General features: G+C 40.1%; 1 protein-coding gene and 1 pseudogene across 1 annotated transcript; both read right to left on the reverse strand.

Annotated features, from left to right (window-relative positions):
* Positions 1-19,235: 19,235 nt before the first annotated feature.
* Positions 19,236-702,064, reverse strand: syt7a (synaptotagmin VIIa). The gene is made up of 13 exons (XM_060838472.1): positions 702,011-702,064; positions 371,282-371,385; positions 220,658-220,737; positions 210,550-210,681; positions 209,851-210,054; positions 197,168-197,530; positions 174,354-174,476; positions 139,878-140,013; positions 47,727-47,991; positions 39,127-39,296; positions 25,785-25,899; positions 22,587-22,786; positions 19,236-19,340 (listed from the first exon to the last, which is right to left on the reverse strand). The coding sequence occupies exons 1-13, from the start codon at positions 702,030-702,032 to the stop codon at positions 19,236-19,238; spliced, it is 2,019 nt and encodes a 672-aa protein (XP_060694455.1). The 5' UTR covers positions 702,033-702,064.
* On the reverse strand, positions 307,559-313,213 carry LOC132824327 (elongation factor Ts, mitochondrial-like; annotated as a pseudogene).
* Positions 702,065-1,153,433: the final 451,369 nt, after the last annotated feature.

Genomic DNA, 1,153,433 nt, shown 5'->3' on the forward strand with positions numbered 1-1,153,433 from the left:
TTCCAATTTCTAAGAATGGTGCCTGTTTGTTCTGACAGCATCACTTATAGGATTCGACCTGTAAATAATTTTTAATTTCTATTGTCTTTCTCTTTCCCAAATTTCTAGTGGTCTAATAAAGATGTTAATGTTTTCTCATAGAGGCAGAGGCTGTTTTCTCACTGCTGCATTCTAATTCGGGACTGCCCTCACAGACCATCACCTCACAATGCAGCTCATGCAAAATGCAGTTTCCTAATTCTCATTCCACTCTCTTGTTGCAATGTATGCCTTAGAGGTCAGAAATGTTTTACCATCCTCTGGAGTATTTTTCCTTGTTGAGGATAGCTATGACAGTGTCTTCTGTAAGGTTGTTGTGGTCATGGTTATGTTCGCCGAGCTGGGAAGTTGATTTGCAGACGTTTTGCCCCCTGTCTAGGTGACATCTTCAATGCTTTGGAGCCTCCTGTGAAACACTGTTGTACTGTGTTTTCTGAAATTTATTTGGTTCTGTTCCTGCTGCTTCCCATTGCCAGTTCCGGTTGTTTGTTGTAGTGGCCGGTATTTTGGGTCTAGGTCAAAGTGCTTGTTGATGGAGTCTGTGGCTGAGTGCCATGCTTCTCAAAATTCTCTGGCTGTCCTATGTTTGGCTTGTCTTCTGATAGTTGTACTGTTCCAGTCAAATTTGTGGTCCTTGTCTTCTGTGTGTATGGCTACTACATATAGCTGTTCGTGGTATTTAGTAGCTAATTGGTGTTCATGGATGTGGATTGCTAATTGTCTGCCTGTTTGTCCTATATAGTCTTTTGTGCAGTATTATTTTATAATATTATTACGATGGATGTTCTTATGATACTCCAGCATTAATCCCTTTCTGCCCTGCTTGGTCTAATGAGGTAGCAGAGTCTCATAGTTAACAAGAATTTGTTTATTGTTTGTTAGCAAATAGTTATAGGTTATATTGATACAATAGACATTGTTAGCGACTTTGAGGCCAGCTGGATGTTAGCTCTCCTTTGAGACTCCAGACTGTTCTGTCCATGAGTCTAGTGACACCATCATACTGGATGGTACTTATGACACACTCTGTCATTAACCCTTTGAGACTCCAATCCAGCAGATTTGCAGATGACATGAATTTGGGTCAGATGTTTCTCAGGGGCCTTCACGTTGTCTTGCCTCACTGCGGTTACATATTGTAAATCAAGCCTCACTATTTCCAAGTCATCCAAAAGTTTACATTACTTACATCAAAGTATGCAAAGGCCCCAATTTACCTATCAGACAGACCCAGACTAACAGAAGCACAGACAAGGTTTCTGTATTGACTATTATTTATTCTAAATATAGAGGAACCTTGATTATTTGGCATTCAGTTATCTAAATTTTGAATTTTCCGAACAAGATCGCAAAGTCCCAATGCCTGGCTAAACTGTGTTATCCGGCATCCAATACTCCAGCATTCGATTAATCGAACAAAATACTCCCAACCCGTGGCTTTAGGATAATCGGGGTACCTCTGTAAATAGATTGTAACCACAGGTAAACAGTTATGAACTGTCAACATGTAACTCTATTAGTTAAATTCTCATCCCCTTATAGCATTCTCTCTACACATGCACTCAGCTATAAGATATTCTTTTAAAAAACAGCAGTGTAATTGGAGAAGTGAAGAAAAAGTGGAAAGAAGTGCAGTGGCTCCAGTCCCCTTGGGTTCACAAAGATGACCATTTTGTTTGCCAGGACAACTTGTCCTTCAGTCTTTTCCAGATAGTTCTCATCTCTTGGCAAAAAGCAGTTAATGTGCCAATTGCCTGTGCTAAGTCTCTTAGATACAGGTTAAATTAGGTACAACAAATTATAGAATTAGTGAGGGAAAATACATTTTCTTCAGGCTTTACAGTTGGCTCAGACATGATGTCCTAAAGGGTTGTCTCTGTGCTGTACTGTTCTATGTTCTTTAGGTATTCTATAACAAAGGCATGTAACAAAGTCAATCCATTAATCATAAATGGTGGTGGGAGGGTCTTCATGTAATTTGGGATAGTCAGATTGATAGATGATGCTAAGATAGACAGATTTTTAATCAGTAAGGTGGAAAAGGCAAGAAAATGGAGATGAGGATCTATGATCTAATTGAATGGTAGAGCAGGTCCAGTGGGCTGAATGGCCTAGTTCTGCTCATACATCTTATGGTCTAATTCAATCACTTTTTGTTCTAGCGATTTGTCATTTATATAAATGATTTGGATGTGAATATAGGAGGTATTTTTGGTAAGTTTTCAGATGACCCCAAAATTGGTGGTGTAGTGGACAGTGAAGAAGGTTACTTAAGAGTACAACAAGACCTTAATCAATTGGGCCAATGGGCCAAGGAGTGGCAGATGGAGTTTAATTTAGATAAATGTGAGGTGTTGCATTTTAGTAAGACAAATCAGGGTAGGACTTGTACACTTAATGGGAAGGCCGTGGGGAATGTAGCCTAACAAAGAGACCTAAAGGCGCAAGTGCAAGTGGAGTTGCAGGTAGACAGATAGTGAAGAAGGTATTTGGCACACTTGCTATCATTGGTCAGTACATTGAGTATGGGAGTTAGGAGGTCATGCTGCAGTTGTACAGGTCATTAGTGAAGCCACTTTTTGGAATACTGCATTCAATTCTGGTCTCCCTAATATAGGACAGATATAGTTAAACTTGAAAGGGTTCAGAAAAGATTTCTAAGGATGTTGCCAGGATTGGAGGATTTAACCAATAGGGAGAGGTTGAATAGGCTAGAGCTTTTTTCCCTGAAGCATCAGAGGCTGAGACGTTTATAAAATCACAAAGGACATGGATAGGATGAATAGCCAAGGTCTTTTTCCCAGGGTAGGGGAATCCAAAATTAGAGACCATAGGTTTAAGATGAGAGGGGAAAGATTTAAAAAGGATCTGAGGACCTTTCACACAGAAGGTAGTTTGTGTATGAAACGAGCTGCCAGAGAAAGTGATGGAGGTGGGTACAATTACAACATGTGAAAGGCATCTGCTTGTGTATATAAATAAGAAGGGTTTAGAGGGAATTGGGAAAAATGCTGGCAAATGGGACTAGACCGGTTCAGGATACATGGTCAGCATGAAGGGTCTGTTTCTGTGCTGTATAACCCTTTGACTCTACAGCACCATGTACCTATGTATGTACATTAAGTCTCAGCAAAGTTAAAGCATGTGGAATAAAGGTAGCGGTAATAGCATTGGGAAAAAAAAGAGTTGACTGTGTATCAGAAACATAGTAATGGTGAACGTTTGTCCCTGAGACCAGAGGAAGTTATGAGTACAGTTCTCTTGGGGTTAAGTGGTTTTCTACATCAGTATTCCTGGCCTGGATCTTGCTGTTCAGGACAGAATTTCAATATCTTCAGATCACACGAACATTGAAGTTCAGATTGTCGCTAAGATTGCACGTTTGCTAATTTAGATTTTGTTGCTCTTCTCTAAGGAAGGTTATACTTACATTAGCAGCAATTCAAAGAAGATTCATTACGTTGATTTCTGGGGAAACCATGTTTTCATAAGACTAAAGGTTGAGCAGGCTGTACGCATTGAGCAGGCTGTACACTCTGGAGTTTAAATGAATGAGAGGTAATAACATTTTGAGGGGTCTTGCAGAGGAGGTGCTGAGAGGTTCCTTTACAGAAATAGAGAAATAGCATGAGAAACTAAAATTATTAAGTAGTTGAGTGTATTTTAGCACAATCTATATATTGACAATGATTTGAACTTTACTAACTTACTTTTCCTTCAATATTAAACTGACCTTTGACAAATTAAAATAATTTTAAATTGATGTAACTAATAATGAATATGTTGTAATTTTAATCCTGACTTATGTCATTTTGCTCAACAAAGAGCCAATTTGAAGATTTCCCAGCATAAAGGATCCTGACATGTTATATTTTATGAATTACATTAGTCACAACATTGCATTTATCAGTACAAATGCAGATGATGCATGTAATTAGATGGCAAGGCTTGACCTGGTAATAAGCTTTAAATGATCTGAGAGTGGATCCTCTTCCAAGGGTAAGAACCATTTTATTTTAGAGGGAAAAAACAATTATTCAGATTAGTCCAAACCAATGCAGCAAACTGGTAACCAGCAACTCAACACTGTCTTTGAATTATAATCTTGTTAACTAGATCATCACTGGAAAGAGTATTTATTGCCCATCCCTGGTTGCCCTTGAGATGGTTCTACTGAGCTGCTTTCCTGATTGATGTGGTCGATGTGCTGTAGGTAGACCCAAAATACCGTCAAGGGTATTCAAGGATTTTGACCCAGTGACACTGAAGGAGCAGTGCTGTATTTCCAAGTCCGGCTGGTGGGTACTATACTCCCTCAAATGAAGCCTTGATATCAAGTACAATCACTGTCACTTTACCTCTGGAATTCAGCTCTTATGTCCATGTTTGAATCAAGGTGGTAATGAGGTCAGGAACTTAGTGGCCCTGGCAGAACCCAAACTAAGCACCAGTGAGCAGGTGCTGCTTCATAACACTGGTGATGACACCTTCTATCACTTTACTGATGATCGAAAGGACACTGATGAGGCAGTAATTGGCTGGTTTGGATTTGTCCTCCTTTTGTATAAGATCTACTGGGCAATTTTCCACATTGTTGCATGGATGCCAGTGTTGAAGCTATACTGGAACAGCGTGGCTAGGCATACAGCAAATTCTGAAGCAACAGTCTTTAGTACTACTGCTAAAATATTGTCAGTGACCTTTGCCTTTGCATTATCCAGGCCACCAACTGTTACTTGATATCACATGAAGTGCATTGGATCTGTAGAAGACAAATGTGTGACACATTATTACTACAGGAGGCCAAGGTGGATCATCCAGTTGGCACTTATGGCTGAAAAGTATTATTACTTCCTTATCTCTAGTGCTGGGTTCCCCATCATTGAAGATGGGGATATTTAAGGAGCCTTCTCCTTTGGTGAATTGTTTAATTTTCCACCATTAGCAACAGGCTATGGCAGGATTGCAGAGCATAGATCTGATTTGTTGGTTGTGGAATCTCTTAGCCTTGCCTATCAGTTCGTCTATCTGCTGTTTGGCACACAAGTAGTCCTGTTTCGTAGCTTCACAAGATTTACATCTCCTATTTTTAGTATGTCTTGGACTCTGACTTGTTCTCCAGCACTCTTCATTGAACCAGGGTTGATCCCCTGGCTGGATGGTAATGGTAGAATAGGGGATATTCCACAGCCGTGTGGTTTCAGATCATTTGGAGCAGTTGATGGCCCAATGCAGTCTTGAGTTACTGGATTTGTTCGAAGTCTATTCGGTTTAACACAGCAGTGGTCCATAGTGGTGTTGCCAAGCCATCCTTAGTGATGGTTATTGAAGTCCCCTGTTAAATTACTTCTACACTCTTGCTACCCTCAGTACTTCCTCCAATTGTATTCAATGTGAGGGAGTACTCATTCATTACCTGGTGTTTGGGGGTGAGGTGATATGCTGGAATCAACAGGAAGTTTTTTAAAATCCATAAAGTTGATACTGAGAGATCTTTTGAGGTCCAGATTCAAATGTTTAGGATTCACTAGTTCCCTTCCAACTTTATGCCTCTGTGTTGCCATCTCTGTTGGATCTAGCCTGCCAGCAGGGATGGTAATTGTGTTGCTTGGGACATCGTGAGGTATGATTCTATAAGTGTGACAATATCAGGCTGTTGCTTGATTAGTTTGTGAGATAGCTGTCCCAATCTTGGCAGGAGCTGTCAGATGTTAGTAAGGAGGACTTCAGTGTCAACAGGATGACATTTGCCATTGCTATTTCTGGTGTCTTAGTCATGGCCAGATTCTCTACCCAGTTTCATTTTTTTTAATGTTTCCATGGTTGATCCAACAGAATGGCATGCTAGGCCTTTTCAGAGGGCAGCTAACAGTTCTGCAGGTCACACATAGGCAAAACCACCTAATTATGGTAATTTTCCTTCCCTAAAAGATATTGTTTTAGCAGATGTGTTTTTACAAAAATTGGCAATGGTTTCATAATCAGCATTATATTTAATTCCAGATTTTGAAAAACATAATAATGAACATGAAACCATTCCTCTGGTGATAAAATATTCAGACTCAGCATGCAACTTGTTCATCCTGAATCTTTCATATCGTACCAATTACCCAAGAATAATATTGACTTTTGTTTGATCATGTTTACTCATTGAAGCAATCATTTTTGTGTGTCACCAAAAGTGAAATTTCAGGTCAGCATTCAAAAGATCAGGGAAGCAGACCTTGTGCACTACCTAATTAAGAAAAAATTAATTTTCCAAAACAAAGATTTTAACAACCGGAATCTCTCAGGTTTTAGTTTGAAGATCCTCAAAACATTATATTTTTGCAATTGCCTGCAGGGCTTGAAGGATTCCAGTGTTTCTTGGAGTTTAGATTTAACCAGCATGTCCTTTCCTAGTTTAATCTGTATCTTTGAAAATTAGCCCTATCTCCTGTACATCTTCCATGTGCAAACACAGTTTCAGGCATCTATTTTTCTGCTTCAAACTTGTGCTCAGTGCAATCAGGTTTTTATCCAAATAGGACGCAGCATTATTTCTCAGATTTCTCAATAGCTAAAAATACCAAGTATACCTTGCATCTCACTTGAAGAATCTTGTGAGAGTCAAGTTTACTTGTATGACAAGATCAGATTGAAAAGCACTGAGGAGAAAAACTAGATCACTAGAATAAAATATAATGTTAATCTTTGTCGTGTCAAATAAGTGGGCTGATTGTTTAAGCTTTTCTTACTTTGATGAATAAGTGATTGAACATTGTTGTAGGAAGTTGAACGACTTAGGAATATTCTCCAAAACAATCAATTTAAAGTGATTCACAGGAGCATGGTTAAATAGTCAGCACTAATCTAAAAGAATGAACTATTAGGAAGTGTGACCAAAAACCTTAGTAAAGTTGTAATGAATGCATATGAATGTGAAATGTTAAGTCTGCTTATTTCACCAGAATTGCTACCAGTCTTGTTGAGTGATTAGTACTTTCCCTTTTTATTATTGATCAAATATTTGGATTTAATTTGTATCTTAAAGGAGGAAAAACAGAATGCTGGTGTATGGGTACCTGAAACCTTAGCCTCCAATAGTGGGGCAGTCGCATGATGTTCACGAATTATAGTTATGGATATTTAGTACCAGAAATGTTTATACAGATGTCAGGAAGCAATGAGGTCATAGGTAGAATCAAACACAATTTGAAAAATTTTAATTGGAGCCACTGATTTACTAGAAACAAATATTGGCTCAATAGCATCAATTAGCAAGTAGGATTTGTAATGAGTTAGGACATAAGTATTTTGAACAGGTTAGTCCATGAAAGGCCAAGTTGGATATGGGTCAGAACTGGATTGTATTTGTCAACCCAGAAGTGTCAAAGATCCAGTATTTCAGCTGAAACTGGTTTGAAGAGGGGCAGAATAAAATGATGTATGAAAGTAAAATCAGTCTTAGTGCTGGATGGAATGTTAGGTCAGAACCTCAACTTTAGATGAAGTGGATCTCTGAAGTTCTGAATAACCTAGTGTGGCATGAAATAAGGTAAGAAAATGGAGTTATTGATAAAGGGATCGTGTTTATGGTGGAGGCCAGAGATAATAGCTAGGGTCTTCCAGTATTTTACTGAAGTTGCAAAGATTTTTGCATCTAATTGTGGAAGAAGAGGAGCCACTAGTCATTTCAGTTATGCTTAAGGTCTTAACATGGATATAGAAAGAAAACACGTTCTTGAAAATATTTGGTTAATTCAATGGTACTGCCCTGACTTGGGTTCATTCTTGCTTAACTGAATATAAACAGTAGATGATAGCAAATAGAGGAGTATAGTTTAATCAGTTGTGTCAATGTTGCACAAGAAGTTTTCGGAAAAGGAAGACAAATTCACCACAATCCAATTTTGACAATTAAGTTTACTTTTTCTGGGACTTTCTCAATTATGGACATAGTGGCTGAGATAGGACGACTGGAGAAGTGTAAATGTAGCCCTTTGTAGAGGCAGGGCACACCTTGGGATTGTGAAAAGGCATTTTATGCATAATAAATGCAGAAACTCATTGTGACTGCCACACTCGAGAAGGAATTGCCCAAACATGTAGATATTTCTAAGTGCTTGTTCACACACACATTCGAGGATTGATGCTGCATGACTGATTTCTCACTCTATCAGTTCCACAATTAAATATTTACCAAATAATCATTTTGTTAGATAAATCCAATTGTATTTGCTTTGAAATGTTCTTTTACCTGTAGGAAATGAACACTTGAGATTGATTTAAATAATTTCAATATATTGGATTTTTTTGCATCAAAGAGACTGTTTGATCAATAGTGACATAATCAATGACTGATAACTTAGGAGGCATCCTGACAAAAAATAAATTTATGCCCATACTGGATAACAGGTGAATTGGCATGGAGAGGAAAGGGTAGTGGTTAAGAATATGAGCTGGCATTTGGGGCTACAAAGGGCCATGAGAATGAGGGAGGTATAGATTGACATGAAATAGTGAGTAGATGAGCATAGGATTACATACGAATCATGAGATACATGGAGAGTGAAGTGAGTGCAAAGGTTTCATACTTAAAGCTATCTTTTCAAGTCCTTTTTACTTTTAGCCACAGGATAAACACAGTCTATGTTTTGAGTGGACTGCCCAGCAATTTCTAAAATGTTAACCAAAACAAAAATCCAATTTTTACTAACTAAATGGTGTTATTTTCCAGTTAATCATGTTTCATGATGTACATCAATCAATAAGGTATCTATGTTTTTAATGTAATTTTCATTAAAGATACAATTTGCAGTACTTCCACTTTTGGATTTTGCAGTAGTTTTGATCTGAGAGATGGGCTTCATGTAAAGAAACATTCCATAGAGCAAGAAGTGCTTTCCTACTGTTTATTAATCATAACTAGGACTTTTTCCACAAAAAAGAGTAAAATTTCAAAATATATTATCTCAAAGAAATACTCTACCATATACATAATATAGATGAAGTCATCTCATACAAAATAATTTACCTTCATGAAATACATTAGCTACCAAACACAATAAAAATTACAATCTTTATCTATCAGCTTTTTTGAGGTACCATCTGCACGTTTAATCTGAAATGGGTCAGATTATTGGGGGAAAAGATAAAGAACGGTACAAGGAGACTGGATGACAACTGAAGTTCAAAGACATCATCTACAAAGACTGGCTGGAGACAGACACTATTTCCACAGCAACAGGTAGATGTGCTTCTGTATTCAAATATTGCTCGAACTATGAACAAATATTATTTCATTTATATTCTACTGCAGAATTTTTGAAAAAAACATTGAGTGTTTGGAGCAATCAGAAGTCAACTAACAGAATAAAGCTCTGTTATTATCTAGATAAAGCACATCTGGCTTCAGCCAGTCTGAACTGGTTTTCTATCGATATACCACCACCACTTGGCAGCTAAACCTATGCATCATGAATATCCTATACAAAGTTGGCAAAATGTTACATTGCAATTTTGTGACAAAGAAGCCATAGCAGTCTCTAATTCATCTTACCCAAGAGCGTCAAATCGCCCGGTCCTTTTTTTTAAGGACCAAAAAATGCAATAAATTCAGGACTGCATTACCTTGCATTAAGATTAAACAGTCTGTACAGAGTTGTAAAAACCTAACCATATATTCATTTATATGAAAACTTCAATTACAGCCAAACTAGCATTCAATGTAAACATAAAATAAATCTGGTTTCTGCTGTCCTGACCCTGATCACAAGGGATAGGATATTTGCCAAGATTTTTCATCCACCAAGACTAAGGCTTATGTTTAAAGCTGTGATCCCATTTTTGTTGGCTTTCATCATCTAATTTCAAAACTACCACAAATTACATTGCACATATATTTCTGCATCCTCCCCATACATACAAATAAACCATGCTCCTCTCTTCAGGGAATTTTGAGTACCTATTGTGTTGTAGTCAGCAAACATATCTTTTCTGTTTTTTTTAAAACTTCCCCTCAATTATTTGAAATATCTTTGCAAGCATTTCCATGAATACAGCCAGAATTTATGTACTACAGATCTTATTTGCTCCCTGGTTTAATGTCATGGTCATGCTCATGATTGAAAACTATAAAGGGATCTCAGGGCAGAATCTTCAATCCTTGCAGCTGGTGAGAAAGGGAAATTATTGGTTGGTCCTGGAGAGATACTCAACCTCTTGCTACCTTTCTAATCAACTTCTGGGTAAGAAGATCCACTGGGGACTTTCTCAACCTGCCACTAATTAAGCCCTTAGGTAATTAATTCATGGCCATGTAAGGATCTCAACTCACCACTTCCCTCATTGCCAGCCTTCCCAGCAATTGAGAAAAGTGTGGCTAGTTGCCTACTTGGGAAACCTGAGAGCCATCAGAGGCATGGATAATGTACGGGGGGGGGGAAACCAAACGTTAACCCCAACCCTTGCCTTGCCTTTCCACTCTATGACGTAAGATAAGGAACACATGTCCTTGCTACTGAATTCCCTCAAAAGTAGGCCTAACCAGTCTCTATTACAGAGAGGCCTCTGCTCTTTGGATTAAATGGAAGTATGTGAAGACTCAGGATGCCAGTTTTGAGTATTATTGTAGGCCAAGAAATCTGCCTATGAGCTGTCAGAGCATAATGAACTGATTAATGCAGCTTTGGCTCTAAAGCTGATGTAACTTGACCCATTCCTAACATACCCTGCCACACTTTGACATTCAAAACTTCTGGCCCCAGTCTTCAAAAGATATTAATTTCAGGAATTTGTAGAGAAATAGTACTCTGTAGCTGGTTGCTATGATGCCCAAAATATTGTGCTTGTGTGATCTCTACCATTTTGTTTTTGCAATCCTATTTTAAAAAAGATGGTTTCCCTCTATGTACAATCATTTAGTGTATTTTAAATTTCTATTTTTTGCCAGCTACTCTTCTTCGTAATATGAGCTTTAACTAGTTTTCCCAGGTCCTAAATTTCAACCTGACTATTAGAGTCAGAGAGAGGTGCAGAACCAGTCACTCAATGAAGTGTGCATATCTGCCTCACACATATATTTCTTGGAGAAGAATTGTTTTTGGAGACTTACTTTACTTTTCTATTTGCTTTCTAACTATAGGCTAGAAGGTTCCACTACTTGAAGTTCAGCCAATTTAAATCAAGCAGCCATGTCTATTCAGTTGAAGCAATAGCGTGAAATGTATTTTTGAAGGAATTTAATTAAAGTCTGGCATTTAATTTTTTTTTAAAGTTTGAGATTAATTCCCCTATTACAGGCTGGGTCTGTAGTATACTTTGGGAGTTTATCCCAAATTTCATGTGTAACTATGACTCTGAAGCCATTATGCTGAATGTTTGGTTTGACCTTTCCCCGTTTGGGGCAAGGATCAGAGCACACTGGGTTTTTGGCATCATTATTGACATTTCCCCAAAGTTGGAACAAAATGGAGCAGCAGTTCAAGTGAGCCAATCTTAGCAGCATCAACTGAGTTAGAATGGTTAAACAGTGTTCCAGTGGGCCTGAACAAAACTCTGTACATTTAGCCTAATCTTTGAACATTTTAGACAACCTAAACAAACCGTTCAATTGTTTTGATATCATTCCTAGATAAAACCACAAAAAGGCCCACTAATCTGCAAAATTACAATATCTGGCTTGTACAGTCTATGTTGACTAAACCATGGATCTGTCCTTACACAGCAGAATAAAATGTCACCTATGAAACTAGGGATAATAGCACAAGTAGCAATGGCACACCAACAGAATACCCTTGTAAGGTAAAATCACACTGTGCACCTCTTAAAATAGTGGCCAAGAAAATTTCTCACACAAGGTAATGCATTTATACAGTAAAAAATCACATAGCACCATTTCATGGTGTTGAAGCCTTCAATTATATTTCAACATTTAAATGATTTATTATGCATATATTTTGCACACACTATGAAGTAATTTGGCAGACAAACATATGGAGTATCACACCTGAGAACTGATAAACTGGCCTTCCACTTCTGTGATATAATTTGGATTACCTCTCTCCATCTGTGGGTGCCCTGCTTTTCTCCGGGCTACCCCTCTTGTTTGAGAACAGAGTTACATAATCTTTTTAAAAAGTGTCTCTTTTTGACTATAGCATCGTTTTAGACAGATTCCCTAACCAACGTGGCTCCGAGCACTTACCACTTTGAAGTAATTCTTTACCTCCCTTTCCAATTTATCACTTTATGGACATCAGAAGGATTGTAGACAGTTGGAAGGAAGACTAATTTGTTCTAGGCTACAATGTTGATCTCTCAACCAACTGACATAAGTAGCTTCAATCTATAACCTACCCAATACCCATAAGCAGTGCAACTAACTGCTATTATGTGTAACCCTGAGCTAAAATTATTTACTCAGGCATTATAGAAATATTTTCTGCAAAGTGAATTGGTGAACTGTAATGTCCCAGTAATTGAATACATGGCTCAATATATTACTGAGCTGCAAACTGAGACATTTCTGGGTATAATCCATCTTTTGTGCCATGGGGTAGCATGGTGGCTCAGTGGTTAGCACTGCTGCCTCACAGCCCCAGGGACCGCCTTGGGCAACTGCTTATGTGGAGTTTGCACATTCTCCCCGTGTCTGTGTGGGTTCCTCCGGATGCTCCGGTTTCCTCCCACAGTCCAAAGATGTGCAGGTTAAGTGAATTGGCCATACTAAATTGCCCATAGTGTTAGGTGCATTAGTTAGGAGAATTGGTCTGGGTGGGTTGCTCTTCACAGGGTTGGTGTGGACTTGTTAGGCCGAAGGGCCTGTTTCCACACTGTAGGTAGTCTAATCTAATCAAATCATATCAGCTGTGGCTCAGTGGTAACATTGTCATGGAGGGAGTATTGCACTGTTGAAGCCACTGTCATTCAGACAGGCTGTTAAACTGAGGCTCCTCCTGCCCTCTCAAGTGGAGGTAAAAGATCCAACAGCAGTAGTCAAAGAGTCAGGAAACTTCTCCTGATGTCCTGGTCAACATTGATATCAGAAATAAAGAAAGTCATCACTTGTTTTGATGTTGTTTCTAGGAATATTTTATATACTATTTGGCTGTTGCTTTCTAATTTTACAACAGCAACTGTTTTGCGATGTCCTGATATCATGAAAGATGCTATATAGATGTATTCCTGGGCTACAGGGGCGTTATTATTCAGAACTGCACAGAATTAACTGCATTAATACAGGCCATTTGGCGCAAGTGGTCTATGTTGGTGTTTGTATTCCACAATAGCCTCTACCCTACTTTAACAACTTCTAACAGCATAGCATTCTATTCCTTTTTTGCCTTTCATCTATACTTCACTTTCAATTAATTGTTCTGTGGACTTTCTTTTGCACTTGAAAATTATTTTCAAATTTACATAATTTCCCTTTCAATAGCCCACCATTTTTTTTAACCTTCAGAAAGTAACCATTCAATGTCTTGATTAAAAAGACAAAAGTTTCAAATGCCAGCAGCTATATCAGGGCACGATCATCCTTACAAGCTGCAAACTGTGCTGATTTTTGCATGAGGACAGTTTAAGTAATGTGGATGTATCAACGGTAATTATTGATAAATTAAATCACACATACATCTAATTATGTCAAGCCCATTTTGAAACACTAAGAGGACTGGGAGCAAGTTAAAGTGATGAGGGGAAATATTTAGTTGACATTGGGAAGTAAAAAGCAGCTTAGTAGCAATATTTAACTTTTCCCCATTTAGGCGATCATTGTCATCTGTCTTAAAGTATTCTATACCAAATAAATCCTGTCCAATCCTGTTGACTCATTATGATTACTTTATTAGTCAAGACTGCTGTATGTTACCGAAATGTTTTTGTTAACTCATTCGGAAGATGTTGGATTCACTGCCTAGACCAGCATTTTTACCAATCCCTAATTGCCCTTAATAAAGGTAATGGCATGCTCTCTTGAACTGTTGCAGTCCATTTGGCAGATATATATATATATATATATAGCATAACATTGAAACTAATGTATTGATTGAAACAGATGGTTTGTTTTTCTATTCCTACAGCTGTAGTTTTATATTACATATTTGTACATATATTAAACTTACACTGACTAAATTTAATACCAACATCAAGAAACATTCAAATTTTAATTCTGCTGCCACTTCGTACTTGTTGGAGGAATGATTTGAGGGCCAATCTCTTAAACCACAGATTTATATTCAATTGGGATTTTGTAGAATGGTGGTGTAGCAACAGTACTGAACCAGCTGACACCAAACTCAGCCTATCTAAAGAATCCTGACACCAACGATCAAAATGCTCCATTGTCAAGGCACACTGACATTAGTCCACTGAACAACTGAGGAAATCTTTCATTCACAAAGTTGGAAAAGATAAAGTTTAAAAATATAACTGACCATCCTCAAAATTTTTGATCAAATGAAGTTGTCACGGAGCTTCAGCCAAAGAAAGTCACTTGATTCCTGGTAAGTCATTAGGAAGATTTCAGAGGACAATGCAAATTTATATCATCCTTCCCTTACATTAATCTTGATTCATGACATGATACAAAAAAAATGAACAACTAAATGAAAAAATGTTTTAGAATGACCAGGCTTGATTAAGATTGATGTACCTAGAATATATTGATTTTCCTGAAAAGGCATGGGATTTCCATGGGGTAAACATTTTGAGAGTGGGGGGAGAGCCAACAATATCCACTATTAAAAAGATACTAAAAACAAAGTCTCAAATCAACAGAATAGAAAAATATATATTCCCCAACACAGCAGCAGTTTTCTGGAATGGAGCTAATTACATTCCATGACAACCTGCATTGATTAGCACCTTTACAATGAGAGTTGGATGAATTTTTGACTAGGAATAGGATTTGATGGTTAAGTAGTCACCATAGATGATCAAATGCAGTATAGAAAGACAGTGGTTCTAGTCACATTGTGATCATGGGAATGTTGCCTTTGAAAATTGATCAGGGTCAGAATATTGTTACAGTTTTCTCTGTAGACATTTTGTCCACTTTGAGCAAGTTGTTTTTTTAAATATGTTGGAACGAGCCGATGCTGAGTCTGTTCTAAGAAATGGATCAATTGGTTGGACTTCTGCACATGTGCATAATTTTATGTTCTTCACCTTTGCACAAGCTCTTGAGCTCATCCTTTTCAATCTTACTACAATTTAAAATAGTATTTTTGTCTGATTTACAAAATAGATCTGGTACTATGATTAAAGACAATTACATTTTGATTGTTTTCGAAGTACATTTAACAATAATGTGACAACTTAAAAAGTTGCAGATATATCGATGAATGATTAAGTGACTCAAATCTACCCAAATCATCATTCCTGATTTTCGATATAGCCTGTCAATCTCCAAAATATGAAGTTATCAGGAGATATGAAATGTTCGGTCAAGGTTAATCTTGGATTTGATGCCAAAATAGCCTGAAGAGTAACTATTAACAATTATTGTTACAGTATAACTTCACTACATGGATTATTGTTGACAGGGCATTACAGACCTATAGTCATTGTTGGCACATTACAAAAGCAGCATTGGAGATGAGGCCAATAAAAACTATTCCAGATTTAGATAGGGAATGAGATAGGAAAGGTTTTAAAAAATTCCAAATCCCTGACAGAAGATAATTGAAGAGGAATCATATTGGCTTAATTGAGGGAAATCTCTTTTAATTCATTCACAGGACAAGATATCACCAGATAGGCCAGCATTTATTGCTGTGGGTCTGAAGTCATATATAGGCCAGACTAGGTAAGGATGGCAGTTTTGCTCCCTAAAGGACATTAGCAAACCAGTTGGCTTTTCTGACAGTCGACAATGGTTTCATGTCATCATTAAACTCTTAATTCTAGATTTTAATTGAATTCAAATTCCACTATCTGCTCTGGCAGGATTCAAACCTGGGTCTCCAGAAGTAGTTTAGTGAAAGGATGGATCATAAATATAAATCTGTGAAAAAAGCATTTGAAACAGATAGGACAGGGATTTCCACACAAAGAATAATAAATGTTTGGATCAATCTAGTGGGTAAATCGTAGGGATACATACTTTAAGAAGGTTATGAAACAAAATAGATCTTAAAAATCTCAATGCTTTGTATACTTCAATAAGGTTTTGCTTTATCTTTGCTAGGATACAGTGGACTAAAATTTTTGTGCGGTTCACCTTTATCCCTGTACGTTGAATTACTCTGGTTGTTGGCAAACTGAATGACTCAAACATTGGACAAGATAGAGAGATCTATAACTATAACACCAAATAGATGAGTTTTTCTATTTCTGTATGAACTTTCTATGTTCTTTCTTACAGCTTCCCAGAATATTAGTTAATATTCATTGATCAACATATACTTTTGTTTCCCTTCCCAGAATGCTGCTGGGTTAGCCTGGATCAAATGTGGCTAGAAGTGAAGACCAGTGATACAATTAGAATCTATCCAGCAGATGTGTTAGCTTCAAGCTACTTGGTCCATTTCCCTCTGTCTGAAACAGAGCATGAGAACACAAAAAGCTTTATTACACTGAATTACCAGTTCCCAACTGAGGCAGTTGGTTAGTTTATGCTGTGAAAATCAGGGCACATGGTCAGCTTTCTGCATTTTAGTAAAGTCTATTTATAAACATAAAATCTAATACACATCTAGAAATGGCATACTAAAAAAATGTAAGATTGCTAATTGGAATTTTGATAGTTTTAATCTGTATTGAAGACCCTTATAAAGAATTGGAGATACTTTTTGATACTTTAATAGATTGAGGTGGCCAACGTCATGTTTAAAGCTCCCCCCGCCCCCCCAAGCAACTTATATTGTGAACCTAGCAAGAATGTTTTCTGCATGTCTACTCCTTATCTAGAAAATCACATAGTAAGAGTTGATACCAATACATCTCATGAATCTTCTGACCATTAAATCGAATAGACAGATAGTTTAATTTATATGCTTGCATTGTCTCCATATTCAATAGATGAGATCCCATCTCAGAAATGTGCAAATAGGAAATAAGCATAAGGAAAATGAGTAATGCAGAGAGTTAAATGTTGGTTCTTCTTCATGGTCCTGGGTTGAAATAGAGATAGATTGGAAGTCTCCCTAATCTGCTTGCTTAAGTGTCCAGTGTGAAGTGAGTTTAGGCAATTTCTATCTTATTGGCATGGGATGACAGCACAAACTCTGTATAATATGGGGCATCAAAATGGCAATCTCATAGAAAGTCCAGAAAAAGGAGCATGCCAATGTAATTCCACAAATTATGGATAATTATTTTGCCACAGTTTAGGGTGTTCTTCTAAGGTTGTTGTCCACACAGTGAGTATTTACTTGCAGTCTAACAATACTGTAGCCAACTAGTACCTTCATGACACAAGACGGTTGATTTCCAAAATGAAAAGATTTCCATTCCTCAGCACTAAAACACTTACATTAAGGAAAACAAATTCACACAAAGTGGAAAATGGAGATAATCTTTACCTCAGACTCCAGGCTGATTGAAAAAGGTAGTGTGTAAGCAGGTCTGCAGTAGTACCTAAGGGACTCTAACTTGTCCTCTGTCTGACATCATCCTATAATAGCATGGCTTATATTGAGAACACAATGCCTGAGAAACTGTAGGTGTGACCCCATGTCTTATCACCTTATTTAATTCTCCAGTCTTGACTTTTATTGTGCTGTTCTGTTGTCTAGGGTAAATTGTCACTCTAGATAAATTGCAGTTAACCACTAACTGTCACAATACAAGATGTAATGCTAGATTTCAGAATCTCATACAAGTTTCACATTCCCTTAGTTGTAAAATCAGAGTTCAATCTGAATTTATCAATAAAACCTGTGGATCCTGAAAATCTGAAACAAAACAGAGAGCTCTAGAGAAACTCAGCAGATCTGGCAGCACTTGTAGAGAGAGTTAACACTGACGAAAGGTCACTGGACTCAAAACATTCACTGTTTTTATGCTACATATGCTACCAGACCTGCTCTCTCTCTCTCTCTCGAGCAATTTGTTTTCTTTTTAAATCACCACAATTAATCTGACTGTGAGAAGTTCATTTAGCAACAGATATGAAATGAAACAAGGAAATTCCTTTATCAAGGACTCTGGATGTCTATTCAATGCCATTAAAACCTCCTCTCCAATTAAACTGTGTCAAATATGCCAACTTCAGATATATGGTTTACCACACAATATTATTTTACATGTACCTGACCATAATGCAAAACTACACAGGACTTGCATGGAATTAATCTACAGTGTTACTGTACAGGACTTCTAGAAATTTGACAGTATTTTACATTTGCTGTCAATTTTCTTTTGAAATTCCAGGCCAATACTGTATGTAACACTATAGGATTTTCTACATGGAAATCCTTTGGGATTTTTGCTTGTTGCGGTATAGTTCTGTAAGCCCTGGATAAAGAAGAGCTAAGTTAAAATACTGACTAAACCAGACACTGTCCACTTAAAAACCACCTCTAAAAATCCAAAATCCATTAACATCTTATTTGTCATAACCAAACTGTGCATTTTAAAAAGTGCAGAGAAAATCACCCACACATTAAGGGCATGGCTGAGTACTTACATTGTGTGCACAAAAACACACTTTCTATAATTACAGACACACAAACACAGACAGATTTTAAGTTCCTGCTTTTTCATTTTTCCCTCCCACTCATCATGTTGACTCGGATAAGTAAAATGGGTAACTTTACAACTGCTAGCATCTACACCTGCGCCAGAATACTACAAATGTTAGCTCATTCCAAAAAAAGATACAAGTTTTTTATCGATGCAGCAACTTCCTTTACCACTGGAAGAACGGTTCACTTTTTTTTGTCACATGAAATAAAAACTAAAATCTAAGCCACGTGACAACTGGCCACAGACTCCTCAGACACAGAGAATGAATTGTGCCACTACCAAATTATGTGGGAATTTAAGAGGGGAGGGAAGGAATGTTGAAGCACTGGGTGGAAATGACCTCTTGGCTAAAAAAATGTTGCTGGCAGCTCAATGCTATTCAGTCCATGGCATATGGATTGGCTGCTGGGCTCCCAGAGTGTTGACTGAGTGATCCATGATTTCAGTCCTCGTGCTTCATTGTGCATACTTAAAATGTCAAGGTTAATTGGATGTTTTCCCCTCTCTTTTGGTTTGGTGAAAAATCATGCCTTGAGCTGGTGCCACTGAGCCACAGCATGTCGTGGCCGCCCAATCATATCTTTCCAATGCTTGACTTCTCCAGGCCCACTCTTCCAAGACAAGTATATCTAAGAAGAGAAAATAATATGCATCAAGTTGACACTGTTAAACGGCAAGTACTTTGTTTATGTTTTTAATTTGATCCCCATTTTCTGACAATGTAGATAAATATTTGCACAAACTACATTCCTTCTAAGTAAGGAAAGAGTTGGGCAAACACAATTGACGTTTTTTTGATTAGAGGAAGTGCCAGTGGTATTTAGTGTCTGTTACAGATTCTGTTAAGCTGCCCTCTACTACAGAAATACTAGGCAAATGGTCAATTTCCATGACAAATACATTCAAAGGCAGCTATTCACACTCAATGTGTTCACTTTGTGGAGGGAAAGCATTACTGAATTCTAAACTTTTACAATATATGTTGTACTCAGGAATTAATAACAAAGTTGTTAATGTGAGAAATATGACAAATGTGATCATTGAGAATTTAATCGATAAATATTCACTGTTAGTCCATTGGGTGGATTGGTAGTCAGTGTTGGACCAAATTTCGGGTCGGACCTTATGCAGTTATATTTGAAAATATAAAAAGGTTCCAAAGAGGAGTCTTTGAACTTAAAATGTTAATTCTGTTTCTCTTTCCAGGAATGTTACAAGACCTGCCGAGTGGCTCCAGCATTTTCAGTTGTAATTTGAGATTTCCAACATCTGCAGTAATTTGAGTGTTTAATTCACTGTTACTTATCCATTTTAATCTTTCGGCTTGCTCACCTTCACTGCTTCTGTTTTCTTACTAATGCTTGATAGTTTCTGCCAAAACTCAGTTTCACAGCCACATCTCCATCCTCCATGACTCTCTCTGGCTCCGTCATACACAAAGTGGATAGCAACTGAAATTCTACCCATTCATGTTTTGAATCCATCCAGGATTACAAATTCCTCTGAGATGTATAACACTCCTCAGCTAGTTTTTCCTGCTGCATTCTGAAATCCTAATTCAGTGCGATGTGTCACCCTAAACAGTCTGGATCCATCACTCTATCAGCACCACCACACATTACCTCAAAGCCATCCTCAGTTCCATGCCATTCTTTGTCTCAATGGAAGCTTTAACAAGAAACCTTTTCTCTTCCTTTCAGCTCTAAACTATCTTCACTCTTCTGAATTCTTTATCCTCTCATAATCACTATACCCCTGACCTTCCTCTCTTACGTGCTCAGCCAGGGACTTAGTTTTATCCTTTTACACTCCCACCTCAATAGAGTTTGGCCACAATTCGATGCTGAACTCTTCTTCCATCACTTTTGCCACTGTGTCCATTTCTCTGGATAGAACACCAATGCCAATATTTCATTCCTGGGCCTACGGCAGTGTTCCAACAAAGTTCAATACAAGCTGGAGGAATAATATTTCATTTTCCACTGAGGCACCTTAAAGCCTTCAGGACTTAACGTTGAGTTCAACATCTTCAGAGTAGGTACACTGTTCGATTTGATTGCTCATGCAATCCCCTTTCTATCATCCATGTTCCTTATTGGCTTTCCTCCTTCTCAAAGCTATTTACAGCTGTTTTAAATCTCATTCACCCCTTTACCATCATTAACACAGCCACTGTTCTTTGCTCTCAACACTTTCATCATCTGTTCCAAAGAAGAGTCATGTCAACCTCAAAATATTAAGTCTATTTCTCGCTCCACAGATGTTCCCACACCTGCCAGGTTTCTCCAGCAGTTTCTGTTCTTATTTTATTACATTAAAATTTGCCTTTGCTAAATCATTATGTTAACAATATTTCCATACAGCAAATCCCTCTTTCTCAATAAACCAAAAGTTGACCATTAGAAAATGTTATTTTAAAAATCAAACAAAAGTATTGATAAAGATTGTTCTCAACTGCCGTGTGATAAAATGTAACTTTTAATTCTACATACAGATTTATAATCTCTCCATAACTTCTTGTCAATCTTTGAATTCCATCATCTCCTAGCTGCCTGCTCTCTCTCTCTCAATTAAAGGCTTTTAATATTGTTGTGAATACTTGCAGCCCAGCTTCATATTTGTTTCAGAGGTGCTACTCTTAGCTCTGAATCATAAGATTGTGGGTTCTTCTCAATTTGGACATAGCCAACAAGTACATTACTGAGGTGTGTGGCCTCTCAAATGGCAGCAATATATCATCTGGTACTATTAAATGAAAAGTAAAGCATCGCTCCCAGTTCCTTGGCCATTGATTACCCTCAACCAATATTATTGAAATGGATCTTCGAGATATTATACTGTGTATGGAATCCAATATAACTTGACATATGGTATCAAAGAGGCGAGCACATCAGTTTTAGGGATAAGTTGAAATCTATCGATAGTGGTGGTTACGAGGCTGATAAACAACACTGATGAATTTGAAGGTGACAAATACATCAATAAGAGTTTCAATGGCAGGTAAAATAAGGCAGACAAAGGTAGAATGATACATTATTGCATAGGTTCAGAAGCCCAAATAGGATGATAAGTTTGTAGATAGACTGGTTTAGCTAAAGACAGTAGCAGGGGATGAAATCAGATTTCTTGTTGTTGAACTGGAGTTAATGGTGGCTCATCGAAGACCTGGCCAGTACAGAGACAGTGGAGAGGAAGAGCTGAATGTCTTAAATGCACATATGGAAGATTATGACATGATTAGAAGAAATGAATAAAGGGGCAGCAAATAAATAAATGACAGATCCCTCGAAGACTCAAGAGTCAACAGGGGATAGATACAAAAGCTTACAGTAAACTTCTTTGGCTCTGATTGCACTGGTAAGCGGTACAACTAACCATGGGACAAAGTCAGGGGAACCACTATTTTGAAGGACAGATGGTCAACAAGATTAGAAAGGCATGGGGAAACTGCATTATCACCAGTGAACTGAGACTTTGTCTTTTAGCAAGGAAGAAAATCTCACTAGAGAGATTTAAATAGTGTGTCATCAAAAATGTTTTAATAATGACAAGACATGGAATGATGAAAATGACTTTAACCCTAGAAACTAACCAGTTTCCATGTTTGTTTGGAGTCTTGAGTATTACTGTTTTTCAATGTCTAGAATGTTGCTATTTATAACAAAAAAAGCATACAAATTAAATGGATTATTAAACTGGAGTCAAACTAGTTGTGTTGAAATTACCTAGACTAGCTCAGGGACATCAGTGACCATCTCACTATAAGGCTAAGAAACAGCTCATTGGATAACCTTACCACTTACGTGAAGTTGAGCCTGTGAAATGAATCTGGAAACACTATTACAAAATTACATCAGTTAATATCTTGTACAAACCTTTCCAATAACATCATTCCTGCTCAGTTTGTCTTTATCCATCACAGTAATGATAATAGTCGTCTCTCGCAATATCTCAGTCGGTACATCAAACACAAAAGACTCATTGAAGATGGGGTTTAAACACCTCTTCATCACAACTGTCTTTTTCTTCTCTACCTTCTTATCCTTGTACATGAGCCAGACCTTGACATATGGATCTGCAAGGAAAGCAAACCATACAGGTCACAAAATAATTGGTCCAAAATATTTATCATGGTAATGGTCAATAATATAGCATCTCTATTTAGTGTTACTGTTGCTATATCAAGATGGCAACATTAATGTGAACATTTCAGCACTATAATTACAAACAAACTCATCTCTAAACTCTGAAATGTAGGTCTCCACTAGATCCTGGACTGCCTCACCCATTGACTGCAATCAGTAAGAATAGGCAACAACTGTTCCACCATAATCCTCAACACAGGTACCCCGCTAACTTGCATACTCAGTCCCCCATTATACTCACAACTGTGTGGCCACAGGTTTGCTGATAACACCACTGTTGTAAGTTAGATCTCAAACACCGATGAGATAGAATATAGGACAGAGTCCATCAACATCAGCAAAACAAAGGAGCTGGTCATCAACTTCAGGAAGTGGAGGACACCCCTGTCTGGTGCTGAGATAGACAGTATCAAGTTCCTGGGTGTGATGATCACCAACAATCTGTCCTGACCACGTCAACACAATGATCAAGAAAACAAAACAACTTCTCTACTTCCTCAGGAGGCTAAGGAAATTCAGCATGTTCACAGGGACTCTTACCAGTTTTTAACAGGTCCAACATAGAAAGCATCCGAATGCATCACAGCATGGTACAGCAACTGCTCTTCCCAATACTATAAGAAACTACAAAGAGTCGCGAACTCTGTCCATCTCATAAACCAGCCTTCCATCCTCAAGAAAGCAACTGATATAATCAAAGACCCCTCCCTCCCCAGTTATACTGACTTCCATCCTCTTCATCAGTCAGAAGATATAAAATATTGAATACAATTTCAAGAACTGCATCTTCCTCTCTTATCAGACTTTTGAACTGGCCTCTCAAATGTTAATTCTAAGCCCTTGTTCTGTAGCTGTAACACTATTCTGCACTCTGTTCAGTTACCTGCTGCACTTTGTGTGATACAATCTGCCTGTATAACATGCGAAGCAATACCTTTCACTATATCCCAGTATAACAACAATAAACCAATCAAAACTAACTTGGATAAGTTTTTGTTTGGCAAAGGCATTAAAGGATTCAAAGTGGTGCGTGGATGAAGTTCAGATGTAGGTCTGCCACATTCTAAGTGAATTAACAGGGTGAGGGCCTCAATGGCCTAATCCTGTTCCTCTGTTGAAGCAGGAGTATTTTCCCATCTCCACTGTATCTGGGCTAGCGTTACCTCCCATTTACTTTCACTTCTTGTGCTTTAGCCTTATGGCTGCCCTAATCCTGAAAACAGTACATTCTATCCTATCGTAATGACAGTGCAACAAAAACTTTGCTGCAGTTGGATGTAAACTATTTTTCTAGACAATGAGAAAATATTTACTTTCCTCAGCTTTATGCATAAGAGAGATTTGCATGAAATGTCTCTTTATTTTTGATAAACTGCTTGTTGCATTATTATGCATTGAACTAGATTCGACAAACATAAATCAGGTGAGCTCGCCCCTGTTTCCCTAGTGCTAATGTAAAATATGCCAATCCACTGTCATTTCACTAGTCTCTGATAATGCAGAAACAAAGTGAATGCTGAAATTGGAAACCTTTCAGAAAAAAGACTATCATTAATTATGCTTGTTTTAAAAAAATCAGTTGACCTTGGAATATCGTGTGCAATTCTGGTCCCCCAGTTGGAGGAAGGGTGTTGTGAAACTTGAAAGGGTTCAGAAAAGATTTACAAGAATGTTGCTAGGGTTGGAGTGTTTGAGCTGCAGGGAGAGGCTGAATAGGCTGGGGCTGTTTTCCCTGGAATGTCGGAGGCTAAGGGGTGACCTTATACAGTTTCATAAAATATTGACGAGCAAGATAAGGTAAATAGTCATTTTTTTTTCCCTGGGTTGTGGGAGTCCAGAGATACAATCACAGCATTCAAAAGACATCTGGATGGGTACATGAACAGGAAGGGTTTAGAGGGATATGGGCCAAGTGCTGGCAAATGGGACTAGATTAGGTTAGGATATCTGGTCAGCATGGATGATTAGATTAGATTACTTACAGTGTGGAAACAGGCCCTTCGGCCCAACAAGTCCACACCGACCCGCTGAAGCGCCCATACCCCTACATTTACCCCTTACCTAACACTACGGGCAATTTAGCATGGCCAATTCACCCTAACCTCCACATCTTTGGACTGTGGGAGGAAACCGGAGCACCCGGAGGAAACCCACGCAGACACGGGGAGAATGTACAAACTCCACACAGTCAGTCGCCTGAGGCGGGAATTGAACCCAGGTCTCTGGCGCTGTGAGGCAGCAGTGCTAACCACTGTGCCACCGTGATGAGTTGGACCAAAGGGTCTTTTTCTATGCTGTACATCTCTATGATTCTAAGTTTGCAATGTTTCACTACCCATTCCACACTTTTGTGATTTCCACAGGAAAATCATTGGAAGTGACTTTCAAGGAATGAGGAGGGGGCACAACAGCAGATGAAATAGTGTATAAATGTGATAATTGCTGCATATAGCAGCAGAAATCATTGTTCAGCTTTTATTGGGTTACGTAACAATTAAGGGGAGGGAGAGAGACAGAGGAAGGCTAGAACAGACTCCTGCATGATGGCCTCACCTATCTACCAGTGGACATTCAGATCTGGATGGTGACATGGATCTGGAGATCTTTCCAACACTAGCTGGCTGGAAATCCTGGCAGCTGGGCTTTAATTAACTCGCTCCACTTAATGCTTTGAAGAGCAGCTAACTGCACACTTCCCATTCAGTCTCTCTTGCCACTGGAAACTGAAAAATTCAGTCTATTGAACACAGACCATGAACCTTACTGGCAAGGACATCCTCTGAGCCTATACTGGTGATGAAGGATTGAAATTGAGCTTATTTTATGTCATCATAATACAGCATTCAACAATTGGTCACAAGGGAACAGTATTTCTACTTCCTATTCAAGTTAATACATAACACACAACATAAATATTTTTGCACCCACCTGATGTACCTCCTATATCCATGGCTTTCAGATTCCTTGCCTTTATAATGTTCACAGTGATTGTGTTGGCAGTTGGGTTGTAGCATAATGACAAGAGAAGGTCTCCTCGACTCCCCTGAAATAACAAAGAGCCAAGTTACCTCTATTTGAAAACACTTCTGAATTGAAGATAATTAAGCATTTACCCAGGCATCCGGGAACCATTATAACTCAGTAAAAGCAATGCAATCGTCTTTCAGTCTGTCTTCAGCATCCTGAATCATGAATTTTGCTTCCAGTTGTATGTAACAAGGGGGAAAACAGTTACATTCTAAATTTCATGGAGATTTTATTTTCAAGCTGCTTATTACTGTGGACACTACATGTACAAAATTACAAAATAGTGATGTCCAAGCTGACAAATTGAAACAACTTTATTGTAATTACAGCAATAAGCTCACCGACTCAATTACTGCAAGAGATCTGCAACATGCACAAGCCAGCAAATAAAGAACATGAATGACAGCACCTCTAATTATTTAAAAAAAACTCCTTCAGAACTATCAGTCTAGAATTTGAGCTGGAGTTCTATTACATTGCTCAAAAACAATCTCACACCCAGAATACAGTGTTATCAGCAATATCAAACACTGTATAGAAGGGAACTTAATATTTTTGTTACCAGAGAGATAACTAGAAGCAAAGTCTGCTATAGATGCCTTGAGTTATTAAGAGTTTCATAGTAACCACTTGTGTAGTTAACTGAAGGAAGAGACAAAAGAGACTCAATTGCTGAAAAGTAGTGATACTACAAATGTTAGCAGGTCATATAGTTTAACCAATATTCATAGAATTGGACATGAAAACCATTTATTTAAAAAAGTAAATCTGGAATTTAAAGGTAATTTCTGCTTAATTATGTTTACACTCCAAGAACTGTTGTAAGTCAGAATGAGAGATTGTGTCAGCAAAGGGAATTATGTAAGTATAAGTAAGTTTTTTTGTTGATATTATTTCTGTCACGAGTAGCTCACCTCTTATCTCCCCAGTACATAATTACTCACAAGGCAAATACAAAAATGATGGAATTTCCTCCATTTAACTGGATGGGTGCAGTTCAAATAACACTCAGGAAGCCAGATACTAGCCAGGACACAGCAGCCTGCTTCACTGGAACTCCATTCAGTACTTCAATATTCATTCTCTTAACCTCCGATATGCAATGGCAGCACTGTGTACCTTTCACAAGATGCTTTGCAATAACACATCAAGGGTTTTTCAACATCACTTCCCAAATTTGCCACCTCTATCACCAAGAAGTACAAGAGGAGCAGATGCACAGAATCCCTACAGCATGGAAGCAGGCCATTCAGCCCATGAAGGACTTCCCTCCCCATCCTTGTAACCCTGCACTTCCCATGGCTAATCCATTTAGCCTGCATATCCCTGGATACTATGAGCAATGCAGCGTGGCCAATCCACCTAATCTGCATACCTCTGCATTATGGGAGGAAATCCATGCAGATACAGGGAGAATGTGTAAATTTCACACAGACAGTCACCTGAGGCTGGAATTGAACTTGGTCCCCTGGTGGTGAGGCAGCAGTGCTAACCATGGAACCAAGTGCTGAATGGGAACCACATTACCTGTAAGTTCCCCAAAAGGCCACACACCATTCTAACTTTGAACTATATCACTGCTCCTTGGTCAAAATCTTTGTCCTTCTTTCCTTACAGCACTATGGGCACACCTACCTGACAGACTGCAGCAGCAGAAAAAAACAGCTCACCAGCATCTGCTCTAGGGCAATTAGAGATGTAAAATAAATGCTGGTCTAGTCAGTGACACCCATACCTCACAAGCTAACAAAAATGAATAAGTATTGGTTAAGACTCGGACTACTCTAACCTCTTTATGGTCATGTGATTGGGGTGGCTTATTTTAAGGTTTTATCTAAAGGACATCACATCTTTCTTGAGCTACCAAATTCTGGCCCAATATGGTCACTTAGACTCTAAAGCCATAAGAATGTTACTAGTTGAATGCTGAAGTCAAATCTGTAAGATGCAACTGGATTATTTTTAGGCACCAATTAGAATAGCAGTTTTTTTCTCTTAGAAATTCTTTTCATGTCGATTCAATTTTCTGATAACCATCACAAACCTTATTGTTAACCTCACTTCAGGTGATAATATAAACTGAGGGAGAGCATAATATGGAGATTAGTACCAGTTAATAGTTAATGGGAAGGATGGGAAAATAACTTTTTGACTTCAACGGTGACATTATGCACGTAACGTCAAGAGCCATCAGTGCTTCACTCGGTTAAATATTCAAAGACTGATCAACAATAATCAGTCCTATTATAAATCCTAATTAGGAGCAAAATGAAACATTACAGAGATACTTGTACACCTAAAGGTCTGGATTTTTACAGACTCATGCATCATGAACTTGGGTATGAGCCCAGACCAATAAAAACATTATTCCAACAGCGGTTCTCTTCTGAAAACTGAAGTGAATTATTGACTTTGCTTGATTGACTTTCTCAAGAAGTTATAATCTGCTGTTCTTTCTGTGATTTCTTTTATCAATATCTCAATGTTTGTTTGGAAAAGGTTAAAAGATATGATATATCTATTATTGATAGTTTAATGGCCTGTCTGATTAACACTTAAGGTTGTAAGAACGGCCCTTTCTATTTTAAAGATGATTTGTGAATGGGTGTTTTATTCTCTCTCAGCAGTTCCACACTTGCCACTGTTATTAAATGCCCCGTTGTTTCGATACATAGACAAGAATGGATGAAGAGGCATGGAATGGGCATGAACTGGATGTGACTTACCATGGGCAGTATGAAAGGCATTGAGGAGTAACATAACAGCATGAGCTGGCAGAGAGAGTATAAGGGGACATGGGTAAGGGATTAAAGGGGTATGAAGGATAAAGGACTAGAATCTTCAGAGAGTACAGAGATGAGTCCTAGAAAACTGAGGCTGGCATTCAAATTAGATCCCGTCTGCACTTACCCATTCCTGTAGCTACTGACACTCCACAGTTGGTGGACATAACTTCATAATGTACCTGCAGCTCAGGATACATTGTGGTTAATGTGATACTTTTTAAACAAGGTCCGCCAACTCAGAACATTTCCTTCCTTGAGCTACCAAATTCTGGCCCACTGAGAGCACTTGGAATCTAAAGCCATAAGAATGTTACTAGTTGAATACTAAAGTCAAATCTGTAAAATGCAACTGGATTATTTTTAGGCACCAATTAGAATAGCAGTTTTTTTTTCTTAGAAAATTGAATCGACATGAATAGAATTTCTAATAACCATCACAAACCATATTGTTAACCTCACTTCACATAATAATAGCAACTGTGGGAGAGCATAATATGGAGATTAGTACCAATTAATAGTTACTGGGAAGGATAGGAAAATAATCTTTTGACTTCAAGGGTGACATTATACAGGTGACTTCAAAAGCCTCAATAATACAACCAAGTAAAAGTGTTTCAACAGAAGACTGGAGTGGCATATAAATATGTGTGTGTGTCAACCAGACTGCCACAAACACCAGCTATCCTTTCTAAAGTCATGAGATATGATGATCTCAAATGAGGGGCAGAAGAGATTGATGCCTTGTACCATCTATACAGCAACTGTGTCTAAAAATATTCTCACTTTTCTATTCATTTTGCACCTCCAAAGTTTGAACTGTAATTTTCAACATTTGATCTCTGAGTTAAATTCATAGCAGGCAGTGAGTGTCTCATCAGCAAGCAGTGTGGAAGAAATATCTGAAGAGAATGTCAGCTAAAAACAACATTTATCAGTCCACCGAGGATTACTTCATAGCCATTTACCATATACTTTTCCCTTCCAAACTGAAAAGTTTGACAGAAAGTAATGAAACATATGGCAGGGTGAAGACTGTATCATTTGCTTTCAACTTAACATTCTTACCTGTCATAGTCAAGATTATGTTGGTAATTAAGCTGTGCAAACCTTGAGAATTATGTGTAGAAAAATCATTGTTCAATGAGTCAGTCAGCACTAAACTCCCCTGGGACAGTTCATAACTCAAGGTGAATGAAATTGTTTTGATATTAATTTTTTTAAAAAATTGTGTTCATTCATTAAACTGAATCAACTTTAACATGTTCTTGATTAATTAGGGTATGAAATGCAATCCTTGGGTATGTGATGCAGGCAGGTTCAAATGAAGCATTCAAAAGACTATTGGATGATGATTTGGATAGAAATATGGTGCAAGGGTACAGAGAAAAAGCAGGAGATTGACACTAGGTAATGATGCTCATTTGAATAGCCAATGCAGACACGATTAGCTAGACGGCCACTTTCTGCACCATAACATGCATATTTCTGTGACATCTTTAACCCTCCATGGGATTTGTCTTGCTGCAAGCCAAGTACTTCAATAAAAAATAACATTAGTATGAATACAATGCATCTATACAAACTTTGCAAACATAAGATGATAGATCAAGCTCATTTTGTGTAGAATCTGACCGCACAGGAGGCAGCCATTTGGCCTGTGACAATTGTGTTAGCTCTTTCAGAGAGATCTTCATTTCAGTCCCAAATCCAAACTTTTACCCTGTAACTCTGAAAATTAGTCCCATTCAAGTACCACCCTTAGAGCTAGTGCATTTTAGATCTTAACAACAGAGGTGAAGAAATTCCTTTAACTTCTTTGCCAATAATATTAAATATATAATCCTCTTGATGAATGAATGGCTTCGCCCTAGTTGATCTAACAAAACTTTTTACAGCTTTAATTTTTTATAATAAGTTTCTCCTTTAACCTTTCCTGGAAGAAAAGTGATCTTAGCTTCTCCAAGTAATCAAATGCACCAAGTCTTAAGACCAGAGTGAAAACCTTCATAGGGCTTTGATATCCATTCTAATTTATAGTTTCCAGAAGTAAGCACAATAGTCTCATTGAGGTTCAGTGATTAACAAAGGTTTATCATGAGCTTCTTTTATCTATACTCAGAGAAATTTTCCCTGTGTGTAAGTATTCTTAAACAGCTGATAAACTTATCAAGCCAATATGAAAGATTTGTATATTTGCACCCTGGTCAAAAAAGTACAATTAAGACCACCTCGGCATGTTTTACAACTAAAGTATTACACTTCAGATTTATTTGCACTACATTGGCATGTGGCTGTTTATTTTAACAGTCACCTTGAAATCTGTTACTAACCCGCATTGTCAAATTTTATATTGCACAATAACTTTGAAATTATGCTTTCCATATCCAAGAGCAGTAGCTAAACCTTCTGGTTGCTAGGTCATAAGAATTGTCTGAAAATGTAAACTTAAACTGGTAATTCCCTTGCTCCTTGGAATCCTCTGAGAATGTACTTACCCCAATAGTTACCTAGGAAACATTAGACAGATTAAAACTGAGTCTGCCTGAGTAGGTACACAAATAACCCATCAACCACCTTCCTGAACATCCAACTGACTCGCAATCTTCTGACCACGCACACACACTCACTCCAATCTGCTAACCCAAATGGATTCCCATCCCCACCTACCAGATAACCCTGCCAACATCACTAACTCCATCACCCATACCAACTTCACCCATTTACTAACATTCAAAATCTGGACTTAAGTATTTTGAATCAATCTGTTCAGACATGGTATGACATACCTCCTGGGCAGACGGGACTTGAACCTGGCCTTCTGACCCAGAGGTGGGGAAAACGCGAACTTTTGAACTTACCATGCAGCAGCTAATGCACAAGAATGGGTTATGACTCCTGCACTGATGGTCTTTCCCAATGAATTCCTGCAATGAGTACTTTCTGCAATACGCTGAATGGCTTCTGAGATTAAGGATACTGTATCATCCATCAGGGACTGTTTTTTTAATATAACTAGGTTTTCAGACTGATCAGCATTGGGAAAAAGGGATCAACACTGACAGGATGATTTGGGACCAGGTTATTTATATGTGACAAGTAAAGCCATGTCCCCATTATTGATCCCATGTTATCTCATTCCAGTCACTTCTCTCCAGTAAGACAATCATCCACTCACCACCACTTTCTGTCTCCTTTCCTTTAGCTAATTTAGCATTTATGTTATCCCTTTTTTTTGTTTATATTTTCTGAATAGGCCTACTATGCGGTAATTTATGAAATCCTTTTAGAAGCTCATATATATTTCGAATGCATTACTTTCAGCTGGCCCTCTGAATTTGTCTTGTTTGTAGTTTATCCAACAATGATGTTAAACTGAATGATAAAATATAGTTGTGTTTTATCCCTCTTTGCTTGTCCAAACGAGATTGTAATATTTGTAATTCTCTAGTCCCATGACACCACTATAATATTCAAGGATGACTTCAAAACTGTTGTGAGAGTTTCTCCCCTCCTCCCTCTTTCTACAATCTTCACCCTACTTTCCATCAGCAACATAGGAAGCATTCCATCTGGACTGGGTGACTTGTTAACTCTGAGGGATGACCACCTATTTAACACCATCTCTATTTCTTTCCCTTCTCTCTACTCTGGCACTAACTTCATTCTGTTTTTATGAAAACAGATCCAAAATCTCAGTCAAGACCTCTGCATCATAAAAATATTTCCTTTGTGTTGCTTTATCAGCCCACTCTTCCTCTAACTATTCTTTTCCTTTTAAATGTTTGTAAGAAAATCCTGGGTTCCCTTGTGTTGCCCTCTAATCTTTTCTTACACATAATTTTTGCCCTTTTTGCAATCCCCCTGCCCCCTCCCCCATAGTCACTTACAGTCTGCATATATTTTGTAGGTGTCTGGTACGTGATATTTATTATACATCTCTTTCTGCTAATTTACTTTAAAAGCTATTTCCAATAGGAAAAACAGATTTGGTCCCTATGTTCTACACACAACATCCTGTTATCAAATTACAACACCAGAAATAATGAATGCTGCCATTAACACCCTTCCCTTTCTTTATCCCTTCCTATCCCTCCTGAATGCGTTGCAGTCAAAAATGCTTAGTGATCATTTCTTCATTATAGCCACTGTATCATAATCCCATATAGCAACTTATATCTTTAGCTTGATAATCTTACTTGTAACATTTGTATGACACCCAGGTATACTTCAGCGTCACCACTCTGAATTCTTCAATGTTGCTAAATTATCTGATTGCTTATTCAACATTCAATATTGGATTAGCAAAAATTTCCCACAAATCAATATTGGGAAAACTTGAGGCCATTATTACTGATCCAGACTAAGTTCTTTCGCTACTGAAGCCATCCCCATTCCCGGCAATGGGTAGAGATTAAACCGGTCTGTTCACATTTGATCCTCAGATGAGTTTCTGATCTCATGTCTGTGCTGTCACCAAGACTACTTATTTCTATGTGCAAAAGAGTGTTCAACATTTTACCTCTCTCAGCTTGTCTACTGCTGAAAACCTCATTTGTGTATTTGTTATCCTTATATCCAACTGTTCCAATATGCTCCTGGCCAGTCTGTACATTCTAACGTCCCTGAATGTAAGGTCATTCAAAACCTTGGAGGCCTAAATCTTAATTCACAGCCAATGCAACTCTCCTCCCAGCCCTGTGCTCAGTGCCCTACATTGGTGCCAGCTCAAGCAATATCTTTATCTTAGAATTCTTATTCTTGTTTTCAAATTGCTCTTTAGACTTAACCTTACTTCATGGACTTCAGTTGAAACATGTTGGCATCTGTGTCCTGGTGAATTGCATAATTAAGCTTGTAGATTTGAGGTGCAAGACAGTGAAGAGATGAATGATAAAGTGTGACAGAAAGTAGTTGTAAATGTATGCAGAAGAGTGCAGGCTAAATTAGAATTAGAGTAAGAAATGGTAAAAAGTCAAAGCTTTATGTTCTTTTGGATGTAAGTTTCTCGCTGAGCTGGAAGTTTTGTTTACAGATGCTTCGTCATCATACTAGGTAACATCATCAGTGAGCACTCCAGTAAAGTGTTAGTGACCCACTTTCTATTTATGCGTTTAGGATTCCTTGGGTTGGTGATGTCATTTCTGGTGATGATGTCATTTCACATTAGTTTTCTCAGAGGGCGGTAAATGGGGTCAAAGTCGAGAAAGTGGTGCTGGAAAAACACAGCAGACCAGGCATCATCCGAAGAGCAGGAGAATCGACGTTTGGGTAAAAGCCCTTCATCAGGAATCAAGTCAATGTGTTTGTTGACAGAGTTCCAGTTGCAATGCCATGCCTCTAGGAATTCTCATGCATGTCTCTGTTTGGCTTGTCCTAGGATGGATGTGTTGTCCCAGTCAAAATGGTATCCTTCTTCTTCTGTCTGAAAACAAACCTTCCAGCTCAGCGAGCAAACTTACAACCAGAACCTCTACTTGAGCTACAAATCTTCTCAAAACTCGATTTACGTTCTTTATTTCAATGTATGCAGCAATTGTAAAAAGGAGGGATTGATGGGTTGTTGGCACAAACATGAACAAATATGGCTTGTTATCTATTATGACCATGTGATTGCAGAATAATTAAGACTGGTAACTCAATATTCAAAGGAATTCAATATTTCATGAGAATAGGTAAAAAGGAAAAAAAGTGGTAAGGTAGCTTTGTTAATAAAGAAGTTAATTAGTGTGGTGCTGAGTAGTGACACAGGTGCAATAGATCATGATGTAGAATCGGTTTGGGTAGAAATAAGGAATAGCAAAGAAAATAAATCATGAATAGGGGTTCTTTCTGAGTCCCCGAAAAGTTCCCTCACTGTAGGACAATAGGAAAAGAATGCATGTGTGTATGAAAGGCATACACACAGCTGTCATAGGGATTTTATCTGCATATTGAATGGACAAATCAGATCGGCATGCAAGTTGAATTTGTAGAATGCATCAAGGATTACTTCTTAGAACAGTATGTCGCAGAACCGACCCAGGAACAGGCTAATATAGAACAGTACAGGCCCTTCGGTCTTAGATGTTGTGCTTTCTTTTCATCCTACTCTAAGATCTGACTATCCTACATATCATTCATTGTGCTAACTTCCATATGCCTATCCAAGAGTTGCTTAGATTTCCTTAATGTATCTAACTCTACCACCACTGCTGGCAGTGCATTCCATGCACCCACCACTCTGAGTAAAGAATCAACAACTCCCCTAAATCTTCCTCCAATTACCTGAAAGTTATGCCCCCTTGTGATAGACATTTCCACCATGGGAAAAAGTCTCTGGCTATCCACTCTATCTAAGCCTCTCATCATCTTGTACACCTCTGTCAAGTCACCTCTCATCCTCCTTCGCTCCACTGAGAAAAGCCCTAGCTCCCTCAACCTTTCTTCATAAGCCATGCCCGCCAGTCCAGGCAGCATCCTGGTCAATCTCTTCTGCTGCTCTCTGAATGCATCTACAGCCTTCCTATAATGAGGTGACCAGAACTGAATACAACATTCTAAGTGTGGTCTATCCAGAAGTCTATAGAGCGGCAGCATAACCTTTGAATGAGAGAGACTCAGGTCTAAAACCAATTTAAGTAAGGGCAATTACACACTTATGAAGAAAGAATGGTCTAAAATAAGGTGGGAAAATAAACTAAGGGGAAAATCAAAGATGAGCAGTCGCAGACATTTCAGCAGAAATTTCATAATACTCAGCAAAAGTTCATTCCAATCAAAAAGAAGGACTCATTATGAAGGATGACCTGCTCTGGGGTTAATAAAGGCTGTCAAGGAGAATATTCAATCAAAAACAAAGGCAGTCTCAATTATTTATCTATATTGATGACTTGATGTCAGAGTGTAACACGTATAAGTTTTCTTACAACAGAAAATAAATGGGAGGGCATATTGTAATGAGGACATAAGTAATTTTCAAGAGCGTTAGATAGGTTGAATGAGTATGCGCAACTTGATAGATTATTGAACCCCTACAGTGCGGAAACAGCCCATTCAGCCCATCAAGTCTATACCATCCCCCCAAAGAGGATCCTAACCAGAACCACCCCTCCCTGTACTTCCCATGGCTAATCCATCCAAAACCATCCTAACCCTTTAACTCTGGATTTCCCGTGGCTAATCCATTTAGCCTAAATGCCCCTGGACACTAAGCGCAATTTAGTGTGGCCAATCCAGGTAACCACCCTGCCCACTTGTGACATAAATTTCAAAGAATTATTATATCTAAACTCTTAGGTCTCTCTGATCTACAACACTACTCAAGGCCCAACTATTGTATAAGTCCTGCCTTTTTTTGTTTTATCAAAATGCAATACCTCATATTTATCCAAATTAAACTGCATCTGCCACTCCTCAAGAAGGAGGATGACAGGTGACTTAAAGAGATGTACAAGATGTTAAGAGGCATAGATAGAGTGAATAGCCAGAGACTTTTTCCCATGGCGAAAATGTCTATCACGAGGGGACATAATTTTTAAGTAATTGGAGACATTGTCTGCATTTTGCTCTGATTTCAAGTCATTAATACAGATAATAAATAATTGAGATTGCCTTTGTTTTTGATTGGATATTCTCCCTGCACATCTTTGGACTCTGGGATGAAACCGGAGCATCAGGAGGAAACTGACGCAGACATGGGGAGAATGTGCAAACTCCACACAGAAAGTCACCAGAGGCTGGAATCAAAACTTGCATCCCTGGTGCTGTGAGGCAACAGTACTAACCACTGAGTGGCCGTGCTACCCACAATGATGTCCCAAATCCTACTGCTCAATGGTCTGAGCAATGAAGGCAAGCGTGTTAAATGCATACTTAACCACCCTGCCTACCTGTGACGTAAATTTCAAAGAATTATATATCTAAACCCCTATGTCTCTCTCTGATCTAAAACTCTACTCAGGGCCCTATCATTGTATAAGTCCTGCCCTTTTTTTGTTTCATCAAATTGCAATATCTCATATGTATCCAAATTAAAATCCACCTACCACTCCTCAGCCCATTGACCCAATTGATCAAGATCTTTTTGTAATCTTAGATAGCCTTCTTCACTGTCCACAATACTGCAATTTTGGTGTCATCTGCAAACTTACTAACCATGCCATCTATTTTCCCATCCAAATCATTTATATAAAATGATAAACAAAAGTGGACTCAGTACTGATCCCTGTGAAACATCACAGGTCACAGGCCTCCAGTCCAAAAAACAACCCTCTACCACCACCACCATCTGTCTTCTACTGTAAAGTCAATTTTGTACCAATTGGGAAACTCACCCTGAATCCTGCACATTTTCTGTACTCTTCTATTCCCAGCCTATTCATGTATCTATGTAAGTGCTTCTTAAACACTGCTGTTACCACTTTCCCCGGCAGAGAGCTATGGCCACATAACACCCTTTGTGCTAAAAGCATTCTGCACACACATTTTTTAAACTTTTTCGCTCTCATTTTAAACCTATGCCCCCTATCCATGCCCCTCACAATTTTATATACTTCTGTCTGGCCACCCGTCAGCCTTCGATGATCTAACAAAAACAATCCAAGTTTGCCCAACCTTTTCTTATAACCATCACACTCCAATTCAGGCAAAATTATGGTAAACATCTTTTGCACGTTCTCCAAAGCCTCCACATCCTTCTTATAGTGTGGCAAGCAAAACTGAACAAAGTACTCCAAATGTGGGTCTAACTAAAGTTCTATAGAACTGCAACATTACTTGACAACTTTTATATTCAATGTTCTGATCGATGTAGCCCATGCTGTGTGTCTTCTCTACCACTTCTACATGTGTTGCCACTTTCTGGAAACTATGGACTTGCATCCCAAGATCCTTGTGTACATCAATGCTCCCAAGGGTCCTGCCATATATTTTTCGATTGCATTTGACGTCCGAAGATGTATCAACTCACTCTTGTCATGTTTAAATTTTACCTGTCTTTTCTCCATCCAAATTTCCTCACTACCCTCAACTCGACCAATTTTCTGAATCAGTGCAAGTGTGCAAAAAGAGGTAGATAGAGTTTTGAAACATCAGGGAATTGTGGTAGATGAGGAAGTGACACAAAAGAGGATTTGAGTCATGATTTTGTTGAATAACTGGATAGGAGTGAGGAGTTGAATGGCCTACTCCTGCTTCAGTTTCTTATGTGTTGCTATTTCTATAATCTTCCATCCTCACAATATCCTTTGACCTGTGCTAGCCTCTGGTGTATCCCCCAAACATAATTGCTCCGCCATTGCTGGGCTTGCCAGAGGTGCCTAGACTCCAAGTGCTTGAATATACTTCCTATACCTCTCTTTAAGATACATTTTAAAGCCTACCACATGACCACACATTTGGTCATCAGTCTAATCTGTTATAGACTATATTTGTTTTCAAGTTGGGTGCAAGTAATGGATTGCTGTGAATTTTCTTATGCAAGTTTGTACAAAATGTAGGTAGTTTACACATGGTTGATTTAGTAGTACTTTTGACTTGGAAACACAAGGTTCTTGGTTTAAGGCCCACTCCAGGCATGTTGTTGTTTTATTGGAACTTGCTGTGTAAACGTTTCCTACGTTGTGCATCATAAAGCATTTCATTGGCTATAAAATATTTTAGGGTATCTGATGGCCATGAAATGCATCTATGAATGCAAGACTGATCTTTTTGATACCATTTGTTATCTAAAGGCAATAAAATTAATTTGATCATTACCAAAAGTTTAGTTACCCTGTAATTTAGTTTGAGCGATGCACAAAAATCATACATTATTTCAGATTCTCTAACCACTAGCAGCTATTTTGCAATCAAATTACAATCCCTTGGTATGAAAATACCACATATTTTGTGTTTCTGTTATTCTCATTACTTGTGTGCAACTAAGAGGAGATTTTCTTGTGAAACACATCTACCTTTTCTCAATCTCTGGCCATATGTCACGAATGACTATTCCACAACAATATACGTGGGCAGACAAAACAAAAAAGTTTGTTTCTCTCTCAGCCTGTAGATTCCTCGAGCCCTGCAAACCTTCAGTAACTCTAAATCCTGCACTTTTGATGCCTTATGCATCTTAAATTTTAAACATTGTACTATTAGTGACTGTCTGCCCATGCTCTATGCTCTGGAATTCCTTCCTAAACCTTTCTGCCTCTCTCCTGAAGATAGCCTTAAAACCCACCTCTTTGGGTCAGCTTTCCTAATGTAACAGTAAGTAACTTTGTGTCTCAGTATTAACATAAGATATTATTACAATGGATATCAAAGAAACTGAGCCTAAAGAACACAAACTTTAATTATTGAAAATAAGTTATTTGGCGGAATGTATTTCATCGATAAACACTAAATATTTTGAAATATTTAAAGTTTACTGAGACTGCAGTTACACTGTGCTAAAAGCTGCAAAATAAGGTGAAGGAAAATTGAATATTACTTACACTTCCATCACTGCATGGCTTTAGTTCTTTCCAGAATGTTTGTGTCTGTGTCAGGTCCACCTTGTTTAGAGGTAATGACACCTCTCCAATAGGATCATTTCGACTGAAACGATCATAATCCAGGACTTGAAGATACAGCACTCGCTGAACCACCTTCTCATAAGGGAAACCTGAAAGCAGAAAAAGAAAGCAAACAGTTTCATCGAGTGCCAGTCTAATAAAGTTTCTCTGAACTGCTTCCAATGCATTTGCACCCTTCCTTAAACAAGTTGATTGATGCTGCGTACATATGATGCGGTTTCAACAATGCCCAGGAGGATTGAAGCAGAGACTCTCAATTATATTCACAATAAAGAATAACTATCTTTCAACTTTCACAATTATTTGCTGTAACTACAGACTAGCCTTCTGCATTCATGTATTACAATATCCAAATTCCTCCAGGTTTAGAGCACTGCAATTTCTCACCATTTAGATAATGTGCTTCTTTTTTTTCCTCTTGCCAAAATGGACAATTCACATTTTCCCATATAATAATCCCTGATTTATCATAGTGTCTTCAGCTCAAACTAGTCTGTTCAACAGCTTTGAAGTGAAACAGTTTTAATGAAATGAATAACTAAATTACTTGAGTATATTGCTTACATTCAAAGAATGTTCAAAGAAGTTGCTCAAGTTGCAAATAGTTCCTACAGATGGATGTTTTATCTGGATTGCACTGGCACCCTGGAGATTCCATAGTTTGCAATTGCAATATCTCTCTGCCCTGCTAACTTTATTGTGTCTTAATTAAATTATTATATAGTTACTTAATTAGTAAATAAACCCCCTTCTCAATACCACTTACAGAGCTAACTTAAATAGAATCTAATAAACTTCACCACATAGGAATAAGATAAGTATTGAACTTACTCGTTTTTTAGTTTCCTTTTGCTAGAGTCACCTAAATAATTCAAAGCAATGCAATTATAGTTGTTTAAAACAATGACGCTCTTCTTAATTTTAGCACTTTCTACAGTCCCTGATGGTGGGTTTTCACCAATCAATTAATTGACAATTTCCTTGTCACAGTTTAATTTATTTAACTTGGTTATCTATCCTCCTGTATATTTCCCACAGTTCTGCCTCTCTCCCTGCTCTCCCAAATAGCTTATGATATTCCTCAGATTTCAATGTTCACTGTTTATTTCAAATTGTTTTTCTCAAGGTCCTCTGGTCTCGGTATTGCTTGATCTGATGATTCACTGGCTTTGTTGGAACTAACTGCAAATAGCTCCAAAGGCTTTAGTTGCTTCCAGAATGTCTGTGTCAGGTCCACCTTGTTTCCAGGTAATGGCATCTCTCCAACAGAATCATCTTGAATGAAACTATCATAATTCAGGATTCGAAAGTTCAGCACTCACTGAACCACCTTCTCACCCAACTCATCTTTGTGTGTACCCATGTGGCTTTTCCCAAGTTTAACATTTTTTTCCTCCAAATAATATGGAGTATTCATATTGAATACACATTCTGTGTTGCTGGTCAAAATCTCTTAAGGTTTGAGAAATAGGGTGACATCTTTATTTCAAACGATCTATTCAATCTGAGAATAATGTCTCCAAAGTGGAAAAAGAAGTCAGGTGACTTGGGTTGGCATCTTTGCCAAATTTTAAAATGTGAAACTAATTTGAAGCTCAGAAAAGGCTATGCTGGTCCTGGTCATGACACATGTGACAATTTTTTTTAAAGTTTCAAATCAATCTGCCAGCTATTTAAATATATACAATATGTTCAAATGGTTTTCATCCAAGTCCCATGTGAGGGGCTACCTAAAGTATAACATTAATTCGTTCAATTTTCCAATCTTTATTCAGAGAAGCACAACAACACAAAAAAACTTGATGTCAGAATGTTGAGCATAAGCCTATATATGTTTTACTTATTTCTGTGAAAATCCTTTGAATGAAGATAATATACCACCAAAGTAATGAGGTTATTCATTTCATTAAAGCAGTTTCACTTCAGTGCTAATAGTTGAATAGTTCAACAATGAGAAGTAGGCAGAAATGAAATAATTTATTTCATTCATTTTAGGTATGCTTGATTGAATGACCATGTACTCGAGTTAATAAGATCATTTTATAACTTCCTTCAGTGCTTTGATTCTTCCACCATTAAAATTAAAAGCACAGGAACCACAATCTAAGATTGTCATTGCATTGCACCTCTCCTGTTCGTGATTGAAGAGTTTTATTTGAGTGGGCTGTTTGAACATTTCTAAAATGTGGAAATTTGTTTTCAAAGAAGGCCAATCTGTCACATCTCACATGGAAGCATTATACAAGTTTTAAGTTCATTTCATCATCAAAGGAAATATCAGAACTCAAAACATGCTGCTATTCAAAATGTAGTAATGAACTGAGTATTTCACTCCACCATTATGTGATAAAGCTCTTTGATATTGCGCTATGAGATCAGCTTGCATTGCAATGACAAAGTATTATAACAATTACTGCAGTGAAACATGAAATAATTTCGAGCCAAGTTAAATGGAAGGTATTGTTGTGAAAGACTTGGCAAATGTTTGGTTTGGCAAGGATAAATAGAACAAACATTTGAGGTGATGAACCACTAGTGCAATTGATCTTACTGCATTTTAAATTAATAAATGAATAAAAGTACAATTTACCTAGTTTTCAACATGGCTGTGGAAAACAGCAGGCATGTGTTTGAATCAGAGATCTGCTTCTGATGCAAAACTGATTAAAGTTCTGACTTTCGTAGACCTCAGCCCTTAATTGAAATGTAGATGGGTTCTCAGAGCTAGTGGAAGTAGGAATGGACGTGAGTCAGAAGAAACAAATGATACCTTATTTCTGATACCTTGTGGTAGCCATTATTGAGACTGCTCGTTTTCCTGATGGAGAAATCTACTGATTGTGCCTTTCATAGCACTAGAGCGAAGTCACAGGACAGAATGAGGCCTGGCACTTGGATCAAAGTAGACCTTTGCTTCATAAAGGCCCAACATGAATTTAATGCTGGAGGGTATGAGGGAAAGAGGAAGGCCCTCTGAGGAGAATGGCAGCAAAAGGTCATCTTGTCATGTAGCAGGGGCGCCTCTCTGTTCAAAGTTATCATACTCTGCCTCATCTTCATCTTTCTCCCTCACCTCCGGCTCTTTGCCCCTAATGTGCCATCTCCTTCCAGGGCCTGACCATCCTTAACATCCACAATTTTCTGGAAGGCAACATCACAAAGAATGCAGCAAACCATGATAATGTCCAAGATCTATGCATGAGGGAATTGGAGGACACTTGACTATTCCAGTAACACACCTTCAGAAGCCCAATGGCATGTTCAGTTATGGTCCTATTTAGTAAGTAGTGTTAGCTGCATAATCACTGAACCTCTGTTTGGACTCCCATTGACAGATCAGATGCCATTTCTTAAAGGCATTTTCTTTGCCCTTCAGATCCACATTGCACATTGGGGTGAACAGACTAACTAGAAGCAATGGTAAGCTATTCAGCTCTTTGAGCCTGCTTTGCTATTCAATAAACTTGTGCCTGATCTGACTGTGGCCTCAACTCCATTTTCCTGCCTACCCTAATCTACCTCGACTCCCATAAGTCAAGAAATTAACTCTGCCTTAAATACATTAAATGACCGACCCTTAACTGCTCTCTAAAGAAAAAATGTATAGGTTTTCATTTTTGCACAATATGGGCCATCTGCCAAATTTTTACCTACTCACTTAACCTATCTAATTTCCTTTGCGAACTCCTGATGTCTTCTTCAAAGCTTACTTTCCTACTTTGTATTAGCACCAAATTTAGCAATCATACACTGGAGAGGGTTTCTCCACGATTCCCACTGACTTGGTGCCACACATGCTCAAATGGTATTTTGATATCAAGGGCATTTACTCTGGTTTCACGCCTAGAATCCATCTTTTTAGTTGATGTTTGAACCAAGCTGTAATGAAGCCTGAAGCTGATTGGTCATGAAACCAAACTAAACATCATTGGGCATGTTTCTAATGAGTAACTGCTACTGGTTAGCATATTCTGCAATTCATTTTACTGCAATGCAGATTATGTATTGAAAAGAAGTGCATCCCATTAATTTCTTGCTGGAAAATTCTACACAGTGTGCCATGCATATATCAGCCCCTAAATCACTTATCTACACGATCTTTTCACTGTTGTGATGCATGTTGTTTAGGTCAAAAACAGATTCTGTCCTGGTTCTGTCACGGTTCTTGACACAGTTCTGTCCCCCTTAGTCCAAGAACTCCCCACCTACGTTCGGGACACCACCCACGCCCTCCACCTCCTCCAGGATTTTCGCTTCCCCGGTCCCCAACGCCTTATCTTCATGATGGACATCCAGTCCCTGTACACCTCCATCCCCCATCACGAAGAACTCAAAGCCCTCCGCTTCTTCCTTTCCCGCCGTATCAACCAGTACCCTTCCACCGAAACCCTCCTTCGACTGACTGAACTGGTCCTCATCCTGAATAACTTCTCTTTCCAATCCTCCCACTTCCTCCATACTAAAGGAGTTGCCATGGGCACCCGCATGGGCCCCAGCTATGCCTGTCTCTTCGTAGGATATGTGGAACAGTCCATCTTCCGCAAATACACTGGCACCACCCCCCACCTTTTCCTCCGCTACATCGATGACTGTATCGGCGCTGCCTCGTGCTCCCACGAGGAGGTTGAACACTTCATCCACTTTACCAACACCTTCCACCCCGACCTCAAATTCACCTGGACCGTCTCAGACTCCTCCCTTCCCTTCCTAGACCTTTCCATTTCTATCTCGGGCGACCGACTCAACACAGACATCTACTATAAACTGACTGACACCCACAGCTACCTAGACTACACCTCCTCCCACCCTGCCCTCTGTAAAAATGCCATCCCATATTCCCAATTCCTTCGTCTCTGCCGCATCTGCTCCCAGGAGGACCAGTTCCAATACCGTACAGCCCAGATGGCCTCCTTCTTCAAGGACCACAGACTCCCCCCCCAGACGTGATCGACAATGCCCTCCACTGCATCTCCTCCACTTCCCGCTCCTCCGCCCTTGAGCCCCGGCCCTCCAATCGCCACCAGGACAGAACCCCACTGGTTCTCACCTACCACCCCACCAACCTCCGTACACAGCGTATCATCCGCCGTCATTTCCGCCACCTCCAAACGGACCCCACCACCAGGGATATATTTTCCTCCCCTTCCCTATCAGCATTCCGAAAAGACCACTCCCTCCGTGACTCCCTCGTCAGGTCCACACCCACCACCAACCCAACCTCCACTCCCGGCACCTTCCCCTGCAACCGCAAGAAATGCAAAACTTGCGCCCACACCTCCTCCCTTACTTCTCTCCAAGGCCCCAAGGGATCCTTCCATATCTGCCACAAATTCACCTGCACCTCCACACACATCATCTATTGCATCCGCTGCACCTGATGTGGCCTCCTCCATATTGGGGAGACGGGCTGCCTACTTGGGGAACGCTTCTGGGAACACCTCTGGGACACCTGGACCAACCAACCCAACCACCCCGTGGCTCAAGACTTTAACTCCCCCTCCCACTCCACCAAGGACATGCAGGTCCTTGGACTCCTCCATCGCCAGAACATAACAACATGACGGTTGGAGGAAGAGCACCTCATCTTCCGCCTGGGAACCCTCCAACCACAAGGGATGAACTCAGATTTCTCCAGTTTCCTCATTTCCCCTCCCCCCACCTTGTCTCAGTTGATTCCCTCGAACTCAGCACCGCCCTCCTAACCTGCAATCTTCTTCCTGACCTCTCTGCCCCCACCCCACTCCGGCCTATCACCCTCACCTTGACCTCCTTCCACCTATCACATCTCCATCGCCCCTCCCCAAGTCCCTCCTCCCTACCTTTTAGCTTAGCCTGCTGGACACACTTTCCTCATTCCTGATGAAGGGCTTATGCCCGAAACGTCGAATTTCCTGTTCCTTGGATGCTACCTGACCTGCTCCGCTTTTCCAGCAACACATTTTCAGCTCTGATCTCCAGCATCTGCAGACCTCACTTTTTCCCCATCAAAAACAGATTGCAAATCCCATTAAATATACAGAAAAATAAAAATGTCTGCGTCATCCTGGAGTTTGTTTCTGCACATAAATGACTGAAGTCACCTTAAAATGGTTCAGTTGTAATCACTTAAGGGGCAAATCATATGGTACAGTAGAAATTGTGTGCAATCCATTAGTTTTAGATAATATTGAACCAAATAGAAATAGGGACATCAAATGCATAGCTGTACAGACAGGAAAGATCTGTTCCTAATCAGTTCCACCCTGAGTTCCCAGTTGGAGAGTACAGATGACTACAGATGAGATGGCAGGATTAAACTCAGAAGACATATTTCTCACTGATGACTGGATAACATTCACCATGTAAGAAATGTCACTTGGATAAGTGATTGGCACACGTATAGTTGCATCTTTACAACAGATATCATTGACAGGAAAGTAGGTAAAACCAATAATGATCACAGTGTGGGGACAAGGGGGAGGGTATAGGCAACAACCAATTGGATAAGTATTTTGTAATTTATTAGTAGCCAATGTTACCTCTAGCTAAGTGATCAATTTAGCTAAGTAGAAATATTTCACTCTAAAAAGGCTTAACACTTTTGCTTCAAATGACTAAGACAGAGTGTTAGAAGTACAATGTTGCACTGCATTATACCTGGGCTGAAATCTACCTGATAATTGAGGCCAATCAGTGCAATATTCATGGTTTGCCATTGGGTGTCAGTAACACATTATATATACAAATCATGCTGAAGTTAACTGGAGATAAAATAACAAGCTCTGCATCCATCAGCGCCTACTGAAATCCAGTACTAGGATCCTCAAAGTTGGATACTAGAACCAAAATGGAAATTAATTTGACAGCCCATGATGTAACACTACTGCTGACCATCCAATTTCTTCAATATTCACCACCACAAAAAAAAATGCTTTCCTGTGAGGTCCAGAGTTCCATGATGTTAAAATAAGCAGCTCCAACAAGGTTCAGTTTCCTGTATATTGCTGAACAGAGAGAGATGCTGTCTTTTTTTAAAAACCTGGATAAATGCAAGAATGTCAAAGTTAAGGTGATCAAAAAATAAATTGTGTGACAGGAGCAAAGAGTGCCAATTGGTTGGAAAATCAATTCTGATTGACCAAGGCGTTGTCATGGAGAAAGCAATAGGATATTGAAGGTTTATTTATAAGGCAGATGACAATCAGAGGGTTTGATTAAGTCTGTAGTTCAAATCATTCATTTAGCCTGGAAATTGGGAAGCTTGCGTTTGTCCTGATAAGTGCAAGTTAAAAAAAAAGCAACATCTTTCTTTTCAGCAATATTTAACTTTTCTAGTGTCAAGCAACAGTATCCTGTATATATTATAAACAAATATGGTTTTCCCCTTTTCCAATTACAATTTTTACATCACAAACAAAATTAAGCCCATATTTTAACTTTGAACAACAGGGCAAGTTTGGACAGCCAAATCAAGCTGAACAGAGTGGCATTAGGCCTGAGCGATCTTAACTCCGGGAGGTTATCTGTTATAGCCTGAACAATGTGTTTTGATGATCATTTGAGACTCCCTGCGCCCCCCCCCCCCCCCCACCATGAGAAACAAAATAGCCATTATAAGAACAAACTCTTTCTTATTAACTCAAATTCACAAACCCAACCAAAAATCTCACCAAATTGTTTCTTTTTTTTTGACAAAGATCAAAGAACTACTGGCGCAGTGGTAGAGTCCCTATTCCTGGATCAGGAGGCCTGAGTTCAAGTCCCATTCGTACCAGAAGAGTGTTGATTAGAAAATAAAAGGAAAAATAGGACTATCTCATCAACAAGCTTTAACTCCTGTTATGATGCTCATCCCCAATACCATATTTCACAACTTAAAAATCATATGGGTAAACAACTTCTGACCAACCTCTCAGAATTCTTATTGTTTCCCCACAGTTGACCTTCACTATAGCAACCTTTATGCTTTTTTCCAGCAAAAACAAGTCTAGGTCCTCTAATCTCTTTAATCCGGCCAGTTTAATGATTAATAGGCTTCCTGTGCCCACACCCTCATTTTATTTTCTAAATCCACATTTCTAGCATCTTGCTTTCATTATCATGTAACAACCTGGACAACTAGCAGCGTCATTACTGTAACCACTGCATGAATTAAACTTCACATTGCCTGTTAATTCTGTGTTGTGCAATTTCCCTGAGAGGTTCAAACAACATTTGCATAACATTACCCTCTTGCAATTCTTAAACTCAACAACTCTTCCTGCATATTCATTATGTCCTGCACAAATGATTTGAAACATTTTATGATATTATAACCTTCCAGATGTCAAATAGATGTTGCATAAATTGTCTGAGGCGGTGACTTGTAAACAACTTACAGGGAAATGTTAGTGAATGGATTAAAGCAAGGCACGTTATTTAGGATGAATTGATCCCACAGTTTCCCAAGTCACAACATTATTACTCAGCCAAGAAACAATGGAACAATTGACAATAAACTGACAAAATTATCAACCTCCAGCAAAATTATTCAACCTCACCTTCAAATAGGAATGTCTCATTCCAATGTGGGTTTAAATTCTTTCTTTTCACCTTTGTTTCGAGTTTGTGTTTCTTGTCAGGTAGCAGATAAATTTTAACAAATGGGTCACTGGTGCCACTAAAGTCCTTTGCTGGCAGCTCTAACGCCTTCATTATTTTTACAGTGAAGGTAGACTCCTGGAAATTGTAGCCAACACTGAATTGAATTCGACCCAGGTTTTCACGTGAGCTTCCCTCATGATCATCCTCAGAGCCTGGTGATAGCTGGAAGAAAGAAAATACAAAATTTTGTGAAAATGGCAAGGTTTTGAAATTCTGTTCCACTTGTAGATGCTCATAAGATTCTGAATATGCTTCTGTAGGTTCCTGAACAAATCATATGACTCAATGATATGGCTTGCAAAAATTTTGGAATTTCTTTCCAGGCCTCTTGACTTCTAAGATGGTCCTAACCATGTCCGAATCTGTCATGTGGCTCAGTGTCAGAATTTGTTTGAGAACACTTCTGTGTAGCTACATGGGAAATCTTGGTCTTGTAATGGTATTATATAAATGTAAGTTGCTGTTCAATAAAAGGTATTTTTTTGAATATGTACCTCTTGACTTTGATTTCTAGTTTTTTTTCATTTCTGGAATTGCAATCTATTGGTTTTCAACAATGTATTCTTTATGAGATAGAAACACAAAGAATTACAGCAATAAAATCAGTCAAGTGAGTTAACACAGTTTCAATACAATTCACAATTAGCCTACCATACAAGGCTGATTTGTGTTGATTTATTGTCTTATTCTTAGTGGCATAGATTCCTGATACAAGAAAACATGACACTGCTGCAATATGGATAGTTGAGACAGAATCAAATCGCAGGGGCAGACTGGATAAAGCTTTTCATTCAACCATGCTTTAAAGTTGACACTGGAGCCAGAGGTGGGAAGTACTCCTTCCTTAGTATGAGCATCTTTACATTTGTGAGTACAACTGTTCATAAAAAAAACACGAGAAATATTTTGTCTTCTCTTTAGAGGTGAATAGAAGAAAAGGGGCCAGTTAGCTCAGTTGTCTGGACGGCTGGTGAGTGATGCCAATAGTGTGGGCTCAATTCCTGCACTGGCTAAAGTTACCATGAAGAATGCTTCTTCTCAACTTCTCATCATGAGGCCATGATGATCCTCAGGCTAAACTGTCACCAGTTGACTCTCTCTAATGAGAAAGCAGCTTTATGATCTGATAAGACTATGGTGACTTTACCTTTATTAGAACAGATCATGTGCAGAAATAATGGGCTAACCTTCATGAGAAGTGGCAATCTCCTGTATTTTGCCACTTCAACTCTTGCTAATGAAAGAAGGCAGCTTCACATTCAGGGCTACCTCCAAGACATCCTTACAGCCACTTTGACAGCAGCTTTAAGTACATAAAGATGTTGTTTTAATGTGCCAGCAGCAGGATACAGATGTGTAGGAGTTTAGGTGCCATGTTGCCATTCGCAAGGTGTGTACAGTGCCAGATGAATATGAGCATTATTCATTCTCAGTTTGGTTACCATGACTCAGAATGAAAGAGATTTGCATTGATGTATGTAATCAAATGGTAAGACTAGCTTTGATCACTTTTGACTAGCTAATCATGGACATTTTAATTTCATACAAATTTTATTATTATCCCACAGAGAGGTGGTACATTCGTACTTGAACTCATCCTGCACCATATTGTGCTATCCCTTCTAGCTATATTTGGAGTTCACTTCGCATCAAAGAATTTTAGAAGGAGTGGGGAAAATTAACTCTGACCAAGATACAAAGTGCCTGATGGTGAAAGGAGACCAAGATATGCATGCTTTTACAGAGTAAATTAGATAAGCAGATACCTTCAGAGGATTAGGAAGTTACAGTGGTATCTGGAATATTTACTCAATAACAGCTAAATCAATGCAACTGCAATACAGGAGAGATGAGGCTGTTAACTTCAGTTTAAATAACAAGTCCGTAGAGGTCAAAGGCATTGATTGGATAGTCTGTTAAACATGCATAAAAGGACATTTACTAGTATGAGATAGAACGGAATCAGAGAGAAATATATCTGTAATGGTTCTTGGTGTAGTGCAGTGATAGTGTGCATACCTTAGGACCAAGAGGCCTGGGTTCAAATCCTATCCTGCTCTAGAGGTATGTAATAATACATCTTCAACAAGTTGATGCAAAATACCTGTGTGTAATATTTCTCTCAGTGAATTTATCTATTCCAAATGTGATTTATATATATTTTAATATTATTTATTTAAGAGTTCGGATGCTGATCTTTGACCAGGAAAGGGATTTAATTATCAATGTCAAGTATTTTTGGTGGAGAGTGATTTCTTTAAAACGTATAAGGAAGATAGTTCTTGGAGATTAATGGAATGTATTAACATTGGGAGAGTTTTACAAGGCAACAAAATAAACAGTTGTGCATCAGGCTTTGGGGTTTTCTTATTTTCTTTGGCTTAATGGAAATATTCATAGCTTGAAGAAACATTTTGGTTTGAGTTTGCAGAAGTCATGATTGAAGGTGAATGTGTAAAACAGTTTCTCCTGACGAAAGGAGATAGTTTAGGACCATCAAAAAATAGGTTACTTTCAGTAAAGGAGACATAGAAACTAGGAGCAAGAGTGGGTCATTTTGTTCTTGGAGCCATCTCTGCCATTCAACTAAATCATGGCTGATCCTCTAATTCAACACCATATTTGCACTTTCTTTCCATACTCCTTAATGTACTTCACATCTAAAATTTATTAATAACTTTCTTGAATATACTCAGTAACCCGATCTCCACAGCCTTCTCACATAGTGAATTCCATAGATTGATCACCTACTGACTGAAGAAACCTTACCTTATTAGGCCTGTATGGTCTACTCTGTATTCTGAAATTATGATACCCTAGTTCAAAATTTCCCAACCAAGGAAATTATTCTCCTTGTGTCTGGTCAAATCTGCTCTCATTCTTCTGAAATTTAATGAAAACAAGTCAAGTCAAACCAATCTCTCGTTATATGTTATCCTCCCATCCCCAATCTCAGTCTAGTGAACTCCTGCTGCACTGTCTCCATGAAAACCGTATCCGTTGTTAAAAAGGGAAACCAAAATGGCACACAGTACTCCAAATGTGGTCTCACCAAGGCCCTGTTTAACTACAGTAAGACATTTTCTTCTGAACTCAAATCCTCTTCCAGTGAAGACCAATATACCTTTTGCTTTTTTAATTGCTTGCGACACCTGCCTATTCACTTCACCAACTGGTGTACAAGGACACAGAGATCCCTTTCTGCCAAATTTCCTAATTTATCATATTTAATTAATACTCTGCCTTTTGTTTGACATTCTGAAGTGTATACCTTCACATTTATCCATGTTATACTGCATCTGCCATGTATTTGCTTAGACACTCAACTTGCTTCGACTGCCCTTGGATCTTCCTCGCAACTTCCTAGGTTTATGTTGTTTAATTTAGTTTAATTAAATTTGAAACTTCCAGGTTACCTAAAGTTAAAAATATCAAACTCAGATGTATGGAGTCTCAAGGCTATCAGTTTCTCAGGACCAGGAATTGAAATATTCATTAAGTTAGACCTATCTATGTGATATGGAAGGGAATACTCTCTGGTGCAAGTTCTATAAAGTGGTGCTGTTGAATTGAAAGACAATGGCATTAAAACCAAACAAAAACACTGAAATCAGATTGCAATCGGGATCTGAGTTGTTCAATAAAAGTATCAGCTGGAGTCATAACAACTGCAGATGCTCTTGATGGGATTTGAAATCACTGGACTTAAAAGGGAACGTTGTTGTTCTTTTTAAAGTAATGGGTGCATAGTGGTTCTCATAAACGAGCTCCACTGTGATGAAGTCTGTTGCATGTAGTTTTCAGAATTGGAAGATTTAACATGGATTATTTTAATCTTTCATAGAAGTTCAACTGAGCGATTTAGCAAATTAATTGAAGATGGAAGTAAAAGCAGGATCCTGTAACGATGAGCTGCTTCATGTAATTATCCAACATTTATAATTGGAAGGAAGGAAACCTGAACTTGGGATGTCACAGATGGAATTAGCCAAAAAACAGTTAGAAATGAAGAAAAAAAAATTGTATATAGAAAAATAAATTTAAAAAAGACTTGAATTAGAAAAGAAAGACAAAGAGAAGGAGCTGGAATTAAAAGAACATGAAACGCAAAGACATAGAGAAATTAGAGAATGAGTTAGCCAGGGCCATCTTAGCACAAAGAAAGTTGGAAGAGATAATAGTTCTACAGAACCACCAGAAGGATACAAAAGTGACAAAAGAGAAAGGCTGCATCCAAAAAGTGAAATGAAGTTAAAATTTTCATTTGTAAGAGGAATGGACATAACAAAGACAATTGCTGATAGCTGAATGTAATACCAATTTCAGTTGTAGAAACAGCTGAGGAATTTTCTGAATATGGAGCATCGGGAAAGCAAGTTGAAAATTAGTGAACCAGATGTTTTCTTTTCCTGACAATGGATTCATGGTGATCATTAGACTCTCAATTCCAGATTCTATTACATTCAAATTTTACCATCTGCCATGACAGGATATGAGTCTATGACCCCAGAACATAACTTAAGTTTCAGGATTAGCAGTCCAATGATAATGAAGCCATCAGCTTAGCTCAATATAGATAATTGCATTTTACTGTATTGCATACTCTTTTTACATAAATGGTTCTGTAGTTTATAGCCAAGACTATGGTGTGTAAGTGAGATTATTCGAGCAACAACATCTATAACATAGAAAGAGGATATGTGTCACTATGGGGGAATTTACCAGTCCCTTGGAAGCACATTTAGAGGCAAGGTAGCAAGCAAAATCTAAGAGTAAAAACAGTGTGCAGGATCCCCAACGTATTCTTGCCTGCTTTTCCTGGAAGCATTCTAAGGAAGGCTCACTTGACCTGAAATTTTAATTTGATTTCTTTCCACAGATGCTGCCAGGTCTGCTGAGCTTTTCCAACAATTTCTGTTTGCATTTCCTGGAAGCAACTTCTGTACAGTAGTGGCAACCTGCCATCTGTTGCACTGGGAAGTTTGTTCGGTAGAGAATCTCAGGAGGTACCTCAAAAACTGAAATAGTAGACCACCTAGAATCACAGAATCCCTATGGTGTGGAAGCAGCCCATCAAGTGATCTATATGGACTTCAGTAAAGCATTCGACAAGTTCCTCATGGTGGACTGCTTAACGCAGAATGCAGGGAGAACTAGCCATTTGGATACAGAAGTAGCTCAAAGGTAGAAGACAGAGGGTGGTGGTGGAAAGTTGCTTTTCAGATTAGAGGCCTGTGACCAGTGATGTGTCACATGGATTGGTGCTGATTTTCGTCATTTATGTAAATGATTTGGTGTGAACATAGGTCCACTTCGTAAGTTTACAGATGACACCAAAATTGGAGGCATAATGGACAGCGAAGAAAGTTACCTCAGAGTGCAATGGGATCTTGATCAAATGGGCCACTGGGCCGAGAGTGACAGTTGGAGTTTAATTTAGATAAATGTGAGGCTCTGCATTTTGGAAAGGCAAATCAGGGCAGGACTTATACACTTAATGCTAAGGTTCTGGGAGTGTTGCTGGACAAAGAGACCTTAGAGTGCAGGTTCATTGCTCCTTGAAAGTGGAGTTGAGGTAGATAGGATAGTGAAGGCAGCGTTTGGTGTGCTTGTCTTTGTTGGTCAGCCATGATGTTGAGGAACCAGTGTTGGACTGGGGTGGACAAAGTTAAAACTCACACAACACCAGGCTATAGTCCATTAGATTTATTTGGAAGCACCAGCTTTCGGAGTGCTGCTCCTTCATCAGGTAGCTGTGGACAGGACCATAAGACACAAAATTTATAGTACAACAGTTACATGATATTGTAATCTTTTGCTATAAATTTTGTGTCGCCATTCTGAAAGCTAGTGCTTCCAAATAAAACTATTGGACTATAACCTGATGTTGTGAGATTTTTAACTTTATTCATCACTGCATTGTGTAACAGAGTTGAGAGGTCATGTTGCAACTATACAGGACAGTGGTTAAGCCGCTTTTGCAATACTCTGTGCAATTCTAGTCTCCCTCCTATAGGATGAATGTTGTGAAGGGTTGGAGGATTTGAGCTATAGGTAGAGATTGAATAAGCTGGGCTGTTTTCCCTGAGGGGTGACCTTATAGAGGTTTACAAAATTATGAGGGGCATGGATAGGATAAATAGACAAAGTCTTTTCCCTGGGTTGGGGAGTCCAGAACTAGAGGTCATGGGTTTAGGGTTAGAGAGGCAAGATGCAAAAGTACAGGTTTTTTATGCAGAGGGTGGTGTGTGTATGGAATGAGCTGCAGAGGAAGTGGTGGAGACTGGTACAATAACAACATTTAAAAGATATCTGGATGAGTATATGAATAGGAAGGATTTAGAGAGATATGGGTTGGGTGCTGGCATTTGGGATTGCTGATTGGCGTGGATGAGTTGAACTGAAGGGTCTGTTTCCATGCTGTACATCTCTATGACTCAAGGAGTATACACCAACACTTTCAAACAGAATCCCACCCAAACTCACCCCCTACCCTACATCTGTAACCCTCATTCTGCATAGCTAATCCATCTAGCCTGCACAGTCCTGGACATAATGGTCAATTTAGTACGGCCAATCCACCTGACCTGCACATCTTTGGATAGTGGGGAAAAATCAGAACACCTGGAGGTGACCCACACAGACACAGGGAGAATGTGCAAACTCCACACATACAATTGCCCGAGGGTGGAGTCAATCCAGGGTTCTGGCGCTGAGAGGCAGTCGTGCTATCCACTGAGCCACCATATAGCCCTAATTTGTTTGCTGCTGGGAGGTGACCAGTGGCTGGCTGAGTCACTGATGCCTTGAGGTGGAAATTTCCAGTGAATTTCTTGCATTAAGCTTTAACGACTTATAAATCCATTCACCTGTGTACCCATTGCTTGCAATTGAGTACATTGTTTATGTATCAATCCCACTTCAAGGAAAATGGCCTGGGGATGGGATAGTGGTAGCACATTGGCCAAAGAAACAAATTTCTGCACCTGCCCATAATTGCACTGTCCTCCACTGGAGGACTCCTGCTGCAAGGATGCAACAGCAGACAGATAGTTTGTATTGGACTTACAAGTAGTAGTAACATAACGACGTAAATTAGAAAATACTAGTTTAATTGGCAATGTCACACAATATTTGTACCCAATAATACTCTGATGTTTACAATCATAAGATCACGCACTGACAAGTCTTTTTTAAGGCATACCTTGTCAGAAAACACTAGAAAGGTTCTCTCCTCTCCTCTAGGCATGCAGTGATCACTATGTCTGAAAATACGGATACTACTGAGTAACATAAATATTCAAAAATGTCTTCCTTTGCCATTGTACAAAGATGACAAGATGGAAATGACAAGAACATTGTGATGGATGGTTTTATTTTTTCCATCACTGCAATACTCATTACTACTTTCTCTATGATTATAATATTTAAAGGCAATCTTTACAACAAACAGCAAAAAAAACCGCATGAGCTGATCCAATTCTCAATTTAGCAATCTCAGTATACAGACTATAAATAGAATAAATCTCTATAACAAAGGAAGAGACTGAGGCATGTGTTGCTAACACTCTAGGAGTTTTGACAGCTGAGTTATGAGAAACTGTTAAATTATTTCTGAAAAACAGGCAATTTATTTTGTAATCAAAAGGATGAAGTTCTGAAATGATAAGGGGAAAAGAAATGTTTGCATTTACATTGCACCTTAGCACTATTCTCAAAGATTTGTTTATTTTAAATACAAATGATTTATTTTGGAAAGCAGTGAGTAAGGCGTTTGACAAGGTTCCCCTTGGGAGACTGGTTAGCAAGGTTAGATCTCATGGAATACAGGGAGAACTAGCCATTTGGATACAGAACTGGCTCAAAGATAGAAGACAGAAGTTGGTGGTGGAGGTTGTTTTTCAGACTGGAGGCCTGTGACCAGCAGAGTGCCCCAAAGATTGGTGCTGGGTCCACTACTTTTCATTATTTATATAAATTATTTAGATGTGAGCATAAGAGGTATAGTGAGTAAGTTTGCAGATGACACCAAAATTGGAGATGTAGTGGACAGCGAAGAAGGTTACTTCAGTGTAAATGGGATCTTGATCAGATGGGCCACTGGGCTGAGAAGTGGCAGATGGAGTATAATTTTGATAAATGTGAGGTGCTGCAATTTGGGAAAGCAAATCTTAGCAGGACTTATACATTTAATGGAAAAGTTCTAGGGAGTGTTATAGAACAAAGAGACCTTGGAGTGCAGGTTCATAGCTCATTGAAAGTGAAGTTGCAGGTAGATAGGATAGCGAAGAAGGTATTTGGTACGCTTTCCTTTATTGGTCAGAGTATTGAGTACAGGAGTTGGGAATCATGTACAGGACATTGATTCGGCCACTGTTTGAATATTGCATGCAATTCTGGTCTCCCTCCTATCCGAAAAATGTTGAAAGGGTTCAGAAAAGATTTACAGGGAATTTGCCAGGACTGGAGGCTTTGAGCTATGGGAGAGGTTGAACAGGCTGTTTTCCCTAGAGTGTCGGAGGCTGAGGGATGACACAGTCTTTTTCCTGGGGTGGGGGAGACCAGAACTAGAGGGCATAGGTTTAGGATTAGAGGGGAAAGATATAAAAGAGACCTAAGGGGCACTTTGTATCATGCAGAGGGTGGTGTGTGTGAATGGAATGAGCTGCCAGAGGAAGTGGTGGAGGCTAGTACAATTACAACATTTAAGAGGCATCTGGATGGGTATATGAATAGGAAGGATATGGGCCAGGTGCTGGCAGGTGGGACTAGATTGGGTTGGGATATCTGGTCAGCTTGGATGAGTTGGACCGATGGGTCTGTTTCCATGCTGTACATATCTACGACTTTATGACTCCTCACTGAAAGATGCCATCAAAAACAACACTAAAACTGCTACTATGTGAAGACACATAGATGTTTAAAATGTAACTATAACTAGCCCACTTCAATAACAAACATGTATTAAATAACTGCATGATAATGTGCAGCATGCATATATCAAATACATAGATTAAAGATTGACTATATATAATGCAAAAAGAATTGTAATCATGTTATGCAATATTGTTTTAAACTATTTTACACATTCAAACTAAATTCCTTTGTGCATGACAGAAATGATGGGGTTAAGTCCACACAGCAAAACCAGAGTTTTTGTTTATGTAACGCCATCCTTGGCTCAGAATGCCGAGAACGATTGGTGGAAGGAATGATATAATTTTACATTACGCTTTTTACCATAAGAATTATCTTATACCGATAATTCCACCTTCATTATGCCTGCTTCTAAAACAAATAGCAAAGTAGAAAATTAACTTTTATTTTAATGTCCAACTTCCATCATCATCTCCAAAAGAATGAAACTCCTGATTGGGATATATTTCCACATGATAGGTCAACCACTTCATTATTTCATTCAAATGGTAACTCTTCATTAGTGAGCCTAGCATGTAAATGTCTGTTGCAATATGACTGAAGACGACTTTTAAATATTAGTTACATTGAGACACGTAGTCATAGAGATGTACAGCACAGAAACAGACCCTTTCTTATTTCTCAGTTCCACCCAAATAATGTCCCTGGATGTATTCCCAGGAATATCCCTCCTAAGTGCTGTCTCTTATCAAAAGCTCCCCCTCCCCTGTTGTCCCCCTTTTCTATCCTTTCTGTTGCATTTGTAGCCTGGAACATTAAGCTGCCACTCCTGTTCATCCCTGAGCCATGTTTCTGTAATTGCTATGATATCCCAGTCCCATGTTCCTAACCATGCCCTAAGTTCATCTGTTAGGCCTCTTGCATTGAAGGAAATACAGTTTAATTTATCTGTCCTACCTTGTTCTCTGCTTTGTCCCTGCCTGCCCTAATTGTTTGAGTCGATCTTTTTCCAACTGTACCACTCTCAGATTGATCTCTTGCTTCACCATCTCCCGGGGTCCCATCCAATCCCCCAACACTGCCCACCCCCCACCCCCCCACCACCGACCCCTACCTTACTAGTTAAATTCCTTCCAAGCAGCTCTAGCAAATCTCCCTGCCAGTGTATTAGTTTTCTTCCAATTCAGGTTCAATCCCTCCTCGTACAGGTCACTTCCAGCCCAGAAGTGATTCCAATGATCCAAAAATGTGAATCCTTCTCCCCTGCACCAGCTCCTCAGCCACACATTTATCTGCTCTATCCTCCTATTCCTACCCTCACTAGCTTATAGCACCGGAAGTAATCCAGATACTACCATCCTTGAGGACCTCTTTTTTAATTCCTGCCTAACTTCCTATATTGTCCCTTCAGAATCTCATCCTTTTCCCTTCCTACATCATTGGTTCCAATGTGTACAATCATCTCCTTCTGGTCCCTCTCCCCTTTGAGAACATTCTGCACCCTCTCCGAGATATCCTTGACCCTGGCACCAGGGAGGCAACATACCATTCTGATTTTTCGCTGCTGGCTGCAGAAACATCTGTCTGTGCCTTGGACTGTAGAGTCCCCTGTCACAATTGATCACTTGGAACCCAATGTACCCCTCATTATATTACAACCAGTCTCGATACCAGATACTTAGCTGTTCATGCTCCATTCCCTTGAGAGTCTATCACACCCTACATTTCCAAAACCGCACACTTGTTTCAAATGGGGATAGCCACACTCGACTCCTGCACAAACTGTCTACACCTCCTAGATTTTCTGGAATTAACTCATCTACCTGATTACATCTGTAGCTTTTCTCCCTTCCTATATCTACAATCCATCACACCACCTAGCTCTTATAAGTTCCTCATTGTCTCTAACTACCACTCCAACCAATCCATGCAATCTGATATGATTTGCAACCAAAAACACTTCCTGCATACATAATCGTCAGTAATGTGGAAACGTTCCCTAAACTCCCACATGAAACAAGAAGAGCATATCGCTCGATTAAAGGCCATCTTTGCTCCTTCACAATCTACAGACCCAGAAAATAGAACTGTCTTTTCCCATTAAAAAAAGTGCTGTAGGCTAACTTTGTACTTAGAGTCATAGAGGTGTACAGCGTGGAAACAGACCCTTCGGTCCAACCGGTCCATGCCGACCAGATATCCCAACCCAATCTAGTCCCACCTGCCAGTGCCTGGCCCATATCCCTCCAAACCTTTCCTATTCATATACCCAACATAAAATATATAATCAAGAAAGAACCTAGTCTACTCACTACTGTAGACTTACAGCAAGGTTACACGTTCAAGACCTGTTCCTGTGCTGCGAGTTCTCCCACACTGGCTCCTCCAAGGTCAGCTATGAATTTCACTGTTTGTTCATTTTTCCCAGGCACACTCTGATGTCCAGATATACACAAACTCAAAGGCAGTAATAATGCAGATTCACTGCTGTGTCAGTTAGCAGTGTAGGTTTCTTTCTCTCTCTCCCCCTCACTGACCATGTGGTCACTGCTTTTTGTTGGTCTTCCACCTTTTAAAAGTGCCGATGTTTCCATTTCGTTTTGCCAAAGTTCCAAAACAATGTAACTGCATATAAAACAGTAATTGTTGCTCCTGGAATTTGAGGAAATCACCTTCTACACCTAAAATATCTCAAAAAAAGGAGCAGCTCTTCCAGCCATAATTATTTCCCATCCTCCATCTATATCTCTAAGCTCTTTCTTCCTTTCACCCTGCATCAACCTCTTACCATAATATTTTTGTTTAGATGTTTTTCCTTTGCCTCTCTTATGATTTTTTATACATTTTAATGTTCTTTAAGAGGATTGTGTTACTTGATCTATTTACCATTTTTTTCTGTCATTGGGGTTTGCCCCTCCTTCTTGACTTCAATGTGGACATTTTGGCTCAGATGTAGGGACATTACTACTGCAGGATCCCCAAAACATTATTTTTAATCCACCTATTCACACTGTTATGACACATCTTCATGGCATTTGGGAGTTATGGTCTTCTACCTTTTGACTAAGGAACAGAGATACTATCACTGCATAAGATCACTTATGATGGCTCTCAAGAAAAACCCTAATTAATTCCCTCCACCTGTGACAATTAAATACATTTGACACTGCTATCCCCATCTCTAGACCAGGAGGCCAGAGTTCAAGTCCCACCAGGTCCAGACATAGAGTCATAGAGATGTACAGCATGGAAACAGGTCCTTTGGTCCAACCTGTCCATGCCAACCAGATATCCCAACCCAATCTAGTCCCAATTGCCAGCACCCGGTCCATATCCCTCCAAACCCTTCCTATTTATATACCCATCTTAAATGTTGCAATTGCACCAGCCTCCACCACATCCTCTGGCAGCTCATTCCATACACGTACCACCCTCTGCATGGAAAAAGTTGCCCCTTAGGTCTCTTTTTTTATTTTTCCCCTCTCACCCTAAAACTATGCCCTCTAGTTCTGGACTTCCCCACCGCAGGGAAAAGACTTTGTCTATTTATCCTATCCATGCCCCTCATAATGTTGTAAACCTCTATAAGGTTACCCCTCAGCCTCTGACACGCCAGCCTGTTCAGCCTCTCCCTATAGCTCAAATCCTCCAACCCCGGAAACATCCTTATAAATCTTTTCTGAACCCTTTCAAGTTTCACAACATCTTTCCGATCAGAAGGAGACCAGAATTGCATGCAATACTCCAACAGTGGCCTAACCAATGTCCTGTACAGCTGCAACATGACCTCCCAACTCCTGTACTCAATATTCTGACCAATAAAGGAAAGCATATTAAACGCCTTCTTCTCTATCCTATCTACCTGCGACTCTACTTTCAAGGAGCTATGAACCTGCACTCCAAGATCTCTTTGTTCAGCAACACTCCCTAGGACCTTACCATTAAGTGTATAAGTCCTGCTAAGATTTGCTTTCCCAAAATGCAGCACCTCGTATTTATCTGAATTAAACTCCATCGGCCACTTCTCAGTCCATTGGCCCATCTGGTCCAGATCCCGTTGTAATCTGAGGTAGTCCACTACACCTCCAATTTTGGTGTCATCTGCAAACTTACTAAGTGTACCCCTTATGCTTGCATCCAAATCATTTATGCAAATGACAAAAAGTAGAGGACCTCCTCCAGTCTGAAAAAACAACCCTCTACCACCACCCTGTCTTCTACCTTTGAGCCAGTTCTGTATCCAAATAGCTAGTTCTCCCTGTATTCCATGACATCTTACCTTGCTAATCAGTCTCCCATGGGGAACCTCATCGAATGCCTTACTGAAATCCATATAAATCACATCATCTTTGTTACTTCTTCAAAAAACTCAACCAAGTTTGTGAGACATGATTTTCCACGCACAAAGCCATGATGACTATCCCTAATCAGTCCTTGCCTTTCCAAATATGTGTACATCCTGTCCCTCAGGATTTCCTCCAACAACTTGCCCACCATTGAGGTCAGGCTCACCGGTCTATAGTTCCCTGGCTTGTCTTTACCGTCCTTCTTAAACAGTGGCATGTTGATTAGAAAACATCAACAACTAACACTGAAGAGTATTTTCTATTTAACCTGTTCAGGAATGCTAATACATACGTCCAGAGCAGGTGGGACTTCAACCCAGGCTGCCTGGCTCAGAAACAGGGACATTACCACTGCACCACAAGAACCTTTCAATACAGAAGCCCATTAGAATAGAATCCCTACATAGAACATAGAACAGTACAGCACAGTTCAGGCCCTTCAGCCCATGATGTTGTGCCAAGCGTTTATCTAATCTAAGATCAACCTAACCTACACACCAATCAACTTACTGCCAGTGTTGGAGTGGTGTGTACAAAGTTAAAAATCACACAAAAAGCACACTTATAACCTGGTGTTGTGTGATTTTTAACAATTTACTGCCTTCCATGTGCTTGTCCAGCGGTGGCTTACATGTCCCTAATGTCTTTGATTCTACTACCACTGCTGGCAGTGCATTACACGCACCCACCACTGTCTGCATAAAGAACCTGCCTTTGACATCTCCCCTATACCTTCCTCCAATCACCTTAAAATTATGACCCCTCAAGACAGTCATTTTTGCCCTGGGGAAACGTCTCTGGCTATCTACTCTACCTATGCCTCTCATTGTCTTGAAAACCTCTATCAAGTCACCTCTCTTCCTTCTTCTCTCCAGTGTGAAAAGCCCGAGCTCAGTCAACCTCTCTTCATAAGACAAGCCCTCCAATCCAGGCAGCATCCTGGGTAAATCTCGTCTGCACCCTCTCTAAAGCATCACATCCTTCTTATAATGAGGCGACCAGAACGGGACACAATATTCCAAGTGTGGTCTAAGCAGGATTTTCTAGAGCTGCAGCAAAACTTCACAGCTCTTAAACTCAATCCTCCTGTTCAAGAAAGCCAAAACACCACACTCCTTCTGAACAACCCTTTCAACTTGGGTGGCAACTTGGAGGGATCAATGGATATGGACCCCAAAAGCTTACTGTTCCTCCACACTGCCAAGAATCCTGTCTTTAACCCTGTATTCCGCATTCAAATTCAATCTTCCAAAATGATTCACTTCACATTTATCCAGGTTGAACTCCATCTGCCATTTCTCAGTCTAGCTCTGCATCCTGTCAATGTCTTGTGGTTAGCCAGCAACAGCCCTTGACACTATCTACAACACCAACCTTTGTGGCATCAGCAAACCTACTAACCCAGCCTTCCATTTCTTCATCCAAATCATTTATAAAAACTACAAAGAGCAGAGGCTCAAGAACCAATCCCTGCAAGACACCACTGGTCACCGACCTACAGGTGGAATACTTTCCATCCACTACCACTCACCATCTTCTTTGGCCAGTCAATTCTGTATCCAGACAGTCAAATTTCTCTGTAACCCATACCTCCTAACTTTCTGAATGAGCCTACCATGGGGAACCTTATCTAATGCCTAACTGAAATCCATATATATATCACATCCATTGTAAACTCATCTTGTCATGTCCTCAAAGAACTCAATAAGGCTTGTGAGGTTTGACCTGCTTCTCACAAAGCCATGCTGACTATCTTTAATCAAACTATGTTTTCCCAAATGGTCATAGATCATAAATAGTCATATCTCTCAGAATCCTTTCCAGTACCTTGCTTACCACAGACATAAGATTGACTGGTCTGTAATTCCTAGAGATTTTCTTATTCCCTTTCTTGAACAGAGGAACAACATTTACCTCCCTCCAACAAGCCAGTACTGCTCCTGTGGAGAGTGAGGATGCAAAGATCATCCCCAGAAGCGATGGTCCACAGTGTTCTCGCTATCAACAAGGTCCCTCTCTTTATGAATACTGAAGCAAATAACTCATTTAAGGCCTCTACTACCTCTTCAGACTCCAGGCACAAGTTCCCTCCACTACCGCTGATCAGCCCTACCCTCTCTCTGATCATTCTCTTATTCCTCATGTACATGTAGAATATCTTTGGGTTTTCCCTAATTCTTCCCTCCAAGGCTTTATTGTGCCCCCTCTTAGCTCTCCTCAGTCCATTTTTGAACAATGAATCAACCCTGAGTTTTTGTTTAATCCTGATTCGTTATTGGTTAAGAAAATATGTTGATTTTGGACTAAGGCCAGTCTTTTTTTAACTAAGATAAGGGAGGAGAATATTTGATAAAAGGAGTAATTAAACAATAGTTACCCAGCTACTGAATATATATTCAAAAAAACTCTGAATAAGCCTTAGACAACAGGTTATAAAAACCCTACAATTCTAATAGAAATGGAAAATGTTATCAAATTACTTTCACTCCTAGCACACAAATATTCTTTATTGAAATCTCCAAGATGTGCTTTCTACTTAAGTATTGGGCAAAAGCTAGAATAATTTTAGTCAAGATTTTATGTAAACCTGTGCAGACAACAAATGAACTGAGTGGAGAGTAAATCTGAAATCAATTTTTGGTACTAAGTAAGGGGACATTTAACAACATTAACCTCCAGAATAAGAACTCACATATCATGAGATCCAGTGGGTAAATATTGCATTACAATGCACGAAAATTATTAGATATAGATGTAGGTAATTCAGTCCCTTGAGACGACACACCATTTAATACCATCATTCCTGATCTGAATATGACGTTAATTCCACTTTCCCAGCAGTCCCTCTCTTCTCTCAAAACTCTTAACTCCTTTGACAATCAAAAATCTGTATTATTCAGTTTTGAATGCATTCAATGACCCAGCCTCAAATGCTCTCAGGGGAAGAGTATTTCAAAGTATAATAACACTAAGTTCTTCCTCATCTGTGTCTTAAATTGAAAACTTCTTATTTTCAAAACCGTTCCCGTAGATTCAGACTCCCATATAGGGGGAAATATTCTTCCAGCATCCAGTCAAGTCTCTCATATTCATATATATTTCAATCAGATCATCTCTGAATCTTCTAAATTCAAATGGGTATAGGACTAATCAGCTCAACCTTTCTTCATAAGGCAACCCCTTCATCCCATGAACCACCAACTGAACATTTTCTGAACAGTTTTCCATATAATTATATCCCTCCTTATGGAGACTAGAATTGTACACAAACTCCAAATGCTGTCTCACTTTGCTTCTGTACAGCTCTGGCAACATTTTGAGCCCTTAAAGTATCATTCTCCTTGCAAATAAATCCCAATCACTTGCAATTACTGCATACTAACATATGGGCTAAATATGTGATTCATGCACCAGGATACCCAGATCATTTCTACCTCAGAGCTTTGCAGTCTCTCTACATTTAAGCTAATGTCCCACACTACACTGCATCTGCCAATTTTTTGACATCTGATTAAACTTACCTATAATCCATCTGCAAACTCTTTGTATCCCCTTTTGAACTTATTTTCCTACTCAATTTTGTGTCATCAGCAAATTTAGCAAGTGAATGTCACAAATACGGACAGTTAGTAGTTGAAACCCATCAGCACTGATACCTGTGGCACTTAAACCTGCAACACTCCATTAGTTACAACTTATCAACCCCAAAGTAACCCAGTTATCTTGACTCTCTCCTTCCTGTTAGCAGACTAATCCAGCATACATGCTAATATGTGGGTTCATTTGTATATGCTGTTTGGAAATCTAAATGTGCTACATTTACTGGGTTCCCAGTTTCAATCCAGCTTGTTACTTTCTCAAACACTAACAAAGTAGTCAAACCAGGTTATCGTTTTCACAAAACTATGCTGACTCCATTGACTGAACCATAGAATCCAAGTGGCCCATGCTTTGAGTTCAGACATTTTGGTAGCAAAAATAGAATAGGTCTCATGTCTATGGAGAAGACAAAAAAAATCAGTAATCTTAACAGAAAATCTTGATTAATAAATCTAGATGAAGATAGGATTGAGATGTTCACTCCACGGATAATGAATGACCCACACAACTTACAATCTGGACTCACACTACATTGATAGCCATTTCAGGGAGATAGTGAAGGGCTTCTAGCAACTGCTATGAGAAAGTGGGGAGGAGATATTAGAATTCACATATCTAAAAATAATCAACAGGAGAAGGAATGGTTTTAGAGGATAGGCAGGCAGCTAATTTAATTCTTATGTTCAATAGGGGAGATAAGTTTTAACCCAGATAAGTATAAATCAGTTATCTTAAAGTCAGTTAGAGAAAAGATATCAGAATCCTTACAAAATCAAATCTGGCAACAAAACAGTTACAAAAGTAAGCACCTATTTTCAAAAGATCAACTTTATTGAATTATTTGAAGAGAAAACGGAGAGAGTAGAAATGCATTGGATCTTATATGTTTTCATTGATAAGGTACTACACATTGGGACTTGTGAAAAATGTCAAATTATATGGTGTTAAGATGGAACCAGCAGCAGAATGGATTGAAAGGAATATAGCTACAGCAATTAGAAGGCATTTCTTTCTTCAATGAAGGTGAGTAATGATGTCCAAGAAAAATCTTGGTTGGGATCCCTGTCACTTAACTACGTTCATAGATGATTTTAACTCAGATATTCAAGGTATCATGTCATAAAATACATATCATGCCAAACTGCGGCTAGATAATAATGTGCAAAAGTACACCAAAATAGAGTTCTGCACAGGTCTGCACTGTGATCAGATGTGGTAAATTAAGTCCATATAGCAAAGTATGAGATGGATCATTTCGCTAAGAAAAGTGAGATGTCCTTCATTTGGAAATACAAGAAACTAAATGAGGTAGAGCTAACAAGGCGTGTAAAACCATACGGACCAGTTGAACTAAACGGCCTATTTCTGTGCTCTACATTTTGGGAATGATATATAAATCACTAAAGTAGCAACAAGGTAATGTAACATGTATAAAGAACCTTTGTTAAATCACATCTGGGAGTGCTATATACCACTGTTCTTCATTCTGAATATCAAATAATAGAAAATTTGCAGAAAATGTTAACAATGAGATTGTCAGAAGTTAATGAATGCAACTTTAGAAATATTGAGCAAGTTCATACCTTTTAATCTTATTTTCAGAGAAAAGGTAACAGTAACCTGATGAGGGTCTTTAAAATTGTGAAATGTCCAGGAGATTGAAGAAATTGTGCAGACATTGTATCCACTTATGGAGTAGTCCAGAACAAGGAAGGATACAACTCAGATAGTTACTGACAGGTGAAGTGAAGAAGTTTAAGAAACCTTTCATTACATAGAGAGATGATGGGAAATGGAACTCAATGCCGCATCAACTGTTGGAAGTAGATAACAATGATAGATTTTTAAAAGCAAGCTTGGTACATACACAATAGAGAAGTGAATAAAGGCACATGAGAGGAATTGGGAAAAATTTAAGAGTCAAAGGAGGCTTATGCAGAATCTAAACACGATCATAGATCCATTGAGCTGAACAGTCTGTCTCCATACAGAAGACACTAGTTCCAATGTCTTGTCTGGATTCTGTGGTTTCTGAAGGTTAACCCAGCTGGAGCAATCTTGGTTACCATAGTCTCAGCAGCTGGAAAATCACATTTATTCTGCAATTTATGACAGTTAACATATGGTGTGACTGCACCTCTACGGGCTCACAGTCTGTGGTATAATTTGGACAGGATTTCTTATATAACTTTGTGGAAAATAGATATACGATGGTTTAATCTCCAGTGCAGTAGTACATTAGATATGAAGCTTTTAAGTTAGTAATGAAGATGGAAAACAGGGCTGACATGGACTGGTAGTATGAAAAAGCATTAGCATGATCTTGGAAAACACATAATACTTTGTGTAAATGAGGTTCAATGCCTAACAACATGTTATCACCTTGCTGCAAACTGCCACACACTATAAGCAATGTCCAGTCTATACAATCTGGAAAGGTCCCAATGGTTGGAAAACTACTCAAGGAAGGACACAGACCGAAAGCTGAAAACTATTAGAGAAAACGTGAAAATCTGCTATTAAGGAAGTAGTAAATGATCTTTTAGAAAACAGTAATAAAATGGAACAGAATCAGGATGGATATTTGAAGGAAAATCACAATAGGTAAATTTATTTGAGTTCTTTGAGGATGTAACATGTATGGTGCAGATGTAACATATTTGGATTTCCTGAAGGCACTGAGTAAGGTGTCACATTAAAGGTTACAACACAAAAATAAATCAAAAAAGATAAGAAGAAATATGGAATTATGAGGGACAGAACAGAGAGAAAGTAAGTAAAACAATGCTTAAAATCTCCAAAAATTAAAACCAATAGGAATGAGACTCCAGACTGGTAAAAATGCTGAGGCTGAACGCTTGTAATCATTCTTGTTTCATTATTAAAAGATGTTGCATGACATAAGGATACCTTCTATGGTGTGGCTAATTCATATGTACAGCACAAACACAGTGACTTTACACTATTCAATACATGTCATTTATTTCCAACCTAATGGCACAGCAACACAACTCAAAGAAATATTTAGATATTTGTGTTTAACTGCATATTTCCCCTTCATCTAAAGCTGTTGTAGCATTATTCGTGTAATGATAACAAGTGCTGTTCGCCTGTTAATGAGAAAACACGTGCCAGTATTTCTTAAATTAACAGCCCACGGATAAAGAGAAATTTAAGTTCTCTTAATACAGCATTCACTTTGCTCATAATCCCTGTGCTTATATACTTTAGCTTCAAATGTATACCTCTCACTACGACTATCTATATTCATCAATAGAATAGATTCTTAAAACATGAAGAGATTTCATATTGATTCGACATTCCAAAAGCCATCCTGATATGATGGGGGGATTATTTAATTGGGGAATATAATTTGGGAAAAGTATGCATTTAAGATTAATATTCTGCTGTCTGCATAATCTTAGAAACAAACTTATTACATCCTTTCTTATTTTAGTTTGATTTATAACCATGGTCTGGAGTCCTGGCTCATTATTTTAAAAGCAGTAGGATACTGAAGTGGGATTTCAAGCATAAGAGCCACTACATGAAAATGATTTACAAATGGAGCTCTATTAAATGTGGAACACACTGCAATATTATTGCAGCTGTGACACAGTTTCTTCCAGATTGTAAAAATGACGTGTGACCTGAATGTTGCCCAAAGCAATTCTTGTTTGATTTAATACATAAGCCTGAAATGACACACAAAATAGACAGAACTCTGCCTACAATGGGCCCATAGGTCAGAACAGTTCTCAAAGAAAACTTGAGGGCAAAAATCTTAATCTTTCACATTCTCAGTACTGGAAATAAGTATTAGAACAATCAGGCAAATGTTGCCCATATGCATCACTGACGTGTGAGGTTGCGTGTCAGGATAGCTAAACTGGGAGTTGAGCCCCTGGTTGACTGTAACATGGAATCCTAACAAACTGTCTACTCAAACTATTCCAGATTCAGAATTAATTATGACCTCCTTCTCCGAAAACAGAAGAAAAAGAAAAGAATTCGACATCAGTCCTCTGTGTCAAAGTTTGAACAGCCAAGTTGCACATCAAAATTATGACATTGAATAACAAACTTTCCCCTTTTATGTGGCAGCTAGTTACAGCCTCTGATTTGTGCTCATTGTTAACCATCCCAATTGTAACCGTGGCAACATTTCTATCACATGGGCTCTACCTCTTTGCTTCAAACTGTAACAATGTATAGTTCTGAAGTGGTTGAGGCATGCCAATTATTTTTCTTTAGCAATATTTCAAGCACTTGGCAGTTCTCAGGGCTATCAGCAAAATCGAAATCTAATACAAAATTTTACAGTTATTACAGCTGAGTATCGTACTCTTCTAATTCTTTCATGAGGAACAAATTCACTAAGCTATTCTTATTCAGTCTGTTTAATTGTTTGATATTTTCGGTCAGTCAGACTGACAGAAAGTGACAATTCATTACTTGGCAATTCCAATGTCATATTTTACTGGTTGAGTAATTGTTAGCCCCGGCAACTTAATAAGTACAATTCTTGATCATAAGTGGCATGAACGTTTTGTCAGTAGCTGTATACAACCAGTAACACAAAATTGTTTTAAAAGCCTTACAAAGGCACTGAAAGAAGTTTTAAGCATGGGATTTCAGTGCAGGAATATTAGAATTCTTGACAAAGATGGATCCTTTGTATTCTGTTTTTCTTAAAAAAATATTATTTTTTCTAATCAACCCATTCAGATATGTTAGTACACACCTCTAGAACAGGTTGTACTGAACTACCAATCCAACCACCAGTGATTTTTCTTTTTATGTAAAGACACGTTATTACCTGCATGTGGTTGAAGTTTAATTGTTAATGAGCTAAAACTAATCTAGAAAGCCTTGTTTTTTTTAAAAAAAGTAGAATTTTACAGATTTTTCATATGTTGATGCAGCTGATAATCAATATCACACATACATTTGCAAAAACAAAGCTCTGATCTCATGGTGCATGCTGGTTAATTAATGTTACAAGCTTCAGATCACTTGGCCACTGTTTGTTTCTATCTGCTCTGTTTAATTTAATCAATGAGAATTCAGAGTTAGTGTAAAAGCAGAACACAGGAACAGAGAAAGAAATTCAAAAATCTACGTCACTGCCATAAAGGAGAGTGGGGAGTAACAGGGATCATCAGCTTGTTTTGTTGTGTTGTGTTGTTTATATTTCATTGTTGAAATTCATTTGATGGTAGTTTCCATTTTGCCTAAATTTTACTGAAATCTTTGGTCCCATCTTTACTTAATTTTTAACTCTTTTAGCACCTATCTTTCGGAGGCCAGTTTCTTAGAACTTTGTAGGACAGGGTTGAGATTTGAGATTCTTAAGGTTTTACAGATCATTACCAGGTGTTTAATGGCCAGAATTTCAATAACTTGGAGGTCAGTGGATATGAGCTACATCAGGGAACCATTATATAGCCATGAATCCAGGAAGTACTGCCAGTTACTCAAGCTCAGGCTGGAGTCATGCACTTGAGGTTGACACTGTATGATATAAGAATTGACCTAGATGTCTTCAACAATGACTGTAGATCCCATGAAATCTTTTGGCTTCAGGTCAAGTATGAGCAAGGAGACTTCTTGCTAATTATTATTTAACCACCACATAATCTCAGCTGATGAATCGGTTTTCCTTCATGTTGAACAGTATCCAAGACTTGTTGGAGGTTGCACTGAAGATGCAAGGAGACAGAATGTACTCTGAGAGGGAATTTCGATGTCCATCACCAAGAGTGGCTTGGCAGCACTACTACTGACAAAGCTAGCCATATCCTGAAGGAAATAGCTGCTAACCCAGACATCCAGAACGTGCCAAGTAAACCAAACATGAGGGAGAACTGCAGTCAATCTTGCCCCTGTTAATGTCCCTATAGCGGATGTACCCATCCATGAAACCATAAGTAGGAGTGGTCACTGCACAATATTTGTGGAGATGAAGTCCTGCTTTTATGCTGAGGCTACCCGTAATATTGTATGATGCTACCACCATCTGAAATGGGATTGATTTGAACTGATCTAGCAACTCAAGGCTGGGAATCCATGAGGCACTATGGGCCATTAGTAGCTGCATAATTGTATTCACCCACAATCTGTAATCTCAGTCTGGCATGTCCTTCACTCTAACATTACCATTTAGCTAGAGGACCAACCGTGATTCAATGGAGAATGAAGGAGGACATGCTGGTAGCAGCTTTAGGTATTCTTAAAAATGATGTATCAGTCAGGTGAGGCCAAAACACTGGATGACTTGCATTACAAGCCCGATATCAAGCATGCAAGAGAGCCAAGTGATGCCATAACTAATAGATCAAATCAAAGTTCTTCAGTCCTACTGTGTGTAAAACAATTCACTAAAGAGGGCAGCTCTACAAATATCATCAGCAATCATGACACAGCCCAACACTTCTGTGCAGAAAAGAAGACACATGCATTTGCAAGCCTTTCAGCCACAAGTGCTGAATGGCCGCTTAATCATGGCCTCCTCAAGGGTGCCAGCATCACTGATAGTGGCCACCAGCCAACTTAATTCATTCACATGATATCAAGAAATATTTGCTGGGTCTGGATACTGCAAATGATATAGACCATGATACCATTTGGATAAATAATACTGTAAACCTGCGCTCGAGAAATAGTTACACACTGAGCTAAGGTGTTCCAGTGCAGTTACAACACTGGCACCCACTCAAAAATGTGGAAAATTGCTCAGATCTGTCCTATCCACAAAAAGCAGGCCAAATTCAATCCATCGGTCCATTCCCAATCATCAGTAAAAGTGATAATGCTATCAAGTGGCATTTAATAACAACCTGCTCAGTTAGTTTGGGTTCTCCAAAGCCCACTCAAATCCTAATCTTACTACTGCCTTGGTTCAACATGGAAGAAGTTGTTGAGTTCCAGCAAGGAAGTGAAGCAGGGCATTTGATTGGAGCTGCATCACAGATCCCTAGAAAGATTGGAATCAATGGGATTCAGAGGGAAAGCTCCCTGATGCTTGGAGTTACACATTACATAAAGGAAAATGACTGTAATTATTGATGGCCTGCTTCTCAGACCATTGCTACAAGAGTTCTCAGGGTAATGTCCTAGGCCCAACCATCTTCAGTTGCTTCTTTAATGACCTTCCCTCCATTATAATGTCAGAGATGGGAATGTTTTTTGTGCAATCATTCCTGCATTGTGCTGTTCATAATCCTCAAATTCTGAAGCAATCTACATTCAAGTGAAGCAAGACCTGGGCATCATGCATGCTTGGGCTGCTAAGTGACTTTTACTGGAATAGTTAAAGCAATCAACATAGAATTTCATCATCTGAACATGTTATTTGAGTCACCTGGTTCTTTGCTTGGAGTGGCAAGTATTAACATAGAGATTTGCATGTATGTTGGATCCACACACTTGAAGACTTCAGACTGAGATTAGATCTCAAAAGGTTGAACTATAAACTGCTTTTGAAATATGTACTGATGCACTTTAGCTACAGAGACCTGAAGTAACATAAATTCATGACATTATGTCACAAACCATTACTTTCAAAGTCTAATTTTCGTTCCTTCACACACACACGTGCGGGTATCTATTTGCTAAAGATTACACATAACACATGGAAAAAAGTGCAGAGGGCAAACGTACAAGTTCCTCGGCACTCCAGATATCTGAAAGATAATCACTGACTTTTTGTTAACAGGGATATAGTGGTTTGAACAATCCTGCATCAACTGTATTTTTAAAGTGATACATAATACATAGATTAAACATTTTTTTTTAGAATACAAAAGGAGTAAGGGAAGACAAAAGAGAGTCAATGAACATGATCCACTTGGATTTCCAGAAGGCCTCTGACAGAATTCCGCACAGGAGACTGCTAAATAAGAAGAGCCCATGGTATTTGCAACAAGGTGAAACATGAATAGAGGACTGAGCTGATTGGTAGAAGGCAGAAAGTAGGGGATAAAGAGGTCTTTTTCAGGACGGCAGCCAGTGACTGAGTCTAGCAGGGCTCAGTGTTGGGCCCACAACTATTCACATTATATATGAATGATCTGGACAAAGGAAGTCAGTGTCATACAGAATGGAAACAGACCCTTTGGTCCAACTCGTCCGTGCTGACCAAGTTTCCCAAACTAAACTAGTTCCACTTGCCTGCATTTGGCCCATATCCTCCTAAGCTCTTCCTATTCTTATACCTATCCAAATATGTTTTAAATACCATCCACCACTTCCTCTGGCAGATTATTCCATATACAAATCACCCTCTGTGAAAGTTGCCCCTCTGCAATGACATTGTTGCTAAGTTTGCAGATGACACAAAAATAGGTGGAGGGAGAAATAGTGTTGAGGAAGCAGGGAGTCTGCAGAAAGACTTGAACAGGCTAAGAGAGTGGGCAAAGAATTGGCAGATGGAATACAAAGTGGAGAAAGTATGAGGTTATTCACTTTAGTAGAAAGAACAGAGGTGTGGATTATTCTCTAAATGGGGTAAGGCTTTGGAAATCTGAAGCACAAAGGGACTTAAGAGTCCTAGTTCAGGATTCTCTTAAGGTTGATGTGAAGTTTAGTTTGCAGCTAGGAAGGCAAGTGCAATGTTAGCACTCATTTCAAGAGGGCTAGAATAGAGCAGCAGAGATTTATTACTGAACCTGCGTAAGCCTCTGGTCAGAATGCATTTGGGATATTGTGAGTAATTTTAAAAAAAAATTAATATGCTGGCATTCAAGGGAGCCCAGAGGAGGTTTACAAGAATGATCCCAGGAATGATGGGTTTGTCATACGAAGAGCAGTTGAGGACTCTTGGTATGTACTTTATGGAATTTAGAAGGATGAGGAAGACCTGACTGACACGGAATACTGAGAGAGAATGTGTTGCTGAAAAAGCACTGCAGGTCAGGCAGCATCCGAGGAGCAAGAGAATCGACGTTTCAGGCCGGAACCCTTCATCAGGATTCCTGACAAAGGCTCTGGCTCGAAATGTCGATTCTCCTGCTCCTCGGATGCTGCCTGACCTGCTGTGCTTTTCCAGCAACACACTCTCGACTCTGATCTCTAACATTTGCAGACCTCACATTCTCCTAGAATACCGAGAGACCTATTCAGAATGAATGACAAGGTATTTTCACTAGTAGTAGAGACAGGAGCCCACAGCTTCAAAGTGAAGGGACAAAGCTTGACAACTGAAGCGAGAAGGAATTTCCTCAGCTAAAAGATGGCAAATCTATGGAACTCATCGCCACAGAAAGCTGTGGAGACAAAGCCACCAAGTTTGTTTAAGATGGAGATAGATAGACGTTCATGGTTAGTAAAAGGATCAAAGATTATGGGGAGAAGACAGGAAAATGGGGTTGTGAAGCCTATCAGCCAGGATTGAACAGCATCACACACCTGATGAGCCAAATGACCTAATTCTGCTCCGATATCTGATAGTCTTATGGTCAGATTGTTCAGACACACTTCTATGGTATTGCACCAGGTTGTACAGGACAAAAGATTCTCACCACCCACTTCTGAAAGTGAAGACATTTCACTCATAAATCCTGGGAACAGTGGCCTACAGTCTATGACAAGACAGAAAATTGATCATTTTATTGGCTGAAATTGGAAAGGGAGGATTTGAAGGTAGGAAGGTCAAACCAAACATCAGGTCACGACTTGAGACAGACGCTAGTTCATCGGGAATTGGAACAATAAGTGGAGAACATGTGTCTGAGTGAGGGATGGGTAAGGCCAGTGGCAGTGAGTATGACTTAAAATCTGGGTTTGATTATTCTAGCGTTCACATTTATTTTCATCTTTTTTAAGAAAGTGATATCACAGAGAAGCTGTGGTATGATTGGCTGGTAAGGGGCCTACATAAGGGACTAACTTTAAATAGTAGTGGATTCAGGACAAAGTACAATATTCTTGTAATATCCAGTAATAGTATTTTGAACAATAAATTAAGGCGAATTAACTATATTGGAAGTGGAAGTACTTATGATATGCTGTGCTTGCTGATGTGGGAGCTGGTGGATCTCATTACGAACCACAGTGACCATATCTTCAGTAAGTACCTACAGTTCAAGGAACTTTGACTACAACTTGATAAGTTGGAATCCAATTAGCATTTAGAATCCACTGCAGAACATCTAGGAGGGGGAGAGTGACCTTAACATCAGTGTTCCAGGCAGGCACACCTTTAGCTTAAATATTTCAAATTTGGCCAGTGGTCAGGGACAGGAGGGTGCGCCAACAAGCAAAGTAGGTAGAGGAATTCTGAATGTAGGTTTGGAGGAGCATGATTGAATGGCAGAGCAGATTTGAAAGGTTTAATTCTGCTCCTATGTCTTGTAGTTTTTTTGTCAAGTAACTTTTATATGACTGCCAATGAATGGCCACCTCAAATAAGAGAGGGTTAGTTAAGGGCAGCCAGTGCAGATGTATCAAAGGAAAAATCATGCCTGTTTACATTGCTTGAATTCTTTGATGAGGTAACTGAGAAGGTTGATTAAGATAGTGTTGTAGAGATCAGGCATATGGACTTTCAGAACGTATTTGATAAAGTCATACATATTGGACTTATTAAAATGACAGAATTAATGAGAAAGTGGTACATGGATATAAAATTCAGTCAAACATAGAAAGAAAAGGCGATGGCATCGATGAATAAAAACTGAAAGAAATGCAGATGCTGTAAAACAGCATCCATAGAGAGAAATCACAGTTAATGTTTCAGGTCCGGTGAACTTTCCTCAGAACTGATGGTAGTTGGGCAAATGCTGGTTCATATACAGAAGGTAGGGTGAGGGCATGGGGTAAGGAGTAAATAATAGGAAGAGATAGAGCCCAAAGAGAGAGAAGAGCAGTTGGACAGACAATGGGGTGGATAACGATCTGGCTAGGAGGTGCTGAGCTTTTCCATCAATTTCTATTTTTGTCTGGCATTGATGAACATTTTCCATATCAGGGAAATGGTTTGTAGTAATATTCCCTGAGGGTTTATTACTCTTGCTGAGGTGTAGCAGCAGAATTATAAAGTTTGCAGTTGACACAAAATAGATAGATAGCAATAATGAGATAGGCTTCAGGGTAATGGACATAATCATGATAACGGTAGAAGCATGCATGATTGAATTTAATGCATGAAAATGTGAAATTATGCATTTCAGGGAATTAAAATGGAAAGACTGTAAATGGCATGATTTTATGGAGTGTCAATACTACTGTATTCATTGGCATGAATTCTTCAAGTTAGGATGGTGAATTAATAAGGTGTTAGAAAAAAACAAAGTAACTTGATGTTATAAATAGAGAAAGAGAATATTTTAAAATTGAAAAGATTGTGTTTGGACTGCAGGTGACTATTTCAGTCTCAGTTTGATCATTGTGGATTATTCTGGGATTCTGGGAAAGAAATAAAGCCCTTTGAAAGAGCGCGCAAGAAGTTAACTAAGATGTTACCAGAAATAATACATTTTAGTTTTGAGGTGGTGGGTGGAAAAGTTACAACTATTCACTTTAGAATGGATAAGCTTAAGAAGTAACCTAATACAGGTTTTCAGGACAGCAAGAGGTTTTTATAAAGCACAAACATGGGAGGGAAAGACTTTTTCTCTTACGCTCATGGTTTATTATCTAGTTGTCATTGATTCCATACCATTGGCAAAAAGCTGAGAGGAAATGGTGAAGAATCTTTTTCGTTATCATCAAGATCCTAAATTTTCCACCTCAAAAGGTAGTGAAACCTGATCCAAAAGCAATTTTAAAAAGGACTTGGACAGATACAGGAGGCTGAAGTAGTTACATTGTTACATACAAAATCCAGGAAAATGAAACTAAGCATTCCCCATTACATTTTATTTTTTCATTCCCAGCAATATCCTGAAGGAATGTATACTGTAGTGTCTCTGTGCCTTCCATATAGCATACAACCCAAAACTGTATACAATACACTAAGAACAATTTTCTAATAGCGTAGATTTATCAATTACATCTTGCCTTACATATTTTGCACCTCAAGCAATAAACTCAACATCCCAGCCATCTTTTCCATGGTCTTCCCCAGTTGAAATACTGCTTTCTATATTGTGTGAGCTTGACCTTCAACAGTTTCTGCTTTTCACACCAGTTAACCTTCTCCCGTTCATTTAAAGTGTAATTAGCACTTATACTTTCAAACCAAGGATGGATCAAATGACCACCTTCTCCATTCTAATATTTCTAGGTTTCTATGTATCACCTCACATTTATTGAAACCTTTTTGCAATTCCACAATGGTATCATTGCTGAAAAGCCTCCTCAGACTCTTAAAATTACTTATCATGCCTTGTATTTAAAATGATCAGCAAATGTCAACACTGCTTCTTCTGGTGTATATCAAAATCTTTGACACACAGGAAAAGAATTTACCCCAGGACTAAACACTCAATACCAACTTGTCTGAGAAAGTGCTCAGTTTCTATTCTTAGTTTAATCCTTTCCAAACAGCTTCTAATGCAATCTGTGTTTTCCCTCTAATTACATATTCATTAACTTTCTTTGGAAATTGCCAAAAGTTCCCCATGTACAAGACATTCATTGCATTTTCTATATCTACCTCACCTTTTCCATAGGTCCATAAGGCGTAGAGTAGAAGCATGCCATTTGGCCCATCAGTACGACCTAACATTCAGTGATATCACAGCTAATCTGAAAGCCACACACACAGACCAAGTCCTGAACTACAAAAGCAACCACCCCAACACACACAAAAGAAGTTGCATCAAGACACTATTCAAAAGGGCCACAACACACGGCAGCACACCAGAACTGCAAAAAGTGGAAGAAGAACACCTATACAATCTATTCGCCAAAAACGGATACCGACGCAATTTCATCAACAGATGCCTAAGGAAAAGACAATGGAACGAGAACATGCCACAACCCAAAGGACTAGCCACACTACCATACATCAGGAGCATTTCCGAACTGACAGCCAGACTACTGCGACCACTAGGACTCATAACAGCACACAAACCAACAGCCACTCTCAGACAACAACTCACCAGAACGAAGGACCCGATACCCAGCAGGAGCAAAACAAATGTAGTGTACAAAATCCCACGCAAGGACTGGACAAAACACTACATAGGACAAACTGTAAGACAGCTAACGATCCGCATCCATGAACACCAACTAGCCACGAAATGACACGACTAGCTTTCCTTAGTAACCACACACGCAGATGACAAGCAACATGAATTTGACTGGGACAACACTCAATTATAGGGCAAGTCAAACAGAGAACAGCCAGGGAATTCCTAGAGCCGTGGCACTCATCCACAGATTCTATCAACAAACACATCGATCTGGATCCAATATACTGGCCACTGCAGCGGACAGCTGGAACTGACAACCGGAAGCGGCAGAGACAAACCACTATAAATGCCGGAGGAAACATCACAGAAGTGCTTCACAGGAGGCTCCCAAGTATTGACGATGTCACCTAGACAGGGGACGAAACGTTTGCAACACAAATTCCCTGCTCGGCGAACAGACCCACAACAACGGGAGGCATGGTGGCACAGTGGTTAGCACTGCTGCCTCACAGCGCCAGAGACCTGGGTTCAATTCCCGCCTCAGGAGACTCTGTGTGGAGTTTGCATATTCTCCCCGTGTCTGCGTGGGTTTCCTTCGGGTGCTCCGGTTTCCTCCCACAGTCCAAAAATATGCAGGTTAGGTGAATTGGCCATGCTAAATTGCCCATAGTGTTAGATGAAGGGGTAAATGTAGGGGAATGGGTCTGGGTGGGTTACGCTTCGGCGGGTCGGAGTGGACTTGTTGGGCCGAAGGGCCTGTTTCCACACTGTAAGTGATCTAATCTAATCTAAAACAAGCACCCGAACTATAAATCTTCTCCCAAACTTTGAGCTAATCTGATTATCCACAACATCAGTTTATTGCTGTTTCCCCAAAACTCTTGGTACCTGACTGATTAAAAATCTGTAACTCAGCATTATGCCCGAAACATCGATTCTCCTGTTCATTGGATGCTGCCTGACCTGCTGTGCTTTTCCAGCAGCACATTTTCTGCTCTGATCTCCAGCATCTGCAGTCCTCACTTTCTCCTCCATATAACTTTATGACTCAGGCTCTATTGCCCCTCAACAGCACACTGCGGTAATAAATTTCACAAGTTCACTATTTTCTGAGAAAAGAAATTCCTACTTACCTGGGTCCTAACTTGGTAACCCTTTTCTCTGAGATAATGCACTTTGGTCTTAGGCTGTCCCACAAGGACAAACAATCTTCAACATCTACCCTGTCAATTCCCTAATAACCTTGTATTTTTAAAAAACGGTTACCTCCCATTCCTCTAAACTCCAAGCAGTACAAGTACAATCTACTCAGTGTCCCTTCACAAGAAATCCCCCTCTACCCTGGATCAATCTTGTGAACCTTCTCTCGACTGTCTCAGATATGGTGGCTAACACTGTTCACTACATAATTGATAGAGTTTGATTATTGCCTTGCATAGTTTTAGCAAGATCTCGCTATTTTAATACTCCATTTTCTTTGAAATAAAAGGCAACATTCCATTACCTGCTGAATTTGCATGCTAGCTTTCTGTGATCTATGCACCAGGATTCCCAAATCCCTCTATATTGCCACTTTTTGTAGCTTTTCTCCATTTAAATAATATTCAGCTCAAAGTTTGTGAGAAGATTTGTAGCTTGGGTGCTCGTTGTTGTGGTTCTGTTCGCCGAGCTGGGCGAACAGAATCACAACAATATTCAGCTCTTCTATTTTTCCTGAAAAAGTGCACAACCTTACAATTTCCCACATTATATTCCATCTGATAAGTTTTCACCCATTAACTTAACCTGTCTTCATCTTTCGCACTTTGTGTCATCTTCATTACTTGCCTTCTCAACTATTTGAGTCAACTGCAAACTTAGCTATCGTACATTCACTTCTCTCATCAAACTTATATAAGTATATACCTATCTGTAAAATATATAGTAAATATGTGTGGTCTCAGCACTTATCTTTGCAGCATTCCACTAGTTACAGGCTCCCTTATGACAACTCTCCATTTTCTATTAATTAGCAATTCATCTACCCAAAACATATTACTTCAGCATTATGGAAACTTGATTAACTTACCTAAAGATGGAAGTTTGTCAAATATCTTATGGAAGTCTAAATGTATTACACATACTGTATGTCCTTATCTATCCTACATGTTACCTCTTCAAAGAAGTCAAGCTGACTCTAGTTGATCATATTATGCATTTCTAAGTTCCTACATTCATTTTGGTCTCTTTATTACTGTTATACATCTAAAGAAGCTCTTGCCATCCATCTTGACATTACTTGTAATTTGATCCTCAAAGATTATTTTCTTCCTCTGTATTTCTTTTTGGTCATCTTTTGTTGGTTTTTAAACCTTGCCCAGTCCTCTGGCTTACTATTAATCTTTGCCATCTTGAATGCTTTCTCTTTCGATTTGATGCTATCTTGTTAACTATGTTGCTTTATCTAAACGTTCAGTAATCACCTGTTGAATAAAAAATCCATATCGCCTATCAGAGATATTACTCAGGTGATTTGTAATGCTGCAAGTTGGTTCTGCATACTTTTTTTAAAAAAATGTTCTCGGTGCTTGGGCACCACTAGCAAGGCTGGTGTTTATTGTCCCTCCCTGGTTATTGTTTGAGTTCCTGGAGGCAAACTTTCTTATACAATCATTGCAGTCCAGGTTCAGTGGGGACAAAATGTATCCTCCTCAAGCTAGATTTGAATCAGATATTAACAGACCAAACTGCAAATGAATAATTGCCTGCCTAAAAAATATTCCTATGTGGGAAAAGCACGGCCTCGAAACTGTAAAAAAGAATGATGGTGGTAGATGTCAGATTGATTTAAAGGGAGAACCACACTCAATATAGCAAACTAACAGAGCAAGTACCACAAGGAGAAAGAGAAGGAATGAGAAGTATGATGAGAGACTGGAAGCTCACATAAAAAAAACTAATCCAAAAGTCTTCTACAGGCGTTATCAATAATAAAAGGATACTAAGAGGAGAAATGCATCTAATTAGATATGAAAAGGAAAATATGCTCGGCAGCAGAGGGCTAAATTACCTTTGTCATCACCAAAGGAAATGATGTGAAATCCATGAACTAAAAGGGACAGAGTAGCATGGATTTAAAGTTAGCTGAGTGACAGGAAACAGACAATAGTGATTGATAGTTTATTGGTCTGGAGGTAAGTATATAAGGTACCTATCAGCACTTCATTACTAGAACCACTGCTTTTTGTGACATACATTAGTAACCTTGGGTATACAGGGCACAATTTCAAAATTTGCAGTTGACACACATCTTGGAAATGTCATGAACCATAAGGAAGACAGAGAACATAAACAGGCTGGAGGACTAGGAATGGCTGGATATGGACTGATGAAATTTCAAACGAGATGTGAAGTGATAAATTTTGCTAGGACAAGCAATATAAACTACAGCATATGAGTATAAAAAGGGTGCAGCAACAGGGAGTACCAGCGCATTGTAAAAGGTATGGTTCTGAAGGGGTTAATGTTGCAGACTTTGTTAAACTCCATCCAAATAGATGTCATAGAGTCATGATTAAGTTAAAGAGGTGTCTAGCTCAAGATCCCAATGGAAACAGATGGATCATCACTGAATTGATATTGGCTAATTAAATAATAACAACTAAGGCTGCATCAGCAACATCCACTCCAACAACACTCAAGATGCTCGACACCATTCAGGACAAAGCAGGCCATTTCACTAGCACCAGATCTACAAACATCCACTCCTTCCATCACAGATGCTCATAAGTATACACTGCTGCTATCCTACAAGATGCACTGCAGAAATTCACCAGGTCTTTTTCCTTGGCACCTTCCATACCTATGACCTCTTCCATCCAGAAGATCAAGGGCAACACATATATGGGAACACTACTCCCCACAAGTTCCCTCTAAGCCATTCATCATCCTGATTTGGAAATATATTGTGTTCCTTGAGTATCATTGGGTCCAAATCCTAGAATTGTCTCCCCAGCAACATTGTGTATCTGTCTACAGCACATGGACTGTAGCAGTTCAAGAAGGTAGCTCATCATCATCTTCTCAAGAGCAACTAGTGGTAGGAAATAGAACTGGCCCAGCCAGCCATGCTGATACTTCATGAATGAAAAAAAAGGGTAACTTGTATCTATTGCTCTTAAGCAATCAATTGCATTTTACTAAAACAAGTGCTTCTTCTCGCCAAAACACCCCATGGATTCATCCTCTACCACCGTTAACCAAATGTACCCTCAGAATCCATATAGAAAGGAGGATCAGTGGCATCACTCAATCCCAACCATTAGCTGGTAATGGTGGTTCCAAAGCACACGCAACATAGTGTTCAGTGCTTAACATTATTGCTTAAATAATCATCACATAACAATAGGAGAAAAAATGCTTGGACACAGATAAAAATCAGAAAATATGTGATCTTCCTTCTTTAAATATTTTACCACTTTAAGAATACTAAGACAGTCAGTCAACAGCTGCGAGAGTTTGAACAAACAAGCAATCAGCAGAACTCCTGGAAGGAACAGCACTTCAGGCTAAAATCTTCACTTCAGACCTTGCAAATAGCACAGGCGATGTAGCATGGGTGAGTAAAAGCTTACAAAACCAGTAACTCTCAGCAGTTACAGAGTTCTTACCGAGAATACGCATCCATGTATGGCAGTCCTGATTCGACATTCAGCTGGAAAGTGTTTGAGCTCAGTGAGTAGTGTCAAAAGTCCTTACTAAGCATGGGGTAAACCCTTAAATTAATGGTGCAAAGGACCAGACTAAGAAAGACGGAAGTTAAGGAATGAATACTGTCACTCTGCAACAAGCTTTGTCACCATTGTGAGTACACACAATAAGACATGTTTGCAGTAGTGAAGTCAAGGGCCACTGACTTAATTTCTACTGAGGCTGCAATATTACAAACATCATTGGAAAGTCTGATGCATTGAAAAAGCAATTTCAATGAAAATGACCAAGGCCAGACAGAGGATTTCTAAGATTGAGACAAGAATGGAATTAATAGTTATTTCCTGATTTTGGTGGAAATACTTAAAGTCATGACCATTAAGCTTTAATGGAAAATCTGAAATGGGACATATACCTTGTGCTTTTCCCTGCAGAAGATGGGTAAGTGACCATTGTGCCTGCAAAATTTCAGGAAATTTCATCTTGGCTGCTGAAGGCAGGAAACTGATCTCTGCTAATTAATGGACAACATCAACTCTGGAACTTTTAAACCAGAGTTCATAAGATACAAAATCATTATTTGAATTACTGTTGAGTTCTTGTCAGATCTATTACAATACGTAGAAGATGTGACTTTGGAGAAAGATATTCAAATTGTGCTAGAAGCAGAAATCAGGATGATTCCCCAGATTTGTTTGAAAGTAGCAAGATAATCTTGTCACAGAGGAGAAACAGAAACCATGCATGTTATAAGGTACAAAGACTCCAAAGACACAAATTAGAAAGCCAAAACAAAGTTTGGCCAAGCAAAGGTACTAAAAATAAGTGCCAATGCTGTAGAACAAAATATCCTCACAAACAGTGCCAAGCCATGACAGAAAAAGCTGCTCCATCTGTAAAACTAGAGACGATTTTCAAAAGCTGTGGAAAAGTAGGACACACTTTCACAGCAGGAAGAAGTTAAATGTCTCTTCAAACAAAAATGCTAACATGACAGAGCCATCAGTATTAAAAAGTACACTCAAGGCATTCTTCAGGGAAATTGGCGATTCAGTTTACTGGAACTTGACAAAACCTATTTATATCAATGAACATCTCTTTAATTTTAAACTTGATACAGGCATGGTCCTATCAGTTCAAATGCTATGGCTGAAAACAAACAGAAGTTACAGCTTATAGAAATGAAGCTACCTGTTCCAGGTAGAGTAATTCTCAAAATCAAAAGTATGCTACAACTTAAAAGACAACATAAATGATGTCAGATAGTAGAGACTGCATACATATAAACTGAAAATCAGAAAGCCTCACTTGAGTGGAAAGTTATGTTTCACCTAATTATATTCACATTGTTGAAGAGCTTGAATACAGGAGGTAGAAATTCCTTTGTGATGGAATGCATTAAATTGTTTGCAGGATTAGGAAACTTGATATTGAATACAGCATCACATTAGGGAGGGACTTTGGACTGTTGTGTCTCTAAAAACTCAGAAGATTCCATATCCCGTAATGAATCAAGTCCGGAAGCAACTTGAGGAAATTACTTGAATGGATGCCATTTCCCAGGCGACAAAACCAAATGAATAACATCCAGGCATGGTTACTGTATCCAAACATAAGAACCAGGAGCAGGAGTAGGCCATCTGGCCCTTTGAACCTGCTCTGCCATTCAATAAAGATTATGGCTGATTTTTTCGGTGACTCAGCTCCACTTACCCACCCTCTCACCACAACCCTTTATTCCTTTACTGTTCAAAGATTCTCTATCTTAGCTTTAAAAACATTTATTAAGGAGGGCTCAACTACTTCACTGGGCAGGGAATTCCGTAGATTCACCTCTGGATGAAGAAGTTCCTCCTCAATTCAGTTCTAAATCTGCTCCCCTGAATTTTGTGGCAGTGCCGTCTTGTCCTAGTTTCACCTGCCAGTGAAAACATCTTTTCTACTTCTACCTTTTCTATTCCCTTCATAATTTTACATGTTTCTAAAAGATCCCCCCTTGTTCTTCTAAATTCCAATGAATATAATCCCAGCCTACTCAATCGCTCCTCATAAGCCAACCCCCTCAACTCCGGAATCAACCTAGTGAACCTCCTCTGCACCCCTTCTGCACCCCCTCCAGTGCCAGTACATCGTTTCTCAAGTAGGGAGATCAAACCTGCATGCAATAATCCATGTGTTACCTGGAACCCAATGGTTCAAATCAGAATATGTGGTGACCTAACAGAACTCAACAAAGTGGAAGCGAGGGAAATCCAACCTATATCTACTATTGGCTAGATTTTAGTAAAATTGTCTAAAACAATAGTTTTCATTCACCATGATGTAAACAGTGGGTTCTGGCAGGAATCATTAGATGAGCATTAGGACTGCCTACAGCCTTTATTAGTCCATCTTGGAGATTTTGCTTTAGTAGGCTTCCATTCAGCCAGGGAATTTTCAATGGGCTATGTCTGATAAATTTTTGGAAGATATCATTTGCCACTTGAATTCCACTGAACTGTTTAATTGTTTACAGGGTGACAGGTATTTTTTAAGGGATCTATTCTCAGCTTGGGAAACATTATCAACAGCAGTAAAGCCAGATCCAACAGAATGTAGAAACAATTAAGGACCTTTTTAAAAAATTGGTTCTTGGAACAAATGCCAGACCAGCAAAGGTAGCATTGTTGCCCATGCTTAAAACTCTCCTTATCATGAATGAAATGGCCATGCAAGTCAGAGTGCAGTTACAAATAATATACATTGCTGTGCACTTGGAGTCACAAGTAGGCCAGAACACATTTCTTTCCTGTAAGAACTTTAGTGAATCAACTGGGTTTTTGCAATGATTAATAGTAGTTTCACTGTCACTTTCTCTGAGACTAGTTTTCAATTGCAGATTTGCTGGTTGGGGTACAATTCCACCAGCTGTCATGGTGATATTTGTACCCTTGCGTCCAGATCATTAGCCTGGGGCTCAAGATTACCAGTCCTGTGACATTACATTTCTAGAATTAGAATTCGATTTTAATGACATGTTTACTTCAGTGCAGGGATACTGGAGCACCATCATGTGACCATCTCCTCTATTTTCAAATCAGTGTTTTGACTGCAAAGTTGTCCATTCATGGTAAACCAGTTGGGGAGATATTTGTCTCACTTGGTGACAACCACTGATTGCTTAAGCAATACAACCACTTGAGTTCATTGATGAATCTTTAACTGAAGTTAACTAAACAGCAAAACAGTGTGACGAACAAATTGTTACAGCAGATCTGATTTTGATGTCACTTATGAGTCAACACAAGTTCAAGAGCAATATTTAACTTTGGAAGATGAATCCCAATGATATATAAACAGCAATCCTCCAGTAATACAACTGAGGAATTAAAAATACCTAGTTCACCATAATGACATGCACAAAGCGTGACAGATGTTCAACCTAATCAACAAGTTGAAGTGTTTTAATACTTCAACACAGATGTTTCAGAAGACTGAGAATGAAGATTTGCTTTTTTTAAAATGAAGATGAGTCACGCATGACTATGAGGAGACCAGGTCTCCACCCTCAGATTAGAACAAGATTAAAAAGAAATTACCTGGCTCCAAAATTCAGGGTACTTCAAAATAATTTTTTTTCCCATGGAGCATCATTTTTCATGATAGTTCGTCATGAGATTTAAAGGTCCCACAGATGATGTGATAGGGGAAAAACCTGAATTATCAAGAAAAAGTTTCTTTGTGAAAGAGTTGCATGGAATTAAATAAGAGATGGATAGATTCTTGATTAGTAAGGGAATTATGGGTTATGTGATGGTGGCAGGTGAATGGAGTTTAAAAGCAATATCAGCCATGATCGAATGGTGGCGCAAATGCAATGGCTGAATAACCAGGTTCTGCTCCTATAGCTTTTGGTCTTATGATCTAAATGTCCTTTCCTATGGTAAGGACCAACTATCCTCTTTAAAAGGAACAACATCCTCCTAAAAGAGACAAGGGATAAAAGATCTTCCAGAGGAAGATGGGCCAATTAAGATCAAGAACCATCAAGTCAAATTCCACCAAACCTCCAAGACCAAACTTAATATATTCTGCAAGAATTTGTAAAATCTCAATGGTTTAGCTCGAGTTCATTTAACCAATAGGGCAATGTTATTCCAGATTGCTAATTGTTTTCGACAGAAATGTTTATAAGATTACAGATGATCACAATACAACACCCTATTGCCCTTCAGGCTTCATCCTCAAGCAGCCGCTTAACTCTTTAAAATTTGCTAGTAGAATCATTCCACATCCTTAGAGGTCAGTGAAAATTAAGTCTCTTCCTCTCCATGGATGCTTTACCAATTATTTAAAATCTATAACCTCTCATTGTTGTTCTATTGGACAAAAATAATAATTCTTTTCCATCCACTCTTTCAAAAATGATCACCTTGGAAATCTTCATGAGGCCATCTCTTTGTATCCCCTATTCCAAGAAATCATCCTAATTTTTCTAACTTTTCCTTATAATTGATAGATACTACATCCTGGTAGATCCTTGGTAGATCCTGGTAAACATTCTCTGTGTTATTTCTACAACCTGCACATATCGTGTGTGATACCCAGACCTCATGCAATACTTCAGCAGAGATCTAATCAGGCATTTAAGGGATTTATAAAGACTTGTCTAACATTTTCTCTATTTTTTATTGGTATCCGATAACTGAACTACCTATCAATTTTCCATTCCAAATTTAACCATTCATGTAAATAGTCACTGGAGTCTATTTTTCAAAAACTTGCTATTTATAGAATACTGTCTTTTCATATTCCTTCCAAAGTGCATTATTTTTTAATATGCAGATGTGAGTTTGACCTGCGGTGCTTTACTCATTCCAGCACCTTTCATCAAATTATGCTAATTTAATTGAAATAAACCCATTTATCATTGTATTAGTGGCACCTCTCTATTGGAAGTTTTGAATCACAGAATATTGGAACTAATCATTCTCTGGTCACTGTCTCTTTGGATGTTACAACATTCATACTTCGCACACTTTCAGTTACTATTAAATAAGAGAATATTATTGTCTCCCATGGTTTCCCTTGAGAGTTATGAAGTTATGATACATTTATTAACTCTGAATCACTTACAATACCATACTCTTTAGAACACAGAATATTACAGCACAGTACAGGCCCTTCAGCCCTTGATGTTGCGCTGACCTGCGAAATTAATTGGATGCCCATCTAACCTACACCGTTCCATTATTATCCATATGTATGTCCAATGCCCATTTTGATGCCCTTAATATTGGCAAGTCTACTACTCTTCCAGGCAGGCCGTTCCACATACCTACTAATCTCTGAGTGAAGAAACTATTCCTGATATCTGTCCTAAATCTATCACCCCTCAATTTAAAGCTACGTCCCCTCATGTTAGCCTTCACCATCTGAGGAAAAAGGCTCTCACTATCCACCTATTTAACCCTCTGATTATCCTATACGTCTCAAATAAGTCACCTCTCAACCTTCTCTTCTCCAATGAACACAGCCTCAGTTCCCTCAACTTTTCCTCATAAGACTTTCCTTCCATACCAGGCAACATCTTAGTGAGTTTCCTCTGAACCCTTTCCAAAGCTTCCACATCCTTCCTACAATGCAGTGACCAGAACTTTACAAAATACTTCAGGTGCGGCCTTATCGGTACAGCTGAAACATGACCTTGTGGCTCTAAAACTCAATTCCCCTACCAATAAACACCAACACACCAAATGCCTTCTTTACAACCCTATCAACCTGGGTGGCAACTTTCAGGGATTTATGCACCTGGACACCCAGATTCTCTATTCATCTACACTGCCAAGAAGGTTACCATTAGCCCAGTAGTCTGCATTCCTGTTCCTTCCAAAGTGAACTACCTTACACTTTTCCGCATTAAACTCCATTTATCACTTCTCATCTCAGCTCTTTATCTTATCTATGTCCCTCTGTAACCTACAACATCCTGCTGCACTATCCACAACTTTGCCTACCTTAGTGTCATCCACAAACTTACTAACCCATCCTTCTATGCCCACATCCAGATCATTTATAAAAATGACAAACAGCAGTGGCTCCAAAGCAGATCCTTGCTGCACACCACTGGTAACTGAGCTCCAGGATGAACATTTCCCATCAACGACCACTCTCTGTCTTCTTTCAGCTAGCTAATTTCTGATCCAAACCACTAAATTACACTTAATCCCATATCTATGTATTTTTTCCAATAGCCTACTATGTGGAATCTTATCAAATGCCTTACTGAAGTCCATATACACCACATCAACCGCTTTACCTTCATCCACCTGTTTTGTCACCTTCTCAAAGAACTAAATAAGGTCTTATCACACATGAACTACCATTCACAAAACCATGTTGACTATCCCTAATCAAATTATTCCTTTCCAGATGATTATAAATCCTATCTCTTATAACCTTTTCCAACACCTTACCCACAACCGAAGTAAAAGCTCACTGGCCTATAATTACCAGGGTTGTCCCGACTCCCCTCCTTAAACAAGGGAATAACATTTGCTATCCTCCAGTCTTCTGGCACTATTTCTGTCAACAATAATGACATAAAGGTCAAAGTCAAAGGCTCTTCAATCTCCTCCCAGGCTTTTCAGAGAATCTGAGGATAAATCCCATCCGACCCAGTGGTCTTATCTATTTTCAGATCTTCCAAAACTGCTAAAATCTCCTAATTGTCAACCACAAACCCATCTAATCTAGTAGCCTGTATCTCCATATTCTCACTAACATTGTCCTTTTCCAATGTGAATACTGACGAAAAGTATTCATTAAGCACTTCTCCAATATCCTAAGATTCCTAGGCATTCTTTTATTCCTGATATGCCTATAGAAGACCTTACGGTTTTCCTTGATCCTATCCACCAACAACTTCTCATGTCTCCTCCTGCCTCTTCTTAGCTCTCTTTTTAGATCTTTTCTGGGTAATTTATAACTCTCATGCCCCCTAACTGAGCCTTCACACCTCATCCTCACATAAACCTTCTTCTTTCTCTTGATAAGAGCTTCAACTTCTTTACTAAACCATATCTCCCTCTATCAACAACTACTCCTTGCCTGATAAATACACAGGAACCTTGATTACCAAATATTAATTATCCGAAAATCGGATTATCCAAAGGGGATCTCAAGGTCCCGATAGAAACATTACGTCAAAGAGCTGTCAACCTTGACTGCATCTTTTGCTTACAGGTACACCAACTTGGCTCATTGAAATGCTGCCGAGACCAATCCTGGACAGTACAGGCACGGTCTCCAAATGACTGACTGCCCGCCCTCTCTCTCTGCCCCCATACTTTCCCTGGAGTTCTACACATCCCTCTTCCCCAGACAATCTCTCCAACATTGTCCTGTACAGGGCAGAGATGGAACCTGCGAAAAAGGTGTGTGTGTGTGTGTGTGTGTGTGTGTGTGTGTGTGTGTGTGTGTCCTGGGAGTGTGGGAGAGGATGGGGTTGGGGGCAGACTGGGGTGGAGAGGGGGTGGGTGTGAGCAGACAGGGTCAGGGTGGAAGCGGACGAGGTTGAGGTGGTGGGGTGGCATGGGTACAGGGTTGGGGGCGGGCAGGGAGACATTATGGGAGCAGACAGTGTCAGGGGCGGGCGGAGGGGTGGGAGTGGATGGAGTTGGGGGGCAGTGTGGGAGGAAATGGGGTTGGGGGCAGGCGTGCGGGGTCTTGCACACAGTGTGCTTTTTTCTAGTCTCCTAAATGGGGAGCAGACTTCACAGAAAACTTCAAGCCCCAGAGGAAATCAATTAACTGAATAATCAATTATCTGAACATAATAGTGCCCGCCCATCTCGTTTGGATAATCGAGGTTCCTCTGTATGTAATAGTAGCTGTTCCTTGAATAAGCTCCACATTTCAAGTGTATCCATCCCCTGCAGTTTCCTTCCCCATTCTATGCATTCTAAATCTTGCCTAATCGCACCATAATTGCCTTTCCCCCAATTATACCTCTCTCCTACGGTATATACCTATCCCACCCATTGCTATTGTAAACATTACCAAATTGTGGTCACTTAATTGTCGTGCTCACCTACCTTCAAATCTAACATCTGGCTGATTTCATTCCCCAGTACCAAATCCAATATGGCATCTCCCCTTGTTGGCCTGTCGACATACTGTGCCAGAAGATGCTCCTGCATAAATTGAACAAAAACTGACCCATCTAAACTTCTTGAACTGTAGTATCCCCAGTCAATATTGTGGAAGTTACACTCCCCTATAACAACTACCCTATCACTCTTGCTCCTATCGTGAATCATAGAACAATACAGTGCAGAACAGGCCCTTCAGCCCTCGATGTTGCGCTGACCTGTGAACTATTCTCAGCTCGTCCCCCTGCACTATCCCAAAATCATCCATGTGCTTATCTAAAGATTGTTTAAATCTCCCTAATGTGGCTGAGTTGACTACATTAGCAGGTAGGGCATTCCATAGCCTCACTACTCTCTGCATAAAGAACCAGCCTCTGACATCTGTCTTAAATCAATTTGTAGTCATGCCCTCTCGTACAAGCTGACGTCATTATCTTAGGAAAAAGACTTTCACTGTCCACCCTATCTAATCCTCTGATCATCTTGTATAACCATCTCTGCTATCCTTTTCTCTACATCCCTAGAACAATTCGGAGGCCTATAGAAAACTCCCAACAGGGTGACCTCTCCTTTCCTGTTTCTAACCTCAGCCCAAATTACCTCAGTAGATGAGTCCTCAAATGCCATCTCGGCTGCTGTAATACTACCTCGATTAACAATGTCACCGTTCCCCCTCCCCCCAACCTTTACCATCTTCTCTGTCTTACTGAAACATCAAAGTCCTGGAATCTACAACAACCATGCCTGTCCCTCCTCTAGCCATGACTCTGAAATGGCTACAACATTGAAATCCCTTGTACTAACGTATGCTGCAAGTTCAGCCATCTTTCTTCTCCTCTATAGGACTATTTGCCTTATAGTATACTCCAAAATACAAAAAGTAAAAACCAAACTAGGGTGTCAGGATGCTTGAATCCCAAATGAAAGATAAATCTACTACATCCATCATTCATATCCTTTTCAATATTAACAGGTTGGATTTAGAATTATTTTATCTATATTCAGAGCAGCAAAACCACTCTGCTTACTCCTACATTTGCTTCACAAGGTTTCATTGTAAAATGTTCCCTGAAGCACTCAATTTTGCAGAACAGATAGGAGAAAAGCTGATTTTGAATGAATCATCAATACTGAGGATGACTTCAACAAAATTATAGAAAGATGTTAATAATTTTGAAAAATTGACAAATTTCATTCAACATAAATTTGGGGTAACATACCTTGGTGGGACAATGTGGATGGGGGTCACTTAATTTTTGGAAGTCGTGAATCCAGACAAGGTAGAGAAACACACAATCACCTGAAGCGGCAGCGCTCCGAAAGCTTGTGGTTCCAAGTAAACTTGTTGGACTATAACCTGGTATTGTGTGATTTTTAACTTTGTAGAGAAACAAAGGAATCTACAATACTACACCGAATTACCAGATGTTCCACAACAGATTAGCAAAAACAAATCAAGTACAAACTACTAGGAGAAAGTGAGGACTGCAGGTGCTGGAGACCAGAGTTGAAAAATGTGGTACTGGAAAAACACAGCAGGCCAGGCAGCATCCGAGGAGCAGGAGAATCAAGTACAAGCCACTGACTACATCACTATCTAAAGTATCCCGAATGGAGTTGAACACTGTGCAGTAATCAGCAAACATCCTGACTTCTATCCTAACAATGAAGTGAAAGTCATTGATGAAGAAACTGGTGATGTCTGAACTTAGGACTACCCTGAACTTCCGCAGAAATGTCGAGGAATTGGTAAGTAGGGAAGTTACACTAAAATTGTACCAAACTCTGTTAGATCACACTATCCAAGGATTGTTTAAATCTCTCTAATGTGGCTGAGTTAACTACATTGGCAGGCAGGGCATTCCACACCCTTACCACCCTGAGTAAAGAGCCTGCCTCTGACATTTGTCTTAAATTTGTAGTTCTGTCCCCTCGTACAAGCTGATGCCATCATCCTAGGAAAAAGACTTTCAGTGTCTACCCTATCTAATCTTCTGTTCAGCTTGTATGTCTCTATCAAATCCCCTCTTAGCCTTCTTCTTTCCAATGAGAACAGACTCAAATCTCTCAGCCGTTCCTCATAAGAGCTTCTCTCCACACCAGGCAACATTCTGGTAAATCTCCTCTGCCCCTTTTCAAATGCTTCCATATCCTTCCTGTAATGGGGCATCCAGAACGACACAGTATTCCAAGTGCAGCCACACTAGCAGTTTGTATAGTTGCAGCATGACATTACGGCTATGGAACTCAATCCCTCAACCAATAAAACCTAACACTCCATATGCCTTCTTAACAGCACTATTAACCTGTGTAGCAACTTTCAGGGATCTATGTACATGGACTGTTAGATCCCTCTGCACATCCACACTACCAAGAATCTCTCCATTGACCCAGTATTCTGCCTTCCTGCTGTTCTTCCCAAAGTGAATCACCTCACATTTAGCTGCATTGAATTCCATTTGCCACCTCTCAGCCCAATTCTGCAGTTTATCCAAGTCCCCCGCCACCTGCAACATTTTTCCACACTAACAACTTTAGTGTCATCTGCAAACTTATTAACTCATCCACTTATGCCTGCGTCTAAGTCATTTATAAAAATGACAAACAGCAGTGCTCCCAAAACAGATCCCTGTGGCACACCACTAGTAACCGGATTCCAGGCTGAATATTTTCCAAAAACCACCACTCGCTGCCTTCTTTCAGAAAGCCAGTTTCTAATCCAAAGGGCTGAACCACCCTCAATCCCCTGCCTCTGCATTTTCTCCAACAGCCTACCATGTGGAACCTTATCAAAGGCTTTACTGAAGTCCATGTACACCACGTCAACTGCCCTACACTCATCTACATGTTTGGTCACCTTCTCAAAAAACTCAATGAGGTTTGTGAGACATGACCTGCCCTTGACGAAACCACGTGGACTATCTGAAATCAAATTGTTGCTTGCTAGATGATAATAAATCTTATCTCTTATAATCCTTTCCAAAATTTTTTCTACAACAGAATTATGGTTCACTGGTCTATAGATTATCTCGATAATATCTACTGCCCTTCTTGAACAAGGGCACAACATTTGCAATCCTCCAGTCTTCTGGTACTAAACCTGTAGACAATGACGACTCAAAGACCAAAGCCAAAGGCACCATCGTGTCCTCACTAGCTCCCCAGAGAATCCTCAGATAAATCTTATCGGGCCCAGGCACTTCCTCCCTGCCTGACAGGGACATACATATCAAGGACAGGCAGTATCTTTTCGTTAAACCAGCTCCACATTTCGATTGTCCCCATCCCCTGCATTTTGCTAACCTATTCCATGCATCCTAAGTCTTGCTTAATCGCATTATAATTGCTCTTGCCCCATTGATAACTCTTGTCCTGTGGCATGTACCTATCCCTTTCCATTGCTAAACTAAACACAACTAAATTATGGTCACTCTCTCCAAATTGCTCACCTACCACTAAATCAAATACTTGGCCTGGTTCATTCCCAAGCACCAGATCCAGTGTGGCCTCCAGTCTTGCCGGCACTTCGACATACTGTGTCAGGAAACGCTCCTGCACACATTGGACAAAAATGCCGTACTAGAATTAGAGCATTTCCAGTCAATGTTGGGGAAGTTAAAATCCCCCATAATGACCACGCTGTTCCTTTCACTCCTACCCAGAATCATTTTGCCAATCCTCTTCTCCACCTCCCTCAAACTCTGCAGAGGCTTCTAAAAAAACTCCCAACAGTGTGACCTCTCCTCTGCTGTTTCTAACCTCAGCCCACACTACCACAGTAGACTCCTTGTCAAAAGTTTTTTAAACCACCGTTATATTGTCCTTGACTAACCTCCCTCTCTTTTACCGCCTTGCCTGTTCTTAATGAAAGATCTAAACCCTGGAACCTACTACATCCATTCCTGACCCTATTCAAGATTGATAAATTCTTGATCTTGCAAGGAATTAGGGCTAAGGGGAGAGTGTGGGTAAGTGGAGTTGAAATGCCCATCAGCCATGATGAAATGGTGGATTGGGCTCGATGGGCCGAATGGCTTTACTTCCACTCCTATGTCTTATGGTCTTGAGAGTAGTGCAAGCAGTTCTGGTCTCGATGTTAAAAAAAATGATACATAAGTACTGGAGAAGGTGTAGAGAAATTTACCAAGGATCATACCAGAAATGTCTAGAATACATATCAGGAATGATGAACAGGCTGGCATCTTTCCTCCAGGTTGAGGCCTGGCCTAATAAAGATCTTTAAAATTATTAAAGATTTTTGATAGAGTGGTTAAAGAAGGCATTACAAGAGGCATCTGCATTGGAAAGTAACCAAACAGTCCAAAAGGGAATTCTTTATGCAAACAATGCAAAAAATGTGGAACTCACTACCATAGGAGTGGTTGAAGTGAATAGTACAGGTGCATTTAAGGCAAGCTGGGAGTTTTTCTTGCAAACATTTTGTCCTCTTTCTAGGTGACATCTTCAGTGCTTGGGAGCCTCCTGGGAAGCGCTTCTGTGCTGATTCCTCCGGCATTTATACTAGTTTGAATCTGCCGCTTCCGGTTGTCAGTAGCTGTCCGCTGCAGTGGCCGGTATATAGGGTCTAGGTCGATGTGTCTGTTGATCGAATTCGTGGATGAGTGCCATGCTTCTAGGAATGCCCTGGCTGTTCTCTGTTTGGCTTGGCCTATAATAGTGGTGTTGTCCCAATCAAATTCATGTTGTTTGTCATCTGAGTGTATGGCTACTAGGGATAGCTGGTCGTGTCGTTTCGTGGCTGATTGGTTATCATGGATGCGGGTTGTTAGCTGTCTTCCTGTTTGTCCTATGTAGTGTTTTGTGCAGTCCTTGCATGGGAAGTATAAATGCCGGTGGAATCAGCACAGAAGCGCTTCACAGGAGGCTCCCAAGCACTGAAGATGTCACCTAGAAAGGGGACAAAACGTTTGCAAGAAAAACTCCCAGCTCAATGAACAGAACCACAACAACGAGTACCCGAGCTACAAATCTTTGAGCATTTAAGGCAAAGCTATCTGGCATATGTGGAAGCGAGGACAGAAGGTGAATTTCAATGAGGAGGTATGAAAAGAACCCACTGGCTGGATTAAATAGCCTGGTTTTGCACTGTACATTGAGGCTTTCTGTTCCAATTTCAAATTTCACTATTTCTAACCTCAAAATTATGAGAATTAATGAGAGAACCTTGAGGCATAGCTTCATTGATCTTATTGAGTTACCAATTTTGCTCTTAAAATAATGGAAATGTACTCAGGGATTAGACAGTTAAAAAAAAGAAATTGTTCATGGTATGTGCATGCATTATTAAAGCCAGCATTTATTTCCCATCCCTAATTGCCCTTGAAGTGATGGTGGTGAGTCATGTTTTCAAATTACTCCAATTTTCATGCTGTAGGTACATTCACAGTGTTATGAGGAAGTAGTTCCAGCTATTGACACATTGACATTGAAGAATTAGCAAAATATATGCTATGACAGTTTATGACTTAGTGAGGAACTTACAGTTCGCGGCACTCCCAGCTGATGGAGAGTAGGAATTTGGAAGGTGCTGTCAAAGAAGGCTTGGTGAGTTGCCAAGGTGTATCTTGGAGATGTTGCACTCTGCTTCCAATGTGTGTCATTGGTGCAGAAAGTAAATGCTTAGTATGGTTGATGGGCTGCTGATCAATTAGTCATTGCCTGGCACTTAGTGAGAATTAATGTAACTTGTATCTTATCAGTCCCATCACCAATGTTATCCAGGTCCTGTTGTGAGGGCCCAATAATAACTCCAGTAACTAAGCAATCTTGAATGAAGTTGAACATTGTGCAGTCATCAAAAAACATCCTGACTTCTAACCTTATGGTGAACTGAAAGTCATTGATGCAGCAATTGAAGATGTTTGGACCTGGGACACTATCCTGAGGAACTCCTGCAAATATGCTGTGAAGCTGAAATAATCGATCTCCAAAGCACAAACATCTTCCAACCAATTGGACGGTCATCCCCCAATTCTGAATGATTTCAATTTTGCATGATTCATTGAGGTCACACTGTATCTTGATGAAAAGGACAGTCTCTCTCACCTGGAACTCAGCTGTTTTGTTTTACTTTGGATCATGGTTGCATGAAGGTCTATAGCTGAGTGCCTTTGGTAGAATCCTTGAAAAACTTAAATAACTAGAATTAATGATGCGCAAAAATGGACTGCACTCAATTAGTAGCAGGGATGGGAGAATTGGATTGAAACATGAAGCTGTCTACTATGTTAACTTAATATTCCTTAGATCAAGTCATGCCTATTGTAGAATCCATGTTATTTGTTCAAATATAATCACATATAATTTCCTGCTTGTTGTTCAGTATTAAAGAAATGCTAACTTGCAATTTCATGTTAAGTTTGTTAGATTAGTTTTATTTGTCCTTTATTAGAATTATTAAAGGCAATGATTTAGATAGGATTTTGTTTACAACTAGAACACAGTTGTTATTTTCAAGACCTCCAGTTGATGACAAGAGAATATTGTAGAAATATCACAAACAGAGAAGTTTTGCTGCCTGTTCTCTGCCAGGACATATACTCCAACCCCAGTGTTAGGTAAAATGGTGTTATGGGAAATAATCATGTTAAGAATTTTATTCCTGTTTTGGTTTGGATGGAATATCTGTAAGACATGGAACCTTTTCCACTATAAGGATTTAACAAAGAGCATCAGATGTCTGATAGAGCACAAAGGATGAAGTCATAACCCTTGGTTAAAAAGGTAATATCATTCTCAATTGTTTGTAAACTACTGCTCTAAAATGACATATATTGTATTTTGTTTCACTTATGTTTAAATAAAAATCATAATTATTCTAAATATTAGATTCAAACTATTGAACAGGCACTCAAACAGGTGATAATTCAATTATACTCTCCAACTGATCAACAATTGTGCAAGCAAAACTTAAAAGCAGCAGCATGACTGAAACATGAATAGACATCAGTCCTGTTCTCAAACGGCAATACAATGCTTCTCATTTCATCCAATGACCACTCACCAGAGGACACAAGATGCTACAAGGCCTCCTGCCACTGAGGTAGGTGAAACACCAGATTAGCGTTAAATGGACATGACACTACATGAAGTACTGTGGAAGAATAATCAAGCATTTGTACAGACATGATCAGAGATTTGGGTGTCTCAAGTTTTATTTTCCTAATCTGTTTCAACTTCTTCGTGCAGAGTCTGAATGTGTATAATATTTTATGAAGGTAATAGAGGACATTACATTTTATAATTCCGTTCCATAGATAGCAGAGAAGATTAAATCATTTAATATATTTAAGGCTGAGTTGGATTGATTTTTAATCCACAGGAAAGGGTGATGTGAGGTTCAGTAGGCAGGCAGGGTGTCAGAAGGTCTGGAGGAGCTGGGAAAATGGATCTAAGCCAACAATCAAATAAACCATGATTGTACTGAATGGCCTGCTCCCATTTCTTTCTTCCATCTTAATGCAACATAAAAATATGAGAAAACATGATCATAACGGTGTAGTCAGACATACTGGAAAAAACAGACCAATTTAGCTTGACGGTAATAGATAATATCTTTGTACACACGGCAACATGCGCTGAAGGATTTGTATCTCACTCAGGAGTACTTCAGCATAGTAAGGTTTAAAATTATTATGGAGATGCAGTGCAATCACATGGTGAAAAGAATGTCATCAATCTTACACCTGAATTTGGTTATCAGCAAGGTCAAGGAATGAAAAAAATAAAAAACTTTGGAGAAGACCCTTTACCCACTTCACCTGAAATTTCCAGAATCAAACCTCATGGTGGCACAGTGGTTAGCACTGCTGCCTCACAGCGCCGGAGACCTGGGTTCAATTCCTGACTCAGGCGACTGACTGTGTGGAGTTTGCACGTTCTCCCCGTGTCTGCGTGGGTTTCCTCCGGGTGCTCCGGTTTCCTCCCACAGTCCAAAGATGTGCAGGTTAGGTGAATTGGCCATGCTAACTTGCCCGTAGTGTTAGGTAAGGGGTAAATGTAGGGGTATGGGTGGGTTGCGCTTCGGCGGGTCGGTGTGGACTTGTTGGGCCGAAGGGCCTGTTTCCACACTGTAAGTAATCTAATTAAAAAAAACCTCTTGCGCAGTATGTACTTGTGCTTTCAAATAAAGCTATTGTCCTCAGCAAAACCACATTAGCAGAGGACATGGTAATGTAATGTTAATATCACTGGACTAGTAAAACAGAAACACCGGTTTTCAGGACATAGGTTCCAACCCTAGCAAGGCAGATGATGTGATTTGAAGTCTATAAAATCCAGAATAAAGACCTACCTTAATTGTAACCATTGTCATTTTAAAAAATCTGGTTCACTAATGTCCTTTTGAGAAGGAGATCGGTCGTCCTTATCAGGTTTGGCCTATATGACACCATACCTACAGTAATGCCCTGTGGACAATTAGGGATGAGCATATCACACAAACAATGAATAATGTCCTTTCAATTCAATATCTTTTTTTTAAAGCATCTTGTCAATTGTAGGAAAGGAACAGGATCTTTTTGCATTGGCATATCCAAGTGCTTTGAAAGTTTGTAAGAAATGTTAACATGTATTCCTGAAAATCCCTTTGAGAATCACAAGCCCTTGCAGAGTCACAGTCCGAGTCTGAAGAACATGCTTAATAAAAACAAACATAAATAAACCAATATTTAAACTTCCAAATGAAACTATTGCTAAGATAAAAACTTACTCAATGAAGAGTCAGCAATTTTGTAAAAAATTAAGTTGAATGGCAGGTTATCTGCACTGATAAAAGTAACTGGAGTACTCACATTGAGAGTAATAAAGAGATAACAATAGACAATAAGTTTGAGGCCAACTGAGATGCAAGAATATTGACCAACAGATGGTTACACAAGTCTTTAATTAATGTATCTATACTTAAATCATCCTCCAGATGATATATGCTTCAACAACTCACATTGCTCTGTCCTCTGTGTAAATTAAATTCTAAATTCAGAAGAAAAATAGATATCAGTGTGTATAAATTAAATAGAATAATGCATTTATAAAGCTAATTATATTAGGCATTAGAAACCAACTGCATTGCAGTAATGATATTTTATTCCCGTTCAATAATGAGCATTTTATATCAGATTATGTAACTCATTGAACTAATGTGCTGCATAATTCACACAGCTCTGGGCAAGGGCAAAATGCTTCTGATCAGTCAACCTTGACCAATCCAATATAACTGGAGCTACTGAGAACTATTCGAGTAGTGTCAATTTACAAGCACTCACACAGAATATCAATGGTTGCTCCTGATACAGCAGTTTCTCTCCAATAGCTCCTTTCCCAATAGGGTGATTTCTAGCATACAATCTTTGTTTTACGAGGCATCGACACAACAGTCTCAGTATCAATGTAATTAGATTGCAATTAGAATTATGTAATTAACACCATGGGCGGCATAGTGGCACAGTGGTTAGCACCGCTGCCTCACAGCACCAGAGACCCGGGTTCAGTTCCCACCTCTGGTGACTTTCTGTGTGGAGTTTGCACATTCTCCCCGTGTCTGCGCATGTTTCCTCCGGGTGCTCCGGTTTCCTCCCACAATCCAAAAATGTGCAGGTTAGGTGAATTGGCCATGCTAAATTGCCCGTAGTGTTAGGTGAAGGGGTAAATGTAGGGGAATGGGTCTGGGTGGGTTGCGCTTCAGCGGGTCGGTGTGGACTTGCCGAATGGCCTGTTTCCACACCGTGAGTAATCTAATCTAATCTAAACATTTGATGTGAGAATATATGGCGTTAGTGAACCTGAATTTCAGACCTGTCCTTTGCTTTACCTGCTCCATTTATTTCATTTAGCTGCATAATTCAATGTACATTTACAGCCTGAGAAAGAATCAGCAGTTACTTCAGCAGGCAGAATTTTCAATTGAAGTTAATCAGATTAGAATTGGACAATGGTGAACAATTTAACAATTCTTCCATTTTCTAGTCATAACAAATTTTAGAACTTAGGAGGGGGGAAAATTAATACCTTACTTTTCTACCAGTTACATGCCCATCCTGTTCCAAATATAAAAGAACTGTTGAGAATATACAGGAGAAGCCAATTAGACCAACCAGATATTTTGTAAATGAACCTGTTCATGTACTTTATTGCACACTATTGGAGCAGATGGGACTTAGAGTCATAGCGTCATAGAGATGTACAGCATGGAAACAGACCCTTCGGTCCAACCTGCCCATGCCGATCAGATATCCCAACCCAATCTAGTCCCACCTGCCAGCACCTGGCCCATATCCCTCCAAACCCTTCCTATTCATATACCCATCCAAATGTCTCTTAAATGTTGCAATTGTACCAGCCTCCACCACATCCTCGGGTAGCTCATTCCATACACGTACCACCCACTGCATGAAAAAGTTGCCCCTTAGGCCTCTCTTATATCTTTCCCCTCTCACCCGAAACTTATGCCCTCCAGTTCTAGACTCCCTGACACCAGGGAAAAGACTTTGCCTATTTATCCTATCCATGCCCCTCATAATTTTGTAAACCTCAATAAGGTCACCCCTCAGCCTCCGACGCTCCAGTGAAAACAGCCACAGCCTGCTCAGCCTCTCGCTGTAGCTCATATCCTCCAATCCTGGCAACATCCTTGTAAATCTTTTCTGAACCCTTTCAAGTTTCACAACACCTTTCTGATAGGATGGAGACCATAATTGCACGTAATACTCCAACAGTGGCCTAACCAATGTCCTGTACAGTTGCAACATGACCTCCCAACTCCTGTACTCAATATTCTGACCAATAAAGGAAAGCATACCAAATGCCTTCTTCACTATTCTACCTACCTGCGACTCCACTTTCAAGGAGCTATGAACTTGCACTCCAAGGTCTCTTTGGTCAGCAACATTCCCTAGGACCTTACCATTAAGTGTATAAGTCCTGCTGAGAGTTGCTTTCCCAAATGTAGACCTCACATTTATTGGAATTAAACTCCATCTGCCACTTCTCAGCCCATTGGCCCATCTGGCCCTGATCCTGTTGTAATCTGAGGTAACCCTCTTCGCTGTCCACTACACCTACAATTTTGGTGTCATCTGCAAACTTACTAACTGTACTTCTTGTGCTCACATCCAAATCATTTATGTAAATGACAAAAAGTAGAGGACCCAGCACAGATCCTTGTGACACTTCACTGGTCACACGCGCCTCCAGTCTGAAATACAAACCTCCACCACCACCCCCTGTCTTCTACCTTTGAGTCAATTCTGTATCCAAATGGCTAGTTCTCCCTGTATTCCATGAGATCTAACCTTGCTAATCAGTCTCTCATGGGGAACCTTGTCGAATGCCTTACTGAAGACCATATAGATCACATCTAATGCTCTGTCCTCATCAATCTTCTTTGTTACTTCTTCAAAAAACTCAATCAAGTTTGTGAGACATGATTTCCCATGCAAAAAGCCATGTTGACTATCCCTAATCAGTCCTTGCCTTTCCAAATACATGTACATCCTGTCGCTCAGGATTCCCTCCAACAACTTGTCCACCACCGAGGTCAGGCTTACTGGTCTATAGTTCCCTGGCTTGTCTTTACTGCCCTTCTTAAACAGTGGCACCACGTTAGCCAAACTCCAGTCTTCCGGCACCTCACCTGTGACTATCGTTGATACAAATATCTCAGCAAGAGGCCCAGCAATCACTTCTCTAGCTTCCCACAGAGTTCTCGGGTACACCTGATCAGGTCCTGGGGATTTATCCATCTTTAACTTCCTCCTCTGTAAACTGGACATTATGCAAGATGTCATAAGCTATTTCCCTACAGTCTACATCTTCCATATCCTTTTCCACAGTAAATACTGATGCAAAATATTCATTTTGTATCTCCCCCATTTTCTGTGGCTCCACACAAAGGCCGCCTTGCTGATCTTTGAGGGGCCCTATTCTCTCCCTAGTTACCCTTTTGTCCTTAATATATTTGTAAAAATCCTTTGGATTCTCCTTAATTCTGTTTGCCAAAGCTATCTCATGTCCCCGTTTTGCCCTCCTTATTTCCCTCTTATGTATACTCCTACTTTCTTTATACTCTTCTAAGTATTCACTCGATCTATCCTGTCTATACTTGACATATGCGTCCTTCTTTTTCTTAACCAAACCCTCAACTTCTTTAGTCATCCAGCATTCCCTATACCTACCAACCTTTCCTTTCACCCTGACAGGAATATACTTTCTCTGGATTCTTGTTATCTCATATCTGAAGGTTTCCCATTTTCCAGCCATCCCTTTACCTGCGAACATCTGCCCCAATCAGCTTTCAAAAGTTCTTGCCTAATACCGTCAAAATTGCCCTTTCTCCAATTTAGAACTTCAACTTTTAGATCTGGTCTATCCTTTTCCATCACTATTTTAAAACAAATAGAATTATGGTCGCTGGCCCCAAAGTGCTCCCCACTGACACCTCACTCACCTACCCTCCCGTATTTCCCAAGAGTAGGTTAAGTTTTGCACCTTCTCTATTAGGTACATCCACATACTGAATCAGAAAATTGTCTTGTACACACTTAACAAATTCCTCTCCATCTAAACTTTTAACACTATGGCAGTTCCAGTCGATGTTTGGAAAGTAAAAGTCCCCTACCATAACTACCCTCTTACTCTTACAGATAGCTGAGATCTTCTTACAAGTTTGTTTCTCGATTTCCCTCTGACTATTGGGGGGGTCTATAATACAATCCCAATAAGGTGATCATCCCTTTCTTATTTCTCAGTTCCACTCAAATAACTTCCCTGGATGTATTTCTGGGAATATTCACCCCCAGCACTGCTGTAATGCTATCCCTTATCAAAAATGCCACTCCCCCTCCTGTCTTGTCTCCATTTCTATCCTTCCTGTAGCATGTGTGTCCTCGAATATTAAGCTGTCAGTCCTGCCCATCCTTGAGCCATGTTTCCATAATTGCTAAGGTATCCCAGTCCCATGTTCCTAATCATGCCCTGAGTTCATCTGCCTTCCCTGTTAGGCCCCTTACATTGAAATAAATGCAGTTTAATTTATTAGTCCTACCTTGTCCCTGCCTGCCCTGACTGGTTGACTCACTTCTGTTCCCAGCTGTACCTATCTCAGATTGATCTCTATCCACACTACCTCCGTGGGTCCACCCCCCCCCCCCCACCACCCCACAAATTTCCCTGCCAATATATTAGTCCCCTTCCAATTTAGGTGCAATCGTCCTTCCTGTACAGGTTACTTCTACTCCAAAAGAGATTCCAATGATCCAAAAATGTGAATCCTCTCCCATACACCAGCTCCTCAGCCATGCATTCATCTGCTCTATCCTCTTATTCCTGCCCTCACTAGTTGTACCACTGGGAGTAATCCAGATATTACTACCCTTGAGGACTTTCTTTTTAAATTTCTGCCTAACTCTCTATAATCTCCCTTCAGAATTCCAACCTTTTCCCTTCCTATGTCGCTGTTTCCAATATGGATAATGACTTCTTGTTGGCCCCTCTCCCCCATGAGAACATTCTGCACCCTCTCTGAGACATCCTTTATCCCGGCACCAAGAAAACAACATATCATTCTGCTTTTTCTACATCTGTCTGTACCTTGGACTAGAGAATCTTTAACACAATTGATCTCTTGGAAGCCGCCGTACCCCTCATTGCATTACAGCCAGTCTCAATACCAGAAACCTGGCTGTTCATGCTACGTTCCCCTGAGAATCTATCATCCCCTACATTTTCCAAAACAGCATACCTGTTTGAAATGGGTGTATCCACAAAAGACTTCTGCACTAGCTGCCTACCTCTCTTACCCTTCTAACCTGGGTCTCTGGCTCAAAGATAGCGTCATTACAATGGTGACACAAGAGCCCACTCATGTCAGCATTTATGCTCCACAGTTGTTATCTTAAACCACAAGACTACCTTAAAACAACCCAAGTTTTCTTTGTCAGTTTCATGCAAATATTCTGGTTTACACAAGAAAGATAGCCACATGAACAGCACTTGCTGTTTATTATACATTCGTATGATAGGTAAAATTCGTATGATAAGCTTCTTCATCCATTGCTCAAATATTTGAAATAACTTACGCTTGAGGTAGAGAGGGTACTTATCAGAACTAAGAATGATCGCCTTTAGGGTCTTGTTAAAAAGAAATCTTTTTTATTCATCAATGTATCCATACAAATAAATTATTTGTAAAAACTATGTCCTTTTATTTTTCTTGTACTTTTAACTGCAGACTGAAATGATTAAAGTAAATGGGTGCAGGACTGCTGCATAGTTTGCAAGCAACTTGACATGCATATTAAGCAACATTACATAGTTGCTTTGTCAGGCAGTAACTGAAGTTAAGTTTGCAGATGAACTGGAGCCAAAGGGTTATGTACAAATGAAGCTTTGGTTGGCACCAAGTAGTGGATTGGTATGTGGATTAGGGACCAGTTACTAACGACAAGGTCTGTTGCATGCTAACAGTCCCAATTGGTTTTCAGGTAGCAGAACAGCTTGGGATTGTGAACAAGATACAAAGAAGCCTTAAGACCATGGCCAGCTTAGACATTCTTTCTCTGTTCTTTTCAGCAAGCCATTTTAACCCTGAGGAAATTGAATTTATCTTTCCTTTAGCAGTTGCTGCAAACTGTGGCTTTTAATTAATAAGTCAATCTTCAATTAATAACTTATAAGTGCATGAGCCACCCTGTTCTCCTTGCAAACAAGTGGAAGCATCTATAGAAGGATGACTGAGAAGCAGCAGTCTGATCAGCACAGCTATAAAAATCATCTCAACTAATCCTGTGAACAGGAGAAAGTGAGGACTGCAGATGCTGGAGATCAGAGCTGAAAATGTGTTGCTGGAAAAGTGCAGCAGGTCAGGCAGCATCCTGTGAACAACCAACACTGAAGTTCTTTCCCACTGTTGTGTCTGATCATACACCTGTTTGTGTTTGTGCATGCGTGCGTGTGTGTGTATGCAAGTAAAGGGGAGTCAACAAGGGGATTAAAATTTTAATTTGTCGAGTTAGATGCCAATGGCTGATAATTTTTTATTTGTCAGTACAAATAAATATTTATTAAATAATTAGTTTTATTAAGTACAGAAACCTTGTTCATGCTTTCTATCAACATGTGTCTAGAAGACACATAAACTGAAGAAATTTGCAATTAAAAACATTTACATAAATTGCAGTGCTTGATTTCCAGTGTGTTACCTCAATGAGTTGTACCACTAAAAATTTTATTCATTGGTTGACCAAATCCTATTTTTCCAAATATAGTTTACAGTGTTCTATTTCAGAAAATTATACTGTAAAGGATAGAACTTGAGTCTAATATTCCTTAAGCTTTTGTTTGGAGATATACATTTACAAACATGCACTTTCTAATCCAAAAGCCAATTTCAGTCCATTCCTAACTATTTCTTTTAACTTACTGGCCCAGAACTAGGGACAATACTACTCTTGCTATTTTTACTCAATCTGTTCAGTCATGCAATGACTCTTCTCTCGGGCATCTGTGACTTGAAAACACATTTGAGGTGTGTAGATAGGAACACTATCACTGCACACTGGAGCAAATTTGAATCCTTGTTAATGTCCAACACCTGAATAGAATTGAATTCTCAATTACTATACAATTAAAGTACAATAGCCTCATAGGAATTTTATATTACACAATAAGCAGCTGAAAGAGATCAGACAATGGGAATTAATCAAGAGAATTATTTTTTGCCAAGTACTACATTTCTCCTGTATATAATCTATATCACTGAATAGAACATGCCTTTGCATCTGCAGAATTCAATATTGAAAAACCATCTTATGATTACTTATCAATCATGCTTATTTCACATCTCCAGAATACAAAGTTAATTGTTATTGTTTAATTATACGTCAGAGTGTAAATCAACTGGTAATGATTTAGTTATCATTGATCTATCGCAGAAAAATAATGCCTGTTTTTATGCCAAAGAATGAGAAGTAAATCCTGATCTCAGCTCCTTATAACCTAACATGAAACAAAGGACAATAACCAAGTATTGGTATCATAAATCTGTATTCTGTAATCTCTGGATTATTACCCAAACCATATGAGGAGGTGGCCTAGTGGCATTTGTGCTGGACAATTAATCCAGAGACCCAGATAATGTCTGGGGACCTGGGTTCAAATCCTGCTACGGCAGATGGTGGAATTTGAATTCAATAAATAAATATCTGGAATTAAGAATCTAATGATGACCATGAATCCATTGCTGATTGCTGGGAAATTCCATCTGGTTCTCCAATGCTCTTATGGAAGGAAACTACCAAATTTCGACAATCTGGCCAACATGTAACTCCAAACGCACAGCCATGTGATTGATTTTTAACTGCCATCTGGGCAATTACGCATGGGCAATAAATGCTTCCTAGCCAGCAACACCCTCATCCCGTGCATGAATAAAGAATAAAAGAATTGGCAAAGGGCAAATAACTTTAGAGTAATGAGTTTGCAGATGAAAGACTAGTGTAGTAGAAGTAGATTCCAGTGCATGGAGTCCTGACACCACTACTAAGGAACATGGAAGCTGTATCATTCAGATAATTAAGACCTTAACGATGCTGGATACATTGTTTTACTGAGACACATGACTAGGGAAGTAGAGAGGTTACATAAAGATGCTGTGACAGGAAGGGACGAAGAGTACAAATCTAAGAGCAAACCAACTGATACGACTAGAGATTATAACAATAACAAAAGGTCAAAACTAAAGGCTCAGAATCTGAAATCACACGACATTCAAAACACAATATTTCTATATAAACTATGATTGGATAGCCATTGCAGAAACATGGCTTCAGGATGACATATATTTGGACATGAATATTGAAAATTGCAAGACATTTAAGAAGGAGAGGAATCTAGGAGAAGTTAGGGAAGGGGTGGCTATGTTAATTATGTTATTCGCACTATAGAGACGCATGACACAAGTACAAGAAACCAGGGGTTTGAGTAGAGATGAGAAAAAATAAAAGAAGGAAGCCACTTCTGGGAGTGGTTATACTGGCTGTTGAATGAAAAATTTACATAAGCCTGGATAGAATATAAAGGAAAAATGAATGGGATTTTGTAAGAAAGATACAGCAACAATTATTAGGCATTTCAATATACTGATAGACTGGAAACATCAGATGGACAAAGGTAGGCCTACATGGGAACTTCACAGAAGAGTTATGAGATCACTTCTTAGAATAGCAGGTTCTGGAGCTAATTAAACAGTAGGCTATACTAAGTCTAGTTTATTGCAAAGAGATAGGATTAATAAATAACCTCACAGCAAAGGCATCTGAGACCATAGCATGATTAAATTCCACATTGAGGGATGGAAGAATTGGTCCAAGGCTAGTGTGTTAAACTTAAATAAGTACAATTGAGCGAATGGAAGCAGAGCTGGTTAAAGAGAAATGGCAAATTGGATTAAAAGACAGCAACAGACATGTAAGTTGATATTTCAGAATGCACATTGATACATTTGAACAAGAAAGAAAAAAATCCAAGATGAAGTTACATCATTGCAGTTAACTAAAAAATGTTAAAGATGGTCAGAAAATTATACAGAATATAAATAAAACAAAGAATCTCAGAAAATTCAAGGAGTGCGAAAAAAATATGAGAGACAACCAGTTGGAAATATAAATAAAAACATGTTAAGAGTTTCTAGAGATACTTAAAAAGATTGTTAGTCCTTTATAAAGGACTCTTCAGAATTAATGATAGAAAATAGGAAGATTGTAAAGAAACTAAACAGTTATTCTGCATCGGTTTTCATTATAGAAGGTAAAAGTAATATTCCGGAAATAGCTATAAATCAAGAAATGGAGGGGTGGAGAAGCTTGTATTACCAGGGAAGTGGTACGAAGCAAATTTTTGAAACTGTGCACAAGTCCCTGGGTCATGACGTCTTAGAAGAAATGGCCGGGGAGATAGCCAGTGCAGTCGTTCTAATTTTCCATAATTCCCTAGATTCGGGGAAAGTTCTACTACATTGGAAAATAGCTAATGTAACTCCTTTATTCAAAAAGGGAATGAAAGAGAAAGTTGGTCAGTTAACTTGAAATCTTATCTTAAAAACTTTTATTAAATAAGTTATAGCTGGACTCTTAGAAATGTACAAGGTAATCAGGAAGAGTCAATATATACTATGAAAGGAATATCACCAATTCAATTAATTCATTGAAGTAGTTTGAGGAACTAACATGTGCTGTGGGCATAGGGGAACTGGCGGATGTACTCATTTTCAGAAGGCATTTGATAAGATGACCCATCAAAGGGTTTTTTCAAAAAATAAAGTTCATGGTACATAAGCTGACATATTGATGGGGATAGAAGATTGGCTAGTCAGTAGAAAATTGAGAGCAGGCATAATCCTGACTGGAAGGATTGAATAACTAGAGTGCCACAGGAATCAGTGCTGTGGCCTCAACCTTTTACAATTTGTATAAATGACGCGGACGAAGGGACAAAAGATATGGTCAGTAAATCTGCTAATCACAAAATTAAGTAGGAAAATCAATTGTGGAAAGACATAAGGAGGTTACAAAGGGGCTTAAATAAATTAAGTGAGTGGATAAAGGTCTGGCAAATGGAGAGATCATGGGAGAATTGTGGGATCATTCTTCCTGTCAAAATAAACAAAGAAGCATTTATCCAAATGGCAAAAATTGCAGGCTTCAAGATGTGGATGAAGCAAATCAATTGCATCAGGTTAGTATTTAGGTTCAGAAAATAGCTAAGGAAATTAATAACATATTATTGTTTATTGCAAAGCGATTATCGTTATTAACACAGGGAATTGGTGAGACCACATTTGGAGTTTTATGTATAGTATTTGTCTTCTTATTAATAAATGATGTAAAAACATTGGAAGCTGTTCACAGAAGAGTTACTAGACTAATACCTAGATTGGATAACTTGTTTTATGAGGAATAATTTGGCAGACTGGGCATATATCCACTACAGTTTAACAAAAGAAGACGCAACTTGACCGAACCAAATAAGATCTTGAGTGATCTTGACAGGCTGCATGCAGAGAAGATGTTTCATCTTATGGAAGAATCAAGAACTAGTGATTCCGGTTTAAAATAAGGGATCACCCATTAAAACATGTGTAAGGCATTTTTCTCTCCTCTTAGAGGATCATCATCTCTCTTCAAAAGTTGATAGAAGGAAGCCCTTGATTGTGCTTTAAGGCAAAGATAGTTACATTTAATGAGCGATGCTGAAAGGTTATCAAAGTAAACAGGAATGTGGGTATTCAAACAATCATAACCTTATTCAATTGCAGATAAGATGCTTTTGAAGTGGAATTACTAGGGCCAACTTTAACCTTGTCCAAATGACAGAAAACAAGCAGTTATAACTTCTAAGGAGAAATACACATCCCACTCCTCTCCCAACTTGAGGGCCCAAAAGTAAAAATGGTAAAAACTTAAGTAAATACTACCAATACAACTTTTGATCTTTCATCTGAGTTGAACTAGAATAGAAGTAGAGGCATTACAATTGGTTTTGTTGGCCAGAACTCCCATTTCCGCTGGACATAAATGTGGATATGTATCCATGAATTATCAGTTTGCCGTCAAGCACAATTAATACCACTCAGATAAGGTGCCTCAAGTCACCATGTCTTTGTAGACATTCTGAAAATGGATTGTGTTGTTTTAAATGAAAACGTATTCTTGTAATTTTATTGATAATATTAAATCAATCCTCATTAACCATATTGAGGTAAGGGAGTGGGGGATGGGGGAGGGAACCAAGGGTATATCATAAGACCATAACATAGAGAAGCAGAATTAGGCCTTTTGGCCCCAATCTCTTGCCTTCTCCCTGTCACCCTTAAATACCTTACTAATCAAGAATCCATCTCAGTTGTAAATATATGCAATGAATTGGCTTTTACAGCCTTCTGCAGCAGTGATTCCATCAGATTCACCACCTTCTGGCTAAAGAAATTCCTCCTCATCTCAGTTTTGAAGTGTTGTCCCTTTCCTTGAAGCCAATGCCCTTGGATATTAGAATATCCTATCAGTAGAAACATCCTCTCTACACAACTCTATCCAGGCCTCTCAGTATTCTGTATGTCTCAATCAGATCCTCTATCCTTTTAAACTCCATTGAGTACAGACCCAGACTGCTCTTCATATTACGAGCCCTTCATTGCTGGAATCATTCACGTGAACCTCCTCTGGACCACATCCAATGCCAGGTAGCCTTCCTTAGACATGGAATCTAAAACTGCTCACAATATTCCAAATATAGTCCAATCAGAGCCTTACAAAGCATCAGCAGTGCATCCCTGCTCTTGTATTCTAGCCCTCTTGCAATGAATGCTAACATTGTACTTGACTTTCTAATGACCAACAGAACCTACATGCTAACCTGAAGAAAACCCTGAAGTAGGACTCCAAGGTCTCTTTCTGCTTCAGATTTCTAAAGCCTTATCACATTTAGAAAATAGTCTATACTTCAATTCTTCCTACCAAAGTGCAAAACCTCACACTTGCACATATTGTATTCAATCTTCTACTTCTTAGCCCACTCTTGTAGCCTGTCCAAATCCTACAGCAGTCTCCCTGCTTCCTCAACACTACCCATACATCCATCTATCTTTGTGTCACCTGAAAATGTAGCAACAATACCGTCAATTCCTTTGTCAAGAGCGTTAATGTATGAAGTGAATAGTTGCGGTCCCAAAATGGATCCCTGTAGCACTGTACTAGTTACCAGTTGCCATACTGAAAAATACCTCTTTATTCCCTTTCTCTGCCTTCTGCCAGTCAGTCAATCCTCTAACCATGCCAGTACCTTGTCCCTAGCACCATGGGTTCTTATCTTCTTAACAGACTCAGAGTCATAGAGATGTACAGCACAGAAACAGATCCTTCGGTCCAACTCATCCATGCCGGCCAGATATCCTAAGTTAAGCTAGTCCCATTTGCCAACATTTGGCCCATATCCATCAAAACCTTCCTGTTCACATACCAATCCAGCTGCCTTTTAAATGTTGTTATTGTACCATTGGTGGCACCTTGCCTTCTGCAAATCCAAATTATTCACGTCCATTGGCTCTCTTTTGTCTAACTTGCTCATTATCTCCTCAAAGAATTCAATCAGATTTGTCAGGCATGACTGCACCTTGGTGAAGCCATGCTGTTTTTTGTCATGCACTTTCAAGTACTCCAAATCTCAACCTTAGTACAGGTCTCTAAAATCTTTCCAATGCTTGAGGTGAGGCTAAATAGCCTGTAGTTTTCTTTCTTCTGGCATTCTTCTTTCATAAACAGGATATTTGGCATTTTCCAGTCTCCTGGGACACAGCCGGAATCCAGTAACATCACCACCTAAGCCTCTATAATCTCCTCAACTATCTCCTTCAAAAGGCTGAAGTGTAGTCCACCTGGTCTATCTGCCTTCACATCTTTCAGCCTCCAACACACCTTCTTCTTAGTGATGGCCATGATACTCACCTCTGTCTATGGACTCTCAAAGTTCTGATCTGCTACTGATGGACTGATTTAAAGTACTATTCAATTTGATAATAAGTCAGGAAACCCAACTGGAAAGACACATCCTTGAGTGTTGATGTTCAGAATAGCGGCATACATAGACAGACAGTTCTGCTTTTTTTTAAACTTGGGTCAGCTTTATCTTGTTTTAAACACAACCTGTTCAGAAATGTTATTACACACCACTGAAGCAGGTGGGTCTTGAAGCCAGCACTCCTGACTCAGAGGAGAGACACCACCATGGTGCCATAAGAGTCCATGGGTCTGATTCTCTTTTTTTAACATTTTACCTACTTTTTGAAACAATCTGTTACTGATGTTATTATGCACTTCTGGAACAGTTCGGACTTCAACCTAGGCCTTCCAGTCTAGCAGTAGGGATGCTACCACTGCCCCATGAGAAGGCACCTGGGTCTGATTCATTTCTTTTTCTTATAGAGAAACTAAAGGGTCAAGTAGTACTCTGTGTTTACTCTTTTTTTCCTCTCATCATGTTTTCTTTCCTAATATATATTGTGAGACAGAAGAAAAAGACACAATTGTGAATTAACTTTACTACATATATTTTTTCACCACCAGGAAAACATGCATGTGGTCAATTGCGCAATAAGTTACAAGAGAAAATAAAGCACTCTGTCGGTGCCCACCCTTCTCTAAAGGCACCAAAAGTACTGGTAGATACTGCATGCTCCATCTCCAATGATACCTGGGCTTGAGCTTAACCTTGAAAAGGGGCAGGCTGCCAGCAGAGATGCTGGGTCTGACTCATAAAGGACTCAGGTGATGGATCCGGCTCGGCAGGTCATTACCTGTAACCAAGGGAATGCATACTCAACAAACCCCACAGGGAAATTAATAAAATTAAAAAGGAGGTCCTCAAGGGTAGTAATATCTGGATTACTCCCAGTGCTATGAGCTAGTGAGAGCAGGAGTAGGAGGATAGAGCAGATGAATGCATGACTGGGGAGCTGGCGTATGGGAGAAGGATTCACATTTTTCGATCATTGGAATATCTTTTGGGGTAGAAGTGACCTATAAAGAGAGATGGATTGCACCTAAATTGGAAGGGGACTAATATACTGGCAGGGAAATTTGCTAGAACTGCTTGGGAGGATTTAAACTAGTAAGGTTGGGGGGGAGACCCAGGGAGATAGTGAGGAAAGAGATCCAAACGAGACGGGTACAGTTGAGAACAGAAGTGAGTCAAACAGTCAGGGCAGGCAGGGACAAGGTAGGACTAATAAAGTAAACTGCATTTATTTCAATGCAAGAGCCCTAACAGGGAAGGTAGATGAACTCAGGGCATGTTAGGAACATGGGACTGGGATATCATAGCAATTACGGAAACGTGGCTCAGGGATGGATAGGACTGACAGCTTAATGTTGCAGGATACAAATGCTACAGGAAGGATAGAAAGGGAGGCAAGACAGAAGGGGGAGTGGCATTTTTGATAAGGGATAGCATTACAGCTGTGCTGAGGGAGGACATTCCTGGAAATACATCCAGAGAAGTTATTTGGGTGGAACTGAGAAATAAGAAAGGGATGATCACTTTATTAGGATTGTATTATAGATCCCCCAGTAGTCAGAGGGAAATTGAGAAACAAACTTGTAAGGAGATCTCAGCTATCTGTAAGAGTAATAGGGTAGTTACGGTAGGGTATTTTAACTTTCCAAACATCGACTGGGACTGCCATAGTGTGAAAGGTTGAGATAGAGAGGAATTTCTTAAGTGTGAACAAGACAATTTTCCGATTCAGTATGTAGATGTACCTACTAGAAAAGGTGCAAAACTTGACCTACTCTTGGGAAATAAGGCAGGGCAGGTGACTGAGGTGTCAGTGGGGGAGCACTTTGGGGCCAGCGACCATAATTCTATTCGTTTTAAAATAGTGATGAAAAAGGTTGACCAGATCTAGAAGTTGAAGTTCTAAATTGGAGAAAGGCCAATTTTGACAGTATTAGGCAAGAACTTTTGAAAGCTGATTGGAGGCAGATGTTCGCAGGTAAAGGGATGGCTGGAAAATGGGAAGCCTTCAGAAATGAGATAAAAAGAATCCAGAGAAAGTCCATTTCTGTCAGGGTGAAAGGGAAGGCTGGTAGGTGTAGGAAATGCTGGATGACGAAAGAAATTGAGGGTTTGGTTAAGAAAAAGGAGGAAGCATATGTAAGGTATAGACAGGATAGATCGAGTGAATACTTAGAAGAGTATCAAGAAAGTAGGAGTATACTTAAGAGGGAAATCAGGAGGGCAAAACGGGGACATGAGATAGCTTTGGCAAATAGAATTAAGGAGAATGCAAAGGTTTTTTACAAATATATTAAGGACAAAAGGGTAACTAGGGGGAGAATAGGGCCCCTCAAAGATCAGCAAGGCGGCCTTTGTGTGGAGCCACAGAAAATGGGGGAGATACGAAATGAATATTTTGCATCAGTATTTACTGTGGTAAAGGATATGGAAGATATAGACTGTAGGGAAATAGATGGTGACATCTTGCAAAATATCCAGAGTACAGAGGAGGAAGTGCTAGATATCCTAAAATGGTTAAAGGTGGATAAATCCCCAGGACCTGATCAGGTGTACCCAAGAACTCTGTGGGAAGCTAGAGAAGTGATTGCTGGGCCTCTTGCTGAGATATTTGTATCATCGATAGTCACAGGTGAGGTGCCAGAAGACTGGAGGCTGGTTAATGTGGTGCCATTGTTTAAGAAGGGCGGTAAAGACAAGCCAGTGAACTATAGACCGGTAAGCCTGACTTCGGTGGTGGACAAGTTGTTGGAGGGAATCCTGAAGGACAGGATGTACATGTATTTGGAAAGACAAGGACTGATTCAGGATAGTCAACATGGCTTTGTGCATGGGAAATCATATCTCACAAACTTGATTGAGTTTTTTGAAGTAACAACAAAGAAGATTGATGAGGGCAGAGCATTAGATGTGATCTATATGAACTTCAGTGAGGCATTCGACAAGGTTCCCCATGAGAGACTGATTAGCAAGGTTAGATCTCACAGAATACAGGGAGAACTAGCCATTTGGATACAGAATTGACTCAAAGGTAGAATACAGAGGGTGGTGGTGGTGGGTTGTTTTTCAGAATGGAGGCCTGTGACCAGTGGAGTGCCACAAGAATCGGTGCTGGGCTCTCTACTTTTTTGTCATTTACATAAATGATTTGGATGCGAGCTTAAGAGGTGCAGTTAATAAGTTTACAGATGACACCAAAATTGGAGGTGCAGACGACAGCGAAGAGGGTTTCCACAGATTACAACAGGATCTGGACCAGATGGGCCAATGGGCTGAGAAGTGGCAGATGGAGTTTAATTCAGATAAATGCAAGGTGCTGCATTTTGGGAAAGCAAATCTTAGCAGGACTTAATGATAAGGTCCTAGGGAGTGTTGCTGAACAAAGAGACCTTGGAGTGCAGGTTCATAGCTCCTTGAAAGTGGAGTCACAGGTAGATAGGATAGAGAAGAAGTCATTTGGTATGCTTTCCTTTATTGGTCAGAATATGGAGTACAGAAGTTGGGAGGTCATGTTGCAGCTGTACAGGACATTAGTTAGGCCACTATTGGAATATTGCGTGCAATTCTGGTCTCCTTCTGATCGGAAAGTTGTTGTGAAACTTGAAAGGGTTCAGAAAAGATTTACAAGGATGTTGCCGGAGTTTGAGGATCAGAGCTACAGAGAGGGGCTTAACAGGCTGGGGTCGTTTTCCCTGGAGCATCGGAGGCTGAGGGGGGGGGGGGGAGGGGGTGACCTTATAGAGGTTTACAAAATTATGAGGAGCATGGATAGGATAAATAGACAAAGTCTTTTCCCTGGGTTGGGGAGTCCAGAACTAGAGGGCATAGGTATAGGGTGAAAGGGGAATGATATAAAAGAGACCTAAAAGGCAACTTTTTCATGCAGAGGGTGGTACGTGTATGGAATGAGCTGCCACAGGATGTGGTGGAGGCTGATACAATTGCAACATTTAAGAGGCATTTGGATGGGTATATGAATAGGAAGTGTTTGGAGGGATATGGGCCGGGTGCTGGCAGGTGGGACTAGTTTGGGTTGGGATATCTTGTCGGCATGGACGGGTTGGACCGAAGGGTCTGTTTCCATGTGCACATCTCTATGACCTAAAGTGATTCCCTGTGGGCCTTAAAGTAGTTATCACAAGTTCCTCTGCTATTTCTTTATTCCCAATTATTACTTCTCTAGCCTCACTTTCCAGTGGTCCATGTCCACTCTTGCCTCTCTCCTCTTTTTATATAATCTGAAAAAAAACTCTAGCAATCTTATATTAGTAGCTAGTTTACCCTAATATTTAATTTTCTTCCTTTTATTCCCTTTCTTTGTCCTCTGCTGACTTTTAAAGGCTTCCCAATCCTCTGGTTTCCCACTAAACTTTATCATATAGTATGCTAGAGAAAAAGATTTAAAGGTATTTGCAATTTTGGAGAAGATGTATAGCTCAGGTTATGGATCAGGTTGTAAACTTGCTCACTGAGCTGGTAGATTTGTTGTCAGATGTTTCATCACCATGCTCAGTAACATCATCAGTGAGCTTCTGATGAAGCGCTGGTGTTCAGTCCCACTTGCTATTAACCTGTCTTGGTCTGTTGCGGTGGGTGATACCACTTCCTGTTCTGTTTCTGAGAGATTGTTAAATTTGGTCCAAATCAATACGTTTGTTAATGGAGCTCTGGTTTGAATGCCAGGCCTCCAGGAATTCCCGTGTGTGTCTTTGTTTAGCCTGTCCCAGGATGGATGCATTGACCCAGTAGAACTGGTGTCCCTCTTTGTCTGTGTGAATGGATAACAGTGATAGTTGGTCATGTCTTTTGGTGGCTAGTTGTTGCTCATATATCCTGGTGGCTAGTTTCCTGCTCATCTGCCCAACGTAAAGTTGTTGGAGTCATAGAGTCAAAATAATGTACAGCATGGAAACAGACTCTCTTAAACAGTGGCACCACATTAGCCAACCTCTAGTCTACCAGCACCTCACCTGTGACTATTGATGATACAAATATCTCAGCAAGAGGCCCAGCAATCACTTCCCTAGCTTCCCACAGAGTTCTCAGGTACACCTGATCAGGTCCTGGGTATTTATCCACCTTTAACCATTTCAAGACATCCAGCACTTCCTCCTCACTAATCTGGACATTTTGAAAGATGTCACCATCTATTTCCCTGCAGTCTATTACATCCATATCCTTTTCCACAATAAATACTGATGCAAAATATTCATTTAGTATCTCCCCCAATTTCAGCGGCTTCAAACAAAGGCCGCCTTACTGGTCTTTGAGAGGCCCTATTCTCTCCCTAGTTACTCTTTTGTCCTTAATGTATTTGTAAAAATTCTTTGGATTGTCCTTAATTCTATTTGCCAAAGCTATCTCATGTCCCCGTTTTGCCCTCCTGATTTCCCTCTTAAGTATACTCCTACTTCCTTTAAAGTCTTCCAAGAATTCACTCGATCTATTCTGTCGATACCTGACATATGCTTACTTCTTTTTTTTAACCAAACCCTCAATTTCATTAGTCATCTCGCATTCCCTGTACATACCAGCCTTTCCTTTCACACTGACAGGAATATACTTTCTCTGGATTCTCATTATCTCATTTCTGAAAGCTTCCAATTTTCCAGCCGTCCCTTTACCTGTGAACATTTGCCCCCAATCAGCTTTCGAAAGTTCTTGCCTAATACCGTCAAAAGTAGCCTTTCTCCAATTTAGAACTTCAACTTTTCGATCTGGTCTATCCTTTACCATCATTATTTTAAATCCAATAGAATTATGGTCGCTGGCCCCGAAGTGCTCCCCCATTGACACCTCACTCACCTGTCCTGCGTTATTTCCCAAGAGTAGGTCAAGTTTTGCACCTTCTTTAGTAGGTACATCCACATACTGAATCAGAAAATTGTCTTGTACACACTTAATGAATGTCTCTCCATCTAAACCCTGAACACTATGGCAGTCCCAGTCTATGTTTGGAAAGTTAAAATCCCCTACCATAACTATCCTGTTATTCTTACAGATAGCTGAGATCTCCTTACAAGTTTATTTCTCAATTTCCCTCTGACTATTAGGGGGGTCTATAATCCAAACCCAATAAGGTGATCATCCCTTTCTTATTTCTCAGTTCCAAAATAACTTCCCTGGATGTATTTCCGGGAATATTCTCCCTCAGCACAGCTGTAATGTTATCCCTTATCAAAAATTGCACTCACCCTTCTGTCTTGCCTCCCTTTCTATCCTTCCTGTAGCATTTGTATCCTTGAACCTTAAACTGAAAAATATGGTGCTGGAAAAACACAGCAGGCCAGGCAGCATCCGATGAGCAGGAGAATCGACGTTTCAGGCATAAGCCCTTCTTCAGAAATTCCTGAAGAAGGGCTTATGCCCGAAACGTCGATTCTTCTGCTCCTCGGATGCTGCCTGGCCTGCTGTGTTTTTCCAGCACCACATTTTTCAACTCTGGTCTCCAGCATCTGCTGTCCTCACTTTCACCGACTGGAACATTAAACCGCCGGTCCTGCCCATCCCTGAGCCATGTTTCTGTAATTGCTATGATATCCCAGTCCCATGTTCGTAACCATGCCCCGAGTTCATCTGCCTTCCCTGTTAGGCCTCTTGCATTGAAATAAATGCAGTTTAATTTATTAGTCCTATCTTGTCCCTACCAGCCCTGACTGTTTGACTCGCGTCTGTTCTCAACTGTACCAGTCTCAGATTGATCTCTTTCCTCACTATCTCCCTGGGTCCCACCTCCCCACCTTACTAGTTTAAATCCTCCTGAGCAAATTTCCCTGCCAGTATATTAGTCCTCTTCCAGTTTAGATGCAATCCGTTCTTCTTGTACAGGTCACTTCTACCCCAAAAGAGATTCCAATGATCCAAAAATGTGAATCCTCTCCCATACACCAGCTCCTCAGCCATGCATTCATCTGCTCTATTCTCCTATTCCTACCCTCACTAGCTCGCAGTACTGGGAGTAATCAAGATATTACTGCTCTCGAGGACCTCCTTTTTAAATTTAAATTTCTGCCTAACTCTCTATAATCTCCCTTCAGAATCTCAACCTTTTCCCTTCCTATGTCGTTGGTTCTAATGTGGACAACGACCTCTTGCTGGCCTCTCTCCCCCGTGAGAACATTCTGCACCTCTCTGAGACATCCTTGATCCAGGCACCAGGGAAGCAATAGACCATTCTTCTTTTTCGCTGCTGGCCACAGAAACATCTGTCCGTACCTCGGACTAGAGAATCACCTAACACAATTGATCTCTTGAAAGCCGATGTACCCCTCGTTGCACTAGAGTCAGTATCAATACCAGAAATTTGGCTGTTCCATAAGACCATAAGACATGGGAGTGGAAGTAAGGCCATTCGGCCCATCGAGTCCACTTCGCCATTCAATCACGGCTGATGGGCATTTCAACTCCACTTACCCACATTCTCACCATAGCCCTTAATTCCTCAAGACATCAAGAATCTATCAATCTCTGCCTTGAAGACATTTAGCGTCCCGGCCTCCACTGCACTCTGTGGCAATGAATTCCACAACGTTCATTCTATGTTTCCCTGAGAATCCATCTCTCCCTACTTTTTCCAAAAACAGCATACCTGTTTGAAATGGGTATATCCATAAAAGACTCCTGCACTCTTACCTTTTCTGGAGTTAACCATCTATGTGACTGTATCTGAGACTTCCCCCCTTCCTATAACTACCATCCATCACATACTGTTGCTGTTGCAAATTCCTCATTGCTTCTAAAACGCTCTTTAAACTCCCACATCTGACAAGAAGTACATATCACTCTATTAATAGCCATTTTTGCTCCTTCACAATCTACAGATAGAAAATAACACCGTCTTATTCCTCTCAAACACTGTCCCAGGTTAAATTAATAGTTTTCGTTTATATTTTAAGTTTAATCAAGAGACATATCTCCAAAAAGATATAATCAAGAAAGAACCCACTCTACTCACTACTGCCGATTCTCTGGAGGCCATACTTAAAAACAACAATTAACTTATCTGATTCTGTGCTGTGAACTTCGCCGACCAGTTCCTCCAAAATCAGTTGTGAATTTCACTGTTTGTTAATTTTGGTATTTTGTGTATGATGTTCATTGTGCTGGTTGTTGGTATTGGGTCCTTTAAATTCATCAGGAGCTATTTAAGTGTGGTTTTCAATGCAGAGAGTGAGAAGACAGCTGATTATGGTTGCGGTTTAAGCACCCAATTGTGTCCTCTATTAGCAGTATGACCCTTATCATACCTAGGTTTTTCATTGTAATTGGTTACATCGCTGCTTAAGAGTCAATAACTCTTAGAGCCTAGTAGGTACCTTCTTGGTCTCACACGGTTGTTCAAAGGGTAATGGCAAGTAAACTGATGGAGAATGATGGCATTGTGGCTGTTGTCAGTATTATGTGGACATCGAGCTATATAATGCCAACATTCAGGAATGTAAACCTTTGCAATTGTGATTCATCCCTTAACTTATATACAATGTCTGCAAAGTAACGCAGGTGCTGTCCACGGTGTCACGTACTATCAGAAATGTGCAATTCTGAGAAGGCTTGTTCGACCTATTTCTCCACAGAAAGAAAGAATGCAATGTTCCTCTTTCCATATAAAGTGTCAGTGATCTCTCATGCATAGTCCTGCCTGGTCAACAACAACATCTTGAAGATGGTGCTAGCTTCAGCTGAGGAAGAGTACAACATGGAGAAATTAATGGCCATGGTTCAATTCATATTTACTGGCAATATCAACCCCAGGCTGTATGTCTGCCTGTAACATGTGTCAGATTTCAGTAAATATCTCCTTGGTAATATTGAATCATTGTATGGTGATGTTATAATAGAAGAATTGCTCCCTGAAGATCATGAGTAGCTATTTATTCCTGGTGAGAGGCCCATTTCTCCTCCATTGTCTTCAAGCAGTTTGTTCTCCTGGGTTAGCTCCACTCATTCTCCCTGTCTACAACACCCATTACTGAGATCAAGTGGTGTGAGCGGTACCCTTGAGGTCAGAACTAAGACTCTCCTACATAAAACCATCCCCTCTGGACTTCATTAACTTTAAGTAACAGAACAAACTTTAAAAACTTTAGCAACAGCCAGTAGAAATCAATGAACAACTAACCTGAAAGTGGTTGATGATCCCTTTAAATAGCATTGGTGTGGAGTCCTTCCTGCTGCTGAATGCATGTTCAGCTGTGCGAGGTTAAGAGAGGGCATTAGCTCGAATATGGAGGATGAAATTGGCACTGCTAGAATCAAATCAATTTTACACACTGATTGGCATCATGATCGCCCAAGTCTGCATACTTCTGATACTTCCCGATGTATATATTGATCTCACCAAACTGGCATCAAATGCAGCTTGCACAAAGTGTGCATATGCAGAAAAGGCACCATTTCAAACCTAGGTCACTGTGCAACAAAGCTTTGTGGCAATAGATTACAAAGAACAATCATAAATAGGCATGAAAACATTGGTTGGATTACAATTTAAGGACCTGATATAGTTCATAGAATCAGAGAATCCCTAAAGTGTGGGACAGGCCCTTCCTCCAACAAGTCCACACCAACCCTCCGAAGAGCATTCCCCTACCTCATTATCCTATATTTGACCAATGCACCTAACCTACACATCCCTGAATACTATGGGTAATTTAGCATGGCCAATTCGCCTAACCTGCACACTTTTGGATTGTGGGAGGAAACCAGAGCACCCAGAGGAAACCCAGAGGCACAGGGAGAATTTGCAAACTTCACACAGATGTCGCCCAAGGCTAGAATCAAACTTAGGTCTCTGGCGCTACGAGGCAGCAGTGCTAACCACTAAGCCACCATTCCACCCCTTGAGTTTTGAGCATCCGGTTACAGAACGACTTTTAGAATCAAAGTAAACATGCTACATAAATTTACCAGGATGCTGTTAAGAATAAAAAAACTGCAGTAACAAGTAGAAAAATCTGAAAAGGGGAATAATATATACTACAACTCAGATCGATAAGTAGAAAAACCTATTTGTTTTTATTAGAGAGCCTTTTACCCCAATCCTTGAGATACGCATTCAAGTCTCTAATGTTTTTTAACTAAGTGCCATTTAGTATATAGCTTTGGTCATAATCCAGAGATTGCTATCTTTGTGGTTCTGCTTTTTAATTAAGCCACCAACTGTTCATACTCTCTCAACAGAACCTTTTTTTCAGTCCTCCCTATTCTGTTGGTTCCTAAATGGACCATTGCAACTGGACCTTTCCCCTCCCTCCAATGATGTGGAAGTGACTTTAACTCTGGTAATGGACAGATAAAGCCTTCAGGAATCAGTTTTCCAACTGCAGAGGACAATATCTACATCCTAAATGTGTTACTCACAGGCAGCACATTATTTTAATTTACTCCCCAACTTCAATATCTAATGCAGTGCTGTGGTCAGTTTATTCATTCTCCCAAGTCCCTGTTCTCAACCACGCAGGTTCTAACACCCTCATGTCTGGACAAGTACAAGTCTTGAGGATCCTCCAATGGTGTCTTTTGGATTCAGCACATTCCTCATTCATATTCACATCTGCTTATCCCTGGCCATTTTTGAACACTTTAATCTAAGGAGTATGAGTGGCTTATGGAATAAATATCTTGGTAAGTTTCTCCCAGCCTAATGCATCATAATGCCTGAAACACAAGACTCCAGATCCTCAACTTAGACTTCGGACACTCATGTGGTACCTATCAACTCCACATACTACAGCTGTGACACATCTGGTTTGCATTTTATTAATTAATTAGACAGCAATCATATAGAGTCATAGAGATGTACAGCATGGAAACAGACCCTTCGGTCCAACCCGTCCATGCTGACCAGATATCCCAACCCAATCGTGTCCCACCTGCCATCACCTAGCCCATATCTTACTAAACCCTTCCTATTCATATACCCATCCAAATGTCTCTTAAATGTTGCAATTGTACCAGCCTCCACCACTTCCTCTGGCAGCTCATTCCATATCTGTACCACCTTCTGTGTGAAAATGTTGCCCCTTGGATCTCTTTAATATCTTTCCCCTCTCACCCTAAACCTATGCCCTCCAGTTCTGGAATCACCCACCCCAGGGAAAAGACTTTGTCTATTTACCCTATCCATGCCCCTCATAATTTTGTAAATATTTATAATATCACGCCTCAACTTCTGATGCTCCAGGGAAAACAGCCCCAACCAGCTCAGCCTCTCCAAACAGCTCAAATCCTCTGACCCCGGCAAAATTCTTGTAAATCTTTCCTGAACCCTTTCAATTTTCACAATATCTTTCTGATAGGAAGGAGACCAGAATTGCATGCAATATTCCAATAGTGGCCTAATCAATGTCCTCTACAGCTGCAACATGACCTCCCAACTCCTGTACTCTATACTCTGACCAATAAAAGAAAGAATACCAAACGCCTTCTTCACTATCCGATCTATGTGCAACTCCACTTTCAAGGAGCTATGAACCTGCAATCCAAGGTCTCTTTGTTCAGCAACACTCCCTGGGACCTTACCATTAAGTGTATAAGTCCTGCTAAGATTTGCTTTCCCAAAATACAGCACCTCACGTTTATCTGAATTAAACTCCATCTGCCACTTCTCAGCCCATTGGTCCATCTGGCCCAGATCCTGTTGTAATCTGAGGTAACCTTCTTCGCTGTCCACTACACCTCTAATTTTGGTGCCATCTGCAAACCTACTAACTGTACCTCTTATGCTCGCATCCAAATCATTTATGCAAATGACAAAACATAGAGGACCCAGCATTGATCCTTGTGGTACTGGTAACAGGCCTCCAGACTGAAAAACAATCCTCCATCACCACCCTCTGTCTTCTACCTTTGAGCCAGTTCTGTATACAAATGGCTAGTTCTCCCTGTATTCCATGAGATCTAACCTTGCTAATCAGTCTCCCATGGGGAACCTTGTTGAATGCCTTACTGAAGTCCATATAGATCACATCTACCTCTCTGCCCTCATCAATCCTCTTTGTTACTTCTTCAAAAAACTCAATCAAGTTTGTGAGACATGATATTCCACACACAAAGCCATGTTGACTATCCCAATCAGTCCTTTCCTTTCCAAATACATGTACATCCTGTCCCTCAGGATTCCCTCCAACAACTTGCCCACCACCTACATCAGGCTCACTGGTCTATAGTTCCCTGGCTTGTTCTTACCACCCTTAAGCAGTGGCACTACGTTTGCCAACCTCCAGTCTTCCGGCACCTCACCTGTGACTATCGATGATACAAATATCTCAGCAAGAGGCCCAGCAATCACTTCTCGAGCTTCCCACAGAGCTCTCGGGTACACCTGATCAGGTCCTGGGGACTTATCCACCTTTAACCATTTAAAGACATCACCATGTCCTCTGTAAACTGGACATTTTGCAAGATGTCACCATCTATTTCCCTACAGTCTATATCTTCCATATCCTTTTCCATAGTAAATACTAATGCAAAATACTCATGTAGTATCTCTCCCATTTTCTGTGGCTCCGCACAAAGGCCTCCTTGCTGATCTTTGAGGGGCCCTATTCTCTCCTTCGTTACCCTTTTGTCCTTAATGTATTTGTAAAAACCCTTTGGATTCACGTTAATTCTATTTGCTAAAGCTATCTCATGTCACCTTTTTGCCCTCCTGATTTCCCTCTTATATACACTCCTACTTCCTTTATACTTTTCAAAGGAAAGTATCTATCCTGTCCATACCTGATATATGCTTCCTTTTTTTTTAGTATACTCCTACTTTCTTACTACTCTTTTAAGTATTCACTCAATCTATCCTGTCTATACCTGATATATGCTTCCTTCTTTTTCTTAACCAAACCCTCAATTTCTTTCGTCATCCAGCATTCCCTATACCTACCAGCCTTCCTTTTCACCCTGACAGGAATGTACTTTCTCTGGATTCTTCTTATATAATTTCTGACAGCTTCCTATTTTCCAGTCGTCCCTTTACCTGCGAACATCTGCCTCCAATCAGCTTTCAAAAGTTCTTGCCTAATACCGTCAAAATTGACTTTTCTTCAATTTAGAACTTCAACTTCTAGATCTGGTCTATCCTTTCTCATCACTATTTTAAAATGAATACAATTATGGTCACTGGCCCCAAAGTGCTCCCCCACTGACACCTCAGTCACCTGTCCTGCCTTATTTCCCAAGAGTAGGTCAAGTTTTGCACCTTCTCTAGTAGGTATATCCACATACTGAATCAGAAAATTGTCTTGTACACACTTAATAAATGTCTCTCCATCTAAACCTTGAACACAATGGCAGTCCCAGTCTATGTTTGGAAAGTAAAACTACCCTACCATAACCACCCTAATATTCTTACAGATAGCTGAGATCTCCTTACAAGTTTGTTTCTCAATTTCCCTGTGACTATTAGGGAGGTCTATAATACAATCCAATAAGGTGACCATCCCTTTCTTGTTTCTTAGTTCCACCCAAATAACTTCCCTGGATGTATTCCCGGGAATATCCTCCCTCAGCACAGCTGTAATGCCATCCCTTATCAAAAATATTAGTCCCCTTCCAATTTAGGTGCAATCCGTCCCTTCTTGTACAGGTCACTTCTACCCTAAAAGTGATTCAAATGATCTAAAAATGTGAATCCTTCTCCCATACACCAGCTCCTCAGCCATGCATTCATCAACCCCGTTATCCTGCCTTTTCCCCATCCCCATACCATCCAAATCTGTATTAAATATACTCAATAATTTGACTTCCACAGCCTCTATGGCAATAAGTTCCACAGGTTCACCATCGTCAGGCTGAAGAAGGTCCTCCTTGTCTTAGTTCTAAAGGCTCATCCCTTCACCCTAAAGCTGAGCACTCTGGTCTTAGTCTCTCCTATTAGTGGAAATATCTTCTCCATGTTCACTCTATCCAGGCCTCTCAGTATTCAGTAAGTTTCAATGAGATTCCCTCTCATCCTTCTAAACTCCATTGACTGCAGATTCAACTACTACTCATATGACAAGCCCTTTTTGAGAACTCAGAACTCCTCCCCTCCATTTCCTGTTACAGCTGCTTTTGCACTGTTACAGAGTCATAGAGTCATAGAGTCATAGAGATGTGCAGCATGGAAACAGACCCTTCGGTTCAACCCGTCCATGCCAACCAGACTCCCTAGGACCTTACCATTAAGTGTAAAAGTCCTGCTAAGATTTGCTTTCCCAAAATACAGTACCTCACATTTATCTGAATTAAACTCCACCTGCCACTTCTTAGCCCACTGGCCACTTCCCTATCAGCGTTCCGAAAAGACCACTCCCTCCGTGACTCCCTCGTCAGGTCCACACCCCCCACCAACCCAATCTCCACTCCCGGCACCTTCCCCTGCAACCACAAGAAATGCAAAACTTGCGCCCACACCTCCTCCCTTACTTCTCTCCAAGGCTCCAAAGGATCCTTCCATATCCGTCACAAATTCACCTGCACCTCAACACACATCATCTATTGAATCTGCTGCACCCGATGTGGCCTCCTCTATATTGGGGAGACAGGCCGCCTACTTGCGGAACGTTTCAGAGAACACCTCTGGGACACCCAGACCAACCAACCCAACTACCCCGTGGCTCAACACTTTAACTCCCCCTCTCACTCCACCGAGGACATGCAGGTCCTTGGACTCCTCCATCACCAGACCATAACAACACGACGGTTGGAGGAAGAGCGCCTCATCTTCCGCCTGGGAACTCTCCAACCACAAGGGATGAACACAGATTTCTCCAGTTTCCTCATTTTTCCTCCCCCCACCTTGTCTCAGTCAAATCCCTCGAACTCAGCACCGCCTTCCTAACCTGCAACCTTCTTCCTAACCTCTCCGTCCCAACCCTACTCCAGCCTATCACCCTCACCTTGACCTCCTTCCACCTATCGCATCCCCATCGCCCCTCCCCCAAGTCCCTCCTCCCTACCTTTCATCTTAGCCTGCTGGACACACTTTCCTCATTCCTGAAGAAGGGCTTATGCCCGAAACGTCGAATCTCCTGTTCCTTGGGTGCTGCCTGACCTGCAGCGCTTTTCCAGCAACACATTTTCAGCATTGGCCCAACTGGTCAAGATCCTGTTGTAATCTGAGGTAACCCGCTTCGCTGTCCACTACACCTCCAATTTTGGTGTTGTCTGCAAACTTACTAACTGTACCTCTTATGCTCGCATCCAAATCATTTATGTAAATGACAAAAAGTAGAGGACCCAGCACCGATCCTTGTGACACTCCACTGGTCATAGGCCTCCAGTCTGAAATACAACTCTCCACCACCACCCTCTGTCTTCTTCCTTTGAGCCAGTTCTGTATCCAAATGGCTAGCTCTCCCTGTATTCCATGAGATCTAACCTTGCTAATCAGTCTCCCATGGGGAACCTTGTCAAACGCCTTACTGAAGTCCGTATAGCTCACATCTACCGCTCTGCCCTCATCAATCCTCTTTGTTACTTCTTCAAAAAACTCAAGCCAGTTTGTGAGACATGATTTCCCACGCACAAAGCCATGTTGACTATCCCTAATCAGTCCTTGCCTTTCCAAATACATGTGCATCTTGTCCCTCAGGATTCCCACTAACAACTTGCCCACCACCGACGTCAGGCTCACTGGTCAAGAGTTCCCTGGCTTGTCCTTATCACCCTCATAAACAGTGGCACCACGTTAGCCAACCTCCAGTCTTCCGGCATCTCACCTGTGACTATCAATGATACAAATATCTCAGCAAAAGGCCAGCAATCACTTCTCCAGCTTCCCACCGAGTTCTCGGGTACACCTGATGAGGTCCTGGGGATTTATCCATCTTTACCCGTTTGAAGACATCCAGCACTTCCTCCTCTGTAGTATGGACATTTTGCAAGATGTCACCATCTATTTCCCTACAGTCCATATCTTCTATATCCTTTTCCACAGTAAATACTGATGCAAAATACTCATTTAGTATCTCTCCATTTTCTGTGGCTTCACACAAAGGCCTCCTTGCTGATCTTTGAGGGGCCCTATTGACTCCCCAGTAACCTTTGTCCTTAAAGTATTCGTAAAAACTCTTTGGATTCTCCTTAATTCTATTTGCAAAGCTGTGTCTTGTCCCCGTTTTGCCCTCCTGATTTTCCTCTTAAGTATACTCCTACTGTCTTTATAGTCTTCTAAGGATTCACTCGATCTATCCTGTCTATACGTTACATATGCTTCTTTTTTTTTTCTTAACCAAACTCTCAATTTCTTTAGTCATTCAGCATTCGCTATACCTACAAGCCTTCCCTTTCACCCTGATAGGAATATATTTTTTCTGGATTCTCATTATCTCATTTCTGAAAGCTTCCCATTTTCCAGCCATCTCTTTGCCAGGAAACATCCACCCCCAATCAGCCTTTGAAAGTTCTTGCCTAATACTGTCAAAATTGTCCTTTCTCCAATTTAGAACTTCAACTTTTAGATCTGGCCTATCCTTTTCCATCACTATTTTAAATCTAATAGAATTATGATCGCTGGCCCCAAAGTGCTCCCCCACTGACACCTCAGTCAACTGCCCTGCCTTATTTCCCAAGAGTAGGTCAAGATTTGCACCTACTCTAATATGTACATTCACATACTGAATCAGAAAATTGTCTTGTACATACTTAACAAATTCCACTCCATTTAAACCCTTAACACTTTGGCAGTCCCAGTCTATGTTTGGAAAGTTACAATCCCCTACCATAACCACCCTGTTATTCTTACAGATAGCTGAGATCTCCTTACAAGTTTGCTTCTCAATTTCCCTCTGACTATTAGGGGGTCTATAATACAATCCCAACAAGGTGATCCTCCCTTTCTTATTTCTCAGTTCCACCCAAATAACCTCCCTGGATGTATTTCCGGGAATATCCTCCCTCAGCACAGCTGTAATGCTATCCCTTATCAAAAATGCCACTCCCCTTGCCTCCCTTTCTATCCTTCCTGTAGCATTTGTATCCTGGAACATTAAGCTGCCAGTCCTGCCCATCTCTGAGCCATGTTTCTGTAATTGCTATGATACCACAGACCCACGTTCCTAACCATGCCCCGAGTTCATCTGCCTTTCACCATGAAAACAAAAAGCTGTTTTCAATTTCCCACATTAAAAGTGGATGAAGCCCCGTTATTCACTGATGAATAAAATAAAACTGGTGGAATAGAATATGTAGAGGTTATACTGAATCTCTCTCGGACACTATTCAACCTCAACTGGATTATAGTGCACATAGTTCTTCTATAATGCCATGGTTGTGTTCTTGTGAATCCCCGCATTATAGAAAAATCACGCTTTAGAAATAGCGCGTAAAATATTGGCAATGTAATTGCATTACAGCCAGCACACATTTGTTCAAGTTCTCCCTTTAGAAACAGTGTCCAACATTCATCAATTATCTGACAGCGAATACGTGTTAACAAAATACGCATTATAGTGGAACGATTCAGGGCACTGCACATTAAGAAGAATATGAATGCATTAGAGAGAGTACAGAGGAGGAGAATCATTCCAGTAAACAAACTTCAGTTATGAAGATCGATTGGAGAGGTTGAGACATTTTTGCTTGGAAAGGAGAAAGATGAGGGGAACCTTTATATAAATTTTCAAAGTCATGAGGAGTCTGCACGGAATGGATGGGAAGAAATTATTCCCACTTGTAAAACGATTGAGAACCAGCATGTACAGATTTTAATTATTTTGCAAAGCAGCAAATGCGAGGTGAGGGGAGAAAAAAAATCTTCACAAAGTGAGTGGTTCAGTTTGGAATGCACTGCCTGGAAGAGACATTCAATTGAAGCATTTTAGGTAACTAGAAACAACTGCCTCTAATGTGCAGTGTTGTGGGGAAAAAGAAGGAATTTGTTAATAAAACAAAATGCTCTAAAAACATGTACAGACAGTGGGTTGAATGATCTCCTTCTGAATCATAACAAAAGAAGTGAAAGAGGCAGAGAGGTTTAAGAAGTAAACTTGCAGCTTAGTTAACTAAGGGTGGTCAACACGTCAAAATTAGAGATGCAAAGATACTTGGAGAATTGTGGCACTAGAACCTTTACAAGTATGAGATGGGCCAAGCCACAGATGGACTTGAAATGGATGAGAATTTTTAAAATCAAAATCATTGTTTCACTGAGAACCAACAGGTCAGTGAGCACTGGATTGATGGATAATCTCATCTTGGAGCCATTAAGGAATGAACAGGAAGATTTAGATGGCCTGAGATTGGCACTGAGTAGATTATAGGTGATGGCCAGGGGTCCATTGGAATTCTTGATGAAGGGCTCTGACCCAAAATGTCGATTCCCCTGCGCCTTGCATACTACCTGACCTGCTGTGTTTTTCCAGCAACACATCTTGACTCTGATCTCCAGCATCTGCAGACCTAATTTTTTCGTAGTCCATTGGAATAGTCATGGCAAAAAAAAACATAGTTGAGAGTTTCAGCAGCAAAACAGTTGAAGTTTGGTATAATTAGGTGAGGTTATGACAGAGGAAATGAGTATTGGAGGGGATAGAGTGATGTTGTGGGTAAGTAGATGGAAGCACATCTTGGACCAAACATGATATCAAGGTTCTGACAGTTCAGATCAGCTTCAGAAAGGATGGATGTTGGAAGCTAGGGAATGAAGTTTATTACGTGCAGTAGGCATCCGTTTGGCTTCTCTAATATTTAATTCGAGGAAACATTTGCTTATCTAGTGGTAGAAGTCAGACAACTAAACTGATAATTGCATGACAGTGAAAAAGTTGAAAAAAGTGGTAGCAAGATAGAGTTTGGCTTTGTTCCCAGATGTGAAAACTGCTGCTATGTTTTCAGATGATGTCACTGTGAGGTGGCATGCAAGTAAGAAATAAGTCAAACCAAGGATAGACTTTCAGAAACACTATGGTTAACACTATGGGATCAAGAGAAGACATTTTAGGTAATTGGCTGTGGAAATTTTCTAATCAACCAGTTCAGAGATATCGGTATAACACCTCTGGAGCAGGTTGGGCTCGAAACCAGGTATCGTGGCTCAGAGGTAGGGACACCAACATTGCACTGCAAGAGCTGTGATTGGAAAAGTAAGAAAGCAATCAGATGCATGCAATCCCACTCATTTGAACAATGATGGAGAGGCATTTGAGGAAGTAGGTGTAGTGAACCATATCATAGACTGCAGACAGATTGAGAAGGAGAGGAAGGGATACCACACCTTTCGATGAATAAAATGCTGCATGTAACTTTGCTTGAGCAATGGTGCTACAATAGCTGGATAGAAATGTGATTCTAGGGGATCAAACTCAGCAACTCAGAAAATAATGGGCATGCATTTTGGAGGTGACAACACACTCAAGGAATTAGAAGGCTGAAGATGGAGTAGTAGATTAAAAAGGTGGTTTGGGTTAGGGTTTCTTTAAGGAGAGAGGTGACAAATATGAAGGAAATGGGGAATGTATCTGGAGAGAGAGAGAGAGAATTGTTAACAATTTTAATTAACATGGGAGCTGAGGGAGAAATTCAGAAAGTCACAATGTGATACAGTCAAAGGATCAGGAGGTGAGTTGCATGAACAGAGGAGCTCAGAGAAACCATGAGGAGAGATAGGAGAGAAACCAGAAAATAGGACATATTGAGGATTAGGCAAGGGGGTGTATTTTATAGGAATTTAGAAATACATAATATGATCAAGCAGGGTAAGCATGACTTTATAACAGGGAAATCTATTAGAATTTTTGAGTTTGGGTTGCAGTATCAAGCAGTATAGTTAAGAGGAAGTAATGGATGTAATATATTTGGATTTTAAAAATGTATTTGATAAGGTACCACAAGTGTGGCTAATTAATAAGAGCCCATGGTGTTGAAGGTAATGTAATAGCATTGACAGATGATTGGCTAACAAATAGTTTGGGTTAGTTGGGCTATGGTTGGCATTTTCAGGATGGCAACCTGTAACTACTGGAGTGTCACAGGGGTCAGTGCTGTGGCCATAAATATTTGCAAACTATATTAATGACTTGGATGAGAATAGTGAATGGATTACTGCCAAGTTTGCAATTGTCAAAAAGTTTGCAAGTGGTGAAAATGACACAAAGAATGTACAGAGGAATAAAGAAAGGGTAAATGAGTGGGCGAAAAACTTGATAGATGGAATATAATGGGTGAGAATGTGAAATTGTGCCCTTTGGCAGGAAGATTAGAGGTGCTGAATATTATTGAATTGGAGAAAGACTGCAAAAAGCCGCAGAACACAGGGATTTTGGAATTCTTGTTCATAGATCACAGAAAGCAAGATCCAAATTTAATGGGTAATAGGGGAGGCAAATGGAATATTGGCCTTCATTTCAAAGGGAATGGAGTATAAATGTAGGGAGGTTTTACTGAAGCCATAGAAGGCACTTGTCAGACGATAAGCTGGAATACTGTGACAGCTTTGGTCTGTTTCATTAAGAAAAGATATACTGGCATTGGAAGCAGTCCAGGTAAGGTTCTCAAGGCTGATATTGGATATGGAGGGAATGTCGTACGGGGGAGCATTGAATAAGTTAGGTCTGTGTTCATTCGAACAGTATCGAAACATATAGGATTCTTAGGGGGCTCAACAGGGTAGATGTGGAAAGGTTGTTTCCCCTTCTGGGAGAGTCTAAGATCATACACTCAGAACAAGCGTTTGCACATTTAAGAGGAGGAAACTTCTCTCAGAGGGTAATGAATCTATAGAATTCTTTACCATAAAGGCTGTTAAGATTGGATTATTAAGGATATTCAAGGTTGTGACATATTTTAATCAGTAAGAGAATCAAAGGCTATGGGGAAATGGCAAGAAAGTGGAGTTGAGGATTATCAGATCAATAGTGATCCCATTCAATGGCGGAGCACACTTGATGGGTTGAAAAGCTAACTTCAACTCCTACATCTTGTGTTTTTATTTTGTATCGGTAAACTTATGGAGGGAAATGACTGACACAGCTGAGTTGATCTCAATCTTAGTATTAAAGATATATAAGATTTTTAAAATGTTGAATGAATAAAAAGATATCAGTATAAATTGCTGGCACACAGTCCCAGCATAATTATAGAACAACAATAGACCCATTTTATATTAATGAAGCCATGACATAAAATTTGAAAAGTTAAACAATGAGGGCCTGATTAACCATCCTTTGAGGTGATGGTCTGCAGGAGTTAAAGTTTTTCATATAATTCCATAGGTCAGAGAAGATTGAAACTCAATGATAAGCAAAAAGGGAAAGTTTTAAACTGTCCATATAGCTTTCAGATCAAAGAAGAGGTTTAATTTAAATGATAACAACTTTGCACTTCTATCTTTGGCAAATAGGGTTAAAGAGAATTCAAACGGATTCTACAAACACATTAAGGACAAAAGGGTAACTAGGGAAAGAATAGGGCTGCTGAAAGATCAGCAAGGTCACCTATGTGTGGAACTGCAGGAAATGGTGGAGATACAAAACAAGCATTTTGCATCAGAGTTTACTTTGGAAAAGGATATGAATGATGTGGCGCTGGAAAAAACATAGCAGGTCAGGCAGCACCTGAGGAGTAAGAGAATCGATGTTTTGAGCATAAACCTTTATCAGGACTCCTGATAGCTGAAACGTTAACTCTCTTGCTCCTTCAATGCTGCCTGACCTGTTGGGCTTTTTCTAGTTCCACACTTTATTGACTGACTTCTCCAACATCTGCAGTCGTCACTATCTTCAAGGATGTAGAAGATAGAGTACGTGGGAAATAAATAGCGACATCTTGAAAAATGTCCATATTACAGAGGTGGTTGTGCTGGACATCTTAAAGTATAAAGGTGTCTAAATCCCTGGGACCTGATCAGGTGTACCTTAGAATTCTGTGGGAAGCTAGGGAAGAGCTTGCTGGGTTCCTTGTTTAGGTACTTGTGTCACCAATGGCCACAGGCAAGGTGCTGGAAGACTGAAGGTTGGCTAATGTTGTGCCAATATTTCAGAAAGTGGTAAGGAGAAGCCAGGAACTATAGACCGGTCAGCCAGATATTGGTGGTGGGCAAGTTGTTGGAGGGAATCCTCAGAGACAGGATTTACATGTATTGGGAAGGGCAAGGACTAATTAGGAATAGTCAACATTGTGTGTGGGAAATCGTGTCTCAAGAACTTGATTGAGATTTTTGAAGAAGTTGTGAAGAGGAATGATGAGGGCAGAGTGGTGGACATGATCCGAATGGACTTCAATAAAGTGTTCAACAAGATTCCTCATGGTAGACTGCTTAGGAAAGTCACATGGAATACAAGGAGAAATAGTTATTTGGATACAGAACCTGCATCAAAGGTAGAAGACAGAGGATGGTGGCATAAGATTGCTTTTCATACTGGAGGCCTGTGACCAGCAATGTGCCACAAGGATCCATTTGCTTTCTTTCAATTTATCTCAATGATTTGGATGTGAACATAGGAGGTATGGTTAGTAAGTTTGCAGATGACCCCAAAATTGGAGGTGTAGTGGATAGTGAAGTAGGTTACTTCAGAGTACAATCGGATCTTGATCAAATGGGCCAATGGGCCAAGGAGTGGCAGATGGGGCTTAATTAAGATAAATGTGAGGTGCTGCATTTTGGAAAGGCAAATCAGGGCAGGACCTTTAGACTTCTTGGTAAGGTCTGGGGTGTGTTGTTGAACAAAGAGACCTTGGAGTGCAGATTCTTGAAAGTAGAATCACAGGTAGATAGGATAGTGAGAAAGGTGTTTGGTATGCTTGCTTTTATTGGTCAGTGCACTGAAATATAGGAGTTGGTAGGTCGTGTTGCAGCTGTGCAGGACATTTGTTGGGCCACTCGTGCAATTTCTGTCTCCCTGCTATAGGAAGAATGTTGTGGAACTTGGAAGTTTTCTGAAATGATTTACAAGGACATTGCCAGGGTTGGAGGATTTAAGCAATAGAGAGAACTTGAATAGACTGGGGCTATTTTCCCTGGAGTGTCAGAGGCTGAGGGACAAACTTATAGAGGTTTATAAAATCACAAGAGGCATGGATAGGGTAAATAGACAAGGAAAAATGCTGGGTAATGGGACTAGATTAAGTTAGAACATCTGGTTGGCATGGGCAAGTTGGACCGAAGGGTCTGTTTCTGAGCTGTATAACTCTATGACTCTACCTGGAGACAGGCTGCGTGTGTCATTACTGTCATATAAGGAACTGCGGGGGTTAGGGAGTTTCCTTAGTTGTTGTATATCTCTGCTGTATTGATAGTCTATGTCTGGAACATGTTGGAGAAAGCACAGAGAATATGCCAGCAGCCAAGATAGAAGTAAGGGCTATCAGGAACCAAGGCTGAATGAGATTATAAGTCTATGCGATAAACAGAAGATAAGTGGACACACTTGGTTAAGAAACTGGTATGCACCACTATGTTTAAATATTTCTTATAATATCAGATGCAGAACTGAGAAACTTAAGAGAATGGATGACCTACTGTTGACCGTTTGGTATAGCTAGAACATCCATGTTTATTGTAATAGGATATTAAATCATTTACATAGGTGTTAGATTAAAATAAACTGGGAGCCTATGGTCAGTTTATGAAATAAGTCTTCCTCACAAGGAAGCAAAATGTCTGGAAAGGGTGCAATCATCTCTAGTCAAGATATAAATTATTGTACAGCTTACTTAAATCAATGAGTTGTTTTGAAGATTAGTAGATCACTTCTTACATTTTTGTTTGATACATCCCAGGTATTCCACTTTGAAATGGAAATGGCTATTAGTGATTCGAAGGTTGTTTTATCTAATTTATCTGGGTGTTTCTCGTAGAAGACAATTGTAGATTTGTTCTTGTGTAAGTTGCAGGATAGGTTGAAATCAGATAGAGGGAGACAAGCTGTAAGATTACCCAGCTCAGGGCTACAGGAAGAAATTCACTTGTAATTCTGATGGTCAAAACCAGCAGTTAGCTTGAAGAATGCAGTGAAGCCTGAGTCTGAATCGAGAAGTTGATAAATGAATTTGGAAAATTACTTAGCCAGAAACGAATGGCAGGATTCCATGAAATATCACACCTCAGAAAATAGCTGAAACAATGAGGATAAATCAAACTGAATTTCAGAGATCTGTGGCATACCTTTGGATTAGGACACAAAAAAGGAAATGGACTTTCAGGTCTTAAGGAGCTCCAAGGCCCAAGCCAGGGTGGGGGCAATAGAAAATTTACAGCGTGGCATGTTATAAATTATAATGTCAATTTACTCGTACTTGCTTTTGTGTTTGATTAAAAGGTAATCAATTCTTTCAGTTCATATCTCAATGATTTTCTTTTTAAAAGAGAAGGCTTCCTACCAGGATTGCAACAATGACAAATGTGTGAGATTGTTCATAAACCTGATTTCATATTTGTCTCTGAGATGGGCTTTAAACCCATATCAGTGCCTTCAATAAGATGACTGTGTCCTTGCTTTAGTTTAAATGCTGCCAAAACCTTCTTGGCATTGTTTTATCTCTCGGTTTTACGATTCCAATGAACTCTTGGCAGGCTGACAATGTCTTACCCTATGTAAACTTGAGGGCATCCAATGTTTTGCTGATAGGATGTTCCGCACACATTAAAAACTGCTCACTGGTCCATTTTGATATTTCATCCGGGCCTTCAAATTCCGCTACAGAATTTCCTCCAGCCTCATATTTCCCCAATAACTCTTGCCTCTTAAGCATCTCTGATTTTAATTGCTAATTCATTGATGACTATGCCTTCAATTGTCAAAGCCCAAAGTTTTGAAAGTCCTTCCATTAACTTTACTTCCACTGTAAGCTCCTTAAAACTTGCATCGAATACCAAGCTTTAGTGCATCTATCCTTATTTAGGGATCAGTGTCAAAGTTTGTTCTGTCATGCTCTTGGGACGTGCTTTGGGAGATTTTATTACACTTAAGTGACTTTTCTTTTTCATTTATTCCTTCACAGGATGTGGGCATCACTGGTGAGGCCAAAATTTACTGCCTATCGCTAGTTGCCCTTGAGAAGTTAGATGTGAGCCATCTTCTGCAGTCTATATGGAGTAGGTACACCCATAGAACTGTTATAAACACAGTTCCAGGCTTTTGACCCATACATAAACCAAATAAAAACACTGTTATCATGTTCTAATCTCTCTGTGATTTGCCAAGGTATTGACTGGTAAAGACATACTGCAAATTGCATGGACATACAACTTGCCTTCAGGTGTAGTCAGAAGCTCTGAACCTGAGAAAATATCTGGTCACAATGTCCAAATTATAATAGTGCATGATGTATCTCCATCCCTAAATCAGGCTGTGAAGGCAATACTGAGTTGATAGCAGACATCTTTAAATATTGTCTGTAATAATCCATTGTTTCAATGATTGACTACCAAATAACAATGTCAAGGCAAAGAAGAGCAAATCAAGACAAGTTTCTGATGTCAGACATTCCTTTTATTTAATGTTATTTGCTAATTCAATATCTTAAGCACTATGCTTTGAATTGCCATGGTATGCTCACTGTTAAATCAAGATACTGATTGATTCAAATTTCCAAAACAATGTTGCATTTCATGGATTAGACTGTTGTTTGTTCCTAAGTAGTACTGACATAACACAGCGTGTAAGGTTTTGAAGAAACATGAAAAATGATATATCACAATAAATGCGATTAATATTGATTTAGCACTGATTTGAACAAATCCGATGTTCTCGGTTTCTCAGCCACTGGCTTTCCTTTATCCATAATCCCACTTACCACTCTCATGTATTATAGAATCAGAAGTAAATCTGGCAGCAGATTAAATGCCCAAAGAAAAGTTGCGTTTTCACTACCTCTAGGACAACATAAACTGGCCCAATTATATATTCACTCTCAGCCTGCAGTGACCGAACTTTGCATTTGGTATCAGGTGTACTCAAATAATATAAAAATACATTAAATATGTAACTCAAAGTATTGCATCAGGAATGTTAGCACTCCCCATTGTTCTGGATTTCAACTAAACTTGCACGGTGCAGTTAGATGGCTTCTTGCTTTGATTCTGGCAACAAACACCAAGAGAAATTTGGATGTGCTCTTAATCTAGTCCTGCTTTACTGCCAATATTTTTCAACTAATACAATCACTGAGCAACTGCAGCTTAATTCAACATTACTTAGTATACTGAAAGCAAAATATTATGCATTGATTTTAAAATTTATAGTGATGCCAATTCTTTTAAGAATCAAATAGACAATCTCATTACCTCAAGCATGCCAGGATTCAACTGAGTATGGAGGTCCTTTTAATCTGTTGTGGTTCTGCTCACCGAGCTGGAAGTTTTTGCTGCAAACGTTTCGTTCCCTGGCTAGTGAACATCATCAGTGCTGTTGGAGCCTCGTGTGAAGCGCTGCTTTGATGTTTCTTCCGGTATTTATATTGGTTTGTTCTTGCCGCTTCCGGGTGTCAGTTTCAGCTGCAGTGATTTGTATGTGGGGTCCAGGTCGATGTGTCTGTTGATGGATGTTCTTGCCGTTTCCGGGTGTCAGTTTCAGCTGTAGTGGTTTGTATATGGTGTCCAGGTCAATGTGTCTGTTGATGGAGTTTGGGGATGAATGCCATGCTTCTAGGAATTCTCTGGCTGTTCTCTGTCTGGCTTGTCCTATGATAGTGGTGTTTTCCCAGTCAAATTCATGTTGCTGGTTGTCTGAGTGTATGGCTACTAGAGATAGCTGGTCGTGTCCTTTTAATCTGCAAGCACTATTTTGAACTCTGATTTATTTGCACTCAACAAGGCAAATTTCATGGCATTTGCTTTTGTACTTCTTTGGACCTACAAGTACAGTCTTTCCTATTTTAGGCCATAAATGACCTGTAGTCATTCCTGACATGGAACACTCTAACAGAGCCTTCACCTGACAAAAGTAGTAGACAGTTCTAGAGAGTTGGGAGGCTTATTGGCATGCAACTGATTTCTGAACCATCAGCTTTATATCTATTGGCAAAAGCCTAGAAACTCCTATTTTGTAGAATAAAATTGGCAAAGTTACATGGGAGTTATCCTATCAATTACTGCACAAACCCTTGAAAACTTCCAAATTCATGGGGATTTCCTACATCTGGGTATCGGCAATTCAATAAAAAAAAAGAGGATAGGAGGTGAGCAGTATCTCTATATCGTATTTCCATGCTACCTTTGGGCATATCCCTACTTCCAGCTATTGCCTGAAAACCTTTGAAAAACCTTGAAAACATGAAATAATTAGAAACTCAGTTAAGAGTCTAGTTTCGTTTTTTGGATTTGTACTCATGGAATGGGTATTCCTTGAGGGAGACAGGTTTGCCTGATCCACTCCGTAAAGTTACATAGCATGGCTGTCTACTGTCTCCAAGGGTCTAAATGTGTGCAATGAATCATGTTGAACAAGCAGACACAAATTGAACTATTCCCTATTTAAGTAATATTAATTTGCTCAAGGTGAATCAGAATACGCTAAATTAAGATGTCTGAGGTATACAAAGTATGACCAATGTGATGTCCACAGACAATTAAGCTCCTCCAACATTTTAATATATTATTGATAAATTGTGCTAACTCATGCAATCTCATTTAACATAACAAGAACTAAGAGCTGGCGTAGGCAATTCAGACACTCAAGACTGCTCCAATTAAAAGTTCTATGAGCTGACCAAAGTCTTGGTTCATTTGACCATGTCAATTTTGCATGGGTCTTCATCAATGCTGAAAGATGGAATTTAAGGGAATAATCTTTTCATCAGGTTGTTACATGGTATTGTTATGTCTGATTACTCACCATCAGCATCTCACTTGTGAGGGAATTCACAAGGTCTGAGACGGAAGAGCGAGGTTCTGTTTTCCTATCAGACTCATCCTGGGGGACCTGCCCTTGCACAGGGGTTGTATTTACTGGCTTATTTCCAGTGGGTAACCTGCAAATAGAAATAACAGTCAACAATCTGACCACAAGACCAATATTGCCAGGGTGATAACTGTGAGATGTTCCATTAGCAAGAAGACTGGATCCCTTTTCTTTCCCTAGCCTGACTAGGATTTGACAGCTGCAAAAGATCATAATTTCCCCAGTGAACCTGCTTCAAAAGCACTCCACATATTCTCAAAGTAGTTTGCAAGTTTCAAAAACAAAAAAAAATTAAATGTTAAGCAATTAATCATGACAATTTAACCCATTTAATAAACCATATCATTAATTATATAGATACTTGGGAAATATTCCAGAAAATGATGGAATATGAAAATAGGTTGATGTAAGATACTTTTATTTTTACACTTGTGCATATTGATACTTATCATCTATAATGGAACTAATGGTGAATTTGTGATCCAAATCTTGGGCAGCAGTGGCTTATAATAATATTCCTGTAATCAATATTAGGTCACGTAAGCCACAAACTCACCACTTTATGGAAACCTCATCATAAATGTTGGTTATCTTTATCCAAAGTTTCAGAAATTTCCTTCCACTAGTGAACTGCAACTAATATGACCATTGTGTGATTGGATAATGAACTGGATACAAAGAACTATAACATTTATAATTTGAGGAAAAACAAGTAGGATTCAATCACTTGATACAATAATGTAAAGGTCTGAAAGTTGAAAGAAGTTGAAACAGATACAGAAACAGACTTAGCAAATGGGTAATGTAAAGGAGTAGATATACAAAATAAGCACATTTGTAATATAGTAATGTAGTTGTCACAAGGATTCATTAATCCTCCCTATGTGTTGAGTGATTAATGGAAACTTGATTTAATTTGTGTTGTAACTTCTTTGTTTTGTTGACTTAAGGAAAATCACAATGTATCTTACAGTGAGCAATTGTTTGTTGCTTAGAAGCTCCTTGACAGTGGAAACTAGAAGCCTAGTTTACACATGGCTGATAAGTCTTTAGATCTCAAACTTCCATGCACTTGTGACATTTAGCACTGCAATGTATTATGTGACAGTAACACAGCCTGCATTATAGGTAACTATTAAGGATGAGTGCCAACTTTCACAAAGAAACTTGAACGCCTCTTGTTTGCACAATTTTGCATTTTTAAAATTGCTCAATATATTAATGATCACTGGTAATTTCATGGTGAAATAATCCTGAGCTCTTGACATACCATTATACAAATGCAAAAACTACTAAACTTCATAAATACCCAAATCGAACATTGCATTTATCAATGGTCCCTGTTGAATTCTAGATGTGTATTCAAACCAACAAATTGAAGCAACTCAGCACCTGAAGGCAAAGCTGCAGAAAATCTGCTACACTGATGTGTCACTAATAATTAACTAAAATATCAACCAAATATTCAGCAAAACTAAAAATGCTTGCCACATTTGTCATCTTACAAGTGGTTGTCTCAGTTGATTAGTCATAAATGATTGCTGCCTTACAGAGGTGCTGCTTATTACAGTAATGAGACATAGATGGACAAAGTCCAGCAAGCATGCTTGATATAAGCTTTGTTTTGGACTGAACCAGGAGACTAAGCAGAATTAAGTTATGATAGCCTCAAATGTGCTAGTGCAGCATTAAGCTTGACTTCAGTTTATTTTTAATAGTTCATTTTGCATTGCAAAAATGTCCAACCTATGATAATTGGTTCATACTTAGAATTTAAAAACTATTATATTAAAACTGGTTGCATTAAGCCATTGAGCTGTAAAGTATGGAAACAGACTTTTTGGTCCAACTCATCCGTTCTGACCAGATATTTAAAATTAGTTTAGCCCCATTTGCCAGCATCTAAACCCTTCCTATTCATATACCCATGCAGATGTCTTTTAAAAGTTGTATTGTACCATTCTTCATCCCTTCCTTTGGCAGCTCATTTCATACATGTGCCACCCTCTGTGTGAAAAGTTGCCCTTTAGGTCCTTTTTAAATTTCTCCCATCTCCCTTAAACCTTTGCCCTCTAGTTTTGGACACCCCTACCCTGGGGAAAACACCTTAGCTATTCACCCTATCCATGCTCCTCAGGATTTTATAAACTTTTATAAGATCATCCCTCGGCCTCCAATGCTCCAGGGAAAATATCCCCAGCCTATATTGTTCAAATCCTTCAACCTTGGAAACATCCTTTAACTTATAATAGAAAATTATGACTGATGGAAACTTTGTGTCATATTAGTACATCTGTACATCTACATACCTTGAAATACTGTAGCACTGGCTTTCACCTAATAAATGCATGAAAATATGGCCTTTTTGGATTGGATGCATGATTTATATCCCAATGTATTTTGGTTCTATTGAAGTCAATTGAGCATCCAACATGAACTTGCCTTCATTCTCCCAATGTGTTACATGACATTGGGGATCGCATTTTATTCATTGTGTATTCGAGTATAAGCACGTAAGAGTTATGCTTTATAAAAAGAGCAACATATTTTGCAACAAGAGTTAGAAAACACACACATACTGTAAGGCTAAGACTAAGATTTCTAACATTGATTCCATTGACAAATGCAATGTGTTGTATAGTAATAATATATAGACACAAGAAAAACCTACAGAATTTACCCTCAGTGAATGCAACACCAGTTGTCCTCAGCAGTGCTGCAACTAGCCTCTATGTTCTAGGCACTGAAAATAGAAAGGTCCCTTGCAATTTTCATTGTTGATCTCCACTAGGACATGTTCCACAAAATAAATTCAACTATAGTATCATTTCCTTTTACCAGCCATTGATTGAATTACCTCGGCCTCCATTTTAACTCCCTTGTGGAAATGCAACAAAATGAGTAGCCAACCAGTTTGGGAGTAACAGAAAGCAGGCTTGATGGATTTTAGCGATTCAGTCTATTTAGCATGCTGTTTGGAGTAAGTTTAAAAGGGAATAAATTTTAAACGAGATATGAGAGACAAGTCTTTTTACACAGAGGGTGATAAATGCCTGGAATGCACTGCCAGAGAAAGTGGTGGAAGTAGATAGAAAAATAATGATTAAGAGTCATATTAACAGATGTGTGAATAAGCAGGAAAGACAGGAATATGCATCACCTATAAGCAAAAGGGTTTAGTTTAGAAAGGCATCATGTGTCAATGCAGTCTTGATGGTCTGAAGGTCTTGTTCCTGTGCAGTAAAGTTGTTCGTTCTTGTCAACTTTCCTACCAAACAGCAGGAAGTCACTAGAAGCATCTATGTGTCTATAAAATCAAACAGTAGGCCACCACTACAAGTGACCCAGGAGAGCCCTTGCCATAAGAGAAGCTCCATGAAGGGAAACAAAGAATTTGGCAACTTAGTGTTGTATGTTGAAGACTAAAAAGTTTATTAATCAAACTGATTTTATATGTTTTTTCATCAATTTAAATGTAACACTTTCCTGTTTCAAGCATCCAATGCTTAAATACCTTTCTGGAAAGGGAGAACAGAATAAACTTGGTGCCCAACAAGGTTCCTTTATCCGAAGTCAGAGTTTAACCATTGTTGCATCAGACAAGTATTTTCTACACCAGCCATCCTGTGGATTCAGAGTGACATGGACAGTAACGTACAAACTGGTGGTTGTAGCCTTTCATCAATATCTTTTACGTCATCTGCAAAACATCCCTTGAGCATTCTTTTATTCCTAACAGCTTAAAGTAGACTTGTTAAAATTACTAGAAGACCATGAGCTATGTCATTCTCATCACAATGACAATACAGGCAAAGAGTTCAATGACTTAATACAAGTGATATCAGAGCTTTGTATACTTCTGTTAATATTGGTTGGTTTAAAAAAAAGATTCCCAGAAATTGTTATCCTGGTCAAATGGTTTTCTATAGTCTTCAGTAAGAAGGCAACTGATGAGGTTATTTTACACTGCATTGCTAAACTTTACAAAGTTTGTGTAATACTCCTGTTTATCTATCATAAATAGTTATAAAACAATGGATTCAAGAACACCACCCCCCCCTTAAAATGTTGGAGTCTGCACAACCAACTAAACTGACATGAAAAAATGCAGCATGGGCTTTTTTTTTGTTAACTCATGGTACATGGGCGTCGCTGAGTCTTGTTAGCTCCCACATTACATCTTATTCCACATATGGTAACTAATTAACAATTCAAATGACAGGATAAAGATATATATAGAATAAAATGATCCCCTCTTTAAAATTTGATTGTGTAGGATGATGAGTCCCAAGTTCCACAGTCTCATTTACCAGATCTTTACCTATGGATGTCTATTTCTTTGCCAGATGGAGATAGTGGCTGCCTGAAATTCTCCTGATCTTAGTCACGTTCCTCTCATTGTCTCCATTCCTCCAGCTTGAGTTGTTGTAGTCCTTACTCATGCAAAAACTTATTATCTTAACTAAACTCATTCCATCGGCTGAAATGGTCTTTTTCATTATGAACCACGTTGTTTCACGTTCTGACCATATTAGGCTGTTTGCCTGTTTCTGTTCTATTCACTTTCAAATTACGAAAGTTTTATGTCATCTTTCTCACCTGTGTAAAACGTATCCTACTTCACTACTATTCATGGTTCCTCATTTAAGTCGATAGCAGATAGTTTCTTGGTGTCTACCATCTCCATAAGTAGAAACCACACACCTAACATGTTGCATTGTCTTACATAGCCCAGATTTGATTTACTCAATTTTAGAAGTAAGCCATGTGAATTGATGTGAATTAAACAGTCTACCTTTTACTTATGCCCAATTATGCATCCCATCAATATTGTAAAAACAGAACGAGAAAGTGCTTGGAGAGATGACTACAGACATACGATAGTAAGTTGTTTCACTATTGGACAGTATGTGAATATACAGAGCAACATGAGGATACTGCAAGCAATGGAGATCCAGAGGCACCTGCAGAAGCTGGTTTTTAGTGCAAAGATTAGGAAGGTGGTGAGTCAGTGCCCCCATTTTAAAGTCTCTTCTCCCCCACTCGCCTTCAATTGCAGCATGCTCTTCTTTCAATTTGGATAATCTCTGATTGATAGCCTTCAAGAGCTTGGAATCCCACTTTATTTGGAAAGGGAACCTGTCATTTGGTCACTAATTGGCAGCCCAAGGTAAATGAGTGAAAGTATAAGCTTCTTACCCACATTAGACCCTGGTGATGGCCTTCAGAAAGCTGCACAGAAAATTTATCCCTTTATTGCATACAGCCTACAGTGATAGTATTTCTTGCCATGGATACAATTGTAGGAATGTGCTATGATTTCATGAACTAAGTATAGGATTACACTTTGAGGAGTATACTAGTAACTTGAAAATATCTATTTGAAAACATACTTAATTGCCCAACTGATTCAGAAATATGAATACAAGTACTCATATAACAGAATCATAAATTACAAGTATATAGTCTTGAGAAAGCAATTATAGAGAAAAGAAATTGCAGCATTTTTTCCACGAAATATTCTGAGTACTTTATTCATATTTGGACAGAAGGATCTGGTATTCACTAGCAACACCGGTTTTTATTGGCCAGCCATGAATGCATTTGAACCACCTTGTTGAGATATTGCAGTCCATGTGTTGACAGCATTCACACAGGGCTGTCAGGACAGAATTCCAGGATTTTGACCCACTAACAGTGAAGAACCAATATTATATTTCCTAATCAAGTAAACATGGAATTTTGAGGAGAACATTTCAGGTGGTGACGTTTCAATAAGGTTGCAAAAGTTGTGGGTTTCTGAAATGTTGTAGAAAGCTTAACAACTTGGTCAAGCACACCTGGCTTTGGAACACACATGGAGAAAGTAGATATAAGAAGAATGAACAAGGCAGTGGACAAGGTGTCAAGCAAGCAAATTGCTTTGTCTAAGATGAAATTCTTGAGTGTTGTTGCAGCCACATTCATCTAAGCAAGTGGGCACCATTTCATCACATTCCTGACTTATACATTATAGCTGGTGGATGAAGGATCAGTTGGCTCAGTTGACTGGACGGTTTGCAATGCAAGGTGACACCAAAAACACAGGTTCAACTCATGGTTACCATGGAAGTCCTGCCTTCTCAACCTTATCCCTCATCTGAGATGTGGAAGACCTCAGGTTAAATTTACCACTAGTCATCCCTCTCTGACAAGACAGCAATCCAATGGTCCTCCGAGATGGTAGAAACTTCATCTTTTACTGAGTTGCACAGGTTTCAAGGAGTCACGATGCAAGAAAATTGAGTGCAGTTAACAGAATTGAGGAAAAATCTGGAGTTTGGTGATTGAGAGGAAGGAGAATTTTGTTTTCTTTTGCTTGTCTATCCTTCTCACTCTACAGGAATAGGTTCTTACTCTATTGGTGAGTAAGCTGAAAAGATCTATTCTATTCTTAAGTTTAACATAATTTACATGTTGGTGGTAAAGTGAATAAAACACATAGAAAAGCAGCAGGTTGCTTTCTTCTGGATGGCATTAAGGTTCTGTGTGTTGCTGGAGCTGCATTTATCCAGGCAAGCAGGGATTATTTCATCACACTCATGACCAGTACCTTGTGAATGGTAAGCTGTCTTTGGGGAGTTAGGAGGTGAGTTAGTCGCTGCAGGATTCCTAACCACTGATCTATCCTTGTAGCCATAGTACCTAAATAGCTGGTCTAAACAATTTTTGATCAATGGTAACAGAATATTGACAATGCAGTATTCAGCGATGGTAATGTAACTGAATGTCAAGGGGCAGTGTTTAAATTCTCTCTTCTTGGAGATGTTCATTGCCTGGGACTTATTTTGTGTTTATGCTACTTGCCACTTGTCAGCCCAAACCTGAAGATTGTGCTGGTGTTGTTGCATTGGAGTGGACTGCTTTGGTATTTGATGAACAAATGGTACTGAACATTGATGATTGCACAGTGAACGTTCCCACTTCTGTTGTTTTGATGGACGGAAGGTCATTAAAAAAGTAGCTGAAGATGGTTGTGCCTATCCTGAGTAACTCTTGTAGAGATGTCCTGAAGCTGAGATGACTGAACATCAACAACTACAACCACCTTCCTTTGTGCCAGTTATAACTCCAACCAGTAGAGAAATTGACCCCATCATTCTCATTGTCTCCATATTTGCTAGGGTGCCTTAATGCCTGATTATTGCTGTTAGGGATATTAATGGAGCCTCTTCCTCTAGTAAGTTGCTTAATTATCCATCACCATTTACAACTGGATGTGGAGGGACTGCAGAGCTTATATCTGATCTGTTGGTTGTGGACTTGCTTAGCTCTGTCTATCACATGCAGCTTTCTCTGTCTGGCATGCAAGTAGTGCTGTTTTGTAGCTTCACCATGTTTGAGACGTCATATTTAGTTGGCCTGGTGCTGCCTCTGGTTTTCATTCCACATTCTTGAATGAATCATGAGTTGTTTGATCCTCTGGCTTGTGGGCAATGGTATAATAGAGGATATACTGAAAGTTGCAGATTTTGGTTTGAGCACAGTTCTGCTGATGACCCACAGCAAAGTGGACCATTTGGCCCCTCAAGTCTATTCCACCATTGAGTTAGATCATGGCTTTCTTTATTCATTCCTAATATGTGGGCATTTATTGTCTGTTTCTAGTTGCTGTTAAGAAGGTACAGGTGAGCTGCTTTCTTGAATTGCTTCAATTTATTTGGTGCAAGTAGATCCACAATATCAATCCTCCAATCCACAAATGGACGGAGTACCAGGATTTTGATCCAATGCCAATATATTTCCAAATCATGATGGCAGTTATTTTGCATGGGAACGAGTAAGTCGTGGCCTTTCCTTGCATCATATATTGGTAAGTTACTTGGCAGAAGCATAAGATATAGGAGCATCATTAGGTCATTTGGCCCATCGAATCTGCATCACCATTCAATCATGGTTGATATATTTCACAACTCCCATTCTCCTGTATTCTCTCTGTAACCTTGAATCCCATTAGTAATCAAGAACATATCTATCTGTGTCTTAAAGACACTCAATGATTTGGCCTCCACAGTCTTCTGTGGCAATGAGTTCCACAGATTCACCACTATCTGACTGAAGAAATTCCTTCTCATCTCAGTTCTAAAGAGTCATCCCTTCACTGTGAAGCTGTTCCCTCTGGTCCTAGATTATCCTACTAAGAGAAACATTTCCTCCACATCCACTGTCTCCAGGCATTTCAGTATTCTGTAATAGTCAATAAGATCCTGATCTCCTGTATCCTTCTAAACTTCACCTCGTACAGACCCAGGTTTCTCAACTGTTCCTCATGAAAGCTGTTCATTCCCGGGATCATTCTTGTGAACCTTCTGTGGATCCCTTTCGAGGCTAGCACATCCTTCCTTAGATGTAGGACTCAAAACTGTTCTTAATATTCCAACTATGGTTGACGAGAGTCTTACACAGGGTGAGCAATACATCCCTGCTCTTATATTCTCATCTTGTCAAACTGAATACGGACATTGCATTGGCCTTCTTACTTGCCAACTGTATAGAATATCTAATCTTTAACCTGCTCTTGTAACCAGGATATTTTTGTGACTTTTGTAGAATGGTGGTAAGCATTATCATTACCATCATGCTGCTGGTGGAGAATTCATTGAAGGCAATGATTCAGAGATGCCGGTGTTGGACTGGGGTGTACAAAGTTAAAAATCACACAACACCAGGTTATAGTCCAACAGGTTTAATTGGAGGCACACTAGCTTTTGGAGCGATGCTCCTTCATCAGGTGGTAGTGGAGGGCTCAATCCTAACACACAGAATTTACAGCAAAAATTTACAGTGATATAACTGAAATTATACATTGAAAAATTGATTGTCTGTTAAGCCTTTCATCTGTTAGAATACAGTGATAGTTTTACTTCTTTCATGCGTAAATCACAAAACCTTTTTTTAAAAAAGTTACATTCTCGGGTTAGCTGTTAACAATGGTGATAGCTAGACAATATGTTGAAGGTGTTGGCCCCCTGTGTTCTCTGTCTATGCCATGAGGTTTAGATTGACTCTCATCTAAAAAGTGAGATAACAGAGTTTTACATAAATTCTTGCAGTTTTTGAGCACAGATTTCTACATGAATGCATGCAGTTTTTGAGCAAAGTACAATGTAACCCTGCAAGTAGAAATTCACCCCACAAAATATATGCATGCATGTGGATCTTTGTGTGTGTGTGTGTGTGTGTGTGTCTGTCTGTCTGGGTTGGGAGTGTGAGTGCGTGTGTGTATGTGTGTGTGTGTGTAGTGAGTGCAGAGTGTCTTAAGTCTGTGAGGGGATGCATGTCTGAGTGTGGGAGTGTGTGTGGCTGTAAGGGTGTGTGTGGGTGCCCGTGTGCGTGTCTGTGTGTATGTATGTCCGTGTGTATGTGTGTATAGGACTGCCTGTGTGTGTGTGTGTGTGTGTGTAGGAGTATCTGTGTGCGTGCATAGTGCAATGGTGGTCACCCGTAATGTGACATGAACCGAAGGTCCTGGTTGAAGCCCTCCCTATGGGTAGCGAACTTAGCTATCAGCCTCTGCTTGGCCACTTTTCTCTGCTGCCTGTCCCAAAGTCCACCTTGCTGACAAAGACACACATGCACACATATATTTTGTGGGGTGAATTTGTACTTGCAGGGTTACATTGTACTTTGTTCAAGAACTGCATGAATTTATGTAAAACTCCGTTATCTCACTTTTTAGATTAGAATCAATCTAAACATCATGGCATAGACAGAGTACACAGGGGGCCAACACCTTCAACATATTGTCTCGCTATCACCATTATTAACAGCTAACCCAAGAATGCAACTTTTTTTAAAAAAGGTTTTGTGATTTACACATGAAAGAAGTGAAACTATCACTGTATTCTAACAGATGAAAAGCTTAACAATCAATTTTTCAATGTATAATTTCAATTACATCACACTGCAAATTTTTGCTACAAATTCTGTGTTAGGATTGAGCCCTCCACTATTACCTGATGAAGGAGCATCGCTCCGAAAGCTAGTGTGCTTCCAATTAAACCTGTTGGACTATAACCTGGTGTTGTGTGGTTTTTAACTTTGATGGCAATAACACTGAATATCAAGATAGTCTTTTGACTTTCTTGTTGGAGATAGTCATTGCCTGACATTTATGATGCATGTATGTAGCTGCCAAATTAACAGTCCAAGTCTGAATGTTGCCCAGATTATGCTGCATGTTGGCTTGGACTACTTCATGATTTTTGGAGATGCAAATAAAACTGAAAACTTTGCAAATATTTAACTTTATATCCCATACTGAATAGATGGTCATTGATGCAATATCTTGGGACAGATTTAATCACTCTCAAAAAATCATAACAGACTTATTTTGTTATGCATTGTTCTAGCCAGTAAAGCATCTAACACCACCATTGCCTACTACAATCCTCATTGATTACAATTCCACTTGGACTCCTCAATGCCACCCCCTTCAAATCTTGTCATGCTTATCTCTGGAACAAAGTTACTTCTGTACCTGTTTGGGCGAAAGCGTAATGATTTGTGTAGTTTAGTGGTCCTGATGGGCTCAAAACTAAACACTGATGAGCAAGTGACTACTGATTACTTGCAGCTCATTAGCATTATCAACAATATAATCTATCACCTTGCTGTTGATTGAAACTAGACTGATAGGCTGTTATTAGTTGGCTTGGTATTGCCCACCTTGTGAGAATGGGACATATGTCAGATCTTTTCTGAACTGTCAAGAAGATGTCACAGCTAAAGTAAGTTGAATCACAATTAATGTCGGAGCATAAGTATTCAGCACTACAACCACAACATTCTCAAGGCCTATGGTCTTCACTGTATCTATTATACTCAGCTTTTCTTGATATCATGTGCAATGAATTGAATTAGCTGAAGGGAGGCCTCTTAGATTGGTGGCAGAGTTTAGCTCAGTGGAAAACCTAGATGGATTACCCAGATGGCACTTATACCTGAGCATGGTTGTAATAACTCACTCACAGTTTGTCTATTTAATTATTTTCTTTTCGCCTACTCTGTGAAGAACCTTCAAGAAAGAGTTGAATACAGCTCTTAAGGATAATGGAATCAAGGGTTATGGGAATAAGGCAGGAACAGGATACTGGTTGTGGATGATCAGACATGATCATAATGAATGGTGGCGCTGGCTCAAAGGGCAGAATGGCCTACTCCTGCGCCTACTGTCTATTGATAGGTAGCTTCATAAACATGTGGCTGATTCTCTTGGGTTCCAGCCACTTTCCTGACTTTCGGTCAATAAACTCACTCGGTTTTCATACATGGTTTGCTTTTATTTAAAAGAAAACTTGAGCCAATCAGTAAAGTGCATTTGTATAAATGAGACATATATTAAAAAATGTTATATAAAAGTGTGTGCAAATGCCAGATACTGAACATACAGAACATACTATGCCTACAGTATTAGCCATTGCAAGTCGAATGATCTGTCTGATGATAATATATGCATAGCACACACTTTATTCAATATTATCCAAGGACAGGTCTTTATTTTTTGGACAATGAGGTTCAATTGTTCTCAATTTTAAAAAAAGCACAGACCAATCGGACTGTAACTATTGTTTTGGTCAGTTTCAAGTTACACCTCAGAAACAGCAATATTAAGATTTTATTCATGTCTAAAGAAGCCTGATATGTTAGCCACCATATGTAGAGTCAGATATTACATCAAGAATATCTGGCATTAATTGACACTGAACTATGTTTCAACTTAGAAGCCATAGCATGATTGGCATTCATACTGTGAAAATATTAATTCAGGCAACAGGGAGTATTCACTTGAAATTTGATTTCAACAACATATTTTGACTGTTTTCCATTTGCATTCCAGTCTCCAGGAAAATAATTAGAACAAGATCAACTAACTGACAGACTTTCAATTGGACACAGACTTACTGGACTCTAAGTCACATATTAGAATGAATTTAGACTAGGTATGAAATAGAGATTTTTAAAAAAATATATTAAAAGTAAAAAGCAGACATCAACTAGTGAACCATAAACATTATGCATCTTTAGTGTCAGCATGAATCTGCAAACAATCCTACACTAATATAAGTTAATAAAAATAATTAAATTTAATAAAAACATTCTGTGGAGGCCTGAAAATCAGGATAGATTTAGAGATAGAGAGGTGACAGGTGCTGTTAGGGAATGGGGTAAAAAGAATATCTAAGGTAAGATTAATTGTTCCTTGACAAGGTGAAAGAGAAGTTAACAACATTAACCTGTGATTTATCATGACAATCTGTTTCTTGTGTTTGTGTGAAGGAAGATGTTAATTTGGATAATGAGATGCTTATGTGGCAAAAAAAACTATGTAAAGATACTGCCTTTTCTGTATTCCTCAGTGTTAACTAGCCCTACAGTACACACTCCCTGGATTTGACTTGAGTAGAGGTTTATGATTGTTTATTCAAGATTTCTGTGGTCATTTAATAGAAGTAACAATAACACTAATATTGTTTGTTATTAAAGATATTGTAACTATTTTCCTTGTGACCTTGTATTCTTGTTGTGTGAAGTAGCAAAACAGTTACACTCAACTTAATAAACCCTAGCTTTGATTTCACTTAAAGGAGTTTGATGTGGGTTTATTTCGAAGAATGAAACACAGATTTTTTTAATAAAGAGCTTGGGGAACATGCCTTGACTTACTTAAATAAGGGACAGGATTAAAAAAAGGAAGAAAACATTAAATCGCATAATACCTATTTTGGGTCAAGTGAGGAAAAGCAATAACAATTTAAATTCAGTCTCCATTACCCTTTTGTCCATGACACCTAGTGTGTGTCAGCTTAGATATTTCAGCCAAAGTAATTGCAAGAATGTTTCAGTCAGGCTGACTATCGTATAACTGAGAGGGAAAAATAAGTAGTATTCCCAGCCTTGATCACCATCGTGATTTGTGCTGTGCAATATATATGTGTGGTTCGAGACAAGATGAAACAAAATTGCAAACAGGTGATGGTAGTCAATATCGACGCTAAAATGTAAAAAGCTGGTGTTAATTCATTAATTTACTGTATACATATAAAGAGGGGCTCTGTGGCAGTGGTAGTGCCCCTAAGCCTGGAATGAGAGTCCTGGATTCAAGTCTTACCTGCTCCAGAGGTATGTAATAACATCTCTGAACAAATTGGATAAAATCCTACCCGGTTAACAGGATGTTGTTGTTCAATTTCCTGTTGAGAATTTGCCCTCTTTGTCAATGGCTGCTTTCAATGTTGTTAATTCCTTGTTACAGAGTTACATGCACAGCCAATTGGCCTGCATGGTATCTGCTGGCACTCCACATGGGCACTAGAGATACTGCAGTACCCCAGGAGTCATCAGCCCCAGGAATGACCTTTGCTTTAATTTTGAAAGTCTTCTTTTGTAGTTTACTTTTTGTTACAGTGCTCCTTTCAAAGAGCAGTCAATTAGTTAATTTAATTATTTACACAAAAGAATTAAAAAAAGAGAACATTGCCACTGAAGAGTATTGAAAATAAAAACTGTGACAATAATTTTTCTGTCAATGGGAAGACTTATTGTTCTTGTTCCTAACTCACTTGCAAGTTAGGATCCAATTAATAGATCTTTGTTACTAATAGAAACGAGAAAAGAAATTGTTAGAAAAGCTCAGCAGGTCTGGGGAAGGGTCACTGGACCCAAAATGTGAACTCTGATTTCTCTCCATAAATGTTACCAGACCTGCACAACCTTTCCAACAGCTTCTGTCTTTATTTCTGATTTCCAGCAACCACAATTCTGTTTTTAATTAAGAATAAATTTGGATTTGACTGTGATAGCCTTCTGTTTATTAAGCTTTGATGACAGCTTTGTTTCACACATGAAATATCACCACATTGGTGGAGCGAAGAGACCAAAACACAATCAGAGCTTGCAGTCCAAAAAGACACAGAACCCACTGTAGAATATTACTTTTAGGAATGCTATGCATCAAGTGACATGAACACAGTTGATGTCAAAGGATTTCTCCAAAGGGCCAAAGAAAGCATTTTCAAAAACAAAAAAAACCATGTTTTTGAGTGGAAATAAAACTTAACACTTTAAAAGGTGGAATGTACACTTAAAATCCATTGAGATTTTGAACTTAAATAGCAACATTAAACATGATGACATTGCCATCTTTCAAAGATGTATTGTAAGAACCAGCTTGCAGGCCTTTGTCTACACCACACAGCTCTACCACAAGACTATTATTCTCAAAAGAAATGCAAACCATCAGTCAGAACAGAGTGAGGGTTTTATTGAGTGGTCTGAAAAAAATTTTACTTGTTCTGAAATTATTTTAAAGAAAAAAATGCATTTTTTCAAATTACACCTAATATTTAGACAATATTTCTTGACGTGAGCAAATCAGATTTGTGAACCTTCAATGAAGCTATTCTCCTTCCACCTGTTACTTACTATTACCTTATTTTGGGCAGAAGGGTGTCAGCACCAGTATCTATTACTTCTGGGCCATTTGTATTAAGAGTCTGAGCCTTTAGTACAGACATTCATGAGCAATCAAGGGTTTGGAAAACCATATTATTCAGCAACACTGGACCTTACTGCACAGATTCTGACACATATACTAAGACACAAACATACATACACTTTGTTATGTCGTAAAGAAAGACAATCACTAACCAACAAGCAGAGACACAGAAAGGTTAATCATTACTAGAATTTCTAGGTGTCTGATGATTCATAACATGAATGCAGTACACAGTGAGAGAGAAAGAGCAAGATAGAGAGACAGGAGGCAAGACAGTCAAGGTCAGGCTAAACAGGAAGTGAAGGGAGATGGTGTTAGGGCAAAACAACCAGCAACTACCAACGCCAGTGCTGTAAAGGGGGTTTGATGTTAGTTAGCATAGCTTTTTAAGGCAGTGAACAATCTGGGTCTGAGTGTGCAGTCTGTAAGCAAAGCAAAGTGATTCCTTAAACAGGTGGATAAAAGATACAGAGAGAGAAAAAGGATAAGATAGACTGAGGAAAAACAAAGTTGCAGAACTTCAAACATTGATGAGCTACAGACAGTTGCAGCCATACTGCAGCAGCAAGATACTGGAAGCCAATTAACAAACGACTGTTAACCACATATAACATGGACAGCTGGAAGGAGAAGCTACAAATAAACAGACAGAGTTGAGAGAAATGTTTCAACTGGAGGATCTGAACATCAGTAAGACACACAGTTCACAGAAAGCTTGAGGATAAGCAAATACTATGATCCTGGATCCAGGACATCTGCAGGAAACACAGCTTTGAACACAGGATGTAAGACCAATTCATAATTTAAAGACTGAATTAAGCTGATCAAAGGGGTCAACATCTAATAGTTTCAATCACCCTATAAATAAAAAAAAATCCAATAATGAACAAATGCTTGAAACAAACATAAATAGCTGCGGTTTTAAATTAACACCAGACCCTGTAGGGAGCAAATAAGCAGGGTTATCAGAGTTAACTTCCATGACATAAAATGCAGGCTTATATCATTCATATCTCTTTAAAATGTCAATGTTAATTAAAATGTAGCTTTACAGCAAAATAATATTTTTTTCAGGTTAATTTTTTGGATGCACTTAATCTTCACTTACAATCATCACTCTGATATTTTAGCAGACGAGAGTAATTTAGGGTAGAAATACCTTGTATAACAGAACAACATACATATGTAGAATTAGGCAGCAAAACACTTTCCTGATATTTATAATGGTTTAGTTGTAAGTCTGTAGTTTAGCACAAATACCTGTTTTCACACAGAGTCATAAAAATGTATAGCACAGAAACAGACCCTTCGGTTCAACTTGTGCATGCTGACCAGATATCCCAACCTAATCTAGCCCCCTTTGTCAGCACTTGACTCATATCCATCTAAACCTGATTCATATACCCTTTCAAATACCTTTAAATGCTGTAATTGTACCAGCCTCCACAATTTTCTCTGGCAGCTCATTCCATACACACACCACCCCTGTGTGAAAAAAATCCCCCTAGGTCCCTTTTAAGTTTTTCTCCCCTCATCCTAAACCTATTCCCTCTAGTTCTGGACTCCACGACCCCAGGGAAAAGACCTTGTCTACTTATTCCTATCTATGCCCCTCATGATTTTATAAACCTCTATAAGGTCACTCCTCAGCCTCCTTATAGCTCAAATCCTCAAACCTTGGCAACATCCTTGTAAATCTTTTCTGAACCCTTTCAAGTTTCACAACATCTTTCCGATAAAAGGAGACCAGAATTGTATGCAATATCCCAACAGTGGCCTAACCAATATCCTGTACAGATGCAACATGACCTCTCAACTCCTGTACTCAATACTCTGACCAATAAAGGAAAGCACACCAAATGTCTTCTTCACTATCCTATCTACCTGTGACTTCACTTTCAAGAAACTATAAACCTTTACTCCAATGTCTCTTTGTTCAGCAACACTCCCTAGAACTTACTATTAATTGCAGAAGTCCTGCGAAGATTTGCTTTTCAAAAATGTAGCACCTTGCATTTATCTAAATTCTCTAACTGTATCTGCCACATCTCAGCTCATTGGCCCATCTGATCAAGATCCCGTTGAAATCTGAGGTAACCTTCTTCGCTATCCACTACATCTCTAACTTTGGTGTAATCTGCAAACTTACTAACTATACCTACTATGTTCACAGCCAAATTATTTATATAAACGAAAAGTAGTGGACCCAGCACCGATCCTTGTGACACACCACTGGTCACAGGCTTCCAATCTGAAAAACAACCTTCCACCACCACTCTCTGTCTTCTACCTTTGCACCAGTTCTGTATCCAAATGGCTAGTTCTCCCTGTATTCCATGTGATCTAACCTTGTTAACCAGTCTCCCATGAGAAACCTTGTCAAATACTTTACTGAAGTCCATATAGATCACGTCTACCGCTCTGCCCTCATCAATCCTCTTTGTTACTGCTTCAAAAACCTCAATAAAATTCGTGAGTCATGATTTCCTACACACAAAGCCATGCCGTCTATCCCTAATCAGTCCTTGCCTTTCCAAATATATGTAAATCCTGCTCCTCAGGATTCCCACCAACAATTTGCCCACCATCGATGTCAGACTCACCAGTCTAAAGTAGCCTGGCTTTTCCTTATCATCTTTCTCAAATAGTGGCACCACATTAGCCAACCTCCAATCTTCTGTGACTATCAAGGATATACATATTTCAGCAAGGGGCCCCAGCAATCACTTCTCTAGCTTGCCACAGAGTTCAAGGGTACATCTGATCAGCTCCTGGGGATTTATCCTCCTTTACCCTTTTCAAGACATCTAGCACTTCCTCCTCTATAATATGGACATTTTTCAAGATGTCATCATCTATTTTCCTACATTCTATACCTTCCATGACCTTTTCCACAGTAAATACTGATGCAAAATACTTGTTTAGTATCTCCACCATTTTCTGCGGCTCCACACAAAGGCTGCCTTGCTGATCTTTGAGGGGCCCTATTGTCTCCCTAGTTACCCTTTTATCCTTAATGTATTTGTAAAAACCTTTTGATTTCTCCTTAATGCTATTTGCTAAAGTTATCTCATGTCCCCTTTTTGCCCTCCTGATTTCCCTCTTAAGTATACTCTTACTGCCTTTATACTTTAAGGATTAATTCAATCTCTCCTGGCTATACCTGACATATGCTCCTTCTTTTTCTTAATCAAAACCTCAATTTCTTTAGTCATCCAGCATTCCGTACCCCTAGCAGCCTTTCCTTTCACCCGAACAGGAATATACGGTCTCTGGACTCTCATTATTTCATTTTTGAAGTGTTCCCATTTTCCAGCCGTCCCTTTACCTGTGAACATCTGCCCCCAATCAACTTTTTAAGTTCTTGCCTAATACCATGAAAATTAGCCTTCCTTCAATTTAGAACTTAACTTTTAAATGTGGTCTATCCTTTTCCATCACTATTTTAAAACAAATAGAATTACGGTTGCTGGCCCCAACGTGCTCCCCCACTGACACCTCAGTCACCTGCCCTGCCTTATTTCCCAAGAGTAGGTCAAGTCTTGCACCTTCTCTAGTAGGTACATCCACATACTGAATCAGAAAATTTTCTTTACACACGTCACAAATTCCTCTCTATCTAAACCCTTCACTCTATGTTTGGAAAGTTACAATCCCCTACCACAACCACCCTATTATTCTTACAGATAACTGAAATCTTTCCCTTCTGGACTCTTGTTCAGAAGCTTACTCCAACACTGTAAGAACCCTTTTTTTTGTAACTTGGCTCAATAATCACATCAACAAACCATCCAATAACAACTATTGCCCACTTGGAGCCATTTGAGAAAAGCCAAAAACAGAAAATCAGAAAACCAAAGGGAGTGGGTTGGGTGGTAGATTAAAATGGTACTTGAGGGGGAGAGAATTCATCCCCATCCCCTGCAATGCCCACACATTCTGAAAAGCTGCACGGGAACTGGTGGATACTGTATGTTCTCACTCCAACGACACTACATAGAACCTTTTAAACACCCCACAACCAAATTATCCAATTGACCTCTTAATCAAAGAACAAATTACAAGCACTGCCCAATAGGACAGTGCAGCAATAACAAAAATATTGCAGGAAGGTCAGGGAAACAGGGAGGGAAATTGAAATGGACTTGGTGTGGCTAATAGGGCACACCAGCCCCTAGGATGCCCACCTGTTTTAAAAGCTTGAAGTGTGCTGGTGGACACTGAGTACTCCCTCTCCTAGGGCAACAGGGATTGGACATAGCCACAGAAGAGAGACAGACAGGTGGCAGAGCAACAATGACAAAAAATAATGGAAGGGATGGAGGGATCTATTTTGGGCACCCTCTGTGGTGCCCGACTATCTCTAAAGGCAGTGAGAGGACTGGTAGATAGTGCATTGTCATCCACAAATGAACATAGCCATGGAAGTGGGGCAGTCAATTGATAATGGAATAGTGTAGGCTAGATGTGCTTCAGTTTATTTTCACAGGTTGGTGCAACATTGAGGGCCAAAGGGTCTGTACGGAGCTGTAATATTTGATCTCCTATGTTCTAAAACGGAGTTGGAATCTGAGATAATTCACTCCAGTCTCTGAGGTGGCCACATTGAATCTGATATGTGACTTAGATAGATTCATTCCCAGTTTCGCACGATACCAATTAAAGAATGAAGAAATTTCAAGCATGCCCACTAACAAATAAATAGGGGAGGGGAAAAGGGAGGGCCTAAACAAAGATGGTGTTGTTGTGGGGGGGGGGGGGGGGGGGGGGATAATATACTCTAGCCCCCGCAAGGCCTGCCTAGAGCCCAGCTCTTTTTGGTAAGAGAAAAACACCTCTGAACACTTTGTTTTCAAACAAATCGCCTGTATTTTTCAATTGATTAGCTTACATGCAAAGTCCATTAAGGGAAATACAAATGACCAAAGGAATGAGAGGGGTAGGGAGAGAGGGGGTAGGGGCTAAATCAAAGTGGAATCAGAAAGTGAGATTAAGCACTTGACCCTCTGTGGTGGCCAATTATCTCTAAAGGCAGCAAGAGAACTGGTGGGCAGTGCATGCTCCGTCTCCATGGTCACCCACATATGAATGTAGCCTTGGACTAAGGCAGTCAATTGGCAGTGATGATCCCCTTCACGGCCCACTGACTAAACCTGTTAATCAACTTAGCCAGGTTCAGGAGCAGACCCACGAGGAGGCCCACCGACTTGTCCGGATGCCTCCACACTGGATGCCCAAATATCAGGAGGATGGGGCTGAAGCATAACCAAAAGCACAACAAAGATTTTTCAAATATCTAACAACTGGGTGCAATCACCCACAACCAACATGAACTCAGTTTAAGCATCACCACTCTCAATCTTCTCTGGAACTATTCTGGATTTCTAACGATGACATATCTTAATCTACCATCCATGCTCCAAAATCATTTCTGTCATCTCTATCATACTATTAAACTCAAAGTACAAAGAAACATAGTACTTCGTAATTGTTAATGGATGTCTGTAGCATCAGTCTTGAAGCACTAATTCATATAATACAAAATGAATACAGATAGATGCTACTGTGTCACATATTGCAAGACTAGGAACTGGTACTGTGATACAAACAGAATAACAATATAAACTCAGATCATGCTAATAGACCAAACAAAAAGATGGACTATGTTACTAACAAACCTGGTGAAAAGGAGGCAGAAGTATTAAAAGACAATGCAAGAACATAATAGAAGTTGTGAACGGGTTCATACTCTATTCTGCTTTCTGGAAGTTGTAAATGCAAACATATGTGGCATTTTGTGAAAGTCCTTTTGAAGGAAAGAGACTGTCACCACAAACAGGATTAAACATCTGAAGTGCATTTAAATCCTATTGATCTTCATTAAGGTGAAGTATTACAGGGAAGCAATATCCATCTATAATTAAGAATCCTTGATAATGTGGTCCACAAAGCTCAGCCAATTCAAACTGATCTGTGCTTAACTTTAATTCTTGCTGTTTTGTTTTGAATTTTACCAGCTTTATGTTTGGAAAGGGCTGTTATACTTAGGACAATTTGCCAATGGATGAGTAACATTTTAGGATACATGTAGATTAACAGAAATATTGATTTATATATTACTAAAGGTACACATATCCCTGTATATAGAGAAGAGTGGAACATGTAGACATATTAGAAAGAGGTGGTTTGATTACCCTTTCCTCAGTTTTGGAAATTATCATGTTCAATATGTATTATAGATTAAGGATATTTTTGGCAGTCATTTTTGCTCACATCTGTTCATTCGGTTTGCAACTGCAAAATAACTAAGATCTTGCATTTATGCAGTGCTTTTATCCACAAACCATTCGAAACATTCCTCAACCATGTGCCTTTGAAGTGTATCCTTTGATGTCATATTGACATTATCCATTTTATGTTAACTAGAAGCTAAATTTCATTGGGGAGTTGTGGAACTATGTCAAATGAGAGAAGAGACCCCAATCCTTCCCTGGATGGTTCTGTTATACTGAAATTTCTATTAACATCTAGGTGTGTCTGAATTGAAATAAATGGAAAGCTGGGAAGCACAGATTAAAAGAATTAGTTGACTCTCCTGGTTGCTCCAGATACACTAACCTATATATTCAGACAACGGCATAACTGACCAATGAATAGTATCATCTGTTTTAAAAGTCTGTAGATTGAACTAGGGAGGCAAATGGAATTAAGAAGTCTTACTATTTTGAGATCCTTAGAAACAGAAACAAATATTTATTTTAAAATAATAAGGAATCAGAAGTGGGAGGGAGGGTATAGAATGACACTTTGTACTTATAGGCAACAAGACAGAGATTTCAACAGATCTTTAATTTTAAGAAACAACGTTTGAACTGGAAATTTAGTCTATGGGAAAAGAATGACCATTCATCAGTTACAATGAAATTTTTAAAAGCTTTTGAAGAGAGATATGCTTGAATCAAGATTCTGATCCAGTGCAGAATGCTCTCTAAAGCAGAGAGAGTTAAGTGCAACTCTTCAGAAAAAAATCAAAAGAATCATCACTGAGACATGTACAGCTTGAAGTAAGAATTATTAAATGGGAAGTATAAATTAAATTTCAAACCATGTACAGGAAGAAAACTAATTACAAGATGCTGGTCAAAGGTGATTTTTAATGTGCCATTATTTTTTGTTAATTGAATTTGGGCATCTGATACATGGTGAAGTTATCAGAAATTATATTAAAAAGGTCAACGCTGGCCATTGGTGAATAATTTTCCTGCAGCTTCCAATAGTATTGTAAAAGCCCCAACCATTGGTTCGTCGTCTGTCATGTGAATGTATTGATGGTCAATACTGAGTGCAGGGAGAAATTGAGTGGTCGATATAATTCTATGATAAGAAGGGTCTCAAAGCACAGCAAGCATTCCCTTTGAGGAAATATGGTAGTCACTCATCTAGTGTGGCTCCTTCACCAAGTTACTGCACATGCTGAAGCTGGATAAATGATAGAGATGTGGTCCTTGTAATTGGTCTGCTGTATGTCTCACTGTATGGAGTATTCTTAGTTATTATTAGCAGGGTATGGAACTGATCACCCTGTTCAGATTCAAGAATCTCTTTCACACTTTCTGTTTCTAATGAAGGTCATTTCCACCAACAGCCCTGTGCCCTGCCACTGGTGGGATGTTGCTCATTATGACTGCATTCCTAAGAAGGTGAAGGTGCACACAGAAGGACAAGAGCCGACAGCAAGAGCCAAAGGATGTTGCCAGGGTTGGAGGATTTAAGTTACAGGGAGAGGCTGAATAGGCTGGGGCTGTTTTACCTGGAGTATTGGAGGCTGAGGGGTGACCTTATAGAGGTTTATTAAATCATGAGGGGCATGGATAGGGTAAATAGAGAAGGTCTTTTCCCTAGGGTGGGGGGGGGAGTCCAGAACTAGAGGGCATAGGTTTAGGGTGAGAGGAGAAAAATTTAGAAGGGACCTAAGAGGCAACATTTTCATGCAAAGGGTGGTGCGTGTTTGGAATGAGCTGCTACAGCAAGTGGTGGAGGCTGGTACAATTACAACATTTAAAAGGCATCAGGATGGGTACATGAATAGTAAAGGTTTAAAGGGATATTGGCCAAGTGTTGGCAAAAGTAATAGATTAGGTTAGGACACCTGGTTGGCATGGGCAGTTGGACCAAAGGGTCTGTCTCCATGCTATGCATCACTATGACTCCGAGTCCAGGAGCAGCAACAAACTGCCATTGAGGATGAGACGTATCCAGGTCTGGATTAGCTTGTAGATGCAGGCCCCTTCCTGATGCTGGGGTCTGCAGGAGGCCCAGAATGTTTCTTTCTGACTTCACTTTATAGCAAATGAGACTTAATGCTGGCACAGACTCTAAATGTCTCAGAGTAATGTAATGGAATAATGCTGGATGCTAAAGCAGGATTAGAGTTGTGTAGGAATACGAGGCCAGCTTCTCCTGGTGACTGCAAAAGTGACATCTGCTTTGAACTTCTATACGGTTGGCATCTTCCAGGGAGTAATGGATAGCCTACATGGGAGTGGGATATCTCACTTGTGCACCCTAATAAAGACAGCGACTGATACCATCTCAGCAAAGTCTCACCAGTTCATTTCATTCCCCATGATGAGGTCAATGCTGAACCCCTGTTAGCAGGATCCAGGGCCATAGCTGGTTTCCTCCAGATGCAAGGTGACACAGCACTGAGAAGGCCATGTCACAAAAAGGTTCCATTTGATTAATGTTCAGTAAGCTGTAATCACCATTGCCACTTCCTGGAGGAGCTCCTCCTGCCCTCCCCCCCCCCACCCTCCTCCAATTCTGGCTGCTGCCATGTTTCCTAAATCCTGGAGCACTCACATTTACCTAGTTTGTTTGAAGGTCCAGGCACCTTACAATGCTGGATATTAGGGGGACAAGGACAATGCGCTGCATCCATGCTTCATTTTATATTGTAATATTGTATAATCCCCTAAGTGATGTGGAGCGCAGTTATAATGTTATCCATGTTTCGACAAGGGCCAGTGTGAGGAGAGTATAGAGATGCTGAAGGTTTGGTTCTGTTGCCTGGACCAGTCTGGAGAGGCTCCTCACATACAATGCTCTGCACAACTGGAGAAGGCAATGAGGTAATGTGCTGGATGTTGAGGCCCTGAGGGAATGGTAACAGTCTTCCAAAAAGGAAGATGAGGACATTGGGGTTGAAAAAGCTGCCTTGGCTCATGTCAGAACTCAGCTGCGTTGGACACTACCAGCCAGCCAGAATCACATTTTACAACCGCTTCCAATCGATGAGAGCTGGGTGCATCAAGGACGGTAAACAATTTATTGGTCATCATGTCAGAGTTTAATTTTACTTGGGTGAGCAAGCCTCAGCCTCTATTCGTTTTGCTTGTGTTCCCTTTTGCACTCTGTAAATAAAACCTTACATTTGAATTTGTCTGATTGCTTGCCTCTATGTAATATTCCCCTGTGGAAGAATGACAAGATGTGGGTCTACAGTAGGCATTTGGTGTAGGGTAGCACTGACCTAGACAGTGTTCAGATAGAATGTAGCTGAGTAGTCTACTCAGATTTAAGGATCATGTCCCTATGTGCTTCATTTTAAATCAGAGAAAACAGTTTCTTTGAATATTCTTACTAAGAAAAACAAAAAATATAAAGGAAAACTGATGCCCAACCTCCAGCTTGTAACATGCTGGGCAGAATTTTATGGTTCCGCATCTCATAACAATTAAGCTTGATGAGAAATTATGTTGCTGTACAACATTAGCTATCGCCTCAGGGTCTCCTTTCTTCAGGATTTTCATTCAATCATTTATATATAAGAGGCAGCAGCCAGTGCTATCAACAAACACTAGTGCAAACAGATGATGAACTGCTACGTGCACCAACAAAGAAATGCAGCTACGTCTGTTGAAACAAAAAAAAACGCAGCATGCAAGTACATACATTGCTAGAATTAATCAGATTCAATCCTAACTTTGAATGTCATTTTCAGGACGTAATTTAATACATTTACTTGTAAGTTTTAGCAGTCAGTCTGTTTTATGGCATTTAACGTGAAATAAATTAAGGCAATTTAAATTAAGGCTTTATGGCACTTTCAATAGAAACAAATTGTCATATGTATTATGATGGAAACAATCAAATTATTTTCAAATGCAGATCACACAATTTTCATGAAAACTGTAAATCAAAGGCTTTGACGTATGCTTACCCTTTTTAATTTTTTTTAAATATAACTGCAACATCCCAAAGAGGGATAAAGAGAATGCAAGGAGACTTTAAGGTGATTTAGACAAGTTGAGTGAGTGGGTAAACACATGGCAAATGCAGTATAATGTGGCGAAATGCGAAGTTATGCCGAGTGGCATGAAAAACAGAAAGAAAGAGTGTTATTTAAATGGTGATATACTGGGAAGTGTAAAGCAGTTAAAGTGATCTGGGTGTCCTTGTACACTAGTCAATGAAAAGGCAGGTGCAGCACAGAGTCAGAAAGTCAAGTGCAAAGTTGCCTTCAATGCAAAAGAATGGCAGTTCAAAGGTAGGAATGACTTATGCAATTATACAGTGCCTTGGAACCTGATGTATAATTTTGGTTTCCCTACCTTAGAAAGGACATACGTGCCATACAGAATGCACTGATTGCACGGATGGTTCACTATGGTGCTACTGGGATGGCAAGACTGTTTTATGAGGAGAGATTGGATGACAGGGCACTATTCACCAGAGTTTAGAAAGATGAGAGTAAATCTAAATGAAACATTCAACATTTCAAGAGGGCTAGCCAGACTATATGCAGGGGGATGTTTTCTCTGGTTAGAGGAGTCTAGACCCAGGGGTCACAGTCTCACAATTTGGAGTAGGCCATTTTGGACTGAAATGAGGCAACATCGCTTCCCTCAAAGCATTGTGAATTGTCTACCACTGAAGGCTATGGAGGCCAAGTCACTGAATATATTCAAGGAAGATGTTGATAATTTTTTAGATTTTAAAAGCATCAAAGGATATGGGGAGAAAGTAGGTATGTATCATTGAGATAAAGGATCAGCCTCAATAATAACTGTATGGTGGAGTAGGCTCAATGGGCTGAATGGACTCCTTTTCTCTGAGATTCTATAGCAATACAGTAAATTTTCCAGATTACAAGTAACGAAAGATTCATAGAATTGAGGCAAAAGATTATTTGATTAGGCAGCTTTGAGGAGTCTAGGAGAAGGAGTGGGGTGGGGGAATCAATGTTGTATATGGGCTTGGGAGTATTAAGCAAAACATTGATCGGGTCTGGGAATAATTAGTGAGGATTTTGGGTATGGGTGTAGTGTCTCGAGAAAATGGAAGCACTGAATGTACTTCATTGAGGATCCATGGGGAGATTTTGGGCCTGTAAGCGTTTAAAGTGATAGCTCAGAGGTTTGGGAGCTCGAGAAGGTACAGAGTGGGATTGTGCAAGTGGATTGTAAAGCATGAGGGAATGGGGGACTACAGGTGTGGGTACATGGAGATACATGCAACATCCTTCATAGAAATAAAAATCATGGGATATGGATGTGGGAGCTAAATGCACAATTGGGAATTAAAGAGAACAGTATCTGGGACAACTTAGGCCATTGATTATGAGATGTGGAAGGATTTATGGATTATGATGAAAACCTTTTGAGAGGTTGGGTGGAATGCTAGCTTCATGAATCCAATCATATTTTGGGGAGGAGGTTGAGCGAAAAAGAAGGAAATGCAGGCTATCAGACTTCATCAATTGCCTTGCCTCCTCCAAAGATTTTACAAAAATGCTATCCCATCATTAAATTGAGAAACCTATTTCAAGTACTTAAACCACTTTGTGCACTTATGTGTAACTGTTGATTGTATGCCAGCAGTGAAATTCAAATTCATTGTACATTTAAAATTATTAAAAAGGGCTCCCCACCTCAGTGTTCAGAATGTCCTTTATGAATGCTCAAGTTAAGAAGGAGCATACTTATTTTTATAAAAGTTTAACTCAATTTTAGACAGCAAACAGCAAGGGCATGGGAACTTAAGGCAAAGCGACATGATAGATATCAGGAAGCAGGAAGGAACATTCATAATGCTTGTCTGCTTGGGAGCCTAGAGATGGGAAACACAGACAAACATAAGCATGCATCATGACTTTTATGACTAATACAGATGACATACTAGAGAACTACCCATTTGATCGTTCACTCATATTCGTTCACATACATACGCACACACACGCACACAGATTAATGGCTTGAAGCATAACAGATTGCAGTATGTCTGTGTTGTACTTAAGTGTCTAATAGAAAACTGAGATCTTCCATTAAGATGTTGCTCATTGTAACAGCCAAGATTGGAATTGGGCATTGGGATCATGCAAAGTCCCGATGCAGCTGACTCCACAAGTATTGTGAGGAAGTTGAAACTTCTGACAGGTAATTACCCTTCATTTCCAACCCCTTGTAAAGGTCCCAAATCTGAGTTAGAATTAAAAACTTAAGCTGGATCGATTGGATTTGCCTGAACAGTAAGCCAGAAAGAAATGTTTAGAAGAATTAAACCCACTCCAAATCTGAGACAGCTGCGGAACTAAGAACCCCGACCTGCACTTCCTATCTCGCCACCAGCATAATGACAACCTAGATTCGGTGACACCACATTCCAACCCCTGACCTTGCCAGCACCAGACTCCTCCCCTGGAATCAACATACCCTCAACCAAAACTCCTGTACCATCCAGATCTGACACCCATGTGCTTGACATCCACTGACATATCCTCTCCACATATCCGATACCAACCCTCCTCATATCTGCCCTCTGATGATCCAATGTGACCTAATAGACCCTAATTCCTTCCAGGAAAGATGTGTTGATCTTCCCCTCAACCTTCATACACTTATCTGTGGCACCTACATTATACTGCTCAAAGTGCAGGACCAGGTAAGTGGGACTGGGTCAGTGAGCCACATTCCTTCCAATTTATATATAGAAAGGCTCTATTAAACGTCATTTTACCATGTTGTTTGTAGTTTGCTTAATTTCATGTCAATTACAGCATTCATAGAATAATAGAAGGTTGAAACTGAGTAATCCATTCAGTTTATCAAGCCTGCATGCCATTCAATATGATCATGGCTGATCCTCTATTTTAATGACAATCTCCTGCTCTTTCCTCATACCCCTTGACTACTTTAGCCTTTAAAAATCTACTTATTTCTTTCTTAAATATATTCAGTGACTTGGCCTCCACAGCCTTATGGGGTGCCGAATTTCACAGTTTACTACCCTATGAGCTGGGCCATAGTGTATCCTGAGAATATGGTCCTCCCTGGCCAAGAATAACAATTCCTTGTATCCAGACTATCCAGCCCTGCCAAACTCTGGAGTGATTCAGTGACATCACAGCATCATAGAGTACAGAAGAGGCCCTTCAGCCAATTGAGGATATACCACCAACTATATATATGGGAGGCAATGGCCTAGTGGTACTATTGCTGAACTGTTAATCCAGACACACAGTTAATGTTCTGGGGATCTGGGGTCAAATCCTGCCATTTTTATTGAATTCAATAAAAAATCTGGAATGAAGAGTCTAAAGATGACCATCAATCCATTGTCAATTGTCTGCAAAACCCAATTGGCTCACTAATGTCCTATAGGGAAGGAGACTGCCATTCTTAACTGGTCTGGCCTACATGTGACTCCAGACTCTCAGCAATGTGGTTGACTCTTAACTGCTTTCTTGGCAAGTAGGGAAGGGTAATTAAAGCCGACCTAGCTATTGATGTCCTTATCTGTGAATGAATATTTTTAAAAATCCAGTAAATCTACACTAGTCCCACCAGTCCATAAGCTTTGAATATTATGACATTTCAAGTACTTATCAAGTACATTTTAAAGGTTGCGAAGTTACCTACCTCAACTCTAGACAATGCATTTCAGACCCCTGTCACCCACTGGGTGAAAAAAAAATCAAGTCCCCTCTAAAGCGGTGCCTTTCACATTAAAATTGTTATGTTGTCATTAACCCTTCAACTAAGGGGAACAGTTGCTTTCCATCCACCCTGCCATTGCCTCCCATAATTATGCAGCTCTGTCAGGAACCTCATTCCGCACCCCCACTGAATCTCCTCTTCAGTCTAAACACATCCTTCCTACAGTGCAGCAATCAGAACTGCACATAGTAATCCAGATTTGGCCTAACCAAAGTCTTGTAAACTTTCCTGCTCTCATAATCTTTACCTCATCTGATAAAGGCAAGTGTCCTTCTTAACTACCCCATTAATCCACCCTGCTGCCTTCAGGGATCTGTGGACAAGTACCCCAAAGTTCTGGCTGGCCATCTATTAAGATCACAAGGAGAAAACAAGCAAGAATTGAGAAAGCCAAAGGGTTGAACTGATGGCAGTGACAGTTTTCAGACGTGGAGTCATTTGGAACACGCAAAACATCAAGCAACCTCAAAACATGCAGGCAATACACTTCACAGCATTCATTTGGGTAGATAATGCAACATCTGATACAGATGGGGCTATGAACATAAGAGTGATGCAGACAGAAATTAGAAACAAGTAATTATCAAAAGGGACACTATAAACTGAACAATGCACTACAAAGAGCTTGACAAAGTGAGCAACGTTTACTGTTCAGCATTGGCTTTGTCTTTTATTCCATGAAAGCCACCAACAACTTAGGATGACACTCTAGATAGAAACACAGTTAAAGAGTAAAAGTGAATGTATACAATTCCTAATTACATAAGAAGAACAAATGTTTTGGATAATTTCTGCTTAAAAATAAATGGCTAACATGTTTAGCTTGATCATCAAGCTAAACACTTTTTGGAGTGAACTAACTCAATTGTTACTGAGTCTAGCATAAGAGAACTGCTGTTCTTATGGAGTTTTGACTGAGAAGTTACTAAGAGTAAAATGTGAGAATGCCAGATTAATGTGTGGGGGTAATGCTTTTTAAGACCATAAGAAATAGGGATAGGAGTAGGCCATTCATACCCCTCGAGCTGTCATCCAATAGAGTCATTGCTGAATAATATTGGGTCTTGACTCAGTGCAGCTAATGGGTTCATCAGCATTAAGGAGCTGAATTTGATATAATCCTTCATGGGACTAAGTAAAGAAATGGTCTGAGTCAATGAAGATATCAAACATTCAATATGTGGTGTTAACTATGCCAAGAATCAATTATAGGAAGGGAAGGATTGACCAGAATTATTGGATGGAGAAAAGGGGAGATGCTGAGAATTGTTGAGACAAAAGCATGCCTCACAAACTTGATTGAGTTTTTTGAAGAAGTAACAAAGAGGGCAGAGCAGTAGACAAGATCTATATGGACTTCAGTAAGGTGTTCAACAAGGTTCCCCATGGGAGGTTGGTTAGCAAGGTTAGATCTCATGGAATACAGGGAAAATTTGCCATTTGGATACAGAACTGGTTCAAAGGTAGAAGACAAAGAGTGGTGGTAGAAGGTTGTTTTTCGGATTGGAAGCCTGTGACCAGTGCTGTGTCACAAGGATTCGTGCTGGGTCCACTACTTTTCATCATTATACAAATGATTTGGATGTGAACATAAGATGTGCAGTAAGTAAGTTAGCAGATGACTCCCAAATTGGAGGTGTAGTGGACAGAAAAGAAGGTTACCTCAGATTACAACAGGATCTTGTTCAGATGGGCCAATGGGCTGAGAAGTGGCAGATGGAGTTTAATTTAGATAAATGCGAGGTGCTGCATTTTGAGAAAGCAAATCTTAGCAGGACTTATACACTTAATGGTAAGGTTCTAGGGATTGTTGCTGAACAAAGAGACCTTGGAGTGCAGGTTCATAGCTCCTTGAAAGTAGAGTCGCAGATAGATAGGATAGTGAAGAAGGCGTTTGGTATGCTTTCCTTTATTGGTCAGAGTATTGAGTACAGGAATTGGAGGTCACGTTGTGGCTGTAGCAGACATTGGTTAGGCCTCTTGTGGAATATTTAAAGTCTGGTTGAAGATTTGTAGCTCGGGTGTCCGTTGTTGTGGTTCTGTTCGCCGAGCTGGAAGTTTTTGCTGCAAACGTTTCGTTCCCTGGCTAGGGAACATCATCAGTGCTATTGGAGCCTCCTGTGAAGCGCTGCTTTGATGTTTCTTCCGGTATTTACAGTGGTTTGTTCTTGCCGCTTCCGGGTGTCAGTTTCAGCTGTAGTAGTTTGTATGTGGGGTCCAGGTCAATGTGTCTGTTGATGGATGTTCTTGCCGTTTCCGGGTGTCAGTTTCAGCTGTAGTGGTTTGTATATGGTGTCCAGGTCTATGTGTCTGTTAATGGAGTTTGTGGATGAATGCCATGCCTCTAGGAATTCCCTGGCTGTTCTCTGTCTGGCTTGTCCTATGATGGTAGTGTTTTCCCAGTCAAATTCATGTTCCTGGTTGTCTGAGTGTATGGCTACTAGGGATAGCTGGTCGTGTCGTTTTGTGGCTAGCTGATGTTCATGGATGCGGATTGTTAGCTGTCTTCCTGTTTGTCCTATATAGTGTTTTGTGCAGTCCTTGCATGGTATTTTGTAAACTACGTTAGTTTGGCTCGTGCTGGCTATTGGGTCCTTTGTTCTAGTGAGTTGTTGTCTGAGTGTGGAAGTTGGCTTGTGTGCTGTTATGAGTCCTAAGGGTCGCAGTAGTCTGGCTGTCAGTTCTGAGACGCTCCTGACGTATGGTAGTGTGGCTAGTCCTTTTGGTTGTGGCATGTCCTCGTTCCGTGGTCTACCTCTTAGGCATCTGGTGATAAAGTTGCGTGGGTATCCGTTTTTGGCGAATACCTTGTATAGGTGTTCCTCTTCCTCTTTTCGCAGTTCTGGTGTACTGCAGTGTGTTGTGGCTCTTTTGAATAGTGTCCTGATGCAGCTTCGTTTGTGTGTGTTGGGGTGGTTGCTTTCATAGTTTAGGACTTGGTCTGTGTGTGTTGGTTTCCTGTGTACCCTTGTGGTGAATTCTCCGTTGGATGTTCTCTCTACTAACACGTCTAGGAATGGGAGTTGGCTATCCTTTTCCTCTTCTCTCGTGAATCGTATTCCTGTGAGTGTGGCGTTGATGATTTGGTGTGTTTTTTCTATTTCTGTGTTTTTGATGATTACAAAGGTGTCGTTGACGTATCTGATCCAGAGTTTGGGTTGGATTTGTGGTAGGGCTGTATGTTCTAACCTTTGCATAACTGCCTCTGCTATGAGTCCCGAGATTGGTGATCCCATGGGTGTTCTGTTGATTTGTTCGTATATCTGATTGTTGAATGTAAAGTGTGTGGTGAGGCACAGGTCTAGTAGTTTAAGTATGCCGTCCTTGTTGATAGGTTCCGCCTCCTGTGTTCTGTTATATATGTTCAGTAGGTTGGCTATTGTTTCTCTGGCTAGGGTTTTGTCAATTGATGTGAACAGTGCCGTCACGTCGAATGATACCATGGTTTCTTCTTTGTCTACGTGTGTATTCCTGATGATGTCCAAGAATTCCTGTGTTGATTGTATGGAGTGTTTGGATCCGCTGACTAGGTGTTTCAGTTTTTGTTGTAGTTCTTTGGCCAGTTTGTATGCTGGTGTCCCTGGTAGTGATACTATGGGTCGGAGTGGGATGTCTGGTTTGTGTACTTTGGGTAGTCCGTAGAATCTGGGGGTGTTGTTGCTTTCAGGTTTCATTCTTTGCTGGTCCGCTTTGGTTATCTGTCCGTTTTTTTGTAGATTCCTTAGTGTGTTGATTATTCTATTGGTGAGTTGTGGTGTGGGGTCGGAATCCTTCATTTGGTAGGTGTTGGTGTCTGCGAGTAGTTGTTGTGCTTTATTGATGTAGTCTGATTTATCTAAGATGACTGTCATTCTGCCTTTATCTGCCGGTAGTATGATTATGTTCTTGTCATTTTTCAGTGCTTTCAGTGCTTCCCTCTCCTTGGTGTTGAGGTTATGTGTATGTCATTTTCTTATCATCATAGGTACGACCGTTTGTCTCACTGTTTGTTGTGTCTCTTCTGTCAGTCCATTGTTCCTGAGTGTGCATTCTAGTGCTGCTAGGAAGTCTGCTGTGTTGGCATCCCTGTAGTTGTATTTGAGTCAGTATAGTTCTTTCCGTGTCTGTGAGCTGTCTGTGGGAGAGGTTTTTAACCCAGGTGTGTGTTGTAGTGTCCTCCTGTTTGTGGGTTAGTTTGTCCATTTTTTCTTTTAGTGCCGTTTTTTTGCGAAGTGTTGTCCTGTTCTGTCCTATAGTGATAGCCTGTTCTATGGTCCGGGTCCATTCCTGATTAGTGGTTTTTAAAATTAACGACTTTTGGCGCGCAATGTCCTGCTTGTATTTGTGCAGTCGGTTGTGAGCGTCTGTGATCATTACCTGGACCATCCTGAATCCGTTCTTCTTGGCTGTTTCCCTGGCTTGTGGATTATTTACTGGAGGTCTGTACTTGACACATTGTGGCAGGATTTGATTTTTTCTGCATTTCTGGAACGAAACGTTTGCAGCAAAAACTTCCAGCTCGGCGAACAGAACCACATCTTGTGGAATATTGCGTGCACTTCTGGTCTCCTTCCTATTGGAAGGAAGTTGTGAAACTTGAAAGGGTTCAGAAAAGATTTACAGGGATGTTGCCAGAGTTTGGAGGATTTGAGCTATAGGAAGTGGCGGAATAGGCTGAGGCTGTGTTCCTTGTAGTATTGGAGGCTGAGAGGAGTCCTTATAGAGATTTATAAATTAGGATGAGCATGGGTAGGATAAATAGACAAGGTATTTTCTTTGGGGTGGGAGAGTTCAGAACTAGAGGACATGGGTTTAGGGTGAAAGGGAAAAGATATAAAAGAGATCTAAGGGGCAATCTTTTCACACAGAGGGCGGCATGTGTATGGAATGAGCTGATGGAAGCGAGTGCAATTGCAACATTTAAAAGGCACCTGGATGGGTATATGAATAGGAAAGATTTTGAGGGATATGGGCTGGGTGCTGGCAAGTGGGACTAGTTTGGTTTGGGATATCTGGTCGGCATGGATGAGTTGAACCGAAGGAGCTGTTTCCATGCCGTATATCTCTATGGCATTATAACTCATATTGAAGATGACTGGATTCAACAGATGTTAGGAGCTAAAGGGTGTAATAACAAGATCTATTTAGGAGGGTTGTCATGATTCAGTGATAGTGTCCCAACATCTGAGCCAGAAGGGCTGAATTCAAAACGCCCTGCTCCAGAGGTATGTCATCACAAGTCTGAACAGATTAACGGAAAATATCCACAAAAATCTGTTCACAGGATTCTAGCACTAAAGTATGGGAGAGAAAGGGATCAACAGAAAAAATATTGGAAAACAAAAACTACAGGAGGAATTTGCAACTTTAGTAAAGTAAAAACGAACTTCAAGCAGCTCCTGTGACATTCAATGTTTGTGCATTTTACACTTCACAGAGTTGGTGAAAGGGAATTTAAGCACATAAGATGACTACATTAGAACTTTGGACACATTGTTTGTCCAACAATCCTGACACATGTTCTCTTTTTATATAATAAATGGAAGGGGGTGCACCTTTCATGGCTTAATGTTAAACTCAATCACTGTTATCATCTTCCACCTCATGACTTTTCAGTCCAACTAATACTAGTTTGCTATAACTATGAGCAGAAATAACTCTACTGGTTTTGTATATTGCATTCTTCACAAAGAAAAATGCATCACAGAGGATATACACACAGAACTGATGCTACGTATTAAAGACACTAGAATAATACATATGTATTGCTTACACAATTGCTTAGTCTTTCACTCAGTATTTAACTATAGCCAAAAAAACTCTCTTTCTTGTTGTTCATCATCTCCTCCTTATTTACACAGCGTGTTTGCTTTTCTATTCTTTTTGTCAGATGCATACCTTTTGTCTGACTGCATGCCTTGGTTTTGTTGGCTGTTGCTGGTCTGTAGATCAGGAATATTTGCAAAGTCATCTTGTTCTGTCAAACCCATAACCAGGGAAAGGACCACCATCCGGCCTTCACTGAAGAAACCCATTCAGAGGAAAAGGGCAGGGAGAGAGAGGTAGGTAAGACAGAAAGATTCCAATATACAACAGTAGAGGTAAAACTCTGGTCTGGACTCAACTGCACCAAATGGGACTAGTTTAGAATTAAGGTTTCAATGTAGATGGAAATTATAAGGAGCAAAATTTGGAGGTAAGTGTGCATGCCATGGAAAGTGTAAGTTAAAGAACATGTCCATTTTAGGTCCACTGGATAAGGAACATTCATGATTATAATTGTGCAAGTTCAGACGCATGACTTAACAAACAAAATTAGCAATCAATTTTAAAACTTTTTCATCGTTATTTCAAATCGATTTGATTTGAAACGAGAATGAATTTGCAAATGAAAAATTGTTCAGATTCTATTCCAGAATATTCTGGTCTCAGCTGGGATGGTGGTAAGGACACTACAATATGCCTCAGTACCTTGACCTAAGGAGGTTCCGCTTCTGAATGTTATCCAACTACTCCTGCTGGAAAGTATGAATGTGTCAATTTCAGGCGAGGACAAGATTGGACTCAGCTGTGATGCTCCATGCTGTTGAGTAGTCTGTGTCAAGTATCTTTTCTTTAAGTTGCAAAAAATAAATTGTACGTTAGACAGATTTTAACTGAAGATAAACAGATAATACTTAAACATGTAAAATGAACAAAATAGGTGTAGAACAGAATTGTCTCCGATTCCAGCTCCCGCAAATCTTGTTCTGTGACTTCTGTTTGAAGTAATTTGATTACATAAAGTACAGCACACCTATTATGATGGAACTTTCGAGCTCTTTCAAGTTAATCTTTTCTTTCCCTGAAGATGCTGACTCGACAACCGGTCCCGCAGGTGTTTCCCACCTCTATCATCCAAGTAGCTATTAGTTATCCAAGATGGCAATTGCTGAAAGTGTGGGATGCACCACAGTTATGTCTAATCCTGTCCTTGCCTATACACATTCCAGCGTGGTAGGATTCTTAAACATGAACCAGAGTTAAGTTTTCCTCTTATAGCCAAGAGTGCTGAGGCAAATCGGAGATGAATAGCTGAGATCAGCCTAGAATTTAAATGTGGGGCAGTCCTGGTTTGGATGACTCAGATCCAAATTTGTTGTGTTCCTTATAATTGAGACATCAGGATAGCTTATTTTCAATTAATTTCTTTTGAACCTCCTGGGAATTTCTTTTTGTTTTGGAAAAAATACCAGATGGAAAGCAGGTAACGATTATCACAGAAAAAAAATATTCTGGGTGAAATCAGGGACCAAATGTAATGTTATAAAAGATTTAATAAATGCATTGCACATTCATTTATAGTTCACCGGTTATGAAGATCTATTAGTGCACTTGAGAAGACAGGAGAAAATTGCTACAGATCACACCAGACCATCTCCAGGTGCAGCTGAAAGAGACACAGAACTAATTCTTACAAAACTCTGAAAATACAAGTTTTTGAAAAGTCGTATGAGTCAGAATTACAGTAAATTTTCCATTGAAAAGGAATTGTTGGTGCAGGCACGGTGGACTGAATGGCTTCCTTCTGTGCCATTAATACTTCTGTGATTCTGAGTTAAAGCCATTAGAATAAACTTCAAATCTGAGATTTTGTCAAGGAAATTGGCTTAAAACAAAAAGTGAAGAACATTTGTTAAATTTGTTAAATTCAAGTTGGCTCAGAATCACAATGGAGACTTCCAAAATTAGACAGTATCAATTCATCAGGTCAAAGCACCAGTGGCATCTAACTCTGTGCCTTCAATGTCTACTAAATTAATTGATATTTTAGCTTTCATGCATTCTTATTTTCTGGTAGATCAGTGAAGCCAGCAAATCACATTCCAAGAGACTAATATGTTGCACTGTTAACATGCCATAATCTGCTCCGGTATCAATTTTGAAATCACTTCCTTTCTGCTGTAATGTAAACAGGTGGCCCTCTGATGTAAGAAATCCTACTTTACAGTCAGAAATTATAACACTGAAGGTATCATGTTGCTTAACCTACAACAGTAGTGTAGTCCATATATTGTCTTTACCCAATACACTGTAGGTATTTACATGAAACTCACACTGGCAAAGGAAAAGATTTGGGATAGTATTGAAAAATGTATTTAAGAACAACTTTCCATCAAATGTCTCAAAGCAATTTACTTCTAATTAATTTTTAACTAATTTAATTGTAATTAATTACAACCAATTTTGAAGTGTGGTCACTTTCATGATGTAGGAAATTTGAAAGCCAGTTTACATATAGAAACCTCCCCACAAACAACAATGTGACCATAACCAGATAATTTCCTTTGATGTTGATTTAGGGATATCTACTGGCCAGGACACCAGGAGTTAGCTTCCCTGGTCCTCTTCAGATTTGAGATTATTAAATAGTAATTGAGTTATTGCCCTGTAAAGGAGAATTTGTTACAAATATTGATTTCCTAAACATATCATAGAACATCAACAAATCAGAAATAGATCAAACACAAATAGCTTCAATAAAGCTGAGTAGTGTGTTCAGGCACCATCGACATAGTGGAACCTTGACTTAGTTGACAGGCCTTATTGTCAATTTATTCTTCCTCTTTGGCAAAGCATTACATTTACATCAAGAATTGGGATGAGGAAATGATTATAGATCTATGTTAATATTGTATCATTATACCCAAATGAGTAGTTCTTAATTAAGTTAGCAAGCATATTGTAATTCATTCATTCCTTGTTCCATGGTGGAACATTTACCTCAAATGAGAACCAAAACTGTTTCTCCCAGATGCTAGATTAGCGGCCCATGTTGGCATGAACTTAGAGGTCATTCTCTAACCAGTAGCCTACTGGGATGTGATCAGTAACTGGTCAGTTCTCACATGACACAAACTGCAGCAAAACAATGAGCAATTTAAATAATTTCAGTTTCTGACTCATTGTTATTTTCTATTTTTGAATGGGTCAGTGAAAATGCCGGACTAAACAGCACTTAAAAACAGATCGAGTAACTGGAAATGAAATAGTAACCTACAAATTTTTCTTGACATCACTTAGATAGGATTTGTTTTGAGTGTGTGACTGTATCCTTCAAACATATTTTCTTTCCTCTCTCAAGGCTCCTTGTGCTACACACCATCAGAAGTTGGTTTGAAAGAAAGTCTCAAGTCTCAATCTGTTTTAACAAGTGATTAAGTTTCTTAGAGTATTTTTCAGACATTATCTTGGCTCTTCTACTGAGGTTATGGAGGGCAATTGGAAAACCCAAGAGGAAATTAGGTATGCACTATGTACTGTCTCTAACTTTTGAGAGAAGCTGCTAAAAGTTGGGATATTAGAATACTGTACAGAATTGAAATGAAGTACATTTATCTTGTTAATTTTTAATCTAAACAAAGTTCTTCCTCATCCACAATTAATGACAATAGGCTATACAATAATAACCTATTGAGATGAGGATAACTCCGATGTAAAGTTGAATACTGTGAGCATACATTTCAGAATTAGTTGTATTTTTCTGAACTGAGTTCAAATGAATTTTCTTAATCAGTATATTTCAGACTCAATGAGAAAAGGAACATTGCTGGATCTGGTTCTTGGGAAATAAATGAATTAAATAGCTAAGTGTCAGTAGGAAAGATTTTGGGAACAGTAATCACAGGAACATATGACTTAGATTATCTGAGCAAAAAGACAAGGAGTAATCTGGAGTAAAAATACTTAGGGGTCTAAGTTCAATGGGTTGAGAACAGCCTTGTCCCAAATATTTGGAATCAAAGATTGTGAGGCAAACAATATAACTTAATGGGCAGAAAATAGCTTGGCTACATTCCCAAAGGAGGGAAAAGGCAAGACACTCAAAGCCAAATCGCTGATATGATAAAAAAAAGTCAACGAAGCACATAGAAGACAGACGTCAGATTGATAGTACAAATGAGAAATGAGAGATAGAATGTTCAAAGTAATACAAGAAATGGGAGAAACAAGGAGGGGGTCTGACTGGCAGCTAATATTGGAAGGAAATTCAAAGCATCCTACAGGCAAAAGGGTTGTAACAAAGGGGAATGTGGCCAATTAAAGACTGAAAGGACAATCTATGTATGGAAATAGAGGGCATGACTGAGTTTCCTAACTAAATTCTTTACCTCTGTTTTACTAATTCAATTAAGAACTGAGATAATTCATGGGCCACAGATTGTTAAAGGAGGGGCCATCAGAAAGGCTGGCTGTATTTCAAGTTGACAACATTTAGTAGGACCTGATCAGGTACATTCTAGGATACTGAGACAAGATAAGGTCAGTTATCGTGGATGTACTGACAACAGTCTTCCAAGCCTTGGAATGATGCCCTAGTTTGAAAATTGCAAGGCCAAGCAATTTAACGTCTGTGGTGAGAAAACATTTAGAAACAACCATCTGGGTCAAGATTTGCAGTCACTTGGACAAGGCAGGATTAATTAAGAAAAGCCAGCACAGATATGTTAAAACCAATTCATCTTTAGCCAACTTGGTTTTTTTTTTAGATGAAACAACGAGTTCTGTGGGTATAATACAATTGATGTGGCGTAGATAGACTTCCAAAGGCATTTGACTAAGAGTCCCATAACAGCAAACACTCAGTCTTTAATGTAAAAGGGCCACTGGTGTCAGGGATATGAAACTGGTTGAGTGGCAGGAAATGGAGAATAGAGGTAACCAGTGTAGATTTGGTCAGGAAGAAGCTATACACCAGTAGCCAGTACTGGGGCAACTGTATATTACTGAACTAGACATGGTGTATGAGAAACAATTTCAAAATGTGCAGAAGAGAACTTTTAGAAGTATTGCGATCAGTGAAGAAGATAGTGATAGACTTCACAAAGCCATAACAAGGCTGATGGAATAGGTAGACACATGGCTAATGCATTTTAATGCTCAGAAATGTGATGGCACATTTTCATAAGACTAATGTGAGACATTATAACGAATAATATAAAGTGGGCATAGGAACAGAGACACCTGTAGGCATATATGCCAAAATGCAAGTGAAAGTGGCAGGCCATATTTAGGTTCCTTGGCTTTATAAATAGGGTGATAGATTGCAAAGAAAAGCTATAATGAACCTTATTGCTTAACCTTGCAATGCAGTATTGTATTCAAATCTGGACTTCATGGTTCAGGAAGGCTTTAAAGAGACAGCCATGATATTCGAGCTCAGAAACAAACTCAGTTCTAGATGACATTTTAGCCAGATAGGACGGAAACAAGCAACAAGAAAATTATGCTGAAAGATAGGAAATATCCAGAACCAAGGGGACAAGGAAGAAAAATATGGCTAGGTAACAAAGAACTTGATAGAATAACAGATTTAGCAGCAGCAAGCATATGACAAGACAAATAGTTAAAAAGATGTGCACATAACCATTTAAATTCAGACATGGTGACAGTTGAGAAAGTAAAAGGCATAAAGAAAATTTGATAGTAATGATTGTCTTGATGTCTTTTGTATCCACAGGACATCCCCAAATTGCTAAATAATCAACCAACTGATTTTAAATTCTCATCATTGTTGAGATATCTAATTGCCATGTTGAGCACTTCAAAGTACCAATAAGCAAAATGAATGGCGGATTAATTAATGCTCGATTCTAATGGTGCGAGAAAAAACATTGAGCAAACTACTCTGTGCCCCTTCAAGAAATAAAATAATTTATATCCGTTTGAAAAGGCAGACGTATCATTTCTCTGGTAACTGAATACAACTGCAGCAAATCCTGATAAGCCATAGGTAGAACTTGATAAAAATTAAGTTGGATGTTCTTATTTTAAAATCTTGGAAGGTTGGCAATATTATTAAATTGTGTGTTAGAGAGGTAATGGTTCCTTTGCACATTAATATTACAAATATAAACAGATTTTGGACATATGGCCCTTCAAGTATTCGCTGCCATTCTGTAAGTTCAAAGTTGATCATCAACATCAGCTGCACTTTCCTGTCTGTACCTGACATCTCTCAAATTTCCTCAGTATTCAAAAGCTATTGAGCTTGGTCTTGAATATAGTCAATAACTGATCATCTCCAAAAGACCTAGCGCATCAACTGAATTTCTCTTCATCACAGTCTTAAATGGCTGACCCCTTGTCTCCTGAAACTTCAGCGAAACCCACTGAGGTTATTCTATCCTTCCTTAACTAAGGGGGACAACTTAGTGTGCAATATTCCAAGCATGAGCTCGTCAATTGCAGCAAATTTTTTTACATTTTATACTGCTTTATAAGACATTCACTTCAACTTTACATTATGAAATCCCTATTCAAAAAAATCACAAGCTTGCCATAGGAGGGATAGAGAAAACAGGAACTATAAGTTATTTATCTTGAACTCAGTATTGGGGATAACAAAAGTACATTATTATTCAGAATATGTCAACAACACACTTTTCCAAATCACATAATGATTTTCTGGAAGGAAACAGTGCTTGAGAAAATTATTAGATTTTTTGTGGGTGTAATGTGCAAGGTAAATAATGGGGATGAGTGGATGTTGTATATTAGGATTTTCAAAAGACAATTAATGCCTCAAAAGGGGCTAACAACTGACTGCCCTCTTCTCTTATTCTCTCCAATTTTTTCCTTCTAACTAAAATATATTCAGGCCACTGTCCTTAAAAACATTTTCACCATAATCACTATTTGCTGTTTTCTGAAAGTCCAACACATTGCATCATTCTAACTTATTGATGTTTATTAAAATACTTATTTTGTTTTACTCCTTTCTGGTGTTTTCTTCAGCAAACACAGTGAATATGGTGAAAATGTTTTTAAAGGAAATTGCCAGAACATAGTTTAGTAAAATTAAGTAAAATTGAGGAGAATTAATGACAGGGCAATTTATGGATAGACATTTTTTTCATTTATTGAAAAATGTGTTGCTGGAAAAGCGCAGCAGGTCAGGCAGCATCCAAGGAGCAGGAGAATCGACGTTTCAGGCATAAGCCTTATACCCGAAATGTCGATTCTCCTGTTCCTTGGATGCTGCCTGACCTGCTGCACTTTTCCAGCAACACATTTTTCAGCTCTGATCTCCAGCATCTGCAGTCCTCATTTTTTCCTAGTTTCTTTTCACTTATACAGACATGCTTTAATGGGGTGTGAGCATTGCTGACAAGGCTAATATTTATGACATAACTAAAAGCCCTTGAGAAAATGATTATGAGCTGCTTTATTTCTTGTACTCCTACAGCCAGAGAGAGATGTATGTGGGTAGGTGGTGAGCAGAGTTGGTGGTTTGGGACATTGACAGCACTTTTACATAGGGAGTCTTGGATTTTGACCCAACAACTGTACAGAAATAGCAACATGATCCAACATAAGGGCATTGTGTAGCTTTGCAGGGAAGTTGCAAGTATAATGTCATGCATCTACAATCTTTCCCTTCTACATAGGAGTAGTCAAAGATTTTGAATGTATTAGCGAGGTACAGGTGGTGGTTTTAATGAGTTGTTGAGGTGCCAACAAATTGGACTGGTTTGTCCTGGAATACTGTTGCAGTTGTAGACATTCAGATAACCAATGGACATTTCATCACATTCTTAATCTACCTGATGTGGATATGCTTTGGGGAGTTAGGAAGTGAGTTAGTGACCACAAAATTCCTAGCCTCTGACCTGTTCTTGCAGTCACAGTATTTACATGGCTAGCCCTGTTCAATTTTTGGTCAATGGTGTAAAAAACATATTCCATCACTACTAATTTTGGAACTTGATTTTAAAATAAAGGCAGATGAAGTCTGGTCAGTTCTGTGACGGTTTACTTTTAAAACAGATAAGGAAGCCATTGGGGACAGTGATCTAACAGCATCAGGGTGGCACGGTGGCTGAGTGGTCAGCACTACTGCCTCACAGTGCCAGGGACCAGGTTTGATTCCAGCCTTGGATGACTGTCTGTGTGGAGTTTGCATGTTCTTTCTGTTTCTGCAAGGGTTTCTGCATGGTACTCCAGTTTCCTCCCAGAGTCCAAAGATGTGCAGGTTAGAGGATTGTCCATGATATAATTACCCCATAATGTCCAGAATTGTGCAAGCTAGATGGATTAGCCATTGTAAATATGGGGTTATGGGGATAGGTAGGGGTGCTGGGTGTGGATGAGATGCTTTTTGGAGGGTCAATGTAGTTACATTGGATCAAATGGCATCTTTCCATCATATTCACTGGAGAGATTCTACGATTAGTTCGAAGAAAGCATGTGACTGCAGTCACATACCTGGGAGAACCCTTGTAGTGTTAATGGATAAAATGTTTATACAATTGAGTTTATGACCAGCATTATAAAAAGTTCAAAAAGTCATTAGGCATTAGCTTTAGTTCTAAAACATTCGACTTGGCTGGGGAACAGACAGTTCAAAGACTTAGGTCAGAAGAACCTGAAGCTTAGTTCATAAAGTAGAACTGTTTCTTCTAGCAACGGGTTCAAATTGTTTCATGGAAGTCAGTCACTTCAGCAGAAGTCATTTCCAGTCTGTGAAGCTTGACTAATTAGGATATTGAGGATTGAAATCTGCAAGGTATTTGAACACCAAGTTTAGTTCTTTAGAAGTGGGTAAGGTTCATGCCAATAGACTCTGATAAGCATTCAGTGTCAAGATTAGAGTGGTGCTGGAAAAGCACAGCAGATCAGGCAGCATCTGAGGAGCAGGAAAAATCGATGTTTCGGTCAAAAGCCCTTCATCAAGGCATTTGCCCGAAATGTCGATTTTTCCTGCTCCTCGGATGCTGCCTGACCTGCTGTGCTTTTCCAGCACCACTCTAATCTCCAGCATCTGCAATACCCACTTCGGCCTCTGCAAGGCATTGTTTTAAAAAGTCTTAAAAGTATCAGGAAAATAAATGGGGAAGCAGTTTGGTAAAGATTTTAAAAAACTAAGATAACTACGATATTTCTCTGAAACTGGGTACATGTAAAAGAATAAGGAGTTAGGTTGAAACTTTGTTTTATGTTTGTGCTAAGATCTTGCAAATTGTCAGCTGTGTTTTTTTGTGTAATAATCATACATTCTGTTGTTAAAGAACATCCGCAGCCTCATGTGAATATATTTCAGTGTCTAACCAGCATGTAATCAATTGTGAAAATTAAATCTAATCTATCAAGCCAGGCTTCATTCTGGGATTTGCCTATTTAACTTTGTGCCACGCGTCAACCTAAGCCTGGACTTGAACCGGTTCAATATCTGTTCGGCAACATTCGCAAGTCTGCACTGTCCAGTAGTCAGAATACATTCACATTTCCACTCATACAATGGAGAGAAAATCACTGACAAAGCTGTTGATAATGGCTAGACCTAGAAACTGTTGAACTAATGTCCTGCAACTATGACGATTGGACCCCAACAACTACAACCATTTTCCTTTGTATTAGGTATGACATTGATCTGTGAAGTACATTCCCCGTTTCCCCAGTTGGGGTTGACTGAAGGCTTACATTCGTCAAGCCTGGGATCTCAGGAGAGGCTGAGGTAGATCATCGATCATTCCCATTTTCTGTCAACCCCATAGATCGTCCATCTAGTTTCATTCATTTACACATTTTTCTAGTGGTTTTACACCAGGCAGAAGAAACTTAAGAATAAGCCACATTGCTGTGAATCTGACAGCACATGCATGTCAGACCAGATAAGGAATGCAGATTTCTTTCTTTCCCAAAAGGACATCTCCGAACCAGATCAGATTTTTACAACAATTAATAATGTTTTCCATGGTCATCATCGCTAAGTTTAATTACAGAATTTATTACTTGGTGGGGTTTGAACACATGCCACCAGAATATTATCTGGACTTCTGGATTGCCACTGCCTCCCCAAATATGTTTTTTCTTGAACCATTCACCTATTTTCTCACCCTTCATATTTTCTACTGAAAGATTCAAATTTTTCTTGAATGAGTCTGCAGCTATTGCCTCCGTATTTTATATTTCACGTTGATAGAATTCTAAGATTATACTCTGTTTATAAATGGAGTAATTAAGGGAATTCTTATTTAAGTAATATGAAGTAAGGCGATGCACAACTCCTGGCATCATGCCGATTGCTTTTATTTTATATATTTTATCAAGAAAAAAGTACGAAATGTATACAGAGGATTTAACTAAATATTTGGAAATAGTTTCATCCCAGGGAAGCTCATTGATACTCTAATCAGCTGAATGTCTGTGGGAGTTTGTGGATGCGGTTTTAGTAACACAATAGAATAAACAGGAGAACAGAGCATTTGGATATTTGAGCATAAATGACCTGGGGTTACAACTTATGATGGCTCAATCATTATATTTTCAGTTTTTTTTCACAATAGGCTCAGAAAACAACCAGTTCTGACTATTGATACCTCCTTCACATGCCTTGCCATCCTTTAAACCTGTCAGCTTAGTCAAGGTTTCATAAATAGAATGCAACATATCATCCTGGATATGTAACTGGATTAAATGAAACAGATTTGTTTGCCAGATTTATTTACAGCACAGGAGAAAAACATATTCCGAACAGGCTCATTGAACCATGACGAAGTTCAAGCAGAGTCTCATTATGGGTTCAAACCGTAGTCAAAACATAACCCCAAATGGTCTCTTCTCTGAAAGGAATTAATCTTAAATCATATATGGTTGATTTAGTCTGACAATCTGTTCCATTGAATACTTATACTTTAAACTGTAGAATCCAGCAGCCAACAAAACAAAAATGATCTGTTCTTTGGCATTATTTCAGTGACAACGTGATCAAAATCAAAAATGATCTCCTTTTCAAATACTTGCCATCTCAAAAATGTATTTACATTATTTATTATAGCAGACCTCCCACCTGACACAACATATTCAAAAATACAGGTTTTGGATTTAGACTCACCATTTGTTTGTCTGCATGTAATATCGGCCTTGGCTACTTTCTTTCTAGGTGACATTTGTGTTTAAGCTTTCTAGCTTAAACACAAATACTAGGTTTCACTCAATTGATTATTTATTCATCAGTGTTATATAGGGAAATGCTGACACACTTGCCATTGCTTTTCAATCACCCTCATTAAATTGATGAACTGCAGGTTTAAGGCAATCTGGAGAGAGTCATGTTTTGTTTCAGGCAGAAGCTTCCAATGTTGTTTTTTGAAGTTCCTTTCATGACATCATGACTTGAAAATTTGTTAGGACGTTCCTGATACCAGGACAGACAATTCCTAGTAAGAAATCCATTTTAAGCAACATCTAGAGTTCAGCTTGTTCCAAAGTATGTAACATTTTAAAAATGCACAACTGAAATGAGCCAATAAGGAGTTGGAGCAGGCCTTTATAAACCTTTAGGATTGGGGTTCTGTAATACAGTACACCTATTTTGATGTCGATAAATTCTGAATGGTAGTCTAATGAAATTGCTCCATACAGGTTTTCTTCCCATGCTCGACTTTTAAATTATGAGTTCCTTGGAAACTCAGCAAGAAAGAACATTTCCTATACTGGGTAAGGCTTTGACATAGAAACTTTTAATAGAGAATAAGGAATGTAATTTTTGTTCCAGCACAGTGGCTATTGGCTTGAGTTCCCACTACCTCCATTCAGAGAACTGAGGCTGAGTACACAGAAACTGCTGGGCACAGAGAGGGGAATGTAGGAAAAGCCAATTTCAGTGATCTGGGACTTGCAACTGTTTAAGAAAAAACTAAATTAAAAATTCCATCCTTTCCCTCTCACCGCAAACACATTCATGTTCAAGCTGTGCCGACCTGTACAATGCCCCCCACCTACCCCAATGACCCCATAAATAGGTTTCATAGTTGCTGACTTATTCAAATAGCGGTTTTTTTTCCAAGGGCCAGGAATTTGCCAAGTAATGGGAAAACTCAAGCAACATAAAAAGTGCATTCATGTATTAAATGCACAAGTCATCTAGCAACAGAAAAGTGAAAGATTAACCAATCTTTCAAATGGGACAGCACATCAAATAAATTGATCTAAATGGTTGACTGCTCTTTCCTCTTTTGGATGCTGTCATCACTGTTATGATGTGGAGGTGCGGTGGACAAATTACTTCCAAATAAACCTGCTGAACTATAACCTGGTGTTATGTAATCACTGTTATGTACTTCTAGCACTTTCAGTTTAAATCACATTGACTTACGTTCATATTGGAAATACAATGTCCATTTTTAAGGATATGGCTTCCTATGAGATTGCTTCACATTTAGGAGAGGTAGTCAGGAAGATTCTGTATTGTTCCACTCAAGATGCTTTTAAAAGTAAATACATAAATGAGGTTTGAATGTCTTAGTGAGTTTATGAACAACTATGGGTGATATACTTACAAAGGGGCTTATCATAACCACAACTTCTGAAAGATATTCCATAACAGGGTTATCTAAATCGTAGCATGTCATTTGTTTGAATGTGTTCCAGGTATGAAATGGTAAAGAATTGCACTTCTCAAAGAAAGTGAGAAAAAAGCTAAAGTAATCAGGAGTAGGGGTAAATATCAATAAGGTAAAAACAATGACTGCAGATGCTGGAAACCAGATTCTGGATTAGTGGTGCTGGAAGAGCACAGCAGTTCAGGCAGCAAATATCAATAAATCTAACTAACAAACTCAATGTAATGTTACGTCAGTGTGTATGTCATTGATGTAGAAAGGTTTTTTAAAAAAATCATCAATCTTCAACATTCATTATCTTGCTAATAAAAATGGTATAGATTTGGAACATTAAAAATGATGGATGCACAAAGAGAACATTAGCAACAACAGGGTTGCTGCAGAATTTATTACTATTACACTTGCTTTACTGCAATTGTATTCCACAGTGCATTGCAGCTTGAACATCTTTTTTTTCTGTCAGAAAGAAATTCTAAGAAGAATGGAGGATGGGAGGTCAGCCAGAAGAACATCGGAGTAAAAAGTCCAACAATGGCATCAATGAGGCTTTAAGCTCAATTCATTTGTAGCAAAAGACAAAACTAATCACCGTACATATGGAACTTGCTAACCTTTGTAATGAAAAGAATATAGAGCCAGAGGTTCAGCTTGTGATCTAATAGGCTACCCATAGTTTAAAAACTTTGGGTTCAGTGATAGACAGAGGCCAGCAGTAAGTAAAAAAGGATGGCAGGTGGGACCATGGGAAGAAAATATGACATTGGCTGCAGGAGTTTTGTTTGTTCAGCTTTAAGAGGAAACAGCATAAAATAATCATTTGTATGAACATGGATCATGTTGATCCCTTAGGGCTTCTCAAAATGAAGTTATTGCTCAATTATTTTTTGTCCTTCTTTCCCCCGAAATACACAGTGCAAATGAAGTTTTCTCAGAATGGAAGTTTCTCACTAGGGATGTTCCACAGGGATTGGTTCTAGATCTTCTTTTGTTACCATTTATATTAATGATTGGGTGAGAATATAGAAGGCATGATTAGTAGGTTTACAGATGACACCAAAATTGGTAGCATGGTACACAGCAAAGAAAATTTTCTAGCATTACAAAGGGATCTTGATGAACAGGTCAATGGTCTGAAAAGTGGCAGATAGAGTTCAATCTGGATAAATATGAGGTATTGTAGTTTGGTACAACAAACAAGGGTAGGGCTTATACACTTAATGGTAGGGTGTTGGGTACTGTTGTAAAACAGAGGGACCTAGGGATTCAGGTACATAATTCTTTGAAGTTTGTGTCACACAGAGATAGAGTGGTGAAAAAAGGATTTAGCATGCTTGCTTTCGTTGCTCACTGCTTTGACTATAGGAGTTGGGGTGTCCTGTTGAGGTTGTACAGGACATTGATGAAGACTCTTCTGGAATACTATGCCCAGTTCTGGTCACCCAGTTTTAGGAAGGACATTATTAAGTTGGAGAGAGTTCAGAAGAGATTTACCAGGATGTTGCCAGGTAAAGGTTGGATAGGCTGGGACTTTTTTCATCGGAGTACAGGAGGTTGAGAGGCGATCTTAGAGAAGTTTATAAAATAATGAGAGGTATGGACAGAGTTAATGGTGATTGCCTTTTCTGTAGGATTGGGGATTTCAACACTAGGGGGCACATTTTTAAGGTGAGTGGAGAGATTTCAAAAAGACATAAGGCACAAATGTTTCACACAGAGGGTGGTTCGTGTGTGGAATGAACTTCCAGAGGAGGTGGTGAATATGGGTACAATTAGAACATTTAAAAGACATTTGGAGAAGTACTTGAATAAAAAAGGTTTGGAGAAATATAGGTTCGGAGCAGGCAGGTGGGACTAGTTTAGTTTGGGATTTTGGTCAGCATAAACTGATTGAAGCGAAGGGTCTGTTTCCATACTGTATGACTCTATTATGAACTTGGGAACAGAGAGATTCAGGCTGTTAAGATACATGTAGATTGGATACAACATCATTTCACAAGGCAGTGGAGGTCCATAACTTAGGACAGTTTAGTTCAGAGAACGATCATTAAATAAGCATGCAACACTTTGCACTCAGGGGTCTGAATGATAGTAGCTAATAGTATCAGGTTTAGCTGTGATCCCCTTCACATTTGACCAGCCTGCCAAGAGATGGCCTTTTGGACTTACATCCCTGTTGTTGGTGTTGGGTCTTTAAGAGCATTACAAACATCAACTGACTCAGCAGAAAGCATCATCTTACAACTTTATTTCCTCAAGTTGAAAAATTTGAAAACCATCGGAATAGGCATAATTTTCCTGGTGACTAAATGAGCAGTGTGGTACTCGGGAATCATTACTAAACCCAAACTCAATGTGTCTATCAGAATAAGCGGTGACCTAACACAATGTAGAAAAGAGCACAGAAGGGAATTTTACCCGAAGCCATAGTTGATGTGAGGTTAGCCAAATTGGTGAAAAGTAGAATATTTACCAATATCAATGCTAACAATAAAATTCTGACAAATGCCACTGGATAAGCAATCAAGACTGCTTGTTACATTTATTACATTGTTTGAGAGATTTTCCTTCAATATCTTCTGATATACTTTGCCTAACATATTACAAAATTCAGAAGGTGTCAGAAAGTGAGTAGAGTGGATTGTTTTTGGTTATATGTTTTATTGAGCTCTGTCTCTTGATTAAAATTTAAAAATATAAAACATAGGTATTAAGTTCTTTCCTATCCGAAGAAACTTGAAAGGGTTCAAAAAAGATTTAAAAGGATGCTACCAGGGTTGGAGGATTTTAGCTAAAGGGAAATGTTGAATAGGCGAGGACTATTTTCACTGCAGCATCAGAGTCTGAGGGGTGACCTTATAGAGGTCAATAAAATCATGAAGGGCATGGACAGGATAAATTGACAAAGTCTTTTCCCTGGGGTCAGGATACAGAACTAGAGGGCATAGGTTTACGGTGAGAAGGGAATGATATAAAAGAGACCTAAGGGGAAACCTTCTCACACAGAGGGTGGTACGTGTATGGAATGAGCTGCCAGAGGAAGCGGTGGAGGCTAGTGAGATTGCAATATTTAAAAGGCATCAGGATGGGCATATGAATGGGAAGGGTTTGGAGGGATATGGGCCAGGTGCTGGCAGGTGGGGCTAGATTGGGTTGGGATATCTGGTCGGCATGGACAAGTTGAACCGAAGGATCTGTTTGGGTGCTGTACACCTCTATGACTGTAAGCTAGCCTGAAGAAGTGTTTTTTAGAGCAGTAAGACTGTGCTATTTTCTGTAGATTGTTAAGGTGCAAAGATGGCCTTTAGTAGGGAAGTGTGCTCTTTCTGTCAGATGTGGGAGATGAGGCAGAATTTCCACGTTACTGATGATTATGTCTGCAGTAAGTGTGTTTGGTTGTGAATCCTATCAGATTGCATGGATTGGTTAGAGTGGCAATTAGAGACAATAAGGAATTTACAGGAGCTTGGGGATGTGAATAACTGGCAGTTAGATGAGGAGTGGAAAACCACAGCTATAGTCAGGTAGATGAGTAACCGCCAGGAAAGGTGGGAGAGGGAGGCAGGTTATGCAAGAATCTCCTGTGGCTATCTGGTACCAAGGTTGGCTCTAATGTAAATAGTGGCATGTCAGGTTCTTAGTGATCGATTGTGATAGGGGACTCTCTAATCAGAGGCACAGACAGATGTTTCTGCCAGAGACAGTGAGAAATCACACCAGGTATGTTTCCTTCCTTGTGCTAGGATCAAGGGTAAATCGGACAGAGTGAAGCATATTCTCAAAGGTGAGTGGGATCTGCAGGAGATCATTGTACACATTGGAACCAACAACAGAGGAAGGAGAAAGGATGAGATTCTGAAGGGAGAATATAGGAAATTAGGCAGGAATTTAAGGAGGAGACCCTTGAGGGTTGTAACATCTGGATTACTCTTAGTGCTATCAGCTAGTAATGGTAGGAATAGGAGGGTAGAGTAGATGAATGTGTGGCTGAGGAACTGGTGCAGGGGAGAAAGGTTCACATTTTTGAATCATTGGAATCTCTTCTTGGGTAGAAGTGGCCTGTATAAGAAGGATGGATTGCACCTGAATTGGAAGGGAACTAATATACTGGCAGAGAGGTTTGCTAGAGCTGCTTGGGAGATTTAAACTAGTATGGTGGGGTGTGGGATCCAGGGTGATAGTAAGGAAAGAGATCAATCTTAGACTGGTACAGTTGGGAAAAGGAGCAAGTCAAACACTCAGGGCAGAGAACAAGGTAGGACTGATAAATTAAACTGCATTTATTTCAATGCAAGAGGTCTAACAGGGAAGAGAGAAGAATTCAGGGCATGGTTAGGAACATGGGACTAGGAAATCATAGCAATTACAAAAACGTGGCTCAGGGATGGACAAGACTGGCAGCTTAATGTTCCTGGATCGAAATGCTGCAGGAAGGATAGAAGGGAAGGCAAGAAGAGGAGGGGATGAGGGACAGCATTACAGCTGTACTTATGCAAGATATTTCTGGGAATACATCCAGAGAAGTTATTTGGGTGGAACTGAAAAATAAGAAAGGGATGATCACCTTCTTGGGATTGCACTATAGACCACCAATAGTCAGCGGGAAATTGAGAAACAAATTTGTAAGGAGATCTCGGCTATCTGTAAGAATAGTAAGGTAGTTATGGTAGGGGATTTTAACTTTCCAAACAGACTGGGACTGCCACAGTGTTAAAGGTTTAGATGGAGAGGAATTTCTTAAGTGTGCACAAGAAAATTTTCTGATGTATCTACTAGAGAAGATGCAAAACTTGACCCACTCTTGGGAAATAAGGCAGGCGAGGTGACTGAAGTATCAGTGGGGGTGCATTTTGGGGCCAGTGACGATAATTCTATTAGTTTCAAAATAGTGATGGAAAAGGGTTGACTCGATCTAAAAGTTAAAGTTCTAAATTGGAGGAAGGCCAAACTTGACAGTATTATGTAAGAACTTCCAAAAGCTGATTGGGTGTGGATGTTCGCAGGTAAAGGAACAGTTGGAAAATGGGAAGCCTTCAAAAATAAAATAATGAGAATCCAGAGACAGTATGCTCCTGTTAGGGTGAAGGGCATGGATGGTAAGTGTAGGGAATGCTGGACAACTACAGAAATGAAGGTTTTGGTTCAGAAAAAGAAGGAAGCATACGTCAGGTATAGAATCAGAGATAGAGTGAGTCCTTAGAAGAGTATAAAAGTAGTAGGAGTAGACTTAAGAGAGAAATCAGGAGAGCAAAAAGGGGACATGAGATAGCTTTGGTAAATAGGGTTAAGGAGAATCCAAACAGATTTTATAAATACATTAAGGGGGAAAGGATAACTAGGAAGAGAATAGGAGCCATCAAAGATCAGCAAGGCAGCCTCTGTATGGAACTACAGGAGATGGGGGAGATATTAAATGAGTATTTTACATCAGTGCTTTCAGTGGAAAATGACATGGAAGATTCAGAACGTGGGGAAATGGATGCTGACATTTTGAAAAATGTCCAGAGGTGGTGGTGCTGGATATCTTAAAATGCATAAAGGTTGATAAATCCCCAAAACCTGATCAGATGTATCCTAGAACTCTGTGGGAAATGAAGGAAGTGGGTTCCTTGCTGAGATATTTGGATCATTGATAGTCACAAGTGAGGTGCTGGAAGAGTGAAGGTTGGTTAACGTGGTGCCACTATTTAAGGAAGGTGGTAAGGAAAAGCCAGGGAACTATAGACCAGTGAGCATGACATCAGTGGTGGGCAAGTTGTTGGAGGGAATCCTGAGGGACAGGATTACATGTATTTGGATAAGCAAGGGATAGTTAGCATGGCTTTATGTATGGGAAATCAAGTCTCACAAACTTGATTGAGTTTCTGGATTGAGTAATGAAGAGGATTGACGAAGGCAGGGCTGTGGATGTGATCTATTTGGACTTGACCAAGACATCAACAAGGCTCCTCATGGTAGATTGGTTTGCAAGTTTAGATCACATGGAATACAGGGAGAACTAGCCATTTGGATACAGAACTGACTCAAAGGTAGAAGACAGAGGGTGGTGGTGGAGGGTTGCTTTTCAGACTGGATGCCTGTGACCTTGGGGTTTGCCACAAGGATCGGTGCTGGGTCCACTACTTTTTGTCATTTATATAAATGATTCGGGTATGAACGTTGGAGGTATATTTATTAAGTTTGCAGATGACACCAAAGTTGGAGGTGTAGTGGACAGCGAAGATGGATACCTCAAAGTACAACGGGATCTTGATCAAATGGGCCAATGGACTGAGGAGTGACAGATGAAGTTTAATTTAGGTAAGTGCAAGGTGCTGCATTTTGGAAACGCAAATCAGGGCAGGACTTATACACTTAATGGTCATGTCCTGGGGAGCATTGCTGAATAAAGAGACCTTGTGGTGCAGTTTTATAGTTTCTTGAAAGTGGAGTCATAGGTAGATAGGATAGTGAAGGCAGCATTTAGTATTCTTTCCTTTATTTGTTAGAGCATTGAATATAGGAGTTGGGAGGTCATGTTGCGGCTGTACAAGACATTGTTTAGGGCACTTTTGGAGTAGTGTGTGCAGTTTTGGTCTGCCTCCTATCGGAAGGTTGTTGTGAAACTCAAAACGTTTCAGAAAAGGTTTACAAGGATGTTGCTAGGGTTGGAGGGTTTGAGTTACAGGGAGAGGATGAATAGGTTGGAGCTGTTTTCCTTGGAGTGTCAGAGGCTGAGGACGAAGCTTATTGAGGTTTATAAGATCATGTAGAGCATGGATAAGGTCTTTTACCTGGGTTGGGAGAGTCCAAAACTAGACAGCATAGGTTTAGGGTGAGAGTGGAAAGGTTTGAAAGGGACCTAAGGGGCAATGTTTTCATGCCAAGGGTGGTGCGTGTATGGAATGAACTGCCAGAGGAAGTGGTGCAGGCTGGTATAAATACAGCATTTAAAAGGCATCTGGATAGGTCCATGAATAGGATGGGTTTAGAGGGATATAGGCCAAGTGCTGGCAAATGGGACTATATTAATTTAGGATATCTGGTTGGCATGGACGAGTTGGACTGATGGTCTATTTCTATGCTGTACATCTCTTTGACTCTCTTTCACATGAATGATATATTGATATATGAGCAGCATGATCAGAGATCTCTAAAGGCTATAGGGTTTACTCTCTTTGTTTTTAGGGAATCTATTTTCATCTTGGGATATATTGTTGACAGAGATGAGATAAGCCAGATCAACAGAAAATGAAGGCTGTTAAGTTCACGACTTGCAAAATATTTCTTGGCATAGCTAAGCAATTGATAAACGTTTTCTCACAATTAGCAAAGAAGAATGAACCCTGAAGCAACTAATGAAGATGATGTGAGAATGGTCCACAGGATGCTTTACAAAGGAACAAGAACATGTTGACATCCATTGATGTCCTGGGCCACTACAATTGATCATTTCTAACTATTATAGTTGTTTCATTTTTGGGTAAAGAAGCAGTGCAGTTTCAGGAATAACAGATGCATGGAGGAAGCTACCATAATAAGCTTCTACTGCACTGTCGTACAAGGAGAGTCACTACGCCGTTCTGGAGAAAGGGAGATATCTTGGTCACGTGGGCTTGCAAGAGATTTCCAGACTATACCCTTTGTGTCAAATTCTTATATAAACAGATCACAAAATGTTGGTCTCCATCTTAGACGAGGAAGTGTTCACGAGTATGCCATCAAAGATACAAAGATTCCAAATCTGCCTTAAGGTTTGCCTATGAGACCAAATAGGTGCAGGGGAAGCTGCAAAGAACAGCAGATGCACTCTCCAGAGTGATGAGGAATTTTTGTTAGTGAAACTAAATCACACTGAGTGGCCAGCAACTCAGAATAAGCTCAATCAACTCTGACAGGAACTAAACAGAATATGAGAATATGTTATCATTCATCAAGGTTGTATCAAAACGTGACCAGGTCAAATGCCTTATTGGTGACTACAAAGACAAGTGTTGATCATCAACAGCATCTCCTGTTGTTTGATAAAAGGGCTAGTAATTCCAGCTTCACTGTGGAATGATATATAAGATAGATAAGATGCATGAGGCAAACTCAGGAATTACCAAGTACCTTGACTCATGTAGTAGTGTGGTGGTCATAAATCTCAAAGGCAACTGAGTACCTCATAGCTAAAAAGAAATTTGTGCTATTTGCAACCAGACACTGGACAGAGAAAGACACTGAACCCCACTGTTTTTCCCACCAGACCATGCAAATAAATAGAAATTGACTCATTAAGGTTGGATGGATGGTCTTACTTTGATGCTTCTGGCTATACTTTATGGTGTCACCACCAAAAAAACAGTTGTCAGGGTCTTGCACAAAATGCTTGTTGCATATGACCTCCCTGGCGTATCAGACAATGGATTGCAGTTTGCAGCCACTTCCAAATTTGAACATGTAAACATTTTCTTACAGTAATCAGGACTGAAGGGGGAAGCTCAGAAACTGGGTTGAAATGGTCAAATACTTTTAGAAAAATAATTCTGCTTTTATGCAGTGTTGTTAAGTTACTGGACTATCCTACTCCAGCATGGCTTACTGCCTTCAGAATTACTGGTGTGGAGAAAACTGAAGATTGAACTCCCTTTCCTATCAAAGAGGTTGATTCCAATGTTAAGTCTGCAGAAGTAAAGAATTGCTTGTAAAATTGAACTTTGAATTTAATTTGAAAGTTATATTTATTTAAATGATCATTGCAAATCAACTTTGCCAGAAATGAGCATCTAGTGTCAATCATAAGACAGAGTTAATTTGCCACCTAACAAACAATGGATATTCAGTGTAGGGAAAAAAAACATAGTAAGCTGCAGATCCAGTCTAAGTTATATTGCAATGGAACAATGCCAGAGCAAATAGTCACTTCTAATTGGATAATCAGATAAAGCAGCAGTCACTTTCCAGAAAGAGAGACTAGATAAGACAATCGTTAACTAAATGAATTTTATTTGTTGGAAAAGAATCTTGCCTCTTTTGTATTAATAAGTGTAAGAAACTGTGCTGAGATATGTAATTAAAATAGTTCATTTGGAGTGTACAAAGCCAGGATAATTGTTGAATTCATCAAAACTGCATCATAATGGTAAGTAGATGCTAGAAGCAAAATTAGCCTTCACCAGCTCATCAAATGAAGACATGACAGTTCAAGGGCATTCCAATGTAGAAACTCATACATACCTGCCTCCATGAATAATTGTCTGTTACAGAGTTAATGCTAATGCTGCATCAAATATGTGCTTTCTTTCAACTTCTGAAAATGTAAAGAGCATTCAAAGTAATTTTCATTCTTTAGATATTTGATGGGCTTACATGCTTGTGCCCATTATCCAATTAGACCATTCCACCATGGTGCACATGATAGCAAATGGAGGAATAGTGCAGAAGAATCATGTGTGATCCACGCTTACTTTTTAAGATGCTGTGTACACAATGATAGTTTTCTGTTTTTGTTGCATTCGCATGCATACAAACTTTAATTAGGGTGCATTTGACAAAACACTAGTTGATGCATGCATTTGAATACACTGGACAGCTTTCTTCAGCTAAACAAAAGATGACCTGATTTTTTTTAAAAAAGGATGAAGAATAATTTCTGTGCTTCAAATGTCAAATGTGTATGTTTCAGAAGACAACTAACCACCAAAGTTGGGAAATTCCATCAACACATGATCCACGACTGTGTATATATTTTTAAGGGGCAATATAATATTAGAAATTAACATAAACAATTTGCAATCGATTTGGTCTGATTTATCATCTTCTCTCGAAACATCGGTTTAATAAGCGCTCTCAGCATGTGAACATTGCAATTAAGGCCAGCATTGATTTTCCATACCTAACTGTTCTTGAACAGTGGTGGTGAGCCTAATTCCTGCTTCTGCTAAAATTATGGCACTGCTCAGCAAGAGCTTTCTGACAATACAGCGTTCTGTGAATTTTGTCTCTCTGAAACTAATTGTTTCAATATTGATAAGTTCTGGACCTGTATGCTGTGTTCTGGATCTGAAGTGAGAAAATTTCCCATCATTGGTAGGGCTAAATTATGACTGCAGCGAGATTCTCGGCCATAGATTTGGTGTTTTGTCCATAAGACCCTGTAATTCAGAACATAAATCCGAATCAATTTACAGTTTATCTTGCGAACTCCCAGTGTTCAGACACGCTGCTGTGGGTAAAGTTAGCAAAACATGATTGGAGAAATGAAAGAGATTCTCACGCCTTTTCAGTCCAAATAAAAGTACAAGCAGATTTATAATGGGGGAATATGAAAGGCTTTTTTGAAGTGGAAAGGAAAAAGAAAAGACTTACAGGAAAGACTTCATATCTAACCCTCGATTACGGAGCTGTCCCATCACGTAGTCCCAGCTCCCAGGATTGGAGCGGCTGCGGCCTCCGGCGGTACGATTGCGTGAGCCTGCCGTACCAGTTGGCCTGTGCTGGGCTCTGTAGGGAGACCTGCTGCCGGAGGTTGTCTGCTGTTGGAACTGAAGCTGCCCAAGGCTCTGGCTGGTGGTAGGCTGACTGTGGGCAGGTCTATGGTGTTGCAGCGGCTGCTGGAGGCTCTGCTGCCTCTGCAGCGTCCGAGGTCGTGGGCATTTCGGCTGTTGATCGCTTGGTGGTGTAGATATGTGTTCTAATGTGGAGGCTGCTGATAAGGTCGGCTCATCCAAGCTAACAAAACAGCATGACAGAAGAAAGGAGCAGAAAGAAAGAGTAAAGGGAGGAAACAAAAAGCAAAGCACAGTTAGCGAAGTCACCTGCAGTGAAGTTCAGTAATGCGTCTCGAGTTTGTAGGATACCTGGTTTTACAATGTCCTTATAGATTCTTAACACATCATTTCAGGTAGACGACTCTCATTTCCTGTAAAATGCCTTAACACATTACAATATCATCAACTCCAATTTAAATTATTCTTGTTTTTGCCCTCCTCATCATGATCAGTCTGGGTCTTGCACTAGTTGTTGGAAGACAACAGGTCAGTGAGGCTCAACTCAATGCGCTTAAGGGGTTTGCTGAAAATAAAACAGCTTGAGCTATGCAAAAAAACATCCTTCCCCCCAGCACTGGCAGGTAGTTGTAAGCAAAACCAGCAACAGGACCAAAATTATTGATAGCATTTTGGGGTGTTAAACATGATATAGCCCACGGGTGACAAACATTATTTCCAGAAATGACTTGTTAAGAGATGCTTCAAAGAAATGACAATTGAAAGCATTATTCTGCAAGAACCTTACTTTAGTGGCATATTTACACCTTGATTACATTTCCTTATTAATTTATTTACACTAAACACTCCAGGAGCACTTATTTGTATGGTAATTGTGTTTTTTTTCAATGCTAGATGTCAAGAAAAAGCCTATAAAATTGCGGCAAGATTAATCAGTGGTTATCTCCTTAGTGTAGCTACATAAAGAAAACAATATCAAACAGTTTATAAATTAGAGAGAGAAAAGGAGAGAAAGTTAAAGTTGCTGTAGTTATTTTGCAGAGGGAATTTGATCTTTGGTCCTCTATTGATTGAACAACATTTGCTTATAAAGTAGTTTACGAGCAAACTTTTATATTTCAATGGACTTCTAATACCTGTGGAAGATACAAAATTAGTCAACACTTATTCTAGATACCTAACAATATGATCAATTGAAGCAGTTGTTACAAAAGCACCTTACATACTCATGAGAGAGATTTCCTGCAGGGAAATCTGTCTTGTGTTAGCTGCTGTCACTGAACCAGCACTGGGTACACTTGCTCCCCAGCCAAGTTGTCAACATAAATTACCCAGAAGACACATCTATACTACAATCCACTGTTACAAGCAGATTGCAAGCTATCCCAAAATATCAACTTTGTCTTAACACTGCAATTACTTTTGGTGCCCAGGGTGAAAGGGAGAATGATCTATTTTTGAAACTTTCATGTGCGTAAGATAGGCATGAGAATTTTGTTTGTTATTTTTAAATAACAGCTTGAAATTTTATCAGTGCAGGAAATAATTGGGCAGAATTTCTTTTTTTTTTCGCATTGAAGTCATGAATGTTAGCAAGGGAGATAGAACACTTTCCATTCCAAGCAACCTGTGTTAGATCCATGTACTTCCAGTTTTGGTATAGCTTTCTTCTACATATCATAAAACTCCCTCAGTAAAGCTCAATCAAAGTGTATCTCTATTGCACTTTCTTCATTTCCCACATGAACAATTCTGTTACCTTTCAGAGTAGGAAGGCCAATTAATACTAAATTGGAGTGGTTTTGTACTGTAGGTTAACATCCACTAGCAATTGAATTATGAATTCTGAAACTACATATCATAGCAGTCAGAGCAAACTTCATTCCATACGCTTGAGTAGGACCAGATTAGATATGAAACATCATTTTCTAACAAGTTGCACTACCTACCCTGTTTTTGATCCAGTTTAGTGCTGGTTAGAGGCTTGTCATTGCAGGCTGGGACCAAAAGTGTGCTTCCCATACATGAAGTGTGAATATGTTAAACTTGAAGAATTAAATATCAAAATAAAATGATCAATCTTTATATCACCACTCTAAGTTCATTGAGAAGCAATCTGCAATTGGGTCTACTAAACTTATGCCCAATGTAGATCACAGATAATGAAATAATTTCCGTTCAGTATTATGATTGTTCTAAATGTCTTTTTTAACTTGCCAAAGTATCTATTCAAATATAAATTTAGATTTTGAGCCACGTCAATGAACACCGTGGGTACATGAATAAGGTGAAGCACATTTTCTTTTCTTCCTTTTCCATCCCCTTTCTCCCCACACATCTCTAAATACAATTAGAAGACATTCAATATCTTGGCATTGCCATACACCGCACATTTAATGTTACTTTTCAAAAAGATCAGCAGTAAGCAGAGTCTATGAAGCTGCAGCGTGCGAGAGTCTATGAAGCTGCAGCGTGCAAGAGTCTACATGCTTAATAAGAGGTGAGAGCTAGGTAGGCATATGACAGCAGAGTCCTCAAGGTGAGGTTCACTTTAGTCCACATACAGCATTTAGATTAGGAGTATTGTGAAGTCATATTTCAGTTACATCTGTTACTTGACACTTATTTTCCGAGGAGACAACTGTCGATTTGCAAATTGAAATAGTACCAGCCTAGAGATCATGGGCCATGAAGTTTAAAGTGAATTAAATTGCTCCCCACAGCACCAAATCTCACTCAAAGCATGTACACATTTCAAAAGTTAGATGTGAAACTGTGAGATTCTCACCAGGCCACTGTACACTTGCTGTCAGTTGCCAGTACTGCTTAAAATAGCACATATATGAGGCAGCTTGACAAAGAACAAAGCACAAAGCAGCACCAACACTGATGATGGGGATAAACATGGCACTAATTGGCAATTATGCACTTATTTTTGATTGTTAGCATGTAGCACATTTATATCAAACAGAGAACACACACATATGCTGTATTTCAGGGCTTCTGCAAAGGCACAGCAATAAATGTCTGAAATGGGTATTACAGGAATAGAAGAGTTTAGAATGTTAAGGCTCATTTTCAGGATCACAAATTCACACGCTCATTCATCCATTAGAAATTGGATTGAATTACCAGTATAATTTATCATGCTATAGTGCTGTTCATCATAGTTCAGCACTAATTGCAATTGTATTCCAAATACGCAAAATAATAATTGAAATGTTAATGTTGTTCAGAGATTAATTTTCTTCATTACGTAAAATAAATATAAGAACTATTCAAGAGGATGCACATTTGATTCCATGAATTTGCAGATTTGTGAATGGCCCTAAATTAATATTCTAACTCAGCCCTAAGACCCAGGACATTATAAATCAAAAGTTAGTACTCTTAAAATTCTAATGGTTTCATTTGATACACTCTCTAGCACTATTACTTCCTAAGAGGGGTCCTTACCGAAAGGAAGGCATGAGAACAACGTTCAGCACATGTGCTCTGATGTCAAAACAATTAGCAAAGATCATGGTTTTGTTTCAAATGAATCAACCATAATATGAACCTATCCCACATATTAGCACATCTCTCAAATTTTATTTTTAGTCTACTTGTGCAATTACTGTTTTTTTTTGCTGTGACGCACAACTTTAATTCTCACAATGCCAATAATCCACACAACATCACAAGGTACTTCACAGAAGAGAAACAAACACTGAGTAGCAAAAGAATAACGGAATGCACAGTTGAAGAGGTAGACTTTGAAAGGAAGGAAGAGAAATAACAGATTGAGGTGATCACGGAGGAAATTTAAGAGAATACGCCATAAGGTTGAAGTCTGTGGCACCGCAATACAGCAGAATGCCACAGTAACTCAAGTTGGGGCCTGCTGAACACTGGTTAGGATATAGGGCTGGAGGAGGTTGATGAAATAGGGTGTGCAATATTGTCAAGGAATTATTAAATAAAAAGAAGGATTTCAAATTCAATGGATTACGAGCTTATAAACACAGGAACATATATGAAGAGCACTTTATGATACAACATGATAGCTGAGAAGTTTGAGAGAGTTTAGAAGGTTTATGTAGGATGGAATCTGCCAGAGAAGTTAAGATGACAAAAGTTAACAAACATCCTTTGTAGTAGGGATACATCCAGAATGGAGGTGACCAAAATTATGGAATTTGAAGCAAGCAGAATTAAGGATAGATAGGATGTCAACTTTAAACACAGCTCATGGATGAGTAGGAACTCAGCCTGAGATTGCAGACATCAATCTTTAATGGATTTACAGACAAGGCTAGTGTTTTTGGAGGAACCAAGGCAGGATGATTTCATTCTTGAAAAGTATTGGTAAAATAACATTTAGTTTTGTCAATTACATTACTTCACACATCACAGAATAGATTGTAGCACAGGTGGTCATCATACGACCCATCATATATTTGGTTGCTTTCTGAAGGGGCAAGCAGAAGAGCAGGGCATGAGTACAGGCAGATAATCTGACAGCAGAGGAATGACAAAGGAAAGTTTAAATCCAAATGTGATACTGATGTGTGTCCTACACTAATGGGTAGTATTGTTGAAGCACATTAGGGAAGTGAGGAATTAAGAACAAGAATGACATTTTGTGTTATCACTGAGAAGACCATAAGGGTGGGTACTTAGTACATGTGTTTGTGTGTGCATATGTTTGTGAGAGAGGGTGAACACCCATGTGTGTTTGAGTAGTGCAGTGTGATTGTGGAGGAGGGATGAGAGAAAGAGTGTGTGCCCATGAGGCAGTGTGTTTACTGGTGAACAGTAATAGATTGAAAGTGTATTTGTGTTGGGTATCCCATGTGAAAGACAGTATAAGACAGATTTTCACATCCCAAGAGAGTTTCAAATGGGTGTGGGAACTGACAAAGCTCAGATCACAGGTACATACATTTGAATTTCCCCCTCAATAACAGCCCCATGCAAACTTCCTTTATTTTGGGGTCAGGTTCAGATTTTACCCCATATGTATGGCCCATAATGAGAGGTTGCTATTGAAAGGCCTGGGGAAATTTGTATTTCATACACCATTTTCATCATGTCATAATGTTTTGGAAATATTTAGAAAACAACCAGGTAAGGCAGCTTGAGAACCTAAAGAGGCAAGAACATTCTGCCAGGCAAGTTGGTTCATATGTGATTATTGGATACTGTCCTGCAAGTTGGATGCATTTTCATTATAGTGAAGGATTGTACAATGCTGTCTTGAAAATGTATGTTGACCATCACGTTAACCAGCACTGTCAACTTGTTAAGATACATTGAAATACTTTCCTTTTGGAACAGTACTATTTTGCATTCAAAACTGGAGTTCAAAGTTGCCATGAAATTATCTAAACAGCTGCAGTGCTTTAACTTGGACAAAAATGGCCTCTGCTTAAACTTAAGGAAAACCAGCCATCTGCTCCTGGCCTCTTTCGAATGATAGACCATTTAGTGGAGCTTAGGAAGAACAGCCATTTGTTCCTTCACTTTCAAAAGATTTCATTGTCTGGAGCTGTGAAGGATTGTTTTGGCAAATGAGCCTATTGTGAATGCTCGGTTTAGTTTCACAAGCTTAAGCGCACTTACTTCAGCAGATTGTTTACACAGATGTTTGGGACTGAGCATTGTTTGATCATCAGTTTTCAGAGGTAATAATAGAGGTAATAACTGTTTTGATATAGTGTTTGAATAAATCTTTTCACAACATAATAACTAATTAAGGTGATTTAATATTATTTTAATTAAATTGCTTTCGAAACAATGATGAATTACAGTGTGTTTGATTGACAACTCTCCCAGATTGTTAGAAGGTTTATGTCCATTCAAAGGGCACTTATGGCACAATGTAGTGTCCCTAGTTCTGGTTCCATCCCATCTACTGCGCTGCTGTACCAACCGATCAGGCGGCTAAGGGAGGTATCATAACAAGTCTGAACAAGTTAGGAGGTAGCTAACCAGGAAGATTGGGGAATGACTGTACAATAGAAGTAGGTCATAGGGTACATAGGGAGGCAACTGAATGACAGAGGGAAGGTCAATCTGTGTCAAAGGCAGCTCAGGCATGATCAAGTGTGATTAAGACCAGGTAAAAATCAATTGAGAATAAAGCAGTGTCGAGGTTGGAAGAGTTTAAAGTAATCAAAGGCATTTCAAGTGTGATGGGGCGGGGGGTGGGAGGTATTAAAGTTGGCAGATCAAGGATGATAATGAATACTTTGAATATGATGGGAGGTTGCTCTAGGATGGCAAACATTTGATCAAGGGTAATTTGTAGTTCAAGCTTGATAGAAGGGTGTAAAGTGACAGAGGGAAGGTCAAAGATGGTTGAGTGAGGATGCAGCTTGTATTATGATTTGTAGCTCCAGGGACCCAAGAGTGGCAGGAGGAGCTGGTGGCACCTCAAGTTCAAAATCCTCCTCACAAACAATTAGAATGATACAGGCAGCAGTTGCACATCTGGTTGCCATTTCAATATGGCACTCAGATTTTTGACCACCATAACTTCATGGTGAGGTTAGTGTCTGTGCTATCATGCCACACAACTGGTCAAGCCCTTGAAGACCACAGAGCTAAGTGGCTGCCCACCATACGAGTGTCCATACCTAGCCCTCTCCAGTCTGAATGCAAGTCTTGATCACGTGATGTAGCACCTTGTCACTGTAACAAGATCTTGCCAAATCTTGTCTGCATGTGTCATATAGAGAATGTCTGTGTTTCTGTGTGTTGTGTGTCTGTTTGTGCATGAGAGAGAGAATCCACACAGTGTGTGCATATGAGAGTGTCTTCAACAGTAATGAAGACTGGGTGAATGGCATCTGAGAGCAAGGCGAGGCTTGAATAGTCAAAGGTAACCAATGGCAGATCCATGATGACATTTCACACATTTAGGGTGATAGTGGACAGGCAGCTTGATGGTGATGAGAGGCAGTTTTAGGTTGATTGTGGGTCAACAGTGCCAAAAAGCAGGATATGGAGCCAAGGTCAAAAATGACTAAGTGAAGGTATAGCTTATATTATGACTTGTAGCTCCAGGGAGCCAAGAGTGGTAGATGAAACAATTCAAAATCCTCCTCTCAAACAGGGAGAATGATACAGGGAGTGGGTGTCTTTCCAGGTGCCACATAAACATGGCACCCAGATCTTTGACTACCATATATAATGATGAGATCAATGTCTCCATGTTCATTTCTCCGCTCAATTGGTCAAGTCTCTCAGCAACACAGCAAGTTGGTTGGAAACCATGTGGTGCAAGTACCAAGTCCTCCCCCATCTGAATGCAAGTCCCACTCATATTAAGTGCCTTCCTCGGTGCATCGTCCACTGTAACGAGATTTTGCCAGATGTTTACATGTGACAGAAAGAAAGAAAGCACATGATTGAGAGAGAGACAGAGAGAGAATATGTGAGTGTGAGAGACAGAGAGAGACATGGAAAATGTGAGATGAGGGGTGATGTCAGTAAAGTCTCCAAATACCAAGAGGCCAGGACATAGTGGACTCTTCTACTAGTTGGAGAGATTAGGACATAGTGAAGACCATTTAAAACTGAAATGAGGAGACATTTCTTCAGCCAGAGAGTAGTGAATGTGTGGAACATATTGCTGCAGGAGGCTGTGGAGACCAAGGCATTGAGCGTATTTAAGGCAGAGGTAGATAGGCTCATAATTAGTAAGGGGGTTACTGGGAGATGGCAGGACAATGGGTTTGAGAAACATATCAGACATAATCGAATGGCAGAGCAAACCTGATAGATCAAATGGACTAATTCTGCTACCTTATGGTCTTTTGTGTGTGTGTGTGTGTGTGTGTGTGTGTGTGTGTGTGTGTGTGTGTGTGTGTGTGAGAGAGAGAGAGAGAGAGCGCACATATGAAGGAAAAGGGAGAGTGTGAACATGAGACAGAGAGAGTGGGTGCACAAGAACAGAGAGATGTGCGAGAGAGAGCTGCACAGGAAAGTTTGTGCAAGAGAGTGTTCCAGAAAGAGAGCATCTCATAGAATAAGTGAGTGGGAGAATAAATGTGAGAGTGAGTGTATGTGAGAGAGAAAGTGTGTATATATGTGAGAAAGGGTGCATTTGCTTTCCACAAACATTTCAAGACGTCAAATGTAAAAGACAGACAATTGGTGGCTTCACAAAGAAAATCTGCCTGTGTCACATTAGTACAAGCAACATTGCTAGTGGAGCAAGTTCTCCGATCAAGGCAAATTTTAAGGAGACACTTTATAAATAAAACAAAACCAAATGATAAACAAAATTAGCAAACATAATAGTAACACCAAACCAAGTGCCAGTTAGAGTTGGCTGACTGGTTTACATGGTAGATGCTCTAGGGGTATATATTTTTCGCTTAATACTTTTGAGAAATTCAGTTTTCAAACAAATGGTTGGAGATGTTGCTGGAAATTTTGATTATGTCCTTTGTCTTTACAAATTTTATTGTCAAAGACAGCAGATGCCTACTTATATTTTTTAATTTTTTTTCTGTCCTCCCGGAGGGTTGTCTTCTCATGCCATGTTTAAGCACTTTACTCCTCCTATGCCACGAATAAGCTTGGATCCTGGATTTGTAATGTATAAGGTGGCTTCTAGGTATCTGCTAACAATGCTTTTCCAATTATCTGTAAGCAAGGAGTTATTGGCTGTTTCAGGTGATTTGCCTTCTAATTCTCTTTCTCCTATTTAAATCAGGGTAGCACCCTTATACTGTCCCCAGACTAGGCGCACAACATAGTAAAACTAACTACTCAGTGATATTGTAAATGCAAATAAGGTACATATTCATACAGAACCATATGCAACATGGTTTGTTGCCATAGGTTAATCATATTAATTTGGCTGTGCAGCAATGTGAACAAAACATGCTTGCGTTAACTTTATTTGGTCAAAATAATACATTTCATACTTCGTCACTTGCCATGCCACTGACATCTGAGAATTCATCTCTTTATTAATCCGTATTTAAACTTGAGACCTATTCCTACAAATACTTCTTCGTTTCACAGGTATATATTTATATTATATATCCTTTTAAAATGTACATGGTTAGGCTTTGATTGTCATTGGAATCACAGTGTCTTTTTTCAAATCTGAAGCAAGACTTAATGAATCTTGATTCCAATGGAAATGGGGAATGTGAACAATGTTGCACAATTTAAAAAAAAGCAATGGTAATGTGTTGCATGACATGGAAATTTAGTTGAAAGGCTAAATTCAACACAACTCAAGCAACTCAGTTCATCCTGATGGACTGCTTTGTCTCAATAGAACTTAAGACCATCATTTGTTTTACAAAAGTTTCATGATTGTGTGTACAAAATGTAATTTTTTGAATAAAGATCACTATTTGTTCTGAAGAGTCACTATCTATTTTTGTACAATTTTGCTGGAATGTGATTTTGTTTATCTGCAACTAAATGACTTTGAGCCAAAGTCCAATGATTTTGGTAACTATGTCCTGACTCAAATAATTGTCTGTAGGAAAATCAAATTGTGCGAAGTTGTCTTGATAACTTTTACCCAATATTCTAACACTGGTAATCAATCACATTGATTTTATAGAAAAAAATAATTTCCCAATTAATTATAGGTGAAAAGTGACGGTGTAAAATTACCAGTATTACTGATACTGTATAAATTGCTGCTAATTCATCCCAAATATGTTTCTCAGAGAATATAATAAATATAAGAATAGGAGACCACTTGACTTCATCAAGCCCATGTTTTACACAGATCGTGTAAAATGCAATCTGTACTGGACTCAACATTACTAGTGCAATTATTTTTGAAAAGTTCTGCATTTTCAGGGAATATTTACAGCATTCAAAATAAAAAAGTTAATAACAAAACTCTCAATTATGGATTAATCCCGATATCAGTAGTAGCTGAGGAAAATTGCCTTCCCAAATGCCAACCCACCTTTCCTAGATTCAGCCAATTATAAACCATAACACCACTGAATTTCAATGGATTGTTATCTTAAAGGGTTTGTCATTTCAAACCAATTAGTTAATTTATTTATCTATATTAGTTTGTATACATTCTTGCTGATTGTTTTAATTGTGATTCTGTCTGGACGCAGATCTGGATCTTAATATGAAATACTTAATTTGTACAAGATGGGGCAAACAACTAATTTATATTTCTCATTGAATGGCTTGGTTTCAGTATCTTTGATGAAAAGGAGATATATATGACTATGAAAAAGTTGACATTTGTCTCATTCATTTATGAGAAGTAACGTCAATTAAATAGCAGAATCTCCTGTACAAATACAAAGCCCTTCGTACAACAAATCAAATATGTAGCTTACGCATTTGTAAACTACGCACCAGTACCAAAGGAAACCCCTTTGGGATTTTCACTGAAGATTAATACCATGATAAAATTTACAAAATATTCATAATTAAGTGAAGAATGAGTGACAGAAATGTTAACTGAGACACAGAACATGAGAGGCCAAACACTGATCCTTACCTGATCTTACTTTCATGTTTATGATGTAATTGAGAATCAAATCACCTTAAACTTATCAAAAAATTAACTTAGATGTAAATTGTGAAAAATTAAATGCTGCTTATGCATGATGTCATAAACAATTGATTATATTCTGAAAAGTAATTATTTGGCAAGTGTAGGGGCAATATGGAGTCTTTCTTATGTTAATCCCCTTGGAATACAACTAAAGAGGGTAGAAAGTTGTGTTTAATTCTGTGAAGTTTTTCAACTTTGGCCGAACATATCCAAGAACTTTTCATCATGTTATGATATTACAGAATGTATTCCAATCAATTCACACAGTGGGAAGCACTGTAGGTTCACTTTATGTTTTGTTGGTTCATACACAATAGTGTGCCATGCACCTATTTAATGTGGTAAGAGAGGAGATTTTTGGACAGAAACGTGTGCACTGAAAATAGTAAGTTATGATTTCCAACTCCATTGGTAAGATATGGCTGGCATTACCTTCCCAAATACCTATTATGGGCAGGTAGAGATCACACCAGCATTGGGGAAAGGCCCTTAAACCATGGTTCAATGTATTGTCTATGAATTTCATTTCAAGACTATGCTTTTTAAGTCTTCGCTCACATTAGTAAAGTAACTAACAAAAAGTAAACTAATGCTATGGTTTTAAAAATAAATAGTTAACAGAGTTAACAGGCAGAGTATAATGTCTTTTGAGCTAACCTTGAAGGGGTTTCATTGGCACCAAGATTTGGATAGGCTAAAAGATTTTAAAAATCACAGAAATTTAAGCTTGTACACCATTCTTCCCAGACTTCCCCTGAAATCCATGAAAGCAATGATGCACAACAACCTTTCTTTGGAAAAGGTTTGTCAGAGATTACATGACAACCATTTCTAATGAAAGATCAGAAAGTATGGATACACATATATTCTTCAATCACCAGAAAAGCCAGAAATATGACAGATAGGACACCCCTTGCAATTTCACCAAATTCTACTCTTACATGAACTCTTTTAAAGACAGGCATAAACAGTATTAATCACTAATACAGTCAATTCAACCACAGAAATCAGCTATCATTGAGAAATAATAATAAGCACATTGTTGAGAATATGTTCTCTTAAGAAATTCACAAAGATTAGGCCGGTGCATAAACAAATGTATTTTCCTCTAGTTGTGTAACCTACTACTTTTTTAATGGAGAAAAACATTTGAACCCACAATTGCTTCATTATCACATTGTCCAATTTGGTTCCGCACCTCATACAGGTGTAAGGTTTTCTGCAAATTAAAGGTACAAGTACCATTTAATTTTCATTTGTCCCTAATTGAATACTGTTGAGTTTTTGCCCGAAAATGGACTTTGCTGCTTCAAGGCCTTCCATGACCTGACTTGGTATGGTTGAGTTCTCCATTATGTTTCTAATAACGATCATCTTACAAAACCAAAGGTATCCTATGAATAATTTAAAATAAATATCAAAATAGGCTTCCTATTTTAAAAAAATAAATCAACAGCGCTTTTCAAAGCCATTGTTTCACTGATGATAGAAGAAAATACTTCTGTGAATAGATAATGAAAGATAACTGAAAAATGCCAAGTCCCAGCAGTTAAATGTTATGGTTCATGCATCACAATCTTGTCAGCAGATTGGACAAATTTTTTGGTTTGCATATTTCTTTGGGCAAAGCGCATTTATCTCCCACACTGCAACTGGACTTAGTTACAAGGAGTGAGCAAATCCTGACATCTGGAATGAAGACCCAGTATACACAACTACCACAGCAAGCTAAATAAAAAGCCTGCAAAACACTTCCATGGTCTTGTGTGAATGATATGGTCAATTAATTGTGATGGTGAGTGAATGCAGAAAGCACACTGATAATAAATGTTCTTAAAATCCTTGTAAAAATGTGATGGACAAATGGTATGATCCAGAGCTGCAGAGGAGTCATCAAGTGAAGACAGATTATATATTTCCTATAAAAATCATTTTAAAATCAAAAGACTGATTTGTCCAGCCAGCACAGTATGTAACTACCCATTTAAACTCACTTAGCTTGGTTGAGCTTGCCCGATGCTAGGAGAGTCTGGACTGTGTGCCAGCGCCCACCTTTCCCAACCTTGCCATTGGCAGCTTCACCCCGATTACTGTTGGAAGATCCACTGCTCTTCATGCTGTTGCTGCGGGTTTGCTTCTCGGCCGTGCGTGTTTCTTTCTCAGCTACTGAAGCTTTGTTACCGGACATGAGAGTGCCACTAATACGGACAGGAAGCAGAGTGGACAGAGAATGAGTCAGCCCTATTGGAAGACTGGAGGAAAGTAGTTCTGCTGCTAAAGCGCGTTAGTGTACACCTACAGAACCCTTTCCTCCAAAGCTCAAAAAAAATGCAACAGCAAAAAGGGATAAAGCAGTCAGAAAAAACTCTGTCAACATCCATAATACAGATCAGCCAACCATTTTCATATGCAGCCTCTTTGTAAAATTAGATCTGCTACACAATATTATGGAGGGAATGCCTGTACAGGCCTCAACAAGCAACTCTCTGCTATTCCACACAAGGATCAAATAAGGAAGGATTTTCAGTTGTGGAAATCAAGCAAGGTACAGAAAGGTTGCTCCTCTCCATGGGATTAAGCCACTTATGGGGTTATAGAGGTATTGGGAGTGGGTGTGAGTGGATGATTGGGTAGGAAGCAGAGGAGGGAAGCATTAAATATTATAGACAACCAAACCAGCAAAAGAAACTCACTTGAGTGAAAGTCGTGGGTCACCATAAGGTGCATAAGGCGAAATGTTTAGAATGAACTCCTTTGGAGGGTAGGAACTCCATTTCTTTTGTACTGTGCTGTCATTGTTATTCCAAAAGTCTTTGTCAAGATCACTAGAGCAGCAGAGAAAGAAGAAAAGAGGGAAAACACAAAAAGAAGCTGAAATATGAAAAAAAAATGACTGTTAAATGTTGGATTCTGCTTTTCTTATCACTGCAGGTGAATAGCAGGTCAGGCGCTGATAAAATTCAATTTCAGAGGAAGCACCATTAAAGAACTGAGTTCAATGGTGATTGATAATCTAACAGTTCTAATGTGCACATCTTTGGGAAGCTTAAAAGCATAAATTTTCACTAAGACTTGGCTTAAAGAAAAAGCAAGGAACTTAAGAACATTAACAATCTAAGTGAGAGACATAGTGGAAGGAAGGAAAAAAGCTGGAATATGTTAGTGAGGAACAAGTTAAGTTAAATTCAATAATGGCTTTCTTTAATGACTCTTTTACAACACTCAGAGCATTTGAATTGACATTAATACTGACTTAAGACATGATGGGTCTGCAATAAATTTGAATACATTATGGGCACATAACTCTTAATCACACTACATGATGGGCTCTGCTTTCTTCAAACATAGCTAAAGTATGGAGGAAGCATTTGCCCCAATGTATAATGACACTCAGCTAGTTTAGCATATTTTGAGACCCTGATGCAACTGTGCTTATAAACACCACTTCTGCTGATCTTTCGTTCACTGAACCTGATTCACATTTTAAATGCAACATGTAATTAATAAGTCAAGCAGTAATACGATGCATAGATAATCTTACATCTCACTAAATATCTATATACCTTGAACAGTCTAATTAATTGCAACCATTATCATACATGATGTAAAGCATGTCGATATATAAAGTAATCCATGAGCTAGAAGAGAGAGAGAGAGAGAGAGATCAAACAAGTGTAGTTAGACAGCAGGTGGGGCTTTACCAACCCTCTAATAAGTACAATAAGCTGTAACAGACATTATTTTAAGTCAGGAAAAGTTAGTTAGAGGAATTGTGCCATTTTGAGAAGCAACAGAATAATATTCTAAATAAATAATTCCCAAACATTATATGTGAATTGTATCTTGCAACAGAATAAATGTTTTTCTAAATAAACCAATTGAGCTAAATCTTTTCCAGAACTACAGAAATACTTATTTACGGCGTTCCCAAAATGTCTGAAATTTGTTTCTCCAAAGGATTGTATCATGTGACTGTCCTCCTACTTTGAAGATGTACATTTAGGAACACTGAAGCTGACAGAGCTATTGGAATTCCAACAGTGGTTGGATAAAGAGGAATTGCTTTGGACAAAATAATTTTCACTGTAGTTTACTGACAACCAGCTAACAGTAACAGAATACAATGACAAGAGACAGGATTTTCCTTTTGGATTGAGACTACAATCTTGATGTCAAATGTAGGTCCAAACCCTGCAACATGTTAGGAATAGTCACCCAAAACTTTCTTGGTCAATTGATAAGCAGATAGCACACTGGCACCCAATTAAGGATACCATGTGAACTTCCATCACTGGAGGGCATTCAGCACTGAAACATCTGCTGTCTAACAAAGCCGGTAAGAGATAATGGTTGCCCTGTCAATTTTAAAAATTATTTAAATTAAAAATGGCCCAGCTGCCAGGCCACCATTGTGGAGAGTGTACTGCACCAAAGGAGTGATTGTGACTACAGCTATGGCTATACTTATTTGAAAGCTTGCTGCAGGGACAGGTGGGACTTAAGAAATTTGGACTGCTGGTCCATTTACAACCTGAGGGTCACACACTATCACTGGCTGTATTTCAGCCACCCTGCCAAGCAACTGTAAAATTCCAGTCAGCAAAGATATTTCCATTTTGTTAGCTTTTCACTACTTGCAGGCATTGTGCCTGGACCCAGTCAAAATGTAAAATGGCCTGGGTTGATAAGATTGGGAAATCAATACGCTGTTCCTCCACAGCAAGTTTTTTCTTCTGGTCTAACCAAAGTCCCATCCCACTATGAGCTTCAAAAATCCAGCCCAACAGCTAACTAGCAACAGAAAATATAGACACCACCCTACCAGAGTAGGTAAAGTATTTAACTTTTCATTTTTTTTGCAGTAATGTCAGTGTCAGAATGAGATTTCTTTTGAAATTTTACCCACTTTTGACATTAAGTATTACAAGACCATTTATAAAAGGCATAAAGAAAAGAAAATTTCCAAATGTACTGGCACATCAAGTACTTCCAAATCAAGGGTCAAACATGCTAGAACGTCGAATTTCCTGTTCCTTGGATGCTGCCTGATCTGCTGTGCTTTGACCAGCAAAATCGAACTCAGCACCACCCTCCTAACCTGCAATCTTCTTCCTGACCTCTCCGCCCCCACCCCACTCCAGCCTATCACCCTCACCTTGACCTCCTTCCACCTATCACATCTCCATCGCCCCTCCTCCAAGTCCCTCCTCCCTACCTTTTATCTTAGCCTGCCTGGCACACTCTCCTCATTCCTGATGAAGGGCTCTGGCCCGAAACGTCAAATTTCCTGTTCCTTGGATGCTGCCTGACCTGCTGTGCTTTGACCAGCAACACATTTTCAGCTCTGATCTCCAGCATCTGCAGACCTTACTTTTTACTCAAACATGCTAGTGCAATATACTGTCCATGACACTGTCTACTGAGAACATCACACTGAAGTATGGCAGAGTGAAGCTTAGTCTACCATGTGACTTCAAGTACTACTATACAGGCAAGTATAATTTACATGCAGTGTAAAGGTCCATTAGTCATATCCTATGAAACAACCTGTGGTCAGGCATAAAATTGTGCTAAAATCAATGTGAATATCAGTGTATGACTTGACATGGTGTCGAAGGATTTTGAATTCGTGGGTATTAGAAAGAATTCTAAAGATGGAATGATTTCTCCCAAACCAAACCATTTTCAATATTGTTGCATAGAGAGAAGAGCAAGGAATATTTAACTAGTAAGGCAGAGCATATCGAGGATGGTTTAAGAACAAATACCTTCATAATTAAAGAAATGTATTTAGACAATGTAAATCAAAGGATGACTGCAAGACGTACCTGAGATCAGATAGAATCACGGAATCCATACAGTTCAGATAGAGACCATTTGAACCATCTGGTATGAAAAGCAACCCAGCCCTGTCCCTATCCTTATCTCCATAACCCTGGATTAACTCATTTAGCCTGCACCTCCCTGGACACAATGGACAATTTAGCATGATTAATCCACCTAACCTGCACATCCTTGGGAAACTGGAATACCCAGAGGAACCCATGCAGACACAGGGAGGACATGCAAACTCCACACACAGACAATCATTCAAGGCTGGAATCAAATCCAAGTCCCTGGCATTATGTGGCAACAATACTAACCACTGAGTCACCATGGAGAGAGAACAGTGAAGGGAACAAAATAAAAGAACATATTGGTCTCAATAGACCATTTAGCTTCATGATCCTGAACCACCTTTCAAAGAAATTTTGGTTCCAGATCCTTTAATAGATAATTTGGATTTTTAATTTGTAGCTTGAGGGCTTTGCTCTGTGTGTATGAGGGAGTTTAATGATTAACCTGACAAATTTAAAGAGTCTTTTTTTAATATAAAAACAGAATATGTATGCAGGAGAGAGAGAGAGAAAAAAAGGAGAGTTGCTGGAGTATTTACTGGAATTCATTTTCATTGAGAGTTTTTATGACCAGATAAAGTAAACGTCAAAAAACATCAGTTTGTTTTTGGTTACGGAGAATCAAAAGAGTTTGGAAATACATTACCTTAGTGTGAATGTTTTAGTTGAAACATGTTAGGTTAGAACCTTGAAGGGATTATTTAAAGTCTAAGATCAATTCTAGGAATATTCAAGAACACAGCCAAACTCTTAAGGCAGAGAATTGAAAGAAACAGATTAGCCAAACCCATAGGTGTGATTTGCAAGGGAGCTCTCTCCAGTATGATTTGGAGATGCTGGTGTTGGACTGGGGTGTACAAAGTTAAAAATCACACAACACTAGGTTATAGTCCAACAGTCTTGATTGGAAACACTAGCTTTCAGAGCGCTGCTCCTTCATCAGGTGATGAAGGAGCAGCACTCTGAAAGCTAGTGCTTCCAATTAAACCTGTTGGATTATAACCTGGTGTTGGGTGATTTTTAACTCTCCAGCATGAGTACTATAAACAAAGGTGTTGTGATAGATTGGGTTGTATTCACTACTTGTTTTGAAATCTTTCAAATTATGTTGCATGTTAATTGGTTTGGTTGAGTCTATTTTATCTTCATTCTTGTGTAATAAATTACTATTGTATTGTTAAAAAACAAATCTGTAGGATTGTGTGCCTACGTTTCAATGTATGACCACATTGTTAAACAAAAAATAATAGATATGATGTATTAAGCAAAATTTCAGTCTTGTGTAAGGACCATGTCTACTTTCTTGCTTATTTTTAAATTATGGGCTGAAACAAGAACAGTTTAAAAACTAGGGACTGCTGCATGGCTTGTAAGTAAGTAAGTTGTTACTCATTGTTCATGTTGTTTGCTCAGCTGTGGACTGGAGTCAAATGCCTGCATGCAAATGGGACTTTGGTTAGCAACAAGTAGTGGATTAGTCTGGTGACTAGTGAACAGGTTTTAATAATAAAGACCTTCTCTTACTAACAATAGTGTGATTGGTTCTTAGGTAGTTGAACAGCTTGAGGATGTTAGAAAGATATAGAGTATCTGCAAGCTGTAAGTGCACCATCCATGCCTGCCAGGGGTTGAGGCTGCTATGGCAGTTGCCCTGTTCTAGGACACCTCCAGGGATCTGAAAGCTGATTCCACATAGCCTCTAAGAGCAGGCCTTAGCATGTGCTTAATTAGTTGGGTTTGCAATCTGCTGATACAGAATAAGTAGCCCTTGCCCTTCTGCATTCCACCACATGGAGCAGAATGGAACTAGAGAATCAGCACTCAGGCAGCAGCATAAAATTCTGCACTTGCCTGTCCATGAGGAGGAGAAAGTGAGGACTGCAGGTGCTGGGGCTCAGAGTCAAGAGTGTGGTGTGGAAAAGCACAGCAAGTCAGGCAGCATCCGAGGAGCAGGAGAATCAACATTTCGGGCATAAGCCCTTCATGGTTTGCCTCTTAGAAACTGTTATGCAGCACTACCCTCTACTTGAAAAATTTGGCCCTCAGGTCCTTTTTAAGTCTTTCCACTCTCACCTTAATCCTACACCCTCTAGTTTTGGACTTCCCCACAACTGGGGAAAGACCTTGAAAATTTACCCTATCTATGCCCCTCATGATTTTATAAACTTCTGTAAGGTCACCCCTCAGCCTCTGACCCCATTCTCACGAAAATTTCATTTCATACTTTATACAAGTGAAGCAATAGTCAATACAGGTAAGTCAGTTAAGAGAGACATCTCTTTATTCTTCCTGAAAACAGCAGACTCAAGTTTCTTTAGAAAAAGGATTAAGCTAGCCACTGCCTCACTGACTACAGTTTCTTTGAAAGCTCATACACCCCAGAATTAAAGCTACAATATAAATTCTCTTCAGTGTAATGTTTTGTTCATTGCTCAAGCAATGGAGAAACTATATTTCAGATAAAAATTAACACTAAAAACTCTCACACTCACTATCTCCTAATGCAACCCCTTCCGTGAAAAATACTTCAGCCATCTGTCTCGAAATGAAGACACTTTTTTTTCAGTCCCAATTGGTATCATCTCATGTTTTCATACTTGTTTTACTGCTAATATACCTTTACAAGACTTTATGCCTATATACTTTTTTATTATTAGATGCCAGTCTCTTCTTATAATCCTCTTTGGCTGTCTCAATTGCTTATTCACTCCACTCCACCTTCTTTACTCAACATGGAGCAGATGAAATAGTGGATGTAGTGAAATTTAACATACAAATGCAAGCTGATATACTAAGTGGCATCCAGAAGAGTGTAAATGGTGTGGAGTGAGGTGGTGGGGAGAATGACCCATGGGCTTGGACACTTGCAGACAGTTGGATTCTTTAAAAAAAATCTCTTATTGACCCTTTGACATCTATCAAAAATATTTCTGCAATCTGTGACAGAGGTGCTGCACATCCATCTTTGATAAACTTTGTGGGACCAGCAGCAGACAGTGGATGATATTTATGGTCCATAATCCAAAATCTTAGGATACAGCACAATAATTTACTCTACCATCATATTCATCTGATAGATTATTAAAATAAGTGGATGAGGATGTATAAAGGCTGCTTTACTGAAGAATATTGTAACATAAATGATTCCACCTGAGAGTGTTTGATAAGAGAATATGCAAGGATATTTACTCTGCATCTAAACTGTACTGACAAGTGTACCTTTTCATTAAAGAAAAGCCTTTATTGTATTGGTCCTATGAGGGCTGATTGTTGTCATTGGGTGCAAACAAAAAATTCCATTCTGGCATTGGCATTCAACTTTCTTTTAAATATTTATAAGAGGTTTCTTGAAATACTAAATAAATCACAAAAAGGCACTGACATTCAGTAAAGAAGAGCTTTTTGGATTCAAATTAATTCTAAAAATAATTCTACTTTGTGATCTCTTGAAATAATTCTGTCAACCCAATGTAAATTTTCAGAATTTACATTGTGGGAGCCTATTTATTGATTTCTGTGGTATAACCTTTTTAAAAATTGGATTTAAACTCCTTTGCAATCTTTGGAGGAGGGCATTTGACAAGCTTCTGCAACTCTGTTGACTTCAGATGCAGATGAAAGCATCAGTGCCTGACAGATTTAAATCAGACAGGAAATTCCAGATGCAGGAACAAACTATTGCAGATGCTGGAAACTGCACTGAAAACAACAAATGCTGGAGATTACAGGAGGTCAGGCTGTATTGCAAAAATGTTGTCCCTCCACACTTCACTTCAACTCTGATGAAAAATCTAGACCTGAAAGCTTGCTCTCTCTCCATGAATGCTGCCTGACCAGCTGTGATCTCCAGCATTTGTTGTTTTCAGGAAATTCCAGATCATGCCTTTGGTATTGTGATCCTTTTTAATTTAACTAACACATTTCTCTGCTGTCTTCAAAGAATTCAGTCACTCCGAAAACTTTGAGTTGCTGCTACATACCCATGTATAAATTATTGGCATTGTAGACTTTCAGAGCTTTTGGCATAAATCTGTCAGCCTCAATGCAGTTTCCTAATGTCCATGAACACATAGCACAGAACTGCCTCTAATTGGCACCAAATTGGCCATCTGTGAGGGGCCACAGAATGCCTAGTGGAGGACATGGAAAATGTCACAGTAATAAAGAAATGTGTGTCCTTCTGAGACTGGGCCTGAAGCACATTGTTGTGAAATTATGTGTGCTATGCTTGACTAATGTACCAGAGAGGAAGTGTGCTTGTTAAAAAAAAAATCCAGATTGATGAGTATAAAAAAATTAACAGAAAGATACAAAATTGAGAAGTGTGACTATAAAGGAATCAAGGAAAAGGTAAACTTAATTGAATAGTGTAATTTACAGATTAGAGCAATTTTGAGTTACTATTATGAATTTATGAATTACTATTAATACATTAACCTTTTTAAGAAAACATAGCAGAGTTGATAACAATATCCAGAACAAAAATCAGGCAAGTAACAGTGTGAAATCAGAGCACCTTGAGTGACCTTGATAAATTTTCACAAACTTTGTGACAACATTATAACTTGGAATTGCACAGAACAATGCAAGTACTTGGAGTCAGCATCAAGACTGTAACTCAGTTGAGGATTATGAGCATAATTATCAGAACAATTCAAATGATCATCATCTGAACCCTAAGAATGAATTACAAAAACATCAATGTCAATTAATAATAATGAGATTAGGTGACTGGAGACTGAAAATCTCATAGAATCCCTAGTGTGGAAACAGGCCATTCAACCCCACCAGTACACACTGACTCTCTGAAGTGCATCCCACCCAGACTGACCACCCTACACAATCCCTGTAACCCTTCATTGCCCATGGCTAATCCACCTAACCTCCATATCCCTGGACACGACAAGCAATTTAGCATGGCTAATCCACCTACGCTGCACATCTTTGGACTATGGGAGGAAACAGGAACACTCGGAGGAAACCCATACAGACATGGGGAGAATGTGCAAACTCCCCACAGACAGTCGCCGAGGTTGGAATTGAACCCAGGTTCTGGCACTAAGAAGCAGAAATGCTAACCACGGAGCCACCGTGCCACCCTATTTTGATCTATTTTGATATTATTGTGAATTGTTATCATTCAAATTGTAAACCAGATGGGAGAATGTTTTCAATATGTGCCTTATATGATTTTTATTTATTAGTTCAAAAATAGAACAAAAATGAATGCACTACAAAATTCACATCTTTTCATTTGGGTCATTGTGCTATGTTGTAATCTATGATTCTCTAATGATGTTCTGATCTGCAAATTTGTATCTTATGATATACAGGTAATGGAATGGAACAGACAATGGGATGGATAAGATTTAAAAAAAACCTTTACCTGATCTTTCTTCTATTTTAATGCTGAAATTGTAAAGGTAGAACTTTTTAGGTCAACACGTGTGACTGTCTTCATTTTGCAATGAATAGTACTACACTTTAGTTAAGCTTAATGGAAGTTCAGAGGGAAATATCATGTGCAATAATGATTGAGCCCTGAGCAAATGAAGAACATACAAGTACCATGTAATTGTAACTCTGAAATTCGCTAACGTAAGCAACAGTCTTTTATCATTACTGGACCATTTTAATTACTTGTGTTAAAGACCACTGAAAGGAGAGCAAAATATGTGGGTCACAGGCTCCAGTGCAGTTAGAGCTGCAGTGCTCACTCAGTGCGGGACTCCCTGTATACAGCGTTCAATAGCCTTTCCAAGTTAAATATGAAGTTACATTATGTACAAAGTTTGCAACCTTGACCAAAATAGATCATATTGGTTCAATCCATCAGCATATCCTGTACCAGTAGTGATCACTATATAAAACCTATATAGTGTACTGGACTGATAAATCTAAGACAACAAAATATCAATGATAGTTGAACCACTGTGGATTGCCTGGAAGAAAAAAGCAAAAGTGAAATTCATGGTTAACAAGTTAAACTTACAATTTACAATCCATTAGACTGAATTCAGAGTTAATTTTTTTACAAAGACTTAAATATCAACAGCAAGATAGAAAGGAAAAGTATTAGTTTTGGTTTATTTTCTGGGTTCAGTCAAAACATATTTTGAGGTAACATCTGTGACAAGAACACTCTGAAACAGCAGTTTTTCAACAGAGTAATTTTTATCACAGCCTACAGGGAACACCTTTCAGGTTTTAATGCTTAAAAAGAAAAAAATTGCAAAACAAGGTCTGTTAGTATAATCTAACAGCCACAGTGAACAGCATTGCTGCTAAAACAGCAATATTGAAATTCCACCCAGACATCAATCTTGTGAATAGTTCAGAGAATTCCTGTTGGCCCTTCTGTTCATCTACACTGTCTTGAATGCTATAAGGAGAACAATCCATAATGTCTTATTGTCATATTTCTCCCTCTCTTCTATTTTGTACAGTTGCCTTTTTTTGTTGCAGAAGCTGCAGAAGAAATAATAATTAATATTGAAAGGGGTAGGAGGGTAGTACATCTCATACTTCTGGATCTTGTTCTCTACCTCCCAAAAAAATCATAGATAATTCATCAAGAACAGATTCAGACTATGAACTTTCTGAATGGCTGCGAAGATTGTACTCCAGATCTTCCTATATATCTGCAGTCACATACACGCTAAATGAGGAATGAAAAGTGTTGTAAAGATAATTTGGCATTGCAACAAAGTTCATACAATTAAAAAAGTCCACAAGAAGATACATAAAGAAACTTTAAGAATTATTTATACTAGAGTTGGATGTACTGTTTTTCGCTTCATCATAGTGAAGTCAATGTAACAACTTCTCTTAGAGGAAAGAACAGCAGCTGCTCATCTTAAACATTCAACCCCTCCCCTGATTTTTTTTTGCCCTCAGCACCTACTTGATGGCTTTCTTCTCATTTCGGCCACGGTTGGAGTCTGGTGTGTTGACTGCTTCCAATGAGCTCTTGTGTCTTTTACCCTTTAAAAACAGAACGGAGAAAGAAAGGAATAATTTAACAACATAGAAATGTATTACACTTACAGTACAATTATGACAAAATAGATGTTATGCATTTCACTTGGGAAAGAATTTTTTAAATGGGCTGGAGTTTGCAGTCAGCAATGAAGTAACAGTACTTGCCACTGATCTGAAAGAAAACTTCCCACAAAACTTTTGCCATCTTTATGGCACATTCTTCCCCTTCCCAATGTCAATTTGTTTTCACATCAATCCAGAGGATTTCCAGTGCAGCAACAGTGATGTTATTAAACAGGGAAAACAGTGAGTCACTTCCAAATTTTCTCACAGGCAGAAAACTAGGAAATAAGAACCCCGATCCCATTCACTTCTAATTTTACCAATATCCAAGTGATATCAAATCCAAAGTGATTTTTTTCCACAAGGTGAGGATGTTTAGCGTACAGAAAGATTCAGCATAGAGATAATGGGGTTAAACACTACAGGCTTTCCATTAATCCTGGCAAAAAAAAAGTGCCATTGTGTTGACAAAAAGTTAGTTACTCATTTCCTTTAATAATCAAATCTGCCCGTTGATTACGGCTCTGAGGGCCCAGGAATCAAAATCAGGAGTCTGTGAACGATACGGTTTTGCTCATATGGTATTTATGGTGGTGCATGAGAGTAGATGCTGCTTCTTGCTTACTTTAGCGTTTATGCAGCAACACTAGGAAGATCAGCCCTTTGTGGCTGTGTGATTGACTATCTACTATGTACTGGCAAATATCAATTTTGGAAATACTCTAAACCTGAAATAAGTACTTTAAGACTATTTAAAAGTTTGTCTTTCCTTACTGGAATGTAATATTGTGACAAAAGAGATTGAAATTTATTAAAATAAATATCCAAAAACTCTGTTTAATTCTTCCACAAAAACCTTGCAATAACAGGATAAAAGGAGATAGAGCCTGAGAAAGAATGGTTGTGGATTGTGAATTTTTAGAAAATAGATCCCTGTAAATTGACCTCAAACTTTGCACAGAAACAATTAGATTTAAACAACAGAAGCATTTGTGCCATTCAGGAAACCATACAAAAATTATGTAATTTTACAAAAGTGAATTTTAATCATAACCATTGTAATTAGCTAAATGAAAATGCTTTAAAAATAACTCTAATTCAAAAGAGAAATAAACAGGAAATGTGAAGAATTCATTTTCACTTCTAGAAAATCATAGCATTGATAGTTACACTCTAGGACACCAATTGCAACTCTTAGTGTTGTGCCCCAAAGGGCTGGTAAGATTCATCATTCTTTTTTGTTAGGAGTTACTGGTGACACCTTGTTCTCATTTCTTTTTCCTATCAGATTGTTTCAAATTATCTTAATTGCATAAAATTCATTCTTAAATTTCACACATTGGTGCAATTGAAGTGTGAATGAATTATCTTTTTATTGCCATCTCTCTGTGTTGTCCCCACGCTGTAAAATCCCTTCCAACATTATCTACCTAGGTTTGGACAGCTTCTTGATCCTGTGCTCAGGTAGTTTTTGTCCCACTAGTAGCCACAGTCTTCTCAATGACACTACTGTTCAGAAGAGCTGCTAGCTTCACTCTTGCAAGTAACTCTTGGAAGGCAGGATTATAACCTCAGGTTCTTGATTGTAGGAAAGTCCCACTGCTCGCCTGTCTGGCACTCAGTATTGCTGGGCCTTCTCACAGAAGGTAATGCGAATCAACATGGAGGGGTGGGGAGATGGCAGAGGCAGATGGATTATATTTTGGAATCGGGTAAACTTCAGACAGTAGGATCGTTGCCTGCGCCAGAATTGACATTGTGCTTGGATGCTTTGACACTCATCCTCATTTACCTAGAGCCATGCTATCCTGAGTAGGCTTTACAACCATGAGTAAAAGCTCTAAATACATCTTTGTTAAAAACCAGCAACATAACAGGCAAAACTGCAGAAGTTAACATGCTGACAGCTCTCAAGAGGGTCATCATCATGGCTCCCAAGGAACCATTTCTGAGGTATTGGAAATTCCAAGTTCCAGTGTAAGTCCACCTTCCTCCCAAGTCCAACAGTATTGTGATCCTCAATAGCAGCCAATATCTTAGTACTTGCTGCTACTGAGAGCAAAGATCTAGACCATTAATCAAATCTATATGCCACCACCACCTTCTCAAGGACGTTAGGATTAGGCCATACATGCTGGCATAGAAATGGATACCTACATTCCATGAATGAATTAAAAAAAAACTTGACTTCAAACACTATACATTTCCCCTTGTTTGATGGAGACAATGACAATATAGAAAATAAACAAATGTATTTATGAAGAGACTTATGACAACTCTTGAGATGGCTTCAGAGTACTGAATAACTTTGAAGTGCAGCAGTTTGAGTAAATAAATAGCATTTTATCAACAGAATGTAGTTCACGGACCAGAACAGGTGTGCAATATTCTGCAATGGAGCTATCTGTCAAATGCCATAAAACATCCAGCAGAGAGATCAGATACGTATTTTTTTAAAAGGAGCTGAAATCATGTATTAAGCACTTTCTCGTGGATTCATATTATCGCAAAGTGCATCACAGCCATATGTTTGAAGGAGGCAGCAGACGGCATGGTGAGAGAATAAAAGGGTAGCAGCAATAAAATTGGCCTAGCAATGAGGCTCAGTGCGAGAAGGTGACCGTAAACGGCTCTCTCACTCCAATGCTGTGCCTGGAAACTCCTTGGCGCCTCTCGGTCAGCAGCATAGTGAGTTGCTCCTATCTGATTGAGTAGAGTTCAGCCCCAGGCCAATTCCATCTCCCATTTTCCAGGATAGATCATGAAAGTTACCCAATGCTAGGAAGAGCCACTGGATAAGATCAGGGTATTGGCAGCAGAGAAGGGAGCCTCCAGGAAATGTTGAAAAACATTTACTGCCTTAATGACCACCTTGAAGAAATTTTTGCAAACCTTCAGTGATATGTTTATATCACTGCAATTTAAATTATCTGCTATATCCCTTCTGATGCTCGTAAATGCAATATTTAAAAAATAAGATGAGAGTGTATTGGTGTTGTGCAAATGCCTCCCCTACATCTGTTATAAAAATAATCTGCCTCAAAATGAAGCAAGAGAAATGCACCAGCTTCAATGCATACAGCTTATGGTTCTGCCTCTCAGTATGTCAGCACCACCCAGACACATGCAGAATGCAGCTGCTGTAATGATTGCCATGACTGGAGAGGTAAACATATACCTGAAGCAACTCCATGATATGAAAGGTACTAATTCTCAATTAAATTTGTATGGCTTTAACTCAATAAAAGTTTGAGTGTTTTGTTTAGACATGTGGAGATGATATTGCAAATTCTGGTGAATCATATGAAGAGCACATACAGATGGACGATGCTTAATCACATTTATTAATCCAGGGCACCTACATACACACCTAGGAAATTGCCTGTACACTCAGGTAATTACTGAATTACTGCAACAGTAATAGTGTGTTCACGTGGCACAGTGGTAGTGTCTACAGCTCTGGGCCCTAAGGCCTGGGTTCATCTCCCATATATGCCAGGGATGTGCAAGAACATGTTTGAACAGGTTGATTACAAAATATCTAGTCATACCAGTAATAACTACACCAAACACATGAGAAAAGCAACCAGTTTGGAGCAGTTATACATGTATATATCATCAGTACTTTTGACAGTTCCTACTGTGCTAGTAAATTACTGTTCATAGTAGAAATACTAAAAACACTTACAGTATCACTAATTTAAATAGCGCTCTGTACTGGTTTACAAAAACTGAACTCAGCCAGGAATGGTATAGCTTTTATCTTTTGGGATGCAGTCACAGTTGTAACAGAGGAACGCAACAGCTAATATTCTACTCATTGTTCCTTAATTGGTTGATCAACGTAGTTCATTTTGGAACTCGTTGAAATCCTCCTTCACCAAGGCTGTTGAGGCCAACACATGCATACTAATGTAAAAGCAAGGAATATTAATTGTGGATGTAAGTTTGCTCGCTGAGCTGGAAGTTTCATTTCCAGACATTTTGTCACCCTACTAGGTAACATCTTCAGTGGGCCTCCAGACGAAGCACTGCTGATAATTCCTGCTTTGTATTTATATGTTTGGGTTTCTTTGGGTTGGTGATATCATTTCCTGTTCTTTTTCTCAGGGGGTGGTAGATGGGATCTAACGCGATGTGTTTGTTGATAGAGTTTTGGTTGGAATGTCATGCTTCTAGGAATTCTCGTGCATGTCTCTGTTTGGTTTGTCCTAGGAGGGATGCATTTTGTCTCAGTCTAAGTGATATCCTTCCTTATCTGTATGTAAGGTTGACATCATGGGACCTACGAACTCTCCAATACACTAAAATAGCAGCTAATGAACTTGAAAGACCCTATACAGACAACAAGCAAAACTAATTTCATTTACAAAATATTGTGCAAGAACTATAACAAACACTACATTGGACAAACAGGCAGAAAACTACCAGGATACATGAACATCAACTATCCACAAAACAACATGACTCTCTCTCACTAGTATTAACAAACACATTGAGTTAGACCCTATCCATCACGCCTGAGAAAAAGAACAGGAAATGACATCACCACAGGAAATGACATCACCAACCCAAAGAAACCCAAACATATAAATAGAAAGCAGGAATTATCAGCAGTGCTTCACCTGGAGGCCGACTGAAGATATTACCTAGTTGGGTGACGAAACATTTGGAAATAAACCTTCCACCTCAGTGACCAAACCTACATCCAGAACCTCAGCTACAAATCTTCTCAAAACTTGCTAAGTGTTAACTGTGAATAACATGCATTTTTAACTTTCATATGCTGTTTGTATTGCATTACTACTTAATATTATACCATTAACCTTAGGATGTTTTTCTACCTTGTCAATATAGCTTCATCTTGGCAATGTTGTTTGAAGAGTAAAGTTCCCCACAATGCTTCTGTTATGTTTCGCAATGGAGGTTTATCCATCTAGGCAGGTGTCTTTTCTAAAGGTAGGAGAGAAGCATTTAACTTCTTTGCAAATGTATGCATTTGGCTTTTGCTGCTTGGAAAATGTGTATGTCGGAGTATGTCAGCAGACTATGATGATACATCTCTGGAAATTGACCTCCAGCCCTACATTGCCAGTTCCATGAACTGTTAAGAAAATCTGATGAATGGTTAATTAATAATTGCAATAACAGCTGTTTCTTCAGAATTTTGATTTCAAAGTTCCATAGACAGAGTTTTCCATTAACCTGTGGAGGTCATAGAGATGTACAGCATGGAAACAGACCCTTCAGTCCAACCCGTCTATGCTGACCAGATATCCCAACCCAATCTATTCCCACCTGCCAGCACCCAGCCCATATCCCTCCAAACCCTTCTTATTCATATACCCATCCAAATATCTCTTAAATGTTGCAATTGTACCAGCCTCCACCACATCCTCTGGCAGCTCATTCCATACACGTACCACCCTCTGCATGAAAAAGGTGCCCCTTAGGTCTCTTTTATGTCTTTCCCCTCTCACCCTAAACCTATGCCCTCTAGTTCTGGACTCCCCGACCCCAGGGAAAAGACTTTGTCTATTTATCCTATCCATGCCCCTCATAATTTTGTAAACATCTATAAAGCTCACCCCTCAGCCTCCAATGCTCCAGGGAAAACAGCCCCAGCTTGTTCAGACTCTCCCTGTAGCACAGATCCTCCAACCCTGGCAACATCCTTGTCAATCTTTTCTGAAACCTTTCAAGTTTCACAACGTCTTTCCAATAGGAAGGAGACCAGAATTGCACACAATATTCCAAGCATGGCCTAACCAATGTCCTGTACAGCTGCAACGTGACCTCCCAACTCCCATACTCAATACTCTGACTGGTGAAGGAAAGCATGCCAAACACCTTCTTCACTATGCTATCTACCTGCAACTCCACTTTCAAGGGACTATGAACCTGCACTCCAAGGTCTCTTTGTTCAGCAACACTCTCTAGGACCTTACCATTAAGTGTATAAGTCCTGCTAAGATTTGCTTTCCCAAAAAGCAGCACCTTACATTTATCTGAATTAAACTCCATCTGCCACCTCTTAGTCCATTGGCCCATCTGGTCCAGATCCTGTTGTAATCTGAGGCAACTCTCTTTGCTGTCAACCACACCACCAATTTTGGTGTTGTCTGCAAACTTACTAACTGTACCTCTTATGCTCGCATCCAAATCATTTATGTAAATGACAAAATGTAGATGACCCAGCACCAATCCTTGTGGCACTCCACTAGTCACAGGCCTCCAGTCTGAAAAACAACCCTCCATCACCACCCTCTGTCTTCTACCTTTGAGCCATTCTACCAACTGGCTAGTTCTCCCTAAATTCCATGAGATCTAAAATTCACTGGAAAGTCAACTCTTGCCCCATCAAGCATTTGTTTGTTTGGGGATTCAAGTCACTATCTAAGGCTTTTAAAATTTAGTCAGAACTGTCTGTATGTTCTTTGAAAATTTGTTGATTTTAACGTGATTCAAGAAAGGATCTACTGAATACAATAATGTATTAATTTAGTCAGAATTGCTTTTGAGTTGTTTTCTACAAGATGTTTAATCGAGTATTCTATTTGACCTATTTCTGCCATTAGATATTTTTGAAAGTATTATTTCTCCTCCTCATTCATTCTTAATCATTTAAAATTATTTTAAATCTGTAGCACTTCAATGTTGCTTGTAACCTGTTGCCTTTGAGACAGCATTGATCTAATGTAACAATATATTTAAATTCCGTTGTCTTAAAGATGCTTCAAACTTTCACATTCAGTTTTAATACAGCAATAGTCAGTTCTTCTATAATGCAACAGTTGAATTCTTGTGCAACCTCACATTATAGAAAAATTGTGCTTTAGAAACAACGTCCCCAATTCATCAATTGCATTACAGTGAATTCGTGTTGACAAAATGGGTATTTTGCAGAACGACCTGTACCCATGATATTTTTGCAATAAAGATTTAAATTCTGCCAATGAGAAATGAGAGTTATTCTTCCGATAATGATTTAAATTCATTTAATGAGCAAATTTACATTGAGTTATTTCTCTTAACTTTTAAATTCAGTTAAGTAGAGATAGTATATCTTTGTATTGCTTGCTAAAGGTTTTCCACTCACTGGAGAATTCTCCCATCTTCTATAGAGTCAAGGTTTACCATGTCTTCCCAAGTTACATGGATGCTTTCCTTCCTTGAAGGTTTAAACACATAGCAGATCCCTTTGCACATTGTGTTTTTAAATAAGCCTCGATAAATTCAGCCTAAAGAAAACCTTTCACACTGAAATCATACTTTAAATTCTGAGTGTCTCAATTTTAAAATCTTAACTTTTGTTTCTTCTGTTAGAGTCTAAGTGCCATTTGTGTGTTCATAGCTAGTTAATAATATTTGAACCTGCTAACTACGTAACTACCAGGAGCCAATGATACGTCACATCTCTCCCCACTGGGACCTTGCACAGGACAAATCTTTTTGATATTGAAACACAATCTTTCAAGAACTATCACTTTATACAAAACTTTCAGCCATCAGCTCATTACATTACGTTCCAATATTAGACCTTATTTTAATTAAAAGTACAGGACAGTGTATCTTGCAAAATTAAAAGTTATTTAAAAAAGTAATTTTACATGAATAGTTTCATTTTGCAATGGAGCTATTCAACGTCTGTGCATCTTTCTGTTTGGAAATGCTTACTTAGTTCGTGAGGCAGCAGATGTAAAACGATTCACAGTTTTGAAAACTCTGCAGAATACAGTACGTAAATCTGCAACATTTAACGAGATGTAACCGTTCTTGTTAGAACTGGCATGGGGTAGAGGTGGATATATCTGTGAAGAAAGTGGAGTTGTGTGACTGGAATGGAGAGTGTATGTGAAAGAGGTGGATAAAGTGATGTGAGAGAGTTGGGAAAATGCTGGGTGAGCAGGGGAGAGGATTGGCTGGTAGGTGAAGCAGAGCAGTGAGAGGCAGATACATATGATTTGTCAGGTGGGCAGGTGATATGGACAGGGAGGAGGAGCAGAGAAGACAGAGAATGAGGATAGGGGAGGAAGAATTAAATGTAGAGTTGGTGTGGAACAAATACAGGGTCAAACACCATGGGTCAGAGGAACAAGTAGGTGACTTAGTTAGAAGTGGGAAGAAACAGAGGAAGAGTTAGAGAGAGCTGAATATTAACACGGAAGTTGGGAAGCAGTTTCACATCACATGTAGTTACACATCATGCAATTTTCTTTTCTTTTATTCATTTGTAGGAAGTGGGCATCATTGACTACGTCAGCATTTACTGTCCTTGAGAAAGTATCAGAAGCTGCCTTGAACTGCTGCAGATACGCCAACAGTAGTGTGAAGGAAGGAGTTCCTGGATTTTGATTCAGTGACAAGAAAAGGAACAGCGATGTATTTCCATATTAGGATGGTGTGATATTTAGAGGCAGCTCCCTCGTCTTTCTGGGTGGTGGAGGTCATAGGTTTGGAAGGTGTTATTGAAGAGGTTCCTGCAGTGCATCTTATAGGTAGCACACATTCTTTTCACTGCTGATGCACATTGAAAACAATGATTGTTGAAGGTGATAGATGGGATTCAAATCTTGTGAGCTGATTTGTCCTGGATAATGTCTAGTATTTTTGGAGCGACACCCATTCAGGCAAATGAGATATCAGTGAACATCCCAGCCACTGGCTCACGGTAAATGTTATTAAGAGTGCAGCTGAAGGAAATTGGGTTGAGGACACTACCCTGAAAAACCCTACTGTGATATCCTGGGTCTGAGTTGGCTGACCTCTGACAATCGCAATTATCCTCTTTTATGCGAGATATAACATCAAACACGGACAGCTTTTCTCTGATTCGTGATGGCATTCAGTTGAATGATGTTTTAACTCCAAGGACAGCCATTCTCATCTCACCTCAGGCTTAGCTCTTTTGTCTAAGTTTATAATGAGGTCCAGAACCAGTGGCCTTGTTGGAATTCAAACTGATTGTTAGTGAATACGTCATAGATTTGTAAGTGCTTCTTCATAGCACTTTGCCAAAGGCCGAGAGTTGATTGATAGGACAATAATTGGCCATTTTGGGTTTTTCCTTTTTCTTGTGGACAGGCATACCTGGTCACTTTTCCACATTATCAGATGGATGCCAGAGTTGTAACTATATGAGAATAGTTTAGCCAGGATTGCAAAGAGTTCTCCAGCAATAATGTTCAGTACTAATGCTGGAATAATTTCAATGGTGAGCCTTAATGAATCGAATTGGTTAAGGCTTGTACCTCCTACCCTCTGATGACCTCTTCTCCTCCCTCACCCTCTGATGACCCCTTCTCCCCAACCTCTTCAACCAGGATTCTCGCCCACCTTCTGACGACCCCTTCTCCCGCCTCTAACACACCCCATCCACCTGGACACCCCGTGCTGGCCTCTTACCTGCCCTCGATCTCTTCATAGCCAACTGCTGCCGCGACATTAACCACCTCAATCTCTCTACCCCTCTCACCCACTCCAACTTCTCACCCATGGAACATGCAGCCCTCCACTCCCTCCGGTCAAACCCCAACAACACTATCAAACCGGCAGACAAGGGAGACGTGGTAGTACTTTGGCGCACCGACCTTTACACCGCTGAGGCTAAATGCCAGCTCACGGACACCTCCTCTGACTGCCCCCTTGACCATGACCCCACCTCCCACCACCAAACCATCATCTCCCAGACCATCCATAACCTCATCACCTCAGGGGAGCTCCCATCCACCGCCTCCAACTTCATAGTCCCACAATCCCGCACCGCCCGTTTCTACCTCCTGCCCAAAATCCACAAACCTGACTGCCCCAGCTGATCCATTGTCTCAGCCTGCTCCTGCCCCACCGAACTCATCTCTGCATACCTCGATACGGTCCTGTCCCCCTTAGTCCAAGAACTCCCCACCTACGTTCGGGACACCACCCACGCCCTCCACCTCCTCCATGATTTTTGCTTCCCCGGTCCCCAACGCCTTATCTTCACCATGGACATCCAGTCCCTGTACACCTCCATCCCTCATCACGAAGGACTCAAAGCCCTCCACTTTTTCCTTTCCCGCTGTACCAACCAGTACCCTTCCAGTGACACCCTCCTTCGACTGACTGAACTGGTCCTCACCCTGAACAACTTCTCTTTCCAATCCTCACACTTCCTCCAAACCAAAGGAGTAGCCATGGGCACCCGCATGGGCCCCAGCTATGCCTGCCTCTTCGTAGGATATGTGGAACAGCCCATCTTCCGCAGCTACACTTGCACCACCCCCCACCTTTTCCTCCGTTACATCGATGACTGTATCGGCGATGCCTCGTGCTCCCACAAGGAAGTTGAACAGTTCATCCACTTTACCAACACCTTCCACCCCGGCCTCAAATTTACCTGGACCATCTCAAATTCCTCACTCCCCTTCCTAGACCTCTCCATTTCTATCTCGGAGGACTGAATCAACACGGACATTTACTATAAACCGACTGACTTCCACAGCTACCTAGACTACACCTCCTCCCACCCTGTCCCCTGTAAAAACGCCATCCCATATTCCCAATTCCTTTGTCGCCACCGCATCTGCTCCCAGGAGGACCAGTTCCAATACTGTACAACCCAGATGGCCTCCTTCTTCAAAGACCACAAGGTCCCCTCAGATGTGATCAACGATGCTCTCCACCACATCTCTTCCACTTCTCGCTCCTCCGCCCTTGAGCCCCGTCCCTCCAATCACCACCAGGACAGAACCCCACTGGTCCTCACCTACCACCCCACCAACCTCCATATACATCGTATCATCCGTCGTCATTTCCGCCACCTCCAAATGGACCCCACCACCAGGGATATCTTTCCCTCCCCTCCCACATCAGTGTTCCCAAAAGACCATTCCCTCCGGGACTCCCTCATCAGGTCCACACCCCCCCATCAATGCAACCTCCACTCCCGGCACCTTCCCCTGCAACCGCAAGAAGTGCAAAACTTGCGCCCATACCTCCCCCCTTACTTCCCTCCAAGGCCCCAAGGGATCCTTCCATATCTGCCACAAATTCACCTGCACCTCCACATACATCATTTACTGCATCCGCTGCAGCCGGTGTGGCCTCCTCTATATTGGGGAGACAGGCCGCCTACTTGCGGAACATTTCAGAGAACACCTCTAGGACACCCGGACCAACCAACCCAACCACCCCGTGGCTCAACACTTCAACTCCCCCTCCCACTCCACCAAGGACATGCAGGTCCTTGAACTCCTCCATCGCCAGACCATAGCAACACAACGGTTGGATGAAGAGCGCCTCATCTTCCACCTAGGAACCCTCCAACCACAGGGATGAACTCCGATTTCTCCAGTTTCCTCATTGCCCCTCCCCCCACCTTGTCTCAGTCCCAGCCCTCAAACTCAGCACCACCTTCCTAACCTGCAATCTTCTTCATGACCTCTCCGCCCCCACCCACACTCTGGCCAATCACCCTCACCTTAACCTCCATCCACCTATTGCATTTCCAACACCCCTCCCCAAATCCCTCCTCCCTACCTTTTATCTTAGCCTGCTTGGCACACTTTCCTCATTCCTGAAGAAGGGCTCATGCCCGAAACGTCGATTCTCCTGCTCCTTGGATGCTGCCTGACCTGCTGTGCTTTTCCAGCAACACATTTTCAGACCTCAGGAAGAGGTTGAGATGGATCATCCACTCAGTACTTCTGACTGAAGATAGAAGTAAATACTTGAGCTTGTCCTTTGCACTGAAGTGCTGGTCTCCCCCAGTCATTGGAGATACAGATATTTGTTGAGCATCCTCCTCCAGAGATGTTTGATTGTCCGCTATTTGTAATGAGATGAGGCAGGATTGCAGAGCTTAGATCTGTCCTTTGACCGTGAGATCACTTGGCCACATCAATTGCTTCCTGCATCTACCATTTTGCATGTAGATAGTCCAGTTTGTAGCTTCATCACATTGGCGCCTCATTTTTACATATACCTGGAACTGTAACTAGCATGCCCTGCTGCACTCTTCATTGAACCAGGCCGACCTCTCTTGGCTCGCTGCTCATAGCAGAGTTTGGTGTATGCCAGGCTATGAGGTTTAGATCTTGGTTGAATACAGTACTGTTACTACTGCTGCCCGGCTTTGCATTGCTAAGTCTGTTCAAAGCCAGTTTCATTTAGCATGGTAGTGTGACGCAACACTATGGAGGGTATCCTCAATGTTATGCCAGGACTTTGTCTCCACGATATGTGTGCAGTGATCAGTGGCAACATCCATGGAAAGAAAGCAGAGGGGTGTCTTGGGTTCCATCCATTATGATGGTGTCACAGACTTATGGGCAGATAGCTAAAGAATCTCGGAGGAGTAAGAACTACCATCCAATCCTTCTTCACTATTGTTTATGTAACAATATCTATCATAGCAATTTAAACTGTAATAAACTATGCCTTGTTCAACACAAGAGTCTTTTTGTTGAACCTGCACATGGACTTCCTTTGCCATACCAGATCAAACAGGCTCTGGAGCTTCCTACACTTAAAGAGGACCATATGAGGCAAAGCTACCCTATGGTGCAGAGCAGACTTAATTTAACTGCACACACAATGACTAACTTGCCTTTTAATCCTGTTATTTTATTATTTCTCAGCTACAATGCTAAAATTCCTTACCTAGCACCATTGCAGGTGCACCATCAATATAAGGATGGCAATGGGAGGCAGTCTATGTGCCAAACCATCTCATGGATGTTAGGGACAGCTCATAAATGTGACCTTGCCAGTGACACTCAGACTTAGAATTTTTTTGTGTTTTGAAAAAAAGATGCCCAATTCACATTATCCAGAGTCTTGCAATTTTTCATTCATATAACCTATGAATATTTCTCACCCCAAATTTCAGCTGTAAGCTGAGGTGTTTAGAAATAACAGAGCAAGTGGCTGCACTGATTTAGTTTATAATTACCGCCAAGTACATCTGTGAGCTCCATGCAAACACTTGGAGGCCAACGTCCAAATTCCAGCTCAGGTTTTAGCCTCCAATCCATGGGACAAGCTCTGGTAACTTCAATCTAACCCAGGACTCAGATTCTTCTATTATGCACTGTACATAAATCAATTTATTTTGCACACAACTACAGTCTCCATCTGTATTCAAACAGAATTACCTATGCAAACTAACTGTCCCAAAACTATTTTATAATGCTTACACAAATACACTCAAAAAGGTCTCAGGTTTATTCTGAACTAACAGTTCAACAAATATATTGCTATTTTTATGCATATCAAGCACAAAACCCAATGTGGCTGACAAAGCAATTTTCCATCACTTCCCAGCTAAGTGCTTAATAAAACCATTTTGAAAGAGATTTGGATTCAAATTCCACTCTCCAAGATGGGTATATTTAGCAAGCTCCAGCTAGGCAGCCATGAGGATATAACTATACTGAATTATTAAATTTGCTTTCATCCTGTCTTGTTCCTAAATGCTTCCACATTTATTTCTGCTGAGCAGTTTTTGGTGAAAAGAAATAGCTTTCAGGTTAATGTCTGCAATAATGAAGCAGAAATATCTCATTCATTGTACTTGATTCATACACAAATGTTATAATATCCCATGTGTCAAAATATTATGTTGTAAAAGTCAATCTTGAAGCAAAACCACAATCAACCCTCCCTAACTTATGATTCTTATAATTTTGGAAATCAACCGATAACAACAGAATTATGAAAAATACAGGTAAAAAACAACAAAAGTGATAAAGGAGTTTCCATTATTTTTAAGAGAACAATCTAATCCTCCTTGAATAAAGTAACAGACAGAACATACTCATCACTAATCCTCTTAGCCAGGTCACTGAGCATACTCTTCCGCAGCATCATCAACTTGTGTCTGTATTAATTCAGAACCTTAAATTTTAACACTGTCCCAAGATTTTTCATTCAAGCATTACCAAAAACTGGATAGCAAATCAAAGAAGATACTAGGAATGCCACTTGGCCAAGGCATGTGTTTTCAGGAAGTTTAAAAAGGTGAGGACCTTTAGAAATGGAAGAATTGAAAGAGATAATTTCAGAGAATGGCATTTGATTAGGGAGCTGAAGTTTGACAGTGTGAATAAAATCAAATGTATATCCGTCAAAATCTGAGAAAACTTGTCATGCTGAAAACATTACAATTTTAATGATTTCTAGTTTACTGGTGAGAGGTCAGAGACTAGGTGCTTAGGTTTACAATGTTAAGGTTCCAATAAGACGCTAGTTCACAAAATTAAATTTCCTGCAGTACAGGGGATAATATACTGGTGTGGATTAAAATTGGTTAACAGATAGGAAGTAAAGAGTAGGAATAAATAGATAACTTTCACATTGACCGACTGTGACTAGCAGGATACTGCAAGGATCAGTTTGTGGTCCATGGCTGTTCATAACATACATCACTTGGAAGTGGGGGCAAAATGTTATATTTCTAAAGTTGGAGATATAACAAAGCAAATGTAGAGACTTTCACTATTTTTCTTTTATTTTTCGAATTACTTTTGGTGCAACTGAGAGTTGAGGTGAGGGTGAGTTGGACTCGAAACAGCTGCGTGTTTTGAAAATGAAAAGAATCAAGTGCAGATGTTTGCTGTTGGTGACTGACCTGGAAGATAATGCTTTCTGGATTAGTGGTGCTGGAAGAGCACAGCAGTTCAGGCAGCATCCAAGGAGCAGCGAAATCGATGTTTTGGGCAAAAGCCCTTCATCAGGAATAAAGGCAGAGAGCCTGAAGTGTGGAGAGATAAGCTAGAGGAAGGTGGGGGTGGGGAGAAAGTAGCATAGAGTACAATAGGTGGGTGGGGGAGGGGATAAAGGTGATAGGTCAGGGAGGAGAGGGTGGAGTGGATTGGTGGAAAAGGAGATAGGCAGGTAGGACAAGTCCAGACAAGTCATGGGGACAGTGCTGAGCTGGAAGTTTGGAACTAGGGTGAGGTGGGGGAAGGGGAAATGAGGAAACTGTTGAAGTTCACACTGATGCCCTGGGGTTGAAGTGTTCCGAGGTGGAAGATGAGGCATTCTTCCTCCAGGCGCCGGGTGGTGAGGGAGTGGCAGTGAAGGAGGCCCAGGACCTCCATGTACTCGGCAGATTGGGAGGGGGAGTTGAAATGTTAGGCCATGGGATGGTGTGGTTGATTGGTGCGGGTGTCCTGGAGATGTTCCCTAAAGCGCTCTGCTTGGAGGCATCCAGTCTCCCCAATGTAGAGGAGACCGCATTGGGAGCAACGGATACAATAAATGATATTAGTGGATGGGCAGGTAAAACTTTGATGGATGTGGAAGGCTCCTTTAGTGCCTTGGATAGAGGTGAGGGAGGAGAAGATAATGCAATTGGCCAATTAAGGGAGCACTGATGCTGACCAGCCAAACATACAGAATATTGACTAAAATCAGGACTTTTATTTATTCATTCACGGAGAGTTATGGGAGTGTCGCTGACTAGGCCAATATTTATTCCCTATCCTTAATTACTCAAAGGGCAGTTAAAGGTCAACTACATTGCCGTGGGTCTGGAGTTACATGTAGGTCAAACCAAAAAAAGACGGCAGTTTCCTTCCCTTCTGGATATTATCGAACCATGTGGTGTTTTTCTGACAATCCACAATTGATTCATGGTCACCATTAGACTCTTAATTCCAGAAATTTCTTATGGAGTTCAATTCTACCACCTCCATGGTGGGACTCAAACCTGGGTCCCCTGAACATTATCTGGATCTCTGGATTAACAGTCAGCAATAATACCATAAGACCTTTGCTTCCCCTCGTGAAAAAAGAGGGAGTAAACTGATTCTAACTAATTTCAGCAGGTGTAGAGAGTTTATTTTAAAAATCAACTTCAGGACTGGCTCTTGTTTTGTAATTCTCTCCAGTTTTCTGTCCAGTTAAATGTTTTAAAATGTCCTGAAGAAGAATCCCAGTTTGTAAGTAAGTAAATAAACCTACAGTGTACTGAAATTGTTCACATTCACTGGTGACTTTGAAACTAGATATACAATTATATGCCAGTGAATAATCCATTACCCATAGTTTGCTTGAAGGCTTATCATCCATTATTTGAGACTGTTTAATTTAAAATTACAATTCTTTAATTTTCTTTTAAATTTATTCCTTAGCTGTGTCTGTCATTCTGTATTTAAGTGGGGTTTTGATCGAAGATGATTAGTTTTAAATCATACATATTAATTAGATTACTTTATTTAGCTTTGTCCTGAAGTTACATTATTAATAATGAACTGCTATTTTTTTGTTTAAGTTATAAACTTGGTGTCCAAGCTTCATAGAGTCTGGTGAGTAACAATTGAGCAAAGCTTGAGGGTCATTGAATATTTTAATTTCACTATGTTGTGAATCTAGTGATAGTAAGAGCTCCGTCTCCATTATACCAGCTGCGTATTGTAAGCAACTGTCACCTGGATTTGGACAAGCACATATCAGATGGAAAAATTGCAGAAAAATGTGAGGTTATTCACTTTGGTAAGAATAGATATGCAGAATATTTTGTTAAACAGTGAAATACAGGAAAGTGCAGTTATGCAAAGCATCTTGGGCGTTCTTGTCAATAAGTCACTGAAACATGCAAGTGCAGCAAGCTATTTGAAAGGTGAAGAGAAGGTTAGTCTTTATCCCAAGAGGATTTGAGTACAGGAATAGTGAAGTGTTGCCTCCTTTGTTAAGGAGTTTTTGTTTTAACTGCACCTGGCGTACTCTGTGGTCCCTTTAACTCAAAAAAGATATTATTGCCATTGAGGAAATGCAATGTAGGTTAACCCGACTTATTCCTGGGATGGTGGGACTGCCCTACAAAGAGAGATTAGGCGAAATGGTCCTGCATTTTCCAAAGTATCAAAGAATGAGAGGGATTCTCATTGAAGCCTACAAAATACTTAAAGGGATAGACAAGGTAGATGCTGGTAAGATGTTTCCTCTGACTAGAGACTCCGGAACCAGGAGGTATAAGGGGGAATCCCATTTGGACAAAGCTGAGGAGAAATCATTTCACAGAGGATGGTTAACATTATGAATTCTCTACTCTACAAGGCTGTGAAAGGTCTGTCTTTGAGGGTATTTAAAGTAAAGAATTTTTTTTGATGATCAATGGCACAAAAGGTTATGCAGTAAACCACTTTGAAGTGTTTGATCAGCAATGATTACATTAAATTTTGGTGTATTAATGGCCTAAAGGCCTACTCCTGTTGTCTACATGATTAGCAAAAAGATACAGGAAAATAGTTTTCGCCTGGAGGGTGAAAGAGTTCTGAAATATTGAAGACATTGATAACAATCTTTCATTCCAAAGTGAATGCAAAGCAGTGCCAGTGCCAGAGGACTGAAAAGCTGCTAATTCTACATCACTCTTCAAGAACAGTGGGATAAATAAACGAGCAAACTGTAAACAAGTCAGTCTAACATTGGTGATAATAAAGTTATTAGAAGCCATCATCTGGAACTAAATAAATTTAGAAATATGAAACACAAAGAACCGGCATCAAATCGTTGAAGGCAGGTCATATCTGACGATCTTGATTGAATTCTTTGAGTTGCACCCACAAGGCTAATTAAGATGGTTTATTTGATATTGTATGGAAGAGTTTTATAAGGCATTCAGTAAGATGCTATGTTGGAGTCACATTAAGATGGAAACCACACCATCAAAAAGAATGTGGTAGTATGGATATAAAAATAGCATAGTAACAAAGTGAAGACTGGTCACAGGTGGATGTTTTTAGACTGGGATGTGGTTTGTAGTGGTGTATTCCCAATGCTCAGTTTGGACTCATGACTCTTTATAACTTCTATTAACAAGCAATCTCGTCCCATGTCCAAGTAAATTTGGCTCTCCAAAATTTGCAGATGATACGAGGCTGAGTAAAATAACAGATGGTGAGGATAGTTACTGGAATCAGGATGACATTAACAGGATGCTGAGATGAATAGAAGCATGACATGTGAATTTCAACACAGAGAAGTTTGAAATGATGTGCTTTGGGAGGATTAAAATGTAAATATCACAACTTTGAAAAATCGAAATAAGCAGTGAGTGCAGGGTATTCACATACACAAACCTTAAAAGTGACAGGGCAAATTGATGAGGTGGCTGACAAAAGGATTGCCACTCTAAACTTGACACAGCAGAAAATAAACTGCCGGTGCCACTTTCATTTCACAAGAGAAGTTATCACGGAGCTGCACCATCTGCTGCAGGCTGACCTGTAGATAATGCCTGGAACATATATAGTGATTGTAACAAGGTCAGCCAAGTAGATGTCACAGACAACAATCTGATTGGACCAGATTAACAGACCCAATAAGGGAGTCCTGGCTGACAGATAAAAAACTGGAGTGTCAGATGTCCTGACATTCTGGGAAATGACTCAGATGAGGCTGTAACAATGACTTTCCACGTGTAAATAAAGGGTGACTTGGTGATAGCCTCTGTGGAGTTATTTCAATGAGCAACTCTTCCCTTAGAAGTGAAGTTCATCACAGTATGAAGCTTTTACACTGGCAATGTATAACAAGGAAGCATTTGGAAAGGTTAGCTAATTTGCAGCACACACATTTATCAAGCAAACAACAAAAGCACTGTTTGCGCAGCTAACATTTCAAATACGTTGTTTTGGAAAGGAGACAACAATTCGAAACATTTTTGCCAAATGGCAACATTGTTGAGAGTCCATAGCACTAAATATCATGTATGGCCAATATAGCTCTTCCTGTCAACTGAGTTTTCTGACCCAAATGGCCCTTCTTAGTGTTATTCAACCATAGAACATCATTACACAAGTGACTTATCTATAAACCAGTCATATCTTTTATGATTGCTTTGTAATTTATAATCACCATGAAAAGGCTGCACAGCGGCAGCACAATTCTAAACTTCTGACGTAAACTATCCCAAACCTTCAGAGATTTGTTAGTGGCAGTTCTGATTCTTGGCAAAGATTCACAACTTGTTTAGTGTAATAAAAGCTAGTTGCTTGACTAAAAAGTAAAGTTGGGCTGATTTGCATATTTCTTTCCAGAATTTACTGTCTCACTGTTTTCAATTTTCCCCTTATAAACAATATATGAAATATATTTAATCTTTGTTTTTCACTGGGCATATAGAAACTTGAAAAGAAAACTCTGGTTTACAATGCATGACGATAAAATGAAAGGACAAGTAAATTCATGTCATTGGACATAATAAAATAATGGGAGTAGTTTAGACAATACGCGCCTTGACTTTGTTATGAGTTTGTATGGAATTAAAGTACACCAAGTCTTAAAAACAGTGGTGGGGCTTGTTGATAGGTATCTTAACAATAGTTGCCATGCAAGGAGGAGTATAAAGCAGGAAAGGAGACAGCACAAAATAAGCGTTACAGGGGACCTAGTTTTTATAGTCTGGGCAAACAAAATTTCAAGCAAGAGCATCGAGAACAAATATTTTTGAGATGGGTATGTTGAGGAAAAAAGTAGGAGAAGGCTACTTGAATCTACTCTTGGGTAATGACAAAATGTTAATTTATAATCTTGCATTAAAAGGGCATGTACGGAACAGTGACCATAATATTTATAATTTTGAATTGACTCTAAAAATAAAGGTTAGTCTGAAACTAGTGTTTTGAATTTAAACAAAGCGAACTACATACATATATATGACCATACATATATACATACATACATACATACATATATATGACCATACGATTTAGGAGAAAGTCAGCCAGTCGGTGCCTCTGAATTGTTTCGGTATTCAATAAAGGCTTGGCTCATCTGGTTGAGGCCTCATCTCCATATTTCTAACTATGGCTGATATTTTTATCAACCTAGCTACGCCTTAAAAATATTCAAAGCTGCCACCTCCAATGGTGTCTGGAAAGAGTTTGATAAAATCATGGAAACTCTAAGAGAAAATATCCTTGACATCTCCATTTAAATGGGAGATCCCTTATTTATAAACATGTCACGAAGTTCTAGTAACTCCTGCAAGGGGGAGCACCCCTTAACACTGATGATTTCCATTGGTTCTATTATGGTCCCAACAAATTGCAAGTTAATAACATTCTTTGTTGCTTTACATCTTAAACTCATCAAGATAATTCATAAGAATACCAATTCAGGTTGAAACCCAGCATTTATACTGCATTAAAGAAACTGCAGAAAATGGGGAAAGGCGTGGGACTCAATACCATTCTTCACCCATTCCTTCATGCTCCTGTGGGTCAGTAACAATTAAAAAAGAGGTTAGCAGGGTTAAGAGTGAGAAGGGAGTCAGAGGTTGTGCAGAATTCACTTGGAACTGTCACTCTACTGAAGTGTGAGTTTCTCCACTAGATCTCTTGCACCCACTTTGGTAATGATGATGGAATGGAGGACAACAAGTGATGTCAATGTGTTTTCCTACTATCCTTCCTGCAAAGAAAATTAATGTTGTGGCAAACAGTCAGGAGAAAAGCTTTAGACTACAGGCTGATACAGGTAGGTTGGTCAGATGGGCAGAACAATATCAAATGTAATTTAATCTAGAATAATCGTAAGGTGACATATCTTAGGAGGGTCAAACAGACACAGAAATATACAATAAATGCTATGAACCAAGGAAACCAGAAAGTGGAGAGAATACAGTGTGCATATCCACAGACCAAATCAATAATTTTATAAGACTAATTTTTATTTCTCTTCCACAAGAAAGTAATTTTTAACCAGAAAAAAAGAGGAATATATGTCACATCACATACGAAATATGATTAAATGACTGATCTTAAGGTGCATGAGGCATTGCTTGCAGTGATGTAGACAGCACAGCATATGGATGCTAAGAACAGCACTCGTGATGAGTTATTGATGTTTGTGTGTGCAACAAAAAGACTGCCGCAAGGTCATAGCTAGGTAGAAATCTGTGAAGTGAACACTTCTAGCATAATTGATGCGGCAAAATCGTATTGCATTTACCAAAATGAAGAAAATCTCCACTGGGTTTCTTCTAAAAAAAACTGAAAGTATTAAGTAAGCACAATGCAAATTAACAAGTAAACTGAAAGCATTCAGAGTATGTGCATGGCATTTTTTTTCACGTAAACACTATTCAGTATTAAACAATAAAAATCACTTCTTAAAAATTTAAACTAGATTACACATAAGCAATTCTCAACTGAAGGTTGCCTTTGCCTGTTTCATTGATTTAGCTGTAATCATCATTATGACTTGTGTACACTTCTCTGTTAAAAAATTGTGTTATGGAATGCGAGCATGCTGCCAAAGATAGTATACATTTCCAATCGATCATTTCTATTATGAAGGTGTTGTTAAACAGCTTTCTTGAATTTCTACAGTCCATTTGATGTTGGTATACACACACTAGGGAGCAATTCAATATTCTGACTTAATTAACAATGAAGAAATGATGATATATTTATATTTCAGTTCAGTGAGAAACATGGAACAAAGCTTGCAGGTGGTGTTGTTCCTTCTACCTTTGCCATTCAAATTAGGATTTGTGTGCTTTGATGATCCTGCATTCTGCAGGGAGTACACACTGCAGTTATGGTATGCCAATGGAGGAGAGAATGAATGTTTAAAGTGACTAAGAAGGTTTCAAGTACACTTCTTTGTTTTGCATGGAACAGGCTTTTTGACTGTTGTTGGAATTTCACTCATCCACCAGAGTGGACATATTATATCACACCCATGACTTGTCCCCTGTAGATGGTAAAAACATTTTGGAGAATCAGATGGTGAATTACACACCACAGAATACCCAGCTTGGTATTACCCAAATTGCTCTTGCAATGACATAATTTATTGTATATGATTCTGAAAGGGCTAGTATGATTAAGTGCACAAAGAACCACCCACTGTGATGCCATGACGACTTGGGCAGAGTAAGAGAGGAGCTGGTAGGAGACAAACCTGAGTTTATAGTGTACTCTGAACAGTCGATATAGTACAGGTCACATCGACATCATCTGTAATAGCAGCAGAAATGCAACAAGCATTCTATTGCTTACCTTACAGGACTCTATTTAGACCAAAAGGATGGCTACCCCCATCCATACCATACCACTTCATACCTGAAGGAAATCACACACAACAGTTTATGTTGATGATTCAGATACATTGATGTTCAATGGCGAACCATTGGCCAAGATTGGTGGTGGGGGATTCTGTCTTGGTAACATCAAGATTCTCCTTTGTTGGAAATGGTGAGTGCCTGCATTGTGTGCTGTAAATATTATTTGCCACTATCAGCATGAATGTTGTCTAGGTTTTGCTCCATCTGTACATTAACTTTTTCATTATTGGAAGAGTTGTAAATGGAACTGAATTTTGTGCAATCATTAGTGAGCTTGCAGATATTAGGATGCTGACATTAAGGTGGCTGTTCATGAAACAGCTGAAGACGGCGGATCTAGGAAACTATCATGAAGAACACTTCCTGTAATGGTGTCACTGACCCTGATCAAGTCTAGCTAATTGCGGACATTGTTGGATGCCCAGTATCTGCTAAATCAGAGACATAATGTGGTTATTCACCTCTGGCTTTCATCGCCTACAGCGGGGAGATTAGGCTGGATTTACAAATTTGTATAAAATGTATTAGACAATCTGCCAGAAATCTGAACAGAAGGGCAAATTTATGAGCTCTGTGGCCTTGGAAAGAGGCTATAATAAAATAAACTGTGCACAAGAGACAGGGCTTCTATGATTTTGATTCTCTAAAAGTACCTTCCCAGAAACACAGCTTGTGTGGTGAAATGATTAGGTAATTCAGTTTATGATAATACACATGGATGAATTAAATAATAAAGTGTCTCTTTGCTTTTCTCCTATCTTGCACTTGCTGTTTATTAAAAGACCTGTGGAAGTATTTATTATTCATTTTGTTCTAATAATTTTCAGTGAGGTATTTATCAGAATATTCATAAGACAAAATGTCGAATTGAGTTTCAGAATCAAGGTGAATATTGTCAATCAATTCAATTTAATTATTTGAAAAAACTTACAATTAGTGATTAGCCTCCGAAAGACAATCATATCTTAGTGGGTTTTGAGAAGATTTGCAGCTCAGGTTGAGGTTCTGGATGTAAGTTTGCTTGTTGAGCTCAAAGGTTTTTTTTCGGATGTTTCGTCACCATACAAGGTAACATCATCAATGAGCCTCCGGTGAAGCACTGGTGGTATGGCCCGGTTTTTGTGGTTAGGTTTCCTTGGGGTTGGTGATGTCATTTCCTGTGGTGACATCTTTTCTGTTTTTTTCTCAGGGGGTGATAAATGGGATCCAAGTCATTGTGTTTGTTGATAGAGTTCTGGTTGGAATGCCATGCTTCTAGGAATTTTCATGCATGGCTCTGTTTGACTTATCTTAGGATGGATGTGTTGCCCCAGTCGAAATGGTGTCCTTCCTCATCTGTTTGTAAAGATACTAGTGAGAGTGGCTCATGTCTTCTTGTGGCTAGTTGATGTTCATGTATCCTGGTGGCTAGTTTTCTGCCTGTTTGTCCAATGTAGTGTTTGTTACAGTTCTTGCAAGGTATTTTGTAAATAATATTAGTTCTGCTTATTGGCTGTATAGGGTCTTTCAAGTTCATTAGCTGCTGTTTTAGTATGTTGGTGGGTTTGTGGGCTACCATGATGCCAAGAAGTCTGAGTAGTCTGGCACTCATTTCCGAGTTGTCATTGTTGTCGGGGAGAGTGGCTAGGGTTTCTGGATCCGTTTTGTCTGTTTGCTTTGGGTTTGTTGCTGAGAAGTCAGTGGATTGTGTTCATCGGATACCCGTTCTTTTTGAATACACTGTATAGGTGATTTTCCTATGCTCTTCGTTGTTCCATTTCTCAGTCGATTTCTCAGCAACAAACCCAAACAAACAGACAAAATGCATCCAGAAACCCTAACTACTCTGCCCTACATCAAATACATCTCGGAAATGACTGCCACAAATCAGACCTCTTGGTATCATGGTAGCCTACAAACCCACCAACACACTAAAACAGCAGCTAATGAACTTGAAAGATCCTATGCAGCCAACAAGCAAAACTAATGCCACTTACAAAATACCTTGCAAGAACTATAACAAACACCACATTGGACAAACAGGCAGAAAACAAGCCATCAGGATACATGTACATCAACTAGCCACAAAAAGACATGACCCCTCTCTCTAGTATCTTTACATACAAATGAAGAAGAACTCTACTTCAACTGGGACAACACATCCATCCTAAGACAAGCCAAATAGAGACACTCATGAGAATTCCTCGAAACATGGTATTCCAACCAGAATTCTATCAATAAACACATTGTCTTGAATCCCATTTATCACCCTCTGAGAAAAAGAACATGAAATGACATCACCAACCCAAAGAAACCTAAACACTTAAATAAAAAGTGGGCCATACCACCAATGCTTTACCAGAGGCTCACTGATGATGTTACCTTGTATGGTGACAAAACGTCTGAAAACAAATCTTCCAGCTCAGCGAGCAAATTTACATCCAGGACAATAATATTTGATGTTGCGTTATATTTGATATCATATTACATTGCAAATGCTCAACTATTTTTTGTCTACTTTACATTCTGAATACTTTACATTCAATTGAATTGGATTAATTATACGGGGGAAAGGATTTTCTAAATGTTGTCTGTACCAAAATTGTAAACAAGTTCTTTTGTAATTAATTGAGAATATGTAATGTTCCTGCACATATAACCAGAGATTAAAGGTGCATGATGGAAGGATTACAGAAGTTATTCTGCTGTAGTATACAGAAGAATTAGTCTATGATAGCAGATTATATTAATGAGAGAAATTATTACTCAGGGACACAAAGCATTGTGTTTGAACTATTCTTTCTTCTTCTACTATCAATGCCTTGCTAATTAGCAATTCACATGCAACAAAATACATTGTTTCAGCTTTCTGTTTTCTTTACTCTGAAATAATTTCTCTTCTAAAACTCCTTGTTAGAGGACAGATTTCTGTAGTACCTAGCCAAAAGAAGTTTTCATTCATGTTTGAAAGTGTATAGACAGCATTAGCAGGCTGTTCAATTTCAGAGGGCAGAATGCATCAGGGAAGAAAACATCACATAAAGATTTACTAACATGAAATATTTCTAGTACAATGATATTTAAAATGTAATTTACCCAAAATCCACCAAACCTGTACAAGAGACTGCAAGTTTTATGCAAAATTCAGATCCAGCACAAATCAACTGGATGCAATCTTTTATCTTTTGCAGTGGATTAAAAAACACCTGTATGAAAAACAGCACCCCTCTCCCCCCAACCTTCTACTGCCAATTAAGCAGATCATACCCTGAGAATGAATTAATTTCCATGGCAAGACTCCGTTCTCTTTGCACCGGAACTGATACCCATCCTTTCAACTACTTAAGCTTCATATTTTGGGATTTGCTCCCATGGTGTTTGCAGCATCTTCTACTCTTGTACTTCAAGTTGGTAGTCTCTTTATTGGAAAAAATTACTGAATGTCTAGCTCCTGTTCTATGTTATTCTTTCATTCCTTTCAACTCATCTTCTCTTTCTCTTCTTCTTCTCCTGAACAACTCTTTGCTTTCTCTCCTTCCCTTCTTTTCACCCCCAAAAAATAATTGGAGTTTCAATACGACTGACTGAAGACTCAAGGGGGACTCTTTTTCAGCGGCAACGTTGGTTCCTTAATGGCCTTTTCCCACTGCAACTAGTAATTCCCCAAAAGTGAAGAGATACTTTGCCAGCTAGGAAGCTGCCCAGTGAAACCTGTTGGGCTTGGGGAGTTTCTCCTCCTTTGCCAGAGACCTGTCATATTGTCCCCATGATTTCAAGAAACCGGTGTTGGACTGGGGTGTACAAAGTTTAAAATCACACAACACCAGGTTACAGTCCAACAGGTTTATTTGGAGGCACTAGCTTTCAAAGTGCTGCTTCTTCATCAATATTTGAATATTGTCCCCAGTAATCCCTAACTCCACTTACCTGTCACTCCAGGACACATCCATTATGCTTAGTTCATAGACTGCTGCAGTCCCAACATCAATCACCATTGCTGTTGATGTTGCTAGAATTAAAGAGTCGCTTGCCTTCTCTTGGACAAATAGCTCTTAGATGTGAAACATCCCAACTTAGAAGTTTGTGAGCCTCAACTGCAGGCAATTAATTACCTTAGGATGAATATTTAGTTTGTAATATTTTCAGGGGTGGTGGAGGTATGGTTGTGTTTTGCACTCTCTCTTTCACCCTGCCCTACATATCTCCTCACTGCTTTAGCTTCAACTGCTATACCCTGCCCAACTGTCCCCCAAATAATCCCCTCCACCATCTTAAATCATTTATCTTTCTATTCTCTAACACTCTAGACCTGGACTCAAATCTTTATTTCCCATATTCAACGTCAGAGTGTTGAGTGTGACTTGAATTATATCTACATGCTTTTGACAAACTAATTCAACCTTGCAAGTTTGCTTCATCTATTACTAACATCTGATTCCAACAAAATGTATAGATGTCCAGGAGATCAACAGCTAATAACTGCAATTTATTGCTATGGTAAGACCAGCCTTGATCTTATTGAAGAGTGGAGCAGGCTCAAGGGACAAAATGGCCATATTCCTGTTTCTAATTCATATTTTTGTACATTTGTATAACTAAGATCCTAATAAAACCTAAGTGATTGTAATACAAAGGAGATTATGGCCTCAGCTTCTTTACTAAGATTTAGGCTGCCACATTGTTATTCCTATCATGTGGCATCCTGTTCCCAGGACTGACAGGAGATATGTTTAAGTTAACATTTTCACACTGAACAAATTTGTATGTATTATTTATAGTGACAGCTGACATAGATTGCTTACTACAAGACAGTAATACCATTTTTTAAAACAAATTGCTAGTGTTTTCATCTTATGATTTATGCTCTAAGTTCTTACTTGACTGGTTTGGAAAAAATATGCAGGAAAATTGTAGTAAATAGATTAACCTCTACTGAGGCACAAGGTCTAAGTGTCCCAGAACATTTTCTAACACACTTGGATCTCTAAACGAGGAAGATTTTCACTTGATAGGGAGCACATTTCTCAACTCCAGCTTTCAAATTGACTCCTTCAGTTTAACCTTTGCTGTCTCTTCTTACTTAAGTAGTTCGTATTCAAGATAAACTTGAACATTACACTTTACTTCCACATGCACATGCCAATTTGAAGGAACTAAAGTTGACTGATAATGTCAAAAATACTAATAAAGTACCAAAACACCTCTCAATTAAAATATATCTATTGTCAGTTTCAAGGCACATGAAAGCAAGGTGTCAATCTTGTGGGGCATGGCTTGTCATAGTCTAACATTGTGCATGAACCTTACTTCAATTGTAGCATTCTCATATCAGAGTCAAAGGTCACAGGTTCAAGCTCCATTCCATGAACTTGACCATGATATCTAAACAGACAGTGCATCCCTTTGTACTTCACACAATCAAAGCTGTTATCTCTTAGATTAAAATTAAACTGTGATCTGTTCTGCCATGCCATGAGGTGGAAGAAAAACCTCCTGATGATTTGATAAGTGGAGAGATTTTACTAGATGCTGGCCAATTGCACAAAGCCAATTTTATGTTGATTTATTTCATTGCTGCTTGAGAAATTGCAGAATGTTGGCTACGTTATAATGATTGTACTTCAAAAGCATTTCATTAACTTGGTTTGAACCCAAAAGAATTATTTTTGCAAGTTCAGATATGACTAATATTTGGTCACTCTAATTACCCAAAAGCGGTACAGAACATGTAGAGTTGGCAGAGAAATTGCTGAAGGTGGTGCTGCATGTGGCTAGGTTAATGTTGAGAACACAAGACTTTTCAAGATGAGCTTTCTTGATTATTGAAACTTTATGGACTTAATTCAACTCTAACAAACAAAGTCATAGTGTCATAGAGATGTACAGCATGGAAACAGTCCCTTTGGTCCAACCTGTCCACGCTGACCAGATATCCCAACCCAATCGAGTCCAACCTGCCAGCACCCGACCCATATCCCTTCAAACCCTTCCTATTCATATACCCATCCAAATGCCTCTTAAATGTAGCAATTGTCCCAGCCTCCACCACTTCCTCTGGCAGCTCATTCCATACATGTACCAATAATACATTTCAGTGCATGTCTTTAATACAAAAATCTGAATACTTTAGGGACTTTATTGGAAATCTAACCCTAGAAATATAAAATGGTTTATGGCATAGCTGAAGGTCAATTAGCCAGTTATGCCTCTTTTCTTCTAAGAGTGAGTCATCTAGTCCCGCACCTCTACCTTTTTCCTTGTAGCCCTGCAACTTATTTCCTCTTCAGAATCAGGTTAACCAGCTTTGAAATATAATTTACATCATCTGCACTACATGCTCAAGCACTGCACTCCAGACCGTTAGTCACTTGATGCGGCAAAAGGTTTCCTTCAGATTGATTTTAGTTCTTTATTTATTCATCTCAAGTTGGCCTCTTCTGGCTCTCAAAACTTCCACCAATGGGAAACATTTCTTTTTATCTATTCCATATGCTTCATGATTCAGAACATCATAATAAAATTGTCTCTTAATTGTTTCTTCTGTACAGCTTTGCAACTCTGTGTAATTGAAGTCCTTCATTCCTTGAATCATTCATATGAGCATACACTTGAATTATGAACAGATGTAGGCCACTCAGCCTACTCTGTCATTTGATAATACCGTGGTTGATCTAATGGTTCCCTTAGCTCCAATTTTCCTGCCCATCCTGATACACTTTGACTCATTTATTGGCCAGGAATAAATCTATCTCCACCTAAAGTGTATTCAATGATCCTGCCTTCACTGTTCTCAGGGGAAGATAGTTCCACAGAGCTATGACACTTAGAGAATATATTTTATCATTTCCATTATAAATGGGAGACCTCTTATTTTTAAATTGTTCCCTAGCATTAGTCTCTACTTTAATCGCCTCAGGATCTGCATGTTCCAAAAGTATCACTTCTCATTCTGCTAAAATCCAGAGATCCAAGCTATCCAACTTTTCTTCATGTGATAACTCCCTTATCCCAGGAATCCATCAAATGAACATTCTCTGCATTGCTTTGAATGCAATTATGTATTTTTATAATAGTGAAGACTAATATTGTACACAGTTTCTCAGATATGGCCCCATTAATGACCTATACAACTGCAACAAAATAACACTACTTTTAGATTCCATTTTCCTTGTGAAAAACAATATTTAATTTCCTTCCTCATTATTTATTGTACCTGCATATTGGTTGAGGTTCATCTATCAGGACACCCAGATCACTCTATATCTTAGTTGTGCAATTTATCTCCAATTAATAAGATATTTTTATATGATTCTGGCCAAAGAAGACAAGCACTCACTTTCCATACTATATTCCATCTGCCAAATATTTCCCCCACTTACAATCTTTCTTGAAACCTTTGTAGACTGATGTTCTCTTCACAACCTACTTTCCCACCAATCTCTTGTCATTAACAAATTTAGCAAACTTTACCCTGTTCATTTAAATAAATTATACATAGTTGAAACCCCCTTGACTGATCCTACTTGTTACATCTTGCCAACCTGCAAAATGACTCTTTTATGCTAATTCAACATTACCTGCTAGCTAAACAATTCTCTATGCTAAACATTGCCACCTATAACATGAGTTTTTGTTTTAGAAAGTAACTTAGAATCCCCAGAGTGGAAACAGGTCCTTCAGCCCGACAAGTCCACATCGACCCTCCGAAGAGTAATCCATCCAGATCCATTCCCCTACCCTATTATTTTATATTTACCCCTGACTAATGACCTAACCTCCACATCCCTGAACACTATAGGCAATTTAGCATGGCCAATTCACCTAACCTGCACATCTTTAGATTGTGGGAGGAAACCAGAGCACCCGGAGGAAACCCACGGAGACATGGTGACAAGATGCAAACTCTACAGAGACAGTCGCTGAAAATGTGTTGCTGGAAAAGCGCAGCAGGTCAGGCAGCAACCAAGGAACAGGAGATTCGACGTTTCGGGCATAAGCCCTTCTTCAGGAATTCCTGAAGAAGGGCTTATGCCCGAAACGTCGAATCTCCTGTTCCTTGGATGCTGTCTGACCTGCTGCGCTTTTCCAGCAACACATTTTCAGCTCTGATCTCCAGCATCTGCAGTGCTCACTTTCTCCACAGAGGCAGTCGCCCAAGGTTGGAATCGAACCGGGGTCCCTGGCGCTGTGATGTAGCAGTGCTAACCAACACATAACCTTTGATGTGTTGTCTTCTTTATTGAACAAATGCCTTCTAGAAATCCAAGTTTACAGGTTCTCCTATATTGTTTGCTATTTCCTCAAAAAACTTGAATAAATTCGTCAAACGTTTTCCATTTCCTAAGACCATATTTACCCTGCCTGATTCCATTTATTTTTAGAATTAAAGTTCCCTACCATAAACTCTCTACTAATTGAGTCCAGTATTTTCCCTAAGACAGATATTAGGCTAACTCGCCTATAGCATCCTGCTGTCTCTTTCCTTTCTTGAATACAGGAATTAACTTCACTATTTATCAATGTGATGGAACCTTTCAAAAATCTTAAATATTGTGTAATAAGACCAATGCATCTATGTATTTGGAAAGGCAAGGACTGATTCGGGATAGTCAACATGGCTTTGTGCGTGGGAAATCATGTCTCACAAACCTGATTGAGTTTTTTGAAGAAGTAACAAAGAAGATTGATGAGGGCAGAGCAGTAGATGTGATCTAAATGGACTTCAGTAAGGTGTTCGACAAGGATCCCCTTGGGAGACTGATTAGCAAGGTTAGATCTCATGGAATACAGGGAGAACTAGCCATTTGGATACAGAACTGGCTCAAAGGTAGAAGACAGAGGGTGGTGGTGGAGGGTTGTTTTTCAGACTGGAGGCCACAAGGATCCCTGCTGGGCCATCTACTTGTTGTCATTTACACGGCACGGTGGCACAGTGGTTAGCACTGCTGCCTCACAGCGCCTGTAGACCCGGGTTCAATTCCCGACTCAGGCGACTGACTGTGTGGAGTTTGCACGTTCTCCCCGTGTCTGCGTGGGTTTCCTCCGGGTGCTCCGGTTTCCTCCCACAGTCACAAAGATGTGCGGGTCAGGTGAATTGGTCAAGCTAAATTGCCCGTAGTGTTAGGTAAGGGGTAAATGTAGGAGTATGGGTGGGTTGCGCTTCGGCGGGTCGGTGTGGGCTTGTTGGGCCAAAGGGCCTGTTTCCACACTGTAAGTCTAATCTAATCTAAATGATTTGGATGCAAGCATAAGAGGTACAGTTAGTAAGTTTGCAGATGACACCAAAATTGGAGGTGTAGTGGACAGTGAACAGGGTTGCCTCAGATTACAACAGGATCTGGACCAGATAGGCCAATGGGCTGAGAAGTGGCAGATAGAGTTTAATTCCGATAAATGTAAGGTGCTGCATTTCGGGAAAGCAAATCTTAGCAGGACTTATACACTTAATGGTAAGGTCCTAGGGACTGTTGCTGAACAAAGAGATCTTGGAGTGCAGGTTCATAGCTCCTTGAAAGTGGAATCGCAGGTAGATAGGATAGTGAAGGCAGCGTTTGGTATGCTTTCTTTTATTGATCAGAGTATTCAGTATAGGAGTTGGGAGGTCATGTTGTGGCTGTACAGGACATTGGTCAGGACACTGTAGGAATATTGCGTGCAATTCTGGTCTCCTTCCTATCGGAAAGATGTTGTGAGACTTGAAAGGTTTCAGAAAAGATTTATAAGGATGTTGCCAGGGTTGGAGGATCTGAGCTACAGGGAGAGGCTGAACAGGCTGGGGCTGTTTTCCCTGGAGTAGTGGAGGCTGAGGGGTGACCTTATAGAGGTTTACAAAATTATGAGGGGCATGGATAGGATAAATAGGCAAAATCTTTTCCCTGGGATCAGGGAGTCCAGAACTAGAGGGCATGGTTTTAGGGTGAGAGGGGAAAGATATAAGAGAGACCTAAAGGGCAACTTTTTCACGCAGAGGGTGATACGTGTCTGGAATGAGCTGCCAGAGGATGTGGTGGAGGCTGGTACAATTGCAACATTTAAGAAACATATGGATGGGTATGTGAATAGGAAGGGTTTGGAGGGATATGGACCAGGTGCTGGCAGGTGGGACTAGATTGGGTTGTGATGTCTGGTCGGCATGGACGGGTTGGACCGAAGGGTCTGTTTCCATGCTCTACATCTCTATGACTCTATCTCAGCAGCCATCTCATTTAATAAACTAGAATGAGAATCTGATGATATATCAGCTTTTAATTGTAATAATTTTCTTAGTGCCCTTTCCCTCCTGATTTAAATTGTCCCAAGTCCCTGCTTCCCTTTCACCTCACTTGTCTCTGAGATAATTTTCATATTCCCTATAATAAAAACAGATATAAAATATATGCACAATTCATTCATTTCCTTCTGATTTCTTCTGACTCACACTATAGGACCAATGCTCACTTTACTTCCCTTTTTCAAATATCTGAGGAAATTCTTACGACTCATTTTATATTGCTACATTTCTTTCATATTTTCATTTCTCACTTCTCATTGCTATTAGCCATGCTTTTCTGATTTTATATCTTGCCAGTCTTCTGACTGGTTACTACATTTTTCCTTTTATTTTGATATAACCTTTAACTTCTTGAATTAACCACAGATACTGTGTCCTTCCCATAGAGACTTTCTTTCTCCCTAGAATATACTTCTGTTGAGTGTTAAAACAATCTCCATAAATGTCTGCCACTGCATTTCTGTTGACTTCTTAACATAATCTCCAAATTTGCTTTAGCCTGCTCTGTTGTTTTATCATAATTGCCCTTATTTAAATTTAAACACCAGTCTTAGACGCACACTTCTCTCTCGCAAACTGAATGTGAAATTCAATCACAGTATGATCACTGCTGCCTAGTCGTGTCTTTACTATGAACTAATTAATTAATCTTGCCTTTGTGCACTTTATCACATCTAGGATAGTCTGCTCTCTGTTTGGAACTAGAACATTCTGTTCTCAGAAGTTGTCCTGTAAACAGTCTGAGAATTAACTTCCAGGCTATGTTTGCTGACTTGATTCTGCAAACCTATATGTTAACTAAAATCACCTCTGATTACAACAATTTTTTTCTCAAATTCCATTCTTTCTCCTGCATAACCTGTTCTACAATGTGGTTACTATAGGGTGGTCTATGATGGACTTCCTAACTCTACTTTTTCTTATTTCTATCCAAAACGATTCCACCTCTTGACCTTTAGAACTAACATGACCTTTGTCATGTTAGTGCAACACTTAATTAACAGAACAACTGATCCAACTTTTCTTTGGTTCATGTCTTCTGAAATACCATAGATTCTTGAATACTCAGATCCCAGTCTTTTCTTATCTTGCAGTTATGTCTCCATAGTGGTTCATTCATATTTACTTCTCTTTGAAATGCTAATTAATCTATTCTGTTACGAGTGCTATGCACACCGATATAGAGCCTTTAAGTTCTATCCTTTTCCTAGTTTTGCAACCTCTAGCTTTTTATTTGTGACCCTCTCTTATGTTTGAACATTTTGTCCCTTCTTATCATCCTCTGATTACATCATTTCTCTTATTATGACTTTGCTATGTCTTATTCCACTTATTGGTCAAGTTTGAGGAACTTGCTTGAAAAGTAGGAAGTTGGATGAAAGTGGGGATTGCAGGGTGCATGAATGAATTGAACATGACACCATGATACAGGAAGTCATTCAAGCAGATCTCTTGGCTTGTCACTTCTCTTTGTTATATTCCATTACCTCTCACTTGATCTCTAGCCTCCACTAACTAGCTTCAACCCCTTTATACTCTCCTGATCATATGACTGACCAGAATGCTGGTCATGGTGTGCAGGTGCCGGTGTTGGACTGAGGTGGACAAAGCTAAAAATTACATAACGCCAAGTTATAGTCCAACAAGTTTATTTGGAAGTACAAGCTTTCGGAACACTGCTCCTTCGTTCGATAACTTGTGGGGCAGAATCAAAGGATACAGAAAGGCTTCCAAATAAACCCTGTTGGAATATAACCTGGTGTTTAACAGAATGCTGGTACCAGCATCATTCAGATAAACACTGTGCAATGGTACAGCTCTTATTCTCTCCAGGAATAGCATCAATATTCCACAAATTGAAACATTTTTAATTTAGCATCTAGCTGTTAACATTCACACAGCAGAAACACTTTCATAGCCCTACCAACCTCATCGATACCAATGTGGATCATGATCATTGAATTCTGGCCTCTCCACACAAATTCCTCTTCAGCCTTATGCAGATATCCCAAAACCTGGCATAGATTAGGCAACACAGCCTTTTGGTCTCTCATTTTGTCTGCAAAGAATGGTGTCTACCCCTAGCCTTACGATCTCCTATTACCACTATATTCCTATTCACTTCAACACCTTGAATGGCTTTCGGTATATGGTTGACTAGCTCATGCACCATGCAGCATTTGATTTTGTTCCTACAGGTTGCAAACTTATGCTGAATAATTCAGGCTCTTCATTTTTTGATTCCTAGCTGACCTTACTCGCAACCACATTTTCTTGTCCATGACCACAGACAATAGCAGATGACCCTATTCCAGAAGCCATGGCCACATCCTGGAACAAAGTATCTGGATAACTTTCCCCTCCTTGATATGTTGCAATGTTTGTAATTTGGTCTCCCGCACAGTTGAGCTATAGAATCATTTGCTGTGATTCATACTGGTATTAATCAACTCTCATCTTTCAGATGCAATACATCCCATGTTTTGCCATCTTTGTCATACGTTAATTAATCTATTTTTCTTAGAATTAATAAATCCTAACACTTAATGAGATTCACTATTGGTAGTAATAAATAACATGAACTTTGAAAGATAACTGTAAAATACTTACCCACCAATGACTTGTGTTTTCTGTTATCCCATTGTTTTTTCAGAAAGCTGGCCACTCCCACCTTCTCCAGATTATTTTATATGTTGCCATCCTGCTCTTCTTTTGTCTTCAAGTCTGCATCTCTCTGTGCTGCTTTAGATGCTGTTAACTTGCTATATCTCCTGCTTTTTCATGGTCTGCAGGTCCACTTTTCCCTGCATGGATTTAAGTGCCACTGTCCCACACCCTCTCATTTTTTTTTAAATGGACATTTCTCTCTCCACATGGTCTAGACACAAATTATCATCATGCCTTCTCATCTTTCCTAAAGTGAGGTATCCAGAATTGGATACAATATTCTTGTTGGGGTTGAAATAGTGCTTAGATTTTAAACATTTTATTTATAAAGCCAAGGATCTTGCAAAATATATTAATCAATTTCTCAATCTGTCCCCATTCCCACAACAAAATGAATACACATATATATTTTGACCCCTGCTGTATATTTATTTAAGTTTTTTTTACGATTTTCTCAAGGACCACTTCTTGATTTTGAAAGATTTGGTATACAGGAACTCCTTTTAATATTCTCATTAACTTCATTAGGTGTTCAGTCAGATAACAATATTACTTTCTATATTTGTTGACATAAAATATGTGGTCTCACTGAAGAAGAATATGGTGGATTCACCAATACCCTCAATCACCATCTATCCATTAAACAGAAAGCTACATTGCAGAAGGAATACATTAATCTCATAGACATTGCAGTATTTAAAATTGGCACAATAGGAATAAATTAGAATAAGTTGCTTTCAAAATAACTGACAAACAAGCCCTCATCCCAAATACATCCTTCACAGATTGTTGAGCTCACAGTCAACGTGTTTCCATCATCTATGTACAAACCTGGAAAACTTAATGAGGCAGCTACTACCTGTTTTTAAATTGACTCTCAGATTTAAATTTAACAATTGATCTGACAGCAATTGTAGCTGTGGAAGTGAACTCTAATTTTTTTCAACCCTCTGTGCTAGCAGTGATTCCTACTTTCACTCCTGAAAAGTCTGGTTCTAAGTTTCAGACTGTGCTCTGCAGTTTAAGGCTGTCCTAAATTAATTTATCATTAACCTCAAATTCCTTCTTCACAACATGATTATAGTTCCAGCATAGTCACTTTAGATATATAAAGGGCAGAGAGGCAAAAGTGGACATTGGGCCATTGGAAAATGACACTGGAGAGATAATAGTGGGAAACAAAGAGATGGCTGAGGAACTGAATAATTACTTCACATCAAAAATTCAAGAGAGTGAGGGAGCAAAGTATGGTGGTCATCACCAAGGAGAAGGTCCTAGAAAAACTGAATGGCCTGAAAGTGGATAAATTGCTTGGACCCGATGGATTACTAGCCAGAGTTCTAAGGGATATAGGTGAAGAGATAGTGGAGGCATTATCGGTAATCTTTCAGTAATCACTGAAATCAGGGAGGGTCCCAGAGGACTGGAAAATCGCTAATGTAACAACTCTGTTTAAAATGGGAGTAAGGCAGAAGCCACAAAATTACCATTTAGCCTAACCTCTGTCATGCGTAAGATCCTGGAATCCATGGTGAAAGATGAGATTTCTGAATAGTGTATGGTAAAGTCGGGCAGAGTCAGCATGGTTTCATCAAGGGGAGGTTATACCTGACAAATCTGCTAGAATTCTTCGAGGAAGTAATGAGCAAGTTAGACCAAGGGGAGACAATGGATGTTATCTACCTGGACTTCAAGAAGGCCTTTGACAGGTGCCACACAGGAAGCTAATGAGTAAGATAAGGGCCCATTGTGTTGGAGGCAAGGTGCTAGCATTGACAGAAGCTTGGTTGTCTGGCAGAAAGCAGAGCATGGAGAGAAAGGGAACCTTCTCAGGATGGCAGCTGGTGACAAGTGGTTTTCTGCATGGCTCAGTGTTGAGACCACAATTTTTCATTTTATACATTAACAATTGAGTTGAAGGAACTGAGGGCATTCTGGCTAAGTTAGGAGATGATACAAAGGATAGGTAGCGGGACAGGTAGCATTGAGGAGGCAGGGGGGCTGCAGAAGGATTTGGACAGGTTAGGAGAGAGGGCAAAGTGGCGGCAGATGGAGTACTACATGGAAAAGTGTGTCATGCACTTTGGTAGAAAGAATAGAGGCATGGACTATTTTCTAAATTGGGAGAAAATTCAGAAGTCTGAAGTGCAAAATGACTTGGGAGTTCTAGTTCAGGATTCTTTCAACTTGCAGGGTGAGTCAGTAGTTAGGAAGGTAAATGCAATGGTGGCATTTATTTGGAAAGGACTTGAGTATAAAAGCAGGGATATACATCTGAGGCTCTTTAGGGCTCTGTTCAGGCCACATTTGGAGTATCGTGTGCAATTTTGGGGCCCAGGGTCAGTGTGTTCAGAAGTGATTCACAAGAATTTTCCCAAGAATGAAAAACATAACAAATAAGGAACATTTGAGGATTCTGCATTTATACTCGATGGAATTTACAAGGATGAGGGGCTATCTAATTGAAACATAAGAATAGTGAATTGTCTGGACAGGGTGGATGTTGGGAAGATGTTTCCACTGGTAGGAGAGACCAGGAGCAAAGGGCACAGCGTTAGAGTAAAGGGAAGACCTTTTAGAATGGAAACAAAGAGAAACTTTTCAGTCAGAGAGTGGTGAATCTATGGAATTTGTTGCCACAGAAGGCTGTAGAGGCCAGGTCATTGAGTATATTTGAGAAGGAGATAGATAGGTTCTTGATTGTAAAGGGGATCAAGGGTTATGGGGAGAAAACAGGAGAAAGGGGTTGAGAAGCTTGTCAGCCATGATTTATCAGACTTGATGGGCTATATAGTCTAATTTCTGCTCCTATGTCTTATGGTCTTATAATATATTTTAATGACTGTAAAGTACTCTGGGAAGTTCTGAGGTCATAAAAGACATTGCAAAACTGAAAAGTTATTCATTACTTTTTGGGATTTGGAATAAGCAAAATAGTTTCATGTGTGTCTTTCACAATTGTTGCATTTCAAATAATTCATAATAGGTAAATTCATTACCTCAGTGATTTTAAGATCTCCCAGTTAATTTATAATTACTTTGTTGACAGGGTATAATCTGTTCTGTCTGCCTCTCACCAGTATCTCTCTCCTCCCTACTTTGCAGCTTGGTTGGCTCATGATCACTCTCCTCTTCTCCTTAACCTCCCTTACTGCTGCTGCCTCTAATCCACAGGCTGAGTACTACCACTCACCCTTCTGTGACTCTATTCTCTTCCAAGTGTAGGCAATTTCTTTCTGTGGAAGAGAAACAGTTTGTGATTTAAGGAGCTGCTCTTGCAGATTGTAATACTTCTACAATATACAGTGGTGACTTTCTGGATACACCTTCAATTGAGTTTGCCCAGTCATTTTGAGGGGATTCAAGAGCAAATTCATCTTCCACATCTGTATGATCTAATCACTGATATGCCCCTCAACTCTTGCACCTGATTTTAGAATTGTACCCTTGAACAAGGAAAGGCATTCCTTGTTCTCTTTCCTTAAATGCATCACTTTATACTTCTTATTAAATTTTATCTGTCACCTGCCTGCCCTTTGTTCCCTGCAATTAACATCCTCTTGAAGTTTATCACAGTTCAATGCAGAGTGTGCTACACACCTAAGTTTTGTGTCAGTCTGAGCATTTTGATGTTGTGCCATTGACGTCCACGTATAGATCATGAATATTTATCAAGGATGCAAGTGTTCATAAATATAACGTCTGAGGAACACCCTCTCACTGACCCAAATAAAAGCCTTCACTGAGTTTTTTGATGAAGTAACAAAGAAGATTGATGAGGGCAGAGCAGTAGATGTGATCTATATGGACTTCAGTAAGGCATTTGACAAGGTTCCCCATGGGAGACTGATTAGCAAGGTTAGATCTCATGGAATACAGGGAGAACTAGCCATTTGGATACAGAACTGGCTCAAAGGTAGAAGACAGAGGCGGTGGTGGAGGGTTGTTTTTCAGACTGGAGGCCTGTGATCAGTGGAGTGCCATAAGGATTGGATTGGTGCTTGGCCCTCTACTTTTTGTCATTTACATAAATGATTTGGATGCGGGCATAAGAGGTACAGTTAGTAAGTTTGCAGATGACACCAAAATTGGAGGTGTAGTGGACAGCGAACAGGGTTACCTCAGATTACAACTGGATCTGGCCAATGTGCTGAGAAGTGGCAGATGGAGTTTAATTCAGATAAACGTGAGGTGCTGCACTTTGGGAAAGCAAATCTTAGCAGGACTTATACACTTAATGGTAAGGTCCTAGGAACCGTTGCTGAACAAAGAGATCTTGAAGTGCAGGTTCATAGCTCCTTGAAAGTGGAGTCGCAGGTAGATAGGATAGTGAAGGCGGCGTTTGGTATGCTTTCCTTTATTGGTCAGAGTTTGAGTACAGGAGTTAGGAGGTCATGTTGCGGCTGTCAAGGACATTGGTTAGGCCAATGTTGGAATATTGCATGCAATTCTGGTCTCCTTCCTATCGGAAAGATGTTGTGGAATTTGAAAGGGTTCAGAAAAGATTTACAAGGATGTTGCCAGGGTTGGAGGATCTGAGCTACAGGGAGAGGCTGAACAGGCTGGGGCTGTTTTCCCTGGAGCGTCGGAGGCTAAGGGGTGACCTTATAGCGGTTTACAAAATTATGAGGGGCATGGATAGGATAAATAGGCAAAATCTTTTCCCTGGGGTCGGGGAATCCAGAACTGGAGGGTATAGGTTTAGGGTGAGAGGGGAAAGATATAAAAGAGACCTAAGGGGCAACGTTTTCATGCAGAGGGTGGTACGTGTATGGAATGAGCTGCCAGAGGATGTGATGGAGGCTGATACAATTGCAACATTTAAAACGCATTTGGATAGGTACTTGAATAGGAAGGGTTTGGAGGGATATGGGCCGGGTGCTGGCAGGTGGGACTAGATTGGATTGGGATATCTGGTCGGCATGGATGGGTTGGACCAAAGAGTCTGTTTCCATGCTGTACATTTTTATGACTCTACTCTCTGCCCTGTCTGTACTGGAGTGCTGCCTTGTGTATTAGAGTGTGACAGGAGTTTGGTGAAACACCGAGACTCTAAGGGTAAGTTTTAAAGAATAATTTAATGGCTAATTTCAACCTAAAGTCTAGTCGTCAGAAGGATTCCAATCAGTGGGGCATTGGTATTGGTATTGGAACAAGAGGGAACTATACCATCGGCACAGGCTCCATCTGAAACAATCTGGGATCATGATCCTAGAAATTGTGGAGGCATTGGTGGTGAGCTTTCAGGAATCATTGGAGTCAGGGAGGGTCACAGCAGACAGGAAAATGGCTAAAACGTATCACCCTGTTTAAGAAAGAAGGGAGGGAGGTAGAAAATGTGAAATTATAGGGCAATTAGCCTGACATAAGTCATTGGTAAGATTTTAGAGTCCATTATTAAGGATAAAATTGCAAAGTACTTGGAAATGCAGGGTAAAATAGGGTGGAGACGAGCTTCATCTGTGGGAGGTCATGCCTGATAAATCTTTTAGGATTCTTTGTGGAGGTAATGAGCAAGTTAGACAAAGGAGAGCACTGGATATGATCTATCTGGATTTCCATAAGACCTTTGACAAGGTGCCTCACAGGAGACCATTAAATAAGCTAAGTACCTTTGGTTTTATGGCCTGGATAGAAGCTTGACTGACTGGCAGAGAGTCTTTTCAGAATGGCAGCCAATGACTAGACAATGTTGGCACCACAATTTTCACTTTCTACATTAACAATCTGGATAAAGCAACTGAGGGCATTGTTGCTAAGTTTGTAGATGACAAAGATAGGTGGAGGAAAAAGTAGTATTGAGGATGTAGGAAAGCTGCAGAAAGACGTATATAGGCTAGGAGAGTTGGGAAAGAAGTGGCAGATGGAATACAAGATGAGAAAGTATGAGGTTATGTACTTTATTGGGAAGACAAGTCGTCTAGACTATTTTCTAAATGGGGAAAGGCTCCAGTAATCTGAAACACAAAGGGAGTCCTAGACCAGGACTCTCTTAAGTTTACGTTGGTGGTGAGGAAGACAAATGCAGTATTAGCATTCATTTCAAGATAGCTGAAGTACAAGAGCAGGGGTGTACTGCTGAGACTGTATGAAGTTCTGGTCAGACCACATTTGCAATATTGTGAGCAGTTTTAGGCACTGTGTCTAAGGGAGGATGTGTTGACATTGGAGGGGAACCAGAGAAGGTTTACAAGAATGATCCTGGGGATGAAGGGCTTGTCATATGAAGAGCAGTTAAGGACTCTGGGTGTATACTGGATAGAGTTTAGATGGATAAGGAGAGGATTTAATTGAAACTTTCAGAATACTGAAAGGCTGACATAGAGTGAACATGGAAAAGACTTTTCCACCAGTAGGAGAGACTAACACCTGAAGGCATATTCTCAGAGTGGAGGGATAATCCTTTAGAACTGAGATGAGGAACTACAAACAGCTTCAGACAAGATGGTGGTGGATAAGGGTTTCTGAGCCCAGGATTAGTGTATTTTTGTCTTGTTTTTTTTTCTCTTTTATTTTACTTACCTCTTAGTGAAGAGCTCAGTCATGATGATGGAATTGGCAGTGAATGAACCCAGCGCAGACTTCAGTGAGTCTTGCACAGACTTGAATAGGCTCAGCTGCACAGATTTATGGCAGCAGATATAAGTCTGGGTTCCTGGCAGCTTCTGTGTCCAACATCGATTCGTGGCTGCTGCTGTGGAGGCAAGCTTTGGTTTACTGTGACTTCTGCTTCAAAAGCAGATTCAAGGAGGCAGCGGCAGAGGGAAGTTTGGTCCTAGTATGAGACCTGACAGCATCAGCAACGTCTGCACTGGCGAGGCGGGCCTGATGCGGCCTCGTAGCAGTGATACAGTCAACTTTGGGCCAATGTGGTATCCAGCGTCATCTGCATTGGCAAAGTCCAGTAAGGATGTTGGTGGAGATGAAATGGTGCCAAAGAGTGGTGATTTCTGTTCCAGCAGCGATAGCTAAGGCAAATAGAACTCATGCCTGGCCACCAGGCCCTTGATGAAGCACTTAACAAGATGGACTGTGAAGTCGGACACTTACTTTACTACTACTTTTTTCTGCCTTTATATTCTATGTTTTGGTTTATTTTTCTGTATTTTAAGATGATACCAGAGAGTGGTTACACTATACAACTGTATTTTGCAAGAAGATGCATGTGACAATAAATCAAAACAAATTAATTTCTTCAACCAGGTGATACTGAATCTTTGGAACTCTGCTGTAGAAGGCTGTGAAGGCCAAATCATTGATTGTCTTTAAGCCAGAGATAGATAGGTTCTTGATTAGTAAGGGGATCAAGGGTCACAGGGAGAGGCAGGAAAATGGTGTTGAGAAACATATCAGCCATGATTGAATGGCAGAGCAAACTTAATGGGCTGCTGGTCTAATTCTATACCTATATTTATGGTGTCTTCCTTGTCACTTGGGAAATCTTGTAAATACTGTTACTGTTCATTTATTCGGAGCACTTTAGTTTTGATAACAAGTATTTTTTAATATTACATTTTACCAAATATGATATTAAATTATGTATGTTTCATAACATGCATCAACACTAATTCTGAATAGCAATACATTATACATTCAAAAAGTGCTTCATGTACAGATGCAAATAGACAGCAGTTGAGAGGACAATTTTGGATAAGCAGGTTTCAACTTAAAGCAGCTTCAGAAGAGATCAGGCTGAGTTAATATAATTGTAATAAAATTGTAGGAGCAAATTACTGCCGATACTGGAATCTGTACTGAAAACAACAAATGCTGGAGATCATAGTAAGTTAGATAGCATCCATGGAGAGAGAGCAAGCTAATGTTTCGAATCTGAAGCTTTAATGAAGAATTATCTAGACTTGAAACATTAGCTTGATCTCTCTGTGGTCTGACTGGCTGTGATTGCCAGCATTTGTTGTTTTCAATAATTGAAATTAAACCTTAAAACTGAGCATTAATGAAAGGTCACATCAGAACATTAAACTGCCTTTAACTCATCAATCTGCTGTGCACTTCAAACATTTTCCATCTTATTAATTTTGAGGGTCTTGAGGGTAAAAATGATTGGTGATCACAGTGAATATATGGTTAACACATTCTGCTACTCTAACAGAACTAGCAGTCCATTTAAAACAAGTAATTCAATGCTTCTGTTAAATTTGTTATTCTCTGCTACAGTGAAATATGCAAATTCTACAAACATTCATCCACTATTATCAACATTAATTCCTAGTCAACGCTGCTGTTTTAACCCCGTGAAAATACTTTTACTGTAGTGGAAACAAGAATTATTACACTTTGGAGGCAATGTACAAAAAGTTTCAATCACAGTATTGCTCTTCATACAAGTCTTTCACATTGGCTGATATTCACACTATTGATTATTTATGTTCCTCTCCAGATTTTTCACCATGAACTTTCAACAGAGGTTGTGAGCTTGCTTCCTGTTTACATTTTTTAAATGACATCAACCAACAAAAAACAGACAAATAAAAGTTTGGAAAATTACTGAACTTGAGCTGGCAAATCACACCAAATCAGACTCCAAAAATTGCCTGCTCTTCCATGAGCTTTCACCTGCCTCCCCCAAATTGATAAATCTTTGTTTTGCCAGAATTTTATGTATCATAGAACCCAGATTCATATGTGAAGTTAAGTTACAAATCAGTCATGGTTGAATTGAACTGGAATTCTAGACACTGCAAATTCCATGGGAATTGTTGTCCAGGAAATTGCAGACTTTAATGAACAATTCCTTTGCATCTGAAACTTTCAAAGAAACCTCAACTTTAGGGAATTTGGAGTGCTTTGTCTCCATTAAGTTGAGTTACCTAGGAAAAGTTAGAGTATTAAAAACCAAGTATATCCTTGGCTAACTAACAAACTACATTTCCCCAGTCCAACTCACTTCAGACACCTGCATTGACACCCCCTCTGTCTCTTACCACCTCCAGTCCTTGATAGTACCTCTCCCTGATCAGATTTGCTCCTGCTCCCACCCTCTCCTCCCACTCCAACCACTCCTGGCCTACAGCCCCACCAACTCAAATTGTCCTCTCACGGGCTCTCAACCTCCCTCCCTAATACAGATCATCTGCTTTGCCCAGCAATTCTGACACACCATAAGCAGACCTGATACTCCCTCTGAACCACTGGCACCAACATGAGCATCCCACCCCACTCCACTTCCTCCTCTCCATTCTCACCCCCTCCACTCATGGGTGATGTAATGCCCTGCCTACATATCCAACTCTACTGTCAGACATTCCACCAACCCCAGGCAATCCATCCCTCATCTGACACCCTACCTACCCAACTCCTCGCTTAATTGCATTCACAGCAGCTGTCAAAGTATCTGGCTGTGTTCCTGGACATTTAAAACTCAGAGTACAAGCACAATGCTACAAAGGTGCCATGGTTTAATTCCCCTCAGCTATCCTGCACTATGGGGTACTATGGTGGTTTCAGCCATGTTCCACATTTCTGAATGAGCTGGAACACCAATCTGTTGTGATGTCCTTCAGTTACAGTTCTTCCACACATGCACCCCAAAAAAAATTGAACACCCAAAACCAATAATTTTTGCTGTATTTTCTTCGAGTTGTCAAATCATCATTTACAGGAGTTTTGCAATAAAAATGAAACTAGGTCAATTCCGATTTCTTGCATGCAAACATCATGTTCCCAATTACTGTATGAAATTTTAGCTCATTATAATTCTCCATATTTACTGTCTTCCTCAGAAACCAGCCACCAGTTTCACAGCAGCACTTCAAATAAATCTGCGCTTCACTGAACAAAAAACATATGCTAAAATATTTCTGGAGCTTATTCTGTGAATTAATTTTGCAAATGAGCTTCCTGTTGTTGGATTGTTAGCTATTTTAAAAATAGTTCTGGCAGGGTATAGCATCTGCATGACATAACACTTGTTTCTCAGCTCAGGAATTTCACTCATTTTGATTTGAGATTGTTAGAAAAATTTTCATTTCAAGGTTACTTCTGCTTACTGCCCGTGTCGCCACCTGTGCATCAACAAGGGCATTATTCATAGAGGCAGCACAGAATGCCAAGGAACCCAAGGTGCTGATCAGAGTGGCAGAATCATCTGACTAGGAAGACAGTGAGGACTGATCAGAGAGTCAGCAGGCTCTGCTCAGAACTAGCAGCTTATATTTTAAAAAATGCAGGAGGCATTGATCATACATTCTACCAAGGCTGCCCAAGGCATGCTGGATGATTGACCAGAGGGTTAAAAGACACTATGCAATACAGCATTGTTCAGACATTTTAGAAATTGTGTTCAAGATGACTAGAGAAATTTACTTACAAAAAGTGAGGCTACAGGAATATGGTCTGGTTTGAAAAGATACTAATCTAGGACTCAAGCTAAATTCTAAAAGTAGTTGATAAATTTCCAGAATCTTCCATGCACAAAAGACTTTTGAAATGGTGCTTTCCTTCCCTTAACTCAATATTACTCTCACTAAATGTTAAAAAGACATGTGTTTTGCTGAACATTCTAGCCTTTATGCATGTCATGAAAATAGCAGGATATTTATGCAATTGTTGCAAAGATTAGAAATTAACAATAGCATCTGACTGGAAGTGAATCTTTCATTTTGATTTCTTTGAAAATCCAAATGAATGATGCCATTGACCAAGCAGTCTAGTTGCCCCCACAATTATGCTGGACACAGGCAGTCCAGACACTAAAATTCATAAATAATGGTCAATTGCCATCTGGTTTTAATGTCATACCGTAATGTTGAGTAGACTCGATAACATTTGGCCTGTTGGACTCTCTACTTTTTAAAGTTCGTTTAATTATGGGGTCGCTCATTTACAGCACAGATGATGCAAAATTATTTGAGAGTTGAGCATCTTTGGAACTCTTTACTTGAAAAATTTGGTGAAAGCAGCATCTTTGAATACTTTTTACAATGGAAATAGATCCTTGATAAGCAAGGAGGTGAAAGGTTTTCGGGGTAGGTAGTTATGTGAATTCGACATTACAATCAGATCATTGGTCCTACTAAATGTGGAGCTTGAGGGGCTGAATTGCCTACTCCTGTTTCTTGTTATGTTTGTGTATAGCTAAGTATAAGGTAGGTTCTTGAGTGTATGGGCACATGTCACTGCACTAAATTGCCCATTACCTTATCCTGGCAGATCTACTGTGGATTTAACGTTCTTGAAGGCATTACATTTCAAAATTCTGTTCTTGTCTTTAAATCCTCTTCATATCTTGGCCATTCCCCTATCTATTAACCTGCTCTTAACCCTAGCTTGAAATTCCTCAGCAGCTAACCCATTATTCTAACTTTGAATTCTTGTTCGTCTTTCCCATCCCCGAATAATATCAGTAAAAAACAGCCAATTTATTTTCCAACTGATGTGAGCAAGCAGGGTATCGTAAGTCATATCTCTTTAATATAACCAAATAAGTGTATTAAAAACAGAAATTGCTGGAAAACTCAGCAGATCTGGCAGCATCTGTGGACAGAAACAGAGTTAATGTTTCAGGTTTAACACTGAATGGAGACTGGATCCAAAATATTAACTCTGTTTTCTCTCCACAAATGTTACCAGAGCTGCTGAATTTTTACAGCAATTTCTCTTTTTATTTTTGATTTCCAGCATCCGTAGTTCTTTGGTCTCTTTTTTTCAAAATAATATGTAGTTTGCTGACTGATCAACATTAGATGCAGTGATTCCAATGGAAGCTGAGATTTGGACGCAAGTTTTCTACATTCTTAGTAGCACTTTTAACTGTGCAGCATACTCTCAGCTGAACACCAACTAATATTTTGTGTTCGACTATCCAGATTAGGACTTGAAATCACGTCTTTAAATTCAAAATGAGTAATATAACTGAAACACAGCTGAAAAAAATGCAATATAAATGCAACTTTTTAAATGTGAATTAGCTGTTCTGTACGAGTGCATCAACTACAATAATATAAAACAAATAAACTGTGGATGGTTGAGATCTGAAACAAAAACAGAAATTGTTGGACAAACTCATCAGATCTGGCCTCTGTGGGGAGAAAGCAGAGCTAACGATTTGAGTCTGGTGACTCTTCATCAGAACAACAATTAGTCTCAGCTTCTCAAGCTGGACCGGGACCAACCTGTGTTTATTCTTCCTATGGCCAGGATACCACATCATAGGCAATGAATACTGGATTCTAAGCTGAAAGTCGAAGTAAATTGCTGTCCTCCTGCATGGAGAGTTTTCAACCTGCAAGGCAGTAGGTGGAAGTGCAGGCATTCCATTCTCCTCTACAGTTAGGATACCAAATCCAAATTGGGGGTGTTCAACACAGTGATCACCCATTCAGTATTCACTTGTGCCTGAGCTCCTAGTCGCTGGTAATTTCAATTTTCTTCCCCACTCACATTGCCCTGTCTGTTCTCACCCTCATCATGTTGCAATGAATCTCAACTGAAGTTCATTTGATTTGACATTTCACATTCTGCAGACTCAACACAGAAGTTGATCAACTGCATATCAGAATGACTGACTGACTGCTCCCATTTTTCAGCAGCAGGTGATGGTTCTGCTGCTGCCATTTACAGCCTTTGCAAATCCATATTTTGTATCTTTACTTGCCCAATTAGCCCCCAATTATTGGCTGCGTCAGGGTCCTTTCTGTTATTTAACCATTCATGCCCTCAACAGACCTCTCCTATTGATATATTACCCACTTCACATTTTATTAACAACCATTTTGTTTTCTCCCAGTATGTCTTTAGTTATAAACATTTCAATCTAACTTGTTGCAATTCTGATGAAACACTTAATAGATCAGGTTGCTTTTTCATTTCCCTCTCTCAGGCCTGTTCAGTATTTCCAATGTTTTCTAATTTCATTTGAGGCTTCACAGCCTTTGCAGTTAACTCTTAGTTTTTCTTCAGTTTCCATATGATTACATGTTACAGAGTCACACAGCACAGAAACAGAACCTTCAGTCCAACCTGTCCATGCTGAACATAATCCCAAACTAAGCTTGTTCCATCTCCCTGCTCTTGGCCCACATCCCTCCAAACATTTCCTTTTCATGTATTTATTCTATGAAACTACTTGGACATTTTCCAATACTAAAAGCACAATGTAAATGTGCACCGTTTTATTTTATCTATGGCACAGTATGTCACATTTTGTTTTTGCACTGATTTAAAAGCTTAAAGTTAATTGATCACTATCCCTGATTTAAGCAAACAAGTTAAATAAAATTTATTTCATGGCTCGGATTAATGTAATTTTCAGAGCGTTACTCATTTTAAAGGAATGGCTAAACTCAAAGACTTGTACTCTGCCAGTGCCATTACACATCTCTCAAAATAAGTTTCTACATTTCAAAGAAGTTAACTTAAGGTGCAGTCATGTTTATACAGTTAAATATGGTTTTGTAGCATACAACAGTGGCAATCAGATGAGTGAATATTCTTGAAATTTGTTTCTGATAAATTCAGTATCTCACTCGGTGAGCGCTTTTGCTATGACAGCGTCAAAGAGCTACACAACATCGGGGGAGGGGCATAGAGTTTGAACCCCATACATAGAGTCATACAGATGTACAGCACGGAAACAGACCCTTTGGTCCAACTCATCCATGCTGACTAGATATCCTAGATAGATCTAGTCTCATTTTCCAGCATTTGGTCCACATCCTTCTAAACCCTTCTTATTCAAACACCCATCCAGATGCCTTTTAAATGTTGTAATTATACGAGGCTCCACCACTTCCTTTAGCAGATTATTCCACACATGCACCACCATCTATGTGAAAGAGTTGCTCCTTAGGTGCCTTTTAAATCTCTCACCTCTCACCTCAAAACTATGCCCTCTAGTTTTTGACTCGATCACCCCAGGGAAAAGATTCAAACTATCTACCCTATCCATGCCCCTCATGATTTTATGAACCTCTATAAGGTTGTCAGCCTTTGATGCTCCAGGGAAAACAGCCCCAGCCTCTCCCTATTGCTTAAATCCTCCAACCATGGCAACATCCTTCTAAGTCTTTTCTGAACTCTTTCAAGTTGCACAACATCCTTCCTTTAGCAGGGTGACCAGAACTGCACATAGTGTTCCAAAACTGGCCGAACCAATGTCCTATACTGCTGTAACATGACCTCCCAACTCCGATACTCAATGCACTATCCAATAAAGGCAAGCATACCAAATTCCTTCATCAATATCAAATCTACGTGTGACTCCACTTTCAAGGAACTATGAACCTGTATTCCAAGGGTCTCTTTGTTCAGCAACACTTCTCCAGGACCTTGCTATTAAGTGTGTAGGTCCTAGCATGTGGTACTGGAAAAGCACAACCAGTCAGACAGCATCTGAGGAGCAGGAGAATCAACGTTTTGAGTATAAGCTTGTCATCTGCAAGGGCTTAGCCACAAAGCCTGTTGCCCTTCCTGATGAAGGGCTTGTGTGTGAAATGTCAATTTTCCTGCTCCTCTGATGTTGCCTGACCAGCTGTGCTTTTCCAGCACCAGACTCTTCGACTCTGATCTTCAGCATCTGCAGTCCTCACTTTTTCCTAGTGTATAAGCCCTGCTCTGAATTGCCTTTCCAAAATGCAGCGCCATATATTTATCACGGTTATAGAAATTAAACAGATCAAGGACTTTGGCTGATTTGTGCCTTTCCTCAAACTCACAAAGTCATTTTTACCCCCGTGACTATTGCATTAGCTGTGATCAGCTCTGTCAGTACAGACTTGTGATCCATTTGGTCTGATTAGTTGAATGGTATAATAGGCATTAGTCCAATACACAGAGCTATTGGTGGAGACTAAATCTGAGATTTTATCTCAGTAAATGGTATCTTCCTACTTAGTGCTATTCTACACCATGGTAGAATTTTATGGATCTCATCAGCAGGTTTGCACATTCCGAGGTGGAGAAGTTTTAAAATTCCCAGGTATTTTTCCCATTATCCTCCTATCTGCCTCCACCCAATTAAGGCCTTCAATCTTAAGGCTGGCAGGAGGGGTTCAGGGTGGAAGGAACTTGGGAGGTCACCTGGTTCAGCACATGGGTGGGAAAACAGGGTGCCTCTTTCTCAATCATTCTATTTCCAAAGCAGGGAATGCCCAAAATAACTGACCTTGCATTATGCCCAACCTCCTTGGAATCTCTCTTTTCCTCAGTCCCTCCCTCAAGGTCCCACCATTTCAGGCCTCTCCACCCTCCCTGCTCTGAGACCCACACTTGGCTCGTCCTGACTCCAAGAATTAGAGTCTGCAGATTGTTTGTAGTCCTTGCTCTGGCCACTATTCCACTGGTGATCCTGAGATAGAGTTGCTGGTTAATCAGACTGACAGGCAGCTGAGGTGGTTCTGTTGTTTGATTGTGGAGGGAACATTCTCATTAACATTCCACTGAGCGTTAAGTGGATGTCAGGCTGCTGCAGTTGACTGTCCAGAAAAATTCTGCTCCAAGTTTAGGACTGAAAAATGCAATTTCCTTTGGAATTAATAGCACTTTAACAGCTATATATTTTATATATATATATATATATATATATAGAGTCACTTGTGGAGTTGCTTTCTTCTGGAAGTGACTGTGCATATCTGTGGATTGGAGAGACGATGCAAAGGGAGCAGGAGGTCAATAGACCCAGTCAGGCTGGTAACTATCATTGGAGCAGTAATTCATTAAAAACACTCCAACTCAATAATACAAATCATTTTTTCAATGAGCCACAAAAATTGATGTTATTGTCTTAATTTTCCTGGGCAACACAACAGCTTTCAGATGTCCTCAACTCTATGGGTTTTGCAGGGGAATTTTAAAAGAGAAACTAATCAGCAAGTGTGTACAGTCCTGACCATTATTCATTGACCCTGACCAACATGCATTTGGAGGTTGAATGAAGTCATAACTGGAACTGGTGAAAATGCAAGACAATAGTCAAATAATAATAGTTTATCGGGCACTTAGGATCCAAATGTGTACATCTCTTGGATGAGGTATTCCAAGGTGAACAGCATTCATGGAACGATAGCTTTGTACTAACACTGATACATAAAAATTGCAAAATTTGGGCTAAAAATTGAATTTCAACTGGTTGCTAGCACTATTTCAGAATTAACAACTTACTTAGATCTCAAACTAATGTCCTAATTATTTGTACACGCTGATACACAAAGATAAACAAAGCCTTAGTTCTAAAATTTTCATCATTGCAACCTCCTCCAACATCAGATTTCCTATTCTGTCAGTTTCTGCCTCTTCAGCATTTCCAATTTTAGTTTCTCCACCATTGTTGGCCATATCTTCAGCTACTAAGACCAGAGACCATATAAATTATAGAAATACATAAAATGCAACGTGTGTTGACAGCTCCTCACAAATCAACAGCTGACTACATGGCACTACCATGAGCCACCCCAGTATCCTGTACACTCATTTGTAAAGTGTTAACTCCTTTCCTCACTCTCATGATCAGTATGAAACCTCCATGACGTATTTAATGGATCTGCAAATTAATAATGAATTTGAATTTAGGCATGCTTTTTTAAAACGGACCATGATATGAATAATACTTGCATGATTAAACTACATTCAATATGCAACTCATGTAATTTGAAGACTGCACTGTTTGTTGGGGATTTGTGAATTATTTCTTGAGCTTTTTGATTTTTGTTCCCATGGCATGATTTTTAAGTTCCTTTCCATATTTATAAGACATTCCTGGCACCACAGTCGAGTCCAACTTTACCCCTAACACAATGTGCACATGCAAACTTATTCCAGCAGGGGTCACTGAATATCAGTCATATTTAGAAAAAAATGCTCAGTTGAGGTTTGCTGGTGATGTATATGAAGGGTGACAAATTTGTTTCAAAAATAAAAAGTTAGATAGTTACGTGCTGCTTTGAGGGTTACAAGATCTGGGCATGAAAGAAAAATCAGTAAGATAAATTGCCGCAACACACAAGCCAGTGTGAATGGAGAAAATCTGAAATAAAATGCTCAGTAGGTCTGGCAGCATTTTTGGAAGAAGAAACAGAGTTAATATTTCAGGTCAGTGACCTCTTCCAGTGCTTAGAGGTCAACTATCATTGGTCATTCCCTTCTTTATTAAACGTTTTGCCTTGTACAGCAAAGCCACCAATGGAACCCAAACTAGTCTTTAAATAGTATTTTAAAAAAGTTTGATAATGAATTCTTTGGAAGAGTTTTACCTAGATTTTTACCCCCCTGTTCTCTTCAGAAGAGATTGACTTTCTGCTGTTATACAGAGGTTTAAGTAGCCTAATGAGTGTCTCTATTATTCAAGTAATTCATTTTACAAAACTTACAATTTTCTTTTACTTAGGTCTACTGCAGTCCTAAAATCATAATTACCAGTAATCTATTAACTATTTGGAATCAGACTTGGAGTTCAAGTAACTGAAACAAACTCTAAAGTAACAAGATGTGCAGGACCTGAGAATTTTAGCTTACATGGTGTTTTGTCGCCAGCAGCTAATCCCTTGGATGTCAATTTGACCCCTAATTCTGTAACCGTATGGTGCCAAAAACGCAAGTAAAGCACCAGTATTTTTTTTAAATCCAGAACACATCCTGCTTTGACAAACATGAACCACAGTGTGTTTAATGTTTTATAAAACTAACAAATGATACTGAACGTTCTTGTGAGCACTGTTATTTCCCATTGCTTTTTACTTCAAGGGTGAAGCATTAAGCATTACAACACTTAGCTAAAATTCTTATTTTCTTTTAAACCAGAAAAACTATCATCTCTCATATATGCATCACAATTGCGATTAAAAGTCTTTTTTTTAAAGAAAACATCCTTCCTCTTTTGTTGGTGCCCGGCTGCTGCTTTAGACTGCATGTGTAAGTCAGTTCTAAATTGCAATGAATTGTCATAAAATCTGCCTTAAAAAAGTTGCCAATATCATTCGTTTCCAAAAGGTTTTAAACTCTTTCTGGGTAATGCCAACATGACCAGCATTCGTTGTCTATCGCTGTCAGGGTGAATCACTGCAGTCTTTACAGTTAGTAGTGTTCTCATAACGTGTTGTGGAGGAGGATAAACAACATTGATACCACTATGAAGGATTGATGAAATGTGTCTAAGCAAGACTGGTGTGCAACTTGAAATGGATTTGCAAGTGGCTCTGTTTCTATGACATCCCTGTTCTTATCCTTCTCAATTCTTTATTGTATTGATTAGCATAGATAATCACAGCATCTGGTGCAGATTCAGACAGCTGTAGCGGGATGCAAGTGAAGTTTTTTAAAGCGGCTGTCACAGGAGGCAGATAAAAATATTTATTGCACTGAAAGCCTTTGGAGACCTACAAAGGAATCCCAAAATTACTAGGTTGTTGAGGGTGATTTTGACTAAGAATTGCCAGAGAAATATGATAGGCAAGGGTGTTCCAAATGCAGGTGTAACTCAACATTCAAATGAGTAACCTTAGGAAACTAGTTTTCATAGCTACTGAAAGTAAAATGGCTGTACATGAGATTCCTAAGGAAGGTCTCTCATTGCACTATCTCTTGGAAAAGTCCAGGTAGGTCATTGAGTCGTACATCATGCAAACACACCCTTCGGTCCAATTATTCCACACCAACCATGTTCCCAAGCTAAACTAGTCCCATTTGCTTGTATTTGCCCATATCTCTCTAAATCTTTGCTATTCATGTACGTATCCAAATGTCCCTTAAATCTTGTAACTGTACCTGCACCTATCAGTTCCTCTAGCAGTTCATTCCACGTATAAACCACTCTCTGTGTAGAAACGTTGCCCCTCATGTCCTTTTTACACTTTGTCTTTTCACCTTAAAAATATGCCCCCTGGTCTTGAGCTTCTCCACCCTAGGGAAAAGTTCTTTGCTGTTCAACTTGTCTCTGCCCCTCATGACTTTGTAACCCTCAAAAAGATCACCTCAATATCTTTTGCTCCAGTGAAAAAGTCCTAGCTGATCAGCCTATTTTTATAAATCAAACTCTCCATTCCTGGCAACATTCCGGTAAATCTTTTCTGAATCCTCTCCAATTTAATGACATCCTTCCCATAGCAGGGTGACTCGAACTGAACAAAGTACTCCAGAACAGACCTTACCAACATGTCATCCCAACTCCTATATTCAAACGTCTGAGCACCAAACACAAGCATGCTAAACAACTTCTTAACCACTGTGTCTAACTGTGACATAACATTCAAAGAACTATGTACCTGAATCTCTAGGTCTCTCTGTTCTGCAACATTACCCAGGGACCTACCATTAATTGTATAAGTCCTGCCGTTGTGTTTTCTTAACGAAAATGTAATACCTACCATTTGGAAAAGGATCCCATCACACTTTAGGTTGTAGCTGGCCACTGCTGTTACTCCATTTGAGTATTATACTTTCAGGGTAGCTGTATGTGTCTTTGTTGTGACTGGCATTGCTCTGCACCCTCTTGTTTTGATTCCAGACTTGAAAAGACAATTATCTGCTGTCCTGTAAGGGCTTGCCAAATTCATGGATAATACATTGGCAGTTGTGGTGGATTTTGTTATGTTAGTTTTCAAATCAACCTTTGTCATTCCAAAAAAATTTCCTATTTTAATGCATTTATACCCTGTATTTTAAAACTTCTACAAATAAAACACCAGTTTGAGTAACTTTATCATCTCTTACTCTTTCAGGTCTGCTGCATGATGGGCTGTCACTCTTCAATTAGGTTCCTCAACAAAACATTTACAACATAGAAAAAAAATGATCTTGAATTAATATCTATACTTTTCATAGGGCATCAGCATTATGAATTAGTCTTATTGTATTCAACAAGAATTGAGATCAAAAATCTGTTTTACTTTCATGCAGAAAGGTAAGAATGGTTAATAATGTTGCTAACTCTTCTACTCTTGACCAATCATTTTAGTTTTGAAAAGATAGGGTGGATTTTCTTCAACTTGACTGACAGTAGCATTTAACAGCAAACATCCAAGCACTGAATAAGAAACTTACAGCTATCAGTGAACAAACTGCTCTGTCTATAAGCTCACTGCAATTACCTGTGAAGAACACTTAAGGACACTACTCAGCAACTGCTCTATGTCTACAAAGGCTGGACAAAATAAAAAAAAAGGAAATTCCTAAAAACATTTGATTTTGAGAACATGTCAGTGCATTTTTCTATTAAAAGAGCTGTGGAATTTCTAACAAGAAGGAAATAAAGTATGTGAGTCTCTTCTTTTGTCAAATCAACATTCAGTCTGTTTTATAATCACGAAATAACAAATTACAAAACTGAAAACTAACAAAGAGCTTGAAAAAATTCAAAATTCACATGGTTTATAATCAACAGATTGCCAAAGTTGATGTACCCTTCCCAAAATCTGCTATTTTGTTTTTGATATAAGCATGTGGAGGGATTCTATGTTCAGAGTGTGTCAGCTTGCATAATCACTTTGGTAAGCCATCCAATACAATATCATTTTTTAATTACATGACACATTCTCTCTGTAATCTCATACAGTAAACTCTTGAAGTTCCTGCTATCAGGGATACCAGTCTTCAACCAATTCAATTCACCAACCTCAGGTCAACAAATGATTAAGTACATTGATGGTAATAACCACAGAGTCATAGAGATGTACAGCACAGAAACAAACCTTTTGGTCCAACTCATCCATGCCAACCAGATATCCCAACCCAATCTAATCCTACCTGCCAGCACCCAGCCAACATCCCACTAAACCCTTCCTGTTCGTACACCCATCCAGATGCCTTTTAAATAGTACAATTGTATAAGCCTCCACCACTTTCCCTGGCAGCCCATTCCACATACATACCACCCTCTGTGTGAAAATGTTGCCCCTTAGGTCTCTTTTACATCTTTCCCTTCTCAACCTAAACCTGTGCTCTCTAGTTCTGGACTCCTCCACCCCAGGGAAAAGACCTTGTCTATTTACCCTATCCATTCCCCTCATGATTTTATATACCCCCAATAAGGTCACCCCTCAGCCTCCGATGTTCCAGTGAAAATAGCTCCAGCCTGTTCAACCTCTCCCTGTAGCTCAACTCCTCCAACCTTGGCAACATCCTTGTAAATCTTTTCTGAACCCTTTCATGTTTCACAACATCCTTCTCATAGGAAGGAGACCAGAATTGCATGCAATATTCCAACAGTGGTCTAACCAATGTCCTGTAGAGCCACAGCATAACCTTCCAACTCTTGTACTCAATACTCTGACCAATAAAGGAAAGCATACTAAACGCCTTCTTCACTATCCTATCTACCTACGAATATACTTTCAAGGAGCTATGAACCTGTACTCCATGGTCTCTTTGTTCAGCAACACTCCCAAGGACCTTACCATTAAGTGTGTAAGTCCTGCCAAGATTGCTTTCCCAAAATGCAGCACCTCGCATTTATCTAAATTAAACTCCATCTGCCACTCCTCAGCCCATTGGCCCATCTGATCAAGATCCCATTGTAATCTGAGATAAACTTCTTCGCTACTCACTACACCTCTAATTTTGATGTCATCTGTAAACTTACTAATTATATCTCTTTTGCTCACATCCAAATCATTTATATAAATGACGAAAAGCAATGGATCCAGCACCGATTCTTGTGGCACTCCACTGGTTACAGGCCTCCAGTCTGAAAAACAACCCTCCACCACCACCCACTGTCTTCTACCTTTCAGCCAGTTCTGTATCCAAATGGCTAGATTTCCCTGTATTCCATGAGATCTAACCTTGCTAATCAGTGTCCCATGGGGAACACTGTCGAACACCTTACTGAAGTCCATATAGATCACGTCTGCTGCTCCACCCTCATCAATCTTCTTTGTTACTTCTTCAAAAAACTCAATCAAGTTTGTGAGACATGATTTTCCCACCCATAAAGCCATGTTGACTATCCCGAATCAGTCCTTGCCTTTCCAAATACATGTACATCCTGTCCCTCACGATTCCCTACAACAACTTGCCCATCACCGACATCAGGCTCACTAATCTATAGTTTCCTGACTTGTCCATACCACTTTCTTAAACAGTGGTACCACGTTAGCCAACCTCCAGTCTTCCGGCACCTCACCTGTGACTATCAATGATACAAATATCTCAACAAGGGGCCCAGCAATACTTCCCTAGCTTTTCACAGTGTTCTAGGGTACACCTGATCAGGTCCTGGGGATTTATCGACTTTTATGTGTTTCAAGACATCCAGCACTTCCTCCTCTGTAATATGGACATTTTGCAAGATGTCACCATCTATTTCCCTACATTCTATACTTTCCATGTCTTTTTCCACAGTAAACACTAATGCAAAATACTCATTTAGTAACTCCCCATCTCTTGTGACTCTACATGAAGGGCACCTTGCTGATTTTTGAGGGGTCCTATTCTCTCCCTAGTTACCCTTTTGTCCTTAATCTATTTGTAAAAACTGTTTGGATTCTCCTTAACTCTATTTGCCAAAGCTATCTCATGTCTCCTTTTTGCCCTCCTGATTTCCCTCTTAAGTATACTATCTCCAAGAAAAAACAGAATCTAGCCATCTTCCTTTGAATTTCAGTAGTGTTATCATGGCTGAATCCCCAACTATGAACATCTTGCAGTTACCATTGATCAGGATGTGAACTGGACCAGCCTTTTTAAATACTGTGACTACAAAAGTAGATCAGAGGCTCAGCATTCTATGGTGAGTAACTCGCCACTTGACTTCTCAAAGCCTGTCACCATCTACAAAGCAAAAGTTAGATGGAATAGTCTCTACTTGCTTGGATGGGTTCAGTTCAAACAACAGTCAAGAAGATTGACATCATTTAGGACAAAACAGCCCACTTGTTTGGCACTCCATTTACCACCTTCAACATTCTCTCCTTTCACCATTGATGCATAGTGGCAGCAGCATGTATCATTTACAAGAAGTACTGCAGCAACTGACCCAAGCGCCTCTGAAAGCACCTTCCAGAAAGGGCAACAAATTCCAGAGAATGTCACCACTGCTCTCCCAATCACACATCATCCTGACTTGAAATTACGTCACTGTTTCTCACTGTTGCTGGGTTAAAATTCTGGAACTCTAATCCTAACAGCACTGTGAGTGTCCCCACACATAAGAACTGCAGCAGGTCAGGAAGAAACTCATCATATTTCTCAATTAGGGATTTGCAATGAATACCAGTGGTTGAGCTAATATAAACCAAACCCCATGAATTAAGTTTTTAAAAACTAGACAGAAAAGTCTCTGAATCCTGACAATATTCTGTTTGTACTGATTTTATTACCTAGTCATAGTTGCTAATGAAAAGGTAATTTTGTGCTTTAACAATTGTCAAGCCTTTAGCCAAACTATTTCAATACTGCTGCAAAGTGATGGAATGGATCATGTTAAGACAGTTCTCAATAACCTCCTCACCAATGATCAATTTGTGTTCCACTCATTGCTTGATGTCTATTAGAAAGATGTGCTATCCAATACATTATTTAATATTATTATTGGTTGGATTTGAACATTTTTGTAAAGTAGACTTTTCAAAACAAACGATGTTGTGTATGTGCAGGTGGCTGGAAGAACACAGCAAACCAGGCAGCATTAGGAGGTGGAGAGTCGATGTTTCAGGTGTAACCCTTCTTTACGAATGGGGTGGATGTTGCTGATAAATGGGAGCTGCAGACACAGGGGGGTGATGGGGCAAGGTGGTGAAGTGGGGTTGGTGAAGACATGTAGAGAGTATGATTTGGTTGGTCGATGGGAGGAATGAGTCCGGTAGGTGGCTGGGAGGTGTGGAAGGGAGGGGGAGGGGCTGGGAAATAAGTCAGGGAAGGGAAGGGAGGTTATTTGAAATTGGAGAATTCAATGTTGATGCTGCATATAAATTACAGAATTATTGGATTTCTGATGGAAACAGAGTCTACAATGCTTTCAGAGAATTCACATGTCCGAATTTAAGAGTGCAAATTGTAATAGTCTTGAACACAGACTGTCAAAAAGACTTGACTCTGTATAAAACCACAAAGGGAACAGCCTTTGTCCTCCATCTCTGTTTGAAAACTGGAAGACTTCATCACTGCAAGGGAAGGGAAAGTTTGAAATTACACCATGGTCTCAGGAAAGAGAATTGAACCAGCCAAGACTGATTCAAGAAAAAGCTCTGTCAATAGCTGATGCGTAAAGTGACTTCAAGTACAGGCTATTATTTGAACATTCTGTCAACAATAATTCCTTTTCCCTAAATGTAACTGTGATTTGTCCAAAGTTCTTCTAAGTTTGCACAAAGCAAAGGTTTTATGTGTTTTTCCAGGCTTGGTGAATGAAGAAGAGGAGTGTTGGTTTATTTTTAAAGGAAGGTATATGTCCATGTTCAACTTTTGTTAATCATTTTTGCCTGAGTCAGTTTTGTTTTAAAATAGACAAGTTCTTAATTTGTTAACTTAAGGAATATAGCTGACTTTTTTTTATACTTAGATTTACAGTAGAACATATAATTTGCAATATTACTTCACTTTTAAATTTAAACTTTGTGATGATTGATTCCTTTCAGTGTCCCACCCTTCCAATGAACTCTTCCTATTTCAACATCTCAATGACTTCAGCAAACAAATAAAAAAAATGAAATGTGCATCACCACATACGAGTTCATTGAGGCACATAATAGAAAACCACAGTACAGAACAACCTCCATTATCCAAATGAAACTGGTGGGGAGTATTTTGTTCGGATAATTGATTGTTCAGATAAACAAAGGAAGCCATACTGGGATCTTGAGATCTTGTTTGGATAAATGATGTCTGGATAAACAAGGTTGTTCTGTATTGTGAATAATATGGTATAGATAGTACCAACTGTTAAGCTATGAATTACAAGGATATTTTTGATTAGATTTGATTAGATTGTTTACAGTGTGGAAACAGGCCCTTCGGCCCAACAAGTCCACACTGACCCTCCGAAGAGCAACCCACCCTGACCCATTCCCCTACATTTACCCCTTCATCTAACACTATTGCAGTTTGATACATCTTGTACAATGTCATTGAACATTCAGGAGTGTACACTGATTTACAGCTATTTCCATTTCCCGAAAGCAAATATATGTAGCACAAATTTGATTAGGGAGGTCCCACATGTACTTGAAGCTTTGGTACGAGGCCAATAGTCGACCTAGGCAGTAAAGTGACTGAAATAGCAAGTTTTTTTTTCTCCTGAAAGTATTGCATTATTTTCACTATCTAATCTACAGGTAAAGGGTATCAGAGTCATAGAGATGTATAGCATGGAAACAGACCCTTCGGTCCAACCCGTCCATGCCGACCAGATATACCAACCCAATCTAGTCCCACCTACCAGCACCCGGCCCACATCCCTCCAAACCCTTCCTATTCATATACCCATTCAATTGCCTCTTAAATGTTGCAATTGTACCAGTCTCTACCACTTCTTCTTCATTCCATACACGTACCACCCTCTGTGTGAAAAAGGTGCCCCTTAGGTCTCCTTTATATTTTTCCCGTCTCACCCTAAACCTATTCCCTCTAGTTCTGGACTCCCCGACCCCAGGGAAAAGACTTTGTCTATTTATCCTATTCATGCCCCTCATAATTTTGTAAACCTTTATAAGGTCACCCCTCAGCCAGGGAAATCAGCCCCAAAAGAGACCAGAATTGCACGCAATATTCCAACAGTGGCCTTAACCAATGTCCTGTACAGCCGCAACATGACCTCCCAACTCCTGTACTCAATACTCTGACCAATAAAGGAAAGCATACCAAATGTCTTCTTCACTATCCTATTTACCTGTGACTCCACTTTCAAGGAGCTACGAACCTGCAATCCAAGGTCTCTTTGTTCAGCAACACTCCCTAGGACCTTACCATCAAGTGTATAAGTCCTGCTACGATTTGCTTTCCCAAAGTGCAGCACCTCGCATTTATCTAATTAAACTCCATCTGCCACTTCTCAGCCCATTGGCCCATCTAGTCAAGAGTTGAAAATGTGTTGCTGGTTAAAGCACAGCAGGTTAGGCAGCATCCAAGGAATAGGAAATTCAAGATCCTGTTATAATCTGAGGTAACCTTCTTCGCTGTCCACTACACCTCCAATTTGGTGTCAGCTGCAAACTTACTAACTGTATCTCTTATGCTCGCATCCAAAGCATTCATATAAATAACAGAAAGTAGAGGACCTAGCATCGATCCTTGTGGCACTCCACTGGTCACAGGCCTCCAGTCTGAAAAATAACCCTCCACCATCACCCTCTGTCTTCTATCTTTAAGCCAGTTCTGTATCCAAATGGCTAGTTCTCCCTGTATTCTGTGAGCTCTAACCTTGCTAACTAGTCTCTCATGGGGAACCTTGTCGAACTCTTTACTGAAGTCCATATAAATCACATCTACCGCTCTGCCCTCATCAATCCTCTTTGTTACTTCTTCAAAAAACTCAATCAGGTTTGTGAGACATGATTTCCCACGCACAAAGCCATGTTGTCTATCCCTACTAAGTCCTTGCATTTCCAAATACATGTACATCCTGTCCCTCAGGATTCCCTCCAACAACATGCCCACCACCGACGTCAGGCTCACACTGTTCTATAGTTCCCTGGCTTGTCCTTACCACCCTTATTAAACAGGGCTACATGGATTTTATTATCTACATGGTTTCTCAGTCATTATGCAGATGCCAGCATGACACTAGCCAACCCAAGGTAAAAAGTTCACTTTACTAAGGTTTTTGGAAAAGTCTTCACTAAATCATAGCAATGAATGGATAGAGTGCAAGTGAGGAAGGGGAGATAACATCAAAATTTATAGATCTCCTCACAAATTATCAATAATATCACTCTTCCACTTCTCCACTAACTCTTGCCAGCCACATGGTTTTTCTGACATCCAGTACTGGACAAGAAGCTATTTCTTCCAACTAAAAGATTTGTATTTGACCCCTGCCACAAATGTAGTTCCTGTCCCACCAGGTGTTGCTTAACCAGGAGTGAATTGAGGCAGGGGTAAGGGTGAATACAGATGGTGATTGGGGGGAGGTATCCAGGTGGGGATGCTCTTTGGATGGGTGTTACAGATCCGACGGGTCCAAATGATCTTTATCTGCACTATAGGGATTCCATGAATCTATGATAAGCATGAATGAAGGGCTTCAGCAGTTAGATGAGGCACTCCAGTGTCATAAAATATTACAAAGCTCTTCATCTCTTAGCACGGATACTGCATGTGGATAGAAGCTAAATTTGGCTGCAAGATGCTGTTTCTTTTCCATTTAATTAGTTCCAAATTTTTATTTAACCTGCTGCAAAACAGGTTCAACTATTTAGGGATAAATATTATGCAGTTGGCAACAAACAAGATAATTATTTTCACATCACATCATTGAAACCTATTCTTTCACACTTGGTAAATAATTCAGAAGTGTAATTGTGTGTCTATAAGAACGGAAAAAAGATTTCATACAGAATTATAACACATGGGTATGAACACTCCAGCAGAAGGATCAGCAAAACACTGAATAATCTATCCAATATTGTCTGTTCTACTTTTTAATTGATACCTATTTTTAATTTGAAAAGCCATTAGGGATCATTTCCTGAGTCAAAAACAGAGAAAAGGATGAATAATTAGGGGAAAAAAAGCCTTATTTGTCTCAGATGGACAAGTGTTCCGCTTTTATACTTTATTTAATTTGTTCACGTGGGCTTAGCTGGTTAGACCAGCATTAATTGCCAGTTCTTGCCTCGAGGGGAGTTTAAAGTCAGCCACAACTGAGAGAAAATAATAGCGTCTCTTTCACTCCCCTTTCCATGCCATTATTTTACTGTTTAAATCCAGTTTAAATGTGTCACTGTCTGTCGCATTCTGGTGGCATGACCTCTGTAAAATGAGGCACCTGATTTGCATTTTAGGAGATACAATCTATGTCTAACAAGTGCTACAATTACATTAATCTAAATCAAGGGCAGGTTGTACCTCCCTAATCCAGCAATGTCTATGGTCCAGAAAGAATTCCTACATGAGTTGGACAGAATTTCCTACAGCAATGTTTGTCCACAGGTACTGCTAGGCTGCCCTCGGGTATGATCTTGGTCAAGTAGCTCAAGTGACAAAGTGGGAATATTTGCAAGACAGCAACTGTTCTATCATAATGCAAAAAAATTATGGTGGAAAATGGCACTAGTTAATCAGAGTAAGAATAATCAACTGGTGGAAAGCTGACTTCAATGGGGCAAGGGAGGGGGCTGGGCAGGATAGACTGGTACTGAAAGCTGATGGGAAAAATAATAGTTTAAAAATGAAGAGAGGATGGTTTGGACATATCATGAACTACTCACTCATAGGGTAAAGTGAGACAAGCAAACCAAGAGCTTCCTGAATAACAAAGGAGTTAGAAATTAAGTTGAAGAAGAACACGTGTGCTTCTGAAGGTGTCAGGTAGTAAACACAATTGAGGATTCAACAAATACATAAGGTTAAGAAGAGAAGTGAAGAAGCAAATTACAAAGCAAAGAGGAATCATGACAAAATGACTGGCAGCCAAAATAATGGGAAATCCCATTTTATTTTTAAGCACATTAGTCATGTAAAGTGGTAGGGGAAAGGAGGAATAGGAATGATTAAGGACCAAAAAGGGATTCACACATAGAAGCAAAAGGCATTGCTGAGGTGTTAGATCAGAGTGGTGCTGGAAAAGCACAGCAGGTCAGGCAGCATCCGAGGGGCAGAAAAATCGATGTTTCGGGCAAAAGCCCTTCATCAGGAATAGAGGCAGGGAGCCTCCAGGGTAGAGAAATGAATTTATCTTTCCACCCTGGAGGCTCCCTGCCTCCATTCCTGAAGGGCTTATGCCCGAATGTCGATTTTTCTGCTCCTCGGATGCTGCCTGACCTGCTGTGCTTTTTCAACACCTCTCTGATCTAAACTCTGGTTTCCAGCATCTGCAGTCCTCACTTTTTGCCCATTGCTGAGGTGTTAGAAGAATACTTTTCATCCATCATTACCTATGAGGCAGATGCTGCCCAGCCATAATAACAGAGGAGGAACCTCAGTCTAAAAAGGTTTAAAATTGATGATGAGGAGATATTTACTAAGCTATCAGAGCTTACATTTGATCAAGCACTGGCACCAGATGAGATACATCGAAGAATTTCAAGAAATGTGCAAAAATTATAGAGGCATTGGTAATAATCCTTCAATCTTTCCTGGATTTCTGGGTGCTCTTGGAGGACTGAAGAATTGCAAACATTGTGATCTTTTCAGAGTCTTCTTTGCTCAAGTCTGAATATCCTTCCTTCCCTCTGATCCATTAGTGTCAAAACACTGTTAGCTTAGCAATGCTGTTTAGAATTCGCTCCAACAACCCTTTAGACATCTTTGAAAGCTTGCTTAATATCTATTTCCATTCAGTAATTTGCCCTGTCTTCATAAAATCATAGAATCCCTACGGTGTGGAAACAGGCCATTCGGCCCAATAAGACCACACCGATCCTCTGGAGAGTATCCCACCCAGACCCTTTCCCCTACCACTTTACATTACCTCTGATTAACACACCTAACCCACACATCTCTGAACACTATGGGCAATTTAGCATGGGCAATTCACCTAACCTACACATCTTTGGATTGTGGAAGGAAACCGGAGCCCCCGGAGGAAACCTATGCAGAAACGGGGAGAACGTGCAAACTCCACACAGACAGTTGCCAGAGGCTGAAATTAAACCTGGGCACTTGGCGCTGTGCCACTGAGCCACCATGCCGCTCTGTTTCATTTGTTTAGGTTTAGCATTTACAACCGTTGCAAATATTCACAATCTGGATTATTCGTATGGAATTACTTTTACACAGAATACCCGAATAGCATTAAAAAGAAATCTAAACAATTATATTTGCACATCTTTTCTGTAACTCGAAAAACTGAGGACTGCAGATGCTGGAGATCAGAGTCGAGAGTGTGGTGCTGGAAAAGCACAGCAGGTCAGGCAACATCCGAGAAGCAGGAGAACAAGCCTCATTCCTGATGAAGGGCTTATGCCCGAAACATTGATTCTCCTGCTGCTTGGATGCTGCCTTACCTGCTGTGCTACTCTGTAACTCTGCTGAGCATTTTCATTTATCATCTTGTGAAGTGTCTGGGCACATATGGCATATAAAAATCAGCAGGTATTTATAACTTATTATATGCTCTTCAGCAAAGTGTAGCCAGACACATTTTAGTATTCTTAGGTTTCAACAAGAAACTTGGGGCCAAATTAGCATTGATACATTAGCTTTCATAAGTATTGTGATGACATTTTTCCAGATTTATGTACTGCCTACAGTTACATGTGAATACATAATTAAGACAGCCTCAAACATTATGTAAGATGTAACTGTGATCTATTGTGCCTGATTTTGCAATTTGGATGCAAACTGTGCTACAAATAGAACTTTGCTTCTAGCTATAATTAACTGTGCAATGAAGATTAATGCCACTCCCTTTTTATACTTGGCTCTCTTTGGAAGAAGGTGCACAGCAGCAATGCTGTAGGTTGGCAGAGAAACATGGCTGAATCAAATCCTACTTATGATAAACGAAGGGAGCAGCACTACTTCAACTAATTTTGCATGAAATGAAACAAATTTAGGGCCATTTTTGAACTTTTTAAGTGCATCAAAAGAAAATAATCATCTTTTCCTCTGTCGCCTCAATCTTGCTGCACTGAAGGTACTTATCCTAGGTCTCTTATGTCTTCAGCAGTACTGGCAATTCATGGAACAATACCCAGCTGACAATTTGGCAATTCTTGTGGCACAGTGGTAGTGCCCCTACTTGGAAGCCAGGCAGGCCTAGATTCAAGTCCCACCTAGTCCAGAGGTATTTTCTAATCCAACCTGTTCAGAAATGTTATTACATACCTCTGGAACAGGTGGGATTGAACCTGGGTTTCCTGGCTCAAATAGCACGTCTGTTATAAATAACAGTTTGATTGGAAAATTTATCCAGCTGTTAATTCTTCAATTGTGATCGAGTTTCTATTCCACCAGCAGAGGGCATGATATCCATACACTATTCCATCAAATATAATATGTAATCACAGTGGGAAACTGGAAAGCTTAAGTGGGAATCTTTGCTTAATTGGGAAACTTTGGGCACTTCCGGTCAATTATTGTCCCTTCATCTGTTGTCAACTAATTCAGCATTTACAGATTATCATATTGAAACATCATTGAATGAACCATTGAGAACATTTATCATTGGTAACAAATGATTCATTCTGAAAACATTTATATTTTACCTTGATCAGATAATCCATATAATTGCTGTAATCAGCTATTTAAACTGTATTTATCATAACCTTTCATAATCATATAGATATATAGGAGAATCTCTCTCAGCCTTCTCCCTTCTAGCATAATTTAATTTCCATTTTATAGATAAAGGAATTATTTCATTGATATCTTGTTCAGGCTGTACAATAAAACTGCCAGCAATTGATACAATAATTTGCTGACTGAATTTTAAACAATTAATAAAATCTATTGGCTGAATCTTATGTTTTTTTTTGGCTAAGTGTTAGCTACATTGAGTGCCTTTTTTTAAAAACAAAAGAGTGATTCTTACTGCGAGACCTCGTAGTTTTTATTGCATTATCTTACCACTACCTACCCTGTCCTGGATGGTGTGGCATGCTCTCACGTCACTGGACTGGAAGGACCCTTCAGACTGCTCCAACTCAAAGCAGACCTTCAGCAACTCTATCATCTGTTTCACCAGTGTCCTGGTCACAGCACGTGAACCAAACTGGTGAAAGTATTGTAACAGCTGAGTAACAACAGATTACATTCAAAAGGGAGAGCCCACTGCGGTCCAAACCCCTTTCTATTCCTAGGCCCACCTCAACCATTCACTTTTCATTGAATCCATTAGAGTCCATCATTGCACTGACATTATGTATGATGCAGCAATGTTCGCTAATTGCACAGAATTCTTGGAAGTTCCACAATTGTTGGGTTATTTGGTCAGCAGTCACCTACTTTTAAGTAGTTGCTGCTCCCGTCAGTGTCATGGATAAGGCCTGGTGCAATTTGCCTTCGAACAACATTTGCCTCATGGACACATTCACTCAGCACACACACTGCTGATGTATTGAGGAGTGTTTGCAAATGAAATGAAGCTGAGATTTGGAAACAACATTTCATGTATTGCCTTGCCACTTCAATATCCTAATGTCCAGGAATCATGAAGCCCGTGCTTATGCTCAAAGTGACACTACCTTGTTCATCCTTGACGTTGGCCCAGCAACTTTTCTATTGCATTATCTATCTACAAAATGGCAAGTGATGGCAGGGAACACATCTCATAGCAGGTACCATTAGCACCGGCCAAACCTAGTCATCAGGAAGCCTCTTCAAGTCTCCATGTCCCCATCTACCTTGTGCTACCCAAGGATTATTTCTGCCCATTCTGTCCAATGTGGAAACACCACATTGAACATTGCCACCAACTGTCATCTCTTCCTCCCTGAACCTGACATTACACCTTAATGATGCTCATCCTGGTCTTCTGTGGAGATCACTACCAATAGTCACCCTTCCCATATCATACCTCCAACATTGTTTTGCATACTCTCCATACATCTAGAGTTTCCCCTCTGCACCATCCTTGTTTCCACCTCCACAAATATCTCTGTTTGGCCCCCAGCCTTAACTCACCCAACCCTTTTTGGCAGTGACACCCTCTTGCCCCCACTGGAACCTTTTGCACCTTCCTAAACAATCAACAAATGCACTCCTAGGATTGTATTCACCACAACCTTCTGACCAGACCCCCGTGAATGCTATCTTTACAGCTCCCTGACTGAAAACTCATGATTTCCCTGGCTAGCTGTTCAGTCCATTGCAGTTGTACATATCCTGAGCACAAAACATCCCTGTTGGTTTCTTTCAAAATCAGTTGCTGGTGCATCCTACAATACAGTTCTGTGATTCCTCAGCGAATACAGTCTGCAAGTGGATCAGAGAGGTACGATGATGCCAGGTATCAACGTTGTGGTCAAGGGGCATGTGCAGCTAAATCTAAGAGATTGTGCCTGGATATGCTGTTCAGTGTTGAACAACATGGGATGCTCCTTGCAGCCAGGGATAGCTGAGGAAGCCATGTCCCTGCTTTGCTTTCCATGTTGAGATTTCTTGATGTGTACCTTGTTTGGCACATTTGGTAAAATAGGAAGTAGAACATTAATGAGGTGAACTGAATCATTAACAAGCTTATAATTTTCCTTAATTGGCAATTTGCCACTACCTAATGAAAACCTTGCCTTGTCACTTGGTAAATGCATAAATGGTGATGCAAAATGCTCCTGACAGAGAGATAGACCTTGCCTGACTTCTTGTCCCATTCTGCTATAGATCTTGCCACAACTGTCATTGCTCAGACCTCTGCAAAGTTCTATCCTATGACTGGCTTAATTGGCTATATGCTGGTTCCCAATCAAGGACCAAGGTTTTTCCAACACAAATTCCGTCAACATCCAGCAGATAAAAAAATTACAGCAGTGAATTTCACAGATTTCAAAACAAAATACAAATAAAGTGAGAAGTGACAACAAATTTAGCCCATTCTCACCACATTCTACAGAGGGTTTAATGAGAGTACCCTGAGCAGATGCACCACTGCCTGGTTTGGAAATTGCACCATCTCAGATCGTAAGATCCTACAATGAATAGTGAGGACAGCTGAGAAGATCACTGGGGGCTCTCTTCCATCCATTACAGACATTTACACTACACACTGCATCTAAAAGGCTAAGTGCATTGTGGAAGACCCCACACATCCCTGACTCAAACTCTTCTCTGTCCTGCCATGTGGCAGAAGATACCAGAACATTGGATCTCTCACGGCCAGACTGTGCAACAGTTTCTTCCCCCAAACCATCAGGCCCCTTAACACTGTATGATCACATTCTACTCCATCTACAGTTCTTTGTATGACTTTTCAAATTGTTGCTAAAACAATAGTTTATTAATGATCATTCATTATTACACTGTAATTTGTCTACCACTGTGCCTTTTGTCTTTTTTTGTCAGGAATTATTGCGCTGAATTGCATGTTTTGGGCTTTTTCTTATGGAAGTTGTGCTGCCCTGTGTACGACTGTACTCTCGTGTAATTTGTGTTGTCGATGTAGCATCTCGGTCTTGGAGGAACACTGTCCAGTTTTTAGTATATCAGTTGTAAATGGTAGAAATGGCAAGTAAAGCTACTCTTGACTCTTGGAATTCAGATGACTGTGCTATAGAGGCTATCATCCAAATTACTCCTATGATTACAATATATGTTCAGTATTGCTGGTAAGAAAACATGCCTCATATCAACTATTCTAACAATGGAGGTGTAATGCAATCCTATTGCTGCTCCATTATGAAGCAACTCTATGTAAATAATCTTTACCTGCCAAAATAAATATCATGTAGCTATGCAGTACATTAACTTTTTGCTGAAGGAACTACTTACAAAATCTTATGAGGCAAACAATAAAGTTACCTAGTGAGTAGTCCACATTCTGATAAAACAGCAAAAACCCTGTAAAATTGCTTAACAATTCATTGTTGAACTGCTTAGAAAAGAAGGACTTTACACAATTACAAGATAAGTAATATGATTCACTATAAAGCATATCAATGTTAATGGTACATTATTTTGGACACATTAATTCATCAAGAAAATTTGGCAGGTGTATTTAAAAGGAAATCTTCAACATTGTCCCGAGGCCTAATGAAAGATACAAGACCAGCATCTTCACTTTTACATAAAGGGAAATGTGTAAGTCTGCACATTCTAAATGCTTATTTGAAAACAGCAAAATAGCCCCACTATAAAGAAATGATTGAATTTAACCTTTCACTATTCCATTAAAAAAAAATGGATGTTGAATCTTCCTGTTGCTGACAAAAAGTACAATGTAAAGCTTCTTTGTCAGTTGGATTGGATTTGTAATATGGGCTGAGATGACTATATAGTTCCAAGACTAAAGATGGTCAGTGCTTTTGCCCTTTGGATGAAGTGTGAAAGCAAAGTTCTATCAATTTATGTGGCTGAGGTGAACATTAAAAAAAATCCTAACTAATATTCAAAGAGTAGCATGATATCCTGGTACCCTCACTAAAATTGCTCCCTTATTAAATATGTTAGCTGGTTATTCATTTCATCCCAAGTTGTGCAAATTAAAAATTAAACTATTTCATGGAATGTAGGGGTCATTGGTAAGATCTACATCTATTGCCATCCTAATTGCCTTTGAGAAGGTAATGGGATGCTACCTTAAAAAAAAATTATTAAATTGTCAAAGGACAATTACAAGCCCATCATTTTGCTCTGGATTTGGAGTCACATACAGGCCAGAGTAGGTAAGGACAGGAAAGTGGTCACTATTAATAATAATTAATTCCAGACTTAATTCAATTAATCATACTTGAATTTCTCAGCTGACGTGATGGGATTTGAATTCATATTTCCAGATTATTACTATAAATCTCAGAATTATGCAGTACGTTACCATAATACTACCGTAAACCTTAAATTTTGCAGTTACAACACAGTTGCTACCTTTGCTGACAAATCACTGACCAAACAATAATTTACCAGTGACTATTAGCAATATTAGATTTGATTTGCTGTAAAGGTCTCCCTTGGAGAAGTCTAGAGCTGCACATCACTTTACTTTATGTCATCTTTATTGGAAGAATTGACGTTGGTAGTTTTAGCTAAAACAAATGAAAATCCTACCTTGTAAAAATCTTATGACTGCATCAATCCTGGGATTGCGATCCTGTGCTCTCCTTCTAAAGGGCTCTTCCTCTGCTTTATTAAAAATGCTTTAAAAAGTCACATGCTTTTTAGTGGTCAAAACTCGAGAACCATAGTACAAAACGAGCACAGGCGTGTGTTCAACAAGGATGTTATTTTGAAAGGTGCAAAAGCAAAATTGCTAAAAGAAAAGATTAAATTAAGAAGGAAGAGTATGATCTGCCTATTCTAGGTAACACATCAGAATAGAACTCACACCTCATTAGTGCAGCTGAGATCATCTTTTCACTTGCTTTGTATATTAATAGGTTAATTAAATGAAAGTAGAACAAAAGGAAGGTACAATATCCAATTTTAGAAACAGAAGCTTCCAGTTCCAGAAACCTTCAAGGCCCCAGGTTCAAGGGATATTTACGGTAAGTTAAGAAAATTTATGTGGGGCCAGAGAATGTCCACAATAATTGTCCTCAGTGGTCCTGGGACAGTGAGGAGGAAATCAGAAAAAATAAACCTTTTTCCTCCTGTGCTCCATATGGTTCACATCATACCATAGCTGTCAGGGCAGGCAGCTAACTAGCTTCCTATCCACAGCCAGCAAATCATGGATTCACTTGGAAAGTATGCTTGGGGCTTTGGACAATGAGGATAGAGGAAGTGAAACTAAATGTTGCATCTTTTATGCTTGAACAGAAAGATGTCCAAGGGAAAGAAGGGGATGATAGGGGTGACTGAGGAATGTACAATGGTTTGGTAGAAGGAGTAGTCCCCATGAAAAGGAAGGGCTGGAAGAAATGTCTTGGTGATCCCCTAATGTTGGAATTGGTGGAATGGCAGAGAATATTCTATTATATACAGAGGCTGGTGGGATGGTGCAAATTCAACAAGGGAACTCAATAAGCGTTTTGGGAGGGAGGGAAACCAGTGAGAGCAGACATGTAGGAAATGAACTAGACACAGCAGAGGGCCTCACCAACTAATGTCAGAAGCACTGATCTGGAAGGTTGAAAAACAGATATGATGGAGATTGGACATTGAGATGGTAAAATAAAGTCCACATAGGGGGCAGAACACAAAGTAGTACAGTTGAGGTAACTGTGGGAGTCCAAGATTTGTGATGAATGTTAGTAAAGGACCTACCTCCAGAAGTGGGGACGGAAGGTAACAAGGAAGGCAAGAGTCAGAGATGGACCAGATGAAGGTCAAGAAAAGGCGGAAATTGGAAACAAAGTCAATAAATTTTCCAGTTCAAGGCAAGAGCCAGCGGCAGCAATGATACAGCCATCAATGAAGTGGAAGACAACATCGAGACAGGTCTGAGTAAGACTGGAATAAAGAGGGAATCATGACTGCGATCCATGTGCTTGACAATAGGGGCGCCTTTTATTTGGAGGATTTTGAGTGGAATTGAAGGAGAGGTCCTTCATAGTAAGAACAAGCTCATCCAAGCAGAGATGGGTGGTGGTGGAAGGAGATTGTTTGGATCTTCTCTCCCAGAAGCAGAGACCATTGAAGATAGAACTATAGAAGGATTGGACATCCATAGTGAAGAGTAAGCAGTTAGGGCAAGGAAACTGGTCAAGAATCACAGATATAGATAGGAAGGGATGAAACAAGTTAAGGAAAAAAAAGGAATCAAAGCAGGAAAGAAATCAGTTTAGAAGAACAGGCTTTAACAATTGGTTGACTGGAACAGTCTTGTCCATGAATCTTTGCAAGGAGGTACTTGTTCAGGATTTGGGAAATGTGATTGGAGGCAGTGGGAACACCATCTCCAGAGGACATACAGTTGGTGATGGTCCTGTCAGAAAGACCAAATGCATCAGTGGGCCAAGGGGAATGTAAGAGGAAGTGTCAGAGCTAAATTCTATTTTATTTTGTTCTTATTGCAGATTTTCAATACTTTGCTTTTGTATTCATCATCAAAAACTGCCTACTCCAAAACCAAATTTAAAATTCAAAACCGGAAAGGTAGCAACCTATGCTGCCAATGGTACTTTGCAGCCAGGTCCTGGTAAGTTAAATGCATTCTGATGCATAATTGAAGCAACAGTGGAATAGCTCTGCTATAAATTCAGTCATGAAATACTTTATGCATTTATCTACACAGCAGCTGCAACTGGAAGTTGACTAACCATTTGACATCATTTAATTCTTTTAACAACTCAACTCATTTTGTTTAAATTATATACCACAAAATCTGAAGGTCCAGGTTCAATTCCCACCTGCTCTGGAAGTGTGCCATAACATGTCTGAACAAATTGATTGTGAAGTATTATATACTGCAATAAGTCACCAAGTATAACACTTCAGACAAGAATACTTTAGCAAGGTACTGCCTTTTGGATCAAATGTAGACAAAATGTATTCATAATGGTTAGTTACATTTAAAAAACTCAACAATATAGAATCTGGTTAACGTAATCCAAATAAGTTGTCAGACCATCAAACTTGTGTTGGCGCTTTTTTTAATCTCACTATACTTAATCTAGTCTCACTCTCAAATTCATTTTACAAGCAAACATTTAATTCTCTTGTTAAAAAAAAGTGCTGTAATAAAGTTTTGTGACTATCTTAATACTGTATCATTAGCGTATCTTCAATCAATGAAAATTATCAATTAATATTTATTATTGCCTTTCATAATCGTGAAGTCCTCTTGGAGATCACCCCTAAACCTTCTTAGTTACAGCATTATCCATCTAATATTAATTTTGCAAGATGCTCACTATTGATAAGTTATCTTGTCCAGATCAATCAAGCAGCCATCACTTGACACACTAGCTTGCCTAATAAGCAAATCACATTTTGACCTAGTTAAGGCTATGAGGTAGCAATGTCTAAAATCCTGTCATGGGAATTAGAATGTAGCCCATACAGACCATTGTTTTCAAGGTGGGTTCCATCTCCAAAATAGACGTCCAAGACCCAGAAAGTACATATTTTAAAACAATACAAATAAAAATCAGATGTGTAGGAACTACTGTTGGTGGAATTACAAGATGAACACATGAACTGTGATATACTTTTAAGACATTAATCCCTTAAATTATGTACAGCAATACCTCAAAAGTTGAAATGTTATTAGAAACAGCCAATTTTTAGAATTTGGAATCATTAAAAAAAGCAGACATTAGTTATAAGTGTGATAAAGTGCAGTTAGATACACAAAGAATAAAAGCAGAGAAGTGGAGAGAAAAAAATGTATTCTTCACCTCAATCTGCTATTAATTTTAATATATTAAGTGAAGCTATAACTAATATCTATGTAGCATTATGTTAACACTTTTTTTCCAGTGTCACCATGTGAACTGCAAATGTAATGAAATATCCAGTTAAGAATCTGACAGTCCTTCAAATGACAATAATTGTGTCAATAAATCATGTAAGAAAAGGATTCTTCTTAAAAAACTCATTATTCTTCAATGTTTAATCCAATTGAACAAATATGTTTTTGATAAGAAAAATCTTCCATGTGAATATGACACAATCAGTTCCATCAATTTCAAAATAACCTATGCTAAGTCTGCAATAAAAGGAAAAACATGAGAACTGTTGAACAACAGGAAAGGCAAAAGGGAGCCTAGCTCAAAAAAAAAGAAATAATGAAATTTTACCCAAACTGCTTTAAATATAAGGCACCTATTTTTGAGAAACAAAAGTTGCTGGGAAATCTTAGTAGGTCTGGCAGCATCTGAGAAGATAAATCAAAGTTAACATTTTGAAACATTTGATTTCTCCGCACAGATGCTGCCAGACTTGCTGAGCTTTTCCTGCAACTTTTGCTTTTGTTTTTGATTTACAGCTTTTGGTTTCTATTTTTAAGTAAAGGGACTTTTGTGTGCCTCATTTAACTCAATTTTGAGAGTACTGCTGCTATAATAGTGAAGTTTATATGATATTGTTGTATGATTTAGGACAATATTTTGAGTTGTCAGAGGATTGTGGTTTGGGACTGTATCTTTAAATTTAGCGTAACTGAGAGGGATCATTGCATTTGGATTGTAAAATGTTGGTGATAACTAGTATGAATTAAAGGCAATTATCAAGTTCAGTCCCCAAACAGGACAGAACTGATATTTATATTTGATGAAAATCACAGTAATTGCTATTAGTGCTATAAAAGACTAAGTGTCATGAAACCCATAAAGATGCTACCAATATCAAGATTGTAAATCGTTCTGCTGAAACCTGCCTCTTTGTTTCTAAATTGAAAGGTTATTATAGTCAAAGATAGCCCACTAATAATTCTACTTGGATTGCTGAGCCAAAAGATAATGCATGGATCGTCATGTGATCTTACATTTCCCAAAAAAAAGTGGGATCATAGAAGAGAAATCACAGTGAATTCCAAAAACCATGAAATAGATTACTTACAGTGTGGAAACAGGCCCTTCGGCCCAACAAGTCCACACCGACCCGCCGAAGCACAACCCACCCATACCCCTACATTTACCTCTTACCTAACACTACGGGCAATTTAGCATGGCCAATTCACCTGACCTGCACATCTTTGGACTGTGGGAGGAAACTGGAGCACCCGGAGGAAACCCACGCAGACACGGGGAGAACGTGCAAACTCCACACAGTCAGCCGCCTGAGTCGGGAATTGAACCCGGGTCTCAGGTGCTGTGAGACAGCAGTGCTAACCACTGTGCCACCGTGCCGCCCACTAACTATCTGAATTAAACTCCATCTGCCACCCCTCAGCCCATTGTCCCATCTGGTCAAGATCCTGTTGTAATCTGAGCTCAATATTTGATTTGATTCCAGAAGGCAAATGAAATGACCCTTAAATTGCAAAGTAATATGGAATTCTTGGAATTAGGAAGTAAAAGCAAGACTAGATTTTGTTTTACTTATTCAACAAATATGTGCATCAATGGTTAGATAAGCATTTATTGAACATCGTCAATTGCTTAAGAGGTTGATAGTGAGCTGTTTTAGTAAATTGCTGTGTCCTTGAGGGTTTCAGCCACAGTGAAGGAACAATGATATAGTTTAAGTCAGGAGGGTAGGTGGCTTGGAGGGGAACTTGTAGGTGTGGTGTTGTGATGTATCTATTGCCCTTGTCCATCTAGATGCAATTGGTTGCAGGTTAGGAAAGTGCTATCTACAAAGCTTTGATGAGTTACTGCAGTTCATCTTGTAGGTAGTCCATACAGCTGCCATTGTGCAATGGTAGTAAAGTGATTGAATGTAGAATGTAGTGGATGTGGTGCCAATCAGGCAGGCAGCTTTGTCTAGATTATATTGGGTTTCTTATTGAATCTGTGTGCGTGCATCACTCTTCTGACTTGCGCCTTGTAGATTTTAGACAGGCATTAGGGATAGTGAAAATGAGGTACTTAACGCAAGATTCCTAAGATCAGCCCTGCTTTTGCAGCCACAGTATTTATATGATTCATCCAGTTCAGAATATATTCACGAAGATCATGATAATGGGGTACCCAGTGATGGTATTGCCATCAAATGGGGAAATGGTTAAATTCTTTGTTGATGAAGGTCATTGCCTGGTAGTTGCGTGGTATGAATGCTACTTTCCACTTCTCAGGACAAACCTGAATATTGCCTGTCTTGTTGAATATGGACACAACTATGAGTTGTAAATAGGGCAGAAGATTATGCAGTAGTCAGCAAACATCCCAACCTTTGATTTTATGATGGAAGGAAGACCATTAATAAAGCAGCAAATGACTTTGATGAACTCCTGCACTGCGACTGAGATGATTACTGTCCAACAATCATAACCCACGATAATTGAGGTTAGGTTTGACTCCAACCAGTCGAGCATTTTCATGCCTGTTTTAAATTAACTTTATTTCTAGAGTTGGGGCTTTAAAATCATAGCATATAGGTGTTGGTTACTATTCTGAAGGGCTTTGAAAATTAATTTAACATGTGAGAGAGAGATCAGCATCCACCAAGAGTATTAATAGAAAATTGATCTTACTGCGGTGGTTGATAACAGGTAGAGTTAACATTGTGGGCCATTAGCTTGTTTTGATTCAGGATAATCAAGCTCTGATTCTAGCTTAAAAACATGGTGGCTCAGTGGTTAACACTGCTGCCTCACAGCACCAGGGTCACAGATTCAATTCAGCCTCAGGTGACTGTCTGTGTGGAATTTGTACATTTTCCCCGTGTCTGTTTGGGTTTCCTCTGGGTGCTCTAGTTTCCTCCTACAGTCCAATGCTGAATTGCCCATAGTGTTAGTCAGAGGGAAATGGGTCTGGGTGGGTTACTCTTCAGAGGGTCGGTGTGGACATGTTGGGCCGAAGGGCCTGTTTCCACACTGTAGGGACTCTAATCAAAATCCAGTAATTAAAAGTTTTTAGGGCATTTCAGAAGATACTTTACTGGTGTCAAAAGTAAATATAGTTTATCTCCTAGAAAGGAGAACAGAACTATTCAGGGAAAGCACGGCTACCTCAGTAGAAGAAACCTTTCACTTTGTCAAACTCATAAATAAAGGCAATTCCGTGAGACATCTGTATGCTATTAGAAGCTGAGGAAGTCTAAGTTGTTTGCGTAAGATTTTTGTGGAAGGTATTTGCATAAGATGACTTCACAATTCACAGGAACAGAACTGGAAATAATCAATTCAGTTAAATTTAAAGATTTGATATAGAGGCGTAACTTCTCCAGTTTCTCTGAAATTAATAGCATTGAGAAACAGGATGAAACTTTGTTTTGCTGGGTGTTTTTTTTTTCTCTGTGTTCTATATCTTGATAGTTTGGTTTGTTTTCACCTTTTGTTTAGTTGTCAAAGAAAATCTGCAGCCTTGCGTGACTGTTTCAGTGAATCACCACCATGTTAACTAAACGCTTTTTAAAATGAAATCTCTGAAGTCAGACTTGATTCTGCAATGTTACTTTTCTAATTGTATCATCAGCTGGGATCATAACTGTGTGTTCAAATGCATGTGTGTGTGTAGTTATAAGAAGTGGGATTCCGTTTATAAAATTTTCAACCATGCAGTCTGAACTCAGCAGTGGAAAATAGAGTGAAGAGATGACAAGATCCATCAACTATAAGTCACATTTACTTCTATTTGCAAAACTATTTTTAAGATAATATATTTAATGACTACAGTGCACTAGCATGCATTTGAAAATATCAATGTTCTCTAATATATTAGTATACATATTTTGTTACAAATGCATGTCAAGCTCAAACAGCAAAACAAGGCTCTTAAGTTTTGGAGCCAAATCAGAAATAGATGCCTTGAATTTGACTGCTACTTTTGTTTAGCTCATGAAAGGCAATTATTATCTTCACTCAGTACCTGGTGGGTATTGACTTGGGCATAAATGCCCACTAAACAAGTTACAAAAGCTGACGGATTGCTTTAGTGTGGATTCCAAAATGTATTAAATGTCTTTGAATCATTTTTGTAGCTTGACTGATTTTTGTGCAATCCTTGCTATGACATGAAAACAGTAGTTACATTGAACATACAGTGACATGTAAATTGTATTTTAAGCTGTGGTTATTACCCGATCTTTTAAAAATGATGACATCATGAGGACTCGATCCTTCTGAGTTACCTGCAGTGCAAAGTCTGAATGCTCAATTTGTCATCTTATTTTCAGACTCAACTGTTTTTTCTGTTGCCTTGTATATGTGACATCAATGAGTATACATCACAATTACTAATGCACTATGTACGTATGTCATTGAACATAGAATTGGACTCAGCTATGACCCACTGCTCAGTTGAATAATCTGTTCATGGCTCATGCCTGGACTTGTTCATTAAGTACTGTGAATCATCAGCACCTACGTAATCATATACACGGAGTCAGGGCATTCAGGAAAATAGGGAACAACATTAGGAAGTAATTCATTTAAAATATTATCAGTGTGGAAGCAGGCCATTTGGCCCAGAGTCCACACCGACCCTCTGAAGAGCATTCCACCCAGACCCAAACTACCCTATTCCCATAACCAGGCAATTCTCATGGCTAAGCCACCTAGTCTGCACACCATAGGCAATGTAGCATGGCCAATCCACCTAATCTGCACATCTTTGGACTGTGGGAAGAAACATGGAGGAAACACATGCAGACACAGGGAGAACATACAAGCTACATACAGACAGTTGCCTGAGATTGGAATCAAAGCTGGGTCCCTCGTGCTGAGAGGCAGAAATGCTTACCAGTGAGCTACCATGCTGCCTATTTATTAATCAATAAATAGCTGATAAAATGTCACATGAAAGATTTTACAAGTTGATTTTCTGTTTCTCTTTGACAATTATTTTAAGCAAACTTGTACACTTCATAAACAAAACTTCTGAAATCATTAATATATTTTCTTGCATAACACCTCTATTATTAAAATTTGCAAGTGTATCATAATAAGGCCTAACTTGGAGATGAGATGTTCCAATACGTGTTGAGATATTTCAATAAAAACTTAATGCTGCTTCTCAGGTTTTGCACATCACACATTTTTTTGGCTCATTTCCATTTATTCAATACATAAAACAGAATTTTCTCAGTTTCAATCACTTTCCCATGGGATTGTTCATTCTGAGGCAGTAAACATGTTGTTTAATTATAAGTTATTTAGGATCATAGGAAAACCTAAGGGAAACTGCTTTACAGTTGACCAAATATGTCAAATTCAATTTTTATTGAGCCAAACTCAGATTTATAGAGGCTCTTTGAAGAATAAATTTCATGATAGTCCAGTATTCTGGAAAAGAAATGTAGGTTAACAAATTAAACTCTTATACAATATAGTCTTCATTTAGATTAATGTATTGGACATTCAGCCACATTGGGGAAGGAAAATAGGTTTACACTTGAATCATAGAATAGTTACACCACAGAGCAGGCCATTTGGCCAATTAAGCCTGCTCAAGCTCCAGGAGCAATTCAGCCCTTTCCATTACCATGCCCATTCCATTACCATGCTATTTCCTAAAACCCTCCATTCTAACTCTCATCACATTCCTCATCCAGGGAGAACTGCCTTTGGTTGCTCTACTTTTCTCACTGTGGCACCATTACACCAAATTATACCAACATAATTTCCGAATTAAAGACAGACCATTGTTCAATTTTAGATTTGTCAGTCCATATTCTATTCTAACCTACTAGGTTTTCAACCTATTAAAACTGTCCCTCCTCCAATTAAGTATTTTCACTATGAGTTGCTCCCTTGTCCTTCTTTAGATCTAATCTAAACCTATGATATGATAATCACAGTTCCCTAAGTATTTTCCTATGGACACACTTGATCAACCTCACTTCCAAAACCAGGTCAAGCAACATATCTTTCCTCAATGAGTTGGAAATCTACTGTCAAACAAAATTCTCTGGAACACATTTCAAAATTCTTCTCACTTTCTGATATTTAACACTGTTGCTATTCTTACGATATTAGCACAACAAACACTATTATCACTCCTCTGTAATTCTTGCAGTTACCTTGCCAATTTAGTCCTCCGTATCTTTCTCACTATATGTGGCCTATCAAAATACATCCTAATGCCTTTATCTTTTCCTAACTCTCACCAATGGATTCTTCCATGACTATTCCAGAATGTCCTCAACCACTTCAATCTTAATATTCTTCTTAAACAATGTTGCCATTCCTCCATCTTCCTTTTTTCCTTCCCTATTTTTCCTTAAACCTTGCATCCAAATATATTCAGTATGCAAACCTACCTCTTTTTGAGCCAGGTTTGAGTTACTGCTAATGCTATAATATTTACACATGGTATTTTGCAACTACAGGTCATCAACCCTGTTATTGTACACTGGTTATTAATATTTATTATATATTACTTACATTAATGTAAACTTGAATTAGATACTTTTGTATCTTTCAGTCTGGTCACACCTTCTGCCTTAGCATACCATACTCTAATGCTTTCTGACTCTTCTAATACTGTGCACAGTATTAGAAGAGTTAGAAAGCATTAGAGTATGGTATGCTAAGGCAGAAGGTGTGACCAGACTGAAAGATACAAAAGTATCTAATTCAAGTTTACATTAATGTAAGTAATATATAATAAATATTAATAACCAGTGTACAATAACAGGGTTGATGACCTGTAGTTGCAAAATACCATGTGTAAATGTTATAGCATTAACAGTAACTCAAACCTTTGATCAATTTCTGGACCAAGCAACAATGGCCAAGCTAGTTTTTGATGTGTGGTGCAGTATCCTTCACCATCATGCTATTAACTTGCAGTCTAACTGTCTAGACCATAGATTTCTATCATCTTGAAATACAGACTGGTTGCAGTCACTTTTTTTCAAAAGGTCCTTCAGCAAAGCCTCCAATAATCATATTGTAAGACTCTTGCTGCTGGACAAACTTGAGTGTCATTTTTACCAAACCTGAGGCTATATCAACATATGCCATGAGAAATTGTACAATCCAGTAAATTAACTGATCATTTGACCTTGTTGAATATCACTATGTTGAACACATCCCTCTATTTTATGCTAATTTATAGGTTTATATTATGTAAAGATAGAAGTTGCACAACCTTAGCTTGATTCCTTCAGGTGAGGCTGCATTCATGATTGCATAATTTGCTCTGATTGAAAGATTTTTGTGACTCCTTACTCCACTGCCTATACTTTCTAAATATCCACACAGAAGGTCACAAGTTCATGCCACAGCTCCTTTGATTTTAGCTGGGCTATCACATCATTTAAGTAAAGGGAATTTGAACTTCAGAAGTTGAGAATTAGTCAGGAAAGTCAAGTTAATAGCAAGGAGGTGAAGGGAGAAGGTAGTGATGTATGCAAATATGTTAAAACATTTCCACATTTTGATGAGAAAGATGTTAAAGCCTTCTTTATGTCATTTGAAAAAATGGCTTGGCAGATGGAGTGGGCAGACAACTTGTGGGTAATGTTAGTTCAGACTAAGCTGGTAGGCAGAGCTAGTGAGATATTTGTCAGATGAGGGGTCCAGAGATTAAGCAGATGTCAAAACAGGCTATTTTGAGTGCTTATGAATTGATTACAGAACCTTATAGACAGCAGTTCAGAAGCATAAAGGATGAACCAGGTCAGACTTATGTTGAGTTTGAAAGGATTAAACATAGTAATTTTGATAGATAGGTATGAGCCTGAAAAATAGATAAGACATATGAGGCTCTAAAAAAGATTATTCTGCTGGAGTAGTTTTAAAAACTCATTTCCAGAGATGATAAGAAATCATGTCGATGAACAGAAAGTTCAAGAAGTGAGAAGAGCAGCAGAGATAGCAGATGAATATGTGTTGGTGCATAAGGCAAAGATTAGCTTCTGGCAAGAATTACATCCTGTGAGGGATAGAAATTGGGAGAAGAGGAGATCCTTCACTACAAAACAAAGAGTAGCTCACACTGGGAATAGTTTACCACAGGTGAAGAAAGAAGCCCAAGAGGGTGAAAGGGTGGTGAAAGGCCTCAGGTGTTTTCACTAATGGAATGGGACACAAAATTACAGTGCCGATGGTTTAAAAAGGGCAATGGGAAAAGGTGTTTTCACTGCCAGAAGGTGGGAGACGTAAGCTGGTCGTTGAAGAAAGGCACTGTGAGAAAAGATGTGGTAAAAATGAGGCTAAGCCAGTGGGATTAGTGAAAGTAGTAAAGGAAATCCCCCAAAAAGTCGAGGCGCTGCAGGAGAGTGCACAAGGTAGGCAGAGGCTGAATATTGAGTTAGTGCCTGATCTCTATAACGACTTCACCTCTGGGGGTAAAGTTTACTCAGGAAGAATGGGGGTTCATCATTCAAGATTTGGACAGGCTTAGACAGATCCAGTCAGGGACTTGGATGGATTTGAACAGATTTGGGTTACGAAAGGTCTCGGCAGATTTAAACACTTGGAGATTAGTGTCCGAGATCTTTAAACAAAACTTAGGTGTGCCAATTTGTTTAATTTCAGTTATTTGTGGTTGGTTAAATTAAAAGTGAGGGAAATGGCTCTTAAGGTTGCTAAAGAGGTTCTGGGGTTTGAAGATGCTTCATAAATTTGCCAAGAAAATTTAGAAAGATAGAGGAGGGATATACTTTGAGAATTAGCAAATAGGTTAGAATTGGGTTTAACCAGGGACAAAAAGGAAAGCTGAAATGGTTTTGGAGTTAGTCAAACACTTAGATGTATCAGAAAAACAGACAAGTGCAGGAGAGTTAGAACAATTTAAATTTCAGTTGGGGCAAATGGAATTAGAAAATAAAGAAAGGGAAATAAGAGCCATGTTAGAGAAAAACAAGGTTATGCATCATGTGGTGGAAAATGGGATTAGAATAGTTAGGAGCTTGTTTTGATTGGTGCAGACTTGATGTGTCCAAGAGCCTTTTTCTGTACTGTGGACCTCTAGAACTTGAATACCCTGAGGAAGGGTTTTAAGGTATTGCAAACCTTAGATAAAATCTTCAGATTTGGGCGTCACTTGGAAAGTGATGCATGGAACAATGGAGCCGGAACAATTGACATTGGGATGATCTGTGGATCAAGAAACATTTAGAATGCAACATTGGCAAGCAGGAAGAGTGGGAATTGCAGGAGTTTAATGGCTGGAGCAAGGGAGTGGAAGTTTATCATACAAGTGGGATCTGGAAGCATGTTTCTGTGACCCACCAAAAATGAGCTGCATGATTGACTGCAGCTTGGACAATACAGCTTGGAGAGACAATAGTCCACTCTACATTGAGGTTTAAACTCTCACATCTTTCATATCAGGAGGTGGTGTCCACTGCTATGTTGCTGGTCATTAGATTCCTTCATTGTTGGCCTGCAGTTCTTTGTCAAGATAAATTAATGAATTTATTATCCAACCTGTAAAATATAAACTTGTATGAACAAAAATTTACTTAATGTATTCCAAAATTACAGTTTTCAGATTATTGTACACTTAAGAAATCCTTTAGTGTAAAAACCTGAGATAGATTCTGTGGGATTTTTTGTTTCAGCAAAAATACTTTGAAATACACTGTGAACTGAATTCTCAAGATAATATTTAAATAAATATCTAAAATAAAATACTACTCTATTGTGAACTCCTCTTAGAGTCAGGCAAGCCTGTAACTACATATGACCATAACAATACTTGTGACTGTAATGAAAATCAAGATTTTGTTTTGAAAAATCAAGCATGCTTTCTTCTTATTTTGGGGAAAATTGAGTCAACAAATCACTTTGCTGTGATCCATGTTTGACAGTGAAAGATGGTTCAAGTAGAAAGGTACAACCCTTGGTTAGTAATGGTGCATTACAAAGTATTGGATGAAAGCTCATTATTGTGGGAGAAAGCTTTATTATATATTTAACCATCTCATACCAAACCCATAAGCATTTGATAATAGTACATGGAATTAACATCCCTTAGAAATCTGAGAAATGTGTTGGGAAGGAATAGAAAATGGCATGAAAGGAGTCAAAGTCCAATCGCAGACTTGAAATTTCACTGCGAAAACTTCTTTTGTCCTGGTTTGGTATCAACAGATACTGAATGATAGACTCTGCTTACCAGATGGATCTGTGAACAAACCATTGAGACTACAGAATGTAACATAAAACCTTTAGTGAAATTGTAACCATATGTCCAGCATTTGAAAAGTTTGGTCTTTACAGTTGCATTCATTAATTTCATCATGTTAGAATTTTAAATATTTGCTAGTAATTTCAGTTGGAGCACTGATTTAATTCTGGATTTGTGGTCTTGTATACAAGAGTCTAGATTGCAGTGGTGCTGGAAAAGCACAGCAGTTCAGGCACATCTGATGCTGCCTGAACTGCTGTGCTTTTCCAGCACCACTCTAATCTAGACTCTGTTTTCCAGCATCTGCAGTCATTGTTTTTACCCGGTCTTGTACGCAACAACAGCAAGTAACAATCTGTCATATCTTTCCAAAATATATCTTCTAAGCATGACTTTTGTCAGAATATAATATATATATATATATATATATATCTCAGGAATTGCTTGACATCAAAAAGGCTTTTTTTGTAGACTAACTATTATGTTACGTTGATACTTGTTTCTGTCTGGGTAAGATAGAAAACTCACAGTTAATGGATTCAAAAAATTCATAGCAGTCCTTTGTTTTGAAACAAAATGATTTTGTGCAAGCAATAACACTTAACAAATCTGGTTTAGTATGATTACAGTAAACATGCTCCATGATCCATTTTTTTTCTTCATCATTGTCTGATTGGCAGAAATATATCCCTTTGCATTGCAGTTCTTGACTGCTTTTAGCATTGTGTATGGATGTGATATAAATTTCAAGGTTATGATACAACTTTTAAGGTTCTCCCCCATGAAAGAGCTATGAGTGAATTGACTTTATAGTTTCGCATTTGGAACGTGTGTAAATGCTCATTAGCAAACTGAGTACTTTTAGTTCAATTTAAGACAAAGGAAAGAAATACTTGGAATGATTGCAGTAAATCCTGTCTCATGTATCAATATGTTGAATTAGGCAGCAGAAGACTTACAAAGATTTACAAAAGATTTTAATGTAAAGTTTAGTACACCATAAGTATCAGTTTCCACCTCTTGCGTCTGGACCATTTCCTTGTTCAGATGTCCACCATGACTGGGGAAGAACTCAACTCTTTTCCTCCTCAATCATCCTGTTCAGAGCAGGTAGGATACGTACCTAAATCTTCTGGTGAAGAGGTAGGGACATATTACTCTGTCATAAGAGGCCCTACAAAGAACTCAACTTCTTTTTACCTCCCACAGAATTGCTACAAACACTGCCCTCGAAACAGTATAACAATAATAGAACAGAAAAAGGAAGAACTGTTGTAAAAGGACGAGGACTCACCAAATAGGTTGGAAACCGTCATTTTTACATCAACATGTCCAGCAATGATGTTACACAACTTTGGTGCAGGTAGGATTCTCTTGGCTCAGGGACAGTAGGGACACTACCACCGTAGCACAAGACACCCTAGCTTTATTTTAGTTTAATAGCTAATCACCAAATCACTGGAATAACTAATTAGCAAAGAACAAGCATTGCCCATTTGGGACAGTTCAACAATAACAAACATTAAAAAGTTAGGGAAAACAAGGGAAATTATGTCATAACTCAGCCCTTTTTCATTTTAATTCAAATAATCAACTAAACAACCAATTAAGAGAACTCATTTCTTCCTTTTTAAAAAGAAAATTGTCATCTATTCAGATATGCTGCTACACACCTCTGTACAGTTTATACCACCACCAAATCATTCATGTTTCTTGTTAAAAGAACAGTGTGCACTGCCCTTGATGGGCTCTGCTTTCAACAGAAGTGGGGGATAGATAGGGAAAGAGGGACGAGATTAAATTGGAGTTGTAAGGGTGAAATAAGGCATTCTTCCACATTCCCCTCACCAACACCCTCCCCCACCAAACCATCCAGTACCTATTTTTCTCTAAAAAGGCATCAAGACAGTTGGTGGACACCACATGCTCCCTCTTTAAAGAATCAGGCTTGAACAGAGTCCGGAAGAAAAGCAGACAGACAGGAGAACTCATCTCTTTTTTATCCCCAAACCTGTTCGGAGAGCTGTTATTACACATTCCTGGAGGAACTTAAACTTGGGTCCCCTTGCTCAGAGGTAGGGACACTAACACATCACCACAAGAGCCCATTGAAGGAATGATTAACAAGCAATATTCCAACATGTCCGTTTTCCTTCTCCCAAATAATTTTCTCAAGATGTTACCACACATCTCTGGATAGCTCGTGGCTCTGAGGTAGTGCCAAAACCACTGTGCCATAAGATCCTGGGGAATCTCTTTTCTTTTATTTTACTATATGCAGAAACGTTTTCACACAAAACTGAATGTCCAACCTGTTTAGAGATACTATTTCATACCTCTCGAGCAGGTGAGACTTGAAACTGGACCACCTGGTTCACAGGAAGTGACAATACCACTGCAGCACAAGAACCCGCCAGAACCTATCTCTTTATTCTGAATCAGTAAAGAGATTTTCACAGTGAAAAATAGAAGTATAATCTTTTGGATGCACTGAAGCATTTCAGCTATACTTTCTTTGCTAAATCAGTTACCCCGATACAACTGCACAAAGTCTTGCACTGACACCCCAGTTGAATGGAGGAACTGCCATACAGTTGTGCCAGAATCCAACAGAAAGGGCTGTGCCAAAATCTTGATCTCTGTGTCATCATAAGATGGGTCCTCCATCAAGCTCACAGACAGTGGCATTCTCACAATGTGCTGTCATAAACTGCGATCCTGTTCAGAGACGTCTATATTTAAATTCTATTCCATGGCTTTATAAAGCAATAGCGCACCCATATTTTCCACATGTCACCTTTGCGAGTATTGGGTTGTCCTCCAGCAACATTCCATGAACATAAGTGGCAATATAGCAATCAGAGGTCACAGCCATCCAGGAAGCTCCTTTTATAGTCATGCTCTTACAAAGGTAACCAATAGCCAAGCCAAGCTGGTGAGAAAGAGGGCAGCTGTCTAAACTGGTTTGTGATTGTGTATTTCTTCAGCTGTCAGGGAACTCTTGTTGCAATTGATGCTTTTTACACAATTGGACTGGCAGTGTACTATAATGACAATGGCTACTTGATGCATCAGCTGCTGGAACTCGGCATTCCTGGCAATCAAATCAATTTCACAATCCATCTCCACCAGTACAGCTGACCTTCCACCTTGCAGCAATCCAATGAGGATATTGCGATGCTGCAATCTTGTTCCTGACCTCTCCGCCCCCACCCCCTCTCCGGCCTATCACCCTCACCTTAACCTCCTTCCACCTATCGCATTCCCAACGCCCCTCCACCAAGTTCCCCCCTCTCTACCTTTTATCTTAGCCTGCTTGGCACACCCTCCTCATTCCTGAAGAAGGGCTTATGCCCAAAACGTCGACCTTGTAGTTTAAGTGCTTTACTCCATCCTTCCTTATGGGCCTGTTTGCACTGCCAGGCTTCAGTCAGTTGCTAAACTTCCCTTAGGCCTTCTTACGTCTCCCTTCTGTAGGAAGGATGTTGTGAAACTTGAAAGGGTTCAGGAAAGATTTACAAGAATGTTGTCAGTGCTGGAGGGTTTGAGTTACAGGGAGAGGCTGAATAGGCTGGGGCTGTTTTCCCTGGTGTGTTGGAGGTTGATGGGTAACCTTAGAGGTTTATAAAATAGACGAATAGACAAGGTCTTTTCCCTTGTGTGGGGGAGTCCAGAACTAGATGGCATATGTTTAGGGTGAGGGGGAGATATGTAAAAGGGACCTGGGGGCAACTTTTTCATGCAGAGGATGGTGCGTGTATGGAATGAACTCCCAGAGGAAGTAGTGGAGGCTGGTATGATTGCAGCATTTAAAAGGCATCTAAATGGGTACATGAATGGGAAGGGTTTAGAGGGATATGGGCCAAGTGCTGGCAAATGGGACTACATTAGGTCAGAATATCTGGTCAGCATGGACAAGTTGGACCGAAGGGTCTGTTTCCATGCTGCACATCTCTATGACTCAATGACTCTATGACAATTTGTGACAAATACCCTGTCTTTTTCTCAGCATTGCAGAAGGAGCCCTTTGTCACCTGCTGTTAATCTAATTGAGGACTGTGCAGAAAAGATTATGGCTATAATTATATGATTATTCTGTGGAGCAGAGAAGGCAGTCATGATGCTAGGCATTCTGAGATGGTCAGTGCTATGGACAAACTTTACTGTGCCAGCAAATGAAAATCGACGTATCAGACATAAGCTCTTCTTCAGGAATGAGGAAGGTGTGCCAAGCAGGCAAGATAAAAGGTAGGGAGAAGGACTTGGGGGAGAGGGGTTGGAAAAGCGATAGGTGGAAGGAGGTTAAGGTGAGGGTGATAGGCCGGATAATGCGATGCTGCAATCTTCTTCCTGACCTCTCTGCCCCCACCCCCTCTCCAGCCTATCACCCTCACCTTAACCTCCTTCCACCTATCGCATTCCCAACGCCTCTCCACCAAGTTCCCCCCTCTCTACCTTTTATCTTAGCCTGCTTGGCACACCCTACTCATTCCTGAAGAAGGGCTTATGCCCGAAATGTTGATTCTCCTGCTCCTTGGATGCTGCCTGACCTGCTGCGCTTTTCCAGCAACACATTTTTCAGCTCTAATCTCCAGCATCTGCAGTCCTCACTTTCTCCCAGTGAGTGAAAAGCCAACAAACAGAGCTCATCTCTTGATATTTTCTAATCAACCTATTCAGAGATGTTATGACACACCTCTGGAACAGGTGGGATTTAAACCCGGGACTCAGAGGTAGCGGTAGCGGTACTGCCATTGTGCCACAATAACCCTGCCTGTAGTTTTGTAGATACCATTAGACAAGATTTTCAACTCCAGAATTAGTTACTAAATTCAAATCAGAATACATCTCTTCCTTTTTTTTCAATATCCGGAAGTGCTATCTCACACATCTAAATGTCTTTTCCCACCATCAAATCACCTACTGTAATTATCACTTATTGTAATTTTCACCTATTAGCCACCACCATTAAATCACCCATTGTTTCCAATTGTTCAACATACGTGCAGAGCACGTTAAGAGCAAATAACTCATCTTTTTTATTCTTAGTCAACCTGTTCAGAGTTGTTATTACACAGCCTGGAGCAGGTGGGACTGGAATACCACTGCAGCACAAGAGCCCGAGAATACTTTTTTTTAAACCACAAGTGCTGTCAAAAGTGTCTCTTCCCCTTTTGCTGGGACACTAGCACTGCACTACATGCGGGCCCAGCAATAATGCTTATTTTTTTCTATATTTTGTCACAAATGACCTGAGGGGCTTTTTTTATATATATAGTGAAACAGAAAAATGAAGACACTCTTGCAAATAGACTTCATGTATACATGTTATTCTCCACCATCAGGAAAACATCAATGTAACCAATTGTATATTTAAAAGCAAAGGCCATTAAGATCAAAAAAGTGAAGATGGGGGGAGTAGGGAGAGAAGAACAGGACCAAATCAAAATAGGTTTGGGGGGGGCGCAATAATGCACTGTGTCCACCATGATGCCCAACTCTCTATAAAAGCAATGAGAGCATTGATGGACACTGCATGCTCCCTCTCCAATGACACCCAGGCTCAAACAAAACTCATTTTTTAAAAAATAAATTGACCTATTTTTCTGATCAACCTGTTCAGCGATGTGATTACACACTTCTGGAGCAGATGGAACTTGAACCCGGACCTCCGGAACCCGTCTCTTAAATGCAAAGTCCATGAGCATCACCTGCTCTTAATCAAATCTGGAGGTGATTGCCCTACGCTTTAAAGAAAATGTATTTCTGACTGACAATCTGATCCATTCCTACTTTCACAATGAATTTGTGTTTGATTATGAGAGATTGGTTTTGAAGTGTATTCACTATAATAATGTAGAAGAAAAGGCCAGCCAATTTGAACACAACAAGGTGCCACCACCAGTGCTGAGATAAATGATCGGGCTGTTGGTTAAAGTTGATTATAAGTGGAGACCAAAGAAATATAAACAACCTAATGTTGGATACATCAATGAAGTGGATCCTCCCCTCCTAGCCCAATCTCCCACAGTTTAATATTAAGAAGAATTCAGCTCTGGTCCAGGCTGAATTATCTGATTTTAGCCACACGAATTGTGGGGGTGATCTTATCGACTTCAGAGTGTGCAAACCACTGAGAAGTTTGGGAAATATTATTCATTTCAAATCATCCTGTTGAAATTAATACAAAGTTCATTACAATATTTAGTATCATTTTTGATTCCTCAGATATTAAACATCTCCAGCTCACAGATAGCAAAACTTAGACAACCTTCAGGATCAGGCTGATGAATGATAAGTAACATTCACACCACACAAGAACCAAGCATCCTTGATCCTGGCACCAGGAAACAACACACTATTCTGCTTTTTCTATGCTGGCCACAGAAAAGTTTGTCTGTACCTCTGACTACAGAATCCCCTAACACAATTGATCTCTTGGAAGCTGACGTACCCCTCGTTGCATACAGCCAGTCTCAACATTAATGTTTTTTTTAAGAGTTTAGCAGGAGGTGGAGGGTTGGGGATAATGAAGTTGATTTTATTTTCAATTCTTGATTTGTGCTTATAGCTTCATGACTGCAGTTTCTCTTTGGTACTGTACCTGTGATTTATCTTATTATGAGCATCAGCAGGCAAATTGCCTGTTAAAGGATTATGTCTTTACCTAAGTTTCACCCACGTTGCTTTCCAAATAAATGTGGTGGACACCAATCAATGCTAATGGACTTTAAAAAACCATCTGGATATCAATGATTTCAACTCTGGAGGCTCTCCAGGACCAACAAGCTCTTTTCTGAAGGGTGTTGCATAGGACACAGATAAAAGAATGCAATATTATCCGGAAAGGGAGAGAAGCCTGATAATTACATCACAGCTTATGTCACAAAAAAATGTCAGTTTAATTAACCTCCAAACATTCTATTAGAGATGATCCTTGAAGGCAAACTAGAGTCAACTGCAAATTGTACACAAGTTTTCTTATTAATGCTAGGATATTAATTGTTACTACAGCTTCAAAATGTATCTAATTAACTCATCCCAATGAGCTCAAAAGACAAAACAATGCATCATTGGAACGCACTTCTGTGTCACAATGTGAGACCATCATATGTGATTCTGAGAAAATAATTACATTCCCTTTTAGTAACTCATATTGAAAGAAAACAGCTGTCACAGTACTGTGATTGTATGTTTAAGAACTTGTTTTCCAAAATTGCTTTGAACATAGCTTTGCTGTAAAATCAAATCAATGGGGCAGAAGGTATCGTTAACTCAAGGCATTGTGTGCTTAGATAATAAAAAAAGGAAACAAATTAATATTCAAACAATGTAATGCAATTATAAAGTTGAAACCTCCCTCACTCTTGAAGAACATAATTCTCCTGTTCCTTTCTGTTACAAAGTATAGGCATTCCTCCTTCTCTACAATTGGGTTGAAATCATTATTTATTTATTCCTTCCAAGATATGAATTTCCAATCTCATTCTCTCCCTCAGCTTCCTTTCTTCCTATAATATAAAATACTTTTAAAATCCAAGCACAGCAGCACTTCAAAAATGCTTGATTCATCTCTTCCCCAACTTGTGATGTTCTGTATGATAGACCCTAGCAGTTCAACCAATTTTCTAAATGAATAAATTAGGCAAGCAAATCTCAATTTCTCAAAACGTCTGCTGTTCTACGACAACAGGAACATTATAATGTGTAATGCACAACATCTAATACTTTGCGAGGTTTTTCAATTGTTAAAGGCTTTGAACAGACTTTTGGTGCTGTGTGCAATAGCTTGTTTTTAAGTCTACATGGTAAACATTTAAAAAATGTATGTTATTTTTAATCTCATGATAAACCCAAATTCTTGCCCCTTCCCTGTTTTGCCACATATAGATGGTGAATTTGACAGGATAGGTCAATTCAGAAAAATGTAGTCGGTGCTCCACTCCTTGGAGCAATTCAGTGATTCTTCCCGAAATGATGTGTGGAAAATATTATAGAAGAACAACGTCAAGTTTGGCTGTAGTATAATTAACAATTAAATCAGCTGATGATGATTCTTGTCTCATGTTAGCACCTGAAGAATGGCCAGTTAGTGGAGGACGGCCAGCTATCCAAGATCAATATTATCGTACCGATAACAACAGTGTTTATCAATAGACTCCTTTGTCCACCTTCCATTGCACAGCCCCATTGTATACAGTGCTCTTGTACATACCACAAGTAGTTACCAAATTGCCATCTGTTTTCTCATTTTACTTCCAATCTCAAAAATTCACTAATCCTCAGCTATTTCAAGTCAATTTTAAATTGCATTGTAATTGGCTGAGTGTTAACACTTCTTCAGTACATCCAGAGAGAAAAAAATCTACAAAAGGAATTGAGCAATGTTGATGATCATGGACTGCCCTGGAAATCATTAGTTGGGGATTATGGTATTATATCTCTATGAAATGTGCTGTCAGTAATAGAGTCATAGAAATGTACAGCATGGAAACAGACCTTTCAGTCCATGCTGACCAGGTAACCTTAACTAATCTAGTTCCATTTGCCAGCACTTGGCCCATATCCCTCTAAACCCTTTGTATTCAGATATCCACCCAGATGTTTTTTAAATGTTGTATTTGTACAGCCTCCACCATTTCCTCTGGCAGCTTATTCCATACACCACCCTCTGCGTGAAAATGTTGCCCCTTATGTCTCTTTTAAAATTATCCCCCTCACTCTAAGTCCATGCTCTCTAGTTCTATACTCCCCCACCCCAGGGAAAAGACTTTGCCTACTTAGCCTATCCATGCCCATTATGATTTTATAAACCTCAGCCTTCGACTGCGGTTTTATCAAAAATTTGGGAAGAAAATATTGTGATTCCATGCAATTATCGTACAGCCCTTTTTTCATCTTTTTCATGAAAGATCAAGATTTGGTTATTAATATGAATGAATATCAATATAAACTCAATATATAAGTGTATGAATAGACTTGAAATAAAAGACGTTTTGACCGACGAAATGAAAGAATTCAGCAAATAGTGTCGATGCTACCATTCCCATGTACATCTCAAAATGCTTGACAAATGCTAAGAACACATCAGAAAATGTGTCAGGAACTAAAATTATCTTTGGGAGGGCAAGGCAAGAGGGGCATGCCCAAACCCACCTTTGCAACAACACCTTTAGTGTCTTTTAGTTTCCATCACTACCATGTCCCACCCATCTCTCCAGCAACATACTCTGTTGATGTAATACTGGATATAGTTGCTGCCCTACCAATGTCAGGTACTACTGTCCTCCTATTCCATTGAATTCTTGTCATATGGCTACATGAAGTTAATGAATCGACTGCAAGGTATGACCCCAAACACCAAATGAAACCTGGAATTCACGTAATAAAAAGAATGTTAGTTATTTATCTTGAAGCAGCGGCCTTGATTGTGGGCCTTTGAGCAGGGTAGTTTTCAGTTTCTTTTGAGTTACCAGGTTCTTTGGGATTCTATCACTTTTTCTGTGTTTTCTAAGTTACAAAGAGGGAACTGAAAGCAGATGTGGGAGTGTCTCCTGACTGGTTACACTTCACATTATAATCAATTAGATATTTTTGGAACCAATGTTATTCTATGCACATGGAAACATGATTCAGGTCTACTGACCATCAACTATAATCACTGGATTGTTGCTACACCCTTCAACCTTTCCAACTGGATGTTGTGAGTATTTCTTACTGGGTCTTATCAGTTCAGCTTTGACAGAGATGTATGGTGCAATATCCCTCAGAGAAACTCAGTGCATCATGAAAAATAGGTGAAAAGGAGACATGCTGCTTTTTTTTTTAATGACACTAGCTGCTCTACAGCAAGTTTAAAGGCCTGGTTTGAAAGATAAATGAATTATGGGCGTGGTGACTGAATTGCTAGAGTGAGTGAGTTTGGTTAGTGGCCGGTCAGTGAGTAGTTGATGAGAAAGATGAGATGCCTATTTGGGAAAGTGGGAAATGGTGCTGGGTGGTAAGTGAGTGGAGGATAGGCAGGATGGAGTGGATGAGTAGTATGTGGTCTGGGGGGGAAGGTAGGGGTCAGCTTAGAGGTGGATAGGTAATAATCAGATTATTTCTGGGGCAAGAATGAGTGTGCTAATAGTATTGCATTCCAGCAGTAAGGTTTAGTTTTAATCTGTCTAATATTTCCTGAGTAACTACTCAGTCAAGTTCAATAAAAATGTCAAAAACCCTAACTCAGAGTTAGAGATACTCTATGCAGGGCAGGGTAAAATGTCTAATTGGAGGTTGAAATTTCTAAGATAATTCTCAGGACTCTTCAACTGTCACTCATTTCTTGATTTCATTTTTTTGCTTGAATTTTAACAGCATGGAGCCTTCCAACCACTCTTGACCTCTTGACTCCTCACTGAGTACCTTACACAGAATCTGTGTAGTTCAGCTACCTTTCCAGGAGAACAGATAACTGCAGCATTCCCAAAATAAAGCCTGCCTTTGAGCTTACCTGACTCCCCTACTCACATCCTTAATTACTAGCTGTTATATTTGAATATCTCTTCAATGACCCCCAAACTGTCCTGATGATTATACTGAAAGTCTTGCAATTTACCCCTCTGCTATCAGTGGGTAGAAATGAATGTTGCAATCTAACTTACCATTGACTACACACAGTCAAGACTACAAACTTCAGACTGCTGGCTTTCCCCATATAATTAGATTCAACGAGAGGATTTCATTAAGGTGTGTCTGTGACTTTTTTTTAAATTTACCCACCCACAGGATCTGGGAATCATTGGCTGGGGCCAGCATTTATTGCCCACCCCTAGTTACCCTTCAGAAGGTGACGGTGAACTGCTTTCTTAAAATATTGCAGTCATTTTGCTGTAGCACACTCACAATGCCATTGAGAGGGGTGGGACTATGATTTTGAAGCATGTGACACTGAAGGAATGGAGATACATTTCCAAAGTTAGGATGGTGAGTGACTTGGACAAGAATTTGCAGTAGGCAGTGTTCCCATGTATCTGCTATCCTTGTCCTTTTGTAGTGATTGTGGGTTTGGGAGGGACTATGTAAGGAACCTTGATGAATTCCTGTACTGCATTGTATAGACTGTATACCCAGCTACAACTGAGCATCAGTGGTGGGGGGAGGGGTTGAGTGAATGTTTGTTAATGTGGTGCCAATCAAGTAGGACACTTTGTTCTGTGTTGCTGGAGCAGCACTAATCCAGGCAAGTGGGGAATATTCCATCACACTCCTGACTTCCGACTTGTAGACGGTGGATGGGCTTTGAGTAGTCAGAAGGTCAGTTACTCCCCACAGTATTCCTAGCCTCTGAGCTGCTTTCATAACCACTATATTTGTATGGCTAGTCCAGCTCAGTTTCTTTTCAATCGCAATGCCCGGTGTACTAAGATAGGGAGATTCAATGATGGTGATCTCATTGGATTTTAAGGAGTGACGGATGGTCATTTCAAAGAGATTGTCATTGTGTGGCACAAGTGCTACTTGCCACTTACCTGCCCAAACCTGGATATTGTCCAGGTCATGCTGCATTTGCATATGGACTGCTTCAGCATCTAAGGAGTTGCAAATGATGCTGGACATTGTACAGTCTTTAGTGAACATTCCCAATTTGACCTTATAGTGGAGTGAGGGTCATTGGTGAAGAAGCTGAAGTTGGTTGGGCCTCAGACACTACCTTGAGGAATTGCTGCAGAGATGTCCTGGAGCTGAGATGACTGGTTTCCAACAATATAGAAACCACACTTGGTCAAATGCAGTTTTGTCACACTCATCTTTTCTCCAGAATTCAGTGCTTTAGTCCATGTTTGAACCAGGGCTATAATGAATGTCACTGAGCAGGTTATTGCTAAACCAGTTGCTTGACAGCACTATTGATGACACTTGCTGTTCTTTACTGATGATTGAGAGTAGACTGATGGGTCAATAACTGATTTATCCTGCTTTATGTACAGACATAACTGGACAATTATCCACATTGTTGGGTAGATACCACCATTGCGGCTGTACTGGAAGAGCTTGGCTAGAGGCACAGCAAGTTCTGGAGCACAAGTCAAAGGATCCCTACAGTGTGAATACAGGCCATTCAGCCCAACAAATCCACACCGACCCTGTGAAGAGTAACCCACCCAGAACCATTCCCCTAATGCCTAATGCACCTAGCCTACATATCCCTGAACGCTATGGACAATTTAGCCTGGCCAATTCATCTAACCTTCAATAGTCTTCAGGACTATTGCTTCAGGACCATCACTGTTATGGCCCAAAACCTTTGCAGTATCTGGTGCCTCCAACCTTTCTTGATACACAACTAAATGTGGCAGGACTGCAGAGTTTTGATCTGATCCAGTGGTTGTAGAGTTGCTTAGCTCTGTATATCATTTGCTGCTAATGTTATTCGCTGAGCAAATAGTCTTGTTTGGTAGTTTCACCAGACTGACAGGTCCTGCTCCCAGTATGTATTCCTGCACTTTTCATTAAACCAGGATGATCCCCTGGCTTGAAGGTGGTTTACCGGGCCATGAGAATACGGATCATATTGGAGTATAACATAATTATGTTCCACAAAGCGTAATGGATGCTCAGCTTTGAGGTATCAAATCTGCTCATTTGATGGTCACTTTTACCAATATTGTATATTCAGATGAAATTGCATCAAGTAGTTTTTGAGGATGAGATCAAACATATTTTTCCCTCTTGGTGATTACCTGTCCACCTCCCGCAGATCCAGAGAAGTGACTATGTACTTTCGGACTTGACTAGTTGTGTCAGTAGTGGTATTGCTTAGCTACTTTTGGTGATGGATAGTAAAGACCCCACATAGGGTACATTTTGTACCCTTGTCATCCACAGTGTTTCCTCCAAACTCTACAAAATGGAGGAGTATCGATTCATCAGCTGGAGGATGACTGTATGTGGCAACAGCAGGTCATTTCCTTGCCCATACTTGACCAGATGCCATGAAATCATATGAGCTCTGAAGTCAATCTTGAGAACTTCTAGGCAGCACCCTCCCGACTATATACCTGCTGGAAGGACAGGGCACACTCATGGATATCTAGGATATTGTGTAAGGTGTGATTCTGTGAGTACGACAACGTCTGACTGTTGTTTGAACTGGCAGTCTCCCAAATTTGGCACAAATTCCCATAATTTTGTAAGGAGGAGTTTACAGGGTAGTCTGGGCAATGCTTGCCATTTTTGTTTCTGGTGCCTTGGTTGATGCCAGGTGGACCATACTGTTTCATTCCTTCTTTTCTTTCTAGTGGTTTATACAACTGACTGATTTGCTAGGCCAGTTAACAGTCAACCCATTATGTGGGTCAGACCAGGAAAAGATAGCAGTTACATTCCTGAAAGGCCAGCAGTAAATCAGACTGCTTTTTCTCAAAGACAATTAACAATATCATTGGACTTTAACTCAAGATTTTGTTTTCACAGTTCAATTTCCACCAAATTTGAATCCAGATCTGTAGTATTTTAGACCAGGGTCTCTAGATCACTAGTCCAGTACAATACCATGAGGCCATTGTCTCCCCTTTATCATAATAGTGACATTAGGCTCAAAGTGTGGCATCAAAACTGTGCCAGGCCCATTTCACTAAATTTTACACAGGAGCCTGTCTGCAGGTTCAGCGATTGGTTATCTATTCTCCACAGTTCGCAGCAGAGCTCGGTGGAAGCTGCCACTTTAGTGTAAGCAAAGCAGAGTGCTTGACATATGGTGAATGCTCTACATTTGGCATAGCAATTTGTCAACTTTCAGGAAGGCGAAGTACATCAGTGGTGCAAAGAAGCCTGAGGTAGTGTTGCTATAGTTACATTACGCAATCAGGTCTATTATAAAATAATGCATGCAATTTTCTCATGCATGCCAACTTTCATTACCATGCATATGTTTTCAGTTAACCATGTGAAAATAGGTGAGAAATACAGGATTAGATGTGAACGTATGCTGCAATTGGCACATAAACTTGTGTTATGAGAAAATGGTTATTTTTATGATCTGGTGGTGATTGAGAGATTGAGCTTTCCATATTCCTGCAGTGGAGTGAAGTGTCTGTGTACAGCAAGTTCATACAGAGTCCACCACACCAAAGGTGGCGCTATGCTGGTTTTTACATTAAAATGGTGCTTCCTATTGAATAATCGCAATATTATTCCTGCACGTGAATGTGAATGCAAATGCTGCTGCACTGAATCCAATTGAACTGTTCCGCTGGACACTTCATGAAGATCTATGGTCAGACATTTGCAGAGCTACAAAAGATCAGGCTCCTTGTTGCTTTTTTGTATATCCAGCAGGAGATTTGACTATTTTCAATATTGACTGAGGGTCATGACACTACTACAAGAATGAGGTAGAGTTGTACATTCCAGTAAAGCAGTAATGTATTCTAATTTTTAAAATGAGAAACAAACTATAATTCAAACTACTTTTTTGTATTCCTTTTGAGAACATTTTGTTGGACTCCTGGACAGATTAACTACTCAATACTTAAGTCGCAAGTCTTTGATGTCGCAAGGAATTAAGGGCTATGGAGAGACTGTGGGTAAGTGGCATTGATCAGCAGCCATTGAATGGCAGAGTGGACTCAATGGGCTGCATGGCCTTACTTCCATTCCTATGTCTTATGCTCTTATGGAGTAATTGCCCCAGGAGAGTTCAGTAGCTCTTAGTTCTGATTTCTTGCCTGCACTACTTGATCTCAAGCAGAGCAAACTTCTATACTTATCTTTAACACACCTGATCTATGGAAGGAAACATCATCTCAATGTTCCTGTTTCTAATTGCGCTTCCACTGCAATAAGCCTGCGAGGGCGTCAAGTGATAACAGAATAAAATTTGGTATTAAGCTTCTTAGGTTTGAGAATCCAGTTGACGCCTTCTGCTTGCAGCTCACAAATGGAAGAACACCACAAATAAGGTCCCAAATAGCCTTTGAGATATTATTTTCAACAAAGCAGATGGAAAATTATCCTAACAATATCCTTTTGTGAATGATATGCACTTGCGTAATGACTTGCACCTCTCTACCATTTTCTGTTCTACAGTTCAGTGAAAAATTTACACTGCATTAAATTATAACTAAAAATAACCTATTTGTGTAATAAGTAATTTGTTGTTCCTCACTATTAAAATCTGCTTATTTTCAGGAACATTACCATTCACATTGTTATTTGCACTTTTTTTTGCTTACATCATTTGGCTGATGCAATTTAATATAGATAAGGGTGAGGTGCAACTTATTGTCTAAATGGGGAGAAACTTCAAAATCCTTCAGTGCAGAAGGATCTGGTTTAAAGGAATGGAATTTGAAAACAGTGAAGTGTTGTTGTAACTGCATAAGGCATTGGTGAGATCACATTTGGAGTATTGCATATGATTTTGAGCCTGTTACTTGAAGAAGGATGTAAGTGAATTGGAGGCAGTTCAAAGAAGGTGCACTAGACTAATTCCATTGATGAAACATGGAGAGATTGAGCAGATTGGGGCAGTACTCACCAGAGATCAAAAGAATGTGTGGAGATTGAATTGAGATATATGAGATGCTGAAGGGGATTAACAAAGTATATGTAGAATGCATATTTCTCCTTAAGGGATAAAGGGATTTGTGACAAGGCACAAATATGGATTAGGTCACAGATTAACCATGATTTCATTGAATGGTGGAGCATGGTCAAGGGGCTGAATGGTCTTTTGTTCCTATGCTCCTTATGAGGCAATTTTGAACAAGAAGGCTATAGTTTTAGGCTAAGGGATGGCAGACTTAAAACATAATTGTGGAGGAATTATTTTTCTGAAAAGGATCATGAACCTAGAGAATTCATTATCCTCGAGTACAGTGGATGCCAGGACACTGAATGAATTTAAATAGGAGAAATATTTTTTGCCTGTAGTGGATTAAAAAGGTCATGAGGAATGGGTAGGAAAGTGAAGTTGATGCCAAAATGAGATTAGATATGATCATTTAAAATGGTGGAACAGACACGAGGAGCTGAATTGCTTACTTCTACTCTTCATTCTTATATTGTTCATAGTTTTAATTTAAATTTAAAATGTTAAACAATTCTGTTATGCTATATTTTCTACTTTAGTGACATTTTAGGAAATGATGACAAAAAAATGTCACCTCATGATGGGCAGAGGGTGTAATTAGGATGCTACCAAACTTTTAGCTTTGGTCCTGTGTCTAACAGTGATCTGAGACCAATATCAATGAATTCAAAATTTAACACTAAGTGATATATGAAGCACTTTATCTCATTTTTAAAGTATTTCTGAAAGAACATTTGTGTTCAATAATTTTCTGTGACATGTCCTTAGAGATGTGGAAGAAACACAGAGGCTAACTTGCGACACAAGATATCACAAATAGCAACAAAATAATTAGCCAGTTGACCTATTTATTTGTGATCCTGTTTGAAGGGGAAAAGTAAGTATGTCTGAGAGGATAACAGAAGAATAACCTGCTCTTCCTTGCATCAAGCAATCCTTAATGTCCACTTGAATCATTGTAGTAGGTAGACGTAGCCTTCATTTAATATTTCATTCAAGAACAGCACCTCTGATACAATGTGGCATTGCCTAAGTATTGAATAAGCCACTAAAATTATGGATGTGGATGTAGGTTTGCAGGCTGAGCTGGAAGGTTCATTTTCAGACATTTTGTCACCATACTACGTAATATCTTCAGTGAGCCTCCTAGCGAAGCTAAAATTATGTAAGATCGGTTGATTTTGCCAGATAGAGTTCAAATCATTAGGATCCATTTTCATTCTAGGAATAGAATATGAGATGCTGTTGTGCAATATCTCATTATTTAAAAAAACTTTGTTTATATCACAAATGTGATAATATATGCAGTTTTGGTCTCCATACTATAAAAATATGTATTGAAACACTGAAAAAAAGAGCAGAAGAATTATAGCCATGTAATTGAGAAAGTGCAACTAAATAGACTGGGGCACTTTTCCTTTGGAAAATGGAATCTAAGAGGAAACCTCAAAGATAAAATAACATGATGAATAAGTTTGATAGAGTAAAGATGAGCAATAACTTCTAAAAGTCTCAAAATTTAAGTCATTAACTGAAAGGACAATGTAACAGGATGTAACATTTTAAAACATTTCCTGCAAAAAATTACTAAAAGTAACAACTAAATATTATTTTATTGCATAGACAAAACGTACAGTCTAGATGCTAAAAGTTTTATACTTGCAATGAAATTAGAGTTCTTTTGGTTAACTGACAAACTTCTAATTGGATTTCTGTTTTGCTGGAGACAGCCATTGTACTGGATTTTATATAGCGGTATGGATAATTGCAAGCAATGCATCAACTTCCAATGACTTTCTCAGTCTCTTTGACAAATAAATCCATGAAAGTCTTTTACTTGCTGTTGGAAATGAAGACAGAGGAGGGAAGGGACAGGAATTTTAAAAGATGGATTGTATTCGGGACAATAAACCATAACTCATCTTTTCATTACAGGATAACAGTCCCTATCTTATAAGGGTTCTATAAATGTTACTTATTGTATGAAGATTTCTCGCTCTCTCATATAATCAACTGGCAAAGATTTTAATCCAAGTGTCCTAATGATTGTGAAGGGTTATTATATCAGTAGAACTGACCAGACTGTTTATTCACGATGTATAACTGGAAAAAAAGCTTTTATTTATTGCCTGTAAAATTGAAAAATCTGACTACTTAATGTTATCACCAACTGATGAAGATTGGCAGCGATCATATCATTAACAAAGATTACTACTTGCTCAGAATGCCAGTTACTTCTATTGAGTGTTTCTGAATAATTCTGGGAATAAGAGAAAATATATAGATTGGATATATTATGACAGGACCACATAAAATTGCTTCAATAGTCAGTATGGGCTATGTCTCAACTCAAGTACAAGAAGCAAAGAGATCAAATCAAATGCAAATTGACATTTACATTCAGTTGAATCATTTCTGCTTTTATTATTTATGTTCAATATTTAAGCATCACTGATAATGTTGGATGTTCGAATGTTGGACGTGCCTACTATACGTGGAATGGCTATGGACTTTCTTGAACAGAGTAACAATGGCTTGGAATTCACTGCAATAGTGATGATGGCAACAATGATGATGGCATAAGTTGTACTCTTGGTTATTCAAGCAACAAATTTACACCACAATTTGCTGGAGAACTTATTTGAATATGATGTGATGAGGAAGAAGCAATGCAGCCAATGTTCAACAAATCTGAAGAACTGCTTCTTTTATCTTTAATAATTTAAGAAAATAAACTCCATGAAAATTATTTTTTTTCTTCAAACTACTTCAGATACCAAATGCATATACATTTAAAAAATAATCAATAATATAAGACCCTTACAATTTGCATGATTTATGACGTGAAGGCAATATTTACTGGGTGCTATTTACTAAAATGACAACATGCCAATGCCATAAATTCCAATAGGTTAATGGTGCATAAAGATGCTACAATTCCAGATGAGCTCACTAAGTTTAAATTATGATCAAATTAGGGAGAAGTAATTTAATTGTTTTAAAGATAGCAAATACATATGGTGTGTCGCTAAGAAATCTGTCAAGAGTTATTGCATGTTACTTAACTGCATTAAACCTCTCTCTCTTTCACAAGGGATTCTAATTGTTTGTTTTCAAAGATCTAGCCCTCCAAGCCGTCCTAACTCGACTGTTTCAATGACTGCCCACCTCTCTTCTCCCAAGACCACTTTGCTCAGGATTTGAGAGACTGTTCACATGACCTAATTATGAGCACAATTTCTTCTTGACATGACATGGCACTCATCCACAGACTCTATCAACAAGCACATAGACCTGAACTCAATATACCAGCCACTACAACAAACAACTGGAACTAGCAACAGGAAGAAACAGGAATGGAATCAAATAAATTCCAGAAGAGACAGTACAGCAGTGCTTCACAGGAGGCTTCAAAGCACTGAAGATGTCACCTCGACCGGGGTTGAAACGTCTGCAAATCAACTTTCCAGCTTGGCGAACATACCTACAACCATGACAATTTCCTCTTCTCACAAAATGGCTTGATCAGCACCTCTGAATTTCCATGGCTCCAATCATCTCAGCTTCACCAAAGAAACATGACTTGTGGACTTCCTTGGCCCACTTCCAGCTGCGTTGAATGTTCAATGGCACTAAGCATTTTTTCAGGCCTAATAATTTCGACAGCATGACACCATCCTTCTCAAACTTCCTCTAACAGACATAAGACTGACCCTTGAACTGCTGTTTACTGACTGATGAACTAATCTGTGTCTAATCAAAACATTTCATGATGTAGACGTGCCAGTATTGGACTGGGATGGACAAGGTCAGAAGTCAGACGACACCAGGTTAAGTTCAATTGGTTTATTTGAAATCACAAGCTTTTGGAGCATTGCCCTCTTGGCAACTCCTACTTTGCTAATGTGGTCCCACCTAGCAAGAATATTGGAACATTCTGAACCCTGTATTCAGCTAGTACTTCTCCACAGCATACAGCTTTGACAACTAATACAGCCACAAACAATAAACGGATTTTATCACAAATTTTAAGCAGAAAATGAATAACTGACAGACAGTAAAGGAAGGGCAAACAGTCATCTGCTTATGACTGTTGCCAGTTCAACTAAGGATAAAATCTCCATTTCAGTTAAACTTTATGCATTGCAAATGCTTCATTAAAACTCTGAAGGAATGAAATATGCCAAACTGGACAAATATTAAACATGAATGCTGCTGACTTCAGTTTTTGGTGTAACTGTATTATTTCCCCAAGGTTAAGTTTTCTTCAGTTTCTTCAGATCCATAATTTAATTTAACTGTTGCCCAAGTTATTACTCATTGACTGTAAATACAAGTTGTCAATAATAAACTCTATAATAGATACCTAAATTCGTTAAGAGTTTAATGGAACATCAGAATTGTCTCATACTATTTTGAATTTGATTCTTGAGAATGACATGGGGGATTCTCTTCAGATTGATCTTATGTATGTTAATGTGGAGAATATGACATCAGAAGCAACAAACATGCACAAACACAAATGATGCTACTAGCTAGATATTCGAAGACAGAAACTTTCAGTCAAAGGGCAATAGCCTGAACACTGGCATAAAGCAGGAAATTTACAGATACCATTTACTTTATTGACAAATGGAGCTTTGATTATTTGCTCACTACTTTTATTGGCCAACACCTCTTTTAGTAAAAAGTGAGGTCTGGAGATCAGAGCTGAAAATGTGTTGCTGGTTAAAGCACAGCAGGTCAGGCAGCATCCAAGGAACAGGAAATTCGACGTTTCGGGCCAGAGCCCTTCATCAGGAATCTGATGAACACCTCTTTTAAGCAGTCCTGAAGTCCCTGAAATGCTGGTGTAGCATTATTCATATCACAAGTCACTCATACTTTAATTTCATTAGCGCAATAATGACTTATGTACAGAGGAACCATTTCTTTAAGTTGTTAGCCAGGTGCTAATTTGGTTAGTGTGCAAGACATAATTATGATCCTGATTTAAGATTTGTATTTTCACCAAAAAAACTATTTAGCTCTTCCTCAACATCCCTTATTTATGTACGAAGTTTTAATGAAACATGTCCATTATCTTCTAATGTGTGAATTCTGTCTAAATATTTTCATTATTTTAGAATATTATGAATTGCTACAGCTGTTAAACCATGAGAGAGAGGAGGCTTAAAAGCATATGATTGGATATAGATCGACAAGACCTCCTCAGTGAGATGGAGGCCCTTTATAGAAAACGCAAATAAAAATCATTTTTAGTCGTGGAACAACAAACAGGCAGGGAATGTCATAAGGGAGAATTGTATAATTGTAATCATACAGTCTCGATAGTGTGGAAACAGACCATTTGGCTCATCGAGTCCGCACCGACCCTCTGAAGAGCATCCGACCTAGATTCACACCCCCGAACCTATTCCTGTAACCTTGCATTTCCCATGGCTATCCCACCTAGCCTGCACATCCCTGATGCCATGGGCAGTTTAGTTGATATCAGAACAGACAAGGTATAAGCAATCTGACAGGGAGAAGTGATCAAGCATGGAGCAAAATTAGATGGGCATATACAGAGTGAGATTCAGCCAGCAGTGGATTGCTAATTGGTGTACAACAGTGTTCAGTTGTGAATACTAGAGGTCATCAGTCTGATAGCAACTTCGATCAGTTCCCAGGTAGTTGAACAGTTCATGTGGTGTGAACAATATAGAGGAAGAAGGTTTCCAGACTGGAAGAAGTAGGAATTCCCTGTTGTAAAAGTAACCAGAGGTTATTTTTTCCCGTCATTTTCTACAAGCCATTGTCTCTGACCAGTGACTGGGAGACTAAGCAATTCAGTGCAAAGTTCCTGTCTTTTAGGCAAAGGACTGAAAGAACCTGGAAGGGAGGAGATAAAAGAACAAAAGATCTTGGGAAATGCAAACTGAGATTCCCTATATGTACCTTTATTTTTGACCCACAACATCCAGCTTTTTAAAGGGGCTTGGAATTTTAACTAGTAGTGTTATAAGTTGATAGCTCATAGTTATTTACCTATGGTTAGGATGTGCTTATTTGTAATAAATAGTAGTCCTTGATCAGTACAGAAACCTGGTCAGTGATTTTCTTTTAAACTTGAGGCTGTCAGAGAGGTATAATGAGGACTTTGAATACTTTGATTAAATCTTTAACATTTGTGATGACCTCAGGATTAATAGGACTCAAGTATCAGCCCAATTTCCCAAGTGAATTGCAACAGCTGGCTGCTCCTTACATGAAAGAGCAATGCTTTAAAAATGTTATGCTATTTTTGTGAAATTGCACATTTTGACAAATCCTTTCAGGAAAAAGGACATTAAGCTTCATTTTTTATAAATTAGCTTTTTGATATGTCTGTTTCGGGAAAGAGTTTGAAAGTGGCTAATGCGAATCATGGAACAATTTATTCTTGCGAGGACCCTGTAAGCTTGCCAGTAATTTCTTACCTATGGTTAAAATGAATGAGACTGACGGAAAAGATTGACAATTCTAATTATCTCTCTCTGATTCTTCAAATGCGTCAAGAGAAATCAAGCTGTATTTTAAAACAGATCACTATTTACACAAACTTTTGTTAACATGGTCACTGATGGCCCAGTCTTTCTGTGGTTTGTTCCTTTTGCAAAGTTTAAAATTATTCAGCCTGTAAATGGGACTCCTCAGTTTGAATTGAGCCATAGCATGCATCTCCAAGTTAGCTAATTTATGTTTTCAACTCAAAATAAATACCATATAACATTTCATCGGTGTGACTCATTTTATGTTAAGAACACTATTTTTGACAAGTTTTGTAGATGTTCAGATATTCAGCACTTTATTATAGTGACAGCCAAATTTTCAACCATCCACATTTAGTTAGGGAAGTATACTATCTAAAAGGTTTCACAACTGTGAATCTTTATCAAACTGATTTCAATTATATAAATCACTGCAATTGAGTCATAGAGATGTACAGCATGGAAACAGACCCTTCGGTCCAACCCGTCCATGCAGACCAGATTCCCCAACCCAATCTAGTCCCACCTGCCAGCACCGGCCCATATCCCTCCAAACCCTTCCTATTCATATACCTATGCAAATTAATTTTAATTGTTGCAATTGTATCAGCCTCCACCACTTCCTCTGGCAGCTTATTCTATACACTTACCGCCCTCTGCTTGAAAGCATTGCCCCTTAGGTCTCTTTTATATCTTTTTCCTCTTACCCTAAACCTATGCCCTCGAGTTCTGAACTACCCCACCCCAGGGAAAAGACATTGTCGATTTACTCTATCCATGCCCCTCATGATTTTATAATCCCCTATAAGGTCACCCCTCAGCATCCGACGCAGCAGGGAAATCAGCCCCAGCCTGTTCAGCCTCTCCCTATAGCTCAAATCCTCCAACCCTGGCAACATCCTTGTAAATCTTTTCTGAGCCCTTTCAAGTTTCACAACATCTTTCTGAAACGAAGGAGAACAGAACTGCATGCAATGTTCCAACAGTGGCCTAACTAGTGTCCTGTACAGCCGCAACATGACCTCTCAACTCCTGTGCTCAATACTCTGACCAATAAAGGAAAGCATACCAAACACCTTCTTCACTATCCTATCTACCTGCGACTCCATTTCAAGGAGCTACGAACCTGCACTCCAAGGTCTCTTTGTTCAGCAACACTCCCAAGACCTTAAGTATATAAGTCCTGCTAAGATTTGCTTTCCAAAAATGCAGCACCTCATATTTATCTAAGTTAAACTCCATCTGCCACTTCTCAGCCCATTGGCCCATCTGATCAAGATCCTGTTGTAATCCGAGGTAAACCCTCTTCGCTGTCCACTGCATCTCCAATTTTGGTGTCATCTGCAAACTTACTAACTATACCTCTTATGCTTGCATCCAAATCATTTATGTAAATGACAAAAAGCAGAGGACCCAGCACTGATCCTTGTGGCACTCCAGTGATCACAGGCCTCCAGACTGAAGTACAATTCTCCACTACTACCACCCTCTGTCTTCTAGCTTTGAACCAGTTCTGTATCCAAATAGCTAGTTCTCCCTGTATTCCGTGAGATCTAACCTTGCTAATCAATCTCCCATGGGGAACCTTGTTGAATGCCTTACTGAAATCCATATAGATCACATCTACCACTCTGCCCTCTTCAATCCTCTTTGTGACTTCCTCAAAAAACACAATCAACTTTGTGAAACATGATTTCCCACACACAAAGCCATGTTGATTATCCCTAATCAGTCATTGCCTTTCCAAATACATGTACATCCTGTTCCTCAGGATTCCCTCCAACAACTTATCCTCCATTGACGTCAGGCTCACTGGTCTATAGTTCCCTGGTTTGTCCTTACCACCCTTCTTAAACAGTGGCACCCCATTAGCCAACCTCCAGTCTTCCGACACCTCACCGGTGACTATCGATGATACAAATATTTCAGTAAGAGGCCCAGCAATCACTTCTCTAACCTCCCACAGAGTTCAAGGGTACACCTGATCAGGTCCTCGGGATTTATCCACCTTAGTGCATTTCAAGACATCCAGCACTTCCTCCTCTGTAATGTGGACATTTTTGAAGATGTCACCACCTATTTTCCTACATTCGAAGTCTTCCATGTCCTCTTAATGTGGAAATATTCATTTAGTATCTCCCCCATTTTCTTTGGCTCCACACAAAGGTTGCCTTGCTGATCTTTGAGGAGCTCTACTCTCTCCCTAGTTACCCTTTTGTCCTTAATGTATTTGTGAAAACCCTTTGGATTCTTTTTAGTTCTATTTGCCAAAGCTATCTCACGTCCCCTTTTTGCCCTCCTGATTTCTCTCTTAAGTATACTCCTACTGCCTTTATACTCTAAGGATGCACTCGATCTATCCTATGTATACCTTACATATGCTTCCTTCTTTTTCTTAACCATACTCTCAATTTCTTTAGTCATCCAGCATTCCCTATACCTACCAGCCTTCCCTTTCACGCTAACAGGAATATACTTTCTCTGACTCCTGTTTTCACATTTCTGAAGGCTCTAATTTTCCAGGTGTTCATTTACCTGCAAACATCTGCGCCCAATCAGCTTTTGAAAGTTCTTGCCTAGTACCATTAAAATTGGCCTTTCTCCAAGTTAGAACTTCAACTCTTAGATCTGGCCTATCCTCTTCCATCACTATTTTAAAAGTAATATGATTATGGTCGCTGGCCCCAAAGTGTTCGCCCACTGACACATCAGTCACCTGCACTGCCTTATTTCTCTAGAGTAGGTCAAGTTTTGCACCTTCTCGAGTAGGTACATCCACATACTGAATCAGAATTTTGTTTTGTACACATTTAACAAATTCCTCTCCATCTAAACCCTTAACACTATGGCAATCGCAGTCGATGTTTGGAAAGTTAAAATCCCCTACCATAACCACCCTATTATTCTTACAGATAACTGAGATCTCTTTAGAAATTTGTTTCACAATTTCCCTCTGACTATTAGGGGGTCTATAAAACAATCCCAACAAGGTGTTCATCCCTTTCTTACTTCTCAGTTCCACCAAAATAACTTCCCTGGATGTATTTCTGGTAACATCCTCCCTCAGCACGGTTGTAATGCTATCCCTTAGCAAAAATGCCACTCCCCCTCCTTGCTTGCCTCCCCTTCTATCCTTCCTGTAGCATTTGTATCCTGGAAAATAGAGCTGTCAGTCCTGTCCATCCATGAGCCATGTTTCTGTAATTGCTGTGGTAAACCAGTCCCATGTTCCTAACCATGCCCTGAGTTCATCTGCCTTCTCTGTTGGGCCCCTTGCATTGAAATAAATGCAGTTTAAGTTATTAGTCCTACCTTGTTCTCTGCTTTGTTTCTGGTTGCTCTGACCGTTTGTATCTCTTCTTTTCTCAACTGTACCAGTCTCAGATTGATCTCTTTCTTCACTGTCTCTCTGGCTCCCAAACCTCCCCCCGCCACCCTCAGCTCCCCCCCCCCCCACCTTGTTATCATAATTTCTTTGATTAATTTTGTTTTAATTGCAAGATACTATTATGTCTTCCCCAACACCCCCCTTTCTTACAGCCTCCATTTCCTTGCACCCCCCAAACATCTCAGAGCCTTCCTCTCCTCACCAAACCCTTGCTCAATTCCCCTTTACTTACCCCACCTTCATCAAAACCCATTCTCCTATCAGTGCCACCTTCTCTTTATCCACCACACTGCCCTCCTCTTCACACCCACCCTCTCGTTACCCAAGCAAAACATCATCACGACTTGCCATATCTTTTCTATCATTGGGCCAAGATCTTGGAAACCCTTCCTAATAGCCATTATCTACTTGGTCACTGTTCATGAATATCTGACCACTGTGATCTGAGAGTTGCTAGAGCAACACAGCACAGAATGATTAAGAAGACCTGCATTAGCCCTGCCACCTGTAGCTCATCATGTTCAACAAATGTACAGGTGGGGAGTTCCAATACACCTGCAGCCTTGTGGCATTCTAGAAGGTAGAAACTGTAGATTTGGAAGATGGTGCCAAAGGATCCTTGGCTAGTTGCTGGCTTTCATTATATAATTTTAAGTGCAATTCCACTCTTAAATACAATTTTACTTCCCCCAGTATTACATAATTTACACTGTTAACTATTTGTTTATCCTCTCCTCCTAACCTGCACTCCTGCCAAAGAATTGCTGTTTTTTAACCCCCTGCAGTTGGCCAGAGTAGACATAGAGATCTGACAAAGTCAGCACAGAAGTATCAAAGAATGATCAGGATGATTGGTAGAATGTCAGTTGAAGTGGAAGGAGTGAGGGAAGATTTTGGGAAAAAATTGAAAATGTGCAATAAGATTTACTTGCTGTGGCTCTGCCAGTGCAGCTGCAGAAATCTATTACTCTTGTACTTTTCAATGAATTGGCTTGTAAGCTCACAAATATTTCGAGACTAAAAAATAAAAGATCTCCAGTTGACTGCAGGGTGTAAACTGCATTCAGAATTACTTTGCTAGGACCAATTGCTATCTGATATCAGGTTGTTAACAATTTTATTGTCTTCTACAATTCTTCTAAACTCTTGCATATATCTGAAAATGAGAAGCATATAATTTGCATTTGTTTTGTCAGTCAATCTTAATGATCTCAAGGTCCATCTGACCCAGCTGGTAGTGCTGATTCTACATTGCTAGTGATTATTAATGATCGCCTCTGAATACTTTTCAGCGCTAATGAACGCTTTCACAAAGCAGTTTTTTTTGGTACATTCAAGTGCTTGATCCTGAACGAGGATGTTAATTCATGTTGTGTGATGTGGAATTGAAAGAAAATTATGATATTTGATGTCCATTCATGCTTACCGTGAAGAACACATTTTATTTTCTCTGTTAGTCCACAGTCCCAAACCAAAGGAAAATACCGGTTTTAATCAAGGCAACTGTGTAAAGAGGGGGCTGCAGTTTTAGAAATTACACTTACAAGAGCAGTGCAAGCAGAAACAAATGCCATGGAGTGATGAATTCTGAAATAAGGGACAACTGCTTGATAATAATGTTTTGAGTGTCTCCAGATCGGAAGACCATGGCTTGTGTGGGGCCAATGTAACAGAGAACCACCCAGCCTATGAAGGGAACACATTGAAAAAGTCTCGCATCTCTCACAATCTCTCCTATGTGGAGGTATCAGAATGTCTCCAGTAATAACCAGCTAGCTTTCACTTATCTTTTTCTGCAAATGCTCTTAAAAAAGGAAAATCATTTTCAAAGACTCGAAAAGGAGCAGATTCTCAACCAATGAGTGAGTACATTGATTATCGATGTACAAACAACCTTCTGTTAACATTAAGGAATTAAAAGGAAAAGAGGGAAGACAGCTCATCAGCTCCTACGATTCAGAGTGGTTCTGTCGAATAGTTTCTTTGATATTTCTTTTCTCACCTTTTATATGGATGCCCTGCGTGTCCATTTGAATCTAAGAAGGGGTAGAGTTTAAGTTATGGAAAGTTAATGATTTGTGTTTCATTTATGCCGTTGGTTAAAATAAGCTATTTGTGAAAGTTTAGAAACCTGGTGTGTGCTCTATTTTAATTTGAGTTCATCCGTCTGTTAAATTGGAGACTTTAGACAGTTTGAATCTTTTCACATTTGTGACAGCCCTGAGAATATTGGGGTTTAGTTTCCAACTCACTGTACTGAATTGTGACATTACTGCAGTTTTGAGCAGTTTAGAACATGATCAAGTGCCCAACTCATTTTTGGTAGGAGAGCTACATGGAAACATGCATGAAGTTCAGAGTAGAAATCCAATCCAAATAAGTACTTCACACTTCCATCCATCAAACTTCTTCACATTCAATCTCATTGCAGAAGCTGACTGATGAACCACAATATATTTAATCCACTAATTCAGAATTCTATAACAGGTTTAGTTATTAAATGTACTCTCTTGGCATTTTTCCTAATGTTTTGATCAGCACAGTGAGTATTGTCAACTCAGCATTAATCTTGTAACCCTGTCAGACAAATTAACATTTTTTTCCCTGAAGGATATGTAAAGGTGGTACTCAAGTAATGAGTATCTATCACACTGGTTGTGAGCCAGTTACAGCCTCATGCTGCCTCTTTTTGGGAATGCATATCATATTAAGTGCCAATTATGAACTTCACTCGGCAGCAATAGATCTCTCCCAGGATTCAGAATCCTGGGTGTAGAAGATACACCTGACAAGAAATGCTGGAGAGCTATTTCTTCAATAATGGCGAGGCAATGATTGATACCAATCTTGTACCAGAGGCCTAGGGTCACCAGGGATCCATGAACACATGAATGAAAACAGGTAAGGAAGGCACAGGTAAAGGTTGGAGCTGATACAAATGATTGGAGTGGGGGTGGGGATGGAGATGATACAAGGAATGGGGGTGAGCATATCTCTTACCCAGTCCCTGACCCCTTCTTGATGTGAGGTACCCAGCTAAGTGCCAGACAATAAGTGACCACTCACTCAACAGATGTCCACACCAAACTCACTAGGATTTGATTTTCAGGCTCCTCGTAGAGTAAGTCTCCCGTTTATTTGTTGGATAAATGGCAACAGGGATGGAATAAGGTGCTTAAGTTAGCTATAATTGCAAGTTTAAGGACCTCAAGGTGCAGCAGGATGAGAAAGCCAACCATAGGTCTATCTACCAGACTTCTTCTGGGCAGTGATGGTAAGGTGCCAGGGTCTCCACCTGTCACCTCCTGCCCAAATAAATATCCCACAACCAAATCCTTCTGAAAACAGGGCATTAAATTGCACCTCATGTCACAATAATTGCTTCCAGCTTTTGATTAGATGCAAACGTCATTTTCCTACTCCACAATTTTTGCCTTAGGTCTATACTAATTACTCTCTCACTCCATCCTCTTTCGAACTAAACTTGATGATCAATCCACAAAATTGTATTTTGTGCTCTGAGGTCAAGTCTAGGGCAACTCATTTTCAAACACTTGGCACTGCACCTAATATGCAATACATTTAAATTGAAAAAAAAACAAAGCTGATTTTCTATTTCAATATCCATTACTGACACAATTCTTCAGAGAATTAAAAGCTGTCTGTGGTTCTAACCTCCACAGGCAAATTATGCTACAGTAGATAATGCATATGGATTTTTCTCTCAGAGCAGTTCCAGATGCAATCAGATGGAAAGTACTTGGTCCATGGAAACGGACAAAACATTCAGTTTGACCATGAAACTCAATGTACCCATTATGGGAGATCAAGTGACTATTTTTCACTCATCTGCAAGCTACATGTGCCACTGTTCAGGCCTACTACTTGGTCAGATGAATACAGTAAAGTGTGCTTTAGCACATTCCGGAGTGGTGCTGGAAGAGCACAGCAGTTCAGGCAGTATCCAAGGAGCAGCTAAATCGACGTTTCTGGCAAAAACCCTTCATCAGGAGTAAAGACAGAGAGCCTGAAGTGTGGAGAGAAAAGCTAGAGGAGGGTGGGGGTGGGGAGAAAGTAGCATAGAGTACAATAGGTGAGTGGGGGAGGGGATGAAGGTGATAGGTCAGGGAGGAGAGGGTGGAGTGGATAGGTGGAAAAGGAGTTAGGCAGGTAGGACAAGTCCGGACAAGTCATGGGACAGTGCTGAGCTGGAAGTTTGGAACTCGGGTGAGGTGGGGGAAGGGGAAATGAGGAAACTGTTGAAGTCCACATTGATGCCTGGGGTTGAAGTATTCCGAGGCGGAAGATGAAGCGTTCTTCCTCCAGGCGTCTAGTGGCGAGGGAGTGGCAGTGAAGGAGGCCCAGGATCTCCATGTCCTCGGCAGAGTGGGAGGGGGCGTTGAAATGTTGGGCCACAGGGCGGTGTGGTTAATTGGTGCGGGTGTCCCGGAGATGTTCACTAAAGCGCTCTACTAGGAGGCGCCGAGTCTCCCCAATGTAGAGGAGACTGCATCGGGAGCAACGGATACAATAAATGATATTAGTGGATGTGCAGATAAAACTTTGATGGATGTGGAAGGCTCCTTCAGGGCCTTGGATGGAGGTGAGGGATGAGGTTTTACAGTTCCTGCCGTGGCAGGGGAAGGTGTCTGGATGGGATGGTGGGTTGTAGGGGGGCGTGGACCTGACCAAGTAGTCACAGGGGGAACGGTCTTTGCGGAAGGCAGAAAGGGGTGGGGAGGGAAATATATCCCTGGTGGTGGGGTCTTTTTGGAGGTGGCGGAAATGTCGGCGGATGATTTGGTTTATGCGAAAGTTGGTAGGGTGGAAGGTGAGCACCAGGGGCGTTCTGTCCTTGTTACGGTTGGAGGGGTGGGGTCTGAGGGCGGAGGTGCGGGATGTGGACGAGATGCATTGGAGGGCATCTTTAACCACGTGGGAAGGGAAATTGCAGTCTCTAAACGAGGAGGCCATCTGGTGTGTTCTGTGGTGGAACTGGTCCTCCTGGGGGGCAGATATGGTGGAGGCGGAAGAATTGGGAATATGGGATGGCATTTTTGCAAGAGGTAGGGTGGGAAGACGGGTAATCCAGGTAGTGTGGGAATCGGTGGGTTTGTAAAAAATGTCAGTGTCAAGTCGGTCGTCATTAATGGAGATGGAGAGGTCCAGGAAGGGGAGGGAGGTGTCAGAGATGGTCCAGGTAAATTTAAGGTCAGGGTGGAATGTGCTGGTGAAGTTGATGAATTGCTTAACCTCCTCAAGGAAGCAAGAAGTGGCACCAATGCAGTCATCAATGTAGCGGAGGAAGAGCTGGGGAGTGGTGTCGGTGTAATTACAGAAGATTAACTGTTCTACGTAGCCAACAAAGAGACAGGCATATGTGTGCCCATGGCTACCCCTTTGGTCTGGAGGAAGTGGAAGGATTCGAAGGAGAAATTGTTAAGGGTGAGGACCAGTTCGGCCAAACGAATGAGAGTGTCGGTGGAAGGGTACTGTTGGGGATGTCTGGAGAGGAAAAAAGAGAGGGCTTGGTGGCCCTGGTCATGGCGGATGGAGGTGTAGAGGGATTGGATATCCATGGTGAAGATGAGGCGTTGGGGGCCGGGGATGTTCTCTGAAGCGCTCTGTGAGTGTCAGCAACATTATCAGGAGTGATGACTATCCTGCTATTTTGAGGGCATAGCTGTTTTTCAAGCCTTCTAACCAACTTGCTATTCAAAGCTTCAATAAATTTAACTGTTCTGGAAATCTGATGTGCACACATACCCACACAATACTTTGCGCTGCGCTTACAAATGAATACAAGCTATAAGAGCCAAGTATCTAAGCTTGCTGTGAATACTAAGTGAGGTGGAACAGTAGGTAGTGTAGACAGGAGCAGAGAGTCGTGAAAGAATATTACAAATAACCTGAGTGGTGCAAATGGTATTCAATTTGGAAACATTTGAGGTCACCCACTTTGGGCCTAAGAATGATAGATGGGAGGGTTTTCTAAATGGTAAGAAGTTTGAAGCTGTGAAGTAGCAGTGGGATTTAGAGTTTCAACTGCTAGATGACAGATACAAAAAAACAAATTAAAAAGGCTTGTAGTATGTTGACCTTTACTTCATGAGAACTGGAATAAAAAGGAATCATATTATAGCTGTAAAGAACTGCAGTTAGACTAAATACTGTGTTCATTTTTTGATGTTGCATCTCATGGAGTATTTTTATTGGCCTTGGAGGGGAGTTCATGGCTGATAATTCAGACTTAAACCAGAGTTAAATGGGATAAGTTATGAAGAAAAATTGAATAAATTAAGATTATAGTCTCTTAAAAATAGTATATTAAGGAGTAATTCAAGTAAAATGCTTAAGGTGATTAAAGATGGAAATTATTATATTATAAATTGGTCGTTCCAAGTAATGTTAGAAAGCAGCTTTTCACACAGTCACAAAAATCTGTCCCAAAAAAGATTTTGAGGCTAGGCCAGTTAAAAATATTGAAATGGAGATTGATTTTTTTTGAGGCAAGGAGGTTAAGCAAATTAAAAACCATAACCTGAAGAAGTAAGACAGCTAATTGAATGCCAGCTAGAACCTGAGAGGATCAATAATGTCAAGATGAATTGAGGGAATAGTGGCAAAAATAAACTGGCACAGTTGGAGTCAGTGCTCAAAAATACCCTTGGTTAGAGGATAAGATTGTCCTAGTAATTCCACAAAATCTGAAGGGTAATTCAATCACGCAGGTGGGCAATGGGAGCAAGAGTGGCCCATATTCGCAATAGTCAGGATCTTTGAGGAGCTGTTCCTCCAATAACAGGCGGTTTCTCTGCCATGCTTGATTTGTCACAGTGAATATCATGAGCACAGATGCTGGGCCAGAGGAATTGGGGACCTGAGACCGCTGGCATAAAATGGGGCTGGCGACACTGAAGGACGTGGAGGGTACGGAGACTGGAAGTGCCCGATAGGAAAGAAGTGGTGCAATAAGCAGAGAGGTTAGACAGTTGGGGGGGGGGATACAGCAATGTGGAAATGTGGTTGCAAAAGGAGTAAGAGGGGCTCCTGGGTTGGGGCAGGGGAGTGATAATGGACAAGAGGTTATGGGCGGTGTTATAAAGAGGGGCTACAAACACAGTGAAGGCCTGAAAAGGAGGAAAGAACAATTTTAAATCTCAGCTAACCTGGAACCAAGAACACTTGCAGTTACCAAGATAATGATTTCCTTGCAAATGACTGTGAAATCTCCAGTTTAAAACAGCAGAAGTTCAGGAGCTGCTATATGGGGGGGTGAAATGTAATGGATGCTATTGCAACGAACATGCCATTATTTGGATAAGTTAGTACTGAACAGTTTTACTTCATAGAGATTCACATTTCTGTATTATCACACCTCAAACCTTCCACCACACTGTGAATTACCCATGAAAAGGGGACTCTACTAGAGACAGATATGTAACCATTTAATTGTGCTCTCATCAGTCTGCAAAACAGGTATTTAAAACAATGGCTTTTGTGTACACAAATGTGTGTGCAGTACTTTTTTTCCTGAAAAATCTTTTGTTGCAAACTTACGCTTTTGTCTTTTGCCAATTTAAATACTGTGGTATTTAAGAATATTAATGCTTCTCTTATGTGTTGTGTCATTACATTTAATGAGCAGTGATAATTATTGAGGATATTGATGAAATCTTCAAATTCCGTGACAGCCCATATATCCCATACATCAAAACAAATACAGAACAATATACGTAGAATAATCCCAGCGCCTGAACAACTTGAGCCATTGGCTAGAGATATCCAGACAGGACCTTCTTGACGCAGGGAGCAGAAAGCCCCATTTTCTAACCATTAGACAGTAAACATTCAGAAACTAACTTACACAGATTATCACTCATTGCTGACTAATCTGACTTTTCTAATATGCAAGCTCCCATTCTCCCACCCACTAGATAGAAACTAGATGCCGAGAATTTGCAATTGGAAGTCAGAAAGACTGGTGACCTCAGCTTGCTGCTTGCTCCTTTAGATCTCCATTTTGGACAATTGGCAACAGCATCTCAGGGCACACTCAATGGGCCATAATAGCATGAGCACCATGTCTGCGGACATTAATATCTGACATCTACCAGCCTCACCGCATTATCGTGGGACTCCTCCAATACATTTATAGTTCATGCTGTAATTTAATGTTGCACTATGAAGTACACAGGCATCTTTCACTGCAGTGCTGCTGCCAAGACATATTTTGCACAAGGATCAGGCACCCAGCTCATGGTATGGATCAGGGTGCATTTCAGGACTGCCTGCCTGCCTGCTCTCAGTCACTTTGTGTTCAATGAGCACAGCATCTCTGCCTTGCCTCATCTTGCCCTTTTGTTCATTTCCCCCTCAACCACACCTTAAAAACTCACAATACTTTTATGTTACCTTGCCATTTAGTGCAGATACAATGCTAGGCAGCTTGTCATGGTTTATAGCAGACAGTCAGAGGTGGACATGTGCTATGTCAAACTCACATCTACAGTATGTGCCAGTAGCCTATTTGGCAAACACATAGACTTTCTATTAAAGCATATGCAATGTATCAAAGTCAAAGGAGACGAGTCCTCAGTCAAGTCAAGGGTTGCTGCCATCAACCACGTGTCCTGGTACAGTGTCTGCGATCAATGCTGAGGTTTGGGTATGGTCAGTTGTCCATTTACAATTTCATGGTCAGAGTGTTTGTCTCACTACAATACTGGAGTGGTTAATGGTTAAATTCTGTAGGTCCTGTGCAAGTGATCAATTGTGCAAATTGTGATGTGTTGCCTTCTATGTTTTCTCAACTCCAAACTGAATAATGAATGGAAAACAGATGCAACCATACCTACAAGTGGGCAGAGGTTTCTGTCTTAAACTATGGGCTTCATTTCTGATGGACAGGAAGCCTTCAAGGGTCAATAACATCAATCTTGCACTTGCAATGTATTGGTTGAAACCATTTGCAATCATATCATCATGCATGTAAAATGCATGCAGTTTACAGCAGTGTGAGGTGCAAATGCTTGTCACTAGTAATCTCAACTAATAGTCATTGCAGATCGAAAATAGGTTTTTCGAAAGTAGAGGTTGCTACATGTGACCTTAAAAGTGGCACCTGTGGCCACAAAGCACAAAGCTAATACAATACCTCATGGGCTGCAAAGAGGCATGACACTGACTTACTATCATCTTGAACTGTAAATATAAAGTAACATACTCTGGTATACAATGATGCCTTTCTTGGGTGACGTGTGGCTGAGAGGACAAGATCTCAGTGCTCATGCAGCATTTACAATTTCCTATCTCTCTGTGACATGATTGTTGAAACATTCATTGGAATAAGGTGCAATGTCAAACGACCATGTGTACCGCCGAACTCCAAGGCCACCCCACTCCATCCTCCACCCCCACTACCTTACCAGTGTGTTCCTTGACCCAATTATAGGAGTCTGGTAAATTTTCATCTGATATCACTGACTGCTCATAGCAATACTGTTGTTGCAATGCAATGAAGTTGTAGAGAAATGAAGGAGTAATAGATATGCCAGCAAGTGTAGGACCAGCAACAAGGTCCAGCTAATGCCAAACAGCCTCCAGATGAAGAAATCACAGTTAATGAATCTCTCAGAAGGTACAAAGGCCCAGAATCTATCTACCTCAATGTGATTCCCTCTTCGACGAGTGAGGTGGTTTTAGCACAGTCCATAGATGTCGCAGAACTATACAAATGCTACAGCAGGTCATGAAGGAGTGGGTGGTCATCAAGGTGATACCTGTATTAAACCTTTCTGTAACCTTTCTTCCAAGGAGTCATTGAGGACATTGTGCAGAATCTCAGAACCTTTAGCCCACAAATGAATCAAGGCTGTTACTGATGTAACTTATGCTCAATCACACCACATCAATTCATTTCCCTGTGGATGAGACAGCAGGGTATGCATGCCAATATAGTTGGAAGTACTCTCCAGGTGGAGTGTACACAAATTGTGCTGATGATCACATAATGTTGTAATGCAGCAGAGTTCATCAACAGGAAATGGTCCCATTCCATTAACATGCAAGTCATCTGTGATCATCAGCAACACATCTTTGAAGTCTGCATTAGGTACACTTGGAGCTGCCATAATGTCATGTCATTGAGAATGCATGTGTTCCTGCTGCGCTTGAAGGGCCAGATGCCTTGTTAGGATAATCACTGGTGGACAACCATTACCCTCTGCAACTATGACTTTTTGACCCCATTAGGCAACCTCTGACTGAGGCCAAGCACAGTTAAAATTCTGCATATTATTTGAGTAGGGCTGTCATGGAGCTGAAAACAGACTTGAAGAAGATGCAGTTGTACTTAGTTCAGTTGGGGGTGGGGATCAGAGCCTTATAGCACACATCAAACAGAACGTGCCACATAGTCCCAGCTAGTGACCCCAAATGGAGCAGACAAAAAGGGGGCATGAAAGAAGCTTACTAACTTGAAGAGCAGCAGCCATCTTCCAAGGAAGAAATTGGGTGGCACGGTGGCACAGTGGTTAGCACTGCTGCCTCACAGCACCAGAGACCCGGGGTCAATTTCCGCCTCAGGCGACTGACTGTGTGGAGTTTTCACAGTCTCCCCGTGTCTGCGTGGGTTTCCTCCGGGTGCTCCGGTTTCCTCCCACAGTCCAAAGACGTGCAGGTTAGGTGAATTGGCCATGCTAAATTGCCCGTAGTGTTAGGGACAGGGGTAAATGTAGGGGAATGGGTCTTGGTGGGTTGCGCTTCGGCGGATTGGTGTGGACTTGTTGGGCCAAAGGGCCTGTTTCCACACTAAGTAATCTTAAAAAAAATGAAGACACTGATCAATGCCAGCATTGCAGCATTGGGTAATACAAGTCAAACAATACTTAAATAACATCCAGTTTCAGTAGATGAGAACTGCATGCAGTGATTATTTATTTACCATAAAATTGTTGTTGCTCAAAATGCAAGCAGTGTACTTCTGTTCTGAGACACCAATGCAGTTTCTGTCCTGTTTGCTTCTACTGTTGTTGAATAGAAGTGACTGGTTTGCTGAGATGGCCACACATTGAATAATAATAAGATGCTGGGGATTGGGAATGGGCATTGGGAAAAAGTAACAGTGACTTGAGAGGGGTGTAGCATTGAAAGTTGCTAAGAACAGGTGAGCTATGTGGCCTGGTGATACAACGGCAATAGGGGAGGAATGTTCAATTGTACACACAAGGAACTGTAGTCATGCCCTCTATAAGTCCTGAAGAGTGCTGGGTTGTAACTGCTGTCCTTGTAGGTGAATGGTGAAGGGCAATGCTAGACTTTCAATGTGTGACCCCATGCACAGTTAGGCTTTAAAGGTGAGGTTGGCATCAGAGATCCTAGCAGTGAAGAGTGCTTCAGTGGGAGAATTGGTCTAGCATTAGAAAGACGGGCATCATAGAGGCTTGGCACCTAGTTAATGAGATGAGTTTTCAAAGGGGGGGGTGGGGGGAAATCATGTCAGAAAGCTTGCTAGGCTTCATGGAGGGAACTTTGCCATTTTCAGATAGGACCCGGGCCCAATGCTATTACATGACTATATCAGATAGCCAGAGACTATTTCTCAAGGCAGAAATGGCTAACACGAGGGGCCATAGTTTTAAGCTGGTTGGAGGAAAGTATAAAGGGGATGTCAGAGGCGGGTTCTTTATACAGAGAGTTGTGAGAGCATGGAATGCGTTGCCAGCAGCAGTTGTGGAAGCAAGGTCACTAAGGACTTTTAAGAGACTACTGGACATGCATATGGTCACAAAAATTTGAGGTTACGTACATGAGGATCAATGGTCGGCATAACATCGTGGGATGAAGGGCCTGTTCTGTGTTGTACTGTTCTATGTTCTATGTTCTATATCACTTAATAAAGGAGGCTGAGAGAATGAAAATGGAGGCCCTCTAGAAATCAAATATTTTGACAATTGGTATGAGGAATATAGGCCTGGCTTTCTGGTGGCCAGATAAACTTTATTCCAGCCCACATAGGAGTTGCACATGGGGACCTTATGAAATCTTCATTATATCAGAATTAGAATTGCCTGGATACTTGAAGATTAGGCTGGGCAATTCCAAAAAGCCCAGAAGGTTCTGAAAATCTCTAGTTACATCTGGTAATTTGGAAGGTTCCAGTAGAGGTAAATAAAAAATACTCAGGAAAGGTTTGACTATTAAGTACATAGTCTAATTTCTGAGTAACTATTCAACTGATGCCTGTAATTACTTCACACGCTCCCAATCTCACCTCCACCATAGCACTTGCATATCCTCTCCTTCACACTCTCCCCAAAAGAATAAAACAAACTTACACGTTGACCCAACATCACCTTGGTACCAGACTCTCTCCTTCACTCCATATCTAGGAGAAAGTGAGGACTGCAGAAGCCTCCTGAAGAAGGGCTTATGCCCGAAACATCGATCCTCCTGCTCCTTGGATGCTGCCTGACCTGCTGCACTTTTCCAGCAACACAGTTTTCAGCTCTTCACTCCATATCTAACCAGTTCATCCCCAATTCAGACCCAATGAGGCAGAAAATGGCACTGATCACCCATTCTGCACCCAAGGACATGCTCCCCCTTTCTCTGCTCTGTATCCAAAAGCCCAGACCCCCCACTACTTCCATCCCCTGCTCTGAACTCAAAAAAGCTCCCCTACCCAACCCTACTGGACATCTTCCCCCTCTCACAGTGGGAATGCTCACACTGTTCACTTGACCCCTGTTCCCAGCCCCTGCACCCCTGGATATGGCCACCATTCCCCTACTCCTGACGCTGTGGTAGTGACAGTTTTGAATCCAATGGAATGACCGCCTCACCCTGCTTTGAATCGGGGGACTAATTCACCCCCTTTACTCAGTCCACACTCAGCCCTCTTTGCCCTCCACTGGATATGTTCCTTCCTTCTTCTCAGCACTCAACTTCCTTTAGCCCATCACTGAACATGATCCCCACTTCATTCAGCTCTACATCTGTTTCCCATCTCGTGTCAGCAAACCAACACCCATCTCTTCCTGTCTCCCACCAGATCTGATTTCTCCTACTCAATCTGATCTATTCTAAATGCTGCATCATTTACCTAACCCTTGTCATCTTGCAGCCTACTCTTCTGGAGCCTTATGTCATTCACACTTAGTATCCCACTCACCTGATACCCTACCGCCTTACCCATGTGGTACCATATCCTCTACCCAGGTGGCATCCCAACCTTACACTTAACAGGCATACTTATCATTTGATAACAGCCATCAACTAGCTGTCTGGACCTTTGAATCTCAGAGTAGTCAGATGGCTGCTCTGAAAAAGTAGCATGCTTAGTCCTCCCTCAACAAAAGAACTGTCAGAATCGAAGTATGGTTCTATATTTCTGCAGGAACTCTGATCAGAATTTCCTCTCAAAATACAGGGGTCCATCCTTTCACAAAAAAAGGGGCAGAGATGCAATCTGTACAAGAGGGCCATTCCTTGGAAAATCCTGCCAATATGTGAAAAGGTGAAGAAGTTCGCCATACACAGCATTGCTTAAAACTGGACCTTAAATGACCCTTATGATTTGAGGATTGTTTGATTATTGAGCGAGTCTGTTGAGTTAATGTTTGAGAAACTGAAGATATGGTTGAAAATTCAAGGTGTCTCTATGTTAAACTAGTATTCAATTAATTTTTAAATACCAATTTTTAACTAAAGCACAATTAATTAATGTTGAAATTCAGTATTTTTGGTGGAGCATAACACTTTACATATTTAGAAATGCACCATTTAGATTTCTCACAAGAAACAGCACCAAACTAAAATAATTATTTTGCTTCCAAAGTAACTTTCTCTTCAACGTCAGAGATTTGTTGTCATCCTTATAACACTTATAATACTAACTGGCTGTCAAAGATGGGAATTCACTGACAGCCCAAGATTGTCATGATCAGAGAGAGAAAACTTAAAAGCAGTTGATAAGTGTCCTATCCATTTCCATGGTACAGAGTGACCTGTTTCTCAATAGTATGTTCTTGCTGGAAACAGATACTATTGTGGTTCTAGCAGAACTGAAATCCTTAGTGTTATTCTTATCTCGTTTGGACATAATACAAAGCAGTATGACTAAATGCAACAGCAAATAAATGGCTGAAGACAGATATTGCAATACTGTCAAGGTGTTATCCTGACAGTCAATTGCAGGGTATTTTTCCTTGTTTGTGATATTACTTTGAATTGCAGCTGCATCTTTCTGAAATGCATTGTATCTTTAAGATATTGTGTGCACTGAACAATTACCTAAAATGTGTGTTTTTTAAATTTTTATCGCTGAAACAGACTACCGACAACTTCCAGCTTTACTGTCATTTCCAAGTTGCAATTTAACTTTTGCCACAATTTTTAAATGGACATGTTAACTACATCTTCATTTAATTGGCTTCCCAGTCTGGTGCACTTGCCTCCTAGATCTTAACCCTTTGATTTGTATTCATTCATGAATATTTACTATGTCCCAGTAAATACACCTGACCAAGTATTATTGTACTTGTTGCTATCACGCATGTAACAAAACAAAAGGGAATTGGAAAGCTGTATTGAATGGCTCAGCTGTGATAAATGGAATGCTAAGAGACATGTAAGAAGTACAAACTAATTGGGTCAAATGGCTTGTTTCTGGGCTTTTATAATCCACTTCAACATAAAGCCTAAGACTACCCTTAATCATCACAGGAATCCTGAACGAATCCGCACCCACTTTAGGAAGGTATTACTAACTTTAAGATTTCCTTTGCTGCCCAGCTGACAGTAATTAAGATGGCACAGATAGAAAATTGTACCTGGAATCTTCTGATGTGCATAACTCAAGGATCTTTTAACTGAACTTTCCACTGGTCTAGGTTATTTTGTATCACACAGGCTGTCTGCAAGTCTCTATTTAAAATTAAATCTTTGTAACTAAACTCTTTCTCATCTCAGCTTTGGAAATCAGATATTTGCCGTCTAGCTGACCTCCCTCAGGCCCAGCAGTAGAATTTTAAACAAGCGAAAGCAATGCGAAGTGGTTAGACTCCTGTTTGAACATGTCTCCCCAAGACCCTTGTGGAAATATAGACCTATATGTGCCTTTGAATGTAAACAGAACTGTGCATTGTGTCAGAACTAGCATGACAGCAATCGATTGCACATAACAAATCCACTCATTTATTTAAGGAATTTATTTCAAACAGAAACAGTACTGTTGGGCAGTGACACTGTTTGCTCTAGGTTACATGACAGAAATTTTCCTTTAATTTTATTGTCCCACTGGAAAATGTGAATTTGCTAGAGAGCTTGCACGAGCTGTGAGAACAAAACACCATAAAAGTAAGGTAAATCAATAAGGGAACTGTACTCTGTTTGGTAAAGATCCTCAAAATCCTGCACTGAAACAGAATCACATGCTCTTAACATGTTTGCTCATCTGCTGCAATGACAGATAATGATAAGATGGGTAAATACTTTAAACCCTTAGATTGCCATTCCTTCCAGGAAATTGCATTTAGATATCAACTTAGATCAAGACACTGGAAAACTCTTGTAGCTACGAAAATGGTATTACAGCTTTTTAGTATCAAATAAGTAACTAGAAGAAAGTTATTTTTGGAAATGGTTTCTTCACTCAGTCACCACTGTTGTAATCGGTTGCTTTGGCATGTGACACACATCCTTGAAGTGAAGTTTAGTACTGTTATAAAACAGCAGTATAAAAAGACAGTAAAACTGATGAAACTGCCTGTACAGCTTCCAAATAGAAAGGTGAACTGGAAACAATGGGGAGATACAGTGTTAACAGAACAAGATTGGCAAGTTTGCAGTTTAGAACAACTAGAATGGGTTAGGAAGTGGGTGGGGAAGCCAAACTTCCAATGGTGACGATGATTGAATCAAGGGACAGAAACCGACTCCACACAAATTAAAAGATAAGGGCTGGATTACACTAACAGTAGTATACCATGGAATAATAGAGAAGTGAAGGAATAAATTTTGATCAAATGTGTGAAAGAAATGAAGAACATAGAATAACAATTGTGGGGGTCTATAATCAGCTCTGAACAAACTGGGGGGGCATGAACAGGTAGCAAAGGGAGTGCAGGAAACAGAATATTTACGTGTGCAGAACTCTTGCTATTACCCTGTCTCTAATAAAACCAACAAGAGAAGATTTGGAGATGCCAGTGTTGGACTGGGGTGTACAAAGTTAAAAATCACACCAGGTTATAGTCCAACAGGTTTAATTGGAAGCTCCAAAAGCTAGTGTGCTTCCAATTAAACCTGTTGGTCTATAACCTGGTGTTGTGTGATTTTTAACAAGAGAAGAACAATTACTGGATTTAGTAAAGGAAAATGAACCAGAACAAATAAGAGTAATGTGCTTGGGTGAACATCAGGAAATGACTATTTTTATAAATTACAAGAACACAGGAAAAACAAAGGTCAGTATAATAAATCATAGAAGAAAATATTTTAATGGTGATGAGAATAGAACTAAAGAAAATAAACAGAAGTTTTACTGTCAAAGTAGTTAAACAACAGTAAAAGATAGAACAAACAAATCTTCATACAGAAAATATTAAACTAGCCAATAAAGACACTATGGAATAATAAAAGAAAAAAACAAAATTGAAACAAACTGAAAATGCATATACTAAGGACAAGAAGAAAACAGACTATGAGGGGATGATGAAAGGGAAGATACAAATACATAAATTACAAAATAAAAGTCAAAAAAGGGGCAAGGCTAATAAGGGGTGGACCTGGGTCCAGATCTTCCAGTTTCCAGATGGTTGAAGATCAGATATACCTTGAGAAATGCAAGTCAGGACTTGTTCTGGTGCAGTGATTATGCAGGACATTCTGATGGGCCAAAACTAGGAAAGGGTAGAGGATTAAAACTTACTGTCACTCTTGTGTAACTATATTGCTGAAACCTCAATTACTCAGTCATTATCTACTCCTTCTCCAATACCCCTTTGTCTGGACATCTGAGCCACACTCTGCTCGACTCACCTTCAAACCCTTGCCCCTTACCTAAGTGACATCATACTCTTATCTACTTAGCCCGCTACTGCCTTATACCCACCTGACATTTACTCCCTCACCATTCCACTCACCCAGCCCCTTATCCACCAATTTACCTTAACTCCATATATTCTCAAGAGGCTATGTCACCTTTAAACTTTGCTTACCTACTCCAATACAGCAGTTACTTCCCTCAAAAAGTTGGGCTTTCACTATGATACACCCCAATGCTGCCTGCATTGTTTGTTGCACAGTCTTTTGAGATAGTTTCCATTGAAAGTTGACCTTAAATATCCTGGTCAAATATATAAGTAACTTTTTATTTGGTCTGGATCAGAAATAAGAATAGTGATCCAGTTTGTAAAGTTTGAGCCAGTATAAACTCACAGGGAATGAGCATATTTCACATTTAACAGGGAGATTACCAAGGTGGGCTTAAAATTGGATGAACATGTCAAAACAGATACTGTGCATAGCTATTTAAGAAACAAAGGCAGAAGATAACCGATAAATTAATCAATAAGTTAGAACAAACCTGATAATGTGTGTCCACTTTCATTAAAAGATTGTAGAGATAGCTACTTAGACAGATGAAAGATGGCCTTCTTTCCACAATGGGCATCCCCACCTCAAACTCTGATCTCTACCCTCTGTTTCAAGGTCACCCAGGTACCTCACCTCTCTGTTCTTTTCTGATCCTGAATTCCAGTACTTAGATTATGGTGAATATTTTGTTATCCTGATCCTGGTCACTGCTGGTGTTAGAGGGCTGCTGAAGCAGAGCTTGTGCCTGAGATTGGGTGAGGATGTAACTTGCCCAGCCAAATAAAGCTCTTTGGTTGTGGGTCTGTTGTGATCTCTATGGACTCTGGATAGCAGGACAGGAAATGCCACGAGCTGAAAACTCTTTTGCATGTTCGATCTCCTCACATTTTACCTTAAGTTTTCTTCGAATTATAAACAGGCTGTGAACATATTGCATTCAGTTCACTTAGAACTGAGGCCCAAGCACTGACCTTGAGTTAAATACTGCCAACCTGAAAATGACCCATCCAACAATCTGTATTAATATATATCACATTGAGTCATGTGAACCCCAATCTTGGAGAATACAGCTTATGTGGCATTAACCTCCCCTTGTGTAAACAGCTGACATCCTGCAAGGGAATATTAGTACTTTGCCGATTATGCTCCACACATATTGACATTACTGATGTTACAGGACTGGTTGTGACCTTTTCTAGCAAGTTTGCTATGGATAATTAGAATGTTAGATGGCAGGATATACTACAATCTTTGTTTTAGATTAGATTAGACTTACAGTGTGGAAACAGGCCCTTTGGCCCAACAAGCCCACACCGACCCGCCGAAGCGCAACCCACCCATACTCCTACATTTACCCCTTACCTAACACTACGGGCAATTTAGCTTGACCAATTCACCTGACCCGCACATCTTTGTGACTGTGGGAGGAAACCGGAGCACCCGGAGGAAACCCACGCAGACACGGGGAGAACGTGCAAACTCCACACAGTCAGTCGCCTGAGTCGGGAATTGAACCCGGGTCTACAGGCGCTGTGAGGCAGCAGTGCTAACCACTGTGCCACCGTGCCGCCCGTGATGTGCTCGTTTTGTATGTTATTTTTTATGATGACAGTAACCCATAGGCCACCACTGGTGATGTAGCTCATCTACATAAATCTACCTTGTTTTTGTTTACTTATTAATGAGTTGTGTCAGATGGAACTTTGCCTTTATGGTAAATAGACCAAAATAGATGCCCATACTTCTTACTTAGCCATTTTTTATTCTAACTTACATAACTATGGTTGACCCTGATGATACTTCCATCACACCAACTTAGCAAATAGAAAAGGCTGACAGAGTACAAAAATGACAAATGAAAAGAAATTGTTATACTGAACTGCAATGAGACACAGGTTTGTCATAACTTAAGCTGCAGATGTATCCAACAATATGTAACTTACATTTCAGGAAGATAAGCTTCTGTGCAAAGAAAGCAGTTTACACTGGGGATGACTTTAATAATTTCTGAAGGAGAGTGAGACTGCTGAAAGTGCAAGATTTATTTGCTCGAAGTATACAAAAGGTGTCTATATTTTCCCAAAACTACATAATTAATTTGACATTTTTGGAACTTGAGTGGGGATATTTCTTAGCTTTTGAGGTTTACTCTTTGCTTTTGAACCAATAATTCTTTTACTCTGTAATTGTTGGAGATATTTAAATATTAAAGATTAGATTTCAGAACAGCTATGCTTGTTGAAACTAGGATAACTCAATGTTGATTTTATTTTGTTGTAGTGATGTCATTCATGTCGTACACATTAAAACCAATTAGTTTAAGAGTCAAACATTTCATTACTCATGATGCTATACATACGCTTCTTTAGAGAGAAGAAAATTGTTGGTGGCATCATTATTACAACAGGATATTCTTTTTCTGTAATTTTCACTGAATGGAATTTTGTCTTTCCCCATCTTCTCACCCAAGGCTCACACAGGCTGACCTGCCTGGTTTTTGCCTGCCTTAAATTCCACCTTCCAGCCTCAAAATGAGGCTAGACAGAAAGCAGCCAAATATTTGATGGCTAAGAGTGTCACTCGGGATTAGGGTGGAGCGGCCAGACTAGGTCTAACCCACCCCAAGTAAAACCATGGCCAGATCAGAGGCAGGCATAGAGGTGAAAGGAAAGTTACCCACAGAAGCTGTCTGGAGAGAGTTTAGAACTAAACATCTCAGACTTAAACGGCCAAGACCGCATGCTGAAAATGAAGTGACAGGATATTTCTTCAATCAGATGGTTGAGGATCCTTAGAATTTTCTACCTTCAAGAGAGCTGTGAATACACACAACTGAGCATGCCAAGCAGAGATCAAAAGATTCTTAGATAATAGGGAATCTAGCCTCATGTGGATTGTAGTGCTAAAGTTTATAAGGGTTCATATCTGGGATTATGTAAATAGCATCTCCCATTTTCCGATGCAAGGGAACATATGACAGTCAGTTGAAGGAAGAATGATCATGACCTAATTATGTAGAACTGTACATAGTTCTGCAAAATATAATGATAGCTGTTATTTCAACTTATAAATGATACAGCAAACATTCCAAAGCTAGACTAATCAACATACCACATGGTGGTAACAGTGATAGACCCCAAAACTCAGGAAATCCAGCTTTAAGGGAGATGAACAGCCTGAACACATTCTGAAGAATAGGTGTCAAAGAAGAATCATTGAACTCGTTTCTCTCCAAAGATGTTGCCAAACCTACTGGCTTTCACCAGCATTTTCTGTTTTCCTTTCAGATTGCTATCATCTACAGAATTTCACTTTTATGAATCTGGACACTTAACTCTTTGGGAAAGAAAATGTTATTGTAAGGCAGCATAATAATGAGAACTGTGATGAAAGCTGTATAACTTATATACATTATCATTTTGGAATTTGGATTTCATAATGGCAAATGGGTGCTGTGTAGTTTTTTTAAACCATTTTCTTTTAAAAAGAATATGTCAGAGCAGTCATCTAGTCTGCATGGGAGAACAGGTAACTGCAAACTTCCGTCATCGATGATGAGGTGTTTAATCTGGTAGGTTTATGACAAGTAGAATAACAGAAGCGTCTCAGATTTGTTTTTGGTTCAGAAGAATCTAGGGTGGGTTTTACTTTAAAAACATTCAGCTCAAAGTTTTAGATCAATTCAGATTACACCTGTGCTGAGTTTAGTATCAAGTTTATTTTTCCTCCAAGGAGAAGGATTCAGAACAGTTTAGGGAATATGTTATCTGTGTAGAAATGTTCAGTTTGTGGAACTTGCCAAGTAGGAGACTTTGGTGAGCAATCTGCAGATTATTAGAACTGAGAATGTTTAGAATCTGAAATTTGTAAAAAGGTTCATGTCAGCAGGTTTGGCAAGGACTCACTGAATTGAATCTAAAGTGAAAACAACTGTCATAAGTCAGTTAAGTAGAACCCTAAAGAGTTGAGATAAGGTGCAACTTCTCTGGATTAGAGTCTCTGTAATGGATGGTGTCAGGAAATGTGTTGAAACTTTATTCTTCTGTGCATATTAGATCTTGCCAATTGTCTTTCATATTTATATACAGAGGAACTTTGATCATTTGAAGGACACGGCGGGGAATATTTCGCTCGGTTAATCGAATGCCAGATAATCAAATGCTGGGTAACAGTTAGCCAACACTGGGACCTTGTGATCTTGTTCAGACAATCTGAAATTTGGTTAATTGAGTGCTGGATAATCAAAGTTCCTCTGTAGTTTTGTTTAAATTCTTTTTGTGTAACAAATTTCTGCTCTGTTGTTAAAGAAAACCTGTACCCTCATGCAAATGTATCTTGGTGATGAATCAATCACATCAACTAATCAAACAAAAATTAAAACAAAACTCTTCAACTCAGGTTTTATTTTGAGATCATACATGTCCAGTAGTACAATTAGTTAGCATCATAACAGATCTTAGATAAATGTGAAATAGTCTTGAAAGCCTTCAAAATCGACCTGACGAGAAACAAGACTCTGGAAAGGGTCAATTTCAATAAAAGCACCAGAAACTAGGCGAACTATCAGATGTTTTTATTACTAACCTTAACAGGTTGGTCCAAGATAATGACTGTAGAGGTACAAAAAGTAGAATTAATACAAGATTACATTGTAGTTGATATTGTCAATTAACTCCTATCAGTCATGCTGCAGTCTAAGGAAGACTTCATCTTAGAAAAAGCAGTACAGCTGGTGAGAGAAACAGAAGTCCATAAACAGAACAGGACAATGCTAAGAGATGACAAAACCCTTAGCTCGGGAAACTGTCAGTGACCCTACACAATTCCAACAGCACAAGTGTGTAAAAGAAGAATAAGAAAAGATGCACTTGGGAGGGAAAGTGCAAGATGCCAATAATCTGACAGCATTGTGGTGTCAAAAAGCCTCTCAGATGCAAACAATGTCTTGAAAAGATCATTTAACTACAGAAAAATGATGGTCATTTCAGAAAGATGCGGTGAGGTAAAAATTATATTTTCACAGATTCCAGATAAAGTGTATTCACATATGACAGTACTAATGATGTGGAAGAATTTTTGTAAGATGAACAAAAATCAGATTTTACAGACATCTGACTAACGAACACTCACACTTCAGAACGCTATATCATATATGGCTGTAATTTTAATAACCTGACATACAAACATTTCCTGTGCTTACAAACAGCAATTTTAAATTGTTCTACATTGTGTTCCAACTTGGAAGACTCAGTTTCATGATCTAACAGGAATTTACATAAAAGTCAAGTGAAGGTTACAGGCAACACTAAAATATAGAGAAAGTAGATATTGGAGACATTAAATGTTACACTAAAAAAAAGGAAATTTCTAAGTAGAAGAATTTGTATAAACCTTAAATTGCTAGATATTAATCAAACATGAGTTCAGGAGAGAATTCAGCAAAGATTGTACTAATTTATTTATGGGGTCTGGAAGATTCAAGACCACTTGTGAAGACATGCTAAAGCCATGTGTCTGTTCACATCTAGAAAGGTACCACACACCCAATAATGAAAGAGGTCCAACCAGCTGGATGAATGTCATTTCTCCTGTCACTGAACCTACAAAGTGCTGCTCTGGAATTGTTAAAATTCCCAAACCTAACAGAATGTTTGACATCTGTACAGACCTGAATCAACTTAAGAAGACTGCAGTAAGTGAAATTGATGTATTGTCCTCAATGAATGAAAGCTTGGTGGAGCACCATGCTCACAAAATTGAAAGCCAATTGTAGCTTTTGGCAGGTTCCTTTGCCTGAGGTCAAATTACTTGCAATCTTCATTACAGCGTTTGGGAGATTTTATTTTAATTGTTTGCTTTTTGGTATAGCATCGGTGTGCTGAAAAGCTTCCAAAGAACCATGTCTAACATTCCACGGGACATTAAAGGGCCATGTGTCCAGTAAAGAGGAGCCTTGTTAGCAAATACTTGGTCTTCCAAATCTGACAAGAACATGATCAGGCAGAGTTGAGAAGCCTCATGACCTACTGTCCCTGATATGTCAGAGATTTGGTTGGTAAGGTCAGAAAGAAATGGAGATGGGATAGCTTGAATGAAAAAAAATAAGTGGAAGAATATTTGGGAAGGGGTGATGTAGTTTTGGATTTGTAAGAGTTAATATCTGTGACTGTGTAAATAGCACTTATCACAATGACGTTATCAGAGAACATATCTGAGACACTTGAAGGGAGAACATCATGGCTTCAGAACAGTAAAGAACTAGGGATGTAAAGTTATATATAATTCCTTATTATACAATAAAACATTGGTTGTCTGACTGTAGAGTTATATATAATTCCTTATTATACAATAAAGCATTTCAAAGCTTTACTACCCAATACACTCAGGGAAAGCAACTAAAAACTCCAGATGCTGAAAATCTGAAACAAAACAGAAGTTGCTGGAAAAGCTCAGCAGGTCTAGTAGCATCTGTGGCGAGAAAGCAGAGTTAATGTTTCAACTCCACTGATCCTTTGGAACTGAAGAAGAGTCACTGGACTCAAAACGTTAACTCTGCTTTCCCTCCACGGATGTTGTCAGGTCTACTGAGTTTCTCCACCAATTTTTCTTTTCGAGAAGGGAAGGCAATTGGAATTTGTGCAAAAGTGCATTCCTGATCTTCATGGTAAGAAACTACAAGACTCTTTGTGCTCCGATTGCTAATGTTTGAAATGACAATAGTGCTGTCAATATATTTTGATCAGAATGTTCTGATTTTAAATGCTAAAATGATTTTATTTATAAATATAGAGAATTTTGAAGACAGATTCTATACAGGCACCAGTACCGGAGATGTGAGGGTATGAAAGATACACTGCCGGGATGAAAGTAAGCATGCTGAAATTAAGATAAGCATTGATCAAAAAATAGTTTAAATTTAATGCCAAGAATGCCTGCGAATTTATTTGAAAACCTAAAATCATCCGGCATATAGGTCTTATTGTTAATTTGCAATGTATCAATCAGCTACTATCGTCCTTTGCTCATTAAAAGATGGGTTGAGTCAGAGGATACTAGTTTGCAACAGAACTTGATCTTACCACTACCATCTGCCTTCCCCTCAGTGAAGGGATACAGGCACAGTGGGTCTGTCCGTTCAACCTAGGTGCCAGTGGAAAATCCGGCATCAGGAGCCTGAATGGTTCATTTATATTTCACGTTGCAAACCCATTTGTGAAAGACGATTAAAGAGTGTTGGGCAAGGGCCATGAAGGTAGGAAACTGATTTTGAAAGACCCACTGAGTTCAGTCAGCTTCAAAGTAATTCAGCATGCCTTGTTCTCTAATCTTAATGTAATTGTCAGATTGTAGCACAGCAATGGCAAAGTAGTAATGGAATTCATTTATCTTGCATTCCTGCTGTTAACCATGTGCAGCCTGGAGCAGCTGGGGAATTGACATGTGTTGGCCTCAGGAATACACAAAAAACATTGGTAGAGGACAAGACATGACATGAAAGCCAGAGAAGGAACAAACTGAACTACAAACAGTTTTGCATATCGAGATAATCCACCAAAGATTACTTTCCCAGTTTTGTTAGGCTCTCTGAATATTTACAGCCAACAGTGCCCCTGGACAAGTATTTACACGTCTTAAATACCAACTTCACTATCCATCCTTTCCACAAGGATCACAACTTTATCTGTAAAATTTAATTGTCAAAATGTTCTTAGCAAAATAATTTCAACAATGTCTAAAATTTCTGAAACTTGATCAATACACCATAAATACTGCTACCGGTAAAGTTAAATATCAACAAATATGATTTTCCCTAATTAATTCTTCACCAGGTGTAGCACATTCATTAGCCAAAAGCTGCAGTATTGTCCATACCAAGGGACACACTCAAGTCCTACAAGACTGTTTGCACTGTCAGCCTGCTAACTGGATGATCCCATGGAAAAGAGAATATTTATAGAATGATAAATCACATGCTAACTGTAAGAATAATTTAATGCTAATGATAGCATAAACATTATGGACACTTGGCCATGCTACAATGAATACTATGAAAGAGATGTCATCAGATTGCTAATGAGTCTTTCTGTGGATTCCCTTCATGGAACAATGACTGCAAAACAAACTCCAATATTTGTCTATTGTGTAAGAGAAAAGAAGGCTTTTAATTAAAAAAAACTCTAGCTTTTACTGAACGGTAGGTGAAGAAAATAACAAGGGAAAATTTCCATTCAGTCTCCAAGCACAAACTGTTTTCCTGTCATTTTAATTCTCTGCTTACTCGCATTATGATCCCTCCATACCTTGCTTCTTCACTGTTCCAATGAAGTGCAACAGAATATTTTGATTAAGCATCTTACAGTATTACAGACTCAATACTAATTTCATATCATAGTACCACATCCACTTTCATGAGCAATTGTTGTTAATGATTCTGCGATTGCCATTTACACCTTTTCTTTCCCCATAGGATGTGGACATCGCTGTTCAGGCCAGCACTTGTTTCTCATCCCTAATTGTGCTCGAGGTGGTGATGATTTGTATTCTTGAACCCCTGTATTCTGTGTGATTTAGGCACATCACCAGTATTGTTATGAAGGAAGTTTCAGAATTTTGACACATTAACAATGAAAGAATGCCAACATTGTTCCAAGTCAGGAAGTTTGGAAAAAAAAACTTAGAAGTGGTGATGTTTGAATGTATGTGATAGCTTTGTCCTTGGTGACCTAACTTTTGTTGACTTGTCTCATTAACATCATGTTTGGCCTTGCACCATCATTTCAAGGATGTGGGCTTCACTGACTGGGCTAGCATTTATTGTCCATTCCTATTTACCCTTGAAACGGTGATGGTGTGCTATTTCATGAATCTTTGCAGTTCATTTGGTGTAGGTAGTCTCACAATACAGTTAGAGAGGGAGTTCCAGGATTTTGCCCCACTGAGCATGAAGTCACGAAGATGTATGACTTTGAGGGAAACTTGCGAGGGGTGATGTACCTGCAACCCTTGCCCATCTAAATAGAGCTGGCTATAGGTTTGGAAAGAGATAAGGAGCCATAGAGACATTCAGCATGGAAATTGGCTCTTCAGCTCAACCCTTCTATGCCAACTAGACTTCCTAAATAGAACTAGTCCCATTTTTCTGCTTTTGGCCCATCTATCTCTAAATCTTTCCTATCCATGTACATGCAAATGTATTTTACATGTTATAATTGTACTGCCTCTGCCATTTCATCTGGCAGCTGTACCTCAAAATGGCACCGGACTATGGCAACAAAACACTTCTCATTATATCTTCAACAGATATGTGACAATAAATAAATTATTCATTCAAGGTGCCAACCGTTCTTGTCCCAGGTAGCACTATGAATTAACAGAATAAGGACTGTGGTTGGGACATTCCCTTAGCGAATCTCCAGTTTGAAACCTATGCTATCAAATGCTAAATCTCACAAATATTGCAAAAGATGGGAAAAAGTCAAGGTCAGGTTTCTCCAATAGATGGAATGAAAAGAGGTAGAAATAAGTGGAGACCTATTATCAATACTTATTATCCACTCTCAGAACTTGCTACACTGGAATGTGCCATGCTACTAATGAATGATTATTGGTAATGCTAGTAGAGGTTAGTTTCTGTCATTTATTCAATCATGGGTCTGGAAAAATACAAATGATATTTTCAGAATTTTGACTTAAACACGTCTTTATTGTGTAATAACAACTCATGATAATGTGTTCTGCAAATGCTAACTTCTGAATTTCCAAGAAAATTGCCAATTGCCAAGTTTCTTCTCTTCCTTTCAGAAATAATGCTACTTCCTTGTTGGGACTGGTTCCATTATTGATCATTGTTGCCTACTGTTTGTTTCAGGTATCATTATTCATACATTTCCTGGAACACCGAGGAGACATTACAACTAAGCTTATAATTGCCCTCACTAGATAGCTGCACACACATGCCACACCCACGTAGACCCATATGCACTATTCTAAGCAGCAATCAGAAGATGGAACACTGATTGAATTGAATCTTCCGAAGTATTAAGCAACTGTGACCCTTATACCACTGTCGGGATTGGGATCAGCATAGATTGGTTGTTGAACTGGAGACCTCCTGCTGTACAAGGTCAACCAAACTCATTAAGGCCATGGAAGTGCTCATAATTCAACTCTCAAGAAGTGAATGGCTGAGTGAAGAGAAATTAATATTTTCCCAACTACATTGCACATTTCAATAAGGATCTTAAATTGCCTTGCTTAAAGGTTTTCCATGAACAAAAATAAACAATTGCCCACATTAGGTAATGTTAATAGGAGATACAAAGCATGTATATCCATCTACCTCAATTCCGTAGCTAGACTATATAACTTGCTGTAATTATATCTTATCATTCTTACAGTATTCACAGCATTCATGCTGTAAATTGATCAGACTCACTTTGTAACGTGACTGATTGAAAGATTTGAAAATGGACTCTGTCTATAAGTGAGGTTAAATTGTCCAGGTCCAGGTCAACTATTCCTTTAATGATATTAGCTCTGGTAGAAAATAAGATGGCAAGTAAGATAGTTATTATAGAAATGTGTCACTTTTACTGAACTTTTGTTACTCAATAATTAGTTGTCAGCTAGGTTGCTTTCTGTTACACTGTTACTCAATTACTCTTAAGTACAAAAGCCGTTACCACCATCTCAATGTAAATAATATCAATATCCTTGCCGACAGCAGGCATACTTGGAATGTCACTGTGGCTAAATGCTGATCTTGGCATTGTTAATAAATTTTGTAAAGCTTGCGGTGTCCTCTTGTGGTGCAGTTTGATACTGCAATGTTAAAATGTTACATTTTTCACTGACCTAATAAAGTTTTAACTCTCGAAGTTGTAACCTTCAAAGCAGTGAACTGTCACTTCCGGCTTCAATTAATTTATGGAGGCAAATCTATCATTTTTCTCACAAAAATATGAATTGGAATTAGAACTAAAGAACACTGAAAAATGACAAGGTCAATCAAACCCTGTTCTGGCAATCAACAATATCATGGCTGCCTGTTTCTTAACACCATTTACCTGCCTTTGCTCCATTTTCTTTGATACACTCAAATAACAAACAATCTATTTTGAACATTTCAACTGAGCCAGAATCTTCAGGTTATTTTTCAAAACTTTAGAAGTTAATGAATCAGAATAAAATGGTTCTTGATTACACTCCTAGAGACTTATTTTTAACAACCTTTCATTCCAGATTTTTGAACAAAGAAAATAGTTTCATTGTACTTAGCTGGGCATTGTACAGATGTTGCATAACTTCTACTTCCTTGTCTTCAACTTCTCTAGATATAAAAGGCAACGTTTTGATCTCATGGCATTTTAGACATTCATGTACCTGGACACCAATGTAATTCAAACTCCTATTTCTCATCATTTAGAAAGAATGTTGGACTATCTTTTTTTTTAAGATTTGTAGTGATGACCTCTACTTGTCACAGTTTCTCTCATTCACTTATCACCACTCCTTTGTGATCTTAAGCATCCACCTACACAGTGTCTTTGTGCCAAGAAAATTTGGATGATGGAATTCTTCATCTCACCTTAATAATATTAATTAATATTAGAACAGTTGAGGCCCCAAGTCAAATCCTTGTGGATCCACACTTGTCACATCCTGCCGAGTGAATTACCTACTCACTATCCTTACTCTCAGTCTCCAACCACTGAGCTTATTTATTTAACAGGTCAATAATTTGCTTTCTTTTCCATGGATTAAACTTTAGCTAATCTTCTCTTAAGTAGGGTTTAATCAGCAGCCTTTTCGAAGTCCATATAAATGCCATCCATAGATTGTGAAATACTTTGGAAGCTTCTTCAAAAATATAATCAGATTCCTGAGTTTTGCAGCCCAAAACTGAATATTATAATCAAGTTACAGTTTTTGCAAGGTTTGTGAAGGTTTGTAGCTCAGGTTGAGGTTTAGGGTGTAAGTTTGCTCGCTGAGCTGTAGGTTTGATATCCAGACGTTTCATTACCTGGCTAGGTAACATCATCAGTGGCGACCTCCAAGTGAAGTGAGGCTGTTGTCTCCTGTTTTCTATTTATATCTTTCTCCTGGATGGGGTTCCTGGGGTTTGTGGTGATGTCATTTCCTGTTAGTTTTCTGAGGGGTTGATAGATTGCATCTAGATCTATGTGCTTGTTTATGGCATTGTGGTTGGAATGCCAGACCTCTAGGAATTCTCTGTCCTATCTTCGCTTAGCCTGTCCCAGGATAGTTGTGTTGTCCCAGTCGAAATGGTGTTTTTTTTCATCCGTGTGTAGGGCTATGAGGGAGAGGGGATCGTGTCTTTTTGTAGCTAGCTGGTGTTTGTGTATCCTGGTGGCTAACTTTATTCCTGTTTGTCCTACGTAGTGTTTGTGGCAGTCCTTGCATGGAATTTTATAGATGGAGTTGGTTTTGTCCATGGGTTGTACTGGGTCTTTTAAGTTTGTTAGTTTTTGTTTGAGAGTGTTGGTGGGTTTGTGTGCTACTAGGATTCCGAGGGGTCTCAGTAGTCTGGCTGTCATTTCTGAAACTTCATTGATATATGGTAAGGTGGTTAGGGTTTCTGGCTGTGTTTGGTCTGCTTGTCGTGGTTTGTTCTTGAGAAATCTGCGTACTGTGTTTTTTGAGTATCCGTTCTTCTTGAATACGTCATATAGTGGTTCTCCTCTGTTTTTCGAAGTGCTGCAGTGTGTTGTGGCTCATTGGAATAGTGTTCTGATACAGCTTTGCTTGTGTGTGTTGGGCTGGTTGCTGGTGTAGTTGAGTATTTGGTCAGTGTTTGTCGGTTTTCTGTATACACAGGTTTGTAATTCTCCCTTGTCCTTTCTTTCTACTGTGACGTCCAAAAATGCGAGTTTGTTGTCACTTTCTTCCTCCTTGGTGAACTTTATGCCTGTGAGGGTATTGTTGATAATGTTAAATGTCTCTTCTATCTTGTTTCGTTTTGTGATGACAAAGGTGTCATCTACGTAGCGAACCCAGACTTTTGGTTTGATGATTTGTAGGGCTGTTTGTTCTAGCCTTTGCATTACCGCTTCTGCTATGAATCCTGATAGCGGAGATCCCATGGATGTGCCGTTGGTTTGCTTGTAGACTATGTTGTTGAAAGTGAAGTGGGTGGTGAGGTACAGGTCCACTAGCTTCATGATGTTTTCATTGGTAATGTGATTGATGGTGGTTGGTGTGTGTGTGATGGTCTCTTCTAAAAGTGTGGCGAGTGTTTCCTTTGCTAGGTCGATGTTGATGGAGGTGAACAGTGCTGTTATGTCGAATGAGATCATTGCTTCGTCTTCCTCTATTTTGGTGTTTTTGATGATTTTTAGGAATTCTTGGGCGGAGTGGATGGAGTGCTGTGACTCTTCTACTAGGTACTTTAGTCTTGCATGTAGTTCTTTGGCCAGTCTGTAAGTTGGTGTTCCAGGTAGTGAGACTATAGGTTGGAGGGGGGGCTCCTGGTTTATGGATTTTTGGTAGTCATAGAATCGTGGGGTGTTGGTCCCATCGGGTTTCATTTTCTGGAATTTCGTCTTGTTTAATTGTCCGATATTGTGTAATTTTCTTAGGAGATATGTAATTTTTGTTTCCTAATTGTGAGGTCGGGTCTAGTGCCACCTTTCGGTAGGTGTTGGTGTCTGCGAGTAGTGCATTGGCTTTCTCTATGTAGTTCCTTCTGTTCAGGATGGAGATAATATAACGATGTTTTTGTCTTTTTGAGGATTTCTAGAGCTTTCCTTTCTTGTGTGTTCAGTTTGTTTCCTTCCCTTTTTCGGCTCAGAGTATGTGCAACTGTTTGTCTGATAGTTTGTTGTGTTCTTCCATGAGAAAGACAAGAACAAACCACGACAAGCAGACAAAACACAGCCAGAAACCCTAATCACCTTACCATATATCAAAGAAGTTTCAGAAAATGTCTGAGACCCCTCGGAATCCTAGTAGCACATAAACCCACCAACACTCTCAAAGAAAAACTAACAAATTTAAAAGACCCAGTACATCCCATGGACAAAACCAACATCATCTATAAAATTCCATGCAAGGACTGCCACAAACACTACGTAGGACAAACAGGAAGAAAGTTAGCCATCAGGATACATGAACACCAGCTAGCCACAAAATGTCACGACCCCCTCTCCCTCATAGCCCTACACACGGATGAAAAAAAACATTTCGACTGGGACAACACATCTATCCTGGGACAGACTAACCAAAGACATGCCAGAGAATTTCTAGAGGCCTGGCACTCCAACCACAACACCATAAACAAACACATAGATCTAGATGCCATCTATCAACCCCTCAGAAAACTAACAGGAAATGACATCACCACAAACCCCAGGAACCCCATCCAGGAGAAAGATATAAATAGAAAGCAGGAGACAACAGCTTCGCTTCACTTGGAGGTCGCCACTGATGATGTTACCTAGCCAGGTAATGAAACATCTGGATATCAAACCTATAGCTCAGCAAGCAAACCTACACCCCCAAGTTACAGTTTGACAAGGTCATGTAAAACTGCAGTATCACTTCTTCAGTTTTGTCGAGCAGTCTCATAGAAATAAAACCCAATATTTCTTTAGTTGATGCGCTGATAGTTTCCAATGCAGATCATCTAATCGGGCAGGAGGTGCATTCAGCATCGAATTAGTGGAATGAGCATGGCCAACAGGCAGGAACTGACTCCTCTGCACATTCCTCAAAGGCAGATGGGACCTGACACTTAGCTTGCCACTGTGTTACAAAAAGGAGGTAGAAGACCTGCAAGGCAGCTGCTTCACGGCACAAACAAGTGGGTAAACGCCCAGCAAAACATGACTTGGTAGCTGTCACATTACACCTGAGGGATGTACACCAGGTTATTCAGGTTGGCTGCTGTACTGTTTCCAAATTGTATTCTGACCCTTCCCAGCCTATTAAGCTGAAGTGACAGTTATTTAGAGGCTAGTCCCTTCCTTCCTTTAAAGTTACAGCAGCATATGCGCACTAATCCGAACACTTTGACAATTGAAAATCAAGTATCTGGTTTCTCAGTGATCACATCTTTGGTCTCTCAGATATCATGTATCCATTTTATTTCCATAAAGAGGCAATGATTCAGACTTAATTCAGCTTTATGAATTAAAATCAACACCATTCCATTATTTTCCCTACTTGAAAATATATTCGAAGGAATTAAAAGCTGCTACCTGCCGTAGATGAGCATTATCAGCAGCTGTGAGAGTCAAGGGAGAACAGTGATTGTGTGTTGGAGAGTAATGAACTGAAAAGTAATATCAGTTTGAATCTTGGAACAGTAAAGTACAGGAGGACATTTGGTTCTTTAGGTCAGTATTGGCTTTTGTGAGCAGCATTCCTGCTAGTTCCACTCTACAACTCCCACCGCCTGTCTCAGTACTTATTTTTCTCTAAGTATTATCTAACTGCCTCTTGAAAGCAAGAGATAAATCTATTTCCACCACTTTGACCGTATTCCAACCACTCATGTTGCCTCTAGGTGTTTTGCCAGTTACCACAAGTCAGTCTTCTAGCTATTAACATGTCAACTTTTGGAAATAATTTCTCCTAATTTACTTAACCCTTGGTGATTTACAACACCTCTTTTTATTTTCTGCATTAGGGTACCATGAAACTACCAACCCAAATCCATGAAATTATTCTTTAATTTTTCCAAAGCCTTTATACCTGTCCTAAACCTGGTACCCAGAATTGGATATAGCACCCCATCTGCTGCAACACTGTTGTTTCCAGATGTAGCATAAGCATCCTACTTTTGTGCTCTATGTCTCTACTTATAAAGGACAAGGTACTTCATTCTAAATGAACTATTTTGTTAACGCCTCCTACTAAATTCAAATATGTGGTTATATACACCTCAAGGCCTCTCTTTTATTGCATACCCTTTAAAACTATTTATCAAGAGATCTCTCTTTCTTCATTCTCTCAACCAAAAAGCATCACTTCACTTTTCATTGAATTTCAGGCTGTTTTCTTTCAAGCTATACACTATTAATTACACTTCCAATTTTCATGTCATCTGCAAATTTTGAAATTGTACCTTGCACTCAAAACCCAAATTATAATATCTTTCAAAATTACTTTCGCGTTCTGAACCTCGAGGAACTCCACTGTATGTCTTTATTCCATATGAAAAATAACCATTCATCACAATTTGATTTTCGATATTTAAACAAATTTTGTATGCATGATTCCACTTTGCCTTTTATCCCAAGGAAATCACTTTTATTAAAAAGGTTGATATTTGATGCATCGTTAATTGAGTTTAAATGTCAGTACACAATATGAACTACATCACTTTCAATAACCCTCTGTTAACTCATCAGAAACCCGAATCAAGTAAAACAGGACTTCCCTCAACAAATGTGTACTAGCTCTCCGTATAATTCAGCTCATGCTCACTTTTAGACAATTACTGACTGGGGACAAGGATAGGCATTTCCTTTGTCTGTCTAACAGGCTCCATCTCCACCGCTCTCCAATCCCATCTTCAGTATGTCTATCAACCTTTCTCTAGCTACAATCAGTCCTGAAGAAGGGCCCCTGGACCTGAAACATTAACCATACTTGCTCTAGACATACATTGAATTGATTTCAAATTTTTTCAACCTTAGACAAATGATATTTTAACTACACCACTATTATGAAATACTTTGGGGACAGTAAGCTTGGATTAAGAACAATTAACAATAATTCAACTTATTAAAAACCATCTTGGCAAACAAAAACCTAATCACTTTGATCTAAGATTGATGCGTTCACACTGAGCACCTGAGCTGTATGTAATCTGAGAGTTGTGACAGTCTAACCCATGAAAGGAAGAACAGTCACTTGACCCAAAATGTTAATACTGATTTCTCTCCACAGATGCTGCCAGAGCTGCTTTGCTTTTTCAGCAATTTATATTTTTGTATAAGAAAGAAAAAACTTGCTTTGCTATTGTTACTTTCATATTTTTTGGACATTCAAAACTGTTTCATCGCCACTGAAGTTTCAAATGGTAACCATTATTGTCATGTGAAAAAAATACAGCAGCCAATTTCTACTTTGTACTCATAAGTTTTATTTCATTTATGGATTCTGTCTAGACCTGAGACTTTGGATTCCTTTCCCAAATGCCGAACTTAATCTGATTGTATTGAAATAGATGCAAATTTATGGGGACTATTCACGTATAAATTAGATCTGGCTTTTAGAGTGTCATTCCACAGATCCAAATTCCCCACAAAGAAAAAAAATGTGGTTACTCTAGCAATCACAGTAAAAGGTCAAAAGATGCTATAATGGCACTGAAATCTAACCTACGGGCAGAATTTGTTTCTGCATTCTCTATTACAGAACAGATTGTTCACTTACGTGAGGATAAATGGATTACTGAAACAAAATTGTGGCAATGATCCTTCTTGCAACCTCCGTGATGGAGATGGAATGGATGATGCGGTACAGATAAACATGAGCTTACACAGCTGAGTGACAAAACATTATGATTTATCGCTGCCTGAACAGTATGGGCCTCCCTCACGGGCTTGTTTTTTTTTGTTCATCTCTGATCAAAATGATCATATGCGTAACAACAAGTTTCTCACATGGCTTTGTCAATTTATCTTTAGTTGATGGTTGGATGTGCAAACTGTGCCATGTATCTCTCTAAGTATAAATTTTAATAAGTGAATAAAGATTGGTTTCCATTATTCAGTCCTTCCCCTAACTTAGTATCCAAGTGTTGAAACTCCATTCTCTAATTTTCACTCTTCTCCTGAAGACAGGCAGACTCATTAGAGTTTCCACATCTATTTGATGGCAATCATTTTTACCTCATGTGATCTGATTGAAACCTTCTTATCCAATTTGGCCTTGAAATGAATTTTTTAATCACATATATAGCAAACTTTGTTCTACCTGGCACCTTATGAATCAGCACTCTCAATAAACTGGAAAAAAATATATACCTGAAATATCAGAAATTTACTGTATTATCATGTTCTCCATGATGTCAGAGTACTGTAGTTAGTTGAGAGTGCAAGTCAAAAGACTCTCTGCTGGTAAGTTTTATTTAAGATAATGTATTATTATTTAAATGATTTACACTGTAAATAAAGTATAACAGGAACCACGGCATGAGGTTGCTGTTACTTAAGGTGTGTGTTTTCATATCGATTAATGTGAACCTCAATTATCTGGAATATTTGAGCAACCTGGTCCCATAGGTGCAGTTAATAAAATGTTTGCTGTATATGCCACTTTCCAAGACCACCAATTCCAAAACAAGCATGAAATACTGCCTAATTCTGTTCTTGTCACAGCTGAACGAGTGCCGAAAGATCATCCAAAACAAAAAGCACAATACTGTAGATATTGGAAATCGAAAATAAACAAAGTGTTGGAGAAACCTATCTGTAGAGAGAGAAAGAGTCAACATTTTGAATTCAGTCTGAACCCCCTCCCCTCTATTGTGAAGAAACATCAACTATTTCTCTCACAAAAGATCCTACTGAATTCTTGTCTTTGCTTTTGCTATTTCTGGACTGCACTGCTCTCATGAACACTTTGTTGGCCTCTTATATCCTATCTTCCAAATGTTTGAGATCATCCAGAAAGTTAACGTTTTCAGTATGGTGACTCTTCCTGTTCTGAGGAAGAGCCAACCAACCCGAAACCCTAACTCTGATTTCTTTTCACAGATGCTGCCAGACCTGCTGAGTTTTACCAATAACTACTGTCTTTGTATGTTGTAATGTATCCTAACATGCACAAAGTAAAATCGTTCACTCTTGTACTAGTGACCATTATCAGCTCTTGGCAAATAAATAGCTTGATTTTAAAATTAACACTCGTCTTTTCCCAAATAACTCACCTCTCCCTATCTCTGTAATTGCCTCCAATCCCATAACCCTCTGGAATATTTGATTTATTTTAATTCAGGCCCCTTAAACAACCAGGATTTGAGTCACTACATTATTTGAGGCCTTCAGCTGCCTGATCATGAAGCTCAGGACTTCCATCCTTAAATCTCTCCACCTCTTAACTTCACTTTCCTAAAGCCCATTTATGTTGTCATCCAGACTAATAGTGTTGCAATTCCATTAGAGTTAGATAAAGTTTAAAATGATGTTTGAATTTCCAAAGACTGAGATAATTAATAAGATAGCCAACAAACACCTATTAAACAATATACAAAAAGGTTCCAAATCTTACGTCTTTCCTGTAACAAACAAATGAAAATAAACATTGCCCACAAATTTTTCTAGGCATCTTCAACTCCAGGGTATAAAAAAAAGCTTCTGAAGTTTTAACACTTTAAAACTGACTAAAAATTCTCCATCATGATTATACTTATACTGTCCCTTATGTGGATCGCTCACTTTCCTGGAACCAGTCCAGAGCACCTCTATGCTCCCAACAGCTCCCTTACTTATCCTTTTCACAGTCATATAACTTCAATTTTCAGGGTGAGGGTTGAACTGCAGAATCCTCCATCAAACCTAAACAAAAAAAGATTTCCATGCTCATTTAAAGCCTCAATGTGTCTGCCTTCTCTTTCTCTGTCTTGGTGCTTGTGTCATACTTTTATAATGGTCCTGTGAAACACCAATGGGACGTTTTATTGTAAGTCTAGTCACTAAATGCAATATGGCCCTAATATAACTTCATAGGGACTTCCTTGACTAGAGATTACTCCTTATGTTTCTTTGGAAAGGATCTGTAAAAGGCATTAAATTATTCAATTCAAAATCTTTAAAGTTGCAGTCAATCTCAGAAATCAGCAACAGGCAAACTCAAGGAGAAGTAACTTTAATATTGCTGAGATAAAGAGACATGCTTTTGAAGTTTCTTTTTTACTTGCAATTATCAAGACAAGCACAAGAATATCAATTTCAATGGGAGCAACAATTTATACCACATAAGAAAAGGGTATTGATTTTCTGGCAAGTAAACTCTGATCGATCAAAGTTAAAAATCACACTATAGTCCAACATATTTATTAGGAAGCACTAGCTTTCAGAGTGCTGCTCCTTCATCAGGTAGCTCACCTAACTTGATGAAGGAGCAGTGCTCTGAAAGCTAGTGCTTCCTAATAAACCTGTTCGACTGTAACCTGGTGTTGTGTGACTTTTAAGTTTGTCCACCCCAGACGAACACTGGCTCTTTCACATCTGATTGATCAAGAAAATGTCATGTTAAATAACCTAAAGGAAGAGTTAACCACCAAAAGCAAAAACAAAAGGCAGGAATTGATTCTCTTTAGTCAAGACTTTGCCATTGGAAATGCACTTGCAAACATTATTCTCGTGCCTCTGTTTAAACTTGCAAACAAAAATGCAATGCCTGAGCATATCCTTTTCATTGCAAAGGACAAGATGAATATGTGCAGCTTCTAGCAAACATAAACAATCCAGATTAAACCTGATTTATAATCATAAATCGATTGTTAGTGCAATTCTTAGGACATTCAATATTGTTCAGTAAGTGTTGACCATTTGTGGAATCTCAACTAATGTTGGATACAATACTCCATGTTTTGTCAGAAGCAACTAATTAACAATGGTCAGTGCTCTGCTTTTTGCAAACAACTAAAGTAGTTGCACCCCTCTTCCACCCCCCCCCCCACCCCATTCTCAGCAATATCCAATACTACCTAGTAACCTGAAGAAACTTTGGGTTATTTATCTCATCAGTAAAGGAATGCAACATCTGCATTACTGCTATGGATAACTCAGTACAGGTCAGGAAGCCTACCCAAAAACTTGCTGCAAAGTGTTGGCTTAGCATCATATTGACTAGTTATGCTAGCTTCAAAGAGGCAATGTCAAAAAATGTGGTACTGGAAAAGCACAACTGGTCAGGCAGTATCTTAGGAGGAGGAAATTCAAGGTTCTGAGCATAAACTCGCATTCCTGATGAAGAGCTTATGCTCGAAACATCGACTGCCCTGCTTCTCGGATGCTGCCTGACTGGCTGTGCTTTTCCAGCACCACACTTCTCAACTCTGATCTCCAGTATTGGCACTCCCCTTTCTCCTCAAAGAGGCAATCGTTCATTGTGCTCCTTCTGTTCCTAAACATAGATAAACATGTCTGTATTGATTCAGATGTAAAAATTATATGACTTATAGTGCTGATGATACAATAATTTATTTTATATCAAGCACTAGAGAGCACATAATTTAACTGCAATGTTAGTTAACGTTCTTGTGGAAAAATCAGTGCTAAGTTCAAGCACCATTTATTTTCTGTCTGTTAAACAATTTATGATGCTGATCGATTGTTGGGGGTGGGGGCGCAAGGACAAAAATACTTTACAAAATGTAAAAAAAAATCCTGTCTTCACAAATGATACATCTATCAAATATAATTGAGCTTCATTCTATTTTTCCCATGTCTAGCAAATCTGTCTTTAGTATTCTCAACATGTTCCTTGTTCTGCTTTCCCATCATTCTGCTTTCCTCGTTCATCATTTTCATCCATCTGCTCTTCCTCCTCTCCTCACTTCTGTCTTGAGCTGCTATAAACGCACAATGTTCAGTGTTTCAAACAATTTAAATGCTGCATTTCTTAGCACATCCAATGCACGCAGTGGGAGCATTACATTTAAACCAAAAAAATGACTACTCAAACAGGAGGATTTTTCAGTACTCATCAATATAAAATGCAATCTACAGAAGATACTCTGGTTTAAAAAAAGATCAAATATCCTCGATGATAAGAGCAAATTAATACATACAAGAGCATGACAAATAAAAAGTTGCTATCTTTTGATGACAATATTTAAGATGACAATGACTTGAACTATTTTAGCACTCAACGTTCCAGTACGATATTTAGGGAATGAAAGGAGGGACATTAGGAGAGGGGGAGACAAAAACTAAACTGCAGACAGAAGAACCAAATAATTTATTAAAATATTATTTCTGCCTGACGTGTTACAAAATAATTCAAATACACCAACTAACAAACATCCAATCTTTCACTTTTTATTGGTCTGATACACTTAACTACAGTTATACAATAAGTGTAGTAACATTTATGGTGTCACACCAACCTGATTATGAAGATTTATATGCACTTTCTTTCTAACCTTTCACATTAATATCATTAGCTAATTAATGCACAACAAACCAACAACTGGTAAATGTCCACCAATTATCCTAAGAGGATCTGCCATTAACAATAATGCTGTTACTATGGATTAGATTTACAGTTACCAAACAAATGATAGTAATCATACCAAACATTAGCCATTGCTTTGGGTGCAGTTTCCCAAAAGACTAGATTCCTGAAACTGTAGGGTTAATTGATTGTCTCTCTGAAGTTTGCAGAAGATATTGCTACAGAAGCAGGCTAGAATGTAGTCTATAATGTTAATTGCCCAGGAAGAAACTGAAGTATTGTAGACTGTTATAGTCTGAAGCAAATGCATAAATAATATTATTCAATAATTACACTGTTAAATAATAGTCAAACTCTTACATCTCTTCCCTTAATATAGACTGCCTAATTTACATTGACACTTCGCATTTCACGCAGGATCATCCCCTTCCTTTCTGACTGAGCTTCAGACTTGAATTAACACCCAAGCCTTGCTCATGATAAACCAAGTCTGTTTCTCTGCCCCTTATTCACTGGCATTAAACCTTGTAAATGGGGAGCCTAATGTCAGGCCTACAACAGAGAATTCTGGTTATCCTGCTTCTGACTCATCGGGACAAGTCAGGAAAAGAATTAATATAATTTTTGGATCGCAATGGTGTCTCATTTAATGAACACTGTCTTTAACAATGCAGATGTCCTTCAGTATTACAATATCAGCATTGCTAATTTGTTAACACTGTAGGGTAGCAAAAAAGTGCTATGAACTGAATGACACTGACAATGCGCATTGATAGAAAGTATGTTGTGGCCATCTGGCCCACAAAGCCTGATCTGCCATTCAATGTGATTATATTGATCCTGTATCTCAACTGCAAACTCCACTGCCTTCCTATTCCACTTGACAACTGTAGTCATGAGATATTTATTGATTTGTTTCTTAAATATATTCAGTGACTTGGCCTCCACAACCTTCTGTGGTAGTGTTCCACAGGTTCACCATGCTTTGAGGGAAAAGATTTCTCCTCATCTCAGTCCAAAGCAGCCTTCCAAATATCCTGAGTTTGCGAAGTAAATGGAGTAGTGTTCTGTTGCAAAGGAATATCTACATTAATGAAGGCAAGGCGGATTATACAAACATAATTACTTTGATTGAAGTTATCCTCATTTGGACTTATTGATTAAGTTGGCCCACTTGCATCCTATCCACATCATGCATAACTTAATGAATCCTATGATCAGAATTTTAAACCATTTGTACACAGCTTTAGTCATTGAATCCACTGAAGTTTCAAATGATAATCATGGATGAATTAGGGAGACATAAATGTTAGTAGCAACCAGAAAATGAGGAAAGTAATTTTCATGATCCATACTTGGTTTATTCTTTGTTTGAAATCTGAAAGTATGGAGAAAAGAAATAGGTGTCTCTCTCCAGCTGTACATTGCAAGGTGACAGAGGAGATATTTGTCAGTGCATGACATGCTTTTGCAGTCAAATAAGCTGTTGTTACAACACAACAAGTTAAACTCACCAATTTGCGCTGACACCATTTGCAGATCCCACACATGGCAACCATTGCAGCAAGACAAATTACCACAGCTGCCGACACTAGGGCCACATCCAGGGTGAACGAATCTGTCAGAAAACAAGGAAGATGAACACATTAGTACAAAAGTCGAGAAACTAACAACAACAAAACAATTAAGCACAAGGAATCAATACATAATACATCATCGTTAAGTTAATGCAAGATTTCCTTTAAGTTAACCTCTTGGCTGGAGGACACAATCAATTAAACAATATATCACACATCGTCATGTTCTGCACATTTTGTGCTTAGGTTTATTACTAATAAACTAGTTTATTACTAGTTTATTACTAATCTAAAAATTTAATTTTTAGATTAAAACTTAAATTATCATTTGCTGTCATCTAAATTTACAATCACATCTGACAATATTTAGCGAGTTTTGAGAATATTTCTAAACATACATAGTATTAACAATGATAAGGACATTTGCACTTGATCTTTCATATTGAATCATTATAGGGCAAAGCTGTAACTTGTCAAGTACATACTCAGAATATCATCAGTTGGATTGAGACTTATTTTCAGGTTATAAACAAAACTCAGAAAGCTTGTTGGGAATCAGAAATTAACATTAGAAGTGCAGATTAAGATGCATCTGTATCCTATTTGATGTCAAGCCGAGCTTCCAAACACAAAACCAACGCAACTTACTTCAGTAAAAGAAAAATGCCACAGATTCTAGAACTTTGAAACAAACTCAGATTGCCAGAGAAACTCAGAAGGTCTGGCAGCATCTATGGAGACAGAAAGAGATTAAACATTTTAAGCCCAGTATGACACTTCTTCATAACTTTTCTGAAGAAGTGTCATATTGGATTCAAAACATTAACTTTGCTTGTCTCTCTTCAGCATTCTCTGTCTGTTTTGGCTTACTTCAATCACAACATTTTCACTCATCCTTCAGCTCGTGTAATGTTGAAATTCTTTATATGCCTTTGTCAACTTCAGACTCAACACTTCCAATATTTATTTGACCACCTTTACATTCCCTAAGCTTTGTCAATTTTAATTGATTAAAAATGACGTTAGCAGTATTGCAGCCAATGATAAGACCAGCTCACTAATTTATTCCTGTTCTCATAGCCCAGAACTGGCTTTTAACCATCCTGTGCTTAAATTCAAATCCCTCATTTTGGCATCAAAATTTCTTTGATGTCCTGCATTATCATAACCATGTGACTTCCTTTTGCCTCACACCATCAATTGTCTTTCTAGATCTCTGATTTGGACATATATATTGCATGCTCCTAATTATCACTGGCCAATTTCGTTAATTTCCCAATTAACGTGATCGAGAGAGTGCAACATGGCAAGGATTGCAGCTGTTCAAAAGAGACAATCAGTAAATCATTGACCTTGTCCATGATTTTGTTCACATCTTAGAATGAATTCAAACACATGTCCACTCACTGTGGAGAATTCCTGAAAGAATTTCAGGCAGGATGGTATACAACCTGTCAATCCTGAACCATAGGATCAGCCCTCAAAGCCAAGTCAACTTCACCTAATTTGTATTTAGGTTTGTCAACTGGTGTTTTTTGCTGTTTGGGTTATTGAGGACTGGATGTTTGACAGGGAAATTCCTAGCAAAATTTCTCATTAAAAATAAACCCAAAATCAGAATGCTAACATCTGTTAGTATTAGGAGTTTGAGATATACATAATTTCACCAAAAAACAATGGATTATTAGCCCTTATTTCAAGGGGGATCGAGTATAAGGGTAGAGAAGCATTACGGCAACTCTACAAGGTATTAATAAGCCTGCATTTGAAGTACTGTCAGCTCTTTTGGTACTCTTATTTAAGGAAAGATATTTTGTTTTATTGAAGATGGTTCAGAAAAAGCTCATTAGGGTGAACCTGGTATGGAGGAATGGTCTTTTGAGAAAAAGCTAAACAATTTAGGATTCTACTCAATGGAATTGAGAAAAATCAGAGGTAATCTGCTTGAAACTTACGGTCTCAGAACAAACGGGTGTCAATTTAAGACTGACGTGAGGAGAAATTTCTTCTCTCAGACAATTATCTTTGGAGTATCTTACCACAGAGATCTATAGGGGCAGAGTCATTGCATATATTTAAGGCTGAGACAGATAGATTTTTGATCAGAAGGGGGCACAAGGATTACGTGGAGTTAGCAGGAAAGGGGACATGAGGAATGTTGGATCAGCTATGATCCTATTGAATCTAGATAAGCAGGGAGCTGGAAGAACACAGCAAGCCAGGTAGTACCAGGTGGTGGAGAAGTCCATGTGTAAGGTGGCAGAACAGTTTCGGGGGTCAAATAGCTGATTACTATTCCTATTTCTTATGGTCATATAGTTTGTTGTGAATATCTAGTTCTTATTTCTTATATTTTAGAAAATAATACTTGAATTCCTAAAACCCAAAGTTCGCATAAATGTAAACATCTGACTGAGAAACTGGCACATGCTCCCTGAAGTAAATGCAAATCAAAAAAGCAGGTTAATTATAGTTACAAGATAATGTATATTTATCTCAACGTCAGAGAAAAAAAAGTGTAAAACTTAGAAAATGAGTGACCTTTCTTTGAGATTTTTAATATGGAACTTGGTGGGCTATACTTAATTCAATAAATTATTTATGCAGTTCGCAGGTAAATGACATTAAACATTAGAAATTCCAGGAACAACTTGTGAAACTCCATTACAGATATAAATTATTGCATGAATCAGAGAACCAAATAATTGTGTTTAAAGTAAAAAGGTAATTAGTTTACTGCTCTGTCTGGAACATACCAAGTATGTTATATTGCAATGGAGATTAACAGCAGGGTTAATAACAATCCTCTGTTTAAATTATCTGGGAGATTTTCCAACCCTGGGTGGCACGGTGGCTGCCTCACAGCGCCAGAGACCCGGGTTCAATTCCCGCCTCAGGCGACTGTGTGAAGTTTGCACATTCGCCCCGTGTCTGTGTGGGTTTCCTCCGGGTGCTCCGGTTTCCTCCCACAGTCCAAAAACATGCAGTTAGGTGAGTTGGCCATGCTAAATTGCCCGTAGTGTTAGGTGAAGGGGTAAATGTAGGGGAATGGGTCTGGATGGGTTGCGCTTTGGCGGGTCGGTGTGGACTTGTTGGGCTGAAGGGCCTGTTTCCACACTGTAAGTAATCTAATCCAATCTAAAACAAGGCAGTTGCAGCCTACAGCTCCGAGTTAAAAATCAAACAACACCAGCTTATAGTCCAACGGATTTAATTGGAAGCACACTAGCTTTCGGAGCAACGCTCCTTCATCAGGTGATTGTGGAGGGCTCGATCGTAACACAGAATTTATAGCAAAAGTTTACAGTATGATGTAACTGAAATTATACATTGATTGTCTGTTAAGCCTTTCATCTGTTAGAATACAGTGATAGTTTCACTTCTTTCATGTGTAAATCACAAAACCATTTTTTTAAAAGTTGCATTCTCGGGTTAGCTGTTAACAATGGTGGTAGCTAGACAATATGTTGAAGGTGTTGGCCCCCTGTGTTCTCTGTCTATGACCTGATGTTTAGATTGATTCTAATCTAAAAAGTGAGATAACGGAGCTTTACATAAATTCATGCAGTTTTTGAGCTCAGAGTTCGACATGAATGTATGCAGTTTTTGAGCAAAGTGCAATGTAGTTCTTCAAGTACAAATTCACCCCACAAAGTATATGTGTGCATGTGAGTCTTTGTCTGTCTGTGTGTGTCTGTCTGTCTGGGGTGGGGGTTGTGAGTGTGTCATATACACACGGACACAGGTACACACAGACGCGCACACAGACACCCACACACACCCTTATAGACACACACACTCCCACATGCACCCCCTCACAGACTTAACTCACTACACACACACACACACACACACACACACAAAGACCCACATGCACACATGTATTTTGTGTTGTGAATTTGTACTTGCAGAGTTACATTGCACTTTGCTCAAAAACTGCATACATTCATGTAGAACTCTGAGCTCAAAAACTGCATGAATTTATGTTAACAGCTAACCCGAGAATGCAACTTTAAAATATAAAAAAGGGTTTTGTGATTACACATGAAAGAAGAGAAACTATCACTGTATTCTAACAGATGAAAGGCTTAACAGACAATCAATTTTTCAATGGATAATTTCAGTTACATTACACTGCAAATTTTTGCTATAAATTCTGTTATGATCGAGCCCTCCACAATCACCTGATGAAGGAGCGTCGCTCCGAAAGCTAGTGTGCTTCCAATTAAACCTGTTGGACTATAACCTGGTGTTGTGTGATTTTTAACTTTGTACACCCCAGTCCAACACCGGCATCTCCAAATCATGACTACAGCTCCGAGAACAGTCATAGAGTCAAAGAGATGTACAGCATGGAAACAGACCCTTCCATCCAACTCATCCATGCTACCCAGATATCCTAAATTAATCTAATCCCATTTGCCAGCACTTGGCCCATATCCCTCGAAACTCTTCCTATTCATATATCCATCCAGATCCCTTTTAAATGCTGTAATTGTACCAACCTACACCATTTCCTCTGGCAGCTCATTCCATACATGCAATACCTTTTGTGTGAAAAAACTGCCCTTTGGGTCCCTTTTAAATCTTTCCGCTCTCATCCTAAACTTATGCAATCCAGTTCTGGACTCCCCCAACCCAGGGAAAAAAACCTTGTCCATTTACTCTATCCATGCCACTCATGATTTCATAAACCTTTATAAGGTCACCCCTCAGCCTCTGATGGTCCAGGGAAAACAGTCCCAAGCCCATTCAGTCTCTCTCTCTAGCTCACACCTTCCAACCCTGGAAACATTCTTGTAAATCTTTTCTGAACCTTTCAAATTTCACAACATCCTTCCTATAGAAGGGAGACCGGAATTGCACACAATATTTCAAATGTGGCCTAACCAATGTCCTGCACAGTGCAACATGACCTCCCAACTCCTATACGCAATGCTCTGACAAATAAAGGAAAGCATACTAAATGTCTTCTTCACCATCCTATCTGCCTGAAATTCCACTTTTAAGAAATATGACTATGTAAACTAATTATTTTTTTACCTGAAACATAACTATTTGGTTCAGTGATTCATGCACTAATTTATATCTGTGATGGAGTTTCACAATTTGTTCCCAGAATTTCTAATGTTTAATGTCATTCAGCTCGGAACTGCAGGACTAATTTATTGAAATACAAGGAGAACTAGCCATTTGGATACAGAACTGGCTCGAGGGTAAAAGAAGGTAGGTGGTGGAGGGTTGCTTTTCAGACAGGAGGCCTGTAACCAGTGGTGTGCCATAAGGATCAGTGCTGGGTCCACTGCTTTTCATCATTTATATAAATGATTTAAATGTGAACATAGTAGGTATACTTACTGAGTTTACAGATGACACCAAAATTAGAGGTGTAGTGGACAGTGAAGAAGGTTACCCGAGAGTACAACAGATGGGCCAATGGGCTGAGGAGTGGCAGATTGAGTTTAATCTAGATAAATCCGAGGTGCTGCATTTTGGAAAAACAAATCTTAGCAGGACTTATACACTTAATGGTAAGGTCCTGGGCAATGTTGCTGAACAAAGAGACTTTGGAGTGCAGGTTAATAGTTCCTTGAAAATGGAGTCATACATAGATAGAATAGTGAAGGTGGCATTTGATATGCTTTCCTTTATTGGTCAGAGCACTGAGTAGAGGAGTTGGGAGGTCATGTTGCGGCTGTATAGGATATTGGCTAGGCCATTTTGGAACATTGCGTGCAATTCTGGTATCCTTCTATCAGAAGGATGTTGTGAAACTTGAAAGGGTTCAGAAAAGGTTTTGATTAGATTCCATAAAGTGTGAAAATAGGCAATTTGGCCCAACAAGTCCACACCGACCCTCCGAAGAATAACCCACCAAGACTCATTTCCCTCTGACTAATGCACCTATCATGATGGGCAATTTAGCGTGGCCAATTCACCTGACCTGCACATCTTTGGATGGTGGGAGGAAACAGGAGCACCTTGAGGAAACCCACGTAGACATGGGGAGGATGTACAAACTCCACACAGACAGTCATCCGAAGCTGGAATCCAGCCTGGGTCCCTGGTGCTGAGGCAACAGTGCTAATCACTGAGCCACCGTGCCACCCCATCAGCCTCTTATGCCCTATGCTATTGCTCCACAGCGATGGGCAAAGGATATTGCCAGGGTTGGAGGATTTGAGCTACAGGGAGAGGCTGAATAGGCTGGGGCTAATTCCCCATTTTCCCTGGAACGTCGGAGACTGAGGGGTGACCTTATAGAGATTTATAAAATCATTAGGGGCAGGGATAGGATAAATAGACAATGTATTTTCCCTGGGCTGGGGGAGTCCAGGATTCAAGTGCATAGGTTTAGGGCGAGAAGGGCAAGATATAAAGCAGAGGGTGGTACATGTTTGGAATGAGCTGCTAGAGGAAGTGGTGGAGGCCAGGTACAATGACAACATTTAAAATGCATTTAGATGGGTATATGACGAGGAAGGGTTTGGAAGGACATGAGGCCAAGTGCTGGCAAATGGAACGAGATTAGGTTAGGATATCTGGTCGGCATGGACAAGTTGGACCAAAGGGTCTGTTTCTATGCTGTACATCTCTATGAGTCTAAGTAAGTATTGCCCACCAAATTCCATATTAAAGATATCAAAGAAAAGTCTCTCATTGTCTCAGTAGGGGAGAAAAAAAATGATTGTTTGGTAGGACTGCAGATTAGGAGGAGAAAACACTAATTTGTTTGCTCACCATGAATACTGTATGTAGGAGTTTAATCTCAGTTTGGAGACTTGAGGTTTGTGGAGAAACTGCAAAAATAAAATATAGCTCCCAGAGAGGAGAAAGTAGGACAGAAAAAGTTGATGGAACTTGCAGATAAAACTGCACTTTTTTTTCTGAAGGTATATATCTCTGAGAGTTGGAGGAGAAAACTGAAATACTAACTAGATTAATTCAAATTTATTTGAATGTGGCAGTTGTAACAGAGAACTAGAAGATTACCAAATAATAACATAATTCTATGCTATACAATTTAATTACTTAGTGTCAGGCAAACTGGACAGAAGTAATGCAACAAGATGCAACACAAAATACTTTCTGTAATTAATATTTGAGCAAAATTATTTAGCGCGAAATTGTAGTCATGAAGAATCAAGGTTTTGTAGTCCTTTGGAAGTACAAGGACTCGATGGAGCCATTATGATTTTCAAAGTTTTGTTTTAAAAAATAGAGTGCGATACCATTAATGAAGTAATAGCAGAGTTGGTTAATTAAATTTGAATGTTTTCTTATTGACATGTTGCAACTTGAACAGATGCAATTGGCATTTCTTTCTCTCTCTCTTTACTTCTTTCTGGGCAAAGGCTAGAGCTCAACAAGTAGCTACCAAATTGCTGCTAATACTGGTACTCACCTGGTTCTTAGCTGACCATGAAAATCACCATTGTACACCAGCCTTTGGTTGTCATTGCATAACACTATCCCTCAAAGAATTAATTAGATACAGGACTTGCCAAATAAATCGAACTACGCTCATAAACATAAGTTGTCACTTGTCATGGACCATGCCAGACCCCCTCAAAATATTTACTTTTTCTTATTTTAAAGGCAGATGTGAAATGGATAGATCAGGAGTGATGCAGCTGGTCAAAACACTCAGCCTTAAGAAAAACTGAATTTATTTAAACACTACAGCTGAAACATGAAAGAAAAGAGAAAGAATTTTAAAATAACGTATCTATTGGAAAACTTAACTGACCTGATAAAGCAACTTAACTAAGGAATTATTCCAACAGTAACTTCCTAGAAACAAACCCCTTGGCAAAAGTTAAATTGAAACACAGATTCTTACAGGTAGGAGGGAACAACATCCAAAATGATTTCAGAAAGAAAAGTCAGTCAAAATTCATTTGCTGAAGCTTGCAACCTTCCTGGACTCCAGCATCTTGTGATTGTCACACTAAACCAAACTAGAAAAAAAAACCTGAATTGGGATAACTGGCCACTCCCATGCCTTTGTTAAACAAGCCCCTTCCTCGACCATTCAGCATCTCTGCCTTTCCAACCTCTCTTAAAACAAAACCTTGTTCAAGTGACAGTATCATCACACACATTGTGACAATGGATGCTGGAGCATCAATACACTAAATTCAGACACATCAGTATTTTGAGATTGGTTAGGTTCTCCTATGCTGGACTGTCTTGCAACAATGGCTTGCTAAAAGATTGTTTCAATAAGCATACAAAGTGTACAGTCCAGAAGCATGCCATTCAATTGAGTCAATTCTTGCCAGTTTCTTCATATCTTTGCTCTAGTATCCTTAAACGTGTATCCTTGGCCTCTGTTCTCACATACTTCCAGGCTGTCATTTAATGACAGCATCTGAAAGCACAACATTAACTTTTTGCACTTATATTGATAATATCTGACATCATATAACTTCATTTTACTCATTTTCAATCTACTCATCTTTCTTCTCACAATAGCGGTAGCAGTGTCTGTCAAAGTCTTACAGGACCTTCCATCTCACATTATGACTGAAAATGCTATCGTGGTTTATTGTGCAAGCCGTGAGAATCAAGAAATGCTTACATAAGTTGCTGAATGTATCAGTTTCATTGATGAAGAACATCCAACCAGCATTAAGACATCACAAATCCAAAAGTGCAAGAACAGCAACTCCAATATCTGAGCCTTAGAGCGGCCTAATTGAAGGAGGGAAATTGAAGTGCACTCCATGTTAAATCTGGAATATCTTCACACATCTAACTTAACGTTTAATCAGTGGAATCAATAAAGTCAGCTGTACTAAACGCCAGTGCCCAAAACAGTGGAATTAGGCAGTGTCTTCATCGGGACTAGTTCATAAAAAATAATACTGAAATGTGTGACCTCCAAGAACAAAAACTAGTGAAAAATACAAGGTTGCAAACCAAGAATGCAGCATTCCAATAGCGCTGGGGTGATGCCTAAAAAGACAAATGTGGAAGGTAAACAAAACACTGACCATCATGGCATGCATAGCTTCTTTGAAACCATGGGGGGCATCTATGGACACAGGTCTAAATTGGCAAAATCCTCCTTCACTCAATGGATGGTATTTTGCTTCTTCAGGATGACAATGCCAACCATCAGTAATGGAAATGGCATTTTCAACAACACTAATACTGTGGGTCTATACTGGCTGTTGATACTCTCCATGAGATCCCTAATGCCCACTAAAAGATTCAACGTGTGAGTTACTATCAGTTGGAGAGCTGCAACATGCAATCAAGTGGCTGAAAAGCAACAAAACCTGTAGCACTGATGGTATTCCAATTTGGGTTTTCAAAGTTTGGGTCAATTTGCACAAGTCTCCATGCACTTATCCTATAGATTTAGGAAGAAAAAGAATTTTTGAAAATATTATGATGCTTCCTTGAAGCCCATAATCAGGAAACATTCTCCCAAACCACCTACATCCTGTGGCTGAGGAAGTCCTCCCAGCAACAAAGTGTGGTTCTAGACATTCTATAAGCATGGTTAACAATATTTCTGCCAGACAAGTGCAAAAAAAAATGCCAAGAGCAGTAGGGCAAACTCTTAAATGCATTCCTTGACCTGACCAAAATACTTGAAACAGATCTGAAGAAGGGTCACTGGACCAGAAACATGAACATAGATGCTGGCAGACCTGATGCATTTTTCTGTTCTTGATTTTGATTTCAGCATGCAAAGTTCTATTATATTTTTCCTTTTTTTTACTTGAATCAGTAAATTGTAGATCTGATGGATTGTGCTTCAAAGATTCAGATGCCCAAGAAACGTCGCAACCCTGCAACTGCTTTGAGATAATATACATACCCATGCAAATTCAGAAACAAAATCCAGGCCAAAGTCAAGAAAGCTGTGTTGTACTCCCATATTATTTACAATCTACCTGACAGTAGCCGTTGACAACATCTGTTCTAAACTGCCTTTCGGGTGTCAGAATTAAATACAACCAGGATTTAAATTCATTCATCTTTGCTGCCTCTGTGCCAAAACTAAACTGACCATCATAGATATTTGTGATCCACAGTTTACAGATGGCTGTACTGCTGATGTCCATTATGCATCAGATTTCTAAGGAACCCTGATCTCTTCAACTCTGAATATAAGAAACTTGACCTGTTCTTGAAGGTTACTCAAACAACATTTATATCAACCGATATCTGGTCAGCCAAATATTCCACCTCACATATGTTAAAAGAACCTGTATTATGTTGAGCACTTCCCATACCACTCTTGAAAGACCATTATTAATGACATTCAACCCAGATTAGCTCCACCAGTGTAACCGATTGCATGTGAGAGATACCTCAAGAGTGCTTGAAACATTCTGTCAGCAACAACTCTGCTGTATTCTCTAGATTCAATGGACGGACCCACAAAGTAATAAAAGTGTCCTCCTTGAAGGCATAATTTATAAACCTCTCCAAAATGAGTTTTGATGGACTGGACACAGTGTCCAGATCACCAGGAGGCATCTGTCTGTCCAACTGCAACTCTTAAATAGCCAACATGCCAGAGGAAATATGAAGGAAACACATTGAAGACAATGAAGATTTCATCTAGGTGTTGTTACAATGACAGTGATGACTAGGATGCATTTGCTACCAAATTTTCAAAATGGCAACAACTTATTCATTAAGCTACATCACACTTTGAGTCACAAAGTCTTAATGAATAGTATCAGTGAAAGAACGTAAAAGAAGCCAATGCTACACTGACCGGAATTATGAAGTGGGACATCCTGCCCCTGCCCAATGTATCTGTAGGTTGAGACTGAGTCTGTTCAATCATTTCAAGACTTATAGCAGAAATATAACCCTGAGTAGGCATCACCCTTGAATTGAGAGATGGCCAATAGTAACTTATGTAATTGGAATAGCAGCAATGTATATCAAAATCCTAATGGACTTGCCATCCTCTTCTACCCTTTCCCACCCAATCCCCATGACTAACAATGCTGTAGTGGAAATGATGAGGGAATTGAGAAACAATTATACACACAGTACTGGATTAATTCGTGTAACTACAGGAAGTAATAATTATAATGTCAGAACAGCTGTGAATTCGAGCTAAGTCATGCTGGTTTCATTCAATCTTCATCATACTGAAAGGCATTTCTTTCTTTTGGGTGATGAAAGTATTGTGAGCAACAAGGATTAATTAGTGATATGTCTGTCTCACATTCAACAAAGAACTTTCAAGGACAGTGTTCCAAGAGCACATCCATAACTTTTCAATTAGCAATTTTAAAACTGCCATGAGCTACAACTTGCTTTAACATCCCGCTGAATCCTGTATGTTTAGATTAGATTAGATTAGATTAGACTTACAGTGTGGAAACAGGCCCTTCGGCCCAACAAGTCCACACCGACCCGCCGAAGTGCAACCCACCCATACCCCTACATTTATCCCTTACCTAACACTACGGGTAATTTAGCATGGCCAATTCACCTGACCCGCACATCTTTGGACTGTGGGAGGAAACCGGAGCACCCGGAGGAAACCCACGCAGACACGGGGAGAACGTGCAAACTCCACACAGTCTGTCGCCTGAATCGGGAATTGAACCCGGGTCTCAGGCGCTGTGAGGCAGCAGTGCTAACCACTGTGCCACCGTGCCGCCCACAAGTTTTATTTTTTTAAAAAGACAAATTACTATTAGGATGCTTTGTTGAAGGTAATACTGAGCCTTTTAGTCTATGATTGTATTTCTTCGATTTGCTTCATTGTTTTCCTGAGAGTGCGAGTCATGTTAATGAATGACTGCAACAATCTTTTTCTATTTCACCCAACTGGCCTCTTTCCTATATGAACTTGCACAATGAATTAACACGTGTTGAATACACATTGTTTCCAACTACAAGGCAAACTGTAGCTACCAATAAGAAGGGCAAACAATTTTACACATCATGATATTCTGCAAATGACTTGTCCTTGACCCCACAGTACAAAATTCATTCCAGGATGGTGATTTGAATGACTAGAATCAAAGTGCTCACCATTGCATCGGTCAGGTTTATGGACTAGAAGTTATTTTTCTTGTTCATCAATTTTGAATTTATGTTCATCTAAGTTGTTAACATGAAGTATCAAAATGAAGCATAGAGACAGAGTAAAAATATTGATTCACATTAGGACACCAGTTCATGATATTTGTCTGGGTGGGCGCAGGTCTTTTATTGTGATCTGTTAACTGAACAACTTCTTCAATCTTTAATCTTCCTCCTTGTCACTGAACCACTAAAATCCTGGTCTTATTGAGCCCTGCTAGCCATTACATCCTACATATAACCAAGTACATTGTGAACTTCAATCAGCTTATTAGTGCATGAACACTTCACAGTCAATTTTGGATTGGCTAGGGAGCCTGAATTAGTTGACATCACTTTCTACAATCATGGTGACATCACTTCCTACAGTAACCTCATGCATTCTTTAATGTACCAATCATTTTATAAGGTTGCCTCTTTAGTTACATCTAAGCTCTCCTAACTTACCAATTGCATAGTTGGCACCAGTAAGTCAACTAATGCATCAGCCTAGAGCCTATAGTTTCATCTTTTAGTGATAAACTATCATCCCAAATGTCTCAATTGATACATTTGAATGTTTTCTAAAATGTATTAATATCCTTTAACTTTAAAGGTCATGTGTGACTCCATAAGAATTGTTGATACCTCAAATAAATTGAAGCTCAAAGTAACTATCCAAACGAATACACGTGGGCCAATTACATATTTAAGTGCAAAACTGAACCATTTTAAAACCATTTTAATGTAGCTATAGGACTTAACTAAATAAACTGTTTAAAACCAACCACAGTTAAACAAAATATAATTCAATTCTCACTTGGTTGATCAAGTCAAAATTATTAATTATTGAATAATATTGCAATCATACAAGTGAGTTGGAGTTCTGTTATGCAAAGATTTGAAATAACACTGAGACTAGGAAAGTACATGCCTGGATTCTGTTGAACTAACCTGTAACCTCTGCTGCTTATCAGTGTCTATCAGCAGAGGATAATTACGTGTTTGTGAATCAATATTGAAAACTAATTATTACTCTAACCAAAGAGTAATTTGGAGGAAACTTTAGAGAGATGGCTGAACCAAAATCCTAAGATGGTGGCATGATTATCTGCACCTATTTTCTGAATGCAAATCGTATGACCAGCCAAAGAAAGAAACATTTGTGTAGATCTGTGATCATTCTTTACTGATGATGAATCAAGGTGTGACCTTGGCTTTTTCATGATCATAGAAAATCAGGATGAGAAACAAAGATTTCACTTTAAAAATTTGAGACTTTGAAACTAATGATTTCAGCATTGGAGGAGGTTTGGACAAATTTACGCAGAAATCTTTTGTGCTGGCATTTAAGTTATTAGATTGTTGTCACAGTACTAAATTTAGTTTAATTGTTTTAAAAACTGCATCGGCAATTTGAATATTTGTTTTCTACAATCCCTCTACAAGGATTTCAGTGAGTCCCTCTCTCACTGCACCCCCCAGGTCATCTCCTCTGCACAGAAGCTCTTCAGCCACGTCCTCAAACAGACTTGCTACCACAGCCACATCTCCTTCCTCAGCACCTGCCTACGGAACCGACTGATCCCACACGGACTCCGAACTACATTCCAACCAACAAAATTTGGACCCAACCAGGACAACCTGTACCTACAACAAATCCGAAGCCTCCAGCAACAGACCTCCCTCCGGATCCTCCGCTTCACCCTTGCAGCCATGCGTCGCCACTTACACTCCCTGCAATCAGCCCTACCCCAGCTCAGGACAACACTCTCACAGACCTGCAAAGGACCCCTGCTGTTAAAAGATTCCTGATGAAGGGCTTATGCTCGAAACGTCGAATTCCCTATTCCTGAGATGTTGCCTGGCCTGCTGTGCTTTGACCAGCAACACATTTTCAGCTGTGATCTCCAGCATCTGCAGACCTCATTTTTTACTTTCTAAAAGGATAGAAGTCTCAGTAAAGGGTCCAGGAGTAAGTGATGAGGAATACAAGAAGTTTTTAGAGTAGGATAGTGACAAGGTAAAAAATTGTAACAAACTACCAAATGACACTGGCAGGGCCGATAGTAAGCTTGCACTATAAGATGATGGATGTAGATTTCAATTTGTGGATGAACAAAATCATTACATTTTCCATTTTGTTGATTTGGCAATGAGATTTAGCCATCCAAAAATATTGAGAATGAGAAAAGATTGAGGAATGAAATTGCAGTTTTAAAACAAATGCTAGAAACAAATCTCCAAGTTGACATGAGAGGGGTGGTGGGGTGGAATAACAACAATCAGTTATGAGATTGCGTTATGATGAAAGGAAGGAGTTATAAGAAACTTGTAAAAATACTGACAAAAAGGCTGCTTGGCACTCTAATGTATACTTATAAAGTGGGAGGACGTATGCTGGCATTTGCACTATAAGGTGTTGTTTTATATTTTTCGTTTTGCTTGTTTTTCTGTTATTGCACATAGTAATTTATTTTTAAAAGAGAAAAGAAACCTATTTATCAAGTCAGGTCTGGCAGAACTTCCAAAGATCAAATGGAACCAGGGAACTGATGACAGTTATATCTATTAAGGCATTTTTGGGCAAGAATGGAGTGTATGCATATGGAAAAGAAATTAGTGAGAATTGGAATAAAACTGTTGACCAAAAAGTATATGGCTGGGCTCTGTAATACCAAGCAAATGCCATTGGAACAATAAACATCTGAATGCATGAGAAGCGCATGCACGTTATATCACACTTTAATATTGATACTGTGTACGGATTCTCTCTACAGTATTCCCCTGGAGAATTTTTGCAGGAGGAATATAATGAGTGCAGCTGATGACTAGATTAATTTTTTAAAAAACAGATTTTCCTAAGTGACTGTTAAAGACTCAGTATCTTAACAACAGTTTAGGTTGTTCCAGTGTTGAACTGTTCCAGGGGAGAAAGTAGTTAGCAAAGGAAGCACTTGAGGTTGCACAGTTGGAACAATTGGTTGTGAAATCTTTGAACTTGGTCATATTTGGGATTAATTCACTGCTTATAAAACTTTAATTTCCATTCAAAATTTATATACAGGTGTGTTGCATGATAATATGATCACCTTTGGTTTTGGACATTGTGTGAGCCTTATCAACTGGGAAACATCAGTATAGAGTTTTGATCTGGCTTCTTGAATAATTTCTTTCAGAAGTATGTGACCTGGAAATTCTTTCTAAACTTTACTTGTGTTACTTACCAATTTAATAACATTGTTAGAGATACTTTGTCAAAGACTAAACATCAATTTGGCTAGATATTAATTCTCTCTAGTTCATTTTTTCTACCTTTATGATTTTGATTTGGGTCCAATTTTACAGGTAATATTTCTAAGCGATTGACCCATTAGTGCAAGTCTGGACATCAAGTATCAGAATCCTGTTTCATCATAGAGATCACATAGCCGAACACAGTCCCATCACCCGTTATCTCCACAAATATTAGATTAGATTACTTACAATGTGGAAACAGACCCTTCGGCGCAACAAGTCCACACCAACCCGCCGAAGCGCAACCCACCCAGGCACATTCCCCCACATTTACCCCTGCCCCTAACACTACGGGCAATTTAGCATGGCCAATTCACCTAACCTGCACATTTTTGGACTGTGGGAGGAAACCGGAGCACCCGGAGGAAACCCACGCAGACTCGGAGCGAATGTGCAAACTTCACACAGTCAGTCGCCTGAGGCAGGAATTGAACCTGAGTCTCTGGCGCTGTGAGGCAGCAGTGCTAACCACTGTGCCACCGTGCTGCCCAAATATGGAATTTCTAGTTGATAGTGAACATGTGTGATGGCCAGGGTTCATTCTTCTAAGCTATTTAAATATATTAATTGTAGTGGAAATAATTTGCTAGAATTTGAACACAAAACTCAAACAATTATCATGTTTCTGTGACTGATTCTACATTAGTACTAAATTGATAAAAAGATAGAGAACTTTACTCGAGCACCTTATGTTTGAGAAAGTCTTCAATACTGAACATATAATAATCATTGTTATAAATGCAATTCTGCTACAGTGAAATTATATGGACTGAAATGAATTAAGTGAACAATTTGTTTTTGAGAGAAGAATCTTCGCAAATATCAGGAAAATTCTCAATTCTTCAAACAAAATATTTAATCTCCAGCTGATCCAGCAGAAGTCCTGAAGAATGATGACTTCAAGAATAATCCCTCCTGCAGCTGTAAGTCTTGACTCAATGATAACAATCATAAATGATATTGGGTTCAAGCTCAATTCAAGAGATTGAGTACAAAATCCAGGCTAATTCTCCAAAGAAGGAGCGAAGCGGTGCAGGACGCTTGGAGATATCACCCTTTAGATAAGAAGTTAAACTTTCTGCCCTTTCCATAGCATGTAAAAGATTCTGCAGCAACTTTTGAAAAAATGTTGGCAAGGTTGCCCAGTGACCTGGACAACTTTTATGCCTCAGCCAATAACACACTGAATTAATCATCTGACTGTAATCTCCTGCCTGTTTTGTGGAAATTTGATGCAAGCAAATTGGTTGGCTCATTTGCTACAAGGGACTAAACTGTAAACGTACTTAGTCTGCATTGGATCAACTGAGGCCATGAAAGATAAGATATAAATGCAAGTGTCTTTTCTTTTACAGTTACAGTTCAATATTTATATACTAAGGCATTTAAGATATAAGCTTCTAATTCTAAACTAAATGTGCTTCCAGATCAACTATTGAATCAAGAATATATCTCTTTAGATCAAACTTAGAGAAGCTTTTTTTTTTACAAATTACTAGTATCAGAATGAAACATTAATATATTACATTAGTTTTACATAATCTGATTGTAGAGAAGCATTGAAAAGATTTATGGGCAGTGAGAGAAATAAAATATTAGGAAGGTTACAGTTTAATGTATGGTAAGTTGATCTCCTCTTCTGCTAAAATAATCCTTTGGCCAAAGTGGAAGAATGCAAAATGAGTCAGAATGATTCTTAATTAACCTGAACCCTTCTTAAAGAATAACCCTCTCTCTCAGCAACACAGTTATCATTTAGAACTTATAATATCAGTAAAATTCAAAACAGGATTGACTATTTGACAAATGATGAACTCTGATCATATGAGAACTAAAGTGATACTGCAACCATTATGATTTCCAACAGTTCCATTTATACTTATGTTCCACATATTACAACTGCAAACCCACATTCTATAAGTACATAGCCCGATATATTGAATATCCTGTGCACCACTGTTAATTCTTCAGTGTTCTTAATTCACAGATGGGGGAAAAAGGTCAAAGTTTACACTTATAATTGTTATCCAATGATTTTGTTAGCCAATAGCCTTGGTGGGAGGTGCAGGAGTATTGACATGTGTGAATACCAAGTGGTGATGCTATCAGTCAGGGAATTTGGAGACTCTCTCCCTCCAAACCTTTGCTGATGTGCACCATCCCACTTCATGTGGACAGAACAGCGAACTGATCATGTCTTGGAAGATTTCATAAATCAATGAGAGTTCAGAAAGGGGATGAGTCACTGCCCCTAGGAGAGGAGAAACTATATGAAACTTCTCAAATATTCTTCAAAATCAAGTTTGCAACATTGTGAATTCAATGTTTGACAATTATATTAAGAAAAATATAAAAAGACCACACACACACACACACACACACACACACACACACACACACACACACACACACACACACACACACAGGAAAAGAATGTAGGGAATGCCAACAGAAGCAAACACCAGAAGCTCCTTACAAACATGTGAGAAAATGAGGGATGTAAGTGCTTGTTACAAGATTAGGTACTGACAAACTCAATGAGATTGACCAGTGCTTGTTGACAGGTTTTTAAGTTTCACTGTAGCATCAATGCTGCAATTATTGAACATTTAAACTATTTAGATTGTAGCTTGCAAAGCAAGGTGAGTGTATAATTAAGGATCTGAGAAAACTCATGTGAAAATACAATTTATCATAATAATGTATTTCTATCAGTGCATTTACAGTTCCACAATTGCTATGATATTTCTATTGGAAGAATGGGTAAGGCAGTTACAACAGTGACACCAATGTCAACTTCTGACAGGATTTGGAGATGCCGGTGTTGAACTTCTGACAGATATTTCTTCTCACAAGTTTTTGATGTTGTGAAGTTCACAGAACTGTCAATATTCGCAAAGCCCTCCAACATGGAAAAGTTCAAAAATATCCACTTTTAAACTTTACCAAATGAGAGGATCTTCTACGTATTGATGAGTTTATAGCAAATATCCAAGATTGATGACATGTTAATAAATATCCAGAAACTCAAAAAGCCTTATAAGCAACAGAGAAACTTAATCTTGTAAGTTTCAAGTTACTTATGGATAAGGATAAGATTGGTCTACAGGTGAGAGTGCAAAATTAGGGGAAGGCTAACTATAACAATATTACACAGGAACTGAGAAATGTAGACTGGGGATTGGCTGTTTGACGTCTGGCATGTGGGAAACTTCTAAAGGACAGTTGTTTAGAGTTTATAACCAGCATAATCCTGTGAAAATCAAGGACAGGTATAGCAGGATTTAGAAACTTTGGATGACAAGAGAAACTGAGAGCATAGTCAAAAAGAAAAATGAAGCTTACAAAAGGTATAGGAAACTCAAGACAGACAGAACCCTCAAAAAATAAGGATAACAGGAAATAACTCAAAAAAAAAGAATTAGGAGGGCTAAAATGGGCAAACAAGAATCAGGACAATTCCAAAACATTTTATACCTTTATAAGGGGCAAACAGGTAGCCAGGAAAAGGGTGGGTCTACTAGGAACAAAGAAGGGAAATTATGCATGGAGCCAGAGGAAGACGGTAAGGTTCATAACAAATACATTGTGTCAGCATTCACAAAGGAAAAGGACATGGTGGATGGTGAGACTTGGGAGTGGTACATTGACATTCTGAAGCATGTCAATTTAAAAAAAAGTAGGGATGTTGGTGTTTTAAAAATTATTAAGGTACACAAGTCCTCAGGACCTTGTGAGATCTATCCCAAAATGCTGAGGAAGGCAGGTGAAAAAATTGCCACAGCCTTGTATGAGATCTTCTTCAGTCACATTAGAGGTCCTAGAGGACTGGAGAATAGCCAACATTGTTCCTTTGTTCAAGAATGGCAACAGGAATAATCTGGAAAATTAGGGGTTGATGAGCCATACAAAATTTGGATAACTTGGATACCCATATCAAGTTCCTACTTCTTGCCTGAAATCTCTGCTTTCAACCCTAGTTTCAACCAGACTCATCTCTGCACATGGGGCTTCTCAGCTCAACCCGTATCTGGATCCGTGACTTCCTAACCCATAGACCACAATCAATAAGAATAGGTAACAACATCTCCTCCACCATAATCCTCAACATGGGTGCCCCGCGTACTCAACACCCTACTATATTCTTATACACTCATGACTGTGAGGCCAAATTCAGCCCCAACTCCACTACTGTTGTATGATGGATCTCAAACAATGACAAGACAGAATACAGGAAAGAGGTTGGATGATTAACAGCTTGATGTAAAGACAACAATTTCTCCATCAATATCAGCAAAACGAGGAAGCTAGTCACTGACTTCTGGAAGTGGAGTGGAGGGCATGCCTCTGTATCAGTGGTGCTGAGGTGGAGACTGTCAAAAGCATCAACATCCTGGGAATGATGATCACAATATGTCCTGGTCCACCGATGTTGACACGATAGTCAAGAAAGCAACACAATATCTTTACTTCCTCAGGCTGCTAAGTAAATTTGACATGTCCACAAAGAGTCTTACCAAATTTTTTATAGATGCACCATAGAAGGCATCCTATCCAATGCATCACAGCTTGGTATGGAAACTGCCCTGCCCAAAATTGCAAGAAACTACAGAGTTGTGAACACAGTCCAGTCCATCAGGTAAACCAGCCTCCCAGCCATTGACTCCATCCATACTTCCCACTGGCTCAGGAAAGCAACCAACGTAATCAAAAACCCCTCCTGCCCCCATTATACTCTCTTCCACCCTTTTCCATCAGGCAGAAGACACAAAAGGTTGAACAAATGTATAAACTGGTTCAAGAATTACTTCTTCCCAGCTGTTATCAGACTTGAATGGACCTCTTGAATGTTAATTCTGATCTCTGCACCATCTCTGCTGCTATAATACTGTATTCTGTATACTGTTCTGCTACCCTAATGCACTTTGTATGGTATGATCTGACTGTTATAGTACATAAAACAACACTTTTCACTGGATCATTAGTACACGTGACAACAATAAATCCAACACAAACTCAGTGGTCAGGAAATTAAGGGAGAAGATTCTTAGGGATAGAAGTTACTCATGTTTGGACTTACCAGCAGAAGAAAGCATGGCATTCTGTGAGGAAGGCCATGTCTCACAAACTTGCGTGAGTATTTTGAGAAAGTGACAAAACTGATTGACGAGGGTAGGGTAGTATCATTGTTTATATGGACTTTAGCCAGGCCTTTGACAAGGTCCCTCATGGCAGGTTGATATAAAAGGTGAAGTCACGTGGAATCCATGGACAGCTGGTAAGAACTGGCTTAGTCATAGAAGACAGAGTAGTATCAGTGGAAAGATGCTTTTCTGACTGAGATCGGGGAGCAGTGATGTTTTGCAGGGATGAGTGCTGGGACCCCTGTTGTTTTTATGTATATGATTTGAAGGAGAACATAGCTGACCTAATTTGTAAGGTTGCAAATGACACAAAGATTAGGGGAGCTGTGGATAGTGAGGAGGATTGCCAGATATAGATAGACTGGAAACGTGGGCGGAGAAATGACAGATAGAGTTCAATCCGGACAAGTGCATTTTGGAAGATCTAATGCAGGATCAAAGTGTACAACAAATGGCATAACCCTCAGTAGCACCACATACAGAGGGATCAGGGTGTATAGGCCCATAGTTCTCTGAAAGTGGCGGTAGAAGTGGATAAGGTGGTCAAGAAGGCACTTAACGAGCGTGCTTTCGTCGGTCAGCACAGAGTATAAAAATTGACAAGTCTTGTTGCAGCTGTTTTGAACTTTAGTTAGGTCACATTTGGAATATTGTGTACAGTTGAGATTGCCACAGTATAAGGAGGTTTTAGAGGGGGTATAGAGTCATAGAAATGTACACCACAGAAACAGACCCTTCGGTCCAAATCATCCATGCCAACCAGATATCCAAATCCAATCTAGTCCCCATTTGCCAGCACCTGGCCCATATCCATCCAAACCCTTCCTGTTCATACACACATCCTTTTAAATGTTGCAATTGTACTAGCCGCCACCACTTCTTCTGGCAGCTCATTCCACACATACCATCCTTTGTGTGAAGAAGTTGTCCCTTAGGTCTCTTTTATATCCTTCCCCTCTCACCCTAAACCTATGCCCTATAGTTCTGGACTCCCCCACCCCAGGGAAAAGACTTTGTCTATTTATCCTATCCACGCCCCTCATAATTTTGTAAACCTCTATAACGGCACCCCTCAGCCTCCAAAGCTCCAGGGAAGACAGCCCTAGCCTATTCAACCTCTCCCTATAGCTCAAATTCTCCAACCCTGACAACATCCTTGTAAATCTTTTCTGAACCCTTTCAAGTTTCATAACATCTTTCCGATAGGAAGGAGACCAGAATTACAAAAAATATTCCGACAGCAGCCTAACCAATGTCCTGTACAACTGCAACATGACCTCCCGACTCCTGATACTCAATACTTTGACCAATAAAAGAAAGCATACCAAATGCCGCCTTCACTTTCCTATCTACCTGCAACTCCACTTTCAAGGAGCTATGAACCTGCACTCCAAGGTCTCTTTGTTCAGCAAAGAGGACCTTACCATTAAGTGTGTAAGTCCTGCTCAGATTTGCTTTCCCAAAATGCAGCACTTCACATTTATCTGCCACTTCTCAGCCCATTGGCCTATCTGTTCAAGATCCCGTTGTTATCTGAGGTCAACCTTCTTCGCTGTCTGGGATATTGTCTGGTTTGGAGGATATTGGCTATGAGGAGAGATTGGCCAAACTGGATTTGTTTCCAATTGAACATTGAAGAATGGGGGCTGACTTGACTGAAGTTTACAAAAATATGAAAGGCCTGAATAGAATGGAAGAATTTCCAAGACAGAAATGTCAACTACTAGGGGATGTAGGTTTAAGTTAAAAAGGTGTATTTTTAAAGGAATTATGAGTAGCAAGTTTTTGTTTTACACAGAGGATGGTAGGTGACTGCCATTTGTTAAAAGAGGAGATGGTGGAAAGGGATACAATTGCAACATTTAAGAGGCATCTTGACAGATATATGAATAGGCAGGGAATAGAGGGATATGGTTAAAATGAGGCAAAATGTTTTTAGTTTAGAAAGGCATCATGTGTCAGTGCAGTCTTGGTGGGTCATTCTTTGATTCCTTAAAATTTTAGATAAGCAGGTGTCAAAGAACTTTAAGGCAGAAATATACTAAAAACTGATCTTTAATCCCACAGGGGTATCTCAGACTAAGAACAGGATGGTAAAAAGGGTCAACAGTCTGGGCAAAATTCCACTCAAGAATGTACAGGAATGAGGTTAAAAAGTGAGTTCCATTTTTGACAAGTGCATGTTAGTAGCCTGATGTCCTAATATGTAGGTTGTTTGTTATTAAAGTCATAGCTTTGAGTAATCTATTAAGTATCCTTGCACTACAGGTAAAGAAAGGAAAAAGACTCTCACTTTGAGTGTGGCCAGCCAGTTACTGTCAAAAAGAATTTCAATCAAGTTGTAAAGCCCAAAACTTGAAATGGACAATTCAACTACGACTAGGAGCCAGGGACGGTCTCTTCTCTGAAAGCAGGGTGAGCCAACCATAATTGATCTGTTTTGTGTTGTCACCCATCACTGGCATAACATGCTGGAGTCAAGTTCCACTACTCCTGGTGTCGTCACAAAGTTATACATTTATAAAAGTACAAACTTCCCCAATTTACCTAGTTAACAGAAAGCATGGACTAATTTCCTATACTAATAATTACTATTTACTGATTGTGACATTTCACTGCATAGAGTACCTGATTACTCTCATAGTTCCTCTAAACTCACATGTAGTGTTAATACTTCAAGTATTTTTGCCTGTTTAGTACTGTCAAGCAATGTTACCTCCAGTTTACCATCAAATACAATCAGCCTAGATTTTCCACAAGATTGTCAAAGACAACTTTGCCACCTGCAGAAAATCAGTTGTCCTTTCTTGTGCCGTATTTTAAATGTAGCACAGAACTTGGCATATTTCTTCAACTGTACTGATTATTAATACCAGTTAGCTCAGTTTCAAAATCAATCCTGGACAATCCGCTAAAGCTTATCATGCCACACTGGGGTAGGGCACTGGAAATTAAGCCCTGCTGTTCCATAGTCATTACAAATGTTAATAAATTACAAACATTTGCAAACCTTCCAAATGTACTTGTTCTATTTAAAGACCAGGTGAACAGAAAGCACAGACAATACTTTTGTACTTAACAAGAATTAATATTTATTACGAATAAATAGGTTCTAACTACAGATACACAATAATGAACTGTCGACACATTGTTGCTAGTTAAAATTCTAACTTCCTCATTAAGCCCACACACACAGAGACACAAAAAATGTGGGTGGTATGAGTGAAGGGAAAACTAAGAAGGTGTTTCCATGGCCTCTGTTCATAGCGTTTGTTGGGATAATCCTTTTGGCTTGTCAGGACATGCTGCTCCTCATTGTTTCTTCTACAGGTACTTTCACTTGTTTGCAGGATGAACAGAGTGACTGGTTCACAAGTTATGATATATTTCATTTATTGGCTAATAGCAACAGCTTTGACCAACTGTTCAGTGAAAATAAACTGTGGCTTTCTTCAGGCTCTGGGTTTTGTTTAAGCTGTAGAGACAAAGACAACACATTGCTTCTCGAGACCCAAAGGTTTTTGGCTATCATGTTCATAACCACAAGCCATTTAGCTACCTGGCAGGCAAACCAATCAGCTACTTTTTAGCTGATTCATCTGCAATTAAACCTCCCCCTCTTCCAACCCTACCCCTCATCCAAGTCTGAACAAACAACAGTGTAAACAGCATAACGGAACACAGAAAACAGGAACAGGACTAGGTTACTCAGTCCTTCAAGTATGTTTCACCATTCAATAATCATGGCTGACCATTCTTCTCAGTACTCTATTTCTGCTTTTCTCCCATCCCATTTAATCCTTTTAACCTGAAAACTATATGTAACTCCTCCTTAAATGTTTTGGCCTCAATTGCTTTCTATGGGAAAGAATTCCATAGGTTCACTGGTCTCTGGGCAAAGAAATTTCTCATCTTAGTCCTAAATGGTTTATTCCATATACTTAGATTGTGACCCTTGGTTCTGAACTAACCAGTAAGTTGGGAACAATTTTCCTACATTTACCCTGCTTAGACCTGTACAAATTTTATAGGTTTCTATAGGATTCCTCACCCCATCTTTATTAATTGAATACAATCCTTAGCAATTCAGTGTCTCTTCATATGTTTGCCATGCCCTGCCAGGATTCAGTTTGGTAAACGTTTATTGCACTCCCTCCACAGCCAGGACATGCTGCCTCAGAGAAGGATGCCAAAATAAGCATTGTGGCTTACTTTGAAAAAGTGCAGCACTCCTTGGTTTTACAAGCAGTCCTTTTCCCATTTCAGTCCACAATCAAAAATACAGGAAAATAAAATGATACAATCTTTACAGTGCACTTATTTTGATAAAAAATGTTTACGTGTACAGAACTTGAATATTCACAACAAAAAAAACATGCATACATTGTGTCTGTTTGAACTCGACAAAATAGGTGACAGCTATTTACTGATTAATTTCTCCGAGTAATGCACTGACAAATCAGAGTCAACCCAAATCCAAAATGTAAAGAAAACATCATTTGATACACTTCCCATGGCAATTCGTCTACCAATCACAGTCCGCTTGTCAGTCAAAACTCTCATGAGGTATAAATATTGGGTTTCTCCTTAAATTGGCATTCTTGAAAATTGTCCTTTTGAAGACCTATGACCAAATTTGTTTTTTTTTCAGCAACACTCAAAAAAAATTGAAAAATCTGAAGAAATGTTCCATACACACACTTTCTGCACCTCAACCTTTGAGATCTGTTGCTGCTTTGCATCATTTATTAAAGATATCGGTTTTACCTCTGCATGTGCAAGCTCTTTCCATCACCTTTAGGTGGTATTTTTACAAGTCTGAGCCTTCAAAAAGTTGAAATAGCATAAAATCAGCACCTGGCAATTGAACTGCAAGTACAAAATATTTGTGTGACACATTAAAAAAAATTGAAGACTTCCTTAAGAACTGTGTAGTTAGAAAGATTCTCAGCAGGAACTTTCTGTAGCTCATTCTTTCTAATTTTATTCTAGATCATCAATTTTATCCCTAATATCAAAAAATAAATATGATTGCAATAGTGAATAATTTGGGTTTGACCTTGAGTAGAGAATTAGTTTATATTCTGTTGCAAATGTTTTATTTCTTGATGGAGAAACCATATGGCCAGGCCAAATGCAAGGTTTATGATTTTATTGCTATCCTATGGCTCAGGCTAATGCAAACTTAGGCTAACTTATGAGGATGTTTTGAGGATAAGGGCTGATACCCAAAGATTATAGCTATGTTTTAAACTGGCAACAATATACATAACAGGCTTAAATATAATGTATATTTTGTGCATATTATATAGCTTTGAAATAAGATTCTATACTGAGCTTTGTGATGTTGCAGTTTGATCTTTTCAGATATATCAGTTAGGACATTTGCCATGATAGATAATCACCAGGATATGAGATCACATACTCCAGTCAAATGCATAAATGGCCGTACTAGTGCTACCTTATATTGTAAGAGATCACTATGATTGGTAAACTAAGAGGGGCAGGCTGTTCTAGAAGGGATAAACTGAGGAAGTGACTGGAATGTTAAAAAATGAATCAGAAGAGAGTCAGAAGTGAAATCATTAAGATGACCATTACTTTTAAAAGAACCAAACACAAATTGGACATAGAGCTCCTAGTCACTCCAAGATTGGTTGTGAAATTTTCATATTGTCTGTGCACAAATAAACCAATTATAGTTCAACATGCCTCTGATCATGCACAGGAGCTAATGGCAGGCAAGTGTTAATAAGAACTGTGCTTTAATAGTTTTGTGCACAAGAAAGGAAAACCAAAAACAGAAGCAGAACTTTAATCAACAGAACAGAACAAGAGACATTTGCCCAGTCAACCAGTGCCAGGATCTGGCATCACAATGTGGATAGGCTGAAATCCAGTGCTTTTATTAAGTATCAATTCTTTTGTACTTGTTATGTTTATCTGTAAAACATCTGTTTAAAAAGGCTGTAAAACTTGCTGAAATGTATTTGTACCTGGCACAGGATTTCGAATGAGATTTCAGAATGGTCTCTCCGAAGTTCAGTCTACAATTGAAATTGACTTCAGTCTTTTGTTTAGGGTTAAGATGCATGTCAAAACCTTGCAGACAACTTATTTGAATGTTGTTAGCTGTCATCTGAGAATTTATGATGCATGGATGAAGTTTTCAAAGTTACATTCAGTCAATTGTAGTGGCTAAATCTCCTTCATTTTCAAAAGACAACCTTGGGTACAGCTGCTTTCTATTACCTTAGCTTAATTATGTTTTTTTCATGACTCCTGACACGAATACCAGATGCTCATTCATGGGGACTGTGGGGGGCAGTGGTGACAGCTGAACTCAATTCTGTCCTCACCTAGCATCAGTCTCAACACAGAAACACAAATATATTTGAGTATTAGGGTCACTGAATAAAATCAAAAATTGATCAGGATCACCGATCAATTGTACACCTTTTTATCACGAAGGACAATGAATGTCCAGTTCTAAGCAGCATAGATTAAACTTGTAAAGACTGAGAAATCAAACCTGTGATTCCTTGATCACAAATAATGTTCAACATCTCCTCAGTTATGAGTTTGATGATTTTAATACTCAAACTCACGTTAAAAAGTAGCTGTATTCACAAAAGTCTGAACAAGCCAAATTGCTTATGAGGGACAATATTGCTAATGGTTTAACTAATTCCCGACAACTATGCTCAAAAGGTGAAAATTAAATTTTAATCCCCATGTGGATCCTGGTCTATAAATAATGCTGGTACGTAACAGAAGGGCTGGCATACATAATCAATTCCAACTACAGCATCAAACCCGTCCAGAACCTATTTCTAAATTAAGAAATAGCATTTCATCATTCTCTTCGAGCTAAGAAAAGGTGCCACTTCTGCTCTGTCATTTCCACTGACAACTGTTCCTTCATCAAAATTTTACAAAAGCTGATTATGTTCAACAATCTTCTTGTGTTATTTATGAGCCTGAGTTGCAAATCGAAGAAACTAAAGAAAACATGGCCTCCTGAGGTGGGACAAAGAAATTTAAAAATCTAAAGTAGCTTTATGATAAAGGATAAATTTGGGAATGGTTGCAAAATATTTTAGAATTTGAATCTATTTTTTCATTGTCTATACTATTAAATTAGTCAGGAGACTGGATGAATACACCATTCAGTATTATACATTGAACCAAGATTTGATATTTTGTTTGTACTGAGTTTGCTGACCTCAATCTCAGTGGCATTTTGGAGCACTTCCAAGTGTCGCCAATGGTCTGATTTAGTGAAAGAAAACTGACTAGTGTAGCAACTCAGAAAACACTTGTGAGATAGTGGGAAAAATGAATGCACACAATTTGGTTGAGGACATCAAACTAACACTGCTGTCTGTGCCGACATGTAAGGAAAAGCAAATTGCATTAGGTATTAGAGTGTTGTTAGTAGCAATGGAACCAGCCACCAGCATATGTCAGAATACTTAAGAAAATAATGGGGATGCAAAATTGAGAAGGAAATGCATCCGAAGAAGGTTATGCATGGAATATTATCTACATATTACCGACAGTCATATTCAAAGTAGGAAACAGAAGTCAGTCTTTGATTTGGACATAAAATTAACAATTAACTATCATTACCAGAAGTCCAACTCACTATGATTTAGTTAATAAAACTCAACCACAACATATAATTATGATGTTTCAGTCATATTTAATTTGTCAGCAAAAAAATCATGCCACAGATTGTCTAAATTCTTCTGTTGAAATAATTCCATTGGAACATTGTAACAACATTCACAAGCATACTTTTTGTCATTTACATAAATGATTTGGATGTGAGCATAAGAGGCACAGTTAGTAAGTTTGCCGATGACACCAAAATTGGAGGTGTAGTGGACAAAAAAGAGGGTTACCTCTGATTACAAGGGAACTTGACCAGATGGGCCAATGGGTTGAGAAGTGGCAGATGGAATTTAATTCAGATAAATGCGAGGTGCTGCATTTTGGGAAAGCAAATCTTAGCAGGACTTATACACTTAATGATAAGGTCCTAGGGAGTGTAGCTAAACAATGAGATCTTGGAGTGCAGGTTCATAGCTCCTTGGAATTGGAGTTGCAGGTAGATAGGATAGTGAAGGCAGCGTTTGGTATGCTTTCTTCTATTGGTCAGAGTATTGAGTATCAGGAGTTGGGAGGTCATGTTGCAGTCGTACAGGACATTGGTTAGGCTGCTGTAGGCATATTTTTTGTAATTCTGGTCTCCTTCCTATTGGAATGATGTTATGAAACTTGAAAGGGTTCAGAAAAGATTTACAAGGATGTTGCCAAAGTTGGAGGATTTGAGCTATAGGGAGCGGTTGAATAAGCTAGGGCTGTTTTCCCTGGAGCTTCGGAGGCTGAGGGGTGACCTTATAGAGGTTTACAAAATTATGAGGGGCATGGATAGGGTAAATAGGCAAAATCTTTTACTTCCGGTCAGGGAGTCCAGAACTCCGTGGGCGGCACGGTGGCACAGTGGTTAGCACTGCTGCCTCACAGCGCCTGAGACCTGGGTTCAATTCCCGACTCAGGCGACTGAGTGTGTGGAGTTTGCATGTTCTCCCTGTGTCTGCGTGGGTTTCCTCCGGGTGCTCCGGTTTCCTCCCACAGTCCAAAGATGTGCGGGTCAGGTGAATTGGCCATGCTAAATTGCCCGTAGTGTTAGGTAAGGGGTAAATGTGGGGGTATGGGTGGGTTGCGCTTCGGCGGGTCGGTGTGGACTTGTTGGGCCGAAGGGCCTGTTTCCACACTGTAAGTAATCTAATCTAATCTAGAGGGCATAGATTTAGAGTGAGAGGGGAAAGATACAAAAGAGACCTAAGGGGCAATTATTTCACACAGAGAGTGGCACGTATATGGAATGAGCTACCAGAGGATGTGGTGGAGGCTGGTACAATTGCAACATTTAAGAGGCATTTGGATGGGTATATGAATAGGAAGGGTTTGGAGGGATATGGGCCGGGTGCTGGCAGGTGGAACTAGATTGGATTGGGATATCTGGTCTGTATGTTCAGGTTGGAATGAAGGGTCTATTCCATGCTGTACATCTCTATGATTCTATGCAATTAGCAATTTTGTGAAACCAAAGTAAAATTTCAATAACACTTTTTTTTGGATTACAAGTGTTGCTTGTACACTTTAGGAAGTACACAAAAATGACAGTTGCAGAGAAACTCACTGAGGAACCAAATCCAATAATGCAGGTGCCAAGAAGACTTAAAATCATTTGGGAAGTAATATGAAAACAATATTGTTGCCTAAATTAATTCATGCTTTGGTGAAAGTCTGTAGATTCGAAGATGAAGTGAAGACAAAGTGTGTTGTGTGGATCTGAGGTCCTGAGTTTTAATAAGTAAAATGGATAACAATGTTAGGAGACTCCAATTCAATGTGAATCCCAGCAGTATTTCAGTACCTCTACACTCAATTCATCACTGTTTCTGAATTGACTGACTGCACACCTGACATTCAGTGCCAATTGAGCTGAAAATTGCTCCAATTTAATATTTGAAAGATCAAAAGTAATGGTCTTCAGTCCCTGCTAAATAAAAACTCAATTCCCTAACCGCTGACTCTATCAATCTCCTAGGCAACTAAAAAACAATCAGGTCGTTCACAAGCTTGATGCCATATTTGACCCAGAGCTGACGTGTGACCACAGGTCCACACCATCTCTTAAAACATTTGTTTTCACCTCTTTCACATTGCCCAAATGCATCCCCGCCATAGTTTTTCTGCTGCTGAAATATTTTTGTTAGTTTTAGACTTGACTATTCTAACATATCCAGGTATCTCAACCACATTCCACCCCTTGTAAGACGTGTGTCACCTGAAACAATTGCTCATGTCCCAACTCTAACCAATACCATTCATCCTCAACCAAGATTCAGTGCCTACACAGATTCTCAGTTATGCAATACCTTGTGTTTACAATTCTTATCCTTACTACAAATCTTTTCATGGCCTTGCACCTCATTTCTGGAAGATTCTTGAGCCCATATTACTCTGAGCTATCTGGGCTACCTTAATTCAGGTTTCTCCAATCCCCAATTTTAATCACATTACATTAGCGGCAATGTCTTCAGATGCTCAGGTCCTCACAGCTCTAGAATTCCCTCTTTAAAACTTGCTACCTTTCTTTTTAAGGCATTTTTTAAAAAACCCTCTTTGACCGAGCTTTTGGGCATCTTCCCCAATACTTATTACATGACTTAGTTCCAGATTTAAATTTCTAATGCCCGTGAACATTTTGTTAAATTGAAAGTGCTAGATTAATAAAGTGTTGTTGATTCTTGAATTCAACATGAAGCATGCAAGTTTTGAGAAATGCATGTAGAATTTAGTGTGTGGAGTAAGAGGTGATGAAGGGCAATAGCGGTACAAATCAGTCAGAAAGAGACAAGCAATGTTGAATGGGAAAAAAACTAATACAGTAATTAATTACAACAGTGATAAGGTAATATATTTCGATATTCTTTGAATTAATGATCCATGACATTAATATTCAAAAGCAGACAAAAATAATCAGCAGGGTTTGCTATAACACAGGAAGTATAATTTTGAAGCTTTTCAGGGTAAAGATTCACTCTTGACCATATGCCTGACTTCTAGGAATCCTTGAATACCCATTTAAATCATTTCCCCAGATGTTTTCTGCCAAAGATATAGTGAGACATTGTGAGAAGTTGGTATGGAAATAATCGTTTGCTGTTTCAGAATTTCTTTGGAATCTTAGATTCCAGTTCCCCTGGTGCTGTATCTTCAGCAGCACACAGTTGAGTCATGCGGATCACAGGATCTAGCATCAGACTTAAGCAGAAGCAACTGGGAGAGAATTAAGCTTAGCTTTCTTGCATTAGAGTGGTTGGGAGAGGGTGGATAAATCATGTTTTTGTTTTGCTCTTGATTGTCAACCAGGTGGCATTGGAACAGCTGAGCCGCAGAGATCATGAGATGAGAACAAAATTGAGCTTAAGCTATGATGCCTCTGGTGATTGAATAGCTTGGCTGCAATCTGTCACAACTTGCATCAAAAATGGTCACTTGGGTGAACAAAGAAATTAAAAAAGAAAATTGGAGAAGGAACAATCCTCCATGGAATCAAGAAAACCACAGAGCAAACAAATTCTACATACGGAGAGTAAATATTATATTTTCGCATGCATGAAAGGGTTTTTGTGTTTCATCAAATTGTGAATCCGTATTAAATAATTTTTGCTTTTCTCAACATATACCCATTTTTTAATTACTATCATACTGTGCTTATTGCCTTAATTCCTTCACATATTACAATGTACCTTGAGTTTTATTTTGCAGATAAACAAAATAATAGATCACAGAGGGTGTAGAGTGCAGCGAATCAAAACACCGTAATTTCAATGCTGAAACTCAAGTTTAACTCCAACATAGTTGTAAGAGAAATCGTGTATATTTTGTTCACCAAGTATCTAATGTGAATGAATGGACTTCAATCTCATCCCAGACCAGGTAGTCATACACTCATAATAAAAATGAAAATACCTACAATTGGTAATTAATTGGAAGCATCATTCAGAGCCCAGGAAATCAAAAAAATATATTATGGATACTGCTTACATGTTGGAGCACATAAGATTTGTTGGTGATCGCTCGAAGAATATTCTTGCACCCTTTACACAGACTGGGCATAAATTGATAAATATGACACAGCTTCTACTTCTGAACAAACAAGTTGATGTCTCTGCTGGCTTCTGATGATCCTTCATTCTACAGGATGGAGAATGGACATCCGGATCTGTAAAGGAGCTAACTAAAATAGGGGATTTCCTTTTGATAAAAGTTTGTTTTCAGGATTTGAATAACGAATGCAAACCTTGAACAACTGAGAAGTTGCCTTGATGGTTCTCCTACAGTGTTCCTGACTTGGCTCAGTACTACCTTCCTCCTTTCAGAACCTGATGGTTGAAGATTCAAATCCTTCTCCAGCGATTTGAATATAATCTAGGTTGACAAATCCATGCATGGAAATGTTACATCTTTGAAGAAATCATCTTTTCATTTAAAAATTAAATTGAGGGTATTTTTGTAATATTTAGATAGTTGAAAAATAATCCCTTATAGTCTTTAAATGAAGAGTGGGATCATTGAAAGCAACACCTCTTCCACAGCAATTTGGTAGAGCATGCAAGTTCATCCTTCCCCTCCACTCTTTCCTGATAGCCTTCTGCAATCTCTCCTTCAAGCAAATTTCCATTTTCAAGTTACTATTAAATGTGTCTGTGTTGCTCTTTCAGGCTATGATTTCATGATCACAACTGTACAAATAAATCTTTTCTCGTGTTGCTTCTTTTTGTTCTGCCATTCACTTTAAAGCGCTGCCTTTTGGTGACTCACCCTTGTGCCAACCAAAGTCATTTCTCCATAACTGACAAAAAAAAACTGTGGATTCTGGAAATCTGAATCAAAAATACAACATACTGGAAATACTCAGCAAGTTTGACTGCATTTGTGGAGAGAGAACTAATTAACATTTTAGGTCTGTGTCCATTCCGATGATAGATCACAGTCTTGAAATATTGGGTTGACATTTTATTTTTGGAGAAAGTGAGGACTGCAGATGCTGGAGATCAGAGCTGAAAATGTGTTGGTGGAAAAGCGCAGCAGGTCAGGTAGCATCCAAGGAGCAGGAGAATCGATGTTTCGGGCATGAGCCCTTCTTCAGGAATGAGGAAGCTGTGCCAAGCAGGCTAAGATAAAAGGTAGGGAGGAGGGACTTGGGGGAGGGGCATTGAAAATGTGATAGGTGCAAGGAGGTAAAGGTGAAGGTGATAGGCCAGAGTGGGAGTGGGGGTGGGGGCGGAGAGGTCAGGAAAAATATTGCAGGTTAGGAAGATGGTGCTGAGTTCGAGGGTTGGGACTGAGACAAAGGTGGGGGGGAGGGGAAATGAGGAAACTAGAGAAATCTGTGTTCATCCCTTGTGGTTGGAGGATACCTAGGCAGAAGATGAGGTGCTCTTCCTCCAGCCGTCGCGTTGCTATGGTCTGGCGATGGAGGAGTCCAAGGACCTGCATGCCCTTGGTGGAGTGGGAGGGGGAGTTGAAATTTTGAGCCATCTTCTGCAGCTACACTGGCACCACCCCCCACCTTTTCCTCCGCTACATCGATGACTGTAGCGGTGCTGCCTCGTGCTCCCACGAGGAGGTTGAACAGTTCATCCACTTTACCAACACCTTCCACCCCGACCTCAAATTTACCTGGACCGTCTCAGACTCCTCCCTACCCTTCCTAGACCTCTCCATTTCTATCTCAGAGGACCGAATCAACACGGACATTTACTATAAACCGACCGACTCCCATAGCTTCCTAGACTACACCTCCTCCCACCCTGCCCCCTGTAAAAACGCCATCCCATATTCCCAATTCCTTCGTCTCCGCCGCATCTGCTCCCAGGAGGACCAGTTCCAATACCGTACAACCCAGATGGCTTCCTTCTTCAAAGATCGCAATTTCTCCCCGCAGACGTGATCGACGATGCTCTCCACCGCATCTCCTCCACTTCCCGCTCCTCCGCCCTTGAGCCCCGCCCCTCCAATCGCCACCAGGACAGAACCCCACTGGTCCTCAACTACCATCCTACCAACCTCCATATACATTGTATCATCCGTTGTCATTTCTGCCACCTCCAAATGGACCCCACCACCAGAGATATATTTCCCTCCCCTCCCTTATCAGCGTTCCGAAAAGACCACTCCCTTCATGACTCCCTCGTCAGGTCCACACCCCCCACCAACCCAACCTCCACTCCCGGCACCTTCCCCTGCAACCACAAGAGATGCAAAACTTGCGCCCACACGTCCCCCCTTACTTCCCTCCAAGGCCCCAAGGGATCCTTCCATATCCGCCACAAATTCACCTGCACCTCCACACACATCATTTACTACATCCCCTGCACCTGATGTGGCCTCCTCTATATTGGGGAGACAGGCCGCCTAATTGCAGAACGTTTCAGAGAACACCTCTGGGACACCCGGACCAACCAACCCAACCACCCCGTAGCTCAACACTTCAACTCCCCCTCCCACTCCACCAAGGACATGCAGGTCCTTGGACTCCTCCATTGCCAGACCATAGCAACACGACGACTGGAGGAAGAGCTTCCACCTAGGAACCCTCCAACCACAAGGGATGAACTCATATTTCTCCAGTTTCCTCCTATCCCCATCCCCCACCTTGTCTCAGTCCCAACCTTCGAACTCAGCACCACCTTCCTAACCTGAAATCTTCTTCCTGACCTCTCCGCCCCCACCCCCACTCCGGCCTATCACCCTCACCTTTACCACCTTCCACCTATCGCATTTCCAATGCCCCTCCCCCAAGTCCCTCCTCCCTACCTTTTATCTTAGCCTGCTTGGCGCACCTTCCTCATTCCTGAAGGGCTCATGCCCGAAATGTCGATTCTCCTGCTCCTTGGATGCTGCCTGACCTGCTGCGCTTTTCCAGCAACATTTTCAGCATTTTATTTTTGGATCCAGGACATTGCTGGTTCTTGATTTCACACTGTGTTAGGATAAATGCAATTTTTAAAAAGATGTTTCATTGGTTTCCAGAGGGCATATTTGCCATAGGACCTAGCTAGCCCTATTGTCAGGAGGTAGGAGCTGCCAAAGTTGGGGAAAGAATGAGAGGCCATCTTAAGATGGGGGCGCCCCTTGATTTTCATAAAACATGAAGAAAATCAGAGGTCACAGAGCTGCTAGAACATTGGGAGTAAACTAGAGATTACTACTTTAAGGTTTTATTTTTTAATCTTCTTTTGAAGTTCTTACATTCATTTTGTACTGTTTTAATATTTTTCCTAAAGTGTATAATAATTTCTGGCTTCTCAATCTCACCTTTAACAATATGATTGAAACATTTAGAAATGTTCATAATTCTTGCATCAGGAAAGCAATAAATCATCTTAAATTTACACTCTCTGCCACAGAATCTCCTATCTATGCCCTGACAAGAGAGTGCCATAAAACAATAATTCTATTAAATTTTGTCAAAAGATATCTAACATAAGAATCAGTCCAAGTATCCAATAACTGACTGCTCCTTCTATTTTTCTCAGAGAGACTATCCCCTTCAACAGTTCCACAAACTGAAAATCAGTTTGATAGAGGAATAGTCACTGGAGACATTTGAACTATCTTCTTACCTTTCCCAACACTCACCCATCAATCTGACTGATCCTGCTGTGTAATAACTTTTTTAAATCTATTAACCATCTCATTCTGTAAATCATCTATACCCTTAACAATATTAACCTAAAAAGGAGGACATTTCAAAAAACACCTGATATATAAAACAACTTACCTTTCATTACCTATAGAAAAATGTTAAAATGGACAAAATTAAAAAAATACATATCAAACATATAAAACTTGAATAAAGTCAACCACTTAGCTGATTAACTGAATAAAATGCTGTGTTGAAGATCAGGAGATGGGAGAGATACTAAATGAATGCTTTGCATCAGTTTTTACTGTGGAGAGAGAAATAGAGTCTAGAAAAATAAATGTGGATGTTTTAAAAACAGTTCACATTACAGAAGAGGAAGTGTGGGAGTTCTTAGGGAATGTAAAATGGATAAATCTCTATAACCTGATCTAATGTATCCCAGAACAAGGGAGGAAATTGTGAGATCCCTTGCAGAAATATTTGCATCATCTATAACTGCAGGTGAGGTGCCTGATGACTAGAGGGTGGTTAATGCTGTACCTTTGTTTAAGAAAGTTTGTAAGAAGAAATTGGGTAACTATAGGTCTGTGTCCGACTTTAATTGGGTGTAAATTGTTGGAGGTGATTATAAAAGATAGGATTTATGGACACTTACTGTGGCAAAAATTGATTACAGATAGTCAGCATGGTTTTGTGCGAGGAAAATCGTATCTCACAAACAAAATTCATTTCTGCTTGAGAAAATTATCAAAAAGATTAATGATGGTCCAGCAGTAGGGGTTGTTTATTTAGATTTTGGTAAAGCCTTCAACAAGGTTCTGCATGGTTGACTAATTAGTAAAGTTAGCTCATTTGGGATTCTGAATAAGCTTGGCAATTGCATATGTAATGGCTTAATGGCAAGAGGCAGAGATGATGGTGGAGGGTTGTTTTTCAGATTGGAGGCCTGTCTCCAGTAGTATTTCACAGGGAACAGTTCTGGGTCCTCTTTTGTTTGTCATTATGTAAATGATTTGGATGAGAATATAGAAGGCATGATTTGTGGATGACACCAAAACTCATGTCATAGTAGACAGTGAAGAAGGTTTTCTAAGATTACAAAGGGATCTTGATGAAATGGGTCAATGGACTGAAAAATGGCAGATGGAGTTCAATCTGGATAAATGCAAACTATTGCATTTTGATGTAACAGATAAGGATAGGGTTTATACAATTAACGGTGGGGCCTTGGGTAAGAACAGAGGGACTCAGTGTGCATGTACGTAATTCTTTGAAGTTTGCATCACAAACTGACAAGGTAGTTAAAAAGATATTTGAACATCTGCTTTCATTGCTCAGTCCTTTGAGTATAGGAGTTGGGACATTGTATTGAGGTTGTACAAGACATTGATGTGGCCTCTTCTGGAATACTGTGTCCAGTTCTGGTCACTCAGTTGAAAGGAAGATATTATCAAGCTAGAGAGGATTCAGAAGAGATTTACCAGGTTGTTGCCAGGTATGGAAGAAAGGCTGGATAGGCTGGGATCTTTTTCCACTGGAGTGTAGATGGTGGAGAGGTGACCTGACATAAGTTTATAAAATGAGAGGTATAGACTCTTTAAGTTAACTCAGTTGTCCACCCTTAACTTGCAAGCCAGACTCCTTCAAACTGACACAGAAGCCTAGAAATACAGACTATTAACTTCGACACCCGATTGCCTCCATGCCCATCTCTGATCTCAACTTCTCAGTCAACAAGTATTCAGCCCATTAACTATGTTTCTTTTCTCCACTCCCCCCGCCAAAAGGTGTTTCTGCACCTACTGAATATTTCCAGTACTTTCAGTTTTTTCCTAAAAATTCTCCTTATTTATGCGCATCAAAAATAACAATGACTTTAACTACCACAGCCTAACCTTAAATGCTCTGCAGTAAGCAGTTTCATCTTCTGCAATCTCTCCAGGTCACTGGTACTTCTTAATAAATCATTTCTGCACCATCTGCAGCCTTGAAATCCTTGACAAAGGACTGAACACAATATTCCATTTAAGGTCAAACCAGCATAACTTCCTTCATTCAGTATTCACTGTTTCTATTGATACAATCAAGGATCCCATACACTTACAGTATTTTCAACCTGTCCTGTCACCGCAAATATTTGTGTAAATAAACTCACAAGTTCTTCTGTTCCTACAACTTTTTAAAGTTGTATAATTTACTTAATAATTCCTTTCCTTGTTTTTCTCAAAGTTTGTTACCTTCACTATACAAAATGTGATCAGCCATATATATGCTCACATCACTAATTTGTCCATGTTATCCACAACCTTCTTAGTCTTCAGTTCAAAAGATCCCATGACAGGATTCAAAGAAAGATAATTGCTTCATGGTTTTATGACACTGATTAGCTTTTCTCTCCCAAAGACCAAGCCAGATAACCAAAAAGTTACTTTTACTGTATATTCAGATTTTCATGATGACTTTCTCTGAATAAACTTAGGAAATGCCTTAATTAGACCACTTTCCTCCTACATCACTGACTTTAAAAGTGTGCAAGACACTCAAATGCATGACAATTGTGTGCCAGATCTTAGATTGTCAATGAGTAATGAATGTTACAAAAAGATCAAATTCCAATAAAGTAGATGCCCAGTTAAGCATGCATTTCTATAACAAGTACATTTCTCACAACTATCCCCCCACTTATTTGTTGTTCCTAGAATATGTTAAATTCAACACTTTTTTTTTGATTTAACATCAATGTACCTCATTTTTAAAAATATGCAATTACTCCAAGGTACCTATGCTACATCTTAATATCTGCATAACTCATGTCTGCCACATCAATATTCAATGGCCACCCTGGCCATCAAAACAGCATTTGTGGATTAACTTCACAAAATAGAAACAGTCCAATTTTTCATTTGGAAGTGAAATTTGCATGTTCTTTGTGAAATGCAACCAATCTACAGTGCCGATTTACTTCTGACCAAAATGTTCAAAAGTTACTCCAACATGGTTATCAGGCTCCTCAGCACTACCTTACAAATAAAAATTATTTAAAAACTCATACGTCAAGTGTGTTGGGCGGTGGCAAGAATGCCACCTCACTAGCAACATAACTCATCGATTGCCTGCCAATCAGATCAGTAAGAGCTGACAGACCGAGGGAGGGGAAACATATTGTCCTACAACAGATCTAAATAGTGGCAACCTGGATGGTCAGAAACTGCCAGCCAATTAGATCCTAAAGTTGCCACCCTTGACAGATCAGGTTTCGAGAAGTTTTCTTTTCCTTCTTCTCACTGGTTGTGGGTGGCAGGGAGGAAGGCCTTTGGAGCAAGAGTAGGGGTTTAGCTTTCAGAACCCACTCCTTTATCTTTTATTTGTGCCTATGATTATCCCCAGCCCTTCGTATCACCATGTATTTCCAGTTGTAAAGCTATCCACCTTTGTCATATGAAGAGGCAGGGAATCAGGAAGATGGTATCTGGAGGCCCTTAAGTGGCCACTGATTGACCATTTAAGGGCATTCATTGCTGTTGAATCAAGATGGTTCCCTTGTGGGCCTTCTAACCCAGCATGTAATTCCTCAGATGGTGAGAAGGGGCTAAGTTTCTTTCCAGGCCCAACTCACCTCATTATTACACCTTTCGCCACCTCCATAAAGGTGAATATTACTCTCAAATTCCAATTCACATTTAACCTTGTAATCATAATGTGTCCTCTATTATTCTGGCTCTAAATATAAACCTGTGACCATTTAGAAGGATGAGAGCAGTAGATAAATGGGAAACGGACATCACCAAATTCCACTTCAAGCCAGTTACCATTTGACCTGGAAATGTTTGCCACTTCTTCAGCGCTTTTGGGTCAAAATTCTTTAACTCCCTCCCTGACCAAATTGAGAGTGTCTACACAAATAGTGATTCAAGAAGGCAGCTCACCACCAATCTTCACAAGGTCAACAAGAGATTGACAATAAATGCTTGCCCAGCCACCGATATACACTTTCCATGGATAAATTCAAATTTCTTCCTATTTTAATGGCTCACTGTCCTTGACAGTGAAATATGAGCACACACCATCATTACCCCTTTGAATCTGACTGCTACTTCCTGATTTAAAAAACATGTTGCTTTAAAAGCGCAGCAGGTCAGGCAGCATCCAAGGAGCAAGAGCATTGATGTTTCGGGCAGAAGCCTTTCTTCAGGAAGGGCTTATGCCCGAAACATCAATTCTCCTGCTCCTTGGATGCTGCCTGACCTGCTGCGCTTTTCCAGCAACACATTTTTCAGCTCAGATCACCAGCATCTGCAGTCCTCACTTTCTCCTACTTCCAGATTTAGCCAAGGAAAGACAGTGTTGATATCCTGAAAATGTGATCTGTCATTTACTTCTCCTGGGCAATTACAGTTGGGCAAAAAATGCTGGCAGCAACACCCACATCCTGTGCACGCATGAAATCAAAACACAGTTTGATCTCATTCATACCGCAGTAAAGTGTAAATTACACACAAGGTTATCTATTTTTAAAATTTTGAGGGAAAAAATAATCAGTTGGATAGTCTGTTAATATTGTGTTTAATTTGCTAGCAAATGTTACATTGACTGAAATTTGGTGCGTTTTAATTTCTCATCTTCTTTGTGGACTCTCTTTTAAGCTTCCCATTATTCACTACTACTGTCTAAAAAAAGTGGGTTGTGATTTATGTCCAGACATTTCCTGGCATCAGCATTGAGAATGTACCTTGGTGTTGAACAAGGGCAGCACATGAAATTTTTATATCCACAGAAACAAATCTCCCTCAGTCATCAACACTCTAACAGAAATTAGAACTTACTGTGCAGAGAACTACAGACATAAAACGGCATCCAATAGACATTATGTAAGCACTGAATTCTTAAACATTATATAATCAATACTTATACATTCTGTTATCAATTTAATTGATTTAATACTGATTGATACATTTTCCATACAATCAAAATCTGGACAAGCACTGTGGGGGTAAGTCAAATGGAACTTAATTGTTTGCAGATGGTTTTAAAATTACTTCCCCAGTGCCTGAATTACATGGTTGTACTTACAATTGATAAACTAATCAAGGGGCTCAGATGACATGTTATGAACAATAGATAACCACGAGTGAATTACAGGCTGGAACCCAATCTCGAGGTTTGGATGGTTTATATTTAGCACACATTTAAAGGATGTAGTTTCTTTCTAGAATTTAAATAAGTGATTCAGCTGGCTTGTCTTAAATGTAAGAAAAATAGTGAGATGTCTCATAATGCAAAGGTACTGTTCCTATAGATAGTTTTGTGAAAAAGTTTACATGGTTAATAGAGAACGATAGTGCAGCAAGTAATATAACATGGTAGCTGCAATCTTCATCCTCAGTAGCCTACTGGTGCTCCTAAAGCAAAGGTTTTATGATTGTTTCATCAAATGAACTATACATTAACATAACTCCAGCTCCAGTATTGAATATTCATTAATTTAGAACAATTGAGATTTGCCAAAGTAGATTACATCGTAATGCACAAAATTTGTGATTTGAACTTTACAAATGAGAATGGATTTTCATGGAGGAATATGCAGGAATTTTCAATAAAATCTGACAGTAAATGAAGTGTTGATCATTTGAAGCGGAGAAATTTAGCAATGCATGCACACATACAGATGATAAACAACTATTACATTGAATACAGTTAATGACAACAGTAAGAAAATTATGTTAACAGGAATCAGGGTAACATTTACAGCCATATGCTCAGCACCCTGACAATGACCAGACGGTCTACAACCAAATTGTAATATATCAGTTCAAGATTGCTCCCAATGAGAAGATACTATGCCACTCCTCCACTCCAACAGTATGTGGCAATGTATTGGTAGAAATGAAAACACAAGCACTCATCAACTTAAGAACAAATTTTGATAACATTGCAGCCAACCTCTACTAATTCCCTTTTCTGTTGTGCAGTAATTACTAAATAATTAATAGATGCCATACTCACCATATCATGCCAAGATAATGATCCTTAAACAATCAAAAGTAAACATTAACTTATGTGGTTTACAGTTTTCTATATGTTAGTCCATATATGTGAATCTACTACTTGAGTCAAATGTCTTGAAGTTTATTAACACTACTAACATATAAATGGCTACAATATCTCAGACTTAGACACAGTGAGTTATGCTTACTGATGTTGCAACACATTAAATACAAATCACTAAATTTCTGAACATTGACTTTATGACAAAAGGTGACTGAAGGCAAAGTAGGTACCTTCATATGTACGTCACATTATGTAGTTGTCTTGAAAGATCTGTCTATTCTGGAACCTACTGTATTATACAACATTCTTTTCTCTCTAAAGAATGAAACCCTTTTTCTGATGGAGGTAGACACAGATGCATAAAGATGTATTGTCTCTATACATTCAGGTAAAGCCTTGGTAGACACATGATACAATCAGATCTGATCCTTATACGGTTATCGTAACTTGATGGCATGCAGCACTCTATTTATCTGCCTTCATGGATGGATGTGTACCATTTGCTGTGGTTGTGTAGTTTTATTTTTGTCTGACATGATATCCTCAGTATCTGATCGGCCATCCAGTGTGATCGGTGCTGGAATATATGCAGCTTAGGTGTATCACCTACACTTCACCAATGTTCATTACAATTTCACATGACCTAGGTTGGACATAAGTATCTATTTACGAGCCTATTTCTTCATACGAAAATCTCAAACCTGTATGCTTCCTCCTGGTTCAAGTTGGAAAAACCGTCTGTAAGATTATTAATCTTGCTTTTGTACCATTTTCTCCTTTCTTTTGAACAAGACTTTATGCACATGTGGTTGAGTGTTGAGAGGGTGTAGGGTGGAACAATTGTCTGGACATATATATATATATATAAAAACATGGGAACAGTGAGGATAAACAATTGCCTAGAGACTAGCATGTAGATTGAACATTGCGTTCCAAAAATCTTGGCAAGTCACTTTAAGTTAAACAATCATGGATTCTATAACATGAACAGTTCTGTTTTTCTTGAAAGAGAGAGTTGAGTATTCAAGCTTCGAAACATGTTTGTAGCCTCTGGTTTTGGCTATAGCACTTTAAATTTTATTACAGTTGCAACTTCAGCTCTGAATATTGTGATCAAAGTTGTGTAAAATTGGTGTGTAAAACTGAGGCAGATCTAGAGATCAAAGTGTTTGAGTTCAGTCATTTTAAGGCATATAGCTGATTTAAGAGAAAACAAAGCTTCTGCTGAGTATGGTATGTGTCTAAATTGAGCAGTTAAGTGAAATACAATTGTTGCTGCTGTGCTTCGTCGATGCTTTGCTTATAGACTTTTTTTACTTTTAAGCTGTCTGCTGGACAATCTCATGCTTTTGCGTATCACACAATAATCATTTCAGCGATTGCTGAAAAATAATTTCTTGCCTGCAGTGAATGCCAATTAATGTTGTGACAGTTTATTTCCTCAGGTCATATTTGCTAATACTGATTGACAGCTGTAATCGACAGGTTTGTAGAACACCTAGTGAGAGCACAGATGGTGATCAATTGTTGCATCCAGTAGCAAATGCTAAAAGCTTTAATGCTGTAATCAGATACTTTGCTCCTGTTTGTGCTATCTATACCATCAGGGACAACTGATATTTAACAGATTAATGTTAAAGACTGGAGAACATCATTAATTAAAAATCAGATTCTAACATATCTTTATAATTTCAATCTTATTTCCCAGAATGTCAAGGATTAATGACATGGTGTAATCTCACGGATTATTGAAGGTGGTGAGAACAGAAGGCTGAGACCCACCTTTGAAATTTTCACAGGTAATGTGGGAGTGCTAAGTGATGTGATTTTGCACCTGTTATTCACCACATGCTGAGTTCTCCATTAAAGTGTTGGCTGTATGGAATTGCCTCACAGTAGCTAGTTTCAAATGATCATTGGCTACCTAAAAGGCAGGCCTGTGCCAAAGTGAAACAGAAAGAGAAAAAGTAGTTTCCAAAAGAATTACTAGTACCTGAAGTTTAAAAATGTGCAAAACTTAAAAACGATCAGTTTTAATTTTAGGAAATGGGCAACCAGATGACAGATGAAGTATATTGTGGGGTTGTGAGAAATTTTGAGCTATAGTTGCAGAAATTTTTTTTAAATTGTTACGTATGTGCCTTTAAGCAGGCTTTGCTCTGTCCTGTTTCTCCTGAAGAAGAGTGTTGTCAATCTGATCTGAGGTATCTGCTCTATGGAAAAAGCATTGTACATGGCTTTTTTTAAAATTAGGGAATGCTGGATAACTAAAGAAATTGATGGTTTGGTTAAGAAAAAGAAGGAAGCAGGTATAGACAGGGTAGATCAAGTAAATTCTTAGAATATAAAGGCAGGGGGAGCATACTTAAGACAGAAATCAGGAGGGTAAAAAGGGAGCATGAGATAACTTCGGCAATTAGAGTTAAGGAGAATCCAAAAGGTTTTTACAAATACATTAAGGACAAAAGGATAACTAGGGAGAAAATAGGGCCCCTCAAAGATCAGCAAGGCATCCTTTGTGTGGAGTCGCAGGAGATGGGGGAGATACTAAACAAGTATTTTGCATTAGTCTTTACTGTGGAAAAGGACATGAAAGATATAGAATGTATGGAAATAGATGGTTACACCTTGAAAAATGTCCATATTACAGAGGAGGAAGTGCCGGATGTCTTGAAAGGCATAAAAGTGGATACATTCCCAGAACCCTGATCAGGTGTACCCTAGAACTCTGTGGAAAGCTAGGGAAGTGATTGATGGAGAAAGTGAGGACTGCAGATGCTGGAGATCAGAGCTGAAAATGTGTTGCTGGGAAAGCGCAGCAAGTCAGGCAGCATCCAAGGAGCAGGAGAGTTGACGTTTTGGGCATGAGCCCTTCTTCAGGAAACTGATTGGTGGGCCTCTTACTGAGATATTTGTATCATTGATAGTCACGGTGAGGTGCCGGAAGACTGGAGGTTGGCTAACGTGGTGCCACTGATTAAGAAAGGTGGTAAGGACAATCCAGGGAACTATAGACCAGTGAGTCTGATGTCAGTGGTGGGCAAGTTGTTGGAGGGAATCCTGAGGGACAGGATGTAGGTGCAGTGGACAGCGAAGAAGGTTATTCAGATTACAACGGGATCTTGATCAGATGGGCCAATGGGCTGAGAAGTGGCAGATGGAATTTAATTTAGATAAATGTGAGGTGCTGCATTTTGGGAAAGCCAATCTTAGCAGGACCTATACACTTAATGCTAAGGTCCTCGAGAGTGTTGCTGAACAAAGAGACTTTGGAGTGCAGATTCATAGCTCCTTGAAAGTGGAGTCGCGGGTAGATAGGATAGTGACAAAGGTGTTTGCTATGCTTTTCCTTATTGGTCAGAGTATTGATAACAGAAGTTGGGAGGTCATGTTGCGGCTGTACAGGACATTGGTTAGGCCACTGTTGGAATATTGCATGCAATTCTGGTCTCCTTACTATCAGAAAGATGTTGTGAAACTTGAAAGGATTCAGAAAACATTTACATGGATGTTGCCAGGATTGGAGGATTTGAGCTATAGGGAGAGGTTGAATAGTCTGGGGCTGTTTTCCCTGGAGCGTCGGAGGCTGAGGGGTGACCTTATAGAGATTTACAAAATCATGAGGGGCATGGATAGGGCAAATAGACAAAGTCTTTTCCCTGGAGTCGGGGGAGTCCCAAACTAAAGGGCATAGGTTTTGGGTGAGAGGGAAAAGGTATAAAAGGGACCTAAGGGGGCTACTTCTTCACACAAAGGATGGTACATTTATGGAATGAGCTGCCAGAGGAAATGCTGGAGGTTAGTACAATTGCAACATTTAAAAGACATCTAGATGGGTATATAAATAGGAAGTGCTTGAAGGGATATGGGCTGGGTGCTGGCAGGTGGCACTAGACTGGGTTGGGATATCTGGTCGGTATGGATGAGTTGGACCGAAAGGTTTGTTTCCATGCTGTACATCTCTATGACTCTAGACAAAAGAAGCACGTGTGAGTGAGAGTCATGCCCACATAGTTTTTTGCTTTCACTTGTTGAAGTAGGAGTTTTTGGAGTTGAATGTGGTGGATAGAGCTCTTTTTGTGCTGCTAGATTCATTTTCTTGGTTTTTCCTTTTTCCTGGACTGGAGGAGATTGCAAGTGAGAGAATTCTGTCTTGCTGAATTTGCGTTTGCCAAGGGTGTGTTTATGGGATGTTGTTACACTGAAACAGTTACGAGTAGTTGTTAAATAACATATTACTTTTATTAAGTACTTTAAAGAGCTAAAGTTATGCCAGGTTTTTGGTTTGTATTTCAACTGTATTGTAAGAATAAAGTGTATTTTGCTTAAAGTCCAGCAGTTTGACCAATCGAATCACATCTGGAACACAGCACCTTACACTTGCCTTTAAATAAGATAAAAGTTTGGGTCTATGCTATGCCTTTGATATATTTTGAGGGGGCTTTGTCTCGTTTATTATACTTGCCAACTTTTATGTTCAGAGGTGCTTCAGTGCATTCATTCAAGGTATATTTTGTAGCATTCTTATTGTGTACACAGCTGACATTGTCTAACTCAGCAAAGACCATGAATCAAAACTGGAACTTTCCTTTCATTGTTCCAAGTTAATAATAACTAAAAAAGGATAAAAGAACACACATAATGTTAAAGCACTTGTGAATGCATGAAATGTCTCAGAATTTGTAAAGGAGGTAGGACAACAGATTTGCTACTTTTTCGTCAGTATCAGGTATTATAAGAATTTAGTTATGTTATCAACATGTACTTAGAAGGGAAAGACCTTCTTGTAAGGAGGTATAGGTATGCACACTTGACGTCCAAAAGCATTTGCCAAGTTCTACATAATCTGTTCCTACTTCAGTATAAACTCTGGGAACTTGAGATAAAATAGTAATGGATAAAAGATAGCTCAAGGACAGCTGAAAGAATTATTTGTTTAAGTTGAAACTGAGGGGAGAGTGTGTTGATTGGAAAGATATCAGGATCATAGCTGGGAGTGCACATTTTTAAAATTAAATTTAACTTTAGAATTCAGAAGTTCAATCCTAACTGGTAACATTCTCTCCTACTATCCATTTAAGGAGGTATAATTTAAATTTTAAAATTAACTCAAGTTATTTGAATTAAACATGCTGGTAGACCAAACAATGTATACAGTTTGAAAGTACTGCATGTAAGAATCAGGGATAATGCAAGTACTTGAATTATACCAAAATACTTAATATTGAAGATGAAAGCTATGTGTAAGACTTAATTGCTTCAACGTTAATTGAATGAACAGTGGTGCCGAGTTGGAAGGTTGGATCTGGGAGACGGTGGGGGAGGAGAGATGAGGAAACTGGTGAAATCCATATTGATCCCATGTGGTTGCAGGGTCCCAAGGTGGAAAATGAGGTGTCTTTCCTCCATCGGGTGGTTAGGTGGAAAAGGCCCAGGACTTGCATGACCTTGGTGGAGTGGGAGGGAGAGTTGAAGTATTTGGCCACAGGTTGGTGCGAATGTTCTCTGAAACATTCTGAAGGTGGCGTTCTATCTCCCTAATGTAGAGGAAACTACATTGGGAGGAATGGACACAGTAGATGATGTGTGTGGAAGTACAGGTAAATCTATACCTGTGGAAGGGTTCTTTGGGGCTTTGGACAGAGGTGACGGGGTAGGTGTGGGAGCAGGTTTTACACTTCTTGAGGTGGCAAGGGAAGTTGCTGGCAGTGGTGGGTGTGTTGGTGGGGGTATGGACCTAACAAGGGCGTTGTGGAGGGAATGGTCTTTCCGGAACACAGATAAGGTTGGGAGGGAAATATATCCCTGGTGGTGGGGTCTGTTTGTAGGTGGCAGAAATGGTGGAGGATGATGCGGTGTATCTGGAGATTGGTGGGGTGGAAGGTGAGGACTGGGGTGTGGGGGAAGGGTGGGGGAAGGCGGGAAGGAAGTTTCTGTCCTCTTTGCAACTGGAGAATTGGAATTCAAGGGTGGAGGTGTGGGAAGTAGAGGAGATGCGCTGGAGGGCATTGTCGACCACATGGGAAGGGAAAGGTGTACAGGACTTGGTGTCAAGTCACTTTCTGTGATGCTTTTGTACATCACCTTCAGGCCATTTTTTGACACAAAGAAACCTATGTACACGTTACTGAGACATTTTGACACTGTAGTCGGAGGGCATTGTCAGGTTTTTCAGGATGACAAGGATCAAATAGCCATCCTTATTTGCATATGTCTTTGACTAACAAATGATTCATTAATTCAATCACATCTGCTGCACTTTTGGAGACATAAGTTAATTCAAATTGCAATTTAATTTTAGGCTGAAAGAATTTCTCCCAACTGCAATTCTGAGTTCAAGATTATAATATTGATATAAGTCAGAAAATACTGGAAAGACTCCACAGACTCGGTTGTATTTAGTGAGAAAAGCAGACAATGCTTCAGGTCAGTGGTGTGAACCACTCTTTATATTTCTTACTTGCATTTTCACATATTACTTCCAAAGAGTTCAGAAAGGATTTGGCCAATAGTGCTTAACCAAAGCTGTTGCATCCTACATCAGGGAAATTCCCATCTGAACTTGCTGCAAACAGCAATCTGTAATTCCACTCTATTTAATGAATGGAGAACATTTGGATTTTCAGGACTTCTACAAGATGTCACACTTGAAACAAGATACAACAGGCAGAGTCTGGGGCTAATACATGAACAAAAATTGGTTAAACGTCAATTATTATAGTAACATCAAGTCTACAACCACATGAGTGAACATTAACAAGGTTTATTAAATAGAACTACATACAAGGGGTGGTAAATGAGGACATTTCCAGGAGCCCTACAGACTCAAGCTTTAGATACATGTGGTCTGATATCACAATGACATAGGTCCTTCTACAACTGCTCAGTTATTCTTAAAATTATAATTAATTCTTTACTCTACATCTCTCCCACCATTCTCCCAAGTTTCTTTTATCACATACTTTCACTCAGTTATTAACGTTTAATTCTTTACTCTCATTTCCTCCCTTGAATCGCTTTCACCTCAGGCATTAATCTCCAAACGTATTCTCAACTCTCTTGTGGGATGTGCAGGATGTATGTGCTTCCTTATCATTGTCTTGGAATGAGAATATGTTGAAACAGAATGGCAACTTCTCACTCCAGTTGGTTCTAAGCTGTGCAACCAGTGAAGACCAATGAAGGAAAGAGTGATCGAGTTCATGACATTGCTAAAGCTGGCTGGTCAGGTTTCTTTCAGGTAGTTTAACTGCTCCAAGTCTTGTTTAATTTTGAACTATTTGACCTCCTTTTGATGCTTGACTTTAAGCTTCTCCAAGGCTCACACCTTGAGACGCTCGATAGTTTGGACTTTAAAAAGCTGTTAATTGAAAAGATTTAGTTTGCTGATGAAATTCAGTTGCTGTTTATACAGGTTAATAATTTCTATACATTGAATATTGTCGTGATCCAATTTGAACTTAAGCATATCTTTTATCCTTTTTTGCATCTTATTAGTTGTTTGCAGCTGTTGGAATAACGCATGTTGGGATCTTTTCAAGGTTTGAAGTTTTTCTCTGAAGTTTGTGAAGTTCACATTGAAGTTTCTTGTATATGATTGTAAAGTTTCCCATCATGTACATTTGGTAAATGAAGGTGGTGCAACATCCCTTTGCCTAAAGCTTGAATGAATATTAATCTGTGACAAAACCATATGACCTCTTAGGGTTCAAGATTCCCTTTTCAACTCCATAATCCAAGATTTCTCCAATGTTATGGTCACTTTGTTAGATATAGATGTTTTTAAAACTTTTCTTATGATTTATGATTCGGTGATGCCAGAGTTGGACTGGGGCGTACGAAGTTAAAAATCACACAATATCAGGTTATAGTCCTACAGGTTTAATGGGAGCACGAGCTTTCAGAGCACTGCTCCTTCATCAGGTGGCTGTCAACCATCTGATGAAGGAGTAGCACTCCAAAAGCTAGTGCTTCCAATTAAACCTGTTGGACTATAACCTGGTGTTGTGTGATTTTTAACTATGACTTATGAAAGTCTTTGTCAGCACCTGATCCTTTAAATATCTGGTTGCAAATATTCTTTAACATGAGGCTGAACACAATGCTTATTACATAAAAGAAAATAAAAGCTACATACAATATAATAGCAAAATAAGGTTTCTTAGGAATACCACTTACAAATACGAAATCAACTCCACACCCCCACCCCAAAAAAGTCACTCCCATCTCAACTTTAATGTATTTTTCTGATTCTTGTCAGTTCTCTATCATATAATGCTGACTTCTTTCCAGTTCAGCTAGCCTGAATCTCTTTTTAGTTCTGAAAACTTAAAAACATTCTCCAGCTAATACATACACTTAGACATTGGAATGTGCCAGTCTGCAGCACTTGATTGAGGATTTCTCTTTTTACTGGAAGATCAACACATTTAGGTAGACCAAAGAGCGTTTATCGCAAGGTTGATGAGCCTGCATCAGCAGTTGGGGATTCCCCTTGCTGTGTATGCATGAGGATGATGTGTAGAGCATAAAGTCCAGCATCACAGAGCTGCTTGGAATGAACCTCAACAGAAATCACCATATCTCGTTCCCGATCTTCTTAGCAAAGGCGCATTCTACTATGAGGTGTACAATAGTCTCCCCAGCATAGTGACATTAAAATTAATGGGTCAAGTTGGCAAGATCCAAGTTGTGTCGGAAGGACCCGAAGGAAATGGCCTTTGTCAATGTCACCCAAACTGTGTCAATATGCTTGCCTGAAAGCACTGATGATAAGGCATTCTGCAAAATGACTGACAACCATGCTCTGGGAACCAACTGATCGTGTTTTTTCTCTCCATTTCCTGCAGGGCCTCAAGTATGTGACATTCTGACCGACCATTGCTCCCTGGGACATTCTGTAACAATATTGCCAGTCCCACTATTTGCACCACCAGAAAAGGTAGAATCTCAGCATATAGTGAAACTTGATGTTTGTATTCTGAATGACTAAATGCTTATTAATGCAGCCATTAGGATTAGGTTAAGGTTGGGTACAGTTGCATTTTCACCCTTTATCTAGGGGTTTGACCATTGTGGAAATAATCAATTTTGACTTTTGGAGAAATTGCAAGATAACTTGAATGATCACCATGGTGCCAGAATGAGGAGTTGGCCAGACCTGTGTCATATACAATAATATTAAGTGCCTCAGACCTGATGACCAGGTTTGTATCTGCCAATGGAAAAGAAACATGGCTCCCACATGCCTAGCTTTTATTTTACCATTGTTAATTTAATACATATCCTGGCCCCACTGAATCATATTTCATGTAACTATTGGTTGTGTTCTCAAGATTATTTCTGTTTTTAGTGAAGGTTAACCATGAAGGTTAAACCAGTGAAAAGCCACCCCTCCTCACCTTCCCCTTAGGTAGAAGTGACAAATTTTGAAAGGAACTGTCCCTCATCTCTGCAACAAATGTAGAAAAGAAAGTCTTCTGATTGGAAGACCAGCAAGGAGTGAATAATGTGTGACAGCAAATCAGACTACATCAATACATTATCTCCAATCCTTTATGCTCTAATTCTTTTCAACCTAACCTCCTGTATGGCACATTATCAAAAGCCTTCTCAAAAATCTAAACCCACTCGTTCCCCCTTACCTACGCTAGCAATATCCTCAAAAAACAGATTTTCAAACATGATTTCCCTTTCTTAAATCCATGTGGACTCTGGCTAATAAGTAATTAATGAGGTAATGGGGTTATCATATGCATTCTAATGGATTCTAGATTTCTCCTTCTATTGACAACAGGGTAGTAGGTCTGTAGTTCCTAATCTTTCTTTCCTTGCTTTCTTAAATAGTGTGGTTAGATGTGTAACCTTCCAATCTGCAGATATCAGAATCTATATGGAGTCTTGCAAGATTATCACTAATGCATCCACTATCTCCATATAGTCCCCTGTTTCAACAAATCTGGATCATTGGGTTGGGGGGATTTATTGACTTTTAGCTCCCTTAATTTGTACATGCACATTTTCTTCTTACTAATACTAATTTATTTCAGTTCCTCATTCCAATTTAATTCCTTGAGTCTCTATACCAGTATTTCTGGAAGATTTTTTAAATCCTCCTCTATGGAAAAAAATATGGTAATTATTTAGCTTATCTGCCATTTCCCAATGTTCTATTATAAATTCAGCTGTCTCTGCCTGTAATGGATCCATATATGTCTTGCAAGTCTTTTCATATCTATTTATTTTTTATGGAAGTAGTGAGAAAAAGTCAGCACTATTTGGCAAATTCACTGAAAATAGACTGTGGCCTATTGAAAGAATTTATCAATCTGACATTACAATAGCATTCTCCAGAATTCATCTTGAATAAGTAATGACATGCACTGAGGGGAGGATTTAGGCTGTGTCAATGTAATGACAAAATTGATAACTCACATAACATTCATTGCAGAATGAATAAAGAAACATAACACAATATTGCTTTACTTCCTGTTCAAGACTTGGCAAATAATCTGCTCTAAGATTTCACCTTACACTTCTTTGCAGGTCACATTTAAATCTGACAAAATAATCAAAATACTAATTTTAGATATATTTAAAAGTCAGTTCATCATGCTTATTGAGCAAACAAATTAAACTGTTATGGATCAGACTAGTTGCCAACATTTGGCCCACATCCTTCCTACTCATGCACTCATCAAGATGCCTTTTAAATGTTGTAATTGTACCTGTTCCACCAATTCCTCTGGCAGCTCATTGCATACATGCTCCAGCTTCAGCATGAAAAAGTTTTCCCTTAGGTCCCTTTTAAATCTTTCTCCTCTCATCTTAAACATTTGCTCTATAGTTTTCCACTCCCCTACCCTGGGAAAAAGACCTTGGCTATTCATCCTATCCATGCCCCTCATGATTTTATAAACCTCTGTAAGGTCATCCCTCAGCCTCCGATGCTCCATGGAAAAAAGTCCCAGCCTATTCAACCTCTCCCTACACCTCAAAACCTCCAATTATAGCCTTGTAAATCTTTTCTCAACACTTCCATGCTGAGCTACATCTTTCCTATAGCAGGGAGAGCAAGTTTGAACACAACATGACTTCCTAACTCCAGTACGCAATGCACTGACCAATGATGGCAAGTGTGCCAAACACTGTCTTCACCACCCTGTCTGCCTGTGACTCCACTTTCAAGAAACTGTGTACCTGAACCCCTGGGTCCCTTTGTTCAAAAACACTCCCCAGTGTCCTTAATTTACAAGTTCTGACATGATTTGCTGGACCAAACTATATTTATCTAAATTAGCCTTCATCTGCCACACCCCTGGCCTCTTGGTTAATCTAAACAAGATCCTGTTATACTCTGAGATAACCTTTTTCACTGTGGGTGTCATCTGAAAACTCACTAACTATACCTCCTTTATTCACATTCAAATCATTCACATAAATGACAAAAAGCAGTGGTCCCGGCATTGATCCTTGTGGCACACTGTTGGTCACATGCCTACAGTCCAAAAAACATCACTCTGTCTCCTACCTACAAGCCAATTTTGTATCCAATTGGCCAGCTCCCTTTGGATTTCATGGGATTGAACATTAACCAGTCTACCATGCAGAACCTTGCTGAACGTCTTGCTGAAGTCCATACAGATGTCTATCATTTTGCCTTCATAAATATTCCTTGAAAAATCTTCAAAGATACTCAGTCACGTTAGTGAGACACCATTTCCCACAGACAAAGGCATGTTGGCTATCTGTAATCAGTCCTTGCCCTTCCAAATACACGTAAATCCTGTTCCTTAGAAGCCCCCGAGGGAAACACTAACATCAGGCACAACTAGTCTATAGTACCTGGGCTTTTCCTTATCACCTTTCTTAAATAACGGGACCACATTATCCAACCTCCAGTCTTTCGGCACCTCGTGGCTATCAACAATACAAATATCTCAGCAAGAGACCCAGCAATCACTTCCCTAGCTTCTGACAAAGTTCTGGGATACACTTGATCAGGTCCAAGTGATTTATCCACCTTTATGTGTTTTAAGACATTTAGCACCTCCTTTCCTGTACTATGGACACTTTTCAAGATATCACAGGAACCATAATTGCACATATTATTGTAAGCGTGGATTAACCAAACATCGTTACCTCTCTTACTTTTCAATATAATCCCTTTACAAATAAACTGTAGTGCTTGGCTTGTTTATTTTTTGATGGATTCATTGACATTGATAGCTCATTTTGGTAATTTGTTTATCGGTATTGCAAGATTCATTTACGCCTCTACTTCATTTAAATTCCTATTTCTCAAATACTGTGACCTCAATACAAAACGTGACACATCACACTAAACAGGGTTGAAATTAATGTGCCAATTGAATGTCCGTTCTAGAATTTAATTAATATTTCTTGAAACTTCTTGCAGCTCTCCCCATTGTTGATTATCTCTTTCAATTGAGTGTGTCATCTGTAAAGTTAGAAATTGTTTTTGATTCTGCAGTCTAAATGATCAAAGTAAATTTTGAGAAAATGTGGTCCCAGTACTGATGTTTGGGGAATCCTAAAGACTAGAAGAAAGGGAGAACTGCAGATGATGGAGATCAGACTTGAGTGTGTGAAGCTGGAAAAACACAGCACGTCAGCCAGCATCCGAAGAGCAGGAGAATTGGCATTTTGGGCATAAGCCCTTCATTGAGGGATCTTCGATGTTTCAGGCATAATGAAGAGCTTATGCCCTAAACTTCGGTTCTCCTGCTCCTCAGATGCAGCCTGACTTGATGTGCCTTTCCAGAATCCTAAAGACACTTCCCACTACTCTGAATCCTTTGCCCCTATTTTATGATCTTTCTCTTGCAGACAGATCGTTGTTCAATCTCCTACTTGTCCTCTGCTTGGTCTGAGACTCTTCATTAGCCTATATGTGGCACTTCAGTGAAAGCCTTTTGAACCTGACTTTTCTATCATGCCATAAATTGACAAATGTTTCAAAATTTTGGGATAATTTATCTCACTTCAAGCAATAAAACTAAATACTCAGTTCTCAATGTTAAAATATGGTAAAAGTAAGTGGGTTTCATTCAAATTAAGCCCACAATATTTCATGCTGATCTATTTCAGCATTCAAAATGCTTGACATGTTCAGTGATATAGTGGTTATATTGCTGAACTACTAATGAAGAGAATGGGCAGTTCAAATCTTGCCACATTTGAAGATGTAAAATAGCAACACAGATGCCTATGAAGCTGTCAGATTGTTTTATTCAAACAAACTGGCTTATTAATGTTGTTTTGGAAAGGAAGCATACTGTCATTACCCAGTTTTGACAATATGTGACTCTAGTCCCACATGAACATGATCTTAAATAACCACGTGAAATGGTACTATCAGCCACTCTGTTGTATTAACCTCAAGGAACATAGCAATGGGTTGTTAGTATTAGCCTCACTAAAGACATCAGCAAATGCACAAAATTAAAAAAAGAATTGTCAGAATATAGGTAAATTAAATTTCAAACATATCTTTGTATGAAAGCATTCATTTCTAGCTAACAATAATACTGGCACAGCCTGCACTCCTCCACTGCTGACAGACAAAACAGTTCCCTAGGAATAGGCCATATGAATATAAATCCAAATTACAGTTGCCTAGCAGCATAGAATAGAACCATTCATTGACAACTGGCAGTAAGCCCAGAATAACTACAAGGAAATAGCAATGACTGCCTTACAACTATTGCACTTATTGAATAAAAAACAGTTGTTTCCTAGGTTATTTGCTCCTCTTTGACTGTTTCCAGGTTTCCATAACATTAGGCACCACACTTTGAAGCAGAGAGAAGATACAGACAAATAGATTGGTAAATGACAGTGTACATACTACCAAGCTGTATGTTAGATGCTCTATATCCTGCTACTCTTTTATCATTTGGTTCTAATTGAGGGGTAAAATATGCAATATACAAGCTATGTATATTCTTCTGGAACTGTTCCAGACATCTTTAATAGTGCCATGTTTATCACGAGTGAAGTCCCACGTCGGTGTCCTAAGAGATACACTTGACGAGACATCTTGCAAGGAGAACAGGTGGCAAATTACTGGTGCCCAGATGGATTCTGGAAAACTCTGGCCATTGAATCTGCTCAGACCTCAGTCTTGAGTGAAGGGCAAGGCAAGGCTGAATTATATAAGTCAATGTCAGAAGTCACTTTCTTTTGTGGTGACAGGATGAACAAAACTTGATGTTAAAAGTTGAATTTTAATTTTGCTAACTGTTCCATTTCAGCATGTTTCTTCAACCATTTCAGGGACTTCATCTTCACCACCATCTCCAGAAATTTATTTCAAGTGTTGATCTCTTTTTGCATTCCTGCTTTAAGATTCAATGTTTCCTTTGATTATGAGTATCATTACCCTAAGTTTTACCCTTTTGTGCGACATATTTTGCTTAATTCAATCTGTTATAGTTTTACTCATATTGCAACTTATGCTGAAAGTTGAACTGTCTCTTTCACCTCCATAGTTTCTCCTAATTCTATTTGTGTATATTGTGTCATTGATGCATGTATACTTTACGCACTGATGCAGAAGTCACTTTTGCTATTTATAAGCAAGAATTCCTATGAATGAAGGGGGCTCAAAAATCTGGCTCACTCAGCCTTTCATTATTTTAAGGTAGATAAAACGAGCATCAGAATCTTGCAGGAAATAAGCAAGTGCAGTGCCTCAGTACACTGTGCAGTACATAAAAGATCAAGGCTATCAGAATAACACTCAAATTTATGCCCAATGAAGAACGACTTCCCCCAGAGATTAAAACTAACTTACTTCAAAGGATTTAAGGATCTAATGGTTTTGGAAGTAGCACTTGAGGAGAATTTTGTTAATAGGGTGACTGTAAAGATCAAGCAAAAGAATTGAGAAGTGCCTCCTCCTTTAAGATAGCTTAGGTGGAGATAACAGTAAAAACCATGAATTTGCACACACAATCGTAATTATAATTTTATCTGATTCTTTCATTTTCTGCTAAAGTGTGCACTGACACAAGAACAGTTCAACATATCAATTGGGAAGAGTGATAAACAATGAATCTTTAGTTGGAAAACAAAATAGAAAGAAGGCAAAAGACAGAAAAGGCAGTACATTCACATAGACAAAAGATACTGACATTTTGAAAATTTTAGAACATAGAACAGTACAGGACAGTTCATGCCCCTTAACCCACGATGTTGTGCTGAGCATTTATCTTAATTTAAGATCAACCTAACTGACACATCTCTCAATTTACTGCTATCCATGTGCTTGTCCAGCAGTCACTTAAACGTCCCAAATGTCTCTGACTCAATTACCACCACTGGCAGTGCATTCCACGCATCCACAACTCTGTGTAAGAACCTACGTTTGACATTTCCCCTATTCCTTCCTCCAATCATCTTAAAATTATGACCCCTCATGACAGCCATTTCTACAATGGGAAAAGTCTCTGGCTATTTACTCTCCAGACCTCTCATTATCTTGTATTCCTCTATCAAGTCACCTCTCTTCCTTCTTCTCTCCAGTGTGAAAAGCCCGAGCTCACTCAACCTCTCTCCATAAGATAAGCCCTCCAATCCAGGCAGTATCCTGATAAATCTCCTCTGCACTGTCTCTAAAGCATCTACATCCTTCCTACAGTGAGGTGACCAGAACTGAACACAATATTCCAAGTGTGGTCTAACCAGGGTTTTGTAGAGCTGCAGCAAAACCTTGCGGCTCTTAAACTCAATTCCCCAGTTAATGAAAGCCAAAACACCATACGCCTTCTTCACAACCCTATTAACTTGGGCGGTAACTTTGAGGGATCCCGCTGTTCCTCCACACTGCCAAGAATCTTGTCTTTAACCCTGTATTCAGCATTAAAATTTGAACTTTCAAAATGAATCACTTCATCTTTATCCAGATTGAACTCCATTTGCCACTTCTCAGCCCAACTCTTCATCTTGTCAATGTCTTGCTGTAGCCTGCATCAGCCATCAACACTACCTACAAACCCACCAACCTTTGTACCATTGGCAAATTTACTAACCCACCCTTCCACTTCTTCATCCAAGTCATTTATAAATACTACAAACAGCAGAGGCCCAAGAACAGATCCCTGCGGGACATCACTGGTCACCAATCTCCAGGCAGAATACTTTCCATCTACTACCACTCGCTGTCTTCTTTCACTTAGGCAATTCTTTTCTCTAGACAGCTAAATTTCCCTGTATCCCATATTTCCTAACCTTCTGAATGAGCCTACTGTGAGGAACCTTACCAAATGCCTGACTGAAATCCATATACACCACATTCACTGCTCAACCTTCAACCTGTCGCGTTACATCCTCAAAGAACTCAGTAAGGCTTGTGAGGCATGACCTGCCCTTCACAAAGCCATACTGACTATTTTCAATCAAACTATGTTTTTCCAAGTTGTCATAAATCCTATCTCAAAGAATGCTTTCCAGTACCTTGCTTACTACAGACGTAAGACTGACTGGTCTGTAATTCCCAGGGACTTCCCTATTCGCTTTCTTGAACAGAGGAACAACATTCACCTCCCTCCAATCATCTGGCACTAATCCTATGGAGAGTAGGATGCAAAGATCCTCACCAGAGGTGCAGCAATCTCATTCCTCGCCTCCTGTCGTAACCTTCGATATATATGGTCCGGCCGTGGCGACCTATCTATCTTGATGCATCCGAGAATATCCAACACATCCACTTTGTAATACCAATCTGTTCAAGCCTATTAGCCTGGTCCAAGGTGTTCTCACTATCAACAAATTCCCTCTCTCTAGCGAATACTGAAACAAAAAACTCATTTACTGTCTCCCCTACCTCCTCAGAATCCAGGCATAAGTTCCTTCCACTATCCTTGATCGGTTCTACCCTCTCTCTGATCAGTTTCTTATTCCTCATGTAAGTGCAGAATGCCTTTGGGTTTTCCTTAATCCTTCCCACCAAGGCTTTTTTGTGCCTCCTTCTAACTCTCCTCAGTCCATCTTTGAGTTCTTTCCTAGCTACGCTGTCAACATTTAAAGCTGTGCTAGATCCTTGCTCCCTCAATCTTAAGTAAGCTTCCTTCTTTCTTTTGACGAGAAGCTTCTCTTCTCTTGTCATCCAAGGTTCCTTTACCTTACCATTCCTTGCTTGTCTCAGTGGGACAAAGTTATCCAACACTAGCAACAAGTGCTCCTTAAACAGCCTCCACATTTCTGTTGTGAATCTCCTGTGGATTAATTGTTCCCAATTTATAGTCCACAGCTCCTGTCTAATAGCAGTATAATTTCCCCTCCCTAAATTAAATACTGTCCCATACCGCCTGTTCCTATCCCTCTCTATGGCTATGGTAAAGGTGAGGCAGTTGTGGTTAATGTCACCGAAATGCTGTCCTACCGAGAGATCTGACATCTTGTCTGGCTCATCGCCGAGCACCAAATCCAATATGGCCTCTCCCCCAGTCGGCCCATCTACATATTGAGTCAGGAATTCTTCCTGGACATGCCTAACATAATCAGCTCCACCCAGACCATCTGTACTAAGGAGGTTCCAATCAAATTGGGGAAGTTGAAATCACCCATAACACCAATTCTATTACATCTGCACTTTTTCAAGATCTGCTGTCCAATCTGTTCTTCCATCTCTCTGCTGCTATTGGGGGGGGGGGGGGGGGGGGGGAGAGGGGTTAACAGAATACATCCAATGAAGTGACTTCTCCTTTCCTGTTACTGACTTCCACCCAAACTGACTCAGTAGACAAACCCTCCTCAGCAACCTCCTTTTCTGCAGCTGTGATGCACTGTCTAATTAATGATGCTACTCCTCCTCCTGTTTTACCCCCTTCCTGTTCTCTTTAAAAGATCTAAACCCTGGAACATCCAACAACTATTCCTGACACTGCAAAATCCATGGCTTCATTATAGCCACAACATTATAGTTCCAAGTGCTGATCCAAGTTCATCGCTTTTATTCCTGACACTTCTTGCATTGAAACAGACACACTTTAACCTATCCCTTTGCCCTCTCAACTATGCATTCTTCCTAACAGACTCTTTGCATTCTATTTGTGCCCATTCAACAACTACCTTGTCCTCTGATCTGTAGCTCTGTTCCCCATTCTCCTGCCAAATATTTTAAACCCTCCTGAAGTGCTATAGCAAATCTCCCACCTCCAATTGAAGAGAAACCTGTCCTTCATGTACAGATCCCGTCTTCCCCAGAAAATACGCCAATGATCTACATATTTGAAGCCCTCCCTCCTGCACCAGCCCTGTGTTTAGCTGCACTCGATCCCTGTTCCTCACCTCACTAGCACTTGGCACCAATAGTAATCCTGAGATAACTACATGACTTGTCCTACTTTTTAATCTTCCAACCTAACTCCTTGAAATCACTTTTGAGATCTTCATCCCTTTCCTAGCTATGTCATTTGAATTGAGTACTTCATTACTGAAATAAATTATCAAGATATTTGTAGTGTTTGGATTATTTATAAAGGTATATCTTCAATGTATTGACATTTGTTAGACTTCTTTTTAAATCCATCAGATTTCATCTTCACTCTGGTTTAAGGTTTAAGGCCATGCATCATTAATATCAGCTAGGCTTGGCTTTAATTTATTTAGATAATTGGAGTAATTAGAAGGGTTGGATTTATCAAGCATAATGGAAGCTTAGTCAGTAAAACTTGCACTAGAACAGTTGTTTAAAGCACCTTTGCACGTTTTTCTACAGGCAATGGTACAACTGCAAATCATTGTTGCTTGCATTTAAGCCAACATCTGAATAATTTGGTTTTTTTGAACTCCAAGCAGAAAAATCATAGTACAAACAAGAAACATTTTAGGTTTTGAAATTGGCATGAATGTTTATAAAGCTGGTTTGCTTTCTTTATAATACTTATTAAGTTTAATGTCAGATGTGCATAAGTAAGCATGTACTATTCTTGATAAATACAACTTATGATATAACTTAACACTACCATGTGGTGAGACTCGTTTCCAGTTACTTGCATCACCTAACTTTGCACATTGAAACTTTTTTAAAAAAATACCCAAAACCTTAGCTGTATCTGTTTTTTTATTAAAGTTAATTAGCTGTTAACAATCTTTCTGGAGTACATACTTTTAAAATGTGATTTCTCTATACAACAATGAGTGATAACATACCTTAAAATTAAAAAAACAAATTACAAATGGTAATTCAGTCCTATTACACACTGGAAAGACTACTTTTTTTCATATAAGCAATGATATTTTGTGGAGCCAACTACATAGAGCACAATTTTTTTCTGAAAAAAGGTTTCAAAAAGTGTCACTAGAATGGATAAAACTCAATTACTTATGAGGCTCTGCATCCACATGCACACACACACACAGTAATGGACGTTTTGCTTCACAACAGTAGGAAAATTTCTAAACTGTTGATTTCAAATGGGGACAAGCTATATTCTTGAACAACAAGGAGCACTATTAAACATGCAACATTTTTTTCTCCCTCATACCTAACTAGCTCATCCCAATTCTACTTATCACCATCTGATTCAAACTTAAGTCTTTGCAATTCTTTTTCTGATAAAGCATAAGGCAATAATTTAATTGTGATGATTTTGCTAAGATGAATGTTATATTCTTAGGTTTTTCTCTCTAGGTAATTTTCTTCTGTTCAGCATCTTTCATTATTCTTGCCAACAACCTCTCATTTCCTGCTTTCAAAATCATATCTTTTCCTACCCAATATCTAAGCAATTTATCACAAGCCCAAGGGTCAAACAGTAAAACTTAATCATTATATTTTGGTTTACTGTTATATCATATGTACTAACATTATCTTCATTAATCATTGACCTATCTACCTCTTTTGAGCTTCACGTACACTGCTCAATTAAAATAAGGCAGGCCATTCGTGGAAAATTTAACTAGGTATATTAAAATGAAAGCTGATCAAATATATATTCATACAAATTTCTTGCATTTGAATTGAATATTTCAATCCTTTTTCCATGGTATCCAATGCAAAAATAATTCTCTCCTTATATAACTGTGGATTATAGGAAGCCAAATCATTTCATTTTTGAAAAGGAACCTGAAAAGGATACTTGCATATATCATGCCAAAAAGATTACATTTTTCATTTTTCCATACCATGTAACACTGTCGCCAAAACTTACCCATCTTTGGCTTTAAAATTGTACAGGGTATGTTGTCCTTTTCTAGTACATAGATATTGGTTAATCTCCAGGATGCATTCATCCTGATCAGTGCTCTGAATGGCAGCAAAAGATAATTCCTATGGAAATGTACATATTATCGTATTTGACACCAAGTCATTTCCTGATTACTCTGTACAGTAAACTCATCACTCAACAAGTTGCTCTTCAAATATCATGTAAATAATGATGTGTGCTCATGCTACAGACTTGCAGTGTTCCTTGTTCCATGATGTTTTCTGCACTTGGGAAAATGGATAAATAGAACAACTTCATGTGCTGAATGACAAGACTGTGGCAGATGTCATAACATACTAAATACTTGGATAAAAACCTTGTAAACTTTGGCTTGTCTTACACATGATTTCTGATGTTAAGGTATGTACATAAATGCTTTGACTACTTTATGCACCAGATAACAGGGTGTCAGAAATGATTTTCAAGGATGTGTGGGAGTTTTGATAGCCGTTCGCTTTAGGCATGTTTGTCGTAAGGTAGATAACAAATGTCTAATTTATCAAAGGGCAAAAACTCTAGCAGAGAAAGGTTTATGAACAGTTTTAAAGAGTTTAATCGATTAGCTTCTAGCCATGCCCACAAGCGAGTGTGAATTGTATATTTAAAAAAACACAGGTGCATTCTACATGGCAGATGTACCATAAAGATTTGCTACAACTTTGTATAGGACATTGACATCTAGGTAAGTCAGCATATCTTCAAATTTTCCAATACTTGGTCTTAACAACATTGGGGGAGATTTGAGGGGAAACTGGCATTCTTTCCAGTCCCATTGACAAGATTATGAGATTGTAGCTATGAATAAATGTGAAGTTAGTTCAACAATTTGTTAGATCAGTGAATATCTACTCAAATGTATGGCTAATGTGTCAATGTTAACCTGGCATCTATTGTAAACTTCTACACTAGCTCACTGCAACAGATTGTCAATTATACTGGGCATGGAAAAAGAGCATTTGCATTTAAAAATAAGTAATGACAATAATGTTGAGTTACTCTGACATCAATAGTGAAGCCACCCGATAACATGATGCAAGAGATCAAAGATGTTGATGCAGCAAGGGCAAATAGTTGCACTTGCATTCAAAGTAACAATGTTGAGAGTGTAGTGCTAGAAAAGCACAGTAGGTCAGGCAGCATCCAAGGAGCAGGAGAATTGATGTTTCAGGCATAAGCCCTTCATCAGAAATGAGGCTTGTGGGCCAGGGGCTGAGAGATAAATGGGAGGGGGTGGGGTTGGGGGGAAGGTAGCTGAGAAAGCGATAGGTAGATGAAGGTGAGGGAGAAGGTGATAGTCAGAGGGGAGTGTGGAGTGTGGATAGATGGGAAAGGTGATGGACGGGTCAAGAGGGTGGTGCGAGTTGGAGGCTTGGGACTAGGATAATGTGGGGGGAGGGGAAGTGAGGAAACTGGTGAAATACATATTGATCCTGTGTGGTCGCAGGGTCCCAAGGTGGAATATGAGGTGTTCTTCCTCCAGACATCGGGTAGTAAGGGTTTGGCGATGGAGGAGGCCCAAGACCTGCATGTCCTTGGCAGAGGGAAAGGGGCAGTTGAAGTGTTCAGCCACAGAGTGGTGGGGTTGGTTGGTGCAAGTGTCCCAGAGATGTAATATTGCCAAGTGATGACAGTGCACAAATGAGAAAGGGCACTACTACCTTTGCTGGTGAGCCATTTCTGTCAGGACCTTTGTATGGTAGACAGAAAATTATGACAGAGTCTGACCATAAGCCAGTTCAAAATATTTTTCATTGCAACGTCTGACTACTCAAAATCATTTGCTAAAACGGAGTCTTCATTTGGAGAGACAGCATTTAGAAGTGAATTGTAAGCAAAGGAAGCAGACATATATAACCAAAATGCTGTCAAGAGCTGCACTCTCTTTGAAGGATGATTATGTTGTTAGGACAGAGTCTAAAATCTTATAGATTAAATAAGCATCAGCACATTGTGTTTATAAAGTCACCAAGCCAGCAGAAGCATTGAGTCTGATAAATGTATGACTCACTGAGTTTGCCCACTGAAAATCAAGACCACACTATTCCCAGAGTCATCAAAAAAGTGAAAGATTTTATGAAAGTACACAAAAGAAACATGGGTATTATGGGTGGAGAAGACTGAGAAGGCAGTTCAACAGTCTCTGTTCATTGTGTTCACTTCATAGATCATATTGGCTTGTCAGGACTTGCTGCTCTTCTACCTTTCTCTTCCAGGTATTTTCACTTGCTAGCAGGAGGCACAGAATGATTGGTTCACATTTATAAAATCTCTGGCAAATTGATTAAAAAGTACAGCTTATAGCAACCGATAAGTTTGTTCAGGGTTCAGGTGTTTTTGTTCTACAGAGGAAAAAATGGTACCTTCCCTTCCTTTGAATAGGGATAACCCCGGGAATTACAGGCCAGTTAGTTTTACTTCAGTGGTAGGCAAAATAATGGAAAGGGTACTGAGGGATAGGATTTATGAGTATCTGGAAAGACACTGCTTGGTTAGGGACAGCCAGCACGGATTTGTGAGGGGTAGGTCTTGCCTTACAAGTCTTATTGAATTCGTTGAGGAGGTGACCAAGCATGTGGATGAGGGTAGAGCAATGGATGTAGTGTACATGGATTTTAGTAGAGCATTTGATAAGGTTCCCATGATAGGCTTATGCGGAAAGTCAGGAGGCATGGGATAGTGGAAAGTTTCGCCAGTTGATAGAGAACTGGCTAACCGGTCGAAGTCAGAGTGTGGTGGTAGATGATAAATATTCAGCCTGGAGCCCAGTTACAAGTGGAGTTCCGCAGGGATCAGTTCTGGGTCCTCTGCTGTTTGTAATTTCTATTTATGACTTGGAAGAGGGAGTCGAAGGGTGGGTCAGTAAATTTACAGACGATACGAAGATTGGAGGAGTTGTGAATAGTGAGGAGGGCTGTTGTCGGCTGCAAAGGGACCTAAATATGCAGAACTGGGCTGAGGAGTGGCAGATGGAGTTCAACCCTGTCAAGTGTGAGGTTGTCCATTTTGATAGGACAAATAAGAATGTGGAATACAGGGTTAATGGTAGAGTTCTTAGTAAGGTGGAGGAGCAGAGGGATCTTAGGGTCTATGTTCATAGATCTTTGAAAGTTGCCACTCAGGTGGATAGAGCTTGTAAGAAGGCCTATGGTGTATTAGCGTTCATTAGCAGAGGGATTGAATTCAAGAGTCGTGAGGTGATGTTGCAGCTGTATAGGACCTTGGTAAGGCCACATTTTGAGTACTGTGTGCAGTTCTGGTCGCCTTATTTTAGGAACGATGAGGAAGCTTTGGAGAGGGTGCAGAGATTTACCAGGATGTTGCCTGGAATGGAGAATAGGTCATACGAGGATAGGTTGAGAGTGCTAGGCCTTTTCTCATTGGAACAGTGAAGGATGAGGGGTGACTTGATAGAGGTTTACAAGATGATCAGGGGAACAGATAGACAGTCAGAGCCTTTTTCCCTCGGTACAACAGAGTGTTACAAGGGGGCATAAATTTAAGATGAAGGGTGGAAGGTATAGGGGGGATGTCAGGGGTAGGTTCTTTACCCAGAGAGTGGTGGGAGCATGGAATGCGCTGCCTGTGGGAGTGGCAGAGTCAGAATCATTGGTGACCTTTAAGCGGCAATTGGATAGATACATGGATAGGTGCTTAAGCTAGGACAAATGTTCAGCACAACATCATGGGCCAAAGGGCCTGTTCTGTGCTGTATTGTTCTATGTTCTATGTTCTTCCAGAGGTCTGATGGCTTCTGAACAATCATTCACATCCACCATCTGTTTGGCTACCCGGGAGATAAATCACAGTTGTTGGCAGGCAAAGGCCTTAGTCACTGACAGCTAGTCACCATTCAGCTTTTTGTTGCTGGACGAATCTACCTTTCTACATAATCCCTGGCTGCAGTGTTTCATCCCCTTTACTTGAGCAAGCAATAGCACTTATAATGGATCATCAGGTATTTTGTTTATAATAAAGTAAGTGCAATAATCTCTTCATTAGTCCTTAGTTTTTCAAATAGTCCTTGTCCATTTCAGTCCACAATCAAAAATACAGAACAAATATAAGGATACTGTCTTTACATAAAGGTCTTGCTCAGATCAAAGAAAATCTCTCTCTTCAACTGCTCAAGATGTTGAAATGAAATGCTGTCATGAAACCATCATTCTGTTTTACTCTTAGAGGTAAAATACTGGCCTGGTGGCTTCTTGTACAAAGTGAATAAGATCATTATACCTGCCCAAAAAAGGGAAAACAGACATTGAAGCTTGTCCACATAAACCATCAAGAAACTGAATCGAGTCTGAGGAAGATCAAGAAGTGCTCTACAGATCAAATATGACCATCACCTGTAGGTTATGTGGATTGTGTACATTAGAGGATTAGCCATGGAATATGTGAGGTTACAAAGATAGGGTAGGGGGATGGGTCTGAGTGGGATACTCTTCGGAGAGTCAGTATGGACTTGATGGACTCAATGGCCAATTTCTACACTGTAGGGATTCTATGATGGTGCTTGCAATGAACATCAAACTAAACAGTTTAAAATGTCTTGTATAACTCATAATACCCAAGACCATAGAGAAAACTTGGAGTAGACAGCTTCACTGTTTGTGGAATTGATTATCTTGTCACAACTGATTTTGATTGAAACATGTGGGAGTTCAATGATTTGACATGAATGATGACCAAAGGGATTTCAAAATACCTGAATGCACAGTCCAGTCATCATGGCATTTGTGGTATTGTAATGAGCAAGACAGACCCTTAAGTGACTACTGAAGGATACAGATTACATCTATTGTTTCCACAGAGAAATGGAAAGAGTTTGGTGCAAATTCTCAGGAGGATTATGAATGGATTCACTAGATCCAACATAACACACAAGGCATTCTGACAGTGAAGGACCACACCTACTTACAGTATGGAGGAGCATTCCAGTCCAGCAAATAATGATTACTCTTCCAAAAAGCTACTGAAATCATAAGTACCAGGAGTAAGTAATGTGATTAAAAAGTTGAACATCCAAAAGCCAAATTTCACCTTGATAAAACTGATAGAATGTTATCTGAGAGTTGGAGAGGAATCCAACATTCAATGTACTCAAGAAAGAAAAGTCAATTTGGCAACTTTGGACTTGCATGGAGAAGTTGTCACCTCAAATATACAGGGTGAAGGTGATCGACCGGATCTATTATTGCAATATTAAAATATGCTCAATTTAAAAGCTGTTCCTTCAGAGCAATCACCTACTGAGGGGTATCTGATCTGCCAACTAAATGAGGCACTGATTAACCATCAAGCATATCGGATTGGACACAGTAACACCATTCTCCAAACAATCAATATCAACATCATTTAAGAAAATAGCAACTACCAAATAAACAATTAATAATAACCTGCACATGTACATGATGTACAATTTACATGTACATGGATGCAAACAAAAATTTTCAAACAAGCTATTTGAATAAACTGCAAATACACATTTGCATGCTTTTTTTCTATGGAAATGAAGATTTTTGGATAAATGTGCTGGTTTCCATATACTTGTGATCTCTGCAAGCAATGTATTCAAATAAATGCTTTGGCCATTGTATTTCCATTTGAAATACTGAGTACTATTTGGATGAACTGATTTTGCTGGAATGGAGAGCTGCATTAGCTTACGAGCCCCAAAATATACCCGAGTGGAGAATGGAAAGCCAAATCTGAGAGAAGTGAGGAGTTAAAAAAAAGTCTGTGCTTTGATTTTTGTAATAAACATTCAATTTCTATAAAGGAAACAATTATTGAAAAGTTACAGCGGGTAGAAACATATAAGTGACTCATTCATCCATCCACTATGTTTCAGTTCATATTACTCTTGTCTCAGAGTCAGAAGATTGTGGGTTCAAGTCCCACTCCAGGATCTGAGAACAACATTTATGCTGACATTCTGGTGTAGTACCAACAGAGCACTGCATTGTTGGAAGGGGAGTCCTTCAGATGCAGACAAAACACCCCATCAGGATATTTTGAAAAGTAGAAGAGATGCCCCACCGTCCTGATCAATATCTATTTCTCAGTCAATATCACATAAAATAGATTACCCATGCACTATATTGTTGTTTGTGGATGCTTCCTGTTCATGAGTTGGAGGCTGAGTTTCTGACACTAAATAGTATCATTTCAAAGAGTACTTAACTGTCCATAAAGCACTTTTTGGATCTCTGGCAGCCATAGAAATGCTACATAAATGCAAGTCTTTTTTTTCCACATGACTACATATTTCTTCCATAATTTAATAATGGTAATAACCTTAGCAAGTTAAAATATCCAGGAACTTTCATACTCATTTCAAATGATGTCACTGCTCAGGCAAATTAGTATATTTTTGATACTGTACTGCTGGAAAAAGTTCTAAAGGAAAATAAAATCCAAAAGGATTTTTCACTTTCAGGATTTTGCTTCATTAATTGGTGTTTAGCTTTATTAATTCTTTCATACACTGTTTATAAAATAAAACTTAAACAGGAAGAGTTGAGCCAGAAGCTACATGGTTTACTTCTGAATCCTGCTGGTAAATAGGGATTATAGATAGAAAAGTGCACCAATCCATTCAGTCGTTAAGAAAACCGTATCCGTTTATTACAACAATACAAAATATCATTAATGTAATGAAATATCCACACATTTCACATCATATAACTATGTACAATACTAAGCATGAGGAGCGATTAGGGCAGATTATCAAAGGTTTGGTCAAAGAAGTTGGGAGTTCAGAAGTGTCTTAAAGGAGGAATGCAAGCAGCTTGAGCAGTGTATAGAGGGAAGTCCAGAATTTAGGGTCTGAACTATCAACATTGCCACCAATGGTGGAATAATTATAAACATCAATGCACAAAAGGCCAGAATTAGAAAAGTGCAAATATCTAGGAGCTGAAAATGATTAGAGAAAGGGAAAGGCAAGATTTGAAAATAAGGATGAACATTTTAAAATGCTATTTGACTGGGATCCTAAATAGATGAGCCAGCATGAGGACAGTAAGGAAATGGAACTTGCAGTGAGTTAAGATGTGAACAGCAGAGATTTTGATGACTTCACGTCAGTGGAGGGTAGAAAGTGGGACTCCAGCCAAGAGTGAATGCTGCAGAATCAATACGTGGGGAAGGGGGCATCCATTGAACTTGCCTCCAACCACACTGACAGGCAGTATATTCCATACCCCAACTTCTCACTGTATGAAAGTGCTTGCTCTAACATCACTCTTACTTCTTTTGCACATTACTTTAAATCTATGCCATCTTGTTCTTCTTCCTTTTACAAGTGGGAACAGCTCCTCTATTTCTACTCGATCTAGCCCATTCATCATTTTGAAACGCACTCTCAGATGAAAGTTGGACCAGTTGAGCCCAAAAGAAAGACATAGGTCAGATGAGATCAAGTGATGGTTGGAATTGGAAATATGAGAACTTAGCAAAGCCATGAATATGAGAAGTTTATCTCAGGATCAATTGTGGTACCAACGTTGTGAACACACAATCAATTTCAGGCTGTGTCAGGGCGATGGATGGAGGCTATCTAGGGAACTGAGATCGGAAAATGTACTGAAACTAATACTTCCCAGTATTTCATACACAATCAAGCTTCTACTCATCCAGTACAGCTGAAGCAATAAGATAGCAATAATGGAGGAGTCAAGACAGATGGTGATGAGGTAGAGGTGGATGTTGTCAGTAGACATGGACAAACTAATGTTATGATGTCACCAAGGATGGCCTATAGATGAGGAATTAGTCATAGAGTCATAGATATGTATAGCATGGAAACAGACCCTTTGGTCCAACCCATCCATGCCAACCAGATATCCCAACTCAATCAAGTCCCACCTGCCAGCACACAGCCCATATCCCTCCAAACCCTTCCTATTCATATACCCATCCAAATGCCTCTTAAATGTTGCAATTGTACCAGCCTCCATCATTTCCTCTGGCAGCTCATTCCATACATGTACCACCCTCTGCATGAAAACGTTGCCCCTTAGGTCTCTTTTATATTTTCCCCTCTCACCCTAAACCTATGCCCTTTAGTTCTGGACTCACCAAACCCAGGGAAAAGGCTTTGTCTATTTATCCTATCCATGCCCCTCATAATTTTGTAAACCACTGTAATGTCACCCCTCAGCCACCGATGCTTCAGGGAAAATAGCCCCAGCCTGTTCAGCCTCTCCCTATAGCTCAAATCCTCCAAACTTGGCAACATCATTGTAAATATTTTTTGAACGCTTTCAAGTTTCACAACATCTTTCCAATTGGAAGGAGACCAGAATTGCACGCAATATTCCAACAGTGGCCTAACCAATGTTCTGTTTAGCCGCAACATGACCTTCCAACTCCTGTACTCAATACTCTGATCAATAAAGGAAAGCATACCAAATGCCTTCTTCACTATCCTATGTGTCTGCAACTCCACTTTCAAGGAGCTACGAACCTGCACTCCAAGGTCTCTTTGTTCAGCAACATTCCCTAGGGCCTTACCATTAGGTGAATCAGTCCTGCTAAGATTTGCTTTCTCAAAATGCAGCACCTGCATTTATCTGAATTAAACTCCATCACGTCTCGGCCCATTGGCCCATCTGATCAAGATCCTGTTGGTAATCTGAGGTAACCCTCTTCGCTGTCCACTACACCTCCAATCTTGGTGTCATCTGCAAACTTACTAACTGTACCTCTTATGCTTGCATCCAAATCATTTATGTAAATGACAAAAAGTAGAGGACCCAGCACCAGTCCTTGTGGCACTCCACTGGTCACAGGCCTACAGTCTGAAGAACAACCCTCCACCATCTGTCTTCTACCTTTGAGCCAGTTCTGTATCCAAATGGCTAGTTCTCCCTGTATTCTATGAGATCTAACCTTGCTAACCAGTCTCCTATGGGAACCTTGTAGAATGCCTTACTGCAGTCTATATAGATTACATCTACTGCTCTGCCCTCATCAATCCTCTTTGTTATTTCTTCAAAAACTCAATCAAGTTTGTGAGATATGATTTCCCACACACAAGGCCATGTTGACTATCCCGAATCAGTCCTTGCCTTTCCAAATACATGTACATCCTGTCCCTCAGGATTCCCTCCAAAAACTTGCCCACCACCGACGTCAGGCTCACTGGTCCATAGTTCCCTAGCTTGTCCTTACTACCCTTCTTAAAGAGTGGCAACACGTTAGCCAACCTCCAGTCTTCCAGCACCTTACCTGTGATGATTGTTGATACAAATATCTCAGCAAGAGGCCCAGCAAATATCTCAGCAAGAGGCCCTAGCTTCCCACAGAGATCTGGGGTAGACCTGATCAGGTCCTGGGGATTTATCCAGCTTTATGCATTTCAAGATATCCAGCACTTCCTCCTTTGTAATATGGACATTTTGTAATTAAAGGTCAAGTATTGATCTTGGGAGAAATATGATATTTTATAACAACATGTAGAATGCACAATTAGGAGTGGAAACCCAAGCTATTAGCTGTTGTGCATGAAATGCTACTTTTACTAAGCCACTATACCTAGAATACAAATCTGGTATATTTATGTTGTCTGATTCATTGTCTTACATTGAAGAATCTGTGGCAAAATGTACCTTCCAAAGAAACCATCAGAGTTCAGTATGTTGGTTCTTCATACCATGTCACATCTATGTATACTTCAGCACAAGCAGCAGGAGGGATAATTTTAAAGCAGTTCAAATGCTAAGTTAATTGATTTTCTAGGTTTGCTCCATCACTGTTCAGAGTGAAGGCTCACTGTTCTGGCTCAAAGCTGAAACCTGACTATTGGTGTGTGTGTGAAACTGTATGTTTCTATGAGTTGGCAAATTTGGTAGAAAATTGGGGTGAGAAAAAATGTAATCACACAGGTCACATGCATTTAAAGTGCATGTTGGTTAAAATTACTTGAATTCTACTTGGTGTAATGAATGTGCAAATCAGTACAACTTCAAATTAACCAATTATTCTGCTTATCATGAGCATATGATCAACTCATTGATCATATTCTCTATACCTTTGCTAATCGTTACATAATTGGAATTAAATTACTGTTTACATGGATATTCAATTAGCTGACCTACAATTAGATTTCTTTTTAATGTTGATGTACAGCCAACTGCAGGTGGTATGTGAAAGACAGGAATAAAGTGTCTTCATAATATAATTTCCCACAACTCCCAGAATTGTCTGAAGATGAACAGCTAGATTGTGCTCCATAACAGCACAAAATACAAAAAGGAAACATAGCCAGATTTCCGATCCCTAATCTGGCACCGAAGATTTTTCCTTATACCACGTGTGTGAAATCCCACTATTTTGTTAGTTGTAAGTTTTGACTGTTAGTCTTCTGCTAATGGATTTTTTTATCAGCTTATTAAAGCTTGTTTCTGCTACGCTATTAAGTGTCATGTTGCTTCCTTTGATGGGGTCTTGCATTAATGTAAAAAGGCTTGCAGAGCTGCTGTGTAGCAGATATGATTTTTTTATTAATTTGATAAAAGGAGAAATGTTGTGGTTATCAATGAAACTAAGTTGATGAACTGGAACTGTATTACAAAAAGGTTATAAATTAGATTTGAGACAGCCTGACAGACATCATACTCATAATGGTGTGTTACTGGAATTATTTTACACCTGCAAAATCAGTGATTTATAAATGGTACAAAGCAGAACTTATGCGATTTTTCACATTAGAGTTATGAAGCTACTAATGTCCTCAAATCTATTTGATATATATTCATTACTTTATAAGAGAGAAAAAAATCTCAATGTCCAAATACTAGAAATATGTCTCAAGACTTATAGCCTGAGCCCAGCATCAGTGAACAGCACTGCATGAGCAACAGCACCAGGGGCATTCTGAAAGGTTGGGAGCATATTTTTTCCATAATGCTCCTTCTAAGGTTGTAGCGCAAGACTCTAAATGTCCTTTTATAAGCATCACCTTAGGAATCTAAGAGAATGTATCCAGCTGCCTGTGAGTTAATTGCATTGCACAGGCGAATTTATCACACTTATACCACATTAGAAAAGAAAGCTTATTTATTTGCCAGAGAAAGGTGTCTTTTTCTTAATAAAAAAACTAAATCATTGTGGATGGGAAGAATGGATTATTGTACAACTTCCTGGTGATAGCTGCTAAATTAAACATGACTCAATCTCAGAGATACAGCATTATATCCATAGAGGTTACCCAGTTTTGGGAGTTCAGTGATGGTTGTTAGAATGAAGAGTTGTCTTATGAAACAAACTGGCATAAGGAAGATGCATAGGAAGAAGTGGAACAATAGCTGTTGCCAACTACAAGACAATGTTAATAGCATTGAACCACAATTTCACATTTATAGCTAATGTATTCCTAGTTCCCTTGTGCACTGGGAGTAATATTGTCTGGGATTGGCACTTGGGTTTAATCCAATTAACTACATATTTTTATAACTTACATTTAAATATCTATGCCTAGTTCCATATGTTCCTTTGACTTTTGCACATTCCCATTTCCACAATTTCTTGTTAACAGATTTATTTTTATGAAAAAAAGAAAATAGTGTGTTTAAATAATGAAAGCAAGTTTATTCCAAACATGCAGAAAAATCTATTTAAGAATCCATAGAATCCTGACAGTGTGGAAGCAGGCTATTTGATCCATTGAGATCAGAGTGGTGCTGGAAAAGTGGTTGCTACCTTCTCCCCATCCCCACTCCCCCATTTATTTCTCCACCCTGGAGGCTTCCTGCCTCTATTCCTGATGAAGGGCTTTTGCCCAAAATGTTGATTTTCTTGTTCCTCGGATGCTGCTTGACCTGCTGTGCTTTTCCACCACCACTCTGATCTAAACTCTGCTTTCCAGCATCTGCAGTCCTCACTTTTGCCTATTTGATGCATTGAGTCCACACTGACGCTCCAAAGAGCATCCCAACCACACCCATCTCCCTACCCCATCCGGTAACCCTGCACTTTACTATGGCTAATCCAGAAAGATTGCACATTCTTGGACACTGTGGACAATTTGGCGTGGAATAATCCACCTAATCTGCACATTTTTGGACTGTCAGAGGAAACCAGAGCAATCAGGATCCACGCAGACTCAGGGAGAATGTGCAAACTCCACGCAGCAAGTCACCCTAGGGTGGAATTGAACCTGGGTTGCTGGCATTGAGAGGCAGCAGTGCTAACCAGCCAAACCCACTGAGCCATCATGCCACCAAATGTCATCTTGTGAAACTGGAAAGCTGAAGGGCATCCAAAAATACATTTATTTATAAAACAGCAAAACACACAATCGGAAATACAGTATTGTGGTTCGTTAAGTTGGAAAGTTGAAACCAAATGGATGGAAGAGCAGTCTGCATACATAAATATTTGTTTGGGATTTTCTATGCAGGTATTTCATGAGGCAAGAGTGTGTAAGGTAGCAGATAATGTACAAGAACTTAACAACGCCTTATTTGCATCCCTTATTTTGCTACTAACTTCTTTCTACTCTTACACAAGATTCAACTGATGGCTTAAGTAGTGTCCACTGGAGCTGTAACCTATTGCATGCGAGAGTGATTGATTTTGCTTCTTGTGATCATTTCTCAACTCTGCCACTGAGGAGAGACATCAAGCAGAATTCAGGTATTTCTCTAATAGAGGAATTGACAGGTCATAACAAGAGAGAGCTACTCTTGATCAATCACACTTGTCTCTTGGCACTGGATTTCAAAACAAAGTAGGCATTGCTCTGGGTTAACTCTCTGCAGCATCTGACTTGGAGACTGATGAGAATTCTGGGTAATTGCAAAATTCAAAAAAAAGATGACCTTTCTGGGGAGAACTAGAACTTAAGTGCTGGCCAATAGGGAAGCAGGAAATCAGCTCTAGTAGTTTGACGGCTGTCAAGTACAAGTACAAGACCCCTCCATTTTTTTCTAACATTGACCCCAAAACCTACAGGACAAGCCTGTCAATATAAACCTTCCTGTATCTTTTTAAGGAAATGCTTTGGATTTGTGAAGTATTTTGAACTATATGTATCAGTGTTTAAGAGGGTAAAAACAATGACAGCAGATGCTGGAAACCAGATTCTGGATTAGTGGTGCTGGAAGAGCACAGCTGTTCAGGCAGCGCATCCAAGGAGCAGTAAGATCGATGTTTCGGGCAAAAACCCTTAATCAGGAATACAGCTTGTTTTCATTTTACATTACATTTTCACTGGTTCTACATTTTTAAAAAAACTGAAATGTTTAAGGAATCATGTGAATATTGTAATTTTCTGTTTACCCAACATAAAAAAAACATGCAGAATAGGAGGAGTAGGTAATTTGGCTTCTCTTTCAAGGAAGAGAATTGCACAGAATCAGAATTTCCAGAGTAAAAACTACACTTGGTCTCCATCTTAACTGAGCCCGCTCTTATTTTTAAACAATGTTACCTTCTTCTAGTTTCTCCCACAATACAAAATATCCTTTCAGGATCCTGATGTGACCTGATATTCCAATAATACCTCTTACTCTTCCAAATGCCAGCAGATACAGGCCCAACCTTTCATTCAATAACAATTCCATTCCAGGAATTAGTTTGGTTAACCTGCTCTGAACTGTTCTTTTAAATATCCAATTATGTCCTTCCTCAAATGAAAATAATAAAATTATACATAGCACTCCCGAGGTAGACTCAAAGTTCCAGATTGCTGTAGCAAAACATCCTTACTGTTAATATTGCATCCCCTTGCAATAAACCGTAGCATGCCTTTTGCCTGCCTCATCACTTGTTATACCTGCATGTTAATTTATGGCGGTTGCTGGATTGCTTCTCTCTCCAGTGAAGTTATATGCTACTTTTCTATTCTTCCAGCTGAAGTGGAAAATTTCCCATTTTCCACATCATACTCCAGCTGCTGGGTTTTTGCTCACTTACCTAGCCTCCTATATCCCTTTGCAGACTCCTTATATCATCCCCACAACTTAGCCTCCCAGTTATCTTTGTCATCAATAAATTTAATAACTGTACAATTGGTTCCTTTATCCAAAGTAATTGATATGGATTGTGAGCAGTTGAGGCCCCGATACCAATCCCTATGGTGCATCACTTGTCCACCTGAAATGACTCTTTTCTGTCTATTCTATGCTTCTTATCAGCTAACCAATATTCTATCTATTCTAAAACATTACATCAATGCCATGATTTCCTATTTTGTGTATTAATCTTTGACATAGTATCTCTTCAAATGCCTTCTGGAAAACATAGAATAAGGTTGAGCTGAAAATGTGTTGCTGGAAAAGCGCAGCAGGTCAGGCAGCATCCAAGGAACAGGAGATTCGACGTTTCGGGCATAAGCCCTTCTTCAGGAATGAGGAAAGTGTGTCCAACAGGCTAAGATAAAAGGTAGGGAGGAGGGACTTGGGGGAGGGGTGTTGGAGATGCGATAGGTAGAAGGAGGTCAAGGTGAGGGTGATAGGCCGGAGTGGGGTGGGGGGGGGGGGGGGCGGAGAGGTCAGGAAGAAGATTGCAGGTTAGGAAGGCGGTGCTGAGTTCGAGGGATTTGACTGAGACAAGGTGGGGGGAGGGGAAATGAGGAAACTGGAGAAGTCTGAGTTCATCCCTTGTGGTTGGAGGGTTCATTCAACGTTTCGGGCATAAGCCCTTCTTCAGGAATGAGGAAAGTGTGTCCAGCAGGTTGCCCTTATTCTCACATTGCTTGTTATTTTCTGAAAGAAATTTAATAAGTTTGTTAAACTTATCCCTATCACACATTCATGTTAACTCTGTCTCACCGCATTGATATGTTCGCAGCTATAATCTTCTTAACAATGCATTCCAAAAATTCCCTTGTGATAGAGGTTAAGCAAACTGGCGTGCCATTTCCTGCTTTGTGTCACTCTTTTCTTTGAGTAGAAAAGTTGCATTTTCCATTTTTCAATCTTAATGGACCTTTCTAGAACCAGAGGACTTTGGAAAAATAAAAGAAATGTTTTTACTATGTAAGCAGCCACTTCCTTTAAGACCTTAGAATGAAGCCCATTAGCACCTTGAAACCAGTCAGTTTTTAATTTTTCCTATTTTCTCAGTCTCCTTTCGCTTCTGAAAGTAATTGGTTTAATTTTTTCCCTCCGTTTCACCTTAAGAATACAATTTTTCTGGGATGTTATTTGTGCCTTTCACCGTAACAGACAAAATCTGTTCCATTTGTCCACACATTTTTTGTTCTCCATTATTAATTCTCCAGATTCTCTCTAGAAAATGGGTTGAGTGTGTGGCGCTGGAAAAGGACAGCAGGTCACGTTGCATCCAATGAGCAAGAAAATCGACGTTTCGGGCAAAAGCCCTTCAGGGGCTTTCTCTGTGGAAAACCAACATTCATATTAGTTACATGTTTAAAGATATCTGCAGAAACCTCAACCATCAGTTTGATTTTTCTAGCTTAGTCATACCCTAATTTCTCCCTCATTGTATAATATTTGCCCATCTTTGCTGTTTCTAATGTTCCTTCCAATCCTACAAGGGTAATTACTTCAAATGTTACTACTACTCACCTTGATTATGGGCAATGGAGATTAAACTCCCTATTAAGGGTTGTCAATTTTGCAAAGCATACCTTCAGATGACCCGGGTAACTTGAATTTTCAATATATCAGCCAGAAATGAAGTTCACAACAGTGTCTCAGAAGGGTGATCTTACAGCAAGCAGGAAGTGGAAGAACAGCTGGACTACATGTCCAAACCTATGTTCAAAGTATTAGGTTTTCAGAAGAAACTGAAAATGCTGGAAATACTCAGCATATCTGGCAGCATCCATGGACAGAACACCAAAATTAGCATTTCAAGTACTTTTATTTGAACTGATAGGTGTAAAAACCTGCATCTGTATTAGCTTATTTCAGTTCAAAATATGCTTAAGCCTGGATCAAAAGGCTATTAGTTAATACCTAAGATTCATGATCTAGCACTCCAGCGTAGTACTGTGGTAGTATTGCATGTGTTGCAAACAAAATATGAACTCATGACACCTGGGTGTCAATGCCTTACTTTAACTCAATGCTAACCTTTGGCACTACTCCTAGAGAATAAAATGACAATAATGGTTACTAATTCAATTCAGGACCCTTGCTAAAGTGTATGTATGTGAATTCCTGCTTAGTGGCACATATTTTTATTTTTGAGATGCTCCCAAATGCTTGATTATTTCATCAATTTGCAATGTTAATACTCATTGTATGATTAACAGCCATTGGGATGGTGCAAAAAGCACCAAGTTGGATTCTCTCTTGATGGAGATGGTCATTGTCTGACTCTCCATGTTGGGATACACTCTTTTGGTTACAGATTGTTCTATCACACATAAATGGATGTTTGTGTTGGCTGACGCAGTGAATAACAATGTTAGAGGGCACTGCAACTAGATCCAATCCTGTCCTCAAAGGGTAAACATGGACAATTTAGAATAGAAGCCCTTGGAAAATTTGTGGGCGGCACGGTGGCACAGTGGTTAGCACTGCTGCCTCACAGCGCCAGAGACCCGGGTTCAATTCCTGCCTCAAGTGACTGACTGTGTGGAGTTTGCACGTTTTCCCCGTGTCTGCATGGGTTTCCTCCGGGTGCTCCGGTTTCCTCCCACAGTCCAAAGATGCTCGTAGTGTTAGGTAAGGGGTAAATGTAAGGGTATGGGTGGGTTGCGCTTCGGCGGGTCATTGTGGACTTGTTGGGCCAAAGGACCTATTTCTACACTAAGTAATCTAATCTAAAATAAGAACTGTAATGACTCTCAATGATTACTTTTCTTCTTTTATCCTGGAATATTCTGTCCAATTGTACAGCCTATTGGTGTCAACCACTTCAACAGAGCCAGGGATTGAAAGTGAATTCTGCTTTATATGGTCTAGCACAACATGAGCCACTAAAAAATGATTTCTAATAAAGCTAAAAGACAGTATTATATGCCTGTTGTTTTTTATTTTAAAAGAAAAATAAACTGCTTTGCTCTACAAATATAGTTCTGAGGAAGATATCATTGTTAAGAATTAAAATTCTCTATTATTAAATAATTAATTGAAAGTTATACAAGTATACATACATTTTCTTTGTAGGGGACTCAGAAGCATTACTTACTCCACAATAGTCAACAATTTTGGACATTGTTGATGCTGAATTTAAGATACATAATGCAGATATAGAGAACATTAGTTGCCAAAGATAAGCAGCAAGATATGAGGACTGAGAGCACTAACAAAACACCAATGAAAAGTTGCAAAAGGAATACTCATCTAATTTAACTGATGTTCTTTTTTCTCCTTTTGAAAATCATCTTCACAAATATTTTCATCTGTTCATTAGTCACCTGCTCATGCTGAAATCCCAATGCCATTCAAACTCCTACAAGCATGAGCAAGGAAGAGAACAGACTGCAAACAGTTTTTAGACTGTATCAAACATGTCCTGTGATTAGCAGACTGAAGGTACATTTTCACTAGATGGCTTTGGAAAAGAACATTTCTTTTCTTCTTGCACTATGGGAAAAATAAAACTAAGGGAAGTAAATAGATTTGGTCTTTCAAATAAGTAACTAACACACCTCATTGATTTATTTCTTGGCTCCTGCCTGGTGAAGCAAAACAAACTTTCCTCCAAATGATCTGACAGGTTTGCAATACCACTAAGGAGGACAATTTGGTTCAAGGGTAATTTGGAAATAATTTGTTCAAATTTACAAGAGGAACTAATAATTACTGGCAAACAATACTAAAAATGTTATCAGAGTAAGGGTGGCTAGAATTTCATGATAACCAACATGGCAGGAATGAAATTTAATTGAATTAAATAACACTCACGTAGAGTCAGTGCCCCTCTGACAAAGATCTGTCATGACTATTTTCATGGACATTTATGTTGAGGTTTATCATTTTTAGACTACTGTTATCAGCTCACCAAAAAAAATCACCTTTCTTGCTTCTTTAAAATCACAAATGAAGGCACCATTTCACGCTTGACTGTGCAGGTACTTTGTATTGCCTATTAGGTTCAAAGAGATGTACAGCACAGAAGCAGACTTCTTTGTCCAACCCGTCAATGACCTTATATCCTAAATTCATCTAGTTCCACCTGCCAGCACCTGGCTCATATACCACCTAACCCCTCCTACTCATATACCCATCCAGATGCCTTTAAAATGTTGTAATTATATCATTCTCCACCACTTCCTCTGGCAGCTCATTCCAGACAGTCACCATCCTTTGCATGATAAACTTACCCCTTAGGTTCCCTTTTCCCCTCTCACCCCTAACCTATGCCCTTTAGTTCTGGACTCACACACCCCAGGAAAAAAGACAAAATCTTCTCTGTGAATATGCTATCAGGATGGAGATACAGAAAAAGGATGATTAGACAATTTTATTTCATCGTAATGTGTTGGTTCACCCCATTCCCTCTCCCACACAAAAGGTAAAATCACAAACATTAACAGTAAAAATATGTATACACAATATTGCACTCATTTTTTTCTGCCATGAATGCACTGGTGTGCCTTTATTTGGAAATTTGAAAACGCAGATGATGACTAGCAGAAAATCATTTCTATGTATGGTGAATAAATCAGTTTCCATACATGATGTTTGCAGTTTTTTTTCTAGTAACAATGTCTTCATATCTTTTGTCATCTTTAACCAGTGTGTCAACATTGTCATATTTCTTTGTCTCAGATTTGGAAAGTTTCAGTAAGCTTTGAATTATAATGAGTGTTCAGACCATCACTATTTTTATTTTTCTCAGTTTTGGTTCAAATGGAGAGTCACAGTTGAGAATTTAACTTTGTACAGTAGCTTGTTTTAAAAGAAAGAGGTCACAAAAGACAAATGTGTGCTTTTGGGAACTTGTTGCGGAATGTAATGTAATGTACATTAATTGCTGCTCTAATGACACTATGGATGTTTTTGCACTGAAATGTTACTATGCTCAGGGGCTGGCAGCAGATTGGATGTTGAATTATTGATCAAGGGAGGTCTCATGCTAGCCAGGTAATCACAGAGAATGTATTTAAAAAAAACAAAGAGCAAACTGGCTCTGACCAGGTTTTAGACAAGAGACCGTTTTTGTTTTGAAACTTCTAGGCTGCTGCTATTTTCAGTTTTTGCACTCTTTAGTTATTCTCCAATCAGCAACTTGTTGAAAGTTCTGAGAAAAGAATCCCAGTCAATAAGAAATAAGAAAAAGTCACCAGAAATGGAAGTGGTTTGCATAGACAGTGATTCTGGAATTCAAGCAAGATATATGGTCCAACATGCTTGTAATATAACCCATCATCCAAGAGTTTCATGAAGATCTGGTGTTCATCGTTGAAACATTCTCTTTTTATTTTTTCCCTTCATTGTGTCTAACTGTCAGTACAAATGTGATCAAAGAAAATTGGGCTTAGATTGTAGATATTAATTAGATTGCCTCACAGTTTATCTATGTTCTGCTAAAGTTACATATTTAATAATAAATTGTGAACTTTTCTTTAAGTTATTAACTTGATATCAAAGATCTGTTATTTGTAAAGTCTGGTTAGGATTAATTAAACAATTTTGAATGTCATTAAATGTTTTATTTTCATTATGTTGCAAATCCAGTGGGAGTGAGGCTGATTTGGTTTGGCTGGCTATCTCTTTTTGCAACACTATCTTAGATAGCTTAGCCATTGAAAAATCACAGTCAGTGTCATGGCACCAACTGAGAATTAAGTCATTTGATCCTCCTGGCTGTTGCCTGTAAGATTTCAGGTGTGGACGATTAATTCTATATTTGCTTTCAGACAAAATAAATTAAAGAAATTTAACTTAAATACTTATCCCTCAATGAATACCACAAGAATAGATTATTTGTTCAATATTGCATTGCTGTATGTGGGATTTTTGAAAAGCATAAATCAGTGATTCTTATATTACAATGAACTTCAAAAGTACTTAATTTGCTAGATGTCTTGAGGTCATGATTGATGCAAGTCAATGTCATATTTCTGTCTTTGGAAAATGATCTTCAATCTACCATACCGTGTACATTGATTTATTCTCACTGGCTGCCTCATGTCATTACCAGGGACCTGCTACTCTAGAGTAAGAATAGGAAGATTATCAGAAAAACAAAATATTGCAGATGCTGGAAATCTGAAATGAAAACAAAATCAGGTCTAACAGCAAGTGTGAAAAAAGATGAAGGGTTAACTACTTTGCATTGAAGAATGTCATCGCCTCTTGAAGATTAAAGCTATATGCAAAGACAAGAGCTTTTTCCAGATTTTGAACAGTTATCACATCGAAGCTGATTGTCATTAATACCTTATTTTGCAAAAAAAAATCATGATGGCTGAATCAATGACAGGCAAGAAATGTACGTCTGAACTGAAACTTAAAAGTTGGAAATAAACCTGAAAGAGAAGGGTTGATTTACCAATTTTGTTGAAAGAGTGAGATTCTTTGCAGCAATGACAAGAACATGTGATAAAACAACAGCTGTACCTGAACTGCTTTGAAAAGATGCACCCATCTTTAGTTTTGATTTTTCTAATCGACCTACAACTCTTTGTTTTCAAAGAGACCTTAATTTTTTTTGGTTCAAGATCATATGAAGCACATTTTTTGATAAAACAAGTAGAGATTAATTACAAGCTAAAAAGTCCGAATGACAACATCTGCTTAACACTTGAAATATGTCATCAGTTTGATAGATGATTGGTTAGATTACTCTTTTTAGCAGGGACAAATACGTTGACTCCACTGAGGCTAATAGCACATTGCACAAGCATCATTCAAATCATGAGAAACATATTACAGAATCCAGGAACAAATCATGTTGCACTGAAAAACGTTTAATTAAGAATACTTAAAATAAATAATGTGCTTTAAATCTCAACATCACCAAAACAGATTTTGAGACAGCTATTGAAGGTTTCTTATCAGGCATCAAAAAAAAGACTATCTAGGCCGTCACCTCAGTATAATTATTACTGAGAGTTCTATCTTTTGACAAGTTTTTAAATCAAGGCCTCATCTGTCCATTCAAGCAGATATAAAAAAATGCCACTGCACCTTTTGAAGAATAGGAAAACTTTCCTAATATCCGGACCAATATTTATTCTAATCATTGTCTGATTGTTATTTGAGAGGTCTTGTTGTGAGCATATTGCTATTATTTTTCCAGTATTACAATAGTGACTACATTTGATAGATACTTCATGGGAATTGTTCTTGGTATAGAACGTAAGTTTTGCTAAACAAGAAACTAAGCTTGTTTGTCTTATATTCATCAGGAAATTTGCAAGGAAAAAGTGAGGACTGCAGATGCTGGAGATCTGAGTCCAAAAGTGTGGCACTGGAAAAGCACAGCAGGTCAGGCAGCATCTGAGAAGCAGGAGAGTTGACGTTTTGAGCATAAACTCTTCAAAAGGTATGTGGGGAGGATAAGAAGGCTTAGACATTAATAGGAGGGGGCTGGGCGTGAGGGGAAAGATAGTTGGAATGCAATAGATAGATGAAGGTAGGGAGTGATGGTGATAGGTTGGAGTGGAGGGTGGACTGGATAGGTGGGAAGGAAGATGGACAGGTAGGACAGTTCAAGAGGGTGGTGCCGAGTTGGAGGGTTGGATCTGGGAAAAGGTAGGGGGTGGAGGGTAAATGGGAAACTGGTGAAATCGACATTGATTCCATGTGGTTGGAGGGCCCCAAGGTGGAAGATGAGGTGTTCTTCCTTCAGTTGTTGGGTGGCTCGGATTTGGCAATAGAGGAGGCCACGACTTGCACGTCCTTGGCGGAGCAGGAGGGGGAGTTGAAGTGTTCAGGCATAGAAGTTTGCAAGAATATCAATTTAATGGAAAGGCTAATATTTTACTGCTTAAGGATTGAATGCTAACTCTTTAATAAGTGCACTCTAATTGGTAGAGGCTGTGTCATGGAGAATACATACATTAATGATGACTGACAGTTAACAAATAGAAATTGTTTCAATTTAAATTTAGACCTATTCATACTAATAATCATTCTTGTAAATTGTCCTGATGAGTGCGAGACGAAAAGGATTCAAATTATGTGTTGTTATCAGGAAATACTCGAGGGCAGGACTATTTTATTTCTCCTTTAATTATGTGACGATCTCAGCTATCTGTAAGAATAATAGTGTGGTTATGGTAGGGGATTTTAACTTTCCAAACATAGACTGGGACTGCCATAGTGTTAAAGATTTAGATGGAGAGGAATTTGTTAAGTGCATACAAGACAATTTTCTAATTCAATATGTAGATGTACCTACTAGAGAAGGTGCAAAACTTGATCTACTCTTGGGAAATAAGGCAGGGCAGGTGACTGGGGTGTCAGTGGGGGAGCACTTTGGGGTCAGCAACCATAATTCCATTAGATTTAAAATAGTGATGGAAAAGGATGGACCAAATCTAAAAGTTCAAGTTCCAAATTGGAGAAAGGCCAATTTTGACAGTATAAGGTAAGAACTTTCGAAAGCTGACTGGGGGAAGATGTTCATAGGTAAAGGGCTGGCTAGAAAATGGGAAGCCTTCAGAAATGAGCTAATGAGAATCCAGACAAAGTATTTTCCTGTCAGAATGAAAGGGAAGGCTGGTAGGTATAGGGAATGCTGGATGACTAAAGAAATTGAGGGTTTGGTTCAGAAAAAGAAGGAAGCATATGTCAGGTATAGACAGGATAGATCAAGTGAATCCTTAGAAGAGTATAAAGGAAGTAGGAGTATACTTAAGAGGGAAATCAGGAGGGCAAAATGGGGACATGAGATAGCTTTGGCAAATAGAATTAAGGAGAATCCAAAGAGTTTTTACAAATACATTAAGGACAAAAGGCTAAATGGGGAGAGAATAGGGCCTCTTTAAGATTAGCAAGGAGGCCTTTGTGTGGAGCTGCGGAAAATTGGGAGATACTAAATGAGTATTTTGCATCAGTATTCACTGTGGAAAAGGATATGAAAGATGTAGACTGTAGGGAAATAGATGGTGACATCTTGCAAAATGTCCATATTACAGTGGATGATCTGCTGGATGTCTTGAAATACATAAAAGTGGATACATCCCCAGGACCTGATCAGGTGTACCCTAGAACTCTGTGGGAAGCCAGAGAAGTGATTGCTGGGCCTCTTGCTGAGATATTTGGATCATCGATAGTCACGGGTGAGGTGCTGGAAGAAGGGTGGTAAGGACAAGCCAGGGAATTATAGACAAGTGAGCCTGATGTTGGTGGAGGGCAAGTTGTTGGACGGAATCCTGAGGGACAGGATGTACATGTATTTGGAAAGCAAGGACCGATTAGGGATTGTCAACATGGTTTTGTGCATGGGAAATCATGTCTTACAAACCTGATTGAGTTTTTTGAAGAAGTAACAAAGAGGATTGATGAGGACAGAGTGGTAGATGTGATCAAAATGGACTTCAGTAAGGAATTAGACAAGGTTCCCCATGGGAGACTGATTAGCAAGGTTAGATCTCACGGAATACAGGGACATCTAGCCATTTGGATACACAATTGGCTCAAAGGTAGAAGACAGAGGGTGGTGGTGGAGGGTGTTTTTTCAGATTGGAGGCCTGTGACCAATGGAGTGCCACAAGGATCGGTGCTGGGTCCTCTACATTTTGTCATTCACATAGATGATTTGGATGCAAGCATAAGAGGTACAGTTAGTAAGTTTGCAGATGACACCAAAATTGGAGATGTAGTAGACAGCGAAGAGGGTTACCTCAGATTACAACAGGATCTTGACCAGATGGGCAATGGGCTGAGAAGTGGCAGATGGAGTTTAATTCAGATAAATGCGAGGTGCTGCATTTTGGAAAAGCAAATCTTAGCAGGACTTATACCCTTAATGGTAAGGTCCTAGGGAGTGTTGCTGAACAAAGAGACCTTCAAGTGCAGGTTCATAGTTCCTTGAAAGTAGAATCGCAGGTAGATAGGATAGTGAAGGCGGCATTTGATATGCTTTCTTTTATTGGACAGAATACTGAGTACAGGAGTTGGGAGGTCATGTTGCGGTTGTACAGGACATTGGTTCAGCCACTGTTGGAATATTACGTGCAATTCTGGTGTCCTTCCTATCGGAAAGATGTTGTGAAATTTGAAAGGGTTAAAAAAAAATTGGCAAGGATGTTGCCAAGGTTGGAGGATTTGAGCTATTGGGAGAGGCTGAATGGGCTGGGGCTGCTTTCCCTGGAGAGTTAGAGGCTGAGGGGTCACCTTATGTAGGTTTACAAAATTATGAGGGGCATGGATAGGGTAAATAGGCAAAGTCTTTTCCTTGGAGTCAGGGAGTCCAGAACTATAGGGCATAGGTTTAGGGTGAGAGGGGAAAGATATAAAAGAGACCTACGGGGCAACTTTTTCACGCAGAGGGTGGTACATGTATGGAATGAGATTCCAGAGAACGTGGTGGAGGCTGGTACCATTGCAACATTTAAAAGGCATTTGGATGGGTATATGAATTGGAAGGGTTTGGAGGGATATGGGCCGGGTGCTGGCAGGTTGGATTGGATTGGGTTGTGATAATCTGGTTGGCATGGACGGATTGGACCAAAGGGTCTGTTTCCACACTGTATATAATAGAGTCATAGAGATTACAATGTATTTTGTTAGCACTGTTAACCGCAAACAAACTTTCAGACATGTTATCCTAACAAATTACATTTTTATCCTATGGTGCCTTACAGTATAACTATATTACATATTATAGGATCTGATCCATTAGTGAATTCAGAAGGTCCTGCCTAAGTTATAGAATGAGTCAGGTAGAGTTAAACTGTCGAACCTTGAGTGGTTTATTAAATTGACGCCTCTCAAATTAGCTTATACTCCAGACTCCAACCTGATAGCTCTTCTGCCACTTTCACAAAGGTTACCATTTTCACCTTGTCCTTCACCTGTCTCAGTGTACTCATTGCTCAAATCATCATCCGTGCTTTTGTAATTTGGAAGCTCAACTATCTTGATGCCACCCACCATTCATTGAAGTCCACTTGCAGTCCATTGAATACTTTGTTTGACCATTTCCTATCCTATACATCAAAAAAACACTCATCCATCACTCCCCTGTGCTCACTGTAACAATACCTCAAATTTAACATTTTCATCTTCTAGTTTAAATCCCTTCACCCCTTCCTCATTCAACTTTATAATTCTCTAAGAAGCCAATTCCTTTAAGTCTGGTCTGTTGCACTCCCATGTTTCTACTCAATTATTTGTAAATATGACCTCAGCCATCTAGGTTCTAAAATATCCTCTTTAAATGTCTCTTTTTTTTCTATCATTTTTATACTCTCAAATGTTGACCATCCCTTCAAAGATAGCCTTTTTGGGTTTGGTTTGACACCTCACAAATACCTCCCAATCTTTTTTCACGTTAAAAACACTACAGACCAAATTGTTGCTGTGACTGTTAACATTTTTATAAATTGAATTCCTGCAACTAAGAAATGAATACACTTCCACATTGGAAGACACACTGAGGGTGACAACAGAATAGTTTAATAGCAATGCCATTCAGCAAGATGGCAAAGTCCTGAAGCACATGACATACAAGATCAAGCCTTCAGCAAGTGGTCAACCCTAGCTCATTGTGAAGGGGAAGAGAGCATCAGATATGGCTAAAAAATGAGACACCAACCTGGTGAAGCTACAACACGGAATTACATGTTAGCAGGAGACATAGCATGCTATAGACAGAGCTGAGCAATCCGACAACCAATGTGCCAAAACTCTGCCATCTATCAGATCCAATCATCAATTCTGTCAGACAATCAGACAATTCAGGATGCTTGTTTTTGCTGCACGTGGCAATAGTTCTTAAAGGGTTAATGTTGGAGACCACATTAAATTCCACCCAAAGTGACAACGGTATAGATTTGGTGGGATAATTCGGAGAATAGACCTGAAAACTGATGGTGACAAATATGCCATCTATGTCTCTCAATAGTCTCAGCAATATTGTCTAATAGCTCATGAGACTTGTACATAATTACTATCTTGTGATAAACCACGTGATATTAAGGCAAGAGTTTTATCTTGTTAAGATGCTCTAGTGGTTGCTCCTCTATGACTCTAGACCAAACAGGTTCAGGAAAGACTGGTGGCAACATGCATTATGCATAAATATCACATAGCGATCAGTCATGGGGATTGCTCCTTAATACTATAAGGTGCATTCATGAAAAACCCATTGGACCCAGGAGAAGAAATTTCCAAAAAGAATAAGTGAGTTTACAGCTTTACGGACTCTACTGCTTTAAGAACTACTCATGCAGATAGCCAGCAGCTGCAAGAGGTTTAACAAATGAGCAATCAGCAGGAGCTTGTGGAAAGACCAACAAGGGAGGAATAGTACCCTATGTTAACTTCTTATTTCAGAATTAGTAAGTTCAGAAGAAACAGTGTGAAATTGAAAGAGCATAAACGTCAGTCATGCATCCAGTTACAGATTCCATCAGGTAACTTGAGAGTATTTCAGTGAGACTTTGCCTCCCAATTAGTATGGCAATGCATATATCATCCAAAAAAAAATACTGAAGAATCTAAACACATTTATTGCAACTAATTGTTATGCACGTTGGGTGGCACAGTGGTCAGCACTCCTGTCTCACAGCACCAAGGACTGGGTTCTATTCCGGCCTCGGGTGACTCTCTGTGCTGAGTTTGCACATTCTCCCCTTCTCTGTGTCGGTTTCCTCCAGGTGCTCTGGTTTCCCCTCACAATCCAAAGATGTGCAGGTTAGGTGAGTTGGTCATGCTAAATTTCCCATAGTGTTCAGGGATGTGTAGGTTAGGTGCATTAGTCAGGGGTAAATATTAGAGTAATAGGGTAGGGGAATGGGTTTGGGTGGGATACTCTTCAGAGAGTTGGTGTGGACTTGTTGGGCCAAAGGACCTGTTTCCACACTGTAGGAATTCTATGATTTTATTACAAACATTTCATTCCGCCAAAATGCACACGTCTGGGTAACGACTAAGCTATCAGCTTAAAGCAGGTTTCCAATAGAGAGTCATGACTAAAATTTCATGATTCAAGTGACTCCTGGGTAGGTTAGAGACTGTGATTTTTACATCCTCAGGTCACATGCTATCAATACAGAAATGATGAGAGGAGCAGATGTAGAGGCTGTGAGGCATAACACAAGCGAGGATCCATGGGAGTATTTTCAGTTAGACATTTGAGAAAATTAGTATTTTGCCTTCAACCTTGTTCAAAACATTGAAGCTGAACAAAACAGGAGTAAAATTTTCTTCAACAAGGCACACCCTAAAATGTTCTTGGATTTGGCAAACAAAGTACATTTTCAAGGAGAATTATTATACTTTTAACAGAGACTGGAAAATTCTGCAATTCTGAATTATTCAAATTCAGAAGTAATTTGAGGAAATGACTGGAATGGGCACCATTTCCCTCATGACAAAACCAACTAAATGATGTTTGGGCATGACTACTGTAAACAGGCCAAAAAAACAAAATACATGTTAACCTAACAAAGTTTAACAGAGGTGATTCAGTCCTTGTCTAAAATCTATGAGAGTTTAACCAAGTCGTCAAGGTTTTCACTGAAATTGATCCCAGCAGTGGGTTCCTGCAGTTGGCATTAGATGAGTTATTAAGATTGTTTACTGCCTTAATCACTCCATTTGGATGATTTTGCTTCCTCGGGCTGCCATTTGGGATTGTCTCAGTCTGTTGAAAATCTCTATGGCTACGTCCAACATTTTATGAGATTTAGAAGGTGCCATATGCCACATGGTTAACATTGGAGGACCAGAGAGTCCATACAGTTTCAAAAGACCAATAAACTGATGGGCTTACTCTTGATGAAAAGCATGAATTTTTCAAGGAACCTATTCACTTCTTGGCATACATTATCACAAAGACTGGATGCCAGAACCACTGAAAAAGAAGGCTATTAAGTACTTTCTGAAATTAGTTCGCAGCCTGCAAAAAATTTCTAGACATTGTAAACCAATGGCAAAATTCTTGCCTCATTTGACAGTTACTAATCAGGCAATTTCTCAGGAAAATGAGGATGGCACTGGGCTTCACATTAGGAGGCTTAGTGGGTGGTAATGGCCTACTGGTATTTTGTTATGCTGTTCATCCAGAGACACAGGTAATGTTCTGGGGACCCAGGTTCAGATCCCAACATGGCAGATAATGGAATTCAAATTCAATTTTAAAAATCTGGCACTAAGAGTTCTAATGACGACCATGACCATTGTCTTTCGGGTTTATCAATGTCCTTTAGGGAACAAAAATTCCATCCTTATCTGGTCTACATGAAAGTCTAGGCCCACAACAATGTGGTTAATTGTGGGAAATTAAGAATGTGCAATAAGCAATAATACCCACATCCTGTGAAATAAACAAAAGACTTTCCAAAAGGTCATCGACATATTGAAGTTCATTGATGTCGTCTCCCACTAATATTCATCCAGACTAACCACCACAGTTGCAAATACTTCAGTCAGAGGAACAATGTTTTTTACACAGCAAGCAGACAGGTGCTTGAAACTGGTGGTATTACACCTCCAGAGCATTCTCAGACAGAGCAATACTTAAACTGTGCAAGAAACTCTCTGAATCATCTTATCATGCATAAGATTTTCAGACTAAATTCTTGACATAATGTGCTCACAGAAGTATCATAAACTACTGGTTTCCTATGGCACAAGTAATAGTTGGCAAGGATGCTTCCACAGACACAGATTCTGACTTCAACTTACAGGGTTCAGCTATGAGATAAAATATGACAGAAACAGAATGACTGAGAATTTATTGCCATTCTTGCAAAGTTTGACTAAACCAATAAGTTGGTCATAATGACCAATTTTGAGCATCAACAGCATGTCACAACAGTAGATGGAGTTGGTGTTTGATGAAAGGCTGGTGGTTCCTGTTTCATTGCAACAAGATACCTCAGGAAATTTGAAGGACATTTTGGGATTATCAAATGCAAAGGCAGGGCTCAGTCATCTCTGAGAGGTCAAGTACCTCAAAGAGATTGAGATTCTAATAGCTGACCCTAAAAGTTAAAACAATTCACAGACCTGAGCAGTGAGAACTGCTGATTTCCACTACCTGTCCGTGGAAATGAGTACTAACAGGCCAGTTATATTTGACCAATGAACTTATCTTATTACTGTCAACTACTTGTTTCATTGTGCTGAGGTGAAAATGGTACATTTGCCAGGAAGTACTCACTAGATGTGGGATGCCTGACATGGTTGTGTCAGACAATGGACCACAGTTTGTTAATGAGTCTTTCAGTCAGTTCTGGATTTGAATATGCAACAATTTGTCTCAGTTACCCACAATCCAATGGATAAACTCAGTCAGATTCAGAAAGTCAAATCTTTTTTGAATAAAAATGCTGATTTTTATATCACCTACATGTTCATCAACTCCAGTGAGGCTTATCAGACTCACTGATGCTCTGAAGACAACTCATCTCCTAAAAAGAGGTTGACTCCACAGTTTAGTGGGCAGGACTATTAGAAGATTTGTACAAAGGAGCAGTCTTATCAGGAGCAGCTGGGTACCTTCTATAATAAACATCATGGTGCATGATTGTTGTCATGCTTGGACCAAGGGCAATATGCATTGAAAAGGACTTTAACAGAAATGATATGGTTGTTTAAGAGGCAGTGGGCCAGCAGTAATCATATATATCTGTACAGTGAAGAGAACTGAATGGAGGAACTGTGGGAACTCTGTCTCATTGCAGAACAATCATATAGCAATGATTTATTAGGATCAGAATCAAGGTCAACAACACTGAAACTAAAGACCCATCAATCTTCCAAGCAGAAAACATATTTTAGAAATATAGTGAAAACCTCCTGACTGCCTGAATTTGTGAAGTCAGAGTCATGGGAGAACTGGGGCAATGGTAAATGAAGTACAAATGGTAACTTTAGGAGAAAATGTTTGAGCAAGAGGTTGTATCAAGTAATATTTCCAAATGCGCTAATATTGGAGGTTGTATTAAACTCCATTCAATCTGATAATATGCAGTCTTGGGTGGAGAAATTGGGAGAATATTTCTGAATCTTGAAGACAGATGTGTCACCTACATATCCCAATTGTTACGATGCAGAGATTGAACACCTCTGCTAATTAAAACTAAAACACCCAGAAAAGCTCGCCTTACCTCGTAATCTGTTGAATGTGAGTGAAAGAAAACCCTTCATTTCCACTATTTAAAGAAAAAATAACAACTTTTTTTCCCCCCAAATCTAACAGTGATCACTAAATACAAGTTATTAACAAACAAAGTCCGCTTTTCTTAACCAATCACTTTCTGACACCAACTCTCTTAAAATGCTGCTCCAATAACACAATTTCTAAACATTAAATAAACGTAATCTCTCAAAGTCCATGCAGTCACTTTTGCTGTCTTCCAAATCTGCTGATTCCTTCCACCCTTCCCTGCTGTCTTCTCTCTGGGCCATCTTCTATGTATTTTTTATGGCGAGTTGCTTTATATAAAATTCCTTGGTACCTTTAATGGATGGTGTTTTCTGAGAGATTTCTTTAAGAGCTCTTTCAGACGACGTGCTCTCAGGTTCAATGGGCAGTTAGCTCTGACTAATGTTTAAAATACTGCTCCTTTTATGTCCCAAAGACTCATGACTTCTCATTGGTCTGATGCTGTCAATATGATCAAATGCAAACTCAATGGGCTTAACTTAAATTCATTGGTTAAATTCAAATCTGGTTGCCTTAACATCAAAACACAACCCTAAGTCGATTGTTACAAACTATCAATTCTCAGCATTCTCTGCACTGTCAGCTAGTCACAGACACGTGATGTCACAATCTCTCTGCTTAGAAAAACTCCCTCTCTCAAAGTGACCATACACACTTTTGTCTTCATAACACAATCATCCTACTTCCAATGACTTTTTCACTAATGTATCTTGTCGCTATAATGAAATAAAGTATGTCTTGAGAAGACAAAAACTTCTTTTGGTAAAACACATGAATGATTGCTCCACTGGCACCATAAACCAAACAGACCCTTAGTCCCAGACAAGGAAAGAGATATTGTGGTAGAATCCTTCAGCCCACAAATAGGATAATTCCAATTCTGAATGATGATGGCCTGCAAAAGACTGATGTATTTGTTGTCTTCTTTACCCAGTAATGTAAATAAATGACTGATGTTAGTGTCTTCCTTAAAAAGAATTGCTGAAGCAGGCTGTCACTCCATGTGACATTAAAAAAAACACTCAAATACACTTGATGAAGCAAAAGCTATCCCACTCTGCTAAGAACATTCAAGTCCTTCATCTCTTCTACCACCAAATCCTAGCCACCCGACACCTGGAGGAAGAATGCCTCATTTTCCCCCAGCGACCATCTGATCACACAGCATCAACTTCAGTTTTGCCAATTTCCTCATCTCCCCTCCCAACACCTTCTCCCTCCAATTTGGCACCACCCTCTTGAACTTTTCCCACCTGTCAGTCTTCTTTGCCACCTATCTGCTGCACCCCCCACTCCGACCTATCACCTTCACCATCTACATGCATCCATCCATTGCCTTCCTAGCTACCTTTCCTCCCCAGCCCCACTCCCATCCTATTTTATCTCTCAGTTCCCTTTGCACCGCCACTCCTACTCCACCAACATTCCTGAGGAAGGGTTGATGCCTGAACGTGTGCTTTTTCAGCGCCACACTTTTTGACTCTAATACAGGAAAACAGTGAGCAAGCTGATGATTTGGGAGGCTCTGTCCAGACTGCTTTTGAATCTAAGTATAGGAACAGCATGAATGCAGATGCCTTCTTGTGCATCTCAGTGTCTTTTATTTGCAGATAGAACATATTGCTACAGGACCAAAACAGATTCACGTTGAACTGATAGTCAACGAAGAAGGTCAAAATTGCGAATCACTACCAAATCAATCTTGTTCAGAAAAGTCAAACAGCATTGATTTAATGTTTCAATTATAAACTTGACATAGCTGATAAAGCAGCATTCTATTAGCACTTTGTTTAATGCGCAAGTTCTTCAATGGGGCGGGGGTGGGTAATCCACACTCTGACTAAGATGGAGATTTGTACCAACAGAGAAACTAACATCTATTAAGCCTAAATTACACTGATAATAATTACTCCTGTTTTGAACTGGTTCATTAATGAAGAAGTGTCACTGCATACTAGCTGGAAAAAATGAACAGAACTGTTGGTTTAGGTGTACAAATTTTTCCTGCACGTTTTGGCATCCTAAAGATTAAAAAGACTACAGACTATCACATTTCACAGTGTGTAAAAGAGCAAGTTGGGCTCTGGAAATTTCTACATTGCTTCAGACTAGTATAAAATCACTAAAGCATCACTAAAGGATTTAACTCCTTTGCACTTTCTGGAACACAGTTACTGTGAAGTGAAAAATTGAGCAATGAGCATGTTTCTGGGTCATTAGTTTGCAAAATTTTGAACAGAAATATAAGTTACAGGTTAAGTTGTTGTGCTGTGTGCTTTTGAAAATTAATTTGGTTTGCATGATTGAACAATGCTTTGAACCAAAGAATGGAACATTCAATATGCAGCTTTTGGAATGCACTGTACTATACAGCAATTTAGTGGGATTTTCAAAGTTACCATTTCATTAAGTTTATTGATAAAACAACAACACACTTTTCGAGTAGGTTATTTTTAATGTGTTTCTTGAACAGTTGAGAAATAAATTAGAGCTCATAATTATGATGATAATGTTTGCATAATTGCACCGAAAAACAATTTTTTAAAAGACACATTTCAATATATGAACTGGCGTTGGCCTAAAGCCTGTCAAGCATGTTCTGTTTTTAATTGAATGACAACTTACAGTACATTTCTTCACATGCATAAAAAAAAATCAGCCATTAAATATTAAATCAACAGTTCAAAGTACAGCTTTCTGGTGGCATGGAAAATAGGTAAAAAGTAGGACAAAGAGTTCTAGTTTTTTTTGTATTATCATTCATAGAAATACTTCCTGACTGGCCTAGTTCTAATTGTAAGATAATGCCCATGTATTCTGGAAAGATATTGGAAGACATAACATGTGAGGAAGTGAGGACTGCAGAAGCTGGAGATCAGAGCTGAAAAATGTGTTTGCTGGAAAAGCGCAGCAGGTCAGGCAGCAAACAAGGAGCAGGAGAATCGATGTTTTGGGCATAAGGTCTTCTTCAGGAATGAGGAGGATATGCCAAGCAGGCTAAGATAAAAGGTAAGGAGGGGGGACTTGGGGGAGGGGCGTTGACAATGCGATAGGTGGAAGGAGGTTAAGGTGAGGGTGACAGGCCGGAGAGAGGGTGGGGGCAGAGAGGTCGGGAAGAAGATTGCAGGTCAAGAAGGCGGTGCTGAGTCCGAAGGTTGGGACTGAGATAAGATGGGGGGAGGGGAAATGAGGAAGCTGGAGAAATCTGTATTCATCCCTTGTGTTTGGAGGGTTCCTAGGCAGAAGATGAGGCGCTCTTCCTCTAGGCATCGTATTGCCATGGTCTGGCGATGGAGGAGGCCAAGGACCTGCATGTCCTTGGCGGAGTGGGAGGGGGAGTTAAAGTGTTCAGCCACGGGGCAGTTTTTTTTTAGATTACTTACAGTGTGGAAACAGGCCCTTCGGCCCAACAAGTCCACACCGACCCGCCGAAGCGACAACCCACCCATACCCCTACATATACCCCTTACCTGACACTACGGACAATTTAGCATGGCCAATTCACCTGACCCGCACATCTTTGGACTGTGGGAGGAAACCGGAGCACCCGGAGGAAACCCACGCAGACACAGGGAGAACGTGCAAACTCCACACAGTCAGTCACCTGAGGCGGGAATTGAACCCAGGTCCCTGGCGCTGTGAGGCAGCAGTGCTAACCACTGTGCCACCGTGCCGCCCTTAAATTGGGTTGGTTGGTGCCGGTGTCCGAGAGGTGTTCTCTGAAATGTTCCGCAAGTAGGCAGCCTGTCTCCCTAATGTAGAGGAGGCCACTTCGGGTGCAGCGGATGCAGTAAATGATGTGTGTGGAGGTGCAGGTGAATTTGTGATGGATATGGAAGGATCCCTTGGGGCTTTGGAGGGAAGTGAGAGGGGAGGTGTGGAGGGGAGGTGTGGGTGCAAGTTTTGCAGGGGAAGGTGCAGGGAGTGGAGGTTGCGTTGGTGGGGGGGGGGGGGGGGGGGTATGGACCTGACGAGGGAGTTGGGAGGGAGTGGTGTTTCCGAAACGTTGATAGGGGAGGGAAATATATTCTTGGTGGTGGGGTCTGTTTGGAGGTGGCGGAAATGATGAAGGATGATCCGATGTATCTGGAGGTTGGTGGGGTGGTAGGTGAGGACCAGTGGGGAATTCCATGCAGACACGGGGAATGTGCAAACTCCACACAGAGAGTCACCTGAGGCGGGAATTGAACCCGGGTCTCTGGTGCTGTAAGGCAGCAGTGCTAACCACCGTGCCACCCAAATTGTTGGATTCCAAGCGATAGGATTTACATGCATTTGGAGAGGCAAGGACTGATTAGGGGTAGTCAGCATTATTTTGTGCAAGAGAATTTGTGTCCCACAAACTTGATTGAGTTTTTGAGAAAATTACCAAAATGATTGAAGGAGAAAGAATTCTGTACATTACTAAATTTCAAATAAACAAAGTCTCTGACAAAGTTACACATGGCAGACTAATTAGTAAAGTTAAATCACATGGGATTCAGGGTGAGCTTACCAATTAGATACAAAATTGGCTTGATGTAGGAGTCAGAAAGTGATAATGGAGGGTTGTTTTTTAGACTGAAGGCCAGTGAGCAGCGGTGTTCCACAGGAATCGGCATTGGGTCCACTTTTCTTAGACATTTATCCAAATTATTTGGATAAAATATAGGAGGCATGGTTAGTAAGTTTGTGGATGACACCAAAATTGGTGGTCTACTGGACAGTGAAGAAGGTTATCTAAGATTCTAAAGAAATCTTGATCAATTGTGTTAATGGGCTGAGGAGTGGCAGCCGTAGTTTAGTTCAGATAAATGCAAGATATTGCATTTTGATAAAAGAAGCAAAGGGCAGGACATATACAGTTAATGGTGGGGTCCTGGATAGCATCGTAAAACAAAGAGACTGAGATGTTCAGGTACAGAATCATTTGGGATAAACACAAGGTATATAGCATGTTTGCCTTCATTGCTCAGACCTTTGAGGAAAGGTGTTGGAACGTCATGTTGAGGTTGTTTGTGAGACCTCTTCTGGAATACTGTGTGCAGTCCTGGTCACCCCGCTGTAGGAAGATTATTATTAAATTAAAAAGAGTTCAGAAAAGATTTATCAGGATGTTTCCGGGAATTGAGGATTTGAGATATAAAAACAGGCTGGAGCATAGGAGCATCAGGGGTGACCTTATAGAGGTTTATAAAATCACAAGGGGTACAAATAAGGTGAATAGCAAGGGTCTTTTTCCCTAGGGTGGAGGAGTTCAAAACTAGGGGACATATTTTAAAGGTAAGAGGGGAAAGACTGAAAAAGGACAGCAGGGGCAACTTTTAAACAGAGAGTGGTTCATGTGTGGAATTAACTGCCAGAGGAGGTGATGGATGCAGGTACAGTTATCAAATTTAAAAGACATCTGGATAAGTACATGAATAGAAAATATCTGGAGAGATATGGGCCATACACAGGCAAGTGGGACTACTTTAGTTTGTGAACATTGTCAGTGCAGACTGGTTGGATAAAGGGTCTGTTTCCATGCCCAATGATTCTTTTTATGTGGAATTTAAGCTCCAGTCAATTACTTCAGAAACCTTTGTTTGCTGACTTGGCTTCTGTGGAAGTGGTATGGTAGAAGTATGAAAGCCTTTGATAGATGCTATATAATTTTAAAACCCCTTTGTACGTAGTGATAATAAACTCTTCCTCTCCCACCTTTTCCTTCTCAATCAGCCTTTTGTGGGCAGAATTGGAAGATTGAAACAATGCTTTCTGTGAATGATCTCAAAAAGATTTTGTGATAGAATTTGTATGTTCAAATTTTGTTTTTTGACACAGGCATAAACTGAAAATGATGAACTCAATATCCCAGGAAATTAAAACTTCTGTGAAGACTGAAACTGAGACTATATAAAATGACACAGAGCAACCCAAGCTTAGTAATGGCAACTGGTTATTTGGTAGTGCAGAACTTGAGTATGGTGGAAATAAGCTATCTAAACAAACTTTTTGCCTTGGAACCATCAAGATAAATCAAAAGACTATGAATGTAAAGGTCATCAATACTTTCAAACATTATGAGCAGAATGTGCTGATTGACACTGATTGGTGGTAGCATTATCATGGAGAGTGCACCAGTTAGACGATGACTGACAGTTAACTATCTACTTTTACTTAAATTTCATTCAGACAGCTCGACTCTGTTTCATCAAGGTATTGTTGGACAAGGCACTGTCCTAAAAAATAATGAAAGAATGATGGTGACCTACTTTTATCATTTATAACAAGTTCAGTGTGTTCTACTGCAAAGTACAGCCCCCCTCGTGCACCAATACAGACAGCTTCCACCATGCATAAGTGCACCATACTGTAAGCCAGAGGTATAATCTTAAATTAGTTGACAGTTTAATTCTTAGTACATTCAGGATTATTTAGTAGATATTAATCAGTCATGGAAATTCATCTAATGTTGGATATTCTTTAGAGTTTTGCAAGCTGTTTGGGCATAGTTAATATTGTGCCTGTCGCATGCAATCTATTTGATACAATCCATCAGTCTTTGGATTGTGCAGCTTATGTATCAGCTTCATACTGACATAATTACTCACTTTTTGGAGCATCATGTTAGCTTGACAGCAGTTCCTGTTAGTGGCAAACACCGCTTGTACTTTTACTTCATAGCAACAGTATGAAACAACTGTCTATAGCTGTGCCTGAAATCTTTAAGATATCTTGCCCATCAAGGGTAATCACAGGTAGACTTCGAACCTTCTAGGTCCCATAGGGGCACCCTTAGGCCCATTTATCAGTTTGCATAATAAGCAGCAAGAAATGATCTGATCAAGATTGCCTTCAAGTCACAGGATAGCTTTGATCTGTCTAATTTTAGCATGGTACTTGCATGGTGACCAGATGACATGTGCCTGTTTGACCAGTCTTACAGTTTGTAGAATTGTAGAACGGTAAAGCTATATTGCCCAGTGAAGATGGGTTTGTGGTAGACAGTAGCAGATATTCTTCAGATTTTTCAAATGGCATATTAAGGAAGGTTTGACTGCTCCATTATGAAGATGAGTTTGAGTGCAGGATAGATCCAATTAAGAGATGTAAATTCTTACATGCAGCTGTAGATTCAAATGTAGTAAATGGGGGTGGGAAACTAGTTGCCATCACTGGAACTTTTTTTTTAAAAAAAGGACGCTCACAAAGTCATGAGAAAACTGGACCTAAAGGAGAATTCCATGGCAAAACCATTTGTTTGAGCACACGAGGAGTCATTAAACATGAACTCAACTGCATAGTTGTTAAATTCATAAGTTCAGTATATGTATCCAAAGCATAAACTCAGAGAAAGATTAAGCTTGCACTGAAAAAGAGACACAGAGTTAAACTCCACTTTTTAATAACTGTTTCATTTTCATTGATACTTTAATTGAGACAGAGATATTGTGGGTTAATCGAGTGAATGAGATGCCATCTTTTTGTTAACCTCCCAAACAAATGTGAAAGAAATGAAACAGCCTTTTAAATATGCAAAACTTTGCTGCTGGTTTACTCAAATTAAGTCAATTACTTCAGATATCAGAAAATTGACAAATCTAATGCAAATATACTGGTCAATAAAAGTAAACTTCTGAAATTTGTCCACGGAAGTATAACCACTCAAGGACAATTCCAAGAAATTAAAGAGAGGAAATCTAATGGAGAAGGATTGGATTTCTCTGGTGATTCTATTAAACACCATATTAAGAAAGAGATCAAGGAAGGAAAGCTCACCTCTTAGTATAAAACAGCACTTAAATCATAGAGCAGGATGGTTTTAATGGTGTGACTAGTGAGTTTTAGAAGCACTGGAGGGCTTTGACGTTCAAGGACAACAAGAAGATATGATGATTAAAAATGGAAAGATAGTTACATCCATTGGGCCGGTCGACGATATATAATTTGAGATGATTTGTTGATGCTAATTCAGAACAGATAAAGTAGTATGAAAACAAAAGGAGATAGCTACAGTATTGGCAAAGTTAAAGTTCAAAAGGCTGAGTTGATTTTTCAGAAAATAAGTGGAAATGGGCTCAAAAGAGCCAGGTCAGAGTGATGATGGGAAGCTGTCTATGTATCTGTATGAACAGGAGTTTGTGCAGGGTGGGACTTGGGTACTCAAAAATATGAATATTGAAGAAATTAAGCCTGCAAATACCACAATGCATTATCTTTGTTCGGGATAGTAAGCTCAGAAATTTCTTATTTCTGAGAACCTTCAGCCCAATATTTTTCCCAAGCTTCTTTCCCATTCTAATATTTACATAATAGAAATCAACAAAATCTCTAACAAAAATTGTTAACAGATTTGAAGTAACTGCCTTTATCATTAGGTGTTGAAAGTTGAAATTGTAAAGAACAAACCCTGCAATACATCACACAGCTAGTAATCTGTCCCCAGAGTGCTAGAGAGACTTTGCTATCATCTAGGAATATGACAAAGCAGAAAAATAACAGCTAATAGCCTTTCAAAAGAAAATATAATCATAATTAACTTAATTAAATTCAAAAACCACAATAATAACACTGCTTACTTGTGCTAATCTGTACACATAAAATTCCAGTTAGTTTGCATTGCAATCCTACCATATATCCATATCTGCAAACAGACTACTATCCTAATCCGGAGTAGAGGAGCACATGTACAAAACACAGACTCACAAAATCTGAATAAAATACATGACAATTTACTATAAATTGAAGTTGATCGCACCACACTCAGTGGCAAGTTTCTAGGATCAACAAAAATCAAAATTATGCTGGAAGCAGTTTTACAATTGTACTTGCTCCTGTACTCAAATCCTCTTGCAAATATACTATTTTCCTTCCTAAGTGCTTACTGTACCTGCATGCTTGCTTTCAATGGACAGCAGGTTAGGCAGCATCTCAGGAATAGAGAATTCGACGTTTCGAGCATAAGCCCTTCATCAGGAAGTATGCTCGAAACGTCGAATTCTCTATTCCTGAGATGCTGCCTAACCTGCTGTGCTTTGACCAGCAACACATTTGCAGCTGTGATCTCCAGCATCTGCAGACCTCATTTTTTACTGCTTGCTTTCAATGACTGGTATACAAGGATACTGTGGTCCCTTTGTAGATCAATATTTTCCATTTTCCCAATTTCAATATACATTGCCATTCTGTTTTCTTACTGAAGTAGATGACTTCACATTTATACAGTTTGTATTTCAAGTATCATGTATTTGCCCACTCTTCACTTGCCTAAATCGCTTGAAGTTTGCTTACACCTTTCTCACCACTTTCAATCTTGTCATCAGAAAACTTGGAAATAATATGTTTGATTCTCTCATCAAAATTGTTAGTGGATATTGTACCCAAATACTGATCCATGTTATACCCCATTATTCGAGTAAAAAATGAGGTCTGCAGATGCTGGAGATCACAGCTGCAAATGTGTTGCTGGTCAAAGCACAGCAGGTTAGGCAGCATCTCAGGAATAGAGAATTCGACGTTTCGAGCATAAGCCCTTGATGAAGGGCTTATGCTCGAAACGTCGAATTCTCTATTCCTGAGATGCTGCCTAACCTGCTGTGCTTTGACCAGCAACACATTTGCAGATACCCCATTATTCATCACCTTTATCATTCTTTAAAAGTTTTAAACTTCTATACCTTGATTCACTATTGTACATAAAAGGTCTAATTCCTGTTAGTAATGTTTTGCCATAATAATCCTAAGCATCAAAAGGAAATGCAAATTAATACATGGAAATGAGGGTCTGAAAGATAGTCTGAAAGATATTTATATGCTACGTGCAAATATGCACACTGACAACAATTTGGTGAGTATATTTAACTGTACAAATTATCAGCTGGCATGGTGTAGGGATATATAAAGAATAGTCTCGCACCTTCAAAACCAGAAATGAGAAGGGAAATGGAGAAAATACACCAGAAGTAGCACTTATAGACTTTGAAGTTCAGACTGGCTTCCTGCTTTCTTTCTCTCAGCCAGTAATAGTTTTGTTTTAAATTCTGAATATTGAAGTACTCAATCACTCAACAAAGTATTTCGGACCAAACATTATTAAATGAGAAGACACTACATTAAAAGCAACTGCACTTGTTGTACGCCAATGAGCTATAGCATATAATCTAAAAAAAAAGTTGTCAGCTCCTTCCTAAAATATTGCAATATCTAAAAATATTATATAAGCACATGATGAATCCAATGTAGAACTGATCTTATGACACCAAAATAAAACAATGGTACTCAAATTGATCTTCCAAGTACATCCAAATCCTATCATAGAACACCAATTTGTTTCAACTGGTAAAATGTGTTTGACACTTACACATACGTATAATATGCATACAGGGAAAAATAAATGGAGAAGAACATTTAGAGTCATGGAGATGTACAGCACGATAACAGACCTCTCAGTCCAACTCATCATGCCGACCAGATATCTTAAATTAATTTAGTCCCATTTGCCAGCATTTGGCCCTTATTCCTCGAAACCCTTCCTATTCATACACCCATCCAGATGCCTTTGAAATGTTGTAATTGTACCAGCCTCCACCACTTCCTCTGGCAGCTCATTCCATATATGCACCACTCTCTGTGTGAAAACGTTGCCCCCTTAGGTCCCTTTTAAATCTTTCCCCTCTCACCCTAACCCTATGACCTCCAGTTCTGGACTTACCCCACCCCAGGGAAAAGCACCTTGTCTATTTACTCTATCTATGCTCATGATTTTATAAACGTCTATAAGGTCACCCCTCAGTCTCTGACACTCCAGGGAAGACAGTGCCAGCCTATTCAGCCTCTTCCTATAGACTAAACCCTCCAACCCTGGCAACGTCCTTGTAAATCTTTTCTGACCCCTTTCAAGTTTCACAACATCCTTCATTTGTTTGTGTATATTTGTTTGTATATATAACATTGTATGTAACATTTATTTGTTTAATTATGTTCCTATAAAATAAGCCTTTAATCAGCAGTGATGGGGTAGAGGCGGCAATGGTCACAGGGTATTATCACTGGACTATTCATGCAGAGACCCGGAAACGTGCTGAGGACCAGGGTTTGAATCCTGCCATGGCTGATGGTGGAATCTGAATTTAATTTTAAAAATCTGGAATTAAGAGTCTAATGATGACCATGAGTCCACTGCTGATTGCTGGAAGAAACCTTCTGGTTCACTAATGTCCTCTAAGGAAAGAAACTGTCATCTTCACCTGGTCTGGCCTAGGCCCAGACCCACGTCAATGTAGTTACCTCTTAACTGCGCTGTGAGCAATTAGGGATGGGCAATAAATGCTGACCTAGCCAGTAATGCCCACATCCTGTGAACAAATAAAAAGCAGGCTCTGCTACATGTCAACCTGAAAGTTAGCAAAAGTTGAACAAAGGTTTCAAAAAATCTGAGACACCCCTCCATATAAAAAGCAGCTTTGAAATAGATTTGTATCTTGTGAATACAATTACATTAAAAATTAAAGAGTAAGGACTTTGTCAAATATATCCACATTACTCTCTGAAGGCAACCAAGAAAGATATATTTATGGGGAAGCTAAATATACATAATATAAGGATGTACAGATGTGGTTAATCGCAGAAAGGTGGGTGAAGGCTAATGTAGAGTGGTACTACAAGTATTAATTGGGCTGAATGATCTGACTTTCCATTGCAAATATTATTAGAGCAGGCTTAGGTCAGCAGTAATGGCAGCAACATTGTTGCCATGCAGTCAGCATTAGTTATCATTATGATTCTGAAATGGACAGTGATAGCTGCTTTTGTTCCACCAAAACTAACACTAACTTCCAGATTCCATACATGTACAGTTAAATGCAAAATTCAGAAGTTGCTTAGGAGAAACAACAAGGTACTCAACAGCAAAGAACAATTTGAAGTAGGTGGGAGTTATTGGCATTTTTGATAAAGGTGTAAGTGGTGGTATGCCCTTAGCACTTTTTACAACAATTCCCCGAACACAGCAAATGTAGTGTGTCCTGGAAGGGTCACAGATATCTTAAAATGTGAAGATAATTTAGCTCTATTTTATAGTGTCTAATTCTTTCAGTTTGGAGTTTTTGCATCAGAGTTATTTTGACTTGCATCTCTTGGTACAGTTCAATATCTTGATGACTGGTCATCAACCTGAAATGTTAACTCTTGTTCCATTCACAGTTGCTGTCTGTCCTATTGGCCCTTATGGTGTCTCGGAACATGGCACATACTGTTGACATCATTAATCCCGGTTGTGTTTTTATGAATATTATAAAGATAATGACATTCTAGAGAATGGAAATGAAGAGAGAAAAAGCGTGTTTATTTGTGTGGTCATTGCCACAACTATGTAATTATAGGGGATATTTCATACAGGCAGCTAATCTGTGTGTAAGAATGGACACAGAATGCTGCAAAGTGCCTGTCAATATCACATGACTGCCCTTGCTGGTTCACTTCAGCTAAAAAGACAGACTGATGTTTGATCTCAGAATCAAAGAAAGGAGTTGACTCTTAGACAACATGATGGATCCATATGATGGTAGGAGAATTCAAAGCTCCTGAGAAAACTACAGATTGAAGTGACACTGCAGAGAATTACAACATAACTGACTTTACTTTTTGAAGTAATAATTCAAAGTTAACAAAGCAAGCGGGTTTGCTTTGGCTTTAATAAAGACAGGCTAAGTGATACCATTTTGTTAAAGCATCCTAGGAAGAATGCAGACATCTTGAGAGGGGGAAGGAGAAAAGGACAGAGTGAGAGTGAGCACAAGCTCAGGGAAGGGGTTCCATAAATCAACTGCTGTTCTGTTTAAAACAATCTTCAAATGTGGTTAATCTAGAACTAGCTGGCAACAAAAAAACCTTCCCCCGCCAACCCTAAGCCTGATCTGCTCTTTGTGTCCGTCAGTACAAGTAAATTCCAATGATTCAACTATAGAAACCATTGCAGATATTGAATTCTGACTTCACCAAGTAACAGGAACAACGATAAAAACTGTGCTTATTTTTATCTTTATCCACATTTACTTTGTATCTAAATTAGCTCATAACTATTTATGTTTTACACAGCAACTTGAAATAATATCGAAACAAAATAACCTTTGATCCTAAGAATAAAATTTGCTACTCATTATTTCTAAGTTAGAACACAAAAAAAACTAAAAGGGGATCTAAACAAGCTATACAAATTCACAGTTCACAGACTATTCCACAGATAGGCCATGACAACATAGATGGAACAGAGAGCAAGACCATGCATGTACACAAACTCAATGCAGTCAGGAGCAAACTTTGAAATGGACTCCCTTTTATACAGAAAACACTCATCATCGTGATTCAATTTATGCAGTACAAAATTCATGTTTTGAATATGAACAATTATTTCTGGTATACAACCACTGCTTTTCCAGTGTAGTCATTGTTCATTTCAGGTATTACGATGCACTGGATTAGAGTGCCTTAAATCAAGCTTTATTCCTCCTCGAGTTATACACTATGCTAAAGCTGCTTTTTAAAAAAAAACTGTGCTGCAACCTAATTTATCTGACTTTTAGACAAAGGTTGACAAAAAGCATCAATGTGATTTCTGTACCAATCAAGAATCATAGTTGTTACACGTCCTTGGACTATAGCTACAAACAGAGTAATGAACCCTTGCCACAATCTCTAATCCTCTTACATGCACACATGTGCACACATACACACACATTGAGAAAATAGATTATTGGTAGAGGTAGCAAGACTGGAAAGTTGGTTCAGTAGTTTTTACTTCTGAATTCCAATGTTGAGATTATCCTTCCTTGGCTGTCCAGACCCCTTGTTGTTCAAATGTCTTTCTCGAATGCTTCTACAAGTTTGTAAGTTGAATAGAGCAATGGATTCATTTGGAAAATGGCTCAGATTTATCAATTCAAAAGTCACAGCTTACAGCAACAGCTGCAGAAAAAGTAATTAGTTTTCTTCACGTGTAAATTGAGTTTTTGACTTCAGTTTCTAGGTTTTAAGGAGGTCTGTACACATCTTTTGCCTCTTTTTCCCTTCATCACTGGAACTGATTTCCAGCTCCAAGCTGGTCAGCCATCCGAGAACAAATCACACAAATGTCAACAAACAAAAGCCCTCTGTTATCGATAACTGTCAGTAGTTCCACCGAGCAGTCAACTTATTGGTGCCAACAGGAGTTTTTTTTTAAATACGTATTTAATTTACTGTTATATGTATTTAAGAAAATACTGCAAAATGTGTATATGTCACCATAATTAATCTAACACAATTTTAATTGTTTCTTTTTATTAAAAAAATCTATAATGTATATGAAGTTAAGACAAATTTCATTTTTTGTTCCAACTAGGGCTTTTTGATTGCATACGTGGTGATGGGACACCACAACTGTTCCTGAGGCCACAACACCACCCTTTGCCAAATCCAGTTCATTGCCACCATAGTCATGAGCCTGTCCTTGTCCCAACTACTGAGGACCGGAGGCCATTCTCAACTTCTGAGGCCTGATGGACCATCCATGTTCACTCTAAAATAACAAGAGATCATTCACTGCGCCACTTTTGCTGATGCTGCCAAAGCAACAGAGGAAAAACAGACCCCAATCCATCGTAGCTGTGGCAGACGCTCAAACAGCAGTTGCCACAGTCACCAGGAATGGACCAGATCCGCCATTCAATAGCTCCACTCTCCACCACCAGAGTCGCAGAAGGAACAGAAATCTGAATTTGATTCAAAAGTCAAATGAAGAAAAGAAAAATATAAAAGGATGTGGTTTGCACGCAAAGGGAGCAAAAAGGCTGGGAGCCAGAACACCACCTTATCCTGTCACCTCTGCCATATTTAACGCTACATTTATATATATCCTCGTCTTCAGATCGCCTGCAATGTGAACTTCAATTACCGCTTGTTTGAACTGTTGTTTAGAAAACTGGCCATTCACATCAGGTTACTTGGTTTCAAAACTACAACTACTTTGTCAGAAACATTTTTTTGACACCAGCTTTTAAAAACCAATATAGAAACAAAGGTCTTTACACTATATATTGACAATATTGTCACAGACCAAAAGCTGTAGAATGTAATTGTGATTGAATATGTGGTGGTAACTAACTTGACAACTATAGAAAGTACTTTTATATTTGAAAATATGCTACTATGTGAAAAATCTCCATATTATTGCCAATCACCAAATCAAATTTGAACCAAATCTATTGTAGCCAAAATCTATTGTTGCCAAAATCTGCTGCGGACAAAATCCAATTCCAAAAGCTTGTAATTTTCAAAAAAAAATACAGATGTGCTCAATGTCAAACATTAAACTATTGCAAGGTGATAGTAAAATGTCTGCTTCCAAGGTTTAGATTTGCAAAGGACACCTTTAGACACTACAGGCAATGAAAGAGTGATGGGTTTCTGATAAAATTAAGGCAACTACTGAAGTATCCCACTTCGTTTAAACAAACCCTGAAACTTGTGGATGGAGATACTGAATGTATCAATTACACAATTTCCTAAAAATATACATAAACAGATGTCATTAAAAAAAGCCTTTTTAAATTTTATAAATAGCTTAGACACCTTCTTGTAAGCAAGCAATGAAAGATTTGACACAACATCTGTTAGAATTGTGTGTCTAGATTCGTGGTAAAGATTTATAGAAAGCATATTAATGCCATAAGTTAACCAGCTTGATGCCAGCACATTAAAAATTTACAGTTGTATTATAAATATTTTAATGGGAGCAATGTCATTCAGGAAAAAAATTAATGAAAGATTTTAAAGTTAGGCCGTGCCATCATATCATCTTGGAGAGAAAATGATAAGGGGTCGACATTAAAATTAACACCAAGACTTAGACCAGATTGGCAGAGGCAAGGAGTACTTTTTTCACAGCTTTTAGAGGAAGAATGAATTGGTAAAGCACAGAACAATATGATGAGCCATTGAATTGACTTTAGATTGCCCTTGTAAGGCTCATTAGACATGATGAGCTGACATTTTGAAACTGCATTCAGAGACAAGTAAACAACACTGTTGCTTTGATTTGCTGAAAGTTTGGGTGAGATTTTAACTCGCTCAAAACCTGTACACTTATGCATATGTAAAATTGGGCTCACTTTGAGCATATTCATCCCTGCTAATTATGATTGCAGAGCAGGTAATGTAGATTAATAAAACACTTCATATAATCTGGTTAAGGACAGTGAATAGGAGGGCTCTGGCTCATCATTTCTTCAAGATGTGTCATTATATAGCAAATAGGAATAAATGTAGGAAATTGATTAAAACATCCTTTTTTGCCAAATATCTGTGGTACACATTTGCTTCAATGAGGCTTAGTGGTGAGGGATAAAACAACACAAAAAAAACAAAGACAGTAAAAAGTTGCATCAGTATATTATCGGGAAATGTGGGTCCACAGAAGACAGAGGAGAAAGTGGGGACTGCAGATGCTGGAGATCAGAGCTGTAAATGTGTTGCTGGAAAAGCGCAGCAGGTCAGGCAGTATCCAAGGAGCAGGAGAATCAACATTTCGGGCATGAGCCCTTCTTCAGGAATGAGGAAGGTGTGCCAAGCAGGCTAAGGTAAAAGGTAGGGAGGAGGGACTTGGGGGAGAGGCTTTGGAAATGCGATAGGTGGAAGGAGGTTAAGGTGAGGGTGATAGGCCGGAGTGGGGGTGGGGGCAGAGAGGTCAGGAAGAAGATTGCAGGTTAGGAAGGTGGTGCTGAGTTCGAGGGTTGGGACTGAGACAAGGTGGAGGGAGGGGAAATGAGGAAACTGGAGAAATCTGAGTTCATGCCTTGTGGTTGGAGGGTTCCTAGGCGGAAGATGAGGCGCTCTTCCTCCAGCCGTTGTGTTGCTATGGTCTGGCGATGGAGGAGTCCAAGGACCTGCACATCCTTGGTGGAGTGGGAGGGGGAGTTGAAGTCTTGGGCCACGGGTTGAATGGGTTGGTTGGTCCGGGTGTCCCAGATCTGCAGATGCTGGAAATCTGAAACAAAAACTTGCTGGAAAATCTCAGCAGGTCTGACAGCATCCGTGGAGAGAAATCTGAGTTAATGGTTTGGGTCCAGCGACTTCCCTTCAAAACTGATGGTAGCTAGGAAAAGGATGGAGTTTTTATGCCAAAGAATGAGGGGGTGTAAATAATAGAGAATTCCTGACCTGATTTTTTATTCATTTTCATACTGGGGATGAGTACGATGATTTGTTAAAAAAAAGTAAACTAAAGGGGGCAATGAAGTGGATTTAAAACAACAAAGAAAATTCGAGAAAACAATAGACATAGCATCAACATATAATCATGGATTCTACTGCAGAGCATTTGAAAGGCACATGAGGTAATTGCAGGTTGAATTGTTAAATTACAAATGTCATTGTTGTTCAAGATGAAAAGGAAGTTGAATCCACGAACCACAGACCAGTCAATCTAACATCAGTTACGATAAGGTTAGTGGAATCTATCAGAGGCAGAATGATGAACCACTTAACAATCATGGGCTGATCAAAGAAAAGCAACATGAGTTTGTGAAGGATAAGTCATGACAAATTCACTCAAACCAGAGAATACCACTTTAGTTAAATAAAACCATATAAAACAATAGTTGGGCATACTTTAAAAAATCCTATTAGAAAACTTTATATTCACTGTTTACAGTTAGTCCTCGCTCACATCTAATTTTCTGCCTCTTGTCAATTCTAATTTCACCTTCCAACAATACAATTGGTTCTGATGGGCTTCTGTTACACTTTTCTAAATGATTTTAATTCTTCTGCCTTGCTTTCCAAATGATGAGAATGGTTAATGGTGATGTACTGATATGTTCAAATAATAAGGAATGCTGACCATCAACTTAAACAGCTGATGTGCACAAGCCAAGCAGATTACAAATAGAAGTCTAGGAATAAATAGAGCAGCATGTCACAAGAGTGGAATACACTCTCCTCCTGGCAATACAATGAGTGTCTTTGTATTATATAGCAACATGAGTAATCACGATCAAGTAAATATTGAGGCATTGGCCTACTAGATATTGGTTATGTAGCTTCAGTAGTTGATACAACACTATGGTTTGCAAATGCCATGATGTACTCATCTAAAATCTCCATAATTGACCAAGCTGATATTCATCGAGTACAAGTTTGTTGCCATTTAGATCTGCTATAGAAACAAGTTTGGAAGGGGCCAAGAATGGGATGGTACCCACCACCCATGCCGGAAAGAAGCGGTTGCTTGTCCAGGTCCCTGCATCACTGTTTATATGGGCCCAGTATATACATTTGGTTAGTTGTTAAATACCTTGTCTTAAACTCACCATCTCCTCAAGTGCAAATTGCAGCAATCATCCAGTCCGAACACAATCACTACCGAATGCTTGGTCTTTGGTCAGGCGCCAAGTAACTGACTATGAGGTACCCACCTACAAGGTCAGAGGCAAACCCAATAGAATTTGCTGGACATGTGGGAGAGCTCAGAGATTCCCATTTAATCCCAGGTTACTCAGATAATTGATATTAAGTGGCTCATTCATGAGCCTAATTGATATTCCACTGCCAGCGGGCACAGTATCCACATTGGACCTGTCCTAGTCCCAAATTAATTGGGACAGTTTTCCCACATCAGAATTCCAGTGCTGGCACTTCTGCGCAATTCCCTTGGCTCACGCACCATCATGGCTGTCCTGGTGGGATGAATTAAATTTCATTGTCTGTTTCTCTCTCCACAGAACATGTGTACCATCAGCAAATTCTGTTTTTACCCAATTCATTCACAATATTATGGGCGGCACAGTGGCACAGTGGTTAGCACTGCTACCTCACAGCGCCAGAGACCCGGGTTCAATTCCCGACTCAGGCGACTGACTGTGTGGAGTTTGCACGTTCTCCCCGTGTCTGCGTGGGTTTCCTCCGGGTGCTCCGGTTTCCTCCCACAGTCCAAAGATGTGCGGGTCAGGTGAATTGGCCATGCTAAATTGCCCGTAGTGTTAGCTAAGGGGTAAATGTAGGGGTATGGGTGGGTTGCGCTTCGGCGGGTCGGTGTGGACTTGTTGGGCCGAAGGGCCTGTTTCCACACTGTAAATAATCTAATCTAAAAAATTAAATTAGGTTCTTAATCTAACTGACATTTGCAGAATTATCAGATTTAAAAGCGAACACACTGCAACATCCCAACAAGTAAAACTGCACAGATTATTTAATACTTTGAAAATGTGTTTGTTTTTGATGGTCATTGGAATCATCATGGCAGTGAAAAAGTGCTTGCTGGTTGCAGATTTAACAGAATTGAAAAGTAACTGAATATGTTTCACTTACTGTTAAACAAGTCCCTGTTCTCTCTACCTATCCTCTTGTCCATGTGGGAATCAAATCCTGGTGACAGCTAAAGGGAAGGGTTTCAAATTTGCACACCCATTACTCAAAATATTCATATATCCAGAATTTGCTGATGAAAAAAGATGTGAGAATGATTCATCCTGACATTCGCAAGTAAACTGATTACCATCTTGTGGGGAGGAGGAGGTATGCAGTAAATTCTGAATTGTGACAGGTTACCAAGGGTTTGTATGACTTCACTATAAGAGAACAAAGAACTGCAGATGTTTGACATCTGAAACAAACAAAATTAAACATTGCTGGAGAAACTCAGCTATCAGCATGTCTGACAGCATCTGTTAAGAGAGAAGCAGAGTTAACATTTCAAGTTCAGTGACCCTTTCTCAGAACTGAAAGCAGCTAGGAAAAAAGATGTTATTATGGTGATGATGTGGGGTGGGGGCAGATTGGTGCAGACAGTGCCCAGAGAGAGAGAGAAAGAGATAGAAAAGGACAGGCAGATAAAAGGGATTGTTTATAGTAGGCTAGGGATAGAAAGGTTAGATCGGTGTTCATGGGTTGGCTCTCAATTGTGAAAATCTCTAGTCCTCCTGGAAGGTGTATCTGGAGCCTTGGATGGGAGGAAGTAAACAGGCAAGTGATAGCACGGGAAGGTGTTGTGGGAGAATGGGGAGGCGTTGGGAGTGGAGGATGACTGAACCAGGCTGTCCCATAAGGAATGGTTCCTGTGGAATTCTGGTTAGTTGAACGGGGGTGCGATGGGTGTAAGTGCAAGTATCTAGTGCGTCCCACTAAAGGTAGCAGGAATGACAACTTACTATGTTTTGGATAGGGGTACTGGTGGGATAGAAAGTGCAGAGCAGTTTCATTGTTATGGGAGGGAAGGTGTGAGGGCAGAAGAGTAGGAAATGAGTTCAACATGACTAAGGGCTCTGTCAACCACAATGGTGAATGATCCTCAGTTGAAGAGGAAGATGGAAATTTGAGGCCCCCTTGCTGAAGGTGACATCATCAGAAAAAACACAGAGGAGAAACTAGAAGAATGGAATGGAATTTTTACAGGAAGCAGGTTGTGAGGATGTATAATCAAGGTAACTGTGGAAGTCACTGGATTTGTAGTGGATACTGGTGACCAGCATATTCTCTGAAATTGAAACAGATGTCGAGAAAGAAGAAAGGCTGGGGGTGTGGTCAGAGATGGACTAGATTCGACCGTGGTGGTACTACACGGTAAGCTTTCAAGAAGCAGCATCTTGACTGTTAACCTTTTCATGAAGTTTTAGTTTTTGCACATTAATTATGAGCACAACATGGAAAATTAAGTCCAGCAATTAACAGTGTAAGAAATGTTTAAGTGACACGATTGATTTTAATAACTGCTAATCAGCTTCTCAGAAAATAAACAATGACAAGTACATATTTCAATCTTTCAGGTTGAGCACTCCTAGCAATTTTAATAATATCAATTTTATACTTTTACTTATTCCTTTCTCATTGCAATCCACTTTTGCATCCACTCTTAGCTGAAATTTCTGTGTTTGACTTAACAATGAATTAATTCACTATTGCTAGTTTGACTTCAATCCTATTTATGTTTATTTCTCAATTCTCTAATCTTATTAACTAAGGGGATATAATTACTTGCATTGCTCACCAAGGTCACAGATTTTTCTTCTCCTCGCCACTCAAGTTTGCACCCACAACATTTTAAAAACCTAAATATAGACAAATAAATCTGATCAACAGGACACACTCCAATGAAATTAGAAACAGGATTGCTCAAGCAAGCAACATTTCATTTTATTTTAATATTAGCAGTGCTTGTATTTTAGAAATCTGCATCTTTTCTTTGCAAGTTTTCTTCTAATTATGGAAAATGGTGTTTCATCCCCCTATATGGGTTGCTGTTTAAAAAGACAAAGGACTCTTCTCCCAAATTAAATAAAGTAAACACACAAGTACAATTCTAACTGTAAATGCTCTTGATGTCGTGCAGTTTTCCAAAAACATAGCTTCTACAAATTAGGTCAAAAATAAACTTTTAAAGATAAATTTCCCTTGATATCAGACACCAAATGGTATGAAGCAGTCAGTCAGAAAACCCTCATCTTAGATTGGAAGATTTTTAAAATAGTCCAGGTTTTGTCGTCAATAATGAAATGATGATGGACATCAAAAGTGAGTTACCCTGAAAACAATGGAGTTCTCTATAACACGGGTTTCTAATATTGCAGTATTATGGGGTCTCTGGTGCCATATCAGGGAAATGGCTAGTATTCAGCAATAATGATGTGAATAAAGCAAAGTGAGCACGAAAATATTCTCATAAACAACGAATTAGAAAGTAAAAATCTGAGTGGCCAAGCACTATTTAAAGTAAACATTAACAACTTTATTTCTTAAAGTATAACAGAGAATAATTAACTAATAACTGTTCACAAGTCTTTACTCTATCCTAGCTTTTACCTTCCCTTCTATATTACTGGACCGATAAAATTCCCAATTAAGATTTACAAAACAAAACTTCATATCTCAAAACCAGGCATCTTCCAGTTCTTCCATTTGGATCTTCCTGTGTCTTCTTCTTCTCAGGCATTTCTGCTTCACAGGTTACTGATCGAAAAAGGTACCTTCTAAGAGAGCTCTTTTTCAGGCAGTCTGTTTACATACTGGAGCTGAGCAGTTCTCCTTTACAATTTCAGCTTTACCTTTGTCCTTGGTTAAACCCAAATCTAATTTACTTGCTAATTCTAAAAGTATGGCCTCTATCTTTCCTTCTAAACTTTCTTGGTAAATTTGAGAATCATTCGAGAATCCCAGAACCTCTTCAGCAATTTTAAGAGCCGTTTCTCTCACTTTTAATTTAATCAACCATAAGTCACCAAAATTAAACAGATTGTCTCACCTATGTTTTATTTAAAGATCTAGGACACTAACCTGCAAGTGTTTAAATCTGCTGGGATTTTTCGTACCCACAAATCTATCTAAACCAGTTCATATCATGGACCCGAGCCCCCAAATTAACACAGATTATCCTTCATATTTAGATTAGATTCTCTACAGTGTGGAAGCAGGCTATTTGGCCCAACAAGTCCACACTAACCCTCCAAAGAGTAACCCACCCAGAGTTATTCCCCTACCCCATATATACCCCTGACTAATGCACCAAACACTATGGGCAATTTAGCATGGCCAATTCACCTAACCTTTGGCTTGTGGGAGGAAACCCACACAGACACAGGGAGAATGTGCATACTCCATACAGTCACCCGAAGCAGGAATTGAACCCAGGTCCCTGGTGCTGTGAGGCAGCAGTGCTAACCACTGAGCCACCATGCCATTACATGTTTCCAGGAAGCAAAATAAATTATTGAAAGACACGCATGGGGTTAGGAAAGAAAATAAAATTTGTTAATTTGTTTTAAAAAGTGAAAAAGGAATTGTAATGCAGTTCTTAAAGTCCATTAAGTTAAGAAAAAATTTTCAGGTGCACAGAGATATTCAGTAATGATTATGCATCCTTCATCAGTATCAAACAGTGCCCCAGATGTGGTCTCACCAATGTCCTGTACAATCATAACAACACTCGCCTGTATTTATATTCCGTTCCTTTAGCAATAAATGCCAACATTCCATTTGCCTTCCTTATTACCTGCTGTATCACATACAGGTCATTCTGCTATAATGCAACAGTTATGTTCCTCTGCAACCTCGCACTATGGAAAATCACGCTATGGAAAACTGCTGAATAAAATCGCCCTGTAGAAGATCACTTTACCCATTCAGCAGAAAGCTTGCATTATCCAAACAACGTCCACAATTTGCGCTGACAAAACATGCATTATAGCAGAATGATCTGCAATAGCTTTCTGTGATTCATACGCAAGAATAACCAGATCCCTCTGCACCAAAGCATTTTGCAGTTTCTCTCCATGTTTGGCAAAAGTTGCCTTTTCATTCTTCTGACCAATATTGATAACTTCACACTTTCCCACATTAAACACCATGTGCTAACCTTTGGACCGATCACTTGACCTATCCACTTGTATATTTCTTCATTGCAACATACATTCTCCAACTACTTTTGTCTTGTCTGAAAATGTGGCTGGAGTACATTCTATGCCTGCATCCAATTTATTAGTATAGATTGTAAATAGTCATGGCCCAAAGACTAAATATTAGCTACAGATTGCCAAACCAGAAAAAGATCAATTTCTCCCAATTTTCTGCTTTCTTTTGATGAACCAATGCTCAATACTACCGTTAATCCTATGTGATCCCACGTCATGAATGAATCTTTTGTGCAGGACCTTATGAAATAGCTTCTGGAAGTCCGAATATGCCACATCTACAGGACTCCCATTATCCACTTGCTACATCTTTAAAGAATTCTAGCAAAGTTGTCAAACATCATTTACCCTTCATAAAACAGAACTTTCATCAATTACATTCTGACTTTCCAAGTGTCCCATACTACTTCCTTAATAATGAATTCCAATGATTTCCCAATAACAGACATTAAAATAACAGGTCTACCGTTTCCTACTTTCTACCTCCAGCCCTTTTTGAATAAATGTGTTAACATTAGCATTTTGACAATCCACTGGATCTTTTCCAGAATCCAGGGAACTTTGGAATATTATAAATAACTCATCCACTATCTTTATCGCACTTCCTTTACACATTAAATGTATGCCACTATCCATCAACTGTCTTATCTTTGAGTCTTTCCGTCCCAAGGATTTTGTCTGCCTTTAATTCCAATTGTTTACACAGCACTTTTTCCTTTGCGATGGTAAATGTTAAATTCTTCTTTTCCTATAATCTCCACATTAGCTGTTACTATGTAAATGGTGTTAGTGTTCTCCCTCATGAAAATGGAGGCAAAATAGTGAGTTATTAGCTGTGCTATTTCCATGTTCCACACTATCAACTCCCCTGTCTGATCTTCGAAGGGACTTGTGTTCATTTTAGCTACTCTCTTCCTATTTAGATAATATAAACTTTCTTTTTCACAATTTTAAAAATTCTGTGTTAGTTTTCTTTCATAATTAACTTTTGCGCTTTTTGTTATTTATTAGTAATGACTGTTGGTTTTCAGAAGTTTCCCAAATCTCCAGTCTGCCACTAGCCTTTGCAATGCACTTTTGTTTTTGCTCTGGTGTTATCTTGACTTCCATATGTAGCCATGTATGCTTTTACCCCCTCTTAAAATCTTTCATCCTCTCTGGAATATATTTTAGTTAAGAGGAACTGAATATCTCCTTAAATGTCTGCCATTATCCATCAACTGTCTTATCTTTGAGTCTTTCCGTCCCCCCCACCCATCCAACCCACCTACCACTCCCGGCACCTTCCCTTGCCACTGCAAGAAGTGCAAAACCTGCACCCATACCTCCCCTCTTATCTCCGACCAAAGGATACTTCCACGTCTGACAGAGATTTACCTGTACTTCCATACATGTCATCAATTGTGTCTATTGCTCCCGATGTCGTCTCCTTTACATTGGGGCGACAGAACGCTAACTTGCAGAAAGTTTCAGAGAACGTCTCTGGGACACACGCACTAAACAACCCCACCACCTTGAGGCCAAACACTTAAATTGCCCTTCCCACTCCATCAAGGACATACAAGCTCTGGGCCTCTCCACTGCCAAACCCTAACCACCCAATGCTTGGAGGGAAGACGCCTCATCTTCTGCCTTGGGACCCTCCAACCATACGGGATCAACATGAATTTCATCAGCTTCCTCATTTCCCCTACCCCCAACTTATCCCAGTTCCAACCTTCCAACTCAGCACCGCTCTCTTGAATTTCCTACCTGTCCATCTTCCATGTTCCCCTCTGTTCATTGGATGCTGCTTGACTGGCTGTGCTCTTCCAGCAACACACCCTTTGACTCTGATCTCCAGCATTTGCAGTCCTCACTTTCTCTTAGTCTTTCTGCCCAGCCCACTGTCATCAAGTCTGTTGAGCCTAATTGATGATTTATATACATTCTTTCAGCAGGGAGTACTGATAGAATCATAACACAAACCTTTTGCTCTTGAGCTGCTGCACTGAGATCAATTATACAGTTACCATTACAACTGTTCAGGTCAGTAAATTCAAGTGGGTATTTTGAAGCTGGGACGTTCCAGAGTAAGTAACATACCACTGAAGGATTCAATAACTGAACCACAGGGAGAAATGCAAAACCTATTTTACAATTGTTTTAACTATAAAGTGAATGTTCATCCATTCAGATATATTTGATACCATAACGATGACCAAGACTCACAGGGCACTGTATCATTAACACCATGTGAGAAAGATTAGAGTTGCATCATAACTAACAACTAATTATACAATAGAAATGTACTTTTCAAGCTTAATACACAGGCTGTTTAAGTCAATTTAAAAGTTCCTCTGACTCAATGTTAAACTTCAATCATCTTAATTATCTGCTTCTATAATCACTATAATCACTGCATAAAATCTCATTGAAATTGTGAATGGGTGATGATTCATCCAGAAATCCTCAAAAGAAAGAGAAGATTTTTTTCTATTGCCACAGCATTCCTGTACGTCTGGAAACTGAGATTCTTACATAATCAACCGTTAGCAATGACAAGTAGGGTAAGTCCTTCTGAAATTGAGAAAATTACATTACAATCGTAAAATTACTGAATTAGTCATAGTGCAATCGCGTTATTCTGGAAGCAGCACATATTCTTGTCTGTTACTTTTAAAGTCTCCGTGTGCTTTGCGTCTGACTCCAATCAGACAGTTCACCCGACTCATGCTAGACTATGCCTCTTTTTAGTCAGCGCAGCCAGAATAACTTCTATTCTTTTCACCCCATTGGAGCAGCATTTGCTCCCTATTTTGTTCTGTTAAGGGTCTGAACCTGCACGTACATGGAATTTGTTGAACCTCCAATAAGTACCAACCTTGAATACTACTGAACAGAGAGAGAACGCTGCACAATCTTTGGGACCAATAGGCCATCTATTCCTGAATCATACTCAAGCCAGTGTTTTTTTTAAACAACATAACTGTGGAAGTAGAGACGGTTTTAAACCAAATTGAAGGATAAAAGGATCAAATTGTAAAGACATGTATACCAAAGACTAAAACCAAGGTCAGAGAGGAAAATATTAACATGGAAAACAAGGGTTGAGACTGGCAAGAAGAGGCAGAGAGGAAAAACTTAGCAATACATTAATCAACATTAGATATTACAGCACTAACAAAAAGACAAAACTAAAGGCACCGTACATGAATTTTCATCACATTCTAACAAAGTAAATTAATTAATAGGGCAAACTGAAGTAAATAACAATGACCTGAAAGCCATTAACCATATATCATTTAAAGAAGACGCCTGGGTCCTGGAATATTGAGAGGCATATGAGATTCCTGAGAGATATATAAAATACAAGGAAAATAGGAAGTAAGGTAATGGTGGAGGGGTAACACTGTTAATCAAAGATGGCATTTGTGAAATAGTGAGAGATGACCTTGATTCAAGAGATCAGGATGCAGAATCAGTTTGGATGAAGATAAGGAATAGTACAGGAAAGAGGTCACCAATGAAAAAGTAGTCTAACAGGCTTCATAATTAACCACAATATAGGACAACATATGCAAGCATAAATATTGGATGCTTGCAATAAAAGTACAGCAATAATCATAGGTGCATTTAAAAGCATATAAGTTAGAAAAATCAGATTGGTAACAGTAAGCCTGGAAGGGAGATTCAAAGCACCCTGAGGTAGCAAGAGCATGATTAGATTTCACATCCAATTTGAAAAGAAAAAAATCAGTTCAATACACTAGGTATAAAACCAAAATAATGGCAACTATGTGGACATGAAAGCTGAACTAGCTGAAGTGTTCTAACGTAGTAGGTGACACAGTAGCAGATACCGAATGGGATATTTCACAATAATTATATTTCTTCTATAAATATAAAGTTTAAAGCAAGGATTCATCTTCTGTATTAACTGAAAATAGTTAGGAGAAGCATCAAACTTAAGGAAAAGGCATTTGTCTGTGCAAAGATGGATGGCAAGTTAGATGGTTGTTCAGAATTGAAGTATGGCAGAGAGTAACTAAAAGGTTAATCAAGAGGAAGAAATCTTGAGCATGAACGGAAGCCACAAGGATTTAAAGACCAAGAAACCAAATAAAGCAAGTGTTGGTCCACTTGAGTATGAGATTGCAGAGGAACACAGTTAATAGTTAAAGTGCAATCAAAGGTTATTGCACAGTCAGTGGGTTGGAGGTAATATATTAGCATGGACAGAAAATTGGCTGGCTGCCAGAAAACAGAGGGCCTGCTTATATAATTCTTTATCTGATTGGCAGGATGTGATTAATGGAGTGCCGCAATTTGCAATGCTGGGGTCTCAAGATTTTACAATTTATCAATGAGTTGGATGACGGCAGTGATGGCATGTAGCTAAATTCACAGATGACACCAAGATAGGCAGGAAAGTATCTTCTGGGAAAAAAAAACCATAAAGGAGGTCCATACAGATATGGTTAGGTTGAGTGACTGTGCAAAAATCTGTCAAAGAGAGTATACTGGGATAAAATATGAGGGTTGTTCGCTTGGTCAGGAATAATAAAACAAAGGGAGATTATTATATAAACAGAAACTAAAGCAGAACTGAGGTGCAAAGGACCAATGTGTCATGTTGCATGAGTCACAAAACATTAGTATGTAGGTGCAGCACATAATCCAGAAAGCAAAGGGATACTATCCCATTCATTAGAAGAGAGAGTGAATATGAAAGATTATTATTATTTAGTTAATCAGGGAACTGGTGAGTCCATACGTCAAAAACTGTAAACTTTTGGTCTATGTACAAAGGAAGAATGTAGACACTTTAGAGGCAGTTCAAATGTTGAATAGATTGATACCAGGCATGAACAGATTTCTTAGATTGGTCAGGCTGGGCTTGTTCCCACTTGCATTTACAAGTGAGACATGATTTGATTGAAGTATATAAAACCCTGATTGGTCTCAACAAGGTGGAAAGGATGTTTGTTCTTGTGGGTGAGTCCAGAGCTCGGGGTCAACCTTTCAGTACAGAAAATAAGGAGGATTTTCTTGAGGATTGTGCTGCTTTGCAACTCTGTCTCAGAAGGCAGTAACGGTGGGGTCATTGAACATATTTCAGACCGAAGTCGATAGAGTCTTTGTAGACAAGTGAATTGAGGGTTATCGGGGTTGATGTGAATGTGGAATTCTAAACCCACACACATCAAATCTGAATTGTAGAGCCAACTGTGGGGCCAAATGGTCTACTTCTGCTCCTATTTTGTATATTTGTATTTTTCATCTTTCACTCTTCAGGACAAATTCAAGAAGGCCAAACTTCAAATGATTACATCAATTTATATTATAAGAGAAAAGGATGTTGATTGGTTGACATGTCAACTCACATTGACTGAGCTGTTTCTATAGAAAAGGCAACATAGCTACAAATTGTACATTCAGAATCATTGAGTAAATGCTGCCTAGCTAATTCAATTACATGCAAAAGCATATATTTTGTTTTCAGATTTCCAAGTGCAAGTTCATTCAGCACTCTGCATAATACAAACATGTACCAATAGCTACACTAATAATAAATTCAAAATAATCAGTCACATTTTCACAATCATTTACTCTCATTAGAAATTACATACAACATTAGGGACACTGTTCCAAATAAAGCAATATATTCAAGCTACGAGCTTTTTTTCCTGAATTACCCAGACACTGGGAAAGCCTATAATCCTTCATTGCTTTCTCTATGCAATACACTGGCCATTGTAGGGAGAACATAGAACAGTACGTTTGGTCCTCGATGTTGTGCCAACCTTTTATCCTACTCTAAGGTCAAACTAACCTACATACCTTGATTTTACTATCCACGTGCCTAGCTAAGTGTCACTTAAATGTCCCTAATGTATTGGACTCGACTACCACTGCTGGCAATGCATTCCATGCACCCACCACTCTCTGTGTAAAGAACCTACATCTACCATCTCCCCAAAACCTTCTGCCAATCATCTTAAAATTATGCCCCCTCATGATAGCCATTTGTGTCCTAGGAAAAAAAAGTCTCTGGCTATCCACACTATCTATGCCTCTCATCATTTTATACACTTCTATCAAGACACTTCTCATCCTTCTTCATTTCAATGAGAAAAGCCCTTGCTCCCTCAACCTTTCCTCAAAAGATCTGCCCTCAAGTCCAGCCAACATCCTGGTAAATCTCTTCTGCACACTCTCTGGAGCTTCCACATCCTTCTTATAATGAGATGACCAGAACTGAACACAATATTCCAAGTGTGGTCTAACCAGGGCTTCACAGAACTGCAGCATAGCCTCACGGCTCTTAAACTCAACCTTCCTGCTAATGAAAGCCAACACACCGTACACCTTCTTAACTTGGGTGGAAACTTTGCTGGATCAATGGATGTGGACTCTAAGATCCCTGTGTTCCTCCACACTGCCAAGAATTATATCTTTAACTCTATAATCTGCATTCAAATTTGAACTTCCAAAATGAATCACTTCACACTTTTCCTGTTTGAACTCCACCTGCCACTTCTTTGCCCTGCTGTACATTTTCACTGCAACCTTCAACAGCCCTCCACACTATCCACAATTCCACCAAACTTTGCGTCATTGGCAAACTTACTAACCCACCTTTCCATTTCCTCATCTAATTCATTTCTAAAAACCACAAAGAGCAGAGGTCCCAGAGCAGACTCCTAAGGAATACCACTGGTCACCAAGCTCCAGGCTGAATACTTTCCACCTACTACAAACCAGTCCTCTGTGGGCCAACCAATTCAGTATTCAAACAGACAGATTTCACTGTATCTCATGTCTCCTTAGTTTTTAAATGAGCCTACCATGGGGAACTAACATCTTGCTAAAATCCACGTACAACACAACCACTGCTCTACCTTCATCAATGTGTTTTGTCACATCCTCAAAAAAATTCAATAAGGCTTGAGGCATGACTTGCCCTCACAAAGCCATGCTGACTATCTCTAATCAAGCTATCCTTTTCCACATAATTGTAAATTTTGTCTCTCAGAATCCTCTTCAATAATTTGTCACCACCAACTGACTGGTCTGTAATTTTCAGGGTTATTGTTACTTGCTTTCTTGAACAAGGGAATAGCATTCACAATCCTGCAATCATCTGGCATTGCTACCATAGACAGTGATGATGCAAAGATCATCACCAAAAGTGCAGCAATCTCTTCCCTCATGTCCCATATTAACCTTGAGTACATCCCGTCTGGCCCAGCGGACTTATCTATCCTCATGTTTTTCAAAAGTTCCAGTACATCCTCCTTCTTAATGTCAACCTGTAAGCATATTTGCCTGTCTCATGCTGTCCTCACAAATGACAAGGTGCCTCTCATTACTGAATATTGAAGCAAAGTATTCATTAAGGATCTCCCCTACTTCCTCCGACTTCAGGCCTTCTTCATGCCCTCTTCTAGCTCTTCTAAGTCCATTCTTAAGTTCCTTCCTGGCTACCTTGTAACCCTCTAGAACCCTATCTGATCCTTGCTTCTTCAACCTCAAGAAAGTTTCCTTCTTCGTCTTGACTAGATGTTCCACATCTCTTGTCATCCAAAGTTCCTTCATCCTACCATCCAATACTTGCCACAGTGGAACAAACCTATTCTGCACTCACAGCAAGTGCTCCCTAAACAAGGTGATGATGTAATGGTATTATCACTGGATATGTAACCCAGACACCTAGGTAATGTTCTAGGGAATGTGTTTCAAATCCTTCAATGATAGATGGTGGACTTTTTTTTCATAAAAATATGCAATTAAGAGTCTATTGATGACTGTGTAGCCATTGTTAGTTGTTCAAAAAACCTATCTAGTTTACTAATGTCCTTTATGGAAAGAAATCTGCCATCCTTACCTGGTCTGGCTTGCATATGACTCCAGACCCACAACAATGAGTTCAACATTCGCACCTTTGACTGCGTAGTCATAGAGTTATACAGGATGGAAGCTGACCCTTCGGTCTAGCTAATCCATGCCGAATATAATCCCAAACTAAATCAGTCCCACCTGCCTGCCCTGGCCCAAGTCCCTCCAAACCTTCCCTTTCCATGTACATGTGACTTCTCAACAATTTTCAAGTTGTAATCTGTGGCACTCTCACCACTGAGAGGAATTACTCCTCCCTCACTCAGCAATAAAATCCCTGTCCAGAAACAACCTTTGCTTCTCTTTTCGCTTCTTTCACTCCTCTGCGTCATGCAGTGAGACACAACCATCTTTGAGTTAACAGTGTTTCCTTCCTGTTGACTGAGGAATTTTTGCAGTTGCTATCCACATTGTCCTCTTATAGTCCTCAGTCAAAAGTGCACTCATTCCCTTTTCTCACAATTGCTAGAAAACCTACTTTACAAACATGCAAATTTTGGACAGAAGTATGTCACTCTGACCTTCAAGCCTTATGGTTAATCTTTTTGTGTTTTCATATCCACATTCCCATCCACTCATGATAATCTCTGATTTCCTTGCCCAGCGGGAATCTCTCCATATCTGCCTGAAAATTTTTTCCAAGACCCTGTCTCAATTGCCTTCTCAGGCAGAGCTGTAATGTTGCAGAACCCACCAAAAATGTTTCTCCTTGGATCCATCCCAAAAGGGTGATTCCCGAAACATTTAAATGGTGATCCCTAGCTTTAAACTCATGCAGAAGAGGAAGCATTCTTTCCACATTCACCTTGTCAATTCAATTTGAAACAGACATGCTTTCAAGCAAACCATACTCCTTGTGCAACTTCTTCATACAACACTTACAAAAAGTATATTATATCATGGAATGTGGCAAAAGGATAGTCCACCCCAGTGTCTACCTCTTCTTCGCCTTTATTTTCTCTTCCATTTTTTCATTCCCAACCCCTCAAATCTCTATCACACCCCAGTGTGAAGTATCATCTTTGACAGTCCTTAAGCAAATCAACATTGTCACCCAAGCCTTTTTGTCTGCACACACCCCTTTCTTAATACAAAACGTTGCATTAGTTAAAAACCTACTTTTTCAACAATTTCCAAACAAGCTGTAAGTCTTCAGGCCATTAGCATGTTTGAGTCTGTTATCAACACACAAAATGCCTCAATAATAAAATGTCTTGAGCTATTATTTTGATGAAAAATATTTTTTTCGCATTTCTTTCAAATTCTGGTCGCCCTGTTATAGGAAGGAAATGATTAAGCTGGAGAGGGTTCAGAAAAGATTAAGCTGGAGAGGGTTCAGAAAAGATTTACCTGGATGTTGCTGCAAATGGAGGGTTTGACTTATAAAAATAGGCTGGGTAGGATGGGACAGTTTTCATTGAAGTGTAGGAAGTTGACATGTGATCTTATAGAGGTATGCAAAATCCTGAGGGCATAGGTAAGATAAGTGGCTAAGGTCTTTTCCCTAAGGTGGAAGAGTTCAAAACGAAGGGGTGAGAAAGACTTAAAAAGGACATGAGGGACAACTTTTTTTTAAAACCAAACGTGGTGTGTGTGCGTGAAATGAATTGCCAGAAGTAGTGGTGGATGCAGATACAGTTATAATGTTTAAAAGACATTTGGATAAGTACATGAATAGGAAAGATTTGGAGGGATATGGGCCAAACACAGGCAAATAGGATTAGTTTAGTTTGGGAATATGGTCAGCAAGGACAAGTTGGACTGATGGGTCTGATTCCGTGCTTTATGACTCTAATTCTATTAGCCAAAACCTGATGTAAATCTGTCAAATGTACAGTAGCTCAGGTCAAAGCTGCAAATAATACCAAAAGTCCTAGTTTGTTAATGAGGTTGGTTTGTATAGTCAGTTGATAAAGGCATTACAAGCGTAATTCAATAATAAAAGAGGAAATGTTATTATTTTTCACTGCAGGCCAATGTCATAAACTGCATCATGCTCAGAAAATAACCTGCAGAAATTTACTAAGTTTCTAATGAAAGATAAAATGCATCTCACATGTCAAAACAGGTGTTCAATAATGTCAAGCAAACATATCAAGTACTAAATGAACAGTTATTGCTGGGGAATAAAATAAATTGGTTTCTTTATTTATCTGTCTGGCTTCTAATTGAAGAAATCTACTATGTGTTCAGACAAATCAATCCCTCGTGTGTAAAGGTTATTGAATCAAATGCTCTTTGTACTTTCCAACTAAAACATATTGAAATTTTTCTTTCTCTTCATATTGCTCAATCAGCTTAAAGCAACTTATAAAATGTGCTTTAGTTTCTCATTTTTCTTTTTGTACTCTCAGTTTCAGCAGTTTCACACATACCTGAAATTTAGTATGGAGCTAATAGAGTTAAATTAGCACATAACTTTACACATTCAATAAAAAAAGTATTGAAAGTTGCAGTCAGTGAATTGAAAATGATGCTCAAGGGAAGATAAATATTCTACACAAACAAATAGGAACTTTCATTTGTAGGATTTTCGTCAACCCAGTTGTGCGCAGTTTTAGTCGCCACACTATAGGAAGGATGTGGAGGCTTTGGAGAGGGTGCACAAGAGGTTTACCAGGATGTTGTGTGGATTGGAGTGTATTAGCTTTAAGTAGAGGTTGGACTAATTTGGAAATGTTTTCACTGGAACTTCAGAGGCTGAGGGTCAACCTGATCGAAGTAGATAAAATTATGACAGGCATGAATATGATGGATAGTCAGGGTCTTTTCTCCAGGGTGGAAATACTAAGGGGCATAGGTTTAGGTGAGAGGAGAAATTTTAAAGGACATATGTGAAGCGAGTTTTTAAACACAGAGGGTGGTAGGTGCCTGGAACACATTGCAGTGGAGATGGTAGAAGCAGATATGATGGCAGTGTTTCAGAGCCATTTAGGCAGACACATGAATATGCTGGAAATAGAGGAATATGGACCACGTGCAGGCAGATGGGATTAGATTAAAATGGCATCATGGTCAGCACAGACATGGCGGACTGAAGGACTTATTCCTGTGTTGTATTTTCTATATTTAAACATTAAAAGGAACTGATTAACATTTATGTACAGTTCTACAGATGCAAACTTCCTTTTGGTATGACAATAAAGTGTCAATATATTACGTCTGTCTTTAGTCAGTACCATTCTTTGATCTCGGATTCAGGTGATGATAAGGTTCACAATCCACACCTAAGACAATAGAGCATAATCTAGGTTAACACTCAGGTAGACCATGAAAGGAATGAAGCCATGAGGAACTGCATTCTTTTGGGAAGGATGTCTTTCAGATGAGATGAAGTCAAACCTTTACTTGTTCTCGCAGATGGGCACAAAATATCCTAAGATACTGTTACAAGATACAAAAGGGAGTTTTTGGTTGTCATGCCAAACATTTATAACTCAATCAATTTAATATAAAAATGATCTAATCAATGTTATGTGGAAGGGCCTTACTGTTAACAAACTGGTTGCCTCAGTGTCCAAAAATTACAAAAGCGACTATGCATGAAAAATACTTTGTTGACATGGAAGAAATCCTTTGCAAATTTCATGGAAAGAGCCATATTCACGTAAACTACTATTCCAAAGAGGAAAGCCTTCCAAAACTGTGATGCAGATTTATTAACATAATATAAAATAAAACACACATCTACAAAATATGCATTGATTTTAGAGCTTGGATTTTTATCTAGTGGAATGTGGGTTTTGGTATTTGCAAAGATGTGTGTTTACTGATTATTTTGTCAACATGGCTTTTTAAAAACCGGTAGAAGATAGGAAATCCATGGCATTATAATGAAGATTTGTTTACTTGCATACAAACTAGGAACAAAACTCAATTATTTCCCTTTTTTGTGGTTTAGTATTATACTCTGCAATATTACAAAATGAAGCAATAGGGCAATGCTCATTTCCATCTTAAAAAACAAATATCGTCCTCTGGCTCTGAAACATAGTTTAAGAGATACTAATCATACCTACAAATGTTATTGATTATGTAGATTATAGTAAAGCTGCCACTGATGAATCAATAAACAGCATTCTATGCTGTGCAGCAACAAAAAAAAACTATGAATACATTACTCAATCTGTCCTGACTCTGAAGTAGGCAGACAGAAGAATGATGGTCTCAAACAGCTTGAGTTCAACACCACGGATAGTGCCAGAAGGGATGTCAAATATGGTCAAATAGTCTTTTTGATTACCCGGACACTTTGGAGTCAAAAAAAAAGTTGTGACACATCAGATTCTGTCAATGCATCTGGGGTGTTTCAGTTATCTTGTGTTAAGGAATGCTAGAGACATTTAAATCAGTCAGATAGCATAGAATGGGATCATTGAAACTGGAATCAAATTTTTTGAAGCCTAAATATACTTATGCAACAACCATAAAACAGGGCAATAACAGAGGCATCCACATTCACTTGGGCATTAAGGCTTGCTGAAACTAGTTTATCTTTAGAATTACTACACAGAGAAATTTGAAGCTGAAATTTGAAGTGGGAATGAATTTAGGTCAGGGTAATCAGAATCAATTTTGATATTTCCCGTGGGATGATTCTTTCAGTTTGCCTGCCCCATTGTTGTCATATACATGGAGTTCTAGTTTTAAAAGGTGCAAGCATTATTTTGAAGTGAAATAGTCATTCTTGTTAAACTGGAATCTGCTAATCTCACAGTTCTTACTAGATTAAAAAAAATTGAAATCACTTGGAGATTACTTTGATTCTACTACACCAAAATCTGATAAATCGTATCTTGTACTGAAATACTAAAAGAATTGTGAACATATAAGAATTACAAAATTTAAAGGATGGTGGCATTCCTTTTCCTGCAAGCTATTCTGTTTTCTGTTACTGCATAATAAGAAATCTACAGGAAATACATTTTGGAAAACATTTGGCAATATGGGTGCACTGCAGTGGAATTTAAAAGACTGGCTTTTCACTACTGGGTGTTATATTTGAACAGAACCCGGAGTGTCTCATATTCTGGTCCTAGGTGAAATAAATTTGGGCAGACTTATTCTCAGCTAGTGACAAATCTGTTCCGAACCTAGAACAGAAGGCCACAGGATAGAGGGGATGCAAGCTGTTGTGGACAGAAATGTTGCACATCTCCAGTGGAGGTGTTTTATGGTAAGATTGACCATTTCACTTCAGCAGACCTTTGCTATATCTAACCTGAGGTGTTTGATATCCTTCTCTGGTGCTCAAAATGGAACTGATCCTTTTCCAAGTACTAATATTTTTGAATGTGATCAGAATATAGTTTATCAAAAGGCAAGTAAAAATAAGTAGCACCAACAAATCATCCTCATTACAACAAAATGTTCATCTGCTTTGCAACTCCACTTCACACATACTCATTTCAAATACAAAGATAACGTCAGGGCAACAAACCTGCACATTGTTATTTCATTGCCAATATTTTGTCAAAGATTATGAACTTTAACTTTCTTCTAAGCTGTGATGAAAAGTGTATGATATATGTATTTTGAGGTTTGGTTCTCACAGTAGTGATGCATGGTGTTGGTCTTCATTTTTGTGAAGGGTTTTCTTTAAAAAAACAAAGTCACAGAATCCTTCCAGAACATGACAATGCAGTATTGAGCAGAAAGCAAATGGCTGTACACTCCTGGGGTGCGATGGAATAATGGTTATTCTGTGCCAGTTTATCAAAATACATAAAATAGAATGTCAATAGCTTGTTTTCAGTAAAGAATGATCAAAAATCGATCTTAGTTCAGAAAACCAATAGATTGAAAATATTTAAGTTAGTTCAGAGGACTGGGGTCCTTAGGAGTCAAAAGCAAGAAGAGATTATTTCCTACAAAGACGTTTTTCAGTGCAGTTCAGGGACTATGTTACTGCAGCAGGTATTTAGCTTGTGTAAGTTACAGACCAGAAAAGTATGTTTAGCAATTTGCAATTTATTTGAAACCGAGAAGATATAAGCACTCAATTTATAGGCATTTATGCAAGCAGACTCCACAGTTCACAGGGAAGAAACTGGGGAGAAACAGTGAAGTAAAACTTAAAAATTTAACATGGATGCAAATTCTTTTTGGACTTACACTTCTATGGAACTGGTAAACAGGAAAAAAATTGCTAATATGTTTTGAGTTCTATCAAACAATGCCCTATACTCATAACTTCATTTTTATTTCTTATACATTATAAATGTCTGTTTTTGAGGAAACCCCACATATTTGTGTGACTATGTTTCAGTGACTGACGCCCGTGTTAACTGAAATAAAGATTCATGAAGCCTGGTTTCACTCTGGGATATGACAGTGATACCATTAGATGGGATTGTGAGAAAATGAAATATCATTGCAGTTATATTGAAAGAGTTATGTTTAATATGGAATGAACATTTCCTTAAATATAACCTCTTTTGCTTAAACTTGACTGTTTCCTTATGCTATATCTGGAGACCACTTAACTTCAGCGATAACAATTCATGTGGATTATTATAAGTAACAGAACAAATGGCCTACTTAGTTCCCAGCAAATTATGCAACATTGCAACCTGACTAACCACTGACTTAAATACCTAAAGTAGAACTTGTATCAGGTGGGTCACATCACACGAAAATTACCTTGACATGCTATTTTGCTAATAAACGTAAGGCAATACCAACCATCAGTTGGTATCAACTGCTCAGTCTGAGTACTAAAACAAGGGACTTTATTTTGTTGACAGTAGACAAATAGAATTAACAAACACCACTTCTGGAATATTAAATACCTAGCTCAAACTTAGTGTATTTGCCATGAATAGCATTTTAATTTTTCAATTAAATGTGCATTCATTTTAATATTATGAAATTGAGAGCAAAAAAAACCCAAAATCTCATTTTCCCAAATGACATCTTCCAAGTCGCAAGGAAAATGGAGAAGAACAGTCATTGCAGATTGGTGATGGTGCCCTATGAAGCAAAACTAAATCACAGCAGCGAGGTAAGCATACCTAATATTTTTAAATGTCAAATGGCATGGTACCTCCAAAGAGCATGCCGCGGGAGTAGTGGGACTCAAGGTTGTCTTTAAGAAATATACCAAATAGAAACAAGATTTCCCATTAACATTTTTTTTTAAAAAATCAACATCGCTGAACAAAAGATGGTCATGTGCTCACTGTAGGTAAAAACAAGATGTGCAGATGCTGGAAACCAGATTCTGGATTAGAGTGGTGCTGGAAAGCACAGCAGTTCAAACAGTATCCGAGGAGCAAGTAAATTGACATTTCGGTCAAAAGCCCTTCATCAGGAATTAACAAACACCACTTCTGGCACATTAAATACCTAGCATGTGCACACTGTATCCATACATGCTGGCATTACAAAGTCAAGCGTCCCTTCAAGATGTTTTCACAATGCAGAGAGAATATTAGTTAAGAAAACTTGATAAATGGCTGAAGTTGAAAACAAAAAATGTAGATATTTTAAAATAAATGGACAAAATTGGGTTTTCACAGCTCTGAGTTTCAAACCAAACCACAGAGGACACATTACGAAGATTCCTAGCTTCATTTGTGTTATGCCTCACTGGAATAGTGCACGAGAAATCAAATTTTTCTACTCCCAGAGTTATCACAAAAGTGAAAGATTTTAAAATTGTGCGTAATTCCTAAATTTACCTGACCAGGTTGACATGGAGTAGGATTCTGTACTAAAGAATGACTATTACAAATAAATAAATTCTAGCCACAGGTAAACAATTATGATCCATTGTCACATAGCTCTTTACCAGTTGAAACTTGAACCCACTTATATGGTGTCCTTTATACAGATGTAGACAGACGCAGATTGGAAAAAGCACATGAATATTTTGGGCAGAGGGGAAAAAACTTGAAAATGTTATGAAGATGTGGTTGTACTGTACCTTTAGAAGAGTTAAAAGTCAGCAGAACTACTGAACAACAGCAAGTGTTCTGAACAACATATAATGTAACATGTGGTCCAGCAGCTAAGGTAGCTGGATGCCTGGAGATGACAACACAAATTTGAAATAGGCCAATCAATTTAAATTATACTCTGAAAAATACCAAATTTCAATTAAGTTTCAATCAGTATATTGACAATCTTAAAAGCCAATGACACAATCCGATGCTTTGGGATATAAGACTGGGGAAAGTTGAACAGTTCAGAGGAGAACTACCAAGCCACCAGCATCTGCAGACTGCTTGGAGAATAGCTCTCTTAAAAATACCTTTATTGATCAGTAACCTGTGAAACAGAAATTCCTAAGGAGAAGAAAAGGAGACCGAGGAAGATGTAAAGAGAAGATTCAACATCTGGCTGGTTTTGAAAATTTGAATTTTTGGTAAATCTTAATTGGGAGTTTGATTGGAATAGTATTACAGAAGGGAAAATAAAAGATAGGTTAGAGGAAGGAGTTGTAAATAGTTGTTAGTTAATTACCTGTTATACTTTAAGAAATAAGGTTGTCAATTTTTACTTTAAACAGTTCTTGGCCTCTCGAATTTTCACAGATTACTGCACAGGATAAATTTTTCCTGTGTTGCTGGTTTAAAGTAAGCGGGAGGGTTTAGCCATGTCGTAACAAAACCAGTTGAGTGGTCCCTATTCACAGGATTTGCTGATAGGAGTCTTGTGCTGATCTGAATACTGCTTCTTGATCTTCCCTCTCTGGATACTGTAACTTGCAGAAGGTGACTGATTCACACTTAGAAAAGAGTTTTGACTTAAGTAAAAGTCACAGCTTACAGGAAACATTGAAGGACAAATAAAGGGTTTTGCTTCATGTCTAAAACGTGTTTTCGTTCAACAGAGAACCTGTCAGGTTCATTCACCAGGCTGTTCACTTGCCTGGAAACCAATTAGATAGTTGTTAGCAGGCAGAAGGCCTTTGTCACTGGTCAACAGACTAATCATCCACTTGTTGCCAGCTGAATCTCCATTTGTACGCATCCACTGACTCCAAGTCTTCTGTAAACATTGCAGTCTGTTGTGTGAACCAGCAACCATGTAAACTGCATTTATATTGAGTGTCAGGTTACTTGCTTTTAAGAACAAAAGTCCTGGAATGTTTCAACAACCCTGGTTTTCAAAACAATTCTTTTCCCATTTCATTTATCAAAATTTGACGTCTTTGCTTGTTTTTCTTCATATATCTTTCATGCAACTGTAATGTATTTCCAGCTTCAGAATTTTGCTCCAAACACCAGTCCCAAAATGATTCTGCAACTGGCATTTTTCATTTGCATGTTATGCTTGGTTTCAAGATGTTCTCTAATTCATCACACTGTTGTTAAATTTTAGACTAGCAGACAGTCCATAACACAAAGTGCACCTGGAGCTTAGCCCAACTGGCTACTATTATTTCTAAGTTACATCAATGCTGGCATACATGCCAACAGTATTGATTTCAGTGATAAGTTTTTGTTTCATTCATGTCTCTCTGATGTGCCCAGTACCACGTGCATTCACTGTTCACTTGACTTGCGTCACATTACATTAAGCTTGAAGACATTAAGCATTAAGCTTACAAGACAACAAGTCTAAAGTTTTAAAGTGAAACAAACCAGACTAATGTCAGCCCTTTCATAATTCTTTAAGCTCCATTCCAAGTTTTCAAACTCTTTTTGACAAATTCTCAATCTTGTCATGAATAATGCTCACAGACTGTGTAATGGAAAATTAACAAAATTAACATTTACTGTGAATTCTGAAAAAGAATACTTTGCTAAAATTTTAAGTAGACAGCCTGATTTTGCTGAATTTTGATGGATTTTGCAAGCAGACAGCTTGGCCTTGCAAGTCTTGCAAACAGTCAGATTCAGCAAGAGTTAGGGAAAACATAAAGGCAATAGGCAATTATGGCGACAGCAAAGGAATGAGAAAAACAACTCTATGTGTGGAAAGAAGCTCAAAATTTCCCAGCTCTTATCCTTGAGCATGTGAAAAGGATAAGCGAAATGTAGTATGAAGAGAATATATGAAAGTTGTTCAGGGTCCTTACATGCGGCATTTTACCAAGTGTATTTGGCCCCGGCAGAGGTTACAATAAAGCTTTTCTTTGCTCTTGCTAGCATTTTGAGTCGAGTCAATTTAATTTCCATGATAACTGTCAGCAATATTATTGAACAACAGTTATTAGAACATGCTTTGGAATGATAAATGGTCCTATGCAGACAACGCTAGATTGAAGAAAAACTATAAAGATGGCTCTCTTGTTTTCGCTCTCAGTTGCAAAATAACAAACAGAAGCATAAGTTTGTAATTTCACTACAGATTGTGACGATGTTGCTCCTTTAACAAGGTTATGTTGTCCTCGTTTATTTTATCACGGGGTCACAAGGTCAGAGGTACCGAGATGTCTGGGTTTATCTACTTGAGAATATTTTAAAGCATTTCTTTTAAAACACTTGTACAATGAAAGGGGTGTGGCCAGTTCTTCCAGTTCAGGGTTTGGTTTGAGCAAGCAGTCAGGTTTTTGAGGCTGCTGGTCAAAGAAACAGGTCCATGTTGATCATCTCTCTCTCACACACATCTCTCCTGTAAGAACCTGAGTTTGATTTTACCTTTTTTGCCAAGGGATTGTTTATGGGATTTTGCAAGTATTTGGAACAGCATCATTAAGTTGGGATAGAGTCTATTGATTTTTCAAATAGTTACATTTTTCTAAATTCAGTTTTATTTCGCTCGTGTACAAATAAATTCTGTTAAATTTAAAATGGAGTGGTTGGGCCAGCTTCATCACTCCTGGAATATTCACTTTACACCTGCTTAAAACAACTAGAATAGTTAGGGTCCTGGCTACCTTCTTGAAATATTTTGAGGGGGTCTAGCCTGGCCCATAACCAGATATCAAAGGAAATTTTCTCCATTGTCATGACAAGACTTGACTAATTGTCACTTTGATTTAGAAACTAGGAAAGATCTTCTACCATTGAAGTGTTCTGTCACCATCTATTTAAATCTTTTTGAGTACAAAGCCTGATATAATTTGCGCTGTTCTTCTGATGGCAAAATCTGCACCATGAGGAATTGCTATGGCAACCAAACTTGCCAAAATAAGAACTTGCAGAATGTTGCAGCAGCAGCAATAGAAAAGTGGGAAATCATCAAGAAGAAAAATAAAGACGATAAACACATGTTGCAGTGAAATGAAACCAAGTTTCTTTATACTTTAACATGTTTTTATTAACATTTTCTTAAGTGACGATTTTTTTTCCTTTTAAATATGTATCAATACACAGTTGAGAAACACCTTATTGTTGTTAAAATATAGGTTTTGTATTGGTCTGTCCTCGCAGAATATTATAAACACCTTATTAATAATTCTAGATTGCATAAATACATTTAATAAATATCAAAATCAATAACGTTGCAGGTACAAGCAATATTATTTATAGCAGGCAAGTTTGTTTTTAATTGGCAAGTCAGATTGTCAAATTTTACATCTACGGCCTATTGAAAATTGCAGTCAGGTTTTCCTGGCAGATAAATCCAGTTTATTATTCATTCACAGGATAAGGGAATCACCACCTAGGCCAACACTTATTGCCCATCCTAATTCCCCAGAAGACAGTCAAGAGTCAACCACATTGCTGTGGGTCTTGAGCCACATGTAGGCCAAACTAGATTTCCTTTCCTAAAGGGCATTATTGAACCAGATGGGATTTTCTGACAATCGACCATGGTTTTGCCATCATGATTGAAGTAAAGAATACAAATTTATTTAGCACATTGTAAATGTAAATGTTCTGGAGAATTAAAATGAAAAAGAACACTTCAGTGATTTTGTTTGCTGTATTTAAAGAACAGTTTTATTTTTGCACCAATTTTGTACAAAGCAAAATGAGCCTAATGCATTTTCTTTTCCCAGTGTTATTTCTAGGTTGTGTCAAATGTTCATTTACATGGATCAAATTTCAGTTTCAACACATACAACCCACTCACTGATTTTGATCTGTGTCAAGTTCTACCTCTAAAAAGATTGTACACTCTCAATTTACTTCACATCTCCAATTTCACCACAAGTTTTGCACAGATTGGCCACTCTCCCAATCATGGGCATCAAACACTGTACTAAAAGTAATTTGACAATTTAACAAGTTTAGTCCCATCTGGAAACAAAATTCCTGGCTAGAAATTTACTATTTAATTATGCCAAAGTATTGGGCTTGGCATCCACCGTGGCTGGGAAATATGCAGATTTGTATTCCCTCGTAAGGCAGATAATTAACCATATGAAAAAATGTTTCTGAATATTTCTGATAAAACCTGTACTGGATTTGTACTTAACCTGCTGTTAGTGTCACCATGAAATAGGGAAGCAGTGTTGAACTTGGCCAAGTTCAAAGCTGTATGCAGTTCAGTTTAAAATGTAGTATGATGTGATACTGGAAGATTAGACTGTTCCCAATGGTACAGATGGTACATTTCAGAGAGTTGCTTTATGAAACATACGGCTGACTAAGGCCCTTGAGTCACTTGAGAACAATACAACTCCTGGAACAGACTGTTTACCAGTCTGATCACCAAAGTACAAGACCAGGGTGGTGGTGGTGGTGGTGGTGGTGGTGGTGGGGGGGGGGGGGGGGGGGGGGGGGGGTGGTGGTGGTGGTGCACAGGGCAGGGAGGTGGTCACCTGCCCCACCAGCCTGGACTAGAAGGCCTTTCACACCTGTATGTGGGTCATGCTTTCCACAATGGACTTTGGGGAGAAAACCTGGAATTGGATCTAACTGCTCTATACTAACATGAGCATGTGTGCGCAAAGTATAGGTGTGCAAAGCATAGGTGTACAAAGTTTCCCAATCAGATCTGGAGTCAGTCAGGGCTACTTTCTTCCTGCTGCCTTGTTTCTGTACTGGACAGAGTCTTTTGCTGAGTCCATCAGGAAGGATATAAGCCTGAGAGGGGTGACTATTCCAGGCAGTGGTAGCCTGCAGGTCAAAGCCTCTCTGTGGATGGATGATGTCACTGTTTTCTGCTTGGATCCACTGTCACAGTGCACAAACTCACAAGCATCTGTGACAAGTTTGAACTGGCCTCAGGAGCCAAGGTAAAGCAAAGCAAGAGTGAGGCAATGTTCTTTGGGCACTGCGCAAGCAATCCTTTATCATCTTCACGGTCAGAACAGATTATCTGAAGGTACTGGGTTTATGGTTTGGAGAGACCAGTGCATGTGCCAAAACCTGGGAGGAGCATTTTGCTAAGGTGAGGCAGACATTTGGCAGATCAGAGCACCAACCCTTTTCCATTGCAGGTAGAAATTGAGTCATGTGAAGTATTGTCAGTTTTGCTGTATGTAGTGCAGATCTGACCTATTCCCCAAGCCTGTGCCACTTCATTTGAAGGTCAAAGATGGACTGTGTCTGCCAGGACACCATCTGCAAAGTTCTGAATAAGGAAGGGAAGGATGTAACCAAATGCTGTCCTCATCCAGATGGCCACCTTTATGTCTGGCTGCATCAAGCTGTGCATAGCCCCACGGTACATAAACACCAAGTGTCACTGAGGTTCTCTCTGTCTCAGTGTTATGAAGGATGGGTCAGGTCTCTATACTGCAGAACATTCCAAGTAGTTGGACTGTTCCATGCTATCTGTCCCTTGCAGAAAAAATTGCAAAGAAAAACACCTTCGACCACAAGTCCAAGAGTCAATGGTCAATACGTAATTTCTTCAAGATGCTGCAAGAAAGGGAATGTGGACCCTGGTGGATGGTTCCCTGAGCAGACTGTTAAACTCATTTGGCAGAATGCCCCAACACCAGAACTTTCCAACAAGCACCAAGATGCAGAATTCTGTGGTCCTCTGGGACACACTGAGACAGACATCAACTGCTCCTGGAGGACCATTAAGTCAGTGAGAGAATCTTTGGTCTGTCTGAAACCTATTACTGTTCCAGCGTAAAGAGTTGACCTTGACTGAGTGTTGCAGGCTGGCACATTCCATGGTACAGGGCTATATGCTGAGTGACACACTAGAGCTTGTAGTTGGCACCAGGAGCAAGGTGAGAAAGACCATTTTCTGCCAAAGTACAACAAGGGACAATCAGTTCTCAGACCCTCATGTTGCCTCAGAATGAATATTAATGGTTTGCGACAAGAGTAGAAAATGCCTTTGTGTTTGCAACTGCACAGAACTCTGAAAAAATTCAAAATTCCAATGTTTTGTTCATCTTTATTCCCTGCAAATACTGTACAGAACTGATTTAGAACCTTTGCATATAGTTATAGATGACATTTCATAAAAAAATATTTTTCAAACTAAACAGGTGAAACAACATCCAGCACACATACATGCTCTTTATGTATTGAAAACCTATTAACAATTGCCTTTGGATTTATTTTAAGTTGATTTCTGTGGCTATGGTTATTACTCATGGTTTTGATCTCAGCCAATAGCAATACTGGATAAGAAAGAAACTTGGTTTGATAGATCATAATTCTATTTTTAGAGTTTTTTTTACTGTGGTGGCCAGCTACTGAACATATTCACATAAAGATGCCAATATTCTTTTACAAATGAAGACAAGCTTATTGCACAAAATAAAAAAATCGATGGACAAAGCCAATAAAGACAATTTAGAAAAACCTTAACATAAATAGCAGAGAGAAAAATGCAACCCTTTCCCAGCAATATCCTTTATAGGCTCTCAACGTCAGTTAATTATGACTCCTTTTCTTAACTGATATTGCAAAAATTTCCTTTCAGTAACTTTCCATATGTTCTCCAGATATGACTTTCTCCCTTATGTTCTCTCTGTCAGATACACAGACACTAGATATTTCACTGACTTTTCTAAATGAGCTTAAAGAAAGACCCTGTCCACTTAAACTGCTAAAACAGCTTCAAGACTTCTTCCTAGCTCTGAAAGCCACAATACTAACAAAACTGCCCTCAAAACATTCGAGTCACCTTCACAGAACTAAAATTAAAACCCTTTTACCTCTATTCCCAAATGACGATAATAGTTCAAATCTGCATTATAATAGACACAACTTCAAAGTTGAAAAGAGGGACACTTGCATAACAGTAGGATTGAGAGATAATGCACAAAACTACAAATGAGTTGGCTGAAGCTTGCCTATATCTGAAACTAATCAACCTTCAGATCATGGGTTTTTAAAAATTCATTCATAGAATGAGTGTCACTGACAAGACAGCATGTTTTATCCATTCCTAGTTGTCCTTGAACTGAGTATTTGTTCGTCTATTTCAGAGGGCTGAGATAATAGTCAACCACATTGCTGTGCATCTGGAGTTACATGTAAGCCAGACCAGGTGAGAAGGGCAGATCCCCAAAGGATACGAGTGAAACAGATGTGTTTTATGATGATTGATAATGGCAACCACTACTGAGATTATTCCGGATATTTTAAAATTGGAATTTAAATCCCACCAGCCATTAGGAAACATGTCCCACAACACTAGCATGACCCTTTGGATTGCTAGTCAAGTAACATGACCACTATCTATCTCCTTAGGATAATCAACCAATAAAGTGAGGTTAGTGTGAAAAAGGTACATGTGAAAAAGTAATAAGGCGGCAGTTTATATGTAAAATATAAATATCAGAAACACGGTAAATATTCCAAAAACTCAAAGACAATAGACATGCTAGAGGATGGTACTGATAGGAAAATGAAGCCAAATCTGCCTAAAATCAAATTCCAAGATATATTTGCCTTTTTCTCTTATTTTACTCATGAATAATTTTATTTGCATTTACAATATATCTGACATAATTGTACTTCCCACACTAGTACATATGATTTTGTCTGTCAGGAAAACTTGGCTGCTAGGACTGAGTCAATCTTCAATGGCAAACAGAAGCAAAGTCCATTTGACTGTATGAAATGCAATAGAATGAGATCATGAAAATGATGCTCTTCCTACTCTGCATAATTCAGTGCAACATTTCTTTCATTACAATTTATTAGAGGTATTCAGAGAAGAGACAAACTGGTGCTTGTTTTAATAATTAAAAAATTGAATTGTGGCAACTAAAGAGTTAAACATGGTGCTTGCAGAACTAAAGATACTGAACAAGTTGCTCGTCCTTGCCTTTCAGCACACCTATATTTAATCAATGAGTTAGTTTTGCAGTTGTGGTTCAAATAAAGCTTGCTTGGAACAGAGGATAAAGTACAGGAGCAGCAAAGAACACAAGATGATCTTTTAAATTGCTTTGTTAATGCACCATGTTCCCAAATCTCGGGTCTCATTCCACTATGGCAGCCATAAATTAAACTTGCCACACCTGTAGAGAGCAGTTGCCCTGATTGTTCTTCAGTCAAGGTGTCAGAAATACTTACTTGTAGTATTGTTACCTATGACTCAAATCATGGATTCAGAACTCCTTCTAGTCCAAAGGAAATGTTGCAGATTGATAATTTTGTGCCGTACCAAGACAGTGCTGCACTGCCAGATGATGACTCTCTTCCAGTCAGGCAGATACATGAGATCCTGTGGCAACATTCAAAAATGAGCAGACTTCCCCTGTTCAACCAATATTTATCTCTCAATCAATATCAAGAAAAGACTTTGTCAGATTTTTCATCCCATTGCAAACTGCTGCTACGTTTTCCTACATTTAAATATTGACCACAGCTCAAATAAACTCAAACAAAAGGATAATCTAAAGTCAAAACTAATGATTAGTTGTTGAATGTTACCATTTAATTACCATAAATCTGCACCAACAGGTCATAAAGGCAATGTATTTCCATTATAAATTGAAAAAATGATCATGACTTGATAATTGTTTTTTGAGCTGCAGCATTTTTGTCCAAGAATACTTGAAATGAACATATCAAATTGTTCTCCAATTGTTTGGTATAACATCAAATGTTATAAATCAAAAACTCACATTTAATATTATACCAACCAATTGGAGAAGATAGCATAATCCTTCTGGGAGACTTTAATGTGAAACTTGGCTTTGACTCCATGATCTGGAATGGAACTCCATTGGGAAAAACAAGTTGCAGAAATAAGTCAATGCAGAGCTATAAGGGGACTGTCAACAATAGTCGGTTTGTTGCTAAAACTTCTCTTTGATTTTTTTTCACCTGTGCAAATCTTTGAATAAAACTAGGAGAGAAGAAAATAAGCATATCACTGCATTCAGGGAGCTGGTTTTGCCAAATGCCACAGACACAAGAACCACCATCAGCCTTTCTTTTCTAATAGGAGTCTATCCCTGCCCTCTCCTTTAGTTTCTCAGGATGTTCGTTTTGCTTCCTATGGATGACATTGCAATCTGTCAAACTGGAAAGAATATTTTCACCATTTCCTTAATCATGGATCCATAGTGGCAACTTTTACTCTCCAGGCTATCCCTGACCATCCTATATTAGAATCTATAGGTGAACTCCCATTGATGGGAGAGCTTCAGCAAACAATCAAAAGGGCAAAAAACAACAAAGCTTGCAGTTAAATGTCTCATAATCCAGGTGAGCTCTGCAATGGTTGTGGATTTGACTCCATGCATATCCCTCTGGATTGGCAGGAAATGTAGCTACTTCTCCCAGCATGCCCCCATAACATTGCTTCCAAAATCACATATGCAACAGTTGTAACTATCATCAAGAAGAAAGGAATCATATGGTTGAAAATTCTGATGCTATTTCCCTCTTGTTCAGAATAGGGAAAGTCTTGACATGCATTCTTCTAAATTATCCTCTTCCTTGGCTGAGGAAATCCTCCCAGAGCTAATGGCTTTGGTCCACTTGCCAGAGAAACCTCCGATGTGCTCTTCACTGCCAAACAAATTTAAGTGTCAAGAACACCATCAGGAATTCATCATTAAACTCACAGTCACAAACAAAAGCATTGCACTCAGTAAATCACAAGAACTCAGTGTTTGTGTGTGACTAAAAACTGCCTACTGTGAGGAACTAGTCAATCTTGGGTGTGGCAATAGCTACAAACTGGTAATGACGTATTTACCAATCTGTATGATGCTCTGAGTCACAATGTCTTACTAATGAGGCAGAGTGCAGGAGTAGAAAAGTAAGGAGGCAAACCCTAAATGCCAGAAGTTGCCACCTACCAGGATATCCAGCCCAAAGACCTGCAAGGCAAGAATTGGCTGGTCCTGTCACATGAAGATCCATTACAGAAACTCATTTCTCAATGGACATCAATCTCAAATCAGAAGATAGTGGACAGATAGCCCTGCAGTTATGATTACAATTAATTCAGTTTGCAACAGGATGTACATGTATTTGGAAAGGTAAGGTCTGATTAGGGATAGTCAACATGGCTTTGTGCATGGTAAATCATGTCTTACAAACTTGATTGAGTTTTGCAAGGAAGTAACAAAGTGGATTGATGAGAGCAGAGCAGTAGAGGTGATCCATATGGACTGCAGTAAGGCATTTGACAAGGTTCCCCATAGGAGACTGATTAGCAAGGTTAGATCTCACGGAATACAGGGAGAACTAGCCATTTGGATTCAGAACTGGCTCAAAGGTAGAGGACAGAGGATAGTGGTGGAGAGTTGTTTTTCAGACTGGAGGCCTGTGACCAGTGGAGTGCCACAAGAATCAGTGCTCGGTCCTCTACATTTCGTCATTTACATAAATGATTTGGATGTGAATATAAGAGGTACACAGTTAGTAAGTTTGCAGATGACACCAAAATTGGAGGTGTAGTCAACAGCGAAGAGGGTTACCTCAGATTACAACAAGATCTTGACCAGATGGGCCAATGGACTGAGAAGTGGTAGATGGAGTTTAATTCAGATAAATGTGAGGTGCTGCATTTTGGGAAAGCAAATCTGAGCAAGACTTATACGCTTAATGGTGAGGTCCTCGGGAGTGTTGCTGAACAAAGAGGCCTTGGAGTGCAGGTTCATAGCTCCTTGAAAGTGGAGTCGTAAGTAGATAGGACAGTGAAGGCGGCGTTTGGTATGCTTTCTTTTATTGGTCAGAGTTGGGAGGTCATGTTGCGGCTGTACAGCACATTGGTTCAGCCACTGTTGGAATATTGCATGCAATTCTGGTCTCCTTCCTATTGGAAAGATGTTGTGAAACTTGAAAGGGTTCAGTAAAGATTGACAAGAATGTTGCCAGGGTTGGAGGATTTGAGCTATGGAGAGAGGCTGAACAGGCTGGGGCTGTTTTCCCTAGAGCGTCGGAGGCTAAGGGGTGACCTTATAGAGGTTTACAAAATTATGAGGGGCATGGATAGGGTAAATAGGCAAAGTCTTTTTCTTGGGGTCGGAGAGTCCAGAACTAGAGGGCATAGTTTTAGGGTGAGAGGGGAAAGATATAAAAGAGACCTAAGGGGCAACCTTTTCACACAAAGGGTGACACGTGTATGGAATGAGCTGCCAGAGGATGTGGTGGAGGCTGGTACAATTGCAACATTTAAGAGGCATTTGGATAGATATATGAATAGGAAGGATTTGGAGGGATATGGGCCGGGTGCTGGCAGGTGGAACTATATTGGGTTGGGATATCTGGTTGGCATGGGCAGGTTTGACCGATGGGTCTGTTTCCATGCTGTACATCTCTATGACTCTAACACATTGACAATGGAGCAATGTTCTTCACTGAAAGAAAGGCATGTATCCACTGTTCTCCAACTGTCCATAATGCAACCAGTCTTGCCCACTCCTGCTTCATCCCTCATCAACTAGCTCTCTTTCCAGAATGTTTTAGGATGAGAATGTCTGTAACTAATTATTTAAGCAATTATGTATGTCCAAGTTGTTGTTGTGTAAGGGGTTCAGAACTCTACAACAAACTTGCCATGTCATGGAAAAGCACAACAAATGTACGGTTGGACTACACTAGTATAGGCTACACTACATTCTATCTAAGAGAATACCTTGACAGTATATGGACATGAACACACAAAAAAGATAGATTTGTACTTACCTAGTGTAACTTTAAGTCAGAGCCCTGTATATCTATGCTTACATTGTATATTAGTGTTTAGTATTAATTAACATTAACCATGTCACTTTGAAGTCTCTGACCTTCCTCTTCTCCTCAACCAGGCTGCCTTGAACCCATACTCAGTATGTCATCAAGCCATACAATAAAAAATGTCACCAAAGCACAAGAAAATAATTGTCAGCATTTCACTTCCCTTAAATTTATAGACTTATGATTTGAAATCAGTTTTACTCCATCAGCAATGTTAAATCTACTAAAAGGCCTCTCCAGAGAGCAGTGCAATCCAATTCCCCTCTCCAGGGTATACGTGAGTGAGTCTGGATGGTGAGTGTCAGCAATTTGAACAGACAGGACATCAAAACCAAGCCTTGTGACCACACAAGCATATTTAGCAGTATGGATCGATCTTTAATTTGGAAACTTAGCTACTTTTCTTTATCCTGGGACACCAAGACAAACTGTCATTCCTGATGAGATTGGAACAGCAGTTGAAAATTCATGCTACTCTGTTTCGTTCAATTCACATAAAGCATCAAAGTAGGCATTATGTGTATCAAAAATGTGCAGAATTCTGCTACAATTTCATTTTCCTCCTCTTATTCAGAGTTCAACTGACAGTTCATTCAAACATTCCGAGTGTTTGAATAAATAACGCCTGTGACAGGCCTCCTCTTTTTAATCTTCAAACTATCTAGTTATTTGTATTAAATCTAGTCACCTAGGATCAAACAATCCCTCAAACTACAACCAAAAAAACTTCTTTTCATGGCCTAAATTACTGGATGCATGACTATGGTACACATCAGGGCCTTGTGGTGATGCTTGAACCTACAAGGAATATGCTGAACAACCGAAACCCTCTGATGACCAATTCCTCCATTCCTTGGGACCCTGTGTGCATGGCTCCAGTTCTAGCTCAGAATGGAAAACTTAGGATAAATCTGTACTAACAAGGAAAACTGCCACTAGATGTTGGAGGGATTAAAACCTAATATAGTGCTGGGGTAACTTCATAACAGACTCGCTGATCAGACCTGAGACCATCTGACTAACCTCCTTTACATTTATTAGAATTCCATTCCGTACATAATAAGTTTAATCCCTGGTCTTGAGTTTTTATTTTACTACCAGAATAGCAGTAGGGATGTTATAATTAGCTGAAGTGTTTATCATTGTGGAAAGAATGAAAAACCATCATCATTCACCATTCTGATCAATAGCTAGTGACCATATTGGAACAGGATTTCGTTGCATTATACTCTCTTGCAAATAACTTCCTTACATAAATGTTCAAAACTCAGATTCAAGTAATAACTACTCAGGTAAAGACAATATAATGTGGTTCTAGGAGCCAGTACCATCATGGATTAGCAATGAAAAAATATAGCTTTTCTCAATTGATTAATGAACATCTACATGAAGTGTTAACTCTGTTGTTACCTCCCACAGAAACTTCCTGAGTACATCCAGCAGTTTCTGTTTTTATTTTAGGTTTCCAGCTTCTAGTGTTTGCTTTTGACAAAGCCTGAAATGTTTGCTTCAGGGAGTGCTCAGCTTCAGAAAAGGTGTATATTACAAAAACGTCAAAAGTGCCTTATCCTGATTTAAAGGTGCTGTGGTGGTTTAGCACACTTGGGATAAAATCTCATTCCCTGCTGCCTGTGAAGATTCTATATAAAAATAATTTGAACAGCTTTATTATAGTTCCTTATTAACATGAACTCATGATTCAAAATCAGCAATTCACTGCTAAAGGATAAATTGAGTACTCTCTCACTCTCAGCACGACCCATCATTGAAAGCAGCATGGGTCAAAACAGGGCAAGAACACTGCAGCACAGATATGGTTACCTGGGTCTTCCTTCACATATGCTTCCCCATGGGAGCACAACATATCCTTTAATTGCCAATTCACTCAGAAATGTGACATTGATAACTGATAATGAAAAAAATTAGTCTTCTATAGGCAGTGAAAAGGGGTAACTCTTTGGCTGCCTTCGTTTGAAGAAATGTATATTAAAATCAACCTGTTCAGACACGGTGCAATACACCTCAACAGCAGATGGGACTTGAACCCACACCTTTTGGCCCAAAAATGGGGACATTAGCACAGCACCATAAGACCCTTGTTAGGAAGCTTAAGTTAGAAAAATGACAAGCATTGTGTATTATTCAATTGCGGTACAAAGCATTCTCAATGACCAATAGTGTCACCAAATCAACTATCAAGTGAACAGCTTTTAGCCTCTTCAGAATGCATTTCTAATAAACAAAATTCTAGCAAATTCACCTCATCGTCAGAGTTCTGTAAATGAAGTAGTGGCACTATATATTTCACATTTGGAATTCAGTTTTGTAGGTGCACCATAAATTAGTCTTTTGAAAATTTTTTTATCGTTAAGTAAATTGTCTCAACTGTGTAACTTGTCTGGTTGAAGTCAGGAAAAGACTAGTGTAAATGATCCACACTGGTACTGCATCCACTTGCCTAGTACCTGGTCGTATATTATAATTGGTGGTGTTTCTACTGGATACCGATTATTTGGAGCTCAGTTTGATTAGCTGGCAGCTGATTTGTTATGCAAAGTGGCACCAAGATCATGAGTTCAATTCCCACACTAGTTGAGATCATCATGAAGGTCCTGTCTTCTCAGCCTCCCTTCTTCCTGGAGGTGCGATGATCCTCAGGTCAAACTCACCACCTGTCATCTCTCCCTCTAAATGAGGAAGCATTTTGAAAAAAAAACTCTCTGGTTCCTTTGGTTTGTCTGCCCTTAAGAGCTTGCATTTTTAATCTTTGTGAATTTATAACTGAATAACTAATTTTAGAGACTGTGTGCAACCTACATGCTCATTTGCAAACATCAGCATCATACAAAGGACAAGATAAGCAACAAATAAATCTGCATTTGTTGCAGCTGAAGTAGGAGTAGTGGTTACAACACTGGAAAAATCTATTGCTCATCACTTTGGAGTGTCTCGAGTGTTAACCTAGATTATGAGCTCAATTCCCTTGAGTTATGTTTCAAATGCAAGCTTCTGATGCAGGCAAGTGACCAGTAATAAACCTACTAAATCCACAATCAGACAACAGAGAGCAAAGCGATTCAGCAGCAGTGAAGGAAAGGGGAACCAACATTATTTTGATTGCTAACTTGTTTCTGTCACTAATCACAAAGAGTATTACAAAAATTAATATTTCTAATTATTAGATTATGCATAATTTATTAAACTTATACATAGACTTGTTGCATGTGTAACATGAAGTGCTGCATACATATTGGAGATTTGTGCCCTTCTTTTAGAAACAGATGGCTCACTGTCCAATCGTGAGATGAAACACACTGCCTGAAGATGATTCAATAATTTTCCAAACAAAATTGGATAAATGCACAAGAAGTAAAAACTTGCAAGGCTATTTGGAAAAACAGTTGTGTTCTTTAAACAGCTGTCAGTGGTAACAGTGGTAAGGCCAATCCTTCTTTGCTCTATTATTCTGTTCCAAAAAGTCAAAATATATGGCTTTGCCTCCTAGCTCTCCCAGAAATTTTAATGCTGTAGGTAAAGGGCCTAACCAACTTGAAGCAAGTTATTTCTATGTGTGGGGGAACAGAAATGAAAAGGAGGACTGATATAGGTAATAGGGATGTCAGTTATATTTTGACACTTGTAAAACTGTGCCATATAATATTCTTCTTCAGTTAATCATTATGGTTGTTAGACGAGCCAAATGTAAATACATCAAGCTCACACACTATGAACAATTTAAGCCATTAATGATCCACTCAATGTAAATCAACCTCACAGTAATAAATAAGATAGCTTAAGAACTGCTGGCAATGCAATGCCTTCAACCAGTAAAAGAACCTTTTTTTAAAACATTTAGTCTGCCACCTTTCACTAATCATCACAAGAGACACCAATTTAGGAATCTCCAAGCTTAAGTTGGCTACCATAGAAATGTGAAACACTAGCAAAACTACAGTTCATGATAATTTTCTTAAGATTGATGTTCAGTCTATATTTATTGTTTATATTTACGTTCCTATTGTAATTTATTTTAAAGTTGCACTCAGGATTTACCTTACCTGATGCACATTCACAACGTCTTCCTTTCGCTGTATTTTGCTGCGGCGTAGAGTAGAACATTTTTATTTTAAAATATAGCCCAGCTTTTCAGATTTGGGAAAGTACAGGAATTCTTGATTATTGTTTTGGCAAATAATTGCAGATGTGAATAAGACTGAACATCCTAGCTGCCAATTAGGTCCAGGATTCTAGTCTGAACACCTGTATAATTGTTTCTCTCTTGACATCATCGAGTAGTAGAATGTTCTTTAATTATTTATAAAGATGGCTTTTGAATGCAATACTTAAACGCTACATATTTTCATGCAACTTCTATATTTATACTGGACTTAATCCACAAATATTATTTACACTGTGTTAACCATATGTATATTTGCAACAGTGTGCTCAGGGATGAAAATGAAACTTTTTCCAACCTGAATCTCCACAATTCCCATTTGTTGTTAAGTATTTATGAAAATAGATGATGATTGTGAGCTGCTTCTAGGCTTTTGTATCAATAGTTTCCGTTCTTAGATTATTTTCATGGGTTAACAACAAAAGCTCATACTTTCAAGACCATTTTTCCTCTTACTAATTTAATCAAATTAGATTTGAAATCATAGAGGTTAATGCAATAACAGATATTTTACCGAAATATTTTTACATTTTACCTAAATAGGCAAAACACTAGAAAGTCATAATCTAAGAACTAAATCAATTAGAATCCTTTTTTTAAAATGTCTAAAGGAACCATCTTACAAAGACTTTAGAAATGTGAATAGCCAAGTTTAAAAAGTAATAGTATTATAAATGCAAGAAATTAAAGATTTATATTTTAAACAATCTCTGTGTATGTATTATTAATATGCACCTTAAGCCAATCATACCACATAATTAAGTTTGAGTCATCTTTCTCTCTCTCTCACTTAAAGCCGACAATTGCCCAACCTAGCATCAATACTGGGACAAGCTTGTGACATCATTCAGATACAGTTATTTACTAAATTATAGAGTCATAGAGTCATGGAGATGTACAGCATGGAAACAGACCCTTTGGTCCAACCCATCCATACCACCCAGATATCCCAACCCAATCTAGTCCTACTTGCCAGCACCCAGCCCATATTCCTCCAAACCCTTCCTGTTCATATACCCACTCAAATGCCTCTTAAATGTCGCAATTGTACTAGCCTCCATCACATCCTCTGGCAGCTCATTCCATCCCCGTATGACACTCTGTGAAAACGTTACCTCGTAGGTCTCTTTTATATCTTTCCTCTCTCACCCTAAACCTATGCACTCTAGTTCTGGACTCCCCTACCCCAGGGAAAGCTCTTTGCCTATTTACCCTATCCATGCCCCTCACAATTTTCTAAACATCGATAAGGTCACCCCTCAGCCTCCGACACTCCAGGGAAAACAGCCCCAGCCTGTTCAGCCTCTCCCTATAGCTCAAATCCTCCAACCTTGACAACATTTTTGTCAATCTTTCACAACATCTTTCCAATAGGAAGGAGACCAGAATTGCACGTAATATTCCAACAATGGCCGAACCAATGTGCTGTACAACCGCAATATGACTTCCCAACTCCTGTACTCAATACCCTGACCAATAAAGGAAAGCATACTAAATACCTTCTTCACTATCCTATCGACCTGTGATTCCACTTTCAAGGAGCTATGAACCTGTACTCCAAGGTCTCTTTGTTCAGCAACACTGCCTAGGTGTATAAGTCCTGCTAAGATTTGCTTTCCCAAAATGCAGCACCTCGCATTTACCTGAATTAAACTCCATCTGCCATTTCTCAGCCCATTGGCCCATCTGGTCAAGATCCTGTTGTAATCTGAGGTAACCCTCTTCACTTTCCACTACACCTGCAATTTTGGTGTTATCTGCAAACTTACTAATTATACTTCTCCTGCTTATATCCAAATCATTTATGTAAATGACAAAATGAAGAGGACTCAGCACCAATCCTTGTGGTACTCCATTGGTCACAGGCCTCCAGTCTGAAAAACAACCCTCCACCACCACCCTCTTTCTTCCACCTTTGAGCCAGTTCTGTATCCAAATGGCTAGTTCTCCCTGTATTCCATGAGATCTAACCTTGCTAACCAGTCTCCCATGGGGAACCTTGTCAAACGCCTTACTGAAGTTCAAATAGATCACATCTACCACTGTGCCCTCATCAATCCTGTTCGTTACTTCTTCAAAAACTCAATCAAGTTTGTGAGATGTGATTTCCCATGCACAAAGCCATGTTGACTATCCCTAATCAGTCCTTGCCTTTCCAAATACATATACATCCTGTCCCTCAGGATTGCCTCCAACAACTTGCCCACCACTGAGGTCAGGCTCATTGGTCTATAGTTCCCTTACTTGTCCTTACCACCTTTCTTAAACAGTGGCACCACATTTGCCAACCTCCAGTCTTCCCGCACCTCACCTGTGACTATCGATGATACAAATATCTCGGCAAGATGCCCAGCAATCACTTCTGTAGCTTCCCACAGAGTTCTCAGGTACACCTGATCAGGTCCTGGGGATTTATCCACCTTTACTCATTTCAAGACAGCCAGCACTTCCTCCTCTGTAATCTGGACATTTTGCAAGATGTCACTATCTATTTCCTTCAGTCTATATCTTCCATATCCTTTCCACAGTAAATACTGATACAAAATACTCATTACCCCCATTTTCTGCGGCTCCACACAAAGGCCGTCTTGCTGATCTTGGAGGGGCCCTATTCTTCCCCTAGTTACCCTTTTGCCCTTAATGTATTTGTAAAAACCCTTTGGATTCTCCTTAATTCTATTTGCCAAAGCTATCTCATGTCCCCTTTTTGCCTTCCTGATTTCTCTCTTAAGTATACTCCTTCTTCCTTTTTAAATTATAACAAGCTTTAAGGGACAGCTTTCTAAGCAAAAATACAGCAATGAAATTAGGCCAGAAAGGAAGATTTTGTTTCCACATACACTCTTCGTCGTTCTACATATATTCTATAATTTTTCACAGTTACTGTGATATGCATTTAGAGGATATCTGTAAAAAGCAGTTTGGGGTGGGTGGAAGATGAAATATGACAGTAAGTTAGCTAGCAACATAAAAGAAAATTGCAAGAATCTTTAGCTGCCTGAAAGGTAAGAGAGAAGCAAGAATGGACATTGAATTGCGGGAAAATGCGGCTGGAGTAGTAGCAATGAGGAACAATGAAATGGTGGAGGAACTGAATATGTACTTTACATCAGTTTTCACAGTAGAAGACACCAGAAGCCTACCAGAACTTCAATAGAATCGGGGGCAGAGGTAAATGCAGTGGCTATCACTAAGAAGAAAGTGCAGGAGAACTCAAAAGTCTGAAGGCAGATCAACAATCCACTCCAGATGAATTATATCCCAGACTTCTGAAGGAAATAGTTGAGATTGTGGAGGCATTGGTAGTGATCTTGCAAGGCAGGGAATGTCCAAGATGACTGGAAAATAGCTAATGTAACACCACTGCTTAAGAAGCAAAGGAGGTAGAAGACAGGAAACTATAAGTCAGTTAGTCTGACCTCAGTCATGGGTAAGATTTTAGCGTCCAATATTAAGGATGAGATTGTGGAGTACTTGGAACTACAAAGTACAGGCATGGATACAAGATTGGCTGACTAGCAGATTAAAGAGACTAGGAATAAAGAGATCATTCTTAGGATGGCAGCCAGTGACTAGTAGAGTTTCCCAGAGGTTAGTGTTGGGATCACAACTATTTGCATTATATATTAACAATCTGGATGAAGGAATTGAGTGCATTGTTGCTAAAGTTTTCAGATGGCACAGATGGCTCAGGACAGGTAATGTTGAAGAAGCAGGGAGACTGCAAAAGGATTTGATTATGCTAGATAAACAGGCAAAGAAATGATGAACAGAATACAATATAGAAAAGTGAAGTTTTTGACTTTGCTTGGAAGAATAGAGGTGTAGACCTTTCAAACGGGGGAAGGCTTTAAAAATCTGAAGCACAAATGAATTTGGGAGTCGCAGTTCAAGATTCTCTTAAGCCAGAAGGTCACCCATTCAGGTCCATCTCTGGACACTTGAGTGCATTATCCTGGCTGACATTTCACCGTATTACCAAGAATGTACTTTACTATCGGAGGAACCATATTTTGGATGAGGTATCAAATTAAAGTCCTGTCTGCTCTAACAGATGTATGTACTGGATTTTATTAGGAAGAATAGGCAATTTCTCCCTGATGATCTCAACAATATTTAATTATCAACTAACAGTACTAAAAACAGACTGTTTGGTCATGATCACACCCATGATTTTGGAACTTAATACAGTGCAAATCAGCTGCAGTGTAATTCCTACATTGCAAAGATGACAACTTGCAATTACCTTGCTTATAATTTTATCTAAAATATCTGGTGCCTCAACACTTACTTAATACTTTGTAGATCTCCTTTGGTTCATGATTTCCTATTGATGGTTAAAATCAGCCCAAGGAAATTTATGTGCAGAAGTAGTGACTGAACCCTCTCCCTTCCCCAAACTGTCAATTTTATCTTCCTACTATTTAGATACACTGTTTTCTTATGTAGCTTGCAGTATCTTCTACTCCATGGTGGCACAGTGGCTAGCACCGCTGTCTCACATTGCCAGGGACCCAAGTTCAATTCCCACCCTGGGTGACTGGCTGTGTCGGTTTCCTCCAGGTGCTCTGTTTTCCTTCCACAATCCAAAGATATGATGTCAGGTAAATTGGCCATGCTAAATTGTCCACTGCATTAGTCAGAGGGAAGTGGGTGGGTTACTCTTTGGAGGGTCGGGTGTGGACTTGTTGGGCTGAAGAGCCTGTTTCCATACAGTAGGCAATCTAATCCACCATTGGTCATGATCCATATTATAGATATTGGTTTTTAAATTAGACTTCTCCATTAGGAACACAAATAGTTTGACAACAACAAATATTTTTTATTTCACAAATTAATGCTTAAGAAAATAAACCATCACAGCTAGAACAACCAAGGTATTTTTGCTAGAACAGTGTTCATGATGTTATATGCATAGAAAGATAAACTGTTTTAGTTAATCTACTTTACCATCAAGGCTATTAAATTGAGGTCCACTGCAAGGCCCGAGTTTATAATTTAGGTTAACATTGCTTTATACCTAAATTATAGTGCTTCCACTAGCATACAAACTAATTTGTGCTGAAGGGAACATTAAAATAAGTAATAAAATAATAATATATCTAAAGGACATGAAGTTTGTTTGGCCCTTGAGAGCATCCTTTCTTCCAACACTACCTCTAAAAACAGATTAATTGAATAGTCATAACAGTGCTTTCTGAAATTTTGCTGTATGAAAGCTGCTGACATCTTTGCCTTGAATAATAATTTATCGAATGTGAATCTCTTAAAGGTACTCAAGGCTGATAATAGAATGCTACATTCAAGGACTGTTGGAAAACAGAAATTGATGAGTGTTACAGAGCAGCAATTCAATCTTTCATTTTCAACTATTTTTCATGGTACTAACCATCACTACTCTTTAACCAATTAATCCTCCATGGAATCCTTCATTCAGTGCACAATCTGAGCTATAAATATAATCACTGGAGCTTAGGCTAATTTTGATTGTATATTTTGAAGCTTGCACAAATTGTGATTTGATGAATTTCATAATTTTGTGAGCAACAGGGATAAACATACAAATGTTTGATCGAGGGAGCCTTGTTCTGCTGTACCAGCTGTAGTAACTGATTTGCTTTTGCAAATTATTTTCTACCTCAGTAAATATGCTATTAAAAGAAAGAGCACAGAAAAAAAAATAAATTGAAAACCACATGACTGCACAGTTATCAACCTTTCAAGAATACAGAGTGAGTGTTATCAGATACCATAATGGAACCTAAGGCTTTATTTCTTTCTATTCAAAGTCTAATCAGAACTTTTATTGGGATGTGTACAAACAGGCTGACAGCCTGAAGGTAAAACTAGACTTGCATGTCAGAATCTATTTGGAACAATGTCCATGTCTGATACTCACAGGAATGAACTTTTCCTTAGTTACTGTTGAATTAAAAAGGCTTACATTTATAGAACCTCAATCACATCTTCCAGAAATCTCTCAGGCACTTAAGTAAATTACTTTGCAATACAATGACTGTTGTTTTGTCAGTCGCAAACTCCATCCTGCCAAGTGTAACTTTGATTATTGACCTCCTGTTGGAACAAATTTGTGGTCTCCATTAAGAAAGTGATACAGACTTATATTACATTTCAATTGAAATAGGGAACTTTTGCTCATCTCATTTTGATTTGCTATATGTTAAATATCAGGATTTATTCTGAAACTTCCTTCAAGGTGACATGTCAACTTATTTTGTAACATCAAAATGATCCTCAAGATAATTTCATTAATTTAATTCTATGGTATTGGTAATTTTTTTTTCCTGGATGATACATTATTTTTTCTGTAACCTTCTAGACTGAGTATTGCCAAGCATCACAATAAATGCTTTGACATATTTTACCAAATTGTCAATTACGTGATAGATATCAGAACCAGGTAGACCTGCAGTGCCGTCAGACATTTCAGATGACTTTTTGAGCTGGTTTCTGTACTGCTACGTTAGATGGTTTCATCTGGTTACATTCCAAAGGAATTCCATAAAACCAATAGTTTTCAAGCTTTTGCTCCACCAACATGTACAGTATTTTTCAATCCGGCAAGCAGAGTGTAATTGAAGGGAGGATATTTTTAATTGACCTATTCTGACATTTTCTGACATACATCTATGCTGGGTGGGACTTGAACCTCGATATTCTGGCCCAGAAGTATGAACACTGTCCATGACACAAAATGTTCTCACACTAAGGGAAGGTAGTGTGCACTATTTCTTCAACAATAAGAATGCGTACATGAAGGTATAGATTTCTTTGTGTAATTTGAAATCACAAATATTGTGATGGGTTCCCAAACATGTCAAGATCCAACTGACTGAACAAAAATTAGGAAACTATGCACAGCAATGAAATAGTCATGCTCTCTGGAATTAAAAAAAACTGTTCCTTGGGGAAACATGCGGTCTACAGGTTTTTGTTTTGCTTTTTGTACAGATATGTTTCATACTTGCCACTTTAGTTGTTTTCATAGATCAGATAGAACAAACAACCAATGAGGATTCATGATTCTGCTAATCTTATTTTATAACAATCCTCAAGGAAATCTAAAGTTAATTTGGCCTTTAGGAGTCTCGAGATGATTTTCCTCTAATTTTTCATGAGACTTTAATGTAGGAATTATAGGCATGTTTTCTCATGATACAGGAATTTTGGTAGAACTTGAGACGCACAGCAGCAATCTGGATACTGTTATTCATTTAATTTTGGAATTTGCAGCTGAGTTAGAACAGATATTCATTAATACAATAATTACAGTATTGATAAAAGACAATACGTTGAAGCTTTTCGCCTTGCACAAGTGAGGACAGTTCAAATAAATAATATTTTTAAGGGAAAACCAACATTTATTAATGGATAACAGGAGACTGCTGATTGGTCAGCAAGTAGACCCTGACTGATACAGACATTGCAACAGAGAATGACCAGTTAATAATGACTGACAGTTAACTGTCAGGCTTTAAATTTTAAAGCAAGCAGCATGATTGATCAAGGTATTGCCCTGAGAAACCAACCAGCAAATGGTAATCACCTATTTTATGGAGTTCAAATAGGTGCAGTGTGAACATGTTCTTCCTACCTACAAAGCACAGGGCCCTAATATTTATATAACTTCAAGTATGTGCAAGTGCGCAACACAGAGTCCAACTAGTAATCAGTGGGATTATTTGCACACTGAAAATTATCCAGCAAATGTTGTCCAATTGCGAAATCACACCTAATGTTGGACACTGTACTGAGAATTTTGCAAGGGCTGGATGGAAACTGTTTGCATCCTGATGGTTGGAAACAGATGAAGGGGTACACTATATGACACAATCTGGCAGTCTTTGGGACATATGGCCTATATTCCTGACTTCACATACCATGGAGAATGCACCAGTTAATGTAACACCTCTATCAAAGTCCATTTCCAACCCAGGGTCATACAGAATATCTGTTGTTTTACCCTTTAAGTGGTATTTCTGAGAATTGTTCTCATTACTGCAAGATGTAAAACTACCCCAGAATGTGCTTTCTTCAGCAATAATCAATCTAAACAACCAAACAACTATTTGAACACAAAGAATTAGGAGAAATTAGTGATTTAGTGACAATGCCACTAGACTAATAATCCAGTGATCCAGACTTTTAGATTAGATTAGATTACTTACAGTGTGGAAACAGGCCCTTCGGCCCAACAAGCCCACACCGACCCGCTGAAGCACAACCCACCTATACCCCTACATTTACCCCTTACCTAACACTACGGGCAATTTAACATGGCCAATTCACCTGACCCACACATCTTTGGACTGTGGGAGGAAACCGGAGCGCCCGGAGGAAACCCACGCAGACACGGGGAGAACGTGCAAACTCCACACAGTCAGTCGCCTGAGTCGGGAATTGAACCCGGGTCTCAGGCGCTGTGAGGCAGCAGTGCTAACCACTGTGCCACCGTGTGGGAATATGAGCTCAAGTGCCATCACTGTAGCTGGTTGAACTTAAATACAATAAAGGCTGCCTCAGTAATTGTGACCATAAATTTTCAACTGTTAAAGAAATACATCTTGTTCATTAATATCTTTAGAGAAGGAAACTGCCATTCTTATTTGGATCTAGTCTGCATGTAATTCCCAGTCCTTAGCAACAAAGTTGACTCTTAACTGTACTCCAAAATGGCTTTCTCACTTCATTTACAATTAGGAATAAGCAACAAATAACAAATGATAAAAGAAGAGTCGCATTTCAGCCTCTCAGTGATTGTCACCTGAACCCTACTTTCCCAATTGCAAACCATTATACTTTGATGCCCTTCACGATCAAAAACTTCATTCAGTGTGGAATATATTCAACAACCCCGCTCCTCTTTATGAAGTAGAGAATTTCACTTTTGGTATAAAAAAAATCTCATCTTGGCCTTAAATCGGTGATCTAGGCTTCTACTTTTAAACTTAGGTGGAGTCCACAACTCGGGGACTAAGGGAGACACCACCTCTTATTATCCATTCTGTACACTACAATAAAGTCACCTCTCATTCTGAGAACATAAGATATAGCAGCAGAAATAGGATATTCAGCCCAAGAATGCTCCACCATTCAATTAGACCCTGCTAATCTGACCATCCACAAATTACTTCTCCTGTCTGTCCTCACCTTCTGAGATGCACTAATTGATTTAAAACCTGCCTATTTCAGTCTTCAATATGCTTAATGAACCAATTTCTGTAGCCCTCTTCAGTAAAGAATTCTACAGATTCACTACCCTCAGAAGAAATGCGTCTTCATCTCTGTCTTAAATGGCCCTTTTACGGAGGTTATGCGACAAGGAAAAATAACATCTCAGCATCTAAACTATCAAACCCACTCAAAATCTTATCAATATCTTTAAACTGTTTCAGACATGTGCAGACACATCTTTTGGGCGAGTGGGACATGAGCTTTTATTGCATTTTGCAAGAGGTTTACATGTTTCAATAAAGTGGCCACTCTTTCTTCTAAACTTCTATGAGGACAGGCCCAACCTGTTCAACCTTTCCTCTTAACAATATCCATGCATGCCCAGAATCAACCTAGCAAGCCTCACTAGATTGCTTTCAATGCTAATACTTCTTTCCTTAAATAAGAGGAACACAACAGTTGACAGTATTCTAAGTGTGGTTGGACTAGTTTCTTAAATACTTTAAGCAAGATTGCCCTATTCTTATATACCAATCTATTTAAATCAAAGGCACACAGTCAATTTGACTTACCTATAACCCACTGAACTTGGATGCTAGCTTTGTGTGATTTAGGCATAAGAACCCTCAAATCCCTGTGTTGCAATTTTCTGCAATCTCTCTTCATTTAAACATTTTGTTCCATTATTCTTCTGCCAAAGTGCATTATCTCAAATGTTCCCACATCATATTCTATTGGCCAAGTTTTTGCCCACTCACAACCTGTCTATATCCCTCTATAGACTCTCTGTGGCATCCTTACCAATTGCCTTCCCACCTATTTTTGTGTCATCCACAAACTTAGTTGTGGTGAATTCACTTTCCTTATTCAAGTTATTAATATATACTGTACAAAACTATGACCCCCGTACTGATCCCCATGCATTCCACGAGTAACAGGTTGCCATCCTGAAAATGAATGCCTTATCTCAACTCTCTGTCATCTATTAGTTAACCAATCCTCTATCTATACTAATACACTACTCAACTCTTATTAAGTACAAAGTTAAAAATCACACAACACCAGGTTATAGTCCAACAGGTTTAATTGGAAGCACTCTAGCTTTTGGAGCGACGCTCCTTCATCAGGTGATTGTGCAGGGCTCGATCGTAACACAGGATTTATAGCAAAAATTTGAAGTGTGATGTAACTGAAATTATATATTGAAAAATTGATTGCCTGTTCAGCCTTTCATCTGTTAGAATACAATGATAGTTTCACTTCTTTCATGTGTAAATCACAAAACCTTTTTTTTAAAATTGCATTCTCGGGTTAGCTGTTAACAATGGTGATAGCTAGACAATATGTTGAAGGTGTTGGCCCTGTGTTCTCTGTCTATGCCATGATGTTTAGATTGATTCTATTCTAAAACGTGAGATAACGGAGTTTTACATAAATTCATGCAGTTTTTGAGCTCAGAGTTCTACATGAATGCATGCAGTTTTTGAGCAAAGTACAATATTACTCTGCAAGTACAAATTCATCCCACAAAATATATGTGTGCATGTGGGTCTTTGTGTGTGTGTGTGTGTGTGTGTGTGTGTGTGTCAGGGGTGGGGGTTGTGAATGTGAGAAAGTGTGTGTGTGTTAGTGAGTGCAGAGTGTCTTAAGTCTGTGAGGGAGTGCATGTTTGAGTGTGGGAGTGTGTGTGGCTGTAAGGGTGTGTGTGGGTGTCTGTGTGTATGTGAGAGTGTGTGTGTGTAGGAATATCTGTGTGTGCAATGGTGATCACCTGTAATGTGACATGAACCCAAGGAGACAGACACTTGCTGCAACTGACAGGGTACCCTTCGTTGTTCAGTACTTCCTAGGAGCTGAAAAATTACGCCATGTACTTCATGACCTGCAACACCTTATCAATGAGGATGAGCACCTCACCAAGACCTTCCCCACACCTCCACTATTTGCCTTTAAACAATCGCCAAACCTTAAACAGATCATTGTTCATAGCAAACTGCCCGCCTCTCAGGACAACTCCATACAACTCTGTCACGGTGGATGCTGCAAAACATGTCAGATTGTGGACATAGATACCACTATTACGTGTGGGAACACCTCCCACCTTGTACATGCAGGTACTTATGTGACTCAGCCAACGTTGTCTATCTTATACATTGCAGGCAAGGACGCCTGGAGGCATGGTACATTGGGAAAACCGAGCAGAGGCTACGACAACGGATGAATGGGCACCGCACAACAATCAACAGACAGGAGGGTTCCCTCGCAGTTGGGGAACACTTCAGTGGTCCAGGACATTCAGCCTCGGACCTTCGGGTGACCATCCTCCAAGGTGGACTTCGGGACAGGCAGCAGAGGAAAGTGGCCAAGCAGAGGCTGATAGCTAAGTTCAGTACCCATAGGGAGGGCCTCAACCGGGACCTTGGGTTCATGTCACATTACAGGTGATCACCATTGCACTACACCACACACACATATTCCTACACACACATGGACACAGGCACACACAAACACTCACACACATACTCCCACACTCACACATGCACCCCTTCACAGACTTAAGACACTCTGCACTCACTAAACACATACACACACTCATACTCACAACCCCCACCCCAGACAGACAGACAGACACACACACACACACACACACACACACACGGACACACGCAGACAAAGACCCACATGCACACACATATTTTGTGGGATGAATTTGTACTTGCAGAGTACATTTCAGTATAATTTCAGTTACATCACACTGTGAATTTGTGCTATAAATTCTGTGTTACGATCGAGCCCTCCACTATCACCTGATGAAGGAACGTCGCTCTGAAAGCTAGTGTGCTTCCAATTAAACCTGTTGGACTATAACCTGGTGTTGTGTGATTTTTTTTACTTTGTACACCCCAGTCCAACACCAGCATCTTCAAATCATGCTTATTAAGTACAGCAGCATGTTCTCAAACACCTTTGAGAAATCCAAATACATCTACCTGTGTTCCTTTTTATCAATTCTGTTTGTTAAATAGAAATATAGAAAACAGGAGCAGTGATAGGCTCTTCAAGCCTATTCTGCTATTCAATATACTCTGCTCCTGCTTTCTCATTAATCCATTTAGCCTTAGGGTTTATACCCAACTCCTCCTTGAAAACATTCAATGTTTTGGCCTCAACCACATTCTGTGTCAGAGAATTCCACAGGCTCACCACTCTCAGGAAGAAGTCATTTCTCCACAGCTTGGTCCTAATTGGCCCATATCTTTAGACTGTGACTCCTGGTTTTGGACTCCTCGTTCATCGGGAACACCTTCCTGTGTTTATCTTGTTCAAATGTTATAGACTTCTACGAGATCCCCCCTCATTCTTCTAAACTGTAGAGTATAAAGTCCTAACTGATCCAATCTCCCTTCATATATCAGTCATGCCATCCCAGTCAGTTAAAACTTTTCTGTACTTCCTAAATAGTCAGAACATCTTTCTTTAGGTCAGAAGGCCAAAACTGCACAGAATACTCATGATATGGTTTCATTTCAGCCCCGTACAATTGCAGCCAGATATCCCTGCTCCTGTATTTGGACCCTCTTGCTATGAAAGCCAACACACCATTTGTCTTCTTCATTGCCTGCAGCACTTGTATGCTTACCTCAAAAGAATTCTAATAAACTTGTCAGGTTGATTTCCCTTTCATGAAGCCATGTTTGATCCTGTTTGATCAGACTATCTATTTCTAAATGCTCTGCCATTACATTCTTTAAAATAGACTCGAACATTTTCCCAATTACTCATGCTAAATTAACTGGCCTAAAGTTTATAGTTTATCATCTCCCTCCCTTTTTGAATAAAGGTACTGCATTGGCAATTTCCCCAAATTTAAGGGCTCTTGAAAAATTTCTTTACAGCATTGACCATCTTTGTAGCTAATTCCATTAGTATCCGAGGATGCACCCCGTCAGTTTGAGTGAACTCGTGGTCTTTAGCCCCATTAGTTTTCTCAGCCCTTCTTCTCTAGTGATAGTTACTGCATTTATTTCCTCTGCCCTTTTACCCCTTCATGTTTTTGTAATTTTTGGAATGCTAGTGTTTTCTACTGTAAAGACCATTTCAAAGTATTTATTCGGCTATTTCCCAGTTCCTCATTATTTCCCTGCCTCATTCTCTCAGAAGCCTGTATTCAACTTGGCCTCTCTATTCTTTAAGAAACTCTTACTGTCCAATTTTAAATAATTAGCCCATTGCTATTTTACCTTCGTTGTTTATTCACCTGTCTTAATTTTTGGTCATCTTTTGTTAGTTTTTAAAACCTTCCCAATTCTCTGGCTTACTACTAATGTTTGTCACATTGTATGTACATTTTTCACTTTCATTTTGATACTATCCTTAATTTCTCTGGTACTATGAGGCAGCAGTGCTAACCACTGAGCCACCGTGCCATCCCCTGTTGTAATTTATGCATTATTTTCTTCAAATTTCTGCCACTGTTCCTCAACCAAAATTTTTCACTGAACTCCTTTCACAGTCTACTCTAGACAACTTTGACCTCATTCCTTTGTAATTACCTTTATTTAAGTTGAGCAGAGTTGTTTCTGATCCAGCTCCTCATTCTCAAACCAAATGCTAAATTAAATTATGTTATAGTCACTGTTTTCGAAGGGATCTTTTATTCTGTCAACATTTATTAAACCTGTCTCATTTCACATTACCAGATTCAAAATAATCTGATCCCTGGTTGGATTCATACATTTTATTCTTGGAAACTGTCGTGATAGCCACAAGGAAGAATTCTATCTCTGCCAATTTGATTTTGCCAATCATTTGAAGTCACCATTGATTAATGCACTGCCTTTATTAAATACCTTCATTATCTCTTCTCTGTCTCTACAATATAGCGACTCTTTGGGCCTGGGGACTACTCGCACTGCCCTCTGGTTCCCCTTATTATTTCTTATTTCCAGCTATATGTCTTCTATATCTTCTGATCAACTATTCCCTCTCATATTTCCCAAGCTACCTCACCACCCTTTTCTTCCTGCTTGTCCTTTTGAAAATGCATCTGACTATTTAGTTCCCAGTTTTGCTTGCTTGCAGACATGCCTTTATAATGGCAAAAAGATTAGGTTAGATTAGATTACTTAGAGTGTGGAAACAGGCCCTTCGGCCCAACAAGTCCACACCGACCCTCCGAAGAGCAACCCACCCAGATCCATTCCCCTACATTTACCCCTTCAGTTACTACGGGCAATTTAGCATGGCCAATTCACCTAACCTGCACATTTTTGGACTGTGGGAGGAAACCAGAGCACCCAGAGGAAACCCATGCAGCCACGGGTAGAACATGACTCTATTCATGCTATTACAATCATTCATTTCATTCCAAATATGTGCACATTTCAGAGGCGTTAATTTTACTTTCCCTAAATAAAATAACTTTACCCCTTGACCTATTTACTGCATTTTCTTACTTTGAAAGATTCTTTCCCTTCCAGTTCCACTTTGAGTATCATTAACAAACTAGTTGCTATGGAATACTAACATATTCTTTTGCTTTGCAAACTTATGTATCTCTTCTCCAGAACACTTCCATTCTCCTATTTAGTTTAAAGCTATCTCTATGGCTCCAGTTATTTAAGTTGCCAGGATATTGGTTCCATCACTGTTCAAGTAGAGCCTGTGCCACCAAAATGGCTCCTTTCCATCCAAGTGTTGTGCCAGTGCCTTGCATGCCAATATCTGAATGATATATTCAACTCCTTGACTTTATTTAGCCTTTGCCTTTGGCTCCCTTATTAATTCAGAGATTATTATCTTGGAGCTTATGCTTTCTAATTTAGCTCCTAAGTGTTCAATGTTTTCAGCAGCACTACTTTCTAGCTCCATCAATGAACTAAGTACCAACCTAGATAATGAGAATGGATGACTCCCCTCCCATTCCAGGTTCTTCTTCAGTCCTGTTACTGGGCAGGCAACACAGGCTTCATAACTGTCAGACAATTGCAGGGAATGAAACTCTTCAAATGCTAGTCCTAGAGTCCCCTGCCTTACCTATCGTCAAAGCCTCCTGTCCCTAATCACAGACCACATGTTAATTACCTAATTTGAGACATATAAGAACCTCCTCCAAAGTGACCAGCCACCATTCCTCCTCCCTGATGTGGCACAATGTCGCAGTTCAGATTCCAGCTCAACTTCGATCCAAAGTTCCTCAAACTGCAAATGTACACTACAGGTGAGCTTGCTCTTGTTGTCCAGCAGCCCTCACATGGTGCAGCAGCAAAACATCATGATCGTATGTTAATGAATTTATCCATTAATCTCTCTTGTATCTGCTCTTTATATTTTATTCTAATTTCTTTTTACAACAGCATTCATTTTATACATATGTTAGGTCATAGAGTCATATAGATGTACAGCATGGAAACAGACCCTCCAGTCCAACCCATCCATGCCAACCAGATATCCCAACCCAATCTAGTTCCACCTGCCAGCACCCGGTCCATATCCCTCCAAACCCTTCCGATTCATATACCCATCCAAATGCCTCTTAAATGTTGCAATTTTACTAGCCTCCACCACTTCCTCTGGCAGCTCATTCCATACATATACCACCCTCTGTGTGGAAAAAGTTGCCCCTTAGGTCTCTTTTATATCTTTCCCCTCTCACCCTAAACCTATGCCCTCTAGTTCTGGACTCCCCCACCCCAGGGAAAAGACTTTGCCTATTTATCCTATCCCATGCCCCTCATAATTTTGTAAACCCCTATAAGGTGACCCCTCAGCCTTTCACGCTCATAAACACAATCTAAACTAACTTTCTTTTTTCTTTAAATAGCAGAAACATTCAGCAGCTTTCCCTGCACATGTATCATATTGTGGCTCATGAGTCAGCTTCTGGTCTCACAACAGGTTGGCCTCCTCATCTTCATCATTTCTCCTTGCCTTCTCACTTCTTGCTATTGGAAAGTTACTTCTTGCAGTAGACTTTACTTGAAACATCTCTTTCTTCTGCTGTTCCGAATTCCCACCTCGAACAAAATTCCCAGACATACTTAGACCCTTTGATCCAACCTGTCCAGGCTGACCAAACATCCCAATCTGACCTTGTCCCATTTACCAGCATTTGGCCCATACCCCTCTAGACCCTTCCCAATTATAAATCCATCCAGATGCCTTTCAAATGTTGTAATTGAATTAACCTCCACCACTTCCTTTGGCAGCTCGCTCTAAACATGCACCATGCTGTGCATGAGAAGGTTACCCCTTTCAACTTAAACCTATGTTCTGTAATTTTAAATTCCCCCACTCTAGGCAAAAGATCTTAGCTATTCATGCCTATACATTCCCCTCATGATTTTATAAACCTGTATATCATGCTAAATTTCAACGTGTTTGCAGCCCAACTTGTTCAATCTTTCTTCATAAGATAGCCCATTCATGTCACTACTAAAAACACAATTATACCTTCAGTAGGGTTACTGTTTACGGTACTCCAAATGCTGTCACCTAAGACAGTGCACAACTGTAACAACACTTGCTCTAACGTTATACTCAATTCCTCTTGCAGAAACACTTCTCATTTCATCTTATCAATGTCCAATGCTAATCAACCTAGGTCTCAGCAGTGAATTTCAGCAGCTAATTAACTTCATTGTTTTCCATTCATATTCTATGTATGATAGAGCAATGTTATTGTATCATGCCAAATAATCTGTAAAACATGGATTTTCCAGTTTTTATAAATATGATTTTAAACAGATTACCATCCCCTGAATAGCAGAGCAATTGCAAAATATGGCCACTCTCACTGTACAGTACAAGCTAGCTACCAACTTCCCAAAGCACATTATTCTATATACTTATGACACCATGTTCAAAACTGACAGGTTCAGTTGTTACAATTTCAGCTAAAGTGTTTTCCCACCAACATAGTGCCCATATATCTTACAAAGCAGAATCACAACATAAATTCATTCTAGAAACTTAAATACCATAGTAAAAATGGTAATGCCCATGTAATTCCTCTGTGTTCACATTTTCAGATTAAGTGAATTCCTTTGAGATAACTTTTAATGACCTTTTCTCAGATTACATTTTCTTTATTTCACTTATAATTTCATTTGCACAAATAATTATTAATACAATGGCACATTGATTACTGGATAATTTATCATAAAGTAAAACTTGTACTTCTAAAACAGCTTTCATAGTCGCAAATCTCACAAAGCATTTTACATTCAATTAAGTGTTTTTGCACTTTTTTACAAATGTCGGAACAAAGCAGGCAATTCATACACAGCAGGCTCTGAAAATCACAAAATGTTAATGATCATAAAACAGGTTTAAAAACATAGGAATAGGAATATGCCAGGCCAGTCCATTGGCCTTACTCCATTATTTAAAACAATCATGACTGAATACATCAATGAATTTTATCCACACAATCACCATAATCGTTTACTGCATTGGTATTCAGAAATGTATCAATTTGTACCTAAACCAGAGGTCGTGAGTTGTGGGCGGCACAGCGGCATGTACTGCTGCCTCACAGTGCCAGAGACCCGGGTTCAATTCCTGCCTCAGGTGACTGACTGTGTGGAGTTTGCACATTCTCCCCATGTCTGCATGGGTTTCCTCCGGGTGCTCCGATTTCCTCCCACAGTCAAAAAATGTGCAGGTTAGGTGAACTGGCCATGCTAAATTTCCTGTAGTGTTAGGTATAGGTGAATGGGTCTGGGTGAGTTGCTGGTCGTTGTGGACTTGTTGGGCCGAAGAGCCTGTTTCCACACTGTGAGTAATCTAATCTAAACATACTCAAAGATTGAGCTTTTATAGCCCTTCATGGTTAGAATTCCAAAGATTCATAACCCTCCTAAAAAATTTCTCATCTTATTCCTAAGTGGCATATCCTTTATTTATAAATTGTGCCCCATGGTTCTAGACTCCCAAGTTCGTTTGCAAAATTGCATTTGCATGGTGTTAATTGAAAGGTACAGATTTGCCAGGTAATGAGGGTTAACTCATTGCTCCTCCTTTGTTTAATATAGTTTAATCTTTTACATCCAACAGAAAAATTGGATCTCAGTCAGTGTAGCTGCCTCAGTACTACACTGGTATGGCAACCTTGATTTATTTATTCAAATCAAGAAAGTGGGGCTTCAACATAACCTTTTGACTCAGAAGCAAGGATGATGCTATACTTAGAAAACTTAACATTAAGCCTGCACAACCTCTTCAGTATTAAAGAATGATTTGGATACATACTAAGATTGTAAGATTGGTGACAATAATTGTTAGTTCTGCGTGGGTCAGCTCAACATGACCCTTTAAATGGTTGGTCAGATTGACATTTCCTTTCCAAATGGCATAAATGTCAAACTCAACTTGATAATTCAACACGACAGATTAATGTTCATTGAAGGTAAGAACTTAATGATAAAATTCAGTGTTTTCTACCTTTCATGTTGTATTAAAATATAGGCCTTTGGATAATTTTACATTGTTTGAGTTTGTCAAAAACTGAAGAGTTTGAAATAAGATTTGCACTTAAAAAATGTAATATTTGGTCTATTTTTCACTCCCCTCAAACTCCAAGCACCAAACCTCCTGATCACAGAAATGATGGCGATTCTCTCTGACCTTTGCCTGTAGATTGGCTCATTTTATCATTAGGATATATGTGTTCCCTCTGCATGACATCGTTGCATCCAATTTCTCTTTTATAATTACTTTCAGCATTCATATCCAGAGGGCAGTAACTCATGATTAATCACAGTTCCCTAGACAAAAGCAATACTCTGTCATCTTTTTCATTCTTTATAATGAATGTTGGCATTTATTTTATTTTATAACATCACAGCCAAACTTCATCACTCCTCATGCAATATCCAAAATAGAGACTGCCCAATAACCATTGTGAAATTGTGATCAAGAATTAATTAGAGTCTTACCTGATTTTCTTTCTACTCCATACCTCAGTGACTGTAGCACCTCCGCTACCATGGTTAATCAGCTGAAACTACAGTTGTACTTAGGACAAAAGTGTACAACTGTGTACTAATTCCATATCTTACCACCAAGTGTATTTACCAAACTTTGCATTATTGAAATTTACAAGGACAATGTAAATTACATATTAATTGGAGATGAAAAGCTCACTGTTGTGAAACCATACATTATATCCAAAATCCTTTTGTGAACTCATTGGGGGAAAACCCCAATTGATTTTTGTTTAAATTGAGGCCATGTCTTGAAATCATAGACAAAGATGGCTAAAAAATTGCATTATTCTACTGTCTGTATTTCAAAGCTTAGAATGTCTCAACAAAATAATTGCCCTGAACAAATATGAATTGAGGCCATCTTCCATCCCATTAGCCATTACCTGGCTACTCAGTTGGGTGCTAACAAATTTTTATATGTACTCCCTTAAACTAAAGGACTCTGGCTATGAAAGGAATATGCAAGAAAGTAATCTCATCATTTTGCTATGACCATATTTATGTCACTGAGCACTTGGAGAAAGGTCATACAAGAAGAAATTACTGAAAAATAATCATACAATGCAAAATAAGCAACACTTGGTAGAACCGTGTAGCATGGTAGAAGAAACCTTTCAAGTAGTTGGTATTTATCAGACAGAAAAAAGTACAGCTTTGTTTTTAACTTATCCCTATTCGGTCAACTTGGAGATTGGTTTACGATGCTAACATACTTGCCAAGGCAGTGATCTCCAGTTTTGAAGAATGTAACAGTCATCTATAATGCTCCAATGTTTAATTTAAAATTAAATAGACCATGATGTGTTGAGCAATTTGATCTCAATTCAACATAATGTTCAAAATGGCAAAACTGGCTTCAGCATCATCCATTGAAGTGGATATGGGGTGGGAAGTGTAAGAGGTGGTGATGGTGATGGGTGGGGGAGGGGAGGTTATGGTGGTGGTGGGTGATTTAAAAAAAAACACACAGGTTCAGTACCTGATCTGATTGTTAACATGAATGATTACTCAACATCAGAGAGCAGCAGAAAAAAAGAAATCAGGACTATTTGTGAAGAGGATATACTGTTGATGTGCCCTGAAGAACAGACAATATACCAGAAGGTATCTAGTACTCAGGTAACTCTGCACCAGGGATCATCAGCACCTTCAGGAGACAGGAAATAACTGAAGTGGGGCAGGGGTGAGAGAGATATATAGATACAAGATTTAATGATGATACTGGGTTCCACTTTCCGACAACATAAGCTTCGCACTGTAAGCGCACAAGTACTGAAGAGGAAGATGACACAACTAATGTTAATTCATCCATCCAGAGAAATTCCACAATCTCCTAAGTGGAACATCTAATTGAATAAGAGCCTTTTGGATTTTCATTTCCACTCACATAGAAATCGATTGGAAGTGTTGATTATTTAATGTTTAAAGAACTCTGGATTTCAATCTTGAACCTATACTTAGATGTCTACTTAAAATGTTTCACCCCCTTTTTAGATCACTTTGCTGATATGATGCCCAACAAAAGAAGTTAAACATATCAGTTGATCTACTGGCACAGAATAAAGTGGTTACATTTATACAGCATTAAATAATGTTTCAGAAATGCCTCAAAGCAATTTACATACAACTCTTTAGATTGGTGTGCATCGGCTGTTGGTATATTTGCAACAAGAGCACAACAAACCTAACAAGTAGCAATATTAATTTTGGTACTGCTGTTTGAAAAGTAGAATATTATTTGTCTTGATATAGTGTTTGAGTTTGTCTGATCATAAATCCTCTGTACAGCACATGATTGTTTTAGCGTGTATCTGGAGACAATGAGTCAAGTGACCGACCTGATTTTCAGAGAATATTTAGAAGGCTGCACATGCTGCTGCTAGCAATGATGTTTATATATAAAGCTCTGAAAAGTTTGAAGATTTTAAAAATTATGTAAATACACTGTTTGAACTTTTAATACTGGCAGCAATGCACTACTAGGAAATCTCTAACAAGAACGTACACAAGCTGGCTGTTTCTATAATGCTAAATCCACCACGCAAACCACTGGACCCATTTTTTTCCTGACTCAGTGTTCAGGGACAATCAATTTGAACAGTGTGAATGACAAGTAGTTCAATGTCATCAAATTTCCAAAATGTACTTCAACCAATAAGAATGATGTTTTACCCTGTCCAATTAATGAAACGTACTCAGTGATTAAGAGACACGCTTCAATAATAGCAAAGGAGTTCATGTTCAATGCTGTATAATGGAACCAACTATTGTTTTAAATCCCTTTACTGGATGTGGGCATTGCAGGCTAAGCCAACATTTGTTTTCCATCCCTAGTTACTCTGTAGATGATGGCAGTAAACTGTTGAACTACTGCTGTCTAAATGCCATAAGAATAGCCACAGTACTGTTAGGGAGGGTGTTCCAAGATTTTGGCCCAGCACAATGAAGTTACAGCACTATCACTCCAACTCAAGGTGGTTCGAAGGAGATCTTGCAGGTGGTTGAAATACAACTACTGCCCTTGTCTTTTGAGATAGTGGAGGTCATAGGTTTGGGAGGTGCTGTCGAAGCAGCCTTAGTGTGTTGGTGCAGTGCATCTCTTACATAATGCACACTGCTGACACTGTGCAGGGTGAATGTTGAACATGTTAGATGTGATGTCAATCGAGCAGGCTGCTGTGACCTAGATGATGGTGTCTAGCTTCATGGGAGTTTTTGAAGTGCACTCATCCAGTCATGTGAAGAATATTTCATCACAGACTTTACATGCCTTGTAGCTGATGAACAGTCTTTGAGGAGTGGAGTGCCAAATATTTCTGATCTATTCTTACATCCACAGTTTTTATACGGCTGGTCCAGTTCAGTTTCTGCTAAATGGAAACCCCCAAGAGGTTGACATTAAGGAATTCAGCAATGGTAACAAAAAGAGATGGGTGGTTCCTCTCTTGTTGGTGATAGTCATTGCCTAGCACTTGCATGGCACAAAAGTTACTTTTAATTGTCAGCCCAAACCTTGTCCAGATCTTGCTGCATTTTAGCATGGACTGTTTCAGCATTTGAAGAGTCACAAATTGTGCTAAACGTTGTGCAATCACCCATGAAAATCCCCACTTATCATCTTATGTCTAATGCCTCCTCTGGTATGTCCTCCTGCACTCATCATCAAACTAGGGAATCAGCCCTGGTTCAATGAAAAATGGGAGAGTAGGTCATATTCCGGGGCATAATTTGCAGATTATGCTTGAATACAATCATGTGGCTACTGATGGCCCACATATCCTCAAGGATGTCCAGTCTGGAGTTGCTAAGCTGTTATAAGAGTATTAAATGGATTCTCTAGCCTCAAATAACGCTGATCTTGCTAACATTGATCTCTCTTTTACACCCTGCACAATGTTACTTGCATGTTTCCATCTAAATCTTTTGTTCTATATATGATTGTTTGTTATAATCTGCCTATACTGCTTGTAAACAAAGATTTTCCCAGTACTTTGGTATACGTGACAAAAAAATAAATCAATCAGTTCAAAACCTACCCCATTCAGCATGGTGGTAGTGCCATACAACAGGTTGGAAGATATTTTCAATATGAAGGACTAACCTTGCTTTAACAAGGATTGCAGTGGTCATGTTCACTATCATGGCCTTTGCATCAGCTGGAAATAAGGATGAGGTCAAGCAGTACTTTTCTTCATTTGCTCATACACTTAATTATTTCAAAACAACTCTTCCCACACATATTAAGACAGTCAGTCATTAAATACAAATTGATATTTCATTTGGTTCTTTGTGTCTACAGTCGTCAAACTTATTCTTGCAGCGCCTGCAAGAATCTTTCAATCTAGCCAGCCTGAAGGTGTGGAGAAGTTAAAGCAAAAGCAATTTCAACTAATTAGTTTATTTTAATTCATCATCTATAATTCTGCAGTGTAATTATAGCATGATCAGAATAACTAAGGGAATTTTCCATCAGTCTTAGCAGAATTTCATCTCAGATGCATTAAGCTTGTTATCAATTGAGCTACAGTGCTTAACTTGTTACCAATTTGAACATAGCTAAATGGCTGAATACAGATTGTATTTTATGGATTAGTATGGATTAAAAGATACAAAACACTTTCACAAGCTGGATTTATTTGCTATGAGAGGCTTCAATAGGTGCTGTTTCCTGCTCTCACTGAACTGAAAAGTTCCAATTTCCAAAATACCCTCACCTTCACATGGTGTATCGCTGACACTTCCGAGAATATGCTATCATGAAAAATATCACCATAGGATCCTTGAACTATATTTCCCAGCATCCCACCTCCTGTAGGAACTACATTCCTTTTTCAATCACCTTCACTTATGCACAAATAATACAAGTCTCCAAACAATTTTTCCAATATACCTTCCTTTCGTTCCTCAACCAAGGATTCACACATCCCTCTGCTCAATCATTGACTGGGTCCTCTACCACATTCATTCTAAATCACACATTTCTATTTTCATCACTTCTGGATTTAGACAGAATTCCCCTCAGGCCTGCCTTTCGATCACAGCAGCCTCGATATTAATGAATCACCCCCTGCCATTTCTGGCATTTCAGTATAAAGTCACCAACATACCCATTCCCACTTTGGCATTCTACAGGAACTGTTCTCTCCACAATTACTGGGTTCACTACTCAGTCCCTTCCCTTTTTTTGACAGCATCATTCCTCGCAAGGTCAGGAGATGCAACACCTCCCTTTTACCCACTTGTTTCTCACCATCCAAGGAGACCATCAGGTAAACTAGCAATATTCTTATACTTCTTCCAGTACTATATACTAATAACACAAACTCCTGTATACTGAGAATATCAGAAACAGATTGGGGGACCACCTCGTGCAACGCCTCTGTAAAGGATGCAAGCATGTTGCTGACTTTCCATTTGCCGGTCATTTTAATTTTCCACTTGGTCCCAACTCTGGCCTCTCTGTTCTTGGTCTGCTGCAGTGTTCCACTGAAGCTCAAAAGGAAGCTAAAGGAACGGCATCTCATGTTAAAATTTTGCACTTTAAAGCCTTCTGGATTCAAAGTTGATTTCAACAATTTTAGATCAGAACCTCCAACCATATTTTGTTTCACTTTCATTGGGTTTTTTTTTCATGGTCTGGATTTTCTTGGCTAGGTTTTTATTGGCAACTATTCAGGATTCTGCCGTATCTTCTGTAAACATTGTTTATTTTACATGGTTGGGCCTTGAACCATAAAACTCTGTCATTTAATCTGCCCAGTCTTGTACCCTAACCAGACCTTCAATATTGTTCTTCTCTCAACCCCCACCAATTTCACTTGTGCAAAACCATTTGGTTTTTTTTTATTTTTCAAAAATCTTATTCCAATTTCAATGCAGTGTTTAAGAAAGCAAGAGTTTGTCTTAGATATCTAGACCAGCAAAAACCACACTCTGGACTGATTTCTAATTGCTTCCCACATCTGGCAACACAGACAGAGGCAACAGTTGCACTGATTAAAACCAATTGATTCAGCATTGACTGTGGATTACATCTGGCCCTTTTTAATTTGGAGGGCTCAAATATTCACTCAAATATTTGTCTTTTTAAATGGTGTGCTCACAAGGATGTTGGGACAAGATTTACAAGTCAAATTCTTTAGCTGACTGTATCTTACAAACCAGTATCAAACAAGTCACCATGGATCAGTACAATACACCTTTTGTTCATAGAATGTTGTTTTAAACAAAGTGAAAATCCCAAGGGGAGAAGTGTGTTTTTGTTCTGAGCAGAGAACTGAATCTATGCTAAAAGTGTTTTGAAACACACTTCATTATACTTTGATAGAAAGTTAGGTAAAAACAATGACTGCAGATGCTGGAAACCAGATTCTGGATTAGTGGTGCTGGAAGAGCACAGCAGTTCAGGCAGCATCCGAGGAGCAGTAAAATCGACGTTTTGAGCAAAAGCCCTTCATCAGGAATAAAGGCAGAGAGCCTGAAGCGTGGAGAGATAAGCTAGAGGAAGGTGGGGGTGGAGAGAAAGTACAATAGATGAGTGGGGGAGAGGATGAAGGTGATAGGTCAAAGAGGAGGGTGGAGTGGATAGATGGAAAAGAAGATAGGCAGGTAGGGCAAGTCATGGGGACAGTGCTGAGCTGGAAGTTTGGAACTAGGGTGAGGTGGGGGAAGGGGAAATAAGGAAACTGTTGAAGTCCACATTGATGCCCTGGGGTTGAAGTGTTCCGAGGCGGAAGATGAGGCGTTCTTCTTCCAGGCGTCTGGTAATGAGGGAGCGGCGGTGAAGGAGGCCCAGGACCTCCATGTCCATGGCAGAGTGGGAGGGGGAGTTGAAACGTTGGGCCACAGGGTGGTGTGGTTGATTGGTGCGGGTGTCCCAGAGATGTTCCCTAAAGCACTCTGCTAGGAGGCGTCCAGTCTCCCCAATGTAGAGGAGACCTCATCGGGAGCAACGGATACAATAAATTATATTAGTGGATGTGCAGGTAAAACTTTGATGGATGTGGAAGGCTCCTTTAGGGCCTTGGATGGAAGTCGGGGCGCAGGTTTTACAATTCCTGCGTGGCAGGGGAAGGTGCCAGAATGGGAGGGTGGGTTGTAGAGGCTGTGGACCTGACCAGGTAGTCACAGAGGGAATGGAAAGGGTGGGAAGGGAAATATATCCCTGGTGGTGGGGTCGTTTTGGAGGTGGCAGAAATGTCAGCAGATGATTTGGTTTATGCGAAGGTTGGTAGGGTGGAAAGTGAGCACCACGTGCGTTCTGAGCTTGTGATGGTTGGAGGGGTGGGGTCTGAGGGCAGAGGTGCGGAATGAGGACGAGATGCGTTGGAAGGCATCTTTAACCACGTGGGAAGGGAAATTGCGGTCTCTAAAGGAGGAGGCCATCTGGTGTGTTCTGTGGTGGAATGGTCCTCCTGAGAGCAGATACGGTGGAGATGGAGGAGATGGGAATACGGGATGGCATTTTTGCAGGAGGTAGGGTGGGAAGACGGGTAATGCAGGTAGCTGTGGGAGTCAGTGGGTTTGTAAAAAATGTCAGTGTCAAGTCGGTCATCATTAATGGAGATGGAGAGATCCAGGAAGGGGAGGGAGGTGTCAGAGGTGGTCCAGGTAAATTTAAGGTCAGGTTGGAATGTGTTGGTGAAGTTGATGAATTGCTAAACCTCCTCGTGGGAGCACGAAGTGACTCCAATGCAGTCATCAATGTAGTGGAAGAGGTGGGGAGTGGTGCCGGTGTAATGATGGAAGATCAACTGTTCTACATAGCCAACAAAGAGACAGGCATAGCTGGGGTCCATACGTGTGCCCATGGTGACCCCTTTGGTCTGGAGGAAGTGGGAGCATTCGAAGGAGAAATTGTTCAGGGTGAGGACCAGTTTGGCCAAACGAATGAGTGTCTTGGTGGAAGGGTACTGTTGAGGATGTCGGGAGAGGAAAAAAGCAGAGGGCTTGGAGGCCCTGGTCATGACGGATGGAGGTACAGAGGGATTGGATATCCATGGTGAAGATGTGGCGTTGGGGGCCGGGCAAACAGAAGTCTTGGAGGAAGTGGAGGGCATGGGTGGTGTCTTGAATTTATGTGGGGAGTTCCTGGACTAGGGGGGATAGGACAGTGTCGAGGTAGGTAGAAATGAGTTCAGTGGGGCAGGAGCATGCTGAGACAATGGGTCAGCCAGGGTGGTCAGGCTTGTGGATCTTGGGAAGGAAGCAGAACCGGGCAGTGCGGGGTTCCTGGACTATGAGATTGGAAGCTTTGGGTGGGAGATCTCCTGAGGTGATGAAGTTCTGCATGGTCTGGGAAATGATGGTTTGGTGATGGAAGGTCGGGTCATGGTCGAGGGGGCGGTAGAAAGAGGTGTCCTCGAGTTGGCATTTGGCTTCAGCGGTGTAGAAGTCAGTCGCCAGACTACCACTGTGTCCCATTTATGTGCTGGCTTGATGGTGAGGTTGGGATTGGAAGGCTGCGCGTTGTGAGGGTGAGAGGTTGGAGTGGGGGAGGGAGGTAGACAGGTTGAGGCGGTTAATGTCCCGGCGGCAGTTGGAAATGAAGAGGTCGAGGGCAGGTAATAGGCCAGCGCGGGGTATCCAGGTGGATGCAGTGTGTTGGAGGTGGGTGAAGGGGTCCTCGGAAGGTGGGTGGAAGTCCTGATTGTGAAAGTAAGCTCGGAGGCGGAGGCAGAGGAAGAAGTGTTCAACGTCACGGCGTGTATTAAATTCATTGATGCGTGGATGGAGGGGGTTGAAGGTGAGGACTGATCGTTCGTTCTCAGTGAGAGGGAGGTCTGGAGGGATGGTGAAAACTTGGCAGGGCTGGGAGCTGGGGCGGAGCCAGTAACTGGAATGGGTGTGATGGTGGGGGGAATGGGGGTGGAGTCATGAGCAGGGGTAGTCTTCCCCTCAGGGCTCTGGGGGCTGGGAATGGTGACAGTGGGATCTGTGGGGGGCGTGTCAGCAGAATGCAGGTGAGTGGTGTTGGTGGGGGTGGAAGTAGTGGCAGACACGGCAGTAGCGGTGGCGGAAGTCACTGAGCGTGTGACATCAGCGATGATTTGAGGGGCAGAAGTGATGTCACATGTGATGCATGAGGAATTGTGAGGGGTGGAAGTGGCTGTGGGAGTGGCCATGATGGGGGCGGAAGTGACATCATCAATCAGCATGGGGGTGGCAGCTGCATGGCTAATGGCACGAGCAGTTCCAGAGGCTGGGGGTATCTTCTGGAATGTTTGCGCAGTGGTTATGGAGGTGGGTAGATAAAAGTTTGTTGTACTTACGGGTTTTGATGTTTGAGATGGAGTTGAAATGTTGAGAGAATGAATTCCCCTGAGAATGTAGTACAGAGTGGGTCCTTTGCAATTCTGAGACAGTGTGGCCCTCAGCTGAGGCAGGGCTGAGTGTAGAGAGGTTAGGTGCCGGCGCATTGCTGCAAGCGTGGAGCGGAGGATCTTGAAGGAGAACCTTTGCTGGTGTTTTTGAATGTGTAGTCTGTACTGTTTATCCTGTTTGGGTCTGAACTCTGCTGGTTTAAAGGTGGTCTGGAATCCATGTGGGATGAGTTGGTTCATAGGCAGGCACTGGGGAAGCAAATGTGGCTGTGGTAGCGAGTTTGTTTCAGGACATGGTTGAAGAGCATCAGGGCAGACTATCTCTGACACCTCCCTCCTCTTCCTGGACCTCTACATCTCCATTAATGATGACCGACTTGACACGGACTTTTTTTTTTACAAATCCACCGACTTCCACAGCTACCTGGATTACACCTCTTCACATCCTACCTCCTGCAAAATGTCATCCTGTATTCCCAGTTCCTCCGCCTCCGCCGTATCTGCTCTCAGGAGGACCAGTTCCACCATAGAACACACCAGAAGGCTTCCTTCTTTAGAGACCACAATTTCTCTTCCCACATGGTTAAAGATGCCCTCCAACGCATCTCATCCAGATCCTGTACCTCCGCCCTCAGACCCCACCCCTCCAAACGTAACAAGGACACAACGCCCCTGATGCTCACCTTCCACTCTATCAACCTTTGCATAAACGAAATTATCCACCGACATTTCCGCCACCTCCAAAAAGACCCCACCACCAGGGATATATTTCCCTCCTCACCCCTTTCCACCTTCCGCAAAGACCGTTCCCTCCGTGACTACCTGGTCAGGTCCACACCCCCCCCCACAACCCACCCTCCCATCCTGGCACCTTCCCCTGCTACCGCAGGAATTGCAAAACCTGCGCCCACACCTCCTCCCTCACTGCCATCCAAGGCCCTAAAGGAGCCTTCCACATCCAGTTTTCCCCGCACATCCACCAATATCATTTACTGTATCCGTTGCTCCCGATGAGGTCTCCTCTGCATTGGGGAGACTGGACGCCTCCTAGCAGAGCGCTTTAGGGAACATCTCTGGGACACCTGCACCAATCAACCACACCGCCCTGTGGCCCAACATTTCAACTCCCCCTCCCACTCTGCCATGGACATGAAGGTCCCGGGCCTCCTTCACCGCCGCTCACTCACCACCAGACGCCTGGAGGAAGAATGCCTCATCTTCCGCCTCAGAACACTTCAACCCCAGGACATAAATGTAGACTTCAACAGTTTCCTCATTTCCCCTTCCCCCACCTCACCCTAGTTCCAAACCTCCAGCTCAGCACTGTCCCCATGACCTGCCCTTCCTGCCTACCTTCTTTTCCACATATCCACTCCACCCTCTTCCTTGACCTATCACCTTCATCCCGTCCCCACTCACCTATTGTACTCTATGCTACTTTCTCCCCACCCCCACCTTCCTCTAGTTTATCTCTCCACGCTTCAGGCTCTCTGCCTTTATTCCTGATGAAGGGCTTTTGCCCAAAACATCAATTTTACTGCTCTTCGGATGCTGCCTGAACTGCTGTGCTCTTGCAGCACCACTACTCCAGAATTTGATAGAAAGTTGTCTTTTCAAGCTTCATTCCCTGGAGGCTATGTGGGTAAATAAGGAGCAGCCACCTGGATTTAAGAGCTGCACCATTAAGACAAATATTTGTGTTAGGTCTCACGGATCATCACTGTATCAAAGCATGCGACCTGAGGTGATAAAGATTTCAGACACCATCTTATCCAGTGATCACTTAATGCATGACATACTCCTAGAAACATGCCTTTCTGTGTATAATGACCACACCCATCATAATTTTAATTTATTTTTGATTGTGCTCTGAAATGGGAAGAGCACCTATTTACAACACTGTACAAAGGAAATATTTGAAGTACTTTTAAAAATCAAGTTACTGGCACACATTGTGGGTCACGTTTACACTTGCTTTTCAAGCAATGTGGGAATGGGTTAAGATGTAAAAAGAAATTGCATAGATTTTGGAGTGTGTACACAAGGTGAGATTCAACTGGCAACAAATACTGATTTCTGTAATTGTAGCCAGTTGTGGATGCCAAAAGTTTTCAGCGTGATGACAACTCTAATTGATTTTTGGATATTTGAACAGTACGCAGATGTGAACGATACAGGGTGAAGTCCTCGAACCTCCCCTCTCTCCAATGAAAAAAAAAATTATTTTTCCTCCCATTACTTGCTGTAAATTGTTGTTTTTAACAACTAAGATGAGACTGCATTGTGTGTGAATCAGTTCCTCTGTAACTTGCTCTAAAGCAGTGAAAGAACCTGAAGGAATAGATCAGACACCTGAAGGATTTGGAAAGCAATTGGAGTACCCCAACCAATCTTGAGAACCAGTACTACTATTTCCCCAGTTATTTTCCCTCCATATATATACTAGAAATATATCTCATTTGAGTTTGGAAATTGTGCATAAGAAAACAAAGTATGTGTTACATAGATGGATATGAGCAAATTTTGAGAAGATTTGTAGGTTTTGAGAAGGTTGAGGTTTTGAATGTAGGTTTGCTCGCTGAACTGGAAGGTTCATTTCCAGATGTTTCATTACCCTATTAGGTGACATTTTCAGTGGGCCTCTGGCAAAGCAATGCTGAAAATTCCTGCATTGCTGAAAATTCTATTTATGTGTTTGAGTGTCTTTGGGCTAGTGATGTAATTTCCTGTGGTGAAGTTACCACCCCCTGAGAAAAGGAACAGGAAGTAAGTGGGGTCTAACTTGATGTGTTTGTTGATAGAGTTCCGGTTGGAATGCCAGGCTTCTAGGAGTTCTTGTGCGTGTCTTTGTTTGGCTTGTCCAAACAACACCCATTGAATTAGAGATGTTTGAAGGTGAACATCACAACTTCCTCTTCCCAAATATCTGTTATGCAGCAGTAATGTTGCTAAATTTAAACTAGATTGGTGCTCTAAATTGTTTTAAGTAAAGAAAATGCTTGACTGAGACTATTAAATACAGCCTTTTATTAGGAGTTGATTGTGTAGACTGAAAGAGCAGCGGGAAGTCCAGTTTAGCATCATTGAGTTTTATCAGTGTAAATAATGAATGAGCTGCTCGGAGAGTATTAGCAAAGCCACAATCACCTTTAATCCATTTCACCCTACATTCTTTCAGATTTGATTGTTGTATTAAATCTCTTTATCAAATACTTCCCAAGTTCTCCTGCCATAGCAGCAAGAGAAACATTTCTGTGTTAACAATGGTCAACATTTGACACATCCGATGCCAAAAATGTATTTTTATAACCTATGCAAGTGGTGTAAGCGCAGCAAATGAAAGGACGAAGGTATCCCCACCTAACTGACTGTGATCAGTTTTTGCCAAGTCTAACCCCAATTTTTTTTGCCCTTTCAAATCATTTTGACTTCAATTCAGAAAGTTGCCTGCTTGCAGTATGTTTTTTCTAGAGCCAGGCAATACTGAGGTATCAGCTGTTGTTAGATTAGGGTTGTAGTACCTGAAGTGGATTTTGCCTACATCAAAGTATTTTACCTGATGTGGCAATGCTTATGTTAATACCATAAACTAGGATGAGAATCATGATGGCCTTACGAAGCATCTCACGCCATTGATTTATTTCCATGCCTAAGTTACAACAAAAGAGTTTTGCTAAAAGAAAGCTATTCATTTACAAGATATGGGTGTCAGTAACTAGGCCAGCATTTATTGTCCATCTCAAATGGCTAAGAGATTAAGAGTTAAGAGTCAACCACATTTCTGTGGGTCTAGAGTCACAAGAACCAGACAGGCAAGGACAGCAGATTTCTTTATTTTACAAGGACATTAGTGAACCAGATGGGATTTTGTGAAAAAATCAGCATGGTCAACATTACGCCCGGCTTCTGCCCAAATTTTTATTGAGTTCAAGGTTTTTTACCTGCCCTAGTGGGATTTGAACTCATGTCTCCAGAACATTAACCTATAATCACATGACATTACCACTACCCTGCTATCTAGCCATGTATATTGCATCTTTTATACCCAAGGAGGTACTGTAAGTTTACAAAATCTATTTAAAGATATCATACAGAAGTTAATACATTGGGTGGAATCTTCCGGGCCCCACTGAAGCTTTTAGAAAGAAAAACAATGCAACGTATTTGAGCAAGATGCAAATACCTCAGCTTCCTTGCAGTAGGGAAAAATGTTTGGTATTAACTTCTCAAACTTTCAGGTGGTTCAACTTTCCCAATCTACACCATCAAGAAACCTTTGTATTAAAAGATCATGAATACTCATTAAAATCCCAATCCACTGGAATCATGCTCATGGCTACAATTTCCTTATCTGCAAATAGAACATGTGCTGTAAAACCTAACTCTATATGTTCAATGTGTACTGGACAGGGTGAAATGCATCTTCACACATCTAATGAATACAGTGTACATCATCTTCTCAAACAAGCTGATTCATCGTATTGACAGGAATACTCTTTAGAGTGAGGGGCTACATGCTCAACAACTTCTCTCAAACTGTGGATTCGCTGTAGATCAGGGTTCCAATTCTGAAGTCATTGCAGTGCTAGGGGCAAAAACTGATGGGGCCCACTAGTCTGCTGCAACAATGCAGCCACACGGGCTCACCAAGAATGCTGTCCAGGGCATATATGTTACACATAAGAAAGGTAATCAACTAAATAAATGTGGAGAATGCAACTTAATAGGGGAATAAACAGCAGAGATAAACAAGAGTGTACATAAACATAAAGCTTGGAAAAGCACATAGGAAGCAGGATTGTAGGAGGCAGTGATAGCATCCAGGGGACTGGAGAGAGCAGAATGGATCACATGATAGTCAAAATTAGAGGAATAACAGGGACAAAACGTGGAAACTTCATTTTTAGACTGGGGGAAACAGAATGGCAGAACTTGAAGTGCTAAAGAAAGTGAATTGAGAGCGGGGGGTCACAAGGGTCTGGCCAATCTTTGGAATTGCCATGGATGGTAGATTCATGGGGAAGTGAAGATCCATTTTGGATAGGGTGAAACAGCCCAAATTTACAGAGGTGATTGAAGGAAAATAGAGGGGAAGAGGACCTAAGAAGGCCATCTGAAGTAGTGGGAATAAAATATACTTGAAAAGGAAGGTAACAAATACTAAAAAAAAGGGAATTAACCCCAAGTTGTGTCCATTCCCTACCCTTCCAAATTAGAAACATGAAACTGAACAGTGGAAGACAGAGGGACCCCAAATCTATTAGCATGTGCTTAAGCAGGACGAATATGCCCAAAGTAGGTAAATAATTGTTCAACTCAAAAAGTCTATTGGATGAGCAATCCTGAGGCTTTGGCAGTGAAGGTGGACAATTTCTGTAAATTCAATGCCACTGATGTCTCAAAAATTTAAAAGTGCTCCACGTCAGACATGTTCTGTCAAACAAGAACATTTCATAAGAAAGGTAGCTGACATTCACCAGGGCGTTGCCAGTGTTACTACAAAATCATCTGTAAACTACAATGCACAAGCAATTGCATTTTAAAAGTAATGAAATGGCAGCAAATTGCATGCACTATAGATCACATGGAGATATGAACCACATTGATGGAAAACAGCGTGGACATAAAAATCACAGAGATCTACTATCTATCAAGACTAAGAAAGGGTGGAAACCTATTATGTGTCATGGAGGATGGATGCCTTCATTTACAAGTGATACAGGGCAAGTATTTCACTGTACACAGAACCAACTTGAGAAGGGCCCACAAGGGATAATCACCATGTCAATGTTTTGACTGAAAAGCATTGAGGAGGAGGAGAAGAGAACATCATATTATGGTCTGAAAGGAGATGGAATATTTGATTCCTTAAAATAAGGCACAAATGTTATTGTCATGGTGGACAGTAAAGATTTTATCAATGCTTATGATAGGATAATAACTAGCAGTTCCTGGTGTAAATTGAATGAAGAAACAGCAATGTGACTAGGAAATAAACTAAATGAAAAACACAATAACAGACTGAGATTGAACACTACGGGTATGATCTGGTATCCACGCAGTTTAACAGTCAATAAGATGTGGATTAGATCAGGAATTTGGTAATTTTCTCTTTGCAACATTTGCGTCTTTGTTAGAGGGTTTGTCTTTTCAGAGCACTGAACTGCAAGTGACATGCTGGCCAACATCCAAGTTACTGGACCAAGAAATATAATGTAAGGAAATATTGTGCTCCACATACATGTAGATTACCTTGATCTTTCAATAAGGTTAAGAATATCCAGAAGCAATGCCATGATGTTGGGATTCCAACATGCTTACGCAATTGTGATTGAGCAAATGTGTCACAAATAAATGGAATGACTACCATGTGAAAACACATGGCATTGAACAATAGGCTTCAAACATGTTTAGCTACTGGACAATGGTAATGGCATTGTTAAGGTGATCAGTATAATAAAGAGGAATTTGTAGATGATCAAGGCATTAACATACACTCCCAGCAAAGTGATTTTAAAATAATTGGAAAATCATGTAATATGAGAGTAGAGGAACTACTTAGGCCAACACTGGCAGCTGAAAAATACTATTTGTTGGCCTGTCAGAAGTGACAGGTACTCTGGCAGATCACAAAGATCATTCATCACCTTGTAGCACTGCATGAAGGTTGGAGGGATGTATGAACCTTCAGAGGGATTTAAAAAAGCTGCTGCTATTAAATGTTCTTGTGATTCTGATCAGTGGCCATTCTAATTTCAGAAAACTGAGCTTAGGCTTGAAGTCATTGTTTATTCTCTTTCTCCTAGCAACAGTCTCCAGCTATTTCATACTGTAATGGAGTCTGTTTGTAGGATACAGAATGGAAACAGGAGAACCCGGTATTAGTTAAAATTAGACAGGAGATGAACTAGGTTTACAGATAGTTAGACAGGACAGCTCAATTTGCAGGACAATGAAATAATGGAATCTGGTAATGACAAATACATGTAAGAAAGTTTCAATGACTAAACTACAGCAGGAATAAATACTTTGCAGAAACAGAAGTGAGTAGCTTTGGTGATGGAGAGGATGTCAGGAGCTCAATCAAACACAGTACTAAAGTTTAAGTAAATTGTTGGTTTCAGTATGAGGCAGTAACTGGGGAGGAAAAAAAATGACCTAGTGCATTAAGTTTGAAGTATACGTTGAAGAGAAAATATGCCAACTGTGAAGATACAATTTATCCCAGGACAAGTTGTTGGACAAACAAAGATTGAATTCATTGAACAATAGGTTTCAATGGATGATACAGCTATGCCTTATTAAGTTGCATTTTGAAGTTGACCACATGTTGATGTTGCTAAGGTGAAGAATGTAGATTACAGAAAGGTACCAAGGTTTTTTGTTGAACATTTTAGGCAACTCTATGTTATCAGGCATTGTGAAAATACCATTACATTTTGTACAAGGCGGCCGAATGCAAAACGTAATCTACTGAATCCAAAAAAGACATGATACTGGATGCAGTCAAATTGTAATTAGGTATAACATTCACAGATATTAGAAGTTGTAAGTAATTTGCTTCCCAAAACAAAAGATGCAAAATCCTGAGTGTTCAGATAACTTTACAAATGGTAAAGAAAAATAACAATCTGCATTTCTGTTAGAAATGCTTCAGGCTGAATGACTAACAATGCTACAGCCATAAGGGGACACAATGCTGTTACATGAAGTACAAGAAGAAAGTTAAAAAGCACACAACACCAGGTTAGCATTAGCTTTTGGAGCACTGCTCCTTCATCAGGTGGTTATGAAGGAGCAGCGCTCCAAAAGCTAGTGCTACCAATTAAACTTGTTGGACTATAACCTGGTGTTATATGCTTTTCAACTTTGCACACCCAGTCCAACACCGGCATCTCCAAATCATGACTACAAGAAGAAAGTAAAATATAATAGGGAAAGATCAGTGTAAACACATACACTTTAGACAAACACAAGGTCAAACAAATGGCAACAGCAGCACGACAATGATAACTGAATGATTTATAATAAGTACATGTCAGGGGAGTGAATATAGAGTCAATTGAGCCCTTGATCATAAGCATACTGGTTAACAGAACTTGCTTGGAGGGGATAACAGCTATTTGGAATGCAAAGTATCACTATAAAGGCATTATTCCTCTGCAAATAGAATTTGACTGTAAATAAGTTGAAATCACAGAATGCTCGATTTGGTTTGAAATTAATCATACCAAGGTGAAGAGCTTGATGACATGGAAGTGGGCTGGAATCTCATCTGTGGATGGTAGCTAGGTGATCATTGTAGCCTTTGTGCTGAACGTGAAAAAGCATAGCAAACATTTTCACATGTAGCGATCACCTTAAGCAATTGCAGTTGAAAGATTCAAAGTAATTAATCTTAGCAGAAAATTGCTGGCATCTCCAGCTCAGATAATACTGCTGCTTCACAGCCAGGGACCCGGGTTCGATTCCAGCCTCGGGCGACTGTGTGGAGTTTGCACATCCTCCCTATGTCTGCATGGGTTTCCTCCAGGTGCTCTCATTTCCTCCCACAATCCAAGGATGTGTGGGTTTGTTGAACTGGCCATGCTAAATTGCCCATGGTGTTCAGGGATGTGTAGGTTAGGTTAATTAGCCAGGGGTAAATATAGGATAATAGGGGAGTGTAATAGGTCTGGTTGGGTTACTCTTCGGAGGGTTAGTGTGGACCTGTTGGGCTGAAAGGCATGTTTCCATCCTGTAGGGATTCTATGATGGCACTTCATTTTAGAATTTGCACTGTCGCTACTTTCTCACCAATGTTAGCTCATAAAATGAAATGACTTCTGAGTGTGTGCAATGTAGATGTATGCTTCATCACAGGAACCAAGTCTGAGCTGGCCTGATAAGTAGTACTGCTTATGCAAAGCTTCAAGTTAGAATTGAATGTATAATAGAATTCAGAAATCTGATTTATTCTGAATTAACTAGATCAGTTAAGCTTCTGGGAACCTGTTTTCACTGGCAGAAAAGTCATAATAAATTGTTAATTGGTATGAATTGCCATCTTCCACATGAATATTTTGTCTCTTTTCATGTTAAGAGTAATTATCCTGATGAACATGAGGAGAGTATTACGTAATATGACAGGCTCTTAAGACTTTACAAAACCAGCAGAGAGAGCTTGTTTTTTTTTACTTGAATATCTTCCATTGCATTACTCATCATGGTAAGGATTCATGCAAAAGTGCTACATCACAGTACTACTTGTAAATACTGGCAGGTGATCCTGGTGTGAAAGGCATTACAGGTGGGCTGAATACACCTTTCCTTGTTGAACTTCTGTGCATACCTCTCATCAAAGTATGTGGAATAGCTCGAAATCAATAGAGGTGAGAACAGCTGCTTATGCTGACCACCATCAGCCAATAACATATATTGATGAATTAACCATTGTCGTGGTTCTGTTCGCCGAGTTTGCAACAAAAACTCCCAGCTCAGCGAACAGAACCACAACAATGAGCACCCGAGCTACAAATCTTCTCACAAACTATGAATTAACCATAATTGGCATGCTGACTCTGAGTTGTTGAACTGCCAACTGAGTAGTCAGGCATCCACAAGTCAAACTAGGCTGACTTTTCGAAACTGAACTCCTGAACAATTAATTGGAGAAAGATGTACTCCACAGCATTGCCAAAAACTACAGTTGCCATATGCAGAACTAAGTTACTATGCTTATCCTCCTGTATCAGTCAGAGATAAAATCATACGGCACAGAAACAAACCCTTCAGTCCAACTTGCCCATGTTGACCAGGTTTCCCAAACTAAACTCTCCCATTTGCTTTCATATGGCCCATAACCCGCTAAACCTCTCTAGGATAGTGAAGGCGGCGTTTGGTATGCTTTCCTTTATTGGTCAGAGTATTGAGTACAGGAGTTAGGAGGTCATCTTGCGGCTGTACAGGACATTGGTTCGGCCACTGTTGGAATATTGCATGCAATTCTGGTCTCCTTCCTATTGGAAAGATGTTGTGAAACTTGACAGGGTTCAGAAAAGATTTGTAAGGATGTTGCCAGGGTTGGAGGATCTGAGCTACAGGGAGAGGCTGAGCAGGCTGGGGCTGTTTTCCCTGGATCGTCGGAGGCTGAGGGGTGACCTTATGGAGGTTTACAAAATTATGAGGGGCATGGATAGGATAAATAGGCAAAGTCTTTTCCCTGGGGTCGGGAGTCCAGAACTAGAGAGCATAGGTTTAGGGTGAGAGGGGAAAGATACAAAAGAGACCTAAGGGGCAATGTTTTCACGCAGAGAATGGTACGTGTATGGAATGAGCTGCCAGAGGATGTGGTGGAAGCTGGTACAATTGCAACATTTAAGAAGCATTTGGATGGGCATATGAATAGGAAGGGTTTAGAGGATATGGGCCGGGTGCTGGCAGGTGGGACTAGATTGGTTTGGGATATCTGGTCGGCATGCTGTACACCTATATGACTCTATGACGCTATTCATGTACCTGCCCAAATGTGTTTTAATTGTTGTAACTATACCTGCATCTATCACTTCCTAGTACTTCCAACTAAACCTGTTGGACTATAACCTGGTGTTATGCAATTTTTAAACTTTATCCATCCCAGTCCAACACCAGCACCTCCACATCAAAACTTCCTATATCAAACAATGATGATCAGAATACACAAAGGAGATAAAGGGCTTGGTGACATGATGCGATGATAACAACCTTTCTCTCTCAATATCAAAACAAAATAACTAATCGCTGACTTCATAAATGAGGAGAACCAATCCCCCGTAACATCACTGGAGTGGAAGTTCGGAGGGTTGAGAGTCCAGTTCCTGAGAATGATGATAACCACCAACCTGTCTTGGACTTCCCACATAGATGCAATGGTCAAGAAGGCACATCGCTCTTTTTCCTCAGGCAGCTTAGGAGATTCAGCATGTCTATCAGGACCCTCACCAACTTTTACAGATGTACCTGGTACGGCAACTGCCCTGCCCCGTAAGATTATGTGCACAGCCCAAACCATCACAGAAGCAAATCTTTCATCCATAGGTTTCATTTATTTTTCTCATAGCCAGGAAAGGCTGCCAACATCATTAAAGAACCTTCCCACCCTGGCAATGCTCTCTTACAACCACTTCCATCAAACAGAAGATACAGAAGTTTGAACACTCACCAACAGTTCAAGTACAGCTTCTTCCTTGCCGTTATTAGACTGATGAGTGGGTACTTTCTGTGCTGTGTAACATGTATGCCTCTCTCTGTCCAAGTTTTTTTCACTCTGTGATCTGTATTTTCTTGCTTAATATGATCCCCCTGTACTGCTCGCAAAGTTTTTCTCTGGTATATGTGACAATAAATCAAAATCAGTTCATTCCACATACGAAATGCGTGTGAAAAAGTTGTCCCTCAGGTCCTTTTTAAATCTTTCTTCTCCTCACTTCAAAAAGATACTCTCTAGTTTTGAACTCCCCCACCCTAAGTAAAAGATATTTTGCTTTTCACCTTATTTATGTCCCTCATGCATTCATAAGCCTCTACAAGGTCACCCCTCAACCTCCAATGCTCCGGTGGAAAAAGTCCCAACCTATCGAGCCTCTCTTTATAACTCAAACACTCCAGTCGTAGAAACATCCCAGTAAATCTTTCCTGCATGCTCTCCAATTGAATAATGTCCTTCCTATAACAGGGCGACCAGAACCACACACAGTACCCCAAACAAGGTCTCACCAAAGTCCTGTACAATCTCAATGTATCATCCTAACTCCTATACTCAATGGTTTGAGCAATGAAGACAAGCGTGCCAAATGCCTTCATACCACTCTGTCTAGCTGTGACACAGCTTTCAAAGAACTATGTACCTGAACCCCAGGTCTCTGTTTGACAACACTCACTTGGGTGCGAACATTAACTATATAAGTTCTGCCCTTGTTCATCTTACCAAAATGGAACACCTCTTATTTATCCAAATTAAACTCCATCTGCCACTCCTCAGCCCATTGGCCCAATTAATCAAGATCCCTTTGTAAGCTTAGATAACCCTCTTCACTGTCCATTATACAACCAATTACAGTGTAATCCACAAACTTACTAACTATGCTTCCTAAATTTTCATCGAAATTGTTTATATGAATGACAAACAACAGCAGACCCAACACTGACCCTTGTAGAACACCGTTGGTCACAGGCCTCCAGTCCAGCTGAATCTATTTGCAAAGTATCTACTTTTCTTACATAAAATTATATTATACTAGTGATGATAGTGATGCTGTGCAATAAGCCTTAACTGAAAAATAGCCATAAAGATTTGATCATTGGCTTTTTCCAAATAATTTTATCTAAATGATTTGGATGTGAGCATAAGAGTTATAGTTAGTAAGTTTGCAGATAACACCAAAATTGGAGGTGCAGTGGACAGCGAAGAGGGTTACCTCAGAGTACAACAGGATCTGGACCAGATGGACCAATGGGCTGAGTAGTGGCAGATGGAGTTTAATTCAGATAAATGCGAGGTGCTGCATTTCGGGAAAGCAAATCTTAGCAGGACGTATACGCTTAATGGTAAGGTCCTAGGGAGTGTTGCTGAACAAAGAGACCTTCCAGTGCAGGTACATAGCTCCTTGAAAGTGGAGTCACAAGTAGATAGGATAGTGAAAGCGGCGTTTGGTATGCTTTCCTTTATTGGTCAGAATATTGAGTACAGGAGTTGGGAGGTCATGTTGCGGCTATACAGGAATTGGTTTGGCCACTGTCGGAATATTGCGTGAAATTCTGGTCTCCTTACTATCAGAAAGATGTTGTGAAACTTGAAAGGGTTCAGAAAAGATTTACAAGGATGTTGCCAGGGTTGGAGGATCTGAGCTACAGGGTGACGCTGAACAGGCTGGGGCTGTTTTCCCTGGAGCGTCGAAGGCTGAGGCGTGACCTTATAGAGGTTGACAAAATTATGAGGGGCATGGATAGAATAAATAGGCAAAGTCTTTTCCCTGGATCGGGAAGTCCAGAAATAGAGGGCATAAGTTTAGGGCGAGAGGGGAAAGATATAAAAGAAATCTAAGGGACAATGGTTTCACGCAAAGGGTGGTACGTATATGGAAAGAGCTGCCAGAGGATGTGGTGGAGGCTGGTACAATTGCAACATTTAAGAGGCATTTGGATGGGTATATGAATAGGAAGGGTTTGGAGGGATACGGGCCGGGTGATGGCAGGTGGGACTAGATTGGGTTGGGATATCTGGTAGGCATGGACGAGTTGGACCGAAGGGTCAGTTTCCATGCTGTACATCTCTATGACTCTTCCCGTGGAAAGAATCTGGAATTCACTCAGGCATGGCCAATTGAAATCAGAAACTCAGCAATGATAGAATTTCAGATGCATGCCTATGACTTTATATAGCACGATCATGGAACATCATTGTGATTATTCTGCTCAAGAATAGACAAAGACTTAAATTTAGCTTGGACACAAAGTGCAACTCACATTCCCTGCATACATTGCCTTATGTTCTTAATTCACATAGTACTGCACATAAGAATTTTGCAGTGATGACCCTTGTTTGCCCAGCAGGATTTGATAACCAATCACAAGATGATTGATCTGTTAGTATGTGTAATACTCGAGTTGATCATTCAATATCGGCCAGGACATATGGGAATATCCTTCAAATAGTTCCATGGGATATTTTGTATTCATCTGAATTATTGGAAAAGGCAGGCAGAATATGTAATGGCTCATTTCATCTGAAAAGTGAGTTCAATACTTCACAGACACAGATTAGTCAGGCTAGGTTATATTTTTCAGTCTTGGAGTGAGGTTTGAAATAACTTTCAGAAATAGTGTTGCTGCTAACTATGGTAAAACAATTATTGACTTGAATTGCTGCCACATCAGCAATTCAGACCCCAGAATGGAATTTGGCTTGATAAATTATTTTATTCTAATTTAACATAGGGATCTTTCATGAATACATAAACACACAAGAGTGTAGATTTTGTTTTAATAATAAAACAGTTTATTGTATAAGAAATAAAAATCTAAAGTAAACCAAATCAAGCTAAATAGCTTTAAAAGTTTCAAAGATTTCAAAACATTTAGAAAAACAAAATCCCATCCACTCCCCAACACCATCACTTTACAATAGACAATAGACAATAGGTGCAGGAGTCAGCCATTCTGTTCTTTGAGCCTGCACCACCATTCAATATGATCATGGCTGATCATCCTTAATCAGTATCCTGTTCCTGCCTTATCTCCATCACCCTTGATTCCACTATCCTTGAGAACTCTATCCAACTCTTTCTTAAATGAATCCAAAGACTGGGCCTCCACTGCCCTCTGGGGAAGAGCATTCCACACAGCCACCACTCTCTGGGTGAAGAGGTTTCTCCTCATCTCTGTCCTAAATGGTCTCCCTGTATTTTTAAGCTGTGTCCTCTGGTTCGGCACTCACCCATCAGCGGAAACATGTTTCCTGCCTCCAAAGTATCCAATCCTTTAATAATCTTATATGTTTCAATCAGATCCCCTCTCAGTCTTCTAAACTCAAGAGTATACAAGTCCAGTCGCTCCAGTCTTTCACCGTAAGGTAGTCCCGCCATTCCAGGAATTGACCTCGTGAACCTACGCTGCACTCCCTCAATAGCCAGAATATGTCTTTCCTAAAATTTGGAGACCAGAACTGCACACAATATTCCAGGTGTGGTCTCACCAGGGCCCTGTACAGCTGCAGAAGAACCTTTTTGTTTCTATACTCAATCCCTTTTGTTAAGAAGGCCAGCATGCTATTAGCCTTCTTCACTACCTGCTGTACCTGCATGCTTACCTTCATTGGCTGGTGTATAAGAACACCCAGATCTCTTTGTACTGCCCCTTTACCTAAATTGATTCCATTTAGGTAGTAATCTGCCTTCCTGTTCTTGCCACAGAAGTGGATTTAAACTGCATCTGCCATGCATCTGACCACTCACCTAACCTGTCCAGGTCACCCTTTAATCTCCTAACATCCTCCTCACATTTCACCCTGCCACCCAGCTTAGTATCATCAGCAAATTTGCTAATGTTATTACTAATACCACCTTCTATATCATTACAAATGATCAAAATCCAGATACATTTTCTTTCTCTACCAAATGACTAGGTTTGACCTGACTGCCTCTTCTCAGATTCTGAACTGCAAACTGTCAAGCCATTTTCCTTGTTCGGAGTTTTCTGAATGGAGGTTTTCACAAACTCCAGTCCTTGCGCTGAAGTAACTTTTTTTTCCTCTAGGAGAGATGATACTTGCTTCTGACTCATATTGGATCTCCTTTGCAATTGGACCCAAAAGCTTTTTCTTTTCCTGGAATGAAAAGAAACTTATTCATCGAAGACTGTGCTACAGCTAATGCTTCAGTATTTCTTCATAATACCCCATAATATAAACAACAATTGCCTTTAAATTTCCATTAATCCTCCAGCCCCTTGCAGTCATCTACTCCCTGACACATACAGATTTAAAACCATGGTCCCAAAAAGACAAACTTATCAATTCCTTTCACAAAAAAAGCAACATCAATTTAGATTAACATTTCAACCTTAGAAGTTTATAATATACAATATACTTTATTTCCATTTCTCATATATGCAGTAAAACTTTCAGTGTTCTCAGATATGATCATCCCTTGGCTAAAATGATTCTATTAAAAATGCATACATTATGCATTGGTAGCTCTTTGTTAATCATTATTAAATGATGTTGTAAATGTTACATTATTAATTCAGGTTTGTGGAAGTCTAGGCTGAAGGTGGAGAGATAAAACAGTTACTTCTAAGAGAGGGAAATATTTTGGGACTGTTCAGAAAAAAGTTTCTTTAGAAGCAGAGCTTTGGTTTAAAGTTCCAGACCAGAAACATGTGATTAAAATCCTGACCGGATTATGTGGAGCTCAGAAAGTTGAATCTCAATTATATGATGAAACAAGGAAAAGGCTATCAGATTCTCATGACCTAGAATTAAAAAAAACAGCTAAGGGTTAACTCTGTGTGGCAGAGGAGGGATTCTCATTGCTGTTGGAGTATTGTATTCAGATGTTGTTGGGAACGATAGTATTGTGCTTTGATGTGTTTTGAAATCTTTAAATCTGTATTATATGGAAATAGTTTGGTTTATTTGACTTTTTATTTCATTTCTTTTTCAATATTGTTACAATCAGATGTGAATGTCTTCTGTCTTCTCTAGTTTCTTGCTTGATGGCAAGAGTTTTTTTGGGGGAAAACTTACATAACCTCCAAATTGGCAAATTTAACTGTTTGAGATATAATCATAGAGGGACAGCAGACTTTGATTTATAACAAATAAAAAGGATTATTTTTATTGTATTTAACTTGCTGTAAGTAAAATAATCTTTGAAAATGCTCTGACATTCCCATACCGACACAAAAATGGATTACAATGTGGGGGAATAGATTAAGCAACTTAGAATCCAGTGATGTTAAAGGTCTAGTGTAAAAAGTGAGGTCTGCAGATGCTGGAGATCAGAGCTGAAAATGTGTTGCTGGTTAAAGCACAGCAGGTCAGGCAGCATCCAAGGAACAGGAAATTCGACATTTCGGGCCAGAGCCTGATGAAGGGCTCTGGCCCGAAACGTCAAATTTCCTGTTCCTTGGATGCTGCCTGACCTGCTGTGCTTTAACCAGTAACACATTTTCAGCTCATGTTAAAGGGCTAGTCAGATCTTGAACGTTTATGACTTTTTGGCAGTCCAAATAAACCTGATGATCCTGCGATCCTGCTACCTTCAGTATCAAGGTGTTCTAAAAACATAGCTTGACAATTTATCCATGTTTTTGGAGCTATCAGGTGCTTAGGCAAGATCTTTTTAAAATCCATTTATGCAGCGCTTGGATAGGTAAAATTACCAGATGGGCTTTAAACTTACAAGGTGTCTGGAGACAAAGTAAGAGAACAAACGTATTCAGGGTCTAATGAAACAAAGTATTGTGGAAGCAGTTAATCCAAAGTAAAAAAAAGTGCTGGAGAAATTTAGTAGGTCTAGTAGCACATGTGGAGAGAGAAATGTTTCAGATCAAATATGACTTCTTCAGAATTGAAAGGTTTTTGTTTCTCAGTTCCAATGAGTCATACTCCATTTGAAATGTTAACAGTACTTCTCTCCACAGATGCTGCCAGACATAATGAGTTTCTCCAGCACTTTGTTTTTAGTCGTACTCAGGATCTTGCTCCTTCAGCATATCAGTTACTGGTGTTATTCTGCAGAGAAAATCATTACTTAAACTCATTAAGTGCAAGTGGCTTATCACATGACCTTATGTCTCTCCATAAACAAGGTATGATACTGACTAGCCTATTCCAGTTGCCTTGTTTACATGATAATACTATGTATGTGGACATTCCATTCATAACAAAGTCCCATTGTCAAAGTGCTAGTGGCTAGTAGGTTGTCTCCACTCATTTGAGTACCCACAACATTGTCCTGATCCTCTGCTTTGTTTGGCAGAGGATTTCATTCATACTCCTGGAACGGAATTGCTCTTGTATCTCATTTGGCAGATTGTCTTAAGTTCAATGGCTTTGCAATGTAGAAGGTTCAGTGGAGCAATGCTGTAGCCACATTTGACTGTAATATCAAATCACTGGAATGTGGTCTTAGCCTTTTTTAAAAATTCAATTTGGATTCCCAGCCAGTAAACTTATAAAGCACAGCTTTCGATGATATGTTCTGCATCAAGTGTCGAAGGACACAGTTAAATGGCTACTGCTCAGAATACACAATATTCAAGCATTACGTTTTTAGTCCCCAGATACTCATTTTACAGGAAGTACATGAATCCATTAAGACCCCAATTTGGTGCAAAGAAAGTAACCTATTTAGACGTCTTGTCATCATTGACTAACTACAAGTATCATTCTAACAAAATCAATTTAAAACTTTAAATAGGGAAAGAACAAAATTATTCAAAATGAGTTAGTTTTCTCTTTTTATAGATATAACACAATCTTAAGACATGATTTTGTTTACATATAATGCCTCCCGAAGGAAAATTGAGAAGGAAATAATCGGTCTACATTTATGATGTCATGTTTGGATGTTTTAAATTCATGAAAAGTAGATCAGTTTTGGCAATAAAGTAGTATTGGAATTAGGTCATTTTTATTGATGAAATTTAATTACATAAATCAACAAAAATCAGGCAATTCTCAAAAAGGGGAAGAGATGGTACTGCTTGACTCAAATAACTGGTTCTAACAAACATATTTTAACCCAAGCAAATCAATTACTTTACAATCACTAAGACAACCCACATCTTGTTGTATCTTCTGCAAGGCAGTCAAGCTGGTGTCCCAAGACAAAGATATATTTTGCCAGAGAACAGTCAAAATTGGATAACCTGGCTGGAAAAGGATGCCATCGTTCAGTAGATGGTTCTATCACAATGCAGGAAGGTAGAGGTCTTGTTTCCAAAGCTATGAGTACTCATGATTGTTTTCATCCCAGACTAAAACCAATGAAAGTGGAAGAAAAACAAATCCCAATAAGCATGCAAGGGTTCTTTGCATGATACCACCATTACATGTGGAAACACCTCCCACCATGTATATGGCAGACCTCATGTGACTCGGCCAACATTGTCTATCTTATACGCTGCAGGCAAGGATGCTCAGAGGCACAGTACATTGATGAGACCAAGCAGAGGCTACAGCAATGGATGATAGGACACCATACAACAACCAACACACAGGGGTGTTCCCTCCCAGTCGCAAAACACTTCAGCGGTCCAGGAAATTTGACCTCAGACCTTTGGGTGACCATCCTCCAAGGCGGACTTTGGGGCAGGCAACAACATAGAGTGGCTGAGTAGAGGCTGATAGCCAAGTTCGGTACCCATTGGGATGGCTTCAACCGGGACCTTGGGTTCATGTTACAATACAGGTGACCCCACTACACACACACACACACACACACACACACACACACACACACACACACTTACAGACCCATACACTCACTGCAGACCCTCTCTCAAATGTTCGCACATACACTCCCATGCATACACGCAACCTCTCACATACTTATACCTCTTTAGACTCTCACACATACACATACCCACACTGTCTCACAGACACGCAAACCACCCCTCATCCCTCCCCTCCCCATCCCGCACGCACAAACCTAATTGCACACGCACACATATAAGTCTGTGGGATGAATTTGTACTTCCAAAATTGCACTCTACTTTGCTCAAAAACTGCCTGAATCCATGTAAGATTCTGTAAATCCCTTTTTTAGATTAGAATCAGTCTGAACGTTGGGGCACAGACAGCCTCACACAGGGCACCTCACATCTTCTATGCATTATCTGGGCCAACACAGCACCTATTATTAAAGTTCACTTGAGAATGTAACTTTAAGGAAGTTCTGAGATTTACATATGAAAGAACTGAAACCAACATGCCAATTCCAAAAGACGAGAGACTTAAACAATCCAGGTCTTTTTCAGTATATAATTTCAGTAACATCACACTGTAAACTTTTGCTATAAATTCTGTCTCCTTTGATTTTATACTCCACAACTACCTGAAGGAGCAGCGCTTCGAAAGCTAGTGCTTCCAATTAAACCTGTTGGACTATAAACCTGGTGTTGTGTGATCTTTAACTTTGCACGAGCTTGATATGCAAAATCAAGTGTAACCTAAATAACAAGGGTTAACTGCATCTATAGTACAACGAGAAAATAGAAGTTGAGTGAGTCAGTGAAATACTGGTAAACATTTTATGTAGCTTTTAAATTTACTACCTAAAAACTTTCCTAGAATTCACAACCACATTTCTGCATATGTGCATTCAATTAACTCAAACGTGTTGTAAACACCGGCTTAACATCAGCAGTGTCATGGAAAAAGAAACTATCCAAGGTGGTAAAAGGAATGGTGTGCTCCCCGGGACACACACTAAGACAAATATCGACTGCACCCGGAGGGCCATCAACTCGGTGAAAGACGCTCTTTGGTCTGCTCAAAACTTGTTGATCATTTAGAAAAAAGAATTGACCTCAACAAAGTGTTGCAGGCTGGCACATTCCAAGGTCCAGGACTATGCACTGAGGGAAGCACTAAAGCTTTTTTTGGGGCAGTGGCTGCCAAGGTACAATGGGAAAAGACCCTGTTCAAGGTCTTCTTGCAGAAGTTAAATGGGGGTCCATTCAGTTATTGGACCATCCTGGTACTTGAAATTCATCTAAATGGAGTTGTACAAGATGGAGTTGTCTTTGGTTTGTTTGTTGGACAGAGTCAAACTCCAATGTTTGTTTGCTTGCTTCCTTGATATGTTCCCATACAGAATCAAACTGCATTTGTGACTAAGTTTTTTTATGAATATAGTATATTTTTAAAATAGTTTATTAGATTTACAATATTGCCACTGTATTTGTTTTCGGGAAACAAGTCACAATAGTCACAAAAACAAAAATTGAGACACATGGAATTTATAGGAGGGTTAAGTTCAATTGTTAAGGTGTCTAGATGATGCAATTTCTTCCAATGCAGAAAAGGTATTTAATACCTGTTAGTCCCACTTTCCAATGATGTTTGTATTAAGCCTTGAAAATTGTCCCTGGGATTGAAATACAGGGTTGGTGGAAAAGCTGTTGTATGTTTAGATTAGATTAGATTACCTACAGTGTGGAAACAGGCCCTTTGGCCCAACCAGTCCACACCGACCCTCCGAAGAGTAACCCACCCAGACCCATTTCCCTCTGACTAATGCATCTTACACTATGGGCAATTTAGCCCATGTGCAAATATCCACACAGACAGTCACCCGAGGCTGGAATCGAACCGTCGCTGGTGCTGTGAGGCAGCAGTACTAACCACTGAGCCATCGTGCCACCCTCTTTAAGAGCAAACCACCCAGACCCATTCACGTACCCCTTCACCTAGCATGGCCAATTCACCTAAACTGCACATTTTTGGACTGTGGGAGGAAACCGGAGCACCCGGAGGAAACCCACGCAGACACGGGGAGAATGTGCAAACTCCACACAGACAGTTGCCTGAGGTTGGAATTGAACCTGGGTCTCTGGCGCTGCAAGGCAGCAGTGCTAACCACTGTGCCAAAGTGCCATGTTAGAGCAGTGGTTTCTGTGAACTTTGGCGGATTCTTTTCTGGGGGCTGATGTTGGGTTACTTGACTGTTGAAATCAAACAACCCTTAACAATCGCATAGATGCATCTTGTTTTAGGAAGAAAATTCAGAGATAAAATGGCAGGATTTACTATGTACTCCCTTTAGCAAGCAAAATTGACAGCCTGTTCAAACAATTTCTCCTTGTAGCTTATGAAACCAATTTATATTTAAATTTGTTGGGAATTGTGTAACATCTATTTATAATTTGGATTCTACAATCAATACATGTAGACAACAGAGTATAACACATGGCAAGTACTCAGCTTGCAAATCATAAGCATCAAATCAGCTATTGTTTCCAAATATTGACTCTTCCAGTGGGATTTTGTTAACTGAGCACTTTCCATTTGTAGCAGTGAGGATTTTAAGATTCAGTTCAAGAATGATATATATAGATTGATCATAGATATTGAGTGGATCCATCCAAAATAAAATACATCTCAAATAATTCACATCAAAATAAAATTTGGTGGAAAATAGTGCAACATTGTGTAGTAAAGAAAAAGAGAATTAATGTAGCATGAAGGATGATGAGCACATTGTGAACACTTTGACCAAGATAAGACCATCTATGATTAGGAAGAATTTAGTGAGTATCTAGTCATTTTTGAACTGTTTTTAAAGCAAGGAATGTGTATCTTTATAAAGGGAGATTATTTTCAAATTGAGCTTGGTCATAAAATATTCCTTTTGCTATATTTTAATTTGAAAGACGTTCAGAGACATGTTGAAGGTTTTTCCTTATGGTTACTTAGACTGTATCAATGCTGTCTCGCTACAAGCTGCTTATATCTTTTTCAGTTGAATAAATTTCAACCTTTTAATCTAACTTAATGCATTATTTATCCCCATATGGGTTTTTCTTGGAGGTGGGGCAGGGGGTGGAAGATGGGGTAAATTGACCACAACAAGCATTGAACATTTCATTAATTGAAAATAAACTGTGATTTTCAATCGAAATACATTAATATTCCAATCACTTTTCGCTCAGTCAGTGTTGCATAATAAAATCTCCATTATTGTAACCGCATTGGGCAAGGTGTCATAAATATCCTTATTCAAACATTTCCAGGAGGATTCTGAGCATGCAACTAGATTAATGAATAAACAGCTTAATCAGACAATCATAAATAACATTGTGTTGCATTAATGTAACCTGGTTGAAATTGTTAGGAGAAAGTGAGGACTGCAGCTGCTGGAGGGCAGAGTCGAGAGTGTGGCACTGGAAAAGCACAGCAAGTCAGGCAGCATCCAAGGATAGCTTGAAACGTTGACTTTCCTGCTCTTTGGATGCTCTCTGACCTGCTGTGCTTTTCCAGTGCCACACATTTAAATCTGGTTGAAATTATTCAAGAGAATTTTTTGCCTGTCAGTATCATCTCCAAAATTTCTTCAGACAAAACTAATGTAAGAGTTAGCACAACTGCTATGCATTTAAGCTATGTTGGACTGACTCGAGTAATAGGTTCAAGTGCATTTCACATTTCTTGGGATTTATGCTTGATAGTTTAGAAATATGTGAACAGAAGATAGCCATTTAGTCCCTCTAACCCTTTCCACCATTCAACAAGATCATGATCAACTTGTAAACTAAAATCACATTCCAACCTCAAATCCCTTAATAGACTTTTGTTAGCCGAAGGTATGAATTGGTTTTAATCTAGTATCAATTGTCAGTTCTGGAATAAATCTTAAAATCTCTACCATATTTTGTACAAAGTGATGTGCTAATTTCACGGTCACAAGTTCTGTCTCTAAGGTTTGATTATGTCTAAGTACAAAACACTATGATCATCAAAAAGCGTTCTTCCCAATCGACAGTCTCTGTTCAGATTAACAGTTACAGATGCAATAAAATCACTCCTTAACATTCTAACTCAAAGGAATTTGAGTTAGCCCAGGATTATTTTGGTAAATCTGCACTGCGCTTCCTCAAGTGCCAACATATCCTTCCCAAGGCATGTGGCAAGAAATTCTTACAATATTCTTGGTGTGGATGCTCTCGGACCTGCTGTGCAGTTATAGAGTCGGAGACATGTACAGCATGGAAACAAACCTTTCGGTCCAACTCATCCATGACGACCAGATATCCCAACCCAATCTAGTCCCACCTGCCAGCAACCAGCCCATATCCCTCCAAACCCTTCCTATTCATATACCCACCCAAATACCTTTTAAATGTTGCAATTGTATCAGCCTTCACCACTTCCTCTGGCAGCTCATTCCATACATGTACCACCCTCTGCATGAAAAAGTTGCCCCTTAGGTCTCTTTTATATCTTTCCCCTCTCACCCTAAACCTATGCCCTCTTGTTCTGGACTCCCTGACCCCAGGGAAAAGACTTTGTCTATTTATCCTATCCATGCCCCTCAATTTTGTAAACCTCTATAAGGTCACCTCTCAGCCTCCGACGCTCCAAGGAAAACAGCCCCAGACTGTTCAGCCTCTCCCTAGAGCTCAAATCCTCCAACCCTGGCAACATCCTTGTAAATCTTTTCTCAACCCTTTCAAATTTCACAACATCTTTCCGATAGGAAGGAGACCAGAATTGCTTGCAATATTCCATCAGTGGCCTAACCAATGTCCTGTACAAAGCCTGACTGGTTTATTTCTGACTTTTATGTCTGTCCTGCTTGAATTGTGTGTTTTAGAGTTAGTTGAGGAAAGCCTGATAAGAACAAGCTGACCAGCTCATGTCTCACATTTCTGAAGCACCTTTGTGATGAATACAGCATCAGATTTATTGCTCTTCTGGAAGACAGTGACTGAAATAATTTTTCTGTGTTCCATCTTCTAAGCAACTAATGTGTGCCAAGACCCTGGAGATAACATTGTATGACATGTAACTTGACAATTACAACATTGCCAAAGCCAGAACAATCTATACCTATCCTTTCAACCTTCCAAAAATAATCAAACTTGGTCAGAGAGTATTTCAATTGAATCTCTGTGGTGATATTTTCCTCCCTTTACTTAGGTGTTTTGAGTTATTCCACATTATAAATTGTTGGAGTTAAACAATTCTGTATCTGCATTGAATGGGTTACAGTAACTTGTGTGTTTAGGAAAGAAACCTGTTTTATGGATTTTTTAAAATTCTAACTGTAATAATAAGTGAAGCATAAAGTTGTTTATGTTGGACTTGGGTAAAATATGTTTAAATCTAATGTGATCCATGGAACAATTGGACTAGAGAATAGCATTGCATTCCTCACAGTTTGGTCATAACAAACACCCAGTGAATGCTCTCCTATAATCAGATATTAAAATCAATTTCCCAAAATTTTGATTAGTTACACAATAAAATTACTAAGAAATTAATGATTATCTACATTGCTTGTAGTACTGCCAACATTGTATCATTGGCAAATGATATTTTTTATTGAATATTTAAGTCCACTGCACAGACATTATGGAATCAAAGTTCCATCTATAATATGTACAACCAATACCCCTACAACTCAGAGTGTCAAGAAGACCCTCATTCCTTGAATACAAGAATAGCTCTTGAAATTTTTTTTTTGTGTGTATTTGTTGACTTACTTGCATGCTGCCTTTGCATGTGTATTTTTACATACAAATAAACATACACATAAAAGATGTAAATAATTCAACAAATACACCAAAAGTATTGAACTCAAAACACTATGCATGCTGTCTTTTTCTAAACAAGTGTTGACTCTTCAATGGACCTTTAAGGAATCTTGGAATCCAGTTTAAAATGTTTTCTGTAATAATATACTAATTTGGTTATCTCAATTTGTAAACAATTCTTTGTAAATGCTATTTCTGTTTTAAACAGTCCGCTAATTAAATCACAAATGGCATCAGTTTTCAAGATAAAATATAACATTAGCAATGTGAAGTTTTTCAAAACTACAATAAAAATGTAATATCTTCCTACAGAATTTAATTATTAAAATCATTTAATGTGATATTCGTAGTGAAAAGTGATGCACAATAATAACCAGTCTTTCATGTTCTCTCACAATCAATCACTTAAAGGCATTCTTTGAATATTTATGAAATTAAAGTGAAAACAAGATGCCATGTATTAAGTATCACAGCATCTTCAGATGAACGAATACTGTGATTCATCAGTTCTGCTTTCAGTCAGAGAATCTGTACACCACACCACAATAATTAACCACCATCATCCTTAATGAGGATAAAACAGGTGTATTACTAACGAAAGTAACTAGATACTTAATCTGAGTCACATAATTTCATCCTGAACCCCATGACCACATTATCATCTTTCCACAGTTCAAGCTAAATTCTACAGTGCACAAAGTTCTGATCAATTGATTAATGTGCAGTCACCAGCGTATATTAGGTCTTCAACTTATAACAATGATACTGGAACAAAGCAATTTAGTGCCACAATGCCTGAGTCCTGGTACTTAGGTATTTTTACATTTTGTATTTTTTCTGTTCTAACATTTATCCAATTATCCCCTAAAAAGTCACTATGACATCTGCTCCGAACATTCTCTCAGGGAGAACATTTCAGAGCGCAATAACTCTTTAAAAAACATGAGTTTCCTCCTGAAGTTTCTGGTTATTTTATCAATCAACTTTTAACTGGGCCCTTCAGTTAGTGGTACACTATCAATGGAAACATTGTATTCTATTTACTCCATCAACATTCCTATTTTTTTTTATAGATATTTTTATTGGGAATTTAACATTTTGACAAATTTACAAAAATAAGCAGAATTTTCAAGCACAAACATTAATATAAAAATAGATCTTAAATATATAATCATCAAAATTCAACTAATCCACAATCATCCAGAGTGTATAGTTGAGTCGCTTACATCCTTCAAATAAGAGAAAATGTTCTCTAATACACTCATAACAGTATGATAAAAAGGAAGCTATTTCCAAACAATAAGAACAAAAAAAAATTAAACATGTTTGAATGGAGATCTTCCCCCTTGTTCTCAGGGGGCCTTACTACCTTTCCAACGTTCCACCATACCCTCTCCCAAACAGTGTCCCACCCTCGACCCGGGCGCTCCTTAATAGGATTTAGATATAATACCGAGCTAGAGTTAACAGTGAGTGCCGCACCCCCACCCCTCCCCACCCATACCTGAGTATATCTAATAGCATCAATGCCACGTACAAACACACATAACTATAAAATTACAACTCCAACAGATTACAGTTAAGTATAATAACATAGCAAGGAAGACAACCCCGCTCCCAGAGGCAAAAGTAAAGTAGAATAAAGTATCCATTTCTCCCCACGGAGTGTGGGAGAGGCAAGCCAACATAAATTGTCTCTTACGATTTATTTAACCGAGTCTAAAAGTTTCTTGGCCTCTTCCGATGATCTAAAATTATACTCGGATCCTTCGTGGGTAAAGCATAACGTCGCTGGGTAGCGTAAGGTGTATTGAATATCTAAGTCCCTTAAACATTTCTTCACCTCATCAAATGCCTTCCTTCTTCGTGCCAAAGCCGGGGAGAAGTCCTGAAATAACATAATCTTGGATCCTTCATGAATCATAGCTTTAGGATCCTTTCCAAGCTTTCTGGAGGCATCCAGGAGTATCTGCCTCTCCCTATAACTCTGCAGCCGGAACAGGACCGGGCGTGGGCGCTGGTTTGGGCCAGATCCGCGTACTGCGACCCGGTAGGCCCACTCCACCCTTACCCAGTCAGTTTCAGCCCCCAGGTTTAAAAGCTGGGGCAGCCATCGCTCCAGAAATGCTGCTAACTGTCCTTTCCCTTCTTGTTCTTGAAGGCCCAGCAACCGAATATTCTTTCTCCGATTTCTGTTGTCAATATCATCGATGTAAATTTCAAAGGCCCTGACTCTCTGCTCCAGAGCTCGCACCTGTTCTGCAGCTGTTTGAGCTGCAGCCTCGGAGGTCGTGGCCTTTAGTTCCGCCCCCTCCACTCGGCCCTGTAATTCTCCAATAGTTTGATTCTGTTTCTGCAGCTTTTCTTCGAATGCATTCCATCGCTGTCGGGATTCTGCGATGAAATTGACGAGTGTCGATTCCAATCTAGCAATCATCTCTATAAGGTCTGTTTTTACATCAGCTGCAGCCGGAGGAGAGGAGGGTGGGGGAGGGGTCTTTGTTTTCTGAGAGCTGCGGGGTCCCTTCGATTTACTCATTATCCACTCAGTATTAGACTATTTAAATATAATATTCAGCAGCTAATTAAGATTAAAGAAATTTTTTGGGTGGTTTGGCAAGTGTGGTGGGGGCAGGAAACCCACTTTTCCCAGGTTTTGGGAAGGGCTCTGTAGACTCAGACTTGCTGAGTCGCCGCCATCTTGGATCTCCCAACATTCCTATTTTTGAACACCTCTGTCAGGTCTCCTCCAACTTTCTCTGCTCAAATGCAAAGAAGCCATATCCAAATTCCTTGGAAATCCCTCATCCTTGATAGCTTCTTGTAAATAGTCTATGCACCCTGTCCAAGATCTTATATCCCTCCTAACATGCAGTTCCCTATATTCAATTTAAGGCCTAACCAGTGATTTGAAAAGATTTTATTACTTCCTTACATTCCAATCTATGCTTCTAATAAAACAAAGGTACTCCAAGACTTGCATCCACACAGAGCCTTATTGTGGTAATCATCTTTAATTCACCCACGTGACAGGTTGGGCCAGCATTTAGTACTCATTTCCAGATCCCCATTAGAAGATATCAGTGAGCTGTTTTCTTGGACCACTGCAAACCACTTACAGTCCAACCCTGATTATCTCACGGGCAGTGAGTATTTTGTTCGGATAACGGATTGCTCAGATAATGGATAGTGTTTTACAGAACCCTGAGATCTTGTTTGGATAACCTGAATTTTGGATTACTGATGTTCAGATAATTGAGGTTGTACTGTAGTGTATGCATCCATAATTTCCTCTAGGGGGATTCCAGAATTTTGACTGAGTGACACTGAAGAAATAGTGATCTTTTTCCATGTTAAAGATGGTGGATGGTTTGGAGAGAAATTTGCAAGTGATGCTGGTCCCAAGTATCTGCTGTGCTTATCCTTCTAGATGGTAAAGATTATGGATTTGAAAGGTGCTAAGGAGCCTTGATGAATTGCTGTATGTGTCTTGTAGATGATATGTACTACTGCAATGGAACATTGCTAATGGAGGGAGTGAATGTTTGTGGATGAGGTGCCAAGCAAATATCTTAAATGATGTTAAGTTTTTTTTTGAGTGTTCTTGAAACTGCACTCATTCAGGAAACTATGGAGTATTCCATCACACTCCTGAATGTGTCCTCTGTAGTGGGCAAGCATTTGGGAGTTAGGAAGTAACTTACTTGCTACACAATTCCTAGCCTCTGATTTACTCTTGTAGCCTCGTATTAATACAGCTGGTTGTCATATGGTTGATACTGGGGGAAATTTGCTAACAGCAATGTGAATGAATGTTGAGGGTTGACAGTTAGATTCCCTCTTGCTGAAATTATAAAGAAATAAGAGGTAACTTTATAAAAGCATGCAAGTTTCTTTGGGAACTTTGCAGGATAAATGCAGAAAAATTATTGCCCTTGTTGGAGAGGCTAGGACCAGAGGGCATAATCTCACAATAAGGGATTGTACATTTAAGACAGAGGAGAGGAGGATTTTTTCCTGAGGTTAATAAATCTGTGAAATTCTTTACCACAGTGGGTTAAGAATGTTCAAGGTTGAGATATACAGATTTTTAATCAATAAGAGAATCAAGGATTATAGGGAAGAACAGAAAAGTGGATTAAGGAACATCAATTCAGCTATGATCTCAGTGAATGATGAAGTAGACTCAAAGAGCTGACTAAGGTAAAAACAATGACTGCAGATGCCGGAAACAAGATTCTGGATTAGTGGTGCTGGAAGAGCACAGCAGTTCAGGCAGCATCCAAGGAGCAGCAAAATTGACATTTCGGGCAAAAGCCCTTCATCAGGGATCCTGATGAAGGGCTTTTGCCTGAAACATCGATTTCGCTGCTCCTTGGATGCTGCCTGAGCTGCTGTGCTCTTCCAGTACCACTAATCCAAAATCAAAGAGCTGACTGGCCTACATCAGCTCCTATGGCTCACTGTCATTGTTTCACACGTTGTTACTTGTCAGTCAAATCTGGATATTGCCTAGGTCTGGTTACATTTGAACATGAATTGCTTCAGCACCTGACAAGTATCGAATGGTGTTGAATATTATACAATCATTGGTGAACATCTCACTTATTGAGGGAAGATCATTGTTGAAGCAGCTGGAGATGGTCAGGCCGAGAACACTACCCTGAGGAACACATACAGAGATGACTGACCTCCAGTAATCGCAACAATCTATGTGCCAGGTATGACTCCAAACAGTGAAGAGTGTTGCCTTGGATGAGACATCCCACACTGCAGCCCCCCACCTCCCAAGTCCCTATGATTCCAATTGACTTTAGTTCGGCTTGGGTTCTTTGGTGCCACACTCAGTCAAATAACCTTGATGTCAAGGACCGTCACTCTTGCCTCATTGTTGGAATTTGTCTCTTGTCCACGCTTGAACTAAGGCTATAATAAGATTAGGAGTTGAGTGGCCTGGCCAGAATCCAAACTGAACAATGAACAAGTTATTGCTGAGCAAGTACTACTTGACAGCACTGCTGATGACACCTTCCATCTCTTTGCTCATGACTGAGAATATACTTGATAGGTTGATAATTGAGGAGGTTCAGGTTTGTTTTGGTGTGTGTACTGGGCATACATGCACAATTTTCCACATCCTTAAGAAGATGCCAGTGACGTAGCTGTAACTGGAACAGCTTGGCTATGGACATTGCATATGCTTTAATAAAAAATGTATGGCTTTTCATTTTTCTACATACTTGGCAGTTATGGCAACTTAACTATTCGTAAAATCTTTATGATTTGGAGATGCCGGTGTTGGACTTGGGTATACAAAATTAAAAATCTCACAACACCAGGTTATAGTCCAACAGGTTTAAATGGAAGCACTAACTTTCAAAGCGCTGGTCCTTCATCAGATGGTTGTGGAGAATAAGATTGTAAGACAGAGAACTTTTGCTATAAATTCTGTTGGACTAAAATCTGGTGTTGTGACTTTTAACTAAAATCTTTAGTCTGTGTGATCTAAAAACATCTATCCTGCAACAGAATTCACCTAATAACCTGCCCTGCTCCTACATGTTATTTGCCATGTGCTTGGCGTTCAATAGAGGAGAGAATTTTTCAAAGACTGAATTTATTTATTATTCCAAAAGATATACACACCAAAATTCTATAACACGGTAAAGAGAAAAAGAATCCATTCTCGCTAAAGGAAAGCTCAAACAAATCCTAGGTATATTGTGTTAATGCAAATATCACAAAACTTTCCAGCTTAAATGTTCAGGGGTTCAAGAGGCCTTGTGTCAGCCCTAAGTTTGTTTAAACTTCAAAAGCCAAACACAACTTTGCTGAGATTTTTTTTGGTGGCAGTTGTCTGACAGTTAAGCAGATGGTTTGTGCTGTGGTGGTTAATTCTGCTAAGCCTTGTGTTGCTCTGTAGTGCCTGGTAGTCTCTGCTACAGATGAAGATAGGGGGCTGATGTGGCGATTTACTGGTTTCCATTTTCTAGGTCCTCCTCCTCAGTCAGGTGGAATTCTCAATTCTTCCAATGCCCTTCTAAGTAGTTAGATTCCAGAGGCCATGACTGCCAGCAACAGTGACTATCTGTGTTGAGTTTGCACAGTCTCCCTGCAACTGTGTGGGTTTCCTCTGGGCCCTCTGGTTTCCTCCCATAGTCTAAGAATATGCAGGTTAGATGGATTGGCCATATTAAATTGCCCATAGAGTCTACGGTTGTGTATGTTAGGTGGATTAGCCATTGGAAATGCAGGTTTACAGGAATAGGGAAGGGGGGTGGATCAGGGTGGGATGCTTTTTGGATCATCTGTGTGGACGTGATTAGCTGAATAGCCTGATTCCACACAAGAAGGATTCTACAACTGCTCCCAGTTGACATGTCAATCTTTGCTATCCTCATATCTCAATTGTAGGTACCCTTATACTGGTTGTGAAAGGCTTAATGTTAAGAACATCTGAAGATGTCATAATGATATGCATGAGGAAAGGCAGAACATCTCCACTTCTTGAAGAAGACGACTTTCCATCTTGGCTCTGCATTACTTTTAGTAGCAATGTCTATTATGCAAAATCAGCTTCCATTGTCTGTTATCATGCAATAAAGTACAAATTTGTTTAAGGAAAGAACATCTTCTCATTAGACTAGTTAGTGTTATTTCTCTACGACACTGAACAAAGTAGAGCCCAGAGATCCTAACCTAAAAGAAGGATGGTGGTAGCGGGTCTGCCTTATGGCACAAGTCCTGCTCGGTCATACAGTATGATAAAAGATTTTTGGAGATATGCAGGAATGTAGACTTAAATTAAACTCAGATCAGCCATATCTTATTGAATGGTGGAGGAGGCTTGAAGGGCAACTGTTGTTCTTTGTTCATAGGTTTGTGTGATACCAGTTCACCTACAGCATTACAACAGTATGCATACAGAAAACTGAACATTGTTATGATCAGTTGAAGAGGTGTCACAGTGCCCCTCTCTTTACCCCCTTATTTGGTCAGTCACAACAAATTTTAAATAAAATTTTCTTTGCAATTTAACTTAGTTATCCAGCTAAATTAACTAATTTAAAAACGGACAACTAATTCAAAGGTTTTCTTTAGTAAAAAGGGAGGAGTTTCATGACACTGAAAATTATAAACAAAACATACACACAGATACAGTCAATGAGCTCACAAAGGAAGCTAGGGAGGTGTATTGGATACAAACAGGAAGGTAAAAGTAGTGGCAATGGCAGTTTACAGTTTTGTTTTGTTCAGGGACTTTGAATTGTGAAAATTAAAACATCCAAATTCAATTGTTTTCCTGCTATGATTGCTCTGTAATATAGTGTAGCTGCAGAGATTCTGGAGTTCAGTGAGTTGTCGATGTTCCAAATTGTTTTTCATCAGTTAATTTGAAATTGAGACAGACAGGTATTGACTGTCTTCCGTGTCTTGTTCACAAATCCATTGTTTCATCTGCTGCTCAGAAGCAGCTGTTGATCAAGATCCACTTGTCTGTTCCAGAGTCTGCTCGTTGTTTCCTGAAATTAAATACTCCAGAAAACCTTTCATCTCACTTATGAAAACATAGACACTCCGAAATACAAATCCCTACTTCAATATCCTTACAACAATGTTTGGCTCAGACTAACTTTTGTTGATTGATGATCTAGGAGTTTGAGTGAACTTAGTCTGATGATTATAACAGCCATTTTTGGTCAGCCTTGTCTGACTAAAAAATCGTTTTTAAGCCCATGAAAGTCTCAGGTTTTAAGTTAAATTGAATATTGGTCATCCACTTTCACTATAATCGCAACACTATAATCTAGATTGTTGCTAGAACATTTTTATACACATTTGGGCACTTAAATTATGACATATATTTCCCAAATTTTCAATTTTTAAAGGTACTTCCTTTAGTAGTAGATAGATCTTGAAAGGTGGAAGTTTGATTCTAGATAGAACTATATAGCTGTTTTGAGAAAGGCACATTGGCATTGGACCATAATACAGTATGTGCACTAAGAAATCTGTCTTATTCACAGTTAGTCAATATATGCAAATATATAGATATTGAACAGCAGCAGGCAGAATTTAAGTCTGAGTTTTGCTTCACATGAATCTTCAATCATTAAGTATACAACCTACAGTAGCAATATTTCACCATGTTATGTGCAACTTTGGTGAGATTGTTTAAGCAGGCCACTTATACAGTATTGATTGCTCATACATATGATTGAAGATTGCTAGTAAGCTTTCATTTGTGGGAAGTAACTAAAATAAACAAATATCTGGAAGGGAAAGGGAGTCAGATGAATGCAGAATTCAATTAACATCTGAAAAAAATTCGGGCAACATTAAAGCAAAAAAAACATCAATGCATATATTTAAAATAACAATTTTGCAAGTTTTCCTAAGTATTTCATTCAATAATTTATGACAGAGAGTCTGTCGACTTGACAACTTAAGTTAACATTGAAAAGGGTTAAATTCAAAGTGAACAAATTATAGTTCCATGCTGGAAACTAACAAAATCACAATCACAAAATGATGCTCCATTATAAAAAGGCTAAGTAATCAATGGTGCTTCAGGCACTGCATAGATTGTAACAATAAATAGAACACAAAGACACTGTTGTAACACAAACATCAAAATCATGCTAAATAGAAACAGTTGGCTACTCTATAGCTCATTTCAGTGATTCACAAAGGAACATGAGGTTTTGAAATGTGCTCAACGGATCAGTTACGTTGGCCACATTACTTGGAAAAGAGCATTAGCAGCAGGAAACCTGAATCTAAATTGTAAATTGGAAAGAATACATGAACACCTATCAAGTGGAATGCATGTCGAATATTTGAATAAAATAATGCATTTCCTGTGTGTAGTTCATTGGTTGTTTTGCAGGAAACATTTGCTTCTTTCTTTGACAGCACATATATTTGGTAACAGTAATTAATTCAGTAATAATTGCAGTTTCAATTTCAAGTGACATATATAATTACTTCAAAACAAAGGAATGTTCTTGATGAAGAAAACTGGTGACAACTTGAGACACGAACATTGAAAGGACGTGAATATCTTGATGCAACTTTGCTGACGTAATCGCTTAAAACATAAGAAACTAGATGCAGATATTGTGGTATTGAACAATCTAACATTGATTATTACTAGATATCACGTACAAAGCATTACATTCACAGCACAATGTCAAGGTTACCATTAACTTACTAAATGACATAGATTACCTGCTTGTGTCGCATGTCATGCTTCAAGTTTTCAAAGTTGTGACAGACTCAGATCCTTTTAGCTATAAATTATCATCATGCTATGATGTAGTGATGATATCACATATCTTCAAACTATTAAAGGGTTGATGAAAGTTTTGTAATCAATGGGAAATTTACATGATTGAATCTTCTATGGCAGAGATTGAATATCATTAGATTCCATTGCATTTTCCACCCAGAGAGGTCAGTATTCCACTTCAAGTGTAATCCTGGCATGAAGGAACATGAGATGCTTTTTAAGCACTGAAGCCCGAAAGACAGATGATTCATGTTAATCATTTCACCATGTACAGTTTTGGTCTCCTTATTAAGGGAAAGATTGACAATGCATTTGTGGTGGCTCAGAGAAAGTTTACTAGATTGATACCTGCAGCGAGTGGGATGTCTTGTGAAGAAAGATTGGACAGGCTGGGCTTGTTTCTACTGGTGTTTAGAAGAGTGAGGGAGGACTTAATTGAAATGTGCAATATTCGGAATGGTCTTAACAAGTGAACATGGAAAAGATATTCACTATTCTGGGTGAGTCAGCAACTGGAAGCACCATTTTAAAGTTCAGGTCACCTTCTCAGGACAGAGATGAAGAGGAATTTATTTTTCTCAGAGGGTTGTGCAACTTGGAGCTCTGCCTCAGCAAGTTGTTGAGGAAGAGTCATTAAATATTTTTAAGGCGGAGGTAGATAGATCTTTGTTAGGCAGGAATCAAAGGTTATCAAAAGTAAATGGGAATGCGGAATTCAAAACACAAACATTGGAGCAGACATAAGTGGTGAACTTTCGCTCCTGCTTCATATGATTTCAGGAGCAGTCACTCAATTCCCATCTAAGTTCAACTCTTTTGTCCAAGTTTGGGCCAAGGCTGTATTGTGTTCAGAAGAAAGGGCCTGGCAGATCACAAACTGAGCATCAGTAAAAAGATTATGTTGAAGAAGTGTTTCTTGATTGTGCTGTCCAAGATTCCATTATTTTGCTGATGGCTGAGTAGGCTGATTGAGTGCTAATTGTCCAACGAATACAACGTATTCAGGAACAACTGGTACCCGATAAATGCAGTCCACTGATTCCTGCACAATAGACCTAAACAAGACGACACAATACACCCAGAGACTTTAGCCACCCTGCCACACATCAAAGATATCTCCGAGATGATGACCAGACTACTCCAGCGCCTAGGCATCATGGTAGCCCACAAACCTGTCACCATACTGAAACAGCTCCTGATGAATTTAAAGGACACCATAGCAACAATTAGCAGAACAATCATCATACACAAAATATCCTGCAAGAACTGCATTAAACATTATACTGGACAAACAGGCAGGAAGCTAGCCACCAGGATATAGGAGTCCAACTAGCCATCAAAAGACATGACCAACTACCACTGGTTTCAATACAGACAGATGAAGAGGGACACCAGTTTACCTGCGACAATACATCCATCCTGGCACAGGCTAAACAAGGACATGCATGGGAATTCCCAGAGGCCTGGTATTCAAACCAGAACTCCATTAACAAACCAATCAATTTGGACACAATTTGCCAACATCTCAGAAACAGAACCAGAAATTATATCCCCTACCACAACAAACCTAGACAGATAAATATCCAGTGCAATAGAACACTAACACTTCACCGGAGACTCACTGATGATGTCACCTAGCATGGTGATGAAATATCTGAGAGCAAATTTACCAGCTCAGTGAGCAAATTTACAACCTGATACTATTGGCCAGTTGGATTCATCCAGCTTTGTAAAGGCAGGCTATAGCTTGTCAAATTTCCACATTTCCAACTGGGTGTCAGTGCTGTAACGAATGTTTCACAAGCTTGGATAGGGGCATGGCTAGTCCTGGAGCACAGGCTTTCAGGAACAATGCAAGGACCCACAGCCTTCAGCTTTTGCTTGATATCATGTGCTGTTAATCAAATTGGCAAAAAAAAAGTTAACATCTGTGATGCTGGGGACCTCAGGTGGTGGTGAAGTTGGATCACCCACCTGACACTTATGACCAAAGATTGTTAGAATTGTTTCAGCTTTACGTTTGTTTGGAGTGCTAGGCTCCACCAACAAAGAAATATATTTTCATGGAGTTTCCCCTCCACTAATTGTCCGCCATCATTCATGACTGGAGGATTGCAGAGCTTAGAGTGTAGGATATGTCAGGCCATGAAGTTACAGATTGTGGTTGAACATAATTCTGCCACTCTAATGGCCCACAGTGCCTTGTGGATGCCCTTCTGGAGTTGCTAAACTTGTTCAAAACTCTATCCTTTTTATTCCATTTGGTCCTCAAAAAACAATTGTTTCAAAAACATTGGAGATAGTGGTGACTGCTTTTGCTCTTCCTTTCAGTGGAATGTCTGTCAGAATGTTATACCCAATACAATGCCAATGTGGTCCCTTTACAAATGTTGAATGATCTGTTTATTTCCAGTCCCTTCTGTTCTGATTTCAGATTTCCAGTGTACACAATTTTTTTCACACTAATTTGTAGATTTTATTTCCAGAAATACCCTGAATATTGCACTTTTTAAAAAAACAGTCTAGGTTCATTTGTAGCCTCCAATTACTTTGATCTGAATGTAATACATTATTGCAAATTACTTGTCCAATGATTCATGTAATGCCAATTTAAGTGAGAAATTTAAGAGCAACATGTTCAAGACCTTCAAAAAGTCATGACCAAACCTCATACTTTGCAAAAGTCTATACTTAGACACAGTTTGATGATGAGCAAAGTATTTCCATTTGTCCACATGAATAAACAGACAATAAAAGCAGAATCTGGAAGTCGTTCTATGCAAGAAAATGCCAAAACTAAAGCTAGGAAGCATACAAGAAACAATACAACTCAAAAGACTATACCGGCTTACAATAAATTTGAGTGTGGAGTAATTGTTAATCCCAGCAGTGCATCTTTAAAATGCAAAAATATTGCAATGTTTTTGATCATACAGGAAAGGAAATGGTATTAAATCATTCAAAGAAAATGCCAGTGACTCATCAGCACTGTTGGAGTAAGTGAAGCACTCATTGATTCTTCAGCATAGCTGTAATATGGGTATCCACTGATTTACTAGCACTGTTTGAGAGTGGTATCCCCAATGAGTCATCAGCTGTAATTGAGCGTGGATAGCCCATGATAAAATTTGAACTAGCAGGAATCATGACTATTGCAATTTTGTAATGTAAAATACAGTACAATTTCTGTCCAGTGAAACTAATGTTTAACAGGATGACACATTTTATTGTGTATCATACAACACTAAACGTCTTGATGTAGTTTTCATTGTCAGCACACTTTATTACAGTGATACCACTCTGGATTGACCAGAATTCACTTCAATACAATTGGCAAACTGATGTCAACACTCTCCCAGATTACAGACAAGGTCATTGTGTGAAAAGAAACAGATCCTTACTTTTTTTTTTAAGAAGAATGCTATCACCTAAACCTTGTCCTTGTTCACTGTGTCATTGATCACTCACTTGTCAAATCAATACATCAAAAATCAATTTCCTGTGAAGAAAAATGTCTTCTTTAACTTGTATACCTGCTATGAAAAATTGAAATTATCCTACATGAATGGTAGCATATAGAGTGGTTTGTATGACATTCTCCATTGTATTAATGGAGGTACAAAACATCTTTTTGTAGGAACAAACCAATAAATTCAAATCATTATTACATTAACATATATAACACAGTTTCACGTGTAATGTTTGTTCATTGCCTTCTCTAGCAGATAAACTGAATGCATTCTGTGCTCAACAGCAGTTAATCACATTAATTAGTGGTGACGTGTTCAAAAGCATTCAATCTGCTTTCTAAAGTATTCACCCAGACAAGGCTCAACATCTAGTCATGACCTATTAAAATCAATGGCTATAAAACAAAAGTGTACAGCACTGTCAACATGTCAATTTCAAAAAAATTGTTTCCCTTTAAAGTGCTCCACAGTGTTCAATTGAAATCACTGTAAATCAACTGACAAGCTAGCTAGATAAAACAAATGCCTGCTCAGTCCAGAAACAATAATGAGAAGGAAAAGCTCAAGTCCGAAATGGTTTCAAGTTCCATCTGCAACCTGCCATTGTTTAATGTAGGCTACTGACTACAGGAATCAGTGTTGGAAGAATTACTTAAATAGGTTATTATAATTAGTTACAATATGTAATTGTATTTTTCTTGTTATATTTTATAGTTCTCCACTCCATTTTCAAGTGCTCCTTTCCCCACCTGCTCTCCCATTTCCTATTGAAGTCTACTCTCCCCATTCCTTCAAACTCTCCTCCACTTTCCTCCATCTTCCACGCTTGTGCTCCTTTTCTTTTCAAACCTCCTCCTCTCCTCTTTCCTGCTCTCTCCCCGCTCCTTGACACACTCCACCACCCCTCCAAAACTGTTACCATGCCACACATATCCTTTTAACCTTCAATGGACAGTTAATTACTACAGGGAAAATTCAGTAGTTTAACCAAACTTTCACCAATTTTTTTTTTATGACGACTCTAGGAATAGTGGGGCTCAATTTTCATTGCACCATACCAGGCAGTTGTGATAATTCTAACCTATTCCTAAAAAGTAGACAAAATTTGAAATTGGTGGTCTCATATGTAAACTCTTCATTTACTCAATATGTTAATATTTAGCCTGATCCTCAGCTTTCTCTTCAGTCAAGTTAAATTTCCAGCCCAGCACATCCTGATGGGATGTCATTTTGTATAGATTAACCATACATGAGAGGCATGGGTTCTTATTGATACAGGTATTTAAGTTTTTTTTTAATTACCATGTACACAGCTCAAACCTGCACATAGTCTGTGTGCCTATGTTTATTTTACAATTGTATCACATACATATATGGTTAACTAACTGACTGATTGACTGCTTAACTGACTAAATGTTTGACTGACTGACTTATCTCTACAGGGAGTGAGATAGAGACCTATTACACAAGACAATGACATAGGACATTGATCTAATTGTTATAAACCTATACTGCCTTTCCAACATCTGTGCAATAATACAACAGACCCCCCACTGTGTTAAATATCCAAATAGCTAAAATACTATTTTACATCTCAACCCAAATGTCAGTTATCAAGGCTTAAAGCTACATAAATGTTTTACTCTATACATAAAAGATTTTGGCTGTTCCTCTATTTCCCCACCCTTACTGAACTTGGTATTCTTATGCTACACACATGGGACTAGAATTTGGCTGTAAGTACATTAGCAACCATGAAAGAACCTTTCAATGAGATGAAGTTCTTTCAGATTAAAAAGCATTAATATTGTTAACCCAAAATGTTGTGCTGTTTACCATACTGAAAGATTAGGATAAAAGATGGAATTAAGTTTATGTCACACACATGAAAATTCCAATTACAAAGACTAATTAATTTGATTTAGTGTCTACTGCTTGTTTAACAGAATGAGGTGGATGGATTGGTGACCATTTATCCTGGAAAAGGCAACATAGAGGACAAACGAGCAAATATTTTATGGCTCAAGAAATCAGAACATTATATAGTGTTCACAAGATAATATAGTCAAAGTTTTTACAAAGGTGTATGTTTACAGACAGATTAGGGAACAGTTCCTTATGCTACAGATTTTTTAACTAAAAGGAAATAAATTAACAGAATAATTTGGAGATGCTTTGAAAATTGTTCTGCTTTGACATGATTAATTACAAATTACAAAGTCAAATATTATTGATGCATTGTTATGAATGTATTTTAGCTTTGTTCTGGGAAGATGTTACTTTTGCTATCATGGGAATTTATCCTCAATACACAAAAGAATAAAAATAAAATTAACTAGACATTTAGTGATTCCTGCTGTGAAGTGTATGTTGAGCAAAACAGACTCACTTCTGATGCTCACAAAATGAACAAGTCTGTTAAAATTAATTCTAGATTGACATATCAATTAGGTGAGAAAACAAAAGATAGCATCCACTGTCCACATAGAAGGTGGGGAAATTTGGAGACAGTGGGGAAATGTGATCACATCTCATTCTTCTGCACTCCAGAGAATATAAGTCAAATCTCATAACATTCTGAACTCTTGTTCATGAAAACAATGAGCTGGTGATATAGAAAGCATACCATGATGTTACAAAACTATCAGCCAATCATCTCCATGATGACCTTTTATAGACTTTCACCACCCTGAGATCACTTCCATTGAAAGTGTGAGGAAATGGGCAGCAGGGCCACCCCAAAGCATTTTATGCTATATTCTTGTCCTGAAAGATTATTGTCAATGCCTTTGCAATTTCCACTCTCACTTCTTTCAATACCTTTGGAACTATCTTATCCAGTCCTAGTGCATTATCAATGTTGAGTAATGGAAGTTTATCCAACACTCCTTTTTAATTTTAAACCCTTCTAGCTAGTGAGTTTCTTCCTTCTGATTTCCTTTCTTCCCCTCTCTCTGAACTTAGTGTAAGCAGTGTGGTCCTTAATTGCATTTATTACCAAACATCTATCATCAGCACACTTCTTCTCTAACTTAATTTCTATCTCCATTTTCATCCAAGGAGCTCTGGACATGTTTATTCTCCCCTTTTTTTGTAGAGGTATTATACCTTGACCGTGCAAAACCCTCATTCTCTTTGAATTGTTCAGCTGTTTCACCCACCAAACCTAATAGGCCGAGCTCAGTTCTTGCCTGATTGAAGACTGCTGTCTGGTAGTTTGCTATTCTTACTCTGGATTGACCAATGTCATTTTCCAATATCATCCTAAACCTTACAACACAAGGATCACTGTTCTGATATATTTCCTTGCCATTACTTGATCTATTTGTCCCACTTCCTTCCCCCACCATCTCTGCATACACAAACCATGTCTAGCAGTGTCTTCTTATTGATCTTGAATACTGTTGTAATTCAAGAAATGTTCTTGAACACAATCTACGAACATTACTTCATGCTTCTCCTTACATTACTGTTATCTCAGTCTATATTCACATAATTAGTCAAAGTCACCCAGTATAACCATTCTATGATATTTACACCTCTAATTTCCTTGCAGAGTTGTTCCTCTAATGTACAGGACATCGGTTAGGCCACTGCTGGAATATTGCGTGCAATTCTGGCCTCCTTCCTATCGGAAAGATGTTGTGAAACTTGAAAGGGTTCAGAAAAGATTTACAAGGATGTTGCCAGGGTTGGAGGATCTGAGCTACAGGGAGAGGCTGAACAGGCTGGGGCTATTTTCCCTGGAGCGTCAGAAGCTGAAGGGTGACTTTATAGAGGTTTACAAAATTATGAGGGGCATGGATAGGATAAATAGACAACATCTTTTCCCTGGTGTCGGGGAGTCCAGAACTAGAGGGTATAGGTTTAGGGTAAGAGGGGAAAGATATAAAAGAGTCCTAAGGGGCAACTTTTTCACACAGAGGGTGGTACATGTATGGAATGAGCTGCCAGAGGATGTGGTGGAGGCTGGTACAATTGCAACATTTAAGAGGCATTTGAATGGATATATGAATAGGAAGGGTTTGGAGAGATATGGGCCGGGTGCTGGCAGGTGGGACGAGATTGGGTTGGGATGTTTGGTCGGCATGGACAGGTTGGACTGAGGGGTCTGTTTCCATGCTGTACATCTCTATGACTCCAAATCCTTTCCATCAGTTGGTGGTCTACAATTTACATCAAGTAATGTAATTGTACCTTTGTATTCCTTAGTTCTTGCCATGACAGCATGAATCCACTTTTCCCCAATATTGCACTGCTATTCTTAAACAAAAACCTTGTCTCTTCTGTTTTTTTCCTGTTCTAATCTTTACTGAACAACTTGCAACCAGGAATATTTACCATCTAGACCTGCCCTTCATTATCACCACAGCATCATAATAATTCCGCAAGGTGTACTATGCCTGCAACTACACAATCTTATTAATGTATTCGGTGCATTCACACACATGGAGTGCGGCCCTCATTTATTACTTTCTACCTTACTCCAATTCTACCTATTAACTTGCTAATTTTATTTTAGTTCCATCTGCCTCTCCCAGCATTTTGTCTATCCCAGAATTACTTTTTAACATTCTCTCCTGGCATGCACACTCCTGCATTAGCAAATCATCCTGCAGGAAACAAAGTTCCAGTTTTTTTCAAATACTACCTGCTCAACTTGTCGAGGGACCAACTCCCCGAACCAATCCCAGAGGTCCCAGGAATCTAAAGCTCACCCTTCAAGCACCTCTTTCCAGCCTTCACTCATCTGGTTTATACTCATCTTTTTGCACCCATTTGTATATTTCACTGGGAGTAAATTATAGATTACTACTTTAGTGATCCTGTTTGCTAACTTCCTTCCAAACTCCCCACATTTTCCTTCCTTCCTTCCTATGGGTTAGCATCAAATGTGAACCATGACTGCTGGCTGTTTGCCCTATTCTCAAAGAATGCCTGACCATCATTTTCAGGGACATGCATGAGCCTAACATCACAGCAACAACATACCATCCTGAAGTCATGTTGATGGTTGCAGAAATGCCAGCTGATATTTCTAGTAAAGAATCCCTTATCAGTACTGCTTTTTCACTGTTCTTCCTTCCTTGCTGTACCGTTGGGACACCTGCACTGTCGTGGGTATGGCTTTTGCCCCACTCTTGCAAGGACCCATTGCCCTTAACAAGGTCCTGAACAGAAAACCAGTTAGTGAGTGGAACTTTGAGGGATTCCTACAATACCCATTGTCACCTATTCTCTAACTGTCTTGTTTTCCATTAACTTGAAGTGTGAAGACCTTTCTGAACATATTGTACACACAGTTATCTGCTTCACAGATACACCTCAGTGGCTACAACCATTGCTCAAGCTCTGAAACCCAGAGCTCACACATGTGCAAACACTGATATTTCATGCCCATGGGCCTGACTGGGTTATGAAAGTGTTCATGACTCCCTGCACGCCATTTGGCCAAGCTGCCCAGGCATCCATTAACTTACACTTTTAAGTTACTTTACATTCTTCTTATTTCAAAAATATACTTTATTCATAAAAATATTTATATAAAGATATTCACTCAAGCAGTACAGTTCTGTACAGTAGCAAATGGAGAAACAAAGACTGGAGTTTGACTCTATCCAACAAAAGAGGAATCTAAAGCTCACACTTTAAACACCTCTTTCCAGCCTTCACTCATCTGTTTATACTCATCTTTTTGCACCCATTTGTATATTTCATTGGGAGTACATTATAGATTTCTTTCTTGTACAAGAGTATATTTACATATATTTGAGGCATGGGGGGGGGAGGGGGTCGTAAAAACGAACAGACCCCCATTTCACTTCAGTGGAAGGATCTCAGACAGTGGTCTTTCTCCACTGCGCCTTGGCAGCAGCTGCCCCAAGCTTTAGTGTGTCCATCAGCACATTGTCCTGGATCTTGGACAAAACCCAGTAAAGGTCAAATCCTTGCTCTGAAAAATTAACATATTTTGGGCAGACCAAAGAGTATATTTCACCAAATTGATGGTCCTCCAGGCACAGTCAATGTTTGTCTGGGTGTACATCATGGGGAATAGGCTACACCGTCCTGCATCACAAAGCTGCTTGGGACAAACCTCAATAAAACCCTGTGCATTGTTCTCCAGACTTCCTTTGCAAAGGCATATTCCAGAAGGATGTGAGAGACAATTTCTAACATCACCCCACCACCCCACCCCCCAACCCCCACAGTTGCTTTGAGGGCAGTTTGCGTTGGGGCAGACTGACTGGGTGTATATGAAGGATCGCACAGGTAGTGCCCTTTCACCACCAGCCAAACAATGTCTTGGTGCTTGTTGGAAAGTTCTGGTGATGAGGCATTTTGCCAACTGACTTTGGCAGTCTCCTCAGGGAACAACTTGACAGGATCCATCCTTTCCTCTTCCCAAATTGTCTCAAGGACACTATCTGCTGACCACTTCCTGATGAACTTGTGGTCAAAGGTGTTTTGCTTTGAAAATTTCTCAAATGGTACGGTATTGTCCAACTACTAGGAGCATTCTGTGGCAATGAGGCCAGTCCTATCTTTCTCAATATGAAAGTGGTAAAACCTTGGTACATAGTGGCACTCGGTATTTATGTACTAAGGGTCTTTGCACAGCTTGATGCAGTCACACACAAAATGGCGATCAGGATGATGACAGTGTCGGCTACTTCTTCTCCACAATCCAGAGTTTTGTACATGGGGTCCCTGTGGATTTAGTCCATCTTTGACCTCCAGATGAAGTGGAAGATGGTTTGGGTAACTGCAATGATGCAGGTTCTGGGAATGGGCCAGATCTGCACCACGTACAACAACCAAGAGACTGCCTCATACTTGATGACCAGGATTTTAACTGCATTGGAAAGTCCAGTTTCTGCCTCACCTTGGCAATATTTTCCTCTCACATTTTTGCACATGCTCCAACCCTTCTGAACCATATTCCCACCACCTTTAAGTAACATGTCCTGACAGTGAAGGGGATAGAGTCAGTCAGCCGTTCCCAAATGACACGGCCTCAACTCTTTCCTCAATTTACCTTAGCTTCTGAGGCCAAATCAAACGTTTGCAGATGTTCGTGAGTCTGTGTGCTGATCGCAGCTCTGAGCAGAAAATGGCAATGTCCTCCTTGTACAGAGGGCTTTGACCTGCTGCCTGGAAGAGTCACCCCTCTCAGGCTTGCATCCTTCCTGATGGACTTGGCAAACAGCTCTCTAAAAGATACAAACATGACAGGACAGAGTGGGCAGCCCTGCCTTTCTCCAGATCTGATTGAGAAGCTTTCTGATTCCCACCCATTAATTGAGACTGCACTAATGATTGTGGTGCAGGGCAGTCAGATCCAGTTGTGGATTCCTTCCCTAAAGCCCATTTTGGAGACCATGTCCCACATGCAAGTGTATAATCCACAGAGCTGGATCAACTCTAATTCTATTATAGGATTCTATTTCTATTTTATTGTTTTAAGAGATAGTACCTCTTAGTTCCTCATCACCCTCCATCAAATAATATCAAAATTAACCTCTGAAAAATGCTTTTTCACTTTTAATTTTCATGATGCTAGCTTCCAATATCTTTCCAACGTCAGACTTTACAGGCTATTCAAACCCAGCTAAGCCCAACTCTGTCTTCACCAGATGTCAACTCATTTCAAAGGCTTATCAAATCCCTATACATGCTTCCAAACAATATAATGATTGAGGGTTTATGCACCATGATCAAAATGCCAAAATTTGATTTGCTTTCTCAGTGGACAATAAGAAACTCGGTTAATGCCAAGAATTACCCTTTGTAATTCTAGACCTATGATATAATACCATGTTGACGCTAAACACAGCATATGCTTCTACACATTTGTTGTGATTGTTTGTTTTTATGCTCTCCTTTCACCATAATGAATGGGCTGCACCGTAAAAGTTAGTTTTTTTTATGAAACCACGAAATTTAACAAATACGCAGCTGTGACTAATTTCACATTTATTCTTTAGGATTTTAATCAAATTAATTAAATAGCTCTACTGGGGGCTATAAAATATCCTCCTTTGCAAAAAAAAATTCTTTCAATGCTTGTGGTACCATTTCAAGTTTCAAAACATTTATTATAATGGATTTTAGTGCAAAATACTTAATCTTCAAAAAGTGCACAGCAATTCTTCTTATACCAGAGGATAAAGATTTGTGAACATTTTCTCATCATGATCGTATCACACACAAAGAGACAAACTCATTCTGTTCTTTTACCATTAATCAGTTGGAGGATTTTTTTTATATGAAAAATCTTCAAGGAGGAGAGGAAGGTGGCAAGGTGGCTCAGTGGTTAGCACTGCTGCCTCACCACCAGGGACCTGGATTGGATTTCAGCCATGGGTGATCGTCTGTGTGGAGTTTGCACATTTTCCCTATGTCTGTGTGTTTCCTCCAGGTGCTCCGGTTTCCTCCCACAATTCAAAGATGTGCAGGTCAGGTGAATTGGTCATGATAAATTGCCCATTAGTCAAGGGTAAATATAGGATAGGGGAATGAGTCTGGGCGGGTTACTCTTCGGAGGGTCAGTGTGGACTTGTTGAGCCAAAGGGCCTGTTTCCATACTGTAGGGATTCTATGTAATATCTATTCTATGTACCATTGCTGTGAAGGAAATATAGGCAATATAGGTGTACAGAGCTAGAGCAAGACAGAGACCTTCTGGTTAGGGAAGTCAGAGATATTGAGGAAAGCCTGTCCCAGTATCTGGTATTTGGTTAAAACACAAGTTAATGACCAAAGACTTGCAGTGTTCAGTGATACTTTACAAACCGAGTTGTACAGTTAATCAGTACCCATCAAGAGATGCAGCCTTCCACACTTAACAATAATGTATATTTTGCTGGTCATTTTGTCTGGCAAAAATTTTCCACTTTAACAGAAGCATCATTTCGAGCCAAAATTAATATTTAACCAATATGCCAGCACTTATTCCTTTAAATCAAAAGAGGCTAATTTGAAGTCTCTTTCTTGAGACGTACGTTTATAATCCATTTGGGCTCATTCAGTGCAGTAATAAGAGTTCCCTAACTGTGGAGCTTCTTTTCTTCAAATGTTCAGAACAATTTACTTTCTAAAGTGGATGCCAATGATTCTACAACTTGTGCATTAATTGAATGTCAGGTTTTTCTCCATCATAAAAGTAGTCACCTTTCAAAGCTGTTTGATTTTTTTTGTGTGGAACAGTTTGGAAGAGCTGGAGTGGCACTCTGCAAGAGAGTTCTCTCTTCCTCAGAGTTCAAATTAGTACTTAGTCCAACATTTCCTATTTAGATTCATTCTTTCCAGAACCATAACACTATTAAAATTCAAGAAACTTCACCAGTCTATTCTTCCTACCATCAACAGACCTTTGAAATGTCCTCTGTGAGGATATATAGCCACTAACTATATTCCTTTATTCCTTTCAGCCTTTAAAATGTTTGCACTGCCCACCTAAGGCCCTTCAAGTTTTGGAGAGTGTTGAAATATAATCCCCCAGTATCAGTAGGAAGCAAAATAGACAGATAGAATAGGTGTGGGTCAGTGCTAAAATCCAGAACTTCATTCTGGGAAGAATCTTTACAATAAACACAGAATTTGGCTGAGAGATGACAACACATTTCAGCAATGAGGAAAAAAAGTGAACCAAAGCCCAAATCTGAATTAATTTATTTAGTTCAGATTTACAATCTCCGACATCCCCAAGAAGTATTTCAGCGAGAAGGATTGGAATAAACAAAGATAAATGACACAAAATTAAAGGAGCCTAAATTACAACTTTTCTCAAGATACGTGCACTTCCATGGTTTCTTGATCTTCAGAGTTATTAGTTCACTTGTGAAAATGCAAAATGAAGTATATTCTTGGAATTTTGCTTCATGGCTTACAGTATTTTTTCTAAAATGAGATCAGATGATATTTATAGATTACTACTGATATGGAGTTGCCTGGCTTCCTTTCAACAATTTGAAGGTTGATAATCATGCTACTACCTTTTGACTTGGAGCGCGGTCCTTGAACTAAACTTATGATTGAGGTTGATATGTCAATTCAGTTGAGCATTTTTTGCATTGTTTAAAATATGGCACCTTTAACAAAGACCTTGCCCAGTGTTCCAAATGTATGTCAGAGATTATATGGCAGCATTCCAAAAAACAAGGAGACTCTGGACAACTTTTACTTTCCTCCTCAATAAACATGAAAACCGATGAACTGGTCATTCATTCATTCCATTGCAATTTTGCAGAGTACAGCTGTAATGGAATGATTGAAAGACTTTTGGTATGAATATTTTATAAGCTTGCTCTTGAAGAGAATGAAGTAAGGAATATGTAGCGTAAAATCAGACTGATGTTCACACATGACCTGAAAGATGGAGCAATGAATGGACTTGAAGTCTTTAAAGAGCAGGTTAAATACTTGATGAAAAGACAGCAATAATAAAGAGCAAATTTATTGCAATTTATGAACAGTCAACCAGAATGCATGCAAATTAAAAGCTCTGAGTCAATGATGTTTGACTTCACACTGTGATGCCATATTCTAAATAAATGCACCTTTTGATGTAGTTAACAGCATTGCATCTCCTGGACAAAACAAGGTGCCAGCATGTGCTTAATTATGAACTTCAAATCTCCTTATTAACTCAGTAAATTCATTAGGTCGGTGAGTCTCACCTTGCACAGATGTGTATGTATGTAAATGGGATAAAGGGTGGCTACTATTGATAACATTTTCACTTCCTAATAGATGGTGAACTTGCATATATCTTCAATATGAATGACAACATTCTTATTTTGGTAAAAAAAACTCAAGGTAATAGCCCTCAGCCACAAGATGTGCAGCCTCACATGATAAATAGACACGGGTAAAGCACCGTGATGCCTTGACATCAGCGAAACAAAGATGATCAAGCATATCAATATATTCAGAAGACAATGGAAAATAACAAAATAAATAACTTGTAAAGAAGTAATTTTCAAACTACTAACAGTGAATAGTAGTGATCACCCTACAATTACAGAGTCAAATTTCGGACTCTTTAAATATTTTTAAGGCAGATAGATTTTTGATTACCAAGAGTATGAAAGGTTAATTGGGGATATGTAGAAGGGAGAACTGAGGTTCTAGATCAGCCATGATATTATTGAATGCTTGAGCAGGCTAGAAGGACTGAGTTATCTATTCTTATGCCTTGTCAACGTTTTATTGTTTGTTCAATTTCTTAGTAGCAATGTTTTGGGTGGGCTTTGAATTTTCTTGTTGGATATACAAATAATTTATGTTTTAGGGAATTCTATCTAATACATTAGAATATTTGTTCTCTATCAAACGCCTCAGCCAAAATTTCCATCAAGTGCCTTGTATTTTACATGAAGTATTTACACCGGCTTCAGCAAAATTCACTGCAAACTCAAGCCACTGCAAATATGCCAGCACTTTGGTAATTTCTTTTTACAAATTCTCCTTCAAATGGTTTGATTTTCACATGACTTTGTAGCTGAAAAGATCAAGTGCTTGATTAGCAACACAATTATCATCGGTCCCAATCCTAGAGCTGTCCATCATTCCACTTCACCAGTCACAATCAAGTGATTTTCTTTTTGTTCAGCTCTTAGCCAGTCAGTCAGATGGGTCACATTGTTAACAAGGCATTGAATCACAGGAGAATGAGACCATTGGCAGGACACAAATTGCCCTGCTTGTTTCCAGTCACACTCAGCACAATAGACTTCAGAGAGCTGATGCCTTATAGTATAAAAAAAACATACGACATTGCCTTAGACACTCAAAGATAGATTTGTATTAAAGCCATGGTATTTTCAAACCTCCGGCAGAGATGGTTTTCCTTTACCCAACTGCAGCCACCATCCTTTCATTTTTTTTCTCTCTATGCCACCAGTCAAAAAAATAAGTAAATGCATCTTTAGGAAACAAGAAAAAGGCATACAGTTTTCAAACAATATAATCTACCTACATTCCTTGGACCATTTTTCCCATGACAACAAGACAGCAGAAAGTTGTTTTAAAACCTTTAAAGAAGAAAAATTTATAGCGCTTTGGGGAAACTGCATTGGAGTGGAACAAATGGATGGTTTTCTAGTATGATGAGCAAAATCTCTAAATTGAACTATATTATCCACGGGACCTATTAGTCTTTATTATTTGGTGTTTGTATCTCAGGGAAGAATTTACAATCACCAATATGAAGGGAGATTTAAATTAACTGGTAGACCACAATATGCCTAAAATTTCCACAACTTTGCCTCAATTTATCCTACAATGTGAGTGCATTTTATTCTTCATGCTCTGCACGTACTTTGACACAGTCATATACAAAATTGGAGTTGCATATGAAGTATTAACCTAAGTATGTGATAATATGTTGAAAAAGTATTATTTTACTGCGTCCTGTTCTGTGGTTTCCAGAATGGTCAACAGTCAGAGCAAGTTTGACAAATTCATGGATTAGAAATTATACCTGCTTCAAATCGAGTGGTAAAATATATAAAGGGTCAAAATGCAACCTGCTCTAATAGTCAATAAAACTGCCATTAAAATTCATCATTAGGTTAAAAGAAAGCTGCATGGAACTATTTGGTTTGCAATTCTAAAATAAGTGCATTAAAAGTGAGTGTCTTAATCACTGCTATTGAAGCTCTCATTTAAGAATACATATGGGGTGGAATGATTAAAAGCAAACTGCTTCATTGATGAATTCAGTGTCAAACTACAAACCATTCAACTCAAATAGTTTATTACCCAAATGTTGGGTCGAGATTGATTTGTTTTTATATACATGTGTTTATATTGCATTTATAAAAGATCCCTTAATATCATAAAACAATTTCAGGACTTTTCTTGTAAGTGCAAAATTTGACAGGAAGCCACAACGATATTAGAATAGAGGATCAAAAGCTTAGTCAAAGAGATAAGTTTTAAGGAACTCATTAATGGCAATGAAAGCAAAAGAGAAGACAAATGGACAGTGGGACAATGGAACAATCAAAATGCGAAATTGCTGGAGAAACTCAACAGATCTGACAGCATCTTTGGAGAGAAAACAGAGTTAATGGTTTTAGTCCTGTGATCCTTCTTCAGGAATCAAATTAGGGGAAAATGTTTTTTTTTCAGTTTGGAAAATGCAACTAGCAGAATGCTATGAAGATCTGTCCAAGGGCATCAATTATTTAGTACCTATAATATTGACTTGGATGAGGGGCACAGTGGTAACGTAGCCAAATTTGCTGTTAATACAAAAACAGGTGACACAGCATGAGGTGAGGACATAAAGAATCTGCAAGGAAATATAGATTGGTAGGATGAATGGGAAAAAACTACCTGGGAGATGGAGTTTAATGTGAGGAAGAGAGAGATCATGCTCTTTGATATGAAGAATCAAAAGGCAGACTATTATTTAAAAAGAAGATAGACTAAAATAAATGAGCACAGAAGGATCTGGGTGGTTTTTTCAAATAATGAATTTTATAGGGGTCTAACTACCACATCCTTCTCCTACTTGCATGCTAATTAGCATAAGTAACAAGCAATAGGGAGCTAAGCAATTCCATAATCAAAGGATTAGATCTAATCCATAAGGGTTATATCATGCCATAATGACTGGACAATTAAACTACTCATTGGAGGTGGAGGATCCCAAATATTGCCAGTCTCAATAATGGAGGAGACCATCAGTGCAAAGGATAACCTTGAAGCATTTGTAACAACCTTTGGCCTCCTCCAGAGGTCCCCACCAACATAGGTACCAGTCTTCAGTCAATTTAATTCATTCCATGTGATGTCAAGAACTAGCTAAGGCTATGTGCCCTGATAACATTCAGCAAAAGCACTGAAAATATGTGTTCCAAAACCTGCCATGCCACTAACCAAAGTGTTATAAGTATAGCTAAACCATTGGCATCTACTCAACAATATGGGAAATTTCCAAGTTACATCCTGCACATAATAAGTAGGACAAACCTAAACCAGGCAGTCGACTTTTAATCATCAGTAAAGTGATGGAAGTTGTCATGAGCAATGCTACCAAGCTATCTTGCTTATTAATAACCTGCTCAGTAACATTCACTTTAGATGCTACCACAGCCACTCAGCTCCTGACTTCATTACAGCCTTAATTCATTCAGGGACAGGACAGCTGAATTCCAGAGGGGTGGTGAAATGAAATGAGCTACTGCTCTTGATGTTAAGGTAGCACTCCCTGCACATAGATTCAAGATGTCCTGGCAAAACTGGTATCAATAGGAATCGGGGGGAAATGTCTGTGCTGGTTGGAGTCATATCTGGTACAAAAGGAATTTAATTGTGGTTGTTGAGGGAAATCCATCTCAACGTCAGGTCACTTTCGCAGAAGTTCCTTTGGATAGTATCACTGTTTCTTCAGTGCCGCTGGGTAAAATCCTGGCATTCCAACAGCATTGCAGGTACACCTACACCAAATGGATTGCAATATTTCCAGAAAGCAGCTCAACAGTACTTTCCCAAGGACAATCGTGAATGAGTAGTGAATGATAGATTCGGGATCAGTTCCTGCGGATTGGAGGGTGGCTAATGTTGTACCACTTTTTAAGAAAGGTGGGAGAGAGAAAGCAGGAAATTATAGACCAGTTAATCTGACCTCAGCAGTGGGAAAGATGCTGGAGTCTATTATAAAAGGATAAAATTATGACACATTTGGATAGTAGTAACGGGGTAGGTCAGACTCAGCATGGATTTATGAAGGGGAAATCATGCTTGACTAATCTTCTGGAATTTTTTGAGGATGTAACTCTGAAGATGGATGAGGGAGATCCAGTAGATGTAGTGTACCTGGACTTTCAGAAAGCTTTTGATAAACTCCCAGATAGGAGGTTAGTGAGCAAAATTAGGGCTCATGGTATTGGGGGCAAAGTATTAACTTGGATTGAAAGTTGGTTGGCTGATAGAAAACAAAGAGGAGTGATAAACGGCTCCATTTCGGAATGGCAGGCAGTGACCAGTGGGGTACCACAGGGATTGGTGCTGGGACCGCAGCTTTTTACAATATATATTAATGATATAGAAGATGGTATTAGTAATAACATTAGCAAATTTGCTGATGATACTAAGCTGAGTGGCAGGGTGAAATGTAAGGAGGATTTTAGGAGATTACAGGGTGACCTGGACAGGTTAGGTGAGTGGTCAGACGCATGGCAGATGCAGTTTAATGTGGGTAAATGTATGGTTATCCACTTTGGTGGCTAGTACAGGAAGGCAGATTACTACCTAAATGGAATCAATTTAGGTAAAGGGGCAGTACAAAGATATCTGGGTGTTCTTGTACACCAGTCAATGAAGGTAAGCACGCAGGCACAGCAGGTAGTGAAGAAGGCTAATAGCATGCTGGCCTTCATAACAAGAGGGATTGAGTATAGAAACAAAAAGGTTCTTCTGCAGCTGTACAGGGCCCTGGTGAGACCACACCTGGAGTATTGTGTGCAGTTCTGGTCTAGAAATTTGAGGAAAGACATTCTGGCTTTTGAGGGAGTGCAGCGTAGGTTCATGAGGTCAATTCCTGGAATGGCGGGATTACCTTACACTGAAAGACTGCAGCAACTGGGCTTGTATACCCTTGAGTTTAGAAGACCGAGAGGGGATCTGATTGAGACATATAAGATTATTAAAGGATTGGACACTGGAGGCAGGAAACATGTTTCCGCTGATCGGTGAGTGCCGAACCAGAGGACACAGCTTAAAAATACGGGGTAGACCATTTAGGACAGAGATGAGGAGAAACTTCTTCACCCAGAGAGTGGTGGCTGTGTGGAATGCTCTTCCCCAGGGGGCAGTGGAGGCCCGGTCTCTGGATTTATTTAAGAAAGAGTTGGCTAGAGCTCTCAAGGATAGTAGAATCAAGGGTAATGGAAATAAGGCAGGAACAGGATACTGATTAAGGATGATCAGCCATGATCATATTGAATGGTGGTGCAGGCTCAAAGGGCAGAATGGCCTACTCCTGCACCTATTGTCTATTGTCTAAATGATGTGGTTGGGCTTGCCATCACCAATCCTCCTTTCTATGATGAATCTAAGGCTTGTTAAAGTTTCAATGATGGATGATCAACCAACATAGAGCCTTAGTAAGATACTTGCCTAACATAACAAGAAACAAATAGTTTGCATGGTAGCAGTAAGTATAATTAACATTAACTATTTAGGTATAATTACATTGATCAAAAACCAGGTATGCCATGTCTGTCTCCATCTGGACTTGGTGCAAAACTCTTTCTCTAACCAATAACTAAATGGCATTATTGAACTGAATAGAACCAACAGAATCATAGAATTCCTACAGTGTGGAAACAGGACTTTTGGTCCAACAAGTTGACACTGACCCTCTGAAGAGTAACCCACCCATGCCCATTGCCCTACCCTATATTTACCCCTGACTAATGCACCTAACACTACGGGCAATTTAGCATGGCCAATTCACCTAACCTGCACATCTTGGATTGTGGGAGGAAACCGGAGCACCCGGAGGAAACCCACGCAGACACAGGGAGAATGTGTAAACTCCACACAGACAGTTGCCTGAAGTTGGAATCGAATCCAGGTCCCTGGGACTGTGAGGCAGCAGTGCTAACCACTGAGCATGCATGCCGTGCCAAATGTAACTTCATCTTTAATTCTTTCAAAACTATTACCTTAAACAATAATCTTGATACATTATATTCTCAGTTTGCTTCTTTTTCACATATAAAGATATGAAAACATACATCCATTTCAATCTTAAGATTGACTGGAAAGATGTTTTACATGAAGAATGATAATTGTTAAAAGTTTGGATTGAGAAACAAGTTATAATATATAAAATTACAGTAATTTTCAATGTTCAATGCAGATGTTACATATAAATTAGATGTCAATTTCAAATTCTCAAAAGTAAGGCTAAGTGGCAGATCACACATTCAAAACCATTTAAAAATATGTTATGTATTTGTACCTATTTCCATTTGTGTAACATTGTGCGACTCTGCCCTTGTTGCCACTCCTATTTTGAGTCCTTTGTTCATTCCTTTGCTATCTCTAGATATTTCCAATTTACTTCTCATCAGCTGCTCATGCCACTCCTTGTCAATCTGAGGTGATCTAAGTTTTCCTACATGTCCTCTAACTCAAACAATGTCCTTTTGACCCTGCCTTCCCTGACTTATAATTATTTCTGTTTGAGCAACAGCATAATTTGAATATATTCATAGTGTTTTGTAAGTAATTCATAGTTTAGCGCTCCCTATCTCTAAGCTTCAACAATCCCACAAACCTCAAAGATGTGTGAGCTCCTTTCATTCTTGTCTCTTTAGCATCTTAATTTGAACTGATTCATGAGTGTTACGACACGGAGGCAAACCTTTCTGTTAATTAAACCAAACACTCATAAAGGCTTGCCTCAAAATATGTTAAAATATGAATGACAGAGAACTCCTAAATTCCACTATTCAAAGAAAATAACATCAATATATTTTCTTACTCTAAACTGAACATGAAACAAAAACTATTCACAAATCTAAGCCCCACTTTCTCTTAACTGCTAACTCTTAACTCCAACACTATAACAATATGCTGTTCCAATAAGACAAGTAAATTACAATAGCTTAATCTCAAAATTTGTCTTCTTCTGTACCTTCACTCTTTCAGCTGCTGATCTCGCTGGGTCATCTTAGATTAGATTTCCTACAGTGCAGAAACAGACCCTACGGCCCAACACATGCTCACCAATCCTCCAAAGAGTAACCCACCCAGGCCCATTTCCCTCGGATCAATGCAATGAACACTATGGGCTATTTCCCATGGCTAATTCATTTGGCCTGCACATCTTTGGACTGGAGAAGAAAACTGGAGTATCCAGAGGATACTCACACAGACACAGGGAGAACATGCAAACGCCACACAGTCGCCAGAGGCTAGAATCAAATCTGGGTCCCTGGCGCTGTAAGGCAGCAGTGCTAACCACTGAGTCACTGTGCCGTCTTCTTTCTTTTTACTGCAAGTATGTTTCACGTGAAAAGGTACCTTTAATGGAGAGTGTTTTCTAATTCCTTTGATAGGAAGAAGTTAGATGAACAATAAGCCCTCCAGCAGTTATTCTCTCTTCAGCAGTTGCTCTCTGACCAATTTTCAAAATGTCCGCACTCTTATACCCACAATGTTGGGGTTCTGAACTGTTCCTCACCCTTAGCAATTTCTCCTTTGAATCCTCCCACTTCCTCCAGACTAAAGGGGTAGCCATGGGCACCCATACGGGCCCCAGCTATGCCTGTCTCTTTGTTGACTACGTAGAACAGTTGATTTTCTGTAATTACACCGGCACCACTCCCCACCTCTTCCTCCGCTACATTGATGACTGCATTGGCATCATATCATGCTCCTGCGAGGAGGTTGAGCAATTCATCAACTTCACCAACACATTCTAGCCTGAACTTAAATTTACCTGGACCATCTCTGACACCTCCCTCCCTTTCCTGAACCTCTCCATCTCCATTAATGACGACCGACTTGACACTGACATTTTTTACAAACCTACCGACTCCCACGGCTACCTGGATTACACCTCTTCCCACCCTACCTCCTGCAAAAACGCGATCCTGTATTCCCAATTCCTCCGCCTCCACTGTATCAGCTCTCAGGAGGATCAGTTCCACCACAGAACACACCAGATGGCCTCCTTCTTTAGAGACCGCAATTTCCTTTCCCACGTGGTTAAAGATGTCCTCCAACACATCTCTCCACATCCCGCACCTCCGCCCTCAGACCTCACCCCTCCAATCGTAACAAGGTCAGAACGCCCCTGGTGCTCACCTTCCACCCTACCAACCTTCACATAAACCAAATCATCCGCCGACATTTCCGCCACCTCCAAACAGACCCCACCACCAGGGATATATTTCCCTCCCCACCCCTTTCCGCCTTCCGCAAAGACCTTTCCCTCTGTGAAAACCTGGTCAGGTCCATGCCCCCTACATTTTGGCACCTTCCCCTGCCACCGCAGGAACTGCAAAACCTGCAGCCACACCTCCTCCCTCACCTCCATCCAAGGCCCTAAAGGAGCCTTCCACATCCAAAGTTTTACCTGCACATCCCCCAATATCATTTATTGTATCCGTTGCTCCCGATGCGGTCTCCTCTACATTGGGGAGACTGGACGCCTCCTAGCAGAGTGCTTTAGGGAACATCTCTGTGACACCCGCACCAATCAACCACACCGCCCTGTGACCCAACAATTCAACTCCCCCCCCCCCCCCCCCAAAATGCCGAGGACATGGGGGTCCTGGGTCTCCTTCACCGCCGCTCCCTCACCACCAGACGCCTGGAGGAAGAATGCCTCATCTTTTGCCTCGGAACACTTCAACCCCAGGGCATCAATGTGGACTTTAACAGTTTCCTCATTTCTCCTTCCCCCACCTCACCCCAGTTCCAAACTTCCAGCTCAGCACTGTCCCCATGATTTGCCCTACCTGCCTATCTTCTTTTCCACCTATCCACTCCACCCTCCCCACTAACCTATCATCTTCATCCCCTCCCCCACTCACCTATTCTAGTCTATGCTACTTTCTCCCCACCCTCCTCTCATGTATTGCTCCACCGTTCAGGCTCTCTGCCTGTATTCCTGATGAAAGGCTTTTGCCCGAAACGTTGATTTTACTGCTCCTCGAATGCTGCCTGAACTGCTGTGCTTTTCCAGCACCACTCTAATCTAGACTCTGGTTTCCAGCATCTGCAGTCATTGTTTTTACCCACAATGTCAGGTCATCTCATTTGTTCAATGTTGGCAAAACAATAAATTCAAACTCAATTAGGTTTAACATCCTGGAACATAATTTAAACTGATTGTTAAATTCGCATTGTTGTCAAAACAGCAACCAAAACTCAGGTATCCATTTCACGGCCAGATATTACATTTTTTCAATTTTCCAGTACACTTTGCGACTGCTATCCCGTCATTTACACAGTTACTTGTAATCTCTCAGTTCAGAACAGCACTCACTCTCTCAAAAGCTGCAGTACACATTGTGGGGCGGCATGGTGGAACAGTTGTTATCACTGCTGTCTCACAGCGCCAGGGACCCAGGTTCAATTCCTGCCTCGGGCAATTGTCTGTGTGGAGTTTGCACATTCTCCCTGTGTCTGCGTGGGTTTGCTCCGGTTTCCTCCCTCAGTCCAAAGATGTGCAGGTTAGGTGAATTGGCCATGCTAAATTGCCTGTAGTGTTAGGTAAAGGGGTAAATGTAGGGTAATGGGTTGCTTTTTGGAGGGTCAGTGTGGGCTTGTTGGGCTGAAGGGCCTGTTTCCACACTAAGTAATCGAATTTAGTACACACCTTCAACTTCATAATAGTAGTGATTGTCATGCCTTTGGCTTTGAAGATTTTATGTTCTGGAATTTTGCAACTATTTCTCCTTTTTTTTGAGATTCTACCACAAATGGAATTTTTTTTTGCAATTTCTACCTTGTCAAGCTCCATCAGAACCTTGTATGTTTCAATGAGATTGCACTCATTCTTTTAAACTATAACGAATAAGGGCCTAACTTGTTTAGCTATTCTTGACAATCAACCCGTTCACCCCAAGGATCATCTTGGTGATTCGCTTTTGAATTGCCACCAATGTCAGTCCATCCTCTCTTAAATACAAGCACCAAGACTGTTCACAGTTTATAAGTGGTGCAGCCTCATCAACACCCTGTAATGTTGTAAAAAGATGTCATTATTTTAAAATTACAACCCATCAGTAATAAAGGGCACAATTATATTTACCTTCTTTAGTGCTACGAGCTAGTGAGGGCAGGAATAGGAGGATAGAGCAGATGAATGCATGGCTGAGGAGCTGGTGTATGGGAGAAGGATTCACATTTTTGGATCATTGGAATCTCTTTTGGAGTAGAAGTGACCTGGACAAGGAGGACGGATTGCACCTAAATTGGAAGGGGACTAATATACTGGCAGGGAAATTTGCGAGAACTGCTTGGGAGGATTTAAACTAGTAAGGTGGAGGGGTGGAACTCAGGGAGACAGTGAGGAAAGAGATCGATCTGAGATGGGTACAGCTGAGAACAGAAGTGAGTCAAACAAACAGTCAGGGCAGGCAGGGACAAGGTAGGACTAATAAATTAAACTGCATTTATTTCAATGCAAGGGGCCTAACAGAGAAGGCAGATTAACTCAGGGCATGGTTAAGAACATGGGACTGGGATATCATAGCAATTACAGAAACATGGCTCCGGGATGGGCAGGACTAGCAGCTTAATGTTCCAGGATACGAATGCTACAAGAAGGATAGAAAGGGAGGCAAGACAGGAGGGGGGAGTGGCATTTTTGATAAGGGATAGCAGTACAGCTATGCTGAGGGAGGATATTCCTGAAAATACATCCAGGGAAGTTATTTGGGTGGAAGTGAGAAATAAGAAAGGGATGATCACCTTACTGGGATTGTATTATAGACTCCCTAATAGTCAGAGGAAAATTGAGAAACAAACTTACAGATCTCAGCTATCTGTAAGAGAAATAGGGTGGTTATGGTAGGGGATTTTAACTTTCCAAACATAGACTGGGACTGCCATAGTGTTAAAGATTTAGATGGAGAGGAATTTCTTAAGTGCATACAAGATAATTTTCTGATTCAGTATATGGATGTACCTACGAGAGAAGGTGCAAAACTTGACCTACTCTTGGGAAATAAGGCAGGGTAAGTGACTGAGGTGTCAGTGGGGTAGCACTTTGGGGGCCAGCGACCACAATTCTATTAGTTTTAAAATAGTGATGGAAAAGGATAGACCAGATCTAAAAGTTGAAGTTCTAAATTGGAGAAAGGCCAATTTTGATGATATTAGGCAAGAACTTTTGAAAGCTGATTGGAGGCAGATGTTTGCAGGTAAAGGGATGGCTCGAAAATGCAAAGCCTTCAGAAATGAGATAGCAAGATTCCAGAGAAAGTATATTCCTGTCAGGGTGAAAAGGAAGACTGGTAGGTTTAAGGAATGCTGAATGACTAAAGAAATTGAGGGTTTGGTTAAGAAAAAAAAGAAAGCATATGTCAGGTTAAAATTAGAGGGGGTTAATTCAGAACAGAAATGCTGAGACATTTCTTCAGCCAGAGAGTGGTGGGCCTGTGGAATTCATTGCCGGAAAGTGCAGTGGAGGCCGGGACGCTAATTTTCTTCAAGGCAGAGATTGATAGATTCTTGATGTCACGAGGAATTAAGGGCTATGGGGAGAATGCGGGTAAGTGGAGTTGAAATGCCCATCAGCCACGATTGAATGGCGGAGTGGACTCGATGGGCCGAAAGGCCTTACTTCCACTCCTATGTCTTATGGTCTTAGGTATAGGCAGGATAGATCGAGTGAATTCTTAGAAGAGTATAAAGGAAGTAGGAGTATACTTAAGAGGGAAATCAGGAGGGCAAAAAGGGGACATGAGGTAGCTTGGGCAAATAGAATTAAGGAGAATCCAAAAGGTTTTTATAAATATATTAAGGACAAAAGGTAACTAGGGAGAGAAAAGAGACCCTCAAAGATCAGCAAGGCAGCCTTTGTGTGGAGCCACTGAAAATGGGGGAGATACTAAATGAATATTTTGCATCAGTATTTACTGTGGAAAAGGATATGGAAGATATAGACTGTAGGGAAATAGATGGTAACATCTTGCAAAATGTCCAGATTACAGAGGAGGTGGTGCTGGATGTCTTGAAACAGTTAAAAGTGGATAAATCCCCAGAACCTGATCAGGTGTACCCCAGAACTCTGTGGGAAACTAAAAAAGTGATTGCTGGGCCTCTTGCTGAGATATTTGTATCATCAATTGTCACAAGTGAGGTGCCAGAAAACTGGAGGTTGGTAGACGTGGTGCCACTGTTTAAGAAGGCCAATAAAGACAAGCCAGTGAAGTATAGACTGGTGAGCCTGACCTCGGTGGTGGGCAAGTTGTTGGAGGGAATCCTGGGAGACAGGATGTACATGTATTTGGAAAGGCAAGGATGGATAAGGTATAGTCAACATGGCTTTGTGCATGGGAAATCATGTCTGACAAACTTGATTGAGTTTTGTGAAGAATAATAAAGAGGATTGATGAGGGTAGAGCAGTAGATGTGATCTATGTGGACTTCAGTAAGGTGTTCGACAAGGTTCCCCATGGGAGACTGATTAGCAAGGTTAGATCTCATGGAATACAGGGAGAACTAGCCATTTGGATACAGAACTGGCTCAAATGTACAAGACAGAGGGTGGTGGTGGAGGGTTGTTTTTCAGACTGGAGGCCTGTGACCAGTGGAGTGTCACAAGGATTGGCGCTGGGTCCTTTGCTTTTTGTCATTTATATAAATGATTTGGATGTGAGCATAAGAGGTACAGTTAGTAAGTTTGCAGAAGACACTAAAATTAGAGGTGTAGTGAACAGCGAAGAGAGCCACCTCAGATTACAACAGGATCTGGACCAGATGGGCCAATAGGCTGAGAAGTGGCAGATGGAGTTTAACTCAGATAAATGTGAGGTGCTGCATTTTGGGAAAGCAAATTTTAGCAGGACTTATACACTTAATGGTAAGGTCCTAGGGATTGTTGCTGAACAAAGAGAACCTTGGACTGCAGGTTCATAGCTCCATGAAAGTGGAGTCACAGGTAGATAGGATAGTGAAGGTGGTGTTTGGTATGCTTTCCTTTATTGGTCCGAGTATTGAGTACAGGAGTTGGGCGGTCATGTTGCGGCTGTACAGGACTTTGGTTAGGCCACTGTTAGAATATTGCATGCAATTCTGGTCTCCTTCCTATCGGAAAGATGTTGTGAAACTTGAAAAGGTTCAGAAAAGATTGACAAGGATGTTGCCAGGGTTGGAGGATTTGAGCTTTCAGGAGAGGTTGAACAAGCTGGGGCTGTTTTCCCTGGAATGTCAGACGCTGAGGGGTGACCTTATAGAGGTTAACAAAATTATGAGGGGCATGGAGAGGATAAATAGACAAAGTCTTTGCCCTGGGATCGGGGAATCCAGAACTCGAGGCACAGTGAGAGCGTAAAGATATAAAATAGACCTAAGGGGCAACTTTTTCAAGCAGAGGGTGTACGTATATGGAATGAGCTGCCAGAGGAAGTGGTGGAGGCTGGTACAATTGCAACATTTCAGAGGAGTTTGGAAGGGTATATGAATAGGAAGGGTTTGGAGGGATATGGGCCGGGTGCTGGCAGGTGGGACAAGATTGGGTTGTTATATCTGGTTGGCATGGAAGGGTTGGACCAAAGGGTCTGTTTCTATGCTGTCTCTATGACACTATGACTCTAAATACTTGCTGTCACCTGCATGCTAACTTTGTCTTTCACACGCAAAAACACCAATTTTGTTTTATTCATTCATGGGGATGTGGATGCCCATTTGGTAACTGGAAAATATGCCAAAGATCTCTTGCAATTAAGAAAAACACTGTATTTATCAAATTCTAACACAAAAATGCCCATTCACAATATGTAACCATATTTTAAATGAAGTTCAACATTTCAAGGTGTAATTTTTGCATCTATGTGTATTTAATTTGCAGCTTTAGCCTGGTTTTCCCTTGTAAAGGTTTTCAGAGACAGTTGTTGAGCAGTCTGCCATTCAGGAATATCTTGTATCTCTTTACTTATCTTAACCATTACTACTCTCCTTGGCCTTACATCAACAACTATTTTGTCATTTAATCTCCCACTGTAACATAGATTTTTCTTCTGTTCTTTTTCCACCTTCTCCCTTTGACTTGCTGAAAGCCTACTAAATTTCATAGTTGTGATGAAAGGTTATTAATCTGTAAAGTTGACTGTTACTCTTTCAATAAATGTTTATTTTCAGTATTTTTGTTTTTATTTCAGTTTCCAGCATCTGCAGAATTTTGTTTTTGCTTCTATTTTAATATCAGTCCCATTTTTGACCACTAGATGACTCAAATGATTTGACAACTGACAGATCCACCAGGGATGTTGAGGCCTTAGCTTTGTGCCATATTTATTAACAACTTAGTTGAAACAATAGTGTGGAATATTCAAATTTGTAGATCATACGAAGTTTTGGGTGAGGGAGGATGTTGGTTTGAATTAGGTAATAAAGACTCAAGCAGGAATTTGTAAAGACGCTGACGGATTCAATGAACGGACAAAACTCTCTCAGTTAGGTTCAATGTAGACTTGTGTAAATTTGCTACTTTTGATCAAATTAGTCTATTTTATGGCATTGAAGTGTAGAACTAGAGGAGCAAAGAGACTGAGGAAATGGAGAAAAAAAAATTGAATGTTTGTAGACCGGTACCAAAAGTAATCAAAGGGCGGACAGAAAATTGACTTATGTGTCAAGCTGGTTAGAGTTCTGATCAATTTCTTGTTTCAAATGTACAACCCCAATCAGGCCCATCTGGAGTTCTGGATGCCAAGATTTTTTTATTTTTACTGTACTGGGTATGGTGCAGTGCTGATTCACCAGAGTGACATCGGAATTCAAAATAATAAATTATGCAGATAGATTGCACAATCTTGGTTTGTATTCTTGAGAAGAGGAGATTAAGATGTAATTCAATTGATTTGAAGCAATTGTAGGTTAACTGAATCAATCATTCTACAAAGTGATAGCACTCTTCAATTAACATTACTTACTATACTGGCAGTATTCAAGCTTATTGTGCTTTCTTCTGCTGCTCTGCAACTAACTATTCTTTGCAAATTTGGGCATTTGTAACTGCACTTCTCTGATCACTTGTTAGTCCAAATCCATACTGACTTCAAATGAAGTTTTGAATGCTTTACGACCTCTTATATACAGGTAAAAGCTTTCTCTGAACTTAACATTTTATACATTGCCTTCCTCACAAATATTCTTTAGAGCTGTGAAACATTCATGAGTATTCATCAATATCTTTGGTTTACATTAATTTTTTACACCAGATAGAAATAGATAGAAACAATAAACGGACAGTCTGGTCACAAAGTGCAGTGGCTTCCTAAATAGCTTACATCTTACTGCATTCAGTTCTAGGTTGAATGCATTCTGTCCAATTTCATTCTGATTTAGGAGCTTTAAACCTTCCCTCCCCAGCACAGGCATGGCTGATTTCAGATTCTTTGATCAGGAACACAGATCCTCTTCTTCAATCATACTATTTGAGATCAACTAACTCAGTACTGGTTTGGGATATATGGAACATCTTAGACCCTGCAGCTAAACTGGAGTAATATTGTGGCACAATCTCTAAGCAAGAAGCCCTGATTGCAAATCCCAATCACAGACTCAATGGCAAGGAAGGTGTGCTCATAACACAACTGCATAGATTGAACATTCACATACAAATCCTTCCACTGCATATTAATAGCAGGCAATGTGTGTGACCAAGATTCCTGATGAGCTCCGCAATATAAAAACTTTGGAGCCTCTACCATCATTATCCAAAGCTCCAGAAATGAGGTAAGAGGGAAAGCCCTTGACATCAAGGCTGTAATTGACAGAGTGGGGTGTCAAGGGGGAAAGCTCTTTATTGATTAGAATCATGGCTGGCACTTGGGAAATGGAGGAGTTTGTCAGTAATCCCAGCTCCAGAATATCTCTGCAGCAGTTCTTCATGAAGGTGTTAAAGGCCCAACCAACTTCAGCTGCTTTATCAATGACCATACCTCATAAGGTCAGAAGTAGGGATGTTCGCTAACGATTGCACAATGTTCAACACCAGCTGCGACTCCAAAATTACTGAGACAGTCCATGTTCAAATGCAACAAGATATGGACAATTTCAAGGCTTGGGGTGACAAGTGAAAAGTAATATTTGAGCCAAACAAAAGCCAGACAATGACAGTCTCCAATAAGATTAAATTGAATGAATCATCGCCCAATCTTGGCTCGTATGCCTGACATCCATTTGATTTATAATACAGCAGTACAGTGGCTCAGTGGTTAGCACTGCTGCCTCACAGCACCAGGGAGCTGATTCAATTCCCGCCTTGGGCGAGTGTCTGTGTGTGGTTTGCACATTCTCCCCGTATATGTGTGGGTTTATTAGGTGCTCTGGTTTCCTCCCACAATTCAAAGATGTACAGGTCAGGTGAATTGGCCATGCTAAATTGCCCACAGTGTTAGGTGCATTAGTCATGGATAAATATAGGGTAGGGGAATGGGTCTGGGTGAGTTACTCCTTGGAGGGTCGGTGTGGACTTGTTGGGCTGAAAGGCCTGTTTCCATACTGTAGGGAGTCTAATCTACAGAGCAAGTGTCTCTTGTGATGCAGTGGCAATGTCCTTCCCCTGGGAAGAATACTTCATCTCAAGTCCCATCTGCCACACAGGAGCATAACCACATCTCTGCATAGGTTGATTAAAAACAGTGAAAAACATGACAAGGTTTCCAATGGGTGAATGCCTTTAAAAAACAAGGATAAGGAAGTGGTTGTGTCGTGGTAATGTCTCTGAGCTTGTAATCTAAAGTCCCAAGCCTGGTTCACTAGATCCAGTAGAAGGTAAAATTAGAATTTAATTAACAAACCTACTCTAATGGTGACCATGAAATCATTGATGCTTGTTGTAAAAGCCAATCAGGTTCACTAATGCCCTTTATGTACAGATAATCTGCTGTCCTTACCTGGTCCAATTTATGTTTAACAGCAGAGCCATAGCAACATGGTTGACTCTTAAAGCCCTCCAAAATGACAGCAATTCACATTGCTGCATCAAAACAGACACAAAGTCGAAAAGGATGAAACCAGACAGACCGCTGGACATCAACAATGGCAAACCCAGCCTGCCAATCTTGCAAAATCCATGGTTTGTGTATAGATTTGTAGCTCAGGTGCCAGTTGCTATAGCTGTGGATACGTTTACCGAGCTGGGAAGTTGATTTACAGATGTTTCGCCCCCTGCCTATGTGACATCTGCAGTGCTTTGGAGCCTCCTGTGAAGCGTTGCTGTACTGTGTCTTGTGGAATTTATTTGGTTCCATTCCTTCTGCTTCCATTCTGGATGTTCATGGTCATGGCCGGTATATTGGGTCTAGATCTGTGTTTGCCAATGGAGTCTGCGTATGAGTGCCATGCTTCTAGAAATTCTCTGGCTGTCCTCTGTTTAGCTTGTCCTATGGTCATTGTGTTGTCCCAGTCAAATTTGTGGTCCTTGACATCTGTTTGTATGCCTACTAGAGACAACTGGCAGTGGCGTTTAGTGGCTAGTTGGTGTTCATGGATGCAGATTGCTCATTGTCTGCCTATTTGCTCTATATTACTAACGTAATTGACAAGATTCCACACAAAGACTGCACAAAACACTACATAGGACAAACAGGCAGACAACCTGTATCCATGAACACCAACCACCCACTAAACGCCATGACCAGTTGTCCCTAGTAGCCATACAAACTGATGACAAGGACCACAAATTTAACTGAGACAATACAATGATCATAGGATAAGCTAAACAGAGGATGGTTGGAGAATTTCTGAAAGTGTGGCACTCATACACAGACTCCATTGACAAACACAGACTGAGACCCAATATACTGGTCACGACAATGAACAACCAGAACCAGAAGCAGCAGGAATGGAACCAAATAAATTCCACAAGACACAATATCGCAGCACTTCACAGGAGGCTCCAAAGCACTGCAGATGTCACCTAGACTGGGGATGACATGTCTGTAAATCAACATCCCAGCTTGGTAAACAAATTCAACTATTGTAAAATCCATTTTAATAATATCTGTGGGTTTCTGTCAAAACTTGGATAGTTATCCCACAGACAATGAGCAACAATCCAACATAATTACTTATTTCAGAATCTTATCTTATAATGTCCCAGACGTCACCACCATCTAGTAAGAGGGCACAATGGCAAACGGTTCGAGGAGTTTTTCTCTAGGAGCCCTCATCAATTGCCCTGGATCTATGACGTCTCGTGGCATCAGATCAATCATGGCAAGTAAACAGCTTGCTCATTGATCAGGCAAAAGCAGAACACCAGGAGGCAAATCAGTACTCCTCCACATTCAGAACCACTCAGAGGTTAGATTGGGGGTGGCAAGGGCACAGAATACACTCTTGAGTGGGAGTCTTTAATGTCTATCACCAAGAGCGCTTGAATTGCACCACTTCTCTCAGCTGACTAAGTCCTAAAGGACAGCACTGCTAGAGTGGGTTGGCGGCAGGTGGTGCAGGAGACAAGAGAGAAAAAAAAACCTACTTGCACCCTGTCTTTACCAATCTGCTTGTCTTTATTTACTGTTTTGTAGCCATCACACAAACCTTTTGGAAAGAAAGTCACGTTTTCATCCTAAGGATACATTCCATGTTGTTTGGCATAAAGCTGTGATAAATGGGCCTAATGACATTACCATCACATTGGAAGATGCAAACCTGGTTTAATGAAGAGTTCGGGCAGTTCAGGAGGGAATGCCAAGAGCAGTACAAAGCATAAATCAACAGCACTACTTGAATGCCAAACAGCAGAAGAATTACACAATAGAGTGAGCTATGCAATCCACAATCAATAGATCGTTTAAGGTCTGCAAATTATAGTCATGAATGGTGAACAATCAAAACAATCAAACAACTGAAAGGAGGTGTGGCTCCACAAATAGCCCCAACTTGAATGATGGAGGACCCAACTATTAGTGCAAAAACAGTGCAAATTTACATCCATCTTCAGCCAGAAGTGCCAAAAGAATAATCAATTTCTGCTTCCTCCCAATGAACCCCAGCATTCCAGATGCAAGTCTTCAACTATTTAGATTGACTCTACATGATATCAAGAAATGGTTGAAGGCACACGATATGAGCTTTGACAACAACATAGTAATAGTAATGAAAGCTTATGCTTAAAAAAAAAGTCATGCCACACAAAAGTTATTCCAGTACAGTTCAAAACTGGCATCAATCCAGTAATAAGGAAAATTGCTCAGATATGACCTGTCCACAAAACCTGAGACAAATCTAACAGCCAATTACTATCCTTTTAGTCTATTCTCAATCAAGTGATAGAAGTGGTCATCAACCATAATGTCAAGCAGTACTTGCTTTATAATAACCTGCTTAATGTTTTCAGTTGCATTTCACTAGTGTCGTTGAGCTCATGATATCATTACAACTGTGGTCCAAACATGGACAAGAGAGTAGAACTCCAGAGGTGAGGTGAGAGTGGCTGCCTTGACATCAAGGATCCCAGCAAAACTGGAGTAAATGGAAATCAGGGAGAAAAATCTTTGCTAGTGGAAATCATACACTGCACAAAGGAAGGCTTTTGGGTAGTTGGAGGTCAATCATATCAGTTCCAGGACAAAACTGCAGGAGCTCCTCAAAGCAATGTCTTAGGTCAAACCATATTCAGTTGATTCAATGACTTTCTCACCATAAGGTCAGAAATGGGGATGTTAGCTATTGACTACACAAAGTTCAGCAGCATCTACAACTCCTCAATTCTTACGGCAGCCAGTGTCCATACACAGCAAAACCTGGGCAACATCCAGCCTTGGGCTAATAAGCAGGAAGTGATAGGCAATTGCCATCTCCAACCAGACAGAATCTAACCATTGTCCGTTGACATGCAAGGTATTTACATGACTGAATCCTGTTATCAATACCGTGGTCAACACATTGACCCGAAACTGAACTGGACCAACTACAGAAATAGAACTGGACCATCTACAGAAATATTGAGGCTGCAAGAACAGGTCATAGACTAAAAATTCTATGGTGAACACCTCACCTTCAGACACACCAGTTCTGTCCACCATCAAGGAGGCACAAATGAACAGTGTGGTGGAACACTGACTTTGTACTGTTTCACAGTGAGTGACGCATTACCCTGCTGAATAAATAGTGACTCTTTAAAAAAAAAGAGGTGATGTAATATTCTCTGTTTACCTCAAAGGTTGAAACTTCGACACCACAAAACACCATCCAAGGCAAAGCAGCCCACTTGACTGGCATCTATCCAACACTTTCAATATTCATGCCATTCACCCCCAACACAGTGGCATTAGTGTTTGCCTTCTACAAGATGCACTACAATGAATTATCAAACTCATGACTTCAATGCCTTGGATCTCCATCACCTGGAAGAATAAGGACAGCAAATGCACAGGAACATCACTACCAACCAATTTCCCTCCAAGATACACAATATTGGACAATATCACTGTTCCTTTCTTGTTACTGGGTCAAATTCCTGAAACACTCTTCCCATTAGTACTTTGGATTTACTGTGATTCAGGAAGGCAGCTCATCGGCAATTTCTGAAGGTTAAGTGGGGATCAGTGATGAATAACAAAATTAGCAGTGAAAGCCACATCTCATGAATGACAAAAAAGGATTTTCAAACATTTGGTTTAAGTTTTCATTAATACTACAGGTAACCCAGTAGGTTAAGGATTGTCCACAATTGTGAAAATCCTGTTAAATAAGGAAATTCTGATGTGGTGAATAACATTTGAATCTTTCTTAAAATAAACCATCACAAGTGTAAGGTTTTAACGTTATATATTAGGAGTTTGGTATTAACATGTACAGATGATTGAATAAAGATCAGGAATTAGAATAGAAATAAATAGATAATTGTCAGATTGGCAAAAAATGATCAGGAGGAATTACCAGAGAACAAGGGAAGAAAGCCAATGGAATGCTAGCTTGCTTTGTACAATCTCTTTTATCCTTGACCATAGAATCTCCTCAGCCTTGCTCTCTTCTATGCCCTTTTACTTTCATTGTATTGATCACAGTTTGCGCTTTTCCTACTCAATATATCTCTCACCACTCATACCTGCCCAGTGTCTTTGAGTCTCTACTCTATTAGCATCTCGAGTTGATTAAAAACTTTCTTGAAAATCACTTGAAATACACTTTCAAGCCACAAAATGTCTAACCATGAGCCCCTCGGTCACCACCATGTTTCTCCATTTACTCGGGCATCCACTCTCTTTAATCCTGCCCCAAATCGTCACTCGCTAATTCTGTTCTCTCATTGTAGTATAATCTCAGTCTTTCCTCCTTAAGTTGGATGGACAAGGACTTGATAAATTCTTACCCATAACTGGTTTAACCAACCCAGGATCTTGCTGAATAATAGTAAATGGCACCAAACTACAATCTCTTTGGCTAGAACGCATAAGACAAGTGCATCCAAACCTCCTTGCTGAAGGAGGTCAGAACTGTACACAATGTTCGAGGTGAAGTCTCTCCAATGCACTATAAAGCAGTAGCAAAACTGCTCTACTTTTACACTCCAGCCTTCCTGTAATAAAGGATAACATTCTTGTTAACTTTATAATTACTAGCTGTAATTGTACACCAATCTTTGGCAATTCATGTCTTCCTGCTCCCCAGTTATGCCCTGCACGTCCTTTTTTCTTTGGAAAAATGCATCAGGCCTAGCAACATCTTTCCAGAGAAAGCAGAATTCATATTTCTGGTCTAGTGAGTCATCTTCTGAGAGCCTTCTTCTATTTGAATAATGTTCTACTTTCTCTTCCTGCCAAAATTGACAACCTATAAATTTCCATGATGTAGTTCATGTGCCAAATTTTGTCCACTCAATTAACCTATCTTTAATGTATTTGCAGAGTACTTGTTTGCATCCTCTTCAAAACATCCTTTCCACTTTTCTGTGTTTTTTTTAGCAAAGAATTTGGTTACAATATTGTTGGCCCCTTCATCAAAGCCATTGATTTTTATCATAAATTGTTGAGGCCTTAGCACTGATTCCTGAGGCACTCCACTTAGAATCAGAGAATCAGGCAGCATGGAAACAGACCCTTCAGGTAGGTGGAGATACAGTTAGAAGATAAGAATATGCTAGATGTGTGGAAGAGAAACCAAAACCGTCATTTCACATTCAGGGCTTGAATCATTTTAGCAAAAAGCAAAGAAAATTACAGCACTGGAACAGCCTCTTCGGCTGTCCAAGCCTGTGAATCAGATCCTCTATCTAAATCTGCTGTCTATTTTCTAAGGATCTATGTCCCTCTGCTCCATGCCCATTCGTGTATCTGTCTAGATGCATCTTAAATGGGGCTATCATGCCTGGCTCTAACATCTCTGCTAGCAATGTATTCTAGGCACCAACCATCCTATGCAGAAAGAACTTTCCATCTCCCTTAAACTTTTCCCCTCTCACTTTGAACTCGTGACCCCTAGTAACTGAATCCCCCACTTTGGGGGAAAAAGCTTCTTGCTGTCCACCCTGTATACATCTCTCTTGATTTTGTAGACCTCAATCAGCTCCCTCCCCTCAACTTCAGTCTTTCTAATTAAAGTAATCCTAATTTACTCAACCTCTCTTCATAGCTAGCGCCCACCTTGCCAGGCCAGGCAACATCCTGGTGAACCTCCTCTGCATCCTCTCCAAAGCATTCACATCTTTTTGGTAATGTGGTGACCAGCACTGTCTGCAGTATTCCAAATATGGCTGAAACAAAGTCCTATAGAACTGTAACATGACCTGCTAACTCTTGTACTCAATACCCCATAGGTTTTATTTATAGGTTGTCAATTTTGGCAGGAAGAGAAAGCAGAACATTATTCAAATAGAAGAAGGCTCTCAGAAGATGACTCACTAGACCAGAAATATGAATTCTGCTTTCTCTTGAAAGATATTGCCAGACCTGATGCATTTTTCCAAAGTAAAAAGGGTGGGCAGGGCATTACTGGGAAGCAAGTAGTATTAGGTGCCTTTATACATGAATTGCAAAAGATTGGTGTACAATTGCAGCTAGTAATTATAAAGTTAACAAGAATGTTCTCCTTTATTACAGGAAGGCTGGAGTGTAAAAGTAGCAGTTTTGCTACTGCTTTATAGTGCATTTAGAGAGACTTCACTTCAAACATTGTATACAGTTCTGATCTCCTTAAGCAAGGAGGTTTGAATGCACTTGCATTGGAAACAGTTCAGAGATGGTTCACTTGGCTGATTCCCGGAGGAAAGTGTTGTCTCCTGAGAAAATGTTGAGCAATCTCAGCCTATACTTAAGAGTTCAGGCAAATGTCAAGTGATCTTATTGAAACATTTTCTAGGGAGCTTGTCAGGATGTCTTGAGAAGATGTCTTGCCTATGCACAAGAAACAAAATAGATTGGTGAAGGAATGACTGAAAAGGAGTGATGATCGTTGAAATAACTGAACTGGTTGTAAACTGAAACTGCATTAAAAATTACAAAATAAATGATTCATGATGGGAAATGTGTAAGTCAGTGAATATTTGTTCATTAATTCGTGGTTTGTATATGCTGTTAGCTAGGCCACCATTTATTGCTCATACCTAATTGCCCTTGAGAAATTCTTGAACCACCACAGCCTATGTGGTGTAGTAACACTCACTGTGTCATCCGGGAGGGGAGTTCCAGGATTTTGACCCAGGAGCAGCGAAGGAATGACTATATAGGTCCAAGTCAAGTTGGTGTGTGGGTTGGAAGAATGCTCCCATGCATCTGCTGCCCTTGTGACCTCTGCTCTGTCGAAGGATAAGTGCAGAAGATGCAGGTGAATCAGCCTTAGTGAGTTACAGCAGTACATTTCATAAATGGTATATATTGTCAGATGTGAAAAAAAGATGGAAAGGAAAGATTAAATTGTTAATTCTCAGGAGAGATGATTTTACTAAGTGCAGCTTAAGAGTGCTGAGTAATGCTTCAGTGTTTAATGCTTTTAGGCTCAAAAAGAATCTCGGTGAGGAGGTTACTGGGATGTTTGGGAATGGATGGATTAGTTAAATTAGCCTTATAATTCATTCAGAGAAACTGTGCTCTTGTTATATCTGCATGATTGATTTTATGCAGTTACCCTCAAAATGCTTAGCTTTTTTTCATTTTATTTTTGAACACTTTCATTGAGAGAGGTCAGTCATTCAGTGACTATTGATGAATATGACTCTCTTTTTGTTCTTTCCAAGACGGCATTGAAATATAAATGTCTTATCGATATACTTTGGCACTAGATACATTTGATCAATTTTATTATATTAATTGGGTCTGGACATCAAAACAATATGATAATTAAAAGATAAAGTGTTTTAAGTACCAGAATGTGATTATACCAGTGCAAGTGGTTCAGATGATTGGATTCCATTGCACTTTCTATACTAAAAGGCTGAATGAATGATTTGCTTTTCAGCTGGTTCTTAAAATAATGTGGATCAGAAGGCTTAGAGTTACAGTTCAGTTTTCTTTCTACACATTGTCCCTCATTGGGGAATCTAGAGCTAAGGAGTACAGTAGGTTAGTAGCCTTCGGAATTCTTTTCCTCAAAAAGCAGTGGAGGCTGGGTCAATAGTTATATTTAAGGCCATGCCAGATAGATTTGCAACATATAAGGGAGTAAAAATAATGGGAGACAGGCAGGAAACTGGAATTAAGGCCACAAAAGATCAGCCAAGATCTTACTCGATGGCAAAGCAGATTCAATGGGAGGGATAGCCCACTGCTGCTCCTATTTTTCTTGATCTTCGTCATGTCATCATGGTGGGAGGTAGGGGTTGAAAGGAACAGAAGAGAGAAATGCCATGAGAATCAGGGCTCTTGGGTATGTTGGTACTTTGAAAAATCAAAGTTTCAGGCAATAATTCCTGATGAAGGGCTTTTGCCCAAAATGCTGATTTCCCTACTCCTTGGATGCTGCCTGACCTGCTGTGCTTTTGCAGCACCACTCTGCTTGAAACTCTGGTTTCCAGCATCTGAAGTCCTCACTTTTTCCTAGTTCAGGAAAGCAGTCCACCATGACTTTCTCAAAGGCAATTAGGGATGTACAATAAATGCTGGCTTGACAGCAACATCCAGAATACATGAATTAAAAACTTACTGATTACTCACAGTCACCATTAAAAAAAAAGTTTTTCTAGTTCCTGCAATTTCAGTTTACAACTGGTCTAGTTATTTAACAAACACTGTTCCACTTTTAAGTAGTGCCCTCAACAATCTATTTGGTCTCTTGGTGCAGTTAAGTATTTCCTTCTCCCCTTATTAGCTCCCTGAACCATATTCTCTCCCATCTCTTAACTAAAACATCACTCTTGTTGCTAAACATTATTCTATGAGCTGAGTTGATACTTGATGGTATTTCCAGGAGTAAATGATGCAGTGGATTAACTCACTGACATTTCACCTTGTACTACAGCGAAGACTAATGAAATTAAAAATTGCTCTGCCAGCTGGAGGGGTTCAACATGCAATACATTTGCATTTGGGACAGTGTCCAATTCAGTATGGATATTCATCTTTTTTACTGCATCTTTTCAGAAATGCACTTTTTTTCCCCAAGTAACTTAGTTCAAGGATATAAGAATAAAAAGAGATCAATCTGCTATTTTAGAACCAAATATTACAAGCTGCCATCTTTTATGAAGCAAAACAGAAACAAACAAACTTAGAGATTAATGAACTAACACCTTTACACGGTTGGACACCGCACCATTCTTATGAATAATAATTCTGGACCAGTAACTCTATAAGGAAAGGATTTTGTTATATGATTGATAGTGGGATTGTCAAGGTTCAGGTACATAGGCATGCATTTCTTTTTGCCTATTGTGGAATCTCTTTTGGGGTAGAAGTGACTGCACAAGAAGGACAGATTGCACCTAAATTGGAAGGGGACTAATATACTGGCAGGGAAATTTGCGAGAACTGCTTGGGAGGATTTAAACTAGTAAGGTGGAGGGTGGGACCCAGGGAGATAGTGAGGAAAGAGATCGATCTGAGATGGGTACAGCTGAGATCAGAAGTGAGTCAAACAGTCAGGGCAGGCAGGGACAAGGTAGGACTAATAAAGTAAACTGCATTTATTTCAATGCAAGGGGCCTAACAGGGAAGGCAGATTAACTCAGGGCATGGTTAGGAACATGGCACTGGGATATCATAGCAATTACGAAAATATGGCTCCGGGATGGGCAGGACTGGCAGCTTAATGTTCCAGGATACAAATGCTACAGGAAGAATATAAAGGGAGGCAAGTGAGGAGTGGGAGTGGCATTTTTGATAAGGGATAGCATTACAGCTATGCTGAGGGAGGATATTCCCGGAAATACATCCAGGGAAGTTATTTGGGTGGAACTGAGAAATAAGAAAGGGATGAACACCTTATTGGGATTGTATTATAGACCCCCCAATAGTCAGAGGGAAATTGAGAAACAAACTTGTAAGGAGATCTCAGCTATCTGTAAGAATAATAGGGTAGTTATGGTAGGGGATTTTAACTTTCCAAACATCGACTGGGACTGCCATAGTGTTAAAGATTTAGATGGAGAGGAATTTCTTAAGTGCGTACAAGACAATTTTCTGATTCAGTATGTGGATGTACCTACTAGAGAAGGTGCAAAATATGACCTACTCTTGGGAAATAACTGAGGTGTCAGAGGGGGAGCATTTTGGGGCCAGCGACCATAATTCTATTCATTTTAAAATAGTGATGGAAAAGGAAGACCAGATCTAAAAGTTGAAGTTCTAAAGTGAAGAAAGGCCAATTTTGACGGTATTAGGCAAGAACTTTCGAAAGCTGATTGGAGGCAGATGTTCGCAGGTAAAGGGATGGCTGGAAAATGGAAAGCCTTCAGAAATGAGATTACAAGATTCCAGAGAAAGTATATTCCTGTCAGGGTGAAAGGAAAGGCTGGTAGGTGTAGGGAATGCTGGATGACTAAAGAAATTGAGGGTTTGGTTAAGAAAAAGAAGGAAGCAAATGTCAGGTATAGACAAGATAGATCGGGTGAATCCTTAGAAGAGTATAAAGGAAGTAGGGGTATACTTAAGAGGGAAATCAGGAGGGCAAAAAGGGGACATGAGGTAGGTTGGGCAAGTAGAATTAAGGAGAATCCAAAATGTTTTTACAAATATATTAAGGACAAAAGGGTAACTAGGGAGAGAAAAGAGCCCCTCAAAGATCAGCAAGGCAGCCTTTGTGTGGAGCCACTGAAAATGGGGGAGATACTAAATGAATATTTTGCATCAGTATTTACTGTGGAAAAGGATATAGAAGATATAGACTGTAGGGAAAGAGATGGTGACATCTTGCAAAATGTCCAGTTTACAGAGGAGAAAGTGCTGGATGTCTTGAAATGGTTAAAAGTGGATAAATCCCCAGGATCTGATCAGGTGTACCCCAGAACTCTGTGGGAAGCTAAAGAAGTGATTGCTGGGCCTCTTGCTGAGATATTTGTATCATCAATAGTCATAGGTGAGGTGCCGGAAAACTGGAGGTTGGTAGACGTGGTGCCACTGTTTAAGAAGGACGGTAAAGACAAGCCAGAGAACTATAGAACAGTGTGAGCCTGACCTCAGTGGTGGGCAAGTTGTTGGAGGGAATCCTGAGGGACAGGATGTACATGTATTTGGAAAGGCAAGGACTGATTCGGGATAGTCAACATGATTTTATGCATGGGAAATCATGTCTTACAAACTTGATTGAGTTTTTTGAAGAAGTAACAAAGAGGATTGATGAGGGCAGAGCAGTAGATGTGATCCATATGGACTTCAGTAAGGTGTTCGACAAGGTTCCCCATGGAAGACTGATAAGCAAGGTTAGATCTCATGGAATACAGGGAGAACTAGCCATTTGGATACAGAACTGGCTCAAATGTACAAGACAGAGGGTGGTGGTGGAGGGTTGTTTTTCAGACTGGAGGCCTGTGAACAGTAGAGTGCCACAAGTGGAGCAGAGTGGAGTGGACAGGGAAGTAGGTTAGCTCAGATTACAACAGGATCTGGACCAGATGGGCCAATGGGCTGAGAAGTGGCAGATGGAGTTTAATTCTGATAAATGCGAGGTACTATATTTTGGGAAAGCAGATCTTAGCAGGACTTATACACTTAATGGTAAGGTCCAAGGGAGTGTTGCTGAACAAAGAGACCTTGGAGTACAGGTTCATAGCTCCTTGAAAGTGGAATCACAGGGAGATAGGATAGTGAAGGAGGTGTTTGGTATGCTTTCCTTTATTGGTCAGAGTATTGAGTACAGGATTTGGGAGGTCATATTGCGGCTGTATAGGACATTGGTTAGGCCACTGTTAGAATATTGCGTGCAATTCTGGTCTCCTTCCTATTGGAAAGATGTTGTGAAACTTGAAATGGTTCAAAAAAGATTTACAAGGATGTTGCCAGGGTTGGAGGATTTGAGCTATAGGGAGAGGTTGAACAAGCTGGGGCTGTTTTCCCTGGAGCGTCGGAGGCTGAGGGGTGACCTTATAGAGGTTTACAAAATTATGAGGGGCATGGAGAGGATAAATAGGCAAAGTCTTTTCCCTGGGGTCGGGGAGTCCAGAACTAGAAGCATAAGTTTGGGTTAAAGGGGAAAGACATAAAAGAGACCTAAGGGACAATGGTTTCATGCAGAGGGTGGTACGTGTATGGAATGAGCTGCCAGAGGATGTGGTGGCGGATGATACAATTGCAACATTTAAAAGGCATTTGGATGGGTATATGAATTGGAAGGATTTGGTGGGATATGGGCCGGGTGCTGGCAGGGTTGGGTTGGATATCTGGTCGGCATGGACGGGTTGGATTGAAGGGTCTGTTTCCATGCTGTTCATCTCTATGACTCTATGACTAAATGCTGTTGAATTCCTGATGAGCTGCCTGTTTGAATGTGTCATGATACTATGGCTTTAAGAGATGTATTTTGTTTTTCTGCCCCTCTCTCTCTCTCTCTCTTCCTCTGCCAGAATTTTCTCTTGATGTTCTTTCCTTCTTGACTGGAGAAACATTGCCTGTGAGACAATCAATTTTTCAGAGTTGGCTTTGCCAAAGCTGTGTTCATGGGATGTTAGTATTTTGGAATAGCTAATCAGTAGTAGTTAACATATATATTATTTTGTTAAGTATTTCAATAAAGTCACAGTTAAGCTAATTCTTCTATTTTTATTTTGTCTGTATTTTAACTGTAATACAAGAATAAGGTGTGTTTTGCTTCAAGCCTGGTAGTTTGACAAATCAAACTGCATCCAGAACGCCTTACACTTGCGTGTAAAAATAAGAAAATGTTAGGGTCTAGGCCATCTCCTTAATATATTTTGAGAGGATACAAACTGCTGCAAGTCTATTGGAGGTAGTTACATTAACAATACTCTGAGGATAGGAGATCCAGATTTTTGACCTAGTGGCAACAAAGGAATGGTGATCCATTTCCAAGTCAGGACTATGTGTGGCCTGGGGGAGGAAGGCAAAGAAGAGATCTTGAAAGGTGGTGCTGTTCCCATGTGCCTCCTTGAAGGGGTAGAAGTCCACAGATTTGGATGGCACTGTACAAAGAGCCTGAGAGATGTTGCATCTGCACATTTTGCAGATGGGTGATGATACTATAAGAGATGTGGTCTGTCCCAGTTCTTTTGCAGAGGGTATTGTCACAGTGGTGTCAAAATATTTCCTTCATTCAGGCAGTTGATAAACAGCTTTGACTTCTTTTTGAGTGTGTTTTTTAAAAAAATACACAAAATCATGAATAGACATGGTCAGGCTCACAGTCACACAAGATTTTAGCTTTGCTTTCGATTAGTTTGTGGTTTTTGCTGGCCACCACAGCTGAATGCTTGAATTCTCTGCAGATAGAGTGAAGTCTTAAACAGAGAGAGAGAGACCTCCTCTTAAAAATCAAGAGGGGCAGATTGTGTTATTGAATTGTCTTTGCTAAGAGTGTGTTTATGGGATGCTGCCTATATTGGAACAGTTGATGATTAGTGGTTAACTAATACACTATCTTGTTAAGTATCTCAACAGGGTAAAGTTAGGCCAATTCTTCTTCTTTGTCATATTTTACGTTGTAAGACTAAACTGCATTTTGATTAAGGCTTAGTTGTGGACCAAGCAAACCATATTTGGAACATGCTGCCTTACACTTGCCTTAAAAAAAACATTTCGTATCTAGGCTATTTCCATAATATACTTTCAGGGGGTCTGGTCTTGTCTGGTCCATAACAATGTTACACACAGCTGCGTCTGTGCCTCAGTGTGTTGTATGTGGTGGATGAGATGTCAATCAAGTGGATTGTTTTGTCCTGGATGCTTTGAGCTTCTTGAGGCATTGTGAGAGTTGCATTCATCCAAGCAAGTGGGGGTATTCCATCACATACCTGACTTGTGCCTTGCAGATGGTGCACAGCCTTTGAGGACTTATATGATGAGTTTTTTTTTCCAGAATTCCTAATCTTGTCTTGCTGTTGTGGCCACAGTATTTATACAAGTAATCCAAGTTCAGTTTCACGATGATGGTAAATCCCACAACATTGATATTAGGCAATTCAGAAATGGTAATGTCATCGTGTCATAGTGAGGTAACTGGATACTCTTGTTGGAAATGGTCATTATCTTTCACTAATGTTATGTGAATGTTATTTTCCACTTCTTAGCTCAAGCCTAGATGTTGTTCAAGTCTTGCATATTTGGATACGGACTGTTATAGAAACTGGGTTGCGGTGAAAAGAGCTCAGCAGATTGCAACCATAAATGAACATCCCCACTTCTGTCCTTATGATGGAGGGAAGGTCACTGAAGACACATTTGGAGGTGTTTGGGATCTAGGACATTACTGTGAAGAACTCCTAAAGCAATGTCCTGGGACAGAGATTATTGACCTTCAACAAGCACAACCTTCTTCCTCTGCGTAGACTCCACTGATTCAAAAAGACAGCTTACCACCACATTCTCAATGTCAACTATGAATGGGGAGTAAATGCTGGCTAGCCAGCGATGCCAAGGTACTACAAGTGAATATTTTAACAAGCGTTAGGTCTGATGCCCCAATCCCAGTTTATTCCAATTTTTGCTAGGATTTGTCAAGTCCATACTCAATCAAATGACGTATTGATATCAGAAGAAAACTAATAGAAGCTCCTTACATCCACGGATGTACAGTTAAAAACCAAAATGTGGAAGCTTTTATTAGTGAAATACTACTCTCTTATAAACCATTCTGTTCCAATCTTTACAGATGACATATACATACAAATCACAACAGCGGTGAGAACCTAGGTTAATTACCCACCATGTTCATGGCAAACAATAATGAAAAAATGTTAGGGTTTCGAGTAACTCCATTTTTAACAATAAAATTACAACTTTTCTAAAATAGTAATTTCTAAATGTGCATTCTCATTACCCAAGGAAAAAGAATTGTTACAGATCTTGAAAAGAATAATGAGGAAGCGTATCCTTTCTCATCTTCATACTGTGCTATGGAATCTTTCACATCTTGAACAGTGGCATGGTTGCAAAAGATCAAAGAGAACTGTGTTTAAGGACCTTATTCAGGAAACCATTCTAATAGTGTCAAAGGGGCTCAACATTAAACTGGAGAAGTGTCAACTTAGGTAATGTGCTCAAGTTTCTGTAGTTGTCTGAACCCATCACCTATTGGCTTAGGAGCTCAGAGTGCAACCACAAGTCAGATAATTTTTACCTCTCACTGTGAAGAACTGTTGATTCAGGTCACCTACCAAAGGTGTTTTCAAATCAATGCTGCAACAGCTAAATTAGTATCATTCTTGTCTTGGGTTTGAAAGTTGAAGGTTAAAGGCTCATACATGAACCTGAGCACATGTTCAGGACATAGCAAGAATTCAAGCTGGATTTCTAGAATTAACAGAAAGCAGCAGTTCCTTATGGCAGTATTTTAAACTGACAGTCAGTCGCCATGTTTTCTTGATAATGTGAATGGTTGGTGTCTTTACCTGCATTATAAAATTAACTTTAAAAAAGGCACTAAATACCAGTTTCATTTGTTAAAAATGACTATATAGGATTTTTGCAAGGCTTGTGAAGGTTTGTAGCTCAGGTTGAGGTTTAGGGTGTAGGTTTGCTCGCTGAGCTGTAGGTTTGATATCCAGATGTTTCATTACCGGACTAGCTAACATCATCAGTGGCGACCTCCAAGTGAAGTGAAGCTGTTGTCTCCTGCTTTCTATTTATATCTTTCTCCTGGATGGGGTTCCTGGGGTTTGTGGTGATGTCATTTCCTGTTTGTTTTCTGAGGGGTTGATAGATAGCATCTAGATCTATGTGTTTGTTTATGGTGTTGTGGTTGGAGTGCCAGGCCTCTAGGAATTCTCTGGCATGTCTTTGCTTAGCCTGTCCCAGGATAGATGTATTGTCCCAGTCAAAATGGTGGTTTTTTTCATCCGTGTGTAGGGCTATGAGGAAGAGGCGGTCGTGCCTTTTTGTGGCTAGCTGGTGTTTGTGTATCCTGGTGGCTAACTTTTTTCCTGTTTGTCCCACATAGTTTTTGTGGCAGTCCATGCATGGAATTTTATAGATGATGTTGGTTTTGTCCATGGGTTGTTCTGGGTCTTTTAAGTTTGTTAGTTTTTGTTTGAGAGTATTGGTGGGTTTATGTGCTACTAGGATTCCGAGCGGTCTGGCTGTCATTTCTGAAACTTCTTTGATGTTTGGTAAGGTAGTTAGGGTTTCTGGCTGTGTTTGGTCTGCTTGTTGTGGTTTGTTCTTGAGGAATTTGCACACTATATTTTTTGAGTATCCATTCTTCTTGAGAACGTTGTATAGGTGGTTCTCCTCTGTTTTCCGAAGTTCGACTGTGACATCCAGGAATGCCAAAGAACTACAAGCAAGACTGAAATACCCAGTAGAAGAGTCACAGCACTCCATCCACTCCACCCAGGAATTCCTAAAAATCATCAAAAACACCAAAATAGAGGAAGACGAAGCAATGATCTCATTCAACGTAACAGCACTGTTCACCTCCATCAACATCAACCAAGCAAAGGAAACACTTACCACACTTTTAGAAGAGACCATCACACACACCAATCACCATCAATCACATTACCAACGAAAACATCATGAAGCTAGTGGACCTGTGCCTCACCACCCACTTCACTTTCAACAACATAGTCTACAAACAACCGATGGCACACCCATGGGATCTCTACTCTCAGGATTCATAGCAGAAGCAAAGACTAGAACAAACAGCCCTGCCAACCATCAAACCAAAAATCTGGGTCCGCTACGTAGATGACACCTTTGTCATCACAAAACGAAACAAGATAGAAGAGACATTTAACATCATCAACAACACCCTCACAGGTATAAAGTTCACCAAGGAGGAAGAAAGTGACAACAAACTCGCATTTCTGGACGTCACAATCGAAAGAAAGGACAACGGAGAACTACAAACCTGCGTATACAGAAAACCGGCAAACACTGACCAAATACTTAACTACACCAGCAACCATCCCAACACACAAAAACAAAGCTGTATCAGAACATTATTCCAATGAGCCACCACACACTGCAGCACAGACGAACTTCGGAAAACAGAGGAGAACCACCTATACAACGTACTCAAGAAGAACAGATACTCAAAAAATACAGTGCACAGATTCCTCAAGAACAAACCACAACAAGCAGACCAAACACAGCCAGAAACCCTAACCACCTTACCATACATCAAAGAAGTTTCAGAAAGGACAGCCCGACTACTAAGACCGCTTGGAATCCTAGTAGCAGACAAACCCACCAACACTCTCAAATAAAAATGAACAAACTTAAAAGACCCAGTACAACCCATAGACAAAACCAACATCATCTACAAAATTCCATGCAAGGACTGCCACAAACACTACATAGGACAAACAGGAAGAAAGTTAGCCACCAGGATACACAAACACCAGACCCCCTCTCCTTCGTAGCCCTACACACGGATGAAAAAAACCCACCATTTCGACTAGGACAACACATCTATCCTGGGACAGGCTAAGCAAAGACATGTCAGAGAATTCCTAGAGGCCTGGCATTCCAACCACAACACCATAAACAAACACATAAACCTAGATGCCATCTATCAACCCCTCAGAAAACGAACAGGAAATTACATCACCACAAACCCCAGGAACCCCATCCAGGAGAAAGATATAAATAGAAAGCAGGAGACAACAGCTTCGCTTCACTTGGAGGTCGCCACTGATGAAGTTACCTAGCCAGGTAATGAAACGTCTGGATATCAAACCTACAGCTCAGCGAGCAAACCTACACCCTATACTACATAGGATGCGGGAATTCTGTAATTTGCTCCAAAATTGCTCTCCGTTTTGACACCCAGACTCTCTCACCTGTCTTGTGAAAGAAAAATATTTTGTCAAATACACAAAATATCTATTTGATCTTCCAGAAATTAAAAACAAATGTTCATGGCTTGCATGGGTTTCATTCAATTCAAACTGAAAGTTTCTAACAATACATGCAATGATCATGGTTGTGTATATATTCAAAAATAACTACCCATACAAACGTCACAATTCAAATTAAAGTATCTGACTTTCCATGATTCATACCTTCCGAGACCATATATCAAAATCTGGAACATGCTACTAGTGAAAATGTTCAGATCAGTTACAGCATGGCAAAGAAAATCAATTTTCCTCCATTTTCAATACATATTGTCCGTGAGCAAGGATCCCTGGTGGTAACATTATAGCTTTTGTTCTACCAAACATTATCTGGGTGTTAAAAACTGAAAGAACTGCGGATACTGTAAATCAGAAACAAAAAACAGAGATTGCTGGAAAAGCTCAGATGGTCTGGTAGCATCCATGGTGAGAAATTGCAGTTAACATTTCGGGTCCAGTGACCCTTCCTCCGAACTTTCTGAAGAAGGGTCACTGGACTTAAACGTTATCTCGGATTTCTCTCCACAGAAGCTACCATACATGCTAAACTTTTGCAGCAATTTCTGTTTTTGTTTACTATTTGGCTATTCCTTTATCTCCAGAGACCATGCAGTCAATGAATGTGGCAGTAAATTCAATAGTTGATGCAGTAGGTTAATCACCATTCAAGAAACAGAAATTATTTTAACTATTATCTTACATCAAAATCAGTTCGAGAGGAGCCACACCACTAAAATACTAAACTCTGTTAATATACAGATCTACATGCTCTATTGGGCTCGATAATATAATCAGTTACAATCAGCACTGCTAGAAGACACACTAAAAATGTAACAAAAGCATTGAGCATTTTAGTTAATAGTACCTTAAATGTTTTTAAATAATGGCACTAACTCCAAATTCTAAAACCTTAAAAGTACACTACCTATCTGTAAACATCAAGGTACTGTGATATTTTTATTGTCTAGCAATACTGAAACAGTATTGCACCTCAGGAGTTGCAAATTACAATTCCAGCCAAACAGTCAGATGCTGTTTTGAATATGTAGGAAGTAAAATAATCACATACTTGAGAGAAATGGAATTAAGTAGAGGAAATAGGTGTTGGAAAAGGTACAACTAGTTGCAAGGGCACCACAGTCAAGGCTGCTTCATAATGAAACAAATTGGATTTCAAATTACAGCTGGCAGAACAAGAGGCACAATTTAATTTGAAAGTAATGCAACAAATAGCTAGCGTTTTGAAGTTAATTAAAAGAATAATGCAGATGTTTTAACCTGCAAAACTCCTTTAAACTCAAGAGTGTAAGTTATCACAAAGGCACAATTTTGGTGAATTCATACTGATCTACAATTTATTACTTTGGATGAAATATTCACTCATATTTGTGGCAGTGCATTTGTCGCTAGAGAATGATAACTATTGTAATCATTCATCAGCACACAAATTCTAAGTCTGCATCTGTATTTACCTGCCTTAGCAAAATCCAATCCCACATTTCTGGTTATTCTTCATATCCTTTAATTTTCTTTTCAAACAACTATCAATGCTTTACTGATTTTGTTTCAACAGTTTGCAGAAGAAAATTCTCCATTCAAATCACTGATGATGGGTTTTGAAAACCTTTACTAAAGATATGAATTTCATTAAATAAGTAAATACTGAAAAGGAGCTTTCCAATAAGAATCATTTAGGTCAGATATAAAGGATTAAAAAGTTCAATCAAGGATTTACTTTCATGGATTTTAGTAAATAAAAAGAGTGACTGCTTGTAAGCTAAATATTGAAATGTCAAGTTATAGAAATTTAACTCGACAATGCCATGACCCAGATCTTCTGCTGGGAAGATGCTCCTTGCAACAATTTAAACAAGAGTTGGAAGTTGAGGACGTGTGGAGAACTTGGTGCAGATGACTCTGTAGTAGTAGTGACTTTCAAGGGTTCTGACCAAGTTAAACAGTTAGCCATGAAAAAAAATGTTGGAGGAATAAACTGTGATAAAAACTTGGCCAACTATAAAAGCTATCCTTCAACTCACAAATGACACCAACCACCAGCCTCCATGTGTAACATGACACTACCCTCCTCTTCTCACCCAACTACTACCTCACCCCCCTAACCCCTACAGAATAGTCTCCACTACACACCTAACCATCACAAATCCTGGGCCCAACTGAAACCACCCTGACAAACATCAATACCTGATCTGCCCTAAGTCACACAGCTGCCAACCTATCTGAACCATACTCACCCGCTGCCCTGGCAGTATCCACCTGCCACATGTATCCTTCATCAACCTGCCACCCTACTGCTCACCCAATTTACACTCTTGCCTCTCTCAGAAAGTGGCATTAGGATCCAAACCATTGAATTTTGTAGCACTTGCTTTAAAAAAGGGGCAGTGGTTTCAGTGTCACTTCACTGCTGCCTATGAGATTTAATGGACCAAATTGTGATGTTTTGGTTGAGAAGGCTTCACTTTGGAAGGTCAGCTGGAACTTTCCCCTACAGGTATATGAGTACCTTGAGTCTGACCTGAGTCAGAAGTATGGATTCCAAACCAGATCTCAAGATTCAGGCCCATAATTAATGATCTGTACATATAATAGCTCAGAGGGTAGTGAATCTGAAGAAGATTACACAGATTGGGAAGGGCATGAAAACCAAGACAAGAATTTTCTTATCAAGACAATGCTTAACTGGAAGCCAGTGATAGTCAGCAAACAAATGAATGGTAAGGAAAGGGACTTATTGCAAGAAGTGGATGGCTGAGGTTTGCATTATAAGTTTATCACGAGTGAAATGTATGAAACTCACTCACAGTATATTAGAATACTCAAATCTACAGATAACAAATGCATGCCACGAAGATTTCAGCGATGTATAAGATTGGCAAAATCAAATGATGTTATGTAAGTGGAAATAGGGAATCTTAGTGGTAGTATATGGTGATCTGACTTGGTCATATATGGCTTGGTCATAGAAGACAGAATAACAGTGGAAGTTGCTTTTTGGAATGGAGATCAGTAACCAGTGGTGTTCTGAAGAGATCAGTGCTGGGACTTTTGTTGTTTGTAACATAAATAAATGATCTGAAGGAACATGTAGGTGATCTGATTAGTATATTTGCAGATGACAATAAGATTGGCACAGTTGGTGATAGTGAGGTAGATTGTCAAAGGATACAGATAGATTGCAGATTTGGGTAGGGACATGGCAGATAGAGTTTAATCTGCACAAATGCAAGATGATGCATCTTGAAAGATCAAATTCAGGTGCAAATTACACAATAAATGGCACTGATAGAGCAAAAATTATGAGGCTTTTTCCCAGGGTGGAGGGGCCAATTACCTGGGGACACTGGTTCAAGGTGCTGGGGTGGTGGGTGAGTTTAAGAGAGATGTGCAAGTCAAGTTTTTCATACAAACGGTTGTGAGTGAGTGCCTACAATGCCTGACAGAGGTGGTGGAGGAAGCAGATGCAATTGCAGCATTCAAGAAGCACCTGGATGAATACATGAATAAGAAGGGAATAAAGGATAGTTTTAACATGGAAAGACAAAATGCGATGACCGAGGTGTGGAGGGGCAAAGGTGCTGAATTGTTTTTGTTCTTTTGTTAAATGGCAGACCTGTCAGGAGCATTGACATGGAGAGGGATCTTGGCATACAGGTTCGCTGATCCCTAAAAATGGCAACAAGGTAGTCAAGAGGCACTTGCCTTCACTGGCTGGAGCATTGATTATAAATTTGGCATGTTATGTTATAGCTGTTCAAAATTTTAGTTAGACCATATTTGGAATATTGCATGCAGTTCTGGTTGCCACACTACCAAAGATGTTTTGGAGAAGGTTTTCCAGGACCTTGTCTGGTTTAAAGGGTGTTAGCTATGAGGAGAGATTGGATAAACTCACATTATTTTCACTGGAAAGATGGCGGCTGAGTGACGACCTGACAGAGGTATACAAAATTATGAGAGGCAAACATCGTGGATAGTCAGAAGCTTTTTCCTAATGTGGAAAGGTCAACTACAAGAGGGCACAGGTTCAAGGCAAGAGGAGGAAGATATATCTTGATAGACACATGCAAGTGAGGTGAACAGAGGGATAGATACTGCTTGTTTGTATAAATATGAGATCAGAAGCTCATTCAGGATCAAGTGTGCCACTAAGGTTGCAAAGGAATTGGCATTATCTCAGATTGCCTCCAGGAAGAAAAAGGGAGTCAGTAGTTCAGGAACAGAGTTTGGGGTAAGAACTGAAAATAACAACTTCCATCTTCCTAAAGTGAAAAGTAATTCTGAATATCAAGTACTGGATTGAATTGGATAAACGTTATGATTTTGAAAGTGAATAAATCAAGAAAAATAGAAATGCATATTGTCAATGCACATATGAAAACAAACACCTTTACTTTGGATGGTCTCTAATGAAGTTTAATCACATTCCAGTAATTAAAATCAGATACTCGGTTAAAAAGAACAAATTGACTTTCCATTCGTACCAGTTTTAATATTTTGACCAATCACAAACTAATGTCAAATTAGAATGACAACAGCTATTCAGAGGTCCCATTAATTTTATTATTGAAAACCAGTTCAGTGTAAACTCTCATCTGACTAGAGGTTCCTGGGTCCAAAGCATATTCCAGTTTTTACACACATGACTGAGATGATATTTAACTGCAGTATTGAAGAGTGATATCCTGTCTCAAGTGCTATTCTTTGAATGAAATACTTGAGTGATATCTGCCCTTCCATATGCATATAAAGAAAGTCCATGACGTAACTGAAAAGGATTGTAGGATCTGTATTTTGTACAATATTTATCCCTCAGCTATGATAATTCATTTAGATTATCTGGGCCATTTTCTTTGTGAGACTTTGCTGTACATTAAATGATTGCTGGCCTTCCTTAGATTGGGATTATAAATACATTTCAAAAATTGTACTGAGGAAGGTTAACTGGAAACTTTAACTCAGATTTCTCTCTGCCAGACCTGCTGAGGTTTTCCAGCAATTTCTGTTTTTGTTACGTTTCAAAAATATTTCATTGATTGCAAAACATTGAGATATCCTTGGATCGTAAAAGGGCTTATTCTAAAATACCAACAAATGTAACTTGTTAGTTCAAGCAATATATTCCCTCCAATTAGTAATGAGTGTTAATCTATTACATTATATTGATGACAAAAATAATAATAAGTGAGTGCTGCATAATATTTGAATAAAGTTAAATCAATTGTCAGTGATGTGCATATTTTGTTTCATTAAAAAAGGTACTTGATCCAGCAATTGCTGCTCAATCTCTCTATTACCTTCATCAACATTTATGCATACAAACACACAAGTCTGAACACCATATATTAAATTAATTATCATTTAACTGTTACTCAGTGCGAATACAGACAGAAGTGGGGTGGAAAGCATCCATATTCTAAACGATGTCGGTCACTATATATAGAGGAAGAAAATTCAGGATTTTATCAGAACACGCTATTTCTGTGAGATTCAGAGACAATAACACCACTGAAGTGCTCATACATGCTTAGCTCTGGTACATGTCTCATGGAAAGAAAGGGTAAATGAGAGGACTCAGCCACCAAAGATTTAGTGACAGAATAATGTTTACTGTTCTGTGTGTGGAAATGCAAGAAAAAATATAGAAAATCAATTTGAAAGTGCAGGGAAAAAAAGAACCAGAGTTGAAAGGCAGCAGGAATGCTTAACAAAAATGCACTGTGATGGCATAGGTTACATACAATACTATGGCTGATTTACAGCAATGAAGAACTACACTGCACCAAAGGGGACAGAGGAGTGGTGACAATGATTTGAGTCAACATACAATGCAAAATAAAAGTTCTTCTATTTACTTGCAATGGTTACACATTGCAAAGTTGGAAAGGAGAACAAATAAAACAAACCATAACTCTTAGAGAGAGAGAGGGTTAAACAAGGAGACTGAGAAAAACACATATGGTAAAAGTGTTTACTGTTAACTTGAGAGCTGTAAATTTTTTAAAAATTTACCACAGAGTGAGAATTAATGTAGACAAGTGAACTTGGACCCTTCCTGTCTATATTAGTGAGGTAACTAACTATGTTATATCAACATCCTTCACGTTTTGCACAAAGACCTTTTTTCCCTCTCTGCAATATAATGCAGGTGGTGGTGTTGATCATGGATCAGAGTTGGTAAGCCATACCTTTATGGTCATTAGTTGTGGTTTACATCATTATCAGTTAGTCGATCAGTATATCTTTAACAGATACGCTCATGATATCATCGGTGTCTCAGAACATACAGTTGGAGGGTATAAAAGACTCTGACTCCATTTTAATTTAGACCAGTTGAAGCATTATGCACTGTTGAGAGTTGACTGTTGGGATATAATTGAATAGCTTAACAGGTGTGCAATTTTGTGTGTACATGTGTTTGTGCACACAAACTGTACTAAATGTCTGTTGGATTCTTCATTATCACATATCCATGTCTAGTTTCTTATGTTACCAGAGATAACAAACATTACCACATCAAGTAACATATCCTGCTGGAGGCAAACCTCACATCAAAACGTAATCTCATTTTAATACATTATTTTGGACTCAGTCATCGAAGATCATAAAACCACTTAAATATGTTCTCTTTGCATTAGTTATGATTGGCTTCCTCTAATACAGAGGTGAAAGTACATAATTTTAATGCATTTTTAAAAAAGTTATTAGATGTTGAAGGAAATAAAATCACATCTGACCATATTTCATATATTTTCCAAAGTTGATGAAAAACGTAAAACTAAGAAGCATTAAAAAAAGGAAAATATTGGGAACAAGATTTGTAGCCAAAAAGAATAAGGTCAGTATTAAATTACATTTAATTATTTGAACTGCTTCTATTTTTAAAGTGTGAAAACCGTAAATTCAATTACACTTTTATGTCAAAATGAGTTGACATTGGGGGAATGTTTCTATCACATAAATGCACGTGTAAATGACAGGAAAAGATCGGCTTCTCCCATTCAATGGTATTGGGCATCAAAATCATCCTCTCCATTAACAATTGCCATGTAATATCCCGTAAGGTGCAGAAAAAGAAAGCCACCATTCGACAGATGACTTAAATACTGCTTTGTAGCAAATCTTGGGATTATGAGTGCTTTTCCCTTCATCTCAAAAAAGTTGCTTCTGATCCAAATAACCACAGTTCAGCCACATTTTATTAAATTCACTGAACAGAGCAATTCCATGACAGATACCAACGAACTGCAGAGAAGATTTCAATTAATTTGAAATAACCCTATACAACAGCCAAAGCAGTGTCACAGGAGATTTGTCACAAATCAGTGCAGTTCAGATGATTCCTGATGATAGCATTGTGTTCCATGATATTGCTGCAGTACATTTCATTGGGACAGTTTCCTGTCAATTGGAAAATTGACTGTCTATCAATTGCAGGAATAATAAGGGAAGTGAGCAGATAAGGTTTGATTAGTTAAAATTACAAGGTAATCTTTTGGACCAGACAATATTACTTGTAAGAATGTGTGTTATCCTTAAGATACAAGATAGGCTTCTTTCAAGTTGCACCACATACTTCAACAAAACAGAGAATGGGGGTAAAATACCAAATTTATTTGAATTGTAAACTATAAGATTGCAATTTACAGTGAATCCAAGTTACTCATCAAACAGCTTCTTCTCCAGCAGTAAAGTAAGAATGAATTTCCAGAGAGAAGTTACAAAATCTAAAGAAGCACTTCCTTTATGTCTCCACCCAACTCTCCTATGAACCCAACTTCGATCACTCTGTTCAATGCCACACTCAATACTCATACGACTAGTCCCTCCCACCTATGTTTCTTGTCTGAGAAGTTTAAAGCATCACATTCCCTCCCTATCACTATCACTTACTCTCCCTTTCCACACTAATATTTCCAAACCTGAACTCCTCAATAGTTTCCACATTCTCTTTCATTAATACCAAATTCTTTTGCTTCTTTCTGCTCATTTCCCTGTTTTCTTTTGTCCTCTTCATTGTCATCTGACTTTCATTCTTTACCCAACCTCCCTTATTGATTTTCATTCCCTTTTTAATCACAGAACTATATGCCTTTGGTTGCCAATTAACCAACCTTGTGTCTCCTTCTCAATACTGATGCTAACCTATAACAATAGGGATTGTGACTGCTTACAGAACCACCAGGTCTTTTGAACAATTTTGGCTACAGCACACAGCAAGTAGATCCAGCTGATCCATTCTGCAAGGTCTTATCTTGTTATTTTTCTAGTATTTTTGACTGTATACTGAAATTGGAAAAAGGACTGTTTGAAACCAGATTGCAAAAGACATTGTTTCTTTCTTTTGAAAAGCAAGTTATTAAAACTCATCGTAAGTGATGGTTACTCTACTGTTTTGTTTAAACAATGGAGGAGGTAAGCTAGCAGGCTAGAACCAGAGGATGTGTAAAAGGTGAGATTCAGCCAGCAACAAGTAGCTTATTCTTTGTTGGAGTTGTGACCAGGTGTAGATGTTGAAGGCCATCTGTCAGTATCTAAGTGGCTGGCTTCTGGACAGTCTGTGTGAGCGAATAATGTTGCTGAAAGCCTACAACCTCCAGAAAGGGTTATTTTCTCTCTCTCTCTCTCTCTGCAGGAGAGAGTACTTGAAGCTTAAAAAAGCCAGTCCCCTGGCAGCACAGTGGTTCAGTGGTTAACACTGCTGCCTGATAGTGCCAGGGGCCTAAGTTTGGTTCCAACCTTGAGCGACTGTGTGGAGTTTGCACATTCTCCCCGTGTCTGCGTTGGTTTCCTCCGGGTGCTGTGGTTTCCTCCCACAGTCAAAAGATGTGCAGGTTAGGTGAATTGGCTGTGCTAAATTGCTTGTTGCAATCAGAGATCTGTAGGTGAGGTGCATTATTCAGGGGTAAATATAGGGTAGGGGGAATGGGTCTGGATAGGTTACTCTTCAGAGGGTTGGTGTGGATTTGTTGGACCTGTTTCCACACTGTAGGGATTCTATGGATTCACCTTGTCCCACCTGTAACTGATTAAAAACAACAGTTTACAGCATGTATAATTAAGTGGCTTTAGATTACAACACCCATGAAATAGATGTTGGGAGTGCACTCAAAGATCTCAAAAGAAACCAATGGCACAGTGTCATAGCAGGAAGAAAAACTGACTGGGTCCTGGGATGCATATCAAGGGAGATAGACAAATTCCAAATGGGAAGATTTCAGAAAGGCACAGCCATTATGTCTATACTATAGCAGAAATATCCAGCAATTGCAGACCAACAGTCCAGTTGCAATATCTAGTCATCTTAATATTACCACCTTGGAAACTTTACTTCTAAAGAGACTTCAGGAGCAGAAGAAGCTGGGGATATATGTTCACAAATTATTGGTGATGCCAGGACACTATGAAACCAGCTATTCACAAGAATAGTTCCAGTGATGAGAAACTTTAATTAAATAGATAGGAGGATATAATCTCAGCTTCTCCAATTTACAGAGGTCATATGAAAAATTGATAGAGGTATTCAAAATCATGAGGTGACATAAAAGAGGAGAGGGGAGACAGAGAGAGAAAGAGAGAGAGAGAAAAAGAGAGAGAGAGAGAAAAAGAGAGAAAGAGAAAGAAAATGCTTCCATTGGGAAGATCCAAAAAAAACAATGGAAATAAATTAAAGTTAAGCTTAGTACTTTATCTTTCAACTCAACACTATAGCCTTGTGGAGCTGAAAAAGTTCAACAATTTTAGATTGTAACCTCTGCCTTCATCATGTTTTGTGGTTTTTATTTGTTGGGTCTGTTTAATCCAACTTCTTTATCTCTTCATGTTGCATTCTGGTGGTATTATGTAACCACCCATGACCAATGTTGTCAAATCCTCTGTTTCTTTATTATATTTATTACCACTCTCTTTGGCGTTTGCATCATGAAATATTTTGTCATTTAATCTTTCCTGCTCTTCACACCATCATCGTCTTTCCCTTTATTTCATTCTGCTCCCTCACACCTACCAATGGCTCAAAAGTCATTATATTTCTAGCTTTCTTCAGTTCTCATGAAAGGTCTTCCTGGCCTGAAACTTTAACTCTGTTTCTCCCAGCAGATTCTGTCTAAGTACTTCCAGCGTATTTTGTTGGTCCTTGGCATAATATTCTTTAATGATGTCACTCACAGGAGAACACTTAGGCCTGTAACCTCTGCTGCAAGGTTTTTTTTTAAATTTAATAAATTCTTCATGAACTGTTTACATTAGCAGAACACAATTGGATGCCCTTTTTCTGGTATATCACTGCTACTAAGAAATTGATGAAATAAGCATTAAGTTTATTCATTATTCATTTTACACCTTGATTATTCCTGGTTAGGAATTTATGATTTCTTGCTGTGCAAATGCTGAATGTTTTAGGTGTGGAAGTACTGATCATGTTACTGCTCATTTAACTTAACTGTATGACGAGTTCACAGAGGTTTATGAGACAATATTGTTTTGCAAACAGCCCATTTATACATTTGTAATCTTGAGTTCAGTTCAGGATAAAGGTCCGCAATAAAAGAACACATTTGTGTGGAATGCTTACTGTACACAGCAAAACATCTCTCCCAAATATGCAAGTTCTGAATATACTATTTCTTTTGTTGCCTAAGGACACTGAAATAAACTGTACTATGTCAAAAAGCTGACCTAGTGAGCAATAGTTAATATTACAGTCTTGATATCCAACCTCAGATCTTCTACTCAACAAGGCTCAGTACCATAGTCATAGAGATGTACAGCACTGAAACAGATGCTTCAGTCCAACTTGTCCATGCCAACCAGATATCCCAACCCAATCTAGTCCCACCTGCCAGCACCTGGCCCATATCCCTCCAACCCTTCCTGTTCATATACCCATCCAAATGCCTTTTAAATGTTGCAAATGTACTAGCCTCCACCACTTCCTCTGGCAGCTTAGTCCGTACACATACCACCCTCTACGTGAAAATGTTGTCCCTTAGATCTCTTTTATATCTTTAACCTCTCACCCTAAATGCGTGCCTTGTAGTTCTGGACTCCCCTACCCCAGGGAAAAGACTCTGTCTATTTATCCTATTCATGCCCTTCATGATTTTATAAACCTCTATAGGGTCACGCCCCAGCTTCCAAAGCTCCAGGGAAAACAGCGCCGGCCTGATCCGCCTCTCCCTATGGCACAAATTCTCCAATCCTGGCAACATCCTTGTCAATCTTTCCTAACCATTTCAAGTTTCATGACATCCTTCTGATTGGAAGGAGACCAGAATTCCAAAAGTGGCCTAACCAATGTCCTGTACTCAATGCTCTGACCAATAATGGAAAGCATACCAAACGCCTTCTTCACTATCCTAGCTACCTGCCATTCTACTTTCAAGAAGCTATGAACCTGCCCTCTGAGATCTCTTTGTTCAGCAACACTATCCAGGACCTTACCATTAAGTGTATCCTGCCCTGATTTGCTTCTCAAAATGCAGCACCTCACATTTATCTGATAATTAAATTAGTTAATAGCAACAAGTAGTGAGATTGTGAAAACTGTTTCGATAGTGCATGACCCAAAGACATACATTTCTGTTTTAACCCATGCATCCAAGATCATTACAACTGCGTTTTTCTTCAAACTGGTTTCTCTCATGTTAATTGAATGAGCCTTCCAGTTTCAGCACACAAGATCAATGGCCATTGTCAAGAGTAACTTATCACTTATTTTTAAGTAGTAACTGTAGCAGACATTATTCAATCCAAAAGAAACAATAGCAATTATGCAAGATAAATTATTTTTGCCTGAGACGCTAGTCAACAGAGCAATCTGTCAACATACGCTTCATTTAATTTCTTGATGTCTTTGCTATTAGGTAGTGAAAACACAAAGCTTCAGTAATCAGTCAGCCATAATTGTTAAATATTGGTAAGGTGATGAATACACAAGTGCATCTTCCAAAAAAACCCAGGTATTTCATGACCTTGGGCAAGATGAGTTGCAGGAGAAAGTGAGGACTGCAGATGCTGGGGATCAGAGCGTAAAAATGTGTTGCTGGGAAAGCGCAGCAGGTCAGGCAGCATCCAAGGAGCAGGAGAATTGATGTTTCGGGTATAAGCCCTTCTTCAGAAATGAGGAGGGTGTGCCAAGCAGGCTAAGATAAAAGGTAGGGAGGAGGGAGTTGGGGGAGGGGTGTTGGGAATGCAATAGGTGGAAGGAGGTTAAGGTGAGGTTGATAGACCGGAGTGGGGGTGGGGGCGGAGAGGTCAGGAAGAAGATTGTAGGTCAAGAAGGAGGTGCTGATTCTGAGGGTTGGAACTGAGAAAAGGTGGGGGGAGGGGAAATGAGGAAGCTGGAGAAATCTGCACTCATCCCTTGTGGTTGGCGGGTTCCTAGGTGGAAGATGAGTCGCTCTTCCTCCAGGCGTCATGTTGCCATGGTCTGACGATGGAGGAGGCCAAGGACCTGCATGTTCTTGGCAGAGTGGGAGGGGGAGTTGAAGTGTTCAGCCATGGGGCGGTTGGATTGGTTGGTGTGGGTGTCCCAGAGGTGTTCTCTGAAATGTTCCGCAAGTAGGTGGCCTGTCTCCCCAATGTACAGGAGGCCACATTGGGTGCAGCGGATGCAGTAAATGATCGGTGTGGAGGTGCAGATGAATTTCTGATGGATATTGAAGGATTCCTTGGGGCCTTGGAGGAAAGTGAGGGGGGAGGTGTGGGCACAAGTTTTGCATTTTTTGCCATTTCAGGGGAAGGTGCCGGGAGTGGAAGTTGGGTTGGCGGGGGATGTGGATCTGACAAGGGAGTCGGAGAGGGAATGGTCTTTCCGGAATGCTGATAGGGGTGGGAAGGGAAATATATCCTTGGTGGTGGGGTCCGTTTGGAGGTGGTGGAAATGGCGAAGAATGAGCTGATGTATCTTGAGGTTGGTGGGGTGGGGCTCAAGGGCAGAGGAGAGTGAAATGGAGGAGATGTGGTGGAGAGCATCGTCAACCACGTCTGAGGGGAAATTGCGGTCTTTGAAGAAGGAGGCCATCTGGGTCGTTCGGTATTGGAATTGGTCTCCTGGTAGCAGATGCGACGAAGGCGAAGGAATTGGGAATATGGGATGGCGTTTTTACAGGGGGCAGAATGGGAAGAGGTGTAATCTAGGTAGCTGTGGGAGTCAGTCGGTTTATAGTATACGCCCGTGTTGAGTTGGTCGTCCGAGATAGAGACGAAGAGGTCTAGGAAGTGGAAGGAAGAGTCTGAGACGGTCCAGGTAAATTTGAGGTCGGGGTGCAAGGTGTTAGTAAAGTGGATGAACTGCTTCAACCTCCTCGTGGGAGCATGATGTAGTGGCGATACACTCATCAATGTAGAAGAGGAAAAGGTGGGGGGTGGTGCCAATGTAGCTGCGGAAGATGGACTGTTCAACATATCCAACGAAGAGCCAGGCACAGATAGGGATCATGCGGGTGCCCATGGCTACTCCTTTGGTTTGGAGGAAGTGGGAGGATTGGAAGGAGAAGTTGTTAAGAGTGAGGACCAGTTCAGTCAGTTGAAGGAGAGTTTCAGTGGAAGGGTACTAGTTGGTTCGGCAGGAAAGGAAGAAGCAGAGGGCTTTGAGGCCTTCTTGATGGGGGATCGAGGTGTATAGGGACTGGATGTCCATGGTGACGGTAAGGCGTTGGGGGCTGGGGAAGCGAAAATCATGGAGGAGGTGGAGGGCGTGGGTGGTATCCCGAACGTAGGTGGGGAGTTCATGCACTAAAGGGGACAGGACCGTGTCAAGGTATGCAGAAATGAGTTCGGTGGGGCAGGAGCAGGCTGAGACAATGGGTCGGCTGGGGCAGTCAGGTTTGTGGATATTTGGCAGGAGGTAGAAACGGGCGGTGCGGGGTTGTGGGACTATGAGGTTGAAGGCAGTGGATGTGACATCCTTTGAGGTGATAAGGTTATGGATGGTCTGTGAGATGATGGTTTGGTGGTGGGAGGTGGGGTCATGGTCAAGGTGGCAGTAGGAAGAGGTGTCCGCGAGCTGGCGTTTAGCCTCAGCAATATAAAGATCGGTGCGCCAAACTACCACTGCGCCTCCTTTGTCTGCCGGTTTGATAGTCAGGTTGGGGTTGGAACGGAGGGATTGGAGGGCTGCACATTCCGAGGGTGAGAGGTTGGAGTGGGTGAGAGGAGTGGAGAGGTTGAGGTGGTCAATGTCGCGGCGGCAGTTGGCTATGAAGAGATCGAGGGCAGGTAAGAGGCCAGCACGGGGTGTCCAGGTGAATGGGGTGTGTTGGAGGCGAGAGAAGGGGTCGTCAGAGAGTGGCGGGAGTCCTGGTTGGAGAAGTAGGCGCGGAGGCGAAGGCGGCGAGACATCCAATTAACGAATTCAGCACACAGCGAGACGTCGAACAATTTTTCCGCCGCCTTCACCTCCACGCCTACTTCTCCAACCAGGACTCCTGCCCACCCTCTGACGACACCTTCTCCCACCTCCAACACACCCCATCCACCTGGACACCCAGTGCTGGCCTCTTACCTGCCCTCTATCTCTTCATAGCCAACTGCCGACGTGACATTGACCGCCTCAACCTCTCCACCCCTCTCACCCACTCCAACCTCTCACCCTCGGTATGTGCAGCCCTCCACTCCCTCCGCTCCAACCCCAACCTCCCTATCAAAACGGCAGACAAGAAAGGCACGGTGGTAGTTTGGCGCTCCATTTTTTATATTGCTGAGGCTAAACGCCAGCTCGCGGACACCTCCTCCTACTGCCCCCTTGACCATGACCCCACGTCCCACCACCAAACCATCATCTCCCAGACCATCCATAACCTCATCACCTCAGGGGATCTCACATCCAACGCCTCCAATCTCAGTCCCACAACCCCACACCACCCGTTTCTACCTCCTGCCGAAAATCCACAAACCTGACTGCCCCGGCCGACCCATTGTCTCAGCCTGCTCCTGCCCCACCGAACTCATCTCTGTATACCTCGACATGGTCCTGTCCCCCTTAATCCAAGAACTCCCCACCTACGTTCGGGACACCACCCACGCCCTCCACCTCCTCCATGATTTTCACTTCCCCAGCCCCCAACGCCTTATTTTCACCATGGACATCCAGTCCCTATACACCTCCATCCCCCATCATGAAGGCCTCAAAGACCTCCGCTTCTTCCTTTCCTGCCGAACCAACCAGTACCCAGCCACTAACACTTTCCTTCAACTGACTGAACTGGTCCTCACTCTTAACAACTTCTCCTTCCAATCCTCCCACTTCCTCCAAACCAAAGGAGTAGCCATGGGTACCCGCATGGGCCCTATCTAGGCCTGCCTCTTCGTTGGATATGTGGAACAGTCCATCTTCCGCAGCTACACTGGCACCACTCCCCACCTTTTCCTCCGCTACATTGATGAGTGTATCGGCGCTACCTCGTGCTCCCACAAGGAGGTTGGACAGTTCATCCACTGTACTAACACTTTGCACCCCGACCTCAAATTTACCTGGACCATCTCAGATTCCTCTCTCCACTTCCTAGACCTCTTCGTCTCTATCTCGGACGACCAACTCAACACGGGCGTATACTATAAACCGACTGACTCCCACAGCTACCTAGACTACACCTCCTCCCAACCTGCCCCCTGTAAAAACGCCATCCCATATTCCCAATTCCTTCGCTGCATCCGCTCCAGGAGGACCAATTCCAATACTGAACGACCCAGATGGCCTCCTTCTTCAAAGACCGCAATTTCCCCTCAAACGTGGTTGACAATGCTCTCCACCGCATCTCCTCCACTTCCCACTCCTCTCCCCTTAACCCCCCACCCCCCCAATCGACATCACTAGTGTATACCTACCATCCCACCAACCTCCAGATACATCAGATCATCCTTCGTCATTTCTGCCACCTCCAAACGGACCCCACCACCAAGGATATATTTCCCTCCCCACCCCTATCAGCATTCCGGAAAGACCATTCCCTCCGCGGCTCCCTTGTCAGATCCACACCCCCCACCAAACCAACCTCCACTCCCGGCACCTTCCCCTGCAACGGCAAAAAATGCAAAACTTGTGCCCACACCTCCCCCTTCACTTCCCTCCAAGGCTCCAAGGGATCTTTCCATATCCGTCACAAATTCACCTGCACCTCCACACTAATCATTTAATGCATCCGCTGCACACGATGTGGCCTCCTCTACATTGGGGAGACAGGCCACCTACTTGTGGAACATTTCAGAGAACACCTCTAAGCCACCCGCACCAACCAACCCAACCGCCCCATGGCTGAACACTTTAACTCCCCCTCCCACTCCGCCAAGGACATGCAGGTCCTTGGCCTCCTCCATCGCCAGGCCATGGCAACATGATGCCTGGAGGAAGAGCGACTCATCTTCTGCCTAGAAAAGGGATGAGTGCAGATTTCTCCAGCTTCCTCATTTCCCCTCCCCCCACCTTTTCTCAGTCCCAACCCTCAGACTCCGAACCGCCTACTTGACCTGCAATCCTCTTCCTGACCTCTCCGCCCCCACCCCCACTCCGGCCTATCACCCTCACCTTAACCTCCTTCCACCTATTGCATTCCCAACGCCCCTCCCCCAACTCCCTCCTCCCTACCTTTTATCTTAGCCTGCTTGGCACACCCTCATTTCTGAAGAAGGGCTTATGCCCGAAACATTGATTCTCTTCTCCTTTGATGCTGCCTGACCTGCTGTGCTTTTCCAGCAACACATTTTTAAGCCAAGATGAGTTGCAGCTTATGTTTGAATACTAGGCATATTAGTCCATTTACTTCTGGTGTTATTCGGTATTCCGTAGAGCAGCTTCAGTTTCTATCATTCAAAGTGATCACAGCATTATTCTATTCGTGGGATAAAGGTTTCATTGGCTAGGCCAGCATTTATTACACATCCCTAGCTACTCAGAGGGCAGTTAAAAGGCAACCGCATTGCTGTGGGTCTGGAGTCACAGATAAGGATGACCGTTTCCTTTCCTAAAGAACATTTGTGAAACATGTTTTTTTTTTCCCTGACAATCGGCAATGGATTAATTAAATGATTAGACTCCTCCAACCAGGTTTTTTAAAATTGAATTCAAATTCCACCATCTGCCATGGTGGGATTTGAACTCAGGTCACCAGAACATTATCTGGTTCTATGGATTAATAGTCCAGCAGTAAGGTCATTGCCTATCCAATCATCAAAATCAATCCCATGCTGTCACTTTCTTCACATGTCTTTTGATCCCTTTATTCCCAAGAACTATATCCGACTCATTCTTGAAAGCATTCAATGTCTTGGCCTCAACCGTGTTGTGGCAGAGAATTTCACAGGCTAACCGCTCACTGTGTGAAGAAATTTCTCACCTCAGTGAAGCAGTCAAAGACATATCCCATATTCTCATACTGTGACCCATGATTCTAGGTTCCCCAGTCATTTGCAACCATTCCTTCTCTTTTTACCCTGACAAGTCCTCTTGGAATACTATACATTTCTATGTGATCTCTCTCATTCATCTTTATTCAATGAATATAGTCTTAACTGATAGAGTCTGTCTTTATAAGTCCATTGTGCAATCCCAGGAATTGTCTGGTAAATCTTCACTGCTCTCCCTCAGACCATCCTTCCCCAGATAAGGAAACAGACTAAAACTGCATACAATACTCCAGGTGTGATCTTACCAAGGTCTTGTACGATTACAGTAAGATATCCTTGTTTCTGGACTTTAAATCCTCTCACTATGAAGCCCTTCATACCATTTTCCTTCTTCACTGCCTGCTGTACCTGCATATTTTCTACAAACTATTGAGTGATGTTAGACAGGGGTAAATCCCTCTGCTAATTTAAACCAGCAATGCAGAAAAGATTCACCCTTGCTGTAATCTGTTAAAATTCGAGGGGCAGAGAGCTATCCCAGAGGTCACTATTTAAAGTAAAAATTAATAACTTTATTTTTTAAGTCCAACAGAGAATATTAAAACCAACATCTATTTAGAAGTCCTTTCTCTTAAACCTATCTTTTACCTCCCACTCTACAATACTAGTCTAATAAAAGATCCCGATTAAGACTTATGAAAATATAATCATGTTTCAAAACCAGTCAGTTTTGTCGAATCTCCTTTGTAGATTCTCTCCAGGTCGGTTGCGATGTTCTGCTAAGCAGACTTCTTCCACAGACAGGTACCTCTCAAAGAGCTCATCAACCAGCAGCCTGGTCTTTGGGCAGTTCTCCCTCTAAGTGTTCAAAATGTCCAGCTTTAAACCCCAAACCATCAGATAATTTCATTGGTTTGAATATTATTAAAATACTAAATTAGAAATTTGATTGGATTTTGATATCTTGGGGCATAATTTAAACTGAGTGACCAAATTTGAATTTGTTTTTGTCTCATGGCAACCCAACTACTGTATTTGTGTCTGCCATGTATTAGAGGAGAAAGTGAGGACTGCAGATACTGGAGATCAGAGTTGAAAATGTGTTGCTGGAAAAGCACAGCAGGTCTGGCAGCATCCAAAGAGCAGGAAAATCAACATTTCGGGCATTCCTGAAGAAGGGCTCATGTCCAAAACGTCGATTCTCCTGCTCTTTGTATGCTGCCTGACCTGCTGCACTTTTCCAGCAACACATTTTCAGCTCCACCATGTATTACATTGTTACCTTGTTCAGAACACTGTTGTGTTAGGCAGTTTTGCAAGCTTTTCTACTCTCTTAAAGTTACAGTATCTTTACACCTTCATAACAGTGAGTACTCCAATCATGTGTTCTGCTTCTTTGAAAATCACTGGTTATTTATGGTTTCCTCTGCTTGCATTCTGAAGGTAGCTTTCTTGACATTCATACCCCATCTGGACATTGATTTCATGACTTTATATATCCCATTACTACTCACTTCGAAAATGCACTATGAAACTTTTCATAATGTCATCTCTTCTACCTTTCACCTCATCACAGTTTTTCCCTTTTCTTCTTGCCACTTCCTCCTGAAACCAAACTTCTAACTTTCCCAAGGTTTGATGAAAGGACTTCTACTGAAATGTAAACTCCATTTTTAACTACAGAGGCTGCCAGACTTGCTGAGTATTACAAGCATTTTTGAGTACCAGCAGCAATTTCCTGGTGTTCAGGCTGTGGAAATTCAGGTTACACCCAGGCACACAATAGTTCAGCAGTAATGACAATGGGAATTACATTAATTAAAATTCCTGTACAATACCTTAAAGAAGTTTACAAAATCATGACTAGCTTAGAGAGGGTATATAGACAAGGTCTTTTCCCTGGGGTGAGGGAGGCCAGAATTAGAGGGCATATGTTTAGGGTGGGGGGTGGTGGGGTTGCAGTTTAAACACACCTAAAGAGTACCATTTTCACTCAGAGGGTGGTGCATGTATGGGAGGGCTGCCAGAGGAAGTGGTGGAGGCTGGCACAATTACAACATTTAAAAATCATCTGGATGGTATATGAATGGGGAGGGTTTAGAGGGACATGGGCCAAGGGCTGGCAAATGAGATTCGATCAATTTAGGATATCTGGCCAGCATGGACGAGTTGAACCAAAGGGTCTGTTTCCGTGCTGTACATCTCTATGACTAATTGAGATTTCAGGGTTATTTTCTGATACAGACAAATTTAGATGCCAAGTTCCACACATTTTCTGCTAAATAAAGCATAGAGAAGTAGGTTCGCTTCTAGTAATTTCTGGGCATTGCATCTTTAAAAGAAATGGAAAATAAATTAAGATGATAAAGACATTGTTGGTTATAATATTTTCAGCAGATATTATGCTGGAATTTCTATTCTTGGATGGGTGTATCTGTATCACATGATAATATCTATATTATCTTGGACAGAACAGTTTTCTAAGTAGACCTCAAAATATCTTTTCAAATTCTTACCTAATTTCACCACAATCCTGTCATACAAATACTTTCAAAACACAAAATGGATTTCTTAACCTTCAATTGCTGACTCGCCTATGGGTTTTATACATAATAAGCACAGAACAAGAAATATGGCTTTTTTTGTTTAATTCCAGCATTAATTATTTATCTTTACATTCAATCTGACTGTTACATCAGAAAAATCTCTTCAAAGCTAAATGATGGTGTATTATCCTTCCAAATTTTAAGATGTTTTATTTGCAAGTTGATTATGACCTTGGAAATAGAGAAATTAAATGGAAAAATGAAACAATGACAAAAATTTAATTTTTCACATATTTTGTCAGCAGTACTTGCTAAATAGCCTTTTCCTTGATCATGCATGCCAACATTCATTTATTAATCTCAAAATTACAGAGATTATTTTGTTTACATTAATAATGCTCAGTGAAGTTTATAATCGAAAGCTTTTACATTTCTTAAAAGCTTGGGCTTCACCTTAAAAGCAATTCTATTTTCAAAACTGTGAAACATACATTATTTCATGAGATTTAACTTTATTCAGTTCAACAGAAATGTGCATCCCATCTGAAAAGCAATGAAACAAAATGCGCACACACCCTTAATGTTAATTAAATAGATAGATAAATCTAACAACCTTGTTTTAAAATTAAGAGGTATTTCCTGGTTGCAAAATAGTTGAGGTTTAGGAATTGCTCAAAGAATTTGCAGCATTCAAGTTTGCAGTAAACAGAGCTACAAAGTATTTCGACTGATACGCAAGATCGAATGATACAAAGAACAAAATACTTGGCATGATTGGACAAGTTTACACTTCAGTTGCTGATCCTGTTGGGTAACGAATTAACTCTTCAAACACTTCTGCATTTGTAAAATTCCCTTTCCTTGTAACTAGCTTACACTGTGGGCCAGTTGACCACACGACCAAAAATCGTGATACTGCCACTTTCTCCATCCTCTGACACTACTGTTCAAAACATTTTACTTGCAGCTTTCTTTGATTTAGAATTGCAAAAGCTGGTTTAAACAATATTTGCTCATTCTGCCTGGTAAAGCAAAAACCCACACATCCTGTATTAGAAATTCTCCTCTTCCTTACTCCACCTTTCATAACCCCCAAGATCCGTCATGCCAATATTTATCACTGCGTTTGATTTTTACCATTAAATTTTCCATCTCAAAATTTTCTTTTCCCACCTTAAAATTTATCGAGTTATTTAATTGTTAATTGGAGGAAAAGTATTTATTTAGTCACATGCCCGAATTTTCCTGCACCCAGGTGCTTCTCTGGCCTATAAGCAATACCAGTTTTTTCTAATTTAGAAGCAGTTGGGACCTCTCACAGAGTTAACAACAGTATTATAGCTGTTTTCATTTCTAAATAATTTATTTTTCTTAGTTTGTGAATGATATTATTTTGATAACATGACAGCAAAACATTACAGATACTTTCTAATCAACCCGTTCAAGGATGTTATTATACACCTCCTGAGCAGATGGGAACTGAACCCAGGCCTCCTGATTCGGAGAGGAGGGAGGCAACCACTGCATCACAACAGTCATATAAAAACTTGCTCATTGGGTTTTCAACATGATTTTAATCACATTTCTGAAGGCTCAACTCCCAAATAATTAGCAATCATTATTGATACTAATTATTCAGCAATAATTTGTATTTCCCAAATACAAATTTTCCACCTAATACACCTTGGTAGAGAAAAAAAAACTTGTCTCATTGGATGCTTGTTAATTTTCAGCTCATGTTCTTCAATGCAAAACAGAGAAGAAAAGGGAAAACAGCAGGGGGATTGGATTAATTGTTGTTCCTTCAAAGAGCGGGCACAAACACAATGAACTGAATGGTCTCCTTGTGTGTATTAAGATTCTGTGAACCAAAAGTCCCAAGCCACTGCATTTAAGTAGTAAATTTCCACTGTAATATTGAAGTTTTCAAGCACACATGAAGTATGTATATTTAAACAAAAACTTTGTGCAACTGCACTGCTGCAATGAAGCTGAATAGGATAGCATATCAAGTGGATTATTTAGCAAAGCATTAAAGTAGTGCTAGTTCAGTTGAAAAATCAATTGGCAGTATTTTGAAACTACTATATAGAACATACATTATGCTTAGCAAGTCCATGTTAGCACTTCAGTCTCCTTCCATCTACCAGCATAACCAAAAAATTCCCTTCTCTCTCTCATGCTTTGCATAAATGCATCTAGGTTATTCACTTCCACCAGGTGTTGTGGTAGCAAGAACCATATTCTTGTCTATTCTCTGGTAAAAGGTTTCTTCTATAACCTATTTGATTTTCTTCCTATCCTAAAAGGATGTCTTCAATTTTGTTTGTTCCTTCAAATAAGACTCACCAGACTTGACTTGACCAGCCCTTTATGAAAAACTGGAAAGAGAAGAAAGGCTAGTACTGAGTGCCCATTGCTTTCCTGCACTGCCACTCTACCAGGGGAAGGGAAATTGCATAATGGTCTTCTCAGTGATGCCAATTGAAGCAGGAAGAGAACCTTAATTGGCTAAGGTCAGCAGCAGTTGGACATACCACTGCATAGGAAGATCACTTTGCAAGCACTGATGGTGCCTTATTGCTCTGTGGGTAGGTTGGGGTGAACTCTTATTAGAGCAACGTGCAGCCTGTGGATGGGCCCTGGTAGCAACTGAAAAAACCCCAAATTGACCTGTCAAAACCTCACTGGGACATAACAGGCCCATCATCCCCACATTGAACTGATGAGGCAGGTAGTTGTTTTAATTAATTCTTTACCTTCCAGACAGTTCCAGCAGCATCCAGCACTAGTGGAGATGTTGCAGAGACTGGACAGTAACCAGCTCTCCAATTGCTCAGTACCTCCTAGGAGAGAGTGTGGCCCACTTTCAAAAGGACTCCAACCAGAAAGGCACACCAAACAGCAATTAAACACTTGCCTGCTAGAAGTTTAAAAAAATCATGAGATTACTTTGTTATTTAGCTTTATCTTGCTGAAGTTACTGTATTCATAGTAAATTGTTAATTTTTGTTTGTTGTGAACCTGGTGTGAAAAATTTGTTGTTTGTTAGGAACAATGGGCAATTTTAAAGACTACTGAATAATTTAATTTCACCGTGTTGTGAATCCAGTGATAATAAGGCTGATTGGTTTGGCTTTCTATCTCTGGGTCAGAACAGTGAAGGAACATCACTACAGTTCCAAATGAGCACAGTGTGTGACTTGAAGGGGAATGCTAGCTGGTAGAGTTCCCACGCATTTGCTACTATTATTTATTCAGGCACAGGTCACTTGAAGGAGGCTTGGTGAGCTGCTGCTGGGAACCTTGAATAAGGTATATGCTGCTGTCATTGTGCATCAGTAATGAAAGGTGCAAATGTTTTAAGATGGTGGACAAAGTAACAATCATACCTGTTTTGTTAGGTTTGATTAGAACTGTACTCATTCAATCAAGTGGGGAGGCATTCCTTCTTGTTGGTTCCATCACAAGCTACTGCACACCCAGTCTGGCAGGTACATTCTTTGCACGAGGCACACTTGGTGATGGACAGTGAAGTCCCTTGGTCAGAGTACATTGTGTCTTTGCTATCCCCACAGCTTCTTCTAAACAATGTTCAACACAGAGAAGCACTGATTCATCAGCTGAGCTTCTTTAATCACTTTTAACGTGTCAGCACGAGACGGAGTTCCAGAAGCAATACTGAGAGGACCAGGGCAACTTTGCCCTGACTGTGTATACACTGTGCCACTACTTCTGGTGAGTCTGTTCTGTCAGCAGGACTGGGCCTGCTAAGAGCTGGTGATAGAGGAGTCTGGAACTTTGGCTACATGGCTTGCCAAAGATATCTATGTAATGAAACAAAAACTGAAAATGCTGGAGAAACTCAGCAGATCTAGCAGCATCTGTAGGAGGGCATGGTGAATAGTTAATGCTTCAAGTACGGTGACTCATCAACAGAATGTTAGGAATTGCTTCACTGGTTTATGGGAGGGTTCTGCCAATTTTATTACAAGTCACCAGATATTAGGTAAGGACTACTCTACAGAATTGACAGGACTCATCAAATGATAATAAGTTTGATTTTTGAAACAGACTTCACTTAAAATAGAAAGTTTTATCCATATTAAACAGCTGACATTAAAAACAAGATTCAAAGCCACCATTCAAATTGAATGTCACATTACATAGGAATAGTAAATTTCACACGGTCAGCAAGAGAAAACACTTCCCTCAATGAAAGAAATGGAGTAAGATAAATTGGAAAATAAATGAAAACGTAGTGCACAATCATTAATCAAGTGATCTAACTAGTAGTGGCTTCATTCTCAGTTGTCACCTTTAAATTTATCAGATGAATAGCACTAATCTACAAGTTTCATTTTCTCCTTGTGTACATTTTTCAACAGTTTCTGTTTCTATTTCAGATTTCCCATGTCAGAATTTTTTTTTAAGATTGAAGGAAATTCTGTGTTTCTGATGATAAAATACATTAATGTGTTTTATACACACATTCCTGCAGCAAGTACAGCATTTGCCACTACATTACACAATTGCAGTAATTACAGCAGAAACAATTTTGACAATCAAAACACATTTACTGCACTTAAGACAATTAGAAATTTTGTAATCATACATTGGCCGTATTAAAACAAAAATCACACTGCAACTGCATGCTGTGGGTAGACTAAATTGGTACAGAGAGGGCTACTCACCAATCTGATTAGTCATGGCACCAGCAGTGCCAACAGTTGGATAACGTGCACTACTTGAGCTGCAGAAAGGAGAACAAAGGCAGCCAGTGGATCTCAGGAGTGAAGTAAGCTGTGACTACTATCCCAGCAATATGTCAGAATATGTCTGAAAAGTTTGCATGAAAATAAATTATGATGGGAAACAAATTCGGTGTCTATCCACCAAGGGGGTCAGCTCAAGAACATGTGGGAAGGAGTTGGGCTGAGGCTCATTTTGCACGCCTTCCTGAAAATATATTCAACAAAGGCCCAAGAAAAAGTTGCCTCTGGATTTAATTTCCAAAGCTTGCTCCATGAGCTTCCACCTCCTTACTTTTGTTTTACTGTATTAGATTCGGCTTTAGTGGAGAATAAAAGTAATGATTTTTAAAATGGTGAAGTAACCTGTTTGAGACACTTCCAGCAATCTGTATTTAGAGTTCAATCACAGCCATTTTTAGCCTGGATTCTTGGAACACCTTCAGCCATTTTAAGGACTGAGATAGATAGGACTTGTGTAGAGAAAGAAAAACCCAAATTAATAAAGTATCTTCACAAAGCTGAAACCTGGAGTGATAGCAAAGATGAAGATTGAAGGTAAAAACTTCTCCTTGTTATTAAAGTAGAGAAAGCAATTACTCTGTTTTAATCTTGTTATATCTTTGTATGTAGGCAATCCATACAGTTAAATTGGAACCCTTGGACATGGTTCCAAGCAAAAACGACAAGAGAAAATCATTTGGCATGGTTTGCATTCATTCTGAATAATTTTGGTAAATATAAAACTTTTGGAGAAGGGAAAACTGAACTTTGGCTGATTTTTGCGAATTGAACAATGATGAATTGGTTTGTTTTCCAAATGGCTGGGATACATTATAGTGAGGATCAGTGTTTGGCAACCAATGTGTGGCAGCTGTCAGTAGGTGGTCATGGGACAAGGCCTTCAGATTTGCATTCATATTTGTTGGTTATATAAAGCATATTATGGCCAGCTTCACATCCTTATACCTATTAACACCAATTGCATTATTTTTGCAACACAATTAGGTAGTCACTGTTACAAAACAATTTTTTAAACAAGAAAATGTTTTTCCTAGAAAGGTTACGACAATATTGATTAGCTCTTGAGAAACATCTATGTATGGATTTGGTTAGTAACTTCAAAACTAGGAGCATGAACAGGCCAGTCGGCTCTTCAAGCTTGTTCCATCAATCAATATGATCAGAGCTTATGATCTATTAACAATGGATTTCCATCAAATATGCAGTACATTAGAACAAACTATAAACGTGTGATGCTATGAATAATTGCAATAAATAAAGACAGAACTAATTGTATCTCACTAAAGTCACATCCTTGGGAATTGTTGAAAATATTTTATTCCCTCACATAGTCTGTTTCACCTCAGTGGGTGTTGCTTGAAGCTCATCAATTAAGACTGAAATCTGCATGTACTAATAACGCTCTACCACTGGGGCATTGGTATCTACCTGATGGAACTTTTCAAACAGTTAAGGCGAGTGTACATATTGGCAATGCTGTGTGATGTTATCAATGCACAGAACTGGTGATTCATTATATGCTGAGAGATGGTATCAGGGAGTACCATTGACTGAGATAATCATCATCCAGGATACAGTGGTAATATGATGACACTATCTCTTGTTGATTTTAGTTGTGTGTGGGGTCCTTTTTTTTTCAGGACACATGATATTAATAAGTTTAAAAGCTTTTGATTGCTTTAGTGCTGACATGGGGTATGAGGTTAATAATATGAAAAGCTGAGTCATCTTCTGAAATTTGCCTCTCACTTCATTGGTATGCTTGTATATGTGCTGCCAATGTTGGAACTTTGATATACTTTGCTGATTGTAGCAGTTTTAGTCTCAACTAAACCATGTTACTGTTGTTTCAGACTTAAATCAATTTTGAAATGTTACAAATAATTGCCCAAAAGATTTCCTAAAAGATTTTAAGTGACTTCTTTAATTTTTAGATCTCTTTTCTGAGAAACACATAAAAGTGGATAAATCCTCAGGTGTAGCCTAGAACTCTGTGGGAAGCTTGGGAAGTGATTGCTGGGCCTCTTACTGAGATATTTGTATATCGATAGTCACAGGTGAGATGCCAGAAGACTGGAGGTTGGCTAACATGGTACCACTATTTAAGAAAGGTGGTAAGGATAAGCCAGGGAACTATAGACCAGTTAGCCTCACATTGGTGGTGGGCAAGTTGTTGGAGGGAATCCCGAGGGACAGGATTTACATGTATTTGGAAAGGCAAGGACTGATAAGGGATAGTCAACATGGCTTTGTGCATGGGAAATCATGTCTCAGAAACATGATTGAGTTTTTTGAAGAAGTAACAAAGAGGATGAGGACAGAGCAGTAGATGTGATCTATATGGACTGCAGTAAGGTGTTCGACAAGGTTTCCCGTGGGAGACTGGTTCGCAAGGGTAGACCTCATGGAATACAGGAAGAACTAGCCATTTGGATACAGAACTGGCTCAAATGTACAGGACATAGGGTGGTGGTGGAGGGTTGTTTTTCAGACTAGAGGCCTGTGACCAATGGAGTACCACAAGGATCAGTGCTGGGTCCATTACTTTTCATCATTTATATAAATGATTTGGATGTGAGCATAAGAAGTATAGTTAGTAAGTTTGCAGATGACACCAAAATTGGAAGTGTAGTGGACAGTGAAGAAAGTTACCTTGGATTACAACGGGATCTTGATCAAATGAGTCAATGGGCTGAGGAGTGGCAGATGGAGTTTAATTCAGATAAATGTGAGGTGCTGCATTTTGGGAAAGTAAATCTTAACAGGACTTATACACTTAATGAACAAAGAGACCTTAGAATGCAGGTTCATAGCTCCTTGAAAGCAGAGTCACTTGTAGATAGGATAGTGAAGAAGGCATTTGGTGTGTTTTCCTTTATTGGTCAGAGTATTGAATACAGGAATTAGGAGGCCATGTTGCAGCTATACAGGACATTGGAATATTGCATGCAATTCTGGTCTCCTGTCTATCGGAAGAATATTATGAAACTTGAAAGGATTCAGAAAAGATCTACAAGACTGTTGCCTGGGTTGGAGGCTGAATAGGCTAGAGCTGTTGTCCCTGGAAGGTCGGAGGCGGAGGTGACCTCATAGAGGATATATAAAATCATGAGGTGCATAGATAGGGTAAATAGACAAGGTCTTTTCCCTGGGGTGGGGAAATCCAGGACTACAGGGTGAGAGGGGAAAGATAAGAGACATAAGGGGCCGAGGGAGGTATGTGAAAGGAATGAGCTGCCAGAGGAAGTGGTGGAGGCTTGTACAACTGCAACATATAAAAGGCATCTGGATGGGTATAGGCCTGATGCTGGCAGGTGGGACTAGATTGGGTTGGGTTATCTGGTTCACATGGACGAGTTGGACTGAAGGTGCGTTTCCGTGCTGTACATCTCTATGACCTATTAGTTGCAGTAATTTTGTCAATCAAACCAAAAGTAAAACTCTCCAACATTAGTTGGAAATTCCTTATAAAAATAACAGTAGGAGTTAGGAATTTGACTGTTTCTGGCTATTTTCCTTTAAATGTGTCACTTGTAAACTGAAGCAATCAGTACACTTTCAAAATCTGAACTAGCAGTGTATTCTGCATTCTCAAAATTAAACTGACTGATATTTGCACCTGTCTCCGTCTATACCACAAAGAATCAAAGGAATCCTAGAAATGAGAGTATACCGAATTTCTTTTAGCTTTCCAAATAACATTCTAATCAATGATCACAATTAAATAGTAACCCAACCTGTAGAATCACTGAAATTAAATCTGTACCTAAAAGTAGGTTGAAAATTCATGGGTGTGGTTCACAGTTGTGTTAAAGTTCTCTTGAAGTTGCTCAACCTGTACAATCACCAGGAAGTGTAAATCAATTTGAAATGAAACCTCACTCCTATTAACAAAATGCAGAAATGAACACGAGAACAAATTAAACATGCGTCCAATATTATCCACAATGGTAATTTCAAACTTGCCCTGCTCTTATTGTGCTTCAAAGGTTTTTGTCTCTTCAAAATCAAATCAAAATCAATACATACTATAGTAACTTAAAAATACAGTTTAAAAGAATAGACAGCCAAAGTGATTTTGGAGTTCTGGATTGAGCTCAGTGTCTTTGATTTGGCTATATAAAATTGCTTCAGTAACATAATCTCAACTTTCCCATGGATGTTGACCACATGCAGAATAAATGAATCCATCACAAATTCTCCAAACCATTTAGCATTATGATGAATTGGTTTACTCTGACCTTCCAATCACTTCTAGCACATTGGCTTGAGTGTCTCGCAAACGACTTGAACTCAAATCCCAAAACTGAGAAGCAAAAATGCCCCCATTGAGTGGACAAAGTTAAAAATAGTAGCAGCAAGCAATTTAAAAGTTGCAGGATGTTAATTGAATATTGCAATTCTTCAAACATAACTAAAATTAAATAAACACATCACCCCAAATACAATCCATTTTCATTGCATTTCAGGTCACCGACATTTTCACAAATGCAGTGACAAATAAAGAGAAAGGAAGCTAATCCATTCAAATGAAGGAATGCTTGATCACAAAATATAGTTGCTACTATAAACAAAATAAATTTACAGATTAGTCTGAAGCAAAATGTTCCTTTGAGGAAAATAAAGCCTATTACTGCATATTAGGAGACTTCATGTAGAACATTTTTGAACACAAAGCATACAATTTGATTTATGAAAGTTTGGCTCATTGGTTCTCACAAGGTGCTATAAAACTAGTGCAGCTGAATAAGACCAACCCAAACACACAGTAGCACCTAATGTTGATGAGGTGAACCCCTCAATATAATGTTCTATTAAAATGTGTTTATGATCCATTTTCAAGGATAAGGGGGTGACTGCAACATAGGACCAAAGAATTTTGTAGTTAAAGATTCGTCCCATGTTCTTTTCTCCATGTGAGATAAACAGTACAAACTTACAAAGAATAGGCACAGACCACTACGCACTTTAAGCCTGCTCCACCATTCAATAAGATCATGACCTAATTAGATTTTAACCTCAACTTCATATTCTTGCTCACCCCTGATAATCTTTCATCCCTTTGGTAATCAAGATTCTGCCTACCTTTGGTTTAAAAATAAACACTTGCACTGTCAACATGCACCCACAACTATTGAATAGTTTATTGATCTGCTGTATTGAATACAGTAGTGATTTGATTTGTTTAACATGGATAAAAATCAGGAAAGTAGCAAATTCTAGTCATCATGTCAATCTCTCACTTCTTTCCTGAAGCCATCAAATCTTGCTGACATACAATTTGACAAAGCGCTCATCATTAACTCATCTAACTATCCATTGCTCAGAGGTGAGCACAGCAAATACCAGGAGGTGACTCACCTTGGGTATCAGACCAGTGGCTGATCCCATCCTTAAATGAGCGTATTTTCCAGTTTGTGAGCTGGATAACAAGAAAGAGTGGAAGTCCTAGCTTATTATTTTCCTCAGTCTAACATCTGATACTCAGACCATCATCATTCTGACAAGTTGGGTAACAATACAGTTTTGAATTGAAATTCAAGTTCATTATGAAATAGATACTGCATTGAAAAATAACATTTATTTCATTGATGATTAAAATATCATAGTTATTTCATGAAACAATAGCCACCTCTTTATTGCTGTTATGCTAGCGATTCATGGCAGTTTTCATCATAAATCATTTATTTATAGATGTCCGACACTGTCTTCAGCATAATTCATTGAATTAAGAATTAAATAATAGTAGGAGGCTATTCAGCCCCTCAAGCCTTCTCCATCATTCAGTAAGATTGTAGTTGATTTGATCATGGTCTAAACTTCACTTTCTTGACTGCATCCATAACCCTCCTTGTTGAACAAAAATTTGTCCAGTTCAGTACCAAATGTATTTAATAATCAGGCCTCCACTGTTCACTGGGAAAGTGTATTCCAAACACTAATCTCCCAGAACTGCAGTCCCTCCTCATTTCCATCTAAATGAGAGACTTCTTAGTTCTAACTGTGCTTCTGGTTTCAAATTTCCCATGGGGGAAACATCACCTCAGTGTCTCAAAAGGTCTTCAGAATTTTACGTGTTTCATTAACATTCTTCTGAACTCCAATGAATGTAGGCACAACTGCTCAACTTTTACTCACATTGTTTTCTACACAAGTATGTACTCTTCTTAATGATGATCTAAACTGAACCACTAACTTCAGTTTCACCAACAATCTGAGCAGTTATAGAAAGATGTCTCAACTTTTATACCCCATTCCCCATACAGTGCAGTAATTCAATCTGTCTTCCAATTATTGCTATAACTGCATGCCTATAATTCATGTACGAGGATATCCAAATTCCTCTGTACTATAGCATTCTACAATCTCTTTCCACTGAAATGATATTCTGCTTTTTTAATTCTTCCTGACAAAGAGGACAACTTCACATTTTCCGATACTATACTCATCTGTAAATTTCCTGCCTATTCACTTGACCTATCCATATTCCTCTTGTATCTTTAAAACTTGCTTTCATATCTAACCTTTCCATCATCCACAAATTTAGCTATTTCTTTACCTTATTTATTCACAGGATGGGGCATCACTAGCTAGGCCAGCATTTATTGCCCATCCCAAAATATAATCAGTTCCTTCAACCAAGTCATTGATATAGATTTTAAATAGTTGAGTGCCAACATTCGTCAATGTGGTGCCCCACTAATTATAGCTTGCCATCCTGAAAATGATTAATTTATTCAAACACTATTTTGATCCCTGTCCATGCAAAACATCACTATTTCTCTCTAGTACCTTAACTTTTTGAGGTATTTTACCTTTTATGTGGCAGGTTATTAAATGCCTTTTGGAAGTCGAAATACAATACATGCACTTTGTTCACTGAATCCTCATGGCATCATAATAAATTCAATTTCCCTTTCATAAAACCACATTGACTCTGCTTGATTGCATGATAACTTTTGGAATGTTGTGTTCCTACCTTTTTAATAATGTTGGATAGATATTCAACTTATAAGCCTGTAAGTGCCTACTTTCTATTTCCTGCCTTTCGTTAATGGTGTTGCCACACTTGTGGCTTTCTAGTCACAAAGAATTTTGGAAAATTTCAACCAAACCATTCACTATCTCTGTAGATATTTCTTCTTGAATCCTAGAATGCAGACCATTAGGTCGAAGGGACTGACCAAGCCTCATGACCCTTTAGTATTTGCATTACCTTTATTTCTAGTTATAAATGTTCTTGCCTCCCATTGCCTCTTCATTTTCTATTATTCTTGGGATACCTTTTGTTTCTTATACTGAAAAGATGGGTATAAAATACTTGACCATGTCTATCATCTTCTTATTACTGATTACTAATCCCACAGTCCATCTCGCTGAGGGACTAAAGCTCTCTTTAGCTACTCTCTTCCTTTCTATACAATTGTGCAAAGTTTAATGATCAGTTTTAAAATATTTTGTTAATTTTACATCATATTCCCTTTTTAAAAATATAATTCTTTACTGATTTCTACAACTTTCCCAATTGTCTGATTTAATAATCTTCACAGCATTATCTACTTTGCTTTTCAATTTTATAGCAACCTTGACTTTTATTTTAAAACTTTGTCACGGATGGTGTACCCGACAGGAAAAATCTTTGTTCCTCCATAGAATATCTTAGTCAATTTTAAATATCGATTTAAATGCCATCCACTGTTTATCTGCTTACCTAGTCCAATTTAAGCGACAGTTTTCTTATTGTCTTTAAGTTGAAGAACCTAGTTATGGTCCATATTTGAAACTCTCAAACTGAATGAATATTTCCATGTTATTATCAGCTTTTGCTTGGGTTAATCCTTTCTATGCAGTCTTTAATTAACTTTGTCACATTGCTAGATCCTAAATGGCCTTTCAGTCCTGGAAGGTTCCTGGACATATTGTCCAAGAACTATGGAAATGCTCTCCTTAATTGGCCAGCAGTAGACCACTGGCAAACTTCAGCCATAAAAATAAAGAGCTGAATGCATCTAGCCTAAAATAAGCAGCATTAGAAGAAAAAGGAAAATGCATTTATAGAATCACTCACATGGTGACAAGATATCCTGAAGAACTTCAAAAATAATTAGGTACTTTTCAAGAGTAGTCACTGCTGTAATAGAGAAAACAAACCAACCAATTTGTGTACAACAAGCTCCCATAATCCAAATTATGATAATGATCACTCAATTTGTTTTTTTTTCATGTTTATTGACAGAAAATGATCGATCAGGACATAGGGTACAATAATTTTTCCACTATCTTTAGGAATGTGCTATTACATCCATCCAAGGGCAGACATAGACCTGGTTTATGTTGTATCTGCAAAATGGATGTGAACAAAATTCATTCGACCCATCAAAAGGTAAACTTTATATTTATACATAAAATATGTACATCTACTCATTACATGAAACATATTAACATATAAGTTGCAAACTAAGTCAAAATCTTACACTTTACAACTCAACTGATTCGCAAATGACTCCTTCATTATTGATTTGCTTAATTCATGTACCTGGAGCCTATAACTTCATCAAACTAGACCCATGGATTTTTTTGGTCTAGAAGAGTCCAATATTCATATAAATTGAACAAAAATCTCAATGAACAATTTACATGTTAAGTTTGATCGCTCAGCAAGGACAATACTTTTCTTAGGACTAAGAGCATGATATCTTGAATTTTCTTATTCAAGATAGGAGCAATTCATAACTTATTTTGAGACATCTACTCTGAATTTCCTATTATGACAGAATCAAATGCAGTGCAGACAACCTGCTCTTAAGATGGTGTACAGGTGTCTGCTATTTATGATTGCAATCCCATACAGGTGTGTAATTTTGAAGACCCTCCATACAAACAGTCCCTATACTAATGAACGGCTGTTTTCTATTGTCATGCATTGTGTTCCAACTTGAATACAAATTGACTTACAAAAGGAACCCACTCACAACACGGGATCTGCCTTAATTGCTTCCTCCCCCAGGAGATGACATGTAGTCCTTTCTCAATGAGCTTGACTGTTATCAGGTAACAGATATTGCAACCTAAACCCTACGGCACAGCTTTTCAAATTGGAATTCATTGATAGCCTATGAACATTTGAAAATTCATCAAAATCTAATGTAAAAATCACCAAATGTAAAAACCTGCAACTTTTGCATTCGATATTGTTTCTTTGTTTTTAAAAACAGGATATATATGAGGAATACCAGCGAAAGCATATTACTCATCCTAAGGAGGTGATAGTGACCAATGTCTGTGAATCATTGCAAATTTTGTGGTTATGGAGCTTGCACTTTAATATTAAATTGGTCAGAATTCTGAAACAACAGTTAAGAGTAATACTAAAGCAACGTGTTGTCCAATTTGGAAGCAATGACATTTCTACATAGTGCTACATTGGCCTGATTAGTGTTAGAGATCAGAGGCAAGGGTGATGCCTTTTGAAAATCAATTTGGAAAGTTACTACAGGGCAATACCTTCTGTAGGTTGTACAAATTACATATTGTTGGTTGTACATATTGTAAATGGATATTGAATTCAGTGACCTGGGGCACCAATTAAGTTAATTGTTCTGTCCTGAATAGTACTGTATTAGGGTTGAGTGTTATTGCTACCACACCCACCCAGTCATGATTTAAGGGACGTCGCTCCGAAAGCTAGTGTGCTTCCAATTCAACCTGTTGGACTATGACCTGGTGTTGTGTGATTTTTAACTTTCGGGCTTATGCTCGAAACGTCGAATTCCCTATTCCTGAGATGCTGCCTAACCTGCTGTGCTTTAACCAGCAACACATTTTCAGCTGTGATCTCCAGCATCTGCAGACCTCATTTTTTACTCGAAGATTTTAACCTACTGCGAATCCTCTTACAAGGATGCCTTCCTTGAAGAAGCTCTCTTCCTCCCTCTACAAGGATTTCAGTGAGTCTCTCTCTCACTGCACCCCCCAGGTCATCTCCTCTGTCCCTCCTCCCTACCTTTTATCTTAGCCTGCTTGGCTACTCTCTCTCATTCCTGATGAAGGGCTTATGCTCGAAACGTCGAATTCCCTATTCCTGAGATGCTGCCTAACCTGCTATGCTTTAACCAGCAACACATTTTCAGCTGTGATCTCCAGCATCTGCAGACCTCATTTTTTACTCGATGATTTTTAACTTTGTACACCCACCCAGACGTGTGTGGTAGGTAATGCATCACATTTTTAAGTTGGGCCTTGCACGTGATGTATTCAGCTTTGAGGAGATCACTGCTTGTCAGAGCAAGTAATCTGTCTGCTCTCTTGCATCCACAGCATTCAAATGACTTATTCAGTTATATTTCTGATCAATGGTGAGTCTCCTATTCCTCAGGCATGATGGTGCTGACAGTGAATTCCAATTCATGATGGCTTTGTCTATTCTAGATATTTAGTAGCACATAAGTAACCTAAATATTACCTGAAATTTTATGAGCTTAAGGGAGGGCTTTTTTTTCTGGTTCTACCTTAATTTGACATGTGCTGCTTCATTTGAAGTTGCAAATGGAGATATAAAATGTGGTTTATCAGCAATACAATGAATTCTGATAGAAAACACTGCACCATGTTTTTCATATAGTTGTACAAAGTTGAATTATTGCACAGTTCATCTGTGACACAACTCCAATTGTTTTTAAACAGAAAGCAAACAGCAAGATGTTATTCATGTACACTCAGCTGAAAAATACACACTATTCACAATGGGGTTCTCCTTGCATCCTGGCCTCATTTACTCCTCCCTTACCATTCAAAAGAATAAAGATCTAATTACTACTGTAAGCTGAAGCTTGAAAAATGTGTACATATTTACTGCATTCACATGCATGTATACACATTATATAAATGAGCATAATGTGCTTTGAGAAATAAAATTTATTCAGAATGAGACAAACAATTAAATGATAACCCATTAAAAATAAAGTCAGGCAGACATCCATCATTCCTATATCCTTATTCATATTCCTAAAGCACAGTAGCTTCCAATATATTCCTTGGACTGTTAGTCCACTGTAATTGGGTTCAGTACCATCCTCTGTTCTCCAACATGATTCCTAAAGAAGGGCTCATGCCCGAAACGTCGATTCTCCTGCTCCTTGGATGCTGCCTGACCTGCTGCGCTTTTCCAGCAACACATTTTCAGCTCCTCTGTTCTCCAACATGCCTTCTTTAGCTAAGTATGATTATAATTTCAATCATTTAATCATTAGCTGCCTTCCACCCACTCTCCGATTTCTCTTTTACTACCTTCTTTTTCCTGGTTTTCTAATTGTTCAATTATAGCAACTTTCAGCTTTGACTAAAAGAGCACTGACCAGAACTGCCATCTAACTTGATGACTATTTCCAATTCTGGTCTTAATATCAAATTTATAATTCTGTAATATTTTACTTTTCAGACGATAATGATCATTTTTGATACTGCACCTTTAAAAAAAATCTAAAAACCGTTAACATTCCAACACGTGATCAGGGATTTACATACATTTAAATGCATGATTGTGATCACATTTCAAACAAAAATCAAACATTTCCAGCGGGTTAATTCAAAGTAACAGCATTGTTCTCATTGTTTGGGACAGCAGATGCCAAAAGTGGTTCTGGTCTAACATTTCCTCTATCCTCTTCTTTTTGTTTCTTCACTTTTCTCATTACCATTCCCTTCTTCCTTGCATGATAAATCCTTCTCATCATTTAATCTCTTCTAACTTCCATGTTTCATAAAGCTTCGATTGGGCCTTGCCTCCTCTTCCCTTTCTTACTCATGTTGGCACTATATTTGTTTATGAAATATTAAGTCTCTAACACTACATCTCTAATGAAAGACACTACAGAAGCTGCCTGACCTTCCAAATATTTCCAGCATTTTCTATTTACGTTTTTTACATTTCCAGTTCCACAGTATTTTTTTTTAAAAGCAAAACGTTTACCTGCTTGACGGGTTTGGTTACATCAATGAGTCGTCTCTTAGATAAAAAGGTTTAAAAAGGTTGCAAAAGAAGCAGAAAGCAAGATTGCAAGGATTAGTTATTTTAATAACTCATTTTAAAAGTTGTTTTTGCTTTAAAGTTGTTTCTTTTTCATCGATCACCTCCTCATTGGAAGTGCCAGTCCTTCTTTCAATATCCCTTACTTTCTGGCTGTATCTCACCTTGTCCCTGCAGATATCTAACAGAGTATTTCAATCTTTGGTTTGGGTTTTTGGTCCTTGGAGACCTAATTCCCTCACTTTACCATTGCTTTACTTAAGGTTGTTTCAATTCAAGTCATTCTTTTCAGATGTGTGAATGAGGTCTCCCTGTAGAGATGTGTGTGCACATGCATTAGCAGGGGAAGACTGGTGTGGGCAATAGGTTTGAGAACAATAGAGCATGGAGCAGTGGAATTAGAGCACCATGGCAATGTACAATAAATGATAACTGGAGGTACATATCTGCGAAATCTAGACATGCACAAGTTGTCGATTCCAGTTTTGCTCTTAGGAGGCACCAACAAGTGACTACACATTTTCCAGAGGAAAGAGGGGGGAAATAAAGGAAATAAACTGAAGTTATCCTTGGATGATTCCTCCTGACAAGTTCCAAAACAATAATAACAGACAACGCTCTTGCATTTCATCCTCTGTCACTGTATGAAAAATAAACTCACTTAGAACGTGGAACAGTACAGCACAGCAACAGGCTCTGCACCGACCACGATGTCATTCAAAATGAATTCCATTTGCCAGCACATGTTCCTCTATTCCCTACATTCATGAGCCTAAGTCTCATACATTGATATCATGCCTGCTTCTACCACTCTCCAGCAGTGCATTTCAGACACATGTCACCTCATTCTTAACCCCCACCCCCTTAAACTTATGCCCCGAGTATTTGACATCGCCACCCTGGGAAAATGACTGACTATTTCCCCGATGCTTCTCATAATTTTATATACTTCCACCCGGTCATGAAAAGAGTGAAAAAGATAAATGAAAGGAACAATTAAAACAAACTTTAGAAACAGAACATAAGAAAACAGGAGACAGACAGATTTTGATGAGTTGAAATGAAACCAAAAAGTGGAAAAGCAAAGATACACATGCACTACAAATGTGGTGTGAAAAAATTAAAGATTTAACTCCAAGTTCAAACTAACTCTCATGTTAAGCCATTAGTTAGATTGGCATCACATTATTCTCACCTAAGCTACATTTTAAAAATATGCTTTTGTATTTAATTTTTGGAATGTAATTGTAAGACATTTTAACATTTCATTTAGTATTTTATAAAGAACAAGATGCACACATGAATTCAGACAGTTCCGCATCTGTCTTGTAAATAGCAATTCCACTCAGAAATCCTTCTGCAAATTTCTCTTTGGATATTGAATAATCAATTCTTGGAAGCATGTATGTGGAGGGGCAATATGCCCTTGCTTTATTTCATTCTCTCCCATTCGTTACCTGAAGAGACTGATGTGTTAAAAATCTGTGTAAAAGCAAATATTACTGTTAAAATGTATTACTGTTAGAATGCAAACTGAACATGTCAAATTCTCAATCTCTGAGTCGCATGTAGATAGGATAGTGAAGATGATGTTTGGTATGCTTTCCTTTATTGGTCAGAGTACTGAGTATAGGAGTTGGGAGGTCATGTTGCAGCTGTACAGGACATTGGTTAAGCTATTTTTGGAATATTGCATGCAATTCTGGTCTCCTTCCTATCTGAAGGATGTTGCAAAACTTGAAAGGGCTCAGAAAAGATTTACAAGGGTGTTGCCTGTGTTGGAGAATTTGAGCTATAGGGAGAGGCTGAACAGGCTGGGGCTGTTTTCCCTGCAGCATTGGAGGCGTCGGGTGACCTTATAGAGGTTTATAAAATCATGAAAGGTATGGATAAGGTAAATAGACAAGATATTTTCCCTAGCGTGGGGGAATCCAGAATTAGAGGGCATACGTTTGGGGTGAGAGGGAAAAGATATAAAAGAGACCTAAGGGACAACATTTTCATACAGAGGGTGCTACATTTATGGAACGAGCTGCCAGAGGAAGTGGTGGAGGCTTGTACAACTGCAACATCTAGATGGGTATATGAATAGGAAGGGTTTGGAGGGATATGGGCCATGTGCTGGCAAGTGGGACTAGATTAGGTTTAGATATCTGGTTGGCATGGATGAGTTGGACCGAAGGGTCTGTTTCCATGATGTACATCTCTATGACTATTGTTCCAAGGTCTTCATATGTTTAAGGTTTGCCTTTATCTGGAGAAGACAGACAACATGGAGTTTCTGACTACAATTTATGCTGGAAGGAAATTTTATAATGGTTAATTATTTGCCTAATACTTAAAGAGACAAAGAGATAACTTCAGCAAGAGCATGAACTTTCCCAAATACACAACAGAAAAGAATTAAGATGATAATTTTACAGGTAAATAGCACTGTACCAACTCACATGAAACAATGGAAGAAGAGGGCTATGCACATTTATGTGATCTCTCAAACACTACCCAACAAATCACTGTCTTCATTATGAATAGTGTAATCTGTGAAAGGATGTTAGTAATCATGCTTCATTGTATATTTTGCCTCAATATATTCAGAGGAAGATTTCTGAAATCAGAGAGTGAACAGCTCTCAAATGAAAAGTTACCTTTGAAAACACCAAAGCCATACTTAAATAGTATAAGGCAGTTCTGGATTGTTGTGTACTGAACTTAAAATTTTAAGTGTAGTACAAAGTAAAGAACAAAGTCACATAGTGGTTAGCACTGCTGCCTCACAGCACCAGAAACCCAGATTCAATTCCTGCCTCAGGCGACTCTCTGTGTGGAGTTTGCACATTCTCCCAGTGTCTGTGTGGGTTTCCTCCAGGTGCTCCAGTTTCCTCCCACAATCCAAAAATGTGCAGGTTAGGTGAATTGGCCATGCTAAATTGCCCATAGTGTTAGGTGAAGAGGTAAATGTAGAGGAATGGGTCTGGGTAGGTTGAGCTTCGGCAGGTCGGTGTGGACTTGTTGGGCCGAAGGGCCTGTTTCCACATTAAGTAATCCAAAAAAAATGGCTTTGTTCTATAGGATCTTATGGGAAATAGTATCTCACAAAACTGATTGAATTTTTTGAAGTAATAACAAAGTGGATTGATGAGAGCAGAATGGTGGATGTGATCTATATGTACTTCAGTAAGGAATTCGACAAGGTTCCCCATGATAGACTGGTTAGCAAGATTAGATCACACGGGACAGAGGGGGAACGAGCTATTTGGATGCAGAACTGGCTTGAGGGTGGTAGGAGAGGGTTGTTTTTCAGACTGGAGGCCTGTGACCAAAAGGATCACTGCTGGATCCATTGCTTTTCATCAGAATGCCATGCTTCTCGGAATTCTTGTCCATGTCTGTTTGGCTTGCCCCAATCTCACTAATATCTTTACATATAGATGAGGAAGGACACCACTTCGACTGGGACAACACATCCCTCCCAGGAAAATTTGCTAGCAGGTTCATAGCTGCTTGAAAGTGGAATCACAAGTAGATAGGATAGTGAGTAAGGCATTTGGTATGCTTGCCTTTATTGGTCAGAGGAGAAAGTGAGGACTGCAAATGCTGGAGATCAGTGTCAGAGATGTGGTGCTGAAAAAGCACAGCCAGTCAGGCAGCACTGAGGAGCAGAAGAATCAACATTTCAAGCATAAGCTCATCAGGAATGAGGCTTGTGGTCTAAGGGGAAGGATTATTGGTGGGCCTGGGGGGGAAGGTAGGAATTCCATAGGTAGATGAAGGTGGGGGTGAAGGTGATTGGTCAGAGAGGAGGGTGGAACAGATAGGTGGGAGGGAAGATGAACAGGTAGGATAGTTCAAGAAGGCAGTGCTGAGTTGGAAGGTTGGATCTGGGATAAGGTGGGAGGAGGGGAAATGAGGAAACTGACGAAATCCACATTGATCCCATGTGGTTGGAGCGTCCCAAGGTGGAAGATAAGGTGTTCCTCCTCCAGGTGTCAGTGGTTCGGGTTTGACAGTGGAGGAGGGCCAGGACCTGTATATGCTTGGTGGAGCGGGAGGCGAAGTTGAAGTGTTCAGCCACAGGACTGTGGCGTTGTTTAGTTTAGGTGTCCCAGAGATGCTCTCTGAAACGATCCACAAGTTGATGCTTCGTCTCTCTAATGTAGAGGAGACCATATCAGGAGCAATGGTCACAGTTGATGATGTTTGTGGAAGTACAGGTGAATCTCTGTTGGATGTGGAAGGAACCTTTGGAGCCTTGGACCGAGGTATGGGAGGTGTGGGTTCTTCCACATCCGACAGATTCACTGCACTTTCACACACGTAATCTATTGTGTCCTTTGCTCCAACATGGTCACCTCGAAATTGTGGAGATAGATGCCAACTTGTGGTTAATTTCAGATAACATCTCTGGGACACCCAAACCAACAACCCCAACACCTTGTGGCTGAACACTAACTTCCCCTCCCACATGCAGGTCCTGGGCCTCCACCAATGTCAAATCCTAACCACCCGATGCCTGGGGGAGGAACACCTCATCTTCCACCATGGGAACCTCCAACCACATGGGATCAATGTAGATTTCAACAGTTTCCTCATGTCCCTTCCCACCTCATCCCAGATCCAAACTTTCAACTCGGCACCACCCTCTATCCTACTTGTTCATTCTCCTTCCCACCTATCCAATCCACCCTCCTATCACCTCACTCCCCCCACCTTCATCTATCTGTCGCATTCCCAGCTACCCCCCCAACCCTCCACCCCCATTATTCCTGATGAAGAACGTATGTGCGAAACAACACTCTCCTGCTCTTCAGATGCTGCCTGACTGGCTGTGCTTTTCCAGTACCATGCTCTTTGCCTTTATTGGTCAGAGCATTGAGCATAGGAGTTGGGAGGGCATGTTGCAGCTATACAGGATATTGGTTAGGCCACTTTTGGAATGTTGTGTGCAACTCTGGTCTCCCTACTATAAGAAGGTTGAAACTTCAAAGGCTTCAGAAAAGGTTTACAAGCATGTTGCCACACTTGAGCTGTAGGGAGAGGCTGAATAGATCAGGGCTATATTGACTGGAATATAGGAGGCTGAGAGGCTGGATAGGGTGAATAGACTATCTTTTTCCCAGAATGGGTGAGCCCAAAACTAGAGGGCACAGGTTTAAGCTGAGAGGGGAAAAATTTAAAAGTGTCCCGAAAGGGCAACGTTTTTACACAATGGGTGGTGCATGTATGGAATAAGCTGCCAGAGGAAGTGATGAAGGCTGATACAATTAAAACATTTAAAAGGCATTTGGATGGGTAAATGAATAGGAAAGTCATAGAGAGATATAGACCAAATACTGGCAAAAGGGACTGATTTATTCACGATACCTGATCAGAATGGGCGAGTTAGATGGAAGAGTCTATTTCTGTGCTGTATACCTCTGACTCTAAATCCATGAATTGATATGCAGAATTTCTCATGTTACAATAAAATGCTGCCGGAATTAACTTATTTTATTATATGCATTGATACCTAAATGAGAGTCAATTAAATTGGCTGTCAAACTTGCTGTATTAGAATAGAGACTACAGTTCAAACCTACCTTATTGGCTGTAAACAGCTTTCGAAAGCCAGTAGTCATGAAAGTTACTATATAAATGCACTGGTCTGTTTTGAAAATAGCTTGACCATATAGATAAATTTATCTGAGAACTCACTTTTTCAAAATTATCTGGCTTCTGCTCAATTTGCACAATAGCATCAGTACTACTTTTATGACAACATCTTTAAAAGGAGGCACAAAAAAATAAGATGCTGAATATTATATCTTAGCATTGGCTAATCATGTAGATATCATATACTTGGAGTTTTGTCTATGAATAATTTATCAAGATAGAGACAGCAGCATTCACTGATATTAGCAGAACAAAGGCAAGGTGCAAATCTTTTGAACTCAATAAAAATACATTCATTTTAAAACAGGCAATGGAATTGATTTTACTAAAGGTCAATGAATTTCTCTTCAATAAAGTGCAGCAGCATCCATTTTACACCCATTATAGATGGGTTCAAATGCAATACTATTTTAGCTTTTATTGGAAAGTATTGATATAATAATACATACAAACATGACTTTTTGATGTGTAAAATAATCTACACCCAAATTCATTCTGCTAATACAATTTACTATTTATTGTTATTTGCGCTATGCCTGTCAAAACTCAACCTGCGCTGTAACAAGCTGTGCTTTGATCATATTTGTGCGTCAATGAACAAATACCAGATTTTGGTTTTATGGCTTGTCAATGTATTGTTTACTGCACGGTTTTTCTGGTCATGCAGCTACATTATGATATTGTCAGCTTAGCTTTCGTGGTTGCGCCATCATCTTTGAGTCAACCCCATGGCTGATCATAATTCATGCTGAAACTGCAGTACAGTACTGATGAAGCATGATTCTTTGAATGAAGAGATGTTAAACCAAGACCCCATATTCCCTCTTTGGTCATGTAAAAGATTCCATTACATAGATAATACTTACTCCACCACATTGTGGAAAGTTGTGATTATCTGGCCATTATGTTGCTCCTGTACATGAATTTATGTGAAAAACTAACAATTTCTTACAAGATGAGATGACATCTAAGTGGGTGCAATGCATTTTGAGAGAGTGAAAATAGCATATAAATCCAAATTATTTCCATCTTTCTCACAAATGTAACTTCTCCCATTTTATGAACTACTGTGCACCAGTTAATGTTAATATTTTTTAATGTTCTTATTTTAAGAGTATATTCTCCTAAAAATACAATTCTGAAGGGATACTATAATATTATTTTACAATTCTAAAAAAAAAGCCATGGTTCAATCAGCTATTGAGAAAAATCTAACTGCTTCACTAACTGCAGCAAGGCCAACCACCTTGGATCTCAGGGAGGAGAATGAGCAACTGTATCTACTCTTTCAGAAGAACTCAAACTAATTGAGAGAGTTCTAAACAAGAAACCAATTAAAACAGTGTATTCAATAGCAAATTAGGCATTGAAACTGCAAGAGAAAAAAAAAGAAAAATTGGAACATAACTCATTGAAGGGCACGTTAAATGAGGAGAGAAGAAAAAGTTTATTTTTCTTTAAAATTGATAAACAATTGAAACGTGAAGGAACAAAGCTTATTTCTAAATATTAAACATCATTACAAGTGTGTTGGACTGGCAATAATTTAACACTATTGCACAAGTTATGAAAAGTGCTTAGACTGAGATGGATAAGCTAAACTTTCCAGTTAAGTTTCATAGAATCTGCAGAGTTTGGAAGCAGGCTATTCAGCCCATCGAGTCCATATCGACCTTCAAAAGAGCATCCCATCCAAACCCAAATCCTACCCCTGAATTTCCCCATTGTTAATCCATCTAACATACACTCACAGAATTACTAAAATGCAAATACAGAAACCTTACACCATTTCATTCATTTAAATGGGGTGCCAGACAATTAGGTGCTGTTTTTGTGAAATTAATAGCACAGCGGTACATCTATGAATACAAGATCTTTAATATCTGTGTTTAACTGTGCACCTGCCCACAACAGAATTAGATGTGCTATTTGCACTGCAATAAATAGTAGCTTTACTGTCATTTGGATTGCAGTTTTCAGGCTCACACATTTTCAGAATACTGATTGTACCTCCTTACATATGGTAATTTCTGGTTCCACAAACTTTGCAGTTCGGTATGCCCTGTCAGTGCAAGCCTTGCAGTACTTCTGGTTTTCCAGACATGTGTTAGCAGGTAAGGAGATCATATTTATTCTCCAAAATATCTGATTTTCACCTGATGTTAGGCAGCGTCTAAACAAGTATAAATACTCCCATGCTGACCCTGTCAGGTGACATTCCACCATCCAACAAATTCTACAGTCCAGCAAAGGCACGGTTCCAAGACTACCAGATTGTGCAGATATCACCAGTACATTCTTTTCAAATAATTGCCTTTGTATACATTTATGGACATCAATTTGCTACTTCTCAATTATAAATAAAATGTTTTGCAATTGTACATTTTTAACATACTCTAATCAAAGTAACCTCACTTATACCTTTAGCTTACTAGCTACATTTTGGCATGCTTCTCTAACAGCCATCAAATTAGACATGTTATTAAGGAAATTCAAGTGAAAGGTATTTATAGAAAGAAATTAACAGCCAGTTACAAAGAAGAGGTGACAAATAGATATCAAAAGGAATCAAGAAACAGCCAATTCAAAACTGAGACCAAAACAATAACGCCAAATTTAAAATCACAAAATGATATGACTGTCAAAATCTATGTAAAACAACAAAAGGATTGCTGTAAATAGAGGAAATCACCTTAAAATTACAAAGGGGATCCGGTCACTCATGTAAGGCAGAAACTTATCTAACTTTGCAAAATAAATAATCACTGCACATGCAGAGTGCAAAACTGTTTTAAAAAGACACAATTATGCAAAACATATTCACCGCCAACCTATTCAGATTTATTACTGCACACCTTTGAAGCAGGTAGGACTTGAACCTAGGCCTCTTGGATCAGAGGTATGGACACACCAACAGCACCAATACAGCAGTTATGATCATTATGAAGGGGATTATTTTCTAATCAACCTGTTCAGAGATACTATCACATGCTTCTGGAGCAGATGGGACTTGAAATTAACTCTCCCTGCTTGAGAGTTAGGGAAACTACCACTGTGTCATAAGATAACCATTGTGTAATGTGTAATGAACAACCATGTTCAGCTGTTTAAGACCATCAGATCATGCAAAATACAAACAGGAGCAGAATGTTCAGCCCTTCAATAGGATAATGGCTGACCTGACATTCCTCACATCTACTTTCCTTCCTTTTTCCTGGATTATTTGATTTGCTTATTTATCAAGAATCTGTCTCAACCTTAATATGTACATACACATACAGGCTCTGTCCCCACAGCTTTCTGTGGAAGGAGATGCAAAGACACCCAACATTCAGAAGAAATTACTTCTCAATTGAACCTTAAATTACTACTCCTTTATTCTGAGACAATGTCCTCTGGTTTGAGACTCGTCCATCAGGGGAAACATCCTTCCAGCATTTACCCTGTCAAGCACCTTCAGAATCCTGTATGTTTCAGTTAAATCATCTCTCATTCCTCTAAATCCCAATGAATTGAGTCCCAACCTGTTTAACTGTTAGTCAGAAGACAATCCCTCCTTACTGGGCATCATATGATTGGACTTTCTCCAAACTGTCTCTAAGTAAACATCATCTTTCCTTAAATAAGAGGACCAAAGCTCCTCATAGCTCTCTGGATGTGGTCTCACCAGCACCTTATACAGTTGTAGTAAGACTTCTGTACACATATACTTCAACATTGTTGAAATAAGGACAATTGTTCCATTAGCTTTCCTGATTAGCTGCTGCACCGGGTTTCTCACCCTCACAAAGCGCAGCCCTCCAATCCCGACCTCACCATCAAGCCAGCAGATAAAGGGGGCGCAGTGGTAGTCTGGCGCACTGACCTCTACACCGCTGAAGCCAAACGCCAACTCGAGGACACCTCTTCCTACCGCCTCCTCAACCATGACCCCATCCGCCATCACCAAACCATCATCTCCCAGACCATACAGAACCTCATCACCTCAGGAGATCTCCCACCTCATAGTCCGGGAACCCCGCGCTGCCTGGTTCTACCTCCTTCCCAAGATCCACAAGCCTGACCATCCTGGCCGACCCATTGTCTCAGCATGCTCCTGCCCCAATGAACTCATTTCTACCTACCCCGACACTGTCCTAACCCCCTAGTCCAGGAACTCCCCACATACGTTCGAGACATCACCCTCACCCTCCACCTCCTCCAAGACTTCTGTTTCCCTGGCCCCCAATGCCTCATCTTCACCATGGATATTCAATCGCTCTACACCTCCATCCACCACGACCAGGGCCTCCAAGCTCTCCGTTTCTCCCTCTCCCAACGTTCCCAACTTTACCCTTCCACTGACACACTCATTCGTCTGGCCGAACTGGTCCTCACCCTTAACAATTTCTCCTTCGAATCTTCCCAATTCCTCCAGACTAAAGGGGTCACCATGGGGGCCCATATGGGCCCCAGCTATGCCTATCTCTTTGCTAGCTATGTAGAACAGTCCATCTTCCATAATTACACCGGCATCACTCCCCACCTCTTCCTCCGCTACATTGATGACTGCATTGGCGCCACCTCATGCTCCTGCGAGGAGGTCGAGCAATTCATCAAATTCACCAACACATTCCACCCTGAACTTAAATTTACCTGGACCTCTCCACCTCCATTAATGACGACCGACTTGACACTGACATTTTTTACAAACCTACCGACTCCCACAGCTACCTGGATTACACCCCTTCCCATCCTACCTCCTGCAAAAATGCCATCCCGTATTCCCAATTCCTCCACCTCCACCATATCTGCTCCCAGGAGGACCAGTTCCACCATAGAACACACCAGATGGCCTCCTTCTGTAGAGACCGCAAATTCCCTTCCCACGTGTTTAAAGATGCCCTCCAATGCATCTCATCCACATCCTGCACGTCCGCCCAGAGGCCCCACCCCTCCAATCGTAACAAGGTCAGAACGCCCCTGGTGCTCACCTTCCACACTATCAACCTTCGCATAAACCAAATCATCTGCCGACATTTCCGCCACGTCCAAACAGACCCCACCACCAGGGATATATTTCCCTCCCCACCCCTTTCCACCTTCCACAAAGACGTTTCCCATTGTGACTACCTGGTCAGGTCCACGCCCCCCTACAACCCACCCTCCTATCCTGGCACCTTCCCCTGCCACCGCAGGAACTGCAAAACTTGCACCCACACCTCCTCCCTCACCTCCATCCAAGGCCCTAAAGGAGCTTTCCACATCCAAAATTTTACCTGCACATTCACCAATATTATTTATTGTATCTGTTGCTCCCAATGCAGTCTCCTCTACATTAGGGAGACTGGATGCCTCAAAGCAGAGCGCTTTAGGGAACATCTCTGGGACACCTGCAATAATCAACCACACCGCCCTGTGGCCCAACATTTCAATTCCCCCTCCCACTCCGCCGAGGACATGGAGGTCCTGGGCCTCCTTCACCGCCGCTCCCTCACCACCAGACGCCTGGAGGAAGAACGCCTCATCTTCCGCCTCGGAACACTTCAACCCCAGGGCATCAATATGAACTTCAACAGTTTCCTCATTTCCCCTCCCCCACCTCACCCCAGTTCCAAACTTCCAGCTCTGCACCGTCCCCATGATTTGTCCTACCTGCTTGTCTTCTTTCCCACCTATCCACCCCCCCCTCCGCTGACCTATCACCTTTATCCTCTTCCCCCACTCACCTATTGTACTCTATGCTACTTTCTCCCCACCCCCACCCTCCTCTCACTTATCTCTCCACCCTTCAGGCTCTCTGCCTGTATTCCTGATGAAGGGCTTTTGCCCGAAACATCGATTTTACTGCTCCTCGGATGCTGCCTGAACTGCTGTGCTTTTCCAGCATCTGCAGTCATTGTTTTTACCTGCTAACTTTCTATGTTTCATACACAAGTACCCCCAAGTCCCCTTGTGTTGTAGTTTTCTGCAATTTTTCTCCAATTAAATAATACTGTTCTTTTGTTCACCAGAATTAATAACTCATTTTCCCACATTATTCTCCTTTTGCCAACTTTTTATCCACCTACTTCACCTATCAACAATTCTCTGTAAAATGTTAGTATCTATCTCACAACTTACCTTTCCACCTAATTCTGTTGTCTGTAAACATGGCCACAGTACATTTACATCCTTCTTTCAAGTCATTACTGTGTATTGTATTGTTATGTAACCCTGGTAATTCTTGTAGGATCTTGTAATGATGCTTGTAAATCTTTTCTGAACCTTTGCAAGTTTCCTCTCTAGCCTGCAGTTTAACCGAACACTTCTGAATACCCATTTTCTCACTTTTTCCTTAGCCTCCATCTTTGATGTCCCAGCTTTGATGTCCCATCTTCAGGAAAACCTTTCTCACCCAATCCTATTACAGTGCTCCACTCCCACCATCCCATTTTGCTCACCTAAGTGAGTAATTTGAGTATATTCCCTGGACTATATTAAACATCACTGAACTTCACCTGGGCCACAAGATTACTGGATCAGGCAATCAAGCTTCCCGCTCCCCCCACCCAATTACCATTCATGTCCTTAAACTTTTCCTTTCTCTCCCTCATCTAACAAATGCGAGAAGCTCAACAACTTCTTTAGCACTGAGGCCAAGACTCTGCTCAAATATGTCTGCTGTTCTATTTTCACACAAAGCAAAACATTATCATTAGCTCCCTTCATCACATCTTTATTTTCACCTGCTACTTAATTGCCTTTTCCAAGCCCATACTGGTTAACATTATACCTGGCTCCACTCTACTCACAGTTCACACAATTTAAAATGTTGCTTCACCTCCCCAGTTCTTGTAATTTTTTTACATTTCTCCCTCAAACATATCGAAGCCATCAAATCTGCATCCAAATATTAAGGGTGTGAAACACATCTCCTCTGTGGCATGTAATCAGAACCATACCTTCAAATGTGTACTCTTGTATACTTATACCCTTCGATCCAACATTGATATCTATGTCTTCAATAAACTGGACTTTACACTTTGGAATATTGTGCACAAACTTCAGATCCTCTCCAGCATCTTACCTACTTTTAAAGGTCCAGTTCTTCAACCAAGTTTATGGCCACAGCTTCAATATTTCCAAGTTTGATCTGGCATCCATTTTCATCAAGCTTGATCTGTGAAATACCTTAAAGCATGCTTCCTACATTAAAGATGTTTTATAAGTTCATGTTATAAGTACACTTAATTTTCAGATAAAAGAGTAATCACAGTCACACTGTGCCACAAAGATAATCAACCCTTTCTCCTGAGACAAAGGATGTCAAATGATATATTTTATAATGGTATTAAACCGTCAATCACCTGTAGGGCTGCCTGAGGCAACATACTCATCTCTATGCATCAGTAACTCTAAACAATTACCTTTGTCTGCTTGCTGTGTTCATATTTGTAAATCTTTACAAAATCAAGACAAATTTAATTGGCAGTAAATGATAAACACAACCAACTCTATTAAATCAGATTTAACTTTTACCTCCCATTCACAAAAATGACATTTCACTAGTTCCTAACTAGTAAAATGGATAAGTGGCTGTAGCAGTGAGTTTATAATGAAGATTAAATAGCTGACATAACTACTTCTACTTGGATTTGTAGAAGAATAGATTAGGAACAACTGTTTGACTTACAAAAAGATGACAAATATTCCTCTGAGCAAATAACTGCTGATTAACTCTGTTTCTTGGAGAAAACCAGAATGTACATTTCAAAATTGAAATTAGCTATCAACTGTAGGAATTACAAAAACAACTGTCTACTGCAAAATGCTCATGAGACTAGAAAGTCCAATGAGTAACTCAGCTTCCATTCAATGATCAATTGGAGCTGCCTGATACTTGGATGGATTGAATATTGGGGTTAATATTTCTGCTTATCATTTCTTTATTTCTTCACATCCATTTGAAAATGATCTCAAGATGAAAAGGAATTAAAACTCATTAAATTGACATGGTTGTGAACTTCAGATTATGGGATGAGACAATTTGTAAATTGGACTGCTGGAAAATGAGGCTGAAGTAATAATGAGGAGCAAAGAAATGGTGGAGAAACTGAATAGATAATTTGCATCAGTTTTCACAATGGAAGATAGCACCAGCACACTAGAACTTCAAGAGAGTTGGGGCAGAGGGAAGTGTAATTCCCATCACTAATGAGGTGTGGCAGAAGTTGAAAAGTCTGAAGGTGGATAAATCACCTGGAACAGATGGATTACACCTCAGAGCTCTGAAGGAGATTGCAGAGGATATTGTGGAGGCATTGGTGGTAGTGATCGTTCAGAAATCACTGGAGTCAGGGAAGGTCCACACTAGAAAATGGCTAATATACCACTCTGTTTAAGAACAAGGGAGACAGAAGTCAGGAAACTACAGGCCAGTTAGCCTGACCTCAGTTTTTGGTAAGATCGAAGTACTTGGAAGTGAAGGTAAAATACAGCTGAGTCGGCATGGTTTCATCAAGACAAGGTCATGCCTGAAAAATCTGTTAGAGTTTGAGGGTGACATGCAGGTTAGATGCAGGACAACCCCAGTGGATGCAATCTATTTGGATTTGACAAGGAGCCGCATAGGAGGTTGTTAAATTAGATAGGAGCCCATAGTGTTAGGGACAAGGTACTGGCATGGAGAGAGGATTGATTGACTAGCAGAAAGCAGAGAGTCAGGATAAATGGGTCTTTTCCAGGGTGACTGGCAATGTCTAGTGGAGTTTCACAGTAGTCAGTGTTGGGACAACTATTTATGTGATACATTAATGATCTGGACAAAGGAAGTGAGGGCTTTGTTGTTAAGTTTGCAGATGACACAAAGACAGGAGGAGGAACAAGTAGTGCTGAGGAAGCACAGGGGTTGCAGAGGGACTTGTTCATGCTAGGTGAGTCAGCAAAGAAGTGGCAGATGGAATATAATCTGGGCAAGTATGAGGTTATGCACCTTAGTAGGAGGAAGAGACATAATCAGTTTTCTAAACAGGGAAATGCTTTGAAAATCTGAAACATGAAGGGTTTTGGAAGTTCTTGTTCAGGATTCTCTTAAGGCTAACACATAGATTCAATTGACAATTAGGAAGGAAAATGCAATGTTGACATTCATTTCAAGAGGGCTAGATTACAAGGGCAGAGTTGTACTGCTGAGGCTGTTTAAGACGACATTTGGAATATTGTGAGTAGTTTTGGGCCTTGTATATAAGGATGGTTTGCTGCCATTAGAGTACTTCCAGAGAAGCATTACAAAAATAATCCTGGGCACAAAGGCACGGTGGATCAGTGGTTTGCACTGCTGCCTCACAGCATTAGGGACCTGGGTTTAATTCTCGGGCATCTGTCTGTGTGGAGTTTTCACATTCTCCCCATGTCTGCGTGGGTTTCCTCTGGCAGTCCAAAAAATGTGCAGATTAGTTGAATTGGCCATGCTAAATTGCCCATAGTGTTAGGTGCATTAGCCGGGGTAAATGTAGCGGAATGGGTCTGGGTTGGTTTCTATTCAGAGGGTAGGTGTGGACTTGTTGGGCCAAAGGGCCTGTTTCCAGGGAATTTAATTTAGGGAAGGGCTTGTCAGGAGGGGCGATTGAGGATTCTAGGTTTGTACGTGTTGAAGTTTAGAAGATGGGGGTGGAGGGGAAACTTAAACTACACAGAAGCCTGGATAGAGTGGATGTGAACAAGTTGTTTCCACTAGTAGGAGAGGTAGGACCCAAAGGTTCACCCTTACAGTGAAGGGTCAATGCTTTAGAACCAACTTGAGGTGGAATTTCTTCATCCACAGGGTGGTGAATCTGTGGAATTCATGGCTGCTGACAGCTATTGGAAGACATTTCATTCAGTGTCTTTAAACAGAAATAGATAGGTTCTTGATTAGTAAAGCGATCAAGGGTGTCAGGAAGAAGTAAGGACAATGAGAATTGCATCAGCCATGATCAAATGGTGATGCAAACTCAATGGATCAAATTCTGCTCTCACTGTCACACCATATAAGTATCAGGTAACTACTATCTCCAGCAAGTGAATCTAACCATCCTTCCCCTCAATTATTATGGTTAATTTTCTCATGATCAATGTCCTGGGAGTCACCATTGAGCAGGAACTGAACTGGACTTGCCTTATAAATACTGTGGCTACAAGTGCAGGTCAGATGCTGGGAGTTCTGTGACTTCCCAAAACCTACACGCTATCTACAAGGCACAAACCAGGTGTGAGGTGGATATTCTCCACTGACCTGGGTGAATGCAGTTCCAACAACACAAGACACCATCTATACAAAGCAGCCTACTTGATCGGCAACTCAATCATATCCTCAGAAACTCACTGTTCTACCGTTTCCCAATAGCAGATGTGTACACTGCGCATACACATCATTAGAACTCCTTCATTAACACTTTTGAGACCTCTACCACTTAAAACACAGTGGTAGCAGATACAAGAGAGCACCAATATCTGGTAGTTTCCTTCCTCAGTTGCACATCATCCTGACTAGGCAACAAATGATCTTTACTATCACTGGGTCAAAATCCTGAAACCTCCTTTCTACTAGCATGGTGCACATACCTACACCACTTAAGACTGCAGCAATTTAAGACAGCAGCAATTTAAGACAGCAATTGTCAAATATTTTCTTAACAGCAATTAAAATCCACATAAAACTTTGGCCTAGCCAGGATTATCTGTATCCCATGAATGAATCAATTTTTTTAAAAAGTCGTGGTTTGAAATATGATCAATCACTCCATCCAATGTATAACTTTTCACATATTTCAAAGCTTTTCTGCTTTACTCCGTTTTATGCCACATGTACAGAACAATTAACACATCCTCAGCTAATGCTTCCTTAATTCAAGCATTTTGTTGATGTGTAGTTTCCATGTGATTGTTAATAGTTTAATTTTAATTCTGATAAATTTGTCTCAAAAATGTAAATACTTCACAAATCAAGTTGCATAGTTTCTCAAAGGTTACATACAATTTATGACTTGCAGCCTTCTACGAAGTTTCCCCTGCACTGTTTTTACTTCACTGTCAATGCTGCAGTTTTCTAAATCAAAATAACTACATTGTGCTTCCAGAAAAGAGCTCAATCTGGAAGAGTGAGAGAGGAACAAACTTCTGTTTCGATATGGAATCTTTTACATCCGAAGAATGTTCCAAACCACTTCACATATCACCCTAAAGCCAACATTTCTAATGGTTGTAGAACTCATAGCATTGCACTTTAGTCTTAGCCTAAATAAAACCTTTGATTTCAGAGTGGAATTAATAACAACCACCTTCAGAATCAAAAGATACTCATGGAGAAGGGAAGAGCACAATACACATACATGCTCATAAGTTCTTAAAAGAACAGGTGCTTCACTTTTGCACATACCCATTTTGATATTTAATGAGAATTATATCTACAACAAATTGAATAACAACTATTCCTCAAATTAACTTTCATCATTTCTTCTGTTGTTAAAAAAAAGGCTGTGATATTAAATGAGCTGGACTGGCATAATGCCAAAAAAAAATCTGCTCCACTGCCTTAGATGGTGCTAACTAGAATAGAGGTTTCCTGTTGAGAAAGTAGAAACTTATTTTTGAGATAATTTTTTGCACCTTAGTGATTCACAAGTAAAAGGCTATTTCCTCAACCAATTTGAGTCAGTGATCATATCTATTACAGAAAGCTAATTGTAATATGTTAGAAAAAGGAATATAACCGGGCAATCCGAAACAAACAGAAAATGCTGGAGAAACACAACAGGTCTGAAATCTGCCAAGAAAGAAAGAATTCATGTTTCAAGTCCAATATGACTTTTCCTCAGAACATCCAGGGTGGCTGGAGGTGCAAGGTGGAAGAATAGGTCTTAAAAGGGCAGCATTGATGTACCAGAAGGATCCTGGTTGGAGGGCTGGAGAAGCTTGATGTACAGGGAGATTTGCAAATAAAAATGACAGTAATAAAAATGGTATATTGCCTCCAGACCCAGCAAGGTCAGTCAGTGAACATCTGGAACTAGGGATGGGAGGCAGAAAAGAGATGGGGAGAGATGAACAAGACCTTACTCAAGTTCTGCTACAGGCAGAGTTTGAATGACCAAGGTTTTGGGCTGTGGATGATGGAAAGTCAGCAGCTCAGCATTGGAATAGTCTTCATAGAAAACATGAATGGTGATTTCAGTCGATGAATTGAACCAATCATGGAAGTGAATAATTTTAGTTTCAAGTAGTTGGTCTTGATAATAAAGCAGATATGTGGTCAGGAATTCATCCCAGCGTCAAATTTGCAAGTAGTATAGCTCAGCATCAGACAGTTGCTCAGAGCAGAATGGTGACAATGGCAACCTAGCACTGTACTCATGGCAAATACACATTGTGCAAAGGAGCAGTACAAGATCCCAGCTGTGTTAGGGTTAACTGTTACAAAAGAAATAAAGTAGCTCTTAAATATTTTGTAAAACTACAACTCTAATCATCCAAAACACCAGATTGATGATCTCTCAAAAGATGATAATTGATTTGTAAACCAGACTAAATTAATCAAATGAAAATTGTGACTTATAAAATAGTACAGGACACAAGAAAAGAGAAAAACCATGTGGCAATACATAGAAGAGACCTCAAAATATTATGCTTCAAGCATGACAAGTGATGAATATGAAGCAACGCTGGACACAAGAGAAATGTCTACTTGCTGTTTCCTTTTACAAAAGGATACTCAACCTGCCTTCCAAATTTTTCTTTTCACTTACCTTCTTGGCCAATTGCAGAGAAACCACTTAGTGCCATTAATTTCCAACTGCCACAACCAATTCCCTTGATATCCCAATGAAATATAATGTGGGTGGGGTGATGTGCCCCTATTTGAATTGACTTGATATTTTCCATTCTCCCAACATTGTGGGATTTTGCAGCTGCTCTATTTGCTTGTTTCTCTTCTACTCCAGAGCTGATCAGATTTGAAAATGACCGGAGAAAGAACTAGAGATGATAGAAAGAAATGTTTTAACTTAGAATGGTGTGCCTGAAAGGGTGGTGGAGGCAGATTCATCACCTTCTAATTTTATTTTTTCATGTTAAAAAGAAGGAAAGAAATTACATGGTTACTGAGAAAAATTAGAGAACTGATTAATAGATAACCTTAAAGAATCAGTACAGGTATAATAGGATTGATACCACCCTAATATACTATAATCACATGCTTCAATTGAAGTATCAATTTGAAATATCCCCAAAGGATAGCTTTTTACAATTTCTTTGCCATCATAAGGACAGGCACATAAAGATTCAGGAAGTTAATGCAATGTTCTATCATTATGATTGAAATACAGACAGAGTCCAAGTGGCTTTATGAAAGGAACATTGGATTTGACAAAACTTTCACTTTAGAGGATGCATAAGCAGGAGGAAAGTAGGATGCAAAATATTTGGATTTTCAAAAAGTATACCTAAGACCCCGTAAAAGAGATTGTTGCATAAAATTTGAGTTCATGCCATTAGGATGATATATATTAGAGAGAAAATTAATTAATGGAGAGACAACAGATGGACTTCTTTTATTCTTTTTCAGATTGACACACTCTAGTTAGAGTACAAAAATAATGTTCTGTAATTGTGCCCAAACCCAATAATTTGCAATCTATATTCATGACTCACACGAAGGAACAAATATAGAGTAATTAAGCTCACTGACAAAACTAGATTAGATGAGTGGGCTCTTGTGGTGGGTATTGTCCCTACCTCTGGGCTGAATAGGCCAGGTTCAAGTCCCACCTGCTCCAGAGATGTGTTTTAATATAGAGTCATACAACTGTACAGCATGAAAACAGACCCTTCAGTCCAACTTGTTCATGTCAACTAGATATCCTAAATTAATCTAACCCCATTTGTCAGCATTTGGCCCATATCCCTTTAAACCCTTCCTATTCATGTACCCATCCAGATGCCTTTGAAACATTGTAGTTGCACCAGCCTCCACCACTTCTTCTGGCAGTTCATTCCATACACATACCAACCTCTGTGTGAAAAGTTGCCCCTTAGGTCCCTCCTAAATCTTTCCCCTTTCACCTTAAACCTGTACCCTCTAGTTTGTGACTCCCCCACCCTAGGAGAATACCTTGGCTCTTTACCCTATCCATGCTCCTCATGATTTCATAAACCTCTAAGGTCACTCCTCAGTTTCTGAAACTCCAGGGAAAACAGCCCCAACCTATTCAGCCTCTCCCTGTAGGTCAAACCCTGGCAACACATCCTTGTACCTCTGAACAACTTGATTAAAAATATCTCAAAGTTGGGTGAGAAACTGAACAGAGAACTTGAAGGCTACAAAACAATTCAGACAAGCCAAATGGATCAGCAAGAATGTGGCATATAGAATGTAATGTGGAGAAATTTAAATTTGACCACTTGGGTCTGAAGAATAAGAAAAGCAGAATATTTGTCGAATTGAGAGAGCCTGGAATTGTGGGACCACAGGTAACCTGAGATATGAATCAGATAAGAGTTATTGTGCAGCTGCAGCTAGCAATTAGGAGACAAATGGCATCTTATAGCCTTATTACAAAGGAATAGAGGTAAGAATAAATAAGAGTAATTAAATTATACAAGTTCCTGGTAAGACCACGCCTATAGAATGTGCAGTTTTGGTAAAGCAATAAAATGCATTATAAGATGAGTTCAAGTTATATAAGTTATTTTCAAAGAATTAATATAACAAGGAGGAATTAAATTGTGTTATTTCATTTGTTTTGAGAATGCAATGATCAATGAGATTGAGTTCTAGGATGAGAAGACTGTCCGAGCAGGATAGATTGAGTGATTAGGCTCATATTCCCTCAAATTTAGGGGATAAGCAAATCAAAACACTTAAACTGGACCCTGAGATGATGTTTCTCTTGACTGAACAGTCCTGAATTAGTGAACCATAATTTCAGAAGAAAGGATTGGATACCTAGAATTGAGATAAGGTAGAATATCTTCCAAGGTTGAGTGTCTTTACCAAGGGCAGTAAGAAAGTCTGTTCTTGAGTTTATTCAACTCTGAGATCAACAGTTTTGTTTGGGTACTAATAGAATCTATTAATGCAAACGAAGATAATTTGAAAAGGGTTGACAAGGTAAACCAACCATGATTTACTAAATGATGAAGTATGCACAAGGGGCAGAATGGCCAAATCCCACTCATTTTCTTAATGTTAATCTCTATTTTGCAGCAAATTGTGATTATCAGCACATATATAAAAGATTTGAGGGTTCAGTGTAAAAACATTTTCTGCATTTGTTCAATTCAGAAGAATTACTGCACTTAAAAATAATCAACTAACGTCACAATAGCTATATGTCAATTTGTGCCCTGTAATCATTACATTTTGATTATACATAAAGCCTTGGTTTTGATCTTTATCACATGAAACCTTTTTCTACAATAGAACACATGCAGAATATGCTAAGTTTAGAATTCTACTCTTAGGAGAGTAGAATTTTGTCAACAACTTGGTTTATAAAAAAAATTCTTCAGTTATGAAAACACAGCAAAATTCTAAAATGAAATATCTGTTCATGTTACTCTGTGTTAATACATGTGCTACCATTTTGTGGGCTTTGGAAGGTTATTTGGAAAAAAAATGGAAACTTGCAGTGAAAATGATTTGGAAAGGATTGGGTAACCCAGGATTGTGCTTCAAGTTTTACATCTAAATAAATGGAATATCTCCCACTGCCTGTTATTGTGTGGGTGTATGTATATAATAGGTGGAAACTCAATTGGCTCCACTCAACACCTGCTGTTTATAGCTGTAATTTGAAACTTGCTTCTGCATTCCAGAAGAAACAATCTGACACATCAATCCAGCTCTAGTACATACTAACATATTTTGTTTCTCAAAAGGTTAAAGTCAAAGTAAACATCCTTCTCTGAATGTTAGTTTAATAGGAGCTATTTTTTCTGAAATACTATCTTTACCTTGTCACATGATCAATATTTATTTTATGCTACATACACAAAAAACTTTTAACTACTCTCAGTAACCAATTCCACACCCAAACATGTGGAGAACAGGATAAAAGGAGAAGAATTACTGTATCTGGTTTATGTCCAGAACATATACTAACAGCATTATATCTACAACTGTCTAATAAATGCACACTTCAGTCACGAACATAATTTGCACCAATGAGACAGGTTAACCTTTTAACTTCAAAATATAGCCAATTAAATTTAAAACTGTGAAAGGGTTTAAGAAGCATGTCGTAGAAAAGGTACAAAAAGATGCTGTTTTAGTGGGGGGGGGGGGGGGGGGGGGGGGGGGGCGGGGAGAGAATTATAGGGGAAATAAATATAAAACTAACCACTGATAAATTCAACAGTGAATTCAGGGGAGACTCCTTTAGCTGGAAAACAGTTACAGCAATGGACTTCACTATAACATAGATAAATAGATAACAGAGAAAGAAATAGCATTTTATGCGAAAGGGTTATATGAAGGGGTTGGGAGGAAGCTCATGTGGAGCATCAACCCTGCTAATGGACTTGCTGAGCCAAATGGTCTGTCCCTGTGCTGCACTCCATTTCCAACGGGAATAATTAATCTGTCGAGATAACTCGATTTTAAACTCTTCTACCAAATCTCCTCCAAAGGAGACAGGTAGGAATCACTCTGGTAAATATTTTCTACAACGCTCTAAAACCTTCGCTTCATTTCGGAAGTCTGACACAAAACATTCCAACGATAGCTAAATCTGTTTTATCATAATTCCCTTTTTTAAACTATGTCTATATACACAAAGCCAAAGATTTTGTGCTTTCTCAACCTTCCTTATTGCTTTCAATGATTTGTTTACATATATCTTGGAATCTGCATTGCTCTTCCCCTGCATCTATCCACAGTACCAACTTCTACCCCATTGAATTACATGGAGGATAATAGAAATCTTGCAATAATGATACATTTTGCCTCATCTGCAAAATTTGAAACTGTTCCGAGACCAAATAATTAATGTCATGAAAAGCACTGGTCTTAATACTGATCCTTAAGAAATCCCACCATATACTTTTCTTCTTTCCAAAATTCAACTACTGTATTCATCACTACTCCATTTTCTGTCCAATGTTCTTTATTACAGCTCAACACTACCTCTCTTATTCCATAGATATTAACATTGTTAGCAAGTTTATTCTATAGGTATTTATCAAACATCTTTTGGGAGTCCATGTATATTACATCAATCATTTTGCCTTAGTAACCCTTTCTTGCCTCCATGAAATTTTCAGTGCCATATGGAATAAGGGGAATGCGGAATTAGGAGAGTTGTTTTCAGATGGAGCTAACATAAGACTGATGAGCTGAACTTCTGTGATCTAGCCATTCTTTAATCAAAAATTAGTTAAACATGATTTGCCTTTTAAAAATTCTTTTCTGTTTTCTGTAATCAATCCACAATTACCTTTTGATTCTGAACCAGAAAATCATTCTTGCATGCTAGTGAGGTTAAACTGATGGGTCTGTAGGTTTTGAGTTGATCCTTAGAGATATTTTTGATCAAACTGTTACAACACACCTCTGAACCAGATGGGACTTGAACCCAGACCTCCTGGGGAGGGATATTACCACAGCATCACAAGAATCAATATTTTGTTGAATATCAGGGTTACACATTCTCACTATTTAGATATTTACTTAATTAATCCGTTCAGAGATGTAACTACACACCTCTAAATCAGTTGAGATGCCTCCTGGTTCAGTGGTAGGGACACTGCCATTGTACCACAAAAAAACTCCTTTTGTTTGAACAAGGGTGTAATATTTGCAATTTTCCAGTGTTCTAGAATCACCCATGTTTAAGCAAGCTTATGACCAGCACCTTCATAACTCATAACCTACTTCTCTCAACATCTATCCAAACTTGCTTTTTTTGCCTATTTTCTAGTCCCACCTCTATCAAACTTTAGCCGAAATATTATCTTAAGTAGTTGCTTCATTTTGATTTTTTCAGTCATCATCGGTAAATGGATAACTGTATAAAATATGCATGTATGCCCTCTGCCTCTTTATATCAGTCTCCACTTTGGACTCCAACTGCTGCACTTTCCTTACTAATTTGCTATTTATATGCCTATGAAAGACTTTCATGTTAGTTGTCAATTCCTTCTAATTCTCTTCCTTTACCATTTTTAATTTCCCATTTAACTTCTACTCTGAACCTAGCTATATTCAAAAACCAAAACAGAAATTGCTGGAAAAAGACTCAGCAGGTCTGGCAGCATCTGTTGAGAGATTCACAGTTAATGTTTCAGGACCAGTGACCCTTCTTCAGAAAAGTGTAGTATATTTAGCATGGTTCAAAAAAATCATGTATCTAACATCTCTCCTGCACCTTTTTTTGCTATAATCTTGCTCTATTTCCTTTGCCATTCACGGTGCTCTGGTTTTGACTGCCTTACCTTTTCACTTTACGGGAATGTACATGAATCCTCTGCTGAAAAGCTCACTCAACTGCAAATATATTTTAACTACATTTTTTTGTCCATTTATTTCTGGCTTCAGCGATGCCTGTCTCTGAAAGCCAACAGTTGTTGGATACAGAACAATGAAGTGGCTCAGAGTTCTTTTACAAGTACAACTTTATCAACGATTACTGGTGTGCAAACTACTGTAACATAACACTGAGATATCGCATCGGCTTCCTTCTGGATTGTCTGAATTCAGAACAAACTCGCACATTAACACCCGGGACCATCTTTAGCTGGCCAAGCCTGTAATCATCTCTGTGTCTTCGCCATACCTCCTGACATGAGGTTCCCTCACTTCATTGAAATGTTTGGCTTCTGGAATTGTCACTGATCTTGTCATCTTTTTGGGCTACTTAGTTATCGTCTCTGTCCAGTGTACAATTTCATACACCCTGCATATTTCAAATTGTTTGTTTTAGCTTGTCTTGGCCCAATTAGTTTTACCATATATGGTCCAATCACCCTGCTCCAACTACATCATTATTTGGTCATCACTTTCTGCAGGGTCACTCTACCCGAGTGTTTAAATGTAGTTCAGCCCACTGTAAAGTTTTGTATGAGTTTTTATACTTCCAACCTTACTTAACATCAGTATGCTATAACCTCTTTTCAACTCTCAACCCTTTGAAATTAGTCTTATGTCAGCTAAATTGTGTTTTTTAGATTATTCCTTGCCCTTTCTATTGTTGATGTAAATCGCATGAAATGCTACAATCACTTTTCCTCTGTAGGCAACTACTCAATTTGATTGACTTCAGTATCCAAAACCAGCAAACCTCCCTTCCTGGTTAAGTCAGAAATATCTCAATGAAGAAAGTGTTCCTGAAAATGTGCAGAAGTGCTTTTCTTCTCTGCCCTGGACACTATATTACAGTCTAAACTCGAATAACTGAAGCTTTCATGCATAAAGCAGCCACTGTTTGCCAAAGGTCAAAATACGTTTGCTGCACCAGGACTGATGCTTTTCTTGTGATAATCAAAATTCTAACAGTTACAATAACCAAAGCTTTGACAAGTCAAGGTAAGAGAGTTGTCTAACATGGGAGATTCTGGTAATACATTTCATATAACTACACTACGACGACTGCCTGACACTAAACTTTGCTTTTATTTGGAAACCATTCCTATTATTTGAACATTTGCATCTGCTACAAACCTTTTGCTCATTTAGCTTGCCTAACTTCCATTAAGCTTCATGAACACCAGCTGGCCAAAAATTATCCTTCATATTCTAACCTGCTGTTGTTCATTCTGGACTCCAGGTGCTGCAGCACCTGCTGTTCAAAGTTCACATCCTCGTGTGTAAGATCATTAATTGTACTACCCCTCCCCATGTCCAAACTCTTCCAGTTCTACCTTCTTCACAGAATTCTGCATCCCTCCAACTTTATCTGTTCCTCTTCCCTTCGTCCCAGTCATCCAGGTCTTAATCTCTGATATTCCCCTTCATAAACCTTTCTGCCTCCCCCTTTTCCTTTAAGAAATTGCTCAGAATTAACAACTTTGACTTGGTGCAGAAAGTCTTCCCATGGCTTGGCATTCATTTGTCCTTAAGACTTATTTTCCATGTTACTGCTGCTGTGACAATGCAAGTTATTTCACTGGACATTGCTTGGATGAGGAGGAGTATATAAATTCCTTTCCAATGAAATAACTCAACTGACACATAATAGCAATTTTCATTTGAATACAATGATTTCTGAAGGTAACTAACTCTCTTCCACTCTTCACACAACATAGTGAACAACCAAATCCAGCCAGAAATCACCAGAAATGGGAAGGCATCTGAGACAAAAAGAATAGGTTATATTTTGGGTAAAGGCATTGACCTTTTTAAAAGCTGTAAACTCTGGGGAATCAATCACCTGTAAAAGGAGCTAGATGCTTCGTGACTTTGCCTTCCAACCATCGAGTCATTTTTAATCAACCTGTTTGGAGATGTGATGACGCACCTCTGGAGCAGGTGGGTCTTGAACCTCTGCCTCCTGGCTCAAAAATCAGGGCACTACCACTGTACCTCCAGACTCTTCTTTCAGAACTGGTGTGGTAGGCTGAAAAGGGAGTATAGTAAGAATATATCCAATGCTGAAGAAAATAATAAGCTGAGGGCTATTTTATCAAAAGTTGCAGTTTACCAGCAGCAGTGCAGTGTGACACCTTATGACGAAGGTGCTACCAAAATCACAGTGAAAGAAGTGTTATTAAGACCCTGGATGATTTGAAAATTTATTTTTAAAAAAGATGGTACTAGAAAGGTCGGTTATTCTTTTCGTTGATATGTTACCAGACCAGATCAGATGCGTTTGAGCTGAGGTAAATCGGTCAAAGGTTGTAGTAGCATCTTCTCTCCTGTAATCATTTTATGATTCTCTGATCTAATGTGATCCCTTGCTGGACAGATAGAACAATAAATGATGCAAGGTAGAAACTAGACATACCAGCCCAGGAATGGTATGACAGAAGATATTTACATTTATAATTAAATTTAGTATTGCTGTAGCCACCTTAGTTCGGTCAAGTAACTTTATCATAGTAAAATTCATTTTTACAACCTATTCTGGCAATTGCATAAAGCTCCACTTCTATAATAATTTATTTTAGAATGCTTTGAAAGAAATGAAAATGGATGCTTACATTTCTAGTTTGCACAGTACATTCTACTCCTGTCCTTTCAACATAGATGTGTGATTCTAACTGTACAGAGCCTAACCAGTGAGTTGGACCACATCCATTTAAATATACTTGATCCCATGAGACTTGTTTACTTACCCCAATACCACATGATTTTTATCCTCCCTTTCACCAATAAAAACTTCATCACAAATAGCATACTAAATACATTATTGAAACAACAGCACACATCACTTTGAAACATACTGAAACTAGAATGTTATTGTTTATATAGCTCGTGATCACAAACCAATCTGAAATCTTTAAACATGTTTGGAACCAAGTGGTGAGGAGCTCTCTCCAGGACACAATAAAATTGTCGTGCTGCTGACCAAAATTCAAACTGTTGTGGTCAGTCTTAAAGCTCTGTGAAACAATACAAGCTAGAGTCATATGGCATCATTGTTATGATGTTGATGTCAACGTTATTTTTTGAAAATAAAATTAACTCAAATCTCCTGACAAATACAATGAACGTCAATGATGTGCAAAATGTGTACCTTCCCATTACCATCTGAAGATATCCCAATTCGGAGATTACATAAAAACCCTCACGAGATAAAAGAAAGCTTGAAGTTGTTGAAAATCTAAAAATCAGAAAATACTAGAAATAAACTGTCGATGTACTTTAAAAGGTTTTTTTCCCAACTGGGGACTTCTATTTGAAATTTTAACTAAGCATTTATTTTGAGATGTCAATACACCTGCGATTTCTGATTTTTATTACACAAGCAGCCACTTTTGTGTCTAACTTCATCACTCTCATGGTTGTTTCTTACCTTCTCCTGAATCGTTTAAAAAAGTTTCAGGAGCTCTTAGCTTCCATAATTAACATGTACAATTACTGAGTTCTGATTAGATTTGACAACCATTTCAAAGACATAAACAAGTAATCCTACACTCAGCATGTCAGTAATTATTTGGAAAGAGAAAAGGCAGATTTTGAAATTTTCAGTTGGTGCCCTTACAACCAAAATTGGCTGTAGTCAGATCTGGAAGAAATGTTCACATTAAAAATCAATCTTATCTTACAACTGCTGAATGCCTGAGGATTTTCAGCAACTTTGATCATTGGCAGTCTTTACTTTTGTCACTCCCTAATGTAGTTATGAAGGTGTGTCTGTGTGGGTTTCCTCCGTGTGCTCCGGTTTCCTCCCACAGTCCAAAGATGTGCGGGTCAGGTGAATTGGCCATGCTAAATTGTCCGTAGTGTTAGGTAGGGGGTAAATGTGGGGGTATGGGTGGGTTGCGCTTCGGCAGGTCGGTGTGGACTTGTTGGGCCGAAGGGCCTGTTTCCACACTGTAAGTAATCTAATCTAATCTAATCCAAAAATTTCAAAGCACTTACATTTAATAGCCGCATTTGTTTTAAGATGTCTGCAGCATATCATGTCATTTTAGGCAATATTAGTCCTAGAAAATCCTGAAACTCAAGCAAATATAGATAATGTCAAACACTTGTGAAACTCACATTAATTTATTATGGATGGACAAACAAAAAGGATTACAGTACACCGGCCAACTAATCTTTGATTCACCATGGATAAACAGAGGCATTGTAACTCGATGAGTGTTAAACAAGTTCCTGATGAAGGGCTTATGCCTGAAACACTGACTCTCCTGTTCCTCGGATGCTGCCTGACTGGCTGTGCTTTTCCAGCGCCACACTTTTTGACTCTGATCTCCAGCATCTGCAGTCCTCACTTTCTCCTCAGTATTGAATGGATCTCATTGATGATTCATTGTATTTTGTAAGTTGAGTTGAGACAACTCTTTATTGAGGCCTCGGCTGACATTCAGTTCTCGAACTTCAATCTCAATACTGACATCCAACCACTGTTCACAGCTACCATCTTCAAACAATCCTCAACATTACTCTCATAACTTATTCAAAAGAAACGCAGCTGTTAAATCTAAGTGCTTCTCACACACCTGGTACCTTCACCCTAATTCACAACTATGTAAAATATTGTTCTACAACAGAAAAACATCAAGCCTTATTATTTAATATGCAGAATTTACAACGGATACTTTTGATTTATTTAAGTCACTGGCATAATTAGTTATGTTTAGCAAAATGGTTATTGACAACATTGTGAAAAATGTTCTGATGAAACTGAAAATGTATTGTAGACAGTCATTTAAAGGTAGATAAGTTAGGAAAATAAGCCAACACAAACCTAAAGGTGATGCAGTTTAAAGTTCAGTGTACAGAACAATGATATTTTGGCATATATGTTTGACTATTTCACTCTAAACCTGAATTGTGAGAAGATTGTCTGCCTATGAAGACCTAAAAAAAATGAGAAATGAACCAAAAGTGAAAAGTAGCACAAAAGACAAATGTGTGAACTGAAAGCAAATCAAATGGCATCCAACACTTGCAAAATTGTTTGTTCAGGTAGTTGCTGTGTACATTTATTGCCACTAGATGGCTCTAGTTCATCTCCAAAAATAGGTGTACTCATGACATCTAGTGGCAGATAAAAAATGTTGCAGCTTGTTCCCATGTAAAAAAACTTGCATTTAAAGAGGAAATAAATGCAAATCTGAGAAATTTAAACAGCCTCATGACAACTGTAAAGTCCACAAACTCTCAATGGATTTACACAAAAAAACCCACATTCTATAGTAAGTTCAATGTACATTTGCACATTCAAATATTAACTTTTTTATACAAACTAATTTTCACAAGGAATAGAAAATGGAAGTGAATATTTCAGTGTTTAAAATGATGTTATTAAGGCATAGTACTTTGATACTTGCAAGAAACTTTAACACCTCTATTTATTTGTATAGCAATTTGGACTCCACACATATTAATATAATGGAATTGCAGTGGTAATGACAGTGAAACTATTAGCCTCTCCTATTGTGTCTGAACTGTAACCTCCAGCAGCTTCAGGATTACACACAGATCAAAACACTATCAGTGATTCTATGCTTCTCCAACATTACTCCAGCCCAGATAAGTCTCCAATGACTGGGAAATCTATTCATTGGAAGAATTTTCATTTTTACAACATTAGTCTCACAATAAAAGTTACGAGTAAAATAGCTTTTCATTTGACATTTCTACCATATACAACAGATACAGTAAAAACGAGACAGCGTTCCTCCAGGATCGAGGGTGCTACATGGACAGCACAGACTATTTGTTGAATGAGAGCTAATTGGATTTTCTAACAGCGTAATAAGTTTATAATTACTGATAAATATCTTTAATTGCGCTGAATAAACTAAATTTGTGCACTATCAAATTTCTCTCTCTGATTAAAACTGTGATTTAACTATTTAAGTCAAATTCATTTTTGTGTGTATGTTAATCCTATCATTTATTTAAGTTAAACATGATGCATTGTCAGCACTTAATTTCATTTGCTGTACATCAATTTCAGAAGTAAATGCCCCCTTACCAATTTCCTAACATTGCTGCTGCACACCAAGGCATCTCTTTGACTTGGTACCTGATTTGCTGTCAGGAAAGGAGAAAACCACAGAACATAGATTGCTGGATCTTTGCAGGCAAGCTTTGCTGATGAACAAAGAAATGTCAGTTCATAACTTTTGCTATGTTTTGGAAGCAGAAGCAAAGAACAAATGCTAAATTAGTGGAAGCTATATATAGTGTAGTTACACTACAAGATCCCTAACACTGATATTATTTGGAATAAAATCTGATGTAAATTCCAAAAATACATGAAGCACAACGAGTCTTCCTACTGCTTCAAACCAGAACTCCAAATTAAATTTACACTTAACAACCAAAAATTTCATGCAAAACTGTGACCCTTTAAAATTGCTGTCACTTGCCTTCTAGAAAATGTTGATAAAGCATCATTGACTTATAACATCTGTGACTTGCTGCAGTTTGCAGTTGGGAGTGATTGCAAAGTCATCAATCTCCAGGCTCAAGTGTTATAATGGAATGGTTGTAGGCTTCACAATCATGGGGCAATCAAACAACTATCCTCCTTCTACACTCTTATCTGCAGAAATGCACTTGCATCAAGAATTATTGGATAGCGAGCAGAAGCAGTCGGAAAAAGGTGACTAATTATTCTTTTCAGAGCCAGTGTGGTGCGAGAAAAGCACAGCTGGTCAGACAGCATCCAAGGAGCAGGAGAGTTGACGTTCTAGCATGAGCTCTTCATTAGGAAACTGGGCAGCAGGGTGGCTCAGTAGTTAGCAATGCTGCCTCATAGCACCAGAGACCTGGATTCGATTCCAGCCTCAGGCAACTGACTGTACAGAGTCTGCATGTTCTCCCTGTGTCTGCGTGGGTTTCCTTCGGGTGCTCAGGTTTCCTCCCACAATCACATAGATGTGCAGGTTAGGTGAATTGGCCATACTAAATTGCCTATAGTGTTCAGGGGTGTGTGCATGAGTAAGGGGTAAATGTAGAGTAGTGGGATATGGAAATGGGTCCAGGTGGGATACTCCTGAGGTTGGTGTAGTCTGAAGGACCTGTTTTCACACTATAGGGAGTCTATGTGTACATATATCATTATATTAACAGATGACCTGGAGGTTATTGCTGGAATGTTGTTTTTTTAAAAAGAAATTCAGCACAATTACCATATTTGATTGAAAGACTTTCAACATCTAATTACAAAACACTGAAGGAAGCTATTCAGCCTATTGCATCTCTGCTAAGCTGTTGGCAAAACCAATTCAATTTGTACAGTTCTTTTCCCCATAGCTCTACAAATGATTTCTAGTTGTATTATCACTAGACCATGAATCGATAGACTCAGGTAATTTTCTGGGCACTCTGCAGTTGCAGAGGATGGAATTTGAATTCAAAAAAGAAAGTCTGGAATTGAGTCTTTTGATGACTATGAAATATTGACAATTGCCAGAGAAACCCATCTGGTTCAGTAACGTTCTTTTAGGAAGGTAGCTACCACCAATACTTGGGTTGGATCCAATGAGACATTGAACCCACAGAAATGCGGCTGACTCTGAACTGCTCTCTGGGCAATTAGGGATGGTCAAGCAAATGCTATTCTGGACAGCAACACCACACTAATGAATGAAAAAAAAAGTAAAACTGTCCAACTCCCTTTCAAAGTTACTTCCACAGCGCACACACTCCAGGTCTTAACCATTGACAATGAAAAATAAAACTCTCTCATAACACGTCTGGTTCTCGACTCTTCCATTAAAAAGTAAGCAGTGTATCCAGGATTACTCTTCCAGAGGTACCATAGTGCTACCTAAGGCTTGAGGCATGTTATGATGGTTTTCTTTCCTCCAATAGGAACAGTTTCAATTTCGCAAATCTATGTATGGCTGAAGTGCCTCTTGTCAGCAACTACACTTGCAGATCTTTTCCACATCCTCTCCATTGCCTATTGTGAACACACGGTGGTGAAACAGGAAGTTTTGCTGTAGTTCCCGTAGCTGGTGCCATTTTTCCTTTCGTATTCTCTGTGCAAGTCTTACCGAACATGTTTTTCCAAAGGTGTGCTTAAAATAAACCACCAAAACTCCTGCTAAAACCTTAAACTTTTATTTTTGATGTTGTCAAGGAAATGAAGCAAAATTAATTTACTGACATTAATCCCGACTCTGTTGTCCCGTAGATTTTTTTTATAGAACAAACTAAGATGGGAAATAATTAAGAATCAATTGTCGTGAGTGTGGTTAAATGACTTGGGTGTAAACATTGCAGAGTGTTTGTTGTAATGAAATCCGGATCAATATGCTAATACCTTTCCCCGTCAATCCGGTGGTAGATGTATCCACACGGTTTAAGATAATGGGTTAACACTCAGTCTCTGTTCCCCGTGACAGGTAAGAGGCCTTTGAGAATACATGATCCAATGGTAGACACTGAAAAGCAACACCTGTGTTGCTGCTGAAATAGGTAACTCGCAAACAGATGAACTGGCAACAGGACGGAAAAGTAAATTGATCAAGGGCGCTTTTTGATGCGTTTTTCAACCCTCAACATTTCGCATTGGTGATGTGACTCAGCAGGTGGCGAAAACACAATCATGTTTATAAATCAGTTTGTATTAACGTTGGGGGGTGGAAGCAGAAATAAGTCCCGTCAGCATTACGCCGTCCTCATTTATACACACTTCAATCTGAATAGACCAAACATCCTGAACAAAAACAATGAAAGTTACGTATGGAGTATAAAACAAGGGAGAGTAACCTACGTTTATTCATTTCCCCCCCCGGACGCAGACACCAAAAATAGCAATTTGATCCTACAACAGTTCTGGTGTCATCAAGCAAGGCCAAAAACAGTGAGTGTAATAAAGGTTTCTGGCCAACATTAGAAAGTGATCCATTTCTCGTTTCAATAGAACAGTCAGAGGCAATGACTTGCAATGCGTTGACTGCCACCGCTGAGCGGGTATTATTTCAGGTCAGTGCACCCTCGGCAGACCATGGTTTCCTTACGTGCCCCCGTGCATATTATCTGTTTAACGGCGGGGATTTAAGTTATTCTTGCAGGGCTAGTCTTTGCTTTTGAAGGTCAAGGCATACAACGCCGAGCCAGCTCCCACTCCCGGCGCTCGGCCACTACTCATTGTGCGAAGGGCACTGTCAACCTGTTTGACAGCCAAGGGTTAACCCCTTCTCACTGCCAAACAAGACTGAATGCAAATCCACGGCAGTGAAGTGCAGAGACCCTCTGGTTACCTGTCCTCTGTCCTTGAAGGACGTGTGCCGAATGGAAATCGCTCCAAGCCAGAGATCTCTCTGTGATCCCTCATCTGCCATTTCAATCATAATAGATGCAAACTTAAATGTCTACTGCTCGTAATATAAAGTGATAGCGTTCACTGGGTCGGGCTCATTGTCTCTAATTCCGTCCACTGTCAATCTTGTGTTCGCAAATGGAGACAGTGCTTCCTCTTCCCCACCCAGGCAACAACAGAAAATGGAGCACGGATTCCCTGCCGAACACATTGCACGCAAACACATGCACCTGCAGTTCATGACACACGGCGGGATCTAGGACTGAACAGGTAATCACTCTCTCTCTCATACACACAGACACAAAAGGGAGCAGGTAGGCCAGTCTCCCCAGACCTTTATTCCAAACTGCGCCGCTGAAAGGTGTTTTAATCAACACGGGTTTGATTTATAGATAGGGAACAGGAGGGCGCCAGGTGTGGAAGATGCGGTTTGAAATCGAGCCTTGGATGGACGCTATTCTCCATTTGAAATCCTGGGACGATGCAATCTGGCCGTAGGAAGCAGGTTAGGAGAAGAGGCGCGGTGTGTACAGAATACCTTTAATAGCACGAGTATGTGGGGTTGCGTAGGGTACTACTCCACCTCGACTTTTCCAATCTCTATAAAACTATTTAGTATAACATTACTTACACTGTGCAAGATATCTTACATTGGAAAATGTACCTTAGCCACTAAACGCGCTCGCTGTTTAAATACACTGGGATGGTGGGGAGTGGTAACTGTTGTATAATATGTTCGTCTCATATCCGTGCAGAGTCATTCTCGATATTTAAAAATCCATTCGCTACTCATTGTAATGATAAGACCCATCGATGAATGCAATTAGTGAGTGTAATAGGCGCAGAACCAGCGGCTGATGCACTTATGAAATGAATATTTGCTTAAGCCAATATCTAAGTTCTTCGTATAGGTTTCTCCGCGTCAGGGAACATTTCCTCCTTCCAATAAAGGTGTTCGGTGAAGAAGGTTCAAAATGCCAACATAGGTAAATTCCGTGTTAAGAGGCATGTAACTCACGTAGAATTAACTGGAAGTACAAGATTTACTGCACAACAAGGAAACAATAGAGGTTTTGCAAGTCTTTACACACCAACTTTCTCCTCAATTAGGAAGACAATCACTATCCGAACACCCACTTTCAAAATACCAACTTCATTGTACCTCTGTCTCGTTAAAAATCGTTTTAAAAAAAAAGGTCAAATAATGCCCATCCTAAATCTGCACCACTTTAGGTTTGTGCTCTGACCTAGATGCGAAAAGAGAAAGGAAAAGAAAAAAGTATTGTTCCAGAAACTGACTCATATCTGCTGACCTTGGAAATGAAGATGTGGAGGACAATTCTAATGTAAAATAATGTTAAAAGATGGACGGGGCGAAGAGAGATATTTTGCACTTGCACAGACTGAAGCACCTACAGAACCGAACCCACAGAAGGAATCTGGCAAGAATCTAAACGGAAAGATGAATTGATGTTTGCAGGCGATCCAAAAACTGGTTAAACTGCAGGCGTCAAAGCCAATGGGCTCGATTTAAAACGTGTAACCGCGAAATCTCAACAATATCACAGACCAGCCAAACAAGGCGAGCCAGAGCCACACAGCAATAAGGTAACTTGACAAAGATTAATGGTCAAAGTCCATACACACAAAAGGACATAACAGACAAAAGCATCACATTAACTACTGTCATTGTTTCCTTCCTGTAGAACACCAACTAATAATTGACGGTCGTGATATCTCTCGGCTTCCACGTAAAAGGCGAGTGCGTTGTGCTAGCGGCAAGTCAACCACTCCTGGGTATGGGTTTGTTTTTTGTTTTCAACTTCCCGAATAAATAAAAAAAAGCTCTCTCTCTCTCTCTCACACACACACAACCCCAGCGAGGTGATTCCTTCCAGCGGACGAAACAAAAAGAGAGCAGAACAGTATCTTTGAAACATCTTGGCAGAACACAGCAGCCGACACGAAGCAGACTTTAAAACGCGACAGGTTGACTGAGGGAGATAACTGCAGCTACAAAACAAGCAGCAAAACAAAACGAAAAAAGCCTGTTCCATTGTCAACCAAACACCAAACCGATGCAACCTTTAAAGAGAAACACTTAATTTCCACCTCCCTACCTTTCGGAGTGTCCTTGAGCATTTTTATTTCTCTCCGGGAGTAAGTGTCCGCGGTTTTTGTTTTGTTTATTTTCCTCCGTGCACAATAAAAGCGAGGAATCAGAGAGCGGCGTGTTGCATTTTTTTTATGTATACATATATATAAAAGAGAGAAAGAACACCGAGGGAGACGCGGGGCTGCTGAAGCAGCAGCCTCCTGCAAACACAGACTTTCTCTGACTGACTGACTGCCTGCCTCCCTCCCGCCTGCTCGCTCCCACGCGCTGACAACACTGCCACACTCCGGCTGCTCGCGCCACACTCTCCGCGGGCACGCAGCCGGGGGCGGCGCGCGCGCGCTCACAGCACCCGCGCGCCGCCAGCCAGCCAGCGCGCGCGCACTGCCAAGTGAAAGTGGGTGAGACGTTCGCAAGAAGCTGAGTCCCCCTCCCCAGGTAGGAGGCAGAGAGCGAGAGTGGCTCTTCCTTGTGTGTGCACAAGCCTAATGTGCTGTGGCTGATCCTGGGTGATGTATCACTGCATATGCACAACACTTCCCTTTAGTAAACCATCTCTTCCCCCCCCACCACCACCACCATCTTTTTAAATCCTCCTTTGAGTTATTTTCTCTTCGGGTCACCAGGTGGGTTTGTGGCCGCCGCTGCAGCTGTCGCTCCCCATTCCTCCCTCCCTAGGGTCCCCGGAGTCCAACAGAGAGCGGGTCGGCTGTCTCAAAATCATTCATAGGATGTGGATGATCTCCGGTGTAAAAAAATAGCCCGGTGCTGGCTCCTGAAGCTCCCGCTGAGGGAGTGCTGCACTGGAAAAGATGTGGTGTGATGGGTTGGACACCAGGTTATAGACCAGGTTGCTACCTGATGTTGGAGCAGTGCTCCGAAAGTTCGTGCTTCCAGATAAACCTGTTGGACTATGACCTGGTGTTGTGTGATTTTTAACCTGGAGAAGGTGATCATTGTCCCAGGGGCATTCTCTGGCCAAAGTTTATGCCTCATTGGATACCAGGACCTGTATGCAATGCTATACTTTCGAGCTGCAAATTTCTAAAACACTTTATTACTTTTTTAAAAATGATCCAGCATGTGCTGAGGACACGTAAAGTGCCATGCAATTGCAAGACTGCAATTTCTTTCTTTGCACTTTTTTTTTGTTTTTTCTAACACCATATCACATCGCCCAGAATGTTTTCAAAGTACTTAAGATGAAATTACTACTTTCAAATGGCTTACCTGTTGTTTCTGAACAAGCTGTTCAGAGATATTGTTAAACATCTCTGGAGCAAGTGAGACTTGAACCCTAGCCTCGCAATCTAGGGGTAGGGGCACTACTGCTGCATCCCAAGAGGATCCCCTCAAATGGTTTATCATGCAGCAGATTTATCTGTGATCATGCACTCAGCATGATCCCACAAGCAGCCGCAAAATGTGGCCTCTTAATCTGTTTTTGGAAGAGAATCGGGAGAACAAAAACAAGGAACATGTTCCATGATGTGCACTGACAAGGCCATGAAATCCACAACTGAGGGAACGGAAGGAATGTTTACAAAAGTGTCAGCATCAAACAGGGCCAAGTTGAACTGAGCACAAGTTCAGAGCAAAGTAGACTCCCATTGGTCTTGTACTTTGATCTTTGTGGGCTGTCATGAATCTATGACGGTGATGTGTAATGCTGCCAGATTACTGGGAGCTGTCTGTACCCAATGATCATTGCACGTTATTGTTCATAGTGCTAGGTAATACCACTGTTTAAATTAAACAGTTCAATTTCCTTTGGCCTTTTATATGGAATTTAAGGCTAATGCAGTTTTCAGGTGGAACTGAGAGAGTGGGGAGATAATTGTACTGGGGCACAAAACTAACTTATCTTAATCTTCTATCCTATTTTAAGAATACCATTACAAATTCTTATGACCATGTTTACAATAGAAATTTATTATCATGTGTAGTAATTATCTGCTCCAATAATTGGTGCCAGTGGAAAAAGTTGACAGGAGGTGTATGCAAACTGCATTGTTTTCATTTTATTACTTGTAGATTTCCTGTGGTGTTGTTTGCACTCAATCAAAATATTTGCTGTTTTATAATAAAAAGAGTGTTATTTCATATTAACAAGCTTATGATATCTTCTTGAATCATCAATGCAGCATTGAGGTAAAAACAGCAAAAAAGGGTGGAAATAGTGAAACAAAACAAACTATAAATATGTAGCTGTATGGTAAAACAATAATATGACGAGTTTCATTGTTCTGAAGTTAGTGTGATTTTTTTGGGGAGTTTGGAAGTCAGATTTCACTGAGATACATGGCAGAATTTAATGGTTACAACTGCAGACTCATCTGCTGGGTTTGCGGCAACATTACTGTATCCATTTTCAGTAGCTCTGAAGGAGTTAATGCAAGTTGACCAGCCTCTCGCTACTCTCTGAGTTCCTTGATCCTGTAGGTAGAGTTCTGTGCTTTCAAGAATTGCCAATGAGTTAGATGCAGGCAGATGTCCATTATGGTTGAGCCACAGGAAACTACAAGCAGTTCAGTTGGTCACAGGGAGCAGATCATTGGTCGAGTACTGGAATGCAGGAAAATAGGATTGGCTGGCTTGGGCCAGCCAGAGAGACTATTCTTGTACCACCTGCAGGTTACGACATTTGGCACAGGGAGACACTCACCAGCTGACAGGCATTCCTGCCAATGGGACATGGGAAAAGCTGCTCAAGCTCTAAAATGACTGAAGTGTGCTTTCCCATGGATGTGGTTTCCACCCACTGCTTATTTTGTTTTAGGATGAGACTTCTAAATAACCACTTAAAAAACCTCAATTGACCTCCATGTGGGAAGATGTCTTTAACCCTTCCTGATCAGATTAATTGAAGGAAACAAAACCCCAAAGAACTGTGGATGCTGGACATCAGAAACAAAACCAGAAGTTGCTGGGAAAACCTAGCAGGTTTGGCAGTGTCTGTAGAGAGAAAGTAGAGTTAATGTTTCAGATCCAGTGGCCCTTCTTCAGAACTGATTTTAGCTAGGAAACAGTTGGTATATATGCTGCAAATGGGGAAGATGGAGGAGTAAACGATAAGTGAAGGTGGAGCCCAGAGAGAGAGAACAACAGTTGGGCAGACAAAGGAATGAGTAAAAGTCAGCCTTGGAGAATCAAAAGTTGCTAATGGGACCATTAATAGCTGACAATGGCTTGGTTGTGGTAGCAACTCACGTGACGACAAGACCTGGTGTGTGGAAGTTAGGGTAAGGACATGGGAAAAGGTGCTCAAGCTCCAAAATTACTGAAGTCATTATTGAGTCTTGAAAGCCAAAGGAAAGGCCAGAGAAAATGAAAAGTGTTCTTCCAGCTTGTGCTGAGCTTCACTGGAACACTGCAGCAAGCCTGAGAGAGCGATGTTGGCTAGGGAACATGGTAGTGTGTGGAAGTGGCAGGCATCGGGAAGCTCAGGGTCATTTCTGCAGACATAAAATAAGTGTTTCCCCAATGCAGATTAAGCATGTTGTGAGCAGCAAATATAGATGGAATGAAATGCAGGTAAGTCAGTAGTTCACCTGGAAGGTGTAGGATGGTGAAGAGGGATGAAGTAAATGGGTTGGTGTTCCACCTTCTGCAAATGTGTGGGGGGTGGAGGGAGGGGGGTGGTTCTGGAGGTGTTGGGAGTGAAGGCAGAGTAGACCAAAGTATCCTGGAGGGAATAGTCTCTGTAGAAGGCTGACAAGGGGAGATGAGGGGAATATATGTCTGGTGGTGACACCCTTCTGGAGGTGGCAGCAATAGTGACTAATGATTGTTTGGATATGAATGCTGGAGGGGTAGTAAATTAACAACCTATTGCTGTTGTGGGACAGGAGAGAATCGGTGAAGGCTGAAGCGCAGGAGATGGGCCGGACACAATTGAGTGCCCTGTCAATCATGGTGGTCGAATCCTCGATGGTGGAAGAAGTTGGACTTTTCAGGGGCACCTTATAGAAGTTTGCATCATTGAAACAGATGTGAAGAAAAGGGAGAAACTGGGAGAATGGAATGGAGTCTTTACAGAAAAAGAGCATATAGTCAAGGAAACTTAATTGAACGGATTCAGGAAGGTGATGGGTTCTACACTAAAGGCTGTCTGCCCCAACATATTGTCCTTTCTAAGTCTGATGGTCAACCAGCTCCAAAGAAGTCTTAAATTCCACTCTTTTTTTTCTCTGATTTAGTTTAGAATCATTGCCTCTTTCGGCAGATACTTTTGAGGAAGTGGTGTGCTTCATAGAATCTGGAAGAAGGATAACTCCTCACTTATTTTCTTCCTTTTAGTTGTAACCATGAGTTCCATTTGCTCTAAATCCTGCTATTGTTCTGTATCAAATAGAAGGATGTACATCAGAACACCCATGGAGAATCGCCTGGTCAAGATATTGTAACGACAATTATGTAAGGCAAAATATCCCCTTGCCTGAAATTGTTGAACAGTCGCTTTAAGAATTTTTAATCAGTTGTACAATTGAGAAAGGAATTTTCAAATTGACTCAGGTCACATCTGAGGTTTCAAGCAAAGTTTGTGGTTATCCAGAAGTCATGATCTCAATCATTTACTTCTTTTGGGTAATCAATCTATTTTTTCAACATACGCAATTCAAATATAATGTGTATATAGATCACACATTTTTGGGACAGTGCTCTACCTCCAATTATCCTGGACCTTTGGTAACTGTTTACAGAATTTATTTTAGAATGAGTATTCATAGCTTAAAGCATTCCCCTCTCTTTGCTAAAGGCTGAAATTAGAATATTCAAAACAGTCAACATAACGCAGGTGGCAATCAGGCTCTTTAATTGTTAAGTCAGATCAGATAGTCAAGAGGGATAATTAGTGGCATTTTTCTTTAAAATGCAACCTTATTATTAAATTAACTGTAAATACAATGAGGAAAAAGGCAGTTTCCCCAAAGTTTACAGAATGAAAACTTGTGTGTCACCAGGAGTCTCTCTTTCTTCCCCTGTAATGTATATTCCACCTACTCACTTAGCAAGCAAACCTAATTGTTTAAGAGATTTATACATTTTATGTAAACAAAGATTTTGAAATTTGTTTTCTAACTTCACATAATTCTGAAAAGCTTTTTAGCACAAACCATCAGAAGCCATTGAAATTCTTTCCATCAGTTCAGCTACCCAAATATCATTGATGGATCCTTAGATATGAGACAACTGAACATGTTCAGAGAGCACAGTCTAAATTTAATTCATAGAGACACAGCTGTGGGCAGCAATATAGAGTTAAGCCTATGTGTTTTTTTTAAAGCTTGAAAGCTTTCTAGTATGTACTTTAATGAAGGCATAAAAAGTTCATTTGACAACTGTAATCGTGTTATTGTGAAATATTATTTAAAATGCATAATGATTAAGCCCTTATTTTGGACTTAAAGTATTCAGTTACAGAAAAAAAATGACAAATGTGTAAAATAAAGCATTTTGAGCAATTTTTAAGTACCTACTTGCTAGCTTGCTTATTTAGAGTATTTTTATTGTGAATAAGGATATTAGATTAGATTAGACTTACAGTGTGGAAACAGACCCTTCGGCCCTACAAGTCCACACCGACCCGCCGAAGCGCAACCCACCCATACCCCTACATTTACCCCTTACCTAACACTACGGGCAATTTAGCATGGCCAATTCACCTGACCCGCACATCTTTGGATTGTGGGAGGAAACCGGAGCACCCGGAGGAAACCCACGCAGACACGGGGAGAATGTGCAAACTCCACACAGTCAGTCGCCTGAGTCGGGAATTGAACCTGGGTCTCAGGCGCTGTGAGGCAGCAGTGCTAACCACTGTGCCACCGTGCCTCCCTAAAAATTGAATATTGTAATGGTAAAGTATGAGAAAGATGTGACAGATGCAGCAGGAAATCAAAATATACAGGCAGAAGGTGCATGTCGACTTATGATTTTAATGAGATAAAGGTGGAATATTAATGTCAGTTCTGTAATTTCAAGATTGAGCAGACTCTTACGCCTCTCATCCAAACTAAAATTGCTATCCCATTAGTTCATTCAATAGACAATAGACAATAGGTGCAGGAGTAGGCCATTTGGCCCTTCGAGCCAGCACCACCATTCATTATGATCATGACTGATCATCCACAATCAGTATCCTGTTCCTGCCTTATCCCCACAATCCTTGATTCCACTATCTTTAAGAGCTCTATCCATCTCTTTGTTGAGAGTATCCAGTGACTTGACCTCCTGGGTCAAAGTATTTCATTTATCCACCACTCTCTGGGTGAAGAAGTTTCTCCTTAACTCTGTTCTAAATGGCCTACCACTTGTTTTTAAACTGCGTCCTCTGGTTCTGGACACCCAAGAACAGAAATATGCTTCCTGCCTCCAGAGTGTCCATTCCTTTAATAATGTTATATATCTCAATCATATCCCCTCTCATCTGTCTAAATTCAAGTATATACAAGCCCAGTTGCTCCAATCTTTCAACGTATGATAGCCCCACCATTCCGGGAATGGCAGAGAATTAAAGAGAAAACTGCCACAAAGGATTGATTAAATATAGAAAACACTTTTCAGTGATTGGGAAGCAAGCTGTACGGTAAGGAAAAATATAGATCATTTACTGCTGCATCAGCCAAGAGTTCTTTTTTTTACATCAAACTTTGTGGCCTTTCCAGGTGAGATTTTCTATTAAATCCTTGATTACCCTTCTGCATGGAAACAGTCACCAATAACTGGCTTGAGACTGGCTACATGAGGAACAGCTGTTACGGTAAGGTGCTGGTGTCTTGCCAGCAACTGTGAAGCAAGGGAATTAAGGAAAAATAACTTTTTTATGTGATTTATTTTCATACTGTCTGTGTGCACTTCTGTTTATTTCTATAAGTGGTGACTGATTAGGAAGAAATGACTCGTATTTTATTACACCTTTCAGAGCCCCAGGACATCTGAGAGCAATCTTACAGCTTATCAAGTACCATTGAAATGTCACTGTTGCAGGAAATGTGAGGGCCAAATTGTACAAATCCAAGTCCCAGAAATAGTAATGAAATGAATGATTAAATCATCTGTTCTTACGTGGTGATTGAGGGATAAATACTGTCTTGGATAGTGGATGACCTCCTCTACTCTTTTTCAAACGTGCTGAAGAACCTTCTTATCTGAGAGGACTTATACGCCTCAGTCATCTGACAAGCAACATTAGTGATAGTGAATCATTCTCTCAGGGCTGCAGGTGTGCTAGTTTTGATTATCTGTTTCAGTGTCTCGAGTGAGAGTTTAACCCACAATCTTCTAACTCAGAGGCAACAGTTCTTTGACTGAGTCAAAATTGACTCTATAAAAGTTTCAATAAGTATGTATATTTATTTGTTATAATCAGCTGTTAATATCCTAATGATGGACTAGAACATGAAAACACAACATGAAATTAATTTTTAAAAAGTTGTCCGGAAATGCCTACCACGTCTCTTAAGTAGCTATTTTAATTAACTCATATTGTAGTGCTTTCTCCTATGGTACACATGATTTGACACTGATATTGCAGTGCAAATAATTCTGGAACATCATCTGTCTCTATATTGATAAATAAACAATGCTTGTTTAACTTCCAAAACGTGTCTGTTTATATTTGATTTCAAATGTATCAGGGCAATGACTTATTATTTATATAATATCTTTAACAAAGTTAAACTTTCAAAGGCTTTTGACAGTAACAAAATCAAACAAAACTTGACACTGAACCATATAGACGATATTACAGCAGATGACCAAGAGCTTACATTTTAAGGAGAATTTTAAAGGAGAAAAGAAAGGTAGAGAGAGACAGAAAGATTTAAAGGGGGTGTTTGCTGAACTTTAGGGCCAGACAACTGAAGCCATAGCCAGCAATGATGGAACAATTAAAATTTTGAGTTCATTAAGCTAGAATTGGAGGAATGCAGGTATCTTGGAGAGTTTTATGACCGGAGGTCACAAAGAAGGAGTGGTGTGAGGCTGTGGCAGGGATTTGATAACTATGATGAGCATTAAAAATCAAAACGTTTCTTGATCAGGAGCCAATGTAGGTCAGGTGCATGGGACTTACTGCAAGTTGTGACATGGCCACAAGGGTTTTGAGTGACTTCAGATTTATGGAAGACAGAATATAGGAAACTAACCAGGAATACACTGGAATAGTTCAAGCCTAGACGTAACAAAGAAGTGGATGAGGTTTTCAGCAGCAGATGAGCTGGACAGAATGATGTTAATGAAGTGGAAATAATAGTTTTACTTATGTTGAGATATAGCATCCCAACTTAATCCTTGATTTAAATTTGTCATCAAATAATCTGGTTCAGCATTATTTAATTTCCAGAGAAAGTGATGGAGTCATTGACTAAAAAACTGAATTTTGTGGCACAGATTGCAATCAGTATCTTCAGTCTGGTTAATACTTACCTGTAAGAGCTTTCTGTTAATCAGAACTGGATGTCAAAATTTAGAGATTGTGGAAGGGTCAAGGGGAGGATGTGAACTGGTTCACACCAGCATAAATATGAAAGCTAGTGTAGTTTTTGAAATGATGTCACTGTGTAGTATCAGGTAGGGGCTAAGTATCAATCCTTTTGGAACTGTCTGGTTGTGAGTGACAGAATAAAATCACCCGAGAAAAATCCAACCCAACAGGATGACAGGAGAGAGGTACTTAAGGAGGATCCTGTGTTCAGACTTACCAAAACCTCTAAGCAGGTCAAGAAAGATGAACTGGGCTGGTTTACTTTTATCACAATCACATGGGATGTAATTCCTAATAAGTAAAAAATGAGGTCTGCAGATGCTGGAGATCACAGCTGCAAATGTGTTGCTGGTCAAAGCACAGCAGGTTAGGCAGCATCTCAGGAATAGAGAATTCGACGTTTCGAGCATAAGCCCTTCATCAGGAATAATTCCTAATAAGAGCAATTTAGTGCTCTAACAGGGTTGTAAATCTTCATTGAAGAGGTTCAGATATGGCGTTACAGAGAAAATGGACATTGGTTTGTGAGATGGTCATATTTTCAAAGAAAATTTGAAAGGGTTCAGAAAAGATTTTTACAAGGATGGTGCTAGGGTTGGAGGATTTGAGCTATAAGGGGAGGTTGGATTAAGCTTGGGCTGTTTTCCCTGGAGCTTCAGAGGCTGAGGGGTGACCTTTATAAAGGTTTATAAAATCATGAGTGGCATGGATAGGATAGATAGACAAGGTCTTTACCCTGGGGTGGGGGAGTCCAGAACTAGAGGACATAGGTTTAGAGTGAGAGGGGAAAGATATAAAAGAGACCTAAGGGGCAACACACAGGGTGGTATGTGTGTGTGTGTAATGGGCTGCCAAAGGAAGTGTGGAGGCTAGTGTAATTGAAATGTTTAAAAGGCATTTGGATGGGTATGTGAATTGGAAGGGTTTGGAAGAATATTGATCGAATGCTGGCAAATGGGACTAGATTGGGTTGGGATATCTGATCGGCATGGTCGAATTGGACTGAAGGGTCTGTTTCCGTGCTGTACATCTCTATGACTATGACTTTAGAGAGGAAAGGAAGGTTGAAAGTGGAGCAGTAATTTGCAAAGGTGACAGAGTCAAGCATTGGTTTTTGAGGAGAAGAGAATAATGATTTGTGATTTGCATGAGAAACCTTTTACCAATTATTAATGCCTTTGCTGGAAGAAATTACCTAGCTCAGCAGGTTGATGGAGCCAAATCAACATTTACTGTTAAAATAATATGACTAAAGTAAATCTTAAGATTAGTGATTGTGTTCACTGTCATTAATTCAGCTCTTTTACATTATCAGGTGCAATGATTATCAAACTTATTGATTACTCATGCTAAACATAAGGAATTTCAAAATATACAGAAATAAACTAAAGTTATGAATAGTTTAAAATTGATCCTTCAAAAGGAGATTTTTTAAAAGTCAGTATACCTACTGAAGTTGAGTGATACATTGATTTCCATTTCAACTGTTGCAAGAAGAGAAACCTCCAAAGACAAGCCTGACAACAATGTGATGCATTCAGTATGCAATCCTTTTCCTTTCTTCCATTTTAAAATTAAAATTTAATCAGCCTGGCGTGATGTTTTTTTTAAATTCGTTTGCAGGATACAGGCATCATTGTATCAGTCATCCCAATTATCCAGAGGGCAGTTAAGTATCAATCACATTGCTGCAGGTCTGAAGTCACGTGTAAGCTTGAACAGATAAGGATGGCAGATTTCCTTCCCTAAATGGCAATAGGAACAATTGACAGAGTTGGCACAGTCACCATTAGGTTAGTTTTATTTTTAATTCCAAATTTCTACTGAATTCAAATTTCACCATCTGGTATGTAGTGAGAATTAACCCATGTCCCCAGAATATTAGCCTGGTTTCAGTCTGGCCAGTGACTAACTTACAAGTCCAGTGACATTGCCACTATGTCACTGCTTCCTCAATGCTTGGATTTGAAGTGGTTCAAGTGTTCAGCTCAACCTCTGGGCAATCTAAGGTGGCTGAAACAGAACAGCTGGTTAAAGATTAATATTATTTCTATTAGCTGTTCCAGGTCAAGTACAACTGAGGTCAATTTTTGTCTTTCTATCATCCCATTTAATTTAAAAACTGGTGACAGTGTGATTGAAATTACTTAGTTTTTGATATGCTAACTTATTGTAAAGATTTTGTAGTTTCAACGTTTGGGTAGATCTTGATTGAGGAACTAGTGCTACTGTCAAAAAGCAGATAGAGGTCTCAAGCTTAAATAAAAAGCATCATACCACAACTGCGTTCACATTTCAAGCCAAAGTGGCCCAGTTAATTCCTCAGCCGTCTTAAGAGTGTGGCTGGTACAAGTTGTCACTCCTTTAATTTTGAAATAATTGTCATTTTTTTCTGTTTGTGTGCACTGAATGGAAATTTAAACCACAAACTGGACATAGAGTCAAGGTTTTAAAATAAAATCACTATTATGGCAGTACTGAACAAAGTCAGAAGTCAAGACATAATCTAACCATTATCCTTTTCATTTTGGATGTAGCAGAAGATAGCAAACTTGGATTTAACAAATAAAAAGGTTGAGTTGGATTATATCTCTGATAAATATCTTTTCTCAAATATCTGTTTACGTATAGTTCCAAAACGAAAATCCACTAATGGCAGATAGATACGCATGCATTAACGTCCTCAGAGAAAATTAAGTACAGTGGTTGATTTTTAAAAAAAATCCCAGGTGGGCTACTCTATACTGTAATAGTCTTGGCAGAATTATTTATGGACTGCCTATAAAGTGAATAATACGTCTGATAACAATTTTTTCCATCTACTAGTGTAATATCCTCAATCGAGACAGTTGGTTATTTTTACCCTTGCAGAACAGCATTCTTCCCCACAGATGAGCTGTCAGTCTGAGCAATATAGCCTGTGGATAATGGAACATGGTTTGAAAAAAAAACACAATGACAGTTCTTGACTTTCATGCTCCAACAATTCCAGACAACAGGGGCTTTGGCTGTCAAATGTCCATACTGTATCAGTTAACACCTGCAGAGTACCAAAAACTAATAGGGATTGTAGACCTCATGTAAGGAATTGATTTGGGCAATTATTATTTGTGTTGGAGTGATCATTGCATGCTGGCCAAATCTGTAGCATTTTGGCACCATTAAGCTAAGCAAATGAGGATTTGAACGCTGTTGACCTTCAAGCTTCTACCTTTCCTTTTATTTTTCTGCTGTACTATTGTTGCTTGAGAGCTTCAGGACCTTACTCAAAAAGCATTATATGCATGGAAGTGTTGACACTGAGTGAAAGGTTTCTTTGTTTTAAAAACATTCAAAATTCAGTTAAACAGCCACTAATAGGGCAGTGTTAGAAAAATACAAATTAGTGATTGATGGAAACTTGTATAACAAAGCAGAAACTTACTACAGAGAAGCCTTGATTATCCAAAGGACAATGGAGAAGTGTATTTGTTTGGTTAATCGAATTCCAGGTAATCGAATGCCGGATAACATAGTTTAGCCAAGCATCGGGTCTTTGCAATCATGCCAGATGATCCGACATTTGGATAATTGAATGCTGGATAATTGAGGTTCCTCTATAAGTCAAAAGCTATCGGGGTGATGATGCACCCCAGTGATAGTTTCTACTCTTCTACATAGTTGCCGAATCTGATGTTGCCCTTGTTCCATGCCCCATTACATGCACTAACAGCAAGATCATAGGTGGCGATCAGAATTTCCCTTTCCTACACTTCATTGGACCACTGATCCAAGTCACTCTCAGGGCCAATTATCAGGATTGGAAGTGAAATTTCAATTCAGTCTAAGAACTCTGAGTTCAATAATTGGCATGGTGATATTGTATATAAAATCATTCAACCATTGGTCAGATTTGCAGGTTAAATCTTGTTCCACCTATTCATAATCTTCACTTCATTCATCCTTCCCATTTCTCAATCTCCACTCTAATTTCTCCTCTGTCCTCTCCTTCTTTACTCTCTCTCCTTTTCTTTGCTCCTCCTGTAACGTCTCTTCACACTCTAGTTTAGTCCATCTCCTGCCACTATTTTCCCTTTTTCCTCTCCCCACGTCCGGTTATGTATCCTCTTGTTCTGAACCACTTCCTACTTTGGAATATGGATTGGCTTATTTTGTGTCCTGGATCAATAATTCTCCTGCCTTTAACCGTAAGACTATACTTGCTCTTAACTAGCCAGCTATTTCATCATGAAATGTCAATGGGTTAAATAATTACAGTAATAATCTCTGAATGCTTAGCATTTTTTTTACTAAAAATTGTCCCATTTATTCATTTCGTAATTCAGATTTAAAATGTAGGTCAGTATCATCTACCTGAAATTTGGCTTGTTTATGAATCAGCACTTAATTGGATTTTCAAATTGGGTCATGGAGTCTGAAACATCTTATATATTGTATAATGGCAAGTTGATTCACATCTTGCTAAATGGTACTCTAACTAATCGACCAATTTGCAGCCAATTTTGTACCCACTTGGCTTAGCATGTTGGGACAGACTGTTAGAAAGTGTTAACCAATGATTCTTTAATGCGGAATTGAATGAAAATACATCAATAGACCACTCGAGAAACTTCCAGTGGTGAGGTAATGATGGTGTGATGGCAATGTCTGAAAGCCATTAACAAATAATATAGAGTGAATAATATAAATGAATAATGAATGAATTTCATTACTTAGCACATGTTTTTAGTTGAACATGTCTTTCTATCATCAAGAAATAATTTCATTTGATAAGGAGCAAAATCATGATAATTAACCATAATATTAAAACTTTATTTTGAATAGTCATATGTTATAAAGAGCAAGTGTACATTTACAAAGCATTTACATAACATGTATAAGTATTGCATTTCAATGAAATGTTTAGGAAAGAGGACTGCAGAATTGTAAATGTTCTACATTTCATCAACAAAAGGGTACCAGGATAAGCCTAGCAACTAGGAGAAAGTGAGGACTGCAGATGCTGGAGACCAGAGTTGAAAAATGTGGTGCTGGAAAAACACAGCAGAACAGGCAGCATCCGAGGAGCAGGAGAATCGACATTTCGAGCATAAGCCCTTCTTCAGGAATGATGCTGGTGTGCCAAGAGGGCTGAGATAAAAGGTAGGGGGCAGGGAATTTGGGGGAGGGGTGCTGGAAATACGATAGGTGGAAGGAGGTGAGGGTGAGGGTGATAGGCCGGAGAGGGGGTTGGGGACGGAGAGGTCGGGAAGAAGATTGCAGGTCAAGAGGGCGGTGCTGAATCCGGGGGTTGGGACTGAGATAAGGTGAGGGGAGGGGAAATGAGGAAGCTGGAGAAATCTACATTCATCCCGTGTGGTTGGAGGGTTCCTAGGCGGAAGATGAGGCACTCTTCCTCCAGGTGTCATGTGGTCAGGGTCTGGCGCTGGAGGATGCATGTCCTTGGCGGAGTGGGAGGAGGAGTTAAAGTGTTCAGCCACAGGGCGGTTGGGTTAGTTGGTGCGGGTGTCCCAGAGGTGTTCCCTGAAACATTCCACAAGTAGGCGGCCTGTCTCCCCAATGTAGAGGAGACCACATCGGGTGCAGCAGATACAATAAATGATGTGTGTGGAGGTGTAGGTGAATTTGCGATGGATATGGAAGGAGGGAGGTGTGGGCGCATGTTTTGCACTTCTTGCGGTTGCGGGGGGAGGTGCCGGGTGTGGAGGTTGGGTTGGTGGGGGGTGTGGACCTGACGAGGGAGTTGTGGAAAGAGTGGACTCTCTGGAACGCTGATAGGGGTGGGGAGGGAAATATATTCCTGGTGGTGGGGTCTGTTTGGAGGTGGCTGAAATTATGGAGGATGATACGATGTATCCGGAGGTTGGTGGGGTGGAAGGTGAGAACCAGTGGGGTCCTGGTGGCAATTGAAGGGGCAGGGTTCAAGGGCGGAGAAGCGGGAAGTGGAGGAGATGCAGTGGAGAGCATCGTCGACTACGTCTGAGGGGAAATTGTGGTCTTTGAAGAAGGAGGCCTAGCAACTACAGATCAGTCAGTTTAACTTCAGCAGTGAGTGAAGAAATGTTTAGAAACTATAATGCAGGAAAAAATATTACCAATACTTAGTAGACAAGTGCAGATTATTTATGGAGAGGTAACATTGATTCATGAAGTGAAAATCATGTGTAATATCTTACTGGATTTTTAAAAGAAGAACAGAAACAATTGATCAGTGCAATGCCATTGGTGTGAGTGTGCATAAAATTTCAGAAGATATTGGTCGGATTGCCAAAATTACTTGTGGGAGAAGTTAGAACTCATGGTGCAAAAGGGAAGGTGCAACATCCAGTAGATCCAAAGTTGATTCATGATCAATTACAAGATACAGAGACTAAAAGTTACTGGATGTTCCTTTTCGGCTGGTACAACATTGTAGTGGAGCTCCCAAGAATCAGCTTTGACTTCCTTGTTTTACCTGATACTTATTATTGATCCAGACCTTGGTGTAGAAGTCCTGTTCTTAAACTTATGTATAAATAAAGGAGACAAAGACTTGGCTTCATAGATGTATCATTAAAAGTATTAAAATAGCTGTATGATTGTGTTTCTAACTTAAGGCAGAATCTTCCCAGCTGCTGAATTACATAGGCAATGGTTAGAAAACTTGGAAGAATTACATGAGATGGGCAGTGAGAACCTTATCTGTGTTTGGAGTAGAAATTCCCATTTTCTAAGTAAGTGTTCAAATGTGAGACGCAACGTTCACAAATGTGCTATAGATTAGCATGCATTAATGTCCTTATTGTTACATCAACTATTGTCATTAATGTACAGTTTCCAATTCTCCCACCAGCTACGTAGAAACCAGTAAGCACCAATTAGTGGTGTAGTGGACAGTGAAGAAGGTTACTTCAGAGTACAGTGGGATCTCGGTCAAATGGGCCAATGGGTTGAGGAGTGAGAAATGGTATTTAAACTTGATAAATGTGAGGTGCTACATTTTTGTAGGACAAATCAGGGCAGTCTTTATATGCTGAATTATAAGGTCCTGGGGAGCAATGCCGAGCAAAGAGACCTAGGAGTGCAGATCCATAGTTCCTTGAAAGTGGAGTCGCAGGTGGACAGGGTAGATTAGATTAGATTCCCTACAGTGTGGAAACAGGCCCTTCAGTCCAACAAGTCCACACTGACCCTCTGAAGAATAAAACCCACTCAGATCCATTCCCTCATTTAGCCCTGACTAATGCACCTAACACTGTGCGCAATTTAGCATGGCCAATTCACTTGATCTGCACATCTTTGGATTGTGGGAGGAAACCAGACCATCCGGAGGAAACCCAAGTAGACACAGGGAGAATGTGCAAACACTACACAGTCACCCGAGGCAGGAATCGAACCCCATCCCCTGGTGAGGCAGCAGTGCTAACCACTGAACTACCGTCCAGCCTCAGTGAAGAAGGTATTTGGTGTGCTTGCCTCCATTGGTCACTACATTGAATTTAGGAGTTGAGAGGTCATTTTGTGGTATACAGGACATTGGTTAGGCCACTTTTGGAATACTGCATTCAATTCTGGTCTCCCTGCTATCGGATGGGCATTGTGAAATGTGAAAGGATTCAAAAAAGATTTACAAGATGTTGCCAGGGTTGGAGGATTTGAGCTACAGGGAGAGGGTGAATAGGCTGGGACTATTTTCCTGAAGCATCAGAGGCTGAGTGGTGAGCTTATAGAGGTTTTAAAATGATGAGGGGCAAGGATATGGTGAATAGTCAAAATCATTTCCTAGGACAGAGGAGTCCATTATTAGAGGGCATAGTTAAGGTGAGGGGGAAAGATTTAAAAGGGATGTAAGGGCAATTTTTTCATGCAGATGGTGGTGCTTCTATGCCAGAGGAAGTGGTAGAGGCTGATACAATTTCGCCATTTCATAGAATCATAGAGTCCCTACATTTAAAAGGCATATGGGTGGATATATGAATAGGAAGGGTTTGAAGGAGTATGGGCCAAGCGCTGGAAAATGGAACTAGATTAATTTAAAATATCTGATCAGCATGGACGAGTTGGACTGAAGGGTCTGTTTCTGTGCTATATATCACTATTACTATAACCTGCTGACTATTGGTTACTGCTTATTTTGTTTGCCCTCCATCTTGAATAGCAATCGTGAACATCTTAGGGCAAGTTCCATGGGCATTGGCCACATGTAGCATGTGTCCATCATGTGCCAAACTCCCCCTCTCCAACATGACTGGGGCAAATGACAGCAACTATGCAGTCCATTGCAGACCACCAACTGCTTCCCCAGTACTCATGCCAATATCCAATGAATTCAAACTTGTTTCTCCCACACCAATCTTTGAGCCACTTGTTTACTTCTTTAGTCTTGTTGACTCTGTGCCAGCTCGCTTATGGGTCAGGTAATAATCTCTGGTTTTTTACCTTTTTGATTCTTCTTTTAACTTAGCCCTTCATTGCTCATCTTTCCTCAGCATAAACTCTTTCTACCCATATTGTTGGTACCTAAGGTGGACCACGACAACTTATTTTTTCCCTCCCAGTCCAAATTTGTCTGCAGCCCAGATGAGATATCCTGAATTCAGGAACCAGGCAGGCAACATAATCTTTGGGACTCTCGATCCTTGTCACAGAGAAAAGTGTTATTCTCTTGACTATATGATTCCTGATTATAATTATATTTCTCTTTTCTTTCCCCTTTTGAATGGCTCCCTGTACCACAGGGCTATAGTCAGTTTACTAATTCTCCCTAAACCCCTATTGTCATCCACACAGGGAGCAAGAAACTCAAACCTGTTAGATGGGATCAAGGGCTGAGATCCCTTCAGCAGTACCCCCTCAATTCCTCTACCTGCCTCACTCATAGTCACACTCTCCGGTACCTGACCACTGACCAAATTTGAGGTAGTTAATCTCAGGGGTGTGACTACCTCCTATATGTACATAACTCTCTCCCTTCCTGACAGCAGACTGTCTGAATTTACTAGTTGCATGCATTACCTTAATTGACCAGGAATGGAGTAAATGTACAAATGAAATGAACCTTATGCCCATTATTGGACAATCTTTATTGGATTTTCTTTGCTGAAACCTTCAATGTACTTTATTTTTTCCCAATCAACCTGCTCAGAGATGTTACTACATGCCTCTGGGGCACGTGTGACTTAAACCTTTACCTCCTGACTCAGAGATAGGATCACTAACACTGAATCACAACAGCCCTTATTCCAATATATTTTACCATTCAGGCCTAGAACAATGGAACCTGGAGGTAATTGGCCAGCGGTATCAATGGAATCGATGACAATCATGGAGGGGCCAATATCCTGCTATGGGAGCAGGAAGAGTTGCCAAAGGCTCAATCTTTAGAGAGGTTTCTCACATAAAGGCAGGTGACTCTGAAAACTTTGCAAGGCAGTAGACCAATCTATTGGAGTAACCATTAAGGAGATGGCATAATGAAAGCAGTAGCCTGGAACTTGGGAAAACAAGAAATAATTTGGTGCCCAAAACCTAGCGTTTAAAACTATATCCATAAATTTAAGAAGTTCTAAATGTTAAAATCCTAGTCTGGACTGTGGAAAATATGTCGCATTATGATTGGACATTTGTGCTTTATTTTAGTTCAGAAGTTCCAATAAATTTTGTTATGAATGTCTTGCATCAAGTTACAGTCCACTCCATAACTGTCTTACTCACTGTTCTGTTATCCATCACTACAAAAAAAAACCAGTTTATGACAAAATTGCTATAGCTGCATCCTCAAAACTTGATAGGGACCATGAATTTTCTGCATTTAAGCCAATGTTCAAACTGCCATCGTGTAAAGTAAAAATAATGGCGGTGGAACCATGGCTCACAAGGTCAATCTGAAGATAAACACAATCTCATCATCATAAATGGAATCACAAATACCACTTCTGTCTGGAGGAGCACAGAGTTCAAATTATCAGCTATCAAATTGCTCTGATTGAGATACATAATTTGACACCATAATCATTACAATTGTACTAAGCATTAGTGTAATGGAATATTTCCTAGCTCTTGATTGCTTTTGAGTTCAGCTTCAATATAAGCAATATAAAGAAATCACATCATTAAATTATTTCCTACAGATGTGCTAAATTCTGAATATTCATGATGCCTTGATGATAATTCATGGCATGCCTTGATTGAAATAGGACTACAATGTATTGTTCTGTTCCTGACTTTTGCAATACCTCTATGGCCAAGCAAACATAAATCATAATCTAGTTTAAATTGCGTAGTATAGCATGTTTACCTCACAAAACTAATTTTAGCCTCAATGAAGTATAACAGAATAATGAGTAACAGCAGAATAATGAATGGTAAGTACTTATATGTCACCTCGCTTCACCCTTTGCTCAATATTATTGGAAGGCTCAGTTCACTTCTGTGCATTATTGAGGTGCAGTCTTTCAGATAAGATATTAAACTGAGAGCACGTTTACCCAGTTAGCTTAAAGTGAAAGATCCAATGCCACCATTTTGAAAAAGTACTATTAAGTAATGAATTAAACAAATCTCAAAGATGTTTGTCAGGTCTGTTGTGATAATTTCTAATAATTGAGCACCAGAGACAAAATACAGACTTATGATTGCTTTATTCTAGTATGTATCACTCTAGTTAAATCTCTGAATATTTAGTACTGTCATACAATTTTCTCATTATTTAAGTTTCAAAACCCAGATATTTTACTCTTTGTCTCCAGTGTCAACACCTTGCATTTTGCTCCTACTGAAACAACATGACACTCCAATAACTTTCAACACTGAGGCCACCCAAGTTTTTTGTCAAGCAGGATCTAAAGCAGATCATCTCCCACACTCCAAAACACCCCAATCCAACAATTTAAACATTACCCTAAAGAGTTTGTTTTTGAACTACCTTGTAGCATATTTATAATATCAGTCCAAGTTATTTACAAACTAAAGTTGTGGTATCAGTAGATTGGTCAATGAGTACAACTTCTGAATCACTGCCATGTTTAGTGCAGTATATTCTAATTAAGTCCTCCAGCGAAGCTTTGATTTTAGAACATAAAACATAGAAAAGTACAGCACAGAATAGGCCCTTTGACCCAAGATGTTGTGCCGAGGTTTAATCCTAATGTAAAATATAGTAACTTAACCTACGCACCCCTCAACTCACTGCTATACATGTGCTTGTCCAGCAGTCACTTAAATGACCACAAATGAGGTCTGCCCTGTATTAAAGTCTGTTTATGAAATTCATTAAAATTAGTTGGAGCTTATAGTCGAGATGCCAAAGAGAAAGTGCAGTAAATTTTTGTTTACCTCAACATAGAGCAAAAAGGAAAAGGAGTGTTGAAGGTTGTCACTGTTACTTACTATCCATTTCCAACTATCTACTCCCCACTTGCATCTATACCCAAGCCCACTGCAGCCAATTCATTCCCCAGACAACTCCCCAACTTCTGTTCAAAACAGCCTGCCCCACATTCCATTCCTTCTTGCCCCATTAACTGTCACCACCTTACACCAATACTCTGCTCCCCAGCCCCACTGTATCCTGTATCTCTCCACTCACATGCTCCACTTTCCTTGCTCCAGTCCTTGCTGGTCCACTTATGTCCCTCCCTACTCCCTCCCACTACCTACTCTCCCTTTCCCACTCTCCCCTTTCCCAGTTTCCCATTCCTCTTTCTCCTATTCCTCAGTCACCCTTAACTCCTGTGGCAGCTGCTATCCTTTCCTTCTATCTGCATGACATCTTGGATTATAAAGGCGTTCATAACAATTGCTCCTGGAGGACACTTCCCCACTAGGCCACTGACTGACTCCCACAGCATTTAGCTTCTAGGAACAATGAAGCAGGTGAAAAATTGAAGCCCTAAGGTTTCCCTGGGTGTCTTCTCCCAGGCTGGGAATGAAGAACAGGAGGTCATCACATTGCAGGATGGAAATGGGTGACTGTCCCTGCAGACCAGGCAAGGTGAGGAGAGGAGCTTGATAACATTAGAACTTTTCAGTGGGTTCAGCTAAAATCCAGCTAAAAGTTGAGAGACAAATCAAATTATTTATATGGACACATGCCATCCAGAGAGTTTGTGAATAATGCACATGGGAAAGAAGCAAATGCATGAGTGAATGGAGTATGACCAGAATGCATACTCAAGGAATTTCAGTATTCTATCTGACTTATTAGAGTTGAAGGTGGGAAAGATAGTGTGGCATGAGAGCAATGCAACACCTGGAAGAATGATGCACAGTAAGCTATATGCTGCAACTGGAAGATTTGACCCAGAAATGGAATTGGTAGTTATAGAGTCAAAGAGATGTACACTACAGAAATAAACCCTTCAGTCCAACTCGTCCAAGCCGTCCACATATCCTAAACTAATCTATTCCCATTTGCCAGCACTTGGCCCATGTCCCTGTAAACCCTTCCTATTCATATACTCATCTAGATGCCTTAAAATCATATATTTTTACTAGCCTCCACCACTTCCTCTGGCAACTCATTCCATACACGCATCACCCTCTGCCCCTTAAGTCTCTTTTAATTTTTTCCCCTCTCACTCTAAAACTATGCCCAGGTTTGATTCCAGTTTGTGTGGAGTTTGCACATTCTCCCCGTGTCTGCGTGGGTTTCCTCTGGGTACTCCGTTTTCCTCCCACAGTCCAAAGATGTGTGGGTCAGGTGAATTGGCCATGCTAAATTGCCCATACTGTTAGGTGCATTAGTCAGAGGGAAATGGGTCTGGGTGGGTCACTCTTCGGAGGGTCAGTGCGGACTGGTTGGGCTGAAGGGTCTGTTTCCACACTGTAGGGAATCCAATCTAATCTAATCTAATTCTAGCTCCCCCACTGCAAGGAAAAGACCTTGCCCATTTATCCTATCCATCCCCTCATGATTTTATAAACCTATATAAGGTCACCCTCGCTTCCGACACTCCTGGGAAAACAGCTCCAGCATATTCCGCCTCTCCCTGTAGCTCAATTTTGCATGAGGTGGTGTGGTTGATTGGTGCGGGTGTTCCAGAGATGTTCTCTGAAGTGCTTTGCGAGTAGGTGTCCTATCTCCATCCCACTGAACTCCGAGGTAACCCTCTAGGCTGTCCACTACATCTCCAACTTTGTTGTTCTTCCATTGTCACTGGAGAAGAATGTCCAGAATGCTTAGGAGAGAGTGAGGACCATTTGGAGAATATCTAACCTGACAGTATGACTCAGATGGAGTAGAATACTTGGTCAGTTGCCACGGACACAAATCTATATAATGCCAACTTGCCACCTAAGCAAACCTACCTACTTGTTTGTGCCATACACTTCCCAAAATATTTAACGTGTCACATTAAATCTCAATGCATTGGCAATTGAATTGTCTTAACAGCCTCACAATTGACCCTTTTCAGAGGGTGGGCAGACGCTCTCTTTCAAGGCCCAATCACCTTCTGTATCATGTAGACATGCATTGTGATGTCAACTTCCTGATCTGTCAATTGACTTTATGAAGGAACAGAAGGACAGCTGTCTGATTTTCTTTATACTCACTCATAGGAACGTGGCATTGCTGGCTGCCAGCATTTATTGTCTGCCCCTAGTTGCCGTTAAGAAGATGGTTGAGAGCTGCCTCTTCAACTGCTGTGGTCCACATGCTCCAGATTCACCCACAATATTTCAATGTATCTGCTGACTTGTCCTTCCAGATGGAAGTGGCTGTGGATTTGAAGGGTTTTTGGTGAATCCTTGCAGTGCAATCTGTAGATAATACATGCTGCTGCTACTGAGCATCGGTGATGGAAGGAGTAGATGTGGTGCCAGTCAAGTGGGCTACTTTGTACTGCATGGTGTCAAGTTTCTTGGGTGTTATTGGAGCTGCTCTCTTCCAGACAAGTGGGAAGAATTGCTTCATATTCCTGACTAGTGCCTTATAGATGGTAGACAGCTTTTGGGGAGTCAAGAGGTGCGTTAGTCTCTCTATTACTCCTAGCCTTAAACTGGCTCATGTAGTCATTGTGTTTATATGGTGAGTCCAGTTGAGTGACATTTGTCAGCCCAAGCCGAGATATTGTCTAGATTTTGTTGTATTTGAACATGGACTGCTTCAGAACCTGAGGAGTCATAAATGATGTTGAACAACACATAATCATTGGTAAGAAACCCCAGTTCTACCTTATGATGGAGAGAAGAGTCTCATTCTCATTGTTTTCAGTTTTGCTTGGGCTCCTTGATGCCACACTTGATAGAATCAGTCCTGATGTCAAGGGCCGTCATTCTCACCTCACCTCTGGAATTTAACTCTTTTGTCCATGTTTGAACCAAGGCTGTAACCAGAAGCTGAGTGACTCTGGCTGAACTCAAACCAGGTATCACTGAATAGATTATTGTGGAGCAGGTGCTGCTTGATAGCACTGTTGATGACACTTTCCATCACTTTACTGATCAAGTGTAGTCTAATAGGGCAGAAATTTGGCCAAGTTAGATTTGTCATGCTTCTTATGTACAGGATGTACCTGGGTAATTTTCTACTATAACTTGCAGCTGCTAGTTATAGCTGTGCTGGAACAGTTTGGCTAGGGGAGCAGTGAGTTCTGGAGCACAAGTCATCTGTTATATTGCTAGAACGTTGTGAGGGCTCATTGTCTTTGCAGGATCCAGGATCCATCAATACAAATTTCAGGTGTGTCAGAACTGTTAAAAGTCAGAGATATATTTAAGGTTCAAAGCAATTACAGATGAAAAGAGAAGAACAAAGAAAATACATTTGGAAGGATAGGATGTAACAGAGACTTAGTGAAAAAAAGGATGATGATGCAAGGCTAAAAGAGATAATAATGAGATACATAAAGAAATAAAAGGATCACCTTTATAGAAGATTGAAATGGAAATCACAGTCACTAATTGCCACTGTTTAAAAATATAGGATCAGTGTTAAGATATTGGGGTGAATGGTGAGCTCAGATAGGTGTTAAGTGCCTAATCAAATGATCAGGTGCTATTTCTTGCACATATTATGTGCTTCGTTAGGAAAATAAAGGAGGTCAAGTGAGAATAGAGCTAAGAATTAAAAAAAATACACAAACAGAAGTTTAAAGATATACTTGCAGAGCTATCATACAAAACAGTTGCTCATTCTGTATTTGTTACACCAATGTAGAGGAGATGACATTGCGAGCAGTGAATGCAGCATACTGGCTTAAGAGAAGTACAGTGAACTTTTGATTAATGGGCTCTTATGGGAGTGTGCCAGTCGATAAATTTTCCAGTTGATCAAGAGTTCTACATAATCAATGTAAAACACACACGCTAATGGAAATGTAATACGGAGGTATACACATGACTATTATACTTTTATTTGCAGCAAAATTACTGAAATAATACTGCAAGCTTTGCCTTAAATTAAACTTAGCAGCTGAGAGCCTTCTCACTCAAATGACTACTCGGACATCACAGAGATCACAATAATACAGTAAACTTCCAGTATTTGAGGTATATATGTTTTGCTAGTTTATTGAGAGTGCTGTTTCCAAAGGTGCCAGTTAAAATAAACTTTCCTGGACAAGTAAAATGATGTTTCACCTGGAAAGGAATGCTTGGGGCCTGGATTGGGAAGTAAGGAGGGAAAAAGCAGGTGTTGCATCTCCTTCCATTCCACCAGCTCACCTGGAAAAACACTGTTAAATGAGAATTTTCAAGGGGATGACTATTTTGTCCTGTCTAAAGGAGGGTGAGAGGGGCAGGAATATGGCTGTGTGGGAGAAGGAAGAGGATATCTACAGCAGATTGTGATGTATAAAATTATGAGGAACATGGATAGAAAATTTTTTTTGATGGAAGGATCAGGAACGGGGGCATAGGTTTAAGGTAAGGGATGGAAGTTTTAAAGGAGCTATGAGGAAAAACACATTTTCAACCCAAGACCGTTGTGATTTTTTTTTAGTTGGTAGATCATATGTTAAAGAAAGTAACTAGCATTCTTCAGGAGGAATCAGAACCATGGTTACTGTTTGGTTATAAATTATTTCTGATTATAAATTCTGTTTGGTTATAAATTATTTACGGATTTGTAACTAAAAGTAACTGGAGCATATCACTTGAATCAACAAACTTTACCTGAATATATTGTGTCTATAGAGGCAGAAATGATTTTGTGGACTGTGTACTGTAATATGTTAGTGCACTGGGATGAAATTTATGACTGTATTCCCACAAGAACTGCTTGTAATGATTTCTACTGAGATCAGTACACCCAATAAATAATTTGCATAGTTTTTGCATTTGTTTAACTGTATAGAAGTATAATTATGTTAGCTACAAATCAACCAAATTGACCCCCATTTTGAGTTCTAGACTTGTTCTCCTGTCAAACAAATGTTTGTGATAGTGGCTTTTGTAAAAATGTTAGTGTTGCTCCAAGGCCAGCATTAGGAGTCACCGAGATCTACTGCACAAAAAAAAGCCCTGGTTGACCATTTGTTACTCATTGCTTGTTGCCCTTGAAAATGTGGTGGTCAGCCACATTTTAAAACTATGGCAGTTTTTGTGTTGTTGGTACACCCATAATGCCTTCATAACAAAGTTGTGCATTTTTGGCCCATTGACCATGCAGGAACAACAGTACAGTTCCAAATCAGGATAGTGTATGGCTTGCCACTGAATTTATAGGTGCTGGCATTCCCAAATGCGCCCTTGTCCTTCTAGATAATGGAAGTCACTCATTTGGAAGTGCTCATAAAGAAGACTTGCTAATGGCATATACTGTTGCCATTGTGTATGGATGATGAAATAAGTGAATGTTTAAGCTGGTAGATGGAGTGCTGATAATCAGGGTGTTTGTGCTAGTTGATATTGAGCTTCTGGAATATTGCAGAACCTTCACATAGCTAAGCAAGTAGAGCATATTCTAACACATGTTTGACATTTGCTTTGAAGACAGTCAACAAGCTTTAAGGAATCAGTAGTTATCTTAATCATTGTTGAATTCTCAGCCACAGGCCTCTTGCAACCACAATAGTTAAATGGTTGGTCCAGTTATGTTTCTGGTCAGTGGTAATCTCAGAATTTTAATGGTGGGTTATTGAGTGATAGTAATGCTGCAAGGGGAAAAAGTTAGATTCTCTCCTATTGTAGATGGTCATTGCCTGGTACTTGAGTGACATGAACGTGACTTACTGCTTATCAATACAAACCTAAATATTTTTGAGGGTTTTGTGGATGAAGATTTAATTGCTTCAGTTTGTGAAGTTGTGAATGCTGCTGTACACTGCAGCAATCAGTAAGTATTCCCAGATTCTGACCTTATTATGATGAATGGGGGTTTATTGATGAAGCAGTAGAAGCTGGATGAATCTAGAACATAGCCCTGAAGATCTCCTGCAGTGATGGCACAGAGCTATGATGATTGGCCTCTCTGTTAGATATGACTCCAACTAGTAGAGAATTTTCCCTTGATTTCAATTGACTTAAATTTTGTGAGGGCTCCTTGATGCCACATAGTGACATGTCACTCTGATGTCAAGAGAAGTTACTCTAGCTTCATCTCTTGAGTTTGACTGCAAGGCCTAGAGCTAATGGCCCTCAGTGAATGCAAAGTGAGCATCAGTGAACAAGCTATTGCTGAGTAAATGCCACTTGATGTTATAGTGGTGAAGCCTGCCATCACTGTGAAGATGATTGAGAGTTAATTGGTGAGAAGTAATTGACTGGACTAGATTTGTTCAGCTTTGCACATTCTTTGATAGAAATCAATATTATAATTATCTTGTAACAGCTTGGGTAGAGGTGTGGCTTGTTCAGAATGAAAATCTACAACATTACAGTTGGGATTTTGTCAGGTCCCATGTTGTTTGCTGCATCCATGATACCATGTGGAGTGAATTGAGTCAGCTCAAGACTGGCACCTGTGATGGATCATCCACTTGGCGATTGTGGTTAATGGTAGTTGCAAATGTGTTAGCCATCTAATTTGCATTGACATGCTGAGCTTCAGCAACATTAATAGAATGTGGACCTTCCTCTTTCTTTCCTTAATTTTCTATTACCATTCACGATTGAATATAGCAGAACTACACAGCTTAAATAGAGTCATAGAGTCATAGAGATGTAAAGCATGGAAACAGACCCTTTGGTCCAACCCGCCCATGCCAACCAGATATCCTAACCCAATCTAGTCCCACCTGCCAGCACCCGGCCCATATCCCTCCAAACCCTTCCTATTCATATACCCATCCAAATGCCTCTTAAATGTTGCAATTATACCAGCCTCCACCACACCCTCTGGCAGCTCATTCCATGCACGTACCACCCTCTGCGTGAAATAGTTGCCCCTTAGGTCTCTTTTATATTTTTCCCCTCTCACCCTAAACCTATGCCCTCTAGTTCTGGACTCCCCGACCCCAGGGAAAAGACTTTGCCTATTTATCCTATCATGCCCCTCATAATTTTGTAAACCTCTACAAGGTTACACCTCAGCCAGCGACGTTCCAGGGAAAAAAGCCCCAGCCTGTCCATCCTCTCCCTAAAGCTCAGATTCTCCAACCCTGGCAACATCCTTGTAAATCCTTTCTGAAACCTTTCAAGTTTCACAACATCTTTCTGAAAGGAAGGAGACCAGAATTGCATGCAATATTCCAACAATGGCCTAACCAATGTCCTATACAGCCGCAACATGACCTCCCAACTGCTGTACTCAATACTCTGACCAATAAAGGAAAGCATACCAAACACCTTCTATCTACCTGCATTTCCACTTTCAAGGAGCTATGAACCTGTACTCCAAGGTCTCTTTGTTCAGCAACACTCCCTAGGACCTTACCATTAAGTATATACATCCTGCTAAGATTTGCTTTCCCAAAATGCAGCAACTTGCATTTATCTGAATTAAACTCCATCTGCCACTTCTCAGCCCATTGGCCCATCTGGTCTAGATCCTGTTGTAATCTGAGGTAACCCTCTTCGCTGTCCACTACACCTCCAATTTTGGTGTCATCTGCAAACTTACTAACTGTACCTCTTATGCTCGCATCCAAATCATTTATGTAAATGACAAAAAGTAGAGAGCCCAGCACTGATTCTTGTGGCATTCCACTGGTCACAGGCCTCCAGTCTGAAAAACAACCCTCCACCACCACCCTCTGTCTTCTACCTTTGAGCCAGTTCTGTATCCAAATGGGCTCGTTCTCCCTGTATTCCATGAGGTCTAACCTTGCTAATCAATCTCCCGTGGGGATCCTTGTCGAACGCCTTACTGAAGTCCATATAGATCATATTTACTGCTCTGCCCTCATAAATTTTCTTTGTTACTTTATAAAACTCAATCAAGTTTGTGAGACATGATTTCCCATGCACAAAGCCATGTTGACTCTCCCGAATCAGTCCTTGCCTTTCCAAATACATGTACATCCTGTCCCTCAAGGTTCCCTCCAACAACTTTCCACCGCCGAGGTCAGGCTTACTGGTTTATATTTCCCTGGCTTGTTTTTACCGCTCTTCCTAAACAGTGGCATCACGTTTGCCAACCTCCAGGCATCCAGGACCTCACCTGTGACTATCGATGATACAAATATCTCAGCAAGACGCCCTCTAACTCAGTGTTTGTAGGGTCATTTAGCTTGGTCTATAGCAATGAATTATGCAATTTGTCTGAGTTCAGGACTGTGTGGAATTAAAGGCCAAAGTAAAGCACAATCCTAAATGTGCAATGACAGTGTTAAAATAGTTGAAACTGCTTGTTTCTTTGAATGAATAATTTGTTCTTCTTTTGTTTGGTTTCAACTTTATCTGTCTCTTTGACATTAGCAGACTAGAGCCTTATCTTTGAAAAACATGCTGCAGAAAATATCCAATTTTAACATTTGCTGTAGGTGCCAATAAGCAAAAGTGGCTACGCTGTTATAGTTGTGGCCAGAAATCCCCACACCACTAGTTCCTGTGTTTCAGTGCATGACACACTATATTCAGCCTGCACTAGCCCTATGCAAATAAATGGATTGTGACCCAGCCCATAGATCATCACAACCTAAATACTAAATAATAATATTTATACAAAATGTGCTGCCACCGCAAAAGTAAACATGGTGGAACTTATCTCCTCCCCATTTCTAGCAGAAATGATCGACAGTAAAAAAAATTGGCCACACAGTGCAGTTGCAATCAGAGAGAATTTAAAAGCCAGATAGTGTTGGGACTGCTCAAAGTAACACTTAACAAAGTTGGATATTGGAACATAGCAAGTGCATGAACCGTCTCTTCTTCCGAGTTCCTTTCCAGATCACACACCATCCTGCTTGAAAATGTATCACCCACGATTTGCACTGAACCTGATGCTTAAAAATGTGTAAAAATGGATTCAGAGTCACACCCTAACAACTTGCTGGTTCCAGAGTGTAAAAGAATATTGGAAAATCATTGTAAAGCATTGGATATATCATTTTAATTTTAATTGTAAATTTGTGTGGGTTCCAGAGTGTAAAAAGAATATTGGAAAGTCACTGAAAAGCATTGGATAGATCATTTCAATTTTAATTGTAAATTTGTTCATAACTGGTGGAAATGCAGGAAATTAGCAATATCTGAATTTTTGCTTGAGGGGCAGGGCAAAGTTAACAATTGGCAAAAGGTTGTGATCGAGGGTTCAATAAATTGGTGAAAAATAGAGGGAACTCAGGCTTAACATAAAGACATGATTAAATCATACACACAAATGTTCCATGCTTTTTTGCACTGAGATCATTTTGCCATACTCAAGCTTTGTCTGACAAACACTTCAAAGGAATCCTATGCCATATCTCATGAGAGCTTGATTAACAATAATCACTGTGATGCAACCAACCTGCTATTCTTAAAAGCCATCCACTTTACTTAGAGGGGAGTTGCAGTCAGTCGATGAGACCTACTGCTGTGTTAACTATAGGTGAAAGTAGGAGCTACTCAAGTAAAGCACAAGGAAGGAAAGAGGCTTTCCACGCTCATGATTGCAGTTTTGCAGGTCTGAGTGGTGGAGGTTGATAGGAGGAGCTATGTCATGTTTCTGAAGGAGGCCCTCAAAACCAATCTCAAAGAAGAATGGGAGAAGATAACCTGGGAGGTCAATCCCAGAGACTGTGTCCTAGGACTGTGTCAGGAAGAGCCCTGATCTCACAGGTGACATCGTTAGTGAATGCATCTTCACATAATATTTCATACTCACTCATCCACAAATCTATCACACTATTCAACACACCACATCCCTAAATATTGCTTGCCCGTCAGCAGTCCCTGTGACTCAGGACTCAAACTAACATCCAAATACACACAAGCATTCCAATGATACTTGTCTGTTACCATTTACATGTCTTCACCTATGACATACAAAGTTAAAAATCGCACAACACTAGGTTGTAGTCCAACAGATTTATTTGGAGGCGCTAGCTGTGGATGACAAAGATGTTGCATTTTCTAAGTCACCATTGAAGAGCTTGTTTCTACATCTTGGGGCTAGCTTCGATAGTGATATATCTTTTGGCACAAGAAAAAAAGTTGTTTCTGCATTCTACCTTTATTCAACTCTCAGCGCATCTTCATTCCTGCTACTTGGCATAATGTGTAAACTGTAGATGGTTGACCATTTATCTCTTGCTTTCCAATCAATTGTACCCCTTTATTGCCCCTAAATCTCCTTTTCTTGATTTTCTGACTTTAGCCATCTAAGAGTATCGCCTTCTCTACCACAGCAGTCTCAATAGGAAGAGAGAAATCAATAGTACATCTCTAATGAAATGGTCCCATCATATGACTGGATGCTCACAGCTACTGGCACCATCTGTGCCTTTGAAGCCAATATAGATTTAGTATCTGCTTCAGGTGAATTAGTGGGTATGATGGGGCTACAGCTGGACAAGGAAAAGAATAGTTCAGGCTGCAGTTCATTTGATGATATAGTCACAGGTGGTTTCTGCTACATTGGACTGCAGTGAGGATGCACAAAATGTTTGTGTGTCTTTGTAATTCATTCAGGGATGTAGGCTTCCCTGGCTTGGTCAACATTTATTGTTTATCCATTGATACCCTTGAAAAGATGGTAGTGAGTTGACTTCTTGAGCAGCTAGGGTCTTTTGATGTCCTGTCAGACAATCTTCTGTCACTGTCAAAGAGCATGGAAGAGTCCATTCAGAACTGGTCAAGAATATCGTATGGACTTTACTTGTTCCTTAGGGGATTCTTAGATCAAGACGCACTGCAATTACAACCTCTGTGCATGTTGTAGACTGTGTGTGGATAGGAAACATCCTATGGGTGTGCAGCATCTCTCTCTTTATCAATCTGAGCAATACCTCCAAAAGCAGTCCACAGTATTTACAGAAACTTTGAAATAGCAGAGATTATTCTAAATCATCTTACCTGTGAGTTGAGTGACTGGCCCTGTAAATAGTCCCAGTGGTGAGCCTCTCTTGCTGCTAAACGTGTGTTCTTTGAAGAGTGGTATGTGAACATGTTGAATGGGCATTTTTGTGTAAACTTATAACTATTGTATCATATTGACACATGGAAATACAACATTAACATTATAAAAGTGGGTTATAACTGGCTCAAAAAGGACAGGGCTAGGTTTTAAATATTATTGGATATGCGATTTTGGAAAAATGGAAACTTAAATATTCACAGAACAAAATCCCTGTAGAATACTAGTGTCACACATAAGAAAGGGTTGTTTTGAATTATTTTACAATTTTCCTGCCTTTATCAGAGGTGATTTTTAATTTTTTTTTGTTTGATTTCTTTCCTTTTCAAAAACACAGGCAGTGGTGTGTCTCCCCAAAACTTGTTCATGAAGTCCAATTCTGGAAATGAGACTTTGAGACATTGGAATGAGAGGTAAGTTTTTAGATAAGTCTGAACCTGCTTTTTGCTGTTTTCTGCTCTGATGTAAGAAGCAGGCTAGTAGAAACAAATCAAATCCTTTTATTTGGGGTGGCATGGTGGCACAGTGGTTGGCACTGTTGCCTCACAGCGCCAGAGACCCGGGTTCAATTCCCACCTTGGGCGACTGACTGTGTGGAGTTTGCACGTTCTCCCTGTGTCTGTGTGGGTTTCCTCCAGGTGCTCCGGTTTCCTCCCACAGTCCAAAGATGTGCGGGTCAGGTGAATTGGCCATGCTAAATTGCCCATAGTGTTAGGTAGGGGTAAATGTAGAGGTATGGGTGGGTTGTGCTTCAACGGGTTGGTGTGGACTTGTTGGGCCGAAGGGCCTGTTTCTACACTGTAAGCAATCTAATCTAATCTAACCTAAAGCTATTCAAAAACTGGCAGTTTCAGTCATGTGACTGGGTCTGCTGGTTGAGATACTCAGATAACAAATCAAGATCATTGCATATATTACAGGATAACTGCAAAGGCCATTGGTACCATTTCATAAATAATATGTTTCAGTGACTTTTTTTATTCAAATGGATTGAGCATAAACATTTGGTCCCATTGTGTTACCTTGAGTAGAATGTCTATACAATGCATGGAGTGTGATTTTCTAGGAGGATGGTTTAGCTTTTGTCCCTGGTTATCGGTGATCAGAACTTGTCAGAAATTATGGTAAGCTGGCATCATGCAATTGGCATAATTGTTAGTCCAACAAAATGTCAATTTCAGAAAAAAAACAAAAGAATGTAGGATTTTAAAAACAATTCTGCTTCTGCCTTTGTGATATATCACTTGTTATTACTACCTTTCTTTTTAACACATTGACACCCCAGGTGATTCTGCTTTTAAATTATTCTAAAAGGTTGTGATGTGTAATTTTTTAAAATACATTTTGGTGTTATTATTTTAATTTTAAAACTGTCCTTATTAGTCTACATAGCATGTTAATTTAATCAGAAACATTAATGATTAGATGGATGAAAAATGTGTTCATCATGATTGCAGTACATGTTGCTATAGATATTTCATAAATAAAATTACATCAACACTCATGAATAGGTATGTTAAATTTATATATCAATTTCATTTGCAAAGCAGTTGATCCTAGATGATATACCAAACTCTTTTTATGTATGATGTGCACAAAAATAACATTGAACTCAGGAATTTACAAATGCAGTTACCATGATTCAACACTATAGGGGCATTGTTCATGCAGGGTAGGTCTTCCACCTATCCTTTTTTAATCTACTACAATCCATTTTCATGGTGTGAATGTCAGAAATGAACTTCCACTGAAGACCAGAGCCTGGGAAATTCCACAGGTAGGTAATTGGATGTGGGCTGAAGGTAGTGTACACTGCAGTTTAATTTTACTTCCCATTGTTAGCTAGTTAACATGTTTTCTCAGATGTACTTTTTGCCCTGTTTACTACAAATGAAAACTCATTGAATATAAAATGTTAAGTATGTAAAAATAATATCTAAATATATACCTTGTTATAGCAAAATATACAGAAACTGGAAATCTGAAATGCCAGTACTCAGCAGTACAAATCAGATGTATGGAAAGAGAGAAATAGAATTAGCATATTTCTAACATTTTCTGTTTTTTATGTAAACACGATGCTCAAGAGCTTCATGCAAACAGATTAATCAGTACATTACTTTAGGAACTTATCTCTTAATTGCCTACTTACCTTACTATACTATTGTCTGCTGGTAGCCAGATTTTGGCACAGGACTATCATGTAAATGAGGTTTTGACTGCTGCTTACAGAGGTTGCATTATCTTGGCAGCACCTGTAAACACTGCCTAGTATTTTGCTGGCTGATGTTTCTTCTTGCCTGACAGTATGCTAAATCATCACTCCATGTACTCTTGTTTTTGTGCTAGTATAAATTTACCTCAAGAATAATTTAAAAACTGGAAAGCAGAAAGCAGAATGGGATTTGTAGCTTTTGCAGATTTACCAACTTTATTTATTTGTTGTTGGAGCTTGGAAAATAAGTGGAGTAGAGTAAAATAAATAGCTACCACCTACCCTGTTTACCCACCTCTCGGGTTTTGGGTTGTTGCACAACTGTTTCGTATAAATACAACTCTGTAACAAAATTGCACTACAAAAAATGAAAGTTTCATGGTGTAATGGTACTAATCCTCCCTGCAGGCAGGAAATTCTGGGTTTAAATCACACCTGTGATATATGAACTGTATTATGTCATGTTTGAACAGATTAATATGGGGGGTGGGGGAAGCTATAAGCACAAAACAAATTGAATTAAATTGCATTAACTGGACATGTTACCCTGAACCCAAAACATTTACTGTGTTAAAATCTTGGGGTTAAGATCACAGGATAACTTTATTCTCTGAAACTCCATGTCCAGAAATTCACTGGAGCACTAAATATAAAAAAAAATTGGAGTTTGATTTTTAAAAGTCCAACTTTGGAATGCATTAGTGGAATATTGACCCCAAGTGCTCATGGGATTTAAAAATAACCTTTATGGTATATACAGTAGGCATACAATACATCTTCACATCTATTTAATAAATATGCATTTGCATGTTGCAAGACACCTATCTCAGAAGTCATAGGTTTCTTATTTGGATGGGGACTGGAGCTTATTGATATAATCATGAATATTTTTCAATAAATTTTAACTTGGTTCTAAATTTTACTTCAGTGCAAGTGATTTTCCAGGTTTTGGAAATGCAAGCAAGTCTCAGTTGTAGCTCAGGAGGATATTTCGACTTCTTATGATTCCATTTGAATGAAAGATTATCTCTTGCCATTGCCCTCTTGTCAAATGTTTGATGGAAGGTCTTTTTACCTTTTTTAAAACTTTGTAGACTTCAAGCTGACAAAATCAAGAGGGAAAGTTCCTTAAGTGTGTAAGTGGGCTCACAATAGATTTATGTTGACCTGACCATTTTTAGGACACTTTTATTACCCGTACTTTCTGATTGGTCAAATTGTTGTTTTTGCAGCAAAGGTGAAAGTTGAGTAATTGGACCTTATGGATATCTCTTTGTACAGAGGTTAAAGAAATTGCCTAGGACATTTAAGATTCTGGGCAAATCCCCTTTCCTTTGAATCCTCCAGAAATATTCATTGAAATTGGAGGATTCAATATGTTCTGCTGGAGTTATGTAAGTAGTTAAATATGTAGACAAACTCCTGGTTAACTATGAAACTGATGTCCTAACTTACCACCATTCAATTATATGTTCCCTTGACCCCACACATCCCCAGACTCTTACATGACAAATCCCTCTTCCCCCAGCAACCCAAAAACCTACTACTATACACGACACTCTGGACTCCTGTGAAAAGTGGGGTCATGGTTTGCCTTTCCCTAACTATCTTGCTCTATTTGGGACCTTTCAGATTTAAGATACAACTTCATATTTCTGAAGGAACTCTGATCATAATGTGTAAGTGTGTGGATCTATAGATACAGCACTGACTACTAAGAAAACAATACTGAATCATTTTTGATCAGAAGAAAATATTTCAAGACAAAAGAAATTTCTAAGATTTCCTTAATTAAAAGAAAGGAAAAGAAACAAAATGGATAAAGTGCAGTTTTGAGCTGGAACATAAAATCAATGTATTGCCATCCAAAAGCTACGGCTGTCAACGTGTAAGTAAAATTTCTCAGAACAGCAGTTGCAAAATTTGTGTTCTAATAGAAGAAGCCACTGTTAATCTTTACTGACACAATTAAGACACTTCTTTTATGACAGTTTTCAAAATTTTTAGGGCAGACTCATGGAAATTGGAAATTTGATAATAGACTGAGCACTCATGATACACTTAATGAATTACAACTGTTCAAACATTATATGCTGTCTATTTTACTGATCTACCTGAGGAAACAATAATCTCTAAATATCTTGCTTGACACTGGCAAGAGGATCTTCCCAGGTTTAACACATCCAATCTTTGCATGGATGATCAGAAAATTCAGAAAAGTTTGAAAGATTGTTGAAGCCCCACTCAAGGTAAAAAAACCTTCAGCATTAACAGACTCCAACTTATGTCATACAGACAGCAACTCCAAGAGCCCATAGACCAGTTTGTCAGAAATGTCACAGCGAATGGCATAAGTCTCACTTTTCCGAATTGTCAAGAGGGGTACTTTGAGTTATTCATGACTGCCTTCCTAAATTATTTTGGAAGGATCTTTTTGTAAAGAAAAAGAGCCTTATTATTTGTTCATTGCTTGAGGATGGGCGCTAATATGAAACCATAGCAGTAGGCTAGCAACATTACGTGTTTTAGGTGCAGCTAACACTGTGTTGCTATGGGCGACCAAACCAAAAAAAAATTGTATAAGCTATGGATTACCATATTTAGCCAAATATTGTCCACATTTACTTTATATCTGTAAAACATTGGACATTAAGTGACAATGGGTGACCATATGCAGAAAATCTGTTCCAAAGGCTAAATCAAACCCCAAAACAAAACACAGGTAACTAACATGATGGTGCAACACTGACAACAGGGAAAGCTGGTGACAAAGTGACATACTTACTGTCACTCCTCCCAGGCAAGCAAATGCCCACTTTGTTCTTTTATGGATTAAAAATCTGAGTACACTGTCGTTCAGAATATAGTCACTGCTGCTTGTGGAAGAGAATTCCAGAGATTGTGTACCATGTACAGAGTGCACAGCAGTAACAAGGATAGCAAATGCATCAGAATACCATCACCTGCATGTTTCTCTTCAAGCCATACACTATCCTGGATTGGAACTGTATCACTGCACTTTTGTTATTGCCAGGTCAAAATCTTGAAACACTCCCCACAACAGTACTGGGAGTATCTCTGCACCCCAAGGTCTGTAGCAGCTTAAGAAGGCAGCTCACTACCACCTTTTCAAAGGCAATTATGGATGGGTAATGAATGCTGGCTTAGCCAGCAATGCTCATTTGAATGATTAAAAAAACCTCAGAAGCCTGTCACAGAAGAAAATCCATCTTGCCTTTGCATTAACTGATCGAACCCTTTTTTTAAAACTCCTTTTCTGTATTCCCCCATGGGGAAAGATCCTCATAGCCTGTCAAGCCACCTCAGAATTTTATATCAATTTGCAATAAAAATGTGCAATGCTATAAAGATTAGTGGTAACCCAGAAGAGTGGGAACATTCTGGAAACCAACAAAGGAAAAAAGTAATAAATATGGACAAACTGGAGTATGAAAGTAAACTTACTGTCAATGAACATAAAACAGTAATCAAGATAATAATTAAGACTTTCACAACATATTGTCATGTTCTAGTATGCTATGAGCTTTCACAGTCTACTAAAATGGCCACTGCAAACTGTGTGATATTTGGCATTCACATTTCCAGATAGTCGCAAGCCCTAAGCAAACAACTAAATAATATTCATAGCAGATTGGAATTCCATCTCCCTTTGTTCAAGGATGAATCATCAACAAGAGACCAATAGCATTCTAGTTGGTTCACCTTTCTGTTTCATTGGAAAGAAGATGCATCAAAACTACATGTGTTAGATGAAGTTGAAAGAATCCCATTGATATTTCATTGTTTTATGGCAGTTTCCCTTATCCAAACTAGAATGAGTGTATCCCAGGACATCAAGGGACAGTGCAGAATGCGTAATCCATCCCACCACCTTACTTAAGGAACTTTGGACTTTGACAGGTCACACAATGATGATAACATCTTGTTGCCTGCTCTAAGTAAACTACAGAAGAAGCTGTTATGTAGAGATAGACTTCTATCATGGCCCCATCAAATGAGCTATAATCAATTAAACAGTCAAAATAATTGATGACAATACCTTGAAATTGGAAGAGGAGTTCTCCTCATTCAATTGTAACATTTGTGTTTACCTGGGAACCAACACCTTAGAAATTCAGTGCTAAGGATGCTCAGCTTAATAAAGATCTTCTGCTATACAAGGTCTTCACATCGAAAGCATCAAATCGTCTTAGAGACTGCACGTCTTCCACAAAAGAGAGACTGAGACAAGAATATAATATAATTGTATTGTTTTATTTTTATCTTTATGTAATATGTGTTTGTGATATTGTGTGAGAAATGTTATTTTTGAAACATCTGTGAGAATTGTAAAATAAAGGTTGTTTTGTCATAAACAACTTGTTGCTGCAACATTTATGCTTTGGCGATGGATAAAGAAATATGCACTCTTTGCACATACACATATAACGAGCAATTAAAAGGAATACATTTCTGTGACAAATTAAAAGGATAAATGGAGTTAAACAATGGTCTTTTAGAGGATGCTAAGAAATTAATAATAGGAAACAAGACAGCAGAGACTTTGAACAATTATATTGTATTTTGTAATACACAAGGGTAGACACAGAAACCATCCCAACAATAGTGATAAATCAACAGTCAACCATGATGAAAGAACTTTACGCAATCACAACACCAGAGAAGATGGGCTAGGAAAACTAATGGGACTAAAGTGTAACAGGTTCCCTGAATGTGACTGCCAACATCCTGGGATCCTAGCCGAAGTGTGCAGAGCTAGCATTAATTGTAATCTTTCAAAATACCATAGATTCTAGGAAGGTCTCAGCAAAGTGTAAAAATAAATTTCACAGCAATATTTAAGAAAGGGCAGAGACAGTGAATAAAAACTATAGGCTAATTAGTCTAATCGTTGTCATTTGGAAAATGCTAGAAACTATTATCAAGATCATCATAGCAGGACATATAGAAAATCAGAATACAATAAACTAGAATCAACATGAATTTGATAAAGGGAAATCATGTTTAATTAATTTATTAAACTTTTTTTCGGAAGGGTGGGAATAAAGGAAGCAGTAGATGTTGTGCATTTGGTTTTCCAAAAGGCTTTCAATAACATGTCATGCAAAAGGTTACTTTCCAAGATAGAAGCTCAGTTCTCAAGAAGACTTGAAACACTAATTTTCTTTATTATTCCATAGATATGGCCATACTTGCTAACTATTTCCAGCACTTGATGTTTTTATCGTGCTCTGTCAAATTGTAGTCTTTATCCATACAATTCCACCATGCCAATTCACTTTCTGCCAATCAAACCCATGTGGAAATTCCCTTTACATTAATATCAAGATAAGTATCACTACCTTTTTCTCACCTGATGAAGGAGCGTCACTCCGAAAGCTAGTGTGCTTCCAATTAAACCTGTTGGACTATAACGGTGTTGTGTGATTTTTAACTTTGTACACCCCAGTCCAACACCGGCATCTCCAAATCATATTTTTTTTCTCGTTATTCTATTAAGCTTCTGTTATGTTATTATGTTTCTAGCTGTAATGCTGTTTGGCACATCAGGTTTTTTTTAGGTGAGCAAATATATTAAATTGTAAATGTGCTGACCTTTTCTATGTGCTTTATATTCCACTATTTGACCTCACATTGTTACTTAATTAAGTAAGAGACTTACGCTGTGCAGCATGTATATTACATTCCAGCTATCCTAAATCCTTCTTTGGTTGATCTTGCCATTCAGCCATAAATTCAGGTGCCCTCTCCTTAAGAGATATAGTCTGCCTCATCCAAATTGAGAAGGTGACAAGCGAACCTCTTTCACCAACTTGAACTTCAGCCACTTCCCCTAATCCTGCCGCACTCATCTTGGTTGAACCACATATGTAATGCTGTTACCTCTTTCAGCAACCATTGAATGAGATGGGAGTGACAGCCCTTGACACCAAAACCATATTCAACCATGTGCGTCATTAAGGAACCCTAGCAAAACTGGAATCAATGGGCAAATGGCGGCAAATTCTCCACTGGAAGATGGCTGTGGTTGTTGGAGGTCAGTCATCTGAACTCCAGGACATTTCTGCAGAAATCTTTCATGATAATTTCGTAGGCTAACCATCCTCAGCTACTGCATCAATGATCTTTTCTCCATCGGAGAGTTAAAAGTGGCCATCTTTGCCAATGATTGCACAATGTTCAGCATCATTCACAACTCCTCAGATACTGAAGCAGTCTGTGCTCATATTCTACAAGATCTGGACAATGTTCCGGCTTGGGCTGACAAGTGACAAGTAATATTCATACCATACAAATGGCAGGCAATAAATATCTGCAATAAGGAACAATCTAATCACCACTCCTTGACATTCAATGATGTTACCATTAATGAGTCCCCTACTATCGACATCTTTGGGATTACCATTGCCCAAAGCTTAACTGGACTCACAAGAAAAACACATTGGTCTCAAGAACATGTAAGAGACTGTGAATACTGTGGCAAGTAATTCACTTCCTGACTCCTCAAAGTCTGTCCACCATACAAGGCACAGGTTAGGAGTGTGACAGAATACTCCCCTCTTGCTTGGATGAGTGCAGCTCCAACACCATTGCAGAAGCTTGACACCATTCAGGACAAAGCAGCCCTCTTGACTCGCACAGCATCCATAAACATCCATTCTTTCCACCACTGATTTGCAGTGTATACTATCTACGAGATGTGCTGCAGAAATTCACCTAAGATCATTAGACAGCCCCTTCAAAACCCACAGCCAATTCCATCTAGAGGGACAACGGAAGCAGATACATGGGAACACTACCACTTTCAAGTTCCATTCCAAGTCACTCACCATCCTGACTTGGAAATACATTGTCATTCCTTCACTGTTGCTGGGTCAAAATTCTGAAAATCCTTTCCCAAGAGCATTGTGGGTTAACCTCATGGACAGAAGAAGTTCAAGAAGGCAGCTTACCACCACCTTCTCAAGGGCAACAAGCTTGGGCAATAAATGATGGCCAGCCAGCAATACCCACATCCCATGAGTGAATTTTATGAAGCCCCATCTTTTGTGACTTTTTCCTCAAATCTTTTCACCATACATCTTCTTTCCTACCTTTAAAAGCTTTCAAATAAACTCATTCTGTGACTAATTCCATTCCCTTTGCTCTTTCCTTCCTGATTTGTTGTTTGTGGTTTTCACTCTCTGTAAAATATTTTGAATTTTGTTTTTCAGTGTGGGACCACTATGTAATTGCTGGTTGTTGGTGTTGTTACTTAATATGCCAAGGAGACTAAACAACTGAAGTAACAATTCCAAATAAAACTAAAAATGCAATGAAAATAAACATTGCAGATATGTTGATGGAACATTATTTGAGAATTGTACGGTTAAATGTGCCTCTGATTAAAACAAGATTAGAGCTATGTGCTTATATTTTCCCCTTAGTGAGTTTATTGATGAAATAGTACTATGCTTTACTTGTGCTGGTCAGTATAACTCCATCCAGAACTGGCTCAGTTTTTCTCATTTCATATTTATTACATATTTATGGTGAACACATGGTAAATGAAATGCTGTTACCATTTTCTATGAGTATTCTGCCTTGATGCAAGCATTTCATGAAGGAAAGTCCAGTTTTGATAAAGCTGACCAGCCTGTGGCAGTCATTTTGGGCAGAATTTTTAGTTTGACATGGGATTGGGAATGGTTGGAAATAGTGTTCTATTTCAAACAAACAGTTAGTGAAGGGAGTGGGTCTGACCTCCATCTTAAATTTGCTTCCAGAGGGGAATATTTCAAGCATATACTTTTTCTACCAGAACCATAATGCACAGTGAGTTCCTGTTTTTGTATGCTCAAGTAAGAACCCAATAATGTTGTCTATATGCATATAATGAAGCTCAATTGATTTACAGTTAACAGACTAACACATCATTTTATGCTACTGGCTTGCATGCCCATTTACTGACACCATGCCTCCATAAGTTATTTTAGGGGAAAGCCAGGTCATAGGCAATCTATCATTCCTGATGAAGGGTTTTTGACCGAAACATCAATTTTCCTGCTCCTCTGATGCTGCCTGACCTGCTGTGCTTTTCCAGCACCACTCTAATCTCTTGACTCTAATCTCCAGTATCTGCAGTACCCACTTCTGCCTAATCTACCGACCAACATAATTAAAAGATCAATGGATCAGAGGGTGACGAGAATTTCTCAGTTAGTCTGTAGACCCCTCATAGTGTTAACAGTGTGGCAGCTCTCAGGGCTGTCTCTGCACCAGACTACTTGGCCACAGCTTTAGCCACAGGCTGCCCAGTGGAAGTGTTTTTCCTCCATAGTAGTGGGTTCAGATTTTTTAAAGTTGCTGAGAGGGCGTTTACACCTTAAACCATCTTTAACTGAAAACATGCATCTTAAATATTTTCAGTTGTACAAGAGTAATCTGCGTGAGTTAAAAATGGCATCTTTTAAATTAAAAATTTCCTCTGCCTTCCAACTTTTAAATTCAAATAAGATGAATTATATTGCTATTTTGAAAACTCTTAAGGACCAACCTTGTTTCAGAAAAAAACCTCTTCAGCTGATAACAATGGTTTTTAGTGATGCAACTGTCATTTGTTTATTAAATATAATTATTTAAACCCACTTTCAGCTTCCCTTCTTCTATGAGACTAAATTAATTTCTGGAGCCGGATACTAGCTGTATTTTCATTGGAACGTGACTTAGATTGTTTTTGTGATTCTCTGGTCCTTACAAGGTTTTTAATGCATTTCCTTCAACCTGGTTTGAGCTTATTAATGCTTCTAAAGACTCTCCAGCTCTGAGCTACTATTGCTTGAAGAATTGACTGGGTCAGTATTTCTTTTGAAAAACAGCTGAAGAATTTTTCCACTTCCTTCTTTACAGATTTCTGTGGATTCTTTACCTTTATGATGATTTATTCACACTTTGAGAAATCTACACCACTGCGCACTTTGTCTTACAAGTCTTTCCAGACCAATTGTCTTATTATGACCTTGATCCCTATGAGCTGCAGCTGATATTCACCAAGTCACCTCAAAATCTCATGGCATTGTAGGAGAAATAGAGCATTATGATTGCAAATATACATGAGAGACATAATGGCTTTAAATCAATAAGAAGGTTGTCACCTTTATTATCAATGAAATGCTGCTGTCATTAATGGTCTCCATATGGAATACATTGAGGCAAGAAGGGAACAATGCACACTCAATTCAGTTTCACAGTAGTCATTGTGAATAAGAGTTACATAACGACAAGTGACTGAAATGGGACCATTATGGCAGGGGTTTTGTATCTTATTCAGTTGATGATTTCACTGATTAACCTCATCCATGACTGCCTGGCTGCTGATATAGCTCAGTTATTGCTTTGTGAGGGAAAATCACCATCCTGAAGTAGGTTAGATTACGTTACTTACAGTGTGGAAACAGGCACTTCGGCCCAACAAGTCCACACCGACCAGCAACCCACCCAGACCCATGCCCTTACATTTACCCCTTCACCTAATACTATGGGCAATTTAGCATGACCAATTCACCTAAACACCACATTTTTGGACTGTGGGAGGAAACCCATGCAGACACAGGGGGAATGTGAAAACTCCACACAGAGAGTCGCCTGAGGCAGGAATTGAACCCGGGTCTCTGGCACTGTGAAGCAACAGTGCTAACCACTGTGCCACCGTGTCACGTTAGAGAGAGGTAGTCAGCCTGTATGAAGGCAGAATTGAGAGTGGCCACCTCCTGACCTGTTAAACCTGGCACATCTCTGGTGGTTCTCCTGATTTTCTTCTTTTTAATGAAATAAAAGAATAGGCAGAAATCTAAGGGACAACTCACTAGTTCCTGAAATCACATTGAAGTAAATTTATAAACGGGGCTAAACAGCCTTAAAATAAATATAAACTAGAAAACAGAAGAGTTTCTTAAAATAATAGATAAATGTAATAAACTTTGAAAAACATCAGTCAGAAATATAGGGGGACAAGTTGTCCATTCAGCATCTAAAACTTGTTCAACCATTCAGTGAGATAATTTAGGTAATCTGTACCTCAACCCCAGTTACTTCCCTTTATTCTATTACATTTGCCATCTTTAGCTAACAAACATCTGCTCTCCATGCGCTTGAAAGTTTTAATTCAGTCAGCATTACCAGCCTTTTTGGAGCCCTGATCAGAATCTCCTCTCAAAAATGCAGATCTCCTTTCTTTTGTAAAGAAAAGAAAGACCTGAGTGAGAATCTATGTGAAATTGTCACTTCTTGAAAATCCAGCCCTTATACTTTTGTCTGAAGTGCTGGCAATGAAAAATGAATTCAGTATTCCAGATAGGGTGTGATCAAGGATCTGTATAATTCAAACTTTTGAATAATTTCCTCACTTTTGAATTCCAATCACTTTGAGAAAAGGATAATATTTCATTCAGCATTTCATTATATTTTATATTGAAATTAGTGTTTAGTAATTTTTTTTATCCTTCACAACTTATAACCTTTCAACACTTCCATTTATATTTTTCAAACTCTAAAGTGATTGACCTTGCACTTGTCCCATTGGGATCCATACAGTACTGGTTGCACATTCACTTAATATATCATATCCTTTTATAATATAATACAATAACAGACTACAACACAACGTAGCACAGAAATAGACCATTTGGCCCACGAAGCCTGCACCAATTGCTCATCCTTATTTAGACACAGTACTTATTGCCCACATATGAATTATGTTCCTCTGTTTGCCTCCTGTTCATGTGTCAATCAAGATACGTCTTAAATGCTGCTAACATGTCTGCTACCATCACCTTCACTGGCAGTGTGTTTCAGGCACCCACAACCTTCTGTGTGAATGCTTTTCTCTGCACTTCTCCCCCAAACATTCTCCTCTCAATTTGAACCTGCGCCTTTTATGGTTGATCTTTCCACCCTGACTATCCGCCCTATCTGTGCCTCTCATAATTTTGTAGATCTCTATCAGGTTGCTCCTCAGCCTCTGTCTTTCCAATGAATACAATCCAAGTTTTTCCAACTTTCCCTCATAAGTAAATTCTTCCAGACCAGGTAAATTCATGATAAATCTTCTCTACACCCTCTCCAAAGCATCCCCATTCTTCTGGTAGTGTGGCAAGCAGAACTGCACACAATATTCCGAATGTAGCCGAAATAAAGTTTTATACAATTGTAACATAGCTTGCCAACTTTTATATTCGATGCCCTAGTTGATGAAGGCAAGCATGCCTTATACTTTCTTGACAACCTTATCCACCTATGTTACCACTTTCAGGGATCTGTGGACCTGTACGCCCTCTGTATGTCAATGCTCCTAAGGCTTCTGCCATTTACTGTATAATTCGCTCCAGAATTTGATCCTCCAAGATGCATCACCATACATTTGCCTGGATTAAACTCTCTCTGCCATTTCTCTGCTCAAATCTGCAATCTATCTGTATTCTGCTGTATTTTTTGACAATCCTTCTCACCATTTGCAACTCTGTCAATTTTGGTCACATCACAAACTTACTAATCAAATCATCCAAATTTTCCTTCAGATCATTTATATACATTACAAACAACAAGGGTCCCAGCACTGATCCCTGCAAAACACCACTGGTTACTGATCTCCATTCTGAAAAGCACCCGACCACCACTACTCTACGTCTTCTATGACAAAGCCAATCTGCATCTCGCCAGCACACCACGGATCCCATGAGACTCTACCTTTTGTACCAGCTTGCCATGAGGTACCTTATCAAATGCCTTAATAAAGTTCATACAGGCAACATCTGCTGCTCTTCCTTCATCAATCATTCTTGTCACCGCCTCAAAAAACTCGATTACATTAGTGAGACATGACCTTCCCCTGTTTATCATGAATGAGTCCATTTACTTTCAAATGTGAATAACTCCTGTCTCTCAGTATCTTCTCCAACAGCTTCCCCATCACTGATGTCAGGTTCACCAGCCCATAATTGCCTGGATTATCTCTATTTCCATTCTGAAACAAAGGAACAAAATAAGCCATTATCCAGTCCTCTGGAACCTTATGTGAGGCCACAAAGAATGCAAAGATACCTGTTAAGGCCCCAACTATTTCCTCCCTTGCCTCCCACATTATCCTGGGATAGATCCTATCTGGGCTTGAAGATTTGTCTACCTTAATGCATTTCTAATGCGTTTTACCTTAATACTTCTATTTAGTGTGCTTCCCAACTTAGTGCAACTGCAAACTTGGACATGTATTTCTCTATTCTGGATTAGTGGTGCTGGGAGAGCACAGCAGTTCAGGCAGCATTCAAGGAGCAGCGAAATCGAAGTTTCGGGCAAAAGCCCTTCATCAGGAATAAAGGCAGTGAGCCTGAAGCGTGGAGAGATAAACTAGAGGAGGGTATGGGTGGGGAGAAAGTAGCATAGAGTACAATGGGTGAGTGGGGGAGGGGATGAAAGTGATAGGTCAGGGAGGAGAGTGTGGAGTGGATAGGTGGAAATACAGGATCAGCCATGATCATATTGAATGGTGGAACAGGCTAGAAGGGCTGAATGATCCACTCCTGCTCTTAGTTTCTATCTTTGTTATCCTCTGCAACAATAATGTTTACAATTATCGGTTGAAATTCAGATCTTTTGCTTTGTGGTCTGCATGAATGCTCTCCATATTGATTTTAACCAACAGAGCATCAGGAAATGTTAATCTGATAAAGATTAGAGTGCCATTTGATATCACTTTTGTGGACATGGTGCCAGTTCTCTTGTAAATGACACTTTATGTCACGCAATTTTGGTAAATAAAATCAGAAATTGCTGGAAAACCTCAGCTGGTCTGGCAGCATCTGTGGAGAGAAAGCAGAGTTAACATTTCAGGTCCAAGGACTCTGAACAGAACTCCTGTGAAGTAAAAAAAATCTCGAATTCCTTTTTGAACATTTTGAGCTTAAGTAAAGTTGATATAGATATTTTGAGATGTTGGATGTTCCTGTCTGTCCAATCATTACATCTTTAAAGCAACTGATGGGCTGGAGCTCTCTGCAGATGTGTAACTATGTAACCATGGTTACAATAGTTAAATTCGTAGCCAGGCAGTATAAATAATGTCTTATAAACTGTGGTTTGTTACTGAAACTCTAAGCCACAGAAGTCTAGAATTACTGTGAAGAATTGTTATCTGGAGCTCAATTAACAGCTACCATACAATGAGTCCAGTTTAGTTGAATGAGCACCTTGGGGTTAATTTCACAAATCTATGCTGCTGTTGAGCAACTTCACCTGTTGGGTATTGACAATGGGACTGATGGAAGGATCCTCCAAGTGTTTTATACCCATTTACTTTATGAGTTTGTAAAATCTGTCCTTATCTGGTTCAGCTAATGAACGTTACATTTTAATTTCATCAATTGCACTTGTATAGTAATCAAGTCTAATGATTACTATAACTTCCTTGAACAGCATGTTTGATATCTGTATATTATTCTGCCAGCAAATTACTGCTGATAAGACATTTTCTCAAGGTTATTATCCGATCAGACCGACCGAGCAAGGAGAAATTACAAGCCACTTTACTTTTACTATTAGTTCACATCAAATACAGCTTTTCAAATACAAATATCAATTGAAGTTAATTAACACCATAATTCAGTTACTTCCAACACTCCGTGCAGAATTGATCATAATTCAACACTGTTTAACACCTAATTGGCAATCTTACTCAGGCCATAAACATGGCTGAAATGGAATCTAAAACATCACGTGCAAGGTGACTTAATGAGGTGGGATGCAAAATTTTTATTTCCCAAAGGATTGAGATGCAGGGGTAAAGTCAATAGCGGGTTTGTGATGTGCGAAGCATTACACTGTGAAGGATTTTTATTTGTGATATATTTGAATTCTATGAATACTCATTAGTAAAACAAATTGTAATAAAGTTCTGTCTTCAAAATAAGGTCAATCATGCCTGAAAATCTTGTGTTGCTCAATTCACATTTGTTTAAAATGGTGTGCACCAATCTGCTTTTTTTAGTTATACATATAGTGATTGATTTTCCTTGTTTAAGTCTACAGCATAACAAAGAAGAACAGGACAATGACAACTTTCATGAGTATGTATGTGTGTGTGCATGCATGTGTGTATGTACAGTACAGATCATTCATTATAATGTAAGCAAAAGGAAATGTCCCAAACATCTCTGTAACCTTCAATCTGTGCTAACCATGAGTTGTGCTGGTACAATTAGCTCTCTAATTAGAGTAGCCTCCACAACTAATGGACATATACATATGACAAAAATGAAATCAATGTGATGTGAAATATTTACAAGTGAAATTTAAATGTGACAAAGACCCATGCCACCTTTGTGCTCTAAATGGCAGTGAGTTTGGGCAAGAAAGTTATGACCATGATTTGACCTGGAAGCTCTTTTAGAGTCCACCTGTATTTGCATTGTCAGCTGATGACAGGTTTCATCAGTGAAAAGTTCCATCAAGTGCTTAATTACATAAGTTATCCATGAACATCACAGCAATTTAATTTTATTCGTAACAGTTTGGGGAACAGGAGCAAGAGGGTACAAGTGGCAGATAGTTCCAGTTATGACATCAGGAAAGGGACGCTGTCAACAAAGTCTTGGCCACAGCGAACACTTCAGCTCTGTGATCTTTCATCAGAACTAAGAACGAATGAAGATGTAATACATTTTGAGTGAGAGGTGAGTGGGGCAGGGACAAAAGGAATGTTTTGTGCTTCTTCAATTAAAGGTACCTCCCTGATGACCAGTTCTATAGGAAATCAGAACCGGATTAGTCTGCCAACAATACTCTTGATGTTTAGTCTGGCTTCCAGCACATCTTATTAATATGACTGTCCTGCTTCCTGCTGTATTAGCAGTAAGAGTAGAGTCAGATTGCCTGTCTGATCACTGTGCTGCTCCTCCTCACACCTCAGGTATATCATTAATTAGAGCTCCTTCGAGTCCTGTGAAGGTCATCTTGAAATTAGCAGAGTAATTTCAAATATGGCTCAGTGGCTGATGCGTAATTCCATTCAAAAACTGATTCTATGAAAAATTATTCCACAGCTGAACCTCATAACATTTCACATCCAATATTTTTGAACTTTGTAAATAAAAAGGCTCTATAAATTTATACATGCTTCTTGTAGCATTTACAAAATCTTTATACTTCAATTTGTTACAGCTCTTCCAGTCTATCTCCTTTTACCTTGATTTGGATTTGCTGTTCCAACATTTCTTCCAGAATCATTACTGTCAAAAACAGAATAGGTAGTTAGTCATCTCTTTGCTGCTTGTGGGATGTTACTGTGAACAAAAGACCTCCTGTATTTGTCTGTATCATAATAGCCTCCATGCTTCAAAGTAACTCATGGTGAAGTACTTTGAGGTGCTTCTAAGAGACATGATAATTTGCTGTATAATTTGCAAGTCTTTCTCTCTCTCTTTATTTTAAGACATACTGATTATAGTGTATTGTCTTGTTCCAGATAAATCATAGCTACACTTTGATGCAATGTAATTTTCACTGATCTCCCATTGTAACAATCTATTAAAAATACACCCTACTGTATAATGTAATCATTAAGAGTAATTTGTACATAGATTAAATTCAAATGTGCATTTAGTGTTAATGACAATACATCTCTATACACATAAGGCTAGAGGATCCACATTTGAAGAAAAATGGAAAATTTTAGAGAACATTCTCAATTCTAGAACTCTGTGGAAGGCCAAAGAAGTGATTGCTGGGCCCTTTGCTAAGATATTTGTATCATCAATAGTCACAGGTGAGGTTCCAGAAGACTTGGTTGGCTAACGTGGTGTCACTATTTGAGAAAGGTAGTAAGAAAAAGCCAGGTAACTATAGAGCAGTGAGCCTGACATCAGTGGTGGGCAAGTTGTTATAAGGAATCCTGAGGGACAGGACTTACATGTATTTGAAAAGGCAAGGACTGATTAGTCAACAGGGCCTTATTGATTTTTTTTCAAGAAATAACCAAGAGGGTTGATGAGGGCAGAGTGGTGGATGTGATCTATATGGACTTTAGTAAGGTGTTTGACAAGGTTCCTCATGGCAGACTGGTTAGTAAGGTTAGATCACATGGAATACAGGGAGAACTAGCCACTTGGATACAGAACTGGCTCAAAGGTAGAAGAGAGAGGGTGATGGTGGAGGGTTGCTTTTCAGATTGGAGGCCTGTGACCAATGGTGTGCCACAAGGATAGGTGATTTGGATGTTAACATAGGAGATATCTCAGTACGTTTGCAGATAACACCAAAATTGGAGATGTGTAATGGACAGCAAAAAAGGTTACCTCAGAGTACAACTGGATCTTGTTCAGGCAGGCCAGTAGGCCAAGGAATGGCAGATGGAGTTTAATTTAGACAAATGCGAGGTGCCGCATTTTTGAAAAGCAAAACAGGGCTGGACTTTTACACTTAATGGTAAGGTCCTGAAGAGTGTTGCTGAACAAAGAGACCTTGGAGTGAGGTTCATAGTTCCTTGAAAATGGAGTTGCAGGCAGATTGGATAGTGAAGAAGGCATTTGGTATGCTTTCTGTTATTGGTCAGCGCATTGAGTATAGGAGTTGGGAGGTCATGTTGCGCTGTACAGGATATTGGTTAGGCCACTTTTGGAATACGGTATGCAATTCTCATCTCCATCCTATAGGAAGGATATTGTGAAGCCTGAAAGGGTTCAGAAATGATTTACAATGATGTTTCCAGGGTTGGAGGATTTGAGAGGTTGAATAGGTTTTCCCAGGAGCATTGGAGGCTGAAGGATGACCTTACAGAGGTTTATAAAATCATGAGGGGTGTGGATAGGGTAAATATACAAGGTATTTTCCCTGGGGCGAGGGCATCCAGAACTGGAGGGCATAGGTTTAGGATGAGAGAAAAAAGATTTAAAAGGGGACCTAACAGGCAACTTTTTCACACAGAGGGTGGTGCGTGTATGGAATGAGCTGCCAGAGGAAATGTTATGACAATTAAAAGGTATTTGGATGGGTATATGAATAGGAAGGGTTTAGAGGGATGTGGGCCATGTGCTGGAAAATGTTACTAGATTAATGCAGGATATCTGGTTGGCATGGCTGAGTTGGACTGAAGGACTTGTTTCCATGTTGTATATCTTATGACTCTATAACTCTGTAACACATTGGAAGGTATTGACACATGAACTGGCATCAAACTTAGAAAACCTTATGTACTTACCATTAAATTAAGCGTTGTTGCAAATTTATAAACTGATATATGGTATGTACAAATTACTCGTAGTATGAAAGAACAATGCTGAAGTGCATCCACTGCAAAAGAAAACCAAAGCAGAATGTTGAGTACAGCATTATTATAATAATGAGGAAAACCATTTGACCCACCTTAATGTATCTATCTAAAGAAATCCTAATATCACCATATTGTTGCACTGAATTAATATGAATGTGAATATGAATATGAATGATTTCAAGATACATGCATTTTCTATTGTGCTGAAAGGTTTGATGTAAATTATCATTTTTCCATATGAAGAAAAATCTCTGAAAACAGTCCTAAAAGTGCTCTTCTCTGGCTTTGATCTGTGTCCTCCATTTCAACTGCCAAAAAATGATTTAGTCATAGCCTGGGACAACATTTATTTTACTCTTCACAATTTAGATGATATATAAGATCACTTATTCACATTTCTAGGTTGAAAAGTCCAAATATCTCCAGTTTTTCCTTAATGCTCACATTACTAACACTGAACTGACAAAGGGTCACTGGCCTCAAAATGTTAGCTCTGTTTTTCTTTCCACAGATATGACCAGACCTGCTGAGTTTCACTTTCTTTTTTGTTTTAGATCCATAGTTTTTGTTTTATTTTACATAAGCTTTGTGATTTTCCTCTTCAGTTCTTCCTGTCTTGTGCCAGCAACCAGAACTGATTGCAGTGGTCAAGATAGTATTTGGCTGGGGCATCATAAATTGTGATAACTGCAAGCTCTGAGTAGTGCTACTTTTTTGCTCATGCATCTCAAAGTTCTATAGCCTTTCTGTATATTTGCAGAATAATGTCTGGTATTGAATCTGCAATATGAAGAAACAGTTGTAGCTCCAAAAATCAGTGGGTGAAGCAAAAATACTTTTTAAATAAAGCCCCAAATCACCTTTGAGAGTATTTATCAATCTGCATAACAGTAATCAGGGTGTCGGACAGTGTATAACTTAGCAGGTTAGAGGAACAGTAATGAAATAAGCCTGAGGGACTGTAATCTTAATGTAGAGAGGGCAGACTAAATTGACAAAGTGTTTGGCGGATGAGTCGATGAAATGCAATTGAGACAATTATATTGAGGAACATTATATTGAGGAACCAAAATTCAGATAAAGATATTCTTGAGTTAATAACTGTCTCATTTGATGTTCTTAGTAACTGCATGATACTATGACTCCTATTGATTTCTCCTTTTAACAATATATAGCAATGAAAAAATACATCACCTCCTAAAGCAGAACATTATTTTGAGCATTTTTCTCCACCCTGGTTTCTCCGCTTCTCTTCAGAAGTTGGGATATAAGGCTTAAATAAAACCTCCAGTTACCTTCCCAATGTGCACTAACTCTAGTTGAATGGCAACACAGTATCATTTAACGTTTTGGCTTTGGATCATTCGCTTATTTTAACTAGTTATTCTGCAAATTATTCTGCAAATATACAGAAAGTGTTGTGTGAATTCTGCAAACATGGAATTTACATATTCACTAGATCTTCAATGACTGCTAAAGGGAGCCACCAATTTTTAATTTGGAGTTTGACTAACTGGACAAAGGAGCTGGCAGAATTCCCAGAACAGCCATTTCATCAATCAACTTGTGTCAGTTTCAAATACCAAATATGCGAAGAATATATTTTTCTGTAATGAGGGAAAGTCATAGGAGCTAAATTTAGAAATTTCCTTACTGAATAGGTTGAAGTTAGGATTACTTCCGAGAAAATAACTAAAAACATTAAATCAAAATACCTTGCTCGCTGATTGCAATATTCCCCACTAGTCTGAGTAAACACTGTTCCAAAACCACTCAAGAAAGCAGCCTGCATATCTGTCACCATACTCAAAAACATTCATTCCCTTCACGGTGATGCTCAATAGCATTAGTGTGTACCATTTACAAGATGCTCCACAGAAACTCTACATGGCTCCTTACACCTCACCTTCCAAATACCCAACAATTACCATCTAGAATGCCAGAGGCAGCAGATACACGACAACACCACCACTTTCAAGTCACACAGCATCCTGATTTGGAAATAATATCAGTGTCTTCAGTGTTGCTGGGTCAAAATCCTAGAAATTCCAAATTAATGGCTTTATGAATTTATCTGTACCAATTGGATTCAACAATTTAAGGTAGCAGCTCAACACCACTTTCTCAAGGGCAACTGAGGATGGGAAATAAATGCAAGTCTAGCCTGTGATGTCCACAAACCAAGAATGTATAAAATGTCTTGAGATTTTATTAGAGGAAATGATTGAGTACAGGAGTTGGGAGGTCATGTTGCGGCTGTACAGGACATTGGTTAGGCCACTGTTGGGATATTGTGTGCAATTCTGGTCTCCTTCCTATCAGAAAGATGTTGTGAAACTTGAAAGGGTTCAGAAAAGATTTACAAGGGTGTTGCCAGGGTTGGAGGATCTGAGCTACAGAGAGAGGCTGAACAGGCTGGGGTTGTTTTCCCTGGAGCGTCAGAGGCTGAGGTGTGACCTTATGGAGTTTTACAAAATTATGAGGGGGATGGATAGGGTAAATAGACCAAGTCTTTTCCCTGGGGTCGGGGAGTCCAGAACTAGAGGGCATAGGTTTAGGGTGAGAGGGGAAAGATATAAAAGAGACCTAAGGGGCAACTTTTTCACACAGAGGGTGGTACGTGTATGGAATGAGCTGCCAGAGGATGTGGTGGAGGCTGGTACAATTGCAACATTTAAGAGGCATTTGGAAGGGTATATGAATAGGAAGGGTTTGGAGGGATATGGGCCGGGTGCTGGCAGGTGGGACTAGATTGGGTTGGGGTATTTGGTCGGCATGGATGGGTTGGACTGAAGGGTCTGTTTCCGCGCTGTACATCTCTATGACTCTATGACTCTGGAGTAATATCAATTTTGGCTCATAGCAAAATGTTGCAAATATGATCGGTCTGCAGCCAACATCAGAAGAAGTGATCAATCATGTGATCATGGTATAAATAAGAAGAAAGTTATCAAAAAAGGGAAAGTGCTAAGCCAGATTCCTGCCAAGTTGTCCAAAACAGTACAACCCCAGCTGCAGCTGGACAGCAAATGTCACATTCCATTTAAATAAAATTTCTCTAGTGCTCCCTTTATTTCCCATCCTAATTTCAGAGTTAAATCAAGGCAATACCTTAAATTAAATAAATGGCCATTTCTGCTGTATCATCTAAATTTTTGACATATGTCCCTTTATGTTATTGCAGAAGATTAAAGAATCCAACTGGAAGTCCAGGTTGTAAAGTTTCTGCTATTTAAGCTAAATTTTCCCAGTAACCCTAACCTTCAATCTCAATTTTTACAACTGTCAATTTTTGACATGAACCCATCTTGTATGATATTTTTCCCAATCTAGTCTGTTGTGGTTCTGCTCGCCGAGCTGGAAGTTTTTGCTGCAAACGTTTCGTTCCCTGGCTAGGGAACATCATCAGTGCTGTTGGAGCCTCGTGTGAAGCGCTGCTTTGATGTTTCAAAGTCGTTAATTTAATAAAAAGACAAAAACCACTAATCAGGAATGGACCCGGGACCATAGAACAGGCTATCACTATAGGACAGAACAGGACAACACTCCGCAAAAAAGCAGCACTAAGAGAAAAATGGACAAACTAACACACAAAAAGGAGGACACTACAACACACAACTGGGTTAAAAACCTCTCCCACAGACAGCTCACAGACATGGAAAGAACTATACTGGCCAAGGGACTCAAATACAACCACAGGGATGCCAACACAGCAGGCTTCTTAGCAGCACTGGAATGCACACTCAGGAACAATGGACTGACAGAAGAGACACAACAAACAGTGAGACAAACGGTAGTACCCATGATGATAAGAAAACGACAAACACATAACCTCAACACCAAGGAGAGGGAAGCACCGAAAGCACTGAAAAATGACAAAAACATAATCATACTACCGGCAGATAAAGGCAGAATGACGGTCATCCTAGATAAATCAGACTACATCAGTAAAGCACAACAACTACTCGCAGACACCAACACCTACCAAATGAAGGATTCCGACCCCACACCACAACTCACCAATAGAATAAACAACACACTAAGGAATCTACAAAAAAATGGACAGATAACCAAAGCGGACCAGCAAAGAATGAAACCTGAAAGCAACAACACCCCCAGATTCTATGGACTACCCAAAGTACACAAACCAGACATCCCACTCAGACCCATAGTATCACTACCAGGGACACCAGCATACAAACTGGCCAAAGAATTACAACAAAAACTGAAACACCAAGTCAGCGGATCCAAACACTCCATACAATCAACACAGGAATTCTTGGACATCATCAGGAATACACACATAGACAAAGAAGAAACCATGGTATCATTCGAGGTGACGGCACTGTTCACTTCAATTGACAAAACCCTAGCCAGAGAAACAATAGCCAACCTACTGGACATACATAACAGAACACAGGAGGCCGAACCTATCAACAAGGACGGCATACTTAAACTACTGGACCTGTGCCTCACCACACACTTTACATTCAACAATCAGATATACGAACAAATCAACGGAACACCCATGGGATCACCAATCTCGGGACTCATAACAGAGGCAGTTATGCAAAGGTTAGAACATACAGCCCTACCACAAATTCAACCCAAACTCTGGATCAGATATGTTGATGACACCTTTGTAATCATCAAAAACACAAATATAGAAAAAACACACCGAATCATCAACGCCACACTCACAGGAATCCGATTCACACGAGAAGAGGAAAAGGATAGCCAACTCCCATTCCTAGACGTGTTAGTAGAGAGAACACCCAACGGAGAATTCACCACAAGGGTACACAGGAAACCAACACACACAGACCAAGTCTTAAACTATGAAAGTAACCACCCCAACACACACAAACGAAGCTGCATCAGGACACTATTCAAAAGGGCCACAACACACTGCAGTACACCAGAACTGCGAAAAGAGGAAGAGGAACACCTATACAAGGTATTCGCCAAAAACGGATACCCACGCAACTTTATCACCAGATGCCTAAGAGATAGACCGAGGAACGAGGACATGCCACAACCAAAAGGACTAGCCACTCTACCATACGTCAGGAGCGTCTCAGAACTGACAGCCAGACTACTGCGACCCTCAGGACTCATAACAGCACACAAGCCAACATCCACGCTCAGACAACAACTCACTAGAACAAAGGACCCAATACCCAGCATGAGCCAAACTAACGTAGTTTACAAAATACCATGCAAGGACTGCACAAAACACTATATAGGACAAACAGGAAGACAGCTAACAATCCGCATCCATGAACATCAGCTAGCCACAAAACGACACGACCAGCTATCTCTAGTAGCCATACACTCAGACAACCAGCAACATGAATTTGACTGGGAAAACACCACTATCATAGGAAAAGCCAGACAGAGAACAGCCAGAGAATTCCTAGAAGCATGGCATTCATCCCCAAACTCCATCAACAGACACATTGACCTGGACCCCATATACAAACCACTACAGCTGAAACTGACACCCGGAAGCGGCAAGAACATCCATCAACAGACACATCGACCTGGACCCCATATACAAATCACTGCAGCTGAAACTGACACCCGGAAGCGGCAAGAACAAACCAATATAAATACCGGAAGAAACATCAAAGCAGCGCTTCACACGAGGCTCCAACAGCACTGATGATGTTCCCTAGCCAGGGAACGAAACGTTTGCAGCAAAAACTTCCAGCTCGGCGAGCAGAACCACAACAACGGATACCCGAGCTACAAATCTTCAATCAGATTCCAATCTAGTCTGTCATCAATGGGAACTGGAATTGACATTGAGCCCAGATAAAAGTCTCCCCTCTGCTGCCAATAAAAGTCCTATAATAATTCAATTATCTTCTCTTAGTTCTCAGGGACAAAGTTTACATCACAATGGTCTAGATTTTGCAGAGTGAAACTTGTAACATCCTCTGGCATCTGCGTATGGATAAATATATAAACCCAGTACAGGGGACAGTGAGGTCTGCAGATGGTGGAGATCAGAGTTGAGAGTGTGTTGCTGGAAAAGCACAGCAGGTCTGGCAGCATCTGAGGAGCAGGAAAATCGACGTTTCAGGCCGGAGCCCTTCATCACGCTTATACTTTTTTTATATGGGAAATTTGCAGAATAACTAGTTAAAATAAGCAAATAATCCAAAGCCAAAATATTGGGTTGCTATTCAAATAGAGTTCATGTACTTTAAGAGTGTAATTGGAGGTTTTATTTAAGCCTTATATCTCAACTTATGATTCCTGATGAAGGGCTCCAGCCCGAAACATCGATTTTCCTGTTCCAAGGAAGCTACCTGACCTGCTGTGCTTTTCCAGCAACACACTCTTAATTCTGATCTCCAGCATCTGCAAACCTCACTATCTTCTCGTTAGTTTCATCCTTACTGCAAAGCCTCTTCCAAGGACGCCAACCTTAAAGAAGTTCTCCTCCTCTATCTAGAAAAATCTCAGTGAGTCCCTCTCTCACTGTACTCCCCAAGTCCTCTTCTCTGCCCCAATGCTCTTCAGCCACGTCCTCAAGCAGACCCACTACCACAGCCACATCTCCTTCCTCAGTCTCATTCCTGACGAAGGATTCCGCCCCAAAACATAGATTTTCCTGCTCTTCGGGTGCTGCCTGACCTGCTGTGCTTTTCCAGCAATACACTCTCAACATATAAACCCAGTACATCCTTGAGAAGAGGGACTGGGCTAGTGATATTGTTGCTGGACCATTAATTCAGAGACCTGAATAATAGTATGGGGATCTAAGTTAAAGTCCTGCCATGACCGATGGTAGAATATGTATTCAGTAAATATCTGGAATTTGATTCTATTGTTATCCATGAAGCCATTGTCAATTGTCAGGAAAAACCCTTCCTGCTCACTAATGTCCTTTAGGGAAGGAAACTGCCATCTTTACCCGGTCTGGCCTAGATGTGACTTCAAACCAACAGCAATGTGGTTGACTCTGAACTGCCTCCTAGCAGGGATGGACAATAAACGCTGGCCTAGCCAGTGGCACCTTCATCTCATGACAGAATAAAAAAACTTGCCGTCAATGATATCTGCTCTTCCATAGTTTCTGATTACAGTCTTCACAGATAGAATCTGCATGGCGATTGTGGTAATGATGTGAACTTCAGCTTTTTTTTAAGTTAGGGCTCGTGTAGTCAGGAATTACTGAGCTTTTAATCGCAACAGAAGTGATCATTAACTTTGAACAACTTCTCTATCTCTGAAATATTAGTTTTACAATATTAGCTATCCCTTAAAAGAAAATGTATTTAAATTTCAGTAATTTTGAAAGATTTCCTCTGTTTCTCTCCTTTATAGTTTTCCCTAAAATGCATATTTATGTCTCAATCTTTATTTAATTTCATTTACAGTAATTTAAATGGAATTTATATTTCTGTGTTTTTTGTTACTTTCTATACACATCATGGTCTGAACCATCCTCTAGCTAAATAATCCTTTTGCAGTACTTTCAGAAACCCCACGTAGTGCTTTGATTATCAGGCAATTCAAGGTCTGGCACTGGGGCTTCCATCTCTTAAAGGTCAGCATACTCCCCTCCAAGAGTGCCTCTCCAATTGGAGGGCTGCATTGACAGGTCTGTGAAATGTTCTTGGATAACCATATGCAAGTTGGACAGTGAAAGCTGTTCCTATGCCACTCACAGCAAAATCCATGCTAGAAACCATGCATAATTTAGGGTAGATCTTGACATTGTATCATACAAATGCTAGTGAGTCAGCAGCTATTGGGATTTTACTGATTTTATATGAAATGGACAACCTTCTTGAAATTCATCTGTCCAAATTAGTTAATCTGTCAATGTCGATGATGAATGTTATGCTCAGGTCTAGAATCTTTGTGTCACTGAAAAAAGAGAAATAATGTGAAAGCTTTTTGCCTTGCAGTCATCAAAGGAAGCAATGTATTTATATTGCTTTGGAAAAGGGGTGCTGATTGGTTGGCAAGTGGACTCTGTTTCATCAAGGCAATGTTCACGGAACATTGTACCATTAGCAAAGTTGAATATATGGCTTCTTTGTGCTGTTAAACAAGCCTTTAATAAACGTAATGCATGGTAGAAGTACTAATAGAGTTTCTTGTGGAACACTCCAAGACACTCCCTTCTTATTTGAGTACACAAGCATTATCCCTGCATCCAATCTGTCTGGCCCTGTCAGATTTTCTACTTTTCTATAAGATCTCCTCTCAATCTTCTACACTCTAGCTATTTCATTCCATTGAATGGACCTGCCATCCCAGGAATCAGTCTGGTGAACCTTTGCTGCACTCCCTCTATGGCATGTATATCTTTTCTTAGGTAAGGAGACCAAGACCGCATGTAAAACCCTAGATTAGGTCTCATCAAGGCCCTATTCAGCTAAATTAAGACTTTCTTGCTCCTACATATAAACCTTTTATAATGAAGGCCAATATACCATTTGTCTTTCTAATCGCTGATTAAGCCTCCCTTGTTTTCAGTTATTGATGTTCAAGCACACCAGAATCTCTTTGTACATCAACATTTGCCGATCCATCAAAAATAAAGAACAGTGCAGCACTGGAACAGGCCCTTCGGCCCTCCAGATCTGCACTCACACATTTTGCCCTTCCGTACAAAAATGTCTTCACTTACAGGACCTGAATTCATCTATTCCCTTCCTTCTTCCTGTTTTCATCCAGGTGCTTCTTGAATGCTGAAATCATGTCTGCTTCCACCATCTCCTCTGGAAATGCATTCCAGGCATTCACCACCATTTTTGTGGAAAATATGCCTTACACATCTCTTTTAATTTCCCTCCCTGCACCTTGAACCTGTGACCCCTAGTAATTGATCCCTTCATCCTGGGAAAAAAGCCTCATACTTGCTACTCTATCTCTGCCCTTCACAATCTTATACATTTTATTAAATCACCTCCCAAACTCCTGCATTCCAATGAAAACAAATTCAGTCTATCCAACATTTCTTCATAGCAAAAATACCCCATTCTAGGCAACATCCTGATAAACCTTTTCTGTACCCTCTCCAAAATATCCACATCCTTCTGGTAGTGTGGTGACCAGAATTGTAAGCTGTATTCCAAGTGTGGTCTAAATAACGTTCTGTAAAGCTGCAGCATAACTTGTCTATTCTTATGCTCAATGCCTCTTCCAATGAAGAAAAGCATGCCATAAACATTTCTTACCATCTTATCTACCTGCGCAGCCACCTTCAATGATTTGTGGACCTGCATACTCAGATTCCTCTGCATATCAATACTCCTAAGAGTTCTGCCATTCACTCTATAATTTCCACCTGTACTTGATCTTGCAGAACGCATCACCTCACATTTGTCTGGATTAAACTCCATCTGCCATTTTTGTGCCCATGCCACCAACTGATCTACATCCTGCTGGATCCTCTGCTAATCCTCCTCACTGTCCACAACTCCATCAAACTTTGTATCATCTGCAAACTTTCTAATGAGACAAGTACTTTTTCCTCCAAATCATTTATGGAGACCATGAACAGGATAGATTCCACCCGAGGAGCAGGAAAGTTGACATTTCAGGTTGGAGCCCTTCATCAGGAATGAGGGTGGGAGCCTCAGGGGTGGAGAGATAAATGGGAGGGGGGTGGGGCTAGTGAGAAGGTATCTGAGAGTGCAATAGGTGGATGGAGGTAAAGGTGATAGATTGGAGAGGAGGATGGAGCGGATAGGTGGGAAGGAAGGTTGACAGTTGGGACAGGTCATGACGGCGGTGCTGAGCTGGAAGGTTGAACTGGGGTAAGGTGGGGGGAGGTGAAATGAAGAAACTGGTGAAGTCCACATTGGTGCCCTGGGGTTGAAGGATTCCAAGGCGGAAGATAATGTGTTCTTCCTCCAGGCATCGGGTGGTGAGAGAGTAACGATAGAGGAGGCCCAGGACCTGCATGTCCTAGGCAGAGTGGGAGGGGAAGTTGAAATGTTCAGCCACTGGGTGGTGCAGTTGGTTGGTGCGATTGGTTGGTGCAGGTGTCCCAGATATGTTCTCTAAAGTACTCTGGGCGAAGGCGTCCAGTCTCCCCAATGTAGGGGAGACCGCATCAGAAGCAACGGATACAATAAATGATGTGCGGAAGTGCAGGTGAAACTTTGATAGATGTGGAAGGCTCCTTTGGGGCCTTGGACGAAGGTAAGGGGGGAGGTATGGGCGCAAGTTTTGCAATTCCTGTGGTGGCAGGGGAAGGTGCCAGGAGGGTATATGGTGCATTGTTAGAGGGCGTGGACCTGACCAGGTGGTCGCGGAGGGAACGGTCTTTGCGGAAAGCGGATAGGGGTGGGGAGGGAAATATATCTCTGGTGGTGGAATCCATTTGTAGGTGGTGGAAATGTCGACGGATGATGTGATGTATACAGAGATTAGTGGGTGGAAGGTGAGGGCCGGGAGGATTCTGTTCTTGTTGCAGTTGGCTCAACACACCTATTCTCTCATTTATCCTTGAATGGGCCAACCCTTTTCCTAGCTACCCTCTTGCTTTTTATATATGTATAAAAAGCCTTGAGATTCTCCTTAGTCATGGATGTTAACAACTTTTCATGAACATTTTAACCCATTTAATTCCTTCTTTAAGTTCTTACCTACTTTCCTTATATATTTCAAGGGTTTCATCAGTTCGTATTCTCCCAGTCCGTACATATGCTTCCCTTTCCTTCCTGACCAAGGTCATAACATCCCTGGTCATCCAAGTTTCATGTAATTTGCCATACCTATCCTTCATTCTCGCAAGAATGCGCTGCTCCCAAGCTCTTATGAACTCTGCCATTTGAAATAGTCCCACACGTCCGATACAGATTTACCCTCAAAAAGCTGCCTCTAATCAAAACTCTCTAATTTCTGCCTAATGTTGTTGTAGTTCACCTTCCCCCAATTTAACACCTTCACCCAAAGACTTTTATTATCCCTATCCATGAATATCTTAAAACTCACAGTATTATGGTCACTACTCCTGAATTGCTCCCCCACTGATCACAATTTAAATAAGGCAGTGTTTGCTCACAATGAAACTTTGGGGTGACTGCGTATACATTTCCAAACCCTGTACATCATTGTGTCACGTGTGAAAGTCTGTACTGCACTTATACACAGGAAAGGTGTGAGACTGAAACATAAATCGAATGGGGCTAGAGGAGAGAGAATGGATGGGGTATGCTTGGGAGTGGGGAGTTGGGGAGAGAATTGACCAGAGTGGGGGAGGAAGAGATTGGGCAGGCCAATTCTCCATCCACTCATGACCCAAGTACTCCCCCCAGCTCGCTCCTTTCTTTGAACCCACCTGCCCAAAATCCCCCAAAACCAGCACCCTTCTCAGTTCAAGCTTATGAGAGAAAGAATAGATTGGGCTGTGGGGAATGAGGTGAGGAGTGGGGAATGAGTCTCCAAGGCGAGGAGGAGAATGGGCCCCCTCCAACATCTCCTCCTTCCCCAAACTCTTGCTGTCCCCAACCCCCTCCAATCTCTTCCCTCCTGGCAAATATTTAACGATGAATATAGTTAAAACTAAATATTCAAAAAAAAATATATAACTGAGGTCTGAAAGTGTGTTCAAACTGAAAAGTTATAGACAATGCAAAACAAGTTAAAGTATCGAGTCACAGAAAGCACTTGAGGATCCAACTTTTTTTTCAAATTGACAGCCAGCTGTGACAAAGATGCATGTGCAGATACTTCAGTAAATCTCATTCACCAGCGCATACATAAGTGTCTCCCCAGAAAACACTGCACATGCTCCTCAATGTCAGCAAATGCAGCCTTTAAATAATACTCTTCCATAAATAATTTCACATTTATCAATGTCATACAACATCTGCCATGTATTTGTCTGCTAACTGAATTGATCTAAATCACACTGAAGTCCCATTCCATCCTCCTCACCATTCTCAATCCAACCTGGTCTTGTTTTGTAGGCAAATTTGGAAATGGTACTTTCAATTCCCTCATCCAAATTGGTGATATATGCTGAATTGTGGATGGCTGGTCCCCATGCATTGATCCCTGTGGTATGCCTTTTGCTTTTGTCTTCCATTCCAAAAGTGAACCATTTATTCCTACTGTCTGTTTCTCATCTGCTAACCAATTCTCAAGACATGCTATTATATTATGACTAAACCCTAGATGTACAGGAGACCACATCTAGAGCAATGGAAGCAGTGGTTGAGGTGGGTGGATGTGCAGGAAAATCTCTGCCAGATTTGAAATAATCCTTTAGAGCCTTGGATGGAGATGAGGGGAGAGGTGTGGGCACAGGTTTTATATCTCGTGTGGCAGCAAGGAAGGTTCTGGGTGTGGAGAGTGTGTTGGTGGGGAGTGTGGACCTAGCGAGGGAGTCGCGGAGGGAATAGTCTCTGTGGAAGGCAAATATGAATGGAGAGCGAAATATATCTTTGGTGGAGGGGTCTGATTGATGGTGGTGGAAATGGCAGAGGATGATGCGTTGTATCCAGAGATTCATGTGGTAGAAGATGAGGACCAGGGGGGTTCTATCCTTGTTGCAGTTGGAGGACTGGGGTTTGAGGGCGGAGTGAGGGTTGTGGATGAGGTGCGCTGGAAAGCATTGTTGATCATGTGGGAGGGGAAACCATGATCCTTGAAATAGGAGGACAGCGGGATGTCCTGAAGTGGAATTGCTCCTCCTGGGAGCAGATGGGGTGAAGGCAGAGGAATTAGGAGTCAGGGATAGTGTTTTTGCAGGGGGGGGGGGGGGGGGGCGGGGATTGGGAGAAGGTGTAGTCAAGGTAGCTGTGGAAATTGGAGGGTTTGAAATAGATATCCGTGTTGAGTCTGTCACCAGAGACAGAGATAGAGAGGTCCAGGAAGGGAAAGGAGGTGTTGAAGATGGTCCATGTGAACTTGAGGTCAGAGTGGAACGTATTGGCGAAGCTGATGAACTGTTTGTGGTAGCACAATGTGGTGCCGATGCAGCCATCAATGCAGCGGAGGAAAAGGTGGGGGCTGACGTTGGTATAACTGCAGAAGAGGGGCTGTTCCATGTGTCTTACGAAGAGGCAGGCATAGATGGAGCCCATGCAGAAGAAGAATCAGGTTTCATTTCAGATTTGTTTCATTCTCGCAAAAAGGTAGTTTATTAAAAGCTGAATATTGCAGATGCTGGCAATCTGAAACAAGCCCAGAAAGTGCTATAGAAATACAGCATGTCTGGCAGCATCTGGAGAGAGAATAGAGTTAATGTTTTGGATCCAATAATACTCTTTGAGCTGAGCAAAGTTGATATGAAACATTGATATAATTATACCTTTCTCTTTATGTTTGTATGTTTCTCCAATGTTTAAAGATTTCGTAGATCATTGGCATTGGTTTTGTTTCCAGAATATAAATCCCCTTCCACATTGAACATAGAATAATTTAATTGGAGCCAAAGCAAGAAAAAGCCAAAAATAACTTTTGAACATCATCCTTCTCGTTTCTTAACTGATCTATTTTAAAATATGACTGCCTTTTGAATGTAACTACAATTACGGACAAGGTAAAAGAAGTCAGTTCCAGTGTGAGAGTAACCTTCCTGACTGATCTAGAAGTTCAAATCTAGTTAAGGACTAATGCCTGTCAGACTTTTGTGAAACAGCAGATGGTTAAATAAATGGAGAATGAATATGCGTGGCAGGATCTGCCTTTTTCTAGGCTGAATCTTGATCAGGCCATCCATATTGTGTCAGCCCAGGCTAGATTAGAGTGCTGCTGGGTGGATCTCTCCACCCTGGAGGCTCCCTGCCTCCGTTCCTGACGAAGGGCTTTTGCCCAAAACATCGATTTTCCTGCTCCTCGGATGCTGCCTGACCTGCTGTGCATTTCCAGCACCACTCTAATCTAAACTCTGTTTCCAGCATCTGCAGTCCTCATTTTTGCCTGGCTCCACAGGTTGCTTCTTTCTTTCACTTGCAGCCAGCTAGCCTCACTTTAATGTAATGGGAGTTCTCTTTTGTTCATATTTCATAAAAAGCGTAGTCGTGGCAGCACTGATTAGAATGAACAGATTTCATACTATTGCCTTTCGGAGGTGAACAAAAGAAGTACAAGTCTTCATTTGGTTGTGTAAAGACATTATTCCTTGTTGACAACATTCTGAAACACGTGCAAACATCAACCATAAAGTGTAATAGGTGCAAGGGAAACTTCATCATCTGAGAGACTAGTGTCAGCATCTGTATCCTAAAATGTTGATATATATTGTATAAGTTTGTAATACTTATTCATATCAACTTTGCTTAGCTCAAAGAGTCTTACTTGTATTGTGTTTAAGAAACACTTGGCCTCTGGGAGAAAGGCAAGAGGTCCTTCGAAATTACCCCTGTCCATCAATTAGATATTAAATAGCTGATTTCTCTAAAGAGTTTTGGTATGATGTAATTTTGTAGTGAGAGCTTCAGCTGTTAAATCTTCCTGGAGCATTATTGAATACTTATGATTATAATACAATCATTGAAAAGGAAATGGGAACTGGTGGGTGGGGGTGGACAGATGAAGAATTGCATACATCACCCAGGATGAATATAGAACAAAAAGCTAGACAATAAGATTAATTTCTTTTGTGCACAGTTTTTTTGCGGTACAGGCTAGATGGCCTAACTGGGAAGTGAAACAGTTTCCATTCCAAGAAGACATCACTATAAAGTACAAAATCTACTCTGTTTTTCAGTAATTTACAGACCCTATTTTCTTTTCCTTGTCTTCATCTTGTCCGACCATATTCCTTTTCATTTTTCTCTTCATTATTACCCGTCTATTCTGATCTATCCTTCCATTCAACAATATTCCTTAACTTTCTTATCAGTAATTCCTGTATTAGGTGATTACAAAGTGCCTGCTCTTGACACCAATGCCACATTTGACTGAATGTGGTACCAATAAGAATTGTGGGAAAACTCTCTGCTGATTGAAGTCATACCTGAAACAAAGAAAGATGATTTTGGTTATTGAGGTCATCTCAGCTCCAGGACATCTCTGTTGGAGTTCTTCAGGATAGTGTCCTAGGCCCAACTATCTTGAGCTGCTACATCAATGACCTTCCCTCCATCATAAAGTGAGAAGTGGAGATGTTCACCAATGATTGCACAATGTTCAGCACAATTCATGACTCCTCAGAAACTGAAGCAGTCTGTGTTCAAATGCAGCAAACCCTGGACAATATCTAGGCTTGTTTTGAAAACTGGAAAGTAACATTCTTGCCACACAAAAGTCAGGCATTGAATATCACCAATTAGGGACAATCTAACTTTTGGCCCTTGACATTCAATTACATTACCATCATTGAATCCCACACTATCAGCTTCCTAAGAGGGTTATCATTGACCAGAAACTGAACAGGAACTAGCCAAAACAGTGGCTACAAGAACAGGTAAGAGGCAAGAAATCTTGGACCAAGTAACTCATCTCCTGGCTCCCCAAAGCCTGTCCTTCAGCTACAAGGCACAAGTCAAGAATGTGATGGAATACACCCACTTGCCTAGATGAGTGCAGCTCCAACAACATTCAAAGGAAACTTGGCACCATCCAAGCAGGCTAAACTGGCATGACATCCACATGCAGAAATTTACCAAAGATCATTAGACAGCAGCTTCCAAGGCTTTGACCAATTCCATTTAGAAAGTCAAAGGCCGGAGATACATGGAAATATCACCACCTGCAAGTTGTTCTCCAGGTCAATCGCCATCTTAACTTGGAAATATATCACTACTCTTTCAGTGTTTTTGCTTAACTCCCTCTCTAACAGTGGGTCTACCTATAACACATGGATTTTAGTGATTCATGGTTTCCAAAAGAGGTCAAATTGAAGATATTATTTTAGATTTAGGTAAGCTTTGTTGAGACCATATTTGAAAGGCAGTGTACTCAGTTAGGTTCTATTGCTTAATGGTGCAGGCAAAAGTTTTATTGTCTGAAAAATAGGGCCAAAGGTAAGTATAGATGACAGTAATTAAATATATGATCATAGATTCATGACTACTTACATACTAAAATATTGTCAGTGTGCATCAAATACTGTGTAACATCAGTGAAGGAACAGAGGAAGCACTGACAGCAGCTCTCAGATATTCCACAACTGCACATCCATACCCATAATTGAACTTTTCGGCTGACACTTAGAAAGGTTATAATGTCACACATAAGTTTTGGAAACTATGGCAACAAATCAAAATGAGACCTAAAACTATTTGCGTCCAAGTTAATAGTATATGCGGTGAAAGCTAAGTCTCCATAATATATCCCTGGGAAACACCGCTTGTCACATCACACCAGTTGGAGAACAAAACCTTCATCTCTACTCTCTGTCTCTTAATGGCCAACCAGGTATTTATGCTTGACTCATGGACCTGGGATTTTGCTCCTGAGGCGGGTGAGTGGGAGTTGGGAACATTCAGGCACACCACACCACTTGGGCAAATGTGTTTCAAATGAGAGGGTCTCTGTTGCCTGTCCAGGGTATAGGTGTGTGTGTGTGTGTGTGTGTGTGTTGGGATTATTGGACATTAATTTAATTGGATTTTGATTTTGTTAAAAATACAGTTTAAAAAAAAGTGATAAGCTTTCATTTGCCACCACAAAACAGTGCCCTCATTTTGAATAATTTAAGACTAAAGAAAAAATGAAAGAGGTAAAGTTTGAAGAGGGTCTATCAGCCCTGAGCCAGCTCATCACCATTAGAGATGCTTATACCCCCGTCAACAACTCCTTTTCTTCCTGGTATGTTGAAGCAGTATCAGTACTGCTTCCCTCTCTCTTCCAGAATTGAAAAAGTATTTCACTTCTAATTTCCACTCTGCTCTGAGCTTCACCTGGTCCATCTCTGAGTCCTCCCTTCTCTACCTCAACATCTCTGTTTCCATTTCTGGTGATCGGCTGGCCACCAAATCCTACTGCACATTCACCAACTCGCAGTTACCTTGACTTTATATCCTGGCACCCTGCTTCCTGAAAAACTCTATTCCATTTTCTCAGTATCTCCAATGCCGCCCCATTTACTTCCTTTTGCCTCACCATCCAAGTTGTTCTGAGCCAGCTTCCAGAATCAGGCCTCCAAGATGTCCACCTTTTTCTTCAACTGAGGATTCCCACTACAATGGTTGACAGACCTCTCAGCTGTGTCTGACCCATCTTCTGTACTTCAACTTTCACCTCTTTTTCTCCCTCCGATAACAGTAATAGGGTCCCCCTGGTCCTCACTTACAACCCCACCAGCATCCACATCCAAAAGAACATTATCTGCCATTGCTGCAACTTCCAGCGAGATGCCACCACTAGACACATATTCCTCTTCCTTTCCTTGTCAACCTTCTGCAGGAATAATTCCTCTGGGACACCTTAGTCCATTCCCCCTCTACTCTCAACATCTCCCAACTCCATGCTCTTTCAATTCCAATCACAGAAAGTGTAGTATGTACCCATTTACTTCCTTTTGCCTCACCATCCAAGGTCCCAGACACCTTCCAGGTCATAGAGTCACAGACAAACAGTGTGGTGCTGGAAAAGCACAGCAGGTCAGGCAGTAACCGAGGAGCAGGAGAATCAACTTTTCATGCATAAACCCTTCATCAGGAACGTGACGATTGCAGATGCTGGATATCAGAGTCAAAAAGTGTGGCGCTGGAAAAGCACAGCAGGTCAGGCAACATCCAAGGAGCAGGAGAGTCGATGTTTCAGGCATAGCTCTTCAGCAGGATGCTAGCAACTACTGAAAACTAAAATTAAAAGTTCTTATTCTGTGGGAGCTTTACCCCATCCGTTCAGGCTGCTTCTATTGTTCCAAATTAAAAAAGGTCTCACAAATTGCCCACTTTTATCATTATCTCTGTCTCAACCTTTCTTCATAAAGTAAAGGTCAAAATACATCTCTTAAAGCCATAGTACCATCACAATTCACTGCTCACAATATAGCTTGAACTGATAGTAGTCTTGGGAAAATGAAAAGCAGATGGGCCACCACTTGGCAGAACACCTACACAAAAAACACCTTGAGCATCCAATTGCCTGCCACTTCAACACGCCACCACGTTCCCAGGCCAACATTTCTGTCTCTGGCTTGCTGCAGTGCTCCAGCGAAGGTCTGTGCAGGCTGGAAAAATAGCATCTCATTTTCCTCTTGGATACACTACAACCTTCTGGACTCAATATTGAGTTTAATAACTTTAGGGCACCTTCTTCCATGTACTTACCCCAATGTCCACTAACTAGGCCTTGTCATTACATGAGTAAAAAGTGAGGTCTGCAGATGCTGGAGATCAGAGCTGAAAATGTGTTGCTGGTTAAAGCACAGCAGGTTAGGCAGCATCCAAGGAACAGGAAATTTGACGTTTCGGGCCAGAGCCCTTCATTCCTGATGAAGGGCTCTGGCCCGAAACGTCGAATTTCCTGTTCCTTGGATGCTGCCTAACCTGCTGTGCTTTAACCAGCAACACATTTTCAGCTTGTCATTACATGGGCTGCTACCACAACCACCCCATTGTCAGCTGCTCATGGTCCTAATTCGCAGTTATTGATTTCCTTAGGCTGACCATTACACATTCCTTTTTCTGTCCAACTGTTGCTCTGTCTGGGTTTCACTTTTTACCTAGCATTTGCTCCTTCTTCCCTCCCCTCACCTCATTTTCAGCATACATACCAACCTTTTCCTAGCTATAATAAGTTCGAAAGAAAGATCACAGGACCTGAATTAGTAACTCTGCTTTGTCTCCACAGATGCTGCCAGACCTGCAATTTCTGTTTTTGTTTCTGATTTCCAGCAATGCAGTTCTTTGGTTTTATTTGCACTGAGAACAGACCTTTTCAGAGCTGGTTCCACAAAGTGGAGATTGCCAAAGTGGGAATTAAATGGAGAAAGTGAGAATGCAGATGTTGGAGATCAGAGTTGAAAGGCACAGCAGGTCAGGCTGCAGGAGAATTGGCATTTCGGGCATAAGCCCTTCATCAGGAATTAAATGGAGTCAACTGACCCTTTACTGAGGAACCTTGATTATCCGAACATCAATTATCTGAAAGTTGGAATTTCTGAACAAGATCTGAAGGTCCCGTAAAACCATTACAGCAAAGAAGTGTTACCGACAATGGTGTCGACGATCGCTTCTTTTGTTTAAATGAGGATTGTCTGCCTTAAAGAAAATGTGCAAATGTTGCATCAAAGAGATGTTAATGACACTGGTGCAATAATCTCAGCCGGTCAATTGTAGCAGTGTTAAAATAATAGTAACACATAATAATGACTGACATGCTGAAGGACTTAAATGCATGACAAAATCAGTGGTGTCTTCATTCCCTCGATGAATTTATTCTGAGTACATAGCTGTTATAAGTGATCGAGTTTGTTGTATGTACTTACCATGTCTGTGAAGAGAAATCAGACAGCAGTGACATTTGGGCAGAAAAGCAAGATTTTATAGCATCTGGATCGTGGTGAAAAGGCATCAAAGGTTGTACAAGAGTACAACATTGGAATAACAACAGTGTCCGACATCAGGAAAGCAAGACCGGCAGTTGATAAACTTATCAACTAAAGTGACACTTCAAATGCATCCAAAAGAAAATCCATGAAGGCAGCAAAAGATGAGCAACTCGACCAAGCAACTTGACTTTCACAGCAGTGTGAGAAGGGGATTCCTGTATCTGGCCCGATGAAACTAGAAAAAGCTGCCAGTTTCTATGAATGAGTCCACACCGGTGAGTCTGATCACAGCGTGTCATTGGACTGGTTATAGCACTTCAAACATCGTCACGGCACTAAGCAACTCAGCATTCTCCGAGAGCAGAAGTCCGTGGATGACAACACTGTGGAAGGATACAGACAGAAACTACAATCCATCATCCGTGAAGGAAATTATAAACCTGAACAATTGCACAATGCTGATGAAAGTGGGTTGTTTGGCGTGTGCTGCTGGACAAAACGCTGTCATCCCCTGCAGAAAAGCAGGTGTCGGGACATTAAGTGCAAAAGGATTGCATTACAATTTTCCCTTGTGTCAATGCCATGGGCACACATAAATGACCTCTTGTCTGCATTGGGCGATATGCTAATCCACGTAGCCTCAAAAACTGTGACAAGAACTTGTTTCCCGTGAAGTACAAATCACAAAGTTCGGCGTGGATGACATATTGAACTTTTTCATCCTGGTTTCAGGACTGATTTGTACTTGCCATCAGATTACATTTAGCAAGCACTGGACTCAAGCAACGTGCCCTTCTTGTTGACAATGCGGGGGTACACACTATGAAAGGCACCAGACGGAGCTGTCAAGTGCTTGTTTTTACCACCAAACACCACTTCAAAGTTACAGCCACTCAATCAGGGAATCATCGCAATAATGAAGAAATATTATCGCCGTAAAATGTTGTGTGCCATCCTCGGTGAAGACAAAGGAGTGCAGGAAACTATGAAGGCATTCATAGTCAAGGATACTTTGTTCATGATTGCTGAATTTTAGGACTGCATCAAGCCATCGACAATCGTGGAGTGTTGGTACAATGGCTTGCATGTTGGTAGCCATCACAGTGAAGAGGTACAAATCAGTCCAGCCCAAAGGCTAACCGCTGACATCACTGAGAATTGCAGACAACTGGGATTAGGAGACTTTGTAGAGGCTGAGATCGCTGCTTGGGTAAACTGTGACAATGACATTGGAATGGAGACACTCAGAGACGATCAGATTATCAATGTAGTCACGGAAGAACAGCGGGAAAGTACAGGTGCCTTGGATAGTAAGAAAAATCAGAAACTGACACTTCCTCCAGTCCCCGTTAACAAAGCTATCAACAATTTGCGACTTTTCATGGAGTGGTATGAACCTCATGATGAAGTCGATGCCGTTAAGTTGATGCATCTTTGTCAAATGTTATTGTTCACAATAAAAAGAGACAGCAGCACCTCAAGCAACAGCAACTGGATATTTTCTTTGAAAAATAATAACTGACCTCCACCTCAATGAATTTTCTTTGCACAAAAAATGCTTTGATTTGAAAAATATCATGAATCTTTAAGTAATACGCAGTGTTTGTACAAGTTTTAGCGATTGAATGAAATAAAAACTCTGTAAACATCCTTTTTAACACAATTATGCTCAGTATGGCGTCCTTTGTTTAAGATCAAAACAAATATCCAAAAGAAAAACTGCCCACCCATCACCTTTGTATAATCGAGGTTTCTCTGTATATAGTCAGCTGCCCTCTGAGAAAAGTGTATACATGAAGCTTGAACTAACATTATTCTTGTCCCCATTAGAAATGGCAAGTGAGTGCATCTATCTCTGTCTCTTAGCTTATCATCAGTGATCTCTTTGTTTACCTATCCATTTTTTGTATCTCTGGTCTGGGCACTTACTCTGTATATTCTATTCACTCCCCTCACCCTGTCATCAGAACAAATACCACCTCATCCCAACTATTTTTCGTTCTGACAAAGGATCTTTGGACCCAAAACGTTGACTCTGTTTTTCTTGACACATGCTGTGAGACCTGCTGAGTTTCTCCAGCGCTTTTTGTTTTTGTTTTAAATTTCCAGCATCCGCAGTTTTTTTAAGAACAATTTCATTGCTGTTTTCAACTCCTCCCATGGACTTAACCATCTCTATCTCTGATCTCAAGCTTCACAACCTTCCATTAACTGTGATCCTTTAACACCTTCCTCTTCAGCTTTACTGATTTTAATCACTGCAACATTGTGAGCCAGCATCTGAAGCTGTTGAATTCACTCCTTAAATCTCTCCTTTTCTTTCCTCTAAGATATTTAAAACTTATCTCTTTCACCAAATTTTTATGACATACGCTCACATGATTTTTATGCACCTGGTGTCAAATCTATTTGATATGCATTAAGTTATGGCTTCTGAGCTGGAGTTCATCCACTCCAACTGCTTTTCTTTTACTTTATTTTTCTCTTTCCTTGCTTTTTTTTCTGTCTTCTATTTTCCTTATGTTTTGAGCTCAGATAGCATCGGCGGCGGACCCTCACGGACCTCCAGCGAACCCAGTGTGGACCTCGAGTGAGCCCTTCCTTATTCCAGGACTTGGCATCAGAATTGGCGGCTGCTACATTGGCAGAGGTGACAATGGTGAGGTAGGCCTAGTGACGAAAGATAGCACCTGAGGTTTGGCGATATTGTCTTTGGTTGTGTCTGGCATTGGCAGCGGCAAATCGGTGGTGGAAGGGCATAATGTTGACATCGAGGTGGGACCAGCAGCGAGAGACACGACTCTGTTGTTGGTGGGTCCAGTGCGGGCAAAGCAGTGGAGGAGGAATGGTGGTGTGGGTGTCATTGATGGTGATGAGCTGGCTCAAGATTGATGGACCCTTTTTAAGCCAAATCTTTCTATTTTATTCCCTTATTCTTAAGTTATTCAAAATGGTGCCACATTATGACAACATTGGAAAAGCTTCTCACTGTATTTTACTGTTTTCCTCTCTGTAAACTGTCTGTGATACTAAATCATTCAATTCCATTATTCAAAAAAGTGCTACATTTAGGGATGGGACTTGTGATTTTGAACTCCTGAAGAGGATGTTGAAGCAAGACTCAAATCTGGGGAAATGGCAGGAAAATGGTAAGAAGGCAGATGAATATTAATGAATTGTGTTTAGAATCAAAACAGGGGCTATCCAAGAGGGAAAAAGAAGGCGGCAAAATCAAGGACAGGAACTGGAAAAAGAAGGAAAGAAGTCTCCTGAGAGTGAACAAGTACAAAAAAAAGAGGGAAGTGTGTAATGGTTTTAATTCCCAAGTAACTTCTAAAATGTGCACCTTGATGGGCACAGGATGAATTCAGGTTACATGGACATGGTAGAGGTTAGAGATATCCTGGTTTTAAGGGTTGGACCTTTCTCCTTAATCCAATTGCATTGTTCAAATAGTTTGTTACAACAAGTATCTTAATGTCATAATAAATTCTATACTTTCTAATTAATTAATCATCAGTTCAGAGTTACCAAACTTTGCTGAATGGCTTATCTGCAAAATCTACAAAGTGAGCTTTAAAAATTCGACTGAAGTTATTTCTTTATTCACTGATTATCCCTCTGTCAGCCACGGCTCAGTTGGTAGCACTGAAACATCTAAGTTGGTAAGTTGTGAGCTCCAATTATATTTCAGGACTTGAGCACAAATATTGGTGAACACTCCAGTGCAGTAGAAACAGAATATCCTTCATTGTCACATGTACTCAGCTACGGAGGTGCAGGAGCACAGTGAAAGGTTTACTATGTCACTCCATATGGCACCATCTTCAGTATGAAGTACATAGGTACTGACCTTAGATACAAAATGCAGAAATAATAGGGAAAAGAAAGGAAGAAAGTTACATTACTTACAGATGTTCACAGTATATGTTAGAAAAACGAGAGTAACGTTAAAAAGATAAGCATTACAGTCCTTCGGGAGATCGGTGCAAGGGGAGACCACATGTGGTCTGTTGGAGCTCGCAAGCTGCTGACCACTTTCACTGGTAGTCAGTTCAAAAACTATCACACTCTGCTTGATTCTCCACCCCACTGTCCGTCCCCGCTCCATACCAGCCTCCAACCCAATTTCCATCCACACTCCACACCAGACTCCATCCCACAGTCCGCCCCCATTCCACACCGGTCTCCATCCCACTGACCATCCCCACTCCACACCAGCCTCCAAACCAATTTCCATCCCCGCTCCATACCAGCCTCTACCCCACTGTCCGTCCACGCTCCACACCAGCTTCCACCCTACTGTCTGTTCCCACTCCAGACCACCCTCCATCCCATTGTCCTTCCCAATTCCACACCAGCCTCCATCCCACTGTCCGTCCCCGCTCCACACCCGCCTCCACCCCAATGTCCATCCCTGCTCCACACCTGCCTCCATCCCACTGTCCGCCCTCATTCCACATGAGCCACATTCCCACTCTCCGTCCCCGCTCCACACCAGCCTCCACCCCACTGTGCACCCCCATTCCATACCAGCCTCCATCCCACTCTCGGTCCCCACTCCTAACGAGCCTCCATCCTACTGTCTGTCCCCACTCCAGACCACCCTCCATCCCGTTGTCCTACCCCATTCCACACCAGCCTCCATCCCAATGTCCGTCACTGCTCCACAGCAGCCTCCATCCCACTGTCCATCTCCACTTCACACCAGTCTCCATTCCATTGTCCATCCCCGCTGCACACCAGCCTTCATCCCACTGTCTGTCCCCACTCCAGACCACCCTCCATCCCATTGTACTTCCAAATCCCACACCAGCCTCCACACTACTGTCCGTCCCCGCACCACACCAGCCTCCACCCCATTGTCCATCCTCGCTCCACACCAGCCTCCATCCTACTGTCTGTCCCCACTCCAGACCATGCTCCATCCCGTTGTCCTTCACAATCCCACACCAGCCTCCATCCCAATGTCCGTCCCTGGTCCACACCAGCCTCCATCCCACTATCCAACCCCGCTCCACACCAGCCTCCATCCCACTGTCCGCCCCCATTCCACACCAGCCACCTTTCCACTGTCCGTCACCGCTCCACTCCAGTCTCCATCCCATTGTCCTTCACCATTCCACACCAGCCTCCATTTTACTGTCAGTCCCCGCTCCACACTAGTCTCCATCCCACTGTCCGTCCCTGCTCCACACCAGCCTCCATTCCACTGTCTGTCTCCAATCCACACCAGGCTCCACCCCACTGTGCGTCCCCGCTCTACAGCAGCCTCAAACCCACTGTCCGTCGCCATTCCACACCAGCCTCCATCCCACTGTTTGCCCCCATTCCAAACCCCCTCCATCCTACTCTCCACCCCCTTTCAACACCAGTCTCCATCCCACTGTCCATCCCCATTCCATGCCAGTCTCCATCCCACTGTTCGTCCCCATTCCACATCAGCCTCCATCCTACTGGCCATCCCTGCTCGACATCAGCCTCCATCCCACAGTCCCTCCCCTCTCCACAGCAGCTGCCATCCCACTGTCCGTTCCCCCTCCCACACCAGACACCACCCCAATGTCTGCTCCCATTCCAAACCACCCTCCATCCTACAGTCCGTTCCCACTCCACACCAGCCTCCATCCCACTGTCCATCCACACTCCACACCTGTCTCCACCCCACTGTCCGTCCCCACTCCAGACCAGCCTCCATCCTACTGTCTGTCCCCACTCCAGACCAGCCTCCATTCCACTGTCCGCCCCCAATCCACACAGGCTCCACCTCATTGTCTGTCCCCGCTCCACACCAGTCTCCATCCCACTGTCCGTCCCCATTCCACACCAGCCTCCATCCCACTCTCCGTCTCCAATCTACACCAGCCTTCACCCCACTGTACGTCCCTGCTCCACGGCAGCCTCAAACCCACTGTCCGTCGCCATTCCACACCAGCCTCCATCCCACTGCCCATCCCCACTCCACACCAGCCTCCATCCCACTGTCCATCGCCATTCCATGGCAGTCTCCTTCCTACTGTTCGTCCCCATTCCACATCAGCCTCCATCTCACTGGTCGTCCCCGCTTGACATCAGCCTCCATCCCACAGTCCCTCCCCTCTCCACAGCAGCTGCCATCCCACTGTCCATTCCCCCCCCCTCACACCAGACACCACCCCACTGCCCATTGTCCGCCCCCATTCCACACCAGCCTCCATCACACTGTCCGTCCCATTCCACACCAGCCTCCACCCCACTGTCCGTCTCCGCTCCACACCAGCCTCCATTCCACTGCCCATTCCCACTCCACGTCAATCTTCACCCCACTCTCCGTCCCTGCTCCACAGCAGTCTCCATCCCGCTGTATATCCACACTCCAGCCCAGCCTCAACCCACTGTCCGTCCCTGCTCCACACCAGTCTCCACCCCACTGTCCGTCCCTATTCCACACCAGCCGCCATCCCACTGTCCATCCATACTCCAGACCAGCCTCCACCCCACTGTCTATCCCTGCTCCCCACCAGTCTCCACCCCACTGTCCGTCCCCACTCCAGACCAGCCTCCATCCCACTGTCCATCCCCACTCCATGGACAGTATCCTTTGTGAGTCGGATTGGGAGTCCCTCATGGTGTGTTGCCTGCCCGGTGCCAGGGTGCTGGACATCTCTGAACAGTTTGAAAGGATATTGGAGCAGGAGGGAGAAGATACAGTTGTTGTGGTCCATGTTGAGACAAACAACATCGGCAATGCTAGGAAGGAAATTGAAGAACAGGTCCTCAAGGGTCACAATCTCTGGATTACTGCTCGAGCCTTGTGCTAATTGGCATAAGGATAAGAAAATTAGTGAAGTAAACATGTGGCTAAGAGATTGGTGTGGGAAAGAGAGTTTCCATTTCATGGGATATTAGCAACAGTTTTGGAAACAGGGCGATCTGTACCGATGGGACAGTCTCCACCTGAACCGCGTTCTGGCGTAAAGGATAAATAGGGTGGTCAGTAAGACTTTAAAGTTGTGTGTCGGGAGGAAGGGAAAGGGAAAGCAACGAGGAGTATGGAGTCAAGTAGAAAGATAAGCAGCAGGTTAGCGTGTGTGCAAGGCTTAAGTTCAAGGCAGGCTAGGAATGAAGCAAAAAGGAAAGATAACTTAGGACATATTACTAGAGATGATGGAAATCATGAGGATAAGAAAATTAGAATTAGGGTGCTTTACCTGAATACTTGTAGTTTTCATAACAGAGTTGATGAATTAATAGCACAAATCATGGTGAATGATTATGGTATGGTAGGCATCACAGAGGCATGGTTGCGGGGGTTCAGGACTGGCAGTTAAACATCCAAGGATTTACAACTTATCGAAAAGACAGGGAGGTGGGCAGAGGGGAGTGGGGTTGCCTTATTAGTTAAGAATGAAATTAAATCTATGGTACTGAAAGACAAAGGGTCAGATGAGAGTCAGGAAGCTGTGTGGATGGAGGTGAGGCACCACAAAGGCAAAGAAAAACCATAATGGGAGTTATGTACAGATTTCCCAGTAGTGGCCAGGACCAGGAACACAAGATATACCAGGAAATAGATAGGGCATGTCAGAAATGCAAGGTCATGGTGATCATGGGGGACGTCAATATGCAAATAAACTGGATGAATAATGTTGCCGGTGGATCCAAAGAAAGGGAATTCATGGAATGCTTACAGGATGGCTTTTTGGAACAGCTTGTGATGGAGCCCACAAGGGGGCAGGCTATTCTGGACTGAGTGCTATGTAATGAGCCAGACTGTAAAAAGATCTTAAATTAAGGGAGTACTTAGGAAGCAGTGATCATAATAGAGTTCAGTCTGCAGTTTGAAAGAGAGAAGGCAAAATCAGATGAAATGGTGTTACAGTTAAATAAAAGTAATTACGGGGGCATTAGAAAGGAACTGACAAAAATCGACTGGAAGCAGAGCCTAGTGGGGAAGGCAGTAGAGCAACAATGGCAGGAGTTTCTGGGTGCAATTGAGGACACAATACAGAGGTTCATCCCAAAGATAAGAAAGATTAGCTGGGGTGGAGTGGTGGAGCGGTGGGGGGGGGGGAATTAGGCAGCCATGGCTGACAAAGGAAGTCAGGAAATGTATCAAAGAAAAGGAAAGATTCTATAAAGTGGCCACCAGCACTGGGAAATCAGAAGACTGGGAAGACTGCAAGAACAAGCAGAGGATAACAAAGAGAGAAGGAAGGAAGGAGAGGATCAAATATGAAGGTAAGCTAGCCAGTAATATTAGAAATGACAGTAAAAGTTTCTTTCAATACATAAGAAACAAACAAGCGGCAAATGTAGAAATTGGGCCACTCCAAATTTTTGCAAGAAGGTTGTATTAGATATTAGATTAGATTACTTACAGTGTGGAAACAGGCCCTTCGGCCCAACAAGTCCACACCGACCCGCCGAAGCGCAACCCACCCATACCCCTACATTTACCCCTTACCTAACACTATGGGCAATTTAGCATGGCCAATTCACCATGTTAGTGATGGGGGAATAAGGAAATAGCTGAAGAACTTAATAATTACTTTGTGTCAGTCTTCACAGTGGAAGACATGAGTAATATCCCAACAATTAAGGAGAGTCAAGGGGCACTGTTGAGTATGGTAGCCATTACAAAAGACGAAGTGCTAGAAAAGCTAAAAGGTTTAAAATTGATAAATCTTCTGGCCCAGATGGGCTACATCCTTAAGTTCTGAGGGAGGTAACTGAGGAAATAGCAGAGGCGCTGACTGTGATTTTTCAAAATATCACTGGAATCAGGGAAAGACTGAGCTGATTGGAAAATCGCTGTTGTAACCCCCTTATTCAAGAAAAGATCACAACAAAAGATGGGAAATTATACGCTGATTAGCCTAACCTCAATTGTAGGTAAAATTCTAGAATCCATTGCTAAGGATAAGATTTCTAAATTCTTGGAAGTGCAGGGTCGGATTAGAACAAGTCAGCATGTATTTAGTAAGGGGAGGTCATGCATGACAAACCTGCTAGAAATCTTTGAAGTGATAACAAGTAGGTTAGACCAGGGAAACCCAGTGGATGTTATCTACCTAGACTTCCAAAAAGCCTTCTTTAAGGTGCTTCAAGGGAGGCTGCTGAGCAAGGTGAGGGCTCATGGTTTTCGAGGTGAGCTACTGGCATGGATGAAGGATTGGCTGTCTGACAGAAGGCAGAGAGTTGGGATCAAAGGTTATTTTTCGGAATGGCAGCTAATGCTGAGTGGTGTCCCGCAGGGTTCAGTGTCGGGGCCACAGTTGTTCACCAGATATAAAAATTGTCTGGATGAAGGGACTGGGGACATTCTGGCGAAGTTTGCCAATGAATGAAGTTAGATGGACAGGCAGGTAGTTCTGAGGAGGTGGAGAGGCTGCAGAAAGATTAGACAGTTTAGGAGAATGCTCCAGGAAAAGGCTGATGAAATTCAACATGAGCAAATGCGAGGTCTTGCACTTTGGAAAAAAAGAGTACTGGCATGGATTATTTTCTAAATGGTGAGAAAATTTGTAAAGCCAAAGTACAAAGGGATCTGGGAGTGCTAGTCCAGAATTCTCTAAATGTTGACTTGTATTGAGTCCGTGGTTAAGAAAGCAAGTGTAATGTTGTCATTTATCTCAAGATGGTTGGAATATAAAAGCAGCAATGTGCTGCTGAGGCTTTATAAAACTCTAGTTAGGCCCCATTTAGAATATAGTGTCCAAAATTGGGCCCCACACCTCAGTAAGGGCATACTGGTACTGAAGCGTGTCCAGCGGAGATTCATACGGATCATCCCTTGAATGATAGGCCTAACATATGATGAACAGCTGAGGATCCTGCGATCGTATTCTTTAGAGTTTAGAAGGTTGAGGGGAGATCTAATAGAAACTTACAAGATAATGCATGGCTTAGAAAGGGTGGACGTTGGGAATTTGTTTCCTTTGGCAGGAAAACTAGTATCTTTGGGCACAGCCTTAGAATTAGAGGAGGTCAATTTAAAATGGAAATGAGGAGACCTTTCTTCGGCCAGAGAGTGGTGGGCCTGTGGAATTCCTTGCCACTGAACACAGAGACTGGGATGTTAAATGTCTTCAAGGCAGAGATTGATAAATTCTTGATCTCACAAGGAATTAAGGCTACAGGGAGAGTGCAGGTAAGTGGAGTTGAATTGACCATCAGCCATGATTGAATGGTGGAGTGGACTCAATGGGCCGAATGGCCTTACATCCACTCCTATGTCTTATGGCCTCTATTCAGCTGACAACTGTCAGCCGCCTGGGTTTCTCTACAATTTTATCATGCTCGAAAACAACAGCATCTCTCGAAATAATGAGCTGTCAATGGTCTGTCTCACAATGTCCCTCCACAGCTCACTTCTCTGGTTTATCCCCATCACTAACACTGAACAAGTACAACAGTGCCATCCTTTGAATAAGACATTAAACCAAGGCCCAATCTGCCTTTTTAGGTGGATATAAAAGATCTTATTGCAATTTTTCAAAGAAGGGGACTGTACCAATCCTTGTGCAGTGACCAATTTTTACTTCCAATGATCGTAACAAAAATAAATTGTCTCGCCACTATCATAATTGCGTTTGGGGGAATTTGCTCTACCAAATTACTACATAACACACAAATGTATTTCATGAACTGCAAAGTATTTTGGGGACATCTGAGGTGGTGAAAAGTCTTTCTGATCTTTCAGTTAGTCCCTTGGTTTGCTTTTCATCAAGAAAGTTCATAAAAGTTAAATAGAATTGAACTGTGCATATATTATAATTGAGAAACATTCTCGTTATGAGGACTTTTAGCAATACTTTGAGGAGAAAGTGAGGACTGCAGGTGCTGGAGATCAGAGCTGAAAATGTGTTGCTGGAAAAGCGCAGCAGGTCAGGCAGCATCCTAGGAGCAGGAGAATCGACGTTTCGGGCATGAGCCTGAAGAAGGGCTCATGCCCGAAACGTCGATTCTCCTGCTCCTAGGATGCTGCCTGACTTGCTATGCTTTTCCAGCAAAACATTTTCAGCTTTTAGCAATACTTTCAAACTTTGTGTCATCCCTTCAAATGTGGCTCTGTTGAAACATCAACTGTCCATAAAAGTGGTAAACTGTGGAAAATAATGGGATAACCTCAGTCAGTTCTGCATTCATAAAGAATTTAAAAGAAGAAATTGATTGACATTATAAAGGGCAGATAGGTGACAATAATGTGAATCAGGCCATTTAATCAGTGGGTAGGAATACCTCACACTGCATTCGGATAAGGGGACGAGTATGGGAAGACTTTCAAGTGAAGCCTGAAGTGTACAATTGGTTAATGTCATAATCATTCAAAATATTTAAATTACATCGTGAAAGTTACTTTTAAGTGCCAGAAATACTTAGAACAATGCTGTACATGTCATTGGCAGGATTTATTCCTACTGGGCATGTTCAGATATGAGTTCTCCAATTACTTAGATAAGCCAAAGTTTAAAGGAACATTTTACAATATGGTTCAGACAGCAGGATTATCATGGCTGTGATTATGGCAACGTCATACAGTTAGGTTGTGTGTTGCAGTCCATGATTGTGAAAACTGAGAGGAATGCTGAGACGGCACAGTGGCACAGTGGTTAGCACTACTGCCTCACAGCACCAAAGACCTGGGTTCAATTCCTGACTCAGGCGACTGACTGTGTGGAGTTTGCACGTTCTCCCCGTGTCTGCGTGGGTTTCCTCCGGGTGCTCTGATTTCCTCCCACAGTCCAAAGATGTGCGGGTCAGGTGAATTGGCCATGCTAAATTGCCCGTAGTGTTAGGTAAAGGGGTAAATGTGGGGGAATGAGTGGGGTCCGCTTCGGCGGGTCGGTGTGGACTTGTTGGGCCGAAGGGCCTGTTTCTACACTGTAAGTAATCTAATCTAATCTACACCTGACTCAAATGACCATGTCTGTTGGACTGAAATTTGTTCTAAGCAGGAACCAATTAACCAGCTCATTCTGTACATGCACCACCCTCTGCATGAAAACGTTGTCCCGTGGATCACTTTTAAAGTTTTCCCCTCTCAATTTAAATCTATGCTGCCTACTTTTGGACTCTGCTACCTTGGGGAAAATATCTTGGCTATTTACCCTATCTATGCCCCTCATGATATTATAAACTTCCATAAGGTCACCCCTCAGTCTCTGAAGCTCCAGGGAATATAGGCCCAGTTTATTCAGCCACTCCCTTTAGCTCAAACCCTCCAACCCAGCAACATCATTATAATTCTTTTCTGAACCCTTTCAAGTTTCACAACATTCTTCCTATAGCAGAGAGACCAAAATTGCATATAGTATTCCAAAAGTGGCCTAATCAATGTCCTATAAAGCGGCAACATGATTTCCTAACTCCTATCTTCCATGCACTGAGCAATAAAGGCAAACATATTAAATGCTTTCTTCAATATCCTGTCTACCAGTGACTCTACTTTCAAGGAACTGTGAACCTCCACTCCAAGGCCTCTTTTTTATTTGTAAGTTCTGGGAAACCTCAGCAAAAATTATAACGTGTCCATACATTTCTTTGTAATTGGGAATTTGCAGTGTCTGTTAAATAGCCTAGTTCCTATAGAAGTGCAATGTGACCTTGTCTGACAATAAGTCAGCCTTTTTTTCGTTGAAGTCAGGAACACTCCTAACAAAGAAATTTACAAACTGTTTATAATTGTTTCCATGTTTTCCTGGATCTTACAACTAGTTTAAGATTTAATGTTCTGGTTGTGTAACATCAAGGGTGCAGCTTTGCATGCATAGATGGATCATGATGATGATTTTTGTGTCGGAGACATACACTCTATGTTATTATTTTCTGTTAATATAACAAGTTGAAACAAATAAAAAGAAAATCTTATCATTCTGTGAGAAACGAAGCTCACTGTTCAATAATTTCAGTCTGAGTCAAATTCTGAAGCAGTCTTTATTCATTCATTCTTGCAAGCCTGGGTGACCACAAAGTAGGCACACCAACCAGACTGTTACATTACAATTTATACAGTTCAGTTGAGTCTCTCGGTACTCCCCTTTTACCCTGTTGGTTGCGTTTGCTGTTGTGCGTAGCCTATCACAAGCTCTAGCTTCACACCACCTCTGTTTACATCTCCCACTAGTCTAAGCCTGTCGCTCCCCCCCCCGACTCATATTTATTTTATGTCTTATTTGGTTGTCTTGTTCACATAGGTTAACTCCCTATGTGCATTACAATTGCAACTGTCATGCCAATACATCTGTTTCTACCAGTCGACCACCTCCCTTTTTGGTTCGTTATTTCTTGGTATACACCCTCATGACTCCACCTTGCGATTTCTGCAGAAGCAAGATGCAGCTACTTGTAGCTGTTTGTGCAAGCATGTCTAGCTTAACATACACCCCCCTCATGATTCATGTGATTTTTGCAGATACAACAGCATTTGCAAGTGCCTCTCACAATACAAAAGCCTGAAAAGTCCAATCATGATGGTAATACTTTAGTAAATATTTTATTATTCCCTGCAATGTCCCAGTGAATGCTTAAAATCACAAACAAAGCTAATTGATTTGTATTGTTTGAATTGTGGATTCCTGTAGTTTATAAAGCACTTACTTTCAAAATCACAAACAAGATATTCCGAAGAACCCCTGCCCTTGCTACTGCTACATATCATCAATAAAAGTTATCAACCTGGCTGTCAACATTGGCTAACCAGAAAAACTATTAGACTTTATGTAGCATTGCTTCTTTATGTAGTGGCATTAACACTGCCAACTAAATCCTTCCATTTCTCTTTCTGTGTCCCTGCTGTGCTGCAGTGTTGTTAAGGGCCCAGCATATGAAATTGACTATTTTCTGTCCTTTCAAATACCTTACAGGTAGTTTATTTACACAATATTTCTTCCCTTCAAAATCAACATCCTGCACTTACAGATTACTGCAGATCTTTAAATCTTACATTGCACCAGATTTACATTTACTTTAGAGGAGAAACTGCCTTTCAGTGCTGCAAGCTTGTTTACAATACAAGGATAAGGCTGAACATAAATTGGGCATAGAATCATGGAATGGTTACAGAACAGAAGGGAGCCATTTTGCTTGTTGTTTGTTGTAAATTCTGGGAGACTCAGCAATAATATAATCCCAATCTTTGAAATTGGGAACTTGCAATGTCTGTTAAATAGCCTGGTTCCTGTACAAGTGCAATGTGACCTTATCTGACAATAAATCAGCCTTCTTTTCACTGAAGCCAGGGACACTCCTAATGAAGAAATTTATGAACTGATTCCAGCCATATCTGTACAAGGGCAATTTAAATACTTGTACTCCCTGACTCTTTGCCAAAACCCTGGCAAATTGTTTCTTAAAGGTCAGCACTTTAACAATTGAGAACTCCAAAACCCACTTTGTCTTGGTGACTGCAGTGGAGAAGACACCAATGATCTCTGCTTTCAACCTCATTGAGAGATATGGGATCGGGGATGGTTACCTCATTTTCATTGTATTGGAAAGCACATGTGCTACAAAGAGTGAATCTTACAAAGAGACTGGAATATGTTGAACATTAACAATTGTAGCAATGTATTTGCTAGCTTGCTACATTTCTCTCCTACTCTCCCATTTGCACAGATTTCCTTCATTCCTTGTGAGTCTGAGAATCCTATAGTTCAACAGCCTCAGTAAAATTCTGATTTATAAGCCAGCTCACTGCTGACTGCCTTTTGCATCTATACTGCTGCCAAGCAACATCAATACTTTGCATTCACTCTGAGTGCAGTGATCTCAAACCTTGTAATATAGTTCCAATAAACGAAGAACAGCTCCAAAAATCACAAAGGCACCAGGAATAAACATCATGGAATTAATTTACATGCTGTTTTTCATATATTGGGGTTACAAGAAAGGCTAGAGGAATTTATTTTTGACTTACATCTATACATTTCATCCTGTAAGTTTCTGCATATTTTTTCCTTCCTCTCTGTGAACTATACATCCCATCTGATCTTACTAACATAGATTGCAGCAAAGGTTTCACACTGAAAATACACTCTGGACCTTACAACGTGAAACCGCTGTTGAGAATAGCCGATGTATGCTGTGGTGAAGTGTTTCTGAGACTGCTGAGTTTCATTAGTGATTTCTGTTGCCCTGCAATACAGTTTGCAGAGTGTTTCTTTTTTGCAATTTTGTTTACTGACATGTGGGTTTTCTCCTGACAAGCTTGGCCTTTCTCACCTCTGCTCATGGTGAAGGCTTCCAATAAGCAGAGATGCCATATCAGATGGGCAGAGTCTTGTATGTCATTCTCATGATGGGAGTACAGAATCTTTACCATCACAGCAAGAGAGCGGGGTGATGGGGGAGAGGGGGGAGGGAGGTAGCATGGGGAAGCAACTGATGCACAATTCCTTCTTTGAGATCTGACTTCAGCTCTTTGGATAAAATACTGTAACATGCATCTATCTAGCTTGCCTAAGGGAATAATTCCACTGTGCAGAATTTTAACAACTATTTCAAACAACTGCAGCCCAGCTCCTGCACAATCCCCAGCACATTAAATTGTAATCACAGTGAATTGTAAACAGAACTTAATAGACAACCTATCTGGTATTCTGTCAGATAATGTTAGGGAGTGATGGGACGATATGATTACTCCAGGTATTTTAAAAATATTTCTCAAAAGGAATCATGATAGAACAAAGTAATGAAAATTAAGACTTTTTTCTTTTTGATTTTGAAGGTGAAGTTGATGATTTCTAAGGCAACTGCAAACATGACTTCGTCATTTTGTGGTATCCCTTGAGGAAAAACATTTTTAATATTCTAGGTTTCTAGTTATTTCTGTAAAATAAAGCATTATATAATATGACACTAAGGATTGAATCTACTGAAGGGTCTGTTGTGGATTTCAAAAATAATTATTCACACATATTCTTAATCTTTTCATCGGTATAGCCTGGATCCAGTTGGTGTACAATTGGTCATATGCATGCTATTTTTGGTAATGCAACCATAGTTACAAAGATTTTTTTTCAGTTGAACTGTGAAAATACTTTTGTCAGATGATGGGTTCACATTTACCAAATACCCAATGGGTGGAATTTACACGCCAAGCTCCTGGCCAAAGGAAGTTGAGTCTGGATCCATATGGTGAAGAAGTGGCCTTTGTGAGGCTCTTTAACTGAACCACGGTATGAGCATTCAGTCTCTGAGGTTCCCTGTCTAATCACAGAGGGCACACTGGATATGTCAATGGAAGAATTTCTAATTAAAGGTATCATGACACAGGTTACAATGGCTCACTGACACTTAGATTTTTGAAGCTGAAGCTTTCATAGGAATGGAGAAGAGACCTGGGAATGATGCCCTAAATCCCCTAATCTCACTTTTACCGAAAGGTCTTATTGTGGGATCTATGCTGCGTTGAGCTGAGTTCTCCTAAGGATTGCAAGAAGAGGGCAGCATGCCCAAACAAACAAGCATGCATGGAAGTAGACAAGGAAGTCTTCAGTAGAAGTGTGGTGCCTCCAATTAGCAGCAGCAAGAGGATCCAAAATCACAGCAGAGCAGGAAAGGTGAATGGGATATAAACATTTTCAGGTGCCAAGCTTCACATCAACACTGAAAATATATTAGGGTTGCAGGTGACTTTGTCCTGAAAAGAGTTCCCACTTGTCCACCCTTGCTGCACTTTAAGACCTGTAACTGGAAGAGGAGATCAGGTGAGGGCTGGGAACTTGTGATATGACAAGCTGGAGGAGTTAGATGAATACCCATTTAGACCAGGCCTGAATGTACGGTGGAGAAGAGTGTTGAGCAGAGCTTGAGTGTTCACTGGGCCAGTGAAGTAGAGCCCAAGTGGTGTCTGAGCTCAGGAAACAAAACACCAAGCATGAGATTGATGGATCCAATAATGATTGTGTAGATAGCACAGCCTTCATGAATTATGCAACTTTACACACCATTAAACAAGCTTGTTCAAGTTTATTATCATTCATACTATTCAACATGCTGAGAGGACAGGCAGACAGGGGAACTTTCAGTAGAGATGATCAGGATAGCTGAGGCCTCACATGTACTTTATGTGTAGAAGCAAAGAATACAAAGTGAAAAATAATCTGCTAATTGTTTATCTAGATGACAGTCAGCATCCTATGTTCCATTTTTGCAAAGGTCTACAGGAAGCCAATTACAGATAAGATTTTTCCTATTTTTGTGCGCGTCAGAAGTGGTGTCATCTCACTGGTGCCATCCTTAAAGCCCAGCTGGGGCATTATTTCAGATGCAAGGCAAAAGTGAGGACTGCAGATCCTGGAAAACAGAGTTTAGATCAGAGTGGTGCTGGAAAAGCACAGCAGGTCAGGCAGCATCCGAGGAGCAGGAAAATCGACGTTTCGGGCAAAAGCTCTTTGTCAGGAATAGTGAAGGGCTTTTGCCCAAAACGCGATTTTCCTGCTCCTCAGATGCTGCCTGACCTGCTGTGCTTTTCCAGCCCGACCATGATCTAAACTCTGAGGACTGTAGATGCTGGAAACCACTTTTGCCAAGTTGATTTTAACCTTACTGCGAATCATCTTGCAAGGATGCCTACCTTAAAGAAGTTCTCCTCCTCTCTCCACAAGAATCTCAGTGACTCGCTCTCTCACTGCAACCCCCAGGTCATCTCCGCATTATTTCAGACTCTACAAGCCAAGAATATCCTTCACTCCAAGGTCTTGCACCATTAATACAAGTGAAATGTCCCAGAAAGGCAAGTTAGTTCATGACAGTTACAAAACAATATCTCTAGATTATGGTGGATGGAGAGCAATGCTTTGTCCTTTCGACTGGCAAAGGACACCACATCACCAGACTCAGTCAGCCTGGACTGAAATGATATCTTAAATCAGTGCAGTGTCCTGGGTAAAACTCAATGCACAAAGATTTCCAGTGATCTTCTGTGATCAACCAGGTATAAGTGCCATTATAATTTCTGTGCAACTTCACACTCATAGGGCCACTACTCACTCTATTTCACATGCATTTCAGCAAATTTCATGAACTATAGCAATCATTTATTCCATGTATCATGTCGATTTAATGACCTTCACATACCTCATCCTCTCAAACTACCGACTGTTCCTGCCCTCAATGCTTTCAACTTACTCACTGCAGACAACGTGACACCTCTCCAGCTCCTGCATCATCACTAATTGCCCTTACATCCATTTCCATCGTACACAACCAAAACAGAAAAACTCGGCAGATGGGCTGCATCTATGGAGGGAAAGCAGAGTTAACGTTTTGGTTACAGTGACCCTTCTTCACAGCTGGAGTTGGATAAATCTTCTTGATTAAATGTGGTGGTACCCACAGACTGTATTCTCTTTTGACACCTCCAAAAACCAGTCACCTTTGAATTGTGGACATGGGCATTTAGTTGAAGCACATGCAGTATGTTTGCTGTGTAAGTTGCTGGCATCTTGTTGTAGATGTGACATTGATGTAGCACAGTACTATACAGACATATATATCCACCTCTTTGACTGTTCAGTATTTTGAAGTATAATAATTTCTCTCAGACATAAAAGCACTGCACACCAGAGAGTCAGGCAGCCTCCAAATAAGCCCAAAGTCAGTACAAGATGCATGAGATCAGAAAAACACAGAATTGTTACAGTGACAAGAAGGCCATTCAGTCAAATGTGTGTGCACTGGATCCCTGCGAATTTTAATTCTGTGCTAATCTCCTACTTTTTCCCCATAAACTTGCACATTGTTGGTATTTAAATAATCATCCAATGCCTTCATGAATGTTTCAATTGAACCTACCTCTGCTACAGCTTGTGAGAAATAAGAAATGTAGTTTTCTCAGGCGATATAGAAATGTAATTGTTGTAAGTGCTAGTGGAGTGTAATTTCTGTAGATGGGGGGAGGGGTGAGACATTATACAAACGGTCATGGAATTCTTGTAGCATGTAGTATACTTAAGGCTAACTCTTTAATGAATATAGGGGGTCTTTTAATGAAGTAGTTTTAAAGAAAATAGTTTTAAGCTAGGAAATAACAATGGAGTGTTGTAGCTGACCACAAAAGAAGAAGTAAGGGCATTTTCACAATAAAGCTTATAGTAACAGAACAAGGAATGCAGACATCCAAGGGCAGCCTGGTGCATAGATAAGGAAAGAGAAAAACAAGTGAAGTAATTATCTTAAGGTTAGTCACAAGTAAAGGCCAAATAAGGGAATGAGATGAAATAAATGATTATGATAGGGTAAGAATAGGGAAAGGGGATGTGAGCCTGCAACACACAAACTGTATAAAAATGATTGCATAACTGATATCTTTGCACTTTTTGCCAGGCTAGCAGAGTGCCCGGACTTGCAAGGTCGTAATAAATTGTCCTTGTTTCCATGGCTTTGTCTCCGGCTGATTTATAAGTGAGTTTTGTTTCCAACAATTTGGGGGCCTCGACCGGCGTCCAAAACTCCGACCGCTCGACACTCCTGGGATGACGGGGGAGGTGCACCTCGCCGATTTCGGCGATCTCCTACTCCCTTGTTTGCCGCTTGCGGATTGGGCGAGTCCGATCCGGACTGGGAGACCCTGGAAACAAGGAGGAGTTTTGCAGTGACCATAAGAGCTGTGTTGGTTTTGCAGTGACCATAAGAGCTGCGTTGGTGTTGCAGTGACCATAAGAGTTGCAGGGGTTTTGCAGTGACCATAAGAGCTGCGTTGGTGTTGCTGTGACCATAAGAGCTGTGTTGGTTTTGCAGTGACCATAAGAGTTGCAGGGGTTTTGCAGTGACCATAAGAGCTGTGTTGGTTTTGCAATGACCATAAGAGCTGCGTTGGTGTTGCAGTGACCATAAGAGTTGCAGGGGTTTTGCAGTGACCATAAGAGCTGTGTTGGTTTTGCAGTGACCATAAGAGCTGCAGGTATTGCCGCGCAGGTTAGGAGCCGGCTGCGACCAGGTAACTCTGTGCACAGACCAAGGTAAGAAAAGTGACCTTTAATTATTGCCTTGGTGGTCGGGACAACCTTAAGTGGTTCGGGAAACGTACGAGGAATGGACTCTGAACTAAAAGATGCAGAACCTAGGGGCTCAGCATCACTCAAGCCACCACACATAAAGGAGGGGCAGAGATAATGGAAAATGTAAAATTATGTTCCTTATGAGAGGTTCCGATTGGAAAGGTACAATCAGATATATAAATGCTCCCTTAACTAGCAGTGAAGTTAGGGTCTTTAAAAAGGAAATGAAAAGTTTAACATAAATTCTCAAATGTTGACCCTCATTGGGAAAATAATGACAGAGAAGATAGAGAGTCAATGTGAGATCTCAGAGAAATGGTAATATTAGGAATTAAAGAGGCGGCACCAAGATCACAAAACTTTATTAAGGCCTTTGAAGTATGACAAGAGAAGGATGAAACCCCTTCTGCATTTCTTCAAAGGCTCAAGGAGGCCACAAGGAAGTATTCGGGAATGGATCCCGATAATCCAGTAGCACAGGGACTCTTAAAGGTCCAGTTTGTAACTAAATCACGGCCAGACATTCAAAAGAAATTACAGAAATTAGATGGATGGAGTGAAAGACAGATGGAAGAATTGTTACGTGAGGCACAGAAAGTGTATGTGAAAAGGGAAGAGGAGAAGCAGAAAGAGAAAGCCAAAATGATGGTGGCTGCAGTAGAAGAAATAACAAAAAGAAGAATGGGATCAAGGGATAACAGGAACGATAGGGGAGGATATGAAAGGCAAGGGTCAGATACCCGAGAAAGGAGGCAACAGGCAGGGTGTTACCATTGCGGGAAAGTAAGGCATTTTAAACGGGAATGCCTGGAATTAGCACGAGAAAGGGAAGCCGTTTCCCTAATGACCTTAGATGAAGATTAGAGGAGTCAGAGGTTACTTCCTCCTGAGACCCACCGAGAACCCTTGATAAATCTAAAGGTGGGACCGAAAGGGGAGGAGAAAGTATTTTTGGTAGATACGGGAGCGGCCCAGTCATCCCTAAGTTTTAGACTTACTTTTGTTAAATTAACTAACCAAAGAATCAGAGTTTTTGGAGGAAAAGAAATGAAGAATTTTTAGTACCCATTTTTGACCCAACTTTAATTAAGGGAAGTAGTGAAGAAATAACAGGACAGTTCTTATATATCCCTGACCTTGGGAGCAATTTACTGGGTAGAGATTTGATTATTAAATTAAGTCTAAAAATAGAGGTAGAAAATCGTAATGTGACTGTAAAAATGGCCATGTTAACACCGAGTAATGAAAAACAAATCCATCCTGATGTATGGGCAAAAGATGGTAGTCCAGGTCGGTTAAATATTGATCCGATAAGGATTACACTAAAACAAGAAAATAAGATAGTTCATGTAAAACAATACTCGATATCCCTAAACGGCCACAGAGGTCTACGACCAGTTATAGATTTGTTGATAAAAGCTGGCTTATTGGAACCATGCATGTCACCCTTTAATACTCCGATATTGCCTGTCCGCAAACCAGACTGGTGCAGGATCTTAGAGCAGTAATTCAATTGGTTCGAACACAGCACCCGGTGGTACCCAATCCATATACTTTGCTAGGTAAAGTACAGTGTGACCATCATTGGTTTAGTGTGATAGATTTAAAAGATGCATTCTGGGCTTATCCTCTAGCCACAGAAAGCCGTGACATGTTTGCTTTCGAATGGGAGGATCCATACACGGGTAGAAAACAGCAGTTCCGCTGGACAGTACTTCCCCAGGGATCCACGGAATCACCTAATTTGTTTGGGCAAGTACTGGAGCAAGTCCTTGAACAATTTACAATGCCCAAGGGGACGATTCTGTTACCATATGTGGATGATCTACTTGTATCTGGACTAAAGAGAAATGAGGTGAGCGAGGCTACCAACAGACTGTTAGATTTCCTAGGGAAACAGGGTCTAAAGGTATCCAAGAATAAGTTACAATATGTAGAAAAAGAGGTAAAATACTTAGGATGCCTCATCAGTGAAGGCACTAGGCGTATTAACCCCGAAAGAATTAAAGGAATACCAGAACTACCCCTACCGACCACCAAAAGAGAGTTACGGAAGTTCTTGGGGCTAGTGGGCTATTGTAGTTTATGGATAGAAGCATACACCCAGAAAATGGAGGGTTATATTACAAATTGACAGAACCTGAACATGAAAAACTACAATGGACAGAAGAAGAAAAGGAGGGATTACAGGAATTAAAACGAAGCTTGATATAAACTCCCGTGGTAGCCCTCCCTTCCCTTGAGAAACCCTTCCACCTTTTTGTGACAGTAAATAATGGGGCAGCAGTAGGAGTGCTAACCCAGAAAACAGGAGGAAAGAAACAACCCATAGCCTTCCTGTCCAAACTTTTAGACCCTGTGTCGAGAGGTTGGCCTGAGTGCATACGGGCAGTGGCAGCCACTGCCATTCTAGTAGAGGAGATCCGCAAACTAACCTTCGGAGGAGCGCTAGTTGTTAGCATTCCCCATCAAGTCAGAACAGTGTGAAATCAAAAGGCAGGAAGATGGTTGACGGACTCAAGAATTCTAAACTATGAAGCTATCCTTATGGAGAGAGACAACCTGGTGTTAACAACAGACGCTTGTTTGAACTCAGCCACCTTCATGTGGAAGGGAGAAGCCCTAGACACGCGAGAAATAGAACATGACTGTTTAGATATTATTGAGTATCAGACCAGAACAAGAGCAGACTTAAAGGATATTCCCCTACATGAAGGAGATAGGCTGTTTACAGACGGGTCGTCAAGAGTAGTACAAGGAAGAAGACATAATGGATGTTCAGTAGTAGACGGTAATGAAGACCGCACAGTTGAGGCTGACCGGTTACCTAACACGTGGTCAGCCCAAACTTGCGAATTATATGCCTGAAACCAGGCCTTAAAGCGATTAGAAAATTGGGATGGGACAATTTACACTGACTCTAAGTATGCCTATGGGGTGGTTCATACCTTCGGTAAAATATGGCAAGAACGTGGTCTAGTAAATAGCTGGGGAAAGGAATTAATACACGAAGAGTTGATAGAACAAATGTTGAAAAGTTTGGAATTACTCCGGGAAATAGCTATTGTCCATGAACCTGGGCATCAGGAGGGGAACACTGTAGAAGCAAGAGGGGAATTACCAACTGTAGAGTTCAATGATAAGTTTTTAAAGAATTATATTGTGGCGCTCAGGGTTTTTTTTGTCTGTCCTTAGGAAGAAGGGTCTGTTGACCTAGGCACCTCCACTTGAGTTCGTTGTACATCGAATACAGCCGGGTGAATGGGTCCTGATCAAAACCTGGAAAGATACCAAACTGTACCCAAGCTGGGAGGGACCGTTCCTAACCGTCCTGACTACTGAAACAGCCATTCGAACTGCTGAAAAAGGGTGGAGTCATCACACTCGTGTTAAAGACCCGGTGGGCGCTCCTTGCCCTTCTCCAGAGTGGCAAGCTCATCTTACAGACAACCCTCTGAAAATCAAGCTGAGTAAAAATAATGGACTGAGAGAAGAGACTATTAAGCATTGGTTAAAAAAAAATTGTGTCTCAAAATAATTGCAAGTGTTGCGTGGACTCACTCCTCCCTGGCATACAAAGGGTTAAGGAATAGACAGATAGGGTTGTGAGCTGAAATGAGTGGTCAGCTTTATATTGTTATGATAATATTGGCGCTAGCTGCCAAGGGGGGTGGGGGGGAGAAATCATTTTACTGCATTATGTAAGAATTATGCTAAACTAAAAGGGCCTACCGACTGTTGGGTATGTGCAGAGATCCCACACCATGGGGAATCTGGAATTCCTCTCACAGTAATACCACTTACCAAAGAAGAAGTGTATGACATACAACAATTTGACTCGGGCTCAAATGATACAAAATGGGAATTTGAGAGGGGTAATTATAACTTTGCAGGATGGTTGCCTCGAATAGCCCCGAAAACCCTGAGTGCTATCGATGGCCTTAAAGTCTCCCCACCGAAAGGAGCAGTAAATACCACTTCTTTCTGCAATCAGAATGATACCGCACCCTTCCAATTAGAAAAATCATCTTGTGTCTACACCAGTCAAGCCACTGCCATGACCATTCCCCAAATATTAAATGGAACATATTGGGTATGCAGTCTGAAGGCCTATCCATTTATTCTCGGAGAAAAATACATTTGTGTGATCGAATGTGTAACAATACACGCATGTTATGATGTTGATCAAACACTGCCTTAAAGCCAGAAAGGCTGGAGTGGCTGCTGCTACCTTGCCTATATAGTTCCCCATTTGAGGCTGTTAGAGAGAGCCCCAAAAACACATCGGAATAAACAGGGAGGAAGACAGGTAACCCGGGAAGTAACCGAAATTGGTCGCCTCCTCTGTACTTTGATACCCATGTATGGGACCGCTTGAGCAGGAGTAGAAATACAAAAGTTGGCAGCTTACCTGGAAAAGTTGGCCAATAATACTGCCGATGCATTGGCTGAAACCTAATCTTAAGTGGCAGCCGAACAATCGAAATGATTGCCACTAGACTAACCCTTCAGAACAGGATGGCTCTGGAGTATATTCTAACAGAGAAGGGTGGTACCTGTGCAGCAATTGGAGAGGAATGTTGTACGTACATACCTGAGGTCTCCCTTAACATGACTGATATCTCCAAACATGTGCGAGACAAAATCGCCAAGATAAGGGAGGTCGGTAATCTGTACCGGAACGAAAAAGGATGGGAATGGGGGAATGGGGGATTGACTGGTTGGGGAAGGTGGTTCGTCAATCTAGCTATCTATGGATTATTGATATTAGTGGGTCTGGTGGTAGGATTCAATCAATGATTATGATAGGGTAAGAATAGGGAAAGGGGATGTGAGCCTGCAACACACAAACTGTATAAAAATGATTGCATAACTGATACCTTTGTGCTTTTTGCCAGGCTAGCGGGGTGCCTGGACTTGCAAGTTCATAATAAATTGTCCTTGTTTCCATGGCTTTGTCTCCGGCTGATTTATAAGTGAGTTTTGTTTCTAACAACCTCCAGGTAGTTCATTCCAGACCCAAACTATTTGCTGTGAAGAAATTGTTTTTCCACCTCACATTTTTTTTTTCACTTTAAATCTAGGCTGTCTGGTTCTCAACCCATTTATGAGTGGGAATAGTTTCTTTCTATCCAACTCTGTCCTGACCCCTCAAGATTTTGTAAAGCTTTATCAAATCATCTCTCAATCTTCTGCTTTCCAAGGAAAACAGTTCCAACTTCTTCAATCTTACCTAACTTCTTCAATTTATTTAAGTATCTTTCTCATAAACCTTTTTTCACTCTCTTCAATGCATTCATATCCCTCTTATAGTGTAGCACCCAGAACAGTACACAGTACTCCAGCTGAGATCCAACCAATGTCTTAAATAAGTTCATCGTAACCTGCCTTCTCTTGTACTCATTGACTCCATTTTTGAACCCTTGAGGTCTCTCTGTTGCAGAAAACCCTTTATTTTATACTGTCTCTCCATGTTATTTGTACCAAAATGCATTGAACTTCACCCACCCACTTCAGCAACACTGTCCAAGCAGTTGACAAAAGTTTTAGGTTGTCTGCAAACTTTGAAGTTGACCCTGCACATCAAAACCGAAGAATTATATTTATCTCCTTCTTAAAAGCAGTCAATGATTTGGCCTTGACTGCTTTCTTTGGCCATGAAATCAGACAGAACTTGTGCAGATGCCTCTGTCTTTGGCTTTAATCTATGGCACTTCTGCCACATGTGTCCCTGCTTGTTTCTGCAGCTTTGTCAGCTCATTAAAGGTTTGCCCAGAGGATTATAATCTGAACTGGGATCAGTAGGGGCTTGTTTGCATCAGTCGTCTGAGAGTAAGAAAACTGCCATTTCATCCTGCCTAATTGTGGGCCTATGACAGAATATGATCTGTGTCTAATCTAGATAGAATACCACTGTGTAAAAAAATTGCCTCTCATATCGTTTGTAAAATCTTTCTCCTCTCATCTTAAAAATATGCCCCCGAGTCTTGAAATCCCCAACCCTGGGGAAAAAACACCTGCCATTCACCTTTTCTATACCCCTCATTTTATTATAAACCTCTATAAGGTCATCTCTCAACCTCCAATGTTCCAGGGAAAAAAGTCCCACCGTCTCCTTATAATTAAACCCTCCATTCCCGGCAACAAATTCATCCTGAAGTAGAAGTTGAGGGACTGGTGGATATAACACTTGGGCTGAGGCTCATTTATAGTCTTGAGAGTGGGATGGGAAGCTGGAAGGGAAATGCAAATATTGGTCAGTGTCATAGCTGCTAGAGTCTAGATTAGAGAGGTGCTGGTGGGCGGCACGGTGGCACAGTGGTTAGCACTGCTGCCTCACAGCGCCAGAGACCCGGGTTCAATTCCCGACTCAGGTGACTGACTGTGGAGTTTGCACATTCTCCCCGTGTCTGTGTGAGTTTCCTCCAGGTGCTCTGATTTCCTCCCACAATCCAAAGATGTGCAAGTCAGGTGAACTGGCCATGCTAAATTGCCTGTAGTGTTAGGTAAAGGAGTAAATGTAGGGGTATGGGCGCTTCGGTTGCATGGACTTGTTGGGCCTGTTTCCACACTGTAAGTAATCTAATCACAGCAGGCTGGGCAGCATCTGAGGAGCAGGAAAATTGATGTTTCGGGCAAAAGTCTTTCATCAGGAGTCATGAGCTGCCACCCTGACCTAAGGTTTCCTTAGATGTTAATGTTGATATGGGGGTAGCAGATTAGAAACCTTCTTACTGAGCACATATTCAAATTCCCCTTGCTCTCCTGCTAGCTCAGCAGCCTTCAAGATGGTCAGGAGCTTTATGTCAGGCATTTGACATTCCATTGAAAGACCTACAGCTTAGGGCAAATGATGCCTGGTGCACATTTACATAACATTACGATGTCTTATTAAAAGTTTCCTCCTGTTTGAAACATCATTTCTTTTTGCCTATTTAAATACATCTACTAATATGGCAGTGACTGGAAAGCTAAGGTAAATGAGATACAAAGTGACCATAAACTATGATGTTAAATTTCTAAATCATAAACTACGATCAGATTGTTACTGATCTTAATATCAGGGAAGCTCAGCTAACATCATTCCTAATGTATGTAATGGTAACTTTAAAATAAGAAATAACAGGTTATGGGAATTGCTTATTATCAATTCTAAATGAAATGTTTGCAACATTGCAGACTACACAGGTATATTTGTTCACGACTAGATATGTGAAGCAGAAATAGAGATTGATTTCTGGTGTTTATAGATTTTCTCTTACCTGGACCCACCCTGCACTTTTTGTTTAAAGCCGTATATGAAAAATATAAACACGACAGTTATGACAAACATTGATTTGGTTTTAAAAATAATATGATTATTTTACCAGCCAGAGACAAAAGTCTCTGATACAAAAGTTATATTTTTGATTAGTGTTTGTGATGAATAACGTCCTATGATCTAGTTCAATGGTAATGATTTTTGACAAATTTCTACTCTCCTCGTTACTTAGCAATGCCTAATGCAATCTACTATATTGAGTAGAGAAAAAATGTTTGGAGATACAAGGAAATTTAACAATATGTATCTCAAGTTCTGTTATAAGGGAATGAGAGTTTTTTTTCTAAGTGTATTTATTTCCAAAGTACCTCCTGGCAATGATAGTAATTGGACTAGCTTTGTAAATCTAGCAGTTAAAAAGAATGGTCATATATCGTTTTGGACCTCTCCTTTGAATGTCAAGTTGAAATTAAACAAACTGTAAATTTTATAATTAAGATAGAATATCATTGATGCAGGATGCAAAACCATAATACAATCCATTCAGAAGGTAATTCATGAACTATCAGGATAATGACTGAGTTCTTGCTGCAGGATATCATTTTTAAAATTGAATAGCCATTCTTTCCTTTGATAATGTACTACATGTAAAAAAAAGTCTTACATATAAAAAAAGCCATGGCAACTTTTGAAAAATGCATCCTTGAACTGAAACATCTTCATGAACAGAGCATGAACTAGCGAGTCCTTCAATTTTCAATTTAATGGTTTGGACAAACCTGATCAAATGCAATGTATAGGAACCACTCTTAGTGGTTGAATGGGAAATTTTAGTTAACTTTTAATTTAATTTGCATAATTATAAGGCAAAAGAGAAAGGGAATTCAAATTCAATATCGTAGGAGATGAATATAATGGACAGGCTTAGGGGCAGCATGGTGGTTCAGTGGTTAGCACTGCTGCCTAACAGCATCGGTGACCTTGGTTTGATTCATTCTCCTTCTGTCTACATAGGTTTTGTCTGGGTGCTCCGGTTTCCTCTCACAGTGCAGGTTTAGTGGATTAGCCATGGTAAGTTGCCCATAGTATTCAGGGATGTGCAGACTAGGTGGATTAGCCATGGGAAATGTAGGGATACAGGAATGAGGTGAGTCTGCATGGGAGTCTCTTTGCAAGGTTCGTGTGGACTCAGTGGGCCAAATGGCCTGCTTCCACACTGTAGGAATTCTGTGAAATCCAGGATTTATGTCAGGACATTCTCCATATTTAGAATCATCAACATATTGCACAGACTTCCAGATAGGACAGTGGAGACAAACAAGTGCAGTAACAGGAATAAATTCCTTCTGAATGATGGACCCAAGTTGGATGGAAATGCTTGTATCAGTTAAGGTTTATCAAATATATTTTCTTGAGTCCATTGATAAACTCAGTTTCGTAAGTAACATAATGGACTAGTACAAAGTGCAAATAACAGGAACAGACCCTTCAGCCCTCCAAGCCTGAGCCAATCCAAATCCACTGTCTAAACCTATCACCCAATTCCTAAAGATCTGTATCACACTGCTCCCCACCTCCTCATGCATCTGTCCAGATGCACCTTAAATAAATCTACCATGCCTGACTCTACTACCTCTGCTAGCACACATTCCAGGCACCTACCACCCTCTGTGTAAAATACTTTCCGCATGTATCCCCTTAAACCCTCTCCAAAGCATCCACATCCTTTTGGTAATGTGGTGACCAGAACTGTGCACAGTATTCTAAATGCGGCCGAACCAAAGTCTTGTACAATTTTAACATGACCTGCCAGTTCTTATACTCAATACTCTGTGCAATGAAGGCAAGTATACCATATGCCTTCTTGACATTCTGTCCACCTGTGCAGCCACAATGGACCTGAACTCCCAGATTTCCCTGCTCATCAACTTTTCCCAGGGCTCTTCCATTTATTGTATAGGTTGCTCTAGAATTAGACTTCCCAAAATGCATCACCTCACATTTGCCTGGATTGAAACCCATCCGCCACTTCTCCTATCAACTCTCCAGTCTATCTATATTCTCCTGTATTCTTTGACAGTCCCCTATGCTTTCTGCTACTCCACCAATCTTTGTATCATTTGCAAACTTACTGATCATACCAACAGTGCCCTCTTCTAGATCATTTATGTATATCACAAACAACAGTGGCCCCAGCACTGATCCCTGTGGAACATCACTGGTCACCTTTCTCCATTTAGAGAAACTCCCTTCAACTACTACTCTCTGTCTCCTGGTGCTCAGCTAGCTAGAACACCCTGCACACCATGTGACTTCACTTTCTCCATTAGTCTACAATGGGGAACCTCATCAAATGCCTTATCAATGTCCACCTATATGACATCTACAGCCCTTCATTCATCTATCAAGTTTGTCACTTCCTCAAAGAACTCTATTAAGTTGGTCAGGCATGATCTCCCCTGCACAAAACCATGTTGCCTATCACTCATAAGCCCATTCTTTTCCAAATATAAATAGATTTTATCCCTCACTACCTTCTCTAGCGGCTTTCCCACCACTGACGTCAGGCTTACTGGTCTGTAGTTACCTGGAATATCCCTACTACCCTTCTTGTGCAGGGGGACAACATTAGCAACCTTCCAGTCCTGCAGAATGTCAGATATGAAGTAATTCAGATATGAGTTCAAATATCACCATTGTGGCTGGAGATTGTAAATTCATTAAACACAAGAGGATTTGTTTAAAAAAAAACTGCCTCAAAAAGTTACCATTGACTTAAAACCTGTCTGTTTCACTAATGTCCTTAGGCCATCCTTACCCTATATAGAACTCTAGGTGCTAAACAATATTATTGACTCTAAGTTGTCCTGTGTAATGGTATACAAGTCACTTGGTTGTGAAGGAGTTAAGTCAGCATTATCTCCTCAAGAACAATTAGGATGGCCATTAACTACTGGCCTTGTCAGAAATGTCCACACCTCTGAATTAATGAGAAAAAAATCATAGCAATTTGTTGGACAAAATTTACACACAAATATCAAATACATTTATTTTCCTGTATGTACTTCCATATGAATTAGTCAACCAAAGGTGATGGTACCTTAGAATTGGAGATTACGGATATGTAGTCTAAACATGTAAAATACCTATGGGTAGAATTTTCTGCACCTGTATGTAGTGAGCTTAGAGGAAGGGAGCACATTTCATTAGGTGAGGCGATGGCATGTCCAAACTCTGCTGCTTTGTCCCCTTCACTAGAATTAATTGTGAGATTAAAAAGGTCAATAGTCAACCTACCATTCCACCAACAATTGAGGCCCGAAAGGGTCTCAGACAGCTGCTGCTGGAAAAAGGCCAGCTGCAAGTGAGCCTGTCACCATTTACCCCCTTTTCCTGAAAATGTGCAGGCAAGTTCCTTGGATCCCTAATACTTCTGGGACATTTTTTCTATCCTATCCCATGAAGACAGACACAAAGTAACTGTTTAGTTTCTTCATCATTTCCCAATTCTCCATTGTAAAGTGTCCTATAATTGTACTATACTTAGCCAGGGAAGTTAGCACGGACAGCAGTGCATTGCTCCTCCTATGGGATGTTTGAGGTGAGGGACCCAGCTGAGTACATCTGCAGAATGTGCACCCACCTCCAGCTCCTTGAAGACCATGTTAGGGAACTGGAGCTGGAACTGGATGAACTCAGGATCCAGATGTAGATTTTCTCACTGAGTTGAAAGGCTCACCGATGATGTTACCTGGTATGGTGACAAAATGTCTGAAAATGAAACTTTTAGCTCAGTGAACAAACTTCCATCAAGAACCTCAACCTGAGCTGCAAATCTTCTCAAAACTTGTGAACTCAGGATCATTCAGGAGGCAGAGGCAGTTATAGATAAGAACTACAGGGAAGTAGTTACTCCTAGAAATGAAGATATTTGGGTGACTGTTAGAAGGGGTAAGAAGCAGTCAGATCCTCTGTGGCCATTCCCTGTATAACAAGTATACAGTTTTGGATACTGTTGGGGGGATGACATATCAGGGGTAAGTCATGGGGTATAGGTCTCTGGCATAGAGTCTGACACTGTTGCTCAGAAGGGAAGAGGGGAGAGGAGTAAAGCATTACTCATTGAGGACTCCACAGTTGGGGTGTCAGTTAGGAGATTCTGTGGGAACGGGAATGACTCGTGGTTGATGCCAGGGATCATGACCTCTTGGATCGTGTTTTCCGCATCCTTAACGGGGAGGGGGAGCAGCCCCAAGTCATGGTCTACATAGGCACCAATGAGATAAGTAGGAAAAGGGATGGGGATGTAAGGCAGAAATTCAGGGAGCTAGGGTAGAAGTTTAGAGCTAGAACAAACAGAGTTGTTATCTCTGGTTTGTTACGCATTCCATGTGCCAGTGAAGTGAGGAATAAGGAGAGAGAGCAGTTGAACATGTGGCTACAAGGATGGTGCAGGAGTGAGGGATTCAGATACCTGGATAATTGGGGTTCATTCTGGGGAAGAAGGGACCTCTATAAATGGGATGGTCTACACCTGAACCAGAAGGGTACCAATATTCTGGGGGGAAATTTGCTAATGCTATTCAGAAGAGTTTAACTAATTCAGAAGGGTGACGTGAACCTAAATTGTAGTTCCTGTGTCCAGGAGGTTGAGAGTGGTGAGGTCAGTAATATGGTTTCAAGATCACAAGAGTACACTGGCAAGCAGGAAGGTGTTTCAAGTGTGTCTAGTTCAATGCCAGGAGCATCTGGAATAAGCTGGATGAATTTCCAGCATGGGTCGGTATTTGGGACTTCAATGTTGTGGCCATTTTGGAGCCATAGATAGCAGGGACAGGAATGGTTGTTGCAGGTTTCAGGGTTTAGATGTTTCAGTAAGATCAGGTAAGGTGGTAAAAGAGGAGGAGGTATGCTATTGTAAGTCAAGGTTGTATTATGGTGGCAGAAAGAACACTTGATGAGGACTCGTCTACTGAGGTAGTATGGACTGAGGGTAGAAACAGGAAAAGCGTGGTCATCCTGTTGGGACCTTTCTACAGGCCTCCAAAAAGATCCAGAGATGTGGAGGAAAGGATTGCAAAGGTGATTCTGGATAGGAGCGAAACTAACAGGATAGTCGTTTTGAGAGACTTTAACTTTCCAAATATTGACTGGAAACACTACAGTTCAAGTACTTCAGATAGGTCAGTTTTTGTCCAATGTCTACAGAACTGTTTCCTGACAGTATGTAGATAGGTCAACAAGAGGTAAGGCCACATTAGATTTGATACTGGATAATGAACCAGGCCAGGTGTTAGATTTGGAAGTAGGTGAGCACAGTTCAGTTATGTTCAGTTTGGTGATACTGACCACAGTTCAGTTATGTTTACTTCAGCAATGGAAAGGGATAGGTATATACCGCATGGCAAGAGTTATAGCTCGGGGTAAGGTAATTATGATGCAATTAGGCACGATTTAGGATGCATAGGATGGGGAAGGAAAGTGTAGGGGATGGACACAATTGAAATGTGGAGCTTGTTCAAGAAACTGTTACTTCGTGTCCTTAATAAATATGTACCTGTCAGGCAGGAGGAAATGGTTGAGCAAGGGAACTGTTGTTTACTAAAGACGTTGAATCTCTTGTCAAGTGGAAGAAGGAGGCTTAGGCTAAGATGAGACATGAAGGGTCAGTTAGGGTGCTTGTGAGTTAAATGTTAGGTTTGGGAAAACAAATCTTAGCACGATTTATATATTTAATGGTAAGTCCTAGGGAATGTTACTGAACAAAGAGACTTTGGAGTGCAGGTTCATGGCTCCTTGAAAATGGAGTTGCAGGTAGATAGGATATTGAAGAAGGCGCTTGGTATGCTTTCCTTCATTGGTCAGAGTACTGAGTACATGAGTTGGGAGGTCATGTTGCGGCTGTACAGGACATTGGTTAGGCCACTGTTGGAAGATTGCATACAATTCTGGTCTCCTTCCTATTGGAAAAATGTCGTGAAATTTGAAAGGCTTCAGAAAAGATTTACAAGGATGTTGCCAGGGTTGGAAGATTTGAGCTACAGGGAGAGGTTGAATTGGCTGAGACTGTTTTCCCCGGAGCGTTGGAGGCTGAAGGGTGACCTTATAGAGGTTTACAAAATTATGAGGGGCATGGATAGGATAAATAGGCAAAGTATGTTCCCTGGGGTGGTTGAGTCCAGAACTGGAGGGCATAGGTTTAGGGTGAGAGAGGAAAGATATAAAAAGGACCTAAGAGACAATGTTTTCATGCAGAGGGTGGTACATGTGTGGAATGAGCTGCCAGAGGAAGTGGTGGAGGCTGGTACAATTGCAACATTTAAAAGGCATTTGGATGGGTATATGAATAGGAAACGTTTGGAGGAATATGAGCCTGATGCTGGCAGTTGGCACTAGATTGAGTTGGGATAGTGGTCGTTTTGGACAAGTTGGACTGAAGGGTCTGTTTCCATGCTGTACATCTTTATGACTCTATGACTTGAGGCTGTTTTCACTAGAGGGAAGAATGTAAAGATGTGACTTAAAAGAGCTATACAAGATGATCAGAGGATTCAGTAGGGTGGACTGTGAGAGCATTTTGCCTTGGATAGTGATGGCTAGCACAAGGGGACATAGCTTTAAATTGTGTGGTGATAGATATAGGATAGATGTCAGAGATAGATTCTTTACTCAGAGAGTGGTAAGAGTATGGAATGCCCTGCCTGCAACAGTAGTGGACTCACCAACATTAGGGCATTAAATGGTCATTGGATAAACATATGGACAATAATAGAATAGTGTAGATTAAATTGGCTTCAGATTGGTTTCACAGGTCGGCGCAATATCAAGGGCTGAAGGGCCTGTACTGCGCTGTTATGTTCTATGTTCTGTTTTTCTTTACGAATCGTTTCTTTTTGAATACAAAAAGGGAAAAAAATTACAGTGTACTTTTACTAAAGCTTTCCCAGAATACTGATGCTCAAGTGATGTCCTCTGAATTGAAAATAGAATTTATTTTCATTTAGAATGCAATGTAGTTCAGGTCTAATCATTTATCTTGACTTATAATGAATCATTTAAAAGAAATACAAAGTGAGCAAATGTAGGCCACTGATCCTTGGAGTCTGTATCTGGTCATCAACCTCAACTCCATCTTGTTGCACAACCCCCTTCTTCCTTTTTTCTGCTAGTATCACAAAACCAATTAATTGTACACGACTGTGGTAAGAATCCTGATGCTGTGAGGTTCTGGTTTTTAATTTTGATTCTGAATCTTCATTTCTTCCAGGCAAATGTCATGCTTTGTTTTACGTATGTTATTATTTCTGTGAAATCTTTTTCCTCTCTCTCCTAGTCCTTGAACAACTAAGGGGAGATATTGAGAAAGCTGATACTTGACAGCTGCACAGTGAAGGGAATTGCACCTTCACTCTGTAATGATTCAACACTTGCAAAAGGAGCTATGTCTAAGTGAGATCAGATCATATGAAACTGGAACCTGGGTCTTTAGGGCCTCAGATAAAATGTTGCCTCTTCCCATCATTTATTCAATAAAGACTATTGCTGTTCATTCACAAGAATGTAGGTCCAGAATTACTTTGTTATGACAATGGGAACCAGATCCGTAAAACAAGAGGCCAGTAATAAGAGCCTGAAATGAAGCTCCAAGGCTAGCCCAGCAATCTCAACCCAAAGATGGGGAAAATACCTTAAGTGAAGGGTGTGGTGGGGGTGAGCAAGCGATGGACTTCGAGGCAAACTTAGAATTACACATGAAATGGGAAAACAAGGACATACACTGATAAAAGAGCAGAAGATGAACCACAGCAGAGTGGTGAGCAATAGAAAGAAATCGATCAGATATGAAAGTACTCTCAAAGACAGGAAATAAATGAATATTCATAAAACATATAGGTCAAACAGAGTATGTAATGGAACAAGAGGCAACTCATGCCATGAAAGAATGTAGTGAAGAATAATGGAAAGCTAGGGGATTGGGAAATCTTTAAGAATAGCAAGGGATAAGTAAAAAAAAAATAAGTGAGGAGAAGATGAAATGTGAGTATACACTAGCTGTAATATAAAAGTAGATTGCAAGAGTTTTTAAAAATATTTGAAAAATAAAAGAAAGGCAAGAGTGAATATTGAACTGCTGGAAAATGAGGCTGGAGAAATGATAATGGGGAACAAAGAAATGGTGGAGGAAGTGAATAAGTACCTTACATCCATTTTCATAGTGGAAGACACCAGCAGTGTACCAGAACTTCCAGAAAGTCAGGGGCAGAAGTGAGTGTGTTGGTCATACTAAAGAGGTAGTGCCAGGGTAGCTGAGTCATTTGAAGGTGGATAAATCACCAAGACCAGATGGATTCCACCTCAGAGTTCTGAAGGAGATGGCAGAGGAGGTTGTCAAGATATTGATTTTGATCTTTCAGGAATCACCATCAGGGAGGTTCCCAGGAGACTGGAAAATTGCTAATGTAACACCCTATTAGAGGCGGGGCAGCATTCTGGCTCAGTGGTTAGCACTACTGCCTCACAGCACCAAGGTCCCAGGTTCAATTCCACCCTCAGGCGACTGTCTGTGTGGAGTTTGCACATTCTTCTCATGTCTGGGTGGGTTTCCTCTGGGTGCTCCGGTTTCCTCCCACAGTCCAAAGATGTGCAGGTCAGGAGAATTGGCCGTGCTAAATTGCCCATTTTATTTCCTTAATGCATTAGTCAGAGGGAGATGAGTCTGGGTGGGTTGCTCTTCGGAGAGTTGGTGTGGACTAGTTGGCCAAGGGATCTGTTCCAACACTGTAGGGAATCAAATCAAAGAGAGGGAGACAGTGAACAGGAAACTATAGGCTGGTTAGCCCGACCTCAGTCATTGTAAGATTTTAGAGTCCATTATTAAGGATGAGATTGTGGAGTACTGGGAAATGCAGGGTAAAAGAGGGTGGAGCCAGCAGGCCACGTCAAGTGGAAGTCATGCCTAACAAATGTGCTAGAATTCATTGAGGAGGCAAAGTGAAGTTAAACAAAGGAGAGCCAGTGGATATGATCTATTTCGATTTATGAGAGGTCTTTGACAAGGTTCCGCACAGGAGGCTGCTAAATGAGATAAGAGCTCCATGGTGTTAGGGGCAACGTATTGGTATGGATAGAGGATTCACTGACTGGCAGAAGGGATAATGGGTTTTTTTCAGATGGCAACCGGTGTCCAATGGAGTACCGCAGGGATGAGTGTTGGGACTGTAACTATTCATATTGAACGTTAATGATCTGGATGAAGGAACTGATGGTATTGTTGCAAAGTTTATTGATAAAGCAAAGATAGGCTGAGGGTCAGGTAGTTTTGAGGAAGTGGGAAGCTGCAAAAAGGCTTGGATATGCTCCGTGAGTGGGAAAAGAAGTGACAGATGGAATATATTATGGGAAACTGAGGTTATATATTTTGATAGGAAGAATGGGGTGTAAGCTATTTTCTAAATAGCAAAAGGTTTCAGAAATCTGAAGCACAAAAGGACTTGGGAGTCCTAGTTCAGGATTCTCTAAAGGTTACATGTAGGTTCAATTGGCAGTTAGGAAATAAAGTCAATGTTAGCATTCATTTCAAGAGGGCTAGAATTCAAGAGCTGTACTGCTGAGGATGTATAAGGTTCTGGTCAGTACACATTTGGAATATTGTGAGCAGCTTTTGGCCCTGTATCTAAGGAAGATGTTCTATTTTTGGAAGGGTTCCAGATAAGGTTTATAAGATTGATCCCAGGATGAAGGTCTTGTCATATGAGGAGAGGTTGAGGACTCTTGGTCTGTACTTGAGGGAGTCCAGAAGGTTGAATGTGGATCTGATTGAAACTTACAGAATAGTGATAGGCTTTGATAGCGTGGAAATGGAGAAGATGTTTCCAGTAGTAGGAGAGACTAGGACCTGAGGGAACAGCCTCAGAGTGAAGGGACTACACTTTCCAACTGAAATGAGGAGAAATTTCTTCAGTCACATAGTTAATCCATGGAACTTTTTGCCTTGGAGAGCTGTAAAGCTCCAAGTCATTGAGTGTGTTTAAGAGAGTGCTAAATAAGCTTTTGATTGGTCAGGGAATCAAGAGTTATGGATAGAAGGCAGGAGAATGGGATTGAAGAACATATCAGCCATAATAAAGTGACAGAGCAGACGCAATGGGCCGGAAGGCATCCCTTTTGCAGATTTTAAATGTTGGTTGCCTCTGCACTCTGCAATGTAGGTCTATGCTTCAGAGTGCCCTGTCATTCTATTGGAGAGGTAGCATGATAGTCATCAGGGATTAGCAAATGCCAGATGTAAATGTCTGTGACTGACAGGGCCCGTCCATTGTGCACTGAGCTGCACTTTGTCCAAATGCAGCATGGAGATTATTTAGAGCAAGCAGCTGAATCTGCTTGGTACCTACTCTCATTTCCATGTCAAGTTTTGCTCATGCCTAGCTTTGATGAATTTGGCAAAACAGAACAATTATTATTAATGAGATGAGCTGGACAATCATCAAGACATTTAACAAACAATAATTCCCATTAATTGATAACTCACCTGCTGCATGGTATGATTGACACAGAAAGTCAAAGATCTGATTGACAGCAAGATCAACTTTAATCTCAATAAATGAAAGGTAAAGAATCTGATGAACAAATCAGGATGGGGAAAAAATTTCTGATCCCTTTGAAGGTAATTTCAATCAATCAAAACTGGTAGATTTGGATTTTGTGGGATGTTAAAATATTATCGAGCGAAACCAACCTCTTTGGGAAGATGTACTGATGGTCGGAATGGGCAGGCAAGCAACTATTTATTGTAGTGGCTTCACCCCTAAAATTTAATTTATGTTCTTGCTTTAACCTTGGGTAGTCAGCTTCCCAGGTCTCAATAAACCTGTTGGTGAGAAAACAAAAACAGTCGATAGATGGCTATGTTTATAAGGTTTATAAGATTGATCCCAGGATGAAGGTCTTGTCATATGAGCAGAGCCTGAGGACTCTAGGTCTGTACTTGAGGGAGTCCAGAAGGTTGAATGTGGATCTGATTGGAACTTATAGGCTTTGATAGCGTGGAAATGGAGAAGATGTTTCCAGTAGTAGGAGAGACTAGGACCTGAGGGCACAGACTGCGCTGTAAATGGCAGGTGATTGAGGGGTATTGTCCCAACTCCCAAGCTACATTTTTCATCACTTGGATGCCTATTGCTGGTGATTGGACCACACTTTGAAATTCACTGCTGTCTCGAGTCCTTCATATTCAACAAACCTGGTCCTCCTTTCTATCTGCATCCAATTTGCTATATACCTCCCCCAAAACCTACAGCCACCTCAGTGGATACCCCGATGATCTTCTCCACCCAAGTTGAATCGTGATCTTCTTCCTGAAGCAAATCCTATTATCATCACTCTATCCCAACCCATACCATCTTCTCTATAGTTCCCATCACTCATGGGATCTCTTCTGCTGCTTCCTACTGCAATCTTTTCACTCTCCCAAAAGTCACTCCAAAGCTCCCTTTCCAATCCTGTTGCCTGTAAATCCCTAATTTGCCCCTGCCTAGATTACAGTGGTCTAGCTGTGGCCCTACACCATGTGCCTACATGCATCAGGTCCTGCCATTCAAATCAGCAGAGTGTAAACAAAACCTTTACTTCGGGTTTTGCTGACTGATCATCTTCTCTTCCACTCACTTCCCATCTTCCAATAAAGTAAGGGGCTTTATGTTTGTAAACATATTAGGAAGGTGCCTTTGAATTGCAAAAGTGTATTGAAATACAATAGTTAAAACTTCCTTGGAAATGATAATCAGAGGATATCTTTTTGCTATATTTATAAATTTCTAACATAATTTGAGAAAACCCTCCTTGCAAATGAGGTGCTTAGTTTGAAAATATGTATCTTTGAAATCAGTGGAAAGAAATCTATTGTAAGATTAGACTCCCTACAGTGTGGAAATAGGCCATTTGGTCCAAGTCCACACCAAACCTTTGAAGAATAACCCACCCAGACCCATTCCCCTATATTTACCCCTGATTAATGGGCCTGACACTATGGACAATTTAGCATGGCCAATTCACCTGATCTGCACAGCCTTGGATTGTGGAAGGAAACTGGGGCACCCAGAGAAAACCCACAGACATAACGTGCAAACTCCACACAGGCAGTCGCCCAAGGTGGGAATCAAACCCAGGTCCCTGGTGCTGTGAGGCAGCTGTGCTAACCACTGAGCCACCATGCCACCCAAGATGAGCGATCAAAATGCAAAGTACCTATATTAAAAGTATGTGTGAGAATAAGAAAATAAGTAATTAGAACTCTCAAACTTAGCATTTGAATGCAGGGCTGTAACACAATTTAGTGTACTCAAATTCTAACCAATACATTCATGAATTAATCGAATCACAATTCTTGAAATACTAAGCCCTGCATGTTCTAAACATGACTGTAATACTAACATTGATTTTGAAGGATTTATAAAGAGACACAGTTATTGATTAGAGATTGGGATGCAGCAATGAAGTGAGAGGATTCAAAATTATCTTTACTAACCAGACAGTCAAACAAACAATCCTCAATTTGATACAAATTGATATTTAAGAAATGAGCTAAAAACTCATCAAACTATTCTTTGCCTCTACATTTAAGGTAAAATTCTCAACTGAGGAAGACCTAACTTCAGATATACCTGAAAAGGACAACAACAGGTAGATTTGAAAAGGGAATTGAAAGGTAAAGCAATAACAAAGAAATGGAAGGTTTTCAGGGAAGTGACAGTGCCTGTACAGACCAGGTACATTCATTTGAAGGCAAAAAAATAAAGCATCTACAGAAATGTGTTTTGAATGATAAAGGAAAATAAATGAAAAAACAAAAGTAGAAAAAGAGATTTCTGTTTGTACAATGACATTACTATATGAGATTTGAATTTTCTTTTATTATTGAGCAGATTTATCTTTTCCTCTCTTGTGTCAACAGAGCTCAGGTTGATCTGTGTCTCCAGATCAACCATCAGCTCCTGCAGCCATACATTCTCTAGAGACTTCTGCACTTGAGCTCACAATACACGAGATGTGTTCTCACTAAGCCCTGTATAACTGTGGTAAAGAATCCCTACTTCTGAACTCAAATCTTCTTGCAAAAAACGCCATTTATCTTTTTAATGCTTGCTGTACCTGCCTTTCTATTTACATTGTGCAAGGACTCTGGGTAAGTTCACAGTTCCCAACATATTACTATTTAAATGATAATCTTCTGTTTCTCACACCGAAGTGCATAACTTCACATTTCGCCAACTTGTATTGCATCTGCCATCTGTTTGGCCACTCACTCAACTCGTCTAAATCATCTTGAAACCTCCTTGCATGCCTCTCACCATTCTCACCATTCACAATCCCACCCAGGAGATTGTGACATCAACAAACTCGGTAATGTTGTATTTCTTTCCCTCACCTGCGGTACCCTGATAGTCATTTCCTGCCACTCAGAAAAAGCCCTATTTATTCCCATTACTTGTTTCCAGTCTGTCAATCAATTCTTGACCTATGTCAGTATATTACCTCCCCATTCCTATGTGCTTTAACCTTACTGTGAGGGACCTTATCAGAAGCCTTCTGAAAACCCACATACATCACAACCTATTTTACTCTGTTGCATCCTCAAAAAACTCTACTAAGCATGATTCAACTTTCATAAACCTATGCTTACCTCGTCTAATACATTTAATGCTTTCCAAACTTATCATGTCTTTTTATAATAGATTGTAGCATTTTCCCCATTACTGATGTTAGGCCTACTTGTCTGTAATTCTCTGTTTTATATCTTTCTCCCATTGTAAATAGTAATCAATTCTAAACACAGACAAAAAAAGCTGTGAATTATCAATATATAGTTCTACAAGTTGATCACCTTCTTAAATCTCTACACATACATATAAACAAAGACAAACAAACATCCATGGGTATTTTGGATAGGGAAAAAAAAACTTGGATAACCCAGTTCAATAGACTGAATTCAATGAAGGATCTCTTTTACTTCTTAGATCCATCTGATTGCTGAACTTCTCATTCTTCCTCAGTTCTTCCAGTTAGTTTCTGCAGACAGAGAGAGAGAGAGAGAGAGAGAGACAGAGACAGAGACAGAGACAGAAAGTAATTCTTTTGCTCTGCACCATTTACCAATTCATCTGTGATGTTCTATCACAGCCAAACTCTGGGATGAAGGGCTCCTGCCCAAAACGTCAATTTTCATGCTTTTCGGATGCTGCCTGACCTACTGTGCTTTTCCAGCACCACTCTAATCTTGACAACTACTATCAGCTGATCTCTTGTCATACCATCTTAATCAAATAAAACATGCAAGATGCAAGCAAAAATGAATGACGCATCCTTGTGCTTTCCCATAATACCTGTTTTATCTGAATAGTCGCTGCTACTCAAATCTTCTCCAGTGGTTGCAGCATGATTAGTGGAAGGGGAGATGACAGACATCTTCAAATGGTCAAAGTGTGGGACTGGTTTCAAACTGCACACCCCTAGCCTGGGCAGCAGCAGGCTAAGCTGGCTGGCTGGATGACAGGATGCAGATCACTGGTAGACTTGGAGTCAAGAGAGTACAAACATTATCATCTAAGAGACCTGTCATCAATTCCCCAGGAAAGACATCTTAGAAATCTTTGTAATCTGTTGATGCACATGCTTTGAGCATTGGGATCTCAGCCTGATGGCAGGAAGCTGTGACTCTATAGTGGCAAACACGAATCTCATGAGTTCTATCTGTACTTCCAGTGCAGCATGGAGTGTCTTCCACTTGTGCTATTGTCAAATTTCAAATGTTGACAGCCAGAATGCATCATGGTCTGGTCTTCAAGAGCTGTTATGGCATTGGTTACCTTTTCAATCAAAAAATATGTAAGCTCCACGTTCAATGCAATGCTCTGACCATGTTATTACAATGAGGATACTTCCATGTTCCTTGTCAGCAAGTACGTGCCACTCCCCAACATGCTGAGCAGTGTTCTCTGCATGCTGTCTCATTAAAGTCCTTGTTTAAGTCCCTTGCACAAGAACAGCATGTGATATTACCAAAGATGAACTGGAAAATGAAACTTTTTTTTGTGGCTTGGCTGCAGCTCACTTGTGTGTTGTGACTCATCCCAGGCTGCTCCTGATTCTTACATTACCACTGCTCAAAATAATGGCAGGGGTAGCAGGCAAACTCATGCCCAAATGTGATGCTCAGGAAAGTGCCAGTGAAAAATCAATCATGAGGAGGGTGAACAATCAGATAACAATGAAACCCTTCCAAAGCAGAAACAATGGAGCTGTTCCTTCAGATCTGTTTCTCTTATGTTCCATCACAAATGCCCTCTCTTTCACTCCTGCTGCTCCTCAACAGACAGAATTTATGACTAGAGAAGAGGCAAGAGTGGAAAAGATTGAATGTGTGATTGCAAAAGCTACACTGGCAAGATCTATACCATGAATGAGAATTTGTTGAGGTTAGAGCAAACTCAGTGACAGAACAAAATGCTGGAGTGAAATGGGACTCACTTCCTGGACTATACTGTAAGGTTCCACTAAAATGGTCCAGGAATAAAAGTCTCACCTGTTCCACTATGGAAGGGTGAGCTTAATTCTTTCAGTCTGAGGGTTTCATAAAGATTTCATCAACCATGTGTCAAGGATTATGCCTTGACTCCCAACAGCCATCCCTTGTGTCTGGCGTATGTAAGAGTCATGACCATTCCCAAGACATTTGGTACAGAGCTCCAGAATTTGATGTTAATGGCCAATGATCAATGATGGATTGGAAATCTTCTCTGTTGAAAAACTCTATGTGAAAAGGCAAACTCAAAGCAACATGGATGCAGTCAATCAAACCCTGCATCTGGGGAGTCCCTCTACCTAGGCTGCTTACTTCTACTCATGATGAGGAAAGGATGTGAAGAGTTGTGCTCTTACATACCAGATACATTTATATGGTGAAGCTTTGGAGATGTCACACTGGACTCCAATTCCCCCTTGAAAGAAGCTGCTGTTATAAAAATTAAAAGCAGCTGTGACCTTGATGACATTGGGATTTATATTTTGGAACTTCTTCTGAGTGAAAATCCAGCAGGGATCACACTGGAACTTTACATATTACAATTATTTCCTCGGCTAGAATGTTGTGGACAGTACTTGGTGTCATTTTCAGGAATTGACATAAAAGATAATGATGTCGTGCTTCAGTTGCACAGGCCATTGGTGAAACTACTTATTGAATGTTGTGTGTAGTTTAGGGCTCATTATTTAAACGTGTAACTGTAATAATTGTTGTCAATTTGCTGGAGGTGGTTCAGAACGGGTTTAGTAAATTGATGCTTGGTATGAATGGATTGCCTTTTGAGGATAGCCTGGACAGGCTGGGCTGATTTCCACTTTAGAATAATTTAGCATAGTGACTAGTAACCTCATTGAAAGTTGAAGTGTGTAAGATCCCGAATGGTCTTGATGGAGGTGGCTGTGGAAATGATGTTTCCTATTGTGGGTGAGTCCAGAACAAGCAGTTGCTATTTTAAAATTAGGGGGTTTCCAATGAGACAAACAATGAATTTTGTTCATTGAGAGGGTTGTATGACTTTGGAACTCCATGCCTCAGAAGGTGATGGAGACACATGGAATCATTAAATATTTTTAAGGCAGAGCTGGATAGATACTTGTTAGGCAGGTTATCGAGATGAGATGGGAATGTGGAATTCAAAATACAATCAGATCAGCCATGATCTTACTAAATGGAAAAGCAGGCTCAAGAGGTTGAATGATATGTTTCTGCTCTTCGTTCATTTGTTGGAGAAGAAAAGTAATAGCCATGCAGGATACCAGCCAGAGGTTTACCAGGACATACTCGTGACGAGGGACTTCAGATATGAAGAGAGAGTGAAAGAGCAGGATTGTTCTTCTTGCAGCAGATAAATTAAAGAAATTATCATGTGAGATTTTGAAAGAATCAACAGAGAAAATAGGGCCAGTTGATTCCCAGACTCTTTTACTTGTCCTTTTGTGACATCCTGACATCAAGGAAAGACTAATAGAGATATGTGGGGAGTGATGATTAGCAACCTTTAGATAATGAGGACACTTCATAGAAAGACAGACAGAAAAAATAAAACCCTTCTTGCCATTAGGGATCACAAGGTTAAAGACAATAAACAGGGATGTGATCCAAAGTGTGATTCCTCTTTCAAAAATTTTAACCTTTAAGAATGGGTGAGTTTGAGAGGAATGTGAATGAATAGATTGTAGCTGCAACTTGGGTGCAGTGCATCTGCTTCTAGGTTTAATAGAGGTACATTTAGATTTGTGTGATTAATTTACTTTTTTCAAATTTGCAAAGAGTAGAAAACTATCAAAACAATTAATGTCCTTGTGAGATGTTAATTAGATCATCTTAAATTGAATTTCAGTGACTTCAAAGTTAACATTTTTGCACAGGTTCCCCATGATTCATTGATATCAGCAATGAAATAGAAGCAGTATTGAGTCACAGTGAATGTGGGTAGTTAAAGATACAATTGACTTCATTGAATAAAAGCTCTGTTATTCCAGTTGGTATCTTAATTTCCTCTGGCATACATTTGACAGAGTGATTTGATGGTTCCACCTTTTTGAAAGTTTTGAAACTTTGCAAACTGACAATATTCAGATGGAATGAATTTAGTGAAGTTTGAAATCACTTTGGAAGAAGAAGACCACCATGAAAATCATGTGCTGTAGTGGAATCAGTAATTGCTGAGAAGGGAGATGCCAGTCTACATTGGCTTAGCTAATCAAGGATTACGGGGTTAAATATGAAAGTGAGGTTGCAGACTATTGGATCAGCCATGATCACATTGAATTATGGGCCAGTCTTGATTGACTAAATGGCCTAATCTGCTCCTACTTTTTATGGTGAAGGTCAATGTGGCCATTGTTTTTTTTTAACTGGGTATGTAACTGTGTAAGCCATCATTGACAAAGCTGTAAGTCTGGAGATGTCCTTTTGCACATGGCCACAGGATGTCTAGAATAATAATATTGTGTATGAAACTGTACAACATTGTGCAGCAGAGAAGATTGCTGGTGAAGGACCTTAAAGACACTTGACCTCTTCTGAAATAGAAAAAATATGAAGCAAGAACTGAAGAAAGAAAATAAAATCTATGCACTTATCACAATACAAGCTGAGTATGTTGCTGCCTGGACTGGCCTAATAAATTGATGGGTCAGCTATACAGGATTGGGAGCTGAATATTCAAGGATATTGTTTTTAATTCATTCACAGGATGAGGACATTCCTGGCTAGGTCAGCATTTGTTGCCCATCCCTAATTGCCCAGAGGGCAGTGGACAGTCAACCACATTGTTGTGGGTCTGGAGTCACATGTAGGCCAGATCAGGAAAGGATGGTAGTTTCCTTCCCTAAAAACATTAGTGAACCAGATGTGTTTTTACAACAGTTGACAATGGCTTCATGGTCATCATTAGACTCTTAATTCCAGATTTTTCTTTTTTAGTTGAATTAAAATTCCACCATCAGCCATGGCAGGATTCAAACCCAGGTCCGCAGAACATTATCATGGCTTCTAGATTAACGGTGCAGCGATAATACCACTAGGCCATTGCCCCTCCTAATAGGTAACCAATTGAAAAGATAGACAGGTGGGCAGAGGGGGTGGGATGCCTTATCTGTAAGAGATGAAATTAAATCAATAGTAAGAAATGAAGAAGGGTCAGATAGTGTAGAATCTGTATGGGTAGAATTAAGGTACTGCAAAGGTGAAAAATACCATCGTTGAAGTTATGTACAGGCTTCTAAACAGTAGTCAGGAGCTGGGACACGAGGTACGCCAGGAGATAGAGAAGATGTGTAGGAAAGGCAAAGTTACAGTGATCGTGGGTTGGGGCCAGTGACCATAATTCTTTCGTTTTAAAATAGTGATGGAAAAGGACCAAATCTAAAAGTTAAAGTTCTAAAATGGAGTAAGGCCAATTTTGACGGTATTAGGCAAGAAATTTTGAAAGCTGATTGGAGGCAGCTGTTCACAGGTAAAGGGACGGCTGGAAAATGGGAAGCCTTCAGAAATGAGATAACAAGAATCCAGAGAAAGTATACTCCTTTCAGGGTGAAAGAGAAGGCTGGTAGATATAGGGAATGCGAGATGACTAAAGAAATTGAGCGTTTGGTTAAGAAAAAGAAGGAAGCATTTGTCAGGCATAGACAAGATAGATCGAGAGAATCCTTAGAAGAGTATAAAGGAAGTAGGAGTATACTTAAGAGGGAAATCAGGAGGGCAAAAAGGGGACATGAGATAGCTTTGGCAAATAAAATTAAGGAGAATCCAAAGGGTTTTTACAAATATATTAAGGGCAAAAGGCTAACTAGGGAGAGAATAGGGCCCCTCAAAATCAGCAAAGCGGCCTTTGTGTGGAGCCACAGAAAATGGAGGAGATACTAAATGAATATTTTGCATCAGGGTATTCACTGTGGAAAAGGATATGAAAGATATAGACTGCAGGAAAATAGATGGTGACATCTTGCAAAATGTCCAGATTACAGAGGAGGAACTGCTGAATGTCTGGAAATGGTAAAAGGTGGATAAATCCCCAGGACCTGATCATGTGTACTCGAGAGCCCTGTGGGAAGCTAGAGAAGTGATTGCTGGGCCTCTTGCTGAGATATTTGAATCATCAACAGTCACAGGTGAGGTGCCGGAAGACTGGAGGTTGGCAAACGTGGTGCCACTTTTTGAGAAGGGCAGTAAAGACAAGCCAGGGAACTATAGACCGGTGAGCCTGACCTCGGTGATGGGCAAGTTGTTGGAGGGAATCCTGAGGAACAGGATGTACATGTATTTGGAAACGCAAAGACGAATTTGGGATAGTCAACATGGCTTTGTGCATGGGAAATCATGTCTCAAACTTGATTGAGTTTTTTGAAGAAGTAACAAAGAGGATTGATGAGGGCAAAACAGTAGATGTGATCTATATGGATTTCAGTAAGATGTTCGACAAGGTTCCCCATGGGAGACTGATTAGCATGGTTAGATCTCATGGAATACAAGGAGAACTAGCCATTTGCATACAAAACTGGCTCAAAGGTAGAAGACAGGGTGGTGGTGGAGAGTTGTTTTACAGACTGAGGCCTGTGACCAGTGGAGGGCAACAAGGATCGGTGCTGGGTCCTCTACTTTTTGTCATTTAAATAAATGATTTGGATGCCAGCATAAGTTTGCAGATGACACCAAAATCGGAGGTGTAGTGGACAGCGAAGAGGGTTATCTCAGATTACAACAGGATCTGGAGCAGATGGGCCAATGGGCTGAGAAGCAGCAGATGAAGTTTAATTCAGATAAATGCAAGGTGCTGCATTTCGGGAAAGCAAATCTTAGCAGGACTTATACACTCAATGGTAAGGGAATGTCCTAGGGAATGTTGCTGAACAAAGAGGCCTTGGAGTGCAGGTTCATAGCTCCTTGAAAGTGGAGTCGCAGGTAGATAGGATGGTGAAGAAGGTGTTTGGTATGCTTTCCTTTATTGGTCAGAGTACTGAGTACAGGAGTTGGGAGGTCATGTTGTGGCTGTACAGGACATTGGAATATTTTGTGCAAGTCTGGTCTTCCTATCGGAAAGATGTTGTGAACCTTGAAAGGGTTCAGAAAAGATTTACAAGGATGTTGCCAGGTTTGGAGGATTTGATCTATAGGGAGAGGTTGAAGAGACTGGGGCTGTTTTCCCTGGAGTGTCGGAGGCTGAGGTGTGACCTTATAGAGGTTTACAAAATTATGAGGGGCATGGATAGGATAATTAGACAAAGTCTATTCCCTGGGGTCAGGGAGTCCAGAACTAGAGGGCATAGGTTTAGGGTGAAAGGGGAAAGATATAAAAGAGACCTAACAGGCAACTTTTTCATGCAGAGGGTGGTACATTATGGAATGAGCTGCCAGAGGATGTGGTGGAGGCTAGTACGATTGAAACATTTAAGAGGCATCTGGATGGGTATATGAATAAGAAGGATTTGGAGGGATATGGGCCGGGTGCTGGCAGGTGGGACTAGATTGGGTTGGGATATTTGGTCGGAAGGACAGGTTGGACCGAAGGGTCTGTTTCCATGCTGTACCTCTCTATGACTCTATGGGGTATTTCAATATGCAGATAGACTGGGAAAAGCAGGTTGGTAGTGGATTGCAAGAAAAGGAATTAGTGGAATTTCTACAAGATGGCTTTTTGAAGTAGCTTGTGGTGGAGCCCACTATGGAACAGGCAATATTGGGTTTAGTGTTGTGCAATGAGGCAGATTTGTTAAGGGAGCTTAAGGTGAAGAAACCCTTAGGAGGCAGTGATCATAATATGCTTGAATTTACTCTGCAATTTGAGAGGGAGAGATAAAATTAGAGGTAACAGTATTCCAGCTGAATAAAGGCAACTACAGAGGCATGAGGGAGGAGCTGGGCAGAATTGACTGGGAGAGGAGCTGAGCAGGAAAGACAGTGGAACAGCAATGGCAGGAGTTTCTGGGAGTAATTCAGGAGACACAGCAGAGATTCATCCTGAGGAAAAGGAAGCACGGAATAGGGAGGATGAAGCAACCATGGCTGACCAGGGAAGTCAGGGAAAGCATAAAGGCAAATGAGAAAGCATATAATGTGGCAAAGGGCAGTGGGAAGCCAAAGAATTAGGAAGTTTACAAAAACCAACAGTGGGCAACAAAAAAGAAGTAAGGAGGGAGAAGATTAAATATGAAGGTAAGCTAGCCAGTAATATAAAGGAAGACTGTCAAAGTTTCTTTAGATATATAAAGAGCAAAAGAGAGGCAAAAGTGGACATTGGGCCACTGGTAAATGACACTGGAGAGATAGTAATGGGGAACAAGGAAATGGCTGAGGAACTGAATAATTACTTTGTGTCAACCTTCATGGTAGAAGACATGAGTAATATCCCAAACATTCAAGAGAGTGAGGGTTAAGAGCTGGGTATGGTGGTCATCACCAAGGAGAAGGTGCTAGAAAAACTGAGTGGCCTGATGGTGAATAAATCACCTGGACCAGATGGACTACACCCCAGAGTTCGAAGGGAAATAGCTGAAGAGATAGTGGAGGCGTTAGTGGTGATCTTTCAGGAATCGTCACAGAGGACTGGAAAATTGCTAACGTGACACCCCTGTTTAAAAAGACAGTAAGACAAAAGATGGAAAATTCCAGATCAATTATCCTAACCTCGGTTGTGGGTAAGATCCTGGAATCCATTGTGAAGGATGAGATTTTTGAATACTTGGAAGTGTATTGTAAATAGGGAAAATTCAACATGGTTTCATCAAGGAGAGGTCATACCTGACAAATCTGCAAGAATTCTTTGAGCAAGTAACGAGTAGGTAAGACCCAGGAGAGCCAATGGATGTTATCTACCTGGACTTCAAGAAAGCCTTTGACGAGGTGCTGCACAAGAGGCTATTAAGTAAGATAAGGGCCCATGGTGTTAGAGGCAAGTTGCTAGCACGGATAGAAGCTTGGCTGTCTGGCCGAAAGCAGAGAGAGAAGAATAAAAGGGTCATTCTCAGAATGGCAGCCGGAGACAAGTGATTTTCTGTAAGGCTCAGTGTTGGGACCACAACTTTTCACTTCATGTATTAATGATCTATGTGAAGGGACTGAGTGAAATCTGGCTAAGTTTACAGATGATACAAAGATAGGTAGAGGGACAGGTAGCGTTGAGGAGTCAGGGAGGCTACAGAAGGATTTGGAAAGGTTAGGAGAGTGGGCAAAGAAGTGGCAGCTGGAGTACAATGTGGCAAAGTGTGAGGTCATGTAGTTTGGTGGGAAGAATAGAGGCATGAACTATTTTCTTAATAGGGAGAAAATTCAGAAGTCTGAAGTGCAAAGACACTTGGGAGTTCTAGTCCAGGTTTCTCTCAAGGTAAACCTATAGGTTGAGTCAATAGTTAGGAAGGCAAATGCAATGATTGCATTTATTTTGAGAGGACTTGAATATTCAAGCAGGGGTGTACTTCTGAGGATCTATAAGGCTCTGGTCAGATCACATTTGGAGTACTGTGTGCAGTTTTGGGCTCCTTATCTCAGGAAAGATGTACTGGCCCTGGATATGGTCCTGGATACTGGCCCTAGATATGAGAATGGTCTAAGGAATGAAAAGCTTAACGTATGAGGAACAATTGAGGACTCTGGAGTTTTGAAGGATGAGGAGGGATCTAATTGAAACATATAGAATACTGAATGGCCTGGAGTAGATGTTGGGAAGATGTTTGCATTGGAGACACGAGGACCTGAGTGCATAACCTTAGAATAAAGGAGATAAGGAAAAACATCTACAGCCAAAGAGTGGTGAATCTATGGAATTCATTGCCACAGAAGACTATGGTGGCTGGATCATTGAGTATATTTCAGACTGAGATAGACAGGTTCTTGAGTGTCAAGGGGGTCAAGTATTGTGGGGAGAAAGCAGGAGAATGGGGTTAAGAAACATGATTCAATGGCAGAGCAGACTCGATGGGCTGAATGGCCTAATTTCTGCTCCTATGTCTTATGGTCTTGTCATAAATAAAATCCTCCAGTTTGCAAACAGCACTAAGGCAATGCCACTTCTATGAACTATAATGAACTATACATACATGCATATTATGGACTGTGCATCTTTCCAATGGATCCAACCATTCCTAATGAAACAAAGGGAGGATGAGTTGATATTTGGAATGCATAAACTGGCCTTATTCTTTTTCCTGATTCAATATGATCATCAAGGTAGCTTTAGCAGGAGGAGAGACAGGCTGGTCAGATCACAGTCTTTATTGACAAAGATGAATTTTGACCTTTGTGCTCTAGGTCTTTGAGTCTCTGAAGACCCTGCTCTATCTGCATCTGCAGGGGCAGAGCTGGTATTAGATGATGACATGGCATGTTATCATCTAATGGTGAATAGTAGAAGAAAGGGTGTGTGTCAGTTCAATGGTGAGGCATAAGAATGCTTGGAACAGAGTTTGCAAATGTAGTGTTCCTCTTGCTGTTATTGTCTCTAATGAGCCAGTGTTATATCATTTGGTTAAGGTCACTGGACTGTTAATATACTCATAAGGTATAGGAGCAGAATTAGGCCATTTGGCCCATCAGGTATGCTCTGCCATTCAGTCATATCCGATATGCTTCTCACCCCATTTTCCTGCCTTCTCTCTGTATCCCTTCAACCCATTACCAATCAAAAATCTGTCTAACTCCTGCTTAAATTTACTCAATGACTCAGCATCTACCACACTTTGGGGTAGTGAATTCTACAGATTCGCCGCCCTTTGGGAGAAATAGTTTCTCCTCAACTCTGTTTTAAATTTGCTAACCCTTATCCTAAGTAATTAAAGTCTGGTTGAAGATTTGTAGCTCGGGTGTCCGTTGTTGTGGTTCTGTTCGCCGAGCTGGAGGTTTTTGCCGCAAACGTTTCGTTCCCTGGCTAGGGAACATCATCAGTGCTATTGGAGCCTCCTGTGAAGTGCTGCTTTGATGTTTCTTCCGGTATTTATAGTGGTTTGTTCTTGCCGCTTCCGGGTGTCAGTTTCAGCTGTAGTAGTTTGTATGTGGGGTCCAGGTCGATGTGTCTGTTGATGGATGTTCTTGCCGCTTCCGGGTGTCAGTTTCAGCTGTAGTGGTTTGTATACGGGGTCCAGGTCCATGTGTCTGTTAATGGAGTTTGGGGATGAATGCCATGCCTCTAGGAATTCCCTGGCTGTTCTCTGTCTGGCTTGTCCTATGATGGTAGTGTTTTCCCAGTCAAATTCATGTTCCTGGTTGTCTGAGTGTATGGCTACTAGGGATAGCTGGTCGTGTCGTTTTGTGGCTAGCTGATGTTCATGGATGCGGATTGTTAGCTGTCTTCCTGTTTGTCCTATATAGTGTTTTGTGCAGTCCTTGCATGGTATTTTGTAAACTACGTTAGTTTGGCTCGTGCTGGCTATTGGGTCCTTTGTTCTAGTGAGTTGTTGTCTGAGTGTGGAAGTTGGCTTGTGTGCTGTTATGAGTCCTAAGGGTCACAGTAGTCTGGCTGTCAGTTCTGAGACGCTCCTGACGTATGGTAGTGTGGCTAGTCCTTTTGGTTGTGTCATGTCCTCGTTCCGTGGTCTATCTCTTAGGCATCTGGTGATAAAGTTGCGTGGGTATCCGTTTTTGGCGAATACCTTGTATAGGTGTTCCTCTTCCTCTTTTCGCAGTTCTGGTGTACTGCAGTGTGTTGTGGCCCTTTTGAATAGTGCCCTGATGCAGCTTCGTTTGTGTGTGTTGGGGTGGTTACTTTCATAGTTTAGGACTTGGTCTGTGTGTGGTGGTTTCCTGTGTACCCTTGTGGTGAATTCTCCGTTGGGTGTTCTCTCTACTAACACGTCTAGGAATGGGAGTTGGCTATCCTTTTCCTCTAGGTGTTTCAGTTTCAGTTTTTGGTCCGCTGAAACACCTAGTCAGCGGATCCAAACACTCCATACAATCAACACAGGAACTCTTGGACATCATCAGGAATACACACATAGACAAAGAAGAAACCATGGTATCATTCGAAGTGACGGCACTGTTCACATCAATTGACAAAACCCTAGCCAGAGAAACAATAGCCAACCTACTGGACATACATAACAGAACACAGGAGGCCGAACCTATCAACAAGGACGGCATACTTAAACTACTAGACCTGTGCCTCACCACACACTTTACATTCAACAATCAGATATACGAACAAATCAACAGAACACCCATGGGATCACCAATCTCGGGACTCATAGCAGAGGCAGTTATGCAAAGGTTAGAACATACAGCCCTACCACAAATCCAACCCAAACTCTGGATCAGATGCATCGATGACACCTTTGTAATCATCAAAAACACAGAAATAGAAAAAACACACCGAATCATCAACGCCACACTCACAGGAATACGATTCACGTGAGAAGAGGAAAAGGATAGCCAACTCCCATTCCTAGACGTGTTAGTAGAGAGAACACCCAACGGAGAATTCACCACAAGGGTACACAGGAAACCAACACACACAGACCAAGTCCTAAACTATGAAAGTAACCACCCCAACACACACAAACGAAGCTGCATCAGGACACTATTCAAAAGAGCCACAACACACTGCAGTACACCAGAACTGCGAACAGAGGAAGAGGAACACCTATACAAGGTATTCGCCAAAAACGGATACCCACGCAACTTTATCACCAGATGCCTAAGAGATAGACCACGGAACGAGGACATGACACAACCAAAAGGACTAGCCACACTACCATACGTCAGGAGCGTCTCAGAACTGACAGCCAGACTACTGTGACCCTTAGGACTCATAACAGCACACAAGCCAACTTCCACACTCAGACAACAACTCACTAGAACAAAGGACCCAATAGCCAGCACGAGCCAAACTAACGTAGTTTACAAAATACCATGCAAGGACTGCACAAAACACTATATAGGACAAACAGGAAGACAGCTAACAATCCGCATCCATGAACATCAGCTAGCCACAAAACGACACGACCAGCTATCCCTAGTAGCCATACACTCAGACAACCAGGAACATGAATTTGACTGGGAAAACACTACCATCATAGGACAAGCCAGACAGAGAACAGCCAGGGAATTCCTAGAGGCATGGCATTCATCCCCAAACTCCATTAACAGACACATGGACCTGGACCCCGTATACAAACTACTACAGCTGAAACTGACACCCGGAAGCGGCAAGAACAAACCACTATAAATACCGGAAGAAACATCAAAGCAGCGCTTCACAGGAGGCTCCAATAGCACTGATGATGTTCCCTAGCCAGGGAACGAAACGTTTGCCGCAAAAACTTCCAGCTCGGCGAACAGAACCACAACAACGGACACCCGAGCTACAAATCTTCAACCAGACTTTAATTACTTAGGATAAGGGTTAGCAAATTTAAAACAGAGTTGAGGAGAAACTATTTCTCCCAAAGGGCGGCGAATCTGTAGAATTCACTACCCCAAAGTGTGGTAGATGCTGAGTCATTGAGTAAATTTAAGCAGGAGTTAGACAGATTTTTGATTGGTAATGGGTTGAAGACTTATCCTAAGTCTATGACCTCTTGGCCTAGAATGCCCCACAAAAGGAAGCATCTGTTTATTTTATCCATATCTTTTATCATCTCGAATACATCCATTTGATCTTCCTTCATTCTTCTAAATTTCAGAGGGTTTAAGCCTAAACTGTTCAATCTCTCTTCATAATGTAAGTGCCTCACCTCTGGAATCAATCCAGTGAATCTCCTCTGAACTGCCTCCAATGCCACTACATCTTTCCTCAAATAAGGGGATCAAAACCATGCACAATACTCCAGGTGCAGTCTCACCAATACCTTGTATAGTCGCAACAACACTTCCTTACCTTTATATTCTATTCTCTGGTAATCGGTAGACCCAGGTAATGCTTTAGGTAATCACATTTGAATCCCATTACGTAGCAGATGGTGGAACTTGAACATAAAAAATTCTGAAATTAAGTCTAATAATGACCCTAAAATTGTTGTTGATTATCGTAAAAACCATTTGGTTTACTAATATCCTTCAGGGAATGAAATATGCTGGTCCCAACTACAGTTGACTGCAAATCTGCAGACCCCAGTTCCACAGTATTGTAGCTGATACTTAGCTGCCCTAGCGAGACTCTCAATTGTATCAAACCACTAAGCATAAAAAAAAAGGAATGAAACCAAATGGAACATCTAATACTGACACAGGCAACAGAAATGATAAAAGCAAATTTGGTCCTATTAACCCCTATCAACTTTTTTACCATGATGTGGTGGCTAGGACCGATGTTTCACAGACCTGTTAACCAACAGCCTGACATAGTAATACTCAGGGAGTCCGACGTTACAGACAATGTCCCAAATACCGCCATCACTGGTAGGATAGACCCAGCAAAGGTGGCAGCACAGTGGCATGCAGTCAGGTAGATCTTAGAGTCATATAGTCATAGAGATGTACAGCATTGAAAAAGGCTAGTCAGTCCAATTTGTCCATGCTGACCAGATATCCCAACCCAATCTAGTCCCATCTGCCAGCACCTGGCCCATATCCCTCTAAACCCTTCCTATTTATATACCCAACCAGATGCCTTTTAAATATTGCAATTGTACTGGCTTCCACCACTTCCTCTGGCAGCTCACTCCATACACATACCACCCTTTGCGTGAAAAAGTTGCCTGTTAGGTCTCTTTTATAACTTTCCCCTCTCATCCTTAACCTGTGCCCTCCAGTTTTAGACTCCCCAAACCCAGGGAACATACTTTGTCTATTTATCCTATCCATGTCCCTCATGATTTTATAAACCTCTATAAGGTCACCCCTCAACTTCTGATGCCCAGGGAAAAGTCCTAGCCTATTCAACCTCTCCCTAGAGCTCAAATCCTCCAACCATGGCAGCATCCTTGTAAATCTTTTCTGAACCCTTTCAAGTTTCACAACATCCTTCGGATAGAAAGGAGACTGGAATTGCACGCAATATTCCAACAGCGGCCTAACCAATGTCTTGTACAGCCGCAACATGACTCCCAACTCCTGTACTCAGTACTCTGACCAATAAAGCAAAGCATACCAAATGCCTTCTTCACTATCCTATCTACCTGCGACTCCACTTTCAAGGAGCTATGAACCTGCACTCCAAAGTCTTTTGTTCAGCAATATTCTTTCAGACTTTACTCTACAAGTCCTGAATAGTGGGTGGAATCTTATTGGGGCCTCAGCAACATGGAATATGGTGGAATTTGTGATAGAGTTAGGCAAGAAGTCCTATCTTGATGCTGGGACCAACTCATTGGATCTTTTTTGTGTTTGCCAAGTAGTGAGGTGAGTTTTTCATGAGGCAGTGATGAGTTGCTAATTAAGAAGGATGATCGCTTGTTATAAACTTATTCACTCTGTAACTCATCTCATTAATATCTAGCTTCCTATCTGACCTGGCACTCCAAACAAGCTAGATGTCGTGTATTCTAGACATGTAAGTCAGACCTAGTGACATCATCTCACTGCTTGCTGGGAGGAGTGCCCATGTTACTCATCACCAAACCGGATCTCAGAATTTGATACATAGGCACAGTTCACATGCATCCATTGTCTACAGTCATTGGCACCCAATATTTGCCAACCTGCTTGACTATCTGATCCATGTGCAGGTCATTTTGGAAGCACAGACTTGAATTGCAGGCAGCATCAATAACTAGACTAAAAGACTACTCTCAGGACTTTAGTGCAGGAACAGGCGCCCAGCTCACAATTCGATTGACCAGGGAAATAAAAGCTTACAAGTCCCCATTTTCCTGGATGAATACAGCTCCAACAATACTCAAGAAGCCTGACACGATCCAGGACATGTGTTTGGTACCGCATACAGGACACTTGGCTTTATTAGATTACTTACAGTGTGAAAACAGGCCCTTCGGTCCAACAAGCCCACACTGACCCGCCACCTACCCATACATTTACCCCTTCACCTAACACTACGGGCAATTTAACATGGCCAACTCACCTGACCTGCACATCTTTGGACTGTGGGAGGAAACCCATGCGGAGAACGTGCAAACTCCACACAGTCAGTTGCCTGAGGCAGGAATTGAACCCAGGTCTCTGGCATTGTGAGGCAGCAGTGCTAACCACTGTGCCACCCTAATATTGTGGAGAATGCGGGCATCAATCCCACTACCTCTCGCATGCTAAGCGAGCATTCTGCCATTTGAGCTAATTCCCCATGACACAGTAGTGTGGCACAAATTATAAGAACAGGAAGATTATGTTTGGTGAGACCACATTTGGAGTACTGTGTTCAATTCTGGTCACCACATTAAATGAAGAATGTGATTGCTCTGGAGGGGATGCAGAGGAGATTCACCAGAATGTTTCCTGGGGTACTGCATTTTAGTTCTGAAGAGAAGCTGTATACGTTCAGGTTGGTTTCTTTAAAGCAGAAAAGGTTAAGGGGAACCTGCTTGAGGTCTGTAAGATGATGAGGAGCATGGATGGGGTGGATAGGAACTAGCTGTTCCCCTTCTTTGAAGAGTCATTAACAAGGGAGCATAATTTTAAAGTGAAGAGCAGGAGATGTAGAGGAGATTTGAGGAATCTTTTCACGCATAGGATGGTGTGAATCTGGAATGCACTGCATGGGAGGGTTGTTGTGGCAAAAGAACTCACAATCTTTAAAAATTACATATGTGAGCACTTGAAATGTCATAACATTCAAGAGCGTTGGCTGGAAATTGGGATTAGTGTTGATATGTTGGTGCATACCAAATGGGCTGGATGGTCTTTTGCTGTGTGACTCTTATGAAAACATCCACAAGCATAAACTCCATCCAGCACAGCAGCTTTAGTGTGTACCATGTATAAGATGCACCACGGAAATTCATTCACAGTCCTTCAAACAAATTCTAAGATATAGTAGCAGAAGTAGGCCATCAAGTTTGCTCCATCATTCAATGAGACCGTGGCTAACGTGATCATCCTCCCTCACTAATTAAAAAAAAACTGTCTCAGGTTTAAGTAGTTTACCAACCAATGACCCAAAACCTATGGCCATCTGCTGTAAAGAATGCCACAGATTTGATAACCTTTGAGAGAATAAGTTCCTCCTCATCTCAGTTTTAACTTTGTGACTGGCCTATTCTGACATTCTACTGTCTGGTCTTAGACTCTCCCATAAGGAGCAACAACCTCTACCCTGCGGAATTCCCTGAGAATGTTCTTTTTTTTGATAGGTTGCTACCTCCCATTCTTCTAAGCTCCAATGAGTGCAAGCCAAACCTACTAAACCTCTCTCCATAAATAAACCCTTCCATGCATTGGATCAACCTAGAGAATCTTCACTGAACTACCTCCAATGCTGGTATGTTTTTATTTGGATATGATAACTAAAATTGTTCGCAATATTCTAGGAGTTGTCTGGGTAGTCTCTTGTATTGTTTTGGCAAGACTTCCCAAAATCAGTAACTTATTATTTTGAAATAAAGACCAAAATTCACTTTGACTCCCTTATTACCTGCTGACTTGTGGGCATACTATTTGTGTTTAATGCCTGAGAACACCCAAACCCCTTTGTGCTGCAGCTTGCTGCAATCTTTCTTCATTTAATTAGTGTTCAGCTCTTTGTCCTTCTTGCCAAACCTCACATTTTCCCATGTGATATTCCATTTGCCAAGTTTTTGTTCATTCATTTAATTTGTCTATAAACCAAACTTTGTGAGTCATCTTTACCGGCTGCCTTCCCACCTATTTTGATGTAATTCACAATTTGCAATAATCCATTCTGAACCCACAAACCACTACTATCTCGAAGTGCATAGAAACAGCATCATGTGCAATTTTTTCGCCAAGTTACTCACTCTTCTGCCAATATATTGGAAATATATTGCCATCCATTCAGATCACTAGTTAAAGGCTTGGAACTCCCTCCTTAACAGTATTGTACATCACATGAATCTTGGCAGTTCAGGAAAGCAACTTGTGATCACCTTCTTATTGGCAATTAGAGATCGACAATAATTGGTGGCTTTGCCAGTGAAACCCATATCTTAAGAAAGAACAAGATTAAAGACATAATGAATTGTAGAGAACATGAAGGTTGGTTGTTTCTGAATGTGAGTACATGTGTGAAGAAATGTGATGGAGGATTAAAAAAAAATGTACTGGAAGTCCTCAGCAGCATGTCCTTCATCAGGATTGACAAGTTAACTGCACAATGTGGAGTCCTTGAGTGAAACTGACAGCTGGAAAGGCTTTGGCCAGTGAAGCTGAAGAGCTGCAATGTGGCTAGGTGAGAGGCTGATGCTCACTCGCTCCTTTTCAGAGAGTGCTTTCAGTGCTTGATTGGTCATTGCAAACTTCTTGAAAGTCTCTTTCACCTTTTTAGCTTTCTAACCTATCCTCCACTGAACTTTCCTGGTTGCCAGCATTCACCACAATATAGAAACAATTAACACAGCTCTAAACTCTCATTCTGAAGAAGAGCAAGAGAAGCTGAGACACCAGTACTGACACCAACATAGCAACAGGAACAACATGAGCTGCAGCATCAGCTGCTTTCTCCTCAAAGTTAAAATTCACACAACACCAGGTTATAGCCCAACAGGTTTATTTGGAAGCACTGGCTTTTCGGAGCACTGCTTCTTCATCAGGTGATCGTGGAGAATAAGATTGTAAGACACAGAATTTATAGCAAAAGTTTACAGTGTGATGTAACTGAAATTATATATTGAAAAATACTCGGATTGCTTGTTAAGTATCTCACTTTTTAGGATGACCATGTTGGTTTCAGTTCTTTCATATGTAAATCGCAAAACCTTTTTTAAAAAAGTTACATTCTCAAGTGAACTTTAACAAATGGTGTCATGTCAGCCCAGGTAATGTATTGATGATGTTAGCTCCCTGTGAGGCTTTCTGTGCTACAATGGTCAGGCTGATTCTAATCTAAGAAACAGATTTACAGAATCATACATGGATTCATGTAGTTTTTGAGCAAAGTAAAATGTAATTCTACACATACAAATTCACCCCACAAACTTATTGTGTATGTCTGTATGTGGGTGTGTGGGGGGTGGGTGGGAGGAAGGGGATGGGGGTGTTATGAATGCTAGTGAGAGGGTGTGTGTATGTGTGTGAGTGTAAAGGGGTGTAAGTCTGTGAGAGGGTGTGTGTGGGGGTGTAGATGTGAATGTATGAGAGGGGATCTGAATGTGTTTCTCTGTGTGTATAATGCAAAGGGGTCACCTGTAGTGTGATATGAACCCAACGTCCCGGTTGAGGCCAACCCCATGGGTACCGAACTTGGCTATCAGCTTCTGCTTGGCCACTTTTCGTTGTTGCCTGTCCTGAAGTCTGCCTTGGAGGACGGTCACTCGAAGGTCTGAGGTTGAATGTCCCGGACTGCAGAAGTGTTCTCCGACTGGGAGGGGACACTCTGTCTGTTGATTGTTGTGCGGTGTCCATTCATCCGTTGCCATAGCCTCTGTTTGGTCTCGCCAATGTTTCATGCCTCAGGGCATCCTTGTCTGCAGCGTATGAGATAGACACCATTAGCTGAGTTGCATGAATACCTGCCACTACATGGTGGGAAGTGTCCCCATGTGTAAAGGACATATCTGTGTCGACATTCTGACACGTCTTGCATTGTCTACAGTGACAAGGTTGTATGGTGTTGTTCTGAAAGCCATGAAGCTTGCTACGAACAATGATCTATTTGGGGCTTGGTAGTTGTTTAATGGAAAATGTAGGTGTGGGGAAGGTCTTGGCGAGGTGCTCATCTGCATTGATAATGTGTTGCAGGCTGCGAAGGACATGGAGTAGTTTTTCAGCTCCTGGGAAGTACTGGACAATGAAGGGTACCCTGTCAGTTGCAGCTCGTGTCTGTCTCCTAAGGAGGTCATTGTGGGGTTCCTTGCTATCAGAACTGACTGGTGATGAGTTGAGCATCGTACCCCGTTCTTATGAGGGCATTCCTGAGTACTCCCAAGTGCCTGTCACATTCCTCCTCATCTGAACAGCTCCTGGGTACGCATAGGGCTTGTCCATAGGGAATGGCTGTTTTAATATGTTTTGACTGGAAGCTGGAGAAGTGTAGCATTGTGAGGATATCTGTGAGTTTGCTGGAGTGAGATGTGGAGGTGTCCATCCTTGATGGAGATGCATGTGTCCAAGAATGAGGCAGATAGTAGAGAGTAGTCCATGGTGAGTTTGATGGTGGGATGAAACTTGTTGATATCACTGTGTAGTTTTATCAGTGACTCCTTGCCATGGGTCCAGAGGAAGAAAATGTTGTCAATGCATCTGGTGTATAATGTTGGCTGGAGATCTTGCATAAAGAAGAACTCTTGTTCGAACCTGTGCATGAAAATGTTAGCATATTGGGGTACAAATTTAGTCCCCATGGCTGTTCCTTGTGTTTGGATGAAGATCTGGTTGTCAAAGATGAAGACGTTGTGATCAAGGATAAAGTGCATGAGTTGTAGGATGATGCTCGGAGATTGGCACTTGCTGATGTTGAGTACTGAGGCTGTTGCAGCGCTGTCGTCATTGTGGGGGATGTTGGTATAGAGTTCTGAAACATGCTTTGTGATGAGGAATGATCCTGTTTCGACTGGTCCATGGATGCTGAGTTTCTGTAAGAAATCTGTAGTGTCGTGACAGAAGCTGGGGGTCCCCTGTACAATGGGTTTCAAGATGCCTTCGACATAGCCAGAGAGGTTCGCACACAGAGTCCCATTGCCTGATACAATGGGACGTCTTAGTGTATTGGCTTTTTGTATCTTCAGAAGGCAGTAGAAATCATCTATGCGAGAAGTACGTAGGATGAGTGAGCATAGGGAACTCTGAAGGACTGGGTACAAAGTCCTGATCCATATGTTTAGTTCACGGGTGTACTGTTTGGTCAGATTGGGCAGTAGTTGCCTGTAGTGTTCCTGGTTGTTCAGATGTTGGTATACTTCCTTGCAGTAATCTGTTCTATTCTGAATGCTAATGGCTCCTTCTGGTTTGATGACAATGTTGTGATTGGTTTTGAGAGCATGGATGACGTTGAGTTGTGACCAGGTGACATTCTGCTCTACTTGTGGGCATGGCTGATGAATCTGGCATTCATATATTTTCTGATGGTTTGAGCATACATGTCAAGCTCGTCTAAGCGTACACTTGGCATGGCAGAAGATATGGTCTAAGGGATTCAATTCCAAGTACATGAGACCCCAAACACAAGGTCTACAAAGACCGGGTCAGCTCTTTTAATAAGTGTTGGAGGCAATGCCTCAGAAAGCTTAGCTTCTCATGATAGCTTGCTGCAGATACATGCCAATGCCAGGAACCAAACCTTCCTCGTGAAATAGGGAAAACCACACCCTAAATCTCCCAATCAGGTCTCTGCCTCTCAACAAGTGCACACTGTCCTTCTACAAGAAGAGCAAGTAAGACAAACGTGAGTGTTTTTAATTGCTTGTGTAGAAGGCAGTGTAGTTAGCAGTGGCGGGAGTCGGGGGGTGGGGTTGGAGGGGGTGGGGGGGAATGTTGTGTGGTGGGCAGCGGGCAAGTTCGGGGAAGAACAGTATTTGAGAAGACTCAACACAGTTGCAAGAAGGATTGCTAAGGTTCAGTGTGACCATTACCTACTCAGTTAAAAATGTGAAATGCTGGGGAGAGGGGAAAGGATGGAATGGCAGATGTGCCGTTCTATTGAGCAATTTGAAGGAGAATGCTGAAAAAGTCAGAATATGGGACTTGTCACCTGAAAGTGTTTACACCTTGACCTATCCTGCTGTCCTGGTGTGCTGGATTTTCTTGGTGCGCTATCTTCAGGTTGGAGGAATTACACTTCTACTGCAGACTTCTCTGCCACTTCTATGATGATGTTCTCTTCTTCCCATACAGAGATTTCTTCATCTTTCTAGTGAGATATACTCTGCCTGCTTGTTTCGACAGTGCAGGTGAAAGGTAAAGATTCCATGACTTTAAAAAAAACTTACATTTAAATAGCATCTGATCAAATCCCGGAATTATCACAAAACACTTTGTAGCCAATTGATTTGATCTGATGTATCGTCACTATTGATATTTAGACAAATGTATGAACAATTTATTAACACCATGATCTCACAAATAGAAAATGGAAGTACTCATAATTGTGTTTGTTGATGGTGGTGGAATAAAGAATATTGACTAAGATATTGGCAAATCTCTGCACTGTAAAAACACTCTAAAAACAGTATAACCTTTATCTCCATGTGAAACCACAAACTTCTGATTCAATGATGAAAAATGTTAACATAATCCAAGGATAGAAACTTCTCTCTGTGCCGAGCTAATTTATTCCAACAAAAATAATTAACTGGCAACTTTTTTGGAATTTTGCTTTGGGAAAACTATTTGCTTCCTATCTACGCAATAAACAGCATGGTTGCTACTTACATGTGAAACACTCTGATCTGTTTCTGACAGATAGTTTGACATCCATTTTTTTACTATGTGGCACCTTGGCATGTTTTCTTATATTTAAAAATATGATGCAAATGCAATTTTTTTTCTTTCTCCTAGTGCAGCAACACATATTTCCCAAGCTGAGGGAGAATTGGTGCACACAGTGATTTTTGATTCAGATTTAATTCCCTCCAGAATAAGAAAATTCAAAGTAAATAATATAAAAAATGCTGAATAAGGTAACAAACAGATATCATGTGAAAAGTTTTGTGTGTATTTTCCATTGAAAATGGGGGCTTATATTTTTAAATTGAGTCTTACTGGAAATAGTGAAACATGATTATTCACACATTTAAGCAGATGTCAATTTTTGGACGAACACTTTTGTTCTTAGAAGCCCCCAAATCTGACGATAGCATTGTGGGCAATTCATAAGAGATGTCCGTAAAAGGTCTGTCAACTTTTAATGATGATACAAAGACCTTGCTATGGGTAAACACCAGCCAAGTGCTCACAACCGATGCTCAAATAGATCAATCTTGAGATGGTGTTGTATTTCTGGATATTAGACTCTTCAACATTGCCTGTAGCATATGGTATGGGAGGAAGCAATTTACTTTTTGGAATACTGTTTCCAAAACATTCATTTGAACAGTTTACTGAGATTTAACTCCTCACCAAACATTTGAAATCAGCCCTTTTAAATCTTGATTTAATCATTCCCTCTTCAATCTGCACAATTATTGCTGTTTGTCATTGCAATGTGACTCTCCTTTGGCTTCCTCATCTCTTCGATATCAACACTTATCATAACATTTGTGTAGCACTGGTGGCAGTTGCAAGTCTGAATGGTGACATGGATATTGAGTTGATAGTCTTCTTAGATTGTCATTGGTGGTTCACTGCCTGTCCTTGTTCTGTACATCTAGAAGGTTGCATATTATCACTGCATAAGCAAAGTAGACAACTCTCTACATGTTAATGAACAAAACGTGCATTTTTTAAACAACTTGTAGAATTTAGGATAAAAGACTGGCAAATTTTCTCACCATTGTCTCTGAGTCTATTGTTTTATCAATAAATTTGGGTAATCTGGCAGAATTCTGAACGGATTTAGGTCATGGAGTTAAGTCCATTTGAGTAATTAATTATATAATTTAGGCTGAAATTTCAAAGTAGTGCTAATGAGGTGTGGTACCACTGCAGATACTGATGTTAAACTAGTTTCTTGACTTGGTTTAGAAATAAGAAGATGTGTGTGGGACTGAATTTATGACACTTTATTAAAAAAACCTGAATCTCAGTGCTCTAGATAACATTGACCTTTAAAGCATCACCAAAAGCAAAGCAGAATAACTATCCATTAGGCTCTTACAAGGTGCCAGGTTTATTGTATTGTGTATCAATGGTTACTTTGTTTGCCCAGTGCTGTAACACTACAAGTGATCCATTAATTAGCTAAAATAGTCCACTTGTTCACATTTCCTATTCATTATGGCACACTTACTGTCATACTTTGACAAATTTGTTTATTTTGTTGATGATTTGTTGATATTGGTATTTCATCCAGCTAATAATCTCACTTACATATTTCAGCATTATTTTTGTTTCTGCAGTAGCAGCAAAGCAAGTATGGGGATAGCTCAGTTGGCTGGACACAATGTTCGCAGTGTGCAATGATACCAACAGTATGGGCTTAAATCCCATAACAACTGCAGTTACTATAAACCTCACCTCACACCTGAGGCAATTAACCTTCAGGTTAAACCACCATTAAATATTGCTCGCTAATGAGACAACAACCCTATGGTCTGGCGAGACTATGGCAACTTTACCTTTACTGTGGAGGCCTTATGGTGCAGTGATGATGTTTCTGCCTTTGATGGCTAGATGGACTTGATGGCTTTGGAATTTGCATTCATAGAGTGACCAAGAATGTTCATCTTCTGTCTGCAAATCATTCTAATATACATGATGGCAGGCTGTAAGAGTGATTGAGTAGGAAAAAGTGAGGACTGCAGATGCTGGAAATCAGAGTCTACATTAGAGTGGTGCTGGAAAAGCACAGCTGGTCAGGCAGCATCTGAGGAGTAGGAAAATTGATGTTTTGGGCTAAAGCCTGGTGAAGGGCTTTCTCTGCACCTCGATTTTTCTGCACCTCGGTTGCTGCCTCACTGGCTGTGCTTTTCCAACACCACTCTAATGTAGACACCACAATTCCTTGCCAAGCATATTTGTGAACTCATCCAATTGAAGCCTATGGTTGCCAATGCTACTTTTAGGCATGCTATCTGAAGGAGGAGATTGACTTGTAAATATACGCACTGCTAAAAATGAGTTCTGACATTATTGCAATTCTTACAATACTAAATTTCGGTTTTGAATTAATTTTGTATATTTGTGAGTGTTCATGAGTATTTTTCTTGGAGTCCTGAGTTTCTACAAAAAACTTGGATTTGAGTTTGTCAGCTTGACAATGACTTTGATTGATAGCTGAAGACACAACTACATCTTTTGCTATAGCCCAGCTGCCCAGAATGAACAGCCAGCCAAACTCTGAGCCCATGCCTGATGGAGAACTCCGAGAATACATTGATTTGATTGTCTTAGCAGAATGCAACTATCATTCCTCAGGTTATAACAGTGATTATAACACTGTCTCGCTGAATGATATCAAACCATAATAAAGCATGATATTTGAAACTTTTTCAGTTTTTATATTTTCATATTGAACTACTTTCAAGCAGATAACTTTAGAAAATAAAACTAATGAGAAAAAAAGAAAGATTTGTGGAATAGAAAAGGGAGTGAGATAATCTGAGAGATGGAATTTACGTAGACATTTTGGCACAAATGCACCAGAAATATGGAAAGATGCAACCTTCACCATTTGACGGAATGAAATGGACCCTTGTTTAACTTTCAGATTGATAAAACTGCATGTTTCAGAGTTACACCCAACTTTTGATTCACACACACCCACTCTTTCTCCCGGTCTGCATAACTCTAAAACATGTTTCTAGTGATTACCACAGTTGCTAAGTTCTGAACTCAGTGGTACTGTTAAAGTGGGAGCATTACTTGAAATGTTTATCAGTGAATCACATGCTGACAAAAGTTCTGATGATTGAGAAAAGAACTACTATAAAGCTTTGCTTTCAACAGATTGACAGAAGTAGAACTCCAGGACTTTGAATTATATTGTTGATTAAAATGAATATTTCTGGGACAAAATAATGTATTTATCTGTCTTTGTTGTGATAAATGTGACAGGAGATCTGCTCCTATTTACTTAGATTGCAAGTACTTAATGTTTGTTTTTATCTGCAGATATTAAACATTGGTATATGTATGCAGATTCCTGTATTTAACTGGTCTAGATTGGTGTGTGTGCTGAATTTTATGTAAAAGGCAGAGCTTCTATGGCTAGGGTCAAAAATGGATGGGTTGTTTAGTGCAGGTGGTGCCATTGCCATTTCGACTATAGAGTGCCCAAAATAAAGGGCCTATTTGATAGTTTGCCTAGCCCTATGCACCCTCCCCACAGAAGTGACTCTCCCAGTGATAGAGGTCTACAACACAGAAAAAAGCCCTTCAGCCCACTGAGTCTGTACCAATCAAAAACAAGACCCTAGTTGTTCTCAGTCCCATTGTCCAGCCCTTGGCTATAGCTTTGTCATCTCAAAATGACAAAATGACCCTCTCTAACTCCAGTGATTCTGGAAAGATCACCACCAATGTGTCTACAGTTTCCTCAGCCATCTTCTTCAGAACCTTGGGATGTAGCCCATCTGGTCCGGGTAATTCATTTGCCTTCAGACCTTTCAGCTTCCCATAGCACTTTCTACTTAGTGATGGTCACTACACTCACCTCTTCCCCCTGACTCTTTTCAAGATCTGGTACGTGCCTTCTGTGTTTCACTGTGAAAACTGATGTAAAGTACCTATCCAGTTCCTCTGCTAATTATTTGTTCCCTATTACTATTTCTGCAGCCTTGTTTTCCAGCGGTCCAATATCCACTCTTGTCTTTCTCTTTCCTTTTTGATATTGCAGTTAATTTTCTTTAATATTACTAGCTAGCTTACTTTCATACTTAATCCTCTCCTCCCTTATTGCTTTTTTTAGTTATCCTCTGCTGGTTTTTAAAGGCTTGCCAATACTCTTCCTGCTAATCTTCACCACATTATATGTAGTCCCCAGTTTCCCTTGTCAGCCATGGTTGCTTCAACGTCCCTCAAGGATTTTGATCCAGTGACACTGAAGGAACACCAATTTATTTCCAAGTCAGGATGGTGAGTGAGTTGGAGGGGAGCTTGCAGTTTGTAGTGATTCCATGTATCTGCTGCACTTGCCTTTCTAAATGGCAGTCATCATCAGTTTGGATGGTGATATCCGAGGAGCCCTGGTGAATTTCATCATGAGACCAGCATGAGCACCTCAGTGATGCTTAGAGAAGGTTTACCACTAAACTATTTTGTTGGAGCAATAACTGCAGCTTTGTCACCATTGCTTACATTTGGAAAAATAATTTTAAAAACACAACAGGACCCAAACTTTTGAAGTTCCTTTCTGTACTGAACGGCATGCAAGTTTTGAGTCAACCCATTAACTGTATTAAAACAACTTACTTTAACATGTAAAACCATATCTTCGAGCACCTTGCATGGGAGCAAAGTCAGAAAAGAACAAGAAGTGTCATGAATAAAAACAAAACATGCTGCGACATCTTTCTGACTTCTGAGCATTTCAAGCTTTCTCTGTTTTGTGATTTGCATCATTCAAGATATTTGGTTTCATTAAAGAAATTCAGGAATATCAGAGAGTAGATTAACAATGTCGTTGTGGTCATTGTAGGAAAGTTATTTAGTGGAATTTTCTCACTTCCGGAACAAGTCAATGAGGCAGAGTTTCTGGTAGAATTACAAACTTGATGCTGGACGTTGCAGCTGGAGAATCAGAGGATAATAACTCTAGGACTCAACAGTGCCATGGCGAGGGCATTGGCTGTCACTGGGACACCATTCCTGGGCCCTTAGCGAAATTTTACTGCTGAGAGAAGTGTGTCATGCTTGAGGTTGTTGGGAATGCTGGGGTTTCTGATTGGGTTGGAGAAGGCAGGGTTTCTAGATGGGGCTGCAGTTTGTAGATGACCAGTCTGGAGTCGAGATTCATCGTGAGAATTAGTAGGGTGTCAGAACCAAGAGGGCTGTTGAGAGAAGCCCCTTATGCTAGGTTCTGACCCATAGAAATGAGTGCAGATTGAGAATGCAGATCTCTCCCTTCCTCTCAAACAAACTGTCCATGTTCGTCTGCTCATGGGATAGGCTGATACTTCCTGAAATAATTGTAGCCCAAGTTGAATGAGGTCCTTAAGAGGTCATTAATTGACCATGTAAAGTCCTTAATTAGCAGGAGATCAGTCATGGGCCTTCCCACCCAGAGTTTTATTTCTGACACAGCAGGAAAGGGTTGGATAATTCCCCAATGTCAATTTGCCCATTTATCTCCCCATGCCCCCACCTTCCCTACCATTTTTTGGAAGATGAAAATTCTGCCCATTGTGGATAACAAAATCTTAGACGAAGTACAGTGAATATATGAACATTTCACACAAACATAGGAATTAGGAGTAGAAGTGGTGTTTGGCCCCTTAAGCTAGCTCTGCCATTATATATAGTCATGGCCAATTTGGTTACGCCCCTAATTCTTTTCTCTGTCTACCCCATTTCCCTTTTGACACCCTTGTAAATCAAGTCTCTACTCATAACCCCTAATTTGGATGAAAATGCTTCTGATACTTCAAATTATATTCTGCATATCCTGCGCTTCTAGTGAAAATCAAAATTCTATAAAGCCAGACTGATTCTGCAGAAGGATGCAATCTGAAGATCGCTCTACTTTAGGAAAATAAAAGAAAGGGCAAGTCTATTAAAATTTGTTCTTGAATGTTAACAGTTTTAGGCACTTTGCTTAATAACAGCATGACTACATTTCAGTGAAACTGCACTTTCCAAAATAACACATTAAAAATGCAGAAGGACATTTAGAAAAACTTGCTTTTTCCAATAAGTTCGTCTAATGATTAATTCAAAATTGCCCCATTGGCTGGTTCCCAAGAATTGTGGAAGAACAGACTTTTAGAGATTCTGTGTCTGTGCCTGCAGGAGTGAGATGTGTTATGCTTCTATCAAGTTTCTTTCTCATGCTTATAATATTGGTACAATGTTGTTAGGATTTTGGATTTTGTTACAAGTCATGGTGATGGGAACTTGGAGGAGAACTTAGAAGTGATAGTGTTGCCATACATTTGTTATCCCTGGCCTTATTGGAGGTCACATCGTGGAAAGGTCAAAGTAGACTTAATCATTTTTTGCAACAAATCCTGTGGAACAGGGCTATCAAACATTTTTACATGGGAGGGTCACATTTCAATTAATGTTTCTTGGGGCTGGGCGTTGTGCAATATCCAAATTTCACAATGGTAAGATTTGGTGCAACAATAAACATGGATTTAGTGAGAAAACAATTCCACAGCAATAAATTGATAACTTAACTAATAAAAATTAACTTTAAAAAGTGTGGAGCAAATGAATAGAACACTTTTGGCTTTTTTGGTTATGAATCAGATCTACAGAGAGAAAAAAGATCAGACTCCAAGGCCTGATCACCAGGGAATGGGTAGCAATTGAGTTTGAACTAAGGAGTTAAGTTTAATGAATACTGGCTTTGGTTCAACTCTGGTTGTGCACACTCTGAGCTGGCCTTGGCAGAATTCACATAAATGTGGGGACCCAATGTGGATTGCCTTTCACCTCCCAATATATTTTGTGGATAGGTGTTATGAGGGAGGATGAGGTGGAGGAGGAGAGAAAGGGTGATTGGTTATCCAGCTCACTCCCTCTCTCTGCTACTCCGATGCATACTCACTCCTTCACCCACATGGATGGCTCAAATTCTCAATCTATCTCCTTTGTTCAGTCACACATGTTCTCTCTCTATCACCAATTCACTATCTCTGTCTCTCTACCATGTATAGGTATACCTCTCCATTATCTTGACTACCTCTTTAGGGCAGAAGACACATATGCAAAAAGGAAGTAGATTCGCTTTAACCAAGATATGCTCCCTGGCTAGGGTCCATCACTTGCAACCTCTCATCCTAGTAGATTCACCATTGCTGTTCTAGATGTGCATGCTTCAAACTTTAATGAAACAGCTCTAATTTGCACAGTTTTGCACTCTTCTATGCTCAGGAGACATTTCTTCTTTTGTTACTGATAGGGTCGCTAGTGAGTCTCACTAGACTTAGTTGCCTATCAACAACAAATGCAGGAAAGAACACTCTTGTAGAACCTCTTTTACTTCCTTTATTTTGACACTGATAGTGAGTCAAATAGGACACCTTGACGAAGTGGGGACTTCTGGCTGTGATAGGCCCGGAACAAATACCTCGCATAAGTCCTGGAGTCACGTTTGGGACACTGGCCAATGAAGATGAACTCTGTTTAAGTTCTTTCTTTTTATTCTTTTTACCTCAAAATGGCACCGGATTGTGGCAACAGAACAATTTTCATTGTATCTCCCCAGATATATGAGACAATAAATTATTCATTCATTCATTCATTCATCATTCATTCATAAATCAATCATTCTTTCATTCATTCATTCATCATTCATTCATAAATCAATCATTCATTCATTCATTCATCGTTTGGTAGGTCACATTGTGGCCTACAGACTGCCTGTTGGACAAATCTGCGATAATCAGTGCACACACTGCAGCTCTGGAATGCTGACAGTGGAGAGTGTGTATTTTTAAACTGATGGATAGATTCCAAACCATAGATTCAACCTGCACAGGTTCCAAATGCAGATTGTATTTAATGGTGGTGCTGTTTAGCTTTGAGAATTTTTTTTTGAAGGACTTACTTCTGGTCAGGTGGGAGAATGTCATTAAATTTCTGACTTATGTCCTATATATGGTGGGAGCTTTTGAGATTCAAGAGATAAGCCAGTCAGAATAGAATACCAATCTTCTGATTTATTTTTCCATGGTTTTATATCACTTACAGATATTTTTCATTAACCTGCTCAGTGATGTGATTACACATGTCTAGAGCAGTTGTGACTTCAAACCAGGACTCCAGGCCCAGCAGGTTGACATCACTTATATGCTGAGTGAGCTACTGTCAATGACAACCTTTATGCATGTTGCTAATGTGGAAAGTTGTTCATGTTTCACAAGTGAATAAACCTGTTATTTAATCTTAGTAGGTTGCTGCTTGCATTCAGGTATGTCTCATTCTGTTTCCACCATACCAATCTGTGCTATCACACTGAAGCATTTTCATTCACTGTTGTATTTGAAAAGCAATGAAGGGATTCAACCTGAGGAATTAACATGTGGACTTATGGGTGGAACAGTTTAAGATCTCGAAAGTGAGACCAAACATCTGATCCTCCTCAAAGTCTCTGAATCACTGTCTGTCATATCAGTGTAGATATTTTCTAATCCTCTAGAGCAGGCGGGACTTGAATCAGGGTCTTCTGGCCCACAGCTAGGGACATTACCACCATGCCACAATGGCCCTTACCATATCAGTGTAATGTAATTGCTAACATATAATAAATTGTATTTTATTAACTTCTGGTTAGACAAGAAAGTGATGTTTCTTCACATATTATACCAAGCAGGCCCTGTAATTTCCTATACTTAAAGAGGAGGGTAACAGGAACCTTCATCATAAACAACAACTCATACAGTGTAGAGAGATGACATACCCATGTAAGTTAGCAGGCAGCTGCACAAATTTGATTTGACTTTTCTGACAAGACAGGGTGGGCTATGGTGCTTGATCTTCAGACTCAGTTTTCAGCTACTTCTCATACAGTACAGCCATCAGCAGGGAAGGGCTGAGGATCTCAGAACTTGCCAAACAAATCCTAATGACAATCCCCAGCAAGAGAGAATGCTCCAGTGAATGGTGAAAGCGTTTCAGACCTGCTAAGAGACATGCTGCAACAGGAAAGTTAGACTCTCCATGGAGAAGGAGAACTAGTAAATCAAATTTACAGGTTCCATCTTGAGTAGTCTGTCAGAGAATTCCCAACATGCTTTTCAGCAATGAGTATAACAGACATTGGAAACTCTGTGAATAAAGCTTAAAATCCCTGGTGGGCTGGGGGAACTTAAAAAAAAGTGCTGTAATACAGACTTGAAAAGCACAAAGATGAAAGATTACATACAATTCAGATGGAGTGTTGCGCTATGGTGACGGGGCAGTACAAGGCACAGCTACAAATAGAGAAGTAAAGGGATAATAAAAGAAATATTAATAAGATTGCAAACTCAGAGATATCATGAAGTCAGTAAATAAAGCAAAATTGTTGGGAACACTAAAAGCAGACTTCATCTAATAGAGAAAGAAAGTGAGGAGACTTAGAGTCATAGAGATGCACAGCACAGAAACAGACCGTTCGGCCCAACTCGCCCATGCCGACCAGATATCTCAACCCAACTTAGTCCCACCTGCCAGCGCCCAGCCCATATCCCAAAAATCCTTCCTATTCATTTACCTATCCAGATGTCTTGTAAATGCTGCAAAAGTACTAGCCTCTGCCACTTCCTCTGGCAGCTCATTCCATATACATACTACCATCTGTGTGAAAAAGTTACCCCTTAGTTCTCTTTTAATTCCTTCCCCTCTCATCCTAAACATATGTCTTCTAGTTCTGCACTCCCCCACAAGGAACAGACCTTGGCTATTTACTCTATCCATGCCCTTCATGATTTTATAAACCTCTATAAAATCACCCCTCAACCTTCGAAGCTCCAGGGAAAACAGCCCCAGCCTGTTCAGCCTCTCCCTATAACTCAAATTCTCCAACTCCGGTCACATCCTTGTAAATCTTTTCTGAACCCTTTCAAGTTTTACAATACCCTTCCAATAGGAAGGAGACCAGAATTGCATGCAATATTCCAACAGCAGCCAAATCAATGTCCTGTACAGCTGCAACATGACCTCCCATCTCCTGTATTCAATACTCTGACCAATAAAGGAATGCATACAAAACGCCTTCTTCACTATCCTAACTACCTGTGACTCCACTTTCAAGGAGCTATGGACCTGCACTTCAAGGTCTTTTTGTTCAACCACACTCCCTAGGACCTTACTGTTAAGTACATAAGTCCTGCTTAGATTTGCTTTCCCAAAATTAAGCACCTCACATTTATCTAAATTATCTAAATTTATCTAAACTCCATCTGCCCTTCTCAGCCCATTGGCTTATCTGATCAAGATCTCATTGTAATCTGAAGTAATCTTCTTTGCTGTCCACTGCACCTCCAATTTTGGTGTCATCTGCAAACTTGCTAACTATACCTCTTATGCTCACATCCAAATCATTTATATAAATGACGAAAAGTAGTGGACCCAGCATCAATCCTTATGGCACTCCACTGGTCACAGGCCTCCAGTCTGAAAAACAACCCTCCACCACCAACCACTGTCTTCAACCTGTTGAGCCAGTTCTTTCTTGTCTTCCATGAGATCTAACCAGTCTCCCATGGATATCCTTGTCAAACACCTTACTGAAGTCCTTAAAGATTACGTCCACCACACTGCCCTCATCAATCCTCTTTGTTACTTCTTCAAAAAACTCAATTAAGTTTGTGAGACATGATTTCCCATGCACACAGCCATGTTGACTATCCCTAATCAGCCTTTGCCTTTCCAAAAAAACGTACATCATGTCCCTCAGGATTCCTGTCAACAACTTACCCATCACCGACATCAGGCTGAGTGGTCTATAGTTCCCTGGCTTGTCCTTACCACCCTTCTTAAGTAGTGGCACCATGATCTCCCAGTCCCATGTTCCTAACCATGCCCTGAGTTCATCTGCCTTCCCTGTTAGGTCCCTTGCATTGAAATAAATGCAGTTTAATTTATCAGTTCTACCTTGTTCTCTGTTTTGTCCTTGCCTGGACTGACTGACTTGCTTCTTTTCTGAACTGTACCTGTCTCAGAATGATCTCTTTACTCATTATCTCCCAGGGTCCCAGAAGAGATTCCATTGATCCAAAAATGTGAATCCTTCTCCCATACACCAGCTCCTTAGCCAAGCATTTTATCTACTCCATCCTCCTATTCCTACCCTCACGAGCTTGCAGCACCGGGAGTACTCAAGATATTACTATTCTCAAGGACCTCCTTTTTAAATTCCTGCCTAACTCTATGTAATCTCTCTTCAGAATCTCAACTTTTTCCCTTCCTATGTCTTTAGTTCCAATTTGTACTATGAAATCCTGCTGGTCCCCCTTCCCCTTGAAAACATTCTGCACTCTTTCTGAGACATCTTTGATCCTGGCATCAGGGAGGCAACACACCATTCTGATTTTTCGCTGCTGGCCACAGAAATGTCTGTCTGTCTCTACCTTGGACTATAGAGTCCCCAACACAATTGATCTCTTGGAACCCAATGTACCCGTCATTGCGTTAGAGCCAGTCTCGATATCAGAAACTTGGCTGTTTGTGACACATTCCCTTAAGAATCCATCACCCCGTACATTTTCCAAAATAGCATACTTGTTTGAAATGGGGATAGCCACAGAAGACTCCTGCACTACCTGTCTATCTCTCTTACCTTTCCTGGAGTTAACCCATCTATGTGACTGTAAATGAGACTTTCCTCTCTTCCTATAACTGCCATCCATCACATCTCCTTGCTCTTGTAAATTCCTCATTGCCTCTAACTGTCTCTCCAACCGATCTATTCGATCTGATAGGATTCGCAACTAATGGTATTTGTTGCAGATATAATCCTCAGTAACATGTAAACTCTCACTAAGAGGTGGCAAATGGAGTTTAATGCGAACAAGTGTGAGGTGATTCACTTTGGTCGGAGTAACCGGAATGCAAAGTATTGGGCTAATGGTAAGATTCTTGTTAGTGTAGATGAGTAGAGAGATCTCGGTGTCCAGGAACACAGATCCTTGAAAGTTGCCACCCAGGTTGACAGGGTTGTCAAGAAGGCATATAATGTTTTAGCTTTTATTAATAGAGGGATCGAGTTCCGGAACCATGAGGTTATGCTACAGCTGTACAAAACTCTGGTGCGGCCGCATTTGGAGTATTGTGTACAGTTCTAGTCACCACATAATACGAGAGATGCTTTGGAAAGGGCGCAAAGGAAATTTACGAGGATGTTGCCTGGTATGGAGGGAAGCTCTTACGGGGAAAGGCTGAGGGAGTTGAGGCTGTTTTCATTGGAGAGAAGAAGGTAAGAGGTGACTTAATAGAGACATATAAGATAATCAGAGGGTTAGATAGGGTGGATTAGGGAGAGCCTTTTTCCAAGTATGGTGATGGTGAGCATCAGGGGGCATAGCTTTAAATTGAGTGGTGATAGATATAGGAAAGATGTCAGAGGTAGTTTCTTTACTCAGAGAGTAGTAAGGGTATGGAACGCTTTGTCTGCAACGGTAGTGGATTCGCCAACTTTAAGTGCATTTAAGTCATGATTGGACAAGCATATGGACGTACATAGAATAATGTAGGTTAGATGGGCTTCAAATTGGTATGACAAGTCGACGCGACATCGAGGGCTGAGGGCCCTGTAATGCGCTGTAATGTTCTATGTTCTATGTTCTATGTTCTATGTTCTAAGTTCCCACATCTGACAAGAAGAGCATATCACTCTACTAAAAGCATTTTTGCTTCTTGCAATCTGCATATCCAGAAACTAGCACTGTCTTATTCCTCGACAAAGCACTGCTCCAGGTTGACTTAATGCATATGGCTTATATTTTTAAGTTTAATCAAGAGACATACCTCAATAAAACATATAATCGAGTAAATTCAGGCCACAAAAAAGCAGAAAGCTCTTCATCAGAGTCAAGGTGAATGCAGGATAATTTACTCAACATGAAATGTAGGAAATATTTATTAAGACTGTAAATAGTGGGAACTATGAAAGCTATTAAAGAAATGGGAATCATTTATTAAACCCCAAAGAAGGGAGTTATGCAGTGAAGCCATGGGAAAGGTGAGAATCTCCACCTAGCCACAAAATCCAAGAAAACATTCCAGTACAGCAGCAGAACACCCAGTCCAATTAAATAAAAGACTTCAAAACAAGCAAAACATATGATCACAGTAGGAAGACATGCCATTAGAAATTGTGAGGAAGACATTACTGCAGACATGGGCCAAATAGAACATCAAATTACACATAGAGTCTTAGTTGTCGAGATGTACAACATGGAAACAAACCCTTCAGTCCAACTCCTACATGCCAACCAGATATCCTAAATCGATCTAGTCACCTGCTAGCACCTAGCCCAGATCTCTCTAAACCTTTCCTATTCATTTATCCATTCAGATGCCTTTTAAATGCTGCAATTGTACTAGCCTCCACCACTTCCTCTGGCAGCTCATTCCATACACACACCACACTCTGCATGAAAAAGTTGCCCCTTAGGTCTCTTTTATATCTGTCCCCTATCACCCCAAACCTATGCCCTCTACTCTTGTACTCCCCTATCCCACGGAGTATTTACCCTATTTACCCTAAACATACCCCTTGATAAGGTCACCCTTCAGCCCTCGATGTTCCAGGAAAAATAGCCTCAGCCTATTCAGCCTCTCCCGAGAGCTCAAATCCCTCCAACCCAGGCAACATCCTTGTAAATCTCTTCTGAATCCTTTCAAGTTTCACAACATCTTTCTATTGGATAGAGACCAGAGTTGCACACAAGATTTCAAAAGTGGTTTCAACAATGTCCTGTACAGCTGCAACATGACTTCCTAACTCCTATATTCAATACTCTGACCAACAAAGGAAAGCATACCAAATGCCTTCTTTATTATCCTATCTACCTGCAACTCCACTTTCAAGGAACTATGAGTCAGTACTCCAAGATCTGTTTGTTCAGTAACACTCCACAGGGCCTTAACATTAAGTGTAAATGTCCTGTCCTGATTTGCCTTTCCAAAATGCAGCATCTCACATTTATCTAAGTTAAACTCCATCTGCCACTCCTCAGCACTTTAGCCCATCTGATCAAGATCTCATTGTACTCTGAGGCAACCTTCTTCGTTGTCCATTTTGGTGATATCTGCAAACTTACTAACCATACCTCCTATGTTCACATCCAAATCATTTGTATAAATGACCAAAAGCAGTGAACCCAGCACCGATTCTTGTGGCACACCACTGAATACAGGCCTCCAGTCTGCTTGGGTTTCTTCCAGGTGCTCCAGTTTCCTCCCACAGTCCAAAGATGTGCGGGTCAGGTGAATTGGCATGCTAAATTGTCCGTAGTGTTAGGTCAGGAGTAAATGTAGGGGTATGGGTGGGTTGCGCTTCGGCAGGTCGGTGTGGACTTGTTGGGCCGATGGGCCTGTTTCCACACTGTAAGTAATCTAGTCTAATCTAATCTAATCTAATCTAATCACTAGTTTAAAACTAATAGAATTATGGTCGTTGACCACATAGTACTCCCCCACTGACACCTCAGTCACTTCCCCTGTCTTATTTCCCAAGGGTAGATGAAATTGTGCATCTTGTCTAGTAGGTAAATACTGAATCAGAAACTTTTCTTGTACACACTTAACAAATTCCTCTCCATATAAATGCTTCATACTATGGCAGTCACAGTCTATGTTTGGAAAGTTAAAATCCCCAACCATTACCACCCTATTATTCTTACAGATAACTGAGATTGATATCACTGCTAGGACATTAAGAAGTGTAAAATATTGTCGTCAAAAAGGAAATCACTTTGAAGCAATGTGGAGTGTGTGGGAGAAGGATTAAAGAGTGCATCTACAAAGACATTGTCTAATTCAATAGTATTTATTTTGTACAATTTGCCACCTTGTAATCCATTCTGCAGTGTTTACTTACACTGATGTCTTTTGGGGAGTGTGCCCTGATGTTGAACAAGGTAATTCTTGCTGTACTCACCCTCTGCACCATTTTGCCAACCATCAAAAAGATTGGCTGTCTCACTCTACAACTTGTTTAGGTTCTGTTTAATACCCTCACATTGAGCTTGCCTTCCTTCCTTCTTACTTCTCACTTCTGGTCAGTGCAGGTTTTATAAAAGCTGCCAAATATTTCAGAATTAAGCACAACCTTTATCAAGGTTGGAAGAATTTTTGCATCCATTAGTGACCTTGTACCTTTAAGCCTGGGGTCAATGTGAGTAGAAAGCATTTTCTAAATATGGAAGTGAACTGACCTTGTAAAATGATGTCAGTCAGTTCTCTACACTACTTACATGTGACACATAGTTTTTCTACTGAGACTGCAATTGGATATGGTACATAATGCGAGATTTTCTTATCAGTGATAACAACTACAGTCAAGCTCCAGATCTATTTTGAAGTGAGGTAACAAAAGAGAGCTTACGAGAGATGTTGCGCAGAATAACTCTAAGTTATCTTATTGATCAAAATAATTTTATTTTCTTCACTCAGATACATGTTCAGTGTGAGCTGGGGACAAGCAAGCGAAGCTGTAGAAGGGAATCCTACCTTCCGAAATCTCATGTAGTTCTTAACTGTTACAGCTGTCCATGATAACCTTACTCATGTTCACAGTGAGAAAAGTCTGACCGGAATGATGGGGGCAACAATTGTTTATTTTATAGCTTTTGAGCTGGGGGATGTACACCTGCTCCTCTGCTCCCACAAGCAGGAACTTTATTTCACGAAACTCATGAATTATGCCCACCTCACATCCTTTCACCTTCTGGGTTTGCCTTAAGCTTTGAAAATCCACCTGAACATGGTTAAAAATAGAATCATGGTTAAATTAAAGGCCTTATACACCTTCATGCAATTATTCAGATGGTCAACCTGCATCTGAGAGTGTATTGGTCTTTTGTACATTTACATGGCTCTGTTAAAACTGTAATTAGGTAAGTGGGTTTCTGTTACAGATTTATAAGTTTTTAATCTTCCACCTGAACAAATATCATGCAAATTGGGTGCATGGGGGTTTGAGCAGTTAAAGTTACTTGCATTGACACATTTCAATATAAAGTTTGTGTCTGATTCCTGTTTTACTAACATACTACATTTTTAAACAAAAGCTGGAAAAAAATTGTCTAACAGGAGCAATGAGTGATGCTGCACTTTACACACCTACAGATTTTCCAATATTGTATAGTTTACTTGGTTCTTACAGCTTGTCAGTTATTCTGAGTGTGACCACATCAAGTGAGCAGATTCCTTGAATGTCACATTTGAATGATGCACAATGCATTTGGATTTCAGCAGAAAATTTGTCAAATAATTTTAGTATAATAACATAGTTTGAATATATAATCAGCTGGAAGTCAAAGATTATGCTGAGGAAGTATACAATTGCTTTGTGCTGGGAGAAGAAGCTTAGCAGGCTAGCATGGGAAATGGAGAAAAATAAGGAGGATGCAGTTGATAAAGGCATATGTGTAAGTCTCAGCAGCAGTCGGGGTGAGAATGGGCAGAGACAGGCATTTTTTGCAGAAATGGAAATAGGCAGACTCGACAAAGCACTCACAATAGGATGTGATGTTCAGGACAAATCAAGAGGGCACAAGATTATACATTTGATTACCGTTGAAACAGACAGAAGGATGGAATCATCAACAAGATAATAGAGGTTCAGCTGAGCTCTGAACAGGATGGGGCTGCAATGTTAATACTTAATGTGGAGATTTTCTGACTTAGGACTTGATATTAGGCATGCAACTGGAAAGTTAAGCAACAGGTGAGTGTGAAGAATAACAGAGCCGGTTGTCGTTCACAGCATATGAAAGTTGATATCTTATTAACATTGTTCACATGGAGTATGTGGAGTAAGAATTAATTATGGGTCACACAGCAGGTGACAAGGTCAGCATAAGAAGACAGGCTTGTTACAATTTTTCATGATACTTTTAATAATGTTCACATCTAGACTGCAATTTCGCTGAGTAAGCTAAGTCTGTACTGGACAGATTCTGGATTCTTTATTCTCTTTTTTGTATTTCAGTAATAAATATTTGCATTTATATAGTATTGTAATGATACTGACTTGCAACAATAATAATAATTTTTACATACATAACATCTTTAACAGAATAAGCTTCCCAAACAAGGTTCACATGAGCACTGTCAACCGATGTAGAGACTGAGCCACAAAAACAAAATTTGGGAACATTGCCAAAATTTGGCCAAAGAGTTTGGTTTTAAAGAGTGCCTTCAAGGGAGAAAGAGAGGTAAAGACTCTGAGAGATTTGTAGCCATAATTCTGGGGCTTTTTGCCCAGACAAATGAGAAATGATAGACCAGTTAAAATTGGGGATGCTCAAGAGGACAGAATGAGAAGATTTCCAATTTCTTGAAGGGCTATGATATTGAAGGAGATTATAAAGAACAGAAAGTGAAATGCCATTGAGAGATTTGAAAAGAAAATTAAAATCAAGTCATTTTTAATGCAGAGACAATATAGACTACAGGAAGTTTAGGTGCAAGGGACTTGGTGCAAATTAATACTGAGCGAGCCAGAAGTTTCTGGGTAATTTAGAGTTTACAGGAAATAGAATGTAAGTGACTAGTCAAGAATAAATATATTGAAATATTGAGTACTAGAGTTAACAAGGACACAACTGGAGTTTTCTGCACGTTATGGGTTTAGGAGTTGTTGAAAAATGAAATTGGATGATGCTATGGAGATGGAAATGAACAATTTTAGTGATGGTTTGGCTCCAGACACATGGCTGAGCACTTAACAAGAATGGCAGCAAAGTTGAACTTTATTTCTTAATTTTTCTGCTTTTATTTTCTATATTTTGATTTATTTCTCTAAGTTTTAAGATGGTGCCAGAGAGTGGTGACATTATACAACACATTTCATTGTATTATGTAACAAAATACATGTGACAATAAATAAATCAAATCAAATCAAATCAATACATAGCTAGACATTCACCTTGGGGTCAAATATAACATCAACATTGTGAACTGTTTAGTCTAAAGTCCGAAGGTTGTCAGGGGTAGGGTGGAATGAGTATTTAGGAAATGGAGTTCGAATTGGGAAAGAAAGTAATGTCTTCCGACGTCTCAATATTTAACTTGGAAAAATTTCTCCTCACTGAATCATTACAGATGGATGCCATTCAATAAATTGTTTATATGCCAGCTCTCTGGATGAGCAATTATGCTTCTTCTGATCCCACATCATTGATTATAAATGTGTTGATGGCCGAAGGGCAAGCAGGCCTTATTTGTTCTCAGAAGAAAATACAGTTTTTCTTTGTTTTTGATTCAACATTGCTGGTGTTGAATAAAAGTGAACATTTTGAAGTTTGTGATGCTCCCTCATCGAACAATGAGAAGATATAATGCTACTTTAGGTGTCAGGTCAAGAGTAATATTGCGTTCGATAGGGTTTTAACATGGGATGGCACTAAGGACTGCACTTCTTGTAGCTGCAGTTTCAATGACAGTCTATTACACAATTGATAATGCAAAATAACAAAACAAAGCATCATCTGGGCCATCTGTGTGTCCCCAGAGCTGTTGTTTTTCATTTTCCTCCCAAAATATCCGGTGTGAAGTTCTATTTGTGGCTGGCAATGCTTGCTTTAATGCGCAGCTATGCTTCAAACATGGCAATGGAGGCAGTAATCATTGGAGGTCTCGGCAGTGGTGACCACTTCTGCCATTGTATGCAGTGATTCATGAAGGTGGAACAAAGGATTGGTTGAGCTAGATTGCTAGTGTGCTGCCTCAGTGAGGCATAAAAGCTACTAAAGCAAAAGTGAGGACTACTGATGCTGATGATTAGAGTCGACTGTGTGGTAATGGAAAAGCATAGCAGGTCAGGCAGCATCCGAGGAGCAGGAGAATCAATATTTTGGGCAAAAGCCTTCATCAGGAATGAAGAGCTTTTGCCTGAAATGTCAATTCTCCTGGTCCTTTTATGCTGCCTGACCTGCTGTGCTTTTGCAGCACCACACTCTCAACCATAAAAGCTCTTAAGACTTCCTAAGGTTTGAGTCAATGTAATCTGGTGGAGTGTGTTTTATTCTCCAGAGTTCAAATTCTACTCTCACAGTACTACTTCGACTCAGTATAATTTTAATGCCAATAGCTGCTTCCAAGGAGCTACTGGGAATCTGTGTAGGACCTCTGTCGACCAACAAATGTATCATGGTTTTCCCACTTAATACACTACTTTATCTCATTTCCCCATGCTGAGGTCACTGCTGCAGCTGGGGCAGCTAATATCATTGACTTCCCTAGGGTGCAGGGCATAGTAAAAGAAAAAAAAGTCATCGATTGCTGTGGGGATGGTGGCCATCTTGGCCTCGTGGCTAATGGCGGCTGAGCATCCGGAGGCCAAGGGAAGCTTCTGGAATGTTCGGGGAGCGCTGGTTATGGAGTTATGGGGTCAATCCCATTTATCTCTCCACCCCTGAGGTTCCCAGCCTCATTCCTGATGAAGGGCTTGTGCCCAAAACATCAATTTTCCTGCTCCTCAGATACTACCAGACCTGCTGTGCTTTTCCAGCTCCACTCTAATCTTGACTCAGATCTCCAGCATCTGGAGTCATCACTTTCGCCCTGCAGGGCATAGTAGTTTGTACAGACATTGAGTTGAGAGTGCAATATCACAACTTATCTGAATTTCATTCAAAGAAAAGGCTTCTCTTTGGTCAATGTGCAAGTCATCTGTAGTCATTGGTATCATAGCACTGATGTCTGTTCCAAATACCCTGGAAAATAATAGGATGCCAATATCTTTGAGTACCATCAGGGTCTTGCTTCATTTCAATAAGTAGATACATTATGAGGGTGATTAATGGTTACAAGGGCCAACCTCCACAACCACAGCTGCTGAATCCTTGACACAATCTCATGACTGAGGCTAATTGTAGACACATTACAGCCAATTCTTTCAACAGGACCATGGTAGAGCAGAATCCGGGCCTCCTGAAATTAAGGGTCTAATGCTTAGACCATTCTGGAAGAAGTCTTGCAATGCACTCCAGATACAGTCTCTGCTGCATTGTCCAAGCATGCTGTGTCTACAGCTAGCAAAGAGGGGATGTGATGGATGTCAGCAAGCAACAGCATTTTGAGGAGGAAGCTGCAGACGTTAAGCAGGAGTAGATAGATAAAGCAGTGTAGCATCAGACACAACAAACCCAACAGATCCTAATCGATATCTGATTCCAAGGAATCTGAGTTGTGTGAAGTCATCATTCATAGCAATAAATTTATTGCCATCAAAGGCAAGCAACCTCTGCTTAGTCCCAGAAGTAAGTGCAACCTTTTTTTAATTTGCTTTTTTGGCATTTCCTCTTTTTCAATAATAAGTGATGTCAACAAGTGTTTGAAGATTTCATAATATGTAAAACTTCCACATTCTACAATTAGAAAACGTTATGCTATGCATTTGGGAAAGATTAGCACTCCTTCAGACAGGGTTCTAACATGAGATCATATGAGGGATGGTTAGCCCAGGTAGTGTGGTTCTTATAGCTGCAGTTACAATAGTTGATCAGACAGATAATGTAATAAAGTAGAAATACATTTGTGAATATGATGCTGTTTCCAATAAAATGTCACCCATGTCTCTTTTGACTCATCAGAAATGTTTATTTTAATTTTTCTTCCACTGTGTCCAATGTGAAAGACTATACCTGGCTAGCAGCATTTGACCTAGTACATAGCTGAACCTTAACCACACTTGGTGGCCTGAATCCAGGAAAGTCTCACTACATCTCCAAACTGATTTCTGGTGAAATTCATCCTGTGATGCATTTATGTTCTCTATAAATAAATTTTTTGGTAATTGTTCTTAATTTGCATTATGAGAGGAAACATGATTGCAAAACCCAAAGAACACATCACAATGGCAGTTTACATACAGCATTACAGCATTTATCTTAGAAGTCTGCTCAGTGCTTAATGTTTAAAAATAATATCTCTATCGTTAACTCTGGAACTCTGTTAAAATCATAGCAGCTACATTGCTGAGTTCAAGAAGAAAGTTCAAAGGAGAACAAAATCAAAGTGTTTCAACTCATTCTGCAGTATACACCTCGCCTGGAGAAGGATGGTCTGGTATTTTATTTTATTCAGTTGGAGTCCAATTAATTAGAATCTCAGTTAATGTACATTGGTGGAACATACTTACTCATTAAAAACAACTAACAGCTATAGTGTCGAGGGCTTGGATGGAGAGTAACTTGTTAAATGTGTACAAGAAAATTTTCTTATTTAGTATGTGGATGTACCTAATAGAGAAGGAGCAAACCTTGACCTTCTCTTGGGAAATAAGGCAGGGCAAGTGACTGAGTTGAAAAGTGTGGTGCTGGAAAAGCACAGCAATTCAGGCAACATCCGAGGAGCTGGTGAGTTGACGTTTTGGGCATAAGCCCTTCATCAGGAACGTGGAGGGGGAAGGGGGATAAGAGATAGATAGGGGTTGGAAGTGGGGCTGAGGGTGTAGGGGTGGGGCTCGGAGGAGTAGTGGGAGAGAGACTCACTGAGATCCTTGTGAAGGGAGGAGGAGAACTCCTTCAAGATGGGCATCCTTGGAAGAGGCTTCGCAGAAAGGTTTATAGTGAGAAGGAGAAAGTAGGGACTGCAGATGCTGGAGAGTCAGAGTCGAAAAGGAACAAGTGACTGAGCTATCCCTGGGGGAGGACTTTGGAGCCAGTAATCATAATTCTATTAATTTTAAAGTAGTTATGGAAAAGGGTAGACCTGATCTAAAAGTTAATGTTCTAAATTGGAGTAAGGCCAATTTTGACAGTATCAGGCAAGAGTTTTCAAAAGTTGATTGGGAGAGGCTATTCACAGGTACAGGGATGGGTGGAAAGTGGGACACCTTTAAAAATGACATAACGAGAGTTCAGAGAAAGTATGCTCTTAGTAGTGTGAAGAGCAAGGCTGGTAGGTGTGGGGAATGTTGAATTATTATACAAACAGGCTCTGGTCAAGAAAAAAAAAGATGCATATGTCAGGTATATACAGCTGGGATCAAGTGAGTTTCTAGAGGAGTATAAGGGCAGTAAGAGTATACTTAAGAGGGAAATCAGGAGGACAAAAAAAGAGGACACCAGAAGACTGGAGGTTGGCAATGTAGTGCTGCTATTTATTACAGGTGGTAAGGAAAAACCAGGGAAATATAGACGGGTGAGCCTGACATCAGTGGAGGGGAAGTCGTTGGAGGGGATTCTGAGGGACAGGATGCTGGTGTGTTGCAAGGATCAGTGCTGAATTCACTGCTTTTCATCATTTATATAAATGACTGGAATATGAATGTAGGTATATAGTTAATAAATATTATTATCTGCATTCCAATAGCCTGTATAGAGCCTACTATATACATAGTTAAGGCAATGATCTTGAAGTGTAAAGCAAATTTCAAGATTTCAGGACTGTCATGTTAATTGTACAAGCTACATCTCAAGGCAGATATCTATCTTAATCTGCAACTTTTACTTTCAGAAGACAGATCTGTATTTTTCTACTATCTCATATGCTTCTTAACCAACGTCCATGGTTCTGTGTTGAAAAGTCGAGAGAACATGGTGCACGAACACAATAAAGTAGCATGTGATAGAATAGTCTCAACATCATTCAGGTCAAAATGTAACAGCATGATGGATGATACCAACATTTTAATTCATGAGAGGACACTGAGAAAATATGCTTAACTCAGATCACATAATAGTGCTATTATTAGACAGAACAGAAAAAAATCAAATTGTGTCCAATAATCCACAGGTATTAAAGGTGATGATTGAAAATATTATGTTAAAACCAGATGACATCACATTCATATTAAAGAGTTCACATCTAATATATTTGCAAACAACACATAATTAGCATGGAATTGTGCCACAATATTCTATAAATTGTATGAGAAATTGATGCCAGTATTCCAATTTTGCCGAAATACTATCTCAATGTGTAAAGCTAATGTGTGTAATTGCATTATTGTTATTTTTGATCTGTATTCTTGTACAGTCTTCCCATGGGAGAAGTTCTATTCCTTGAAGGAAAAGGGACAACATTGTGATATTGTTGTATCTATGATTAGGTAAGCATGTACTTTGAAGAGACCTAAGAGAAGAATCAATGCTACATAATGCCATGTGATACTCTTGTATAAAAGGATTGATTGCTGAGCCTGACATCGGCGGTAGGCACGTTGTTGCAGGGAATCCTGAAGGACAGGATTTACATATATTTGGAAAGGCAAGGACTGATTAGGGATAGTCAACATGGCTTTGTGCATGGGAAATTGTGTCTCACTAACTTAATTGAATATTTTGAAGGTTAGCAAGGTTAGATCACATGGAATAGAGGGAGAACTAGTTACATGAATATAGACTGGCTCAAAGGTAGAAGACAGGGGGTAGTAGTGGAGTGTTACTTTTCAGATTGGAGGCCGGTAACCAGTGATGTGCCACAAGGAATATAGTGCTGGGTCTACTGCTTTTCGTCATGTATAGATTTGGAAGTGAATATAGGAGTATGGTTAGTAAGTTTGCAGATGATACCAAAATAGGAGGTGTAGTAGACAGTGAAGAAGGTTACCTCATTACAATTGGATCTTGATCAGATGGGCTGGTGGGCCAAAGTGTGGCAGGTGGAGTTTAATTTAGATAAATGTGAGGTGCGGCAGTTTGGAAAGGCAAACCAGGGCAGGACTTGTACACTTAATGGTAAGGTCATGGGGAGTGTTACTCAAAAAGAGACCTTGCAGTGCAGGTTCAAACTTCCTTGGAAGTGGAGTCGCAAGTAGATAGAAAGTGAAGAAGGCATTTAGTACACTTGCCTTTATTGGTCAGTGTTGGGAGTTGGGAGGTCATGTTGCAGCTTTACAGGACATTGTGTGAGCCACTTTTGGAAGATTGTGTACTCTTTTGGTCTTCCTGATATAGAAAGGATTTTGTGAAACTTGAAAGGATTCAGAAAAGATTTACAAGCAAGTTTCCAGGGTGGAGATTTTGAGGTAAAGGGAGCGACTGAATAGGCGGGGGCTATTTTTCCTGGAGTGTCATAGGTTGAGGGATGACCTTATAGAGGTTTATAAAATCATGAGGGACATGGATAGTGTAAATAGACAAAGTCTTTTCCCTGGGTGGGGGAGTCCAGAACTCGAGGGCTAAGGTTTAGGGTGAGAAGGGCAAGATTTAATAGAGACCTAAGAAGCAAGTTTTTCATACAGAAGGTGGTGTGTGTATGGAATGAGTTGCCAGAGAAAATGGTGGAGGCTGGTACAATTACAACATTTAAAAGGCATACAGATGGGTACATGAATAGGAAGCGTTTAGTGGGATATGGGCCAATGCTGGCAAATGAGACTAGATTTAACATTTCTGGTCGGCATGGATGAGTTGGACTGAAGAGTATATTTCCTTGCTGTATTACAACTCTATGAACTCCACCTTGACTAGCCACTGTTTTACTTTGTAATCATTTAGGAATGTTACCTATTCCTGCCCACGTGACCAACAATGCCCTCCAGCCTATCTCCTCCACTTCCTGCACCTCCACCCTCAGACCTACCCCTCCAAATGCAATAAAGATCGAACTCTCTTGGTCCTCACCTTCCACCCCACTAATCTCCAGATAAAGTGCATTATCCTCCACCTACAGATAAATCCCAACACCAGGGATACATTTCCTTCCCCACCCCTGTCTGCATTCCGTAGAGACTGTTCCCTCTGTGACTCCCTTGTTAGGTCCACGTCCCCCAACAATGCACTCTCCATACCTGGCACCTTGCCTAGCTGCCTCAGGATTTGTAAAATTTGCAACTACACCTCCCCCCTCATGTCCTTCCAAAGCCCCAAAGGATCTTTTCACATCCAGCAGAGATTTGTTTGCACATTCACCCACTTCAACTAACGTGTCTGATTGCTCTCGATGTGGCCTCCTCTACACTGGGGAGACAGGATGCCAAATCGCATCAGGGAACATCTCTGGCCTGCACGCATCAAACAATCCCATCGCCCTGTGGCTGACCATTTGAACTCCTCCTCACACTCCCCTTAGGACATGCAAGTCCTGGGCCTCCTCCACCACCAAATCAAATCCACTGCCAACTGGAGGAAGAACACCTCATCATCCACCTTTGGATCCTTCAATCACATGGCATCAACATCAACTTCAGTCATTTCCAAATGTCCCCTCCCCTACTTTATCCCAGATCCAACCCTCCAACTCAGCCCTGCCATCTTGATCTGTTCTACCTGTCCCTCTTCTTTCCTACCTATCCACTCCACCCTCTCCACTGACCTATCACAATTACTCCTCACCTGCATCCAATATTGCCTTTCCACATACCTTCCCCTCCAGCCCCACTCCCACCCCTCTATACATCTCTCATCTCCCATCCCCCTCCACATTCCTGATGAAAGGCTTATGACCTCCCGTTCCTCCTGACCTGCTGTGCTTTTCCAGTGCTACCCTTTTCGACTCTAGGCTATACAAATATCTATTGCAGAGAGGTAATGTAGTTAATTGCTCTAAGAATAAATCTTCTGACACTTGTCCTCATAAAAACTGAGTCTTGGTGTTCATATAGTGAGAAATAACATAATACAAAACAGACCAGAGTGCATAGAAATAGAGACTGATGGTTGGGAGGGATGCCCATAAGACTGTTGAGCCTAAGGAAATATTTCTGTGTCTGGTCCAGTACAGTGCTGTGAATACTATTACAAGTCCAACCTTATTGACCTCTCTTTACATGTTGATTCTTCCAAGAACTGAGAACTTTGACAAAACATTAATAAACCTACACAAATGTTTATTGACTAACATGGCTCTTCAGAGAAGATTGGACACCCACCTGTGTTAAAACTGGAAATGTGGAGTTAAAGCCAGGTTTGAAATTTAACATTTTTTTTTCTCAATTGTAGCTAACCCACTCTTTCTTGGAGGCTTATATTATCCTGATATTGTTGGTTACAAAAGCTGCCCACTGCTGTTTGCACAGGAGTACTTGTAGGGTCTTCACATGATAACATAAGACACTTGATTAGCTGATCGCAGGCAAATGATGATTAGTAACCACCTAATAAAAATTAGTGATATTCCTCTTATGAACTTAACAGTTCTAGAATTATAGAATCCCTACAATGTGGAAACAGGCCATTGTCCCATCAAGTCCACAGCAACCTCCTGAGGAGCAACCCATCCCCCTCCCCTATATTTCCCCTGACTAATGTACTTAACCTACACATCTCTGAACACTATGGGAACTTCCCTTGGCCAATTTGCCTAAGCTGCACATCTGCAGACTGTGGGAGGAAAACTATACAGACACAGGGAGAACATGCAAACTCTACACATACAGTTGCCTGAAGCTGGAATTGAACTAGCAATTATGAGGCAGCAATGCTAACCACTGAGCTACCATGCTGCCTTTGAGATGGTTATCTATTCTAATATGTGGCTTGATGTCAGACTTTTCTTTATGCCTTCTTGTCCATCAACCTCAACTTCACTAGTTTCCAAATGTCCCCTCCCCCACCTTATCCCAGATCCAACCCTCCAACTCAGCCCTGCCATCTTGACCTGTCCTCCCTGTCCATCTTCCTTCCCACCTATCCGCTCCACCCTCCCCACTGACCTATCACAATTACCCCTCAGCTGCATCCACCTTCCCACCTACCTTCCCCTCCAGTCCACTCCCATCCCATAGCAGAAAACTTGCACCTTCAAACCAAGCATATTAATTAAGATGACCAATCAGTGCAGACGAATTTACAACTGGCCCAAACATTATTCTGATGAAACTAAACAAGAATATTTCTAAATGCTGTCCGAAATATAAACATTTGAATGTCAATGAACTGTTGGATAGTGTCAGCCATTTCTTGCTTAGAACAACCTTAATTTCTCAAATGTATTAAATAATTCACCATACTGATCATCAAAATACCTTCCTGTCTCATTCATAGAGTATCATTCATTTTCACCTGTATCCTCCTCGATAATGAATGCTGGGAAATAAACCTCAGAGTCCCAGAGTTTTATTAGATTAGAGCTATGCAGTGTGCATAGGGGAGGTGATGGGCTCGTGGTATTATTGCTATGCTGTTAATCCAGAGAACGCAGGTAATGTTCTCTGGACCTGGGTTTGGATCCTACCAAGGCAGCTGGTGGAATTTGAATTCAATAGAAAAAAAATCTGGAATTAAGAATCTACTGATGACGATGAAATCATTGCCAATTGTCACAAAAAACCCAATTAGTTCAGGTTTAGGGAAGGAAACTGCCATTCTTACCTGGTCTGGCCTACATGTGACTCCAGACCCATAATAAATACCCCATGAATAAACAAAAAAGAAAAGTCTCCAGCTGGATTTGTCCACTTTTCGACTTCACCTCATGCGGATAAAACAAAATCTTCCTACAAATGTTGACATAACCAAATTATCTTAAAACAGATGTTTGGCTGCCTCAGAATACAAATACACTTTAGGCAAAATATTCCAGACATAGTTCTAACAAATTGGTTAATGTGTTTGAGTGAAATTCCCCTGCTCATAATTTTAACATATTTGTCACTCAATTGCCGTAAATGAATTAGCAATTCCGTGTTATAATTAAATGAAGTGATTACGTTTATCTGAACATTTTCTATGCATTTCTTAACAAAGAAAGCCTGATATTAGAAAATTACAACTAGTAGTGTACACATTATTACCAAATTCCAATTTTACAACTTTAATGATCAACATGAAGTAAGAGGTCTCTTTGCATTCCATTTATAAGAATAATTTTTTCTTCAATCTGCTCTTTTAAACATAACACAATTCCACTTATTTTTGCTTTCAGTACTGGCTTAGTCATATGCCTTTATCTTTCTATATTTTAACTGAATACAGTCATAATTTAAAACAATGTCCTGAGTTGTTCTTCCCCATTATTATTATTACCCATCATATTTTATGTGCTATTAACATTGACTTCCAGACTATAAAGTAATCTAAGGGACTTGAGAGGCAATGATTTAATTATATTATCACTGGACTGTTAACCTAGAGACCAAGGTAATGTTCTGGGAACCCAGGTTTGAATCCTGCCATGGCAGATGGTGTAAGTTGAATTCAATTTGAAAAAAAATTGAATTTACAAGTCTAATGATTGTTGAAAAAACCAATCTGGTTCTCTAATGTTCTCTAGGGAAGGAAACTGTCATCCTTACCTGGTTTGGTCTACATGTGACTGCAGACCCACAACAATGTGGTTGGCTCTTAACTACCGTCTGGGCAATTATGGATGAGCAATAAATGCTGACCTGGCTAGTGACACCCTCATTTTGTAAATAAAAAAAATACTTATTCCTCGTCTCTGCCGACATTTACTTGAGTTGGAATTGGCTTCTCATCTTGTCGAATTCCGGTGGATTAACGTTTAGATATAGTTGAAAAAAGCACAATTCAGTTTATTGCCCATTTACCACAATTTAATCCACATATATGAAGATAATTTGAGGTTGCTTTCTGATTTTTACCGTCTGGGAAATAACATCATGCAGGATGGAGGAGATCAACAATTTGCCAATGGAGAGGCTTGGGTGAGGGAGGAAATCTATGTTTTTTTACTTTTTAGACAGAAATAATCTACATTTAATTTCTGCTGACTATCAGTTCTTGTGCTACATTAAAAGTACTGTTTTGACAGCCTGTTTCATCTTCATTAGCTGGTGAAATAGGTTGTGGTAAATATGCAGTCAAGCAAATGCTATTCCTGACAGTCTGGTTTACAGCTCTCTGTGTGAGCCCCATGTAGTGAGGGGATATTACTCTTTCAGATTGGAGAGGTGGATGGTGTGGGCCATTGCATCTTCAGTTTAGGTGATCAAAGTATCCCTTCTGCAGCTAAGAGGTGAATGCCTGGCAGTCTTCCTGAATATTGGAACTGTAGGCATGCCCAGCAGAGAAAGAATAGAATAGAATAGGAATTTATTGTCACTTGTATTTATAATAATAGTGAGATGTATATAACATGCCACAATTCAGCACCACCTTAATTACAGAAATAATATAAAGAAATAATTGAGACAAAGTGAGGACAAAATTAATGAATGCGTTTTGAGAAAATTTGTAACTCAGGTTGAGCTTCTGGATGTAGGTTTGCTCGCTGAGCTGGAAGGTTCATTTCCAGACATTTCATCACCCCATCCCCACAGGAAACGACATCACCACAGGAAATGACATCACCAACCCAAAGAAACCCAAACATATAAATAGAAAGCAGGAATCATGTACAGTGCTTCGCCTGAGGCCCACTGAAGATGTTGTCTAGTAAGGTGACAAAACATCTGGAAATGAACCTTCCAGCTCAGCGAGCAAACCTACATCCACAAAGTTAATTTTTTTGTTCCCTCCATGGCTGCTGGATTTCTAGAGTGCCTGTGGGACACTGCTGCCAAAGTCCACCTAAACAAGGATTTCCAGAGCAAACCCACCATGCTGCCACTGCCAAAGCTAACACCAAATCCATCAAGTCGCTGACATAGCAAGGACGAACTGACTGGACCCACCAAGTCACCAATGCTAAAGTTGTTGCCATTTCAGTCGCTGCTCGAAGCTGTTACATTGCTGCCATAGCAGTGAGAAGTGATCTGAACAATGATGCCATCCCTGCTGAAACCACTGTCAGGAGGAACAGACCAGACCAGACCGACAATGAAGCCTTCGATAAAGCCGAGGCCACTATGGCCATGAGGAATGGACATCCAGATCCACCACACTGCTGCTGCTGCATCAGGTCATCGCTACAACCTTCCTCCACCACAGCTGCAGAAAAGAAGAAAAGGTGAACTTTGACACAAAAGAGGAATGAAGAAACAATACAAAGAACAAAGATGCCAGCCAAGTGAACTGGAGCATGTGGGCACAAAGCCTGAACGCTTCCAACTCTGTCACTGCTACCATCTTGAAACTGCTAAATTGGGCCCCTTAGATACTTTCTAATCAATGTTATTACACACCTCCAGAGCAGGTGAGACTTGAACCTGGGTCTTCTGTCTCAGACATTACAATTGTGCCATAGGAATCCCTAATGCAGACCTCCCATTATTGGTTAAGATGTTAATCACAGCAGGAAGCATTTGATGATATACTTATGAAGCATCAAATTGGGCTATATTTGTTGAGCTCAGAAACAAAAAATGGATGGCTTCGCTGCTTGTTGCATAATCTAGAACCCCAAATAGTGGAAGAGATTTAGAGAGCAAATATATAAGCAAATTTCTGAGTGCAAAAGTATAATAATTGGAACTTCAAATATCAACGAGGAAACAATGTGAAAGGCTCAGAAAGCACAAGCTTCTTAAAGTTAATTCAAGAGAAGTTGTCAAGGCAGCATGTAACATGTGATACACGAGAGAGCACAATTCTGTATTTAGACTTAGGAAATGAAGCTGGGCAAGTGGATGAAGTAGCAGTGAGTGAACATTTTCGAGATAGTGATCATAATGCAGTCAGATTTAACATCATTATGGAAAGGAACAATGATAGAACATGAGTAAAAGTTGGGGAAAGGCAAACAGTATAAAGCTTACGGTTGAACTTGGCAAAAGCAAACTGATTACAGTTACTTGAAGGAAATTCAGTGGCAAATAAAGCTTTATTGAGGAGGTTATCTTTGAGTCTATAAAAGTCCTATGATAGAAAGTAAAAGATGTCAAACGTATTGACTGCACAACAGACAAATCAGATTCCCTGAAATGTTTATATTTATAGAAAACAAATAACAAGACAAGCACTGGATCCTGTGAGATAGGAAGGAATAGACAAGTAACATGTTCAAACCTCATGTACTGCAGTCAGTGATACTGTATCTTATTTGTATTTACTAATTCATCTGCTCAGGATCTTACTTCCCTGACACTGATGATGTTTTATATTTGTAACAAAAGAAAATGCTTAAATAGGAATTGAAAATATTAAAAATGCAAAGCGCATTCTTTCCAATCTTTTCCTCATTTCCAAAGCTTTCGCATGAGCCTTGTTGCGTAATGTATATGTGCATTATGAATATTAATCCTGCATGACTGGCTGCAGAGACACCATTCGAGTGTCTCTATGTGAGCTCTTGATACATCTAACCTCTAAATCTACTTCTTTGTTTATAGGTTAATGTATTGCATAACACTAAGAGTAGCATTAGATTCAATTGATGAATATGTTTGGGCTAGTACTTTGCAAATCATTGCATTAGAGGACATAGAAGTGCAAAGTCAGAGACTTTCCCCAAATCAGAGTGAATTCTCATGCCTTCATCTTACTCTGCTCCTGCATACACACAGTCACTTACTATTTCACAACACATGCTCAAGAATAATGGATAAGGTGCAGTCTATTCTTAAATAATCAATATTTGAAAGGTTGCCATGTAACTGGAAATCTAATATAGGCTCCTATTCATTTTCTACAGATATGTCAAGGAAGTTTTGCCAGATCCTGGTGACTCACAATGCACTTCAGAATACTTTTCATCAGTCATTCCCTAAGCACAGATGCATCTACTCGGGAGATGCTTTAAAAAGTTTTATGGTAGCAGGCCATCCAAGCAAATACAAAATGATTTTGTATTTATCTTGTAATGTAAGTTCCTGAGAATATGATTACTTGGGAGTGCAGGATCACAGCCTTTTCAGCCTTATTCATATTATATAAGACTATTGTTAATTTCTTCAAGTTTATTATTTTTAGCAATTGAATATTCAGTTTTGTACATACTTAATGCCACAGAGTTTAGGTTAATAATTTGTATACATTTGACACACTTGAAAATACTAGGCCAGTCAGCCGATATTCAATGTGGTTTGATTTGTTTTCTTTTTTTAAACTAGTCTGTTTCTTTCTTTGCTATTACCATCATACTTAGTGAAAGACATTAAGCTATGCAAAACCAACCAGATTTGCTACAATAATGCGCTATTATCAACTTTTCATTTTTCACTGACCAGTTGATATTTACAATTTGTCTTTCCTGAAAGTTAAAGGGAGCAAGAGACAGACTTTATCAGTATTGTAGAAATACTAAGATCCTTAACTAGAATTAATCTCAGTTAAGTGACATGAAGTAGATAACTCAGATGTGTTTTCACAAAAACATTGTGAGCTGAGGTATGATGGCTATTGTTTGTCATTGTTGCTGCAGCTGATATGCAATTTCCACGGAACACTGTTGGAAGCACCCCAGGCCTTACAGTTCCCATCCCCATTAACAGTTGCAGTTTTGGCTTTAAGAAACAATGTGCTTGGGTTTCCTGTCCTCCCACATGGTGAGCTGCAATATCCAGTGTGATTAACACAGGCAGCTTGCCTGTGAGAACCAATCACAAAAATTGATCAAGCCTCTCGAAAACATCAGATAGGAGTGGATAACCTGCCTGATGTATATACACAGAAAAAATTGGCTTCTGCAACTGAAAAGCTTTTCATCTAGAGCGGTTTAAGATACCTTCTATTAAAGGTCAAACAATTTCCTTTCTCTTTCAATGCTGAAACCAATTATTTTCTCTGAAACTTAACTTGTCTCTCCAGTATTTTTAAATACTCTTATAACATGTATAAAGTAAGCGTTATTACCATTCCTTTTCTGGTTTCACTGTGAATGCTGCCAATCACTTTCAGAAATAAACTATTCTCTTAAAATAACTTACACAATTGACAATGTTCAGCATAAATATCATATTTCAAACTCTATTTTTAATTTAATGCTGTTGAGGCCAACCTGACTCTCATTGGGATAGAGTTACTTCGATACTACTAATTTTTTATTTGCACTTGTTCATGGGATATGGTTACCACTGACAAAGTCAGCATTGATTACCTATCCATATTTGTCCTTGAGAGGAAGTGGTAAGCTGTTTCTTGAATTGCTGCAATCCATGTTTTATGGTAGATCCATAGAGTTGTTCAGGAGGAAGATCCATAAATTTATGAAATTATGTTGGTTCAGATATTAATTTAAATCTAAGATAAATATTTTTTCTTAGGCAAGGTATTAAGGAATTCAAGCTAAGGACAGGTGTTTGGAGTTAGCCCACAGATTAGCCATGATCTCATTAAATGTTGGAACAGGCTTGAGGAACTGAAAGGCCTACTTCTGATCTGTGTTCCTATATGTTCCCACGGTGCTGATATATTTCCAAATCAAGATGAGTTGTAACTTAGAGGAGAACCCACAAATGGTTCCCATGTCTTCCTACTGCTCTGGTTCAGCAGTAGTGGCTGCAAGTTTGGAATGTGCTGTTGAACAACCGTTCATACCCCATCGAGGATTAGCAGCCAAATAACAATGGAGAACCTCAGCTTGTTTGCATGATTTTCTAAAGGGAAGCTTTGTTAGTAATCACTTTTGCAATCCTGTCAGGAGAGGGGGTTGCTAATTTTATGTTCACTCAGAGCAATAGTTACACACATTTGTAAGTTTAATATGAAGTATGTGAGTCTTCCTAGCTTTCTGAAGGTGAAAATGAGGGGCTAAAACAATCTGTAAGAAAATAGGACAATCAATACTCAATAGTTACCAATTCTTTCTTATCTGTTTGTATGTTTACATTGCTTATGCGGAGAGGTTACTTTCTACACTTCGCAAGTGTACTAACTGATGTCAGCGTGGTGGTGAAAAGGCTGATTTTGAGTAGTTCATGCAGGAGGTCCAACAGGACCAACTGCCAGCACCAACTGGAGACCATCAGCTGGCAGCAGAAAAGTACTGTTTAATGTATCCTTACCATTGCTTAGGATGCTTCTGAGCTAAGTGGAACTATTGGTCACGATATGGCAGATTCACCACCACAGCTTTCTTTTAGGTTGGCATCTACTGAGCCTGCTTTGTCTGATGTGGTAGAAGAAAACCACTAGGACTCTAACAAGAAGAGACCATTGTCTTGAATATAATATGATAGGAAGCAGGTACAAGTTACATAAATATACTAGACATAGGGCAGAATCTTCTCAGCCCATGAACAATTTGGATATTTGGGAGAAAGTTAGGAAAATTGGGGAGATCGGCAATAATGAAACTCTTGACATTGAGATTGTTATGAAATCAGCGGATGTTATTACTTGTCAAGTCAGATCCCATATTGAAATCTGGCTTGATGAATCATATTTTGTTTTGTTGGCTTCAATGAGGAGGTGTATCACTGAAAAACAAGCAAAAATGCTGTAGATTCAGGTTTAATGATTAAACAGAAATTTGTAATACAAAAGAAATGAAAATGAAATGGAAGAAAAAAGATTATTCACATATAACACAAATATAAAAGTTTGAAACATACAGCAAAATACAATCCCATAGAATCAAATAGCATCCCATTGTTGTACATCAACACACCTTGCTATCTTACATAGAATTTGGTTTAGCTGTGGCCTCAATTGCCAAACATGAGAATCTGATTATATCTGTTTTGTTTTGTCATATAACTGAGCTTAAAGTTTCACAGCTTCAAGTAACACCTTCAGGGTTTTACCAAACACTTCTAGTCTGGAGCTTTTATTAAACTTCTTAAACTGAGGCAACCTAAATTTTTAACAAGTGTAAATGATTTTCTCTAATTCTCAAGAGCAACTGATTTACAATCTAGCTTCAGCTAATGACCCTGGCAAACTCTTTAAACTGAAACTAAAACTGAAAGGTTTCTCAGGCAGAAAGTAAAAAGTTTGCAAACACATACCCACAGATTCAAGAACAGTTTCTTCCTATCTGTTACCACACTTATGAATGGATGTTTCATAAATTAGAGATGATCTTTCTCTGTATCTTCTCTGCAGCTGTAACACTATACTCTGCATTCTATTTTAATACTGTGATATACATAGGTAAGGCACTATTTGTCCAGTTAGCACTCAAGACAATATTTTTCACTGTATCTCATTCCACGTGACAATACTAAAACAAAATCAAATCGACAAAAAATTTTGCTGATATCTATTTTGGTCTTTTATTCTTAAAATAGGTTGCCCATCATTTGTACATCCATAGACACATGTGGGTATGTGACATGAGCAAGATGCAATGATTTTATGTTTCTGTTTCTGTTCCTGCTTGCACCGATGTGCTGAACACCTTCACCTTTCAACTCCTTCTGAGACATTTTTTGGTATTTGCCAGCCATATAGCTTCTTGCTGTAAGGTATTATTTCCATGTCAAAAGTAGCCAAATCATATGAACTAGTGCCCCAGATTGTGATGTATAAGCAGACCCCATTTTTCAGCAACAAAAATTAGATTTTCCACTATGCTAGCATATAAATTGACCCACTTTTCAGGTAAAAGATCCCATATTTGCAATAGTAGCTGACCTCCGTTTTTCATCCCAGAAATGTTTGTTTTACTTATACTTTAAGTCAGTGAATAGGAAGAAGCAGGCATGCTGAGTTATGTTGCAAAGAAGATGCATAGAAATTTAACACACACCCACACAGAGCCACAGAACATATGGCTTGCCAAGGGATGAAAAGAAATTTGTCCTCCAGCAAAATGAATGAAGTACAAATCTGCTTTCGTCTGTTAGAGCCAATTTAGTGTTAGGCTTACATCACCATGGCTGTCAAGTTCACCTCACTGATGCTTCAAGTCTGGGGATTGCTATCCACTTTATAAGGTGGTGAAGAGGAGCATCAGGTGATGATGGTTGAATAACAACAGAGTTGATAGCCACACAGTTATAGTGGGAATGTATGAGAATAGTGAAGTGTACACACTGGTTCCAGTTACGTCAGTAGGTAACTCAGTTTAGCTGCTCATTGGGATGTATTTATGAAGTGCTATTTTCTTAGCACAATCTGGTGAGATAGGCTTTAATTTCTTTGACTTCAGGATCATCAGTAATGTTAACTTATCAACTTTTTAAAGGTTGTTACAACTTTTCAAAGCATTCATTAGCTTTTATTGCTTTTAAAGATTGGAAAACAGGACTTAGATGTTCAACACCAGTAAAATTAAGTGATGCTTACAATACACCTGATCATATGCTTTTCTCTTATATGGGTTTTAACAGGATAACATTCTGTGGTGATGAATATTTGAACAAAATCATGTCTTTGCTCTTTATTTTCCATGGAATATCCAGAAACATAGTATTCAGATTCATTATTTCCAAACTTCTTCATTACCATCTCAGGAAATTGAATAGATGTTTTATTCAAGGAGGAATAACCAGATTTACACTGTATTTGCATGACACTTCAAATAAAACTTTATTATAATATGACTGCCAAAGCAGTCTATCTTAACAGCTATCTTTGTTACACAGAAAGCTTTGGTTATATTAGGCTTCATACGGCCTGACTGATGGCTACATTCTAACTGGTCATTTGTACAAACACAGGGATATGACATGGCCATTTGTAGTCACTGTTTATTTGCTTTTTGCTTGTTTCTTTTCAAAGAGCAGCAATCAGAAATACCTGCTGCTTATTCAAGATTGCAAGAACCCAGGCCAGAAACTGAAGCTGCAAGGGAGTGTTATTACCAATATATTCTGCTTGCTTCATGAAATTGCAACCGAGTAACACAACAGCCCCCCTTCCACTCCCCAACCCCCTCACAACCAACTCTATCAATTGATGATACAAGAACAACGATTTATGCACAAAACTACTGCTTTGTAAGACTTATTTTCTTTCTTTGTTTTACAGTATTTATAGTCGCATTTCTTCGGAAGGGTTAAATTTGCTTCTTGATTTTAATTTTACCTGATTGTATCTTCCAATATTATTAAAAAATGTACAGTATTGTTACAATTGTGATGGTTATAAAATTATTGCACTCTGGGATCTGGGTCTTTAATTTAAAGTAAAATGAGGAGAGTCATGTGACCTGTTCTGAAATCTGCCTGACAGCAAGTCTGGGTATTTGATTGTCAGCATTAAAATGGGCCAGATTATTTCACTGTCACAGGTTTTTATACTTGAAGACAATGGCAGTAACCTATGTGTTATCAATGGATAAACTGGAGTCCTTCAACTATTGAAAATATCACTTGGTAAATAATTGGGCTTTAAATTGTCCATTTGTTTTCAAGATAAAAGTGACTAAGGGTCTCAAAAATGGTTAATTAGCATCTCTGCGTGGAAACAAGACCCAATGGAATTCATATTGCCATGGAGATGAGTTTTGAGGAGAGAAGGATCAACAATTTCCCTGAAAAATCAGCTAAGGCCAGTCTGTCAAGTTCCATAAGTCAGACAGAGGTCAGTGATAATAGCCAGATAGTATGATTCACCTTGCAGGAGTGAAGGTCTGAGTTCATGTTTATGTGGAATGCACCATAACAAGGATTAGGCAAAAGTGAGGACTGCAGATGCTGGAGATCAGTCAAGATTACAGTGGTGCTGGAGAAGCACAGCAGGTCAAGCAGCGTACAAGGAGCAGGAAAATTGACATTTAGGCAAAAGCCCTTCATCAGAAATGAGGCCTGATCATCATTCTTGATAAAGGGCTCTTGCCCTAAACGTCAGTTTTCCTGCTCCTTGGATGCTGCCTGACCTGCTGTCCTTTTCCAGCACCACTCTAACCATAACAAGGATTAATTGAGGCAAAACAAAAAAAAACACCTTAGAGAGAAAGGAATAGAAAAATTTGTTGACAGCATTAGATAAAGAAATGTGGGAGCAGGTTAATGTGGAGCATAAATGCTGGCATTAACCAGTTGAGCTGAATGGCCTGTGCAATATATTTTATGTAGTTTCCAAATTCTACCTCCTTCTCTCAAACCCATCCAGACTGGCTTTGTGCCCTGATATTAAGATTCTCATATTGTCATTTTCCACTTCAGTAACTTATGCAAAGGTCGTGTCCCCTAGAGCCACGCACTTGGCTGTTGCTGGAAAATGTCTTAATGTTTCAATATTTATGTTTATATTAAATCAAATTCAGTTATACAAATGAACATTTTTGTCTGTGAATTTCATAGGTTAATGAAATGACTCTGCAAAAGCCGGTATCCCATCACCAAGTCACTCTTTATTTACACGTACAGAGTGCAAGACACAGACCTGGATAGTTCAGAACTGGCTCCTAGCATGAGCATGCCTCTTTATATGTCAGCCTGGGCTCACTGATTGGACCTGGTGAATAATCCCAATCAGGAAACTCATATTATATGAAATCCACCTGGTTGGCATAGTTCCACTCACTATAGTAAAGTGCTGACTTGATTGATAGCTTTCAAGAGATTAAGGAAAACAGATAAGGTAAATTGGAAGAAAATACTGCTGGTAGTTGGTGGAGGAAGTAGGGTGGGAGGGTGGTGGTGGTAACATTTTACAGATTGGAGCCAGATCTTTCGGCTGTGAAATTAGGCAGCATTTTCTACATAAGTAAGGTGGTAGATGTCTATTCTACAAATGGCATTTGTTGCAGAATAAGTTGTTCATTCTTAATCTGAGATTGATGAATCTGGAGTTAGATTGCAGATCTCATTAGCTCATTGACTGGTAAATAGGGTCAAGGGGCAAAAAGGCCTACTCCTATTCCTGTTTCTTATATTCTCTACCACATCATTCTGTATTCCAGAATTTAAATAAAAAGGAGAAAAAGTAATTATTTTGCATATGAGTGTGTAATAATAGTCTAGGCTACCGATTCACACATAAACAGCGATCATAAAATTTCTGGCTGAAAATATCACCAATATCCATTAGTTCAATCAATGGGCCTGATAAAACAATATGCATTCCATAACATAAAACAACATCTTCTCAGTTAATGTGACTATTACCATAAGATAATAAAAGCATTTATTTTCAGTATGCATCTAAAATCACATTGCAGCCTCCGCTCCCAGAAGTCACACTATATTACTGATGCAAGACATTTTAAAACACTGACTGTTTCTCTTGGGCACCCCCAAACAAATAAGCACATTTCAATTTGCAAATCTTCCTAACCAGGCAACAATTTGACTCAGTATAAAAATGGTGAGCTGAAAGTATCTAGGGCTGCTCTCTGCCAGCATAAATAGAGCTGAATGTATGGCCCAGAGCAATTGGGAGAGATTTAACTTAGTGGGGAGTAAAGGAACAATGTTGAGGATTCATCTGCTTCCTTTTTACATATTTATCAGGATACCAAAAATTCAGTATTCCACCTTCTCCAGCATTGTGTGCTATTTCACTCTGCTACATGTTATCTGGCAACTTCACTTTCCAGATCCTTCATTTGCAGTCAGTCAGGAATTGGATTGATGCAATAAATGCCTTGAGGATAGTAACAAGGAGCAAGGGCCTCCCTGTTAGAGTTTGGGATATTCACACAAATTACAGAATATGAGACATGAGGCATCAGCGGTGGGAAGTGACTTTAATTCTTACTCCACTAACATGGTGCTGGGTGATGCCCCAAAGAGCATCATTTGACTATCATTCTATCAAAAACCATGATAGCTATCCTCCAGACATCTAGCACAGCACCTGTGGCCAGTGAGGCATTAAATGTATCCTGAAGGGCCCCAGCAATCTCTTCCCTTGCCTCGTTAGCAGCCTGGGATACATCTCATCAGGCCCTGGGAATTTATGCATCTCTATGTCCAAAGCCTCCTCCTTCTTGATCTCAATGTTTTCTAGAACCTCACTATCTCAATAATGTCTATCTCCTTTGTGAGAACCAATGAAACATATTCATTCAAGATCTCACCATGGACTCCTAGAACAGGTTGTCCCTTTGGCCTCTAATAGTTCCCACTCTTTCCCTGGCAATCCTCTTACTCTTAACATACTTATATATATTTAACATACATTTTAAATAAAGTGTTGGAACTTTTCTTGATCCGATCTGCCAAAAATATTTTGTGGCCCCTCTTTGCCCTCCTAATTTCCTTTTTAAGCAATCTCTGAAACTCTCTATACTTTTGTTTTTAATGTTTTGTGTCTGACATGTGTTTTTTTTACTTCTTTGCAAAACTCTTGATATCCCTTGACATCCAGGATTCCTTGGACCAACTGCCCTTGCCCTTCTCTGTTAGAGGAACATATTGGCCCTGGATTCTCACGATACCACATTTAATAGGCCCCCCCCACTTGCCAAATATTGACTTACTTGCAATTAGTTGGCATAAGTAGCCCAGTCTTTATGTACCAAATCCTGTCTAATGATTTTGAAATCGGCATTCATTCAATTTGGACACATAATTTTTACTCTATCCTTATCCCTTCTCAGAATAACTTTGAAACTTACAGAGTTATAGTCACTATCCCCAAAATGCTGATCCATTGAAACTTCAACCACATGTCTGGCTTCATTCCTGAGGATAAGGCCTGACACTGTCCCATCTCAAGTAGAACTATCTTCGTACTAGCACCAAATGCTCTCCTGGATGTACTTTAAAAATTCCACTGCATCAATTGCTTTCACACTGAGGTGATCCCAGTTAATGTTAGCAAAGTTGAAGTCCCCTACAACCATAACCCTGTTTCTCTCACTCCTTTCTGTGATTTGCCTCCATATCTGCTCTTATTTCTCCCTCTGACTTTTGGGAGAACTGTGGGCATAATCTGAGCAACACAATTGCCTGATTTGTATATCTGAATTCTACTCAGCATGACTCATCTGAAGACCTTTGCAAAATATCATCCCTCATTACTGCGATGATGGCAGTAATGCAATGCACCATCTCTCTTTCTAGGTATGATTCTGCTGGAGGGCCAAGGCTTGGACATCAATGTTTGGAGATTAAGTCATAATTCAAAGAGGTGTTGGGAGCATGTGAAGCTTGGCACCTATGGGTTTGACAAGTCATGTAAGGAAGAATGAATGTGACGATTTGGGGTGAGCATGTCCCTTAATGACCAGGCTGAGTCTGTGACTCACTGCGTAAAACATGACTTGCTTTGCCTTCTATACTCATGTGAATCATAAATGCTGAATGGAAATAGAAAATGGTTGCAATGACACTCAGAGAGGGCAGAATATAACCTTCCGGTCTGAGCATACAGTTCTACTTACAAATGGTATGAGGCCCTTAGGGATTAATTGCATTAATTAGGTACTCACAGAGTAGAAGTTAAATTAATCTGTAATCATAGTACACTGCATGTGAAATGCATGTAGTGTCCAATTGTGTGGCGTACAAATCATGGCCACAAGAAATCTTCACTAAGTATGTATTCTTATATTATTTTGACATTATAGTTTGCTTACAGTCATCTTTGCGAAGCAGAAATAGTCACAGGACATCTTAACAGTGGCACCTGCCGGCTACTATTTACAAACATAATTCAAGGTCTCATGGTTTGTGCAAAGGCACTTAATTGATTTCCTCTCAACTTGAACACTCAATATTCACCAACATTCTCTTATGCACAATTCTGCCTTTCTTGGATGGTGTGGGGAATAATGGTGAGAGTGCAAATTGTGGGTAATCCTACAGCATTTACAGTCTCCTACTGTATTTTCATGATATGACTCTTGCTACATTCAATGGAATAAGGCGCCTATGACAAAAATCCATTTAGAGACATTTCATGGCCCTCATTGTGTGAGACTTTGATGTCTCACTGTTGGAGGATTACGTTAAAAACGTTACTTGTGTGTGATGCAACTGCTGACTAGTTATATTGCTAAATAGCTTTATTGTCCCTGACATTCCCCACACAAGTTCATTGGAACCGTGACCAAAGGAGCAAACCACAAGTGTTATCATTACAGTAGTGTGGTGCTATGAAGGTAGAGAGTAATGAAAGTGGAACAAACACACCACCAAACCCAGGACCAGCAGCAACCTCCAACAGCTACCAAACAGGCTCCAAATGTTGCATAATCCCTTTAAGAGGAACTAGGGTCTATCGTTCTGGATGCAATTTTCTCCAGCTGAGTGAAACACAATATCAGTGCAGACTTAGGGTGACCCAGAACACTATCACAGAACTAGATTAACAGCAGGAACAAGACCTGTAACCTGAAGGGATGTGTGGCTGTCCTATCTTGGTGACTGTCAAGATGAAAGCTCTGTTAATTTTCTTTGCAATTGGCTGTTTCGAAAGGTCTACTGAAGACTGGTGTGGTACCTCACAAACCTTAACCCACAATGTATCAAGGCTGTTACCAATGCAAATTGTGCCAGATCACACTGCTTCACCTTGTTTCCCTGTGACAAGGCCAGTATTGCAATCGGTGCAGAAGACTTTACCAAGATGTCTAGCTTCTCCCAGCTGTAAAGCACTATTGATTACATATGACAGATTGAGATTGGCTTCACAAGAGACTGACTTTGTTAATAGAAAGATATTCCATTTTATCAATGCAACAAGTCATCAGTGATCATCGACTCTTCATTCTAGAATCTACGCCAAGCACCTTGGAAGCAGCGATGATACCTATATCCTTGATTTAAAAAGTACGCAACAAAAGGTTATAGTCCAACAGCTTTATTTGGAAGGACATGCTTTTGAAACACTGCTCCTTCATCAGGTAGCTAGTGGGGGAGGATCATAAGACCCAGAATTGATAGTAAATCCTGTGAAAATGAGAACATTAAGCAGGGAAAAACATTACCTTCTGAATGATAGAGTGGTACAGCATCAGGCACAACAAGCTAGCTCAAACTTGATTAATCTACAAGCAGAGTGAAGGGAAGATCCTGGCTGGCAGTGCTTGACCTGTTGCACGACCAGGATTTAAATATGGTGCCAATGCCAACAATCCCAGGAGATCTTGGCAGTGGTGAGGACTTCTGCCATTTCTGTATGCATTATAGCACAAACAGGCTGCCATATAGACATGGCGCATAGCTAACAAGGAGAACTTCATAAAAGTCCCTGATATTAGCACTTTGTTGATTTCGGGTACAATTAAAGCCCTGTGGCCATGAGTGAAGCGATTGACTCAATTTAATTTCTTCTCTGAAAAATAGAATTGACTATTGTGACAACAAACCCTTTGAAAAATAGCTAAGCGCTTTCATTTTGATGTTTGATTCATGCTTACCCTAACTTATGCATGAATGATGATTTCTGAGCTGATTTCTTAACTTCTTTGATCTCAGACACTTGTGCAGCTAGGTAATGTAATTATAACTGCCTGTAACAGTCTAGTGTGGACATTTAATCAGGTTTACAATCCATACTTTTTTATTATCATTCTTATTAAAATATTACTCTGCATCTATTAAAGAAATATTATTTCTTTGATTATCATTACAAGCAAGCTGCATGAAAAAAAGACATAAAATTTATACTGGACCTTTATAATCAATGGATACCTGAAAGCACTTTACAGCAAAGGAAATACTTTTGAGGTGTATTCACTGTTGTAATACTAGAAACACAGTAATTTGCATATACCAAGCATTGTGAAAATGACTGGATAATTATATGCCATCATATTGATTGAGACATAAATATTGGCCAGAACAATAGGGATAGCACAGATGTTGACATATAAACTAGCCTTTGCAGCCTCAAAAAATTCCTGCAAAAATGGAGGTTATTGTTGATGAAAATGCCACTCTTGAGTCAGCATGGTTCAAACAAGCAAAGATTTATCTCAGCATGTGCAAAAGAGAAAATTGTCTCAGTTAACCAAAGAACTTCTCAAAAATACAGTTTTCAGCAATAATTCTCAATCTCATGCAGGTCTTTCTTACCTTAATTTTCAGCTTTGGGCCCAGTGGGTTTCCATAGTAACTCAGACATCCTTGTCTCCTCATCCCATGTAACAATTAATAATATGCTTAGACAGACTGTTACTGTTAGAACATGGAAGAAATCAAGCATAATTACAGCCCTTATTTCAACACTGTCAAGCACTTTGGTCTGAATCTCACATTTCTTTCTTGGCCAAGTGTGAATTGGAGATATGGAGTGAATTAGCACTTTTAAACAAAGCCTACCCTTCGTTTCCTAAGAAATTCTGCTTCTCCACCCCATTCTGGATAGCTGGAGTGCAACGGGGATATATGAATCTGATAATCTGGACCATGCAGTTTATTTTTGTTTTGCTCAATTGACAGATACATAATCTTTACAGTCAGCTGATAACATAAGTCATCTCTGCCTTGCCTTTTTGCACATTGCGGCTTCAGTGAAAACTTACAGGCTCACGGTAGTTCTGACTTGCCTTGTCTTTTAGTGCTGAGAAAAGGTCAGACAGTTTGTCACAGTTGCCAGAACTGGACACCTAAAGGGGCTTAGATGAGATTGCTCAGTTCTAGGTCACTTCTAAGGTAAAGTTCATGACATCATGTCATAGCTCTTTTGGGTTTCCCAATTCTAATTATCCTATCAGAGGGGATGATATAGTGTATGGGCAGTCAGTGGTTTCTGATACTCATATGTTGACACCAAATTAAAGCATTACATTTCACTGTAAACAAAACGATTAAAAGCATCTAGACATTGCTGTTGACAATATTATTACCCTAATCCTGGCTTCCTGACACATGAGTAAAAAGTGAGGTCTGCAGATGCTGGAGATCAGAACTGAAAATGTGTTGCTGGTTAACCAGCAACACATTTTCTTTCCTGACACATGATATCGCCATACTCAGCTGATTTCATAAGTTTCACACTTTTCCAATTGTGTCATTATCCCTCTTACCCATAAGTTCCAGAGACAGCCATCTCTTAAAATATTCACTGCCCCTGGTCTCTGGGCTGCCATTGTTCTGAGGGTTGATCTAAAACAGCTAGTAACCAAATACTGGGTGCCTTCCTGATGACAGAAACAAACTATGAGTTTCAAGATATCATCTGCAACCAATGCTTCTATCTAAAATCTCCTAACTCTAAAGGCAGAGTTTTCCCAGTGTATGAACAATGTGTACGATGGCAGAAATTTTGGGAACATATGGCAAGAATGGAAAATTGAGATTCTTGACATCGAAAAAGTAAGTCTTGTTTTCTCGTTAGAGTTTCAATGGCTAGATGAGAATCTTTGTATTAATTAGCCCTGACAGAAACTAGTTGGCATCAATTCCTGATTAAAAGATGAGATGGTTACCTGGCAGCTGCAGATCACTGGTGTCCTCTCTGGATCTTCATGTTGTCCAACATTTCGCCAACATCTTATAACACGCTCCATGGACAATGACTGCCTGCAGCCTCTGTCCACAGAGGTCGGCATCGACAAATCACCAGCCATTACATCAACAGTGCACAATTCAGACTCATTTAAAATATAGTTCAGCTCTTTACAACTGCACTTTGGAGCTCGCTGATCTCTTACTATGAAACGTTGCTGTCAGGCTACGTTGCACGCAGGGGCAGGTAGTCATCACATGCATCAGAATAGACTGCATCTCGAGGACTTTAACCTGCTTTACTCGGACTTATTCTTGTACTTTGCACTTTCTTGGATGCTCACACATCTCTGCCTTGCCTTTTTGCACATTGTGACTTCAGTGAAAACTTACAGGTAGTTCTGATTGCTTTGCATTTTAGTGCTGAGAAAAGGTCAGACTGATTGTCATAGTTGCCAGTACAGAACACTGAAGGGAGCTGATGTATTGGTTTATGGCACAATGCTCCATCAATGTCACACCTCTTAGTCCAATCAAGCAGGAGTTTTGTCAGTCAGGGGATTCCAATGCACTCAATCAAGGGTATCGTCTGATTTCAAGATTTGGAGATGCTGGTGTTGGATTGGGGTGTACAAAGTTAAAAATTACACAACACCAGGTTATAGTCTCCTAAGAAATTCTGCTTCTCCACCCCATTCTGGATAGCTGGAGTGCAACGGGGATATATGAATCTGATAATCTGGACCATGCAGTTTAATTGGAAGCTTTTGGAGCATCGATCCTTCATCAGGTGTAGTGGAGGGCTCAATGATTTCAATGCAGGGATTGGCATGGTCAATTGGGTCCTTGGTGCAATTAGGTTCCAGATACCTATGTTCTCACAGTCTGGGAAGTGGTCATTGCCAGTCCTACTGATCAAGTCTGAGAATTACTGGTAAGCTAGTTTGGAGCTGCCCAAAAACAGTCAGGGGACTGGGTCGTCCTCAGTCCAAGCTGTGCTCCCATCTATGTCTTGGGTGGCAGAGTCTGGATTGGAGCCAGTCACTGAGACACAGAGGGAATATCACTCAGAATGGTCAGAGCCCATATGGCATAGAAGGGTAAGCAGTCCTGCAGGATGGGTTGAAGGTTATTATCACCATTATTTTGATGGGGCAGTGGATCATGATGTTGGGCATGGACATGTGGTAGGTCTGAGGCTCAGGTGGAATATTGGGGATATTAATAGTTAAATAAAAGGATTGGATGTGCATATAAGAAGGTGCAGAATGTTAGTGGTTGATAGGGACTGAACTGAATATGGAACATGAAGTTTTAGGGAAGGTAAGGATAGTGTGTGTGTGCGGTCACCGAGAATACTAGATAGAACGATAACTCCCTGTCTCTCAAATACGATCTGGAATGCCATTCATCTTCAAACGAAAGTTTTACAGCACACTAGGTATGTAAAATGCCTGCTAGCACACCCAAAGTGAGTGGAGTAAGTTTGCTTGTCTGTGGAAATTATTTTGTGAGAGTATTCAAGGGATAATTGCACTAATGCTCATAATTTTAAAAGTAAATAGGTCTTCCATTACAAAACCTGCACATGCATCTCATGCATTATGGATTATAAATTCTGACCACAGGCAAATCTGATCATGTCATCAATTGTTAAAAAAAATCCTAGTAATTTCTTTGAAGCAGAAGTGATCACAAACAATGCCAATTTGAAGTTCACTGTTCTCAAACACAATCTAATGCTGCATAAGCTGCATAAAGGCACAGAACTGCTTTCCTCATTTGTTGCAACTGTTTGAGAACATGTGTTCTTATATGAAATACTTATTTTATTGGATGATGTGTGGAGTCTGGTAGGATGGGGTGGGACAGGATGGGACAAAGTATCAGTGATCCCAGTGCACTTATAAACTCCAAACATGTCGCTGTGCTGCATTAAACTTAACAATGTGTAATATGACAAAGGTCCATGTTGTGGCATCCCTTGGCCCTCTTGATAAAAGTCCCCTATGTCCTACTTCATTGTGGCTTATAGTAAAGTCTCATTAATGTCTACTATGACTGCTGATGAGTCATATCACCGAGAAGCTGTTTTGGTTTTGAGAGTACCCTCATTGGTTCATTGGATATGACCAGAAAAGATCCCGCAAAAGCAGCATTATAGTTGCTGTTGTAATAATGCAAAGAAGGCTTAGAGGAGACTAAAAGATGTTAGCAAGTCCAGGACCAGTATTAACCTCCAGGGCGGCACGGTGGCACAGTGGTTAGCACTGCTGCCTCACAGCGACCTGGGTTCAACTTCCGCCTCAGGTGACTGACTATGTGGAGTTTGCACATTCTCTCTGTGTCTGTGTGGATTTCCTCCGGGTGCTCTGCTTTCCTCCCACAGTCCAAAAATGTGCAGGTTAGGTGAATTGGCCATGCTAAATTGCTCATAGTGTTAGGTGAAGGGGTATGGGTGGATTGCACTTCGGCAGGCTGGTGTGGACTTGTTGGGCCGAAGAGCCTGTTTCCACAATGTAAGTAATCTAAATCTAAATTGCTGAGCAGCCTCCACAGGGGCAAGTTGCAGCAGAAGGAGGTTAAGAATATACCAGCCTTGTTGTAATTTCCTCCAGATAAACAAAGCCTAGTGCTGCTGCTGATTGAGAATGTCCTAGGGCATTGTAGGAGAAGTGTGCTTCAGTTACTGGAATGGAATTCACAATCTGAAAGGTTGGGTGGCCATCAACATGGCAGCAGTACTTAACGTTTTTATGACTGGTTGCCTACAAGAATTGACTGGGCATCAGTGTGATCTCCCATTTCTCACCTCACAGACTTGTCAAGACTTGATACAATGTATGCAAGATCACACCAGTTTATCTCTTTTCCCTGTGATGAGGCCAGTACTGCAGTCTTGACTTCGCCAGGTGTAGGGCGCTATAGACTGCACACACATTAAGATTCAAAGGTAAATATTTACATTCTTCTCAAGATGTAGTTCTAATGCTTGAATTGATCTATGGAGCCATAGATTACAGTCCAGACAGAGTGTGCTGCATAATTCAATCACGATGTGCTCTGCACAACTACAGCTGACAAAGAGGGGATGTGACTACACTGAAAAACCTAGTAGCAGTCTTCCAAGGAGACGGTGAGAACCTTGAGTAAGCTAGACATTCTATTCAGCATAATGGAGCATGGAATTTTCAGATGGATCAAACTTGATAGGACTTAATTGACACCCAAGTGTGATAGATATGAACTGGGTACACAGTCACTCACTGACTGTAAATTTATTGTTATTTCTTAAGCAATAGTCCCTATCATATGTATAAGAGACCAGCATAAAATGAAGCTTTCTAGCTTGATGGAACACAGCATCCTCACATGAGCAGTCACAGTTCTCTCCTGCTGGGTCTTGGATTTTCTCCTCATATGGGTAGAGGAAATGTTATGATTTGGAGGACCTGATTTGGAGGATCACCTTATGAAAGAAAAGTGCTCTAAAGGTTAGTCTTTCCAATTAAATCTGTTGGACTATAACCTGGAGTTGTGGAATAAATGTTGTTCACCCTGTCACCCACCTTGGCTCTTCCAGCCCTATTGTGGACTATTTTCTCCTGCTTTGGGACAAAGAGAGGGACTAAATGAGATAAGGGAGAGATACAATGGGATGAAAGTCACTGGAAAGGCTATTAGTAATGGTACAGATGCAGGAAAGTTGGGAGATATGCCAACTGAGTGAGTAGGAAGTCAAGAGGGCAGACAAGATGAGTAGTTTGGGAAATGGTGTGAGTGAGAGCCACTGAGTGAAGGCGCTGCATGTAGTAGAGTGTTAGATCAAACGGTTGGTGGGAAGTGAGTGCAGTGGCAGAGTTAGACTGAGCGTGAGGTAGCAGAGAGAAGATGGTTACACTTACCCTTGCAGAGCACGCAAGGTCATTAATCTTCTTTTGGTATTGCTGGATGTTCCTCTGGACACCACATTCACCCAAATGGCTTCTTCAGACATGGCTGGCAGTGTTTGGTGCTGTTGATTCTCAGGAAAGAAGGCAGCCCTCGTTACTACCATTCTGATCATGTTTGTGATGGGGAAGTGGGGTGCCAGCTTACTCCTCGAAGTCATGTTGTTTGTAATTCTGCCATAACACACACTAAGGTCAGTTCCAGGCTTGCAGTATTTGAAGTGGTGTGCAGCCAAAATTTAAATATGGTATCTATGGTGTGAATATCAGGCAGACATGGCACCAGTAAACACATCTGCCTCTGCTGACCTCAATTTTGTGTGAGGTTACTGCTCTGAAGGCTGCATGTATAATTAATGAGACTAGCAGCAGAGAATTAGGCAAGCAAAGTTGCCAGGGCTCACAGAGGAATGCCCTCCATCAATCTCACCAAAATTGACATTTTACCAAAACATGGAAAATCCAACCTTATTACTCAATGATCCTACATTTCCTATCATTAGCTCAAACAGTCATCAGGTTTGAGGTTTTCCCTCATTTGCATCAGTATTGTTAGGAGGACAACAGCCCTTCCTCTCCATGTCTGTTGTGTAGCTTTTGTAATAGAGGTTTTTAATGTTCATTTCATTCATTCGACCTATCCAATGGTGTGAATATGAAACTTCTGCTTTATCCATAGTAATTTACATACTTTAACCATTTAGAACATAGAACATAGAAAAATACAGAGCAGTACAGGCCCTTTGGCCCTCAATGTTGCACCGATCCAAGCCCACCTAACCTACACTAGCCCACTATCCTCTATATATCTATCCAATGCCCGTTTAAATGCCCATAAAGAGGGAGGGTCCACCACTGCTACTGGCAGGGCATTCCATGAACTCACGACTCGCTGAGTAAAGAATCTACCTCTGACATCTGTCCTATACCTACCACCCCTTAATTTAAAGCTATGCCCCCTCGTAATAGCTGACTACATACGTGGAAAAAGGTTCTCATGGTCAACCCTATCTAAATCCCTAATCATCTTGTACACCTCTATCAAGTCACCCCTAAATCTTCTTTTCTCCAATGAAAACAGCCCCAAGTGCCTCAGCCTTTCCTCATACAATCTTCCTACCATACCAGGCAACATCCTGGTAAACCTCCTCTGCACCCGTTCCAGTGCCTTCACATCCTTCTATAGTATGGCGACCAAAACTGCACACAATACTCCAGATGCGGCCGCACCAGAGTCTTATACAACTGCAACATGACCTCAGGACTCTGGAACTCAACTCCTCTACCAATAAAAGCCAGTACGCCATATGCCTTCTTCACAGCACTATTTACCTGGGTGGCAACTTTCAGAGATCTCTGTACATGGACACCAAGATCCCTCTGCTCATCCACACTGCCAAGTATCCGACCATTAGCCCAGTAACCCATCTTCTTGTTACTCTTACCAAAGTGAATCACTTCACACTTAGCTCCATTGAACTCCATTTGCCACCTTTCTGCGCAGCTCTGCGGCTTATCTATATCCCGCTATAACCTGCCACATCCTTCCTCACTGTCAACAACTCCACCGACTTTCGTATCATCCGCAAACTTGCTCACCCAACCTTCTAGCCCCTCCTCCAGGTCATTTATAAAAATGACAAACAGCAATGGTCCCAAAACAGATCCTTGCAGAACACCACTGGTAACTGCACTCCAAGATGAACCTTTACCATCAACTACTACCCTCGATCTTCTTCCAGCCAGCCAATTCCTAATCCAAACCTCCAACTCACACTCAATGCCATACCTCCGTATTTTTTGCAGTAGCCTACCATGGGGAATCTTATCAAACGCCTTACTAAAATCCATATACACCACATCTACCGCTTTACCCTCATCCACCTCCTTTGTCACCTTCTCAAAGAATTCAATAAGGTTTGTGAGGCACGACCTGACCATCACAAAACCATGCTGACTATCCCTGATCACATTATTCCTATCCAGATGTTCATAAATCCTATCCTTTACAATTCTCACCAAGACTTTGCCCACAACAAAAGTGAGACTCACCGGCCTATAGTTACTAGGGTTATCCCTACTCCCCTTCTTGAACAAGGGAACCACATTTGCTATCCTCCAGTTTTCTGGCACTATTCCTGTAGACAACGAGGACATAAAAATCAGGGCCAATGTCTCTGCAATCTCCTCCCTTGTGAAATGGGTTGTTTAATCTGAATCTATTTAGAATGGCATTGTTCGCCTTGATATTATTTCTTCTTTTAGAATGCCATGTTTGGGACACCCCCATGCAGCATATAAAATGGTCCATGATCTCTGAAAAATGAGTTTCAATCTGTTATTAGATACGGGTCCTGTGAAGTTGACCATCCAAGTTCATCCTAGTCACCTTGAGGATCTGTTCTCATGGCCTGGAACTGAATGGGAGTTACATTCTCCCTGTCCTTCCTCATTCCTCCAACAATTCCTCTCTTCATGATCATGTTACTACAATTGCTGTACGTAATCCCTCCTTGTTTATTCTCTCTGCAATCCCTCACACAATTGCCAAAAAAGAAAATCTGGCTAAACCTGACTGTTTCATTCAATAGTGCCACTATTCGCACCACTGCTGCAGTTGGCTTTGGTTATGTACATCTTTCTCACTTGCTTTATACAAGTTCCAGATCATTACACATTGAGATTCCCAGACTTCGGAGTTTTTGGTGCTTTGGACTGAGACCATTTAGCATTTTATGGGGTATTGAATTATTCTGGATGCAGCTTTTTGCCCTAGAAAATTCCTCACATGTCATTTACTTTCTTTTGACATATCCACAGGAGGTTTCTCACAGAGTATGTGTGACTGCTTATTATTGCCCTGTCCATTGCGCTGTGCCACCTGAACTCCTGTCTTAAATCCATCATATCTCTGTTGTACTGCAATATTTACTGGCTTCCCATGATCTGTCTGGGATATTAGCTGGACACTTTATCTGGGGAATTCTGCTTGAATAAGAGTATGCACACCCTTCATTTGCATTTGTGAATCGCCTTAACTTTCTCCAATTATGTCTAAGATTTGGTATTGCTTAAATTGGGGGAAAGAGAGCTGAAGTCTTTTAATAGTAGTTGCAACATTACTTTAGAAAATAATATTATTTTCTCTTGAGCTGCATGTCATCTGTATGATTGTAGTCGCAGTTTTCATTCCAGGTTGTGAGAATTGGGTGTCTGTGCCTTGTATCTATGACAGTGTCCAGACTCTCCCTAGTCAGCGGGGCATCACTAGGCTTGTCTCTTCTTTATTCATTTTACCCAAAATCTTTCTATTCTTAACCACTGGAAAGTTATTGAGTGATCACTTGGATTCCCACTGTAAATTCTGATATGACATGACTCGAGTTCAATGGGAAATGGACCTCTCCTATTTCATGCCACAATTGGTCTCACTCCCTGTTGGAAACAGAGCTCTTTTACTGATAGCAATTCAGTAATTTGCCTAGTTTATTCTGAGGACACTGCTACCTCCTTGTTTGCTCACAGAACCTCAATCCTGGCACCATGTCATCTTAATTGCTTCACATGAAAACTTGTTCTTTGTTTCAGAGTCACACATTGGCCAGGCAGTTCCCCATCCCAAACATTGACCTGCTTACATAATGGTTGGAAGATATTTCAATGCATCACCTGATTTCAACATTCAAACTGGGAGTGGTGAATATGACTCAAGGATCCTGCTGACTGCATCAATTTTTGTGATAGAAATTTACCAATCTGAAGTCTGTATGGTTCAAGCAAGTAAAGATTTTATTAAAGCATGTGCAAGGGAGATGATTATCTTGGTGATCTGAAGAATGTCTCAGTACGCATTTACAATCTCAACCTCATGCAGCCCTTGTTATCTGGGCATTTACTCTTAAGTCTACTGGTTTCCATGATGACTCAACTACCTTGTATGGTATCTCACTTTCTCTTATCTTCTTGTTCTGTATGACAATGAGTAATACAATTACTCAGGATGTTATTGTTACAACATGGAAGAAATCAAACATAACTACAGCACTTGGTTCAGGACTATCATGCATTTAAATTTAACGCTACTTGTATTAACCTCTTTACCCTTAATTCTGCAGCTGACATACATTAAGTATAAAAGTGAACTTCCAACATAGTTGTAGATGGCATCCATGTTGAAGTGGTATCAGCATTTAACGTAAAAAGAAGGCATGATTTAAACTCACATGCATCTTTGCAACACAGATCATATCTACCGATGATCTTTTACATCTAGTCATAAGGCACTGGTAAGTAAAACATGTACTTGTGGGGTGAAAAATTGAATCTAACTATTAATGCAAGTTGGGCATGTTGCAGTTGAAAACTTTGGATGGGAGGAGATAATGTTGACTTTTGTGTGACTATATGTAAAAGCATGATTTTAAAGAGCCAAGAACACAATGTTGTATTTTACACTAAGTTGAATTATATGCTATGTATTTACAGTAACCACTCTGTTCATCTTTGAAATGGCATAATTAGACTTTTTATATCTGTTTAATGTTTAAAAGGTGGCATCACTGTCAATGCAAAATTTCTTGAATAATGTACGAGAGTGTCAGCCTTAATTTGTGTGCTCCAATACATTGTGTAGGTATTAGTGAGTTTTGAGAAGATTTGTAGCTCAGGTTGAGGTTCTGGATGTAGGTTTGCACACTTAGCTGGAAATTTCATTTTCAGACGTTTCGTCACCATACTAGGTAACATCTTCAGTGAGCCTTCGAATGAAGCACTGGTGGTGTAGCCCGCTTTCTATTAATGTATTTGAATTTCCTAGGTTCGGTGATGTCATTTCCTATCCTTTTTCTCAGTCAATTGTTTGTTGATAGAGTTCCGGTTGGAATGCCATGCTTCCACGAATTCTCATGCATGTCTCTGTTTAGCTTGTTCTCGGATGGATGTGTTGTCCCAGTCGAAGCGGTGTCCTTCCTCATCTGTACGTAAGGATACTCGAGAGAGTGGGTCATATCGTTCTGTGGCTAATTGATGTTTTGATGATGGTAGCTAGTTTTCTGCTGTTTGTCAAAGGTAGTGTTTGTTACAAATCTTGTAAGGTATTTTGTAAATGACATTAATTTTGCATGTTGCCTGCACAGAGTCTTTCAAGCTCATTAGCTGCTGTTTTAGTTTGTTGCTGGTTTTGTGAGCTACCATGATGCCAAGGGGTCTGTATGGTCTGACAGTCATTTTTGAGATGTCTTTGGTGTAGGGGAGAGCGGCTAGGGTTTCTGGACGTGTTTTGTCTACTTGCTTGGGTTTGTTGTGCAGAAATCGGCGGACTGTGCTCATTGGGTACCCAAACAGGAAATGACATTACCTGGGAAACTCAAACATATAAATAGAAAGCGGGCTACACTACCAGTGCTTCATTCGGAGGCTCACTGAAGATGTTACCTAGTATGGTGATGAAACATCAGAAAACGAACCTTCCAGTTCAGCGAACAAACCTACATCCATATTGTGTAGGTCTTGAACTTGCAATCTTCTGATTCAGAGAAAACTACAAAAAAAGCCACAGCTGTCATATTTCATGAATTTAAAATGTTATTTTGTATAGAGTCAACATTTAGAAAAAGCAATGGATTGTGGCGGACAATCAATAGCCCTAAAACGGTGATATCTGTCAATCATAAAATATGCAACGGTCCTCTCAGTCACCATTCTGAGACATTATTACACTGATCAAATCGAAGAGCTCTATCAAATAGGATTGCTGACTTGTTGACACCAATTTGTTAGCTGATTTAATTAAGCTCTTCAGGAAGAAACAAATTATAGTCTCCAGAGCCCCTTGATATGAGCTTTGGCATAAAATCTGAGAGATGTGGTTCCTTTCTGTGACATATTGTGGGGCTTTTGTGCTGTTGAACATGGATGCAGCAGCAGGTACCTTCACACCTTCAGAGTTCAAGTATAGCCTTCTGCAACTGAGGTCCTGACATGTCTCAGTAAGTGTACCTGCGTAGATGGAATGTGTTGGAGTGGTGTTGCTCTCCTCTGGTTCCCCCTGATTAAATCGGATTTTGCTAAAAACTGCACACCAGTCCTGGGAAATGCCAAGATGAAAAATACTAAAGACTATTGTAACTTCAAATGACACAGCCACCAACTGCATCCCCACAAAGCTGCTGCTGATCTTTTGCTACTAATGCTTCAAGCAGAGTAGAGTGGTTGGGATACTTTGCATCATGAACACTGAGATTCTTGAAGAGTTTGGAACATAAAACAGATGTTCATCCAAAAGATGAAATCCATCTAATGCTTTAATGGTGCTTTTGCCCCACCCATTTTCACCAAATAAAACAGCCTTTCAGTTTGCCTTAATAAAAGCCCTGAGCAAAACACTGGTAGAAGCAAAACAAGATGCTAAGAACAGAAGCAAGATCTTTGGATTTCTATGACCCCACCTTTGGTAGGCCTACATCAGTAAAATAGGGTCTGTGTGTCATCTGGCATACTATCAGTATACGTGAATAGCAAGTGAGTTGGAAAATTGTTAACTGCTCATATATGGAAGGGGGTAAAATAGGGTGAAATAAAAACAGCAAGGGAAGGAAAGAAAGCAGGTAGTTCAGTGGAAAATGCAAAGCAATGAAGCAGGATGAAGAAGAAAAGGTTTTTGAGACTAAAAATGTAACTGAATGAAAAAGTGAAGGTGGGAGGGAGCAAATTAATTTTGACATTCAAATGACAGCAATTAATAATATTGATTGGCTCAAAGGCACTAATTTATTGAAGAATAATTTTTAGATTGGCCATGAAAGAGATTAATGTATTAGTAGTCATATCCTGGCTGTCATTAAAGGAATTCTTTCTTCGAATTATAATTTGCGGAGAAGTCGGAGAAGAATTGGAAATGGTACAACCTTCGATTCATTTATGTGACTTGAATTGATTGCTACCCTGGAGTAGGTTCGTAGCTTGTGCCTGGTGATTTATATTCAAGGATTAATTGATTGACCAACCTCAAAGTGATCAAGTTGATTATTTCAGGACAATTTATTTTATGGAACAGAAGACAAGCTATAAGTGAGGTGATTAAGATATTAGGAGGCAAATATACTAGATGTGATGAGATTTAATTATACATTTTTTGGCTTGAATTTGCACCTCAAGGTGAAATATATGAGTGCTGGGGAATGCAGTATGTTTACTTTGGAACAAAGAGGATAACATTTGGAGAGGCTTCTCTCACCTTTTCATTGCAGCTGGTGGAAGAGTGTCGCAAACCCCACTGATGTCATTTCCTCTGGGGTTTTTGTAGTATTTCTGCCAAAGAAATTCCAGATAAATAGGAGAATCACCTCAGATGTTCACCCATCAGTGTCAGCATTAAACAGTGTGCCAGGTCAGATACTGTATGATGAAATGTAAATTTCTATCCACTCTTCCCTGATTAGCTACTGTCTGAGAGTGAAATTCTCAATTTACTAGTAATTAGTGCTTAATTTGAAAGTTTTGATGTGTGAGTTCATGCTCACTAGAAATACAAAGTAGACAGACCAAATTTACACATAGCTGAAAATGTGTTGCTGGAAAAGCACAGCAGGTCAGGCAGCATCCAAGGAGCAGGAGAATCGATGATTCGGGCATGAGCCCTTCTTTCAGAATGAGGAAAGTGTGTCCAGCAGGCTAAGATAAAAGGTAGGGCGGAGGGACTTGGGGGAGGGGCGTTGGAAATGCAATAGGTATTCCCCTCCCCCAAGTCCCCCCTCCTTACCTTTCATCTTAGCCTGCTGGAACTATCACATTTCCAATGCCTCTCCCCCAAGTCCCTCCTCCTTACCTTTTATCTTAGCCTTCTGGACACACTTTCCTCATTCCTGAAGAAGGGCTCATGCCCGAAACATCGATTGTCCTGCTCCTTGGATGCTGCCTGACCTGCTGCGCTTTTCCAGCAACACGTTTTCAGCTCTGAACTCCAGCATCCGCAGTGCTCACTTTCTCCTCAAACTTACACATATAAAACCAGAAGACATAGGAGCAGAAATTAGCCCTTTGAGTCTGCTTCACCATTCAATCATGGCTGATAATTTTCTCAATCCTATTCTCCCGCTTTGTCCTCATAACCCTTGATCCACTTTACAATCAAGAACCTATCTATCTCCATCTTAAATATACTCAACGACTTGGTCTCCACAGCGTTCTGTGGCAGTGAATTGAATAGATTCTCACTCTCTGGCTGAAAAAGTTTCTTCATATCTCCATTCTAAAGGGTCTTCCTTTTGCTCTAAGGCTGTGCTCTTGGGACCTAGTCTTTCCTACCAATGGAAACATCTTCTCAGCATCCACTCTGTAAAGGCCATTCAGTATTCTATACATTTCAATTAGATCCATCCTCATCTTTCTAAACTCCATCGAGTATAGACCCTGGGTCCTCACATGTTCCTCATATGTTAAGTTGTTCATTCCTGGGGCCATTCTCACGAATCTCCTTTGGACACACTTCAGGGTCAATACAGCCTTCCAGAGACATGGGGCCCAAAACTGTGCACAATAATTCAAATATGGCCTGATCAGAGCCTTATGGAGCCTTGGAAGTATATCTCTGCTTTTATATTCAAGTCCTCTCGAAATAAATGTCATCATTGCATTTGCCTTCCTTATTACTGACTCAACCTGCAAGTTTATTTTGAGATAATCCTGGACTAGAACTCCCAGGGTCTTTGCACTTCAGACTTTTGAATTTTCTCCCAATTAAGAAAATAGTCAGACCTCTATTCTTTCTAACAAGGTGTGTGACCTCACGCTTCGCCACATTGTATTCCATAAAGAAGTAGGAACAAATTACTGCAGATGCTGGAATATGTACTGAAAACAACTGCTGGAGATCACAATGGATCAGATAGCATCCGTGGAGCGAGATCAAGCTAACATTTTGAATCAAGAAGACTCTTCATCAGAGCTGAAGTATGGAAGGGATAACATTTATCCAATACTTGAGGGAGTAGGGGAGTTTGGGGTAGTGGATGTAGGATGCTAGTGTAGAAAAGATGTTGATAGTTCAGATTAAGTGATCGCAATGAGAGGTGGCAGAACAATGGTGTGCCTCCTCCCAGACTTGAAAGTCTGTAAATGAGATGGGGGAAGGGGAGGACATGATCACAAGCTAAAAGAAAAGGAAGAAGTATTCACAATCTAAAGGAGATGAACTCAATATTAAGTCTGTAAAGTGCCTAGTCACTTCTTTTAGCTTGTGATCATGTCCTCCCACCTCCTCATCCCATTTACTGTCCTTTCAAATCTGGCAGGAGAGACAGTATTGTTTTGCCATTCTCACGTTCTGGTCTTTTAATCTGAATTATCAACATCTTTTCTTCACCGGCACCCTACATCCACTACCCCAAACTCCCACACTCCCTCAACTATTGCATAATACTGTACCCTCTACATTTTATTTCAGCTCTGATGAAGAGTCATCTAGACTTGAAATGTTAGCTTGCTGTCTCTCCGTGGATGCTGACTGACCCGCTGTGATCTCCAGCATTTGTTGTTTACTCAAGACTTATTATGATGATTATTATTTGATAGTTCTGGATTGATGTCAGGAATTCATGTTTTCACCGTATGTAGAAAGTTTTCCCTAAAAATCTTCTGAGCCTTGGTCAATTGAAAATCACAAAACTCAGATTGATAGACATTTTGGGAGCTTTGCTGAGATTGCCGAGCGATGTGAATTAAGGCGGGTGAATTAAATGAACACCCATGACAGCCATAGTCTAACTGAATGGTGGAGCAGGTTTAAAGAGCTGAATGATTAACCCCTGTTCTTATATATCCCCATCAGACCAGTGTGGCTAGGTAGCATTCAATTCCCAGTAAATGTGTATATTGAACATGATGACCATCTATGCAATTCAAGTTTCACAAACTAGTTTCATGAAATTTTATGACCTGCATGTCTGCAAGCTAAGCCAGTTAGAAAACAAGACAGAAAGTATTGAAAATAGTCAGCAGGGCTGCCAGCATCTGGGGAGAGAGAAATGAGAGAGAAAGCGAGAGAAAGAGAGAATTAATGATTTGAATCTCTGGGCAGCGGAATGTGAAGAAATAAATGGAAGCCTGGAAAGTTATGCGAGTCATTAGGACAGGTGCTTAATGCCTTCTACCCCAGCCTAAAGAAGTTCCCCTGCCACCGCAGGAATTGCATAACCTGCGCCCACACCTCCCCCCGCACCTCCATCCAAAGAAGCCTTCCACATCCATCAAAGTTTCACCTGCACATTCACCAATGTCACTTATTGTATCCGTTGCTCCCGATGCGGTCTCCTTTACATTGGGAAGACTGGTTGCCTTCCCGCAGAGCTTGTTAGGGAACATCTCCGGGACACCCGCACCAATCAACCCCACCACCCCGTGGCCCAACATTTCAACTCCCCCATCCACTCTGCTGAGGACATGCAGGTCCTGGGCCTCCTCCACGCCACTCTCTCACCACCTGACGTCTCATCTTCTGCCTCAGAAAACTTCAACCCCAGGGCATCAATGTGTACTTCACCGGTTTTCTCATTTCCCCTCCCCCCACCTTACCCCAATCTGCCAGCTCAGCACCATCCTCATGACCTGTCCCATCTGTCAATCTTCCTTCCCACCTATCCGTTCCATCATCCTTTCTGATCTATCACCTTTACCCCCACCTCCATCCACCTATTGCAATGTCAGCTACCTTCTCCCCATCTGCACCCCCCTCCCATTTATCTCTCCACCCCGAAGGCTCCCTGCCTTCATTCCCGATGAAGGGCTTTTGCCTGAAACTTCGATTTTCCTGGTCTTCGGATGCTGCCTGTCCCGCCGTGCTTTTCGAGCGCCACTCTAATCTAGACTCTGATCTCCAGCATCTGCAGTCCTCACTTTTGCCTAAGTAAGTTCCATGCTGAAAGGCCTGTGGGTTCACTTTCCCTTGTGAACTTCACACCAATTAGCAACTACTTAAGGACCATTTAAGTGTCTCTTCCTGCCTGGGTTGCAATTATCTCAGCTCTAAGTAGGCAAAATAATTGGCTGCTCACTGACGAGTAAAGCTATGTGAGTTTCTTGTCAGCTGGAGGAGAGCCCCTTTTCCTTCACTAATTTCTGTATGATTGAGGACATGGTGATGGAGCAGGAGCGTAGCTGTTAAAGATCAAAACCCTGCACTTGCTTGTGACCCCCATGAAATCCCAGCTTCCAACAGCCAGCACAACATACTTCATAGAATCATAGAAGCCCTACAATGTAGAAGCAGGCCATACAGTACAGTGAGTGCACAACAACCCTCCAAAGAGCTTCTCATGTAGACCCAACCCTCTACTCTATACCACTGCATTTCCCTTAGCTAATCCATCTAGCTTGTACATCCCTACACACTATAGGCAATTTATCATGTTCAATCCACCTAATCTGCACATCTTTCGACTGTAGGATGAAACTAGAGCAACTGGCGGAAACCCACCCAGATGCAGAGAGATTGTGCAAATTCCATGCAGACTGTTACCCAAGGGTGGAATTAAATCTGGGTCCCTGGTGCTGTGAGGCAGCACTGAGCCATTGCGCTGCCCAAACACCAAGGTCAAGAGTTGGATAAAAGATCTGCTGGTATCCACTTAAGCACATGACAGGGTACAAAATCAGGTGGGCCTCCCTTGTGAGAGTCAATGCAGGAGTCTCAGTAGTTTGCAGGCAGTGCATGAGATACCTACCTAACAAAGCTCAACATGTCAGAGCTGCAACCTTTTTTCAGAACAATTCTGGTTAAATGTATTTGATCTGAGTTATTACATTTGCTCTTCTCTCCACAGATACTGCCAAATATGCTGAGAGTTTCCACATTTAGTGCCTTTATTCTAAACTTCCAGCATATACAATATTTTGCTCTGATTAGAAACTAGATTGGACCCATGGAAATGTAGCGTGTTGCTTAGATAGCAGAAAAGTGGTCAGCTGAATCAATAAGAAAGGCTTTGGTATAGAGGAGTATGTGTTAGCTTACCTCTAAGAATAATGCGGTCAAATGTTAAAGTTAAGTATTGGATCAAAGCACTACTAGCAAAAGGAGTCAGGCAACTTCAAAGTTGCACATCAATACAATGCTAAAGATATAGTTAGCTTGACAAAAATGAAGCCTCAGACTAAGAATAATGCCAAATGTCAACAAGCAAGTATAGTAGCATCCCAAAGTGAAGTAAGAGGCATGAGTACCTTGAATACTTTGGTTGAGCAGTGGAGCAGCAAATCGCAGTGAAGCAGGATGGAAACCAAATTAGATGATACCTTTCACCAATAATAAAGGTTAAGAAAGATTGATGGTGGAAGCTGAGTGAACAAATGCTAAGGCAGATTGCAGGAAAGCAGTAGAATCTGGAGCTAAGCAAAGAAAAAAAAATAGGCTTTACCTCTACAAATTAGATGGAGAGACTTTTCAATATTAAAGCAATGGACCAAATTGGTTTTGTTGAATATACTAATCAACACTCTTTTTTTCTTACTTTTCTATTACAGGATGGTATAATGTAAGTTCAATTCAGAAGTTAATGAGGAATCAACTTTATTTCCAAAAGAAACATTTACGAGCTCTCTGATATATTCCTTAAAGGTTTTAACATTTCGTTTAGATTACATGATGTGGCTTATTGTACTGCTATCTTTTCTAATTCATGCAGCCTTTTATGTAATAAGGAGAGATTCCTATTCACTGAACTGTAACAGTTGAAGGTATCCGGCATGCTTTTTAAAAAAATATCTGTTGCTAAGACGTGAACAAAGAGGTCACTGTCATTGCACAAACTTGAAAGCTGGAAGGAAGGACAAGTTTTAAATAGAGTCAATGAGCTGGCTAATGTGAGCTGGGTCAATGTTACAATTTGGCCCTACGGCAGTATGATTATCATTCCTTCCTTCTATATAGTCCTACTTTCAAATGTCATTAGCTGGAAGTGGAATTGATGCCAAGGATGGTTTAGTACACATTTTTTCAACATTAAGATACACTCATTGATCTCAAATCTATGCTAGTTAATAGCTACTTGAAAAACATCCAGACACCACGGTTGGATTCAGTGGAAAAATGTACTCTCACTTTGACCAAGGTTCCCATGCAGTGTGTGATCTAATGACGCATGCTGGAAATGCATGCACACGTATGTTCAGGGGCTCAGCTGTATAGTGTCTTCATTCAAATAGCCTGCTAAATTCATAAATGAATAATGCCTTCTTCAGCAAGTACATCAGTCAAAAATCAATCCCTTCCAATATCAACAAGGATTAAACAAAGGTAAAACTACATTGCCTAGGCAAAGGGCTATGGGTATTCCAAATTTGGAAGCAGCTTGTACATTTTTAATTCAACCTGTAATTAATTCAAGTTATTTCTTTTTACATTTGTGTGCTGAGAGATGAGATTGACCTATGATATTTTTAACCTGGACAGAAGGCTTTGCAACCGAACCATCTGAAATAAACTGCATCAGTCATGTTAGGTCTGAAAATGATTGTGTAGCTATGTTGATTGGTTTAAAAATGATACACAAGAGGAAGCTACACATGCATTTAGAGTCATAGTGTCATAGAGATGTACAGCATGGAAACAGACCCTTCGGTCCAACTTGTCCTTGCCGACCAGATATTCCAACCCAATCTAGTCCCACCTGGCAGCATCCGGCCTGTATCCCTCCAAACCCTTCCTATTCGTATACCCATCCAAATACCTTTTAAATGTTGCAATTGTACCAGCCTCCACCACTTCCTCTGGCAGCTCATTCCATACACGTACCACCCTCTATGTGAAAAAGTGGCCCTTTAGGTCTCTTTTATATCTTTCCCCTCTCACGCGAAACCTATGCCGTCTAAAGCAACAATACTAGCTTTAGATGAGAAAAATGTGAGGAGGTTCAAGTCGAATAAAACAAATACTGGTATGGACTGGTTTGGATAATGACCTGTTTCTGTCTAATGTTTTTGAAGTGATCTGATTTTCTTTTAAATGGTGCGGATTACTTAACATTACCAGCTTTATATTGTAATCTCCAAGACTCAATAGAAGAGAGCAAAAGTTCTGATCTTTAGGTTTGCATGAGTCTTGCAAATTTTATATTTATGATCTCTTGTTCTTTGACCACAGTTCAAGTGAAATAACCTGCTTTACACCTGTATTAACCATGCCCCTCAAAGCTTTAACATATTCATGTGCAGTATCAGTATTCAGTTTAGGCCAGTTATATAGAATAGCTAACTTTAGCTTTTAACAAAATCATGCAAAATATCTTTTAAAACCTTCGCCTTTTATTGCTAAAACATCTTCAGCATTCCTTGCTGATATTTAATATTGTATTTTTTATTTGCTCTCTCTGTCTTTCTCTCTATATCCTGCTTCCTGCTTCCCATAAAAGTGTTGACATAATGGAACATCACAATTCCTCTGATGCCTTAAACAAATAATTATTCATCATCCTAGGTACAAAGGGAAGAATCTCGACATAGTGACGTGTGAGTTTGAGAGCAGGCAAAAAAATAAATGGTGAGAAAGGTCTAGCTTTACTTCCTATACTGACTCTTTGAAACTGAAACACATTCAATGTCCCATAAACACTACGAACACTAACACATTCTTTGATGATAAAATGGTTTGGATAATAAAGATGAAGACATAATGCTACAGTAAGGAAGGATGTAGAAAATATAATTTATCATATTCCTCTAGATGTATGTGTAACTTCCCCTTATTATTTTTAAGCCAATCAACATAGCTTTACAAAACATTTTCAGACCTAACATGACTGATGCAGTTTACTTCATTGATTCAGTTGCAAAGCCTCCTGTCCAGGTTAAAAACATCATAGGACAATGACCACATCTCCAATCAACCAAGTGTAAAAGCTTGAAATAATTTGAGTTAACTACAATGTGGAAGCAGGACATTCAGACCATCATGTCCACACTACTACTCTGAAGAGCATTCCACCCAGAACCACACCCTGTAACACAACATTTCCCAAAGCTAAACCACCTAGCCTGGACAACCCTGGACACTGTGGGCAATTTAGCATGGCTAACCCACCTAACTTGCACAACTTTGGACTGTGGAAGGAAACTGGAGCACTCAGAGAAGGCCCACACAGACACAAGGAAAATATGCAAACTCCACATAGAATGCTCCCCCAGAGTGGAATCGAACCTAGGTCCCGGGTGCAGTGAGGCAGTAGTGCTAACCACTGAGCCATCATACCATCTCACAGGAACAGTGCTGAGAGGAGAGGACAATGGTCTACCAGTATTATTGTTGGACTATTAATCCAGAGACCCAGGTAATGTTCTGGGTTCCGGGATCGAATTGCGCCATAGTAGAGAGTGGAATTTGAATTCAATAAGTATCTGGAATTAAGAGTCTAATGGAGTGTCAGAAAAAACCATCTGGTTCATTAATGTCCTTTAAGGAAACTGCCATCTTTAACTGATCTGAAGTATATGTGATTCCAGACCCACAGCAATATCGTTGACTCTTAACTATCTTCTGGATAATTAAGGATGGACGATAAATGCCAACCCAGACGGAGACACCCTCATCCCGTGAATTATTTTTTTAAAAAAGTGGAGGACAACTTGTTAGGTGAATTCAGGTGACTGGAAAAGATAATAGCAAATAAATGACATTGAAGGAAAACTGGGAGAGGGCAATAATGCTAAAGGAAACGGGAGAGTGTTTAAAAACATTGAGAATTGGTTATGGTGCAGATATTATGACAAGCCTAGAAGAGGGTCAAGTGCCTTCATGAACTCAGTTAGAAGAGCTATTGAACTCACTTTTGCGTGATTGATGGCTCAGTGGTCTATTGTGGGTGCAATTGTTGTTTTGGCTTTGAATTTCCTCGATGTGACTTTTGAAAATGTTAAACTTGGAAGGAGTTCTACAGAAGTTTCCTGGAGTAATCTAATGTCAGAGTTTTTGATGCAGTCTGGGTGCAAGTTGATGTTAGTAACTATGAAAATTAATGACACAACTACCTTTCCATCGCCTCCCCACTTAGCTCTCACCAAGAAACCTCGGTGCAATAACTGTATAACTCCATAAAATCCACTTTACAGATTCTATGATCATAATATGATCTGTGATTCTATGATTATTCTCAGCAGCATCTCTGACAGCAAGATAAACACAAAATTTCCTGGCAATTTTCACCAAAGTACCCAATAACATCTCTTACCCACTGTAGCAATTCAAATTGAATTCATCTCTATGTAGGTGTCAACTGAACCCCAGGCACCATATCGGAGCATCAAGACTTTCAAACCTTCATCTAGAAGTACAGCACATGAGCCATACACCCCTGGGTCTTTACATTCATTATTCTAGATGCAACATCTTGCATGCTGCCTGCAGGGAATTGGTACTGACACCAAATCCGAGTGAATTTGCACCCAGCAGAGAATAGCAAGACAGAAAGAAACAAAAGCACCTCACAAGGTCCCCACTTCTTCCAACATCCACCCATCCTGGGCATCACCACACCCTTTGTTCTGTTACTGCAGCACCATTGTGCTAAATCTTCACACTGCACTCTGAGAAAGGTATCTACAACTTCCTTAAAATATACTCGCTGTCTTACATGACTATAAAACACCTTCATTCACTTTAGAGTCCCACAGGCTAATCTCTCCCATCAAAGGTTTCATGCATTCTTTAACTGACAATCATAACCTTACAATTCACTGCCTCCCACTCTCTTGACACAGTTAGAGCCACTTTGATGGCAACTGGTAGGACGAGTAGAAGGAGATGTGGTTGAGGTATTACTGCAGTCCTGTAAAATCTGTCCCTTACAGTGAAGAATGACTTTGTTTACATCACAGCTAAACTAGCCACTCTGAGAATGGGACACCTGCAAGTTTCCTGGATAATATTGCACAGTTGCCAAATGGTGGCCGAGAAGATGTGGTGTGGTAAATGTTGAGGACCACTGTCCCTTTAAGTATCATGAAGAGCACAATTGTAATGAAGTCAATGTAATGCTTTGTATGTCACAGAAATCTGAAGTATTCACAAATTATGCTCAAGCTTTATTGAATACATTTCTCAAATAACACCATGTGCTGCGTTCAATGCACAGACTGTTAAAAATTTTGAAATATGTGCAAAACTCCCTAATTTACCTGTGTTATAGATCCAGAGTGATAGAAAGGATGGACCAGGTTTTAGTACTTAACAAAAATTATTATTTATTAAAAGTAATTAGACTCTAGCTAAATGTAAACAGTTAGTTGTAAAATGTCATACATGACACTACAAATCTCAGTCTCTCTCTCTTTCATACACACACGCACACACACACACACACACGTAAAAACATGAACAGAGTGAAATGTGGGAAAGGAGTCTTTGTTCACAACATTTGTTGGCTCTTGCTGATTGGAATGTCTCTGCTCAGCCTTCCCTTACTGAATGCTTCCACTGGTTTGCAAGAGGCATAGGGTGACTGGTCTCCCAATTATCATTTAAAAGTCACAAATTACAGCAACTGTTGAAGGAAAGATAAACTAGTGTCCTTCACGTTTAAAGTAGATTTTGAACACAGAATGGTAGGATAGCTTCTGAGTTTGTGGAGATTTGATCTATATCTTGTTACCAACCACAAGCTGTTCACTTAAATGAATACCAATCACATTGTTATTGGTAGGCAAAATATCATTGATAACTGGTCACTAGTCCATAGATCATTCCACTTTTTGTTGCCATCTGAGTATGGAACCCTGTGACTCAGGTTCATCTGTAACCTAATCTTTAATTATTGTTTGCTCAAGCAACTGTTTACAAAGTGCATGCATGAATGTCAGGTTACTTGCTTTTCAAAATGTGTAGCAGTCCTTTCAAACAGCTCCTTCTCATTTCAGTCCACAATTTAAAAAAAGCACAAAATAAAAAGACAGAATATTTATAGTACTTATGATTAAGCATGTAGCTCCTATATCATATTGAAATGGCATATCAACATAACAGTTGGAATCCTTAGAGAGACCAGTTCGCAACACAGCTGTAAGAGAGATTCTAATAGGACCCATATGACCTATGTATATTCTGAAGAAGGGTTACTGGGCCCAAAATGTTAACTCTGTTTTCTCTCCAGAGATGTTGCTAGACCTGATGAGGTACTCCAACAATTTCTATTTTTGTTTCAGATTTCCAGCATCTGCAGTTCTCTGTTTTAATTTGGCCTATGTACATATTGGGAATAGTTGTAATTCAATTCTCAGCCATACTACCTGATTCCCTTAGGGGAGAAAGTGAGGTCTGCAGATGCTGGAGTATCAGAGCTGAAAATGTGTTGCTGGAAAAGCGCAGCAGGTCAGGCAGCATCCAAGGAACAGGAAATTCGACGTTTCGGGCATAAGCCCTTCATCAGGAATGAGGAAAGTGTGTTCAGCAGGCTAAGATAAAAGTTAGGGAGGAGGGACTTGGGGGAGGGGTGATGGAGATGTGATAGGTGGAAGGAGGTCAAGGTGAGGATGATAGGCCAGAGTGGGGTGGGGGCGGAGAGGTCAGGAAGAAGATTGCAGGTTAGGAAGGCGGTGCTGAGTTCAAGGGATTCGACTGGGACAAGGTGAGGGGAGGGGAAATGAGGAAACTGGAGAAATCTGAGTTCATCCCTTGTGGTTGGAGGGTTCCCAGGCGGAAGATGAGGCACTCTTCCTCCAACCGTCGTGTTGTTATGGTCTGGCGATGGAGGAGTCCAAGGACCTGCATGTCCTTGGTGGAGTGGGAGGGGGAGTTAAAGTGTTGAGCCACGGGGTGGTTGGGTTGGTTGATCCGGGTGTCCCAGAGGTGTTCTCTGAAACGTTCCGCAATTAGGCGGCCTGACTCCCCAATATAGAGGAGTCCACATCGGGTGCAGCGGATGCAATAGATGATGTGTGTGGAGGTGCAGGTGAAGTTGTGGTGGATATGGAAGGATCCCTTGGGGCCTTGGAGAGAAGTAAGGGAGGAGATGTGGGTGCAAGTTTTGCATTTCTTGCGGTTGCAGGGGAAGGTGCCGGGAGTGAAGGTTGGGTTGGTGAGGGGTGTGGACCTGACGAGGGAGTCACGGAGGGAGTGGTCTTTTCGGAACGCTGATAGGGGAGGGGAGGGAAATATATCCCTGGTGGTGGGGTCTGTTTGGAGGTTGCGGAAATGACGGCGGATGATACGCTATATGTGGAGGTTGGTGGGGTGGTAGGTGAGAACCAATGGGGTTCTGTCCTGGTGGCGGTTGGAGGGGCAGGGCTCAAGGGCAGAGGAGCGGGAAGTGGAGGAGATGTGGTGGAGGGCATCGTCGATCACGTCTGGGGGGAATCTGCGGCCCTTGAAGAAGGAGGCCATCTGGACTGTACAGTATTGGAATGGTCCTCCTGGGAGTAGATGCGGCGGAGACGAAGGAATTGGGAATATGGGATGGCGTTTTTACAGGGGGCAGGGTGGGAGAAGGTGTAGTCTAGGTAGCTGTGGGAGTCAGTTGGTTTATAGTAGATGTCTGTGTTGATTCGGTCGCCCGAGATAGAAATGGAAAGGTCTAGGAAGGGGAGGGAGGAGTCTGAGACGGTCCAGGTGAATTTGAGGTCGGGGTGGAAGGTGTTGGTAAAGTGGATGAACTGTTCAACCTCTTCGTGGGAGCACGAGGCAGCGCCGATACAGTCATCGATGTAGCGGAGGTAAAGGTGGGGGGTGGTGCCAGTGTAGTTGCGGAAGATGGACTGTTCCACATATCCTACGAAGAAGCAGGCATAGCTGGGGCCCATGCGGGTGCCCATGGCAACTCCTTTGGTTTGGAACTCCTTTGGTCGTACCTGATTCCCTTATCTCGGATATATTACTGCTGCTGCTGCAATTCTTCCTCCATTAACGAATCTCACAACCATGTGCCCATGTCAAAAGTCATCTCTTGACTAGTGTGTGCTGGGGAAGGAAGAGGTTGAGGGGCATCAAAGAAAAAGTGATAAAAGGAACTCACATTCGTATGAAATTCAGATGTATCCTCTCATTGTTTAGAGCACAGCTTCTGAGGGTATCCAGCTCTGAGAAAGACGGCCCAGATCTGTCACAGAGAGAGTTGGCAATGTTGTCTCCTTCTAGCAGCTCAGATCCTGACCTTTTGGTGCTACTTTTGTCAGTCTACAGTCAGCAGCACATCTCAGTGAACACACTGTTGCCACATCTCTGCAATTAGCTGAGAAAGAAACAAAGTTTGCTGGCACTCAAAGGATTACTGGAGATGAGGCACATGGTCAGCCCAAGGCAGGAGAGGAACCCATTCATTATTTCATTCAAATGCCAAAGCAGATACAAGAGCAGCAGGCAGATTTGTCAGAGATGATAGGCATCCAGACTCCAAGGTTGGAGGAGTCCTCCAAATACTATCTCAACCTTGCTGCCTCTTGCATGTGAAAATCCATGGTTAGCAGCTGCCCTGGGACACCCAGGTCCTGTGCACTTAGTGTTTGTTGGATATATACATAGACCTGCACTCCATTGCTCTAGCCATTGGTGCTCAGCAGCAATGGCAATATAATAGGGGAATGAGGAACCTTGAATTCACACCAAGTATCCCAATCCCACGTGGGAACAGAACAGGTGCCAGCCGACACTCACCCAGAAGAGGAAGTCCCTCAGATGTCTACTCTCAGGGCTCTCCAGAAGTATCCAGGCCCTTCATTTCAACCCTGTGTGAGGTCAAGGCAAGAGGGTTTGCTGCTGGACAAGACTCACTCAGGCTGGTGGGCCCTCTAGCCACAAATGCCCCTGGACTTTCCTGACCAAACAGTCCAGGTCAACAGGCTCCAATATAGGACAGCCAGTGTCCACACTGGCTGTGGACACAGAGCTGCACAGATATAGGAAGTAAAAGGACAATTAAGACCTTTTGAGGGCACATGAGTGAACAATTGCAAAAACATTATCTCATTTTTAAATATATGCAAATATGACCTGATTAGCTCTGTGAGCAAATGTAATTTGGGGCGGCACGGTGGCACAGTGGGGGCGGCACGGTGGCACAGTGGTTAGCACTGCTGCCTCACAGCGCCTGAGACCCGGGTTCAATTCCCGACTCAGGCAACAGACTGTGTGGAGTTTGCACGTTCTCCCCGTGTCTGCGTGGGTTTCCTCCGGGTGCTCCGGTTTCCTCCCACAGTCCAAAGATGTGTGGGTCAGGTGAATTGGCCATGCTAAATTGCCCGTAGTGTTAGGTTAGGGGTATGGGTGGGTTTCGCTTCGGCGGGTCGGTGTGGACTTGTTGGGCCGAAGGGCCTGTTTCCACACTGTAAGTCTAATCTAATCTAATTTTAGCAGCAATGTTTGGAGCTAACGTAAAAGCTATAGGAGTGTCACATGATCTGAGATAGTTTTTTGTTAAACCAAGATATAAGGGCTGTGTTTCAAATGTATATGGAGTTAGACCAAAGATCATCCATGATCTCATTGAACGGTCTAACAGATTCTTGAAGCCAAATGACCTACTCATGTTCCTATGTTCCTATGCTGTTCATGCCCTGTCTGATCCATTACTATCCTTTCCATAGTGACAATCCTCACATAAACCTTGTAATGGAGTGAGGGAGAATATGATGTTGTCAAAGCACCCAACTGTTTGTAAATTTAACCTTCATTAAACAGTATGAATTGCATAGAAAGATTAAACCATTAAGCTTGGGATTATAAAAGGGATGCTGGTCTCAGGAGTATCAGTACATTTACAGTCAGTGAACAATGACTTCACACAATTCAGTTCCATCTAATGAGATTCACAGAGATGTACTGCCTGCATTGCTTTGGCCAACACTGCAGCTCTATGGGATGCTTAAGGTGTTGTTCTGCCTGGAAGAATGTTCTCATATTCCTACTTGTCACAGCGCACACTGTGGATTCTGACAGCCATCCCATAAGCTCAGTGCATCCTCCACTCATCCAGTGCAGAGGATCAACTGACATTCTCTGTTTGGTCCATACTAGAGCTAACTTTCAGACTTGATCTGTATGGAAACCTGATTGGGGAGACTCTCAGTAGCCTCAGTGGAACATAGCATTGCTTTGCAGATACTGAGGACAGCATGGCTTAGCATTCTGATCACCACCTTTGGACAGAGTGTAGCATCACTGCCCATTCTCATTTTCATGACATTTCATGGATTATGAGCAACAGTAGCTCCACTGCATCGGCACCACATCATGGGGATACCTTTGTCATGAAGCTCCCCAGTTGGAATCAGCTCCACATCAGGTGGAGATTGATGCTGGTCCTGGGCTTCCAGATGCATCTGTTCCTCATCCATTAACATAACGGCCCTTCGAGCAGCATCCAATGGAACAATCCCAGCTTCTGTGCCAGGATCCATGGGGGACAGTTGAAATCTCAGAAGCAAAGCAATGCTTAGTAAAGTGATCATTAAGCAATTGCTGCACTCACATTTAACATTTGGATAGCATCCTCCAGACACTGGGACATGGAAACCTCCAGCAAGGAGTCCTCTGTATGGATATTGTACACAATAACTATTACTCAAGCTTTTTGACACACATACAGCAGCAAATTGTACATATGGCAGCAATAATGAGGGTGTCTCACTCAACATTCTTTTCAGTTTCTTACCAGCTAAGTAAATTCTCTGAAGCCTGTGTACTCGGTGACTTACCGAACCAAAAGTCAATGCTGTAATCAGTGTTCTGATCTCTGTTCTCCTGTGTGGAACATTGAACTGACTTAGATCAAATGTTGCTTTCACTCTACAACTAGCCCCCACAGTAATCGGGGACTGCGATAGATATAGGATAATGGAGCAGATATTTTATGATCCAAGTATGAAATGAATGGCTCTTGCACCTTGTGCAGGCTATGAAAGCTTGGACTGTTATTGATCCTTTGGAAACCTGGGTGAATCCTTTCAGCCCAGAAGACATTGCATGTAGATATTGTCCGAATCATCCTGTTTGAAGGTATTATAGCACACCTTTGGAACAGATAGGAATTGTCCACATACCTACTGGCTTTGAGATAAAGACACCATCATGGCACCGCAAGGCTGCAAACATCACAGCCATTAATGGGATTAATTTGTAATGTTGAATGATGTGATCAAGAGTTTTAGTGGCTCAGTCATTTAGATGTCACAGTAGGTTAATGTTGATGTCCACTACAGATCACAGATGTTTTTCACCCAAACTGTGTAGGTGTCAGTTTGGTGCTGTGGCTCTTTAAAGGGTCTCACATGTACAAACATGGATCTTCCTCCCTCAGAGTTAAAAAAAAACACTGACTCTGCCCATGCTTAGTGTGGTGATCACCACCATCATTTCCATCGTCCTATTTTGATTTGGTTGAGTAAGGAAGGCAACACAATCCTCTGATTCTGGATTAGTGGTGCTGGAAAAACACAGCAGTTCAGGCAGCATCCAAGGAGCAGTAAAATCGATGTTTCGGACAAAAGCCCTTCATCATGAATACAGGCAGAATGCCTGAAGGGTGGAGAGATAAATGAGAGGATGGTGGGGGTGGGGAGAAAGTAAAGAGTACAATAGGTGAGTGGGGGTGGGGATGAAGGTGATAGGTCAGGGAGGAGGGTGGAGGGAAGGTAGCAAAGAGTACAATGGGTGGATGGGGGTGGGATGAAGGTGATAGGTCAGAGAAGAGGGTGGAGTGGATAGGTGGAAAAGGAGATAGGCAGGTAGGACAAGTCATGGGGACAGTGCTAAGCTGGAAGTTTGGAACTGGGGTGGGGGGGGAAGGGGAAATGAGAAAACTGGTGATGTCCACATTGATGCCCTGGGATTGAAGTGTTCTGAGATGGAAGATGAGGCATTCTTCTTCCAGGCATCGGGTGTGAGGGAGTGGCGGTGAAGGAGGCCCAGGACCTCCATGTCCTCGACAGAGTGAGAGGGGAAGTTGAAATGTTGGGCCTCAGGGCGGTGTGGTTGATTGGTGCGGGTGTCCCGGAGATGTTCCCTAAAGCACTCTGCTAGGAGGCGTCCAGTCTCCCCAATGTAGAGGAGACGGCATCAGGAGCAACGGATACAATAAATGATATTAGTGGATGTGCAGGTAAAACTTTGATGGATGTGGAAGGCTCCTTTAGGGCTTGGATGGCGGTGAGGGAGGAGGTGTGGGCGCAGGCTTTACAATTCCTGCTTTGGTAGGGCAAGGTGCCAGGATGGGAGAGTGGGTTGTAGGGGGGCGTGGACCTGACCAGGTAATCACGGAGGGAACGGTCTTTGTGAAAGGTGGAAAGGTGTGGGGAGGGAAATATATCCCTGGTGGTGGGGTCCATTTGGAGGTGGTGGAAATGTCGGCGTATTTGGTTTATGCGAAGGTTGGTAGGGTGGAAGGTGAGCACCAGGGGGGTTCTGTCCTTGTTACAGTCGGAGGGGTGGGGTCTGAGGGCAGAGGTGCGGGATGTGGACGAGATGTGTTGGAGGGCATCTTTAACCACATGGGAAGGGAAATTGCGGTCTCTAGAGAAGGAGGCCATCTGGTGTGTTCTGTGGTGGAACTGGTCCTCCTGGGAGCAGATATGGTGGAGGCGGAGGAATTGGGAATGCGGGATGACATTTTTTGCAGTAGGTAGGGTGGGAATAGGTGTAATCTGTGGGAGTCAAGGGGTTTGAAAAAAATGTCAGTGTCAAATTGGTTGTCATTAATGGAGATGGAGAGGTCCAGGAAGGGGAGGGAGGTGTCAGAGATGGAATGGTAAATTTAAGGTCATGGTGGAATGTGTTGGTGAAGTTGGTTTTTAAGTGCGAGCAGCAGCGGAGGTAGGATGAACTCGGAAGACTGCAGATAAGGTAAGGCAGTTTTTATTAAAATTACTTACCGGTAGCGGGCAGCGGTGTTTTTCTCTTTCACAGAAGGAGCGGGAGCAGCGGAGGAAGTGATGAGGACCAGAGGGGTAGCGGGGAAGGTAAGCAGTCAGTTTAAATACTCACCCTTCGATGCCAATGGCCATTTTAAGTGCGAGCAGCAGCTGAGAAGGAGCGGGAGCAGCGGAGGAAGTGACATGGACTGGAGGGGCAGTCGGGAAGGAAAGCAGTGACCGTCTATATCAGCAAGGTGGCTAAACCTGAGACTCTACTACTCCCACCCGCCCTCCTCCTCTAACCTAGTTAATAAGTAGGAAGAGCGGGAGCGACGACCAGGGGTCTGCCAGTAATATACCTGGGCAGTGGCTGAACCCGAGACACTACACGTGTTGTGTCTCCCACCACCAACCCCACCCCCCCACCCCCGCCCCATCTCCTCTAACCAAAGATAGTACTCTGGTTTGTTAAGGTAAGAATTTTCTATTTCTTTATCGGTGAATGGTTAAAAATTTACTTTTTATGGTTTATCTATTAATTGGTTTTTAGAAAAAGACTATAGCAGAGAGGTATCAGAAAGTATTTTAAATCAAACGTACACAAAGTAATAAAGTAATTAACTAAGCAAAGATGGCTGAGCAGGTGATATGCTGTAGCTGTATGATGTGGGAGCTGGCTGATCCCATTGTGAATGGCAGTGACCACATCTGCAGCAAGTATTGGTTGCTGGAAGAACTCCGGCTCAGAGTTGATGATCTGGAATCTGAGCTTCAAACACGGCGGCACATCTGGGAGGGGGAGAGTTACCTGGACGCTTTGTTTCAGGAGGCAGTCACACCTGGGAGATTAAGAAATTCACATTCAGTTAGTGAAGAAGGACATCAGGGTGTGACTGTAAGTGAGGCAGGCAGGGGAAACCTGAGTTCAGGAGTGCAGGAGCCTCAACCCTTGACCTTGTCCAACAGGTATGAGATTCTTGCTCCCTATACGGATGAGGAAAAGGGCTCTGGACAGGATGAGCCAGCTGACCACGGCACCATGCTGCAGAAGGCCATTAAAGAGGTGGGAGTAAAAAGACAAGTAATTGTTATAGGGGATTCTATAATTAGGGGGACAGATAGTATCCTATGCAAGCCGAATCGGGAGTCTCGCATGGTGTGTTGACTGCCCGGTGCCAGGGTGTGGGACATCTCCGACATCTCTTTCAATATATAAGAAACAAACAACAGGCAAAAGTAGACATTGGGCCACTTCAAACTGATGCTGGAAGGCTAGTGATGGGAGATAAGGAAATAGCTGGAGAACTTAATAAGTACTTTGCGTCAGTCTTCACAGTGGAATTAGAGGGAGTCAGGGGGCTGAGTTGAGTATGGTTGCCATTACAAAAGAGATAGTGCTAGAAAAGCTAAAAGGTCTTAAAATTGACAAATCTCCTGGCCCCGATGGGCTACATCCTCGAGTTCTGAGGGAGGTGGCTGAGGAAATAGGTGGTTGAGATCTTTCAAAAGTCACTGGAGTCATGGAAAGTCCCGGATGATTGGAAGACCGTTGTTGTAACCCCCTTGTTCAAGAAAGGATCAAAACAAAAGATGGAAAATTATAGGCCAATTAACCTAACCTCGGTTGTTGGTAATTCTAGAATCCATCATTAAGGATGAGGTTTCTAAATTCTTGGAAGAGCAGGGTCGGATTAGAACAAGTCAATATGGATTTAGTTAGGGGAGGTCGTGCCTGACAAACCTGTTGGAATTCTTTGAAGCGGTGACCAGTAGGTTAGACCTGGGAAACCCAGTGGATGTGGTCTATCTAGACTTCCAAAAACCTTTGATAGGGTGCCACATGGGAGTAAGGTGAGGGCCCATGGTGTTCGAGGTCAGCTACTGGCATGGATTGAGGATTGGCTGTCTGACAGTTGGGATAAGAGATTCTTTTTTGGAATGGCAGCCGGTGACACGCGGTGTCCCACAGGGTTCAGTGTTGGGGCCGCAGCTGTTCACGTTATATATTAATGATCTGGATGAAGGGACTGGGGACATTTTAGCGAAGTTTGCCAATGATACGAAGATAGGTGGACAGGCAGGTAGTACTGAGGAGGTGGGGAGGCTGCAGAAGGATCTAGACAGTTTGGGAGAGTGGTCTAGGAAATGGCTAAGTTCAATGTGAGCAAATGTGAGGTCTTGCACTTTGGAAAAAGAATACAAGCATGGACTACTTTCTAAATGGTGAGAAAATTCATAAAGCCAAAGTACAAAGGGATCTGGGAGTGCTAGTCAAGGATTCTCTAAAGGTAAATCTGCAGGTTGAATCCGTGATTAAGAAAGCGAATGCAATGTTGTCATTTATCTCAAGAGGGTTGGAATATAAAAGCACCGTTGTGCTACTGAGACTTTATAAAGCTCTGGTTAGGCCCTATTTGGAGTGCTGTGTCCAGGTTTGGGCCCCACACCTCAGGAAGGACATACTGGCACTGGAGTGTGTCCAGTGGAGATTCACAGGGATGATCCCTGGAATGGTAGGACTAACATACGAGGAACGGCTGAGGATCCTGGGATTGTTTAGAAGGTTAAGGGGAGATCTAATAGAAACTTACAAGATAATACATGGCTTGGAAAGGGTGGATGCTAAGAAATTGTTTCCGTGAGGCGAGGAGACTAGGACCCGTGGGCACAGCCTTAGAATTAGAGGGGGTAAATTCAGAACAGAAATGTGGAGACATTTCTTCAGCCAGAGAGTGGCGGGCCTGTGGAATTCATTGCTGCGGAGTGCAGTGGAGGCCGGGATGCTAAATGTCTTCAAGGCAGAGATTGATAAATTCTTGATGTCGCAAGGAATTAAGGGCTACGGGAAGAATGTGGGTAAGTGGAGTTGAAATGCCCATCAGCCATGATAAATGGCGGAGTGGACTTGATGGGCCGAATGGCCTTACTTCCACTCCTGTGTCTTATGGTCTTATGGTCTTATGAATTGCTCAACCTCCTCCGGGACAGAACCCCTCCTGGTGCTCACCTTCCACCCTACCAACCTTTGCATAAACCACATCATCCGCCAACATTTCTGCCACCTCCAAATGGACCCCACCACCAGGGATATATTTCCCTCCTCACTCCTTTCCGCCTTCCGCAAAGACCGTTCCCTCCGTGATTACCTGGTCAGGTCCACGCCCACCCTCCCATCCTGACACCTTCCCCTGCCACCGCAGGAATTGCAAAACCTGCACCCACACCTCCTCCCTCACCTCCACCCAACACCCTAAAGGAGCCTTCCACATCCATCAAAGTTTTCCCTGCATATCCACCAATATCATTGTTTTTACCTAACACAACTCTCAGTGTCAGTTTCAATCTTAGCCTCTCATTCGAGGTGACCCATCCCTCCATCCCATGAACCTTCATATTCCTTTCTACCTTGCCTGCCTAGCAATCCCATCAACATTGATATTCCCACAATACCTTTTATTTAACTGCTTAGTCCCAGGGATACAGCTTAATCATGCCAAACATAGTTATGTTCCATTCCCCCATTGAAGCCAAATGACCAGTGAAGTCCTCCCCCCTCATACTACCCCTCACCTTCTCATGATTAGTCTCTTCCCATCCTTATACAATAAGTTGCCCCCCCCTTCACAATTGTTATCACCCCTCTCACAGCATACCACCTCTAATCCCAAACATTGACTTTTCCTGTGCCCCAACAAATCTCCTTGATGTTGAGAATCTCGTTTTTCCAATCTCAGTGTATTTTTCCAATGAACATGGCCATATCATTCAGGTCTGGGGATATTCAGCTCTATGTTTCAGCGACTGAGTATTTAATGAACAAACCAAAATCTATAATACCAGATTTCATTCTGGGATTTGACTTGCTCAGTCAGACCATCAGCTGGGATAGTCACATGTCCTTCGAACTTTATAGGGTATCTTCTTTTATTCTAGTCTAGCAGCCTTGGAAAACAAAGCAAGTGAAAGAAGATGATTAGGACTTCTTCAATCAATTAGGTATCTTCACAACACAGTATTACAGATTACTCTATAAACTACCTCATCTTCCTGGCTAACAGGTCATGTGTAATATGTCTTGGCGGAACTACTTAAATGGTTATGCAGTAACAAAGTTCTCAAGAAAACAGAGGGCTTTTGAAATTGGCTGAAAACAATAGACGTTGTTATTCAGAAACACCTAGTTTTGGAGAAGACAGCCGATATATATGGAAATAATTGTAAGTAAAATAATGTTTTGTTCTATGGTAAGACACCATCAGCAGGTTTGGCAGGATATATGAAAAGGGGAGGCAACATGATACTACATCAAAACTTACAGATGTTACAAATGAGCAAATTGTAAACAGGAATGGAACAAAGGAAACAGGAGTAGGGAGAAAAGTGTGAAATATTTTTGGACTAATCAAGACAACAGCTGAGTAATTCACAAGCCAAAGTACTAACTTTTTATTGAAGAGCTGTTTAAATAATAGAAGTTTTAGATTTTGTCCATGTGAAGAGACTTTGTGAGTTGGATGAGGTGAAGCAGACAAAGTGACATGTATTTAAGTTACAGAAGCACAAAACTAGTTTAGATGTCAACCCTGCCGTTTTACAGGGAAGCATTAATCATTGGAATACTTGTGATAGGATTGGAGTTCAGTCCTCATGCAAGGAATGCAACTTCACTGAAACCATTCCAAATACAACTGATTGAATTTTATTCATTTCATTTTGTTACATTTCAATAGAAAGATTTGTGACTTAAGATGAGAAAGCCATAATCAGGGGTGTACTAAAATATTGTAATATTCAAATATGGGAAAGTTTGCATTTGACAGAATGGCATGAGGGGAAAAAAAACAATTATTGCAAACGTTAATGTAAAGATGTAGGCCTCCATTAAGCATTCCTGGTCACGTATTACAGAATTGCTTGGGTCTACCAAAGTCCACAAATCTCAGTTCTATTTAAACTTAAAGGAAAAACCCATAACTGAATACAGGTGTGGACAGAAAGCTGTCAGAGTGCATTACTACAGAACAGGTGTTGGATGGGTTGCATGGAAGGTGCAAACAGGAACAATTATCAACAGAAAGTGTGAAAAAGCATTTCGGGAAAATTACCTTCCCAATGTATGAAAAGATTTTCCTTCACACAGATTTCTGTTAACAGCTCATGAATACACTTCTGGGGTAGTTGATAGAAGGGACATCTGGTGTACAGAGAAACGTTATGTTTATCCTAGTTTTGCAAATCTTCTGTATTTTCTTCTTTCTCTTCTAATTAGACCTTTGGTACATTCTATTCAAAACCGGATGATAGTAAAATATCTATTTGTGATCAATTCACGGGTGATGTCAAAAGGTGCCTCCTCAGATAGAAAGTGTCTCTTCAGATAAAGGGCATATAAAAAAAATAAAAGCTGTATTGAGGATCAGTCAATTAAAATTACAAAAATAGAAGTTGTTGGGTCTTTGTTAGGATCACTACAGTGTGGTAGTGATGGCCCAATAAGCTCACACCAACCTTCTAAAGAACATTCACCCAGACCCACCCTGTATTTCCCATGGCTAATCCAGCTAGCCGCTACTTTTCTGAGCAATCTAACATGGCCAATCCACCTAATTTTCACATCTTTGAATTGTGGGATGAAACCAGAGCGGGTATCCATGCAGATGCAGTCACCTAAGGCTGGAGTTGAATCTGGGTCCCTGGGGCTGTGAAGCAGAAGTGCTAACCACTGAACCATCATGCCATGCCAAAGGTAAAGACATTAATGGTTATAGAAGAAAGTGAGGACTGCAAATGCTAGAGATCAGAGCTGAAAATGTGTTGCTGGAAAAGCGCAGCAGGTCAGGCAGCATCTTGACCTGCTGCGCTTAATGGGTATAGATCCAAGGTAATGAAATTAAGATGCAGTTCAGTTATGATCTAATTGAATGGTGGCATAGTCTTGATGGGCAGAATGGCCTACTTCTGTTCCCCTTCTTAATCCTTTTCTCAAGACAGCAGGTAACTCCCTTCACCTCCGGAATTGTTGATGTTCAGCCCTTTACTCTGTCTCAATCATAAATAAATATACAAAATACCTACTGTTAGCAGTTTGGGAGGAATTCATTTCAGAATTGGGTGAGATACTGATTTCCTGCTGAAGAACATTTTTCAGAATCTCGTTAGTGCAGCACTCCTGACAAATTACTTTTCAAATCACTTCGGTCAAGGCTGTTCAGACAAAGTCTGTAGACAGTCAATGCTTGTGAACTTGGGGCAGCACGGTGGCTCAGTGGGTAAGACTACTGCCTCACAGTGCCAGGGACGTGGGTTTGATTCCTGCCTCTGGGTGACTGTCTGTGTGGAGTTTGCACATCCTCCCCGTGTCTGCTTGGGTTTCCTTCAGGTGCTCCAGTTTCTTCCCACAATCCAAAGATATGCAGGTCAAGTGAATTAGCCATAATGTTAGGTGCATTAATCAGGGGTAACTAAAGGGGAGGGGAATGGGTCTGGGTGGGTTACTCTTCAGAGGGTCGGTGTGGACTTATTGGGCTGAAGGGCCTGTTTCCATGCTCTAGGGAATCTAATTTAGAATAAAACATTTCCTGGTTTTGAGTTGTGCATGGAATTTATCGTTCTTTTCTGCAAACTTAACTAAGTCAAATATAATTCTGCGTAACTGGTAGAATTTCAGGACTGCTGCTCTGAAACTCAGTCTGTCATTTGCACACCTGCAGTTCATTAAATCATGGAATTCCTACAGTGTGGTAACAGCCTATTCGGCCCAATAAGTCCACACCGAACCCTCCGAAGAGTAACCCACCCAGACCCATTCCCCTCCCCTATTAACCTACATTTACCCATGACTAATGCACTTACCCTACATATCCTTGAGCACTATGGGCAATTTAGCATGGCTAGCTCACCTAACCTGCACACCTTTGGACTGTGGAAGGAAACCAGAGGAAACCCATGCATTTACAGGGAGACTTTGCAAAATCCCCAGACAAACACCCAAGACTAGAATCGAACCCGGATCTCTGGTGCTGTGAGGCAGCAGCGCTAACTACTGAGCCACCATGCCACCCCATGGATGTATATTCTATTAGTAGAAAGGGGTCTTCTGGTGCAGTGGTGGTTTCCCTCCTTCTCAGCCAGCAGGCCAAGGCTGAAGTCTTACTAGCTCCAGCAGAGTGTTGCAACATGTCTGAGAGTTGATTACAAGTAGCTATTCTGCCAGTAGCCACATCACCTTGAATACTGCCTTATAGTCCTAGAGCAAGTCTAACTCTGGCTTGGGCCCACATTTCAGTACCTCCAGAATTTAACATATGTAGAATCCCTACAGTGTGGAAACAGGCCATTTGGCCCAACCAGTCCGCACCAACCCTCTGAAGAGTAACCCGCCTAGACCCATTCCCCTACCCTATGTCTCTACATTTACCACTGATTAATATTCCTAATCTACATATCCCTCAACACTATCAACAATTTAGCATGGCCAATTCGTCTAACATGCACATCTTTTGATTGTGGGAGGAAACCGGAGCGCCCAGAGGAAACCCACACAGACATGGAGAGAATGTGCAAACTCCATGCAGATCGTCACCCGAGGCTGGAATTGAACCTGGGTCCCTGGCGCTGTAAGGCAGCAGTGCTAACCACTGAGACACTGTGTGGCTCATCTTAAAGGGAATATAGTTTACATCACAAATAAAAAGAGCCTATATTAGAATAGGTTCTGACAACCCTGCCGGATGTTCTGACGGGCCAGGTAGCACTTGCTCCTGCCCTGTTTGTGAGTTGCAGCTTCAATGTGGTCCACATGCTTGTTCAGGATCACCTCTCCTTTGTGAACTTTGTATGCCAGGGGCATCTGACCTCCCATTAACCATTCCTTTTTCACAATCAGGGCCATTCCCATGGTTTCAACACCAGTCCCCTGAAGTGAAATGCTTCTCTTGCTTAATGGAGTCTTGTGTCTGGCATTGGCATTCCTTCTGCCATTTCGCCCTCCCTCAGGTCTGGGAGGATCAGATTTAACTTGGTGTTGAGTTTTGTCCCCATCAGCAACTTTGCTGGAGGTACCCCTGTGGTTGCAAGAGCATTGTCCTATAAATAAACAGGAGCTGGAACAATTCGTTATTAACTGAAACTGTACACTGTTTCTTTAAGCCTGCCTTTGAAATTGGACTGCTCTTTCTGCCACACCATTGGATGATGGATGGTATGGATCTGTCCTAACATATCAAATGCCATTTAATTGATGGCCCTTTGTCTGTGACAAACACCTCAGGGTGTCAATATATTGTAAAAGATGCTCACAAGTTTTCAATCATCATCCCCCGTGTTTGATGCATAACTCTATAAATATCCAATCACTTTGAATGGGTGTCCACGATGACTGAAACCATAGATCCCATGAAAGGACTGGCATAGTTGATGTGTAACTAAGTCTAGGGTTTACCCAGCCATTCCCACGAAGTCATCATTGTCCTTGCTGGCACTCTGAGCCCTGCCCCACCTACTCAGCTGAGTCTGCATCCAATCCTGGCCACCATACTTAACTTCTTGCCAAATCTTCAGTTTGAAACCCCTGAAGACCATGGTGAAATTCAGTCAGTATCTGGCAGTGACCTTTGTTCAAGACAATCACCTCTATGTTATCCTCTATGGTGACTTGATCTCGCCTGGTCCAGAAAGTTTCAGTTCTGATTGTGATGGCCCTTTTGATTCCTCCATCATGACCAACTGTTTTAGTTTTGCCAGGACGGAATTTTTTCGAGTCCACAGTCTAATATTATCAATGGTGACCAGAAGGGTGTCCAAAAAAATTGTAAACCAGAATGGACTCTTCCAGTACTGGTACCCCAGTGATGTATTTCCAGTGGAAAGTGACTCAAGATATGCACATTTGCTCCTTGGCCTCCTGGACATTATTCCAACTTGTAATTGTACACACTAAGAGTAAGAGCCCGCCACTGAATTTGACCTGAAGCTATGGGCGGTTTGGTTCTATCCTCTTCAAGTCATCCTTGAGGGGTTTGTAGTTCATTACTGGTACAAATTTACGATGTAAAGAACTTTCTCTCACCAAAGATGACCGCCAAACCTTCCTTTTCTATCTTGGCATATTTTCATTCGGAAAGCACAAGCTATCAGCCATCCCTCTCTGCCGGGCCACTGGCCAGCCAACACTACCTCGCTACCATAAGGGAGGCATCACATGTCAGCAGTATGTCTCTCTTGGGACTGTAGTGTGCCAACACCTCAGTCAATGATCGTTGCTTCTTCACTTCCCCAAAAGAGCAATTTTGGCTATGAGACCACTGCCAAGGCTGACCCTTTTTTAATAACATATATAAAGGTGCCAGAATGGAGGCCAGATTATGTATGAATTTTCACGAACCCAAAGGAAGAGCTAAACTCTGTTACAGATGTGGGAACCGGGGTTCCTTTTATTGCCCTCACTTTCTCTCCCAATGGGTGCAACCCAGTCTTGTCAACTCTGTAGTCCAAGTAGGTCACTTGGGGTGCCTGGAACACACATTTGTCCCTCTTAAGGCCCACCCCTGCCTTGGAAAAACATTTCAGTACTATGTCTAAGTTCTCTAAATGCTCTTTACTCATCTTCCTGGCTATTAACACATCATCCAGATAAATGGTGACCTGGGCAAGACACTGTAAAGTGTTTTCTATCATCCGCTGGAAAATGGCACAGGTGGATAATACCCCAAAAGGCTGTCTCATATATTCATTCACTGGGTGTTTGAAATCTCCACAAAACCAAACTGAGCTTTCAGACTGCACAATTGATAAAAGCAGCACTACTCATTCTGCAACTGGACTAGTTTGATGATTCCTTCCCTTTCCAGCCTTCTGATTTCTGCCTCTATGCTTGCATGTAAGTCGAATGGCACTGGATGGGCCTTACAGAACTGTGGAATTGCTTCTTGGTCAATATGTAAGTTGACTTTGGCCCCTTTGATAGTTCCTAGACTTCCCTGAAAAGCTTCTGGGTATTTAGTTAGAACTTTATTCAGACAGCCATTTTCTAATTAAAAAATGTTAAGCCATCAAGTTGAATCTTTCTCAACTGATTTCACCCCACCAAGCTTGGGTCTGAATGTTTTACTATAATTAGTGGTAACTGGACTAGTTGCTCTTCATAAAAAAAACCATAACTGACGTTGTACCCACAATCTGTAGGGGTTCCCTGGTAGAGGTCCTCAGCCTGGCTGAGATCCTATGCAAACTTAAGGGATGGAGTCAAGAATGACTATTTGTAAAGACTGATTTTGCGATCACTGATGAAGCTGATTGACCTCCATTAGAACTGGGTGACCATTTAACCAGCTGTTTATTTTGATTGGTTCTGAATTGCATGTTTCTAAGCAACCTAAGTGTTCCAAACCAGATGTAGATAGACCGGCCAGGCTGTGCACTCACGTGGATACTGGCCTGTGCGTTGTCTTACTCAATTCAAGTCTAGTGGGACTCTTTTGCTGTCTCAAGTCCCATACTGGCAGCAACTACAGTTAAGACTAAAATTTTAACTGTTTGACCGAAGCTTGGCTTTGTTTTGGGGTTTTGCTGTGGGCTGACCCAGAGTCCCTCTGTTTAGATATGTCCTGAGTGAGGCTATGCAACTGCCTTCACTCTGGTTGTGTCTCCCCAGTTTAGTTAGCCTGGTAAGGGTGTACACTTCCATTATCATACCCTGTAACTCATAAGCTCCACTTGCCACATTTTTCAATGATGAAGCCAGCTGCAGAACCTGTTTGAAGACCAGCTGAGCTTCAGCTAGTAGGCACTTTTGCATGGTTACATCATTAATCCCACATACCAAATGGTCTCTCAGCATCTCATTGAGGGTTAAACCAAAATTACATGCTTCTGCCCGTCATCTTAACCTTGTCAAAAATCCTGATGTGGATTCCCCCAGTTCTTAACCTCTTGAGTAAAACTGAGTCTCAGAATTAGAGGAAGTTTGGTGTTGTAATATTCCTTAGCTTAATTTGTCAACTCTTGAAACGTTTTAGTATTTGGTGCCTCTGGGAATGTTAGGCTCCAGTAACCGAAAAGGCTGTGGGTCTACATGATTTCAGGACAATCGCTCATTACTTTTCATCTGTCCCAATATTATTTGCCCAGAATAAATAAAGAATTTGTAACACAAACTGGGCCTAATCTTAGAAGGCAGGTACAAACAAGTCAAGCTTCCCAAAAAGTCATGATTTGGAGGTGCCGGTGTTGGACTAGATTGTATAACGTTAATAATCACACAACACCAAGTTATAGTTCAACAGGTTTATTTGGAAGCTAGTACTGTTGGACTATAACCTGGTGTTGCGTGATTTTTAACTTTCTCAAACAGTAGCGTGCTTACTCAAATTCAAATACAACTGTTGCTAGTGAATCTCTTTAGGGGTGCCTTTTTCTCTTGTTGTCACTGAAATATTTTCACGAAGGCCAGAATCCTGTCACCAAGTCACTCTTTATTTGCACATGCATGGCACATGACACTGACACTTGCTCAGAACCAGCTGCCGGAGTGAACAGAGCCCCAACATTCCTCTTTATATTTGTAAGCCAGAGCTCCCTGATTGAACTAGGTTAATAACCTCAGTCAGGGAACTCATATTCTGTAACATCCACCTGGCTGACCTTGTTCCAAACACTACAGATGGAACTTTCTAAAGACCAGGAATGAACAAAAATGATCTTTGTAGTCCATGTGCCACAGCTACAATGCTGTCTTAAACTTGAAAGGGTTCAGAAAAGATTTGTGAGGATGTTGCCAGGGTTGGAGGTTTTGAGCTACAGGGAATAGGCTAGGTCTGTTTTCCCTGGACTGTTGGAGGCTGAGGGATGACCTCATAGAGGTTTATAAAATCATGAGGGACATGGAGAGGGCAAATTGACAAGAGTCTTTTCCATGGAGTGGGAGTGTCCAGAGCTAGTGGGCATAGCTTTAGGGTGAGAGGGAAAAGATTTAAAATGGACCTAAAGGGCAACTATTTCAGACAGAGGGTGGTGCATGTATGGAATGAGCTGCCAGATGAAGTGACGGAGGCTGTTATAATTACAACATTTAAAAGGCATCTGGATGGGTATGTGAATAGGAAGGGTTTGGAGGGATATGGGCCAAGTGCTGGCAAATGGGACTAGATTAGGTTAGGATATCTGGTCGGCATGGATGAGTTGGACTGAAGGGGCTGTTTCCGTGTTGTATACATCTATGACTCTAAATACAGGGTACAGTTTGCACAAACAGTGCCAATGCTAGCAACTTGACATTGACAGTTCTTGTTAGTCAACTGTACCCAGCCAGCGTCTATTGGAACTGCATATCAATTAGTTCCTGTCTACCTCATAGTTCTCAATGCAGTTAAGTGCTATCATGCACAAGGAGAGCTTCCTTCAAGTGAATGTCTTCATTCCTTCTCCTCAGATGATTGCTGCTGTGCCCCAGCATCTATCACCTTGTTAACCTGCTCCAATTGTGCAGAACACTGCATCAGGATGTTGCAGCACACTCTGTCCACACTATACTGCAGGCACTCTCTCCTCTCCCATCCTCCGTTCCCTGTCCCCTGTCCCCATCCCCCCACTTCAGTTGTGGAACTGACCTTCAGCAGCCTTCTGTCTGCTCCACTATGATCCTGGCCTCAGCATAGGCACCCGCTTGGGAAAGGTGCTGCATTGGGTGACAGACAGCACTTAACATCCAACAAGGAGTGCCTGCTGAATTCTGACCGTCTTCCCATCCCAGAACTATTTCAACCATTTCACTTTCCATTGCAGCAGTAGTCAATCATCAATAGTTATATGACATTTGACACAGTTATGTTTCCTTCGTCCGACAGTACTTTTGGCTCGCATTCACCTCTCTTTAGGTTTTGCTGCTAACCTCTGCATCACTGACCTGGCAATATTAATCCAGCATGCACTAATAGCATGGTGCAATCTGTCTTTGATCAACATGAAGGTGTGAAAGAATATTTGCAAATGAAATGTAGCTGGGGCTTGCAAGCACATGCTTCATGTATTTGCCTCTTTGGTGTCCTGTCATCCAGCAGACCTGGATCCAGTGCTTTTGTGCATCAAAGTGTCACTGACTCTGCCATTCCTGGGTATAATCCAAGTCACTTTTCAGTTGTGCTACTAATTAGTGAACAGCAAATAATGGTGGGGAACACAACTCACAGTGGACACTGTCAGCACTGGGTCACTAGGTACCCTCCCAGAGCCTCCACATCATCTTTAACCTCTATTCTATCCCAACAGCCCCCATTTTTACCCGTCATCCTGATATAGAGACCCACCATTTTGCCTCCAACAGTCCTTCCTTTACATGAGCCCTAACATTACACTTTAATGATTACCATTCTCCTCCTCCATACTCCCCCTTTGGAGGCCATGATATTGGTCACTACCAATAATCCACCTCCTTCCATAGTCTAGCATATGCTCTGCTGCTGTTCTGTGTACCTCCCACACCATCAGTTTCTATCCATTAGCATCCTTGCTTCAACCTCATCAATGTCTTTGCTTTCCTCAATAGCCTTGAACCTTCTCTGTTCCTTATTTGGCTGTTTGGTTGAATGTGTGTGCAGTCTGTTTGCTTTTCAGCCAGCTGGACCATGTTAATTTGACATCTTCAGTACCTAGGAGAAGGTGAGGATTGCAGATGCTGGCAAGTCAGTCAAAAAGTGTAGATGCTGGAATAGGACAGCAGGTCAGGCAGCATCCGAGAAGCAGGAGAGTCGAAGTTTTGGGCATAAGCCCAATTTGACGTCTTGGCATGCTGTATTGAGTGAGCACTAGTAAAGCAAGCAAGCAACCCTGTGATACAGCCTTGCCCCAGTCTATCCCCATGCGCAAAGTGTTCCTGCTGTAGCCTTTCAATCATTACCAGTGAGCCTTGAAATGAAGATCTGTGCTTTCTGGATGGACAAGAAGTGGATTGGAGAGTTGCTATGATGGTGATTTGGCAAGGGGTGTGCGTGAGTTATGTTAATGAGGTGAGTTGTGATTAGCTGTTAATTAGCCACTTGCCATTGCCTAATTCGGAAAAAGTGTAAAAGATGAAGTGAGATGCTCCTGACTTTGAGATATTCCTCAATGGACTTCTCATTTGACTTTGTCATAGATCTCCCTTTAGCCCATGTCACTTAGACCCCAAATGATTTAACCCAAACATGGGTGGCATGGTGACACAGTGGTTAGCACTACTGCCTCACAGTGCTAGGGTCTCAGGTTCAACTCCAGCCTTGGGTGACTGTCTGTGTGGAGTTTGCATGTTCTCCCTGGGTGTGCTCTGATTTCCTCCCACAGTCCAAAGATGTGCAGTTCAGGTGAATTGGCCATGCTAAATTGCCCATAGTGTTAGGTACGTTATTCAGAGGGGGGTGGGCTACTCTTTGGAGGGCCAGTGTGGACTGGTTGGGCCGAAGGGCCTGTTTCCACACTGTAGGGAGTTTAGAAAAACAACCACGTTACAAAAAGACTTTCAAAAGCTGCTTTATTACATTTAGCTGGTAATTGGAATCAGACTGTGACTATCTAACAAAAAAAACACAAGGGACATTTTGAATCCATTGAAACTCCTTGATAATGTTTCCTTGGAGAGGCTTATATCTCCTTCTATTTTAACAAAGCTTGGCAAAATCAGAGCCATCCAAGCTAATGGATGAAACAATTAAAACGTTACCTACTTTGAATAAAAGACATCCAGGCTAAGCCAGCATCTAACATGGAAATAGCATTCAATATTTTTGGGATAGCAGCAATTTTATATTTTGACCTGTATAAGAGTTAGCTGTGTGCATTGCCAATGCCACCATTAGATGGTTTAGTGACTAGCATGCTCAGCCAAAGCAACTGCAAAAATTGGGTTTTGCCCAGGTGGGGATTGGGGATTAAGAACCAAGGCTCACAGTCTCAGAATAAGAAGTAGGCCTCAGATGAGGATGAATTTCTTTACTCAGAGGGTAGTGAGTCTTCAGAATTCTCTATCCCAAAGAGCTGTGGAGGATTAAACAGAGATCAATAGATTTCTTGATGTTAAAGTATGAAGGGAAATGTGGATAGCATGAGAAATTGGTATTGATGTTGAAGATCAGCCATGATCTTGTTGAATGGCAGAATAAGGTTGCGAGACCAAAGAGTCTATTCCTACTCCCTTTTCTTTGGGTACTTTGGTTTCTGACAATATTAGTTCCTGAACACTTCACAGCACTCTGACTGCACCTCACATACCTAACTGTAACTTGGAACTTGTATCTTTTCTCATTTTGCTCTGCAGGGATCTTGGCAGTTCTATTATTTTCTTGATTCATTGAATGTCATTTAAATACCTTGGGTAGAATAACCAAGGAGTGCTATAATTTAGGCCTCATTCTGTAGTTTAGAATTATATGAATAGTTTTACCTACAGCTGAATCATTTGATTGTGTATTCCCCTTCTTATAAATAGCATTGAATTGGCTTGTCGTTACCAATTTAAGAATTGATTTTCACCCTATTTTACTTGTCAGTGCTGTGGAATACAAAAAGTCACAGGCACAGGCAGTGCCCAGCTATTAAAAGTAAATGCTTCATCTGTCACACAGTAGGTTATATTCAGGAAATGTGCAGAAGGGGTACGCGGTCTCAGAAAAGCAAGGAATTAAATAGCTATCCACATAAAACTTTTAATGAGGCAGAATAGTTTACAGCAGGTGAATACCTGAATTGTTCTCAGGAAAATACGTCACCCAACCATATATTTTGGCAAGTTGATATTTATGTCAATGTTTATCTCACAGATTTCATGTTAGACACCAGATTGACTGTCTTAATATTGTGTAGAGTAAACCATGGATAAGAAAACACTATCCACAGGCAACAATGTTTGCAATGACATGGTTCAGGAGGTATAGCATTTAACATTAATGGTTTGCTACATCAGACAATAGACAATCGGTGCAGGAGTAGGCCATTCTGCCCTTCGAGCCTGCACCACTATTCAATATGATTATGGCTGATCATCCTTAATCAGTACCCTGTTCCTGCCTTATCTCCATAACCCTTGATTCTACTATCCTTGAGAGCTCTATCCAACTCTTTCTTAAATGAATCCAGAGTCTGGGCTTCCACTGCCCTCTAGGGCAGAGCATTCCACACAGCCACCACACTCGGGTGAAGAAGTTTCTCTTCATCTCTGTCCTAAATGGCCTATCCCATATTTTTAAGCTGTGTCCTCTGGTTCGGCACTCACCCGTCAGCAGAAACATGTTTCCTGCCTCCAGAGTGTCCAATCCTTTAATAATCTTATATGTCTCAATCAGATCCCCTCGCAGTCTTCTAAACTCAAGGGTATACAAACCCAGTCACTCCAGTCTTTCAGTGTAAGGTTGTCCCGCCATTCCAGGAATTGACCTCGTGAACCTACGCTGCACTCCCTCAATACCCAAATGTCTTTCCTCAAATTTGGAGACCAGAACTGCACACAATACTCCAGGTGTGGTCTCACCAGGGCCCTGTACAGCTGCAGAAGAACCTCTTTGCTTCTATACTAAATCCCTTTTGTTATGAAGGCCAGCATGCTATTAGCCTTCTTCACTACCTGCTGTACCTGCATGCTTACCTTCATTGACTAGTGTACAAGAACACCCAGATCTCTTTGTACTGCCCCTTTACCTAAATTGATTCTATTTAGGTAGTAATCTGCCTTCCTGTACTAGCCACCAAAGTGGATAACCATACATTTATCCGCATTAAACTGCATCTGCCATGCATCTGACCACTCTCCTAACCTGTCCAGGTCACCCTGTAATCTCCTAACATCCTCCTCACATTTCACCCTGCCACCCAGCTTAGTATCATCAGCAAATTTGCTAATGCTATTGCTAATACCATCTTCAATATCATTAATATATATTGTAAAAAGCTGCGGTCCCAGTACTGATCCCTGTGGTACCCCACTGGTCACTGCCTGCCATTCCGAAATGGAGCCGTTGATCACTACTTTTTGTTTCCTGTCAGCCAACCAACTTTCAATCCAAGTTAGTACTTTGCCCCCAATACCATGTGCCCTAATTTTGCTAATTAACCTCCTCTGTGGGACTTTATCAAAAGCTTTCTGAAAGTCCAGGTACACCACATCTATTGGATCTCCCTCATCCATCTTCAGAGTTACATCCTCAAAAAATACCAGAAGATTAGTCAAGCATGATTTCCCCTTCATAAATCCATGCTGACTCTGACCTATCCTGTTACTACTATCCAGATGTGTCGTAGTTTCATCCTTTATAATAGACTCCAGCATCTTTCCCACCACTGAGGTCAGACTAACTGGTCTATAATTTCATGCTTTCTCTCTCTCACCTTTCTTAAAAAGTGGTACAACATTAACTACTTTCCAATCCGCTGAAATTGATCCCGAATCTATCGAACTCTGGAAAATAATCACCATCGCATCCACGATTTCTTCAGTGCCCTGGGATGTAGACCACCAGGCCCCGGTGACTTATCAACCTTCAGACCTAACAGTCTCTCCAACACCAATTCCTGGCAAATATAAATTCCCTTCAGTTCAGGTTCTTCAGACACTGTTACCTCAGGGAGATTGTTAATGTATTCCCCAGAGAACACAGATCTGAAGTACCAATTCAATTCTTCTGCCATTTCTTTGTTCCCCGTAATATATTCCCCTGTTTCTGGCTTCAAGGGCCCAATTTTAGTCTTAAGCTACATAGGACAACTCTCTAATACAAAGGATGGCAACTTGTTCAACATTGTATGTGGCTCACAATCAAGAACTCTCATGATTTGGAGGTGCTGGTCTTAGACAGGGAGTACAAATTTAAAAATCCCATAGCACCTGGTTATAACCACCTGATGAAGAAGCAGCTAGTGCTTCCAAATAAACCGGTTGGACTATAACCTGATGTTGTGTGATTTTGAACTAAGAACTCTTACTTTTGAGTAAAAAGGAAGTCTTGACCTCAATCTTAATCAAAGGGTAAATGAGATCAAACAGCAGAACCTTTAAAAAGAACTGTTATAAATGATTTAAAGCTCTAGGAATGCTGACTCCTGAACACACTTTATTAGACTGAATTACACTGACAGCACTACACTGAAGAAAGATTCTAAACCCTTATAGCTTTATATGCTCAGGATGTTTCCACATTCTTTAATGAAGCAAATTGATAAGGAACTTGCAATTTCAATTTATGTTAAAATTACACAGCTCAACAATGCAAGAGAAATCTATTTTATGGGAAACAGTTGATGAGAGTTTTGATAAACAGTCCAAAAGTAGAGATTTCATAAAGCTTGATGCAAATAATGGATTCTTTGATGTTTTGTTGGATGAACAACCAAGATTGCTTGCTACATCCATTTAACAGATTACCATTTGAGATCGCATGGGCCCCAGAGATCTTTTAATGGGCTATGTCCAAGATATTGAAAAGTCTTCATGGATTGACATGTGATTTGAATGACATACTGATGCAGTGTGACACAGTTGAAGGGTATGAAAAACTATGGTCATTCAAGATGCTTGTATATTGTTCATGTAATCGAAGGGGTTGTCTGAAGGTACTGCAGGATCGTTATCCTATCATAGATCAATTATTCAAAACTGATTAATTGGGGTGAACCCAATGGGGAATTTGATATTGCAAAGGATATTACAGACTTCAGACTGTCAGGAAGGGAACCAAAATCAATGATCTTCAACCCAACAAACCACATATTTTCTGATTCTGTGGAGGACAAGTTCTGGATTAGTAGTGACACCTCCAGAACTTGTGAAGTCAGAGACTTGGGGAAGATGGGATAGTGGTGAATATAATTATTTAAATAAATTTTATCTATCTTATGCTAATCATTACAACAAAGCTTGAGCCTACAGTAATGTTATTTTTGGGTCTGAAAGGGCTACTGCCAGGAATTAAATTTGATTGATTTATTGTTGTCACCCGTACCTAAGTACAGTGAAACTATGTGCTTTATGTGAAATACAGGCAGATCATAATGTATAAGGACACATAGGTCATACGGTGATCGAACAGAACAAGGCGTATAAAGTTATGACTGCACAGGAGGTGCACAAAAGTGAGATTAACATCAGATTTGAATTTTTGATAGGTCCATTCAGCAGTTTAATAAAGTGGGGAAGGCGCTGTTCTTGAAGCTGTTGGTTTGTGGGTTTAAGCTTCTGTATCTCCTGCCTGACAGAAGAGGTTGGAGGAGATTGTAACGTGGATAAGAGGTCTCTTTGATGATGTTGGCTACTTTCTGCGGCCACGAGAAGAATAGATGAAGTCAATGGATAGGAAGTTGGCTTGTGTGATGGTCTGGGCTGTATTCACAACTTTCTGTAGTTTCTTATAGTTCTGGGCAGGGCAATTGCTGTACCAAGCTGTGATGCACCTGGATAGAATGCTTTCTATGGTGCATCTGTAAAAGCTGGTGAGGGTCTTTATGGACATGCTGAATTTGCTTACTCTCCGAAGGAAGGAGAGATGCTATTGTGCCCTCCCGACTGTCGCATCAACTTGGGATGTCCAGGACAAGTTGTTGGTTATCGTCAATCTTAAGAACTTGATGATCTTGACCATCTCCACCCCAGCTCCATTGATGTAGATAGGGCAGTATGTCCTCCTCCTTTCTTCCTGAAGTTGATGCTCAGCTATTTAGCTTTGTTGACATTGAGAGAGAGATTGTTATTTTTGCAACACCAAGCATTCTAAATCCTTTCTCTATTCTGTCTCATCATTGCTTGATATCCGGCCGACAACAGTGGTGTCATCAGCGAACTTGTAGATGCCATTTGGACAAAATTTGGCTACATGGTCTTGAGTATGCAGGGAGGACAGTAAGGGGCTGAGTACGCATTCTTGCAGGGTGCCGGTGTTGAGGATTATCATGGAGGAATTGCAATGTGTACTACTTAAGATACCACCTGGCATGATCCACACCAAAAGAGTGGAACCGAAATAGAATCCATTGCATCAAACAACAGGCCTCTGGGCAGAGCCATGTCCCTGGCTTAAGTATTTGGAGTAGATACTGATCCATGTGTCGTTTTATTCCATTTCAGTAAATCTTGAACTATCACCTGTCATCGTCACTAACTTGCCTGAACCATCTTTCCACAACGAGCAATGTATATACTGTAGTAAAAAGAGAACATATTGAATACCCAGCAGACTGCATCTGTGGTAGTGAACCAGTTACCACTTTAGATCCATAACTTTCATTATTAATTATGGTATTTTATCTTGACTTCAGTTTTGCAACATCTGCAGTATTCAGCCTTTGTAGTAACATGTACACTACCTGCTTTCTGATTGTTGTTCAAGTTAATTTTCTCTCCTATCCAGTCTCTCATAGGAACATGAGGTGGCTCACCCACTGCCTAAACAGCTATTGCAATCCAAAGCCATCTGTTTATCAGTGTTGCTTTTCCCATTGTTTCAGCTAATCTTAGATACTAGCACTTTCCTATCTGCTAATGATCTCCTGATGTGATTAACGTTTGATCAGTGTTCCAACTGATTTTTTCCCCTCTGCCTGACGCTTCAGCAGTTGTATTTAGGTTTACAACAAATGCCTGATGAGCACTTGCCAAAAAAACCTCATCCACAGTGAGTTAATTGAAGAGATTTGTTCATGTGGATGCCTCAGAAAAAAACTTCAAGGACACCCTGAAGGTCTCACTGAGAAGTTTCCAAACTATCACTGAGACAGGAGAGAACCGAGCACAGAATTGGTCTACAATTTTATTTTGCACTAACATGTACATCAAAGATGATCTTGGACTTGCACTTAGTATAGAAGAATTGAAGCCTCCATCAGACACATGAAGAATGGAAAAGCTGCAGGAGTCGACAGGATTCCTGCACACAGTTTCAGACTTGGATTTGAGTTGGCCTATCCAGCAACTCAATCAACTGTTCTTGAAAATCTGGGGCTAAGAAGGAGTCCCTGCAAACCTCAAGGATGTTGCCATCACTATCTTCAAAAAAGTTGACAAAGTGGACTGAGGGAACTATTGAGGAATCTCTCTATTCTCCAGGAAGATCATTGCACGAATTCTGGCAAGGTGCATTTTCCCAGTCACGGACAGAACCCTTTCTAAAAACTAGTGTGTCTTCTGACCAAACCATGGAATTGTGGGCATGATTTTCACTGCTCAGCAAAAACTGAGAAATTCCAAGGTAAGTACAAGGAAAACCTCCAATCACTCTACATGGCCTTTATCGACCATACCAAGGCTTTTCACTCAGTCAATTGGAAAGTGATATTGAGATCTTGTCAAAGGTTGGCTGACCAGTGAAACTCATCAACGTCCTCCATCTCCTCCATGACAAGATGTTGGTGATGGTCTTCACTGATGGTAGTATATGACAGATTCGTTTGAGAGGTCAAGCAGAGGTGTGTCATTATTAAACTCTTTTCTCCATCTTCATCTGAACTGCTCTTCATCTAGTCAAGTACAACCTTCCAAGTAGTGTGGACATTGACTACAAGGTGGACGGAAAACTATTCAACTTTAACCATTGAAATCTAAGAAGAAAATGACACCATCTTCCCTTGTGTAAGAGAATCTTTGAGCCTTACTTAATGCTTTCACAGATGTGTACTAAAGAATTGATCTTTGTTTCAAACTCCTGATGATTCAAATCCTTGACCAACCCATCCCAGGTCAAGTTCTAGTCCATCTGTCCATGAACATTTCCCTAACCGGAAGCTAAGACTGACATCGGTCGAGAGATTCAACATTGTATCTGATTAGTGTATGCTTCCAATGGATGCCTATGGATGTGAGCCTTCACTGACTATGATATCCATGCTGGTACTAAGGTCTTTGATTCTGAGGCAGCCATCCTTCCAACTCTTGTAAAAATAAATGAAAGAACTGCAGATGCTGGAAGGATGGAAATCAGAAAGGAAATCATAAATTGCTGGAAAATCTCAGCAGATCTTGCAGAAAGAAAGCATGATTAACATTTTGGATCCAGTTACCCTTCTTCAGAATAGATTTTACCAAGGAAAGGTTGGTATATGTGCTGAAGGTGGGGTGGGGGAAGGTGGGGGAGGATTAAACGATAGGTAAAGACAGAGCCCAGAGAAAGACAAAGTGAACGACCATTGGACAGACAAAAGAACGGGTAATGGTCAGCCTGGAAAATCAATAAGTACAGCCAGTCCATTGTCAGCCACTCATGGTCCCATTTTTAGTAGTTGTTGATTCTCCCAGGCTGACCTTTACCCATTCCTTTGTCTGTCTAACTGTTCTCTCTTTCTCTGGGTTCCATGTCCACCTATTGGTTACTGCTCCCCCCTCCCCCATCTTTAACATGTATACCAAAAATTTCCATTCTGCCGTCAATTCTGAAGAAAGGTCTCTGGACCCAAAATGTTAATTCTGCTTCCTCTCCTCAGAGGCTGCCAGGTCTGTTGAGTTTTTCCAGCAATTTCTGTTCTTGTTTCCAACTCTTCTATATGGTTCTGAACTCTGGACTATGTATAGATGCCATCTCAAGACTTTTGAGAAGTGCTATCAACATTGATTGATGCCAATTCTCTGCAGCAGCTAGGATGATATGCATGTTTGCATCAGTGTTCTTGAAGCAGTTGACACACTAGCATCAAAGACATGACTCTGCTGGGCTGGCCATGTGCTGAGGATGTCGAACTGGGAACATTCCTCATCACAGTGGACATTTCCGCACTCTACATCAGCATCCCCCAGAATGATGGCATCGCGACCTGGGTTACCAAGCAAATCCTATCCAATTATCGAAAAACAATTACAACTGGACACTGTGATATGGGTTTTGCAAGTGCAGCTTACGGGCACAGTCAGTACCTTGATTGTTGCAAATGGCCAAAAAAATATGCCATTTGATTTAATTTGCCAGTTTTTAAGATCTTTGGCCTACATACCTGGCATCATACCGGCACTGACACTCATATGCTACATTGCTCACTTGTGTGATGGTCAGAATACCTTTTTTACTTCATAGCAACATTCTGTTGTTAGTGAATACTGTCTGTGCATAGTAACAGGGTAAAAAAATCTAGCTTCGCCTGTTGTGCAAATGTATGAGATTCATTAGCCATCCAAGTACTCTGAAGTTGACTGGAAATTTTACACGACGAGAAGTATCTGCCAAAGGGCCTTTCATGAGTTTATGCAATACACAACAAGAAATATTCCATTCAGAGTAGCCATTATCCTCCAGGATGGCTTTGATCCACCATATTTAAACGTCAAGTTTGCATACTGAACAAATTGTTCAGGCTCCATTTATGAGATGGCCAATTGTGTGTGCAAACCAATGAAGGTAGGTTTGTGGTAGACAGTAAGAGAGCACCCCAGAACAATTCTTCAATTAGGAAATAAGGTAAGGGAGCTCATTTGCCCATTTTATTTTGAAGAGGAATGTGTGTGCAGGATGGAACCCATGAAGACATGTGTTTTGCTATAAATTCTGTGTTAGGATTGAGACCTCCACTATCACCTGATGAAGGAGCAATGTTCATTTATTTTCATCATACTCTGCAATTATAATGTCATTACCATGGATCATAACTCTGGACCACTTAATGACATTTTGAACTTTTAATTGTAACATGTACAGATGCAGTTAACTATCACTTATCATTAATTATTACCCTTTCTATGGCCATGTCTCCACTAATCAAGTGACTATTTTCGTTGTAAATGGGAGACCTGGAGAAGTTCAACAGGTCTGGAAGCATCTGTGGAGGGAGGAAAAAAGTAAACATTTTGAGTATTTTATGACTCTTCTTTGGATTGGAAAGATGTCTCCAAAACTTTTTTTTGTACTTTTGACAGAGGCAGAGGCTCAGTGCAGAAGACAAAGGTTAATGGTGGACATAGCTCCTTGAAAATGAAGTTGAATGTAGATAGGATGGTGAAGAAGGCATTTGGTATGCTTTCCTTTATTGGCCAGGGTATTGAATACAGGAGTTGGGAGGTCATGTTGCGGATGTGTAGGACATTGGTTAGGCCACTTTTGGAATATTGCGTGCAATTCTGGTCTCCTTCCTGTTGGAAAGATGTTGTGAAACTTGAAAGGATTCAGAAAAGATTTACAAGGATGTTACCAGGGTTGGAGGATTTGAGCCATAGGGAGAAGTTGAACAGGCTGGAGCTGTTTTCCCTGGTGCGTCGGAGGCTGAGGAGTGACCTTATAGAGGTTTATAAAATCATGAGGGGCATGGATAGGATGAATATACAAAATCTGTGACCTGGGTGGGGGAGTCCAGAACTAGAGGGCATAGGTTTAGGGTGAGAGGGGAAAGATATAAAAGAGACGTAAGGAGCAACATTTTCATGCAGAAGGTGGTCCGTGTATGGAATGAGCTACCAGAGGAAGTGGTAGAGCTTGGTACAATTGCAACATTTAAAAGGCATTTGGATGGGTATATGAATAGGAAGGGTTTGGAGGGATATGGGCCATGTGCTGGCAGGTGGGACTAGATTGGGTTGGGCTATCTGGTCGGCATGGACGGGTTGGACCTAATGGTCTGTTTCTATGTTGCACATCTCTATGACTCTGTGACAATAAAGAAAAAAAAAGAGATGTGAAATAGATGTAAATGTATATGTGAAAAGAGAACAATGAGTCTTCTCTGCTTAGAGTTGAGTAAACTAGACAGAAACATGCAAGGCTATGGGGTAAGGAAGGGGCTGTGGAGTGCTTATAAGAAAAAATATAAGAAAAATGGGGAACAAATATGATGTGGTCAGCTGCTGAAAGTTATTCAATTCAATATTGAGACGTTGAGACTGTAAATGATGTTGTTAGTGGGGGATTCAGCAATGGTAATATCATTGAACATCAAGAGGCAGTAGTTAGATTCTGTTTTGTTGGAGATAGTTATTGCCTGATGATTCTGTGGCAGGAATATTCGTCACTTTCTTTCAAGCCTGAATGTTGTCCTGATCTTACTGCATTTAGACAAAGACTGTTTTAGTATCACAGTAGTCAAAAATGCTGCTGAATATTGTAAAACCATTAGCGAGCATTCCCATTTTCTCATGTTATGATGGTGGGAAGGTCAATGATAAAGTCACTGAAGACTGGCACATGGCAGTGTAAGAGCTGTACTAGAACAGCTTGGCTAGGGGTGTGGACTGTTCTGGAGCACAAGATTTTATTCCTTTTATCAGAATGCTATCAGGACCTTTGTAGTCTTTTCAATATCCAGTAAATTCAGCCATTTCAAAATATCATGTGGAGTGAATCAAATTGGTGGATGACTGGCATCTGTGATGCAAGGGACATTAGGAAGAGACTGAGGTGGACTGGCTGCTGGAGAGGTATATCCCAGAATTTAGACCCAGATGGTTAAAGGCACAGTCAGCAGTGGTGGAATGATTCAAATCATGGATACTAAGGATTCTGGAATTAGATTGAACCATATTATACTGGAAAAGGTTACGGAGTTAGCGAAGGCTCAGGTGTGGAAGAATTTGAAAACAAGAACGTAAAATTTAAAATCAAGGCAATGCTTAATCAGAATCCAGTGTAGGTTGTGAGCACAGATTTGTTGAGTGAATGGGTTTTCATACCATTTGGGACATGTTAGAAGTTGTGAGTTTAAATCGCATTTCAATGACTTGTAGCATCTCAGCTATCACCACAATGAAGTATGAGAAAGTGTTGTACTGCTCGGGGTATTGTCCTTGATTTAATCTTCTATTAAATCAAGGGCTCTGCCTGCCTATTCAGAGATCCTATAAGTGCTACTTGATAATGAGTAGAGCAGATTTATCCCTCAACCAACACCATCAAAACAGATTACCTAGTCATTATCACAATGTTGTTTGAGAGACCTTGCTGTGCACAAATTGGCTTTCATGATTCCCTACATGACAATAGTGAGTACACATCAAAATATTTAGTTGACTCAAAGTATTTTGCCGTATTCTGAGATTGTGAAAATTATTACATAGATGCAAAAGTAACTGACGACCCTGTTCCTTTTTTTGTGTACAGGATAGCACAGGCATTAATGTTTATTTTCACTTTACAATATTACTTTAGCACGGATCTTTCACCAGTTGGCTTACTTCCAAAGCTGTCCTAGTTAAGACTTTCATGGATGTAAGTATTTCTTCATTGTATCATGACTCAGTCACTTTAATGAATTTGAAGAAAATCAACTGCTTGGAGCAGTTGGATCTGTGCTAAGAGTACACCGATATCAGATTTTTAAAAGGTTAAGCCATCTCTTAGGAGTATTGTGATTTTCACACTTATCATTTTCTTCTATCATACACTTGAGTCACTATTGCATTTTTAGCTGTTCAAAGATTTACTATGATTCCCTCTGAACTGCTATCTTTTTGTCACCAATTACATGTCTCTCAAGTTTGGAAATGTACTTACTCTCTTCATTGCGTTACTCATTTTTGTGTCCTTTAAGCTTACACAATTGATATGCACCAGTGAGACATGCACTGGAGCAGGACAGACAAGGCAAGGAGCACGTGGTGAATGGAAGGCTCCTGGAAAACACCAAGGATCAGAGAGACCTTGATGTGCATGTGTACCTATCTCTTAAGATATCAGGACAGATAGATAAAGTGGTTAAGAAGTCATATGGGTTATGTGCCTTTAATAGGTTATACCTGGACCTTAAGAGCAGGGAGGTTATGCTAGAATTGTATAAAATATTGGTTAGGCCACAGCTAGAATATTGTGTGCAGTTTTAGAATGCACATTAGAGGAGGGATCCAATCGTATTGGAGAGGGCACAGAGAAAGTTTACCAGGATGTTTTCTGGGTTAAAGAGTTTCAGAAATTGTGAGATTGGGCAGCGGCATTTTCTTTAGAGCAGAGGAGATTGAGAAAGGATATGATAGAGATGTATAAAATTATGAGGGGCACAGATAGAATAGACAGAAATAAACTTTCCCCTTGATTGAGGACTAATGAGCAAGAGGGATAGATTTAAAAGAAGGGACAGAAGATTTATTAGAGATTTGATGAAAAACATTTTCATCCAGAGGGTGGTGTGAATCTGGAACTCACTGCATGTAAGTGTGATAGAAGCAGACACCCTCATAGCATTTAAGAAGTATGTAGATGTGCACTTGCAATGTAAAGAATAAAAGGCTATGGGGCAAATGCTAGAAAGTGTGATGAAAATAGTCAGATGGTTATTTTTGACCAGTGCAGCTACTTTGGGCCTAAAGGCTTTTTTTATTATGTTTTGTATGACTCTGTGACTCTATGACTAGTGCTTGCCATTTAATCTCCCTTTTGCTCCATCTAATGATAGATTCCCCTTTGTTTCTTTACTCATTCCTTTCTCATTACCCAGACAGTTATTGATCCATAAATTCCATCCTAACTTCCTCTGTCTCCAGATGTCCAACTTGTTAGGTTCTTTTTCTTGAAATTGTTACACACTTGATTCAACTGCAATACGCCAACTTCTGTGAACAAAATTCTATTAAGCAAGTACGAGCTTTCTGGAGGAACCCTTAACACACCTTGCAGAGCTTGAGGTGCCATGTTGTGAGGTGTCCCTGAAGAAAATAAACAGTCCTTCATTTGTACAGTACCAGGGTTTCACATTACAATCAGTAACACCCACAAGACAAACCTCAGCCACTCCACCACAGTCACATGCTATTCAAGACACAATGTAATGATCACATCATTTCCAGAGATAATGTAATGCAAATCATCCATTAATGGCAAGACTTGTTGCAAATTGTATTTTTAACTACAGGGTGTAGTCAGAACTTTAGCTGCAATATTCTTATTGATTCTGAATGCAGGAGATGACAATGTAAATTCATTCTGAATAACTAGGAAATGAGTCTGAATGGCAAGAGATAGGAAAGTAAATTCCTTACATTCCATCTGTAAGACAGAGTCATACCACCCTAAGACAGAGACATACCACTCTACCCTCAGGACATCCAATTTCCTGCATGCCAGCAGAGCAAATTAACCCTTTAATATCTCAAACCCTTTAATATTTCCAGCATTTCCTGTGTTTCTTTTAGATTAACTAGGAGAAAGTGAGAACTGCAGATGCTGGAGACCAGAGTTGAAAAGTGTGGTGCTGGAAAAGTGCCGTAGGCCAGGCAGCCTGACCTGCTGCGCTTTTCCAGCACCACACTTTTCAACTCTGGTCTCCAGCATCTGCAGTCCTCACTTTCTCCTAGTTGATCTTAACCCACTGCGAATCCTCTTGCAAGGATGCCTGCCTTGAAGAAGCTCTCCTCCTCCCTCTACAAGGATCAGCGACCTGGCCTGCTGCACTTTTCCAGCACCACACTTTTCAACTTTTTTTTAGATTGTCAACAACTTCACTAAGTTGTGGTATAACTGATAACATCTCCCTTTAGAAATGCTCAGTGGGCAGTTGAAAATATGTGATGACTTTGATCTGCCAAATATCACCTAGTTCCAGTGAATACCTTTGTCAACAAGATTCGCTTTGCTGTATAGTATGTATAAAATAAGAGCAAGTCCATAAATTTAAATTACTTTCTCACCACGCTTCATGTCTCCCATTTTGATAGCTTCCCTGTGAATATTATTAATGTAATTTCATGATTGACCTGGGGATAGGTAGTTCCGGCAGGATCAGTTAATGGGTTAATTTGGGATCTAGCAAAAGCATAAAACATGAAGTCATAAGTGCAGTGGCAATCAATAGGCTGCAATGAAGAATAAAATTAAATGATTCAAAAAATTAATTTCTGTATTTAATCTCATCAGCTTCCCAATGTGTGTGTTAAATTAACATTGCTAATGTTGTTTTGAAAAATTTCAAAAATTCCTTAGACCACACCCCCCCCCCAACCCCCACCACTTTTTCTTCAGGCTCATGTTCACATAATCATTGGATTCTTATTTATTATTCATTCTTTCCACCTATTCTGTTGCATAAATCGGCCTCAACTTTATCATTAAGATCCTCAGATTAATTCCTAATCAACTATTGCCTCAGCAATTTTCCTCCTTTCTAAACTTGCATTTTGTTAATTTCTGTTTCATAACTATGAGGATTGCCTTGAGACATAGCTACTTTATCCAACTTTTCTAAAATCTAAATCGCAGTTTAATTCAATTTCATTATTTCCACTACCACAACACGTTTGAGTACTATCTCCCATCTTATAGTCCATAATTCATGAAATAATTTTTCTATTGTTCTCTGAAGCCTTGACCTAAACAGTGGGAAGGGGGGAAGGGAAAAGTGCGAAGAATGTGATAGAACTCATCAAAGTTCTCTTTCTGAGTTGTTTTGAAAGGTTCTTGAATGGGAATTAGCTAGCTTGATTACTGATTTTTGCTTCCATATATTCAACCCGCAACTGCTAAATCTTTCAGCAACATGACTGTGAACAAGAGTTTGTGCATCTTTGATGGGGCAATGTGTAATGAGCTACAGGGAACGTGACATGTCAGAGGCTTCAGATTTGATTCTTAATATTTTATGAACTGGCACGTTTTAACCTAGGGAGCATTGAGGGTGTGGCAATGGGCAAAAGTACCTCTGGATAAGGGAGTGCAATAATTATTCTCAGTCCCTCATTTTAATTGGCATCCAGTATCTCTTGCTATGTCAATGTTTGTGTATCATGGAGGAATACAAAATTGAGTACAGTGTTGATGCTATTCACAGTTACATTGCTTACAGCGGTCACTATATAGGCACATATTATTAACAATAGCCACTTGGGCAACCTGCTGAAAACCACTTCAGAGTTTGATGAAGCATTGAAATGAGTCCACATTTTAGTAAACTGTTTTGCTAACATGCTGTGAAACCAGGTTATTGTACTGGCCTCATGCTGCTATCAGAATGGACTGGTTGCGGGCGTTATAGGAAATACATGTGACCTAGTCTTGAGTATGTTCTGGTTACCCACTGGGTCTCCAGGAGGAAACTGATATAATTAGTGCTGCTTACAAGTCTGTGTTTTAGCAGTTCTATCACAGTTAAAGACCCCAACCACTTAATATACTGACTGTAAATTTTCTGATAATTGCTTTGTATGTTTCCTCTCTGGATTCTGTCTAATTTAAAATATTAAGGTGCAATTTATTACTTACTTTTAAATTGCTTTCATTTTCATGAAATGTTAGTATGGCAATTGCAAAAATACATTATTTGAAACAATGTTATGTGTATTATCTAATAACATTGGGCAGTGTTACATGTGATGTAATACTGATGCTATCTACAATTTGTACACATCCCAGCAGCACAACTGAAATATCTTAAGTTAGGTCAGAAAAACACAAGAAATTGCTACAGTCCATGAGAAAAGATTTAATAACTGAGCCCTTGGAAAATACTGGCAGGATCAGATAGAATTAGCTTGGGTTTACAATGGAGGTACTGGAATATTTGGGAATGTAACTCATAGAGTTGATAAGGGACAGGCTTATATGAATTTTCAGTAGGCTTTCAGTAAGATCCCACATATGAGATTAGCATATAGGTGGGACTGTGGGTATGCACAAACATTGGTAGAGGTTAACAGACAAAATAGGAACAAAGAATAGGAATAAACCTGTTTTTTGCTGAGTGACAAGCAGTAAGTAAATTGCAGGGATCGGTGCTGGGAGTACAAATATTCACAGTATACATATTTATGAGTTAGATGAGAGAATTAAATGATATATCTCCAAATTTGCAAACAAGACAAAGCTGGGTGGAAGTGTGAGCTGTGAGGATGATGTAGAGATGCTTCAGTGTGATTTGGATAAGTTGAGTAAGTGGGCAAATATATGGCAGATGATATAATGTTGATAAATATGTGGTTATCCACATTGGCAGCAATAACAGGAAGGCAGAGTATTATCTGAATGTCGATACACTGAGGAGGAGGTGCATCAAGACCTTGGTGTCCTTGTATACCAGTTATTGAAAGTGAACACATAGGTTCATCAGGCAATGTAGATGACAAGTGGTATGTGGGCCTTCATAGTGAGGGGATTTGAGTACAGGAATAGGGATGCCTTGCTACAACTGTATGGTGCCTTGGTGAGATCATAACTGGAATATTGTGTGCAACTTTGGTCTCCTTCGCTGAGGTAGGATATTCAGATTATGGAAGGATAGCAATGAAGATTTACCAGACTGAATAGCAATTGTTCCAATATAACTACATTCCATAAACACACTCTTGGCAGAGACAAATTTAGTAAAATAGATGGCCTCACATGCAATTCTAGCAGCAAAATGAAACCTCAGCTTTTAGCTGTGACAGAGAGAGGAATAACAGCTTCCACATTCAGCTTCAAGGTGCAGCAACTAAGTAAACTAAAACTAAAATCCTGGTTCTATGGGAGCTTAACCCCACCACTTTTTGCTGCTTCTATTGTTCTAATATTTATTAAAAAAACAAAGCTATCTGGGCTCAGACCAATCAGCTTGGCTCCAAATTTACAACATGTGCTTTCAAAAGAAAATTGACAAACAAATCCCTAAAGGCACATCTCATAACAGGATGAAGGTAGGTAATTTAGGACTGAGATGGGGAAGAACTTCTTCACCTAGTGAGTGGTGAATCTGTTGAACTCTCCGGCACAGAAAATGGTTGAAGCCAAAACATTGAAAGTTTTCAAGAAGCAACTAGAAATAGTCCTTAGGACTAAAGGGATCAAAAGATATGGGAGAAAACAGAAAGATGGTATTGAGTAAGATGATCAGCAATAATCATATTGAACAAAGGAGCAGAAAGGGCTGAATGGCCTGCTTCTGCTCCTATTTTCCCGATTCTGAATACTTTTATTTACTTTAGATTCGATTAGACTTACAGTGCGGAAACAGGCCCTTTGGCCCAACAAGTCCACACCGACCCGCCGAAGCGCAACCCACCCATACCCCTACATTTACCCCTTACCTAACACTACGGGCAATTTAGCATGGCCAATTCACCTGACCCGCACATCTTTTGGACTGTGGGAGGAAACCGGAGCACCCGGAGGAAACCCACGCAGACACGGGGAGAACGTGCAAACTCCACACAGTCAGTCGCCTGAGTCGGGAATTGAACCCGAGTCTTAGGCGCTGTGAGGCAGCAGTGCTAACCACTGTGCCACCGTGCTGCCCACTTTAATTACTGACAATTAGTTCACAGGTATGAGTAAATATTGGAACTCATGTTTATTTGTGTAAGATCCAGGAATATTTTCACAGCTGATATTTAAAGTAAAAAAAATTCAAGGTGGTGTAACTGGTGTAAGGGTTTAAGATTTGATACGTATGAAATTGAGTTTAGTAATATATGAAACAGGAGGCAGAGTAGACCATCTGCCCCTTTGAGATTGCTCTCTCATTTGACAAAATCATGGATTATCTTAAATCTCAATTCAATATTTCTGCACAATCTTTATGTCCCTCAATTCCTTTAATATCAAAAATCTATTGATTTCTGTCTTAAATACACCTAATGACATAGCTTTGACACCACTTAGGATAAAGAATTCCAAAGTTTTCACTACGTATTGAACAAAGATATTTCTCCTCATGTCAGTCCTAAATAGTACAGTATTGTGGTAGCTTATGATCTGCCACTATCACACTGTAGTTTTTGACAGATCCTATAGCATAAGGATGAGTTGTGGTTAATGCAGCACTGAAGAATTCAATGAACCTTTATTATAGTCCTTGTATTTACATATGTACCCTACAATCCCATCCACTTACATGGTCTATGTTCAAGCTAAGCTGTACTGTACCACATTTCTCTCAGCATGGAATGCTACAACAGGACAAAGCTCAGTTAAACAAAACTAGAGCTTCGAGCCATTAGGTCACAACCAATGATATGGTGAAGGAATAATGACAATGTCCCTTAAAGGTATATTGCACCTATTCATATGGCTTGTTGCTCATTGATGTCACTCAACATAATCGCACAATCATTGTTGTTAGATATTTCTTCCTTACTGTCTTGATGCATTTTTGGCTTGTTGTACATTGGTCTGACCCAGTTTCTGTTCCTTTGCAATGTAGAACCATGTTGGGAGTGAAGCTGTATTATTTGGACTGATTGTAACCTTTGTGTGTATCTCGTTATTTAGGAATTGATTTCTGACTTGCACATCCCCTGTTCGATGGGTAATTATGGTAATTCTCTACCTGCTAACTGGCCATGCTTTTGTTTCATTCTCCTCTGTCTTTGAAGAGTAAAGTCCTGTGACTCCTTCATTTTCACCAGTGTAGGTGTGATTGAATTTGCTTGAATGAACGTAAGTGTGGATGCTGCACAGCTGTGTTGTAGGTACATGCTGCAGCTGTTAGATTGACATCTTGGTGTGCAGTTCATCAAGATGTGCCTCCCACCCCTGGACAGATCCATACTGACAAGAATGACATATAGCTTGTGTGTCTGAGTAAAAAAGTATTTTGATAGGGTAGTAATAACAAACTTTGGTTCCGGCTGAAGTGCCAATGTAATAACAACTGTTACACAGCAAAGCATGAATGCTGCAAGCATGCATATAGGCGATAAGTGAGCAAGCACACATAAGAATGCAAGCGAGTAGCTCTACGATGCAGTCTAGAATCCTGTTTGTGCATGCAACGTTTTCCAGCTGCAGCCTTTCAATGTTTAATACTGGTGTGTCCTGCAATGTTAGTCTGCTTCCTAAGTGGCCTATAAATCCATTAAAGAGAAGCCATGACATCTATGATGACATATAGCTTCCTGATGAAGGGCTCCGGCCCAAAACGTTGAATTTCCTGTTCCTTGGATGCTGCCTGACCTGCTGCGCTTTGACCAGCAACACATTTTCAGCTATGATGACATATGCTAGATGCAATGTCAGTCAACAAGGTGTGCGTACCCATGGATCAGGCCCTGAACTGCAGTATGGTTGAACATAACATAGAGTTAGTTCTGTCAGGTACCAGCTCTGGTTTCCATGTCAGAAAATTTACAAGTTTGGTGAGATAGAAATCTGAATAATAATGAGTTCGACCTGTTTATCTTCTCAGTTTATAGGAGATCACATCATGAGCAGTAGTTGCAGTATATTAAATTGAAAACAGCACAAATAACTCAGGGGCTCGCTTGTGGTTCAACTGTAGTGTCCCTAGCCCTGGACTGAAAGGCTGGGGTCCAAGTCCCACCTGCTCCAGAGGTGTGTAGTACCATCTTTGCTCAGGTTGTTAAGAAAAACAGATTAATTTAAAAAAAAACAATATTAAAGTAAATCTGGAAGGAATATTTGGGGCATTGAGAAGGGAGGAGATAAAAGGGTAGATGTGACATCTTTCCTGAAAGCATGCTATTGGCAAGGCAGCTTTGATAAAGGTGAGACAAGTGTAGAAATTGGAGGTAAAGTTAATGAAGTGTTTTAGTTCATGGTGGGAGAGTGGGAAACAGCACTAATGCTTACTAATGACAATCTAACTAATTAATTAGTTTTTATCTGGAGTCACTGGTATAAGTTAGATCGCATGGAATAATAATTGATTTTCTTCTTTCTGCTCCAGTAAACATTGAATTAGAAACTGTATCTTATTAATGCACAATTGGCAAAGTATGAAAATAAAGCCATGGTTCACAGTTTGTGGATGCTCCTATGTACTCTCTCCCCTAAACATAACTCATATTGACCCAACAGAAAGAGTTTTTATATTTTTTTTTAAATCAACTGACAGAGATAATTTCTCAGCAGAATACTGGTTCTATTTAACACTAAGCACCAACCTACTGTGATATAAAGCAGATCATAATAGATGAATCTGGCAAGTGTGCAAGGGACATTAAAGTATAGCTATGATTAATGTTAACGGATGGTTGCACACCGCTAAAAACTATGTGTATGTAGTAGAAACACAGCAGTGGCATAATTGTAATCTGGATATTTTGCTGGCACTAGGATGAGCATGTTACTTCTGAAAAAAAAATTAAAGAGGATGTGTAGGCTGATTTACTGGCAGACAGCAGTCTGCTTTCCCATTGAAGCTACAGGGTTAATTAGAGTAGATACTCTTCTGCATATCAGGGGACATTGTGTAGGTGTACTAGGGACCACGAATGCAACATGTACAGTGGATTGTTTGTGTGAGCAAACAGTTTTGTTATTGGCAGTTTTCCAGTTGACAACTGCCACCATAAAGAACCTGAGGCAATATTCCTTTTATGTTTGGTTTGTGAAATAAGGTTATCCTAGGGTCACAATATCATCTTCAAGTCCAAATCATTAGAGAACTCGCAGTGACTGTGTACTAGCACTGCATAAAATGGTAGAAATGTGATTTGAAATGAAAAGCCTGCACTTTATTAGTTACTGTGACAGATGTAATGTACATTTTAAAGCATTGAAAACGTCATTGTAATATTTGACAATGATCATCTTTTTGAGATTGTTTAGTTCTGATTGTGATAAACTATATATTAGTTGTGTACAGTTTGGACTGTGTAAGACAACAATTTGAGAAAATTGTAACATCAGGGAGCACAGAGTTCCAAGTTCCAAATTGCAACATTTCACTGTTCCAAAATACAGTAGCGCCTCGACTTTCGAACTTAATCCGTTCCGGGACCTGGTTCGCGAACCGAAGAGTTTGCGAACTGAATCAATTTTTCCCATTGTTCGGATAGCGTAAGAATGCTTGGACAGCTGTTCACAGCGCACACGCCAAAGACGAATTGAATGAGATCACGCGGGGCCCGAGAGCTTTTGCATTCAACAGGTGCGTAGCAAAGCAGAACAATGAAACCACATGGTCGCACACTGGCTTTTTGCGTTCGTACCTTCGTTCATACCTTGAATTCCGTACGTACGTTGAAGCAAAATTTTACGTACAATTCTGTTCGTAAACCGATTTGTACGTGAACGAGGTTGTTCATACATCGAGGTGCTACTGTACTACCAAGGAGCAACATTGGATCTTTTTATGAGGTTTTCATTCTGTTGATCTAAACAGTTCAGTTGTTACTGAACAGTCAGTTCAGTCAGTTGGATGGAAACAGTCAGAGGAGGAAATTGTTATTTTTGGGTTGCTGGTCAGTTAGGTACTTTGGGTCAAGGAGAAGAGACTTGTGGTCAAGTGACCATGGGCCAAAGTTTAGACATTCTAACTTGACACACAGCTGTAGATGTTAGGCCTGACCGAAAATTGGCCAAACTACATTAAACAGCAGCCAGCAAGTATCGGCCACAAAGAACAGTGAAAATAAAGTTCAAAGAAGTTACAGAAGTTCAAGGGGAACCAGTTGCAACCACTCCAAGGCTTGTGTATTGGAGAAGTGTTAATCAAACGCTCTGGAATCTTGACTGCTTTAAGTGTGTGAATGTTACACCTTGCAGAATGGCAACAGTGAAAGTTGTTGGTGTGACTCCATTGGGTGACTTGAACCCAGCTCATGACTCCATTGGCCAAAGGCCACAGAAAGTTCTGATGGTCAGGGGCAAGGGTGGGGGATGGGGTTAAGAACAGGCATCTGAGTACCACCCATTCAGTGAAAGTACATTGTGAAGACTCAGCAGCGACTCACAGGAAAGATGCACAGCTAGCTTTACAGAAAACCCAGGAGAAGATTCACACTGACTTGAGAGACCCACCTTTGTGGAAGAGAGCCAGCCCTAGGTCAGTAAGGAGGAGATTCCAAAGCCAAGTTTATAGATGTGAATCATTGTGGGTAATATCCTTTCTCAGACAGAGCTAGAGAGAGAGTAAATATTGTGGGAATTTGGAAAATGCTCACACAATGGTTTAAGAATGATTATTTTGTTAATAAAATTGACTTGAACTACAAACCTAATTCTGTGTCCCTTTGTGTGCCTCATTGACAAGAGCACTTGGGTAAAGTGTTTTTATTGCATAAACTTGTCGAATGTCCAAAGCACTGAGGACAGACTTCATTTAAAAAGATAATTCTGTATTGCGATCCAAGCCATTGGATTTGGAAGAAGTCCAAGGAGACAGGAGGTGCAGCTAAATGTTGGGAGTTAGGGTACAGCAAAAGTCCTGGAAGTCATGGAGGCTTAGGAGAAACCATGTACCTTTTATTCTAGCTGAGAATGAAGGTGAAGTAAACCTATAAACGATACTTGCTTTGTGTAGCTGAGTAAGGTTACAGCTCGGAAAATTGGAGTAGTATTACCAACTTGGTGAAGCTAGCTGGTGAAAATCTGTAAATGTGAGCAAATAATGGAGTGCACTTTATTGAATCCAGGGAGAACGGTTTAGGAGAGTGAACTGTCAGAACATCAGCAGATATTGAGGCAATCAATGATGGAATGGCTTTAGAAGGAATTCCGAAGCTAGGTCTGCAACAGTGAAGAATTGAAATCACTTGTAAACTTTTCAATGAAATTTTATGACTCACTGTGCCATGGGCATTTGGGGATTGCTGAGAAATCTGTGAGATATATCTTGAATGTATTTGGTATTTGATGTGCTCTGTGAAGTATTTGAGTCTGTGGGCTCTGTTACCCATGCTTACTTCAGGTTAATACAAATTGAATGTTAGAATTAAAGTTGTATTAGATTGATTGACTGCTCTAACTTTGTATCATGAAGTTTACGTTTGTTTGTTCAAAACTGGAATTTTGTGGCTTCATTTTCTTAACGATTGCCTGGGATCTCACACTTGTCTACTTCAACAGAAAAAGAGGTCTTGTTGTCTCAGTGAATTATGACATAATGTTGGAAGTCTAGTCTGGTATCATAGCACCTGTGTACCTGTAAATATTGCTGTGCTGTAGCTTCAATAGGTTGGTGTTTCCTTCTGAGGTATGACACATGCTGCTCTAAAACATTTTATTGAAGCCGAGTTGATTACGATGAAAGACTGAAGGATACATTATGTCATTATTACAAACCAGAATTATAATGAATTGGGGAACTTGGTCTGGTGTCCGTTTATATCAGAAGACGTCAGAGATGAGTTCAAAAGAAAGTTTCATTTCTTTCCTTAGAGAATTTCATAAAAGTTCAGGTAATAAGTCACCTCAACAGAAAGGTTTTGTAATGTGGAATTACCAATCCAGGGGCTGTTTAATTATAAATCTGCAGGTCAGTGACTAATTATCATGTTAACTAAATTCAAGAAAATTAAACATAAACAAATTAATATATTAGAATTAGATTTTAAGGTCACGTACATTCAAACATAGCAACATGTGAGCAAAGTGTAAGGTGTACAACGTTGCTATTCTCCAGAATCATCTTGGTTATAAAACCAGAATTTTAAAAAATCCACAAAAATAGAGCCAAAAGGTAAGAAAACATCCAGATATTAAAGTTTAATGTTTATCTCCATGAAGGTGTTTGGAGAGCTCAGCCATTAACGCAGGCAGTTAGGCCTAGCCATGGCCTGGAATCTAAGTTAGCCAATCACTGGGAGGAATTGTGTTGGAACAGAGAATATTCCAGTGCAGTACAGGCCTTTTGGCCCTCAATGTTGCACCGCCCTGTGAAAGCAATCTGAAGCCCATCTAACCTACACTATTCCATTCTTGTCCATATGTCTACCCAATGACCATTTAAATGTCCTTTATCTACCATCACTCAATTTAAAGCTATGGCCCCTTGTGCAAGCCGTCGCCATTTGCGGAAAAAGGATCTCCCTGTTCACCCCATCCAGCCCTCTGATTATCTTATATGTCTCAATTAAGTCACCTCTCAATCATTTTCTCTGCAACAAAAACAGCCTCAAGTTCCTCAACTGTTCGTTGTAAGACTTTCCCTCCAAACAAGGCAACATCCTAATAAATCTCCTCTGAACCCTTTCCAAAACTTCCACATCCTTCAGAACTACATGCAATACTACAGCCGCACCAGAGTTTTGTACAGGTGCAGCATGACCACATGATTCTGAAACTCGATCCCTCTACCAATAAAAGCTATCACACCGCATGTCTTCTTAACAGCCCTATCAACCTGGATGGCAACTTTGAGGAATCTATATATTTGGACACATAGATCTCTCTGCTCATCTACACTAGCAAGAACGTTACCATTCACCCAGTACTCGGCATTACTATTACTCCTTCCAAAATGAATCACCTCATACTTTTCTGCATTAAACTCCATCTCAGCCCAGCTCTGCAGCTTATCTATGTTCCTCTGTAACCTACAACATCCTTCGGCACTATCCATAACTGCAACGACCGAAGTGTCATCTGCAAATTTGCTAACCCATCCTTCTGTGCCCTGATCCAAATTGTTTATAAAAATGACTAACACCAGTGGACCCAAACCAGATCCTTGTGGCACAACACCAGTAACTGAACTTCAGGATGAACATTTCCCAGCAAACATCACCTTTTGTCTTCTTTTAGCTAGCCAATTTCTAATCTAAACTACTAAATCGTCCTCAGTCCCATGCCTCTGTATTTTATGCAGTAGCCTACCATGGGGAACCTTATCAAACACCTTACTAAAATCCATATACACCACATCAATGGCTTTACCCTCATCCACCTGTTTGGTCACCTTCTCAAAGAACTCAATAAAGTTTGTGAGGCACAATCTACCCTTCATGAAACTGTGTTAACTATACCTAAACAACTTATTCCTATTGAGATGATTAGAAATCCTATCTCTTATAACCTTTTCTAACACCTTACTCACAAGGGTTCACTGGTCTATAATTACCAGTGTTGTCTCTACTCCCCTTCTTGAACAAGGGGACAGCATTTGCTATCCTCTAGCCTAATGGTCCTATTCCTGTAGACAATGGCAATATAAAGATCAAAGCCAAAGGCTCGGTGATCTCCTCCTTGGCATCCCAGAGAATCCGAGGATAAATCCCATCCGGCCCAGGGGATTTACCTATTTTCACACTTTCCAGAATTTCTAACATCTCCTCCTTATGAACTTTAATCTCATCCTGGCTAGTAGCCTTTCTCAGTATTCTCCTCAACAAAGTTGTCTTTTTGCAGTGTGAATACTGACAAAAAATATTCATTTAGGGCTTCCCCTATCTCTTTTGACTCCACGTATAACTTCTACACGACTGTCCTTGATTGGCTGTAATCTTACTTGAGTCGTTCTTTGATCCCTCATGTCCCCACCTCTCTCATCTTTGCTCTTTCTTTAGGTCTTTCCTGGCTATCTTGTAACTCTCAATCACCCTAATTGTGCACTCACATCTCATCCTAACATAAGCCTTCTTCTTCCTCTTGACAAGAGATTTAACTTCCTGAATAAACCATGGCTCCTGCGCTTGACAATGTCCTCCCTGTCTGAAAGGTACATACTTATCAAGGACACACAGTAGCTGTTCCTTGAAGAAACTCCACCTTTCTATTGTGCCCATTCCTGGCAGTTTCCTACCCCATCCTATGTATCCTAAATTTTATCTAATCACATCGTAATTGATTTTCCCCCAGCTGTAACTCTTACCCTCCATAAAGTAAACATAATTGAATTGTGGTCACTATTAACAAAATGCTCACCTACCTCCATATCTACATCTGCCTAGGTTCATTACCCAGTACCAAATCTAATGTGGCCTCACCCCTTGTTGGCCTGTTGACATACCGTGTCAGAAAACCCTCCTGCACACAATGGACAAAAACTGACCCAGCTAAACTACTTGAACTATAGTATTTCCTGTCAATATTTGGGAAGTTGAAGTCCCTCATAACAACTACCTGGTCACTCTCACTGCTATCGAGAATCATCTTTGCTGTCCTTTCCTCTTGTTGCCGGCACCGCTTCCAGTTGCTGGGAGCAGCCTTGCTGTTGTGGCCATTACCACCCTGAACTTTGGAAGGACCCGTGTCATTGCTGCCTTTGACACTGTCGTATCGAATTGCTAGGATGGCCAGGCGATCTGCTGCCATTACACAAAATGCCTGATCTCACTGCTGATGTAGGCTGCCATTGAAAAAGTTTTCCTCCTCTCTCTCTAGCTTATCTCTCCATGCTTCCAGCTCACTGCCTTTATTCCTGATGAAGGGCTTTTGCCCGAAACGTCGATTTCGCTGCTCGTTGGATGCTGCCTGAACTGCTGTGCTCTTCCAGCACCACTGATCCAGAAATTGCCTTCCGTCGCCAAGAGGAGCCTGGGAGGAACCGTGATCGCTGCTGCTGCAATGTCCTACTCTTGTTGCTGATGCTGTGCTGCTGCCTCCTCCAATCACAATGAGGAGCCTTTAAGTGGGCCTCCTTCTCACAAACTTGATTGAGCTTTTTGAAGAAGGAACAAAGAGAAGTGATAACGGCAGAACAGTAGATGTGATCTATATGGACTTCAGTAAGGCGTTCGACAAGGTTCCCCATGGGAGACTTGTTAGCAAGGTTAGAGTACAGGGACAACTAGCCATTTGGATCCAGAACTGGCTCAAAGGTAGAAGACAGAGTGTGGTGGTAGAGGATTGTTTTTCAGACTGGAGGCCGATGACCAGTGGAGTGCCACAAGGATCGGTGCTGTATCCACCACTTTTCATCATTTATATAAATGATTTGGTTGTGAACAAATGAGGTATAGTTAGTAAGTTTTCAGATGACACCAAACCTGGAGGTGTAGTGAACAGCGAAGAGGTTTACCTCAGATTGCAACAGGATCTTGATCAGATGGGCCAGTAGACTGAGGAGTGGCAGATGGAATTTAATTAAGATAAATGCAAGGTGCTGCATTTCCGAAAGCTTGTACTTCCAAATAAACCTGTTAGACTATAACCTGGTGTTGTGTGATTTTTTTAATGCTGTAAAAGCAGACAGCACATCCATGAATACATAACCGTAAGCAACTACCAAGGTGGTTTGGAGTCTCTGACCATGGAAGGCTTTGAACATTGGGACAAGCATCTTGGACATTTCTTTTTGATCAGGCAGATTTGAGATTCTCCACAGTGTTCTGAACAAGTTACAGATTGTGAGGTTATGAGCAAGGTGAGAGGCATTAGAGAGGCTCAGCATTAAAGGTGATAAAAATTATAAATTAGAATTCAATAGTTGTAGAATGAATGTTTACAATGCTTTGAATTTGATAAAAGTGATTCTGGTAACAAATTGCATGTGGAGATGTAAACAGATTGAATTGAAAATCAATAGGAAAACACCATAAATTTGGAAGCCAAATAAAAAAGTTATTGTGTCTGGAATATTACTGTAAGAGACTGTATTATATCAAATGTCAGCTGCATCATCAGCAAAAAGAAAGCAGATGGCTCATTGGAAACATTATTCATGTGTTTTTTAAAATATGAACAAGATCAATAATTCTGATATAAGGAAGTTAATAACCTTAAGAAATGCTTCCCGTTACAGAAAAGGTCATTCGATTTTGTACTGCTATGGCAACAATAATGGAGGGGTGGTCAATGTCAATCCAATAGGTTTGTTCATCGTCTGAGATGCAAACTTCCTTTTAAAATCTGTGTTAATCCAATATTCTTCTTTCTGCCTGAACCCACTGCAAAATGAAAACCACACTTTTGATTTTGGTTTTAACTAAGTTCTATCTAGACTACTGTGACCCGGTTTTGGCTTTCTGTTATGGTAGGTGATATATTCACTTTGGTACAGTTTTCGAAGTGAGTAACAAGATCCCAACCTTATTGAATCTAATTTATTCAGAAAAGTTAAAGAAGTTAAAGCAGGATTCATAATCTTTTAGTTTCTGGGCCAAGCCCTCCCATGATATAAACATTTAATTTACATGCTCCTCCATAACATGTAGCAAGAATTTGTCTTGTGTAAAGATAATGATGTAATTAAACATATATATTTAATACTATTTTTAATAATTAATAGAATACTTCTCATGAAAATAGAAAATGCTGGAAATACTCAGTAGATCTGTCAGCATCTGTAGCGATAGAAATAGACTTAACAAGCAGGGTATTGTTTCCTTCAGACTAACTGTGACATTGGGTTTAAAGATAGGAGGTATTTTCTCTTGGTGTTGATTTAGTTGCCCATTTTCCATTGTACATTTTCCTCATCACATGACATGTGCATGCTCAAGTTAACCACCGACAATCAACAACAGGAAATGCTGAAGCCCGCAGACAGTCCCCAAGCTCTAACTTTCGGATACCATAGCACTTCACTCTCTGCAAACCAGGAGCATCACTCAACCTCTGTACAAACCACCTCTCCAACCCCCACTCATCCTTGTAGACCTTCCTTCCCTTCCGCCATGTTTCAATCTCCACATGCAACTTGACCGTTCATGTCTCATTTCTCGGCATTCCTGGGCATCCTGCGGATTCCTCATTTATTGAACTCCCCATCCCCACCCTCAGCTTCACATCCCTCTTGTTCACTCTCACCAACACACCTCATTACCCAGGTATCATAATCCCTGCTCTCATTTGGGAGCTGTCAGCCGTCCCTTTTCCTCTTGTAACTTTCATTGTTCTCTGCCTCCTAGTTGTCTGCTCCTATACCCAAGGATCATTCTGACATCTGTACCAACTCTGGTCTTTCACTCCCTACCCTACCTTCTTTGTTGAGCTCATTTCATTTTGAGCCCTTTGTTCCTAGCCTGGTAGGTTTTTCTGGTATCGGTTGCAGGTTTCCAACTTGGGATGGCTGGGTGCATCACATGGTCTCCCTCCCTAATACACCTTGACAGAATGGGTGATGATGATATCTCTCATGCCTTATGTTGACGAGGCAGCTTGCAATCTTTACACTGTTAAGTTTAAGCAAAATGCTGTCTTGATTATGCATGGCCCATGAAAAAGTAGATGTTCCCACCAGAGGCTACCCCATCAGGTTCATGCCTCACATTGTTATGATGCCAACTGATGCTATTCCTGGACAAGTCAAATCCCAGACCAAAATCTGGCTTGGTAGATCATTTTCCTTTGGTTTTAATGTTGTGGTCCTTCACTGAAACAAAACACCCAACATTGAAAACTTGGTTTGAACAATGAAACAGTTTTATTATGGGAAAAGAAATGAAAATAAAATAGAACAAACTAACATAACATAAATTTAAAGGCTTTGATACACATGATAAAATACAAGCAAATCTATCCCTTACAACACTGACACCAGAGTTATTTCCCCTCATTTCCAACCTGTATGATTTAATTTAATTGTGGCCTCAATGTCCCATCTTGAGAATCTGATAGTCTAAGCTCAAACATGTGAAAAGAAGAGGTTATCTCATCTTCAAATATCCCCTTTAAGGTTTTAAACAAACACCTGGTCTAGATCTTTTAACTAAATCCCTTACATTGAGAGAGCCTCTTTTTTTTAGCAATCATAAACTATCTCCCTTTTCTGGAGGCAACTGTTTTACACATTCAAACTCAGCCATAACTACTGTGAAACTGCTGAACAGAAATAAGTCTTTTTTTTCCTTTTGTTTCCCTCTAAAATTGTATAGAATCCTCTGTCTTAAAGCTTTATGCATTACACTGTTTACTTTGTTTGCTTGTAAACTCTCCCAATGCAAACAAAGCCCCATTACTCTCCAGGAAGTCAGACTCTAATACTGTGTTTTAAAGTAAATCACAAGAGCTACAGAAATACTTAACAAATCAATTATTAATCCTCGTCACTTGCAGAGACCAAATCTCACATGTGACTTCAAATCCAAAATCTAATGTAAATAATTTAAAAATACATATCTATAGCGTGAGGACACATTTTTCTTTCTTTTTCCTAATGAGATTGTGCCTGTGGACGTAGTTCCAGTGGGCTGGGTGTTAATGAGTAATTATGCCATGCTAATAAATGCAATAAATATTCTTGACATTGTGGTCTGGAAGATTGACCCGTCTAAAGAGTTTCTTTGAAATTTTATATTAGAACTTTAAGCTACTGTCAGGAATCTGAATTTTGCCCTTCTATTTAATCAAAAACTCAGTCCTGCCTTTCTAAATGCTCCAAGTGGGCTCAAATAATTCTGCCCAATATTTCAGCTTGATTTTATTGGAACAGGAAATGTTAGCGAGGTATCAGGTGTTGAACAAATATGAAGGCTGACAAAGTACAAAATAGGGTTAAGAACAAAAGGGCAGTTTGTGGAAGCATGCAAGGCAGGAATGAAGATTTAAAAAAGGACCATAAACAGGAATTGCTGGAAAAACTCAACAGGTCTGGCAGCATTTGTACAGAGAAAGAAGAGTTAGCATTTTAAGTCCAATGACCCTCCTTCACACCTGATTATAGCTAGGAAAAGCTTGATATATATATATGCTGAAAGTGGGGAGGGGTTTAGCAGTAAATGATGGATGAAGATGAAGTCCAGAGAAAGAGAAAAACATTTGAGCAGACAAAGTAATGGGGAAAGGTCAATTTAGGAGGTTGAATAGTTGCTAATGGGGAGCATTTAAGGTTGACAATGGGATGGTTGTGGTAGTAGCACGTGTCATGATGATGGGGAGGCGAAGTGGTATTATTGTTACACTGTTAATCCAGCAACCCAGATAATGTTCGGGGGGCCTGGGTTCAAATCCTGCCATGGTAGATGGTAGAATTTGAATTCAACAAAAGATCATTCTGAAATTAGGGGTCTAATGAGGACCATAACTCAATTGTCGGGAAAAACTCACCTGATTCACTAACGTCCTTCAGGGAAGGAAACTGCCATTCTTACCTGATCTGGCCAATGTGTGACTCCAGACCCACAACAACGTGGTTGACTCTTAACTGCCTTCTGGGCAAATTAAGGGTGGGCAATAAATGCTGCCTAGCCCAGTGATGTCCACAGACTATGACTGAATAAAAGAAAAGGAAAGGTTGGTGTATGAGGTTGGAGTAAAGGCAAGGGAGTAATTTCCCAGTAATTTCTGCTTTTGTTTCTGATTTCTATCCAACAGTTTTTTTTTATATAAGACGTAGGAACTGGAGTAAGTCATTTGGTCCTTTCTGCTTTCTCTACCATTTAGACAGGCAGGAGGCTGGAAGAACACAGTGAGCCAGGCAGCATCAAGAGATGCAGAAGTCGATGTTTCAGGTGTTTCAAGAATGCTGAAGAAGGGTTACACTTGAAATGTTGACTTCTGCATCTTGCGATGCTGCCTGGCTTGCTGTGCTCTTCTAGCCTCTTCCCTGTTTATTTTGGATTCCAGCATTTGCAGTTTTTTTTGTCTCTAATCAAGTTTGTTCTCTACCATTTAAACAGGTTATGGCTGATCTGCAACCTCAACCCCACCTCCACCCGTTATCACCATATCCCTTGGCTTTTCTTAATAACTTAATAATTTTAATGTTGATCTTTGTCTTAAATATACTGAGAAAGAATGTGGATGGTCAGTGTCCACAGTAGACAATGGTGGAGAATTCCAAAAATTCACAACTCTCTCTGTGGAAAAGTAATCTCTCCTTATCTCAGTCCTAAAAAGGCTGACTCCTTATTCTGAGACTGTAATCCTATATTCTAGGTTCCAAGTTAGTAAAAAAAACTCAGCATCTATCCTGTCAAGCCCAATAAACATTTCATAGGTTTCAGCTAAATTTCCCATTAATTGCCTGAACCTCAAGGAACATAAACCTTTTCCACTCAATCTCTCCTCAAATGACAATTGTTCAATTCTAGTCTACATTTTTAGCTCTCCCTCCAGGCAAAATGCACTCTGTTCAGGTAAAAAGAATAACGCTGCATACAGTACTCAAAGTGCACTTCAGTAATGCCCTGTATGATTGTAATAAAGCTTTTTTAAGTTTCAAACAAAATGAAAACTGACACCCCTTCTAAAGGGATCCCCACTTCCACATGTGTGTCCTTGAAACATCTGGAGGGGTACCTTACTTCTCCAAGGGATACTATGGCTATCCAATGAAATGCACTGAGAACAGATGTGCTCTTACTTGGTCTAATCTTGACACTCCGGGTTCCAGTTACCTTGAACTACAGAATCAAATCTTGTGGAAGCACCTGCTCCTTTGATATGCTTGTCTCCCTTCAGGCATTGTGAACAAGTGAACTTTGGTCAGCCCCCAAACCTGTTTCCACGATAAAAAGACATGCAGGTTCAGGGGGAAGACTTTTTACCACAATGAAAATGCTGGCAGAAAGCGGGGCCATACCTAGTAATTAAAACAAATTTGTCTGTTCATGCCATCCTGGGGGTGGGAGTGATGGGAGTGTGAGGAAAGTCATTTCTTGATATCACTTCTTTGTTTTGGTACTACTAATTAATTTCATTAATACTTAAGACTAGTTATTGCAACATGAAATCTCACGCCTATAGTTTAAGACATTGAAAATTATAAACGGCAATATTCAGAATTTTTTTTTCTTTTAGTTGTCTCTTTTGCTCTTTCTCCTTTCATGCATATTTTCTTCTTCACATCTTTATTTTTCTTTCCACATGTGTTTTAACTTCACCTTCCTCAATTCAGTCTTTAATGTTGGCATCAGAAATCTCGCCCACTGCCAGAAAAAACTGGTAGGAACTCCCAGCAATTGGAATAGGTTTGGAAGAAGGAATTGTCTATCATGCTGTTTTCCATCGCTTATCAGTGCCACCTGGCATGGTGACAGCTTTTGGAAATGCTTTCAGAACAGAGGTGGGTTGGAATAAATGTCACAGAGAGGAGGTCGATGACGAGGGTAGAAGGGGGTCAGAAGATGGGTCACTTGATGATTTCAATAAAATCCAGGCAGGAAGGTGATAGTTTCAGAACCCTGCACCCATAGTCTGCTGAAATGCCACCACCACTACCAGAAAACTTGCCACTGGGATGGCATTGGTGGAGAAGGAGTATATTTTGCTCTCTTTCTTTCCCAATCCTTATTGTTTCTCCCACACAGTTCAACAAAGTGTCAGATACTCATGTAATATTGTAAAGTCACACTTCTAGCACTTTAATTCTCAACAATATTTTTATAAAGTAAGTGCGCAGGAAAAAATGCCCAATTAACACATATCACAAAATATTTTCAGCAATATTTGGCTTCATGGGGTTGAATTTCCATGGGGTTCTGTATCTGTTCTGTCCATAACTTCAATTTAAGAGTCAAATTAAGGCTGTAAAAAGAGCCTGAACAACAGTTTTTCTGTTTTCCCATTTTTTGGTTATTCTGTCTTCAAAGTTACAGGGGATGAGAGGGAAACACCCTTTAATATTCAACAGCAACATCATGAGCATATAATGTCCAACAACATATAATGAGCATATCATTTTGCCGAACAATGTAGAAAATAAATGTGTTACAATGTTCCTATGGAATTCTAATACCTATTGTCTTAACAAAGACATTATTATATTAAAACAAATCATCTTTCATTGACACATTATTGTTGCCCAATGTTGTTTCCGCTGGCAAATCTTTTCTTGACTGTGTGCTATATAAATGTTAGTTGTTGGTTAAATTGTATAACACTGAAGTTGTTAATTCTATGTATTTTTACATAACAAGTCACTTTTAGCAACTGAGGATACCAAGCCAATTATGTGCTTCCAAGCTTGAGAACCAATCCTGGTAGAACAACTCCACTGAATTCTGAGGTTCCATCCAGTGTGAATGCTCTCGGTTAAGAAAGAAAAAGAGAATATTTTCTGAAGGTTTTGTTCAAGGAGGGATACTTTTATGTAATTATTAAGAATTCCATGATAGTTGGTGTTTCACGCAGATTCTGGATGAGGTCCCCAAAATTATTATGGTTCCAACTGAGAAACTTAAAGTGTTCAAGCCCCCGGATGAGGAGGTATAAATTAGCATCCCTATTTTATTCATTCACCCACTCAGTTAATCACAACAGGATAATTTAAAAATAGGTAGTTCTCCCAGGCCCAAAAGAAAGTCTGTTTTAAAATGAGTCAATTTAATCATGCTTGAGTTAATAAAGGAGAGTTTATTAATTCATAAACATGAGAAGAATTAGTAGTGCAGCACATATACAAATAAATTTGAAAGAAGAGCTGAGTCCAGGATGATAATTGTTTAAAGAAGCAGATTTATGGATCAGTCTCTAAATTGTTCATGAAGTACTTAGTTAAATGTTACAGCTGTTACAGTGCAGCTTACTGGTAGCGTGAGCATGGATAGTTAAATAGCCAATTTCATAATATTTAGATTTGCAGATTTGCTGAAATTTGGCAGTTCTCATTCTTTTTGATCGTGATTGAATTCCAACATTCAAGGCGAGAGAGAAAGTAAATCTGTTGTCCTGCTTCCATTTCATCTAGCTGCTACGAGCTAACATCTAGCACCCAGAGTGAGAGAGTCTTTTTCCTAAAATGTAGGAGTGACTGCAGGATAATTTTTTCAACTGTGACCTTCACAGTATACTAATGCAAAAACTCAGATGGGCATACGTGAGCATTCCATCCAATTAGCTTACTCCAGTAGAATTGAAACTGGTGTTTAACCCCTGTCCTTGTACATTTTACTTCAAGACTCTGACCCATGGCCATGACACTGGGGTGGGATTGACCAATAGAACAGTGGAAGTTTGAAAGCAAAGAAAGAGTGACCTGGATTTTGTGATCAGTGTCAAAATGACACAGTTCTTAATGATTTTGAAGAAAACTGGATTTTACCAATATTGATGTAAACATATTGTCAAGTCAGAGAAATCTCCAAACATCCAGCAATACCAATTTCATCAAGAGGGTTCAGCAGCCAATCATATTTAAGAATTTTCACAGTCAGCAAACCATGAAATACAGTGGATTGGTTAATTAATGCTTTGTATAAATTTTACAGGGAGAAATAAAATTTGAGACATATACATTAGAAGCAGAATTATCAAAATATATTCAAATATGGTATTTTAAACATAATAGTACAAAATGACTTTATAAAATATAAAAATTGTTTTCGAAGGTCGGTGAAGTTGCTCACCAGTACATAATTTTAAAAAAAAGTCTAGTTACACTCAATAGCAAAGCAAAACATACCTATAGATTTTAAGCTGTGATATCACAGAGTAATAATGTAAATTCTCATCTGTTCAGCAATTTGTGATTGCTTTAAATCTGCTGGGATTTCAGCAACACACCTCATGGAGAAACAGGGAATTACTAACACCATCTTTTGAATTTATGCATATGATTGCATGTGTGGGCCTTGGACATTACCTTATGAAGTGACAGCAATTCAATAGTAACCTTAATTGCTTCACTATGGTTGCAACTGTAACATCACACCTGAAAAAAAAAAGTGAGATAACGACACAGAAACCATTTTCTTCGGAGCTAGAGTTATATTGCAGACTTCGTCTTGATTATGTCCTTCAAATTCAGTGAGTGTAATTTATAGTCCTGTGACATTTCCCATGAATTTTTTGATGCAACACTGACTTTTATAATGTTGGTATCTCTTTGGTACAGAAGCATAAGAGCTATTGTTTTGTGAAGAGGCTGAGGGTAACTCTGGCATTTGAGACTTCATAACAAGTTCAAATTATTCTCTGGTGAGCAAAGGAGAAACCTTGATATTTGCTGCATTATATCCTGCAGCCAGTTTCAGTCAGAAAGCATTTGTAAATGGTGAAATTATTTTCATAAAGCAGTTGCTACTGAAGGCAAATCATGCTGAATGATTCATCATAATGATCTTTTAATCACACAGGCTGGCCACAGGGTGCATGCAGCATGTGACCTATCTATTCCGTTCCACACACTTGCCTACTTTCGCCTTTCAGTGGTGAGGAATGTTGTCTGCAGGTAATCAATCGTATATGTCCTTTGTACTTCTATCATTTCAGATTGAAAACAAGCATATGCATTTCAACAACTGCTTCAGTGGAATAAAAATGATTCAATTCTATAAAAGGGTCTTACAAAATAAGCAATTTCTCACTTAATATTTTGGTGGTTTCATGTAGTACTGCATCTGGGACATAAAAAAGCAATATCCCAGTGCTTAACTCAGGTTTAATTTCCTTTGGTAGCTCACTGCTTAATATGTTTGTGGAAAATTCCTTTGTGTGCTTGCTTAACATGGTTATTACCTGGCTTGAAGTAAATGGTAATGAAATAACAAAAATGAAGCTTACACAAGCACATTAACCAGTGTGCTTCCAGGTTGAATAAGCACCAACAAGGCTAGAATAATCCCGTACAATATAATAAATGTGTGAAATTATATGTTTAGTATCTAACATAAATTTTTACCTATTTAACTGGGTAAGTCTTTGTTAGAGTTCTGGCAAGGGAATGTTATATACCATATGTATTTGTTCATAATATTATCAATTAACAAGACTGTTAACAATCACATTTGCCAGCCTTTTCTCACTGGATCACACATCTATGATTTCACTGCCTCCAAACTTCATTTCAGAATCACTTCTGACACACTCCTCAACCACCTCCCAAGCGATATGTTCTCAGGTTTGACCATCACTTAGATGGTCCATGTCTTAAACCACATTCCATCCCAGTCAATCATCGTCCTTGTCTTCACCAACCTACATCTGGTTCTAATCTCTCGATGCTTAAGGGATCAGTTTTCAGTTACAGGTTCTGCCATGGTGTGAGTTGCTTCCACTTTTTTGACTCAGAGGCAAGATTGTTTGTCCCCTTTGTGGACAAACCTGAGTTTGGAATGGGGGTGTGGGTGTATGTTTGGGGGAAGGGGTGTGTATAAAATTGGATAAATCCTATCGGCTGGTATTGGCATTGACTGCTGACATTATCAGTTGGTTCATATATGACCTGTGATGGATTACAAATGAAGTGTGAATGATGTATACTTCTGGAAAATTAGCTGTTGAGAACCAGTTATGATTAACTGAGATATAAAACCGTAGAAAATAGGAGCTGTCATTCAAGGCTTATTCCACCATTCATTATGATAATGGTTGACTATCCAACTCAAGAAGTATTTTCTTGCTTTATCTCCATTTCCTTTGATCCCTTTAGCTCCAAGTGGTATATCCAATGCCTTCTTGCAATTATACAATGTTTTGGCTTGACTAATATCTGTGGTAGGAGAAAGTGAGGACTGCAGATGCTGGAGATCAGAGCTGAAAAATGTGTTGCTGGAAAAGCGCAGCAGGTCAGGCAGCATCCAAGGAGCAGGAGAATCGACGTTTTGGGCATAAGCCCTTCTTCAGGAATGAGCGGACAGGACTGTGTCGAGGTATGCAGAGACGAGTTCAGTGGGGCAGGACCAGGCTGAGACAATGGGTAGGTTGGGGCATTCGGGTTTGTGCACTTTGGGTAGGAGGTAGAAATGAGTGGTGAGGGGTTGTGGGACTATGAGGTTGGAGGCAGTGGATGGGAGATCCCCTGAGGTGAAGAGGTTATGGATGGTCTGGGAGATGATGGTTTGGTGGTGGGAGGCGAGGTCATGGTCAAAGGGGCAGTAGGAGGAGGTATCCGCGAACTGGCGTTTAGCCTCAGCAATGTAAAGATTGGTGCGCCAAACTACTACCATGCCTCCCTTGTCTGCTCATTTGATAGTGAGGTTGGGGTTGGAGCGGAAGGAGTGGAGGGCTACACTTTGTGAGGGCGAGAGGTTGGAGTGGGTAAGATGGGTGGACAGGTTGAGGCGGTTAATGTCGCGGCGGCAGTTGGCTATGAAGAGATCGAGGACAAGTAAGAGACCAGCACAGGGTGTCCAGGTGGACAGGCTGTGTTGGAGGTGGGAGAAGGGGTCGTCAGAGAGTGGGCGAGAATCCTGGCTGAAGAAGTAGGCACGGAGGCGAAGGTGGCAGAAGAATTGTTCGATGTCTCACCGCGTGTTGAACTCGTTAATCTGGGAGTGTGGGGGATGAAGGTGAGGCCTCTGCTGAGGACTGATCTTTCATCCTCAGAGCAGGGGAGGTCTGGAGGGATGGTGAAAATACGGTAGGGCTGGGAGCTAGGACCTGGTGTGGGGCTGGAGCTGGGAGTGGGGGCGGGGTTAGGCGTGGGGGCAGAGTTAGGCGTGTGGGTGGAGTTAGGCATGAGGTCAGAATTGGGCATTCTTGAAGAAAGACTTATGCCCGAAACATCGATTCTCCTGGTCCTTGGATGCAGCCTAATATCTGTGGGAGCAAATTCCACAGACTGATCACTCTGCGATTGAAGAAATTTCTCCTAAATGGTTTATCCACATCCTTAGACTGTGACCTCTGGTTCTAGATTACCTGCCCTCAGGAACAGACGTCTTCTGGAATTTTATAGATTTCTATGAGATTGCCCCGCAGCATTTTGAAGACCAGTGAATATAATCCTAACCAATTCAACCTCACCTCATATGTCAATCCTGCCATCCAGGAATCAATGTGGTAAACCTTTGCTGCACTTGGTCATTTGCAAGCGCATCCTTCCTCAGATAAGGAGATCAAAACAGCACCCAATATTCCAGGTATAGTTTTGCAATGACTCTGCATAATTGCAGCAAGGCATTCTGCTCCTGCTCTTGAATCCTCTCATTATAAAGGGGTAACATACCATTTGCCTTCTTCACTGCCTGCTGCACCTTCAGTGATTGGTACACAAGGACCCCAGGTCTCGTTCCACATTCCACTCTCTCAATTTGTAGTCATGCAGCTGAAATTTGCCTTCCTGTTTTTGCTACCAAAGTGGATAACCTCGCATTTATTCATATTATACTGCATCTGTCATACATTTCCCACGCATTTAGCTTGTGTAAATCACACTGAAGCATCTTTGCATCCTCGTCACAGCTTACTTTCCATCTAACTTTGTGTCATTTGCCAATTTGGAGATGAGGTATTTAATGTTCTGACACAAATCATTAGCAAATATTGTGAAAAGCTGGGGTCCTAGCACTGATCCCGGCAATGCTTCACCAGTCACTGCCTGCCATTCAGAAATAGACCGATTTATTTCTACTCTTTATTCCCTGTCTGCCAACCAGTTTTCTTTTCATCTTAATACACTACCTGAACCCAAGCGCTTTACTTTTTCCATTAATCTCATCTGGGATTTTATTGAAAACCTTCTGAAAGTCCTAATAATACTCATTGACTCCCCTCATCAACTCTAATAGTTACATCCTGTAGAGTTCTAACACATTTGTCAAGCATGATTTTTATTTCATAAATCCATACTAACTCTGTCCAACCCTGCCATTGTTTTCCAAATGCTCAGGTATTAATTGTTTTACAATGGAATTCAGCATTTTCCTCACGAGTGACATCAGACTGACTGGTGTACAATTCTTGCTTTTTTTCCACCATGCTTCCCTTCCAAAATGGAGGGGTACATTAATTACCCTTCAATCTGTGGTAAATTTTCCAGAGTCAATTGGATCCTGGAAGATGACCACCAATGCATCTCCTATTTCTGGGGCCATTTCTATAAATACTCTAGCAATGTGTGGCATCTTCCATCAGCTGAACATCACTGTACCAAGAAACTGAGTGATGCCCTCTTCAGGAGTGCTAACCAATATATACATCACCACATTGACCTGTATAGTCAGTTTGAGAGAGCCAGAGGATTTGGCAATATTGTAGGACTCCTCCGGATACAAGGTGTGTTGACCAGACACATGAGGCCGTCAGAGGTGAGTCAGCAAGGTAAAGTGCCATTTCTTCAACATTCAATATGTCCCCTCCTACGCTTTTCATTTTCCTTGTTCAATTTCAAGACTGAATTTTTGGCAAAAAGAGTTACACATTAAAGAAGACGAAACCAGTGAGTAACTGTAGGACAGAGGCAAAACAGAAATAAAATCTATCTATGAGGTGACTCAAGTCACTGTCGAACAGTGTAGTAATAAGTCTTAAAAAGATGAAATTTAGGTGTCTGGGTCATTCAGACAGGACATTTCAATATTCCCCAGTAAGGGTCCACACATTGTGGTGGTTTGTTGTGTTTGTGCAACTTAGCATTGTTCAAGGAGAAGACCATGACCAATGATGTTATTGTAAAGTATGAGGCTCCTAAGATGAGGAGGATATGAGGAATCAACGACTAGTTGCAACATCCTGTCAACGATAGAAGATAATGTGAAGAAAATTAATAACACATTTATTACAAAGACAAGCAATAAAACCTTAACTCTCTATTTAGCTGTGGTGGCACAGTGGTTAGCACTGCTGCCTCATAATATTAGAGACCCGGAATCAATTCCTGCCTCAGGCAACTCTCGATGTGGAATTTGCACATTCTTCCTGTGTCTGTATGCGTTTGCTCTGGTTTCCTCCCACAGTCCGAAAATGTGCAGGTTAAATGAATTGGCCATGCTAAATTGACCGTAGTAGTAGGTGTAGGGGAATGGGTCTGGGTGGGTTGCTCTTCGGAGGGTTGGTGTGGACTTGTTGGGCCAAAGGGCCTGTTTCCATTCTGTAAGTAATCTAGTCTGTATCTAGTATGTTGTTGTAAGTCTGTCTTGTATACTCCCTCCCACAGCAATTTGCAGAGAGGGAATACACAAAACAGACTTACTTTCCCAAATTTGGTCCTCAAATCTTTTAAATTTTAGCAGCTTTTGAAAGTCCTATCTCTTTGGCTACACTTAGAAATTAGAAAATTACAGCACAGAACAGGCCCTTCAGCCCATGATGTTGTGCCGAGGATTAATCTTAATCTAAAATAAAATAACTGAACCTACGCACCTCATAGATTCATAGAGCCATAGCATGGAAACAGACTCTTCGGTCTAACTCATCCATGCTGACCAGACATCCCAACCCAATCTGCCAGCATCCAGCCCATATCCCTCCAAACTCTTCCTATTCATATACCCATCCAAATGCCTCTTAAATGTTGTAATTGTATCAGCCTCCATCACAACTTCTGGCAGCTCATTCCATACACGTACCACCCTTTGTGTGAAAAGTTGCCCCTTAGGTTTCTTTTTTATATCTTTCCCCTCTCACCCAAAACCTATGCCCTCTAGTTCTGGACTCCCTGACTCCAGGGAAAAGACTTTGCTTATTTAATCTATCCATGTCCCTCATAATTTTGTAAACCTCTATAAGGTCACCCCTCAGCCTCCGATGCTCCAGGGAAAACAGCCCCAGCCTGTTTAGCCTCTCCCCATAGCTCAAATCCTCCAACTCTAGCAACATCCTTGTAGATCTTTCCTGATGTAGATGTTTCACAACATCTTACCGATAGGAAGGAGACCAGAATTGCATGCAATATTCTAACAGTGGCCTAACCAATGTCCTGTACAGCCACAACATGACCTGCCAACTCCTGTACTCAATACTCTGACCAATAAAGGAAAGCATACCAAGTGCCTTCTTCACTATCCTATCTACCTGCAACTTTCAGGGAGCTATGAACTTGCACTCCAAGGTCTCTTTGTTCAGCAACACTCTCGAGGACCTTACCATTAAGTGTATAAGTTCTGCTAAGATTGGCTTTCCCAAAATGCAGGACCTCACATTTATCTGAATTAAACTCCATCAGCCACTTCTCAGCCCATTGGCCCATCTGGTCCAGATCCTGTTGTAATCTGAGCTAACCCTCTTCGCTGTCCACTACATCTCCAATTTTGGTGTCATCTGCAAACTTACTAACTGTACCTCTTATGCTCACATCCAAATCATTTATGTAAATGACAAAAAGTAGTGGACCCAGCACCAATCCTTATGGCACTCCACTGGTCACAGGCCCCCAGTCTGAAAAACAACTCTCCACCACCACCCTCTGTCTTCTACCTTTGAGCCCGTTCTGTATCCAAATGGCTAGTTCTCCCTGTATTCTGTGAGATCTAACCTTGCTAAGCAGTCTCCCATTGGGAACCTTGTCAAACGCCTTACTGAATTCCATATAGATCACATCTTCTGCTCTGCCCTCATCAATCTTCTTTGTTACTTCTTCAAAAAACTCAATCAAGTTTGTGAGATATGATTTCCCACACACAAAGCCATGTTGACTATCCCTAATCAGTCCTTGCCTTTCCAAATACATGTACATCCTATCCCTCAGGATTCCCTCCAACAATTTGCCCACCACTGAGGTCAGGCTCACTGGTCTATAGTTCCCTGGCTTGTCTTTACTGCCCTTCTTAAAAGAGTGGCACCACGTTAGCCATCCTCCAGTTTTCCAGCACCTCACCTGTGACTATTGATAATACAAATAACTGAGTAAGAGGTCCAGCAATCACTTCTCTAACTTCCCACAGAGTTCTTGGGTACACCTGATCAGGTCCTGGGGATTTATCCACCTTCATGCGTTTCAAGACATCCAGCACTTCCTCATCTGTAATACGGACACTTTGCAAGGTGTCACCATCTATTTCCCTACAGTCTATATCTTCCATATCCTTTTCCACAGTAAATACTGATGTAAAGTATTCATTTAGTATCTCCCCGATTTTCTGTGGCTCCATACAAAGGCCACCTTGCTGATCTTTGAGGGGCCCTATTCTCTTCCTAGTTAGCCTTTTGTCCTTAATGTATTTGTAAAAACCCTTTGGATTTTCCTTAATTCTATTTGCCAAAGCTATTTCATGTCCCCTTTTTGCCCTCATGATTTCCCTCTTAAGTATACTCTTCCTGCCTTTATACTCTTCTAAGGATTCACTTGATCTAGCCTGTCTATACCTGGCATATGCTTCCTTCTTTTTCTTAACCAAACCCTCAATTTCTTTAGTCATCCAGCATTCCCCATTCCTACCAGCCTTTTCTTTCACTCTGACAGGAATATGCTTTCTCTGGATTCTTGTTATCTCATTTCTGAAGGCTTCCCATTTCCCAGCCATCCCTTTACCTGCGAACATCTGCCTCCAATCAGCTTTCAAAAGTTCTTGCCTAATATTGTCAAAATTGGCCTTTCTCCAATTTAGAACTTCAACTTTTAGATCTGCTCTACTCTTTTCCATCACAATTTTAAAATGAATAGAATTATGGTCGCTGGTCCTAAAGTGCTCCCCCACTGACACCTCAGTCACCTGCCCTGCCTTATTTCCCAAGAGTAGGTCAAGTTTTGCACATTCTCTAGTAGGTGCATCCACATACTGAATCAGAAAATTTTCTTGTACACACTTAAGAACTTCCTCTCTATCTAAACCTTTAACACTATGGCAGTCCCAATCCATGTCTGGAAAGTTAAAATCCCCTACCATAACCACTCTATTATTCTTATAGATAGTCAAGATCTCCTCACAAGTTTGTTTCTCAATTTCCTTCTGACTATTCGGGGTCTATAATACACTTCCAAAAAGGTGATCATCCCTTTCTTATTTCTCAGTTCCACCAAATAACTTCCCTTGATGTATTTCTAGGAATATCTTCCCTCAGCACATCTGTAATGTTATCCCTTATCAAAAACACCACTCCCCCTCCTCTCTTGCCTCTCTTTCTATCCTTCCTGTAGCATTTGTATCCTGGCACATTAAGCTGCCAGTCCTGCCCATCCCTGAGTTATGTCTCTGTAATTGCTATGATATCCCATTCCCATGTTCTTAACCATGTCCTGAGTTCATTTGCCTTCCCTGTTAGGCCCCTTGTATTGAAATAAATACAGTTTAATTTATTAGTCCTACCTTGTTCCTGCCTGCCCTGACTGTTTGACTTGCTTCTGTTCTCAACTGTGCCAGTCTCAGATTGATCTCTTTCCTCACTATCTCCCTGGGTCCCAGCCCCACCTTGCTGGTTTAAATCCTTTCAATTCACTGCTGTCTACGTGCATGTCCTGCAGTCGTTTAAACATTCCTAATGCTGGTAACGCATTCCATGCATTCACAACTCTCTGCATAAAGAACCTACCTCTGACATCTATTCTATACATTTCTCTTAATATCTTAAAACTACGACCCTTCTATACCAGTCAATCCTGCCCTGCGGAAAAGTCTCTGACTATTGATTCTATCCATGCCTCTCATTACCTTGTATACCTCGATCAGGTCACTTCTATTCCTCCTTCTCTTCAGAGAGAAAGGTCCGAGCTTAGTCAACCTTTCTTCCTAAGACAAGCCTTCCAGTCCAGGAAGCATCCTGGTAAACCTTCTTTGCGCCCTCTCCAAAGCCTCTGTATCCTTTCGATGGTGGGGCGACCAGAACTGGACACAATATTCCAAGTGTGGTCTCACCAGGAACCTTTAGAACTGTAGCAAAACCTCATGGCTCTTAAACTTTGATTCCCCCTGTTAATGAAAGCAAAAACACCATATGCTTTCTTAATAACCATATCCACTTGGCTGGCAACTTTGAGGCATCTAGGTACTTGAGCACCCAGATCCCTCTGTTCCTCCACACTGTCAAGAATTTGGTCTTTAATCCTATATTTAACATTTGAGTTTGACTTTCCAAAATACATCACTTTGTATTTATCAAGGTTGAACTCCATCTGCCATTTCTCAGCCCAGCTCTGCATCCTGAGTATATCGCGCTGCAGCCTGCAATTGCCCTTGCTACTAACAACGGCACCTCCAACCATTGTGTCATCTGCAAATTTACTAACCCACCCCTTAACCTCTTCATTCAAGTCATTCATAAAAACTACAAATCACAGAGGCACAAGAACACAATCCAGCAGGACCTCACTCAACACTAACCTCCAGGCAGAATACTTTCCATGTACAACTACTCTCTGCTTCTGTCAGCCAACCAATTCTGAATCCAGATGGCCAAATCTCCCTGTATCCGATACATCCTAACTTTATGACCACGGGGAACCTTATCAAATGCCTTGCTGAAATCTATATACACAACATCCACTGCTTGATCTGTCTTGTCACGTCCTCAAGGAACTCAACACTGTCCTCCAGGCAGAATACTTTCCATCTACAACTACTCTCTGCCTTCTGTCAGCCAACCAATTCCAAATCCAGATAGCCAAATTTCCCTGTATCCCATACATCCTGACTTTATGAATGAGCCTACCATGGGTGAACCTTATCAAATGTCTTGCTGAAGTCCATATACACCACATCCACTACTTGGCCATCGTCGACCTGTCTTGGCATCTCCTCAAAGAACTCAATAAGATTTGTTAGGCATGACCTGCCCCTCACAAAGTTATACTGACTGCCTTTAATCATGCCATGCTTTTCCAAATAGTCATAAATCCTATCCCTCAGAATTCTTTCCAAAACCTTGCTGACCACAGACGTAAGACTGACTGGTCTGTAATGGCCAGGGATTTCCCTATTACCTTTCTTGAAAGGAGAAACAACATTCACCTCCTACCAATGGATGGCACGGTGGCACAGTGGTTAGCACTGCTGCCTCATAACGCCTGAGACCCAGGTTCAATTCCCGACTCAGGCGACTGATTGTGTGGAGTTTGCACATTCTCCCCGTGTCTGCGTGGGTTTCCTCCGGGTGCTCCGGTTTCCTCCCACAGTCCAAAGATGTGCGGGTCAGGTGAATTGACCATGCTAAATTGCCCGTAGTGTTAGGTAAGGGGTAAATGTAAGGGTATGGGTGGGTTGCGCTTCGGCGGGTCGGTGTGGACTTGTTGGGCCAAAGGGCCTGTTTCCACACTGTAAGTAATCTAATCTAATCTAATCCAATCCTCCGGTATGACTCCCGTGGAAGTGAGAAAACAAAGATGTTTGCCAATGGCTTAGCAACCTCTTTCTCACTTCCCAGAGCAGCCTGGGATAAATCTTAATGTTTGCCAAAATTTCCAGTTCATCAACTTCATCAATCTTGATCTGTTCAAGTCTGTTTCCCAGCACTTCAAAGTTCTCATTCACAACAAAGTCCCTTTCCTTAGTGAAAACCAAAGCAAAAAAAAAACTCATTTTGGGCTTACCCCATCTGCTCAGATCCCACACACATGTTCTCTATGCTATCCCTAATCGGCCCTACCTTCTCCCTGATCATTCTCTTACTCCTCACGTAAGAGTAAAATGATTTTGGCTTCTCCCTAATCTTTCCTGCTAAGCCTTCCTTGTGACCCCTCCTGGCTCTCCTCAGTCCATTTCTGAGCTCCTTTCTCGCAAGCCTGTCATCCTCTAAAGCTGTGCTAGATCCTTTCTTTCTCCACCTTACATAAGCTGCCTTCGTCCTTTATTCTCTGTTCTCGTCATCCAAGGCTCCTTAATCTTATGCCTTCTTACCTGTCTCAGGGGGAACAAATTTGTGCCTCACTTGCAACAACTGCTCCTTAAACAGTCTCCACATGTCTGTTGTGCCCTTTCTGTGGAACAATTGCTCCCAGTCTATACTTCCCAACTCCTGTCTGATAGTATTATTGTTTCCTTTTCCCCAATTAAGTATCGTCCCTTGGTAATTGCTCCTTTCGCTCTCCAAGACTATGATAAATGTGAGGCAGTTGTGGTCACTGTCACCAAAGCGTTCTCCCACCGCGAGATTGGACACCAGTCCTAGCTCATTGCTGAGCACCAAATCCAAAATGACCTCTCCCCTCATCGGCCTGTCTACATGTGGTGTAAAGAAACCCTCCTGAAAACACCTGACAAAAACTGCCCCATCCAAACCATCTTGCACTAAGGATGTTTCAGTCGATATTGAGAAAGTTGAAGTCAACCATAACAACAAACATGCTACATCTATGTTTTTCCAAAACCTCTCTATTGCTATTTGGGGGTCTGTAGAAAATTCCCAATGAGGTGTCTGCTCCCTTCCATTTCCTAACTTCCACCCATACTGACTCAGTAGGGAAACCTTCCTCAACAACCTTTGTTTCTGTAGCTGTGATGCACTCTCTGATTAGCAATGCTACCACCCCCCCCTCTTTTTCCACCCTCCCTGTTCTTTTTAAATGTTCTAAACCCTGGAACATCTAGCAATGATTCCTAACCCTGTGAAACCCACGTCTCTGTTATGGCCACAAAATCATAGCCCCAAGTACTGATCCATGCTTTAGGTTCATCACTCTTATTTCTGACACTCCTTGCATTAAAGCAGATACACTTTAACCGATCCCTTTGTTCCATCATGTGAGAAACCTTCCTGATAGATTCACTACATCCTGTTACTCTGTGACTACCTGGTCAGGTCCACGCTTCCCCCAACAACCCACCCACCCATCCTGGCACCTTCCCCTGCTACCGCAGGAATTGCAAAACCTGTGCCCACACCTCCTGCCTCACCTCCATCCAAGGCCCCAAAGGAGCCTTCCACATCCATCAAGTTTTACCTGCAGCTTCACCAATGTCATTTATTGTATCCGTTGCTCCTGATGCGGTCTCTTCTACATTGGGGAGACCAGATGTCGCCTGGGAACGTCTCAGGGACACTTGCACCAATCAACCCTACCAAGCCAGTGGCCCAACATTTCAACTCCCTCTCCCACTCTGCCAAGGACATGCAGGTCCTGGGCCTCCTTCACTGCCGCTCCCTCACCACCCAATGCCTGGATGAAGAATGCCTCATCTTCCGCCTTGGAACACTTCAACCCCAGGGCATCAATGTGGACTTCAACAGTTTCCTCATTTCCCCTTCCCCCGACTTATCCCAGTTCCTAACTTCCAGCTCAGCACCATCCTCATGACCTGTCCTACCTGCCAATCTCCCTTCCCACTTATTCACTCCACCCTCCCCTCTGATCTATCACTCTTACCCCACCTCCATCCACCCATTGTACTCTTTGCTACCTTCCTCCACCCTCCTTTCTGACCGATCGCCTCCATCCCCACCCCCATTCACCAATTGTTCTCTTTGCTACCTTCTGACCAGCCCCACCCCCCATTTATCTCTCCACCCTGGAGGCTCCCTGCATCCATTCCTGATTTAGGGCTTTTGCAAACATTGATTTTCCTGCTCCTCAGATGCTACCTGACCTGCTGTGCTTTTCCAGCCTCACTCTAATCTAGACTCTGCTTTCCAGCATCTGCAATCCTCATATTTGCCTCTGTCCTGTCACTGCCCCATCTACAACTACCCCCTCTCAGATGTGTAGCTCTGTTCCCACCCACTTAAACCCTCCCGAACCACACAAGCAAATCTCCCACCCTTTCTGTTGGTTCCCTTTCCTCCCCTGACTTAACCCAGCTGTCCTTATCCAGTGTCTGAGGAGTGACCACCTCCCTGTACATCCTCAATTTCTCCCTCAGCCTCCTGGATGATCCGCACTTCATCCAGCCCCAGTTCCAGGTCCCTAACTCGGTTTTCGAGGTGCTGGAGTTGGGTGCATGTCTCACAGATGTAGTCGGCAGAGACATGTGTCGTGTCTTTCACCTGCCACATTCTGCAGGAGGAACATGCAACTGCCCTATAGTCATACCCTGCTAGTCTGAAAGCCCACACAGGACTAAACAAAGGAAGAGAAGAAAAGAAAAAAAAAATGAGAAAACTTGAAAACTTACTGAGTTTACAGACTTTTAGTAAGGTTAGAGGGGTTGGGTGGGAGGGAGGCCCTATGATGTTGGGTCTTCAAAACTTCCCAGCAGCCCTCGTTTCTCTCTGCCCTCTCTCCTCGCTGCTCAGTTCAAATATTGTGCTTTTTTACTCACCTTCCTAGCAGTCCTCCATTCCTCCCTCACACCTCTCGACAAATTGACTTCTGGTCAATTCCACGAAACTTCAGCATTAGATATCATTTTCTCTTCTGTGATACACTATATTTACTGTATTAGAATAACTATATTCATGCAAGGTCATGTTTTTTAATACCATCCATAGAGTCATAGAGATGCACAGCATGAAAACAGACCCTTCGGTCCAACCCGTCCATGCCATCCCGTCCCTCCAAACCCTTCCTATTCATATACCCATGCAAATGCCTCTTAAATGTTGCAATTGTACCAGCCTCCATCACATCCTCTGGCAGCTCATTCCATACATGTACCACCCTATTCATGAATAAGTTGCCCCTTAGGTCTCTTATATCTCACCCTAAACCTATGCCCTCTAGTTCTGCACTCCTGACCCCAGGGAAAAGACTTTGCCTATTTATCCTATCCATGCCCCTCATAATTTTGTAAACCTCTATAAGGTCACCCCTCAGCCTCCAATGCTCCAGGGAAAACAGCCACAGCCTGTTCAGCCTCTCCCTGTAGCTCAGATCCTCCAACCCTGGCAACATCCTCGTAAATCTTTTCTGAACCCTTTCAGGTTTCACAACATCTTTCCAATTGGAAGGAGACCAGAATTGCACTCAATATTCCAACAGTGGCCTAACCAATATCCTATACAACCGCAACATGACCTCCCAATTCCTGTACTCAATACTCTGACCAATAAAGGAAAGCATACTAAATGCCTTCTTCGCTATCCTATCTACCTGCAACTTCACTTTCAAGGAGCTATGAACCTGCACTCCAAGGTTCCTTTGTTCAGCAACACTCTCTAGGACCTTACCATTAATTGTATAAGTCCTGCTAAGATTTGCTTTCCCAAAATGCAGCACCTCGCACCAAGATGACTTAAACCCCAATGAGTTCAGTTTAAAAGTTATACCATGAGATCACCTTCTAGACTTTTAAAGATTCTATTTCCACACCATTTATAAAATGTATATACAATCTTTAATCTCATGAATTAATTGATCAAACATTTAAATCTAAACATTATAATATCTTCCTTTTCTTCAATTGTCTTAAGTATTTAAGAACTAGCTATATTAATTTTCTTCTGTCTGAAAATACTGACTAGCTCTTCAACATAATGTCAGAGGTGGGAAAGCTCATTCATGATTGCTGAATGAATAGCACCATTCACCGCTCCTCAGATACTGAAACTCCATTTCTGCATGTTGTAAAATCTGAATAACTTCCAATCTTGGGCTGATACATGTCAAGCAACGTACACAAATGTTAGCCAATGACCATCTGCATTGAAATTCAATGGAATTCCATTGCTAACTCACCCACCATTACCACCTTGGGTATTACCATTGATCATATATATTACTAGGCCATCTATCTAAATGCAGAATCCATAAGAACAGACCACAAGTTGACAATTACCTCAACTACTGACTTCTCAAAGTCTGCTCATCAGCTACAAGGCACAAGTGGGCATTATGATTACATACTTTTCCACTTGCCTGAATGACTGCAGCTCCAACAACAAAGAAGCTTGGCACAATACAGGACAAACCCGTCTGCTGAATTACTATCTTCTTCACTGCCTTAAAACATTCAGTCTCTCCACCACCAGTGCACAATTGCTGCAGTCTGTCTCTATAAAGTGCACAGCAAAAACTTATCAAGACACCTTCCAAACAAGCAACAACTGCCATCTAGAAGGATAAAGGGCAGCAGATGGATAGGAACACCATTGCCTGCCGCAAGTCACACAACATCCTGATTGGAACTATATTGCCATTCCTTCACGGTTGCTAGAACAAAATCCTGCAATTCATTACCAGAACCATAGGTGGACCTCTAACAAATGGATGGCAAAAGTTAAAGAAGGCGGCTCGATATCACTTTCTATAGGGCAATTAAGATTAACCTTGCCAACATTGCTCATATTCCAAGCACCAATTCACAAAACTGTGGTCCTAAAGGGGGAGGATTACTTTATAAGAAAAATCCTAAGTGAACAGAGTGTATTTGCAAGAGTGGGATGGTGGATGTGGGTAAATGATGTTCTGGCTGGTCAGCTGAAAATTCTAATGTTACTTAGATTTTTCCTTTTAATCTATTAACTGTGAAACAAAAGCACTTAAAATTAACCAGGATTGTTACCATGAAATACAATTAAATACAAGTGGCTGCATGCAGCTCACAATGGGGAAGGTGACAGGTGCATGCAGTGAGCAATTACATTCTTCATGTAGTCTCCCCTCTGGGCTGATTGCATGTCTACTGAGTGAAAGAATATTTTAAGGTAAAGTTTGGATGTAAAGAGTATTGTACTATTTGAATGCTGATAGCAAGCAATTTAACCTACAACCAAGTATGAAAGCAGATCTTCTGTTTAGTACTGTACATTTTGTTGCTATCTCTGAAAATCCAATTCATTGAAATTATTCTGTTATTGAGTAGCCCTACATTAATGTCTCGTTAGAAATAAATATCTTTATCAATTGCTACAAATGCTGCTCCACAGCTTTCCTAGGGGTTTGTTTCATTGAGGTGATACAGTTATCCAACTGCTCCTTTATCTCTGCTCACAATAAGATTTAATCCATTTCTTTGTAACCTGTGGAATGACTATTCCGTTGCTCTCCTGTTATCCCACCCTCTATCATTCATTCAGTCTCTACTAAATTCAACTGAATCTCTGTTGTCTCATACCAAGTATTGCTTTCCCATCACATCCACTGACCTGTACAGTCCCTCAAGAGCATAGCCTTGACCTCAGAGTACTAGAGATATACAGCATAGAAACAGACCTTTCAGTCCAACTCATCCATCCTAAATAAATCTAGTTCCATTTGCCAGTATTTGGCTCATATCCCTCTAAACCCCTATCTCTTGGCTTTTATTAAAAGGGCAGTCTCCAGTCTCTACATTTTACCACCATTTTGTTTGAACTCTTTGTAAGAAAATCCAAGATTTTGTCCCTGAAGTACTTCATGTCTTGAACTTACTTTCATCCTTAATGGAACCTCTTTAAAATGCAATATCTAAATTAAACAATTACTCAGCCCTCCTAACCTTTCTCTCCATGACTTGGCCACATTTTTCTCAGGCCTTTCTGTGGAATCTTGAAATGTTTTTATCAACATTTAAGATGCATTATAGATCTAAGCTGAAATTGAATTTTGCCTGTGTGGAAACTCAAGCCTAGTCTGACTCCCTGTGCAGTGCATCCCTGATACTTCATACAAAATAGAGTGACTTTTAACACATACTATCCAGGCATTACAAATCAATCACCAGTTAGAGAACCAACTGTCATTTTCTTTTTAGAAATGGAAATTAAACTAATTGGCAACAAAACTTCTTTACCTATCTTTATTTTGACTCTTTCACAACATCTTTGCAATTGTTGAAACCACTGACCAGACTCTTCAATTTCAGCAGGCAGTACATGGTTAGAGATCATGACAAGGACTATCACACTCCAAGCTTGTAATTCTTGGCAATATTTGGTGCTCTGAGTGCTAAAGTGGCCAGTGTGGCTCCGTTCTCCTACATTACATTTCATTGCAGCTTCATTATTAGTATTTACAAAAAAAACTCATGATTTTATATTTATAATTGGCCTCCAGTTGAGCTATTAAGTCTTGATTGGCCCCATTTGGTGTTTGTTTTAATACAGTTAGTGCTGGGAAGCTCTGTGAATTGAATATGTTGCCTTTTTTTGTTGCTGGCATGTGGTGATCAGTCAATGTATCTGAGCTGTGATTCCCGGCTGGTTAGCTTTTCCTTCCCATGATGCCAAACACATCCCTCCTTGTTTCTCTGAGCAGTAAACTTTGAGGCAACTTAATGTACTGACCCGCAAATTAGATCTGGGTCATTCCCACCAGCTCACCAAATGCACCTGAGTTTCTAATTCCGTTTTGGCCCTACTTTATGTCCCTGCTGTTTCATCCCATAGCTTACTAGCATTTACTTAAATGAGGACTGATAGTATTGTTATCTGAATTTCCATCAATGTGGCAAGGCTGAGTTAGAAATTTTTTAAGATGTGCCTCTCACCTAGTTCAGCATGACTGTTGGAAATCAAAATCCATTGAACCCAAGAGGACAGGATTCCTAATACTGGAATGTTTTGCTATTTTTCATGTAGCACTGAAATTTTATCAGGCAATGCAGTATTGAAACGTGTGGCGCTGGAAAAGTACAGTTAGTTAGGCAGCATCCGAGGAGCAGGAGTGTCGATGTTTTCAGTATATGTTCTTCATCAGGAATGGAGGGGGTGGTGGGGCATGTGGGCTGAAAGATAAATGGGAGGAGGGTGGAGCAGTATGTCTGACATTAGATAACTTAGCCTCTTTTGGTGTAAGGAGGACAAGATTTTCATCTTGCAATTAATGACTGTTGTGTAAACTATTCTCAAATTCTCATCTTAAAGTGGTTTCTTCACTTCCCATTTTTAAGTTAAATTCATTTGAATTTTTAACATTGCTTGGGTAAACTGAAAACCAAAATAACCATAATTACTGAGTGAACACCCATGATGAAATTACTTATTGGTTTCTTATAGCTTTTACAACACTATAAATAAAAGTCAATAAATGTTACAGAGGAATTAACATGCAAATAAACTCAAATATATTTTAGATATTTCAAATAAACAATTGATACAACAACCTTACACAACCATTTGCAAAATTTTCTAGCCAAACGTAGCACTATGTCCAACCTTACTATTATCCAACTCAACCTCTGGTATGTATCATTCCCCAGTAGCTATATTCATCTGAGGTCCCTGGTTACATACAAGGCACCAACATTTATAAATCCCCTCTTGCTCAAGTCACAACAACATGGCTTTCCAGAGTTCCTTTACAAATAATCAGCCAACCAACAAGATCTAGTTCTGGTCATCTCATACAAACTCTTCGTTCATTTACGTGCCTGAACAATTCACACCACTTGCATGATTCATTCCCTTTTACCTCAGTTGTGCATCGCTTTCTCAAGATTTCTGGAAATTAAATTTTCTTTCTTACTACCAAATAGAAAACCAACCTTTTGTAAGCCTGGTATGCTCCTAAACAGACAAAGAATTTGATAACTTTGTTGTGCTGCAGCAATGCGTCTGCATGTGTGCTGATTTAATTTTTCTTTCTGCTGTCCTTTCTATCTGCCAGCCACATGTATTCTGGTCTTAACCTCCTTCCTGCTACTACAGCTTTCATGTCAAGGGTTGCCAGGTTTCATAAACCAGAATTCCCTATTATCCAAGAAATTTACAATTGATTCCTTGACAATTGATGCAAACCCTTAAGTCCTTTTTGAGCATTCTTAAAATCAATTACAGGTTCCACAGAGATTTTAAAGAAATTACAGGGCTTTCCTTTCTGTAATCCTTCTCAATAAAAGAGCATCAGAATACTGCCAAATATAGAATCTATCGTGAACCAGTGCACTTTTATTTTCTTTAAGGTCGCTATAAAACTATTTTTTGATATCGTTTCAAGAGTCATAGCTTGCTAATGTTCAATAAATATAGCTGAAAATAGCTTTATCACAATAAATAAGCATTTTGAATCAGTGCTGGTCAACCACTTGAGATTAACCCCATTTTAAATTACTTTAAGCTGCTTCATTAATTTTAAAAGAATTCTTGTTACCTTAGGTTTGTTAAGACGGTTCTACCGTCCCCGTGTTCGTTTCGGAGGAATGAGACACCGGGTCAGATTTTAAGAAACAGACTGCTTTATTCAAGAGAGAATCGAGTTACAGCAAGGTATCAGGCTTGCTGGAGAAGGCGTTCTGAAATCTTTCCAAAAACCCCTGCTTGATATATTGTTCGCTAAGCTAACGCTACGTAATCACTCACACACGTGATCTCTCAAAGACAAAGGCCTCGGCCTTGGCAGGTATCCACGAGATGGTCTGTCTCGTAAACAAGGTCTCCAAGTAAAGGCTGCCATTGTATTGGTCTGACCTTGGTAGTCCAGCTGCACAGGCAGTTTCGGTAAACAGTCCAAACAACAGCTCCGCAGCGCCCCCCCGACTTCCCAAGAAGTAACTACATCTCTACCCTCCCTAGGCCTATGATATATCCATCCCAACAGGTTGTATCGCCAAAATAAAACAAAACAAGAAGTCAAAACCTTTGAAAAACATGCCTGTTAGTGTCTTTGCACCTAAAAGATTCAATTGAGCTGTTACAACCTTCAGAAACGTCTCCAATTAGCAGAAGTAACAGAGTTCATTGTCTTAGGTGTACTGTTAGACATTAGTGAGGGTATGCTTCTAATGCACTGTTTTTAAAGTAGCTAGACTGTAAAATTCTATGATCTTTCCTGTTGGTTACTCCAATTTTAAGTGTAATTTTTTTTTTTAAAATCCAGAATTTGAAGTGGAGTTCCTGTTAAGTGTACTTTTGTGTGCCAATATGTTAGTGGAAAGCAGCAGACAGCAGGAAATAAGTGAGATGAGGAAAACTTATCTTTAATAATATTATTACACCTAAAAGCATCCCCAGTAGGTTCCTTGCAAATTCTAGTATGTTAGTAGAATACACTTGAAAGATATTTAGGAGAGCTGTGCCAATTATTATATGCAGCAAGCTACAGACTTCTGCCAAAACAGCTGTGAAATCATTGATTTGTCCAACTTTTATTTCATTGAGTTTTTACGTCGAGCTCTGTGCAAATTTGAGAGTTGCTGGAGCACACATTCATGATGAAACAGATAGAATTTTCCAGATTCCAGGGTGTTCATTTGTTTCAGCAAGATGGTGAGATATCACTGAGAGAGTGTAATCAGTATTATAATACTGTTGGCCTTCCCAGAATATGGTAGTTGAGATCCATATTGTTTTGTGAGTTCTGTCTTGAGTTAACCTTCTCACTGAAAGAATGGGCTACCTCAGTAACTGAATTGGTATAGTTGAAAGAGAAAGCAAACAACATGAGGTAAGTTTGAAATATTTAGACAGAGAAACCTAGTGCTGGATCAAGCTGCAGAATAGTTGAGCATGTGTTAGTTATTCTCTTCTTTATTGTCATAGTTACCATAACAAACAGGAAGTAACGTCCGCTTCTTCATCAATCACTGTCAACCATTTCCTCGACCACTCAGGTCCACTTTTTCTTTAAAGATTCTTTAGGATGTTAACATAAATATTGGGTGAGCATTAATTCATTTGAGAGCCAGAGTTGAAATATTGTTGCACAGCATGGAATGTTACAACATCTGACTAGGTGTGCTGTCATTAATCTGAAGCTTCCAATCTTGCATTATATTCTCCATCGTTTACTGGAACAGTCACCACTGAAATAGGTAAAAACAATGACTGCAGATGCTGGAAACCAGATTCTGGATCAGTGGTGCTGGAAGAGCACAACAGTTCAGACAGCATCCAAAGTGCAGCGAAATCGACGTTTCGGGCAGAAGCCCACTGAAATAGGAGCAGGAATGGATGGTACGACCATCAAATATGCTCCACAATTTAATACAATCGTGATTTCCTGGGCTTCAACTCCATCCATGTCCAAGCTTAAAAATCAAACATTACAGCCATAGAACCCATTTGTAAAAACAGTTAGGTTATTTTCCTTGAAGCAAATTAAAGAAAATAATTTCACCAATAATGTGGAATCACATGGTTTCCAAAAAAAATGCTTTGTAAACAAAAACCCTTTTCATGTGACCCAAAGTGTTTTGTTCATTTACATTTTCACAAAAAACACTCCCAGCATCTCCAAATAATTTGAAATAAATCTGCTTTCACAATATTTCAAACTTAAATCCTCCAAATAATATAAATGTGAAGCCTTCATAACAGTGATCCTTTAAATTTGTCTTCATAACAGGTTGAAGAGAATGTTAAGAATGAGTTCAAATGGTAAAAATATGATAAATAACTCCAATCCAGCACAAATATCATTACTTGTTATTGCTGTTTTCTCATGTAGACAAATCCAGAACTAGGAATCATGCTTAAAAATAAAGGGTTGCTCATTTGAGATAGAGACAAGGAGAAATTATTTCCACAGATAGTTGTGATTCTTTGGAACTCTCTTCCTCAACAGGAACTAAAAGCAGAGTCTGTGAACATATTTCAGGTGGAGATAGGAGTATTGGTAGACTAAAAAGATGACCAGGTTTAAAGGGGGCACACAGTTTTTAATATTTAATTGAAGTTCCACTGCACTATTGCTGAATCGCTGCATTGATCATGACCCTGTGGAATAAATAAATATAAAATCTTTCCAGTGACTAAAATGTTCATAACCCAAAGACTTGCAATGATTGGCAAAAACCCAGAGGCAACAGGAGGAAATAACACTTTTTTAAAAAAGAAAATGGAATGAGCATTTGGGATTTCGAATGTGCTGCCAGATTGTGTGATGGAGATGGATTCAACGGTAGCCTTCAAAAAGGAGTTGGATAGGCCTCTATGGAGAAAAGAGCTGCAGGGATACAGAGAAAAAACACAGGAATGGAACTGACTTCACTTTGAAAAAATTCAGCACTGATTCTAAAGATCGAATGGCCTCCTTTCAGTGATATTCAGTGTCAATATTACCTTTCTCCACCACATACTCAAATACAGTTTTGTGGTTCTTTGCAAGTGAATAATGAACACGGATGATCATAATGTAATACATGCATCTTTGTTTTACGTTCCTATGACTGCTATATTTGTGGAATGATTAACTTCTCTATCACACTCTTTTGCTATCATTTCCCTATTTTGCAAATAACCCTGCGGGTTTATGTCTGTTTCTATGCAGCAGCCTTTTAAAAGCATATTGCCTGAGATACTAAGCTCATACATTCATAATTCAAACCTTTTCCATCTAAATAATGATTCATAATCAAGGAGAAGAGAAACACAAGTATAAAAGAAGTGGAGAACCCAAAAGGAGTGGACACCAACACTTTCAATCTGTTTCCTCATACACAGTGCAAACAATGCTCCCATAAGATTGAAGCCAGCTGCTCAAATATTCAAACTGTTTCCTGGCAACGCAGCATTCCATGTAGCCATTAGCCACCAGGTCTGTTTAATGTGAATTCTATACATCTTGACATTCCATACCCCCACTTTTGTAAAAAATAGAAACCTCAAATTTCACACAGGCCTGGTGAGTTATTTGTCCTTGACATAATTTCTTGGTGCTATTTTTCTTAATTTCTGCTTACATGCCTGGTGTGCTGCCTAAATATTGAGTGTTTTGCATAAAATTGTGCCAGAGGAAGTGGAACTCCCAGTAGGTCTGAAAGAATGATGAATTATTTGTAATAACTTTGCTGTTCTTCTCATACTGAGTGTGGCTCAATTGGAGAATGTGTGACTGAACCTGATCAAGCTCTTTTATGACAGCTAGGCTTGGGAGCACATCAGTTGCCTCCCCTTTCACTCGGGGCAAAGGTGTAGGAGAAGGGGAATTAAAACAAGCAAAGTAACAACCGCTTTCAGCTGGGGAGAGAATGTCAGTGTGAAAAAAAGGAATCTGTCAAGTGGCATCAACAGTGAAGCATGCAGTAATTGCTCCAATGATGTGACTCGTAGATCAATTACATGGGCATTTAACAACTTATTCTCAGATTTTCCAGGTTAGGTATTGCAGTGCAGCATGCTCATTTTGCTTGAATGTTCCCCTTAAATTGTCACACATTGGTTAAGAGACATTTGCAGATAGCAGAACATTGTCGTTGCATATTTTTAGTGGACTCGATAATGTTGATTTTAATATATATTTCAATCACAAGGAATAATGGATTCTTTCAGAGGATGTAATTAAGTTTCCATGAACTTCAATGGTTCATTGTGAGGATTTTGAGGGAACATTGGTAGTACAAGAGAGAATGCATTTAGAGTTATAATAATTAGATTGTTTAGGATACATTACATAAATGATTGTTTACCTTCTTCAATGGTTATGGATTGGGTATTAGGTTTAACAGTGGAGATGTGCAACTAACAGTTTCCTGTGAAAGTGAAAATGAGGCAATTAATAACATTGTGTATTAGATTATAAAGATTATTTCATTAAACTAAACAAAGGCAATTCTTGTCAGTATTACATGTTTTTTTCTGTTCACTGCTGAATTATAATCTAGTGGCTCAGCTCTTCCTCTATTATGATGTCCTTGCAACTTCTATTCCATATTGATGTGCTCTTTCATACTGACAGAAAGAGGTCGTTTGCCATGCTGGCTAATTTGAATTTGTCTGAGGTAGGGATGGGGACATCTTGCAGTATTGCATATTGAGATATCAATTTAACACCTACAGCATGTACCAGATGCCTGCATGGTAAACACATTGAGCATTTATTCAATCAAATGTCATGCTGAAAAGAGTGTAAGGGCTAATCTTCAGTCCAGTCAAGGGGAAAGGGGCTGCCGTTGGTGAGGGGCACAGTCTATATTCAGTCCAGGGGCTTAGCCACAGTCAATTGTCTGCTATCGCCATCACTGTCAGTGGATACTTCTGACTAAAGTCCACAGTGGGCAACTGTCAGTCCTGTAAAGATATCATAAGCTGTCAGGGGGATTAGGATGGACCAGGGTGGACATCATTAATGTGTACTTCTGGGACAGGAAAATTGTAAGCGAAATTCAATGTAGTGGGTCTGGACTTGGAAACGTTAGAGTAGCATGAGGCAGAAGTGGAGACAAAGATTCTGGAGAGATACCTGGCAACTTGGTGCTAATGGGTTCTACTGAGATTTGTTCCCTGTCATCACATGCTGTTCACTATATGCTAACTGCAACTGGAAGAGACAGTGACCAGAATAAGTGGAGTTGGTTTCAGTTTGATGGGAAAAGCGCAGGATCCATATCTGCTGTATTCTAGGACACTAAGGATTGTTAGCTATAGTGACTGTGTGCCGTGGGCAGCGTGGCTTTGTGTTTACTATGCCATTACTTTGTTGATGAGAGGCAATATCAGCTTGGCAATGCTTGTTCAGGTGCACAGCAGCCTTTTACAGATGGCATGGGTGCCAGGGATTATGGTCTTTAAACAGATATTTGGTGAATGGAGAGTATCTCTGGGAGTGGTGAGAGGTAAGATGGGCTAGAATTAAATGACAGAGACGGCATAGTGGCAGGCTAGTAGTTAATGAGATGATTTTAGTAAAACGTGATATAAAAAGTATTAGGCGTCATGATGAGAAATCCTCTAAAGAACTCAATGAACCTGACAATTTGCGAAATAAAAGCATAAATTCAGCCCAGAAATGGTTTTACACTATACAACGATGAAAATGGCTTATTAAAAATACCAGAAATAAAGATTCAAACTTTTAACCCTCAGCAACCTTATGAATACTAAACAAGCACCGAAAATGCTGGAGCAACTCAGTAGGCCTGGCAGCACCTGTGAAGAGAGAAACAGAATTAATATTTCGAGTGTAATATGACTCTCTTCAGAATGAAAAAGAATGAATCATGCAGAATAAATCACCTAATCTCAAATTTCTGACAAAGTATAAAGATCATGTATAAAGTTGTCAATAGATTCTCCTAAAAGTTGTATTCTTCAATTCAATTTTGCTCTTTCCATCATATAATTGGTTCTTCATATAATGCCATCTCATAATATTATCAATGATATCCATCTCTTCTGTTACATTCTGATGTTAAAACATAATTTGCTCTTTGACATTATTCTTCTCAGGACTTCTAATGGAACAATTCTCTATTTCATGATTTACCTTTTCCTACAGTTTAGTTTAATACCCTGTCTGAAGAATCTGTTAAATGTGTTTGAAGGTGTAATGTCTTTCTCCATTGTCACTGCATTTAACTGTTAATGCTTCCTTATTTAAATACTTTATTTGAAAGCTGCTGAAAGTTTTTAATTTAATGTTGTTTGTTGATCCATTTGATGTTGTCGTTCAGTGTTGTAAATTGAATACTCATTTTCATTATTAAATTTTGAGACTTCTTCAGTAAATTTTTAAAACATTATTTTAATAGTTTTGTTTTTGCATTATAGGATAGTGAAGATTAATTGCAAATAAAGTTTTTCATTTATAGATTATTTTTTAAAAAAACAAAGATTAACTTCTATCTTATGCATCTTTATACAATGTTTTAAAAATTTCTGCTTACTGATGTAAAAGAATTTCTAAATGTTTCAGAATTATTCATCTATTTCTGTTGAATGAAAATGTGCTTAGAAATCAGTAAGAAGAAAGGTACAGGAGCCAATTTAATTGCGACAAATGAGCAAGGAACTTTGAACTGGAGATAAGATTTAAAGATTAAAATGCTGAAAAATGTAAAAATTCTGTACATTTTTTTTCAAGTTGGAGGAAAATGCTGTAACTTTGCATCAATTTTCCTTTCTTCTTCATAGTACCATGTATAATTCATATCTTTTCTGCTTATCTCTGAGCTTTGCATCCTCTTAAACTTAAAAAAATTGTGTTATGCTGTTTTGATCTTTAAGATTATTTTGGATATGCAACAAAAGTTCAGTTTTACTCAAAACAATGATTTCTGGTAAACTCTTGTTCTTCTAGCTTTCACTTTTCAGTCTAATTAGAGTGCCCCCTCACTTAAAGTTGAGTTTGCAATCATGACTTTTGAAGCAAATACTTTAAGTGGAACATTGTGTCCTATGACAATCGATGTTGAAATTAGAGTTGGGTTCCAGAAGGTTTTCCGTTAGTCATGGAAATAAAATTAAAACATTATATATCTGTTTCCCCTAAGTTGACAGTACCACCACTACTTCAGCAGAATTCCTACATTAGTAAATGAATGATAGAGAGAGAGTCAATTGGGACTGAGTTGACCGACATGTCCTTGTGCACTCTCCTCTATATCCTTTCTATAATGTTGGCCAGGGTTCCTGTGACGGATCATACTAGTAGTGAAGCACAGATGAGCTGCTGCATGCTTGGGGTTTGGCCAGAGCTGGAGTGGGGTGGGGAGGTGGGGGAGGGGAGGGAGCTAGTTGGTGGAAGGGGGGGTGGAGGATTGTAGACAGTGATAGCTGCTTTGGTCTAGCTATACTGCACTGTTCCGCTTTCTGTGAGCTACAGTCTACCATGGATCTCTGCCATTCCAAATGCAACCTCAGGGTGGGGAGAGAGGCACATGAAAGTAGCCAATAGTCCAAGGGCCTGGGGGAGAGGAGGCACATGAGGCTGCGGTGTTTGGTTCTGTCAGTTGCCCCATGGGTTTTGAGGGAGTGCACTACAGAGCTTGGACATTGCTGGAGCACTGCAGTTTGTAAGGGACAGCTCCATTGTGTCAGGGTGGGTCCTAAACGTGGTGGTGGTCTGCACAATCTCTCGGGATAGGAGAGGGAGTACTATCTGGCAGCAGCTGTGAGACTTGGCCTGGTGAGTATGACCTCCGGTGATGACTTCAGACAGTGATGTGCTATGGAGAGAGGCTGTGCATCAGTGGTCTGGGTCTGGGACTGGGAAGGGAAGAGGTCATTTCAAAATGGCATCAGGTCAGGGGTGGTATTGCAAATTTTACAATGCTCAGTGAGATTTGTGGTCCTGAAATCTTAGTGATGTTAATGTGAAACAGTGCTAATGGGAGCAACACTAAATGTGGTTTAATGAGGTTCTGAACAAGTTTACAAAAACTATTTTACAAAAACTCCTTCCTTGAATTTTCATGACAATTTTAAGCCATCAAAATGTTGATTATTTGCTCACTATAGTGATTGAAGTTTTCTTTTCATCTTTCAGCACAGAAGATTTTATTTTTAATGTAAGGCTTTTAATACTTCCCCGAAGGGGCTTTACTTAGTTTGGGTATCTGTTATCAACTATTTTATCAACTTTATTGATCCAAGATTCACTTGTAACTTTGAGAAACTTTCTTTGATCTTTTTGTCAGTTTTTGTTAACTATGTTTGAACTTCTACAGGGTGGGCTTAGTATTGCTATTGCTTCTGCAACCTTTCGAACCTGTCTGCTGCTTTCACAGAAGCTGACTGGCCTTTTTTAAGCTGCTGAACATTTAAAGATCCACTCATAGATTTTTGACTTGAGTCTTTTTTCCTTCTTCCTCTTGGATGCTATAGTTTTTTTATATCTGAAGCTCAGTTCTGGCTTGTACTGTCTTGATGAAATGTGCAGTTTTGTTCATTATTGGATATGTTGTGGCTGTGTCCAATTTGCATGTGGAAAACTGCTATACTTAAAAACTGGTTAAAAACGTTTTGTTGCAAACGTTTCGTCCCCTGGCTAGGAGACATCATCAGTGCTCTGGAGCCTCCTGCGAAGCGCTTCTTTGATGTTTCTTCCGATATTTATAGTGGTCTGTCCTTGCCGCTTCCGGGTGTCAGTTTCAGCTGTCCGCTGTAGTGGTTGGTATATTGGGTCCAGGTCGATGTGTTTGTTGATGGAGTTTGTGGATGAATGCCATGCCTCTAGGAATTCCCTGGCTGTTCTCTGTCTGGCTTGCCCTATGATAGTAGTGTTTTCCCAGTCGAATTCATGTTGCTTGTTGTCTGCGTGTGTGGCTACTAGGGATAGCTGGTCGTGTCGTTTCGTGGCTAGTTGATGTTCATGTATGCGGATTGTTAGCTGTCTTCCTGTTTGTCCTATATAGTGTTTTGTGCAGTCCTTGCATGGTATTTTGTAAACTACATTAGTTTTGCTCATGTTGGGTATCGGCTCCTTTGTTCTAGTAAGTTGTTGTCTGAGCGTGGCTGTTGGTTTGTGTGCCGTTATGAGTCCTAAGGGTCGCAGTAGTCTGGCTGTCAGTTCTGAAACGCTCCTGATGTATGGTAGTGTGACTAGTCCTTTTGGTTGTGGCATGTCCTCGTTCCGTGGTCTGTCTCTTAGGCATCTGTTGATAAAGTTGCGTGGGTATCCGTTTTTGGCGAATACCTTGTATAGGTGTTCCTCTTCCTCTTTTCGCAGTTCTGGTGTACTGCAGTGTGTTGTGGCTCTTTTGAATAGTGTCCTGATGCAGCTTCGTTTGTGTGTGTTGGGGTGGTTACTTTCATAGTTTAGGACTTGGTCTGTGTGTGTTGGTTTCCTGTGTACCCTTGTGGTGAATTCTCCGTTCGGTGTTCTCTGTACTACCACGTCTAGGAATGGGAGTTGGCTATCCTTTTCTTCTTCTCTCGTGAATCGGATTCCTGTGAGTGTGGCGTTGATGATCCGGTGTGTTTTTTCTATTTCCGTGTTTTTGATGATTACAAACGTGTCATCGACATATCTGACCCAGAGTTTGGGTTGAATTTGTGGTAGGGCTGTTTGTTCTAACCTTTGCATAACTGCCTCTGCTATGAGTCCCGAGATTGGTGATCCCATGGGTGTTCCGTTGATTTGTTCGTATATCTGATTGTTGAAAGTAAAGTGTGTAGTGAGGCACAAGTCCAGTAGTTTAAGTATTCCTTCTTTGTTGATAGGTTCCGCCTCCTGTTTTCTGTTCTGTACGTCTAGTAGGTTGGCTATTGTTTCTCTGGCTAGGGTTTTGTCAATCGAAGTGAACAGTGCCGTCACGTCGAATGAGATCATGGTTTCTTCTTTGTCTACGTGTGTATTCCTGATGGCGTCCAAGAATTCCTGTGTTGATTGTATGGAGTGTTTGGATCCGCTGACCAGGTGTTTCAGTTTCTGTTGTAGTTCTTTGGCCAGTTTGTATGATGGTGTCCCTGGTAGTGATACTATGAGTCTGAGTGGGATGTCTGGTTTGTGTACTTTGGGTAGTCCATAGAATCTGGGGGTGTTGTTGCTTTCCGGTTTCATTCTTTGTAAGTCAGCTTTGGTTATCTGTCCGTTTTTTTGTAGGTTCCTTAATGTGTTATTTATTCTATTGGTGAGTTGTGGTGTGGGGTCAGAATCCTTCATTTGGTAGGTGTTGGTGTCTGCTAGTAGGTGTTGTGCTTTTTTGATGTAATCTGATTTGTCTAGGATGACCGTCATTCTGCCTTTATGTGCTGGTAGTAAGATTATGTTCTTATCATTTCTTAGTGCTTTCAGTGCTTCCCTCTCCTTAGTGTTGAGGTTATGTGTTTGTCTTTTTCTTATCATCATAGGTACGACCGATTGTCTCACTGTTTGTTGTGTCTCTTCTGTCAGTCCATTGTTCCTGAGTGTGCATTCTAGTGCTGCTAGGAAGTCTGCTGTCTTGGCATCCCTGTGGTTGTAGTTGAGTCCCTTGGCCAGTATAGTTCTCTCTATGTCTGTGAGCTGTCTGTGGGAGAGGTTTTTAACCCAGGTGTGTGTTGTAGTGTCCTCTTTTTTGTGTGTTAGTTTGGCCATTTTTTCTTTTAGTGCCGTTTTTTTGCGGTGTGTAGTCCTGTCCTATAATGACAGCCTGTTCTATGGTCCGGGTCCATTCATGATTAGTGGTTTTTGAAATTAACGACTTTTGGCGCGCAATTTCTTGTTTGTATTTGTGCAGTCGGTTGTGAGCGTCTGTGATCATTACCTGGATCATCCTGAGTCCGTTCTGCTTGGCTGTTTCCCTGGCTTGTGGATTATTGACTGGTGGTCTGTACCTGACACATTGTGGAAGGATTTGATTCTTTCGGCATTCGTGTAGGAACCGGAGTTGTTCATATGTGGCGCTTAGGCGGTTAGCGCAGGATTCCCATTTCCTGGCTTGTCTCAGCGTCTCTCGCCCGTAAGTGTTCAAGGTTTGTGCGAAGATTTGTAGCTCGGGTGCTTGTTGTTGTGGTTCTGTTCGCCGAACTCCATCAACAAACACATCGACCTGGACCCAATATACCAACCACTACAGCGGACAGCTGAAACTGACACCCAGAAGCGGCAAGGACAGACCACTATAAATATCGGAAGAAACATCAAAGAAGCGCTTCGCAGGAGGCTCCAGAGCACTGATGATGTCTCCTAGCCAGGGGATGAAACATTTGCAACAAAAACTTCCAGCTCGGCGAACAGAACCACAACAGTTTTAATGTTTAGCTTATCCTGTCATAAATGCTGAGACCAAAATTGCATACAATACTCCAGATGAAGGGCTCTGGCCCGAAACGTCGAATTTCCTGTTCCTTGGATGCTGCCTAACCTGCTGTGCTTTAACCAGCAACACATTTTCAGCTCTGATCTCCAGCATCTGCAGACCTCACTAAATACTCCAGATATGGTCTCACCGGGCGGCACGGTGGCACAGTGGTTAGCACTGCTGCCTCACAGCGCCAGAGACCCGGGTTCAATTCCTGCCTCAGGCTACTGACTGTGTGGAGTTTGCACGTTCTCCCCGTGTCTGTGTGGGTTTCCTCCGGGTGCTCCGGTTTCCTCCCACAGTCACAAAGATGTGCGGGTCAGGTGAATTGGCCATGCTAAATTGCCTGTAGTGTTAGGTAAGGGGTAAACGTAGGGGTATGGGTGGGTTGCGCTTCGGTGGGTCGGTGTGGACTTGTTGGGCCGAAGGGCCTGTTTCCACACTGTAAGTAATCTAATCTAATCTAATCTAAAAAAAATCCTTGTGGAATTTTAGCAATAATTCTTCATTCCTATATTCCAATCTCCTCACAAAAATTGCCGTTTTGACATTATTATTTGCTGCTTCTTATGCTTTCTTTCGCACATCTAAGTATTGTTGTATGTCAACATTTACAAATTTAATATCTTTTTAAATAATACAGTTCCTTTATATGCTTAGACCAAAATGAATAACTTCACGCTTTTGTCTTCTTGCTGAAGGATGCTTTCTATGTTTGCAGAACTCTGTTTGAACTGAGAATGAATTCTGATCACTTTCACTTTCCAAGTGGCTTAATTCAGTGGAAATGTTTCCTATAGTTATTATATAATGTCTGCCTTGTTTCTGATTGCAGTATTATGCTGTTTGGGCCACAGTATAAATACTACCCTGATGCTGAAGGCAGCTGTTCAAATATTCAATCTGTATCCCAGCAACAGTGCCCACCACATGCTTTTTAGTAATGCAAATTTAATGTACTTTCTACCAATGTTCAATATTTGAATGGGTTAGAAGAGCCACTCGAGGAATTGTAGAAACTTTGCAATACTAGAATTCCCCAGGTACTTTGATATTGCTCGGTAATAATTGTTCATTTCTGAAAATTGAACTTCTATTTTATATTGGTGAGTTGAATTGCCTTAGTTACTCCCAAAGTGTTTCTGTGGTAATGACAAGACTCGATGCTCTTTTAGAAACAAACGATCGAGGTATTGAACATAAAACGGTAGGGAGTTTAATTTCCTTTAGTACTGCATGAATAACTGCATTGGATGAAATTCATCTCTATTTTACTTTGACTGGCAGGAGTCTGCACACAGGAAAGATGTAATACATTTGATGTATTATGTATCATTGTTAGTGCATCAGTATGCCATTAGGAGAGATGTTCGTGATATCATCACTGCATCATAGCATGTCGTCTTGTACTCCATCTTATCTCAGATCACTTGTAGTATGACACTCTATAAGAAGCAAGCTGTCTTGTCATAATCTGATATTAGTCCAGACATATATGTGCCTGAGGATTGCAATATTTATTCATAGACTATTATTACAAATAACTAATTATTAGGGATTTTAACACCACACTATTCACTCTCAGTTTCTTATGCAACTGGAGACAACGTGAGCTTTGCCTTTTGGAGTCAAACTCTCACCACATCATTGCTGCACAAACTACTCTGATATATGGCAGATATTTCGGGTTGAATGTTCCTAATTTCGAGTGAGATTCATAGCAGGATTTTCTCAGACAATATTCTGCTATTCACCTCGTTAATTATGCAGCCAGACTTAAAAGAGACCATAAGACCTTAAGGCAAAGGAATGGAAATTAGACCGTTCAGCTCAGTGAGTCTGCTCCACCATTCAATCACGGCAGATTGGTTTTTCAACCCCATCTTGCTGCTTTTTCCCTATGACCTACGCATTTGAATGGCAAGAAACACTGAGGTGCCAGCATGGTTTGGTCTTCCTACAGTTGGTGCAATATTTAAAACTCAGCTCCACACCATTTTAGATGCTGCAGACTCAAAGTGCTCTTCAGGCTTTGGTGCCAGCGCATCTGGGTTCAGGAAATGGCCCAGAAAAGGAATTTAGCTCTTCAGTACACTAACTGAGATCAAGACACACTGGTGAGTGGGGTGGTGGAGAGTAGCGCAGTGCTGTATCCTGCTGATGAGCACATCATATGACCAGACTGAGCCAATCTGGAATGAGATAGTAGCTTGGATCAATTCAGATTCCCAGGTTGCACATGATGCCCAGCAATGCAGGAAGAAACTAATGATCTTCTGCACTCCACAAGAGTATCATCATATTCTTTCCACTACATCGCATTCACAAGACCACCACACACTCTAACCTAACCACTGCAAGCATTTCAAACCAAGGCTTGTGACTATAAATCTCAGTATTGCATGCTTCATGGCTCTTATCCACATCAACTTCCTATGCTGCAAACTCTGCCCTCTATGCTTCCTACTCACTCTCTGAGGACATCTTACTACTTCCATTGCTCCTCTGCCCACTACTAACATACTGAATCCCTGTTTTTGTTTCATTGCAGGAGACAGTGTCGCACAATCAGGCCAAGAGGGGCAACACTGGCACCTGGGTAATGGCGAATGAGGAGAAAGGTCTGCCTGGAGAATAGGGCATCACCGACAATCCCCTGCTCCCTGCAAAAACACCCGTGTCTTCTAAGCTGACAGGCCAACTTCAGAGTTGACTTCCTCTACCCCAACTGCTCTTCAGAGTAACATAATTCAGCTAGTGGGAACAGACCCACACTGAACTTGAAACAAAAGTGACCTCACAGAAAAATCCTAAAGTTCTTTGGCTAGAAAGATATTTCTATTCGGGACTGTGGCATTCTATAAACTAGAAAAGAGTATCATTATTTGTGAAAGGAGGGATTAATTCAGAAATATCAAAAGTAAGTGAAAGTCAAGTATGATATAATAAAATAAGTAAACAAAAGTAGGAAGGAGAAGGAGAATAAGGCTGACATAAGGGAAATAGGTTAAAACCATGACTAGGAATTGCAGGGGAGTTCAGCTCAATATCGCACAACCTACAGAATTTGAAGAACTTTCGATGCTTCTGTTTTCTGGATGATCAAATCCACAGGAATTATCCCTGATTGTATTGGCTGGAGCTGCAGATTTCTGCCATTAGAATTTTCTGGTACCTGGGTCAATGCCAGGTAGTCCATCCGTTTTCATTTTTTTGTTGAAGACTTCATAGCTATGGATGCAACTGAGTAGCTTGCTAGGCCATTTTAGCGAGCAGTTGAGAGTCAATCATCACATTTCTGTGTGTCTGAAGTCACATGTAGGCCAGACTAGGTGAGGATGGCAGATTGAAATCGGAGCAGAAATAGATGATGCAATTCCTTGAGCCTGCTCAGTATTCAGTAAGATCATGGCTGATGTTTGTGTTTCAACCTCCATATTTCCACCTCCTTAATAATCTTTGATTCGTTTGCCTACCAAGAATCTATCCACCTTTGCCTTCAAAATATTTTATAACTCCACCTCCACTGCCTTCTACGGTACAGAGCTGAGAGGAAATGTTCTCCTCTTGTCCTAAACAGCCAACCCAAACTGTAAAACAATTTTGATTGGCTCATAATAGCAAGTGTTCTTTCCAAATTATGATAGGTTGTTTTGCTTTGGTCAAGAGCAGAAATTAAATCTGGTTAAGATGTGTTCACTCTTAAGAGAGAGCAACAACAAAGTAAATTACATTTTACAGGAATATGATCAACTCTAAACCTGTAAAGTTCATATTCAACAATTTTTCTCAGGTACAGAGTACCAATAAAGATCGAGTTTTCATGTTAACATAGCTATATACTTCCAATGTTTTACAAGTTATAGGTTATTGCTGCTAACATTTGCCCTTAAAATAATTTGAACAAATGGAAGCACAATTTAAAATTTGGGTGTGCTCTATATTAACCTGTGCTTCTAGCCTCATGGTCAGATTTCAAATCTATGGATGGCAGAGTTGCAGAAATCTTGGTGACACAAGCTATTCTATGTCAAATGAGTTATTATAAATTTACTTAGTTTTACAAAACTGATATACTTTCGCAGCTTACAATATAATGCACCAATGATGTGTTTTATATCTTTGAGATATGCAGAGATGAAACAACTGATTATATATTTGCAGGAACTTTATTTACATTGCTTCTAATATATCTGCTCTTATGCTTACAGCTTCCTACTTTCATTTCTACTTGATTTCTCTTTCTCAATCACCACACCTAGGTTTAACTAATGTCACCAAGAACAGTCAACAACCACAATCAAATACAGAATAATTAAACAATTGAATATCATATCTTCTCAACACTGTAAAAGCAAAGAGCTTATTTTGTGCTAAGCAACAAACATATATGCATCAAGGCATTTTCTCGAGATCAGCATATCTTTTTTTCCGAAGTGCAGGTAAAGCTTTTGAGAAGTGAAGAATGTTGAGGACAGTGCTTAGATCTATGAACTTGACATTGCAGTTCTGTGTAATCAGCTGGATGAGACAGATGATCAACTTTGCAGATACTCTTCAGAAAAGAAAATGCATCTTCATAATCAGCAGCCTCAATCTCCGAGTCTATTTACTGTCACGCTTCTCACATTCTACTTTGTGTTGTCATTCAACAGAAAATAATTTGCACTGAGCAATTTTGTTGTGCATTGGTCTTGATCGAGATGATGCGCATTTGTACTTGCAGTTTGGTCTTTTGATGCAAGCTTAATCATGGTTTCTTTGCACCTGCCCACTTGTTGAATTATGCTTTTGTTTACCTTATTGTTTTGTAATTTTCTTTTTCTTTTTGTCTTCATTTTAACATTGCCATTAGAAAGCATAAATATGGTCAGCAGCATGCCAAAACTACAATAGTCATAAATTTGGAGAGAGACTTTCCAGTCAGCAAGTGAGGGATCAGTGGGTATAAATGAAGTGGGACATGACTGGATTGTTCAAATTGCTTTCCCTTCCATACAATAGCTCTCAGATTGTCCTTTCTCACCTTGTTAAAACGCTTAGTGTCAACATTTGATTGTGGGTTGTAGTGTGATGTTAGTTTATAGGAAATTCTATAGCTTTCTAGGAACTCTTTGAACAAGCTGGAAAAAAACTGCAACCCATTGTCCTTAGTCATAGCTTCCAGCAAAACCCATTTTGTAAATAACGTATCTTGAATGTCGTTGACCAAATTGATAGTAATACAATTTGTTGTAGTGATTTCTGGCTATTTCCTATATAGATCATGAATGACAAGCAAAATACATTGATTATCAGGGGCCACTGTCTTTCCATAAAATATTGACTTTGAGTAGTTGCTATGGTTTTGTTGATGATGGACTCAGTTGTAGAAGTTAATGGAGTTTTCATTGTGCATATGTGTTATATAGTTTCTAATGGACACTTCCATGTGGCAATCTATTGCTGACCACTAGACCACTCTCTTAGATTACTTTCCATCTGAACATTTCAAGTATCCTTTCTGGAAAAGGTTAATTTATGATAACTGTGCTTTTGGTATAACTGGTCAGGTTCCCTGTGCAGTATCATTGGCAGACAGCAATGTAAGTTCATGACATACAATGTAGTACGAGATCAGTTTTGTGAGGCCACTTTGATTTTTAAGTAATGATCTGCTTTCTATCACACACTACTGCTGATTCTGCCCTCAATTTCTCTCACGTAACAAAATTCAGTCATGTGTGAAATGACTGTGATCACAAAGTCTCAATGATGCATGTTCTGTGCTAGTACTGATTCTGTCTGATAGTAATATGGTGAAGCGTGTCAGTTGCTTTGTGTTAACCTGCAAGATGCTTAAATTTGAGTTGATAAAGATTTGATCATCTGTATATGCTTAGAAGTTGATGATCTAGCAAACAATATAGAAAACACTTAGTGATTGGTGCAGAAAATGAATTTTCTACCCTAGGATATACAAATGTTAATGTTCACAAACATATTTGCATGTTAATGATTCCTGTTCTCCAACTGAGATTTTGTGTTGAGTTTCTAACAGTGAGCCGAATGCATAAGTACTGTGTAAGCCCAACTCCAAAGTATTTCCTGATCAATCTATTTTAGAATACATTTCTGGATGTCAGTTAAAATGTGAGAGGACAGCTGCAGATTGTATTTTTGACTTTAATGTGCCATATTTGCTGTGCGATTGTCTATTCCCATTCAGTATCATTGTGCAGTAGCTTTTGGAGAGGCTCAGCAATCGATATATACTTTAAAACAAATTGTGATAAAAGTTTGAGAAATGACATCAACTCTTTCATGTTTGATGGAGTAGGAATCATGTGAATAGCCTGATTGTTCTCAAATGTAGGCTTTAGAACATAGAGCATGCAGCACAGGAAGAGAAACATTGGTACTCCATTTTGGTGCCAACCATAATGTATGTCATTCTAAACTAATCCAATCTGTCTGCTCATGGTCCATATCTTTCTATTCTCCACTTGTACATGTTTCTATGGAAATGCCTCTTAAACCTTGCCATCATATCTGCTTCTGCTTCCAGTTACCTCCCACCCTCTGCAAAAAAACATTGACTTGCACATCTCATTTAAGCTTTCCATCTCTCTCATCTTAAACCAATACCCTCTAATATTTGATATTTCAAAGACTCTAACTATCCACCCTACCTATGCCTTTCATAATTTTACTTTACCATAGCTGTTGTCACCCCAAGCTGCTGGTCAATCTCAAATGCTGTTAATGTGCATTGGTCCTTTATTGAGCACCAAATTGTGTTGTCAAAGTTGAGTGAGCACTGCTGATAAAGGAAGCAGGTATCAACATTTTGACCCAGTGATAAATGAAGTGATGATCATTGGTTCCATGTCAGGACATTTCGCAACTTGCGCAAACACATTGTCCTTTTTCTTCGTTGAAGGGGACCGCAAATGAAAAGATGCTTTTATGGAAGCTTTGGTCAATTGTTATTGTGCAGAAGAGTTGTGTTGAGTTGTGCCCGCAGATGGAAATCCTGATGTCACCTGGGGTGTCAGTTTCCTGACACTGTTCTCAGCATCAGAGAGTTTTGCCAAGGCAGGGTAAGGATGACCCTGAGATTGTACTCAGTCCATTAAGAAATTTTTAATAAATTGATACGATGGTTCAAAATGCCCACCCATCTATAAATGTTCGAGATAGGGCTATCAGAGAGCTTTCAGCATGAAGTAAACTAAAGATGACCTGAAGTTCATTAATGGGTGGGGCAAAAGTGATATGTTGGGTACTTGTCCTGTAGTCATTGGACAGAATCATTCAAACAAATTGTTGACATAAAGTAAGCAACCAGCCTCTGAAGTATATTGATGGGTGCTCAGAGTCAGGCAGGTTGGCCATTATTAAATGGGGTTGGAGAATAAGAGTAGGGATATCTAACTGCAACTGTCCAACATCTGGAGTACTGACAGCTTCAAAATCATGAGGCGTTTAGAGATATTGGATTGAGAGAAGCAGTTCCCACTTTTTCCAGGATAGGAGAGTCCAAAACTGGAGGGCACAGGTTTAAGGTGAGAGGGGAAAGATTAAAAAGACCTGAGTCATAAAGGTTTCGAATCATACAGCATGGAAACAGATCCTTCAATCCAACCAGTCAATGCTGAATATAATCCCAAACTAAACTAGTCCCAACCACCTATTCCTGACCCATATTCTTTTAACCTTTCTTATTCATACTTATCCAAATGGTCTTTTAAATGTTGTAATTGTACCCACTTCCTTCGGAGGTAGTGCATATATGGAATGGACTGCCAGAGCAAGTGGCAGAGGTGGCTAAAATTATAGCATTTCATAGACATTTGGACAGGTACATGGATAGCAAAGGTTTATAGGGATGGGGCCAAACAGACGCAAATGAGGTTAGTTTAGTTTAGGATACCTGACTGGCATAGACAATTCAGATCAAAGGGTCATTATATGACTCTATGACTTGTAAATGGATTAAGTACCAGCAGATGCAGTGTTAAAGTATTTTGCAAATGAAGCAAATGTAAGGTGAGAAAAACTTTCAGAGTAAGTAGTTAGGATCTGGAATGCACTGTCGGGAAGTAGAATAGAGACCAGTCAAAAGTTTTCAATGGTTGTTTCTATTTAAATAACGTTCAGGGTTACAGGGAAAAGGCAGGAGATTGGCATTAATTTCAAATGTTCAGTGAGCCAGTGCAGATCCAATGGGCCAAATGGTCTCCCTTGCATTGAAAAAGGTTCTGTGATTCCTGTATAATCTGTCAGTATCACTGTTGATAAGCCAGTTCACCAAAGAGCAAAGGACTGTACAGCACAGGAACAGGCCCTTTGGCCCACCAAGACTATGTCAACACATAATGCCTTTCTAAATTAAAAACCTTTTGCCTCTCTGCAATACCACTTGTGTTGTTTTCACAAAACCACACATATTGATAACCTAATAATTATCAAACATCATTGTTGCAAGGAGTGAAATTCATACTCAGTTCACAAAATTAAAACATCCAATGAAATATTCTTTTATATGAAAAAATTAAAATGTAGGAAAATAACATTTGATCAGTAAGCAGTGTTGGGTTTTAAAGAATAAGTCCAAATTTAAACACTGTGGTATGACCTGGTGATTTAGAAATCTCATTGATTTTTGCTGGTGATTCAGATATTTATATTCAGAAAGAAAAACAATCTGGGCATGCCGTGAATGTTGACTTTGAGCACTGCAGATCAGATAAAGGGAATGCATTTTTGATTAAATTACCCTATGATACTAACTGCTGGGGATATCTGTCGCAGTGCTGGTTCTGTCAGTTGCTTCTATTTGTGGAGGGTGAGAATAAACATTTTGTATAGGACTCTTTATGTGCAACATCATGAGATTCTATTCTGATTCTATCAAGAACAGCATTGAGCACTGTTCTTGGGAGTATAAAATATTTTGGAACATAAAGAAAGCATGAGAACTGGTTCCATTCTGCATGTGTTGTTAATTATTTTAAATAGTCTTGTTTTGCAAAGATGATAAAGCAGAATTCCATAAGCAATAATTAATACCAAACTTTCCACATTGAACTCAGACCTTAACTGAAAATACTTCTGATTATTTTTGAATTCTTTTATGGGATGTAGAAGTTGATCGTAAAACATTTCTTGCTCATTTCTGTTTGCCTTTGAAGTAAGTGGCATGCTAGGCCATTTCAAAGAGCAGTTAACCATATTAATGAGAGTGTGCAGTCATGGGTATAACATAGTATAACATCAGATTTTCTTCCTTAAACAACGTGAGTGGACCAGTTAGGGCTTTATGAGAACCTATGCTGATTATCATGGTTACTATTACTGAAGTTAGCTTCCTAACATTAATTGAATTTAAATTCCTCCAGCTGCCATGATGCCACTTGAACTCATGTCCCCAGAACAATGGTATATTTTCAGATTACTAATCCATTGACACTACCACAATGCCATTATGTGTCCGGAAACACATAGTTAATATGCCTCATGGAAGTATTTGATAATCTCAAACTTTAGCTATCCCTATTACCTCCAATCCCAATTTCATCTGGATATTAATCCAGCTGGTTTCAAAATAAATGTCAATATAAACTCTAAGGTTTAGTCTTGTACAGTTGTATCAAGGACTGAGAACAATTTCAGTATCTAGGAACTTTTCCTAGTCTGGGATTGTGCCCTTTTATTTTTAAATGGCATCACCTAGTTTATAATAGCTGTCTCAAGTAAACAAAATAAGGTTTCTGGAATTCTGGTCATTACATTTTCAAGGTCACACACATTCAATACATCTGCTTCAATCATCCAAAGCCACTGTCCTTATTTTTGACTTAACTAAAGATTTCTGAACTAATATGGATTATACCAAATGTTTGTAATCATCAACACCTTGATCTGAATCTTAAATCTCGATTACTGCAGTGAAAAGATGGATCAGCATTTTCTGCCAAAATAGTGCAATGAATAGACCCAGGTTCTCCTTCTACTGCACAATGCTGTTTCTTGTCAATGTTCTGTGTGTCTTGCTCATGCTACTTACTTACACGTATAAGCTGCCTTTTAATTGCAACAGTGATATTGTCGGAGTGCTGGGCTTTGGTTTCTATAAGAATAGTAGGTGGCGATGTGTTATTTGGAAATGCCAAGTGAGAATGCACAAAACCAATTTTCTTCACTTAGTTCATTCAATCTGGCAGTTTTAAGTTGATAGCAAACTTATGATCCATTTTGTTGTGGGTCTCGGACACAATTTTGAGTCCAAGGACGTTTACACGTTCAGGCTTAGAGCTACACTAATGGAGAAAGAATGACTACCTCACTATCACTGCACCTCCATATTGCGAAAGCATCAAAGAGCTTCTGACACAGAGTGCTATTTCATGCTGGATATCAGCCATCATTCTGCTTGTGTGTATCATAATGCTGCAACCTGAATATTTGCAGTCTGTCTTTGCATGGCATGAAAATGCATTGCATTACTCAATTTGAGTGATGGTTCTGCTTGCCAAACAAACAATACTACCTTCAGTTTTGTTCCAGTTAAGTAGCTAAAACTTTGTGTAATTTGAGTCATCACCTATGGGGCTACTTGTCTCGTTAAGGAGATAACTTTGTCCAAATGTTGGTTCTGGTTGTCAAGAAGAGATATGTTCCTGTCATTTCAGCCATAATTCTTTTTGCCTACTTCCATTCAGGGCTATGATTATCTATCTGACACATTCTATAGATCTACTAATCTGTTACAAGGTGGTGCATCCAAGTTGGCTTCAGTCATAGGACAGCTTGTCTGAGCATCATCTAAAATTACTTGGTTTTAACTGCCCAGAATAGACTTTAACTGAATGAAAATATTGATGCTGTGTGTGTACTTTCACTTAATGTGTCACTACCATGGATTTATTCACTAGGTTTACAATTATTTTTTTTCTTGTTTTGCTCAACCAGGTGCAACATGTTATTAATAGGCTAAACGTGTCTGAAAGTGTTCCATAATAAAGTAAATCAATATAAGCTCTTACCCAAAACTATTTGTTCTTTGGATTCTGTTTACAGGATACTTAAGACTGATAAATGAGATGTTCCATAATTTATTCAAACTATTTTCTTCTGTGTTTTGAAAGGGTTCCATGCGATGAAGAAAAGCAGGACCCCCTGCAAGAGATCACATATTTCCTCTTGTCATGAGCATCATTGGCTCTTCAACACCCCCGTACCTTACATCGGGAACTGATCCTTTGGAGTAACACTGGTATCAGGTGCCAAATCCTGCTCATTCCTATCACCATTAGGCAGGAGACAGATGTAAAACTGTTTTTGCAAAGATCCAGTTGCCTTGGCTTCATTTCTTTCCCAATATCCTGGTCTACTGCTTGCTTAGGGCCCTCCCATGGCCCAATCCCAGATTGAGTTAAAATCAACCCCAGAATTTTCTTTTGAACTGTAATAAACTGGTATGTTACACACAAAGGTTTAAAACATTGTTAAAACAGCATCACCGACACCAAGTTTATTTTCACGAAATTTACCCCTGATTGCCTGTAAGTAGTAGTGACACGAGGCTGACAATTTCTTCCAATAATAAGTGCTCAGATGAAGATTGATAGTTGAACGAAAATGGAAGCCAGGTAATTGGAAGCTATTGATAGTGCTAGATTTTTAACAATAGATCAAATGGTGCTCTTGCTACTAGCACTATTAGAAGGCTCACATACTATTGAAGCCATAGCTGATTTTCTTTTGTAGCATTATTCTCTTGCTGAAGAGTTGGCAGTATTATTTGGCAGTGCATATCACAAGTTATATCGTTGTGCCTTTGCATTGCAAATTTTAACACAATTGTGAGGCAAATTTTAACTCAGCATTTAGTTTGAAAATGTATTTGGAAAATATGTTTTTATATTTATGTTATAAGTAACTTCCTGCACCTGTACTGGATGACGATTCCCTTTGCAAAAAACATTTCAAGTTGAACAATGATGCTAAGAAAAAAATAATTTATTCACTTGGTTATTATAGATAAAATGAGTTGTAAAGCTAAAGGAAGGGAAAATAATTAATTCAGACTTTTACAAGCATTTGACAAAGTACCACATAAAAGATAAGGAATTAGATTAAACTGAAAGGATTGCAAGTCTGACACTGTGACATAAAGAAATCAATTAAAAATAGAAACTAAAGGATCTAATATTAACCTGCTCTACATTATTAATTAGCATGCTCATATCTTAGCACGATATTTCTCCATTGTGTTAACAATATGTAATATTTGAGAAATGGAAAAATAGATTTCAGTTTACAAAATAAATAGTTTAAAAACATTTTGTTTAGCTTAATTTTCATCATTTTCCCTCTATTTCCTCAGACAAAGTGAAGCTGAGTCCCCATATTATTGCTTGCAGTGATGTTGCTGATCCTTTGGCCAGTACAGTGCAACAGTCTTCTTTCTTGGGCAATTGTATTGAGCATTCAAAGGCTGCGGACTTCCTTGGAGACTTCCTCATGTGATCATCCAGCTCTGATGAAAGGTCACAGACTGAAACATGAACTCTGTTTCTCTCTCCACATCTTCATTGAATAGAGTTCCAAACAGTTTAGATATTCACCCTGCTCCACCTGGCTGAACTTCTATTCTCCATGAACAACTTCTCCTTCAACTCAAAACACTTTCTCCAAGTGAAAGATGCTGTTATCAGATTGGTCCTTATTATCCCTTTCCTTTTATAGCATATATGGACAATTTCTTGTTCTAGTCTGACACAGGGGACCCCTCTATCAACTCTATTTTTATGGTTTGTTTATGATTGTGGTGGTGCCATTTCCTGCCCTACTCTTGAATGTGAAAACTTCATCAATTTTGCTTCCACTTTCCATTCTTTTGCCTTCACTTGGTCTGACTCTGACTCTTCCCTTTCTTTCCTCAACTTCTCTGTCTCAATTTCAGGGAACTGGCAATTGATGAATACACATTGAGGCCATTGACTCCTACAGCTACCTTGACTATACTTTCTCTCAGTCTGCCCCCCATTCCATTCTCAGTTTGTGGCAGCTCTATCATAATGCAACCATCCATGCAAGCCATTCTGATGTATCCTTCTTGCTCAGGAGGATTCTGCCCATTATGTTTGACAGGACTGTGAACTGTCATCAAGCCATTTCCCACAGACTGCTCCCACTTTTTTTTATTCCCTAGGACTATGGCTGGGTTCTCTTGGCCTTTACTTAGCCAACAGCCCATTTCCATCTCATGGCAAACTTTCATGTAAGTACAAGAAATGCAACAGCTTCCAATTTTGGTCCTTCCTGCTTGCCATCCAATATTTCTTGAAACAACAATTTGCATGTCTTAAGTTTTAGTAGACTGCATTTACTGCTGACCGATACAGTCCCCACTACATTTGAAGAATGAATGCAGTCTAGATGATCACTTTGACCACACTGCCATCTCTATTCTCCATCACCTTCTCTGTATCAATAAGGCTCATCACAAGATCAGGAATTGCAAAGAATTGCCCTGGATGTTAGTTTCCTGACTTTCACACAAGAATACACAAATTCATCTGAACGCCAACATTTAACTATTTTTCATAACCTTCAAAGTACTCTATTGGCTCCAATCAAAATCAATTTGTTTCAAACAAAATCGATAAATTCCCAATTCTTTAACCTTCCTAGTTCTCTATCCCAGTGCTGACTCCTGTTATGTCCTCAGAGTTTACTTTCTATTGAATCAGTTATCATCAACGAATTTTAATAAATTAAATTATATTTGACCCTTTCACCTAAGTCATTAATAGATTTGGGAAATGTTAAAGTTTAAGCACCCACAAATAACAACCTGGAAAAGACCTGTTTATCTCCTCTCTTTTCTGGCTTTAGTAATTCCCGTATAGATAACCATCAACTCCATAAGTCCCTGTTTTTGTACTAAACTTGTGTGGCATATCATCAGACATATTTTGGAAATCAAAAGTGCATTTTGGTGTACCCTGCTCCATACATTCTCTAAAGTCTCTAATAAAATATTGTGTCGCCATAGTCTTACCAGATCATAGGAACTGCTCTCTCATCGGAGAGAAGTAAATTGTCATGATTTAACCTGAGGGGCCCCAAAACTTAGGTGAAGATAAAGGTTGAGAAGAGTTTTTTATGGTAACCTCAAGCCAGTGATGGAAATTGAACCCACACTCTCATCATACTGCTCTGCAAACTGACATTCCAGCCAACTGAGCTAATCTTATTCTCTCTCATAAAATATTGTGCCATAATTAAGACCAGAAAAAAGGACTCTAGGATTCAAATTAAAATTAAAGAAAAACAAGCTTAAAGAGAAATAAATGTTCAGAGTAATTTGTCAAGCATAATAGTAAAAGAATATCAGACAAATCCTAGAGTAGGAGAAAATGTGTACCACAGAGGAGAGTTACAATGGATTTAATGTATTTTCCCCAACGGTGTCCAGTTTTATGTTCTCAACTTCCTATTTCCACACATTGAGTGCATTATTTTTGGAAACAATTACAATCTGATATTCCAATAAACCTGTGTTAATAGTTTTCTCTTATCCTTGTTTAGTTAACAGTCAATTAAGCTGTATAGACTGTCAGAAGTATGTTACCTACAGCTTCTCCTGATGACAGAAATCTCTCCTTGACAATATGTTTGTCAGTACCTTTTGCATGTAAAAGTTGAAATCTATAGTTTGTTGTTTCTTATTGAAGTAACTCTGATAAAGGATACTTAAGGCTGTGAAAAATGTGAATTGTCATTTGGTACCACAATATAATTTATCTAAGTCCCTGTCTAATCCAGACACTACCAAGGTCAAACGATTTCTTTCCCTGCTACAGTTGTCTTTAGCTGTACTACATTGCTTATTGTTCACTTTGAAAAAAGTAAATGTTTTGTCAAACAAGTTAGATAAGCACAAATTACAGTTGAAACATGTTGAGTAACCAACTTTCTGAAAATAATTAAGACTTCTTGTTTTACGCTTCTATTTCAAATTAAAGTGGAAAGTAAAGTTGAAGAACTGAGGGTGCTTGCTTATCAGTTGCCCTGCATTTTGCTTATGAGAAGTAAAATATATGTAGTCTGTTACTTATTGATAGGTGTTAATATTGTTACAAAGATGCTTTGTTTAAGATTGTATAGAGGAGTAAAGTTTTGAAGGATTGTGGAAAATGGATTTATTTGAAGTTATGTGAAAACTCCTGGCATGATTTCTTTAGAGAATTTATTGAAAGTTCACTGGCTATATTGATGATTTTATTTCAATAAAGTTTCCTGTAAATCATATTACTTGTGATATCTACTTGCTTTGCTGTAGACCTTTACTGAGGCTGATTTGAACAGTGACTGACTTGGAGTGGTTCTTGTTTTATCTGATTCAGTTGGGGAAAATCCTGCTAAGAACAAGCTGAGTTAGAGAAAAACTTGCTATGAATAAGTTACCCAGTTGATCGCACACATTTCAGAAAAGAAAGCCCATTTATTGAATTTAGGATAAATGCTATTTATTCTTTGAAAGAATGTTTGAAGAAACATCACAAAATTATATTTCCTGAGAAAACTGTATCTGAAAGATTCCAGACACAGTTATACATGGTGAGTGACTTGATCACCCTTACCTGACAATGAGAGCCCTATAGAAAGAAAAAACACTTCCGAAAGTGTTTATTTTCTCTCAGGAATTAAATCCCTGCAGAGAAGTCCATCTCTTTACCTTCTCCTGAAGTGTATGTAAACGTGTGTGTATGTTAGGGATATTTAGACAGAGAAACTTATGGTTCTGCACTCTCGCTCATGTGTGTTTACAAATAATTGCATCTTTATTGAATAAGCCTTTTGATGATAAACCAATAATTGTTTTTATTAAGAAAATTGGATGATATATCTTGGTTTAAAATTTAATACTGAGAAGGTATTTAATTGGTCATCTTACTAACTGGAGAATGAATTTTTGTTTTATGCTGTGACCCATGAAGTAATCGGATTGCAGTCTCGGTCATGACAACATTCAAATGGTGTGCTTCAGTATTCCACTGCATTGAAAGCTGTATCAAAATCTATCATCCATTTGCAGATTTGTAACCTTCAATTTTCTGGCAATTTGCACCTTGAAGTGGCATAACCATGGTGCAAATCACAATTTGATGAGATGGACAAATTTCAGGCATAAATCACTTATGCCTATTCTTATGTTGCAAGGAATACTCTTCAACTTTTCATGACAGTCCAGTGAAAACTTTATCTATCACTGTTTATTTACATTGTTCTGCCATTATTCCCATTCTTGACCTGCACACTATCCTATCTTGCCCCCACAAATTCCTGATATATGCTGGCTCTGAACAGATGTAATTTACACACATGTTCTTTGGTACACAGATTTCCTTTCGACTTATGTTTGAGATTGTCAGGAGCAATCTGCACAGTTCGACCTCACTTTTGTTGTATTGATTAGATTAGATTAGATTAGATTTACAGTGTGGAAACAGGCCCTTCGGCCCAACAAGTCCACACCGACCCGCCGAAGCGAAACCCACCCATACCTCTACATTTACCCCTTACCTAACACTATGGGCAATTTAGCATGGCCAATTCACCTGACCCGCACATCTTTGGACTGTGGGAGGAAACCGGAGCACCCGGAGGAAACCCACGCAGACATGGGGAGACCGTGCAAACTCCACACAGTCAGTCGCCTGAGTCGGGAATTGAACCCGGGTCTCAGGCGCTGTGAGGCAGCAGTGCTAACCACTGTGCCACCGTGCCGCCCACTAAATGTGGTGATGGTTCTGAAGGAAATAATGTTCATGTTACAGTGGCTCCAATTATTCTACTGATTAGCGCTCAAGTCTATGTCTGGAGACAAGGAGTTTTAATCTAATTTTCAGAGGGAGCTGATATATCTGTACCAGTTCCAAAATCTTGGTAATTAATTCTGAACAAATGTAATTTTTCTTATTACTTTCATGCAATAAATCTTGTTATCTAAGAACAGTGCAGATGCTCCATAGCAGTTCATCCTCTATCACGAATCATGAGAGAGGCCCAAGATAAAGCAAAGACAGTGGAAGATTGGTGACAGTAACCTTTTACTCAGTACCAGATACCAGTCAAATTGCAAATGCCACCAGGTACTAGCAGTGATTACCTGGGAAAATACCAAAATTGACACACAATGTCAGAATTTCAGATTTCATGAAATATATGCTTAAAAATTGATGATGTATTGGACAGTGATATCAAAGGATGAAATGTGTACATTGAGTTAGTAGTGAGATCGTTGCCAAATAATGACTGCACTGATAGCATCATGGTTTCTCACTGAGCTAAACATCAACTAGAATTCACCTTCAGAAGCTCTGAGAACAGATTATGTGATGATATTTGGTCACATGGTAAGAAGGACCACATTCAAAATTAAACAAAAATACATTTGTGATCTTATAGGTTTGTCTTCAACAATTTAACCTTGTTCATTACATAAAGAACATAATGATATTATATAGTATTACTGACTTATATATTGCTCCATTAAATGTGTTTAAGTGCATTAACTGTCACTATTTTGTAAAGGAAACAAAATTTAATACAAATTATCACAACTCCAATAAATACAGACCTGTATGGGACAGTTATTTTTGAAAACCTTAAATGATAACTTCAATTCTAGATATAGTTCTTCAAAAATGCTGGGCACCAAAATCAAAATTCTTTTTGAAAGACATCATTAATGGGCAATGAAGATGCTAACCCCTTGCCACCTAACCCCTAAAGCCTGTACCTCCAGTACCAGTATCCCAATCCCTTCCCAACCTAATCCTGGACTTAGTGTCTAGTGACCATGCCCTCTTCAACCCAAGCTTCCTGCAATCCAATGACATCCACTACTGAGCTCTGCCATTGTGGGGCTACAAGAGCAGTTAGTTAACCAGATTGGCCAGCAACTCCCAAAGGCAGACTTCCACTCGGGGAGAGATCTGCCTCTGTTTCTTTAGATTGCTAGCAGCATCTTATCACTGCAGAGTAGCCTTTTCAAAGTTGATCAGTTTGTGATTGACTTTTATAAGAGAGGAATACAGGAATAAAATTAGACTATTATGCCCCTTACGCCTGCTTTGTCCATTCTAGGGGATCATACCTGATCAAGCATTCCTCAATACAAATATTTTGTATTTTCCCATATTATTGGATGTCATCAATAACTAGAAATCTGTCAGTCTCATTTTCTAGCACTTACTTTAAATGTACTTCAATGAGAAATGTGCTCCTCTCCTATTGCATAAAAATCTACCCATAAGTTCAGTTGTTCAGCATTTAGTCCCACAAGTCTATTCCAACATTTAGTAAGATCATGAATGATCTGCAGCATAACCCTGTATACTAAATTGCCCCGTACGTTTTAATGGCTTTAGTTAATAAAAGCTAATAAGCTCAGTTCTAAAATTAACAATTAACAGCATCAATGGCCAGTTGTGGAAGAACATTCAAAGCATGCATTGCTGTTGTGGTCAATGGGACTGTCCTTACCTCTGGCCCTAGTTCAAATCCTAACTGCCCCAGAGAGTGCCATAATGACAGAATGATCTAAACAGAAACGTTTTCACCACTCTTTTCCTATAAAGGTGTTTCCAAATTTCACACCTGAAAGATTTAACTTTTAAGTTCTAGCCCAAGACACATCAATCTGCAGGTAATGTTCCTCTGTCTCTATCTGCTCAAACTGTTGCCTTTAATACTTTGTAAACATTTGTTAAATCACCCCTTGTATTTTTAAATTCCAGAGAATACAGCCCTGGGCAAAATCAAAGCAAATGCATGTGGTGAGATATGATTTGAAATTAAAGAGAATACCAGAAATTGAAATAATTTACAAGAAGAAGTTTGAGAGAATGTCTATCTTGATTTTGGACAATGTGCTGCTCAAAAATTATTATTTAGTCTTTTAATTATAACTAGAGCTACTTGGTTCCATATGTCAACTTGATTTTAAGTAGGACATTTAACATTCTTAACATTCCAGAATTGCAGTATAAATATTCATCATCCGTGGTAGGATTTTTGAGCAGGTGTAAATTGAAATGACTCAATTTTTGTGAAAAATCTTCTGGTTCACTAGTAGCCTTGAAGGTAGAAATCTGCCATGGCATTAGCCTGGCATCTATACTACTCCAAATCCACATCAACATAGCTGATTCTTATGGCTCAGCAAGCCACACAGTCACAGAAAATCAAGACGAAAGCAACTTCAATAACACTCAAAAAGGTTTGCACCTTTCAGGGGCAATGCAGGCTGTTTGATTGACAACCTCAGCACTTTCCTTTCATGAATGACAGTGTCTAACATCTAAACAATCCACTATAGCAACTCATCAAGGTTTCTTTGAAAGTAGTTTTCAAATCTGTGACCTCTACCACCAAAATGGACAACAACAACAGATGCAAGGGAGAAATATCGCATGTCAGTTTCCCTCCCGAAGACATTTCCAACAGTTGGAAATATGTTGTTGTTCCTTCATTGTTTTGGGGCCAAAATGCCGGAACTCCTCTTGTGTGGGTAAACCTGCACAGTATTACTGCAACAGTTCAGAAACGTACCTATAAAGGGAATGTGCAATAAATGCTGGATTTGTCACCAATTCTCATATAAAGTGCAAGAAAACAAAACAATGCTTGCAAAATAAAGCTTTCAGACTGGACAGGAAAGAACCAACATGCGAAATATCTAATTCAGCTCATCCACAACAATCTACTTGTCAAGGCTATGCCTATCCATGATAGTATTGAGAGGGGTGACTAATATAAAGCCTCGTAAATCGAATAGTTTCTGAACAGATCTACCCCAGCTCAAATCTGGGCATCCACCGTGAATGTTACTTCCTCAAAGAATGCCAATGAAGTTGTTTAACAATTCTAAGGCATTGTCTATAAGTTTGTACAAGCATGTAATAGGCTCTGGAAATAACAAAATGATACACCTCAAGTTACAGAGACCTCAGCTGGCCTGGTTTTGTGAAGGATAGATGTTGAAGGGAAGTGAGCCTGTGTTCAGCTTATATTTAATAAGATTATCTTCCTTTAAAGAATTTCCACATTTTCCCTTTCATACTGTTGTGATTAGTGGACACAGGGTTGCTGACACTTAGATCAGATTCCTCTACAGTATGGAAACAGGCCCTTCAGCCCAACAAGTCCACACTAGCCCTCCAAAGAGTAGCCTAATCTTAGGGTGGCATGGTGGCACAGTGGTTAGCACTGTGGCCTTGCAGTGCCAGTGTCCAAGGTTCAATCCCAGCCTTGGGTGACTGTCTGTGTAGAGTTTGCACATTTTCCTTGTGTCTGCGTGGGTTTCATCCCACAGTCCAAAGATGTGCAGGTCAGGTGAATTGACCATGCTAAATTGTCCATAGTGTTAGGTGCATCATTCAGAGGGAAATGGGTCTGGGTGGGTTACTCTTTAAAGGGCCTGTTTCCATACTGTAGGAAATCTAATCTAATCTACTCAGACCCATTTCCCTCTGATTAATGCATCCAGAAGAAACCCTCGCAGATGTGTGGCAAATGTGCAAACTCCACACAGCAGTTGCCCAAGGATGGAATCAAACCTGGGTTCCTGGTGCTGTGAGGCAGCAGTGTTAATCACTAAGTCACCATACCATCCCCTTCCAAGCCATTGTTGTAAAAGTGCATATTTAATTGGAAAAGGAGAAGAAAGAAACAACAGCATGCAGTTATATATAATGTTTACCAGAAAATGACTCTAAGTATTTCATCAATCCATTAGGAAAGTTAGACCCTGAACCAATGAAAGAGAGATTAGGATTGGTGGTCAGAACTGCAAATTGATCCATTTTATCAAAAGTCTTATAGAAAGACAAGAATAGAGAAGTAAAGTACATCTTGCAGAGCATGCTAGTGGAAGAGTGAACACTTTGGATTGATGAGTGATGAATATACAATTGACTGGAAAGGACTGAAAAGGTTTTCGCTCATTATCTTCTTTTCAAATATTATGCATTGTCACTTAATGTTTGCGTGGGTTTCCTCCGGGTGCTCCGGTTTCCTCCCACAATCCAAAAATGTGCAGGTTAGGTAAATTGGCCAAGCTAAATTGCCCGTAGTGTTAAGTGAAGGGGTAAATGTAGGGGAATGGGTCTGGGTGGGTTACACTTCGGCAGGTTGATGTGGACTTGTTGGGCCGAAGGGCCTGTTTCCACACTGTAAGTTATCTAATCTAATCTAATGTGATGAATTAATTTAAAAGAGAGTTGTTGTTATATGAACAAATGTAACAGCAATGACTTCCAGTTGAACTGTTAATGGCAGCTTTTGCTGAAGGAAGAATGTTGACAAAGACATAAGGATATCTCCTCACTTGCCTGCAAATAAAGTCCAGTTGAATATGCAAATATTGCTTTGGATTAAAATGTGATTCAAAGTCTGTTTTCTCTGAAAATGCAACATTCCTCAGAAGCAAGTGTTAGACCACGCTCAAATCTGGAAATCCACAATTTTCTGATTCAGAAGTGATGATTGTGCCAATTAAGTCCAGTTAACATTATAGTTTGGTGTTACTTTTTTGTAAGAAAAGGGCTCATAATATATGTGCGTTTTTGCTTATTTATGCTACAGTATACAAGGGCTCTAATGTGGAAGTCCCAATATCTTCAATCAGAAAAGATCAATCTACCACAGATGAGCATTAAAGGACTTGATTTAATAATCAAACCTTTACATCAGCTCTTCATTGCTTAAAATCATTCAGTTGTGATACTGAATCTCCCTGTTCTGGTCGTCTCACTTTAGGGAAGATGTGGAAGCTTTGGAGAGGATGCAGAGAAGATTTACCAGGATGTTGCCTGGAATGGAGAATAGGTCGTACGAGGATAGGTTGAGAGTTCTCGGCCTTTTCTCGTTGGAAAGGTGAAAGATGAGGGGTGACTTGATAGAGGTTTATAAGATGACCAGAGGAATAGATAGAGTAGACAGTCAGAAACTCATTCCCCGGGTACAACAGAGTGTTACAAGGGGACATAAATTTAAGGTGAAGGGTGGAAGGTATAGGGGAGATGTCAGGGGTGGGTTCTTTACCAGAGAGTGGTGGGGGCATGGAATGCGCTGCCCGTGGGAGTGGTAGAGTCAGAATCATTGGCGACCTTTAAGCGGCAATTGGATAGGTACATGGATGGGTGCTTAATCTAGGATAGATGTTCGGCACAACATCGTGGGCCGAAGGGCCTGTTCTATGTTTCCTGTCTCTCAGTGTGAGTAACTAAACTCCCTAATAGGTTTCCTGAGTCAACCTGTGGTTTGGAGAAAGTAACTCCAAAACAAACATTCTGAAAGCCTGCCAAGACTTACTCTCGACAATGCAATCTTTTGCTTAGATGTCTGAGCCTGCCTATTCTGTCATTGCCTGGCTGGAGGTTAGAGACATGCTGTTCTTTGAGCAATGGAAGCTATAGGCAATGAAGCTGACTCACAAAAGAGAACATATAGATGGAAATCCTTAAACTTCTTGCTTTGTTTCTGTTTGTTGTTGTGTTTTCTTATGGCAGCTCTGCTTGTCAAATTCTCTATTATACAGAACTGCTCAACAAGGTCATTGCAACAACTAGGTGGTGACAATAGTTTAGAAGAGAAACATTTGCAGCAGGGGTTCAGAACATTAGCAACAAGCACCTCTTCCTGAAAGGGCCTGAAAAATGAAGTAATTCCAACATAATGGTACTTGGAACACTTAAAACGCTCAAGTAAGTTGTTTTTAATTACTTGATGACCTGAACAGTACCATTCAGGATTTATAAATTAAATAGAGATTTAACTAGCCTCTAATGAATAGATGTAGACAACTATTGTTCTGAAACTCCAGAGAATAGATCATTATGCCTTCTCTGTTTGACCTTCTGCTACTCAGAGTGAAATTCTCTATAGTGCATAGTCATCTTCATGTGTTTCTTTGTGCACAAGATGACTCACTTTTTGTTTTATGTCAAGTAAGTTATCTAAACACATTTTAACAGTGTTACTGTATTGTTCAGCCAAGGCTGTTGAGAAATCAAAAGATTCTATTAGGAATTAAGGAAAGTTGTCTGTAACTTTTTCAAGAAAAATTCTTCACAATTGTGGCACTATCCTACTGTTCTCTGAATTTGCATGTGTTTTTTTGTTTTAAAATCACATTGTTGAATGTTCAGATCAGCATCCTTCTCGATCTTCCTTAATTCCCATGGCTACCTTTCCCACTTGACTTTATACTAGCTCTGTACTCCCATTCTCCCTCAACTTTATTGGGTTTTTTTCTTCCCTACAGTACACATTAGCACTGAGCTGTCTTTCTCCTCATTTCCAGTTCATGATGGCACCATGGCATCAGATCATAGTCCAACAAATTATTTAAAATCACAAGCTTTCAGAGTGCTGCTCCTTCATCAGGTGGCGAAGTGTCTACCTGGTGTCGGATGACTTCTGACTTTGTCCACCTGAGTCTAACATTGGACTCTCCACATCATGGAGGAGAAAGTGAGGTCTGCAGATGCTGGAGATCAGAGCTAAAAATGTGTTGCTGGAAAAGCGCAGGAAAATGTGTTGCTGCGCTTTTCCAGCAATACTTTTTCAGCGATTCTCCACATCATGCCAACTTCAAGTTGTTGCTGTCACAGCAAATTGAACAACATGGCACACAGGATAGGAATTTTTGATCTCAATATGGAGTTCACTCCAGTACCATTCAGTATCCTGGAGGATCATTGAGTAGAAATTAGGAATGAGAATGAAGCATGAATTTGGGAGCAAAGTTGTAAAGTTTTTACAAACACCATTGTAGTTTCCTGGCCTTTGATCAGAGAAATAGTGTTTTAACTGTCTGGTATGTCTTTGTGAAATTTACAGTCAACAAAATAATGAATTATTCAGCTCCATCTATCAAAGTCTTCCATAATATTACCCTGGAGTTGAAGTTTTATGTTTTCTGGACATTCTTATTATTTGTTGTGATTTCAGATTCATTACAAGTATTATCATTTTACCACAGATACATAAAATGGCAAATGATTTGGATTAAATATTGTCATTAATGAAGATATATTCACTCTCACACCTTTCCAGTTATTTGATCAAGTCTTCCCTTTACATTAATTAGAGAACATATTCTGCTATTCTCCACTTTAACCTCTTTATATAATCATGTTATAATTATGCTGAGTAGTGAGCATTGTGTAAGGTAATTGTTCTGAAAGTATTAATGCTGAAGACTGCATTAAGCTCCAGCCAATCTGATGATATCTGAAGGATGTAGGTGACAAAGGCAGACATATTAGGATTGAAAAATGTGTTGCTGGAAAAGCGCAGCAGGTCAGGCAGCATCCAGGGAGCAGGAGAATCGACATTTCGGGCATAAGCCCTTCTTCAAGAAGGGGTTCCCTTCAGGCAGCCCTTCCTTCCTGATGAAGGGCTTATGCCCGAAACGTCGAATTTCCTGTTCCTTGGATGCTGCCTGACCTGCTGCGCTTTTCCAGCAACACATTTTTCAGCTCTGATCTCCAGCATCTGCAGTCCTCGCTTTCTCCTAAACATATTAGGATCCCTACAGTGGAAACAGGCCATTTGGCCCAACAGGTCCACATGGACTCTCCAAAAAGCATCCCATTCTATCCCTGAAACTCTGCAATTCCCATGGCTAATCCACCCAATTTATACATTCCTGGACACTATGGGCATTCCACCTTGTCTGTGGGAGGAAACTGATAATTCAGATGAAAATCATGCAGACATGGCGAGAATGTGCAAACTCCACACATTTTCCCACGTTCAGTTAAAGTGTTTTGTTAAGTGAGATTCAGGTACTCCATTATCTTTTTTTTGAAACTTCTGCTCCTCAGCTCATTAATGATGCAGCCAGACTCTTCAGTGCTGTTCCTGAGAAATTGTGCATCCAGGGAAGTGGAAGGGATGGCCTGTGCCAAAACCTTATGGCATACACACCTCTGCTACTGTATTTAAAAGGCCAGCTGCATGTTACTTCAGACCCTGCAATCAAGAAAGACCCCTTTACACTGGTTTTCGAACCTTAACATTCAGGACGCAACCTAGAGAAAGGACAGTTCATTCCCTGCATTTTGGTTAGTGACTTGGAGTCATTAATGGAGAGAGTGGTGGAAAGGAGGGTTCTTTTTCCATCTGATCACCATGGAGGACCACGGCTCTGGACCAAGCCATGGGGTCGTGCTGTGATCTGGTGAAGTGGGATGTCAAAAGTGCAAGAAAAAGGTCAATAATAATCTGTGCTTTATAAGGATAAGTACCAATGACTTGTCTCACTGTCACCATAACTCACTTTAAATCTGCCACTGCATACTCTTCTCACCAATGTTCATGAACTACAACTCTTGCTATTACATGCATCATACCCACTCAAGAATACTAACCCATTTCATTGTTCAAAAATACTGACCTTTATCAGTCCTCTGCACTTCAGCCTTACTCATCAGGGACACCTCGCCACCTCTCTTGTTCATGCATCATCACTACCTGCTCTTCCACCCACTTCCATCACACTCAATCTCTCTTTTTGTCTCTAAGGATTTGCATTTCACATATCCAATCTCTCAAAATGAAAAATGGTCAGTTGATCAAAAGCTAGCACAAAATCCCATCTCTTCCTGGGACAATGCTTGACTTTATAGAACAATGTCACAGTCCACACTGTGTCTGAAATATTGAAATATTATCAACAATGGAAAGTTCAAAAGGAAATTCCTCAGGAACTCCTCTCAACCTGCTGGGTATCATGAGAGATTTCCTGCATAATTTTCTGATATGATATTCTGATGGAAGCCTTTAGAGTTCCCTAACCTTCGCACCACAGGATGTTAGTGCACTGTATCACTGACTACTGCTTTTTAGCTAACAGTTGGTAGGACATTTAATGTATAGGTATTTGAAAATAGGATCACTGAGTGATATCAAGCATATAATCACATAGATAATGAAACATTTATTCAGCAATAAAAAAAGGCTCAAGGACTGCAAATATAACAAGCTCCATATGTCCTTTGCACTGAGCAAGGCCTGTTTGCCAGACTGTCAAAAGAATATTAAAGAATTATACAAACTTGAAACCAGCTCATTGGTCCTGGAAGTGTGTTTTGTTTTGGTTATCTCTGGTATTTGGCTTCGATGATGCATTCCTCTGTCAGATTCTCTTGGATAGTCCCTGTGGTCAATATCCCAATCGTCAGCCTCATCTTCATCTTCAAAAGATTGTTGCTGTTGTTCCCCAAATTCATGTGCATCCAGGACTTTACCCTTTATCCAGTCCAGTTGTGAAAAGGGCAGAATGCCACAACAATGCTGCACACCCTTTCTGGGCTGTACCGCAAGGCTTGACCAGAGTGGTCCAGGCATTGAAAGCTCAGCTTAAGAAGCTCTATGTTTTCTTCTGGTGGAAACATGAGAAACATTGTCTCTTTGTTCTACATCAGTCTGCAGGTTTTGTAAGGTGGCATGATTTCTGAATTGCCGGTATCAGGGACTCCAATTCCAAGAGCTTTACTCTGCCCTCAAAGAAAAAAGAAGTTATCTGGCCTACTTTACATACAGCGCTAGACATCTTGTGTTTTTACTGCATGGTTGACTTTTAATTCAACACAGCAAGATTCCAACTTTGTTTCTGTGCGAGTGACTGGAAGTCTCCTTCATGTTTCCTTTTGTGTCGTATGTCCCTGAGGCCTCTATGACTTTTCACCCCCATGATTTCCATCGATAAAGCTATTAATGTGCCTGTTTTACCTCCAGAGTTCATGACTTTCGAAATTCCCAAGTCCTTGTTGACCCCATACCTTTGCTGTGTAAACATAGGAGCTACTGCGACCTGTTGATTCTTCATCTTTTGAAGCTCTAAGTGTTGAAGAGCTGAAATGTGATGTATGAATTGGCCTGAGAGTAGGTACAATTGTTGTGGTGAAACTATTAGTTTCTGATGTCAATTTGCATCAATAATTAATCAAAGACAATACTGGCCATTGAGCATGCAGCGACATTATTGTGAAGAAGTATTTGCATGAGGTTTAAAGTAAACATTTTGGTCATTTGCAGCTGCCAAGTAGCTGCTCAGATTTACATCAATGTGTTTCCTGATGAAAGATAGGAGATTTGGAAATAGCATTTAAATAAGGTGAGTTGGGGTTTTAATGAGATGTGAGTGAAAATTGTTAATTGCTCAACATTGAGCTTTTATGACACTGTGATAGTGCCCCTATCTCTGAGCCAAGATGCCCCTGTGCCAGAGGTTTTTAGTAATGTCTCTGAACAGGTTGATGAGAGAATATCCTCAATGGTAAGGTCCGGAAGCCACCATGGTGGCATAATTGGAAAAACCTTTCTCAAGTTAGGAATTTGATCTTCTCATTCTCTCTGTCTCAGGGTGGGGAAATGTTTGCCCAATGTCTATCTTATAACAGACTGCTATCATTGCAATAAACTTCATCTTGTTTATGATAAGAGCCTTTTCTAATTAAACCATTTAGTTAATTTCCTCAAAATAAAAAACAAACAAACCTGTGGATGCTGTTCACGGTGTGCTGTGATGAAGAGGTAGACAACTGGATGTAGGTCTTCTGAAAAGTGATCACCCAGACTGCAGTTTGTCTCCCCAGTGTAGGGGAGACTACACTGTGAACAGTGAATACAGTAAACTGCATTGAATGAAGTGCAGGAAAATTACTGTTTCACCTGGAAGGCATGCCTGAGATCTTGGAGAGTGAGAAGGGAGGAAGTAAACAGGCAGGCATTAAATCTTATGCAATTAGACGAGAAGCTGCAGTCAGGGTGTGGGGAGGTGTTGGGAGTGGAAGAGGAATGGATCAAGGTGTCCAGGAGGGTACGGTGAATATGTGTCTGGTGTCTGGTCAGGAATGTGGGGGGGATATGTGTCTGGTGAAGGCATTCTGCTGGAGATGGCAGAAATGGCATGGGAATCCTGCAACCTTAGGACTTAATATTGAATTTGATAATTTTTGGATCTGAACACCTTCCCCCCTGTCCTTACCCCAACCCTTGCATACCAGGCCTTGCCATTGCATGGGCTGCTACCACAATCAACCCATTGTGTCTACTAATGATCCCATTTGCAGTTATTGATTCTCCCAGGCTGATTGTTATTCATTCCTTTGTTTGTCCAACTGATGTTCTCTCTCATTCAACTCCATCTCAATCTTTCATTTATCCATCCTCCCCACCATCTAACTCATCTTCAGCTTATATACCAATCTGGAACGGGTCAGTATCATGTGCACATATGATAGATTGCAATTTAATAGGAAATTCAAAGATCTAGATAGGAAAACGAACATCGAAAATAGAAAAAATAAGACTAGTATGTGATGGTTGCTTCTTGCAAGACAATGAGGGGGGAAACATGATGAAAAATTAATTCCCTTTTATTTATCAGTCTTTTAATATCGTTTACTCTTTTACATTGCGTTGCTACATTATCATCGTCCATCATTCATTATTTGAATTTTTTTTCTAAATACACTTAATTTTTCCCAGATATCTACTTTTGTTGAATGAATTTTATTAAGTAGAGTCCAAATGAATATTTTGAATCCAATTCTAATAATGTATTGGGGCCCACATGTAAACATTGAGAACCAAATTGAGAAGTGAGACAGTCACCTGAAAACTGACAGTAATTTGTGATTAAGGTGGTGGTGCAGTGGTGGGGCAGCATGGTGGCACAATGGTTAGCACTGCTGCCTCACAGTGACGGAGACCTGGGTTCAGTTCCCGCCTCAGGCAACTGTCTGTGTGGAGTTTGCACATTCTCCCCGTGTCTGCGTGAGTTTCCTCCGGGTGCTCTGGTTTCCTCCCACAGTCCAAAGATTTGCAGGTTAGATGAATTGGCCATGCTAAATTGTTAGGTGAAGGAGTAAATATAGGGGAATGGATCTGGGTTGGTGTGGACTTGCTGGGCCGAAGGGCTTGTTTCCACACTAAGTAATTTAAATCATTGCTATAATCAGCCAAGCAACTTATTTGGCAGACCAAATATTTCAGCTCGAAACCAATTCATTTGACCGTTGCACTTTTTATCTATGTTCCATTTCTATTTGTTTTTGTTTTTCTTGTTTTTTAAATGGTAAATCATTTCAGCTAAGGACAGTCCAACAACTTGCAACCAGGCATTAGTGTTTTCAGTAAAGAGTTGGGGGAATGTGAGAGCAGCTTGGATTATATTATGTGAAGAACAGTTGAATGTCTACTCATTATAATGTCTCCCAGACACCATATCTCGTGTCAAATGTTTGGAGGAGTCTCTTCTATTGAAGGTTTTGGTAGAAGTCTCTCAGATTGCTGATAAACACAGGAACATTGTTGGATTTTCAACCCCTCAATCTGTTTCAATATTCGATTAGACTACGGTGGAACTTTGCTTCAACTCCTGCCTTTGCTCTATATTCTTTGTTATCCCTATGAATAAGACTAAAAGATTCATAAATTCTACTGGATATCAAGTCCTGACAGAAATTGTGATATTGGTTCTTCTAAGTCTTTGCAGAAAGTGGGAAAGATAATGTGTTTGTTTGCACAGTCTATCTGATATTTCTATTGGGACCAAGCTTGATCTTTTCTCGTGTTGTAAACTCCTATGTTTCAGAAAATAAAATACATAGATGTATTTAAAAAAAGCAAAGGAAACAAAATAAGAAACAGTAACTATTTGTTCTGTAGTTAACAATAAAATATATTATAAGAACATAGGGAAACTGTCTAAATAAATGGATTATATGACTCAATGAACATTAGATATAGAACATAGAACAACACAGTGCAGAACAGGCCTTTCAGCCTTTGATGTTGTGCCGACCTGTGAACTAACCTAAGCCCATCCCCCTGCACTATCCCATCATCCTCCATATGCCTATCCAAGGACTGTTTAAATGCCCTTAACGTGGCTGAGTTAACTACATTTGCAAGCAGGGCATTCCACACCCTTACCACTCTGAGTAAAGAACGTGCCTCTGACATCTGTCTAAATCTTATCACCCCTCAATTTGCAGCTATGCCCTCTCGTACAAGCTGACATCATCATCCAAGGAAAAAGACTCTCACTCTCCACCCTATCTAATCCTCTGATCACCTTTTATGTCTCTATTAAATCCCCTTTTAGCCTTCTTTTCTCCCAAGAATTGACCCAAGTCCCTCAGCCTTTCCTCATAAGACCATTGCTTCAGACCAGGCAACATCCTGATAAATCTCCTCTGCACCTTTTCCAGTGCTACCACATCCTTCCTGGAATAGGACGACCAGAACGGTATACAGTATTCCAAGTGAGGCCACACTAGCGTATGTACAGTTTCAGCATGACACCACGACTCTGGAATTGAATCCTTACACCAATAAAACCTAACATACTGTATGCCTTCTTAACAGCACTATGAACTTGGATGGCAACTTTCAGGGATCTATGTATATGGATACCAAGATCCCTCTACACATCCACACTACTAAGAATCTTTCCATTGTCCCAGTACTCTGCCATCCTGTTATCCTTCCCAAAGTGAATCACCTCACATTTATCTGCATTCAACTCCATTTGCCACCTCTCAGCCCAATTCTGCAGTTTATCCAAGTTCCCCTGCAACATTCTTCCAAACTGTTCACTACTCCACCGACTTCAGTATCATCTGCAAACGTACAAATCCATCCACCTATGCCTGCGTCCAAGTAATTCATAAAAATGACAAACAGCAGTGGTCCCAAAACAGATCCTAGTGGCACACAGCAAGTAACCGGACTCCAGACTGAATATTTTCTATCAACCACCATTCGTTGCCTTCTTATAGAAAGCCAGTTTCTAATCCAAACTGCTAAATCACCCTCAATCCCATGCCTCCGCATTCTCTCCAAAAGCCTTCCAAGTGGAACCTTATTAAAGGCTCTACTGAAGTCCATGTACACCATGTCAACTTCCTTACTCTCATCCACATGTTTGGTCACCTTCTCAAAAAACTCAATGAGGTTTGTGAGACTTGATCTGCCCTTGATGAAACCATGTTGACAGTCTCCAATCAAACTGTTGCTTGCTGGATGATTATAGATCCTACCTCTTATAATTCTTTGCAAAACTTTTCCTACAACAGACATAAGGCTCACTGGTCTATAATTACCTGGGTCATCTCTACTGCTCCTCTTGAACAAGAGCACAACATTTGCAATCCTCAGGTATTAAACCTGTAGACAATGATGAAGTAAAGATCAAAGCCAAAGGCCAGAATTGATAACACCTCCTCCTTACTTACCTCAATTCTTTCTGGTCTACTAGCCTGTGTCTCAGTCTTCTCCTCCAAAATACTCTCCCCTTTTCCTGAGTGAAAACTGATGAGAAATATTTGTTTAGCACCTCTCTGATCTTTACAGAGTCCACATACAACGTCCCACTTCTGTCTTTGACTGGCCCTATTCTTACCCTAGTCATCCTTTGATTCCTCATATACCAATAGAAAGCTTTAGGGCTCTCTTTTATTTCATCTGCTAAAGACTGCTCATGTCCTCTCTTTGCTCTTCTTAAGTCTCTCTTTAAATCCTTCCTAGCTGATATGTAACTCTCCATCACCATCTGAACCATCTTGTCTCAATGTCACATAAGCCTCCCTCTTCCACTTAACAAGAGATAGAATTTCTTGATTCCCTTACTTTATCACTCCCTCCTCGCCTGACAGGGGCATACCTATTGAGGACACGCAATATCTGTTCCTTAAACCAGCTCCACATTTCAATTGTCCCCATCCCCTGCATTTTGCTACCCCATTCTATGCCTCCTAAGTCTTGCTTAATCACATTATAATTGCTATTTCCCCATCTATAACTCCTGCCCTGTGGCATGTACTTATCCTTTTCCATCGCTAAACTAAACATAACTGAATTATGGTCACTCTCTCCAAAGTGCTCACCTACCTCCAAATCAAATACCTGGCCTGGTTCATTACCAAGTACCAGATCCAATGTGACCTCCCCTCTTGTCAGCCTTTTGGCATACTGTGTCAGGAAACTCTCCTGCACACATTGGACAAAAAGTAGTTATAGCATTTCCAGTAAATGGTGGGGAAGTTAAGTCCCCCATAATGACCATCCTGTTCCTTTCACTCCTATCCACAATCATTTTGCCAATCTTCTCCTCCACATCCCTGGCACTCTGCGGAAGCCTATAAAAAAACTCCCAGGTGTGTGATTTCTCCCCTCCTGTTTCTAATCTCAGCCCATACCACCTAAGTAGATGAATCCTCATCAGAAGTTCTTTCAGCCACTGTTATACTGTCCATGACTAACAAAGTCACACCTCCCCCTCTTTTACCACCTTCCCTCATCTTAATGAAAGATCCAAACACTGGAAGCTGCAATATCCACTCCTGACCCTGCTCTATCCGTGTCTCATAAATGGTCACAACATCGAAGTTCCAGGTACATATCCATGCTATTCTGGATACTCCTGGCATTGAAGTAGACGCACTTCAAACCAGCTTGGTGTTTGCCAGCACACTCCGGTGACTGTAAAATCCTGTCCATGTCCTCCCTACTCTTATCCGCCTATGCACTGGAACTACACCATAGGTTCCCATCCCGCTATGACTATTTACTTTGGAAACTGGAATTGAACTGAGTGACGAGGTGAGGAGGGGTGAATCAGCTTCCATCTATTTAACAAAACTTGATTTATTGCTGCAAAGATTTTTTTAATATCTTTTTTTTTGCTATCAGTTATATCCCATTTTAATTGAAAGACAGTACTAGTCAAAATTACTAACTCATGGAAAAAGTAACAAAATGCAACATTAAACTCAAATATACAGTTTATAAAGGGGAGGTGTCTGGTACAAAACAATGACTCTGCAGTTTAATAGCTTTTTAGATTCTTTGGTGTTTCAAGTTAAAATTGAGACTATGACTGTTTACATGATATCTTGCATCTTCAGCAGTAGCAATATTTGTAGATCTCCTTGAGTTCTTGGAGGATGAATGTTTCTCCTGCTTTGATCCCAGTTTATAGAAATACTAGATAAGTCAAGTGCCAAAAGGAAACCTATTCTAACAATTTGTATACTTTGATTTTTGAAGTTAGCATGAAGTTAGAATAATTACTGAACTTTTACACAATGTGATAAATGTTCTTCGACAAAAGAGCCCAAGTGTATTATACAAAAGAGGAAACTCACAAAGTTATATATTTATGACAGTTTATGTAGATTTTAATATAAACAGCAAAGTTTCAATCTGTTTCCTCACATTATCTTGCATCTCATCTTATTTGTATAGATCCTCAATCCCAGTGAACTATCACCCCTATCTCAGCTCTGTAATTTCTGACTTAACTGCTATTCTCAGTTCTTTTTGAATTGCTGAACTTTATGAATTCTTTCTGAGTCTGCTGCTATGAAACCCTTATCAATTCTAACCATTTTCAGTTGGAACAGACTGAAAGACTTTTTTATGCAATCTCTCTGAGCTTAGAAGCTTCACAGACTAAAACCTTTCTTTTAAGGTGACTAGTTCTCATGATTCTACTGTTTAAACCTACTGTTTTGAAGCCAATTGTCTCTGCCTGACATAAACTAGCAGTTTGATCATTGTATTCATTGGCGCTACACCATAAAAGTTAAAGCATGCATTCTTTCAGAAATCTTTTAAACTCAAGGGCAACCTGTAATTATTGAAACACATCGGCAAATGGTACAAGTCTCTGGAAATATTTTTTAAAACCTTTTTGGCTGAACATGGATAGAAAAGAACACATTCAACGACAGCAGACAGAGCCATTATGGGCGGCACGGTGGCAGTGGGCGGCACGGTGGCACAGTGGTTAGCACTGCTGCCCCACAGCGCCTGTAGACCCGGGTTCAATTCCCGACTCAGGCGACTGACTGTGTGGAGTTTGCACGTTCTCCCCGTGTCTGCGTGGGTTTCCTCCGGGTGCTCCGGTTTCCTCCCACAGTCCAAAGATGTGCGGGTCAGGTGAATTGGCCAAGCTAAAATTGCCCGTAGTGTTCGGTAAGGGGTAAATGTAGGGGTATGGGTGGGTTGCGCTTCGGCGGGTCGGTGTGGACTTGTTGGGCCGAAGGGCCTGTTTCCACACTGTAAGTCTAATCTAAGTCTAATCTAATTATTGGAAGGCTGCTTCCCACAGACTCATTCAAAGGATTCTATCCGACTGACTTGAAGTCACTTGCCTCTTAGAAATGGTGTATTGTCCAAATAACTTACTAACATTTTCTTAAAATAACCAAAGTTCATCTCCCTCTGTTATAGATTCCAGATCCAAAGTGATACTAACATATATGCCTTCTAATCCACTTCATATTACTTTATTATCAGTGCTAGTGTTTGGAACATTGAGAAGGTAACAGTGAGAGAGAACCTTCCAATCCTTGCTATTACCAATCAATTTTCTTTCTCTCCTTTTCTGCTGCTCCCCAAGGAAGTGATAAGATATGGTTCATTTTGTATATCCTTTAATCTGGCTCCATTGAATTTTCAAGTTGGATTATTTCTAGCAGGCCTTTCATGTACAGTGTAAGCAACTTCTCATACAAATGTAAAATTAAAATAGAACATGCAAATTTCTTGTTATCTGACTCAAATGACTTGTCTTAATTTCTTTTGATAAAATGTTAATTTCAGTACAGATGATGTGGAGGTGCCATGTTGGACTGGGGTGGACAAGATCAGAAGTCACATGACACCAGATTCTAATCCAACAGATTTATTTGAAAACACAAGCTTTTGGAGAGCTGCTTCTTCATCTGACGAAGGGGCAGCACTCTGAAAGCTTGTGATTTCATATAACTGAGTTGTTATGTGTGACTTCTGATCTCAGTTCAGATGCTTTAAGTGACCTCACACTGGTTTCCCAAAATTGCCTCAATCTGTGGTCAGGTGATTGCAGACATTTTAGGTTCATGTTTATTCCTTTTTAAAAGAGTGCCTCAGATATTAAAATCAGAGTGCCTCAGATATTAAATTCAGATCCTCTTGTGGCCCAGAAGTAATGTCCCTCCTCCTGGATTGGGAGGTCCAGGGTCAATTTCTACCTTCCATAGAGGGGTGTAATAATATTTCTAAACAGATTGATTAGAAAAATAGGTTAAATTCAGATGAAAGTTGAAAATTAATAGCCCTATTGTATCACTATTGTACAAAGAATATTTTGTTTATTGTTGTGAAGGTGTCCTCAAATAAAACTCTGTATCGGTCTCATTCTGGATACTGACATGACAACACTGCAAGAATCTGACCATAATTGCCCATATGGTCCATATGAAGACATAAAATATGGTTTAATAATATTATTGAGATACATTTAAGAGAATTTTAATCTTTGCCAGATTGAAGCATACAATGCAGTTTTTAACCACATTGATTGATGCATTCATATAAATTTCTATTTGAACTAACCCAGTCATTACCCAATTTATGTACAAGTTATTGATGAATTAAGATACTACAGGAAACAATTTATGCTACTGCATTACAAATAGCGTGAAGAAGAAAGTAGTTATCAATACCTGAAAAGGAAATAAGTTCTACTTCCCAATGCTAATATTACTCATTGCAATGTAAAATTAGCAATATCAATGAGGCCTTTCAAAGTAAGCACTTTGTGTTGAAGTAACTTGTTTTTCAAACGCACAATATAAGCTTTTCTTTAACTTTCTGCCACAAAATATTTATGTAGATCTGGAAAAGTTAATCTGTCTATATTGTTAGAAGAGAAAACACAAAACAATTTTCCATCTGTGCCATTGCATTTTTTAAATCAGATTCAGCAATTAGATGAATAGCATTTCCCTTGTTACCCATCACCCAGTGATTACTATTCAAAGCTTTTACATTTTTAATCACAACACAATTAAATTTTGGTTTCTTGTTATGACACTGTAAAAATAAATTAAGTGTTGATCACCAATCAGTTTAGCATTTCAATTGGATACATTTATTGAATTATAATTTTTTGTTTTATTCTCTTTGCATGTTTTGTCTATTTAATAAATGCAAATGTATGTTCGAAAGAAGTCTTGTCTGACTGGAAACATGAATTCTGCTTCCTTGTCCACAAATGTGGCCAGACTTACTGGGTTTCTCCAGAACTTTCCGTCTTATTTCAGATCTACAACATTCACAATATTTTGCTATGATCCAAATGTAGGAATTAGATCACGCTCCATTTTGGGCTTACCAGGGAATTAGCTACAGCTCCATCTATGCAGCTCCAAATAGTTTGCTTCAGTTCTAACAATGTCTAGGTTTGGGCTGATAAGTAGCAAGTAACATTCATGCCATGCAAGTGCCAGGCAATGACCACCTCCATCAAAAGAGAATCTAATCATCACCACTTGATGTGTCAATAGTATTATCATTGCTGAGACCTCCCCACCGTCAACATATTGGGGGCTACCATTGACCATAAAGTGAACTGGACCAGTGTAATAAAAGCTATGGCTACAAAAGCAGATTAGCAGTTATGAACTCTGAGGGAAGTAATTCAGCAGACTGATGGAATATTTTCCACTTATCCAAATGGATGTAATTCCAACAACATTCAAGAATGTTGACACCATCTAGGACAAAATATCCTGTTTAATTGGTACTCTACCTTGAAAATTTACTCCCTGCATGCAGAGACGTAATGGCAGCAGTCTGTGCTAGTATGCACCACATTCAACAGCACCTTTCAAACCTGTGACCTCTGCAAGCTAGAAGGATAAACACAGAAGATGCCTGGGAGCAATACAAGTTAAAAGTTCCCCTCCAAGTGAAACAGTTGTGATTTGGAACTATGTTGCTGTTTGTTCAATGTTACTGGGTCAAAATCCTGGAAGTCCTTTCCTAAGAATACTTTGGGTATTCCTGCACCCCAAAGACTCCGGTAGTCCATGAAAGCAGCTCAACACTACCTTCTCCCGCGTAACTAGGGATGATCAATAAATGCTGGCTCAGCCAAAGATATCCGCATACCTTGAATGCATAAAAATATTCTAATCTTAGATGAGTACCCTTTTCTGCATCTTCGATGACTTAGTTAAACTCAAGGCTTTTTATCATGTTTCCTATCCTTTAAAAAAACTCAATTGTGCTCTCACAAATCTTTACAAGTGGGATTCTACCTACGCTGGTTGCAGCAATTCAGGAAGAATACCCACCACCACCTTCTCAAGGACAGCACAGGATAGTAATAGAATGCTTCGCCTTGTGTTTTTAACAAAAAAAAATTGCACCTGGAAAATTTAGACCTTCACTATTATGGCATGATATTTCTAATGGCAACTTTGTAAAAACTGTAGTGTACGTGGAATGTGCTAAAAAAAACTACAGCACAAGAAAATGACCAAATTTACATTACCAACATAACAATAAAGTATACATAACAAACCAACTACTATTGTTAATAATTTAGAAATTGTTGTAAAATATTATTTGGGCAGAGATAAACCAAACATTATAAGAGAAAGTGCAAATGAGGAAGGAGGCATTCTGGCTGTGAGATGAATGCTGTATTCCATACTTGGACATTATTTAACCTCTGCCCCCACAAATATGATGAACCTATTCAATCGCAATCTCTTTGTAAAAGTGTCCCAATTACTTTGCTCAATTCTGTGTGAATTCAAAGAAGCACAAATTAAGTGACATTACAGCACCTTATTAAAATGAAAAGGGTAAGAATTGTTCTTGCTCATGCCAAAGTTAAAATTATACAGTAATGTAACACATTAAAAGAGCTGCTGACCCTGCTATTGCTGAAATTATAAATATAATAAATAACTTTATAATTACGGCTAGGCAATTCAGGAGGGAAATCGGAAAACACTTTTTCCCCACAAAATATGTGATGAAATTAACAAATTAAGGAAATAATTAAGGTGTTCAATACGTTTAAAGGAATTACTTTAAATGAAATGCACTTAAATAAATGCCAAAAAGCACCATACAGGAAAGTAAACAACTTTTGTAGATCTCGGAGGGTGACCAGATATTTGTGATGAAGCCAGAAATGAGGACTATTTGAACCACAAGAATTAATGAAAGCAAGGTGATAAGCTTGTTTTTGTGAAAAACCTTCTCTTTCATTCACAGTGACAGACATATATCTCACACACTGCCAAACCAATAGTCATTTCAGAACACAAGGAAAGGTTGAGCTGTAATATAATCTCCTCCTTGAGACAAAGCAATCTAAAGAAATTATACTAGATTGTGAGGATACTTTTCTTCCAATCTCTTTGATTGAAGATCAACTTTTTGAAAGATGCAATTAATCATTGCGTTTAAATTGAAAATGGTACACTTATGTCATAACTGCCATTGACATTGAATGATACAACATGAATTTCTACAATGGAATTTAGAATTTATTCTTACAATAATTGTTCATAAGAAAGTAGAAGTGTTTAATCCCATACTTAAAAACTCATGAATCCTCAACAATATCAGAGAATACCTAAATTATGCTTCCAAGAGCTGATGTTGGTAAACTTAAAATATAAGTTGTTTCTGAATTGATATCTTTGTAGATATATTCTACTCTGAGAACATATTGTTTGCTTGGCAACACCTGGGAAGAAGTTGTTTCATTCCAAAATACAGCCTATAGCCTGTAAAGCTAAGTACCTTTCATAATCTGACATTTATTGTAATTAAGGCTTTAAGGTGACTATAAGTTTGAGTCAATAGTTTTATCTTCCCGGGGTGATGATGGCAATGGGAGTGTAAAGATAGAAATACCACTAACAAAGTTAGTTGAAGTTTAGAAGTCTCCACCAAAAAATGTGGCTGAAACAATTGGATCTTTCAAAACTAAGATTGTTAGGTTTCTGTAATGCAAGGCTCAGAAGTGATAAGCAGAAAAGGTAGGTAAGTATATTTGTGATTATGAGGTAAGTTCAACTGGCTATGTGGCCACCGTGTGCTGTAGAATTATATCCAATGAGGGGGATCTGATTGAGATATACAAAATCATGAGAGGCATAGATAGAGTAGATCATGAGAATCATTTCTCCATGGCAGACCAGAGGGCATATGTTTAAGGTGAGGAGCAAGTGGTTTAGAGGAGATCTGAGAGAGAAAAAAAATCACCTGCCAAAGGGTAGAAATATTGGAAGTGCTGCCTGAGATGGTAGGGAGGTATGTTCACTTGCAACAATTAAGAAGCACCTGGAGGGGTACTTCAAATGCCAGGCCATAGTAAGTTATAGACCAAGTGCACTTAAATAAGATTAGTATATTTTGATATTTGTTGATCGGCATAGATATAGTAGGCCAAAGGGCTATAAAACTTAATGACTCTCTATGACTTTGTATGAAACATTTGTATTCAGCCCCCATTCACAGAAAGGACAGACAGACAGTTAAGAGATATGTTTCTAAAAATTAACAAATCTGGCCAGATTACTTAAATGGTTTTCATGAAGTGTTGTTTCACAGGCATTAGTGTGGACTCTTTGGTTCTTTTTCTCTTAAATACTGATCAGTGTCACTTTCTCAATTTATACAAACAAAGACAGCAATAGTTCTAAATTAACTTTCTACTTTTCAGATTCGAAAAGGTCATGTGTCAGATTAGGCAGCGTGCTTTCAAATCTTTATGGTGTCTCAGCAGCACCCCAGCCCAGAACTCAAAAAGCATTATTCAGAAAAACAACTTTAATTTTCCTTCTGCCCTCATAGATTGACCAACTCTTTCCAAGGTCCCAATTACTATTCAACAATTACCATCTACTTGAACATGGGGTCTCTTCCAGACTTGTCTGAACCAATTCCCAAGTACTGACCTCATTAATGGCCAACCTCTGTCCTCTGTTTTAAAATAATGTTCTTCCTAATGTCACTATGACTATTGGAACTTTTTTAATCAAGGCTTAGCTTACAATTAGGCTTGAGGCTTGGCCTCACCAATGAATGCAAGCTTGTTTGGTCTTTTCTTTTCCTTTTTCTACAAATTGTCCCAAAGTCTACCAGTCATTTCCAGCTCATAATTCAAAATTGATTAAAGAATAAAAATAAAACTGATGAAAACTCAGTGAGGTTTCTAACACTATCTACTATTTGCATATTTGGTAGAGTTTTGATATACCTCCAATATTGACTGTCATTCTATTCTCATAATATTTCTTTGCCACTTGTATCTGCTTCTTCACTTCCCATCATATTGTTTTTATCCTGTTTCACTGACCCTGATGTGGAGATCAAATGACATCCTTCAAATGAAATCCATCAAATAACCACCCCAACACACACAAACGAAGCTGCATCAGGACACTATTCAAAAGAGCCACAACACACTGCAGTACACCAGAACTGCGAAAAGAGGAAGAGGAACACCTATACAAGGTATTCGCCAAAAACGGATACCCACGCAACTTTATCACCAGATGTCTAAGAGATAGACCACAGAACGAGGACATGCCACAACCAAAAGGACTAGCCACACTACCATACGTCAGGAGCGTCTCAGAACTGACAGCCAGACTACTGCGACCCTTAGGACTCATAACAGCACACAAGCCAACTTCCACACTCAGACAACAACTCACTAGAACAAAGGACCCAATAGCCAGCACGAGCCAAACTAATGTAGTTTACAAAATACCATGCAAGGACTGCACAAAACACAGGACAAACAGGAAGACAGCTAACAATCCGCATCCATGAACATCAGCTATCCACAAAACGACACGACCAGCTATCCCTAGTAGCCATACACTCAGACAACCAGGAATATGAATTTGACTGGGAAAACACTGCCATCATAGGACAAGCCAGACAGAGAACAGCCAGGGAATTCCTAGAGCATGGCATTCATCCACAAACTCCATTAACAGACACATAGACCTGGACCCCATATACAAACCACTACAGCTGAAACTGACACCCGGAAACGGCAAGAACATCCATCAACAGACACATCGACCTGGACCCCACATACAAACTACTACAGCTGAAACTGACACCCGGAAGCGGCAAGAACAAACCACTATAAATACCGGAAGAAACATCAAATCAGCGCTTCACAGGAGGCTCCTATAGCACTGATGATGTTCCCTAGCCAGGGAACGAAACGTTTGCAGCAAAAACTTCCAGCTCGGCGAACAGAACCACAACAACATCCTTCTGTGTTGTAACTACATGTTTTGCTAGCATAGACACTCAGAATTTTGCAGCTCTCTCCGAGACAATGTTATTACATAGGCTAAACTTTACAAAGGGATGTTGTGCTTTTCTGTCTTTGGTCTGATAATCTAGATACCCCAATCAATGCCTTTGGGATATCAGCACAAATCCCACCACAATCCCTGGTTTAATTTGAATTATCTAAAGCTAATCTTAGTGATGGTAACAATGAAACATTTGTCATTTATTATGAACATGTTTATGTCATCTGCAGAAGAAGAGTTGTGCCATCCTTGCCTGCTGGCTTACATGTGAACCCAGACCCCATAACCATATGGTTGATTCTGTCAATCCAATCAGTTGCACCAACTAACTACAAAGTTTAAAAGGAATGAATCCATATAAAATGAATCTTGGCATCAACTAAGAGACAAAAAAATCAGAGAATCCTCACAGTGTGGAAGCAGGCCATTCAGCCCTTCAAGTCCACATCTACCCTCCAAAGAGTATCCCACCCAGACCCAATCTCCTACCTATCCCTGTAACCCTGCATTTCACATGGCTAATCCACCTAGCCTGTTATGAGAATGAAAATGGCCAACACAGCTTTGTTGACTCTGTAAAATCCTCCTGGCCCACACTTCTAAAAAATAATTAATGGGATATAGCATTTACTGGCTAGGCCAGAATTTATTGCCCACCTGTTCGTGGCACTGAGAAGGTAGTTACTTCTTGAACTACAACAGTTGTGGATGCTAGATTTATCTACAGTGCTGTGAAAAAGGAAGTTCCAGGATTTTGACACAGTGATAGCAAAAGAGTGACAATACATGGATGGATATTATGGCAATTTGAGGGGAACCTGAAGGTAATTGTGCTCCCATGCATCAGCTGCCTTTGTCATTCTAGGTGGTAGAAGTTGCAGATTTAGAAAATGTTGAAGCTGTTGTGCTAAGTTGTCAGTTGCTGTCACTCTATGCCAATGGTGAAGAGAATGAATGTTGAAGGTTGTGGGTGGGTTGCCATTCAAGCGGACTGTCCTGGATGGCATCAGACTTCTTGAGTATTGTTAGAGTTACATTCATCTAGGCAAGTGGAGAGTATTCCCTCACACTCCTGGCTTGTGCCTTGTTGATGGTGGACCGCATTAAGGAGTCAAAAGATCAGTTACTTATGATGGAAATCCTCGCCTCTGACCTGCTGTCCTAATCATTGTGTTGTATGGTGAGCCCGGTTCAGTATTTGGTCAACTGTTATGCACAGGATGTTGATAATGAGGGACTCAGTAATGGTAATGCCATTGAATGGCAAAGGGAGATGATTAGATTCTGTGCTGCAGATGGTCATTGCCTGGTGACTTTATGGCATGAATGTTACTTGTTATTTGTCAGCTCAAGCCTAAATGTTATCCAGGTCTTGTTGCATATGTACACAAACTAATTTGTTATCTGAGGAGGTGTGAATAGTGCTGAACGTTGTACAATCATTAGCAAACATCTCTAGATCTGAACTTGTGATTGAAAAAAGGCCATTGATAAAACAAGTGAAGCTGAATTCCTACCCTGAATAATTCCTGCTGTGATGTCCCTGTACCGAGATAATCAACCTTCAACATTCACATGTCCCTTGGTACGTTGTGTCCCACCAGCAAAGATGGCAGCACGTGGATTATAGTCACGATGCAATTGTATTGGGAGTCCTCAATGTTGACTCCAGCTCACGTGAAGTCTCATGGCACCAAGTCAAACATTGCCAAGGAACTCTCCTCCTGATTATTATCCATTGTGCTGAACTCCATTTGCCATCACTCCACCCCCAGCTGATTGATCAGTGCTATTGCTGTTTTAACAATTGTAAGAAGCACTGAGAGTGGTAAAGGCAAAAAATGTGGTCTGGGTTGGGAAGTGCAATGTTCATCACCAACAGTAGCTCAGTAGCAACACTCGTGACTGAGATGGCCAAGTCTTAAAGGACATTGCTGGTAGGCTGGGCCTGTAGCTGAGGGAAGAGAGCTAAGAAGAAAGAACACTTACTTGATCTTAACCTCACCAATATACCTGTTGCAGATATATCTTTCAAAGAGAGTATTGCTAGGAGTGACAACCCCAATGTCCTTGTAGAGTTGGCATCTTGACTTCACTATGCAGATACCGTCCATTATGTGTGGCACTACTGCTATGCTGAATGGAATAGATTTCAAACAGTTCTGGCAACTAGAAATTGGGAATCCATCGGGTCCTGTGGGTTATCAGCAGCAAGAGAATTCCATTCAAACACAATGTTTAACCTCACTGCTCAGTGCGACATGGACTCTGTCATTAACGTCGAATTAGGGGAGGAACCCAGGTTCAATGAAAAGCAGCACCAAAGAATAGCTCAAAATGAGGTGCCAATTTGGCAAACCCACAAGATAGAGCAATATGCATGCCAAATGGTGGGTGTAACAGAGCTCAGCAATTCCTTAGCCAATGGCACAAACTATAGCACTACAGTCCTGTCGCATCCAGACTTGTATGATGGTGAGCAATTAAACAACTAACAGGAAGAGGATGATCCTCAAGTATTTCCATACTCAGTGATGGAGGAATGCAGTGCATCATTTGCAAGCATTGTCAGTCAGAAGTGACAAGTGGATGATCCATCAAGGCCTCCTCTGAGTTTCCCTATATCACAGATGTCAGTCGTCATCAAATTTACTCCATATGGCAGAAAGTGAAGTCAGAAAGTAAATTGTGAAGAGGACACAAGTAGCTATTATGAATGGATATAGATTGGTTGATTGGGTGTTCAAAGATCTTGAAAATTGCATATCATGTGGGAGAGTGTGAAATAGTCAATTTTGATTGGAAAAATTTTTAAAAATCTATATCATGAGAAAGTGCAGAACTATGAAATTTGGCGGGGGGGGGTGGGGGGGGGGGTGGTGGTGGTGGGTGGGGGGTGGCGGGGGGAGACCTGGGTGTCCCAATTCCTGAATGTCAGAAGCTTAGTAGATGCCACTATTAGAATGTTATAGTTTGTTGCAAGGGAAATTGAATACAAATGTTAGGTAGTTGTGCCTTAAATAGGACATTGGTTCATCATATTTACAGTACAGTAGGAGTTTCATTATTTAAGGCAGAATGCAAATACATTGGAAGTAGTTCAGAGAAGGATAGTAAAACTAATTCTTGGAATGGGTAGATTGTCTTTTGAGGAAAGAATGGAAAGTCTGGGCTTTTTTCCACTGGGTGATTAGAAGAGTAAGAGGTTACTTGCTTGAAACGTACAAAATCCTGAGGGATCTTGATGTGTGAACATGGGGTCCCTGTTGAAAACTATATTTAAAACAGAGTTAAGAAGTTTTTTTCTGTCAGAAAGCTGTAAGCCTTTGGAAATCTCTTACTTGAAAGATAGTGAAAGGGGAGTCTTTGAAACTTCTTGAGGAACAAGTAGACAGATTCTCGATAAGCAGGAAGTGAAAGGTTATGAAAGGTAATCAGGAAATGGAGTAATCAGATCATTCAATATCTTATTAAATGGTGAAACAGGCTTCAGGGACTGTCTGTTCCTGCTCCTAAATGATATGTTCATTTGTAATATCAATACATAGTTTAATGCATTGCATTCTGAAAAGGGCTATGGGCCATGACAACTTTGCTGATATAATACAGTAGACTTATACTCCAGAACTGGCTGCAATCTGCTTGAGCACAAGTACAACACTGGCATTTACCCCACAACTTGGAAAATTGCTCTGGTAATTCCATAAGGCAATAAGACATAGGAGCAGAATTAGGCCATTTGAGTCTGTTCTACCATTTGATCATGTTTCTGAATCCCATTTTCCTGCCTTCTCCTCATAACTCTTGATTCCCTTACTAACCAAGAACTTATTGATCTCTATCTTAAATACACTCAATGAATTGGTCTCCATAGCCTTCTGCAGTAATGAGTTCCAAAGACTTAACATCCTCTGGCTGAAGAAATTCCTTTCTTGTCATAGTTCTGAAGGGGTGTTCCTTCACTATGAGGCTGTGCCCTTGGGTCCTAGTCTCTCCTGCTAGTGGACACATCTTCTGCATGGCCACTCTGCTCAGGCCTCTCTGTAAGTTTCAGTGAGATTCCCCCTTCATCCTTCTGAACTCCATTGTATACAGATCCAAAGTTCTCAACTGCTCCTCAAATGACAAGCCCCTCATTCCCAGAACCATTTTTGTTAACCTTGTTGCTCTGAGGCCAATACATCTTCCTTAGATACAGGGGCTCAAAACTGCTCACAATATTCCAAATACGGTCTGAACAGAGCATCATATATCAGTACATCTCTGCTCTTGTATTCTAGTCCTCTCAAAAGAAATGCTAACATTACATTTACCTTCCTAACTTTCTGACAGTAGTACAATATTACAATAGAGCCAACTGAACCTGCATGTTAAACATAAGAGAATCCTGAACTAGAACTGCTAAGTCCCTTTGTGTTCAGATTTTTTAAAGCCTTTCCCCATTTAGAAAACAGCCTATGCTTCTTCTTCTTATCAAAGTGCATAACCTCACATGTCCCCACAATATATTCCATCTGTCACGTCTTTGCCCACTCTCTTAATCTGCCCAAGATGTTCTGCTGACTCCCCATTTCCTGAACACTACCTGTCCCTCCTCCTATCCTTGTGTCATCTGCATAATTCGGAACAATGCCCTTAGTTACTTCATCCAGATGATTAATGAATCACATGAATAGTTGTGTTCCCAACACTGACCTCTGCGGAACTCCACTAGTCATCAACTATCATCCTGAGAAAGACCCTTTCGTCACCATTCTCTGTCTGCTGCCAGTCAGCTGATCCATGCCAGGACCTTGGTCCTAACACCATGTGCTCTCATATTACTTGGCAGCCTATCATGTGGCAGCTTGTCAAAGGCTATCTGTAAATCCAAATAGATCATGTCCACTGGCTCTCCTTTCTCTAACTTGCTCATTACCTCCTCAAAAAATTCTAACAGGTTTGTCAGGCATGACCTTCCTGTGTTGAAACCGTGCTGACTCAACCCTATTTTACCATGTCCTTCCAAGTACTCTCCGAATGCATCTTTAATAATGGTTTCTAAAACCTTTCCATTGACCAAAATCAGGCTAACTGCTCTATAGTCTCCTGCCTTCTGCCTCCCTCCCTTTCTAAACAGAGGTGTTACAAGGTGATTGTTTTTAGTCCTCGGGAACTACCTTGACTTCAGTGATTCATGAAAGATCACCACCAATACCTTCATGATCTCCTCAACTATCTCCTTCTGAACTCTTTGACATAGTCCATTAAGTTCAGTTGATTTATTCACCTGCAGACCTTTCAGATTCCCCAACACTTTCTCCTTAATGATGACCACAACACTCACCTATGTCCTCTGATTCCTATCCAGAAAAAACAGGACAAATACAAACTGAACCATGTAATACTAAATCAGTCTGTTCATAATCATCAATAAGGTGATCAAATGTATTGTTCACAGTGCTATCAAATATTACATAATTTGGAATTACTTGTTCAATGTTTGCTCAGTTTCATTCTCCTAAGGTCACTCAACTTCTGATCACATTAAAACTTTGATTGAAAAATGGACAAAAGAGCTGAACTTAAGCAGGAGGAGGGGACAAACTGTGACTGCCCATGACATCAAGACTGCATTTGACTGAGTATAGTATCAAGAAGCCCTTATCCCAAAAAAACTTCTCTTCATCGTAAGAATAGAAGTGGGTATGTCCACATCCAACACACAACAAGCTCAACATTATCCAGGTCAAAGCAACAAATTTGATTGGAAGACTCTCCACCATCTTTAACATTTATGGTGTCCATCATTATATCTACCATCTGCAAGATCTACTGCAATAACTCACTAAGGCTCCTTTAATAGCACCTTCCAATCCCTCAGATCGAGAATGACAAAGTCACCAGATGCCCAGGATCACCATATCTGTGAGTTCCCCTTGAAGCCTCTTACAATCCTTACTTGAATGGTACCACAATTCCAGTACTGCCATGGGCTCAAAATGATGGAATGCCTTTTCGAGCAGCACTTAAAGTGTACCTAGCTCTCATAGCCTCCAACAATTAAATTCAGTGGCTCATCAGACCTTTTCAGCGATATCCGCCATAAATGAACAAAGAAAAAGCAACTGTTTGGGTTAAAAAAAGTTTAATTTTTAATCTTGATTTCAGTCAAACAAATGGACAAAAATGATACATTTTCTATCAAGATCCATATCTCATGCTAATGTAGACATGTAGCTGAGTAGCCTGTATTCTGTACCTTTGTGAAATCTCTTTCATATAAGTTGATAACATTTAGTTTAGGTTTGGTTTTTGCCAGGAAGAGAAAATATGTAAACCGTTGTGTCAATGCAAAATCTCAGTTCTCAAATGCAGACAATGGTTCATGACTCCTCTGAGGACACAACTCAGGGAGCTACTGGCCCAACTTCATAAAGACCGTAGGGGGCTAGGAATTGCAATGAACTGGCCAAGTCAGGAGCGCAGCTAATGGATTATTTTTCCACTTCAGGGAAAATTACAGGCACTGGAATCAGGTCTCACCATTTTGTAATGGCTCCATAGACTTTCTGACTCTGTGTAAACCTGGTCCAACCTCTCAAACTCCCAAGCAGTGTTAGTGCCTGGATTTACTTATTACAGCTTAATTCCTTCAAAATACACTGCCATTCTGCTTTAGCCTTTTTGTTACATTCTATTTGTATCGAAGCCTGCAGTTGTAATGATGGTCTTTAGTGGTGAATGATTTAAATTACAGGGGTAAAGGAAAAGACATTTTGGCACTGTTAAAGCTTTTAACATTGAGAAAATGTTAGGAATGAGATTGATGATCAGAACAGTGAAGATAAATCACAAAATCCATTTCAGTTGATTTCAGTAAATAACTTGGCATTCATATAAAGTGGATTTCCCTGCCTTATATACTTGCCAGCAGTTTCACTGGCATTAGTGAATAAAAGTTGTATTTTAAATCAAAACAAGTGAGCCCTTACGCCAAATGAGTGAAATGTATTAGGCCTGGATGCAATAGTGTTGGTGTTAGAGTTCTTGCTGATAGTGCAGAAGCCAAAGCTTTGAGTTTTAGTGTCTTTGCTTGGCTAGGAATTGCAATACAATCTCAACTCAAAAGCATTTTGTATTCATAAACTAATGGGTTATGGTTGGGAGCTATCTGCAAGCGAATTATTGAATACCAACAGGCTCTTCCTGAGAAAATCAATATTTAAACCTTGTTGTGCTGTGTAAAATGAAACTGAGTAAATTGATGGCCAGTCCATGACCTTAATTCAGTGAGATAATGATGTAAATAAGACAATCCAATCAAAGAAAAGTCAGAATGGGTGGGAAACTGGATGCTGTCCAGAAGGAGTGAGAGAGTCAAGTTTTGATCTTCTGTTTGCAGAGTTTAATAAATCCAGTTGGAAAATTTAAGTGAAACTCAGAAAACTCTTTGAATTCAATGTAAAACATAGCCACAAATGAAGAACCTTGAGCATATGTCAGGCACCTCTTAAAAATAAATTCAGCCCAGTGCACCCTGAAAAGTCATTGTTACAAATCATCGTTAGACTCTTCCACTACCTTAAGACAATGTTTCCTATTTATTGGTGTCTCTGTTCTCATTGGGCAGAACATATACTGCTAGAGGAAATTCTCCTGAAAACAATCTAGAAATAATTATCCCTCATCTACCTTTACAAAGCCATTATTTCAGTCTATACATGGGTAATTGAAGTCATCCAACGTAACCATTCAATGATAATTCAATGTAATTTCCTTGCAGATTTGTTCGTCTGTATTCTTCTCACTTGGTAATCAATAGATTACATCAATCAATGTAATGCTTTCTTCTTATTCCTTAACTCTAAATTCTGTTCTTGAACCTTCTGAAATATCCTCTTTCTCTAGTATTGCAATTCTATCTTAATCAAAAATACCAGATATCCTCTTTTCGTTCCCTTTTCTTTATTTTCTGAACCATGGTGTAACCATGAATATTCTGACCCAGAGCTGCCCTTCCTTAAACTAGGTCTCCACTACTGCCACAACATCACAATCCCACAAGGCAATCTGTTCCTGTAACTCCCCAATTTTATTAACCATACTCTGTACATTTCACATACATGCAGTGCAACCCTGAATTAAGAATTCACTATTTTCCCTCTTACTCCAACACTGCTATTAACTTATTATTCTCTCTTCTAGTTATTTGTCTCTCCCAACATTTCATGCACATTGGAAGTGCTTACTAATATCCTCTCATGTTTCCCACTTGCGAAGTTAGTTTAAACATTCCCAACAGCAAAATACCCTGCAAGGAACCTAATTCCAGCTCTGGTCCAATGTACTATGTCCAGTTTGTACTGGTGTCAGCTCCTCCTGAGTCAATCTCAGTGTCCCAGAAATCTAGACTGTCTCTCCTGCATCATCTTTCCATCTATGCATTCATCTGTCTGATGAATGTAAACCTAGCACATGAAGAAAGAAAACCACCCTCCAATTCCTTTGATGGCCTCAGAAATGCCTATCTGTTCTCCTAACTAAAGAGTCTTGTATCAGTACTGTCTGTCCACTCTTCTTCCTTCCTTCTTGCAAATCAGAGTGACAGATGGTGCCAGAGGCTTGGCTCTTGCTATCACTCATGCAAGGATCCATTGGCTTCACCATTACTAAGAAAGGAAAACCGGTTAGTCAATGGGACCCTGGGAGGACCTCCTGCACTACTTGCTTATTTCTCTGAGGTGATTATCCATTCCCTATCTGCCTGCTTGCCCCTGTGGTGTGACTATCTCTCTGAATGTACAATTCAATTAGTTTATTGCATCATGTTGCATCTCATTGACTTCAGACACAGCTCAAGCTTTGAAATCAATGTCACTTCCTGCATGTGGGCACTTCTGGGTCATACGAGGTATTCACAACTTCCCACATTCCACAGGGCAGGCATTTTACTTGCAGAGCTGAGATGCCCTAGTCTATAATTAAATTTTTAAACTACTTTACAACTTTATGTTTTGATACTCTTACTCACTTTAACCTTTATTAGAGCTTAGTAGAAAGTAAAAATCCTTCATCCTTAATTATAAGACGGGTCCCTTTCTGGTGCCCATAAATGTGTACTTGTTTGTGCTACTTTAATAAAAAATGTTGTTTTTGTTTCAAAATTGCTGGAGTTATCACAGTCCCCAACAGTAACTGCTTAATAACCAAACAGCTCATGACTTTTTTTTAGATTAGATACAGTGTGGACACAGGTCCTTCGGCCCAACAAGTCCACACCGACCCACCAAAGCGCAACCCACCCAGACCCATTCCCTACATTTATCCCTTCACCTAACACTATGGGCAATTTAGCATGGCTAATTCACGTAACGTGCACATTTTGGACTGTGGGAGGAAACTGGAATACTCGGAGGAAACTGACGCAGACATGGGGAGAATGTGCAAACTCCACACAGACAGTTGCCTGAAGTAGGAATTGAACCCGGATCTCTGGCACTGTGAGGCAGTAGTGCTAGCCACTGTGCCACATATGAGATGTCACTTATGAATCTTTTGTCAAACTCAGCTGAACAGTGCCACAATGTGCTCCCTCACACAATCATGCAGTACAGAAGAGGCCTTTTGGTCCATCAAGTCTGTGCTGTCAAAACTCGGCAAAATCGGATCTACTTTCATTCTAACATTCAGGTCTGGTTCTTCTTATCCCTCTTAGGTAGGTGAAAGAATCGTGGTCCCTCACAAGTCCAACACCACTCATCCTCATTTGTGAGATTGTACAATATATAGCATGTAACGATCTGATCACGTAGCCATCAATCTGTAGGTTAAGTTTGATGCATCCTTTCTCAGTGTCAAGCTTGTATGGTGAGCAAGTGGTTACGTAATTTCTGGATTAGAGGTGCTGGAAGAGCACAGCAGTTCAGGCAGCATCCAAGGAGCCACCACATTATCAGTAACCCCAATCAAATAGCATTTAGAGCTATTGGGAACCCAATACACATGTAGACCAATAGACATGTGGTAACCAGCAGTACAGAATCCATGAGTGGAATTTCAGAATTAGCTCAATGCAATATCTGCATAGATTGTATATGCCAAAGACTTCACCATATCTAAGCGCTCATTCCTGTAGCTTTTTGCAATAAGCAGAGAGCTGACCAGCCAGTGCTTACAAAAGTTAAAACATGATGTCTAACATTAGATGTGATCCTGCAATTGGACAACATTTGCTGAACAATCCTGAATGAGGCATGGATTATACTAACTCCAGTTAAGATTACAGTAAAGTTAGGCTTGTAAAGGCTCACATGCACTTTCTTAAAGCTAAATACTGTCCTCTGAATAGAAAAAGTTCAGGATCAATGTCTTTTTGGAAATGATGGTCGAGGGAACAAGCCTGCCTGATAAACTTGCCACAGACATGTTTGACAAATCTGATCCTTTCTCTCATTCCCTTTGAAATTTGGCATTCGTTCTTCTGCCTTGATGAGTATAAGATGAAAAGCTTCTGTAGCGTGCCTCTTTTTAAGCAATACTTTTAACTATGGCAATTGCTGAGCAAGTTGACAAGAAAAACAAATACAATATGTTTTGTGAAAAACTTGGCATGGAATTTGTCAAAAGAAGGTGATACTTAAACTCCAGAGAAAACCAAAATTTAGGAACAAGGAAATGGGGATTGACAGCATCACTTAATACAAGGCAATAAATTCATGAAGCTAGCAGAACCTGTTACTTAGTGCATGTATCTGGAGATTAAAGAACTATTCAAACTCAGCAGTCTCATGCTGGCAGGCTGGTTGAGTATTTCAGCAATGTCTACTTCTTGTCTTATTTATTGGTTGCTAGTGCTTAGTTGCTTGGTTCAGTTATTATTGTTTCCAGGATTAGAGTCAGAATATTGGGACTAGATAGGATTCACTGTTGAACTATATTGTGGATTGTCCCTCCAGTGGAGGACAAAGGGAGAGTTGACTTGTTAAAAAAAGTCCTTTGGATGAAGTATGTAATTGAGCCTTTTGAGTAATTCAAGTGCACTTTCCACAAAAATATTATTCATAGATGTTCCAAGGCCACCATTTATTGCCCATTTATGGTTTTCTTTGATAAGGTGATAGCCGAGCAGCACTGCAATTATTCTAGAGTTGATGCAATGCAAAGGATCCAGAAATCCTTTGGACTTTGGAAATTCCTGGAATTTGGAGGCTTGAGAAGAACTGGAGTAAGTCTCAGATACTAGAAAATATTTAATCACAATTTCATCATTGCCTAGGTTAACCCCAACAGATGGCACAACATAACCAATGAATATAGTTACATATTCAAAAATGTGTTGTTCAGTCTATATAGATGACTGCATGCTAACAAATGAACATTGCACCTTTACTAGACAACTATTCCAAATTTCCCTCAAGAATTCAGTTCTTTTATCCATGTTTGGAACAAGGGTGTAATGAGGTCAGGAGCTGAGAGGCCCTGATGGAATCCAAACTGAGCATCAGTGAAGCAGGTTTTTGCTAAGCTGCTTGTTGGCACTATTGATGACACTGAAAATGTGTTGCTGGAAAAGCGCAGCAGGTCAGGCAGCATCCAAGGAATAGGAGATTTAATGTTTCGGGCATAAGCCCTTCTTCAGGAATGAAACGATTGATGACACCTTTCATCACTTTATTGCTGATCAAGAGTAACTGATGGAATGGTAATTGGCCAGGTTGGATTTATCTTTTCTTTTGTGTACAGGACATACCTGGACAATATTTCACTTCGTTAGTTAGGTGCCAGTGATGTAACTGCTGGAGGAGCTTGGCTAGGAAAGTGGCAAGTTCTGGAGCACAAGTCTTCAGTACTATTACCACAATGTTATCAGGGTATATTGCCTCTGCAGTGTCCAATGTCTCCAATTGTTTCTTTAAATTATGTGGAATGAATCAAATTGGCTGATGACTGACAACTGTGATACTGGGGACCTCTGCAGGATGCCAAAATCGATCAACCACTTGGCACTTATGACTGAAGGTTGCTGTGAATACTTTAGCCTTAATTTTTGTAATGACTTGCTACCACACATCACCACCCCTCTGCATCCCCACCAACTTTGCCCCTATCATTGTGGATGAAAATATTAGTAGGGCTTCCTGCATTGTTTAATTGCCCACCAACACTCATGACTAGATCTGGCAGAATTGGAGAGCATAGATCTGATCCATTGGTTATGGAGTTGTTTATCTTTGTCTATCACTTGCTGCTTATGATGTTTGGCATGCAAGTAGTCCTCGGGTAAAAAATGAGGTCTGCAGATGCTGGAGATCACAGCTGAAAATGTGTTGCTGGTTAAAGCACAGCAGGTTAGGCAGCATCCAAGGAATAGGAAATTCGACGTTTCGGGCACGAGCCCTTCATTCCTGATGAAGGGCTTGTGCCCGAAATGTCGAATTTCCTATTCCTTGGATGCTGCCTAACCTGCTGTGCTTTAACCAGCAACACATTTTCAGCCATGCAAGTAGTGCTGTTTAGTAGCTTGCCTGAAAAGATGTCAGAGGATAGTGAGACCATGTTCGGGCTGACTGAGAAGTGGTCAAAACTGTTGTGAGGGAATGTCCCAACTGAATGTTGAAATGAGAGAGCAGGGGAAGATGGGTTTGGTTGTTGTATCATGCTGGAGCTAGGAGAAATGTTTACTGATTACAAAGGTTAGTAAGATGTAAGGTAAGGTAAGGGGAACACTATCATGGTCTTGGGAGGAAAGGGTGAGAGCAGAAGTGTGTGAAATGGATTAGGCATGGTGGGGGCCACCATCAACACTGAATCTTCGATGGAACAAATATGTCAGCGGTGATTACGTGAAGGGTTGCATCATTGGCACAGGTGTGACCAAGATGGGGAAACTGGTCGAGTGGAATGAAATCCAGACAGGAATCAGGATCTGAGTTTTTGAGTGATACAGCATGGAACCAGACCCTTCGGTCCAACTTGTCCATGCTGACCAAGTTTCCCGAGCTAAACTATTTCCAATTACCTGTGTTTGGCCCACATCGCTCGAAAACAATTCCTATTCATATACCTGAATAGATATTTTCGAAATGTTGCGATTGTACCTGCATCTATCATTTCTCCGGCAGTTCATTCTACATTTGAAGCACCCCCTGTGTGAAAATGTTGCCCCTTTGGTCCGTTTTAAATCTTTCTCCTCTCACTTTAAAAATATATCCCCTAGTTTTGAACTTCCCCACCCTAAGGAAAAATAATTTTCTATTCACCTAAGCTATATACTCATGGTTTTATAAACCTCTGTAATTTCACCCCTCAACCTCCTATGATCTAGTGAAAAAAATCCCAGTGCATCTCGCTTCTCCATCTAACGCAAAGCCTCCAGCCTAAAATCCTGGTAAATCTTTTCTGAATCTTCTCCAATTTCCTGATATCTTTCCTATAGCAGGGCGACCAGAGCTGCACACATATTCCAAAAGATGTCACAACTCCTATTCACCAGAAACATAGGCAGAAGTTAAGGAAAGGAAGAGTTAGAGATAGACTAAGTGAAGTTGAAAGAAGGACGGGATTTGGAAACAAAGTCAACTACAGTTTGCAGTTCATGGTGGGACTTAGAGACAGTATGGTGAGGGCAGGTAGGCAGCAACTGACTGGAACTGAAATGTTTCACATATCCCTTAGAAAGGAGGTTGTACCTGGGACCTATGCATTGACCCAAAGCAATACCATTTGTTGGAAGATGTGAGTGGAGTCGATAGAAACCGTTCAGAATCCAAAGACGTTCAGTCAGATAGAAAAGTTGAGTGGTAGATTGTGACTGATTGGGTCTTCATTTGATAATAAAGCAGACAGATCTGAGACAATCCAGGAAACTAGAAACATATAAGGCATTAGAAGAGAGTGGGCATAGTTGGGAAGAGACTGTATACTGTAAAAGGAACATAAACAAGTTCAGTGGAGTAGGCACAAGTGGAATAGGCTAGGGCAGTCATGTTCTTTAGGTAAGGAGGTAGAAGCAGGCTAATGAGCGAATAGTCACTGCAAACTCATGGATTCCTGCAGCTACCTAAGCTAGAATTCCTGCTCTTTGTAGGGACATCATTCTCCTAGTTACCATGTCTCCATTGCATCTGTTCTGAAGAAACAAACTTCCATGGTGCTACTATAAATGTCTTTTTCTCTAAATATTGACGATTCTCAGCCAATACAGTTGACAGGTCTCTCCAGCATTTCCAATTCATTTCCGATGCCTCTGCTATCAGCTCTATTTCTCTTTCCCAGAACCAAAATAACACTTCCTTGGTCATCACTGTTCACCTTATCAGCCTCCACATTCAATATTTCATTCTCTTCCATTTCCTCTAACTTAAATGTAATACATTCTAACACATCTTCCTATGTGCTCCCTGTCCAGGATTCCAGAGACACCACTCCCTCTGAGACACTCTGGTCCACTCCTCAATCACATCAAACACTCTTCCCTTCCCTCAGGCTCCTTCCTATGATGGTGCAGGAGATGCAAAGCCTTTTGTCTCACTTTCCTAGGCCAAATAGCTTCCTTGTTAAATGCTAAACTTGTACTTCTTCAATGTTATGACTGAGTGAAAAAAGATGGAAAGGGGCCCTCTTTTCTCATTCTGTGTTTGAAGATAACAGGGCTTTGAATTTTAAAAAGGAGGCATTTCCAATTCAATGCGTATTTATCTGTATACGTATGGATGGTAAAGATCTGGCTGGATAGGTTTCCTTGCGTTAAACACGTACTGTGTTTTGCTATGTTGAAAGTCTCCCAGATAGAAAAAAATATCAAAATCCTAAAAATGCAAATCTATTTCTTGTCTTCCACAATTTATGCTTCCAAATGATCAAAATAACAGTGTAGAGGAGGTTAATTTGGGCCAATTTCAAGTTCAACACAATAAAAAGATAGGAAAGAATTGTAGCAGGTCTGCCTGCAGCTACCTACATGCTTTGATCTATAGCTGACAGTTTCAGCTAATAACTGATGTCTTCTTCTGGAAATACTGTTGCAGAAATTGAAGTTTTCTTTTGAAAGCTCTGTCTACTTGGCAGAATGTAGATACAATCAAACCTAACAAACAGGGTACTTTCATAGACAGAGATGTAAAGAGAGGGCAGGAGCAGCATCCACAGATATGATGGTCAGCTCTGCTGATCCATGTTTTTTTTGGCAAATGTACACAAAGCTTGACTTCACTTTAACTGCCATCCCAGTTCAAATATCCCATTGTATTTTCAAAGGGTGGCTTTGATTAGTTTAATAGTGTACCATTATCTCAAAAAAAATCAAGGTCTTTTTCTGAGCAATTAACTTCTGAATGCTTCATTCCTCCATGATTGAATACTGTGAATACCTGCATTTTGATAAGGCAGAAGAAAAAGTATTTTTGGGGTATATTGCATCTGGTGGGGTATTCACAGTGATAACCTTGCACTTGCATTCCAATAAATTGGAATGAAGGATACATAATAATTCAAATTGTGGCAGTCAGTGTGCTTGTTTCAATTTAAAAAAATAGTGGACAGCACCTTCTGATATATTGGCACACTGTCATTTTTGAGTTTCATGGCAGCTTTTCCCTTTGGGGCTTAATGAGTGTTCATGCATAATCATCCCAAACATGCCACATTAGCTACCTACACCCTCCCAGGGTTCTCACCTTGTTTAATACTAGGCTAATTCTCCTACTCACTATAGCCAGATGTACATGCCATTGCCAGGCGTTTGCCTGGCATCAGTGCCATGCTTGGAAGTCCAAATAATCACCCAGTCAAACACTGGCAGTCTAACTTTGTCTTTCACCGTGTACCTAATGGCACAGTAACCACAAATCAACACCTCTCACTGGACCCGGCTAACAAGGATCACACATTTTCGCATGTGCAACTGCACACTCCTTGCTCAATTACTACTAAACAGCAGGCCACACAGCTCACCTGTCCTTAGTGACATCTCATCTAAAAGCCCTCTCTTATTCAGAGGGTACCCTTTTTTTAATCCTCGCTGTGGCCCTGCATCTTAATGTGGGGATATCACTTTGCAGGAAAGTCTTTAGTCACCTCAATATATTCACTTCCACTTGCAAGCAAGTGCACAGAAATCAAGCGAAAACAAAAGCTGCATTTGCCTCTTGGAACTGAAGCTAACTGCTTATTTGTCAAGCACTAACAATTTTACAGTCAGTCAGTGAATGATCACTGCTCTCAGCTCTCACCTACTGGAACTGAGTGTTAATTAAGTCCTGTCTGGCTTGTAGTGTCTGTTCCTGCTGCTGTGTTTTATCATGCATTAGGTGATGCTATTCCTGTTCATTCTTCTTTCTCTTCCTCAGAAGACTGTTCCCACTTTCACACTTCATCAGAATCTATCACATCGCCTCATTGTCTACTTCAGTTGTGTAGAGCACAGCATGGTAGAATTATACAGCACACTCTGTTTGGACTTTACTGCAAGGCCCCACTAGACTGGTACAAGGAGCAGAATCTAATCTTCAACAGGCCTCTGTCTACTTCACCATGGCCAAATCAAAGAATGGCTTGTACTGTACTCATTCTTCACCTCATTCAGGACATTGCATCATAGAGTCATCAGCCATGTTCACATTGGATAGCTCTTGTCTCCCAGTAATTGTCCTTGTAAGGTATCTGGACCTTCAAACACAGCAAGAACGAAAAAGCCCTCAAGGATATAGACATCGTGGCTGCCTACAGTTATTGGGCACAAGATCCTACAAAGTGGTACTGATGATTAAATGAAGATTAATGGAATGTAATCATTTTCTATTGATGAACTGAGCTGCAATGTGATATGACCTCCTCAATGTGATGTGTGTATTGACCATCATGACTGCACTTAGAGGAAACCAGCTAAATTGCTGAAGCTTACTGCTGAGGCTGCAGCACTGACCTTGGCACAGGGAAATCAGGTGAAGTGTTGTGATCTGGACAAATGGCATCAGTCAAAGTCTCAATAAATTTGTGGGTGGCTGATAGAGAAACCCTACAGAGGTTCTTAGTGACTTGCTGAATTGAACCAGTTGCATGAAGGTTCAATACAGCTGTCACAGGATAGGATGGCACTCACTCCTTCTGGTCACAGTTCCTGCTCCAGCAGATAGCAAAGTTCAGTGATACTGTCTGGAGATATCCTCAGCCTGTGAAAATGCTATCATTCGCTCATTCGGAGCATTAGCAATAAGGATGAAAGACTGTCTCACTATTTGTCTTCTGAGCAGCTTGAAATGCCCTTCAGCTGTGACCTCTTCATGTGGAGGCTCTTCAGGTTGAGCTGCAGGTTGTTGTTGATCCAGGGCTCACTGGCACGTCTGTTCCTCTTCCATTTTGTTGTACCTTCATGACATCACAGCAGCAGTGATGACCACCCCTGTTGTGGCTGGATTTACCAGTCACACTTGCAATGAACCTGTTTGGGAAACATGAGAAACAGAGCAATGAGAGCAGTCAGCATTTGCATTACTTACCAATGATGGCTTAACGTACTCCTCCATCTATTGGAACATGGAGATTCTGACAAAGAGAGCCATATAAAGACTCTTCTTGGAACTTTGCCACAGAACCTTATTCGATGAAAGCAGTACAAGTTATGCTGTGCATATATAGCACGAGATTGCAAGTGCTACATCAGTGCTAGACCTTTGTCCTCCCAGCCTCACATCATCCACAAAAGGCACCATTGCATGTAAGAGAGTTTTGCATGGTACTTACAGTTCAGGTGGAGAGGGAGTCAGTCCTGTGCCCCACATGCACCCTAGAGATCTTGCTTTAGTTGTGTGCTTTGTGGCCTGTAGGTGCCTCTTTTAAGGTTGTGATTACTTCTGCTTCACAGAGATGCCTACCTGCAATCTACAAGGACCAATTAAATGGTCAATCCTATTTATGACTAGTATTTGCACCTCACACAATCGAACACTCCATGCATTTCACATGCTGAATGGTACAATCACATATGATTTTGACCTGCACTCTGCTTGCGCATGATTGATGTAACTGTTCTTTGATGGGCCTCAAATCGCTTAAAAGTGGAATATGCACTTTTGATCTGAAAACAAACACTGACAGTGCCCGCTCTGAGCATGCTTACAGCTATTATACATTTGTAGGTTGCATTTAGCAATTATTAGATTATAGAAGTCAATGAAAATTCCATTTGAATACCAGCTTGGTTTAGTTGTCAGGTTCCCATACTGAACGTTAATGTTCCTTTTTTACCCAGCAATCATGCTACAGGCCATCTCTACTGAATCCTTATATATTCCTATCCAAACGCTTGAATTTAAGTTCCAATTTTCTTCCTTACCTTGAGCCGTATTCTAACAATTGGTCCTCCCACCATATTGCTGCATACTCGTGCTGTCGAGGCATGGTGATGGTGACCACCTCCCACCCCACTCCTCACAACATCCTGTGCTTTACTGTGCACAGTTGGTTCCTCCCTTTGACAGTGAAATTCTCTGCTTCCCTGTCCTTATCCCTCAGAACACCAGACTGCTGCCTCAAATCCCTAGCATTGAGTTCCCTTACCTCCCTACTGCAATAATGTCCTGCGATACCACCCTCATGACATTCCTTCTGCTGACCATGTCAACACCCTAACCAACCTAGAGAGGCAGTTCTGACTGATGACAAGACCAGATGCCTGGCAAGATATCTTTTGACTTGTTACTGTACAATCTTCTACGATCAATATCGTGTCCAACTTAATCCTTGTCTTCATCTTGATCCATGGGTATTTTCTATGTTTTTTATTTTGCTGGGTCAGCCTTATTTATTTGTTTATCTCTTCAACTTGCATTTAGATGGTGCTTATGTAGCAATCAGACCTCATTTGACTGTATCCTTACTGCATGAATTACAATCCTCTTGGTTTGACTGTTGCACCATGAAATCTTAATCTTCCCTAGCCTTTGCCCTACTCTAACCTTCCCCTTTGTTCTCCATGTCCCCCCATCCTTTACAGAGGCTTAGTAACTATTGCTAGCTTTCGTTCTCATGAAAGGCCATTCACCTGAAATATTACCTCTGTTCCTTTCCATGAATGCTGAATGACTTATTGAGTTTTCTAGCCCTTTCACGTTTACAGTGATTGCATAATTTTGCTTCTGTGTTAGTGAAGTTTGAAAGCTATTGGTCTGAAGCTGAGCCATTGATCACAATTAATGAGAATGACCAACTTTAATACAACCGACATGGATTGAAAAGTAATTAGCGACTGAATACAATCTATTAATGGGGAAGATTTCTCAGACACTATTTCTTTTAAAAAAGACATCATGAGTTTTACCTGATATTACAGTATCATTTTCATTATGGTGGCCCCATTAACTTTTTTGCACCTGAAATCAGATTAATTAATCTAAAGACATTAGATTCATGGATTTATTTAATGAACACATCATCTCCAAAATGTTCAGGTTTCAAACTTTCTTTTATTAAAATTGGGCTAATGAAAATTTAAATTTAGAGCTTTCACAATAGAATTCAACAAATATGTTTGGATTGAAATGCAATCATCTTCAAATGTTTGTTCTTGAGAACTCCAATATGAAGCACACAGTTTGAGGACAGATCTCTTAAGATTCACTTCTATAAAGTCCTCATGTTGAACACACTGCAATGTTGACACGAGAAATATGGTGTTAGAAAAGGCGAGTGTCCTGAGCAATTGGTCTGCACAGATGGGCCAAGGTTCTGAATCAAGAGATAAAGAAGGATCGTGCATAATGATCTGACCAGATCTTGCATAATGCTGATAGATCTTCCAGTCCAAATAGCATATTATATGAAGGAAATAGATAAGTTATCCTAAAGAAGTTGAGAGGAGAGACTCTAAAGGCATGTCACCTCATGACAGCATAGGAGCTGCTGTCATTAGAGGGAAGTAACTGGTGGTTATTTAACCTGAGGGCCACCAGACCTCAGGCAAGGGAAAAGGTTGGGTAGGTGAGTTCTTCATGATAACCTCAAACCAGTGATGGAAATTGAACGCACAGTGTAGGCATCACACTGCTCTGTAAACCAACAATCCAGCCTACTGAGCTAAACTGATCAGTGCATCCATGCAAGGCATCAAGGCATTGCATCAATGTCTGAGGAACACGGCCATGCTCTAATGCCAACCATGAGCAATAAAGTCAAGAGCCATATCAATTGGTTCATGTTTGAAATGAGTACCAAACTAAGCAAACCAGAGAGCCAGTGATGACATATGGCAACTCAGCCCACAAACTAAGCTGGGAGCAGACCAGTTTACATGCATAGGAACAGATAATCTTGTCACAGTATAGATTACTGATCTGACTACTGGGATAAGTATATAGAAGTCTGAAGTAGTAACAGCCACGAATGAAAAAACATCAATGTGTAACAGCAGAAACCCAAATTTAATTTTGACAAGACTGCTAATCCATTGCCAGAATTGAGTTTTGGAGAACCACTTGTAGTTCAAGCATTTGATGATCTCAACAAAAGCCAACCCAAGTGAACAGTTGGGACTTGCACGGAACAGTTGTCATTTTGAGTGCAGACAATAGAATTGAATGACCAAATATAGCATCACAGTCAATGTATCCTCTTAGCTGTGCAGCAATGCTGTCACTCCAATGGATTGGTGTGCTGAAGCATTGACTTCTCAGTTTGGAGGTCCTTCCCATCTTGGAAACCTGGGCAGTGAAGAGGAAATTGGAAAGAGCATTGTTCATGACTATAGGTTATTACATCTTACTGCAGAAGCTGTTTCTCAACTGCAGGTGCCTGATCAGGCAGTGGTAAACGTACCATCTACACAGAATGTAGACTCAGAACTCCAGAGTAGCTCAACAACATAAATAGAACAACAACAGCTACCTCAGCATCAACAAATGATCCAGGAATGACATTTCCAGATGAAATACCATTACCCCAGATGATGAACCGATAACAGCAACACACATACATTCTTTTAAGAGACTCGAGCATGATGTATGGAATATAGTTGCATAATACCTATGCAGAGACTGATGGAAACAATGCATTCTTTATTGTATATAATTGGTAACTTGGGAAACTAAAAATATATGTGATAGTGCAGGTATTTTGTTTTGTATAGATTGAAATGGAATCATTTGCCACACACGTCATTCCTAGTCATCAATGAAACTACAGTTCTGATGTTATGATGAAGGGAATGTCATTGCTATAACAGCCGGAAATTTATTGGGCTAAGGATGCTAATCTGACAAATGCCTACAGTGATGGCCTCAGATGGAGATGCTTGACTTTCAACACCACAATTGAACTCCTATGTTCTAAGTGTGACTCCAACCAGCAAGGAACACACACACACACACACACACACCTCATTTGAGCATCAGTGAGCAGATTGTTATTGAGTAAATGCTGCTTTATAGCACTATTGACAATACCTTCCATTGATGATCGAGAGCAGCCTGATACAGCAGTTACTGCCCTGAATTGGATCTTTCCTGCATTTTGTGGACAGAATATACCTCTTTCCACATTGCCAGTCAGATGCCAGTTTTGTAATTATATTGTATCAACTACACAAGTGTTCAGTGTTAATGCTGGAATATTATCAGGGCCACAGACTATGCAGTATCCAGTGCCTTCAGTCATTTCTTGATATCATGTGGGATGAATCAAATTGGCTGATGGCTGGCATCTGTGATGCTCGGCACTCAGAGGCCAAGGTGGCTCATGCACTTAGCATTTTTGGCTGAAGATATTTACAAATGTTTCAGCCATATTTATTAAATAAGAATGGGGATATTTATGGAGCTTCATCCTCCAGTTAATTGTTTTGTTGTTCATCACTATTCATGACTGAATGTGACAGGGCTTCGGAGGCTAAATCTGACATTTAGGTTGTGGAATCCCTTCACCCTGTCTATTGTGTGCTGTTTATGCTGTTTGTCCTGCAAGTAGAGCCCATTTCACTGAGCTTACATCCCACTTTTAGATATGCCTGCTGTTGCTCCTGGCATACCCTCTGCATTCTCCATTGAGCCAGGATTAATCTCCTCTTGGTTGCAATGATAGAGTGGAGGACATGCTGTAACCACAAGGCTGCAGATTGTCATTCAGTAACATTCTGCTGTTGCTGATGGCAGTTTTGAGTTTCTAGATTTGATCAAATTCTATTCCATTTAGCACAGTGATAGTACCAAACAGCATGAATGAGGGTAAACTCTGTGTGAAAATGTTTCAGTAAAAAGATGGCCATTGCACCACCATATTACTGCTCAAGTGAAGATGAAAACCTCCCCATTTGGGCCATTAATTTGGAGATCACTTCTGAAAAGAATTTATTTTGTACACTGTAACCTAAAGCATCCCTTTTGAATATCTAAGGTAACCTAGTGTCTGTCCCCAGTTAAGAGCTCAGTTGTCTTTCCTTATTAGCTCCAATTTATATTTTAAAATGAAGTATGGATTGAAATAAAATATTTTGGTGTGAAATGCAGCAACAGATTTTTCTGGTCAACTCTGAGCTGACTGAATATGATTGTAATTGTTAGCAACACAGTGGAGTTACTCAAATGTGAGTGTCTTTTGATTATCCCTGATTGTTCTCTTCATGAATTCAATGTTCATTCTCATCATTAATTTCCTACATGACCTTCCTTCGATGTGAGCCATTGTCAGTCACCCACATTCCACCAAAATTATTAATAGATTCACTTGTCACACTGTGCCTAAAAAATATTGATCCCTCTATGCCTTGCAAATGTATAGCAATGTTAAACAGAAAGAATGATTACTGGTCTGAGGTGTGAAAGTGACCCAGTGTGCATTCAGACTCAGAGAAGCAAGCAATGCCGAGTTGCTTTCTATGTCAAGTATGGAATAAATCACTTCGGCAGCACATACACTAAAAATGGAATAAATTGCACCTCTGTCTTCCCTATGAGGGACATAACCTTTCCTTTTACAGCTTTACAGGTCTTCAAAAGATCTGGTTATGAAAAAGGAAATGGTAAAGAATAGTACATCTTGATATTTTAAAAATTGCATAATAAACTTTTGAAGCTTTCATTATCAATATAACTCCAGATCCAGTGTAATTATTTCTTATCAGCTGTTCTGACTGTTCAATAGATAAATAAGTAACTCCCACATACTCAGAGTAGCTCCAAAGTTTGCTTTTAAATGTGATTCATGAATAAATAATCTAAGCATGCGATGATAGCAGTTTAAGTGTAAAGTCCAGGGAAGATTGCTGAACAAGGAGACCCTGGACAGCATGTTCATAGTTCCTTCAAAGTGGAGTCACACATAGCTAGGATAGTGAAGAAGAGTTTGGTATGCTAGCCTTTATTAGTCAGTGCATTGAGGATAGGAGTTGAGAGGTCATAGGAGTTGCAGCTGTATAGATCATTGGTTAGGCCACTATTAGAATACTGCCTGCAGTTCTGGTCTCCCTGTTATAGGAAAGATGTTGCGAAACTTGAAAGGATTCAGAAGAGATTTACAAGGATGTTGCCAGGATTAGAGGGTTTGAGCTATAGAGAGAGAGGCTGAACAGGCTTGGCTATTTTCCTGGAGCTTCAGAGGCTGAGGGGTGACCTTATAGAGGTTTATAAAATCATGAGAGGTATGGATAGGATAAATAGACAAGGTCTTTACCCTGGGTTTGGGGAGTCCACAACTGGAGGGGAAAAGATTTAAAGGCACCTAAAGGGCAACTTGTTTCATGCAGAGGGTGCTGTGTGTATGGAATGAGCTGCCAGTGGAAGTGGTGAAGGTGGGTACAATTACAACATTTAAAAGGCATCTTGGATGGGTACATGAATGAGAAGGGTTTAGAGGGATATGGGCCAAATTCTGGCAGATGAGACTAGATTAATTTAGGATAGCTGGTTGGCACGGATGAGTTCAATAAAAGGGTCTGTTTCTGTGCTGTACGTCTCTATGACTCTATGACACTACGTTAGCAGCTCTCTGCAACCAGCAAAATAATTGCCAATCTAACCACTCATAAAATCCAACTACGGTCACAATAGAAACTTCAAACACCAGAGCTATCCGTGAAAGGACTGCACTGAACTCTTAATCTGACCTCTCCTCACAGTTTTGCAATACAGCCATCATTCAGGCTGTTGACTTTTTTTTAATTTGTGCCAGATGACTCAAACTATTTGAACTGTGAATATGCCAAAATATACAATATTATTACCTTTAGTAACATTGATTGATTGCCATTTCCAGTGTTCAAACAGAGTTAATGATTATATGACAAATATGAAACTCCTGTGGGCCAATGAGTTGGAAGTAAAATGCTTTTGAATTTAAATAATTAATTTATTAAATTCTCTCTCATTTGACAGGATTCAAAACATAAAATGCTGATAAATGATCTTGATCTCAAAATTAAAATGTGCTTATCTGTGCCTTTCAATGGCAACTGACAGAAATCAGCATTCTTGCTCTGTTAACTGAAGTCACCATTATAGAACCTAATTAATAACCTAAGAAATGCATAGCTGCTCAACTTGTGTAACAATGCACAAGACTTGCTGAGCATTCTCGGATCTCAGACTCTAGGCCAATGACGAGCTGCACTGCTGCAGCTTCTGGGCAATGAGACCGATTGTGTCCCATATGCTTGTCTGCTGTCCCTGATCCTCCTTGTGACTATGGATGAGGTCCCTATTTGCTGGTGTCAGTAGGTTATCTCCTGCCTGGGGCTGAGTAGGTGCCTCATCTCCAGCAGCCCTGCAAGTGCCAGTGGCCTGGACTATTTCTTCCTCAGTGTGCTGTGGGCTCATTGCAGTGAGGTGTTCACCAGATTGGGCTACCAAACTTTCTAAGGTTAATGTTCCCACTACTCTGTCAGTATCCTGGCTGGTGTGGGAAGTGCAAGCAAAAGTCTTGTAGATGCTTCCTCTGAGGACCAGAGTACCAAGGCCTCAGATACAGTTTCTGGGGATGCCGGCTGTTTCACTGCATGTTGGCTGTGCCTGCAAGACCAGAGAGAAAGAGAGAGAGTGTAGGTGTGCAGTTGAGACTGACAGTGAGGTTACTGTAAGAATTGCAATGCAATGAAGAGTGGTACTTACTCAGTTGGCAAGAAATGGCCCTGTTGGCATCCACAAAAGTGATCCTGATCTTCTCCTGTGAGGGCCAGGATTCCCTCTTCATCAGAGCTCAGGGTCCAAATGTCAAGCACCTCTTCACTCATCCATGTCCTTTTATCCCTACTGAGCTGCCTTCTCCTGCAATGAGAAAAAGGGAGAGATTGAGTAAAATGAAAGTGGGTGGCATGGCCTTTAGTGCTGATGCAAGTCGGTGAGGATTGTTGCCAGTGCAGAAGTCATGTAGGTTTAATGGTTCAATAGAGCAAGATCAAGCAGGGCCAGTATTTGATGCTCATCCTCAATTGCCCAAACCACATTACTGTGAGTCTGGAGTCACATATAGGCCAGACCAGGTAAGGATAACAGGTCTTCCCTAAAGGACTATACTGATCTAGAAGTGTTTTTCCAACAATTGAGAATGGCCATTGATCATCAATGATCACCATTACACTCTCTAAATACAAGATTTTTATTGAATTCAAATTCAACTATCTCCTGTGGTGGGATTTGAATCCAAGTTCTTGAGACATCACCTGGGTACCTCTGGATTTATGGTCCAGCATCAATGCCATTGTGCCATAGTCCCCCGACATGATATTGCAGGCAGTATTGAAAATGCAGAGCTTGAGCCTTGATGGGAGTAGCAGAGACTGTGTGACTGTCACATAGCAGGGTTGAGAATGTCATACTTATTTTGTCAGAGCCGAAAAAGTTACTGTCCTTCTTATGGCACTTTTGCTTACTCCTCCTCAGCATCAAAATGGCTCCATGTACAATTTAAAAATACTACATTATTAAGAGCAAAAGGAGGAAAACAAATAAATAGAAATGGCTATCACTAGAAAAAAAACTAGGAAAACTGATGGTGCTAAAGACTGATTTGCTCCCTGGATCTGATGGGATCCATTCTAAGGTATTAAAAGAAGTAGTTACAGAGATGCACTGGTGGTAATCTAAGAATTTTTAATTCTGGAAAAGTCCCAAAGGATTGTAAAACTGCCAATGTTACACATTTACTTAAAAAGGGAAGGAGACAAATATAAACACAAAACATTTGACCATTTAGCTTAACCAGTTATTTGGAAAATGTAAAATTCTATTTTGAAGGGTGTAATAGCAGAGCAGTTAGAAATACAAAATATGACCAAGCAATATCAGCATAGCTTCAAGAAATGGAAATCATTCCTGAATTATTTCTTACAATTCTTTGAGGAGGTAACAACAGGATAGATAAAAGGCTTACCATGAGTGTAATATATTTAAATTTCCAGAATGTATTTGATATGGGACCACACATTCTGGGTGGCATAATGGTTAGCCCTTCTGCCTCAGTGCCAGGCACCCAGGATGCTGGGTTCGATTCCAGCCTTGGGTGACTGTCTATATGATGTTTGTATTTTCTCCCTGTGCCCAGGTTTCCTCCCACAGTCCAAATATGGGACAGGTTAGGTGGATTGGCCATATTAAAAATTGTCATAGTCTCCAGGGATGAGCAGTTTGGATGGGTTGGCCATGGTGAAAACCCTGTGTGGAGTTTATGAGGATGGAGTGGGAGTTGGTGCCGGGTGGAATGCTCTTTAGAAGATTGGCGCAGATATGACGGGCCAAATGATCTCCTTCTGCACTGTAGGGATTCTAGGGGAGGTTTGCTAGTGCTCTTTGGGAGGGTTTAAACTAACTCCGCGGGGGCATGGGAACCAGGACTGTAGCTTTAGGGTACAGGACCTTGAGTGTAGGGAGGTTAGGAATAATGCAGCGATCTCTAAGGAGGGTGCCTGTAACCAGAAAGGTGGATTGAAGTGTGTATACTTCAATGCCAGAAGTATAAGGAATAAGGTAGGTGAACTTGCAGCGTGGGTTGGTACCTGGGACTTCGATGTTGTGGCCATTACAGAGACGTGGGTAGAACAGGGACAAGAATGGCTGTTGCACGTTCCAGGGTTCAAATGTTTTAGTAGGATCAGACATGGGGGTAAAAAAGGGGGAGGCGTGGCATTACTTGTCAAAGACAGTATCACAGCAGTGGAATGGACGATGGAAGAGGACTTGCCATCTGAGGTAGTTTGGGCTGAGGTCAGAAATAGGAAAGGTGAGGTCACCCTGTTAGGTGTTTTCTACAGGCCTCCTAATAGTCCTAGAGAAATAGAGGATAATATTGCGAGGATGATTCAGGAAAAGAGTGAAGGTAGCAGGGTGGTTGTTATGGGGGACTTTAACTTCCCAGATATTGACTGGGAGAGCTATAGCTCGAGTTCATTAGATGGGTCGGTGTTTGTACAATGTGTGCAGGAGGGTTTCCTGACACAATATGTCGACAGGCCAACAAGAGGGGAGGCTATATTGGATTTGGTTCTAGGTAATGAACCAGGCCAGGTGTTAGACTTGGAGGTAGGTGAGCACTTCGGGGACAGTGACCACAACTCGGTGACTTTTACTTTAGTGATGGAGAGGGATAATCGTGCGCCGCAGGGCAAGAGCTATAGCTGGGGGCAGGGAAATTATGATGCAGTGAGGCATGACTTAGGTTGTGTGGATTGGAAAAACAGGCTTCAAGAGAAGAACACTAATGAGATGTGGGGATTGTTCAAGGAGCAGCTACTGCGTGTCCTCGATAGGTATGTACCAGTCAGGCATGGTGTAAAGGGCCTTGTGAGGCAGCCGTGGTTTAGTAAGGAATTGGAGTCCCTTGTGAAAGGGAAGAAGGCGGCATATGTAAAGATGAGGCGTGAAGGTTCAGTAGGGGCGATTGAGAGTTATAAGGTAGCCAGGAAGGAGCTAAAGAGGGAGCTAAGAGAAGCGAGAAGGGGACATGAAAAGTCTTTAGCTGGTAGGATTAGGGAAAACCCAAAGGCTTTCTATAGGTATGTCAAGAATAAAAGGATGACTAGGGTAGGTATCGGTCCAGTCAAGGATAGTAGTGGGAAGTTGTGTGTGGAGGCGGAGGAGATTGGAGAGACATTAAATCAGTACTTTTCATCAGTATTCACTCAGGAGCAGGACACTGTTGCTGATGTGAATATGGAATCATAAATAATTAGAATGGATGCCCTGGAAATATGCAGGGAAGAGGTTTTGGGAATATTGGAAAGGATGAATATAGATAAGTCTCCTGGGCCTGATGGCATTTACCCCAGGATCCTATGGGAAGCTAGGGAGGAGATAGCAGAGCCATTGGCCTGGATTTTTATGTCGTCATTGTCAACGGGAATAGTACCAGAGGACTGGAGGATAGCGAATGTGGTCCCATTGTTCAAGAAAGGGAGTAGGGATAGCCCTAGTAACTATAGGCCAGTGAGTCTGACTTCAGTGGTGGGCAAAGTCTTAGAGAGAATGGTAAGGGATAAGATTTATGAACATCTGGGTAGGAATAACGTGATCAGGGATAGCCAGCATGGTTTTGTGAAGGGCAGGTCGTGCCTCACAAACCTTATTGAGTTCTTTGAGAAGGTGACTAAGGAAGTGGACGAGGGTAAAGCAGTAGATGTTGTGTATATGGATTTTAGTAAGGCGTTCGATAAGGTTCCCCATGGTAGGCTAATGCTAAAACTACGGAGGTATGGCATTGAGGATACATTAGAGGTTTGGATTAGGAATTGGCTGGCTGGAAGGAGACAGAGGGTAGTAGTTGATGGATTATGTTCATCTTGGAGCGCAGTTACTAGCGGTGTACCACAAGGATCTGTTTTGGGACCATTGCTTTTTGTTATCTTTATAAATGATCTAGAGGAAGGACTTGAAAGCTGGGTAAGCAAGTTTGCGGATGACACAAAAGTCGGTGGAGTTGTGGATAGTGAGGAAGGAAGTGGTAGGTTACAGCGGGATATAGATAAGTTGCAGAGCTGGGCGGAAATGTGGCAAATGGAATTCAATGTAGCTAAGTGCGAAGTCGTTCACTTTGGTAGGAATATCAAGATGATGGATTACTGGGCTAATGGTAGGCTACTTGGTAGTGTGGATGAGCAGAGGGATCTTGGTGTCTATGTACACAGATCTCTGAAAGTTGCCACCCAGGTAAATAGTGCTGTGAGGAAGGCATATGGTGTACTGGGCTTTATTGGCAGAGGAATTGAGTTCCGGAGTCCTGAGGTCATGTTGCAGTTGTATAAGACTCTGGTGAGGCCTCATCTGGAGTATTGTGTGCAGTTTTGGTCGCCATACTATAGGAAGGATGTGGAAGCTTTAGAACGAGTGCAGAGGAGGTTTACCAGGATGTTGCCTGGAATGGTAGGAAAATCTTATGAGGAAAGGCTGAGGCACTTGGGGCTGTTCTCATTGGAGAAGAGAAGGTTTAGGGGAGATCTGATAGAAGTGTATAAGATGATTAGGGGTTTAGATAGGGTAGATACTAAGAACCTTTTACCGCTAATGGAGTCAGGTGTTACTAGGGGACATAGCTTTAAATTAAGGGGTGGTAGGTATAGGACAGATGTTAGGGGTAGATTCTTCACACAGCGGGTTGTGAGTTCATGGAATGCCCTGCCCGTATCAGTGGTGAACTCTCCTTCTTTATGGTCATTTAAGAGGGCATTGGATAGGCATTTGGAAGTTATTGGGCTAGTATAGGTTAGGTAGGATTCGGTCGGCGCAACATCGAGGGCCGAAGGGCCTGTACTGCGCTGTATCCTTCTATGTTCTATGTTCTATGATTCTAGATTAGGCTTTTTAATAAGATAAGAGTCCACGGAATTGGAGATAGTATATTATCATGGTTAGAAGATGGGCTTACTAATAGCAGTCAAAGAATGGGAATAAAGGGGAGTATTTTCAAGGTAACCTGTATGTAGTGGAGAGCCATAGGAACAGTGTGGGGCCAGAATAATTTACAATATATGTTAATGGCTTGAATGAAGAAAATGAATGTACTATAGCTAAGTTTGTGCATGACACAAGAATAGATTGGAAAGCAAGGTGGGACAATGACTTAGAGTCTGCAAAGGGATACATTCAGGGTAAGTGAGTGGACAAAATCTTGACAGATGGAATATGATATAGCAAAATGTGAGGTCGTGCCCTTTGGCAGGAAGAATAGAGGCACTAAATATATTTTTTTTAAGTGGAGGAAGACTGCAAAAAATGACAGCACAGAAAGATTTGAGAGTTTTTGTACTTAAGTCACAAAAAGCTGACATAAAAAAAAATGTAGTTCCGTATTTCCTTTCCCAGATGGGCTCAGACTCTGTCCTTGAGTGAGCAGGGCAGCTTTGGGATAACTGTGTCAGTGTTGGTCCAATTGTAAAGTGGCCTTTAAATCCTGCATGGGTATCTGGAATCCTGGTATTTTGGAAGATGTCAAACAATAAAATAGGAGTAGATTCAGATATGAAGGATGCCATAAAGGTGGTGTAGGTAATTAATGAGACAACTTTGGTAAGATATGGTGAGCAATCATGCTGCGCTATAATTCCTCCAAAATGCCCAATGCAATACATAGCCAAAAGAATGTAAGATTTGTGCCACAATGCTACATGATAATCCAACTGTACTGGGAATGCAATAATACCACTGCTGTGCTGAGATGCAAAATTGACAGCATGAATAAGCAATCAGATCCTTATCTGACTCCAGACCAGGGAATTACTAACCCTCTCCATTGTGAATTTCCATGCTCTCTCTCAGATTAGATTGATAGAAAATGGATAATATTTCTAATCGGCTATCAAACTTCAATCAAGAATCTGTACTTTCTACATACTTCATTAACTAAAACAAATCCCTTTATTTTTCCGAAAAAATAAGCTGCCTTTCCTTCAATGTCAAAAACAAATTCCTCTTTGTGGAATGAAGACTTATGCACACGTGCAAGCTCAGAAGTTCCACAACAGAGTAGAAATGTTCACTCTGTTTCTCTCCACAGCTGCTGCTGTGCCTGCTGCATTTTTTTTTAGCATTCTCTGTGTTTGTTTGAGACTTCCAGCATCTGCTGTATTTTGCTTTTATGTAAACTGACCTTCCAGGTGGAGAAAAACAAAGCATCAGCTGATTGGTTTTAGCACTCTGATCCCAGTTCCATCTTGTGCCAACGTCATAATAACTTAGCTCCTTACTGTATATTCGATGAACATCAGGTGACGTTGCATAAGTGAAGACTGCAGATGCTGGAGGTTAGAGTCAAGAGTGTGGTGCTGGAAAAGCACAGCAGGTCAGACAGGATTCGAGGAGCAGGAAAATTGACATTTCAGGTGTGGCATCTATTGCAGAGCTAAGACTTTCTGCAATACAGTGGGTTGGTAAGGTCAATGGCTTTATAGAATTTAATTATAATCCCCAAAGGAATTGGGGAAGGCTGGAACGATTACAACATTTAACAGTCATTTGAATGGATATATGATTAGCAAGGGTTTTGAGGGATATGGGCCAATTGCTAATGGTAAATGGGACTAAATTTATATAGGACATTGGGTCAGCATGGAAGTTGTTAACCGAAGGGTCTTTATGACTCTATAAATCTATAATTAATACAGTGCTGCTTCCCGGCACAATCATAGAGGCAGTTGAAAGATGTCTTAGAGCAAACAAAATCAAACTCATAAATACAATTGAAACAAAAAGTGTTTTTTTGGGGGTACCGGGGAAATCCTCCCACATTAGGATGGAAACCGCAAACTCAGGCAATAACCTGGCTGATGACTGTAAACTCTAGTCATGGACTCCTGGATCCATTTCAGCTTATGGATGGGGCCTCCATCTCCATTTAAAATCTATCTCTTGGTGTCTAGTTATCATTCTAGAAATTCTATGCTGTATAACAAGATGCTGCTAAAGTATAGTGCCCAGATCTGTGTCATTGTATTCCTAATGTAGCTGAAATATAATTTCCACACCCATCATAGTTCTGTAGATTAAAGGCCAGCATTCCATTAGTTTTCTTGATTATTTTCAAATTCAAATAATATTATTCTAATGATCTATGTACCTGAACCTAAATGTCTTCTAACTATCACAGTTACTAGTGATTCTCCATTTAGAAAGTACCCTGGTCCATCCATTTAAGTCCAAAATAGATCACCTCACATTTGCCTTCATTGAGATTCCTTTGCCAACATTTTGTCCATTTTCTGAATTTCTCAACATCTCTGTAATTAAACCTTTGTTTCTACACTATTTACAGTAGCATCTTCTTTACATCATTGGCAAAATTGGATCTGTGTCTTTTTCTCCTGTCATCTAAATCATTAGCCAATACACTGAATAGCTGAGGCCCTAAACAGAACGGTGTGAGACACTTCAAATCATATCCTGCCGACTAGAGTAACTGTTCATTACACCAAATCTCTGTCTTTTAGAGTCATAGAGTCCTACAGCATGAAGACAGGCCCTTTAGTCCAAACTGGCCCATGCCGACCAAAAGAGAGACAATGTAGTGACCATATCGGAAGTGCTCAGCCATTTCCTTAACCAGGTCAACAATTTGTCTTCAATTCCTTAAGCTTCAACTTCAAATCACAATCTCTTTTCACTGGTTTTATTAAATGCCTCTGAAAGTTTGGATGAATAACATTCATAGACATTTTTGCCAAGATCCTACATTCCAACCCAATGATTTCTACCACCTAGAATCACCAGGCTAGCCAATGCAGGATAGCACCACCACCTTGAACATTCACTTCCAAGTCATTCACTGTCCTGACTTGTAACTAAAACAGAAATGTATCAAAAACAGAAATTGCTGGAAAAGCTTAGAGAGTCTGGTGGCATCTGTGCAAAGAAATCAGAGTTAACATTTTAGGTCTGAACAGAGGAATTGCAATTTCTGTTTTTGTTTCTGATTTACAGCATCCACAATTCTTTCAGTTTCTTTTAATAAGTATATGATTGTTTTCTCTGAGCAACTGAAAAATGTCAAAGTTTGCAGTCACTAGTACTTTGTGTATTCCCCAGATTCTCATCTATTACCTTAGACTGAATAAGGAGAGAATGACTCCAATCCTTATTTACCACAATGCTGTAAAACAGCAATAGAGGAAATAATGGGATAGAAGTTTCACAGTGGTTCTTTGATCACTGCCTATAATTTCAGGAGGAGATCTGCAGAGAGCTTGGAGAAACAATGCAAAAATCCCACATCTTTGGAGGTCTCTAGTTGTTACAGGAGATTATAATGATACCAAAATTCCAATGGGACAAGGTTTTGTCATTTCACAAAATTAGAAGAGCACTTCTTCCTGCATGGCAATCACTGTAACAAGGTTCATCACTGCCTTCTGCATGAATGACTGTTTAAAATTGTACCACAGAAGCACTGGTTACAAAAAAACGAATGAAACTACAGTCTTAGAATACAAAGGAACACCCACAAGATGAAACACAGGAAAGGAGTGAGAGAAACATAAATCACATTCATGGCATTTTGTGAAAAATTGAATAAGCTGCCACAATTGGAACATAATGTCTAACAAACCTGTTCAGACAGAATCACCAAATTAAATTGTATCCAGCAGTCAAAAGTTACATCGAGAGTATGCTTAGAAATTTGACTGAAATCCTTGGAGATTTTTGGAAATACGGTAGATCCTGTGGTCATTCATCAAAATAAATCTGAGCCTTGTTATTATTGGCTGTGAGCAGACTGTAATGGTGCTGGCTGAATTTGCAAATTAAGGTATCCAATCTGTGTTTCTTCTCTGTTCAACACACAGTAAGCTGAGCACTGACAAGAACACCCATGCTTCCCTGAACACTAGTTCCTCCATTAGCCTATTTCATGTTAGACTGATAATGAACCCTGTGACAATGTGAATGGGCGAGTATTGGTATAAGAGACTACAGTGGAGGAACTAAAATACTCCTGAGATCCTGAATACTGAGATATGGAATATTTTATCTTTTGAAACTTGATGACAACAAGAAATAAGAAAGATGTGTTAGCAGATTTAAATTGATCAGGTGTTCAATTTTTTGTGATGTTTTTACCCTTGCCATTAATCAATGGATGGCCTGTTATCCCAAAAGCTTAGAAAATGTGAAAAAATCATAATTTGAATTAATTCAGAAACGCACTGAGTGAATCATGGTTTGAGAATTATCAGTTCAGGGCATTAGCTAATACAAAATGTGTCCACTTATTTATCACCTTATAAATCAAGTGTTTTATATCCACTGAGAAAAAGACCAAATGTTTTATTTGTCATCTGTTGTAGCTTTGGAACTAATTATATGGAAGTGTCAGTTTACAACAGTAATGCTATTTTTTTTCAGATAGAAACCAGAATCTAATAGAGAAACCTCTTTTGATCCTTTTTTTTGCAATTTTCTGATTTTATGTCAGAACTTGATTGTATTCAGAAGTTAATTGTATTCATTTCACAATATTATTATCAGTAAAACTTATGATAGATGACCTTGAATGAGGAGGGAACATTGAAGGCCTGAGTGCAATGTATTGTGTGAATGATAGCTTACTCAGACTGTTTCCTGGAGGTTAGTGTTCTGTAAAAAACATAGCATGTTAAACCATTGAAAGTGAGTCTCAAGAATTTACGGCGCTGGCGTCTGAAATAATGAAGCTGTCAATATCATGTATTATCAGCTCTACTGACTTCATCAAATATTTTCTCTTTCCTCTGAAAGCAATAATGAAAGCATTATGCTTTCTTCCAGATTACTGACAACTGAGTATTATTTCACATAAAATAAAATTCATTAAGTGACCCATTTTGCAAGGCTGATGCTAAATAGCAAGATCCAAAGCAAGAATTAGATGAATTGTACTTTGCTCAAAAACTGCATGAATTCATGTAAAACCCTGTTACCTCACTTTTTAGATTAGAATCAATCTAAACATCAAGCACAGACAGGCAACACAGGGGGCTAACACCTTCAACATATTGTCTAGCTAACACCAATTGTTACAGTTAACCTGAGAATGCAACTTTTTAAAAAAGTTTTGTGATTTACACGTGAAAGAAGTGAAATTATCATGGTATTCAAACAGATGAAAGACTCAGGATCTGGATCAGTGGTGCTGGAAGAGCACAGCAGTTCAGGCAGCATCCAAGGTGTTGCACTTTGGATGCTGCCTGAACTGCTGTGCTCTTCCAGCACCACTGATCCAGAATATGGTTTCCAGCATCTGCAGTCATTGTTTTTACCTAGATGAAAGACTCAACAAACAATCAAGGTATTTTTCAATGTATAATTTCAGTTACATCACACTGTAAATTTTTGCTACAAATTCTGTGCCTTACAATTGTGTCCTCCACAACCAACTGATGAAGGAGCATTGCTCCGAAAGCTAGTGCTTCCAATTAAACCTGTTGGACTATAACCTGGTGTTGTGTGATTTTTAAATTATCTAGTCCCATTTGCCAGCATTTGGCCAATATCCCTCCAACCCTTCCTACTCATATCCCATCCAGATGCCTTTTAAATACCGTAATCATATCACCTCCTTTGGCAGCTCATTCCATACATTCTCTCTGTGAACTTCTTTGTGTATTTATTGTAATGTTGGATGACAAGTATGTCAGAGTTGCTGGTCTTAATGGGCTGGCAGATTTACATTGGGGTTGGTGCAACTTGCTTGGGACTGAGAGTGTTCTATTGATAATATACGTGCAACATTTAACACAAAATTGAAAAAGCAACTGGGTTTCAGTTTATTAACCTATATTCTGTGATGACAATGAATATATGAGCTGCATCTTATCTCTTATTACTGAAAGCAACTTCAAGGAATATAACAATCCAGAAATTACTTTTGGGATACACTGCTCCACTGATGAGGCACTCTCAGGTTACAATCGGTGTAAAATCTATTGACTTTCTGATGTTAGTCTCACTGTAGAGACCAATGAAAAATTATTCCTTGTTGGGTGGGATATAATTGGATTTTGAAGAACCTATTATCTTCACAACTACTGCAGAACAACCCCACTTGGCCTGAAACACTAATCTATATTTGGAGGCTGTCAAATTTCTCAATCATGCTAAAAGCTTTTGCATCTTTATAATTTTTAAAATGTTTATTTATATAACTTAAATAGTTTCAATTAAATCTAGTGATAATAAATGTTTTCACAATCCAAAAATTTTAGTGACAAATAAGGTAAACTTTTTTTAATTTTTCTAATTTTCTGTTGTCAGGCACATCTTTTTATAATTAAAGAATATGAAGAAATTGAAAATGAAACTGTTTGAGCATTCTGGATTAAAAAAAGGTTCACCAAGATCTTGATGGGTCATTTGAGCTGTGAACCACCTGTCAATTACTTAAAAATGAATTAACTTCAGACCAAGTGACAACATTTACTTGTAAGAGGATGACATTTCTGGCTTTAATTGCTGGGCAAAGTTGATTTTGAAAAGATGAGGCTTATGTGCTAAATATTGCCTAGAAACACTCTTCTGGATTTGGTTCCTGCTTTTTTATGACTTGGGAATGTCAGTCAAATTTAATAAGCCTTCAAATTATGCAATTATACAAGTTTCTACCTCCTGAAAGGTAAGATGAAACCTTAAAACATGACTGCACAAGGCAATATCATAGTGAAATATTTCTGGGAACTTGAGAATATTGTACATATTGGTATTTCTGAATACTCCATGAACTCTGAAAGCTGCATTTTTACTTTTGTTTAAATGCCTAAGTCTAACGGACTTCCTGTCTGAACTGAACATTTTCAATTTGAACTGGTCTGAAGATTTTGCTTCACATATTTATTCAGTGTTTTGTTCTCATTGACAGAAAACTTAGAGAGTCATGAGAACCATCCTATTTTATCCATTGTGGTGGAACCATGGGCCCTCATCATTTCTTCTTAAATAAAATATAATCTCTATAGAGCTGTAGTGCCGTGTTTGTTGTGTGAAGTGCTTGTCTGGGATTAGGGCCAAATAATTGAATTCCAAATGATAGCTCAGTTATTAACCAAATTTTACAACTTGTTTAAAAAATGTTTTGTTAGTAACAGACAAATTATTTTTGAATTTTGAGTGAAAACCCAGAGAAATTTTCTTTTATTCTGGATAACAGTAATAAAGGGAAAACAATTTGATCTTTTTGGTGATTAACTTAACACATTGACACTAATGGTACAGTCTGTGGAGTAGTGGGGCTTTGATTACAATTGCATTTACACTGCATTTAGAAGAGGAGATGGTCTACTGGTATTAGCACTGGATTGTTAATCCAAAGACCCAGGCAAAGTTCTGGGGACCCGAGTTCCAATCCCACCATGATGAATGGTGGATTTTTAATTCAATAAAAATCTAAAGTCTAATCATGACCAAAAGTCCATTGCTGATGATTAGGAAAAAACTATCTTGTTCATTAATGTCCTTTAGTGAAGCAAACTGCTGTCCATACCTGCTCTGACCTACATGTGACTCCAGACCCACAGTAATGTAGTTGACTCTAACTGCCTTCTGGGCAATTAGGGATGACCAATGAATGCTGACCTTGCCAAGCATGGCCATATACTGTGAAGGACTAAAACAAAAAATTCCTCCTCTCGGTATTGTAAACTATGAAAAAAACTTCAATGTAACTGACTGCTAACCCAACTTGCTGACATTACTGATGTCGTATGCCTGGAAATCGCTGTGATTTAACCAGAAGATTGAAGACCATACCACAGCAATTGTTACATCTGGGCAGGGGGCTTTCTTCAATGTCACCACAAAGCACCCTACTTTCTCACAGACAATAAAATCCATGTTAGTTGCAAATACAGAGGAAAGAACCTCAGATGAAGTTACATTTGTTCAGCATTGTGCTAGACTAATGGTCTAAAGTTTATATTTGTGTCCTTAGCACACAAGATTCTAAATGAGAAGGGAGGTACATTTTGTATAAAATAAAGTCCCAAAATTATATTTCGTGGAAATCAGTTACAAGATCCCTTTCAAATATGATAATAACCAAAATGCTGAATGGACAATATAGAAAAAAGCTGTTTTTCAAAGAGTGGTGAGAATATGGAACTCATGGTCGTAGGAATGATAAGGGAGTTGGGGTGGGGGAACCTAGTTGATCAGATGATGCACATATTTTAAAAGAAAGTTAAATAACCATATGAGGAAGAAGAGGCCAGATGGTTATGCTAATATTTAGATAAGGAAAGCAAGAGCAGGCTTGAGTGAAGGACAAATATCAGCATTGTCTAATAAGAACAAGCTTTTTTCTGTGTTGTATATATTCTATTCACTGTATGTACCTAGAAGGATAGAAACTTTCATGGCTAAATATTGGGGAAAATGAAATCCTTAGAAATGATCATTGATGAAAAAAAATCTATAAAAGATCAGAATGTTTGTTAGCCCTTCTAATGTTCTTGTTGAGTTGAATAGAAATGCCGAAAGTTAAGAACAAATCACACATAAAATCATGGAACACTAACCCACTTATCATATTCCTAGATACTGATTCTAATGTCAGTAAAATAATTTGACAATATCATTTAAACATTCTGAAAGGGGAAAGAGGAGCACTCCATTACTGCAGCTGCAATTACAATTTCATAAAGAGGGTCCAGACCTAATGGCACTATTTTGCATACTTTGTGAGATTTCGGATGAAACAGCTCAATTGAGATGAGATGAAGTCTCATTGAAAGAAGCTGGAATATGATTAGCCTATTCATAAACCACAAAAATAATTCTAAGATCTATAATCAGATCAGAGGATAGTGAAATTAAATATTTCAAATTGAAAAAGGAAATATTGCTATTACATAAAATTATTCAAAAATTTGACAAAGTCTGATTTTTGAAACTGGAAGGATATCATGGGAAGAGCTAAGTTTATCCTCTTGCAGAACATCCAATACACTAGAATATTCTTCCTCGATAAAGTCAAAAATAGTTTTTTTTAAATTCATCCATGGGATGAGGATGTAACTGGCTAGACCAGCATTTATTGCCCATACCCGAGGGCAGTTAAGAGTCAACCACATTGCTGTGGGTCTGGAGATACATGCAGTCTAGATCAGTTAAGGATTGCAGTTTTTTTTTTAACCTAAATGACATTAGTAATTAATAGTGTTATAGACATTAGGAGTGCTGTAATTGAGTTGATGACTAGTGTGTTATAAAAACCATAAGACGTAGGAGCATACGTAGGACATTTGGCATTTAGTCATAGAGTCATAGAGACGTACAACACGGAAACAGACCCTTCGGTCCAACTTGACCATGCCGACCAGATATCCTATTTCTGGATTAGTGGTGCTGGAAGAGCACAGCAGTTCAGGCAGCATCCCAGGATGCTGCCTGAACTGCTGTGCTCTTCCAGCACCACTAATCCAGAATCTGGTTTCCAGCATCTGCAGTCATTGTTTTTACCCCGACCAGATATCCTAACCTAATTTAATCCCATTTACTAGCACTTGGCCCATACTCTTCTAAACTTTTCCTATTCATATACCCATCCAGATGCCTTTTAATTGCTGTAATTGTACCAGCTTCCACCACTTCCTCATTAGCTTATTCCATACATGCACCACCCTCACTTCATATCTATTCACTATTCAACAAGATCATGGTTGATCACATCATCTTCAACTGCAGTTTCTTGCCTTATGCCCTGGAGGTGTTCAACAATGCAATCATCTAGTTTGCATTTGGTGTCACATTTATAGAGGAACCTGCATTGTCAGCAATGAACACAGCAGATTAGGTTGTGGCATCCAGCTGGAGGTGGCAGAACTGCTAGAGGATGATCCTGTGAATGCAGAGCCAGGTATGGTGGAAAGTGAGGGCAAAAGCACAGATAATGTTCGTTTTGTGATCTGTTGTGACATTTCTCACACAATCTTCTGCTGCTCCCCTCATCAATTATGCATCTGGGCTCCACTGCACCCTTTTCATTGAGGCAGCCAGTGAGGCAGAAGAGCTTGCTGCAGCCAAGACCTTCTGATGTAGATGCTGCAGACGTCATATTTAAACCCTAGCAACGTAGCATTTCAACCATTGCCAGCTAGGAATGACCATTCCAAGTGTGTTTCTGTACCACATTTCAAAAAGACATTGCAGAGAAAGGGAAATCTGGAACACTGTTCCATAGATAGCAACCTTGAAGTCCTGGGAGACAGGGTATTAGAATGAAGGGTTATCCTCTTTCCCCAGGATTCCCAGTGGGCACTGTTTCTGAACCCTGCCAGCCTGCTTGGTATTAGCCAACTGAGGGAGGGGAATTTTCATGGTCAGAAGGAATGTATAGTAGTGATGCAAGGAGAATAATGATCTTCTGTGCTTTGCAAGAAAAATGTCCCCACATTTCCTCTGTTACTGCACACTCGTGTTAACTCTATCACTACACACAATTCCCACAAGTATTAATGGTCCACAATCTCACTGATGCAGGATCTTTAGTTAATGGCTCTCATCCATCTCATCCTCCTAACTTATTATCTTCCTGCTCACTCACTCAGACACCTTACTACTTGTCATGCTCGTACACTAACAGCTCTTCCAGCTACCTTTAGCTCACTTGCAGGGGAAACTAATTCATAATAGGATAGAAAGGGCAAAGACAATGGTAGGGTGTGTGACAATGTCTCAGAATGTGTTTGAGTATTGACGATTGAAGGTGGTACTTTTAAGGTCACTCGTGATCAAATTTGTTTCAGAAAGCTTGTTTGGAATAATCTATCATGGTCCATAACATGGATGTGGTTGCATTAGGCCAAGAATTGCAGTATATTATGTTGGTCAATGCATGAGCTGCACTTGCAGAGTTATTTAAATCTAAATTAATACAACTGCCTCTTGAATGGCCTCATATTACCAACAAGTCCATCCTAACCACAGGTAAAACAAAGCAATCGTATTCCACCCACTGTGAGTGTATTGGCAGTCATTTTTCATCCTGAGGAAGGGTCATCAGACCCGAAACGTTAACTCTGATTTCACTGCACAGATGCTGCCTGACCCGCTGAGCTTTATCAGCAAACTTCTGTTTTTATTTCTGATTTACAGCATTTGTAGTACTTTCTGTTTTTACTTTTCATCCTTGTTGCACAGTTGAGATTTAGTGAAAGATGGACCAATATTGACATCATGCTGCTGAGTATGATTTCTAGACTCTGCCTGAAAGCTGAAATTCTCCCCTACTTTTAATGTATCCTTTTGTGCAGTTGTCTCTGCCAACCCCATCAACTTTGAGGCTCGTCACGTACTAATCTAAACCTTTTACATAACTATCAATATCACCTACTTTCCCCCTCAACCCCTGGCCTACATGACCATTATCAAAATCCAATGTCCACCCCTATTGTGGTGACTAATGAAAAGTCCCACCACCCCATTCGTAGTATCCATACTCTCTAAGGCTATATAAGATCTCACCCTTCTATTTGGAGTAGCCCTTTAGTCATTATTACCTCTGAGTTACAGCATAGCGTCACCAGTCCCCACACTTGAGTTTTCAATTTGCTTCAACACAGCATGGATTGCCCCCAAATGAGCCACCTTGGTATCTATTGTGCAAACACCCGGTCCTGACTGTAGCCCATCCCTTGATCTGACTTGTGAGTACACTTCTGACTGACGATAACAAAGATATCTGACTGATGTCTCTACAGCTCCCCTGCTGACTTATCTGTAATTCCAGAATGGTTGAATGTGACCAGTGGAACTGACTGTGGTTCAATCCCTGCACCGGAAGAATACTGATCCTTGCACTCTGATTAAACTAAGCCAATAAGCACTTGGACTGAAATTGGAAGATGCCCTTGACTGAGCATGGTAGCACCCTTTGACCAACCCATAATCCTTCTTCAATCAACTGAGCAATACACCCCTCAGATTTTCAGATGTGGCCATCAGGTTGAAGTTTGCTATAGGTGTGACATTGATATAGCATGCTACTGGACAGCATCATGTCTATCCCTTGTCTATTTAGTATTTGCATGCATTACAAGCTGCCTAGCTACTGACTGTGTTACCATGTTCTGAAATATTGAGGAATAGTGGTCAACATGGGAGCCTGCACCCTCTAGGAAACCTCTCAGACTTCTAAGTTAGGATTTGGCATCATCCAGTTTCTTATTGGTACCTGGGAGAATTAAAACTGCATATAAATGAGGTAATATTAACATACAATCAGATGCTCATGCACAAAAGTTGTCTTGACTGCACACAGATAAAATACTCGGCAAAAGTGAGGACTGCAGATGCTGGAAACCAGAGTTTAGATTAGAGTGGTGCTGGAAAAGTACAGCAGGTCAGGCAGCATCCGAGGATCAGGAAAATCGATGTTTCGGGCAAAAGCCCTTCATCAGGAATGGAGGCAGGGAGCCTCCATAAAATACTCACCAAGACATTGAAATTTTAAGGGAAACTGGATTTTTTTCTTGAAGTTGAGAATCTAATTTTTCCATTCTCAGTGCATTCTTTCAATTTTCACTTGTGCCCTGGTCAAGGGCTGGGAAAATGCTGTTAAAAGTCTTGAAAATCTGCCCAGCACTGACATTAGGTTGGCTGTCTTGGAGTTGTTGAGTTTATTCTTATCCCCTTTATTTAACAGGGGAGCATAGTTTGCAATCAGCACGACTATTCTATTCTGAGTGCTGTCAACGTTTCAAGAAGCTCATCATGAACTATTTTCAACCTAACCATTTTCTCTAAAACCCCTTCATTTACTGTGACTTTTTTTTTCATTCTTATTCTCTTCTTTAGTAAAGAAAAGATACAAGATTGTCATTTAGTATGTCTGCTTTCAAGAGACGGGACGTTTTTTGGATCCTTTATCAGCTTCACTCATCATTTGGCCTTGTTTTTGCGATCAGGATCTCTTGTCCATCCTGCATCATGTTGAATTGTTCCGAGCTACCCCCTGTAATGATTTTACATTGTTCCTATTGATTGTACCTGTCATCTCATGGTCTAGTTACCAAAATGATTTGAATCTGATTTCACTTCTCATTGTTATGCCTGTTTTCGAATCATCTGTGCCAGTGGAGATTTTCATGTAGTAGCCTTGGCTAAGCTACAAATGACTGAAAAATTTTATTTGAAGCCAGCAAAAAACAACTAATTCTAATGGTGCTTTGCTGGTTTGAAGATTATTAATAGAGGAAGAACAAAATAAAATGAACAGAAAAGTGTCTGTTCAACAGTTGTAAAAATATAAAGGCCCATAATTGGCAAATGTCATTCCTGTTTAACACGACTAAAATGATTGCCAAAGCAACCATCCATATGCATATTCAATGGTGGAAGAGCCAGCTGCCATGTTGACAGTTTCAAAAGAAAGATAATCCAGCACTAGACATGATTAAAAACAATTGGAAATATGCAAATTGGACTAAAGGCCTCTTTTATTTGAGGCCTCTTTTACAAAATTGGGCTGTCATGAAAGCAGATGATCTGGGAATTAACGATTGTTACAGTGCAAAAGGAGGCCATTCGGCCCAGTATAGCTGCACTGGCTCTTCAAATGAACATGATTGCCAAGTGTTTTTTTCCCCATACCCTTCCATACTATTTTTATTCAAATAATCAGCCAATACTCTCTTGACTGATTCAATTGAATCTGTCTCAACACATTTGCAGGCAAAATACAGCATAACTTAACTGTTCGTTGTCTGAAAAAGTTTTGTCTCACATCACCTTCACTTCTTTTCCATATCACTTTAAATCTATGCTCGTACATTCTTGTTTCCTTTATGAGTGGGAACAGCTGAAAAAAATAGAAACGAAGAAAATAGCAGCAGGGGTAGGCCATTTGGCCCTTTGAAACTGCTCCACCATTCAATGTGAACATGGTTCATTATCCAACTTAGGACCAGCATTCCGTCTAATTTTCTCTTTCTCTTCTGCATGGACCTCTGATGTTTTTGTGGCAGTGACTTCAGGAACTAGAAGTCAATGCTGCCATCTGTATTGGTACGCTAATTCTGTATGCTGAATGTCCAAACAAGGGAACATTACTCAGTACACTGTTCCCTCTTTACTCTTTAATTCCTTTAGCCCTAAGAACCATATCTAACTCATTCTTGAAAGCCTTCAATGTTTTGGCTTCAAACACTTTCTGAGGCAAAAGCTCCATAGGCTGTCTAGGTGAAGAAATTTTTTCTGTCAACATATGGCCTCACCATTTTGTTCTTGGAACAACTGCAGGTTATGATTAACATATTAAATCCTTTGAAAAGTTTTTATTTGCATGTTGAGTCAGCTAATTGATCAATGTTCTTTCCAGATCCATTGCAACACCAAAGATTATTATTAGCTTTGCTCTCCTCTGTCTTTTGTAAACACTACAAGGCGATGGAGAGTTACAAATCAGCTAGGAAGGATTTAAAGAGAGAGTTAAGAAGAGCAAAGAGAGGACACGAGCAGTCTTTAGCAAATAGAATAAAGGAGAACCCTAAAGCTTTCTATAGGTATGTGAGGAATAATAGGATGATTAGGGTAGGAATAGGGCCAGTCAAAGACAGAAGTGGGAAGTTGAGTGTGGACCCTGTAGAGATTGGAGAGGTGCTAAATGAATATTTCTCATCGGTGTTTACTCAGGTAAAGGAGAATATTGTAGAGGAGGAAAATGAGGTACGAGATATTAGACTAGAAAGGATTGAGATTAGTTACGCACAGGTGTTATCAACTCTAGAAGAAGTGAAAGTAGACAAGTCCTCTAGGGCGGATGGGATTTATCCGAGGATTCTCTGGGAAGCTAGGGAGGAGATAGCAGAGCCTTTGACTTTAATATTTGAGTCATCATTGTCTACGGGTTTAGTACCTGAGGACTGGAGGATTGCAAATGTGTCCTTGTTCAAGCAGGGCAGCAGAGATAATTCAGGTAATTATAGATCAGTGAGCCTTACTTCTGTTGTAGGAAAGGTTTTGGAAAGGATTATAAGAGATAAGATTTATAATCATCAAGCAAGCAACAATTTGATTTCAGATAGTCAACATGGTTTCGTCAAGGGCAGGTCATGTTTCACAAACCTCATTGAGTTTTTTGAGAAGGTGACCAAGCATGTAGATGAGGGTAGGGCAGTTGATGTGGTATACTTGGGCTTCAGTAAAGCCTTTGATAAGGTTCCACATCGTAGGCTGTTCGAGAAAATGCAGAGGCATGGAATTGAGGGTGACTTAGCAGTTTGGATTAGAAACTAGCTTTCTGGAAGAAGGCAGCGAGTGGTGGTTGATGGAAAATATTCAGTCTGGAGTCCAGTTGCTAGTGGTGTTCCTCAAGAATCTGTTTTGGGACCACTGCTGTTTGTCATTTTTATAAATGACTTAGATGCAGGCATAGGTGGATGGAATAGTAAATTTGCAAACGACACTAAAGTCAGTGGAGTAGTGGACAGTTTGGAGGAATGTTACAGGTTGCAAGGGGATTTGGATAAACTGCAGAATTGAGCTGAGATGTGGCAAATGGAGTTCAATGCAGCTAAATGTGAGATGATGCACTTTGGGACGAATAACAGGAAGGCAGAGCACTTGGTCAATGGAGAAATTCTTGGCAATGTGGATGTGCAGAGGGATCTTGGAGTTCATGTGCTTAGATCACTGAAGTTGCCACCTAGGTGGATAGTGCTGTTAAGAAGGCATGCAGTGTGTTAGGTTTCATTGGTAGAGGGATTGAGTTCCGGAACCGCAATATCATGCTGCAACTATACAAAATGCTGGTGTGGCCACACTTGGAATATTTGTACAGTTCTGGTCGCCCACATTACAAAAAGGATGTGGAAGCATTGGAAAAGGTGCAGAGGAGATTTACCAGGATGTTGCCTGGTCTGGAGGAAAGGTCTTATGGGGAAAGGCAGAGAGACTTGAGTCTTTTCTCATTGGAAAGAAGAAGGCTAAGGGAGGATTTGATAGAGACCATATAAGATGATCAGAGGATTAGATAGGGTAGACAGAGAAAGCCCTTTTCCTAGGATATGATGTCAGCTTGAACGAGAGGGCATAACTACAAATATAGGGGTGATAGATTTAAGACAGATGTCAGAGGCAGGGGTTCTTTACACAGAGTGTGGTAAGGGCGTGGAATGCCCTACCAGCTAAGGTAGTCAACTCAGCCACATTAGGGAGATTAAAACAATCCTTAGATAAGCTCATGGATAATTTTGGGGTAATGTAGGGGTAACAAGCTGAGAAAAGTCCGCAGGTCGGTGCAACATCGAGGGCCAAAGGGTCTGTTCTGTGCTGTATTGTTCTATGTTCTATGTTCTATGTTCTACTCCTTCTTTCACAATTGAACTTCTGTTCCCCATCTCATGGTCATTTATACTGGGAGTTGCCTTATGTTACTTTCATTAGTCTAAAGGTCTGTAATCCATCATTAATTTGCCAATGAATTACCTGGGGGCAACTAGCTGCCATCTGCAGTTTGGCAGCCAAACGTAAATGAGCCCTGAGCTCCAATATTCATGGGCCCAGGGCCTATCCACACCAATGTAATGATAATTAGAATCATAACTTCATGGAATTGTGCTTGTAAAAATTTGTGAAAGAGTGTGAGCCAGTGGAAAACAACACTAAACCAGAAATCTTCAGTGTGGGATATTTATGGGAAACCTCAGGCTATGATCATTGGAAGGGTTATGTAATTTTATTTATCCCCTCAAAGTACAGAAGTCAGTGAAAGATAGGAAATAAAATATTGCTCCAAAGTACAAATTAACAAAGCAGGCATAAAATACACTTGCCTTAAATATTTCATTACTGCTAAATAATAAACAGCAAAGAGGGATGATGTAGCAAAGAGGGATGTTATGATGTGCATTATGATTTATGCTGAAAGAATCAACGAATGTTTTCTACTCTCGTTAGTCAATATTTTATGTGACTGGAGAGAGTTTTTTTTGTTCAAATTGTTTGTACTCAAACCTTTGAACAAAAATAGAATGGAGTCTTTTCCAATTTTCTAGATGTGATATATTTATTTCCTTCTATTGACTTATTATAGTATTTTTAACTGTGACAAGACAGCAATTTAGAGTGTAGGTATGCTGAGTTATATAATGTCAATGACAATAGAAAATTCCTCAATGGATCATGGTCATTCCCTCTGTGCTGAACAATAATGCCCCTTTTTTCTAACCATTGTGTTATTCATAACATTCTTAATGGACTGATTCTGAATTTCTTTGACTAAGTTGGAGTTGCTTTCAGTTTTTGTTATAACAAGGACTGGTGGGTATTTTTGCCTTATCTCATAAAACTCACCATGTTAACTCCCCACCCACGTTTATGGTATCCCTCTTGTCTGATTCCAGACCCATCTTATTATCTGCTATTTAAACAACAACTCATCCCTGCCAGATATTCCAAAATTTATCAGCATCCCAGGCACCAATGCCATTTTTAAAAAGCACTGTCAGTCCGGAACTACGGTACATGGTTCCTGATATTTGGCCTGAACATAGCACATAAGTGAAATCCGTGGAAAAGAATTTGGAGGTTATGCTGGATGGGGTGGTTCAAAAGAGGGATATTCTCCACCTCCGCCCCCCCACCCCCGCCAGGACCAGCACAGGAGTCCATGACACTAGACAATGCCAGGCTGGTCTGCAGATACAACCCAAATCAATGTAGTCTCAGCCACTTGCAGGAATGAACAGCAATTTAGGAAGAAAGGCAATGTCCTTCACTCCCCTGCAAGCTCTCCTCCAAGTCACAATTAATCCTGACTTGGGAATCTATCACCGTTCCTTCGCTATCACTGGGTCAGAATTCCCTCTCTAATGGCATTGCGGGTGAACCCACAGCACCTTCTCAAGGTCAACTATGGACGGCAGGAAGAGTCAGGGCAGGTGGTAGACTGCCCGACATTTTGCTCCTCACTCCTTAGTTGGAGATCATCCTAATTCTGATCGCAACAAGTGGTTGACTGACTGTGTCTAAGCTCCTGGACTGATGTTGGAGCCTTATATCTCTGGCTGACAGGGCAAAGTGCAAAGATACAAAGGAAGGCAATGCAAGGTAGGAATGGTGTGAGCATCCATATAGATTAAGAGTGGATAATTGCTATGGTAGCAAGCAAATAGGTCAGAGATGCAAACTTCTCCAATCTATGGGCCAAATGCATGTTCCTGAGCACACAGTGACCTTGCTGCAGCATTACAATGATAGTTATTAGTGTAGCCCATGAGGCAGCATTGAAGTGTATTGAAGTGTTAAGTAATGCACTGTGAGTTTTAATAGAGGCTAGCACATATGAGTACCGGTGGCCTGTGCCTATGGACCATCCCCTGATATTCTGGTGCCCAGTACCAAATGTATCCAATGTAGAGATCTTCTGGAGCAAGTGCAAAGCTGAAGTCACCAGGTACCTGCTCTGACTTACATGTCAAGAATTCTCAATGTCTAGATTGTTCAGTGTGCCTAGTAGGATGGAAGGCTGAATATTAATGAGTTATGGCTTTAATAAGGTCTTTAACACGCTAGAATGCACCTAAAGTTAGCAACTCACTAATGCTTAGCAAGTAACATGCCTCGCCCACTGGCAGATCCATAAAAAATGCAGCAGGTTGCTCTCGAGGTCTAGATAAGCCTCACCAGATGTCATATGTGGGCTCTATCACAAATCTTACTATGACCTATGTTGTCCCTTTAAGATTCCACCTTCTAATTTTAAATCACCTTCTCACATCAGAGCATTTTTCTTTATAAATATCTCAAAACCATCAGTAAGATTCATCAACATTATCCCTTTGTTCTGGTGACCTTGCTTGAGCGAAGAAGACTGCCTACAGTAATTGCATGGAAATTTTAATATCTACCTGAACAACTGTAAAATACAGGCTACTGATTTTTGAATTCCATCGGCCAGTTTAAATACTGGGACTTTAATGGATGGGAATCAGTTTAAAAAGAGATCAAAATACAGGGATCACATGATTCACACCAAGTTTCACAAAACGAACACGAATTAGATCAAAGACAGTTTGACTTGATATTAACATCTCCTATTTGATTTATATCTTTGTAAGAATCTTCGGAAGTGAAACTTCAGTTGCAATTATTAAGCACAATGATCTCAGCAGAAGTGGAATACATAATGAGTTTAGTTTTCAAAGAGTCCTTTGTCAAATGAGGAGGAGCTAGATTTAAGAATGTGAAACTTAACATAAATGGTGTTCTCTCTTTCTTAAAAAGCAAATAAGCAATTGTGGTCTCAGGTTAAAACCTTCCACCTCAAGAGCTTTGAAAAGACTCTGTACTGTACATTATTTTATCTTCCTTGTACTAGATACTAATCCCTTTTAACTTTGTACCTGTGACTGCATAAACATCATATGCAGTTGGCTCCTTTTTTTTACAGTAAAAAATAGTTAACTACATTTTAACCGGAGAAGGATATAGTCTCATGCAAAAAGAATTTAAAAGTTTTGTTGTGGCCAATCTAGGAAGTATAAAACAAAGGGGAACTTGTTCAATCTTCTCACCTTGTTAGAACAGGAAAGAGCAGGTGGAATCAAATTCGGTTTAATGTCTTATCTAAAAAAAAGTGCATCAGTTAAAACAGACCCACACTTATAAATGAGCATGAAGGAAAGATGTTTGCAGACACATTTTATTGAGAGGAGTGACATTTCAGAACAACCAGTTCATTTTTTTGGCACATATACAATCAAAATTATTAAAGTGGTAAAATTGATCCATGCCTGTAGTGTGAAATGAGCCCAAATTAAATCAGCAACTTGTTATACACTGTACCAGTTTATATTATCTGTTGAAATGTTGCGGAGGTTTTTAATTTTAAACCATGTAAATGCGACAATGATACTAGAAAAGTAGTCTCAAAATGAGTTTGCAGCATTGCTTGTGAGCAAGCAGAAAGAAAATTGTGGATGATGAAAAATCAGCTGTCAGTTTGTTACAAGCCCTTCTCATGCTACTGGCATAAACCAGTTCCATCTCCCAAACATAATACTCAGACTAATGCCTAAATTAATCACACATTAGGATGGTGTTGCACATCATGTGAAGTTGCCATTATTCCTCACAAAACCCTTTGAGCAAATTAACTATTTTAGAGGCTTTGCTTCAAATGTCACTCACTTCACATAAATGCCATAATTACCAATTTTTATTTAATGTAAACGAAGATCAAGGCTCTTTGTCAGAATCACTCCATCTCCAAATTATCCTAATTATACTGAAATCAGGAAGGCATGCATTGAAATGTGCAATTTACACAGTCATCTTCCTTATCAACAAAGACAGCAAAATACTTTCACAGTGCTTGAAAATGGTAACATCACATTAGAGCAAGGTCACTTGTCAACTTTCAGAAATCATCATACCAGATCATCAGTGTTGGGTTTTTTTTGGCACAATAAGATGACAAGTGAGATCTGTCAGCTCAATGATAGCACTTTGACTTGATGCCAAAACCATGTGGCATGGAGGAAATGATGATGAAGTGAAAAGCCCTTAAAAACCGGGAGTTTGAAATGAAATGAAGTGCTGGCAATATATAGTAGGAATGTAGCCTTGTGAGAATGTGGAACTGACTACTACAGAAAGTGTTTGAAGTGATTATCATCGACATGGTGGCACCATGGCTCAGTGGTTAGCACTGCTGTCTCACATTGCCAGGGATCTGGGTTCGATTCCGCCTTGGGTGATTGTCTGTGTGGAGTTTGCAAGTTCTCACTGTGTCTGCGTGGGTTTCTTCTGGGTGCAAAAATGTGCAGGTCAGGTGAATTGGCCATGGTAAATTGGCATAGTGTTAGGTCCGTTAGTCAGGAGTAAATGTAGGGAATGTGTCTGGGTGGGTTACACTTCGGAGGGTTGGTGTGGACTTGTTGAGCCAAATGGCCTGTTTCCACATTGTAGGAATTCTCCGGGAAGCTTGACAAGTACATATAGAAAGAGACCATTTACTCCATAGAGCTAGTTCCACCATTCAGTAACACCACAGATAACTTACAAACTAACTTCATATAACCATCTTGATCCAATTGCTTTAATACCTTTGATTAATAATAATTGAAATAGAAGGAGGTTGATAGGTGGGATGAAGGAAAGCATGAGTAGCACTTAAAGGTCTGCACATATCAGTTGGATTCAATGGTTTGCTGTTTATATGTATTGCTTTTAACAGAGTAAAATGAAGGCTTTTTGTTATATAAATGAGTGGAACAGATGCTGAGCCAATGTGGAAGAGTTAGGGGAGATAGCCAATACCTTTGCTAGTAAAGGTAAGCTTTAAGAAATCTTTCAGAACCAGGCAGGCACACAAGGAGACAGATGAGACTGTAAGTTGGGGTGGGACTGTAAGCTGGGGCGGAAATTCCAGACAGTACAGTTGAAGAAATAAAATCAGGAAGTGCTAGAGAAAGGTCTGGCAGTATCTTTGGAAAGAGCAAACAGAGTTAACACTTTGAATCCCAAAACTCTTCTTTGGAGTTGTTCTGGACATAGTATTACCCCTGTTTCTCTCTGCACACTTGATGCCAGATCTGCTGAGTTTCTCCAATATTTTCATGTTTTATTTTCAGGTTTTCATCAGCTACAGTATTTTGCTTTTATTTGGTGGAGTTGAAGAGGCTGAAGGCATTGCTTTCAGTAGTGATGCAAAAGGAAGGGGAGATGCAAAGAAACCAATGTTTGGTGGTTGAATAGAAATAATTGTAGACCTTCTACCCCCACAGAGCTGAGCCATCCATTGCTTACGCTTTCTCACTTCTAGCTCGGAACTTATTAAATAACAACAGGTTTCGCCAGATCGGTTCTTAAGTTTCTCAACCAAGTGTTCCCATTTATCTATATTCAAAATAAATTCCAATGCCAACGTTTAATTTCCAAAATATAAATTATGAAATCAAATATTTACAACCACAAAGTTGATCATTGTGTTATCTGGGATTCTTTAATACTAGCTGCTGTATAACAGAATGCAAATTGTGTTCTCCAGAGTTTGGTTTCAATATCCACATTTAGTATGTTTTCCAATGCTTGCTAATACAGACTGAATGATTTTGGCATTAATTTGTGTATTCTCATAACATTCCTTTGTGTATTGTCTTAGTATAGTTCCAACTTAATGCTAATCTTTATGACATTAATTAATCTGTAGCAATTGACTTCTGCTGTTCTGGTCGAGAAAAAAATAAGTTAGGATTTTCACATGGAATGCTATTGTATTTAGACATCAGCTAATTGCAAAGCCCCATCATGGAATCTTATTCAAAAGTATTAGATCAAACCAACACATATTTTTCCTCATTTTATATTGGTGGAATTTCAGATTTATTCACAATGATTAAATATTCTACCTTTTTTTCAGAACATTGAAATAGATGTTCTTTTTTAAAAATATATTTTTAATTTTATTTGAGATCTTACCTTAATGCAGCCACAGAATAATTTTGCTGTCTAAAACATTTTTTAAAATGAAGCATTTGAAATGTTTTTAACTTCCTTTTTGTTGAGTGTAAATACTTCAAGTTGATTGCTGGTTTGTAGGGACTTGCTGAAATCTCTGAGCCATGAGGTTCCTCAGATGTAACATTAGATTTGAAATACTGTTAGAAAATGGGAAACCATGCAACAGAGATTACGAGATACTTGCAGGCATCTTTATTCAAGATAGTAGCAGTGCCCTTGCTTGGCTGACTGCAAAATCCAAATGATCATTTGAGTTTACAAAAGTGTGTATGAATATAAATAGGCATGTGCATCAAGCAATTGGGAAAGCAAATGATATATTAGTCTTCATTACAAGAGGATTTGAGTTCAGAAGTAGGATATGCTACTGCAGTTAAGACTGCATTTGAAACATTGTGTACAGTTTTGGTCTCCCCACCTAAGAGAGGACAGACCTGCCAGGGAGGAGAACTAAGCAAAGGTTCACTAGACTGATACCAGGGATGGCAGGACTGTTGTATGAAATGAGACTGGGCATCCATGAGGCACTGTGGACCATCAACAGCAGCAACATTGTAGCCCATCACAATATATAACCTCATGGCCTGACATGTCCCCCACTCAGCCATTACCATCAAGCCAAGGGAATAACTCTGGTTCAATAGAAAGTGCAGGAAGGCATGCTAGGTATAGCACCAAGCATACCTGAAGATGAGGTGTCAACCTGGTGAAGCCACCAAATAGGGCTACTTGCATGCCCAACATGATAGACAGAGCTCAGTGATCCCACAACCAATGGATCAGATCTAAGCTCTGCGGTCTTGCCTCATCCAATTGTGAACAGTGGTGGATGATTAAACAACTCACTGGAGGAGGAAGCTCCACAAATATCCCCATTTTCAATGATGGAAAAGGCCAGCACATCAGAGCAAAAGTTAAGACTGAAGATTTCACAGCAATCTTCAGCCAGAAGTACAGAGTGCATGATTCCTCTCTGCCTCTTCCAGTGGTTCCCAGCATTACAGATGTCAGTCTTCAGCCAATTCAATTCACTCCAAGTGATAGCAAGAAATGGCTGGAGGCACAGGATGCTGAATAAACTATGGGTCCTGACAACTTTTCAGCATTAGTACAGAAGACCTGTGCTCCAGAACTTACTGCTCCCCTCGCCAAGTTCCAGTGCAGTTCCAACATTGGCACCTACCTGACAATGTAGAAAATTGCTCAAGTATGTCCTACACATAAAAAGGGGACAAATCCAATCCAGCCAATTAACACCATATTAGTCTACTCTTGATCATCTGTAAAGTGATGGAAGACGTCATCAACAGTGCTTTCAGTGATGCCCAGTTTGAGCTGCACCAGGGCTACTCAGCTCCTGACCTCATTCCAGCCTTGGTTCAAACATGGACAAAAAAGTTGAATTCCAGAGATGAGGTGAGAGTGATAGCACTTGACTCTAAGGCTGCATTCGACGAAGTGTGGCATGATGGAGCCTGAGTAAAACTGGAATCAATGGTTATAAGGGGGAAAATGCTCTGGTGGTTAGAGTCATACCTGACATATAGGAAGATGTTCATACACACTTTTGGAAACTCATATGATCATTTGGATTTTGCAGTCAGCCAAGCAAGGGCACTGCTACTATCTTGAATAAAGATGCCTGCAAGTATCTTGTAATCTCTGTTGCATGGTTTCCCATTTTCTAACAGTATTTCAAATCTAATGGAGGTCAGTCATCTCCGCTCCAGGACATCACTGCAGGAGTTCCTCAGGGTAGTGACCTCGACCCAACTATCTTCAGCTGCTTCATCAATGACCTTCCCTCCATCACAAGGTCAGAAGTGGGGATGTTTGCCAATGCTTACACAATATTCAGTACCATTTACAACTCCTCACACAGTGAAGCAGTCCATGCCCAAATGCAACAAGGTCTGTACAATATCCAGGCTTGGGCTCACAAGTGGCCACACAAATGCCAGGCTATGATCATCACCAACAAGAGACAATCTAACCACTGCCCCTTAACATTGAATGGTGTTACCATCACTGAATCGCTCACTATCAATATCATTGATCAGAAACTCAACTCGACCAACCACATAAACACAGTGGCTACGAGAGCAGGTCAGAGGCTAGGAATACTGTGGCAAGTAACACACCTCCTGACTCCCCAAAACCTGTCCACCATTTACAAATCCCAAGTCAGGAGAGTGATGGAATACTCCCCACTTGCCTGGATGAGTGCAGCCCAACAACACTCCAGGGCAATGCAGCCAGTTTGATTGGCACTGCATCCACGAGCATCCATTCCCTCCACCACTGATGCTCAGTAGTAGTAGTATATACTATCTAGAAAACGTATTGCAAAAATGCATTAATTCACCTCAGACAGTACCTTCCAAACCCATGACTACTTCCACATAGGAAGAGAAGGGCTGCAGATATATGGAACCACCACCACCTTCAACTTCCCCTCCAAGCCCACTCACCATTCTGACTTGGAAATATATTGCTGTTCCTTCACTGTCACAAGGTCAGAGTCCTGGTATTCCCTCCCTAATGGCATTGTGGGTCAATCCAAAGCAGGTGGACTGCAGTGGTTCAAGAAGGCAACTGACCACCACCTTCTCAAGGGCAACTAGGGACAGGCAATAAATGTTGACCAGCCAGTAATGCCCACATCCCACAAAATGAATAAATAAAAACAAAGAAAATGATGCCAGGGTTCATCAGAGGTCCACGGCTCATCCACTATCCATTCCTATCACCTCTAAAGATGATCACAACACCAAGAAATATTCTTCTTCATGACCTTGACTGATCCTTGAGGATTGGTCACTTGACTTCATTAAAGGAAATGCTATCCTTCCTCAAATGTATTGCAGTGTTTTTCAGAGAACTGGGTGAAAATAAACTTCAGGAAATGATCAGGTTTCAAGATTGGAAAGTAAAGAACTCAGCCATTTTACATAAATTAGGAAGGATTGCACAAATTGCTACAGGTCTTTTTCTTCACAGTGACTCATAACAGACCTCAAATATTACATAAAGCAATTCCTTCAATTTTGGAAAAACATTAAACTTAAATTTCAATCAGGTATTACTAAAGTTGATATATATTTCCATGGCAATTTCATTCTCCAACCCTCTGTGGTACAGTGTGCACTATTAAATTGTTATTTATCTCACCACTAAATTACAGCTTTTCATAATTTCTCTCAAAGTAGAGGGTTCAACTTTTCAACAAATCAATAGAATGTTCTGGAACTCCTAGAGGCAAATAGATGACCAAGATTAAGTTATGAACAAGCTCAATTGGGATGGGACCTTGGAGAATTAGAATGGTTAGATAGGCTGAAATATTATTTGACTTAAGATAATTGGTTACTTGGATTCAATATCTCTATCCCACCACATGTGCAACATTATAAATCCAGTTGTCCTATCTTTAAACTGGACATTTTCATAGATGCTTCCCTTTGAAAACCATTTGTTAGTTTCCTATATTTTTACTCCTTATGTTTTCCTTTTACTAAACCCACTTCTGTTGATCCTCTGAGGTGACCATGTGAGGTCCAGAAATGGGATGTGGCCTAGAACCCTCGATGAATAAGAAAAGATATTTCCTACCAAATGGGCAGTTTTTCTTTACTGGAACAATGCGAAAGTGGTCAAACTTCCACTGCCTCTGGTGAAGTCAGCTACATAAAATATCCCCCTCACAATGTGGATAACTGCCACGGTCATATAGATTAATTGTCCTCCCCTTTGGCATCATTATGTACTCACCCTCTTATGGACAGTTTTATTTATCAATACTTATCTGACTGGAGTGATCACAGTGTTGATGAGATTGCTGTGGTTGGTATTCCCACTATGTGGTGGTATTTCGCAAGACAAGGAGACCATCCAATTCATCTTAAGCAGCTCAGACTGTGGGAACCCCAGCACAAGCATGGGCCTCACCACATTGTTAATTAATTATTCCAATCTGAAAATGCCCTTGGTTTCTGATAAACCTTTGTGCCTGTCTAATTTTATGATTTGCATGTTTTAAAGTCGTCAGTTTTCATTTTGTGAATTGAATTATTAAATGTAACACCAGTGGCAAAAACTCTCGGTTTAAGAAAATGGTAAACACCCTTAAAATAATTAGAATTAAATATACGGTCTATCTTGACTGAAAGGGATTAGAGTTAGAAGTTTGAAAGCAGGATTCAAAAAAAGATTTACAAGGATGTTGCCAGGGTTGGAAGGTTTGAGCTATATGGAGAGGCTGAATATGTTGGGGCTATTTTCCCTGCACCGTCAGAGGCTGAGGGGTGACCTTATAGAGATTTATAAAATCATGTGGGGCATGAATAGGGCAAATAGCCAAGACCTTTTTCCCAGGATTGGAAAGTCCAAGACTAGAGGGCACAGGCTTAAGGTGAGAGGGGAAAGATATAAAATAGACCTGTGGGGTAACTATTTCATGCAGATGGTGGTGCATGTATGGAATGAGCTACCAGATGAAATGGTGGAGGCTGGGACATTTATAACATTTAAAAGGTACCTGAATGGGTATATAAATGGGGAGGGTTTAGAGGGATATGGGCCAACTGCTGGCAAATGAGACTAGATTAATTTAGGATATCTGGTCAGCATGGATGAGTTGGACTGAAGGGTCTGTTTCCATGCTATATGACTCTATCATTCTAATACAAGTGGTTCTCTCTGAGAATCATACTAGGACTAGTGATTCTGGTACAATTGTAGTTGTCCCTAGTAAAGATATAAATGAGTCATAAGTCCCAGAATATAAGGGATGTTTTGAAGGTGAGATTAATTAGCTTAAATTTCTCTCTGTTATATCCCAGGGACACTATACTAAACAAAGGCAGGAAGATACTCTTTTACTTTAATTTTATCTTTATAGTTTCACACTGAAGTAGTTCTTTGAAATCAGTGAGGAAGCAGCTTTGAAACAGACAATTAAAGACTGGGTTGGGAACTGAAACAGACCTGTGGAACAGCAACAAAGGATTTTGGAGTTCCAAGGGTGTTGTCTGATTGGAACCAGTAAATAAGAATGCAGTGAGGCCCATGCTCAAGCTGGCTATCCACAGTTCTGAGAAGCTTAAGGAGAGTTGGATGGTCACCTAGACTCTTCTGAGACACAAACCTGAGATTTCATTGCCTTTATGAAATACTGAATCACCGAAGGTAGCCTTTACTCAATTATCCACTCCAGTTGTTGGTTTTACCTAAATGTTTATGTACTATAGATAATGAGAGAGTGTCCCTTGGTTCAGCAACAGAAAAGCAGCCCGAGGGCTGATGTCAGATGGCAGCGACTGGAGGATTCGAGAGGGTGAAGTCTATGGAGAGGGAAAGATTAACATTTTGAAGCTGTTTCAGTTCCAGTAATACAAATTTAATACTAATTTATTCAGGATTTTATCATTATGCAATTTATTCAGTAATTTGTTCTGTAATCCACGATGGCGCAGGAACGTGGAAATGTTCCCCAGTTTTCACTCTACCTGGGACAAGCGACAATACATTCATTAAATAAATAAACCTATTGCCTAAAATCAAAGCACTTGTGCATGCAGTAGACATCAGGATGAAGAAACAATTTCATAAAAGCACAAGTAATTCAATTTCTTACCTTTTCCCAATTTCCCTAATTTCCCAGTGAAACCAAAACTCTGCGTTACTTCTCACTGGGGTAGCATGCTGGAAATCAAGTCCCATTATTCTTAGAGTCACCACTAAAGTATTGATTTTAAAAAGTACGCAGAATTCCATTTTTTCTCTGAATGTAAACAAAACATGGCAGAAATCACAGTGGAAAGTGAGGACTGCAGATGCTGGGGATCAGAGCTGAAAATGTGTTGCTGGAAAAGCGCAGCAGGTCATTCGTGAAGAAGACTCATGCCCGAAACGTCGACTCTCCTGCTCCTTGGATGCTGCCTGGCCTGCTGCGCTTTTCCAGCAACACATTTTCAGCTCTGGTCTCCAGCATCTGCAGTCCTCACTTTCTCCTAGAAGATTTTAACCTACTGAGAATCCTCTTACAAGGATGCCTTCCTTGAAGAAGCTCTCTTCCTCCCTCTACAAGGATTTCAGTGAGTCCCTCTCTCACTGCACACCCTAGATCATCTCCTCTGCCCAGAAGCTCTTTAGCCACATTCTCACCTCACCTTATCACCCTCACCTTAACCTCCTTCCATCTATCGCATTTCCAACATCCCTCCCCCAAGTCCCTCCTCCTTACATTTTATCTTAGCCTGCTTGGCACACTTCCCTCATTCCTGAAGAAGGGCTCATGCCTGAAACGTCGATTCTCCTGCTCCTTGGATGCTGCCTGACCTGCTGCGCTTTTCCTGCAACACATCTTCAGCAGAAATCACAGTAGGTCAGGCAGCATCCATGGAGAGACAGCAAGCTTGTGTGATTGCCCATCAGGTGTTGAAGTATTACACTGATATGCTGAACATCAGTTTCAGTCTGCTTGATGGACATTTCTTACAAAAGAGTAAAAAATGAGGTCTGCAGATGCTGGAGATCACAGCTGAAAATGTGTTGCTGGTTAAAGCACAGCAGGTTAGGCAGCATCTCAGGAATAGGGAATTCGACGTTTCGAGCATCAGGAATGAGAGAGAGTAGCCAAGCAGGCTAAGATAAAAGGTAGGGAGGAGGGACTTGGGGGAGGGGCGATGGAGGTGGGATAGGTGGAAGGAGGTCAAGTTGAGGGTGATAGGCTGGAGTGGAGTGGGGGCGGAGAGGTCAGTAAGGAGATTGCAGGTTAGGAGGGCGGTGCTGAGTTGAGGGAACCGACTGAGACAAGGTGGGGGGAGGGGAAATGAGGAAACTGGAGAAATCTGAATTCATACCTTGTGGTTGGAGGGTTCTCAGGCGGAAGATGAGGCACTCCTCCTCCAGCCGTCGTGTTGTTATGTTCTGCCGGTGGAGGAGTCCAAGGACCTGCATGTCCTCGGTGGAGTGGGAGGGAGAGTTAAAGTGTTGAGCCACGGGTGGTTGGGTTGGTTGGAGCCACGGGGTGGTTGGGTTGGTTGGAGCCACGGGGTGGTTGGGTTGGTTGGAGGCTTCAGAATATCCGCCACAAGTTCACCTGTACCTCCACACGCATCATCTATTGCATCCGCTGCACCCGATGTGGCCTCCTCTATATTGGGGAGACAGGCCGCTTACTTGCGGAACGCTTCAGAGAACACCTCTGGGCCGCCCGGACCAACCAACCCAATCACCCCGTGGCTCAACACTAACTCTCCCTCCCACTCCACCGAGGACATGCAGGTCCTTGGACTCCTCCACCGGCAGAGCATAACAACACGACGGCTGGAGGAGGAGCGCCTCATCTTCCGCCTGGGAACCCTCCAACCACAAGGTATGAATTCAGATTTCTCCAGTTTCCTCATTTCCCCTCCCCCCACCTTGTCTCAGTCGGTTCCCTCAACTCAGCACCGCCCTCCTAACCTGCAATCTCCTTACTGACCTCTCCGCCCCCACCCCACTCCGGCCTATCACCCTCAACTTGACCTCCTTCCACCTATCCCACCTCCATCACCCCTCCCCCAAATCCCTCCTCCCTACCTTTTATCTTAGCCTGCCTGGCTACTCTCTCTCATTCCTGATGAAGGGCTTATGCTCGAAACGTCGAATTCCCTATTTCTTACAAAAACCAAGTTAATAGTGCAGCTGTTCTATCAGAGGGGTCTCTTGTGCTGCTTTCATGGAGTTTTCACATGTATACTGATGAAATCTTTACCAGAGCTCTAGCTCACCATAGCTGTGTGACTGTCCTCCTGATGTGAATTCAATCATGAATATACAATTGGTTAATACATACAAATGGTTCAATTTATTTGATGATTACAACTAATACTGTATACAGACATGTGACAGCTCAACAAACAGTCTACTCAAGGGATCCAGTAACTCACACCATTTCTCACAGCAACAGCTGCTGCAACTACATGACCATTTACTGCTTTACCTCCCACTTCCTTGATGTATATAATATTTGTACAATCCTTCAAGTGGTATTGCCACAATTACTATCTTTCCCAATCACTCTACTGTTGTTCAAGCATCAGTTTGCTCACCTGATCTATAGTATCAGTTAAGCAGAAATTTACTCCAGTTAGATATTGGGAGAAGTTAAGTCATCAGACGGATTGTTACATGGGCTTGAGCAACATGGACTATGACAAGAAATGTGGCCGGAGCATGCAAAATGTCCAGCGAGACGTATCTCGAAATTGTGGAGAACTTGCTGTTTCTGTTTATGAAGTTCTAGATGTTGAGGTGAGATTCTTGTTAGGAAGCCCATTAAAGGGGAATTAGGGAATTAGGGAATTATTGCCCTTTAATGGTCTTATTAACTGTACATTCCACCTCATTAACATGCAGCAACCTATCCCGCCAGACACTACGTGTAATCTGGATGGTGAGAATTCTTGATGTAGAAGGCAGAGTGGGCACCAGCTGACTTCAGCTCACCACTGGCTATGAAAAGCCTCCAGATTGCTCACCATGCAATGATATCTCAGGGCACAATCCAAGGGCACCAGCCACAATCACTTTTCATCCGTAGACTATGGCAACCAATAATTGCCGACACCATTAACAGCTGCTACTATGGCTCATGACACTATTGTGTAGCCACCTAGATTGTAGATTCAATGCTAGTGCCATGGTCAAACAAATTATATTGCTGCTGAAGATGTGGCTTGGACCAATCTCAGGGATGGTCTTCCAGTTTAGTCTGCACAGTGTATACTATAACATCCTGGAGTGCTGTGGCCTGCACTATTGGAATAAAAAATGAAGCAATTCAATAGATGCTGGGGGATTGGGAGAATGGGAGCAGTCTTTGAGGAGGAGAGCGAGGACATTGAGAGGTGGAAGCTCTCCTTGTTCATATCAAAGCTCAGTTCTGTCAGGTGCTGCAAGCAAGACAAGGCTGATTGACACCGGTTCTATTAGATAAGAGCTAAGTATTGCAGTCTGTTACGAGACGGTGGTGAACCCTTCTGCTAATTAACCCAAACACCCAGAAAAGCTACCTTGCCATATAATCTGTTAAAGTATGAGTGACAGAGAACTCCCAAATTCCATTATTTTAAAGAAAAGCAATTTATTCTTTAACTCTAAAAGTGAATGTTAAACAACAACTACTTACAACTCTAAACCCCCTTTCTCTTCACTATTTATTGTCTGCCTTCAACTCTATAACAATGTAGTGCTCTCATAAAAAACCCTTATTAAAATTACATCAATTTAGTTTCAAAACCACGCGGCGGCTGTTGTTGTCGGTGTCTGTCTTCCTCTGGCCGAAGATCTCCCTGGGTCATCTTTGTCTTGCTGCAAAGATGTTTCATATGACAAAAGTACCTTTGATACAATGTTTTGAATGGCAGCCTCTCTCAGTTACTATCAGTCAATGGCAGTTGGTTTCTGTCTAACTTTCCAAAATGCCCACTTCCTTACACCCCAAACATCAAAATAATAATAAATTCAAACTTGATTGGGTTTTAGTATCCTGGAGAATAATGTAAACTGATTGGCTAAATTCAAATGGTTGTCAAAACAGCAATTAAAACTCAGGTATTTGATTTGCAATCCAAGGTTACATATTTTCAAATTGCCAGTTCACTCTGAGACTGCTGGTCAGTCACATGTCAGGTGCCTACAAGCTCTCAGTGCAAAACAGCTTTCACTTTCTCTTAAAGGTACAGTACATGCCTTCAACTTCATAACAAGACCATCTGAAAATGTTTGTCATTGGTCATCATGGTCATCCTGCCAGCTTCTGGTTTACCTTATTGGGGTGGACTGCAGCCTATATTTGTCATGTGTTGTGTTTTGCTAGCTGTGAAAAGAAGTTCAACTTTAAATTGAACAATTTCTTGTCTGTAAGTGTTTGTGCTCTGACTGGACGATGAGAAGCCGTGGGTCGATAGTGGGTAATGGTAATAGTGTATCTGTGACTCAGAGAGAGTGGTTACATGGGGTGTAACTAGTAGGTAAGAGAATGGAGTTATATGTGTCCAATAGTGTTAGCCATGTTGGCTTTGTGCCATGAGTTGCAAGGTTTGGAGGTGCTGTGCCATTATGTTGGGCGGCACGGCGGCACAGTGGTTAGCACTGCTGCCTCACAGTGCCAGACACCCAGGTTCAATTCCTGCCTCAGGCAACTGTCTGTGTGGAGTGTGCACATTCTTCCCGTGTCTGCATGGGTTTCGTCTCTGTGCTCTGGTTTCCTCCCACAGTCCAAAAATGTGCAGGTTAGGTGAATTGGCCATGCTAAATTGCCCGTAGTGTTAGGTCTGGGTGGGTTGCTCTTCGGAGGGTCGGTGAGGACTTGTTGGGCTGAAGGGCCTGTTTCCACACTGTAAGTAATCTAAATGTTGCTGCTGAGGGACAACACCAGATTGTCTGATGCACCTTGGTCTTTTAAAGATGGCATAGGCCCCAGGGATATGGGACTTTCAGTGGATGTCCAGGCAGTGGCAAATAGCTCTGGGAAAGCTGTGTGGTAAGATGGGGCTAGAGTCAAGTGAGATGAGCATAATAGGAGCAGTATAGGAAGAGAGACTTTTCATGAAACAACAAAACTGACACTTAGCTAAAAAAATAAATGAGCCAGGCAGGTGAAAGTGAGGACTGCAGATGCTGGAGATTAGAGTCAAGATTACAATGGTGTTAGAAATGCACAGCAGGTCAGGCAGCATCCGAGGATCAGGAAAATTGATGTTTCGGGCAGGAGCCTTTCATCAGGGATTTATGATGAAAGACTCCTTCCTGAAACGTTGATTTTCCTGCTCCTCTGATGCTGCCTGACCTGTTGTGCATTTCCAACACCACTCTCATCTTGAAAAAAAAATGAGTCAGCCCATTGTTTTCAATGGTTATTCCAAAATGAATTCACCACCAACTGAATCCAGCCATCTTCCTGACAACCACCGGAAACTAAATCAGACAGTTCATAGCTTACTATCATATTGAACATGAGATGAGCTTTCAATGCATATTCACACCATCACTAAGATAGGCACTTCCACCTCCGCAATATCACCTTACTCTGATTTTGTTTCAGTTTCTAAGCTGCTCAAAGCTTTATTCATGCCTTTGTTAACCCGAGACCCAACTATTCCAAAATGATGTTGACTGGTGTACAACATTCTAGGCTGCATAAGCTTGACAGCATCCAATAATCTGCTTGTCAGATCCAACATTGCACATTGTCCTGTTTAACTATTTTCACTGTGCTCACTAACGTGCCCTGTTTAATTTCAAAATTCTCTTCATTGTTTTCAAAATGGTCTCAAATGACGTTCATTGCAACCTCTGTTATTTCTCTAATGCTTCATAGTGCGTTGAGACATCTATGCCCATCTAATTCTAATCTGATGAATATCCACAATTTTAATGACTCTACAATTGATGGGTGTTTCTTCAGATACTGAAGTCCTAAACTTTAGAATTCCCTACACTTCTCTGCTTGTTGGCTTCACTTTTCTCTTTCAACGCATCTCATAAAGCCTATCTCTTTGACCAACCTTCTAGTCATTTCATTTTAATATCTCGTTGTGTGGGTCAGTGTCATAGTTTGTTTCCTATGAAGTACCTTGGACTGTTTCATTATGTTAAATGTTATTTGTTGTTGTTATTGGTACTGTTGATATTGCCTGTTGATTGCCCAAAAAAAGACTCTCTTGGGGTAAATGGAGCTTGTAAGTTGTACTGCAGATTCTAAAAAGGGGACCAGCAACACCTCCAGAACTGTAACTGGGACATTATAATGGACCTGAAAATGTGTTGCTGGAAAAGTGCAGCAGGTCAGGCAGCATCCAAGGAACGGGAGATTCGATGTTTCGGGCATTCTCCTCGAACATTATAATGGACCAACAAGATGGGACAAATAGGGCATGATCTACTTTTCTTTTGTTTGATGCCTAGGACACCAGGGGCATTCTCTGTCCTTCAGATAGTGGAGCTTGATCTCGATGTTGACTTGAGCCAATAAACAAGGAACCAGGTGTTTGTTCTAACAACTAATCTGAAGGATATCACCATTAACATAGAACTAGTCACTTCAGTACTGTACTCAAGATTTAACTTCAATGATGTGCTGAACTTCTGCACTACAAGTCAACACACAGCATTATTAATCGCTTGTAACAACTTTACTTCCCGAGCCAAAGTAAACATGAATGCAAAATGAAAGTTCAAGGATGCAAATTTTAAAAAAACAAAGGTTGTTATTTTATATCAGATTCCAATTCCACACACAGTCTGCTGTTAGTTGTGCTTTATAATTTTTTGCCAAACTAATTTGACAATTTTCTCCAAGGTTGAACTTTTAATTACTCTCTTTAGTTTTGTGGAACATCACAGACAACAAAATATTCATGGCTTTCAACTAAATTGTCTCTAATTATTGTCTAGGAAAATGTTCCATATCATCCAGGTGACAGGAACAGCACCCACACCCTAACAAAACAAGCATTGGCAGCAACAGAAAATCGTTTGTGATCTCATATTGAGATTTCTTTATTTCCCGAAAGTAGCGGCAATGTTGGATATGAACTAACCTTTTACTTATTGATCCAATCGTGTCTGACTGCAACAGTAACAAGTAAAGACGTGAGCCACAGTATTCAACAATCCATGGAAAAGGACTCGGGATTTTGTAAACCAAACACTCTGCACCTGTCCCTTCTGATTCAGGGAATGCACAAAGTTTATGCTTCTTGGTAACTTTCAGGTTTGTGGCCTGCAGTTGGTGTGGATCCTGTTATTGAACAGTTCCGAGCCTGAGCACAAGACATACCTCCGGAGCAGTGGGACTTGAGCCTAGGCCTCCTGACCCAGGGGTTGGGGACACTACCTCTGCACCACAAGAAGCCCCACTGAAACAGCAAATGGTCCATCCTTAGTTTCAGTTAACAGCTGAATGTGCTGACTAACTACATCTGGCATAATTGTTAAAGGTTAGCATCAATTAAACTTAGTCTGCATTACTGAGAGCAGTGATGCATTGTAATTCAAAACGGTCTCTGACTTAGATGTGACACAAGAACATATAGCTCCAAAAATCTCTGACATTGTTCTCGAAGCCTTGCTTGATGAGGTACAGAAGAATAGAAAAGTGCTAGATCAATTGGAGAAAGGTAGACCCTTCAAATAACCTCTGGGATAGCAGTGAAAGCAGATAGCCATTGCTATTTTTGTTTGTGCAGAAGATAGGGTTGAGGAAGTGGTAATTGACATTTTCTGAGATACCATTTGTTCTGAGGAAGGGTCACCAGACTTGAAACATTAACTCTGATTTCTCTTCAAAGATACTGCCAGGCCTGTGGAGCTTTTCCAGTGATTTCTGTTTTTGCTCCTGCTTTACACCATCTGCAGTTCTTTTGGTTTTTAACAATATCTAACAATCTGGACTAATTCTTCACTTCCACAGTTTCACCTTTCCTTCAAACATTGCATTGGTGAGAGTTTCACAGCTGCAACCCACAGCCTGCTCACAAACTGTCAGGTACTCAAGCATATCTACCATGTCCCTGAAACAGATTGCATATTCCAAATGGTCAGAGAAAATTATATTCACAAACATTAGAACAATGACTGCTGGAAGAATAAAATGTAAGAGTAACCACAAAACTAATCCCCCTTTTCAAAACCTACTTTACTCCATCCCCCAGTCTCTTCTAATTCAGATGCTACAGATTGTTAGAGCATGCCACTTTACCATGCAACTCCCTGCAACCTTACCCTGTGTCTGTCTCCTTTTCAGATACCCAGGAATCACCACATAGCCAGACTGTATTGGAATAACTACAGATTGAAAAGCAAATGATAGCGGGGCTGGAGACAAACTGTTACTCATTCCTACATTTGCAGCTGTTAGCTCAGATACTGACACTGCCCATATGGTAAACTGGGGATGGATCAGCAGATGGTGTGACCCTGGGCAGGAGTGGCCTCCAGGCCAGGCAGAAAGAAAGGGCTATGTTTGTATCAGCTCCCAGGGCAATGGGATTTCCTCACAACTTCTGTGGCAGAGAACTCAGGCAAAGACTCTGATCGGGCAGGTGACAGAAGAAGCCTGATAATTATGTGCAAAAAATATTTGGTGTGTTGGCAATTTAGCAGAATGGTTGTTTCACGGATTATAGAGTAATCTGACACCAACCTTGCACAGGAACTTGTGCAGGGCTTAATGTTCATCGTTTCCATCTGGTGTGCTCGGCCAATGTTATTAGTCAACTTGTGGACTCAAGCAAGTTGCAGCATGTGATGGTCAATAGCATAGCTTCCACTGGAGCATGTGATAGATGCATTTTGTGTTCGAATAGAAACATGTCTTGCTGCTATACTCCTTCTGATTACTATCATTTTGATGAATACCAGTTCAGGGTGGACATCAGTCTAACAAACTCTCCTTCAACTGATTGCAAGAACTGCTGCAATGTCTTCCCTTTTCCAGAGAGATTACTTTGTTGTTCTTACTCAGGAGAACAGCATCCATCATCCAATCAGTGTCACTCCACCAAGGCCTTTACAGTTGTCAGTTGATGAATGGGGAATTAGGTTCCTCATTTCACACCCACCAAAGGTCTTTAAGGACAGCAGAATTGTAGTCTGTCATCTCCTACTCTTTCTGCTTCCCCCAGGCATTGCGCTGCTCCCTCTTTTTTTCAGCTGCTTGCTCTACAACTGGTAGCAAGTGCAGTGGTATCACAATGATGATGATGTGCTATCGAGCACAATAAACCATAATAATTCATACAGGATTTTTTACAGAACAGTCCAGGTAGTGGAAGTGTTTGTTCAGTACATCAATGTTTCATTCTATATCTCTCGGAATGGTAACATGATTTTAATTGTTCACGTGCTACACATACGTACATGGCTTAAACACCAGTGTTGTCACCGTTGCATAGCCCTTGTCACTCAGTCATCACCTTTGGGTTTGCCATGGCAGCTCAAATGTGGATGACACAGTGGACTGCTGCAAATTATGGCCTCCTGAATCAAGTGGGAAATAACAAGTCAACTGTGATAATATGGAAAAATCAGCACACATTCGCTTCTCAATAAAAAAAATGAAACAGCTGCGGATTCTGTAAATCAGAAACAAAAACAGAAATTGATGGAAAAAGCTCAGCAGATCTGGCAACATCTGTGAAGAGAAATTAGAGTTAACCTGGTTCTGAGGAAGGGTCACTTGACCCGAAATGTTAACTCTGATTACTAAACACAGATGCTGTCAGATCTGTTGCGCTTTTCTAGAAACTTCTGTTTTTGTTTCACATTTGCTTTTCAATATTGAAAAGAAAATTGATTTGGCAACCTAATCTCACTAATGCTTGGCGAAAGCCTTATTAATCTCACCTCATTGATATGCACTTTCCTATCCTTCCATACACCGGAGGGAAACTGGACAGTGATAGTTCCTGACATGAAAGTCAGAGCGAGTATCTGGGAATTACAGCTCACCACTTGTTCCTCTGGGTCTCTATCTTGGAGAAGTCATCATCACCTTTGATTATGCTCCGTGAGCAGTGAACATCCACATCTCCATCCACAGAGGTTGCACTGGATGCGAACCAGCCTCTCCACATCAATGTGCTATATCTTCAACCCATTCACAATTAAATTCCACACTTCAATACTGCATTTTGGAGTGCACTGGCATCTAGCTTTCTAATGGTTGCTGCCAGGGCAGTTTGCTTGCAGGGACAAACACCCATCTGACTAAAGTGCACCCCTGTGTTCCTCGCTTACTCTTCAAACGCTCATTCCCTTTGTGCCAACTTGGATGCTCAGAGCACCTCTGCCTTGCTTTTTTTGTACTTTGCACCCCACCCAGAGCTTGGAGGTTTACAGTACTTCTGTTCTGCTTTGCCTTTTTGCACAGACACAGAGGCAGGCAGGTTTACATGATTGACAGCAGTGAATAGTCAAGGGGGTTGCTGGATGTCTCTGTGCTACTTCGACATTCCACCTGTAGTTGGCAAACAAACTGCACACATTTCAATAAAATTCCCACTGTAGAAGGGGGCAATTTAGCATTTATAAGGAGAGGGAATTATAGTGCATGAGTTTAGATTAGAGTGGTGCTGGAAAATGCACTCATGCACTATAATTCCCTCTCGGGAGGACAAGGGGTACTTCAGGATGGGTGCCATCAATGTTCAGCATCACCCAGGCTTCAATGGGTGGTGTGGGGCAGGGGGAGTAACAGTACACTACTACATCTGGCATAACTACACAGTGTCTCTGGGATTCAGGAGGTAAAGTGGGGAGATGACAAGTTACACAAACAGTTTGAGTGGAAATGTGGAGAAGGGTAAAACTAGAGGTCTTGATGGGGATGGTAAGGAAGAAGGGAATATGAAGATTTGGGAGATTGAGCTTATGATGCACTGTGAATTGCGACTGCTGCTTCCTTTCAAATGCTAAATGGTATTGTCACCCAAATGACAGAGCAGCATAGTGCACTGAAAATGGCTGCCACCACCACATATTACTGTGGACAAATAATCATTTCATCCTGTGAGGGAGGGGAATCTATTTTTATGTGATGTGAGATCCTTCAAATGCTGATTGGATTAAACAGATATTCAAACAGTATAAGTGAAAGTGTTCTGTAATACAAAATGCTGGATGTGAACTTTACACACTGACCTATTGTGTCAACTTAAAATCCTGGTCCCAAGCAGTCTTGACCACAAAGTGCAATTTTTTGAATCATTCCACTAATGGCTGTGCAAAATGAAGAATGTTTTGTGACCTGAAAAATACACCCTTGTTGCCAAAGTAACAATCACCTTTCATATCTGACACATATACTCTTTGAAGTGAAAAAAGGTGTTCTCATTGACCTCTTGGATTTTGTCCACAGTCACTCAACGTCCATGAAATCCTCCCCAAATGAGAGAGGGCCTGTGACTCAATGCTGTCCAGAGGTGGATATCAGAATGCTATGCCATGCTGTCTAGTATATCTGTAATGTAACACCTCCTTTTGTTCAAGTCACCCAAGGCCTGTAGGATGGCCCTTCAAAGTCAGGTTTCCATGCACATCATATGTCAGTATTTGTGCTGGTATCATCCAGACAGAGGATGCTGACTTGACAATTGCTAATAAAATTCAGTCCAGAGAGTCTGGACATCTAAAATACAGCACCTAAATGTTGGCAGTACTCATTTCAATTTTTCACCTAGGTTCCTTTGTTGGATTTAAGACTTAATTTTTTTTACCTCCTTGTCAAAATTTCGTTTGCAAGCATCTACATAGAATTCTATCATCAATGGAAACTGTTCTCTTCCTTTCATTGGTAAAGCCAATCCTTGTAATCTTTGTAACGATCAAAATGACATGAAAAGCCAATGTTGTCTTTCATCAGTTAAAACTAATCCATTGAGATTGTTTCTCATATAAACAAATTCAGAATAAATTTGACCTATTTTTATATCCTGACATCAAAGCCTATTAAATTTGAATTGAAGTTTTCAGATCAATTCTCCTGATTTGTGAATTGCTAATATCCTGGATCTCAGTCCAGTTTGCATCATCAGTGTAATGGAACAATTGTGTTTGAAGTGCCAATCCTAACCAGCTGGGAGCCTCTTTTAAATATTAATCTGCAGGCATAACCTTTCTGTAGATCAACTCCTGGTATTCAGTAGTACAGAATATCACCTTTTGAAATGGATGTCTAGAGTTGCTAGGGAAAGATGAAGGGCAGAATCTTACATGAGCCTGATCATTATGGATTATAGTAATAATTGCAGCAAGACAGTGCAACAAGTTCAGCAAGGCCTGAGTTGACAATGGTAACAAAAAGCTACTTCTTATAACTTAGTTCTGGACATTAAGATGAGATTTCTCTCTCTAGGTAGCTGCCAGTTACCTAGTAAGGGGAATTATTAGTTGTTAACAACATCATCAATTACAGATCCGAACTCATCACTGTGCACCTGTCAATCATATCATTCCTTGCGAATACTAGGAATTCTTGACATGGATATCAGCAGGTACCTGGTGAGTTTGCTCATTGCTGGCTCTGAAGAGTCTCCATATTGGTCAACATGTAGCAGAACCTCACAGTGTGATCAATGGACTGAAGCCACACATCCTTCATCCATGGACATTGGCATCCAGTCCCTTAGTATCCTCCTGCCACATCTCTGAATCGCTTGAAGGTTCAGACCTGTATTGAAGGGTGCTCTGGCAACTAGTAATGAATGCTGCTGCAAGGACATTTTGCATGCAGGGACAGGCACCCAGCTCATTGACTGGACACAGCAGGGCAGCTTTCTTGCTCTCTTTATACAGGCTCACTTGCCATCTACCTGCATGTACACAACATCCAGGCCTTGCTGTGCTAGGCTCAATAATATCAGGATCTTCGCAAACTTTTTTTGATTTTAAGTGGGAGTGCAACCCAGCACCCAGGCACCTACTTTTGGTTTTAACATATGAGTGTGAACAGTTCTTGCTGAATGGGGCTATTTCCTAATTGGATGCAAATGAGTACTCTTTGGCATAATTAAAATTGTTAAGAAATGTTAATGAAGCATTTAAAGTTATTTTTAATTTGGCTACAAATTCTATTTGGTCACCACACACTTCTTAAAATTCTGGAAGCTGACCTGGGAAATGACGACAGATATAAAAACAGGGCTTTTGCCCGAAACATCGATTTCGCTGCACTTTGGATGCTGCCTGAACTGCTGTGCTCTCCCAGCACCACTGATCCAGAATCTGGTTTCCAGCATCTGCAGTCATTGTTTTTTATCTCTTAGATATAAAAACAGGTGTATTTAAGCTTTGTTATCCTATTTGTACAGAATCACTTATTGTTCAGTTGACTCTTATAATACATGGTAGAGAATACCTGCAACAATACAAATATTATCAACTCAGAAGACTTCAAACTGACAGGTTCAGGATTGGAGCTACTTTGTCTCTGTCAGCCCATCAGAAGAGAACAACATCATCTTCTACTGCAGTGGGGATGTGCTTGATAGGAGCAGCACATACACAGCACTAAGGTTTCCAGGTGGCAGAGAATGAAGGGGCTCATCTCTTATCTTTAAGTGAGCAGGACAAAATAAATGAAGAGCTAAGCAGAAGAGAAGGATAAAGATAGAACACCCATCACCAGGCAAGTTGTTTACATTGCTGCCCTGGCTGTCGGGGATACTCTGACAGTGTATTAATGGGAAACAGTACAAATGAAAGTTTATTCCCATTGCCACTAGCATATTCCCTACTCCCTTACCATCTTAAGTACCATCGCTTCAATGCTGTATACTCCTTTTACCACTCACCTATCATACAATGAATTCCAGCATATATTAACATTCACAAGAACCCAATAAAAGGACAAGATGACCTATGGGCGGCTTATCGGCAAAATATGAACATGGTGAAAATTATTAATTTTTTTAATGGGATTATGCAAATGCTAGAAACCTAATAACATAACATTTTGTCTATAATATTTATGTACATATCCATAGTGACTTATAATTTCTTCACTAATGCTTTATAGCACATTGTCCAATTGTGTGGTTTTAGCAACTGTTCAAGTAGTCTTGGATCTCTGTTGCCTGAGATGTCCTTGTGTTCTCTTATGTTTTGGAGGCCCTAGTTTCTCTGGTGAGATACCACTTGAGGTACTGCTGGATAGTGGACAAGGAGGAGTGGACAAATAACGGCTGAGAAATGCAAGCATTTGAGTGGAGTTCCTTCTTCTATGTTTACTGTCAGCATTATCTTTATCCAAGTCCAGTGCTTTATCACTGTTACCATACTACTGCAGACCACATAGTTGGAAACTAGTTTGTAACGCTGTGATTATCTGGTTAAAGGTGGCAAAGAAGCTGGTATCTAACTATTGCAGACCAATGCAGCCTTGCAGGCAGACTGTCCCTCCAGGGTCTATATTCTCCCAATTCTCTGCAACATACTAATGATCCTCTTCACTATTGTGGACAACATGAGCAGCATGTCCATCTGTAGCTGCTTGATGTCAATCTTTAGCATTCTGCCCCTGAATGCATCTGTGTCCAGCTGAACAGAGGTTAAAAGGGGAATTAATCTTCCCATTCCTGACATGGATTCTCACTGCCACCATTGTCTGCTTATGCTCATTTCTGAACTGTGAATCACAAGATGAAAATCCCACTGCTTGACTGGATCACTGAAGTGTTAGTATCGGTGCTAGTGCATGGTTATACAGTTTATAACAGTGTAATCTTTGTAGGAATCGAATCCTCTGAGGAACTGTATTCATGGATGTTCTGTGGCACTTGTTCTACATGTGAAGGCCTGGAAGCCAAATGAAATGGACACGATTTAGTCTTCTTGTAATTCAGTCACTGATGAATACATCATGAGTGAATCAAAGATGTTTGCAATTCTCGTGCTAGATATTTGTGAAGTTTAAATCTCTCCAATCTGGATGAAATTACATTATTTAACTTCTCCAGTGCATTTGTGGGTTAGATCTATGTGATAACCCATTATCAGTTTGGCACCCCACCTTTATGTTTTAGACTCTTGTCCACGATAAGTGAACAACATATTTATAACTGCTCAGAAGTGAAGTATTCTCTCAATAAATGGATGCAGCACATTGCAGAAAGATTAAGATGAGCGCCAAAGAAGTGATGATTGAATGGAAAATGAAGATTGCTTGTTGGGGAAGTTGAATAGATCGGGGAAGTTGAATGGATCTGAGAAGTAATACAACTGAGAACTTAGCAATACAGTGTGGAGGGTGAGTAGAGCTTAAAACAAAAATATGATGGTGTTAGCAAATGCACTCACTTTTTCGAACCTGATGTTGATCTTTGAACTGCTTTCTACATGAATCCAAAATATTGAGAACACAATGCTGCTGCTTTTCATCACCTCAACTACTTCAATTCATGCCTCCTAATTGATAAAACCAAATTCCTTCCTCCTACTGCTGGGAAGTAAAGTATATCCCATTACCTCTGATCAGCCCCTCATAGCAATTGTAATGAGGAGTCATTGAATCTGGTTGCTTTTCCTTAATGTATTATCACTATACAAATTAAAAACTTCCAATTTCTATTTGTAACTTTTCCTTTAACTACAACAAATATCAAATATTGCTTCATGAGAGTATACATAAGAAATTCAGAAATCAGGTTAAACTGGTACAATTGAGCTGAGATCTCACATTACAATGTGTTCAATTGGTTTCCTCTGCAAGTTGACTAGCCCCCTACTTAATCCCACTCCTTCCCACCACAACTGAAGGAACCACTTTAACCTCAAAATCAAGACAATTGTAACTGTGCTTTTCTTCTACCGTTACCCACATTTAATTGGGAAAATTCAGTCACATTCCGTTTATGTGCTACATTTAACGCTGGCTCAGGAACGTGTCTCAGCGCTCAACAAAAGTGGTTCCTTTTTATCATCAGGACAGAGTAGACATTGTCTCAGCTCTCTAACATAAAAGGAATAGCCATTGCTGTCAGTGCACTTGCTGCCAATCATACTGAGAGCCGGCAGAGTTTGACAAAGGAACTGTTCCCTATCCATGGACACCTGCTGACACTGAATTCTGAAGGTGCAGGACAACAGCAGCTTGATATTACTATTGATCCAACCAACTGCTTACAATGAAAACAGAAGGGAGGCCTATCTTTATTTTAGTTTCAAACTTTCAATACCTCCAGGTTGCATTTAGAATAAAGAAAATCAAAGGCACTCTGTTAGAAGGATATCCTTAGAAGTCCAAACATCTGTTGCATAATTTAGATTCCTTTTGTAAAAAAAAGGGCAGTATTGATATATTATTCCAAAAGATGATTCTTTTAAAAATTGCTTTAGAAATCATTTAAGAAGTGTATTCATGATGAAATAAAACTCAGTGGTAAACAGGGAATATCCTACTTTAACCAAAATGGTTTTAGCAGAGCGACTCATAGTGCCAATATGGTCCAAAGATGAGCATTTGTTCAAACCTAATTTGCCTGTGGCCTGAGATAATATTATTCTGCTCAAAATTATTCTACATCTGATTGTTTCCATTTAGAAACTTGTGTCACCAAAGTCTTACCAGACCATAGGGACTTCTCTTTTATTAAAGAGAAAAGCAGCTGGTGGTAGTTTAACCTGAAGCCCACCAGACCTTAGGTAAGGGGTTGAGAAGGACAGCTCTTCATGGTGACCTAAAGCCAGTGATGGGAATTGAACCCACACTACTGGCAGCATGCTGCTCTATAAACCAATAATCCAACCAACTGAGCTAAGCCAATTATTTGGAATCTGAGCCCTTGATAAATAGAACTTGTACCTCCAGGTTATTTAATTTTCCCATTTTGATCACAACAAAGACTTAACTAATTTTCAGTCCTAATCCATATATAACTAAATGAAAAGAACGCAGAGTAATGAGTAAATTCCTCTATCCTGTATTCCCAGTGAAAAAATTTGCATTTGAATGAGTGAGATATGGAGGTATCAGCACAATATTGTATCATTCAATTCTTCAATCTGTTTCTTAAATTGACAGCACAGGATTATATAAATCGACCAACGAGTGCAAACGACTGAAATTCAAGATCCTGGTCTTACAGTAAATGTTTACTTGCATTTTGTGATATAGCGTAATAACCGTGTAGATTCACATCAATTGTAAACTGATGAAATTGCGTGACACTTAAGATCAATAGTATTAGCTTGGCTTGGTTGATGAATGCCTGCTTCTGAACGTTTGTTGAGTCAACCATTGCAGAATGCAAGTACATTAGCTGGATTCCTCCTTTTTTGTGATTCTAAGATAGTGCTTTGTTGGGAGAGATGTTGACCTTAGGGTGTGATAGTTCAGCTAAGTGTCTAAACATGGCAGGTCTCTCAGCTAACATTCTTTCACTGAATAATATCAGTATACACAGCCCTGGAGAAAATTATTGTTGTTTCATCTATGCAGGAAAAATTACTCAGCCTCAAAATGGTTAGGGTGTGAAGAATACTTTGAGGCTTTTCTGAGCAAGATTTTGGTGAACCACAAGTATTTCCTTCCAGCTCCTAGATCTGTAGCTGGAAGAGCAAATGAGTTTTTTCTTTAGACACTAAGTCGATTTCGCTCGCTGGGACTTGGCCAGAAAATCTCAACTGACCAAATGTCATGCAAAACGAGGCTGGAAATTAGACCAAAACTTTAGTTTTGTTTGGGAAGGGTCAGCATCAGTGATCCAAAGACCCTACATATCTGTTACATAATGTAAGTGTTTGAGTAAATTGTCCTGAAACAGTTCTGGTCAGGAAAACGAGGTCCATAATATCCTTGTGCACACCTGCAAGACTGCCCCCGCTCCCCTGGGTCCCTCAAGGCAATCTTTTAAAATAATACTTCCTGGCTGTGATCCTACCTCTTGCCAAGATTCACAAAAGGCCAGAACACTTGGTTCCACTGTCCTGATTCCAAGTTCAGATCACATCAGCCTCTCCGCGACATTATTGGGCCATGATATTAAATGTTGACGAGGCAGTTGCGACCCTGCAGTTGTCATTAATGAGAGAGAGCTAGCTCCCATTTTACTGCACACTGCACATTGTTTTCACTGACTGAGTAAAATTAAAAATCAATTCTGATGAAAGATCATTGATCTGTAGCATTAACGCTGTCCATCTCTCCACAGATGCTGCCAGACTGGTTGAGTATTTCTGGCACATTCTATTCAAAATTAAGCTCTTTGTTTCAACAACCTACATTGAGCTTTGCGCTGATATTGCATGCAGCAATACTCTTGGCACCTGGCTGACCCATCTTTCCATCTGACACATATATTCTTTGAAGTGAAGAAAGGTGTTCTCATGGATTTTGTCCATGTTTTATTTCTTATTTTGTCATCATTTCCAGAAGTGGAAATGATGACAAGTCTAACCCAATCAAGAATCAAGATATGGTTGGGTAAAAGCTGGAGCTTTGTTTAAAAATGAAGTCTGTAGAAACCATTAAAGAATGACTGAAATAATGGTACAACAGACTTCTGTCTCAACACAAAAATGAGATTTTGGTGTTTGACTTAAATGTTAGAAATTTCTTCAGCAAACTCAAAAATCAAGTGCAAACCTAGCCAGGTATAGAGTTGGGTGAAGGTTTGTGGAGACAGGGTCATAATTTGGAATCTAAATGCAATCTGAAGTCTATGTTTATCCAGGCATCAAACCTCTCAGCAGATAGTAATTGCCTATGTCAGTCCATTTGGAAATATATGGAAAGGTGCATCTTCCATCTTATTGATTCGCAGCAAAAAGTCGCAACACATTAAGCAAGTATTATCTCAGCCAAGTATAATGAATTGCAGGTGTTGTATTTTTTATACCTGAGCTAATAAAAAGATGTCAACATGACAACCATATCGATTTCTCTGCTAGACTATGTCAGTTGAGTTCTGGCTCAATCCATCAGAAAGATAAGACATTTTTTTAATTGTCATGCGCACACATAAACAAAATTGTTACCTTCATTGGCAAATATAAGGCACAAAGATTGACAGCTCTATTGCAACCCATGTCATCCATCCCACTAGAACTATAGCCAGAAGATTTTTTTTTGGAAACAAGGATACTGTTAGTTTGGAAATGATAACTTCAAATTTATCTGATGAGTGACATTTGATAAAATAAATATCAAAATCATCAAGGTGCATGAAAATGATCATTAAGCATGAGAGAAATATTAGTTAGCCGATGTAATTTGTTATGATAGATAAGACAGTAATCCAACGCAAAAGAATAGGTTAATTATCTACAGCATTGATAAAAAAAAATAGGTGTGGTGACATTATTTGTGATTTTATTATCAACTATGGAGCTCCAAATGTTACTGTTTTACAAAAAGCCAGTTCCTAAATTGCGTCGGGTTTGTCATCTGTCCATTTATTCCTTGCACAGTTTATCCTTAATGCACTGACATCAAAAATATCTCTGCACTAATTTCTATGCGCAGAGATCGTTCAATTCAGGATGACCTGATGTCAAATTTTGAGGAGAAATGTTAATGATTCTGACACACTCGAGAGTGAACTATTTGCTCATTATTTTAAATACGCACTGGGACCGATCGCATTTGGAATATTGTGAGCAGGTTTGAGCTGCATAGCTAAGGAAGGATGTATGAGCCATGGAAAGGGTCCAGAGGAAGTTTACAAAAATGATGCAGTGAAGAAGGGCTTTTCATGAGAGAATGGGATTTAAAACTCTGGGCCTGTACTCAATGGAGTTTATAAGGATTTGGGATAATCGCATTGAAACATACAAAATCCTGAGAGGCATCGATAGATTGGACATTGCGAATATGTTTCCATTAGTAGGCGAGACTAGGAACCGAGGGCACAGCCTCCGAATGAAGGAATGATCCTTTATAACTGAAATGAAGAAGAATTTCTGTAGCAAGATAGTGTTTAATCTGTGGAACTCATTGCCAAAGAAGAATGTGGAGGCCCCATCATTGAATGTATTTAAGACAGAGGTGGATAGGTTCTTGATTAATTAGGGGATTAAAGGTTAAGGGGGGAAAAGAGGAGAATGAGATTGAGGAATGTATCAGCTATGATTGAAGAATGGAGAAGACTCAATGGGCCAAATCTTGTGATCCAATATCAATACTGCATTAACATTTCTTTCTATTTATTCTCTCTGATATTCTGCTCCTAATTTTTTTTTGTTTACTCGACCTTCTCCAGAAGCATTGATGGCATCAGTGTGGGGCAACATTTTTACTTGTTCTCCAGCACTTCACTCAGTTTTGCTCCCATGTGAGCTTTGGCACAGAGATCAATGGTAAATCCTCAACCTTATCCATTTTAGTACAAGTGCTGCACCAGTGGAGGCAAGAACAATCAAGAAAAAGGGAGCCTGAGTAAACTTTGGTTATTTTGGTTAACGAGAGTATAAGACAAGAGAAGAGACTGGACAAACTTAAGTTTCTTTTCTTTTTCTAGATTACTTACAGTGTGGAAACAGGCCCTTTGGGCCAACAAGTCCACACCGACCCTCCGAAGAGCAACCCACCCAGACACATTCCCCTACGTTTACCCCTTCACCTAACACTACAGGCAATTGTTGTGGTTCTGCTCACCGAGCTGGAAGTTTTTGCTGCAAATGTTTCGTTCCCTGGCTAGGGAACATCATCAGTGCTGTTGGAGCCTCGTGTGAAGCGCTGCTTTGATGTTTCTTCCGGTATTTATATTGGTTTGTTCTTGCCGCTTCCGGGTGTCAGTTTCAGCTGCAGTGATTTGTATGTGGGGTCCAGGTCGATGTGTCTGTTGATGGATGTTCTTGCCGTTTCCGGGTGTCAGTTTCAGCTGTAGTGGTTTGTATATGGTGTCCAGGTCAATGTGTTTGTTGATGGAGTTTGGGGATGAATGCCATGCTTCTAGGAATTCTCTGGCTGTTCTCTGTCTGGCTTGTCCTATGATAGTGGTGTTTTCCCAGTCAAATTCATGTTGCTGGTTGTCTGAGTGTATGGCTACTAGTCCGACCCCAGGTCTCATGAAGATGAAGGCGATGGAGTCAGGATGGAGATTCCGCCAGACGTCCACCAAGTCGAAGGACTTGACCAAGTCCCCCAACCTCCTCCCCAATGCCCAACCGGTGCGGGCACTGTCATGGTCCCTGTCCTCGAGGACGCAGTTAAAACCTCCCGAGGACGACGCACTGGTTCTCGTTGATGGAGGAGAGATGAGTGGACACTTCTCCGAAGAAGCTCGGTTGCCTCGGCCCGGCCAGGGGAGCGTAGACGTTCACCAAGTGAAGCACCGCGCCCCCCCAGCCGAACCATCAGGTGAAGCAACCGGCATGGCACGGACTCCCTGACACCCAAGATCTCTGGCTGAAAGTGTGGGGCCAACAAGATAGCCACCCCGCCAGATCTGCGGGTGAGGTGACTCATGTAGATCCCTCCGCCACCCTTGCTATTCCAGGAGCCAGGTGGCTTCATCTCCCGGGGTAGTGTGGGTTTCTTGCAGAAAGCACACTGCATACCTCGCGTCCCGAAGGATTGAGGGGGTCTGGAATGTGCATTGTGACTCCCTGCTGCCGTCGATGTTGAGGCTGGCTATAGTTGTCTCCATGTCGGAAGCATTGTGCAACAATCACCAGTACAGTTAAAAATCTATATATACTCATTTACTGGGAGGACGAGAGAGGGGCACAGAAGTCCCTAGCCCTCACCAGGAGTGCTCCAAGGAAGTTCCTGACTCGCTTTCGCTTGTTCACGTCGAGCCCAGGTGCCTGTCACGCAGCGTGGGCTGACCAGTAAACTCTTTCGAAGGAGCTCCTGCAGTCGAGCGCCAGTTGGGCTCTATCCCGGCGACTCCGAGTTTCCTCGACAAACTCGGAGAGTTCCTTGAAGGGGATGAGGGGAAGATTGGTGGAGGGCACTTGGGACTCAAAAATGTCGCTGGAGACAGACTCTGTGTCTATCCCCAGTGTCCGCCACCGATCCCGAACCCTCCTCCGGGAGGTCGCCCTTGGTCACTGACCCCTCTCCCATCGAGAGAATGGAGGCTGGTCCAGCATCGCCAACTGGCCTTAAACCCCCAGCGACCCCACCCCCAGCGTCACCGGCAGTACCTTCCTTGGCGCACCCCTTCCCGGAACGCCCCGAGTTCAGGTCATCAGGTGGCAGAGGCTCGGGGCCCCGCTCCTCTCCCGACACCCGGCTCCTTGGGGAAAAGGTCCTCCCCCAGGGCCAGGGCCAGGACCAGGGCCCCCGGAAAAACAGTCTGGGAGGGAGGAGCGAGGATAACACCTTCCTCCCCTCCACCGCTCGACGACCCAGCAGAGAATTCACCATTGTCACCCGCACCATGGCCTGTGTGGTTATTAAAGTCCTCTCCAGGGGCCAGAGGAGTTATGGCAGCCGAAGGTCCCACTGTAGCTCCTGGGGGGCTTGGGCAGGTCAGGCCAGGCTGCGGTACGGGACATGCAGGAGACACCGTAGGCTCATCCCCTGGAGAGAGATAGCACCGCCAGCGCACTGCTGGGATGTCCCCCTCCCCCCTCCTCCTCCCCCACCACCTCCCCTTCCCCTCCCCCTCCTCCTTCCCCTCCCCTCCTCCTTCCCCTCCCCTTCCCCCTCCCTCCCCTCCCATTCCCCCTCCCCTCCCCCTCCCCCTCCCCCCCCTTCCCCTCCTCTCCCCCCCTCCCCCCTTCCCCTAGGGGAAGGGGATAGAGTGGTCTCCCCGCGGGCAGGCTTGATGCATTGCGTCTTCCTGGGTCCCTTCTGTCCGGTCGGACATTCACCCCCCTCCCTGCCAGAGGCTGAGGCATTCAGAGCCTCCGGCTTAGCCCCCAGTGCCGGGGCTTGTGGTGTTGACTTCGGGGGAGGGGGAGTGGATGAGGTGGCGCCGCCCTCAGCCGTTGGTGTGTGCTGGGCAACCTTCTGGGTGGTGCAGTTTTTTCTAATGTGCCCCACCTCGCGGCACAGGTTGCACCGCACGCCGTCTAGAAGACGCGGTAGGAATTGCCTGAGGCCTGCCTCCACCACTGCTGCCTGGGACTTGCCTGGGACCGGACAGAAGGCGCCCTCGTGGAGGGGGATGAAAGAGCCCTCGGTGACCTCCTCCCAGGCCAGGCAAATGAACACCTGGCTTCGGAAGGAGTATATGTGCTGGAGGGCGGGGTCCTTAAGACTGAGCAGGAGCGGTTGGACACCTGACCGGATCTCACCCAAGGTGTTGAGGTGGGGAAGAAGGAGCTCACTGGCAATAAAGGGCGGGACATTGGAGATCACGACCCTCTGGGCTGTGACCTCCAAAGGGTCGATGGGCAGATGTGTCCCATTCACAGTGAGACCCCTCTCCATGGCCAGGTGGACTGTCTGCTCGGTCTTCAGGAAGAAAATGGCCTTCCCGTACATCCGGGTTACAGCGACGATGGCCAGTGGACCGACCATACTAGCCATGGCCTTGCTGCAGGCCTCAATGGTCATATTGGGGTGGGGATAGGCCTTAACTAAACACCTGGGGGTCAAGTGCCTGAAGGGGGTTGCAGTTGTGGCCGGGGTTGGGACAGCCGAGCCTAAGGCAGCAGCTACCCTGGCGCGGGTGCGGCTGGGCTTTCTGGGCTCAGCATGCTCTGCTGCTGGGTGTTGGTAGGCCCCAGGCGGCAGCGGTGGAGGTGGGCCCCTGGCAGCAGCAGCGGCGGAGGTCCTGGGGAGGTGCCCAAGGTGAGTCGCCCAAGGCGAGTCACCCAAGGCGAGTCCCAGGCAGCAATGGTAGAGACTGGCCTCAGGCAATGGCAGCGGTGGAGGCAGGCCTCGGGCAAGTCCCAGGTAGGCCCTTGGTCGCAGCGGTGGGGGCAGACCTGTTGGGGAGGGTCCCCCAGGCAATTCCCAGGCAGCCCCAAAATTGAGACCTGGGCAGCAGCGGTGGAGGTGGGCCTCAAGTCGCAGCAGTGGTGGAGATTGTGGGAAGGGGCCCAAGGTGAGTCCCACGCAGCGGTGGTGGAGGTAGGCCTCAGGCAAGTCCTAGGCAGGCCCTTGGTCGCAGCAGTGGGGGCAGACCTGTTGGGGAGGGTCCCCGAGGCAAGTCCCAGGCAGCCCCAAAATTGAGTCCCAGGCAGCAGCAGTGGAGGTAGATCTCTAGTGGCAGCGGCAGTAGTGGAGATCCTGGGAGGGGCCCCAAGGTGAGTCTCAGGCAGCAGCAGTGAGGCAGGCCCCAAGCAGTAACAGCTGAGGCAGGTCCGGGTGGGGTCCTGGAGACCAGCAGTGGGAGTAGGCCCCAGGTCAGCAGCAACACTCCCTTGACCTGGGTGAGGCCAAGGCTGCAGCTCCTAAAGTAGGTCCAGGACTCAAAGTCCTTCCTTCCTTCTTCCCTATCCCTATCCCTATCTCTATCTCAATGTGGGTCGGCTGGTCCAGGGATAGTCCCCTTCCCCTCTGACCCCTTCAAGGAGGAGAGTCCTTGCACACACTCTCATACACACACGTAGCAAATAATGCACAGCAGCCCCCCTCCTGTGCCCAGAGAAGAAATTATTCTCTCCTTCAGGTGGGAAAGGTGTCAAGGCAGTGACATCCACTGTGTCCATCTAGTTTCAAAGGTATCTTCAATATTTGATGGAGAGAGGGAGAACCCATGGGTACCAAAACAGTCAGAAAGGCAGCCAAAGAGCTGGTCATGCTTTGCAACTGCACTTTTTGTGAGTTTGCAGCTTTCATATGCTCCACGGGCTTGTTCAGGACCATTGCATCTACCCAAACTTTATATATCACTGGACCTGACCTTGCATCTACCATGCCTCTTATCCATGCAGGGACATCCCTGCAATTCCTTTACCAAACTTTGTCCCGTGGAGTAAACTGTCTCTCTTGCTTAGTTGAGTCTTGTGTCTGGCACTAGCGTTCCTTAGGCTGTTTCAACCCCGCCCCCCCAATCAGGGCTGATGTTGCAGAGTCTTCTTCTCATTGGCATGTCTGCTGCACCTATCAACAAATAGAAACTGGGACATCTTGGTATCTAGTGAAGCTATAGGCTGTTTCTTTAAGCATGCCTTCAAAGTTTGAACTGCTTGTTCTGCCACATCATTGGACAATGGATGGTATGGAGCTGTCCTAATATGTTAAATACCACTTGACCTCAGGAAATACGCAAATTCTTTGCTGTTATACAATGGCTCCTTATGTATGACCGACACTTCCAGGTGCCTGTACTTTGCAAAAGATGTGAGCAGTTCTTCTATCATTGTCCCTGTGTTTAACAAATGAACTCTATGCATCATTCCTGATGAAGGGCTCTTGCCCGAAATGTCGATTCTCCTGCTCCTCAGATGCTGCTGACCTGCTGTGCTTTTCCAGCACCACACTCTCTACTCAATGCATGTCCAGCCACTTTGAGTGGGCATCTACAATGATTAAGAACATTAAACCCATAAAGAACCAGCATAGTAAATGTATAACGGTGTCTAGGGTTTACCCGGCCATTCCCACAAATGTAGGGCAGCTGCTGGCGATACTTTTCATCCCTGGCATGCTGGGCACTGCCCCACCAACACAGTTATGTCTGCACCCAATCCTGGCCACCAGACATAAATTCTTGCCAACATCTTCATGGTGGAAACCCCTGGATGACTCTAGTGGAGTTCAGCCAGTATCTGGTAGTGACCTTTGCTCAGGACAATCACTCTTGCTCCCTATAATAATATGCCGTCCTCTACAGTGATCTGATCTATCTGGGTCCAAAAATGTTATACGTCTGGTTGGGAGGGCCTTTTCCTTTCCCTGTTCACCACCAGCTGTTACAATTTTGCTACGACTCGATCTTTGTATTCAAAATTTGATATTGTCAGCTGTGACGGGAAGTACATCAAGAAACTTTAAAAGCATTACAGATTCTACCAATGGTGGAACCATCAGAAACCTATCTGCCAGCAGCAGATGTCTCAATGCTTCTGCATTTGCCATTGGGCCTCCTGGATGATGATCCAACTTGTAATTATATGCACTTAATGTTCGAGTCCAGTGCTGAATTTGGCCTGAAGCTACAGGCAGCACTGTCTTATCCTCTTTAAGTAGACCTAGGAGGGGTTTGAGGTTCATTGTTATTACAAGTTACATCTATAAAGGTATTGGTGGAAATTCCTGATACCAAATATGACTGCTAAACCTTTCTTCTTTATTTGCCAAATTCCTGGATGCATAATCTATTGGGTGTTCCTCTCCATTGAGCCACCTCTGAGCTAACATTATCCCAATGCCATGCAGGGAGGTATGGCATTTTAAAACCAGATTTCACTTAGGATAAAAGTGTGCCAACACATTAGAAGATGATAGCCATTCCTTCACTTCCTAAAAGCTCTGGTTTGGTTGTGTAACTCTTTCTCAGGCCTATTTCTTTTGCATCAACCCCTTTTTTAGAAGTTGATGCAAAAGAGCCAGGATGGAGGTGAGGCTATGAATGATCTTTCTATAATAATTCACTAATCCAAGGAAAGACCTAAGCTCCAGTACAGACATGGGAGCCACAATACCTTTGATTTCCCTCTCTTTATCTTCCAACAGGTATACCCCTGTTCTGGAGACTCTGTAGTGCAAGTTGGTCAACTCGGGTGCCTGGAACACACATTTCTTTCCTCCTAAGGTATATGCTGCCTGGGACAAATGTCTAAGGACTATGTCCAAGCTCTGTTATTGATCTTCCCTGTTATTTGTATAACATCTAGACAAATGCCAATCTGAAATAAACCTTGTAAAACTTTATCAGCTGGAAAATTGCACAAGTTGACAATACCCCAAATGACAGTCTCATATATTGGTACAAACACTTATGGCTATTAATTATTGTATATTTCTGGGAATCCTCATCTAACTACAATTGCAAGTATGCATGGCTCATGTCCAGGTTTGTAAAGCTCCCCCCACCCCCCCACCCCCAGCTTTGTGTACAAGTCCTCTATGTGAGGGATTGGGTGTTTATCCAATTGCAGAAAGTATTTACTATTTGTTTAAAATGCTGTCTGGCTTCAGAATTGGTGATGCCCATTCCACAAGCTGGACTGGTTTGGTGATTCCTTCGCTTTCCAGTCTCCTGATTTCTCTTTCTGGTTTTGTCTGTATGGCCTTACAGAACTGTGGAATTGCTCCCTGGTTGACAGGAAAGGTGGTTTTGGCTCCTTTGATAGTCCCAGAAAATCCTCTTGGTACTTAATTAGGTCTTCATTCAGGTAGACATTTTCTAATCAAAAGATGTTGAGCCAATCCAGGTGAATCTTTCTCGAACAGTTTTGCCCCGTCAGGCTTGGGCTTAAGCCTTTTACAATCAGCAGTAACTGAACCAGCTGTTTCTAACAAGAGACTGGAACCAAAGGTATACCTTTAATCTGTAAAGATTCCCTGGTATGTAGCCGAGGTCTAAAACATAAAAGTTTGCATCCAGAATGAATGTTCATAAAGATTCATTCTGTGGTTACTGAAATGGCTGCTTGACCTCCATTAGAATAATATTTATCCAGATGTTTATTTTGATTGGTTACAATTTAGAGGTCGCTAAACAATTTAATTGTTCCAAACTAGGCATAGTTTTCCAGGGTGTTCACTCTCCTGGATTAGCCTATGAGTTCTCTTATACTATTTAGGCCTAGTGGGATTATTTTGTTGTCTTGAGTCCACATACCAGCTGCAAACAATGGCTTGCCAGCCCAAACTCTGAAGAAAATTTTAACCATGTGGCTGAGGCTTGGCTGCTTTGGGTTTTGCTGTGGGCTGACCCAGAATTTCTCTGTTCAGGATATGTCCTGAGTGAGGCTATGTAACTGCCTTCACTCAAGTGCTGTTACCCAGGCTCCGTCAGACTGGAAAGGATTTCCACTTATATCAGAATACCTTGCAACTCATAACCTCCATTTGCCACATTTTCCAATGATAAAGCCAGTTGTAGTGCCTGTTTGAAGTCCAATTGAGCTTCAGTTAGTAGGTGCTTTTGCAAGGTTTCATTATTTACCCCAGATATCTCAGCTTGTCATTAAGGGTTAAATCAAAGTCATATGCCTCTGCCATTCATCTTGGGGCGGCATGGAAGCTCAGTGGTTAGCACTGCTGCCTCACAATGCCAGGGACTTGGGTTTGATGCCTGCCTTGGGTGACTGTGTAGAGTTTGCACTTTTTCCACGTGTCTGCATGTCTAAAGTCTAAAGATGTGCAGGTCAGGTGAATTGGTCATGCTAGTGTTAGGTGCATTAGTCAGGGGTAAATACAGGATGGGGGTTACTGTAGGGGTCTGGGTCTGGGTTACTCTTCGGAGAGTTGGTGTGGACTTGAGCTGAATGGCCTGTTGCCATATTGGAGGGGATCTAATCTAATCTTAACCTAGGCAAAAATCCTGACACAGATTCTCCTGGTCCTCAAGTTGCCAAATAAAACCAATAGGAGCTCAGAATTAGAGGAGGTGTGGAGCTTATAGTATTCCTTAACTAAATCCATCAACTCTTGAAAGGTTTTAGTATCTAGCGCGTCAGGGAACGTTAGACTCCTAATAATCAAGAAAGCAGTGGGTCCACAGTCTGTCGGGAGAATTAGTCATTGCTTTTTATCCACATACTGGGCCCAGTCTTTTACACCAGGATCGAATGCTTCAAGCTTCCCAAATAATGACCTGTTGCCAGAAATGCTTACCCCAACTCAAAGATGAATGTTGCGAGCGAATTTCTTTAGCAGTGTGCTTTTCTCTCTTCGCCACTGGAATAACTTTACAGAGGCCGGTATCCCCTCACCAAATCACCCTTTATTTACAAGTGGAGAGTCCTTGTCACTGATCCAACTCCCTCAGAGCCAGCTCTGAGTAAATAGGATGTTTGACAAAATTGTTCCTTTTTTTGTCAGAATGTACAGAACCTCTGACACTCTAGTTTATTTTTTCGTGCGTGTGCAGGAGTCAGACACAATGGAGAACAAATATAAATTTTTATTTATATTCCACCAAAAGGAAGAAAGGAAATACCCGAGTGGCCATTGACAAGAATGCCCTTCTCATCAAAAGGCAATGCTGTGTGGTCAAAAACTGAAGGGGAGGGGACAATTTTGTTTTTTTTTTTGTCTTTTTGTTTAATTTTAGAGGGATGTCATACAATTAACTTTAGATCCTTGGAGTCCGGAAGGCCATTCCTACTGAAGGCTGTGTGACCTGCAGATTGGACAGACTGCCACAATTTTGTTCTTACCTGTCAGCCAGGTGTCCCCTGATTTGACCAGATCAATAGCCCAATTAGGGAACTCATACTCTGGCTGACCTCATAATCATTACAGTTGCAAAGTACAGAGCAGGAACATGTCTGCCAGCACTGGCTGGAAAGGCTGTTCAAGCTGTCAGCAGTGGAGAGGATGACCTCATGGAAGTGAAATCTATGCTTGTCATATGTGCTGACATATGTGATTCCCTCTGAGTCTGAAGAGCACTGATCAATGGGAGGGTGGAGCTAATGGTATCTGACAGAATCTTTCTAGAATCCAGTTCAAATACTTATACCTTAAAGGCCAGCAATCAAACCACTCAAGGTGTATGCATTTGCTCTGAAGCTTGTGTCTGGAAGTAATACTGATTTTACAGTTTGCTCCAAGCTAACATGAATATTGACATTGAGGATTACATTGAGCCTGGCTGCCATCCATCACAGGTCTTTCAAGATGGTGCTCATTGCCTCCAATTGAATGTGTTGGAACACTATCAGATAGATCTGAGATTGCATGCTGAGAAGCCAAAAACTAATGACTGCAGAGTCTTCTTCTCCTCTGTCAGATTTCACTTTCATCTCTGATTCGTCTGGCACAGTGAGGACAATATTTGAACAAATGCTGCTCATGGAAAAAGAGAACAAGCTCAAGTGAAATTGTGAATCTTTTTACCAAGATTAAGGAGTTGGAAATCATTATAACAGTCATTCCTTCCAAAAGGAACATATCATAATATCTGCTGGTATCCAGCCCCTGATTTGAAATAGACTCACCTCCTGTCCCATATCTGTGTCATGACGACATCTATTAATGGCTCCCTGAAATCTGGCACTTGTATCCTCAATCTGACTGTCAATCTCCTGCTTTGGTTGCTTGCTTCCTCCTGTGTTGCCATATCCCTTTTAAAACAACAAGCTCTATGCTCTGCTACTGATGTCTCTCCTCTAGTTGACTTTATTGAAGTCAGTTAGCTCACTTGGTTGGCTGACTGCTTTCTGAAATGAAGGGATGCCAACAGCATGCATTCAATTCCCATACTGGCTGAGGTTACCATAAAGATCCCTCCTTCTAAACCTCTCCCCTTTGCATGGTGTTAATCTGGGCTGGATAATAGGTTAATCTACCAGTTGTCTCTCTTTAATGAGAGAACAACCCTATGTTTTCTGTGACAATGATGACTTTACTAGTTAACTGGTGGCAGAGACAATGTCACAACAAAGCTTAATGGGGGTGGAGGCAGGCGGCTGTCAATGGTGTTGTAGAGGAAGGGAGTTTCTACCCATTCCAATGGCACCTTTGAACTTTGGGCCCCTTCTTTTTGTTAAGCTCCTTTTTTCCTATTGTAACTCTGTTATCTATTAAGTTTTCTTAATTCACCCTTACTTGTTACTCTTTTCCTAAATGCTTAGATCTTAGCAATGTTTTCTTTGGCTGCAGATGGCAAACGTTAGCATGCAGTATGGATTACTGTGCTGCTTAAGGTGCCCTCAGTAGACTAGAAAATAGACAGTGTGAGCTTGGCTCATAGTCTGTACCATCTGTTTTTCTTTTTTTATAGATAAAATTGTGTGAGGGTTTTGTTTATTTGGTCAATAGGGATTGTTTCACATTCCTCTATTTGTAGTGGTTCTTTTCACTTGCAATTAGGTAGTAGCATTTGGCTTCGGGTTCTTCCTGTACTTAGTTGCAGTAACAGTGAAAAATGTGTTCATTTATTTCACTCCCTTAAGTTTACCTAATTGGTTTCAGGGGCTAGATTTGTTGTCTCAGTCAATGAGACAATTCCAGTGCTTTGTTGTATGCTGAGATGATCTCTTCAATCAGCTTTAGAGGCTCTAGCATTTCTATCAGTTCAAGCTGAAGACCAAAGCAATTGTTCTGAGTACTTGTCAAAAGACTGCAAAGTATTTGTTGATGCTTTGAGTGCCATTTCTGGTCCTCACCCATGAAGAAACCATGATTTAAATGTTCAACTTCACCCCATCATTATTAATCATTCATTGGATTGCTTGATTGTGAGAAAACATTTGGATTTAGATTTAGGTTTTATGATTGCATGTACTCAAGTACAGGGGCACAAGAATACAGTGAAAGTCTTCAATGTTGCCACTCCCACCATTTCAATACTTGAGTACCAATTAAATTGAACAGGGGTTCTTGAAATGTTTGTGGTTCACTCTGCCAGATTACTGTGCTAAGGACTGTCCTGCGGAGGTGGTGGCTGCAGTTGGTATTACGTCAACCTGTGGTCTCAGAATGAAATAGGACTGAAAATTGGGTGAGTGATGGTGACCAGAGGATCATGGTGTATGAGTGGGAAAGGAGGGGCCAGTTGCAAAGTCAGGATACTGGGCCTCAGTACCCATTATGCTTTAGGGTATACGGTATGACTTGCAAGTCATTAGTGAAAACCCATGCTCTGTGATGTTTTTGTATATAAAAGCTTATTGTGAAACTACCCTGTTACCCCTCTCAATGTCTTTCAATCAGCCATTGAATGCTTTTGTTTGAGGTACTGTCCCTCCCAAGTCAGCCCAGGTAAGAGTCATCCACATTGCTGGGTGGTTTGGAGTCACATGTAGGCCACAGCAGATAAAAAGAGCAGATTTCTTTCCCTAAAGGACATGGGTGAACCAAACCTCTCTGTTTGACAATTACCGTGGTTATGTGCGTTAAGCTAACTTTTTAATTCTAGATTCTTATTTAATTCAAATTTCATCACCTGACATGGTGGGATTCACACTCATGTCCCTAGAACATTAACGTGGGTGTCTGGATTATGAGTCCAGTGACCAAGATACCAGCACCACCCATTGTGTGTGGTTTTTTTGTAAGCTTTTTGTGTTCAAAACTCTGTTTTTAAACTTTGCCCATTTAACACATTTGGGGCAATTTTGAATGAGGGACTTCCTCTAGAAATATATAGACAATGGTACCGGTTTTGCTTCCTTTGTCTGCTGCACAACCGCCCTTTGCCTATTGCTCGGTTAGAAACAGGAGTGGCAGGTTGAAGCCCTAAAGTGAACACTAATTGACCACTCAAATCCTCAACTGAAAGAAGGGCAGGAATGATGTAGCTGCCACCTGTCTATCTCCCTCCTCCCCATCTGAATACATGCTCCCTCGACTTGATGCAGGGAAGGTCCAAAGTTTTACCCATCGTGTTTTAGGGTATACAGTATAGCTTGTAAGTCACTAGTGAAAACCCAATCTCCGTGATATTTTTACTTAGAAAAGCTTATTGTGAAACTACCCTGACAGCATTTTTCCCAAAGCCTGAATGAGTTGTGATACCTAAATATGGAGTTGAGTCTTACAGAAAACAGGTGAAAGTGAGGACTGCAGATGCTGGAGATCAGAGTCAAGATTAGAATGGTGCTGGAAAGGCCCAGCAGGTCAGGCAGCATCCGAGGTAATTTCTTTTCTTGGTTTGGTGAAGGGGTTGAGGTCATGGTCAAGGAGGGGGGAGGAGGAGGTGTCTTTGAGTTGGTGCCTGGATTCAGGTGTAGAGGTCAGCATGTCAAACGACCTCTGCATCCCCTTTATCTGCTGGTTTGATGGTGAGGTTGGGATTGGGGCAGAGGGAGTGGAGGGCTGCATGTTGTGAGGGTGAGAGATTGGTGTGAGGGAGGGGGGTGTAGACAGGTTGAGGTGGTTAATGTCTCGGCGGTAGTTGGAAATGAAGAGGTCGAGGGTGGGTAAAAGGCTAGCGCAGGGTGTCCAGGTGGATGGAGTATGTTGGAAGCAGATAAAGGGGTCCTTGGAAGGTGGGTAGGAGTCCTGATTGAAAAAGTAAGCTTGGAGGCGGCGGAAAAAGTATTCGACATCACAACACATAAATTCATTGATGCATGAACAGAGTGGGATGAAGGTAAGGCCTTTTCTGAGGACTGCCCGTTCATCCTCGGTGAGGTGGAGGTCTAGGGGGATAGTTAAAACTTGGCAGGGCTGGGAACTAGGACCTGGTGTAGGTGTGTAGCTGGGAGTGAGGGAGGAGCCTGTAACTGGAGTGAGCGTGGTGGTAGGGGGAATAGCGGTGGTGTCATTGGCAGAGGTGATGTTCCGCTCAGGGTTCTGGGAGGGTGGGGATGGTGACAGTGGGATCCATGAGGGAAATGTCAGCATATGCAGGTGAATGGTGTTGGTGGGGGCGGAAGTGGTGGCAGAGGTCGCGGAACGCATGGCATCAGCGATGACATGCAGGGCAGAGGTGACATCACACATGGGGCATGTGAAATCATTGGGGACGGAAGTGGCTACGGAAGTGGCCACGATGGGGGCGGAAGATGCGGAACATGTGGCGTCGCTGGTGATGTTGGGGATGGAAATGATGTCAGAGGGTGCGGAAGTGGCTGCGGGGATTGCAACACTGGGGAAGGGGGGGGGGGGCGGAAGTGTATCCTCAGTTGTGCCTTGCGTTGGTCCTGGTATTGGCGGATCTCGTGGCGATTGCGGCAACGGTAAGTAGTCCGGAGATTTCGGTGGTTGTGTTCTGGTTGGCGGTCAAGAAGGTGGCATAAGCGGCCGTGGCTACAAGCTGCCGGTCGATGGGGGGGGAAGTGACATCATCGATCGCCATGGGGAAAGTGGCTGTCCCGGTCTCGTGGCTAATGGAAGCCGAGCAGTTCCGGAGGCTGGGGAAGCTTCTGGAATGTCCAAGGAGTGCTGGTTATGAAAGCTGGTATATAAATGTTTGTTGTACTTACAGTTTTTGATGTTTGAGATAGTGTAGAAATACTGTTTGTTGAGAGTATGAATTCTTCTTAGAATATAGTACAGAAAGGATCCTTTGCAGTTCTGAGAGAGTGAGGCCCTCAGTTGAGGCATAGCTGACTGTAGAGAGGTTAGATGGTGGCACATTGCTGTGACTGTGGAGCAGATAATCCTGAAGGAGAACTATTGGTGGTTGTTATGAATCTGTATTCTGTACTGGTTGTCCTGTTTGGTTCCAAACTGTGCTGGTCTGAATGTCGTCCGGAGTCCATGTGGGATCAGTTGGTTGTGGAGGCAGGCACTGAGGAAGCAGATGTGTCTGTGGTTGCAAGTTTGTTTCAGGACTTGGTTGAAGAGCATCAGGGCAGAGGAGATGACTTGGGAGTTGCAGTGAGAAACAAACTCACTGAGGTCTTTGTAGAGAGAGAGAGGAGGAGAATTTTTTCAAGTAGGCATCTTTGCAAGAGGATTCGCAATTAGGTTAACATCAATTATGTGAAAGTGAGGACTGCAGATGCTGGAGATCAAAGTCAAGATCTCTTTCCTGATGAAGAGCTCCTGCCTGAAACATTGATTCTCCTGCTCCTTGGATGCTGCCTGACCTGCTGTGCCTTTCCAGCACCACTCTAATCTTGACACTTACAGAAAATAGCTGAGTGTCATTTTGGCCAAGTTTCATGCAAGGTTCCCCTCCGTGAGACTTGACAAGTTTCCTTGCACTACCATCCCAAACATGCCTCATTAACTAGGTATCATGCCTCAATATTGCTCTCCCATTTGACGCTAGCCAATTCTCCCTCTCGTGGTAAGCAGAAGTATTTGCCATTGCTGGGACGTTCCAGATATCTGATGTCGGTGGCTTCTTAAAAAGGTTGTGGTGCTGGCATTCTGGAATTGCCCTGAATGGTTCATGACATTTGCCCTTGACATGGCAGATAAAGGAAAATGGGAACACTGCTTTGTGGACAGGGACTCTGAGTTTCTGGTGGATGGGCTGGTGCAAACGAGGGTAGCCCTCTTTCTTCAGTACCAGCAGACAACGTCTGCCAGACTGGATGAAGGTTGCTCTGAGTGGTTAGTAAGGTCTCTGGAGGAATATTTTACAATGTTGCAGGAAGGTCAATGATGTTCTGCACTATGCAGGGCTAAGTGCTGTCTCGCCCTCATTCCATCTCTGCAAATGCACTCAACTACCATTACGGCCCATGGTCTATAACCCTCATCTCATGCAACATCTTCCCTCAATCACTTTCACCCACCCAATCCCCCCAGATTAATAATCCTGCCTGACCTCTGCACCTCCAACTCCCTCACTCGGGTGACCTCACCAACTTTCCTCCACCTACAGCAGCACTGACAGCTGTGTCAACCACTTTCATCCCACTCAATCCCTCTCTTTGTCTCATTCCAGGAGAAATCTGCCTAGAGTACACCAGGAAGAGCCAAGATAGGTGCTGGTGTACCTGACAGTCAGCTTCTCCTAGTCGGAGAGGTTCCTGACCATGACCCATGGCCCTGAGCTAATATCAGAGGCTACATTGACTGACAGTACAGGAACTTCCTGATTGATGGCAACCCCTCCTCCCAATGTGAGTTAATACTACTCCCCTCTTGCTTTGTGACATGGCTGCTTGCTTTACATACACACAGTGTGAATGCTAAGTGGGCTGTTGATGCATGTTATCAGTATGTCGTTGAGATTGGATGGTGCCATATTGCAAGCTGACCACTCCATTGATTGATGACTGCTAACAACTATGATGAGCTAGGCTTTCTGTCTGTGCATAGAGAGTGGGCACTAACACGAATGTACAGTCCTGTTAGTGCCCACTCACTATGTCTATCAGAAGGCTTACAACATCAAGGCCTAGCCTTGCCTTGCCTTTTTGAGCTTTACCCCTTCAGCCAGAACTTAAAGGAGTGCAATATTTTAACTTGTTTTGCTATCAGCACAGACAGAAAGCCGAGCAGCTCATCACAGTTCTGAGATGTTCCCTGACCCAATCCATGAGTGGGTTCCTGACCTTGCGCACCAATTGTCCTTGCAACAGTATTGTCATGAATGGTACAGGTCAATGTTCCATCTATGCTGTGCAGTTAACTGTGAGTCACCCCTCCTCTGCTCACAGCAATTGGTGTTGTCATGCCAATCATGGAATTGATGTTAAGAAGACACTGCTCAAAGTCTCTCAGAACCATAAAGGAAATTCCAGCGAGTGTAGGTGCCACTGGGCTTTAAAGCGAAGAAGGTTACTCAAGTGTATTGCACATGTGCCTGGTACACATTGGATGGCATGTGAGAAACAGGTGACTGCTACCCATGAAGTGTGCCCTGAGATTTGGTCCAAGATGAATGTCTAGAGGAGCAAGTGACAAACTAGAGTTACCAGATACCTGCTCTTATTTCGATGCTAGGAATTCTCAACATCTTGTTTATTTCTGGCATGAGGGAAAATAAAACCTATGTTATGGATAAGGTTCCCTCATCAATATAGTAGAAATGAGGGTGATAATGAACAATAATCACTATTCATCAGCAAGAATCTGTCCTTGGCACTGATATGAATTCAGTATTACGTTGATTCCTGTCAGGCCTTGCCACCTCTGCATATTACTGATGAGCATTAGATATGGGCTCTGGAAATCTTTGTCAGACTGATGTTGGAAATTTGCACATGCACCTAACACCCCATTTTCAAACATTAAGTATTTGCTTGGACTGAATAAATGACTGCTCCACGGATCAATTTAGCTCCCTTCATGTCTGCAGTATCTTTGGTAATCCTATTAAATAATCAAAGCAGTTCTAGATGAACACATTCTATCAAACTATTTAAAATAGCCACTGAAATTCTGCTGCTATCTCTGACTAGTTGTTTCAATTCTCATCCATTACATTACCTAAATTATTATACAGCAACATAAAACATTGCGCTTGTGACACATGTACAGAATATTGGACAGCTGAGAGTAATTTGAAAGTAATTACATGGACTTGTTCAGGTAATACCATGAGCAAAACAAAAGTGCAATCTTAGCAGCTCATAATTGCCAGCCATTCTCCAAATGAGATCTTAGCTTTAACATCATAGATGGATGCTTATTGCATAAACTGTAATGTTCTTGGGGAAGTTTAATTTTTGATTGCTGTGTCTTTCTGAGGTAGGTGTGGATGAATGGTGGGAGGTGGTCTGTCATAGTGGACTTGCAGGTTATCCATCTAGTTGTGATGAAAGCTCATGATGTGAATTCTGTTTGTCAGTCTTCACCCACTGAGTGTTTCCCAATGGATTTTATTTCAGATTTTCAGCTTCCATAATATATTGCTTTTGGCTTCATGTGGACCAGGTTGATCGTGAGCCATGTTAGCCCCAGTATTAAATTGAGGAGTGGGAGAGAGCAGGATGTTGCTTTGTGATCAGGAAATCCAGAAGAACAGGTTTATTGGAAACCTGGCAAATTTAAACACAGGACCTGATGAAGACTTTATGCCTCTATTTTCCAGCCACAGTCAGTCAGGTCTCGGGACTGGTGGGCTAGCTATCAGGAAGTTCTTCAGCATCAATCACTGCCAGGGAGTGAAGAAGATAAAATAGGATTTTTACCAGTGTGACTGTGGATTGATCAGATTATTGTAGACACCAGAAAAGCCTGCAATGCAAATCAGAGGCCTGGAAAAAACATCAGGGGATGGCGATATTAGAGAATCAGAAAGACTGGGGGTTGAGGGGGTGCATTAACAGTCTGGAGACATTGAGAGTGTGAGTTGAAGATATCAAAAGCTTTGGATCGATTAGAATGTTTGAGACATCATTGTGAGATGAAAGGGATGTGAAGGCTATTCACTGGTAGGCCGGTGAAATGTTGGAGATTGGAAACACATTGTGGGGGAGAGTTGGATTCCTCATTTAGTGGTCAGATAAATTAAATACTCAGACATATTTGAGAGTCAAAGACTTTTGGGGAAGGCTGGAGATGGCAAAAGGCTAAAAGACCAGTGCCTGAAATATTTTGGGGATCGGAAGGTGGGGGAGAAATTGGAGGCAGGGGTTAGGGGTTGGGATTGTAAGGGTGAAGAGGGTCAATCAGAATCTGTCAGTCAGGTTAGGTGCATGGCAGAGTTTGATATAAAGAAGACTGGAATTATTGGGAGTGGCTGGAGATGGGGGAAAGAGGGGAAAATGTAGCTTCACTGGAACCAGTGAATAAATGGACAAAATATTGACAGCCATTTTATTATTGGATGCAGGTGCCTTTGCCTCCCTTTAGCTGCTGTGTTTCCCAGCTCCCAGAAAACCTGGCCAGCCAAAGTGACATTTCAAACAGAGCTGAAATTTTAGACATGCAGCCCCATTATAATATTTAAGTCAGCAACACACCTGCCTGGGCATGAACCCTCCCGCTCTGTCTCCCTTCCAATGAAACTGGGGCGGGTGGTTTGCTTTTAGGTTTGAGATTTTTCAAACCTGTATAGCCATTCTGGCCAAACCAAGTCCATCTGTTTTGGAGCAGGATTACATTTCCCATGAGCTTATTCAGTGAACAATTAAAAAAATGTGACAAAAGCATAAATGCTATAAAAATAAAAGAGACCAGTCAGCATGTGTGGAGAAAAAAACTGGTGCTAAGCAAACAAATTTAGAACTGCATGGCCCAGTTCGGGAGGGGGTAGAGGTGATGGCAACCTACTCCTTTTTAGTTCAGGCCTTTAAATGGGCAACTAGATTTAGCTTTGGGTAGAATTGCATAGTGTTGATCAGTGGGCTGTGGAGGTTTGTGAAATGTGGGAGTGAAGGTGAGATTCAGGCTTTCAATCTGCTATGTGACTCAAGAAGCTGTTGATTTCCTCTTGAACAATGCAAAGAGGAGTTGTGATCTCATTCACTAAGCCAGGCTAATTGTTTTAATTAGGAAAGCAAATGGAATGCAGCACTTGGATAGTAAAATAGTTCTGAAGCTGTGCGATTGAGGTCATTACAGTTAAGTGATTAACTGTTTGTATTGCTGTGCTGTTGAGATAAATAATAGTTGTTCGCTCGCCTCTTGATAATATAATTTGGTGATTACAACAATCCAGAGAGAAAAAAATGTACCAGATGTTTCAGTTTCAATGCAGGAGTCCGTAATATGTGCACAATGTTTTCTCTGCTCAGGAATGGCAAGGATTATAAAATGTTGGTTAAAGTAGTTTACAGATACCCTTACAGTAGTTGTAGATATTTTTAATCAACATGTTCAGATATAGAGTCATAGAGATGTACAGCATGGAAACAGACCCTTCGGTCCAACACGTCCATGCCGACCAGTTATCCCAACCCAATCTAGTCCCACGTGCCAGCACCCGGCCCATATCCCTCCAAACCCTTCCTATTCATATACCCATGCAAGTGCCTCTTAAATGTTGCAATTGTACCAGCCTCCACCACTTCCTCTGGCAGCTCATTCCATATACGTATCACCCTCTGCATGAAAAAGTTGCCCCTTAGGTCTCTTTTCTATTTCTCCCCTCTCAACCTAAACCTATGCACTCTAGTTCTGGACTCCCCAACCCCAGGGAAAAGACTTTGCCTATTTAACCTATGCATGCCCCTCATAATTTTGTAAACCTCTATAAGGTCACTTCTCAGCCTCTGATGCTCCAGGGAAAACAGCCCCAGCCTGTTCAGCCTCTCCCTATAGCTCAAATCCTCCAACCCTGGCAACATCCTTGTAAACCTTTTCTGAAACCTTTCCAGTTTCACAACATCTTTCCAATTGAGAGTAGATCCAGATTTGCATGCAATATTCCAATAGTGGCCTAACCAACAGCCGCAATCTGACCTCCCAACTCCTGTACTCGATACTCTGATCAATAAAGGAAAGCATACCAAATGCCGTCTTCACTATCCTATCTACCTGCGACTCCACTTTCAAGGAGATAGGAACCTGTACTCGAAGGTCTCTTTGTTCAGACACGCACCCTCGGACCTTACCATTAAATATATAAGTTCTGCTAAGATTTGCTTTCCCAAAATGCAGCACCTCACATTTATCTGAATTAAACTCCCATCTGCCACTTTCGGCCCATCTGGTCCAGTTCCTGTTGTAATCTGAGGTAACCTTCTTCGCTGTCCACTACATCTCCAATTTTGGTGTCATCTGCAAACTGACTAACTGTACCTCTTATGCTCACATCCAAATCATTTCTGTAAATAACAAAATGTAGATGACCCAGCACCGATCCTTGTGGCACTCCACTGGTCTCAGGCCTCCAGTCTGCAAAACAACCCTCCACCACCACCCTCTATCTTCTACCTTTGAGCCAGTTCTGTATCCAAATGGCTAGTTCTCCCTGTATTCCGTGAGATCAAACTTTGCTAATCAGGCTCCCAGGGGGAACCTTGCTGAACGCCTTACTGAAGTCCATATAGATCACATCTACCACTCTACACTCATCAATCCTCTTTGTTACTTCCTCAAAAAACTCAATCAAGTTCGTGAGACATGATTTCCTATGCACAAAGCCAACTTGACTATCCCTAATCAGTTCATGCCTTTCTAAATACATGTACATCCTGTCTCTCAGGATTCCCTCCAACAACTTGTCCACCACCGACGTCAGTAGTTCCCTCGCTTGTCCGTACCCACCCTTCTTTAACCATGGCACCACGTTAGACAACCTCCAGTCTTCTAGCACCTCGCCTGTGACTATCGATGATACAAATATCTCAGCAAGAGGCCCAGCAATCACTTCTCTAGCTTCCCACAGAGTTCTTGGGTACACCTGATCAAGTCCTGGGGATTTATCCACCTTTAACCATTTCAAGACATCCAGCACTTCCTCCTCTGTAATCTGGACATTTTGCAAGATGCCACCATCTATTTCCCGACAGTCTTTATCTTCCATATCCTTTTCCACGGTAAATACTGATGCAAAATGCTCATTTAGTATCTCCCCCATTTTCTGCGGATCCACAAGACTGCCTTGCTGATCTTTGAGGGGCCCTACTTTCTCCCTAAATACCCTTTTGTCCTTAGCATTTTTGTGAAACCCCTTTGGGTTCTCCTTAATTCTGTTTGCCATAGCTATCTCATGTCCCCTTTTTGTCCTCTGGATTTCCTTCTTAAGTATACTCCTACTTCCTTTATACTCTTCTAAGGATTCACTCGATTTATCCTGTTTATACCTTACACATGCATCCTTCTTTTTCTTCACCAATCCCTCAATTTCTTTAGTCATCCAGCATTCCCTATACCTACCAGCCTTTCCTTTCACCTTGACAGGGATATACTTTCTCTGGATTCTTGTTATCTCATTTCTGAAGGCTTCCCATTTTCCAGCCATCCCTTTACCTGTGAACATCTGCACCCAATCAGCTTTTGAAAGTTCTTGCCTAATACCGTCAAAATTGGCCTTTCTCCAATTTAAAACTTCAACTTTTAGATCTGGTCTATCCTTTCCCATCATTATTTTAAATCTAATAGAATTATGGTTGCTGGCCTCAAAGTGCTGCCCCACTCACACCTCAGTCATCTGCCCTGCCTTATTTCCCAAGAGTAGGTCAAGTTTTGCACCTTCTCTAGTAGGTACATCCACATACTGTATCAGAAAATTTTCTTGTACACTCTTAACAAATTCCTCTCTATCTAAACCCTTAACACTACGACTGTCCCAGTATAAGTTTGGAAAGTTAAGATCCCCTACCATAACCACACTATTATTCTTACAGATAGCTGAGATCTCCTTACAAGTTTGTTTCTCAATTTCCTTATGACTAATAGGGGGCCTATAATACAATCCCAATAAGGTTATCATGATACAACTCTGGACCTGGCTCAGAGGTAGGAACGTGACCACTATGGCACAGGAATCCACATGAATTATTTTTAAACAATATGTTTTGATAGGCTACAGCACACCTTAAGAGGAAGAGGAGCTTCTGGCCCAAGTGTAGACATAACACCAGTAGCTTGTAAGACCCCTTCTTCATTAAGTGGGTTTTGGGGGAGGGGAGGGCAAATACTGGGGTATGGTGGTGATTGGTGTTCAGGTCTGAGGAGGTCAGGCCAACAAGGAAAGGGTGCCTGATCTGGAACAATCAGATCAGGCCCTGATTGTGGAATCAGGATGGGTTGGCAGGACAGGGGAGGTTTCTGGTGAAGGGTGCAGCTGTCAGCAATCTGGGATGTAAGGCATAATGGAGGTGTAGTTGAACGTTTGGGTGTTAGTGTTGGATGGAGGGGCGAGGTGGGTCAGTGGATAATCAGGTTTCTAATCCTCTAGCATTTTTGGGCAATCTGTTAAATTCAAGTGATTTTGAACCCTTTGAACTTTTGACTTTGATAGGCACTTTGGGGGATTTTAGATGCAGGGAAAATGCCCATTTAAAAAAAATCAATTTCCTGATCAGTTACCACGAAGTCAGCTATGTCAGGAAGTCCTCATGGTCCCAGCACCCAATTCCAATTGACTCAATTCCAAGAACGTTCTGACCATTGAAATATCTCAGCCATGGTCTTTTCGCATATGCGAGAAGAAATTTTAGAATCCTATGCACATGACTGAAGCCAGGAGAAGCAGACACCTTGCTTACTATACTTTTCCGAGGAACTCTCACGATGAAAGTAAAATTTGAAGTAATTAAAAGAAGCTTAGTCAACGTTAAGCCTTTATGTTGAAAAACACATTTACTCGTCTGGCAACAACTTGACATTCAGTAGCATTATCAGCACTAAATCTCCCACCACCAAATACCTGAGGATTAGCATTGACCAGAAATTGAATCGGACGATCCATATAAACATAATGGTTACAAGAGAAGGTCAGAGGCTGGAAATACTGCAGTGAGTAACTCACCTCCTGACTCCACAAAAACTGCCCACCATTTGAGGGATTGAGAGGAATTTTTGCTTCCAAGGTAGATACTGCCCCAGATCAGTGCACCCACTTTGAGAAACAATCTACAGAATAGCATAATGTCCATTTAGGGAGATGAGGAGCTAAGACAAGATGGAATTGGGCCTGTCACCAGATGCGAGATCGTCACAGGCATCGCCAAATGTCAGAACAGATTGTTTAAAAGATCTTCCTTGGTTATTTTTTAGACTTTGTCCAAACTATTTTGTGAAATATTGGGGCCTCTGCACCTCACACCTGACAACAACTCACTCCTCTCCCACTTCCCATGGCTCCTTGTAACCTGTATGCCCACTCAAATGCTGCACCCACCATTAAGGTGTTTTTCCTGCCATCTGGTTGTAACCTTCTTAGGAACAAAATTAGGAACAAGATGAAAGCATTTATGGAAGTCTAGATTATTAGCCAAGCCGCAGTATGCATGCTCTGTTGATAATCCACACTCGTAACAAGTTGAAACAGATTTATATAGAAGAGAAAACACGATGTCATTGATAACTTTTGAACTTTAGTTTCTCTTCTTTTAGATTTATTTTGTCACTGGTTCTATGTTTATTTATGTGCATAGGTGCTGGATTACAAGTATAAGACATCTTGAAGTTATCTTTCCCCAAGCTTCCAAAATCCAGAAATTGGATCATGACCCTACCGACGGACCATGAACCATATGTCCTTGATACACTAAACTAACGCCATGAAAGTTGAGAAGCTGTTGGAGCTCGGAAGTTTCTATCCCAATACTGGAGCTGTCCAACAAGGGTGCAGAGTGTGGCCCCACTGTCCATAGCCTTTCACCACCCATAAAAATTCACTGGGAATGAGGCAGAATACTTGTTATTCAATCCCGCCCATTATTTTTAAAGGTCTGCATATCATTGTGTTGTTGGGTTGTCATAGTTTCAACAATTCTTGCAGACTGCTAGCTGCAAGACATCCTAACCTTATGGCAATAGATTTATGGCTGTCAGAACACAACTTTGCACTAGCTTCTGTTCACGAATATTCTCATTGACTCTCAAGCACATGAGCATACATCACTTTCTTCCATGACATCACAAATGGTTATAGTTCACCCTTGATGGACTTGGTTTCATGTATTCCTTAATCCTAAAATCTACAGAGTTTCCATGACTTCACTTAATTCTGAGTCATTGTATTATCTAGCTAAGTGAGATGGACGGGTTGGTGACGATTCCCCACGGCAGATTCGCCGCCGATGAGTAGCCACTGCCGGTTCGCCACCAATGTTTCTCCACTGGGGCCGTTTGACCTCTGGAGGCTATTCGCCACCGGAAGTATATAAATGTAGTGATTGTTTTCCCTCCCGTCTGTTCTTTCATACTTCTCAGTCCCCTTTATTTATACAACTACATATCATTTTATTGGTTTATATATAAAAATGAGTTACAAACTTTAACCATAAAAAGGAAATATATTTTAAAAATCTTTATAATGGCTGTAAAATCTCACGTTAATATTAGCCAATGAAATTTTAGTTCATTTGATAGTTATGCGCTATTCCTTTAAGATATTCCAAGCAACCTCTTTCACCATATTCAAGATATTCAAGAATAAACCTTATTCTATCATCTGTGTCTCGATTTTTTTTAGCTTTATTTCCTTTCTCGTCGAATTATTTTCTTCATGCTGCTTGTCGTCGGTAAAGATGCTAGGACTGACTGAGGGATATTAGCTACACATTCGTTAATAAGAACACTAGGTACTTCTTGCGATTCTTCGGCACAACGTTTTAAACGTTTTCACTTTCGCAACTTGGACACTTGCTGCAGAAGGGGAATATGTGTGTCCATTTATTGCTTTTATCACAGTGCCACTCTTGGTGTGGATCCGTCCATTACATCACCCCCTTTCTTCACATCGCCATAACTTAATACTTCAATCACTCTTGGATAGTTCATCAAAAACATATATAAAACCATCGTGGTAAAAGTTCTTATTAAGTTCTTATTACCATGTTTACTAATAATTTCTGTTTCCAATTTGAAGACTTGAGGGTAAATGGAAAACAATACAAGCTTAAAGAATACTCTCTTGCAACAAAAATAAGTTGTTACTGAAGCAACGCAAACACTACCTTAGCCAATATAACAATAATTTTATACAGTTTAGATATGCTTGTTCTCTAACATTTTAAACATTATTAAATAAAAAAATTATATTAACAAAAATAAATGTTTATTAAGACAAATGCTACCACCAATATTCAAAATATATGACATATTTGTGATGGCGAATCATCTTCAGTGGCCAATGGGCGGTGGCTAAGTGTCCTCGGTGGTCAAAGGGCAGTGGCTAATTGTCGGTGGCGAATCTGATGTGGCAAATGGTCCCATCCCGATATAGACATGAGGTACTCTCTTGGGATAAGATGTGAATAATGACGAGAAATTTCTTCATTTTAGAAGATTGTGAATCAATGGAATTTTCTATCCAGAGGGTTCTGGATGTTCCATTGTCAATTTTATTAAGTCTGGGTTAGACAGATCTTTAGTCTTGTAGGGAGTCAAGGGATATGGACTTTATAGGAAAGTTATGTTGACTAATCATCAGCTGTGACCTTATTCTGAGAACAGTTCTTTTAACTATTGTTTTAGACATAATAGGTAATGTCCTCTGGTGGTTAGGAGGTCTGATTACTGTTATTAGGTAAAAAATGAGACTCTCAAAAATGCTAAACAGCTGAGAAAACATTTCAGAGAGGAAAAGAAATCTTGATAACTCACTGGATATTTCATAATTTTCTTTTAGCATCTTGTTTCTAATAATGGTCAAAATGTAATTAAAATACACTCACTTTTTGTCACTTTAAAATGTCAGTAGATGAATTCACTCTATGCTACTGGCTTAACATAACTGGTGTCAGTGCTGCTATGTCATGATAGAAATTGAGCGTTTGCAGAGGCAAAAATGCAGAGCATTTCATGACTTATTTCATACTATCATTGTCATGACTCCTGCAAACTTTGAAATATTATGCCAAGGAAAATAGGTTGATCAATACTGAATAGTAATGATGATCAAAATGAACTCTGAGGATCACGAACCAAAAGAAACATGAAATAAGCAGTGACTATTTACTATATAAAGTCCAAACCTTCTGCAGAAAATCTATTCTTTCAGTAAATTGATCCAATCCATTTTCATTATCCTGGAGAAAAGTTCTGAACTATATGCCTTTATCCCTCACCTTAGAACTATAAAATCACTACAGTATGGAACTAGGCCACTTGGCCCATCGAGTTGACACTGATGCTCTAAAGAGTACCCTGCCCCTTTACCATATCCCGAGAACACTGCATTTTCCCATGGCTAATTGACTTAGCCTGCACATCCCTGGACACTAGAAAGAATTTAGCATGGCTAATGTACCTAACCTGCATATCTTTGGACAGTGGAAGGAAACTGCAGCACCCAAAGGGAACCCACACAGACACATACCACACAGACAGTTGCCTGAGGGTGGATTCAAAGCCGGCTCCCTGGTGCTTGAAGCAGCAATGTTAACCAACAAAGATTAATTTCCACTGTTCATTATTCTATCCCACTCAAAATCTTCTTCATATGAACATGAGAACAAGGGACAGGAGTAGTCCATTTTGTCACATATACCTGCTCTGGCATTGAATTACTGCTTATCTGATTGTTACCTCATATCCACATTCCTACTTATCTTGGTGAATCTCTAAAATCTTTCCATATCAAGTATCTAACTACCTTGCCCCCAGAAACATTCAAGGACACTGCTTCCACTATCTTTCTCTGGAGAAGTGTTTCAAGATTCATGACCCTCTGAGAATATATATTTTTCATCTGTGTTTTAATTAGGCACCCCTCTCATTTTTAAACTGTGACAAGTCATTTCAGATTCTCCAATAATAGAAAACTTCCTCTCCACATCTATCCTGCCAAGATTTCTCAAGATCCTTTGTTACAAATCAAGATATCTCTTACTCTATTGAACTCCAGCAAATACAAGCTTAACTTGTCCAATCTCTCCTCATGAAACAATCCAACCAAATGAGGTATCAATGCATTCAATCTTCTCTGAACTGGAATGCATTTACAACTGTCACAAAGCTAGTTCCTTTTTTTAATCTAAAAGCTGTTCCTTGGCTCAAGGAGACTCTGTCCTTGATTTTTTTCAGAGGGGCAATAATCCGGGCCAGGCTCTGATCAGACTGATTTGGTACGGAGATGAAAAGGATTTTTAGAGGCCTTTTGTTTATATGTAAATAGATAAGACTTCAGGCCAATTGGTCATGTTTTAGGAGTGACCTGTATAATGAAAGGGTGGGGGGGGGGGGGGGAGGTGGTCAGCGCTCTAGCTGAGCTGAGCAGTTTTAGTTCAGTCTCGAACTGGGAAGTTCAACAGGGAGCTGTGTGGAAATTCTCTTTCTTTTCTGTCCTTCAACTTCTACCTGTATGCATGTGTTCCATTTATACTGGTTTCTATAAGGAGTTTGCTTATTGGGACTGTTGCATAATCAAGTCTAGATGAGTTCTGTAGGGGTTCTTTATTCTGTTTTTTGTGTTTCATTGTGTAATTTTGTGAATACATTTTTGTCTGTTTTTAAAATTGAGTAATAAACCTACCTAATCTTAGTCCACGTAAATTTCTCTGTACACTTAATGAAACAAATTACGAAGTTATGGTTTGGGATGCCTGCTTAAGAATGTTTTGAGTGATCTGGCCCAGCCCATAACAGATTAGGTGTTCACCTGGGATTTTAAACAGCGCATGGTAGTTACTAGCATCTTTATTTCAGGTGTTGGATGGTTGGGTAGACAAAGCTTGGGATAGTAATGGCTCTTTCAGTTACCAATTATTTTCTGGATGCGGATGCGGTGACTTTGGAAGTTTTGCAAAAATTGAATAAGATCAAGTTGCAAGAATTAGCGGAGAAGCTGAAAGTGGAACTGTCTGTTTCTATGATGAAAGGAGAAGTAATTACAGTAGTTGCTCAGCATTTAAACCTGCTGGAGAAACCATCAGAATCTATAGAGATGGCAAGAATTCAATTGCAAATGAAGCAGCTTAACCTAGAGGCAAGAGATAAGGAAAGGACAGCAGAAGTGAAACAGTTTGAGTTATGACTAAAAGCAGAAGAGAGGGAAAAAGAGAGAGCAGCAGAACAGAGAGAAAAAGAGAGATCAGCAGAAGACAGAGAAAAAGAGAGAACGTTTAAATGTCAAAAACTGACACTGGAAAAGAAAATTCAACTTAAAAGGCTGGAGATGAAGGCTGAGGGTAGGCTTAGTGAGGAAGAGAGTGAGGATGAGCAAGTCCTAGTAGTCAGAAGCCCAGTGAGAAACTGTTTAAGTGTGTTCAAACATTGCCTAACTTTGATGATAAGGATGTGCAAGCCTTTTTCACCTCATTTGAAAAGATGGCAAAACAAATGTAGCGGCCAATGTCAATGTGGGTTTTGTTGATCCAAATGAAACTTGTTGGTAGGGCTAGTGAGGTATTCACATCCCTATCAGAGGAGGTATCTGGGGGTATGAGGAAGTGAAAAAAAACATTTTAAGTGCATATGAGCTTGTACCAGAAGCCTATAGGCAACGTTTCAGGAACCTAAGGAGGAAACTGTTCAAACCTACATTGAATTTGAAAGGATCAAACAGAGTAATTTTGATCGATGGGTAAGAGCTTTAAAAATCGAGCAAACTTATAATGCCCTTAGAGAGGTAATTATTTTGGGAGAATTTGAAAATTCATTGTCTGAAGTAGTGCAAACTCATGTGGAAGAGCAGAGAGTTAAAACAGCAAGGTTAGCAGCTGAAGTGACTCATGATTATGAGCTGGTTCATAAAATTCGGTTTGGCTTCCAGAATCAATTTCAGTCCATAAGGGATAGACACTGGGGCAAAGCAAAATCCTCACATGGAAAGGGGAAGATAGATCTCAGTGAAGATCATAAGGATAACTTACCACAGGGTAAAAGGGAAATCTTTGAGAGCGACAAAGAAATTAAAAAGCTCTAGTGGTTTCATTGTAATCAAGTGGGCCACACAAAATCATGAGTGTTGGTGGATGAGGGGAAAGCCAGATAAGTCTGGAAGTTTTATTGGAATAGTAACAAAAAGCATGAGGGAAATGAGACATCTGCCTCAGAGTGTACAAGATAATCAGAGATTGATTAAAGAGGAAGTGCCAGATCTGCTTAACAAATATACATGCATGGGTAAAGTTTATTCACATAGGCCAGAAGCAATACGTAAAGAGGTTACAATATTAAGGGACACAGGATCCTCTCAGTCAGTAATGCTGAAGGATGAGGAGATATGTACTCCTGACAGACTATTGACAGAGAAGGTACTGGTAACAGGAATTCACAGTGAGACAAAAAGTGCTCATTTATGTAAAGTGTGGCAAGAGAGTCCAGAGAAGAGTGGAGCATTTGTGGTAAGAGTACTGGACAAACTCTCAGCTCCAGGAATGCAATTTGTCTTTGTAAATGATATCGCTAATTCACCGGGAGGCATTCTACCTACTCTAGTTGAAGGGTCAGTGGAGATGCAGGTAACTGAAGACATGGAGAATGTTTTTTTCAGGAATTTTTCCTGATTATGTGGTCACAAGATCACAGAGGCATATTTTGAGGCAGGAGAGATCAAAAAGTGCAGAAAAGGAAGCTATCATAGCTTTATCCAAGACTACTTTGATCAGATAAGGAGCAAATAGGTAAACATGCCAGTATTTTTAGCTCTAATAAGCTGATTGAATTACAGCAAAAAGCTGAGAAGTTAAAGCAGTTATATCAAAAAGCACTTACTGAGAAAGAAAGTGAATGCATCACTGTGTGTTATTATTAACAAATGATGTCTTATGAGGGAATGGAGACCAACACACATTGAAGCTGATGAGAAATGGGCAGAGATTCATCAAATCATTTTGCCAGTAGGGTGTAGAAAGGTGGTGGTGTGAGTGGCACATGAGCCATCACTTGGAAGACATTTAGGGGTGAGAAAAACACAGGCTAAAATACAAAGACATTTTTACTGGCCTGGACTACACAAGAATGTAGTTGAATTTTGACACACGTGACATACATGTCAGCTAATCAGAAAACCACAGACAGTAATAAAACTTGTACCTTTAATGCCTATTGCAGCATTTGAGGAACCTTTCACATGAATCTTGATTGATTGCATCGGTTCCCTATCTCAAACAAAAAGTGGGAATAAGTATTTATTAACAATAATGGATCTGTCAACTAGATTTTCAGAGGCAATCCCATTGCACAACATCAAGCTAAAAGGGGTGTTGAAGAATTACTTCATTTTTAAAAAACTAAATACAGACTACCAATAGAGATCCAGTCAGATCAATGATCAAACTTCACATCGAAACTATTAAAGGAGGTTATCAATAACTTGGGAATAAAGCAATTTGAATCTACTGCATACCATCCAGATTCGCAGGGAGCACTGGAGAGATGGCATCAAACCCTGAAGATCATGTTGAGAGCTTATGGTCAAGATTATCCAGATGATTGGGATAAGTGAATTTCATTTGTACTTTTTTGCGATCAGATATGCACTAAATGAATCAACCAAATTCAATCCATTTGAATTAATTTTGGGGCATGAAGTAAGAGGACCATTAAAATTGATTAAGGAGAAATTCGTAATTCAGAATTCAGAGACCACCCATTTGGACTATGTGTCAAACTTTACAGAACAGTTAAATAGAGCTGGAGGGTTGGCTAGACAGCATTTTAAAGTATCACAACGTACAATGAGACAGGAAGTGGATAAAAAATTCACAAATTCGCAATCTTGCAATTGGGGAAAAGGTGTTACTTCCAGTGGCAGTTAAGCCTTTAAAAGCCAGGTTTAGTAGACCATATCAAATCAAGAAGAAATTGATTGAGGTGGACTACTTAATAAGGAGTCCAGATAGGAAGAAATTTTGTGTGTCATGCGAATATGCTCAAAAGGTATTTTGATAGGGAAGGAAAACAAGAGGAGAAGTGTTAATGATTACAGCACAGAAGGAAGAACCAAGTTCAGAGAATTCTGAATTGGATATTCCTCAAATGAAATTGTACAATAAGGAAATTGTCAAGAATTGGGATTAATTATTGACTTACCTTGCACGAGAAAATCAAAATGACCTGAAAGAGTTATTACTATCACAAGGGAAGGTACGCAGAAATAAACTAGGAAGTACTAACCTAATTGATCATGATATAGATATAGGAGATGCTGCCGATTAACCAACATCCTTATGGGCATAACTCTCTAAAGTTGGCACAGGTTCAGAGGAGATAGAATGCATGCTCCAAGATAGCATAATTGAACTGCGTTACAGTGACTGGAGCTCACCCATAGTCATGGTGCCAAAACCAGATGGTACCCAATTGTTATGTGTGGACCATCGCAAAATCAACGCCATTACAAAGCCTGATGCATATCCAGTTCCACGGTTGGAGGACTGTGTTGAAAAAGTGGGACGAGCAACTTATATTTCTAAGTTGGACTTGCTCAGATGCTACTGGCAAGTACCTCTGTCAGAGAGACTAATTTCAGTGTGTGTAACACCAAATGGACAATATCAGTTCAAAGTCATGCCATTTGGTATGAAAAATTCTCCAGCCACATTTCAGACACTGACTAATAAGGTCATTGTTGGATTACCCAACTGTGTGATGTACATTGATGATCTGGTGATTTTTAGTCACTTGTGGAAGGAACTTTTACAGCATTTATCAGACTTGTTCGATCAACTTCGGAAGGCAGGCTTGGTGGTAAACCTAGCTAAAAGTGAATTTGTCAAAGCCCAAGTCACCTTCCTAGGCCATGTTATTGGTCATGGACAAATGGCTCCATAGGATGCAAAAATGAAAATAATTGGAGAAGTTCCCACACTGCTGATGAAGAAAGCAGTACTGCGGTTCCTGGGATTGAGTGGATTTTCCTAAAAGTTTGTGCTAAACCTTAGCAGTGTGGCTGCTCCACTCACTGAATTGTTAAAAAAGGGCAAGATGTTTCAGTGGATAGCGTATTGTCAAAAGGCATTTGACAGCCTAAAACCTGTGTTAACCACTGCCCCAGCATCCGCCACACTGGATTACACAAAGCATTTCAGGGCGGCTATTAATGCCAGTGATGTGGGTGTCGGTGCAGTGTTCCTGCAGGAGGATGACGAGGGGATTGAAAAACCCATCGGATATTTTTCCAGGAAGTTGAATGTTCAACAGAAATATTCAATGGTGGAGAAAGAGACTTTAAGCTTAGTGTTGGCATTACAACATTTCAGTGTTTATACTACTGGCAATGCATTTGAGACAATCGTGTACACTGATCACAACCCATTGACATATGTGGAAACACTTAAGGACAAAAATGCCAGAATGTTTAGATGGAGCTTGCAACCATTCAATTTGACAATTGTACACGTGGCAAGTCACGAAAACATGATTGCCAATGCGTTATTGAGACTTGAATGAGATACAGAGGCATTCGATGGTGGGTGTACTGCGGCCTGAATTTGCATGTGGTTGTGCATGTTTATAGTTAGTATTGTGTATGTGTGTTTAAACCACTAACCAGGTTTTAAAGGGTTAAAAATGAAGCCATCTTTTGGAATTGATTGTTCATTTTTTTTAAGGGGAGAGATTTCACAAAGCTAATCCCTTTTATTCTAAAAGCTGTTCCTTGGCTCAAGGATATTCTGTCCTTGATTTTTTTCAGAAGGGCAATAAACAGTGCTGGGGTCCGATCAGTCTTATTTGGTAGAGAGATGAAAAGGATTTTGCAAAGCCTTTGTTTATATGTAAACAGATGAGACTTCAGGCCAAAGTGGTCATGTTTTAGAAATGATCTGGATAATGAAAGGAGAATAGTTGGCTCTCTAGCTGAGCTGAGCAGTTTTAGTTCAGTCTTGAAAAGGGAAGTTCAAAAGGGAGCTGTGTGGCAACTCTCTCTCTTTTCTGCCCTACAACCTGGAAGCGTGTGTTCCATTGATACTGATTTTTAAAGGGAGTTTGCTTAATGAGACTGTTGTGTATATTTGGAACAGCATAATTAAGTCTTGTTAGATAATTTGAGTTCGGTAGGGATTCTTTATTCTGTTCTTTGTGTTTCAGAGTATAATTTTGTGAATAAAGTTTTGTCTATTTTAAAATCTAGTAGTTAACCTAGCTATCTTACTCCGGGTAATTTTCACTTACCAAAACAAATTATGAAGTTATGGTCAGGGCTGTCTGCTTAAGAATGTTTTGAGTGATCTGGCCTAGTCCATAACACAGCCTATCTGAAATAAGGTGACCAGCACTTTGCACAATTTATACTCTCAGCTGGACCCTGTATATCTAAAGTCTAACCTCCTACTTTCATATTCAGTTCCTCTCTCAAACAGTAAAATATCAGCTTTCCTGATTATTTGCTTAACTTGCATTCTAACCTTTTGTGATTCACTCACAAGGACACCTAGATGCCTCTATACTTCAAAACTCTGCAATCACTTATTTTTCATTCTTCCTGCCAAAATGGAATATTTTGCATTTTCCAACATTATATTCCACATCTTTGTCCACTAAATTAACCTATCTATATCTTTGTTATTGTCTCTTTATGTTGCCTTCATAATCTACTTTGCTATCTATCTTTGAGTGACCAGCAAATTTGTAACCCCTCTCTACACTTTCATCCAAATCATTTCTTTAAATGAAAAGCTATTAAATTCTTAGCACTGATCCTGGTGGAGCAATATTTGTTACATCTTATCAACCTGCAGAAAGAAAAGTATTTCTTTTCTGGTTTCTGTCAGCCAACCAATCTTTGATCCATGTCAATATATAGGGCCTTCATACCTTGTATAATGAAATTTGATGCAATACATCAGTTAATTCATCTATCTCTTTTTTTTCCTCATTATTAAGAGCTGCAGCAAAAGTTGTATAGTGGTAATGTCACTAACCTAGTAAACTTGAGCCCCAGGTCAAAGGCATTTTGCTATGGGTTCAAATCCCATCATGGCAAATAGTAAATGTTAAATTCAATGAAAAGCTGGACTAATGGTGACCATATACAACCAACTGCCATAGAGAATGTTATATTCATTTATTTTAGAGATAGAAACCTGCTAACCTTCCCTGATCTGGTCTACATGTGACTCCAGACCCACAGCAATATAGTTTACTTTTAATTATCTTCTGTGATGAATAAACGAAAAGTGCGACTTCATACATCATAGGCTTTTACTTTCTGCAATAACCTTTTATTGTGTCTAAATCAACACAAATTGCCTTTAATTTGGCAATTTATTGAAAAATCTCTCAATCAAGTACTGAAAGAATGATTGACACTTTATTGCATGTAACAACCAAAATAAGACCCCTCAAAGAAGCAAGTAAAGTCTCTCAACTCAACCTGGTAATGATCCAATTAATGGTGGAATTTAGCAATGATACCAACCAACAGAGTCCATCTCTAGTTGTATTTAGGGTTTGATCCTGGTGCAGTGTGTTCCTCGAATTTCTGTTAAGGGAGAGTTCTGGTGTTGGATCCTTGTATAGATTTTCTCTCTTTCAAGTTTGTGATGTGATATGATATTATTGATGATCCTTTGGAATTTGTTCATCACCCAACACTGATTACACTTCTGGAGTCCTCAAGGCTGTAACTCCTTTCCCCTTGTTACATTTGGTGTTAACTGTCTGTTTGAAACAAACTGTCCTGCAATTAACCCCTTTACTTCAGGGCATTCCTTCTGCAGGCAGTTTTAATTGCCCATTTGTCACAATCACGTTATCAAGCAATGCAATGTCCTCTTTCCCGGGAAACAGCTTGTTTATGTTGCTTTACTTCCTTCTTACCAGGGAAGGATTCGTATGCTATTTTTAATTCCTTAAGAACAGTTTTTCTTTTACCTATTCATCCCAGAATGCAATCTATTCCAGAAAGAGTTATTATTGATTCTTTAATAACTGTTATTAAAGTTCTGAAGTTAACATTGCCACACCTCGATGTGGTACTTTATCGTGTACCCTCTGGAAATCTAAATAAAGTACATCCACTCATTCTCCAGTATCCTCAGCATGTTACATCCTCAAAGAACTCTAATAGATTGGTTAAATATGATTTCCCTTTCACAAAACCATATTGACTCTATCGCATTATGTTTGAAGCCAGCTAAGTGCCTTGTCATAGCTTATTTAATAGTAGCTTTTAACATTGTTAGTTAACTGTATTCCTCCCTTTTTGAATATGAGAGTTACATTTGCTGCCTTTCATCCAGTTTTTCTCCCATTGCATCAACTATCTCCACTGGTCACTTCTGGAATGAAGTCCATTAGAACCCAAAGACTTGATAACTTGCAATATCAACAATTTATTCAGGACCACTTCTCTGGTATTTGTTATTTTCCTGAGTCCCCCTCTCCTTTCCATTTACATTTATAACTGCCTCTGGGATGTTCGTAACCTGTATAGTTAACATTGCTGCAATATGCCTGTTCAATTCACCTGCCATCTCTTAATTTTCCATTATATGTTCACCAGATTCACTTTCGTTAGGACCAATGCTAACTTCATTGACTCTCTCTTTAAAATTTTTAAGTAGTTATAGAGAGTCATACTATCTGTTGCATATTTTGCACTAGCTTTTTAATGTACTCTAATTTTCTCCCCTGATTTATTAGTTATTCTTTTATATTATTGCTCTCCCGCCCAAACATCTGATTTGATAGCTGACGTTCCACAATTATGTGTTTTTCTTTAAGCTTAAGACTATATTTAACATTTTCAGTTAACTAGAATGGATGACCAAGAACCATTGCATATTTTTTCTTCGTCTGGGTTTATCTATTCTGAAATACCTCCTTGACTATATTCATTACTGACTAATTCCTTTAACCTATTTTGCCAACTCACTTTAGTCTTCTCTGTTATCATGCCCTCATAATTTCCATCATTTACATTTAGAAAATGTCTCGGAGCCACTCTCTCTCCCTTGAACTGAACACAAAATTCAATCAAATTCAATTATTCAACTACCATCTGTATCTTCCTGACCTTCACTAGCTTCCAATCTCCCTTATTTATTACATTTAAATTCTTGTGGTTTCTATAAAACCCTTAATACCCTATCTCTGCTGAACTCTTCTAACATTGTATTCCTTCCTGAATATTCCTGTTGTCTGACTATCTTTCTGCAATCCTACTATTTGTCCAACATCTGGCAGCAAAGCCTTCAGTTGTGGTCCTGATTTTTGGAATTTCATCCAAAGATCCTGATCTAATGATCATTTCTTACACTTTCAAAATCATCTTAAATCTTCAAAATCTATTTCCTCACCTACATCCCTCAAGGATCTCTTCTAATCACTGTTTTTATAGCTTGCTATTTATTTCAAGTTTCCACACCCATCCATGAATTGTCTCGAGATATTGCTCATGTAAAAGAAGCAACAAAATTTCAGATTTTTTTAGCATTATGACATTTGACAAGTGAACAATCTTGGAATCTATGGTGTAAAACAATTTTTGGAAAGTGTGTTTGTAATATTTTGATCTGAATCAAGGATATTTAAAATGTTTATAATTACTGCAGCATACATTTCCTTGAGCTGACTAGGCTTCATTGACCTGTCCTATGTTCACAAGCTTGTCTGTTAGTTCATAACCCGAGATGCACTTCAATATAAAATATATTCAATCCACCCACAAGAATGATTGGAGAGCACCAAGTTGAATTAAAAAAGTAAGAACATTTTAATAAAAACTTGAACACACTCCAGAAAGCAAAATCAAAGCACTGATGTTTCTTCCAAGACACGCCACATATTTAAGTATTTTACATTTTATGGTTTTCTTTTGCATTCAATCACAAAGGTAATCTATCTCTTCAAAGATTCAAAAATAAATTCTAGCATACGTTTACTTCTGTTGTCTTTGGCCTTTAGTCAAGAGCCGTTTGTTCTGAAGCTTTGCAAAGGGAAATCTTACTATGAAGGAAAGAAATGATCATCCATCTGCAGATATCACTCCTGACAGCCTACCATTAACCCCCCAAGAATTGAAGAACTCCTCGCTGTAATTGGCTATTAAATATGACAAGATTGTCATTTTTCAGATTTCTCCCAAATGATTTGAGCTCGTACTTCAACCTAAATTCGTCCATCTGCTGTAATTGACAGTCTCAAAATAGCTAGGTATATTTTAGCTTTGTTATTCTTCTACATGTGGATTAATAATAAATTTCAATTTTAGTTTTTCTTTGTGGGGACAGAGGTGGTATGGTTTTCAGTTCCTGATGCTGTAATTGTGGCACCTGCAATAATGAGAACCCCTGAAAAACATACTGAGCCACTGGACTTTTTGGGATGTGGTCTGGCTGCTTTTGTATTTGGAAATATCAAATTGATTTCACTGCAAAAGGAAAGAGTTGCCTGATTAAATGCTAAAGGTTGTTCGTCACAATTTCAATGATGCAGCTCCTGAAAAGATAGGCCTCAACATTTCTTTACCGTTTTCTGACAAACTGCTGGATAAAACTAGAGAGTGGAATTTTGCAGGCTCCTGCTGATGAGTTTGAGGATGAACAGTCCAAGAAATTCCTTTGTGCCTCCCTCCTGTCTTTTCCCATGTCTGCATGGATGTTGAGGAGGTCTGCCTGCTTTCACACCAATTGAAGTCCTTAATTGACCAATTATTGGCTTCTGAAGGGCCATTTCCCACCCTAGGCTCAGTATTGAGGCTAGTGGGAGGAGTTGAAGTTTGTGTAGACGAGCTGCCAGTCACTCTGCCCATCCTTGATAGGTCAGATTTGGGGATACCGCACCTTCACTGTTCCCAATTTGAGATAGGGTATCCCCTCCTTCCCAGAGGCCTTCCCTCCATCCTGTGATACTCCCTCACTGCTTGGTTTTGTTATCAAATCTCTCAGCTCCGTTTTCCTCCACCCGTCAAACATCCCCTCTCCACCGCGAGACTCCAGACATACCAGGTGATGTGAGCTCAAGCATTTAGACTGGTTGTGATCCCAGCAGTGGGCACCACTCCCAGGAGGCTTCCACTGAACAATCAGATTGTCCAGCAGCTCTCTGAGGTGGGGCTCCCTTCTCTGTGAATGGTGAACATCTCACTTCTAGTCAATTAACACTCCATAGTTCTGATGGAAGATTACCTCAACCTGAAAAGTTAAGGCTGTTCCTTTCCAGGGATGCTGCCTGACCTGCTGAATATGTTAAGCATTTGTTTGTTTACATTTCAGATTTCCAGTATCTGCAGCACTGAGCTTTTGTTCTCACAGAGATCTTTTCTCGAAGGCAAAATGGTGGGCAGCACAAAAAGGTAAATTGCATATGATGCTCCATGTGTGGCCCACGTAGGTTTTATACAATTGAAGCAAGATATGTTTCCACTTGTACTGAAATTTTCTTGGAATACACATTTGCTGTCTTGTTCGCTTGCTACAGCCGCATTTTGGTTTTCATCAACTTATGAATGAGGAGACCCTGGTCCTTTTGGACATCAACATTTCCAAATTAATCTCTATTTAAGAAACATTCTGCCTCTCTGTTTGTCTGACCAAATTAAATAACCACACATTTATTCACATTAGATTCCATCTGCTACATTCTTGTCCACTTATTGCATAGGGTGGCACAGGGATTAACACTACTGCCTTACAGTGCCAGAGATACAAGTTCAATTGCAGCCTTGGGTCACTGTCTGTGTGGAGCTTGCATGTTCTCCTCATGTGCTCCAATTTCCTTCCACAGTCCAAAGATGTGTAGATTAATTGGATTGGCCATGCTAAATTTTCCCATAATGTACCCGGATGTGCACGCTAGGTGGGTGAGCCATGGGGAAAGCAGGGTTACAGGGTAGTGGGGTGGGATGCCTTTTGGAGGGTCAGTATGGACTGGATGGGCAAAATGGCCTGCTTCCACGCTATATGGATTCTATGATCCTCCTCAGTACTCACATACCTAATTTTGTGTCATGTGCCAACTCAGAGAAACTACATTTGGTCCCCAATATGATTCTGTATAAACCATTCATACAGAGGAAGTGGCTACAAAGGGGTGGTGGTGGAGTGGCAGCACAGCCAGCTCCTGCTCATGCATGGCTGGTCTGCTCTGACCACTTTCACTTATTTCCTCCACTTCGTTTTGTTCTTTCACTACATTCACACCCTTTCCCTGCCTCAGGGCTGCCTGTTCCCCCTCTCCCGGCCTCGGGGCTGCCTGTTCCCCCTCTCCCGGCCTCGGGGCTGCCTGTTCCCTCTCTCCCTGCCTCGGTGCTGCCTGTTACCCCTCTCCCTGCATCTGCGCTGCCTGTTCCCTCCCTCACCATCTCAGGGCTGCCAGTTCCCCCTCTCCCTGCCTTGCTACTGCCTGTTCCCACTGTCCCTGCCTCTGCGCTGCCTGTTGCTTCCCTCGCCGCCTCGGGGCTGCTTGTTACCACCCTCACTGCCTCGGGCCTGCCTGTTTCCTCTCTCACTGCCTTGGTGCTACTTGTTCCTTCTCTCCCTGCCTTGGGGCTGCCTGTTCCATCCCTTGCCTCGTCGGCGCTGCCTGTTTCCCCTCTCCCTGCCTCGGTGCTGCCTATTCCCCCTCTTCCTGCATAACAGCTGCCCGTTCCTCTCTCCATGCCTTCGGGCTGCCTGTTCTCTCTCTTACTGCCTCAGGCCTGCCTGTTCCCCCTCTCACTGCCTCAGGCCTGCCTGTTCCCTCTTTCCCTGCCTCTGCGCCACCTGTTCCCTCTCTTCCCACCTCGAGAGTGCCTTCGGGCTGCCTGTTCCCTCTCTTACTGCCTCAGGCCTGCCTGTTCCCTTCCTCACCGCCTCGGGGTTGCTTGTTCCCTCTCTCCCTGCCTCGGGGTTGCCTGCCCCCTCTCACTGCCTCTCCACTGCCTGTTTCCCGTATCACTGCCGTGGTGCTGCCTGTTCTTTCTCTCCCTGCCATAGGGCTGCCTGTTCCCTCCCTCAGCGCCTCAGGGCTGCCTGTTCCCTCTCTCCCCACCTCTGCACAGCCTGTTCCCTCTCTCCTTCCTTCTGCACTGCCTGTTCCCTCTTTCCCTGCCTCTGCGCTCCCTGTTCCCTCTCTTCCTGTCTCTGCGCTGCCTGTTTCCCCTCTCCCTGTCTCTGCGCTACCTGTTCCCTATCTCACTGGCTTGCGGCTGCCTGTTCCCTCTCTCCTTCTACTTAGGAAAACTGCCCTCGACAACAGGGACACCTTTTTCCCTTGGTGTAATTTACTGACTTTATCTGAGCTGTGCATTGGTGCAGCGTGGAGGTGATTGTGCCAGTGTGGGGAGGGGTGAGCAGACCACGCTGGCAAGAGAGGTCCCTGATGTTGATGGCAGTCATCCCAAGTGGAGAGAGAGAGAGGGAGAACAGGCAGACCGGAGGCAGGGAGAGAGGGAGCAGCCAGCACCGAGGCAGGGAGGGAGGGAACAGGCAGCCTCGAGGTACTGAGAGGGGGAACAGGCAGCCCCGAGGCTGTGAGCGAGGGAACAGGCAGTGCAGACGCAGGGAGAGAGGGAACAGGCAGTCGCGAGGTAGTGAGAGGGGGAACAGGCAGCCCCGAGGCTGTGAGAGAGGGAACAGGCAGCGCAGACGCAGGGAGAGAGGGAACAGGCAGTCGCGAGGTAGTGAGAGGGGGAACAGGCAGCCCCGAGGCAGTGAGAGAGGGAACAGACAGTGCAAAGGCAGGGAGAGAGGGGACAGGCAGCCCCGAGGCAGGGAGAGAGGGGACAGGCAGCCCCGTGGGAGTGAGCTTGAACTGTTGTAAGGACAGCGAGCCCAGCATAGCCAGGTGTTTGTGGATTGTGATGTTGAACTATTTACTGTGTTCATTTGTTTTTCTATGTTTTAGTGTAATGTTTAACATCCTAACTTGCTTTCTTTATTTTCCTGCTCTGTACCAAGATTCTGCGCCTGGGTAGATTTGCACCTAAAATGGTGCTGTACTCATGCAAGTAAGTACATGTGACAAGAAAAGCTAATTGACATTCAAATTCTGAATAGATGGGGCACAAGTATTGAACCATGTAATATCCTACCAGTCACAACCTGCCATCCTAAGAATGACCAATTTAACCCTGATCTTATTTGGTTTTTTTGTCTTCAGTTCACAGGGAGTGTTGCTGAACAAAGAGACCTTGGAGTGCAAGTTCATATCTCCTTGAAAATGGAGTCGCAGGTAGATAGGATAGTGAAGAAGGCGTTTGGTATGCTTTCCTTTATTGGTCAGAGTATTGAGTACAGGAGTTGGGAGGTCACGTTGTGCTTGTACAGCATATTGGTTAGGCCACTGTTGGAATATTGCATGCAATTCTGGTCTCCTTCCTATCGGAAAGATGTTGTGAAACTTGAACGGGTTCAGAAAAGATTTACAAGGGTGTTGCCACGGTTGGAGGATTTGAGCTATAGGGAGAGGCTAAACAGACTGGGGCTGTTTTCCCTGGAGTGTGGGAGGCTGACAGGTGAATTTATAGAGATTTATAAAATCATGAGGTGCATGGATAGGATAAACAGACAAGGTCATTTCCCTGGGGTGGGGAAGTCCAGGACTAGAGGGCATAGGTTTAGGGTGAGAGGGGAAAGATAAAAGGGACACAAGGGGAAACCTTTTCATGCACGAATGAAATTAACTGCTAGAGGAAGTGTTGGAGGCTGGTAAAATTACAACATTTAAAAAGCTTCTGGATGGGTATATCAATAGGAAGGATTAAGAGGGATATGGGACGGGTGCTAGCAGGTGAGACTAGATTAGGCATGGACAAGTTGGACCGAAGGGTGTTTGCGTGCTGTACATCTCTATGACTGTATGGCTCATGTCAATATCTTCCTTCCTATCCCAAATGCTCTGATATGTTTAGTAACCTCTTGTGAGGGATCTCATCAAAAGCTTTCTGAAAATCCAAGAATACTGTATTCATTGGCTCCCCCTTACCTACTCTGCTGGTAACAACCTGAAAAAAACTCCATCAGGGTTGTCAATGTGAAGGCCAGAACCCCAGTAAGTTCGCCAAGATTATTAAATTTCCAGACAAAATACTCACACTTTCACTTCTCATGTGAGGAGAGATGAACCGACCTCTCTTAATTATTTACCTGGCCCCTTAGATGGTCACCTGCTGTGCTTTTCTAGCTCCTGGGAAAAGGGAATCTGATATCCAGCCCTGGCAGTCCTCACTTTCTCCTTGGATGGTCATGCCAAGGTTAATTTAAATCCCAGCCAATTTGGTGTTTTAACTGAGCCATTTTAATCAGGCTTTTCTTGAATAAACAAAAAGTAAATTTATTTGTTACCAAATGAAAGAAGGAATGATGACACAACGCATATTCCAAAGGCAGTAAAAACAGTCAACCTCATACTACAAGGCATGAAAGGCTCATCTCCCATATGACTTGCACCATCATGAGATTCTTCACATACTGGAAATAGAACCTTGTCTACAAATGTCAATCCTGGAAAAACACAAAGAACTCCTGCAGACAGAGAATAAACAATCTGCTGTACTTCAAGGCGTTCTTTGGAAAGTGGCAGGGGAAATGAATATAGCTTGCAGAACTGAAACAGGCTGAAGAAGATTTTTTTTCTCTCTCAAAAGATAAGCCGATTGATAACATTCCTAGCAGTTTTCTTGTGTATTCCCTTATTTAGAATTTCAAAGATCCTAACATTGCATTCAACTACGCAGTATTTTCAAACTTAAGGGAAAATTTCATCAGACAGAAACTACTTTTAAAAGAAAAATAGAAAACCAATCTAAATTCCTCGCTGAAGGCACACACAAAACTGTGCACAAAATTTAAAAGCAGAATTTGTGAAAAGAAGGGCTCATGCCCGAAACGTTGATTCTCCAGCTCCTTGGATGCTGCCTGACCTGCTGAGCTTTTCCAGCAACACATTTTCAGCTCAATTCTAATCAATGTCTTACCTAAAGAGGTCCAAAATGATCTCTCAAAGATACAGAATGTCACAAGATCTTTTAGACCTAATCATCTAGAATTCATGTTTTTCAGGCAACAAAAATTAGAATCAATAGCTTAATTTGTCAGTAAATATTATAACAAGGGCAACTAATGGAATTTTTCAGAGGCTGAGCTATCGGAACAAATAGTAGAGTTCATAATTTCCTCAATACCTATCAAAGTGTTCCAAAAAGATGTGATAGCAAAAAAGTAAGATCACAGCATTGATTCACTGCTAGAAGGTGGCAAATATATGAAACCATTATAGACAGATAACTATCTGCATACATACAGTACAGCCATCATTGGCACTGTAGGCAGGAACAAAAAGCAAGTAAGTTGAGTGCCAAGTGTGGTCTATTGCAACCACCATTAAGTTGTCCTGCATTCCAAACTCTTTGCAAAGCCCACCTATGTGCTTTCACCTTCAGAGTATGAAACTTATCTTTAGAAAAGAAGGCATGCTGCATTATCACTTTAAGAATTTTTTTTCTTTAGAGCTCAATGTGCAGACAGGCCAAGAGTCAGGATGTCATCAGAGTGACTACAGGCACAGTCCCTCTACATTGCAGCATTCTATGCCAAGGATATATCGAGAAAATTTTGTATTTTATTGGATTTATTTGTAAATAAACCCACAAGAGATCTTCAAGTAAATAGAATCCATGTACCTTATTATTGTTACCATATAAAGGCATCAGTACATTCTGCTACTTCATTTGCCTGAGAATGAAATACAGAACTGGTGACCTGGTTATACCTGGTTCTGTCATGGTCTACTAGTGTTCCTCAAATTATGGTCCATTACCCAAAACTATTTCCTCTGGGAACAATATATTGAAAACAAGTTTTATTTTCAAAACAATTGTCACTGTCTCTTCTGTAGCTGTATGATGTTTTGAAGTTTTGATTCATCCTGAACAAATATCTATCAATACTATATGCACCTTCCCTCTGAAGTCAAATGAATCTGCTACTGACCTCTGCCAAGGCATATCTGGAAATGTTGAAGGAACTAGTGGCTCTATTGGCACCTGACTATTATGGCACATTTATCACAAGATGATATAAAATTCTCTAATTCATGATGTTACGAAACTTGTCCGTTACTAAGAAACCATCCTCCTGGTCTCACCAAAGGAATCATTCCCCTCTGTAGTATCCAAAGTATAAAACCAGTTAGGGACTGAGACAGATTCAAAGGACTCTTACATTGCTGTCTAATACTCCTGGACTATTGTTTGTTGCCTATTCCCTCTCTGCCCTCATGCTGCCAAACTAGAGTGTGCCTATCTCATTCAACATGTTAGTCATGTGTTACACATAGCTCATGGATTTAGCTTTGCACATGCAGACAATGAGCCCATGAAGTAGTGAGTTAGTTTGCCAGGCTGCTGGGATGTCATACAGACGTTTCGTTACCATGCTGGGTACCATCATCTGTGTGACTGCCATGAAACACTGTTGTTCTCTCCTGCTTGGTTTTTATATAGTCCTGTCTGTTGGTGTGTGTGCCACTTCCAGATGTTCTCTGCAATGGTTTGTCTGCTGGGCCTATCTCTATGTGTTTTTTGGTGGCCCTGGTCCTCACCTTCTACCCCACCAACCTCCACATAAAAAGTATCATCCTCCGCCACTTCCGCCACCTCCAAACAGACCCCACCGCCAGAGATATATTTCCCTCCCCGCCCCTATCAGCTTTCCAAAAATACCATTCCCTCTGTGACTCCCTTGTCAGGTCCACAACCCACTCCTGGTACCTTTCCCTGCCACCGCATGAAGTGCAAAACCTCCATCCACACCACTCCCCTCACCTCACCTCTAGCCAAGGCCCTAAAGAATCCTTCCACATCTGTCAGGAATTTACTTGTATCTCTACCAACGTCATCTACTGCATCTGTTGCACCCGGTGTGGTCTCCTCTACGTCGGGGAGACAGGGCACTTTCTTGCAGATCATTTTAGAGAACATCTCTGAGGCACTTGCACCCAACCAATGCCCCGTGGCTGAACTCTTCAACTTCCACTCCCACTCCATCAAGGGCATACAGGTCCTGGGCTCCTTCACTGCCAAACCCTTACCATCCAACACCTGGAGGAAGAACGCTTCATATTCCACCTTGGGACCCTGGAAACACACAGGATAAATGTATATTTCAACAGTTTCCTCTTTTCCCCTCCCCCCAACATTACCCCAGTCCCAAGCCTCCAAGTCGGCACCGCCCTCTTACCCCGTCAATCACTCCACCTTCTGACCTATCACCTTCTCCTTCACCTTCATCCACCTATCACTTTCCCAGCTACCTTCCCCACAAAACCCACCCTTCCCTCTTATTTATCTCTTAGGCCCAACCCACAAGCCTCATTCCTGATACCTGAAACATCGATTCTCCTGCTCCTTGGATGCTGCCTGACCTGCTGTGCTTTTTCAGCACTATTCCCTTGATTGCAAGGTCTCTTTGTTCAGCAAAGGGCCTTGCCATTAAATGCATTAGTCCTGTCCTGATTTGCCTTTCCATTTTTTCTGGGGAGGGGGCTAGCTGCTTGTGCAGCTGAGC

Source organism: Hemiscyllium ocellatum, chromosome 18 (genome assembly GCF_020745735.1).
Source record: "Hemiscyllium ocellatum isolate sHemOce1 chromosome 18, sHemOce1.pat.X.cur, whole genome shotgun sequence".
NCBI lineage: Eukaryota > Metazoa > Chordata > Chondrichthyes > Orectolobiformes > Hemiscylliidae > Hemiscyllium > Hemiscyllium ocellatum.

Bases quoted from the DNA above. Each gene is read 5' to 3' on its own strand.
- syt7a (XM_060838472.1), bottom strand. From the start codon at position 702,032: ATGCTCAAGGACACTCCGAAAG. The intron at 371,386-702,010 runs GTAGGGAGGTGG...GTTTTCTGACAG, and splicing joins GCTCAAGGACACTCCGAAAG to ATTCGTTCACCCTGGATGTG. The intron at 47,992-139,877 runs GTGAGTAATCAG...TCTTTCTTCCAG, and splicing joins TCACAAGTGAGATGCTGATG to CTATCACCAGGCTCTGAGGA.